General features: G+C 32.7%; 2 protein-coding genes across 6 annotated transcripts; both read left to right on the top strand.

Annotated features, from left to right (window-relative positions):
- The first annotated feature begins 192,401 nt into the window (after window positions 1–192,401).
- On the top strand, window positions 192,402–1,068,410 carry LOC142333582 (metabotropic glutamate receptor-like). Of its 5 annotated transcripts, XR_012758640.1 has the most exons (16): window positions 192,402–192,786; window positions 754,412–754,554; window positions 862,187–862,357; window positions 895,915–896,059; window positions 944,896–945,147; window positions 974,021–974,302; window positions 977,637–977,786; window positions 990,839–990,972; window positions 993,469–993,794; window positions 994,631–994,793; window positions 1,000,704–1,000,917; window positions 1,011,118–1,011,269; window positions 1,015,451–1,015,607; window positions 1,033,953–1,034,033; window positions 1,053,309–1,053,466; window positions 1,068,295–1,068,410. XR_012758640.1 is itself a non-coding variant. In XM_075380890.1 (15 exons), the coding sequence occupies exons 1-14, from the start codon at window positions 192,543–192,545 to the stop codon at window positions 1,034,000–1,034,002; spliced, it is 2,583 nt and encodes an 860-aa protein (XP_075237005.1). In that variant the 5' UTR covers window positions 192,402–192,542; the 3' UTR covers window positions 1,034,003–1,034,033; window positions 1,068,295–1,068,362. The 5 variants fall into 5 exon arrangements, 4 of the variants coding, with proteins under 4 accessions (XP_075237005.1, XP_075237004.1, XP_075237006.1 ...); XM_075380890.1 differs by lacking the exon at window positions 1,053,309–1,053,466 and having other exon boundaries at window positions 1,068,295–1,068,362; XM_075380889.1 differs by lacking the exons at window positions 1,053,309–1,053,466; window positions 1,068,295–1,068,410 and adding an exon at window positions 1,037,154–1,037,331.
- A 59,524-nt stretch (window positions 1,068,411–1,127,934) lies between these two features.
- LOC142333584 (leucine-rich repeat-containing protein 51-like) lies at window positions 1,127,935–1,152,642 on the top strand. Its single transcript, XM_075380893.1, has 5 exons — window positions 1,127,935–1,127,953; window positions 1,128,100–1,128,232; window positions 1,140,392–1,140,530; window positions 1,147,923–1,148,127; window positions 1,152,075–1,152,642. The coding sequence occupies exons 3-5, from the start codon at window positions 1,140,517–1,140,519 to the stop codon at window positions 1,152,477–1,152,479; spliced, it is 624 nt and encodes a 207-aa protein (XP_075237008.1). The 5' UTR covers window positions 1,127,935–1,127,953; window positions 1,128,100–1,128,232; window positions 1,140,392–1,140,516; the 3' UTR covers window positions 1,152,480–1,152,642.
- The last annotated feature ends 791 nt before the right edge of the window (window positions 1,152,643–1,153,433 follow it).

Below are 1,153,433 nucleotides of genomic sequence, written 5' to 3'. Positions count from 1 at the left end.
GGTGGAAATATAATAAAAAAAAAAAAAAAGGCATCGACATTAGAGAAAATGGCTGCCACAGGAAGCGAGAAGTCGTTTTATGTGTTAGAATTTCACTTGTCAAAGTCAGTAATTTCTGTGCAACGTGCGTTTCGGTTGAAATATCATAAGGAACTACCAAGTGACAATCCAATTCGTTGACGGTATAAACAATTCAGTGAAACCGGTTGCCTGTTCAAGCGAAAATCAACCCGTCGTCCATCAACCTCAATGTCGAACGTGTGCGTGCAAGTTTTATTCGCAGCCCGTCAAAATCGATTGCGGCTGCAAGCAGAGTATTAGGAATTCCGAAAACAACAGTGTGGTGAGTTCTCCGTAAACGTCTATTATGCAAACCGTACCGTCTTCAATTAATCCAGCGTCTTTCTGATGGAGATAAAACACGTAGGCTTAATTTTCGTTTACAGTTACAGGAAAAGATGTTGTTAGATGAAGGTTTTCTAAACATGATAATTTTCAGCGATGAAGCTACTTTCCATATTAGCGGCAAAGGAAACCGTCATAACGGGCGAGTTTGGGGAACTGAAAACCCACATGCTTATGTGGAACACATTCGGGATTCTTCGAAAGTAAACGTTTTTTGTGCGATCTCTCGTGAGGTTTTTTTTATTAATCACACAAATAAATTAATCAAAATATTGTTATATCAAAGTTGGCAATAATATTTTCGTCATTTTGTTGAAAATTAAATTTTCCAAAAATCATGTTTAAAGGTTTAATAGATTTATTACCAATTTAACAAAGTAATTTTATTTCAAACATAATAAAAGGGTATTTTTACCCCAATTTATTGGATATCCGACATGATATACTTGGATATGTTACAATTATGGCTTATGCCTCAGCTACTCAACGATTTCATTTTCCAGCAAGATGGTTGTCCTGCCCGTTTTCATAACGAGGTTCGACAGTACCTTATCATAACATTACCTCAGCGCTGGATAGGACGTGCGTCTGAAGAAGACCAACACATTATGCTGTGGCCACCAAGATCACCAGACCTTACACTATGTGATTTCTTTCTCTGGGGGTACGTGAAAGATAAGGTGTTTATCCCACCGATACCGCACCATATTGCTGAGCTAAAGGATCGCATAATCAATGCAATCAACTCTATCGAAAATGACATATTATAACGAGTTTGGCAAGAGCTAGACTTTCGTGTTGATGTGTGCCGTGTCACCAGAGGAGCACATATTGAACATTTATAGATTTTAACAAAAAATGTTTGAGTCCCTGCATCACGTCGTACAGCTTTCATTTAGGTAAGTGAAATACTTTTTTTGTACTGAATTTTTGTAACTCCTAAGAATATTATGAAACGCTCTGTATATTTCAAATTAATAAAAATTCAATATTAAATGATAATAGAAAACATGAATTTATAAGGTGAATTATTAATAATAAACAGTCCTTTTTTTTAAATTAAAATGAATATTAGATGAATAATGAATATGAAAATTAAATGAAATCAAAAGAAACAGTTTTCCAGTTGTATCACGGTTAATTTGAGTATATACTTTTTCGTTCTAATTCTTTATTTTATAAAGTAAAACAATTACACAAATAAAAAATATATTAATAATATATATATCACATATGTATGCGATATATCGATATATAATAATATAATAATAATAATAATAATACAAGTGACCACCACGAGACAAGTACTAACGATTCGGGTTTTTCCGCTAGTGATCGTTGCATTCCGGTGCTATGGGGGACGGACATAGACACAACCAGAGAGACATACATACAAATGCCCTTTAGTAGAATAGTATATGTTTGAAGTTGTATACTTTAGTATATATATGTATCAGTTTACAGAGTTTAACGATAGATTGCGTACTTGTATTAATTTCCTTAAATTCTCAATAAATCTCTTGAATAACACGGAATCGTATTTTATGCTACTACTGTCATCGCCTGTGCTTGTGGCTATACAATCGATAATCGCTGTCAAATTACTATGTCTTGGAAATAATGAATTATTTTCTATATTATTATCATAAATACCCTCCTATATAATTCTCTCTCTTTTTCCTACTCGGTTACGTAATACTGTTGTAATGGAAACTTTATGATTAGATATCTGAATACGTAAAATAAAAATAAGGAATTTACTTTTAAATTTTATTTTATTTATTTTTATTTATTCATTTATTTTTTTTTTTTGCATAATGAATTTATCCACCAAATAAATTCAGAGAAAAACTTGTATGGGGAAATCAAATTTTTTAGCATATTGAAAATACCATGCATAACCGGTATTCGAACTTTGGATTTTTTGATGAAAGACCAAAACTCTACCATCCAAATTCAAATTTATACCAATAATAATTTTACAAATAAATATACAAATATCCATTCTCTGGAATACCTAGAGCAACATTAAAGCTCCATTTCTAAAGGTAATAAATAATACAGAATTGAGGCTTAAAGTATTGTTTAATCTAAATACAATTAAACTTTGTCAAATCGCGTCTAATTTATATTAATTATCATTGTATATAAGACGGTATGTGGTTCGATTTATTGACAGTAGTACAAAACCTTTGATCATTTTGTAAATATTGAATATTATTTTAACACAATTTTATTCACTCTAATTTAGAAAATATAACACTAGTTTCCTGAATAGTAGCAACTCATTTCTTCATCTCTTTAATCAAGATATTTTTAACATTCTGGAGATAATAAATTTATTCTTATTACTAGTGAAATCTTTTCATTCTTAATATTAGTCAAAAACTATATATATATATTGTCGCCGAATAGCTTCGACGGTACGTGACACTTAAGATCATTAAGTGCCAATAGTAGACCCGAAAAGGGCTGTTATCGTCGATTGGCTTCGACGGCTAGTTGTAACGAATAATCTTGTGGTAGCTCTGAAAAGGGCCGTTTTTGTCGTCAATCGTCTCTGACGGTTCGTTGTAATTTATAATCTTGCGGTACCCGTAAAAAGGGCCGTTTTTTGCGTTCGGAGAAGAGCTGTAGGGTCCGGAAGTTGGTCTTCGGTGAAATCGGGGAGTTGCGGCTCGTCCATTGAAGTCAGACCGGGCTTCCCCTCAGCGGCTGTTGGGTCCCACTACAGTGTAGCAATGGTGGCCACCAGAGCCCCGCAGTGTCGGGTCGGCGTCTGTCATCCTTCCTCGGCGTGGCCGAAGCGGTTCACCTCGAGAGATCCCACGCTCGGTCGGCTCCTGTTGCTGAGTCCGCCGGCCAAGGGGATTGAACCCCGGGGAGCTGGAGTGAGAAGGTAGCGTACGCTTCCAGCAGCTCCCTCGGTGGAGAACCAGACGTGCTGATCCGGCGAGGATGTTGGCATCCGTCGAGAGGTCGCACTTTGAGGCAGCCAGGGAACTTCCATCTTCTTCTTGATTTTCTCCAAGTGGTAGTCGACGATGAATTAAGAATTTAATCTCGTGCACGCTCTTTTATTGGAGCCTGAAAAATGGTGAGGCCCCAGCGCCCCTATAGTTGGAGAACTGCGTGGTCACCTGCGCGACGGGAGTGACGCTTGTATCAGTATGTACGTCTTCTGTGCTCCAACTGACATCTGAGCTGCTACCGTTGTTGTCCGCCGATATTAAATTAGCATATATGTGGTAACAATATATAGTGTTCATTTCTTGTTATTTTTTTCTTACGGGATTACGGGCTCAACTACTATGGTAATTATCACAAATGGAAATTTTTATCACATGAAAAGTGCCTTGCCTAACCGGGATTCAAACCCGGGACTTCTTGATGAAAGGCTGAGTCGCTACCACTCCATCACGGAGATCGGAGTGTTTTCAAAAGAACTCGTCGGTTTCAAGTATTATTCAAACAGCATTCTATTTCAAATATTACTTACACGAGTATTTTCGGCAGTTATACACTTTATACTATTGTTATATATTTTAGGTCCTAAATAGTCCAATGATTTTTGAAACCTTTCTTTAAATTCAGCCGGGATTTGAGTATTTTCTTCATCAATACTTCTTTAATTGTCTTTATAACCTTCGAAGAATATTCTTAATACTTTGTATATGTACAGATTCTTTACGGGTAAAATATTTAGTTTTATAAAAACCTCAAGAGATGGCTTAAAACTGTATTTGAAATCCATAATTTTATTTATTCTTATTTGTGCTGTTTCCATACTTTTTAAGAATTATTTATATGTCCCTGCCATCCGATTCCAATTCTAGATTTAATAAGTGTTTTTTATATGCAAAACAACCATTTATTATTGCAATAATGTCGTAAATTGTAAAATGTATATGAGTATAACAATAATTCTTTTTTTAATTACTTTCTTGTACGAAGTAAGGGAAGTATTATGATTGTGATAAATTCCGGTTTTCAGATTTCAACGGAAATATCCATTTTCACAATCCCTGAACCCATTTTGACTAGTTTTGCCGTAACGTCTGTACGTACTTATGTACGAACCTCGCATAACTCAAAAATAATTAGCCGTAGGTTGTTGAAATTTTTTATTTAGGATTGTTGTAACATTTATTTGTGCACCTCCCTTTCTGATTGCAATCGACTGAACTAAAACTATCCAAAACAGCCGAAACTTCAAAGAAATTTCTATTTTGGATTTTTTCTTAACTGCAGTAATAAGCCATCATTGAGAGCTTTTCAACGATATATCATAAGTGGTACTTATTTTCATGGGTTCCAGTGTTATAGACAAATAATATTTTAATTAATGAAATATTTGGATCTTAGAAAAGGAAGACACATCGGTTCGAATCAGACTTCATCTCCCTTATTTTTTAATTTAAATATATTGATTTATCAACCTCTGATTGTAATAAAACGTTAACGATAAATAATAATTCAAAAATAAAAATTAAAAAAAAAAAAGATGAATTATCGGAAGTTATTAATGAAATAAAATTTTATATACTTTTCATTTTAAAAAGATATGTATATATATTTAATTTAATATGCGTACAAGAACATCATGTGGTGTCCACATCAGATTTTTATAATATGTGAAACTTCCAAGTTAATATAAAAGTTTAAGAAATTTCTGAACTTGACGTTTTGCCTGAGGGGAATCACGTCGGGAGGACAGGTTTCAAAAGCCTAGCTCCCCCGCGGTCGGACCATAAAATGGGTTCGAGAACGCTGGTAAAAACGGATTGGAATGCTATTAAATCCGTCCTTAAAATATAAAATAATACACAACTTAAAACTTAGACCCGTCATTAAAATATAAACCCTTAAACACGCCCTATTATAGAATCATTCAGCAGCAAGGGACACTGTCCAGGTTCTGCGATTTGTAGGGAGAATTTGTAAAACACCGCCAACTTTTCATTCCATTCCATTCCGTTTTGCCGATCACCATGAAGATTGGAAATTTAATTCAATTTATGTATTAAATGCCAATATTTTAATGATTATTATTATTCCTAACCTCCATAGCGGAATATTAATGTCACTGTATTTAATTTAAATAATTGTTATAATATATACATTTATAACCTTCTTCACTTGAATATATATATATATATATATATATATATATATATATATATATATATATATTCAGAATGGAGCAAGCTAAATACAAAATACAGTTGGAACGGGACGCAAGGATAGCGGGAGTTAATTATCTCTCTACTAATCGTAGAACCTGGACGAATGTTCCTTACTGCTATTTATCGGGAGGGTCATTTATTTAGTGGCGGTTATAGATTTTTGTGTTTTATTTATGAACGGGGTTGGTATATGCTCATACAGTTGGTCATGCGAAAAACATTGATTCTCTATGTAGAGTCCAACCACTTGAAGCGTCTGCCCTTGACATATTTATTGTCATTGAAAAAGCTACTTTAAGTGGAAAGTGAATGTGCTTAAATTTTAAGGAGAGGTTTAAAGTAACGTATTTAATAGCCAATAAAATTGTTTTATTATGTTTAGAATTGTTTTCTTTTAAATCTAATATAAAATTTCCTTTCTGTTTAGATATTTATTCAAGTATATGCCGAGATATTTTCATGTGATCAATTAAAGGGATTTATATACTGTTAAAATATACTACAAGATACAGAGTGATTCAAAGAAACGGGAAATTTAAAAAATTAAATAACGTTAATGAAAATTTTTTTTAGAAAATGAATTTATTTCATGTAATTGTACAAATGTTGCCATTTTTGGATACATACATTTTAGTTTATTTTTTAAAGATGACATCTTCCAGGTGACCTCCTCTTCTACGTAAACACTTACGAAGTCTCTTCGTTAAATTGTTCACGGTTTGACGTAACATCTCGATTGCAATTTCCGCAATTGTTTCTCGGATCTTTGCCTTCAGTTCTTCCGTTGTAGCAGGTCTACTGTGGAACGCTTTGCTTTTCAGGTGACCCCGCAAAAAGTAATCGCAAGCTGAGAGATCAGGCGATCTGGGCGGCCATCTAACGTCATCGTTTCGTGAAATGACACGTTGTCCAAACAATCGGCCTACAGCTGGCGTCGATATTCGTGCAGTACGTGACGTTTCTCCGTCTTTTTGATACCAGGCTGTGTTAAGAATCGGTGGAAATCTCTTTTGTTGTTCCACAATAAAGGTTTCAAGCACGGCTACGTAACGAGCCGACTTCACTGTAATCGCAAGACCGTTGTCATCCTCAAAAAAATAAGAGCCTATTACCGGCCTAAGAGCCGTGTGGTGTGCTATGTCATCTTACACCGTAAGATGACATAGCACACCACACGGTCGCTTTCTGGCTGTGCAACGGACGCTGGTGTAGCTGCGTATGATTTTCTTGTGTCCAGTATCTGAAATTTTGCTTGTTAACAAATCCGCTGAGGTGGAAATGCGCTTCGTCTGACATCCACAGTTCGTGAACAAACTCTTCGTTATCGTTTATCTTCTGAAGCATTACATTACAGAATTGTGCTCGCACAACTGCATTGTTCGGTTTCAGTTCGTGGACGATCTGCAACTTGTACGGATGGTATTGCAAGTCCTTCACTAACATTCTTCGAACGCTTGAACTATTAAATCGTAAAGATGCTGAGAGACGACGGATTGACCGATGTGGACTTCGTGTGACAGCATCTTGTAAAGCTTGAACATTCTGTGGTGTACGGACGGTTCGCTCACGCCTGGAGGTTTCTTTTTCATTGCCGAACCGGTTTCCTCAAAATTAGATATCCATATTTTAATTGCACGTGCTGATGGAACACGGTCGTGCCGTCCCGGATTAAAATTACGGCGAAATTCTCTACGCGCTCCCTCCACACTGTCATTGTTTTTGTAAAACGCTTTGATAGCAAATGCACGTTGCGCACCACTCCAAGGATCCATGACAACTAAATGGCAGGTTAGGTTAGAGAGGCTGGCGCCACTTATTAAGTGGTACCAATCGCCCACGGCTACCAACACAACTTTCAAAATTTCCCGTTTCTTTGAATCACTCTGTACATATGATTTGGTAAATAAAAATTATTTTTGTTTTTTTATACGTGAACCGTAAAAAAAAATTCTATAATAAATTTATTTAAAAATAAATTATAGATTTAACAAAATATTTTCCAAAAAAAACACTTCCAATAAGCAACCATACAAAATACAGAATGCTGCATGAAATCATACATCATTTGGTTTTATTAAAAATATTTATTTGAATTGCAATACAGAAAAGTAAAATAGAACGTTTTCACTATATACTTGAAAATTATGTTTTGCTTATCATATGTTCAATATGACCATCATCACGTCTAGCAACTTCTTCAACACGAATTCCTATGTTGTTAATAACACGACAACAAATATCTGAGGTTTTCTCGTTGAACACCTCAATAAACAGCTCTTGTAGTTCCATCCCTGTACGAGGATGTTTGCTTTACAAAATCTTTTTCTTTAGAAATCCCCAAAGGAAATAATCAGACGGATTCAAATCAGGACTGTTCGAAGGCCTGTTCTGTCTACGCGCAAAACGATTAGGAAATCGATTTGAAATGAGATTTGCGTTAAAGAGTTTTACGCAGAAAGTCTAAAACAACATTAGCTGTGTGCGGTCTGGCTCCATCCTGCATGAATCAATCTTTTTCTAATCAAAATGCTTTTCAAGAAGCTGAAGAAGAAAATTATTACGCAGCATGTTTATATAAAGTTCACTGTTTACTGTCTGTTCAAAAACGAATACCCCATGACTTGAAATAGACCCCATGACATGATCATCTAACTACCTTTACGTGTCTTCTAAATTAATCAAAAAAACATTTACTCATGCATGTTAAAAAGATGATCTACTGCCTTTCTATGCAATCTTCATTGAGAACATAATCTATCATGTACGAATGGGAATTTTTAAGATCAATTCTGTTTTTTTTTTTTTTTTTAACGACCATATAGGGGGTCCATTTATGACGACTAAGTAGTGGTCTTTTTCTTTATATGGATTTATATGACATAGGCTGTTCTTTTTATTTTTATTTTTTTTGTCTTCAGTCATTTGACTGGTTTGATGCAGCTCTCCAAGATTCCCTATCTAGTGCTAGTCGTTTCATTTCAGTATACCCTCTACATCCTACATCCCCAACAATTTGTTTTACATACTCAAAACGTGGCCTGCCTACATAATTTTTTTCCTTCTACCTGTCCTTCCAATATTAAAGCGACTATTCCAGGATGCCTTAGTATGTGGCCTATAAGTCTGTCTCTTCTTTTAACTATATTTTTCCAAATGCTTCTTTCTTCATCTATTTCCCGCAATACCTCTTCATTTGTCACTTTATCCACCCATCTGATTTTTAACATTCTCCTATAGCACCACATTTCAAAAGCTTCTAATCTTTTCTTCTCAGATACTCCGATCGTCCAAGTTTCACTTCCAATAAAGCGACACTCCAAACATACACTTTCAGAAATCTTTTCTTGACATTTAAATTAATTTTTGATGTAAACAAATTATATTTCTGACTGAAGGCTCGTTTAGCTTGTGCTATTTGGCATTTTATATCGCCCCTGCTTCGTCCATCTTTAGTAATTTTACTTCCCAAATAACAAAATTCTTCTACCTCCATAATCTTTTCTCCTCCATTTTCACATTCAGCGGTCCATCTTTGTTATTTCGACTACATTTCATTACTTTTGTTTTGTTCTTGTTTATTTTCATGCGATAGTTCTTGCGTAGGACTTCATCTATGCCGTTCATTGTTTCTTCTAAATCCTTTTTTACTCTCGGCTAGAATTACTATATCATCAGCAAACCGTAGCATCTTTATCTTTTCACCTTGTACTGTTACTCCGAATCTAAATTGTTCTTTTACATCATTAACTGCTAGTTCCATGTAAAGATTAAAAAGTAACGGAGATAGGGAACATCCTTGTCGGACTCCCTTTCTTATTAGGGCTTCTTTCTTATGTTCTTCAATTGTTACTGTTGCTGTTTGGTTCCTGTACATTGTTCTTCTATCTCTGTATTTGAACCCTAATTTTTTTAAAATGCTGAACATTTTATTCAAGTCTACGTTATCGAAAGCCTTTTTGTAGGTCTATAAACGCCAAGTATGTTGGTTTGTTTTTCTTTAATCTTCCTTCTACTATTAATCTGAGGCCTAAAATTGCTTCCCTTGTCCCTATACTTTTCCTGAAATCAAATTGGTCTTCTCCTAACACTTCTTCCACTCTCCTCTCAATTCTTCTGTATAAAATTCTAGTTAAGATTTTTGATGCATGACTAGTTAAACTAATTGTTCTGTATCCTTACATTTATCTGCCCCTGCTTTCTTTGGTATCATAACTATAACACTTTTTTTGAAGTCTGATGGAAATTCCCCATTTTCATAAATATTACACACCAGTTTGTATAATCTATCAATCGCTTCCTCACCTGCACTGCGCAGTAATTCTACAGGTATTCCATCTATTCTAGGAGCCTTTCTGCCATTTAACTTCTTTTTATCTCATTGTAAAACATTTATCTTTGGGATTCCACAAGCACTGTTAGAGACGGCCATACCATAATTTTTGGCGCATGATGCACCTTTTCATGAACCATGACTGGATTTTCTTAAAGCCCCAAAATGCACATTATGTTTATCAAAAACCTCGTCTAGGTGCCTCATCTGAAAACCAAACATTTTTCTACAATACGTCTTGGTACACAGACCATTCAGCAAATTCCATTCTTTGATGTTTTTTATCAACCGTTAATTTAGGTAAAATGTAATTTTTACGGATAAAACTGCAAATCAATTTTTTTTTTTAATTTGCTTCAAAGATATCCTACAGAGCCGAAATTGTGCTACTGCTTTACTTGTTGATTTTCCGGGGCTCCTCAGCAACGATGCTGTGACAGCTTCGACATTCTTTGGAGAACGAACATCGGCAGACCGTTCACGCTTACTCTCAAATACTGAACCATCACTGTAAAAAAATATTTGCAAAAAATAAAATTATTGCTGGGAATTTTATTCAAAATGTGAGTTTTCTTTAGATATGAATTGCGTGTGATGTTTAATTTTTATAAATTTTTGTAACATTTTTCTGTTAAATTTTCTTATAATTTTTTTTTTTTGATAAAAAATAATTTATTTTTCCTTGTTTTTCAGATACTTTATACATAAATTTTTTTAGAATTAAATTTTTTACAAGTTTGATAATAAAATTTACGCATTTATTAGTCATTTATCAAAGTTAATTGTATTTCAAATTTAAAAAACTTATTTTTCGTCACAAATTCTTTCTGTTTTACGTTGAATATCATGGAAATAACTGTATATAAATTTCTGATACCTATTTTGTTAGATTGTTTAGATCAAAAACTATAAGAAAGTATCAATTTTAACCCCTTATAAAATGAATTAAAAATATTAATATGACCTTTTTTCATCTGGGGAAATGAAATATAGGCGAAATTTTTTCTCTAGCAATAACTCGAAAACAAAGGATTATGCGGATATTTTTGTATTAATTTTTTCCTTTTTTTAAAGTCTAAAATCAGTTTGCAATTTATTTTTTTTCTCCCTGAATTTTTTAATATATTTAAATAATTTGTAAGACATTTTTATTCTAATTTTTGTGTGAAATATATCAAGGTTAGATGGTATTATAGTTAAATTTCTACAAAGAAGTTTATATTTTTTATATAGAAATGAGATAGAATAAGTAACTAAAGTAGCCGGCCTCCGTAGCGCGAGTGATTGCGTCTCGGCCTTTCATCTGGAGGTCCTGGGTTCGAATCGGTTAGGCATGGCATTTTCACACGCTAAAAAATCATTCATTTCATCCTGTGAAGCAATTTACTTAACGATAGTTCTGGAGGTTAAAAATAAAAAATTAAAAAAAAAACTAATGTAGTACAGAATATTAATAAATAAATTGAATATATATAAATCTTTCTTTTCACTTCTAAATCACTGAAGTAATACTGTAAAATACATCTCATTTGTTATGTAGAAACATATTTTTACAAAGAATAATGTTTTCTTTGTTCTTTATGTTATGAAAATAAATATATAACAAACAAAAGTAAAAAAATTCAAATATGTATTGTACAAATATATAAATCACTAGTAAGAATAATATAATACTGTCAAAAGATAAAATTTATTTTTCTGAATTCTGATTGGTTTGTTAAATTATATGGTAAACAATCGTTTTATGATAAATGGTTTCATTTATCAATAACAGTAAAATTGATTGTCAGTTTTTGTATTTGTGTTCAGTATGATGATATTTTGTACGTATACAAGTCGAGCGCTACATTAAGAATGTAAGAAACGTTCTACACATGTTCTGCAAGTCGAAATAAAAAAAATAATAAATTTCGTATAAACATAGGTGCGGAAATTCATCATTAGTGATAGTCAGCTCGTAAAAGATTTCAACAGATTTCTTTACTTTTGGTAAAATTAAATTAGACTGTAATTTTTAGGAGAGAAGATATAAATTCTATTTTTTTTTTTTTTTTTAATATAAAATCTGACCTGAAAAGGAAAAAATTAGGTCAACTGTATTTTTTAGAAGTTATCGACAAAATTTTGTGGTAAAACACGAAAGATTTGGTTGGAAACCACGCTATTATATGTTTCGCATAAAATATTATGTTTAACTACATCCCTCCCGAGGCTTTACCCGCGCTATATGGTTTCATATGATTAATTATGTTTCGACCAATAATTTGTCGTTTTGGACAAATATGAGCCAAATTATTCGAAGTATCTGGACCAAAGCGCTACCTAGTCGGTCCATTTTCTGCAAAAATAACTAATATATATTCTGAATATGAACCAAATCGGATAATAAAAACATTTTTTCGAAATATCTCGACCCCAGCGCTATCTAGCGGCTCCAAACTAAATCAGAAACTTTTGCACAACTCACCAGTTTCATCCAATTGGATGAATGGCATATGAACGCATATGAGACAAACTATATTCATTTTTATATATATACTAGCAGACCAGGCAATCCTTCGCTATTGCTATATATATATATATATATAGAGAGAGAGAGAGAGAGAGAGAGCGGGAGAGAGAGAGTTTAAATGAACACAATTGAAAATTTGATAAAAAAATTAAAAAACTGAACTTCACAAATTTTACCTTTCACATATTCTCCTTCCCCTTTTCTCTTTCCAACTTCTTCTCACTCTTCTCCCTCTTCCCTCTTCCAGTTTCCTTTTTACCCTTTCCCGCTGTCCCCTTTTTCTTTCCACCTTTTCCCCGTTTTCCATTTTCCCCTTTTTCCCGCACGTAAATCAGTCCATTAGTTGTTTGGTCTTTAGCGGACACACATACGAACGAACATGCCTTATATATATATATATATATATAAATGTCTATTTTTATATTTGTTTGTTTCGTAAATATCTCGACACCGGCCTGACCTAGCGGGTACGGTTTTTGCAAAAATATTTCTTTTCACGTAACTAATATTCATATTCTAAATATGAACCAATTCGATCCATAAATATAATTTTTCTAAATATCTCAACCCAGCACCATCTAGCGGGTTTATTTTTTGCAGAGATAAGTATTTCCATGTAAGTAATATATATTCTGAATATGAGGAAAATCGGAACAGAAATACAATTTTATGAAATATCTCGACACCAGCGCCACCTAGCGAGTCCAACTAATTCAGAAACCTTTCCTGGCATGCGTCCAACCATTCCCCAAAGTTTCATCGCTATCGGATGAACGGTTTAGGTAGGCATAAGAGACAGACAGACAGACAAACATTCATTTATATATATATATATATATATATATATATATATATATATATATAGATATATATATATATATACAGAATATTAGTAATTAACATATAAATATTTTAAACAAAATTTATAAAGAATTCGATTTATAATAAAATGGAATGAATTAAGTCCACAGAAACGGAATACAAACCAAAATACTTTTAAGTTTATTAAAAACAAAATATGGCACATTTTAACTTGATATTAAACAAAATAAAAATTCATTATTATAAATTATATTTATTATTTATATTTATTTAAAAGTCGTATAACTGTGGGGTTATTTTTAATATATGGTTTACACACACATTTTAGTTAGAAATATTTATCATTTTATTTAAATATAATATTTTTCATTTATTTAATTCAATGATTTTAACCAGAGCGCGATCGGATATCGTATTTAATTCGCGGGGTACTAGCGGTGAGGTTGGCACTAACTAATACAATTTCACAACTAATATAGAACAAATCTAACATACGTGCGACAATAAAGTAATGAGACTGATGTGAAAAAAAATGTTGCGTACCGTTTTAGTCATGTTTAGTGTTTACTTTGAAGGAGACATTTCCCTCTGATTGCACACACTTATTCCAGGGCTTCTGCCATTGATGGTATCGCTTCTGGAACTCATCTTCTGTAATATCCTCCAAGACCCTCGTCACAGCTTTTTGGACATCTTGTGTTGTTTGAAAATGGTGTCCCTTGACCGCCATTTTGACTCTTCAAAATAGAAAAAAGTCGCACGGAGCGATATCTGGTGAATAAGGTGGCTGTGGTAGTACTGAAATTTGTTTTGAGGTTAAAAATTGCTGTACTAACAGAGCAGTATGGGATGGCGCATTATCGTGATGCAGAATCCAATTATCAGCATTGTTGGCACGGACACGAAGAACTCGTTTATGAAGTCTTTCTAAAATTTCTTTGCAGAAATATCGGTTAACTGTTTCTCCAGGAGGCACCCACTCTTTATGAACAATTCCCTTGGAATCGAAGAAGCACACAAGCGTGCATTTCACTTTTGACTTTCACATGCGAGCTTTTTTTGGTCTGGGTGATTCCTTTGAGCACCGTTGCGAAATTTGGTGTTTTGTCTCTGGATCGTATTGAAAAAACCAACCTTCATCACCAGTGACAACACGGCTCAACAAATCTGGATTGATTTCCGTTTGCTCTAACAGATCGGTTGTCACATTTTTCCGTATTTCTCGCTGTTGTTGTGTGAGATTTTCGGGGACCATTTTTGCACAAATCTTTCTCGTACCAAGATCTTCAGTTAATATTAGACGAACCGTTTCTCGAACGATGTTGAGTTCTTCTGCAATCATTTTCACGGATAATCTTCGATCAGATCGTACGATTTCACGCACCCTGGTCAAGTTGACATCTGTCCGTGAGGTTGATGGTCGTCCACTGCGGTGTCCATCTTCAACATTCGTTCTGCCTTCACTAAAAATTTTATGCCACCGAAAAACTTGAGCTGTTGACATAACCTCCTCTCCGAAAGCCTTCTGTAGCTTACCGTAAGTTGTCTTACCCGATTTAACGCAAAAAGAAATGGCATACCGTTGCGCAACATTTTCCGGTTTCATTTCTGTGACGAGAGATACAAACACGTGTTCACTTATTACAGCACAACTCACGACTGAGCAGTTGCATCAATGTGCCGCTTGGACTAGAAGTAGTTTATAGACCAAGGTCAAAGATGGTGTGCCTACGCAAGCTGCAGGGTTTCCACATCTTGCAAAGAAAAATCAGTCTCATTACTTTATTGTCGCACCTCGTAGATCGTACACCGGTAGAGTGGTGTAGCCGCGAGCCTTAACGGACCAGGTACCGAGTCGACAGGGTGATCAAGTCTGAAACCTGGCCAGAGCGATTTACTTTTTTTTAAATTTAAATATTTTTCATTTATTTAATTCTATCGCTCACGTTCAACGTGACAACATATCAGATCATAACAACAGCGTTTTTTGGGATAGAGGTTTGTTAAAATATTTTTTGAAACTAATGTAATTTTTTTGTTGTTAACAAATGTGCTAAGAAAAATATGCTCTTAATTAGGTGAAATCTCGAGATACTAAGGGTGAACTTTCTCTACAACCTCACCCCCTTGACCTTTATTTTGAAAATTTAATGGCATCAATGACTTACGTATAGAAGTAACCTGACTAAGTTTAGTGAAAATTGGTCCAGTAGGTCTGGAGATATAAGGTGATTTAGAGGGCAACACCAAACACATACACTTACATTACGTACATTAATACCCGGGAAATTTCCATCCGGTTTTTTGGGTTCCTTAGGTGTAAAAACGTCAAGATCTGGTGAAAACCACAAATGCCCAAAATGAACCGATTACAATAGTTTCCCTTTTAGAGCTATACCTCTATAGCAGCGCTTTCTAGACGGGAGAGTAAAAAAGTATTATATGAGATCGATTTTTTATTGTAAAGAATTCCTTTATCTGTAAATCTGTTTCTATTTTTCTTTTTTTTTTTTGATACCGCCACAACCTTGAAAATTTATTACGGCACATTGAGGCGGAATTTTGTAGTGTATGAAAAATGGCATGTCTGACCAGGATTCGAACCAAGACATCTGGATAAAAGACAGAGACACTCCCGCACCGGAGATCGGCAATTCTATTTGTCTGATTTTCTATTCACTTTACGTGTAGTTTATTTTTCTGGATTACTGGCTAGATATTTATATTTTAACATGACGTTAATATTCCTTTATATTTATATTTCTCTTTGATGTTCTTTTAGTTTGTCATTATTTTCGTTTTTAGATAGATTTCATAAGGAACATATTGTAATGAGGACCATGATTCGACTTCCACAAAACCTTCGACATATCTCCGCATTTCACAACTCTAGACGCCAAAACCACCATCAGTTCAAAAGTTTTATGTACATTTATATATATGTATACATCGTGTGTATATATATGTTGTATCTTCTGGAAACGATAACTGCCGTAATTTTCCACCAATAACTTTCAAATTGATACATAAAATTTAACGACCCAAAATCTTGGTCGAGTTCATTAATGGGCAAAATCGGACCGTGGGGTTGAAAATGGGAGGTCCCGTTTGTCGAAAAAAAGATATCGTTATAACTTTCTTATTAAGTTAAATATCGAATTCGTTTAAAGTTCCTACTATTCTTTGGATAAGGGCCTAAAATTTATGTAAGTAAAGATTTTTGATATCACCAACCACTGCCCCAGGTGGAGGAAAAAATTGGGTTTCGAAGAAAAAAAAGTAAATCATATCTCCCTTAATAGGCACAGTATCGAATCGGTTTAAAGTGGTCAGTAGTCCTCTAAACCAGGGCTTCTTAAACTGTGGGTCGCGACCCCCAGGGGGGTCGCGAGACTACTGAAAGGGGGTCGCAAAGATCTGATACTTTTCAATCATTATAAATAAAATTTTAAAATTAGTATACACACTACGTACAAATATAAATACAAATAAAAATCATACAAAATACTACTGTAGTTTTATTATAACTATTTTTTGAAAAAAGTGGCAATGCCAAACTGTTATGTAGGGCCTATAAATGAAAATATGGAAGTAGCATTTAAAATAATAAATACAACGCGCTCCTCGATTTTCAACTGAACGTTCGACATTGATGTCTGGCCGCCGGCGTCAGTGTTTGCAAGATAACTTAGTGATTATAAGTACCCAGACGCCGCGTCGCCTTACAGCTTACACATACAATACGGAAGCATAATCAAGCTAGGCTAGGCGAATCGGCATATTATTTTTATAAAAGAATAATAAAAAAAATTAAATGAAAGCTTCTTTTTCGGCGTCTTTGTGATACGGTGCCTTTGTGCACTGCACACTTTGAACACGCCATGCGTCGGGGTTGATCTGATCGTAATTTGTTGTCATTGCACTGGTAAAGATTCGAGTGTAGTTATTTTTCTGTTTGTACTTCAGTTTGGACTCAGCTTTGTCTTCGTAGTGACATGTGTGTATTTACTGTGTAATTTTCAGTTGGTGTTTTTAATTATTACGTTAAAGTTCAACTACATTTTGTTTAATTATTTATTATTATTTAACCATCATGGATAAATGGCTAATTAAAATTCCAACTAATAAGTCTGCCACGCCGTCACAACCAAGTTGCAGTGCTTCAAATCCGACTTCTAGCAAAACAAAAAAAAGAAAATATGACGAATCATATTTGCAGTATGGCTTCACATGCTCTTCTCACAACAATGAAGAACAACCAGTGTGCTTAATTTGCAAAGAAGTTTTGGCTGCAGAAAGCATGAAACCGTCAAAACTGCAACGACATTTGAATACTAAACATGCAACGTTATCAAAAAAGCCAATAGAATATTTTGAGCGTCTTTTGCAAACATCAAATAAAGAAAAGAACACTTTGGAGAAGTATGTTACTTTGAATGATAAATATCTATTGGCATCGTATGAAGTTTCGTATTTGATAGCAAAAACGAAAAAGCCTTTTACTATTGGAGAGCAACTTTTACTACCTGCAGCTATAAGAATGTCTGAAATTGTTCATGGAAAACAGTATGCTGCTGAAATTAGTAAAATTCCATTATCAAATGACACTGTGTCCAAAAGAATTTCAGACATTAGCAATGATCAATTTCAACAGCTTCTTATGAGGCTTAAAGACAGCTCAAAGTTTGCAATACAACTGGACGAGTCGACAGACATTTCAAAAATGGCACAGTTGTTACTTTTTGTAAGATATATTTATGAGGGAAGCATTCATGAAGATATACTGTTTTGTCGTCCTCTGGAAGGTCATACTCGTGGAAAAGATATATATAAAAAAGTAAATGAGTTTTTTGAAAAAGAAGGATTAAATTGGAAAAATTGTGTTGGTGTGTGCACGGACGGTGCTGCAGCAATGACCGGACAAGATCTTGGTTTTACAGCATTTGTTAAAGCTGGAAATGATCATATTACATTTACACATTATATGATTCACCGACAGGCACTTGTTGTTAAAAAAATTGCACCAGAATTAAACACTGTGTTTTTTGATGCAGTCAAAATCATTAACTTTATTAAAAGTCGAGCACTTAATAGTCGATTGTTTAAAAATTTGTGCATTGATATGGATTCGGATTATACAAGTTTATTGTAACATGCTGAAGTTAGGTGGCTATCAAAAGGTCGAAGTTTGAAACGATTATTAACTTTAAAAGATGAAGTTCTTATATTTCTAACAGAGCAAAATTCTAATTTGGCCGATTATTTTCAAGATAATTTATGGCTTCTCAAGCTATGCTATTTGGCAGATATTTTTGATAAAATCAATGATATGAATTTATCAATGCAGGGAGTCTGCGTTAATATGTTTATGCTAAAAAATAAACTTGAGGCCTTTGTTAAAAAAATTCTTATATGGAAGAACAGAGTGGAAAGTGGATCGCTCGAAATGTTTCCATTTACTGACGAGTATATAATTAGTAACAATATTTCAAAAAAAGATACTCCTATAACAAAAATTATAGTTAATCATTTGAAGGATATGGAAGTTTACATGCATAGGTATTTTCCCAATGATATCGATACACAACAATGGATTTGCAATCCATTTTCAATTGAAATGGAAGAAATTAATTTTTTAAACTTAAAAGCACAAGAAGAATTTGCCGAATTAACAAGTGATACTACCTTGCGACTTAGATTTTCTCAAGTGCCTGTGCATGAATTTTGGATAGAAATCAAATCAGAATATCCCCTACTATCGGAAATGGCAACGAACAAATTACTGCCATTTTGTACAACATATTTATGTGAATCAGCCTTCTCCACATTAACTTACATAAAATCAAAATACCGTTCAACTTTAATAAACGTTGAAAATTTATTACGATCTGCACTAACTCAAATTGAGCCTAGATTTAATTATTTGTGTAAAAATAAACAATCACATCCGTCACATTAATATTGTTTGATGTTAATAATATGTTTTTATTAAAAAAATTGTTACAAAAGTTTATTTTTTCTATTGAATATATATATATATATATATATATATAGTTTTATGTCATTCTATTTATTGTGTTTTATTACGACCGATATCCCGTAACGTTTCCAATTATATATATGTGAAATGAATGGGTACGTATTCTTTAATCCTTATTTTATTTACATTGTAAAATAGTGCGATATTACATCTACATCTACGGTTAATATATATTTCATTATATGGAGGAGGGGGTCGTTTAAAATTTCCTAAGCTTGAAGGGGGTCGCTATATAAAAAAGTTTAAGAAGCCCTGCTCTAAACATTACCTAAAACTTTTGTCTATAACAATTTTTGATATGACCAACTCTTACGGCAAGGAATGAAAAAAATGTTGCTGGAATTGTAAAAAGATGGGGCTTGTCGTATGCTAAACATGTGAAACTTTTTTCATATGCAACCATTGGTGAATTGAGTAAATTTAAAATTGTTTTATTAATTTAAGGTAGAAATATTTTGTATCCCCCTACTTAGCATCAGTGAAATCTACTTCTGTCTTCCGGCGTGCCGAAACGGATTTTCTTTTTCTAACGAAATTTGCTGCCCATTTTTTTTGATGATTTCTTTTAAATTTTCGACTTGTTTATGAATTTGTTTAGGTCATCAACGAAGATCAATCTATCGATCTTCAAAACCATAAAAATTCGTTTATATTTCTTTGTTTGATTTTTGATTTCTATGATTAGAAATTAAATTTTTTTAATTTCTTTTCCTCATTAACATCTTTATTTAAAATACAGTTAATTGATTTTATTATTATTATTATTTAATATTATATGTGATATGCGTTTAATAATACCGTTTCTGCCTTTTATCCGAAGGTCCGGGGTTCGAATCCCGCTGCATTTAAAAAGTTTTCCTTTCATTTTTTTCTATTTTATGAAGATTTAATTTAAAACCAATTAATTTTAATCTTTTACATTTGTGATTTTCATTAAAAGCTTTTATTTTACTCGCTTTAGGAATAATCAAATTTTGCAACTGCTATATCTTTTGATCTATCGTATGAAAATCAATGAAATTTGGTACACGTATGTAACTTTGATGTGTAAAAATAAATAATTATATTTTTTTTTAGTCTTAAAAAAATACAAAAAAAATTACAAAAATATATTTGATTACATATAAAAAAATTATTTTTTAAAACAGCTTTTATTTAATTAATATTAACATTAATAAAAAAAAGGAAACAAATTAGAAAAACCCTCTATAAAGTAAAAAATAAGAATTAAGTCAAATTGAGAATTTAAAAAAAAAATATATTAACAAATATAAAAATGCACTGAAAAGTAAAAAATCAATTTAATAAATATCTAATAAATAACCAATAAATAAATGTAATAATTATTAAATTTAAAAATTAAAATTAATGAAAATATTTAGTTAAATTAAAGCGTGGCGCAATTTTTATAACAATCTTTTCGAATAAGTATTTATAGACATTTGCTGTATTTTAAAATATGTTTTTTGTTTAATGACGTTTAGTATATGTATATACTTTATACTTCTTTACTATTTACTATTTATACTTGTTTAAATCAAAAACTAATTTAAATGTCAGGAAAAGATTTTTGAAAATGTATGTTTGGAGTGTCGCTTTATATGGAAGTGAAACTTGGACGATCGGAGTATCTGAGAAGAAAAGATTAGAAGCTTTTGAAATGCGGTGCTATAGGAAAATGTTAAAAATCAGATGGGTGGATAAAGTGAGAAATGAAGAGGTATTGCGGCAAATAGATGAAGAAAGAAGCATTTGGAAAAATATAACTAAAAGAAGAGACAGACTTATAGGCCATATACTAAGGCATCCTGGAATAGTCGCTTTAATATTGGAAGGAAAGGTAGAAGGAAAAAATTGTGTAGGCACGCCACGTTTGGAATATGTAAAACAAATTGTTAGGGATGTAGGATGTAGGGGGTATACTGAAATGAAACGACTAGCACTAGATAGGGAATCTTGGAGAACTGCATCAAACCAGTCAAATGACTGAAGACAAAAAAAAAATATATACTTTATTTATCTGTAATGAAATAACTCAAGTTTTAATTCTTTGATGGTTCAAATTTGCACCGAGATAAGGGTTAATAAGAATAAAAATAAAAATTAAATTTAAAAATCTTGCAAAAAGTTATTACATTTTGACGGTAATCTGAAAAATTATGAATTATTATCATTATTATAACTGTAATCGTAATTATGAATTCCTTAAATAAAAATTCATAATTAATTAAAATGAAACTTTTAGCGGAAAGAGTACGTTCAATTTGGTTTAAATTACAAGCAGAATTCGAAGATGAACTTCAACTATGTGAGAACACGTACAAAGAAAGCGAGTGGGTGAATTTTCCCAGAATGTTACGTGTTACCGCCTCCTCTCGTCGTTATTGAAAATGAAAATGAAGATTAATTGTAAAAATAAATGTTGTGTTTTAAATAAATTATAAAAACTGCGCCACGCTTTTATTTAACTAAATATTTTCATACTTTTAATTTTAAAATTTAATAATTATTACTTTTTTTTATTTATTAGAGATATTTATGTAATTTATTTTTTACTTTTTAGAGGGTTTTTCTAATTTGTTTCCTTTTTTTTATTAATATTAGTTAAATAAAAGCTTTTTTAAAAAAATAATTTTTTATATATAATCAAATATATTTTTTTAATTTTCTTTTGTCTTTTTTTTTATTTTATTACAGTTTTAGAATTATGTAGTTACAATTTTTATGATAAATTCCCATGAGTTTTCTCGCGTAGGTAACATAAGAAATGTAAAGAGAGTTTTTATTTTGACGAATCGTTATTGTTCTGTGTTTTACTTTACTTTTTTATTTATTATTTTTTTTTTATGAGAAAGTTTGTTGCTATTAAGCTTTCAAAATTAACTTAAGTAATCAGATATAAAAGGATTTTTAATTTAGTTATAAATTTTATAAAGTTTTAAGTTAAAAGTCGTTAAGCAAAAGTGCTTTAACAGTACTTAAAGCTTTAAGTGAGTGTAATTATTTTTTTTTTTATTATATAAGATTTTTTAACTGTTAAATAACAATTATCTCTGTGAGTATTTTAATTTTTAAAAAAACCATTTAAATGCCCATATTCTAACATAATATTTTAGAGGATTTTATCATTATTATTATTAGTTTTAATCTATTTAAATAAATTGACGGTTATACTATATAAATATTATCATCCTATATAAAAGGATAACGTTTTTTTCCACAGTTCAAACGTAACCAATTTCACTACTTTATAAATCATACAAGAAAACCAGTATAAATAATTAAACCCAGAAATTCTTTTACTAAATCGAATGATGTTTTCTGAATCGATATGTTGTCTAAATCGATCGTTTTCTCTGTCAATATCGACTTCTTCAGACAGTTATAATATCATTGTCTATAAAATATCAATTTGTATTATTATCATAAACATACATTATAATAAATTAATTTATATATAAATAACGCATCTGATATTATCATTCATATAAATGATCTTTTGTTCGACAATTTAAAGGTATGAACAACAGATAGATGAAATGGGCAGATTATGACGTTATCTTTGAATAGTAGTAACATTGTTAGATATTAGTTCATGGTCATGGTATATATAATGAGCGAGAAATTGTGTGTGGGTGAAAGAGAGAGAGAGTTAGTGAGTGATTGGAAGAGAGGTATAACATAGAGTATAAACACTATTGTCATATTGTAATACTAATAGAGAAATTTGTATAAACCATAATTCATACGTTGCTTACATCACAGTATAACAAGAATTTATGACTTAACGGGAGTTTATTTAAAATTTCGTTTTATCATTTATCATATTCTAAGTTAATGTAATTTAGTGCGAAGAGTTACGCGAATATGATTCACCTGTAACATCCTTTCAAATATTTATACAAATATATGTTTATGTAATAACATCTCCGTAGCGGTTTCGCTCGCGCTGTATTATTACTTGTGTTTACTATTTCGGTCAATTTTCTTATTTTTTTTATTTTATGTTTTTTAGTCAAGTAACCGGAGGCAAGTGCAACCATTTGCCTCACACATACAGCAACAGTGGTTATGTTGGTTGAACCGCCGCGCCGTAAACTTCGTACCCTTTAAAAATGGAAACTCTAAAATAGCCTAAAATAGTTTTTGTATATTTATTTGAAGAGTATTTTTAAGCCAAAATTTAGTGAATAATACATTTAGTTTAGTCGAAAATGTGGAAAATTTGTAATAGTTTTTTTTTTTTTTTTTTAATTCAAGGTTGAAATTTAAAAAAATCTAAACAAAAAAAAATACTTGAAGATTATATACACAAAAAATAAGACTGATTTTTATTTTTTATTAATAAATTAAATAAAAAAAGTTTCGGATTGTTTTTTAAAAAAATAACCATCCATATTAAACTCGGAATTTCAAAAAAAATTTAGAAATTACTTTTTAAATATTTACATGAAGATTACGCACAAAAATTTTCTTTTGCACAATAACAATTATAATTACAATCGGCTCTCCTGTGGAACCACAAGTAAGTTTCCTGACATAATCACGTGATAAGGAGGTCCTTAAGGAACCCCCAAAATAACTAATACACAATAAGTAGTTGCAAGTAAACTTAAAGTCCAGTATGAAATTTCAAGCTCAGTCATAAATCACAAACCATTAATTTCAGCACCATATAGTCCACAAAACAAACAATAATAACAAATAAAAAAGAAAGAGAAGTAACAAGAAATTAGATACGACACCATTAAACTTGACGGTGTTAGATTCCAAACTGTTATGCAGACGCTAAGTCAAGTACATGGGCACGTCTTAACCGTCTGTTATCGAGTAGATTAATTGCAAAGTGCTTTACATGATTCTCAAGCCTTTACAGGTATTTCACATTGCGCTGTTGTGCAATTCCACGAACCGATGGGAGCTCCAGATAATCGTGAATCTCGTCATTCCACGTGAACCACGGCGCTTCGGCAATTACCCTCACTACTTTGTTCTGAAATCGTTGTATAATTTCCACATTACTAGTACTAGCCGTTCCCCATAATTCTACACCGTACTTCCAAATTGAGCGCAGGATAGCCTTATAAATTAAGATCTTGTTGGATAAAGTGAGGTCTGAGTTTTTCCGTAGCAACCAATTAAGTTCCCTGTACCATGCGTTCAACTGTTTCCTCTTCATCCTCGCTTGACATTTCCAGGTCAAACGCCGATCCAGGTGAAGTCTCAGATACTGCACACTCTCTTTTTGCTGGATCAAAACAGCATCGAATTACACAACGGCACAGTTACCCCTCCGCATGGCAAATGTGACGTACACAAAAAATGAAGTTGATATCTTCATTTCTTACCGCAAAAACGTAAAAAAGTGTAAATTTTAATTGTTTCGCTGTTTAACAAAAGATTTAAACGTTAATTTTTATGATTGATAAATCGCCCGTAAATAGCTCTCTCTCTCTCTCTCTCTCTTTCACTTTCTGTCTTTTCTCTCTCTCACTCACTCTCTCTCTCATCAAGAAAAATAGCCTTATTCTCCTTGACCATTTTATAACGGGTAGGTACCTTTATAAGCGAGTCAACTACGGGAGTATTCATTAGGTCAAAACTGTTAATGAGCCTCAAACGGATGGAAACCCGATTCCTTGGATTAAGAACCCGAAGCGATGCACTTGTACACAAAATACTTATGGCCGATCGTAAAAAAAATTATAAATTTAAAAAATCGCAAGAAAATACCTTTCATTCATTTACACGAAGTGAATTGACATATGCGAATTTCACTCGCGCTAGTATCTCAAGAACGGTTGGATCTAGACACATGAAACTACCGGTTATCGTTCCAGGAAGTTGGAAAGTACCCTTTCGAGTAAGCCTTTCAAAATCGCGTTACTAATAGTCTAGGACACACCATTTTTCAGATACTCCCTTTTTAAGAAATCACTATTTAATATAAGATATACCCGTTTCTTATGTATAATATATATATAAGGTAACGTCATTACCTAACTCAATAATAAAAAAAAAATAAACAATTTACAACCATTATCACATTTCATCCCGATTTCGCTGAAAGTAATGATGCCTGACTTTTTTCAAAACACGTTATAAATTTAAAAGTGATCGGAATTGTTAACTGAATGGTTAATAGATAATAAAAACATATTTTTATTTTATTTCATCGTCAAATACAAAAAATATTGTGAGAAAAGGGCGTATCTCGAGATACGGTTGGACCAAGACGCATGAAAATACCGGCTATCGTTCCAGAAAATCGGAAAGTTCCCTTTCGGTTAAGTCTTTCAAAATAGTAGGGATATCCCTACTACCCCATAGTAGGGTAGTTTTTCGTTTATCCCGATCAAAATACCCTCTTCCTCATTATATAATCTATATAAATAAAAATGTAAATGCTCGTTTGTTCAAAATCTTAAATCTCCGAAAGTTCTTCACCGATTGCTTTGAAATTTTGACACAATGTTGCATTCGAATACGCGCCTGTTTTTATATACTTAAGATGTCACACCTGTGACAGGTAAAAACGTGATTTTTTTAATAACTATCTGTTGGACGTAAAAGCAACACACGCTATACTAAATATTTTACGATTCCATTTCAATGTTTCCGATATGTGTGTCCGCTATAGACTAAAAAACTACTGGACCGATTTACGAGCGGAGAAAGTGCGAGTAAGGGATAAATCACAAAAGGGAAAAATCGAAAAAGGGAAAAGGGTAAAACGGGAAGAAGGGGAAAAAGAAATAAGGAGAAAACGGGAAAAGGAAATGGAAAGGAGAAAAAATAAAAGAGGAAAGAGGAAAAGAATATAAGAGAAATAGAATTGGGAGATGAAAGGGAAATTAGGGGAAAGGAGTATGGGGAAACAAGAAAGGCGGGAAATGGGATATGGTAAAAATGAAAACGGGAAAAAGGAAAAAAAAATACGGAATGAAAGAAAATAAAAAGGGGAAAAGGAAAGGTTGGAAGAAAGGGGGAAGGGAAAGGGGAAAAGGGGAAAAGGTAAAAGGTATCAAGAAATAAGGAACTGATGTCCAGATTCTGCAGTGAATAGAAAGATAAAATATTCTTCGATATCTTTGAATTTAATTCCTGAAATGTCGTAGTGAAACACTGCAGGATTCGATGCAAAATTTCAACAGGAATATCAGCAATTGTTTGGATCTTTGGTTTTTAGTTATTCTTCTATCGTAGTAGATCGACTGTTATAGACTTCACTTTGAAGGTGACTTCTTTTTTCTGTTTAGCTTCCAGAACCATCGTAAGGTATTACTTCAGTCGATGATATATATGAATGTAAATGAAATGCAGTCTTGTACAGTTTTAGGTCGACCATTCCTGAAATATGCGGTTAATTGAAACGCAACCAACAAAAAACACTGGTATCCACGATCTACTATTCAAATCCGTACAAAGTGCCTTTACTAGGATTTGAATTCTCGACTTCTAAATCAACTGATGACGAGTTCACCAAAACCCGATGGGTTTTGAAGGTGATCTCACAAGAAGATATTGCACACTGACAAATCAGGAGATATAGAAGCCCGTAGAATTTTTCTTGAAATTCATTGTCGCCAAAGAATTTTCGAACATTCGTGTCATAAGTGATTTTTGTAAATCTTATTGAAACCAAGAGTTTTCAGTAATTTGTAGAAATCTTTGTACTTTTTGTCGATAAAGTTTTTCTGTACAGGTTTTTTATCGATTTGATGTGACAACCAAAAATCATCCATAACTTTTTTAAAATGAAAATAACACTGTTGTAACTTAAAAAAAATTAACTTGGAACTTGATATATAATTGTAAATGCTGGGACAACATTTTTTAGTCATAAAAAGTATAACTTAAACAATTCTTTTCAAAAACTTACTCATTTAAAATAGTATAAATTATTCATTACGAGCAAACTAACTAACAAAAATTTACATGCAATATAAAGTCAAATTTAAAAAAAAAATTTTCTATAAACTCAACGATAAACCCCCAGAGAAAACAAAAAAAATTGGTATTATATATTTTTGATAGGTTTACTTTAAATGTTTTTAGTATTTTTTTTCTGGTTCTGCCAGAAACAGAGCCAGTTCTGCCTCGCCATTGCCATCAACCGTTTGATAAGGATGGTAGGCATCCTTGTCTTCAAAAAATAAGGCCGCCTATTCCGAGATGTGCAGTTAATTGAAATTCAACCACTAAAGAACACCGGTATTCACGATCTCCTATTCAAATCCATATAAAAGTAACTGACTAAACTAGGACTTGAACTCTCGACTTCAAAATCATCTGATTTGCGATGACGAGTTCACCAGTAGATGCGATAAAGAGTTCACCAAAACCCGATGGGTTTTGAAGGGATCTCACAAGAAGATATCGCACACTGACAAATCAGGAAATATAGAATCCTATAGAAGTTTTCTTGAAATTCATTATCGCCAAAGAATTTGCGCACATTCGTGTCATGAGCGATTTTGGTATATCTTGTTGAATATAAAGGTCGTATAACAGACGCTTTTTTGTACCAAAAAACAATAATTTTGTTTATTAAAAAATCTGTTAAGGTGTAAATAGGGATATAATTATTAAGGTATAATCGTTACGAGGTCACATAAATGTCATCATATTTTGTTTATTATTTTTTAGAAATCTATTAATCAAGGATTATAGGTTTTCACATTTTCCCTTTAAGTTTTCTTTTTACTTTCCCGTCAAGATAGCGCTTTTGCAAACTATACCTCTAGAAGGGAAAGTATTGTATTCGGTCCAATTTTGGCATATGCGGTTTTCACACCTAAGAAACCAAAAAAAACAAAAAATAAAATATAAAACGGATGGAAATTTTGCGGATATTAATGTTCGTATGCACGTGTGTGTGTTCGATGTTAGCTTTTAAATCACCTTACATATACAAAACCACTGGACCGATTGTGATCAATCTTGGTCAGATTACTTATGCATATGGGATATTCATGCCGTTAAATTTTGAACTTAAAATGTCAAGGGATGTGGTAGTAAAGGAAGATGAAATTTATTAGGCCTCATTAAGGTCATATTTTTCTTAGGCACATTTGTTAACAATTAAAAAATAACGATATTTGCAAAGAAAAGTTTTTGTAAAATCGCATCCCCACCCCAAACAAATATTTTAAACTACTGCTATGTTGTGACGTCACTGGTAAGCGGTAGAATTAAATAAATTAATAATATTTAAAGTGTAAAGAATTAACTCGGTCTGGCCGAGTCTCGAACACGATCGTCCATTTGACTCGGTAACTGGTGCGTTAAGCCTCGTGGCTACACCAGTCTGTCGATCGTACAAGCGAAATTTGTTTTATGTAAGTTGTAAAATTACATTATTTTTATTAGTGTTTAGTTAGAATAATTGAATTAAATAAACGAAAAATATTATATTTAAATAAAATGATATTTTTAATTAAGTTATGTGTGTATTTGTGTATGAGAAAGCCGTGAAGAACATTTGTGTATGAGAAAGCCGAGTGTAAGCCGTGTATGAGAAACAATCCATATCTGTTTTCAGCTTTTTTTTTTTTTTGCTCACCATTATAATTATTGTTTTAAATTTTAAGCTCTATAAAATATTACAAAATTTAAACATCAGAATTGCCATATTTTTTATTTTTTTAAAATATTTTTACTTTCTTGTACGAGTAAAGGAAGTATTGTGATCACAAACAATTTCGATTTTCAGATTTCAACAGAAATATCCGTTTTGACCATCCTTGAATTCATTTTGACTAGTTTTGGCGTGACATCTGTACGTACCTACGTATGTATGTACTTATGTACCACGCATAACTCAAAACCGATTAACTGTAGGATGTTGAAATTTTGAATTTAGGACTTTTGTAACATCTAGTTGTCCACCTCCCTTTTTGATTGCGATCAATTGAGCTAACGTGTTCAAAAAAGCCCAAAATCCAAAAAGAAATTTGATTTTTAACTTTTTCTTAACTGCAATAATAAGCTCTTATTCCGAGCTTTTCAACGATATATCATAAGAGGTACTTATTTTCATACGTTCCAGGGTTATAGCCAAATGAAATTTTAATTAATGAAATATTTGGATTTTATACAGGGAAGGCACGTAGGTTTGAATCAAATTTCATCTCCTTTTTTGGAACTTTTTTTTTAATTTTAATTTATTGATTTATTAATAATTATTAACCGCTGATTATAAAAAAAGTTTTACCATAAATAACAATTCGATAATAACAATAGAAATAAAAAATGAAAAATATCAGAAGTTATTAATGAAATAAAATTTTATGTATTTTTCATTTAAAAAAAAAAAAGTATATATGTAATTTAATAGGCGTACAAGGAAGTCATATGGTGCCCACATCAGATTTTATTTCTATATATATTTATAAACAGGGCACACCATGGGATACTTTAATAAAAAATTAAACATTACGTTTGGTAAATATAAGATCAGATGGCGTTGCGGATAAAATTACATAAAATGAATAAAAAAACAGGGAAAATAGTACAGTGATTCATTTTTATGGGTTATCTAATATCAGTAGTTGTGGATTTTATTGGTAGATTTATTTTTTCTCACTCACTCAAAATAAAGCATTACAAATTTCTGCAACCTCTGGGGACACACTCAGCTTAGTTGAGTATAAATACACGCAGTTTCTTCTCTTTTACTTCATACTTCTTTATTTTTTATTTTTTTTACTTGTTCATTTCATAATATTTATTTTATTTTTGGTTAAAAAAATAATTCTCAAAGTTTAAACAAACTTTTTTTTAGTGCAATTTAAAAAAAAAGTTTTATCCTATTGGAATATGTAAAACTGATATACATACGTAGAAGAACCAATCTCAAACTTTGCTATAAAAAAAAAATCATTATTCGATATTGTGGTACATATGCTCAGTATCTCATAAAAAATATAAAAATTTCATATGTACACCACATGACTTCCTAGTACGCCTATTAAATTGCATATATTTTTTATGTATACATTTTTTTTTTTGTTATTATTGAATTATTATTTATTTTAATTTTTTTTTTTACAATCAGAGGTTAATAAATTATTAATAAATCAATATATTTAAAAAAAATAAAAGTTAAAAAAAAAGAGATGAAGTCTGACTCGAACTGATATGCCTTCCCCTTATAAGATCAAAATATTTCATAAATTGAAATTTTATTTGGCTATTAACTCAGGAATCAATGAAAATAATTACCACTTATGATATATCATTGAAAAGTTCTAAATGATAACTTATTATTGCAGTTAAGAAAAAGTCAAAAATGCAATTTTTTTTTTGATTTTGGTTACTTTTGTGAACTTGGAGGTCCCGTGTTCGAATCCCGGTCAGGCATGGCATTTTCACACATGCTACAAATCGATCATCTTATCCTTTGAAGTAATATCTAACGGTGGTCCCGGAGGTTAAACAAAAAGAGGAAAAAATAAATAAAACAGTCATAAGTCCTAAATCCAAAATTGTAACATTCTACGGCTAATAGTTTTTGAGTTATACGAGATATATACGTACGTACAGAGTTCACGCCGAAACTAGTCAAAATGGATTCAGAGATGGTCAAATTGGATATTTCTGTTGAAATCCGAAAACCGAAATTTTTTGCGATGGCAATAGTTTCTTAAAATAAAATAAAAAGGATGGTACGTACTTTTATCGAATACTGATGGCTCTAATTATTTGTTTAAATACTACTTTATTTACTTACTTATTTTTAACAATATAGGAATGCTTTTTAAAAAAAAAATCTGGCAACACAGTTGTAGGGCTTTCCCGTAACTGTGAATTGTTTGTGATGCTGAAATCACGTATTTTAATTTAAACTATTTATAATTTTGTTTAAATATATTTCTTTTTAATTTATTTAATTCATATATTTAAATCCTCCTCTATGAATCATGAGACCTTGCCGTTGGTGAGGGGGCTTGAATGCTCAGGGATACAGAGTAGCTGGACCGAAGGTGCAACCATATCGGAGAGGTATCTGTTGAGAGCCAGACTAAGGAATGATTCCTTAAAGAGGGCAGCAGCTCTTTCAGTAGTTGTTAGGGGCGTGAGTAAGAATGACTTAAACGGTCATATGAACATCGCTCAGTCCTCTGAGTACTGCGCAGCTGAAAGCAATGGAAAACAACAGCTGCTTTTTTTCCAAGAAAATGTGGCTCTCTGCATTTTCATATAGCAATGATGGAGGCGCCTTCCTTGGTAAAATATTCCGGAGGTAAACTAGTCCCCCGTTCGGATCTGCGGGTGGGGACTACTAAGGAAGGGGTCACCAGAAAACTAAAAAATAACATTCTACGAGTCGGAGCGTGGAATGTTAGAAGCTTAAAAAAGGTTGGTAGGCTAGAAAATTTAAAAAGGGGAAAGGATAGGATCAATGTAGATATAGTAGGAATTAGTGAGGTTCGGTGAGAAGAGGAAGGCGACATTTGGTGATCAATCAGTTGATTTTAGAATAATTAACTCAGCTTCAAATAATGGGTAGACAGGAGTAGGTTTCATGATGAACAAGAAGATAGGGAGGAGAGTGGAGTATTTCAAGACGCATAGCAATAGAATCATTGTAATAAGGATAATATAGTTAAAAGAAGAGACAGACTTATAGGCCACATACTAAGGCATCCTGGAATAGTCGCTTTAATATTGGAAGGACAGGTAGAAGGGAAAAATTGTGTAGGCAGGCCACGTTTGGAATATGTAAAACAAATTGTTAGGGATGTAGGATGTAGAGGGTATACTGAAATTGAACGACTAGCACTAGATAGGTAATCTTGGAGAGCTGCATCAAACCAGTCAAATGACTGAAGACAAAAAAAAAAATATTTAAATAAACCGCGCGCACGTATTTAATTCGCGCGGGTGTGGTGGTACTAGCCACGATGGTTGACACTAACTAAACTAATGTAATTTCAAAACTTACATAGAACAAATTTCGCTTTTACGGTCGGAAGACTAGTATAACCGCAAGTTTTAACGAATCCGGTACCGGGTGATCAACTTCGAGACCCGGTAAGACCGAGTTACGTTTTTACAATTTAAATATTAGTAGTTTATTCAGGGAAAAGACACCAGCTAATTAAAGCTCCAAGCACTTTAATATGGTGGGTACGTACTTGCTGGCATTCAGCGACCTAGGCGTGGCAGGGAATTGGTCTTGACGAAGTAAATTTAATTTATTGAGTTCATATTTATTTTTATTAGTTTATGGGGTGCGCCTCCCCATTTTTAGTAATATACTACCAAAAGCCAGATATTTTTACATGGATTTGAATATTAGATCGTGATACCGGTGTTGTTTGGTGGTTGGGTTTCAATTAACCACACATCTCAGGAATTGTCGAACTGAGAATGTACAAGACTACACTTCATTTACTCTCATACATATCATCCTCATTCATCCTCTGAAGAATTATCTAAACGGTAGTTACCGGAGGCTAAACAGGAAAAAGAAAGAAAGTAATATACTAGCAGACCCGGCAATGCTTCGCTATTGCCGAAGAATGTGAGAGAGAGAGAGTATAAATGAAGACAATTTAAAATTTTATAAAAAAATAAAAAACTGAACCTCACAAATTTTACCTTTCACTTATTCTCCTTCCTCTTTTCCCTTTTCATCTTCTCTCTTTCCCCTTCTCAGACACCCCTGTCCCAGTTTCCTTTTTATCCTTTCCCATTTTCCCTTTTTCTCTTTCAATCTTTTCCCCTATTTCCCGCGCGTAAATCGGTCCATTAGTTTTTTAGTCTTTAGCGGACACACATACGACCGAACATGCCTTTTATATATATATATATATATATATATATATATATGTATATGTATATGTAAATAGAATAAAACTTCTGTTTGTATATTTGTTTGTTTGTTTCGTAAATATCTCGACACCGGTCCGACCTAGCGGGTACAGTTTTTGCAAAAATATGTCTTTTCACGTAACTAATATACATATTGTGAATATGAATCAAATCGGTCCATAAATATATTTTTTTCTAAATATCTCAACCCCAGCGCCATCTAGCGGGTTCATTTTTTTTCAGAGATAATTCTTTCCATGTAAGTAACATGTATTCTGAATATGAGTAAAATAGGACCATAAATACAATTTTTCGAAATATCTCGACGCCAGCGCCATCTAGCGGGTCCAAAAAAAACAGAAACCTTCCCTGACATGCGTCCAACCATTCCCCAAAGTTTCATCGCTATCGGATGAACGGTTTAGGAAGGCATAAGAGACATACATTCATTTTTATATATATAGGTGACACTTTAGCGGTGGAACACAAAGCAAGTGGTGTGTGGGACCACGCGTAGTTCGCTCACTTAATTAGGTTAGCTTAAGGAGCTAGTTAGGACTTTTGAGGCTCAGTAGCCGTTTGTGGCACAGACATTCAGTCTTATGCTTTAGGGCGACTGAATGTGATGGTGGCGAGAGAAATGCCTTGCAAACCAATAATTAATTATTCAGCAGGCTATCTTCTGTAGTTTGATAACAGTATTTTTGATTCAGCAATATAGATAAAAAGGAAATCACTTCATTTTTTAATTCTCTTAATCAGCTTGATATATATTATATTTGTTTTTTTATAAGAATAACTATTTTCTATTACAGAAATAGTCATTCTTATATTTCTTTTTAGGTTATAAAATTTCACATACAAGTGTGTGTGTGTGTGTGTGTGTGTGTGTGTGTGTGTGTGTGTTAGAGTGGTCCAAATAGGGCAAAATTTTTGTCCCATGAATATAAAATTTTTAAAATAAAATGAGAGTTGATTTTTTTGAATCTATCCTTCAGATTTTTTTTAATTGACAACGACTTCAACAGTTTTAATTTGTCAAAACAATTTTTTCACTTCAAATTCGTATTCTCCGACCACAAAAACCCTAATTAACGTTGTTTGTAATGTCTAACATTGATTTTTCTACATAAAAAAGCTAGTTGTCAATTAATTGGCAGCGATTTTGACAGTTACAACGTGCCATAATGAGTTTTTTTACTTCAAATTCGTGTTCTCCAACCCCAAAAACCCTAATTAACGTTGTTTGTAATGTCAAAAATTGATTTTCCTTCATAAGAACGCTAGTTGTCAATTGATTGACAGCGATTTTGACAGTTGTGATGTGTCAAAATAAGTTTCTGACTTCAAATTCGTGTTCTCCGACCCCAAAAACCCTTATATACGTTATTTTTTAAGTTTTGTGAAGAAACATGCAAGCGCTATATCGTAACGACTTGAAAATAACCTAAAACCCATGTTAAATCCCCTTTAAAATTCAAGTGGAGTGGGGGATGACTTTTTTCGAACGGAAAGGGTTCATCAACACGTCAAAAATTTTGTTTTTGAGAGTACTTTTAAATCAGGGGGTGCACGTTTTTCGACAAAACTTTTGCCCTATTTGGACCACTCTAGTGTGTGTGTGTGTGTGTGTGATATATATATATATATATATATGTGTGTGTATATTACATATACACAGATATATATATATATATATATATATATATATATATGTGTGTGTGTATATATTACATATACACAGATATATATATATATATATATTCTATAAGACCTTCAATTTTTTTAAATTAATATTTAATCATTTTTTTATGTAAAATTCATTGGAAGTAATGTATTACTGTAGGGAAATAAGTTTTCTTTCGATCATAATACATATTTAATGTTAATACAGGTTTTACAAAGCAATACTAGTCTATAATATAAAATTATTAAAATAGATGTATATTGACATTTAATTTAGAAATTAAAAATCTTTTTTTTTATTCTATCTGTGGAATAAAACATATGTTAAATTTATATAGTTGAATGCGTAAACGAAACGCGTTTTTTCGGTGAAATAGAAATATTTTATTTTCTTAAAAGACTAAGCTTCCACACACTCTCTCTCTCTTACTCTCTAGAGAGAACCAGAACCTTGGGAATATGTTCAACCTATTCTAACCCATTATGGCAACCCAAAAATACTATTTGAATATTTCACTTATGTTTATTCGTCCAATTTTTTCTCTTTTAGGATACAATTACGTTTCAGGTTTTATTATTTTAGATAACGTTTTGAATTATTTATTTAATTTATTTTTTTATTAAATAATTCCATATGTTATTTTTATATAAAAATTAAATTTATCAGTATTTTAGAAACCATTGGAAGCTATTGAAGAATTAAAATATTTCTGAACAAGTTTACTTATTTTTTTATTTATGTGACGTCTAAATATACATTAAATAGAAATTGCTTTATAAATCTTTTTGTTTAGTTATCTATATACATTTTTTCTTTTCTTTTTAACCTCCTGGTGCACTGTTAGGTATTGATTCAGAGGATTACATGAATTATTTGTAGCGTGTATGAAAATGCCATGCCTGACCTGGAATCGAACCCGGGACCTCCGGCTGAAAGGCCGAGACGCTTCCACTACACTCATAGTGATTCAAAATTACACGGCAATCTCATAGAAGATGATTCTATATCCAAAAATAAGAAAAATAGTTCATATAAACAAAGGTGAGAAAACGAACGGGTATCGGCTCTAGAAACATTCAACGCTACTTTCTCCTCCCTCGGTGAAATTAAACAGTGCTAAAGTCCTTAGGGTAGAAATTGAGGGGAAAGTTTGTGTTTATGAGTTTTAATCTAAGAAATTGAATAAAAGTAGTCTGAGAAATATTTTTTTTTTGTCTTCAGTCATTTGACTGGTTTGATGCAGCTCTCCAAGAGTTCCCTATCTAGTGCTAGTCGTTTCATTTCAGTATACCCTCTACATCCTACATCCCTAACAATTTGTTTTACATATTCCAAACGTGGCCTGCCTACACAATTTTTTCCTTCTACCTGTCCTTCCAATATTAAAGCGAAAATTCCAGGATATCTGATAGTCTGAGAGAGCACAATCCAATCATAACCGTTCACTTTGATTATTCGTACTTAATGATATTTATAATTATGTATAGTTTAAATAACATAAACCAGTTACATGACTGACAGAATAGATTATATACAAAAATTTATTTAAATTTTTTATTATTTATTTGTTAAATAAACATATTTTGAGATAAAAATTTTATTTATTTTAAATTTTACCACTTATTTTTTAATAATAAAAGATTTTAATTATAAAATACTAATATTATTTTATTTGTATGGAAATACTAATAAAGATGATAATATTTATTTAAAATAAACATATCGAATAATAGGAATTGAAAAAAAAAAATTATAGCGATCGAGAAATAAGTCACTAAATCGGCAATGTGACAAAACCATGAAAATAAAAAGCTTTAAATCAATTATTTGATACAGGTTATGATTCTTTGAGTGTAAATCTTATTTTTCTTTAACTGAAAATGATACTTACCGGTTTTCTGCCCGCCACGTATTTTTCTGTTCCATTGGGTGTAAACTAGAGTGGTCCAAATACAACTAGCGTTCTTATGAAGGAAAATCAATGTTTGACATTACAGACAACGTTAATAAGTGTTTTTGGTGTCGGAGAACACGAATTTGAAGTCAGAAACTTATTTTGACACATCACAACTGTCAAAATTGCTGTCAATCAATTGACAACTAGCGTTTTTATGAAAAAAAATCAATGCTCAACTTACAAAAATTGTCAATAAGGGTTTTTTGGGGTCGGAGAACACGAATTTGAAGTGAAAAAATTGTTTTGACACATTAAAACTGTTGAAGTCGTTGTCAATAAAAAAAATCTGAAGGATAGATTCAAAAAGATCAACTCTCATTTTATTTTAAAAATTTTATATTCATGTATATAATTATTCAAATAATGTTGTTAAAATTTTACGATTTCTGTTTCTATTATTATATTACATTACATATGTAATGTAATTATATACATTTGGATGTTTTTTGCGATGATCATTTACAATTTGTAGTATATAACCGCAGCCTCGTATCCAGCAATGCTGGAATATCCCGAGATCCACACCAGCGTGCATCGTTGCTCTTTCTTGCTTACTGCAAGTATCAGTAGCACCAAGGGGTCCATTGAATACGAAGTCCACTCATTGAGTCGCTGCAGATAAAAGAGGATGTTATACGATGCCAAATGGCATATGCCTACACAATGAAAGGTACTGGCAACCTCGTGCACTATACTGAAGAAATTGTTAAAAAAATGTATTATTTTAAGATTACAATATTTATAGATTATTATTTTTATTTTAAGTTACTGGTGGGTGGGGTTGTATTTCAGAATTTTTGTTTCAATTTATGGAACGATATTGTAATGGTAACTCTCGAAATGGGTTCATCTACAAAGAGTACTTAAATATTCATACAAGTTACACATTTTATGTTATAGCGAAGAAAATTTTTTGAATTTATTATTATTATTATTATTATTATTATTATTATTATTATTATTATTATTAAAATAAAAATATGTAATTATGAAAATAATCAGTGGCCGCTCGCGTGTAGGCATTGTAAAACTACAGCACTCATTATTTCAGCTCAATATTTTCGATAACATTTAATATAACGAGTCCTATTTCCTTTAATTCTTCCTTTATACTTGTACAATAAATAATCCTTAAGCTTAATGTCGGTAGCCGTCCCTCAATTTATGAAAAAGATACAAAAATCTTTGTATGGAACTGTGCGCTTCACAGTTCCAGTGGTGTGGTGTTTGACTGTGGTGCACATGCACACATAGGAAGCTCCACGCGAGACTGCGAGAGAACTGTCGCTCCCGCAGTGTTGATTCCTGGCGTGCTAGTGGAAGGTAGTTTTTTTTTACTTCGCGTGTGTATGGAACGTGCCTTTTCGTTCCCTTTTTCTAGTTTATTTGGTGGGAGTCCTTTTTTCTTTATAACTGAAAAATATACAATTCTTAACCTTAATGTCATTAGCCATCCCCATAAGTTTATAAAAAATATACAAAACATTTTGTATGGAACTGTGCGCTTCACAGTTCCAGAGGCGAAGTGTTTGGGTATTGTGCGCATGCACACATAGGTAGCTGCACGCGAGGCTGCGTGGGATAGAGAACTGTCGTTCCTGCAGTGCCGATCCTGGCGTTCTGGTGAAAGATAGTTTTTTTTGTTTTTTTTACTCTACGTGTAAATTGAATGTTCCTTGTTTATTTCCTTTTTTGGTTTATTCGGTGGAAGGAATATGAAAGTAGTTTAGTTGTTTTTTCAGTAGTGATCACAAATTACGGAAATCAAGGGCTCTTTGATTACCAAATGTGCCTAAAAACACGCTGGAAGGGCGAAAGAGAGTTTGTAAAAACTAATTATGTATTTGTTTCTGTGTACATAGAAATTTAGTTAAGTACCGTTGGTCTATAGTGTTTTTAAGCGAAAATTTTATTAACTTATTATCTAGTAATACTAAAAAATATTATCTGTATTGACTTTTTATTATTTATTTTATTAAATCGAGAACGGTTTTAATGGATAATGTAATTAAAAACCGTGTACTATTTTCTTGAATGTGATAAAGTGTTGAAATAGATTATTACGTCACTGAAAATAATAAACAAAATATGTTTTCAAGCTTTTCTACTCTTCATAGTCTATAAATTATTACTTCTACGTAACTTCATACATATTTATTAATTCGAACTTGAATAATTTCTTTGCTGACAAACTACGTATGTGTAAAGATTTAAATATTGTCTAGAAGTCTTTATGAAACGTTGCATCTTGATTAGCATTCTCTTCTGTATCTCAATGACTAAGTATATACATAAAATAACATCTTATTTTATCATAATACAATCACTGTATATTATTATTGTTGTTATTATTATTATGCAATTCCATTTTCATTCCAATATTCTATTCAATTTCATTTAATGTACAGTTTCTATCCTACAGTCACTGCTGCATTTCATTATTACATTACGATGTTATTGTTTTACTGTAATGTTTTATTACTATTTTATCCATTTTATTTATTGATAATTATGTCATTCCGTACAGCTTTTATTCTATTTACAATCATATACAAATGTATTAAAAAAATTTGGATGCATTTATGTACAAATTTCCAACTCTGTTTATTTTGTAATTTATTACGTTATTTCAATTTGTTTTTGTAGTTTAGGTTACACTAGGATCAACCCTCCGGGTTGGTCTAGTGGTGAACGCGTCTTCCCAAATCAGCTGATTTGGAAGTCGAGAGTTCCACCGTTCAAGTCCTAGTAAAGCCAGCTATTTTTACACCGACTTGAAAACTAGATCGTGGATACCGGTGTTCTTTGGTGGTTGGGTTTTTAATTAACCACACATCTCAGGTATGGTCGAACTGAGAATGTACAAGACTACACTTCATTCACACTCATACATATCATCCTCATTCATCCTCTGAAGTATTATCTAAACGGTATTTACCGGAGGCTAAACAGGAAAAAGAAAGAAAGGTTACAGTAGGATGACTTTAGTAAACTCCGGTTCGTCTTTTCCTTTTTATCTTTCATCTTGATTGCTTTCCAGTACTTCTTCATTAGGTCAGATCTTGTTTAATTGAGCTCTTCTGAACAAACACTCGTTATTGTTTTCTTTTTTTTAATCTTAAATCTGGAATTTACTTTTTTTAGTATTTTTATATTTTCAGTTTTGTTTCCTAAATCTTTTATTGTAATTTCTACTTCTTCATATCTTGTTTAATTTTGTTTATCCAGGTAAGTGTTTTGGAACCACTAGGTTGGTCTAGTGGTGAACGCGTCTTCCTAAATCAGCTGAATTGGAAGTCGAGAGTTCCAGCTTTCAAGTCCTAGTAAAGCCAATTATTTTTATACGGACTTGAATACTAGATCGTGGATACCGGTGTTCTTTGGTGTTTAAATTTCAATTAACCACACATTTCAGGAATGGTCGAACTGAGAATGTACAAGACTACACTTCATTTACACTCATACATATCATCCTTATTCATCCCTTGAAGAATTATCTAAACGGTAGTTACCGGAGGCTAAACAGGAAAAAAAATGGTAGGTGTATTGGACATTTTCCAGTATTTCTCGACCAGTTTCCTGACAGCCTGTTCTTATTATGTATCCAAAAAAGGACATTCTTATCTTTCTAAAGTAGACTAGAGCTGGTTCTACAACTTTATGTACCTCTTGGTTTGGTATGAGTCTCCATTCTCCCCCATCAATAAGTCGTCTTTATATATGCATATTCTTCTTTTAATTATTTGCATCTCTGCTGAGTAGGAAATATTGGATTTTAGTTTGAAAAGTGTGTCGCATCCATATGATATTATAGGTCTGATTACAATTTTGTAATGTCTGAGTTTGGTATTTATTGAGGTGCATCTTGTGTTATTATAGGGGTAATTGTGCATAACTGAGCTTTTATGTTCTTTCTTTCCAGTTTATTTTTTCTTTGAGGTTTTGCGTGATATTTTCTCCTAAATATTAAACCGGAATTTGTGTCCGTTTATGATTACGTGATTCAATACCGGGAGATTTATGTCCATTATTTTAATCTTTTCATATGATATTCTTAGGCCTATTTTTCCTGCTAGTTCTTTCAATGTAGTTACTTGAATTCTAGCTTCTACTATGTTATCGGCTAGAAACGCTAGGTCATCTGCAAATCCTAGACAGTTTACTTTGACATAATTTGCATGTTTCATTGCTTTAATTGTTACGTGTGGTGGGTCTCTTTTGTACCATTCTCTTATTACATATTTTAGGGCGCAGTTGAAGAGTAGTGGGGATAGTCCATCTCCTTATCTTATATCTGTTTTGTTTAGGAATGGTTCTGATATTTCTCCTCTGAATTTTATTTTGGAGTATGTGTCGGTTAACGTTAGTTCTATCATTTTTATTAGTTTCGGGTGTAATCCTAGGTTTCTTAGTATTTTCAGCTTTGATGGTCTATGAATACTGTCTTAAGCTTTTTGGAAATCTATGAATGATATTATTAGTTGTCTTCGATTCATTTTGTGTACATCCATTATTAATTTGAGAATGATTATTTGCTCAGGACAGCTTCTCCATGGTCTAAATCCCCTCTGATATTTTCCCAGTTCATTTTCGAGTTGATCTTTTGTTTTATTCAGTTTTATTCTTGAGAGTATTTTATATGCGCAATCTAATAGTGGAATTCCTCTGTAGTTTTTGGGGTTGATTTTGTCTTCTTTCTTGTGTAGTGGGTGTATGAGTGCAATAGTTCATTGTTTAGTAATTTTTCTTCTTTCAAGTTTTTTTATAGATTTCATAATTTTTATTATCTCTGATTTATTTTTAAATTGACTGTCTCTATTTATATAAGATTTTAAAGATCCATATCAGATTTTTACGTATTTGGTTTTAATAAACTGTCATACTCTGAATAGAAGTTAAAATTAACAAAAAAAAAAAAAAAAACATTTTTTTTTTTTTTTTTTTTTAACTGAATTTTTACGGGCATCGACTGCTAAGATCATCAGCCCTCGTCACATTCTTTAAAAGAAATTATTATCTCCATCAGGATCGTCATATGTAAGGGTGTAAAGGGCCCTTACATTTTATTTAAAAACACAACTTCACAATAAACATTAAACATAAAAGACAAGGACAATCACAAACACTTACGGGTTGTAAAGGGCCCCAATATTAAAATTTGAGATAGGTTCTCAAAAGACCATGAAATTAAAATTAAAATTAAACTTATCAATACCATATCTTTCTTTCTTTCTTCTACGAAGTCTCATTTATAGTTTGTTTAAGCACCCTCGGGGCGACCAGAACCGCCGTTGAGCAGTATATCAGTCGTGCCAGGGTGCCGTGGCAGTTGAATCCTTCTTATATCAGGCCATAGGCATGCACGGCGTACACCCATAGCCTCGCGCCCTCAATCCACCCTTGAGGGTCCCCCATGCCATCATCGGACACACCCCGACTCACTGCTCTTGAATGCCGGTGAGCCAAAATGGCCTAGGCAAGAGGGCTACCTCCCGTCACTATACGTGCCACGCTTCGAGACTTCCTTATATGTATATATAAAACTACCGCTTAGAGTATCTTTTACCACAGCTTTAAACTTTCATTTTATAGACTTTTAAGAAGTCCACTGGCGTGTAAAAATGCAACTATATTTTCTTCATTTCCATTATCCAGATCAGCACTAATATTATTTCTAAGACGGAACCTCTTTCTGAGGTCCTCATATATAGTACACTCTTCTATTAGACGCTTGATTGTCAGTGTTTTATTACAAACACCGCACATTGGTCTCACTTCGCCGGTTAACAAATATAAATTTGTTAATCGCGTGTGACCAATTCTAAGTCTGGTCACCGCTACTTGTTCACGGCGAGTCAACTTAAAGTCGCTTTTCCATTTGTAAGGAGAAGTTTTAATTGAGTTTAATTTTGTATTTAAACTCCTCCATTCAGCGTTCCACTTGTTTCTTACTATGTTTGTTAGACGGTTTTTAACATCTGCCACTCTTACAGGAAATGCATCCAAATCATCGCAGACTGTTGCCTTTCTGGCAGCTTCGTCTGCGATTTCATTATCTGTAATACCAGCATGCTCTGGAGTCCATACAAATACGCATCGCTGTCCTCGTTGTTTTAGTACGTATAAAATGGACAGGATAAAAAAACATTATTTTTTGTTATTAATGTTAATAGTAAAAGCTTTTTTCCTTAAAAAAAAAAAACTACTACTAATAATAAAAATAATAAAATAGACAAAAAATATAAGGTCTAATATGTTATTTATGAAAACATAATTTAATATAACGAAATCTACGGAGGTAATATTGATGAAAAAATTAAATGGCCGCCATTTTTTTGGAATTTTTAAATGTAAAATCTACAAACATTATTGTTTATTTTTAATTTCATACCCATGCAATACTAACAGCTGATTTCAACAATTACGTTTTTTAAATTGCATTTCAACAGTAATAATCTTTGTAATTTTGCAAAAAAATTATAAAAATGTGGTAATTAGAGGAAATCATGGTTTACATTATTATATACGTGTATTATGCATCAGACGTATTTGCATGCATCTGTATTTGGTTGTTAGTTGCACTCTCTACATTTATATTGAATGCATGTTCCATAATTGTTACGGTTAAAGGAACAATATGCATTTATAATTCAGGTTAGGAAATTGCAACAACTGAATCTCAGCTGTAATCCGTTTAAAGTGACCTACATTTTGATATATGTACAACGTAATGAGAAGTAATATTTGAAATGCATGTGCATAACATCGGTGAACAATTAATTTTGTTATATCTCTTTGACGTGAGATGAAATCTTGTACATTCTTGTCAAATAATAATAGGAAAATCTTATATATATATATATATATATATATGTAGTATTTATGTATGCTAATAAAACTATTGTCTTTTATGTCTAAATTGTTTTATAAAACGTTTTTCCTTCAATCAATTTTTTTTTTTTATAATTTAATTATTATTTTTTTATTTATCTGTGTAAACAGAATGATCCACGAAGAATATAAAATACGTCAATTTTTTCTCTTTTACCCAAACTTTATTAAAACATTCCTAAAAATATCCAGTTCTGGAACTATTCCTGTTTAGTCTCCGGGAATCACCATCAGATATTACTTCAGAGGATGAATGAGGATAATTTATATGTGTAAGTGAAGTGTAGTCTTGTACAGTCTCAGTTCAACTATTCCTGAGATGTGTGGTTAATTGAAACTCAACCACCAAAGAACACCGGTATCCACTATCTAGTATTCAAATCCGTATTAAAGTCTTTGCTTAACTAAAGTCTTTACTTAAATTAACTGTCTTTACTAGGATTTCAACGTTGGAACTCTCGACTTCGAATTCAGCTGATTTGCAAAGACGCGTTCACCACTAGGTCAACCCAGTGGTTACAGTTCTGGAACCTGAAATTTTTTTTAATTTTTCAGATCAGATTTCATATAAATTTACACATTAATTTGGTTTCCGTCACTCATAATCTTACCAAAGGCGCCAAATTCCGGGCGAAATATTTCGCCAGCCGACATTCACAAACAAAGCGTTTCCGAACATCTGTTTGTATGAACTTTCCTCTGTATTTTTACCAGTAGAAGATGTTCTGAAATTTTGTTTCATTCTTCGTTAATAATTTTTGATAGAATTATTAGGGTGTACATGCACTCTGTATGGAATACAGAGTGTATATAAAGTTTCTCCCATATTATTTTTCCCTGTAGATATATATTTCCCTGCTGAACTATAACTCTAGAAGGACAGTATTGTAATCGGTCCAATTTGGGCATACGTATGTTTTTTTCACGGGATCTTGATGTTTTGACACCTAAGGAACCCAAAAAACATGTTGGAAATTTTCCGGATGTTAATGTTCGTATGTATGTTCGTGTGTGTGTGTTCGGTGTTGACCTGTAAATCACATTTTATCTCCACAACTACTCGACCGATTTTATTCAGATTACTTCTATACGTGTGAACGCAGTGATGTCGTTAAATTTTCAACGTTAAAAGTCAAGGAGTGAAGTTGTAGAGGAAGATCAGTATCTCGAGATTTCGTTTTGTTATTAAGGTCGTATTTTCTTATGCACAGTTATTAACAATTAAAAAATTTAACAATATTTGAAAAAAAGTTTTGCAAAATCCCACACCTTTTTTTTTCCCCCCTACATCTCTGGGCCGGACATCCACTAAAGTATACGCGGCCCAGGGACGTGTCCTTGTGACTCTAAGAGGGCCTTCCCACCCACCGGAAGTACGTCCGGCACGGTAGGTCAGTCCCTCCGGGTTCCGGATCTTTTCATATTGCCTGCCTCTAATCCCCCGCGCGCAAGGAAGACCCAGCTATGCCGTCTCCCTCCCGCCTGCGGATGACCGGGTCTCGGTCTTTTCATGCCTGCCTCAAACCGATAGCACCGGCCCCAGCAAGCGCCGAAGCGCCCCCAGGAACCGACGCCACCGGCCGGGACTCGGTCTACCCCAAAAAATTCTGTTATAGTCGTATGCTTTGTTTTGACGTCACAGGCGAGCAGTAGAATTAAATAAATAAAAAATATTTAAAGTGTAAAAAAGTAACTCGGTCTGGCCGGGAATCCAGCTCGATCACCCGGTCAAATCAGTACCTAGTGCGTTAAGCCTTTCGGCTAAACCAATCTGCCGATCGTACAAACAACCAATATTTTCTGTCAGGCGTGCCAAAAGTTTCAATTTATTCTGATAAATAGTTTTTCTTCTGTTTCCGTTGTCTCTAATTATTAAACCACTCCTGTAGTACATATTATATTAATATTTTCCAACTATTTTTTTTAATTATGCAGATAGGCGGAATAATTATAAAAATAAAATTAAAATAAATTAGTACATATTTTTATTAATAAAAAATTCAATGTATTTTTTTTTTTATTTTATAAAAAATAAAATAAAGACAAAATGATAGATAATTTAATTTGCATAATTTATGCTATATATTGTTCAGATAAAAAATTCAATAAATCTGGAAAGAATTTCTAAATAGGTGAGTAAAGGTAATTAAGAAATAAAAGTATATATTTATCAAGAATAAACATAATGATGTAACCAGAAATGTTAAAAGAAAAAGAGAAACATAAACGAAAGGATAAAATGAACATATAAAAAGAATTTTGTTAGTATTATACGCGAATGTTAAACAAAAGTAAGGAATAAGCTCTAACACACAATGGTAAACGAGTTGTCTACATTACGTTAAATCTAATACACTAGTTTTGTAAAGTAAAATAAAGATACGAGGTACAAAATAAACATTTTTTGTACAAATAAAATCTAGATACAATATTTACCGTTATACCAGCTAGGTTAAATATTTGAAATAAAAGAAATAATAAAAACTTGTTTTATTTTTTTAAATTATAATTTTTCAGGAATAGAATTACACTGTAGTTTCTCTGGATATTTGATTTTTAACTATAAACAGTGATTTTAAATTATAAAAAAAAAATTTATTTTTTAATAAAAAAAGATAATAGGAAACAACTGTGCTTCGTACGATATCATAATTTACATTTCCTATTTAAAAAAAAAATGTAAGGAAATGTTTTACAAATAAAAATAAAGGTAAAAGTTAAATATAAATATTCAGGGTCATTCACGGGATCCGGATGTTTTTAAAATAATCATAAAAAATTTAATATTTACTTTAAAAAACTTTTATTGGTACTGAAACACTTGTTAAATCAAAGCATTTGTTACTTACTCGTGAACGAAAAATTATGTCCGGCAAGCGATGTCCATTTTGGGCAATACATTGTTGTAGCCTTTCACGGTAACTGGCCTCAATTCTTTGCAGCATGTCTACATCATTCTGGATGACACGATGACGAATTGCGATCTTTAGGTCCTCCAATGTACGCGGTTTATCGCCGTACACACGCGATTTCAGAAACCCCCGCAGAAAAAAAATCACAACTACTCAAGTCGGGGACCGAGGGGGCCAAGGAATGTCGCCCAATCTGGAAACGATCCGTCCCGGAAACAAGTTACGGAGAACAGCCATCGTTTCCCTCGCTGTGTGCGCTGTAGCTCCATCCTGCTGGAATAACACGTTTTGAAAATCGATTCCCCGGTTTCGTAACTCAGGGATGAAAAACGTATTCGACATTGCAATGTAACGATCAGCTGTTACAGTTACGGCAGCGTCATTTTCTTAAAAAAAATACGATCCAATAACACCGACCTTTCCTATTGCACACCAAATAATCACCTTTGGGCTACGAAGTGGTCTCTCGTAAAGCCGATGCGGGTTTCTTTCTGCGCGATACCGGCAATTCTGTTTGTTGACGAAGCCATTCAGATGAAAACGGGCTTCGTCACTCATTAACGATAACAAAATTTCATTTTCTTCAAAAACGGTAAGCGTTTGTCGACAAAATTGTAATCGCTGCGTGAAATCTTGCTCGTTTAACTGCTGCACGACGGCTATTTTGTAAGGATGGAAATGCAGGTCTCTATGCAGAATTCGTCTTACCGTACTTCTGCTCATTTGAAGCGCCGCTGATGCCTCTGAATAGAGCGGCGTGGGCTTCTGACAATGGCTTTCCTTACTCGTTCGATGTTCTCCGGAGTGCTAGCAGTTCGTCGGGGACCCGGTGGTTTTTTCTTCAATATTGAACCGCTTGTTCGAAGGTTGTTTACCCGTCGCAATATTGTGTTACGAGAAGGGACACTTGCATTACGATGGATATTAAACTCACGGCGGAAATCTCGCTGAACAGCAGTTACGGATTCGTCATTTCGCACAAAACTGTCATACGCGTACAGGCGTTGGTCTTGCGTCCACGGCTCCATCTCAACGACTAAAATGTAAATGCTATTAACAAAGGAAACGTCAGACACCAGCCACATGCCCCTCCCACCACGAATGCCCGAGTATAACCCACTTCAAAAACATCCGGTTCCCGTGAATGACCCTGTATATCTGGGAACGCTTCATTTTTTATTTTAATTTGCGAAATATTTCGTTCTAATTTTTTCCTCTATAAGTAGAATGAAACTTTGTAAATTAAATTATTTTGGTTAATTTTATAGTTTTGTGAACTGAAAATTAAAAAAAAAAAAACAGATCCTAAAACTGTTTTCTTATAATATTTTTGATAATGAAAATCACAAAAATTCTAATAAAGGTACTTTATTCGAATTTGAATACTAGATTGTGGATACCGGTGTTCTTTGGTGGTTGGGTTTCAATTAAACACACGTCCCAAGAGTAGTCGACTTGAGTTTGTTGAAAATTATAATTTTACCGGTACATTTCCTTACATTGATAAGACACTAATGACTTAAATTGTTGATGCGACTATAAATAAAAGTATTAAAAAAAAATACAAAAAGATTAACGTCGAAAAATATTTTATATGTTCAGTATTATGTATAATAACTTCGCTACATCCCGTAAGTGTCGTGTTTGTCTTTGTCATTTATGTCTTAATGTTTTGTGTAGTTTGTGATTTTAAATAAAATGTAAGGTCCCTTTACACCCTTACATATGACTATCCTGATGGTGATACTAATTTCTTTCTAAGAACGTGACGAGGGATAACGACCTTAGTAGTCGATGCCCGTAAAAATTCAAGAAAAAAAAAATAAATAACTTCGTTGAATATGTAGTAAAATAATTTTATTTTTCTAAATTAATATAGAATATTTTTCTGTCACGATTTGGTCTGGTTTGTTTTTAATAAAAGTAAAATGCTTATATAATTTTTTTTTTTAATTTATAATTTTTTATCAAATAGTAATATAAACGTCTGGATAATTGATTTTTAACTATACTATCAGGTCAGAGCTCACTTCGTTCACCGGAACGTCCAGCCAGGAGGCTCTACTCCTTGGACCCTCAACACGTTCGTATCCACATGTTTGTGAGAATATTAAGTATTTTACAGAAATATTTTTTTAAAAATAAATAGTAATGTGTAGAGAATTTTTTCTGAAAATTTTGGTGTTTTCATATTTAAAAAAGCCTTAAGAAGTTAGTAGATATAGAATTGGTAGTTTTTAATATAAGTTTAACGCAAGCAATACTAATAACAGGGAGTTGGTTTTGGGACGCCATCTTCGTGTAATCTTTTGTGTGTTCGTGTGAGGTATTAGTTGCCAGTCCAACTTCTGCTATAGGCGCAGAGCGGATCACGTGAAGCGCCGGCCGGATACGCGCTAAGTGCTCTCTCCCCCTATAAAAAGAATCTTTTTTACCGTTAAATATTAACTAAAAATCCAATTAAGTAGAATATAATGATAATTAAAGGTTATTTATGTACGCAACGGGCTGGTATAGTGGTGAACAAGTCCTTATAAATTAGCTGATTTCGAAGTCGAGAGTTCCAACGTTCTAATACTAGTTAAGGCAGGTACTTTAATACGGATTTGAATACTAGATCGTGTATACCGGTGTTCTTTAGTGGTTAAGTTTCAATTAATCACACATCTCAGGAATGGTCCAACTAAGACTGTTCAAGACTAAACTTCACTCATACATATCATCCTCTGAAGTAATAAATACCTGACGGTGATTCCCAGAGTTAAACAGGAAAAAAAGAAAAAAATTATCTATGAAGCCTACAGATTACGCATGATGTTCAATCAAAATCTTAAATTTTATTGTGTTAAAAAGTATTACAATGTCACTGAAAAATATAAGCTAAAATTCAGTTATTTAATTATTTCACCTTTTTTAAAGTTTTTATTCGTCGTGGGTTCTTTACATTTTATTTTTTTATTTATTACTTTCTAAAGATTAGTAGGCCTGTACACAACAGTGGAACATTTATAGATGATGTTGAAACTTTAGTATACTTAACCAACGAAAATTATTTAATAATTCACACATTAATGTAGCCTTGCTAAAGTTATAAAGACTTAGATTCAAAAGCCGTTTTGAAGCAACATATCTATTGCAGCGCCCCCAGGCGGCTTATAACCGTAAAACTAATCTAAGAACCTGCTCGAAGGTGATACTTATATAATGCAAAAAAACTTCATTAAAATCGGCTCAGCCATTTTAGAGAAACACATCTACTGCAGCACCCTCTGGTGGTCTATAACAGTAAAACTAATTTAAAAACCTCTTCTGCAGTGATACTTATATAATGCAAAAAATCCCATCGAAATCGGTAAAGTAGTTTTTGAGGAAAATGGTAACAAACACACACACATTCTCACAAAACCTCTTACCCCAGTCGCATATACGTTACTATTCCGTCTTAAAAGAAAAGTTATAGGGAAATAAATTATAGATTTCTAGAATCTAAAACCATTTCAATATTTTTATTAAACAATTCTTAAATATTTTAAATATGGTGGCTAATAATAATAATTTTTCATTATTATCGATAAATATAATATATTCTTTTCTAATTTAAAACGAAAAATTACATTTTTCTACCTGTTATGTATCAAAGGTAGTGTTGAATAATAACCTCATATCTCTACAATAGATCAATAGACCAGTATATATATTGATTTATGATGTACTATAAATTAAATACGATTATGTAAATGGCATGGTATAACTAAATACTATGAATTATTTTGACACAAAAGTACCTTGACGCATACAAATGAATTACCATAGGCAATTTGTAAATAGATGTTTTATTGGCTTTAAGGGATATATATATTTGATTCAGTTAATATAAATATCTATACATTATTATTATTTTTACTACAATTTGTTACATTTTAAAACAAGAATATATATTTTCAACAAAAAAAAGAAGGAATATTAGGTTTTTGAATGTAATAATTTTCCCTCAGAATCGTAACCATTTCATAAATTTACTGTAAAAATATTAAAAAAAAATTTTTTTTTTTATCTGTAAAAATAATTATTATGCTGAGTTGATGAATAGGTAGCGTCTTAGGATCTCGTGCGGAGATCCCGGGTTCGAATCCCGGTCTGGCTTTTCATAAACAATTTCTACCGGGCTAATGACCATAGCTATTGATGCTCGTTTTTACAAAACAAAAAAAAATATTAAGTTTTTCCCCGTTTAGCTTCCGGGAATCACCTTCATGTGTTACTTCAAAGGATGAATGAGGATGATATGTTATACTCATACATATTATATCGTTAAAAACGCTCTCAATGAGGGCTTATTACTACAGTTAAGAAAATTCCAAATTTTTTTTGGATTTTGGGCTTTTTTGGATGCTTTTGGTCCAACTGATTGCAAAAGAGAATGTGCACAACTAGATTTTAAATCCATAATTTCAACATCCTACGGCTAATCGTTTTTGAGTTATGCGAGATACATACATACGTCCCGCTGAAACTAGTCAAAATGGATATTTCCGTTGAAATTTGAAAACCGAAATTTTTCATGATAACAGTACTTTCTTTACGTTGTACAAATAAGTAAAAAATGAACATAAATATATATTTTTATAAAGATTGCCTCAAATTTTAATTTTCTTTATTTTTTGAGATCTAGAAAAACTTTTGTAAAATTCATCTATATAGCATAAAAAATTGCCCACACAGAATGGAGATGTGAGTTAACGTTTAAACTGTTTGTTAAAATTTTCCTGATGATGAAAGTACATTTAGAAAAGGAGAGAGATTCAATTATTTTTCCAGTTGGTTATCTCTGGACTGCGTGGAAGAAAACTTTATCTTTCCTTTGAGGACTTAAGTTTCTAATATCGATTAGTCATAATCTTTCTTAATCCGACTTTACGACTTTCTTGTTAAAATTTCCTCTTCCGTCTTGAACCACATTAAATCTTCTAACCTCATATACGTTTACATTCGCGTCTAAGTAGTGTTACAATAGAGCTATAGCTGTAGAAGGGAAAGAATTGTAATCGATCCAATTTGGGAATATGTAGATTTCAATGAATCTTGACACCTTTTTTTTTTGTCTTCAGTCATTTGACTGGTTTGCTGCAGCTCTCCAAGATTCCCTATCTAGTGCTAGTCGTTTCATTTCAGTATATACTCTACATCCTACATCCCTAACAATTTGTTTTACATATTCCAAACGTGGCCTGCCTACACAATTTTTCCCTTCTACCTGTCCTTCCAATAAAAAAAGCGACTATTCCAGGATGCCTTAGGATGTGGCCTATAAGTCTGTCTCTTCTTTTAACTATATTTTTCCAAATGCTTCTTTCTTCATCTATTTGCCGCAATACCTCTTCATTTGTCACTTTATCCACCCATCTGATTTTTAACATTCTACTATCGCACTGCATTTCAAAAGCTTCTAATCTTTTCTGATTTTAAGTATTAATTTCAATTATTAATTTTCAATTAAATATAATTTAATTTTCAATTGTTAATTTATATTTGTTTACTATATAAACATTTTGTCTGGGCAATGATGGCAATACTTCTTTGTGCACCCAAAAAAAGTGACGATTATATATTGAAATTACTCTCCATAATAAAGGATTGTTGCAAGGATTGATTTGTTTCTGACGTTTTTTTTTAGCTGTTACTAGCGCAGAGCGGACCAATAGTTGTGCGTCGGGCAGCTGCGCGCAGCCGTCCGGCGCACCACCGATTCATTCCCGCAGCGAACAAACGATTAATTCCTTCGAACGTTTTATATTTCTCGATACGAACTACTATCTAAAATTATATTTTTATTTTGGGGTTAAAAAGGAAAAGATCGGAGTTAGAGCTGTGTTAAAATATCACAACTCAAAAAAAATGTTAAAAATGATCAGGATTTTGAATTGTAAAACTTTCTTTTTTTTTTGTTAATACGCTTAATTCATAAACGTTATTTAGTTACAATTGGCAAAAACATTTAAAAAATTCATGTATAATGAAATATAAACTATGTAATATTTTCTCTGCAAGCCCGCCTTTTTCTAAGTTTTCTATAAATTTCGAAAACATTTTTATTATTTTCACAATAATAAAAATTTGGGCCTAATATTTTTCTTACAGTTTTTCTTTCCTTTTTCAAAATATTCATCCTTCATTATTTAATGTTAATATTTACGTCACGTAATGATTTTTCAGTTTTTGATTATTGTAATATTTGAATTTCGCTTTGTAAGATATCAATTGATTTTTACAAAGATTTTTGATTACTTGGAAAGCATTTTCTATTCTATTGGCTATTCTATTTTCTAAGCATATTTTGTCTAGTGAATTTTTTCGATTCAATTTCTTTATTTGTTAAAAAAAGTGTTAAGTCATGATACCAAAGAAAGCAGGGGCAGATAAATGTGAAGAATACAGACCAATTAGTTTAACTAGTCATGCATCAAAAATCTTAACTAGAATTCTATACAGAAGAATTGAGAGGAGAGTGGAGGAAGTGTTAGGAGAAGACCAATTTGGTTTCAGGAAAAGTATAGGGACAAGGGAAGCAATTTTAGGCCTCAGATTAATAGTAGAAGGAAGATTAAAGAAAAACAAACCGACATACTTGACGTTTATAGACCTAGAAAAGTTATTCGATAACGTAGACTGGAATAAAATGTTCAGCATTTTAAAAAAATTAGGGTTCAAATACAGAGATAGAAGAACAATTGCTAACATGTACAGGAACCAAACAGCAACAGTAACAATTGAAGAACATAAGAAAGAAGCCGTAATAAGAAAGGGAGTCCGACAAGGATGTTCCCTATCTCCGTTACTTTTTAATGTTTACATGGAACTAGCAGTTAATGATGTTAAGCAACAATTTAGATTCGGAGTAACAGTACAAGGTGAAAAAATAAAGATGCTACGATTTGCTGATGATATAGTAATTCTAGCCGAAAGTAAAAAGGATTTAGAAGAAACAATGAATGGCATAGATGAAGTCCTACGCAAGAACTATCGCATGAAGATAAACAAGAACAAAACAAAAGTAATGAAATTTACTAAAAAGAACAAAGATGGACCACCGAATGTGAAAATAGGAGGAGAAAAGATTACGGAGGTAGAAGAATTTTGTTATTTGGGAAGTAGAATTACTAAAGATGGACGAAGCAGGAGCGATATAAAATGCCGAATAGCACAAGCTAAAGGAGCCTTCAGTAAGAAATATAATTTGTTTACATCAAAAATTAATTTAAATGTCAGGAAATGATTTTTGAAAGTGTATGTTTGGAGCGTCGCTTTATATGGAAATGAAACTTGGACGATCGGAGTATCTGAGAAGAAAAGATTAGAAGCTTTTGAAATGCGGTGCTATAGGAGAATGTTAAAAATCAGATTGGTAGCTAAAGTGACAAATGAAGAGGTATTGCGGCGAATAGATGAAGAAAGAAGGATTTGGAAAAATATAGTTAAAAGAAGAGACAGACTTATAGGCCACATACTAAGACATCCTGGAATAGTCGCTTTAATATTGGAAGGACAGGTAGAAGGGAAAAATTGTGTAGGCAGGCCACGTTTGGAATATGTAAAACAAATTGTTAGGGATGTAGGATGTAGAGGGTATACTGAAATGAAACGACTAGCACTAGATAGGGAATCTTGGAGAGCTGCATCAAACCAGTCAAATGACTGAAGACAAAAAAAAAAAATTTTTTAAAACATATCTGGCGTTATTAAATAAGCCATTTTTAAAAAATATTTTTAAGAAAGAAGAAGTTTGATAAATATTTCAAAAAATTTACTATCATTTTACTCGGCTTCATAGTCTTATCTAGTTAAAATAAGTTAATTTTTACCCGTGGATTATTTATTTTCTTATATCATACCGTTATAGATCATTTTCTATAATGCTGACTTGTCATGTGATTTCCTGAGGATGTCCATTTATATACTTAATTCAGTGGTTTCCTTTTGCCTTCTGCATTATAATGTCGTGGATCAACCATATATCTTCTTCTGCTATTAACGGTAATTTCTCATAGTAAGAGTAGTAAATCTCCTTGACTGTTAGCCCGCAATCTACTTCAAACGAAGTCATCGTTACTTAGTTTATGATCACTTACGTTAGAACACCTTTTACCGGGAATTACTCGGTTAAAAATAAATTTTAAGATTGTAATAGAAAAAAATTTTAAGAAGTAGAAAATAAAAAATATGTAAAAAAAAATTTTTAAAACACCATTCTTAAATTAAAAGTAATAAAGGGTAAAAATAGAACAGTATCTCAGGATTTATTTGACAACAAGCTTCGATGGTGATGTAAGATTACATGCAAGTCTTAGCTTCAAGTTAAAAATTTCATGGTTTTGCCAATTTTTTTCATATACGTGATGCCTAAAGAGTCGAAAGCACCCCACTGTTTAATTATGGTGCTGATGGGTACCCATCTTAAATGGGGTGCCGAGATATTACGGTGGCACCTCATCGCACCTTCTTTCTTTCTTTCTTTTTCCTGTTTAGCCTCCGGTAACTACCGTTTAGATTATACTTCAGAGGATGAATGAGGATGATGTGTATGAGTGTAAATGAAGTGTTAGTCTTGTACATTCTCAGTTCGACCATTCCTGAGATGTGTGGTTAATTGAAACCCAACCACCAAAGAACACCGGTATCCACGATCTAGTATTCAAGTCCGTGTAAAAATAGTTGGCTTTACTAGTACTTGAACGCTGGAACTCTCGTCTTCCAAATCAGCTGATTTGGGAAGATGCGTTCACCACTAGACCAACCCGGTGAGTTTACCTCACACCTACTCCCCAAATTCCTAACGGCGCCCGGGGACACTTGAAAATATTTTCATTCGACGGGTATCACTGGGAGTGGTGGATTTATCATCCAGAAAGGTTGAAAAAATTTTTCAGAGCGCTAAATCCGACCGTTTTCGAGATATTTGCGTCTGAAAATTCGGATCCGGTTAAAAAATACTAAATTTTTCCAAAACTTCGGTCGCTGCTGTAAATAGTTTCTACTAGCAATTGTATATCCTATATATATCTCACTTAAAATTTCTTTCACTAAAAAATATTCATGTAAACGAGGTTGCTTAAGATCAAGGGACATTTTTTTAACTTAACAACTAAGGGGCATTTTAACGACTTGAAAATTTTATGAAATGTGTTGTCATCAGAAGAAAACCTGTATGCAAAATATTAGAGTACATGGATAAGTGGAAGTGCTTCAAAATTCGACTGAAAGGTTCCGTACCGGAAACTGAAAAGTTACGTATCACATACATAGTCTACGAACAAGTCAATATAAGAATGGTAATAAAGTAAAATTTATTTATTTTACACGAAGTTTAGTTTTATTATTTTTTTTCACTAATCATAAAAATTCAAGTCAAATCTCACCAAATAATAGTCGACTACATAAAATAAATATGATATGATAATTATGTATAAATATGACAATCGGTATAAAAATAACGATATTTGATGTGCACTGACTAAAACATTTTTGCATTAACCAGAATAAAACGTATTTATATACAAGGCGTTTCATAATGTTCTTAGGAATTACAAAAATTCAATACAAAAAATGTATTTCACTTACCTAAATGAATGTTGTACGAGGTGATGCAGGGATTCAAACAGTTTTTGTTAAAATCTATAAATGTTCAATATGTGCTCCTCTGGTTACACGGCACACATCAACACGAAAGTCTAGCTCTTGCCAAACTCGTTCTAACATGTCATTTTCGATAGAGTTTATCGCGTCGATTATGCGATTCTTTAGCTCAGCGATATCGTGCGGCATCGGCCGGAAAAACACCTTATCTTTTACTTATCCCCAGAGAAAGAAATCACATGGCGTGAGGTCTGGTGATCTTGGTGGCCACATCGTAATGTGTTGGTCTTCTTCAGACGCACGTCCTATCCAGCGTCGAAGTAATGTTGTATTAAGGTACTGTCGAATTCTTTATGAAAACGGGCAGGATAACCATCTTGCTGGAAAATGAAGTTGTTGAGAAGCTGAGGCATAAGCCATAATTTAACATATCCAGGTATATCGTGCCGGTTACTGTTGTTTCCATAATAATATGGAAAGTAGCTTCATCGCTGAAAATTATCTTGTTTAGAAAACCTTCATCTAACAATATCTTTTCCTGTAACGGTAAACAAAAATCGAGCCTACGTGTTTTATCTCCATCAGAAAGACGCCGGATTAATTGAAGATGTTACGGTTTGCATAATAAACGTTTACGGAGAACTCTCCACACTGTTGTTTTCGGAATTTTTAATTTTTTGCCTGCAGCCGCAGTCGATTTTGACGGGCTGCGAATGAAACTTGCACCTACACGTTCGACATTGACTTCTGAGGTTGATGGACAACCATTTGATTTTCGGTTCTACAAGCGACCGGTTTGACTGAATTGTTTATACCGTGCACGAATTGAATTGTTACTTGGTGGCTCCTTATGAAATTTCAACCGAAACGTACGTTGCACAGAAATTACTGACTGACAAGTGAAATTTCTAAACACAAAACGACTTCTCGCTTCCCGTGGCAGCCATTTTCTCTACTGTCGACGCCTAGCAAGCAAATGGTTTACTAACTGCCTAGTATATGGAGAAAAAAAACTATTTTAACTACTCTTTCGTACAGTACTTGTTTTATTCTTATGAGTGAAATAGTTTTTTGTTAATGAATTTTCAAAACTCCGAAGAACATTATGAAACGTAATGTATATACCGTACTTGCTGGACTTCCTTCAGTTCGTATAAGGAATTATTTTTTTTATTTATTGCATATTTTTTAAAGGAACGTTTTTTTTATCTCTTCTTATGCATTTTAGTAGTGGAAATGACCTTCCAGGAGCCTTTATGACATTTAAATCTTTTAATACTCTCTTAAATTCAGATCCCAGTATTGTTTCTCCCATTTCATCCTCTTCAATTTCCTCTTCTTCCTCTATAACACCATTTTCAAATTCATTTCCTCCGTATAACTCTTCAATATATTCCACCCATCTATCGACTTTACCTTTCGTATTATATATTGGTGTACCATCTTTGTTTAACACATTATTAGGTTTTAATTTAGGTACCCCAAAATTTTCCTTAACTTTCCTGTATGCTTCGTCTATTTTACCAATCTTAATTTCTCTACGTTTTACAGGCGCATTAACAATTATAGTCATTAGCGAATAAAGTAACACTATCGTGTAGTATTATATAAAACGATAAAAAAACAGGAACAATAAGGAATAAACATAGACAGGTAACAACAATAAATATAAAATAAATTACATAAAACACAAAACTCACTAAATCGTATTCTTCATTCCACTGTAGGAGAGGAAACGCAACAGACGTTTTCCCCTTCGTTCTGGTTTATTAGAAATTTCATTCTTAACCCGGGTCTAAGTTTTGTCGGATGGTTTCAAAGATTGGACAGTTAAAGAGCAGATGGTGCACAGCTGCAGCTGCTGCCCTGTTTGAGGAATCGTTCCTTAGTCTGGCTCTCAACCTTTCCGATATGGTTGCACCTTCGGTCCAGCTACTCTGTATCACTGAGCACTCAAGCTCCCTCACCGACGGCAAGGTCTCATTCATGATTCATAGAGGGATTATTACTATTAAAAATATTTTTAGCGTATTTTTTGAATTTATAGCCATTTTTATATTATATTTACTAAAGAATTGTTTAATCGGGTAAATTTCTTTCCCAGTAAATGTTAATTTACTCCATATAAAGGTTTCTTTATAGTTTGTAGTTTTAATTTCATTTATTTCTATTTTTACCGGTTATTTTCTGCGATATGAAAAATTTTGTGTAACATTTTTAATATGCTAATTTCTTTAATGGTAATTTATGTAGTGTACCTATCATGCATTTTTTTTTTTTTTTTTTTTTTTTATAGAGGTGGGGAACCCCATTTACGGGCGCCAAAGCAGTGTCGGGCTCGCTAACAGGTTCCGCAAGCTGTTACAGACTGTGCGTATGTATTCCTGCGCCCTACCGACTAAACCACCACCCCTCGCGACCGCACGGCCTCGGAAACCGATTATAAAAGCTGTCATCTATCCGAAAACCGTAATTTACGCTCCATTGGGGTCAGGTCAAATTTTCGGGTCACCGGTTTGACCTGACCCCGACCTGTGACCTGACCCTGACTTGTGATTTCACCCCTGATCTTTAAACCTAGCCGATTCTAATGAAAAAATGTCAGCGTTATAAATGCAATTATGTATATTATAACGAAGCATAAGAATATATAATCTGAATAGTCCATAGCAGAGAATTTCCTTGGCATTTGATAACGGCGATTCTTTTTGCCCTGTAAAAGAAACAGAATAACACGATTAAAAGTAAAATAATTTGCGTTTATCGATAAAAACTAGAATTATAACAAACTTAACGTACAAAAATTCACTTACAAATACTACCGCACGTTTTCCAAGTCCTCAAGCGCGTGTGCCAAGTTGGCTTAATGAACCCAAGGATAAAAAATTAAGTTAATCTTAAATAATGTTCATTATTATTAGTTTTCTCCGAAATTCATAAACCAAAGACAGGCTACTCAAAAATATTACGTTTTACTAATTAAACATTTAAACTTCTCGTTCTACTGCCACCTAATTTTAATGCAACCTGGACTAATTAACCCATTTATTCCAGTCCTCTCTGTTCAATATACAAATAATACTTTCTCTTTTAATTCATTCTGAGTCAGAAGAACCAGTATTTACCAACATGTACCTTGAACATTAGAAAGGAAGGATATATGTCAATCGACGTTCAAAAGACACAACTTGAATAGGGAGGTCGAAATTTGACCCCCCTATTTAACCTACTGTTTTAATAAAATTAATAAACAGGTCAGCGCTCAACATACTTTTATGCGCATTGGAGAGATGTATAAAATATTCTTGGGAAATTATCCAAAATTACACATTTACAGAAAGAAATAAAGTGGAAAACGAAAAATACAATGGATAAATATTAAATTAGTAGAATATTAATAAATTTCTTACCTTCTTATAAAATTTAGCGGGATCATGAATGTCGATGTAATGAGACGTGTCTTGTAGGTTTGGCTGTTGCGGTATGAAAATGGATGTAAAATCTGGATTCTTCTGCGGATGAATGTCTTCCTCTTCCGGGTCTATATTAATAATTTGAATAATAGGAGTGATAGGCGGAGAGAGAGGAGGAGCGGCTGGAGGAGAATATTGTGTATAGAGGTGGGTCGAGGGAGTTTGTGAGAGGGGTGGTGGTAGAGTCACAGGTATTGGTGAAGGGAGAAGATATTTAAAAGTTTTATTAAGAGCCAAGTTGGGCGGAAGAGGTCTACGTAAAATTCTATTTAGCATATCATTTATGCTATTGATGTAGGTAAAAGCATTCATGAAGGTATATTTGAAGTTGCTACAAAACGAATACGATTTATTAAACAAAAAATGGACAACGTTTTCTCTGCTCGGCCAAATGTTTAATAACATATATTTTGGACTATCAGATTTCAAATACATTTCTGCAACTTTTGTTTCGGTAATTTTGCAATTACCAATCGCGAAGCAATTTAATTTTAAGCCCTCCTCTTTGGGAATTGCAGCGAACATTTCTGTGGATGTAATACTTTTATGTTTATCGGTTAGGGAATTGATTTCAGCAAGTTTTAACTCTGCATTTTTAATCGCGAAGTAATTGTATTTTAAGCCCTCCTCTTTGGGAATTGCAGCGAACATTTTTGTGGATGTAATATTTTTTTGTTTATCGGTTTGAGAATTCATTTCGGCAAGTTTTTTCTCTGCATTTTTAATCGCAAAGTTATTAAATTTAATGCCGCCCTCCTCTTTGGGAATTGCAGCGAACATTTTTGTGGATGTAAAATTTTTTAGTGTATCGGTTTGGGAATTCATTTCTGATATCAAAACAAACTACAGCGTCTCCTGAAAAGGTAGCATCCATAAAAATCACATATTTATTCTAATTAATGTATATAATACTATAAGCTACTAAATTTATTCAATAGATAAATTCAAAATCGAAAAATTAAATTTTAAAAAAAAATCTTGATAAAAATACATAATTTAAGTTATAGGAATGTTTTTTTTTTCAAATAATTATTATTAAAAATTAAATAAAACCCTATTGTTAGATTTCAGGTGTTTAATTAGTTCGTAATTTTTACTACATCTTTTAAATTTGAAGCATTAAAAGGGGAATTTTTGTATATTAATCTAACATCCTTTTGCAGAGGACACCGACTTCTTAGCGACTGTCTCTCGATGATGGCTTATTAGCCCTTTGGATACCGATTGACGATATACCTCCGATTACAACACATGTGAAAAAAACTTTGACGACATACGATAAATAGTTTTTTTGTTTTTTTTGTTTTTGTCTTCAGTCATTTGACTGGTTTGATGCAGCTCTCCAAGATTCCCTATCTAGTGCTAGTCGTTTCATTTCAGTATACCCTCTACATCCTACATCCCTAACAATTTGTTTTACATATTCCAAACGTGGCCTGCCTACACAATTTTTCCCTTCTACCTGTCCTTCCAAAATTAAAGCGACTATTCCAGGATGCCTTAGTATGTGGCCTATAAGTCTGTCTCTTCTTTTAACTATATTTTTCCAAATGCTTCTTTCTTCATCTATTTGCCGCAATACCTCTTCATTTGTCACTTTATCCACCCATCTGATTTTTAACATTCTACTATAGCACTGCATTTCAAAAGCTTCTAATCTTTTCTGATTTTAAGTATTAATTTCAATTATTAATTTTCAATTAAATATAATTTAATTTTCAATTGTTAATTTATATTTGTTTACTATATAAACATTTTGTCTGGGCAATGATGGCAATACTTCTTTGTGCACCCAAAAAAAGTGACGATTATATATTGAAATTACTCTCCATAATAAAGGATTGTTGCAAGGATTGATTTGTTTCTGACGTTTTTTTTTAGCTGTTACTAGCGCAGAGCGGACCAATAGTTGTGCGTCGGGCAGCTGCGCGCAGCCGTCCGGCGCACCACCGATTCATTCCCGCAGCGAACAAACGATTAATTCCTTCGAACGTTTTATATTTCTCGATACGAACTACTATCTAAAATTATATTTTTATTTTGGGGTTAAAAAGGAAAAGATCGGAGTTAGAGCTGTGTTAAAATATCACAACTCAAAAAAAATGTTAAAAATGATCAGGATTTTGAATTGTAAAACTTTCTTTTTTTTTTGTTAATACGCTTAATTCATAAACGTTATTTAGTTACAATTGGCAAAAACATTTAAAAAATTCATGTATAATGAAATATAAACTATGTAATATTTTCTCTGCAAGCCCGCCTTTTTCTAAGTTTTCTATAAATTTCGAAAACATTTTTATTATTTTCACAATAATAAAAATTTGGGCCTAATATTTTTCTTACAGTTTTTCTTTCCTTTTTCAAAATATTCATCCTTCATTATTTAATGTTAATATTTACGTCACGTAATGATTTTTCAGTTTTTGATTATTGTAATATTTGAATTTCGCTTTGTAAGATATCAATTGATTTTTACAAAGATTTTTGATTACTTGGAAAGCATTTTCTATTCTATTGGCTATTCTATTTTCTAAGCATATTTTGTCTAGTGAATTTTTTCGATTCAATTTCTTTATTTGTTAAAAAAAGTGTTAAGTCATGATACCAAAGAAAGCAGGGGCAGATAAATGTGAAGAATACAGACCAATTAGTTTAACTAGTCATGCATCAAAAATCTTAACTAGAATTCTATACAGAAGAATTGAGAGGAGAGTGGAGGAAGTGTTAGGAGAAGACCAATTTGGTTTCAGGAAAAGTATAGGGACAAGGGAAGCAATTTTAGGCCTCAGATTAATAGTAGAAGGAAGATTAAAGAAAAACAAACCGACATACTTGACGTTTATAGACCTAGAAAAGTTATTCGATAACGTAGACTGGAATAAAATGTTCAGCATTTTAAAAAAATTAGGGTTCAAATACAGAGATAGAAGAACAATTGCTAACATGTACAGGAACCAAACAGCAACAGTAACAATTGAAGAACATAAGAAAGAAGCCGTAATAAGAAAGGGAGTCCGACAAGGATGTTCCCTATCTCCGTTACTTTTTAATGTTTACATGGAACTAGCAGTTAATGATGTTAAGCAACAATTTAGATTCGGAGTAACAGTACAAGGTGAAAAAATAAAGATGCTACGATTTGCTGATGATATAGTAATTCTAGCCGAAAGTAAAAAGGATTTAGAAGAAACAATGAATGGCATAGATGAAGTCCTACGCAAGAACTATCGCATGAAGATAAACAAGAACAAAACAAAAGTAATGAAATTTACTAAAAAGAACAAAGATGGACCACCGAATGTGAAAATAGGAGGAGAAAAGATTACGGAGGTAGAAGAATTTTGTTATTTGGGAAGTAGAATTACTAAAGATGGACGAAGCAGGAGCGATATAAAATGCCGAATAGCACAAGCTAAAGGAGCCTTCAGTAAGAAATATAATTTGTTTACATCAAAAATTAATTTAAATGTCAGGAAATGATTTTTGAAAGTGTATGTTTGGAGCGTCGCTTTATATGGAAATGAAACTTGGACGATCGGAGTATCTGAGAAGAAAAGATTAGAAGCTTTTGAAATGCGGTGCTATAGGAGAATGTTAAAAATCAGATTGGTAGCTAAAGTGACAAATGAAGAGGTATTGCGGCGAATAGATGAAGAAAGAAGGATTTGGAAAAATATAGTTAAAAGAAGAGACAGACTTATAGGCCACATACTAAGACATCCTGGAATAGTCGCTTTAATATTGGAAGGACAGGTAGAAGGGAAAAATTGTGTAGGCAGGCCACGTTTGGAATATGTAAAACAAATTGTTAGGGATGTAGGATGTAGAGGGTATACTGAAATGAAACGACTAGCACTAGATAGGGAATCTTGGAGAGCTGCATCAAACCAGTCAAATGACTGAAGACAAAAAAAAAAAATTTTTTAAAACATATCTGGCGTTATTAAATAAGCCATTTTTAAAAAATATTTTTAAGAAAGAAGAAGTTTGATAAATATTTCAAAAAATTTACTATCATTTTACTCGGCTTCATAGTCTTATCTAGTTAAAATAAGTTAATTTTTACCCGTGGATTATTTATTTTCTTATATCATACCGTTATAGATCATTTTCTATAATGCTGACTTGTCATGTGATTTCCTGAGGATGTCCATTTATATACTTAATTCAGTGGTTTCCTTTTGCCTTCTGCATTATAATGTCGTGGATCAACCATATATCTTCTTCTGCTATTAACGGTAATTTCTCATAGTAAGAGTAGTAAATCTCCTTGACTGTTAGCCCGCAATCTACTTCAAACGAAGTCATCGTTACTTAGTTTATGATCACTTACGTTAGAACACCTTTTACCGGGAATTACTCGGTTAAAAATAAATTTTAAGATTGTAATAGAAAAAAATTTTAAGAAGTAGAAAATAAAAAATATGTAAAAAAAAATTTTTAAAACACCATTCTTAAATTAAAAGTAATAAAGGGTAAAAATAGAACAGTATCTCAGGATTTATTTGACAACAAGCTTCGATGGTGATGTAAGATTACATGCAAGTCTTAGCTTCAAGTTAAAAATTTCATGGTTTTGCCAATTTTTTTCATATACGTGATGCCTAAAGAGTCGAAAGCACCCCACTGTTTAATTATGGTGCTGATGGGTACCCATCTTAAATGGGGTGCCGAGATATTACGGTGGCACCTCATCGCACCTTCTTTCTTTCTTTCTTTTTCCTGTTTAGCCTCCGGTAACTACCGTTTAGATTATACTTCAGAGGATGAATGAGGATGATGTGTATGAGTGTAAATGAAGTGTTAGTCTTGTACATTCTCAGTTCGACCATTCCTGAGATGTGTGGTTAATTGAAACCCAACCACCAAAGAACACCGGTATCCACGATCTAGTATTCAAGTCCGTGTAAAAATAGTTGGCTTTACTAGTACTTGAACGCTGGAACTCTCGTCTTCCAAATCAGCTGATTTGGGAAGATGCGTTCACCACTAGACCAACCCGGTGAGTTTACCTCACACCTACTCCCCAAATTCCTAACGGCGCCCGGGGACACTTGAAAATATTTTCATTCGACGGGTATCACTGGGAGTGGTGGATTTATCATCCAGAAAGGTTGAAAAAATTTTTCAGAGCGCTAAATCCGACCGTTTTCGAGATATTTGCGTCTGAAAATTCGGATCCGGTTAAAAAATACTAAATTTTTCCAAAACTTCGGTCGCTGCTGTAAATAGTTTCTACTAGCAATTGTATATCCTATATATATCTCACTTAAAATTTCTTTCACTAAAAAATATTCATGTAAACGAGGTTGCTTAAGATCAAGGGACATTTTTTTAACTTAACAACTAAGGGGCATTTTAACGACTTGAAAATTTTATGAAATGTGTTGTCATCAGAAGAAAACCTGTATGCAAAATATTAGAGTACATGGATAAGTGGAAGTGCTTCAAAATTCGACTGAAAGGTTCCGTACCGGAAACTGAAAAGTTACGTATCACATACATAGTCTACGAACAAGTCAATATAAGAATGGTAATAAAGTAAAATTTATTTATTTTACACGAAGTTTAGTTTTATTATTTTTTTTCACTAATCATAAAAATTCAAGTCAAATCTCACCAAATAATAGTCGACTACATAAAATAAATATGATATGATAATTATGTATAAATATGACAATCGGTATAAAAATAACGATATTTGATGTGCACTGACTAAAACATTTTTGCATTAACCAGAATAAAACGTATTTATATACAAGGCGTTTCATAATGTTCTTAGGAATTACAAAAATTCAATACAAAAAATGTATTTCACTTACCTAAATGAATGTTGTACGAGGTGATGCAGGGATTCAAACAGTTTTTGTTAAAATCTATAAATGTTCAATATGTGCTCCTCTGGTTACACGGCACACATCAACACGAAAGTCTAGCTCTTGCCAAACTCGTTCTAACATGTCATTTTCGATAGAGTTTATCGCGTCGATTATGCGATTCTTTAGCTCAGCGATATCGTGCGGCATCGGCCGGAAAAACACCTTATCTTTTACTTATCCCCAGAGAAAGAAATCACATGGCGTGAGGTCTGGTGATCTTGGTGGCCACATCGTAATGTGTTGGTCTTCTTCAGACGCACGTCCTATCCAGCGTCGAAGTAATGTTGTATTAAGGTACTGTCGAATTCTTTATGAAAACGGGCAGGATAACCATCTTGCTGGAAAATGAAGTTGTTGAGAAGCTGAGGCATAAGCCATAATTTAACATATCCAGGTATATCGTGCCGGTTACTGTTGTTTCCATAATAATATGGAAAGTAGCTTCATCGCTGAAAATTATCTTGTTTAGAAAACCTTCATCTAACAATATCTTTTCCTGTAACGGTAAACAAAAATCGAGCCTACGTGTTTTATCTCCATCAGAAAGACGCCGGATTAATTGAAGATGTTACGGTTTGCATAATAAACGTTTACGGAGAACTCTCCACACTGTTGTTTTCGGAATTTTTAATTTTTTGCCTGCAGCCGCAGTCGATTTTGACGGGCTGCGAATGAAACTTGCACCTACACGTTCGACATTGACTTCTGAGGTTGATGGACAACCATTTGATTTTCGGTTCTACAAGCGACCGGTTTGACTGAATTGTTTATACCGTGCACGAATTGAATTGTTACTTGGTGGCTCCTTATGAAATTTCAACCGAAACGTACGTTGCACAGAAATTACTGACTGACAAGTGAAATTTCTAAACACAAAACGACTTCTCGCTTCCCGTGGCAGCCATTTTCTCTACTGTCGACGCCTAGCAAGCAAATGGTTTACTAACTGCCTAGTATATGGAGAAAAAAAACTATTTTAACTACTCTTTCGTACAGTACTTGTTTTATTCTTATGAGTGAAATAGTTTTTTGTTAATGAATTTTCAAAACTCCGAAGAACATTATGAAACGTAATGTATATACCGTACTTGCTGGACTTCCTTCAGTTCGTATAAGGAATTATTTTTTTTATTTATTGCATATTTTTTAAAGGAACGTTTTTTTTATCTCTTCTTATGCATTTTAGTAGTGGAAATGACCTTCCAGGAGCCTTTATGACATTTAAATCTTTTAATACTCTCTTAAATTCAGATCCCAGTATTGTTTCTCCCATTTCATCCTCTTCAATTTCCTCTTCTTCCTCTATAACACCATTTTCAAATTCATTTCCTCCGTATAACTCTTCAATATATTCCACCCATCTATCGACTTTACCTTTCGTATTATATATTGGTGTACCATCTTTGTTTAACACATTATTAGGTTTTAATTTAGGTACCCCAAAATTTTCCTTAACTTTCCTGTATGCTTCGTCTATTTTACCAATCTTAATTTCTCTACGTTTTACAGGCGCATTAACAATTATAGTCATTAGCGAATAAAGTAACACTATCGTGTAGTATTATATAAAACGATAAAAAAACAGGAACAATAAGGAATAAACATAGACAGGTAACAACAATAAATATAAAATAAATTACATAAAACACAAAACTCACTAAATCGTATTCTTCATTCCACTGTAGGAGAGGAAACGCAACAGACGTTTTCCCCTTCGTTCTGGTTTATTAGAAATTTCATTCTTAACCCGGGTCTAAGTTTTGTCGGATGGTTTCAAAGATTGGACAGTTAAAGAGCAGATGGTGCACAGCTGCAGCTGCTGCCCTGTTTGAGGAATCGTTCCTTAGTCTGGCTCTCAACCTTTCCGATATGGTTGCACCTTCGGTCCAGCTACTCTGTATCACTGAGCACTCAAGCTCCCTCACCGACGGCAAGGTCTCATTCATGATTCATAGAGGGATTATTACTATTAAAAATATTTTTAGCGTATTTTTTGAATTTATAGCCATTTTTATATTATATTTACTAAAGAATTGTTTAATCGGGTAAATTTCTTTCCCAGTAAATGTTAATTTACTCCATATAAAGGTTTCTTTATAGTTTGTAGTTTTAATTTCATTTATTTCTATTTTTACCGGTTATTTTCTGCGATATGAAAAATTTTGTGTAACATTTTTAATATGCTAATTTCTTTAATGGTAATTTATGTAGTGTACCTATCATGCATTTTTTTTTTTTTTTTTTTTTTTTATAGAGGTGGGGAACCCCATTTACGGGCGCCAAAGCAGTGTCGGGCTCGCTAACAGGTTCCGCAAGCTGTTACAGACTGTGCGTATGTATTCCTGCGCCCTACCGACTAAACCACCACCCCTCGCGACCGCACGGCCTCGGAAACCGATTATAAAAGCTGTCATCTATCCGAAAACCGTAATTTACGCTCCATTGGGGTCAGGTCAAATTTTCGGGTCACCGGTTTGACCTGACCCCGACCTGTGACCTGACCCTGACTTGTGATTTCACCCCTGATCTTTAAACCTAGCCGATTCTAATGAAAAAATGTCAGCGTTATAAATGCAATTATGTATATTATAACGAAGCATAAGAATATATAATCTGAATAGTCCATAGCAGAGAATTTCCTTGGCATTTGATAACGGCGATTCTTTTTGCCCTGTAAAAGAAACAGAATAACACGATTAAAAGTAAAATAATTTGCGTTTATCGATAAAAACTAGAATTATAACAAACTTAACGTACAAAAATTCACTTACAAATACTACCGCACGTTTTCCAAGTCCTCAAGCGCGTGTGCCAAGTTGGCTTAATGAACCCAAGGATAAAAAATTAAGTTAATCTTAAATAATGTTCATTATTATTAGTTTTCTCCGAAATTCATAAACCAAAGACAGGCTACTCAAAAATATTACGTTTTACTAATTAAACATTTAAACTTCTCGTTCTACTGCCACCTAATTTTAATGCAACCTGGACTAATTAACCCATTTATTCCAGTCCTCTCTGTTCAATATACAAATAATACTTTCTCTTTTAATTCATTCTGAGTCAGAAGAACCAGTATTTACCAACATGTACCTTGAACATTAGAAAGGAAGGATATATGTCAATCGACGTTCAAAAGACACAACTTGAATAGGGAGGTCGAAATTTGACCCCCCTATTTAACCTACTGTTTTAATAAAATTAATAAACAGGTCAGCGCTCAACATACTTTTATGCGCATTGGAGAGATGTATAAAATATTCTTGGGAAATTATCCAAAATTACACATTTACAGAAAGAAATAAAGTGGAAAACGAAAAATACAATGGATAAATATTAAATTAGTAGAATATTAATAAATTTCTTACCTTCTTATAAAATTTAGCGGGATCATGAATGTCGATGTAATGAGACGTGTCTTGTAGGTTTGGCTGTTGCGGTATGAAAATGGATGTAAAATCTGGATTCTTCTGCGGATGAATGTCTTCCTCTTCCGGGTCTATATTAATAATTTGAATAATAGGAGTGATAGGCGGAGAGAGAGGAGGAGCGGCTGGAGGAGAATATTGTGTATAGAGGTGGGTCGAGGGAGTTTGTGAGAGGGGTGGTGGTAGAGTCACAGGTATTGGTGAAGGGAGAAGATATTTAAAAGTTTTATTAAGAGCCAAGTTGGGCGGAAGAGGTCTACGTAAAATTCTATTTAGCATATCATTTATGCTATTGATGTAGGTAAAAGCATTCATGAAGGTATATTTGAAGTTGCTACAAAACGAATACGATTTATTAAACAAAAAATGGACAACGTTTTCTCTGCTCGGCCAAATGTTTAATAACATATATTTTGGACTATCAGATTTCAAATACATTTCTGCAACTTTTGTTTCGGTAATTTTGCAATTACCAATCGCGAAGCAATTTAATTTTAAGCCCTCCTCTTTGGGAATTGCAGCGAACATTTCTGTGGATGTAATACTTTTATGTTTATCGGTTAGGGAATTGATTTCAGCAAGTTTTAACTCTGCATTTTTAATCGCGAAGTAATTGTATTTTAAGCCCTCCTCTTTGGGAATTGCAGCGAACATTTTTGTGGATGTAATATTTTTTTGTTTATCGGTTTGAGAATTCATTTCGGCAAGTTTTTTCTCTGCATTTTTAATCGCAAAGTTATTAAATTTAATGCCGCCCTCCTCTTTGGGAATTGCAGCGAACATTTTTGTGGATGTAAAATTTTTTAGTGTATCGGTTTGGGAATTCATTTCTGATATCAAAACAAACTACAGCGTCTCCTGAAAAGGTAGCATCCATAAAAATCACATATTTATTCTAATTAATGTATATAATACTATAAGCTACTAAATTTATTCAATAGATAAATTCAAAATCGAAAAATTAAATTTTAAAAAAAAATCTTGATAAAAATACATAATTTAAGTTATAGGAATGTTTTTTTTTTCAAATAATTATTATTAAAAATTAAATAAAACCCTATTGTTAGATTTCAGGTGTTTAATTAGTTCGTAATTTTTACTACATCTTTTAAATTTGAAGCATTAAAAGGGGAATTTTTGTATATTAATCTAACATCCTTTTGCAGAGGACACCGACTTCTTAGCGACTGTCTCTCGATGATGGCTTATTAGCCCTTTGGATACCGATTGACGATATACCTCCGATTACAACACATGTGAAAAAAACTTTGACGACATACGATAAATAGTTTTTTTGTTTTTTTTGTTTTTGTCTTCAGTCATTTGACTGGTTTGATGCAGCTCTCCAAGATTCCCTATCTAGTGCTAGTCGTTTCATTTCAGTATACCCTCTACATCCTACATCCCTAACAATTTGTTTTACATATTCCAAACGTGGCCTGCCTACACAATTTTTCCCTTCTACCTGTCCTTCCAAAATTAAAGCGACTATTCCAGGATGCCTTAGTATGTGGCCTATAAGTCTGTCTCTTCTTTTAACTATATTTTTCCAAATGCTTCTTTCTTCATCTATTTGCCGCAATACCTCTTCATTTGTCACTTTATCCACCCATCTGATTTTTAACATTCTACTATAGCACTGCATTTCAAAAGCTTCTAATCTTTTCTGATTTTAAGTATTAATTTCAATTATTAATTTTCAATTAAATATAATTTAATTTTCAATTGTTAATTTATATTTGTTTACTATATAAACATTTTGTCTGGGCAATGATGGCAATACTTCTTTGTGCACCCAAAAAAAGTGACGATTATATATTGAAATTACTCTCCATAATAAAGGATTGTTGCAAGGATTGATTTGTTTCTGACGTTTTTTTTTAGCTGTTACTAGCGCAGAGCGGACCAATAGTTGTGCGTCGGGCAGCTGCGCGCAGCCGTCCGGCGCACCACCGATTCATTCCCGCAGCGAACAAACGATTAATTCCTTCGAACGTTTTATATTTCTCGATACGAACTACTATCTAAAATTATATTTTTATTTTGGGGTTAAAAAGGAAAAGATCGGAGTTAGAGCTGTGTTAAAATATCACAACTCAAAAAAAATGTTAAAAATGATCAGGATTTTGAATTGTAAAACTTTCTTTTTTTTTTGTTAATACGCTTAATTCATAAACGTTATTTAGTTACAATTGGCAAAAACATTTAAAAAATTCATGTATAATGAAATATAAACTATGTAATATTTTCTCTGCAAGCCCGCCTTTTTCTAAGTTTTCTATAAATTTCGAAAACATTTTTATTATTTTCACAATAATAAAAATTTGGGCCTAATATTTTTCTTACAGTTTTTCTTTCCTTTTTCAAAATATTCATCCTTCATTATTTAATGTTAATATTTACGTCACGTAATGATTTTTCAGTTTTTGATTATTGTAATATTTGAATTTCGCTTTGTAAGATATCAATTGATTTTTACAAAGATTTTTGATTACTTGGAAAGCATTTTCTATTCTATTGGCTATTCTATTTTCTAAGCATATTTTGTCTAGTGAATTTTTTCGATTCAATTTCTTTATTTGTTAAAAAAAGTGTTAAGTCATGATACCAAAGAAAGCAGGGGCAGATAAATGTGAAGAATACAGACCAATTAGTTTAACTAGTCATGCATCAAAAATCTTAACTAGAATTCTATACAGAAGAATTGAGAGGAGAGTGGAGGAAGTGTTAGGAGAAGACCAATTTGGTTTCAGGAAAAGTATAGGGACAAGGGAAGCAATTTTAGGCCTCAGATTAATAGTAGAAGGAAGATTAAAGAAAAACAAACCGACATACTTGACGTTTATAGACCTAGAAAAGTTATTCGATAACGTAGACTGGAATAAAATGTTCAGCATTTTAAAAAAATTAGGGTTCAAATACAGAGATAGAAGAACAATTGCTAACATGTACAGGAACCAAACAGCAACAGTAACAATTGAAGAACATAAGAAAGAAGCCGTAATAAGAAAGGGAGTCCGACAAGGATGTTCCCTATCTCCGTTACTTTTTAATGTTTACATGGAACTAGCAGTTAATGATGTTAAGCAACAATTTAGATTCGGAGTAACAGTACAAGGTGAAAAAATAAAGATGCTACGATTTGCTGATGATATAGTAATTCTAGCCGAAAGTAAAAAGGATTTAGAAGAAACAATGAATGGCATAGATGAAGTCCTACGCAAGAACTATCGCATGAAGATAAACAAGAACAAAACAAAAGTAATGAAATTTACTAAAAAGAACAAAGATGGACCACCGAATGTGAAAATAGGAGGAGAAAAGATTACGGAGGTAGAAGAATTTTGTTATTTGGGAAGTAGAATTACTAAAGATGGACGAAGCAGGAGCGATATAAAATGCCGAATAGCACAAGCTAAAGGAGCCTTCAGTAAGAAATATAATTTGTTTACATCAAAAATTAATTTAAATGTCAGGAAATGATTTTTGAAAGTGTATGTTTGGAGCGTCGCTTTATATGGAAATGAAACTTGGACGATCGGAGTATCTGAGAAGAAAAGATTAGAAGCTTTTGAAATGCGGTGCTATAGGAGAATGTTAAAAATCAGATTGGTAGCTAAAGTGACAAATGAAGAGGTATTGCGGCGAATAGATGAAGAAAGAAGGATTTGGAAAAATATAGTTAAAAGAAGAGACAGACTTATAGGCCACATACTAAGACATCCTGGAATAGTCGCTTTAATATTGGAAGGACAGGTAGAAGGGAAAAATTGTGTAGGCAGGCCACGTTTGGAATATGTAAAACAAATTGTTAGGGATGTAGGATGTAGAGGGTATACTGAAATGAAACGACTAGCACTAGATAGGGAATCTTGGAGAGCTGCATCAAACCAGTCAAATGACTGAAGACAAAAAAAAAAAATTTTTTAAAACATATCTGGCGTTATTAAATAAGCCATTTTTAAAAAATATTTTTAAGAAAGAAGAAGTTTGATAAATATTTCAAAAAATTTACTATCATTTTACTCGGCTTCATAGTCTTATCTAGTTAAAATAAGTTAATTTTTACCCGTGGATTATTTATTTTCTTATATCATACCGTTATAGATCATTTTCTATAATGCTGACTTGTCATGTGATTTCCTGAGGATGTCCATTTATATACTTAATTCAGTGGTTTCCTTTTGCCTTCTGCATTATAATGTCGTGGATCAACCATATATCTTCTTCTGCTATTAACGGTAATTTCTCATAGTAAGAGTAGTAAATCTCCTTGACTGTTAGCCCGCAATCTACTTCAAACGAAGTCATCGTTACTTAGTTTATGATCACTTACGTTAGAACACCTTTTACCGGGAATTACTCGGTTAAAAATAAATTTTAAGATTGTAATAGAAAAAAATTTTAAGAAGTAGAAAATAAAAAATATGTAAAAAAAAATTTTTAAAACACCATTCTTAAATTAAAAGTAATAAAGGGTAAAAATAGAACAGTATCTCAGGATTTATTTGACAACAAGCTTCGATGGTGATGTAAGATTACATGCAAGTCTTAGCTTCAAGTTAAAAATTTCATGGTTTTGCCAATTTTTTTCATATACGTGATGCCTAAAGAGTCGAAAGCACCCCACTGTTTAATTATGGTGCTGATGGGTACCCATCTTAAATGGGGTGCCGAGATATTACGGTGGCACCTCATCGCACCTTCTTTCTTTCTTTCTTTTTCCTGTTTAGCCTCCGGTAACTACCGTTTAGATTATACTTCAGAGGATGAATGAGGATGATGTGTATGAGTGTAAATGAAGTGTTAGTCTTGTACATTCTCAGTTCGACCATTCCTGAGATGTGTGGTTAATTGAAACCCAACCACCAAAGAACACCGGTATCCACGATCTAGTATTCAAGTCCGTGTAAAAATAGTTGGCTTTACTAGTACTTGAACGCTGGAACTCTCGTCTTCCAAATCAGCTGATTTGGGAAGATGCGTTCACCACTAGACCAACCCGGTGAGTTTACCTCACACCTACTCCCCAAATTCCTAACGGCGCCCGGGGACACTTGAAAATATTTTCATTCGACGGGTATCACTGGGAGTGGTGGATTTATCATCCAGAAAGGTTGAAAAAATTTTTCAGAGCGCTAAATCCGACCGTTTTCGAGATATTTGCGTCTGAAAATTCGGATCCGGTTAAAAAATACTAAATTTTTCCAAAACTTCGGTCGCTGCTGTAAATAGTTTCTACTAGCAATTGTATATCCTATATATATCTCACTTAAAATTTCTTTCACTAAAAAATATTCATGTAAACGAGGTTGCTTAAGATCAAGGGACATTTTTTTAACTTAACAACTAAGGGGCATTTTAACGACTTGAAAATTTTATGAAATGTGTTGTCATCAGAAGAAAACCTGTATGCAAAATATTAGAGTACATGGATAAGTGGAAGTGCTTCAAAATTCGACTGAAAGGTTCCGTACCGGAAACTGAAAAGTTACGTATCACATACATAGTCTACGAACAAGTCAATATAAGAATGGTAATAAAGTAAAATTTATTTATTTTACACGAAGTTTAGTTTTATTATTTTTTTTCACTAATCATAAAAATTCAAGTCAAATCTCACCAAATAATAGTCGACTACATAAAATAAATATGATATGATAATTATGTATAAATATGACAATCGGTATAAAAATAACGATATTTGATGTGCACTGACTAAAACATTTTTGCATTAACCAGAATAAAACGTATTTATATACAAGGCGTTTCATAATGTTCTTAGGAATTACAAAAATTCAATACAAAAAATGTATTTCACTTACCTAAATGAATGTTGTACGAGGTGATGCAGGGATTCAAACAGTTTTTGTTAAAATCTATAAATGTTCAATATGTGCTCCTCTGGTTACACGGCACACATCAACACGAAAGTCTAGCTCTTGCCAAACTCGTTCTAACATGTCATTTTCGATAGAGTTTATCGCGTCGATTATGCGATTCTTTAGCTCAGCGATATCGTGCGGCATCGGCCGGAAAAACACCTTATCTTTTACTTATCCCCAGAGAAAGAAATCACATGGCGTGAGGTCTGGTGATCTTGGTGGCCACATCGTAATGTGTTGGTCTTCTTCAGACGCACGTCCTATCCAGCGTCGAAGTAATGTTGTATTAAGGTACTGTCGAATTCTTTATGAAAACGGGCAGGATAACCATCTTGCTGGAAAATGAAGTTGTTGAGAAGCTGAGGCATAAGCCATAATTTAACATATCCAGGTATATCGTGCCGGTTACTGTTGTTTCCATAATAATATGGAAAGTAGCTTCATCGCTGAAAATTATCTTGTTTAGAAAACCTTCATCTAACAATATCTTTTCCTGTAACGGTAAACAAAAATCGAGCCTACGTGTTTTATCTCCATCAGAAAGACGCCGGATTAATTGAAGATGTTACGGTTTGCATAATAAACGTTTACGGAGAACTCTCCACACTGTTGTTTTCGGAATTTTTAATTTTTTGCCTGCAGCCGCAGTCGATTTTGACGGGCTGCGAATGAAACTTGCACCTACACGTTCGACATTGACTTCTGAGGTTGATGGACAACCATTTGATTTTCGGTTCTACAAGCGACCGGTTTGACTGAATTGTTTATACCGTGCACGAATTGAATTGTTACTTGGTGGCTCCTTATGAAATTTCAACCGAAACGTACGTTGCACAGAAATTACTGACTGACAAGTGAAATTTCTAAACACAAAACGACTTCTCGCTTCCCGTGGCAGCCATTTTCTCTACTGTCGACGCCTAGCAAGCAAATGGTTTACTAACTGCCTAGTATATGGAGAAAAAAAACTATTTTAACTACTCTTTCGTACAGTACTTGTTTTATTCTTATGAGTGAAATAGTTTTTTGTTAATGAATTTTCAAAACTCCGAAGAACATTATGAAACGTAATGTATATACCGTACTTGCTGGACTTCCTTCAGTTCGTATAAGGAATTATTTTTTTTATTTATTGCATATTTTTTAAAGGAACGTTTTTTTTATCTCTTCTTATGCATTTTAGTAGTGGAAATGACCTTCCAGGAGCCTTTATGACATTTAAATCTTTTAATACTCTCTTAAATTCAGATCCCAGTATTGTTTCTCCCATTTCATCCTCTTCAATTTCCTCTTCTTCCTCTATAACACCATTTTCAAATTCATTTCCTCCGTATAACTCTTCAATATATTCCACCCATCTATCGACTTTACCTTTCGTATTATATATTGGTGTACCATCTTTGTTTAACACATTATTAGGTTTTAATTTAGGTACCCCAAAATTTTCCTTAACTTTCCTGTATGCTTCGTCTATTTTACCAATCTTAATTTCTCTACGTTTTACAGGCGCATTAACAATTATAGTCATTAGCGAATAAAGTAACACTATCGTGTAGTATTATATAAAACGATAAAAAAACAGGAACAATAAGGAATAAACATAGACAGGTAACAACAATAAATATAAAATAAATTACATAAAACACAAAACTCACTAAATCGTATTCTTCATTCCACTGTAGGAGAGGAAACGCAACAGACGTTTTCCCCTTCGTTCTGGTTTATTAGAAATTTCATTCTTAACCCGGGTCTAAGTTTTGTCGGATGGTTTCAAAGATTGGACAGTTAAAGAGCAGATGGTGCACAGCTGCAGCTGCTGCCCTGTTTGAGGAATCGTTCCTTAGTCTGGCTCTCAACCTTTCCGATATGGTTGCACCTTCGGTCCAGCTACTCTGTATCACTGAGCACTCAAGCTCCCTCACCGACGGCAAGGTCTCATTCATGATTCATAGAGGGATTATTACTATTAAAAATATTTTTAGCGTATTTTTTGAATTTATAGCCATTTTTATATTATATTTACTAAAGAATTGTTTAATCGGGTAAATTTCTTTCCCAGTAAATGTTAATTTACTCCATATAAAGGTTTCTTTATAGTTTGTAGTTTTAATTTCATTTATTTCTATTTTTACCGGTTATTTTCTGCGATATGAAAAATTTTGTGTAACATTTTTAATATGCTAATTTCTTTAATGGTAATTTATGTAGTGTACCTATCATGCATTTTTTTTTTTTTTTTTTTTTTTTTATAGAGGTGGGGAACCCCATTTACGGGCGCCAAAGCAGTGTCGGGCTCGCTAACAGGTTCCGCAAGCTGTTACAGACTGTGCGTATGTATTCCTGCGCCCTACCGACTAAACCACCACCCCTCGCGACCGCACGGCCTCGGAAACCGATTATAAAAGCTGTCATCTATCCGAAAACCGTAATTTACGCTCCATTGGGGTCAGGTCAAATTTTCGGGTCACCGGTTTGACCTGACCCCGACCTGTGACCTGACCCTGACTTGTGATTTCACCCCTGATCTTTAAACCTAGCCGATTCTAATGAAAAAATGTCAGCGTTATAAATGCAATTATGTATATTATAACGAAGCATAAGAATATATAATCTGAATAGTCCATAGCAGAGAATTTCCTTGGCATTTGATAACGGCGATTCTTTTTGCCCTGTAAAAGAAACAGAATAACACGATTAAAAGTAAAATAATTTGCGTTTATCGATAAAAACTAGAATTATAACAAACTTAACGTACAAAAATTCACTTACAAATACTACCGCACGTTTTCCAAGTCCTCAAGCGCGTGTGCCAAGTTGGCTTAATGAACCCAAGGATAAAAAATTAAGTTAATCTTAAATAATGTTCATTATTATTAGTTTTCTCCGAAATTCATAAACCAAAGACAGGCTACTCAAAAATATTACGTTTTACTAATTAAACATTTAAACTTCTCGTTCTACTGCCACCTAATTTTAATGCAACCTGGACTAATTAACCCATTTATTCCAGTCCTCTCTGTTCAATATACAAATAATACTTTCTCTTTTAATTCATTCTGAGTCAGAAGAACCAGTATTTACCAACATGTACCTTGAACATTAGAAAGGAAGGATATATGTCAATCGACGTTCAAAAGACACAACTTGAATAGGGAGGTCGAAATTTGACCCCCCTATTTAACCTACTGTTTTAATAAAATTAATAAACAGGTCAGCGCTCAACATACTTTTATGCGCATTGGAGAGATGTATAAAATATTCTTGGGAAATTATCCAAAATTACACATTTACAGAAAGAAATAAAGTGGAAAACGAAAAATACAATGGATAAATATTAAATTAGTAGAATATTAATAAATTTCTTACCTTCTTATAAAATTTAGCGGGATCATGAATGTCGATGTAATGAGACGTGTCTTGTAGGTTTGGCTGTTGCGGTATGAAAATGGATGTAAAATCTGGATTCTTCTGCGGATGAATGTCTTCCTCTTCCGGGTCTATATTAATAATTTGAATAATAGGAGTGATAGGCGGAGAGAGAGGAGGAGCGGCTGGAGGAGAATATTGTGTATAGAGGTGGGTCGAGGGAGTTTGTGAGAGGGGTGGTGGTAGAGTCACAGGTATTGGTGAAGGGAGAAGATATTTAAAAGTTTTATTAAGAGCCAAGTTGGGCGGAAGAGGTCTACGTAAAATTCTATTTAGCATATCATTTATGCTATTGATGTAGGTAAAAGCATTCATGAAGGTATATTTGAAGTTGCTACAAAACGAATACGATTTATTAAACAAAAAATGGACAACGTTTTCTCTGCTCGGCCAAATGTTTAATAACATATATTTTGGACTATCAGATTTCAAATACATTTCTGCAACTTTTGTTTCGGTAATTTTGCAATTACCAATCGCGAAGCAATTTAATTTTAAGCCCTCCTCTTTGGGAATTGCAGCGAACATTTCTGTGGATGTAATACTTTTATGTTTATCGGTTAGGGAATTGATTTCAGCAAGTTTTAACTCTGCATTTTTAATCGCGAAGTAATTGTATTTTAAGCCCTCCTCTTTGGGAATTGCAGCGAACATTTTTGTGGATGTAATATTTTTTTGTTTATCGGTTTGAGAATTCATTTCGGCAAGTTTTTTCTCTGCATTTTTAATCGCAAAGTTATTAAATTTAATGCCGCCCTCCTCTTTGGGAATTGCAGCGAACATTTTTGTGGATGTAAAATTTTTTAGTGTATCGGTTTGGGAATTCATTTCTGATATCAAAACAAACTACAGCGTCTCCTGAAAAGGTAGCATCCATAAAAATCACATATTTATTCTAATTAATGTATATAATACTATAAGCTACTAAATTTATTCAATAGATAAATTCAAAATCGAAAAATTAAATTTTAAAAAAAAATCTTGATAAAAATACATAATTTAAGTTATAGGAATGTTTTTTTTTTCAAATAATTATTATTAAAAATTAAATAAAACCCTATTGTTAGATTTCAGGTGTTTAATTAGTTCGTAATTTTTACTACATCTTTTAAATTTGAAGCATTAAAAGGGGAATTTTTGTATATTAATCTAACATCCTTTTGCAGAGGACACCGACTTCTTAGCGACTGTCTCTCGATGATGGCTTATTAGCCCTTTGGATACCGATTGACGATATACCTCCGATTACAACACATGTGAAAAAAACTTTGACGACATACGATAAATAGTTTTTTTGTTTTTTTTGTTTTTGTCTTCAGTCATTTGACTGGTTTGATGCAGCTCTCCAAGATTCCCTATCTAGTGCTAGTCGTTTCATTTCAGTATACCCTCTACATCCTACATCCCTAACAATTTGTTTTACATATTCCAAACGTGGCCTGCCTACACAATTTTTCCCTTCTACCTGTCCTTCCAAAATTAAAGCGACTATTCCAGGATGCCTTAGTATGTGGCCTATAAGTCTGTCTCTTCTTTTAAGTATATTTTTCCAAATGCTTCTTTCTTCATCTATTTGCCGCAATACCTCTTCATTTGTCACGTTATCCATCCATCTGATTTTTAACATTCGCCTATAGCACCAAATTTCAAAAGCTTCTAACCTTTTCTTCTCAGATACTCCGATCGTCCAAGTTTCACTTCCATATAAAGCGACACTCCAAACATACACTTTCAAAAATCTTTTCCTGACGATTAAATTAATTTTTGATCTAAACAAATTATATTTCTTACTGAAGGCTCGTTTAGCTTGTGCTATTCGGCATTTTATATCGCTCCTGCTTCGTCCATCTTTAGTAATTCTACTTCCCAAATAACAAAATTCTTCTACCTCCATAATCTTTTCTCCACCTATTTTCACATTCAGTGGTCCATCTTTGTTATTTCTACTATATTTCATTACTTTTGTTTTCTTCTTGTTTATTTTCATGCGATAGTTCTTGCGTAGGGCTTCATCTATGCCGTTCATTGTTTCTTCTAAATCCTTTTTATTCTCGGCTAGAATTACTATATCATCAGCAAATCGTAGCATCTTTATCTTTTCACCTTGTACTGTTACTCCGAATCTAAATTGTTCTTTAACTTCATTAACTGCTAGTTCCATGTAAAGATTAAAAAGTAACAGAGATAGGGAACATCCTTGTCGGACTTCCTTTCTTATTATGGCTTCTTTCTTATGTTCTTCAATTGCTACTGTTGCTGTTTGGTTCCTGTACATGTTAGCAATTGTTCTTCTATCTCTGTATTTGAACCCTAATTTTTTTAAAATGCTGAACATTTTATTCCAGTCTACGTTATCGAATGCCTTTTCTAGGTCTATAAACGCCAAGTATGTTGGTTTGTTTTTCTTTAATCTTCCTTCTACTATTAATCTGAGGCCTAAAATTGCTTCCCTTGTCCCTATACTTTTCCTGAAACCAAATTGGTCTTCTCCTAACACTTCCTCCACTCTCCTCTCAATTCTTCTGTATAGAATTCTAGTTAATATAAATAGTTAAAACATGCGAAAAAATCTGCCGGCGATGTGTCGTCTATCTTTTTGACCTCATTTTTTTCGGTAATAATCATTTGTTGTAATCAATGTTTTGTTTAGTTCTGATTTCCATTTGTATGAGGTGCATCCTTTTTTTTTTTTTTTTTTTTTTACCTTTCTATTCATTTCCGATCGGCTCTTATCAGGTTATATTCAAAATATTAATTTAAAATAAATTAATCCTAATGTTTTGTTTTTCACCTGCTGTTCTGTAAACAAAACAACTTGTATTGTTTTATTTGCCCATTAAAATCTGAATTAATTTGGAATATTTAGTGAAATTTTACAATTTTGAGTCGTTTTATTTACTCAAATATGAAAAAACGATTTAGTTGTTAAAAGAATATTAGCGAGTCGGACCGATTTTTCCCTGCAGGTCATATCAATATTTAGAAAATAATATTCATTAACATGAAAATCAAAACTTTGAAATAAAATTTACTATAAAAATATAAACTATTAAATAAAATAAGTAAAAACTTACAATAAGTAGACCTAATAGACCGTATATTTGAGCAACGTATTTAATCAAAAAAATATTTGACAAGAGATGGTAACTATAGAAAAGTAAAAAATTACTAATATGTATCTATGACAACGAAAAATATTCAATAAAAGAAATAATACAAGACCGAAATAATAAAAATTAAGTCTATTACGGGTGTAAAAATTCATCAATAGAAACTGAACAGTCAGAAGTCGCCCTCTGTGAGAAGCCACTGATTCAAATTACTCGACAGATATTCGCATCAGTAAATTCTGCCCTAATAAAGATTTGCCTTATAATAAGACAAGACATCTATCTCTACCACGTAACCCTTAAAAACCGCTAAAACTAACTGCTTACCCTCGGAAGATCAAAGTCCCCGCTTGCCTAACTCTATTACCGTTCTACCACCACCCAAAACCCTATGTACCTGTTTTACAATACGATTTGGTTTGAAAATTTCTATGCCACGACAGCATATGATAACAAATTTAATGATTGGGGTGCTCTTTCTTACTTAACATTATATAATACTTATTTTGTTCATTATGATTTATTACGTTATAAAAACAAACAATAAAGAATTGTATAGCCGAATATTAAAAAATAAAAAAATTAACATATCGTTGTTTATATAATTATGACGTACAGTCTTTGTCAAAAAATTAGAAACTCGGTGTTAAAAAAAAGAAAAAGATAATCTATTTCTACCAAATTAGATGAACAATTTTCACGTTACTAAAAATCCTGACAACAGTTGTTTCTGATGCACGGCTTACACACACAATTTAAAATATTTATAATTTTATTTAAATGAAATATATTTTCGCTTATTTAATTCAATGATACAAACTAAAACTTCTGTGTATACCGGATTTTATTCGTGAGGGCGGGCGGTACTAGCGGCGACGGTTGGCACTAATTAAACTATCGTAATTTCAAAATTTACATATAACAAATTTCGCTTGTACCGTAAGCAAGTTGGTGTAGCGGCGAGGTTTAACGTACCAAGTACCTAGTCGACCGTGCGATCGAAGTCAAGACCCAGTCAGACCGAGATATTTTTAACATTTTAAATATTATTCATTTATGTACTTTTACCGATAACCTGTGACGTCACAACATATAACGAATTCGATATTTTTCTTAAACAGAAAGTTATAGCGATATTAGCTTTTTTTTTGGATAAAGCCCTTCCATTTCCACTTCCATGGCCCGATTTTGTCCATTAACGAACATCACCGAGATTTTGGGTTATTATATTTTATGTATCACTTTGAAAGTGACTGGCGCAAAATTTCGGCAGTTATCGTGTCCACCAGAAAGTGTAATATATATATATATATATATATATATATATATATATATATATATATATATATATAGAGAGAGAGAGAGAGAGAGAGAGTGAGTCAGAAGGATAGGGCAATACTTTGAAAACTCATTCTAGAGGTTGTTTTCTATTGACATTATTTACTTTAATCTTTTTTTAATTAAATTCTCTACAATTTATATTTAAAAAATGTATGATTTATTGCCAATTTAACAACGTTATTGTACGTCAAACGTAAAAAAAATGTGTTTTTTGACCCTATTTTTGGCGTTTTACATGGGATATCGTAGAAACTAAGAGAGATACAGTTCTTGGACCTATTTTTTTCGATTTCCCAGCTCAAAAACCGTAAGAAACAATTAAATTTGCCCCTTAATTGATTTTCCCAGAATTTCAGAAAGCCTTAATTTACCCGGAGGAACTGAAATTAGGGCGAAATCTTTCAACCTGTATAACTCGCTAACGAAACTTTTTCGGATCTATGTTTATATGAACTTTTTTCTTATTTTTAGCCTGTAGAATGAGTTGTCAAACTGTTGCCCTATCCTCCTGAATCATTCTGTATATATAAATTTATGAACTGACGCCGGTTTTGGGGTCTGGGGATATGAAAAACGAAGATATGTCGAAATTTTTTGGAAGTCGAATCATTTTACCCATTACAATAGGTAGTTTTCTTATGAAATCTATCTAAATGTACACACTACGAATAATGAAATCTTTTTTCGTAGTGTACTAATTTTTATATCATCTAAGTAAATATCTTGAGAAAAAAATCTTTTTCATATTATAAAAACACATGTTCAAAAATCATTTGTGTTTTTCATATTAATCAAATAAGTAAATTTAAATTTATACTTTTTTTTCAAAATTAGTTCTTGACAAATTTCTTTATCAATGTTTAAAAATATTACTAATTTTTAAATGTTTATCGATTTAAAGAAAATTTGTCTCCTAAACATCAAAAGATGTATTATAATATTTTTTTTATTTGATTTTATACCTTTGTAATGTTAGTATAATACTCTGAAAAAAGGTTTTTAAGTTTTGATGTACCTTAATTTGCCGTTTGATCTTTTCTGCATTATACAGTAACATGTTTGGTATGTTATGACAAACTATATTAAAGGTGGGATTATCTATAAATTCAACGTCATTCGTCTATTTAATAGAGGTATTATGAATATTGAATAGATGGTTCCTTTATACATTCCAATTAATTGACAGATATATATCGGTTATGCCTTTTTATGATATTATATTTCTTTTTGACCAGTTCACAATACTCTTAATTTTATTATAATTAATTTAGTAATATTTAAATAATAATAAAATTAAATATTAAAAAACAATAAGATAATAGCAGATATCTCCGTGGCGGAGTGGTATTGTTCAGAACTTTCATCCGGGAGGTTCCTGGTTCGAATCGCGGTCATCATGGTATTTTTTATAGCCTAAAAAATGGTATTTCGATATTCCCAATCACACAATCTTCTCTATAAGCTTCTATGGTGCTTAATTCATCAAGAAAAAAAATCCATTTCGGCACGCCGGAAGGTGGAGCTAAGTATGGGATAAAAAAAAATTACAACTTAAACTTAAAAAAAATTACAAATTTACTCAATACGACAATGGTTGCATGTGAAAAACGTTTCACATGTTTAGTATACGACAAGCCCCATCTTCTTACAATTCTAACAATATTTTGTTCATTCCTCTCGTAAAGGTTGGTCATATCAAAAATTGTTTTAAACAAAAGTTTTAGGTAATGTTTAGAGGTTTTACGACCACTTTAAACCGATTTGATACTGTGCTTAATAAGGGAGATATGATTTCTTTTGTCTTCGAATTCCCATTTTTTCCATCCCCAATTTAAATCGACACGCGTCTGTTTCTAGTAGGAATACGATATTGTTGCGGTGAAGAATTTTAGGAACACATCGTCTGCTTTAAAAATTAAATCAACAGGACGAAACGGACTGTGAGAACGCCTGAAAACATTAATGCTGTAAGGTTAGCTGCTACGCGGTCTCCACGACGTTCAACAGCGAGATATATAGCTGCGCTAGCCGTTTCTGATCGAAGTGTACGACTAATTCTTCATACTGACCAGAAATTCCATCCGTACAAGATGATGTTACTGCAGCGACTTAATGCAAATGATTAGGCGTCTCGCAAAGCAGCTTGCGAGGTCATCCTCGAAAATGTCCACCAGGATGCCGTTATTCTTTTAATTGACAAGGCGCATTTCCATCCGTCAGGATTTGTGAATAAACAAAATTACCGTTATTGGGCTTCGCATAATCCAAGGCAAATTCTTAAAAAACCACTTCATAGTCAATATCTTACAGTGTGGTGTGCGGTTTCAAAGTTCGGCATAATCGGCCCGTATTTTTTTGAGGAGTTAAATCGCAGAGTAACAGTAACATTTCATCGATACGTAAACATGTCGAATGAATTTCTGTGACCGAAACCGAATGACTTTCAAGGACATGAAATTTGGTTTCAACAGGATGGTGCCATCGTCCGTACGGCGAGAATCGCAATGGATGTTCTGCGAGAAACCATTCCTGGACGTTTCATTTCCCGATTTGGCGACATTCCTCGGCCAGCGCGTTCATCTGATCTGGCTATTTCTGATTATTTTCTGCGGAGGTATCTCAAATATAAAGTCTTCAGTAGTCGACCACAGTCAATTGCAGAACTCAAGGAGGTCATTCAACGAGAAATTGAAGGGGTTCCACAATTGATGATTGAGCGAGCAATGTAAAATTTTAAAATGGAGTAATGGAAAATATTTAGACGACTCTTTTTTTTGTCTTCAGTCATTTGACTGGTTTGATGCAGCTCTCCAAGATTCCCTATCTAGTGCTAGTCGTTTCATTTTAATATACCCTCTACATCCTACATCCCTAACAATTTGTTTTACATATTCCAAACGTGGCCTGCCTACACAATTTTTCCCTTCTACCTGTCCTTCCAATATTAAAGCGACTATTCCAGGATGCCTTAGTATGTGGCCTATAAGTCTGTCTCTTCTTCTAACTATATTTTTCCAAATGCTTCTTTCTTCATCTATTTGCCGCAATACCTCTTCATTTGTCACTTTATCCATCCATCTGATTTTTAACATTCGCCTATAGCACCAAATTTCAAAAGCTTCTAACCTTTTCTTCTCAGATACTCCGATCGTCCAAGTTTCACTTCCATATAAAGCGACACTCCAAACATACACTTTCAAAAATCTTTTCCTGACATTTAAATTAATTTTTGATCTAAACAAATTATATTTCTTACTGAAGGCTCGTTTAGCTTGTGCTATTCGGCATTTTATATCGCTCCTGCTTCGTCCATCTTTAGTAATTCTACTTCCCAAATAACAAAATTCTTCTACCTCCGTAATCTTTTCTCCTCCTATTTTCACATTCAGCGGTTCATCTTTGTTATTTCTACTACATTTCATTATTTTTGTTTTCTTCTTGTTTATTTTCATGCGATAGTTCTTGCGTAGGGCTTCATCTATGCCGTTCATTGTTTCTTCTAAATCCTTTTTACTCTCGGCTAGAATTACTATATCATCAGCAAATCGTAGCATCTTTATCTTTTCACCTTGTACTGTTACTCCGAATCTAAATTGTTCTTTAACACCATTAACTGCTAGTTCCATGTAAAGATTAAAAAGTAACGGAGATAGGGAACATCCTTGTCGGACTCCCTTTCTTATTACGGCTTCTTTCTTATGTTCTTCAATTGTTACTGTTGCTGTTTGGTTCCTGTACATGTTAGCAATTGTTCTTCTATCTCTGTATTTGAACCCTAACTTTTTTAAAATGCTAAACATTATGTTCCAGTCTACGTTATCGAATGCCTTTTCTAGGTCTATAAACGCCAAGTATGTCGGTTTGTTTTTTTTAATCTTCCTTCTACTATTAATCTGAGGCCTGAAATTGCTTCCCTTGTCCCTATACTTTTCCTGAAACCAAATTGGTCTTCTCCTAACACTTCCTCCACTCTCCTCTCAATTCTTCTGTATAGAATTCTAGTTAAGATTTTTGATGCGTGACTAGTTAAACTAATTGTTCTGTATTCTTCACATTTATCTGCCCCTGCTTTCATTGGTATCATTACTATAACTCTTTTTTTGAAGTCTGACGGAAATTTCCCTTTTTCATAAATATTACACACCATTTTGTATAATCTATCAATCGCTTCCTCACCTCCACTGCGCAGTAATTCTACAGGTATTCCGTCTATTCCAGGACCCTTTCTGCCATTTAAATCTTTTAATGCTTTCTTAAATTCAGATCTCAGTATTGTTTCTCCCGTTTCATTTAGACGACATAATATTCAAATAATAAAAAAATCTATGTAATTAATTCACTATAAATTGCAAAAATTGATCTTTGATATATTAAATTTTTTAATAGTACGAAACACAGTTTAATTATTATCCTTCATAAATATTCAGGTTTATATGCCGGGCCCTGCATAATCAAATTTATTTTTAAATTTTATTTTTTCTATAGGTAAATTGAAATAATAAATTAATAGCAAGTATAATTTGGAATACGAGTACATAAAAAGTGTTTTTTTTTGTTTTTTTTTTTTTATTATGTTGTAGTAAAACTTATTTAAGAAAAATTTATTTTACAGTTTAAAATGAAAAAGATTAATGGATAAAACTAAATTATCATGAAAAATGTTATTTAAAAAAGAGAATATGGTTGAAAAAACCTAATAGGGTTAATATTTTTTTTAACTTGAACATGACCTATTAGATTATTATATTCATTCTTTTATCAGCTTATTCTCCTGTCAACAAAATAAAATAAAATAAAAAAAATAATTCATTTGATATTTTATAAATTAAAAAAAAAAAAGAAAAAAATGTATAATTTCATTTGGTAAAGATAATTTTATTTATATTTTTTAATGTATTGAAAAATCAGACATCCATGTTAATTATATATATATATATATATATATATATATATATATATATATATATATAAATAGTAATAATTTAATTAAAATACAAATTATCAGTATTTTTACCTTTTTTAGTCATCATTCATTTTAAATTGCTTCTTTCAACTCTATTCTTATCGTTTAACCTCAATTTTCTTTATGTTATATTTCTATTTATCTATTTCATTAATTAAAAACTTTGTGTATCTCTGTAGTTCGTTTTTATCTTTAGACTTTAATATTAAGTTAAATAAACCTTACAAATTTCATAATAAAACGAGCCCGTATATTAAAGATAAAAAATATCCCTTATTCAAAAGATATTTTCCCTTTTTTTTTTTTATTACTTTTAAGACCATAATGGATCACTTTAGTTCATTTTTTTTTTTTGCTGATTTGTTGTTTTTCAGCTATTCTTTTTTGCCAGTAATTTCTAAGGGTTTTAGATCTTCTTGCCCTTTCTTGTTCAGAGTACACCCGGCTTATTGTTTTCTTGGATTTTGATAGTAATCTATTTTTCTTTATTTTTTAATTTCTCATAGTTTCCGGTTTTCTTTTTTAGGTTTTCACGGGTTACGTCTAATTCCTCCATGTCTTTCTGTTCTTCGTATAACCGGTTTGGTCTGCTTTTCTTGTTCCAGAAAAGTTCGATTATCCCTCTGATAAGTCTGGTCTTTTCCGTTCTGAAAATATGTCCTAGAAAGGAAATTCTCTTCTTTCTAAATTTATTAGTTATCAGGATGATAGTTTTGTAAATCTATTCGTTTGGAATAATTCTCCAAATCCCGTCTTTTTTAATTTTTTCCCCGATGCATCGTCGTAGAATCTGTCTTTCAATCTTTTCCGGTTTGTCAGTAAATCTTGTCTGGTACGGTCCAAATATGCTTTCGCATCCGTAAAGTATTTCCGGTCGGATAACCGAGTTATAATGTCTTATTTTTGTGTTTATGGACATGCGTTTTTTGTTATAGATGTTTTGTGTTTTTATTGTGGCTTCAATGAGTTTATTTTTTCTTTCATTCCAGTTTTGATTTTCTTGGAGGTTGTGCGTGATGTTTTCCCCCAAATATTTAAAGTTTTCTACTAGTTCTATATCATTATTGTTTATTTTTACTTTGCTTATGCATAGCGGGTCTCTCAACATAATTTTGGTTTTTTCGTATGAAATTTTTAGACCGATTTTTCCTGCAATCTCTTCCAGTGTTGACAGTCGGTATCTGGCCTCTTCTATATTTTGGGATAGTAGGGCTAAATCGTCCGCAAAGCCTAGGCTATTTATTGAGATACCTTTTCCAATTTTAACGTTGTCTTTATTTATTTTTTTCCAATCCCGTATTATAAATTCAAGGGCACAGTTGAATAAAAGCGGTGACAGTCCATCTCCTTGTTTCAGTCCTGTTTTGATGTTGAATGGCTCAGATATTTCTCCCCTGAATTTAACCTTGGATTTGGTATCCGTTAGTGTTAGTCCGATGATTTTGACTAGTTTTGGGTGAAGCCGTAAATTTCTCAGGATTTTTAGTAGGGATTCTCGATGTATACAATCATATGCTTTCTTGAAATCAATAAAAGTCACTACCAGTTGTTTATTCCTTAGTTTATGATACCTTATAATTAATTTTAAATTTAGAAATTGTTCTGGGGCAGCCTCGCCAGATTTTTCCTTTATATATATCAGCCAAATATTTTTCCTCTTATATAATATACTCATATTGTATATTGTCAACCCTGAAGAATTTTATTATATTATTCTATATTATTAAATTTTAAACACATAAAATTTATTTTCCTTTTTGCTTTTCCTATAACTTATGTCAGCGTTTTTAAACTTGCGTATCGTGTTGATATGACGATCACAAAATTAGCCTGCAGGTTTACACGTAAACAATAACGAAATCGTTTTTTGAGGGAAAATAATCATTTATTATAAACATTTTACTTACATTTATAAATACACATATAAAGAAAATAAATTAGTGAGACGGTTGCGTTTGTTTTTCATTTAAAAGTTTCATCATTCGTGGATTTATGTTGGAAATGCACAAAAACAAATTCGATTCCTGTTTTTAGTTTTTAGCGCAATCATAAACGAAAATCATTTTTATACAGGTTGGACGTGGCGAAAGGGATTAATATTTTGAATGGATCTTCGACTAAATTTCCATATTCGCTTCGACGAACAAGTCAAAACGTATCTAAATCTTCAGATATGAATTATATCGTTTTATTGGCAGATATTTCGATGAGCTGGTCGTGAATATCAACGGGTAAATTAGCAACTGTAACAAAGTTTACATTAAACGAATTCATTACTCATCTCTTCGATAAATTAATTTTATCTTTGGGATATACTCGGCCGATTAAATTTTTAGCTCACACAAATTCAGCTTTATGCTATCCAAACTGTGGTAAATAATAGTACCTTTTTCATTCAAATTTTTCTCAATATAATCAGAAGTGGTGGAAAAAATATATATATATACTAACTCGCCACGCTTCGCTGTGGCACATTGTGGTTGCATGGATGAGAAATGAGAAACAAACAAAGCATACGTTTCATAGAAGTTTAATTTTGGAATACTTGTGGATATACAATATTTTTTGTTTTTCCACTGTCTGCGTAAATATAAAGGCTATCTGGTTTGCCGAGTCGAGAACACGCAACATACAGTTGCCCATGTGAGAAGCAATCCGCATCTAAATCTAAACCACACAATTCTAAAGATTGACCTTCAGCTTTATCGATTGTGATTGTAAATGCCAATCGAATTGGGAATTGCAATCTTTAAATTAAAATGGTGTATCGGTCGGGATTATGGGTATTCGAGGAATGAGGACATCTTCACCTTTGAAAGGCCCCGTTAAAATCGTTGCTTCCACTACGTTATTCATCAATTTCTTAACTGCAAGTCGCGTCCAGGGGATGGAAAAAATTGGGTTTTGAAGACAAAAAACATTACCTAAAAGTTTTGTGTAAATCAATTTCTGATTTACACAAAAGGACCAACCCTTACTGCTAGGTTTGATCAAAATATTGTTGGAAATGTAAGTAGGGGCTTGTCGTATGCTAAACATGTGAAACTTTTTTTCACATGCGGCCATTTTCTATAGTATAAATTTGAATTTTTTTCTAACTTTGAGGTGGAAATATTTTTTATCCTCTACTTCTTTCTTTTTTCCTGTTTAGTCTCGGGGAATTACCGCTCAGGTATTACTTCAGGGGATGGATGAAGATGATACAGTCTCAGTTTGACCATTCCTAATAAATAAATAAAAAAGATTCGGGGAGAACTGGTGAAAAAGATTCTGTTGCCAGGGGGTCGAATCGTGGACACGTGCAGGACCAGGGAGGCAACCTCTTTCCACACATCTCAAGTATGGTCGAACTGAGAATGTAAAAGACTACACTTCATTCACACTCATACATATCATCCTCATTCATCCTCTGAAGAATTATCTAAACTGTAGTCACCGGAGGCTAAACAGTAAAGAAAGAAGAAGCCTCTTTACTGAGGGCGTTCGGGTCCAGCAGATGGCTGGATCGGGACATTCTGATGACGCATTGAGGACCCTCGAGGTTTGTGAGGTGGGCGCGCGATTCATGGGAGATATGCGTGGGGTATCATAGGAAAGGGAAGGGTAGCCCTCTTAGGGAGAGGTACCATGGCAACCTGAAGGGATGTCCTGATGTCTTAATGATCCAAGAGCGACCCCGTCGGGAGATCAGCTTCAAGCTGCACTAAGGGGAGACTTTTTCTTCTAGGCTTAACGTCTTCTAGGTGGTTACCGGTTGCTCTTAATTGGTAAAAAAATATTGGTGAAATATGTGGTCAACTGGATCATATACGTGATGCCTAAAGAGTGGAAAGCACCCCACTGTTTAATTATGGTGCTGATGGGCACCCATCTTAAATGGGGTGCCGAGATATTACGGTGGCACCTCATCGCACCTTCTTTCTTTCTTTCTTTTTCCTGTTTAGCCTCTGGTAACTACTTTTAGATAATACTTCAGAGGATGAATGAGGATGATATGTAGGAGTGTAAATGAAGTGTAGTCTTGTACATTCTCAGTTCGACCATACCTGAGATGTGTGGTTAATTGAAACCCAACCACCAAAGAACACCGGTATCCACGATCTAGTATTCAAATCTGTATAAAAGTAACTGACTTTAGTAGGATTTGACCGCTGGAACTCTCGACTTCTAAATCAGCTGATTTGGGAAGATGCATTCATCGCTAGATCAACCCGGTGGGTTTTTATCTCCTACTTAGCACCGGTAAAAAAACCGGTAAAAGGTTTTTTTTTTATTTTTTTGTCTTTTTACCAATTGATTCTCTAGATGTAAATGACAATCTTTTTTTTTAAATTTATCCATTTTTCATAAAAATTTAATTGAAAAACAACAACCGTTTGACCGTACACTATTAAACCAAAACCTAAATTATTATTATTATTTTTAATGAATCTACGCTTTTATAAACTTAAGTAAATGCTTCGCATTCAAAACTAAATTGTCATTCTCCAATCCCTTATGCTTGTTTTACACTGCTGATAACAGGACTTGTTCAAACGTATCATATTCATGTTCTTATATGATGCTTTCATACCGAACATTATGTAAGCAGATAAAATTCAAAGGATCCCGTAAACAGAAAGTTGGAACTTTAATACTTATGTTGTTAATTTCACACATTCATGTTCATACATTTCGTTATCAACGTAGCTAACCAGTTTTAACTAAGTTTCATCTAGCTATAGTCGTGGGTGGGGGGCATGAAATATTCATTATATACTTTTCTTTTACTTTTGGACGGGTCATAGAGCTAAAAATGTTCAGAATCACTGATTTATTTTATCATAAAGAATTTCAGTTACATTTTTCCATCCTTTTACTACTCATCTTTCATTTCTATTTTACTTTATGTTACTTTAATTTACTTTCCTAACAAAGGCATTTTTTCTCTTTTCTAAATATTCTTCTTTAGATTTTAACATAACTTATTACTCATGTCATACTAATCCTATTTTACTTATTAATTTTTCTTTTTATGAATCATTTTTTGAAAATAATCCTTTCTCAATGTGTACTATTATTTTTTTAAATATTTTTCAAAAGATATCTTTCTTCTCCCATCATATTCTCTTTAGACCTCTTCTTTTATCTTTTATTTTTTAAATATTATGAGATTACTTTATATTAAAAATATTAAGATATTTTAAATACGATTATTATTTTTTTTTTTTTTTTTTTTAATTTAATTTTTATGGGCATCGACTGCTAAGCCCTCGTCACAATCTTTAAAAGAAACTACTATCACCATCTGGATCGTCGTATGTAAGGGTGTAAAGGGCCCTTACATTTTATTTAAAAGCACAAACTACACAAAACATTTAAGACATAAAGACAAGGACAATCACAAACACTTATGGGGTGTAAAGGGCCCCAATATTAAAATTTGAGATAGGTTCCCATAAGATTAAATTAAAATTAAATTAAAACTTATCCTACCATATCTTTCATTCTTTCTTCTACGAGTCTCATTTATAGTTTGTTTAAGCACCCTCGGGGCGACCAGAACCGCCGTTGAGCAGTATATCAGTCGCGCCAGGGTGCCGTGGCAGTTGAATCCTTCTTATAGACAGGCTATAGGCATGCACAGCGTACACCCACGGCCTCGCGCCCTCAATCAACCCTTGAGGGTCCCCCATGCCATCATCGGACACACCCCGACTCACTGCTCTTGAATGCAGGTGAGCCAAAATGACCTAGGCAAGAGGGCTACCTCCCGTCACTATACGTGCCACGTTTCAAGACTCCCTTATGTATATATGCATACGTTTAAAATTAAAATTAAACTTATCAATACCATTTTCTTTATATATATATAAACTACCGCTTAGAGTTTCTCACAGCTTAAACTTTCATTTTTATAGACTTTTAAGAAGTCCACTGGCGTGTAAAAATGCAACTATATTTTCTTCATTTCCATTATCCAGATCAGCAGTAATATTATTTCTAAAACGGAACCTCTTTCTGAGGTCCTCATATATGGTACACCCTTCTATAAGATGCTTGATTGTCAGTGTTTTATTACAAACACCGCATATTGGTCTCACTTCGCCGGTTAACAAATATAAATTTGTTAATCGCGTATGACCGATTCTAAGTCTGGTCACCGCTACTTGTTCACGGCGAGTCAACTTATAGTCGCTTTTCCATTTATAAGGAGAAGATTTTACTGTGTTTAATTTTGTATTTAATCTCCTCCATTCAGCATTCCACTTGTTTTTTACTATGTTTGTTAGACGGTTTTTAACATCTGCCACTCTTACAGGAAAGTTATACTCTTACAGCGTAGTTTTCATCGAGGAAATTATATAAATTGCTTAATGTTTTATGTGCATAAAATGTTTAATTATTCAAAGTAATTAAATGATGTCATATATAAAGTGATTCACGAAGAATGTAATAAACTTTTAGGAAATGTTTTCCTGATGAAAATAAAAGGTACTTACGTATTAACGCCACCGCAGTTACAGCTTTATTTAAAAACAAAGTAGTCAATTGGATTTCGGTAGAAAATGAACAGTCTTTTTATTAATTTTAATAAATGGTTGGTTATTTATATTTATTTATTTTATAAATATAATTTAACCAAACTTAACCTACGCTCGCTAACCTTGACTAATTAACACCGTAATTTTTTGAGTATTTATTTAATAATTCAGTAATTATTGTAATTATTTATTATTTAAATAATCAAAATACTCCTGTTAATTAGTCAAGGTTAGCGAGCGAAGCGAGCGTAGGGTAAGTTTGGTTAAATTATATTTATATTTATTTAATAAAATTAATAAAGAGACTGTTTTGAATCTATGTTAAACTCTATATCGGCCCATTTTCCACCAAAATCCGATTGACTACTTTTTAAATAAAGCTTTAGCTGCGGTGGCGTTAATACGTAAGTACTGAAACTTCATGTAAAAGTACTTAAGGAAACGCTGGGGGGAAAAATCTGGTAACGGCTGGGGAAAGATTTCGTTCTGATTTCAGCTCCTTCGGTAAAATTAAGTCTAATTTTTAATTCTTTAAAGAGAAATTAAGAAGTAAAGTTACTGGTTTTATATGAAATTTAACCTAAATGATATGAAAAAAATAAGACAATGAATTTTTATTTTCAGTCGTTTTTGAGAAATCATAGGTAAAAGACAACAGATTGTTAAACATATTGTTTTATGTTTGGAGTAAAATAACATTGTTAAATAGATAATACACATATACAACTTTAAAGTAAAACACGTAGAAAGTTTGATTCTGAGTAAAACGAAATGAATAAAGTACACTGGAACTAAATATAAATGTAAGAATTTTTATTTTTTTTTTGGTCTTCAGTTATTTGACTGGTTTGATGCAGCTCTTCAAGATTCCCTATGCAGTGCCAGTCGTTTCATTTTGTTATAATTTCTACATCCTATATCCCTAACAATTTATTTTACATATTCCAAACGTTGCCTGCCTGCCTGCCAGCATAATTTTTCCCATCTACCTGTCCCTCCAATATTAAAGCGACTATTCCAGGATGCCTTAATATGTAGCCTATAAGTCTGTTTCTACTTTGAATGTATTTTTCCAAACGTTTCTTTTTTCATCGATTTGTCACAACATCTTTTCATTTGTCACTTTATCCACCCGTCTGATTTTTAACATTCTCCTATAGCACCACATTTCAAATGCTTCTAATTTTTTCTTCTCAGATACTCCGATCGTCCAAGTTTCACTTCCATATAAAGCTACGCTCCAAAAATATACTTTCAAAAGTATATTCCTGATGTTTAAATTAATTTTTGATGTAAGAAAATTATCTTTCTAACTGAAAAGCTCGTTTTGTCTTTGCTACACGGCATTTTATATCGCTCCTGCTTTGTCAATCTTTAGTAATTTTACTTCCCAAATAATAAAATTCTTAACTTCCGTAATCTTTTCCTATCATTATATCTACTAATCATAACTTTCGTTTTGTTCTTTTTTATTTTCATGCGGTAGTTCTTGCGTAGGACTTCATCCAGGCCACTATTATCCCTTCTCTTTTTAAAAACAAATTCTAACAATAAATTCAGTATTTGTAAGTTGCTTTTACTGTCTGTTTGTTATTTACAATTTTTTTTTTTTTGTGTAATATGTAGAGTTTTGTTTCGTTTAATTCTTTTTAATAATTTTTCATTTGTTACACAGTGTTGCCATCTGATATTTATCATTCTGCGCCACACTCAGGTCTCAAAGACCTCAATTCGTTTTCTTTTGAACCTTTCTCATCATCGATGTTTCAATTCCATAGAGCATTAGATTCCAAATGAAACATTTCATTAATATCTTCCTTAACGATAAGTTTAACTTTTCACATATCAGTCTTCCTTTTTTACTAAATGCCTGCTTAATTCTTGATATTCTTGTTTTAATTTCTACTGTGCAAGTGATTTCATCACCCTAAAAGCCCTAAAATTTAATTTCGTATCTTAATCTGTTTTGAACCTAATTCCATACAATTTGTCTTCTTTTTGTTGTTATTCATAGTCTGACCTTCGCAACCTTCGTTTAAGTCATCAAGCATTTCATTTAGTTTACTTAATATTTTCGAAGACTTACAGTTAACATTGAATACAGTGTTGCCAATTTACTAACGTAAAATTTACCCGATCATTATATTATGAACTTTTAATTGTTATTGTTCGTATATACTATATATTTCGGTTTACCATTTGTATAAATATTTGAAATTCATTTTTTAAGCGTTTAATTTGATTGATTATGACTTTCTTTTTAATTAATATATAATATAATCCATCATTAAAAAAAAAATGTTTTTAATTGAGGTCGTTATATAAACCTTAATTAATACATACCCTTTTATACTATTGTATTTAAACTGAAATGGCTATTCTTAAATACAGTATTACAAAAAAAAGATCTTTCTAAGCAAACATATTTTTTTTATCGTTACGTAGACGGATTAAAAATAAACCCATAATCTGTCATTCTAAAAAAATATTACCAACGAATGGACTGTGCAATTATTTAATTTTAGTATTAATGTATCGTTTAAAATATTTAAAATAAATATTTATGTTACTCTTTTCAGATTAATTAATTCATATTTTAATTACATTTTTCTTTCTTTTTTTATAGATTTTCTATTTAAATATAGAAAATTTAAACCATTTTTCTCTATAAAAGGGATTAAATATTCTTTCGAAAATATTTTGAATTAGTTTATTAAATTTTTATTAAAAAGAAAAAAAACAAAAATATATACCTCGTAAAAAGCTTATATTAATTTTCTTGAAGTATTTAATCAATTAAATCCCTTTATCTTTTAATAAATATACATTAGTTTTATATAGGATCTATTTTACAATGTAGAATTCATTTTATTCTACAGATATAATTTACAAAGAATTATATTTTAGATGAAATTTTTTTTCACTAATTATAACACCACATAAGCTTGATACTTATGCATTGGATATGGAAATGGATTCTTGTAGCGTATGAAAAATGCCATGCCTGACCGGAATTCGAACCTGGGACATCCGGATAAAAGGCCGAGACGCTACCACTTCACTACGGAGATCGATTGTTAAAATTAAAATCAAATTTAAGATTTCCTTGTTGGGAATTGAATCAAACACCTTTCGTTGATGAGAAGCTGTTTGTTTTTTCTTTTTTTTATTATGAGTTATATACAGCTTCAGCGCTCAGTGTCTCACATTTCAGACGCCATCTCTCTTTGTCGTGCCATACATAACTTGCTATCCCCTTCCTCGCAAGTCTACCATGACGTCATCCATCCATTTTCAAAACGGACGTCCTCATCTTCTTCTTCTCTTTTCAGGTACACACCAAAACACCTTATTTGGTTTGTTTTCAAAGACTAATATTAAATTCATTTTGGTCAAACTGTTTGTCCATAGTAAAGTTGAATATCGGGAAGCAACATAATTTGGTTGTTACCGCAAGTCAATTAAACGGCCGTACTAATCGACAAGGCGAGGTGAAAATTCAGAGTTTACAAACTACTGCTATGTACAGTCACGTTCCATCGTTACTAGTAAAGTAATTGCGACTTCTGATGTGAGATTAGATTTCTGTTTTAAACGTATATCCTGATCGTGTTACATAACATTATATTATTTACTATAGGCTCTGCAATACTTCGCTATTGCTAGATTTGAATGTATATATATATATATATATATATATATATATAAATATATAGATTAAATAAACACAATTTAAAGTATGATAACACATTAAAAACTGAACATTACAGAACTTCGCAAAATTTACGTTACGTTTTATAAAAGTCAGAATGTAAATAAATCCAACTGTCAAAACAGCACTACCTGTCGGATTTAATTCAAACTATTTTATAAACGCAGTAGTCGGTGGAAATAACTTTTTAACGAAAAGAGATATGGCTGCAAAATCTTCACAATTAATACTGAAAATTAAGAAACTAGCAAAACATTACGGAACTTCGCAAAATTTACGTTACGTTTTATAAAAGTCAGAATGTAAATAAATCCAACTGTCAAAACAGCACTACCTGTCGGATTTAATTCAAACTATTTTATAAACGCAGTAGTCGGTTCAAAATACCCTTAAATTTCTTTCTACGATTCAGGTCGATGATTTCATTAGCTTTTAACCTTCTCCGGACAACGTGGACAATTTTTAATAAAACCCCGAGCGTAAATCGGTCCAGTAGTTTATTATTCTATAGCGAACACACATTGTGTTCTATATAAAGTTTGTTTGTATATTTGTTTGTTTCGTAAATATCTCGACACCGATGCGACCTAGCCGGTCCATTTTTTGCAAAAATATTTCTCAAATTAACCATGATGCAACTGGAAAACTGTTTCTTCTGATTTCATAATCATTATTCATCGAATATTCATTTTAATTTAAAAAATGAAACTAACACTTTTTTTATAATTAATAATTCACCTTATAAATTAATGTTTTCTATTTTTATTTAATATTGAATTTTTTTAATTTTAAATATATTTTTATAGTTCTATTTAGTGTCTATTACAGAGCACTCTTGACTGAATTAAGTGTAGTTTTTCTTTTTTCTTTTAAGGAAATTCTTACTCTGACATCGTTAAATATCAATTTTTGTTTAATAAATAATAGGTTTTTTTTTTTTTTTACTAAGAAATCAAAATTACTAATTATTATTATTTCCGAAATTAATCGGAATAAACAGTAGCTTGAAAAATGACAAATAACCGAAAATCGACGATTAGAAAAATCCAGACTGGGCAATAAAAACCAGTAAAGTGTATGTTAGTTTTGGGGTTGAAGAGGTATTCAATTTTGGACACCTAATAATCCCATTCGGAAAGCCGCCCGCCAGGAAAATCCGTCCAGAGGGTGTGCCTTAGGAATGCCTGGAGAAGCTAGTATTAAATATAAATTTACACTTAGTTTACTTGAAAATATATTTCTTTAAATTGTATTTTTTTCTACCTGTACAAGCTTATTTTGTTTATTAATTTATATGAAAAAAGCAGTAAATTAACACTTTTAGCTCTTATATTTATTTTACTTATACGGATAATAAACATTTTTTTTCTGTTATTTTTTATTGCATTTTATATTCTCTTTAAACTGATGCGAGAAAAGCGATGTATTACCTCTTTTATAAAATGAAAATCTCTCTCTTCCCCCTCACCATCTTTCTCTTCCTTAGTATATCCATCAACATAATACATTTAATATTTTATTTTCCTTTAATTAATTTACCCTATTATTTCTTTTTTTCTACATTTTTATTACTATTATTTTTAAAAACATTTTTTTTCATACTTCATTATTTTTTCAAAACATTACTTTATAAAATTCCTTTATTTTGTATATTTTTTTCTTTACCTGAATGAAAAAGGAAATTTTATAATCTTCTACACAGATAAAATTAATAAATGGATTACCTTATGTACTGTATGCAGAAACAAAAAAAAGAACAACAAAGGGTTCGTAATAAAAAACTCAAATAAAATACGGTTTATTTAAATGAATTATTTTTATATCGTGTTCTAAAATGCTAATTATGTTTAAAGATAATAGATACCGGATTATAAGTTAACAATGAGTAAAACATTAAATCACCAATCTTAAAAAGACATTATAGTATATTTATAATTAATTTATAAGCCCATATTAGGTATTATTTAATTCCTATTTCAAGTTTTAAATTTAAGTATTTTCCTGATACATATTAATCCATCACACAAAACGGATTTATATAGACCAGCGTTTCTTAACCTAGGAGTGATATTAAAGAGGAGTCGCAAAATTAGCCTACAATTCTACACGGAAACAATTACAAAACCAATTTTTTTTTTTTTTTGCCTTCAGTAATTTGACTAGTTTGATGCAGTTCTCCAAGATTCCCTATCTAGTGCTAGTCGTTTCATTTCGGTATACCCCCTACATCCTACATCATTAACAATTTGTTTTACATATTCCAAACGTGGCCTACCTACACAATTTTTTCCTTCTACCTGTCCCTCCAATATTAAAGCAACTATTCCAGGATGCATTAATATGTGGCGTATAAGTCTGTCTCTTCGTTTAGCTATATTTTTCCAAATGCTTCTTTCTTCATCTACTTGCCGCAACACCTCATCATTTGTCACTTTATCCACCCATCTGATTTTAACATTCTCCTATTGCTCCACATTTCAAAAGCTTCTAATCTTTTCTTCTCAGGTACTCCGATCGTCCAAGTTTCACTTCCATATAAAGCGATACTCCAAACATATACTTTCAAAAATCTTTTTTGACGTTTAAATTAATTTTTGATGTAAACAAATTATATTTCTGACTGAAGGCTCGTTTCGCCTGTGGTATTCGGCATTTTATATCGCTCCTGCTTCGTCCATCTTTAGTAATTCTACTTCCCAAATAACAAAATTATTCTATCTCCATAATCTTTTCTCCTCCTATTTTCACATTCAGTGGACCATCTTTGTTGTTTCTACTAGATTTCATTACTTTCGTTTTATTCTTGTTTATTTTCTTGCGTAGGACTTCATCCATGCCATTCATTGTTTCTTATAAATCCTGTTTACTCGGCTAGAATTACTATATAATCACCAAATCGTGGCATCTTAACTTTTCACCTTGTACTGTTACTCCGAATCTAAATTGTTCTTTAACATCATTAACTGTTAGTTCCATGTAAAGATTAAAAAGTAACGGAGATAGGGAATATCCTTGTCGGACTCCCTTTCTTATTACGGCTTCTTTCTTATGTTCTTCAATTATTACTGTTGCTGTTTGGTTTCTGTACATGTTAGCAATTGTTCTTCTATCTCTGTATTTGAACCCTAATTTTTTTAAAATGCTGAACATTTTATTCCATTCTACGTTATCGAATGCCTTTTCTAGGTCTATAAATGCCAAGTATTTTGGTTTGTTTTTCTTTAATCTTCCTTCTACTATTAATCTGAGGCCTAAAATTGCTTCCTTTGTCCCTATACTTTTCCTAAAACCAAACTGGTCTTCTCCTAACACTTCAATTTTATGTGAAAAGAAAATCATTTATTATATATATTTTACTTATATTTATAAGTACACACATTTAAAGAAAATACATTATTGAAATAATTTCATTTGGTTTTCATTTCAAAAGTTTCTCCATATATTAATCTATGTTAGAAAGATACACAAAACCAATATTTTTCCAATGATAAAATACAATTCCTATATTTATTTTTTAGCCCAAAAGATGAAAAACCCGTTTCACAGAAGAAAGACGTAGTAAAAGGGTCTAATATTTTCATTGCTTCTGTAAGTAAATTTCTTTATTCACTTCGGCGAACAAGCCAAAAACGTATCTAATTCTTCAGATGCGAATTTTAACGTTTTATTCGCAGACATTTTGATGATCTGGTCCTGTAATATCAACTTTAGCAGCTGCAACAAAATTTCATTAAAGGAATTCAGTACTCATTTTTTCGAGAAATAATTGTTATCTTTTAGGATATATTCAGTCAACTGAATTTTTACTTCATACAAATGAATCTTCATGTTATCAAAACTTTGACAAATAATAGAATCTTCTTCATCCAAATTCTTCTCAGTATAATACGAAGTAAGTGGAAACATCAATTTAATTTTCTATTAAAGGCGAAAAATTAGGTCTAAATTGCCGTAATCAATAATTTTTAATGGTTAAAATTTGCATTGATTTAGATTCTTTTTATAAAAGTTATAACAATTACAGTCATTTGTTTTTCTTATATTTCTTGATTTAACTGAAATATTTGAACTAGATGAAATATTTTAACTAGGCGCGAAGTTCGCGCTTCCACAGCTGGGTTAGCTAGTTATAAGGTCAACGATGTAGAACAGAAGAGAGAAGATTCCCATAAGAAGCCTGCATCCAAGGCAAAGACTGAGAAACAAATCACTGATGTAAATGTCTACCGAGGCTTTTACATCGGTAGCATCTCAACTGAGGCCTAGCTGATGACTATAACGTGTAATAAGAGAAGAGGTCAATAAGTCCATCATTGATTAAGCTCATCAGGGATAGGAAAGAAGGGGGTAGTGTGGTGACTGGAATAGTCACAAGGTGTGTGTCTTCTAAGCGGTGTGGAGTGTAATAGGATTCCTGACCGTACTAAACTGATGCAGTTCAAACTAAAGGATTAGAAATTATACTGGGAATCATCGGTATCATTTTCTTGGGTCATGGAGTGATTTATACTCAAACCATCTAAAACTTGTGGTTTGGTTTGCTTGGCATTTCTCCCGCTATCACTCCGTTTGGTCGACCTTCTTTTTCCTTTTTACACTCCGGTAACTACCGTTTAGATAATACTTCAGAGGATGAATGAGGATGATATGTATAAGTGTAAATCTAGTACAGTATGTCTAAGTGTAGTCTTGTACATTCTCAGTTCAACCGTACCTGAGATGTGTGGTTAATTGAAACCCAACCACCAAAGAAGGCGAAAGATTTATGCGTAATAAAAAGAGACCAGAGTATGCACAAGGCAAGCCAGAACAAGACGTCAGGGATGCCGTTTATAATATCTGGTAGGAAAGATGGTCGCAGGAAGCTGTGGGTCGATGGACGAGAACCCTCACCCCCAACATCAAGCCATGGTTGTCGAGAAGATTTGGTGAGGTTGATCATCACCTATCGCAGTTTTTTACAGGACATGGTTCCTTCAATAACTACCTGCACAAAATAGGCAAGAGAGAAGAGCCAATTTGCAACTACTGCAACGAGATAGATGATGTTGAGCACACCTTTTTTGAGTGCAATAGGTGGGACACACTTAGACATAGTAAGGCACTCACAGGTATAACTCCAGAGACAACAATAGACTACATGCTAAGAAGCGAGTCAAACTGGAATAATTTTGCTAGTTTTGTTAGACAAGTCGTTCTACAAAAATACTCCGATGAGAGAAGACAAGGTGTTGGCTAGAATAGGACTGGGCGGACAGCCTTGCTGGTGAGGTCCAGCATGCTGCGGTGTGTTGGCACTGATGAGCCACCAAGGACTCCACGGGTAACAGTCAGGCAACAGCACACTGAATACTAAAGGGACCCGGTACCGCGTCACGGCGAACTGGGTCTGGCGTGGTGTATTAGTATTGCCCTTTTGGGTCCCCAAGGGGGCAATATTGATAAAGAACTCTCAAAAAGAGCTAACCGGTAGGCCGACCTGCCTTGCCGGTATATAGCCGGTAGGTGGGGAGGCCTATTTGAGTTTAAAGACACTCCCCTGGGCGGCGTAATACCAACAAGTCGGTCCGGCTCAGGGGAGCTGAGAAAAAAAAAAACACCAAAGAACACCGGTATCCACGATCTAGTATTCAAATTCGTGTAAAAATAGCTGGCTTTACTAGGACTTGAATGCTGGAAATCTCGACTTCCAAATCAGCTGATTTGGGAAGACGCGTTCACCACTAGACCAACCCGGTGGGTTCCATTCGGTCGCTCTAAAGTAGTGTTTCTTAACCTTTTAAGTGAGTCGCACCCCTTTGAATCTGAAAAAAGATCACCGCACCCCCATTGCACAAATACCAAGAGTTGGCTGCAATTATCAACAACGGTTGACTCATCCAGTTATATGCTTACTTTTAGTGGACTGGCTTTTATGTCTTCTATTATTTGTAGTAAAATATCTTTACTGAGATCTTGAGTTCGCGATCGAATTATATCGTTCGATAACGGAATCTGCTGAATTTTTTTATGTGTTTCAGAATCCCATACAGTTTCAGCTATTATTAATGCTTGAATCACTGATCAATACGAATGTATTAAATAGGTAAGTAATGTAAATAATCGGATGTTTAAAGGCGTACACGTGTCCGTCTCAAGAGGTTTTTCAACAAACTGGCGATGACGCAGAAACAATAATAGACTCAGGTAGCGAGTAAGGGGGTGGGAGTAGACGCAGCCAAATCTACCAAACCGTTTTTAAACAAAAAAAATCGGTTGATGTCATCGAAAATTCAAATACATACTTTTTAAATATCGCAAAAATAATATATGTATATTGTTAGAGGCTTCTCCCGCACCCCAAAAAATACCTTCTCGCACCACCAGGGGTGCGGGCACCCCCGGTTAAGAATCACCGCCCTAAAGCATAAGACCGAATGTCTGTGCCACAAATGGCTACTGAGCCTGGAACAGTTTAGCGACCAGTATCCTAAATACAGCTCTTAGAGCTTACCTAAAAACATGAGCGGACTAAGCGCAGTACCATACACCACTGGCTTACGTGTCCCAACCGCTCACTTGTCATATATTTACTGAAATGGATAGGCGCACCCCGTCAACTACTAAAAATATATATGACATCCATAAATTAAAATTTACTTCATCCAGACAAGAATTCACTGCCACGTCTAGGTCCCTGAATGCCACAAAGTATCTGTCTATCATATTAAAGCGCTTAAAGCCTTAATTGGCTGATGGTCAGCCATATATATATATATCTAGGTTAGCTTCCAACCGCAGTGCGATAGAAGTCTTTTCCTTTAGGTAAACTACTTAACTCTTGTGGTGGTCACTGAAATTGTGGAATAAAAAGAACAGAGGAACAGCCAGGCAATATGTAAAATTTTAGTTCGCCTAATTCATCTGGCGTCGCATTTTAGGGAACGAGAACTTATTCCAGAAAATACTCCATGCAGTAAAGGGACTTCAGTCCATCAAAAGTTGCCATGCAGAAATCAGTAAGTAAATTTTCCGTAATTATTAAGTTGAAATAAAACAATTACTCGTAAATTAACAAATCATAGCAGCCGGTATTTGTTAAAAGTATGAACCTTTTATTATTAAGTTATCGAAATTGCTAAAAATATTTTCATATAAATTAATGCAGAATACTAAACTGATGTAAATTATTATTACGTTAATTGTGTTAAAGGATATAGATGAAGAAAAAACTAAACGTATGGATTGAGACTCAAACTGGGATATTTTATATCCCTTTTACTATACTTAGAGTCTGATTATATGATTAAAAAAACGTTATATTTTGGTTTTATGATCTATACTACCGTATAAAGCTAGACAGAATAGGTAGTTTTACAATTTAAATTAATTCGTGTAAATTTATTGTTGCTTAATTAGGGAAATTAATTTTAATAATTTTAAATTGGTAACAATGATATTAGTTTAAATGAATTATATACTCGTATTATAACTTTTATTACTATTATAATATCTGTTACTATTACAATTATTATTATTATTATTGTAGAAAATCGACTGAAGTTATATTAATATGAATATTATTAATTAATGGTTCAAAATTTAATAAAAGTTTCTCATCAAGTTTATAAATCTTGTTTTTTTGTAATAAAAAATTATTGTGCAATTTTGGTCGAGTATATATTAAAGGATGTTGACAAAAACTTAACTAAATATTAAACGTAATGTTGTGTAAAATGATGACACGTTTGTGTATTCCATTCGAATATTGGGCGATTCTTTACTGTCAGTTGCATATTAAAGTGTTAGCAGTTATTAAATTGGATATACGAAGGAAGATTTTTACATATAAATATTTTACAGAAATTTCCCATGAGCATCAATTCTCTTGAATTGTTTTAAACAATTTAATTTGAACTGACGCCAGATGAAATTTTAGAATTTTTTTTGAAAAATATAAACTATATGAAGTAGATAAGTAGGGTATATAATAATGTTGTGCGAGTGATAAATTACTCCTTGTGTTGGTGTTGCGTGAATAAGTGTTTGGATGTTTTAGTTGTGAATGCGGTGACCGATTGTGTGTGCGGGTATTTCCCCCCCTTTCTGAAGTAATGCTGCAAAGCGGTTCCCGAGAGGGGCGGAAACCCAGTGGTGGAGGTTTAGTCGGTAGTGCGAACTAAACGGCCGGTACTAGATAGGGAATCTTGGAGAGCTGCATCATCAAACCAGTCAAATTATTGAAGACAAAAAAAAATTCCAAACAAAAAAAAATGTGTTTTTCGACTCCAATCTTTTGTCTTTTAAATTCTTTAGACATCTCAAAAATTATTAATGATACATTTCTTAGACCTATTTTCTTGATTTTAAAGGTTATAAATATTTTTTTATGCTTGATAAAATCACCACATAGCTTTGGACACATAAAGTTTGTACTTGAGATATGGAAATGGAATTTTTTTAGTTAAATAATTCCATGCCTGACCGGGATTCGAACCCGGTACCTCCGGATTTAAAGTCGAGATGCTACCACTCCGCCACAGATATCATCAATTACTTATCTATATATATAAAAATCAATGTTTGTCTGTCTGTTCCAACTTAACTCGTGATCTATCGGACAGATTTGTATAAAATTTTGCACACCTACACTTTGAAGCCCTGCGGTGAATATAGGCTATTTTTTTTGAACCTCCGACATAACGAAATTTTGCAATGAAATTTAAAATACTTTATTTCTTCTTTAAAGCTTATTTAATTTTCAAAATGACTTTGATTTTAAAGAAAAATTTAATTTTTAGCAAATATTTTTTTTCAACATTGAATTGATTAATTTTGAAAAGGGCTGAGGGTTTAACGTACAGTTATTCCTATGTTTCAATTGATTTAGTGCACATGCATATGTAATTTTTACGATTCATTCATTTACAATTTTTTACAGCTGTTTAAAACCATAAATAAATAGCTCCTTTTGTTTATCATGTTTGTGTTACTAATTTAAAGTGTGTAAAGTATTTAACTGCAATCTTTTAAATTCTGTGATTTTTTTTTCAAAACATCATACCGTACCTAAAAGACATTCTTCAATCGGAAGAAATACAAAAAATGCACGTATGATGAAAACTGTTCGTGCGGCAGAGAAAATTTCGTAGGTTGAAAATTTATTACAAAGATTAGCTGAGTAAAAATGAACTCTAACTAAGAAAACTATTGTATTTATTTAAAAGTGATTCAAGCAAAAAAGTTGAAGTTATTTTTCCAGACTGTACGCAAACATTAGAAGGTTGGGGGTTTAGTGGGGGCAGGTTGAAGCGGGGTTTCCCCCCTCAGTTAAAAAAATATTAATAATCACGTTGTTTTTTCCAAATTATCCACCGAAAATATTTTACAGTTGTTATATTTTTTGAGGGGGGTTTGGGAGCGCAGCCCCCATGTCGGTAAATTAAAAAAAAAAAATAGTTTTTCTGTTATCAGATAACGTATCTAAATAGCATGAATTTTTTTCTAAATACATTAATCTGTTAACTTGGAGTAAAGTTGATAACGTCAAAAATTTTCCAGTTGAAAAAAGAACTTTGGAAACCTGGAAAATGAAAGCGCCGAGCGAAGCGAGGCCTAGCTTACAGGTACGGCGAAGCCGGGCCGAGCGGCTAGTTTTATATAAAATCAATATTTATCCCTTAATTTAGGTCCCAAGAATTACAGGCTAGCTGTTTTTTATTGAAGAAGGAGAAATCAATCGCTAACGAAGCGTTTCCTAACCTATGTTTGTACAAAGATTCTTCATTATTTACATCATTAGAACATAGCCTATAAGTTTATTGTATTCTTCAGTAATCATTCTATAACTATATATTTAAACAGATTCAAAAATTATATGAATAAAAGTTTAAAAAAAAAATTAAAAAAGTATTATTTATGGCACTTGGTTTTTTTTTTATTATAAAAAAAAAAAGAAAAACTTTCACTGTCGCAATAATAACTGGCAATTTTCCAATAGATACGGTAAATTAGTACGAGATCTTCCAACTCATTATCCACTCAAGTGGAATGTGCTGAAGTGGTTAAATAAATATACCTCAATTTTTAATGAATTTCATCACTCACATTTAATTAGTTGTTTGAATATTCTTACGAACTAAAACCACTGACTCAAAAGAGAAAAGAAATTTTTTTTATTACATTTATTAATAATTTAAAAATGATAAGAGGTTCTAAAAACGCTAAATTTTTTAATATGTATTTCTCATTTTAAAAAATTCTCAACCATGATGGATGAAAGATATTGTACATCCATTTTTTTTTAGTTAAGTTTGCTCTTTATTGTGCTGGTTGATTACATTTTTCTTCGTTAATAAAATAATTATTTATAAAGTTTATTTGAAAATATATATAATAATTAATTATATAAACATTGCATCACGTAGGACAGACATAATCCTGTAGTTCAGCAATTTAAAAACAAAAAAAAATACTTGATTAAATAAAAGGTTTAATTATTAATTTATCTATTGAATTAAATAATATAATTATTATTTTAAAAGTTTTCATTTGTGTGATAGTAATAGTAGATATAAAAATAAGATTAATTTAGCAATGAAAAACATAATAACATTATAATTAAAATAAGAGACGAATCTAACAAAATAACTTCTCAATCAAACTTTTATACAACGTTCCTGGAAGAAAATTCGATCCCGTGATTCAAAAAGGACTTCACAACTTTAAAATCATATAAAAATCTAATTATATAACTTATAAATTCGATTAAGATCTCATTTCATAGAAAAACACATCAAGTTTTGACTTACGTAGTTCATTAGTACCGGATTCAGCCACCAGTGTTGTTAAAAATTGATATATATACTGTTGCGGAACGTGCTCGGTATATGTTTTGTTTCCAGCATTTGCAATTATCAACTGTAATTAATTTTCGTAGAAAGTACGATAAGAAGCCTCGTAATAGACATAACATTTAAACCACAAGGTTGGTGTAATGGTGAACGCGTCTTCCCAAAATCAGCTGATTTGGAAGTCGAGAGTTCCAGCGTTCAAGTCCTAGTAAAATTAGTTATTTTTACACGGATTTGAATACTAGATCGTGGATACCGGTGTTGTTTGGTGGTTGGGTTTCAATTAATCACACATCTCAGGAATGGTCGAACGGAGATTGTACGATACTTTATTTATACTCATACATATCATCCTGAGAAGTATTATCTGAAAGGTAATTACCGGAGGCTAAATAGGAAAAAAAAAGAAAGGTATACAGTTTACCCGAGGCACTAAACCTTCGTTCAGATTGTTATGTTAAACATATAAGATCACCAGGAGCCTACGCGTACATGAAGCTATTTCGAACCACTCAGAAAAATCTTTGCACGTAATCTAAAGAAATCAAATCGATGTGCTTCACGTGCGGGTTGGCATTCCACAAAAGACTATTTCGTGCCTATTATTAGGAAAACGATTGCACTTGAAGCCGTAAAAATTGAATACGGTTCAATAGTTATTACAGGTGACGACAAAGTTGCTGGGCTGCAGTTTTCTGTGAAAATGATGGGATAGGATTTCAGATGATGATATATTTTTAGGCAATATAATTTTTATTGATGAGGCAACGTTTTAGTGAGACGATATTTTTTGTTTAGTTTTACAACCTGAATTTGAAAAAGTATAGTAGCCAGCCTATCATTTTAGAAACATTCATATATATGTAGAAAATTTAATATCGATTTGTTGGTAGAAATTGTGCTTTTTCGAGATGTCAGGTATATAAAAAAAGTCATTTAAAATATTTGTATATATTTATGAAACGAGCAGATTCCTGATCTAGTTATATATATATATATATATATATATATATATATATATATATATATATATAAAATATATATATATATAAAATATATATTATATATATATAAATGAACAAAATTGAAAGTTAAATAAAACATTAACAAAATGAACATTACGAAACTTCACAAAATTTAACTTTCCCTTTTTCCCTTTTCCTGTTTCATTTTTCGCCTTTTCCCATTTCCATTTTTCATTTTACCATATTCCCTTTTCCCTATTTTTCTTTAATTTTTCCATTTTCCGCTTTCTTCTCCCATTTCTCTTTCCTTTATGTCCCTTTCCCCTTTCTTTTCCCCCATCTTTTTTCTCCTTTCCTCTTTCGATTTTCTTTTCCATCTTTCTTTTTCCCATTTTTCCCTTCTTCCCTTTTACCTTTTTTTGATATTATCCCTTTTTCCCGCCCGTAAATCGGTCCAGTACTTTTTTAGTCTATAGTGGAAACCACATATCTGAATCGTTGAAAGGGAATCGTAAAATATTTAGTATAGCGTGTGTGACTTTTACGTCCAACAGATAAATATGTTTTTTTAAAAAAAACATGTTTTTACCTGTCAGTGGTGTAATATCTTAGGGTTATAAATAATAAATATATAATTAAATGCGCGGATTTGAATACAATGTTGTGTCAAATTTCCAAAGCATCGGTGAAGAACTTCCAGAGATTTAAGTTTTTTAACAAACGAACATTTACATTTTCTTTTTTATATAGATAGAAAATAAATTGTTTTTAATATTGTATTATATATATATATATATATATATATATATATATGCAATGAATTTATATATATAAATTCATATATCTTCGTCAAAGTCTTCTCCATCTTATAGACTGGTACATATATCATCGTCTTTTGGTTAACTCCCAAGGATATGTACTTGATATTTAGCCGTTAGCTGTACTTTGTAATGTTGACAAACTTCTAGATGGAAGTTTTAGACACTCCCTCTTGTAGGTAATGAAATGTATGCGGTTGACAGTTTTCTCTATTTCTGTAAGAGGATCGATATAACTTATTTCTAAACGGTTTTATGTAAAGTTGTGAGGATTTTTGGCGGAATATAATGAATTTTAAGTTTTAAGATGAAAGAAACTTCATGACAAGTGGTTTATTTAAAGTAATTTCCTTAAAGGAAATTAAGATGTAAAAATGAAAATAGAAAAAATGTAAATGTATGTAAAATTTCTGTATACATATCTTTTTTTTTTCATTTAGACAATAATGAGAAAATATTTTAAAACATAAATATTATTTTAAATAAAATTTAATTTAGATAAATATTTGTGTAAATAGAAAATTCTAATTTCCTGTTTATTTGTACGTATGCTTTTCATTAAAGGAGATAAATTTCAGCAAGATAATTATTTTTTAAATCTATCAATATTTAAAATAATTGACAAAAATCCTGATAGAGTCTCTCAGCCCCAACCGCTGTACGGATTTCGCCAATTTTTGTTTAAATGCAACCACATGACCCTTACTTAGTATATAATCAATGATTGCCTACCTCCCTGCATAACATTTATAAGAGGTATCGCAGAAACAGAACTTCGCTATACATTTCTTAGCTAAAAATCAATATAAAAAATTGAAAGAATCCTCCAGCCACTACTACTGGACCGATTTCTCAAAAGCTTATGCCCCATATATATGTCACTAATGGTGATTTATCCTCTCTTCTCCAAATATTTGAGAGATATCGAATTAACACATTTGATGTATTATTGTATCATTCTCAAAAACTGGCCGTATCAGGAATTAATTTCAATACTGAATTGAAATAAAATAAATAAAAAAATACAAAATTTAAAGAACGATGAAATTAAAAAATTAAGATTTAAATAAATAAAGAATGGATTATCTTCTTCAGCCCGTCAATACGACGAAAAATCTCGCGAAGCGAAATCTAGCGCTGGCGATGTTTAGCAGCGTGTAAAGCGTTAATTGAAATAAAAAAGTTTAACTAGTTTATTGTTACTTCCTTGTACGAAGTAAAGGAAGTATTGTGATCGCGAAAAATTTCGGTTTTCAGATTTCAACAAAAATATCCATTTTGACCTTTCCTGAATCCATTTTGACTAGTGATGTCTGTACTTACGTATGTATATATTTCGTATAACTCAAAAACGATTAACCGTAGGATGTTGAAATTTTGGATATAGAAATGTAACATCTAGTTGTGTATCTCCCCTTTTGATTCAAATCGACCGGACCAAAATTCTCAGAAAATGGTTAAAATCCAAAACATATTGATTTTGGACTTTTTCTTAGCTATACTAAAAAGCCCTTATTGAGAGCTTTTCAACGGTATATCATAAGTGCTACTGATATTCACTGGTTCCAGAGGTATAGCCAAATAAAATTTTAATTAATGAAATATTTGCATCTTACAAGGGGAAGACATGTGGTTTGAATCAGACGTCATCTCCTTTTTTACCTTTATTTTAATTTAAATATATAGATTTATTAATAATTATTAACCTGTGATTTTAAACAGGTTTTTACGATAAATAATAAATCAATAATAACAACAATTTTTATTTAATTAATTGTTAGGGATGTAGGATGTAGGGGATATACCGAAATGACACGATTAGCACTAGATAGGGAATCTTGGAGAGCTGCATCAAACCAGTCAAATGACTGAAGACAAAAAAAAAATTAAAAAAATAAAATAATATCAGAAGTTATTAATGAAATAAAATTTTATGTACTTTTCATTTTAAAAAGATATGTATATATAATTTAATAGCCGTAAAAAGAAGTCATGTGGTGTCCACATTACATTTTTTTAGAAATTGCCATTTGATGTCATTAATTTCACATAACAGTTTTTTGAAAAAAATTTAATATAACATTCAAATAATTTAATAAAAAAATATTTCATAAACATTTATTTCCTGTGTTTTTTTTTTTTGTAATTATTTATGATCTCTCCGTGGTAGAGTGGGAGCTTCTAAGCCTATCATCCGCACAACCTGGGGTTCTAATCTCGTGGTCAAGAATGGCTTTTATTTATACACCTTAAATAAATCCATTCTATAATTCTACCTAAGCATAATCTGTATGGCAAAACTGTTAGGAACTAATCTCATATCGAAAAATAAATCGCTATTTTGAGATAGCAGCATTGTTAAATTAAACTTAATTTTTTAATATTATTAAGCAATTATTTAATTTGTATTTTTATAGTATAAACACTGAATATATTTACTGCAGACCGCTTTAGAAACCCACCGGATTGGTCTAGTAGTGAACGCGTATTTGCAAATCAGATGATTTTGAAGTCGAGAATTCTAAGGTTCAAATCCTAGTAGTTTATACGGATTTGAATACTGGATCGTTGATACTGTTGTTCTTTGGTGGTTGGGTTTCAATAAACCACATATCTCAGGAACGGTTGGCCTGAGACTGTACAAGAGTACACTTCATTTACATTCATACATATCCTCTGAAGTAATCCTGACGGTGATTCTGTAGGCTAAACAGAAAAATAAAAATAAGACTACTTTTGAAAACCCACCGGGTTGGTCTAGTGGTGAACGCCTCTTCCCAAATCAGCTGATTTGGAAGTCGAAAGTTCCAGCGTTCAAGTCCTAGTAAAGCCAGCTAGTTTTACACGCACTTAAATACTAGATCGTGGATACCGGTGTTGTTTGGTGGTTGTGTTTCAATTAACCACACATCTCAGGTATGGTCGAACTGAGAATGTACAAGGCTACACTTCATTTACACTCATACATATTATCCTCTGAAGAATTATCTAAACGGTAGTTACCGGAGGCTAAACAGGAAAAAGAAAAGAAAAGTAAAAAATAAGACTACTTTAGAAATTAAAAAAATGGCCGCCGTTTTGTATACGGTTGTTGTAGAACAAAAATGTTTTTTTAAAGAAATTTTAACATATTTGCTGACATTTTAATATCCAATGTGTTTATTTTAAAACGCAACCCAAGTAAAATAATTTTTAGTAAAAGTAATACGATAATTTCCGATGAAGAGGTTGGTAGAAATATCTATTTTTGTTGTTTTATAATTTGTTGATATAATTTTCTATTACGTTATTTTGAACATTTGTTTATTTTTCTTCTTTTTTTTTAAGAAGAAATAGTTTTTAACACGAAAGAAAGAATTTCTATTATGGAAAATTATTTAACAGTTAAATCCATTATTTGTTACCAAGAAGAAGTTTTCCAATTGCAGTTCCCGGGTAAAAATGTAACAAATAAATCTTCAATTCATCGTTTAATAAAGAAATATAGAGGAACTAGTTCTTTTTGATAACAGAGACATAGGCAGAAACATTCAGTACTTAATGAAAAAAACATTAGAAGATATTAGGGGTAAGCTTTTTAAACTTACCTAACAAATCATTACGAAAACTTACGCAACAAAAAGGAATATTTCTGTATAGTGCCTTTAAAGCTACTCGACTACTTAACTTAAAGCCATACCAAATTCATATATCACAAGAATTACGCAGGGTTAATTACGCTGCTAGGCTTCAGTACTATCAATGGTTTAATCACTTAGATCGGGAAAGCATTAAATTATTGGATAATATTTTTACAGATGAGGCTTGGTTTCATTTGAGTGGTTACTTTAATCTTCGAAATGATCACTACTGAAGTTCCAGCAATCCTCAAATCATCCTTTCACGACCTCTATACCCACAAAAAATTGGTGTGTGTGTATATATATATATATATATATATATATATGTGTGTGTGTGTGTGTGTGTGTGTGTGTGTGTGTGTGTGTGTGTGTGTGTGTGTGTGTGTGTGTGTGTGTGTGTGTGTGTGTGTGTGTTATGAAATTTCCATGTGAAGAATAATTCAACTACAGAGTTGGTCTAGTGATTAAATACGTCATTGCAAATTAGCTGATTTCGAAGTTGAAAGTTCTAAGGTTCAAATCCTAGTAAAGGCAGTTACTTTTATTGGGATTTGAATACTAGATCGTGTATACCGGTGTTCTTTGATGGTTGGGTTTCAATTAACCACATATCTCAGAAATGGTCGACCTAAGACTGTAAAATATTACATTTAATTTACATTCACACATATCATCTTCTGAAATAATTCCTTACAGCGGTTCCGAAGGCTAAACAAAAAAAAGAGAGAGGTGAAGAATAATTGGCTCCATATTCTTTGAAAACATTCTTAATACAGATCTCTACCAAGAAATTGTAATATTAAAAATGTTAAATTAAATGGGAGAGATTCGTGGTTGTCAACAAGATTGGGCCTAATATTACAGCGCGACAGCGACAATGGACCTTTCGTGAAATTTCATTGGTGAATGAGTAATATCGATTGGCTTATGGCTAGGTAGGTCACGTGATCTTCTTACTATAGATTCTTTTTCTATAGCGATATCTAAAAGGTTGTGTATTCAAAAATATTCTATATACCTCTGAAGAAGTGAAAGCCAATATAATAATGAATTATCAGAAATCGGAAGAGGGAAACTTGGAAAGATTTCACAGAATTTGAAAAAGAGGGTAATTATATAAAAGAGGGTTATTATATAAAAAATTTGATCTCAATAAATTTTATTGCACAAATAATTGTAATATTTATAACAAATTATATTAAATATAGTACATTACTTTTCTTTAAATTGGGTTGCATGTAAAAAAAAAAAATATATATTAGTTAATATTGATTTACAGTAGTATATTCAAAATGAGTTCAAACCTATCTTTTTCTATTTATAATTTTAATTTTATCCACTCTAAGGGACTTGAAGAAGAGACCGTTTTGATTTAGTTACATTTGTTTAATTTCATATTTTTATACTTAACTATTGAAAAATTATTTAAGGCATTTTATTAGCATCTGCATATATATATATATATATATATATATATATATATATATATATATATATAAAAGGGATATCAGTAAAGTAAAGACCGATGGGAAATTACTTTCTTTAAGGTTCTCCAACCTGCGTCGTTCATGACCACGGTAGTAATGTACACACTCTATTGTTGTCTGAAAGTTATCTCGTTGTAGTATCTTTGATCTCAGGAATGGTCGAACTGAGAATGTACAAGACTACACTTCATTTACACTCTAACATTTCATCCTCTGAAGAATTATCTAAACGATAGTTACCGGAGGCTAAACAGGAAAAAGAAAGTATCTTTGATTTTGTGTGAGCTATTATGTTATAAAATGAATAGGAAAATCGGTGTTGCCGCCGACTGTGAAATACGTTGAGTCATATGTTTTTTTAAACTATCAAAACGTTAAGTCGGCTGAAATTCATGGGCAGTTGTTTTCTGTTTACGGTGATAATATAATGAATGAAAGAAACGTCCGAAAATGGTGCAAAAGATTTCAAAATAACAGAATTAATATGCATGATGAAGAGAAGTTCGAGTTAGACCCTCGATAATCGCCGAGGTCTTGTTGAAACGCATCAATTATGAAATCAGAAAACATCGTCGCTCAAGGATTACTGACCTTTCTTTTTCCTGTTTAGCCTCCGGTAACTACCGTTTAGATAATACTTCAGAGGATGATATGTATGAGTGTGAACGAAGTGTAGTCTTGTACATTCTCAGTTCGACCATACCTGAGATGTGTGGTTAATTGAAACCCAACCACCAAAGAACACCGGAATCCACGATCTAGTACTCAAGTTCGTGTAAAAATAGCTGGCTTTACTAGGACTTGAACGGTGGAACTCTCGACTTCCAAATCAGCTGATTTGGGAAGACGCGTTCACCACTAGACCAACCCGGTGGGTAAGGATTTCCGACCTGGCCTATCTTTTTCCTGATGTTTCAAGAGCTGTTATTGGTCGCATTTTTCATGACCATTTAGGCTTCAGAAAAGTTTGTGCACGTTGGGTGCCGCAAATCTTCATAGATCGTCACAAAACAAAATTCGAATGGGATCTGCTTTGGAATTTTTGATGTGCTACACAGAAAAACATGATGAGTTCCTTAATTCAACTGTTACCAGCGATGAAATATGCCAGAGAGATAATGACAGTCAAGTCAATATTTGTAGCGTGAGATAAGTGTCTTGCCTAACCGGGACTTAAACTAAAAACCTTCGGATAATAGATAGAAATGCTACAATTCTACCATGGAAATTGATCGATCTTTGAAAATAATTATATTTTTTATATTACTTAAGAAATTCAATTAGAAATATTAATTTATAAAAATTTTAAATGAATATGTAAAGGAAAAATTTTTTTTAAATATTTAAACTTCATAATCCATTTTGAAATAGTTTGTTTTTTTTTTTTTTTTTTAATTAAAATTAATTATTTTCTTACAAAAAAAAAAATAATACTAAAAAATAAGATTATTTATTTTATATTAAAAAAAAAAACAAAAACAATAAAATAAATAAATCCATTAAAACTATGTTGTAAAATAATCAAAACCCAAACTTTATACATAAAACAAGATCCAGTACAAAAATATTTTCAAGTTTTAGGACAAAATAATGGAAAAATTTAATTTCCGGTACGTAAGCCTACATAAAAGCTAATATAACCAGAAGCAGTGAATTCATTTAAAACAGAAACGGGTAAAGATTAAATACCTTTCCTTTTATTTAGAACATATTTTTCATACTGGAATTAAAAAAAAAAAAAAATTAATTAAAATTAGAAAACAAAACAAAGCAGAAAACCTATTACATATAAATGTAAATTTTTATGTAAATTGATACCAACACAAATTAAACTTGACATCATTTTTTATTTTTTTTTATTTTTTAATTAATTTCTTCTTTTCTTCAAATTTCTCTTATTTGTAGTCGTATGATTTAATCATTAATACAATAACCAAGATAAAAAATAACGTAATTTTTTTAATTTATTTTAGATTACATAAAAATGAAATATTAATCCATTTTTAATAAAAAATAAAAATAAGTAATAATTTTCCATCTGGTATAAAAATAGTTACTGAAATAACCAATAAAATTTATTTCACGAAATACGACAAAAAGTAAGTTACTAGTAATTCCAGAGAAATATAACAATACCTTAAAAATAAAATCTTAAACCTTAATCTAATAAAAGCTTAGCATTAAAAATAAATTTTAAAAATTGATTGAGAATTTTATAATACTGTTAATAACTTGATCAGAACACGTGCGGCTCCGAAAGTTTCTATGCCTAACGTTTAAAGACCCGTCAGTCTCCTCGTCAAAAACAATTTACCCATATTCTCCGGAACCTCCGATACAGTCTAGCCTGTGCGGCTCGGTCGTTTGGCGCGCGAGGCTGGATCTTTCTCAGAAAGATACGAACAAGTGACCAGTTCGCCGTTATCGGGCAGTGGGACGGTGTGGTTGGAAAACGGTAGAAGGAATACGGGTATATAAATCGGCTACATACCCGCCGTAGCCGGTATGAATTTTCCTGGACATAATTACATAGGCCCTGGAAACCCAGTTGATAACGGGACCCCGGTCGACATCGATGATCAGATCTCGCTTCAGCACGACCTCCGATACGAATCCGCCACAGAACATCATCATATACGTGCAACTGATAGACAAGCGATCAGCGATTTTGCTGGGGATTTCGTTAGGATTAGCAATTGGCAATTGGAGAAAAGATTATGGAGGTAGAAGAATTTTGTTATTTGGGAAGTAAAATTACTAAAGATGGACGAAGCAGGAGCGATATAAAATGCCGAATAGCACAAGCTAAACGAGCCTTCAGTAAGAAATATAATTTGTTTACATCAAAAATTAATTTAAATGTCAGGAAAAGATTTTTGAAAGTGTATGTTTGGAGTGTCGCTTTATATGGAAGTGAAACTTGGACAATCGGAGTATCTGAGAAGAAAAGATTAGAAGCTTTTGAAATGTGGTGCTATAGGAGAATGTTAAAAATCAGACGGGTGGATAAAGTGACAAATGAAAAGGTATTGCGGCAAATAGATGAAGAAAGAAGCATTTGGAAAAATATAGTTAAAAGAAGAGACAGACTTATAGGCCACATACTAAGGCATCCTGGAATAGTCGCTTTAATATTGGAAGGACAGGTAGAAGGGAAAAATTGTGTAGGCAGGCCACGTTTGGAGTATGTAAAACAAATTATTGGGGATGTAGGATGTAGAGGGTATACTGAAATGAAACGACTAGCACTAGATAGGGAATCTTGGAGAGCTGCATAAAACCAGTCAAATGACTGAAGACAAAAAAAAAAAAAAAAGCAATTGGCACAGGGCTGTCGATGCCGCGGGTCTTTCATCAAATACGGAGTGGAGTCTGTTACTGGAGTATTATATCTACAAATGTCAGGAAGCCGTACAGCGGAAGTGGAGATGGCTGATGGACCACCACCCACCAAGGTAGCTAAAAAGGAGGTACCGTCTTCAAGTAACGTAGGAGAGTCGGGAACCGACTTCGTTCATCGTCCCATATCTAATTTTAAAAAGGGAAAGTTAATATTCAACCATCATTGCTTTATATGGATCTGCGGTTACCAGTTTAAACATATTAACGGGAAAGCGCAGTGGATGTCTGCTGTACCGGCCTCAGAAAAAACTCCGGAGAAACCGGCCGAATATAAATCATTGGGATTCGTCAATACATACCGCTAGCCTACATTCCAGTAGACATCATCCCGTAGGACCTTTCCAGGGCGGAGTTTAAAAATCTACCCATAACTTCAGAAGTGAAACTAGTGAAGTGCAGGATATATTCTAGTGATGAAAATAAAGAAAACCGTCCTTATAAAACTAGGTTCGGGAACATTTCGTTTGCAAGTTTCAGCTGGCGAATGATTTTAGAGTATAATTCTTGGGACCCAAATTAAAAGATAAATTTAATAATTTTATATGAAATATAATATGAAAATTTGAAAAAATCAAAAAGTTCAAAAGCTGTTTTTTTAATAGTTTTTGAGAAATCATGGTTAAAGACAAATTATCGGTTGGAAAATATTCTATTTTATGTTTAGTATAAAATTAATTTGTTAAGTTGGTAATAAACATATAAAAAATTATATACAATTCATGTAGGGAATTTTATTCTGAATAAAATGGTATGAATAAAATTTACATAAACTTAATACAAACGTAAAAATTTTGGAATTAATTTTAAAAAAAACCTATTAAGATGTGGCAGATTTAAAATAGGTATTTTTATTTTTTTTGTTTTCATTCAGTTGACTGGTTTGATGCAGTTCTCCAAAATACCTTTTCTGATGCCAGTTGTTTCATTTTGGTGTACCCGCTTCATCCCTAACAATTTGTTTTACAAATTCCAAACGTTCCAGTTGCACAGTTTTCTCCATCTACATGTATATTAAAGCGAATATTCCAGTATGCCTTAATATGTAGCCTATAAGTCCGTCTCTTCTTTTAACTATATTTTTCGAAATGCTTTTTTTTTTATCGATTTGCCACAAAACCTCTTCGTTTGTCACTTTATCCACCCATCTGATTTTTAACATTCTCCTATAGCACCGCATTTCAAAAGCATCTAATCTTTTCTTCTCAGATACTCCGATCGTCCAAGTTTCACTTCCATATAAAGCGATACTCCAAACTAAACTTTCAAAACTCTTTTCCTGACATTTAAATTAATTTTTGATGTAAACAAATTATATTTCTTACTGAAGGCTCGTTTAGCTTGTGCTATTCGGCATTTTATATCGCTCCTGCTTCGTCCATCATTAGTAATTCTACTTTCCAAATAACAAAATTCTTCTACCTCCATAATCTTTTCTCCTCCTATTTTCACATTCAGTAGTACATCTTTGTTATTTCTACTAGATTTCATTACTTTCGTTTTTAATTGTTTATTTTCATGTTCATTTTTAACTGCTAGTTCTATGTAAAGATTAAAAATTAACGGTGATAGGGAACCTCCTTGTCGGACTCCCTTTCTTTTAACAGCTTCTTTCTTATGTTCTTCGATTATTACTGTGGTAGTTTGGTTCCTATAAATGTTAGCAATCTATATCTGTAAATCTTCTATTTCTTTATTTGAATCCTATTTCTGTTTAAATGCTGAACGCTCCTGCTACGTCCATCTTTAGTAATTCTATTTCCCAGATAACAAAATTCGTTCACCTCCATAGTCTTTTCTCGTCCTGTTTTTATATTCATTAATCCGTCTACTTTTCTACAACATTTCATTACTTTTGTTCTTCTTTATTTTCATGCGGTAGTTCTTGCGAACAACTTCACCCATGCCATTGATTGTTTCTTCTAAATTTCTTTTACACCCAGCTAGAATTAATATATCATCAGCAAATCGTAGTATCTTTACCTCTTCCCTTGAACTGTTAATCTGGATATAAATTGTTCTTTCACATCATTAACTGCTAGTTCCATGTAAAGATTAAAAAGCAACGGGGATAGAGAATATCCTTGTTGGACTCCCTTTTTTATTACTGCTTCTTTCTTATATTCTTCAATTATTATTGTTATTGTTTGGTTCCTGTAAATGTTAGCAATTGTTCTTCTATCTCTATACTTGAACTCTAATCTTTTTAAAATGCTAAACATTTTATTCCTGTCTACGTTATCGAATGCCTTTTTTAGGTCTATAAATACCAAGTATGTTGGTTTGTTTTTCTTTAATCTTCCTTCTACTATTAATCTGAGCCCTAAAATTTCTTCCCTTGTCCCTATACTTTTCCTGAAACCAAATTGGTCTTCTCCTAACACTTCCTCCACACTCCTCTCAATTCTTCTGTATAGAATTCTAGTTACGATTTTTGATGCATGACTAGTTAAGCTAATTGTTCTGTATTCTTCACATTTATCTGCCTCTGCTTTCTTTGGTATCACACTATTATTATTATTATATTATAATAATATATATATAGTGTTATTTGGTATAACACTATTTTTGAAGTCTGATGGAACTTCCCCTTTTTCGTAAATATTATACACCAGTTTGTATAATCTATCAATCTCTTCCTCACTTACACTACGCAGTAATTCTACAGGTATTCCGTTTATTCCAGTAGCCTTTCTGCCATTCAAATCTTTTCAGTGGTCTCTTAAAGGGTAATGTTGTCTCTGGTGTGAGATAATAACATAAATTTATTGACCAATGAAAATAAATGTGTGATTTTTAAAAGTTTATGAGTAAGAAAAATTAATTCAGAGCGAATTTTATTGTAGGTTATAATTTTTTTAAATTTACTGTTGGTTCAAATTTTGTTTTAAAGATATATAAAACAAAAATTATTGGATGAAATTGGTTATATAAAATTGCAATATTATTATTACGTGTTACAAGATATTACATATAGTGGTATACAGCGGTAGTTTACTTGTATTTTTTACGATATTTCGTATTGAAAAAAGGGAAATAATCATAAAAAAAATTTGCATCATCTGTCAACTATTTTTCCCTTTATATTTAAGTTTTTTCCCTTTTCATATAACTTTTCTTTTCTATGTATTATAAAATCTGAGGTTTTATATTTTACATAAACCTTCCAACACTTGTGTCGTATCTTATTGTATTTTATATATTGAAAATCGTTCGCCATTTTTTTCTTGACGTTAAAGAAGAAATGATGTCAAGAAAAATGTTCTTTATTACGTTTTACTTGTAATATAAAGTTCGTTACATTATTTTTCTTCAATTTACTTTATGTAGTGGAAAATATTAGTAAAAATGACGTAAATCGGTATATATTTTTTATTTAAACGAATTTTATGAAAGAAAGGGAGGTAAAAAGGTAAGAAATATATTTAAAGAGAATTTTAAACGGTACATTATACAGAGTGTTTCAGAATGTTCTTAGGAGTTATAAAAATTCAATACAAAAAAAAAGTATTTCACTTACCTAAATGAAAGTTGTACAAAATGATGCAGGGACTCAAACAGTTTTTGTTAAAATTTATAAATGTTCAATATGTGCTCTTCTGGTGACACGGCACACATCAACACGAAAGTCTGGCTCTTGCCAAACTCATTCTAACATGTCATTTTCGATAGAGTTCATTGCATTGATTATGCGATCCTTTAGCTCAGCGATATCTTGGTGGCCACAGCGTAATGTGTTGTTCTTCTTCAGACGCACATCCTATCCATCGTCGAAGTAATGTTAAGATAAGGTACTGTCGAACCTCGTTATGAAAACGGGCAGGACTACCATCTTGCTGGAAAATGAAGTCGTTGAGTAGCTGAGGCGTAAGCCATAATTGTAACATATCCAGGTATATCGTGCCGGTTACTGTCGTTTCCATAAAAAAAGAACGGCCCATACACTGCCTCACGAAAGATCGAACAAAAACGTTTACTTTCGGAGAATCTGGAATGCGTTCCACATAAGCGTGTGGGTTTTCAGTTCCCCAAACTCACACGTTATGACGGTTTACTTTGCCGCTAATATGGAAAGTAGGTTCATCGCTGAAAATTATCTTGTTTAGAAAACCTTCATCTAACAATATCTTTTCCTGTAACTGTTAACAAAAATCGAGTCTAGGTGTTTTATTTCCAGAAAGATGCTGGATTAATCGAAGACGGTACGGTTTGCATAATAAACGTTTACGGAGCACTCTCCACACTGTTGTTTTCGGAATTCCTAATTCTCTGCCTGCAGCCGCATCGATTTTGACGGGCTGCGAATGAAACTTGCACGCACACGTTCGACATTGAATTCTGAGGTTGATGGACGACCGGTTGATTTTCGCTTGCACAAGCGACCGGTTTCACTGAATTCTTTATACCGTGTACAAATTGAATTGTCGCTTGGTGGCTGCTTATGAAATTTCAAACGAAACGCACGTTGCACAGAAATTACTGTCTTTGACAAGTGAAATTGTAACATACAAAAGGACTTCTTGCTTTCCGTGGCAGCCATTTTCTCCATTGTCGACGCCTAGCGAGCAAATGGTTTACTAAATGCCTAGTATACGTGGAAAAAACTATTTGAAGTACTCTTTCGTACAGTACTTATTTTATTCTTATGAGGGAAATAGTTTTTTGTTAATGAATTTTCAAAACTCTGAAGAACATTATGAAACGCCCTGATTATAATAAACAATATTACTTTTCTCGGGTATAACGATATATGTTGTTGTCGCTATATGTTAAGTATACAAAGTGATCAACTCAATATAACCGCAATTTGGATTTTATAAACTATTATTTGTATGAGAAGAATTAAATGGAGAACCTCTGTTAGATTGTTCCCTACATTAAAAATACAATATTTTTACAACTTGACATTTTCGCCCTTTATCCCATATCGTGGGCCGGAGGACCAAAAATGTCGAATAATATGTCGCCTTGATTCATTACCTCGGTTAGGTTTAATTTTTCTAAATATTTTATTATTCGCCGGCTCAATCAAATAAATAAAAGTCTTTATTTCGTGTATAATATAAACTAGCGTACCCCTTCGTGACTTCGCCCGCAATATAGATGTAGCTTCACTCACAATGCTTTTTTAATAACAAACTTATTTTTTTATAAATAAAAAATATTTAATCAAAAAAATATATATATTTAGATTTTCATTAATTCCTGATAAAACGGTAAATAAAAATTTTAATGAAAAATACTAAAGGAATAAATGATAAACAATTGTTGCCCAAAACTTAAGTAAAGGAAGATAAGAAAATTGAACAATCTTTGTTAGACCAATCAATTTTATGAACGAATTAAAATAGTTCAATATAAAAGTCCAATAAAGATAAACGAAAAATTTATTCCAATCCCAAATCTAGCATCCCCATCCCGTCTTCACCCTTGCTCTATGGTTACTTGTACTTCCCGTCACGATCAGAGGGTCATGGTTCGCTTCTCTCTACTTTCCTGTTTTCTCTCGTTTCCCTTTCCTTCTCCCGTTTCTCTTTCTCTTACTTACCTTTTCTCTTCCTCTTCCCCCATTTTCATTTTTCCCTTCCTCTTTTCTCTTTTCTTAACATTTATTCTTTTTCCCGTTTTCCCCTTTTTTTCCATTTTTCCCTTCTTCCCTATTATCTTTATCGATTTTTCCGTTTCACCCTTCTTCCCCGGTTTTCGATTCCAGTTGGTTTTCGATGAATTTCGGTATATATTCATTTTGCCGCTAACCAGAAATCACGGTAAAATTCTTTGTTATTCCTAATCTAAAAGCAATGCCTTTTCCGGACGCATGTTTATTATGAACATATTTCATTATTTTAAACAGAGAAATACAGCTGTAAAATTTAAAGGCATTCTTCTGTTGTATTCACATACTCATTCTGTCGCTCTGCGCGCGCACATGATGTATTAATATTACTTATTTGACAGATGTAATGAATTACTTCATTTCAATGCTTTACCTACGCTTTTAATTTTAAACAATTTTTTTTCATCTGACATCTTCAATTATTTGCTTTACATATTTTAATTTTTTTATTAAATTATTTATCTATTATAAATTTAAATTAATATTATTTTATTTTATTTTAATTTTTAATCTTCCCCCATTTCCCTTTCCCCTTTCCCCCTTCCTCTTTTCTTTTCTCTCCTTTCCCTTTCTATTTCCTCTTCCCGTTTTTTTTATTTTTCCCAGTTTCCCCTTTTTCCCAAGCGTAAATCGGTTCGGTAGTTTTTTAATCTATAGCGGACACACATATTGGAAACATTGCAATTTTATCGTAAAATATTTAGTATAGCGTATTTTGCTTTTACGTCCAACAGATAGCGCTGGTAACACGAAATTTAGTTTTTTATCTATTTAAACCCCTTAAAATCAAAATTTCGTAAAATCCTTTCTTAGTGCACGCCTACTTAAAGATACCCTGAAAATTTCAAGTCTCTACCTATAATAGTTTTGGTTGTACGTTGATTATGAATTAGTGAATCAGTCAGGACATTCTCTCTTATATAAGAAATTATTTTTATTATACTTTATTATACAGAATGATTCAAAGAAACGGGAAATTTTAAAAATTAAATAACGTTAATGAAATATTTTTTTTAGAAAATGAATTTTATTTCATGTAATTGTACAAATGTTGGCATTTTAGGATACATACATTTTAGTTTATTTTTTAAAGATGACATCTTCCAGGTGACCTCCTCTTCTACGTAAACACTTACGAAGTCTCTTCGTTAAATTGTTCACGGTTTGATGTAACATCTCGACTGGAATTTCCGCAATTGCTTCTCGGATCTTTGCCTTCAGTTCTTAAGTTGTAGCAGGTCTACTGTGGAACGCTTTGCTTTTAAGGTGATCCCACAAAAAGTAATCGCAACCTGAGAGATCAGGCGATCTGGGAGGCCATCTACTCACCGTTTCGTGAAATGACACGTTGTCCAAACAATCGGCGTGCAGCTTCCGTCGATATTCGTGCAGTATGTGACGTTGCTCCGTCTTGTTGAAACCAGGCTGCGTTAAGAATCGGTGGAAATCTCTTTTGTTGTTCCACAACAAAGATTTCAAGCACGGCTACGTAACGAGCCGACGTCACTGTAATCGCAAGACCGTTGTCATCCTCAAAAAAATAAGGGCCTATAACACCGTAAGATGTCATAGCACACCACACGGTCACTTTCTGGCTGTGCAACGGACGCTGGTGTAGCTGCGTAGGATTTTCTTGTGCCCGGTATCTGAGATTTTGCTCGTTAACAATTCTACTGAGGTGGAAATGCGTTCGTCTGACATCCACAGTCCGTGAACAAACTCTTCGTTATCATTTATCTTCTGAAGCATTACATTACAGAATTGTGCTCGCACAATTGCATCGTTCGGTTTCAGTTCCTGGACGATCTGCAACTTCTACGGATGGAATTGCAAGTCCTTCGCTAACATTCTTCGAACGCTTGAACTATTCGATTATAAAGATGTTGAGAGACGACGGATTGACCGATGTGGACTTCGTGTGACAGCATCTTGTAAAGCTTGAACATTCTGTGGTGTACGAAAGGTTCGCTCACGGCCTGGAGGTTTCTTTTTCATTGCCGAATCGGTTTCCTCAAAATTAGATATCCGTGTTTTAATTGCACGTGCTGATGGAACACGGTCGTGCCGTTCTAGATTAAAATGACGGAGAAATTCTCTACGCGCTCTCTCCACACTGTCATTGTTTTTGTAAAACGCTTTGATAGCAAATGCACGTTGCGCACCACTCCAAGGATCCATGACAACTAAATGGCAGGTTAGGTTAGAGAGGCTGGTGCCACTTATCAAGAGGTATCAATCGCCCACGGCTACCAACACACCTTTCAAAATTTCCCGTTTCTTTGAATCACCTGTACTTGTAATTCATATATATATATATATATATATCATTACTGTATCCGTTACTTATATATTCGTAACAAGCACAAGTTCAGTCTTTGGCGAATGGAACATGACTGACTATTTATTAGCAGCCAGCGTAAACCTTTGCTTTTAGAGTGGAGGGAGCCGAATGCATCCGCCCGGAGCTGTTTGCAGACTTCCGAAGGACTTCTAAAATTTAAAAGTCCTTTTTTAAATAAAATTTAAAATTCCTTATTAATAATAAAATGTAAATAACATGAAATTAAACTTGAGTCTTAACATAAAAAACTTCTTTATTTAAAATAGGAACTTCGTGCTTTTATTAAATTTTATTCTTTGTAATCGAAACTGACCGAATAGTATTTAAATAAAATTATAAATATTTTAAATTAAATTGTATGTTTAAACCGTGCATCAGAAAAAACCCACAGTTGTATGATTTTTCCGGAATGTGGCTTTAGCCGCGTGACCTTAAGGTTTTACAAATGTGTTGTAAGATTTTTATAAATAATAATGTGAAAAAATTTTATACTTTGTTTTTTGTTTTTTTTTTTAATAAAAAAGTAATTTTATTATCATAAAGATACAAATAGAGATTAAAATGGAATTGAATTCATTTAAATCATTGAAAATGAATTTCATAACTTTACCATCATAGTGGGTATAATTATACAATTCGATGCCAGCTAACGTGTTTTAAAATTTGGATATACGTAAATTTGTATATTACCGTCTTATTTACCAATCAATTTAGTATATTCCTAAGGAATTTTTAGACATCGCTACTTCACCCGGTTACATTTTCTAATGCTGTATCGGTCGGAGGAGGGACAAATTTTACGTTTTCATGTCTCCTGAACACGATTCTCCTATGTTTATAAATATATTACTTTTTTTTTTTGAGAATTCCAAAAAAAAATTTTTTTTCTATTACTTAATTGAAGCATTTTCCGAGGTTTTTATTCACAGGATAATCACTTTGAAGGTCTATCGATGGTTGATGACATATTTGCGAGCCATTCGGAGAAGAAAAAAAAGAAAAATCAACCTGATTTATTCCACAGAACGTCTGGACGAAGTGAAAATAGGTTTTCAGCACAATTTTTTTAATATATAAGACAATATTACTATATAGTAATAACAGTACGGAACAACAAGGGGTAACTAGTTGATTTATTAAAACTAAAAATTTACATAATTTTATTTAAATTTACCTAAAGTTACATTAAAAAATAGATCAGTATAGTTTATTTTCCCTTTTTTTTACAATAGGTTAAAGGGACTAACGTTGTTTGAGGTTAGGGAAGTAGGCTGTATAAATCTACATGAGGTGACTCGTCTGTATTTTGTAGGTACAAAGGTTGTTGTTTTATATGTGACCACAAAGTGTTATAGTACAGACTGCCCAAATGTAACGAAAAATCAAATCTGTTTAAAAGGGGTGGCTGTTTAGACGTTTCTCCTTTCTTACATATATATATATATATATATAGGCTAAATATTTTAACGCATACATGGTATTAGGAAATAACTTTTTTTATTTTTTCGGTTGAGTAAAACTTTTTTAATGTAATATAATTAACACAGACACTATACAACATGTGTGAGTGTGTGTGTATGCGCGCACATACACACACACAAAGAGAGAGAGAGTGAGAGAGAATGACAGAGAGAGAGAGAGAGATGCACATATATATATATATTACCTAAAGTTACATTAAAAAATAGATCAGTATAGTTTATTTTCCCTTTTTTTTACAATAGGTTAAAGGGACTAACTTTGTTTGAGGTTAGGGAAGTAGGCTGTATAAATCTACATGAGGTGACTCGTCTGTATTTTGTAGGTACAAAGGTTGTTGTTTTATATGTGACCACAAAGTGTTATAGTACAGACTGCCCAAATGTAACGAAAAATCAAATCTGTTTAAAAGGGGTGGCTGTTTAGACGTTTCTCCTTTCTTACATATATATATATATATATATATATATATAGGCTAAATATTTTAACGCATACATGGTATTAGGAAATAACTTTTTTTATTTTTTCGGTTGAGTAAAACTTTTTTAATGTAATATAATTAACACAGACACTATACAACATGTGTGAGTGTGTGTGTATGCGCGCGCACACACACACACACACACACAAAGAGAGAGAGAGTGAGAGAGAATGACAGAGAGAGAGAGAGAGATGCACATATATATATATATATATATATATATATATATGTGCATCTCTTATTTATATAATATATAAATATTTATATATTATATATATATTTATATAAAAATGAATGTTTGTCTGTCTGTCTGTCTCTTATACCTTCCTAAACCGTTCATCCGGTAGCGATGAAACTTTGAGGAATGGTTGGACGCATGCCAGGGAAGGTTTATGAATTAATTTGGACCCGCTAGGTGGCGCTGGCATCGAGATATTTCGAAAAATTGTATTTATTGTCCGATTTGCCTCATACTCAGAATATATGTTACTTATATGGAAAGAATTATCTCGGAAAAAAATGAACCCGCTAGATGGCACTGGGGGTTGAGATATTTAGAAAAATTATATTTATGAACCGATTTGATTCGTATTCAGAATATGAATATTAGTTACGTGAAACGAAATATTTTTGCAAAAACTATACCCGTTAGGTGTCGCTAGGGCCGGTGTCGAGATATTTACGAAACAAACAAACAAATATACAAACAGACTTTTTTTATTCTGTGTATATATATATATATATATATATAAAAGGCATGTTCTATGTGTGTCCGCTAAAGACCAAAAAATTAATGGACCGATTTACGCGTGGTCAAAAGGGGAAAAGGGGAAAATGGAAAACGGGAAAGGGTAAAAAGGAAAGTGGGATAGGGGGAGGGAGAAGGGTGAAAGGGAGAAGTTGGAAAGGGAAAAGGGGAAGGAGAATAAGTGAAAGGTAAAATTTGTGAAGTTCAGGTTTTTAATGTTTTTATCAAATTTTCAATTGTGTTCATTTAAACCCTCTCTCTTCCACTCTCACTCACTCTCTCACTCTCTCTCTCTGTCTATATATATATATATATATATAGCAATAGCAAATCATTGCTGGGCCTGCTAGTATATATATATATATATATAGAGCAATAGCAAATAATTGCCGGGTAGTGTGTATATGTATATATATATATATATATATATATATATATATATAAAGTGTGCCAATTCTTAAATAATTTTTTAACTCTTACTAAACGTTAAATTTAGCAAATTTTCCTACTTTGAAACGATATATTTTTAAGTAGGAAATTATACCTCCACAAGTAGCACAGGAAGAAGGGTTACTCAAAAATTTTTAACGGATAGGATCAGGTACGGATACATTGTTTTAAAGGGCTTTGATAAAGAAAAATTTTTCATTAAAAGAGAAATTTTGGCGTATTACAACTTAACTAAAATAGCGGCCATTTAATACTTTTCACGACTTTTTTTAAAATAATTTAGTTTACCCTTTAAATAAATGTTTGATAATTGAATAAATAATCTTGTGACCATCGTAAATGGTATCCTTTATCTGGACATACTTAAATTTCTCATTTAGACCATGATAACCTAGTTAACGATACTGCTATTAGCAAGACACCACCTCATAGCGGGGGGGGGGGGGCACCACCTCACTACCTCCTAGAAATCCAAGATTTTCTTGATACTCGAATCCCAGGGGATTGGTCGTACTTTCTAGATACACGAACTATATTCATATAAAATTTCCACAATCTACGGCTAATCGTTTTTTTTTTTGTTTGGCGAGATACGTACGTACGTTTAGACGTCACTCCGAAACTAGTCAAAATGGATTCAGGGATGGTCAAAATGGATATTTCCGTTAAAATCAGAAAACCGGAATTTTTTGTGATCACAATACTTCCTTTATTTACTACAAGAACTAAAAATGCAGTTTATTATTCTCAGGGTACTCGTAGATGTAACGAAATACTCGCTTAAAAAATAATTGGTTATTTAAATATAGCTAAGAAGGTATTAAAGAATATAATGAAAAAAAAATAAGAAAGAAAAGTAATTAAAGTTAACTAATTATTGAAAATTCCTGTTATTTTAGATGTTACATATACTCCTTTCTTTTTATAACTAAAAAAGGCAACTTACATCAGACTATTTGTATTTTTACGTGTATTTTTAAATTTGTTTCAATTATTAAACAATAATGCCATTTATTTTCAATAATATATTATGTAATATTTACCTACATTTATGTAAATAAAAATGTAAAGTGTTCGTTTGTTAAAAATGTTAAATCTCTGAAAGTTCTTCACCGATAATTTTGAAACTTTGACAAAAATTGCATTCAAAAGCGCGCTATTTATATAACTAAGATCTCACACTTGTAACAGGTAAAAACATGTATTTTTTAAAAAAAGAGCATTATTTGTTGGACGTAAAAGCAACACACGCACGCTATACTAAATATTTTACGATTCCATTTCAATGTTTCCGATATGTGTGTTTGCTATAGACTAAAAGCTGCTGGAATTTTTTTCGGGCGGGTAAAAAGGGTAAAGGGAAAAATAGAAACGGGAAATTTCCCTTTTTCTCTTTTACAAAAGGTAAAAAAGGAAAACGGGAAAAGAAAATGGAAAGGGAAAAGGAGGAAAAAGAAAAGGGAAAAGAGGGAATTAAGCAGGATAAAAGGAAATAAGGGAAGGGAAATGGGGAAGGAATGGGAAAGCGGGATGAAATGGGGAGGGAAGGAGGAAATGGGAAATGCAAACGAGAAAAATAGGGGAAAGATAATATGGTAAAAATGAAAATGGGAAAAAGGAAAATAATGATAAGAGAGAAAGGGTAAAAGGGAGAAAGTGAAGTGTTAAATTTTGTGAAGTTCCGTAATGCTTAGTTTTTTAAAGTTTTATCAAACTTTCAATTGTGTTCATTTAATACATACATGTATAGGTGTATATATATATATATATATATATATATATATATATATACATACATAGCAGTAGCAAAGCATTACTGGGTCTGCTAGTTATAATTAAATTTTTTCAAACAAATCAAAATATAAAGTTTTATAGTATTTATTATACAATGTGTAGTGTTAATAATTTACGCAGCTATTTATTACAACGATTAAACATTCACTTTACTCTCTTTAACTGACAATAACAACACAAATTTTGAATTATCAATGTAACAAATTCTCTTTAAAATGTAAAATTTATGAATATTATAAAAAAAAGTCTTAATTAATTTTTTTTCTGTTTGCGCACATGCGTATGTACCTAAAAAGGTTGGCTGACTATACATCTTCGGATACTAAATGTGAAAATGAATAAAAATATTCCTTTCGGCACGCTGGAAGGTAGATTTCACCGGTTTAAAGTAGGGGTAGGCGAAGGCAGGTTGTTCGAGCTCGTGTCAAACATTACTTTCCATTTTTTATGGACATTACATTTTCTCATTAGATACAAGCTACTGCTAAATTTATCAAGACTTCCTTATGATTCTTGTGCCTAATAAGGGAGCTATGATTTTTTTTGTCCTTGAAACTCCATTTTTCCACCCCTTGGCCCTTATCCAAATAACGAATTCGATATTTTACTTAATAAGACAGTTATAGCAATATTTTTGTTTTTACTGTTTTTTTTTTCTTTCTTGGTTTTGGTCATCCCTTGGGGTAAGGGATGGTCATATCAAAAATTGTTTTAGATGATGTTTAATGGACTAACAACCACTTTAAACCTACTTGATACTGTGCCGATTACGGAAGTATGATTTTTTATATCTTCGAAACCCCATTTTTTTACAATGGTTGGTGATATCATCAAACATTACTTATAAAAGTGTTAGGTCCTTAAAAAATAATAGTAGGAACTTTAAACGAATTCGATGTTTTACTTAATAAGAAAGTTATAGTACTATTTTGTTTTTTCGAAAAATCTCCCCAATTTCCACTCCCATGGTCCGATTTTTCCCATTAACGAACTCGACCGAGATTTTGGATCGTTATATTTTATTTATCAATTTGAAAGTGATTGGCGTAAAATTATGACAGTTATTGTGTCCGCACGAAAGTATATAAACTTTTGAATTGACGGTGGTTTTGGGGTCTTGGGGATGTGAAACGCGATGAAAATATCGAAATTTTCCGAAGTCGAATCATGATACCCATTAAAATTGGTAGCTTTCTTATGAAGTCTACTTAATATGTAACGAAAAATTGTCCTGATGATTAAGAAATTCGTTCGAAAAAGCCACTGATATAAAAGGAACAATTTATTTTACAGATATTCTATTAATAATATATATATATTTTTTTTATCTAAGGAAAAAAATGCGGTATTACTTTCGGTCGTACGGTGGGATTGAGAAATGAAAATGTATTTTTTTTTTTACGTTATATGGTACGAGAAGTTCGAAAATTCCAATCATTTAAAATGTAATTTTTTATTTATATAGGACCAAGTTAAAATCTGTATAAAAAATTTCCAAAATAGATCAATTTTATTGAAATTTAGATATGCTCTATTGTATCAGAAGTTATGCATGTGAAAATTTGGTGAAATTCGTTTTTGCGTTACAATTAATCTAAGGTCGAATAAATTTGTGCGGGGCATGTTTAGAAGCTTGGTTTCTAATGATGCTGCAAGTTGGAACGTTGATGTTTCAATATTTTATGAAATATTAGTTGAATCGTTCCTGAGTTACGCTTAATTTTAAGGTCGTCAACACTCAAAATAACATCAATGTTAAAGTATTTTTTCGGTCACATTGTAGGATTAGGAGGTGAAAATGAATTTTCTTTACGTTTTGGAATATTAGAATTCCGAAATACTAGTCATTTATAAAATTTTGAGGCACAAAAATCATTAAAACTACTATATCAATTTGAGTAAAATTTATATACGTTGTAGTAGTATATATGAAGTTTTGCATGAAGATTGGTTGAGTGTTTTCTGAGTTAAACTTAATTGTTCCAAAAAATATGAAATTTTTTTTCTTGAAAATTTCCAAAATTACTAAATTATTTCATTTAGATATGTTATAATATCCCTGGTTGGTCTAGTGGTTAACTTATCACCAGCTGATTTCGAATTCGAGATTTCTAAGGTTCAAATCCTAGTAAACGCAATTAATTTTATACGGATTTGAATACTAGATTGTAGATACCGGTATTATTTGGTGGTTGGATTTCAATTATCCGCACATCTCAGGAATAATTGACCTTTTCATTGTCATTTTTAGCCTCCGGGAATTACCGTCAGGTATTACTTCAGAGGATGATATGTATGAGTGTAAATGAAGTGTAGTCAAGTACAATCTCAGTTCGAGCATTCCTGAGATGTGTGGTTAATTTAAATCCAACCACAAAAGAACATCGGTATCCACGATCTAGTATTCGAATCCGTATAAAAGTAACTGCCTTTACTAGGACTTGAACGTGGAGCTTCCAAATCAGCTTATTTGGGAAGACGCGTTCACTACTAGACCAATTCGGTGGGTTAAGAATTATTGACCTAAGACTGTACAAGACTATACTTCATTTACATTCATACATATCATTCTCTGAAGTAATACCTTACGGTGGTTCCAGAGGTTAAACAGAAAATAAATGCTATAATATTATATCTTAAGCTGTACATCTAAAAATTTGATTAAGATTGGTTTAGTCATTCTTTAGTTACCATCAATTTAAGGTCAACAACAGATAACCTAAATATGAGGTTAACTTACAATGAGGTTATGTTGACTATGTATTGATGTTTTTGTTTTTTTTATAAGCGTTTATCCAGTTAGTGAGTTAAAACTTGATGCTTGTATATAGGAATACCGGTTAATCGAACTTTTGTAGTGCGTTCTTCTCTAAACATCAGTGCGTTTCTGACTACCAAGTAGAGAGGGCGTCGGAAAATAAAGTCTTGCGCAGAACTGCTCGAGATAAAGTCAGTTATTTTTACATGGATTTGAATAGTTGATCGTGGATACCGGTGTTCTTTGGTGATTGGATTTGCTTGGGTAACCACACAACTCAGGAATGGTCGAACTGAGAACTGTTGTACAGACAAGAGTACACTTCATTTACACTCATACATATCATCCTCTGAAATATTATCTGAAACATAATTACCAGAGAATAAACGGGAAAAAGAAAGAAAGAACTGCGCGGGAGTTTTTTTTTTTCCATTTTAGAGCCGGTTAATTTTTTTTGTATCATGTATTTTTATGTTTAAGTTGATATTTTTTCTATTATATTAACAAAGTTAATTATTAAATGAAAAATTTAATAAACAATAAAATGAAAATTTATTAAATGCCTACTAGTTCATAAAACATTAATTGATTTGTGTGTGTTTTCGTTTGTTTTTTGTATTTGTGCATATCTGTATGTATTTGCACATGAATTTAATATGTAAAATTTAGTATTTCACTATAGTGAATAATTTCTATCAACATTTCATTTAAATTGCCTGTCAGAGGTATAAAGCTTGGTTTCATAGTGTAAATTAATTATTAAAGCAATGATATTCCGTATACATTAAGACATTTTGTAAGGACTTCGTGACTGTAATACAGTGTTTCTCTAGTTTACCCTTTCAATCTCAGTTACAACTCTCTTTCAGTGTTATAGATTTGTTCTTTCTCTCTCTCCCCTCTCCACACATACACACACACCTACATATATACACACACTCATTATTTTCTCTCTGTCATATACAGTCTTTAACTTTAGTCTGTTTAAATTGAAACAATTTAAAGAGAATTGTTTTAAGATGGTTAGTAAGGGTGGTAACTCCTTCCCTTTTCATACATTTAAAACGCAAATTAAACCTTCTGTAATTTAAAAGGGAGTTCTTTCTATTCTTAATTACAAAGTTCTGCCACTGTTAATTTAAAAGATTTTACATCTTTTGAAAAAAAACCGTTGACTTATATACTCAAAGACAGAATACTAAATGTCTAATTTAAAGGAATATTTTTTTATAATGTAATAACAGTAAAACTGTGGATGTAATATATTTTAATTAACAATCATACTAGTGATTACATTAACATATCTATATCCATATATTCTATATCCATATATATTTTATATATATATATATATATATATACATAAAAATGAATGTTTGTCCAGTATGCTTAATGTTCATTTTTTTAATGTTGTATCAACCTTTCAATTGTTTTCATTTAATCTATATATTCTCAAATCTAGCAATAGCAAAGCATTACTGGGTCTGCTAGTCTATATATATATAAAAATGAATGTTTGTCTGTCTGTCTGTCTCTTATGCCTTCCTAAACCGTTCATCCGATAGCGATGAAACTTTAGGGACTGGTTGGACGCATGCCAGGGAAGGATTCTGAATTAGTTTGGACCCGCTAGGTAGCGCTGGGCTCGATATATTTGGAAAAATTGTATTTATGGTTCGATTTGGCTCATATTCAGATTATATATAGTTAAGTGAAAAAAAATATATTTTTTGCAAAAACTGGACTCGATAGGTGGCGCAGGTGTCGATATATTTCGAAAAATGGTATATATTGACCGATTTGCCTCATATTCAGAATGTATATTAGTCACGTGAAAAGTAAATTTTTTGCAAAAACTATACCCGCTAGCTGGAGCCAATGTTGAGTTATTTAAGAAACAAACAAATAAATATACAAAGAGAATTTATTATTTTTTTATATATAGAAGATAGACAATTACCCGTGCGGACAAGATACATATTACAAAATTTTCTATTTTTTAAATTCATCCGGAAAATCTCACAAGCAAAAAGAAAAACTTGAAGATCTCGTATGAAAAAGTATCTAAGCTCTGACATGTTTTCTTAAGTGGTCAGAAAAAGGACTTTGCAAAAGCGCATTACTGAATAAAGTGGAAAAAATGTGTTTAAAAAACCTTGCATATTGTTCTTTTTTTTCTTCAGTCATTTGACTGGTTTGATGCAGCTCTCCAAGATTCCCTATCTAGTGCTTAGTCGTTTCATTTCAGTATACCCTCTACATCCTACATCAATAACAATTTGTTTTACATATTCCAAACGTGGCCTGCCTACACAATTTTTCCCTTCTACCTGTCCTTCCAATATTAAAGCGACTATTCCAGGATGCCTTAGTATGTGGCCTATAAATCTGTCTCTTCTTTTACCTCTTCATTTGTCACTTTATGCACCCAGATTTCTAACATTCTCCTATAGCACCGCATTTCAAAATCTTCTAATCTTTTCTTCTCAGATACTCCGATCGTCCAAGTTTCACTTCCATATAAAGCGACACTCCAAACATATACATTCAAAAATCTTTTCCTGACATTTAAATTAATTTTTGACGTAAACAAATTATATTTCTTACTGAAGGCTCGTTTCGCTTGTGCTTTTTATATTCGGCATTTTATATCGCTCCTGCTTCGTCCATCTTTAGTAATTCTACTTCCCAAATAACAAAATTCTTCTACCTCCATAATCTTTTCTCCTCCTATTTTCACATTCAGTGGTCCATTTTTGTTATTTCTACTACATTTCATTACTTTTGTTTTCTTCTTGTTTATTTTCATGCGATAGTTCTTGCGTAAGACTTCATCTATGCCGTTCATTGTTTCTTCTAAATCCTTTTTATTCTCGGCTAGAATTACTATATCATCAGCAAATCGTAGCATCTTTATCTTTTCACCTTGTACTGTTACTCCGAATCTAAATTGTTCTTTAACATCATTAACTGCTACATCCATGTAAAGATTAAAAAGTAACGGGGATAGGGAACATCCTTGTCGGACTCCTTTTCTTATTACGGCTTCTTTCTTATGTTCTTCAATTATTACTGTTGCTGTTTGGTTCCTGCACATGTTAGCAATTGTTCTTCTATCTCTGTATTTGAACCCTAATTTTTTTTTAAATGGTGAACATTTTATTCCAGTCTACGTTATCGAATCCCTTTTCTAGGTCTATAAATGCCAAGTATGTCGGTTTGTTTTTCTTTAATCGTCCTTCTACTATTAATCTGAGGCCTAAAATTGCTTCCCTTGTCTCTATACTTTTCCTGAAACCAAATTGGTCTTCTAATTCTTCTTCCACTCTCCTCTCAATTCTTCTGTATATTGTTCCATAAGAAGAAAATAAAATTTTATTAAAAGTTTGTGAGCTGTTGTGCGCTCGCCCGAGAAGGTTTCTGAATCAGTTGGATTCGCTAGGTGACGCTGGGGTTGAAATATTTCGAAAAATTGTATTGATGGACCGATTTGACTCGTATTTATCCAAAACGATGAAATACTGGATGATCACAATTAATTAATGTAACCATGTAACGCGGGCGAAGCCGTGATGGGGATACTAATATATTATATTAATTTTAATTTATACACCAGGAGCGTAATTCTATTTTTTTATTTTTTTTTTTGGGGGTTTGGACTTTTTTTTACTGGAGTAATAAGCCTTCATTGAGAGCTTTTCAACGATATATCATAAGTGATATTTTCATTGGTTCTAGAATTATAGTTAAACTAAATTTTAATTAATGAATTATTTGGATCTCACATCGGTTCGAATCTGATTTCGTATATATATCTTTTTTAACTTTTTTTTCTTTTTATTTTAATATATTTATTTTTCAATAATTTATTTATTTCTCATTGTAAAAAAAATTACTTGAATAATAATTTCACAGCATTAAAAAAAAAATTGAAAACATATCAGAAGTTTTTAATGAAATAAAATTTTATGTACTTTTCATTTTAAGAAAATGTGTAAATGTAATTTAATAGGTGTAAAAGGAAGTCATGTGTTGTCCAAATCAGGGTATTTTAATTCAATTGTCTGTTAATAATTCCAAAAAAATCTTTGTTAGATATAAAAATAAATTAAAAAACTTGTCATTCTGGTGGAAATTCTTTTTTATTTGTCAAATATTGTTTGGGTTTTTTATTTATTTATTTTTTCTATCAATAAAACGTAAAAGAAAGTTATTTTTCATTATTTTTTTCTTTATATAAAACAAAAAAGATTAAAAATAGTAAAATATTAAAATTTATTATTTTTTTTATTTTATGGTTTGAATAATAAAACGTGTCATGGAAATTTATTAAATGTCAAAAAAGAAATGTTTTGTTCAAAATAATGTTTATTGTATACGTATATTCTTGCATAGGCATATATAACGTAAATATTTTAAATTATCTACTCTAGCCCAGGAAAAATTAATGACCCTGAAAAAAATTGTTTAATGGTTGTTCTTTATTTAGTAAATTTAAAAATGCGTAGTTTGAATAACTAATAAATAAATACTTTTATAAATTTCTCTCTTTAATATATAACTTATCTCTACCTCTTTAAATAAATCTTCTTTGTTAAACAAACAAAGAAGATCTCCCTTTTCAAGCATTATATCACTTTTTTTTTATATATCCTCTTAAATCCAAAAACGAAAAAACTAATCGGTAAGGAGGTAAAAACATCCCTACGATATCGCTAATGTAATTTTTACATCGATTGACCTCATTTTTCCATAAAAGATCTCTTTTACTCTCCCGTCTAGGTAGCGCTATAGCTGTAGAAAGGAAAAAATCGTATTGAAATCGTTCCAGTTTGGACATATGCTGTTTTCACTGGAACTTGAAGTTTTGACACCTAAGGAAACAAAAAAACCAGGGTGGATATTTTCCTGTTGTTAATATTTGTATCTACGCGTCTTTACGGTGTTGGCCCATAAATAAACCTTTTATCTCTAGAAATACTGAACCGATTTTGACCAAACTTGGTCAGACTACTTGTATATATATATATATATATATATATATGAGGAATTTATACGATTAAATTTTTAAAAAGTTAAAAAAAAGTACATAAAATGTATTTTGCTACCCCCAATCAAAACCCAATGAAACCTAGTTAAAACTATTTATCTGCTTTGATAGCGACGGGTATGAACATGCATGTATCATGTGTACAAATGTAAGCAATTTACATTCGTAAATTAATGTATACGTACTTCTTGTTATTTGGCTTCCTTGCATAACATTCGCTATCAGATATATTAACCAAAGAAAGCAGGTGCAGATAAATGTGAAGAATACAAAACAATTAGTTTAACTAGTCATGCATCAAAAATCATAACTAGAATACTATACCGAAGAATTGAGAGGAGAGTAGAAGAAGTGTTAGGAGAAGACCGATTTGGTTTTAGGAAAAGTATAGGGACAAGGGAAGCAATAGGCCTCAGATTAATAGTAGAAGGAAGATTAAAGAAAAACAAATCGACATACTCGGCATTTATAGACCTAGAAAAGGCATTCGATAACGTAGAATGGAATAAAATCTTTAGCATTTAAAAAAAATTATGGTTCAAATACAGAGATAGAAGGACAATTCTTTATATTTAGAGGAACCAAACAGCAACAGTAATAATTGAAGAACATAAGAAAGAAACCGTAATAAGAAAAGGAGTCCGACAAGGATGTTCCCTATCCCCGTTACTTTTTAACCTTTACATAGAACTAGCAGTTAATGATGTTAAAGAACAATTTAGATTCGGAGTAACACTACAAGGTGAAAAGATAAAGCTGCTACGATTTGCCGATGATAAAGTAATTCTAGCCGACAGTAAAAAGGATTTAGAAGAAACAATGAACGGCATGGATGAAGACCTACGCAAGAACTACCGCATAAAAATGAACAAGAACAAAACGAAACTAATGAAATGTAGTATAAATAACAAAGATGGACCACTGAATGTGAAAATAGAAGATTATGGAGGTAGAAGAAATATTTGGGAAGTAGAATTACTAAAGATGGACGAAGCAGGAGCGATATAAAATGCCTTATAGCACAGTCGAAACAAGCGTTCAATCAGAAATATAATTTGTTTACTTCAAAAATTAATTTAAACGTCAGGAAACGATTTTTGAAACTATATGTTTGGAGTGTCGCTTTATATGGAAGTGAAACTTGGACGATCGGAGTACCTGAGAAGAAAAGATTAGAAGCTTTTGAAATGTGGTGCTATAGGAGAATGCTAAAAATTGGGTGGATAAAGTGATAAATGAAGTGGTATTGCGGCAAATAGATGAAGAAAGAAGCATTTGGAAAGATATAGCTAAAAGAAGAGACAGATTTATAGTCCACATATTAAGGCATCCTGGAATAGTCGCTTTAATATTGGATGGACAGGTAGAAGGACAAAATTGTGTAGGCAGGCCACGTTTGGAATATGTAGAACAGATTGTTAGGGATGTAGGATGTAGGAGGTATACCGAAATGAAACTACTAGTACTAGATAGGGAATTTTGGAGACCTGCATCAAACCAGTCAAATGACTAAAGACAAAAAAAAATCTTTACGTGTAAATTTGTAGGGTAATTTTATTATCCCCGGTCATATCACCGCGATTCCTGTTTGGATCATGACGCCTTGGTTGAGAGACTCTGTTCGAAGGGTTACTGCCAAGAAAATAATAAATTTTAATTCAGTATGGATTAAATAAGATGGCAGCAAAAATTTAGTGATAGGTTAATAAGAAATATATTTTTTGTCAAGAAATAAACATTTGTCAGTCAAGATTTCCTAAATTAACAATTGTAGAACAAGATGTATGAGGATTTTACTTTATATACACACTACGTATACAGGAAATGCTTTTTTAAGGTTTTATCCAGTCAATTACCGTGACATAGTTTTTAAACAATCTAAGAAGAAAGAAATAAAAAACTACCATTGCACGTTATTTATTACCAACTTCCATACGTGTTTTTCATTTTAAACCTTATTTTTAAAACACGTTATTTTATTTATTTATTTTTAACAAGTAAATTAAATTTTTTGTGATAAATAAAATTACTTTTGTAACATTTAAAAAAACACAAACAACACACAAATATTGACCTTCATTTTTCTTTTCTCGACATAAAATAAAATAAAACATTAATTTTTATATATAAATTTTAACTTTTACTGAATCTCTTTACATCGCTTTTTTATTATAATTTTTCTTTTTATATAATTACTAATGACTTTGACTAATGACTATGGTATGAAATAAATCCCAAAAATATAAAAATGGGTACTAAGAAAAACTCCATCACATTAAATTGCCTAGGATTTGCAGATGACCTCGCTCTTTTAGCAAATAATATTCAAGAAGCCAAAACACAAATCATGAGCCTTCAAAACCTAGCACAAAAGATAGGGCTTCATATCTCTTTCGAAAAAACTGAACTAATGGCCATAGATCCTCTGGTAATAGAGCACATTACGGTAAACAATCAGAAAATTAAAATAGTAAAACAATTTAAATATCTAGGGGAAATAATAACTTATAATTTAAATGAAAAAGTGACATGGCAAAACAGGACAAATAAAATGATTAAATCCCAAAAATTAACTTGGTCAACATATAACAAAAAATGCCTTTCTGCTAAAACAAAACTTAAACATTATAAAACTGTAGTACAGCCAGAAGTCACCTACGGAAGCGAGACCCTTTTCAAAATCACTCAGAAAAACCGAATTGAAAAAATTCTGAAAATAGAGAGGAGAATTGTCAGAACGTGTATCAATAAAAAACACCAAAAAGAAGGCCGATGGTGGATTGTGCCAAATGAGGTGGTGTATCGAGAAATAGAGCCTGTTACTGATACTATGCGGAAAAAAAGAATCTCTTTCTTCGGTCATCTCATAAGGACACCGCAAACAAGACTGTCAAGAAATATCATTGAAAAGCTGTGGTTCCAAAAGCTAGAAGTAGGATGGATCAAAGAAATTAGAGAAGATATGAAAGAATTGGGAATTTCCCTGACTGACCTGCAGAATAAAACTGGAAAAATTACAAAGCTAAAAGATAAAAGCATTTGATTTAAACAAAAGACAGACAAACGACAAAATACAACGAAGAGGGTGTTTACGGATGAAGAAAAGAAAGCAAGATCTGAACGGATGAAGAAATACTGGGCAGCTCGAAAGAGTAAAATAACACGCTTTTCTCAGAAAAGATCCAACTAAAATTGACTTAAGTGGTCCCATGTTGGCCGTAAAAGCATAATAATAATAATAATAATAATAATAATAATAATAATTACTAATAATTAACTAAAAATAACTAATTTTGTTTATTTTTATTTAATTGCCGATCTCAGTAACGAAATGGTAGTATCTTTCATCCGGAGGTCCCGGGTTCGAATCCCAGTGAAACATGACATTTTTCGTAACCTATAAAATTCCATTTATTCTAGATACAAACTTTAAAGCTTATGTTGTGATATCATCAAGTCAAAAAAAAAAACCTCTTTTAATATCTCATGATGATAAATAAGTAATCTTTATAAAGTAATAAAAAATACAGCGTGATTCATGAAGAATGCGATAAATTTTTAGAACATGTTCTACTGGTGAAAATAAAGAAGAAAATTTATATAAACATAGCTTCGGATACGGTTCGTAAGTGAATGTCGGCCGGTTAGATATTTCTGTACCTTCGTTAAAATTAAGTCAGATTAATTCGTGGGACCTAAATTTTAATGATTATTTATTAAATTAAATTTCCGTATAACAATTGAGACCTTCTTACTGACATGACGGATAACGTTTATATTATTTTACCTTTTACCGATCAATTGTTATATATATATATATATATATATATATATATATATATATATAGTTAGTAATTAATGATATGTGAAGTAAATAATTATAACACATCAGTGTTCCTGAGGATGGATTACTAACCCGAAAGCACTCGAACATACTATTAAAGATTGTTGGTAAGTGGAAACTATCATATAAATAAATTATATATCAATACGAACGGGCCATGATTAATAATATTAAATAGGTAATGACACAAAAATGTTTTTAACTTGTAGGAAATTCGATTCAGTGTAAAATTGTATGAATAAAGTCCATAAAAATTAAATATAAATGATTTCAAAGTTTACTAAAAACAAAACATATCAAACATTAGCAGATTTTAATTAGATATTAAATGAAATAAAATGATCAAAATTAAAACAAAAAATTAAATATTTTATAAATATAAACAATCAAAATTAAAAAAAACCCTTATAACATAGTTTTTTAATGCCAGAAATGCGGGACTTTCCCGCATTTTTGTATTTAAGCCGTAAACACGGCTTACACACACGCTCAACACTTAATTTAAAATACTTATCATTTTATTTAAATATAACAATTTTTCGTTTATTTAGTTAAATAAACGGATGATCGCATTGTCGCCACGTTCGCTGATGACACTGCTATCCTGGCCGTTAACGAAAACCCTGGCTTAACCTCGCAGACCCTACAAATGGCGCTGGATCGTGTGTGCGTGTGGCAGAAAAAGTGGTGGATTAAGGTTAATCAAGGTAAGTCGAGGCACGTCACATTTGCCATGTGAAGAGGTGACTGTCCCGGTGTGTACTTCGATGGTGTTTTTATACCGCAAACGGTGACTGTGCGGTATCTGGGACTTCACCTGGATCGGCGTTTGACCAGGAAGTGTAACGTGAAGATGAATAGCAAACAGCTAAACGCAAAGTACAGGGAACTTCATCAGCTGCTACGGAGGAACTCAGGCCTCACGTTATCCAACAAGATCTTAACTTATAAGGCTAACCTGCGCTCAATTTGGACGTACTGGTGTAGAATTGTGGGGAACGGCTAGTACTAGTAATGTGGAAATTATAATACGATTTCAGAACAAAGTGGCGAGGGTAATTGCCGAAGCGCCGTGGCTCACGCGGAATGATGAAATTCACGATTATCTGGAGCTCTTATCGGTTCGTAAGATTGCACAACAGCGCAATGTCAAACACTTGCAGAGGATTCTCAAGCCTATGCAGGTGTTTGACATGTAAACCACTTTGCAATTAATCTACTCGATAACAGCAAAGACGTCCGATGGTTGAAACTAGCCAATGTACTCCGCTTAGGATCTGCGTAACAGTTTAGTGGTGTCGTATCTAATTTCTTGGTACTTATATTTTTCTTTTTTATTAGTTATTAATGTTTTTGTGGATTATATGGTGCAGAAATTAATGGTTTGTGATTTATGACTGAGCTTGAAATTTCATATTTGACTTTAAGTTTGCTTGCAACTGTTTATTTTGTATTATTTATGTTGAGGGTTCCTTAAGGACCTTCTTGTCACGTACTTTTATCAGGAAACTTACTTATGGCTCCACAGGAGAGCCGATTCTAATTATAATTATTATTGAGCAAAGAAATGAGTAAAATTGATATTAAATAAAGCGCACGCGCCTGTCGTATTTAATCCGCCCGGTATGGCGTTACTACTGGTGACTGTCGGCATTAACAAATGTAATTTCATAATTTACATAGAATAAATTTTGCTTGAACGGTCATCAGACTTGTGTATTCGTGAGGCTCAATCACCAGGTACTTAGTCAACCGGGAGATCGATTTCACTACCCGCCATATCGAAGTTTTTTCTTCTTTGTCCTTACCATTTCGATTGTCTTAAGAAGAATGATTTTAATAAGCTTTAACGTACGTTGCTATGAGATTAAATTAACAATGATGTATATAATACATTGTTTAATTTTATAAATATTTTATTCAGTTATTAAACATTCCTTAGCGATTATAATGCGATTGAGCGTAGCACAGGTGTATAAAAAATATATCCATGAACAGTATTTTAATAATTTTTGAAAAGTCTGGGATAAAATAAAAAGTTTTTTTTGTCAAAAAACACATTTATTTTAATGTTTATCGTAAAATAACTTAAAGTATAATAAACAGAGTGAATCAAAAATATGGAAACCCATCTTTAAAATCGTTCCAGATAAAATTATGTAAATTTTGCGATAAGATATCGATCGGTCAACTACTTTAACAGTCAACGATACATCAAATTTCAACCCTTTCTTGGGGATGCCCCAGAACGATACCGTTGGCTGCGCGTTTATTGTTAATGGCCGAACCTATATGTTTGATCTACCTGATATTACGAGTGTCTACTTCTTTTTTTTCGTGTTTAGCCTCCGGTAACTACCGTTTAAATAATACTTCAGAGGATGAATGAGGATGATATGTATGAGTGTAAATGAAGTGTAGTCTTGTACATTCTCAGTTCGACCATTCCTGAGATGTGTGGTTAATTGAAACCCAACCACCAAAGAACACCGGTATCCACGATCTAGTATTCAAATCCGTGTAAAAATAACTGACTTTACTAGGACTTGAGCGCTGGAACTCTCGACTTCCAAATCAGCTGATTTGTGAAGATGCGTTCACCACTAGACCAACCCGGTGGGTTTACGAGTGTCTACTGCTAAACTGTACATAAAGTAGTACCTCGGATGTCTAAGGACAGCCTGGGTAGTTGATTGGCTGGAGGTAGGCGTATTGGCGTAGAGCCACATCTCGATTCCCAGAAGATCCCGCCTCGTAGCGTGTCCGGTCGCTACACCACCTCCTCCTAGCCAGTAGTGGCTTTAACGGAGGAAATCTTCTCGCCCTCAAACTGATCACACACCACAGCGTTCAGTTCAGGCCCTGCAGAAATGCCACCGATGCAGATGTCCCTCGGGGACATCTGCATCGGTAACTTTATCCCGAGATAGTTTTTGTGTTTATGCCTTCAGAAGAAGACAACGGACACCTGCAGCTTCTACCACACCTGCAGCTTCAGGAACTAAGCTAAAAGCCTAACCGCGGAATGAAGACCCCGCGCCTAGTTCTAACCATCTAATGAGCGAATTTCATTGAATATCTCAGAATCGAGGCGACCTAAACCGCTAGAACAACTTTCCCACTAAAAGTGTTAATCAGGAGTCGAGCCACAGTTAGATACAAATTATGTTGATTATTTGAATGTTAGCAATCGGCGGAAAGGCGACTGCACTCCCGAAGGAATGGGTTACCGTGCAGCCGTGAGGTGTAGCGCCGTTTTGACGAAGGCTGTTTGAATGAGCACGCGACACTGTCAGCGGAATGGCGGCTGCGCGGGATCCATGAAGTTAACCAATTTCACCTTCTCGTAAAATTTTAAGTTTTTTATATGGAACGATTTTAAAGTTTTTAAGGAGTTTTTACACATTTGACTCGCTATGTATAAATATACATTTCATGAAAAACCCTTTTTGAGGAAATTCTACGTTACATAGTCAATAAAACGTATTTATTAACAGTAGTAAATTTTTCAAATGTATCTTTATTTATTATTAAGCAGTTCATTCGAACTTAACCGGTAATAGTCCGCAGAACTGGACGGCACCGCGAAGTCAACGAATTATGTTTACAGTCCTAAACATCTCCTAACCTAAAATTGAAATGAAAATGGTGGAAAAAATTGAAAAATAAGCATGAAAACATTATATTTCAGTTCAATTAGATTTGTAATAAAAAATACTTTCAAAAAATACTTCGAATTTTGTTAGACAAGGTTTTTTTGTTCCATTTGATGACCCACGGGACTCGAGTATGTCACTTTTTCATCAAGAAGATGAATTTACGAATCGCGCTGCTAAGTAGTAGTACTTGATAATACTAGGTAGCGTACAAAAACTTGATAATGTACTTGAAATAATAAAATTTAAATGAAAATATACTACAGCATATTTTAATACTAAATGAAAGTACTGAAGATGAAACAATTTTCTTTTAATTCCCATCGCTTCATTAAAAAAAAAAAAAAATATCATTAGTTTACAAGAAATTACAGCTGCTAATAAAACACAAAAAAATACGAATAGTAGGAAAGTGTTGCAAATGTGGTAACATAGATTTGTTACATAAAACAGAAATAAATTTGATCAGTATTATTTTTATTTTACAATTAGAATTATTTGAACTAATTGACAAAGAAATTAAAAAAAAATTCATTTTATGATATTATAAAAAGTTTGTCTACGAATACGATAAAAATTGAAGTTTACACTTACAAAGAAATAGGTGCAATATTACATCACAAATCTTTGGTTAGTGAAGGTCATTATACGATTTTTATTAAAAAGGAAAATATATCGTATGACGTGAATGATATGATTATTAATAACAACAAAAATTAGCCGTAAAATTCAATTTGTTTGCTCTAGAAAGGCAATAAATTTTAATAATAAATCCATAACTGTAATTCATAAAAGAATAATCTAACAAAACGCAGTGATATCCAAAAATATTACAATGAAATTGTAAACCGTAGGGTTAGAATCTCGCAGATTTCATTTCTTCAAGAATGGCAGTTGGAATGGTCACGCTCAAAAGTCGGGGATTGTACTAGAAGACTAATCCCTGACATAGGTAGGTGGTATGGAAGTAGACGCGGAAACGTTGACTTCTATATGACACAGTTATTATCAGGGCATGGATCTTTCGGGCAGTACCTAGCCAGAATTGGAAAAAGGGGACACACCACAATGTGTTTATTGTGAGGAAACAGATAACGTGGAGCACACTATATTTGTATGTCCTAGATGGGCTGAAAACAGGAGGGTAATTATAACAAATCGATTAACACCGGATAATCTAATTAATTGGATGGTACAAAATCAAGAGAACTGGGACTGGTTCAGAAGGTTTGCTGGAGAGATCCTGAGAACAAAGGAAGAAGAGGGCGGTAGACTGTGATTAAGTTATGCCCTGGTATGCGGGTTCCTGCGAAGGGGGAGAACTCCAGGGGAGATGGGAATAAAAGAAAAGAACGAGTCCCGGCCGGCGGTGTGTCTCCCTGCGGGAGTCTAGGCGCTTTGTGGGGTGGGTACCGTCGGTTAGAGGCATAGGCGTAAAGACCGAGACCCGGATCCCTGCGGAGGGGCTGGGGGACGGCATCGCCGGACCTTGGCCCTAACGCGGGGAATTAGAGGCAGGCAAAAAATAAAACCAAAGATCCAAGACTGGGGGGGCCAACCTTCCGTGCCGGATGTAAAACCGGTGGGTGCGGGACGCCCCCTTTGAGTAGAAGGACACTCTCCCCGACTGAGTATACTTAAATGAATATCCGGTCAGGGAGAGTAAGGAAAAAAAAAAGATTTCATTTCTTCCGCTCAAAAAACAAAACTTTCCTTAATATAAATAAAACTTTTTTTATTTTACTTTTAAGACCATAATGGATCACTTTAGTTCATTTTTTTGGCAAGTTCTTACTTTTCTTGCTGATTTGTTGTTTTTCAGCTTTTCTTTTTTGCCAGTAATTTCTAAGGGGTTTCAGTTCTTCTTGTTCAGAGTACACCCGCCTTATTGTTTTCATGGGTTTTGATAGGAATTTTGTTTCTTTATTTTTTAATTTCTCATAGTTTCCGGTTTTCGTTTTTAGGTTTTCACGGGTTACGTCTAATTCCTCCACGTCTTTCTGTACTTCGTATAACCGGTTCGGTCTGCTTTTCTTGTTCCAGAAAAGTTCGATTATCCGTCTGATAAGTCTGGTCTCTTTCATTCTGAAAATATGTCCTAGAAAGGAAATTCTCTTCTTTCTAAATTTATTAGTTATCGGGATGATAGTTTTGTAAATCTCTTCGTTTGGAATAATTCTCCAAATCCCGTCTTTTTTAATGTTTTTCCCGTCGTAGAATTTTTCTTTCAATCTTTTCCAGTTTGTCGGTAAACCTTGTTTGGTACGGTCCAAATATGGTTTCGCATCCGTAAAGTATTTCCGGTCGGATAACTGAGTTATAATGTCTTATTTTTGTGTTTATGGACATGCATTTTTTGTTATAGATGTTTTGTGTTTTTATTGTGGCTTTGATGAGTTTATTTATTCTTTCATTCCAGTTTGGATTTTCTTGGAGGTTGTGCGTGTTGTTTTCCCTCAAATATTTAAAGTTTTCTACTAGTTCTACGTCATTATTGTTTATTTTTACTTTGCTTATGCATAGCGGGTCTCTCACCATAATTTTGTTTTTTTCGTATGAAATTTTTAGACCAATTTTTCCTGCAATCTCTTCCAGTGTTGACAGTTGGTATCTGGCCTCTTCTATATTCTGGGATATAACCAAGTTTTATTGTATTTAAATCTGTTTAAAAGCATCTAACCTTTACTAGGACATAAATTTCAGGATGGAAAATTAGATCAGCCGGTGGGCTTAGTTAAGTGTGTAGAATAAGTAAAATGCGTGATATTACAGTTTTTAAAAGCACTTAATAAAATTTTCTCTATACGGTAAGCCTGCTTTTGGATGACCTAATTACAAAATCTTACATAATTTTTTTGTATTTTTTTAATATTCTACTATTTATTGTTTCTACTATTAAGCCCAAAATATACTAGCCGACTAGCCTACTATTATATTTACTAGCCCAAAATATAGAAGAAGCCAGATACTTCTTCTATCGAGAACTTCCCAGTGAAAGACATTAAGCATTCATGATTCGTATTTCTTTCGCTTGGCATTCTTCTTTTCCCTCCAAAATTCTTTCATTCTTTCAGAAAAGGCCTTCTTCCGTTCTTCAGACCATTTCGGACGATCTTGTTTAGGCTTCGGCGTTTCTGGTTTAACTTGTCATCTATCTATTTTATTTCTGCATGTGTTTCTGTCTATGATCCCCTCCGGTGTGTGTGTAAATCTTTTCGTGTTTCTGCGAGCCAGGGGATTGCAACTTTTAATGATGTCAAGTACGGCGATTATTCTTTTGGTCTGTCGGTTTTCCGGCAGCCTGCAAAATTGTCCGAAGAATTTCATTCCTCTTTTCCTTATGTCAGTTTTAATATTTGAGTATGTTTCAACAATTTCGTTCGATTGTAATCTGTATCCTTCTTCAGTTTATCTAGTTCCCAATATTTTCCTTATAATCTTCCTTTCCAGTTTCTTTATTTCTTCTATTTCGGTTTTCCTATTTAAGTTCAATATTTCACCGGTATATATGTTGTAATGCCGGATTTTCGTTTGGCGCGAAATTGATTTCTTATTGTAGAGAATTTGCACTAAACCTAGAGCTTTCCTGACCTTCTGCAGTCGATCCAATTGACTTGGTTTCTCAAAGCTGTTCGGCGTAATAAATTTTCCAAGGTACTTAAAGCGAGGGACTTTGTTTATTACTCCATATTTTGGGTATAAATTGGGCATTTCTATTCTGGAGCAGATGAACTCTGTTTTTTCAAACGAAATATGTAGTCCCACTTTTTCTGCACATTCTTTCTTGTTTCTATTTGTTTTATCGCAGTCTGTTCGTCTTCCGGAAGGATTGCCAAATCGTCTGCAAATGCCAGGTAAGGGATACTTAAATTTAATTTCGTGAATCCCAATGAAATCGGTTTTCAGTATTTTTTTAATTTGAGTGTATCTTCCCACTCTTTCATCACTTTGTCCAATGATGTGTTAAATAGTAGGGGGGAGAGTCCATCCCTTTGTCTCACTCCCGTCTTAATTTCAAAGGGTTCTGAGATTTCGCCCATGAATTTTATTTTAGATTTAGTCCCAGTTAATGTTTGTTCTATTAAGCTTCCAGTTTTCTGATATAGTCCTCTCTCTTCTAGAATTTGGAAAAGAGATTGTCTGATAATATTATTATTATTATTATTATTATTATTAATTATTAGAAACTACCTCTTATTAACAAGACAAGATACATTTTACGTACAAAACATCCGAAATAGGTGTGTAAATTAATCTGAAGATGTGTGCAAAAAGTAATATAACTTCGTAAATTAAACTAATTAAGTAAGGCATTTTAGTGAAATTCTATCTCTTACCACTTTCTCTATCTATCTCTCGAAATATCTTTTTATGCTTCACTAAATATGTACGTAAATGTACGAGCAAAGTGTTGTACCTTCTCGTATTAATAAAGGTTAATTATGAACGTAGTAAGGCAATTTACCATAGTAGTTAAATTGCTGTTAGCAACATAAATCTACTATACCATTATATATACGATATATATATATATAAAGCATAACCAAAAATATACATTTATAAAACCATAAACATGATGTTCTTGCATACTTAAAATATCTAATTTATAAACATGAAATAGAAATTAAGAAATATATATATATATATATATATAGCTATATGTATTTTGATCATTTTTTTCCAGCGAATCCACCAAGTACAGAATTGAAGAAACATTCTTACCTTTTTGTTTTTTTTTTTTTTACTTTATTTCCTTTACATTAGAACGCTTTCGGGGGATAAGCCCATCCTAAGTAATATTTTCTGATTTATCTTCATTTACATTTATACATATAACAACAATTCAACACCTATACACTTTGGTTAAGTTTTATAACTCTGGTTACAGAATAAAATAAAAGAAATTTTAAACATTTACTTTTTTTTTTTCAGTCATTTGACTGGTTTGATGCAGCTCTCCAAGATTCCCTATCTAGTGCTAGTCGTTTCATTTCAGTATACCCTCTACATCCTACATCCCTAACAATTTGTTTTACATATTCCAAACGTGGCCTGCCTACACAATTTTTCCGTTCTACCTGTCCTTCCAAAATTAAAGCGACTATTCCAGGATGCCTTAGTATGTAGCCTATAAGTCCATCTCTTCTTTTAAGTATATTTTTCCAAATGCTTCTTTCTTCGTCTATTTGCCGCAATACCTCCTCATTTGTCACTTTATCCACCCATCTGATTTTCTCCTATAGCACCACATTTCAAAAGCTTCTAACCTTTTCTTCTCAGATACTCCGATTGTCCACTTGCATATAAAGCGACACTCCAAACATACACTTTCAAAAATCTTTTCCTGACATGTAAATTAATTTTTGATGTAAACAACTTATATTTCTTACTGAAGGCTCGTTTAGCTTGTGCTATTCGGCATTATATATCGCTCCTGCTTCGTCCATCTTTAGTAATTCTACTTCCCAAATAACAAAAGTCTTCTACCTCCATAATCTTTTCTCCTCCTATTTTCGCATTCAGTGGTCCATCTTTGTTATTTTTACTACATTTCATTACTTGTTTTGTTCTTGTTTATTTTCATGCGATAGTTCTTGCGTACGACTTCATCTATGCCGTTCATTGTTTCTTCTAAATCCTTTTTATTCTCGGCTAGAATTACTATATCATCAGCAAATCGTAGCATCTTTATCTTTTCACCTTGCACTGTTACTCCGAATCTAAATTGTTCTTTAACATCATTAACTGCTAGTTCCATGTAAAGATTAAAAAGTAACGGAGATAGGGAACATCCTTGTCGGACTCCCTTTCTTATTATGGCTTCTTTCTTATGTTCTTCAATTGCTACTGTTGCTGTTTGGTGCTGTACATGTTAGCAATTGTTCTTCTATCTCTGTATTTGAACCCTAATTGTTTTAAAATGCTTAACATTTTATTCCAGTCTACGTTATCGAATGCCTTTTCTAGGTCTATAAACGCCAAGTATGTTGGTTTGTTTTTCTTTAATCTTCCTTCTACTATTAATCTGAGGCCTAAAATTGCTTCCGTTGTCCCTATACTTTTCCTGAAACCAAATTGGTCTTCTCCTAACACTTCCTCCACTCTCCTCTCAATTCTTCTGTATAGAATTCTAGTTAAGATTTTTGATGCATGACTAGTTAAACTAATTGTTCTGTATTCTTCACATTTATCTGCCCCTGATTTCTTTGGTATCATTACTATAACACTTTTTTTGAAGTCTGAGGGAAATTCCCCTTTTTCATAAATATTACACACCAGTTTGTATAATCTATCAATCGCCTCCTCCCCTGCACTGCGCAGTAATTCTACAGGTATTCCGTCTATTCCAGGAGCCTTTCTGCCATTTAAATCTTTTAATGCTCTCTTAAATTCAGATCTCAGTATTGTTTCTCCCATTTCATCCTCCTCAACTTCCTCTTCTTCCTCTATAAAACCATTTTCTAATTCATTTCCTCCGTATAACTCTTCAATATATTCCACCCATCTATCGACTTTACCTTTCGTATTATATATAGGTGTACCATCTTTGTTTAACACATTATTAGATTTTAATTTATGTACCCCAAAATTTTCCTTAACTTTTCTGTATGCTCCGTCTATTTTACCAATGTTCATTTCTCTTTCCACTTCTGAACACTTTTCTTTAATCCACTCTTCTTTCGCCAGTTTGCACTTCCTGTTTATAGCATTTCTTAATTTCTGATAGTTCCTTTTACTTTCTTCATCACTAGCATTCTTATATTTTCTACGTTCATCCATCAGCTGCAATATATCGTCTGAAACCCAAGGTTTTCTACCGGTTCTCTTTATTCCGCCTAAGTTTGCTTCTGCTGATTTAAGAATTTCCTTTTTAACATTCTCCCATTCTTCTTCTAAACATTTACAGAACATACAATTGTTCAGTCAAAAATTTAAAAACATTACTAAAATTTAGTAAAAAATAAAATTACAATTTACCAAAAATTTATTTAAAATTTCTTTCAATATATTGTTTTATATAATTTTAAAATACAGTGATGTAAATAATTGTTTAATTTTATTTAAAATCTTATCAAACGTAAAACCAACTTAAATAATTTTTATAAGAATGTCTCCAACAAAATATACCTGAAAATTGATGAGGCTAAAATCACATTTTTACTTATATATATAAAATTTATAATTTTTTATTATGATTTTCGTGATCAATATATACTTTTTCAGTTATTTTTTTTTTCTTCTTTTCCTTAGGAGAAGATTTTATAATGACTGGTTTGGATGACATTTCTTCCACCACCACCTAATTAGGTCCACCTAATTAGGAGAGACCTAATTAGGTCTCTCTAAATCAAAACACCGAATGTCTGTCCCAGAAACGGCAACTGAGCCTCGAAACAGTTAAGCGACCAGTGTCCTAAATAGCTCCTAGAACTTACCTAACAGCGTGAGCGGACTAAGCGCGGTGTTATACACCACCGGCTTACGTATCCAAATCGCTCGCTTGTCATATATTTACTAAAATGGGTAGGCGCACCCCGTCAACTACAAAAATATTTATATTATTCATAAATTAAAATTTACTTTGTCTAGACAGTAATTCGCTGCCACGCCTAGGTTGCTGAATGCCAGCAAGTAGCTATCCACCATATTAAAGCGCTTGGAATCCTAATTGGCTGGTGGTCAGCCATATATCTCAAGGTTAGCTTCCCACAGCAATGCTTTAGAATTCTTTCCCTTAAGTAACCTGCTGATGTAGGTTGAACATAGCAACCGCATCAAGGAACTCCCACACGGTCCGACAATGCTCCTCTTGCCACATTGACTCGCCGATTGTGAGTGGCCAGTTTTCTCGTTGATCTCTAAGTTCCAAGGTGACCCGTTCTCTGGCTCCCCCAAAAGCAGCCCAGTCAAACATCAGGTGTTCATTTGACCTCCCCACAGACGCACAGCTCATGAGCTGCCAGCCGGAACCGAAACAGATATTGGTGCAAAAAATTATGGTTGAGGAGCACCTGGGCACCCGTTTCCCTTAAAATCGAACTCGAGGCATATCATCCCCCCCAGATCCCGTATAAACTTGTACATAGATCTTCCCTTAGTCGTGATGTCCCATTCCAGCTGCCATGCTTCCATCGCGAGGCTCTGCAGTTTCTTCCGCAAGCGGGAGATGGGCAACTGAACGAAATTTAGATCCGATGCGTTGTGATCACCGTATCGTTCCATTACTGGTTGTTAAGGGGAGTTTGGTTAACTGGCATTTCTCCCGCCACCACCCCATTCGATCGCCCTAAAGCATAGACAAATGTCCGTGCCAAGAAACGGCTACTGTACCTCTAAAACGGTTTTGCGACCTCGTTTCCTATAAGCTCCTAGTGAGCTACCTATCAGCGTGAGCGGATTAAGCATGGTGCTGTACACCACCCGCGTATGTGTCCCAACAGCTCACTTGTCAAAATTATAACTAAATCGGGGAGGCGCACCCCTTGTTACAATTAAAACTATCGAGTTAGTTAGATAAATAAAAGACAGCAATTTAAACTGCCACGCCTCGGTCGCTTCATGCCAGTTAGTACCTGTCCACCATTAATAGCGCTTGGAGCTTATCTGGTTGGTGGCCAGCCATTATCTCAAGAAAGGCTTCCCACAGCAGCTCTGTAAGAATCAGTATTACAATATTAATACAGTATTACACTTAAAACTACCGATGACGGTTGAACGTCGCAACCTCATCGATATTAAATTACATTTAAATTAAAGAATTAATTTATTTCTTCTTTATTTCCTTGTACTTCGTACAAGGAAGTTTTGTAATCGCGAAAAATTTCGGTTTTCAAATTTCAACGGAAATTTTGACCAATCCTGAATCCATTTTGACTAATTTCGGCGTGATGTTTTTTTATTTTTGCGTATGTATCTCGCGTAATTCATAAACGATTAGCAATAGAATGTTGAAATTTTGAATTTAGGAATGTTGTAACATCTAGTTGTGCACCTCGTCTTTTGATTGCAGTCGACTGAACCAAAAGTGTCCAAAAAATTTGAATTTTGGACTTTTTATTAAGTGCAATAATAAGTCCTCATTGAGTTCTTTTAAACGATATATCATAAGTGGTAATTATTTTCATTGGTTCCAGAGTTATAGTCCAATAGAATTTTAAATGAATTATTTGGATTTTACAAGGGGAAAGCACATCAGCGAAAATCCGACTTTTCCTTTTTTTAAATTAAATATATTGATTTATTAATAATTATTAAGTTGTGATTGTAAAAAAAAATACAATAAATAGTACAATAAAAAAAAAAATAATATTAATAATATATGTAATTTAATAGGCATACAAGCAATTATGTGGTATCCACAACAGATTTTTTTTTTAAGTATATAAAATACAGAAACAATAATATCTGTAAACGGGTTTCCTTTCTGCTGATATAATCCTCTTATATAAAAAATAAATATTTGATTTCAAAAGGATAAAACATAAGCAAAGTAAAATCACTTATAAATAATTCCAATTAAATAAATTAAAAATTAATTTTAGAAAAGCTTTTACGAATAAAAATATATATATATATATTATTTGTTTTTATAAGTAATAAATAAACTTTATTGTAATACTCTTTTGAAGAGAGAGAGAGAGAGAGTATACAGAAATAATCTATCTGTTGTCATTTTTTCTCTTTAATTATTAAATAATCTCGTAATAATAATAATAATAATTAAACATTTAAGAACTTGTAACTTTTAAAAAAGTTAAATAAAGTTTATTTGTTTTTACCGACTTTTCAAAGAAAATTACGGTATTATTATCGCATTGCAGAAAGGGGAGTATGGCTATAATGAATTTTAATTTTTGAGATACGACTACAAAAATACTACTCACTTAAATTGTGTTTTCTTTATATATATTAGATTACGAGCGGAACTGCTATAGTCATTAGACCAGATGAAAATTTGTAGTGTATGAAAAATGCCATGTCTAACCGTGATTCGAACCTGGGACCTCTGGATAAAAGTCCGAGATTCTACCATTCCCCCACGGAGACTGGCATTTATTTATTTAGAAGCCTATCTATAAAATATTGTGGCTGAAAAATCTTAAAAACTACTCTGAAATATAAATATGCTTTAGTAGTTTATATGAAGTTGTGTATGTAAAACCTTTATGAAGATCGGTTGAGTTGTTGTTCAGTTAGGCTCAATTTAATATAGAAAAAATCTGTACGGGACAAGTTAGAAGCGTGGTTCGTTATGATGCGGTAAGTTTAAACGTCGAACCTGCGGTGCTTATTTTTAGAAATATTAAAACAAATTAAAAAAGTATTAAAATGTTAAAACCAAATTAAATTAACGAAAGTTGGTTTTCTTGCGCAGAACTCCATAAAGTATTTTTTTTTTTTTTCTTCAGCTGCAATATTAAATAATGTGTGTTTTTAGTAGGTTAATTTAATTTTAAATTTAAACTGATTCTTTTTAATAACCACATTTCATTAAATATATAACACAGTCCAAAAATACTAAATTTTAAGTTGATGTTGCAGTTGAATCAAATTGTAAATTACTAAAGACTTATTATTATTATTATTAAAATTAGTGTGTATGGGTGCACACGCGCGTGTGTTTGAACTCGTATCTGTTCTCTAACATTGAAACTAATGAAAATTAATATATTTATATACGCGCGTTTTTATATATGTCACATATAATATGTCACATCTTGGCAGGTAAAAACATGCTTTTTATGAAAAACAACGCTATCTGTTGGACGTAAAGCAACACACGTTATAATAAATATTTTACGATTCCATTTCAATGTTTCTGATATGTGTGTATGCTATAGACTAAAAAAACTACTGGTCCGTTTTGCGCGCGGGGAAAAAGGGAGAAAGGGAAAAATCGGAAAAGGTAAAAGGGAAGAAGGGAAAAAGGGGGAAAAATGGAAAGGGAAAAGAGAAAAAAGAAAAGGTAGAAAGAAAAAAGGGGAAATGAAAATAAGTGAAAGAGAAATGGGGAAAGGAAAGGGAAATTTGAGGAAAATTTGGAAAGTGAAGGGGATAATGGGGAAAGGGAAAGTTGTAAAAATAAAATGGGGAAAAAAGAAAAGAGGACAATGAAAAGCGGGAAAGGAAAGGGAAAAGGGGAAATGGGAAATGGAAGTAGGGAAGGAGATAATGGAAAAATGGAATGGGAATGCTGTAAAATTAAAATGGGGAAAAGGAAAATGGGGGAAAAGAAAAGACAGGAGAAAGGGGAAAGGAAAAAGGGGAAAGGGAAATGGTGATAGGGAAGGGGTTAATGGGAAGTATGTGTGTATGCTATAGACTAAAAAACTACTAAGGTTTTATTGAATCATTATTTTCATAAGTAGACAAATGGAACATTTTTCTTCCCAAGCGATATATATATATATATATACTATGGATTCGCTTCGCTCGCCTCTTTTCATCTCGACTTCACTGTATTCATTATCCTTATACTTGTGAGAGTAATTTTATTAAATAACAATTAAAACCTGTTCAATTTATAGAAACTATCATTGTATTGTAATATCCTCAAAGCTGGTAATCGGTCATAAGTCATAAGTTATTCATGAGTGAGCCAAGTACGCCCTCTTCACAAGCGCCAATTTATAACCTCTTCTTGATGGTTATTCCTGCATAAGGAGCTCCAAGGTGATAAAATATTCTTTCAGGATGAAGTTTATTGATGATGGTAACATAGTATTATTTTTGCGTAGAACTGCGCAAAAATTTTTTTATACTTTCTACATATAATAAGATGACATTTGTACCAGCTGAAGAAAACGTCAAATTACAATTCACATATGGAAAATCATATGACTGCATATTAAAAAAAAAAAAAACGCCTTTTTACTGTTAATACCAATACACTTCCGTTGAGGAATGGTAGTGTCTCAACCTTTCATCCGGAGGTCCTGGGTTCGAATCCCGATCAGGCATGGAATTTTTCATACGTTAAAAATTTTCATTCTCATCGGGCAAAAAGACCAAAGCAGTAGTCAATACCATCACAAAAAAAAATATTAAACTTGAAGAAATTTGCTAAAACTTTAATAGAAATCGAACGGCGCATTTTCATCTTCCATAATGATAAAATTTTTTCAATATATACAAATTAATATGATGATATAGTAATTCTAGCCGAGAGTAAAAAGGATTTAGAAGAAACAATGAACGGCATAGATGAAGTCCTACGGAAGAACTATCGCATGAAAATAAACAAGAACAAAACAAAAGTAATGAAATGTAGTAGAAATAACTAAGATGGACCACTGAATGTGAAAATAGGAGGAGAAAAGATTACGGAGGTAGAAGAATTTTGTTATTTGGGAAGTAGAATTACGAAACATGGACGAAGCAGGAGCAATATAAAATGCCGAATAGCACAAGCGAAACGAGCCTTCAGTAAGAAATATAATTTGTTTACATCAAAAATTAATTTAAATGTCAGGAAAAGATTTTTGAAAGTATATGTTTGGAGTGTCGCTTTATATGGAAGTGAAACTTGGACGATCGGAGTATCTGAGAAGAAAATATTACAAGCTTTAGAAATGCGGTGCTATAGGAGAATGTTAAAAATCAGACGGGTGGATAAAGTGACAAATGAAGAGGTATTGCGGCAAATAGATGAAGAAAGAAGCATTTGGAAAAATATAGTTAAAAGAAGAGACAGACTTATAGGCCACATACTAAGGCATCCTGGAATAGTCGCTTTAATATTGGAAGGACAGGTAGAAGGAAAAAATTGTGTAGGCAGGCCACGTTTGGAATATGTACAACATATTTTTAGGGATGTAGGATGTAGGATGTAGGTGGTATACTGAAATGAAACGACTAGCACTAGATAGGGAATCTTGGAGAGCTGCATCAAACCAGCCAAATGACTGAAGACAAAAAAAAAAAAAACTTCTTCTCCGAATGGTATCTTTTACTTTTTCTGTATTTTTATAAATCACTGTCTCACTTTTTACATTATAAATTCCGTCTGTCCCGGTAATCGCGTCCATACACGTTTCTTTGAAATTTTTTTTCTATTTTAAAAAGGTCTTTATACAAAAAAAAATTTCAAACATTCAACGATTTTGGAAGAATAACTGTTTTGTAATGTCAGAGTTTAGGATCATGCGAAAGCGATATTTTTATTATATAAATTTCGTGTTAACCTGAACGCTAACACCATTTTCAGCGTTCGGTTCGACATTATTACTTCTCCGAGATATTTAAATTTTGTTTGTCTTTCTTGATTTTCAAAAATTCTTAGTGTTTATAATTTATCTTTTTTATGGTTGGAGAACCATTTTATTTTTTCGAAAGAAATTTGTAAGCCTATTTTATTAGCACTTTCACTTAAATTTTAAACTTTAATTCGTGTCTCGTCCATGTCGTTTTGAAAATATCACGATATCATCTGCGAGGGCTAATAAAGTTTTATTTTTTTATCTTTTTTTTTTACTTTTAAGACCATAATGGTCTAAAAACTTATAACTTTAGTTCCTTTTTTTGGCAAGTTCTTTATTTTCTTGCTGATTTGTTGATTTTCAGCTTTTCTTTTTTGCCAGTAATTTCTAAGGGGTTTCAGATCTTCTTGTTCAGAGTACACCCGCCTTATTGTTTTCTTGGGTTTTGATAGTAATCTTATTTCTTTATTTTTTAATTTCTCATAGTTTCCGGTTTTCGTTTTTAGGTTTTTACGGGTTACGTCTAATTCCTCCACGTCTTTCTGTACTTCGTATAACCGGTTCGGTCTGCTTTTCTTGTTCCAGAAAAGTTCGATTATCCGTCTGATAAGTCTGGTCTCTTTCATTCTGAAAATATGTCCTAGAAAGGAAATTCTCTTCTTTCTAAATTTATTATTTATCGGGATGATAGTTTTGTAAATCTCTTCGTTTGGAATAATTCTCCAAATCCCGTCTTTTTTAATGTTTTTCCCTATGAATCGTCGTAGAATCTGTCTTTCAATCTTTTCCGGTTTGTCGGTAAACCTTGTCTGGTACGGTCCAAATATGGTTTCGCATCCGTAAAGTATTTCTGGTTGGATAACTGAGTTATAATGTCTTATTTTTGTGTTTATGGACATTGTGTTTTATGGTGGCTTTGATGAGTTTATTTATTCTTTCATTCCAGTTTGGATTTATAAATTGATTTTTATATCCCACTTTAACTTATTTTGGTTTTATTTATTAATTTATTTTTTTACTTGATGCATTAATAAATTATGAATTCACAGTAGGAGATTTCAAGTTTTTTAATGGGAATATGGAAATTGAATTATGTATCGTATCATGAATGCCATGTCTGACCGGAATTCAAACCCAGGATCTCCGGATACAAGGGCGATACAACGCTACCACTCCACCACAGAGAATTTATTTTATATGTTGATATATTATTTTAAACAAATATTTACGTATAAAAAAGAGTAATTATCAAAAAAACAACAAAAAACCGTAAGGATATCAGTTACTTGAATTTCTCTGAGGAAACTTTTAAATAAAATATATGTCTTTTCTTTTTTTTCTTCTTGTTGAGTATATCATTCAATGTGTTTCATTCTTTTACTCCTCCTCCCTCTCTGGTTACATTTAGTAACACCCCTTACCAATGTTATTTTACTCCTTTCTTTTTTATTCTCTTTCTATATTCTTTTTTCTCCGTCGTTTTTCTCTACATCCAACTTACGTCATATCTTGTCATTTTAAAACGGCAACTTGACAATATTTGGTAATATATTATATGTTTCACCATTATGTCTACTGTGTTTTATTCTCACATCGTTTTACTTCGATTATTTAGATTTTTTCCATTTTTCATAACACTATGTCAAAAAAAGAAACATTTATGAAATATATCCTCTTATTTACATATATATATATGAAATTGTAATATTTTGTATTGTGATCATTAATCTGTCTGAAATTATTATATATATATATATATATATATATATATATATATATATATATATAGAGTGATTCAGGAGGATAGGGTAATACTTTGACTACTCATTCTAGAGGCTAAAAATAAGAAAAAAGTTCATATAAACATAGGTCCGAAAACGCTTCGTTAGCAAGTTAAACAGGGTGAAAGATTTCGCCCGAGTTTCAGTTCCTCCAGGTAAATTAAGGCTTTCTGAAATTCTGGGAAGGTCAATTAAGGGGTAAATTCAATTGTTTCTTATGGTTTTTGAGCTGGGAAAACTATATCTCTCTTAGTTTCTACGATATCCCACGTAAAACGCCAAAAATAGGGTCAAAAAACACATTTTTTTTACGTTTGACGTACAATAACGTTGTTAAATTGGCAATAAATCATACATTTTTTAAACATAAATTTTATAGAATTTAATTATACGAAAATTGATGTAACTAATGTCAACAGAAAACAAATTAAATTTTAATTACTTAGAAGAAATGTTACAAAAAAAGAAATTCGAAATGTGTAGGAGCTCCATCAAGTTGGTAATACATTTCAATTCGTTTTACTAAGGGGATATTTTCCAGCAATATAGTAAATTCATTACGTAAAAATTCCAGATAATTTCTCAACACGATGTTGTAGTATGAAAGGACCGATTAATTGGTCATCTGTGATACCGCACCAAACATTCACTGAAAATCGTTGCTGGAAAATTTTTCCACTGTAGCATGTGGGTTTTCTTCAGACCACCGATGCGCATTTTGTGTGTTGTTTATTCCGTTACGAGTGAAAGTAGCTTCATCCGAAAATAGTATAAATGGAATTAAGTGTCGATTCCTATTAACCCGTTGACAAAACTGCAGCCGGCTAGCGTAGTCACCAGGCTGAAGATGTTGCACTTTCTGAATATGAAAAGGATGTGATCCATTATTATTTAATGTCCTCCATACTCTACTTTGTGAAATATTGAGCCGTGTTGAAATTAATCGTGTGCTCGTTGCCGGACTACGTTGAACTATCTGCAGAATGAGCATTAAGACCGGAGTCCCGGTGAGATGACCTCTTTTGGGGATCCTCTCATTAGAGGTGTAGCATGTACTGCAAGACCGAGTCCCGGCTACCTGGGCGGGACCTTGTGTTCTGCCGTGGTAGTTTGAGACGAAGTCACCCCTCGGTACTGAGTTATGGTTATATGTTTTTCCCACTAGGTGGGGGGGGGGGGTGTAAATTACAGTGAAAAAAAAACATTGAAACAAAGCAAAGGACAAAAACATAATTTATAAAACAAAACATCAACAAATGACATACGTCATTTGTACTTTCTCTTCCGCATTAACGGCTCTGAGATATGCTAACTTTCTGCATATAATTGAAATACCTGAAAAATTCACTATACTTTTGACTCATCTGCAGTCTTTAGTGTGATATCAGTTCCATTTCTCTGGTACGCTTCGTCTCATCTCTGCTGCCATCTGTTCATCGTCTTATTACGTGACTTCCCAGCTATCATTGGCTCTGTTACCGCTCGGTGAAACATGGTAGATTTCCAACGTTCCCGAATTAGATGGTTGTTAAAGATCACCGTAGCTACCAACATACGGGCTCAGACAACTTCGTGGATGAATAGGCCATGAATATTAAATACTCATTACAGACATGAGAATTTACACTTGTACGAAACTTAAAAAACGTAATATTTTTTTACATCTTAAAATTTCGTGGTGGTATTCGGATTTATGAATGAAAAACATCCAAATTTGGGTGCCAAAAGAAAATTCAAAAAAGCTATTTATATCAGTAATGCTAACGGTGCGGTGTTTTGAGACTATAAAGACCTTATTTATTGTAACTATTTGTAATAAAAACTTGTGAATTATATTTTAAATATAAAGAGAAACTCACAAATAAGGAAATATTATAAATTATTTCTGTATGATAACGATCAACATTCTTTAACGTTCGAAAAACATGGAAAGTTATTTAAAATCAAGGTGATCCACTTTACAATCCCTATTTAAATATATAATTTTTTTATTTTTTGATCCATTCAAGGGGTTTTTATTTGTCACGTATGCGGCATAAGAATGACCTAGACATCAAGATGAACAATTCTTTATTATTGGAATGAAAAACTTCACAAAAATAAGGGATAAGTGCAAAAATATACTCCAGGTGAAAAGTAATAATAATTTCACTGTTTTTGAGTAAACGATATTTATTTTTCTTAGACTCATTTGTCTCTTTAATTATTAAATATCCCTCGTAATTTATAACATTAAGAGGCGTTTTAAATTATTTCTTCTTTGTTTACAATGTTAAAGAGCCGAAAATAAATTACTTTCATAAATATAAACAAAATAAATATTAGTTTTACGATAAAATAGGGAATATTTATCAAAAAGTAAACAGGAAGATATTTCGAATTTTCTAAAGATAAACTGTGAGTACACCTTCCTTCAATTCTGTTAACAGAATACCTGTAATTATATGTAAAATATAACATAAACGATATAATAAACAACCGCATTTAGTGAGTGAGTGAATGATAGTTTTACTTTGTATGAATAATTTATTATTCTCTCCTCCTCTGCTGCACCACTCGCTCTTTAATAAACCCTTACCACTTCCATTTTATAACCACAAAATCCGTTCATCTACCTAGTATAGATTTATAAAAGCATGTTTTTCATTATCTTTTTCGTGTAATAAATATTTCAAATTTAATCCACTGTAATATTGTTTAATAAATCCGAACATTTCCATTAAAATATTCATCATTTTCCTTTATTTCTTAAAGGATTTTCCTGATACAATAAAACTACGTCATAATTTATTTTAAATTACATTGTATCACGAAGTACTCCCGGAACATTCATAACCTATTCAATTCGTGAAAATAAAGAAAAAAATCATATAAACATATGTTCTAAAATGCTTCGTTTGCGAGTTATAGCTAGTGAAAAATTTCGCCCGGATTTCTGCTATCCCAATGAATGACGTCATACTAAAATTTTTAGGACGTTAAGTAAGGGAAGATTAATGATTTCGTATAATTTTTGACCTCAAAATCGAATAAAATAGGTCTCACACCGTATATCGGCAATAGTTTTTGGGAAATCTGGATTAGAAATTAATTAACTCGTGTAAAAAACATTGTTTTTTTTTATGTTTCTTCTTTCTTTTTCCTGTTTAGCCTCCGGTAATTACCGTTCAGATAATACTTCAGAGGATGATATGTATGAGTGTAAATGAAGTGTAGTCTTGTACATTCTGAGTTCGACCATTCCTGAGATGTGTGGTTAATTGAAACCCAACCACCAAAGAACACCGGTATCCAAGATCTCTTATTCAAATCCGTGTAAAAATAACTGGACGTTGTTTATGTTTGACAAACAATAACTTTGTTAAATGGTAAATAAATACATAAAATTTTTAAATTAAAGTTGTAGAGGATTTAAGCTATATTAGTTTTCTTGGCATTTCTCTCGCTACTACCCCATTCGGTCGCCCTGAAGCATAAGACCGAATATTTGTGCCACAAACGGCTACTCAGCCTCGAAACAGTTTTGCAACTAGTGTCCTTACCAGCTCCTGGAGCTAACCTAAATGCATGAGCAGAAAAAGCGTGGCACCATACATCACTCCATACAATGGCGTGGCACCATACAATGGTCACTCTCTTGCGTGACCACCGCCAACTTGTCATATATCACTAAAATGGGTAGGCGCACCCCGTCAACTACTAAAACATATACGTCTATCCATAATTAAATTTATTTCGTCAAATAAATCAATTCGCTGCCACGCCTAGGCCGCAGAATTCAAGTACCTGTTCACCATTAAAACGCTTGGAGCCTTAATCTGGCTGGTAGCCAACCATATCTCTCGGTTAGCTTCCTACAGCAGCGCGGTAGGAGTCCCTTATGTAAACTACTGATGTCGGTTGAACAAAGCAACCGCATCATGGAACTCCCACACGGTCCGACAATGCGGCTCTCGTCACATTGGCTCGCCGCTTGTGAGTGGCCAATTTTGTACTTGATCTTTAATTTCCAGGGTGGTCTGAATTCTGTCCTCCCCCCCCCCCACCCCCACGTACTGGACAGTCGAACATCATATATTCGTTCGACTGGACATCCCCACAGACGCACACCTCATCAGCTGCCAGGTGGAACCGAATCAAATATTGGTTTAATGATTGGAGAGCACTCGAGCTCCCGTTGCCCTTAAAAACTAAGGAGAAGCATACCATCCCACCAGATCCTGTATAAATCTATACAAGGACCTTCCCTTAGTCGTGGTGTGCCATTCTTGCTGCCATGCTTCCATCGAGAGGCTGTAAAGCTTCTAAAGCCTCCTCCATAGGCGGGAGATGGGCAACTCTTCAAAATTTAGAACCGGTGCATTGAGATCATCGTTCCGCTCCGGTACAGACCCGGCTACAAACCGCATCCCAATGGCCTCCTTGCCTCTTCGCAATTTTCACATGACCGCCCGAACTTTCACCACTAAATCGATTGGGAGAGCCAACTTGTGGAGAATACTGAAAAATACTTTATTTCATCACTGAAAAATTTAAGTACGACTTTATTTCATCAGGGGTAGGTGAAACCGATCGAACGAAATCTTTCATTAGCCGTAACTCGTAAATGAAGCATTTTAGGATATATGTTTATATGAAATTTTTCTATTATTTTCACGCTTAGAATAGGCTACCCTGGAGAACTTCGTGGTACTCTTTGTATAAAAGCTCTCTTTTTTTTCCTGTTTAGCCTCCGGTAACTACCGTTTAGATAATTCTGCAGAGGATGAATGAGGATGATATGTATGAGTGTAAATGAAGTGTAGTCTTGTACATTACAGTTCGACCATTCCTGAGATGTGTTTGTTTAATTGAAAAAGGAAAAATATGAAAAAATGAAATAAATAATATGACTATCAACTAATAAAATTGGCCGTGAAATTAAATTTGTTTGTTCTAAAGCAATAAATTCTAATAATAAATCCATAACGATCAATATTTCATAAAAAAATAAAAGAATAATCTAATAAAAAACGCAGTGATGTCAAAAAAAAAAGTACAATGAAATTGTACACCATACTATAAGAGTCTCGCGGATATCATCTCTTCCGCTCAAAAAACAAAATTTTCTGTAATACAAATAAAACTATTTTTGACAAAACCATACTGATATCAAAAAAGGTAACCCATTGCGCATTTCTATTATCAAAATATGTTATTAATTTAGAATTTTCTTTAAAAAAAATACATGTTAAATATATGTAATAAACAATAGATATACAATAATACATAATAAATAATGTTTAAGCGTTCCATATAATAGGAAAAAAAAAATTGTTACAAAATTCTTACCGGCCCGATTTCATTTATTAAATAACTAATAATCATAAGAATTGTATTATTTGTGTAAATGTGATATGTATTACGTATAAATGAAATCTGGTCAGTAAGAAATTTATAACAATTTTTTTTTTCTTATTATATGGAACGCTAAAGATTGTTTTTTAAATCTATTATTGTATATCTATTGTACCCCGGAGGCTACCGGGGTAATTCTGTTTAGCCTCCGGGAATTACCGTTCAGGTATTACTTCAGAGGATGATATGTATGAGTGTAAATGAAATGTAATCTTGTACAGTCTCGGTCCGAACATTCCTAAGATCTGTGGTTAATTGAAACCCAACCACTAAAGAACACTGGTATCAACGATCTAGAAATGATATCTTTTTTCCTATTTCCTGTTTAGCATCCGGTAACTACCTTTCAGATAATACTTAAGAGGATGAATGAGAATGATATATATATATATATATATATATATATATATATAAGTGTAAATGAAGTGTAGTCTTGTACAGTCTCAGTTCGACCATTCCTGAGATGTGTTTGTTTAATTGAAACCCAACCACCAAAGAACACCGATATCCATGATCTAGTATTCAAATCCGTGTAAAAATAACTGGCTTTATTAGGACTTGAACGCTGTAACTCTCGACTTTCCAAATCAGCTGATTTGGGAAGACGCGTTATTGTATAAAAGCTGGAAAAGTATTACATGATTTTCCTTGCTCATGTCATAATTACCTAAATAAATTTAAGCATCAAAATTAAAAAAAAAAAAAATGTTTTATTTTAGATGTTTCATTACATTGTGAGAAAATAAAAGAAATATTTATTAAAAAAAAAGTGATTCCTAACTAAAAAGTTACCGACTTATCAGTATAATGTATTGATAAACGCGTAGATTTGAACAAACTCAGGCAGACCATTCCTGAGACGTTTGGATAATTGAAACCCAATCAACAAAGAACACTGGAATCCGCAATCTAATATTCAAATATGAATAAAAGTAACTACTTCTATTAGGATTTGAACCTTAAAACTTCAACTTCGAAATCAGCTGATTTACAGTTTATGAGTCGATCAACCTGGTTTGTTACTAAAATTTTAATAAAATTTATGAAAAAATATTTTTTTTTAATATTAAACATTAAAATTGTGTCCTTGAGAAAATTATAAGAGAATGGGAGAAAGAACTTAACAAGTTAAATACACACGAAAATACAAAAATAGGCACTAAAGTTAAATTCATAAATACAAACATTTTGGTCTTCATAGATGATATTACAATTTTTGTAAGAAATAAAGACGAAGCTAAAATCAAAATTCAAAACATAAGCGAATCTGATTTTGGGCTTTTTTTGACACTTTTGGTCCAATCAAAAGAAGAGGTACATAACTACAGAGTGATTTTTTAGTCCTGTTACCCAAATTTAAATGTAATTTAAGAAAGGGAAATTTAGGTGGAATAAAAAATGTATTTGTTACTTACAAAAGAGATTTAATAAAAAGCTATTACTTACATAATTGTTAAAGAATATGCTCAAAATACCCACCCCTTGCGGTTATACACGCACGGACTCTTTTCAGCATATTAGCAGAAATCTTTTTAAGAGTTCCATTGGAAATATTCGTCTGTAATATTGACTTTAAGTTCATCAATAGTCTGAGGATTGTTTTTAAAGGCCTCGGACTTTAAAAACAAGCCCTACAAAAAGTAGTCAGGAGATGTGAGGTCTGGGGACCATGGAGGCCATAAGCCCTTGCTTATTATTGGATCATCGAAGAACTCTTGCAGAAAATCCACGATTTCACGAGACATGTGGCATGTAGCGCCGTCTTACTGAAACCGGCAATACCGTTCTTGATGTTCCAGGAGGGACAAAAATTGGCGCACAATATTCCTGTATACTTCACCATTTACTGTCTGTTCGAAGAAAACGGGTCCGACTATACGATGATGAGATATAGCACACCACACACCAATTTTTTCAGGATGTAAAGATTTGTCTTGTAAAGCGTTAGGATTTTCAACCACCTAAATTCGACAGTTTTGACTGTTCACATAACCATGGGGATGGATCCAAAGAAAACTGTGTTTAAAAATTCGATTCCGTTATCGTTTACGAGAGACCTAAACCGACGGCAATATTGCAATCGCTTGTTTAAATCTGGAGGTTGAAGCTCTTGAACTAATCGTACGCGATACGGATACAATTTCAATTTTTTGGCAGCTTTCTGAACACTCGAATATGACAAACGGACTTGCGTGGAAAGTTTTCGTAAACTTTTCAGTGGAGAATTGAGCATATTTGTTTTCACATTCTCTAAAATGTCATCTATCAAGCAAGTTGGTCGACCGCTACGTTATCTGTCGCAAACACTACCTGTGTCTCGAAATCGGTTTGCTAGCCTAGAAAATTACATTTTTTTCTGGCGGAGGAACACCAACAAATTTAATTTAAAATGATTTTTTTACAGTCGCGTACGATTTCGTAGCAAAATATTGTTCAAGAATGAAAACTCCGTTGTTCTATGGTAAAAGACATTGTATTCGTAACAAGACCGGAAACAGCACAAAATTTTACACAGCTCAAGGAGAATCAACTCACAATGCCGTATCTATACCGGTTCAGTAGCGCTACCAACTTCTTGTCACAAAACAAAATTTCCCTTTCTAAGAAAAAATTACCAGACATTACCAATCGGGTAACAGGACTAAAAAATTACTCTGTAGATGTTACAACAGTCCTAAATCCATAATTTCAACATTCTATGACTAATCGTTTTTTAATTATGTGACATACGTACGTGCAGATGTCACGCCGAAACTAGTCAAAATGGATAATTCCGTTGAAATCAAAAAACCGAAATTTTTCGCGATCACAATACATCCTTTTACTTCATACAAGGAAGTAAAAGTTAGTTATGAATATTGTGATTTTTTTTTGTTGAGATTACGAGCAAAACTGCTATGGCCGTTAACCCAAATGGAAATTTATAGCGTATGAAAAATCCCATGTCTAACCGTGGGATTCGAACCTCGGACTATGGATCTCCACCACGGAGATCGGAATAATTTTTTTTTTAATTTTGTGATTCTGCATTGATCAAGGTTTTAACATGGTTTCCTTTGATCCATCCATGCAGATTATGGAACAGTTTCATTTTCTCTTCGTGTAGTAGCATATCTATTCATTCCTGACGTGATTTATATAATTTTTAATATGCATTGATCACAGTGAAAGTAGCCTTATAATAATAATAAAAATATATTTTATACTGATTTGTACTGTGAAAAATAAAGAAGCTTTTACAAATAACAAATGCGAGAAGGGAGAAAGGGAGAGAAAAAGAGAATAAAGGATTAAAAAATGTAAAAAAAAAAGAAAAGTTAATATTAAATAACAATGAAAATAATTTTTAAAATCAAGAGAATTATTGAAAATAAATATATAGTTGGGGCACTGGAAGTGTCGTTTTAAAACCATTACGCTTGATTGAAGAATGAGATTGGAGATTGGTTGGCTACTGTTAGGTCAGGATAATCCTCTTCTCCTGGGAGTAAATATACTACCGAAAGAGATCGTGTATGTGGGCGCGCGCGCAATAACAGTTTGAGTGTACGATCGAAGAGTGCGTCAAAAATATATTCCGTCATGCAATAAAAGTGCGGCAGCGTTCTATTTTGTTGTTAAGTGCAAGATGCTGTTCGGTGAGTTAGTTATAAACACGGTACAAGATTATTATTCATTGTTAAAAGTGTAAGTTAGTTTGTCGTCGTCCGTTATTCCTCCCTTGTCTAAACTTTACCGCAGGATTTATATTACATTTATTGCTGCAAGTTTAAAAAACTGTATTAACGAAATTTATAACTCAAATTCAATTTCATTCCCGTATATTTTACCCTTTAACATAGTTCCCACAAAGAGATAATATAATTTATAATAATTATTACTAATTGGAATGCTTTGCTACCGCTAGATTTGAGTATATACATATATATAAATAAATTAAATGAACACAATTGAAAGTTTGAAAAACTGAACATTATGAAAATTCATAAAATTTAACTTTATACTTTATAAGTCACAATGTAAAATAAATCCAATTGGCAAAACAGCACTACCTATCGGAATTAATTCAAACCACTCTCTAAAAACAGTAGTCGGTTGAAAATACTCCTAATTTTATTTCTATTGGTTTATTTTTTTTTTGTCTTCAGTCATTTGACTGGTTTGCTGCAGCTCTCCAAGATTCCCTATCTAGTGCTAGTCGTTTCATTTCAGTATACCCTCTACATCGTACATCCCTAACAATTTGTTTTACATATTCCAAACGTGGCCTGCCTACACAATTTTTCCCTTCTCCTGTCCTTCCAATATTAAAGCGACTATTCCAGGATGCCTTAGTATGTGGCCCATAAGTCTGTCTCTTCTTTTAACTATATTTTTCCAAATGCTTCTTTCTTCATCTATTTGTCGCAATACGTCTTCATTTGTCACTTTATACACCCATCTGATTTTTAACATTCTCCTATAGCACCATATTTCTAAAGCTTCTAATCTTTTCTTCTCAGATACTCCGATTGTCCAAGTTTCACTTCCATATAAAGCGAAATCTTTAGTAATTCTACTTCCGAAAAGCGGACCGAACCGGTTATACGAAGTACAGAAAGACGTGGAGGAATTAGACGTAACCCGTGAATACCTAAAAACGAAAACCGGAAACTATGAGAAATTAAAAAAATAAAGAAACAAGATTCCTATCAAAACCCAAGAAAACAATAAGCCGGGTGTACTCTGAACAAAAAGATCTGAAACCCCTTAGAAATTACTGGCAAAAAAGAAAAGCTGAAAATCAACAAATCAGCAAGAAAATAAAGAACTTGCCAAAAAAAGGAACTAAAGTTATAAGTTTTTAGACCATTATGGTCTTAAAAGTAAAAAAAAAAAATAAAAAATAAAACTTTATTAGCCCTCGCAGATGATATCGTTATATTTTCAAAACGACATGGCCGAGACTCGAATTAAAGTTTAAAATTTAAGTGAAAGTGCTAATAAAATAGGCTTACAAATTTCTTTCGAAAATATAAAATGGTTCTCCAACGATAAAAAAAGATAAATTATAAACACTAAGAATTTTTGAAAATCAAGAAAGACAAACAAAATTTAAATATCTCGGAGAAGTAATAATGCCGAACCGAAAGCTGAAAATGGTGTTTGCGTTCAGCTTAACACGAAATTTATATAATAATAATATCGCTTTCGCATAATCATAAACTCTGACATTACAAAACAGTTATTCTTCCAAAGGCGTTGAATGTTTGAAAATTTTTTTTGGATAAAGACTTTTTCAAATAGAAAAAAAATTAAAGAAAGGTGTATGGACGCGATTACCAGGACAGACGGAATTTATAATGTAAAAAGTGAGACAGTGATTTATAAAAATACAGAAAAAGTAAAAGATACCATTCGGAGAAGAAGATATTTTTTTGTTTTTTTTTTTGTCTTCAGTCATTTGACTGGTTTAAAGCAGCTCTCCAAGATTCCCTATCTAGTGCTAGTCGTTTCATTTCAGTATACCCTCTACATCCTACATCCCCAACAATTTGTTTTACATACTCCAAACGTGGCCTGCCTACACAACTTTTTTCCTTCTACCTGTCCTTCCAATATTAAAGCGACTATTCCAGGATGCCTTAGTATGTGGCCTATAAGTCTGTCTCTTCTTTTAACTATATTTTTCCAAATGCTACTTTCTTCATTATTTGCCGCAATACCTCTTCATTTGTCACTTTATCCACCCATCTGATTTTTAACATTCTCCTATAGCACCACATTTCAAAAGCTTCTAATCTTTTCTTCTCAGATACTCCGATCGTCCAAGTTTCACTTCCATATAAAGCGACACTCCAAACATACACTTTCAAAAATCTTTTCCTGACATTTAAATTCATTTTTGATGTAAACAAATTATATTTCTTACTGAAGGCTCGTTTAGCTTGTGCTATTCGGCATTTTATATCGCTCCTGCTTCGTCCATCTTTAGTAATTTTACTTCCCAAATAACAAAATTCTTCTACCTTCATAATCTTTTCTCCTCCTATTTTCACATTCAGTGGTCCATCTTTGTTATTTCTACTACATTTCATTACTTTTGTTTTGTTCTTGTTTATTTTCATGCGATAGTTTTTGCGTAGGACTTCATCTATGCCGTTCATTGTTTCTTCTAAATCCTTTTTACTCTCGGCTAGAATTACTATATCATCAGCAAATCGTAGCATCTTTATCTTTTCACCTTGTACTTTTACTCCAAATCTAAATTGTTCTTTAACATCATTAACTGCTAGATCCATGTAAAGATTAAAAAGTAACGGAGATAGGGAACATCCTTGTCGGACTCCCTTTCTTATTACGGCTTCTTTCTTATGTTCTTCAATTGTTACTGTTTGGTTCCTATACATGTTAGCAATTGTTCTTCTATCTCTGTATTTGAACCCTAACTTTTTTAAAATGCTAAACATTTTATTCCAGTCTACGTTACCGAATGCCTTTTCTAGGTCTATAAACGCCAAGTATGTTGGTTTGTTTTTCTTTAATCTTCCTTCTACTATTAATCTGAGGCCTAAAATTGCTTCCCTTGTCCCTATACTTTTCCTGAAACCAAATTGGTTTTCTCCTAACACTTCTTCCACTCTCCTCTCAATTTTTCAGTATAGCATTCTAGTTAATATTTTTGATGCACGACTAGTTAAACTAATTGTTCTGTATTCTTCACATTTATCTGCCCCTGCTATCTTTGGTATCATGACTATAACACTTTTTTTGAAGTCTGACGGAAATTCCCCTTTTTCATAAATATTACACACCAGTTTGTATAATCTATCAATCGCTTCCTCACCTGCATTGCGCAGTAATTCTACAGGTATTCCGTCTATTCCAGGAGCCTTTCTGCCATTTAAATCTTTTAATGCTCTCTTAAATTCAGATCTCATCATTGTTTCTCCCATTTCATCCTCCTCAACTTCCCCTTCATCCTCTATAACACCATTTTCTAATTCATTTCTTCCGTATAACTCTTCAATATATTTTACCCATCTATCGACTTTACCTTTCGTATTATATATTGGTGTACCATCTTTGTTTAACACATTATTAGATCTATTGGTAGATCGAGGATTTTAATAGATTTAAAACTTCTTTGGACAACACCTATAATTTTGCAAAAACTCGCGCGTAAATCCACTAGTTTTTTAGTTTATAACGGACACATATACGAACACTGCTTTTTATACATATAGAAGAATAAAGTCTTTCGGTATATTTGTTTGTTTCGTAAATATCTCAACCCCAGCGCCATCTAGCGAGTTCATTTTGGCAGAGAAATTTCTTTCCATGTAACACATATTCTGAATATGAACCAAATCGGACCATAAATACAATTTATATATTTATTTTTTGTGGACACGATAACGCCGTAATTTTGCACCAATCACTTTCAAAATGAAAAATAAAATATAATGACCAAAAATCTCGGTCTAATTCGTTAATAGGCAAAATCAGACTATGGGGGTGGAAATTGGGAAGGCTTTTTCGAAAAAAAAAATATATAGCTATGATTTCCTTACTAAGTAAAATATCGAACTCGTTTAAGTTCCTATTCTTTCAAAATGGGGCTAAAACGTATCGAAGTAAAATCTTTTGATATCACAAATCATTGGCCCAGGGGGTGGAAAATGTGGGGTTTCGAAGACATTGAATCATATCTACCTTAATACGCACAGCATCAAATTGGTTTAAAGTGGTCGTTAATCCTCCAAAAATCACCTAAAACCTTTGTATGAAACAATTTTTGATATGACCAACCCTTACGGTAAAGGATGACCAAAACAAAAAAATAACCAGAAAAAATAAAATATTGCTATAACTTTCTTATTAAGTAACATATCGAATTCGTTTAAAGTTCTTACTATTCCTTGGATAAGGGCCTAAAACCTATCGAAGTAAAATTTTTTGATATCGCCAACCATTGGCCTAGGGGGTGGAAAAAATGGGGTTTCGAAAAAAATCATACCGCCCTTAGTAGGTACAGTATCGAATCGGTTTAAAGTGTTCGTTAGTCCTGTAAACATAACATAAAACTTTTGTCTGAAACAATTTTTGATATGACCAACCCTTAAGGCAAGGGATGAACAAAATGTTGCTGGAATTGTAAGAAGATTGAGGCTTGTCGTATGTTAAACATGTGAAACTTTATTCATATGCAACTATTGTCGTTTTGAGTAAATTTGAAGTTTTTCTTAACTTTAACGTGGAAATATTTAGTATCCCCTACTTAGCACCGGTAAAATCTACCTCCGCCTTCCAGCTTGCCAAAAGGGATTTCCTTTTTTTTTATTATAATAGATAATGACGGCGTAAAAATATACGGTTACGCGGTGGAAATCCTGAAGTACCGAATACTCGGCTTTACGAACATATTTGATGGCCCCTTGTTTTTTTTTTTTTACTTAACTTAACCAAGTTTTTTTTTTTTTTTTTTTTTTTTTTTACTTTTAAGACCATAATGGATCACTTTAGTTCCTTTTTTTGGCAAGTTCTTTATTTTCTTGCTGATTTGTTGTTTTTCAGCTTTTCTTTTTTGCCAATAATTTCTAAGGGTTTCAGATCTTCTTGTTCAGAGTACACCCGGCATATTGTTTTCATGGGTTTTGATAGGAATCTTGTTTCTTTATTTTATAATTTCTCATAGTTTCCGGTTTTCGTTTTTAGGTTTTCAAGGGTTATGTCTAATCCTCCATGTCTTTCTGTACTTCGTACAACCGGTTCGGTCTGTTTTTCTTGTTCCAGAAAAGTTCGATTATCCGTCCGATAAGTCTGGTCTCTTCCATTCTGAAAATATGTCCTAGAAAGGATGAATTCTTTCTAAAGGATGATCTCTTCTTTCTAAACTTATTAGTTATTGGGATGATCGTTTTGTAAATCTCTTAGTTTGGAATAATTCTCCAAATCCCGTCTTTTTTAATGTATTTCCCGATGAATTGTCGTAGAATCTGTCTTTTAATCTTTTCCGGTTTATCTGTAAACCTTGTCTGGTACGTTCCAAATACGGTTTCGCATAATATCGTAAAGTATTTCCGGTCGGATAACTGAGTTACAATGTCTTATTTTTGTGTTTATGGATATGCATTTTTTGTTATAGATGTTTTTATGATGGCTTTGACGAGTTTATTTATTCTTTCATTCCAGTTCGGATTTTCTCGGATGTTGTGTGTGATGTTTTCCCCCAAATATTTAAAGTTTTCTATTAGTTCTATGTCATTATTGTTTATTTTTACTTTGCTTATGCATAGCGGGTCTCTCTCCATAATTTTGTTTTTTTCGTATGAAATTTTTAGACCAATTTTTCCTGCAATCTTTTCCAGTGTTGACAGTTGGTATCTGGCCTCTTCTATATTTTGGGATATAACCAAGTTTTATTGTATTTAAATCTGCGTAAAAGCATATAACCTTTACTAGGATATAAATTTCAGGATGTAAAATTAGATCACCCGGTGGGCTTAAGTTAGGTAAGTGTGTAGAATAAGTAAAATGCGTGATATTACAGTTTTTAAAAGCACTTAATAAAATTTTCTCTATACGGTAAACCTGCTTTTGGATAACCTAATTACAAAATCTTTCATAATTTTTTGTATTTTTTTAATATTCTACTATTTATTGTTTCTACTATTAATTAAAGGTGATATTTGGTTATTTGCCGTAGCAGTAAAATTTCCTTTCGTAATATCTGCTCTCCTCTCCAGTAATATTTGTTATAAAACTGTTGTATAGTTCACTACAATATGAACTACAAGTTGCCCTTGTTTAAGTTAAACTCACAATATAACTTGTGTTTGCATAGCTGTAATTTCAAATTCAGAGAATATATTCGAATTGAAAAACGACGACATTTCATAAATAATGCATAAAAATTTATTGATGGGCGCATAACAAAAAAGACCAATTTTCTTTCCAGAAATCAAAAGGAACAAATAATTCAGTAAAAATTGATATTTCTAAAAAACTAATAAAAATTAATAAAATAAAATAAATATTATTAAAATAAGACAATTTTATATTAGCTAGTAGCCAATTATAAAAATCTGTAAAAAATATTTCTTATATCTACAAAAAGAAAATGTTTATTTGTACATAATACAAAATTAAAAATAAAACTGTACGCCTTATAATTTATTATAAAAACTAACGCTATGTATTGGGAAATAAATGAGTTTTTAACAGGGTTGACGGATGGTCCCATAGGACTTTTGAAACATTTATCTCCAAGCTGATAGATCACACCATGGGGGACAAATGGCTCGCTAATTATTAATTAAATTTATTTTTAAATGTTATATTAACTTTTTCTTTCTAATAATATTTAATAACTAATTAATTTTCATTTTTATTCTTTCATTTTATAACAATTTTAGGTTGTCATTGAAGAAAGATAAAATGATAATTTTTATTTTTATTTTTTTTTTTGTCTTCCGTCATTTGACTGGTTTGATGCAGCTCTCCAAGATTCCCTATCTAGTGATAGTCGTTTCATTTCAGTATATCCCCTATATCCTACATCCCTAACAATTTGTTTTACATATTTCAAACATTGTCTGTCAGCACAATTTTTCCCTTCTAACTGACCCTCCAATATTAAAGCGTCTATTCCAGGATGCCTTAGTATGCGGCCTATAAGTATGTCTCTTCTTTTAACTATATTTTTCCAAATGCTTCTTTCTTCATCTATTTGTCACAATACCTCTTCATTTGTCACTTTATCCACCGGTCTGTTTTTTAACATTCTCCTATAGCACCACATTTCAAAAGCTTCTAATCTTTTCTTCTCAGATACTCCGATTGTCCAAGTTTCACTTCTTTTTATTTATACTGATATAATGCATGGTAGCGATCTTGCTTTTCTTTTCTAAAGGTTCTAGATTTACATCCCGATCAGGCTTCCCGATCTTAAGTGATTTCAAATTGGGTGTAAAGTTAATTTGTGTTTATTAGTCAATAAATACATAAAAATTATTTATTAGTTAATTTATCTTTTCCTGGTTATACCTTCATTGCTCGTATACAAACGTAGATGTAAAGAGAAATCAATATGATCGATCAAAATTTACGGAATTAGGGGTTTTGATAATATCGACGTTTCAAGAACGTATTGGTATAAAAATTACAAGAAAAAAGGTTATAGAAATTTCCCAAAAAAATTTACGTAGATACTTTGGAAAATTTCTTAACTTATTGACAAAATTAAACAAGAAACAAATATTAAAAAATAAAAAATATGACTGCCAAAAAAAATTGCCCTTTAATATACGATAATTACAGAGCGTGTGGGTGACAATTTATTTTTTGTTTAATCCAGGACCACCGTTAGATATTGCTTCAGAGGATCAGATGAATCTTCGATAGCCTCAAAACTTATTTCAGTCAGACCGCTGTCAAAATCCACCGATGCGAATGCCACAAGTGACATTCACATCGGTGTACGTCATCTAACATGAACCACTAACCCTAAACTGATACCGGTTATCAGTCTCAAACGAGACCACACCGAATGAGCTGCACGACCTATCCGAGAGAAGAATGAGCTCAACGCATAACACCAACGAAAACTAGATACACATTAAACTACAATAATAAAACACAAATTAAAACAATAAAGTAATAAATCAATAGACATAAAACTTACAATTAGAAGACACTAAAGCGAAAAAAAGAAGAATCAAAGCATTCAAAGATAGCAATAACACAACTAAATACGAAATAATGAACAACAAAACTAACTAAACCGTACCAAGAAGATAAGTAGCCAAACAAAATGATTAAAACTACAACAAAACTAGAAAAGTATTCTAACAAGAGAACAACATCTATAAAAATACCAAAACCTAGGAAAATTCATTTATTTACATTCTTTTTTTTTTCCACTCTACTCCCTTGGGCCGGTCCGACTGGTTGGTATTGCGCCACCCAGAGGAGTGTCTGGTAAACTCTAACGACCCTCTTCGCCTATCGGCTGAACGTACGGCATAGCAGGTCGGCTCGCCGGTGTCAGCTCTTTTGAGTGATTTTCTGTTTGCCCATTTGGAAACCTCGAATAGCCGTAACGTGGCACCGGGTCTTTTCTTACTCTTCTTCTTCATCAGGACCTATCTAAACCCTTGGAGTCCTCAGTGGATCATTGAGAACGACACACCTCAGCGTGCCGTCTCTCACCACTGAGGCTGTCCACCGTACCCTATTCTACACTAGTAACCTAGTCGCCTTTCATCTATATCCTTCTCTGTTAATACTGCTACTATAAATTCCGTAACCTTCTTCCAGTTTATTTCACTCCTCAACATGTGCTCTACGACCTCTGCTGGGCTCATAGCTATTATGCCACAGTTCCTCCTTTTAATTGCCCACCTCTCGCAGCAGAAAAATGTGTGTTCTGCATTGTCAATTCTCTCACAGTACATACATTCTGGACCTGGCCTTCTTCCAACACGATGGAGGTAATCATTGAAATTTCCATGACCTGTAAAAAACTGCGTGATATGATAATTTAACTCACCATGCTCCCTGTCTAACCATAGTGCAAGATCTGGAATCAGCTCCTTCGTGCGTCTGGCTGGTCCATCCTCCTGCCGTCTATGTCTAAGTCTATCTTTTGCTTCATTTGCTTCGAGGCCTTGCGCCCTCTCGACTCTATTTAGGGCCATTAAGTCTATTGGTGGTACCCCAGACAACACGCACAACGCCTCATAGGAGACCGACCTGTAAGCTGAAACAACCCTCAGCAACAGCCTCCTATGAGTACTAACCAGTCTGTTCAAATTTCTTTTAACCCTGACTGAGTGCCACCACACTGGTACTGCATATAACATCATGGATGTCACTGTGGACGCTATCGCCCTTCGCTTAGAGGGTCTTGGAGCTCTCTGCGATGACATTATTAAATTCAAATTCTTAGTCATCTGTTCACCTCTGGAACATATGTCTATTATATGCTGGGTGAACCGGCAATTCCTCTCATAAGTCACACCCAGGTATTTAATCTTTTTGACCTCTGTTATTTGTTGGTTTCCAATTTGGATGGCCGGACGGTCTAAAATCCTCTTCCCTGTGAACATAATATATTTACATTTTTCTATTGCCAGCTGGAGTCCCCTCTCTTTCAATCAATTATCTATCGTCCGTAACGTGTTGTTAGCACTCTCTTGTACATCGACAGTTGTTTTACCCTTGATGAGTATCGCCAGGTCATCGGCATACGCAATATTGTACCCCATCCTGATAGTCTAGTCTTAATATTACATTCTTTCTTTCTTTCTTTTCCTGTTTAGCCTCCGGTAACTACCTTTCAGATAATACTTCAGAGGATGATATGTATGAGTGTAAATGAAGTGTAGTCTTGTACATTCTCAGTTCGACCATTTTATATATATATTTTTATATATATATATATATATATATATATATATATATTTTTTTTTTTTTTTTTGTTTATTCAAATCTAGCAATAACAATGTTTAGCCGGATCTGCTAGTGAAACATATTGATAAGAAGTAAATATCCATCAATAGTAAGAGAACAGAATAACAACCCATAGAAATGTATAAATACATACATATTCCCATTAAAATCAAATTAAATATATTTATTAATTAAAATATTTCCTTAATCTCCATTGAATACTTATAAAAAAAAATCAAAATTAATCGACAACTCTGATTAAATCTTCTTAATACATCTAATTCTTGATTAAATACACTTAAATAAAGGATTCAGTCTTATACGAGTATACCACTCAAACTAATTGTATCAGCTAGAGTAGACATACGTTGTACGAAAATCAATATTGTCCAATACTGTACCAGGAATGGGTAGGTAAACAGATCATCATATATAATAATAAGCCGTAATATAGTTCCTAGTATTTAGAAACGCAGTATGGTTCTGTCCCACCAATGCAGTTGTTAAAGGTAACAAATTACGTGCAAATAATATTGAATTATTAGCAAAACTTGGTAGGGTATGTTGTCACAATGAAACAACATTTAATAAAAGTATACTTCCATAGTAATTCCTAAAAATAATATTAATTTATTATACACTATTTAATGTCATAGGTTCCGTTAACTTATAGTAAAATGAATATTTATTTGTCTTGTAAAATAAGACGAAAGGGAAGATTGCCAATTATGTCTGTGCTTTCATCGAATAATTTCTTTGTGGGTAGTTTGATCCAGATTTTCCTCTCTGAGGACGGCACCCTGAATTTTCCTGAGAATTTTCCATTCTTCCTTCTCGATTTCATGAATTTTGGTCATTCCCCTGATTACTGTGGTTTCTTTTGAATACAAGGCTTCCGGCAAGACAACTTTGCTATAATGTCGTAGTTTCGCATTGCAAGACACTACCCTACTGTTATAATAATTCCATGTAAGCTTGCTTGTACGCCTTTTGCAGTTAGAGTATTCTTTCTGTGTTGGAAATTGTATTTAGTTGAATGGTTTCTCCCAAGTACTTAAATTGGGGGTATATATATATATATATATATATACCCCCAATTACTTAAATATACTTCAATTACTTATATATATATTGTCGCCGAAAGGCTTCGACGGCATGTAATTCATAACCATGTGATGGCTCTGGAAAGAGCCGTTTTTTGCGTTAGCTCTGAGAAGGGCTGTTGGGTTCGGAAGCTGGTCTCCGGCGATGTCGGGGAGTTGCGGATCCCCACCACAGCGTGGCAGTGGTGGCCCCCAGAGCCCCGTAGTATCGGGTCGCCATCGGTCGTACTTCGCCGGCGCGGCCGAGGCGGTTCTCTTTGAGCGATTCCACGCTGGACCGGCTCCTGCTGTTGAGTCCGCCGGCCAGGGCGATTGAAGCCCGGCGAACTGGAGCGGAAAGGTAGCATCCAAATCCAGCGGCTCCATCTGCCGGCCGGCCAAGCCTGCTGCTCCGGTGGGGATGTTGACACCCGCCAGGAGGTCCCACTTTGAGGCGCCCAGGGAACTTCTTCTGTCTTCTTCCATCTTCTTCTTGGTCTTCTCCAGGTGGTGGAGGACGATGAATTGAAAATACACTCTCGTGCGCGCTCTTTTATTGGAGCCTGAGAGTGGTGGAGACGCAGCGTCGCTATGGTGGGAGAACTGCGCGGTCATCTGCGAGGCGGTAGTGAAGCTTGTATCAGCGCGTCCGTATACTGTGCGCAACTCACATTGAGTTGCTACAGTGTTCGTCGTCCGCCGATATTAAATTAGGCATATATGTATATGTATATATATAAAAAATCATATACACCTTTTTCACTCTATAATGATGAATCAAAGTGATCCATGGATCTGCCAGAAGCATTTTTTTTTTGTTTTTATATTACAAGAATAACGATCTTACCAAAATAATAAACTCGAATTATATAAATATCTTAGATAGACAAGGTGTCTATAGTTTTAAAATGTGAAGACTGCCATTTAGAATATATTGATATGATCAAGCGCTCTTTTTCTAGTAAAACTAATGAATATATTAATAGTATTAAAAAGGACAATTTATATAAATTCAATTATCCTAAACACATTTACAAAATAAACATAATTACAACCATGATTATTTTACTAAAATATTTGATTTTCTAACGATTTCTATAAAATCTGCATTCTTGAAACGTTTCATATATAATGATAATAATAATTAATAATAATTAATAATAATTTTATTTATTTTTATTTTAAATTTTTTGTTTGTATTTTTTGTGCAATAGGACAGCTACCTATAGCCTTTGTATATTACACAATAGTACATAAATATATATATATATATATATATATATACATTAAATATAAATTAAAAATATAAAATTTAATCATTAGTTCATATAATTATTAGTTCACAAAAATAAGAGTAATACTGGTGTTATAATTATGTTACAGAATTATATTATTATATGTCTTTTCATAAATATAAGATAACAGATAAATATGTACACATAATTCAGGAAACAAATTTAAAAAATATAGTTTAATAACAATAAAAACATTAGTTATAAATTCAAAAATTTACAATTTATCTCCTTCATCCAGTTACATTTAATTCGAATTTCAGTTATTTATATAACACTGTCAATATATAATATATATATATATATATATATATATATATATATATATATGTGTGTGTGTGTGTGCAGAAAAAAAGTAGACACAAAAGAAATTAACATCATTGTCATACAATATTAATTGATTTTAATTATTAAAATATTTATTTATTTAATAATAGAAAATTGTTTTAATTTATATAACTTAAATATGGTCAAGCAAAAGAGGGTTAGTGAAGTTCTGTAGTTATCCAGTATTATGGTTTTATATGCTTTTAATATCTATATTATACCGGAGTAAAATCCACTCAGTTCAAAAAAAAAATTCTTCCTCGGTTGGAAAAAGTCTATTTTATCATATTTTTTTTACAGCAGTTGAAGCGCATCTCTCTGCGGGTGAGATAAGTTGTGTAGAGTATGCAAGAGGACAAAAGTTTATAATATTGCGCCCGGGTAATAATAATAATAGATTAAGCAACAAAAAAGTCAACTTTAAAAATTATATTCTATTTAAACAATTAATTAATGATCAAGTTGCTTTTTTTGATTGTCTCCCTCCCACTACTATTATTCATAACAACTGAGACACTCTTACTGAACTGAGGTAATTATTTTTATTTATATAATGACGACCATTTTGTATGCTTTTAATATTTTATAATATCTTTAATTTATATTTTAATTTATGAAAAAGGTTTCTCCTGAGGATAGTCGAATGACCGAAAGCGCTAGGCATATAATATAAATTGTTGGTAAGGTTGAATTTTATTTTTTATTTTTATTTTTTGTCTTCAGTCATTTGACTGGTTTGATGCAGCTCAGATGCAGAAGCGTAAGTGCACACGAAATGAACTAACTAGAAGTGCTCTCAAGTTATTTCACCCATCGTACCGTTTCCCTGTGTGATGGCGGCTCAGAGGTTTGTAAAACCTCTGAGCCGCAACATCGATTCGATGTTGCGTTTAAGGTTGCCAAGGGTAATTGTCGTGTCGTCGCTTATACTGACGACGTGCTGCTACTGATTGAAGGGGATTCGCGCAACGAGATAGATTTCCGAAATCTAAGAAAATCTAAGAAATTGTGAGACCACTCCGACTGGGCCACCACTGCCACACTGTAGTAGGGACCCAACTGCCGCTGAGGGAAAGCTCGGTATGACTTCAATGGACAAGCCGCAACTCCTCGACTTCGCCGGAGACCAACTTCCAAATCCAACAGCTCTTTTCAGAGCTAACTGAAAAAATAGCCCTTCTCAGGGCCACCATAACGTTATGAATTACGAGCCGTCGAAGCTATTCGGCGATAATATATATATATATATATATAAATACAAATTTATTAAATAATCTTAAATATTGAAATATTATATAAAGAACATACAAAATTAATATATAGTACAAACATATTTTATAATAAAAGGAAATACAGGATGTCCCATATAAAACGCAACCCATCAATCACTCATCCATGAAATTTCAAAAGTCAAGCATACTCCCCTACTCGTTACTGAAATGGACTCGTCCAGCATCTGAACATCGCGGCGACGCAGTAGAACACTACCGATAGTAACAACAATGCAATCATAACATTCAGTGTATTTCTAGAGACAAGATTGTGTTTTCGCTAGATGAACGTGTTTTCATTGTCGAGTCGTACTTCAGTACGAAATCAGCGGTTGCAGTGCAAGATTTGTTTTGCCATAAGTACCCAGCTCCTAAGAAAACATCAGTATTAAGGTCAGTCACAAAATTTAGAGAGATCGTTTCTGTTAATAACAAGGAACACAAAAGATCTGCGTCAGTGTTGAATACAGATATAGTCACTGAAATCAAAGACCTATTACTCGCCTCGCCAAATAAATCGAGAAGACGTTTATCTGCTGAAATTAATTTGTCTAAATCGACTGTTCATCGGGCGACCAACCGATTACAATTACGACCTTATCGCATTCAAACGGTTCATCGACTTCTTGAGCCCGACAAAGAAACACGGCTACAATATTGTCAACGGTTCCGTCGATTTCTGCGTGAAGGAATTAACGTTACGGATTCGTTATTTTTCACAGATGAAGCACGGTTTCATTCGGACGGCTACATAAACAGCCAAAACAGTAGAATTTGGAGCGCTGAAAATCTTCACGTTTATCACGAAAAACAATTACACCCGCAGAAGTCGGGCGTGTAGTGCGCGATATCGTGGAAGAAAATAATAGGTCCTATTTTTTTCGAGTACACCATTAATGCAGAACGATATCGGGATATTTTATTTCGGTTCATCGCACTCTTGGAAGAGGAAGACAGACACTGCCGGCTACAACATGACGGTGCGACATCGCACTACGCTGGTTCAACTTCTGATTTCGTCGAGGAATTCTTCGGTAATCGTGTTATTCTTCGGTCGAGGCTTGTGGCCAACTTCGGTAATCGTGTTATTCTTCGGTCGAGGCTTGTGGCCAACAAGAGCTCCAGATTAGACTGCGGCGGATTTTTTTCTACGAGGTTATCTCAAAGAAAAAGCCTACAGCGACAAACCACAAACACTTGAACGATTGGAAGTCAATATTGAACAAGCTGTATTAAATATCCAGCCAAACCTTTGAAAAAAGTTGCAAGAAACGGTGTAAAAAGAATTGAAGCTTGTATTCAAGAAGATGGCGGCCACTTCCAACAATTACTCTAAATGTAAGGTAATGGATGGTAATAATAAAAATTACATTTACATTTACACATGCCTTTTTATTACTTCAATACCTACCTATATAAGGTTGGGATTCGTTTTATTAGGGACATCCTGTATAACTATAAGGAAGTTCCCGTTAATAAATTATTTAAAACTTCTTTATCAAATATTTTATTTTTATCTATTTCTAAAATTTGTGAAGGAAATTTATTAAAAATGGTTGGAATTTGGATTTTTAAACTCATTTTATCGTATAGTTTAAAATAACTTGGTTCCATTATATTCTCTTATGTAGCTAATAACGGGATTCATTGCATTTTATTATGTATTTGTTATTTTGGAAAAATAATTTACAAAGGGAAAAATAACGGTAACGTAGAGGGGTAAAACGTATTTCAAAGCTTATAAAATTATAAAATTTGGATCGTTTATTGAAAAGGGCTTAATTGAACAGGGCCAATTTAAGCCCTGTTTTTTGAAATTTAGTTATCATTTTTAAATGCGAATAAATCGCTAAACCCCATACCTCTACACCAAATAATAATGGAATCTCTGAATATTCCATTAGGGTTTTTACATAAGTAATAGAGTTTTACATAAAAGACCGTTTTTAGGTAATAAAATATATTCAGACATGCGTTCTAACACAAGAGAGATTATTTAAATGACAATCCAGTTGGAATTTATTGTTGACTATCACACCCAGGTATTTAACCACAATAATAATAATAATAATAATAATAATAATAATAATAATAATAACACTGTAACCTGGGTATTATGTATGTTACCTCACCTCCACGACCACCAGAATGGAGAATGGCTCATAAAAAATTCAATTTATTAAATGTAATAATAATTCTTGTTTTTGATTTCTAAAAGTATCCTTTTAAACAATAATGACAAAATTAAAGATAAAAGGGCATAGTTCTGGAATATCCAGGTGGTGAGACAATACATAAGCCTTTTATATATATATATATATATATATATATATATTTTTTTTTTTTTTTGTTAAACCTGTGGTACCACCGTTAGGTATTACTACAGAGAATAAGATTAATGATATGTAGCGTGTGTGAAAATGCCCTGTCTGACCGGGATTCGAACCCGGGACCGCCGGATGAAAGGATACTTTTTCGGATTCTTACGAAGGAAAAATGACAATTTCTCCTTCGTACTCCCCCTGACCGCAATTTTGTTATTTTTATATGAATTTTATATCTCGGGTTTATATAAACAAATCACATTAATATTTGGTAAGCGGCTTGGTAATAAAATTTTAAAATTATCAAAATCAGGACTTAATTATCTTCGCAAATTACAAAATAGCGGCCATTTTTATTTTTCAATCCGTTATATCTCCATAAATATTATTTTTATCAAAATTTATGTTCTGCTAAAATATTAAGCCTTTTATTTTGAACAAAATGACATTTCATTTTTGACAATCGATTAACAAGTAGCCGAATTATGGCAGAAAATTGATGTTATAATTTTGTGTCTGTTTTCATGTCCTCCAATTTACGTTCAATTCGATTAAATATTATTTTTTTTTTTTTTTATATTCTAGTATTGTAAATTAATATCAAATTAAATAATAATTTACTCACAATAATAGACCTAATAATTATGACACAAAATACAACATCAATTTTCTCCTATAACTCGACTTTTAAGCGATTTAAAAAAATTAAACGACATTTTGTTCGGAATAAAAGGCTTAATATTTTATCAAATAAAACAATCTTTTATAAAATTAATATTTATCAAGATATAAAATTAAAAAAAAAAAAAAAAAAAACCAGAAAAATTGCCAATCTATCTCTATATGAACTTTCTTCTTTATTTTCACCAGCACAACATGTCCTGTTTCTTTTTGTATTTTATCCTCCAAAACCACCATAAGTTATTACATCAAAGGATGAATTAGTGTGATATATATGAATGTAGCCCACCGGGTCTAGTGGTTAACTCGTCATCGAAAATTTCGAAGTCAAAAGTTCTAAAGTTCAAATCCTAGTAAAGACAATTGCTTTTATACGGATTTTATTACTAGATCGTTGACACCGACCGGAGTTCTTTGATAGTTGGGTTTCAATTAACCACACTCCTCAGTCCCTTTGATGGTTGGGTTTTAATTAACGACACTCCTCAGGAATGGTCAATCTGAGACTGTACAAGACCGACCTCACTTCATTTACATTCTTACATATTATCCTCATTCATATTCTGAAGTAATACCTTACGGTGGTTCCGGAGGCTAAATAGAAAAAGGAGAAGAAGAAGAAAAAAGTATGAATGTAGTAAATGAAGTATAGTCTTATACAATCTCAGTTCAACCATTCTTGAGATGTTTGATTAATTGAAACCCAACCACCAAAAACACCGGTGTCCACGATTTAGTATTCAAATCCGTATAAAAGTAATTGCCTTTACTAGGATTTGAATCTTAGAACTTTCGACTATGGAATCAGCTGATTTATGATGACGAGTTAACCACTAGACCAATTCGGATGGGTTAGTAGAATATGTCCTGAAAATTTGTTACATTTTTCGTGAACCATTCAGTATAACTGTTATTCTTGATCCGGTGCACTCATTCGAAAACGAAATATTTCTCATCTTTAATTTATTGGGATATTACCTATTCATTAGTATGATAGCGTTTAAAATTAGGCGCCTATTAAATTACATATTCATATTTGTTTTTTACAATCAGAGGTTAATAATTATTAATAAATCAATACATTTAAATGAAAATAAAAAAGTTAAAAAAAAAGGAAGTGAAGTCAGATTTTATAAACCAATGTGCCTTTTTCATCTTGTACGATCCAAATATTTCTTTAATTAAAATTTTATTGGGATATAATTTTGGAACCAATGAAAATAAGTACCCCTTATGATTTAACCTTGAAAAACTCTCAATAAAGGGCTGATTACTGTATTTTAGAAAAAGTCCAAAATCTAAAAAAATTATTTTGGGATTGTTTACGCCATTGGCGTAAAGTCGTTTTATTCCAATGAATTCAAGGTTATGGTCGAGTCTTGTAGTTTACAGGCTTCGTAATTTATTTTGCTTTTTTGTAAGGCTTATCTACGTGTATTTTTAAATAGGTTATTTGGATTTATTTTCGATATCAATTTCTCTCAGGCTCCAGTTTGTCTGACAATTGCATCATCGTATTGGTGTTAGCTTATTTATATCACGCATTAGTTCATTGCTGTTTAGTCTTAATGTATATATTAGGCTTAGTGTTTTTTTATTCTCAACCAATTTCAATGTTGTCATAGTTCCTAGAAGTCTATTTCTCTTTGTCTGCCCTGATGTCATTTCTTCAACTTGCGTATTCAGAAATTATTTTTATCAGTCTTACGTAATTATTTAGTGGACTGCTCGCTTAAATTATTCTTGTTATGTCTTCGTTCTCGAATTCCACACCGTTTCTCTAATCGTTCTCATACTAACACTAAGACATTACTCTTGTTGTCAACACACACACACTCTTCTGTCCATTGCTTTGTTCGCTTCCCCAACTTCTCACCACGCCAGCTTTTATTCATTCTAGTTCGGACTTTCACGTTCTGCGGATCCTGGTCCTCTTGGAGGGCCAGGCTTCGATGTTTTCTTTCTTTCACTTAATGTTAATACTTTCGTCGTCTTCGCACTTATAAACGTTGCGGTATTTCTCTGTTAAAATATTTTCTAATTCTACTCGTCAGTTTTTCGTGATTTCACAGTTTTCTATGTTCGTCCAGCCTCGTTTCTTCGTTAAGTTATTCTTCAAATTCAACATTACTTCTCTGTGGAAAGTGCTTCAATTACTACAAGCTGTCAATTCTGTCGACGCCGAAATTTTCTCCAGCTTCTTATTACAATTTCAGCGAAGCAGAATTTCTTCAAATTCATTGCTACACATTTCAGACGCCCAGTCTTGCTCAACCTCAAAGTCACATTCTCACCACTGTATTCCTGATACACCACGGCGGATTACGCCCAGGAATTTACTGTATGTATTCGTTTTACCTTCATTCACGAGTTCGTCTCTTACTAATATTTGTGTGCTACAGGCAAGTTCACTTTTTCATTACTTATTACGTTAAACCGTTATGTTATCATTAAAATTTGTTGAACATTCAGTTCATCATACCTATGCCTTTCAAGTTTCAATTTCACTTAAGTACAGTCACGACAGGTTACCTACATAAGGTTGTCATTGTTCAGCTGCAACCTATTTCACGTGCTCAATTAATTTCAATGCGATTATATTGTAATTAACTATTTATTTTTATGTTTACTTATCACAATTTAATTATTGTTATTAACTCTTTTTGTACTAGAATATCATTGTGGCCTTTTTTCTACGCTAAACTAGAATTACATGTATTAATTATTTAACGCTAAGTTTCTTGATGTTCTTAATTCAGAAAAGGCCAGTGCCAATTAAGATTTATTGTAATTCATTTATCTAAGTTAATGACATCCATTCATTGCTATTTGTCACATTATAGTATATGTCAGTAGTACAACTGTTTGCCAGTTACATTTTTCTATTGATATTATGTTTTTTCTGAATTTACAATTAAAATTAAGGTGTTTCATGTTCTCTTGTTTTTCAGGCTTTGTCAAAAATGTATATTGTCAAAATCTGTATTGAAGTGTACATGAATATGTACACTTTTACAAAAAAATGTACAAAAAAATACATGAATATACACTTTTAAGTATATTCATGTATTTTTTTTTTTCATTTAACATCATTGTTCATATGCTGTTTTCAGTTGATATTCTCATGTACCATCAAATTATGTAATTTTCATAATTTCTTTTTAGTTTTTAAGGTTATGATTCAACAGAAATTCAGTTGTTTTCTTTCACAATTAAAGTCTAATTTCTTTTGGCAAATACGAGTTGTGTTTTTTTGTTAACTTTACCCAACAGGGATGTTTTGGGTACTTTTGGTTTATTCGATTCCAATCAAAAAGGGAGATGCACAACTATATGTTACAACAGTTCTAAATCCAAAATTTCAACAGTCTACGACTATTTTTTTTTTTAGTTATGAGAGTACAGACGTCACGCCGAAACTCGTCAAAATGGATATTTCCGGTGAAATCAGAAAACCGAATTTTTCGCGATCACAATACTTCGTACAAGGAAATAAAAATATCCAGTTTGTTGTAATTCTCGAAATCTGAAAATAAAACATACTAATTTACGGGAAATAGCGGGGAAGATCTAGATAATAAAAAAGTATTTTTGTCCTTTTTATGTATATTTTTATAAATTTATTTTATTATATTAATTTATTATTTTTTTTATTTGTTTCAGATTGTTTCGAATAAAGATTAAAAACAGAAGAAATATGTTGGACGAAATATTAAGATCAAAAAATAACTTATAACTATTTTTTTTTAAATTAAGAAAAATAATAAATAATGTTTTCTTATAAACTTATTTTAATCTATTTAAATTTAATATCAATAAATACAAGAGAATTAAATGATTATAAAAATAACATTATTACAAAAAAATATATAAATAATTCTTCTTTAACAGATTTAAAATTAATAGATCATTATGAAATTAAAAAAATAAGTAATAATTTTATAAAAAGTGATTTAAATATTAAAACAAAAGGAAATAATGATAAAAATATATTTAAAAACGACGATAATAGAATTATAAGCAGAGTAAAGAAAAAATATTTTAATAATACTGAGGAAAATAACAATTATACGATTAATTTCGATGATTATATCGATATAATTAATATAAGTAACACTTTTATCAATGATACATTTTATGATAGTCATTTTTATAAAAATCTAACATGGAATGAAGATCAAAAAATGATAACTAATAATAAAACCTTATATAACATACTAAACTCTACATTTTATAATAGATTTATCGATAACATAACAAAAAATCGATATATCGATAATTATATAAAACATCGATTAATCGATATTGATGCAAATATATCGATAATTAATAAAAAAACATTAAAAAATGATTCTAATGCGTTTGATAATATCATTTACGATGATTATGAAGTAATAAACAATACAGTTTCATTAGGGCAATCGTTAAAATCGTACAGTTTAACGTTATCAACGGATGAACAAGTACCGTGGCCGGTTAAAATGGCAGCCGAAATGTCGGGTGATTTAATAATTGGTGGTTTAATGATGGTTCATGAACGTGAAGAATCGATTACTTGTGGTCCGATTATGCCTCAAGGTGGTGTACAAGCATTAGAAGCAATGCTATATACTTTGGATGTACTTAATTCAATGTCAGATATAAAATTTAAACTTGGTGCTCATATATTGGACGATTGTGATAAAGATACATATGGATTAGAAATGGCTGTCGATTTTATCAAAGGTATGTATTTTATTATATATTAATTTAATTGTATTAATTATAATTTAAATTATTAATTTAATTGTTTACAGCTGAAATGATTTCTGGAAAAATATAAAGTTAACTCTGGGGTTCCTCAAAGTTCTAACCTTGGTCCTATGTTTTTTTAAGGTATTATTAGTACCCCAAAAGTCTTATTATTCTGCTGATGACCAAAAAATTACAAATATATTTCATAATGATTCTTCTGGCCTTCGTGATGCGAGTGGTAGCGTCATAGCCTTTCACCCAGAGGTCCTGGGTTTTAATCCCGGTCGGACATGACATTTTTCATAAGCTACAAATTTTCATTCAGGCTAAATGATCACAGCAGTCGATGCCCGCAAATCTTATTAAAAAAAAAAAAAACATTAGTAAGATATGTACATTTTCTGCGCAATTAGCCAAAAAATTAATACTTATACGCAGATACAGAACTCCCTTTTATTTTTATAAAATTAACCTTCCTAATTTAGATCTACCACTTAGTTTTCTGTTTTGTACTTATCCGACTATATAGTTATATTGTATAGCTAAAAAGTATACTACATAAAAAAATTCCCCGGATTTTTTGCCGGAATTTTCCGGATCTCAATATTTTATGATTCTCTAACCAAAAAAACCACGATTTTGGCAATGAAATTTCCGGATGAATGTGTATATAATGTTTTATTGTTTATTTCTTGATATCCCTAAACTTGATGGATCGATCCGGATGAATCTGGCATGATGATTTCTGTATATATTGAACTTTTGTTAAAATTCGTTCTGCTAGACTCCTTATCTTATACCGAAGTCTGGATTATATTTAACTGGACGACCTGGCACAAAGATTTAATCTGGCTTTCATTAATGCTGCTGAAAATTTAATTTCCCGTAGTTCGAGTCGAAAGAAAATTGCCCCTTACTGTACTACACAGTATTTTTTTTTTTTTAAACAGTACGTGAACCGTACAAGGAGAACTGCTCAGTGGGAGAGTGATCCTGAACGGCGAGCGGTTTTATTAGATGACTATCGAAGGAAGAAGTTTGAATACTTCCATTTGTCAGGACATCAAAAAGGAATACTTGGCGTTCTTTTGTAAGAAAAATATTCTTTTGTATGTTCTTTCTGAGGAAGAGGGGGTAAAGAAGATTTTTGAGGAGGACATCGCAAGAGGTCTGAGAAAAAAAGATAAGGTAGAAAATGTAGAAGAAGAATGGGAGAATGTTAAAAAGGAAATTCTTAAATCAGCAGAAGCAAACTTAGGCGGAATAAAGAGAACTGGTAGAAAACCTTGGGTTTCAGACGATATATTGCAGCTGATGGATGAACGTAGAAAATATAAGAATGCTAATGATGAAGAAAGTAAAAGGAACTATCGGCAATTAAGAAATGCTATAAATAGGAAGTGCAAACTGGCGAAAGAAAAGTGGATTAAAGAAAAGTGTTCAGAAGTGGAAAGAGAACTGAACATTGGTAAAATAGACGGAGCATACAGGAAAGTTAAGGAAAATTTTGGGGTACATAAATTAAAATTTAATAATGTGTTAAACAAAGATGGTACACCAATATATAATACGAAGGGTAAAGTCGATAGATGGGTGGAATATATTGAAGAGTTATACGGAGGAAATGAATTAGAAAATGGTGTTATAGAGGAAGAAGAGGAAGTTGAGGAGGATGAAATGGGAGAAACAATACTGAGATCTGAATTTAAGAGAGCATTAAAAGATTTAAATGCCAGAAAGGCTCCTGGAATAGACGGAATACCTGTAGAATTACTGCGCAGTGCAGGTGAGGAAGCGATTGATAGATTATACAAACTGGTGTGTAATATTTATGAAAAAGGGGAATTTCCATCAGACTTCAAAAAAAGTGTTATAGTTATGATACCAAAGAAAGCAGGGGCAGATAAATGTGAAGAATATAGAACAATTAGTTTAACTAGTTATGCATCAAAAATCTTAACTAGAATTTTATACAGAAGAATTGAGAGGAGAGTGGAAGAAGTGTTAGGAGAAGACCAATTTGGTTTCAGAAAAAGTATGGGGACAAGGGAAGCAATTTTAGGCCTCAGATTAATAGTAGAAGGAAGATTAAAGAAAAACAAACCAACATACTTGGCGTTTATAAACCTAGAAAAGGCTTTCGATAACGTAGATTGGAATATAGTGTTCAGCGTTTTTAAAAAATTAGGGTTCAAATACAGAGATAGAAGAACAATTGCTAACATGTACAGGAACCAAACAGCAACAATAACAATTGAAGAACATAAGAAAGAAGCCCTAATAAGAAAGGGAGTCCGACAAGGATGTTCCCTATCACCGTTACTTTTTAATCTTTACATGGAACTAGCAGTTAATGATGTGAAAGAACAATTTAGATTCGGAGTAACAGTACAAGGTGAAAAGATAAAGATGCTACGATTTGCTGATGATATAGTAATTCTAGCCGAGAGTAAAAAGGATTTAGAAGAAACAATGAACGGCATAGATGAAGTCCTACGCAAGAACTATCGCATGAAAATAAACAAGAACAAAACAAAAGTAATGAAATGTAGTAGAAATAACAAAGATGGACCGCTGAATGTGAAAATAGGAGGAGAAAAGATTATGGAGGTAGAAGAATTTTGTTATTTGGGAAGTAAAATTACTAAAGATGGACGAAGCAGGAGCGATATAAAATGCCGAATAGCACAAGCTAAACGAGCCTTCAGTAAGAAATATAATTTGTTTACATCAAAAATTAATTTAAATGTCAGGAAAAGATTTTTGAAAGTGTATGTTTGGAGTGTCGCTTTATATGGAAGTGAAACTTGGACAATCGCAATATCTGAGAAGAAAAGAATAGAAGCTTTTGAAATGCGGTGCTATAGGAGAATGTTATAAATCAGATGGGTGGATAAAGTGACAAATGAAGAGGTATTGCGGCAAATAGATGAAGAAAGAAGCATTTGGAAAAATATAGTTAAAAGAAGAGACAGACTTATAGGCCACATACTAAGGCATCCTGGAATAGTCGCTTTAATATTGGAAGGATAGGTAGAAGGGAAAAATTGTGTAGGCAGGCCACGTTTGGAGTATGTAAAACAAATTGTTGGGGATGTAGGATGTAGAGGGTATACAGAAATGAAACGACTAGCACTAGATAGGGAATCTTGGAGAGCTGCATCAAACAAGTCAAATGACTGAAGACAAAAAAAAAAAAAAGTTCTTTCGATCCAGCAGGGTTTTCTTTCAGCTAATAAAACTGAGATTTTAAGTTTTCAATTGATTGATTTAGTACCGGATGTGACAAATCATTTGCTAGTCCCAGAGGAAGTTGCTACTTTTCTCTGTGATATTTTATCTGTGGAAATTACAGAGGTAGAGATATTTCAGGTAATTTAAAGTTTTGGTAGGAATAAAACCGCTGGTTTCGATGGAATCACGGTGGAGCATCTTGTCCGCCGTTCTGTCAGAATGTTTGTTAGTACTTCGACTAGAATTTTTAATAGTATGCTTTTTGGTAGCTGTTTTCCTGCATACAGGGTAGAACAGATTTAATTGAAAACCAAAAGGGAATGGTACATAATTGCTGATTTCCGGAGATTCTTATCCCTGTGTAGGATGGCTGAGGGAATTTGATGCTGTTATGAATGTATAGATACAATAGGAACCCAGATGTTTAGGGGACCGCTTTGGTGTTTACATCACCAATGTAGGCGTTTTGGTTGGACATTCAAGATGTCGGTACGCGGGCCTACAGCGAAGGCAAAAGCTGAATTCAAAAATCACCGATGCAAATGTGTACCGAGGCATTTACATCGGTAGCATTTCAACAAGGCCTGGATTATTACTGTGAGATGTAAAAAGTAAGGGCGAAAGATGATTCCCGTTAAAGCCCATCATGGCTAGGAACGGGGAGGATTGGTGTGGCGACCGGAAGCGTCACAAGGCAGGTAGGTGTCTTTTCCTACGGTGTTGGGATGTAGGCGTTTTGGCATCGAGTACCGGTTAGGTGAGATATTCGCTGTGATGGAGCTGCGGTGTGGGCTGTTGCAGACGATCTCGTTTCCGAAGCAGACAAATGCAAAGGAGATATGGTATGTTTTCTTTAGAAGCTTATTAAATTTGTGAATTTTTTTCTTGATTTTTATCATAATTAAGAGGATTTTGAGTAAATTGAATTGTTCACAATTTAATTGCAGAAGTTAGGGCAAAATCTTTCACCAACCAACACTTTGTATTGAAGCTATCTTAACCAATGTTTATGAAAAATATCTTCATTATTTTCACCATTAGAACATGTCCTGAATATGTGTTACATTCTTCGGATTCATTTAGTATTTAACTAAATGTAAAATGATTTATTTTCATTGATAATTATAATATTCCAAATACGCTTAAAATGTGGAAAGAATATAGAATAGAACATTTGTAGCTTATGAAAAATGATATATTTGACCGGGATTTGAACCTGGGGCCTTTCGGATGAAAGACCGAGACGCTGTCTTTCTACTCTGGAGGTAAATAATTGATATCGAACTAATCTTTTAAAATTGAACATAGTTTTTTTTTTTTATTAATTTGCCGAAGAGAACCATTCTTACTTACGATGACCATGGTGGGTGTGAGAGATGAAAATTTATTTTTTTATTTTTTAAAGTATGAGGGTATGAAAATGCCATTTACCAAAATAATCACGTTTCCTTATATATATAATAATATATATATATATATATATATATATATATGCTTATGTATAAGATTTTGTGGCTCAAAAATTTCCAAAACTACTTGATCAATTTCATTGAAATTTAGATATGTTGAAGTAGTCAATCTAAAGTTGTGCATGTGGAAATTTGATGAAAAATAGTTGAATCGTTTTTGATTTACGCTCAATTTAAGTTCGATAAAATGTTGAAATTATGTTGACTATGTAGTGGTATATTTTTCATACGCGCCTATGTAATAAATAACAGTTATGACTGAGTTGAAACTTGTTTTATTTTTTTTTTTATTTATTTAAAAAGAAATTTTTCTTTGTAAATTTTTATATTAGAATGTTTTGATGCTTTTTGAAAAGGGAACAAAATAAAATAACGAAAAGGTATTGTTTTTGCGAAGAACTGCACGAGATTTTTTTTTTACGTAGTTTTTTAAAAATTAATGAAAGAGGACAAATTACATGAAGGAAAACAGGTATTTACTTAAACTGCTTCTTTCCGCACATAAAAAACAAACAGCAACTTGGAAAAATATTTAGGCTATTATTTCTTGGTTTTTTTTTGTTGCTTTTTTATCAGATCAATTCAATTAACAGAAGGTGTGGGTGGGAAGAAGATAAAGAGAGAGAAAGATAGAAAAAAAGAATAACGAAAAGATAGGAGGAATGTCATTTTTTTAAATTACATTTTAAGAAAATATAAATTATAATGAAAAATATTATATTCGTATTTTATTAGTGTAAATGGATTTTTTAATCTTATTCTGATAAGTATTGAAAAAGTTTAACATCCTTTAATTTGTATAAACTTGTTATTCTCCAGGTGTTATTCGAAATTAAGGAATAAACCTGAACATTGTATTTAGCAATAATTTTTTTTTATTTTTTGTCTTCAGTCATTTGACTGGTTTGAAGCAGCTCTACAAGATTCCCTATCTAGTGCTAGTCGTTTCATTTCAGTATACCCTCTACATCCTACATCCCTAACAATTTGTTTTACATATTCCAAACGTGGCCTGCCTACACAATTTTTTCCTTCTACCTGTCCTTCCAATATTAAAACGACTATTCCAGGATGCCTTAATATGTGGCCTATAAGTCTGTCTCTTCTTTTAACTATATTTTTCCAAATGCTTCTTTCTTCATTTATTTGCCGCAATACCTCTTCATTTGTCACTTTATCCACCCGTCTGATTTTTAACATTCTCCTATAGCACCGCATTTAGATAAAGAAATGAAACGACTAGCACTAGATAGGGAATCTTGGAGAGCTGCATCAAACCAGTCAAAAGACTGAAGACAAAAAAAAAGTGTAAAGGTAACTCTGGCAACCCTATGAAATTTCAATTTTGTCGGTCCAAAAGACGATGGAAAAGGGAATTTCCCACAAGGAAAAAAAGAAATTTTAAGATGGCTGACTGCAACATTAGCGCTGCTTGTGGTGATAGGGGGTACTATTGTCGCAATTTGCCAGTTACACATTAGTTTAGAGAATTTTTTGTGGGGTTGCGATTTTGGAAAAAACTTTCTTTTGCAAATATTGTTAACAAATATGCCTAAGAAAAATACGACCTTAATTATGCGAAATATCTAGATACTGAGGGTGACCTTGTTCTACAACCTCACCCCCTTGAAAGTTAAAAATTTAATGACATCAATGCCTTATATATATAGAAGTAATTTGACCAAGTTTGGTTAAAATAAGTTCAATAGTTCTGGAGATATAAGATAATTTAAAAGCTAACATCGAACACACACACACACACACATACATACATAAGAACATTAATATCCGGAAAATTTCCATCCGGTTTTTCTTGCTTCTTTAGGTGTCAAAACGTCAAGATCCGGTGAATACCGCATATGCCGAAATTGGACCGATTACAATACTTTCCCTTCTAGAGAGCTCTGTTATAACTCTAAACGGGAAAGTAATAAATAATTTTGAAAATTTTACCTTTTAAAAAATTCAAAATTGCGGCGAATTAAATATGTTATATTTTATTAGCTCAATAAATATTTTATTTTTATCGAATTAAGTTTAATTATATTAAAACTTAAACCTTTTTATTGTGAATAAAATGAGACCTCATTTATTAAAAACGGTTCATTGGCAGATGAGATATACTTGAAAATTGTTCACAAAGTCGATCGCAAAATTACGCATTCTTATAGATTTTTTGCCTGTTTTATTATAGTAATAAAAATTATTAATTAATTTTAATAAAATTTGTAAAAAAAGTGAAAAATTCTAAGTCTGAATAATTTTTAGAATTACTTTAATAATTTTGGCTATATCTCTAACTGTTTATGAAATTATTATTAATAAGATTATTCTAAAAACTAATAATCTATTTACGAAACTATAAATAGTTATAAAATTTAAATTGTCCCTATTTTGAATTTTTAAAATTATTTTATTGAAAATTTTTCGTACTTGTACACTAAATTACACTGAAATATCTTAATCCGTTTTTAAGATAAACATTTTTATGGAAAAAATATAAATGAATTGACAGAGAGAAAATAAAGCTAGATAAACCATTTATCCACATGAACGTATTTTTAATTTTGATTTCCTGAATCAGTCCATTAAATTTGACCAACACAATGTGGAACAATTTGTATATATAAAAAAAAAAAAAAAACAAATGAATTGGGCTGATTTAAAAAGGAGTTAATCATTTTTACAACCTATTTTATTTGACTTTATAATTTAAAATCCGGTTCATTTAAAACACAAATTTACATTTAATTTAATTTATTATGTACATAAATACATTTTTTTGTTCAGGTAAATAACATTACAATTTCTAAACTTTTTACAAAATAAGATTATTTTTATTGATTTTTTTTTTTTAGTGTTTATATTACATCATCATGTGAAAATGAACATAAAATTGTTGAATTACAAAAGCTTTATGAACCACTTAAATAATTTTAGTTATATATCCGTCATTTATTAATTGATTTTAACCAAATTACGTGTCATTTTGTTCACAATTAAACGTTTAACATTTTATTTGAAGCAAAAACAAACATAAATTGGTTAAAATTAATTAATATTTAAAATGATTAAAACATTTAAAAGGCCTTATTTTGAAATTTAAAGAAGACATTAATATACTATTCACCTGTTTCCTTAGTGCAATACGAGGTGCGACAATAAAGTAATGAGACTGATGTAGAAAAATGTTGCTTACCGTTTTATTCATCTTTAGTGTTGTCTGCTTCAAAGTAGTTCCCCACTGATTGCACACACTTATTCCAGCGCTTTTGCCATTGATGGTAACATTTCTGGAACTCATCTTCTATAATATCCTCCAAGACCCTCGTCACAGCTTTTTGGACATCTTGTGTTGTTTGAAAATGGTATCCCTTGACCGCCATTTTGACTGTTGGAAATACAAAAGAGTCGTACGGAGCGATATCTGGTGAATAAGGTGGCTGTGGTAGTACTGAAATTTGGTTTGAGGTTAAAAATTGCTTTACTGATAGAGCAGTATGGGATGGCGCATTATCGTGATGCAGAATCCAATTATCAGCAATGTTGGCACGGACACGAAGAACTCGTTAACGAAGTCTTTCTAAAATTTCTTTGTAGAAATATCGGTTAACTGTTTGTCCAGGAGGCATCCACTCTTTATGAACAATTCCCTTGGAATCGAAGAAGCACACAAGCGTGCATTTCACTTTTGACTTTGACATGCGAGCTTTTTTTGGTCTGGGTGATTCCTTTGAGCACCGTTGCGAACTTTGGCGTTTTGTTTCTGGATCGTATTGAAAAAATCAACCTTTACCACCAGTGATAACACGGCTCAACAAATCTGGATCGATTTCCGTTTGCTCTAACAGATCGGTTGCCATATTTTTCCGTGTTTCTCGCTGTTGTGTGAGATTTTTGGGGACCATTTTTGCACAAATCTTTCTCATACCAAGATCTTCAGTTAATATTAGACGATATATAACCGTTTCTCGATTGATGTTGAGTTTTTCTGCAATCATTTTCACAACATTCGTTCTGCCTTCACTAAAAATTTTACGCCATCGAAAAACTTGAGCTCTTGGCATAACCTCCTCTCCAAAAGCCTTCTGAAGCTTACCATAAGTTGTTGCGTTTTCACCCGATTTAACGCAAAAAGAAATGGCATACCGTCGCGCAATATTATGCGATTTCATTTCTGTGACGAGATACACAAACACGTGTTCACTTATTACAGCACAACTCACGACTGAGTAGTTGCATCAATGTGCCGCTTGGACTAAAAGTAGCTTATAAACCAAGGTCAAAGATGGTGTGCCTACGCAAGCTGCAGGGTTGCCACATCTTGCAAAAATAAAATCAGTCTCATTGCTTTATTGTCGCACCTCGTGTGTATATATATATATATATATATATACTATACACCTGTTTTCCTTAGTGTAATATGTCCTGTTTCGTTAATTTTAAAAATAATATCTAAAAAAAAAAATTTGTCCAGTTCTGCACAATAAAACCGAGTTTTTGTTATTTTATTTTGTTTCCTTTTGAAAAAGTATAAAATCATTCCAATCTATAATTTAAAAAGAAATAAGAAAAGATCTTTTTTACAATATTAAAATAAAGTTTGACTCTCTCTTTCTCTCTCACTCAAACACACACACACACCAAAACACATTAAAATATAATTATCAGTTCTTAAGCTATAAATTTTTAATATAAAAAAAAACAAAATGGTAGACAGAGAAAAAATTAAAAGAGATAGAACATTTCTCCTTATAAAATGTTTTGGTTTATTTTGATATCCTGAATCAATGCTTTAAGTTTGATCAAAACCGCCCAGTGGGAAAAGAAAAGTGTACTAATTTCAAAGTATTTTATGATATTACTAGCAGGTCGGGGCTCCACCCTCCAAATCCACGTGGTCCAGTCTACTCAGGCCATTCTTGGGGTCGAACCCAGAGCAATAGCCAGCGGAACTCGCTTCGCCGCCATTCCCGTCAAGCCAGAGATACCACTCTTGTGAACCCCTGCGTTGTTAGTTACTGTTAAGAATAATAATGATAAATAACTATTCAGGTATTCAGGCTTTATACAAACCTGAAACAAAGAACTTAATTACAAAAGACAGAACAGTAATAACTATAACTAAAGTACACAGACCCTTCACCAGGATATCTCTACAACTTATTTCAGTTGCCGTGGTGACAGAAGTATAATAATGAATTAAATTGATTTTTTACTTTCCCGTATAGATAGTGCTATTGCAGAGCTGTAGCTCTAGAAGGGAAAGCATTGTAATCGGTACAATTTGGGCATATGCGGTTTTCAACGATCTTGACGTTTTGACACCTAAAAGAACCCAAAATACTGAAAAACCGGATGGAAATTTTTCGGATGTACGTTTGTGTGTTCAGTGTTGGCCTCTAAATCACCTTATATCTCCAGAACTATTGGGCCGAGTTTTATCAAACTTGGTCAGATAATATGGGTCAATATCGTTTAATTTTCAACTTAAAAGATCAGCAAGGTAAGGCTGTAAAGCAAGGACACCCTCAGAATCTCGATATTTCGTCTAATTAAGGTCAGTCATATTTTTCTTAAACACATTTTTTAACAATTAAAGAATATTTTTTTTTTTAATTTTGCAAAATCACATCCTCAGCCCAAAAAAAATTTCACGTAGCGTTTGCTATATTTTGACATCATAGATGAGCGGTAGAATTAAATAAATAAATAATATTTAAAGTGTAAAGAAGTAACTCGCTCTGGTTGGTTCTCGTACTTAGTTCGTTAAGGCTCGCGGCTACACCAGTCCGCCGACTGTAGCCGCTAATACCGTCACACCCGCCCGAATTAAATACGGATTCGCGTGTTTTAGTTAGAATAAAAAGCTAAAAAATATTATATTTAAATGTAATGATAAATATTTTTAATTAAGTTGTGTGTATAAGTCGTGCATCAGAAATAACTCACAATTGTAGTTTTACAACTGTGTTTTCAGTTTTATTTTTCTTTAATGATTATTTTTATTCACTATTTCATCTCCAAGAAGACCGGAGCTTCCATGTAGAGCTTAAAACCTTTCCTGGAATAACATGATCGTATCCTGGAAATTAAAATGCGATGGGGTAATTGGTTCTGACGTAACGCGTGAACAAATAAATAAATAAATTTTTGGCTTTATTATTTTTGGCTATCTCTAATTTTTTGTATGCGTGAAAATGAAGAAAAATATTATGAAGAAAAAGGGAGGATTTTTTATCGTTTATACATAATATTCATCACGTTCTTTACGTGAAGCATTCATTGGGGATGAATAAATGTAGTGTAACGTTGAGAGATACTAAAAAAAACTTTAAATGCAATAATTCTCTATAAAGTTTTTCATCCATGTAAATAAAGTAGAAATATTTATTCTTCCAACTGTAAATGTCATATGATATATTTTAATTTATAAATTGAATAAGGAATAAGGAAAAGGAGATAGGACTTATGGTATTTAATAGGTTAATCAAATGTCATTGACTATTAGTTAGAGGTAATACTGCCTTGTCAATTGGTATGGAAACAGCAGTTACTGTGTTTCATTTCTGGAATATTGCCAAACTGATTAATAATTATAAGTAAACCGGAGAATATCTGAAGAAATAAACACATTCATTTTATACTCTAATTGTTAAATGTATTTATAAATTTACAAACGTAAGTAAATTATTTTTTTTTTATTTCACTAAATTTTATTTATAAAAATAAATATATATATATATATATATTTTAATAAAAGAAACACTGGGCAGCTCGGAAGAGTAAAATAACACGCTTTCCTCAGAAAATATCTAACTAAAATTGACTTAAGTGGTCCCATGTTGGCCGTAAAAGCATAATAATAATAATAATTATATATATATATATATATACCATATCGGAACGTAATGATATATTATATAAAATACATCTTAATAAAATAAAGAGGATTCAGGAATTCCCAAACAGATTCTTAAGTATGTTCCATTAGGAAGAAGGGAAACGGGTCGACCGAGGAAGCGATATAATGCAGGAACAGATCCATGATCTATAATTTTATGGAAATGATGTTCATGAGTGATATTTATTTGAATTCTACTGAATATTTCAGTCAATATATAAACAATTGAGAATGTTTGAAAAAAAACAATATATTATACAGAGTGATGTAGGAGGATAGGGCAATACTTTGACAACTCATTCTAGAGGATAAAAGTAAGAAAAAAGTTTATATAAACATAGGTCCGAAAACGCTTCGTTAGCGAGTAATACAGGGTGAAAGATTTCACCCGAGTTTCAGTTCCTCCGGGTAAATTAAAGCTTTCTGAAATTCTGGGAAGGTCAATTAAGGGGTAAATTAAATTTTTTCTTATGGTTTTTGAGCTGGGAAATCGAAAAAAATAGGTCCCAGAACTGTATCTCTCTTAGTTTCTAGAATATCCCATGTAAAACACCAAAAATAGGATCAAAAAACACATTTTTTACGTTTGACGTACAATAACGTTGTTAAATTGGCAATAAATCATACATTTTTTAAACATAAATTGTAGAGAATTTAATTATAAGAAGATTGATCTAAATAATGTCAACAAAAAAGAAGTAAAATTTTAAACATGTCGAATTTTATTAACAGCAAAACCGACGAAAACTTAGATGAAAATGTTACAAAAAAAGAAATGTAAAATGTGTAGGAGCTCCATCAAGTTAGTAATACATATCAATTCGTTTTGCTAAGGGGATATTTTCCAGCAATATAATAAATTCATTACGTAAAAATTCCAGATAATTTCTCCCTGTGACACGATGTTGTAGTATGAAAGAACCAATTAATTGGTCATCTATGATACCACACCAAACATTCACTGAAAATCGTTGCTGGAAATTTTTTTCCACTGTTGCATGTGGGTTTTCTTCAGACCACCGATTCGCATTCCGTGTGTTGTTTATTCCGTTACGAGTGAAAGTAGCTTCATCCGAAAATAGTATAAATGGATCGATTCCTATTAACCCGTTGACAAAACTGCAGCCGGCTAGCGTAGTCACCAGGCTGAAGATGTTGCATTTTCTGAATATGAAAAGGATGCAATCCATTATTATTTAATGTCCTCCATACTCTACTTTGTGAAATATTGAGCCGTTTTGTAATTAATCGTTTGCTCGTTGCCGGACTACGTTGAACCATCTGCAGAATGTTTTCACCTTCATCAGGACGATTTGCTTGTCGTTCAGATGAAATACGTACGCTGGGAAGTGTACCATTCTCACGAAGGTTATTAAAAATTCTAATAAATACTTTACGATTTGGTACAACACGACCGGGATACCTACGTCGATATTCTGTAACCGCTGCCGCAGCACTTCCATTGCAAAATCCATAGATGAAATTATGTCCGCATATTCGGCATTAGTAAAGATACGCGGCATTTTTCAAAACTAAACTAAACAGAATTTCACTCTTTTTAACAGACTTGATTTTTATGCACTGTAAAATGAATACGAAATTACACTTTTAACAGTTTTCTGAAATTTTTACGATAAGAATTCGACGTAATACTGTATTCACGACTGATCAGGGAAAGGTTATTTAACAAATTAACACAATTAACTGACAACAATGAGTAGTATTTAAACAAATTGTGATGAAAAAAGTCAGTGTTGCCAACGTGTTTTCCATAGGTCTAAAATTATTGTACCTACTAGACACATGTGTTTTCTTTTTTGTAACATTTTCTTCTAAGTTTTCGTCGGTTTTGTTGTTAATAAGAGTCGACAAGTTAAAAATTTTATTTGTTTTCTGTTGACATTATTTACATCAATCTTCTTATAATTAAATTCTCTACAATTTATGTGTAAAAAATGTATAATGTATGGCCAATTTAACAACGTTATTGTACGTCAAATGTAAAAAGAAATGTGTTTTTTGACCCTATTTTTGGCGTTTTACATGGAATATCTTAGAAACTAAGAGAGATACAGTTCTGGGACCTATTTCTTTCGATTTCCTAGCTCAAAACCCATAAGAAACAATTGAATTTGCCCCTTCCTTAATTGACCTTACCAGAATTTCAGGAAGCCATAATTTACACAGATGAACTGAAACTCAGGCGAAATCTTTCACTCTGTATAACTCGCTAACGAAGCGTTTTCGGACCTATGTTTATATGAACTTTTTTTTATTTTTAGCCTATAGAATGAGTTTTCAAAGTATTTCCTTATCCTCCTGAATCAGCCTGTATTTTTATATGTAAACAAAAACCTATTAATTAAAAAAAATTATACGTTTTTTTAGTGGTATAGGATAAGGAAAAATTTCGATTGTAAAAAGTGAGCAGGTCTTACTTTTAGCCCAATGTCCTTAGTAACTCTAAAATAAAACCTTAATTAATTATACTTCATTCTTATATCAGTGATTTTTCATTGATTACATGCATTCTTATATAATATAATTAAATGTCTCTATAAAACCTATTTAGCACTGAAAATATATATTTAATAAAAAAATATATAAAAGTGGTCTGTTCCTTTCTGATATTTAGTAGCAAATATTAAAAAAATAATAATTAATTCATTTATCTGTTCTCAGTGATATTAAATATTTATATTAAGCTTAGGTTGACAATTAACTGCAAATTAATTACAATTGCCATTAAAATGATTATTCATTGATATGATATGTATTTTTATAAATATAAGTAAAATTATATATTTGTCTGTATAAAGCTTTTTTTTTTAGTACTGAGGAAATATATTAAAATAAAATGTATAAAATATGTTGATCTATTCCTTTCACCTTTTCAAGCGTATATTATATAATAATAACAATTACTTTCTAGATTATTTTCATCCATTTATACATTCTAAGTGATTTTAAATACAAATATTTTTACTTATATAAAGTTTAAATTGTATTAGATAAATATTCCTGATCAGTTATCGAATATATAGTCAGTTTTTTACTTCCTTGTACGTAGTAAAGGAAGTATTGTATTTGCGAAATATTTCGATTTTCAGATTTCAACAGAAATATCCATTTTGATCATCCCTGAATCCATTTTGATTAGTTTTGGCGTGACGTTTGTACGTACGTACGTAACTCAACAACGATTAGTTGTAGGATGTTGAAATTTTGAATTTAGGACTGTGGTAAAATCCAAAAGGTGGGATTTTAGACTTTTTCTTAACAGCATTAATAAACACTCATTGAGAGGTTTTCAACGATATATCATAACTGGTACTTATTTTCGTTGGTTCCAGAGTTATAACCAAATAAAATTTTAATTTATGAAATATTTGGATCTTACATGGAAAGCCACATCGGTTCGAGTTAGACTTCATCTCATTTTTTTTTTTTAATGTAGCTTTATTGATTATTAATAATTATTAACCCGTGATTGCAAAAAAAAACCAATAAATAATTACTCAATAATAACAATAAAAAAAATTATAAAAAATCACAAGTTATTTTTTTTTTTGTCTTCAGTCATTTGACTGGTTTGATGCAGCTCTCCAAGATTCACTATCTAGTGCTAGTCGTTTCATTTCAGTATACCCTCTACATCCTACATCCCTAACAATTTGTTTTACATATTCCAAACGTGGCCTGTCTACATAATTTTTCCCTTCTACCTGTCCTTCCAATATCAAAGTGACTATTCCAGGATGCCTTAGTATGTGGCCTATAAGTCTGTCTCTTCTTTTAACTATATTTTTTCAAACGCTTCTTTCTTCATCTATTTGCCGCAATACCTCTTCATTTGTAACTTTATCCACCCATCTGATTTTTAACATTCTCCTATAGCACCGCATTTCAAAAGCTTCTAATCTTTTCTTCTCAGATACTCCGATCGTCCAAGTTTCACTTCCATGTAAAGCGACACTCCAAACATACACTTTCAAAAATCTTTTCCTGACATTTAAATTAATTTTTGATGTAAACAAATTATATTTCTTACTAAAGGCCCGTTTAGCTTGTGCTATTCGGCATTTTATATCGCTCCTGCTTCGTCCATCTTTAGTAATTCTACTTCCCCAATAACAAAATTCTTCTACCTCCATAATCTTTTCTCCTCCTATTTTCACATTCAGTGGTCCATCTTTGTTATTACTACTACATTTCATTACTTTTGTTTTGTTTTTTTTTATTTTCACGCGATAGTTCTTGCGTAGGACTTCATATATGCCGTTCATTGTTTCTTCTAAATCCTTTTTACTCTCGGCTAGAATTACTATATCATCAGCAAATCGTAGCATCTTTATCTTTTCACCTTGTACTCCGAATCTAAATTGTTCTTTAACATCATTAACTGCTAGTTCCATGTAAAGATTAAAAAGTAACGGAGACAGGGAATATCCTTGTCGGACTCCCTTTCTTATTACGGCTTCTTTCTTATGTTCTTCAATTGTTACTGTTGCTGTTTGGTTCCTGTACATGTTAGCAATTGTTCTTCTATCTCTGTATTTGATCCTAATTTTTTTAAAATGCTTATGTATATATATATATATATATATATATATATATATATATATACACACTTAATATTAGATCATTAAAGAAGAATTAAGAAATACTCAAATAAATAAATGTATAAACAGCTTTATTTTTTATATCTCTATTTTATTTTAAATTATATATATATATATATATATTATTTATTTTTTACCTGAAATAGACTATTTAGTTGAATCTATGATATTACCGTTATAATAGAGGGTATGGTACAATAAATAAAATATATACCCATGGGTATAATAATAAAGATTTATTGATAATAACTATCGAATAAGATCGATAGTGTTGTCTCCCTTACGGGTAAATGTTCCACTTTCGTTTTATACAGTACTATACATCTATAAATTTATGAAAATATAAAGTGCTATCAATTTTGATTTTTTTATTTTCAATTGATCATTATTTTAATTTGCTTTTATGATTGATATATATTCTCAAAGGAATACAATAAAATTTTAAAATATATAAAAAAATTATTGTAATTTTAATACATATTTTTACAATATACCCGTTCTAAATTAAGGTAATAACAATTACCCATTCTAATACTTCTATTACTTAAAAATCTAAAAATAAAAAAAAATGTTTATGTTAATAAATTACAGTAACTTTATTTTTTCACCTGTTTTAATCTTATATATAAAACATTATACAAATTCTGTCTGTAACCGTTTTTACGGCCGCATTACTAAAAATCCGTTAACCAAATTTTAAAGGCCCCATATCCACACATTTAGGATCGTTTTAAAACAAAAATTGAATAGTTACACCTATAAAAAGGTCAAAAAATGCCTTTTTACATCATTTGGCAACATCGATGTATATATATATTAAATTATCGCCTATTTGTTTATCATCGCCTACGGTCACGTTACTTAACAATTAATTCCAAATTTTAAACGAACAAAATTCATGTCTACCAGATGTATGTAAGTAGAAATAAATTTTAATTAATCTCATTCATGGCTAAAAAGTAAATGAAAATAATCATCGCTTAGAAATTAAAGTAAATAATCTATAAATTAACTGACAACGGACTGCTTCTACCGGGAACAGTGTGAAGCCGCCTGGCGCAACACAATTGATCATATAATATAATGAAACTATTTCCAGGATCGTCAAAGATTTTTTTTCTTTGGATACTGTAATAGAGCAGGATGAGTCAGTTCTGTATCCAACAGATTTTTTCAATTCCATCAACACCAACGGAATGCCGCAACGGAACATCACATGGAGTTAAAAATAGGAACTACTGTTATGCTTTTGAGGAATCTGAAACCACCAAAACTTTGCAGTGGTACTCGACTATATATCAAAACCTTTATTACTGGAAAACATTTATAATATAAGAAACATTTATTACTGGAAAAAATGTAAACTAAAATTTAAAAGCTATCGGGATATACAGGGTTATCATAAAAGAATGGTGCGGTTTCAGTAATTCATAGGAAGATTGTAGGGAAATTTCTAGATGTTATATTAGTATCCCTAAAAGCCTCCAACCCAAACGTTTGTTTATCAGTTGTAACCACAACGTCAGTTCTTGTATTGTGGTTGCGGTGAGTTTAGCGAGTTACTATGTTCTCGGATAAAGACAAAGCAAAGTGTGTTTTATTGATGGCCGAATTAAAATCCGTAATTTTAGTTCAACGTGCGTTTCGACGTGAATTCGGAAGAGATCCTCACAAAAATAACATAACACGTCGGTTCAAAAGATTCGAAGAAACCGGATCGGTTAAGAAACAGAAATCAACCGGCAGACCGAGTGTACCAGACGAAACGGTTGAACTAATTAGACGATCGGCAATTAGAAGTACTGGGAAGTCCATTCCCCGTCGAATCGTCGAATTAGGTATTCCAAAATCAACAGTTCACAAAATGAATTTTATGCAATTCCCTTTAAGAATATCATACGTAATGATCATTAACAAATCACAAAGATAATTCCTAAACCCTGCTGGATTACTGTTGGAAAAAGTTGTTTTGGTTACGGTCAATTATATGTGGCGTGTTCAAAAGTTGTTTCACCAAGAAATTTATTCATTCAAATTGAGAATCGCCAAACAAACATAGTTCACAAATTACCAAATTAACTACGTGGGATAATAATCTTTTTATTTTTTTTTTCTACTTTGATGTATTGTAATATGTTTTATTTGATTATACTATATTGTATTTTACTTTATATTGTTCGGCAACATTATCCAAGATCGACGTGGTGTTGCTGGTAATATGTATATAAGTCAAAATAGGTTTTAATTAATTTGTTTATATTAATAGGTAATGGATAGAATACCAATGAAAGAATCTAACAGAAATTGTGTTGTAAATTTTCCTTCAATATGTAAATCATTTACTCCACGAAGAGACTACTTCCAGGACGGCGAAACCGGCTCAGTCGACTTTAAAAATAAAAATATTTTCCCTTTTCCCTCCCAGAAGGGCTAGTTGCCGGGCCGGCAGAGACGATCCAGGCAGCTAGTATACCCACCGAGTTGGTCTATAGGTGAACGCGTCTTCCCAAATCAGCTGATTTGGAAGTAGAGAGTTCCAGCGTTCAAGTCCTAGTAAAGCCAGCTATTTTTACACGGACTTGAATATTAGATGGTGGATACCATCAATTATAAGACTATTATTATAAAAAAAAGCTAAAACAGTTGTAGGAATTTCCCGCTTGCGGCTTATTATTTTTAATGCATGGCTTACCCACACAATATAATATTTAAAGCATTTATCATTCTATTTAAATATAATATAATTGTGTATTTAATTTAATGATTCTAACTAAGACTAAATTATATATATAATCAACCAAATTTAACCTACTCTCGCTTCGCTCGCTAATCTAAACTAATTAACAATAATGTTTTGATAATTTAAATAAAAAATAATTTAAATAAAAAAACTGAATTTAATATTTAAATATACAAAACTTTACTGTTAATTAGTATGGTTAGCGAGTGAAGCGAACGTAGGTTAGCTTTGGTTAGATTATACATAAAGCCAGATATTTTTACATGGATTTGAATACTAGATCGTGGATACCGGTGTTCTTTGGTGGTTGGGTTTCAATTAACCACACATCTCAGGATTGGTCGAACTGAGAATGTACAAGACTACACTTCATTTACACTCATACATATCATCCTCTGAAGTATTATCTAAACGGTAGTTACCGGAGGCTAAACAGGAAAAAGAAAGGCGGCTAGTATAAAATATTTCAAAACTATTAATAAAAAAATTATTATCCTGAATTTTGTATTTTTGTAGATGCTTTGTATTCTTATAAAATAAAAATGCAATAATGCTGATTTACGCGGCCGAGTGGTAGTCTCTCGCTCTTTCATCCGAAGAGGACCCGTGTTCGATTCCCGGTTACGCATGGAATTTTTCATCCGCTACATAATTCTATTTCCATATCTCACGCATAAGCTTCTTGAAGGTTAAAAAAAAATTTTCTTAATTTTTTTTCTTGAAAGTGTTTTTTTTTTTTTTTTAATTTCCAATTAATATAATTAAATTTGATTAAAAAAATGAATGACATAATAAAAAAGATTTCCATTGAAATCTCTAAAAGAATCATATATGCATACATATCTTGTATACAATTCACGTAAATGTACAATGTGTCTCAAGGAAAAACAAAGAAAATGCAAAGACATTTTCTAATGAAAAAGGTTCATATAAACAGGTCTGGAACGCTTTTTTTTCGAGTTACGGTTAACGAAAGATTTCGCCATGATTTCAGCTCTACACTGTAATTTTTAAGACTCAAATTAAGCAATAAAGTGGGTGATTTCTTATGTAATTTGTGCTGAGAAATAGAATAAAACAGGTCCGAGAACTGTAACTCCAGTAGTTTTTAAAATACAGACGTAAAACATAAAATTCAGTGTCGAAAAACAAAGCTTTTTTATAAGTTTGCTAAAAGTATACCTTTGTTAAATGACTAATAAATGCGGAAGATTTAATAAAAAAACTTGTAGGAAATTTAATTCTGAGAAAATTAATGTAAATACAGCCAATAAAAAGTTTAAAAAGTGGTTTTTATTCAAGTAAAATAGACGAAATAAAAATAGTAAACTAAGAAGATAAATAAAATTGTAAAAATAGATAAATTTAGTTCTATTTACCGAGGAAGCCAGCATGGAAGGCGTAAGAAACCTGCCGCCAGGCAGAATATCAAATAATGTAATTACGTTCCCATCTAGCGCTATAGCTCTAGAAGGGAATGTATTGTAATCGGTCCAATTTGGGTATATGCGGTTTTCATCGGATCTTGACAATTTGACACCTAAGGAATCCAAAAAAACCGGATGAAATTTTTCCGGATTTTAATGTTCATTTGTACGTGAGTGTATTCAGTGTTGCATTCCTTAGATTTTCCAGAAATACTGGACTAATTTTATCAAACTTGTTCCGATTACTTCTATATATGTGGGTGGTGGCATTGATGCCATTAAATTTTCAACTTAAAAGATCAAGAGGTGAGCCTGCAGAACAAGGTCACCATTAGTATCTCAAAATTTAAGGTGTTATTTTTTTTCGCACATTTGTTAACAATTACAAAATAATATTTCGAAAAATTTTGTAAAATCGCACCCAAACCCAAAAAATTATTTAAAAAATCTAGCGGCTAAGTAGGTATACTGCCTCAATAGTACCCCTTCTCACCACAAGGATCGTTAGTGTAACATTGCCTACAGCTGTTGTAGCCGGCTGCTTTGTTGTAACCCTAACTGTAAATCCAAGCGGTCCTCAAAGTTGAAACTGAAAGTTTGAGATTAGAGGTTATACTCAGCTCCCAAACGGACAAACCTGAGGTCCTCTGGGACAATTATTTTCGCTGTTAGCACTCCAATCACTAATTTAATTATTATATGTTGTAGTAGCATGAACGTTTTACTGCAATCGTTAGTAAAATGGGTACATACAGTTTAGGTGGTGATAGAATTATAGAGTTATGCAAGGGGTCTTTGATCTTTCGAGGGTAGGCTATTAGTTTAAAAGTTCCTAAGGGCTACGTGGTAGAGTTAGGTGTCTGTTGTCTTCTTTGAAGGCAAACTTGACCAGAACGGAATTTACCGATGTGAATATCTCGAATCATCTGCGTCGGTGACATCTCACGAGACCGGACTGATGACTGTGGAATGTAATCAGTTTGAGGGCAAGATGACGTCCTCCGATTAAACCACTCACGGCTAGGAACGGAGAAGGTGGTGTGGGGTAATCACACATTCTACGAGGTGGGTGTTTTACTCACTCGGGGGGAAATTGAGATGCTATGTTTTAACGTCAAAGGTGAGCGATAGAATTAAATAAATGAATAATATTTAAAGTGGCCGCTAGTACTGCCACGATGAAATATGGTATGCACGCGTACTTTAGTTAGAATCATTGAATTAAATTAACAAAAAATATTATATTTAAACAAATATATAAATGAAATTTATTTTTGTTCGTGTATGAGTGTAATCGGTGCGTGAGAAAAAGTAGGACGGGAAAGTCCTATAAACCCACCGGGTTGGTCTAGTGGTGAACGCGTCTTCCCAAATCAGCTGATTTAGAAGTCGAGAGTTCCAGCGTTCAAGTCCTAGTAAACTCAATTATTTTTACATGGATTTGAATAGTAGATCGTAGATACCCGTGTTCTTTGGTGGTTGGGTTTCAATTAACCACACATCTCAGGAATGGTCGAACTGAGACTTACAAGAAAGACTACACTCATACATATCATCCTTTTTTTTTTCTTTTTTTTTTCTTTTCCCTACTCTCCCCGACCGGATATCCAATTAAGTATACTCAGTCGGGGAGAGTGCCCTGTTACTCTCAAAGGAGGCGTCCCCTACCCGCCGGCTATACGTCCGGCACGGCAGGTTGGCCTCCCCGGTCTCGGATCTTTTGTTTTACATTGCCTGCCTCTAATCCCCCGCTTTTGAGCCAAGGTCCGGCTATGCCGTCCCCCAGCGCCTCAGCAGGGAACCGGGACTCGGTCTTTACGCCTTTGGCCTCTAATCGACAGCGCCGACCCCACAAAGAGCCTAGGCTCCTGCAGGGACGACCCCGCCGACCGGGACTTGGTCTTTTATTTTAACCCAAACTCAAACTCCCCTGGAGTTCACCCCCTTCTCAGGTACCCGCACACCAAGGCGTACAGGCCCTCCATGGAGTGACTGTCCGCCCTACCCTACTGTTTATACTCCCATTCTTCTGTCTTCATCCTCTTTGGCCCGCAGGACCTCCCCGGCGAACCTGCGGAACCATTCCCAGTTCTCATTGTTGTACCCCAACCGGTTTATGAGATTTTCTGGTGTAAGACCATTAATTACTATTTGACCTCTGTTAACGGCCCATCTTGGACATATGAACAACGTATGTTCGGCATCGTCGTTCTCTGGACGATAGATGCACTGCGGGGTGGCTCTCTTCCTGATCCTATACAGATACTGACCGAAAGAGCCGTGCTCCGTCAGTAATTGTGTCATGTAAAAATTGACATCTCCGAGTCTATTGTTATTCCAGGTTTTAATATTAGGGATTAGGCTTCTGGTCCATTCTCCCACTCTGGACCCTGTCCACTCTTCTTGCCATTCTTGTTCTATAATCCCTTCGATCTCTTTTTTCGACATACCGCTGTGTCTGAGGGTTCTGGCTTTTATCTGAAGGTCTATGGGTAGGACCCCGGTCAGTACGCACAGCGCGTAATACGATACCGTACAGTAACTAGCAGCTACACGCAGCAATGCCAGTCTATGGACACTTCTCAACTTCTTTTTATTTCGCTGTATGTTCATTGCCGCCCCCTCATACATATCATCCTATGAAGTATTATCTGAACGGTAATTACCGGAGGCTTAACAGGAAAAGGGAAAGTTCTATAGCTGTGTTTCAGATTTTTCTTTTTACTGATGAATTTATTCACAGTTCAAACTTATAAAGAGCTTTTCGTAGGAATATGAAAACGGAAATCTATAACGTATGAAAAATACCATTCCTTATCGGGATTCGAACACGGGATCTTTAGATGAAAAGCCGAGTTATTATCACTCCGTCATAGAGACCCGTAATTTATTTATTTTACGTAATCCTTGTTTCTTTTTTTGTATAAGTAATAATAAATACGTCTTTTTTTTTTAATTAATGATTCTTTTTACGCAATACAATTTTTTAAATTCATAAAAACAAAAAAAAATTATAATGTATGAAAGTTACATAAAATTTGAAATATTACAATAAAAATAGCGAAATATTTTATTCTTCGAATAAACTTTATTTAAATGACAAATATAAGCGTTTTTTTTTAGCTTTCTAACTTTTTCTTTAAATTGCCTATATTCCTCATTATATCATTTTGAACAACTCAGCACATAACAAAAAAAAAAAATGAAACCCATCCGTAAACGTAATAATAATAATTGAGTTTTATGGTCTATAAAAAGGATTTAGGTTAAAATAAAACAATGTGAATTGCTCAAAAATGTAGCCTACGATATCAATTTTTATTACGTAAATGGACTAACAATTCTTGGACAAACTTTTTTATGATATAGAAAGAAATTACGTCCTATGTAATAAAATGTATATTAAAATAAAATTATTAAAATTTCTTTTAAAAATGTACTGTGTTTAGGTATTTAATTTTTAATTTTCCTTTTTTTACTTTATTTGTTCTCTCTTTTCCTCTTTTCCTTTCCCATTTCCCCCTCTTCCACCCTTTTCCATTCCTTCCCCACTTCTCTTTCCCATATAATCCTTTTCCCCTTTTCCTTTTTTCTCTTTTCCCCTTTCCATTACCATTTCCCCGTTTTCATTTTCCATTTTTCCCTTCTTCTTTTGACTTTTTTCGATTTTTCCCTATTTCCCCTTTTCTGATTTTTCCCTTTCTCCCTTTTTTCCCGCGCGTAAATCGGTCCAGTAGTTTTTTAGTCTATAGCGGACACACATATCGGAAACACTGAAATGGAATCGTAAAATATTTAGTACAGCGTGTGTTACTTTTCCGTCCAACAGATAGCGCTGTTTTTCAAAAAAAGCTTTTTTGAAAAACAGCGCTATCTGTTAAATGGAAAAGCAACACACGCTCTTTCATACCTGTTACAACAGCGATAAAACAGTATAAAAACAGCGCTATTTCATACCTGTCACAGGTATGAAATCTTTGATATATACATAGAAGTAATACAAAAAAAAACCGCATATTCGATTGTAACGTTGTGTCAAAATTTCAAATCAATCGGTTAAAATTTTAAACAAACAAAAATTTACCTTTTTATTTATATATATAGACTCTATTTCTCTGTTTAGCTTTGGAATCAGCGTAAGGTATTCTTTCAGAGGATAAATAAGATTATTATTTATGAATTTAAATGAACCGAATGAACTGACCTTAGACCGTACAACACTACATATTGTACAGTCTAAGATCGACCATTCCTGAGATATGTGGTTAATTGTAACCCAACCACCAAACAACAGCGGTAATCAAGATCTAGTATTCAGATCCGTATAAAATTAACTGCTTGTACTAGGATTTAAACCTTTGAATTCTCTCTCACTCACTCTCTCTCACTCTCTCACTCTCTCTCTCACTCTCTCTCTCTCTCTCTCTCTCTTTCTCCTTCCCTCTCTCACTCTCTTATCTATTTATACAATAATCTATATCATTCATACAATTGCGATTAAACTTTGGCAAGTTGTGCCACGCTCGCCAAAGTTTCTGAATTGGTCTGGACCCGCTAGGTGGTGCTGGGGTCGACGTATTTCGAAAAATTATATTTATGAGCTGATTTTTCAAATATTCAGTATATATAATAATTACTGGAAGAGAACATTTTTGTAAAAACTGTACCCGCTAGGTGGCGCCGGTGTCGAGATATTTATGAAACAAATATACAAATAGACTTTCTTTTATATATATATACAAAACAATGTTCGTATGCGTTTCCAGTATATACTAAAAAAACTACTCCCCGATTTACGTGCGGATGTTGGCGAAATGGCCCCGCATTGTCCTGAGAAAATTGAAAGCTACTGAAATCGGTAATATCTCGCGAGGGCGTTAAATAACTGTAATGTTTGACACCGAAGATGACAAGTCTTGTTAATTGGTCTAATTTTTATCGGCTTTCTATTCAGTTTATATTTAGTACAGGCAATTTGTCATCAAAATAGGCTGTATTTGAAAATCCTTACCTACCGATTGTTCTTTTTTCCATGCGTTAGGGGTGTTGAGGGAAGCTTAACTCCAGATTTTTAACATCCCCCTCCCTTAGAATTTTTAAAAACTCAAAAAGATTTTGAAATGTGTTTTTCTCTGTATCTATGCATTTTAGAGAAAAGTTTTGCAAACAAAAAATGTAGAGGACATTCTCCTCTACAGTTAATGTTTTGAAGTTATGTCGTATAATTTGAAATTGAAATACTAGGTGGCGCTGAAGTTGTAAAAAACGTGTTTATTCGGTATTTTTCACCGGAAAATATTGTTTTTCGTCTGTATTGCATTTGGAAAAGTTGTTAATCTCAAAAAAACAGACAACTTTTATTGAAACAATTTTCTTGTACGACTTAGCATTCCAGAGTTATAGCGGTACAATGGCAACGTAGCGGTCCTATTTTTACTGTAGCCGGGGAGATCGGCATTGTTCAGTGACTAGACCGGTTTCGAACACGTGCCCGATTCACAACTTGTTTACTCTTTCACAAGAAACAGCTCCAAAACGGTAAGTCGTACAAGAAAATTGTTTAAATAAAAGATGTATGTTTGTTTTTAGTTAACAACTTTTACGATTGCAGTACAGGCGAAAAACAATTTTTTTCCGGTGAAAAAACTGAAAAAACACGTTTTTTACAATTTCAGCGCCACCAAGTATTTCAATTTCAAATTATACGGCATAACTTAAAAGACATTAATTGTAAAGGAGAATGTCCTCTAAATTTTTTTTTTGAAAAACGTTTCTCTAAAATGCATAGATTCAGAGAAAAACGCATTTCAAAAACTTTTTGAGTTTTTCAGAAATCTATAGGAGGGGCATGTGTTACCTTAGTAACCGGCAAGGGCATAAAATCATACCTGTAATCTTTACCACAGAAGAGGACAAGTCTTGTTCATTGGTCTAATTTTTATCGGCTTTTCTATTCAGTTTATATTGTTACGAAATAGATATTTACGAAACAAATATACAAACAGACTTTCTTTTATATATATATAAAAGACAATGTTCGTATGCGTTTCCAGTATACACTAAAAAAACTACTGGACCGATTTATGGGCGGATGTTGGCGAAATGGCTCGCATTGTCCGGAAAAGGTTTAAAGCTACTGAAATCTTTGATCTGACCAGCTGAAAGATAGGGATATTTTGAACCGACTACTGTGTTTAGAGAGTAGTTTGAATTAAATCCGATAGGTAGAGCTGTTTTTTTTTCTCTCAGCTCTCATGGGCTGGATCGACTTGGTATTACGCCGCCCAGGGGAGTGTTCTTTTTGAGAGTTCTTTATTAATATTGCCCTTTTGGACACCACCCCCAGACCCAGTTCGGCGCCGGGTCCCTTCAGTATTCAGTGTGCTGTTACCTGACTGTTACCCGTGGAGTCCTTGGTGGCTCATCAGTGCCAACACACCGCAGCATGCTGGACCTCACCAGCAAGGCTGTCCGCCCAGTCCTATTCTACCCAACACCTTGTCTTCTCTCATCGGAGTATTTCTGTAGAACAACTTGTCTAACAAAACTAGCAAAATTATTCCAGTTTGTCTCGCTTCATAGCATGTAGTCTATTGTTGTCTCTGGAGTTATACCTGTGAGTGCCTTACTATGTCTAAGTGTGTCCCACCTATTGCACTCAAAAAAGGTGTGCTCAGCATCATCTATCTCGTTGCAGTAGTTGCAAATTGGCTCTTCTCTCTTGCCTATTTTGTGCAGGTAGTTATTGAAGGAACCATGTCCTGTAAAAAACTGCGATAGGTGATGATCAACCTCACCAAATCTTCTCTACAACCGTGGCTTGATGTTGGGGATGAGGGTTCTCGTCCATCGACCCACAGCTTCCTGCGACCATCTTTCCTGCCAGATATTATAAACAGCATCCGTGACCTCTTGTTCTGGCTTGCTTTGTGCCCTCTCCACCCTCTTTTTTGCGATTAGGTCAATAGGAGGTGTACCCGATAACACGCACAGGGCGGCATAGGATACTGTCCTGTATGCGGACGCAACACCTAGGAGCACACACCTATGCGTCCTCGCCAGTCTCTCTTTGTTGCGCCTGATGGCGATAGATCGCCACCAGGCCGGAACGGCATACATAAGCGAAGACACGACGGTGGTCGCCAGTAAACGGCGCTTTGAGGCCCGAGGGGCATTCTGCGATGACATAATGATGTTTAAACTTTTTATCATCCTTTCTGCCTTGTTGCATACATTGACTATGTGCTCGGTGTATGTACCGTTTTTCTGGAGGATAACTCCTAAGTACTTGATGTTCTTTCTTTCTTTTCTTTCTTTCTTTCTTTTTCCTGTTTAGCCTCCGGTAACTACCGTTTAGATAATTCTTCAGAGGATGAATGAGGATGATATGTATGAGTGTAAATGAAGTGTAGTCTTGTAATTCCGGACAATTTTCAGATTGATCGAGCCCGAATCTATACAAATAAGAACTGAATCTCCCATGACCCGCTAGGAATTGCGTTAACTTAAAACTCAGTGTACCAGGGGTCCTCCGACACCACGCCCTGATGTCTCCAATAAGGCGGTGTGGTCACTTACCCTTCGTGGCCCGTTCCCACCGCTCCTGCCATGTTTGTGCGAGCTCTTCTTCTAGTTCTTCAGCAGAACGGTTCCTTTCCTCTAACGGGAGTGTTCTCAGTTCCCTAGTTCTGCTACGCCGCACTATCATCAAGTCTACAGGCGGGAATCCAGCAATCACCTCAACCGCCCCAGTGGACACCGTCCTATAGGCGGCCATATTACACGCTCTATATTACTTTTCTTTCTTTTTCCTGTTTTATTTTTTTTTTTTTTATTTTTTTTTTTTTTTATATTTCCACCTACTCCTCTGGAACGGATCTACAATCAAGGGTTTGACTCGTGCCAGAGGAGTGTCCTTTACTCTAGCTCGTCCCCGCCCGCCGGCTGTATGGTCCGGCACGGCAGGTCAGTTCACCGGTTAGCTCTTTTATTTCGTAGGTGGAAATTCCACCTACGACAAGCCGTCATCAGCGAGCGGTTTCTTCTTGACGAGCTTCCTTATCTTTCTTCTTTATAACTGCGGTTATAAACGACGAGATCACATTAAAGTTATCCTCGTTAAGTAGCATTTTATCCACCACATTCTCCGTAGATAATGGCCCTATACGTCTTACACAGGATTGCCTGCTTTCAGTCCAACGGTTACATTCAAATACTACATGTTCAGGGGAATCATATGCCCCACAGTAAGGACAGTTGTTGTTATCTACCCTTAGTCTCGCACATAAATAGGACCTGAACGACCCATGCCCTGTAAAAAATTGTGTTATCCAGTAATTTATGTCCCCGAACTTCCTTTCTATCCACGGTCGGATCAAAGGTATCAAAGGATGTGTCCATCGTCCCGTGTTGGCTACATCCCAACGATGTTGCCAATTACGCAGCATCTCTTCATATGCTTCTTTAGAAGGTTGTCCACATGCTATACTCACTCGCATCTCCGCCAGTTGTTTAAGCGGAGGAACTCCTGCAATTACGAGTACTGCCTCGGTGGAGACTGAAGAATATGCGCATATCACTCTTAAGCCCATGCGCCGTTGAATTCCTTCAAGGGCTCTTCTGTTCTTGTCGGCACGCAGAGCTCTTTCCCAGACTTGTTTACCGTAAAGTAAGATGGAATTAACTACGTGAGCGTAAATCTTACGCTTCGCAGTTCTGGATCCTGTCATATTACCGAGTAATCTGCTAAGATTTTTGACCGTGCATTCAGCTCGTTTACGTATTTCATTCACGTGTGCCGTAAAACTCCTCCTCTTGTCAAGCCAAATCCCTAAATATTTGACTGAAGTCTGTTGCTGGACAAGATTACCCCCTACTCGAATTAGGATGTCAGATATTCTCCTACGACCTGTCATGACTACGTATTTTGTTTTACGATGCGAAAGTTTTAAGCCTTTAGTGGACATCCATCCTTTTTCCTGTTTAGCCACCGGTAACTATCGTATAGATAATTCTTCAGAGGATGAATGAGGATGATATGTATGAGTGTAAATGAAGTGCAGTCTTGTACATTCTCAGTTCGATCGTTCCTGTGATGTGTGGTTAATTGAAACTCAACCACCAAAGAACACCGGTATCCACGATCTATTATTCAAATCCGTGTAAAAATAACTGGCTTTACTAGGACTTGAACGCTGTAACTCTCTACTTCCAAATCAGCTGATTTGGGAAGACGCGTTAACCACTAGACCAACCCGGTGGGATACGCTCTATTACCTAGTGAAATTTTACAGAACGTTTAAAAACCTGAGGGTTACGGGTTTAAATCCTGATCATGTAATGAAGTAATGCATTTTTTATATTCTATAAAATTCAATTTCCATATTCCCAAGCACAAAATTCTTTATAGCTAATATGGTGAATTAATTAATAATTTCATCAAGCAAAACACATTTTTTTATTTAAATCATTTATCAGAATTATAATCTAGAATCATAAAATAAAATTTCAAAGGAGCCCAAGATGATGAATTTTTAATAATTTTAATTATCTCATGTTTCCACACATGATCTACGTCACGTATCAATTAAAAGAAAAGATTTTTTTATTTAATTGATAAATTTTTATTTATATATTGTAATTAAATTTATACTGCTTCGAAATATTTTTTTTTTTTTTTTTTTAATTTAAAATACAAGATTTTGAATTAAAGTTATTAAGATAAGTAACTGCCACACCCTTTTTATGTAAAATACGATTAAAATTATACTCAGCAAATGCATACACCATATTTATGTCAACATAAATTTAATTACAAATATACCAATGTTTGAATGGTAACTCCAACCGACTATTCATCAACCTAGATTTACGAGAAATACAAACTATCTCTGATTTAAATCTGAAATGATGTTAGAGTAAAGATATCATAAGGTATTTCTACGTTTATATATATATATATATTTATATATATACTTTACTTTTTATTAAAGTAATATCATTTTGAAAATGTTCTTTTAAAAACCTTCTTAAATTATATAAGATATTCACTTCATTTTTACATTTATCGTAATGACTAAAATTTAATACATATTTTAAAAAGCTATTAAAGTAAGTTATTACTTTCCCGGCTTACCATGGATAGAGTTTTATTCCAAATACGTATTAGGGTATTTAAATATTAAATATTTTATTACGTTGTAATCTATTCAATTTGTGTACAAAAAGCAAACTCCCCATTATCCAATATGATGAAGATGATATATATGTTATGTTATTAAGATGTAATTTTGTATAGACTCAGGCTGACTATTCTTGAGATGTATATTTAATTGAACTACTTCAATCAAAGTACACCGGTATCAACCCACTGTCTTTTATTGAAAACTAATATTATCATGATAAAATATTAATGACTTCATTAATTTTATTTTTTTTTGGTCTTCAGTCATTTGACTGGTTGGATGCAGCTCTCCAAGATTCCCTATCTAGTGCTAGTCGTTTCATTACGGTATACCCCCTACATCCTACATCTCCAAACAATTTGTTTTACATATTCCAAACGTTGCCTGCCTACACAATTTTTTCCTTCTACCTGTCCTTCCAATATTAAAGCGACTATTCCAGAATGCCTTAATATGTGTTTTATAACTCTGTCTTTTCTTTTAATTATATTTTTCGAAATGCTTCTTTCTTCATCGATTTGCCGCAACATCTCTTCATTTTTCACTTTATCCACCCATCTGATTTTTAACATTCTTCTATAGCATCGCATTTCAAAAGCTTCTAATCTTTTTTTCTTCTCAGATACTCCGATCGTCCAAGTTTCACTTCCATATAAAGCGACACTCCAATTATATACTTTCAAAAATCTTTTCGTGACGTTTAAATTAATTGTTTATATAAACAAACTAAATTTCTGACTTATGGTTCGTTTCGCCTGTACTATTCGGGATTTTTTATAGCTCTTGCTTCGTCCATCTTTAGTAATTCTACTTCCCAAATAACAAAATTCTTCTACCTCCAAAATCTTTTCACGTCCTATTTGTACATTCAGTGGTTCATCTTCATTATTTTTACTACATTTCATTGCATTCGTTTCGTTCTTGTTTATTTACATGCATAGTAGGATTTGCGTAGTTCTTGCGTAGGATTTCATTCATGCCGTTCATTGTTCCTTCTAAATCTTTTTACTCTAAGTTAGAATTAATATATCATCAACAAATCGTAGCATCTTTATCTTTTCACCTTGTACTGTTACTCCGGATCTAAATTGCTCTTTAACATCATTAACTGTTAGTTCTATGTAAAGATTAAAATGTAACGGGAATAGGGAATATCCTTATCGGACTCTCTTTTTTATTACGGCATCTTTATTATGTTCTTCAATTATTACGGTTGTTCTTTTTTTGTAATATTTTCTTCTACGTTTTCGTAGGTTTTGTTGTTAATAAAAGTCGACATGTTTAAAATTTATTTCTTTTTTGTTGATATTATTTACATCAATCTTCTTATAATTAAATTCTCTACAATTTATGTTTAAAAAATGTATGATTTATTGCCAATTTAACAACGTTATTGTACGTCAAACGTAAAACAAATGTGTTTCTTGACCCTATTTTTGGTGTTTTACATGAGATATCCTAGAAACTAAGAGAGATACAGTTCTTGGACCTATTTTTTTCGATTTCCCAGCTCAAAAACCATAAGAAACAATTGAATTTGCCCTTTAATTGACCTTACCAGAATTTCGGAAAGCCTTAATTTATCCGGCGAAACTGAAACTCGGACGAAATCTTTCACTCTGTATAACTCGCTAACGAAGCGTTTTCGGATCTATGTTTATATGAACTTTTTTCTTATTTTTAGCCTTTAGAATGAGTTGTCAAAGTATTGCCCTATCCTCTTGAATCACTCTGTATAGATTTGGTACTTTTTCTTTCTTATACGCGTAAATTTTTCAAATAAGTATCATAATATCTATGAATAAATTTATAAAATAACAAACTTTATACACAATTTATAACTCAATTTTTTTGACTTTTTTATGAATTTGTAACACCAAACTTCACTTTTTGTTAATAAATGATCATTAATCGGTATATGAAAATACATTCGATCGAGCGTAAGTAGATTTTCTTATGTTTGTGTTAGTGTGTGTGTGGGTGTGTGAACCCTCATAACATCGTTAAATTCTTCATTGTGGGTCTTCTGCTAACTTTGTCACGTGTTAGGCGGTTGTTAAGAACGATATTCGTTCCACCATTCCACACCAAGTTTTAGTCGGATATTCTTCTCATTCTTTTATAGTCTTTTACCATTCTGTTCCTATATTTTGTAGAAAAATTTTAATTTCGTTTTGATGTATATCTAATAAAATATATATGAAAAGGATTTTTTAATCCCTATATACTACAGTCAAAATTATTTTAATTCTATCAAGAGGAACAGATTTTTATTCTTTAGCGTGATTAAATATTTCATGAAGAAAAAACAAATTAATAAATATATGCATATGTGTTTGTGTTTATAAGTTAAGGCTGTAAAGAAACATGTAATACTTTTCTGGTATAGGATATTTATTATTATATAGTGGAAAATTAACAAAAAAAATTTCATGAAAATATTACCTTAAGTTTTTTTTGTTGAGATACCCCATCTCTACTACCCCAGTTTATGATAAAATTTTATTGTATAAATATCATTATTTGTTTTAATAAACCAAAAATGTTGATGTAGGCACCACATGACTACTTTGTTGTACACCTATTAAATTACAAAGTTACATTTTTTATGATATTTATTTAAAATTTTTTTTTTTTTTTTTTTTTTTGTCTTCAGTCATTTGACTGGTTTGATGCAGCTCTCCAAGATTCCCTATCTAGTGCTAGTCGTTTCATTTCAGTATACCCTCTACATCCTACATCCCTAACAATTTGTTTTACATATTCCAAACGTGGCCTGCCTACACAATTTTTCCCTTCTACCTGTCCTTCCAAAATTAAAGCGACTATTCCAGGATGCCTTAGTATGTGGCCTATAAGTCTGTCTCTTCTTTTAACTATATTTTTCCAAATGCTTCTTTCTTCATCTATTTGCCGCAATACCTCCTCATTTGTCACTTTATCCACCCATCTGATTTTTAACATTCTCCTATAGCACCACATTTCAAAAGCTTCTAACCTTTTCTTCTCAGATACTCCGATTGTCCAAGTTTCACTTCCATATAAAGCGACACTCCAAACATACACTTTCAAAAATCTTTTCCTGACATTTAAATTAATTTTTGATGTAAACAACTTATATTTCTTACTGAAGGCTCGTTTAGCTTGTGCTATTCGGCATTTTATATCGCTCCTGCTTCGTCCATCTTTAGTAATTCTACTTCCCAAATAACAAAATTCTTCTACCTCCATAATCTTTTCTCCTCCTATTTTCACATTCAGTGGTCCATCTTTGTTATTTCTACTACATTTCATTACTTTTGTTTTGTTCTTGTTTATTTTCATGCGATAGTTCTTGCGTAGGACTTCATCTATGCCGTTCATTGTTTCTTCTAAATCCTTTTTATTCTCGGCTAGAATTACTATATCATCAGCAAATCGTAGCATCTTTATCTTTTCACCTTGTACTGTTACTCCGAATCTAAATTGTTCTTTAACATCATTAACTGCTAGTTCCATGTAAAGATTAAAAAGTAACGGAGATAGAGAACATCCTTGTCGGACTCCCTTTCTTATTACAGCTTCTTTCTTATGTTCTTCAATTGCTACTGTTGCTGTTTGGTTCCTGTACATGTTAGCAATTGTTCTTCTATCTCTGTATTTGAACCCTAATTTTTTTAAAATGCTGAACATTTTATTCCAGTCTACGTTATCGAATGCCTTTTCTAGGTCTATAAACGCCAAGTATGTTGGTTTGTTTTTCTTTAATCTTCCTTCTACTATTAATCTGAGGCCTAAAATTGCTTCCCTTGTCCCTATACTTTTCCTGAAACCAAATTGGTCTTCTCCTAACACTTCCTCCACTCTCCTCTCAATTCTTCTGTATAGAATTCTAGTTAAGATTTTTGATGCATGACTAGTTAAACTAATTGTTCTGTATTCTTCACATTTATCTGCCCCTGATTTCTTTGGTATCATTACTATAACACTTTTTTTGAAATCTGACGGAAATTCCCCTTTTTCATAAATATTACACACCACCAGTTTGTATAATCTATCAATCGCCTCCTCCCCTGCACTGCGCAGTAATTCTACAGGTATTCCGTCTATTCCAGGAGCCTTTCTGCCGTTTAAATCTTTTAATGCTCTCTTAAATTCAGATCTCAGTATTGTTTCTCCCATTTCATCCTCCTCAACTTCCTCTTCTTCCTCTATAAAATCATTTTCTAATTCATTTCCTCCGTATAACTCTTCAATATATTCCACCCATCTATCGACTTTACCTTTCGTATTATATATAGGTGTACCATCTTTGTTTAACACATTATTAGATTTTAATTTATGTACCCCAAAATTTTGCTTAACTTTCCTGTATGCTCCGTCTATTTTACCAATGTTCATTTCTCTTTCCACTTCTGAACACTTTTCTTTAATCCACTCTTCTTTCGCCAGTTTGCACTTCCTGTTTATAGCATTTCTTAATTGCCGATAGTTCCTTTTACTTTCTTCATCACTAGCATTCTTATATTTTCTACGTTCATCCATCAGCTGCAATATATCGTCTGAAACCCAACTTTAAACTTATTTCAATTGAAAGTGTGTTACGATCCTTTAATTCTTTAATAAAGTTAAGAGTTACACAATTGCATTGTGGTGCACACCACATTGCATCACATTTTTTTTGTAATGTCCATATTAGCACTTTATATTAGTTTATATATTTTTTTTTCTCGTCGCTCAAATAGTTATGTGTTGTAAGTGAGAACGTGTCGAATGCGTAACTATGCACACATCGCATCTGTTCAAATATGACTTCATATATATATTTTTTTTGGGGCTTTTTTTTTAATTTAAATATATTTATGAATTAAAATGAAAAGTACATATAAGTTTATTTCCCTTATAACTTCTGATTTTATTTATTTTTTTTATTATTGAATTATTAATTATAGTTAAAACGTTTTTTACAATCACAGATTAATTATTAATAAATCAATATTTAAAATAAAAAAGTCGTTTTTTTACCTAAAGACGTACCTAAGTATGTACCTAAAGACGTCACGCCTAAACTAGTCAAAATGGATTTAAGGATATTCAAAATGGATATATCCGATGATATCTGAAAACCGTAATTTTACGCGATCACAATACTTCCTTTGCATCGTAGAAGGAAGTAAAAAGAAATTAAATATTTTTTTTGGGCTTTTTTTTAAATTTAAATATATTTATGAATTAAAATGAAAAGTACATATAAGTTTATTTCCCTTATAACTTCTGATTTTATTTATTTTTTTTATTATTGAATTATTAATTATAGTTAAAACGTTTTTTTACAATCACAGATTAATTATTAATAAATCAATATATTTAAAATAAAAAAGTCGTTTTTTTTACCTAAAGACGTACCTATGTACCTAAAGACGTCACGCCTAAACTAGTCATAATGGATTTTAAGGATATTCAAAATGGATATATCCGATGATATCTGAAAACCGTAATTTTACGCGATCACAATACTTTCTTTGCATCGTAGAAGGAATTAAAAAGAAATTAAATATTTTTTTTGGGCTTTTTTTTAAATTTAAATATATTTATGAATTAAAATGAAAAGTACATATAAGTTTATTTCCCTTATAACTTCTGATTTTATTTATTTTTTTTATTATTGAATTATTAATTATAGTTAAAACGTTTTTTACAATCACAGATTAATTATTAATAAATCAATATATTTAAAATAAAAAAGTCGTTTTTTTACCTAAAGACGTACCTAAGTATGTACCTAAAGACGTCACGCCTAAACTAGTCAAAATGGATTTAAGGATATTCAAAATGGATATATCCGATGATATCTGAAAACCGTAATTTTACGCGATCACAATACTTCCTTTGCATCGTAGAAGGAAGTAAAAAGAAATTAAATATTTTTTTTGGGCTTTTTTTTAAATTTAAATATATTTATGAATTAAAATGAAAAGTACATATAAGTTTATTTCCCTTATAACTTCTGATTTTATTTATTTTTTTTATTATTGAATTATTAATTATAGTTAAAACGTTTTTTACAATCACAGATTAATTATTAATAAATCAATATATTTAAAATAAAAAAGTCGTTTTTTTACCTAAAGACGTACCTAAGCATGTACCTAAAGACGTCACGCCTAAACTAGTCAAAATGGATTTTAAGGATATTCAAAATGGATATATCCGATGATATCTGAAAACCGTAATTTTACGCGATCACAATACTTTCTTTGCATCGTAGAAGGAAGTAAAAAGAAATTAAATTTTTTTAAAAATTGCATTTTTTTATTATTGACCCAAAAAAAATATCTACACTACTTCCTTCAGATATTTACCTTAAAGATTTATCAGAAAATTTACCCATACCTAGTTATCTATGTGATATATTTAATCAAAATCAGTACATCAAGTCAATAGTTAATAAATTTCAAACACACCAAAAAACGTACGATTATTACCCATACTGTTATTTTCTTTTTTTTTGGGTCCTTGGCTTGATCATGAAATTTTTCATAAAATGTAAAAAAAAACGTACCCCATTTTTTTACTGATAATCATATTTTTCTTCTTGTAGCAGAGCTATAGATTTTATCATACCAGGAAATAAAGAATATGTAACACAGGTCGTTTTTAACATCATATAACAAAAGAAAAAATTGTTATAAAATTAAATTAAACAAAAAATATATGTTGTAATATTATATTGGTTTTAAATTTTTTTCACGTTTTGTGTAACTTCTTTTGTCCTATTTAGCCTCCGGTAACTACCGTTTAGGTAATACTTCAGAGGATGACTGAGGATGATATGTATGAGTGTAAATGAAGTGTAGTCTTGTACATTCTCAGTTCGACCATACCTGAGATGTGTGGTTAATTGAAACCCAACCACCAAAGAACACCGGTATCCACGATCTAGTATTCAAGTCCGTGTAGAAATAGCTGGCTTTACTAGGACTTGAACGCTGGAACTCTCGACTTCCAAATCAGCTGATTTGGGAAGACGCGTTCACCACTAGACCAACCCGGTGGGTTCCGTTTTGTGTAACTAATAGCCATGTTTATTACTTTAAGTCCTTAAAATATCTCTCTTTCCTTTCCTGCCAATATCATTTAATTCTAAAATCACACCGTAGTATACGAGTAACAGAACAGCAATTTGTAGGATAACGAAAAGGTCTTTTTTTATTTTGGTTGGCATTCACCACCCCATTCGGTCGCCTAAAGAATAAGACCGAATCTGTGCCACAAACAGAAACTGAGCCTCGGTATAGTTTAGCAACCAGTGTCCTAATTAGCTCCGAAAACCTACCTAACAGCGTGAGCGGACTAATCGCGGTGCCATACACCACCGACTTACGTGTCCCAACCGCTCACTTGTCATATTACTTCAATGGGTAGGCGCACCCCGTCAACTATTAAAAATATATATGACTTCAATAAATAAATTTATATCGTCAGAACAGCAATTTGCTGCCACTCCTAGATCGCTGAATGCCAGAAAGTACCTGTCCATCATTTTATAGCGCTTGGAGCCATAATAATTGGTTGGTGGTCAGCCATACTCAGGCTTAGCTACCTACAGCAATGCGGTAAGAGTCTTTCCCTTAAGTAAACTACGGTCGAACAAAGCAACCACATCTAGGAACTCACACCGGCCCGACAATGCGGCTCTAACCACATTGACTCGCCGCTTGTGAGTGGCTAATTTTCTCCTTAAGCTCTAAGATCCAGTGTGGCCCGGGCACTTCCTCCCCCAAGACATCAGGTGTTCATTTGATAGGACCTCCCATAATACACACAGCTCATCAGCTGCTAGGCGGAACCGAAAAAGGTATTGGTTCAAGTTAGCGTGGTTGGTGAGCACCCGGGAACCCGTTGCCTTTAAAAACGAGCTCGAGGCATACCGTTCCCCCAAATTCCATATAAAATTATACAACGATCTTCCCTTAGTCGTGGTGTACCATTCCCGCTACCATGCTTCCATCGCGAGGCTCTGCAGCCTCATCCCCAGGCGGAAGATGGGTAACTGAACGAAATTTAGATCCGGTGCATTGTAATCACCGTTCCGCTCCGGTAATGGCCCGGCTCGAAACCGCATCCCACGGCCTCTCTGCCTCTTCACAATTTCCAAATTGCTACCCGAACTTTCACCACTAAATCGATTGGGAGAGCCTTTCCCAATACGGTGGTAGCCTCGTAGGAGGTTGTTTTAAAATCGCCAGAGCATACAATTAAGGCTCTGCGCTGGGCACTCCTAAACTTTTGATCAAGCGCTCTAACGAAAAGGTCTATACAGTCGTGCCTTAATAATTCCATAACTATTAATCTCATGCGGTGTCATTTTATAACTTACATGGTCAGCTCACCGATACGACTTTGAGTTTACGGCACTGGTGATCGGATTGGAGGGGAGGGTGCACAGCACAGTTTGGCCAAAACTTTTGGCAATCTCGCTCATTTCCATTCAGTGTAACTCAAGACTTTGACGTAATAGCGCAGTGATTCTTGTGTTTATGTTTAGAGTTTGTCGAGATAGATCGATTTAAATAATAATAAGTATATTTTTTACAATATATTTGTATAAAAAATTAAAATAAACGTGTTAAAAAACATAAGAATTCAATATGTCAGCCTCAGCCCGCACAAACGCCAGCCGGAAATATAAATTTCGCATATCGTAGGAAAGGGGAGGTTATGGGCTACACACAGATAACCCCGATGTTCAGTGCCGAGCAAGCGAGACTATTTCGGGAGCGTCGCAAAGCTGCTACGGCGCGGTCAGTGATCTACATCGACGGCGAGAGCAATTCTACCACTGCTTATTATGTCTTATATATCTTATTTCTCATACCACAGATTGATGTTGAACAAAACTGTCGTTGAATATTAGTCGAAATAAATATCATGTACCATTTAGTGTCTGTTTTATGTTAAAATTAAATTTAGTACGCAGTCAATGTCTCGTTTATATTTCTATCCGATACACTAAAAATCACTCACTGATGTATAGACCGCCCAATTTATCTGTAAAGTTGGCCAAATGAAGGAACTAGAATTTTCCATTGGTGACTTTCAGTTTCGTTCAAAAAAATACTTTGGTTGCTCTACCATTTAACTCTTGGTCGATCCGTAGCTCGGAGGAACTTCATCCAATTTCTGTTAAGTTTCACATTAAACCAACGGATTCAATCAGCAGATGCGACTCCCTTCGGAGAAGGGGGCGCATTGCTCCCTCCAAATGCTACAGGGGCTTGTTTTGGCGTATTCCTGCTAGCCCATAAGGTGCTAGTACCGAAAGGACTTCAGCGGACGGAAATCACGCCGGGAACACCATGCTCAAAAAACTTAATCTCCCACGGTCAGAACTAGTAATCAATTCAAAACGCTGGTCCATACGGATAGGAACCCAAATTACCAAATCCTAAAATTATCAGATCTTAAGATTTATAACTACCACTAAAAAACCCATGAAACCTATCCGAAAATAGAAAGATACAGCAGCAAGGAACATTGTCCTAATCAATTCAAAACGCTGGTCCATACGGATAGGAACGCAAATTACCAAATCCTAAAATTATCGGATCTTAAGATTTATAACTACCACTAAAAACCCATGAAACTTATCCGATAATAGAAAGATACAGCAGCAAGGAACATTGTCCAGGTTCTGCGATCTGTAGGGAGAAATAATGAAACTCCCGCCATTCTTGCGTTCCGTTTCGTAAACCAACGACCGTGCGCTCCGACATAGCCCCATTATTTTTAGTTTTTATTTTTGGCCCTTCTTTGTAAAAAACCATTCTACCCAATTTTTTTTGTTTATATAATGATTCAATAAAAATTAAATCATACATTACCCCCACCCAAAAAATAAATCTTAGGTAACTTTTTCACGTATCATTATTTTTTCACTACATAAGAATACAATCAGAAATATAACTTGTTTACAACAAAAATTAATTTAAATGCCAGGAAAAGATTTTTGAAAGTATATGTTTGGAGTGTCGCTTTATATGGAAGTAAAACTTGTACGATCGGAGTATCTGAGAAGAAAAGATTAGAAACTTTTAAAATGCGGTGCTATAGGAGAATGTTAAAAATCAGATGGGTGGATAAAGTGACAAATGAAGAGGTATTGCTACAAATAGATGAAGAAAGAAGCATTTGGAAAAATATACTTAAAAGAACAAACAGACTTATAGGCCACATATTAAGGTATCCTAGAATAGTCGCTTTAATATTGGAAGGACAGGTAGAAGGAAAAAAATTGTGTAGGCAGGCCACGTTTGGAATATGTAAAACAAATTGTTAGGGATGTAGGATGTAGGGAGTATACCGAAATGAAACGACTAGCACTAGATAGGGAATCTTGGAGAGCTGCATCAAACCAGTCAAATAACTGAAGGCAAAAAAAATATATATATAAGAATAAAAAAGGAATGCCAAGAAAGTATTATAACATTGTCCCTAGCTTTTTTTTTTATAACTTTCAGTTAATTTTGGGAATTTAATAAGTTAATTTCCTGTAGAACGAGAAAATAATAGTAATAAATAAGTGATAAGGGATGGTTGGTGGTTACTGGCAGACGCGAGGGAAGTTATATATATATATATAAATATATATAATATTGATATAAAATATTATATATTAATAAATATTTGTAATATATGTATATATAAATGAGTTTCAATAAATTGTATTGTTACCGATTATTTACGTAAATATACCATAGAATACATTAATCTATCTTCTTTAGAGGTGCAAAATTTACTACACCTCTACCTCATAAAATTAAACAAATTTGATCTGTGTTATATCTTATATATACATATGAATTTATGTAGCGTATGAGTATAAATTATTATTGTATTATATGAGATAAGAAAATTTTGTCATTTCTATTTTGCTTTATTTACTTCTATTTCCTTATGATATCGAAATATGAACCGGTTGAATATACGACAAAATTATAAATTTTCAATATTTTTAACGATCCGTCCTATATTATAAAATGATAAGAAAATATTGAAAACACGAAAATTGCAATAACTGTAGACTTTTTTTCTAGAAATTGCAACACTTAAAAGGTTTGTAGAATCAAATCATACCTGATCTAGCCCTCCCCAAAATTATTCCACTATTCTAAACAGAAATATAAGCGAAAATTGGTTCTCTCTGATATTACAACACAGTAACGAAAATATTGGAAATACAAAAATTGCAATAACTCAAGACTTCATCGATCTACTGGAACGACCAATGGCTTAAACCACTTGGAAAATCAGTTCATACCTAATGAGTCCTCACCCAAAATTTCTCCTCAACTCTGAGTCGAGATATAAGCGAATATTTGTTCTCTTTGTAAGTTGTTTTGCTCCACTGTAGCAGGGGTTATCCTAGAAACGGCCAATTAGATAATATATAGTTTAATATTATTTATCTAAATTATAATATTTGAAAAACTGGCAAAATATTTCATTATTTTACGAAGGTCCAAATTCCTGACCACCAACATCGACTGACCTTTAGAGTTTTGCGTCTGGGGATGGATAAAAAGTACTGTATAAAGACCAAAAATACATTCTGGTAAGGAATTAATTTCATTAATCGGCATTCTGGATGAGACTAATCAACTAAAAGATAGTCCTGGGTAACATAAAATGCAACAAAAGCAGCACAGAAGGCGGGCTCATTTTTGAACATTTGTTATAAAACTGGCTAATGAGCTGTGCGTCTACGGGGAGGTCCAGTCAAATGAACACCTGTTATTTGATTGCCGTGCTCTTGTTTGTAGTGGGGGGGATGGCAGAGACCGGACCACCCCGAAACTTAGAAGTCAAGAGGAAAATTACCCACTCACAAGCGACGAGTCAATTTGGCGAGAGCCGCATTGTCGGACCGTGTGGGAGTTCCTTGATGCGGTTGCTATATTCAACCGACATCAGTAATTTACTTAAAGGAAAAATTCCTAACATGCTGCTGTGGGAAGCTAACCTTGAGATATATGGCTGATTACCAGCCAATTAAGGCACCAAATGCTTTAATATGGTGGACAGGTACTTTCTGGCATTCAAAGACCTAGGCGTGTCAGCAGCGAATTGCTGTCTAGACGAAGTAAATTTTAATTTATGGATGTCATATATATTTTTAGTAGTTGACGGGGTGCGCCTATGAATTTTAGCAAATATATGACAAGTGAACGGTTGGGACACGTAAGCCGGTGGTTTTTGGTACCGCGCTTAGTCCGCTCACGTTGTTAGGTAAGCTCTAGGATATATTTAGGATACTGGTCGCTAAACTGTTTCAAGGCTCAGTATTCGTTTATGGCACAGACATTCAGTTTTATGTTTAAGGGCGACCGAATGGGGTGGTGGCGGGAGAAATTCCAAGGAAACCAATAAACTTGTACGTAATCTTTGATCTAGTGTATAGTTTCTAGATAAAATTCGAATTTTTCTTTACTTTATTCAACTTATCTTATACCATTTTGTTCTAAATTAAATTATCTACAAGTTTAAAGTTGTTTAAATGGTTTATGTGTTTATTACACATTAAACAAAGTTATTGTATGTCAAACGTAAAAAAGAGGGTTTTATAATCCAGTTTATTGGTTTTTACCCCAGATTTTTGAATAACTACCACCATACGGTTCTCGGATCTATTTTATCACTTTTTTTGACCAAAAACCATAAGAAATTATTAATTCTGCTCTTGCTCTAATTAACGTCCAAAAAATTCCAGTACGACCTTATTTCACCGAGGTAGAAATACGAGCGAAAATTTTCACAAGCCGTAACTCGCAAACGAAGCATTTTTAGACTTATGTTTTTATGAACTATTTCCATTATTTTCATGGGAACAATAGGGAAAGTCCCGGAAGAGCGTTGTGGTACACTCTGTACACACATATATATATATATATATATATATATATATATATATATATATCATTTATCATAAATGTGTTTTGTTATTTTAATTGATTTTTTCCACTTTCATGAGTTTAAAAAGAAAGCCTTACTTTTTGAAAAAGTATTTTCCACTAGGATGAATAACAAGAACAATGTATAACGGCGTAAACACGATGAATGTATTTATTTGCATACTTGATGTTATTTATTACTATTTCCGACAAGATTCAAGGTCCATGGACTATAAATCAAAAATTTATTTTACGTATAAATTAAATAAATTTTCATACACCTCTTCTTTTTTTTACTAAAAAAAAATTATATTTATAAATTGAATATTTTTTAATATTTATTTTCTTCTATAAAAACACGAAAATATCATTAGATTAGCGACGGAATAAATAAGGAGACGAATTAAAAAGTGCATCGTTGTTAATGAGGGAATATTCGAATATTTATTGTAAATTAATACAGTATAAACCTTAGTGAATATTTTATTTTTATTTTTTTTTAAAGTAAATTAGAAATATTTTAATTTTTAAATTTATTATACCAAAAAAAAACACGTTTTAATTTTTATAAATTAATGAAATGGGAGAGGAGGATGAAATTGGAGAAACAATACTGAGACCCGAATTTAAGAGAGCAATAAAAGATTTAAATGGCAGAAAGGCTCCTGGAATATAATACCTGTAGAGTTACTGCGCAATGCAGGTGAGGAAGCGATTGATAGATTGTACAAACTGGTGTGTAATATTTATGAAAAAAGGGAATTTCCGTCAGACTTCAAAAAAAGTGTTATAGTCATGATACCAAAGAAAGCAGGGGCAGATAAATGTGAGGAGTACAGAACAATTAGTTTAACTAATCATGCATTAAAAATGTTAACTAGAATTCTATACAGAAGAATTGAGAGGAGAGTGGAAAAATTGTTAGGAGCAGACCAATTTGGTTCCAGAAAACATATAGGGATAAGGGAAGCAATTTTAGGCCTCAGATTAATATTAGAAGGAAGATTAAAGAAAAACAAACCAACATACTTGTCATTTATAGACCTAGAAAAGGCATTCGATAACATAGACTGGCATAAATTGCTCAGCATTTTAAAAAGATTAGGGTTCAAATACAGAGATACAAGAACGATTGCTAACATTTACAGGAACCAACCAGAAATAGTAATAATTGAAGAACATAATAAAGAAGCCGTAATATCAAAGGGAGTCCGACAAGGATGTTCCCCATCCCCGTTACTTTTATTCTTTACATTGAACTAGCAGTTAATGATGTTGAAGAAAAATTTAGATTCGGAGTAACAGTTCAAGGTGAAAAGATAAAGATGCTATGATTTGCTGATGATATAGTAATTCTAGCTGAGAGTAAAAAGGATTTAGAAGAAACAATGAATGGCATGGATGAAGTCCTACGCAAGAAATACCGCATTAAAATAAAAAAGAACTAAACGGAAGTAATGAAATGTAGTAGAAATAATAAAGGTGGACCGCTGAATTTGAAAATAGGAAGAGAAAAGATTATAGAGGTAGAAGAAGTTTGTTATTTGGGAAGTAGAATTAATACTGTTGAACGAAGTATGAGTGATATAAAATGCCAAATAGCACAAACGAAACGAGCTTTCAGTCAGAAATATAATTTGTTTACATCAAAAATTAATTTGAACTTCAGGAAAAGATTTTTGAAAGTATATGTTTGGAGCGTCACTTTATATGGAAGTAAAACTTGTACGATCGGAGTATCTGAGAAGAAAAGATTAGAAACTTTTGAAATGCGGTGCTATAGGAGAATGTTAAAAATCAGATAGGTGGATAAAATGACAAATGAAGAGGTATTGCTACACATAGATGAAGAAAGAAGCATTTGGAAAAATATACTTAAAAGAACAAACAGACTTATAGGCCACATATTAAGGCATCCAGGAATAGTCGCTTTAATATTAGCGGGCAGGTAGAAGGAAAAAATTGTGTAGGCAGGCCACGTTTGGAATATGTAAAACAAATTGTTAGGGATGTAGGATGTAGAGGGTATACCGAAATAAAACGACTAGGACTAGATAGGGAATCTTGGAAAGCTGCATCAAACCAGTCACATGACTGAAGACAAAAAAAAAGGAAAAAACAAAAAACTGTAAAAAATAAAATCAAATAAGAAAATTTATGGTATTAATGTAGTAGGCGATCTACGGCTATAGGTAGTTTTTTAGTTCTTCTCACCGGGTTGGTCTAGTGGTGAACGCGTCTTCCCAAATCAGCTGATTTGGAAGTCGAGAGTTCCAGCCTTCAAGTCCTAGTAAAGTCAGTTATTTTTACACGTATTTGATTGCTAGATCGTGGATATTGGTGTTCTTTGGTGGTTGGGTTTTAATTAACTACACACCTCAGGAATGGTTGAACTGAGACTGTACAAGACTACACTTCATTTACACTCATTCTCATTCTCATTTATCATCCTCATTCATCCTCTGAAGAATTATCTAAACGGTAGTTACCTTTAAAATATTGTTTTTTTTTAATTTAATTCGACCAATCACCTGTGACGTTACAACACAACTGGTGCGGAAGACAAAACAGAAAAAGAAAGAAAGACGACTACAGCAGCTGTACGTCAGTGTTACAATAACGATCCTTGTGGTGAGAGGGGTTACTAATAACACACTGTAGCAATTTAGCCATCAGTTTATTTAGAGCATTTATATCGTTTTTTGGAACCCATCGGTTTGGTCTAGTGGTGTACACGTCTTCCCAAATGAGCTGATTTGGAAGTCGAGAATTCCAGCGTTCAAATCTTAGTAAAGGCTGTTACTTTTATACGGATTTGAATACTAAACCATTGATACCGGTGTTCTTTGGTGGTTGGGTTTCAATTAACCGCACGTCTCAGGAGTGGTCGAACTGAGACTGTACAAGACTACACTTCATTTACATTCAAACATATCATCCTCATCATCCTCTGAAGTATTACCTGAACGGTAATTCGGAGGCTAAACAGGAAGAAGAAAGAAGTTACCCGGTCTTATAATTTAGTTTCTTTTTCAGGTTTCTATAAATTCTAAATAATTTAATTGTTATTTATAAGTATTATTCTAAGAATCATAACGAATACTGCGGAAGATGACGGGGCAAAGCCTTCTGGCTAAACGTCAAAATCAACGCCTAGTAAAATTTACTGATTTGATGAAAATTTGTATACATGTTCTTCTTCTTTTTACGGTATAAGTGCACACTAAGAAAGGAATTTGTTTTTAAATTTTGAGTTTAAAGGGTTAAAATTGAATATCAATCAAATTTTATTATTATTTTTTTTTTTTGTATTTCTTAGTAACAAATGAAGATAACAACTTGATTTTTGAGTTTTTAATTATCATGTAAATATCAAAAATACTAATTATAACTATGTGAAATTAAATCTCCTACAAAAAAGCTCTTTGTCTTCTCCGTTATATTTTTTTGGTTATCGGAAAAAATAGCATTTAATTGTTGGATGGTGTACAGCACGACGAGTCAATCAACACGAGCCATTTCCACTCTTAGTGTGTGTGTGTGTGTGTGTGTGTGTGTGTGTGTGTGTGTGTGTGTGTGTGTGTGTGTGTGCGTGTGTGTGTGTGTGTGTGTGTATGTGTGTGCGCGTGGGGGTAATCAGGTATAGTTAATATTTTTAAGAGGGAAGCCAATTACTTTGAAACCCGCATATTTCACATCATTCAAAGTTATGAGTTCTGTATTCATTAAACTGTTGCTCTGAAGAAATTACAATAAACTTATAGTTTTTTTATATATGTAAATTGTGTATGTGGTGTATGTATACTCATATATATATATATATATATATATATAAAGCTCACACACACTCAAACAAACAATTTATATATGAAAAGAGGTGCGCGCGCGTGATGGTGATGTTCTTATGAAGTTTATTAATGATAAATGACGACAACTGTGAAAATGAATATTTATTTTTATCGTAATTAAAATCTATCATTTGAATAGATTGCCATTCATATAGTAAAATGTTGTTTTACGTTTATATAAAATATAATATATGTATTATAAAAGACAATCAAACCAACTAACAATTAATTATTAAGTTCAATCTCAGTCAATTAATTAGGATTTTAATTCAACATATGCTATGCTAAAATTTACTTTTTTTCTAACTTGTGAGCGTACATGTTATAATTATATGGTAATAAAAAATAAATATATATTTATATATATGCAAAATTCTAGAATTCTGTACAGAAGAATTGAGAGGAGTGAAAGAAGTGTTAGGAGAAGAGCAATTTGGTTTCAGAAAAAGTATAGGAACAAGAGAAACAGTTTTAGCGCTCAGATTAATAGTAGAAGGAAAATTAAAGAAAGACTAATAAAAGAAATAAAGAATAAGAAAAAATAAAATGTTCAGAATATTAAAAAATGTAAGGTTCAATAATAGAGATAGAAGAACAATTGCTAACATTTACAGGAACCAAACAGGAATGGTAATAATCGAAGAACATAAGAAAGAAGCCGTAATATGAAAGGGAGTCCGACAAGGATGTTCCCTATCCCCGTTACTTTTTAACCTTTACATAGAACTAGCAGTTAATGATGTTAAAAAAAATTTAGATTTGGAGTAACAGTACAAGGTGAAAAGATAAAGATGCTACGATTGGCTGATGATATAGTAATTCTTGCTGAGAGTAAAAAAGATGTAGAAGAAACAATGAACGGCATGGATGAAGTCCTACGCAAGAACTACCGCATGAAAATAAACAAGAATAAAACGAAAGTAATGAAATGTAGTAAAAATAATGTAGATGGACCACTGAATATAAAAATAGGAAGAGAAAATAATATGTAGGTAGAAGAATTTTGTTATTTGGGAAGTAGAATTACTAAAGATGGACGAAACAGGAAAGATATAAAATTCCGAATAGCACAGGCGAAACGAGCTTTCAGTCAGAAATATTATTTGCTTACATCAAAACTTAATTTAAAAGTCAGGAAAAGATTTTTGAAAGTATATGTTAGGAGCGTAGCTTTATATGGAAGTAAAAGTTGGATGATTAGAATACCTGAGAAGATTTTGAAATGCGGTGCTATAGGAGAATATTAAAAATCAGATGGGATTATGAAAAAAATTTTATATTAAGATTATGATTTTTATTTGCGTAGTAAATCTAAGTGTTTTATATTTTTCAAATACAATAAAATATAAATAACTGTTTCAATATAAAATTATTTTCATTATTATTATTTTATCATCATCAGCCCCCTTAGAGCCCCCCCGAAAAAAATCTTAGCTTGGGTCTCTATATATATATATATAATTTGAGGCTTCATAAATATATTATTAAAAAAATTCAGTGAAAAAAAAATTAGATTTTGTTAATTTTATTTAGTATCATACTATACGTATTATATAGCAAGCAATATAAAATATAATAATAAGACGTAATTTTGTTTGTTACAACTAGTGTTGTTTTTAATTGAACGCTGTTTGTTGTGCTACGCATGTTGTTTACGTCGAACAGTGGTGGCTTGTCAGTAGGTAAAAGATATGTAGTGGGGAAGACAATAGACTACAGCAGAGCTAGTATATATGTCTCTCGTTACCAGTTCAGTTCACTCTGTTAAATGCTTATACACTTTTTTTATTGTTAGTTTCTTTTTACTTTAATTAAAATGTAATATATTCTCGTGTCACAGTATAGTTATATGTTGTCGTAATTGTGTTTTTTTCTTTAATTTATTTAACTTATTAATATTTTGTGGTTATTTGAGTTAATTTAGATAAAAAGAAACGTTTTACTGAGAATAATGAAATACATCAGTGAATCAGTTAATATATTTAATGAGCATGTGTTTTATGACATCTTATTAAAGTACTCTTCTGTAATAACGAGGTAAAAAAGAAACAAAAAGATTATTACACAACTGCCCAAAAAGAAATGTATGTTCAACGGCTGAACCGATTTAGATGTATGACCCCGTGTTGGAATCGTTACGTTAACGGTAGTGACACGCTTTATAAATATATAAAACATATATATTGTGTTTAAATAAATTTAAAAAATTTGAAAAATATTCTTACTATTTACAAATACTATATAGGAAATTGTCACCCACAATTTCTTTAATTATTGTAAATTAAAGAAGTCTTTCTTTTTGGCAGACGTGTTTTTTAATTTTTAATATTTATCTCTTATCTAATATGATAATTTATATTTATTAAATATGATTATCAACAAATATAATATTAATATAAGTTTAGGTAGGTACTTGGGTAAATTTTTTTTTGTGTTGTGTGTATATGTGTTAGCGTGTGCGAATGTGTGTGTGCGCGCACGCATTAATTGCTGTTTTAAAATATTTACAAAGTATTAATGAAATATGTCAACTCTTAAAATAACTTCAATCCGTATAATTAAAAAAAAAATTATCATATATTCCTTACCTCGAAACAATATATATATATTTTTTATTTTCCTGGTGAATATATCTAGAATAGATATGTTAAAGGGTAATAAAGTATGGTAATCATGTCAAAAATTAGGTATCCACATTTTTGTAAATCGTTACGTTTTAGAATCCATTTAGACCAGTGGTCTCCAAAGTGGGGAACGCGTTTTTTTTTTTTGCGTAACCCAGGGGATACGCAAAAAATCCACCGGGTTGATTTAGTGGTAAACGCGTCTTCACAAATCAACTTATTTGGAAGTCGAGAGTTCCAACATTTAAATCGTAGTAAAGGCAGTTACTTTTAAACGGATTTTAATATTAGTTCATGGATACCGGTGTTAATTGCTAGTTGAGTTTCAATTAACCACACAAATCAGGAATGGTCGAACTAAGATTATACAAGACTACACTTCATTTACACTCATACATATTAACCTCATTTATCCTCTGAGGTATTACCTAACGGTGATTCCCGGAGGTTAAGCAAGCAAAAAAAAGGGTTACACAAAGTGAAACTTGGGGGAACGCCTGAGAAATAATATAAACAATAAATTATTTGATTTCTTTTTGGTACACGCGCCCGCGCGTGTGCTCACACAAACAAATGGATGTATTGTATTATTATATGGGGTTCAACTTTATAATTATTTTGGTCTTAGGGTACGCGATCAAAAAATTTGGAGGTTGCTGATCTAGATAAATATACATATTTATGTGTGTATATTACAGGATTGACCCAATACATTTTCTTAAAATTTTACTAAATATTTCTATATATGGAACATTTATTAGATTAATTTTTTTTTCAAAATTCGTTCAGTGGGTTCGGAATATCGTGAAAAAATTAATTTTGATTTTCTTTAGAGGCATTTCACAGAAAACTTTATAAAGAAAATTGTTAACCTATATAAACAGTTAAAAAAAAAAAAAATCAACTCCTATCTCTTAAAATAGAATAAATATTTGTTATTTTGCTCTATCTCCATGGAGGTAGAGCGAAAAGTTATATATATATATATATATATGTGTATGTTTAGTATTTTATAAATTATGTATAGGGCTATCAAAACCTTTCGAAAATTATTAACATTTTAACAAAAATAGAAATCAGATTATTCAGTCTTAACCAAAATGGCAGTAATTTAATGTTTTTACTGCTAATTTGAAAAGTTACCTACAGAATATCTTACTTAAATAGTTGTTTTATTGATTTGAATTTCAGGGAATTTGAGATGCAAGTTTTCATATATCTGTTACTTACAAACTGCATTTTTTTTTTTTACTTATTGAATTTCTGTTGCCCTGTACGAAGTAAAGGAAGTATTGTGATCGCGAAAAATTTGAATTTTCATATTTCAACAGAAATATCCATTTTGACCATTCCTGAATTCATTTTGACTAGTTTCGGCGTGACGTATGTGCGTATGTATCTCCTATAACTCAAAAACGATTCGCTGTAGGATGTTAAAATTTTGGATTTAGGAGTGTTGTAATATCTAGTTGTGTACCTCCCCTATGATTACAATCGACTGGACCAAAAGTGTCTAAAAAAGTCCGAAATCCAAAACATTTGGATTTTGTACTTTTTCTTAACTACAGTAATAAGCCCTCATTGTGAGCTCTTCGACAATATATCATAAGTGGTACTTATTTTCATTGGTTTCAGAGTAATAGCCAAATAAAACTTTTATTAATGAAATATTTAGATCTTACACGGAGAAGGCATATCGGTTCATATTCAACTTCGTCTCCTTTTTTTTTTTTTTAATTTAAATATATTGATTTATTAATAATTATTAACCTTTGATTGTAAAATTTTTTACAATAAATAATAATTTAATAATAACAATAAAAAAAATATATATATGAAAAATTATCAGAAGTTATGATTGAAATAAAATTTTATGTACTTTCATTTAAAAAAAAAAAAAAAAAAAAAAAAAAGTGTATATGTAATTTAATAGGCGTACAAGGAAGTCATGTAGTGTCCATTAATTATTTTTTTTTTAATAAAAATTATGAACGCACTAAAAATTGTGAAAATAATACTTTTCTCTCATGTTGTAAACTTGAAAACTTTTATGATAACGACTAATTAAATTTTAGTAATTGATATTTCACTTCAGAAATTCAAAATTTATAGAAAATGAAAAATTAAAATTTCTTAATTATTACTAATGTGGGTTTTTAAATAAATATTATGTATATTATATAAGTTTGACTACTTAATATCGTAAGGCGTTTTTATGCACACCTAAAATAACCAAAACAACTTGAAAAGTTCATATTAATTACTTTATAACTTTTTTTTCTCATTTTCCACGTTCATATTCTCTCTTTTTCTGTTTAGCCTCCGGAATCACCGTAAGCTATTACTTCAGAGGATGAATGAGAATGATATGTATGAATGTAAATGAAGTGTAGTCTTGTACAGTTTCCGTTCGACTATTTCTGATATTTGTAGTTAATTGTAATCCAACCACCAAAGAACACCGGTATCCACGATGCAATATTCAAATCCATATAAAAGAAAGTAATTGCCCCTACTAGGATTTGAACCTTAGAAATCTCGGCTTCGAAATCAGTTTTGCGATGACAAGTTCACCACTAGACCAACCCGGTTATGTACATATTCGGCGTTTTTCCACTAACGTGTTATTCAATTTTAAAGTAACAAATTATGTATTTATGAACAATTATATATTTTACAAAAATTACTCAAAAAAATCCCTCATGTTCTTTTTTTTTTAAAAACTGAACAAAAAAAATTAAAATAATATATTACAATTTCATAATGCAACATTTTGATAAAACAATTTTTTTTTTTTTTGTCTTCAGTCATTTGACTGGTTTGATGCAGCTCTTCAAGATTCCCTATCTAGTGCTATTCGTTTTATTTCAGTATACCCTCTACATCCTACATCCCCAACAATTTGTTTTACATATTCCAAACGTGGCCTGCCTACAAAATTTTTCCCTTCTACCTGTCCTTCCAAAATTAAAGCGACTATTCCAGGATGCCTTAGTATGTGGGCTATAAATCTGTCTCTTCTTTTACCTCTTCATTTGTCCCTTTATGCACCCAGATTTCTAACATTCTCCTATAGCACCGCATTTCAAAAGCTTGTAATCTTTTCTTCTCAGATACTCCGATCGTCCAAGTTTCACTTCCATATAAAGCGATAATCCAAAAATACACTTTCAAAAATCTTTTCCTGACATTTAAATTAATTTTTGATGTAAACAAATTATATTTCCTACTGAAGGCTCGTTTCGCTTGTGCTATTCGGCATTTTATATCGCTCCTGCTTCTTCCATCTTTAGTAATTCTACTTCCCAAATAACAAAATTCTTCTACCTCCATAATCTTTTCTCCTCCTATTTTCACATTCAGTGGTCCATCTTTGTTATTTCTACTACATTTTATTACTTTTGTTTTGTTCTTGTTTATTTTCGTGCGAATGTTCTTGTGTAAGACTTCATCTATGCCGTTCATTATTTCTTCAAATTCCTTTTTATTCTCGGTTAGAATTACTATATCATCAGCAAATCGTAGCCTCTTTATCTTTTCACCTTGTACTGTTACTCCGAATCTAAATAGTTCTTTAACATCATTAACTGATAGATCCATGTAAAGATTAAAAAGTAACGGAGATAGGAAATATCCTTGTCGGACTCCCTTTCTTATTACGGCTTTTTTCTTATGTTCTTCAATTATTACTGTTGCTGTTTGGTTTCTGTACATGTTAGCAATTGTTCTTCTATCTCTGTATTTGAACCCTAATTTTTTTTAAAATGCTGAACATTTTATTCCAGTCTACGTTATCGAATCCCTTTTCTAGGTCTATAAATGCCAAGTATGTCGGTTTGTTTTTCTTTAATCGTCCTAGTTAAAAAAAACTAGTAGTTTCATTTAAGTATGCCCTCTACATCCTACATCCCTAACAATTTGTTTTACATAAGCTTCTAATATTCCACGCTCCGACTCGTAGAATGTTATTTTTTAATTTTCTTGGTGACCCCTTCCTTAGTAGTCCCCATCCGGAGATCCGAACGGTGGACTAGTTTACCTCCGGAATATTTTACCAAGGAAGGCGCCTCCATCATTGTTATATGATAATGCAGAGAGCCACATTTTCTTTGAAAAAAGCAGCTGTAGTTTTCTATTGCTTTCAGCTGCGCAGTACTCAGAGGACTGAGTGATAAACATAATAAAAAACAAATATTTTTAACTCAGAGATAATGTAATTTCCTTCAAAAATTTATATAAATATACATTTTAAAAATAATAAAACCATCTTCAAAATATAATTAACTTAAACAGGAAAAAAAATTTTTTTAAGTAATTTTTGAATTTCCATTTTAATAAGTCGATGTGAAATTAAAATTAAATTTTTTGACGCTAACAATTTACTGTTCCTTAATTTGGTACTAGTCTTAAAAAAAAGAAAAAAATTGATGGATTGAAAAATTATTATTTTTCCTAATTTTTCGAAGAAAATTACGATATTACTTTCGGTCGCACTGTGGAAGTAAAAAGGGGGGTGATGAAAATTAATTTTCTTCACGTTCTGAGATATGAGGAGTAGGAAAATACCATTTAATTAAACTGTAGTTTCCTTTAGCCTATGTATAAAACTCAAAAATCTCCAAAACTACTATATAAATTTCATTAAAATTTAGATATACTGTAGTAGTATAACTGAAGTTGTGCATGTGAAAAGTTAATGAAGATTAGTTGGGTTGTTCTTGAGTTATGCTCAATTTAAGGTCGAATCAGTCAACATAACCTGAATTTGAGGTTTTACTTTCAGTCGTATGAAAAGATAGGGGTTGAAAATGGATATTCTTTACATTTTAAGATACGAGGAGTATAAAACTTTACAGCTTGTAAATCTCAAAATTACATTAATGTATAAAATTTTGTGGGTCGAAAATCTCCAAAACTACTACATCAATTTTATTGAAATTTAGATATGTTCTAAGAGTGTATCTGAAATTATGCATGGAAAAATTTTATGAAAATTAGTTCAGTCGTTCTTGATTTATGCTCAATTAAAATTTGACAACAAACAACATAATTACAATTTGAGGTGATGTTGATTTTGTATTCATGTATTTTTTATACGCGCCTCCACAGTGAGTCAAAATGGTGATTGAAACATGAAGCTTGTGTGTAGAGTCGACTCGTTAATCGAACATATATTCGATTAACTGTACTGTGAAAATCATCGTGTTTTTAGTGAAAAATAGTGAGAACGTCGGAAGTAAAGAGTCGGCCTTCCCGCGCAAGTTTCTTTTATATTTACAGCTGCTTTGTTTGAGGTTAGTTTTAATTACAAAAAAAAATATTCTATTTTACAAATCTTAGTTATGTTTATTTAAATTTTGGATATACTTATAAAAAAATTTTGCCCTTGTGAAAAAAGCCGCTTATAAACTAAACTAGCAGACCCGTTTTGGATTCACCCGTGGTATATGGTTACTTGTGTTTCCCTCGTCGTGGTCGGGGGATATTTTCCCGGTCAAGGTTCGGTCTCGCTCACCCTTCTCGTCTAACCAGGGGCTCAGCTCTTGGATCCCTCTGTGTTCATATAACTCATGCTTTTCAGAATAATAATGATAAGTAAAAATTAAAGTTTGTTCAGTTTATAAAATTATCATTGTATTGTAATTTCTTTAGCAACTGTTTGATCAGTATAGGCCTTAACTTTAAGTCATCTAAGAATGGGTATTTCAAAACAGTCGGCCCCCATTATAAAAATATTAGTTATAAGGGTTACAGGGTTAAGTGGTTCATAAGGGTAAAAATGTATTTTGTCTGGTTCTCAGCGTTACCCTACGAACACCACTTTGAAGTAACCGTACTTCATATCTCATTTTTTTTAAATTTTAATTACTTTTATGTTTTTTTTAGGGAAGTAACCGGTGGTAGGGGCAGCTACTTGCTTCACATATACAGTCACAATGGGGCACTGACTGTGTTGGTTAAGCCGTCGAACAGTACACTGTGGCACCTTTTTTAAAAATCGAAATTAAAAAAACCAAAAATAATTTTTTATACATTTATCTGAAGAGTATTTCGATAGACTTAATTTAGTGAATATCTCTTGTTTATAATCAGAAGTGGTGAATATTTCAATCATTGTTAAACATTATTTTACTTTTCTTCACACCATTCAAGGTTGAATTTCGAAAAATCTAGAAATTGTATTTTTAATATTTACAAGAAAATTAAATTCACCAAAAATCATTTTGATTTCTTCATATAATACCTTAAATTAAAAAAAAAAAATTCAAAATCCATTTTACCCTTTAAACTTGGAATTTCAAAAATCTAGAAACTAGTTTTTAAATATTCACATGAAGATTACACACACCAATAATCAAGTGTTATCTTCATTTGTTACTTAGAAATTAAAAGAGTAATATATTCCATTTTTACTCTTTTTTAACCCTTTAAACTCGAAATTACAAAAAAATCCTTTCTTATTTGGCACTTACAACGTAAGAAGGACGTGTATAAAAATTTTCATCAATTTATTATTTTCAGTAGTTTTTGCTGGGTGATTATGAATCACCCATGACATGTTATTTTATAGGCCTATGAGTGTGTGTATATATATATATATATATACATATATATATATATATATATATATATATATATATATATATATATATATATATATCATTCGTTCTCAAAGTTGGCGATAACGCCCCCTTGTGGGCGCTGAAGGCCTTCAGACGGGGCGGTAGAAGGCCCACACAAAATTGGGGATTTTCAGACGGTCTAGGAAGGAGATGATTGTTTAAAAAAAAAACAAAAAAGGCAAAAATGATCTTTTCCTGATATTTCAAACTAAAATTAAAATACCTACAACATTAGTACAAAAAAAAAAAAATTAAAGGGACACCTATATTTTATGATAAAAAATGATTGTATTGAAATTACTTTAACTTTGCAACCAAAAGGCTTAGAGAGACGAATAAAAAAGAAATTAAAGCCTGAATGCTATAATTTTTGACAGTATATAAATAAGATTTAAAAATCATCAAATTAAAAAAAAATCAGTGAGTATAAAAGTTTAAAACTATTTCTTCATGTTGATCGAGCGCATGGGGGAAAAATGAAATCTTTTTAGTAAACTGCATTAAAATGAATTAAAAGCTTAAGATATTAGGTTTAATTTATCCTTTTTTGTATGTCTACGATTTTTCTGAACCAAAAGATTACACTTTAAAGAGAAAAGGCCACTTATGTCTTTAACACTGCATCTCCTATTATAAGCAACGTACTGATATATATAAATATGGAAATTAAAGGATTTTGGGATCTTTTTTTGAAATTCTCCCACAAAAAACAACATTTACATTTTTTAACTAATCGACCAAAAATCGCTGTATTTTTAATATCCAATAAGAATTAGATTAAATATGCATGTTTCAAAATAACAAATCAAAATTCAACGCAAACAAAATATATTGAAAAAAAAATTTGTTTTAGGGGAAATAACCCAATAACCAGATATATTTATTTATTTTATGTATAATCTTTCTTTTTCCTGTTTAGCCTCCGGTAACTACCGTTTAGATAATTCTTCAGAGGATGATATGTATGAGTGTAAATGAAGTGTAGTCTTGTACATTCTCAGTTCGACCATTCCTGAGATGTGTGGTTAATTGAAACCCAACCACCAAAGAACACCGGTATCCACGAACTAGTATTCAAATCCATGTAAAAATATCTGGCTTTATGTATAATCTAACCAAAGCTAACCTACGTTCGCTTCACTCGCTAACCGTACTAATTAACACTAATGTTTTGTATATTTAAATATTAAATTCAGTTTTATTGAAATTTATTTTTTTATTTAAATTATCAAAACATTATTGTTAATAATTTAGATTAGCGACCGAAGCGAGAGTAGGTTAAATTTGGTTGATAATATATATAATTTAGTCTTAGAATCATCAAATTAAATACACAATTATATTATATTTAAATAGAATGATAAATGTTTTAAATATTATATTGTGTGGGTAAGCCATGCATTAAAAATAATAAGCCACAAGCGGGAAATTCCTACAACTGTTTTAGCTTTTTTTTTATAATAATAGTCTTATAATTTTAAATAATGAAAAGGTATTTTGGTAAAAATAATAATTACCGAGATATAAGAGATTAAAAATTTTATCCGTCCGAAATTTAAAAATTTGTGAATGTGATTTTATCGTAATTTTTTTTTATTATTAGATAATTTTGTGTGACCATATATAATTACGATTTTTTACTCGGTTCTTGATATATATATATATATATATAAAGAACCGAGTATATATATATATATATATATATATATATATATATGGTACGTAGAAAAAATCAAGGAAAATCATAATTTTTACATAGAACAACTGTTGATTTTGATTCACAGTATTATTAACCAGAATGACTTTTTTTGATTCGCTCTGTGTATAATAATAATATAAATAAGATAAAGTAATAATAACAGAGACACACACAAAAAGAGAAAGAGTGAGAGAGAGAGATAGTGAGAGAGTGAGAGACAAACATTTCTTGGGTATTAAAAATTACTTCAATATTCTTTATATTTTAGTACGATGAAAAAAATGTATCCTTTCATAACATGGCAGTAGTTAAAACAAAAGACAAACGAATTTACTAATACACGAGAGAGAGAGAGTGAGAGGGAGTGAGAGAGAAACATTTCTTGAGTATTAAAAATTACTTCAATATTCTTTATATTTTAAATACGATGAAAAAAAATGTGTCCTTTCATAACGGATGGCAGTAGTTAAAACAAAAGACAAACGCATTTACTAATACATATAATAATTTTTCAAGGACAAGCGACAGACGGATTGTTACTAACACCCTTGTACGTGACCAACGTTCATCTATGTATAGAAGGGAAGGGGGGAAGGGAAGGTAAAGAAACAGTTGTCCATCACTGTGTTTTTTTTTTTAACCAATAATGCTGTCTAAAATGTTTAACTATTCAGTTAGCACCAATATTTACCATCATTTATTTTTCTTTTTTTTTTTCTTTTTTTCATTTAGGAGTTTGTTAATATTTGAAATAATATTATATATCTAATTATTATTGAATTATAAAGTTTAAATAATGTAATTTTTTAAATGTGTTGATTATTTTATTTATGTCAGTGAAATTGTTTTATCGATATCATTATTATTATTATTATTATTATTATTATTATTATTATTATTATTGTTGTTGTTGTTGTTGTTGTTGTTGTTGTTGTTGTAGTATTATTATTATAATGCTTTTACGGCCAACATGGGACCACTTAAGTCAATTTTAGTTGGATCTTTTCTGAGAAAAGCGTGTTATTTTACTCTTCCAAGCTGCCCAGTATTTCTTCATCCGTTCAGATCTTGCTTTCTTTTCTTCATCCGTAAACACCCTCTTCATTGTATTTTGTCGTTTGTCTGTCTTTTGTTTAAATCTAATGCTTTTATCTTTTAGCTTTGTAATTTTTCCAGTTTTATTCTGTAGGTCAGTCAGGGAAATTCCCAATTCTTTCATATCTTCTCTAATTTCTTTGATCCATCTTACTTCTAGTTTTTGGAACCAGAGCTTTTCAACGATATTTCTTGACAGTCTTGTTTCCGGTGTCCTTATGAGATGACCAAAGAAAGAGATTCTTTTTTTTTCCGCATAGTATCAGTAACAGGCTCGATTTCTCGATACACCACCTCATTTGGCACAATCCACCATTGGCCTTCTTTTTGGTATTTTTTATCGATACACGTTCTGACACTTCTCCTCTCTATTTTCAGAATTTTATCGATTCGGTGCTTTATGAAAAGTGCTTTTGAAAAGGGTCTCGCTTCCGTAGGTTACTTCTGGCTGAACTACAGTTTTATAATGTTTAAGTTTTGTTTTAGTCGAAAGGCATTTTTTGTTATATGTTGACCAAGTTAATTTCTGGGATTTAATCATTTTATTTGTCCTGTTTTGCCATGTTACTTTTTCATTTAAATTATAAGTTATTATTTCCCCTACATAATTACATTGTTTTACTATTTTAATTTTCTGATTGTTTACCGTAATGTGCTCTATTACCAGAGGATCTATGGCCATCAGTTCAGTTTTTTCGAAAGAGATATAAAGCCCTATCTTTTGTGCTAGGTTTTGAAGGCTAATGATTTGTGTTTTGGCTTCTTGAATATTATTTGCTAAAAGAGCGAGGTCATCTGCAAATTCCAAGCGATTTAGTTTGATGGAGGAAAAACTCCATCAAACTAAATATATTTTTTTTAAATATTTTTGGGATTTATTTCATACCATTTTCTCGTGACAAATTTGAGGGCTCAGTTAAAAAGGAGTGGTGAGAGACAGTCTCCTTTGCCTCAATCCAGTTTTTATGGAGAAGGGTTGAGAGAGTTCACCTCTGAATTTCACTCTGGACTGGGTATTTGTTAATGTTAATTTTATCATGTTTACGAGTTTAGGGTGAAGGCCTAGGTTTCTCAGAATATTCAGCGATATTTTATCGATATATATATATATATATATATATATTTTTTTTTTTAGTGAAAAAGTTTGATGCGATTTATATGTCTATAAAAGATATTACTACCAAACGAATAAAGTGCAAATAAACTTTTAACAACACTTTTTTTTTGTCTTCAGTCATTTGACTGGTTTGATGCAGCTCTCCAAGATTCCCTATCTAGTGCTAGTCGTTTCATTTCAGTATACCCTCTACATCCTACATCCCTAACAATTTGTTTTACATATTTCAAACGTGGCCTGCCTACACAATTTTTCCCGTGACAATTTCCGATTGTGATTATGATAACGAACCTGCTCACACGAAACGCTACGAAACTAAAAATGTTAACGAATTGTTAAACAAAGAAATCGACTTTTTTGTCAACACGGAGTCCTTGAATTTTTTTAAACGATTCGAACTTGCGACTAGCTTTCTAGAAATTGATCCGTGTAAGTGGAGCGAAAACGAAGATTATTTGGCTGCTTTGAATCGTGTTAAAAACCTAAAGGTCGTCAATGACTGCTCAGAAAGAACGGTTAAGTTGGTGTAAGTATTTAGATGTAAATTCACTAGAGATGAAAGTCAATTGCAATATATACTACAAATTATAAATGATCATCGCAAAAAACATCCAAATGTATATAATTACATTACATATGTAATGTAATATAATAATAGAAATAGAAATCATAAAATTTTAACAACGTTATTTGAATAATTATATACATGAATATAAAATTTTTTAAATAAAATGAGAGTTGATCTTTTTGAATCTATCCTTCAGATTTTTTTTTAATCGACAACGACTTCAACAGTTTTGATGTGTCAAAACAATTTTTTCACTTCAAATTCGTGTTCTCCGACCCCCAAAATCCTAATTATCGTTGTTTGTAATGTCTAACACTGATTTTTCTACATAAAAAAGCTAGTTGTCAATTAATTGGCAGCGATTTTGACAGTTTTAACTTGTCAAAATAAGTTTTTAACTTAAAATTCGTGTTCTCCGACCTCGAAAACCCTTATTAACGTTATTTGTAATGTCTACCATTGATTTTTATACATAAAAACGCTAGTTGTCAATTGATTGACAGCGATTTTGACAGTTACAATGTGCCAAAATGAGTTTTTTACTTCAAATTCGTGTTCTCCGACCCCAAAAACCCTTATATACGTTATTTTTGAAGTTTTTTGATGAAACATGCAAACACTATATCGGTAACGACTTGAAAATAACCTTAAACCCATGTTAAATCCCCTTTAAAATTCAAGTGGAGTGGGGGATGACTTTTTTCGAACGGTTCATGAACCCGTCAAAAATTTTGTTTTTGAAAGTACTTTTAAATCAGGGGGTGCACGTTTTTCGACAAAAGTTTTTGGACCACTCCACTATTTGGACCACTCCAATATATATATATATATATATATATATATATATATATATATATATATACTAGCGTACCCCGTCGTGACTTCGCTCACAATATAGAAGTAGCTTCATTCACAATGCTTTTTTAATATAAAAATTACTTTTTAGTACAGCGTGTGTACAACGTATAAAAACGTACAGCAGATAGTGATGTTTTTTTAAAAAAACATGTTTTTACGAATCACAAGTGTGATATCTAAGATATATAAATAGTAGGTATATAAAAACAAGCGCGTATTCGAATGCAACGTTATGTGAAAATTTCAAAGTAATCTGTGTAGAACTTTCGGAGATTTAATATTTTGAACAAATTAACATTTACAATATATATATATATATATATATATATATATATATATATATATATATATATATATATATATATATATATATATATGTATATAATATACCAAATTTTTACCCATATTTCTTTGCACAACTGAGAGGTTTTTAGATATATTTAATCTCGAAGAACCAAGACATCGTTCCTTTCAATTTTGTTTTTTGTTTTGCAATTGTAAATTATAAACATTCATTAACGATAGATTCTGATGTGGACAAACGTCTACTAAATTACATTTTTTTTAATAATTAAAAAAAAAGAAGTTTTTTAATAAAATGTTAATTTTTTTATGAAATTTTTCTCTAATCGCTAATGATTTTTTTCATATTTGTTTTTTTTTATTGTTATTATTGAATTATTTATTTTAATTTTTTTTTACAATCAGATGTTAATAATTATTAATAAATCAATATATTTAAATTAAAAAAAAAAAAATTAAACAAATGAAATGAAGTCTGATTCGAACCGATGTAGTCTTCCCCTTGTAAGATCCAAATATTTCATTAGTTAAAATTCTATTTGGTTATAACTCTAGAATCGATGATAATAATTACCAAATTATTGATATGTCGTTGAAAAGTTCTCAAGAGGGCTTATTACTACAGTTCAGAAAAATTCCAAAATCCACATTTTTTTCGGATTTTCGGTTTTTTGGACATTTTTGGTTCAGTCGATTGCAATCAAAAGGAGAGGGGCACAAGTAGATGTTACAACAGTCCTAAATCAAACATTTCAACATCCTACGGCTAATCGTTTTTTTCAGTTTTGCTATTATATACATTCGTACGTACAGACGTCATACCGAAACTAGTCAAAATATATTCAGGGTTGGTCAAAATGAATATTTCTTCTGAATACAGTACAATGAAGTAAAAAAAGATTAATCCGTTTACTTCAATATTATATTTCTGCCTCCACGGCAATGAAACAAGTTATGAGTTTTTCCTCGTCAAAGGCGTGCGCATTTTTGTTAGCGAAACTACTGTTATTTTATATTTTGTATTTTAGTTTCTTTTTCAGGTTTCTATAAAGCCTGAATACTTTAATTGTTATTTATCAGTATTATTCTCACAATCATGAGGATAATGAATATTGCGGAGGTCCATGGGGGGGGGGGGGTTCCCTCTGGGTATACGGGAATGGCGAGCGAAGCGAGCTCTGCTGCATAGAGGAGCCCCAGAGTAGACTCCAGGGTTCGACTGGGTCCTGAGAGTAGACGGGCCGGCTAGTGTGAATATCCAAGTATATAATATAATTGATAAAAAATCAGATTCGTGAACTGTTATAAATATATTTTTATTTTTATTATTTTTTTTTTTTATTAAACTTTCAGATAGATTGTAAAAATGTAAATTTCAATTTAACCAGTTAACTTTTTAACTGGATTTACTATAAAAATTAGTTTGATGCTATGTTGTATTTTATAATGTCAGTTTTTTTACTTTAGTTATTATCTGTGTCGCTAGCTAAATCACGTTTTATAAAAAAATTAATTTTTACAAAACCAAATAAATTATATTTTGTAATAGAATAAATTTTCATTTTTCTCTAGCATTTATATAAACTGGGTTAACCATATTCTCTCTATTAGAGATTTAATAGAAAATTTATTAATTATTATTAAATATAAAAAAAAAGTTATAAAAAGTCATTCTTGTACAACCTAATATCCCGTTAATATCTGCCACGTTTATATATACATTTTTCGTTTTAAATGAACTTAATTTAAATAAATTTTTAACTATTAATTTCCGTAGATTATATTAATACAATTTTAAGTATAGTTAAATTCTCTATAAGTTCATTTTATAACTTGTGTCACTGATCTCTATATATACAGGTGATTTTTTAGTCCTGTTACCCAATTTTAAATGTAATTTAAGAAAAGGAAATTTAGGTGGTATAAAAAAATGTATTTGTTACTTAATAAAAAGCTATTACTTACATAATTGTTAGAGAATATGCTCAAAATGCCCACACTTTGTGGTTATACACTCACGTACTCTTTTAAGCATATTAGAAGAAACCTTTTTAAGAGTTGCATTGGAAATATTCGTGATTAAGTCTATGATATTGACTAAGTTAATCAATTAGTTTGAGGATTGTTTTTGAAGGCCTCGGACTTAATATAGCCCTTAATTTATTTTTTCCCCATTTTCATTTCACTGTTAGGTTAGATCAGGTTTAAAACTGTAAACGCAGTCATTGACTTCGTCGCCTCTTACCGATGAAGTTCTAACGAACTCTGTGATTTTACGCCATAATGATTATTTATTCAGTTATATCAGTGATTTATATTAATACTTGTTTGATATCACACTGCCACTTTGTTTTTATGTAACTTCTTTTAGATTTTATGAGAAAATTAATAACAACGTTTATTTAAGGTGGAAAAAGTAAATTTTTTTAATAAAAAAAAAAAAAAAAATATATATTTTAGATTATTGACTACGTTTACTAGTAAATCAATATAACTTAATGAAACATAATCTGCGCTTGATAACCTCGTATAATTATTGTAATTACAATATCCATATTTAACGATAATTAGACAAGATTAGCAAGCTTAGGTTACGTGTACCATTCGTAAATATACGGAGTCAACATAATCTAAACAAATAATCTACGCTCGCTTCTCTCGCTGCAACCTTTTTTATTTTTTTGTTTAATACATTTATTTTGACACAGTTTATCAATAAAAGTAAAAAAAAAAAAATGGTGCGATAACAAACAAGTACTCTTGTATGTGTTAATTAACTATTTAACAAAATTTATTTTTCGTTACATTTCTCAAATCTAGTAAAATACAATTCTGGGACATATTTTTATTTTTTTCTATTTTTCAGTTAAGATTTTATATAAAACCAGTATTCCTTCATATTCGGTCCTATGAATTACAAGGTGGATTAAATTTATCGAAAACACAAAAATCAGTGCGAAATATTTCGTCATCCGGCACTTGCTAGCGAAGCGTTTTCGTACGTGTGTTTATGTAAGGTTTTTTATTTAGTTTCATCAGTATAATATACTATATATATATAAAAATGATTGTTTGTTGTTTGTGTCGTATGCCTTCCTATACTACTCAGCTGATCGCAAAGAAACTTTGGTGAGTTGTTGCGCGCATGCCTCCGATAGTTTCCGAAATAGTATGGACCCGCTAGGTGGCGCTGGGAGTCGAGATATTTCGAAAAATTGCATTTATGGTCCGATTAGGTTCATATCCAAAATATGCGTTACATGAAAAGAAATATCTCTTCAAAATTGAACCTGCTAGTTGGCGTTGGGGTCGAGATATTTTGAAAAATTGCATTTATGGTCCGATTTGGCTCATATTAAGAATATATATTAGTTACGTGAAAACAGGCATTGTTGCAAAAAATGGACCCGCTAGGTGGCGCTGGAATATGAGCCAAATCGTCCGATTTGGCTCATATTCAAAATATATATTAGTTAAGTGAAAAGAAAACTCTTTGCAAAAATATACCCGTTAGGTGGCCTCGGTGTCAACCAAGATATTTACGGAATAAACAAACAAATATATAAAAAGACTTTTTTCTTCTATATATATAAAAAGCAATGTTCGTACGTGTGTCCGATATAGACTAAAAAAACTACTGAACCGATTTATGTGAGGATTTTGGAAAATGTTCCGCGTTGTCTGGAAAAGATTTAAAACTATTGAAATCCTCGATTTAACCAGTCGAAAGAAAGTTAGAAGTATTTTAAAACCACTATTGTTTTTAGAGATTAGTTTGAATTAAATCCGTTAGGTAGTGCTGTTTTACAATTGGATTTATTTACACTGTGACTTTTATAGACGGTGAAGGCAAAAGCTGAGTTTAAAATTCAACGATGTAAATGTTTACCGAGGCATTTACATCGGTGGCATCCCAACGAAGCCTGGCTTATTACTATGTGATGTAAAAAGTTAGACAGCGAAAGGCGACTTCCGTTAAAGCCCATCAGTGCTAGGAAAGGGGAGGGGAGTAATGTGGCGACCGGAAAAATCACTAAGAGGGTGTCTTCCCCTACGGGGTTGGGATGTAATTTTATAGAGTGAAAGATTAAATTTTCAAAAATTCCATAATGTTTTGTAAGTTTCTTAATGTTCACTATTAATTATGATAATTTTGCAGCCATATTTCTTTTCCTTAATAATTTTTTTTTTCACTGCCTACTGTGTTTACAGAGTGGTTTGAATTAATTACAATAGGTAGTGCTGTTGTTTTACCAATTGGATTTATTTACATTTTGACTTTTAAAAAAGAGAAAGATTAAATTTTTTGAAATTCCGTAATGTTTAGTTTTTTAATGTTTTATCAAACTTTCAATTGTGTTCACTTAATCTATATATGCACAAAAATCTAGTAATAGCGAAGCATTTCCGGTACTGCTAGTATGTTCTAAAACTTTTAAAAATCTTTGTCTGAAACAAATTTTAATATGACCAACCCTTACGGCAAGGGATGACCAAAGAAAAACCAAAAAAAAACATATTTCTATAAATTTATTTTTAAGTAGAATAACGAATTCGTTTAAAGTTACTACTATTCATTGAATAAGGGCCTAAAACTTATGAAAGTAAATTTTTTTTTGGTATCACCAACCATTGGCCTACGCGGTGGAAAAAAATGGGTTTTCGAACCCCAAAAATATCATACCTCCCTTAATAGGCACAGTATCTAATCGGTTTAAAGTGGTCGTTAGTCATCTAAACATTACCTAAAACCTTTTTTCTGTGTGTTTACTTGATAAGTAAAGAGAATACTGTATAAGTAAAAGCAAAATGGGAAAACTACTGGCAAATACTTGGACAACTACAAATGGTTAAATGTTTACTTATAAGTATTAGTAAAAGGTTATTCACTTAGTCTCAAGGGTTTACTTTACTTGACCAGTATTTACTTTAAAGTAAAAAGTATAGTTTATTCACTTCACTATGAAAATTCTTCTATGAAAATTTAAAGAATGTTTATTAATTAGACAAACCATTTGGCAAACATAATAAAAATGTTGTATTGGTATATCAATATATAAAATATATATTGATATATATATATTGATATATTGATATATTTTGTGAAGACAGGAAATCATTTCATTTCTTATTCTATATTTTCTAGTAAGGTTGAAAAATGTTTTTTTGTTATCGAGATTATTATTTTTTTGTTATATTTGTTCGTACAAGAATTATATATATATATATATATATATATATATATATATACATAAAAGAATTGACGAACAAATATAAAACTGTATAGTCTAAAACTCTTTTTATAACTACACCGCTACTTGTGTTAAAAAAAAAAAAAATTCTATTAAATCTGACAGTAGTAGAAACAAAAACAAATGCTATTACATGTAAAGTTTCAAGGACAAGTGATATTGTATAAAACAACTGTATAACAAAATGCCTTGTACGTGACCAATATTCAGTCGACGAGGGAGTGAGGGATGTAAAAAATTAGTCATCGTGTGTCTTCTTTATTTCATAAACGAATAATGCTCTCTAAAGAGTAAAATTAAAACTAGAATTAATTTAATATATAGTTGTTAACAGTCGTTAAAGATAAATCATTTATTTTAAAATTAATGAGTTTTGTTTTTCTTTGAAAAAATATTTAATTGATTAAATCAAAGTTTATTTATTTAAAATAAAGTAAGAAAAGAATTTGAATTACGTTGTTTTTAGTTTGTATAGTTTTCTTTAGTGTACTTCCATCATTAATGTGATACATTGCAGTGAAACAAATGTGAAGATGTTTTAATAAGTAACAACTAAAATTTTATGAATGGAAATCAGGCAAAATAAGACTTTAAAAATATAAGTAAGTACAATATACGAATATATTTTGATTTGATTTATTTAGAAAATATTTATTCCATAATTGTATATATTAATTTATTGATTCGTTCGTTTTCCTGGAAATGTTTGGTTGTTTATTATACTTCATTCGACCGCCATTATCAAGTGCGTCCCCTTATTTCATGTAGTTTGAATACTGGTAACTTATTATATAACAATAATATATTATAATTAAAACCCAAAACCGGAATATTGGTCTGGAGAATTTATACAGTAGCCATTAGTTTTAAAATATAATTTGGAAATGGCTAGATTTCGAAATATTAATATCCTACATCGGAAGGTTTATTATAATCATTTTGATACATAAATAAAATTTAATTTTCTTTATTAAATTTAATGAATATCGGTTTTAATTTTAATATAATCTATTTGTTTGTAGAATTGATTCAAATCGTTAAATTTATTTGATCCTTATTACATCAATTTATCGTTCGGATCGGCTGATATTAATAATAATTTGATTGCAATTTTATTCGATGTAACCCGGTAATCAGAATTAGCGATCCTTTGATAGAAAACAAGTGATCTACCAATTCTAGTATCCTAAATTTTACGAAAATAATAACTGGTTAAAACAAACAAATTTTCTTTGAGTAGGATTTTAATTTCTTTCCCCCTTCCATCCCTAATAATTTTAAAAAGTTTTCTCTTCCTAATTTTAAATACGAATTGTAATCGCTTTTAGTAGATTTATAAAAAATAAATGAAAAGTTTAAAGTAATACTGGTTAGAATCCAAGCAGTATTTGTAAAAAGTATTTTGGGAGTAAACGTTTAACTTAAGGAATGTGGTTTTATCAATTAATTTTTATATTGTGTAACGATTAACATTACAGATCTAATTATAAATATTTTGTTTTGCCTTTATTATCAAACAATCTTGCTATCAAGTAAAAAATTATTTTCCTTAGAGAATTTTTTTATTTCTATATATGTAAAAGTGATCTGAAAAGAAGTTATAAAGGTTCTATTTAATGATATATTCATAAATAAAACAGTTTAACATATGATTTATTTTGGTGAAATTACGGGCATCGACCTCTACCATCAATTAGCACTGATAGAAATTTTTAGCGTATGAAAAATACCATACCTGACCGGGATTTAAACCCGGGACCTTCTGAAGATTGCTCTGTTCCTTTTTTAAAATTAAAATCGGGTTTGAAATTAGGAAGATATTAAAAGTACGTATATATATTATATTTCTTTGTTTATCATAAGAAATACTATTGAAAAAATAATTAGGTTAATTCATTTTTTTAAAGTTTTCTTTAACTTACCTAACCTTAAATATTTTAATTCAATAAATTTTTGTAACTAAAGTTTTTGATTTATTGACTTTTAATATTTTTTCTATATGAATATTTATATGAACAGTAATAGATTTGTTGTTTAAATAATGAAATTAATGATATTATCAAAACTAAATTTTATAGAACCCTACATTACTGTTTGTTGATATAAAATGGAGTTCGTGTGAATTTTTTTGATATTTTTACCGATTTAAAAAATGTAAAACGTTATTTAATTATATAAATTTCTTTATAAAGGACAGGTAGAAGAAAAAAATTGTGTAGGCAGGCCACGTTTGGAATATGTAAAACAAATTGTTAGGGATGTAGGATGTAGAGGGTATACTGAAATGAAACGACTAGCACTAGATAGGGAATCTTGGAGAGCTGCATCAAACCAGTCAAATGACTGAAGACAAAAAAAATAATAAATTTCTCAATAGCTTTCTTTAATTAATAAAATAACTAAAGTTGTAAAAATAAAAATAACTTTCATCTTCCTTCATAATGAAAAGATTAAATGTTAACCTTATTATAAAAGTTATTTTATAATACTAAGGTACTCTAATCTTTTTTTTCTTTTAATTGCCTACAGAAATATTTTCAACATATACTGAAATAAAGATATTGTCTGTAATTATTTTTTGTATAGTTATTTGTTTCATATTAATCCAGTGTAAATAAAAACTAAACTGTAAGCTGTTTATTGGTTGCAACCATTAACCCGCCGGGTTAGTCTATTAGTTAAACTTGTCATTACAAATCAGGTTGATTTCAACCTGTTTAAACCTTAGAACAAGTAGAGTTATAAGGTTTAAATTCTAGTAAAGGCAGTTACTTTTATACGGATTTGTATATTAGATCGTGGTTACCGGTGTTTTTTGGTGGTTGAATTTCAATTAATTACACATCTCCAGAATGTTCGAACTGAGTCTGTACAAGAATACACTTCTTATTTACATTCATACATGTCATCCTCTGAAGTAATAACTTACTGTGGTTCCGGAGGCTAATTAAAAAAGAACTGCTTGCAAGCATTGAAAACCATTTCTTAATCCCCCATAATTAATATTTATGTTAATCTGCAATAACGGAATGATTATTGATTGTGATATGAAAAACTGGTTTGCACAGCAACCAATTTAAAAGCAATAACAAGCAATTTTTTAAATGTAGTATGATTTATATGATAAACATATCAATAACTATTGTAGGAGAAATCATTTTTATATATAAGCAACCTTTTTTTTATTAAGATATTTTTTTTTGTGTAAATAATATAAATGACAAAATAATGCCTTTTCAGCTGATCTGATCTATTACAGATTCTTTTTTTACAACAAAATTTATTTATTAAATTTTAATAAAATTTTCTCCGGAATAATAATGTTACACCCAACCGAAGTCGGTTATGTTAAATTTTAGGTATTTTTATAAATGTGTCATCCAGTTGTTAAACTCATCTCCAGGTGTAAATATTTTTTTCAGAAACTGTAATATTTCAAAATAAAAACTGCCAATTCGCCAGAAACTATAATTATGATAGCTACTTGATTTTAGGTAGATTTCATAAGAAAGCTATCTATTGTAATGGGTATCATGATTCGACTTCCGATAAATTTCGACATATCTTTACGTTTCATATACCTCAGATCCGAAAACTACCGTCAGTTCAAAAGTTTATATATACGTTTCACTTTCTTTTGGACACGATATCTGCCGTGATTTTGCGCCAATCACTTTCAAATTGATACATAAAATATAAAGACCCAAAATCTCAGTCGAGTTCGTTAATGGGCAAAATCAGACCATGGTGTTGGAAATGGGGGATTTTTGAAAACACAAAAATCGCTGTAACTTTCTTATTAAGTAAAATATCGTATTCGTTTAAAATGTTTTATATTCTGTGGATAAAGGCCTAAAACTTATCCAAGTAAAGTTTTTTTATATTACTAACCATTGGGTCACGGGGTGGAAAAAATGAGGTTTCGAAGACAATAAAAAAAATCATACTTCCTTTAATAGGCACAGTATCGAATCGGTTTAAAGTGGTCGTTAGTCCTCAAAATATTACCTAAAACATTTGTCTGAAACAATTTTAGATAAGACTAACCCTTACGGCAAAGGATGACCAACATTTTTCTGGAATTGTAAGAAGTTGGGGCTTGTCGTATGCTAAACATATGAAACTTTTTTCACATGCAACCACTGTCGTATTGAGTAAATTTGAAGTATTTTTTAACTTAAAGGTGGAAATATTTTTTTTTCCCTACTTAGCACCGGTGAAATCTACCTCACCCATCCGTCGTGCCGAAAGGGATTATTTTAAAATTAATTGACTTTTTTAAAAATTTTCATAGTATTATCTAAAAAAATTTTCATTAGGTAAATTTTAAGAAGTAAATTAACTTCCCTACATTATAAATTACCATTACTATGAAGCCGGTAGGCGGTTAGAAAATTTTACTACTAACAGAGTCACAAAACTGGGCGGTAGTTATAAAAAGGTTGACTATCACTCCTCTATGCAATAGTAATAATTCGTATGTACTTCTAACTAGTTTAAACCTGCACAAGAAAAATATACTGTGATTAACAATACAGATCAAAAATGCTTCTTGTGGTTTGTCTTAGCTTACCTATTCCATCATCTTGTTGGAAATCAATGTCTTAGTTGATAGAAAAATAAAAAATATTATTTAGAAATGTAATTGAATACCCGGTGAACGGGTATTCAAGCGACTGACGTTTCTAGTCGCTAGCAGAGGTTAGTCACCGCTAGTAGTCGAAATTCCCTGTTTTTTTATATGATCAAAAAACTGTATTAACACTGAAATCTCTTTTAAATGATATTTTTTTAAAAATATTTCTGATTATCCAATTAATTATTAAAACAAAAATTACGTCATTTTGTTGCTAGATTAAAATATTATTCGCTAATTGCTATAAGTCGCTATTCGCCGCTAGTAGTTTCTAGTCGCTGTTATTCACCAGTCGCTAGTAGTCGATAGTCGAATGTAGTCACTAGTCGGAAGACACCGCTAGGAGCATCTTTTGTAGTCCATACTATTAGTGACGCTAAACGCCAGTAGTAGGTTTTTCGCTTATAGATGCGTCGTTATTACTCACAAGTCGCTAGTAGTAGCAAGATGATTACCCCAATAAAGAATCAGTCGCGATTAATTGTTATCGACTTTTTTTTTTTGTCTTCAGTCATTTGACTGGTTTGATGCAGCTCTCCAAGATTCCCTATCTAGTGCTAGTCGTTTCATTTCGGTATAACCCCTACATCCTACATCCCTAACAATTTTTTTTACATATTCCAAACGTGGCCTGTCAACACAATTTTTTGCTTCTACCTGTCCTTCCAATATTAAAGCGACTATTCCAGGATGCCTTAATATGTGGCCTATAAGTCTGTCTCTTCTTTTAACTATATTTTTCCAAAAGCTTCTTTCTTCATCTATTTGCCGCAGTACCTCTTATTTGTCACTTTTCCACCCGTCTGATTTTTAACATTACCCTATAGCACCACATTTCAAAAGCTTCTAATCTTTTCTTCTCAGATACTCCGATCGTCCAAGTTTCACTTCCATATAAAGCGACACTCCAAACATATACTTTCAAAAATATTTTCCTGACATTTAAATTAATTTTTGATATAAACAAATTATATTTCTTACTGAAGGCTCGTTTCGCTTGTGCTATTCGGCATTTTATATCGCTCCTGCTTCGCCCATCTTTAGTAATTCTACTTCCCAAATAACAAAATTCTTCTACCTCCATAATTTTTTCTCCTCCTATTTTCACATTCAGTGGTCCTTCTTTGTTATTTCCACTACATTTCATTACTTTTGTTTTGTTCTTGTTTATTTTCACGCGATAGTTCTTGCGTAGGGCTTTATCTATGCCGTTCATTGTTTCTTGTAAATCCTTTTTACTCTCGGCTAGAATTATTATATCATCAGCAAATCGTAGCATCTTTATCTTTTCACCTTGTACTGTTACTCCGAATCTAAATTGTTCTTTAACATCATTAACTGCTAGTTCCATGTAAAGATTAAAAAGTAACGGAGACAGGGAACATCCTTGTCGGACTCCCTTTCTTATTACGGCTTCTTTCTTATGTTCTTCAATTGTTACTGTTGCTGTTTGATTCCTGTACATGTTAGCAATTGTTCTTCTATCTCTGTAATTGAACCCTAATTTTTTTAAAATGCTGAACATTTTATACCAGTCTACGTTATCGAATGCCTTTTCTAGGTCTATAAACGCCAAGTATGTTGGTTTGTTTTTCTTTAATCTTATCGACGTAGGACCTGCAAATCTCTAGTAATCGTTTTTCAGCAGTTCTTACTATTAGTCAATAGTTGAATGTAAAGTCGCTAGTAATCTAGTAATCGCTTATCGCCACTGATAATCAATAATCGCTAGTAGCTGTCGATCGAATATAGTATTCGTCTTTAGTTGTTGCTAGATGATATTAACCACGTACTCGTCGCTAGTATCCCTAATTGCCGCTAGTAGTCGCTGGTCGCAAATAGTCTGTATTTGACATCACTCGACGCTTCTAGTCGCTAGTTGTCGCTTGCTGGTATTCGCTACTAGTCACTAGAAATCGTAAGTAGTCCGTAGTCACAAGAAGTCGCCAGTAATCGCAAATGGTTGCTAGAAATAGCTATTCGCTGCTAGGGGTCAAGTAATAACTAATCGCGTATAATTACTATAGTTATCGCTAGTAGATCGCTAATAGTTACTAGTCCCTAGTTTTTCTATATAATAAAATTTTTTGTTCAACTCTGTAGTGGCTAGGAGTCAATTTTCGAAAGTATTCGCTTGCCGTTTGTTACTAATAATAATTTTTTAATCACTATTCGCTAGTAGTTAATAGTTCTGGGTAATGATCGCTAGACGCTAGTTTTAACTAGTAGTCTTAGCGTTCATGTAGTCGCTAGAAATCGGAAATATTCTCTAGTCGCCGATTACGATAATAGTCGCTAAACAACAACAGTTATCGCTGGTTGCAGCTAGCAGAAGCAAGTCGCTAGTAGACGCTATTAGTTCCTCGTAGTATTCAGTAGTTACTAAACATTATTAGACGCTAGTAGTTGTAAGTACACGCCAGTCGCCGTCACAGAAACTTGAGTTAAGAATAACCGGGGTTTTTGGTAAATTATAATTTTTTGCGTTCTACTGAGTGCAATTTTTAACAGATTTTGATGAAACTTGTTAGGATTATGCTAATAGAAATAGAATCAATTGATTTTCAAGCGGATCAATTTGCAGGGACCGGAGTTCGAATCCAAACACTAGGGTTTTTTTTTTGTTTTTTTTTGTCTTCAGTTATTTGACTGGTTTGATGCAGCTCTCCAAGATTCCCTATCTAGTGCTAGTCGTTTCATTTCAGTATACCCTCTACATCCTACATCCCCAACAATTTGTTTTACATACTCCAAACGTGGCCTGACAACACAATTTTTCCCTTCTACCTGTCCTTCCAATATTAAAGCGACTATTCCAGGATGCCTTAGTATGTGGCCTATAAGTCTGTTTCTTCTTTTAACTATATTTTTCCAAATGCTACTTTCTTCATCTATTTGCCGCAATACCTCTTCATTTGTCACTTTATCCACCCATCTGATTTTTAACATTCTCCTATAGCACCACATTTCAAAAGCTTCTAATCTTTTCTTCTCAGATACTCCGATTGTCCAAGTTTCACTTCCATATAAAGCGACACTCCAAACATACACTTTCAAAAATCTTTTCCTGACATTTAAATTCATTTTTGATGTAAACAAATTATATTTCTTACTGAAGGCTCGTTTAGCTTGTGCTATTCGGCACTTTATATCGCTCCTGCTTCGTTCATCTTTAGTAATTTTACTTCCCAAATAACAAAATTCTTCTACCTCCAAAATCTTTTCTCCTCCTATTTTCACATTCAGTGGTCCATCTTTGTTATTTCTACTACATTTCATTACTTTTGTTTTGTTCTTGTTTATTTTCATGCGATAGTTTTTGCGTAGGACTTCATCTATGCCGTTCATTGTTTCTTCTAAATCCTTTTTACTCTCGGCTAGAATTACTATATCATCAGCAAATCGTAGCATCTTTATCTTTTCACCTTGTACTGTTACTCCGAATCTAAATTGTTCTTTAACATCATTAACTGCTAGTTCCATGTAAAGATTAAAAAGTAACGGCGATAGGGAACATCCTTGTCGGACTCCCTTTCTTATTAGGGCTTCTTTCTTATGTTCTTTAATTGTTATTGTTGCTGTTTGGTTCCTGTACATGTTAGCAATTGTTCTTCTATCTCTGTATTTGAACCCTAATTTTTTTAAAATGCTGAACATTTTATTCCAGTCTACGTTATCGAAAGCCTTTTCTAGGTCTATAAACGCCAAGTATGTTGGTTTGTTTTTCTTTAATCTTCCTTCTACTATTAATCTGAGGCCTAAAATTGCTTCCCTTGTCCCTATACTTTTCCTGAAACCAAATTGGTTACACTAGGGTACGTTTTCAAATTTACGTAAAACCGGAAGGTTTTTTTATTTCTTATTAAAGTTAAACCCAGAACCTGAAAAAATGGAACTTTATATTAGGAAAGTATACCATTTTATAAGAAAGATAAAATTTAAATTTTGAAATTCGGTTTTCCCAGTTTTAGGACTTATAAACATTTTAAAATTAGTTAATAATAGCTAAGTATTATTTGACCTAATTTTATTAAAGAAAAATTGTTAAAAAAATAAGTATAAAATTATATAAATATTAAGAAAAAAATAATAAATAATGAAAATGAGATTTTAAAATTGTCTCTTTATATATTTATGTATTATACAAATAAACATTATGAAAGGTAAAATGATAAATGACAAATACAGAATAAAATAAATAACAGATAATAATATTAGGTTAATGAATGGCAGCTTTAAAAATAAAAGAAATATGTGTGTTTAAGACCGCACGGTCGAAGTGAAAATATTGGATCGCAAACGTTTCGAATTATTATATGTTACAAGTAGCATACAATGTTTACATTCAGCCACTTTAACCTTTGACCCCTAGAACCAATTTGTAATTAAATTTTCACGCCGAAAAAGTGGATTTACTGCAAAATACGTAGTAAAACACCGGTTTTTAGATGTTCCTAAAATTACAACAAAGAATTTGTTATTGAACCTCAACGTCTATTTTCACTGGTTTATTTGAATACATTAATGAACTTTCAATATTAAATGTGTGCTCACATGTTGAAACAGTTGATTTATTGAAAAATTCATAGTAAAACATGTTTTACCTACAAACAGCATGATTAATCTTAAATTTATGATTACGATCTAGGTCATCATTACTTTCAGCGATGTGTGTATATCATTGATCGTTATTTAATATATACAATCATCATTATTTACGATTCAAACTTCAAAATTATTGTCGGTTTTTATAATCTAACTGCTACTTTGTTACGCTGTAAATTTATAATGATGTTCTGCATCAATCGGTCATCATTACTTTCAGCGAAAGCGGGTGTTGTGGATTTTAAATATTTTTATAGTTTTGGTAGGTAATTATTGACAGCTGATGTTATTTTATTTATATTTTACATAAGAAGCGAGATTTTTCGGACATATCTTTGGTTAATTAAAAAAAAAGGCATATCTCAAAACGGTACGTCCTAGCTCATTTTTAACGCGATTTTGAAAGGCTTATTCCTAACCCTTTGCGATCTTTAAAGGACTTTTGATTTTTTTAAAGGGACATAGCGATCACCCGGAATGATAGGTCCTAGTCCCATGCGTCTAGCGGCCACCGTTCTCGAGATAATAGTGCGAGCGAAATTCGCCCCCACAGAATTGCAGGATCAGAATATTTCATATAAAGTAATTTTTTAACAATAAACAGCAATCTCTACCAACAATATTTTCAAAGATACTGATTTTTAAATGCATATAAATAAGGTGTTGAAAATCTTCATATATGTTATCCAAACACAATACAAAAATATTATGATATGTTACACTTACACTGAATTAAATTTTTTTTTTTTTTTATTATTATGAACGATAGAGCGGGAGAATTATTGTGAATCATCGGTAGTTTTTTCTCCCACCTCCCATCCACTGCTACTTCATATTATACTATACACTCATATATGCGTATATATATTCTCGCTGTATGCCATTTTCTCTTTCATATATATAGGGTATCCCATATAAAACGCAACCCATCAATCACACATCCATGAAATTTCAAAAGTCAAGCGTACTTCCCTACTCGTTACGGAAATGGATTCGTCCAACATCTGAACATCGCGGCGACGCAGTAGAACACTACCGATAGTAACAACAATGCAATCATAACGTTCAGTGTATTGCTAGTGACAAGATAGTGTTTTCGCTAGATGAACGTGTTTTCATTGTCGAGTCGTACTTAAATACGAAATCAGTGGTTGCAGTGCAAGATTTGTTTCGCCATAAGTACCCAGATAAACCGGCTCCTAAAAAAACATCAGTATTAAGGTTAGTCGCAAAATTTAGAGAGACCGGTTCTGTTAAGAACAAGGAACACAAAAGATCTGTGTCGGTGTTGAATACAGATACAGTCACCGAAATCAAAGACCGATTACTCGCCTCGCCAAATAAATCGATAAGACGTTTTTCTGATGAAATTAATTTGTCTGAATCAACCGTTCATCGGTCGACCAAACGATTACAATTACGACCTTATCGCATTCAAACGGTTCATCAACTTCATGAGCCCGACAAAGAAAAACGGCTACAATATTGTCAACGGTTCCATCGATTTCTGCGTAAGGGAATTAATGTTATGGATTCGTTATTTTTCACAGATGAAGCACGGTTTCATTCGGATGGCTACATAAACAGCCAAAACAGTAGATTTTGGAGCGCTGAAAATCCCCACGTTTATCACGAAAAACAATTACACCCGCAGAAGTCGGGCGTGTGGTGCGCGATATCGCGGAAGAAAATAATCGGTCCTATTTTTTTCGAGTACACCATTAATGCAGAACGATATCAGGATATTTTATTTCGGTTCATCGCACTCTGGGAAGGGTAAAACAGACACTGCCGGCAAAACATGACGGTGCAACATCGCACTACGCAGGTTCAACTTCTGATTTCGTCGAGGAATTCTTTGGTAATCGTGTTATCGGTCGAGGCTTTTGGCCGCCAAGATCTCCAGATTTGACTGCGGTGGATTTTTTTCTACGGGATTACCTTAAAGAAAAAGCCTACAGCAACAAACCACGAACACTTGAACGATTGAAGTCAATATTGAACATGCTGTGTTAAATATCCAGCCACAAACTTTGAAAAAAGTTGCAAGTAACTCTGTAAAAAGAATTGAAGCTTGTATTCAAGAAGATACCTGCCACTTCCAACATTTACTCTAAATGTAAGGTAATGGATGGTAATAATAAAAATTACATTTACATTTACACACGCCTTTTTATTATTTCTATACCTACCAATATAAGGTTGGGTTGCGTTTTATATGGGACAATTTTTTCCTTCTACCTGTCCTTCCAATATTAAAGCGACTATTCCAGGATACCTTAGTATGTGGCCCCTATAAGTCTGTCTCTTCTTTTAACTGTATTTTTCCAAATGCTTCTTTCTTCATCTATTTGCCGCAATACCTCTTCATTTGTCACTTTATCCACCCATCTGATAATAAATCAATATATTTAATATTAAAAAAATGTTAAAAAGAGGAGAGAAATAGGATTTGAACCGATGTGCCGTCCCCTTGTAAGATCCAAATATTTCATTAAATAAAATTTCATTTGATTATAACTCAATGAAAATAATTACCACTTGTGTTATATCGTTAAAAAGCTCTCAATGAAGGCTTATCATTGCAGTTAAAAAAACGTCCAAAATCCAATTGTTGTTTGGATTTTAAGCGTTTTTGGATACTTTTGGTTTAGTCGATTGCAATCAAAAACGGAAGTACACAACTAGATGTTATAACAATTTTAAATTCAAAATTTCAACATCCTACAGCTAATCGTTTTTCAGTTATGCAAGATACATACGTACGATTTCAGGCCGAAACTAATCAAAATTAATATTTTCGTTGAAATCTGAAAACCGAAATTTTCACGATTACAATACTTCCTTGTATAAAATACAAGAGACATGGCAGTTGATGATACCCATCATCTCAAAAAAAAAATTAAAGCGAAAATTTTTTTTTTAGTAATTAACTATTAAATACTAGTGATTAAATTAGTCATCGCAAAATCAGCTGACTTTTAAAATCGAGAGTTTAAAAGTTCGAGTTTTTGTAAAAGCAGTTAGTTGTATTTTTTATGTCAACCAACCGGCTCGGTCTAGTGGTGAACGCATCTTCCCAAATCAGCTGATTTGGAAGTCGAGAGTTCCAGCCTTCAAGTCCTAGTAAAGGCAGTTATTTTTACATGGATTTGAATACTAGATCATGGATACCGGTGTTCTTTGGTGGTTGGGTTTCAATTAACCACATATCTCAGGAATGGTCTAACTGAGAATGTACAAGACTACACTTCATTTACACTCATACATATCATCCTCTGAAGTATTATCTGAACGGTAATTACTGGAGGCTAAACAGGAAAAAGAAAGTTGTTTTTATATAGATTTGAATGATAGGTTGTGAATACCAGTGTTCTATCAGGAATGTTCGACCTGAGTTCTGAGAATGTATGTTTAGCAATACATTTAAACAGGGTGTCCCATATAAAACGCAACCCAACAATCACTCATCCGTGAAATTTCAAAAGTCAAGCTTACTCTCTTACTCGTTACTGAAATGGACTCGTCCAACATCTGAACATCGCGGCGACGCAGTAGAACACTACCGATAGTAACAACAATGCAATCATAACGTTCAGTGTATTGCCAGAGATAAGATGGTGTTTTCGCTAGACGAACGTGTTTTCATTGTCGAGTCGTACTTCAGTACGAAATCAGCGGTTGTAGTGCAAGATTTGTTTCGCCATAAGTACCCAGATAAACCGGCTCCTAACAAAACATCAGTATTAAGGTCAGTCGCAAAATTTAGAGAGACCGGTTCTGTTAATAACAAGGAACACAAAAGATCTGCGTCAGTGTTGAATACAGATACAGTCACTGAAATCAAAGACCGATTACTCGCTTCGGCAAATAAAACGATCAGACGTTTGTCTGCTGAAATTAATTTGTCTAAATCGACTGTTCATCGGGCGTCCATACGATTACAATTACGACCTTATCGCATTCAAATGGTTCATCGACTTCTTGAGCCCGACAAAGAAAAACGGCTACAATATTGTCAACGGTTCCGTCGATTTCTGCGCGGGGGAATTAACGTTATGGATTCGTAATTTTTCACAGATGAAGCACGGTTTCATTCGGATGGCTACGTAAACAGCCAAAACAGTAGAATTTGGAGCGCTGAAAATCCCCCGTTTATCACGAAATACAATTACACCCGCAGAATTCGGACGTGTAGTGCGCGATATCGCGGAAGAAAATAATCGGTCCTATTTTTTTCGAGTACACCATTAATGCAGAACGATATCAGGATATTTTATTTCAGTTAATCGCACTCTTGGAAGAGGAAAACAGACACTGCCGGCTACAACATGACGGTGCGACATCGCAATACGCAGGTTCAACTTTTGATTTCGTCGAGGAATTCTTCGGTAATCGTGTTATTGGTCGAGGCTTGTGGCCACCAAGATCTCCAGATTTGACTGCGGCGGATTTTTTTCTACGGGATTACCTGAAAAAAAAGCCAACACCAACAAACCATGAACACTTGAACGATTAAAAGTCAATATTGAACAAGCTGTGTTAAATATCCAGCCAAAAACTTTGAAAAAAGTTGTAAGAAACGGTGTAAAAAGAATTGAAGCTTGTATTCAAGAAGATGGCGGCCACTTTCAACATTTACTCTAAATGTAAGGTAATGGATGGTAATAATAAAAATTACATTTACATTTACACATGCCTTTTTATTATTTCAATACCTACCAATATAAGGTTGGGTTGCGTATTATATGGGACACTCTTTATTTCAGTTACGTCAACCCTGGCAATCCGGTAGCGCTAATTTCTTTTGCTATACACAGACACTCATTCCGGAGTACATAGAAAACTGGTTAAAGAAAACAAAAAATTATAATAAAATAATTATAATTTTTTTTTTTTTTTCAATTAAAATTCATAATTTAGTAAAATTTAATTATATATTTATAGTTTATTTATAAATGTAAAAATAGAAACATTAGGTACCGTAAAAAATAGAAACATATTTCAACAAAATTACAACATTCTACGGCTAATCGTTTTTGAGTAATGCGAGATACATACGTAAGTACAGACGTCACACAGAAACTAGTCAAAATGGATTCGGGGATGGTCAAATTAGATATTTCCATTGAAATTTAGTAACTAAAATTTTTCGCGATCACAATACTTCCTTTACTTCGTACAAGGAAGTAAAAATAATATATATACTCTTGTAAAAAAAAATGACCCGATAAAAAATTTATATTTCATAACAAAAATGTGTTAACAGTTATAAGAAAAATTCTTTTATAAAAAAAAAGCTGATAACATGCATTGTTTATTTATTTTTATATAATTAAAAAAAAATGATACATCAAAATGTATCAAAAAAAGGTATAAAGATTCCTATAATCAATATTTTTAAACATTAATTAAGGGGTTTCCCTTCAGAATATCACCTACCAAATTTTATTTGGGGGTTATATACCCTACTACTGTGATTAGGAAGATATTAAAAAAAATTCAATTGAAAAATTTGCAGTAAATAAAATGATAGCCTTTTTACTTCCTTGTACGAAGTAAAGGAAATATTGTGACGAATAAAATTTTCGGTCTCTAGATTTCCTTTCTTTTTCCTTTTTTTATTTTTTTTATTTGTTTCACTTCCTTAGACGAAATAAAGAAAGTATTACCATAGCAAAAAATTTAAATCTTCAGATTTCATCTCTTTTTCCTTTTTTTTTTAACTTTTTTTACTTCCTTGTACAATGTAAAGGAAGTATTTTGATCGTAAAACATTTCGGTTTTCATATTTCAACGTAAATATTCATTTTGACCATCCCTGAAAACATTTTAACTAGTTTTGTCGTGACGTCTGTACGTACGTACGTATGTATGTATCTCGCATAATTCAAAAACTATTAGCCGTAAGATGTTGAAATTTTTGATTTAGGACTGTTGTAATATCTAGTTGTGCACCTCCCCTTTCTCATTGCAATCGAAATTAAAAATAAAATTTAATTAATGAAACATTTGGATCTTTAAGGTAATGCACATTGGTTCAAATCTGACTTCATCTCCTTTTTGTTTTTTTGTTTTTTTTTTAAGCTTTTATTTAACTCGCTTTAGGAATAATCAAATCTTACAACTGCTATATCTTTTGATCTACCGTATGAAAATCATTGAAATTTGGTACACGTATGTAACTTCGATTACAACACAGCACTACGGTGTCGGAATTTGATATGACTCACCCCGACGCCCCCACGCACGACCCCTATGTTAAATTCATGCGTTTAGTTGATAATTTTCATTTCTCATGAACTATCGTATGAAAATAATTGAACTTTAGTACACATATGTAACTTCGATGTGTAAAAATAAATATTTTTACTTTTTTTTAGTCTTAAAAAAAATACAAAAAACAAAAATATATTTTATTACATTAAAAAACTAATTTTTTAAAAAAACTTTTATTTAACTAATATTAATATTAACACTAAAAAAAGGAAACAAATTAGAAAAACCCTCTAAAATGTAAAAAATAAGAATTAAATCAAATTGAGAATTTAAACAAAAAAATTAAATATATTAACAAATATAAAAATGCACTGAAAAGTAAAAGATAAATATCTAATAAATAAAAAATAAATTAATTAATAATTATTCAATTTTAAAATTAAAAGTAATGAAAATATTTAGTTAAATAAAAGCGTGGCGCAGTTTTTATAACAACAATGTTTTCGAATAAGTATTTATAGACATTTGCTGTATTTTAAAATATATTTTTGGTTTAATGAGGTTGTTTAGTATATGTATAAAAATAAAATTTAGATTATCGTCAAAATATAATAACTTTGTACAAGATTTCTAAATTTAATTTTTATTTTTAATTTTATTAATATAAACAGACTTATAGGCCTCATACTAAGGCATCCTGGAATAGTCGCTTTAATATTGGAAGGACAGGTAGAAGGGAAAAATTGTGTAGGCAGGCCACGTTTGGAGTATGTAAAACAAATTGTTGGGGATGTAGGATGTAGAGGGTATACTGAAATGAAACGACTAGCACTAGATAGGGAATCTTGGAGAGCTGCATCAAACCAGTCAAATGACTGAAGACAAAAAAAAAAAAAAAAATTTTATTAACCCTTAAAGGTCATTTCGGTCCAAATTTTAACCGTCAAATAATTAAAACTTGAGTTATTTTATTACAGATAAATAAAGTACGTATATACATATACTAAGCAATTTCATTAAACAAAAAATATATTTTAAAATACAGTAACTGTCTATAAATACTTATTCGAAAAGATTGTTATAAAAACTGCGCCACGCTTTTAACTAAATATTTTCATTGCTTTTAATTTTTTAATTTAATAATTATTATATTTATTTATTAGATATTTATATAATTTATTTTTTACCTTTCAGTGCATTTTTATTTTTTTGTCTTAAGTCATTTGACTGGTTTGGTGCAGCTCTCCAACATTCCCAATCTAGTGCTAGTCGTTTCATTTCAGTATACCCTCTACATCCTACATCCCTAACAATTTGTTTTACATATTCCAAACGTGGCCTGCCTACACATTTTTCCCTTCTACCTGTCCTTCCAATATTAAAGCGACTATTCCAGGATGCCTTAGTATGTTGCCTATAAGTCTGTCTCTTCTTTTAACTATATTTTTCCAAATGCTTCTTTCTTCATATATTTGCCGCAATACCTCTTCATTTATCACTTTATCCACCCATCTGATTTTTAACATTCTCCTATAGCACCACATTTCAAAAGCTTCTAATCTAGTGAACTATATACCGTTTACAAATATTAATTTCCACCATACGGTGTAGAATAATCGGATTTTATTAATGGATTAATTGGTAAACAATTTATTTAATGAGTAATAAAGGGACTTTTACTCTAACCTAATATTTCAGGTAAGAATGTTGAATTAATAATTGTATAAATATTTTATATTAAAAAAAAACTAATATTTTATAAAAGAATTGGAGAATCGAATCTCACTTTCAAATCAAATATATTTAAATGAAATACAGCAAAAAATGTGTATATGTGATATAATAGACGTACAAGAAAATTATGTCCACATCAGTTTTTTATTTTTAATTTGAGGAAGGAAGGAATTCTTTATATATATATATATATATATATATATATATATATATATATATATATATATATATAAACACGCACGCATGTACTGAGCTTAATAAAAATAGGGGTAATGTTTGAAAATTTTTGAAAAAAATTGACCCATCCCAAACTTTCTGAAAATGTTGACTAAAATTTTACAAATATGTTATCCCATATACAAGAGTCTCTATACGAAATTTCATCAAATTCGTTTTATCCAGTCATATACGCGTATATACGTAAAAATTAATCTCGTTTTTTATGGGTTCCTAAATCATTAAACGTCAAGAAATGAAAAAAAAAAAAACTATACCCCATTTTTTAGTAATAATTGTACTTTCTTTTTTGCAATGTAGATATATATTTCTCATTCCAGGACAGTAAAAATGTAATCGAAGTATTATTAAGTTTAACATTTTTATTGAAATAATAAAAAAATAAAATGGCGGAGAAATGGAAAATAAGAAGGACAGGGCAGATTTCCACATGAACTTATTTGTTTATTTTTAGGTCCCTTAAATTTGGTCAAAACTTCCGAGACACTGCATATTTATTGTGATTTATTTGAAATGAATAATTTTTTGTTGATGTTTTATGTATCTACCAGTAAATCGTATAAGTACAAATTTATTAATATATTAAAATTAAATTTTAAACATAAATTTTTGAATATAAATGATTTTAAACATTGTATTGATTTTATATATATATAAAAATAATAAATATATATATTTTTAATTATTTCATTAAATTAACGGTTATAATATTCTTATTTTGTTGTAAACAGAAAATATATGTTATATTAAAATCAAAAATGTTATACTTCTTTTAGTTGTTCACGTTTAAGTTATGCCTTGTATATTTCTCGTATGAGCGCGGGTGTACTTGGGAATGGTTTTAGATGATTCAAATGTAGACCACTAGATAGCAATACTAGTACTTCAACCAGATAGCATTGTATTTCAACAGAAGTATTGTGAATTTAAAATTGCAATTATTTTTACTTAGTACGTAAATTAATGTTTTATCGTTATTAGATTTTATATATGATATAAATAGATAAATACATATAAATATTAGATATTACCTAAGAGTAATAAAATTTATTTATTTAAAAAATATTTTTCTTTTTTTTTTTGACTTCAGTCATTTGAAGGGTTTGATGCAGCTCTCCAAGATTCCCTATCTAGTGCTAGTCATTTCATTTCAGTATACCCTCTACATCCTACATCCCTAACAATTTGTTTTACAAATTCCAAACGTGGCCTGCCTACACAATTTTTTCCTTCTACCTGTCCCTCCAATATTAAAGCGACTATTCCAGGATCCCTTAGTATGTGGCCTATATGTCTGTTTGATGTAAACAAATTATATTTCATCATTAACTGCTAGTTCCATGTAAAGATTAAAAAGTAAAGGAGATAGGGAACATCCTTGTCGGACTCCCTTTCTTATTACGGCTTCTTTCTTATGTTCTTCAATTATTACTGTTGCTGTTTGGTTCCTGTACATGTTAGCAATTGTTCTTCTATCTCTGTATTTGAACCCTAATTTTTTTAAAATGCTGAACATTTTATTCCAGTCTACGTTATCGAATGCCTTTTCTAGGTCTATAAACGCCAATTATGTTGGTTTGTTTTTCTTTAATCTTCCTTCTACTATTAATCCGAGGCCTAAAATTGTTTCCCTTGTCCCTATACTTTTCCTGAAACCAAATTGGTCTTCTCCTAACACTTCTTCCACTCTCCTCTCAATTCTTCTGTATAGAATTCTAGTTAAGATTTTTGATGCATGACAAGTTAAACTAATTGTTCTGTATTCTTCACATTTATCTGCCCCTGCTTTCTTTGGTATCATGACTATAACACTTTTTTTGAAGTCTGACGGAAATTCCCCTTTTCATAAATATTACACACCAGTTTGTATAATCTATCAATCGCTTCCTCACCTGCACTGCGCAGTAATTCCACAGGTATTCCGTCTATTCCAGGAGCCTTTCTGCCATTTAAATATTTTAATGCTCTCTTAATTTCAGATCTCAGTATTGTTTCTCCCATTTCATCCTCCTCAACTTCCTCTTCTTCCTTTATAACACCATTTTCTAATTCATTTCCTCCGTATAACTCTTCAATATATTCCACCCATCTATCGACTTTACCTTTCGTATTATATATTGGTGTACCATCTTTGTTTAACACATTATTAGATTTTAATTTACGTACCCCAAAATTTTCCTTAACTTTCCTGTATGCTCCGTCTACTTTACCAATGTTCATTTCTCTTTCCACTTCTAAACACTTTTCTTTAATCCACTCTTCTTTCGCCAGTTTGCACTTCCTGTTTATAGCATTTCTTAATTGCCGATAGTTCCTTTTACTTTCTTCATCACTAGCATTCTTATATTTTGTACGTTCATCCATCAGCTGCAATATATCGTCTGAAACCCAAGGTTTTCTACCAGTTCTCTTTATTCCGCCTAAGTTTGCTTCTGCTGATTTAAGAATTTCCTTTTTAACATTCTCCCATTCTTCTTCTACATTTTCTACCTTATCATTTTTACTCAGATCTCTTGCGATGTCCTCCTCAAAAATCTTCTTTACCTCCTCTTCCTCAAGCTTCACTAAATTCCACCGATTCATCTGACACCTTTTCTTCGGGTTTTTAAACCCCAATCTACATTTCATTATCACCAAATTATGGTCGCTATCAATGTCTGCTCCAGGGTAAGTTTTGCAGTCAATGAGTTGATTTCTAAATCTTTGCTTAACCATGATATAATCTATCTGATACCTTGCAGTATCGCCTGGCTTTTTCCAAGTGTATATTCTTCTATTATGAATTTTAAATCGGGTGTTGGCAATTACTAAATTAAACTTCGTGCAAAACTCTATAAGTCGGTCCCCTCTTTCATTTCTTTTGCCCAGCCCGTATTCACCCACTATATTTCCTTCCTTGCCTTTTCCAATGCTTGCATTCCAATCTCCAACTATTATTAAATTTTCATCTCCTTTTACGTGTTTAATTGCTTCATCAATCTCTTCGTATACACACTCTATCTCATCATCATCATGGGCGCTTGTAAGCATATAGACGTTAACAATCGTTGTCGGTTTAGGTTTTGATTTTATCCTTATCACAATGATTCTATCGCTATGCGTCTTGAAATACTCCACTCTCCTCCCTATCTTCTTGTTCATCACGAAACCTACTCCTGCCTGCCCATTATTTGACGCCGAAAGATATTAGATTATTAGAAAAGGAAGAAAATTTAGTAATCTTAATTTTTTCAAAAAAAATGCTTTATATATACAATTTTTTCAAAAATTGTAGGCTAGCTATACGTTTTATATTATATTTTCATTTATTTTTTTAAATCTGTTAACATATAGTTATGCAGAAACGTGATGTAATTATATGTCTATTTCCTCCACTTTCCGTTCAATTCTATGAAATAATAGTTTTTATTTATTTTTAATTCAAGTATTGTAAATTAGTACCAAATTAAGTAATAATTTTCTCTCAATAATAGACCGAATAATTATGATAGAAAATTACATCATCAATTTTCTGCTATAACACGACTACTTGTTAACCGATTTGAAAAAAAAATGTATGTCAGTTAGTTCAAAATAAAAGACTTAATATTTTAGCAAATAATATAAATTTTGAAAAAAACTAATATTTCTGGAGATATAACGGATTGAAAAATAAACATGGCCGCCATTTTGTAATTTGCGAAGGTATTTAAATCCTGATTTTTTGTAAATTTTAAAACTTTTTATTAGCAAGACAAATATTAATTTGATTCGTTTGAGATGTAAATTATTATATAAAATTAACAAAATGGTGGACAGGAGGAGAACGAAGGAGAAATCTCCATTTTACCTAAGGATTTTTTTCTTTAGTTTATAAATAGAATTCGAAAAGTATAGCCAGCCCACCATTTTAGAAACACTCTGTATATAGCTTTATCATCCATCCTTTTTACGTCCTTGTAAGAAGTAAAAGAAGCATTATGATCGCGAAAAATTTCGGTGTTCAGATTTCAACGGAAATATCCATTTTGACCATCCATGAATCAATTTTGACTAGTTTCGGCGTGACGTCTTTTCTTTCTTTTTTTTCTTTTTCCTGTTTAGCCTCCGGTAACTACCGTTTAGATAATTCTTCAGAGGATGAATGAGGATGATATGTATGAGTGTAAATGAAGTGTAGTCTTGTACATCCTCAGTTCGACCATTCCTGAGATGCGTGGTTAATTGAAACCCAACCACCAAAGAACACCGACCGGTATCCACGATCTAGTATTCAAATCCATGTAAAAATAACTGGTTTTATGAACGGTGTAACTCTCGACTTTCAAATCAGCTGATTTGGGAAGACGTGTTAACCACTACACCAATCCGGTGGGTTCGGCGTGACGTCGGTACGTATGTATCTCACATAACTAAAAAATGATTCCCGTAGGGTGTTGAAATTTTGGATTTAAGACTGTTGTAACATCTATTTGTATACCTTCCCTTTTGATTGGAATTGACTATATCAAAAAAGCTCTAAATCCAAAGATTTTGATTTTGGACGACCTTTACTTCACTTATTGAGAACTTTTCAACGATATATCATAAGTGGTACTTATTTTGTTTGGTTCCAGAGTTATATCCAAATTACATTTTAATTAATTAAATATTTGGATCTTACAAGGGGAAGGTACCTCGGTTCAATTCGACTTCACCTTTTTTTTTACGTTTTTTTTTTTTTTTAATTAAATATGTGGATATATTAATATTTATTAACCTCTAATTGCAAAAAAAAATTACAATAAATAATAATTCAATAACAATAAAAAAATATGATAAAATATCAGAGGTTATTAATGAAATAAAATTTTATGTGCTACTTATTTTAAAAAAAATATGTATGTATAATTTAATGGGCGTACAAAGAAGTCATGTGGTGTCCATATCAGATTTTTAAGAGTAGGGATATTTCATAACCATAGTTCCTTGCTTCTATATTCCATCAAACACCTCGTTCCCGGAAGGTAATATCCTAGAACTGTACTAGCATTCCCTAAAGGACAATAAACAGGAAATATTTGACAATGATAAAACGGATGGTACCCAACTTCCGTCTATAAAGTTTAACCTAATTACGTTACATTTGACGATATCTAACTCGATATAATGAACATTTAAATTACAAAATTAATATTTTTTTATTATTTCTTTACATAGAATTATTCCACCAAAAATGTATTAATTGAATTAAAGAAAAATATTTTTATTTATCACTTATTAAATAATTTATTTTTCTTTTGTAATAAAATATTACATTTCTCATTTACATAGTAACTACATTATAAATTAACCAGGAATGTTTTGTTCCCAAAGTACGAAAATATTGGAAGATATGAAACCACCTCAAATCCGACTTTGTTTTATTAACTGCCTGTATTGTTTTGTAAAAAATAATAATAATAATTAATACGCTCTGTAATTTATTATTTTAAACTATGAATTTAAGTATAAGATAATAATTTTAAATATAATTATTTTTATATAATCTGAACAAAAATAAAAAATGTTGCGTCTTTTCTGTTACTAGTCCCGCACTTTATTGCTTTCCCGTATAAATATCGCTATAGCTCTAGAAGGGAAAGTGTTGTAATCGAGCCAATTTGGATATATGCGGTTTTCACTTGATATTGACACTTTTTTTGGGGTGTCCCAAAAGGTAGGGAATTCCATTTACGGACGCCTAAGTAGTGTCGGGCTCGCTAATAGGTAGCGCAAGATGTTATTAACATGCGTATGTAAACCTGCGCACTACCGACTAAACCACCACCCCTGACTACCACCCTTCCTGGAACCGGTAGTGAAGCATTCCTTCTGGAAGAAGGGTTATACGCCCATTCACACACTCATACACGTCATACGTCACACTCACACGCATCATAGGAATATCAATAAAAACACATCAGTCACAGCAAACAAGATACATCAGCGTACATCAAGATATAGAAAAGAGATTATGAAACTACATACAAAGAAAAATGTCAAACAACATATACAAATACAAGAGAGGAAAACTCAAGAAAACAAATCTCACAATAATATAAACTAGATTAAAAAAACCCATCAAAACTAATACAGCAAGAACACAAAAAAAACCCACCCGAAATAAGACATTTATTAATATTACACGATATGCAAACATCGGGCAGCAGTAAAAATCTGCAAACAGCTAATCCTCACGGAATGCAGTAAATACAAAATACTACTACGTTTTGACACCTAAGGAACCCCAAAAAATAAAAAAAACCGGGTGGAAATTTTCCGGATATTAATGTTCGTGTTTACATGTATTCGTATTGGCCTTTAAATCACCTTATATCTCCAGAACTAATGGACCGATTTTGATCAAAGGTATTTAAATTACTTTTATATTTTTAAGTTAAAAAATTAAGGGGATGAGGCTATAGTGAATGTCACCCTCAATATCTCGAGATTTTGCCTAATTAAGGTCATATTTCTCTTAGGAATATTTTTTAACAATTAAAAAATAACAAAATCTGCAAAAAAAAATTGTTGTAAAATCACATCTCCACCTCAAAAAATGCTCTGAACTAGTGACTAACTTGGCATACTGTGTCAATAGTAATCCCTGTTACCATAAGGAAATTTGCCGTCCGCCATCTTGGAAATTCCCTTTTTCTCTACGGGAAATTCCCTTTTCTCTCGTTTTCTTGGACCGGGATAAAATTCCACAGGATTGCTAATTAAATTATATTTTACTCTAAATATTAATTATTTATTTAGTTAATATTTCAAAGGTTGGTAGCACTGAAATACAGCTATTGTAGTCGTTTTCTGTGTTGTGAGTCACAAGTGGGCGGTAGAATTAATAAATGAATAATATTTAAAGAGTAAAAACTTAACTCTGTCTAGGTGTTTCTCGAACTAGATCGCCCGGTTAACTCGGTACCAACCATGACGATAACGAAACGCGTCGAAGGGTCCAATGGATGTAGGGGGGGGGGGGAATCCCTAGCTAAACAGGCTACTAATTTTACGTGATATCGCGAAAAAAAAATCATAGTTCGGTGTGGTTAACAGAAAAGACCCAAAATTTTATTTTAATAACCACAAATATTTAAATTTGAGTAGTTTTAATTTTTATGTTTTCACTATTTAAAAAATATATTTTCGTGTGTAATAAATAAAATTTTTAAATGAAAATTCTTTTGAAAACTTACTTCAAAATATTTTAATATTACGACCACGTCTAGTTCGCTAACAGGTTCCGCCAGTTATAACCAAGGGCGAATGTATACCTACGCACTACTGACTAAACCTCCACCCCTGAACTAAACCTCCACTGCCTTCCTTTTTTTTTTCTCTCTACTCTCCCCGACCGCATATCAAATTAAGTATTCTCAGTCGGGGAGAGTGTCCTTTTACTCTCAAAGGAGGCGTCCCCCACCCGCCGGCTATACGTCCGGCACGGCAGGTTGGCCTCCCCGGTCTCGGATCTTTTGTTTTACATTGCCTGCCTCTAATTCCCCGCTTTAGAGCCAAGGTCCGGCTATGCCGTCCCACAGCGCCTCAGCAGGGAACCGGGACTCGGTCTTTACGCCTTTGGCCTCTAATCGACAGCGCCGACCCCACAAAGAGCCTAGGCTCCCGCAGCGACGACCCCGCCGACCGGGACTTGGTCTTTTATTTTAACCCAAACTCAAACTCCCCTGGAGTTCACCCCCTTCTCAGGTACCCGCACACCAAGACGTACAGGCTCTCCATGGAGTGACTGTCCGCCCTACCCTACTGTTTATACTCCCATTCTTCTGTCTTCATCCTCTTTGGCCCGCAGGACCTCCCCGGCGAACCTGCGGAACCATTCCCAGTTCTCATTGTTGTACCCCAACCGGTTTATGAGATTTTCTGGTGTAAGACCATTAATTACTATTTGACCTCTGTTAACGGCCCATCTTGGACATATGAACAACGTATGTTCGGCATCGTCGTTCTCTGGACAATAGATGCACTGCGGGGTGGCTTTCTTCCCGATCCTGTACAGATATTGACCGAAAGAGCCGTGCCCCGACAGTAATTGTGTCATGTAAAAATTGACATCTCCGAGTCTATTGTTATTCCAGGTTTTAATATTAGGGATTAGGCGTATGGTCCATTCTCCCACTCTGGACCCTGCCCACTCTTCTTGCCATTCTTGTTCTATAATCCCTTCCATCTCTTCTTTCGACATACCGCTGTGTCTGAGGGTTCTGGCTTTTATCTGAAGGTCTACGGGTAGGACCCCGGTCAGTACGCACGGCGCGTAATACGATACCGTACAGTAACTAGCAGCTACACGCAGCAAAGCCAGTCTATGGACACTTCTCAACTTCTTTTTATTTCGCTGTATGTTCATTGCCACCCCCTATATGGGAGCCGCATACAGTACCGCCGAAGTGATAGCCGCGGTTATCAATCTTCGAATAACCATTTTAGGTGTGCCGTGGTTTTGAAATAATCCTCTTAATCCCTTTACAGCAGGAGTAACTCTCCCACAAATCATATCAATATGCTTGCTGAACCTTAAACGTTTGTCCAGAAGTACCCCCAAGTATTTTGTTTCTTTTACTTCATCGATTCTTTGTCCTCTGATTTTTAGATTCACACTTCTTAATGGTCTTCTACCCGAGAGGACCAGGCAACAGGATTTATTAGGAGCTATTTCTAATTTGTTATCCTCCATCCATTCATCTATTGTTCTAAGCGCTTGGTTTGCCTTGTTCTCCAGTTCATTAATATCTCTGTCTTCTACTAATATTGCGATATCATCCGCGTATCCTACTATCGATACCCCTTCGGGGTTGTTCAGCCTGAAGATTTTATCATAGAAAAGATTCCATAAGGTTGGGCCAAGGACAGATCCCTGCGGCACCCCTCCGAATACCTGAAATATGGCTTTCCTTTCTAGGGTTTTGACCTCTATGAACCTATTTTGCAGATATGGCTTCCCCCTTCCTGGGACTACTTATAAAAACATTTCAGCCCCAAGAAGGGGGAACCGCCCACATATACAGTCATAAAAGTCCAACAATATCACACACCACACAAACAACACTATTGGAAGCAACACATACAATACGTCAAATACATATGCCAACAACAACACACAAGAACCTGCAGAAAACAGGATACACTACTAACATCCACAACACCCACGCGTTATATATCCACACAGCCGTCAAGACAGAAATTTTAAATAGTCACACCATTTACCAGTAGCCACCATCAGACGCAGGAGCAGAGTGTCTCCGGTCTCAACGCATCCAGGCAACCCCCACACGTACGGGGGCCCCTTAGACACTCAGCCGAGGACCTGTCTAACCACGCGCCTACCGGCGCCATTCTCCTCTGCGGAACTCCTCATATAACTGGAGCTTCCTCATGAATCTTTCCAGAGTCTTCCACTGTCCTCACCTTGTAATAGGACTCGTAGGGTATCTTCAGAGCGAAACATATGCTCACGTCTCAGGTTGCCAAGAATCTCTCTAAGTTCTATGGCGAATCGCGGGCACAAAAAAAAACACGTTGAGGAGTCTCTTCCACCTCGCACTCCGAACAATTTTCAGATTGATTGCCCGAATAAATATAAATCCCCCAATCCACCAGGAGTTGCGTTAACTCAAAACTAAGCGTGCTATGGGTCCTCCGGCACCACGTCTTGATGTCCCCAATAAGGCGGTGGGTCCACCTACCCTCCGTGGCCCGTTCCCACCGCTCCTGCCTTGTTCGTGCGATATCTTCTTCTAGTTGTTCTGCAGAAAGCTTCCTTTCCTCTAATGGGAGTGTTCTCAGTTCCCTAATTCTGTACAGGCGGGAATCCAGCAATCACCTCAACCGCCTCTCTGGACACCGTTCTATAGGCGGCCGCTACTCTGATGCAACACCTCCTACGGATGGATTCCAATTTACCTCTGTACTTGGCAAATCTAATAACGTCCTCCCACAACTCGGAGCCATATAGCAGGGCTGAATAGACCACACCAGTAAGCAATTACCTCCTATGTTGGGAGGGACCTCTTATATTCAGGAGTAGGATAGCCGTAAGCCTTCTTGTTTTGTCTAGTTAGCTGATTTGCTTTTATTACCTTGGTGTTAAGTGATATAAATTACTTTATTCTCCTTTTAATTACACAAAAATGTGTTAAAAATTTGGTTGAAAAGTGGTAGAAAATATTTTAATTGAGTCAATTGATCTAGGAAATCATTGTTATATGTAGTTTATATAATTTATTATTTAAAAGGTTATTTTTTATATTTTTCTTTTATGAATTAATTTGCCACATAAGTTCTCAGAATAACTTTTTTTACAACGAAACGGTCGTTACTTTAGAGAAAACTTCTCGTAATTTCTAGAAATTTTATTTATATAATTTTCTCAAAAACTACTAAAAATTACAGTTTTGGGATTTTTTTCAATTTTTCAAATTAGATTTCGTATAAAACGACTAAATTTCGGTCCTTAAAATTATAGTCTTAACTTAATTTTACTAAAGGCTTATAAATCAGGGTGAAATCTATCACCAGCCAACAATCACTAACGAAACGTTCGCGAACCTTCATTTTATATGAACTTTCTTCTTTATTTTCACAGTAGAATATATCGAGAAGTTTATTTTATTTATATATATATATATGAGTGTGTGTGTGTGTGTGTGTGTGTGTGTGTGTGTTTATCTCCGATTTCGTTCTGATTAAGTTTGATAAACAAAAGGAGAATTGTTTTTAATAAACTTTTGTTAGTAACTTTAATTTTTTTTTTTTTTCATTTTTTATTAAGTGTATTTAAACTTTTTTATCTGTAATAATATCAGCGAAAGTTTCTTATATGGTTAATTTAATTGAAAGTGTTTAATGGAGTGAAAATTTTCTTTCGACTCATACATATTATGAAAGTTTAAGTTTTTTATTCTATTATATATTGAAAAATAATTTTCCTAACCATTTCCCTAAAGGAAATTTTATTGATTGTTTTATAAATAAAGCGTAAAATGTGCAATCAAGTGTGTTCTTATGCTAATGCAATTGCTTCTTTATGTTGTAGATTTTATTTTTTTTAACAGTCAATAAAATTTAAAAACTCATAATTCTAAATCAGTTTTATGTTGTACGGTAATCTATTTCATAACATCGTGTATATATATATATATATATATATATATATATATATCAGAATAAATATATCTGGGAATCAGAGAGTACCTGCCAAGCTTAACTTGCTCTTTAGGATATTTATGCAAAAATTTCTTACGATAAATATGGTAAGAAAAGTTAAATTCCTTTATGTTTTTATTTTTGCTTGAAGTAATTTATTCGTTAAAAGACAATCCTGTATACCGTTTTATTTATATCTTACATCATTTATGTAACGCCAAGTATAAACCATCATACTTGGCGTTTATAGACCTAGAAAAGGCATTCGATAACGTAGACTGGAATAAAATATTCAACATTTTAAAAAAAATTAGGGTTCAAATACAGAGATAGAAGAACAATTGCTAACATGTACAGGAACCAAACAGCAACAGTAATAATTGAAGAACATAAGAAAGAAGCCGTAATAAGAAAGGGAGTCCGACAAGGATGTTCCCTATCTCCGTTACTTTTTAATCTTTCCATGGATCTAGCGGTTAATGATGTTAAAGAACAATTTAGATTCGGAGTAACAGTACAAGGTGAAAAGATAAAGATGCTACGATTTGCTGATGATACAGTAATTCTAGCCGAGAGTAAAAAGGATTTAGAAGAAACAATGAACGGCATAGATGAAGTCCTACGCAAGAACTATCGCATGAAAATAAACAAGAACAAAACAAAAGTAATGAAATGTAGTAGAAACAACAAAGATGGACCACTGAATGTGAAAATAGGAGAAACGATTATGGAGGTAGAAGAATTTTGTTATTTGGGAAGTAGAATTACTAAAGATGGACGAAGCAGGAGCGATATAAATCCCGAATAGCACAAGCGAAACGAGCCTTCAGTAAGAAATATAAATTCTTTACATCAAAAATTAATTTAAATGTCAGGAAAAGATTTTTGAAAGTATATGTTTGGGGTGTCGCTTTATATGGAAGTGAAACTTGGACGATCGGAGTATCTGAGAAGAAAAGAATACAAGCTTTTGAAATGCGGTGCTATAGGGTAATGTTAAAAATCAGACGGGTGGATAAAGTGACAAATGAAGAGGTATTGCGGCAAATAGATGAAGAAAGAAGCATTTGGAAAAATATAGTTGAAAGAAGAGACAGACTTATAGGCCACATACTAAGGCACCCTGGAATAGTCGCTTTAATATTGGAAGGACAAGTAGAAGGAAAAAATTGTGTAGGCAGGCCACGTTTGGAATATGTAAAACAAATTGTTGGGGATGTAGGATGTAGAGGGTATACTGAAATGAAACGACTAGCACTAGATTGGGAATCTTGGAGAGCTGCATCAAACCAGTCAAATGACTGAAGACAAAAAAAAAACATCGTTTAAATTTTTTCCAAATTTTAAAACCAAAATTGGTTACCAGTAAGAAATTATTTATTATTTGATTTATCTAGGAAAATGGTCATCAATATTTATGGAAAATTATGGTTTTTTTCGTGATCCATCATTAACATCAATCGGCTTCATCAATTTTCAATGGTATAAAGGTTAAAAATTGACCCTATCAGCAAGAAGTAGATAGTTCGAGTCCTCTTACATTTTAACATCGATCATCCAATTAATTTCTCTCTCCCAAAATATTTTTATTAATTTCAAATTATTGAAATAATGTTACTTAGAATCTAGAGGTATTACAATATTTTTTTTAAACAATTAAAAAATTGGAAATATATTCAATCACTTTCCCTGCTATTAATAATAAAAATTAAAAGAGTTTCATACAGAAATAAAAATGTACAGAAAGCATACAGACTCATATGGTAGCACTATATAACAAGCGAAGAAAATCGAGTTAAGTGAAAGTCGAACACTACAGGACAGTCGTGCTATGAATACTAGATCGTGGATACCGGTGTTCTTTGGTGGTTGGGTTTCAATTAACCACACATCTCACGAATGGTTGACCTGAGATTGTACAAGAGTACACTTCATTTACACTCATACATATCATTCTCTGAAGTATTATCTGAAGCCGGAGGCTAAACAGGAAAAAAGAAAGGATAGTCGTGCTACCAGAAGCACTGCATGCATCAGAAACTACCACAATTGAAGCATCCGGCACCACAGAAACAAAAATAAAAAAATAATAAATCGGAAAATACTAACAAACATTTTTGGAGCAGTACATATAGATGGAATATGGATGATGAAACCGACCGGGGAATAGTATGAACAAACGGAAACATTCACAGACGTGATCAGAAAAGGCAGAATTACATTTTATGGGCAAAAAGGAATGAACAACAATAGACTCGCGAAGAGGATCTGTGATGTATTGAACGGCTCAATCAGGAAAACCAGTTGGCATCACGAAATAGAAGAGAACCTAAAAAGACAAGCAGGGATCAACAAGGAAATAATGGGAGATAGAAGAAAAGTTAGTACCAGAATTACGAACATGAAATTTAAAATGAAAGAAAAAACAGGAGAAAAATGAAAAGAACAAATGAAACAGGTACACAGTCAAAGAATGAAGATATTTTTTGGAAGAGAAAAAGAAAGGAGAATATAACATACTATAGCATGAAACATTGAAGTTCCAAAGTTTTCCTGAAGAGCAAAAATTAATAATAATACACATCGTCGGACGGGAATAAATTTTAAGAAAGATTTCTGTAAAAATATTCATACAACAAATATTCTCTAACAAAATTTTCTAATTTTTTTCTAAATTTAATACCACATTCAATAGAAGCTGAAATAAGGAAACTAAAATTACAATTTTTGTGACGAAGTGGTAGCGTCTCGGTCTTTCATTTGGAGTTCCCGGGTTCGAATCCCGGTTAGGCATAGTATTTTTCAGACGCCACAAAAATTTATTCTCCTTAACCCACGCCCAAGCCTTCAAGCTTTTGTAGCAATATCAAGTAATAAAAAATAAGTTTTTCTGTATTTAAATTGTGGGGTCTATAATTAAAAAAAAAATTTGATGTGGATACCACATGACTTCCTTGTATGCCTGTTAAATTACATATACTAATTTTTAGAAATACATAAAATTTTATTTCATTAATAACTTCTGATATTTTTTCTTTTTTTTTTTTATTGTTATTATTGAATTATATTATTTATTGTAAAATATTTTTTTTTACAATCGGATGTTAATAATAATTAATAAATCAATATATTTAAAATAAAAAAAAGTTTAAAAAAATATATATATGTATATGATGTCGGATTCCCAACCGATGTGCCTACCCTTTGTAAGATCCAAATATTTTATCAATTAAACTTTATGTGGGTATAACTCTGGAACCTATGAAATAAGTACCACTTTTTATATACCGTTAAGAAGCTCTCAATGAGGGCTTATCGCTGGAGTTAAGAAAAAGTCCAAAATCCAGATTTTTTTGGATTTTGGGCTATTGTTCCAGTCGATTGCAGTCAAAAAGGAAAGTGTACAACTAGATGTTACAGCAGTCCTAAACCCAAAATTTCAACATTCTACGGCTAATCGTTTTTGTTATGTAGATACATACGTACATACATATATACAGACGTCACGCCGAAACTAGTGAAAATGGATTCAGGGATGGTCAAAATGGATATCTTCGTTGAAATCTGAAAACCGAAATTTTTCACGATCACAATACTTTACTTCATACAAGAAATTAAACATTTTAAACATTTCTTGATAGCTCTATAGTACATGAAATTTAAATTTAAAAAAAAATGGTTTGAAAAATATTTAAATCTAAGGGAAGTAGAGCAAAAGAATAAGAAACGTATATTTCTATTTTAAGAGGTGTAGAGGGTTGATTTATTGAACAAATTTGAACATTTTTTATTATTATTTAAAAATGCATTGTAGATAAACAATTTGGTTTAATAAAGTTTTCTCTGAAATGCCTCCTTGGAACAATTTTGTAACTAAATTTAAAAGACAACATCTATATTCAAAAATATCTTTATAAATTAAATATGAAACTTAAAATTGAAATAATATAAGTAATAAAAAATAATATCACTTTTGACTTTTTCTTTCATTTTCATGTTTAGCCTCCGGTAACTACCGTTTAGATAATTCTTCAGAGGATGATTGAGGATGATATGTATGAGTCCAAATGAAGTGTAGTCTTGTACATTCTCAGTTCGACCATACCTGAGATGCGTGGTTAATTGAAACCCAACCACTAAAGAACACCGGTATCCACGATCTAGTATTCAAATCCGTGTAAAAATATCTGGCTTTACTAGGACTTGAACGCTGGAACTCTCGACTTCCAAATCAGCTGATTTGGGAAGACGCGTTAACCACTAGACCAACCCGGTGGGTTTATCACTTTTGACCTAACCATTTAATTTGTAGTAACGTTGAAAATTACATTAGTTATTGTGCATTATTATTATTTTTATTATTATTAATATCAAGGGATATTTAGTCAGTAATTACTTGTTTTCCTCGCCCTTCCCGACTAGCCAGAGGGCTCTGCCCCTATTTGTTATACTCATGGTTGTGAGAATAATAATGATAAATAAAAATTAGTCTGTTCCATTTATAAAAACTAAAAGTTTACTGAAATTTCTTCAGAGCAACAGTTTGATCAGGGCAGGTTTCAGAGATCAACCTTTATTTTTTTTTATATAACGTTCAGAACCAGTATTAGGTATCGCTTCAGAGGATGAGATGAAATGACGCAATTTTGTAGTGTGAAAATGCCATACCTGACCGGGATTCGAACCCGGGACTTCCGGATGAAAGGCCGAGATGCTAAAGAAAAAGCCTACCGCAACAAACCCCGAACACTTGAACGATAGCAAATCAATATTGAACAAGCTGTATTAAATATTCGGTCACAAACTTTGAAAAAATTTGCAAGAAACGCAGTAAAAAGAATTGAAGCTTGTTACCTCAAAAAACCCTTGAGGGTTACCTCAAAAAAAACCAACACCAACAAACCACGAACACTTGAACGATTGAAAGTCAATATTGAACAAGCTGTATTAAATATCCAGCCACAAACAATTTTGAAAAAATTTGCAAGAAACGCAGTAAAAAGAATTGAAGCTTGTATTCAAGAAGATGGCGGCCACTTCCAACATTTACTCTAATGTAAGGTAATGGATGGTAATAATAAAAATTACATTTACATTTACACATGCCTTTTTATTATTTCAATACCTACCAATATAAGTTTGGGTTGCGTTTTATATGAGACACTCTGTATATATAAACCTTTGAGCTGACGGTAGTTTTGGGTTCTGGGAGATGTGAAACGCGAAGATATGTCGAAATTTTCCGGATGTAGAATCATGGTATCAATTGCAATAGGTAGCTTTCTTATGAAATCTATCTAATAGTCGGTTCAAAAAAAAATTTCAAAATACATTTTAATCGATTAAACTCGAAATTTTACATAGTGTGCACTGCAAGAACAGGTATAAAAATTTTCATCGGTTTAGTTCGGCATTTTTTCCTGAACATTGATGAATCAGTCAGGACAAGTTTCATTATTTGTTATCCATATTTCAAATTATTATTAAAGTTGTTTATTGAATAATTAAAATCTATTTAAATATATTTAACTCAATCAAGAGATTCTGCAACTTGACATAATATTTAAAATCACGAAATTTATTCAGGTTTACAAATTAAAATTTAATTGAAATATAAATTATTCAGGTGAATTAGGGAAATAAATTTTTTTTAATGAAAAAAAGAGAATTTTCACAACAAAATATTAAAAAAGAAAAAAAAATTCTCGTACGGTTTCAGAATTATAAACCAGCCCAACACTCATGTGGGTATTCCAAGATTTTATATACTTTTACGTTTTCCTCCTTTATGAAAATTCTTTTCCCTTCAATTTAAAAAAAAAAATTCCTTTCTACAATTCACATTTCTATTTAACATTTTTAAATTTATTGTCTATTTTCTAGTACGTTTATTTATTTTAGTAGCTTAATTTCGTTTTATTTTATTAAAAGAAAACAAAATTGTTGTCATCTTCCAGTACACGTTTTGATAATATTTTACATTCTTTTTCTGTTACGTGCTCATTATTAACTTTAATACATTATTAAATATACTAATATAAATTTCATTCCTTGTCTTTTGCTACTTTTTTTTTTAATTTTACACTTCAATCAACTCTAAAATGACAAAACTGGATGTTAATATATAACATAAAACATCAGTAAAATAAATGTATACATTTTTTAAATAATTTATTTTATACAGTGTCGGGCATATAAATCTGACGATTTTTTATGGATAATAATTAAACTGTATTTCGTACTATTACAAAATTTAATATATCAAATTAAAGATCAATTTCTGCAATTTATAGTGAATTACTTACATAGATTTTTTTTATTTGAATATGTTTTTTTGTCTTCAGTCATTTGACTGGTTTGATGCAGCTCTCCAAGATTCCCTATCTAGAGCTAATCGTTTCATTTCAGTATACCGTCTACATCCTACATCCCTAACAATTTGTTTTACATATTCCAAACGTTCCCTGTCTGTGCAATTTTTTCCTTCTACCTGTCCTTCCAATATTAAAGCGACTATTCCAGGATGCCTTAGTATGTGGCCTATAAGTCTGTATCTTCTTTTAACTATATTTTTCCAAATGCTTCTTTCTTCATCTATTTGCCGCAATACCTCTTCATTTGTCACTTTATCCACCCATCTGATTTTTAACATTCTCCTATAGCACCACATTTCAAAAGCTTCTAATCTAGTGAACTATATACCGTTTACAAATATTAATTTCCACCATACGGTGTAGAATAATCGGATTTTATTAATGGATTAATTGGTAAACAATTTATTTAATGAGTAATAAAGGGACTTTTACTCTAACCTAATATTTCAGGTAAGAATGTTGAATTAATAATTGTATAAATATTTTATATTAAAAAAAAAACTAATATTTTATTAAAGAATTGGAGAATCGAATCTCACTTTCAAATCAAATATATTTAAATGAAGTGCAGCAAAAAAATGTGTATATGTGATATAATAGACGTACAAGAAAATTATGTCCACATCAGTTTTTTTTTTTTATTTTGAGGAAGGAAGGAATTTTGTTATCTATATTTAAATATATATATATATATATATAAACACGCACGCATGTACTGAGCTTAATAAAAATAGGGGTAATGTTTGAAAATTTTTGAAAAAAATTGACCCATCCCAAACTTTCTGAAAATATTGACTAAAATTTTACAAATATGTTATCTCATATACAAGAGTCTCTATACGAAATTTCATCAAATTCGTTTTATCCAGTCATATACGCGTATATACGTAAAAATTAATCCCGTTTTTTATGGGTTTCTAAATCATTAAACGTCAAGAAATGAAAAAAAAAAAAAACTATACCCCATTTTTTAGTAATAATTGTACTTTCTTTTTTGCAATGTAGATATATATTTCTCATTCCCGGACAGTAAAAATGTAATAGAAGTATTATTAAGTTTAACATTTTTATTGAAATAATAAAAAAATAAAATGGCGGAGAAATGGAAAATAAGAAGGACAGGGCAGATTTCCACATGAACTTTTTTGTTTATTTTTATGTGCCTTAAATTTGGTCAAAACTTCCGAGACACTGCATATTTATTGTGATTTATTTGAAATGAATAATTTTTTGTTGATATTTTATGTATCTACCAGTAAATCGTATAAGTACAAATTCACGCATATCGGACAATCCATTTTTATTTTTATTTTTTTTTTGTCTTCAGTCATTTGACTGGTTTGATGCAGCTCTCCAAGATTCCCTATCTAGTGCTAGTAGTTTCATTTCAGTATACCCTCTACATCCTACATCCCCAACAATTTGTTTTACATACTCCAAACGTGGCCTGCCTACACAATTTTTCCCTTCTACCTGTCCTTCCAATATTAAAGCGACTATTCCAGGATGCCTTAGTATGTGGCCTATAAGTCTGTATCTTCTTTTAACTATATTTTTCCAAATGCTTCTTTCTTCATCTATTTGCCGCAATACCTCTTCATTTGTCACTTTGTCCACCCATCTGATTTTTAACATTCTCCTATAGCACCGCATTTCAAAAGCTTCTAATCTTTTCTTCTCAGATACTCCGATCGTCCAAGTTTCACTTCCATATAAAGCGACACTCCAAACATATATTTTTAAAAATCTTTTGCTGACATTTAAATTAATTTTTGATCTAAACAAATTATATTTCTTACTGAAGGCTCGTTTAGCTTGTGCTATTCGGCATTTTATATCGCTTCTGCTTCGTCCATCTTTAGTAATTCTACTTCCCAAATAACAAAATTCTTCTACCTCCATAATCTTTTCTCCTCCTACTTTCACATTCAGCGGTCCATCTTTGTTATTTCTACTACATTTCATTACTTTTGTTTTGTTATTGTTTATTTTCATGCGATAGTTCTTGCGTAGGACTTCATGTATGACGTTCATTGTTTCTTCTAAATCCTTTTTACTCTCGGCTAGAATTACTATATCATCAGAAAATCGTAGCATCTTTATCTTTTCACCTTGTACTGTTACTCCGAATCTAAATTGTTCTTTAACATCATTAACTGCAAGTTCCATGTAAAGATTAAAAAGTAGCGGTGATAGGGAACATCCTTATCGGACTCCCTTTCTTATTACGGCTTCTTTCTTATGTTCTTTAATTATTACTGTTGCTGTTTGGTTCCTGTATATGTTACCAATTGTTAATATATTTGAATATTATGTCGTCCAAATGTTTTCCATTACTCCTCACACACTCGCTTAACCTCATTCTAAAATTTGACATTGCTCGCTCAATCATCACTTGTGGAACCGCTTCAATTTCTCGTTGAATGGCCTCCTTGAGTTCTGCAATTGACTGTGGTTGCCTACTGAAAACTTTAGGTTTGAGATACCCCCGCAGAAAAACATCACAAACAGCCAGATCAGGTGAACGCGCTGGCCAAGGAATGTCGCCAAATCGGGAAATAAAACGTCCAGGAAAGTTTTCCATTGAAAAAAAAAATAATAATACGATCAGTAACCCATATATAGATATATCGAACTAAATTTGAATTTTCAACAAAATCGATTCGATCAAACTTGAGATGCAGAATAATCGTAAAGGAAAAACTTTACCAAATTTACTCAAATTTTTCCTTTGTAGGAATTACAGTTATATATGTAAAAATATTTTAATTAGGGTAATTTTTTTGTTTGACAGAATAGTGTATGGTAGCACTTCTAGATACGCTTCCGGGAAACAGTAGGCGTGGCACAAAGCAGTTTCTTTAGTCCAAGCAGCAATGATTTTTACGCAAAAACAACGCGTCTTTATTGTGAGTTTCTTGGAATCGAAATCGAACGCGAAATATAAAGATTTTTTAAATGGTTTTTACAGATGCTAATCCACTATATGTTGTTTATTTAATCGTTTTCGGAATACAGTTAGTGTGCATGTCCGTAAGCGTGTACCGGCGGTCCAAGTGTTTAAGTGAAGACAGTCTCTCTTTTACTGTTTATCCTCCGGAACCACTGTAATGTTTTACTTCAGTGGAAATGAATGTAAATGAAGTGTAGTCTTGTACAGTGTCAGGTCGACTTCGTTAGATGTATGGTTAATTGAAATCCAACCACTAAAGTAGACCGGTATCCACGATCTAGTATTCAAATCCGTATAAAAGGAACTGCCTTTACTAGGATTTGAACCTTAGAAATCTCGACTTCCAAATCAGCTGATTTACAACGATGAGTTCACCGCTAGACCAACTCGGAGACTTAGCAGCTTGTAACAGTTGAAATGTCCTTCTTATGAATTGGTGCAATACCAGGATAAATTCGTCTTTATTGTGTTAGAAATGCCTTTTTCCAATTCTATTTATTAAGTGTATTTGTTAAAAATAATTTCCTTACAATTGACGAATTGATAGCTAACAATGAAAGTGAGATTTAAAATATAACGAAAAGCGTCTGCAAATGTTATAAAACGTGTACGAATCTGCATCAGGATTACAGGAAATAATTTTGAACAACTGTTGTAAAGTAATTAAAGGTAATTTTAATACTTTTGTAAAAATATTTCATTTATATTAATATTTTTGTAATAAATTCATATCGTGAAACAATGGTTTTGTCCTTTTTGAAATAACTCGCTAAAAAAATTCAAAAACAAACATATTAATAAAAGGTAAATTTGAAATTTTGTGATAAATTTAGGTTAGACTAGCCGGTCTGGGTTCGCTTCACTCGTTCAACAGCCTAGCGAAGGAGCGGAGCCCCTGGACGCGTTCCTCATGTTTCTGAGAGTATTATATATATATATCGATATTCATTAAATAAAATGTTAGTGTTCAGATTTTTTTTATGAACATTTCTTTATTTTTATATTTAAAATACTCTTAAGGAGTTAGTAGATATAGAATTTAATAGGTTTTAATAGAAATATAATATTTAATGCTAGCCATATTGATAACAGGATATTGGCTTGCGGGACACGGTCTTCTTTGTTTAGTCTTGTGTGTGTTCGTGTGAAGTTGTGCTAGTTGCCAGGCCAGCTGCTGCTCCTTACTTTGCTGCTATTGGCGGAGAGTGGACCATGTGATGCGCCGGGTAGCTGCGCAACCGACTCTCTCCAGCTCTTGTGGTCTTTAGGTTTTTATTTTCCACAGTCCGTTGTAGCGTACTTTTAAATAATTCGTTAGATAAAGAATTCTTTTTTTACTCCTCTCCCGGGCAGGCCGGAACGGAGTCAGATAGAAACTCATTTTGAGTATTAAGCGGGGTTCTTAAGGGAACTGGGTCTAAATTTCGATGTATAAAACTTTAGTGGGAAAGTTTATTGTTGAAGTTATTAGTACGGATCTGAGACATTCAGAAAGTGGCTCTTTCATAGTTAGATCTAGGCGCGGGGTCTTCGTTCCGCGGTTAGGCTTCTAGCTTAGTTCCTGAGGGCGACGTGGTAGCTGCAGGTGTCCGTTGTCTTCATTCTGAAGGCATAAACACGTAAAACTATCTCGGGGGGAATTTTACCGATGCAGATGTCCCTCGGGGCATCTGCATCGGTGGCATCTCTGCGGGGCCTGGACTGAAAGCTGTGGTGCGCAATCAGTTTGAGGGCGAGAAGATTTCCTCCGTTAAAGCCACTACTGGCTAGGAACGGAGGGGGTGGTGTAGCGACCGGACACGCTACGAGGTGGGATCTTCTCCCCTCGGGGGGGGAATCGAGATGTTAAATATTAACTAATAATCTATTACTTCTATTAATACGTTTGAATAATAATTATATATGTAATTAATTTAAATAATAATAATAATCGTTATTCTGTGATTTAAATTTAATAATAAACTATAAATATTTACAAGTATCCACCCTGACCATCAGGAGACATGTGCTAACTAATCGGGATTTTCCGCTAGTGATCAGTACATTCCGGTTCTTGTTATCTGAGCACATTATTACTTATGTAGTTCGGAATGACATCACTCCGACTGCTTGTGTTTTATTTGCTAAACAAAGGGGTACGGACTCGCACACAGATAGACAGACACACACATACAAATGCTCTTTAGTAGTGCAGGATTTGTACCTCGTAATTTTCTAAGTAACATGCTTCATGTTTTATTAATATTAATATGTCATATGCATTTGAGGAATATATCTCAAAATTGAAATACTATAGCTTAATTATTACGTTGATTATTTATTAGTATTAGAAATAAATCAGAATTTATAGAAGACATAAATTATTAAGCAGTTATGAATGTACTATTAATTAATATTTACTATCAATAATATTGTCGTTATGAATAATCATTTGACAATTTTAGTACACACACACACACACACACACACACACACACACACACACACACACACACACACACACACACACACACACACACACACACACACACACACACACACACACACACACACACACACACACACACACACACACACACACACACACACACACACACACACACACACACACGTAGTATAAACAGAATTATAAATGTGACTACGTACGAATAATGTTTAATAATTATTTCGAATAATATGAGAAATTTACATATAAGTAAATGATAATTACTTAACTAACATTGCACTTAACAGTTTACAGTAAAGGAATACAAACAACTGTTTAATGAGCAGGAGGTGACGTATTCACTCTACATGTACCACTTACACATAATAAACATTATAATGTTTATTCTATCATACAGATAATTAATAACAATTATACAAATAGGTCAGTGCACAATGCATTGATTTCAAATCGACTGTTAATAAATTAAAAATCTAGCGTTTGCACATTTCCTGATAATTTATTATACACATACATAAATAAAAAGGAAGCGTTTCCGGTCCCATGCTTATACAAATTTGTTTATTTTTCACTTTTACAACTTATGATAGTCACCGCCAAGTAACGGCGAGCGTGGAGTGCCGACAAATTACTACACAACATAAAAACATCTTCCTTGCTCTTACTTTTTTGATTTTTTTTACCTCCGGGACCACCGATAGGGATATTGCTTCAGAGGATGAATGACAATAGTACAGGCAATTTGTCATCAAAATAGGCTGTATTTGAAAATCCTTACCTACCGATTGATCTTTTGTCCATTCGTTAGGGGTGAAGGAGGAAGCTTCACTCCAGATTTTTATCATCCCCTCCCATAGATTTTTGAAAAACTCAAAAAGTTTTTGAAATGCGTTTTTCTCTGAATCTATGCATTTTTGAGAAAAGTTTTACAAACAAAAAATGTAGAGGACATTCTCCTCTACAATTAATATATTTGAAGTTATACCGTATAATTTAAAATTGAAATACTAGGTGGCGCTGAAGTTGTAAAAAACGTTGTAAACGACTAGACCGGTTTCGAACACGTGCCCGATTCACAACATTTTCACACTTTCACAAGCTACAGCTCCAAAACGGTAAGTCGTACAAGAAAATTGTTTAAATAAAAGTTGTCTGTTTTTTTGAGATTAACAACTTTTCCAAATGCAATACACAAGAAAAACAATTTTTCCGGTGAAAAAACCGAAAAAACACATTTTTTACCGGATAAGGTAAAAAACCTTATCCGGTACCTAGTTCACGATCAGCATCGAGTCGTTATGATTTAAAGCATACCTGTTTGACGAATTCGCCTCTCTAAAGCCTTAAATACTTCACAGTCCGGTACTGTACAATCTGGATAATTTTCCCGGTATTCACGCATATCGGACAATCCATTTTTATTTTTTTTTTTTTGTCCTCAGTCATTTGACTGGTTTGATGCAGCTCTCCAAGATTCCCTATCTAGTGCTAGTAGTTTCATTTCAGTATACCCTCTACATCCTACATCCCCAACAATTTGTTTTACATATTCCAAACGTGGCCTGCCTACACAATTTTTCCCTTCTACCTGTCCTTCCAATATTAAAGCGACTATTCCAGGATGCCTTAGTATGTGGCCTATAAGTCTGTCTCTTCTTTTAACTATATTTTTCCAAATGCTTCTTTCTTCATCTATTTGCCGCAATACCTTTTCATTTGTCACTTTATCCACCCATCTGATTTTTAACATTCTCCTATAGCACCACATTTCAAAAGCTTCTATTCTTTTCTTCTCAGATATTCCGATTGTCCAAGTTTCACTTCCATATAAAGCGACACTCCAAACATACACTTTCAAAAATCTTTTCCTGACATTTAAATTAATTTTTGATGTAAACAAATTATATTTCTTACTGAAGGCTAGTTTAGCTTGTGCTATTCGGCATTTTATATCGCTCCTGCTTCGTCCATCTTTAGTAATTTTACTTACCAAATAACAAAATTCTTCTACCTCCATAATCTTTTCTCCTCCTATTTTCACATTTAGTGGTCCATCTTTGTTATTTCTACTACATTTCATTACTTTTGTTATGTTCTTGTTTATTTTCATGCGATAGTTCTTGCGTAGGACTTCATCTATGCCGTTCATTGTTTCTTCTAAATCCTTTTTACTCTCGGCTAGAATTACTATATCATCAGCAAATCGTAGCATCTTTATCTTTTCACCTTGTACTGTTACTCCGAATCTAAATTGTTCTTTCACATCATTAACTGCTAGTTCCATGTAAACATTAAAAAGTAACGGAGATAGGGAACATCCTTGTCGGACTCCCTTTCTTATTAGGGCTTCTTTCTTATGTTCTTCAATTGTTATTGTTGCTGTTTGGTTCCTGTACATGTTAGCAATTGTTCTTCTATCTCTGTATTTGAACCCTAATTTTTTTAAAACGCTGAACATTATATTCCAAACTACGTTATCGAAAGCCTTTTCTAGGTCTATAAACGCCAAGTATGTTGGTTTGTTTTTCTTTAATCTTCCTTCTACTATTAATCTGAGGCCTAAAATTGCTTCCCTTGTCCCTATACTTTTTCTGAAACCAAATTGGTCTTCTCCTAACACTTCTTCCACTCTCCTCTCAATTCTTCTGTATAAAATTCTAGTTAAGATTTTTGATGCATGACTAGTTAAACTAATTGTTCTATATTCTTCACATTTATCTGCCCCTGCTTTCTTTGGTATCATAACTATAACACTTTTTTTGAAGTCTGACGGAAATTCCCCTTTTTCATAAATATTACACACCAGTTTGTATAATCTATCAATCGCTTCCTCACCTGCACTGCGCAGTAATTCTACAGGTATTCCGTCTATTCCAGGAGCCTTTCTGCCATTTTTATTTAAGTTACCGTAAAATAATAAGATGTCCGTTAACTATCCAAATTAAAACAAATTTGTGGTATCACCCATTATGAATGACTGGCCGAATAATTACAGCACAAACACCGCTTAAACAATATTCAAATGCTAGATACTAAACTTAATTTTTGTTCAGCTGTTCTTGCCAACCTATTAGAAACATATTTGTAACATGTTTTAAAAGGATGACTTTGTAATTTTTAGCATTTGTGTGTAAACTGTTTCGTTTAAAATCGCATCACTTTTTTCATCAAGTTTCTTTGTTTTGTTTCTAATTAAAGTTGAATTTTTCAGATTTGTATTCAATTTTAATAGATGTTATATACCTAAGTTTTCCCAAAATTAAATTTTCCACAAATTTAACTAGAAATTTTTTATTTCTTTATTGGAAAATTAACAAAGTTATTTCAATCCAAATCTAAAAAAAGTATATTTTCCGAAAAAAAAAATTTTTTTTCGTGTTTAACCCCGTTTTTCTTAAAATCTAAGTGAGATAAAAGTCTGTGACCACTTTTATTCAATTTCTTAGATAAAGAACCATAATTTACGCCTCGATTTTATACCCCTAGTACGGCTTAATTTCACAGAGGGAGCAGAAAGCATAACTAAATGTTTCGTAAACCCACCGGGTTAGTCTAACGTTGAACTCTTCAACGCAAATCAGCTGTATTCAGAGTCGAGAGTTCTAAGGTTCAAATCCTAGTAAAGGCAGTTATTGTTATACGGATTTGAATAATAGATCATGGATACCGATGTTTTTTGGTGGTTAAGGTTCAATTAACCACACATATCTCAGGAATGGTCGATCTTTTCTTTCTTTTTCCTGTTTAGCCTCCGGTAATTACCGTTCAGATAATACTTCAGATGAAAAATAAAGATGATATGTATGAGTGTAAATGAAATGTAGTCTTGTACAGTCTCAATTCGACCATTCCTGAGATGTGTGATTAATTGAAACCCGGTATCCCACGATCTAGTATTCAAATCCGTGTAAAAATAACTGACTTTACTAGGACTTAAACACTGGAATTCCCGACTTTCAAATCAGCTGAATTGGGAAGACGTGTTCAACCATTAGACAAACCCGGTGGATAAGAATGGTCGACCGGAGACTGAACAAGACTACACTTCATTTACATTCATACATATCTTCCTCTGAAGTAATTAATACCTTACGGTGGTTCCAAAGGCTAAACAGAAAAATAAGAGTAGTTAAAATGTTTCGTGAGCCGTAACTTGCTAACGAACTGTTTTCTGACCAATGATTATATTTTTTTTTTTCTTATTTTTGGCTATAGAATCATCTCACAAGAAGATTTTTGTGTGCTATTTGGATTCACTCTGCACACACACATATATATATACTACTATTACAAATTCTAAATTTAATTTAAATAAGCCCGATATTCACTCAACATCATCACAACTACCTCTTTTCACTAACACAGCTTTATTCACCTACACAGCTAAAAAGCTGTGTTAAAATGACTAATTCAATAAAATAAATTAATAAATTTTCAAATCAAAAATACTTATGAAAATATAATTCAAAGCAATTCATATAATTTTGCATATGGTACAGTAATGGAAAGTCGACGTTTAAATTGATTTATTAGTATAGAGTATGAAAATGTAATAGCAATTATAAATGAATTTTTGAAAAAAAGAAACGTAAGAAAGGGAGAAATTAATAAATAAATTCAAAATTGATAAGTACATCTAAAGAAGAAATTAAAGTAATTTATTAAAAAAAAAGATATATAAATAAAAAATTGAATATATATATATAAAACTTAAGTTATGTAACATTCTATTACTTTGAAATAGAAAACATAAATAACATTTCTAATATCCGATCAAATATGTACAGTCAAGTTTGAAAATAATATCCCGGAAATAGTCTGTCAGATTTTATTAAAATGTTCATAAAGGTTTTTAACTTTACCATACATATATAATATAATATTGTTTTATACATATATATATATATATATAAAAGATGAACACAAAATATTCAGATCCAAATAAGTCAATATGCAAGTAATAGAAATAAATATGGATATAAAGTATTCAGATTACAAATATTCCATTACATTGTTCAGGTTAAAACAACCATTTTACAATATTATATTATTATTTAAAATAAAATAAAATTCTTTGTGTTTTGTATTTTGTATTTGAATTTTGTGTTCTGTATTATGTATTTTGTGTTTGATGTACTCAATTTTATTTAGGTCAAAATTCGCGATGTTGCGAAAAACGCGTTTTGTATGGTGTATTAGTGTGTTTCACTATATATATACAAGGTGTGTAAGAAAAGTAATGAGATTGGTAACACTGCGAGCGATCTGGCAACGCTGTGTTTAACCAGTCTGTGCTACACCGGTTTGTTCATCCCTTCCACATGCTAAGTACGAGTTTCAACTCCGTTCAGCAAACACATTATTTTTGACAGCGCCATCAATGAAGTTGTGTCTTTGTTGTGCTTTACGAAAATGTAAGATCGGAATTTAGAGCGACGTTGTGCGATCAAAGTTTGTGTTAAACTCGGGGAATCCGAGTTAAAGGACATTCCTCTGTGCTGAGAAATACTCCACTTAGGTGTCGGAGGAGTACTTAGGTACTCCGTTGGTGAAATGAAGAGGGCAACAAAAAAAAAAATCACTTGTATGTAGTAATTTAAGAGAGAACAAAGTTTAAAGGAAATTTTAAAGGTTTTTAAGAGATAAAGAAAAAAAATAGAAGGTACAAACAAAGCGAAAAAATGTAGAACTATTCGAAGACCAGGAAATATAAAGTGAAATGAATATAAAAATTTGTTTTACGTGGGCTTTGTCGGCCAAATTTGAAGCAAAATAAAAATATTCATAAATTGTATTAAAAATTCTGTTTTTATTTTTGAATTATTTCTTTTTCGATATTAATAAATACATTTCTTATGCAACAAAATAGAAACACTTACTAGAAATCAAACCTAGAATTTTTAGATTAATATTACCTAGATAATTTTTTTAGACTGAATCATTCAGACTCTTGATAATTCTTTTTGGTTTAATACTTTTGTACCTTCTTACAAAAAAAAAATTAAATGTTTCTTTTTAATTTCTTTGTTTCAGGTACGGTTATATTGCACATTATTTCTGTAAAGTTATAATAGCTGAGATAAAAACTTTTATTATTTAAAAAATGTATATAAATAGACCCGGATGATTCAAAATGGATTTCACAACTTTAAAAGCATACAAAACTTTATTTAGATAACATACAGGTTCGGTTGAAGTCTCATTTCATCAACATAAACTTTAGTTCGATATGGATTCAATTTGTAATGCGACATACATCCCACCTGAAATAAATTACATTCCAGACTGCAGCCAGCAAGTGGGGCGTTACCTCTGGAGTGGAGCCGTTAATTCGAAGTCTTAGCTCGGACTTTACATAAATCCGATCTTTAATGAATCCCCAGAGAAAAAAATCTGGCGAGATCAAATCTGGGGAGTGAAGTGGCTATACAATTGGACCTTCTCATCTTGAAGATGGACTTGATCCATCAACCTGTGAATCAAGTATAAAGAAAATCTCAGACTTCTAGTCGGTAGTGAGGTGGTGCCCCATCTTTGCCAATGGCCATACCACGTTGAATACACCGGTTCTTGTCTGATCTTTGAAGTTAAGTAACGTTGGGGTGCGGTTAGTACTTGGATGGGTGCCCCATCTTGCCGATAGTAAAATGGCCAACATCTTGGTCATCATCGTCTGTCTGAAGAATCAGAAAATCCTGAAACATGTCTAAATAAATGGTTGCCTTCTGGAAGAAGAATGGGCCGTACAATTTTTGTTTGGTAAGGAACTAAAAAAATTGACCTTAGGGCTATCAAAAAAGCTACTGCAAAGTTTCATGAGGGTTTTCCTTACCTCATATTCAGCAGTTATGGGGGTTCACCTTGCCATTAGTACGAAGCGTTAACCCATCGGGTTGGTTCAGTGGTGAACTGATCAACGCAAACCAGCTGATTTCAAAATCGAGAGTTATAAATAATCAAATCCAAGTAAAGGCAATTACTTTTATTCGAATTTGATTACTAGATCATGGATACCGGTGTTCTTTGGCAGTTTTTTCTTTCTTTTTCCTGTTAAGCCTCCGGGAATTACCGTTCAGGTATTACTTCAAAGAATGAATGAAGATTATATGTATGAGTATAAATGAAGTGTAGTCTTGTACAGTCTCAGTTCGACCGTTCCTGAGATGTGTGGTTAATTGAAACCCAACCAACAAAGAACACCGGTAACCACGATCTAGTATTCAAATTCGTATAAAAGTAACTGCCTTTTAGGACTTGAACGCTGGAAATCTCGACTTCAAATCAGCTGATTTTGGAAGACGCGTTCACCACTAGACCAACCCGGTGGGTTTATTGTTCATTATCTGCTTACAAAATATATATCTAATACAAAATATCATCATCGAACTTAACTTGTTCATTTATTAATTTATTATTATTATACACAAGGAATTTTTCCAATTAGTAGTGTTATAATAATTATTAGAATAGTCCAATACTTTCATACATATATTTGGATCATAATTATGCTTATTTTTCAATATATGTTTAGCGAAATATGAACGGTCTTTATATTCCTTTGTTATACAGTTAATGTGTTCCTTACCAAAAAAATTAAAAATGATCGATTAAAAATGATCGATTAGTCATACCAATTTATCGTAATTACAATCTTAACATTTCAGGTTATATATCTCCTGTCCATTCAAATATATTTGAGTTTTAATTAGATATTATTAATGTAATTTATGATTTTATTACTAGTTGTATATACTCTTTTTATATGAAATTATTTATACATTTTATTAAATTTTGTATAATTTAAATTATATTCTATTTTTACATAATCATTTCCCGAGTTATTACGTTTTAGTTTTATTTTTTATTTTACTTAAGGTTGCAAAGGCCCACTTTAGTCAGAATAATGCCGATTTTTTGGCCTTTAAGTTCTTAGCTTATACTTCCTCCCAATATTTAGTCATTCTTAATGATCTTGCTTTACTATCCTCTTCTGAATAAACCCTTTTTGTATAATTAAAAGTTATTATTTTAAAGTCGGTATTCGGATCTTTAATAACAAATTTTAATTTTTCGGATTTATTAAGTAAATCGTAAATCAAATTTAATTCTTGCACGTCTTCTTTAATTTCTTTGATCTATAATGGCGGATTTTTTAAAGACCAAAATGGATCGATAATTCTCTTAGTAATCCTATCTTTAACAAGTGTGCGCGTGAAAGAAATTCGCTTCTTTTTCATAGTATCGATTAAGGGATTCCAAGTTTTCGTACAAAAATTTATTTGGCAATAATCTGTACTGATTTTCGTGTTTATATTTTTTGTTTATGCAGGTTCTAAGAATCCTGCTTTCAACTTTAAGCAAAGGTTCAGTCCTATTTTAATGATTTAATCTAAATAAAGTCTCCCTCGCGTAAGTAATTACCGGTTTAACCACAGTTTTGTAAAGTCTAATTTTAGTGTTAATCGAGAGCGATTTTTTGTTGTAAGTAATTTGGTTACTTGTAGCACTTTAAATAATTTATTAAGTCTTTCGGTCCAATTTTGTTTTTCGTTCCAATTACAAGTAATGATCTCTCCAAGATATTTAAATTTTTCTACAAGTTCTACTTTGTTTCCGTTAATATTCACAGAATTAATAACTGAAGGATCTATAGCCATCATTTTAGTATTTTCGTAAGAAATTTTAAGTCCAATTTTATTCGCAAGTTCTTCTATACTTGTTATTTGTGTGTGTATATATATATATATAGTTATTTTTTCTTTTATATATAATTTCTTTTTTTTATTTTAAGTACAATTTACCTATTAAATTATTATTATATACATTCGAAGTAGCAATGTATTTAATATTATTTAATTCGTTACTTAATTTTATTGTTTTGTGCTTAAGATATTTAACTGGTCTGTAAATTAATGAATTGAATGTGGCTATTTTATGGTTCCATGGATGAAAAGAATTACAATGTAATATGGTATCTTGTTGGGTTGACTTCCTATTTATATTTATGTCCAATTAATTATTATTATTGAAATTTTTATTAATTATTGTATCTAAAAAATCGATGTTACTGTTAATTTCTTGATTCATAGTGAATTTACAGAGCTTATAACAATTGAGAAACTATTGCAATACGGACGTATTTCATTTAGACTTTAACTTTTGACGAATAATAAAATGACGAATAATTGTTATATATATATATACTAGCGGACCCGACAGACGTTGACCTGACGCGGCATTATTCTGTAATAAATGCACAACACATAAATATAAGTAAATTAATTAAGTTAAAATTAGCAGGAATATGTTCTAAATTTCATTAAAATGACTATTAGTATGATATTACCAGTTTGTGATTGTTGTATTATTGTAATGGATTTATTGATTAATTAATATTTATTTTCACTAAATATTGAGATGTCCGATGAAAATTGAATTAAATTATCGAACGTCGTAAAATTAATAATTAGTGTAATTAATAAATTTTCATCCACATTACTACTAATTTTCACTTAACATCATTCTAAAAAAGTACCTCCTACATATTTTTTTTTTTTTATTTAATAATTTTGATGTTTCATAACCATGTAACAGCTTAAATAATCAATCAATTAATAAAACAATTAAAGCACTGTAAAAAAGCAAAATAGTTAAAATTTTTTAGCAACGTAGAAATTTTTATAATTTTTCTCATTCTTTATTTTACCAAATTTTAGATAATTGTAAATTAAAAATAATTTTAGAAAACTTTTTATAAAATTAATCGGCTAAAACATTATAAATTCAATTTTTTAAATATACTTTAAACTATAATTATTATACGTTACTTATATTTTTATTTTATAAATTTTATAATTTATTTTACAAACTTAAATTTTTATTTTCAAAGAGTCGTTCAATACTTCATAAGTTGCATAGAATCAAATGAGAACTGACAATTTAAATTTGTAGGTTAAGTTGATTGTTATTGAATGCACGTGTATACATGAAAAATCATGTAAAATACTCACTTCAATACTGCACCTTACAAATTTGCGCGATGTACATTTTTTAATTAAACTTTAAAAGGTTATTTCAATAAATAATAATATAATATAATATTCTCAATAAGCGCACAATTCTAGCAGACTCGGCAATGCTTCGCTATTGCTAGATCTGAGTATACATACAGATTAAATGACAACAATTGAAAGTTTCATAAAACCTTAAAAAACTGAACATTAGCAATTTAACAAAATTTAACCTTTAACTTTATAAAATTCAGAATGTAAATAAATCCAATTGTCAGAACAGCTCTACCTATCGGATTTGATTCAAACTATTCTCTAAATACGAATTTTAATGTAAGAACAACACTAAGCTACGACGCAAGTAACTGATATGCGAAAAAGCAACAAAATAAAAAAAATTCCTAGAATCCGATCGCAGCACCAACTACCGGGTTTGACTGATAAACCAAAAATTAAAAAAAAAACTTCTAAAACGCGATCGCAGCTCTGCCTACCGGACCCAATTGTGAACCTTAACCATCCTAAGATCAACAACACATAAATAAATTAAAAAAACATTTTCACTTCAATACTGTACCTTACAAATTTGCACAATGTATATTTTTTAATTACACTTTAAAACGTTATTTCAATAAATAATATTATATATAATATTTCTCAATACGCACACAATTCTAAACGCGATCGCAGTGCTGCCTACTTGTTATTTAATCAGTTGTGATTTTGTTTACATTGGCAACGGCCGTACGGGCTCTTTGTGATTGGTCGTTGTGTTTGACAGCGGCCATCTTGCATTGATCTGATTTGTTTTCCTTTGTTTACATTTCCATCTGATTTATTAGCAGCCTCTTATTTATTAATAAACTGTTTTCTCGCAATTTTTTGTTAACACAAAATTACGAAATATTTTTCTCAATTTGATCGCAGCACCAACTGTTGGGACAAGCTAAAATTAAAATAGAATATTATTGAATATTCGATACTGCGATGGTAGCGCAGTCTACCGGATCCAATGTAAAACATTCCAAAATCAACAACTGCTTATAAATAAAAAATTATTTAAAAAAACATTTTCCAGTGACCAAATTGTGAATCTAAATCATTTTCGAATCCCTTTGAACACGCACAAAAAATTTCATCAATATCGGTCCAGCCGTTTAGGAGTTCACTTTCATACACACGCACACAAGAAATATATATATAAAGATTATGGTAGTTTTATAAATATATTCCTCTTGAAGATGGCAAATTAGCCGAAAGCGCTCGATGAAATTAAACTGGAATTTAATAAACTGTTTTTTTTTTTTAATTATATAAGAAGTCTTTATATATTATTTTAATATAATTATTAATTTAACTATTTTTTAATCGACACGTCTTTGTATTAACATAATTTATAGTTTTCACTTATTGACATCTCTTTTATTTTGCACGAGTGTTCTTTTCTCCTTTGATTTTTTTTAAATTTTATTTTGTAATCCTTTTTACATTTTTAGTTTTTCTACGTACGTTTCTCAGTGTGTGATTTCGTTTGTAAGTATCTTTTCTTTATTTAGATCTTTGTTGACCTGTTTGAACAATTTTATAGTTCTCTTTTTGTTATTTCTTCGGTCAACGATTACTTTATTTAATCTGTTTTTCTTCCATTCACATCAAGTATTCTTTCCTAATCACTTTTAATAGATTACAGACTTTCTACTAAAGTTTCTACCTTTTTTGTAGTTTCCAAATATCTTTTATTTTTCTAGTATTTTCTTTTTATCTTTTATAATTTCTTTATTCGGTTGTTCATTCGGCTACGTATAATATCTCGGGTCTTATTTAGTAATGCCTTAGTTAACCTATCCTTCAGATTCACTTCTTGTAAAATATATAATTGGTCATTCCATAATCCTTTGTAAGTTTCATGAACGTAGTTTTATTATCTTATTTATCCAGCTCACTGTAATACACGGATTATTCCAAAAGAATGAACAAATTTCATAACTTAATATTTTATTAAGGAAAAGTAATACAAAATTCTTACGAGATCACATGTATTCTACTAATAATTAAGTTAATTTCCTATCTTACAAGTATTCAATGTGATCACGAGAAGCACAGATATCAACTCGATAAGAGATTTCCTTCCAGACGCGTAACAACATGTCACGATTCATTGAGTTGACTGCAGTTGGTATTCGTTGTTTAAGGCGTAGATGGTTTTGGGTAGCGGTGGAAAAAAAACTTTTTAAAATATCCTCACAAGAAAAAAATCACGTACACTTAAATCTGGAGATCTCGTAGGCCAATCACAAAGATCTTTAGTACAGTTTCGATTAGTTCATCGTTAGGGCACTTTATTATTCAAAAAAGCTGTTACCATTAGGTGCCAATGAGGGGTGCTCCATTTAGTTTAAAAAGAAGTCATCTTCTACTCTTACTGCTTACACTAAGAGGAAGAGCTAATTTGGAACATATCGAGAAAGGTTTGTCCTTGTACGGTTTTTCCTTATACACTGCACAGAACACTGTCACCTTAGGAAAATCTTTATCATGCTCAACTGTTACATGTGGGGGTTCTAATCAACAAATGCAAAAATTATGACTATTGATCGTGCCATTTAAGTGAAAGGTCACTTCATCACTGAAAATTAAACTTGAAATTAAGATTTTGTCTTGCCATTTTTTTTTCAGCAACGATTCCCAAATTTCCAATCGTTTCATTTTGTCGTTATACGAAAGCGCTTGAACGAGCTGCCGTATGTATGGTTTCTATGTCTTCTTAGCACACGCCACATAGTTGGCTGAGAAATTGAAAAGCTCGATTTGTGAACTTATGTGGGCTACGCTGAAACGCATCACGAATTCTCTTCACTTGTTTCTCCTCCGTAGACTTTTACCTTTATAGAGACATCCAGTCTTCTGAATCTCTTGAAATCACCGTCGAATGTTCTTTAGAAAGGATGGATTAATGTCAAATTTATTTTCGCGAACTCGAGAACACAGAACGCCTTTTTTTTTTGTTGATTCACCATTTTGGAGCTACTGTAACTAATGCTCTCATGCGGTAGTTATTCAAAACTTAGAAACCTACTCTTTCAAATGATCTTTGACTGATTCTATAACTATTCTATTGAAATGAAAAATGTCGTCTAGAAATCGGTTTTTGAATAACTCGTTAGTTCTTCAACATACTTGAAGCTCAAACCTCTCTCTTGATTTTACCGTACCTGGTAGTAATATGTTTTGTTGATTTTTTTTATTTTATGAGTTCTCTTTTCTTCAAACGATATTCGTAGGCCTGTTTCATTCGATGTGTTTTGATATATTTTTCGTTTGTTTTTAAATCTTCTACCAGGAATGGTCTACAAATGGTAAACAATTTATCGATATACTCTTTCTTTTGGGTCCTTATTTTTTTTCAATTTTATTTTTTCGCAGTGTTTTTGCCAATTCTTAATTATCTTTTTCTAGTACTGCAGTAATTTTCTTCATTTTTTTATTAAAATAATATGTATGTATATATATGTATATATGTTTAATGATATTTCAAACAAATATTCAGATGTGTAATTTTAGGTCTGTATCAGTAAACTACGCCTACCATATATGTCTCTATATTATCTTTAACGTGTTGTCGTAAATTACACAATTTATTCATGAAACCCTAAACTGAATGATATATTATAGTAGAAACAACTACTAAATTTATTTATTATAAACAAACCACGCCTACGAGGTATTATAAGTTAACTTAAACGTCATGTATTTAATCGTTAATTTTCTTTTAATTTAAACTAGATATATTTTTTTATTTATTTTCATACAGATTATATAAAATTTAAGTAAACATAATGGATTTTCTTTTTAAATTTCGTATAATATTTATAACAAATGCTGTAAATCAGTTATCTACCAGTTCTAGTTACTAGACTTCACACACATTTTTATACATTTATTAACAAATATTTATTTATCAAAATCAACCCGTATAATATACACAGAATATCTCACAAAAAAAAATATTTTTTTATTTTTTTAAATATAATTTTTAAAAATAAAAAATTTCATTTAAACATGGGACCAGAAACGCTTCGTTTTAGTCATGTATTGCGAAATATTTCATGTTGATATGTAGTTCATTATTAAAATAATGCCATACAGAAATTCATGAAACGTAAAGTAATATATTTGATGGTTCATATGGTTATTGACGGGAAAGTTTGAATAAAAATATCCAACTATATTTCTTTTGTAGCATTTGAAAAAAATTATAATAAAACATTAAAAATTGATGTCGTAAAACACATTTTTTTAATTTCGATTTATAACAACTCCTTAAATCGTCAGTAAACAAAGTTTTACATAAAAATTTATGAAAAAATAATTATTAGAAAATCTATTCAATTAACTTTGACTAAAAACATAAATTTTTTTTTGTCTTCAGTCATTTGACTGGTTTGATGCAGCTCTACAAGATTCCCTATCTAGTGCTAGTCGTTTCATTTCAGTATACCCTCTACATCCTACATCCCTAACAATTTGTTTTACATATTCCAAACGTGGCCTGCCTACACAATTTTTCCCTTCTACCTGTCCTTCCAATATTAAAGCGACTATTCCAGGATGCCTTAGTATGTGGCCTATAAGTCTGTCTCTTCTTTTAACTATATTTTTCCAAATGCTTCTTTCTTCTTCTATTTGCCGCAATACCTCTTCATTTGTCACTTTATCCACCCGTCTGATTTTTAACATTCTCCTATAGCACCACATTTCAAAAGCTTCTAATCTTTTTTTTATTATATTAGTCAATTTATAATTTATTTTTATTTTTGCGGTTAAACCAATTGATCACGCCAATATTATTTCTTTTGGTTTATTTCAAAATTATTTTCATTCTTTCCGCGTGTTTGGGCTTTCTCTCTTTCAACCATTTAACTTTAATGTGATTCTTTTCCTTTTTCACTGTTTCAAACTCCTGAAATGTTTGTCAGAATAGCTTTCTATCCTTCATTTCCTGTTCTTGGATCCCTAGGTTCTGTAATTCTTTTCCATTTATTATAAATGTCCATGGTCGCTTTTCGACTAGAGTTAAATAAATGTTTGTTTATTTAGTCTCTGTTCGTCTATTGTCCAGGAATCTCAGTTTCCGTTTTCATCGCTTTGTCGATATTCTCTATTTCTTCATATAATTGTTGGTTGAATTTCTGTCTGTATCCTTCTGTTATTTTTTTTTTTGGGGGGGGGGGGCGCCTAGGATTGGGCCCAGTAAATAGAACAAGTACGTTTTTATTTTATTTACCTCATGAATTGTGAAATCTCGAAGCTTGTGCGTGGGAATATGAAAGTAGAAAGTTTTCGTTGCGTATGAAAAATACCATACTTGATCGGGATTCGAATCCGAGACTTTCGGATGAAAGGCCTAGTCACTACCACCACTCAATTAAGTGGTAAAAATATATTAATTATGTCCTATTAATAATTCTTTTTTGATCTTTTTCGGAATTTCCCCACAAATAAAAACAACTTTTTAACCAATGGTCTAAAACTCAATGTATTTTTAATATCCAGTAATTAGGTGGGAATATGCGTGTTTCAAATAGCAAGAAATATTGATATTAACAATAACCAGGTTTAAGAAATAACCCAATAACATACTAACATGCTCTTTTATACCAGTCATTTTAAATATTCTCCAGATAAACATATTAAAAATATAAGCATTATTGCTTATAATTATAGATATAAATTATAAATATAATCAACCAAACTTAACATACGCTCGTTTCAAGCGCTAACCTCGACTAACTAACAGTATTATTTTGATTATTTAAATAAAAATAATTACGCGACGGAACACGTGGTATTCCAGTGCCTGCGGTGGGACGAGGAACGCCGCGACTGCTGCCGTAACTGGGCATCTCTAGGTGTGAGCCATCGTTGTAACGATGTTACGCAGTTCGGCGGAGTTTGAAACGGTGACGGATTTGGTGTCGGGAATACTGCAAATGAAATATCAGGGGGTAAGGAACAGCTTCATACAGAGCTGCCGTTCGTGCTTGCACGGGTAGGCGGTGATGTTGAAGTGCGAGAACTCTCGAGCCCCTGAGCTAAAAGACTGAGCCCTGGCGGTGCCCGTCCATTTGGGGGTGTCCCCGTTAGAAGCGAAGCATAAAAGATCGAGTCCCGGTTGCTGGATGATGGTGGCCAGGAACGGCATAACCGGGCCTGGTTTTCCCTCATCTGGCGACTAGAGGCAAAGGCACTTCCCGGTACCGTGTTTATGCTTAAATGGGGGTACCGGAGGAAGGATTAAAAAAAATAAATAAAAAATAATTGCAATAATTACTGATTTTTTTTAATCTAACCAAACTTAACCACGCTTCGCTCGCAAACCTCGAATAATTAACAGTAATGTTTTGATTATCTAAATCATAAATAATTACTGAATTTATTACTTAAATATTCAAAAAAAATACTGGTAATTAGTAAGATTAGCGAGTGAAGGGAACATAGATTAAGTTTGGTTAGATTATATTTATACACCTACCGGGTTGGTCTAGTGGTGAACGCGTCTTCCCAAATCAGCTGATATGGAAGTCGAGAGTTCTAGCGTAAGTCCTAGTAGAGTCAGTTATTTTTACACGGATACTATGAATTATCCGTTTAATTCTTCAACTAGAATGCTCTCCTCGCTGGTGTTACTATTTTCAGCGTAATTGTAACTCTTATCACTTCTTTCTTTTTCCTGTTTAGCCTCCGGTAATTACCTTTCATACAATACTTCAAATAATGATATGTATGAGTGTAGTCTTGTACAGTCTCAGTTCGACCATTCCTGAGATGTGTAGTTAATTGAAACCCAACCACCAAAGAACACCGGTATCCACGATCTAGTATTCAAATCCGTGTAAAAATAACTGACTTTACTAGGACTTGAACGCTGGAACTCTCGACTTCCAAATCAGCAGATTTAGGAAGTCGGGTTCAACACTAGACCAACCCGGTGGGTATTATCATTTCTTCTGTCAGAGAATCTATTAACGATTCTTGGCTAGAATGTTCACGTACGATTTTTTTAACCTTTTCATAGTAAACTTTCCAGTATTTGTCTTTCATCGAATTCATTTTATCATCACATGGTTTCTCCATTTCTAACATCTTAAAGTTGTGTTGTGGCTTGTAACATGTCGTTTTACTTTGATCATTTCATGAAGATTAAATTTAAATCAGGTGGAAGCTGCAGATTTTGTTACCCATTTCTTTCTAACGATTTGTCAAATTTGTATTGGTTTCTGTTACTTTTTTTTAACTTAGTTCATACAATTATAACCCATATGATTGTTTTAGCGGTGAACGCGTCTTCCCAAATCAGCTGATTTGGAAGTCGAGAGTTCCAGCGTTCAAGTCCAAGTAAAGCTAGTTATTTTTACACGGATTTCAATACTAGATCGTGGATACCGGTGTTCTTTGGTGTTTGGGTTTCAATTAACGGCACATCTCAGAAATGGTCGAACTGAGACTGTACAAGACTACACTTCATTTACACTCATATATATCATCCTCTGAACGGTAATTACCGGAGGATAAACAGGAAAAAGAAAGAAAGAAGGGGAAAACGAAGGAGAAATTGCCATTTTTTTCTAAGGATATTTTTTTGTTTAGTTTTACAAGTAGAATTCAAAAAAGTATACCCAGCTCATCATTTTAGAAACGCTGTATATATACTCGTATTTCTCTGATTTTCCTGGAAAATGTGATGTACTTAATAGTTATCCAAATTTTTGTTTTAATTAATTTTATATTTCCATTATATTTTATAATCAATCAATTCTTATATGAATAGTTTTGGTTATTGGTAGAGAAATTAAAATTTTTATATTGAAATAGCAGTAAAAAAAAAAATTAAAAATTTCCAATATCAATTCAAAAATATACCCGTTTTTGTAAAGGTAATTTTAATTTATAATTTTTTTTTTTTTTGCAAATCATTTAAAACTTATTTATTAAACAACCAATCAGCTTCGACTTATAAAATGACTATTTAAGAAATTAATATTCTTTAATTAATTTCATTACTTTGTTGTAATGTGCTCATATTCTTTTCTATTTCCAATAAAATTTTGAGTTCTTGTTAGCTAAGATTTCCTTTTATATCTTCTTTGATTCTTCAAGTAATGTTTTAATCAATCGCTCTTTTCTCATAATATGTTTATTAGACAGATTTTCTGTTCTAAATTGTACTGATTTAATTTCGAATTTCATTTAATCTCCTACGCTTTTCACTGTGTCTGTACACTTAATTTTCCTCGATTTCCTTCTTGTTTATCATTTATAAAATACCCATTCTTTTACCTATTCTTTTGATCTTCATTTTATTATTTTTTTCTTTTTTTACATCTCTAAAGAATGTAATATTTGAATGGATTTCAAATTTTCATTACATCATATTGTAAAAAAAAACTTTTTAGTTAAATGATTCTATAAAATGTTTCTTTCTTTCCATTTTTATTAAAATATTCATTATCCCTAACATTTTTTTTTTGCTTGAAATTCAGTATCATACCGAATATACAGAGTGTTTCTAAAATGTTTGGCTAGCAATACTTTTTCGGGTTCTACTTGTACAAATTAAACAACTTCGCCCAGGGAATAATGGTGATTTCTCCTTCGTTCTCCCTCTGTCCGCCATTTTGTTATTTTTATATAAAAATTTATATCTCAAGTTCAGATAGACGAATCGTTTTAATATTTTGTAAGCATCTTTGGTAATAAATTTTTAATATTAGCAAAAATTCAGGAATTAAATACCTCCATAAATTACAAAATAGCAGCTATGTTTGTTTTTCAATCCGTTATATCTCCGTAAGTATTAGTATTATCAAAATTTATATTTTATAAATTAAGTTTCCACTTACCAAATATTTAAAATGCGTAAATCTTAGTACTTTCGGAGCTGTTAATTCATCTTCAGGAATGTTTATATATATTCAAGTCAATAATCGTATTTAAATTAAACTGTTATATTCATAATAGTCGATCGTCAAGAATAAAATTAATTCGTACGTCAATAAGACAGTAACGTCATGTTTGTAAGATATTTGCGACTATTATAACATAAATTAAAATTTTGTGTTATTTGCTAAAATATTAATCCTTTTATTTTGAAAAAAAATGATTACTTTTTAAAATCGGTTAACAAATAGCCGAGTTATGGCAGAAAATTGATGTTGTAATTATGTGTCTGTTTTCATGTCCTCCACTTTACGTTCAGTTCGATGAAATATTAATTGTTTTTATTTATTGTTAATTGTAGTATTATAAATTAGTATCAAATTAAGTAATAATTTTATCACAATAATAGAGCTAATAATTTAAAAAAAAATAAAACTATCTGTGATAATTTTAGTTAGTTATTGTAGGATGTTAGGTGTAATTAAACAGTTAACAATCGTTAGAGATATTCAAAGTGTCCACCATTAGAAATTACACAATCTCCAGTCTTTTTCTGAGAGATTATCTTAACCGTTCAAAAATTCAGGGAGTATTCCTAATTTCTTCAATTTCATTTTGGATCCTTTGTTGAATATCCTCAATGTTGAGTTGAATAAACAATAATTTGTTTCAATTGACCCAACAGATATAAGTCAAGAGGGTTTAAGTCAGATGATCGGATAGGCCAGGGCACTGGCCCACCGCGGCCATCCATTTCTCATGGAAAGTTTCATGCTTGAAATCTGATACCAACTGACTAAAATATGCTGGAAACTCCATCGTGGTCCTGTTTAGCCTCCGGCAACTACTGTTTTAGATAATACTTCAGAGGATGAATGAGGATGATATGTATGAGTGTGAATGAAATGTAGTCTTGTACATTCTCAGTTCGACCGTTCCTGAGATGTGTGGTTAATTGAAACCCAACCACCAAAGAACACCGGTATTCACGATCCACGATAGTATTCAAGTCCGTGTAAATATAGCTGGCTTTACTAGGACTTGAACTCTGGAACTCTTGACTTCCAAATCAGCTGATTTGGGAAGACGCGTTCACTACTAGACCAACCCGGTGGATCTCTTTAAATATATTGATTTAATATTAATTAACCTCTGTTTGCACCAAATATCTTACGGTAAATAATAATTCAGAAATAAAAAAAAAAATCAGAAGTTATTAATGAAATAAGATTTTATGTACTTATATTCTAAAAAAAAATTTTATTTGTAATTTAATAGTTATACAAGGAAGTCATATGGTGCTCAGATCAGACTTTTTATTAACGACAGTAATATAAAAAATTATTATTTCATAGTTGACATTAAAATAACAACTGCAGAACCGAATTTCTTTTTATTTCATTTTATTATTTGAATTTTAGTATTTTCTCGTAATTTTTGAAAATTTATAATTTATCCCGCCGTTATATTGGGTATAGAAATCGTAACAGCTTTTTATTTATACCATTTTTCTAGTCTTAAAGACATGTAAAATCACACAAAAGGTGTTTACCATTTAAAATATTTGAGTTACAAAACCCTAGGCCATCCCCCTAGAAGGGGTTGAAATTATATTTCTCGTCAAAAGGCAAAGTAGTCGACCGATACCTTATCCTAAAAGTTACTGCAGTGGTTCCCAAACTTTACCGAATCGCGGCGCCCTTAATCAATTAAATTTTTTCCATGGCGTCCTAACCTAAGTACATGTATGACTACCCGTAAGTAAGAGATAAAAATTAATAAAACTCGTGTATCTTTATTATTTTTTTACTTTATTAACATTAAATAAGTAATTATAAATGTCTTGATCCAATTAATTATGTAGATTTTGTATATTTTACGGCGCTCCTGTGGAGATCCCGCAGCTCGCACAGTTTTGGAATCACTAAGTTACAGTATCCTATCTGGAATGGTTTTAACATTGTTGAGAGGTAATTTTTACTCACTCTGTATATAAATCCAGTAGTGTCTGAGAGCCTATTACTTTTCCATCTAATTCGTTTTTTCCTTCTATTAGTAAAAAAAATACTCAAACAAATACTCAAATTTTGTATAAACATAGGATTTAACCAATCATAAGGTGAGAGTAATTCTTATCATTATCAGGCATGAAATTCCAACCAATCAAATTCTTTGTTTTTTAACCAATCATAAGGTGAGAGTAATTCTTATCATTATCAGGCATGAAATTCCAACCAATCAAATTCTTTGTTTTTTAACCAATCATAAGGTGAGAGTAATTCTTATCATTATCAGGCATGAAATTCCAACCAATCAAATTCTTTGTTTTTTAACCAATCATAAGGTGAGAGTAATTCTTATCATTATCAGACATGAAATTCCAACCAATCGAATTCTTTGTTTTTTAACCTATCATAAGGTGAGAGTAATTCTTATCATTATCAGACATAATATTACAACCAATCGTATTCTTAGTTTTTAACCAATCATAAGCTGAGAGTAATTCTTTTCATTATCAGGCAAAAAATTCCAACCAATCGTATTCTTTGGTTTTTAAAGATGATGTAAGCAAAGGACTATTACAGTTACGAAATATTTCACCGTTTCAACATGGTGGCCTTTTAATTAATGGCTTACGGAATCAACGAAAATACGTTCCTTACCAATACTTAACCTTACTATCGCCAAATCGAATTCACAAACCATTTGTATAATTGAAAATTAAATTTTCTACAAAAAAGCTTTGATTTTTTTTTTCAATATCTTGTTTTGTTATCGAGAAAAGTACCTTTTAATGGTACAATGGCTCATAGAAAATAGCCATTTCCACTGTTACGTGAGTATGAATCGACTGGTTGCACTAAGTAAAAAAAAAAACATAAGTTAAAAAAATAAATAAGAAACGAATATGATCATTCTTCGCGTTTATTTGTCGGATAAATTTAAGAACGTAACAGTTTTATCCTTAAGTATAATTGATAGCTAGCTATAAATATCATAGTTAACATGTGAACCGTCAATTCTGAAACCAACATACTTCAGATCTTTCAAATTTTTGTTGAAAAAATTGTTGATCTGAAGAAATTATAATAAACTTGACAGATTTAATAAACACAACAAACTTTAATTCATTGGCGGCTCGCGTATAGGCATTGTGGAACTGCAACACCCCCCATTTCTTTCCACTTGATATTATCGATAAAATTTAATATAAGGAATCCTTTATTCTTTATTTCTTTCTTTGTATTTGTACAATATATAATCCTTCAGCTTAATGTCAGTAGCCATCCCCCAGTTTACGAAAAACATACAAAATCTACATATGGAACTGTGCGCTTCACAGTTCCAGCGGCGTGGTGTTTGGCTGTTGTCCCCATGCACAAAAGAAGCTACACGCGTGGCAGTGGAGGGAGATATAGCACTGTTGCTTCCGCAGTGCCACCCTTGGCGAGCTGGTGGAAGGTTTTTTCTACTCCGTCTATTCCTTGTTCGTTCCCTTTTCTAGTTTAATCGGTGGAAGGAATATTTAATTGGTTTAGCAGTTTTTCTGTAATGGTCAGCAGATGGCGGAATGGAAAGGTTCTTTGATCGTCAAATATGTCCACAAACACGCTGGTAGGGCGAAAGAGAAGGTAATTTGTAAAAAGAAATTACGTATTTGTTTTTGTGTACATAGAAATTTAAATTAACACCGTTGGACTATAGTGTTTCTAAGCGATTAAGTTATTATCTAATAATACTAAAAAAATATTATCTTTATTGACATTTTATTATTTATTCGGTTAAACCGAATACGGATTTTAAGAATAATGTGCTTTAAAATCATATATCATATTCTTGAATGTGATAATATGTTCAATTAAATTATTATCCTGCTTCCAGTTATTCTATTTGATTCATTTTTTAGGTTCTTATATTTTACAGAAAACTTTAAACCACGGGCTTGAAAAGGCCCAGGAAAAGATTTTTTGGAGCACCCCACCACTAATTTTAGATACGAGCTCACACTGCTTTAATTATTATTTATAAGTATTATTCTCACAATTATGAAGGTAATAAATACAGTAGGGTACTTAGCTAGACGGGAAGGCGAGAAAAGCGAGCCGTGACCGGATAGTTATATATAATTTATCACTAAGTTGTACTTCAAACAAATTTTTTCTTTTTTTTTTTTTAATTAAGCGTACATAAATACAAGCAGGATCTGTTTAAATGTAATTTTCTGATTAATGAAAATGTTTTCTGTACTTCCATTTTTATTATTTTTTAAATATTAAAAAACACGCAATGTTGTAGTTAATAGGAGAAATGCACGTAACACTACACTATTGTTAACTAAATGATGATAATTTTCTTTTTTTTCTTTTTAATTAATTTTAGGTCAACATTCACATATACATTTACATGTATAGGCGCGCGTGTGTGTGTGCATGTATATATATATATGACCACACATAGTAGAGTTCCCGTCGTGACTTCGTCTATGTTGTATGATTACATGGCTTTTCCGTCACGGTCAGGAAATGTTTACCCGGTCAAGGATCGCTTACTCGCGCTTCCCGACTAGATAGCGGGCTCTGCCCCCTGATTCCATATGTGTTAGTTATTCATCCTCGTGAATATAATAAAATTAAAGCCTGTTTAATTTTTAAAAAAAGGTATCAGTGTATTATAATTTCATTACAGCTTGATCAGTACAGGACCCATTTCGGTTTTTTTAAATTTCCCGTCTCGGCTTTGCTTGGAAAATACGTAAGCAGAATTATAAACATAAATTATCATCACAGCGTTCCCAAATCATAATGATCAATTAAATATCGGTAGCATAAAATGGTAAAAATGTAAAAAAAAATATGTTTTACCCCTTAAAATGTTAAAATCCCAAAAAGTCCGAAAATGTTTTTAGATATATTTAACTGAAAAGTATTTGCGAGCGAAATCGTGTATCTTGTTATTTATTGTCGGAGGTACGGAAAATATTTTATTATTTTTATAGTTTCTTACTTTCCCGTCTATATAGCAGCTGTAGCTATATAGAAGGGAAAGTATGGTGATCGGTGAATATTGGGCATATCCGTTTTTCACCGATTCTTGATGAACTAATCCCTTAAGAACCCCAGAAAATCAAAAATGACATCGGGATATCCGCACCAAAATGTGTGTACATATTTACGTATCTATGTTGGCGTGTATATATATATATATATACATATATATATAGGATTATCATAAAAGAATGGTGCGGTTTTGAATATGGTTCAAATTAAAACAGAATTACTTAAAGTTTAAGTTTTTTATTTTTCAAATTTGTCGTCTCAAACATTTTTTTTACATAATTAATAAATTTCAATATGTCCGCCCTTAGTCGCTCGACAAATGTCCAAACGATACTAAACTTCTCTCCAAACATTATTTAACATTTCTTCGTTAATGATTGTCATTAATCCTGTTTTTTAAGCGGTTTAGGTCACGAATTTTTTGTGTATAAATAACGCTTTTGATGTGCCCCCACAAGAAAAAATCGCAAGGTGTCAGGTATGGACTCCTTGGAGGCCAAAGTATGAGGCCTATCCATCGATCTCCAAATTTTTCGTTCAAAGCGTCCATGACCGATACACTGAAGTGCGGGGAAGCACCATCTCGTTGGAAATGAAGTCGATGAATGTTTTCGAGTTCATCCGGCTGAGGAAAGCAATAATCGGTTAACATGTCGAGATACGCGACTCCATTAATTGTTTTTTCAGCAATGAAGAAAGACCCTATTACACGATTTTTCATCGCACCACACCAAACATTAACTTTAGGCGAATCGCGTTGTTTCTCAATAATTGCGTGTGGGTTTTCATAGCCCCATATTCGTGAATTTTGTCTGTTAACGCATCCATTCACACGGAATGTAGATTCGTCTGTAAAAATTATATCGTCTAAAAACGATTCGTTTTCACTTATTCTGTCCGACATTTCAACAGCGAAATTGTAACGTTTTATACCATCATCGGCTTTCAATTCCTGTAGTATCTGGATTTTATAAGCGTGTAATTTCAGTTTTTTATGTAAAACTTTGTGAACTGTTGATTTTGGAATACCTAATTCGACGCTTCGACGGGGGATGGACTTCCCAGGACTTCTAATTGCCGATCGTCTAATTAGTTCAACCGTTTCGTCCGGTACACTTGGTCTGCCGGTTGATTTCTGTTTCTTAACCGATCCAGTTTCTTCGAATTGTCTGAACCAACGTATGTTATTTCTGTGTGGTGGATCTCTTCCGAATTCACGTCGAAACGCACGGGTTTTTAATAATCGAAATTTCGGATTTTAATTCAGGTATCAATAAAACACCCCTTGCTTTGTGTTTATCCGAGAACATAGTAACTCACTAAACTCACCGCAACAACAATATAAGAACTCGACTTACAAATCAGCTGATTTGTGAAGACGCGTTCACCACTAGACCAACCCGGTGAATTACAGTACCGGCTACCTGGAGGAACAATGATTCTCGATGAGGTAGCTTGAATCGATGGCACCCTCTGGAGCTGTGTTTATGCTTAGTTGCATGTCCACATCTAGTGGGAGGATAAAAAAGGACACTCAAAAAAAGAAAATATCAAAAAGAAGGAACATGCTTACATGACTGGCCGTCAAAAAATCATAAGATTTAAAAAAAAAATATTTATAAAGAATAAATAACAATAATAATAATATTTATAAAATACATTAATAAATTTTACTACCGTAATTCATTCATTTAATATCCTCGATATCTTAAAACACAATTATCTTCGATAAAAATAAATCGATACTGAAATTACTATCGATTATCCATTTACTATCGTATAAATTATTTTTTTTGGTCTTGTAGTTGCAATTAAACATTCATATAGGCAAAACACGTGGGTTAAATCAAATGGTAAACCATAAAGGTCAAAATTAGAAGAATTTTGAATTCTATACATTCTTTTTAGCGATTTATTGATTTTGAAGCCAACTTCTATTTTCAAGGAAGGTTAGTTTCGTATTACGATAATTTGTGTCGTAATGTGAATATAATGTATAAATAATGAATAAATAAATTTAATTTATATTTAAATTTCCAGCTCTCGTATCGAGTGAATTTTCATATAGGTATTATCGATCTTGATGAAAATGTATAATTTTTAAAAGATGCCTAAACCGATCTAAACCAAATTTAATTGGGAAGATTTGCTGATATTTATTCGCTTTTTCTTGATCAATTTTCATCATTCAAAAAAAAATTTAAATAAGAGGTAATAAATTTTGGACACGTAATAATCCTATACCGAGACGCCGCCTGTTTGGAGGATCTAACTGCGGGGGCGTGTCATAGGCATACCCTTTAACTAGTATAGAGATAAAAGATTATCTGCAAAAAAAATCCGCAGAATAGAAGTTCTTTTCTATTCAAACAAGAAAAGAAAACCCTAGTAATGGACAGAAGAACGAGAAACGCAGCATAGTGAAAGAATGAATGAATTCTGGAGGAGAATGAGGGGTAAATCAGAACAGAATGAACTTAAATGATAATTGCGTGGTCCTTTGCCGGCCTCTCTGGGAAAAAAAAAGTAATTTAAATGGTATAATGTTTATCCTGTATAAAAATTCTAAGCTCTTATTTTAATTGTAACAATTTATTTATTTATTTTGAGGGGTGGTTAACTTACCTTAAGAGTTTTAGTACTAATAGAAGGGTTGTTAGAATTACGTTTGATAAAATCAGACATGCGCATTTCGGGTTAGAGTTTAAGCGCAAGTTATACGAAATACGTACACTAAAGCTTAAAGGACGTAGTTTGCGTTGTTCAGTCTCCGTCGACGGTATGCTGCGTGATAACGTGTTATATATAATACGAGAATAAGTTTTGCGTGTATACGTATCTTTATTTTTGTTCTTAATGGTGTAAAATATTACATGTAACGTATATCGAAATTATATTTTTTTATGATTTTTAAGATAATTTGTCGTACTTTATTATAAATTAAAAAAAAAATAATAATAATAAAAAATAGTAATGATAATAATTTTTTTAACTATCAAGGATAATAAAAGTTTTATTAAAAAATACAAAATTATAATAAAATTATTTCTAACGTCAATTATAAAAAGAAGTATAATAATTTATAATTGTAGCGTATATCTATGTAAACGTAAGTTATTTAACATATTCAGCTGCCAAAAATTGATATATATTTATCAAAGATAAAAGCAAAAAATTGCTAATACGTTATTTTTAAATTAATGAAATTAAAAAAAAATTCATCAATTAACTTTTTGTTTGCCCATCGTGCTGAACTAGTAGTTAACTTTACGTCGAAAATCAACTATTTAACAGCTGATTTTTGAAGTCAAAAATTCTGATGTTCAAATCCTAGTAAAATTTACTTGTTTTATACGGATTTGAATATTAGACAATGGATACCTACCGGTGTACTTCTCAGGAATGGTCGGCCTGAATCTGAACAAGATTTTATTTCATTTACATGTTATATATATATATATATATATATATATCCAAAGATTGAGAAAGTTATGCTTCTTGTTATAAATAATAATTTACTTGTTTTTTTGGTATATACATATAATTTTTATTTTCTTATAGAAACATTTTAAAACGACCTATCACACAACAGGTGTTACCGTTTGAAATTTTGAGTTGCAGCTCCTGGGGGTTCTTTTCTTCCCTCAAGAAGAGGATGGAATTCTATTTCTGTGTGGTTTTATATATATGTATATTTAGTGATTTTGCGAGTTTCAATGATTTCAAGATTATCTTTAAATAAATATAGAAATTTATATAAGATGTTTGTACATATATATTAGTAATTTTATTTAAAAAAATAATAATAATTACAGTAAAATTACTTTTAATCTCAATTGTTAATTAGTGAAACAGATAAAAATTAAAAAACATAATTGCTAAACAAAATAATTGTTCTTTAATTATTCTGCATTAGTAATGCAGAATAATTAAAGAACGTATGGGTAAAAATCGGTTCAGCCGTTGAACTGCTACGGTGGAAGAAAAATGCACTCCTTTTTGGGCAGTCATCTAAAAATAGTAGTAACACAACAACTTCACACTTATAAGATTTAAGAATCATTCAAAATTAAGCGTTCAGATGCATTTAATTAAAAAACGACAGATTCATTCATCTGATAAATCTTAAATAAAATTTATTGAATTTATATATATATATATATATATATAGAGAGAGAGAGAGAGAGAGAGAGAGAAAGCGCTAATGACACTCCCAGTAATGTAAGGATTTCAACGCGGGTCATACGACTAAATCGGTTCAGTCGTTATGCTAACTGGTGGAACATACATATACCCTAAATACATTACACTCTTTTTTGGGCAGTCGTGTAATAAAATTAACACAGGCCTAATTTTTTTATTCAACATTTTATAAATAAAATATATATTTTTATAAATTAAATTTCCACTTACCAACAATTGAAAAAGTGTAAATCCTAGTACTTTCGTAGCTGTTACTCCATCTTCAGGGATTTTCTAAAAGATATTAATTTAAATTCTAATCAATAATCGTTTTTATTTTAAACTGTTATATTTATTATGTTTGGTCGTCAAAAATAAAATTAATTATTACGTCAATAAGACGTATGTCATGTTTGTAAGATGTTTGCGACTATTACTTGTACGAAAATGGCTGAAGATGGAGTAACAGCTCCGAAAGTACTAGGATTTACACTTTTTAAATTGTTGGTAAGTGGAAATTTAATTTATATAATTGTATTAATACCAAAATAGATGAAGAAAGAAGCATTTGGAAAAATATAGTTAAAAGAAGAGACAGACTTATAGGCCACATACTAAGGCATCCTGGAATAGTCGCTTTAATATTGGAAGGACAGGTACAAGGGAAAAATTGTGTAGGCAGGCCACGTTTGGAATATGTAAAAACAAATTGTTAGGGATGTAGGATTTATTAGGGGGTATACTGAAATGAAACGACTAGCACTAGATAGGGAATCTTGGAGAGCTGCATCAAACCAGTCAAATGACTGAAGACAAAAAAAAATAAAAATAATACAAACAGTGCCAAATGCTTAGTAAATTAAATTTAAAAAATATATATTATCAATTTTGAGAATATTAAAAAAATTATTTAGGGAAAAATTTAGGGTACGTGATGAAATTTTTTGATTATTTTTCCTAAAACCAGTTCAAAAATCTGTAAGAATCAAATATTAGTTTACAAACAATTTTTCCATTGTTGACTTGTATTATTCGTGATGAACATGGCATTGGATGTTTATTATTCTTGATTTTCTTTTTCTTTCGAATGACTTTTGTTAAGCCGCCTAAAATGATATTAAATGTACCTAAGATGTTTTTTAATCCAATTAATTATCTGAAAATTAAATACGTACGAATGAAATTCAATATATATAAATATAGCATGTAATTTAATTATTTTAATCATAAAAAGTAATTAAAAAAAATTATTTTCAGTTAGATCCTTGTGTGTGAGTCTCTCTCTCTCTCTCTCTCTCTCACTCTCTCTCACTCACTCACTTGCGCTCTCTCTCTGTGTATGTATGTGTGTGTGTGTGTGTGTGTGTGTGTGTGTGTGTGTGTGTGTGTGTGTGTGTGTGTGTGTGTGTGTGTGTGTGTGTGTGTGTGTGTGTGTGTGTGTGTGTGTGTGTGTGTGTGTGTGTGTGTGTGTGTGTGTGTGTGTGTGTGTGTTCACAAGAGAGGGTTGAGGGAGGCAGTGTGAATGAAAGGTGGTGAGAGATCGACAGAGGAGAGATAATTATTATTTTTATATACATTCTAGCCTTACTCTTTAATAAATAGACTGATAGAAATAATGTTACATTTTTAATTTGTTTTCTCTAGGATATTCTTTTTATAATCGTTTTATTATTTATGTATAAAATTTAAGATATTTTTTTTTTTTATTTCTGTTATCTTTCAAGATTGGTAAGCTTATTTAATTTTTATAAAGTTGCTCTATTAACCTTCATGACTGATCATGACTGGTTGATTTGTTATAATTTAATGATAGATATATAAATACACTGTTATCTCACCACATTGACATTTAAATGTAATCTCACAAAAAATCAAGAAAATTAATTAGGATAAATTTTAAATTAAAAATTAATCAATATATTTAAATCACATTCCAGAGTATCTTATCTCATCCTTTGAAATATATCTTTACATCAATCTTTGTATTTTATAAGAAAAAATTTTAAATAATTATAATAAAAGTAAATGATTTTAAAAATATTAAAAAGAAAAGGAATTTTAAAATTTAAAAGTAATTTTATTAAATTTTTAAAGGATTCTTTTTAAAAATTAAAAGCAAAAGGCAAATGCTGTTTAAATAATTTTTAATTTGTACTAGCAGACCCGGGGCAATGCTTCGCTATTGCTAAATTTGAGTATATATATATATATAAGAAGAGACAGACTTATAGGCCACATACTAAGGCATCCTGGAATAGTCGCTTTAATATTGGAAGGACAGGTAGAGGGGAAAAATTGTGTAGGCAGGCCACGTTTGGAGTATGTAAAACAAATTGTTGGGGATGTAGGATGTAGAGGGTATACTGAAATGAAACGACTAGCACTAGATAGGGAATCTTGGAGAGCTGCATCAAACCAGTCAAATGACTGAAGACAAAAAAAAAAAAAAGATTGAATGTAGGGAAAAAACTCGTGGATATTATATGAGAAGTTGTTTATTAGTGGATGCGATAAAAGGATTGGTGAATTGAAGGAAAGGAAAAGATTTCAAATGATGTAACGGATTATGGAATAGGGAAAATATGCGGAAACAAAGAGGTTAACAAAGGACAGAAAAATGTTGAAAGTAGCAGCCGTGGTAGGACCTTCGTTTCATTTCAGAAACGACTGGCACTAGATAGGGAATCTTGGAGAGCTGCATCAAACCAGTCAAAAGACTGAAGACAAAAAAAATATATATATAGAGAGAGAGAGATAGAGCGATAGAGTAAATGAACACAATTGAAAGTTTGATAAAAAATTAACAAAATGAACATTATGGAACTTCACAAAATTTTACATCTCCCATTTAACCTTTCATCCACTCACCCGTTTCCCTTTCAATTTTTAGCTTTCCCCCATTCCCTTCCCTCCTCACGTTTTTTTGCCTTATTTCTTTTTCTCCTTTCTCTTTCCCCATTTCGCTTTTGTTTTTTCCTTTACCCTTTCCATTTCCTTTTCCCCGTTATCCCCTTATTTCTTTTATCGACTTTTCCCTTTTCCGATTTTTCACTTTCTTCCTTTTTCCCCGCGCGTAAATCGGTTCAGTAGTTTTTTAGTCTATAGCAGGCACACATATCCGAAATATTGAAATTAAATCGTAATATGTTGCTTTTACGTCCAACAGATAGTGATGTTTTTCAAAAAAAAAGCATGTTTTTACTTGTCACAGGTGTGACATCTTAGGTATATAAAAACAGTTGTATCAGATACAATGTTGAGTCAAAATTTCAAAGCAATCTGTGAAGAACTTTCGGAGATTTAAGATTTTAAACAAACGAACATTTACATTTTTATTTATATAGATTTTTAAAATTGCTGACAAATTATGGGTTATTATGTTACTAATAGTGAAATCTCGTGTCGTTGAGTATTAAAGAATTAAACTTAAAAAATTGAAATAGGTTTTAAAATTAATTTGTGTTTTTTTGTTTTTAGAGAAGTTATTTTTTTTATATCGTTATCATTTATTTAAGTACTTGGATGGGTTTTTTCTCCATTTTTGTTCTTTTTACTTTCTTCCTTTTTCTGTCATCTTAAATTTTTTGTATCGTATGTTTTAATAGACGTCTTCTTTTACTGTTTTTTCCCCTTTTTTTTACCCTGTACAATATTTTCTCTAATAAAATTCACTCATCACACACATGTGGTAATATAAACATGGAATCTATATTATTATCCTTTAACATGAAACTCTGGAGAACAAATAATATATATATATATATATATATATATATATATATATATATATACTACCCAAAAATATTGTGAGTAATTATTGTTTAAACCATCCATCCATCTCAGAGGATATATATATATATATTTTTTTTAATATATATTTTTAAATTATAATAATATTTTTAAATTTATTGAATAAAGTAATTTATGAAAAATATTTAAAAAATTCCGGATATATGCTACTGGTGAATACAAAGAAAACACTTCGTTTTAGAGTGTCGGCTGGCATAAGATTTCATCCTAATTTCTGTGCCATCGGTAAAATTAAGCAAGATTGTAATTCTTAGGATCCAGAAAGGGATAAATTTAGTGGTTTTATATGAAATCTAACTTTAAAAAGTGATGAAAAATCTGATAAGGACATTATTACATGACTTCTTTGTAGCTTCTTTGTAGTATTAAATTACATAACATTTTTTTTTTTTTAATTAAAAGTACATAAAATTTTATTTCATTAATAATTACTAAAATGTTAACATATTTTTATTTTTTTTTTATTGTTATTGAATTGAATGTAAACAAATTATATTTCTTACTGAAGGCTCGTTTAGCTTGTCCTATTCGGCATTTTATATCGCTCCTGCTTCGTCCATCTTTAGGAATTATACTTCCCAAATAACAGAATTCTTCTACCTCCATAATCTTTTCTCCTCCTATTTTCACATTCAGTGGTCCATCTTTGTTATTTCTACTACATTTCATTACTTTTGTTTTTTGTTCTTGTTTATTTTCATGAGATAGTTCTTCCGTAGGACTTCATCTATGCCGTTCATTGTTTCTTCTAAATTCTTTTTACTCTCGGCTAATAATTATTAATAAATCAATATATTTAAATTAAAAAAAAAGTTAAAAAAAAAGAAAGGAGATTCGAACCGATGTGCCTTCCTCTTGTAAGATCCAAATACTTTATTAATTAAAATTTTATCTGCTCATAACTCTGGAATCAATGAAAATAAGTACCACTTATGATAAAATATTTGAAAAGCCCTCAATCAGGGTTTATTACTGCAGTTAACAAAAAGTCCAAAAGCCAATTTTTTTTTAATTTTGGTTATTTTTGGGACATTTTTGGCCAAGTTGACTGCAATCACAAGCGAAACGAGCCCTCAGTCAGAAATATAATTTGGTTACATCAAAAATTAATTTAAAGTTCAGGAAAAGATTTTTGAAAGTATACGTTTGGAGTGTCGCTTTATATGGAAGTGAAACTTGAACAAGAGGAGTATCTGAAAAGAAAAGATTAGAAGCTTTTGAAATGTGGTGCTACAGGAGAATGTAAAAAATCAGATGGGTGGATAAATTGAAAAATGAAGAGGTGTTACAGCAAATAGATGAAGAAAGGGAGCATTTGGAAAAATATAGCTAAACGAAGGGACAGACTTATAGGCCACATATTAAGGCATCCTGGAATAGTCGCTTTAATATTGGAAGGACAGGTAGAAGGAAAAAATTGTGTAGGCAGGCCACGTTTGGAATATGTAAAACAAATTGTTAGGGATGTAGGATGTAGAGGGTATACTGAAATAAAACGACTAGCACTAGATAGGGAATCTTGGAGAGCTGCATCAAACCAGTCAAATGACTGAAGACAAAAAAAAAAGACTGCATTCAATAGAGGAGGTGCACAACTAGATGTTACAACAGTCCTTAACACAAAATTTCAACATTCTACCACTAACACGTACATACGTACGTACAGACGGCGTGCCGAAACTAATCAAAATGGATATTTCAGTTGAAATCTGAAAACCTAAATTTTTCACTATTTCAATACTTCCTTTACTTCGTAAAAGGAAATAAAAATTAGATATTTTGGAAAAATAATTAATCAAAATTTATTTTTATTTTTAAAATCTTGTCATTAATTTTTGATGGAGATGTTTTATCGCGTTTTTCCCGTTATTTTTTTTTTTTGAAACGATTTACATAAATTTATGCGTATTAAATTTTTTTGATTATTTATTACCACTATTATTATATATTTTATAATTAACTTCTTCAGAAAAAAAATTTAAACCATTTTTAATTAATTTTACTTTAAAAAAACTAACAACGAAACTGTAGGACTTTCCTGGTACGGAATTGTTTCTGATGCATAACTTACACATACATAAAAAACTTAATTAAAAATATTTATCATTTTATTTAAATTAATTTTTTTTGTGTATTTAATTCAATACTTCTTACTATCCAGAACGTATTTAATTCGCGCGTATTTAGCCGGCGATGGTCGGCACTCAATAAACTAATGTAATTTCACAACACACATAGAACAAATTTCGGTTATACGGTCAGTAGACCGGTGTAGCCGCGAGACTTAACCCACCAGATACCGATTCAACCGGGCGATCGAGTTCAAGACCCAGTCAGTCCTAGTTATTTTTTACAATTTAAATATTATTATTCATTTATTTAATTATACCACCCAACGGTGACGTCACAACTTATTAGTGGATTACAACAGCATTTTTTGATGGGGGTGAGTGCGATTTTGAAAAAAAAAATTTGTCAATAAATATTATTAATTTTTAATTTTTTACTAATGTACCTAAGAAAAATATGACCTTAATTAGACGAAATATCTAGATTCTAGATGAGGACATTGCTCTACAGCTTCATTACGGTGACCTTTTAAGTTGAAAATTTAATAGCATAAAGGACTCTTATGCAGAAGTAATATAAACGAGTTTGGTAAAAATCTGTCCAGTAGTTATGGAGATAAAAGGTGATTTAGAAGGCAACACCGAACACGCGTACATACGAGTAAAAAGCTTTCTCTCTCCAAAAGCCTTCTGAAGCTTACCTCACGGACATCTGTCCGTGAGGTTGATGGTCGTCCATTGCGGTCTTCATCTTCAACATTCGTTCTGCCTTCGCTAAAAATTTTATGCCACTGAAAAACTTGAGCTCTTGACATAACCTCCTCTCCAAAAGCCTTCTGAAGCTTACCGTAAGTTGTCGTCGCGTTTTCAACCGATTTAACGCAAAAAGAAATGATATACTGTTGCGCAATATTTTGCGGTTTCATTTCTGTAACGACAGACACAAACACGTGTTCACTTATTACAGCACAACTCACGATTGAGGAGTTGCATCAATGTGCCGCTTGGACTAGAAGTAACTTATAGACCAAGGTCAAAGATGGTCTGCCTAAGCAAGCTGCAGGGTTGCCACATCTTGCAAATAAAAATCAGTCTCATTACTTGTATTATCGCATCTCGTATGAACATACATCCGGAAAATTTCCAACCGGTTGTTATTTTTGGGTTCCTTTTGTGTTAAAACATCAAGATCCGGTGAAAACCCAATTTGCCCGGATTGGATCGATTAGAATGCTTTCACTTCTAGAGTTATAACTCTGGTGTAGCGCTATCAAGACCGAAAAGAAAAAACTGTGATTTTTATTAAATTTTTAATTTAAGTGTTTTGGGTTATTTTTTCTTTTGACTGTACATTGAATTTAATAATTTGATTTTCAGTAGTATTGATATTAGTACAGTTGTTTTGTAAAAAAAAAAATTAAAAACAAAAACAAAAAAAAGATTTTATTTATAATAGAGTTACAGTAATGAACGATTTATATTCAATGTGCTGTAATATAAAAGTTCAACTTCTACTGCTGAAAGCGTATTGCTTTATTTTCAATTTTAATTTTACGTTTCAAATATACGCTATGATATATTGGATTTTTCATACAGGTAATAATAACTGCTCAATTATTCTTTTTATTTTTCCTCTCTAAAACTATAATATATAGATTAATTTAATGATTAAATTAATTAATTAATATCCAGGATAAATTCAAATTTAATGGACTATTTTATACTTATCAAAAAGTTACGTTTAATAAAATTTAGTTCTTGGCACCCATACTGTTGAAGGGAAAGGGTTTTACTGGATAGACCCGCAAAGGAGAGTCCCACACTACTACGGGGTATAAGACCCATGTGGTCTTATGACAAATCTTATGTGGTCAATGACAAAAAAAATTATTATAAAAGTAAACATTTTCAAATAATAAATTTCTGTTTTAAATTTAAATATTGAAAAAAAAAATGGTTCTACAGTTTATAATTTTTACCTAAGAATATTATACACTAATTAATATTATTTAGTTTTTAAATATGTACATATGTGGTATCCCGTGTGGGGGTCATTAGATCCTTCAACACGTGCCTCCCTAGGTGATCTATAGGGGAAAGTCCCCCAATATGGTGGTAATGAGGAAATGAAATAACAGGATGAATTAAATACTAACTAAATCAACCAGGGTCTGTTTTAGTATCCAGCAGTAGTTGGTCAATGTCTGTTCTCCTGTAGATGGCATATTAGTGCGGCTGTTAGAAATACGTTCTGATCTCGTTAAGCCACGTGATTTCCACCAAAATGGAAGAAAAGAAAAGAGAAGAAGGAATTAAAGCCATGATTAGGTCAAGTTAACGCTCCCTTCTGATAGGGAATAATCGGAAATAATAATAATAATATGTGTGGTATATATATATATATATATATATATATATATATATATATACAGAATGATTCAGGAGGATAGAGCAATACTTTGACAACTCATTCTAGAGGCTAAAAATAAGAAAAAAGTTCATATAAACATAAATCCGAAAACGCTTCGTTAGCGAGTTATACAGGTTGAAAGATTTCGCCCGAGTTTCAGTTCCTCCGGGTAAATTAAGGCTTTTTGAAATTCTGGGAAAGTCAATTAAGGGTCAAATTCAATTGTTTCTGCTGGGAAATCGAAAAAAAATAGGTTCCAGAACTGTATATCTCTTAGTTTCTAAGATATCCCATGTAAAACGTCAAAAATAGGGTCAAAAAACACATTTTTTTAAGTTTGTCATCAATAACGTTGTTAAATTGGCAATAAATCATACATTTTTTAAACATTACGTGTAGAGAATTTAATTACAAGAAGATTGATGTAGTATGGTCTTCAACCACGTCACGTCACTTCGTTTAGTTCTGAACACGCAGCTAGCACGTAAACATGTCTATAACAATAGCATCTCCGGCCAAGTGTAAAATGCTTGCGGTAATTCGATTTCTTCAGACTGAGGGGTGTAATGCAGCTGAAATTCATCGACGAATAAGTAATGTGTACGGTGAAACTTCAATGAGTGACAGCGAAATGCGACAAAGGTGCAGGAACTTTAAAGCAGGACGTGCAGATGTTCACGATCCAGGCGGTCAGGGAAGGAAGCGAGTGTCAACCGATGATCTCGTTGAGCGAGTGGATGAAGCGATTTGAGAAAATCATCGGTTCACAATTTCTGTATCGAGTGATTCTTATTCTGATATTTCAAGGTCAGCTCCTCTCTACACCATTGTAAGTGAGAGACTTCAGTACCGCAAATTGTGTGCGACATGGGTTCCCAAGATGCTGTCCGACCATCACAAAACAATGAGAATGGACCCCTCCTAAACGTTTGTCCAGCGCTACCACAATGAAGGAGAAGATTTTTTGAACAAAATTGTCACAGGGGACCAGACATGGGTCCATTTCGAAACTGAAAAAACAAAAGAATAATCCAAACAGTGGATACATTCTCATTCTCCCAGTAAACCAAAGAAGTTCAAGCGAACCTTCTCCAACAGAAAGTGTATGGCTATTGTGTTCTGGGACCGGAATGGAGTTCTCTTGGTGGAATTCATGGAACGTGGCTCGACCATCACTGCAGCCTCATACTGCGTGACTCTTCAATATCTACGAAGAGCGATTCAAAAAAACCGGAGAGGAATGCTGTCATCAGACACTGTCTTTCTCCATGACAATGCTCGGCCGCACACTGCAACTGTAACAAAGAAACTCCTGCAGCGTTTTCGTTGGGAAGTGTTTGATCACCCACCATACAGCCCGGACTTGGCTCCATCCGATTTTCACCTCTTTGCTCACATGAAACGCCGGCTAGGAGGACAATATTTTGGTACAGACATCGAGATGCAGACCAGCATAGAAACATGACTGAAAACACAGGCGGCTCCGTTCTATGACGAGGGTATTGGAAAGTTGGTAGCACGCTACCACAAATTTCTAAATCGGAGTGGCGACTATGTAGAGAAATAGCGTAACTATTTAAGTACTTGTTACAAATAATTTTTTTTAAATTTTCACTGTGGTTTTAATTTTGTGACCTATCGGACCTTGAAAAAAAAATAACCCTCGTGTAATCTGATCGTTTGTAATATTACTATCGTACTTTATTAAAATGTTTTATTGTATTCCAGTCTAATAAACAGTTAACCTAGTTGTGGAATGTATATAATATCTATTGAGATAAAAATATTGAATACTTAAGCACAATGGACGCTTAGTGATATGAGGACAGTATGATACTAAAAGATATTTTGTTTACTTGCCATTACGAACATGTCAGTTATTTCAAAACGTTTTGTATAATATTTAGTCATCTTTTACAATTTAATATATAAGTTTTTTTTTTAATCTATAAACCAAGCCTAGATAAAATATAAATATTTTATATATTTCAGGTAATATTTATTTTATAGAATTAACTTTAAAGATGTCTAATAAATTGTTTTATTGATTTTTTGTGTGTTTACTTTAAGTTTGATTTTTCTAACATATTAAATTCTTTTGATTTTTAATTTGATTGAATTTGTTTTTTTAATTTCCCACATAGATAGCGCTATAACTAAAATTCTAGATAGGAGAGTATTGTCATCGATCCAATTTGGGCATATTAGGTTTTCACCGAATTTTAACGTTTTGACACCTAAGAAACCCAAAAAACCGGATGTAATTTTCCAGATGTTAATCGTATGGACGCGTGTGTGTTCGGTGTCGCATCTTAAATTAACTTATCTCAAGAACTACTGGACCTATTTTGACCAAACTTGGTCAGATTACTTATATATATTATCTACATATTGATGCAATTAAATTTTCAACTTAAAGGGTCAAGGGGGTAAGACTTTAGAGTAAGATCACCATCAGTATTTCAAGATTTCGCCTAATTAGATATTATTTTTCTTGGAACAATTAAAAAATAACAGTATTAACAAAAAAATATATTTTTTTTGCAAAACGCACCCCCATCCCAAAAATTCCTCTAAAATACTGTTGTGTTGTGTCGTCATAGGTGAGCGGTAGAATTAAATAAATGAATAATATTTAAAGTGTAAAAAGTTAACACGGTCTGGCTGGATCTCGATCGTCCGTTTGATTTTGTACCTTGTGCGATACGCCACGCGGCTACACCAGTTTGCCGATCGTAAAAGCGAAATTTGTTCTACGTAATTTGTGAAATTATATTTTTTTAGTTAGTACTGAAGATCGCCGCTAGTACCGCAACACCCGCGCGAATTAAATACGGTGTACGCACGCGGGATTTTTTTAGAATCATTGAATTAATTTAACGAAAAACATATTATATTTAAATAAAATGATAAATATTTTAAGTTAAGTTATGTGTTTTTTTTTTTTGTCTTCCGTCATTTTACTGGTTTGATGCAGCTCTCCAAGATTCCCTATCTAGTGCTAGTCGTTTCATTTCAGTATACCCTCTACATCCTACATCCCTAAAAATTTGTTTTACATATTCCAAACGTGGCCTGCCTACACAATTTTTTCCTTCTACCTGTCCTTCCAATATTAAAGCGACTATTCCAGGATGCCTTAGTATGTGGCCTATAAGTCTGTCTCTTCTTATAACTACATTTTTCCAAATGATTCTTTCTTCATCTATTTGTCGCAATACCTCTTCATTTGTCACTTTATCCACCCATCTGATTTTTAACATTCTCCTATAGCACCGCATTTCAAAAGCTTCTAATCTTTTCTTCTCAGATACTCAGATCGTCCAAGTTTCACTTCCATATAAAGCGACACTCCAAACATATACTTTCAAAAAACTTTTCCTGACATTTAAATTAATTTTTGATGTAAACAAATTATATTTCTGACTGAAGGCTCGTTTCGCCTGTGCTATTAGGCATTTTATATCGCTCCTGCTTCGTCCATCTTTAGGAATTATACTTCCCAAATAACAAAATTCTTCTACCTCCACTTAATCTTTTCTCCTCCTATTTTCACATTCAGTGGTCCATCTTTGTTATTTCTACTACATTTCATTACTTTTATTTTGTTTTTGTTTATTTTCATGCGATAGTTCTTGCGTAGGACTTCATCTATGCCATTCATTGTTTCTTCTAAATCCTTTTTACTCTCGGCTAGAATTACTATATCATCAACAAATTCATGTATTAGATACAACCCACAGTTTTAGGACTTTCCCAGTACGCGGCTTTTAATCGCGTGATGGGAGAGTTCTACTGCTGTGTTGTTCGCTTTTTTTTATTTGATTTCTTTAAAATCTATTTGTCACTATTTACTGTTTTGTTTTTAATGAATTTCGAATGTCTTAGCTTCGTATTTAGTTTTCATAGGCATTATTCATCCTATTTTACTAGCAATTAAATGTTATACAATTTTTAGGTTTAGAACCGATCCAACAAAGTTCTTTTACTCCAAACATAAAATATTATGTTTTCGTTCCCAATTTTTGTTTTTTGATTTTTCAGGTCCCTGCATACATATGTCCAAAAGCACTAGATTTATAGAAGTACCTCATATCACTTGAGTAATTGAACGTATACTATGTTTATAGCGGGTTGTATATACTTATTTAAATAATGAATTATTAAAAGGATGTGGTTATTTAACATATATTTTTTAATGCTTATCGGATAAAATAATTTTAAGAAAATTTTTTCTTTTGTTTATTCAAAAAAAATTGGTTATTGGTTGTCACTATTTCAAAGTCTTTGTGTCCGATGTAAACGTAAAATGTCTTTTGTGATCGTATATTTTTTTTTTACTTTTAACACCATAATGGATCAGTTTTTTTTTGGGAAGTTCTTTCTTTTCTTGTTGATTTGTTGTTTTTCAGCATTTCTTTTTTGATATGACAAACCCTTACTGTAAGGGATGACCAAAACCAAAAAAAAACCCAGAAAAAATAAAATCGCTATAACTTACTTATTATGTAACATATCGAATTCGTTTAAAGTTCTTACTATTCCTTGGATAAGGGCCTAAAACCTATCAAAGTAAAATTTTTTGATATCACCAACCATTGGCCTAGGGGGTTCAAAAAAATGGGGTTTCGAAAAAAATCATACCGCCCTTACTAGGTACAGTATCGAATCGGTTTAAAGTGTTTGTTAGTCCTCCAAAAATTACCTAACATTTTTATCTCAAACAATTTTTGATATGACCAACCCTTACGGCAAGAGATGAACAAAATGTTGCTGGAATTGTAAGAAGATTGGGGCTTGTCGTATGTTAAACATGTGAAACTTTATTCACATGCAACTATTTTCGTTTTGAGTAAATTTTAAGTTTTCTTAACTTTAACGTGGAAATATTTAGTATCCCCTACTTAGCACCGGTGAAATCTACCTCCGCCCTCCAGCTTGCCGAAAGGGATTTCTTTTTTTTGTATTATAATAGATAATGACGGCGTAAAAATATATGGTTACGAGGTGGGTGGAAACTGTGAAGTACCGAATACTCGGCTTTACGAACATATTTGATGGCCCCTTGAATCTCGTTACTCGTTATAACCAATTTTTTTTTTTTTTTTTTTTTTTTTTTTTTTTTTTTTTTTTTTTACTTTTAAGACCATAATGGATCACTTTAGTTCCTTTTTTTTTTGGCAAGTTCTTTATTTTCTTGCTGATTTGTTGTTTTAGGCTTTTCTTTTTTGCCGGTAATTTCTAAGGGTTTCAGATCTTGTTGCCCTTTCTTGTTCAGAGTACACCCGGCTTATTGTTTTCTTGTGTTTTGATAGGAATCTTGTTTCTTTATTTTTTAATTTCTCATAGTTTCCGGTTTTCGTTTTTAAGTTTTCACGGGTTACGTCTAATTCCTCCACGTCTTTCTGTACTTCGTATAACCAGTTCGGTCTGCTTTTCTCGTTCCAGAAAAGTTCGATTATCCGTCTGATAAGTCTGGTCTCTTCCGTTCTGAAAATATTTCCCAGAAAGGATATTCTCTTCTTTCTAAATTTATTAGTTATCGGGATGATCGTTTTGTAAATCTCTTCGTTTGGAATAATTCTCCAAATCCCGTCTTTTATAATGTTTTTCCCGATGCATCGTCGTAGAATCTGTCTTTCAATCTTTTCCGGTTTGTCGGTAAACCTTGTCTGGTACTGTCCAAATACGGTTTCGCATCGGTAAAGTATTTCCGGTCGGATAACCGAGTTATAATGTCTTATTTTTGTGTTTATGGACATGTATTTTTTGTTATAGATGTTTTGTGTTTTTATTGTGGCTTTGATGAGTTTATTTATTCTTTCATTCCAGTTTGGATTTTCTTGGAGGTTGTGTGTGATGTTTTCCCCCAAATGTTTAAAGTTTTCTACTAGTTCTATGTCATTATTATTTATTTTTACTTTGCTTATGTATAGCGGATCTCTCACCATAATTTTGGTTTTTTCGTATGAAATTTTTAGACCAATTTTTCCTGCAATCTCTTCCGGTGTTGACAGTTGGTATCTGGCCTCTTCTATATTTTGGGCTAGTAGGGCTAAATCGTCCTCAAAGCCTAGGCAATTTACTGAGATATTTTTCCTATTTTAACGTTATCTTTATTTAATTTTTTCCAATCCCGTAATATAAATTCAAGGGCACAGTTGAATAAAAGCGGTGACAGTCCATCTCCTTGTCTCAGTCCTGTTTTGATGTCGAATGGCTCAGATATTTCTCCCCTGAATTTAACCTTGGATTTGGTATCCGTTAGTGTTAGTCCGATGATTTTTACTAGTTTTGGGTGAAGCCCTAAATTTCATAGGATTTTTAGCAGGGATTCTCGATGTACACAAACATATGCTTTCTTGAAATCAATAAAAGTCACTACCAGTTGTTTATTCCTAAGTTTATGATATCCTATAATTATTTTTAAATTTAGAATTTGTTCTGGGCAGCCTCGCCACGGTCTAAATCTCTCTTGGTATTCCCCTAGTTCATATTCCAGTTGGTCTTTGATTCTGTTTTAAATTATCTGATCGTATATATATATCACTTTCTTGTGGACACGATAATTTTGCGCCAATCATTTTCAAATCGTTCCTTAAAAATAAATCGTCCCAAAATCTCAGTCGACTTTGTTAACGGCCAAGATCGGACCATGGGGGTAGAAAAGGAGGGCATTTAAAAAAAAAAACAAAAAAAAAACATAAACTCTCTATATACTATAACTTTCTTAAGTAAAATATCGATTCCTTTAAAGTTCGTACTATTCTTTGGATAAGGGCCTAAAACTTATAACGAAAGTCTTTTGATATCACCAACCACTACCCCAGGGGGTGGAAAAAATGGAGTTTCGAAGACAAAAAATCATACCTCCCTTAATAGGCACAGTATCGAATCGGTTTAAAGTAGTCGTTAGTACTCTAAAAATTGTCTGAAACAATTTTTGATATGACCAACCCTTATGGCAAGGAATCACCAAAGTATTGCAGAAATTGTAAGAAGATAGATCTTGTCGTATGATAAATATGTGAAACTTTTTTCACGTGCAACCATTGTCGTATTCAGTAAATTTAAAGTTTCTCTTAACTGTAAGGTGGAAATCTTTTTTATTATCAATTTACCAATGGTGAAATCTACCTTTGTCTTCCGGCGTACATAAAAGGAATTTTTTTTACATGCTTTAGAGTTATAGGAAATTCTAGGATAGATATTGTATTTAATCAATTAATTTACTTTTTTATTGAATAATAAAAATATTATTTTTATAAATATTTTTTATTGTAAATGAATAAAAATAAATATTTTATAAGAATAGGAATTGAAATTAAATAAATTAAAATTCTTTTAGGAAAAATATCTAAAAAGTTTTATATTAGAAACAGATCCTGAGTTATGAATTATTATGATTTGAATCGATTACCATTTATACGAAAACGTATAAAAATTCTAGGTTTATACAGCATCATAGTAAATTCTTATGGTTATCTTTTATAATAATAATTTGGTAGAAGTCCTGACGTAATGTAATAAACTTTTATTACAGTGTGAGGAGGTTTTATTGCTGTCGGTTATCGCTAACATACGATGAATTAGGAATGAAAACAAGTAGATGCAATACCCTACACCTACATTTGCTCTTTACAAATTTCTTTCAAACATTTATTTCGTACTCATGTTGTATGTTTTTTTTTTCTTTTTTATAAATTCTTCAATAAAACTACATACAAATAGCTTCTTTTTATTGCTTTTCAGTGTTTCCTTGTTATTAATCTTGAGAGTCAATATAATCCAAACATATATATATATATATATATATATAAAAGAAGAACGTTTTTCTATTTTATAATTTTTTTTATGATACAATTCGTTTTCTTTTTGTTTTATTGGTACGACTGCTTTTGATTTTTTTCTTATGCATTCGTCTTCCATAATTTTAATCCTATTTATTAATTCATTCAGAGTTCTGATTTTAGGGCAGCTCCTATCACGGCAGCTACTTTCAACATTTTTCTGTCCTTTGTTAACCTCTTTGTTTCCACATATTTTCCCTATTCCATAATCCGTTACATCATTTGAAATCTTTTCCTTTCCTTCAATTCACCAATCCTTTTATCGCATCCACTAATAAACAACTTCTCATATAATATCCTAGCCAGTTTTTTCCCTACATTCAATCTTTTTTTTTTTGTCTTCAGTCATTTGACTGGTTTGATGCAGCTCTCCAAGATTCCCTATCTAGTGCTAGTCGTTTCATTTCAGTATACCCTATACATCCTACATCCCTAACAATATTTTTTTACATATTCCAAACGTAGAACCATATTTTCTTAGAAAAAAAGCAGCTGTAGTTTTCCATTGCTTTCAGCTGTGCAGTACTCAGAGGACTGAATGATGTTGATATGGCCGTTTAAGTCATTGTGACTCACGCCCCTAACAACTACTGAAAGAGCTGCTGCCCTCTTTCAGGATCATTCCTTAGTCTGGCTCTCAACAGATACCTCTCCGATATGGTTGCACTTTCGGTCCAGCTACTCTGTTTCCCTGAGCACTCAAGCCCCCTCACCAACGGCAAGGTCTCATGATTCATAGACGAGGACATTCAATCAGATTCAGTATTTTCCTGTTCTGTCCGATTCTGCGCCACACAGATTCTCAAATCCTCAATTAATTTTCTGTTTGCCTTTCTCATCCTCCAGCTCATTTTATGCGGATTTGAATACTAGAACGTGGATACTGGTTGGTGTTCTTTGGTGTTTGGGTTTCAATTAACCACACATTTCAGAAATTGTCTACATGAGACTGAATAAGATGAGACTTAAGATGATACATGAGACTTCACTTACACTCATACATATCATCCTCATTCATCCTCTGAAGCAATACCTGACGGTGATTCCCGGAAGCTAAACAGGAAAAAGGAAATAAAAGCTCCATAGAGCATCAAACTCCAAATAAAACATTTAACATTTAAGTTTAACTTTCTGTACAGCAGTCTTCCCTTCTTATTAAATGCCTACTTACTTCTTGACGTACTTGATTATAAAGCTCCCCAAGTAGTGAAATTTCTTTCCCTGCTCTAAAACTTAATTTCCTATCTTTACCTCATTCGTCTCCTCTTTTGCAACTAATACTAGACATTTTGTCTTCTTTTTGTGGATCCTCATACCCTGAATTTTGAAAAATATATTTAACTATAGTGATGTTATCAGCAAAACTTATTATACATTCTATGTTTCTTCCCTCCCGATCTTTATTCCTATTTTACCATTCAGATGGAATTTAATTATTTCTTCCAGATATATACTAAACAGCATTGGTGAAATGCAGCATCCCTGCGTCACTCCTTTCGATCCCTATTCTTCCTGTCATTTCGTCTCCTACCCGCACTTTTATTCTCTGGTTATAATACAGTTTTTTTATTAGGCGCCTCTATTTTTATTCAACTGCCTTCTTTTCCAAAATTAGCAGTAATTTATCCCTTCTAACGCTGTCAAACGCCCTTTCTAAGTCGACAAATACAACATACACTCTCCTTTCTTGTATCTCTCACCTATTACTCTTAGCAGTCTTATAATATCCTTTGTTCCAACACCTCCCAAATCCATACTATTATTTCTCAATACTGCTATCCAATTTATCGTATTATTTAGAACCCTTAATATCAGGATTGGCTGATAAATTTTGCACAAATATGCATAGAACGGGAATGAAATAAAAATGAATAAAAGTGTATACCTTAGCTACAAAATGCAGTATTTATTTTTCAATTAATCCCTGTTTACACTGATACATTTTTCCCAACGAGTGACAAGTTTTTTTCATTCCGTCATTAAAATATTCTGGCGGTCTTCCTTGGAACCAAGTGGGCCACAGTTTCCTTCACCTCATCGTCGGTGGTATAATGATTACCGTTCAGATCCCTATTGCGATGAGGGAAGAAGTGGTCGTTCCACGGAGCTAAATTCGGCGAATACGGAATAGGCTCAAACTTCAACTTGCGGGGGAGCTATCAGAGAGTTTGTGCGGTACTGGTCGTACAGATTTTACGGTAACCCAATTTCTAGATAATATGGCCTACTCTTTCTTTATATATGCCTGATTGAATAGCGATGCGTTCCTGGGTGATTCGCCGGTCTCTTCGAAACAAATCGTCCACTTCCTTTCGGTGTTTCTCGTCAGTCACAAAAACTGGTCGTCCGGTGCGAGGTACGCCCTCAATTGTCGCTTTACCAGCTTCACATTCTGCAAAATTTCAACGCCCACATATTCACGGTACTCCTGGAAACAGTTTCACTACTGTAAACCGCTTTAAAACGATGAAAAATATTCGTAAGATTCACATTTTCCGGTGTTCAAACTTTGATCACTGCGCGCTGTTTTAACCGTGTTAACATATTGGCCGTACTCGACTCTGTTTTAACTGCTACTGAAAACAAAACGGTGAACGGATTTCAACGCATTATCACCGGTTTTTAGAGGGAGATTTTAGCTATCATGTGCTGCCACGCCCAACTAGATAGTACCTTTTATGTCCGTGTAGCACGCTATTGTGCAAAATTTATCAGCCGAGACTCGTAGTAACTTAGTTATATGCGATATTCGGTTAATCGTTTTATGTTCCTCACACTTCTTTGTACTGGTATTTCTTTTATATTGGTACCGTTAATGTATTCCGGAATTCATCCGGCCACTTTCTTGTTCAAGTATTCCATTGCATCAATCTAGTAATAATATTTCGGTCTCTCCTGGTATTTTGAACAGTTCAATTTGTATTTTATCGGCTTATCTTTTTTTATCCTTTTAATTGCCTTATTGATTTCCTATTTTTATATCTTAATTCGAAAATTAAAGAATGAAGGATTAAAGAAAAGTGTTCAGAAGTGGAAAGAGAAATGAACATTGGTAAAATAGACGGAGCATACAGGAAAGTTAAGGAAAATTTTGGGGTACATAAATTAAAATCTAATAATGTGTTAAACAAAGATGGTACACCAATATATAATACGAAAGGTAAAGTCGATAGATGGGTGGAATATATTGAAGAGTTATACGGAGGAAATGAATTAGAAAATGGTGTTATAGAGGAAGAAGAGGAAGTTGAGGAGGATGAAATGGGAGAAACAATACTGAGATCTGAATTTAAGAGAGCATTAAAAGATTTAAATGGCAGAAAGGCTCCTGGAATAGATGGAATACCTGTAGAATTACTGCGCAGTGCAGGTGAGGAAGCGATTGATAGATTATACAAACTGGTGTGTAATATTTATGAAAAAGGGGAATTTCCGTCAGACTTCAAAAAAAGTGTTATAGTTATGATACCAAAGAAAGCAGGGGCAGATAAATGTGAAGAATATAGAACAATTAGTTTAACTAGTCATGCATCAAAAATCTTAACTAGAATTTTATACAGAAGAATTGAGAGGAGAGTGGAAGAAGTGTTAGGAGAAGACCAATTTGGTTTCAGGAAAAGTATAGGGACAAGGGAAGCAATTTTAGGCCTCAGATTAATAGTAGAAGAAAGATTAAAGAAAAACAAACCAACATACTTGGCGTTTATAGACCTAGAAAAGGCTTTCGATAACGTAGATTGGAATAAAATGTTCAGCATTTTAAAAAAAGTAGGATTCAAATACAGAGATAGAAGAACAATTGCTAACATGTACAGGAACCAAACAGCAACAATAACAATTGAAGAACATAAGAAAGAAGCCCTAATAAGAAAGGGAGTCCGACAAGGATGTTCCCTATCTCCGTTACTTTTTAATCTTTACATGGAACTAGCAGTTAATGATGTTAAAGAACAATTTAGATTCGCAGTAACAGTACAAGGTGAAAAGATAAAGATGCTACGATTTGCTGATGATATAGTTATTCTAGCCGAGAGTAAAAAGGAATTAGAAGAAACAATGAACGGCATAGATGAAGTCCTACGCAAGAACTATCGCATGAAAATAAACAAGAACAAAACAAAAGTAATGAAATGTAGTAGAAATAACAAAGATGGACCATTGAATGTGAAAATAGGAGGAGAAAAGATTATGGAGGTAGAAGAATTTTGTTATTTGGGAAGTAAAATTACTAAAGATGGACAAAGCAGGAGCGATATAAAATGCCGAATAGCACAAGCTAAACGAGCCTTCAGTAAGAAATATAATTTGTTTACATCAAAAATTAATTTAAATGTCAGGAAAAGATTTTTGAAAGTGTATGTTTGGAGTGTCGCTTTATATGGAAGTGAAACTTGGACGATCGGAGTATCTGAGAAGAAAAGATTAGAAGCTTTTGAAATGTGGTGCTATAGGAGAATGTTAAAAATCAGATGGGTGGATAAAGTGACAAATGAAGAGGTATTGCGGCAAATAGATGAAGAAAGAAGCATTTGGAAAAATATAGTTAAAAGAAGAGACAGACTTATAGGCCACATACTAAGGCATCCTGGAATAGTCGCTTTAATATTGGAAGGACAGGTAGAAGGGAAAAATTGTGTAGGCAGGCCACGTTTGGAGTATGTAAAACAAATTGTTAGGGATGTAGGATGTAGAGGGTATACTGAAATGAAACGACTAGCACTAGATAGGGAATCTTGGAGAGCGTGCATCAAACCAGTCAAATGACTGAAGACAAAAAAAAAAAAAAAAGATTCGAAAATAATACAAATTTTATGAATTAAAATAAAAATCGTGAAATAAATAAATTTAATTTTAAACAATAATTCTTGTTTTAATTATTTTTAACTTGCCAGTCCGTGTCGCTTCATTTATCGTTCCCGTCTAGTCAGTCTTTTACTCAGAAGGTTCAGGGTCTTTCCAGTACATTAAAAAATGTATTTCTTAAAAGATAAATCAATTTAGAAGATATTTTTATTGGATGAACGCTTATTATTTTAGAAGAAATTTTTTTTAGGATTCTTTTCAACAAAAATCCCATGCCTTCGAAACCGGGACACCCGAATGAAAGGAAAAAAAATACCAAGACTAATTTGAAAAACAAATGTAGCAACCTCATATGAACAATCAATTAGTATATGCAACATTAAAAAAAAATTTATTTTTACAGTTAACATTTTTTAAACTTTTATTTAAATTAATATTATTATTATTTATAAAATAATTAAGGAAATTTAATTAAAATCAAATAAGTATATATTTATATAATACTCCGCTGAGTGGTCGCGTCTTTGTCTTTCATCTGGAAATATATGGATTCGTATCCCAGTCAGGTTTGGTATTTTTTTATACGCAACATAATTCATCTAATTTATTCTCTAAATAAATTATTTGTTATTTGGTCAGACTCACTTCCCGTCTAGCATGGGGCTCCGCCCCCTGACCACCACTGTGTTGATTATCCTTGTACTTGTGAGAATAATACTGATAAATAACAGTTAAAGCCTGTTTAATTTATTAAAATTATTAGTGTACAGTAATTTCTTCGAAGCAATAATTTAATCTTAAAACTTTGAGTGATCTGACGTATGCAGGTGTTAGAATAGTCGGCCCCCAACTTTAAAATAGAAGTTATAGCCGGTTGCCCGTCCTTTGTAAGGGGAAAATATTTTGCACGGTTCTTATCGTTATCTCGAGGAGATTACCGTACTTATCTCATTTTATGCATATATATATATATATATATGTTATATATACATACTATATATATATATATATATATATGTTATATATACATACTATATATTATATATATATATATATATATATGTATGCTAGCTCTACCCGCCACGCACATTGCACATCGCCCGCTGTAGCACATTGTGGTTGCATGGATGAGAAATGAGAAACAAAACAAAGCATACGTTTCATAGAAGTTTAATTTTGCAATACTTGTGGATATACAATATTTTTTGTTTTTACACTGTTCTGGGTAAATACAAAGGCTATCTGGTTTGCCGACTCGGGAACACGCAACATACAGTTGTCCATGTGAGAAGCAATCCGGATCTAAATCTAAACCACACAATTCTAAAGATTGACCTTGAGCTTTATCGATTGGGATTGCAGATGCCAATCGAATTGGGAATTGCAATCTTTTAAATTAAAATTGTGTATCGGTCGGGATTATGGGTATTCGAGGAATGACAACATCTTCACCTTTGAAAAGCCCCGTTAAAATCGTTGCTTCCACTACGTTATTCATCAATTTCTTAACTGCAAGTCGCGTGCCGTTGTGGAGTTTTGGCCGATTAATATTCCGTAACAGGATAATTGTCATTTTTTGATCGAACCGTTGCTAGAATCAATCTAATGAGGAATGTTTCGCCAGTTCCTCCTGGCGTCATTTATCATTTGCATTATGCGATCGTAAATGCCTTTCTGTTCACGCGTTAATTTGGGAATGTTTGATCGGACATATGACTGAAGATCACCGATGTAAATCCACATCAAATGAAGCAATCGCAGCTCGGGTGGGTGCTGGCATTCCCAATCGACTAAGAACTCTATTTGCAATAGCTAAGCACTTTTCTTCAATATTTATCAATGCTTCGTTGTAAATACCTTCTGTAAATTCCACGGTCATATTGGTATTTTCTAGGCGTACTCTATGCAAAATATCCTTAGCCATATGCGATCGATATCTTTCCCATAACTCTATGGGAGATGAAAGGAAGCAAGCGGTCAATATAATTGCGAATAATGCGCGAATTTGGTTTGGATGTGCAGTGTTGCACGCGTCATTAATACATATATCCCACTGTTGGTCGTTTTCTAATAAATTCAGAGCTTGGTGAAAGGCGCAGCTCAATCACGACACGATCACACAAAAGTATCTCGATTAAAGAGAATATTTAATTCAGGTTGTATATTAATCTGAATCAGATGCAAGTGGATACGTTTTTTTGTTGTTAATAAACAATGTAATTGGGAACAGGTATTGTTTCACATGTGACTGCGGTTGTCGTTAGCTAGTACGGCGAGTGTTCCCCTCGCTTACGGCAGATGGCGCGGTCACTGGTACACACAGCTGACAGTTAAAAAAACTGTTTTCTCGCGGTCGCGGGTATGTGACTGATGCGAAAAATAGATAAAACCAATCTTTGATGCGGGTTATATATCGTGCTAAAATTTGAGCTCAATCGGTGCAGAACATTTTGAGTTTTTGAAGCCGTACACAAACGATACATTTACATTTTTATATATATAGATATATATAAGATGATTCAAAATTATACGAAAATGTGTCGGGGGCTGATTCTTTTTTTTTGTTTAACCTCCGGGACCACTGTTAGGTATTGCTTCAGAGGATTAGATGAACGATTTGTAGCGTATGTGAAAATGCCATGCCTTACCGGGATTCAAACCCGGGACCTCCGGATTAAACGCCGAAACATTACCACTCGCGCCACGGAGACCGGCAATCTCGTGATCTTGGGGAGATTTTTTTTGTTGTAAATATCTTTGGTGATAAATACAAGCTTTTCCAATTTTAATATTCTATTTTCAAGTGACGATTATGTTTTCCTGTCCTGATTGTAATTTGTCATAGATCCTTAAAACAGTCGATTATATTTATCATTCGTTATTTAATCATTACTTTCTTTTTTTGAATGATTTAACTCATAACTTTTTTCTTGATAATATTTGTAAGTCTCTATAATGGTTTTCCTTTTTTAACTATTCTATCACACTGTTAATAACTTTGATTCAACTAAAAGAGCCAGGTTGTCATAATAAAAATAATTGTAATTAAAATCTTTTATTCATCCGGGAAGTTATTGGTTCAAATCCTGGTTATGTTTGATTTTTTTGATACGATTTAAATTTAATTAAAAGAAAAAAATGAATAACGGAAATTTTAGTTAGGTATCACCCTGTAATTGAGAGATTTATCGATTCATTTTATTTACATATCGAATTTTATTAAGTATGTAATAATAAAAAAAATATAAAAAAAATTTTACGATGGTGTAATCTTTAACTTAAGTTTCTTACTGTACTTTGGTTTCGTCTTATCCTGTCTTATAAACCATAAAATCTTGAAAATTCTTTTAAAAAAAAGGACTTCTTATTATAGGATGTGAAGAAAAGAGACAGAGATTTCTTTCTTCTTTTTTTTTTTATCTAAAATCTTATAACAGAGAGTTAGCAATGAAACTTTATATCCCAGGATTTGGAAGTAGACAGTATTATAAATATAATGTGTGGTCTTACGTTATCCGTGAGGGTCCTTTATAATTCTTTTTTTAACTAATACAACATCTTTTAGCAACTTTTTTTTTATAGGACTTCTTTAATAATTTATCAATTTTTACTATTATGTTTTGTATTATTTTATAAATCTTTTCTTTATACTCTTCTTCTATTTTTTTTATTTATTATTAGGGAAACATTTTTTAAGGTTTCATTAGTATAGATGTATAAAATATGTACGTTATTAGTATATTTTCTGGTTCCTGTTACGCTAAATTATAATACAGAGTGTCCTATATAAAACGCAACCCAACCTTATATTAGTAGGTATTGAAATAATAAATAGGCATGTGTAAATGTAAATGTAATTTTTATTATTACCATCCATTACCTTACATTTAGAGTAAATGTTGGAAGTGGCCGCCATCTTCTTGAATACAAGCTTCAATTCTTTTTACTGCGTTTCTTGCAAATTTTTTCAAAGTTTGTGGCTGGATATTTAATACAGCTTGTTCAATATTGACTTTCAATCGTTCAAGTGTTCGTGGTTTGTTGGTGTTGGTTTTTTTTGAGGTAACCCCGTAGGAAAAAATCCGCCGCAGTCAAATCTGGAGATCTTGTTGGCCACAAGCCTCGACCGATAACACGATTACCGAAGAATTCCTCGACGAAATCAGAAGTTGAACCTGCGTAGTGCTATGTCATACCGTCATGTTGTAGCCGGCAGTGTCTGTCTTCCTCTTCCAAGAGTGCGATGAACCGAAATAAAATATCCTGATATCGTTCTACATTAATGGTGTACTCGAGAAAAATAGGACCGATTATTTCCTTCCGCGATATCGCGCACCACACGCCCGCCTTCTGCGGGTGTAATTGTTTTTCGTGATAAACGTGGGAATTTTCAGCGCTCCAAATTCTACTGTTTTGGCTGTTTACGTAGCCGTCCCAATGAAACAGTGTTTCATCTGTGAAAAATAACGAATACATAACGTTAATTCCCTCACGCAGAAATCGACGGAACCGTTGACAATATTGTAGCCGTTTTTCTTTGTCGGGCTCAAGAAGTCGATGAATCGTTTGAATGCGATAAGGTCGTAATTGTAATCGTTTGGTCGCCCGATGAACAGTCGATTAAGACAAATTAATTTCACCAGACAAACGTCTGATAGATTTATTTGGCGAGGCGAGTAATCGGTCTTTGATTTCAGTGACTGTATCTGTATTCGACACTGAGGCAGATCTTTTGTGTTCCTTGTTATTAATAGAACCGGTCCCTCTAAATTTTGCGACTGACCTTAATACTGATGTTTTGTTAGGAGCCGGTTTATCTGGGTACTTATGGCGAAACAAATCTTGCACTGCAACCGCTGATTTCGTACTGAAGTACGACTCGACAATGAAAACACGTTCATCTAGCGAAAACACCATCTTGTCTCTAGCAATACACTTAACGTTATGATTGCATTGTTGTTACTATCGGTAGTGTTCTACTGCGTCGCCGCGATGTTCAGATGTTGGACGAGTCCATTTCATTAACGAGTAAGGGAGTAAGCTTGACTTTTGAAATTTCATGGATGAGTGATTGATGGGTTACGTTTTATATGGGACACCCTGTATATTAGATATCTAATGAAGATTAAAAGGATTTCAAGATGTATTTGACAAAGGAAAATAAAGAATAAAAAATTATATAAAATTTAATCTAGAAACGCGTGATTTATTTTTAAATTTTACAATTGTAAGGGTAAATAAAGTCCTACTAAAATTTTTGAAAATTAAAGAGGTAACTTTGATAGTTTCATGTGGTTCTTTACTCTCAAAACTTCTGCTTTTTTATAAAGTAGAACTTTGAAAGGTCAAGTCAAAATTAGGACTACTCCGTCACCCGACATTTTTCTGATACACGGTTTACACACACAACTTAATTAAAAATATTTTTATAATTTTATTTAAATATAATTTTTTGTTTATTTAATTGAATGATTCTAACTAAAGCGCACGCGCATACTGTATTTCATTCGCGCGAGTGTGGCGGTACTAGTGGTCACTTTAAATACTTTTTTACAATTTAAATATTCATTTATTTAATTCTACCGCTCATCTATGACGTCACAATACAGTAACTGTAAATCATTGCTTCACTAGCGCTTCATGTGGTGAGAGAAGGTACTAATGACGGACTATACCCACTTAGGCACTAGTTTATGCGAAATCTCGAGAGATAATGAGGGTGACTTTACAGCCTAACTCCTGTGATCATTTAAGTTGAAAATTTAATGACACCATTGTCAATTAAATAGAACTATTCTGACCAAGGTTGATCAAAATCGGTCCAGTAGTTCTGGAGATATAAGGTGGTTTAGAGGGTGACACCGAATACACAAACCCAGGAACATATGAATATCCGGAAAATTTTCATCCGGTTTTTTGGTTATTTTGGGTTCTTTAGGTGTCAAAACGTAAGAATCTGGTGAAAACTACTTGTTTCCAAATTGGACCGGTTACAATATTTACCCTTCTAGAATTTAAATCTGCTGTAGCGCTACACGGGAAAGTAAAAAAACGCGATAAAAAGTAAAAGAAAAATAAAAGTAACGGGTGAAATTCGTTTCCTCCTCACTTTCCCTGAAATATTACTAAAGTTTCGATTTCTTTTTTATTTTGGTTTTTTGTTTACCCTTCGCCTTGACCTTTGGGTTCAAAGTACAACATTGTCATAGAAGAGGAATTTCTAATACTATAAAAAGGTCTCACAAATGTGTCTAATATTTTTGAGAAAATTATTTTTTTTGTCTTCAGTCATTTGACTGGTTTGATGCAGCTCTCCATGATTCCCTATATAGTGTTAATCGGTATACTCCCTACATCCTACATCCCTAAATATTTGTTTTAAATATTCGAAATGTGGCTTGCTTACACAATTTTTTCCTTCTACCTGTCCCTCCAATATTAAAGCGACTATTCCAGGATGCCTTGATATGTGGCCTATAGGTCTGTCTCTTCTTTTAACTTTCTCTTTAGGGAATTACCGTTCAGGTATTACGTCAGAGGATGATATGTATGAGTGTAAATGAAATTTAGTCTTGTACAGTCTCAGTTCGTACATTCCTAAAATGTGTGGTTAATTGAAACCCAATCACCAAAAGTACACCGGTATCCACGATCTAGTATTCAAATCCGTATAAAAGTAATTGCCTTTACTAGGACTTGAACGCTGGAATTCCAGTAAAAAAAAAAATTTTTTTTAGAAATAACAAAAATGGACCACTGAATGTGAAAATAGGAGGAGAAAAGATTATGGAGGTAGAAGAATTTTCTTATTTGGGAAGTAGAATTACTAAAGATGGACGAAGCAGGAGCGATATAAAATGCCGAATAGCTCAAGCTAAACAAGCCTTCAGTAACAAATATAATTTGTTTACATCAAAAATTTATTTAAATGTCAGGAAAAGATTTTTGAAAGTGTATGTTTGGAGTGTCGCTTTATATGGAAGTGAAACTTGGACGATCGGAGTATCTGAGAAGAAAAGATTAGAAGCTTTTGAAATGCGGTGCTATAGGAGAATGTTAAAAATCAGACGGATGGATAAAGTGACAAATGAAGAGGTATTGCGGCAAATAGATGAAGAAAGAAGCGTTTGGAAAAATATAGTTAAAAGAAGAGACAGACTTATAGGCCACATACTAAGGCATCCTGGAATAGTCGCTTTAATATTGGAAGGACAAGTAGAAGGGAAAAATTGTGTAGGCAGGCCACGTTTGGAATATGTAAAACAAATTGTTAGGGATGTAGGATGTAGAGGGTATACTGAAATGAAACGACTAAGCACTAGATAGGGAATCTTGGAGAGCTGCATCAAACCAGTCAAATGACTGAAGACAAAAAAGAAAAGAAAATAAATTTTGAAATTAGATTGCGGAAACTATGAACTCTTTTCTCCCTAATAAATAAATAAAATAAAAATAAAAATCTTTCAAAGAAACTTGTATAAAGCTACATTATAATTTTTCAATTTAAAATTCCATGTTGTTCCCGCATAATTACAAAAAAAATCAATCATTTTTTAGTCACGAGCAGTTTTGAATATTATATTTCTTTACATTCTTTAGAATAAAACTTCTCTCCTACCCATTACATTCTTATAGAATGACGCATACTATATTATTTATAAAAAAAGACGTCTACAGAAAGTCTGTTACTGCTTAACACGATTTCTTTCATTAGAGATGCAGTAGAGATTTCATTTAAAGTAGAATAATGAATTACTAGTTGGGAGTAATAACAGCGTTTTTACTTATTCATTCAAGAAAAGAAAAAAACTTCAATTTGAAACACTTTTTTTGACTTTAAATCATAAATATATAGAGGTAAATAAATTATAATTTAAAAAATATTTTTTTTAAGAATTAATATTGCAACAGGATTAAATATGTTATTTTGATCAAAGAGTACTGGGTTCGAATTTTGAATTTTATAAATAACGTTTTTGTAATTTTTTTTTATAAAGGAATTTATACAATCAAAAATTTCATTTAAAATTTAATTTTTAATTTCTAGAAGCTATCAAAAATATTATTTTCTTAAATATTAATCAAAATTACGACCTAGCAGTAGAATATAATAATTACACGACTGTCTAAAAAGTTGTGTAATGTATTTAGGGTGTAGTATACCCGTATGTTTGTTTCACGATAGCAGATGAACGGCTGAACCGATTTAGATGTATGACCCAGCGTAGGAAACCTTACATTACCGGGAGTGTCACAGGCTATATAAATACAGGATTATCATAAAAGAATGGTGCGGTTTCAGTAATTCATAGGAAGATTGTAGGGAAATTTCTAGATGTTATATTGTATCCCTGAAAGCCCCCAACCCAAAAGTTTGTTTATCAGCAGTTGTAACCACAACGTCAGTTCTTGTATTGTTGTTGCGGTGAGTTTAGCGAGTTAATATGTTCTCGGATAAAGACAAAGGAAAGTGTGTTATATTGATGGCCGAATTAAAATCCGTAATTTCAGTTCAACGTGCGTTTTGACGTGAATTCGGAAGAGATACGCCGCACAAAAATAACATAACACGTTGGTTCAAACGATTCGAAGAAACCGGATCGGTTAAGAAACAGAAATCAACCGGCTGACCAAGTGTACCGGACGAAACGGTTGAACTAATTAGACGAACGGCAATTAGAAGTCCTGGGAAGTCCATTCCCCGTCGAAGCGTCGAATTAGGTATCCCAAAATCAACAGATCACTAAGTTTTACATAAAAAACTGAAATTGCACGCTTATAAAATCCAGATACTACAGGAATTTAAACCCGATGATGGTATAAAACGTTATAATTTCGCTGTTGAAATGTCGGACAGAATAAGTGAAAGCGAATCATTTTTACATGATATAATTTTTACAGACGAAGCTACATTCCATGCGAATAGATGTGTTAACAGACACGATTCACGAATATGGGGCTCTGAAAACCCACACGCAATTATTGAGAAACAACGCGATTCGCCTAAAGTTAATGTTCGGTGTGGTGCGATGAAAAATCGTGTAATAGGGCCTTTCTTCTTTGCTGAAAAAACAATTAATGGAGTCGTGTATCTTGACGTGTTAACACAAGTGTGTGTGTGTGTGTATATATATATTATATTTTAAATTAACACAATTGAAAGTTCGTAAAATATTAACAAAATGAACATTACGTAATTTCACAAAATTTAACCGTTTTCTTTTTCACTTTCCCTTTTAATTTTCTCCTTTTTTCCTTTTTCCCTGATTAATTTTTACACATTCCCTTTACATTTCCCCCGTATTTCCCTTTTCCTCTCCACTACCCTTCCCTTGCCTCCATTCCATACCTCTTTCACCCTTTCTTTTGCCCCATCCACTTTTCTTTCCCCCAATTCCCGCTTTATTTTTCCTCCTTTCCGCTTTCCATTTCCTTATCCCCGTTTTCCGTTCTTTCCTTTTTACCCTTTCCGATATCTTCCTTTTTTATCGCGCGTAAATCGGTCCAGTAGTTTTTTAGTCTATAGGGGACATACATATCGGAAATATTGAAATGGAATCGTAAAATATTTAGTATAGCGTGTGTTGCTTTTACGTCCAACAGATAGCGCTGTTTTTTAAAAAAATGATGTTTTTACCTGTCACAAGTTTGACGTCTTAGGTATATAAATAGTAGGTATATAAAAAACATGCACGTATTCGAATGCAACGTTGTTTCAAAATTTTAAAGCAATCTGTGAAGAACTTTCGGAGATTTAAGATTTTGAACAAACAAGCATTTACATTTTTATTTTTGTAGATAGATATACACAGAGTTATCATAAAAGAATGGTGCGGTTTTGAACATGGTTAAAATTAAAACTGAATTACTTACAGTTTATGTTTTTTATTTTTCAAATTTGTCGTCTCAAATATTTTTTTACATAATTAATAAATTTCAATATGTGCGCCCTTAGTCACTCGACAAATGCCCAAACGATACTCAACTTCTCTCCAAACATTAGTTAACATTTCTTCGTTAATGGTTGTCATTGCTTCATTAATCCTGTTTTTTAATTGGTTTAGTTCGCGAATTTTTTGTTTATAAACTACGCTTTTGATGTACCCCCATAAGAAAAATCGCAAGGTGTCAGGTCTGGAATCCTTGGAGGCCAAAGTATGGGTCGGGTCCTTGCCGGCCTATCCATCATTCTCCAAATTTTTCGTTCAAAGCGTCCGTGAGCGACGCATTGAAGTACGGGGGAGCACCATCTTGTTGGAAATAAAGTCGATGAATGTTTTCGAGTTCATCCGGCTGAGAAAAGCGATAATCGGTTAACATGTCAAGATACGCAACTCCATTAATTGTTTTTTCAGCGAAGAAGAAAGGTCCTATTCCACGATTTTTCATCACACCACACCAAATATTAACTTTAGGCGAACCGCGTTGTTTCTCGATAATTGCGTGTAGGTTTTCAGAGCCCCGTATTCGTGAATTGTGTCTGTTAACACATCCATTCACGTGGAATGTAGCTTCGTCTGTAAAAATTATATCGTCTAAAAAATCGTAACGTATTCGTAATCGAATTCGTCTAGAAATCGTAACGTTCTTCCAATTGTTTGAACCAACGTGTTATGTTATTTTTGCGTGGTGGATCTCTTCCGAATTCACGTCGAAACGCACGTTGAACAAAAATTGCGGATTTTAATTCGGCCATCAATAAAACCCACTTTGCTTTGTCTTTATCCGTGAACATAGTAACTCGCTAAACTCACAGCAACAGCAATACAAAAACAGACGTTGTGGTTACAACTGCTGATAAACAAACTTTTGGGTTGGAGATACCAATATAACATCTAGAAATTTCCCTACAATCTTCCTATGAATTACTGAAACCGCACCATTCTTTTCTGATAACCCTATATATATTAAGGTGATTTTTAAGGAAAGCTAAAATAAATTGTAAACTTATTCTAGAGCTTAAAATAAGGACAAAAATTTATACAAACAAATATCCGAAAACGTTTTGTTGTCGACTTACGACTAGCGAAAAATATCGCGCAGATTTTAGTTTCTCCGGTGAAATTTCAGTTTAATTAATTTTGTAAACTTGATGGTTTCTTACGTTCTTTGACATAAAACGTTGACTGAAATTGGTCTCGCAACTCTATTACTCGTAGTTTTTATGATACGCAACATAAAACAGAAAAATTGGGTGACAAAACATTTTTTTTTTTTAGGTTTGAGTACAATAACTTTCTTAAATGATTAATAAATAAGTAAATTTAATTATAAAAACCTGTAGAAGATTTTATTGTGAGAAAATTGTAATAATAAAGTGAATCAAATGTATAACAGTAAAAAGAAAGTTATAATTTTATGGCCACTTGTACAGAATGGATTCACAAAGACAAACAAAGCAAAACTTTGATAGATTTAATCCGGTAAAAAGTAAACTCATATGGCTCTCGGAAGTTGATAAAGACATTAAAAATTAAACATAAACGAAAAAACAGTACAAGACTGATATCAATTTAGAAAACTTATAAAAATCGCAGGAGTGTTAGTATGTATGTCTTAAAAACTTTACAGGAAAAATCATTTTCTACTAAACAGTTGAAAAGCCTGTTAAGGAAAATCCGATAATATGTTATTGATTTTTATACATATATATATATATATATATATATATATATATATATATATACTCAAATAATACGTGGTCTGTGTGTGTGTGTGTGTGTGAGAACATCCACGTACGTGTATTTTTTACTGATAAAAATGAAGACCTGAAAAGGTATTCTATAACGGGTAAAGGGTTCTTATGTGAGTTTAGTCTATATTAAAAATAAACTTTTTCTCTCCTTCCTGATAAAGTTTAGTAGAAAAGCAATTTTCATGATTTATATTGATAAAAATGTATGAATATATATTATAATAGACGCCTGACTGAATTGAATCGCGTGTATTTTGAAGTCTGTAATTTTCTACTACCACAACTAATTTGAGAAAAAATAAATAATTTCTATTTAATATCCTACCTTACTAAAGGGCATTTGTATGTGTGTTCACCGTGTATATTTCTTGTGTACATGTCTTTCAGTACATGTCTCGTGGTTGCCAGGTGTGTACTTGTTATATATTTATATATCGATATATCACGCATTTATATATATAAATGTTAATGTTCATTTGATCAAAATCTTAAATATCCGAAAGTTCTTTACCGATTGCTTTGAAATTTTGACACAACGTTGGATTTGAATACGCGCGTGTCTTTATGTACCTATTATTTATATACCTAAGTTGTCAAACCTGTGACAGGTAAAAACATGTTTTTTTATTTTATTTAAAAAAACAGCGCTGTCTGTTGGACGTAAAAGCAAATAAATATTTTACGATTTCATCTCAGTGTTTCCGATGTGTGTGTCTACTATAGACTAAAAAAACTACTGGACCGATTGGCGCGTGGTGAATAAGGAAACAGGGAAACATCGAATAAGGGAAGAAGGGGAAAATGGAAAAAAGGAAAACTGGAAGAGGAAATGGAAAGGGAAAAGGAGAAAAATAAAATGGAAAGGGGGAAAGGCAAATAAGGGAAAGAGAAATTATGGAAGGAATGGGGAAGGATAAGGTGGTAATGGGGGAACGAAAATACGGTAAATGTGAAGACGGGAAAATAAAAAATGTGAAATGGAACATGGGGAAAAGAGGGAAAATGAAAGGCTAAATTTTGTGAAGTTCCGTAATGTTTATTTTGTTAATGTTTTATCAAACTTTCAATTGTGTTCATTTAATCTGTATATATAATCAAATCTTTTCTTTTTTTTGTTATAGATGGGTTTGAGAAATGCCATTTACGTACCCCTTATAAATGGAGGAGTGTCGGGCTCGCACGGGTTCAGCTAGATGTTATTAAAAGACTGTGTGTACCCGCACCCTACCAACTAAAACTCCTATCTCACCGTTTCTGCTCCTCCGGGGTAGGTCCTGCAGTTTTAGCATTGCCTGGACCCAGGAGATGCCTTTAGGGTCCAGGGGTCTAGAGTCCCCGTGCTTCATCATAGTCGCCCCTCCGCATAATTGCAGACGCACGACAGCTCCACAGGGAGCTTCCCTTTTAACTGTTTACCCTCCGGCAATTACCGTTCAGATATTACTTCAGAGGATGAGTGTAAATGACGTTTGTCTTGTACAGTCTCAGTTCTACCATTCCTGAAATGTGTAATTAATTGAAACCCAACCACCAAAGAACACCGGTATCCACGATGTAGTATTCAAACCCGTATAAAAATAACACTTTACTAAGACTTGAACGCTGGACCTATGGACTTCCATATCAACTGATTTGGGAAGACGCGTTCACCACTAAACCAAGCTAGTGGGTTTCCACAGGGAGCTGTTCTTTGCCCCTTCACCTTCAAGTCACTTTCTTCGCCTGAGTCTTAGGTCTTTTGTATGGAACTCTGATTTCTTGCTTGATGATCTTCAGTCCTCTTACTGATTTGGATCCTAAATCAGGCTCTCTCCCATTCTCTAGCTTCTCTCGCTTTAGTTATATATAATCAAATCTAGTAATAGCGAAGCATTGCCGGGTCTGCTAGCATATTAATAATATATTTTTTATTACGTGATTATTTATCGTAAAATTAATTATTTATGTCAAGACTCAGGTTTCGTTTCCTGCTTTTTTATTTGTAAAAATAAACATTTTTACCATTTTTCTTGCTCTTTATAGATTTTCACCCTTCCTCCGTCATAAAAAATTCTTTTATTGATAAGAAATTTTTTCTAAACCATTTTTTTGTCTTCAGTCATTTGACTGGTTTGATGCAGCTCTCCAAGATTCCCTATCTAGTGCTAATCGTTTCATTTCGGTATACCCCCTACATCCTACATCCCTAACAATTTGTTTTACATATTCCAAACGTGGGCTGCCTACACAATTTTTTCCTTCTACCTGTCCTTCCAATATTAAAGCGACTATTCCAGGATGACTTAGTATGTGGCCTATAAGTCTGTCTCTTCTTTTAACTATATTTTTCCAAATGCTTCTTTCTTCATCTATTTGCCGCAATACCTCTTCATTTGTCACTTTATCCACCCGTCTGATTTTTAACGATCTCCTATAGTACCGCATTTCAAAAGCTTCTAATCTTTTCTTCTCAGATACTCTGATCGTAAAAGTTTTACTTCCATATAAAGCGACGCTCCAAACATATACTTTCAAAAATCTTTTCCTGACGTTAAAATTAATTTTTGATGTAAACAAATTATATTTCTGAGTGAAGGCTCGTTTCGCCTGTGCTAATCGGTATTTTATATCGCTCCTGCTTCGTCCATCTTTAGTAATTCTACTTCCCAAATAAGAAAATTGTTCTACCTCCATAATCTTTTTTCCTCCTATTTTCACAGTCAGTCGTTCATCGTTGTTATTTCTACTACATTTCATTTTTTTAACAATTTCCATTTCTATTTTTTTTTTTAACAATTTCTATTAAATATTTATATCTTTCGAATCCTTGGATTTTTCAAAAGTTTTATTTTAAGCAATTTGGTGCACTTTTTATTAATTGTGAATATAGCTTTTTATATGAAGATTTTTGTGCCAGTTTTTTCATTATATTTTTGAAAATATTAAGTTGAATTTCTCACGATTTGGTGTTTTAGATTAGAATCCAATATCTCTTGGTATACATATCAAGAGATATTGGTGCATAGTTAATTTTTTTTTCGTTATTAATTTTTGTAATGCAGGTTTTTAAAACAAAATTATTTTTTTAAAAAAATAGCATATTATTACATTATTTACAACAATTAATACAAAAATCTAGATGAAGTGTATAATATTTCGTGTTAAAAACTTTTCTATGTATATTTCTTTCGTGAGATCTACTTCTCTCTTTCTCTCTCTCTCTCGCTCTATATATATATATATATATCTTGGTAGTCCATTTTGTTTTTTTTTAAATTCAAAGACGATTACTTCTTTATTTTGCCTTTTAATTTTATACTGATTCTTCATTTTTTTTTCTTCATGATATCACCGCACTAAGCTTGAAGCTTGCGCGTGGAATATGGAAATGTAGCGCATGAAAAAAATGCCGTACCTGACCGGGATTCGAACCCAGGACCATGGATGAAAGACCGAGACGCTATTACTCGCGCTGCCAATTTTATTTATTTCCACCACCCTAAAAAAGGGGTGCAAAGTTAATTTTTTGTGTTTATTGATTTTTTAATGTAGGTCTTTAAAATAAATTTGCATCAATTAATACAAAAATCTAGATGAAGTGTATAATATTTTGTGTTAAAAACTTTTCTACGTATATTTATTTCGTGCTTCCAACTTCTCTCTCACTCTCTCTCTCTCTCTCTATATATATATATATATATTAGTTAAAGCATTTAAATTACTTGTGAAAAGAAAGAAAATTATTAAAAAATAGAACGATATTTTTCTCCAAAAATTGACGTTACTTTTTCATTATAAAAAATACTGATATTTTCATTAACTTGTATAAAAAACAATTTATTTCTTATACTATTATCTAAACGAGGCAATCTTCATTAACAAGCATTATTGTTATACAATTTACCACTTGACGTTTTTTTTTTCACACGGAGCACTTGTTGAGTTTAAATAATGTTTCTTAATTTTTTTTCTTTATCATAAGAAAAATAATTTGTTATTATGAAATGCGAACACTATATTAAATTTTTTTTTTTTTTAATTATTATTTTTTTCTTAAGTCATTTAACTGGTTTGATAGAAAATGTATCTTCAACATCCTTAATTATCCTTTGTTATATATTGTAATCTTTGTCATAGTTTAATTTTTTACTTTTTTCCTTCAATTTATTTTAAAACCACTTCATTTTTTGTTCATCATTATCAAGCCATTTTCCGCTATTTTTCTTTCACAACATGTTATCAAACTCTTTTCTTTTAGCTTCTTTGTAATATTATTTTCTTTATCGCAGTAAACTCTACCGTGTATATATATATATATATTGTTCTTTTTAATATTTTTTTTTATTATAAAATACAAACACTTTCCACCACACAAACATACAGATTTGAAATCGCTGTGCCTTAAAATTAGATATTTACAAAACAAATATACAGACTTTTTTATTCTATATATATATATATATATATATATATATAAAGGCATGTTCGTATGTGTCCTCTAAAGACCAAAAAACTAATGGACCGATTTACGCGTGGGCAAAAGGGAAAAATGGTAAACGGGGAAATGGTGGAAAGAGATAGGGGAAAACGGGAAAGGGTAAAAAGGAAACTAGGAGAGGGGCGAGGGAGAAGGGTGAAAGAGAGAAGTTGAAAAGGGAAAAAGGGAAGGAAAATAAGTGAAAGGTAAAATTTGTGAAATTCAGTTTTTTAATTTTTTTATCAAATTTTCAATTGCGTTCATTTAAACTCTCTCTCTCTCTCTCTCTCTCTCTCTCTCTCTCTCTCTCTCTCTCTCTCTCTCTCTCACTCTCTCTCTCTCTATCTCTCTCTCTCTCTTACTCACTCTCTCTCTCTCTCTCTCTCTCTCTCTCTCTCTCTCTCTCTCTCTATATATATATATATATATATATATATATATATATATATATATCAATAGCTAAGCATTTCCGGGTCTGCTAGTCTACGTATATAAAAATGAATGTTTCTCTGGCTGTATGTCTCTTATGCCTTCCTAAACCGTTCATCCGATAGCGATGAAACTTTGGTGAGTTGTTGTGCGCACGCCCGCGAAAGTTACTGAATTATTTTGGACCCGCTAGGTGGCGCTGGGATCGATATATTTCGAAAAATTGTATTTATGGTCCGATTTGGCTCATATTTAGATTATGCATTAGTTACGTGAAAAGAAATATTTTTTCAAGAAATTGATCCGTCAGGTGGCGCTGGTGTCGAAATACCGCTAGGTGACGCCGGTTTCGAGATATTTAAGAAACAAACAAATATACAAACAGAGTTTCTTCTTCTACATATATAAAAGGTAATGTTCATATGTATGTTCACTATAAAGAATAAACTGCTGGACCGTTTTACATGCCGCAAATAAGGAAAAATCAGAAAAGGGAAATTGGGAAAAAGGTAAATAGGGGAAAAGTGAAGAAGGGAAAAAGGGAAATAGGTAAAAGGGAAATTGGGACAAAGGGGAAAAAGAGATAAAGTGAAAGGTTAAATTTTGTTAAGTTCCGTAATGTTCATTTTGTTATGTTTTATCAAACTTTCAATTGTGTTCATATATATATATATATAGTCAAATCTAGCAATAGCGAAGCATTACTGGGTCTACTAGTAGTTTATAAAAGTTACTGAGAATCAGCTCTCAAACATCAATACACCACTGCACACGTTAAAATTTGTTTCAAACACTTTAACAAGTTAATGTACTGGAATACCTGGTACGTATGCCGTTAATGCAGTTTTAAATCCGTCAGTCGTACGATATCGTGAATCGAACGATACATTGCGACATTCTCATCGGTGTACTTCTAACAAAGGTAGAAACGTAGGAACAAAACGCATCCAAGTTATTCTTAAAGAAGACTGAATAGCCAATCACTGAGTGAAGAGATAAAAGTGAATCCGATACACGAACAGAAACATACAAAACATAAAAACGTATTATAATCAGTATTAGAATTAACAAAAAAAAAAAAAGAAAAAATAATAATAAAAACCACAGAAAAAGGAAACAAAGGAAGCCCAACCGGGACTAAACCTTGTCCGCTATCGTTTCTTTTGCTAGGTAAACCGTGAATTCCTCGACTATAGAACATTCGGCCGAGTTACCCTAATTCTTATGCAAAATCGATTTTACTTTTCACCGATTTTCTCGTAATTAAATTCTGTATAAATCTTGGTACAAAATTTTATTACTTCCTTGTACAAAGTAAAGGAAGTATAGTGATCACGAAAAATTTCGGTTTTCGTATTTCAACGGAAATATCCATTTTGACTAGTTCCTAGTGACGTCTATACGCACAAATGTATCTCGTATAACTCAAAAACGATTAGCCGTAGGATGTTGAAATTTTGGATTTAGGACTGTTGTAAAATCTAGTTGTGTACCTCTCCTTCTGATTGCAATCGACTGAGAAAAAAGTGTCCAAAAAAGCCTTAAATTAAAGAAGCCAAAATCCAATTTTTGGCTTCTTCTTAACTGTATAATAAGCCCTCATTGAAAGTTATTCAACTATATATCATAAGTGGTACTTATATTCATTGGTTCCAGAGCTATATCCAAATAAAATTTTAATTAATGAAATATTTGGATCTTAGGGAAAGGCGCGTCGGTTCAAATCAACTCATCTCCTTTTTTTGTTATCTTTTTTTTTCTAATGTGAATAAATTGATTTATTAATTAACCTTTCATTGTAAATAAAGTTTTACGATGAATAATAATTTAATAATTACAAAAAAAATGTATGAAAAAATATCCTTAGTTTTGAATGAAATCGATGCTTATGTACTTCTCATTTTAAAAATTGTGTAAATGTAATTTAATAAGAGTCTGATGTCCACATCAGATTTGTTTTTATTTAATTATTCTGGAATTTCTGTTTCATCATTTTTTTTTTTTCATTTTCTGGTTTAGCCTCCGGAAATTACCGTTCAGTTATTACTACAGAGGATGAATTAGAGTGATATGTCTGAGTGTAAATGAAGTGTAATCCTATGTAGTCTCAGGTTGACCGTTCCTTATCGGGTACACCTCCTATTGACCTAATCGCAAAAAAGAGTGTGGAGAGGGCACAAGGCAAGCCAGAACAAGAGGTCATGGCTGCTATTTATAATATCTGGCAGGAAAGATGGTCGCAGAAAGCTGTGGGTCGATGGACGAGAACCCTCATCACCAACATCAAGCCATGGTTGTTGAGAAGATTTGGTGAGGTTGATCATCACCTATCGGAGTTTTTTACAGGACATAGTTCCTTCAATAACTACCTGCACAAAATAGGCAAGAGAGAATAGCCAATTTGCAACTACTGCAACGAGATAGATGATGCTGAGCACACCTTTTTTGAGTAAAATACGTGGGACACACTTAGACATATTAAGGCACTCACAGGTATAACTCCAGAGACAACAATAGAATACATGCTAAGAAGCGAGTCAAACTGGAATAATTTTGCTAGTTTTGTTAGACAAGTCGTTCTACAGAAATACTCCGATGAGAGAAGACAAGATGTTAGCTAGAATAGGACTGGGTGGACAGCCTTGCTGGTGAGGTCCAGCATGCTGCGGTGTGTTGGCACTGATGAGCCACCAAGGACTCCACGGGTAACAGTCAGGTAACAGCACACTGAATACTGAAGGGACCCGGTGCCAAACTGGGTCTGGCGTGGTATCCAAAAGGGCAATGTTAATAAAGAACTCTCAAAAAGAGCTAACCGGTAGGCCGACCTGCCATGCCGGTAGGTGGGGAGGCCTATTTGAGTTTAAAGACACTCCCCTGGGCGGCGTAATACCAACAAGTCATGTTATGAGCTAAGAAAAAGAAAAAAAAAAAGTAGATCGTTTCTGGGAAGTGTGGTGAATTGAAACCCAACCACCAAAGAACACTGGTATCCACGATCTAATATTAAAATCCTTATAAAAATAACTGACTTTACTAGGATTTGAACACTGGAACCCTCAACTTCTAAAACAGTAGATTTGAGAAGACTTGTTCACCACTGGACCAACCCCGTTTGGTTTCTGTTTTATTTTATCTACATTAAAGTTAAATACAGAGTGACTGAAAAATAGACCCTCATAAGAACGACATACATGCTCTTACTTTAATAAATTTCAAAAAATTCTTATCTTTTAGTTTATTACACCTCTGATGTCGGACAATATCCTCCCTAAGTCGGAGGATTTCTCTTATGAAATCTACCTAAAAGTTATCTAGATAACATACAGATTTGGTTGAGTCACATTTCATACCAAAACACATGAAGTTTTAACTCAGGCTGTTCATTAGTATGGAATTTAACCGCCACCTCTGTCAACAGTGTTTTAAATGGATATTACAGTAACTGGAATCTATTTATATATATTTAAAGTCAGGAAAAGATTTTTGTATGCGTATGTTTGGAGGGTCGCTTTATATGGAAGTGAAACTTGGACGATCGGAGTATCTGAGAAGAAAAGATTAGAAGCTTTTAAAATGCGGTGCTATAGGAGAATGTTAAAAATCAGATGGGTGGATAAAGTGACAAATGAAGAGGTATTGCGGCAAATAGATGAAGAAAGAAGCATTTGGAAAAATGTAGTTAAAAGAAGACACAGACTTATAGGCCACATACTAAGGCATCCTGGAATAGTCGCTTTAATATTGGAAGGACAGGTAGAAGGAAAAAATTGTGTAGGCAGGCCACGTTTGGAATATGTAAAACAAATTGTTAGGGATGTAAGATGTAGAGGGTATACTGAAATGAAACGACTAGCACTAGATAGGGGAATCTTGGAGAGCTGCATCAAACCACTCAAATGACTGAAGACAAAAAAAAAACTGTGTACAGAATTATTACTGATAAATTATATTTATACGTATTTTGTGACTAAAAAAGAAAGGAAATGTTGTAATGTCATAATAAAAGAATTGAATAAATTGCGAGAAATTTGTGCCATAAATGATGTATTTGTTACAAATATTTTACTATAATTTCGTTCTTTTTTTGTTGTTTCTAAATTAATTGATAAATTTAAACAAAAATACTTGATCATTATTACTCTTTTTTTTCTTAGTTTATTTGATAAAAAAAGAATCTGAGAAGAAAAGAGGATAAAACAAAAGAGATTTTAAAAAAAGAATGAAATGTTGAAATCAACAGTAATGCGTATAATTTCTTTGTTCTACTCTGTTCTATATTATTTTATCCATTGTCTACAAAGAAATCAAACAGTAAAATGTATTCATTTCCTTTCTTATTATCTCTTAAAATAATGTTTTAAATAAAGAAAAAAAGTGAAGCCTGTAATTAAATTTCAATTACATAAAAAAAGGTGTTTTTTTTTTTTGCACTACGAAATAGCTTGTTTAATAAATGATAATATTAGGTCTATTTTTAATGTTATTATTGTTATATCCTAGGTTAATTATATGTTAATGCAACTCACGCGAGTTTTAATTATTTATAGTGAAAAATACAATTGCATGCTGTTAATAGAATTGAAATATATTATACTAATTTTCCCTGTTAGTTTTTTTTATTTATTTGTTTTTTATTAGGATTGGTTTACATATATATTTTTTTTAAATTAAAAACTAAAATTAATTATACCAAAATGATAATAAATCATTCCAATTTTAAAATACGAAAACTTTCATAATGGATTCAGTTGAAGGGGTAGAGTATGTAATTAGCAGTACATAACTGATATTGTACATTTAAAAAACAAACTGTATTGTATTATATAGTATAATACAATGTAGTCTTGTATACAACGTATTACTGTACGATTACAGAACGTATTATAAAATTAAACTTTAGTTCAATGAAAGTATTAAATTTTTTAAAGTTCTGTGGTTTTATGTAGATAGGTTTAATAGAAGGAGAATATCCAATATTGTTTTTAAAATGTTTTTAATTCATACCTCAAAAACCTGTTGAAAAACTTAGAAAAATTTAGCTACTAGTGTACCCTCCAATGCTTCGTTATTGCCAGAATTTTTACCGCAGTTCAACCCTCACCATTCTCACAACTGTATAAATTATAAAAAAACTATAAATAAATAGCATAAGATATCTTATACTAAATTTAATGTCGTTGTATTATATCGAGAGATATCATCTATATCGATTGTTTTTTTGTGTCAATATCGACTTTCTCAGACAGTAATAATATTTAAAATTCTCGGGATAAATAATAAATTATAATATTTTTAAGTTTTCAGCAGAATCGATTTAATATTTTTTGAGTTATTAGTACACACAAAACGAATATTGTGTTTTATTTATATAGATATACAGAATAATAGAGAATTTCACGAAGAATGAAACAAACTTTCAGGATATGTTCTTTTGTAAAAATAAAAAATCTGATGTGGACATCACATAACTTAGTTTTACACCTTTTAAATTACATTCTCAAACTTTTTGCAGTACTTCATTTAAACTTATTTCATTTGAAAGCGAAATACGATCCTCCAATTCATTAATAAAGTGGACAGTTACACAATTGCTGAAATATTAGGATAGAGTAAAAGTCCCTTTATTATTCGTATTATTCGTGAGTTGCTGATTTAAAAATAGTTTCAAATTTCTGGTGCGTCGTGTAAATAAAAGTTAATAATAATTAAAACATTCCGTTTAGTGAACTCCTGTGTATACTGGTTAAAAAATATTAATTTCGACCTTACGGTTAAAATATTCAGTTTCTATTATTTGATTATTTGGTGAATAATCGACAATGAAAAAGAAACAATCATACAGGAAATAAGAAAGATAACATGAAGAAATATATCTTTAAAAATCGATAAGAAGATGAATATGAAAGGAAGAAAATGTTAAGAATAAGGGAAGAATAAAAAAATTAAGAGAAGATGATATATATAAAGAGGAAGAAAATATTAAAACGAAAGAAACAATAAAAAGATTAAGAGAAGTTGATAAATATAAAGAGGGAGAAAACGTTAAGATCAAGGAAAGAATAAAAAGAATAAGAGAGGATAATGAATATAAAGAGAGAGAAAAATACACAAATTAAGATCAGAAGAATTATATTAAACCTAAGAGCGATTAAATGATTGACAACAAAATACAATAAACGAAATGATGATCAACTCCGACTTAAGGAGAATATGGTCCGACAAAATCAGAGGAGTAATGAACTAAAAGATAAGAATTTTTTGCAATTTATTAAAGATCGGGCATGAATGTCTCAGTGTATATGTTGTTCTTGGAGGGTCGATTTATCAGTAACTCTGTAGTTGACTTTAATTTTGATAAAATTAAACAAAAATTCCAGAATAATTAAATACAATTAAACAGAAATTAAACCAAAAATAATACGATTCTGAATTATAATTTTCAATTAATATTATTTAATAATCAGATGTTTCACCAAATCTATTACATATACACATATAAAATAATGCCTATTAAATTACATATACACATTTTTAAAAAGATAAAAAAAATTATTTCACTACTAACTTTTGATTTTTTTCATATTTTTTTTATTGTTATTATCGAATAATTATTTATTGTAAAGTTTTTTTATAATCACGGGTTTATAGATATAAATCAATATATTTAAGTTAGAAAAAAAAGTTAAAAAAAAGGAGATGAAGTTTGATTCGAATCGATGTATCTTCCCTTGTAAGATCCAAATATTTCATTAATTAAAATTTTATTTAGCTAAACTCTGGAACCAATGAAAATAAGTACCACTTATGATATATCGTTGAAAAGTCTCAATGAGAACTTATTACTGCAGTTGTAAGTCCAAAATCCAATTTTTTTGTATTTTGCGCTTTTTAGAACACTTTTGGTATAGTAGGTTTGAATTAAAATTGGAGGTGCACAACTAGATGCTAAAACAGTCGTAAATCCAAAATTTCAATATTTTAAGGCTAATTGTTTCTGATTTTTGCGAGATATATAAGTCACACAGAGACTAGTCAAAATGGATTCAGGGTTGGTCAAAATGGATATTTCCGTTGAAATCTGAAAACAGTAATTTTTTGCGATCACAATAATTCCTTTACTTCGTACAAGGAAGTAAAAAACGTGGGAGGTCATAATCGTACGCACGTATGTGTGTTACCGTGTTTGAAACTTAATAATTTTGACTCTGTAAAACTGATTTTAATGAAATTTTGTACAAAGATTTGTGTATGTGAGATAATTTATTGATAATGTGTTTGTCAATATTTCCAGGGGATGTGGTTAATTATTTTTTTAGGAGCAATTTTCTCAAAATTTAGCAAATATAACTTCACTTTAAACAGGGTGTCCATTTAAAACGCAACCCAACCTTATATTGGTAGGTATTGAAATAATAAAAAGGCATGTGTAAATGTAAATGCAATTTTTATTATTACCATCCATTACCTTACATTTAGAGTAAATTTTGGAAGTGGCCGCCATCTTCTTGAATACAAGCTTCAATTCTTTTTACTGCGTTTCTTGCAACTTTTTCCAAAGTTTATGGCCGGATATTTAATACAGCTTGTTTAATATTGACTTTCAATCGTTCAAGTATTCGTGGTTTGTTGCCGTAGGCTTTTTATTTGAGGTAACCCCGTAGAAAAAACTCCGCCGCAGTCAAATCTGGAGATCTCGGTGGCCACAATCCTCGACCGATTACACGATTACCGAAGAATCCCTCGATGAAATCAGAAGTTGAACCTGCGTAGTGCGATGTCGCACCGTCCTGTTGTAGCCGGCAGTGTATGTCTTCCGCTTCCAAGAGTGCGATGAACTGAAATAAAATATCCTGATATCGTTCTGCATTAATGGTGTACTCGAAAAAAATAGGACCGATTATTTTCTTCCGCGATATCGCGCACCACACGCACGATTTCTGCGGGTGTAATTGTTTTTCGTGATAAACGTGAGGATTTTCAGCGCTCCAAATTCGACTGTTTTGGCTGTTTACGTAGCCATCCGAATGAAACCGTGCTTCATTTGTGAAAATAACGAATCCATAACGTTAATTCCCTCCCGCAGAAATCGACGGAACCGTTGACAATATTGTAGCCGATTTTCTTTGTCGGACTCAAGAAGTCGATGAACCGTTTGAATGCGATAAGGTCGTAATTGTAATTGTTCGTCGGTCGCCCGATGAGCTGTTGATTTAGACAAATTAATTTCAGCAGACAAACGTCTGATCGATTTATTTAGCGAGGCGAGTAATCGGTCTTTGATTTCAGTGACCGTATCTGTATTCAACACTGACGCAGATCTTTTGTGTTCCTTGTTATTATCAGAACCGGTCTCTCTAAATTTTGCGACTGACCTTAATACTGATGTTTTGTTAGGAGCTGGTTTATCCGGGTACATATGGCGAAACAAATCTTGCACTGCGACAGCTGATTTCGTACTGAAGTTCGATTCGACAATGAAAACACGTTCATTAACGAAAACACCATCTTGTCTCTAGCGATACACTGAACGTTATGATTGCATTGTTGTTACTATCGGTAGTGTTCTACTGCGTCGCCGCGATGTTCAGATGTTGGACGAGTCCATTTCAGTCACTAATAAGGGAGTAAGCCTGACTTTTAAAATTTAATGGATGAGTGATTGATGGGTTGGGTTTTATATGGGACATCCTGTATTAAGCTGAGTATATGTGTATGTGTTTATCTTACTTTTTAAAAAAGAGTTTCCCTTTAATTCTTCCCCTTTCCCAAGAAATTGAAAAAACATTTTCTTTTACTTTATTGAATATCTTTTACGACAATTTTTTTTTCGTAGGCATAATAGTAAAGCAAATGATAAAAAAATAGAACTTTGTGGGTTGTTGGGGTGGGAGAGCCGATAAACCATTTAAAATATAAATTTTTCAAATTATGATTTGGGTTTATTTCCATGTATCATTATTTTCCCATTATGTAAGAATAAAATGATCGATACCAGGAAATTATTACAATTTTTTTCTCTTTTAACTTAAATATGGTGAATTTATTATGGAAATGACTCCAGGAAAATAATTTTTTCGAAAATTTCTGATATTTAACAGTACATTTCATATTTTCAGACTTATATAATGTTTAAAAGCTTTTACAAAATTCTATTTAAATTAGTCGTATACGGTTAAGGTAATGATACAGTTCGCTGTATTGTGTTATCGGTAATTATTATTGATGCGAGTAGGTATTTCGATTCCTTCCTCTTCGGTTAATTAACACAAACCAACCGCACACTAACCTTAATAAACTAGAGATCTAATTAATCAAAGGAATAACGTTATCGAAGTCAAAGTTATGTATTAATAATAAAACGAAGTTACTGCACACTAACCATATATAATATTCCATTATTATATTATAGTGTTTTTTCTTTTAGAAATTAACGAAATTTTCGAAAGACATATCCTACCGTACTAAAGGGTATTTGTATGTGTGTCCATCCCCCTTAGCTGAGAACATACTTACATGACCGAAAAAACTGCCCGTCAAAAAATTATGATTTTTGTTTTTTTCTTCAAAGTTTATAAACAATAAATAAGAAGAAGCAACACCAACAAATAAGAGCAAAAAGAAAAAAAAACGAGCTTATTTGATTGAACATTCTGCCCGTAAAAAAAATCATAAGATTTTTTTCTAAAATGTTTATAAACAACTTAAAAATTTACAATGAAATTGTAAACCGTACGGAAAGAATCACGCAGTTATCATTTCTTCCGCTTAAAAAACAAAAATTACAGTAATTTTTTTTTTGTCTTCGGTCATTTGACTGGTTTGATGCAGCTCTCCAAGATTCCCTATCTAGTGCTAGTCGTTTCATTTCAGTATACCCTCTACATCCTACATCCCTAACAATTTGTTTTACATATTCCAAACGTGGCCCGCCTACACAATTTTTTCCTTCTACCTGTCCTTCGAATATTAAAGCGACTATTCCAGTATGCCTTAGTATGTGGCCTATAAGTGTCTCTTCTTTTAACTATATTTATCCAAATGCTTCTTTCTTCATCTATTTGCCGCAATACCTCTTCATTTGTCACTTTATCCACCCTTCTGATTTTTTTAACATTCTCCTATAGCACCGCATTTCAAAAGCTTCTAATCTTTTCTTCTCAGATACTCCGATCGTCCAAGTTTCACTTCCATATAAAGCGACACTCCAAACATACACTTTCAAAAATCTTTTCCTGATATTTAAATTAATTTTTGATATAAACAAATTATATTTCTTACTGAAGGCTCGTTTCGCTTGTGCTATTCGGCATTTTATATCGCTCCTGCTTCGTCCATCTTTAGTAATTCTACTTCCCAAATAACAAAATTCTTCTACCTCCATAATCTTTTCTCCTCCTATTTTCACATTCAGTAATCCATCTTTGTTATTTCTACTACATTTCATTACTTTTGTTTTGTTCTTGTTTATTTTCACGCGATAGTTCTTGCGTAGGACTTCATCTATGCCGTTCATTGTTTCTTCTAAATCCTTTTTACTCTCGGCTAGAATTACTATATCATCAGCAAATCGTAGCATCTTTATCTTTTCACCTTGTACTGTTACTCCGAATCTAAATTGTCCTTTTTAACATCATTAACTGCTAGTTCTGTAATATAAATAAAATTGTTTTTCACAAAACTATATTGATATCAGAAAAGGTAAGACATTTCTATTATCAAAATTTGTTTTTAATTTACAATTTTCTTTAAAAAAAATAATACATGTTAAATATATGTAATAGAAAATAGATAATAAACAATGTTTAAGCGTTCATTATAATAAGCAAAAAATAGAAAAATTTGTTAGAAATCTCGTATCGGCCCGATTTCATTTATTAAACTACGAATAATCGTAAGAATTGTATTATTTCTGTAAATGTATAAATGAAATCGGACCGGTAAGAGTTTTGTAATAAGTTTTTTTTTAGTTTTATTTTTTTGCTTATTATATGGAACGCTTTTTTTTTTTGTCTTCTGTCATTTCACTGGTTTGATGCAAATCTCCAAGATTCCCTATCTAGTGCTAGTCGTTTCATTTCAGTATACCCTCTACATCCTACATCCCTAACAATTTGTTTTACATATTCCAAACGTGGCCTGCCTACACAACTTTTTCCTTCTACCTGTCCTTCCAATATTAAAGCGACTAATTCAGTATCCCTTAGTATGTGACCTATAATTCTGTCTTTTCTTTTAACTATATTTTTCCAAATGCTTCTGATTTTTTTAAATTCTCCTATAGCACCGCATTTCAAAAGCTTCTAATCTTTTCTTCTCAGATACTCCGATCGTCCAAGTTTCACTTCCATATAAAGCGACACTCCAAACATACACTTTCAAAAATCTTTTCCTGACATTTGATTAATGTTTGATGTAAACAAATTATATTTCTTACTGAAGGCTCGTTTCGCTTATGCTATTCGGCATTTTGGAAACGCTTAAACATTTTTTATTATTTATTATTTTATATATATATATATATCTATTGTCTATTACATATATTTAAATTGTATTTTGTTTTAAAATAAATTTTAGTGGAGGGGGGAATGGAGATGTCTCTTTCATAAACCCACCGGGTTGGTCTAGTAGTGACTGCGTCTTCCCAAATCAGCTGATTTAGAAGTTGGAGTTCCAGTGTTCATGTCCTAGTAAAGTCAGTTATTTTAATATGAATTTGAATACTAGATCGTGGATACCGGTGGTTTGGTTCGTGGATTCTGTGATGGTTGGGTTACAATTAACCACATATCTCAGGAATGGTCAAACAATGAGACTGTACAAGACTCATACATATCATCCTCATTTCTCTAAAGTAATATCTGACGGTTATTCCCGCTTACAGGGAAAAAATACGTAAATAAATTTAATTCAATTTAATTTTATTTTATTACTATCTGTAGAGGCAGTAGTCACTCCGTCCAATACTAGGCCCTCCGAGCAAGTGCCCTGGCTGGCGGCATCTCGAAAGGGGATTATTAGGTGTCCAAAATCGATTATCTCTCGGGAAGAAAAAATGTTTGATTGATGAAAATTGATATAACGAAAGTTTACTTGGAAATTTAACTGTAGAAATTGATACTAACGAATCGTGATTTTCCGCTAGTGATCGGTACATTCCGGTGTCTTACTTTTTCCTTATTTAACCTGCGGTCTATCATTAGGTATTGCTTCAGAGGATGAGATGAATGAACATTTTTGTAGAGTATGAATTTACCATGCCTGACCGGGATTCGAACCCGGTACCTCTGGATGAAAGTCCAAGACGCTACCACTCGCGCTACGGAAACCAGTCACATTCCAGTGCCTACGTTTTGGTTATTATTCATTATTTTACGAAGTAAAACAATCACATAAGTTAAAAAAAATCTAATGTGGGCGCCATATGACTTCCTTGTACGCCTATTAAATTACTTATTCACATTTTTTTAAAATGAAAAGTACATTAAAATTTTGTTTCATTAATTTTTTTCATGTTTTTTTATGTTTTTTTGAATTATTATTTCTTGTATTTTTTTACAATCTGAGGTTAATAATTGTTAATAAATTATTTATTCACATCAAAAAAAAAGAAGGAAATGAAGTCTGATTCGAACTGATGTGCCTTCCCTTTGTAAGATCCAAATAGTTCAGTTAAGTCAAATATATTATTTATGAATATTTATTTAAATATTTTTAACAGTTTTTTAATTATTAAAACGATACAATTTTTTGATTTATACGAGGTAGAAAAAAGAGATTCGGTTCATTACTGTTATTTTAAATTGTTAAATATGATATTTAATAATCAGCATTGCTGAATATACTTTTTTTAATTATTATTTTATCTTACAATAATTCTTCAGACAACCGTATACAGCACCATACGCGACTACTTCTGAAAAAGGAGTGCGTTATTTATCTCCTACATACTAAGTCATATCAGGCACATTCCTCTTTGACCATAAGACTTTCAGAAGACGAACTGAAGAGAAGTAAGTCCCTTAGGAAAGGAAGCAAATATTTCGTTAATTTTTTTTTTAGGAATAACCAGAGGAAAATCATTTTCATAGACTCGATCTACGAAAGAAAGGGGGAAAAGTTTGACTTTCTATAGAAAAGAATAAGTTGATTAAGTTTTAGATAATATTTATTTTCTCCATAAAAAACAATTCTCGGAAATTTTATTATTATTATTACTGAAAAATAATTTTTTCTTTCTTTTTTTGTTGTAATCTGATAACGTCTATTTAAAAAAAGTTCATAACTTTTATTAATTAAACAACTTTTTTTTCTTTTATTATAAAATGCTGTAATTAGATTTGAATAATAACATAGTCAATCTGTATTGCCAACTTAAGAAAATTAAATAACCTAATAAACGAAAAAAAAAATTCTTTTTTTGTTGTATATTTTATAACATTTTTAAAATTACTTTTTTTATTGTAAATTTTTATTTGTTAATATTATCAACTGTCGTAATAAATAATGTCCACTTTTCTAATAAAAAATTATTTCTTCTTTTATATCACACGTACTTTTATGGGTAATACCTTCCATTTTTTTATTATTTTATTTATAATAAAAATAAAATAATAAAGTGAAGAGTAGTTAAAACAAATAAATATATATATATTAAATATTTTTATCGTAATGAAATCTTGAAATAAGTCAAATATTTTATAGTTAGATTATCAATGAATTTACGTGACGTTATTAACTCTGAGTCGTAAAAAAAGCCATTAACAGCACATTTCTAAAATTATGCGTTTAACTAAAAAAGATACGTGAGTAGGGGGTATAATATTTCATGGATGCCACTATTAGTGATATGTATGCATACACACGCACGCGTACGCACGCTTGAGCAAACGATCAAACAATAGTAATGATAGAGATAATACAATGAGTTAAGTTGATAAGAATGGGATGATTCCTATGTAAGGAGTAAAATGATGAGGAAGATTTTCTACTATTATTTTTCAGATTTGTTTTATAAAACGTTTCTCTTTCTTTCTCTAAATTCCAATTTAGTTTGTATTCGGAAATGATATTTTAAAATAAATTTAAAATTAAATTTTCATTATCTTCCAAAATACAATAAAGAAAATATTCTCCTCTCCACCTCCTGCGTTGACTTCACGGATTAAAATAATACTGCCTGTATCATCTATCCTTTGTCCTTCCAATATTTCTCTTTCCCGGTGGATTTTCTGGGCAAACGTTCTTCTGCAATCCTATTAAGTTATTCATTCCATTATTATACTCCGTAATTCATTCATTGAAAGGAAATAATTGAATTCTTCCCGTTTCGAGTCAATAAATGAAATCTAGTATACCCGTTTACGAATACGAGAAATTCCACTTCAATTGTCTGTATAGCTGGTTCATTTTTTTACTTTCCCATCTAGATAGCATCTATATAATCCAATTGGGCATATGCAGTTTAACCGGATCTTGACGTTTTGACACCTAAGGAACTATAAAAGCCGGATGGAAATTTTCGTGTAAATACACATGTACTTACTGGTGTATATTTAATACACCAGTATGTATATACATTCGTGTATATACGTGTGTGTGTGTTCCATGTTGCCCTGTAAATTATCTTATATCTCCAGAACTACTGGACCGATTTTGACCAAAATTTATCGGATTATTTCTATATTTGATGCCATTAAATTTTCAACTTAAAAGTCAAGTGGGTGAGGCAAGTACAGCAAGGTTACTCTCAGTACCCCGATTTTTTGCCTAATTAAAGTCATATTTTTCTTAAATACATATGGTAACAATTAAAAAATAACAATATTTGCAAAAAAAGTTTTCAAAATCGTACCATCACCCCCAATAAATGTTTTTATAGTCGTCTGTTATGTTGTGACGTCACAGGTGAGCGGTAGACGCGTTGTGTATACTAACGAAGGTTCTACCCATTGATTTACAAATTAAACAAAGAACATTTAGATATAGGGGTATGTCCAAAGATGAGATTGAACGGCTAATTGATCAAGAGTGGCAGGATACATGGACACACTCTAGAGTTGGGGATTGGACCAGGCGACTAATCCCCAACATAAATACGTGGACTAATAATAGACTAGGTAATGTAGATTTTTATACCACACAACTGTTGACGGGGCATGGCTCGTTCGGCCATTACTTGCTTAGAATTGGAAAAAGACCTACCCCACAATGTGTGTACTGCCCAGAGACTGATGATGCGGAACTCATTGTGTTTGTATGCCCAAGATGGGCTCCAAATAGAAGAGAAATTTCGGACAACAGACTTACACCTGGAAACCTCTTAAATTGGATGGTCTATAGTGACGATAACTGGGATTGGTTCCGTAGGTTTGCCGGGGAAATCTTACGCACCAAGGAAGAAGAGGATAAGACATAAATAGAAAGACATAATGACCGAGACCCGGTTCCCTGCTGAGGGGATGGGAGGTGGCGTCGCCATACCCCGTCTCTGAGGCGGGGGATTAGAGGCAGGCGAATAAAATAAAATTAAAGATCCGAGACCGGGGGAGCTAACCTGCCATGCCGGGTGTACAACCGGTGGGCGGGGGACACTCCCTTAGAGTAAAAGGACACTCTCCCCGACTGAGCATACTTAAATGGATATCCGGTCGGGGTGAGTAGGGGAAGAAAAAAAAAATGGTGTGCGGTAGAATAAAATAAATGAATAAAATTTAAAGGAAAAAGGTAACTCGATCTGGTTGGTTCTCGAACTTTATCGCCCGGTCGACTTGTTACCTGGTGCGTTAATTATCGCGGCTACACCAGTTTGCCGAGCTTACAAACAAAATTTGTTCTATGTAAGTAGTGAAATTATATTAGTTTAGTTAGTGTCGACCGCGCGCGTGTTTTAATAACAATTATTTAATTAAATAAAAGAAAAATTTTATATTTAAAAAAATAAATAAATAAATTAAGTTGTATGTGTAAGCTGTGCATCAGAAATATTCCACAGTTGTAGGATAAATGTTATCAGCTCTTTTTCTATTCACTTAAACCACGCGATCTTATATAAAATTAGGAATACACACTGTTTTATAAAACTTCAGTTTGTTGCCTTGTCGGGTCTTGTTTTGTAATAAAGTATATTTAATCGTTACAGAAATTAATTTTTTTTTGTCTTCAGTTATTTGACTGGTTGATGCAACTCTACAAGATTCCCTATCTAGTACCAACCGTTTCATTTCGGTATACCCTCTACATAATACATCCCTAACAATTTTTTATATATATTCCAAACGTTGCCTGCCTGCACAATATTTCCCATCTACCTGTCCCTCCAATATCAAAGCGACTATTCCAGGATGCCTTAAAATACGTGGCCTATAAGTCTATCTTCTTTTAACTATATTTTTCCAAATGCTTCTTTCTTCTTCAATTTGTCGTAATACATCTTCACTTGTCACTTTATCCACCCATCTGATTTTTAACTTTCTCCTACAGTTCTGCATTTCAAAAGCTTCTATTCTTTTCTTCTCTGGTATTCCGATCGTCAAGATTTCATTTCCAAGCATATACTTTCAAAAATGTTTTCCTGACGTTTAAATTAATTATTGATTTAAGTAAATTACTTAGTTCGTCAGAAACGTCACTCTTCGCTACGATGCGGGAGTACACACCGTATCTGAGGTGGGAGTGACGCAGGCACGCAGACTGTTCGGGAGAGCTGCCGTGTCCGAACACGGCCATCTCCGGGACATCTGCCGAGAGGACCGTACTCCACGGAGTGTAAGAAAACGGCCTCATGCCGTAATAAATTAACTACCGTGAAGAGGCGGTACGAGAGTCAAAAAATGACAAACCAGACTTAGGAGCCTCTATATTGCGTAACCTATAAATGGAAACCACACAAAAATTCCGGCCTCGAAAGTGACCGTTTTCGCAATTAAATTTTTTTAAAACTATAAAAAACTAGACAACACTCCACACCGTCCCACGAAGAGACCACAATTTCATTTAGTCAGCATATGCGACTCTCGCCGAAGAACGGGGAGCATTTCTCCCTTCAAATAACTAGAGCTCCGGTAGGCGCACTCCTGCTAGCCTATAAGTGTAATAATAAGCTAGCCAATACCGAGAGTACTTCAGCGGATGGACTGAAGGGAATCACGCCGGGATTATTAGGCTCAAAAGCTTAGTCTATCACGGTCAGAACCAGTAAATAAATTACACAATGGTCCATACGGATAGGAATGCAAATTACCAAATCCGTCCATAAATAAAAGTTAAAATTTATAACCGCCACTAAATAACCGATGAAATCCAACCTAGAATAGAAAGATACAGCAGCAAGGGACATTGTCCAGGCTCTGCGTTCTGTAGGGAGAAATATTGAAATTCCCGCCATTCTTATGTTCAGTTCCGTTCCCGAGGATAATAACACTTTCGACTGAAAGCTTGTTTTGCCTGTGCTATTCGGAATTTTATATCGCTCCTGTTTCGTCCATCTTTAATTCTACTTCCGAAATAACAAAATTCTTCTACCTCCATAGTTTTTTCTCGTCCTACTTTTATATTCAGTGGTCCATCTACATTATTTCTACTACATTTCATTATTTTTGTTTTGTTCTTGTTTATTTTCATGCGGTAGTTCTTGTGTAGGACTTTATCCATGCCATTCATTTTTTAAATTTTTTTATAGTAATTTCAATCGAAATTACTACGTATCTAAATTGTTCTTTAGTTATCATTTAATGTTAGTTCCATGCAAATATTAAAAGGTAAGGGGAATGGGGAATATCCTTGTTGGACTCCTTTTTAAAGGGAGATTAAATTAAAGCGAAAGCGAAATTAAAAAAAAATTTCGTAAATTTATTTTTAAATCCAGATCATTTTAACAGGAATTAATTTTAATTTTTCAAAGAATTTATTATTTAGAATAATTTTGGTTCTTAGTGCATTTCCCTTTTTAAAAACTTGGTTTTAATTTTGTTAGTAAATATTGTGAAATTATATTAACTCATCTTCGTTTACAAGTGTAAATATTGTTCTTCTCTTTATTTATCGGTTGGGTGCAGGAAAATTCATTCTGGCGTGATACAGCTTTCGCGCCATTTATGTGTGTGTGTATATATACTATAGAGTGGTCCAAATAGGGCAAAATGTTTGTCGAAAAACGTGCACCCCCTGATTTAAAAGTACTGTCAAAAACAAAATTTTTGACGCGTTGATGAACCCTTTCCGTTCGAAAAAAGTCATCCCCCACTCCACTTTAATTTTAAAGGGGATTTAACATGGATTTTAGGTTATTTTCAAGTCGTTACGATATAGCGCTTGCATGTTTCATCACAAAACTTCAAAAATAACGTATATAAGGGTTTTTGGGGTCGGAGAACACGAATTTGAAGTCAAAATGTATTATAAAGTATAATACTTATTATGTTACCTATCTTTACTTCGGTTTTTTAAATTATTATTATATATATGTACATATATAACTTTGAGAAGATAATTCGCTTCTAACTCTTTTACTTGAAACAACAAACTATACGTCACAGCCAAAGCACTGGTGAAGATGCCAAATTGTCTTGCGTCGAAAGCGAATTAAAACCTACATAGAAACATCCGACGACGGTGTCATTCGAGAGCTTCTGACGGACTGACGACCGTGACGACGCGTGTCACGGGGGAGGGGTGCGGTGAAAAGCGAGTACAAGTGGCAAAGAGATAGATTCGGTGCCTAATCGTCGTTAATCGATTCAGAAAGATTTAAAAATTTTTTTTTTTGATAAAAAAAATAAATAATATTTGCGTATGGAACTAAAGAGCCGCAGGTTCACATCCAAAGAGCCGCATGTGGTTCGCGTGCCGCAGGTTGCCGACCCCGGGTATAGGGGCTTGAAATAAACGTAAAAAAATAAATGCGTGAGCGGGGGTGGTGGAAGGGTTGATGCGGGAGGTTGAGTGGTTGAAAAAAAAATGTTCCAATACAAAAGATTTAGATCATGCAAAAATCTACAACTTTTGTAGAGGTCATTTTTTAACATAACCCCAAAATTTCCGAGAAAAATGCGAAATTTTTTTTTTTCATTTCCGCGAAAATAATTTAATTTTGATGAAACTTTGTGAAAGTTTATATCTTTCTGTGTCTTAATTAACCACAAATTTTTTTGAGGTCATCTTTCAAAGGTAATTGCAATAATAACATTTTCCACCCCTTTTTAACCCCTAAACCTACCCTCCACCTCCACTGCTTACGCATTTATTTTTTTTTACGTTTATCATAACCCCCTTTACCATTTCCATTTATAAAAGTCTAGGTAACAATTTTTTTCCTGTAAATGTGTTATTTCTATCTGTCTAATAGCATTAATTTTGAACGTTTCTTGGGCTAGAGGTAAGATTTTGCATAAAAAATCTGTTTTGCAAATATTGTTATTTTTTAATCGTTAATAAATGTGCGTAAGAAAAATATGACAATTAGGCGAAATTTCAAGATACTTAGGGTGATCTTACTCTGCAGTCTCACCCTGAAGACCTTTTACGCATGTTGAAAATTTAATATTATTAATGCCTCGTATATGGCAGCATTTCCTTCCTTGTGTTGGAGTTCTGCCCTCTATGCTTTGGAACGCCGCGATGTTCCCGAAGCCATACAGGCCGTGGTACGAGACTATTTGTCTAACCGTACGGCTCTGTTTAAGGATGCGCACCTAGTTGTGGAAAAATCCGTCACCAGGGGAAGCCCGCAGGGTTCCGTTCTCGGTCCCCTGCTGTGGAACCTGGTGTTCGACGGGTTTCTGGAGTTGACATTCCCAGAAGGAGTCACGGCCCAAGCTTTCGCCGATGACTGTCTCCTTTTATTTCGTGGAAATTCACGACCACTGCTAGAAAGCAGAGCGCAGGCGGCTTTGTCAACCGCCGAAGGCTGGATGAACATACAAAATTGAAAGGTTTCTGTGCCCAAGACAAAGTTTATGCTTCTGAAGGGCGCAGACAAATTATCATGCATTCGAAACCCCCACATTAAGTATAAAGGCTGTGTAATCAGCCGAGTAAGGGTTCATAAGTACCTAGGTGTTTTGTTTGATGACAAATTGCTTTTTAGCAACCACATTAAACAAGTTGCGGCGGACGCTGTCTCTGTGATGCACAAACTTAGAAGGATTGCTCGGAAAGACTACGGGCTGTCTGGTCGCCAAATGTACTTGGTGTACCGAGGTGTCTTTGAGAGTATGATCGCATACGCGGCGCCAGTTTGGGCGCACAGGTTGGATAGAAATAGAGCACTGCTTCTAAATTTAAGGAGTGCCCAGCGCAGAGCCTTAATTGTATGCACTGGTGTTTTTAAATCAACCTCATACGAGGCTACTACCGTATTGGGAAAGGCTCTCCCAATCGATTTAGTGGTGAAAGTTCGAGCAGCCAAGAGGCTTTGGAGCCTCGCGATGGAGGCATGGCAGCATGAATGGCACACCAGGACTAAGGGAAGATCCCTGTATAGATTTATACAGGATCTGGGGGGATGGTATGCCTCGAGTTCATTTTTAAGGGCGGCGGGTGCCCAAGTGCTCACCAACCATGTGAATTTGATGCAATATCTGTTTAGGTTTCGCCTAGCGGCTTATGAGTTGTGTGTCTGCGGGGAGGTCCAGTCGAACGAACATCTAATGTTCGACTGCCTTGCTCTTGGGGGGGACCAGAGACCGGGCTACCCTGGAACTTAGAGGTCACGGGGAAAACTGGCCACTCATAAACGGCGAGTCAATGTCGCGTGAACCGCATTCTTGGACCGTGTGGGAGTTCCTCGATGAGGTTGCGATGTTCAACAGTCATCGTTAGATTGTTTAATTTAAATGGGATTTATTGATTCCTGTAGCGTGTCTGTGGGAAGTCTTCTTTGAAATAATGGCTGCCATCAGCCAGTAATAAGCTTCAAGCGCTTTAAATGGTGGACAGGCACTAGCTGGCAAACAGCGACCGAGGCGTGACAGCCTAAATTGCCGTCTTTTTAGCTTAAAACTTTTTTAGTTTTAAATTGTAACAAGGGGTGCGCCTCCCCGATCTAGTTTTAATGTGACAAGTGAGCGGTTGGGACACATAAAGTGGGTGCTTTACGGCACCCAGCTTAACCGCTCACGCAAGATAGGAGCTCACTAGGAGCATTAGGAATAACGAGGTCGCAAATCTGTTTTTGAGGCACAGTAGCCGTTATTTGGCACGGAACATTTGGTCTATGCTCTAGGGCGACCGAATGGGGTGGTGGCGGGAGAGATGCCAGCTAACCAATGCCTCATATATAATTTTTAATAGTTGACGAGGTGCGTCTACCCATTTTAGTAAATATATGACAAATGAGCGGTTGGGACACGTAATGCGGTGGTTTAAGGCACCACGCTTAGTCCGCTCATGCTGTTAGGTAAGGAGCTATTTAGGATACTGGTCACTGAACCGGTTTGAGAAAATACATGTTTGTGGCACAGACATTTGGTCGTATGCTTTAGGGCGACCGAATGGGGTGGCGGCGGAAGAAATGCCAAGCAAACCAAAAAATAAATGCCCCATATATAAAAGTAATTTGACCAAGTTTGGTCAAAATCGGTTCAGTCGTTCTGGAGATAACATGATTTAGACGGCAACACCGAACAATATTTACATATATAAAAACATCAACACCCGGAAAATTTCCAGTTTTGTTTTTTGGGTTTCTTTGGTGTCAAAACGTCAATATCCGGTGGAAACCGCAACTAATAATTATATTGGACCGATTACAATACTATCTTTCTAGAGGCAAAGCTCTGCTATTGCACTATGTAGTCGGGAAAGTAAAATCCTAAATTTATTTTTTCATGCACTCCGTTAAAGGATACATCGTGTTTGTTTTTTGAAAGATTTTCTTATGAAAAAACTAAAATTACGACGCATTTAGGATAATATTGAAATTTAATACGTAGTTTTACATAATTATATAATTCATTATTTATTAATAATACGTCTGCTTGATTGTTAAGTTTTGATTATATTTGAAAATGTAGACCTAAAAAAAGATTTTATTTTTCGATTCTGTTTATAAAATGGGAATCGTGATATAGAGATAGAGAGATTACAGTGAAATAACAATAAATTTAAATAAAAATGAAAAATGAAATGGGTTAAGATATAAATAAAATCAAAAGGTAAGATAAAACTGTACAATACGTTGGATATCATGATAATAAAATTCTACCAATTGTAAGACGGTATATAAAACGTATTGATAAGAACATATCTGTTTTCTGGATAAGATATTTGGCTATTGCTTAGGAACATAAATATAAAGAAAAAAAATAATAACCTTGTACTAAATTTTAAACGATTTTGTAAACATTTTCTCTTTACTTCCTTTCAGCGTCATGTCAGATTTATCAACAATAAAAAACCTCTTACATTTCATGTTTAGTTTATATTTTTCTTTCATTTTTTGTTTATTTTACTTTTATAAATAATATTTTTAAATATTTTTTTATAAAAATAATGAAATAATGGTTTGAAATTTTTGTGTTCATATTTAATAGAATTATTTAAGCTATTAAAACATTATCAGGATAGTGATTCATGAAATATGTTATAAACTATCAAGAGATATTCTATTGATAAAAATAAAGAAGACGGTTTCTATAAAATTATGTTTGTTAGCCAAAACCCACTGGGTTGGTTTAGTGATGAACGCGTCTTCCCAAATCAGCTGATTTAGAAAAAGAGTTCAAGTCCTAGTAAAGTCAGTTATTTTTACACGGATTTGAATACAAGATCGTGGATACCGGTGTTCTTTGTTGGTTGGGTTTCAATTAATCACTCATCTCAGGAATGGTCGAACTGAAACTGTACAAGACTACACTTTATTTACACTCATACATATCATCCTCTGAAGTATTATCTGAACGGTAATTACCGGAGGCTAAACAGGAAAAAGAAAGAAAGGTTTGTTAGCAAATGTCTGCTGGGGAAAGATTTCGTCATGACTTTTTCCGAACAGTAAACCTTATAATCAAAATTAAGGGTTAGATATTATACTAAATGTGACCTGAAACATTTTTTAAACATATAATGTGAACACCACAAGACTTCTTTGCAGGCCAATTAAATTACATATACACATTACTTTTTTTCCGATCAGAGGTTAATAATTATTAATAAATCAATATATTAATGATGGCTATAGATCCTTTAGTTATTAATTCTGTGAATATTAATGGAAATAAAGTAGAACTTGTAAAAAAATTTAAATATCTTGGAGAGATCATTACTTGTAATTGTAACGTAAACAAAATTGGACTGAAAGACTTAATAAATTATTTAAAGTGCTACAAGTAACAAAAAATACTTATAACAAAAAATCGCTCTCGATTAACACTAAAATTAGACATTACAAAACTGTGGTTAAACCAGTAATTACTTACGCGAGCGAGGCTTTATTTAGATTAAATCAGAAAAATAGGATTGAACCATTGCTTAAAGTTGAACGCAGGATTCTTAGAACCTGCATAAACAAAAAATATAAACACAAGTACAGATTATCGCCTAATAAATTTCTGTACGAAAACTTCGAATCCTTAATCGATACTATGAAAAAGAAGCGAATTTCTTTCTGTGCACACTTGTTAAGATTACCGCAGGACAGGATTACTAAGAGAAACCCACCGGGTTGGTTTAGTGGTGAACGCGTCTTCCCAAATCAGCTGATTTGGAAAAACGGTAGTTACCGGAGGCTAAACACGAAAAAGAAAAACATCTGCCAGTATACCAAGTGGATCACGAAGTTCTCCCTGGACATTGATACCATATTCTACTTGTGAAAATAATGTATAAAGTTCATAAAATCATACGTCCTAAAATTCTTCGTTTGCAAATTACGTCTAGTGAAAGATTTCAATCGGATTTTAGCTATTCCGATGAAATGAGATCGTAGAAAACTTTTTGGACGTCAATTAAGGGGCAAAATTAGTGATCTATTATGGTTTTTTACCTGAAAAATTGCATAAAATAGGTACCAGAATCGTATCTACAGTATTTTATAAGAAATCTAGGGTGAAAACCAATAAGGTTGGGTAAAAAACCCTTTAACCCATCGAGTTGGTCTAGTGGTTAACGCGTTTTTCCAAATCAGCTGATCTGGAAGTCAAGAGTTCCAGCGTTCAAGTCCTAGTAAAGCCAGCTATTTTTACACCGACTTGAATACGAGATCGTGAATACCGGTGTTCTTTGGTGGTTGAGTTTCAATTAACCATACATCTCAGGTATGATCGAACTGATAATGTACAAGACTACACTTCATTTACACTCATACATATCATCTTCATTCATCCTCTGAAGAATTATCTAAACGGTAGTTACCGGAGGCTAAAGAGGAAAAAGAAAAACAAGAAAGAAGGATTACTAAGAGAATTATCGATCGATTTCGGTCTTTAAAAAATCCGCCATTATGGATCAAAGAAATTAAAGAAGACGTTCAAGAATTAAATTTGGTTTACGAAGATTTACTTAATAAATCCGAAAAATTAAAATTTGTTATTAAAGATTGGAATACCAACTTTTAATTATACAAAAAGGGTTTATTCAGAAGAGGATCGTAAAGCAAGATTATTAAGAATGACTAAATATTGGGATAAAGTAAAAGCTAAGAACTTAAAGGACAAAAAATCGGCAAAAAAGAATTGAATTATTCTGGCGAAAGTTTTCCTTTGAGGCCTTAAAAGTAAAAAAAAAATAAAAGATAAAACTAATACATAATAACTCGGAAAAAAATGTGTAAAAATAGAATATAATTTAAATTATAGAAAATTTACTAAAATATAGAAATAATTTAAGACATCATTTACAACTAATAATAAAATCCTTTTGTTTTAAAACCCCGGTGACGAATTTGGATACAGCTGAAAATTTATACTCATCAATTAACATTATCCTGACCAGATTGGATAAATCGGACGTGTCACCGCAGTACAACTGTATTCTCTCATTCTCCCATTTGTAACATTCGAAGAAAATATGTTTGCTGTTTCCCGTCGGATGCAATATAGACAAATTTATCTATCCATCCTATTCCTTCTAAACAAATATGCTCGGAATGAACCGTAGCCATTCAGGAACTGAGTGAGCCACAAACTGAGCTCACTAAATCCCCTCCCAAGCCACGGTGTGATCTCAACTATTACATAGGGGAGTCCACCCCCCTTTCATGGATGTCCTCTACCTGTTTTGCCATTCTTCTATAAGCTATAGATTAGCGTTTTCTCTACTCAACCGCTCGGAAACTTATATTCTTGCTCTCGCCATCTGGGGAGACCACGGAAACTCTAAAAATAAAATTAACTGTACTAATATTAACGGGAGTTAAAGTAAGATAACTATAAGGAAAAACGTTTTACAATGAAGTCTTTATTTTTTCGAACATTGAATCGTTTGGAATAGTAACTACTACATATAATTTTATAACAGGTTTCCAAATTTCAGTTTCATTTCGTTGAGCGCTTTCGGCTATTCTGTCATCTTCAGGAGGAGTATAATTATGATTTATACATTTTAAATTATTATCTTACATATTTAAATTATATATATAACAATTGGTCATCATTTTGTTAAAATTCGTCAAAAGTTATAGTTTAAGTCTAAGTGATTCCCGTCCGTATTGTAATAGTTTCTCAATTTTTATGACCTCTGTAAATTGTTCAATCATTTTAGCCAGCTTAATTATTATTGTTCATTATCTTCTTTTTTTTCTTTTTCCTGTTTCCTGTTCCGGTAATTACCGTTAAGATATTACTTCAAAGTATGAATGAGGATGATATGTATGAGTGTAAATGAAGTGTAGTCTTATACAGTCTCAGTTCGAACATTCCTGAGATGTGTGGTTAATTGAAACCCAACCACCAAAGAACACCGTTATCCATGATCTAGTATTCAAATCCGTGTAAAAGTAACTGACTTTACTAGGACTTGAACGCTGGAACTCTTGACATCCAAATCAGATGAATTGGGAAGACGCGTTCACCACTAGACCAACCCGATGGGTTTATTTTTCATTATCTGCTTATACAAAATATCTTCATCGAATTTATTTAATTTTTTATTATTGTTATTGTATATAAAGAATTTTTCGAGATTAAAAGTGTTATATTTCTTTTTTATACAGTTAACGTGAGCCTTAGTTCTAATTGAAAATGATCGATTGTTCATATCAATATATCGACAAACGCAATTTTAGGCTGTATACTTCCCTGTCCGTTCAAATTATATTTTTTACCATTTATTTAAGCCGTAATACGAAATTGAGTCCGACAAGGATATCTCCTATCCCCGTTACTTTTTAATCTTTACATAGAACTAGCAGTTAATGATGTTAAAGAACAATTTAGATTCGGAGTAATAGTACAAGGTGAAAAGATAAGGATGCTACGATTTGCTGATGATATAGTAATTCTAGCTGAGAGTAAAAAGGATTTAGAAGAAACAATGAACGGCATCGATGAAGTCCTAAATAAGAACTACCGCATGAAAATAAACAAGAATAAAACGAAAGTAATGAAATGTAGTAGAAATAATAAAGATGGATCACTGAATGTGAAAATAGGAGGAGATAAGCTTATGGAGATAGAAGAATTTTGTTATTTGTGAAGTAGAATTACTAAATATGGACGAAGCAGGAGCGATATAAAATGCCGAATAGCACAGGCGAAACGAGCCTTCAGTCAGATATATAATTTGTTTACATCAAAAATTAATTTAAGCGCAGGAAAAGATTTTTGAAAGTATATGTTTGTAGCGTCGCTTTATATAGAAGTGAAACTTGGACGATCGGAGTATCTGAGAAGAAAATATTAGAAGCTTTTAAAATGCGGTGCTACAGGAGAATTTAAAAAATCAGATAGGTGGATAAAGTGACAAATGAAGAGGTGTTGCGGCAAATAGATGAAGAAAGAAGCATTTGGAAAAAATATAGTTAAAAGATTAGACAGACTTACAGGCCACATATTAAGGCATCCTGGAATAATTGTTTTAATATTGGAGGGACAGGTAGAAGGAAAAAAGGCAGGCAACGTTTTTTAATATGTAAAACAAATTGTTAGGGATGTATGATGTACAGGATATACCGAAATGAAACGACTAGCACTAGATAGGGAAACTTGGAGAGCTGCATCAAACCAGTGAAATGACTGAAGACAAAAAAAAACATTTATTTGAGTTTTAGTTAGATCTCTATTATTAAAGTAATTTATAATTAGTTGTATATGCAATTTTTAGTTTAAATAATTAATATATTTTGTTAAATTTTCTATAATTTACTCGGGAAATGATTATGTATAAATAGAATATAAATTAAATTATAGATTTCCTTCATGCTTTCTCAGCGAAACATACAGTCTGTAACATAGTTATATATGTTTTCCTGTCATCTTCAATACATGCTATAATTTTACAAACAACTTCTTTTCTGTAGAGAGTTTTAAATTTATTTATAGTTCCTTGATACAGTCCTTAAAATTTTTGAATAAAGGAGCTGATTTAATTCGATTTAAATAGATTTTTTCAAGAGGACAAAATAAATATTCGATTTAAGGATATTTTCAAATTAAGGAGGTTCGATTTATGGAAGTTTGATTGTATATACAAATTGTCACCGACACGCGGTTTAATTATTCTACATTAGTAATTATCCTTTATTAAAGAACAATTTATTTTTTGGCAGTCATGATTTTTAATTTTTTATCTCTTGCTTTATTTTTAATTTCTATTACAGATGATAACATATTATTTTCATTAATTCAAATTTTTCTTTTATAATAAATAAAACTCTTCATATCTATTCATATTCAACACAAAGTAAAGAGATTTTAAATGAAAAATAATAATAATAAAAAAGGGAGTTCATAAATAATAGAATCTAAGCATATCGGGATGCAGTAGAAGACATACAAAAGGACTTCCAACGTTAAATACTGTACAGATTAGTAAACAGAATTTCCTTTCCTATTGTTAAACATAATTGACCAAACAATGCATGTCATTTACAGGATTTTAGCACACTTTTCTGGATTAAACGTTAACTAAATCATTTTAACTTATACAAATAATTTTGTTTGTTTATAATCTGTGTTGCTAACTTACCTATGATTTTAAGCTAACATGAATGCGTTAATATAATAATGTATAAATTTCCTGTTTTTAGAATACGTCATGTCGATTTAACGTTAAAATTTTCCATTTTTCTAATTCTTTTACATAAATCGTCTAAAGGATGTTTTTTTATAAAGGGTGTTTATAAAAGTCGTTTCAAGAGTTCAGTGATGGACCCTCACATTGAAATAAAGAAAAAATCTTATATCAACATACGAAAACTGTAAATAAAATAATGTGAAACTGGTTCAGAATATCGTTTCATTTTCAATCCAGTTATACATGGACCTTCGAAGTAGTTCCCTTGGGAAGCCATGGACGCTTGAAATGGTTTTCCCAGTTTTTTTAGCGGTGTGGAACTCAGAAACCGGAATATCCTTCAGCTAGTTGGTTATATTTTTTTTTTGTTTTTATTATTCCAAAATGGTGTCCTTTGAGGTGTTTTTTTTAAAGTCCGGGAGAGGAAAAAGTCACAGGGACTAAAGTCAGGTGAATAAGATGATTGAGGAACTACAGGAATATTTTTCTTTGCCAAAACCTCATTAATTAAGCATACATTGTGACAAGGTGCATTGTCATGATGCAACATCCATTTGTCTTTGATGGGTGGTCTCATACGGGCAATATTTTTCCGCAATCTTACAAGATGTTCTCGTAAACATATTGATTTAAAGTCTGTCCTGAAGGCAAAAGCACTTTATGCACAATGGCATTACTATCCAAGAAACAAATTACCATGGTTTTGATTTTTGATAGGCTCATTTTTGCTTTTTTGAACGTAGTAAGTTTGAAGTGTGTCCCTCCTTGCTCTGGCGTTTTGTTTCTGGGTCGTACTCAAATATCCAAGATTCATGACAAGTAATAACATTTTGTAGAAAATCTAGATCAGTTTCAATTCGTCCTAGAAAATCTCGGCATACTTCCGCCTAGTTGTTTTTCTGTTCAACAGTGAGGTTTTTTGGGAGAAATTCTGCTCAAACTTTTTTCATGTCCAATTCGTTCAAAATTTGGTAGATTATGGTATGGTTCAAATTCGATTGTTCTGCAATCGTTCTGACAGTTTATCGCTGGTCGTACCGCATCAAGTCTCTCATCACATTGTCAATTTCTCATCACAATTTCTCATCAATTTCATTCTCATCATATTGTCAAGTCTCTCATCAACATTGTCGTCAATTTTTTATGTTAACGGTCTTCCAGAATGTGGATCGTCCGTAACTGATTCCCGACCATCTGAAAATGCTTTAAAACACCTAAAAACCTCGGTTCGTAACAGAGCGTAATCTCCATATGCCCTTTTCAATTTTAAAAAAGTAGCATTCTCACGAAGTTTAACACAAAACGTGATTACACATCGTTTCTCATAATTAGTATCACTCATTTTTGTAACGCACAATAAAAACTCGTTTCACGAATTTCGTTTACGTCTCATGTGGCAATAATAGACTAAAAAATATTAGTACATGATATAAATCAGTTGTTCATATAACCATATGTTTACTAGTAAATTTACAGTGTTGCCACTTCGGCTGCCAAAAAAAAAAACTATTCTAATTACTTTATTTAGAGACGTCGTATGTTCGGAAACATTTAATTTACCGTCTCTCGGTCATTCTGTATTTTTAAAATAATTTTTTTTCAGAAAAATTGTTTCTGAAACTGAAATTTCGTATACCTCTAAGGTACCAAGAGATATACTTACATAAAAATAATGCCTTAGATGGGTGGTTAATTGATACCCAACCACCAAAGAACACCGGTATCCACGATCTAGTATTCAAATCCGTGTGAAAATAATTGACTTTACTAGAACTTGAACGCTGGAACTCTTGACTTCCAGATCAGCTGATTTGGAAAAACGCGTTAACCACTAGACCAACTCGATGGGTTAAAGGGTTTTTTACCCAACCTTATTGGTTTTCACCCTAGATTTCTTATAAAATACTGTAGATACGATTCTGGGACCTATTTTATGCAATTTTTCAGGTAAAAAACCATAATAGATCACTAATTTTGCCCCTTAATTGACGTCCAAAAAGTTTTCTACGATCTCATTTCATCGGAATAGCTAAAATCCGATTGAAATCTTTCACTAGACGTAATTTGCAAACGAAGAATTTTAGGACGTATGATTTTATGAACTTTATACATTATTTTCACGAGTAGAATATGGTATCAATGTCCAGGAACTTCGTGATCCACTTTGTATACTGGCAGATGTTTTTCTTTTTCGTGTTTAGCCTCCAGTAACTACCGTTTTTAGATAATACTTCAAAGGATGAATGAGGATGATATGTATGAGTGTAAATGAAGTGTAGTCTTGTACATTCTCAGTTCGATCATTCCTGAGATGTGTGGTTAATTGAAACCCAACCACCAAAGAACACCGGTATCCACGATCTAGCATTCAAATCCGTGTAAAAATAACTGGCTTTACTAGGATTTGAACGCTTGAACTCTCGGCTTCCAAATCAGCTGATTTGGGAAGATGCGTTCACCACTAGACCAACCCGGTGGGTTATACTGGCAGATCTGATAAGCTATTACCTCACAGAGGAAAGATGGTAGGTATTCCTGTTGATTCACACCAACAGGAGAACCTATCACATTTCAAAGATGTTTATATTTATCAACTTTTTTCATTTTCCCATATTTTCTGGTGTTGTTAAAACTTTTTTTAATTTTTATTTTTTGCCAGCTCATTTTTTATTTAATTTCATCGTAACTGTTTGGGTCTTTTCGAATTCTATATATTTCCATATTATTATTATTGTTATTGTTACTACTTCTACTACTACTATTATTATTATTATTATTATTTATTCTATTATCCGCAGTTTATGTAGAACCTACATAAGTTGTTTTCACTTATATAACTCTGCAAAATATTAAAAAAAAAAAAAAAAAAAAAAAACAATTTACATTTCGTAAAAATGAAAATTATAAAGTGATATTTAAAAACTGCGTGTCCAGTATAAGTGTGTTTGTGATAAGTGACTATAAATAAAATAGACATAAACTGGATAAAAAAAAATTCTGCTCTTGTATGTATATCGATAATAAATATATCGAAAAACATAAATATTTATATCGATATATTGTAATTAGTTTAAAAATAATTTGAGGAAATATTATATTAATTTTTAACGTATAATTTTATACTAAAGAAAAACTTTAATAATTATTTTTATTAAAATGAAATAATAAATTATATCATTTTATGAATTAATAAAAAAAAAATAAATGTAACGTAATGAATGGAATTCAATATATATTAATATTATTTTTTATATTATATAAAAATTCAAAAGAAAGTGAATTACTTTATAAAATAATCGATAATAATAATTATAATATATTAAACAATACTAACAAACAAGACAATGCAATTAAAGTAAAACTTAATAAAAATCTTAATAACTATTATGAGGGTGCTAATGAAATTAAGTTACGACATAATAAGAAAAGACAAAAAGTTGAAAAGTTTGATAATCCATTTGATAAAAGCGATAAAATTTTATATAAAACAAAGGATTATAATTTAAATATTAATGAACATAGGCACTTATATAAAAATTTTGATGATTTATTAAACGAAAAAAACAATAAAGGTTTAGAATTTTATGATTGGTTAATCGATAAAGATTATTATAAAGATGGACGAATAGCATTTGTAGAAGATGCTAATAAATATGGCGGATTTAGTAATAAAAAACTTTCATTGGTTGAAGATCATAATACAAAATTTAATGGTGATAATAGTGGGGGTACTAATTGGCCAATCAAAAAAGAAGCTACGTTAGAAGGTGATTTAATACTTGGTGGTTTAATGATGGTTCATGAACGTGAAGAATCGATTACTTGTGGTCCAATTATGCCTCAAGGTGGTGTGCAAGCATTAGAAGCAATGTTATATACTTTGGATGTCATCAACAGAAGATCGAATTCTAATTTTAAACTTGGTGCTCATATCTTGGATGATTGTGATAAAGATACATATGGATTAGAGATGGCTGTTGATTTTATAAAAGGTAAGTAGTTTTTTTAATTTTCTAATTGTTTTTTTAATGTTTTTGTTGTAATTCTGTTTTCAAATATAGCGAAAAATAAATATATTACTTTTTACTCATTAAATTAATAATCTACGATATAAAAACAAAATAGATACGTAAAACAAAAAAAATGAAGGAATCCGGTCAGGCATGGAATTTTTCATAGAGTAGAAAACTTCCATTTCATATTCCAACTTACAATCTTCTAGGTTTTATAGTAAGTCATCAAAATACAGGGTCATTCACGGGAACCGGATGTTATTTAAGTAGGTTGTACTCAGGCGTTCGGGGTGGGAGGGGCACGTGGCTGGTGTCTGACGTTTCTTTGTTCATAGCATTTTCATTTTAGTCATTGAGATGGAGCTGTGGATGCTATACCATCGCCTGTACGCGTATGACAGTTTTGTGCGAAATGACGAATCCGTAACTGCTGTTCAGCGAGATTTCCGCCGTCAGTTTAATATCCATCGTAATGCAAGCGTCCCTTCTCGTAACACAATATTGCTACTGGTAAACAACCTTCGAATAAGCGGTTCAATATTGAAGAAAAAACCACCGGGTTCCCGACGAACTGCTAGCACTCCGGAGAACATCGAACGAGTAAGGAAAGCCATTGTCAAAAGCCCACGCCGCTTTATTCAGAGGCATTCAGCAGCGCTTCAAATGAGCACAAGTACAATAAGACGAATTCTGCATACAGACCTGCATTTCCATCCTTACAAGATAGCCGTCGTGCAGCAGTTAAACGAGCAAGATTTCACGCAGCGATTACAATTTTGTCGACAAATGCTTACCGTTTTTGAAGAAAATGAAAATTTGTTATCGTTAATGAGTGACGAAGCCCATTTTCATCTAAATGGCTTCGTCAACAAACAGAATTGCCGGTATCGGGCAGAAAGAAACCCGCATCAGCTTCACGAGAGACCCCTTCATAGCCCAAAGGTGACTGTCTGGTGTGCAGTAGGAAAGGTTGGGGTTATTGGACCGTATTTTTTTGAAGAAAATGACGCTGCCGTAACTGTAACAGCTGATCGTTACATTGCGATGTTGAATACGTTTTTCATCCCTGAGTTCCGAAACCGGGGAATCGATTTTCAAAATGTGTTATTCCAGCAGGATGGAGCTACAGCGCACACATCGAGAGCAACGATGGCTGTTCTCCGTAACTTGTTTCCGGGACGGATCGTTTCCAGATTCGGCGACATTCCTTGGCCCCCTCGGTCCCCCGACTTAAGTAGTTGTGAGTTTTTTCCGTGAGGGTTTCTGAAATCGCGCGTGTACGGCGATAAACCGCGTACATTGGAGGACCTAAAGATCGCAATTCGTCATCACGTCACGCAGATTGATGTAGACATGCTGCAAAGAATTGAGGCCAGTCACCGTGAAAGGCTACAATAATGTATTGCCCAAAATGGACATCACTTGCTGGACATAATTTTTCGTTCATGAGTAAGTAACAAATGCTTTAATTTAATGAGTGTTTCAGTACCAATAAAACTTTTTTAAAGTAAATATTCAATTTTTTATGATTATTTTAAATACATCCGGTTCCCGTGAATGACCATGTATCATCGGTTAAAAAATAAAACTAAATAAAAAATGAAAGTTGTAGAAAGAAAAGTAAAAAAAATGATGATATTGTAGCAAGATGATTTGATAATTTCATAAATCAATGAATTATTGGTAAATTATATGTAATTATATTCATATTGTATTATTCTTTAGTACAACTAAAAGTATAAAATGACTGCAAAATTGTAAATTCGCAGTTGTAGGACTTTCACGGTTAAAAAGTATACAACAGTTTTAGCTTATTTTTTTACAATTTAAATTAGACTTAATGTTTTTTTTTTTATTTTGTCTTCAGTGATTTGACTGGTTTGATGCAGCTCTCCAAGATTCCCTATCTAGTGCTAGTCGTTTCATTTCAGTATACACTCTACATCCTACAACCCTAACAATTTGTTTTACATATTCCAAACGTGGCCTGCCTACACAATTTTTCCCTTCTACTTGTCCTTCCAATATTAAAGCGACTATTCCAGGATGCCGTAGTATGTGGCTTAAAAGTCTGTCTCTTCTTTTAATTATATTTTTCCAAATGCTTCTTTCTTCATCTATTTCCCGCAATACCTCTTCATTTGTCACTTTATCCACCCATCTGATTTTTAACATTCTCCTATAGCACCGCATTTCAAAAGCTTCTAATCTTTTCTTCTCAGATACTCCGATCGTCCAAGTTTCACTTCCATATAAAGCGACACTCCAAACATACACTTTCAAAAATCATTTCCTGACATTTAAATTAATTTTTGATGTAAACAAATTATATTTCTTACTGAAGGCTCGTTTAGCTTGTGCTATTCGGCATTTTATATCGCTCCTGCTTCATCCATTTTTAGTAATTCTACTTCCCAAATAACAAAATTCTTCTACCTCCATAATCTTTTCTCCTCCTATTTTCACATTCGGTGGTCCATCTTTGTTATTTCTACTAAATTTCATTACTTTTGTTTTGTTCTTGTTTATTTTCATGCGATAGTTCTTGCGTAGGACTATATTAAATTAAAATATATTTTAATTTAATCAAAATAATTCGTTTTAGTAAATTTATTAGAAAAATCTAACTTTTCATGGGTTTTATATTTTATATTGTTTGAAATAATAATTTAAAAGAAGATCAATTGAATTTCTTACTTTTATCTTCAGTTATTTTAGTAGCTTTTTTCATTACTCATTTTGACCTACATCTTAATTAAATCTTTAATTACTTTCTTTACATATTCTAATCTTTATCTTCCTATTATTTTCTACTTTCTACACATCCTTTTTTATAAAATTTATTAACTTTGGAAGTTTTTATTATATAACTTATCAACGTAGTTCTATTCTCTGTAAGAATATACAATAACTATATAAATATACAGGTTTATTTTATACTTCGAATTGTTTAAAAGTTAAATCGTTTCAAACTTTATCAAATCTACTAAATTTTCAGCTTTTCTTCTATAATAGAACTTTCAAAAGCCTTAATTCTTTACCTTTGTAGTTTTTCTTACTTTACTTTTTCACTGTCATTCATTCTACAAAATTTCTGTATGTAGATTTTTCACTGCCTATATAAACATTTTACAAAACTTCTTTTAACTCAAGAGATTTATATTGTATACTGATAAATTATTTTTTTTATATAAAGACTTTTCTATCTGGTGATGAAGTGCGTTTAATTTTTTATTTTATTTTATTTCGCTCCTACTTTTTTTTCTCTATTATACTGAATAAATAATAAATATGTTTATCTTCTGATTTATAATATTTCTTACTTTTAGAGCTAATATTAAATTCTTTTTTAACAGACTTCAAAAAAAGGAGGTTATGTATTCAACTCTTATACGTATATTTTTTTGTTTATTCGAGTACAACTTTTTTTCTATTAATCCCATTGAAATAAATTTTGTTGCAATCTGACACAGCTTCTTTTCGCAGAGGTACCATGTTAAAAAACGCTTTTACATACAAATAAAAGGTCTAAAAATTGACAAAAACAATTTTTTTTTCGTCTAGCGGATTGGTAGAGTCACTGTAAATCCTCTCACTGTTTTTCTTTTTAGCCTTTTATATGAATATAAATGAACTATATTCTTGTACAGTCTCAACTGTATTCTTGTTAGGTCAACCATTCCTGAGATGTGCGGTTAATTGAAACCCAACCACCAAAAAACACCGGTATCCACAATTTAGTATTCAAATCCGTATAAAAGTAACTTCCTTTACTTATATATTTAACGTTAATTAGGCAAGATTAGCAAAGGTTATAAAAATTATATGTACGAGTTCTGTTCGGAATAAACCGAACGTTTTTAATTATGCGCCAACGGAGATATTGAGTGACGTGCGGTTGGCAACATTGTGTTCCGTATAACATTCTCTATAACCACATGTTCTTGGATTGTTGATATCTCGTTTAGTTTTCGTATGACTTGACCGGCATAGTTAAAAAAATAAATTATTTAGCTACTAAATCATGATCTAAGAAATTTTATTTACCGTTATTTAAATTAAAAAATACCTTTCATAAAATTTGTTAATATTATTCATATTTTCCAAGGTATTATTAAAAAAAAAAAAATGTATGGTAGCGTCTCAGCCTTTCATTCAAATGTCCTAGGTTCGAATCCCGGTTGGACAGACTGGAATTCGTGTTTTTTTCTCTAAATAAACTAGTTTGATCCTTAAATGTAAAAATTTACCCCATTTTTGACACATTGTATATATTTTCACCTTTAATATAGTTATATTTGCCGGGAAAGTAAAATATTAAACATTTCCTGCACTACATTTTTAATTGTAGTATAGGTAAATGGAATTTCGTAGTAGATGATTTGCCAGCTTTGAAGCTCTGCCAGCCGCCGTCAGGCCCGTACTGACGGCAGTGCGGGGCTCTCACCTGCTAAAAAACCTCCCCTTCTACCATGCAGGGGCCGGATCTAAGCCATATGGTATGTACAGCCCCTGCATGATCACCCAGGCACTCCACTATCCAAATCCGTGTGACCGAAAGTCGTCCCCAGGGGGCGATCGACGAGCGACGACTCCGAGGAGCCCCCGCCGCCCACCCCCAGAAGCTTGATCACCCATCACCGAACTCCAAGCCTCCATAAATTCGCATCAACTCATCCTGCCGTCGCCTCTCTTAATTGGCCTTCTCTCGTATCATTGATGCGATCGTAGTCGAGACACACTCCCACTTGTTGCCATTGCTGAGCATTACCTCGATTATATTGTTGGCCCCCTTCACACCCTGACCCTCGAGCACTGCGCGGAAATTGCGCCATCTAGGGCAAAAAAATACTACATGCTCTGCTGTATCCAGTCCGCCGCAATCGTGACAGCGAATTGTATGGCATCTGCCCATCCTGTACAGATAATCTCGAAAACATCCATGTCCAGACAGGAACTGGGTGAATTCGTAGCTTGTATTACCATGCTTTCGCTCCACCCAGTTCCTGACGTCTCGTATGAGCCCGTAGGTCCACCTTCCTTTGTCTGAATCTCGCCATCTCTCATACCAAGCCATGTAGAGACCGTCAATTGCCTCCTTTCTGTCCCCTCCATTCACTATTGCAGCTCTCATTTGCGCTTGTAAGTCTATGGGCGGCTCCAGCTATAACCGAAGCCGCCTCGGCGCTGATCGTTCGATACCCTACGATGACACATATGTTCAGCCTACGTTGTTGCATAACCAAACGCATTTATTATTATTATTACTATGTTTTTACGGCCAACATGAGACCACTTAAGTCAAGTGTAGTTGGATCTTTTCTGAGAAAAGCGTTCTCTTCTGTTTATCGTGAACGTTTGTTCGGTCATTTTTAAACTGAATGCACCACTTCCTGATAGAACTTTCACTCATTACGTTGTTACCGTACACTTCACACAGTTCCCGATAAATTTCTATTTGTTTTAAGTTTTTTGCTAACAAAAAACGAATCGCAGACCGCACCTCACGACTGGCGGGATTTTCGATTACTGCACACATGTCAAATTTGTATACAAAAAAAACGGGCAGTGCGGAGATGTTCCCGTTGTCACGCCTGGACGCTGACTGAGGTGCCGGAATGGAATGGAATGCAAAGTTGGCAGGAGTCTATTACTCCCTACTTTATCGCAGAACCTGGACAGAGTCCCTTGCTGCTGGATCATTCTAATCGGGCTTGTTTTTAAAAGGGTTATTTTTTAATCTCGGATCTAATTTTTCAAGTTTTGTCTATTATTATTTTAGTGAATTTAAGACGGATTTAATTGCATTCCAATCCGTTGTTAAACCAGCGTTATCGAACCCATTTCATGGGCCGACCGCGGAAGGCTAGGCTTATAAAGCCTGTCCTCCCGACGTAATTCCCCTTCAGACCGTCCACTGAAGTCCTTTCGGTGCTAACTCTTTAATAGGCTAGCAGGAATACGCCACAACGGGGCACTAGCTATAAGGAGGGAGCAATGCGTCCCCTTTTCCGGAGGAGTCGCAATTGCTGGGATAATTTGTCTTACTGTAAGTTTTTTTTTTAAATTTAGACCGCGTTTTTGTTTTATGCGCGACTTACCGTGTTTGACGTCTTCAAACTATATAACTCGCGAAAACTTTTCACTCGCGACCCCGGAAACGCGTCTGACGCACTATTCCGTTTATGGCTCATGCGATATGGAGGCCCCTAAGCCTGGTTTGTCGATTTTCGGCTACCGCACCGCACCATCACGGTGGTTCGTCCAGTACGGCGTGAGGCCGCTTCCTTACAACTGTCGGAGTTGGGTCCTCTCGGCAGATGTCCCGAAGATGACTGTGTTCGGACACAGCCGCTCTCCCGAACAGTCTGCGCGCCTGCGCCACCCCCACCTCGGATACGGATTGAAATCTCGCATCAGATCGGAGAGTGGCGTTCCTGACGAACCACGGAGCTCCAAAGATCGTCCGCAACGCGATGTTTTGGACGGCCTCGATCTTCTTTTGAAGCGAGGAGCTCAACACTGCCCCCCATGCCGGGTAAGCATATGTTAGAATCGGCAGTACGTATAGCCGAAAAATGAGGAGCTTAGTTGCCAGTGGGTACGGGCTGGCACTGTTCAGCACTGGGTATAGCGAGGCTCTGGCGGCCTTAGCCCTCCGGGTCGCATAATTTACATGTTCGCCGAAGGTAAGCCGCCTGTCCAACACCACCCCCAGGTACTTAACTGTTTTCTCAAAAGGGATTTTCTCCCCTGAGATTTCCAGCTCTCTGGTCGGTTTTCGTGTCTTGCATGTGAACATCACGGCCACCGATTTTTCACCGTTGACCCTGATTCTCCACATGTCGAGCCACGGTTCCACTAAGTCCAGCTGCCTTTGGAGCCTCCGGACCGCGTAATCCACATTTGCGGATTCGTAGAAATATGCCGTGTCGTCTGCGTAAAGGGCCGTTTTGACCCCTTCCGACAGCGGCATATCGTTCACGTACAAGGTGTACAAGAACGGGGAAAGTACTGCTCCTTGGGGAACCCCAGCGGCTATTTCTCTGGTAGAGGAAATCGTTTCCCCTACGCGCACGACAAAATGTCGGTCTAGCAGATATGACCGCATCAGTCTGACATAGCGGTACGGGATCGCCGATCGCGCTAGCTTATAAAGCAGCCCGCTATGCCAAACTTTGTCAAAGGCCTTGGCCACATCCAGAAAAACGGCTGCAGTCACCCGTTTCCTGTTCAGGCCTCCGACAAGGTCGTCTATTATTTTTACCAGTTGGAGGGTGGTTGAGTGACCCTCCCTGAACCCAAATTGCTCGGGCCGCACTTCTCCCTCCATGTATCGCCTCAGTTTTTCGAGAAAAATCCTCTCGAACAACTTAGACAATACCGGTAACAGGGAGATTGGCCTATAATTCCGTGGGAAAAGTAAACTTTTCCCCGGTTTGGGTAAACATACGACTTTGGCCGTTTTCCAACAATTCGGGAAATATCCAACGTACAAAATGGACGTGAATATCACCGAAATTGCTGTAATCACGGAGGCCGGTATGTTCCGGAATGCACGGGCGCTGATCCCGTCGACACCCGGGGCCTTGTCGGGGCTTGTGGCCTTAATGGCTGCGGAAACTTCCGCTTCAGTGACTTGGTCAATCTCTAGAGGGGCGTCCTCCACCTGTGAGAAATAATCTACAAGAAAGGATTCCACCTCGGTTGTGTGCTCGTCGTTCGGGGAGGGAGGGGGGTTTGGAGTGAACTGCTCCTCCAAGGTATCGGCGAATACCTCGGCCCTCTCCGCCTCCGAGTATGCAAGAAAACCTCGCTGCCCCACAACCGGATGGCGAGGCTTCTTCCCTTCTCGCAGTCTCCTGTTCAACCTGAACACCGAGGAGATGTCGTCAGAGACCGAGGCGAGGTATTCGTTCCACGAATCCTCTCGATGGCTTGTCAGCAGTTGTTTTACCCTGTCCGTTTGATTATAAAAGGCCCGCTTATCAGCGGGGGACAGGGTGATTCGATATCTCCTCCTCAGTCGTCGTTTCTCCGTTATGGCTTCGGAGATATGAGGAGGGAGGTCGTTTCGAACAACTGCTCGAGTTTTGGCCGATGAGCTGCCTGCCAGGGCCTCGGTCATTGACGACGTGACGCGCCCGACAGTGTCGTCGATTTCCTCCGGGGTGTTCAGGAGCTCAGGATTTACCGGCCTGTACTCCCGCTGGAGGGTCTCGTAGAACCTTTTCCAGTTGACTGACCTTCGGGGTATAGGCGGGGGATCTCGGCCACCCCCTGCCTGACCTAGTTCCAACAGGACAGGGGAATGGTCCGAGCTGAGGTCTTCTATCGTTTCAATCATGAATGGGAGGGTACCCCCCTTCATGACTGCGATATCCAGCACGTCAGGCCTAGATCTGCCTGAGCGATGCACGAACGTGGGCACCTCAGGGCCTACGACGACCAAGCGGCGGGCTCTCGCCCTTTCGTACAGCAATCTGCCATTCGGATTTGTCAGAATGCTGTTCCATGACACGTGTTTGGCATTGAGGTCGCCCATGAGTATCACGGGCCCATCCCAATTTTCCAGCACGGCATCCAGATCTGCGCCGGTTACCGCGTCGTTCGGCTTGCTATAAGCCGAAACCAGCCGATACACCGTGCCCAGATGCTCCACATGCACACACGTTTGCTCCATCACGTTTGTATGAAGAACAACGCGCGTATGCATGTGGCGTCTGTGGACTAAAACCGCAGTTCCACCAGAGGTGCGAGATCCGGGTCGAACTGGCCTATCCGTCCTATATGTAAAATAGTTCCGAAGGGTCAGTTGCTTGTTTGGGTTCAAGCACGTCTCAGACAACAGTATCACGTCTATCAGTAGATCCTCGGCCAGACGGCATAGTCCTCCGTCCGGCCTACTACTGAGTTGGCGTTCCACTGCAAGAGTCTGAGGGTGGGCCTAACCATACCTGGACAGTACAGCCATGAGGCACTCTATTAAGGACTGAATACAATCCTTGAGAGATTTTGCCTGGAGCAGGCGTGGCAAAACCATCATGATATCTGGCAGGATATCCTTCACTGTCATCTGCGACAGGAAGTCCATGCCAGTGGTCTCCAACGGGGTAGCCGGTTTCGGATTGCCGCTGGGGGTGCCTTTTGGCGCGGCCGCCCTTTTGGTGGGGCGCGGGGCCACAGTGTTTTTAACAGCCTGCTTGGCCTTCCCAGCCGGAGCAGGCTTTGGCTTTCCCGTCGAGGAAGGCTTGGCCTTCTTCGCCGGGGCCGGCTTTGCCTTTCCCGTCGAGGAAGGCTTGACCTTCTTCGCCGGGGCCGGCTTTGTCACCGCCTTTTGTTTCACCACCTTCTTGGTGGTTGCCGCCGGTTTTGGCTTGGCGGGTGTTGGGGAGGGTACCTCCCCTTTTTTCACGACCGCTTTGGCCACAGGTGCCGGCACCTCCGGTTTGGGGACTGTTTTTCCCCCACCGGCAACACGGGCCCAGCTGCGGCCGTCCAAAGTCGCGGGCTTTTTAAGTCCCTTGACTTTGTTTGTCTGCTCCTTATAATAGGGGCAGCCCCTGTAATTGGCCGGATCTGAGGTGCCGAGTACGGCACACCAATATATACGCGATTGGCGTGCGCCTGGCGGCGTCAGGTGGAAACGTTCCTTACTTTCTAAATAGCCCTCGTGTAATTTTAGTTGGATATTTTCTGAGAAAAGCGTGTTATTTTACTCTTCCGATCTGCCCAGTATTTCTTCATCCGTTCAGATCTTACTTACTTTTCTTCATCTTTAAACACCCTCTTCGTTCTATTTTGTTTAAAGCTCATGTTTTTGTCTTTTAGCTTTGTAATTTTTCCAGTTTTATTCTGTAGGTCGGTCAGGGAAATTCCCAATTCTTTCATATCTTCTCTAATTTTTTTGATCCATCCTACTTCTAGTTTTTGGAACCAGAGCTTTTCAACGATATTTCTTGACAGTTTTGTTCCCGGTGTCCTTATGAGATGACCAAAGAAAGAGATTCTTTTTTTCCGCATAGTATCAGTAACAGGCTCTATTTCTCGATACACCATATCGATAAATATATATATAAATCAATGTTTGTTTGTCTGTCTGTTCCAACTTAACTCGAGATCTACCGGACAGATTTGTCTAAAATTTTGTACACCTACCCTTTGAAGCCCTGCGGTGAACATAGGCTACTTTTTTTTTGGACCTCCGACATAACGCAATTTAAAACACTTTATTTATTCCTTAAAGATTATTTAATTTATAAAATGACTTTGATTTTCAAGAAAAATTTAATTTTTAGCTTACAGTTTTTTGAATCGATTAATTTTTAAAAGGGCTGAGGTTTTAACGTACAGTTATTCCTAAGTTTCAATCGATTTAGCGCACATGCATATGTAATTTTTACGATTCATTCATTTACAATTTTTTACAGCCGTTTAAAAACATAAATTAGTAGCTGTTTTTTTTATCATGTGTGTGTTACTAATTTAAAGTAAGTAAAGTATTTAGTTGCAATCTTTTAAATTCTGTGATCTTTTTTCAAAACATCATACCATGCTTAAAAGACATTTTTCAATCGGGAGAAATAAAAAAAAAGCAAGTACGATGAAAACTGTTCGTGCGGCAGAGCCTGAAGACGAAAGACAGTCAAGATTGGAAAGCGACCAAATACACACAGCCCGATCCCGTTCGACTGAAACAACTGAGAAACGGGAAATGCGATATGCCATCGTTACTGTATGTATGACTGACTGCACCAGCCCCCGTTTAATTGACTAATAAATACAAAATGAAAAGATTGACCACCACGGGAAACGTAAGCAGCCATATAGCGCGAGCGAACCTGCGCCTGGGAGCTAGTAATACAATAAAGAGCTACTTTAGCAGTTTTATATTTATATATTAATCACATTTTATATATTATAATTATTAGTTTTAGTATAACGCTTCCTATTTTGTTGTTTTATTTTATTATTATTATTTTAATATACAGTAAAACTTGGCTATAACAAGATTCAAGGGACCGATCAAAATTTACAACCGAGTGCTCGTTACGTCCAAATTACCACCTCGTAACCATAAATTATTACGTCATCATTATCTACTATAATACAAAAAAATATGCTGTACACGTAGGAAAAAGCTGTTTTAAAATAAAATATTGACGGGTTTTGTATTATCGACTTACAAATATAATTTAAGATTTAATCAAATTTTTAGAGGCTAAGTTTTACTTTTATGAAAAAGGGGAATTTCCGTCAGACTTAAAAAAAAAGTGTTATAGTTATGATACCAAAGAAAGCAGGGGCAGATAAATGTGAAGAATACAGAACAATTAGTTTAACTAGTCACGTATCAAAAATCTTAACTAGAATTCTATACAGAAGAATTGAGAGGAGAGTGAAATAAGTGTTAGGAGAAGACCAATTTGCTTTCAGGAGAAGTATAGGGACAAGGGAACCAATTTTAGGCCTCAGATTAATAGTAGAAGGAAGATTAAAGAAAAACAAACCAACATACTTGGCGTTTATAGACCTATGTCAGGAAAAGATTTTTGAAAGTATATGTTTGGAGCGTCGCTTTATATAGAAGTGAAACTTGGACGATCGGAGTATCTGAGAAGAAAAGATTAGAAGCTTTTGAAATGCGGTGCTATAGGAGAATGTTAAAAATCAGATGGGTGGATAAAGTGACAAATGAAGAGGTATTGCGGCAAATAGATGAAGAAAGAAGGATTTGGAAAAATATAGTTAAAAGAAGAGACAGACTTATAGGCCACATACTAAGGCATCCTGGAATAGTCGCTTTAATATTGGAAGGACAGGTAGAAGGAAAAACGTGGCAGGCCACGTTTGGAATATGTAAAACAAATTGTTAGGGATGTAGGATGTAGAGGGTATACTGAAATGAAACGACTAGCACTAGATAGGGAATCGTGGAGAGCTGCATCAAACCAGTCAAATGACTGAAGACAAAAAAAAATTTATATAATTTATTTTTTACTTTTCAGTGCATTTTTATTAAATAGATGGCGCTGATGTGCGACCGGGTACTTTAAAATAATTTATATACGATTTTTTTTAAATTGTTGGTTTTAGCTAATTTAAGTTAGTAATTTAAGTTAGTTTTACCTAAGAGTTAGCAGAAATTTGGTTTCAGGAAAAGTATAGGGACAAGGGAACCAGTTTGAGGCCTCAGATTAATAGTAGATTAAAGAAAAACAAACCGACATACTTGGCGTTTATAGACCTAGAAAAGGCATTCGATAACGTAGACTGGAATAAAATGTTCAGCATTTTAAAAAAATTAGGGTTCAAATACAGAGATAGAAGAGCAATTCCTAACATGTACAGGAACCAAACAGTAACAATTGAAGACCATAAGAAAGAAGCCGTAATAAGAAATCCATGTTTCACTTTCTTATAAGCGACACTCCAAACATATACTTTCAAAAATTTTTTCCTGACATTTAAATTAATTATACCCTCTACATCCTACATCCCTAACAATTTGTTTTACATATTCCAAACGTGGCCTGCCTACAAAATTTTTTCCTTCTACCTGTCCTTCCAGTATTAAAGCGACTATTCCAGGATGCCTTAGTATGTGGCCTATAAGTCTGTCTCTTCTTTTAACTATATTTTTCCAAATGCTTCTTTCTTCATCTATTTCCCGCAATACCTCTTCATTTGTCAATTTATCCACCCATCTGATTTTTAACATTCTCACGTAGCACCGCATTTCAAAAGCTTCTAATCTTTTCTTCTCAGAAACTCCGATCGTCCAAGTTTCACTTCTATATAAAGCGACGCTCCAAACATATACTTTCAAAAATCTTTTCCTGACATTTAAATTAATTTTTAATGTAAACAAATTATATTTCTGACTGAAGGCTCGTTTCGCCTGTGCTATTTGGCATTTTATATCGCTCCTACAGTATTTAAAAAAATGAAAATTCTCCCCAATAATCAAGTCTATAATGCACCGTTACCTTGCTAAAGGCAAGTTAATTTATCATTAATGAGATATAATATCAAAAATATCCCAGAATTATGCTTCTTCTGACAAAGTTTTCGTTACAAGGGAGAACGTTATTCACCGCTTCCTCTGTATATTATAATTACCAGTTTTAGTATAATATCTTCGTTTTTTTATTTTTATTATGTTTCTTAAAATATATTATAATGAAAGATTTATTACAGGAATCTTTGAATTTCCTTGTATTCAAATTGTAAAGAAATTAACGGTTGATAAATTTCAAAATATTTCTTAATTGCCTAAAATTAATCTTCTTATCGTTAAGCTTTTCATTTTCCATTTTCATTTATCTTAATATTTAATACACCATTTTCTTCTTTTATTTTATATTTTATTACTTTTGTTTTACTCTTTTTTTTCTTTGAAATGAATATTTACTTCCTGTAAATGAATCTATACAATTCTGTCTTTCATTTAAATAATATTCAACTTCAGTTACACGAGAATTATACAAATAATTTTTTTTTGTAAAGTTTTTTCCCCCAGATTCTTACTTCATTTTTAATTTATATACCGGTTGATTCAAAAAGGACTTCACAAATTTAAAAGTATATCAAAATTTATTAAGATAACTTTACAAATTCGTTTGGAGTCTTATTTCATTTTTCAAACACAACAAAATCCTATTTCCAATTACATTCACAAGCTTCAAACTTACTTAAAGAAATCATCAAGAAAAAAAAGCAAAAAAATCGTATTTATGAGTTTATTTCTTAAGTATCGAGCCCTGTACTAACCAAACTGTTGCTCTGAATAAATTATAATACAATGATATCTTTATAAACTGAACATTTAAATATTTTTATTTATCATTATTATTATTACAAGCTTTATTTTAATGAACACAGGGGTTCCCAAGGGAAGAGCTCTGGCCGGGTAAACATCTCCTGACCATGACGGGAAACGCAAGTAACCATATAGCCCGGGCGAAGCCGCGATGGAGATCCTAGTGTGTGTGTATATATATATATATTTATATATATATTCTAGGATGTAGTGTATATATACAGGCTGATTCAGGAGGATAGGGAAATATTTAGACAACTCATTCTAGAAGCTAAAAATAAGAAAAACGTTCATATAAACATAGGTCCGAAAACGCTTCGTAGGCGAGTTATACAGGATGAAAGATTTCGCCCGAGTTTCAGTTCCTCCGGGTAAATTAAGGCTTTCTGAAATTCTGGGAAGGTCAATTAAGGGGCAAATTCAATTGTTTCCTATGGTTTTTGAGCTCCTACACATTTCACATTTCTTTTTTTGTAACATTTTCTTCTAAGTTTTCGTTGATTTTGTTAATAAAAGTCGACATGTTTAAAATTTTATTTCTTTTTTGTTGATGTTATTTACATCAATCTTCTTAAAAATTAAATTCTCTACAATTTATGTTTAAAAAATGTATGATTTATTACCAATTAACAACGTTATTGTACGTCAAACGTAAAAAAATGTCTTTTTTGACCATATTTTTGGCATTTTACATGGGATATCTTAGAAACTAACAGAAATACAGTTCTGGGATCTATTTTTGCCATTTCCTAGCTCTAAAACCATAAGAAACAATTGAATTTACTCCTTATTTGACCTTTCCAGAATTTCAGAAAGCCTTAATTTACCAGGAGGTACTGAAACTCGGGCGAAATCTTTCACCCTGTGTAATTCGCTAATAAAGCGTTTTCGGAGCTATGTTTATATGAACTTTTTTCTTATTTTTAGCCTCTAGAATGCAAAGTATTGCAAAGTAATGCAAAGTATTGTATGTCAAAGTATTGCTCTATCCTCTTGAATCACTCTGTATATATATATATATATATATATATATACAGAGTGATTATATATATATATATATATATATATATATATTATTTTACTAAATAAAAAAATGAATATTCAATTAAAAAATTATGAAATTTCAAAATATTATTTAAAGAAAAGGAATGTGTTATAGAAAATTTGATGGAACAGAACAGATTTAAATTGTAACAATTAAATAATTAATTATCATTTAATACGTGGCATTTAGTAACAAATCTGCTGGTAGCTATCTATGATAGCTATAAAGCTATAGAAGCTGAATTGTCCGGACCTAATTAATAACCCTCATCTGAAGACAAAAAGATATTCTACTGCAATAGATAACGAAGCCATGCCCTTACATTTACCAAAGACTATTTATTATAGTGAAAATGAAAAATCTTTGAATTATTATGGATATAAATTATATTAAATAATGTTGCATTATTATATGAAGAGTACAGATTTTATTATTATTTAATATTTTTGCTTTTGTTAAATGTTTTTAACCGAATATCATTTAGAGAATATATTATAATTTATGTTCATATAATATATATTCTAATATATTATTCTATAAAATAATCTATATAAATAAAAATATAAATGTTCATTTGTTCAAAATCTTAAATCTTCGAAAGTTCTTCACCGATTGCTTTGAAATTTTGACACAACGTTTCCTTCGAATACGCGCGTGTTTTTATATACCTAAGATGTCACATCTGTGACAGGTAAAACCTGAGTTTTTTAAAAACACCGCTATCTGTTGGAGGTTAAAGCAACACACGGTATACTAAATATTTTATGATTCCATTTCAATATTTCCGATATGTGTGTCCGCTATAAACGAAAAAAACTACTGGACCGATTTACGCGCGGGGAAAAAGGGATAAAGGGAAAAATCGGAAAACGGAAAGAGTGTAAGAAGGGGAAAATGGAAAAGTATAAAAGCGGAAAACGGAGGAAATGGAAAGGGGAAAGGGAAATAATGGGGAAAAAAATTATGGTAGGAAAGGAAAAGGGGATTAAAAGGGAAAATCTGGGCCAGGGAAGAGAGGAAATAGGGGATGGAAAAGAAAGTGGTGGTGAGAAAGGGAATGGGGAATGGAAACAGAAGAGAGAAATGGGGAGTAAAAGGAAAGAGGGAAAGTGGCGAAAGGAAAGGCGAATATGGTAAAAATGAAAATGGGAAAAAGGAAAGGGGGAAAGAGAAAATTAAAAAAGGGAAAGGGTAAATTTTGTGAAGTTCCGTAATGTTCATTTTTTTAATGTTTTATCAAACTTTCAGTTGTGTTCATTTAATATATATATATATACGAGAGCTATTCAGAAAGTAATGAACGTTTTGGAATTTTAATAAACAAAGTACAAGAAAAACTTTTTATTATATACATGTGAAAGAGGGACTAAAATACTACTTTTCAACATAATCACCGTACAAATTCAGGCACTTATCATAGCGGTGGACAAGCTTTGAAATTTCTGTGTCATAGAATTCTGCCGCCTGTGATCTCAACCACTCAGTGACGCACCCATCTTGCACAAAATTTGTGGTAGCCTACCTTCTGTGAAACAATTTCAAACAATAAAGTCCGTGAAACTTGTTGGAAACAAATAGAAAGCTTAGTTATTGTGAAACGGCGGTTTTCACGAATCTTTTCGTCAACTTTGGAGAGCAGATCTTCAGTCATAATGCTCGGACGTCCACTCTTCTGTTTATCGTGAACGTTTGTTCGGTCATTTTTAAACTGAATGCACCACTTCCTGATGAACACTAAATCTAATGTTTTTGTCTTTTAGCTTTGTAATTTTTCCAGTTATATGCTGTAGGTCGGTCAGGGAAATTCCCAATTCTTTCATATCTTCTCTAATTTCTTTGATCCATCCTACTACTCTAGTTTTTGGAACCAGAGCTTTTCAACGATATTGACAGTCTTGTTTCCGGTTTCCTTATGAGATGAACAAAGAAAGAGATTCGTTTTTTCCGCATAGTATCAGTAACAGGCTCTATTTCTCGATACACCACCTCGTTTGGCACAATCCACCATCGGCCTTCTTTTTGGTGTTTTTTATCGATACGTTCTGACAATTCTCCTCTCTATTTTCAGAATATTATCGATTCGGTTTTTCTGAGTGATTTTGAAAAGGATCTCGCTTCCGTAGGTGACTTCTGGCTGAACTACAATTTTATAATGTTTTAAGTTTTGTTTTAGTAGAAAGGCATTTTTTGTTATATGTTGACCGAGTTAATTTTTGGGATTTAATCATTTTATTTGTCCTGTTTTGCCTTGTCGCTTTTTCATTTAAATTATAAGTTATTATTTCCCTAGATATTTAAATTGTTTTACTTTTTTAATTTTCTGATTTTTTACCGTAATGCGTTCTATTACCAGAGGATCTATGGCCATCAGTTCAGTTTTTTTGGAAGAGATATGAAGCCCTATCTTTTCTGCTAGGTTTTGAAGGCTCATGATTTGTGTTTTGGCTTCTTGAATATTATTTGGTAAAAGAGCGAGGTCATCTGCAAATCCCAGGCAATTTAGTGTGATGGAGTTTTTCTTAGTACCCATTTTTATATTTTTGGGATTTATTTCATACCATTTTCTCATCACAAATTCGAGGGCGCAGTTAAAAAGGAGTAATGAGAGGCCGTCTCACCACTATATATATATATATAGATTAAGTAGTATTAGCATATATATATATATAAACTAAATATAGCAATAACGAAGCATTGCCGGATCTGCTAATTGTACATGAAATATTAACAAAAAAAAAAAATCAAAATTAATTGTTTGTGTTTAAATAAATTGATGTTTTTGAAGAAACTTAAACTAAATAAAATAATTAAAGTTATTAAAAATGTTTATAATAAAAAATTAGAGATCAATTATAAATATAAAATAAAAATCAGTAAGCTTTGATTCATAAAATAATGTAATATGACACCATTTCTCATTTTTACCTTATATATATAAAGAAATAGAAAAATAGAAGAAAAAAATTGAGGGTGGATTATCGTAACGACCTGAGAAAAAAGTTAATGATAATAAGATTCGTTTGTAACGTCGATCTCTTGGTGGAAATATAAATAAAAATGTATGAAAAGAATTTTTTTTAATGATACCAATTTAAAACGAGAAGAGAAATTCAGTTTAAAAATAAAATAAGATGGTATGATGAAATGTAACAGGGAAATAATAGTGTTAGATGACCATTATTATAGAAGTATAACAAAATAGAATTTTGTTGTTTAAAATTATAAAGAATGGACGTAATAATACGTCATCCAAAACATATTGCAGTACGTTTTTATTTTGTTTTAAAATAGTATTTAAACTTTTTCTCATTTGCACATTCTTTTAGTAATATAATACCTAACTATATATACTTCTTCGGTTCTTCCTATATTTGTAAAAAGATTTTTTAAATAATGAAATATATATATATATATATATATATATATATATATATAAAAAGGTTCAAATATACAGATAAACATTTTAGTTGCAATCCAATTATAAATGGACTGTATCACTTTCGAAATAGTTCCCTTGGGAAGCCACGCAAAGCTTCAAACGGATTTTCCAGTTTTCATAGCAGTTTTGGAACCAAGAAATCGGAATATCATTCATATAGGTCGATTACATTTTTTCTTTAGTATTTTCGACTGTTCTAAAACGGTATCCTTTGAAGTGTTTTTTAACGTCCGGGACAGGAAAAAGTCGCAGGAACTCAAGTCAGGTGAATAAGGTGGTTCAGGAACTACAGGAATGTATTTTTTTGTCAAAACCTCATTAATTGAGCATGCAGTGTGACAAGGTGCATTATCATGATGCAGCAGTTGTCTTTGATGGCTGGTCTCAGGTATTTCAAGAATTTCTCGGTAAATATATTGATTTCTTGTTTGTCCTGTAGACAAAAACTTCTTATGACAATGTAATTGCAATCGAAGAAACAAATTAATGTGATTTTGATTTGCTCTTTTGCTTTTTTGGGACCTGGTGAGTTTGTAGTCCACTCCTTGCTCTGAATTCACCGGGTTGGTAAAGTGGTGAACGCGTCTTCCCAAATCAACTGATTTGGAAGTCAAGAGTTCCAGCGTTCAAGTACTAATAAATCCAGCTATTTTTACACGGATTTGAATACTAGATCGTGGATACCGGTGTTCTTTGGTGGTTGGGTTTCAATTAACCACATATCTCAGGAATGATCGAACTGAGAATGTACAAGACTATACTTCCTTTACACTCATTCATATCATCCTCATTCAAGAATTATCTAAACGGTAGTTACCGAAGGCTAAACAGGAAAAAGAGAGAAGAAAAATCCTTCCTCTGGCGTTTCGTTTCTGGATCGTACTCAAATATCCAAGATTAATCACCAGTAATAAATTTTTTTATAAAATCAGTAGCACTTTCAATTCACCCTAGAAGATCACGGCACATCCATGCTATTATTTTTTGGGACCAATTTTTCACAAACTTTTTTCATGCCAATTCTTTTTTTAAAATTCGATGTACTGCAGTACGGTACAAATTCAATTTTTCTGCAATAATTCTGACAGTTAATCGCGGGTCGTACCGTAACAAGTCTCTGATTCGTTCAACATTGATGTCACTTTTTGACGTTAACGGTCTTCCAGAGTGTGGAATGTCCCCAACTGATTCCCGACCATCTGAAAATATTTTAAACCAACTAAAAACCTGGGTTCGTGACAGACCGTAATCTCCATACGCCCTTTTCAGTTTTAAAAAAAGGTTTTACTAGCATTCTCAGCTACTTCAACATAAAACTTGATTGCACAACTTTTCTCATAATTAGTATCACTTATTTTTGTAACGGGAAGCAATTTTAGGCCTCAGATTAATAGTAGAAAGAAGATTAAAGAAAAACAAACCAACATACTTGGCGTTTATAGACCTAGAAAAGGCTTTCGATAACGTAGACTGGAATAAAATGTTCAGCATTTTAAAAAAATTAGGGTTCAAATACAGAGATAGAAGAACAATTGCTAACATGTACAGGAACCAAACAGCAACAATAACAATTGAAGAACATAAGAAAGAAGCCCTAATAAGAAAGGGAGTCCGACAAGGATGTTCCCTATCTCCGTTACTTTTTAATCTTTACATGGAACTAGCAGTTAATGATGTTAAAGAACAATTTAGATTCGGAGTAACAGTACAAGGTGAAAAGATAAAGATGCTACGATTTGCTGATGATATAGTAATTCTAGCCGAGAGTAAAAAGGATTTAGAAGAAACAATGAACGGCATAGATGAAGTCCTACGCAAGAACTATCTCATGAAAATAAACAAGAAGAAAACAAAAGTAATGAAATGTAGTAGAAATAACAAAGATGGACCGCTGAATGTGAAAATAGGAGGAGAAAAGATTATGGAGGTAGAAGAATTTTGTTATTTGGGAAGTAAAATTACTAAAGATGGACGAAGCAGGAGCGATATAAAATGCCGAATAGCACAAGCTAAACTAGCCTTCAGTAAGAAATATAATTTGTTTACATCAAAAATTAATTTAAATGTCAGGAAAAGATTTTTGAAAGTGTATGTTTGGAGTGTCGCTTTATATGGAAGTGAAACTTGGACAATCGGAGTATCTGAGAAGAAAAGATTAGAAGTTTTTGAAATGTGGTGCTATAGGAGAATGTTAAAAATCAGATGGGTGGATAAAGTGACAAATGAAGAGGTATTGCGGCAAATAGATGAAGAAAGAAGCATTTGGAAAAATATAGTTAAAAGAAGAGACAGACTTATAGGCCACATACTAAGGCATCCTGGAATAGTCGCTTTAATATTAGAAGGACAGGTAGAAGGAAAAAAATGTGTAGGCAGGCCACGTTTGGAGTATGTAAAACAAATTGTTGGGGATGTAGGATGTAGAGGGTATACTGAAATGAAACGACTAGCACTAGATAGGGAATCTTGGAGAGCTGCATCAAACCAGTCAAATGACTGAAGACAAAAAAAAAAAAAAAAATTTTTGTAACGCACAACAAAAAATCGTTTCACGAAAAGTTGGTTTACGTCTCACGTGGGAACAGTAAACTAAAAATATTAATAACTTATATAAATCAGCTGTTCATGTAACTAAATATTTACTAGTAAATTTACAGTGTTGCCACTTTGGCTGCCAAAAAAAAAAGTTTCATTACTTTACTTGCAGACTTCGTTTAAATAAAAATGTTAACTTTCGTCATCTACATTTAAAATTCATAAAAATTCAAAGATCATTCATTAATTAACTGTGAAGACAAAACAACTGGTAAAATGGTTATAATATTTTATACTTTCAAAACAATATGTTGGTAAGCCTGTGATGATTTTTCATCAGCTGTTTGAATAAAAGTTTTTTTTTTTTTTTTTTAACATTAAAAACTTATTTTACGATGTCGAGCGAATCGCTTTACAAAGAGTTAATTTTTCGGGAGCTGAAACTCGCTAACGAATTGTTTTCTAACTTATGTTTATATGCATTTTTTTCTTATTATAAATTTTTTTTTTTATTTTTATGTTATTATTATCTTTTATTATTTTTCTTTTTTCTTTTTTTTCTTTTAATTATAGAATCATCTCCTGAGAGATTTTCGTGCAATTTTGAAATATATATATATATATATATATATATATATATATATATATATATAAATATTAACTTAAATGTAATTTATTTAAGTTTATTTTACTCTTGATTGGATAGAATTAAATATAATAAATAGACAAATTTAACTTAAAAATAATACTTTTATTAATTTCTTGGGTTAGCCAATCAACTGTACAAACTTATAAATATTTTTTTTTTTTTGTCTTCAATCATTTGACTGGTTTGATGCAGCTCTCCAAGATTCCTTATCTAGTGCTAGTAGTTTCATTTCAGTGTACCCTCTACATTCTACATCCCTAACAATTTGTTTTACACATTCCAAACGTGGCCTGCCTACACAATTTTTTCCTTCTACCTGTCCTTCCAATATTAAAGCGACTATTCCAGGATGCCTTAATATGTGGCCTATAAGTCTGTCTCTTCTTTTAACTATATTTTTCCAAACGCTTCTTTCTTCATCTATTTGCCGCAATACCTCTTCATTTGTCACTTTATCCATCCGTCTGATTTTTAACATTCTCCTATAGCACCACATTTCAAAAGCTTCTAATCTTTTCTTCTCGGATACTCCGATCGTCCAAGTTTCACTTCCATATAAAGCGACACTCCAAACATACACTTTCAAAAATCTTTTCCTGACATTTAAATTAATTTTTGATGTAAACAAATTATATTTCTGACTGAAGGCTCGTTTAGCTTGTGCTATTCGGCATTTTATATCGCTCCTGATTCGTCCATCTTTAGTAATTCTACTTCCCAAATAACAAAATTCTTCTAACTCCGTAATATTTTCTTCTCCTATTTTCACATTCAGTGGTCCATCTTTGTTATTTCTACTACATTTCATTACATTTGTTTTGTTCTTGTTTATTTTCACGCTATAGTTCTTGCGTAGGACTTCATCTATGCCGTTCATTGTTTCTTCTAAATCCTTTTTACTCTCGGCTAGAATTACTATATCATCAGCAAATCGTAGCATCTTTATCTTTTCACCTTTTACTGTTACTCCGAATCTAAATTGTTCTTTAACATTATTAACTGCTAGTTCCATGTAAAGATTAAAAATTAACGGAGATAGGGAACATCCTTGTCGGACTCCCTTTCTTATTACGGCTTCTTTCTTATGTTCTTCAATTGTTATTGTTGCTGTTTGGTTCCTGTACATGTTAGCAATTGTTCTTCTATCTCTGTATTTGAACCCTATTCTTTTTAAAATGCTGAACATTTTATTCCAGTCTACGTTATCGAATGCCTTTTCTAGGTCTACAAACGCGTTTATAGATTTTTATGACATGTGCATGAATGTGTAATGTCACCTGAAGAAGCTTAGAGAATTCTAAGTGAAACGTTGTGTATTTAATTTACGAGTTTGTACAGTTGATTTGTTAACCTAAGAAATTAATAAAGGTATTATTTTTAAGCAAAATATGCCATTATGTACATATATATATATATAATATATATATATATATATATATATATATATATATATATATATATATATATATATATATATATATATTTTATTCCATTTTTATTTAAAAGCTACCTTGATAAAACTTTGTAAGAAATTTTTTTTCTATTTAACGTCTAACTCCAAGAAGAAAAATTTGAAAAGAAATTTATAAAAAGTATTTTCCTGCTATAATGTATGCATATATATATATATATATATATATATATATAAGGTGAAATACACACATACAGACACAAAGATATTAACACGTAATAATTGATAATTTTTAAACATTAAACATAATTCAGTCTTAATATAGAATTTAATTTGTTACATCAATAAAAAAATTATTCTCCTTTAATAAATATTTTTATTACTATTTATTAGTCTAAGAGTGATTGAGAAAAAATTCTAAGAAAAACAATTCTAGGAATATTTACTAAACTTTTCAATCATAATTAAAAGTACATCAAACACCGTATATTGTTTAAAAAATAAAAATAAAAATAAAATCGGATTCTAGCAGATGTGCCATCCCCTTGTAAGATCCAAATATTTCATTAATTAAATTTTTATTTGGCTGTAACCCTGGAACCAATGAAAATAATTACCATTTATGATATATCGTTGAAAAGCTCTCAATGACAGCTTAAGACTGCAGTTAAGAAATACTCCAAAAATTGGATTTTGGGATTTTTTGGACACTTTTGATTCGATTGCAATCAAAATGGGAGGTGCATAACTAGATGTTACAACAGTCTTACATCCTACGGCTAATCGTTTTTGAGTTATGAAAAATACTTACGTACGTACAGATGTCACGCGAAAACTAGTTAAAATGGATTCAGGGAAAATCAAAATGGATATTTCCGTTGAATTCTGACATTTTTCGCGATCACAGTACTTCCTTTACGTCGTACAAGAAAGGAATAATAAAATTTACAAAATATGAAAAATCGCATTACTACCCCAAAAAATGCTTTAAATAAATTAGTAGCTAAGTTGGTATACTGTGTAATTAGTACCCTTTCTCAACACAAGGAGCGTAAGTATAGCACTGACGAAAATTTGCTGTAGTCGACTACTTTTCTTTTTCTATTTAGCCTCGGGAACTACCGTAAGATATTAATGATATTAATGAGGATGATATATATAAATATAAATGAAGTGTCTTGTTCAGTCTCAGATCGACCGGTAGTCGACTGCTATGTTATAACGTCACAGGTGAGCGGAAGAATTAAATAAATTAATATTTAAAGTATAAAATGTATTTAAAGTGACTGATAGTAGCACCATACCAGCGCAAATGAAATACGGTATGTGCGCGCGCGCTCGAGCTCTAGTTAGAATCATTGAATTAAATAAACAAAAAATATTATATTTAATTAAAATAAGTTGTGCGTGCGCGCGTGTGTATAAACTATGCATTAGAAAATATCTAATTAGCCACGCCGGAAGGCGGAGATAGATTTCACCGGTGCTAAGTAGGAGATAAAAAAGATTTCCACTTTAAAGTTAAGAAAAACTTCAAATTTACTCAATACGACAATGTTGCATGTGAAAAAAAGTTTTCCATGTTTAGCATACGACAAACCCCATCATCTTGTACTTTCATCAACACTTTGGTCATCCCTTGCCGTAAGGGTTGGTCATATCAAAAATTGTTTCAGGTAATATTGTTTTAGGTAATATTTAGAGCAGAGGTTCCCAAACTTATTTTTCTCATAGACCACTTTCAAATTTTTGCTGGTTCCGGTGGACCCCCTGCAGCTATATTTCTACCATATTTCCAGTCGACGGAAAATGTGAAGGTTAGATTTAACTATGAAAATTTGCGTTACGGCTGAGTTCCACAAACTAACAGCTTCCGAAAAAAAAGTGAGAATTGATCGGTTAATTTTTGGTCGACTGTGCTGTGAGTGGATGTCAAAAAAGTAAAGTTAGCCGATCAAAAAAAATGCTTCCATCCAACTTTACATTTTTGATATCTACTCACAGCGCAAGAAAGCAATCGATTCTCACTTATTTTATTTTAGAAAACTTCCCATTCAGAGTGGTAAAAAGCAAAAGAAAAATAGTATATTTTTTTCTGTTGCATTTATTAAAATATGTAATCATTACACTATTAATTATTATTGTTATCATATTGCGATGTAATATAATAAAATTGTCGTAATATAATTAAAATTAAACATTAATAACGTAATGTAACTTCTACAATGACAATCACAAAATAGTTACAATTTTAATGGGAGGGATGTATTTGATGGATTGTCAGCAAATTATCAATATTTGGCTTCAGTTTTGTTAGGAATAAGCGCAAATCTCCCCGTTCTGTGATATTGAATCTGCTCCTTTTTTTTGATGAAAGGTTTGTAACGACACTAAAACTTTTTTCGACAAGATATGACGAGGGAAACGCTATCAAAAGCTTTCTCGCAATTCCCCACAGTCCAGGATATTTTTCTGGTATTTCTGCCTGCAGCCAAAATGTTAAATACCCTCTTTTAAATTTCACCTTCAGCTCCTCATTAGTGCTAAGCTCTAGTAGCCACTTCCGTTTCATCAAATGGATTTATGATCCGTGGTGGTATTTCCATCGTCAGAATACCTTCAAATCTGATTTTGAAGTCATCATGCAGGGCAATTAAATGTTGAATGTATGTCTGAATATCCTCATCAAGGTATTCTACCTGTGACAAGTTTGAAAACTGGGAAAATACGCGCCGACTAATATTTTGCTTCATAAATTTCAATTTTCAAAGAAAATTTTCGTGGACCCCCGCTTACGAATTGTGAACCCCCATTTTTTTTGTCACGCCAACGTAGACCCCCGTCAAGTCTCCCGTGGACCTCTGGGGGTCTACTTGGACCACTTTGGGAATCAATGGTTTACAGGATTAACGATAATTTTAAAGCGATTCGATACTGTGCCTATTAAGGGAGCTGTGATTCTTTTTGGTCTTCGAAACTCCATTTTTGTTCAACCCCGTGAGCCAATGGTTGGTGATATAAAAAAAAATTTGCTTAGATAGGTTTTAGGCTCTTATCTATAGAATAGTAAGAACTTTAAACGATTTCGATGTATTACTTTATAAGAAATTTATAGCGATATTTTTGTTTTTGTTTTTGGTCATCCCTTACCGTAAGGGTTGATCATATCAAAAATTGTTACAGACAAAAGTTTTAGGTAATGTTTAGAGGAATAACGACCACTTTAAACCGATTAGATGTGCCTATTAAGAGAGGTACGATTTCTTTTGTCTTACAAACCCCATTTATTCCATCCCTGGCCAATGGTTAGTGATATTAAATAATTTTACTTAAATAAGTTTTAGGCTCTTATCCAGAAAATAGTAGAAACTTTAAACGAATTCTATATTTTACTTATTTAAGAAAGTTATAGCGATATTTTGATTTTTCGACAAAGCCCCCCACCATTTCTACCACCATGGTCCGATTTTGGCCGTTAACGAACTTAACCGAGATTTTGGTACGAGTTATTTTTAAGGAACAATTTGAAAGTGATTGGTGAAAAATTACGGAAGTTATCGTGTCCACAAGAAAGTGAAATATATATATAAACTTTTTAACTAACGGTGGTTTTGGGGTCTGGGAGATGTAAAACGAAATATGTCGAAATTTTCTAGAAGTTGAGTCATAGTACCCATTACAACAGGTAGCTTTCTTATCCAATCTACTTAAAAGACGTGGCGGGAATGTCGTACAACTGTGACGTAATTTTTTTAAGTATGAGACCATAATTAGTGAAGGACTGTAACTCATTTTTGAAACTAGCTGTTATAAATTTTTAATTTTCGTTATTTTGGTTAATTTTTTATTAGCTCTAAGCCTCTTATGTTAAAATATTTATTTTTTACATCCTTTAACATGTTTATATTGTTTTAAATAAATGTAAATACCACTCCGTCAATATCCTTGGTGTTGTATTAACGTTTTAATAAATGGTAAAATAAATAATTTTTCTTGTCTTATAGAAATTTTTAAAATGGTTTATCACACAAAGGGTATTAAAATTAAAAATTTTTTTTGTTTTTTTTTTTTTGTCTTCAGTCATTTGACTGGTTTGATGCAGCTCTCCAAGATTCCCTATCTAGTGCTAGTCGTTTCATTTCAGTATACCCTCTACATCCTACATCCCCAACAATTTGTTTTATATACTCCAAACGTGGCCTGCCTACACAATTTTTCCCTTCTACCTGTCCTTCCAATATTAAAGCGACTATTCCAGGATGCCTTAGTATGTGGCCTATAAGTCTGTCTCTTCTTTTAACTATATTTTTCCAAATGCTTCTTTCTTCATCTATTTGCCGCAATACCTCTTCATTTGTCACTTTATCCACCCATCTGATTTTTAACATTCTCCTATAGCACCACATTTCAAAAGCTTCTAATCTTTTCTTCTCAGATACTCCGATTGTCCAAGTTTCACTTCCATATAAAGCGACACTCCAAACATACACTTTCAAAAATCTTTTCCTGACATTTAAATTAATTTTTGATGTAAACAAATTATATTTCTTACTGAAGGCTCGTTTAGCTTGTGCTATTCGGCATTTTATATCGCTCCTGCTTCGTCCATCTTTAGTAATTTTACTTCCCAAATAACAAAATTCTTCTACCTCCATAATCTTTTCTCCTCCTATTTTCACATTCAGCGGTCCATCTTTGTTATTTCTACTACATTTCATTACTTTTGTTTTGTTCTTGTTTATTTTCATGCGATAGTTCTTGCGTAGGACTTCATCTATGCCGTTCATTGTTTCTTCTAAATCCTTTTTACTCTCGGCTAGAATTACTATATCATCAGCAAATCGTAGCATCTTTATCTTTTCACCTTGTACTGTTACTCCGAATCGAAATTGTTCTTTAACATCATTAACTGCTAGTTCCATGTAAAGATTAAAAAGTAACGGAGATAGGGAACATCCTTGTCGGACTCCCTTTCTTATTAGGGCTTCTTTTTTATGTTCTTCAATTGTTATTGTTGCTGTTTGGTTCCTGTACATGTTAGCAATTGTTCTTCTATCTCTGTATTTGAACCCTAATTTTTTTAAAATGCTGAACATTATATTCCAATCTGCGTTATCGAAAGCCTTTTCTAGGTCTATAAACGCCAAGTATGTTGGTTTGTTTTTCTTTAATCTTCCTTCTACTACTAATCTGAAAAAATTTAAAATATCTGTTTTATAACCCTTTGGATACCCCCAAGAAGGGGTTAAAATTCTATTTTTCGTCAAAAATTAAAGTAGTTGACAGATACCTTATTCTGAATGTTAAAGTATTCTATCTGGAACGGTTTTAAAATTGTTCAGGTATTTTTAATTCATTCTGTTTGTTTATTTTACTTTTAACAAAAATATTTTTCGGAAAACTTAAAAAAAATTTGCGTTTTGCCACCAAAATCTTTTAATTCTATCCCAGATTTCCCAAATACTATAAAAATACATTTTATGGACTTATTTTTTTGTTCGCGCGCGCACGCTCGCTCGCATTATAATTACTAAGGTGTTTGTAAAATTAATGTATTACATATATCATTGTTAATTTAATCTCATAGCAACGTACGTTAAAGCTTATTAAAAATCATTCTTTTTAAGACAACCGTAAGAGAAAGGAGAAAGAAAAAAGGTGATATTAGAAAAATATAGAAGACGATAAGATATTAAATATGGTGATCTCTCTACATTATTTCATTTTTTTACTTATTATCAATTTATTCTCTTTCTTAATCTCTACAGTATTTTACCTCGTTTTGGATGCGGTAATCAAATATCTGTTAACTGTATACGCATTAAAAGTTTTGTTAATAATAGCGGAAAAAATAATTACTTAAAATAATTTTAAATCTTATCTAAATTTATGGTTTTCAAAATTACAAAATTTAAAGTAAATATGTACAAGAAGTAACACAAGAATTCTACATGTAAATTACAAAATTTTAAATTTAAATCTACAAGAAGCAACATAAAAATTTTTACGTAATATATATACATTAATAAACGATTAAATTTTTGTATTTAAATAAGAATGTCAAAATTTACAAAATATAATTGTATTTTTTTTTTTTATTAATAAAATTTTTGTAAAAAAAATTTGTTATGAATTTTTATTATAAAAAAGATTAATATTATTTGTGTGTGTGTGTGTGTGTGTGCGCACGCGCGCGTATGTTTATATATATATATATATATATATGTATATATCTTTATTTTCAGATTAAGGGATAATATTTTATTGTACACATTTTAAAAGAATAATTAAAATCATTTACAATATTTGTTAATTCAATTCTTGGTAAAAAAATTGGGTAAGTAGAGATGAAAATCTTTTCATACATTTGATAAAATATTTTCTTGACGTGAAGCAGATAAAATTGTTATTTCTGTAACAATTGCTAAGACATAAAAAACACAACAAAAAAAATCACTGTTAATTACTAGCAGTTAAAGCAAATATTGACTTTTTTAAATTTTGATTGTTTATTTTTATGAAATATTAATTTTTTGTTTCATTTAATATCCAGTTAATCTTCTACGTTTTTACATATTTTTCTTTCTTTATATACTTTGAAATCCTTAGATTTGTTGTTAATTTCTGTAGAATTTATTCATACAATTTTATTCAGAATCAAATTCCGTACAAGTTTTGTTTATAAGTTTTATTAATTTTATTATTAATAAATTAATTTTATTATTAATTTTAGGTATTAATTTTATTATTAATACCCGTTGGTATTTATATAAATTAATTATATAATTTTCACTTACCAACTATTTTTATTATTATGTTTGAGCGCTTTCGTATATTCTGAGATCTGAATTTAAGAAAACATTAAAAGATTTAAATGGCAGAAAGGCTCCTGGAATAGACGGAATACCTGTAGAATTACTGCGCAGTGCAGGTGAGGAAGAGAACAAACTGGTGTGTAATATTTATGAAAAAAAGGAATTTCCGTCAGACTACAAAAAAAGTGTTATAGTAATGATACCAAAGAAAGCAGGGGCAGATAAATGTGAAGAACACAGAACAATTAGTTTAACTAGTCATGCATCAAAAATCTTAACTAGAATTCTATACAGAAGAATTGAAAGGAGAGTGGAAGAAGTGGTAAGAGAAGACCAATTTGGTTTCAGGAAAAGTATAAGGAAGCAATTTTAGGCCTCAGATTAATAGTAGGAAGAAGATTAAGGAAAAACAAACCGACACACGTTTATAGACGTAGAAAAGGCATTCGATAACGTAGACTGGAATAAAATGTTCAGCATTTTAAAAAAATTAGGGTTCAAATACAGAGATAGAAGAACAATTGCTAACATGTACAGGAACCAAACAGCAACAGTAACAATTGAAGAACATAAGAAAGAAGCCGTAATAAGAAACAGAATCCGACAAGGATGTTCCCTATCCCCGTTACTTTTTAATCTTTACATGGAACTAACAGTTAATGATGTTAATGAACAATTTAGATTCGGAGTAACAGTTCAAGGTGAAAAGATAAAGATGCTACGATTTGCTGATGATATAGTAATTCTAGCCGAGAGTAAAAAGGATTTAGAAGAAACAATGAACGGCATAGATGAAGTCCTACGCAAGAACTATCGCATGAAAATAAACAAGAACAAAACAAAAGTAATGAAATGTAGTAGAAATAACAAAGATGGACCACTGAATGTGAAAATAGGAGAAGAAAAGATTATGTGGAGGTAGAAGAATTTTGTTATTTGGGAAGTAGAATTCCTAAAGATGGACGAAGCAGGAGGGATATAAAATGCCGAATAGCACAAGCTAAACGAGCCTTCAGTAAGAAATATAATTTGATTACATCAAAAATTAATTTAAATGTCAAGAAAATATTTTTGAAAGTGTATGTTTGGAGTGTCGCTTTATATGGAAGTGAAACTTGGACGATCGGAGTATCTAAAAAGAAAAAATTAGAAGCTTTTGAAATGCGGTGCTGTAGGAGAATGTTAAAAATCAGATGGGTGGATAAAGTGACAAATGAAGAGGTATTGCGGCAAATAGATGAAGAAAGAAGCATTTGGAAAAATATAGTTAAAAGAAGAGACAGACTTATAGGCCACATACTAAGGTATCCTGGAATAGTCGCTTTAATATTGGAAGGACAGGTAGAAGGAAAAAAATTGTGTAGGCAGGCCAGGTTTGGAATATTTAAAACAAATTGTTAGGGATGTAGGATGTAGAGGGTATACTGAAATGAAACGACTAGCACTAGATACGGAATCTTGGAGAGCTGCATCAGACCAGTCAAATGACTGAAGACAAAAAAAAAAAAAAATCTTATATTAATCCATATTCAGGAACATTTATATGTTATGCATTATAATTATTTCTTTCACGAATTAAGATATTAAATGAATTTTGAATTTTAAACAGAAAAATTATAAATACAATAATTGATTGTCAAAAGGTAAAAGTAACGTCGATGTTGTACGTCATGTCAGTATGAAGAAGCAATTGAGAATAACTGAGCAATTGATAGCAATAATAAAATGTTGGTATGTGGAATATATATTATATAATTAATTTATAAGTTTTATGTTTTTATTTAACAGTTTTTACGACAAACATACGAGTAGTCATAATTTTACTTAGGGTAAGGCGCCGTAGAAAGATTTTAATTGAAAAAGGGAGCCGCGACTCGGGAAAGTTTGAAAACCACTGGTTTAGTATCACTTGGCAGTGAACCGGTGGTTCCCTATCAAGATATGTATGATAGTTAAGCCGAAGTTCGTATTTTAAACTGAAATATTGTATTTCCTCCCGCACGGATCGTAATCCATCTCATCGTTCTTTGTAAACCAAGGTGCCTCAATAATACGCTTCTCTAGCTTATATTTTCTTTCTTTCTTTTTCCTGTTTAGCCTCCGGTAACTACCGTTTAGATAATACTTCAGAGGATCAATGACGATGATATATATGAGTGTGAATGAAGTGTAGTCTTGTACATTCTCAGTTCGACCATACCTGAGATGTGTAGTTAATTGAAACCCAACCACCAAAGAACACCGGTATCCACGATCTAGTATACAAGTCCGTGTAAAAATAGCTGGCTTTACTAGGATTTGAACGCTGGAACTCTCGACTTCCAAATCAGCTGATTTGGGAAGACGAGTTCACCACTAGACCAACCCGGTGGGTTCTCTAGCTTATACTGAAACTGCTGTAAGATGTCGCTATTTCTAATTCTCTCAGTGCCCCGGTTTCACAAATTTCGTGTATACCAGCAGCTAATTAGACAAGGACAAACGAGAACGTCTACCCAATAACCAGAATATTTCCTTAAATTTTATCCCAAGTTACGGTCTCTCGTCTTATGAACTTTCCAAATTAATCGAAGATCGAGGTGTAGACACCTTAGATAGTATGGACTACGTACTGAGGTACGTAGTAATTGAAAAGCATGAGCGCTTTTCAATTTGCGTTATTATATAACGGCATCAATCAAGGTGGATCCGTGGGAAATCACCTTTTCTCATAATGAATGTTACGTGGTTCGATTTGACTTTTTTATTCTCCATAAATTCAAGCAATCCAACTCAAGATTGCTTCACCTGCTTCAACAACGAAAACTTCCTTGTCACCCGTAAAGGAAGCTACAGTAACCTCGTCTGTAGTCGGAAGGAACTAAAGATGTAGTAAAACACGGATCCTAAGACAGAGCCCTGAGGAACTCCTGTTTTAAATTTGAAGAACCTGGACATATCCTGGTTATATTCTATCTGAGAGAGACGTCTTTCTAGGTAACCGCGTAGAAGGAATTATGATTGATGAAGGCTCACCTTTTATTTATACAATAGGCCAGGGTGCCTGACCTTGGATGTCTCAGAAGAAGGTTACAGAACACTAATACCTTTTCTCTTTAAGAATTTTGCTGATTACATTGGCAAGCCTGTGTTTTTGTTCGATAGTAGAATGCTAAGAAGGGAAACCGAATTGATAGTATTCAATTCAACGGCAACTTTCCAAAAAAAAAAATTAAAATTAATCCCTTTTTTGCCAACCCCATGTTTTTTTTTTGTTTTTTTTTTTTTTTTACTTCTTTGTACAAAGTAAAGGAAGTATTGGAATCACGACAAATTTCGGTTTTTTAGACTTCAAAGGAAATATCTATTTTGACCATTCCTGAATCCATTTTGACTAGTTAACAATTAGCCGTAGAATATTGAATTTTGGATTTAGGACTGTTGTAACATCTAGTTATCCACCTCCCCTTTCTGATTGAAATCGACTGGACTAAAAGTATCCAAAAAAGTCCTAAATCCAAAACAATTTGGATTTTGCTTTTTCTTAACTGCAGTAATAAGCCCACATTGAGAAATTTTCAACAATAAGTGGTAGTTATTTTCATTGGTTCCAGAGTAATAGCCAAATAAAATTTTAATTTATGAAATATTTGGATCTTACAAGGAGAAGGCACGGTTTGAATCAGACTTCATCTCCTTTTTTTTTTTATCTAAATATACTGATTTATTAATAATTATTAACCTCTGATTGAAAAAATAAATATGTGTATGTAATTTAATATGCGTACAAGGAAGTCATTGTTGTTCACATCAGATATTTGGTTATATTTAAGCTAATGATATATAGCTAATACTAATTTAAAAATAAGACATCTTAATTATTCTTTTCATTATAATAATAATAATAATAAATTTTTCGAGGTAATTAATTATTAATATGTAATTTTGTCACTCTTTAACGTTCTTTTTGAATCTTTAACAATAATATAAAGAGGCTTGCACTCTATGCAAATCAACTAACCGTCTTTCTTTAACCTACCCTTTTGAAACGCTATTCCTGTTATATAGCACTGCATCTGCATTGTTACCTCAAGGGTATATTTTATACATAAAATATAAGAAGAAACCATGTAATATACAACATTAGATGTGAAAAGTGACAAAAGGCTACCATTTTCAATTGCCCTACTTACTCTGAACATAACTAATCATAATTTTTAATACTGTCATAATTCTCTTCATGTTTTCAGTTTTTCTTATATCATTTTTCATCTCACGAATCTACGTCAACACATCTTAATCTGGGTGATATATAATATTTATAAATTTATTTATGGCTTTACATTAATATAGCTTGTAAAAGCCGTAAGAAAATTTATATTTTATTATTTATAAAATAATGAAACTTATGCTAAACTATTTTTTTCATCAGTATTTTTCAAAACTTTTATTAAAAAAAAACAACCACAAAAAATTATTTATTTATTAATCAAAATTAGCCAATAATTTACTTTCCTGGTGAATATGTAAATACAGGGTTATGATAAAAGAAAGGTGCGGTTTTGAACATGGTTCAAATTAAAACAGAATTACTTACAGTTAATGTTTTTTATTTTTCAAATTTGTCGTCTCAAACATTTTTTTTACATAATTAATAAATTTCAATGTGCGCCCTTAGTCGCTCGACAAATGTCCAAACGATACTCAACTTCTCTCCAAACATTAGTAAACATTTCTTCGTTAACGGTTGTCATTGCTTCATTAATCCTGTTTTTTAAGCGGTTTAGGTCGCGAATTTTTTATGTATAAACAACGCTTTTGATGTACCCCCGCAAGAAAAAATCGCAAGGTGTCAGGTCTGGACTCCTTGGATGCCAAAGTACGGATCCTTGCCGGCCTATCAATCGATCTCCAAATTTTTCGTTCAAATCGTCCGTGACCGATGCATTGAAGTGCGGGCGAGTTGGAAATGAAGTCGATGAATGTTTTCGTGTTCATCCGGTTGAGGAAAGCGATAATCGGTTAGGTTAACATGTCAAGATACACAACTCCATTAATTGTTTTTTCGGCAAAGAAGAAAGGCCCTATTACACGATTTTTCATCACACCACACCAAATATTAACTTTAGGCGAACCGCGTTGTTTCTCAATAATTGCGTGTAGGTTTTCAGAGCCCCATATTGCTGAATTATGTCTGTTAACGCATCCATTCGCGTGGAATGTAGCTTCGTCTGTAAAAATTATATCGTCTAAAAATGATTCGTTTTCACTTATTCTGTTCGATATTTCAACAGCGAAATTGTAACGTTTTACACCATCATCGGGTTTCAATTCCTGCAGTATCTGGATTTTATAAGCTTGTAATTTCAGTTTTTACGTAAAACTTTGTGAAGTGTTGATTTTGGAATACCTAATTCGATGCTTCAACGGGGGATGGACTTCCCAGGACTTCTAATTGCCGATCGTCTAATTAGTTCAAACGTTTCGTCCGGTACACTTGGTCTGCCGGTCGATTACTGTTTTTTAACCGATCCGGTTTCTTTGAATCGTTTGAACCGACTTGTTATGTTATTTTTGTGCGGCGGATCTCTTCCGAATTCACGTCGAAACGCACGTTCAACTAAAATTACGGATTTACATTCGGTCATCGATAAAACACACTTTGCTTTGTCTTTATCCGAGAACATAGTTACTCGCTAAACTCACAGCAACAACAGTACAAAAACAGACGTTGTGGTTACAACTGCTGATAAACAAACTTTTGGGTTGGAGGCTTTCAGGGATACCAATACAACATCTAGAAATTTCCCTACAATCTTCCTATGAATTACTGAAACCGCACCATTCTTTTATGATAACCCTGTATATTAAACAGCTCATGTCAAAAATAGGATATCGGTTTTTTTTACAAATATTTACTTTTTAGGGTCCTCCTAGGGCATTTAGACAAAGAAACGCGCGCGCGAGCGCGTGTGTGTGTCACGAAATTTTCCGGAAACTTCCATACCCTGTTCTACTCGTAAAAATAATGAAAAAAGTTCATATAAATATATATCCTAAAATGTTTCCTTTGCAAGTTATAACTAGTGAAATATTTCGCTCGGATTTCAGCTACCCCGGTGAAATGAGGTCGTACTGAAATTTTTATAAAGTTAATTAAGAGATAGATTTTTATCTGAAAAATCGAAAAAATAGTTTTCAGAATCATATATACTGTAGTTCATGTGAAATCTGGGGGGGGGGAAACCAATTAATTGAAGTAAAACAGCCTGTTTATTTGTGCTTGAGGTACAATAACCTTTTACATCACCGTCTAGCGCGATAGCAGAGCTATAGATTTAGAAGGGAAACTACAATAATCGATCCAATTTGGTTTTCATCCTTGACGTTTTGACAGCTTTTGAACCCAAAAAACCTATGGGAAGTTTTCTTGAAAAGTATAATGTATCCAAAACTCGTGTAGTAAATATTGATGAACTTAAGGAGCACGATTCTTGACGCATTTGAACTCATAAATGTGGATCGTTACAACAAACGTGGCATGAAATTGATTTTTTTTTTTTTTTTGTCTTCAGTCATTTGACTGCTTTGATGCAGCTCTCCAAGATTCCCTATCTAGTGCTAGTCGTTTCATTTCAGTATACCCTCTACATCCTACATCCCTAACAATTTGTTTTACATATTCCAAACGTGGCCTGCCTACACAATTTTTCCCTTCTACCTGTCCATCCACTATTAAAGCGACTATTCTAGGATGCCTTAGTATGTGGCCTATAAGTCTGTCTCTTCTTTTAGCTATGTTTTTCCAAATGCTTCTTTCTTCATTTATTTGCCGCAATACCTCTTCATCCATCCACCTGATTCACTTTATCCTCCCATCTGATTTTTAACATTCTCCTATAGCACCACATTTCAAAAGCTTCTAATCTTTTCTTCTCCGATCGTCCAAGTTTCACTTCCATATAAAGCGACACTCCAAAAATACACTTTCAAAAATCTTTTCCTGACATTTAAATTAATTTTTGATGTAAACAAATATTTCTTACTGAAGGCTCGTTTAGCTTGTGCACACCTTGTACTGTTACTCCGAATCTAAATTGTTCTTTAACATCATTAACTGCTAGATCCATGTAAAGATTAAAAAGTAACGGAGATAGGGAACATCCTTGTCGGACTCCCTTTCTTATTACGTCTTCTTTCTTATGTTCTTCAATTGTTACTGTTGCTGTTTGGTTACTGTACATGTTAGCAATTGTTCTTCTATCTCTGTATTTGAACCCTAATTTTTTTAAAATGCTGAACATTTTATTCCAGTCTACGTTATCGAATGCCTTTTCTAGGTCTATAAACGCCAAGTATGTTGGTTTGTTTTTCTTTAATCTTCCTTCTACTATTAATCTGAGGCCTAAAATTGCTTCCCTTGTCCCTATATTTTTCCTGAAACCAAATTGTTCTTCCCCTAACACTTCCTGCACTATCCTCTCAATTCTTCTGTATAGAAATTCCGAAATTGATTATCGGTTGGATATTTTACGAATTACTAATGGTGCCCTGAATCTCTTTGATTACAGAAAAAAAAAATGTATAGGTATTAATGTTTGTAAATCCATACAGTCCATTTCTGTACATTAATAAATAAACTTTTTACTTAAATCAAAGTTGTTCAGATCTGATATTACCACCCGTTTAATATTTTCCTGAAACATCCTGCAACTGAAAGGTAGGAGGGAAAAGTAATTTATTTTTATTTAAGTATTAATCAGTGGCCGCTCGTAGCTAAAATTAGTGTGAGATGCTCTGCTCCAGAAGATATTTTCTGGGCCTTTTCAAGGCCATGGTTAAAGTGTTCTGTAAAATAAAAGAACCGAAAAAAATTAATTAAATAGAATAGCTGGAAGCAAGATAATATTCTAATTCTACTCCTTATCACCTAATAAAATGTCAATACAGATAATATGTTTTGGTATTATTACATAATAACTTATTAAAATAACCGCTTTAAAACACTATAATTCAACGGTGCTTAATTTAAATCTGTATGCACACAGAAACAAATACATAATTAGTTTTTACTAATTACCTTCTCTTTTGCCCTTCCAGCGTGTTTTTGGACAGATTTGGCAGTCAAAGAGCCCTTTCTTTCTTCCATCTTGTGATCACTATTGTAAAACCAACTAAATTTCTTTCATATTCCTTCCACCGACTAAACTAGATTAGGGATCGAACGAGAAACGTTCCATATACACCGGGAATTAAAAAAAAAACTACCTTCCTACAGCACGCACAATTTTGGTACTGCGAAAGTGACAATGCTTTCCCTCGCAGCCTCACGTGCAGCTTTCTATGTGCGCATGCGCATTACAACCAAATACCATGCCGCTGGAACTGTGAATCGCATAGTTCCATACAAAAATTTTTGTGTCTTTTTTATAAAATGGGGGATGACTACTGATATTAAGCTTAACGATTATATATTTTACAAATATATAGAACGAATTAAAGAAAAAATGACTCATTATATTAAATTTAATCGATAATATCAAGTGGAAATAGAGGGTGCTGCAGTTCCACAGTGCCTATACGCGAGCCTCCACTGGTATTGATATAATTATTTAAGCGTTGTCTTAGTTTGTTAAAAGTTTTTACATACAGAAAAAAATGCATGTACAATAGAGTGGTCCAAATAGGGCAAAATGTTTGTCGAAAAACGTGCACCCCCTGATTTAAAAGTACTCTCAAAAACAAAATTTTTGACGCGTTCATGAACCCTTTCCGTTCGAAAAAAGTCATCCCCCACTCCACTTGAATTTTAAAGGGGTTTTAACATGGATTTTAGGTTATTTTCAAGTCGTTACGATATAGCGCTTGCATGTTTCATCACAAAACTTCAAAAATAACGTATATACGGGTTTTTGGGGTCGGAGAACACGAATTTGAAGTCAAAAACTTATTTTGACACATTGTAACTGTCAAAATCGCTGTCAATCAATTGACAACTAGCGTTCTTATGAAGGAAAATCAATGTTAGACATTACAAACAACGTTAATTAGGGTTTTTGGGGTCGGAAAACTATGGTTGAAAAACTAGCAATTTCGGGTGAAACTTACGAAAATTTATTATCTGCGACAGATGATGATTGTGATTATGATAACGAATCTGCTCACACGAAACGCTACGAAACTAAAAACGTTAACGAATTGTTAAACAAAGAAATCGACTTTTTTGTCAACACGGAGTCCTTGAATTTTTTTAAACGATTCGAACTTGCGACTAGCTTTCTAGAAATTGATCCGTGTAAGTGGAGCGAAAACGAAGATTATTTGGCTGCTATGAATTATGTTAAAAATCTAAAGGTCGTCAATGACTGCTCAGAAAGAACGGTTAAGTTGGTGAAAGAATTTAGATGTAAATTCACTAGAGATGAAAGTCAATTGCAATATATACTACAAATTGTAAATGATCATCGCAAAAAACATCCAAATGTATATAATTACATTATATATGTAATGTAATATAATAATAGAAATAGAAATCATAAAATTTTAACAACATTATTTGAATAATTATATACGTGAATATAAAATTTTTAAAATAAAATGAGAGTTGATCTTTTTGAATCTATCCTTCAGATTTTTTTTAATTGACAACGACTTCAACAGTTTTAATGTGTCAAAACTATTTTTTCACTTCAAATTCGTGTTCTCCGACCCCAAAAACCCTAATTAACGTTGTAATGTCTAACATTGATTTTTCTACCTAAAAAAGCTAGTTGTCAATTAATTGGCAGCGATTATGACATTTTTAACTTGTCAAAATAAGTTTTTAACTTCAAATTCGTGTTCTCTGACCTTGAAAACCCTTATTAACGTTATTTGTAATGTCTACCATTGATTTTTATACATAAAAACGCTAGTTGTCAATTGATTGACAACGATTTTGACAGTTACAATGTGCCAAAATGAGTTTTTTTACTTCAAATTCGTGTTCTCCGACCCCAAAAACCTTTATATACGTTATTTTTGAAGTTTTGTGATGAAACATGCAAACGCTATATCGTAACGACTTGAAAATAACCTAAAATCCATGTTAAATCCCCTTTAAAATTAAAGTGGAGTGGGGAATGACTTTTTTCGAACGGAAAGGGTTCATGAACGCGTCAAAAATTTTGTTTTTGAGAGTACTTTTAAATCAGGGGGTGCACGTTTTTCGACAAACATTTTGCCCTATTTGGACCACTATAATGTATAAAACATTTTCTTGAATTCTGAATAGAAAATCAGGTGTACAATACAAACTTTAGTTAATATTAAATTTTAATAAATAAATTTTAATTATTTTTTCATTACTTTTTAAAACTTATTTGAACAATATAATTTTAAATATTTATTTCTAACCTCAATTAAAACTGAATTCATATACAACATGAATTCTTTTTAAACAACCACGTTGAAGAGAAAACAAATATTAAATAATTTTAAATATCTAGTTACATGGATGGATGTGAAACAAAGCATATATTTCCTCTACACTTTTCTCTCATTTATTCCTCCATACTCATCTCGTTTTTTTTCTTTTTATAATTTTTATATAACTAACTTATCCTCTTCTTGTTTCTATATTCTCTTTTGTCTGTTATTTCTATATTTTCTGCTTCTTCATATATTTCCATGCCAATATTTTAGTTATTTTTTTTATCAAGAAATTTTTTCTTTTTAATTTTCATTTTTTATCTCCTTTTAATGAATTAAATTTTATTTCGTTATTTTATTAATGATTAAAAAAAATATATTAAAAGTAAAACCACAAATAAAATGTATTTTTTAGATCGTCGTATTATATATAATAACGTTATATTTTAAACGTACAACAGTTCTAGTTTTTTTTTTTTTGTGTTGATTAATTTACCTACCACATACGGTTACAGCTTATGTACGGAAATATATTCATGCAATGAAAACTTTCTAGCGTATAAAAAATGTTAGGATTTACCAAATTTATACTACTATATAATATTCTGACAAGAAATAAATTCAAATTTTTAGGAAAAAATATTTTTCTAATTATATATAAATTTATTTTTATTTTAAAATTTTCCTTATGTAAACGTTGCAATCTGTTCAACTAAAGAACGATAAGGATCCTTAATTAGATGAGGATGATATGTGTGGTATGTAAATGAGGTAGGTTGACTATTCTTGAGACGTGTCGTTAATTGAACACCAACCACCCGCTGTCTTGTATTCAAATCTGTATAAAAACAACTAACGTTTACTATGAGGTACGATCAGAATGTAAGTTACACCCCCTCTATGAAACAAACATATATTTATAATACAATTTTTTTTTATTGAACAAAAAACTATATAGTTTTATCTATTTTTCGACATAATCACCAAGTTTTTATAAACACATTTCATACCTTGTGACAAGTTTTTCAATTCCACTTTTACAAAAATTTCGTCCAATTTCCTTCAAACATTTAAGGACCGCTTCTTTAAGTTCATCATCATTAGCGAAACGCTCCCTTCTCAGGTCTCACTTGTGAGAACCAAACAAGTGGTAGTCGCAGGGTACTATGACAAGGGGTGTAAAGCGGATGAGACCACATTTCTCACTTGAATTTTTGCAGTAACTCCTTTGGTTACATGAGGCTGAATGAGTAGTAGCGTTCTCATGAAGAAAAACGATCCCGTCGTTCAATCTTCCGGGACTTCGATCTTTATTGGCATTACGCAATTTTTTTAAAGTCTCATAGTAAGATTCGGCATTGATTATTGCTTCTCGGGGCATAAATTCACTGTATACAACTCCTTCATATTCGAAAAAGATTGTCAGAATAACCTTTCGAACATGACGGGATGTTTTCACTTTTTTTTTGGCTGCCGCGAATTTTTATATCTCCATTCATGTGATGCTCGTTTAATCTTAATAGTGTAATGAAGCATCCAGGTCTCATTCCATGCCATAATTTGTTCAAAAACTGTCCTGGAATAACGTTGAAGAAAAGGAAGAGAAGACGTAAAACGTACCTTAACCCACCGGGTTGGTCTAGTAGTTAATTCGTTATCGCAAATCAGCTGATTTCCAAGGCGAGAGTTCATTGGTCCAAATCCTACTAAAGGCAGTTGATTTTATACGGATTTGAATACTAGATCGTGGATACCGGTGTTCTTTGGTGGTTCGGTTTCAATTAACCATACATTATAGGAATGGTCGACCTGATACTGTACAACCCTTCATTATCCATATTCATCGTCTGAAGTAATACCTTACAGTGGTTCGGGAGGCTAAACAGAAAAAGAAAGGTATTGAACCTATGACTTCGAAAACGTTCTGTTAAACAAGAGTTTATTTAAAATGAAACTTAAAAAATGTTAAACATTTTTTCTGTTTGTTTTATTTTTATGAGTGTTTCATGAAGAATTTAATAAACTTAATGTTCTACTCTTAAAATTAAAGAAAAGAGCTCCAATCAAGATAAATTAGGTTACAACTTTATTAACGAGATTCTGCTAGTGAAAGATTACAAAATAAAACGGCTATAGAAAGGGAGGTATATTAATCAGTAAGAAATTCAGTAATTTCCCCATAAATTTAAATAAAAAGAAAAAAATTTTCTAATAAAATGGTTTTTAATTTCTTCGATAATCTTAAAAGTATAAATAATTGGTTTTAAGAAATAGGATAAGATCTCCAAAATGTTGGATAAATGAAAAATAAATTTTAGTCAGGGAAATTTTCAAGAAAAAAATATACCTGAGATTAAAAGTTTTAATGTGGTTCAAGACGGAAGAGAAAAACAACAGGATAGTCAAAATTAGGCCACACGATAATTTCTTGGATCCAAATTAAGAAATAAATTCAGTAGTTTTATTTGAAATAAAATTTAATTAAATTTTTATTAAAAAAAATAATAAGCCCCAAAAAGTACTTTTAGTACTCCATGTAGAGATTGTCCAGATCTATGTAAAGATTAAAAAGTAATGGCGATAGGGAATACCTTGACGGACTCCCTTTCTTATTACGGCTTCTTTCTTATGTTCTTCAATTGTTACTGTTGCTGTTTGGTTCCTGTGCATGTTAGCAATTGTTCTTCTATCTCTGTATTTGAACCCTAATTTTTTTTAAATGCTGAACATTTTATTCCAGTCTACGTTATCGAATGCCTTTTTTTGGTCTATAAACGCCAAGTATGTTGGTTTGTTTTTCTTTACTATTCCTTCTACTATTAATCTGAAGCCTAAAATTGCTTCCCTTGTCCCTATACTTTTCCTGAAACCAAATTTCTACTAACTCTTAGGTAAAACTAACTTAAATTACTAACTTAAATTAGCTAAAACCAACAATTTAAAAAAAATCGTATATAAATTATTTTAAAGTACCCGGTCGCACATCAGCGCCATCTATTTAATAAAAATGCACTGAAAAGTAAAAAATAAATTATATAAATTTTTTTTTGTCTTCAGTCATTTGACTGGTTTGATGCAACTCTCCAAGATTCCCTATCTAGTGCTAGTCGTTTCATTTCAGTATACCCTCTACATCCTACATCCCTAACAATTTGTTTTACATATTCCAAACGTGGCCTGCCTACAAAATTTTTTCCTTCTACCTGTCCTTCCAATATTAAAGCGACTATTCCAGGATGCCTTAGTATGTGGCCTATAAGTCTGTCTCTTCTTTTAACTATATTTTTCCAAATGCTTCTTTCTTCATCTATTTGCCGCAATACCTCTTCATTTGTCACTTTATCCATCCATCTGATTTTTAACATTCTCATGTAGCACCGCATTTCAAAAGCTTCTAAGCTTTTCTTCTCAGAAACTCCGATCGTCCAAGTTTCACTTCTATATAAAGCGACGCTCCAAACATATACTTTCAAAAATCTTTTCCTGACATTTAAATTAATTTTTAATGTAAACAAATTATATTTCTGACTGAAGGCTCGTTTCGCCTGTGCTATTTGGCATTTTATATCGATCCTACAGTATTTAAAAAAATGAAAATTCTCTAAATAATCTAGTCTGTAATGCGCCGTTACTTTTCTAAAAGCAAGTTAATTTATTATTAATGAGATATAATACCAAAAATATCCCAGAATTTTGCTTGTTCTGACAAAGTTTTCGTTTAAAGGGAGAACGTTATTCACGGGTTCCTCTGTATATTATAATTACCAGTTTTAGTATAATATCTTCTTTTTTTCTTTTTTTTTATTATTTTCTTATAATATATATTAATGAAAGATTTATTACAGGAATCTTTGAATTTCGTTGTATTCAAATTGTAAAGAAATAAACGGTTGATAAATTTTCAAATTTAATAATTTGAAAATTTGAATTTGGAGTCATATCCAGATTCTATCACCGTAGTATTGTATTGTCATCGAAGTTACATACCTGTACCAAATTTCATTGATTTTCATACGATAGATCAAAAGATATAGCAGTTGCAAGATTTGATTATTCCTAAAGCGAGTTAAATAAAAGCTTATAAAAATAAAGTAAAATAATTTTTAACATATTTTATTTTATTTTACTATAATTTTCGTTATAGAATTTATTATAGATACAATTGTAAGCTTTTTAGGTAAAAATCTATATGAAACCATAAAAATTTAAATCCGAAGAATTTTAGTGTAGATTTATTATATCCTCAGAGAATAAATTAAAGCAATATTTTTCTTAACCTTTAACTCAAAAAGAAACGTTTTGAAATTCTTTTTTCTAATTGGGTCATCTTTGGATCGCTTGAATAAACTTTTTTTTTTCAGGTTTCAATCTTCTACAATCTTTGACATCATTTTTTTTAATCTTTATATTCTTCTGTTATTATCCTGTTGTTTTTTCTGCTGTCTTTAGGGCTACATTAAACTTTTAATCTCCGGTACATTTTTTTCTTGTAGATTTCCCTGCCTAAAATTTATTTTTCATTTATTTAAACAGTTTGGATATCGTATCATATTTCTTAGAAATCAATTATTTATACTTTTGAGATTATCGAAGAAATTAAATACAATTATATTATAATTTTTTTTTTAATTTTTATTTTAAATTTATGGAGAAATTGCTGAATTTCTTATAGAGTACCTGCTACTCTATAATCTTTTATATTACTCATAAAGGGTGTTTCTAAAATGGTGGGCTGTCTATACATTTTTGGAATCTACTTGTAAAAATAAACGAAAAGTATCCTTAGGAAAAATGGCAGTTTTTCCTTCGTTTTCCCCCTGTCCACCATTGTTTTATTTTTATTTATTATTTTTTTTTTTACGCAAAGGACAACTTTAGTCAGAATAATTCAAGTCTTTTTTGCCGATCTTTTGGCCTTTAAGTTCTTAGCTTTTACTTTTTCGCAATATTTAGTCATTCTTAATGATCTTGCTTTACGATCCTCTTCTGAATAAACCCTTTTTGTATAATTAAAAGTTGGTATTCCGATCTTTAATAACAAATTTTAATTTTTTGGATTTATTAAGTATATCTTCGTAAGTCAAATTTAATTCTTGCATGTTTTCTTTAATTTCTTTAATCCATAATGGCGGATTTTTTAAAGATCAAAATCAATGGATAATTGTCCTAGAAATCCTATCCTGCGGTAATCTTAACAAGTGTCCACTAAAAGAAATTCGATTCTTTTTCATAGTATCGATTAAGGATTCCAAGTTTTCGTACAGAAATTTGTTAGGCAATAATCTGTACTGATTTTCGTGTTTATATTTTATGTTTATGCAGGTTCTAAGAATCCTGCGTTCAACTTTAAGCAAAGGTTCAGTCCTATTTTTCTGATTTAATCTAAATAAAGTAATTACCGGTTTAACCGCAGTTTTGTAATGTCTAATTTTTGTGTTAATCGAGAGCGATTTTTTGTTGTAAATATTTTTGGTTACTTGTAGCGCTTTAAATAATTTATTAAGTCTTTCGGTCCGATTTTGTTTTTCGTTACGATTACAAGTAATGATCTCTCCAAGATATTTAAATTTTTCTACAAGTTCTACTTTGTTTCCATTAATATTCACAGAATTAATAACTAAAGGATTTATAGCCACCATTTTAGTCTTTTCGTAAGAAGTTTTAACTCCAATTTTATTCGCAAGTTCTTCTATACTTGTTATTTGTATTCTGGCTTCTGCGATACTATTAGATAATAAAGATAAGTCGTCGGCAAATCCTAGGCGATTTAAATTTAAATTATATCTTTTGTATCATATGTGAATATTTTTTGGATTAATTTTAAACCATTCATCAGAAATTCTAGTGCACAATTAAATAATAAATGCGAAAGTCCGTCGCTTTGTCTCAGTCCGGATTTTATGTAAAAAGGATCGGAAAAAGGATCGCTACGAAACTTCATTTTAGATTTTGTATTTGTCAATGTTAAACCGATCATATTTACCAATTCAGGATCCAATCCGAGATTTCTCAGAATTTTTAACATGGAAGACCTAAGTATCCAATCGTACGCTTTTTTGAAATCAATATTGCAAGATAAGGAAATTGGTGATGCAGAGGATAAAGCAAATCGCTCCCTCCAACTCATAAACAACTGGCTAATAAATAACAACAAGGTTCGGAGAATTCGCCACGAAACTATATAAAAATTTACATCTCAAGTTCGGATACACGAATCACATTAATATTTGGTAAGCGACTTGGTAATAAAGTTTTAAAATTAGCAAAAAATCAGGACTTAAATACTTTCTCAAATTACAAAATGGCGGCCATGTTTATTTTTCAATCGGTTATATCTCCATAAATGTTTATGGAGATATAACTTTTATCAAAATTTATGAATTTTGTAAAATAATAAGACTTTTATTTTGAACAAAACGACATCTTATTTTTTTAAAAATAGGTTAACAAATAGTTGAGTTATGGGAGAAAATTTATGTTGTAATTTTGTCATAATATTACTAGGTCTATTATTGTGAGAAAATTATTAATTAATTTGATACTAATTTACAATACTAAAATTAACAATAAATAAAAACACTTAATATTTCATTGAAATTGAACGTAAAGTTGAGGAGATGAAAACAGACACATAATTACAACATCAATTTTCTGCCATAAATCGAATATTTTTTAACCGATTTTAAAAAATAAAATATAATTTTGTTCAAAATAAATGGCTAAATATTTTAGTAAAAACATTAATTTTGATAAAATTAATTTTTACACAGATATAACGGATTGAAAAATAAATATGGTCCTTACTTTGTAATTTGTGAAGTTATTTAATTCCTGATTTTTTGGTAATTTTAACATTTTATTAGCAAGACGCTTACCAAATATTAATCTGATTCGTTTAACCGAACTTGAGATGTAAATTTTTATATAAAAATAATAAAATGATTGACAGGGGGAGAACGAAGGAGAAATTCCCATTTTTCCTAAGGATATTTCTTGTTTAATTTTACGAGTAGAATCTGAAAAATTGCAGCCAGCCCAACATTTTTGAAACACTCTGTATAAATAATAAAATTGTGTGATTAAATATGCCAAAATAAGCAGCATTTTGGGTCAGTAATCCGGCGTAATTTTATATGAATTATTCAAGCATGTTTCTTTTTTTACATAACTCCCTCAATTAAACGGTTACTTCGAATAACCGGTAATCCTATTAACCGGAATTCATTACATTGATTTTAGTATTATATATTTTAAAAGGTTTTCTTATTAGTGTTCGGGCCCTTTAATTCCAACATTAACTGTTCAAAGTTTGTTATTGGATGTAATTCGAAAGGTAATACAAAGGTAGTTATCTAAAGTTATATAAAGGTAATATCTATAGGTTGTTGTTACTAACTGACGTTTTACCTCTTTTGATTAAACCGCAATGTATTTAGTTTATACAACTTTGATTCCTTATAATTAAAAATCTGATGTGGACACCACATGACTTCCTTGTACGCCTATTAAATTATATATTCATTTTTTTTTCTGCATTTCATGTAAACTTATTTCATTTGAAAGTGAGATATGATCCTCCAATTCTTTAGTTAAGTAGACAGTTATACAATTGCATTGTTCTGGACACTATATTGCATCACGTTTTTTTTTTTTGATATCTATATCAGAATTTTATATTAGTTTATATATTTTGTTTCATACCGCTCAATTAATTATGTGGTGTAAGTGAGAACGTGTCAGATCTGTAACCGTGGAACCATCGGTTCGAATCCGATTTCATATACATATATTTTGTTAACCTTTTTTTTTTAATTTAAATATATTGATTTATTAATAATTATTAACCTCTGTAAAAATGTTTGAATGAAAGTAAAAGTATATAAAATGTTATTTCACTAATAACTAATAATTTTTTTTTCATATATATATATATATATATATATTTTTAATTTACCGAATACACGCGACCGAATACACACGGCCCGATCCCGTTCGACTGAAACAACTGAGCAACGGGAAATGCGATATGCCAACGTTACTGTATGTATGATTGACTGCACCTGCCTCCGGTTACTTGAATATTAAATATAAAATAAAAAGATTGACCACCATGGGAAACGCAAGTAACCATATAGCGCGAGCGAAGCTGCGACTGGGAGCTAGTAATTATTAATAGATCAATATATTTAAATTTAAAAAAAAGTTAGAAAAAAATATATGTATACGAAGTTAGATTCGAACTGATGTGCCTTCCCCTTGTAAGATCCAAATATTTTACTTATTAAAATTTTATTTTGTTGTAACTCTGGAACCAATGAAAATAATACCACTTATGATATTTTGTTGAAAAGCTCTCAATGAGTTTTTATTACTGCAGTTAGGAAAACTTGTGCTTTTTTGAGCACTTTTGATCCAGTCGTTTGCAATCAAAAAGGGAGGTGCACAACTAGATATTACAACAGTCCTAAATCCAAAATTTCAACATCCGACAGCTAATCGTTTTTGAGTTATGCAAGATACATACATACGTATGTACAGGCGCAACGCCGAAACTAGTCAAAATTGATTCAAGGATGGTTAAAATGGATATTTCCGTTGAAATAAAAAAAAACTGAAATTCTTTTGTGTTCACAATACTTCCTTTACTTCGTACAAGGAAGTTAAAAATTAAAATATTTATCGAGAAACGTTATTCACCATCATTATTCTTGAAAAATGATACGTTAAATTCATCTATGATAGGTCCTATACAAAAACCCACCGGGTTGGTCTAATGGTTAACGCGTCTTCCCAAATCAGCTGATTTGGAAGTCGAGAGTTACAGCGTTCAAGTCCTAGTAAAGGTAGTTTACTTTTACACGGATTTGAATACAAGATCGTGGATACCGGTGTTCTTTGGTGGTTGGGTTTCAATTAACCACACATCTCAGGAACGGACGAACTGAGAATGTACAAGACTACACTTCATTTACACTCATACATATCATCCTCATTCATTCTCTGAAGAATTATCTAAACGGTAGTTACCGGAGGCTAAACATGAAAAACAAAGAAGAAGGTGCTATACAAACAAAATTTCATTCAATATGGCAAATCCAAGATGGTGGTAAAAAATTTCAAATATATCAGGAAGTAATAATTTCTTTATTAGTCGATCCACAATGGTTTCTACCTCTTATTATACCTCAGTTTTGAAACATAAAGCGGTTTCCATACTTTCATACCATTAATTGATTTAAGATAAAGAAGAAAGATTATAGATGGGAATATCTGTGGAGTGTGACCAAACTCCACAGATGAGCTGAATAGATCCACTGAACTACTGTGGAGTGTGACTGAAGTAGGGAATAGTCAGTTATATAATTAAATATTTGAAAAGGACTCACGTCTTTAGAGTACAAGTAACTGGGTGAGATGGGTGGGTGTAATCGAATAAATGATTGTGTGTCATCTGTCTATATATATATATATATATATATATATTTGCATATGTATAAGTTAATATAAGCTTATCCTTTGCATATGGCAGGTCAAGCGAGGTGTATTCCCAAACACGTCGCTTCTATATTAAATTTAATTAGCTTTACACAACAATTCATTTCTCTTACTTTATTTTATACGATCGTGACTTAGCAAAGTAGTTTTGAAAATATTACCTTATATTTTGAATTTATGTCATAATTTTATATAATTTGAAAAAAAAAATTCTGAAAATAGTGAATGTCTAAAAAAAAGAAATATAATTTTTTTTCTTATTGTTCCGTAGTTTTTATACATTATTACATAAATTTTATATTGTTAAATAAAAGTATTTTTCGGGTTTGAATTTCAAGATCAATTATATTAAATTTAATTTCTGTATTTAACGGACAAGGAAAAAATCTGACAAACGGTTTTTTTTTAATTTCTCAAATAATGGTACCTCTGATATGTTAAATGAATAAATTACCAGTTTATAACATCCACCTTACCAGCACGTTGATAAGTACGCTAGATCTTTCGGCTTACATGGTACCGTCAATTTGTATTTTTATTTGAAAATCCTTACCTACCGATTGATGTTTTTTCCATATGTTAAGAGTGATGAGGGAAGCTTAACTCCAGATTTTTAACATCCCCCTCCAATAGATTTTTGAAAAACTCAAAAAGTTCTTGAAATGCGTTTTTCTCTGAATCTATACATTTAGAGAAAAGTTTTTCAAACAAAAAATGTAGAGGAAATTCTCCTCTACAATTAATGATTTTGAAGTTATGCCGTATAATTTGAAATTGAAATACTAGGTGGCGCTGAAGTTGTAAAAACGGGGTTTTCACCGAAAAAAATTGTTTTTCGTTTGTATTGCATTTTAAAAAGTTGTTAATCTCAAAAAAGACAACTTTTATTTACACAATTTTCTTGTACGACTTACTGTTTTGGAGCTGTAGCTTGTGAAATTGTGAAAATGCTGTGAATCGGGCACGTATTCGAAACCGGTCTAGTCGTTTACGCCTTCATTTACAACTTATTTTGAATTTTGAGCTTGAGATGTAAATTTTTATATAAAAATAACAAAATGTCGGACAGTGCGAGAACGAAGTAAAAATTGCCATTTTTCCTAAGGATATTTTTTGTCCAGTTTTACAAATAGAATCCGAAAAAGTACAGCCAGCCCACCATTTTTGAAACACTCTGTGTGTTTATAAAATATCTAACAAATTTTCAATCAAACATTTACTATACAAAATATCGAAATAGTGAAGTTTTTGTATAGTGAAGTTTTATAGTTAACTTAATTAAATTAGTAATTAAGGAGCTTTGTCTCAACATACTGCTCGCCAAAATTATTTGTGTATATATACGAGGTGCGACAATAAAGTAATAAGACTGAAGTGAAAAAAAATGTTGCTTACCGTTTTAGTCATGTTTAGTGTTGTCTCCTTCAAAGTAGGTTCCCTTCTGATTGCACACACTTATTCCAGCGCTTCTGCCATTGACGGTAACATATCTGGAATTAATCTTCTATAATATCCTCCAAGACCCTCGTCACAGCTTTTTGGACATCTCGTGTTGTTTGAAAATGGTGTCCCTTGACCGCCATTTTGACTCTTGGAAATAGAAAAAAGTCGCACAGACCGATATCTCGTGAATAAGGTGGCTGTGGTAGTACTGAAATATGTTTTGAGATTAAAAATTGCCGTACTGACAGAGCAGTATGGGATGGCGCATTATCGTGATGCAGAATCCAATTATCAGCAATGTTGGCACGGACACGAAGAACTCGTTTATGAAGTCTTTCTAAAATTTCTTTGTAGAAATATTGGTTAACTGTTTGTCCAGGAGGCACCCGCTCTTTGCGATTAATTCCCTTTTTTTTATACATATTTTCCCACCTACTCCTCTGGAACGGATCTACAATCAAGTTTGACTCGAACCAGAGGAGTGTCCTTTACTCTAGCTCGCCTCCCCACCCACCGGCTGTATGTCCGGCACGGCAGGTCAGCTCACCGGTTAGCTCTTTTCATCATACACTGATTACTGAGAGTCCACCACCCTTGTTCTCTCAGCAACAGATCAATTCCCTTGGAATCGAAGAAGCACACAAGCATGCCTTTTACTTTTGACTTTGACATGCGAGCTTTTTTTGGTCTGGGTGATCCCTTTGAGCACCGTTGCGAACTTTGGCGTTTTGTCTCTGGATCGTATTGAGAAAACTAACTTTCATCACCAGTGATAACACGGCTCAACAAATCTGGATTGATTTCCGTTTGCTCTAACAGATTGGCTGCCACATTTTTCCGTGTTTCTCGTTGTTGTTGTGTGAGATTTTTGGAGACCATTTTTGCACAAATCTTTCTCATACCAAGATCTTCCGTTAATATTAGACGAACCGTTTCTCGATTGATGTTGAGTCTTCTGCAATCATTTTCACGGATAATCTTCGATCAGATCGTACGATTTCACGCACCCTGGTCAAGTTGACATCTGTCCGTGAGGTTGTCCACTGAGGTCTTCATCTTCAATATTCCTTCTGCTTTCACTAAAAATTTTATGCCACCGAAAAACTTGAGCTCTTGACATAATCTCTTCTCCAAAAGCCTTCTGAAGCTTACCGTAAGTTGTCGCATTTTCACTCGATTTAACGCAAAATGAAATGGCATACAGTTGCGCAACATTTTGCGGTTTCATTTCTGTGACGAGAGACACAATCACGTGTTCACTTATTACCGCACAACTCACGACTTAGCAGTTGTATCAGTGTGCCGCTTGGACTAGAAGTAGCTTATAGACCAAGGTCAAAGATAGTGTGCCTACGCAAGCTGCAGGGTTGCCACATCTAGCATAGAAAAATCAGTTTCATTACTTTATTATCGCATTTCGTATATATATATATATATATATATATGACGAAATATTCCTAAATTGGAAACCACAAAAACTCCCGTACCAAGTTTTTGACAATTTTTAATGTCAAACATCTATTGGATATGTCATCTGCGATTCCAAAAGAAACCCGGCTTCCCGTTTGGTTTTGCAATTTTTTACACCAGCACCTTTATTTTCACTCTTAATTTACTCCCGTTCCGTGGTATAACTGTAAAAGTAATGGTGCAATATTATATTGCCAACCGACCTTAGTAACTGTGCAAAGTTTTATCAGTAGGCAATGTCAGGAAGTATGTTAAATTAAGGATGCAAGATTTGAAGACAAACATGAAAAAACACATTGCCAGTTAAAACAAGTAAAAATACATTTTTAAAAATGATATGATAATGAATACATTTAAATTTTAAAGAGAGTACAGAAATAATAATAATAATAATAATAATAATAATAATAGAAATTCTTATTGAACTGCTTATATTTTTTGTCAGGGATGCCATTTTGAACATCAGAAAATTTCTATTCATTACATTTAAAAAGTGGCTTGTTGCTATTTATCTCTTTAATTATTAAAGCACCTTCCTATTATTATTTTTTTTTTTTTTAGGTTACTTTATGCATTATCTAATTTAAAAACATTGTGCAGTACTTAAAAAATTAAAAACATTACTTTTCCTAGTACCACTAAAAATTTCTGTTTGTTATAATTTTCTGTGTGTCCCCTTTGCCAAGTTAATGTAATTACACTGTCTTTTCTAAAGTAAATTCCTGTCTTTTATCTTGTCACTTAATTCTTAGTCCTTTACTTTCCTTTCAAGTTATATATTTATATGCGTTCATGTGTGTGTGTGTGTGTCTGCCCGCGCGTCCGTATAATTTTATTAACTAATGACTTATTTTATCTGTTTATTATTTATGTTAAATAAACAATCAAATTCAAGTTATAATTCTTATGATTTTTCTTTTTAAATCAGATAAAAATGATAATTTTTCTTATATATAACCGCGAAGTTATGTCTGTTTGATTGTTTGCAAATACATCACGCGAGAACGAACAGAATGATTGCTTTCAAATTTTCAGGATACATCTGTGTTACACAGGGAAGGTTTTTAAGCCATATATTGGATGCCCTAGCTATTATCAGGAGTTAAGATATTAAGTTATACTTAAAGAAACAAGAATCCTTTTATGTGTTATATTTTTGTTACCATGGCAACAGAAATATATTTAAATTATATGACTAATACGTATACATCGAACCGATGTGTTTTGTAAGATCGATATATTTCATTAATTAAAAGTTTATTTGGTATAATTCTGGAACCAATGAAAATAAGTACAACTTATGATATATCATTTAAAACCTTTCAATAAGGGCTTATTACTGCTGTTAAGAAAAAGTTCAAAATCCAATTTTGTTTTTTATTTTGGGCTGTTTTGGTCACTCTTGTTCCAGTCGATTGCAATCAAAAGGGGATTGCATAACTAAATATTACAACAGTTCTAAGTCAAAATTTTCAACATCCAACGTATAATAATAATAGTTTTTAAGTTATACGAGATATATACGTACGTACAGACGTCACGCCGAAACTAGTTAAAATGGAAATTTCCGTTGAAATCTAAAAAACCGAAATTTTTCGCGATCACAACACTTCCTTTACTTCGTAAAAGAAGTAAAAAGTAAGGGAAAAACGTTCTTTTACTTTTACTTTCCTGGCTTTCCCAGATTTATGCTGCTGCAGCTATAATGGCAAAATATATATATCAGTAAAAAAAAAAAAAAAACTTTTTTTGGGGGTTTTTTAAGAAGTTATTTTAAAAAAATTAACAAAAGAATAAATTGCAAATAATCTAAGAAAAAAATATTTTATACCAATTCTCCCAATTTAATTTATCTTTTTTTTTGTCTGACGGACATTTGTGCGAATGTATGCACGTATTTATATTGCCGTGTATTTGGTTTTATAATCCTGGACTCCATTGACAAATTTTTTTTAATTCTTTTGATGATACTATCTTCGAGGAAGGGGACTTAATTAATATTTTGCAAAAAATTGAACTTACTTTATACTTTTTCGTGTCGGAGTGATGAGACATTAAAACCTTTTCGACCAGTATTGTGCCATCGAAACACCAGAAGCATTTCCTTGCCAAAGATCTTCTAGTCTGCATTTGGTTGGGCAGAGGGTGTACTTTAGGAGATGTTCAGAGTCCTGAATCTCACCGCACTCGGTTTTCAGGTCGTTAGGCTCTATTTGACGCCATCTAGCGTATGAAAATTTTTATTTCAAATTTTTTTGAAAAAAAAAAAATTTGAAATAAAAATTTGAAAAAAAGGATAGGGGTAGTTTTGACCGAAATAAAATGTAAATGTTTATTGCGGTGGTATAGTAAAAATGTTTCTTAGAAATTTGAGTTTTTTTTTCAACAAGATCTCAAATTACCAGAAATTTTTATTTCATCCAATCCCCAAAAAAATTACTTGATATATATTTTTCTTTTTTTAACGTGACAACGTCTTATAAATCGATGAACGCCGGCAGCAAGCACGAAAAATTGTCCCGTTCCGCCTGAGCCGAGCCGAACCGTCGTGCAATGGAATATACTATCATGTCAAGCAGGTTTTAGCGGGCTTTTCAAAAACAGCAATTTCATGAATTTGATTTCAATTTCATCGTTTTAAATTGATACTTTATCAACATCGATTTGATTAAAGTTTATTTCTATAACAAATTGTTCATAATTATTTTTGAACAAATCATTCGATTTAAACTTGCAAAAATTATTAATACAGGATGTCCCATAAAAAACGCAACCCATCAATCACTCAACCATGAAATTTCAAAAGTCAAGCTTACTCCCCTACTCGTTAGTGAAATGGACTCGTCCAACATCTGAACATCGCGGCGACGCAGTAGAACACTACCCATAGTAACAACAATGCAATCATAACGTTCAGTGTATTGCTAGAGACAAGATGGTGTTTTCGCTAGATGAACGTGTTTTCATTGTCGAGTCGTACTTCAGTACGAAATCAGCGGTCGCAGTGCAAGATTTGTTTCGCCATAAGTACCCAGATAAACCGGCTCCTAACAAAACATCAGTATTAAGGTTAGTCGCAAAATTTAGAGAGACCGGTTCTGTTAATAACAAGGAACACAAAAGATCTGCGTCAGTGTTGAATACAGATACAGTCGCTGAAATCAAAGACCGATTACTCGCCTCGCCAAATAAATCGATCAGACGTTTGACTGCTGAAATTAATTTGTCTAAATTAACTGTTCATCGGGCGACCAAATAATTACAATTAAATCGCATTCAAACGGTTCATCAACTTCTTGAGCCCGACTAAGAAAAACGGTTACAATATTGTCAATGGTTCCGTCGATTTCTGCGTGAGGGAATTAACGTTACGGATTCGTTATTTTTCACATGTAAAGCACGGTTTCATTTGGATGGCTACGTAAACAGCCAAAACAGTAGAATTTGGAGCGCTGAAATTCCTCACGTTTATCACGAAAAACAATTACATCCGTAGAAGTCGGGCGTGTGTGGTGCGCGATATCGCGGAATAAAATAATAGCTCCTATTTTTTTGAGAACACCATTTATGCAGAACGATATCAGGATATTTTATTTCAGTTCATCGCACTCTTGGAAGAAGAAGACAGACACTGCTGGCTACAACATGACGGTGCGACATCGCACTACGCAGGTTCAACTTCTGATTTCGTCGAGGAATTCTTCGGTAATCGTGTTATCGGTCGAGGCTTGTGGCCACCAAGATCTCCAGATTTGACTGCGGCGGATTTTTTTCTACGGGATTACCTCAAAGAAAAAAGCCTACAGCAACAAACCACCAACACTTGAACGATTAAAAGTCAATATTGAACAAGCTGTATTAAATATCCAGCCACAAACTTTGAAAAAAGTTGCAAGAAACGCTGTAAAAAGAATTGAAGCTTGTATTCAAGAAGATGGCGGCCACTTCCAACATTTACTCTAAATGTAAGGTAATGGATGGTAATAATAAAAATTACATTTACATTTACACATGCCTGTTTATTATCTCAATACCTACCAATATAAGGTTGGATTGCATTTTATATGAGACACCATATGTATTAATTATTATTATTATTATTATTAAATGAAATGAAAAATGGAATATTAACATGTTTTATTAGCTAATTAAACAATCACTTCGATTCAATTTGTTTGTTTAAAAAAGTCATTTTTTAAAACATTTAAATTATGGATGAATTTAATTAATTGGTATTTTCATTTAGCCCAACGCCACTTTCTCAAAAAACATGTGTTTACTTCATCAGGATAACAAGTTTTTTTTTGCGACATTACAATCAAAGGTCGACGAATATGTCGCGAGCTGTTTGCCCGCGTCATTGTCGCTCTTAGCAAGACGTTGTCACGCTCAAATCTTGTATGAAAGACAAATTTTTTTAGTTACATCTTATTTCTTTTTCTTTTTCCGGCGCGCAAAACGAAGTATCGTTATTGTCATCCGGACACGATATTTATACAGTACGTAAATAAATTAAAAATTAAATCTAAAACTAAAAAATCAAAAAACTTGATAAATCCACAATTAAGTATTACATTAATAAAGAAAATTAAAACAATAAAATTACAATCTACCATACACCAAATGGTATAAATAGCTGAAACATTCTGTAGTAAAAGCCAAATATTTGAATATAAATGGACGGTCCTGAGCAATTGTACAAAATTAGATAACATTGTTTGCCAACATAATTCGCATTTCAGATCCTAATTTAAATTTACGACGCAATGCCGCGCAACATGTACAATCCACAAGGATATGGTGCGCTTTAGTTGGAAGTCGTAGCGAGCACAAACGTGTGCATCTGTTTGAGGGGATCAGATATTCATGAGTGAGTCTGTGTGCCCTATTTGCAAACGGCATATAACCTCCTCTCGACGGTTATTTCTGCATGAGGTGCTTCAAGGTGACGCAGTGTTTTTAACTGGATGATTTTGATTGTCGATGGTAGCATTCTATTCACTTTACCGTTCATCGTGAACAACCCACTTTAAAAAACGGAGAAGATCGTTTGTAAAAAAACGCGATTGAAGCTGCAGGAAATAAGCTATATATATTATTCCTTGGGTGTTTTTTATATTTATATTTTCTATATCGATATGTTTTTAAACCACTATAGAAAATTTAACACGTCCCATTCCATTTGTATGTGGAAACAAAAAAAAAGGTTTTTTAATTTTTAAAAATATGTTTTAAATCTAAATCTATCTTACAAGTTACTCATTGCATTTAAAATTTAAATATCCTAGTTTTTTTGTTAGCCTTTACTGTTTAGTTTTACTTGAAAATAAAAAAAATAACCAAAAATGTAAAATGTACGTTGTAAAAAATTATAATTTTGTTTATTTAAAATTACTGTTGTATCTTTTTATTTTTTAAATAATTTAAAAAAATTATTATTTTTATTAAATTTATTATTCCTTCTTGTGGATGATTTTCTGAAAAAATTATTTGAATGCTTCTCATTGCATATGTAAACCCACAAAATAAATTTTTTTTTTTCGTAATTTAAAATTTGTTAATAAAAATTACTAATATAATTTAACATTCCCCCTTTTAAATAAATCTAATACAAATGAAAGAGTAATATATGAAAGCATATATTTAATTGAGAAAATAAATTTTATAACTTGATTAACTTAGCAGATAAAGTTATATCTGGAAAAGTATAGGGACAAGGGAAGCAATTTTAGGCCTCAGATTAATAATAGAAGGAAGATTAAAGAAAAACAAACGAACTTACTTGGCGTTTATAGACCTAGAAAAGGCATTCGATAACGTAGACTGGAATAAAATGTTCAGCATTTAAAAAAAATTAGGGTTCAAATACAGAAATAGAAGAACAATTGCTAACATGTACAGGAACCAAACAGCAACAGTAATAATTGAAGAACATAAGAAACAAGCCGTAATAAAAAAGGGTGTCCGACAAGGATGTTCCCTATCTCCGTTACTTTTTAATCTTTACATGGAACTAGCAGCTAATGATGTTAAAGAACAATTTAGATTCGGAGTAACAGTACAAGGTGAAAAGATAAAGATGCTACGATTTGCTGATGATATAGTAATTCTAGACGAGAGTAAAAAGGATTTAGAAGAAACAATGAACGGCATAGATGAAGTCATACGCAAGAACTATCGCGTGAAAATAAACAAGAACAAAACAAAAGTAATGAAATGTAGTAGAAGTAACAAAGATGGACCACTGAATGTGAAAATAGGAGGAGAAAAGATTATGGAGGTAGAAGAATTTGGTTATTTGGGAAGTAGAATTACTAAAGATGGACGAAGCAGGAACGATATAAAATGCCTAATAGCACAGTCGAAACAAGTGTTCAATCAGAAATATAATTTGTTTACATCAAAAATTAATTTAAATGTCAGGAAAAGATTTTTGAAAGTGTATGTTTGGAGTGTCGCTTTATATGGAAGTGAAACTTGGACGATTGGAGTATCTGAGAAGAAAAGATTAGAAGATTTTGAAATGCGGTGCTATAGGAGAACGTTAAAAATCAGACGGGTGGATAAAGTGACAAATGAAGAGGTATTGCAGCAAATAGAAGAAGAAAGAAGCATTTGGAAAAATATAGTTAAAAAAAGAGACAGACTTATAGGCCACATACTAAGGCATCCTGGAATAGTCGCTTTAATATTGGAAGGACAGGTAGAAGGGAAAAAGTTGTGTAGGCAGGCCACGTTTGGAATATTTCAAACAAATTGTTAGGGATGTAGGATGTAGAGGGTATACTATACTGAAATGAAACGACTAGCACTAGATAGGGAATCTTGGAGAGCTGCATCACACCAGTCAAATGACTGAAGTCAAGAAAAAAAAAAAGTTATATAATTCATTGACCCTTCTTTTTTAATGTACAGTACAAATCCTATTATTAACTAAAATAGGTGACATCAGGTTTTTTTTTAAATATTCGTAATTTTATTTTGTAATAATTCCGTTAAAATTGGAAGACTATATATAATTAGTTATAAGTAACTAATTTAAATCCCTTAAACAAGAGTTTTTCAAATAATTTTGGAATTTCATTTAGTAAATTGGTATAAAAAATATAAGTGTTAAAAGCTCTTAAGTTACTAAAACAAACAAAATAGATGTGGTAATTTATATACGTGAGTAATTTACATGTTTTTCAATAACGATTCTTCTCGTACAAACGTTTTATCTTCTTTTCCTTATCTTCTACTTCTTACTCTGTTTTTTTTTCTTTTTGTTCTTTTTCCTCTTCATTCCATTCGATTTATCTTTCTCCTGCTTCTTTTTCATGTTTTTTTCATTTCCTCTTTTACCTACACCTTTTTTTTTGTAATTTCAATTAACCCTCTGTTTTTTCATACAGAAGAATTGAGATGAGAGTGGAAGAAGTGATAAGAGAAGATCAATTTGGTTTCAGAAAAAGTATAGGGACAAGGGAAGCAATTTTAGGTTTCAGATTTACCGTAAATTTATAGTTAATGAACCTATATTTATTATTATTATTTTTTTTTTTCATTATTATTCTTCTATAATCTTCTCGATTTTTTTTTTTAATTTTTTGTTTGTAATTTTTTTTTTTTTTTTGCTGATATCGCCACATAAGTTTAAAGCTTGTGCGTGGGATATGGAATTTTAACGTGTAAAAATGCCATACCTGACCAGGATTCAAACCCAGGACTTCCAGATGAAAAGCCGAGACACTAAACTCTTGCTACAAAGTCGCCGGATACATTTAGCCAATTATTTCATCTTTTTATGAGTTTTCTTATTCCAGTCGTTAAGAATATTTAATCTCGAACGTTTCATCTATTCTTGAATGGCATTCTTCACCTACTAAATTCAATTCTACTAAATTCACGTAAAAATACTTTGACAGGTTTAAACAAAATAAAAATATGATAATCCGAGATCGGACTGTACGTCTTACTGTAAAGGAAAATCTGAAATGAAGCGAAGAAATAATGAAAAAGCTGACAATAAAGTGTAGTAATACTTTCCTGGCATTAGTTACTTATTTTTTTATAGTGGAAAAATAATGATACTTAAATATAAAAGTTAAAAAATTCAAAAAATTAATATTTTAAAAATCTAATCGGCTCTCCCACCACCAATATTGCCCCAATAAATTTTAGGTAGATTTCATAAGTAAGCTACCTATTTTGTAATGAGTACCATGATTCGATTTCCGGAAAATTTCGACATATCTTCGCGTTTCACATCCCTCAGACCCCAAAACCACAGTTTAAAAGTTTATAAAACTTTCAAATTGTTACATAAAATATAATGACCCAAAATTTCGGACGAGTTCGTTAGTAGGCAAAATCGGATCATATGGGTGGAAATGAGGGAGTTTTTTGAATAAATAGAATATCACTATTACTTTCTTATTAAGTAAAATATCGAATTTGTTTAAAGTTCCTACTTTTCGTTACATAAGTGTTCAGTTTTTGGTCAAGATTGCAGACACAACGTTAGAAACCATAGTTTTGCCGATTTCGCATTAAACGGACTAGGGTTTGTTAACAAATCAGTGAATGGTGTTATAAACAACATAACCCAAGGTTGTTTATTATTACAATTCTGACTTGTGTGCACGAATGACGATACCAGCTGTTTTTTCGGTCTGTTCTCTTCGTGTCTTGGGTGTGTTAGATTCGGTGCTGCGTACATTGTTTTTTTTTGTTATCAATAAGTCGTCGGATCAAGCTCTTTACAAGATTTAAGTTATCTTAATACTTTATTTAATTTTTACTTACTGCTCGCGGCTGTTTCTGCTTTGTCGGATAAAATAAATTTTTTTTTTTTTTTTTTGTCTTCAGTCATTTGACTGGTTTGATGCAGCTCTCCAAGATTCCCTATCTAGTGCTAGTCGTTTCATTTCAGTATACCCTCTACATCCTACATCCCCAACAATTTGTTTTACATACTCCAAACGTGGCCTGCCTACACAATGTTTCCCTTCTACTTGTCCTTCCAATATTAAAGCGACTATTCCAGGATGCCTTAGTATGTGGCCTATAAGTCTGTCTCTTCTTTTAACTATATTTTTCCAAATGCTTCTTTCTTCATCTATTTGCCGCAATACCTCTTCATTTGTCACTTTATCCACCCATCTGATTTTTAACATTCTCCTATAGCACCACATTTCAAAAGCTTCTAATCTTTTCTTCTCAGATACTCCGATTGTCCAAGTTTCACTTCCATATAAAGCGACACTCCAAACATACACTTTCAAAAATCTTTTCCTGACATTTAAATTAATTTTTGATGTAAACAAATTATATTTCTTACTGAAGGCTCGTTTAGCTTGTGCTATTCGGCATTTTATATCGCTCCTGCTTCGTCCATCTTTAGTAATTTTACTTCTCAAATAACAAAATTCTTATACCTCTATAATCTTTTCTTTTCCTATTTTCACATTCAGGGGTCCATCTTTGTTATTTCTACTACATTTCATTACTTTTGTTTTGTTCTTGTTTATTTTCATGCGATAGTTCTTGCGTAGGACTTCATCTATGCCGTTCATTGTTTCTTCTAAATCCTTTTTACTCTCGGCTAGAATTACTATATCATCAGCAAATCGTAGCGTCTTTATCTTTTCACCTTGTACTGTTACTCGGAATCTAAATTGTTCTTTAACATCATTAACTGCTAGTTCCATGTAAAGATTAAAAAGTAACGGAGATAGGGAACATCATTGTCGGACTCCCTTTCTTATTAGGGCTTCTTTCTTATGTTCTTCAATTGTTACTGTTGCTGTTGGGTTCCTGTACATGTTAGCAATTGTTCTTCTATCTCTGTATTTGAACCCTAATTGTTTTTAAATGCTGAACATTTTATTCCAGTCTACGTTATCGAATGCTTTTTCTAGGTCTATAAACGCCAAGTATGTTGGTTTGTTTTTCTTTAATCTTCCTTCTACTATTAATCTGAGGCCTAAAATTGCTTCCCTTGTCCCTATACTTTTCCTGAAACCAAATTGGTCTTCTCCTAACACTTCTTCCACTCTCCTCTCAATTCTTCTGTATAAAATTCTAGTTAAGATTTTTGATGCATGACTAGTTAAACTAATTGTTCTGTATTCTTCACATTTATCTGCCCCTGCTTTCTTTGGTATCATAACTATAACACTTTTTTTGAAGTCTGATGGAAATTCCCCATTTTCATAAATATTACACACCAGTTTGTATAATCTATCAATCGCTTCCTCACCTGCACTGCGCAGTAATTCTACAGGTATTCCGTCTATCCCAGGAGCCTTTCTGCCATTTAAATCTTTTAATGCTCTCTTAAATTCAGATCTCAATATTGTTTCTCCCATTTCATCCTCCTCAACTTCCTCTTCTTCCTCTATAACACTATTTTCTAATTCAATTTTATACGTAAGGGAATAATATTATATTGGCAAGTTATGAAGCTAGTATTTTTATATTTAATGAATGAATAAGAAATTTTAACGCGCGAACTCTATTATTTATTATCTTGAAAATTAGGCTTCTTTAGTTATTTGAATGTATATATACAGGTTGTCTCGGAAAAGAAACGTAAAGAATTATATGTGATATTTTATAAATGAAAATGTTCATATAAAGATGGCTATAAATGCTTAGATTTTGTATAGGATAACTTGCGAAATATTTCAGTCTGATTCTGTTCTAACGGTTAATCTGTTTTGAAATTCTTCGAACTTAAAAAAAACTAATAAATTTTATAGATTTTTATTGTTTACGACCTAAACAATTAAATAAAAGAAGGTCCCAAGAAATAAATAACTTATTTCTAATCATTTCTGAAAATAAAATTGAATAAGTTGATTATTAAAGAAGTTAATAACTATTGAACATATTTGATAATAGAATTTTCAATAAATTGTGAATAAACAAAAAACAGTTTTACAAAATTTGTAGTAAATTTAATTCTGAGAGAATCTGTGTTAAGTATTGTCTACTGAACATTTTTTTTTTCTGTCTCAGTTCCCCTGGGCCGGACCGACTTGGTATTACGCCGCCCAGGGGAGTGTCTTTAAACTCAAATAGGCCTCCCCACCTACCGGCTATATACCGGCATGGCAGGTCGGCCTACCGGTTAGCTCTTTATTAATATTGCCCTTTTGGACACCACGCCAGATCCAATTCGCCGCGACGCGGCGTCGGGTCCCTTCAGTATTCAGTGTGCTGTTACCTGACTGTTACCCATGGAGTCCTTGGTGGCTCATCAGTGCCAACACACCGCAGCATGCTGGACCTCACCAGCAAGGCTGTCCACCCAGTCCTATTCTAGCCAACACCTTGTCTTCTCTCATCGGAGTATTTCTGTAGAACGACTTGTCTAACAAAACTAGCAAAATTATTCCAGTTTGACTCGCTTCTTAGCATTTATTCTATTGTTTTCTCTGGAGTTATACCTGTGAGTGCCTTACTATGTCTAAGTGTGTCCCACCTATTGCACTCAAAAAAGGTGTGCTCAGCATCATCTATCTCGTTGCAGTAGTTGCAAATTGGCTCTTCTCTCTTGCCTATTTTGTGCAGGTAGTTATTGAAGGAACCATGTCCTGTAAAAAACTGCGATAGGTGATGATCAACCTCACCAAATCTTCTCGACAACCACGGCTTGATGTTGGTGATGAGGGTTCTCGTCCATCGACCCACAGCTTCCTGCGATCATCTTTCCTGCCAGATATTATAAACAGCATCCTTGACCTCTTGTTCTAAGTTGCTTTGTGCCCTCTCCACCCTGTTTTTGCGGTTAGGTCAATAGGAGGTGTACCCGATAACACGCACAGGGCAGCATAGGACACTGTCCTGTATGCGGACACAACACCTAGGAGCACACACCTGTGCGTCTTCGCCAGTCTCTCCTTGTTGCGCCTGATGGCGATAGAGCGCCACCAGGCCGGAACGGCATACATAAGCGAAGACACGACGGTGGTCGCCAGTAAACGGCTCTTTGAGGCCCGAGGGGCATTCTGCGATGACATAATGATGTTTAGACTTTTTATCATCCTTTCTGCCTTGTTGCATACATTGACTATGTGCTCGGTGTATCTACCGTTTTTCTGGAGGATAACTCCTAAGTACTTAATGTTATTCGCTTCTTCTATAGCTTGACCGTTGATGGAAATATTTGAAATAGTTGTCTACTAGAACTAGAACTCTTGTCTACTGAACATATAGAACTTCTACGGAACGGAACGCGAAAGTGGCGGTAGTTTCATCCTTCGAATCGCAGAGCCTGAACAATGTCCCTTGCTGCTGTATGATTCTGTTAATCAGGTGTGTTTCAAAGGTTTATTTTAATTTCGGGTCTAAGTTTCAAGTTTTTTTTATATTTTATGGACGGATTTGTGAAATAGCGTTCCATGTCCGATTGGACCAGCGTTCTGAAACCCATTTCTGGGTCCGACCGCGGGAGATTAGGCTTTTAAAACCTGTGCTCCAGAAACGTAATTCCCCTTCAGACTGTCCACTGAAGTCCTTTCGGTGTTAACGCTTCATAGGCTAGCAGGAATACGCCACAACGGGGTCCTAATTGTTTGGAGGGAGAAATGCGCCCCCTTCTCCGGAGGGAGTCGCAATTGCTGATTTAATTTAATTAATTGTAAGTATTGAAATTTTTTTAAGGTATGGATAAAGGAGAAGATCTTCATCTACTTCTTCGGTGTTACCCTTCACGTTGATTCTCTGCTGGGCTCTTTTTCCGGACTCCAATCCGTGATGCGCGTAGTGGGTATTCTTTCTTCTTTTTCAGATGACCTCTTTATTCTTCTTTGGCCTGCACTTTCCGTGACTCGGCAGTAATCGAAATTACATGCCATTAACCTTGATGTTCCTGTGGCTCTGAAGGGCTGAACGGCGGAAAGTGCAGGTTTTTTCTTTCTTCGTTCTTCTATTCTGTTGGTGGCTGCTGGGCTGGTGACTGCTGGAATCGTTCCCTCTTCTTCGTTCTTCAAAGGAAAGGAAAAAGGGGACTAACAATTTGGGTAAATTATGATTCGCGATCGCGGTTTCGGAGCGGCGATCGCCTTTTGTCGAACAAGTAAGAGCGGATTACTAAAACACATTAAATAATTAATCTTCCAGACACACGTGTGTCCGGGAAAGTTTTGGGGGACCGCGTGGCCGCAGTGAAGAAACCAGTGTTGTGTTGGCTGTCATGAGTGTGATATCTGAAACATAGAAACAGAACACACACACACACACACACACACGCACAGAAAAAAGGAAAGTTTTTATATTTGTATTTGAACTTCTAAGAAAAATCATTTTTACTGACTTTTTGAAGTATTACTTTCAGTCACATGGTAAGTTTAGGAGATTTCTTTACTTTTGAAATATGAGAAGTACAAAAATACCATTTAAATAAAATGTTACTTTTGTTTAGGTCTATGTATAAACTTTGTGGTTCAAACATCTCCAAAACTATTAAACCAATTTCATTGAAATTTAGATATGCTGTAGTAATATATATGAAGTTGTCCATATGAAAATTTTATAAAGATTGGTCGATTCGTTCTTGAGTTATGCTCAATTTAAGATCGATAACAGGCAACATAATCTCAATTTGAGGTTATGTTGACTATGTAGTAGTGTATTTTTCATATGCGTTCATCCAGTGAGTCATAGTAGCGAGTGAGTTTAAAGTTGATGCTTGTGTGTACGATCTACTCGTTAATCCAATGTATGTAGTATATTATACTCTGAAAATCAGTACGTTTCTGATTGCGAAATAGTGAGGACATTGAAAACGAAACCGGTCTTTTTGCGCAAGATGTTTTTTTTTTAATTTTCTTTAATTTTAGCTGAGTTTTTAACTATTGTCCAATGATATCTTAGCCAATTTAGCTGAAATTTTAACTTTAGCTTTTACTACTCATAGCACTATTAAATAGCTTTAGTCTGAAATCAGTGTTCAGGTTTAGGTTTTAAGTTGTGATATTTTATTAACAATTTTTTTTTTTTCATATGGAGGGAAATTCTAAGAGTATCTTTTACTACCTTTATTTTATTAAAAATATTAATAAAATTTGAATGAACATATTTTTTTGAGAATTTATTCTTTGTAAAGTATTCAACAGTTTATTTTGTATGGACGGGAATGATATTATATTGGCAAATTATGAAGCTAGATCAATTGATTATAGGAAATTAACACCTTTTTTTTTAATACCATCTTTAAACATACAAGGAGCGACCGGTATTCTCCTAATATTCGTTACTTGAGCCGTGGCAGCGAATAAACTCACCCTAGCTTAACTTACTGGTTCCCTTGTCGGGTTCTCTCCTGGCTCATCAGAACTCCCTGACCTTCCAGAAGTGGAAGGTCAGGGTACCTCTCCTCAAGAGAACTGCCCTTCCCGTGCCTATAACTACTCAGGGTTCAGGTATGCTCCCCACGTATACCCCTTCGTCCAGCACGCCCGCCCCGCATACCTTGGGTTCCTCATTTCGTCATCAGTACGCCCCGACAAAGAAATTAACACCTGGTTGAGTATAAACAAACTTTTCCGCTACCATCCCAAATATTAAGAAACAAGTTCGAGCCTTCAACAATTTTGTTTTGGCGGGTGCACCCTTCAACCGATTTTTTTGGTATTTTTTTTTCTTTTTTTCAATTAAATATCCAAAAATTTTCTTCCAAACAACGTATAAATATATTCAATTTCTATATTTGACTTTAAGAAAAGAAAACCCAATAGAAATTAAATACTCTGTATTTTCTTTTATTCAGGCTAACATCTTGTCGATTGCTAGCAATACCTGTCTTTTTCTGTTTAGCCTCCAGTAACTACCGTTTAGATAATTCTTCAAAGGATGATATGTATGAGTGTAAATGAAGTGTAGTCTTGTACATTCTCAGTTCGACCATTCCTGAGATGTGTTTTTTTTTTTTTATATTCCCACCTACTCCTCTGGAACGGATCTACAATCAAGTTTGACTCGCGCCAGAGGAGTGTCCTTTACTCTAGCTCGCCTCCCCGCCCGCCGGCTGTATGTCCGGCACGGCAGGTCAGTTCACCGGTTAGCTCTTTTATTTCGTAGGTGGAAATTCCACCTACGACAAGCCGTCATCAGCGAGCGGTTTCTTCTTGACGAGCTTCCTCATCTTTCTTCTTTATAACTGCGGTTATAAACGACGAGATCACATTAAAGTTATCCTCGTTAAGTAGCATTTTATCCACCACATTCTCCGTAGATAATGGCCCTATACGTCTTACACAGGATAGCCTGCTTTTAGTCCAACGGTTACATTCAAATATTACATGTTCAGGGGAATCATAAGCCCCACAGTAAGGACAGTTGTTGTTATCTACCCTTAGTCTCGCACATAAATAGGACCTGAACGACCCATGCCCTGTAAAAAATTGCGTTATCCAGTAATTTATGTCCCCGAACTTCCTTTCTATCCATGGTCGGATCAAAGGTATCAAACGATGTGTCCATCGTCCCGTGTTGGCTACATCCCAACGATGTTGCCAATTACGCAGCATCTCTTCATATGCTTCTTTAGAAGGTTGTCCACATGCTATACTCACTCGCATCTCCGCCAGTTGTTTAAGCGGAGGAACTCCTGCAATTACGAGTACTGCCTCGGTGGAGACTGAAGAATATGCGCATATCACTCTTAAGCCCATGCGCCGTTGAATTCCTTCAAGGGCTCTTCTGTTCTTGTCGGCACGCAGAGCTCTTTCCCAGACTTGTATACCGTAAAGTAAGATTCCTGAGATGTGTGGTTAATTGAAACCCAACCACCAAAGAACACCGGTATCCAGCTAGCAATACCTGTCGATATAGTATAATAAAATAATATTTTGCTGTTATATTTGATCAGGATTCGAACCCATAATCTTCGCATAAAAGATAAGGACCCTACGACTCCACCACAGAAATCGATTTTTCATGTTTAATATAATAAAACTTTGTGAAATATAAATGAAAGAAGATTATATGAAATTTTTAAACATTTAATTGAAATTACGAAGTTTTAAGACTTCTATTTTTACAAGTTTTAATTAGTAACAGACTGTACAATGTTAAAAAGGATTTCTATTATATTAGCACATAGTAATCACTATTACTAGAGAGTAGATTTATAAATGGAGGGAGCATATGGCGGTCATTCCAATTAACCGCATTGCATTTAAACTGCCTTGCAGCAACAGAATTTGGGTTTGTATCACAGAAAGAAGAGTTAATGTTTTTAATCTATTTTAGTTGAGAAGATAAACGTTAATAGAATTAGAGAATGAAATCTGTTTGGAAAAAAAAAAGAGAATAAATTTTATTGGTGTCTGTAGGGTTATATATTGATTAATAAATTTAATAAATTGCTTACAAGCTTGCCCTTGCCGTTTAAGAAAAAAATATTATTTGTGTGTGCACGAGCGCGCGCGCAACACACACAGAGAGAGGGAGAGAGAAAGTGAGAAAGAGAGAGAGATTTCGTATTGCATAAGTTGTAAACATCCGAGAGATATGTAAGAATTAATTACAATTATTCAAATATTAATTTCTGACATTAAAATAACCTATTAATCTTCTTTTTTTTTTAATTTCCTTATTGCAATTTTTTTTTTCCCTACATCCCTGGGCCGGACATCCAATTAAGTATACTCGGCCCAGAGACGTGTCTTTTGATTCTAAGGCGGTCTTCCCGCCCACCGGTTTTACACCCGGCACGGCAGGTCAACCGCCCCGGTACTAGATCTTTTCTTGCCTGCCTCTAATTCCCGCCGACGAGGGCAAAGCCCGGCTATGCCGTTCCCCACCCCCGCCGACAGAAACCGGGTCTCGGTCTTTATGCCATTTGCCTCAAACCGGCGCGACCAGCACAAGGAGCGCGCGCACCCCCAAAACCAGCCACGCCGGCCGGGTCTAGGTCTTTTAATTTAATCCTCGCGAAATCTCCACGGAGTCCCCGTCCCCTCACCGAAACTTGCACGCCAGGGCATACAGGCTCTCAGAGACGGGGCTGTCCACCTATCCCTATTTACGATTGAACCTAACGATTCCTTCGTCGCGCCTCCTCTTCCTTAGTGCGAAGAAATTTACAAGTGTAAAAGGAAGTCATGTGGTGTCCATATTAGATTTTATTCTAGTTTTTCTAATAGATCTTTGTTCCACAGTCATACTAGGTTTTCTGCCGCATCCGGCTTTATCTCACGTCAATTATATACCTTTTCAAGTTATCAGTGTTTACAAGTTTTGATTTGTGTATATATAGATTATGTTTTAAGTAAACCTATAAAACAGTCTAGAGATGGCAGATCTGAAGACCTGACACGCTACTCTATTGGTTTCTCTACGACAGAAACAATAATCTAAAATTTTGTCACACCAGAAGATAATCATGAGGTTGTGCCCTAATTTGATGAAACAGTAAGTTATTTATTTAGCAAAATTTTTCCTGGATTCATGGATCCAAGATGGCAATAAAACATTTTCAATAAACAAATTAGTATTTTTTTCGATCCTAATTGTTCCTACCTCCTAGTATCCCTTAGTTTTGATATATACGAAAACATTTCCATAGTGTAATGTCATCTTAGACAATGTACAGAATAACTGTATGGTGGGAAATGTAAAAATTAACTAAGACGTTTTTTTTTTAATTTTGAAAAATATTTTACAATTACTTAAATTTTGATTATTTTATCTAAAAACTTAATACCGTAAAGATTATTTAATTATTTTCCAAAATTAAATTTACTTTTGAATAATAATAATTTATTACTTAATTTATCTTTTTTGTCTTTCCTTCTTCTTCTTCGTAAGCTAATAAGCTAATGAATATTCTCTACTACTTGTGTAGTTCCCTAGGGAAATAATAGAAATGGTTTATTCCCTTACCTTTCTCCATCTTAAATCCTGCGTACTACAATTGCCTTGACTAGTCTTCTTCCAATGCACATGAGAAATCTGCTTAGTTTCTTTATTGGTGAATGACACTCACCGTTTCTTTTTCAATTCGTAGCGTTTTATATTTATACTAGCACACACTCGGTAATGCTTCGCTATTGCTAGAAATTTTGGATGTTGAAATTTTGGATTTAGGTCTGTTGTAATTTCTAGTTGTGCACCTCACCTTTTCATTGCAATCAGCTGAACCAAAAGTGTCCAAAAAAGCCCATAATTAAAAAAAAAAAATTTTTGGACTTTTCCTTAATTGCAATAATAAGCCCACATTGTAAGCTTTTCAACGATATATCATAAGTGGTACTTATTTTCATTAGTTCCAGAGTTATAGCTTAATAAAATTTTAATTAATGAAATATTTGGATCTTACAAGGGGAAGGCACATCAGTTCGAATCAGACTTCATCTCCTTTTTTTAACATCCTTTTTTTAATATAAATATATTGATTCATTAATAATTATTAACCTGTAATTGTATAAATGTTTTACGATAAATAATAATTCAATAAAACAAATAAAAAAAATGTGAAAAAATATCATAAGTTATTAATGATACAAAATTTAAAAAGAATGTGTATATGTAATTTAATACGCGTACAAGGAAGTCATTTAGCTCACATCAGATTTTTATCTACTTTCTTCTTTGTTTTTTTTTTGTTTAACCTCCGGGACCACCCTTATGTATTTCTTTAGAGGATGAGATTAATGATTTTGTAGTGTGTGTGAGAATGCCATGCCTGACCTGGATTCGAACCTGGGACCTCCGGATGAAAGGCCGGAGGTTTTTAGTAAATAACCTAAAATTTCTTTTATTGCATTTATCGTCATTATATATATATATATATATATATATATATATATATATATATATATATATAGATTTTCCTTGTCTGTATCGATCGGTGTCTATGTCAATATCGACTTCCTCAAACAGTTATTATGTGAGAACGATATTTTCTCGTTTTGTATACATTGTTATTTAAATACGTAAACCCTCCTGAGACAAATAACAATAAATTGTGAAATTTTCAGAGAAAGCGGTTAAATAGTGTTTGAGTTACTAAGGCACACACAATCCGTAAATTCTCATTTATTTATAAATTTTTACGGTGAAAGAAATGGTTGAAAGTCGGTTGCAATTTCTTTAAATCCAATGTATATTAATTCTCTTTTATTTATTACTAATATAAATCACAGGCTTTTTTTTTAGTTTTTATATCATTCATTATTCTTCTTTATTGTAATTATTACGTTTTCTTTTCATTTAAATTTTAAATTCACATTTAAATTGAAATTGTATTTAAATTTTATTAATAAGTTCATATATATTTTGTTATCATTATTTTATGTAAATTTATGACGGAAAATTAAAATCCAAAAATTATTTTTTCAGGCTTTATTTTAATTTCTATAGTTATGATAAATCTTTGTAGGCAGATTTATACAAGTACGATTTATAGTAAGTTAAAATATTAAATTTTTTTTTAGAATTTCTAAATTTTTATACATTTTACTTTATAAGTTTTTTTTTTATATTTTATAAATTATTCATTATTTTACCATCCTTAGAATAATTTATACAAAAAACTTTACTTAATTTTGATTGGATGAGGCTAAAATGAAATAAATTATATTGGTTATATTCTAAGACGTATAATAATTGTAAAGTTGAATAGTTGTTTTATAGAACCCACCGGGTTGGTCTAGTGGTGAACGCGTCTTCCCAAATCAGCTGATTTGGAAGTCGAGAGTTCCAGCGTTCAAGTCCTAGTAAAGCCAGCTATTTTTACACGGATTTGAATACTAGATCGTGGTTACCGGTGTTCTTTGGTGATTGGGTTTCAATTAACCACACATCTCATGTATGGTCGAACTGAGAATGTACAAGACTACACTTCATTTACACTCATACACATCATCCTCATTCATCCTCTGAAGTATTATCTAAACGGTAGTTACCGGAGGCTAAACAGGAAAAAGAAAGAAAAGTTGTTTTATAAGTAAAAACCAAATTGGTTTTTTATTAAAATTAATATCTCTAATTAGAATATATTTGTTACCATGCAAATTTTTTCTTTTAGAAATTTTTCATGTATTCCTAGATATTTTAATGGCATTTGTTTTAGTTAGATTTCATAAGAAAGCTACCTATTGCAGTGGGTACCACATTTCGACTTCCGGAAAATTACGATATCAGCTCAAAATTTATACATTTACGTATATATTTCACTTTCTTATGGACACGATAACTGCCGTAATTGTGTGCCAAACACTTTCAAATTGTTCCTTTAAAATAACTCGTCTCAAAATCTCGATCGAGTTCGTTAACGGCTAAAATTGGACCATTGGGGTGGAAATAGGGGAGGTTTTTTCGAAAAAACAAAATATCGTTATAACTTTCACGTTAAGTAAAATATCGAGTTCGATATTTAGTTCCCTATTAGTTATAGTTCTATAAATTATTATTTCCTATTATTCTTATTATTCTTTGTAAAGAATAAAGAATAAAGTTCCTATTATTCTTTGGATAAGGGCCTAAAACGTATCAAGGTATAGATTTTTGATATCACCAACCTAGAAGGTGAAAAAAATGGGGTTTTAAAGACAAATAAAAATCACACCACCCATTATCGTATCGGTTTAAAGTGGTCGTTAGTCCTGTAAACATTACCTAAACATTTTGCCTGAAACATTTTTATATGATCAACTCTTACGGCAAGGGATGACCAAAATGTTGCTGGAATTGTAAGATGGGATTTATATGCTAAATATGAGAAATTATTTTCACATGCAACCATTGTCGTCTTGAGAAAATTTAAAGTTTTCCTTTACTTAATATTTGATATCTTATTTATCCCCTATTTAGCACCGGTGAATTCTACCTCCGCCTTCCTGCGTGTTGAAAGGGATTTTTTTTAATTACAAGGACGATGAAAGTAACAGTAACCTGTTTAAAAGAGGTTTTGAAACAAGGGACGCTGCAGGGCTGGTAAGAGTAATAAGTGAGAAATAGATGGAAAGGAGGTGGAGAGTGTATATCGCATTTTTCGGACTAGAAACAGTGTTTGAAAGAGTAAAATAGGATAAATTACTGGTAATTTTGGAAAAGAAGGGTGTTGACTGGAAAGAGAGCCGCCTAATTAAAAGCTGTAGTTTAATAAGAGAATAAATGTAAGGGTAGGAGACGGAATGACAGGAAGAATAGGGATTGGAAGGGGAATGACGCAGGATGCTACATGTCACCAACACTGTTTAATATATATTTTTTTTTTTTTTGTCTTCAATCATTTGACTGGTTTGATGCAGCTCTCCAAGATTCCCTATCTAGTGCTAGTCGTTTCATTTCAGTATACCCTCTACATCCTACATCCCTAACAATTTGTTTTACATACTGCAAACGTGGTCTGCCTACACAATTTTTTCCTTCTACCTGTCCTTCCAATATTAAAGCGACAATTCCAGGATTCTTTAATATGTGGCCTATAAGTCTGTCTCTTCTTTTAACTGTATTTTTCCAAATGCTTCTTTCTTCATCTATTTGCCGCAATACCTCTTCATTTATCACTTTATCCACCTATCTGATTTTTAACATACTCCTATAGCACCGCATTTCAAAAGCTTCAAATCTTTTCTTCTCAGATACTCCGATCGTCCAAGTTTCACTTCCATATAAAGCGATACACACTTTCAAAAATATTTTCCTGACATTTAAATTAATTTTTGATGTAAACAAATTATATTGCTTACTGAAGGCTCGTTTAGCTTGTGCTATTCGGCATTTTATATCGCTCCTGCTTCGTCCATCTTTAGTAATTCTACTTCCCAAATAACAAAATTCTTCTACCTCCGTAATCTTTTCTCCTCCTATTTTCACATTCAGTGGTCCATCTTTGTTATTTCTACTACATTTCATTACTTTTGTTTTGTTCTTGTTTATTTTCATGCGATAGTTCTTGCGTAGGACTTCATCTATGCCATTCATTGTTTCCTCTAAATCCTTTTTACTCTTATCTTTTCACCTTGTACTGTTACTCCGAATCTAAATTGTTCTTTAACATCATTAACTGCTATTTCCATGTAAAGATTAAAAAGTAACGGAGATAGGGAACATCCTTGTCGGACTCCCTTTCTTATTACGGCTTCTTTCTTATGTTCTTAAATTGTTACTGTTGCTGTTTGGTTCCTGTATATGTTAGCAATTGTTCTTCTATCTCTGTATTTGAACCCTAATTTTTTTAAATACTGAACATTTTATTCCACTCTACGATATCGAATGCCTTTTCTAGGTCTATAAACGCCAAATATGTTGGTTTGTTTTTCTTTAATCTTCCTTCTACTATTAATCTGAGGCCTAAAATTGCTTCCCTGTCCGTATACTTTTCCTGAAACCGAATTGGTCTTCTCCTAACACTTCCTCCGCTCTCCTCTCAATTCTTCTGTATAGAATTCTAGTTAAGATTTTTGATGCATGACTTGTTAAACTAATTGTTCTTTGCGGTATAAATATTTTTCAAAAATTTTTTGAAAGTTTATATTTCATATTTAATACTATTAAGAAATTTCTGCAATTTTTTTAGATTATAGATCCCAATCTAAAATCAAGAAAAATTTCTTTTCATAATTTTCGCTTCTTATTTTAGCCTTTATTGAAGTGGATGTTAAATTAAGAGAAAAATTTATTTAAGAAAATCTCTTAATTTTAATCTATACAGAGTGATTCAGGAGGATAGGAAAAAACTTTGACAACTGATTTTAGAGGCTAAAAATAAGAAAAAAGTTCATATAAACACAGGTCCGAAAACGTTTCATTAGCGAGTTATACAGGATAAAAATTTCACCCGAGTTTCACTTCCTCCGGGTAAATTAAGGCTTTCTGAAATTCTGGGAATGTCAATTAAGGGATAAATACAATTGTTTCTTATGATTTTTGAGCTGGGAAGTCGAAAAAAATTGGTCCCAGAATTTTATCTCTCTTAGTTTCTATGATATCCCATGTAAAACGCCAAAAATAGGGTCAAAAAACACATTTTTTTCGTTTTACGTACAATAACGTTGATAAATTGGCAATAAATCATACGTTTTTTAAATATAAATTGTAGAGAATTTAATTATAAGAAGATTGATGTAAATAATGTCAACAGAAAACAAATAACAGCCTTTTATCCAGTGTAACTTCGGTTACTACCAATTCTCGGAAAGTGTAGGCCAAAGAAGAATGAAGAGGTCTTCGGAAGAAGAAGTTGAAGAAGAAGGAAGACCCTCTACTCGTCCCAACATCACGGACTGGAGTCCGGAACAGAGCCCAGCAGAGATGCGTCCTGAAAGGCAGCCATAACAGAAGTGGTTGTAGAACTTCTACACAACTTCTCCTTTAACACTTACATGTAAATTAAATTAAACCAGCAATTGCGACTCCTCCGGAGAAGGGGTCGCATTGCTCCCTCCATATAGTTAGTGCCCCGTTATGGCGTATCCCTGCTAGCCTATGAAGCGTTAGCACCGAAAGGACTTCAGTGGACGGTCTGAAGGGGAATTACGTCGGGAGGACAGGTTTCATAAGCCTAGCCTTCCGCGGTCGGCCCATAAAATGGGTTCGATAACGCTGGTTTAACAACGGATTGGAATGCATCCGTCCTTAAAATAGTAAATAATAAACAAAACTTGAAAAATTAGACCCGCCATTTAAAATAAACCTTTTAAAAAAACACGTCCGATTAGAATCATCCAGCAGCAAGGGACTCTGTCCAGGTTCTGCGATTTGTAGGGAGAAATAAACTCCCGCCAACTTTGTATTCCATTCCATTTTATCCAGAGGTCTCGAATTGGAGTCTTGGTTATTCATTATATTTTTCATACGTTAAAAATTTTAATTTCCATATTTCCTTTTAGAAGCTTCTTTGTAGGTTTTGTATGGTAAATCAATTTAAATTTTAAAGAAAAATTAAATAAATAAAAAATAAAAAATCGATACTAGTCGCCGTTTTAGTTTTGTTTAAAATAATAATAGATGTACATCAAAGAAATAAAAAAAATAAAAATAATTTATTTATATATATATATATATATATATATATATATATATATATATAATTTAATTCTTTAAATAGTTTATGAGAAACAGGTGTAACCTAATTTTTTAACCAGAATGTTAGTGGTTTATTTTTCGATATTTTGTTGGTTTTAATTGTTTAATATTGCTAGACCATACGTAGAAGAAATTTATGAACATAAATATAATCTTATTTTACCATTAAAATTATAAAAAGTATTTATAAAAAACATATAAAATATATGAAGTTATAAATAAATAAATAAATAAATGTATACAAATTATCTTATATATATATATATATATATATATATATATATATATATATATATATATATATATAATTTATTTTCCATTATAACAAAAAATAAAAAATAAAATTCTATTTATGCGCCCTTTAATAAGAAATAAAAATTTATGTACCATAGATAAAAATTTAAATATACAATATATATATATAAACACACACACAGGCAAGACTATTTTAAATAGATAAATTATTGCGTCACTAACTGTATTATTGCTAATGCTACCCACTCGTGCAGTTAAGGGTTAGATATTTAACAATCCAAATCTATATTTACAGCTTAAACCACGTTTTTTTTAAACTGATATTCACTAAATTTCGCACACATTTTTTTAACATAAAAAATCTGACCTGGACGCACAAGACTTCTTTATTCGACTATTAAATTACATATACACATTTTTTTAAATGAAAAGTACATAAAATTTTATTTCATTTATAACTTATTGAATTGTAATTTTATCGTATTATTTTATTCTTTTTTTTACAATCAGAGGTTAATATTTATTAGTAAATCGATATATTTAATTTTAAAAAAGAGTTAAAAAAATAAAAAAGCAGATGAAGTCCAATGTGCCTCCCCTTATAGATCCAAATATTTCATTAATTAAAATTTCATTTGGCTATAACTCTGAAACCAATGAAAATAAGTACCACTTATGATATATCGTTGAAAAGCTCTCAATGAGGGCTTATTACTGCATTTAAGAAAAAGTCTTAAATCCAGATTGTCTGGATTTTGGCTTTTTTGGACACTTTTGGTTCAGCAGGTTGCAATCTAAAAACCCACCAGGTTGGTCTTGTGGTTAACGCGTCTTCCCAAATCAGCTGATTTGGAAGTCGACAGTTCCAGCGTTCAAGTCTTAGAAAAAACCAGTTATTTTTACACGGATTTGAATACTAGATCGTGGATACCGGTGTTCTTTGGTGGTTGGGTTTCAATTAACCACACATCTCAGAAATGGTACAAGAACTGAGAATGTACAAGACTACACTTCATTTACACTCATACATATCATCCTCTTAAGAATTATCTAAACGGTAGTTACCGGAGGCTAAACAGGAAAAAGAAAGAAAGAAGGTTGCAATCTAAAAGGAAGATGCACAACTAGATGTTAGAACTATCTTAAATCCAAACTTTCAACATCCTACGGCTAATCGTTTTTGAGTTATACGAGATACATACGTATAGACATCACACCGAAACTATTTTAAATGGATTCAGGGATGGTCAAATGGATATTTCCGTTGAAATCTCAAAACCGTAATTTTTCGCTACTTCATTTATTTCGTACAAAGAAGTAAAAACAATTACTGTAGTTAATATATATTTAATATACTATATACTATTATTTAGTAGAATATTGATCTTTAGCACATGTCGTTTGTTTTAACAATGAGCTTGATTTATTTTTTACTGTATCGTCAGGTCAAATTATAATAAATATACAATAATTTATTTTGTTTTATTTAAAATTTGAATTCTTATTGTGTTAATACGAGTATATAATAAAGATATTAAAATTATTTTATTATTTATATTGCATTATAATTACTATTCTTACCGGGAATGGAACCAAAAACCTTTAAATTTTTTTAGGCAGTGATCCTGTTGTTAAAATAATCACTGTGGTCAGTGATTATTCTATGGATTATAGTACACTCATACAACTGTATTAAAAAAATAAATATATACCTGAATAGGTAAATTAAGATACAAATTATATATATATAAAAATTATTCTGTTGATTTTCATGTAAAAATAATAAATTTAATAATTTTTTTTTCTTTTAATTATTTATTTTTAATTTGTTTTTTCTAAAATGATAAACACCTTTTAAACGTTTTGGTTAAATTTATTTTATTAAAAAGAAATCTAACTACTTTTACAGGTAGTAATCCAGAGGATAATTAACAAAGCTGTTTTACGACAAAAATAAAATAGTGTGTTTTGCGACCCTAATCTTTCGGTGTTTACCCTATATTTCTGAAAACTACCAAAAATACAATTCTGGGACCTTTAAATACAAATTTTACACCTCAAATTACATATAAAACCCAATAAATTTATTCCTCAGTTTTGGTCTGAAGATTTACAGTTGACTTAAATTTTACCGATGGTGCAGAATTCAGCGGGATATCTTTCACCATTTTGAGAAAGCGGTTCCGAACCTATGATTTATGAATGAAATTTCTTCTTTATTTTCACCAGAAGAACCAGTTCTAAAGGTTTTTTACATTCTTTATGAATCACTTTGTATATTTTCGTTTCAGCCTAATATGGATAACATTAAACACTTTTCGTTGAATCCCTCTCATTTCTTTTCTTACCAGTTCTTTTTAAGTCTCTGCTTGTGCTTGCTTGCGTTTGCTTGCCTTCTAACTGAACTCTTTCATTACTTTTTTTTTCGAAACTCACAGTAAAAACCCCTCTTTCTAGTTTCCTTTGTACGTCCAGAATTTTTACTTTTGCTGTCTTTAAGTCTTTCTTAGCTTTATCACAATATATATTTTTAGTTTTTGTTTCTATTTAAAGTAAGGAAGTTTTGGTAGGAAATTCTATTATCACTCATCTTCAAAATTTGGGCTATGAAAGTTAATCATCTCTCATGAATTATGTGTTTAAATTTTTGATTTAGCAGCTTTGAATTTGTAGAGGTGTATATATATATATATATATATATATATATATATATATATAAATAGAGAGGGAGAGAGAGAGAGAGAGTGAGAGAGTTTAAATAAACACAATTGAAAGTTTGATAAAACATCAACAAAATGAGCATTACGGAACTTCACAAAATTGACACTTTCCCTTTTCCTCCTTTTCCTTTCCTCCCTTTCTTTTTCCCATTCCTTCTCCCCCCTTTCCATTCCTCGTTTTCTTTTTCAGTCTTCCTTTTTCCCATTTTCATTTTTACCAATTCCCTTTTCCTATCACTATTTTTTCCCTTTCTTCTCCCCCATACTTCTTTTCCCTTTCCTTCCCCAATTTTTATTTCCATTATTTATTCTTCCCTTTACATCTTTCCACCTTTCCCCTTTTATTTTTTCTATTTTCCATTTTCGTTTCAGTTTTCCCCCGTTTTCCTCTTTTTCTTTTTTCCATTTCCCCTTCTTCCCTCTTATCTTTTCTGGTTTTTTCATTTCTCCCTTTTTTCCTGAACGAAAATCGGTCCAATTTTTTTTTTTTAGTCTATAGCGGACACACATATCGGAAACAATGAAATAGAATCACAAAATATTTAGTATAGCGTGTAGTGCTTTTACCTCAAACAGATAGTGCTGTTTTTTTTGTTTTTTGTAAATCTTGTTTTATTATAAGATGTTTATTATAAATCATATATTTACTAAGATGTCACAGGTGTGACATCTTAGTCGCACATATTCGAATGCAACGTTGTGTCAAAATTTCAAAGCAATCGGTGAAGAACTTTAGGAGATTTAAGATTTTTAACAAAGGAACATTTATTTGTATAGATATAATTCTCTGTTGATCAATTTACATCTGCGTTTATTAATATAGATAAAATAATTCACATATTAATTTTTCAAAAGATTTGCTAAATTTAAACTAAATTTTATTAAAAAAAATATTCAACACATAGAAGTAAAAAAAAGAAGATAATTCCACTAAATCAATTATCATAATAAACGAGTTAAAGATTTTACAATTATAATTATCGAGCTGTTAAGTACAATACATTACATTCACGTATAAATTGTTTAATATATTTCAAGTGGTAATCGTAAAGTCTTTCATTTAAGATAATAAGATTGTACTGAGATCAATAATTTCCTGACTAATAACAAACTACCGACTGTTCTTTATGGGGGAGTGATAATATCTCAGCCTATCATCAGGATTTTTTGAGCCTTGGTCAGTCAAGTTATTTTCATACTTAGAAAAATTTCCATTACATATTCTTAGATTCGAACTTTAATAATGAATAAATAGTGGGGGGAGCGAAAAATTACAGTTTTATGAATAGCTTTTATTGTGATTGGGTGATTATATATTTGGAGTAGGGGTAATGGTGATTTGTTACTATGACTACGGCCAATCCCGTTGTAATAACTAATGCAGGTTACAAATTATATTCTAATTAATTTTGAGTAATGTAGGGTTAATTTTTTTTAATAAAAATTAAACTAAAAAAGTTTTTTTATTATTATTATTATAAGACATTGTTTTTAATTAATTTATTACTTGTTAGTAAAAGAATAAATTATCAACTGACGAAAAATATAAGCCCTAGTTTTCAAGAATACTTAAAATTAGATTATAAATTTTTAAACTTTTCATAATATAAATTATTAGAGTGTATTTATCTAAGAATTTTATCTAGTAAGCTACTTTAATTCCTGTAGAATACAAAATTGGAATAATTGAATTAATTTAACATAATGTAAACCCGTCTTACTCTCTCTCTTAAGAAGGAAAAAGTAAGAGCAAAAGTGAATTAAATAGAATCTTGTACAATTTTTATTGTAAGAGATGAATACCAAAAGTATTTCTCTTTAATTACTAACACTGTGTAAGAATATCTATAAGTGTGTACTAGAATGTTGATTCCATTGAAACAGTCTTACCAACCGTTGAATTGGCATAATATAATTTATTTTAAAGGAATAATTCATGAGAGGTCATTAGAATTTTATCTCTTAAAGAATTTCTCTCTGAATCCCTTTTTCTTAGCTTTTTTTTGTCGTTCGTCGTTTGACTTTTGCATTTTTTCCCTCTTCTCTTTTATAATATTCATTTTTCTCTTCTTTTTACACTATTTTATCTATCAATCATACTTTTAATTCTTTTCTCCTTTTCCGCTATATTTTTTAACATTTTTTTTTTGTCTTCAGTCGTTTGACTGGTTTGATGCAGCTCTCCAAGATTCCCTATCTAGTGCTAGTCGTTTCATTTCAATTTACCCTCTACATCCTACATCCCTAACAATTTATTTTACATATTCCAAACGTGGCCTGCCTACACAATTTTTCCCTTCTACCTGTCCTTCCAATATTAAACCGACTATTCCAGGATGCCTTAGTATGTCGCCCATAAGTCTGTCTCTTCTTTTAACTATATTTTTCCAAATGCTTCTTTCTTCATCTATTTGCCGCAATACCTCTTTATTTGTCACTTTATCCACTTATCTGATTTTTAACATTCTGTTGTAGCACCGCATTTCAAAAGCTTCAAATCTTTTCTTCTCAGATACTCCGATCGTCCAAGTTTCACTTCCATATAAAGCGACACTCCAAACATACACTCTCAAAATTTTTTTCCTGACATTTAAAATTAATTTTTGATGTAAACAAATTATATTTCTTACTGAAGGCTCGTTTAGCTTGTGCTATTCAGCATTTTATATCGCTCCTGCTTCGTCCATCTTTAGTAATTCTACTTCCCAAATAACAAAATTCTTCTACCTCCATAATCTTTTCTCCTCCTATTTTCACATTCAGCGGTCCATCTTTGTTATTTCTACTACATTTCATTACTTTTGTTTTGTTCTTGTTTATTTTCATGCGATAGTTCTTCCGTAGGACTTCATCTATGCCGTTCATTGTTTCTTCTAAATCCTATTTACTCTCGGCTAGAATTACTATATCATCAGCAAATCGTAGCATCTTTATCTTTTCACCTTGTACTGTTACTCCGAATCTAAATTGTTCCTTAACATCATCAACCGCCAGTTCCATGTAAAGATTAAAAAGTAACGGAGATAGAGAACATCCTTGTCGGACTCCCTTTCTAATTACGGCTTCTTTCTTATGTTCTTCAATTGTTACTTGAACATGTTAGCAATTGTTCTTCTAACTCTGTATTTGAACCCTAATTTTTTTAAAATGCTGAACATTTTATTCCAGTCTACGTTATCGAATGCCTTTTATAGGTCTATAAACGCCAAGTATGTTGGTTTGTTTTTCTTTAATCTTCCTTCTGCTATTAACCTGAGGCCTAAAATTGCTTCCCTTGTCCCTATACTTTTCCTGAAACCAAATTGGTCTTCTCCTAACACTTTTTCCTCTCAATTCTTCTGTATAGAATTCTAGTAAAGATTTTTTAACATATAAAATGAAATAAATAAAAGCTATTTTTTTGGAATTCTTTTAATTATTTTTTTCATAATAATTATAAGATTTCTAGAAGTCAATTTCTTTTTGTCTCAAAATAAAATTTACATTTAGTTACACTATTACAGTAACCATAAGTAAATATGATCATATACAATCTCATGTAGAGCTTCTATAAAAGCTGTTCAAAACCACGTACTATTTTTCATATAAAAAAACATTTAATGTAAGTACAGACATAAAATTAAGTCAGAGAATCGTAGAATTTGCAGTTCAACCTAAAGCAAAAACAGTTATTAGAATTTATATGTTTATTATTATTTTTATGTTACATAAAATGCAGAAATATCATAAATGAAAATGTATTTTGTACGACGAAAGAAATCGTTCAGTTACATTTTTAAGTAGTATATTCAGTATTGTAATAATTTATTTCAGTAAGATAATGCATTATATGAATTCAGAATCAGATAGATTCATGTATAACTTAATATATAAAGTTTTATTACAACGTAACGATGTAATATGTTCGGTAAATAGCGAGCGCACTCTTGAGAGACAGAGTTAAAGTGATTCGTGATTTAAGTGATAAAAAGATGGAATTAGAAAATATTAACAGTAACATTAAATGAAATAGAAAAATGGATCTATTAAACGAATAGGGATACATACACACACGAGCGCTCGTGCGCGAAATCTTTTTATTATGTTTTTTTCTATTACGATCACCAGAAGATTCTTGTACCTAGAAATCTATATACTGTTTTTATAGTCAATTTAATTAAAAATTGAATCCATGACCAATATTTTTAAATGTATTTTAAACTGTTTAGCAATTCCATAAGATTTTATTTTTACGGTTCTTTTACATTTTCAGATTATATATATATATTTCCCGTTCAGTGTGAATAAAATATTTCGCTTTATAATACCGAGACATCTAAATTGCGAATTAGTTTTAATTATATCTAATTCAGTTAGCTTATTGAGTTCAAGTAAACAGATTCCCGACCTCCGTGGCGCGAGTGGTAACGTCTCGGCCTTTCATCCGGAGGTCCCGGGTTCGAATCTGGGTCAGGTATGGCATTTCCACATACGCTACAAATGATTCATTTCATCCTCTGAAGCAATATCTAACAATATCCCCGGGGTAAATAAAAAAAAAAAATTCGCATAGTGTGTTCAGGCGGCCGATTCACAAGCATCTCCTGTAATCTATCTCATCGATTCACAAGCATCTCCTGTAAATCTATATAAAAGAAACTACGTGACGTCAATAATCAGTAATCGCATGCTATTATACCAGTGTTCAAAAAGTGACATAACCTTATGGAAGAATGTTTTCTTCTTTTGTTGCATGTTTAATTGAAAAAAATTGAAGAAAAATGGGTTACACAATACAGCAGAAAATATTCATTGTCGCCCAATACATTAGACTCGATTGTCTTCACAGAAGAGTATGGTGCGTATGCACCATTCTTAACCTCCAGTAAGCGGCTGCACGACAAGTTTCAAGAAAAGGAGAATGTGGCAGATGTTGCCAAAAGTGGTCGATCGAAAGTTTTAACACCAGAAATGTTGATCGGGGATGCGAGCTGAATATTCTGTTACTTCTCAAAACGTTTGTGTGACGCCTATCTAGCCAGTCTGGTCTCTTCGTTGGTAATCTCAACACGGCATAGCGTAAATTTTTAAAGATTCATCCGATTTCATGAGTTGTTACTTGTCAGACACTGGAAAATGTGTAGTTTTTTTGTTAGAGGTCATGTCATCTGTAACGCCAAATTGGGAAGAACTCGATAACTGGTTTTGATCTGATAAGGCACGTTCAACCTTGATAGATACGTGAATGTACAAAATTCACGCATTTGATGTACGGAAAATTCACATCAGCTGAACGGACAAAAGGTAGGTATATTTGGTGTGCAATGTCACGTAGGCGAATCTTCATGACATTCTTTCATGGTACAGTGAACAGTGAACGCTACATAAAGATGTTGCAAGAATCTGTAAACACTATATCTACAGACCGGCTAGAGTAGATTTTATGGCTCATACAGCCAACAACAATATGGTATTTCTGGGATCAGTCTTTTCATGGACAGGTAATTTTGAAAGAGTTGTGGCCTTCTCCGTCTCCTGATTTATCCCTTCCTGATTTTTTTTTCTGGGATTACCTTGAGAGGATGCTGCGTATAAAACTCATCCCCATACCATTTCTGAATTGCAAAGCGAAATTGAACGATGTGTCGCTGTAATTCCACAAAAAACGTTACAAAATGTGTTTAAGTTGATGTAACGTCTCATTTAATTTATGTTAATTACATAATTCATTTTTCCATAAGGTTCATCACCTTTTGAACACTCTGTATTTAACAAAATATTAATTTTAAATTTAATTAAATTCATGTTAAACGATCAATAAATATTTCATTCCTTGTTCGGCACATTTGATAACCAATATGTATTATATTAATAAAATTGTTTATTTTTACGTAGTTTAAGAGTTATGAAATTGTCAATTGTCCACATAAAATAAAAGTTCATTGATATTTTAGATTAAATCTCTATAATAATAAACGAATAATACATTCAATTCAATTTTTGTCATCTGATTGCGAGAAATTCGTAGCGTTGTCAGTATTAAGAGATACAATAAAAGGCTCAATTTTATTTTTTATTATATTATCCAATTCCCAGTTATTTGGTACAACAGTACAGTAACGTACAGCAGTATCCTTTACATGTTTTGTACAGTTTAATCATTCCTGCTGCCCATTTTATCGATGGCTTTTAAGTATATATTTTTAAACTCAGATATATTTTAAAAGCAGAAATTTCTGTCTCTACGTTCCGTTTGATTTGTCCCAGAATTAACTCAATCGGGTTTAGTATACAATAATAGGGAACAAATCTATACACGGTATCATCCTTGAATCTTGCTGAACTCATCAATTTTATACACGTTAAAATGACTTTTAATACTGAAAATCCTTTGCAATAATTGCAACTTAAGTTCATCCTGTTCTAAAATCACTCCTTATGAACTGAACTACATTTTGTTATACTTTTTCCAAGATATGACTTTTTGTTTTTATAATGGTGTACAAACTGAGAGTGTGGTTAATTCAAACCCAGCCATCAAAAGAATAACGGTTTCTACGATCTAGTATTCAAATCTGTATAAAAGTAACTGCCTTTACTAGGATTTAAACCATAGAACTCTACACTTCGAAATCAGCTTATTTGTAATTACGAGTTTACCACTAGACCGTCATAGAAAACTAGAATCAATTTAAATAAATATAGTAAAATTAAAAATAAAAATATAAAGTTTAAATTAAATTCAAATTAATTTAAATATCAGGAAAAGATTTTTGAAAGTGTATGTTTGGAGTGTCGCTTTATATGGAAGTGAAACTTGGACGATCGGAGTATCTGAGAAGAAAAGATTAGAAGCTTTTGAAATGCGGTGCTATAGGAGAATGTTAAAAATCAGTTTGGTGGGTAAAGTGACAAATGAAGAGGTATTGCGGCAAATAGATGAAGAAAGAAGCATTTGGAAAAATATAGTTAAAAGAAGAGACAGACTTATAGGCCGCATATTAAGGCATCCTTGAATGGTCGCTTTAATATTGGAGGGACAGGTAGAAGGAAAAAATTGTGTAGGGAGGCCACGTTTGGAATATGTAAAAAAAATTGTTAGGGATGTAGGATGTAGGGGGTATACCGAAATGAAACGTTTAGCACTAGATAGGGAATCTTGGAGAGCTGCATCAAACCAGTCAAATGACTGAAGACAAAAAAAAAACATAGTAAAATAAATTTAAATAAATTGTTATGCACCTTGTCAGTTATAAAATCATAAATTTGAATCAGCACCCAAATTTCAATAAAAAAAAAAATCTGGTGGGACTGTGACGGGGCGCGCTGCCATTGGTTTAACGTGAAAGTTACAGACTTTGGATGAATTTCCTCCAAGCTATAGTCCGACCAACTTATCTGTACAGTTAAATGGGACAGACACAGTCGTATTTTTTTGAACAAAACTTAAAATCTCCAATGGAAAATTTTAGTTCCTTCATTTGGCCAACTCAATTGGTCGGTCTGTATGTCAGCGAGTCACTTTTAGGGTGTCGGATTGAAATAAATACGAGACATTGACTGCGTACTAAATTTAATTTTAACTTAAAACAGACACCAAATGGTATATGATATTTATTTCGACTAATATTCTACGATAATTTTGTTCAACATCTCTTTATGATATGAGAAGTAAGAGACAAAAGGCATAGAGGTGCTCGCGTCATCGGCGTCCTTCACTGAGCGCACCGTGTCAGATTTGCAGCGGTCCCGAAATATCTCGTTCGCTCGGCACCGGAGATTGGGGTACCTGTGCGTGGCCCATAACCTCCCCTTTCTAACGATATGCGTAATTTATATTTCCGGCTGGCTTTTGCGCGGGCTTAGACTGACATATTGAATTTTAATACTTTGTTACATGTTTACTTTAAATTTTTACACATAAATATTATCCGAAATGCACTTATTTCTTAAATCGATTTATCTCCATAAATTCTAATCACGTCTAAATGGTTTTCAATCATATGTTTTACTATGCATTTTTCAGTAAATCAACTGTTTTAACATGTAAGTTTAACGTGAACACAAATTCATCATTGAAATTCTTTAATGTATTCGAATAAACCCGTGAAAAGAGACGTAACCGATTTCTTTTTTGATTCTATGTTGCAATTTTGGTGGCATCTTAAACCCGTGTTTCACTACGTATTTTGAAGTAAATCCACTCTTTCAGGGTGAAAATGTAACTTCAAACAGGGGATAATCGTGGAAAACGCACGTTCAAATTGTGCATCGAATTGGTTCTAGAGGTGAAAGGTTAAAGTGGCTGTTGAATGTAAACATTATATGCTACTTGTAATATATATTAATTCGAAACGATTACGATCCCATACAAGTTTTCATTTCGGCCGTGCGGTTTTAAGTACACATTTATTTTTTTTTTTATTTGATACCACTTTTGAAGCCAAAATTATAGTGAAATTTATCATTTAATATTAATATATTTATAAAATAAATAACTATTTTAAAATTTGCCATAATTAAAAGTTATTGAGCATATTTTTTCTGATTTTACTAATATCACACAATCAGTTATAGAAATATTTAATAGCTATTTTTCTATTATTTTTTTAAAACTACGAAATTTACGATAATTTAATAAAAATACATTATTTTTAACATACATGAATAATTTTAATGTCATTTATATTCAACAGGATTTTTTCTTAATATAACACACTTCTAAACAGAATTTATTTTATAAATATTTATGTAAAAAAAAAAAAAAATTGATAGTCCAACATTATTTTCTTCGTAACATAAAACATTTAATTTAACGCATTTCGTCCCAGTCTAGTAAGTAGTAGGTTGCATGCATACACTTTTATATCGTATTGATAATTTGTAAAAACGAGATGACTTAATTTTTTTCCAATATAGATTCGTCTTGTCTTTTTACTCCTTATAATATGTATTATTTATTTCAATATGCAGTATATAAATATGTCATCCATAATCATTAACTCATTATTATCAATTAATAATTAAATTTTTTATAGCCGAAGAAATTCAATTTTATTTAACTTAATTTATTCATAATTATTACAATAAGTTATAAAAAAACTTTTTTTTTTGTCTTCAGTCATTGACTGGTTTGATGCAGCTCTCCAATATTCCCTATCTAGTGCTAGTCGTTTCATTTCAGTATACCCTCTACATCCTACATCCCTAACAATTTGTTTTACATATTCCAAACGTGGCCTGCCTACACAATTTTTTCCTTCTACCTGTCCTTCCAATATTAAAGCGACTATTCCAGGATGCCTTAGCATGTGGCCTATAAGTCTGTCTCTTCTTTTAACTATATTTTTCCAAATGCTTCTTTCTTCATCTATTTGCCGCAATTTGTCACTTTATCCACCCGTCTGATTTTTAACATTCTCCTATAGCACCGCATTTCAAAACTTCTAATCTTTTCTTCTCAGATACTCCGATCGTCCAAGTTTCACTTCCATATAAAGCGACGCTTCAAACGTATACTTTCAAAAATCTTTTCCTGACATTTAAATTAATTTTTGATGTAAACAAATTATATTTCTTACTGAAGGCTCGTTTCGCTTGTGCTATTCGGCATTTTATATCGCTCCTGCTTCGTTCATCTTTAGTAATTCTACTTTCCAAATAACAAAATTCTTCTACCTCCATAATCTTTTCTCCTCCTATTTTCACATTCAGTGGTCCATCTTTGTTATTTCTACTACATTTCATTACTTTTATTTTCTTCTGTTATTACTTTTATAAAGTTATCTACCTTTTTTATGAATACCTATTACTATTATTATTCGTTACTCTATTTCTTTGTTAGTTATCTTTAACAATTCCTGTTTTTCTTGAGTTTATTTAATTTCTATTAAGATTTTTTTCCTGATTGTATTCTTCCTCTTTCCTTCAAAATTTTTTTTTTGGTTTTTGTTGTTTTTCTAATCCTCTCTTTATGTTTTGTTTTTTTCTTTTAAAATTCTCCTTTTATATATATATATATATATATATATATATATATATATATATTCCTTTTGATGTAGTTATTAAATGATCTCAGTCAAGTAACAAAAGTGTAATTCTATCAGTAACTCTAATAGAACTGAAATAAAAATTAAATAACAGTTCCTTAGAAACTGATTAAACCATTGCTAAATATAAATTAATTATTAATAATATAATAGAAAGGGTGGTATAGCGTGCGGCGTATAGCTGTGCATATTGCGTGCGAGAGATTGAACTAGGACGGGTGGAACAATTAGATAGTCATTCCTTTAGGAAAACATCTCGTATAGCTCTGTATACTTATATAGTATGCAATACATTGTCAGAGTTGTTCAGGATATTTAATAACGTGGTAAGCCAACCGTCAGCCTATGTACACAGCAATACTTCGCCCGTTATAAAGTACTTTGTGTTTCTTCTGCTTGACTGAAAGGAGAGAAGCAGAAACTTAAAGATGTTTTATATATATTTATACGTTTCTCTATTCAGATGCGTAGATAATGGTTTGATAATTAGTGCTGTATAGTCATTTTTGGGTTTTTTGACCACGTAAATGGGTTAGTTTTATCAGAATCAACATGGCAAATGACTGTAGTATCCGATGCAATTCAAAAAATTATCTTCTAAAATCGTTTATACATTTTTTTTTTTTTTTTGTCTTCAGTCATTTGACTGGTTTGATGCAGCTCTCCAAGATTCCCTATCTAGTGCTAGTCGTTTCATTTCAGTATACCCTCTACATCCTACATCCCTAACAATTTGTTTTACATATTCCAAACGTGGCCTGCCTACACAATTTTTCCCTTCTACCTGTCCTTCCAAAATTAAAGCGACTATTCCAGGATGCCTTAGTATGTGGCCTATAAGTCTGTCTCTTCTTTTAACTATATTTTTCCAAATGCTTCTTTCTTCATCTATTTGCCGCAATACCTCCTCATTTGTCACTTTATCCACCCATCTGATTTTTAACATTCTCCTATAGCACCAAATTTCAAAAGCTTCTAACCTTTTCTTCTCAGATACTCCGATCGTCCAAGTATCACTTCCATATAAAGCGACACTCCAAACATACACTTTCAAAAATCTTTTCCTGACATTTAAATTAATTTTTGATGTAAACAACTTATATTTCTTACTGAAGGCTCGTTTAGCTTGTGCTATTCGGCATTTTATATCGCTCCTGCTTCGTCCATCTTTAGTAATTCTACTTCCCAAATAACAAAATTCTTCTACCTCCATAACCTTTTCTCCTCCTATTTTCACATTCAGTGGTCCATCTTTGTTATTTCTACTACATTTCATTACTTTTGTTTTGTTCTTGTTTATTTTCATGCGATAGTTCTTGCGTAGGACTTCATCTATGCCGTTCATTGTTTCTTCTAAATCCTTTTTACTCTCGGCTAGAATTACTATATCATCAGCAAATCGTAGCATCTTTATCTTTTCCCCTTGTACTGTTACTCCGAATCTAAATTGTTCTTTAACATCATTAACTGCTAGTTCCATGTAAAGATTAAAAAGTAACGGAGATAGAGAACATTCTTGTCGGACTCCCTTTCTTATTATGGCTTCTTTCTTATGTTCTTCAATTGCTACTGTTGCTGTTTGGTTCCTGAACATGTTAGCAATTGTTCTTCTATCTCTGTATTTGAACCCTAATTTTTTTAAAATGCTGAACATTTTATTCCAGTCTACGTTATCGAATGCCTTTTCTAGGTCTATAAACGCCAAGTATGTTGGCTTGTTTTTCTTTAATCTTCCTTCTACTATTAATCTGAGGCCTAAAATTGCTTCCCTTGTCCCTATACTTTTCCTGAAACCAAATTGGTCTTCTCCTAACACTTCCTCCACTCTCGTTTATAAATATTTTATTTAAATTCTAAAACTAAATTCCCATTTTGATTGTTTTCACTGGAATTTGTTCAAGTTAAAACAAAATGTGTTCACTGTGTTTCACGAATTTTCAATTGGCAACTGCAGTTCCATTGTGATATTTGTAAAGAGTAAGGCAGGAGCAATCTAATACGAGTACAATTTACTCTTGTCATTAAACCTTCGTTGAGGCAGATTGTGCTGTGTTAAACATTCAAAATCATCAGGACGCCCACGCGTCCCTGAAGTGCTGTGGAACAACTCAGTAAACTCTTTGCATGTAGTCCAAAGAAATCAACGTGCGTCACGTGAGACTAACATAACACAAACGATTATTTGGCGGGTATTACCTAAAGAACTGTGCTTGAATCTATACAAACTAACCGTGATTTAACTTGTAGATGATGGCAGAGTTGCTGGGTTGCAGTTTTGTGTGTGGAAATGATGGATTGAATTACAGGTAACGAAATAATTTTAGTGATTAGTCGACGATTCACATTAATAGCTAGGAAAACACCCTTAACTGCCCAATATGGGGTAGCAAAATCCTCATGAAACTTTTCAGCACATTTTTGATATCCCTAAAGTTAATATTTTATTGTGCCCTAAATAAACGAAGACCGTATGATCTGTTCTTCTTCCAGGAGGCAATCGTAGATCGTTTTGTTTTCTGGACATGCTCCTAGAAATCCGAGATTTTTTTTATAGTCGGTTCTCAGGTCGCTGGATCGGTTGTGAAGTTCCAATTGTATGACTTCTTTGATCTCCAGATGATATGATCCTGCTAGATTTTTTCGAGAGGGGTTTTATTAAAGATTGGGTTTATGTGTACCACCTTTTCCTGCTGATCTTGTTGATCAGCAACTTATGAATTCGAATTACCGCCGTTGATGCAGATATAATGCCTGACTTGCTGGCTACAGTCTGGAATGAAATCTATTTCAGATGGGATGTACGAGGTGCGAATAAAGTAATGAGACTGATTTTTCTTTGCAAGATGTGGCAATCCTGCAGCTTGCGTAGGCACACCATCTTTGACCTTAGTCTATAAGCTACTTCTAGTCCAAGCGGCAGATTGATAAAACTGCTCAGTCGTGAGTTATGCTGTAATAAGTGAACACGTGTTTGTGTCTTTCGTCACAGAATGAAACCGCAAAATATTGCGCAACGGTATGCCATTCCTTTTTGCGTTAAACCGGGTGAAAACGCGACGACAACTTACGGTAAGCTTCAGAAGGCTTTTGGAGAGGAGGGTATGTCAAGAGCTCAAGTTTTTTTTGGCATAAAATTTTTAGTGAAAGCAGAACGAATGTTGAAGATGAAGACCGCAGTGGACGACCATCGACCTCACGGACAGATGTCAACTTGACCAGGGTGCTTGAAATCGTACGATCTGATCGAAGATTAACCGTGAAAATGATCGCAGAAGAACTCAACATCGATCGAGAAACGGTTCGTCCAATATTAACTGAAGATCTTGATACGAGAAAGATTTGTGTAAAAATGGCCCCCAAAAATCTCACACAACAGCGACAAACACGGAAAACTGTGGCAGTCGATCTGTTAGAGCAAACGGAAATCAATCCAGATTTGTTGAACCGTATTATCACTGGTGATGAAGGTTGGTTTTTTCAATACAATCCAGAGACAAAACGCCAAAGTTCGCAACGGTGCTCAAAGGGACCACCCAGACCAAAAAAAGCTCGCATGTCAAAGTCAATAGTGAAATGCACGCTTGTGTGCTTCTTCGATTCCAAGGGAATTGTTCATAAAGAGTGGGTGCCTCCTGGACAAACAGTTAACCGATATTTCTACAAAGAAATTTTAGAAAGACTTCGTAAACGAGTTCTTCGTGTCCGTGCCAACATTGCTGATAATTGGATTCTGCATCACGATAATGCGCCATCCCATACTGCTCTGTCAGTACGGCAATTTTTAACCTCAAAACAAATTTCAGTACTACCACAGCCACGTTATTCACCAGATATCGCTGCGTGCGACTTTTTTCTATTTCCAAGAGTCAAAATGGCGGTAAAGAGAAACCATTTTCAAACAACACAAGATATCAAAAAAGCTTTGACGAGGGTCTTGGAGGATATTATAGAAGATGAGTTCCAGAAATGTTACCATCAACGCAGAAGCGCTGGAATAAGTGTGTGCAATCAGAGGGAAACTACGTTGAAGGAGACAATACTAAACGACTAAAACGGTAAGCAACATTTTTTTTCACATCAGTCTCATTACTTTATTGTCGTACCTCGTATGTCGCATTACAAATTAAAGCCATATCGAACCTGTATGAATGTTGGTGATATAATTGCTATGTTTTTCTATGAAATGAGATCTCAAACGAATTTGTAAATTATTTAAATCGATTTTTATGTGCTTTTTAAGTTTTTAAGTCCTTTTTTGAATCACTCTATATAAAAATAGAAAGAAAAAGTGTGGAAAAGAAAAAACGGGTGAGTGACAGTGAGTGAGGGAGAAGTGTATGCTCGCGCCCGCGGGGGAAAACTTTGCGCGGGCTCCCACCCCTCAATCCCACCGCACGCATACACATACACACATAAAATTTTACTTTCTCGGCACAATTTTTCATTTACTTTTTATTTCATTTTTTACGAATTGTTAATCAAAATATTTTTTTCTAAAACGTACTTTGTTCAATAATAAATAATCTAAATTTTATTTTATTAATAATTCAGGTTATGATAGAATTATTATTAGTCTTTTTTTTTTACTTTAATTAATTAAAAACAAAAATAATAATAAAATAAATTATCTGCATTTAATTTTTGTCTTTCATTTCGTATCATTTTTACTGATTGCCTTATTTTTTCTTTTTCAAGCGGTAAGTATATTTTGTATAGTGTAATAAATTTATGTAGGATGAAATATGTATAAAGAGAAAAAAATATATATGTTTTTTTTTGCATGTAATAGTAATGGATTTAGAAATAGTAAGCGCATTCTACGGAGGAAAAGTAAAAGTTATAGGGTAATGCATATTAAAAATCGAATAAAGAGGGAATTTTAATCGTAAACTTAAATGATGTTAAACGATCTAAACATAAAGGGAAAAAGTGTGCGTGTGAGGAAGAGTTTGAGCCGTATGGAATGAGAGAGCTATATACATACGCGCGCGTGCTTGCACGCATGTCATAAAATTTAATATATCTTCTTTTTTTAAACCAATTCATGTTAATATTTTTTTCCCAGTTCCAACGTCATTACTATTACTCGTAGGTTCAAGTAAAATATTTTCTAATGTAATAACACTTTATTAGTATTAATGGTAAGCATAACTCTGGTAATTTTAGAAATGATTTATTTTTTTCTCATTTTTTATTGTACTATTCATAAATTATTCGTTCCTTTTAAAACACCGCTAACCGAAATATTAAAATATTTACATTCGTTTCTTTTTACAATCCTTTTCTAATAATTTAAAATTTAATTAAGATTTATTTTAATTTGTTATAAATTTTCAATTCTTTATTGGTATGATAATAATTATCCTTGTATACAAAATATCGAAAAAAATTGTTATTCAGTGACATGAACTTTTTTGTTTAGCAAAACTATTTAAATCTATTCCCATAAGTATTTTTAGAACAAAATAAAACTTTTAAATCGGATTGTTTTAATATTTAAATGACCGAGTAGAGATACATTTAAACATTAAATTACTTGTATTTTAATTTTTAAATGATCAAATAATAGTGTCATTTAAAAAGTACAGATTGATTTTTTAGTCCAGTTACCCAATTGTTAATGTGTGGTAATTTTTTTTTAAGAAAGGGAAATTTTGTTTTGTAACACGAAGTCGGTAGCGTTACTCAACCGGTATAGATACGGCAGTGTGAGTTGATTCTCCTTGAGCTGTGTAAACTTTTGTGCCGTTTCCGGTCGTGTTACGAACAGAATGTCTTTTACCATAGAACAACGAGTTTTCATTCTTGAACAATATTTTGCTACGAAATCGTACGCGAGTGTAAAAGAATCATTTCAAATTAATTTTGTTGGTTTTCCTTCTCCAGAAAAAATGTCAATTTCTAGGCTAGCAAACCGATTTCGAGAGACAGGTAGTGGTTGTGACAGAAAACGTAATGGTCGACCGACTCGCTTGATAGATGACGTTTTAGAGAATGTGCCCAGACCTCACATCTCCTGACTATATTTTGTGGGACTATATTAAGTCCGAGGCCTTCAAAAACAATCCTCACACTTTAGATGAACTTAAAGTTACAGACTTAATCACGAATATTTCCAATGCAACTCTTAAAAATGTTTCGGCTAATATGCTGAAATGAGTCCGTGCGTGTATAACCGCAAGGGGTGGGCATTTTGAGCATATTCTTTAACAATTATGCAAGTAATAGCTTTTTATTAAATCTCTTTTGTAATTAACAAATACATTTTTTTATTTCACCTAAATTTCCCTTTCTTAAATTACATTTAAAATTGGGTAACAGGACTGAAAAATTACTCTAGATTTTTTTTTTGTCTTCAGTCATTTGACTGGTTTGATGCAGCTCTCGAAGATTCCCTATCTAGTGCTAGTCGTTTCATTTCAGTATACCCTATACATCCTACATCCCTAACAATTTGTTTTACATATTCCAAACGTGACCTGCCTACGCAATTTTTTCCTTCTACCTGTCCTTCCAATACTAAAGCGACTATTCCAGTATGCCTTAGTATGTGGCCTATAAGTCTGTCTCTTCTTTTAACTATATTTTTCCAAATGCTTCTTTCTTCATCTCTTTGCCGCAATACCTCTTCATTTGTCACTTTATCCACCCATCAGATTTTTAACATTCTCCTATAACACCGCATTTCAAAAGCTTCTAATCTTTTCTTCTCAGATACTCCGATCGTCCAAGTTTCACTTCCATATAAAGCGACACTCAAAACATACACTTTCAAAAATCTTTTCCTGACATTTAAATTAATTTTTGATGTAAACAAATTATATTTCTTACTGAAGGCTCGTTTCGCTTGTGCTATTCGGCATTTTATATCGCTCCTGCTTCGTCCATCTTTAGTAATTCTACTTCCCAAATAACAAAATTCTTCTACCTCCATAATCTTTTCTCCTCCTATTTTCACATTCAGTGGTCCATCTTTGTTATTTCTATTACATTTCATTACTTTTGTTTTGTTCTTGTTTATTTTAATGCGATAGTTCTTGCGTAGGGCTTCATATATGCCGTTCATTGTTTCTTTTAAATCCTTTTTACTCTCGGCTAGAATTACTATATCATCAGCAAATCGTAGCATCTTTATCTTTTCACCTTGTACTGTTACTTCGAATCTAAATTGTTCTTTAACATCATTAACATGTAAAGATTAAAAAGTAACGGAGATAGGGAACATCCTTGTCGGACTCCCTTTCTTATTACGGCTTCTTTCTTATGTTCTTCAATTATTACTGTTGCTGTTTGGTTCCTGTACATGTTAGCAATTGTTCTTCTATCTCTGTATTTGAACCCTAATTTTTTTTTAAATGATGAACATTTTATTCCAGTCTACGTTATCGAATGCCTTTCTAGGTCTATAAACGCCAAGTATGTTGGTTTGTTTTTCTTTAATCTTCCTTCTACTATTTAATCTGAGGCCTAAAATTGCTTCCCTTGTCCCTATACTTTTCCTGAAACCAAATTGGTCTTCTCCTAACACTTCTGTAGATTATTATTCCTATTTTAATTATTTAACCTTCGAAATGTTTTTTAAATATTAAAAAATATACACTACATTCAAAATAATGCATTAAAAGCATTTTCTTTTCATTTCGCACAATTATGGATCTCGTTTAACACTTTTCTTAGCTTTCTTATATTTATTTTTCTTCCAGTACTTTTTAAATCTTGTAGTACCCTTTTTTTTTAATTCTATTACTTTTTTTTATATATATATTTTGAAGTTTATTTGTTAAAAATCCTCTTTTCCAAAATTTTTTAAAACTTTTTTTGATTACCTCTTGATTTTGCAAGTCCAAAATTTCTATTTTTGAATTTTTTGGTTTTTTTTTTTAAATTCTTTCTTTACTTTACTACAAGATAACACGTTCACTATATATATATATATATATATATATCTTCTATATAAATAAAAATGTAAATGTTCGTTTGTTCAAAATCTTAAATCTCCTAAAGTTCTTCACCGATTGCTTTGACATTTTTACACAACGTTGCATTCGAATATGCGCGTGTTTTTATATGCCTACTATTTATATACCTAAGATGTCACACCTGTGACAGGTAAAAATATGCTTTTTTTGAAAAACAACGCTATTTGTTGGACGTAAAAGCAACATACACTATACTAAATATTTTACGATTCCATTTCAATGTTTCCGATATGTGTGTCCACTATAAACTAAAAAACTACTGGACCGATTTAGGCGCGGGGAAAAAGGAAGAAATGGAAAAATCGGAAAAGTTAAAAAGGGAAGAACGGGAAAATGGAAAAACTGGGAAAAGGAAATGAAAAGGAAAAAGGAGGAATAAATGAAAAGCGGAAAGAGGAAAGAGAAAAAGGAAACATGTGAAAGAGAAATGGGGGAAGGAAAGGGAACATTAGGAAATGGGGAAAAGGGAATTTGATAAAAAGGAAAATGGGAAAGACTTCTTTTCCCCATTTTCCATTGATTTTATAATGATTGTATGATTAATGCTATTATGTGTCTGTTTTCATGTCCTCCACTTTACGTTCAATTCTATGAAATATTAATTTTTTTTACTTATTGTTAATTATAGTATTGTAAATTAGTATCAAATTAAGTAATAATTTTCTCACAATAATACACCTAATAATTATGACACAAAATTACAACATAAATTTTCACCCGTAACTCGACTATTTGTAAACCGATTTAAAAAAATAAAATGTCATTTTGTTCAAAATAAAAGGCTTAATATTTTACCAAATATTATAAATTTTGATAAAATTTATATTTCTGAAGATATAACGGATTGAATAATAAATATGGCTGCCATTTTGTAATTTGTGAAGGTATTTATTTTCAAGACGTTTTCCAAATAATTACTTGATTCGTCTATCCGAACTTGAGGTATAAATTTTTATATAAAAATAACAAAATGGCGGACATTGGGAGAACGAAGGTGAAATTTACATTTTTCCTAAGGATTTTTTTCTTCGCTCACCAGTTTAGAAACACTTTGTATATATTGTAAAATTATTGCTTTCGGGTGTTAATAACGAATCCTCCTTGTGCGCCAAATAAATTAATAATTGTGCAAATAAAAGTAAAAAAAATACAAAAAAAAATTACAAAAATATATTTGATTACATATTAAAAATTTATTTTTAAAAAAACTTTTATTTAACTAATATTAATATTAAATGTTAATAAAAAATAAAAAATAAATTAGAAAAACCCTCTAAAAAGTAAAAAATAATAATTAAATCAAATTGAGAATTTTAAACAAAAAAATGTAATATATTAACAAATATAAAAATGCACTGAAAAAAAATAATAAATTATATAAATATCTAATAAATAACCAATAAATAAATGTAATAATTTATTAAATTTAAATAAATTGTAATAAATTAAATAAATGAGGTGGTAACCTTTCACCCGGAGGTCGTGGGTTCGAATCCCGGAGAGGCATGGCATTTTTTCATACGCTACATTTTTCATATCCCACGCACAGGCTTCAAGGTTATTGTTTGTGGTGATGTCATCAAAAACAAAAAAATAAAAGTAATGAAAATATTTAGTTAAATAGAAGTGTGGCACAGTTTTTATAACAATGTTTTCTAATAAGTATTTATAGACATTTGATATATTTAAAAATATATTTTTTATTTAATGAGGTTGTTATATATGTATATATAAATATTTATTATTTATTATAAAAACTGCGCTACATTTGTATTTAACTAAATATTTTCATTACTTTTATTTTATTTTTATTTTTTTTTTATGACATCAAAAAACAATAAGCTTTAAGCCTGTGCGTGGGATATGAAAAATGTAGCGTATGAAGAAATAACCCACCGGGTTGGTCTAGTGGTTAACGCGTCTTCCCAAATCAGCTGATTTGGAAGTCGAGAGTTCCAGCGTTCAAGTCTTAGTAAAGCCAGCTATTTTTACACGGATTTGAATACTAGATCGTGGATACTGGTGTTCTTTGGTGGTTGGGTTTCAATTAACCACACTCTCAGGAATGGTCGAACTGAGAATTTATAAGACTTACACTTCATTTACACTCATACATATATCATCCCCATTCATCCTCTGAAGTATTATCTAAACGGTAGTTACCGGAGGCTAAACAGGAAAAAGAAAGAAAAGTTGTTTTATAAGTAAAAACCAAATTGGTTTTTATTAAAATTATATATCTCTAATTGGAATATATTTGTTACCATGCAAACATTTTCTTTTATAAATTTTTCATGTATTCCTAGATATTTTAATGTTATTTGTTTTAGGTAGATTTCATAAGAAAGCTATCTATTGTAGTGGGTACCACATTTCGACTTCCGGAAAATTACGATATATCTTCGCGTTTCACAACCCCCACACCCCAAAAACACCGTCACCTCAAAATTTATAAATTTACGTATATATTTCACTTTCTTATGGACACGATAACTGCCGTAATTGTGAGCCAAACACTTTCAAATTGTTCCTTTAAAATAACTCGTCTCAATTAACCACACATCTTAGGAATGGTCGAACTGAGACTGTATAAGTCTACACTTCATTTACACTCATACATATCATCCTCTTTCATCCTCTGAAGTATTATCTAAACGGTAGTTACCGGAGGCTAAACAGGAAAAGAGAGAAAGAGCATATGAAAAAATGCCATGCCTGACCGGGATTCGAACCCACGACCTCCGGGCGAAAGGCCGAGACGCTATCACGGAGGCGTACCTCCGTGGCGCCTCATTTATTTAATTTATTACAATTTATTTAAATGTAATAAATTATCACATTTATTTATTGGTTATTTATTAGATATTTATATTTATTTTTTAGTGCATTTTTATATTTGTAAATATATTATATATATTTTTTTTTTAATTCTCAATTTGATTTAATTCTTATTTTTTTACTTTTTAGAGATTTTTTCTAATCTGTTTCTTTTTTTATTAATGTTAATATTAATATTAGTTAAATAAAAGCTTTTTTAAATAATAATTTTTTATATATAATCAATTATATTTTTGTAATTTTTTTTGAAGACTAAAAAAAAGTAATAATAATATTTATTTTTACACATCGAAGTTACATACTTGTACCAAATTTCAATCATTTTCATACGATAGTTCATGAGAAATGAAAATTTTCAACTAAATGCATGAATTTAGCGTAGTGGTAGCGCGTGGTGGCGTAGGGGTGGGTCATATCAAATTCCGACACCGTAGAGCTGTATTGTCATCAAAGCTACACAAGTGTACAAAATGTCATTGATTTTCATATGATAGATCAAAAGATATAGCAGTTGCAAGATTTCATTATTCCTAAAGCGAATTAAATAAGAGCTTTTAAAAAATAGCGGACAGGGAGAAAACGAAGAAAAAATTTCCCTTTTTCCTAAACATATTTTTTGTTAAGTTTTTACAAGTAGAATCTGAAAAAGGATAGCCAATTCACCCACCATTTTAGAAACACCCTGTATATATTGTAAAATTATTGCTTTCGGGCGGTAATAACGAACCTTCCTTGTGCGCCAAAATAGAAGTAAAAAAAATACTTAAAATTTGTACAATATATATTAATACAATCTATCACTGCAATGACGTCTCAAATACAGAAAACAGTAATTCCATCAATCAGATTAACACAGGTGTATTTGATATTGAACCAGTGAATTAGTAAAATAATTCTGAAATTTATACATGAAAGAAACTTCCATCGCATTTTTCTAACAAATTTAATAAATAAAACTGTATAAAATAAGAATAATATTCTTGAATAATTTTTATTTAAAATAAATAAAAATGGTAAAATGAAGTATATATTTATGTAATAAGTAGACTAATCAGGTTGTATTATTAACTGAAATGACAGTGGTACTCTAAGTCGTAGCACATTAATTACGTACATACTATCTACCACAGTTTTACGTTGTAAAAATAAAAGTTATTAAACTTTTCGTATAAAATCAGAAAAGTTTAAACAAGACTTTTTTATCTTCTACTTTTTAATATGTTCTTTATCTTTCTTTTTAAACACTCACGTCTATGAATTTTCTCTTTTAATCTCTGTTTTTAAAAACACAAAGACCAGCAGAATTTAAAAAAAAAAATTGTTATGAAAGAATGCTTGGTATATAAATTAGTACTGACGTCATTCACTAGAAAAAATAAATTAATTAATCTATAAAAGAATTTTAATAATTGAAAGGAATTTCTAATATTTAATGTTATTATTAAATGCATTGCCAATCTAAAAAATAAATTTTCTTAAGGGTGTGTTACATCACTTTTAACTTTAAAGTTTCTGTTTAAATCCTGTTTCATTCTGTAATTAAATTTTTAATATAAAATAATTAATAAATAACAGATGATGAAGTATTCCATAACTATACCGGCGTATTATCAAAATAAGGTTTAAGACACAAAATTCGCAAATTTTTTTAATAATTTATTTCTATTTTAGGGACTTCTTTTCACTGTAGGGAAAATTTAGAAAACTTTTATTTTTTAAACAAACCAACATACTTGGCGTTTATAGACCTAGAAAAGGCATTCGATAACGTAGACTGGAATAAAATGTTCAGCATTTAAAAAAAATTAGGGTTCAAATACAGATATGGAAGAACAATTGCTAACATGTACAGGAACCAAACACCAACAGTAACAATTGAAGAACATAAGAAAGAAGCCGTAATAAGAAAGGGAGTCCGACAAGGTTGTTCCCTATCTCCGTTACTTTTTAATCTTTACATGGAACTAGCAGTTATGATGTTAAGATTTTTGAAACTGTATGTTTGGAGTGTCGCTTTATATGGAAGTGAAACTTGGACGATCGGAGTATCTGAGAAGAAAAGATTAGAAGCTTTTGAAATGCGGTGCTATAGGAGAATGTTAAAAATCAGACGGGTGGATAAAATTATAAATGAAGAGGTATTGCGGCAAATAGATGAAGAAAGAAGCATTTGGAAAAATATAGTTAAAAGAAGAGACAGACTTATAGGCCACATACTAAGGCATCCTATAATAGTCGCTTTAATATTGGAAGGACAGGTAGAAGGAAAAAATTGTGAAGGCAGGCCACGTTTGGAATATGTAAAACAAATTGTTAGGGATGTAGGATGTAGAGGGTATACTGAAATGAAACGACTAGCACTAGATAGGGAATTTTGGAGAGCTGCATCAAACCAGTGGTCTCCCGTGGACCCCCAGGGGTCCACGGGAGTCTCGACGGGGGTTTACGTTGGCGAAACAAAAAAAATGTGGGTCACAATTCGTAAGCTGGGGTCCACGAAAATTCATCTGGTTTCGATTGTTAAGAATTAAAATGTTTGCTTGACTTTGCGTATCAATCTTATTCCTAACAAAACTGAAGCCAAATATTGATAATTTGCTGTCAATACATCAAGTACATCCTTCCCATTAAAATTGTAACTATTTTGTGATTCTCATTGTAGAAGTTCATTACGTTATTAATGTTTAATTTTAATTATATTACGACAATTTTATTATATTACATTGCAATATGATAACAATAATAATTAATAGTGTAATGATTACATATTTGAATAAATGCAGCACAAAAAATATACTATCTTTCTTTTGCTTTTATAAATTTTATAAATAAAATAAGTGAGAATTGATTTCTTTCTTGTTCTGTGAGTAGATATCAAAAATGTAATGTTGGATGGAAGCATTTTTTTTGATCGGCCAACTTTAATTTTTTGACATCCACTCACAGCACAGTCGATCAAATATTTACCGATCAATTCTCACTTTTTTCGGAAGCTGTTAGTTCGTGGAACTCAGCCTTAACACAAATTTTCATAGTTAGATCTAATCTTCACATTTTCCGTCGACTGGAAATATGATAGAAATGTAGCTGCAGGGGGTCCACCGGAACCAGCAAAATTTTGAAAGTGGTCTATGAGAAAAATAAGTTTTGGAACCTCTGTATTAGACGAACCGTTTCTCGATCGATGTTGAGTTCTTCTGCGATCATTTTCACGGTTAATCTTCGATCAGATCATACGATTTCACGCACTGATGGTCAAAGTTGACATCTGTCCGTGAAGTTGATGGTCGTCCACTGCGGTCTTCATCTTCACATTCGTTCTGCCTTCAGTAATTTTACGCCGCCGAAAAACTTGAACTCTTGACATAACCTCCTCTCCAAAAGCCTTCTGAAGTTTACCATAAGTTGTCGTCGCGGTATCAACCGATTTAACGCAAAACGAAATGGCATACTGTTGCGCAATATTTTGCGGTTTCATTTCTGTAACGAGAGACACAAACACGTGTTCACTTATTACAGCACAACTCACGACTTAGCAGTTGCATCAATGTGCCGCGTGGACTAGAAGTAGCTTATAGACCAAGGTCAATGATGGTTTGCCTGCGCAAGTTGCAGGATTGCCACATCTTGCAAAGAAAAATCAGTCTCATTACTTTATTGTCGCACCTCGTATATACCCACATTAATACATATATATATATTTTTTTTTTCTAAAACTAGTTGAACCCTAAAATTTAAATATTTGCATAAAAACTGGATACGCCATTTTTGATATTATCGCCATTTTTTCCTCTAATTATTATTATTTTTTTTTTTGCTTGATGATATCATCATGAATGAATGATATTCAAAAAGAATCTTGAAGCTTGGGCTTGGAAATTTGAATTTTGTAACGTAAGAAATATTCCAAGCCTGACCGGGATTCAAACCCGGTACCTCTGGATGAAAGGCCGATACGCTACCACTTTTCCGGGAAAGTAAAAATATACGATTTTAATTGAAATTTATGGGTAAGATAATAGATAATAGATAATTTTCTAAAACTAGTTGAACCCTAAAATTTAAATATTTGCATAAAAACTGGATACGCCATTTTTGATATTATCACCATTTTTTCCTCTAATTATTATTTTTTTTTTTTTTTTGCTTGATGATATCATCATGAATGAATAATATTCAAAAAGAATCTTGAAGCTTGGGCTTGGAAATTTGAATTTTGTAACGTAAGAAATATTCCAAGCCTGACCGGGATTCAAACCCGGTACCTCTGGATGAAAGGCCGATACGCTACCACTTTTCCGGGAAAGTAAAAATATACGATTTTAATTGAAATTTATGGGTAAGATAATAGATAATAGATAATTTTCTAAAACTAGTTGAACCCTAAAATTTAAATATTTGCATAAAAACTGGATACGCCATTTTTGATATTATCGCCATTTTTTCCTCTAATTATTATTTTTTTTTTTTTTGCTTGATGATATCATCATGAATGAATAATATTCAAAAAGAATCTTGAAGCTTGGGCTTGGAAATTTGAATTTTGTAACGTAAGAAATATTCCAAGCCTGACCGGGATTCAAACCCGGTACCTCTGGATGAAAGGCCGATACGCTACCACTTTTCCGGGAAAGTAAAAATATACGATTTTAATTGAAATTTATGGGTAAGATAATAGATAATAGATAATTTTCTAAAACTAGTTGAACCCTAAAATTTAAATATTTGCATAAAAACTGGATACGCCATTTTTGATATTATCACCATTTTTTCCTCTAATTATTATTATTTTTTTTTTTTGCTTGTTGATATCATCATGAATGAATGATATTCAAAAAGAATCTTGAAGCTTGGGCTTGGAAATTTGAATTTTGTAACGTAAGAAATATTCCAAGCCTGACCGGGATTCAAACCCGGTACCTCTGGATGAAAGGCCGATACGCTACCACTTTTCCGGGAAAGTAAAAATATACGATTTTAATTGAAATTTATGGGTAAGATAATAGATAATAGATAATTTTCTAAAACTAGTTGAACCCTAAAATTTAAATATTTGCATAAAAACTGGATACGCCATTTTTGATATTATCACCATTTTTTCCTCTAATTATTATTATTTTTTTTTTTTTTTGCTTGTTGATATCATCATGAATGAATAATATTCAAAAAGAATCTTGAAGCTTGGGCTTGGAAATTTGAATTTTGTAACGTAAGAAATATTCCAAGCCTGACCGGGATTCAAACCCGGTACCTCTGGATGAAAGGCCGATACGCTACCACTTTTCCGGGAAAGTAAAAATATACGATTTTAATTGAAATTTATGGGTAAGATAATATAATTATATATATATATATTTTTTTGTTTTAAATTACGAAAATAAATATACTGTAACTACTATCCATAAATATGTACTTTTAAAAGGAGTATTACTTATTTCTATGAACTATACTTAACAATGTATAATAGATTACAATTTAAATTGAATTGCAAAGTAGAAGAAGGTTGAAAACAAATTGAAGATTTATTCAGAAATAATGATGAAAAGGTTTCAGAAATAGTAAAGGAAATTAAATGCTTCCATTTTAATAATTAAATAGTATCGTGTAAAGACAGGATATATATGAGTTAAAGTTAAGCTGTCTGGCTTCTCCCTTTCTAAGAAAATTGTAACATCACAATAAAACAAAACACCGCTTTTCTTTAACTTCAAACGTCATTATCGTACATTCAACATGAAATTGGTTTATGAATATATATATATATATATATATATATATATATATATATATATGCAATGTATATAATAATAATTCAATCTAAACTGAGACAAATCCCTGTAATTAAATTATGCTTACATTGTTGGCCTAAATGAAATGTTACTTTAAAAATTACTCTTTACTCAAAATTCTCTCTTCTAATATCGTAATACTTACTTAAATTATAAATATTATTTTAGGAGATTTCTTAATAAGCTTAATATAGACTAACTGTCTTAATTTGTTTTATTTTGAATTTGTAAAAGCTGTTTTCTTTCCATTAAATTAATTATTTTTTTTATAGACATCCTAAAAATAAATACAATACAACTCGAAATGAGTGCTCGCGTATAGGTACTGTGTAACTGTAGCACCCCCTATTTCCACTTGATATTATCGATAACATTTAATATAATATCTTTATAGTTTAGGGATGTAGGATGTAGAGGGTATACTGAAATGAAACGACTAGCACTAGATAGGGAATCTTGGAGAGCTGCATCATACCAGTCAAATGACTGAAGACAAAAAAAAAAATCTTTATAGTTGTACAGTATATAATTCTTAAGCTTAATATCAGTAGCCATCCACCATTTTATGAAAAAGCTGAAAATTTTTTTGTATGGATGGAACTGTGAACCACACAGTTCCAGCGGCATGGTGTTTGGCTGTTGCGCACATAGGAAGCTGTACGCGAGGCTACAAGGGAGAGAAAACACTGTCGCTCCCGCAGTGCTGACCCTGGCGTACTAGTGGAAGGATGTTATTTTTCTACTTCATCTGTGTACGGAACATTCTTTGTTTGTTCACTTTTCTAGTTTAGTCGGTGGAAGGAATATAAAAGCGATTTAGATGTTTTTTGGGTAGTGATCAGAAGATGGTGGAAAGCAAGGACTATTTGTTCGCAAAATTTGTCCAAAAACACGCTGGAAGGGTAAAAGAGAAGGTATTTAGTAAAAACTAATTATGTATTTGTTTCTGTGTACATAGAAATTTAAATTAAGCACCGTTGAACTATAGGGTTTTTAAGGGAAGATTTTGTTAAGTTATTATGTAATAATACTAAAAAAATATTATCTATATTGACATTTTATTATTTATTCGGTTAACTGGAATACGGTTTTAAGCACGTTGTGCTTAAAAACCGTTTACAAAATTCTTCAATGTGATAAAGTGTAGAATTAGATTATTATCCTGTTTCCAGCTATTCTATTTGATTCATTTTTTCGTTTCTTTTATTTTAAAAGTAAAAAAAAATGAACCATGGTCTTGAAAAGGCCCAGAAATATTTTTCTGGATCAGCAGCCCCACTAATTTTAGCTATCAGCCGCCACTGCTCAAAATTAACACGTGCGTGTGTGTGCGCGCGCGCGCACACACACTTAGGGTCAACAGCTTCAATTTTCTTGAAGAATGGAATCAATCAAACAAACTGGATAAAACAGCAATACAAACAGGGATTAAACTAGAAAAAGCCTACGGAAGAACGAGAAAAACCAATACATACAAGCGAATATGAGACATTACAACTCTGTCATTAAACTAGAAGGATTATACGCCGTAGAATATTTATCCATGAACAGAAAAATGGGATATCAAGTAAATGGAAAAGCGGGAACGAAGAATACTAGAGAAAATTTTTTTAACCACGAAAACACGAAGAAAGAGAGTAGCGAATACGGAGCAAGAAATAACTTTACAAGAAAACAGGAAACTTTCACAACGACGGCAAAAAAAAAACAAAGAACTAAATTTGATGGACACCTAAAAAAGGATGTACACAAACAGGGTGACGAAATTGATTTTTGATCATTTTATGAAACAAATTGGGTTAAGGAAATCAGAAATGATCTGGTGAAAATGGGTATCCTGGAAGAAGAGATAGCCGATCGAGATATTTTCAGAAAAAAGATAGAGAATTGGAATCAATTTAAAGAACAAAAACAGGTGCGCGGGACATATTTAAAGTGGATTAACGAATAGAAGGCTAGTTAAGCTGGATTTACACATGTAGTACTGTGCGCAAACTGTACCGCTATCATATAATGACTGTTTCAAATGAAAAATGGTCTACACCCGGGGTCGGCAACTTGCGGCTCGCGAGCCACATGCGGCTCTTTGGATGTGAAGCTACGGCTCTTTAGTTCCATACGCAAATATTATTTTATTTTTTTTATCAAAAAAAAAACATTTAAAAATCTTTCTGAATCGATTAACGAGGATTAGACACCGATTCTATCTCTTTGCCACTTGTACTCGCTTTTTACCGCACCCCTCCCCCGTGACACGCGTCGTCACTGTCGTCAGTCCGTCGGAAACTCTTGAATGACGCCGTCGTCGGATGTTTCTATGTAGGTTTTAATTCGCTTTCAACGCAAGACAATTTGGCGTCTTCACCATTGTTTTGGCTGTGACGTATAGTTTGTTGTTTCAAGTAAAAGAGTTAGAAGCAAATTATCTTCTCAAAGTTATATATGTACATATATATAATAATAAAAAAACCGAAGTAAAGATAGATAACATAATAAGTATTATATTTTTAAAATACATATTATACATATTTTTTCCAAATAAGATACCTAACTACTTTTTTGAGGTCGATAAGAATTGTCAAAAAAGAAACAAAGTACTACTGTTGGATATTACCGCGAAAGTGTTTTTATTAAAATATATATTTAATAAATTACCTATTTTATTATTTAACTGTTTTATAGCTTTTATTATTTAAAAATTAGCGTTAAAATAATAATTATAAGTGTTAAGTACCTATAAATTGTTTTTTAATAAACCTATTTTCGATAAAATTTTGTGGCTCTTTAAAAACGTTTAAATTTTGTAAATGGTAATTTTTGACTCTTCCGACTACAAAGGTTGCCGACCCCTGGTCTAAACCATTTGAAATCGTTAGATAGGTTGTTTTCAATTTATACATGTACAAAGTACACTGTTATCCACTGTCGAGTATTAAAATCCGTATAAAAGTAACTAAATTTTACTAGGATTTGAACCTCGAAAATCTTCAATTTCAAAAATCAAGGTTAAGCAAGTGATTTTTGACTACAGCAGAAAAGTATAATTACGGAATAACAAACCAAAATTCTTAGTAAAAAATGTTGGATCACAATCAAAACCTCTTGAACGTTTTTATCGTCAAAATTATAATGTATAAAAATGAACATTTTTGTAAAAAAATTTCAGTCACTTTAGAATCTTTTGTTTGATAATTATCTCGTATAAGATATTTAATGGAATGGAATGGAATGCAAAGTTGGCAGGAGTCTATTACTCCCTACTTTATCGCAGAACCTGGACAGAGTCCCTTGCTGCTGGATCATTCTAATCGGGCTTGTTTTTTTTAAAAGGTTATTTTTTTAATCTCGGATCTAATTTTTCAATTTTTGTATATTATTATTTTAGTGAATTTAAGACGGATTTAATTGCATTCCAATCCGTTGTTAAACCAGCGTTATCGAACCCATTTCATGGGCCGACCGCCGAAGGCTAGGCTTATAAAGCCTAGCTTGTCCTCCCGACGTAATTTCCCTTCAGACCGTCCACTGAAGTCCTTTCGGTGCTAACTCTTTAATAGGCTAGCAGGAATACGCCACAACGGGGCACTACCTGTAAGGAGGGAGCAATGCGTCCCCTTTTCTGGAGGAGTTGCAATTGCTGGGTTATTTTATCTTATTGTAAGTTTTGAAAAGGAGAGGATGTTTAGAAGCTCTTCATCCGCTTCTGGTATGGCTGCCCTTCAGGACGCATCTCTGCTGGGCTCTGTTCCGGACTCCAGTCCGTGATGTTGAGACGAGTGGCTGGTCTTCCTTCTTCTTCATCTTCATCTTCTCCCTCTTCTTCTCCCGAAGACCTCTTCGTTCTTCTTTGGCCCGCACTTTCCAAGAATTGGTAGTAACCGAAGTTACATACCATTAACCTTGTAATTCCCGAAGCCCCGAAGGGCTGAACGGGGGAAAGTGCAGGTTTCTTCGCTCCTCCGCGCTGTCAGTGGCTGCTGGGCAGGTGGCTGCTGGGCTTGCGACTGCTGGGCTGATGGCTGCTGGGCTCGTTCCCTCTTTCTTCTTTCTTGAAAGGAAAGGAAGGTAATAGGGAACTTACAAATGGTGATACCTATTCGCGATCGCGGTTTTGGGGCGGCGATTTTTGTGGAAGAAGTAAACAGTAATTATTCACTCCACGTAATTATTAACCTTCAGACACACGTGTGTCTGAGTAGGGGTTGGGGGGACCGCGTGGCCGCAGTGAAGAAATCATTTGTTTTTTGTGGTGGCTGTTGTATCTGCAACAAAAGAAGCAGAACACACACACGAAAAAAAAAAAAAATTTTTAATTATTACTTTTCTTTCGGCTGGCAGGATGAGACGGCACGTCGAGTCGTTCCACATCCACGTTTCTCCCGTTTCTGAAACAAGAGAAACAGAACAAAACACACGCGAAAAAAAAAAAAAAAAAAATTTAAATTTAGACCGCGTTTTTGTTGTATGCGCGACTTACCGTATTTGAAGTCTTCAAACTATATAACTCGCGAAAAACTATTCACTCGCGACCCCGGAAACGCGTCTGACGCACTATTCCGTTTATGGCTCATGCGATATAGAGGCCCCTAAGCCTGGTTTGTCGATTTTCGGCTACCGCACCGCACCATCACGGTGGTTCGTCCAGTACGGCGTGAGGCCGCTTCCTTACAACTGCCGGAGTTGGGTCCTCTAAGATATTTAATAAAAGCCCTACATGAAAAACAAAAATAACGGGTGAAGCTGTATCGGGGCGCACGGCCGCTGGTTTAACATGAAACGTTACAGATCTTTGATGGAGTTCTTCTAAGCTACAGACTGACCAACTTATATGGGAGAGCGACCATCGTATTTTTTTTTTGAACAAAATGAAAATCTCCAATCGAAAATTTTACTTCCTTTATTTGGCCATCTCTACAGATAAATTTGTCTGTATGTCGGCGAGTCACTTTTAAAATATGGGATTGAAATAAACACGAGACATTGACGCGTACTAAATTTAATTTAAACATGAAAAAGATACTAAATGGTACATGATATTTATTTTGACTAATAATCGACGACATTTTTTTTCTAAATTGGTTTGTGATATGAGAAGTAAGAGACATAAAGCATAATAAGCAGCGGTAGAGATGCTCGCGCCGTCGGCGTAGTTCACTGAGCGTGCCGTGCCAGCTTTGCGACGCTGCCAAACAGTCTAGCTCGCTGGGTATCGGACTTTGGGGTACCGGTGCATGCCCATAGCCTCCCATTTCTAACGATATGCGTAATCTATATTTTCGGCTGGTTTTATCTTCGGCTGAGGCTTACATATTGAATTTTTATACTTTTTTACACGTTTACTTTAATTTTTTACACATAAATATAGTCAAATATACACTTATTATTACTTAAATCTATCAATTTCGACAAATTCTAAACATACACACACGAATCACCCCGCTAGGACTCACCGTTTTCGAGATACGCCCTTTAAGATATGTCTGAGAAATCCCGTTTCTTATGTAAAATATAAATAAAATAACATCAACCGTCAATAATTAGCTATCAAAACTATAAAAAAATTTTTTTAAATCCACAACATCTGCTTTCGCTGGAAGTAATGATGATTGATTGATGCAGAACATCATTATAAATTTACAGCGTTAACTGAGTAGATGTTAGATTATAAAAACCGACAATTATTTTGAAGCGTGAATCGTAAATAATGATTATTGCATATATTAAATAACGATAAATGATATACACATATCGCTGAAAGTAATGATGACCTACATCATCATCGTCATTATAAATTTAAGATTAATCATGCTGTTTGAAGTTAAAACATATGTTTACTATGAATTTTTCAGTAAATCAACTGTTTCAACAAATGAACACACATTCTTCATTGAAAGTAGCCGTTATTTAATGTATTCGAATAAACCCCATGAAAATAGACGTGGAGGTTCAATAGCCACTTTTTTTCTTGTAATTTTGGGGGTATCTCAAACCCGTGTTTTACTATGTATTTTGCTGTAATCCATTCTTTCAGCGTGAAAATTTGACTACAAACAAGGGATAAACGTGGAAATATACGTTTAAATTGTGCGTCAAATTGGTTTTAGGGGACAAAAGTTAAAGTGGCTATTGAATATAAGCATTATATGCTATTGTAATATATATTAATTCAAAACGATTGCGATCCCATACAAGTTTTCATTTCGGCCGTGCGGTTTTAAGCACACGTAATTTTTTTTAATATTTTGTTTTTTTATCCATAAAAAACAAATTTCCTGTAAATCGCTAAAAAAATCTCAGCAGATTTAATTATTAAAATTAAAAATTAAAAATGTCCCGCATTTCCTGCATCATAATCCAATCTTAAAATAAAAATAAAATTACTTAAAATTATCACTTGTTAAAAAAATGTATTACAATTTTTATTTGTTATTTTGTTTAATGTTTTTTAATAATTAAAAAGAAATGTTTTATTAACAGTTTCCTTTTAAATTTTAAAAAGCTATTAAAAATATTTAAAATAACTTTAATTAAATATTGGATATAAAATCAAGTCATGAATTTTATTTTCTGTTAATTTCTTATGTTATTTTTCTTTTTAAGTTTATTTTATTATTTTTTTATTTTAAATTGGAACATAAATTTATTAATTTGGTTATTTTATATAAGTCGTTACTTTATATATTCCATAAAAATTATTTTCAATCTGTATATTTCTTTTTAACATCATTTTACCATTTTTAATTAATTTTTTGTTATGAAAATAAAATTCTATTTTATATATCTATTAATACATTATTCTAAAAAAATTTATTACTTTTTCTATTAATAAAATTGAAAATTACTTTTCATCCGGGTTTAAAATATTCTTTTATAGCTTTTTATAATTAGTAAGGAAAATATTTTTATTTTTATTTTCTAGCCGAAGTTAGGTAGAATAGTTATATCAATGTGGAAAGTATGATAATCATGCCAAAAATATGGTGTTGGGTTTATTGTACATTTTTAAATTTAATTTTTTTTGTCTTCAGTCATGTGACGGTTTGATGCAGCTCTCCAAGATTCCCTATCTAGTGCTGGTCGTTTCATTTCAGTATACCCTCTACATCGTACATCCCTAGCAATTTGTTATGCATATTCCAAACGTGGCTTGTGTACACAGTTTTTTCCTTCTACCTGTTCTTCCAATATTAAAGTGACTATTCCAGGATGCCTTAGTATGTGGCCTATAAGTCTGTCTCTTCTTTTAACTATATTTTTCCAAATGCTTTTTTCTTCAACTATTTGCGGCAACACCTTTTCATTTGTCACTTTATCCACCCGTCTAATTTTTAACATTCTACTATAGCACCGCATTATAAAAGCTTCTAATCTTTTCTTCTCAGATACTCCGATTGTCGAAGTTTCACTTCCATATAAAGCGACACTCCAAACATATACTTTCAAAAATATTTTCCTCACATTTAATTTTTTATGTAAACACATTATATTTCTGACCGAAAGCTCGTTTCGTCTATGCTACTCGGCATTTTATATCGCTCCTGTGTCGTCCATCTTTAGTAATTCTACTTCCAAACAACAAAATTCTTCTACCTCCATAATCTTTTCTCCTCCTATTTTCACATTCAGTGGTCCATCTTTGTTATTTCTACTACATTTCATTACTTTCGTTTTGTTCTTGTTTATTTTCTTGCGTAGGATTTCATCCATTCCGTTCATTGTTTCTTCTAAATCCTTTTTACTCTCAGCTAGAATTTCTATATAATCAGCAAATCGTAGCATCTTATCTTTTCACCTTGTACTGTTACTCCGAATCTGAAATATTCTTTAACATCATTAACTGCTAGTTCCATGTAAAGATTAAAAAGCAACGGGGATAGGGAACATCCTTGTCGGACTCCCTTTCTTATTACGGCTTCTTTCTTATGTTCTTTATTGTTACTGTTGGTGTTTGGTTCCTGTACATGTTAGCAATCGTTCTTCTATCTCTGTATTTATACCCTAATTTTTTTTAAATTCTGAACATTTTATTCCAGTCTACGTTATCGAATGCCTTTTCTAGGTCTATAAATGCCAGGTCTCTTGGTTTGTTTTTCTTAATCTTTTTTCTACTATTAATCTGTGGCCTAAAATTGGTTTCCTTGTCCCTATACTTTTCCTGAAATCAAATTGGTCTTCTCCTAACACTTCTTTCATTCTCCTCTTAAATCTTCTGTATAGAATTGTAGTTAAAATTTTTGATGCATGACTAGTTAAACTAATTGTTCTGTATTTTTCAAATTTATCTGCCCCGGCTTTCTTTGGTATTATGACTAAAACACTTTTTTTGAAGTCTGACGGAAATTCCCCTTTTTCATAAATATTACACACCAGTTTGTTAATCTATCAATCGCTTCCTCACCGGCACTTCGCAGTAATTCTACAGGTATTCCGTCTATTCCAGGAGCCTTTCTGCCATTTAAATCTTTTAATGTTCTCTTAAATTCAGATCTCATTATTGTTTCTCCCATTTCATCCTCTTCAACTTCCTCTACGGAGCATCGATCTACGGATATGCTCTATGGAGCATATACGGAGCATCGATCGTATTCTTTTTTTTCAAAATTCGTTAAGAGGGTAGGACGATATCGTGTAAAAACCAATTTTGATTTCTTTCATAGTGATTTTAGAGAATACATTATTAAAGTAAAATTTGTTACTTACAATGAGTACATACGATTGAAAATTGAATAACAAATATCCGAGTTATCGCAGAAACTTGATGTAATTATGTGTCTATTTTCCTCCACTTTAGGTTTAATTCGATGAAATATTAATTAAATTTATTTATTGTTAATTCTAATATTGTAAATTAGTATCAAATTAAGTAATAATTTTCTCACAATAATAGACCTAATAATTATGACACAAAATTCCAACATCAATTTTCTCCCATAACTCGACCATTTGTTAAACGATTTAAAAAATACAATGTCATTGTATTTTGTAAGTTGGTAAGTAAGTTGGGGGTCCCGAAATATCGACCCCGAATTCGTTAATTTCTAAATAAAACGTCCCCTCGATGCTGGATAGGACATACGGAAGTCCAAGACTGGGCACAATATTTTTAACCCCCGAAAATCCGCAAATACAGAGTGTCCCATATAAAACGCAACATAACCTTATATTGGTAGGTATTGAAATAATAAAAAGGCATGTGTAAATGTAAATGTAATTTTTATTATTACCACCCATTACCTTACATTTAGAGTAAATGTTGGAAGTGACCGCCATCTTCTTGAATACAAGCTTCAATTCTTTTTACAGCGTTTCTTGCAACTTTTTTTAAAGTTTGTGGCTGGATATTTAATACAGCTTGTTCAATATTGACTTTCAATCGTTCAAGTGTTCGTGGTTTGTTGCTGTAGGCTTTTTCTTTGAGGTAACCCCGTAGAAAAAAATCCGCCGCAGTAAAATCTGGAGATCTTGGTAGCCACAAGCTTCGACTGATAACACGATTACCAAAGAATACCTCGACGAAATCAGAAGTTGAACCTGCGTAGTGCGATGTTACACTGTCATGTTGTAGCCAGCAGCGTCTGTCTTCCTCTTCCAAGAGTGCGATGAACCGAAATAAAATATCCTGATATCGTTCTTCATTAATGGTGTACTCGAAAAAAATAGGACCGATTATTTTCTTCCGCGATATCGCCCACCACTCGCCCAAATTCTGTGGGTGTAATTGTTTTTCGTGATAAACGCGGGGATTTTCAGCGCCCCAAATTCTACTGTTTTGGCTGTTTACGTAGCCATCCGAATGAAACCGTGCTTCATCTGTGAAAAAGAACGAATCCATAACATTAATTCCCTCGCACAGAAATCGACGGAACCGTTGACAATATTGTAGCCGTTTTTCTTTTTCGATGAACCGTTTGAATGCAATAAGGTCGTAATTGTAATCGTTTTGTCGCCCGATGAACAGTCGATTTAGACAAATTAATTTCAGCAGATAAACGTCTGATCGATTTATTTGCCGAGGCGAGTAATCGGTGTTTGATTTCAGCGACTGTATCGGTATTCAACACTGACGCAGATCTTTTGTGTTGACGCAGATCTCTAAATTTTGCGACTAACCTTAATACTGAAGTTTTGTTAGGAGCCGGTTTATCTGGGTACTTATGGCGAAACAAATCTTACACTGCAACGGCTGATTTCGTACTGAAGTACGACTCGACAATGAAAACACGTTCAATGACAATGAAAACACCATCTTGTCACTAGCAATACACTGAACGTTATGATTGCATTGTTGTTACTATCGGTAGTGTTCTACTGCGTCGCCGCGATGTTCAGATGTTGGACGAGTCCATTTCAGTAACGAGTAAGGGAGTAAGCTTGACTTTTGAAATTTTGTGGATGAGTGATTGATGGGTTGCGTTTTATATGGGACACTCTGTATTATACCTTATGACTTTTTCTCATGGGAAGTTCCATCTGCTGATTTGGATGAGCTGAAAATCTCTTTTGCTTAAATACTTTTAATAACAAACGACTTTCTCAAACGCGTTCCAGAATTCATCTATTGTCATGATGTTATCAGTATAGCAAGCGGATGGCATGTAGAATATTTATAACTTGCTAAATGAAATTTTAAATATTTTTAAATGATATGAAATTTTACTTGTATTTATAAAACATTTTAACTATGAAATATATTTGTTTGAAGTCGGGCCATTCTTTTTGTCACATGCTGTATATTATTGTAAAACAAATGATATTTTAGATTATACATATATATATATTAAATAATTTCAAATCTTTCCTTTTTTGTATAGATTTTTAAAATCCTTCTTGGTAGCAATCGTTTTATACGTTCATTTATATATTGTCATAAAGTTGTTGTGACGTAATGTTACGTTATTTAGTTTTAACTTTGATTTATTTTATATACTGTTGAAATATTACAAGGATTTTGCTTGTATCGTATCTTTATTAGTTTTTGTATTTGTGAAGAAATATATTGGTTTTACTTTCGATAGAATCGATGATAAAATAAATACTGTTATTGCTCTACTTGTTATTGTCATATTAAATGTTTACGTAACTCATATGACATGTATTTATATTAGTTTTCATTATTACGTATCAAGTTTTTAATTATTATATTTGACTGTAAGTTGGTATTTTTTAGATTTTTCAATATTACTTTAGTACAATTTTAGTTTTAGAATATTTATTTGTAATGGTTAAATCGTAATGTAAATTGTAAAATTGTTGATTGTACTTATTTAAATTACATTATAACTACACAATTAATTGAATAGAATAAATAAATAAGAGTTATGTAAATAGAAAATTTTTCGTAATGGAAAATATGTCCAAAAGAGTTAAAGGTAAAAAAAAAAACCTTTTCTATGGCATGAATGAACTGAAATACAAAATTACACTTCATATAAAAAGTAATCAAAAGTTCTGTTTATTAATAAATCTAAATCTATATGAACACTTTAATTACTAACAAACAATTGTCAGAAGTTATTGTGGATAAATATATATGAATAAATTATAAAACAGAAGTAATAGAATAAATATATATTAATCGACGACAACAGTACTTTTTACTTTTTTTGTTCACTAACTCCACCACCTTGGGCCGTACCTGTTTTAATATTAACTATCACCAAGGCAGATTGAAGGGGATTTATCCACTTTTTTGTTCCCACTTTTTCCGCGGATATCAGGATAAACTTGACCAATTTCTTTTTCAACACTATTATTCGGTCTTTAACATAACCCCATGATGTTATGTTGGGAAATCAAGCCGAATTTTCTCCAGCATGCTTCACTATGCTGTTCTAAATTACCGCTTATGATTATCTTATTTTCTACAGTGCCCTCGGCTCCGGAAAGGGACTCAAGTCCGCGAACCCAGGTATGCTTTGAAATACCCAAAACCGGTAAGAGTCTAGGTCAACTCGTATCCCCGTGGTTGCCGATCCGGTAGTAGAGATGTCCAGGATCAGGTGCGTCCGTCTGTACTTGATCGACTGATCCCATAGGCAAACAGTGCTAACGAAACATTGTAAAACAAAACCGTTTTCTTTTCAAGAAATTATAATAAAACCTATAATTTTAGAGTCCAGCGAATTGCCATAAATGCAACAGTCTACGCACAAGTCGACCCGAAACAAAGGATTTCCAATTTTTTCACGAATTAAGAAAGTTATTTTTCTACGGATTTGAATACTAAATCGTGTATACCGATGTTCTTTGGTGTTTGGGTTTCAATTAACAACACATTTCAGGAATGGTCGAACTAAGACTGTACAAGACTACACTTCACTTACACTCATACATATCATCCTCTAAAGTAATACCTGAACGGTAATTCCCGTAGGTTAAACAGGAAAAAGAAAAGGGTTTCTTAATATTAGAAGAACTAAAATTCGGGCAAAATCTTTTACAAGCTGTATCTCCAAAACAAAGCGTTTCCAGACTATGTTTATATGTACTTTTTTCATTATACTTACCAGTAGAACATTTCCAACTAGATCGTGGATAAAAGTGTTCTTTGGTGGTTGGGTTTCAATTAACCACACATCTCAGGAGTGGTCGTCCTGAGACTGTACAAGACTACACTGCATTCACATTCATACATATCATCCTCTGAAGTAATACTTTACGGTGGTTTCGGAGGCTAAACAGAAAACAAGAAGAGAATATGTCCAGAAAGTTTCTTCGTGGGACACTCTGTATAAAGGAGGCTGACGCTAAATTATGGTGGGCAATCTGGATTCAAGGCTTGAATCTTATTTCGAAAGCCGACACATTCCTTAATACCCATTTTTTTTTAAATTAATAATATCGTTACGTAGATTATTTATGGATTAAGTAATAATAAACAATATTTTACAGCTAATATTTCTCTCGTTGTTGTAATTATATTTCAATCTGTCTTATCTTATCATAGTTATTTCGTTGGTTGTGTACTAGTAGGGTGCAATCAATTATTTCAAATTGAACAAATTTGCGTGTGTCTTTAATGCTTGTAACTTATTAGTTATTTTCGTGTGAGATACATTTGATTAATTTAATCCGTGAGGTGCCATATAAACAAGCTGTTGTTTTAACGTACACGAACCCTTAACAGATTTTACGTAATCCTAGGATTTGCATGCAGTGTCATGAAATTTCTCTTTCGTTAAACGACGCGGAAGGTAAATGCTGTTACGCAAAGGCAAGTTGTCACAATTCTGCATCGGCTATTCCTTGTAAACGAGCCATTAATAAATTACTAGGATAACGGACCATTTTTAAATTCTTGGAACGAATAATGACTTTTTACACCAGTTTTACTTCAAATATTTCTTATGTCTCGTCTATTTCCTAAATTGTATCGCTATAGATTAGATTCTTTAATTAATTTTAAATAATAAGTCCGCAGCCCTCATTGAAACGAATGGTAGCGTCTCAATCTTTCATCCAGAGATCCCGGGTTCGAATCCTGGTCAGTCATGGCATTTTCACCCACGCTATAAATTGTTCATCTCATCTTCTGAAGCAATACCTAACGGTGGTCCCGGAGGGTATATTCGAATACTCTATCATAGGGATTTTCCAAAGGTATTAATTAAAATTCAAATGTTTGTTTATCCCGTTTGTGTTCCTATACCATTTATTCGATTGCGATGAAACTTTGGTGAGTGGTGCGCACGCCCGCGAAGGTTTCTGTTTTACTTTGGACCCGCTAGGTGGCCTTAGGGTCAAGATATTTTGAAAAATTGTATTTATGGTCTGATTTGGTTCATATTAAGAATATGTTTTACGTTGGTGGAAAGAAATAACTGCAGAAATTGGACCCAATAGATAGCGCTGGGGTTGAGATATTTGGAAAATTTGAATTTATGGTCTGATTTAGCACACATTCTGAATATATATATTTTTTTTTTTTGCCTTCAGTCATTTGACTGGTTTGATGCAGCTCTCAAAGATTCCCTATTTAGTGTTAGTCGTTTCATTTCGGTATACCTCCCACATCCTACATCCCTAACAATTTGTTTTACATACTCCAAACGTGGCCTGGCTACACAATTTTTTCCTTCTACCTGTCCTTCCAATATTAAAGCGACTATTCCAGGATGACTTAGTATGTGGCCTATAAGTCTGTCTCTTCGTTTAACTATATTTTTCCAAATGCTTCTTTCTTCATCTATTTGCCACAACACATCTTCATTTGTCGCTTTATCCACCCGTCTGATTTTTAACATTCTCCTATAGCACCGCATTTCAAAAGCTTCTAATCTTTTCTTCTCAGATACTCCGATCGTCCAAGTTTCACTTCCATATAAAGCGACACTCCAAACATACACTTTCAAAAATCTTTTCCTGACATTTAAATTAATTTTTTATGTAAACAAATTATATTTCTGACTGAAGGCTCGTTTCGCTTGTGCTATTCGGCATTTTATATCGCTCCTGCTTCGTCCATCATTAGTAATTCTACTTCCCAAATAAAAAAACTCTTCTACCTCCATAATCTTTTCTCCTCCTATTTTCACATTCAGTGGTCCATCTTTGTTATTTCTACTACATTTTATTAGTTTTGTTTGTTCTTGTTTATTTTCATGCGGTAGTTCTTGCGTAGGACTTCATCTATGCCGTTCATTGTTTCTTCTAAATCCTTTTTACTCTCGGCTAGAATTACTATATCATCAGCAAATCGTAGCATCTTTATCTTTTCACCTTGTACTGTTACTCCGAATCTAAATTGTTCTTTATCATCATTAACTGCTAGTTCCATGTAAAGATTAAAAAGCAACGACGATAGGGAACATCCTTGTCGGACTCCCTTTCTTATTACGGCTTCTTTCTTATGTTTTTCAATTGTTACTGTTGCTGTTTGGTTCCTGTAAATGTTAGCAGTTGTTCTTCTATCTCTATACTTGAACTCTAATCTTTTTAAAGTGCTAAACATTTTATTCCAGTCTACGTTATCGAATGCCTTTTCTAGGTCTATAAATGCCAAGAATGTTCGTTTGTTTTTCTTTATTCTTCCTTCTACTATTAATCTGAGGCCTAAAATTGCTTCCCTTGTCCCTATACGTTTCCTGAAACCAAATTGTGTCTTCTCCTAACACTTCTTCCACTCTCCTCTCAATTCTAAAAATATATAATATATTAGGTACGTATATATTATATATTATATTATATAATATATATTATATATTATATATAATATATTAGGTACGTGAAAAGAAATATTTTTGCGAAATATTGATCCGCTAGGTGGCGCTGGGGTTGATATATTTATGAAACAAATAAGTCTATGTACATACTTTTTTCTTCTATATATGTAAAAGGCAATATTTGTATGTGTGTCCGCTACAGTCCAAAAAACTACTGGATCGAATTACGCGCGGGATTATGGAGAAAATGGAAAACCTGAAAAAGGGAAAAATGGAAAACGGGAAATCGGTAAAAGTGTAAAAGGGGAAAGCGAGAAAGCAAAAAGGAAAAGGTAGAAAAGGAATAGTGAAAAAGGGAAATAGGGTAAAAGGGAAAAAGTTAAAGATTACATTTTGTGAAGTTCCGTAATGTTTAGTTTTTTAATGTTTTATAATACTTTCAATTGCGCTCATTTAATCTATATTTATACTAAACTCTAGCAAAAACGAAGAATCTCTGGGTCTACTAGTTTACTACAATAATAGATAAGCGTTTTTATTTACTGGTAAATTAAGAATTATAAAACTTAATTCAATTGTTTTATTTATAAAAAAAAATTGTTATATTCCAGGTAATAATTTTGATTGTAGTTTTTAAAATTATTTATATTTTGTATATTTATTTATTTTATTATGAGATTTATGGGCATCGACTCCTTTGATCATTTAACTCATATGGAAATCTTAGCGTATGAAAAATACCACGCCTGACCGGGACTCGAACCCAGGATCTTAGGGTGAAATATATTTATTAAAACATTTCTAGGTTACAATTAATACTTTTTGGCAAACACCGTTACAGTATTATATCATCATTATCATTCACCATAGGCAACGCCTTGTCGATTTAGCCATATCAATCTTATCTCCGCTTCTCTCTTCCAGTCATTATATGAACCAAGGCCCATCTCTTCTTTAACATTATTGATGATGGTTGCTCTCAGCCTACCTGTAGGTTTTTTTACCTAAAACCTTGCCTCAAATATTTTCGTCAAGAATTGGTCATGTATTACATGTCCAATCGATTTCGCTCTTCTTCGTATAACATTTAGCAAGAACCTCCTCTCACTCACTTCTGCTAACACTTGAATCCACCCAGCTTGTTCTTGTTATTCTCCTCTAAATCCACATTTCCATTACTTTCAGTCTTTTTCTTTCTGCTTACCCAAGCGTCAATGTTTCACATCCATAAGTTAGAACACTCCAGACGTAAGTTTTAACGAACTATTTCCGTATTTGTGTACTCATGATTATCAGTTAGTATATTTTTTTTATCCTGGAAAGATCGTTTTGCCAGCGCTATCCTTCTTGTTACTTCTGTGGTACATTTTTTATCGCTAGTTACGGTGCTTTCCAAATAACAAAAACTGTCGACCTTCTCTACAACAGTACCGTCAAATTTAATATCAACCTTTATTTTTTCTAGTCATAATCTTTGTCTTCTTATTAATTTTTAGTTTAAGTTTTTTTTTTGTTGTATTTTAGATAGTGTTTCTAACATAATTTCCATTCCTGTTGCTGATTCCGGAATATTATAATCTAGATAAATCAATTCCATCTCGGCCTTTCATCCGGAGGTTCCGGAGGAATCTCGATCAGGCATGGCATTTTCATACACGCTACAAATCATTCATCTCATCCTCTGAAACAATATCTAACGATGCACCCGGAGGTTAAAAACATTAAAAAAAAAAAAGAAGATAAATCAATTCCATATTTATAAACAATAATTTATAATTAACAAAGGATTGCTTTGAAATGTGTTTTTAAAATAATATATTATTTACATATGAAAAGAAGTTAGATATGCATATATATATTTCTTAAAATAAATTACGACTGAAATAAAGATATATCATACTACACATATATGTATATATATATATATATATATATATATATATATATATATATATATATATATATATATTTATTCGTTGGCTATTCAGCATAGAACGTACATCAAAGTGTACTTTACGATGTATCTCACACGCTGATCTCATATTTTCTATCTACCTTCCCAGCTATAACATATATATCATAGAAGTATGACAGTCCCGTGTCATGAAGATGAAATTTATTTTACATATTTTTTTCTTCTCTTTTCGACATGCGTAAAGGATCTAATATTTCGTTATAACTTTACATATGTGTATATATATATATATATATATATATATATATATATACACACACACAAACACATAAAACAAACATAATAATAATAGAAATAATAATAGAGAAAAAACAAACGGAAATGAATGATTTGGTTATTCTTTTAAATGAAAATTGAGCGTAGCCGTAAAATATAAAATCAATATTTCAATTATTTATTACAAGTAATAAATATTGCAATTTAGTATACGTATTATTTTTTTAAATATATCTTGTAATAAATTCATGAAAACAACGTTATTTTTTTAAATAAAATATCGTGCTTTTTTCCCTCCGAATATTTCACCTAAGAACACGTTAGTTCATTTATAGATTTACGGTTGTTTCTTTTTACTGCCTTGTACAAAGTAAAGGAAGTATTGTGATCGCGAAAAATTTCGGTTTTCAGATTTCAACGGAAATATCTATCTATCTTGACCATTCCTGAATCTATTTTGAATAGTTTTCGGTGTGACGTCTGTACGTATATATCTTGTATAACTCAAAAACGATTAGCTGTAGGATGTTGAAATTTTGGATTTCTGGCTGTTGTAACATCTAGTTGTGCTTAGGTTGGTAATACTTTTTTTTTTCTCTCAGCTCCCCTGGGCCGGACCGACTTGTTGGTATTACGCCACCCAGGGGAGTGTCTTTAAACTCAAATAGGCCTCCCCACCTACCGGCTATATACCGGCATGGCAGGTCGGCCTACCGGTTAGCTCTTTTTGAGAGTTTTTTATTAATATTGCCCTTCTGGACACCACGCCAGACCCAGTTCGGCGCCGGGTCCCTTCAGTATTCAGTGTGCTGTTACCTGACTGTTACCCGTGGAGTCCTTGGTGGCTCATCAGTGCCAACACACTGCAGCATGCTGGACCTCACCACCAAGGCTGTCCACCCAGTCCTATTCTAGCCAACACCTTGTCTTCTCTCATCAGAGTATTTCTGTAGAACAACTTGTCTAACAAAACTAGCAAAATTATTCCAGTTCGGCTCGCTTCTAAGCATGTAGTCTATTGTTGTCTCTGGAGTTATACCTGTGAGTGCCTTACTATGTCTAAGTGTGTCCCACCTATTGCACTCAAAAAAGGTGTGCTCAGCATCATCTATCTCGTTGCAGTAGTTGCAAATTGGCTCTTCTCTCTTGCCTATTTTGTGCAGGTAGTTATTGAAGGAACCATGTCTTGTAAAAAACTGCGATAGGTGATGATCAACCTCACCAAATCTTCTCGACAACCGTGGCTTGATGTTGGGGATGAGGGTTCTCGTCCATCGACCCACAGCTTCCTGCGAACATCTTTCCTGCCAGATATTATAAACGGCATCCGTGACCTCTTGTTCTGGCTTGCCTTGTGCCCTCTCCACCCTCTTTTTTGCGATTAGGTTAATAGGAGGTGTACCCGATAACACGCACAGGGCGGCATAGGACACTGTCCTGTATGCGGACACAACACCTAGGAGCACACACCTGTGCGTCCTCGCCAGTCTCTCTTTGTTGCGCCTGATGGCGATAGAGCGCCACCAGGCCGGAACGGCATACATAAGCGAAGACACGACGGTGGTCGCCAGTAAACGGCGCTTTGAGGCCCGAGGGGCATTCTGCGATGACATGATGTTGGTAATACTGCTTCATACTAATACCACGATAATTTTAATTAACTTTATTTTACTTTTTGAACATCAATTTTTACATTTATATTTTTATAAAATTCAATTTAGTATAATTAATGATATGTGAGGTAAATAATTATAATGTATAACACATAATTGTTCCTGAGGATGGATTAATAATCCGAAAGCCCTCGAAAATTATTATTAAAGATTGTTGGTAAGTAGAAACTATTATACAAATAACTTATATACCAACGGGCCTGCATAAAAAAAATTTTCTGTTTGAAATTCTTCATGTTCTTTTTCTAACTTTCCTAGTAACATTTTTTTTGGTATAAATAAAAATTGTACCAACTTTTTCCTTAAAATTAAAATAAAAAATGTGGGGGGTCGACATATATTTTAGAAAATATGAAAATATTTATAACAAATCAATTTACTGATAAAAATAGTTAAGAAATGTTCGACAATATTACGTTGTATTAAGAATAACGTAATTGAATCCGCGCGCGCGCGTGTGTATAAATGGGTGTTTTGGTTGGTTGTGTTTTTGATAGAGGTGAGTGAGGTAGAGAAAAAGTGAGTGATAGAGAGAGAAGGAATTTGTTCATTTTTCCAATTCGGTTCTGAATGACTGTCTTCTAATATCTTTATTAAAATGCTATGAAGGAGGTTGTGATTGATTGCAGTATTTCCAATTTACACAAAACTAATCTCTTTTTTTATTTTTTCTCTCTCTTTTATATTTGAATCATGTGGAAAGAATAGGTCTATTAAATAAGTATGATTATATTTTTTGCCGATCAGAATAATATCTGTAATTTACTACTAATTATTATATTGAATTTAAAAAAAATATTTGACACATATTTATAGGGGTGATTTAATAATTAAAGAGACAACAAATACGTATAATGGAAACACTATTTAATAGAATTTACTGAAATTGTCTGATATTCATGTTTACGCCCATGACATAAAAAATATCAAATTTTTATCATTATAACAACTTATTTTATTTTTTATTTTTTCAAAATTTTGGAACCGTTTGAAATTAACTCGTACATGTTAAAACAGTACAAAACGAAGTGTATATTAACCGTGAAAATTTTTATAAAAGAATTGAACAGTTTTAAATCGAGTACGAATGTTATCGATTGTCATCGGTAGAATTTTCAACGATTTGAAAACCCTAATTAATGATTTTATTTCTAAGGACAGATGAATAAAATTTTTGGAAATATTTACATGTTTTGTATGAGTTTCCGTATAATCCATTTCATCAGCTAAATTACAATAATGATGTACTGGAGATGTGGGGTTTTAAGATGGTTCTCTTTTTTCCTGTTTAGCCTCCGGTAACTACCGTTTAGATAATACTTCAGAGGATGATATGTATGTTGTGTCCGCATACAGGACAGTGTCCTATGCCGCCCTGTGCGTGTTATCGGGTACACCTCCTATTGACCTAATCGCAAAAAAGAGGGTGGAGAGGGCACAAGGCAAGCCAGAACAAGAGGTCAGGGATGCCATTTATAATATCTGGCAGGAAAGATGGTCGCAGGAAGCTGTGGGTCGATGGACGAGAACCCTCATCCCCAACAACAAGCCATGGTTGTCGATAAGATTTGGTGAGGTTGATCATCACCTATCGCAGTTTTTTACAGGACATGGTTCCTTCAATAACTACCTGCACAAAATAGGCAAGAGAGAAGTGCCAATTTGCAACTACTGCAACGAGATAGATGATGCTGAGCACACCTTTTTTGAGTGCAATAGGTGGGACACACTTAGACATAGTAAGGCACTCACAGGTATAACTCCAGAGACAACAATAGACTACATTCTAAGAAGCGAGTCAAACTGGAATAATTTTGCTAGTTTTGTTAGACAAGTTGTTCTACAGAAATACTCCGATGAGAGAAGACAAGGTGTTGGCTAGAATAGGACTGGGTGGACAGCCTTGCTGGTGAGGTCCAGCATGCTGCGGTGTGTTGGCACTGATGAGCCACCAAGGACTCCACGGGTAACAGTCAGGCAACAGCACACTGAATACTGAAGGGACCCGGTACCGCGTCGCGGCGAACTGGGTCTGGCGTGGTGTATTAGTATTGCCCTTTTGGGTCCCCAAGGGGGCAATATTGATAAAGAACTCTCAAAAAGAGCTAACCGGTAGGTCGACCTGCCATGCCGATTGAGAATAAAAAATTTCCTAGCATCCCCAACATTCTTAAACTTGCGATCTGTTTAATTTTTAACATAATAACTACAATTTCTGTTTTTTTTTTGTTTTTTTTTTAGGTAGATTTCATCAGAAAGCTACCTATTGTAATGAGTACTATGATTCTACTTCCGTAAAATTTCGACATATCTTCGCGAAGCTACCACTATATTGGGAAAGGGCTCTCCCAATCGATGAAAGTGATGAAAGTTTGGGCGGCCATGTGGAAATTGCGAAGAGGCAGAAAGGCCGAGGAATTTGGGATGCGGTTTCGAGCCGGGACTGTACCGGAGCGGAACGATGATCTAAATACACCGGTTCTAAATTTCGAACAGTCGCCCATCTCCCGCCTGCGAAGGAGGATTTACAGCCTCGCGATGGAATCATGGCAGCAAGAATGGCATGCCACGACTAAGGGAAGGTTCTTGTATAGATTTATACAGGATCTAGGGGGATTGTGTGCCTCTCCTTCGTTTTAAAGGTCAACGAGAGCCCGAATGCTCTCCAATCATATAAATTTAAACCAATATTTGTTTCGGTTCAGCCTGGCAGCTGATGAGCTGTGGATCTGCGGAGAGGTCCAGTCGAACAAACATATCACGTTTGACCAGCTATTGGTCAAGCTATTGTAGGTGGGGGGTGGTGGGGGGGAGCAGAATTTGCGACCCTGGAACGTAGAGGTCAAGGGTAAAATTGGGCACTCACAAGCGGCGGGTCAACGTGGCGAGAGCCCCATTGTCGGACCGTGTGACAGTTCCTTGATGCGGGGTTGCTTTGTTCAACCGACATCATAGTTTAACTAAGGGAAAAGACTCCTACCGCTCTGCTGTAGGAAGCTAACTGAAAGATATGGCTGGATACCCCCCCAGAATAAGTCTCCCAAGCGCTTTAATGGGGACAGGTGCTGGCATTCAAGGGTATAGACGCGGCAGCGAATTGCTCTCTTTGACGAGATAAATTTAATTATTGATAGTCATATATGTTTTAGTAATTGACGGAGTGCGCCTACCCATTTTAGTGATATATGAGAAGTGGGCGGTGGGACACGCAAGCGAGTGGTGTATGATACCACGTTTATTCCGCTCATGCTTTTAGGTTAGGACTTTAGTTAGGACTGGTCGCTAAACTGTTTCGAGCCTCAGTAGCCGTTTGTGGCACAGACTTATGCTTTAGTGCGACTGAATGGGTTGGTGGTGGGAGAAATTCCAAGCAAACCAAACTAAACCATATCTTCGCGTTTCACATTCTCCAGACCCCAAAATCACTGTGAGTTTAAAAGTTTTATATATATATATTTCATTTATTTTGTGGACACGATAACTGATGTAATTTTGCGTTAATCCTCTAAATATTACCTAAGGTTTTGGGGTCTCCAGACCCCAAAATCACTGTGAGTTTAAAAGTTTTATATATATATATATATATATATATATATATATATATATATATTTCATTTATTTTGTGGACACGATAACTGATGTAATTTTGCGTTAATCCTCTAAATATTACCTAAGGTTTTGGGGTCTCCAGACCCCAAAATCACTGTGAGTTTAAAAGATGGAAACTTTATGATGGAAACCTTTTTTATCCCTTACTTAGCACCGGTGAAAGTTACCTCCACCTTCCAGCGTGTCGAAAGGGATTTTGTTTAACGTTAAACATTCGTTTCACATTAAACTTGTTTCACATTCTCCAGACCCCAAAACCACTGTGAGTTTAAAAGTTTTATATATATATATATATATATATATATATTTCATTTATTTTGTGGACACGACAACTGCTGTAATTTTGCGTTAATCCTCTAAACGTTACCTAAAACGTTTGTCTGAAACAATTTTTGATACGACCAACGCTTACGGCAAGGGATGACCCCAAAATGTTGCTGGAATTATAATAAGATGGGGCTTGTCGTATGTTAAACATGTGAAACTTTTTTCACATGCAACTATTGTCGTATTGAGTAAAGTTGATGTTTTTCTTAACTTTATGATGGAAATCTTTTTTATCCCTTACTTAGCACCGGTGAAAGTTACCTCCACTTTCCAGCGTGTCGAAAGGGATTTTGTTTAACGTTAAAATTTTATTTTATGAGAAAATTTTAAAATAGTAAACTTTATTTCATAAGTTGGCTATGTTAACAGTTGATCATCAATTAAACAAAGATAAGTTATATCTTTCAAAATTTATATTCATTATAAGTTTTATGATAAGCAACTAATAGATGTTGAAGTGTAATTACTGCATTACTGTTATTCTTGAATGAAGTTTTATTTTGTTTTTTTTTTTATTATTAAGGTTAAAAAATAACAAAGTAAATAAAATTAAAGAAATCAAACTTGTTTAATTTCAGCTAAAATATGAAACGAGAAATAAACGTTCATTGAATTAGCCTCTCGATACTGAGAAGAATACCGCAAACCCCATCCAGTTATCTCAATTATAAAAAGTGTTAGAGTAATTTGTTTTCCAGCCACCCGGTATAAATATCATATTTAGAGTTTAATTAATGAAAAAAGGAATCCAATTTTTTAATAAAAGATTATGTTTCCCATTTGACCCCTTCCTTAACAGCTACCTAACGTAACAATTTTAATACCAAAAGTATCTTGAACAGTTGCATAACTTTCCCGCACGCGGCGTTTTTCTGATGGACGGCTTACACAGACATACACAAACAACTTAATTAAAAATATTTATCATTTTATTTAAATATAATATTTTTTGTTTATTTAATTCAATGATTCTAACTAAAGCGAGCGTGCATAATGTACTTCATTCGTGCAGGTGTGGCAGTACTAGCGGCCATTTTAAATATATATATGTTTTTTTAACCTCCGGGACCACCAATAGCTATTGCATCAGAGGATGAGATGAATGACAAATATAGCGTGTGAAAATGCCATGCCCTACCGGGATTCGTACCCGGGACCTCCGAATGAAAGACCCAGATGCTACCAATCTCGTCACAACTTTAAATATTCTTAATTTATTTAATTCTACCTCTCACCTGTGACGTTACCTAACACCTGGTGCCGGAGTAAAACACATTTCTCAAAAACTGCTACGGATGCGATTCTGGATCCTATTTAATTCCATTTTTTAGTTAATAGACAATAAAAACATGTCATTCTGACCAATAATTAATATCCTAAAATTTTTAGGACGACCTCATTTCGCCGATGTTCCTGTGATATCCGAGAGAAATGTTTTACTTACCGTAACCAGAAAACAAAGCATTTTAGGACATACGTTTTTATAAACTTTTTCCATTATATTCACGAGTAGAATAGTATGAAAGTTCTCATAAAACTTTCTTATATACGCAATTTTATATATATATTACTATTATTTTCCTATTACACTTTAGAAGAGTACGTGAACTTGAGTCAATCATGGCTTTAATTCCTTCTTCTTTCTTCATAGCTTTCTTTCCGTTTTTCCCAAAACTTCTTCATCCGTTCGCTATGTTTCTTTTTCCTTTCCTTTGTACATTTTCTCGCTATCGTTTCTCTTTTCTGCTTTTGTTAAATTTTCTTATTTCTAATTTCAATCCTAAATTTCCTTCCGGGTTGGTCTAGTGGAGAACGCATCTTCCCAAATCAGCTGATTTGGAAGTCGAGAGTTCTAGCGTTCAAGTTCTAGTAAAACCAGTTATTTTTACACGGATTTGAATACTAGATCGTCGATACCGGTGTTCATTGGTGGTTGGATTTCAATTAACCACACATCTCAGGAATGGTCGAACTGAGAATATACAGAACTACACTCCAACATATCATATTCTTAGCTAATACCTGAACGGTAATTCCCGGAGGCTCAACAAAAAAAAAGAAAAAAAAAGTCTATTAGTTTCATGATCGGCCTCCGTGGCGCAAGTGGTAGGTAGCGTCTCGGCCTGAATTGTGGATACCGGTGTTCTTTGGTGATTGGGTTTCAATTAACCATACATCTCAGGAATGGAGGAACTGTGACTCATACATAGTACATCTATACTCTATACTCATACATATCATCCTTATTAAGTATTATGTGAAAGGTAATTACCGGAGGGTAAACAGGAAAATGAAAGGTCTTCTGGCGTTTCTCTCATCCAAATGGATTTGAATTTATTCGCCTTCACGATTTTAAAAATTTTCTTAGTGAGTCATTCTTCACCCATCCTGCATAAGTGTCCTTAGAATTGTAGACGTCTTTTCCTATACTTGTCTGTGATGGAGTCTGTTTTCATATAATTCCTTGGTGGGTCGTTTGATCCAGGTTTCATCTCTAAGGACTGCACCGTGGATTTTCCTGAGGAAAATATATATTAATTTATACATATATATACATATATATATATATATATATATATATATATATATAAGATATATATATATATCTTATTATTTGAATAATAATTATCTATTTGAACAATCTGATTCAATTTGCATTACCTTGCAATAATAATAGTAATAATAATAATAACAGAAATACTCACCGTTGCAAAATGCGAATGTTGAACTAGCGACTTTACAATATGACCTTCTTATGATTAATATCAATTGATTTTCTGAGAAGCGGAGAGGTAGAGAAAGATTTATTGAGAGAGAGAAGGAGAGAGAAAATTGGATTGAAAATCTTATGGTATGGTAGGAAAATTAGTTCTGGTTCGGTATGCATAGTTGCTCGGCGTAATTGAATGAATGGTAAATGCTATTTCAGTTTATTGTAACTATAAGATGTTATTGTGCCTATGTGTGTGCGTGCGTGTGGTGTGTGACAGAAAGAGAAAGCGCTCGTGCGTATTAATGTATTTTTTTAATATAAAGCTAAGTTTTTATATTCACTTTAATTATTATTGTATTTCTATGAAAATGAATAAAAAATATTGTATTGTTTTATTAAAAATATTCTTTATTGATGGGAGTATAAATTAATTTTATAATTGAAGTAGTGAAGTAGTAGTAGTAATAGTGGGTGAATACGGGCTGGGCAAAAGGAATGAAAGAGGGGACCGACTTATAGAGTTTTGCACGAAGTATAATTTAGTAATTGCCAACACCCAATTTAAAAATCATAATAGAAGAATATACACTTGGAAAAAGCCAGGCGATACTGGAAGGTATCAGATAGATTATATCATGGTTAAGCAAAGATTTAGAAATCAACTCGTTGACTGCAAAACTTACCCTGGAGCAGACATTGATAGCGACCATAATTTGGTGATAATGAAATGTAGATTGGGGTTTAAAAACCTGAAGAAAAGTTGTCAGATGAATCGGTGGAATTTAGAGAAGCTTGAGGAAGAGGAGGTAAAGAAGATTTTTGAGGAGGACATCGCAAGAGGTCTGAGTAAAAAAGATATGGTAGAAAATGTAGAAGAAGAATGGGAGAATGTTAAAAAGGAAATTCTTAAATCAGCTGAAGCAAACTTAGGCGGAATAAAGAGAACTGGTAGAAAACCTTGGGTTTCAGACGATATATTGCAGCTGATGGATGAACGTAGAAAATATAAGAATGCTAATGATGAAGAAAGTAAAAGGAACTATCGGCAATTAAGAAATGCTATAAATAGGAAATGCAAACTGGCGAAAGAAGAGTGGATTAAAGAAAAGTGTTCAGAAGTGGAAAGAGAAATGAACATTGGTAAAATTGACGGAGCATACAGGAAAGTTAAGGAAAATTTTGGGGTACATAAATTAAAATCTAATAATGTGTTAAACAAAGATGGTACACCAATATATAATACGAAAGGTAAAGTCGATAGATGGGTGGAATATATTGAAGAGTTATACGGAGGAAATGAATTAGAAAATGGTGTTATAGAGGAAGAAGAGGAAGTTGAGGAGGATGAAATGGGAGAAACAATACTGAGATCTGAATTTAAGAGAGCATTAAACGATTTAAATGGCAGAAAGGCTCCTGGAATAGACGGAATACCTGTAGAATTACTGCACAGTGCAGGTGAGGAAGCGATTGATAGATTATACAAACTGGTGTGTAATATTTATGAAAAAGGGGAATTTCCGTCAGACTTCAAAAAAAGTGTTATAGTTATGATACCAAAGAAAGCAGGGGCAGATAAATGTGAAGAATACAGAACAATTAGTTTAACTAGTCATGCATCAAAAATCTTAACTAGAATTTTATACAGAAGAATTGAGAGGAGAGTGGAAGAAGTGTTAGGAGAAGACCAATTTGGTTTCAGGAAAAGTATAGGGACAAGGGAAGCAATTTTAGGCCTCAGATTAATAGTAGAAGGAAGATTAAAGAAAAACAAACCAACATACTTGGCGTTTATAGACCTAGAAAAGGCTTTCGATAACGTAGATTGGAATAAAATGTTCAGCATTTTAAAAAAATTAGGGTTCAAATACAGAGATAGAAGAACAATTGCTAACATGTACAGGAACCAAACAGCAACAATAACAATTGAAGAACATAAGAAAGAAGCCCTAATAAGAAAGGGAGTCCGACAAGGATGTTCCCTATCTCCGTTACTTTTTAATCTTTACATGGAACTAGCAGTTAATGATGTTAAAGAACAATTTAGATTCGGAGTAACAGTACAAGGTGAAAAGATAAAGATGCTACGATTTGCTGATGATATAGTAATTCTAGCCGAGAGTAAAAAGGATTTAGAAGAAACAATGAACGGCATAGATGAAGTCCTACGCAAGAACTATCGCATGAAAATAAACAAGAACAAAACAAAAGTAATGAAATGTAGTAGAAATAACAAAGATGGACCACTGAATGTGAAAATAGGAGGAGAAAAGATTATGGAGGTAGAAGAATTTTGTTATTTGGGAAGTAAAATTACTAAAGATGGACGAAGCAGGAGCGATATAAAATGCCGAATAGCACAAGCTAAACGAGCCTTCAGTAAGAAATATAATTTGTTTACATCAAAAATTAATTTAAATGTCAGGAAAAGATTTTTGAAAGTGTATGTTTGGAGTGTCGCTTTATATGGAAGTGAAACTTGGACAATCGGAGTATCTGAGAAGAAAAGATTAGAAGCTTTTGAAATGTGGTGCTATAGGAGAATGTTAAAAATCAGATGGGTGGATAAAGTGACAAATGAAGAGGTATTGCGGCAAATAGATGAAGAAAGAAGCATTTGGAAGAATATAGTTAAAAGAAGAGACAGACTTATAGGCCACATACTAAGGCATCCTGGAATAGTCGCTTTAATATTGGAAGGACAGGTAGAAGGGAAAAATTGTGTAGGCAGGCCACGTTTGGAGTATGTAAAACAAATTGTTGGGGATGTAGGATGTAGAGGGTATACTGAAATGAAACGACTAGCACTAGATAGGGAATCTTGGAGAGCTGCATCAAACCAGTCAAATGACTGAAGACAAAAAAAAAAAAAAAAAAAAAAAAAAAAAATTGAAGTAGAAAACATATTAATTCTACATGCTCATAAAGCTATCTTAATGACAGTTATAATATAATTGTTATTAGTACAGTCAATTTGTATTTTTATTTCATGTTTTTTCCATATGTTAGGGGTGATGAGGGAAGCTTAACTCCAGATTTTTAACAACCCTCTCCCATAGATTTTTGAAAAACTCAAAAAGATTTTGAAATGCATTTTCCTCTGAATTTATGCATTTAGAGAAAGGTTTTTCAAACAAAAAATGTAGAGGACATTCTCCTCTACAATTAATATCTGTGAAGTTATGCTGTATAATTTGAAATTGAAATACTAGGTGGCGCTGAAGTTGTAAAAAACGTGTTTTTTCACCGGAAAATTTTTTTATCGTCTATTTGGAAAAGTTGTTAATCTCAAAAAAACAGACAACTTTTATTTATACAATTTTCTTGTACGACTTACCGTTTTGAAGCTGTAGCTTGTGAAATTGTGAAAATGTTGTGAATCGGGCACGTGTTCGAAACCGGTCTAGTCGCTGAACAATGCCGATCTCCCCGGCTACAGTAACAATAGGAGCGCTGCATTGCCATTGTACCGCTATAACTCTGGAATGCTAAGTCGTACAAGAAAATTGTTTTAATAAAAGTTGTCTGTTTTTTTTTTTGTTGAGATTAGCAACTTTTCCAAATGCAATTCAGACGAAAAACAATTTTTTCCGGTGAAAAAACCGAAAAAACACGTTTTTTACAGCTTCAGCGCCACCTAGTATTTCAATTTCAAATTATACGGCATAACTTTAAAAACATTAATTGTAGAGGAGAATATCCTGTACATTTTTTGTTTGAAAAACTTTTCTCTAAAGTGCATAGATTCAGAGAAAAACGCATTTCAAAAACTTTTTTGATTTTTTCAAAAATTTATGGGAGGGGGATGTTAAAAATCTGGAGTTAAGCTTCCCTCATCACCCCTAACATATGGACAAAAGATCAATCGGTAGGTAAGGATTTTCAAATACAGCCAAAATACAAATACAAAATACAAATTGCCTGTATTCAAATTTACTTACGGTTTTGTTAGCATGGTTGTTGAATTTGTAACTAAAATAAATTTACGAAGAAAAAAATTTTTTTTAAATTCCATTGCATAATTTTTTGTATTAATTTCCTAATGTGTTCTTTGTAACTTGTTCAACTAATAATTGAATATGTAACCCCCTTTAGCCCAATGAGATGAGGATGATATGTACAACGTGTAAATGGAATGTAGTCTTGTACAGTTTCACGTCAATCATTCCTGAGACATGTGGTTAATTAAACATCAATCACCAAAGTACGCTGGTTATCCATTATTAGTATTGATCCGTATAAAAGTAACTAACTTTTACTAAGATTTGAACTACACAACCTTCGATTTTGAAAATCTGTTAAACAACTGATTTTCTATTTTTAGCAAATTGATTTAACAAAGTATATGAAAAACAAAAATAAAATGCAACTTTTATTAATAACCAAAAAATTTTTATGAATTTGTAAAATTGAAAAAAACCTGTTTTTTTAATACAATAAATTTAGACTTTTGAATAAATTAAAATATAAATTTATTTACTTTCAAAAAATACTCACTATAGTTTAATAAAATATTAATATAGTATTAATTAATAAATATATAAATATAAGTTAATATAGTAATAACTGATTACAGGACTTCACAAAAATTACTGTAATGTACATAGGGTCAATGTACGAGTATATATGTGTATCTACGATTATTCCAAGATAGTAGCTCAACTGCCGATAAAATTTAAACCAATGGAACACAAATTCTTCATTCAATATAGATGATAAGACTTAATCTGCACCGGCCTCCTAGATTACTTCAATAACTATCCAATAAAAAAACGAAAGCTGATAAAATTTAAACCAATCGAAACACATTTTTCATTCAATACAGATGATCAGACTTAATCTTCGCTTCTTTCCTGTATTACCTCAATAACAAAACGAAAGCCGATAAAATTTATACATTCTTTATTCAATATACGATATACGAGGTGCGACAATAAAGTAATGAGACTGATGTGAAAAAAAATATTGCTTACTGTTTTAATCATGTTTAGTGTTGTCTCCTTCAAAGTAGTTCCCCTCTGATTGCACACACTTATTCCAACGCTTCTACCATTGATGGTAACATTTCTGGAACTCATCTTCTGTAATATCCTCCAAGACCCTCGTCACAGCTTTTTGAACATCTTGTGTTTTTTCAAAATGGTGTCCCTTGACCTCCATTTTGACTCTTGGAAATAGGGAAAAGTCGCAAGGAGCGATATCTGGTGAATAATCTGGCTGTGGTAGTACTGAAATTTGTTTTGAGGTTAAAAATAGCAAAAAGAGCAGTATGGGATGGCGCATTATCGTGATGCAGAATCCAATTATCAGCAATGTTGGCGAGGACACGAAGAACTCGTTTACGAAGTCTTTCTAAAATTTCTTTGTAGAAATATCGGTTAACTGTTTGTTCGGGAGGCACCCACGCTTTATGAACAATTCCCTTGGAATCGAAGAAGCACGCAAGCATATATATATGCGTATCTCTACGATTATTCCAAGGTAGTAGCTCAACTGCCGATAAAATTTAAACCAATGAAACACACATTCTTCATTCAATATAGATGATAAGACTTAATCTCCACCGCCCTCCTAGATTACTTCAATAACTATCCAATAAAAAAACCAAACCTGATAAAATTTAAACCAATCGAAACACATTTTTGATTCAATAGAGATGATAAGACTTAATCTGCGCTTCTTTCCTGTATTACCTTAATAACAAAACGAAAGCCGATAAACTTTATACATTCTTTATTCAATATACGATATATCTTCAAAAAGTCCGAGAATTTTAGTTTTTTAGAAAGAATTTTATTTATTCGTCTACACCAATGGTATCCCGTTCAAAATATTCCCCGTTAGATATACACTTCTGCCGGCGCTTTTTGCAAATCCCGAAACATATCTGGAACTCGAGCTTTGGAATAGTGTTTAGCCTGTTCAGCTATTCGCTTTTAATCTCATCTATGCTTGTAAAGCGATGGCTATTTAAGGTTCTCTTTATTTTTGGGAATAGATAAAAGTCACACAGGGCCACGTCTGGCAAATATGGCGGCTGGGATATCATTATATTGTTGTTTTTGTCTAAAAATTGACGAACAGGCAATGAAGTGTGAGCAGGCGCATTATCGTGGTGCTAAATCCATGAATTGTTTTGTATCGAATCCGGGTTTTTTCATCGGTATGCTTCACGCAAACTGCGTTGAACTTTAGGTAATACTCCTTATTGATAGTTTGACCTTATAGCAAGAACTCCTGATGCACTTAACCGTTAAAATCGAACACGGTGAGCATTAGCTTCATATTCGACCGTAGTTGTCGAGTTTTTTTCGGTCTTGGTAAACCAGAATGTCTCCACTGGGAATATTGACTCTTAGTATCGATATCATGTCCGTAAACACGTGTTTCATCACCTGTTATAAAACGTTTCAGTGGTTCTGCTTCATTGTTGACTTCATCTAGAGACGACTCTGAGTAATTTCCCATCACCGCTGTTTTTCTTCGAAATTCAACAATTTAGAAACAAATTTTGCTGTCACACGTCTCATACTAAAAAATTCCGAAAAAACTTCATGGCATGAGCCATTTGATATCCCAACATCATCAGCGACTTTTCTAATTGTGATTCGGTGATAATTCATAATCATTTCTTTCAATTTTTCCACGTTTTCATCGGTTGTTGATATACTAGGGCGTCCGGGGCGTTCATCATCTTCAACGTCTTCACAATTTTCTTGGAAACACTTATACCACTCGTAAACCCTTGCTTTGTTCATAGCAGACTCACCAGAAGCAATATTTAACATTTTTAAATCATTGCTACACTTTTTTCCATTCTTAGAACAAAATTTAATACAAATTCTCTGATCCATTATTTATACAAATAAAATATCGCCAATCGTACCGAAACGCGTGTTATCCTTTTGACAGCTGACAACGAACTAAGTATCCAATATGGATAAAATGTACATGTAACTTTCAGACATGTTTACCATTACAACAGCGAAGAAATTCCGAGAATCAGACTAATACAACCCGCGAAATTTCGTTACTTTGTGAACATTCTTCGTAGATGGTTAGTTATAATCTGCAACGCCCTCCTAGATGACTTCAGTAACTATCCAATAACAAAAGGAAAGCTGATAAAATTTAAACCAATGGAAACACAAATTCTTCATTCAATATAGATGGTTACACTTAATATGCACCACCCTAACTGATTGCTTCATAAACTATTCAATAACAATAGCAAAACCAATAAAAATTACAGATCAATGTTTTTTTTCTCAGTTTTTTTTTAGTATTTATTTCTTGTCAGCTAATCACCTATAATACTGAAGATAAATGATGTATTAGTTATATTTATTAATAATAATAATTTTCATATTAGACATAGAAATTAATTTTTTTTTATTTATTTATTCACGAATGTAATTGTACATTGTTTAAACTAAATCAAAAATATTTTAAACATATATACAAAATCAATTTTTAAAATTATGATTTATCTTATTTATATACAGGGTTATCATAAAAGAACGGTGCGGTTTGGAACGTGGTTTAAATTAAAACAGAATTACAGTTTATGTTTTTAATTTTTCAAATTTGTCGTCTCAAACATTTTTTTACATAATTAATAAATTTCAATATGTGCGCCCTTAGTCGCTCGACAAATGTCCAAACGATACTCAACTTCTCTCCAAACATTAGTTAACATTTCTTCGTTATGATTGTCATTAAACCTGTTTTTTAAGCGGTTTAGGTCGCGAATTTTTTGTGTATAAACAACGCTTTTGATGTACCCCCACAATAAAACGTCGCAAGGTGTCAGGTCTGGACTCCTTGGAGGCCAAAGTATGGGTCCTTGCCGGCCTATCCATCGATCTCCAAATTTTTCGTTCAAAGAGTCCGTGACTAACGCGTTGAAGTGCGGGGGAGCACCACCTTCTTGGAAATGAAGTCGATGAATGTTTTCGAGTTCATCCGTCTGAGGAAAGCGATAATCGGTTAACATGTCAAGATACGCAACTCCATTGATTGTTTTTTCAGCGAAGAAGAAAGGCCCTATTACACGATTTTTCATCGCACCACACCAAACATTAACTTTAGGCGAATCGCGTTGTTTCTCAATAATTGCGTGTGGGTTTTCAGAGCCCCGTATGCGTGAATCGTGTCTGTTAACGCATCCATTCACATGGAATGTAGCTTCGTCTGTAAAAATTATATCGTCTAAAAATTATTCGTTTTCACTTATTCTGTCCGACATTTCAACAGCGAAATTGTAACGTTTTACACCATCATCGGGTTTCAATTCCTGCAGTATCTGGATTTTATAAGCGTGTAATTTCAGTTTTTTACGTAAAACTTTGTGAACTGTTGATTTTGGAATACCTAATTCGACGCTTCGACGGGGGATGGACTTCCCAGTACTTCTAATTGCCGACTGTCTAATCAGTTCAACCGTTTCGTCTGGTACACTTGGTCTGCCGGTTGATTTCTGTTTCTTAACCGATCCAGTTTCTTCGAATTGAACTAAAATTACGGATGTTAATTCAGCCATCAATAAAACACACTTTGCTTTGTCTTTATCAGAGAACATAGTAACTCACTAAACTCACCGCAACAAGAATACAAGAATTGACATTTTGGTTACAACTACTGATAAACAAACTTTTGAGTTGGAGGCTTTCAGGGATACCAATAGAACACCTAGAAATTTCCCTACAATCTTCCTATGAATTACTGAAACCGCACCATTCTTTTATGATAACCTTGTATAGTTATTGAATTCGTCAATAAATGACGTAGCATGTAACTATCGAATGTAATTTATTTTCGTTCGCGTGTATAAATATTTACGACTTTGTATCGCACCTTGAAATCATAAAGACATGAAAATAATATCATACAAAATCGCGTGCATACATAAATACGTTAAGAAATAAAGTAATATTATTTATAATAAAATTTTAACTATAAAATTATGGGGAACCTGCACCAATAACATCTAGAAAATATTCATTAATAGTATTGTTGAAATCTTGTTTTTATTTTTTTTTAATTTTTGGTTCATCCTTCCCACATAATTGATTTTGAAAAATGGCGAAATACGTATAATTTTATTTTTAAAAGTGTTGAAATAATAATTTTCATAACTTCGGTCGGGAGGTTTTATAATTTTTATTAAAAAATTGGTCCCCGTTTGGCAACTTTGAAATTTAATTTTTGAGAAATGATGAAAATCAAAGTTTTTTTTTTAGAAAAAGGAGTTTAAACAAACATTTTTACGAGTGCAACATATATGATTCCTAAATTATACATATTTTTATCAAAATATTTGCCCTTTTTTGTCATCCCCTTATAAACGGAGTTTTTCAGGAGCTTTCCTTAGTGGATGAATACGCTATAAAAATAATGTACACTCCAAAATTAATTTATCTAGGTTTAACAGTTTGAGCAACGCATTGATAAATCGGTCACTCAATCGATCAGGATATTTTGCTTTATAAATAGAAGGATGATATTATAGTATGAAAATATTTTAATATTTATTGAACTGAGGAATTCTTGAAGGAAAAAACAAGTATGGATTTACGTAGTTACAAAATTACTTGTTTGAAATTTTTCTCCGTCATCATGGATTCTCATAATTGAATCATGTATTTTTCTTTAAATAGGAAGGTGAATATATAATTTTAATGTAAAATTTTATGAAAAAAACAATGACGTAAATTATTTTTCAATAATTACATTCTTTAATGAGTAATAATATAACGAGATAACACACCGGTTTGGTCTAGCAGTGAACGCCCCTTCGCAAATCAGCTGATTTGGAAGTTGAGAGTTCCAGCGTTCAAGTCCTAGGAAAGGCAGTTATTTTTAAACGGATTTGAATACTAGATCGTGGATACCGGTGTTCTTTGGTGGTTGGGTTTCAATTAACCACACATCTCAGAAACGGTCGAACTGAGAATGTACAAGACTACATACTTCATTTACAATCATACATATCATCCTCTGAAGTAATACCTGACGGTAATTCCCCGAGGCTAAACATGAAAAAAAGGGAGGAATAAAACGAGATAAAACATCCTATAGTAATTTTTTTTATTTCTTTTTCCCTTCAGAAGTACATTCCATAACAAATTTTAAATAGAGATGGAACTAATGATGCAAACAGTAAAAATAACTGCCTTCACAATAATAAATAAGATTAATAATTTGCAACTCTACTAATAATTATTAATTGGCTAGGTTAACTGATATTATTTACTTTAATTAATACACTGTTTCATTTTAAAATTTAGTTAAAAATTTACGAATTTAAATTACTTAACTTCTAAAGTTCAAAAACTGTATTACAAATTTAGAGTAGGAAATCAACTGTTACAAAAATGGAAGTTATTAACTTCTCATTTACGTTTCTTACCTCAATGTAGGTGTATAATATTTGGTTATCTCTAAATTAGTTATGTACTACAGCAGCAGGGCGTGCCTATGGCACGCTAGGCCCTCCGGACGGGTTGCCCTGGCGGACAGCTTCTCGGAATGCTATTATTACGTGTCCAAAATTGATTATTGTTTGTGTAATTTTTTTTTTTTTGTCTTCAGTCATATGACTGGTTTGATGCAGCTCTCCAAGATTCCCTACCTAGTGCTAGTCGTTTCATTTCTTTATACCCCCAACATCCTACATCCCTAATAATTTGTTTTACATATACCAAACCTGGCCGGCCTACACAATTTTTTCCTTCTACCTGTCCTTCCAATACTAAAGCGACTATTCCAGGATGCCTTAGTATTTGGCCTATAAGTCTGTCTCTTCTTTTAACTTTTTTTTTTTTTTTGTCTTCAGTCATTTGACTGGTTTGATGCAGCTCTCCAAGATTCCCTATCTAGTGCTAGTCGTTTCATTTCAGTATACCCTCTACATCCTACATCCCCAACAATTAATTACATACTCCAAACGTGGCCTGCCTACACAATTTTTCCCTTCTACCTGTCCTTCCAATATTAAAGCGACTATTCCAGGATGCCTTAGTATGTGGCCTATAAGTCTGTTTCTTCTTTTAACTATATTTTTCCAAATGCTACTTTCTTCATCTATTTGCCGCAATACCTCTTCATTTGTCACTTTATCCACCCATCTGATTTTTAACATTCTCCTATAGCACCACATTTCAAAAGCTTCTAATCTTTTCTTCTCAGATACTCCGATTGTCCAAGTTTCACTTCCATATAAAGCGACACTCCAAACATACACTTACAAAAATCTTTTCATGACATTTAAATTCATTTTTGATGTAAACAAATTATATTTCTTACTGAAGGCTCGTTTAGCTTATGCTAATCGGCATTTTATATCGCTCCTGCTTCGTCCATCTTTAGTAATTTTACTTCCCAAATAACAAAATTCTTCTACCTCCATAATCTTTTCTCCTCCTATTTTCACATTCAGTGGTCCATCTTTGTTATTTCTACTACATTTCATTACTTTTGTTTTGTTCTTGTTTATTTTCATGCTATAGTTTTTGCGTAGGACTTCATCTATGCCGTTCATTGTTTCTTCTAAATCCTTTTTACTCTCGGCTAGAATTACTATATCATCAGCAAATCGTAGCATCTTTATCTTTTCACCTTGTACTGTTACTCCGAATCTAAATTGTTCTTTAACATCATTAACTGCTAGTTCCATGTAAAGATTAAAAAGTAACGGCGATAGGGAACATCCTTGTCGGACTCCCTTTCTTATTAGGGCTTCTTTCTATATTTTCTTTCTTTTAACTATATTTTTCCAAATGCTTCTTTCTTCATCTATTTGCCGCAACACCTCTTCATTTGTCACTTTATCCACTCATCTGATTTTGTGTAAAAATTTTATTTTTTTAATGATAAACTTTGATATAACGAAAGTAGATCAGAAATTTAACTCTAGAAATTGATACTAAGAATCGGAATTTTCCGCTAGTGATCGGTACATTCCGGTGTCTAATTTTTGGTTATAGTTCATTATTTTATGAAGAAAAACAATCGCATAAATAAATAAAAAATATTTAATAGAATTTTTAAAACATCACTCTTAAATTAAACCCACTAAACCGTAAAAAATAATTTTAAAACAGTATCTCAGAATGGAATTTACAATAATCTTTCATAGTGATTTGTAAGATTATGTGAAAGTCATCGCTTCAAATTAATTATTTGATGTTTTTAAACCCACACTTTAGGTCATTCCATCACGCATATGAAAAAATTGGCAAAAACATCAAGCATTTAATTTGAAGGTATAACTTTCACATAATCACAGTCAAAGTTTGTTGTCAAATCCATTCTGAGATACAGTCCTAAAAGTATGTTTTATATTTTAGTGCGTTTATTTTAAAAGTATTTTTTACATATTTTGTATTTTCTACTTGTTAATGCATTTAATATAAGTGATTTTTAAAAAGTTTTTATTTTATATATATCTTTTATTTTCTACTTTTTAGTCTTTATAAGTTTATACTTTACAGCTGCGCTACCGTACAGGTTTAAGCGTCTAAAGCGAAAGACCAAATCGCTACGTTTTGTAGTGAGTGAAAGGAATCAAAACATAGGGCTTAACAATTTAATTTCCGTATAACTAAGATCCGGTCGATCAAGAGTGTACCTGATAAATTAAATAGTTAGCGCTCGACCTGCTGATACATACGCCGTTTGAATTATGAAAATCGGGACGAGCGGTTGCCGAGATATTACGATGGCACCCCATCACATCCCTTCACAATTTCCGAAGGACGACCCAGGGGCACTTGAAAATATTATCATGAAACGGGTACCACAGAAGCGGGTGAGGTATTGTAGATGGGAGGGTCGAAAAAATCTTTAGAGCGTTAGGACTGACCGTTTTTGAGATATTTGCGATTTTTAACTGGATCCAAAAATTCTGATCCAATTAAAAAGTGCTAAATTTTCCCAAAACTGGTATGTATATATGTGTGTGTGATGTGTATATATATATATAGATAGGTAGGTATATAATAATATATATAAAAAATTAGGGTATATATAAAAAATATATAATATATTATATTTATATAATATATATAAAAAATTATATAATGTATATAAAAAATTAGGGTTCAAATACAGAGATAGAAGAACAATTGCTAACATGTACAGGAACCAAACAGCAACAATAACGATTGAAGAACATAAGAAAGAAGCCCTAATAAGAAAGGGAGTCCGACAAGGATGTTCCCTATCTCCGTTACTTTTTAATCTTTACATGGAACTAGCAGTTAATGATGTTAAAGAACAATTTAGATTCGGAGTAACAGTACAAGGTGAAAAGATAAAGATGCTACGATTTGCTGATGATATAGTAATTTTAGCCGAGAGTAAAAAGGATTTAGAAGAAACAATGAACGGCATAGATGAAGTCATACGCAAGAACTATCGCATGAAAATAAACAAGAGCAAAACAAAAGTAATGAAATGTAGTAGAAATAACAAAGATGGACCGCTGAATGTGAAAATAGGAGGAGAAAAGATTATGGAGGTAGATGAATTTTGTTATTTGGGAAGTAGAATTACTAAAGATGGACGAAGCAGGAGCGATATAAAATGCCGAATAGCACAAGCTAAACGAGCCTTCAGTAAGAAATATAATTTGTTTACATCAAAAATTAATTTAAATGTCAGGAATAGATTTTTGAAAGTGTATGTTTGGAGTGTCGCTTTATATGGAAGTGAAACTTGGACGATCGGAGTATCTGAGAAGAAAAGATTAGAAGCTTTTGAAATGCGGTGCTATAGGAGAATGTTAAAAATCAGACGGGTGGATAAAGTGACAAATGAAGAGGCATTGCTGCAAATAGATGAAGAAAGAAGCATTTGGAAAAATATAGTTAAAAGAAGAGACAGACTTATAGGCCACATAATAAGGCATCCTGGAATAGTCGCTTTAATATTGGAAGGACAGGTAGAAGGAAAAAATTGTGTAGGCAGGCCACGTTTGGAGTATGTAAAACAAATTGTTGGGGATGTAGGATGTAGAGGGTATACTGAAATGAAACGACTAGCACTAGATAGGGAATCTTGGAGAGCTGCATCAAACCAGTCAAATGACTGAAGACAAAAAAAAAAAAAAAAAATATAATAATATAAAAAGTGTATACCTTCGTTTTCCTGTTTAGCCTCCGGGAATCACCGTCGGGTATCACTTCAGAGGATGATATGTATGAGTGTATGTGAAGTGTAGTCTTGTACAATCTCAACAAGTGTACTCTTGACCACCTCGAGACATGTACAAACAAATCGGGATTTTCCGTTATTGATCGGTACATTCCGGTGCTAAGTTAAGGGGGACGTACACATAGCCAGACACACATACAATTGCCGTTTAGTAGGATAGGGCTGTTATATTAAGTTGAAGTGGTTCAAATCTTTGTTTTCTAGTGCTATTTTATTATTATTTTTATTATTATTACTACTACTATTATTATTATTACTATTACTATTACTACTGCTGCTGCTATCTTGGTTTATTCATTTAGTTTTATCAAATTGTAATGTGAGCTTTAAATAAAATTGAATGAATAACTCTACAAATTAGGGTTCTGAAAGTACTACGAAATAAAAACGTTACTATGAGGTGTTTTATTATAAACACGATTGCGTTTTTGCAAACTTCATTGTGTATACGGGGCACGTAACTAAAAAAACGTAGGCATTTATCAAGAACCAATTTTCAAATTAAAAAAAAAATATATATTTTTTTTAATTTTCCAAAAATTAAATTTAAAAATCAATTTTAAATAAATTAGATTATATTTTAATTTAATTCAGTTTAATTTCTTTTTCTTTATTCTTATTATTTGAACTTACTTAATTTTATAATTAAAACAACAGACTGACTAGGGACAGTTTTAATTTTATTAATAAAAAAACAATTTTGTAAAATTAAGATCGAAAATGATTTCGAGGAAAAATTTTATTCTAGTCACCATAAGCTTGATGCTTATGCGTGGGAGATGGAAATTAAATTTTTTTAGAGCATGAAAAATATCATAACTCACCAGGATTCGAACCCGGGACTTCTGAATGAAATCCCGAATAGCTACCACTCCGATCGGTGGATCAAAAGATTTACGAAATTGTTTTAAGAATCTAAATTAAAAAAAAATAATAAAGGTGAAAGAAATCTTAAGAGGAATGAAGAAAGAAATGAAAATATTTAAAGATAATGAGTAAGAAATTTTGGGAAAAGCGAAAAATAAATCCATGTAAATTTGGCCAATGACGGGCTGAAAGAAAAAATAGCATCTTCCTCTTTGTAAAATAAATATCTGACAAGCAAATTTTATCCAACATATAAGCTGTTAATGTTAATACAAAATGTTACATCGAAAGTAACACGGTTATAAAACAAACAAACAAAAAAAATAATAATAATTTAAGTTTGTTTCAAATAAAATTAATTTTGTTATCCTCTAACAAATTTTCATCCAAGATGATGTCTAAAACTTTTAACACACAAAATAATATTAATGAAAAGTTTAATATAAAATGTTGGCAACATATGCTGACGTGCTTAACATAAACTACTTTCTCTACAACGGGTTGTTCAATTTCATTTTATTTTGTGTATTTTTTTATTTTTCATATAATTTATGAATCAAATTTGTTCACTTACAACAATTTTGGTGTAATAACATACAATTTGTTCCTATACTCATTTTACTGTAAAGAAAGTTTAGATTTAATTTCAAAACTATCAGCAGAATTTTAAGAAATTGTTTTTGTTGCTTTTTTGAAATTTATTAAAAGGTTTTCCTAAAAGAATTATATTAACCACTTAAATATTTAAAAAAAATGATAACGCATATAAATATATTATATTTTATTTTTTAACTATTAAAAAACAAGTATGTAAAAAAATCAAACTAAAAATATATGGGATAACTTTAATTTTATTTTTTTAATGTAAAACAAAATTTAAAAATTAAAGAACATGTCTGCCAAAAAAAAAATTACCCTTTAGTTATCTATATATAAAAATGAATGTCCCGTATACGTTACCATAATTCATCCAATTGGGATGAAACTTTAGCGAGTTGTGCGCACGCCCGTAAAGGTTTTTGAATTAATTTCTATACCGTAATTTGAATGATTGGACTTGCTGTTCCAGTCAATTTCAATCAAAAGGGAAGGTGTACAACTAGATGTTACAACAGTCCTAAATCCAAAATTTCAACCTCCTTCAGCTAATAGTTTTTGAGTTATGCGAAATACATACGTACAGACGTCACGCCGAAACTATTCAAATTAGATTCAGGGATGATCAAAATGGATATTTCTGTTAAAATCTGATAACTGAAATTTGTCGCGATCACTTCCTTTACGTAGTAAAGGAAGTAAAAATGAAGGTTTGTTTTTTAGTCCGGTATGCGTTCCATTAATCCGATTGCGGTGAAACTTTGATGAGTTGTAGTGCGCACGGACGTGAAGATTTGTGAGTTAATTTAGACACGCTGGGTGGCGCTGGGGTCGAGATATTTCGAAAAATGTGTATTTATGGTCCGATTTGACTTATATTCAGAATATATATTAGCTACGTAAAAAGAAAAATTTTTGCAAGACTATACCCGCCAGGTAGCGCCAGTGTCGAGATATTTACGATGCAAACAAATATGCATACAGACTTTCTTCTCCAATATTTAATATATATGTATATATATATATACATATATACACTATATATGTATAGTATATAATAGTATGTAATAGTATACCGGATGTTTTTAAAATAATCATAAAATATTGAATATTTACTTTAAAAAAGATTTATTGGTAGTGAAACACTTGTTAAATCAAAGCATTTGTTACTTACTCATGAACGAAAAATTATGTCCGGCAAGTGATGTCCATTTTGGGCAATACATTGTTGTAGCCTTTCACGGTAACCGGCCTCAATTCTTTGCAGCATGTCTACATCAATCTGGGTGACGTGATGACGAATTGCGATCTTTAGGTCCTCCAATGTACGCGGTTTATCGCCGTACACATGCGATTTCAGAAACCCCCACAGAAAAAAGTCACAACTACTCAAGTCGGGGGACCGAGGGGGCCAAGGAATGACGCCGAATCTGGAAACGATCCGTCCCGGAAACAAGTTACGGAGAACAGCCATCGTTGCCCTCGCTGTGTGCGCTGTAGCTCCATCCTGCTGGAATAACGCATTTTGAAAATCGATTCCCCGGTTTCGTAACTGAGGGATGAAAAACGTATTCAACATCGCAATGTAACGATCAGCTGTTACAGTTACGGCAGCGTCATTTTCTTCAAAAAAATACGGTCCAATAATACCGACCATTCCTATTGCACACCAGACAGTCACCTTTGGGCTATGAAGTGGTCTCTCGTGAAGCCGATGCGGGTTTCTTTCTGCCCGATACCGGCAATTCTGTTTGTTGACGAAGCCATTCAGATGAAAACGGGCTTCGTCACTCATTAACGATAACAAATTTTCATTTTCTTCAAAAACGGTAAGCATTTGTCGACAAAATTGTAATCGCTGCGTGAAATCTTGCTCGTTTAACTGCTGCACGACGGCTGTCTTGTAAGGATGGAAATGCAGGTCTGTATGCAGAATTCGTCTTACCGTACTTGTGCTCATTTGAAGCGCTGCTGAATGCCTCCGAATAGAGCGGCGTGGGCTTCTGACAACGGCTTCCCTTACTCGTTCGATGTTCCCGGAGTGCTAGCAGTTCGTTGGGGACCCGGTGGTTTTTTCTTATTAAACAACTTGTTCGAAGGTTGTTTACCCGTCGAAATATTGTGTTACGAGAAGGGACACTTGCATTACGATGGATATTAAACTGTCGGCGGAAATCTCGCTGAACAGCAGTTACGGATTCGTCATTTCGCAGAAAACTGTCATACGCGTACAGACGTTGGTATAGCGTCCACGGCTCCTTCTCAACGACTAAAATGTAAATGCTATAAGCAAAGGAAACGTCAGACACCAGCCACGTGCCCCTCCCACCACGAACGCCCGAGTACAACCCACTTCAAAAACAACCGGTTCCCGTGAATGACCTTGTATTACAGTCTATGACAGTGATTCCCAAAGTGTGCCCGCGTCGCCCCGGGGAGCCGCGGCCTCTTCACAGGGGCGCTGCGAAAAAAAGTTTAATTGAAAAAAGGCGCCGCGACTCGGAAAAGGTTTGGAACCACTGGTCTATGACACTCCGGGTAACGTAACGATTACAACGCGGGGTCATACATTTAAATCGGTTCAGTCATTGAGTTGTCGGTGGAACATACATACATACATACAACTAAATAAATTACACTCCTTCTTGGGTAGTCGTGTAATAAATTATTAGAGTATAAACCACAGTGAGTATTTTTGAAAAGTAAATTTAAAATATTTTAATTTTTGAACGTTCGAAACTTATCGTACTAAAATCAGCTGTTTTTAATTTTTATAAATTCATAAGATTTTTTTGTTAAATTTGTTATTAATTAATTTTTTTTATAGATTATTAAATCAACTTTCTCTGATTAAACTTTTCTACACTTTTTATAATAAAATTTACGCATTTATTAGTCATTTATAAGCAGAATAGACTAACGACTTCATCCAAATCTAAAGGAAAAAGTCCGCTGTCGTTAGATCGGAAGATTAAAACGGCTTGTTTACTAGTCCCTTTCGACCAATCTCTTGCTTACTAAATGTATTATTATTTTAATAATTCATAATATATAACAGCTCTGAGTAGATGTGCCATCATTGAAAAACCACATCTGCACTCTTCTGCAAATTGAATAACTTCCAAGACTTTCATCAGATTGCAGAAAGCGCTATTACCGCTCTCTATTGAGCCTTAGAGATAAGAATTTCTTTTGTGGTAAGAAATGACTGTTTTCTTTTCGGGGTTTGATGAAGTTGTTAGCATATCCCGTTAGTATTGGTACAGAAGAAGTATTGAAACATCGTATAATAGATGCTTATCACTACTATTTGGAATAACAGAAATGTTATTAGACGTACCCGGCTAGCATAAATTTGCCAAGCTGAATTATTCATTAAACAGAATGGCCGCCATATTCAGCAACTGCTTTGAAGAAATTTTTGCAGCTTTAACAATATTGATATTTAATAAAATTTATAAAGAACAAAAAAACAAAAAGTATGTGTTTTTAATTTTTTTTTTTAAATATTTTTTATTGGTTTTTTTGTTTTTGCAGATATGCGTTTGTATTTGCTTTCATTTACATTATGTTGTTCAAATATTAATTAGAATTTTTCTGTTTAGTCGTATTACTATTCCAATTCAGTTTCTGTATTTTGTTTTTTATTAAAATTGATTTTCATATTTGTGTATACTTGTAATAACGTTATTTACATCAATTTTCTCAAAATTAAATCCTCTACAAATTTAACTTAAATTTTTTATTTTTTTATTGGTAAATCAAGTAACGTAGACTGGAATAACATTTTCAGCATTATAAAAATATTAGGGTTCAAATATAGAGATAGAAGAACGATAATAACTGATGACGATAATAATTGATGAACATAAGAAAAAAGCCGTAATAAGAAAGGGAGTCCGACAAGGATGTTCCCTGCCTACGAATTTCAGCCGACTTAATGTTTTGATGGTTTAAAAAAAAGTATGACTCCACGTATTTCACAGTCGGCGGCAAAATTGAATTTTCCTATTCATTTTATAACGTAATAATTCACACGTAATCAAATATACTTTTCTTTCTTTCTTTAACCTATTTAGCCTCCGGTAACTACCGTTTAGATAATTCTTCAGAGGATGAATGAGGATGATATGTATAAGTGTAAATCAAGTGTAGTCTTGTAAATTCTCAGTTCGACCATTCCTGAGATGTGTGGTTAATTGAAACCCAACCACCACCAAAGAACACCGGTATCCACGATCTAGTATTCAAATCCATGTAAAAATAACTGGCTTTACTGGGATTTAAACGCTGTAACTCTCAACTTCCAAATCAGCTGATTTGGGAAGACGCATTAACCACTAGACTATAACGTAATAATTCACACGTAATCAAAGATACTACAACGCGAAAATTTACAGACAACATTGAAATGTGTTACATTACTAGTGTGGCCATGAACGACACAGGTTTGCCAACCTTAAGGAGAGAAATTTCCCAGCGGTATTTTCTTTAGAGATATCCCTCGTATATAGAGAAGTAGTGTATGGTATGTAGTTTAAGAGAAATAAAAAATATTTATAAAGTTTTCAGAATAGATTTTTTACAATGAAACGTAATACTGCGATGACGTAATTAGTGATATACCATTCGTATATCACTTGAGCCGGTGAAATAATAAATTGCAAGGACAACAATTTGAAAAAAAGTAGTTTTTAAATAAGATTTACAGGAAATATTATAAATGCATAACCGAAATATTTATTTATAGATAATAACTTAAGTAGTTATTACAAAAATACCAAATAATTGCATTTATATTATTTAAAATTAACAAAATATTATACTGTCAAACTTCAAACGTCAAACTGTCAAACGTCAGAGCTGAAGCTTATTTCACGACATTTTGCAACCAATAGTGTATTGGTTGGTAATGAAAAGTGTTTTCATTACGTCATGACTTTGCAAGTAATTTATCCGCTAACAAAACTGAAACAGAAATTCGTAATTTATATCACGTAATCAATGAACGGTAGTTCTCATATGATAACATTTAGTCTACATCAGCCTATATACAAATCGACGTATGTCAGTGTAACACCTAACGGATTTACCCGATGTCAAACAGCCACAATTTTAGTCACGTATAATAGTAACACATATGTCTAGAAAATAATACCTCTATGCAAAATCCAAATGATATCTATATATAAATCATATTATATTTTTTTTAATCAATTTGATATTATATGATTATCATCATAATATTGCTAAAATCCCTTACCTTTTTTTTTTAAATTAATTTACAATTTTTTTTTTTAATGCTTTTATTTACAGTCGCATCAACAATTACAGTCTTTTTTTTTTTTTTTTTTTTTTTTGTCTTCAGTCATTTGACTGGTTTGATGCAGCTCTCCAAGATTCCCTATCTAGTGCTAGTCGTTTCATTTCAGTATACCCTCTACATCCTACATCCCCAACAATTTGTTTTACATACTCCAAACGTGGCCTGCCTACACAATTTTTCCCTTCTACCTGTCCTTCCAATACTAAAGCGACTATTCCAGGATGCCTTAGTATTTGGCCTATAAGTCTGTCTCTTCTTTTAACTATATTTTTCCAAATGCTTCTTTCTTCATCTATTTGCCGCAATACCTCTTCATTTGTCACTTTATCCACCCATCTGATTTTTAACATTCTCCTATAGCACCACATTTCAAAAGCTTCTATTCTTTTCTTCTCAGATATTCCGATCGTCCAAGTTTCACTTCCATATAAAGCGACACTCCAAACATACACTTTCAAAAATCTTTTCCTGACATTTAAATTAATTTTTGATGTAAACAAATTATATTTCTTACTGAAGGCTCGTTTAGCTTGTGCTATTCGGCATTTTATATCGCTCCTGCTTCGTCCATCTTTAGTAATTTTACTTCCCAAATAACAAAATTCTTCTACCTCCATAATCTTTTCTCCTCCTATTTTCACATTCAGCGGTCCATCTTTGTTGTTTCTACTACATTTCATTACTTTTGTTTTGTTCTTGTTTATTTTCATGCGATAGTTCTTGCGATTACAGTCATTAGTACTAAAGTAACACTATGTAGTATTATATGAAACAACAAAAATCATAAACAACAATAAAAAAACAGGAATAAACATAGACAAGTAACAACAATAATACAAAATAAAATACATAAATCAGACAAAAATCTCTACACCATATTCTTCACTCCACTGTAGAAGAGGAACAGCAACAGAAATTTTACACCTTCGTTCTAGTTTATTAGAAATTTCATATCCGAACCCACGTCTATATTTGTCGGATGGTTCCAAAGAGCAGATGGTGCACGGACCACTTGACCTTGTAAGCCTCACAAATCTTCTAAGGAGAGCCAAATAGAAGAGCGTGGGTAAGCCTGGTGTGTCCAGTCCTTAGCTGAGTTAAGATGACTTGGTCTATTCTATTTCTCGGGAAAGAAGTTTCTCGAGCACGTTCTCGCGGGTCTGTCCATAGCTGTTTCAGCGCCTACCTGAATAGAATTGGTAAGAAGGAGTCGCCTATTTCTGAATATTGTGAGGGCGTAGATGACGCCGAACATACGCTGTTCGAGTGCCATAGATGGGCGCAACACCGCCAACGATTAGTATATGAACGCATTGTGACTGGAAATCTTGTGGAGTGGATGTTGGCCTCTGAAAATAACTGGAAATGGTTCGTAAACTTTTGCGAGAACAGTTCTCCGTACGAAGGTGGAGGAATATCGATGCCGGGGTTACTAGAGTGCTAAGTGTAGGGAAGGATGGTCAGTCCCGGAAGACCCGTATGCTTAGGTGTACGGGTTCCTGTGAGGGGACGGGGATTCCATGGGAAAGCCTTCGCGAGGGGTTAAGTTAAGACCGAGACCCGGCCGAGGATGTTGGTTTTCTGGGGTGCTTGCGCCCTTGGTGCTGGCACCTTTGGTTTGAGGCAAGGCATAATGACCGAGACCCGGTTCCTGGTGGGAGGGCGGGGAACGGCATAGCCGGGCCCTGTTTCCCCCGCCGGGGATTAGAGGCAGGCACAAAAGATCCAGAACCGGGGGGGTTGACCTGTGGTGCCGGATGTTAAGCCGGTGGATGGGGAGACCTCCTTATAGTCGGAAGGACACTTCCCTGGGCCGAGTATACTTAATTGGCCCAGGAATGTGTAGGGATTAAAAAAAAAAACGTTCTCCCGGGTGTTATGTAATGCCGTGGAAGGACTCAGCAGCCAGAATATTCCACTGAGCCCGCAATTTTACACGGACTGATCTCATAAAGTCTCTCTCACATGTCGATTGTACTTGGATGCCATTTATTATAGCTTTCTTCACAGCCTCATCGGCCCGTTCGTTCACGAGAATGCCGCAATGGCCAGGGACCCATACCAGTACCACAGTCTTATTTATCCTTGAAAGGATATCATGAATAATCTGGACAATGAATTTAGGACGTTTACAATTCAAGCTCTCAAGTACACTCCTAGAGTCTGTAATTACTAGGAAGCTGTTATCGCTACGGGTTTCGATAACTTTCAAGACGGAGTAAATTGCAAAGGCCGCGCAAAAGAACAGGCATTAAGTTTATATAATATCTCTGTGTCAGGAAGTACAATAGAACAGCCACATCCGTCGGTCAAGACAGACTCGTTTGTGTAGATGAGAGTGAACTCATTGTACTTTTTGCCATGTTCTTAAATTGGTCTCTAGTAGACTGGAAACCTATGTTCCGTTTACGACTTGTAAGTATACGATCTCTGGAGACGCGTGTAACCAAGGGACGCTGAATCTATTCCCTTTAATTAATTTACAAAATTTTATTTCGTTACTGAAGTTTTAATTTAAAAAAGGAAAAATTTTTACAATCAAGTAAATCATTTACTTGAGTAAATCAAGTAATTTTTATTTAAAAAATATTTCTTATACAGAGTGATCATAAATTCGCGCAACCCAAATTTTTCAGCTTTGTAAGAATGACAGTTAAATTTGTAAAACATATTTTAATTATGGTAATTTTTTGTGTGATAAAGTAGTGTATGGTAGCGCTACTAGATCACGCCTCCGGGCAACAATGGACGTGACACCAATCAGTTTGTTAGTCCGAGCAGCAATGTCTTTTACGCAAGAACAATTCGTCTTTATAATTAATTATAATCTTTTTAATTAAATTTTTAATTCTAAAATTCAGATGAATCTAAAAGTACAATTTATTAGATTAATTAAATAAACAAACGCTAACCCAATTTTTTTAGGTAGATTTCATGAGAAATGGGTAAAAAAAAGATTTTTTTAAAAGAAATATATATATATATATATATATACAGGGTTCCAATATAAAACGCAACCCAACCTTATATTGGTAGGTATTGAAACAATAAAAAGGCATGCGTAAATGTAAATGTAATTTTTATTATTACCATCCATTACCTTACATTTAGAGCAAATGTTGGAAGTGGCCGCCATCTTCTTGAATACAAGCTTCAATTCTTTTTACAGTGTTTCTTGCAACTTTTTTCAAAGTTTGTGGTGCATATTTCATACAGCTTGTTCAATATTGACTTTCAATCGTTCAAGTGTTCGTGGTTTGTTGCCGTAGGCTTTTTCTTTGAGGTAACCCCGTAGAAAAAAATCCGCCGCAGTAAAATCTGGAGATTTTGGTGGCCCCAAGCCTCGACCGATAACACGATTACCGAAGAATTCCTCGACGAAATCAGAAGTTGAACCTGCGTAGTGCGATGTCGCACCGGTATATTGTAGCCGGCAGTGTCTGTCGTAAAATCTGGAGATTTTGGTGGCCCCAAGCCTCGACCGATAACACGATTACCGAAGAATTCCTCGACGAAATCAGAAGTTGAACCTGCGTAGTGCGATGTCGCACCGGTATATTGTAGCCGGCAGTGTCTGTCTTCCTCTTCCAAGAGTGCGATGAACCGAAATAAAATATCCTGGTATCGTTCTGCATTAATGGTGTACTCGAAAAAAAAATAGGACCGATTATTTTCTTCCGCGATATCGCCCACCACTCGCCCAAATTCTGTGGGTGTAATTATTTTTCGTGATAAACGTGGGGATTTTCAGCGCTCCAAATTCTACTGTTTACGTAGCCATCCAAATGAAACCGTGCTTCAACTGAGAAAAATAACGAATCCATAACATTAATTCCCTCGCGCTGAAATCGACGGAACCGTTGACAATATTGTAGCCGTTTTTTCTTTGCCGGGCTCAAGAAGTCGATGAACCGTTTGAATGCGATAAGGTTGTAATTGTAATCGTTTGGTTGGCCGATGAACAGTCGATTTAGACAAATTAATTTCAGCAGACAAACGTCTGATTGATTTATTTGGCGAGGCGAGTAATCGGGCTTTGATTTCAGCGACTGTATCTGTATTCAACACTGACGCAGATCTTTTGTGTTGACGCAGATCTCTAAATTTTGCAACTAACCTTAATACTGATGTTTTGTTAGGAGCTGGTTTATCTGGGTACTTATGGCGAAACAAATCTTGCACTGCAACCACTGATTTTGTACTAAGTACGACTCAACAATGAAAACACATCATCTAGCGAAAACACCATCTTTTCTCTAGCGATACAGTGAACGTTATGATTGCATTGTTGCTACCGGTAGTGTTCTACTGCGTCGCCGCATGTTGGACGCGATGTTCAGATGTTGGACGAGTCCATTTCAGTAAAGAGTAGGGGAGTAAGCTTGACTTTTGAAATTTCATGGATGAGTGATTGATGGGTTGCGTTTTATATGGGACATCCCGTATATTTACAAGCGAGTCATAGCTCGCTTTGCTAGCCATTTCCACTCTATTATTATATGAAGATTAAAATAAACATATAAATGTTGATGTGAAAAACTATACAATCAAACGCTTTATTTTTCCTTTGTCCACAAATTTATGAATTTTAATAAATTTGTGTATCTTAATAACGAATTGATATATTTTAATAAACTTTTTTGAAAAATAATTATAATAAATTCTATTCATAAATACATACATACATAAAAGTACTTAAACCAAACTAATTTTAAGTTTTAAACTTGGCTTTATATTTTCTTTAAAGTATTTCATCTTTTCATCAGAGATGGGTCCTCGTTACTACACAAACACACACACGAAATAATAATTTAATTTTGTCTAAAGCTCACTTCATCAGATTGCATTACAAATTTAAATTGAATGGTTTCCAACTAGTTAAAAACTTGAAATAATCTTCAGAAATCCTCGTTACCGTTTAGAGAGAAAAAGTTTCTGTTTTATTTTAAGTACACCGATGAAATTAACTTTGAGTGCAAAAAGAAAATAAAAATTTATTGAAGTTTCTTTCGTATGTTTTTTTAATTTTCTTTTTCTTTTATTTCAAATAAAAGGGGATTCAATTTAACTTGTTTTTTCTTTCATATATTTAGGCAGAATTCATCTGAAACAGATGATTGGATTTCGATTTAATTTTTTGTTGTTTTTTTTTTTTTGTTTTAGGTAGATAATCTGAAGATATTATTTTCTTTTTCTTTAAAAAAAAAATCTGATGTGGATCTACATGACTTCCTTCTACGCCTATTAAATTACATACAAACATTTTTTTTTTTTAAAGTACGTAAAATTTTATTTTATTAGTAACTTCTGGTATTGTTTCATATTCTTATTTTTATAGTTATTACTGAATTATTTTTTATCGTATTTTTTACAATCAGAGGTTAATAATCTATATATATATATAAATGTTAAGTTCGTTTGTGTACGCTTCAAAAACTCAAAATGTTCTGCACCGATTGAGCTCAAATTTTAGCACGATGTATAACCCGCATCAAAGATTGTTTTCATTTATTTTTAATAAATCTATCTATCTATTTTTAATTTGTACAGTTTTTTTATGGAACTAGCAGTTAATGATGTTAAAGAACAATTTAGATTCGAAGTAACAGTACAAGGTGAAAAGATAAAGATGATACGATTTGCTGATGATATAGTAATTTTAGCCGAGAATAAAAAGGATTTAGAAGAAACAATGAACGGCATAGATGAAGAACTATCGCATGAAAATAAACAAGAACAAAACAAAAGTAATGAAATGTAGTAGAAATAACAAAGATGGACCACTGAATGTGAAAATAGGAGGAGAAAAGATTATGGAGATAGAAGAATTTTGTTATTTGGGAAGTAGAATTACTAAAGATGGACGAAGCAAGAGCGATATAAAATGCCCAATAGCACAAGCTAAACAAGAGACAGACTTATAGGCCACATACTATGGCATCCTGGAATAGTCGCTTTAATATTGGAAGGACAGGTAGAAGGAAAAAATTGTGTAGGCAGGCCACGTTTGGAATATGTGAAACAAATTGTTAGGGTTGTAGGATGTAGAGGGTATACTGAAATGAAACGACTAGCACTAGATAGGGAATCTTGGAGAGCTGCATCAAACCAGTCAAATTACTGAAGACAAAAAAAAACAGTTTTTTTAATAAATAAGAGGCTAATAAATCTGATGGAAATGTAAACAAAGTAAAACCATTCAGATCAATGCAAGATGGCCGCTGTCAAACACAACGACCAATCAGAAAGAGCCCGTATGGCCGTTGCCAATGTAAACAAAATCGCAACTGATTAAGTAACAAATTTCTTTGAATTATATTTAACAGCTAAAACATCTGTATTTTATTTAAAAAAAATAACAAAAAACAAAAAAACACCAAAACAAAAAGAAAGGCCACCAAGAAGGATGACTTACAGTAAATAAATTAAAACACCCAACTTTCTTATAGCCCAGATAGACTTAAGACTATGCAGACAAAAAAAGTCGAAATAACCAAACACACAGAAAATAATATCCCTACATAATAACCAAAAAATCCTTTGTTAGGTTAAATATTCACTTTTGTCTGAATTTACAAAAGACATTTACAACGAAGCATTGATAAATGTTGAAGACAAGTGCTTAGCTAATGCAAATAAATTTCTTAGTCGATTGGGAATGCCAGCACCCACCCGAGCTGCGATTGCTTCATTTGAAGTGAATTTACGCCGTGAAGAGAGTTACAACATTGGCGACCTTGATTCATATGTCCGATCAAACATTCCCAAATTAACGCGTGAACAAAAAGGCATTTACGATCGCATAATGCAAATGATAAATGTTGGCGGGACCTTCTTCTTGGATGCGCCAGGAGGAACTGGGAAAACATTCCTCATTAGATTGATTCTAGCAACGTTTCGATCAAAAAATGACATGACAAGCCGATAGACACCGTTGTGGAAGCAGATGAAGTAGTTAATTATCCAACGGAATTTTTAAACTCACTTGATTTGCCAGGGATGCCACCACACATATTAAAATTGAAAATAGGTGTGCCGATTATCCTGTTGCGGAATATTAATCGGCCAAAACTCTGCAACGGCACGTGACTTGCAGTTAAGAAATTTATGAATAACGTAGTGGAAGCGACGATTTTAACGGGGCCTTTCAAAGGTGAAGATGTCCTCATTCCTCGGATACCCATGATCCCGACCGATACACCATTTCAATTTAAAAGATTGCAATTCCCAATTCGATTGGCATTTGCAATCACATTCGATAAAGCTCAACGTCAATCTTTAGAATTGTGTGGTTTAGATTTAGATCCGGATTGCTTCTCACATGGACAACTGTATGTTGCGTGTTCCCGAGTCGGCAAACCAGATAGCCTTTGTATCTACCCAGACAGTGTAAAAACAAAAAAATATTGTATATCCACAAGTATTGCAAAATTAAACTTCTATGAAACGTATGCTTTGTTTTGTTTCTCATTTCTCATTCATGCAACCACAATGTGCCACAGCGAAGCGTGGCGGGTAGAGCTAGTTATTAATAAATCAATATATTTAAATTACAAATAAAGTTAAAAAAAAGGAAATGAAGTCTGATTCGAACCTATGTGTCTTCCCCTTGTAAGATCCAAATATTTTATTAATTATAATTTAATTTGTCTATAACTCTGCAACAAAGAAGAGTTTAAAAAAGTTCAACATTATCGTAAAAGATTGTCTAGGTCGAAAAAAAATAGAAAGAAAGTTTTTTAATTAAAGTTTCCTGTCTGTGAAAAGAAAAAAAAACAATCAAAGAGAATTGACTGATAAAAGAATATGTAAACAGTCCGAAAGACTGAAGAACTTGTAGAAGAAAAAAGAAACTATATGAAATGATATTTGTGTGGTTCTTGAAGGCTTATTCGCGGAAAAAAAATTATAATGTATTATTAAGAACCTTAAAAAAATTGGTTACCAAAAACGTTTTCTAATCGTTTTAGGACTTTCTTATTATTTTTTAATAAAAACTCTCCGATATGGACACCACATGACTTCCTTGTACGCCTATTAAATAACATATATCCATTTTTACTGCACTTTATTTAAACATATTTCATTTCAAAGTATAATACGATTCTCCAATTCTTTAATAAAGTAGATAATTACACAATTGCATTGTTGTGAACATTGCATTGTTGTGAAATGCATCACATTTTTTTGTGGTGCCCTTATCAGCATTTTATATAGTAATTTTGTTTTACGTCGCTCGAGTAGTTAAGTGGTGTAACTGAGAACGTGTCGGATCCGTAACCGAACACACATCGGTTCGAATCCGATTTCATAAACATATTTTTTTTTAAACTTTTTTTAATTTAATTTATATATTGGCTGTGTGAAATCTGGCAAAGCAGGACCGAGCAGCTCGATGAAGCGATAAATGCGTAGCGTAAGTTAGGATCGATAAATGGAGTTATAACTAAAAAATCAGTACAACAAATACATCGTGACGAAATGCTAATATTTATTTTCTTAAAATATTTCACTAAATACTTAACATTCTCATATAGATGAGAATACGAACGTTTAGAGGGTCCAGGAAGCAGAACCCCTGGCAGGGTAGTTATTTATAACAATCAGAATCAGAGGGTAGAATTGCCAACATATTAAATAAATTATGTCAAACAAATAGAATTAATTTTTAATTAGTTTTAAAAATATTTGATGAATTAATTAACTAGTAAATTAACAGATTATTGTTTTTCTTTTAATTAAGGTAAACAGAAATAAGCTAGTTCAACAAAGAAGGAAAGAAATTGAAAATATTCAATTTTCCAAAACCAAAATTCAAAACAAAATTTTCGGAAAAAGGATATAAATAAATCCCTGACTATGCAGAAAACCAAAAAAAAGAAACAAAATCATAAATGGAAAGATGAGATGAAAAGAAATAAAAAAGAATGAAAATTTATGATAAAAAAAAAATAAGTTTGAGCTGTGGATCGAAAGAGAATGTCCTGACTGATTCACTGACTCATAATCAACGTACAACCAAAACTATTATAGGGAGAGACTTGAAATTTTCAGGGTACCTTCGTATCTTTAAATAGGCGTGCACTAAGAAAGGCTTTTTCGAAATTTTGATTTTAAGGGGTTCACATCGATAAAAAATTAAATTTCGTGTTAACAGCGCTATCTGTTGGACGTAAAAGCACCATACGCTATACTAAATATTTTACAATTCCATTGCAAAGTTTCCGATGTGTGTGTCCTCCATAGACTAAAAAACTACTGGTCCGATTTACGCGCGGGGAAGAATGGAGAAAGGAAAAAATCGGAAAAGGGAAATAGGGAAAAATCGAAAAAAGTAAAAAGGGAAGAAGAGAAAATGGAAAAAAATAAATGGGGGAAAACAAGGGAAAGGGAATAGAGAAAAGGAAAAGTGGAAAGGAAAGTAAGGGAAAGAGGAACGGGAGAAGGAAAGGGAAACAGGAGAAAACGGGAAGGGAGAGCGAAGCAAGTCATGACCCTCTGATTGTGACGGGAAGCGCAAGTAACCATAGAGCACGGGTGAAGCCGCGATAGGGATGCTAGATTTGGGATTGGAATAAATTTTTTGTTTATCTTTATTGGACTTTTATATTGAACTATTTTAATTCATTCATAAAATGGATCGGTCTAACAAATATTGTTCAATTTTCTTATCTACCTTTATTTAAGTTTTGGGCAACAATTCATTCTTTATCGTATATTGCTTCAGTATTTTTCATAAAAATTTTTATTTACCGTTTTATCAGGATTTGATGAAAATCTATATATAATATTGTTGATTAAATATTATTTATTTATAAAAAAATTAAGTTTGCTATTAAAAAAGCATTGCCAGTGAAGCTACATCTATAGTGTGGGCGAAGTCGTGACGGGGTGCGCTAGTCACTTTATAACAGATAACAGGAGTACAAGAAAAATAATAACATATAAAATCGTATATACAAAAAATCTATACCTTTTTCATTTTTACATTAATTTTTTTTTTTAATTTCAAATTAAACATCTTTATTTTACACAATTAAATATTTACAATTTATTCCCTCGAAACAATAAATCGAATATCTATAATTAACTGGAAAAAGAGAAAGCCAACATCAATTAACTCCTCTACATTGCATAGCGTTTTATTTTGATTACCACATTATAACAGGCTGCCTATCTATGATAATGATAAATTAGTTTATATTTGTAACGTGTGACAAAATTTCTAACTGGGATTCGAACCCGAAACTTCGGGATAAATGACAGAGATGCTACCTATCACTCCGCTACGGAGATCGGCAGCTTAACACTTAGCTAGGTTTTTGTAACCTAATTATTTTTAATTTTGCTATGGAATAGTTATAATTTAAAATGATAACAGAGAAATTGGTACTTTTTTATAATTTTACTGCAAAAAAAATAAATAAATATAATTTGTATATATAAGGTTAATTATAAAAGGTTAACTAGCGAAGCGAGTGTATTTTATATTGGGTTAGTTTATATCAGTCAGTGTACGGAATCCTAAACGAATCGTATATATATATATATATCAAATTAACCAAACCAAACATAACATACGTTCGCTTCGCTCGTTAACCTCATATAATTAACGTTAAATATACTAATTATACATAACCAAATAATATGTAAAAATTTCTGGATGATTCAAAAAGGACTTCATAAATTATGAAATAACTTTAGGACTTAACAAAATAAAAGAATGTAAACAATTATTTAGATAATTTACAGATTCGATTGAGGTCTCATTTCATAGCAAAACACATCAACTTTTTCATCCAACTTTCACTTTGGTTCGATATTACATCCACTTTTAATGAGACGTAAATCCCAACTAAAGTCAATTTCATTCCAGGCTGTAGCCAGTAAGTCTGGCGTTACATCTGCAGCTGTGGAAATAATTCGATGTCTTAGCTCAACAAGATCAGCAGGTAAAACCGGTACATAGACTCGATATTTAATGAAACCACACAAAAAAAACTCTAGCAGGGTGAAACCTGGGGAGCGAGGTGGCCATCCAATTAGACCTTCACGACCAATTCACCGACATGGGAATCGAGTATCAAGAAAATCTCGGACTTCTAGGCGGTAATGAGGGGTTTCTCGACTTGCTGATAGTAATGGAGTTCATCTTTGTCATTTGTTCATCTTTGTCGTAATCATCACCTAATTGAGGAGTTAGAAAATTTTGAAGTGTGTTCAGATAAACGATGCCATTTACGGTTTCCTCCTAGAAAGAGAACGGATCGTAAAGTCTTTGTTTTGTTAGGGAACAAAGAATATTAATCTTAGGGTTATCACGAATGTGCTACAAAGTTTCATGAAGTTTTTTGTTGCCCCTTGATTGGCAGTTATGGTTGTTCACCTTCTCACTGGTATGAATGAATCATTGTCTAAAAATATATCGTTGTCAGCAACTCTATCTATGATTTTCATAGAAAACTGTAGTCGAGCAGTTTTGTAATTATCTGTAATATGTTGAACCACGAATAGATTGTATGTCTTCAATTCCATTCGTTTACGTATTTTTTTTTTTTTTTTTTTGTTTCAGTCAGTTGACTGGTTTGATGCAACACTCCAAGATTACCTATCTACACTAGTCGTTTCATTTTGGTATACTCTTTGCATCGTACATCCCTAACAATTTGTTTTACATATTACAAACGTTGTGTGCCTGCACAATTTTTCCATCAACCTGTCCTAATATCAACGCGAATATTCCAGGATGCCTTAATATGTGGCATATAAGTCTGTCTCTTCTTTTAACTATACTTTTCCAAATACTTTTTTCTTCATAAATTTGCCGCAACACCTCTTCATTTGTCACTTTATTCACCCATCTGATTTTTAATATTTTCCAATGGCACCACATTTCAAAATGTTCTAATCTTTTCTTCTCAGTTACTCCGATCGTCCAAGTTTCACTAAGTGAAATTATGCTGGATAGCTTTATGCTGGGTGGCTTTCTAGAGGGTTCCAAATATATACTTTCAAAAATATTTTCCTGACGTTTACGTTTCATTTTTGATGTAAACAAATATATTCCTGACTAAAAACTCGTTTTGCTTGTGTTATCGGCATTTTACATTGCTCCTGCTTCATCCATCTTTAGTAATTCTACTTCCCAAATAACAGAATTCTTCCAAAATTTTCTAACCTACCATCTTTTTTTTTTTTTTTATTTAACCTCCGGATTCACCGTTACGCATTCTTCAGAGTATGAAAATGAATGATTTGTATCGTGTGTGAAAATTCCATGCCTGACCGGGATTCGAACCCGGGACCTCCGGATGAGAGGCCAAGATGCTACCACTCACGCCACGGAGACCGGCTTCCATCCTTTCTTAGACTTCTAATTTTCACGCACCGACTCGTAGAATGTTATTTTTTTAATTTTCTGGTGACACACTTCCTTAATAATTCGCACCCGGAGATCCAAACGGGGGATTAGTTTTCCAACCGGAATATTTTACCAAGGAAGGTGCCTCCATCTTTGTTACATGAAAATACAGGGAGCTACATTTTCATGGGAAAAAAAGCAGTTGTAGTTTTCCATTACTTTCAGCTGCGTTGTACTCAGAAGATAGAGTGATGATATGTCGTATAAATTCTCCTGACACACCCCGTTAACTACTGAAAAAGCAACTGCCCTTTTGCAGAAATCATTCCTTAGTTTCGCTCTCAACTGATACTTCTCCCATATGGTTACGCCTTCGGTCCAGCTAATCCAAGTAATCATTCGTTTACGTAATACACTCCAAATAGTCGCTTGTGAAATGTCAATATCACGTGACGTACGTCTAGTTGATTTCCACAGCAGCTTTAGGGACGAATGAGCCATGGTGATTTTGTATGTTTAACAGAACAATCTGATTCGGCGAAGGTTTGGTGCCAAAAGTAAATTCTTTATCTACTCAGAGGTTTCCTACACACTGTCTACAAAAATTTGAACTGCACTTGCTGATTGCAAATCATGAAACCAAAATAAACAGCGAACACGTTCCGCACCAGTATATGTATTAATTTTTAACAACAACGTTGGTTGCCAAATTTGGTACTAATGAATTAGTGAGTCAAAAATTTATGTTTTATTTATGTTAAAAATCAGATGGGTGGATAAAGTGACAAATGAAGAGGTATTGCGGCAAATAGATGAAGAAAGAAGCATTTGGAAAAATATAGTTAAAAGAAGAGACAGACTTATAGGCCACATACTAAGGCATCCTGGAATATTCGCTTTAAGATTGGAAGGACAGGTAGAAGGAAAAAATTGTGTAGGCAGGCCACGTTTGGAATATGTAAAACAAATTGTTAGGGATGTTGGATGTAGAGGGTATACTGAAATGAAACGACTAGCACTAGATAGGGAATCTTGGAGAGCTGCATCAAATCAGTCAAATGACTGAAGACAAAAAAAAAAAAAAATGAAATGAGATCTCCACCAAATCTGTAAGTTATCTAAATAAATTTTTATATCCTTTGAAGGTTAAGAAATTTGTTTTAAATCAACCAATATTCGTAAAAAAAAAAGTGTGAAAAAATTTTGAATGTAAAATTCCAATAATTGACAAACAATTTTGTTTTTAGTTCAGAATTTTATAAAATGAAAGCTTTTTTCTTATAGTACCACAATATAAATTTGTTGATATTAATGGTACTAATTATCATTAATATTAATGATAATTTGTTGATAATCATTACACTACTCTATATATGATATATAAATTTCAAATAAGATTATTGTATACAATATGGATATTGCAGTACAATTTCCAATCACTGCGGTGACCAGAAGGCGGCGAAAGTATCCTTAATTATCTATTGCAGCGTGGCGACATTCTGGTTGTGCCTCGACCACATAAATATGAGTACATTAACGTGTGTGGTTTGTTCCACACTCACATCTATTTTGTAATATAACGAAAGCCCACAGAGTCTCTACACTTCGTAAACTCACGTTACTGGTTCAGTGAAATTAAGCGTAATGATTGACTATGTAATGGTAAAACCACAGTATAAGTTAGGAATGTTACAATTACGTTCTACACAGATACAAAACACCATTACACCAACCGGTTGAAAAGGATATTGTATTAATATAGTAACGTAATAAAAGTGAAATCATTTGTTTCATTATTCCGTTCTTAGAACATGGAAATTAATGTAATAATTTATATTAATTATCTATAATATTATAAAAGAGGAAGAGGGATATTTTTTTGTTTCGGATAAACAAAAAAATACTCAAAAAACCGCAACCAAATTTTTACACGTTTCTTGGCATAACTGAGAAGGTTTTTAGATTTATTTCATCTCGAAAAATCTTGAAAAAAAAATATATGTAGTAGTAGAAATTTTCCGATTGAAGTTCAGACTTTTATGAATTGAATTAATGAACTGTGAACTGGGTGTGAACTGTGAACTAAATGATTCGAATCAATCGAATTAATAATATTACAAATATAAAAGGATTAAATATACGTTAAATAAAATAATATTAAATAAATTTTTAAAAAAATCTGTTTAAAAATAATGGGCTTCCCGTAGGAAACTGCGTGTGAGGTTAGAGTGGTGAGGTATGCGAGCATATGGTGAGAGGTTAGACCAATCATCACCATTAACTGGTAACAATCGAGGTACTCCTGGGGCGCTGTTTTGGGAGGTGCAATAGGGTGCTCTTATATATTTGCAAACAATCGTCCTATTTTCAAAATTCAAATACAGTATTTATTAGTAGGTTGATGGCTAACCTTTTCACGTATCCGGTATACTCTATATCTAACATATCATGGTTATTCGGAAATATATATATATATATATATATATAAAGTTTGTTTGTTTGTTATCGCATGTGTATCGGATTGAAATAAAAATTAGGAATTAAATTTAATTTAAATATAAAACAGACACTAAATGGTACATGATATTTAGAATAATATTCAACAAAAATTTTGTTCAACATAGGTCTGTGATATGAAAAGTAAGAAATATAAGGTATAATAAGCGGTAGAGGTGCTCGCACCGTCGGAATCGTTCACTGAACGCGTCGTGCGAGCTTTGGGACGCTCCCGAAACAATCTCGCTTGCTCGGCACCAGAAATTAGGATATCTATTCTCGGCCCATTACTTCCCCTTTCCAACGATATGCTGAAATTATATTTCCGTCTGGCTTTTGCGTGGGCCTAGGCTGATATATTAAATTTTTATACTTTTTACACGTTTACTTTAATTTTTTATACAAAAATATTGTCGAAAATATACTTATTATTTCTTATGTCGATCTAACTCGACAAACTCAAAACACAAACACATGAATCAACGGGTTATCACGTTTAAGTCGTGAGCTACACTGAATGGAAATGTGCGAGAGCGTCAGTTAATTTTTATCAGTTAATTATTAATTGGTAAATTAATTATTATCATGAAGTGAAGAAGTTTACTCGAATGGTTTAGAAAAGCAAGGTGAAGAGCATATATATATATATTTTATGCTCTAATTTATTGTTTTATTCGTGTGACACTGGATATAGAATTCCAATGGATATAGAATTTGAAAACCAGCTTATTTCTTTAAAACAAGAAAAGAAGGCAATAATGTAATAAAATGTCCTGCAATAAATTGTCTTTCACTACAATAGAAATTATTGAAGAGAAAGATAATTTATTACAGGGACATAATTCTTAATTTGAATTACTAAAAAAAATAAATTGTAATAAATAATTTTGGTCCTGTGGGCCCAAAATAAGGCGTAATTTTTTCATCATTACAATCAGAAAATTTATACTCTACTTGATTTTGGAACAATTACTTTTTTAAATTTATTTATTTTTTGTTAAGATTTCTTAAAATTACTCTATGGAAACAATTTACAATTTTTTTTTACTAAATCGTCTCCATAGAAGGGAGCCAGAAAAAAAAATAATTAGAAATTTGATAATTTAAATGCTTTTAAATAGGTTTTTTAGTTATCGTGGTGGAGTTGTACCATGTCAACTGGAGGTCCCGGGTTCGAATCCCGATCAGACATGACATTTTTATACGCTAAAAAATTCCTCTATTATATAGTAACTGTAATTGGACTTAAGCTTGCTGTTGCTTAGAATTAAATAAATTATTTATACATATTATAAAATTATAACTAGGGTCATCCATGTGGGCACATCACGCAAAAACTGCTGAACAGATTTTAATAAAACTTTCCAGTTTTATACCTTAGAGGAATTTTTGTTATCTCCAATTATAATTATAAGGATATAATTATAATTGATGGATATAACCCTAATAAGGGTTCAGATATTAAAGATATCCATTAAAGAAAAAATAAAAAATTAAACCTTTTAATTCATTATATTTCTGTTACTATGGTAAAAGAGAAAAATTTCTAGTTCAGTTTTATTTACTTTTTTTGTATTTTATTATGTATTGTTATATGCTGATCTCCGTGGTGGTAGGTCTTGGCCGTTCATTTGGAGGTCCTGGGTTCAAAACTTGATTTAAAATATTTATCATTTTATTTGAATATATTTTGTTTATTTAATTCAATGATTTTAACTAAAGTGCGCGCGTGTATCGTACTTTATTCTCGCAGGTACGGCGGTACTATCGGCCACGTTAATTACTTTTTTAAACTTAAAATATTATTTATTTAATTCTACCGCTCAACATAGCAGACGACTACACCAGCTGTACGTCAGTGCTACACTAGCGCTCCTTGTGGAGAGTACTATTGACGCAGTATACCCACTTTTAGCTGCTAGTTTATTTAGATCGTGTAACATTTTCGTGCCTGTTTTCTATGTTTAATAATTTTTATTAGAATTAAATAAATATTATTTAACAATTTAATTATTCACAATTAAAAATTGTATTTAACATTAGTTTAATGTATGGCAACGCCATACGTGGCGTTGCTCGGAATTATAATTTCATCTTAGCCGACCCATTACTTTTTTCTATTTTTACAAAAATTGACATTTATCTTTCCACAACATAAATCTCCTTTCTTATAGGCCACATATTAAGGCATCCTGGAATAGTCGAAGTAGAAGGAAAAAATTGTGTAGGCAGGCAACGTTTGGAATATATAAAACGAATTGTTAGGGATGTAGGATGTAGGGGTATACCGAAATGAAACGAGTAACACTAGATAGGGAATCTTGAAGAGCTGCATCAAACCAGTCAAATGACTGAAGACCAAAAAAAAAATCTCCTTTGCATTTCTTTTTGTTGAATTTAACTTTTCAAATTTGGAGTGTTTATTACCCCGATAATAGTATGGTTTTAATGAAAACACAAAGAGTTTGAAGAAACAACACGTATTATAAATTATACAGTACATCCTGACTCTTGTAGGAAGAGACACCCGCCAGAGAGTAGTGTGGTTGGCGCACCACCCTCTCCATTTATAATCCTAATGGGCTAACAGTAGGAAGTCTTTTAGACTCTTTAAAATTGATAACAGAACACAGTTATCAGTTTGACCTCTATTACGTTATCACCAATGCAATTGCGTCGGAAGTCGTTTCCATCAGAGTATTTTCACAACAACCTATTCTTCCAACCACGATCACTTAGCATAACATCAAATAACCCTCAAGTATCAAACTAATTGATTAGCGGAAGCGAGAGCCCTTCCTCTAACTTCGAATTTATTTATTTCTATATAAAACAAAAATATACTTAATAATTCAAAGGTAAAAATTAAATTTATCACAATTTTTTTTTAATTTTCAAAATAAATCAGAGTTTATAATATTAATTAATACAAAAAAATTGACGAACACTGTTGTTCCATTAGCCGCATTCCTGGATGGTCCGACAATTATGGGTTTCTGATGTACGACTTAAACACACAACGTAATTTAAAAATATTTATTTTATTTAAAATCTATTTTTTCGTTCATTTAATTCAATGATTCTAACTAAACCGTATTTAATTCTTACGATTTTGATAGTACTACTAACGACTATCGGTACTAACTAAACTAATGTGATTTCACAACTTATGTAAAACAAATTTCGTTAGTACGATCGGTAGACTGGTGTAGCCAAGAGGCTTATCGTATGTGATACCAACCCGACTGGACAATCGACTTCGAAACTCGGCCAGACCGAAGTACTTTTTTACACTTTAAATATTATTCATTTTTTTAATTTTACCGCTCAATTGTGACGTCACAACATAACACTTGTTTAAAGAATTTTTTTTTTTTGGTAGAGATGCGATTTTGTAAAAGTTATTTTTTGCACATGTTATTTTTTAATCGTTTAAAACTGTACCTAAGAAAATTTTGATATTAATTTGGAAAAGTCTTGAAAAGGTCTTTGTTCTACAGCTTTATTTCTTAAACTTTTTTTTCAAAATCAGCCTTGATTTCTTAAGTTAAAAATGTAATATCATCAATTCCCCACATATGCAGAGCAGTAATCTAATCGAGTTTGGTCAAAATCAATTCACTAGTTTTGGTAACATAAGGTGATTTCAATACCGAACACACACATACGTACGAATACATCTGGAAAATTTCCATTCGATTTTTTGGGATTCACAAGTGTAAAATCATCATGATCAGGTATAAACCGTATATTCGCTGAACCGATTACAATAATTTCCCTTTCTATCTAAACGGGAAAGTAATAAAAATAGTGGTGAAGCTCCGAGCAAATGAAAATCTTGAACGCTGGCTGTGAGTAAGTCACAAATTTTTTTATAAATCGAAATAATCAAGTTTCACTGTTATCTCAATAAAAAATAGTATATATATATATATATATATATACAGCCAGAAGTCACCTACGGAAGCGAGACCCTTTTCAAAATCACTCATAAAAACTCATTTGATAAAATTCTGAAAATAGAGAGGAGAATTATTGTCAGAACGTGTATCAATAAAAAACACCAAAAAGAAGGCCAATGGTGGATTGTGCCAAATGAGGTGGTGTATCGAGAAATAGAGCCTGTTACTGATACTATGCGGAAAAAAAGAATCTCTTTCTTCGGTCATCTCATAAGGACACCGCAAACAAGACTGTCAAGAAATATCATTGAAAAGCTCTGGTTCCAAAAGCTAGAAGTAGGATGGATCAAAGAAATTAGAGAAGATATGAAAGAATTGGGAATTTCCCTGACTGACCTACAGAATAAAACTGGAAAAATTACAAAGCTAAAAGATAAAAGCATTAGATTTAAACAAAAGACAGACAAACGACAAAATACAACGAAGAGGGTGTTTACGGATGAAGAAAAGAAAACAAGATCTGAACGGATGAAGAAATACTGGGCAGCTCGAAAGAGTAAAATAACACGCTTTTCTCAGAAAAGATCCAACTAAAATTGACTTAAGTGGTCCCATGTTGGCCGTAAAAGCATAATAATAATAATAATATATATATATTATCTAAACAATTAATTTAGAGATTAAAATTAATATTAATATATTAAATGTATTTAACACTTAAATTAGGTTAAAAGTGTTGACCCAATTTAACCTTAAAAAAAATTGAAAATTTTATCTAATGCCCGAGCCACTACTTGTTCCCTTCAAATCCATGGTTTTTTTTTTCAAATTTCTATGTTAAATTTACGGGCTACAGCATTAAATCAACTAAAAAATCACATAAAAATTTACTTACACGACGTTTTCCAAAAAGGAGCCAGATGTCCTTTATTGCATCAAGTATTTTCTGAAACAGGCTGCCTTATCAAGCCACACAACATGGATTCTATATGATATTTAGTAGTTACCCTATACTTCTTATTCCACCACTTTTAAAACGTTTCCTCCGCAACCTTTCAGTGGTTAGAGCATTCGTTCTCAAAATGGGCGATAACGCCCCCTTGTGGCTGCTGGAGGCGTTCAGGGGATCGGTAGAAGGCCAACTGAAAATTGGTGGAGGCGTTCAGGCTGTCTAGGAATACGATGGCTGATTAAAAAATAGACAAAAATTATGTTTTTCTGCTATTTCGAAATAAAATTAAATACCTGTTACACTAGTACAAAAAAAAATAAAGAACACCTATATTTTATGATACAAAAATGATTGTATTAACCACTTAAACTTTGCAACTAAGAGACATAGAGAGGTGAATAAAATAATTAAACCTTGAATACCTTTTGACATTATACTTCAGATTTAAAAAATTAACAAATTTAAAAAAAAATCGGTGAGAAGGAAAGTTATAAAATTTGAAAGATTTTCTTTGTATTTGATCAAGCGCATGAGGGAAACGAATTTTTTTCAGTAAACTTCATTTTAATAGTTTAAAAGCTTATGATTTTAGCTATATTTTTCTTTTTTTTGTAAATCTCTACAATTTTTCTGAACCGAACTATTTCATTTTAAATATAATAGGCCACTTTTGTTTTTTAATTCTGCATATCTTCCGATCTAATCAACGTATTGATACAAATAAATATGGAAATTAAAGGAATTTTGTCTAGTTTTAATAACAAATTTTAAAGGTTTTTAATGTAGGGTTCCAGTTTTTAGCTTTTGTTCATTTTGTGCCGAGGCATTGAAATATTTAAAAATTGAGACTGCAACATGTATAACCAGCTTTCACCTTAACCCAAGATCATGTTATAGTCTCAATTTTGGAGAGCTCTTGATAATTTTTGATTGTCAATGTAGGCAGTTGGTGAAAAAGTTTGAGAACCTTTTTTTTTTTTTTTTTTTTTGTCTTCAGTCATTTGACTGGTTTGATGCAGCTCTTCAAGATTCCCTATCTAGTGCTAGTCGTTTCATTTCAGTATACCCTCTACATCCTACATCCCCAACAATTTGTTTTACATACTCCAAACGTGGCCTGCCTACACAATTTTTCCCTTCTACCTGTCCTTCCAATATTAAAGCGACTATTCCAGGATGCCTTAGTATGTGGCCTATAAGTCTATCTCTTCTTTTAACTATATTTTTCCAAATGCTTCTTTCTTCATCTATTTGCCGCAATACCTCTTCATTTGTCACTTTATCCACCCATCTGATTTTTAACATTCTTCTATAGCACCGCATTTCAAAAGCTTCTAATCTTTTCTTCTCAGATACTCCGATTGTCCAAGTTTCACTTCCATATAAAGCGACACTCCAAACATACACTTTCAAAAATCTTTTCCTGACATTTAAATTAATTTTTGATGTAAACAAAATATATTTCTTACTGAAGGCTCGTTTAGCTTGTGCTATTCGGCATTTTATATCGCTCCTGCTTCGTCCATCTTTAGTAATTTTACTTCCCAAATAACAAAATTCTTCTACCTCCATAATCTTTTCTCCTCCTATTTTCACATTCAGCGGTCCATCTTTGTTATTTCTATTACATTTCATTACTTTTGTTTTGTTCTTGTTTATGTTCTTGCGTAGGACTTCATCTATGCCGTTCATTGTTTGTTCTAAATCCTTTTTACTCTCGGCTAGAATTACTATATCATCAGCAAATCGTAGCATCTTTATCTTTTCACCTTGTACTGTTAGTCCGAATCTAAATTGTTCTTTAACATCATTAACTGCTAGTTCCATGTAAAGATTAAAAAGTAACGGAGATAGAGAACATCCTTGTCGGACTCCCTTTCTTATTAGGGCTTCTTTCTTATGTTCTTCAATTGTTATTGTTGCTGTTTGGTTCCTGTACATGTTAGCAATTGTTCTTCTATCTCTGTATTTGAACCCTAATTTTTTTAAAATGCTGAACATTTTATTCCAGTCTACGTTATCGAAAGCCTTTTCTAGGTCTATAAACGCCAAGTTTGAGAATCAATGAGTTAAATTATGAGTACCGCTGTTAGGATGATCATAATTTTACCGATGATTCGTTGTAATATGCTCCTCTCATTAACGTTGTCTTCGATAGCATTCTATCAGGATTTTTCACAACAAATCCTTGCAGTTTTGATAAAAAATATCACAGAAAACCTGTTGTTCTGGGTACACGCTACCAGCATGGTTTTTGCGCCTCCAAAATATCATCTATTTCGTTGACCATACCATTTTCGCTAATTTTGCCTTGCCTTTTCTTTATTTTTCCTGTTTAGACTCCGGTAACTACCTTTTAGATAATTCTTCAGAAGATGAATATGTATGAGTGTAAATGAAGTGTGTAGTCTTGTACATTCTCAGTTCGACCATACCTGAGATGTGTGGTTAATTGAAACCAAACCACCAAAGAACACCGGTACCCACGATCTAATATTCAAATCCATGTAAAAATAACTGGCTTGAACGCTGTAACTCTCGACTTCCAAATCAGCTGATTTGGGAAGACGCGTTAACCACTAGACCAACTCGGTGGGTAATTTTGCCTTGCCTGTCCTGTTAAATACGTACGTAACATTTTTATCGATAACTGTTATTTTGTGATGTACTGTTCAAGATTTTTCTATGGTTTCTCTTGAATTATCCAGGTAAATACTAGAGTATTTAATTTATTTATCCATAAAGTAGCATATCTGTAACATGTATGAAGAATATATCTTCGTTCTAATAAACAGATATTTGGAAGAGACCGGATTATATGCATTTAATATTTGCATATTAAGCCCATTCTCACCGGTTATTGCATATTTTCCTTAAAATCTAGTGATGATGCATATTTTCGCTATATTTACAATATTTTTCAGTAGGGTACCTAGTTGACCCATCGGGTTGGTCTAGTGGTTACGCGTCTTCCCAAATCAGCTGATTTGGAAGTCGAGAGTTACAGTGTTCGAGTCCTAGTAAAGCCAGTTATTTTTACACGGATTTGAATACTAGATCGTGGATACCGGTGTTCTTTGGTGGTTGGGTTTCAATTAACCACGCATCTCAGGTATGGTCGAACTGAGAATGTACAAGAAGACTACACTTCATTTGCACTCATACATATCATCCTCATTCATCCTCTGAAGAATTATCTAAACGGTAGTTACCGGAGGCTAAACAGGAAAAAAGAGAGGGTACCTAGTTAATAAATGAAATGTTACGTTGTAGTCGGCCAAATCTATTAGCTACACAGACACACTTAACATGGAACAGTACCTCTTATTGTATATGTTTACAAAAGTAACAAAATGCTAAATAATTGTTAATTATCGAATTTATCGGTGTGTTATTCAACTACTTACTAATTGTATGTTGAATTTGAAGTAATAAAAAACTAAATATTACTATTTTTTTCTTATTTAAAGTTGCATATTTTGACACTTTTCATTCATATTTCAATCTTTTTATGTTGCATATAATCTGGTCTCTAATAATTAGTTATTTCAGGTTAAATTATCTTTTAATGTTCTTTTCTTTTCTTTTTTTTTCCTGTTTAACCTCCAGTAATTACCTTTCAGATAATACTTCAGAGGATGATATGTATGAGTGTAAATGAAGTGTAGTCTTGTACAGTCTCAGTTCGACCATTCCTGAAATGTTTGGTTAATTGAAATCCAACCACTAAAGTAGACCGGTGTCCACGATCTAGTATTCAAATCCGCATAAAAGTAACTTCCTTTACTAGGACTTGAACGCTGGAACTCTCGACTTCCAAATAAGTTGATTTGAAGTTTTAACGTACATAAATTAATTAATTATAATACCACTGAAGGATAATATTCTGTTCAAAAACGTTCAAAGCCATATTTAATTCATGTTATATCAAGTTTATTTATTCTGTTTTTTTCATTTACAATCTTTAAATGAAAGCCAATAAAAGTAAATTAAACAATAAACTGACAATTATTATTTTCATTTTATTTATTTTTTACTTTAAATAAGTATAGATAAATAATAAAAAAAAGACAAGGTGTTTTCTTTTTATAGATCTACCAACTGTTGTTCTTTATAACATGAATGACAAGAAAATCGCTTTTAGATTGATTTATATTGTGGCTGCAAAAAAAAAACGTAAGAAATCACTCTTCTGTAAAGATAGAACTATTGTACTACATTACATATACCTACACCTTCAACCATCAATCTTAAAGAAAGTTTTTGTCGTTAAACATGTATATATATATATATATATATATAAAATGGTGGACTTTTTCAGATTCTACTTGTAAAATTGAACAAAAAATTTCTTTAAGTAAAATGGCAAATTCTCCTTCGTTCTCTCCCCTGTATACAATTTTTTTATTTTTATATAAAAATTTATAATTCGGGTTTGGGTAGACGAATCACATTAATATTTTGTAAGCGTCTTAGTAATAAAATTTTAAAATTAGAAAAAAAACAGGACTTAAATACCTTTGAAAATTACAAAATGAGGCATGTTTATTTTTCAATCCGTTATATCTCCATAAATATTCATTTTATCAAAATTTATGTTATTTGCTAAAATATTAAGCCTTTTATTTGGAACAAAGTGATATTTTACTTTTTTAAATCTGTTAACAAATAGTTACGTTACGGGAGAAAATTTATGTATTACTTTTGGATCATAATTATTGTTAAAAAATTACTTAAATTAATACTAATTTGGAATGGAAGAATTAACAATAAATAAAAATTTAATCAAATTGATGATAAAATGGAGGACATGAAAAGAGGCAAAAAATTACATCAATTTTCTACCATAACTCGGCTATTTGAACGTCGCAAAGCTGGCACGGCGTGCTCAGTGAACGGAGCCGACAGCGGGAACACCTCTACCACTGCTTTATGCCTTATACGAGGTGTGTTAGAAAAGCAATGAGACTGACTTTTTACTTTCCAAAGTTTTCATTTTTTTCAAACAACAATATTATCCCCTTCAAACTAGTTCCCTTGGGCAGCTATACACCGGTGGAGTCGTTCCCACTCCTGATAGCAACGCTGGAAGGCTTCAACTGGTAAGGAATTTAACAGGTCGGTCACAGTCTTTTGAATGTTCTCCAGAGTTCCAAAATGACGTCCTTTTAAGACACTTTTCAATTTCGGGAAAAGGAATGAGTCACAAGGACTCAAATCAGGTGAATAGGGGGGTTGAGGAACCGTAGAAATGCGTTTTGAGGTTAAACATTACCTGATGGAAATGGCCGTATGACACGGGATACTGTCACGATAACGCATCCACTTGTCTTCAATGTCTGGTTTCACGCGAATCACTATTTTTCTGAGGCTTTTAAGGACAACTTTGTAAAAACACTTGATTGACAGTTTGTCCTGCAGGAATAAATTCTTTACGCACGATAACCCCTACAGTCAGAAATGCCGATCGGCACCGGTTTTGATCTTTGATTTGCTCATTCGACTTTTTTTCGGTCGAGGAGATGACGGAGTGTACCACTCTTCGCTTTGCCGCTTTGTTTCAGGATCGTACTCAAATATCCAGGATTCATCAACTGTGATCACACGATTGAAGAATTCTTGGTTATTGTCAATCCTCTCAAGAAGATCAACGCACACGTTTCTTCGATTGTCCTTCTGTTCCGTTGTGAGGTTTTTCGGCAACAATTTTGCACAAACCTTTCGCATGTCCAAATCGTCTGTCAAAATTTGATGTACGGTTAAAGTGTTTAAATTTAACTGTTCATTCGTCATCCTTATTGTTAAACGACGGTCTGATTTCACAAGAACCTTTACACGCTCAACGTTTTCGTCTGATTTTGAAGTTAAAGGTCTCCCTGAGCGAGGTTCATCTTCAACGTGTTCTTGGTCATCCAAAAATGATTTGTGCCAGCAGAAAACTTGTGCTCTTGATAAGCGATGTTTTTAAGTTGGTGTAAAATTAATTTGTAAAGATGGGTAAAAAACACCTTCTTTTTTCCTGTTTAGCCTCCGGGAATTATCGTATTAGTTCAGAGGATGATATGTATGAGTGTAAATGAAGTGTAGTCTTGTACAGTTTCAGTTATACTGTTCCTGAGATGTGTGGTTAATTGAAACCCAGCTATCAAAGAATACCGGTATCCACGAACTAATATTCAAATCCGTGTAAAAGTAACTGAGTTTACAAGGACTTGAACGCTGGAACTCTCGACTTCCAAATCAGCTGATTTGGGAAGACGCGGTCACCACAAGACCAACCCGGTGGGTTTTTTATCTCGTACTTTTATGGTACTAGCACTGGTAAGGAAGCATGTAGTCAATCTTTTTTCACCACTCGTGTTATTACATGTGATTTTAGCAATTATGTAAAACTCACACTTCGAACATAATGACAAGGTGATTGGACTGCCACAGTGGATAATAAACTTTGATATATTAAAAACACTGTGTTGCCGTGTCATACATTATAGAAATTATAGATACATTAGAAAACTGTGTCGAGAGGAAGTCATCCTTTGTCGATTGCGGTTAGGCCATACTATAGTCACACACGGATGTGTAATGTGAAAAGTAAATGGACCAACTTGTGTATGATACAACTGCCGTTTGACTGCGCGCCCCATCCTTGTGGATTGCAAAACAGCGACCGAGGCGTGGCGGCTTAAATTGCCATCTTTTTAATGTATAACTCTATAGTTTTTAATTTGTAACAAGGGGTGCGCCTCCCCGATCTAGTTTTAATGTGACAAGTGAGCGGAAGGGACAAATAAAGCGGGTGCTGTACGGCACCCAGCTTAACCGCTCACGCAAGTTAGGAGCTCACTAGGAGCATTAGGACAACGAAGTCGCAAATCTGTTTAAGAGGCACAGTAGCCGTTTTTTGGCACGGAACATTTGGTCTATGCTCTAGGGCAACCGAATGGGTTGGTGGCGGGAGAAATGCCAGCTACCCAATGTGCGCCCCATCTTTGTGGATTGGATTTTTTATGCAGCATCAAAAATTGCATCGTAAATTTAAATTTCCCTGGAATACTTGTCAAATTCTGGGCAATGATATAGAAGTTTTGGACCGAGTATTTTTATATCTTAGAAATATTAATATTTTACATACCTTTTAATGGAGGTATGTGGGTTTTTTTTGTACTGTTATACAAGCAGACCAAATTACAAGGAACACATACACATCAAGTTAGAACCTATAAATTGCCCATGTTTGTACACTTCACACATGCATGTTCATATCTGTTCCTATCTTCGCAGCTAAATAGTTTTAACTTTTGATTTTATTGGGTTGTGGTTGGTAGGTCGCGAAATATTCATTATATATTTTTTTTTTTACTTTATGGTGGTCGTGGTGTTAAAAAGGTTGAGAATCATTGTTCTGTAGAATTTATTTCTGAGTAAAATAGTATAAATAAAGTTCATAAAAACTAAATAAATTTTAAGAATAATAAAAACCAAATATATTTTTAGATATATATCATTCATGTTATTTAGTTTATGATGTTTTTTTGTCATAAACGTAATATGACTAAGTCAATCATTTTTTTTGTCTTCGGTCATTTGACTGGTTTGATGCAGATCTCCAAGATTCCCTATCTAGTGCTAGTCGTTTCATTTCAGTATACCCTCTACATCCTACATCCCTAACAATTTGTTTTACATATTCCAAACGTGGCCTGCATACACAATTTTTTTCTTCTACCTGTCCTTCCAATAATAAAGCGACTATTCCAGGATGCCTTAGTATGTGGCCTATAAGACTGTCTCTTCTTTTATCTATATTTTTCCAAATGGTTCTTTCTTCATCTCTTTGCCGCAATACATTCTCCTATAGCACCAAACATACACTCTCAAAAATCTTTTCCTGACATTTAAATTAATTTTTGATGTAAACGAATTATATTTCTTACTGAAGGCTCGTTTCGCTTGTGCTATTCGGCATTTTATATCGCTCTTGCTTCGTCCATCTTTAGTAATTCTACTTCCCAAATAACAAAATTCTTCTACCTCCATAATCTTTTCTCCTCCTATTTTCACATTCAGTGGTCCATCTTTGTTATTTCTACTACATTTCATTACTTTTGTTTTGTTCTTGTTTATTTTCATGCGATAGTTCTTGCGTAGGACTTCATCTATGCCGTTCATTGTTTCTTCTACATCCTTTTTACTCTCGACTAGAATTACTATATCATCAGCAAATCGTAGCATCTTTATCTTTTCACCTTGTACTGTTACTCCGAATCTAAATTGTTCCTTAATATCATCAACCGCCAGTTCCATGTAAAGATTAAAAAGTAACGGAGATTTGCCGTTACGGCAATTATTAAGTCAATCATAATAAGATATAATTTTATAGATTTAAAAGAATATCAAAAAGATAGATTTTCTATAAAAAAAACCTCTAGAACAAAAAAAAAGTAATAATAAATACTCCGCCAATCTCCGTAGCGGAGTGGTAGAGTCTCAGCCTTTCTTCCGGAGGTCCCGGGTTCGAATCTCAGTCTAGCATGACATTTAACATACGCTACAAAGAAACTTTCATTTCATATTCTCTTGTACAAACTTATATGAGGAATTAATCAAAAATAAAACGAAGAAATTAAGTTAAATGTTAAAAAGAGACTTGAAGGAAAGTACGAAAAAAAAATGAAGAAAAGGGACGCTAAGAAAAGTGTGAAACGAAATAATATTTATGCTTCTTTTGTTTTAGCCAACTATGCTTAAGACAAATATACAGCAATATTACGATCTCCAAGGATGTGAGTAATTAAGTTTTCAAATGAAAAGTTTCTTTAAAGTTAGCGTTAAATATTGTTATTTAATTTAAATAAAAAATACTAAAATTGAGAAATATTGATAATTTATGTGATAACTACATTAAAATTCGGTATATTATAAGTTAAAACTATAAAAAAATAATTAAATCCCTCTGGTGCTGTGAAGAGATATATTTCCTCGCGTTGAAAGGTTAGATTAAATTATGTAGTTTCTACAATAAGAATAATAATATATAAACTATAGTTTACGTTCTTATAGCTATAACCCAAACTAATTCTCACTCTTTCTTTTTATCCCAACGCTTTCTTATATATTACTAGCAGACTCGGCAATGCTTCGCTATTGCTAGATTTGAGTATATATATATTTAGATTAAATGAAAACAATTGAAAGTTAGATAAATCATTAACAAAATGAACAATACGCAACTTCACGAAATTTAACTTTTCCCTTTTCCATTTCCTTCTTTCCCTTTCTCCCATTTCCCTTTCTCTTATTTCCCTTTCCCCCTTTCTCATTTTTTTTCTCCTTTTCCCTTTCCACTTCTTTTTCCCGTTTTTCTTTTTCACATTTTTTTATTTTTTCAATATTCCCCTTCTTCTCTTTTTACCTTCTTCCCTTTTTCCCCGCGCTTAAATCGGTCCAGTAGTTTTTCAATCTGTAGCGGAAACACATATAATAAACATTGAAATGGAATCGTAAAATATTTAATTTAGCGTGTGTTGTTCATACCTCGAACAGGTAGCGCTGTTTTTTAAAAAAAAACATGTTTTTACCTGTGATAGGACTGACATCTTAGGTATATAAATAGTTGGTATATAAACGTACGCGAGTATTCTAATGCAATATTGTGTCAAAATTTCAAAGCAATCGGTGAAGAACTTTCGGAGATTTAAGATTTTGAACAAACGAACATTCATTTTTTATTTATATAGATTATAATTCAACTAACCCACCGGGTTGGTCTAGTGGTGAACGTTGGTCTAGTTGGTAGGCTCCCAAATCAGCTGATTTGGAAGCCGAGAGTTCCAGCGTTCAAGTCCTAGTAAAGCCAGTTATTTTTACATGGATTTGAATGCGAGGTCGTGGATACCGGTGTTCTTTGGTGTTTGGGTTTCAATTAACCACACATCTTAGGAATAGTCGAACTGAGAATGTACAAGACTACACTTCATTTACAGTAATACATATCATCCTCATTCATCCTCTGAAGTATTATCTAAACGGTAGTTACCGGAGGCTAAATAGGAAAAGAGACAAACTCAACCATCTTAAACCCCCCCCCCCCTTCACAAAGTACAAAATATTTGTAATTTAGGTGAGGAAATGGATATTACCGAAACTCATACTCATACATATCATCCTCTGAAGTATTATCTGAACTGTAATTACCGGAGGCTAAACAGGAAAGAAAGAAAGACTATACTCAACTACTACTCCTGTCTTAAAAGATTGTCTACAGAATGTATCGGGTTTCGTGTTAATGTATAAAAGACGAATGGCAGCGTTGTTTTTTGTAGACAACTAATAATTTTCTCTACAACTGTGAAGTCTGTAGGTATACAGGTTTAATTTGGTAATTTATTTTTAATTTTTAAAGATATTAATAAGAAAAATATTACTATGTACAGAATAAATTATAAATTAAATTACTAATAAATTATTTCTTATTTATTAAACGAATTTCTTATAATTAAGTTTATTAAATTTCTAAAATTTTAAAATAAGAAATTTGGAATCAAATTCTCTTTAAAAAAAATTTATACGTTAAATATCGTTTACAGGGTGTCCCATATAAAACCGCGACCCAACCTTATATTGGTAGGTATTGAAATAATAAAAAGGCATGTGTAAATGTAAATGTAATTATTATTATTACCATCCATTACCTTACATTTAGAGTAAATGTTGGAAGTGGCCGCCATCTTCTTGAATACAAGCTTCAATTCTTTTTACAGCGTTTCTTGCAACTTTTTTCAAAGTTTGTGGCTGGATATTTAATACAGCTTGTTCAATATTGACTTTCAATCGTTCAAGTGTTCGTGGTTTGTCGTTGTAGGCTTTTTCTTTGAGATAACCCCGTAGAAAAATATCCGCCGCAGTCAAATCTGGAGATCTTGGCGGCCAAAAGCCTTGACCGATAACACGATTACCAAAAAAATTCCTCGACGAAATCAGAAGTTGAACCTGCGTAGTGCGATGTCGCACCGTCATGTTGTAGCCGGCAGTATCTGTCTTCCTCTTCCAAGAGTGCGATGAACTGAAATAAAATATCCCGATATCGTTCTGCATTAATGGTGTACTCGAAAAAAATAGGACCGATTATTTACTTCCGCGATATCGCGCACCACACGCCCGAATTCTGCGGGTGTAATTGTTTTTCGTGATAAACGTGGGGATTTTCAGCGCTCCAAATTCTACTGTTTTAGCTGTTTACGTAGCCGTCCAAATGAAACCGTGCTTCGTCTGTGAAAAATAACGAATCCATAACGTTAATTCCCTCACGCAGAAATCGACGGAACCGTTCACAATATTGTAGCCGTTTTTCTTTGTCGGGCTCAAGAAGTCGATGAACCGTTTGAATGCAATAAGGTCATTGTAATCGTTTGGTCGCCCGATGAACGGTTGATTTAGACAAATTAATTTCAGCAAACAAACGTCTGATCGATTTATTTGGCGAGGCGAGTAATCGGTCTTTGATTTCAGTGGCTGTATCTGTATTCAACACTGACGCAGATCTTTTGCGTTCCTTGTTATTAACAGAACCGGTGTCTCTAAATTTTGCGACTAACCTTAATACTGATGTTTTGTTAGGAGCCGGTTTATCCGGGTACTTATGGCGAAACAAATCTTGCACTGCTACTGCTGATTTCGTACTGAAGTACTACTCGACAATGAAAACACGTTCATCTAGCGAAAACACCATCTTGTCTCTAGCAATACACTGAACGTTATGATCGCACTGTTGTTACTATCGCTAGTGTTCTACTGCGTCGCCGCGATCTTCAGATGTAGGACGAGTCCATTACAGTAACGAGTAGGGGAGTAAGCTTGACTTATGAAATTTCATGGATGAGTGATTGATGGGTTGCGTTTTATATGGGACACTCTGTATTTATGACGTAAAATTTCTTACAAATTGATTATTATAGATTAAATTAATATTTGAATAATATTATGTAAACAGCCATAAAGAAAAAAACTTTTTTAAAATGAAATTTTATTCATTTATTTGATGGCAGAATAGTTATATATACAGAGTGTTTCTAAAATGGTGGGCTGGCTATACTTTTTTCGATTCTACTTGTACAAATAACCAAAAAATATCCTTAGGAAAAATAGCAATTTCTCCTTCGTTCTTCCACTGTCCGCCATTTTGTTAATTTCATATAAAAATTTATATCACAAGTTCGGATAGAGAAATCACATTAATATTTGTTAAGCGTCTTGGTAATAAAGTTTTAAAATAAGGACCTAAATACCTTCGTAAATTACAAAATGGTGGACATGTTTATTTTTCAATCCGTTACATCTCCATAAATATTAATTTATTCTGTTTTTGTTCAAGGTCGCAGACACAATGTTGTTTGAGAAACCACAGTTTTGCCGATTTCGCATTAACGGACTAGGGTTTGTCAACAAATCGGTGAATGGTGTTATAAACAATATAACTCAAAGTTACTTATTATTACAATTCTGACCTGTGTGCGAATGACGATGTCAGCTGTAGTCAATCTAAACCACCGGATTGGTCTAGTGGTGAACGCGTCTTCCCAAATCAGCTAATTGGAAGTCGAGAGTTACAGCGTTCAAGTCCTAGTAAAGCCAGTTATTTTTACACGGATTTGAATACTAGATCGTGGATACAGGTGTTCTTTGGTGGTTGGGTTTCAATTAACTACACATCTCAGGAATGGTCGAACTGAGACTGTACAAGACTACACTTCATTCACACTCATACATATCATCCTCTGAAGTATTATCTAAACGGTAGTTACCGGAGGCTATACAGGAAAAAGAAAGCTGTAGTCAGTCTATTCTCTTCCTGTCTTGGGTGTGTTAGCTTCGGTGCTGTATACATTGTGTTTTTTGTTATTTAATCGTCGGGTCAAGCTCTTTACAAAATTTAAGTTTTCTAAATACTTTATTTAATTTTTACTTACTGCTCGCGGCTGTTTCTGTATTGTCGGATATAATATAAAATACAAAAATTAGATTATTTTTTAAGTAAAATGTTGTGCTCGGTAAAACTGGTCGTGCTATGTTTTTTCGTGCTGTAAGTTAATTATGTGTTTGAATTCCTGTTCTTTTTTTTATTTTGTGAATGTAATGTTTATTCAGTTATTCTCAGTTAAGTCCTCTGTTCTTGTAGCGTAAATGTTATTTACAGTATTGTTTTCCTTAATATAGTTGATGCATAAACTCTTCTTGCGTTTCTGGTATAATTAAAAATTTAACGAATGTTGATGTGCTGTTTTATTTTTTTTTCTCTTCCGTAATCACTACCCAATCCAGACCATCAGATCCACTCATAATTTTATCAAAATTTATTTTATTTGCTTATTCCCATTTATTTTTAACAAAATAACGTTTTATTTTTGAAAATCGGTTTAGAAATAGTCCTGTTAATGGGCGAAAATTTATGTTGTAATATTGTATCATAATTATTAGGTCTATTATTGTGAGAAAACTATTCCTTAACTTGATACTAATTTGCAATACTAGAATTAACAATAAATAAAAACAATTAATATTTCATCGAATTGAACGTAAAGTGGAGGACATGAAAACAGACACAAAATACATTAATTTTCGGACATGACTCGGCTATTTTTTAACTGATTTTAAACAAAATAAATTTATTTTGTTTAAATGAAAGGTTTATTAATTTAGAAAATAATATAAATTTTGATAAAAATAATATTTGTGCAGATATATCGTATTAAAAAATAAACATGGCCGCCATTTTGTAATTTGCGAAGTTCTAATTTTAAAATTTTATTACCAAGATGTTTACCAAATATTAATGGTTGGTCATAATGCAGCCTATAATAGATTATGAAACTATCAGTACCGCTATTAGCTCTACGAATTCCAGCAATTTCTCACACCTTTACAAGATAAATAAAATCTTTAATGCGATTTTACAAAGCGTCAATTAAAATTTCCATCGGTTTTCCGTTATGATGAAAATCGTTGTCATTTGTTGTATCCCCGATTTATAACGTTAGATTCATCTACAAAAAAAAAAAGCTAGCTGGAAGGCGTGTCTACGGCACCCTTCCGCAGGTAGGCCGTACGGGCGGTTTGGCCCGGCGAGTGGCATCTCGGAATGGGATTATTAGGTGTCCATAATTGACTACTTCTTGTGTAAAACCCTTTTTTTTTGAGTGATGAAAATTGATCAAACAAAGCGAAAAAATATCAAAAAATCTTTTCAATTAAAGTTTGTTTAGATCGGTTTAGACATTTTTAAAGATTGCACACTCTCAACATTTTCATCAAGAACCATATGTAAATTCAGTCAATACGAGAAGCTTAAATTTAAATTAATTAATTTATTATTTATATATTATATTCAATTTACTAAACAAATTATTGTAATATAAAACTAACCTTCCTTGACAAAATAGAAAAAGAGAAGTTGGCTTCGGAATCAATAAATTGCTAAGGAGAAGGATTCAAAATTCTTCTTTGACCGTTTATATTTCTTCTAATTTTAACCTTTACTGTTTGTCATTTGATTTGACCTGCATAGTTTTTTTTTTTTTTTGTTTCCGATTAGTCTGAGGAACCCCATTTACGGACTGTCGGATTCGCTAACACGTTCCGCTAGATGTTATTAAGAGATCGTATATGTGCCTGCGCCCTACCGACCAACCCTCATATCTTATCAGCTCTCCCCTTCCGGGGTCGGGATCACAATTAAACATTGCACGTCCCCGGGAGGTGTCTTTGGACCAGAGGAATCCAGAATCTACCTACTTCATCACCGTCGCCCATCCACGCAAGCGCGTACGAACGACGGCTCCACACAGAGTTGTCTTTCACCCTCCAACCCTCCGGTCATGTTCGCCTCAGTTTGAAGACTTTGTGTTGTGTTATTCTCTAGAAGATCCACCTGGAAGCATCCATCAATTTTTTTCTTTCCGGGCTTTGCTTTGCAGGACCCCTGCTACGAATCCTGCAACTATTTCAATGTGGGACTGTCTTTTCAACATGGTGTATATTATGTCATTTACCCACGACCCGCGTGTTTTGCTTATATGTATGTTTAACTGCAACTACAAGGCCAAAAAATTATATATTTGATTATAAAGAAATAATCGATAGTATTTTCGGTATCGATTTATTTATATCGTAAATAGTTTTGTTTAAGATCTGCTACGATATTGAACGAATGAATTACGGTAGTAAAATTAATTTATTTATTTTATAATTATCACGTTTTTTTTATTGTTAACATTTATGAAAAAACTTCTTTTTTTTGAACTCATCATTTTTTATCCCCCCCCCTCCACGAACCAGATCCACAACTAAGCATAAACACAGCTCCAGGAGGCTGTGTTTATTTTTCATAAGAAGAGTCTTATGATTTTTTTGACGGGCAGTATGTTCAATCATGTAAGCATGTTCTTTCTCTTTGCTCTTATTTGTTGGTGTTGCTTTTTCTTACTTATTTTTTATAAACATTTAAGAAAAAAATAATCTTATGATATTTGTCGGGCGGTATGATCATGTAAGCATGTTCTCAGCTAAGGGGGACCCACAAACATACAAATGCCCTTTAGTAGGGTAGGATACGCATAATTAATACACTTTTTACCAGACTACTTTCACATCCTCGTTTGGATTTCTGCTGGTTTTACATTTTTTAGGAATAAGAAAAAATCTTACCGCAGCACGCTGTTGTTCCGCGGTACTGGTTTCAGACGGAGCTAATATTTTAAAATAAACAAATAATGAAGATTCTTTTTCAATAGCTTATATTTTCTATGTCAGGGGTGCCAACGTGACCAAAATATTATTAACAAAATTATTCAATGTGAAAATAGGAGGAGGAGGTAGAAGAATTTTGTTATTTGGGAAGTAGAATTACTAAAGATGGACGAAGCAGGAGCGATATAAAATACCGAATAGCACAAGCTAAACGAGCCTTCATTAAGAAATATAATTTGTTTACATCAAAAATTAATTTAAATGTCAGGAAAAGATTTTTGAAAGTATATGTTTGGAGTGTCGCTTTATATGGAAGTGAAACTTGGACGATCGGAGTATCTTAGACGAAAAGATTAGAAGCTTTTGAAATGCGGTGCTACAGGAGAATGTTAAAAATCAGATGGGTGGATAAAGTGACAATTGAAGAGGTATTGCGGCAAATAGATGAAGAAAGAAGCATTTGGAAAAATATAGTTAAAAGAAGAGACAGATTTATAGGCCACATACTAGGGCATCCTGGAATAGTCGCTTTAATATTGCAAGGACAGGTAGAAGGGAAAAATTGTGTAGGCAGGCCACGTTTGGAATATGTAAAACAAATTGTTCGGGATGTAGGATGTAGAGGGTATACTGAAATGAAACGACTAGCACTAGATAGGGAATCTTGGAGAGCTGCATCAAACCAGTCAAATGACTGAAGACAAAAAAAAAAATCAATAGAATAAACTGAAACTAGTTTATTTTATTGAATAATTTTTCCGCTGTTGCCATTTGTCTTTACTATCGGAGCTTTAAGAAAACAAAACTTATTTCTTATTACAAAATTTAATTTAATTTTATATTAATTTAGAAGCTATTTAATCCTAATTAAATTAAATCATCGATAATGACAATTAATTTGCTTATATATTCAATATTGTTAATTAATTTGCGTTATATAGTCTAATCTGGATTATCATGTATTAGATTAATATACATCAAATTCCAATTATCTTTGTAATAATTAGTTATAAATTTCGACATAGAAGAAAAATTAATTAAAAAGAAAAAATCTAATGTGAACACCACATGACGACTTCCTTGTACGTCTATTAAGTTACATATACACATTTTTTGTTGCTCTATTTAAACTTATTTCATTTAAAAGTGAGATACGATCCTCCAATTCTTTAATAAAAGTTGCTAGATAAACAATTACATTGTGGTGAACACCACAACATTATTTTGTGGTGTCTGTATCAGCATTTTATATATTAATTTTGTTTCAGGTCGTTCAAGTAATTATCTGGTATAAGTGAGATCGGGCTGGAACCGTAACCATTCACACAGCGATTCGAATACGATTTTTGTATACATATAAATTATTTAACTTTTTTTTAAATTTATATATATTGATTGATTTATTAATAATTATTAACGTTTTTAAAAATTTTAGAATTAAAATTAAAATTATATAAAATTTATTTCACTAATAATTTATGATTTTTTCATAATTTTTTTCTAACAGAGGTTAATAATTCAATACATTTAAGTTAAAAAAAGAAAACTGGAAATGAAGTCGGATTCGAACCGATGTGCGTTCCCCTTGTAAGATCCTAATATTTCATTAATTAAAATTTTATTTGGCTATAACTCTGGAACCAATGAAAATAAATACCATTTATTAAATATCATTGAAAAGCTCTAAATGAGGACTTATTATTGCAGTTAAGAAAAAGTCCGAAATCCAAATTTTTTGGAATTTTGGCATTTTTGGACACTTTTGGTTCAGTCGATTGCAATCAAAAGGGGAGGTACACAACTAGATGTTACAACACTCCTAAATCTAAAATTACAACATTCTACGGCTAATCGATTTTGAGTTATGCGAAATATATACGACGGTAAACAATTATTACCCGCAATGTAATTATAAATTTTATTGCAATACAAATAGGAAACTTACATGTACATCAATTTTCAACATAGCCCCCTTGAATTTCAATGCACTTGGTCTATCGTTGCACAAGCTTCCTGATGCCCTCATAAAAGAAGGTTTTCGGTTGAGCTGCGAGCCGGGAATGCACCTTTTCTTTCACTGTTTCTTCCGAGGTAAATCGAACCTTAGTGCCTCTTTGAGTGGACCAAACAAGTGGTAGTCAAAAGGGGCAAGACCAAGACGGAGGATGAGCGAGTACTTCAAACTTTAGTTTCTGGAGCGTTTCAGCAGTGTGGGCAGTAGTATGTGGACGGGCATTATCGTGCAACAACATCTTTCGACAGCAGTCCTCGGTGTTTGCTTCAATTTGCAGGCTTCAGCTTGGCAGTAATCATCTCATTCTAACCCGCACTGTTTATTGTCGTGCCCCTTTCCTCATAATGTTCCAGTACTGGGCCTTGTGAGTCCCAAAAAACCGTAAGCATCAGTTTTCCTGCGGACGGTTGGGTCTTGAACTTTTTTTGCGGGACGAATTTGGATGTTTCCATTCCATACTCTGCCGTTTACTCTCCGGCTCGTAATGATAGATCCATGTTTCGTCACCAGTGAATATTCCGTCTAAGAAGATGTCCCGTTCGTTACCATAGCGATTTAAATGTTTTTGGCAAATATCCAAGCGCGTTTGTTTATGCAAATGTGTGAGTTGTTTTGGGACCCGTCTTGCACAGACTTTATGAAATCCAAGTCTGTTGTGGATGATTTCGTAGGCAGAACCGTGACTAATTTACAGATGATGTGCCACTTCATCGATAGTTACTCGTCTGTCTAAGAAAACCATGTCACGTCCACGCTCAATGTTTTCCTCATTTTTAGCGGTAAACGGTCATTCGGCTCCTTCATTGTGCGTAACACTTGTGCGACCATTTTTGAATTTCTCAATCCATCCATCGTTGTGGAACAGTATGTTGCCGCAACATACTGTTCCCGTACTGTACCGAAAGTCATCTATGAATTTCGGCCCTGATACACCTTTCGACCACAAAAAACGGATCACTGAACTTGCTCTTCTTTGATGCAAACAGAAAGCGGAGCAGCCATTGTTAACGGTAAGGCAGCAATAATGGAACTAACCTAGCAGAATCAATCCTGCACAGACATAACAACAATTAAACGACGCATGCGTCATCTACCGAACACGACAATACTACCAAAAAAAAAATATATATATATAACTAAACTGCGGATAATAATTGAATTACCCTTACACGTGCGTACGTACAGACATCAAGCCGAAATTAGTCAAAATGGATTCAGGGATGTTCAAAATGGTTATTTCTGATGAAACCTGAAAACCGGAATTTTTGGCCATTAAAATATTTCATTTATTTCACACAAGGAAGTAAAAATAATAAAATAATTGTTTTACATAATAGTTTTCCCAAAAATAAATAAATAATTTTTTTTTAAATATTAATATTAATGATGCTGACCACTTTGGATATTTATATACACTTGAATTTGGGTTGGCAAAAAAATAATTTCGGTTTTGAAATGTGAAATAAAACTCAATTTTTTTATACAAAGAATGAACTTTTAATCAGTTATATATTTTCCATTTTGTAATGTATCCTTTTGCCATCCTTCTGGTAAACTTCATTATTCCACATTCATAGAACTTCGTTATCAGTAAAAAACTGAAAAAAATTGCAATTTCAAGTCGTCATAATTAGTACACGTTTCACAGGATACTTTTACATACTTCAAAATAATTAGTAATCTGATGGTGCAAGATCACAGCTGTATGGGGGATGAGAAAACAACTCCCAGTCAAGCTCCAATTATTTTATAAAAAATTACCAAAGATGTGTGAGCCCTTCTAATTCTTTTGATGCAAAAAGATTCCTTTGCGATTTGCCAATTCTGATCATTTTTCTTTAATTGGTTCTTCACTTTCATTAGGTTTCGACAGTAAATTTCAGAATTGTTTGGTTTATTAGAAATAGCTTAAAATTCACAGAAACGCCTTTGTATTCACACCAAATTGACAGCATGATTTTTTTTTATGCGATGTGGTTTGTTCGAGTTCATCTATGATCTATTCCGATTGATATTATTGCAGATGATCTATTTTTGATTACCAGTTATGATTTATTTCATAAATGTGTCGAATTTGTTGCGTTTGAAATTCATATTCCAAATATTGATTCGTTGGGTTAAGGGAATATCTTTCAATTCATGCGAAACTAAAATATGAGCTTCTTAATGAGTTCAAAACATTTGATTTAATATTCAATTGTCTTGTGTGTTACTACATTTTTAATTTCTACCACAGTTATGTTAAGATTCCATACAATTCTAGCTTTGATTTTTTCTTCATCGACTTCAATAGATCGACCAAAATGTTGTTCATGTTTGAGTGAAAAATCTGTAGAATGGAATTTTTTTTTGTCTTCAATCATTTGACTGGTTTGCTGGAGCTCTCTGAAGATTCCCTATCTAGTGCCAGTCGTTTCATTTGGGTATATCTCCTACATCCTACATTCCTAACAATTTGTTTTACATATTCCAAACGTTGCCTGCCTGCAAAATGTTTCCCATCCATCTGACCTTCCAATATTAAAGCGACTATTCCATGATGCCTTAATATGTGGCTTATAAGTCTGTCTCTTCTTTTAGCTATATTTTTCCAAATGCTTCCTTTTCATCAATTTGCCGCAACACCTCGTTATTTGTCACTTTATCCACCCATCTGATTTTTAACATTCTTCTATAGCACTGCATTTCAAAAGCTTCTAATCTATTCTTCTCAGATTCTCGGACCGTCAAATTTCATTTCCATATAAAGCTACACTCCAAACGTATAATTTCAAAAATCTTTTGTTAGCATTTAAATTAACTTTTGATGTAAGCAAATTGTTGTATTTTTGATTGAAAGCTCGTTTCTCCTCTGGACTTCACGCATGACTTTCATTGTTTCTTCTAAATCGTTTTTACTATCGGCGAGAATTACTATATCGTCAGTAAATGCATAGCATCTTTATCTTTTCACCTTTACTGTTAATCCGGAAAGAATGGAATTTTATTTTTTTTTTTAAATTGATTTTGACATGAGCATTCTGTTAGGGAATCAACACCATAAATTTAACATATTTTTTTTGTAAATCTCAGCAACTTTCTTGCCGTTATGAAAATAAAAAATCGGGCAACAAAGTTGTAATACTTTCTTTGCGTTTTTTATTTATTATTACTCATATATTTGAAAAAAAAATTATAATGAAAAAATTACCTAAGATTTTATTTTTTTGGGTTGGAGGTAATTTATGATGTGTTATAAAATTATAATTATTATTTTTTTTTTTTTTTGTTTTTAGTGGGCGAAAAACGCCTAGACGTTATCATCGCCCGGAAAATTATAATTATATGTTTAAATAAACCCCAGAAAGGTTTTTTATATTCAAAAGATTGCTATTTTTAATTTTTTCTGCTTCCTACCTCTAAAATCTCTTTTCGAGTAATTTGTTTGATTTTTCTATGTTTACTATGTTAAATGGAAAAAAAAAATTAAAATCCCACTAAAAAATTACTTTCAAAATTATATTTAAAATATAACAACCCAAAATCTCGGTAGATTTCGTTAATGGGAAAAATTGGACCATGGGGGTGGAAATGGGGCGAAAAAAAAATATCGCTATAACTTCCTTATTAAGTATAATATCGAATTCGTTAAAAGTTATTATTCTTTGGATAAGGATTTAAAACTTACCTAAGTAAAGTCTTTTCATATCACCAACCATTGGCCTAGGGGGTGAAAAATTGGGGTTTTGTATACAAAAAAGTCATACCTTCCTTAATAGGCACAGTATCGAATGTGTTTAAAGTGGTCGTTAGTCCTCTAAACATTATCTCAAATTTTTCTGAAACAATTTTTGTTATTACCAACCCTTACAGCAAGGGATTACCTAAGTGTTACTGGAATAATAAGAAGGGGAAGCTTGTCGTATGCTAATCATGTGAAACTTTTTTTCACATGCAACCGTTGTCGTATTGAGTAAATTGGAAATCTTTATTATCCCCTACTTAGCACCGATGAAATCTATCTCCACCTTCCGGGGTGCAGAAAGGGATTTTTTTTATTGTCAATTGAAGGTTTATCCTTGACACAGGTAGCAAAAGAAACCTTGATTGCTAGCCAAGAATTAATATTATTATAACAGGATGAACAATAGAAGAACTATTTAAAAATACAATATTTAACTATATAAAAATACATGATTTTTGTACAAAAAGTTTTAAAATAAAAAATACCTAGAATCAGAATGTAAAACTATTTAAAGTTACATTGAAATAAAATAAAATACAATAAATTCATAATCTAAAAAATGAGAAAAAAATTATTTCATAACGGAGAAATAAAAAAAATACATTTTAAGATAACGTATGATAAAAAAAAGAAATATTCATAACATAAGATAACGGATGAATACTATTATGAATTTATACTGCCTTACCATTCATTTAAACATTCATGGTTTTATATATGTAGATTTTCTGTTAAGTATTATATTAATTTATTTTATTGTTTATTTTCTTATATTTTTTTTATCTGGAATTTAGCCCTCGCCACAATCTTTAAAAGAAATTACTATCACCATCTGGATCGTCATATGTAAGGGTGTAAAGGGCCCTTACGTTTTATTTAAAAGCACAAACTACACAAAACAAGACATAAAAGACAAGGACAATCACAAACACTTACGGGGTGTAAAGGGCCCCGATATTAAAATTTGAGATAAGGTTCTCAAAAGACCATGAAATTAAAATTAAAATTAAACTTATCAATACCATTTCTTTCTTTATATATATATATATATATATATATATATATATATATATATATATATATATATATATATATATATATATAAAGAAATATATATATAAATATATAAAATAAACTAGCTCTTAGAGTATCTTTTATCACAGCTTTAAACTTTCATTTTATAGACTTTTAAGAAGTCCACTGGCGTGTACAAATGAACTATATTTTCTTCATTTCCATTATCCAGATCAGCACTAATATTATTTGTAAGACGGAACCTCTTTCTCAGGTCCTCATATATGGTACACTCTTCTATTAGATGCTTGATTGTCAGTGTTTTATTACAAACACCGCACATTGGTCTCACTTCGCACGTTAACAAATATAAATTTGTTAATCGCGTGCGACCGATTCTAAGTCTGGTCACCGCTACTTGTTCACGGCGAGTCAACTTAAAGTCGCTTTTCCATTTATAAGGAGAAGTTTTTACCGAGTTTAATTTTGTATTTAAACTCCTCCATTCAGCGTTCCACTTGTTTCTTACTATGTTTGTTAGACGGTTTTTAACATCTGCCACTCTTACAGGAAATGCATCCAAATCATCGCAGACTGTTGCCTTTCTGGCAGCTTCGTCTGCGATTTCATTACCTGTAATATCAGCATGCCCCGGAGTCCATACAAATACGCATCGCTGTCCTCGTTGTTTTAGAACGTATAAAATGGACAGGATGTTTGCAATTAGGACATCCTTAATGTTCTTGTTCCGAATTGCGACGAGTGCAGTTAATGAATCGGAACATATTAGCACTCTCTCTTCGCAATAGTGTTCAGTGTAGCGAAGAGCTTGCTGAATTGCAGTGAGTTCTGCCGTGTAGACACTGGCCACAACTGGCAGTTTCCAAAAGTGGGCTTCTTCATTTACATATATTGAGCATCTAACACCATGTTCGGTTTTAGAACCATCAGTATAAATTCTAATATGTTCTTCGTAGCTACTGACGGTTGCCAAAAATTCCTGCTGGATGATCACTGCTGGTTTCTTTTTTATTTCTCCCTGAGAGAGATAACTTGTATTTACCGCTGGCAAGAGCCATGGCGGTATTTCTCTAGTAGAAATTGCCAATGTATCTGGAATGGGAATTTCATATTTATTTCTTAATACGTGGTACCTAATTCCGGCTGGTCTGGAATAGGTAGCACGACGTTCGTATAATGCAGCCATAGGATGGTTATTGAAAAGTTTATTATTTATATGGGCAGGATAAGCTTATATATTTGCTGCGTATCTTAGTAAAAGGATCTCTCTTCTATAATGTAGTGGCATTATTCCGGCTTCAGACGTCAGACTAACTAAATTTAAAATCATTTATTTATTTGTTTATGTGTAGTATTACTTTCTTGATATATATTTGTATCAAAGTAGGTACTTTATATTCTTCAAATAAGCGTATACCGAGGTATAAACTTTGTCTACCAAGAGCTGCTCAAATTAAATATTTCTGGAGCATAAATATTTTATTAAAATGGGCATCATATGTACTCGTTTTTTTAAAACCTTATTTTTCTTAATATTAATTTTTTTAATAATCTAATTACGTCTTGATTAGAATACACTTTTTAAGTGAGTTATTTAAAAACAATAAAGTTTTAAAAAATGAAAGTATTTTAGATATTTGTGATTATTATTGAAGAAAAAAATCAATAATTTATATTACAACAATAAAAAGTTAATAAAAGTTTTTAATGCTTTTTTAATCAACGGTTTTTTTTAAATTCGTTTCAGTGCTAGAAAATCCTATTACACAATTAAGTTATAATAAAAAAATACATATTTTTTTACAAAAAGTTTTTACAAAAAATTTGTTATTAAATCGGTATCATTTAATTAATATAGTAGTATATAAAAAAAGGTTTTTTTTCTTCTAATACCGCTTTCATGTTTGTTTTAAACTTTGTTTTAAAGAAAGTATTGTTTTATAATATATAAATTGGAATGTAATGTTATATATTTTAGTGAAAAGGAAAGTAATGGAAAGTTTCCATAGCTTTTGTATATAGATGGATGAATAAAAAAGTTTAACTTGATATAAAAAGTTTTGTTTTGTTTTTAATAAATATTTTCTTTAAAAATAATACTAATAATAAATTTAACTTTTAAAAAGAATGTTTTTTTTTTTTCAAAAGAATGTCTAAACTTTTATTTATAAAAGTTTTAATAATAATAAAATTATTGAATTTTATTTTTTAACGATTATAAAGAAATATAAAAAAAAAAAAATATAACCAACTTATAAATAATTAAAATAAAACGACATTTAACATCTCAACTCTGTAGGGGGAAGACCCTTTTGACGTTACCGGTCGCCACACCTTCCCCACCGTTCACAGTTCTGAAGGGTTTTACTGGTGGTTGTCTTTAGACCCTCTAATTGATTACATCTCACAGTCATCAGCCAGGCCTAGGTAGGGATGCCACCGATCTAAATGCATCGGCAGACATTTGTATCAGTAAATTATACAGGGTTGCATGTAGGGTAAATTATACAGTAAAATAATGATGCGGTTCTGAACATGGTTTAAATTAAAACAGAATTACTTACAGTTTGTTTTTTTATTTTTCAAATTTGTCGTCTCAAATATTTTTTTACATAATTAATAAATTTCAATATGTGCGCCCTTAGTCGCTCGACAAATGACCAAACGATACTAAACTTCTCTCAAACATTAGTTAACATTTCTTCGTTAACGGTTGTCATCGCTTCATTAATCCTGTTTTTTAAGCGGTTTAGGTCGCGAATTTTTTGTGTATAAACAACGCATTTGATGCACTCCCGCAAGAAAAAATCGCAAGATGTCAGGTCTGGACTCCTTGGAGGCCAAAGTACAGGTCCTTGCCGGCCTAACCATCGATCTCCAAATTTTTCGTTCAAAGCGTCCGTGACCGACGAATTGAAGTACGGGGGAGCACCATCTTGTTGGAAATCAAGTCGATGAATGTTTTCGAGTTCATCCGGCTGAGGAAAGCAATAATCGGTTAACATGTCAAGATACAAAACACCATTAATTGTTTTTTCAGCAAAGAAGAAAGGCCCTATTACACGATATTTCATCGCACCGCACCAAACATTAACTTTAGTCGAATCGCGTTGTTTCTCGATAATTGCCTGTGGGTTTTCAGAGCCCCATATTCGTGAATTGTGTCTGTTAACGCATCCATTCACGTGGAATGTAGCTTGGTCTGTAAAAATTATATCGTCTAAAAATGATTCGTTTTCACTTATTCTGTCCGACATTTCAACAGCGAAATTGTAACGTTTTACACCACCATCGGGTTTCAATTTCTGCAGTATCTGGATTTTATAAGCGTGAAATTTCAGTTTTTTACGTAAAACTTTGTGAACTGTTGATTTTGGAATACCTAATTCGACGCTTCGACTGGGGATGGACTTCCCAGGACTTCTAATTGCCGATCGTCTAATTAGTTCAACCGTTTCGTCCGGTACACTTGGTCTGCCGGTCGATTTCTGTTTCTTAATCGATCCGGTTTCTTCGAATCGTTTGAACCGACGTGTTATGTTATTTTTGTGCGGTGGATCTCTTCCGAATTCACATCGAAACGAACGTTAACTAAAATTACGGATTTTAATTCAGCCATCAATAAAACACACTTTGCTTTGTCTTTATCCGAGAACATAGTAACTCGCTAAATTCACCGCAAAAACAATACAAGAACTGACGGTGTGGTTACAACTGTTGATAAACAATCTTTTGGGTTGGAGGCTTTCAGGGATACCAATATAACATTTAGAAATTTCCATACAATCTTCCTATGAAATACTGAAACCGCACCATTCTTTTATGATAACTCTGTATATCAAATTTCGCTTTCACGTAGGCTTCAAACGGATATCTTCACGTCTAACCTAACATGATTCCCACAAACTGACTGAAAACGCGGAAGCGCGAACCCCGCGCCTCGTCCAATTTTGACAACACCGTTCTTGACTATATCTAAGAAAACGAACGAGTTTAAAGTTAAATCAGTGCTACACTCATACCAATCAAAATTATGTTTTACGCAGCATAGAAATTCAGACCTGCACCCAAATAAGTCGACCAATCTAGGTCCCTAACAAGAGGAACGTAACCTCATTCCGGTCCGCGCAGGAGCTGGAGGACAAATCCCGCATTCCCACCCGGTCTCATCGTGAAGTCTCGCGCGGCATTCGCAACTCACAACCAGGATCGCTACTGGCGGAACGAAGCCATTCCTCCGGTCATACGGGCTACTATACCCCGGCAGTGCGGCCGCCTCCACCAGCGGGAGCCCCAAATCGAAAACATCACCAATATAACCATGGCACGATGCCAATGCGTCTACCTCAAGTGCTTAGGCTGGAACCGTAGCCATCCGGGATCCTACCATGATTAAATACCTCGATTAAACTCCCTCTGCAGACCTATACACCGCAAGGGCGCGAACAGTTTCACTATAGACCACTCCTCGCGCATCATCCAGTTAATATGGAGATCCAGAAAGGAATGAATTCTCTCGTTCCCTAACAGCTCATGAACGTTCAACCTGGTATCGGGATAGAGGAACAGGACGTGATCCACTATATCATCAGTCCCACAATTCGGGCTCTTTTTGCAATTATAACAATTTATATCGCATATTATATTATATTATATTAGGAAGCGATTGATAGATTATACAAACTGGTGTGTAATATTTATGAAAAAGGGGAATTTCCGTCAGACTTCAAAAAAAGTGTTATAGTTATGATACCAAAGAAAGCAGGGGCAGATAAATGTGAAGAATATAGAACAATCTGTTTAACTAGTCATGCATCAAAAATCTTAACTAGAATTTTATACAGAAGAATTGAGAGGAGAGTGGAAGAAGTGTTAGGAGAAGACCAATTTGGTTTCAGGAAAAGTATAGGGACAAGGGAAGCAATTTTAGGCCTCAGATTAATAGTAGAAGGAAGATTAAAGAAAAACAAACCAACATACTTGGCGTTTATAGACCTAGAAAAGGCTTTCGATAACGTAGATTGGAATAAAATGTTCAGCATTTTAAAAAAATTAGGGTTCAAATACAGAGATAGAAGAACAATTGCTAACATGTACAGGAACCAAACAGCAACAATAACAATTGAAGAACATAAGAAAGAAGCCCTAATAAGAAAGGGAGTCCGACAAGGATGTTCCCTATCTCCGTTACTTTTTAATCTTTACATGGAACTAGCAGTTAATGATGTTAAAGAACAATTTAGATTCGGAGTAAAAGTACAAGGTGAAAAGATAAAGATGCTACGATTTGCTGATGATATAGTAATTCTAGCCGAGAGTAAAAAGGATTTAGAAGAAACAATGAACGGCATAGATGAAGTCCTACGCAAGAACTATCGCATGAAAATAAACAAGAACAAAACAAAAGTAATGAAATGTAGTAGAAATAACAAAGATGGACCACTGAATGTGAAAATAGGAGGAGAAAAGATTATGGAGGTAGAAGAATTTTGTTATTTGGGAAGTAAAATTACTAAAGATGGACGAAGCAGGAGCGATATAAAATGCCGAATAGCATAAGCTAAACGAGCCTTCAGTAAGAAATATAATTTGTTTACATCAAAAATTAATTTAAATGTCAGGAAAAGATTTTTGAAAGTGTATGTTTGGAGTGTCGCTTTATATGGAAGTGAAACTTGGACGATCGGAGTATCTGAGAAGAAAAGATTAGAAGCTTTTGAAATGTGGTGCTATAGGAGAATGTTAAAAATCAGATGGGTGGATAAAGTGACAAATGAAGAGGTATTGCGGCAAATAGATGAAGAAAGAAGCATTTGGAAAAATATAGTTAAAAGAAGAGACAGACTTATATGCCACATACTAAGGCATCCTGGAATAGTCGCTTTAATATTGGAAGGACAGGTAGAAGGGAAAAATTGTGTAGGCAGGCCACGTTTGGAGTATGTAAAACAAATTTTTGGGGATGTAGGATGTAGAGGGTATACTGAAATGAAACGACTAGCACTAGATAGGGAATCTTGGAGAACTGAAAAAAAAAAAAAAATTATATTAAATTTTTATCGTACATCGATGAAAGATCGAAATATTTGCTTATTCGGACTTTCGCCGGTATATGTCGATAAACACAGTTAACCTCAGGTGAGAATCAAAACTATAATAGAAATTAAAACAAAAAAATCATGGAATACCTATCTGTAAAGAAAATAGATTACAAGACACCCTTGCAAAAAAAAAAGAAAGTTTAAAATTAAGCCAAATATAAGCTACACTCCTTAATGTCATACGTTAAATATACAAATTATATATATGTTATTCACCAACATTGTAAGCAGTTAATCAAATTCACCGCATTCAGTATACACTGATATTGAAAGTTAGGTAAAAATAGTTTTATTTACTTGTAAAACCACTTATTTGTATCGTTATCGTTCATACATGTAGTTAAAATATTCTGTAAATCATGATTGGTTCTTTCAATTAATAAAATGCTGAAAATTTGAGTAATTATTTTTGACGTGATCCCACCGAAACATACGGGTATCAGAACAGAAATTTTTTGCGTAACAAAAAGGTCTATATCGTACTGCCTTAATAACTACTTAACTATTACTTTCAGAGACGTAAATGCGGTGAAATTTTATAATTTATATGGTCAGCTCGCCGATACTACTTTGAGTTTGCGTTACTGCTGAATTGGTTAGCGAGGAGGGGGCACAGCGCAGATCGACCATAACGTGGCGTTCTCGCTCATTTCCATTCAATGTAGCTCACGAATTAGATGTGATAGCGCGGTGATTTGTGTGTTTCTGTTTAGAGTTTTTCATCGATTTAAGTAATAATAAGTATATTTTTGACAATATTAATATGTAAAAAATTAATGCAAACGTGTAAAAAAGTATAAAAATTCAATATATTAGCCTCAGCCCGCGCAAAAGCCAGCCGGAAATATAAATTACGTATATCGTTAGAGAGTGGAGGTTATGGGCCACGCACAGGTACCCCGATGTTCGGTGCCGAGCGAGCGAGACTGTCTCGGAAGCGTCGCAAAGCTGGCACGATGCGCTCAGTGAACGACGCGACGCCGACGGCGCGAGTACCTCTACCGCTGCTTATTATGCCTTATGTCTCGTCTCATATCACAGACCGATGTTGTACAAAACTGTCGTCGAATATTAGTCGAAATAAATATCATGTACAATTTAGTGTCCGTTTTATGTTAAGATTAAATTTAGTACGCAACTTTACGTTTTTATTTCAACGATACCTTAAATGTGACTTGCTGATATACAGACAAATTTAGCTGTAGAGATGGCCAAAAGAAGGAACTAAAATTTTCCATCGGAGAATTTTAGTTTTGTTCAAAAAAAATATGATGGTGGCTCTCCTATTTAAATCTACAGATCAGTTGGTCGATCTCTAGCTCGGAGGATCTCAGTGTTCTATAACGTTTCACGTTAAACCAACGGCCGTGAGCCCCGATACATTGCGCCCCACCTTATTTTATTTTTATAATGCCGTGAATTTGATTAATCGTCCAGTGTTGCAAAATAACATATATAATTTGGGTATCTAAAGTTAATTAGATGAGGGAAGGTTATGTTTGGCTTTAAACTTCCTTTTCTTACAAATTGGTATTTTGTGATTTTTTTAAATCTATAGTTATCGTAAAAAGATTATCTGTGTTTGTCGACATATACCAGTGAAGATCCTAATTAGCGAATATTTCGGTCTTTACCTACGTATTTTTATGTATCGACATTCACCGGAGAATATCGAAATTTGTCAGATATCGATCTTTCACGGTAACATATATATATATAGTGTCAAGATACCACATGTGTACGCGCGAATACCGTATTTAATTCGCGCAGGTGTGGCGGAATTATCGGTGACGGTCGGCACTATAATAAGCTAATGTAATTTTACGACATATAGAAAAGATTTCGCTTATACTTCGACTGAAGGACTGGTGTAGTCGCGGGACTTAACGTACCAGATACCGAGTCAACCGGGCGATCGAGTTCGATACCCAGACAGACACATATCAGCAGTTTTAGAGCATTTTTTTGTGGTAAGTGTGCGACTTTGCAAAAAAAAAAATATTACCTTTATTAGGCAAAATCTTGAGATACTGAGGGTGACCTTACTCTACAGTCTCACCCCCTTGTTGACATTTTTAATAGCAATTAATGACTTATATACAGAAATAATCTGACAAAGTTTGCTAAAAATCGGTCCAGTAATTTTAGAGATTAAAGGCGATTTAGAGGCCAACCCCAAACTAACACGCGCGCGTAATACGAACCTTAACATCCGATAAATCTCCATCCAGTTTTATTTTTTTATTTTTTTTGGGTTCCTTACTTATCAAAACGTCAAAATCCAGTGAAAACAGCATATGCCCAAATTGGACCGATTACAATACATTCCCTTCTAGAGCTATAGCGCTATCTAGACGGGAATGTAAAAGAATTCATAAATTTGGTTATTGTTTTTCAATAAAAAGGAATTATTTTGTCATAATGAAACAAATAGAACTTGAAATTATTGAATTGATACACCTTTCTGTCGTACCCAGAATATATTTTTCAATTTTACTTTTTTTAAAAATGATTTATCGCCTTTTTATTGGTAGTAAATTAGATGATCTTGATATGAATTAGATATATCTTTTTGTTTTATCCTATTTCTTCCTATTTTTATATGTTTATTTTATTCCTATTTATTGTAGAAGGAAGATTAAAGAAAAACAAACCAACATACTTGGCGTTTGTAGACCTAGAAAAGGCTTTCGATAACGTAGACTGGAATAAAATGTTCAGCATTTTAAAAAAATTAGGGTTCAAATACAGAGATAGAAGAACAATTGCTAACATGTACAGGAACCAAACAGCAACAGTAACAATTGAAGAACATAAGAAAGAAGCCCTAATAAGAAAGGGAGTCCGACAAGGATGTTCCCTATCTCCGTTACTTTTTAATCTTTACATGGAACTAGCAGTTAATGATGTTAAAGAACAATTTAGATTCGGAGTAACAGTACAAGGTGAAAAGATAAAGATGCTACGATTTGCTGATGATATAGTAATTCTAGCCGAGAGTAAAAAGGATTTAGAAGAAACAATGAACGGCATAGATGAAGTCCTACGCAAGAACTATCGCATGAAAATAAACAAGAACAAAACAAAAGTAATGAAATGTAGTAGAAATAACAAAGATGGACCGCTGAATGTGAAAATAGGAGGAGAAAAGATTATGGAGGTAGAAGAATTTTGTTATTTGGGAAGTAAAATTACTAAAGATGGACGAAGCAGGAGCGATATAAAATGCCGAATAGCACAAGCTAAACGAGCCTTCAGTAAGAAATATAATTTGTTTACATCAAAAATTAATTTAAATGTCAGGAAAAGATTTTTGAAAGTGTATGTTTGGAGTGTCGCTTTATATGGAAGTGAAACTTGGACGATCGGAGTATCTGAGAAGAAAAGATTAGAAGCTTTTGAAATGTGGTGCTATAGGAGAATGTTAAAAATCAGACGGGTGGATAAAGTGACAAATGAAGAGGTATTGCGGCAAATAGATGAAGAAAGAAGCATTTGGAAAAATATAGTTAAAAGAAGAGACAGACTTATAGGCCACATACTAAGGCATCCTGGAATAGTCACTTTAATATTGGAAGGACAGGTAGAAGGGAAAAATTGTGTAGGCAGGCCACGTTTGGAGTATGTAAAACAAATTGTTGGGGATGTAGGATGTAGAGGGTATACTGAAATGAAACGACTAGCACTAGATAGGGAATCTTGGAGAGCTGCATCAAACCAGTCAAATGACTGAAGACAAAAAAAAAATATCCTATTTCATTCAGGGATAGGGGATATTTTTTCTTTATTTTTATTTTTCTTCCCTTATTGTTTTACCTGTTATCTTAAGTATTTTTATGAAATATTTTTTGATGATTTTTAAATACGGTTAAATTGATATGCCATTTAATTTTGGATTACAATTATACCAGTAAATACTTACTACCTGCCATTAGCTCCTATATTTTAAAATTATAACTGAAGTAGAATAAATACTTTGCTTCTGTACTTGAATGTACTTATAAATACTACAGTGTCCTACTTTATTTCCCTTTTTGAAGAATTAGTCTATTGAGGTTGAAGTCGTTGTTAGAGGATGCGATATTTCCTGATTAATCCTCGAATTCGGATCAATTAATTAAAATTTTTTTCATGAAATTATATTTTTTTCTTTTTATTTAAAGAAAAATCCTTTCCGCCACGCCGGAAGATAGAGGTAGATTTCACCGGTGCTAAGTAAGGGATAATCGCGCGGGCTTCCGTGGCGTGATAGCGTCTCGGCCTTTCATCCGGAGGTCCCGGGTTAGAATCCCAGTCACGCATGGCATTTTCACACACGCTATACAAATCATTCATCTCATCCTCTGAAGCAATGCCTAACGGAGGACCTGGAGGCTAAACAAAAAAGCAATAAAAAAGATTTCTTCCTTAAAATTAAGAAAAACTTCAAATTTACTCAATTCGACAATTGTTGCATGTGTAAAACAGTTTCACATGTTTAGCATACAACAAGCTCCATCTTCTTATAATTCCAGAAAAATTTTGTTAAATTGTCTAAAACAATTTTTGGTATGATTTAGACAACTTTTGATTCGTTAGTGGACTAACGACCACTTTAAAGCGATTCGATACTGTACCTATTAAGGAAAGTATGATTTTTTTGTTTTGAAAAACCTCATTTTTTCCAACCACTGGGTCAGTGATTAGTGATATAAAAAAAAACATTATTTACATAAGTTTTAGGCCCTTATCCAAATAATGAGAAGAACTTTAAACGATTCGATATTTTACTTAAGAAAGTTATAGCGATATTTTGTTTTTTCGAAAAATCCCTCCCATTTCCACCCTCTTGATCCGATTTTAGCCGTTAACGAACTCGACCGAGATTTTGGGACGATTTATGTTTAACGAACAATTTGGAAGTGTTTGGCGCAAAATTATCGCAGTTATCGTGTCCACAAGAAAATTTGTATATATATATAAACTTTGGATCTGACGGTGGTTTTGAGGTCTGGGGGATGTGAATCGTGAAGATATATCGAAATTTTCCGGATGTCCAATTATGGTACTCATTATAATTAGGTAGCTTTCTTATGAAATCTACCTAAAAAATATAAAAGTGATTTTAAAATCACTTTTTTCTTTAAAATTCTTGGTAGAAATTTTTTTTTAATTAGAATTTAAAAAATAAAAATAAAATAAATAATACAATAAAAATGATAACAAAAGAAAATAACGAAAGAGATTTTTTTAATGAAAAAATGGTGAAAGTAAAATAAAATGGAAAAGAAAAAGAAACAATTTTTTTTTTGTTGTGAGTAGGCTTTATTACAATTCTTTCTTACTAGAGTGAAACCATGAGGAAAAGTAAATGAAAAAAAAAGATGATACAAGGTCATAGCAGAGCTTGTTTCAAATACTCCAGTAACTATGAGTTGTTTCGTACAAAGAGTATAAAAAAATATATGTTTAACAGAAAGAGGTTATATAGTAGTATTCTTTTTAAAAGTAAGCTAAAAATTTTTAATTAAGAAAGTATTTAATAGTCAAAGATTTCCCGGATTTTCTCTTCAATTTATTTTTTGTGTAAGATACGTAGAACAAAATAATTATATTTTGTATTCCTTCTTTTTTTACTTGTTTAACATCAATAGATTTCACTTTTTTTTAAGGGAATTAATGAAAACTAAAAATACTCTTCCTCCCCCTTCAATCGCTCTCCTTCGATATACAGGGTGTCCATAAAATATTACTAAATGGTTATAGCTTAGGAACAAACTATTATAGATGAAATAAACGTTAAATGAAAGAGTTATACTCCAAGTTTCTTATTTGTTCAATAGATTTCGATGTATACTGCCTTAATTTTCTGCAGACATCAACAGGATATTCATACATGGCCCAGGATGGGGTGATTCAGAGAAACGGGAAATTTAAAAAATTAAATAACGTTAATGAAAATTTTTTTTTAGAAAATGAACTTTATTTCATGTAATTGTACAAATGTTGCCATTTTAGGATACATACATTTTAGTTATTTTTTAAAGATGACATCTTCCAGGTGACCTCCTCTTCTACGTAAACACTCACGAAGTCTCTTCGTTAAATTGTTCGTGGTTTGACGTAACATCTCGACTGGAATTTCCGCAATTGCTTCTCGGATCATTGCCTTCAGTTCTTCCGTTGTAGCAGGTCTACTGTGGAACGCTTTGCTTTTCAGGTGACCCCGCAAAAAGTAATCGCAAGCTGAAAGATCAGGCGATCTGGGAGGCCATCTAATGTCACCGTTTCGTGAAGTGACACGTTGTCCAAACAATCGGCGTACAGCTGCCGTCGATATTCGTGCAGTATGTGACGTTGCTCCGACTTGTTGAAACCAGGCTGTGTTAAGAATCGGTGGAAATCTCTTTTGTTATTCCACAACAAAGGTTTCAAGCACGGCTACGTAACGAGCCGACGTCACTGTAATCGCAAGACCGTTGTCATCCTCAAAAAATTAAGGGCCTATAACACCGTAAGATGACATAGCACACCACACGGTCACTTTCTGGCTGTGCAACGGACGCTGGTGTAGCTGCGTAGGATTTTCTTGTGCCCGGTATCTTAGATTTTGCTCGTTAACAATTCTACTGAGGTGGAAATGCGTTCGTCTGACATCCACAGTCCGTGAACAAACTCTTCGTTATCATTTATCTTCTGAAGCGTTACATTACAGAATTGCGCTCGCACAACCGCATCGTTCGGTTTCAGTTCCTGGACGATCTGCAACTTGTACGGATGGTATTGCTAGTCCTTCACTAACATTCTTCGAATGCTTGAGCTATCCGATTGTAAAGATGCTGAGAGACGACGGATTGACCGATGTGGACTTTGTGTGTCAGGATCTTGTAAAGCTTGAACATTCTGTTGTGTTCGGACGGTTCGCTCACGGCCTGGAGGTTTCTTTTTCATTGCCGAACCAGTTTCCTCAAAATTAGATATCCATGTTTTAACTGCACGTGCTGATGGAACACGGTCGTGCCGTCCCAGATTAAAATGACGGCGAAATTCTCTATGCGCTCCCTCCACACCGTCATTGTTTTTGTAAAACTCTTTGATAGCACGTTGCGCACCACTCCAAGGATCCATGACAACTAAATGTCAGGTTAGGTTAGAGAGGCTGGCGCCACTTATCAAGTGGTACCAATCGCCCACGGCTACCAACACAACTTTCAAAATGTCCCGTTTCTTTGAATCGCCCTTAGAACTTGAACGGTCCAGATTTCGAACTTGAACGGAACACATTTGTGTTTTTACATAATCCCAAGTTTAAAAGTCCTTGGGGATAAAGTTTGGATACCGTGGAGGTCAGACAATCCACTCTTCTCATCGCTGAGGAAATATTTCATTAAGAAAATCCTGCACGATTGCGGTAAATGTGGTGGAGATCCGTTTTGTTACTGGAAAATAGAATTCTCTAGTATTTGGAGACTGTATATTCTTTTGTTATATCCAGGAAGATTTTCCTAATTTTTATCACTAGAAGGAGCCAATTATTGTCTCGTCCAATTGAGCAAAGCACGCATTCACGTTTTACTTCTTGTACGAAATAAAGGAAGTATTATGAGCGCGAAAAATTACTTTTTTAGATTTTAACGGAAATATCCATTTTGATTATCCCGGAATCCATTTTGATTATTTTCGGCGTACGCCTGTAATCGGAAAACTCATAAACGATTAGCCATAGCATGTTTAAATTTTGGATTTAGGACTGTTTTAACATCTAGTTTATCACCTCCCCTTCTGATTGCAATCGACTAGACCAAAAGCGTCCAAAAAAGTCCAAAATCCAAACAAATTTGAATTTTAGACTTTTTTCTTAACTGCTGTAATAAGCTTTCATTGAGAGTTTTTCAACAATATATCATAAGTGGTACTTATTTTTGATACTTTGGTACTTATTTTGGTACTTTTTTTAAATTTTTTTTACCAAGTAAAATTTTAATTAATGTAATACTTAGTTCTTACAAGGGGAAGGCACATCGTTTCGAATCCGACTTCATACATATATTTTTTTTTAACTTTTTTTTCCTTTTAATGTATTGATTTATAAATAACTATCATACTCCGATTGTAAAAACAATTTACAATAAATAATAATCCCATTATAACAAGAAAATAAAAAAAAAATTTGAAAAAATCTGTTTTTGTGAAATAAAATTTTATTTACTTTTAAACATGTGTATATGTAATTGAATATGCGTACAAGGAAGTCATGTGATGTCCAAATCGTATTTTTTACCGATGTTCTATAACAACATATGGAGGTTCACCACCCCATATACGAATATTATGCGGTGTACGTCCAGAGATATGAAACATTGTTGCATCATTGAAAATTAACTTTTAAAAAAAAATTCATTCCTGCTCTGTACTACCCAAATTGTCTACAGCAAAATCAAATCGTTTCAATTTGTCCTGTAGATAAAGTTGCTACAACTCCTGAATTTTATACGCAGTGAAACATAACCGCCTTTTTAACACATCATGAACAATTGTTTTAGGAATGTCCAACTGTCTAGAACACTTCCACACGGATTTCTTCGGGTTACGAAAGAAACATGTCCGCATTGTTTGAATAATTTCATCAGACACTGATAGGCATCCTGAATGTATTTCCTTCTGTAGTTTCCCTATTTCTTTTCGTTGTTTGCCCCATCGCCAAATAATATTTTCTTGCGGGGATGTTCATTTTACACACGACGGTATTCACGCCTAACACGTGAAACTGATTCAAACATAACAACCCACTACACACAATGAAAATTCCTCTGCATCGTAATCATAATGATTAACGCGCACGTGCTGCTTACGTGTACTGCAAACACAACGCGCATGCGCTAGCTTTCGCATCCGTAAATTTGAGTGTTTCTCTTTTATAATTTAATGTATATTTTATAGCTCTACAATGCTTTTTTTCAAAGCTATAACCATTCAAAACCCCTCTATTAATTACGGACACACGTGTATATATATATAAAAGTAATATATACACATGTTGTACGCGTAGGGGGAACAATCTCCTCCAACAGAGACAGGCAGCAGTCCTTTCGCCGTTCGTATACACGGCCAACGTCAACGATATGCCGCTGTCGAAAGGAGTCAAAACAGCTCTATACGCAGACACGGCATATTATTATGAATCCAAGAATGTAGATTACGCGATCGAGAGACTTCAAAGGCAATTGGATCTATTAGAGTCGTGGCTCGATATGTGGAGAATCAAGGTCAACGGTGAAAAATCGGTGGCAGTGATGTTCACATACAAGACACGTGCTCAAGCCAGGCAGCTGGAAATCTCAGGAAAGAAAATGCCCTTTGGGAAAACAGTTAAGTACCTGGGAGTTGTCCTGGATAAACGGCTTACCTTAGGAGAACATGTTAAATATCTGACCCAAACACAAAGGCCGTCAGGACCCCAGTACTGAAAAGTGCCAGCTCATATCCACTGGTGACAAAATTGCTCATTTTTCGGCTATACGTCCTGCCGATTCTAACATATGCTTACCCGGCATGGAGAGCTTTGTTGAACTCCACGCTTCAAAAGAAATTAGAAGCCGTCCAAAACAAAGCGTTGTGGACGATATTTGGAGCACTGTGGTTAGTCAGAAACGTCACTCTTCGCTACGATGCGGTACTACACATCGTATTCGAAGTGGGGGTGGCGCAGGCTGTTCGGGAGAGCGGCCGTGTCCGAACACGGTCATCTCCGGGACATCTGCTAAGAGGACCGTACTCCACAGGGTATAAGAAAACGGCCTCATGCCGTATTAAACGAACCACCATGAAGAGGCGGTACGAGAGTCAAAAAATGACAAACCAGGCTTAGGAGCCTCTATATCGAGTAACCTATAAATGGAAACCGCGCGAAAATTCCGGCAGCGAAAGTGACCGTTTTCGCGATTAAATTTTGTCAGCATCCGGAGAACGGGGCGCATTTCTCCCTCCAAATAACTAGGGCTCCCGTAGGCGAACTCCTGCTAGCCCATTGGTGCTGGTACTGAAAGGACTTCAGCGGATGGACTGAAGAGGAATCAAGCCGGGATTACTAGGCTCAAAAGCTTAGTCTCTCACGGTCAGAACCAGTAAATAAATTACACCATGATCCATACGGATAAGAACGCAAATTACCAAATCCTTCCATAAATAAAACTTAAAATTTATAACCGCCACTAAATAACCGATGAAATCCGCCCGATAATAGAAAGATACAGCAGCAAGGGACATTATCCAGGCTCTGCGATCTGTAGGGAGAAATATTGAAACTCCCGCCATTCTTGGGTTCCGTTCCGTTCCCTATATATATACACGTGGATATAAATGTAAAATAACATTTCATGTACTTTTAAAAATGTATATATGTAATTTAATAGGCGTACAAAGAAGTGATGTGGTGTCCACATCAGATTTTTTCTGAATTGAAGAGAAGTGGGGAAAGTCCGTCCCCCTATTGTAGCCTGTTTTTATCTTGAACGATTTCAAAACCACTTCTCTAAATTTTATTTTATATTTTATAGTTTATATTTTTAAGGGTTGTTTTAATCAGATTTATTAATTTTGTGTGAATTTCAAATTTTTAAAGGGTCTTTAGCAAGATTCTCTATGGATTACCTTTTTTTTTTTAAATCTATAAATGATATTTTTAAATGTTTAGTCCTTTTATTTTGGCGGTAAATTATCCCTTTTAAATTTATAGTTTGTTCTGGACAGCTTCTTCCCGGTCTGAAACCCCCCTTGATATTCTCCCTATTCTTTGTCTAGTTTGCCTTGGATTCTCTACAAAAGAATTTTAGAAAATATTTTTCAGGTTACATGATGAAGGGAGATTCTTCTGAAATTGTTGGGATGTCTTTTTTCCCTTCTTGTGTAGAGGATGGATTAAGGCTGTGTTTCAATTGCCGGGCAGTTCCCCTGTGTTCCAAATTTCTAATAAATGTTTTTGGACATTTTCGATTGTTTGATCATTAGCATTTTTCCACAGTTCCGCTCTGTTAATTGATTTTCTGGTGCAGCTTCGTAATTTTTAAGGGAATTTATCGCTGATCGTATTTTTTCATTTTTTTTTTTTGTCTTCAGTCATTTGACTGGTTTGATGCAGATCTCCAAGATTCCCTATCTAGTGCTAGTCGTTTCTTTTCAGTATACCCCCTACATCCTACATCCCTAACAATTTGTTTTACATATTCCAAACGTGGCCTGCCTACACAATTTTTCCCTTCTACCTGTCCTTCCAATATTAAAACGACTATTCCAGGATGCCTTAGTATGTGGCCTATAAGTCTGTCTCTTCTTTTAACTATATCCATATAAAGCGACACTCCAAACCTACACTTTCAAAAATCTTTTCCTGACATTTAAATTAATTTTTGATGTAAATAAATTATATTTCTTACTGAAGGCTCGTTTAGCTTGTGCTATTCGGCATTTTATATCGCTCCTGCTTCGTCCATCTTTAGTAATTCTACTTCCAACAACAAACTACTTCCAACAAAATTCGTGTACCTCCGTAATCTTTTCTCCTCCTATTTTCACATTCAGTGGTCCATCTTTGTTATTTCTACTACATTTCATTACTTTTGTTTTGTTCTTGTTTATTTTCATGCGATAGTTCTTGCGAACAACTTCACCCATGCCATTGATTGTTTCTTCTAAATCCTTTTTACTCTCGGCTAGAATTACTATATCATCAGCAAATCGTAGCATCTTTATCTTTTCACCTTGAACTGTTACTCCGAATATAAATTGTTCTTTAACATCATTAACTGCTAGTTCCATGTAAAGATTAAAAAGTAACGGAGATAGGAAACATCCTTGTCGGACTCCCTTTGTTATTACGGCTTCTTTCTTATGTTCTTCAATTATTATTGTTGCTGTTTGGTTCCTGTAAATGTTAGCAATTGTTCTTCTATCTCTGTATTTTAACCCTATTTTTGTTAAAATGCTTAACATTTTATTCCAGTCTACGTTATCGAATGCCTTTTCTAGGACTATAAACGCCAAGCATGTTGGTTTGTTTTTCTTTAATCTTCCTTCTACTATTAATCTGAGGCCTAAAATTGCTTCCCTATACTTTTCCTGAAATCAAATTGGTCTTCTCCTAACACTTCCTCCACTCTCCTCTCAATTCTTCTGTATAGAATTTTTATGTATTTTATTTTTTTGGTTGAAGGTCGAAATTTAAACGGTTTTTTAGTATGGAAAAAAAACAAGGCTAACTTTTTTCCTAATAATGAACCTTTCTTTTATATATACTATTAAATTAAAAATAAATAAAAATTACATTTTTTTTTTTTTCAGTTTTATTACTATTTCATAAATTAATTTTTTATAAATTTATTAAATAATTATAACCTCAAAATAATATTTAAGTTATGATAATCTGTTAAAGATTGTAAAATATTTTTAAAAAAGACAATTTTTTTTACTGTTAGTTTTATTTATTAACAAAAAATTGCGGAAAAGGAGTGTCCTAAATTTTGATAGATTACCTAAATTGTTTTTAAAACCATAATTTTATGCTTAGATATATATATATATATATATATATCACGTATAATTTATGGATAGTCCCTACTCTTTATTCAAGCGACAGTTCCGGCTCTCTAAAGGGAGAGCAGTAAGAAGTGTCATTTACTTAAACTAACAACAAATATGACGAATCATTTATACCACGCCCCTGTGGGCGTGTATAAATGATTTATACGTTTCGTAAACAGTCCTTACATAACCTGTTCTATTAATTCAGTTATTCTACCTGATTTGAAATTTAGGTCACATTATAATTCAAAGTGGTGTGAGATTATAAAATTAATAAAGGGAAGGAGAGAAATTTTTGGCAGAATATTTAAAAAAAAAAAAAAAAATTGGTTAACTGCATATACAGGTTTACTTAATTTGGTAGAGAGGAATATGTAGAAAGTAAAAAAAATCTAGATAAAATTTAAAATATAATTAAGAGAATTTATGGTCATTTACAGTCATCGGCGCACCAAGCCTACTGAAAAGTAGGACATGCACACCTTTATAAATTACATCTTTAACCATTTTACTGCGGGAACTGATTTTACAGTGAACATCATTACTCTCAGAGAAAGAAATCAACTAGTTTTTCGTGTATTTCACATGTGCATTACCGGACCTGAATAAGAACTTATAAAAAAGCGTAAGGGCGCGGAAAATGAAAATTATTACACTTCAGCAATTAAAGGGAAAATTCGGGTACTAGTTCTGCAGGGCAAAGGTTAAATATACAGTCAGGAATTAGCGGACAGCCCTCCGGGTTAATATAGTGGTGAATGCGTCTTGCCAAATCAGCTGATTTGGAAGTCGAGAGTTCCAGCGTTCGAGTCCTAGTAAAGTCAATTATTTTTATACGGTTTTGAATACTAGATCGTGGATACCGTTATTCTTTGGTGGTTCTTTCTTTCATTTTCCTGTTTAGCCTCCGGGAATTACCTTTCAGATAATACTTAAGAGGATGAATGAGAATGATATGTATGAGTGTAAATGAAGTGTAGTCTTGTGTGGTTAATTGAAATCCAACCACCAAAGAACACCGGTATTCATTATCTAGTTTTCAAATCCATGTAAAAATAACTGACTTTACGAGGACTTGAACGCTGGAACTCTCGTCTTCCAAATCAGCTGATTTGGGAAGACGCGTTCACCACTAGACCAAACCGGTGGGTGTTCTTTGGTGGTTGGGTTTCAATTAACCACACATCTCAGGAATGATCGAACTGAGACTGTACGTGACTACACTTCATTTATACTCATACATATCATCTTCTGAAATATCTGAACGGTAATTACTGAAGGCTAAACATGAAAAAGAAGAAAGGGATTAGCGGCAGAGTAGTTCGGTTAGGCCGTGTTCGGCGCAATCGTGATAACAAGCGATAACAGTCAGTAGTTTTGCGAGGCCGTGTTCAGCGCATTCATGATAACAGCAATATCAGTAAGCATGTTGTAATTACGAATGAATAGTACGTCACGAGTATACCAGTGTGGACAGTGAGTGAACACAAGAAGTTGTTCGATGAGTTATTGGTGAACTGTAATGAAAGTGACAGTATTATATTCATTCATAAAGTGTGGGGTAGTTTTTTTAATAAAGAATAAAAATAATAATACTTACAAAAATTGAATTGTTTCAACATTAGACCTATCTAGTGTTATTTCGTTTTCGTTCATAATGTTCTGAAAGTGGGATAGTTCCTGTCACACCTGATGCTCTCCACCTTATTCCATCCTTTCATAAAATCTTTGTTTACGCATATTTTCCATAATACCATCTATTATTTGAAATCCTTTCCTTCTAATCACTTATCCATCTCTCACTTACACCACTAATAAACACCTTCTTCTCGCACAATGTTATAGCCAGTTCCTTTTCCTATATTCAATCATATTTAACATGTTCTTGTTCTATTCAATTCTCGTTAATACTTCTCCGTTTGTTGCGTGGTCTTTCCATCCGACATTTATCATTCTTTGGCACACGCACATCTCAAAAGCTTGAATTCGTTTCCCGTCTGCCTTTCTCATCGTCCACGGTTCAGCTCCGTAAGGCATCACACTCTAAAAAAAAAAAAAATTTCATTAATCTCTTCCTTAACGCTAAGTTTAACTTTCCACATAGCAGTCTTTCCTTCTTATTAAATGCCTGCTTACTTCTTGATGTTCTTGTTTTAATCTCTAGTGTTTTGTTATTGTTTATGAAATATTAGTTTCTAGCGATCGTTATAACTTTTTTAGTAAATTGGATTGTATTTTGGGTCTATTAATTTAACTGTCATTTAATAAATCTTGTCTTTTTAGTTGACCTCTGAATATAACATATTCTATATGTTATATCAATTTATTTCCATTATTACCCCCCTCAAACCGAATAGTTCACTTTGGAACATGTTAGATCATTTATTTACTATATTTATTCGTTTCTTCTTTTTTCTGTTTCTTCTATCTGACCACTACCTCTTCATTCTTTCTGATATCTCTTTCCTTCGTTCTTCAAAATATTCAGCTCTGTTGTTCGTGCGTTATGGCGATTCTTAGAACCTTTTATATTCATCTTTTAATATATTCTTTTTAATATTTTTCTTTCTCTTATAATTTCTTCAGTTATCTTCAGTTCTTTTAGCTCTTCTTGGACTATCGGCTTCCGTAGCGCGAGTGGTAGCGTTTTGGGTTTTCATCCGGAGGTCCCGGGTTTGAATCCCGATCAGCCATAGCATTTTGACACACGCTACAAATCATTCACCTCATCCTCTGGAGCAATATTTGTCCCGGAGGTTAAACAAAAAAAAAGAAAGAAAATTACCTTCTTAGACTTGTGTGAACCAGTTCTTTCATTTTTCTTTGGAAGAAATAAAAAATTTTATTTGTCAATCTACTGTTATTCATTCTAAATAAACGAGAGTAAAATAAAATTCGTCTTTTCCTTACCGTGTTTGACAGTTTTTCAATTTTACTTTAAAATTTGTTATTTGGAATTAATTTTAGTTGATTATTTTGAAATATAGGATCTAAAATGTTTCTTATAATTTTTATTTTTATGTCTAGATTTGTAGTAGACCTTTGTTGCACAGTCTTAGGGTTTCTGGCGCATAAAATGCTTCCGCCACTATCATAGTTTTATAGTGTCAAAAATTGTAGTTCTACGATAAAGACTGTTTTATGAGATTTTCGTTATTTGGAAAAATAATTCGATTTTATTACCTCTAACTAACTGTTAACGCTTTTTTATCTAAATAATTCCAACTGATCCATTTTTCGAGATATTTGAAATTATCCACTTTTCTATTTTTTTTTTTCATACTAATGAAATTCGGGCAGTTTTTATAATTAATCAAAATTTTCGTTTTCTCAAACGTAATTTTTAATCCCAATTTAATTTTTAATTACTGATTTTTCTAATCGTTTAATGTATTGTTCCACTTCTTTTCAGATTTTTTTCTAATAATGTCATATCAGCGAAAGTTAAGCAGTTACTTTTAAGTCCTTTAGTTCCCAAACCCACCGGATTGGTGTAATGGTGAACGCGTCTTCCCAAATCAGCTGATTTGGAAGTCGAGAGTTCCATGGTTCAAGTCCTAGTAAAGCCAGCTATTTTTACACGGACTTGAATACTAGATCGTGGATACTGGTATTCTTTCGTGGTTGGGTTTCAATTAACCACACATCTCAGAGGAGAGAAGACTACACTTCATTTATAAATTATACATATCATCCTCTGAAATAATACCTTAACAGTAATTCCCGGAGGCTAAACAGAAAAAGAAAGGAACAAGTCCTTTAGTCCCTAGCCTTATTCCATTCTATTTGTCTAAATTTTTGTTAAATCATCTTGTATTACGTCTTTTCAAAGGGAAAAGGATCAGATAATTCTCCCAAAGGATATTATTTTTTTTTTATATGTCTTTGGAGTAATAAATTTTATTTGTAAAAAATATTTAGTTTGTACTTTCTCAATAACATGGATGAACCGCGAAAAAGCGACAATACATTTCCTGAATTCCCTGAGTAAATAAAATCAATTAATTCATTTAAAATCATTCAAGATTAAAAATCTGTAATATTTGTAATATACGAACGTCGTTTAATAATTAAAGTGTATTTATTTATTTGTTAAAGAGTATTTATTTCAAGACAATGAAACTATTACTTTTAACACAATCCACTGCTACATTTAACCACTTGTCTCATCTTTCTGTAAGCTTTCTTATTGAAGAAATAAAAAAATTGTTTACCTCAGTGTTTCAGCTATTCTTGAACCACTTAGTGCTGCCGAACTTGATGTTAAGTAAAAACTACTTGAAAGGATCAAACAAATAAAAATTTAATGGTACCAAATCGGTAATGTAAGGTATTGGATTTACTTACATTTTTCCCTGCACCACCCCATTCGGTCGCACTACAGCGTAAGACCGAATCTCTGTGCCACGAAAGGCTACTGTCCCTCAAACAGTTTATGCGACCACTCTCCTAACTAGCTTCTGGAGCTAACCTAATTGCGTTAATAGTATAAACATGGTTTATTACAACAGTTGCTTGTGTCCAGCCGTTAGCATGACACATATTTTCTAAACGGGTAGGCGCCGTCCACCCGTTAAGCCGGGTAATAAGCCGGGTACCCCGTCTTATTAGGTATTGCATCAGAGAATAATATTAGTATTTTTATTGCGTGTGAAAACGTCCTGCCTGACCGGGATTCGAACCCGGGACCTCCGGATGAAAGGCCGAGACGCTACAACTCGCGTCAATTTAATTAGATAAGGACAGCAATTCGTTGCCACGCCTTGGTCGCTGTATGCCTCCTTTACATACTTCATAGCTGCTTGCAGCTATAGATCAATGGTCGGTCATTACTGAAAGGTTGCTTCTCCCAGCAACGTGATTTGAGTCCTCTCTTAAACAAAATATTGATGCCGGTTGAACAATGCAACTGCATCAAGGAACTCCCACACAGTTCGACAGTGCAGCTCAGCCGATACCGAATCGCCGTTTATGATTGGCCAATTTTTCCCCTTGGCCTCAAAGTTCCAGGGTGACCCGAGCTCTCTCACCCCACCCCCTCCCAAAGAGGAGGGCAGTCGTACATCATATGTACATTCCATTGGACCTCACCGCAGGCACACACTTCATCAGTTGCCAGGCGGAACCTCAACAGATATTGTTTCAAATTTACATGGTTAGTGGGCCCCTGTTGCCCTTAAAAATGTAAAGGTTTATGTGGTAACACTTCCCGATACGAGTTTTTAATAGTATTTTAGAGAGGTATGAGAACGGGAGTTATCATATAAAATAATTGCGCGTTCCTCTCTAGAACCAGACCGTTGGTAAGTGAAAACTTTTAATACATATAAAATCGTTCAAGATGGAAAATCCTTTAACACTTGTAAAATACGAAGGTCATTTAATAATTAAAGAGACAAACGGCTGCGGATAAACTGTTAGAGCCAGAGAGTTTCCTCTTTAATACGGATTTCACATTTTTTCTTTTTTTTACTCTCAGGGACCACACCGTTAAGTATTGCTTCAGAGGGTGAGATGAATGACAATTTTTGTAGCGTGTGAAAAAGCAATCCCCGACCGAGATTCGAACCAGAGATCTCCGAATGAAAGGCCGAGACGCTCCTCTCGCGCTACGGAGATCGGTTTACTTTATTTTCTGGCCTATCACAATAGTTCTCAATATTAATTGTACGTTTTTCCTAAATATAATCAAAAGAAATTGGTCATTTATTGTCTGAAAATACCGTTATAATAACTTTACCGACTAATTCATAAATTTATAATTTTTTTCTAGCCTTTGAACTTGGGATTTTTCAATTCTGTATTCTGACTTCCAAATTCCGGCTGAAAATGATGAAATCAATTTTAGTAATGATGAGTAATAATGCGATCTAAAAAAAAAAGAAAAAAAAGCAATTTAAGCTCTTAATAAATCTGAATTCAGATATCTTTACAGTTTTTTTAATCGACTGTTTCGGAACTTACTTTGTCATAAAATTATAATCCCACCCAAAAAAAATCCTCTAAACTACTACTATGTTGTGACGTCACAGGTGAGCGGTAGAATTATATTAATGAATAATATTTTAACTGTATACAAGTAACTATGTTCCCTATGTCCGTTACTTTTTAATCTTTACATGGAACTAGCAGTTAATGATGTTAAGAACAATTTAGATTCGGAGTAACAGTACAAGGTGAAAAGATAAAGATGCTACGATTTGCTGATGATATAGTAATTCTAGCCGAGAGTATAAAGGATTTAGAAGAATCAATGAACGGCATAGATGAAGTCCTACGCAAGAACTATCGCGTGAAAATAAACAAGAACAAAACAAAAGTAATGAATTGTAGTAGAAATAACAAAGATGGAACACTGAATGTGAAAATAGGAGGAGAAAAGATTATGGAGGTAGAAGAATTTTGTTATTTGGGAAGTAGAATTACTAAAGATGTTCGAGGAAGGAGCGATATAAAATGCCGAATAGCACAGGCGAAACGAGCCTTCAGTCAAAAATATAATTTGTTTACATCAAAAATTAATTTAAATGTCAGGAAAAGATTATTGAAAGTATATGTTTGGAATGTCGCTTTATATGGAAGTGAAACTGGGACGATCGGAGTATCCGAGAAGAAAATATTAGAAGCTTTTGAAATGCGGTGCTATAGGAGAATGTTAAAAATCAGACGGGTGGATAAAGTGACAAATGAAGAGGTATTGCGACAAATAGATGAAGAAAGAAGTATTTGGAAAAATATAGTTAAAAGAAGAGACAGACTTATAGGTCACATACTAAGGCATCCTGGAATAGTCGCTTTAATATTGGAAGGACAGGTAGAAGGAAAAAATTGTGTAGGCAGGCCACGTTTGGAATATGTAAAACAAATTGTTAGGGATGTAGAATGTAGAGGGTATACTGAAATGAAACGACTAGCACTGGATAGGGAATCTTGGAGAGCTGCATCAAACCAGGCAAATGACTGAGACAAACCAGACAGACAAACCAGACAAAAATAAATAAGTAACTAGTTCTGTATGGGTATCGAATTTGATATCCCGGTTGACTCGGTAGCTGGTGCGTTAAGCCTTGCGGCTGCACCACTCTGCCGAATGTACAAACGAAATTTTTTCTATGTAAGTTGTGAAACTATATTAATTTTGTTGGTGTTGAATGTCACCGCTATTACCACCACACCAGCGTAAATTAAATACGATATACAGCGTGCTTTAATTAGAAAATTTAATTAAATAAACGAAAAAAATATTATATGTTAATAAAATGATAAATATTTTTTTAAATTAAGTTGTGTGTTTAACCAGTGTATCAGAAATAATGTAGGACATTCGTTACGAAAGTCCTGTCAGCTGTACTGTACTGTCAGCTTTTTTTCAGAATTTTACGTTCTTAGAATGAATAAAATAGAAATTGAACACTTTGATATAAATTTTTAAATATAAATTGAATAAAAAGTAAAAATTTGAATAAATTTGTTTGTAGATTTTCACATAGATTTTTCACATAAATTTTCCCTTGTAATTTAAAATTTTAAGTCTTTATATCAAATTGATTTGATCGATTTTTACTTAAAAAAGGTTTAAATTATTTACAAATTTGTGTTAGATCTTATGGTAGAACAGTTTGTGTTCATTTTCCTATTTAAGATCATGTAAGAGTTTTGTTAAATTCATTTATTGTGTGCTTACGTAATTACGTGGCATCCCAGGAGGTAACATTATCTAGGCTAATTGTTTAATAACATGAAATAATTTTCATTATTTTATGTTTTTTTTTTTTTTTTAGAAAATTATTTTTCCTTTGAGCCTGCAAAAGCATATACATATATTTTTTCTTAAACTTATCTTATTTCAAAACTCAAATTACTTTTTTACTAAAAAAATTATGTATTTTTTCTGTTAATTATTTTAAATACGGTCAGCAAGCTCTTCGCTACACAGAACATTATTGCGAAGAGAGAGTGCTAATATGTTCCGATTCTCTAAGTGCACTTGTTGCAATTCGGAACAAAAACATTAAGGATGTCCTAATTTCAAACGTCCTGTCCATTTTGTATGTTCTAAACCAACGAGGACAGCGATATATATTTGTATGGACGCCAGGGCATGCTGGTATTACAGGTAATGAAAGCGAAGACAAAGCTGCCAGAAAGGCAACAGTCTGCGATGATTTGGATGCATTTCCTGTAAGAGTGGTAGATGTTAAAAACTGTCTAACTAACACAGTAAGAAACAAATGGAGTACTGATTGGAGGAGTTTAAAAGCAAAATTAAACTCTGTAAAAACTTCTCAATATAAATAGAAAAGCGACGTGAAGTTGACTCGCCGTGAACAAGTAGCTGTGACCAGACTTAGAATCGGTCACACGCGATTGACAAATTCATATTTGTTAACCGGCGAAGAGAGACCAATGTGCGGTGTTTCCAACAAAACACTTACAATTAAGCATCTAATAGAAGAGTGTACAATATATGTGGACCTCAGAAAGAGGTTCCGTCTAAGAAGTAACATTACTGCTGATCTGGATAATGGAAATGAAGAAAAGATAGTTGCATTTTTACACACCAGTAGACTTCTGTAAAAGTTGAAAAATTTTTAAAGCTGTGTTAAAGAATCTCTAAGTGGAATTCTTTATGTATATAGGAGTCTCGAAGCGTGGCACGTGTAGTGACGGGAGTTAGCCCTCTTGCCTAGGCCATCCTGGCTCGTCTGTATTCAAGAGCGGTGAGTCGGGGTGTGTCCAATGATGGCATGGGGGACCCTAAATGGTAAACTGAGGGCGCGAGGCTATGGGTAAGCGCAATGGATGCTTTTTTATTTCTCCCATACATCCCTGGGCCGGACATCCACTAAAGTATACGTGGACCAGGGACGTGTCCTTGTGACACGTCCTTCCCACCCACCGCCGGTACGTCCGGCACGGCAGGTCAGCCCCCCCGGTTCCGGATCTTTTCATATTGCCTGCCTCTAATCCTCCGCGCCCAAGGAAGACCCGGCTATGCCGTCTCCCCCCCGCCCTCGAAGGACCGGGTCTCGGTCTTTTCATGCCTGCCTCAAACCGATAGCACCAGCCCCAGCAAGCGTCGAAGCGCTCCCAGGAACTGGCGCCACCGGCCGGGACTCGGTCTTTACTTGACCCCTGTTAGACTCCCCAGGAGTTTCCACCACTTCTCTGGTACCAACATACCTGAGCATGCCGGCCCTCCAGGATGGGACTGTCCTATCGTCACGCCTGTCCCCCACGATGCCTCTCTTCTTCCTCCTTGATTCTGAGGATCGAGCTCGCGAAATTAGAGAACAAGTCTCAGTTCCTGCTACCTTTTGACTAGGTTATCCGGTGTGAGATTATTACTCCTGATTTCATATCTGAAACCCTTCCATTTTCGACAGTTGAAAATAGTGTGTTCCGCGTCGTCCTCCTCGTGGGAATCTGAACATTGTGATGTCTGCCTTTTCCCTATTCAAAAGAGATACTTGCCAAACGACCCGTGTCCTGTTAAGAGTTGGGTCGTATGGAAATTTAATCCACCTTTTACTTTGTTTGTCCACTCCTTCAGATCAGGGATTAGCCTTCGTGTCCACTGTCCCGCTTGAGAAGCGAACCAAACGGTTTGCCAACTGTTAATAATCATGTTTTCCACCTCAGATTTATTCATGCCTTCCGCCCTCATTCTTCTGCCTTTTATTTGAAGCTCTATAGGAGGAATCTCAGCTAGTACACATAATGCGTCGTAAGATATAGTTCTGTAGCCTAGAACTACTCGGATTAAGTCCACTCTGTGTACGCTTCTCATTTTGCTTTTGTTACGTTTTACGTTCATACCACTTTTCCAGACTGGGGTTGCGTCTAGTATAGTTGACATCAGTGCTGATGTAATGAGCCGCCTAACTGCCAATTTTGGTGGACCGCCATTATTAAATAATGCTCTTAGGGCTTTGGTTGTTGAGGCAACTTTTTGACAGACCATGTTTATATGTTGGCCGAATTTTAGGCTTCTGTCTAAGTACACTCCTAGGTATTTTGCGTTGTTGACTTCTCGTATGTTTTCACCTCTTATCTCAATATTTATGCTTCTGACTCTTCTCTTGCCCCTAAAGTAGGATGCATTTGGACTTGGTTGGAGACATTTGCAATTGGTTGAAAAGAATACAATGCTGTATTATTTATATGGTTACTAGAAATCGATGAAATTGAAAAGTTATTATTCTAATATAATTACTGAAAAAATTGTTAAAAGAAATTATTATTTTAGGATTAAGAATTTATAAATTATTTCTATTTTAAGTTTCTGAGCTTTATCTCGGATATACTGTTTCACTTTATGGAATATTATTTTAATGATAACCCTCAACACCGATTTATCTAAAACGGGTACCTAAAGTTTCATACAAGTTACACATTTTATGTTATATTGCAGATATTGTTTTATTGAATTCTATTATTATTATTATTATTACATTAAAATAAAATATGTAATTGTATGTGAAAATACATAAATAAATAAACTAACGAACTCAGCTGTGTCGATATGGCGTGACCCCATCTCGCTAAAAAAGTGAATGTTTTTGATTAATCATTTATTTGTTGAAATATCCAGTCCTGCTGAATCTCAAGATAAGAATTCTTAATTACTGTGTTTCCTTTAAAAAAGAAAGGGTCATATACGTTTTTTAAATTCTTTGTTATTCACTCTTCTTATATTTAAAGGAAAAATTTTTTTTTGTCTTCAGTCATTTGACTGGTTTGATGCAGCTCTCCAAGATTCCCCATCTAGTGCTAGTCGTTTCATATCAGTATACAATCTACATCCTACATCCCTAACAATTTGTTTTACATATTCCAAACGCGGCCTGCCTTCAACTATTTTTCCCTTCTACCCGTCCTTCCAATATTAAAGCGACTATTCCAGGATGCCTTAGTATGTGGCCTATAAGTCTGTCTCTTCTTTTAACTATATTTTTCCAAATGCTTCTATCTACATCTATTTGCCGCAATACCTCTTCATTTGTCACTTTATCCACCCATCTGATTTTTAGCATTCTCCTATAGCACCGAATTTCAAAAGCTTCTAATCTTTTCTTCTCAGATACTCCGATCGTCCAAGTTTCACTTCCACATAAAGCGACACTCCAAACATATACTTTCAAAAATCTTTTCCTGACATTTAAATTAATTTTTTGTGTAAACAAATTATATTACTTACTGAAGGCTCTTTTAGCTTGTGCTATTCGGCATTTTATATCGCTCCTGCTTCGTCCATCTTTAGTAATTCTACTTCTCAAATAACAAAATTCTTCTACCTCCATATAATCTTTTCTCCTCCTATTTTCACATTCAGTGGTCCATCTTTGTTATTTCTACTACATTTCATTACTTTTGTTTTGTTCTTGTTTATTTTCATGCGATAGTTCTTGCGTAGGACTTCACCTATGCCGTTCATTGTTTCTTCTAAATCCTTTCTACTCTCGGCTAGAATTACTATATCATCAGCAAATCATAGCATCTTTATCTTTTCACCTTGTACTGTTACTCCGAATCTAAATTGTTCTTTAACATCATTAACTGCTAGTTCCATGTAAAGATTAAAAAGTAACGGAGATAGGGATCATCCTTGTCGGACTCCCTTTCTTATTACGGCTTCTTTCTTATGTTCTTCAATTATTACTGTTGCTGTTTGGTTTCGGTACATGTTAGCAATTGTTCTTCTATCTTTGTATTTGAACCCTAATATTTTTTAAATGCTGAACATTTTATTCCAGTCACGTTATCCTAGACTGGAATAAAAAATAATATATTATTATATTAGGTAAAAATAATATATTTAAATTTATTAAACGAATGAGAGAATTAAATTTTAAAATATTTTTTTAACATAGCTGAAATATTTGACAATATCATTTTCATGATAAAGCCATTATTATTTTTTTAAATAAAACTGTACAAAAAAATTAATTTTTCCTTAATCTCTTGTATAATTTTGTGTGTATTCGCAAGTCCCCATTTACGAAAATCGTGTCGGGAAATTTTTACCGTTTAAATGAAATGTTTTTTTTTTTACTAAAGATTAACCGCGATAAAAAAAAATCACCTTTTATACTGTCCAAGAGCATATCAAAAATAGCATTCTGTTTTCTTTTATCATTTAAACGAAGAGCTGTTGTAAGCGGTATCATCTCAACACAGATCAAACTATCATGTTAGGAATCCTAAGTTCTTGCTTAGCATAATGAATGGACTTTTTGAGCTTCAATTGAAAATCCTCTTGATTTCATTATATATTTTCCTCTGAAATGCGTGATTACCCTTTTAAGAATCCGTTATTACTAACTGTTGCTTAATCGTGAAACATTAAAAGTCTCCAGCTGTATAAACGCAATGTTGTTTTCTATTAAGATTACCGTACTTTTGTAGATTAGTATATTGTAATCTGGTGGCAGTTTTATAAAATTTTAGACCGGTCACAAATGGTTAGACAAGGTTTGCAATATTACAAAATAAAAGAATTAAACATTTTAGAAAAATAATAAAGACAAATAATAAATTTAAATAGTTAAATAAACTGCCAAAATAGATAAAACACTCTGCCAGATTTAAATTTTTTCCATGGCTATAATGGGTCATTTTTCAATATTAAAAATTTTTTTTTGTTCAACAATTAATGAAAATTTTTTTTTTGTTTTTTTAATAAAATCTGAAATTTTTACGTACATGTTTAGTTTCAGTAGACTCTTAGCTTCATAACTCACCGGGTCTTCGCAAATCAGCTGATTTCGAAGTCGAGAGTTCCAGCGTTCCAAGTCCTAGTAAAGGCTTATACAGATTTGAATACTAGATTGTGGATACCGGTGTTCTTTGATGGTTGAGTTTCAATTAACCACATATCTCAGAAATGGTCGAACTGAGAATATACAAGACTACACTTCATTCACACTCATACATATCATCCTCATTCATCCTTTGAAGAATTATCTAAAAGGTAGTTACCGGAGGCTAAACAGGAAAAAGAAAGAAAGAAAAGGTTACATGATGAAGGGTGATTCTTCTGAAATTGTTGGGATCTGTCTTTTTTCCCTTCTTGTGTAGAGGATGGATTAAGGCTGTGTTTCAATTGCCGGGCAGTTACTTTTATACAGATTTGAATACAAGATCATGGATACCGGTGTTCTTTGATGGTTGAGTTTCAATTAACCACACATCTTAGGAGTGATCGAACTGAGACTGTACAGGACTTTTCTTTCTTTTTTCTGTTTAGCCTCCGGTAACTACCGTTTAGATAATACTTCAGAGGATGAATGAGGATGATATGTGTGAGTGTAAATGAAATGTAGTCTTGTACATTCTCAGTTCGACCATTCCTGAGATGTGTGGTTAATTGAGACTGTACAGGAGTACACTCATACGGAGATAATATTTGCTAATTCCCGGAAGGTAAACTGGAAAAGGAAAAAACAGACAAAGACTATTAGTTTCATGATCGGCTTCCGTGCCGCGAGTGTTAGCATCTCGGCCTTTCATCCGGCTGGAAGTCCCGGGTTCGAATCCCGGTCAGGCAAAGCATTTTCACACGCTATAAAAATTGCCATTCATCTCATCTTCTGAAGCAATACCGAATAGTGGTCCCGGAGGTTAAAAAAGAAAGAAAAGAAGACTTTATTCATACCACCCACCCCAGGTTGGTCTAGTGGTGAACGCGTCTTCGCAAATTAGCTGATTTTGAAGTCGATTGTCTGAGGTTCAAATCCTAGTAGAGACAGTTATTTTTATACGGATACGGATTTGAATACTAGATCGTGGATACCGGTATTCTTTGGTGATTGGGTTTTAATTAAACACACACCTCAGGAATGGTTGAACTGAGACTGTACAAGACTACACTTCATTTACACTCATACATATTATCCTCATTCATCTTCTGAAGTAATTTTGAAGGTGGTTCCGAAGGCTGAACAGAAAAAGCAGAAAAAGAATAGACTTATTTATTCCAATTTTTTTTTTCAGAGTTAAATTTTCTATAAATCTTCTTTAAAACTTTAATGCCTTTATTACCAATTTAACAAAACTTTAATGTGTTTATTACAAATTTAACAATATTATTTTATGCCACACATAAAATAATCTCGTTTTTACCTTAATCATTTTCTTTCACACAAAATTTCTCGAAAACTATTAAAAAATTCAGATCTGGGATTTTATTTCTCCCAAATTTTCAGGTTAAATTTCATATAAAGCCATTAATTAAATATATCCTTAAATTTTTTTCCAAAGAATAACAGTCTGACTTAATTTTACCAAAGGCACTGATATCAGGGTGAAATCTAGGGTGAAGTAGTCGATACTCGTAACGAAGCATTTTTGAACTTACATTTTTGATAAATATTCTTTTTTTATTTTCATCAGTAGAATATACCCAAAAAGGTTTCTAAATTTTTTAAGATTCACTCTGCTTATATTTAAAGGTAAAATAATTATTTAAATTTATTAAATGGGTAAGAGATTGATATTGTAAAATATTTTTAGATTAAATGGTTGAAATGTTTGACAATATAATTGAACAGATAAATTTTATTATATTGTGTAATAATTCCATTGAAGTCCTTTATCGATCATTTACATTTATATATATATATATATATATATATATATATATATATATATATATATATATATATATATATATATATGTGTGTGTGTGTGTGTGTGTTACAGACATATTTCGTATACGTATAAGTTATTCGTTCGTAGATATCATAAGGAGAAAATCAATAAAATTTCAATTTACTTCAATAAATCATGTCACTTACATATTGGTGTAAGATAAATGTGTCGGACTTGTATGAACTAAATTCCCTTGAAACATTTTAACTAAACCTGGTACATCATCTTTACAAATATCTTACAACAGTCATAGATTAATAAGTATATTTAATAATAAAAAAAATTTTAAGCTGTTCTCTACCTGATGTTGATTAATTACGCTCTAGAAAAATTAATTATACAATAGAAAACATGAATCAAAATACTTAAGGTTAAATATTCTTAGTATGGCACTATGATAGATAGTAGTAATATGGCACCGAATATAACAGTTGAAAGTCTCTTACGGGCAAGACGTCTTTTTATATTAATACTTAACAATCAATTGATATGAATATACATACAAATTTCAATCATTTATTTTATATCATTTTAATTTCTATTCTACTATTTAAATGTAAAACTGTAAATTTTATAATTAATCGATTATTCCTGATGATGGACGAATAAAATTCGAAAGCGCTACAATAATTTAACATTCACTATTTTGTTAAGTTGAACCTTTATTATTTATATAAAATACATAAGATAAATAAACATATAAATCTTTAATTGTAAATATCTTAGTATTTGCATACAATTAGAGTTTTAGCCAAATGAATTAGATTAACGAAAATTAGAATTAAGGAATTAAAAAATTTTTTTTTTTTAATTTTTCTAAAAATGTCATAAAATGAATAAATAAATTGTTTCATTTTCAGTTCTTAATTTAAATAAGAGCATTTACATTAAAACAAGCTTTAGTATATTTTCTTTTAAATTTTATTATTTCAAGTACATTATCAAGTTTTTGTACGCTAACTATTATTATCAAGTAGTGCTATCTAGTGGCGCGATTCTAAAATCACGTTTAAAAAAAGAAAAAAAAAGACATATTCCAGTCCCGCGGTTCATCAAATGCAAAAACACGTTATCTAACAAAATTCGAGGTATTTTTTGAAAGTATTATTATCTAATTAAACTGAAATATAATGTTTTCACTCTTTTTTCCCCCATTTTCATTTCATTGTTAGGTTAGGTCATGTTTAGAACTGTAAACGCAGTTCGTTAACTTCGTCGCTTCTTACCGACGAAGTTCTAACGAAGTCCTTGATTAGTTAATATTTAAAAATAAAAAACATGCTTACATGATCGAACAAACAGCCCGTCAAAAATTCGTACAATTTTTTAAAATGTTTATAAACAATAAGTTTTAGTTTGTCATTTTTATTCCTACCTCTGGATCCAGACACGCAACTAAACACAGCTCCAGGGGGTACTATCGCCTCAATCTACCTCGTCGAGAACCTTATTTCCCCCCCCCCCCCCAGGTAGCCGGGTCTCGGTCTTTTAAGTTCTGCGCCGTGCCTCTAATGAGGGGAACTCAAAGGAATACCCCCTCACCGGGACTCTGTCTTTACCCCACGTCTCAAGTGAGAAACCCCCCAAAGGCATCCCCACAAAGACTGCGGTCTTAATTTACCCCCAATACGAAGTTCCAAGAAAATCCCAGGGGAGTCCCCGCCTAATCCCATCCCTCCTGGATGAGGCTGTCCCAACACAGGTCTTCTCCAAGGCACAGGCGACGCGTCTGATAAACAATAAGTAAGGAGAAGCAACACCAACAAGTAAAAGCAAGAAGAAAGGACATGCTTACATGATCGAAAATACTGCTCGTCAAAAATTCATAAGATTTTTTTTTTCTTAAATCTTTATAAACAATAAATCACAACAGTAAAAATAATTATAAAATAAATTAATAAATTTTACTGCCGTAATTCATTCATTCAATATAGTAGCAGATCATTAAACAATTATTTTCGATAAAAATAAATCGATACTGTAATCGATTATGCACTTAGAATCGTATATATGATTTTTATTGGCCTAGTAATTTCAATTAAACATACATATATACATAAATATATATCCTGTGACACCTCCGTAACGTAAGGATTCCAACGCGGGGTCATGTATCTAAATCGGTTCAGCTGTTGAGCTACTACGGTGGTACAAACGTACATACATATATACATCACATTACACTCCTTTTTGGGCAGTCATGTAAAAACTAAATTAAACAAAATTTAATTTAATAATTAATTAGAGAAAATGAATCTGAAATATTGTTTTATACAAAACAGCCTAAAGTTGTGAATTGTATGAAAAGGATTCATTTTAAAGATCATTAAATATCTCGTAGTAAAATACTTTTATATATATATATATATTAGAATAGATGGGAAGATCATTTCACTGATATAGAGGTTTTAACAAAAACCACAATCATACAGAATCATACAAACCTTTTACACTAGTATTACTATTAGTACTCCTTCGGGACGTATGTATATATATATATATATATATATATATTTACTAAAGTTAACCATTCACTCCCTAACTTCCCCTTCTACATCGAACATATATACACATATATCTATATATATATACTATAATACTTCTCTCTTTATACCTTACTATTTTAGTTAGAAAAGCACTTTCACATATAAAGATTCGTTCTGTTACCACAAAATAAGAATTTATAAAACAAATCTTCCATTGAAGATTTATTTGTAACAACATATATGCTTTCTTGTTTAATATACTGTAAAATCTACTTTACTTGATAACACGTTGATGTTTTGCATTACCGTATATCCTTTCTAGTAAAGGTATGATGAACTGTTAAACCGTGTTTTCAAACTATATTTATGATTTTCTTGTATGTTTCAATAGCTTTAAAAATTATTCTTTCCTTCTTACCAGTAAAATGTTGTAATCCTCCTTACATACGACCGTTTCTAACTCGTCCAACCTTAGCATATAATTTATCCCGTAAAGTACAGTAGGTGGGGGCTTAACGGGTTCTGTTGGTTCGTAATATTCATATCCTCTAATGGAAGACCACTTAAGCTATTTGATGTGGATAATCCATCATTGCTAGGATTATGGATTGCATTTTTTTTTTTTCGGCATAGTCCTTCACTAATTAGAAGTAGGTTGGGAATCCATAATTACATTGTCGTTATCGCTTGAATTTCCCGAAAGATTGTTTGATATCTCATCTCTAATTACACTAGTCAACATGATTTTTGTCTCACGAGTACCAATTGGTGTGTACTTAATGCAATTTTTTATAGTTTTTTTCAAATATATATTCGGAATTTCTCCATCCCCACACTTTTTTGTTCATTTAAATTTTTTTAAATATTTTAAAACGTTTTTTGTCCATTGTCAAGTAAAAGCTCCTAGAGGATTGTAAATATGATGGAATTAGATGAGCTAACTCACAGGATAGCGTTGTTATTATTGTGTAAGTTCAGACATTTATAGACAAGTAGAAACGTGATCTAGTGTAGCACACGTTCATTAGAAAGATGTCAGTTATGAGGTAGTAGTGAACCAGTAAACACGTCATTGTGAGTGCTTGTGTGTTTAAATTATTTGTGTTATTACATATCTACAATTTTATTTTTTTTTTTAATTAGTCATTAGTAAAAAAGATGCCTAGAGTTTGTTTAAATCATCCTAACAATTTTTTTTATGGATGTGGTGAAGTGACAAGGCGAAAGGCGAAAGTCTTTGGGACTTAATCGTCAATCCATTAATAAAAATGTCTTATGTACTTTATTTTGGGTGTAAAATCGTGGATAAAACAACGAACTGGGCCCGAAATATCTGTTGTTTATCCTGTTGTAAGCTTCTTACTGCATGGAAAAATGGCACAAGCCAAATTCCATTTGCTATCCCTATAATTTGGAGGGAACCCAAAGATCACTGAATGTTATTTCTGCTTAAAAACATTAAAGGTATTATGTCAGAATCAAAAAAAATATAGTGGTTTACCCTAATTTGCAAACTGCAATGAGATGGGTTCCACACTCCGAAGGATTTTTCATACCAAAGTCTTCAGAACATGTGACATTAGATGAAGAGAACTGATGGAAATAAGGGAGAAAAAGAAACAGTTTCTGGTGATGCAACTTTTGACCAATGCAATCCATCTTACCTCATTTACTGACTCAAGAAAATCTTAAAGATCTCATATGAGACTTTAAGTTATCTAAAGGTAATCTGAAATACTTGCTTCCCGGCTAAAATTTCTTAACAAACTCTTGGTAAAGGTCTGAATAATGATTGTTTTCAAAGAATATGGGGTCAATTACTCTTCACCAGAAAATTGCATACACATACCATTCATCTGTTTTTTTTTTGTCTTCAGTCATTTGACTGGTTTGATGCAGCTCTCCAAGATTCCCTATCTAGTGCTAGTCGTTTCATTTCAGTATACCCTCTACATCCTACATCCCTAACAATTTGTTTTACATATTCCAAACGTGGCCTGCCAACACAATTTTTCCCTTCTACCTGTCCTTCCAATATTAAAGCGACTATTCCAGGATGCCTTAGTATGTGGCCTATAAGTCTGTCTCTTCTTTTAACTATATTTTTCCAAAGGCTTCTTTCTTCATCTATTTGCCGCAATACCTCTTCATTTGTCACTTTATCCACCCATCTGATTTTTAACATTCTCCTATAGCACCGCATTTCAAAAGCTTCTAATCTTTTCTTCTCAGATACTCCGATCGTCCAAGTTTCACTTCCATATAAAGCGACACTCCAAACATACACTTTCAAAACTCTTTTCCTGACGTTTAAATTAATTTTTGATGTAAACAAATTATATTTCTTACTGAAGGCTCGTTTAGCTTGTGCTATTCGGCATTTTATATCGCTCCTGCTTCGTCCATCTTTAGTAATTCTACTTCCCAAATAACAAAATTCTTCTACCTCCATAATCTTTTCTCCTCCTATTTTCACATTCAGTGGTCCATCTTTGTTATTTCTACTACATTTCATTACCTTTGTTTTGTTCTTGTTTATTTTCATGCGATAGTTCTTGCGTAGGACTTCATCTATGCCGTTCATTGTTTCTTCTACATCCTTTTTACTCTCGGCTAGAATTACTATATCATCAGCAAATCGTAGCATCTTTATCTTTTCACCTTGTACTGTTACTCCGAATCTAAATTGTTCTTTAACATCATTAACTGCTAGTTCCATGTAAAGATTAACAAGTAACGGAGATAAGGAACATCCTTGTCACTCCCTTTTTTATTACGGCTTCTTTCTTATTTTTTTTTCAATTATTACTGTTGCTGTTTGGTTCCTGTAAATTATTAGAAAATGATATTAGGTGATTATAAAACAACAAAAATAGGTAGTGATACCAACCTCTTCAACCAAAATTATTTTAGTAACTTTTCTAAAAAGTATTTTGCTTGTGTTGCCTTTTAAAACACATACCCACTGTATTAAAATGTCAACAGATGTGTTAAAATGCCGACCTCCGAGTGGTAGCTCTCAGATATTCATGCGGAAGTCCCGGGTTCGAATCCCGGTCAGGCATGGCATTTTCACACAAGCTATTAATCATTCTTCTCATCCTCTTCAGCAGTATATAACGGTGGACTCGGGCATTAAAATGTTAAAATGATCTTAAAAACATTTTAACATACCTCAGTGTCAGGTGAAAAAGTTTGTGAAAAATTTCAAAAGCAGACGTATTTGTAACTAAACGTTATTGTAAAGCTTTACTTTTTTTATTTTTACTTGAAGTATGAAATGAAATAAATACAAATAAAAATAAAATAATAAAACAATAAAAATAATACAGTAAATAAATAAGTAAGTAAATGAAATAAATACAGAGAAAATATTTAAAATTATGTCATACGTTCTGTTTTTAATTAAAAAATAAATATCTATAAATGAATTTTTATAAATAATTAATAATTGAACGATGTATATTCTAATTTCTAGTAGAAAAATATCATTAAAAATAAATTAATATAAAATAAAAGTAATATTACATAAAACAGAATAAATTTTAATTGTAAGATGGAAAAGTTTAATTATTTATCAGACGACATAAAATTTTCTCGTATAAACAAAAAATTAAAAAAAGCAAGGATGAAGTTAAAATTAATATTTTTCAAAGTTTATAATAATATGGAAAGTTTTATTTTATATTTATTTTTTATTTTTAATACGCTTTTATTACAAAATAATTTTTGTAATAAAATAAATTTTATTTATTAAGAAAATTTATAAGCAAATTTATTTTTGTAATAAATTTGTTTTTTTCCGACCTCTGTGGCGGAGTAGTACCATCTCAGCCTTTCATGCGGAGGTCTTGATTTCGAATCCCGGTCAGGCATGGTATCTTTTCATACACTATCAATCACCACCATCATATCTGTTGATGCCCAGTTTCCAACCGAGGTCTGGCTTATAACTGTGATGTGTAATCAGTTGATGGTCTATAAAAAGACTCCCGTTAAAGGCCATCATGGCAATTCGGCTGCGGGAGGTGGTGGGGGGATCGAAACAAGGTGGGTGTCTTCCTCAAGGGTTGGAATGTTGATTCTTCGCCTTTCACTAAAAAAAAAATTATTACAGCAAGTTGTATTAGTTTTAAATATATAATCGATTTAATCTATATATATATATATATATATATAAAAATCAATGTTTGTTTGTCTGTCTGTTCCAACTTAACTCGAGATCTACCGGACAGATTTGTCTAAAGTTTTGCACGTCTACACTTTGAAGCCCTGCGGTGAACATAGGCTAATTTTTTTGGACCTCCGACATAACGAAATTTAAAACAATTTATTTCTTCCTTAAAGCTTATTTAATTTTCAAAATGACTTTGATTTTCAAGAAAAATTTAATTTTTAGCTAACATTTTTTTGAATCGATTAATTTTGAAAAGGGCTGAGGTTTCAACGTACAGTTATTCCTAAGTTTCAATTGATTAACGCACATGCATATGTAATTTTTACGATTCATTCATTTACGTTTTTTTACAGCTGTTTAACAACATAAATAAATAGCCGCTTTTGTTTATCATGTGTGTCTTACTAATGTAAGTGTGTAAAGTATTTAACTGTAATCTTTTAAATTCTGTGATCTTTTTTTCAAAACATCATACCGTTCCTGAAAGACATTCTTCAATTGGGAGAAATACAAAAAAAGCGCGTATGATGAAAACTGTTCGTGCGGCAGATACTGAAGACGAAAGACAGTCAAGATTGGAAAGCGACCGAAGACACACAGCCCGATCCCGTTCGACTGAAACAACTGAGCGACGGGAAATACATTTAGAAAGCGATCGAATACGCACAGATCAATCCCGCTCGACTGAAACAACTGAGCAACGGGAAATGAGATATGCCACCGTTACTGTATGTGTGACTGACTGCACCTGCCTGCGGTTACTAATAAATATAAAATAAAACTATTGACCATCACGGGAAACGCAAGTAACCATATAGCGCGAGCGAAGTTGCGACTGGGAGCTAGTTTGTTATAAAATTTTAAAACAAAGGATTATAATTAAATTTAATTGATTGATAATTCAAAAATATTTACCTCGACCCATTGTAATATAATCAGATATTTTCTTAAGTAATTTTACTTTCTTGGCATTATAGTTCAGCAAGGACTATGCTGCAAGAAAGAAAATATAGTAATCAGTTAAAAAGTGTGATATGGAATTTTTTTGGGCATAACTTTCATGATCCAGGAACACCAAAAATAAATAAAAAAAGTCGTATGTATGTACAGATGTTGCCGTGTTTAATTCTTTATAACGTTCGATTGGATAAACCGATTTTGATTAAATTTACAAAGAAAAGATGGGGAAATTTGTTGTTAAAATTTTTAGATCATATTCAAAGAATAGGGTAGAAAGTTTTTTTGGGATTAATTTTCTTAAAGGGTTGATAGCTTTTTGAGATCAATTTTCTCAAAGAGTAGGTAGTTATTTTAGGTTCAAATTTCTCAAAATTTTGCAAAATAACCTTATTTTATATTAAACTCGATACATGGATGTAACTTATTTTCCCACTTTAAAAAAAGATTATCCCTTCTCTAAAAATAAAATAAAAAATAAAAAACATAAAAGGCATGCTCATCCGGCAATAAAAATAAACACCAAACCTAGAACAACACAAAAAGAAATATAAATATTTCCAACAAAGTTAAAACAAAGAGGAAATAACTAAAAAACTTTTTTATTCTAATTTATTCTAAGTGGTATATGTATGGGCTTATTTGAACTTTTTCTATATGATCACTAATTTTAATTTTAATGCTTTCGAATATCAGTAGAAATTATTTCTGATTATTTATAGGCTATAATTTTACTTATTATTTATCAGTATCGTTCTCACAATAATGAGGATAACGAAAAAGTGTAAGGGGGTCCTACCTAGATAGATGAGAAAGTTTCGCTAGCGAAGCGAACCTAATAAGTGCCACGTACCGTCATTTACATATATATATGTAAATGATTTATAAAGGATTTCAATGGAATTATTATACAATATAATAAAATGTAATAAAATTTAAACTGTTCAATTATAATTATTGTCAAATATAGTGAGAGAGAGCGAGTGAGTGTGCGCGTGTGTGAAACGGGGTGATAGAGACAGTTGACCACTTACGTCGGTACGGAGGATACACGGTAAATAAACATGAACAAAACAAAAGTAATGAAATGTAGTAGAAATAACAAAGATGGACTACTGAATGTGAAAATAGGAGGAGAAATGATTATGGAGGTAGAAGAATTTTGTTATTTGGGAAGTAGAATTACTAAAGATGGACGAAGCAGGAGCTATATAAAATGCCGAATAGCACAAACTAAACGAGCTTTATATGGAAGTGAAACTTGGACGATCGGAGTACGTGAGAAGAAAAGGTTAGTAGATTTTAAAATGTGGTGATATAGGAGAATGTTAAAAATCAGATGGGTGGATAAAGTGACAAATGAAGAGGTATGCGGCAAATAGATCAAGAATGAAGCATTTGGAAAAATATAGTTAAAAGAAGAGACAGACTTATAGGCCACATACTAAGCCATCCTGGAATAGTCGCTTTAATATTGGAAGGACAGGTAGAAGGAAAAAATTGTGTAGGCAAGCCACGTTTGGAATATTTAAAACAAATTGTTATGGATGTAGGATGTAGAGGGTATACTGAAATGAAACGACTAGCACTAGATAGGGAATCTTGGAAAGCTGCATCAAACCAGTCAAATGACTGAAGACAAAAAAAAGGAGGATACACACATACAGACATAAAATTAAACAAAATTCAGTAATATTTGAAGTTAATAATATCAGTTGACCTAGCCATTTAATTTGTAGTAATGTTGCAAATTATTAATTATTGTGTATTATTATTATTATTGTTTTTATAATAATAATAATAGTAATTTCTTTTTAAGTAAAAGAAATAAAAATATATTCTCATGAAAACGAATTAAAATTAAACGTATTATGGGGATAAATGATGATAAAGGGTTTTAAACTTTCCTATAAGTTTTATTTTAACTTGACATGGTCATAAATTTAACTTTATATTGTAACAAGAAAGAGAAGTTTTAATATTTAAACTAAATTACTTTAGATTACATTTTTTTTAATTATTAAAAATTTTTATGGTTTCTAATAGTTTTACTATTATTAATTATGTAAATGTGTTAAATTGCCGCTCTCTTTGACGCAAATGGTAGGGTCTCGGCTTTTCATCAGGAGGTCCCGTGTTCGAATCCAGGTCAGGCGTGGCAATACCTTTTTTTTACACACAAAAAAAAAAGTGTTAAATTCAATTTCAAATATTATCTGTATTATTTATGTAATAAAACTGAACCGCCCGATAATATTTTTGTAACATATTTAAATGTTATTTAGGTTCGGAAATTAAATCTCGGAACAAAATTTTATAAGAAATTGTTTCAAATTATATTTGATTCTATTCTTATCATCTTGATTTTTTTTTGGGAGGGAGGGTATAATTTTAGTTTTCTTTACGTTTTAAGGTATGAAGAGTACGGAAATACCATTCATAGAAAGTAATTAGTGTCTTGAAGATATCAAAAACTATGAAATTAAATTTATTTATTTTTACTACCTTCCTTTATTCATGTTTAGCCTCCGGTAACAAAATTCTTTAGAGGATGAATGAGGATGATATGTATGAGTGTAAATGAAGTGTAGTCTTGTACATTCTTAGCTCGACCAGTCCTGAGATGTGTAGTTAATTGAAACCTAACCACCAAAGAACACCGATATCCACGATCTAGTATTCAAATTTGTGTAATAATAGCTGGCTTTAATAGGACTTGAACGCTGTAACTCTCGACTTTCAAATCAGCTGATTTGGGAAGACGCGTTCTCCACTAGACCAACCCGGTGGTTTATTTAAATACGCTGTAGTAGTACCGGGTGTTCAAGAATAATCTGAACATTTGTGATATTAAATAAATTTATATAAAGATACCAAAACGAGTTGTACGAATTTAGATATATCTATTTTTCACATATGTATCTCGCGTAACTCAAAATGTTTTTTATTTTTTTAAATCTACAATTCCTGAACAAGATTTGAACCAAAAACCTTTCGGATATGGGTTACAATTAACCTATCATATTGGTAAGCTTCATTAATTATTATAATAATTGAAAATTTATATTTAAATCACTATTTTTATAGACTTTTCATAGAAAAGTAAGGTATTATTTTCGGTCACATATTTTGAGTGGAGATGAAAATTAATTTTCTTTTTAAAATGAGTACGAAAATACATTCACTTAAATTGGAATATACTTGTATATTTATGTACATATATATTCATATTGTTACCACATATATGCCTAATTTAGTATCAGTGGACGTAAACGGTAGCAGCTCAGATGTCAGAGTAAGTAGCATCATTATGTCATCGCAGAATGCCCCTCGGGCCTCAAAGCGCCGTTTACTGGCGACCACCGTCGTGTCTTCGCTTATGTATGCCGTTCCGGCCTGGTGCCGCTCTATCGCCATCAGGCGCAACAAAGAGAGACTGGCGAGGACGCACAGGTGTGTGCTCCTAGGTGTTGTGTCCGCATACAGGACAGTGTCCTATGCCGCCCTGTGCGTGTTATCGGGTACAGCTCCTATTGACCTAATCGCAAAAAAGAGGGTGGAGAGGGAACAAGGCAAGCCAGAACAAGAGGTCAGGGATAACGTTTATAATATCTGGCAGGAAAGATGGTCGCAGGAAGCTGTGGGTCGATGGACGAGAACCCTCATCCCCAACATCAAGCCGTGGTTGTCGAGAAGATTTGGTGAGGTTGATCATCACCTATCGCAGTTTTTTACAGGACATGGTTCCTTCAATAACTACCTGCACAAAATAGGCAAGAGAGAAGAGCCAATTTGCAACTACTGCAACGAGATAGATGATGCTGAGCACACCTTTTTTGGGTGCAATAGGTGGGACACACTTAGACATAGTAAGGCACTCACAGGTATAACTCCAGAGAAAACAATAGACTACATGCTAAGAAGCGAGTCAAACTGGAATAATTTTGCTAGTTTTGTTAGACAAGTCAGGCAACAGCACACTGAATACTGAAGGGACCCGGTACCGCGTCGCGGCGAACTGGGTCTGGCGTGGTGTATTAGTATTGCCCTTTTGGGTCCCCAAGGGGCCAATATTGATAAAGAACTCTCAAAAAGAGCTAACCGGTAGGCCGACCTGCCTTGCTGGTATATAGCCGGTAGGTGGGGAGGCCTATTTGAGTTTAAAGACACTCCCCTGGGCGGCGTAATACCAACAAGTCGGTCCGGCCCAGGGGAGCTGAGAGAAAAAAAAAAAAAAAAAAAAGCTCAGATGTCAGATGGAGGACATCATACGTACGCGCTGATGCAAGCTCACTCCCGCCGCGCAGTTCTCCCACCATAGGGGTACTGTGGCCCCACCACTCTCAAGATCCAATAAAAGAGCGTGCGCGAGTGTGAATTTTTAATTCATCGTCGACAACCACCTGGAGAAAACCAAGAAGAAAAAGAGATGGAAAAAGACAGAATAAGTCTTATGGCCGCCTCTACGTGAGACCTACCGGCGGATGCCAGCATTCCTACTGGAGCAGCAGACCTGGCCGGCCCGCCGAGGGAGCCGATGAACCCGGACGCTACATTCGATATTAATAACCTAGTAGAAGCCCTGAGAATGGCTGTTAAGTGCCACGTACCGTCGAATCCATTCGGCAACAATATATATAGACCTATGTGTAAAATTTTATGACTCAAAAGTCTCCTAAACGACTGTATTTATTTAATTAAAATTTAAATGTGCTGAAGTGGTGTATTTGAAGTTTTGCATGGAAAAAGTTTATGAAGGCTGGTTGAGTCGTTCTTTAATTACGCTCTATTTTATATTGAAAAAATTTTACCAAGGCAAGTTCGAAGCGTGATTCTTTATGAAGTAGCAAGCTGAACCGTGGAAACGAAATAAAATAACGAAAAGTCAGACTTCCTGCCCAGAACTACGTCAGATTTTTTTTTTTTATTTGCCTTTTAAATTTTTGAATTCTTTGTTAAATAAACCATATTTTTTTAATTAAATTTTTAATTCTAAAATTCAGATGAATCTAAAAGTACAATTTATTAGATTAATTAAATAAACAAACGCTGACCCAATTTTTTTAGGTAGATTTCATGAGAAATGGGTAAAAAAAGATTTTTTTAAAAGAAATATATATATATATATATATATATATACAGGGTGTCCAATATAAAACGCAACCCAACCTTATATTGGTAGGTATTGAAACAATAAAAAGGCATGTTTAAATGTAAATGTAATTTTTATTATTACCATCCATTACCTTACATTTAGAGTAAATGTTGGAAGTGGTCGCCATCTTCTTGATTAAAAGCTTCAATTCTTTTTACGTTTCTTGCAACTTTTTTCAAAGTTTGTGGCCGGATATTTAATACAGCTTTTTCAATATTGACTTTCAATCGTTCAAGTGTTCGTGGTTTGTTGCTGTAGGCTTTTACTTTGAGGTAACCCCATAGAAAAAAATCCGCCGCAGTCGGACTGACAAAGTACTTTTACTATTTGAGTAGTTTTGAGAAGTGGGTATAAGATCTTGTTTTCTAAAATATGGAATAAAATCAAAAATATATCCATTACTGCAATCAGATAAAACAAAAATTTTCATCTCAAATTTACTTGGCTTCTGAGGGTTGTAAACTTTAAAGCTGACTGTCCCCTTGAAAGAAACAGTACTTTCATCTACAGCAACTTTATTACCGGGATTATAAAATAATTTAGTTATTTTTTTAACATGTTCAATAATAGATTTTATAAGAAAATCTTTCCCCCTTACATCTCCTTGTCCGTGTTCACTGTTGAAATGTAAATTCCAAAAAAATATTCAAGAATTCAGCCTTTGAAAAAACTATAAAATGGGTTTTTATAGAGAGGGTTTTTATCCTCCCATTTTCCCGAATTATATGACTCGATTTTGGGCAATGGTATTGTACCCATGTATGGATACAGTGTGCCTATAAAAGCTTTTATGTCAGTAACAGACACATCATTCCACTTATTTAGTCTTGAATTAGGAGAAAACCTTTGTGCTTTTCTCTTGTTTGCAAAAATATTGGTTTCAGTACAAATTAGATTTAACAGATCGATGTTAAAAAATAATTCAAAATAATCAATTGGTAATGATTCTGTATCAAAACTTGATTGCAAATTGAGCCCATCATTTATGTTACGAACCGGTATGTTTATTGACGGTCCAGGATCTTTATTTGAACCATTATTCCATTCGCTAATATTAGACCTACCTTTACTATTTGGAAATATTCCTACACTATTATCATTATCACTACTGTCTTCGTCACTGTAATTATGTAAAATATTGTCTTCAAAATAAATAGACATATCATCGTCCGCGATTGCACTTGAAAATGTAGCATCCATCGCACCAATAACAAAATCATCAAAGTGTGAATCGTCAGGATTCGTCACAGAAAAAAATCAGAAACTAAAAACGAATATTCTACATAACACACAATTTATTACGTTATTAATCAGAAAAAAATAACAAATAATAAAGAACATAACATCTAAAAACAGTCAAACATGTATGTATCAGCGGTAGAAGTAGAATCACATTTCTAAAGATTACCGCGAATATTTCTGCCTCAGAACTATCAGATGCGCGCGCAGCAAAATAAAAGAGAAAAAAATACCTAAGTATGCGACTCATTTATGGCTTTGACGCATTGAAAGAAGTTAGCACGGCAACAAAACTTTAAAATAACATTTAACTCAGCCCTAAAAGTTATTTTACAATCTAAAACTACTTTATTATGTAGCTAAAATGAGCCAAGCGATATATTTCGCTTAGAACGTTTTGAGGTTTATTTATTTAGCGAAATATTCCGCTTAAAGCGTACGAAGGTCTTTTTTTATATTAATAATATTAATAATAATAATAATAACCTTAAAATTATTTTCTGAAAAGATAATTAAGATAATAATAGTACCTTAAAGTAAGTTTGTTATATAATTTAATTTTAATAGCACATGAGAGTAATTACGTACACTTGCGCGACCTCTGGATAACAATTCATGCATATTAACTATGGCTGAAATTTATATACCTGTGCATTATTGAAAATGTAATAATTTTACTTAAAATGTTAATTAATTGGTATGCAAAGTGAACTGTTTTATTTCATGCGCGTCTTAACCGTGTAAAAATGTTTATTTAATAACGAATATTAAAAAAGAAATGTGTTTCAAATATTATTTTTGTTTTATACCTTATTTTTATTATTATTTTACGAAATTTCATTTAAGCCGGGTAAATTGCAAAAATAATATTCTCCAAAAAAAGAAATAATGATAAAAAAAATAGGTATACTTATAAGAAAATTATAAAACGTTTTATAGAAATTCAACCCGTTGGATTTTAATTTATATATAGAAAAATTCATAGAAAAATTTTATGAATAAAAATTTTAAAAGAAAATTATTTGAAGAAGTTAACGTCTCAGGGAGTTTTTCAAGGGTAAATCTAAAATAAGGGTGTCCCACGAAGAAACGGATTTCAGGACATTCTACTGGGGAAAATAATGAAAAAAAATTCACATAAATATAGGTCTGAAAACGGTTGGTTTTCTAGTTATGGTTTGCTAAATATTTCAACCGAATTTAAAATCTTCTAATAAAAATAAACAATATTATAATTTTTTAAACCAAATTTAAATAAATAAAAATGTAAATGTTTGTTAAAAATCTTAAATCTCCGAAAGTTATTCACAGATTGCTTTGAAATTTTGACACTATATTGCATATGAATACGCGCGTGTTTTTATATTCCTAAGATGTCACACCTGTGACAGATAAAAACAGGTTTTTTTTTAAAACAGCGCAATCTGTTGGACGTAAAAGCAACACACGCTATACTAAATATTTAACGTTTCCATGTTTCAATGTATCCGATATGTGTGTGTGCTATAAACTAAAAAACTGCTGGACCGATTTACGCGCGGTGAAAAAGGGAGAAAGAGAAAGAAGCAAAATCAGAAAAAGGAAAAGTCGAAAAAGGGATGAAGGTAAAAAGGAAAAAGGGGAAAATGGAAAAAGAAAAAAAGGAAAACGAGGAAAAAACGGGAAAAGAAAAGGGAAAAGTGAAAGGAGAAAAAGAAAATCGGAAAGGGGGAGGGGATGGTAAATGAGAAGACAAGAGTACAATGGGGAAACGATAAGGGGAAAATTAGGAAAGTTAAAGGGAAAATATTAAAAATTAAATGGGATAAGGAAAACGAGAAAATGGGATTAGCAAAAGGGATGGGCAAGCGGGAAAAGGTAGATGTGTTAAAGGGAAAGTTTACATATTTTGAAGTTCCGTAATGTTCATTTTTTAAGTTTTATCAAACTTTCAATTGTGTTCATTTAATCTATATATATATATATATCCAGGGTCATTCACGGGAACCGGATGTTTTTGAAGTGGGTTGTACTCGAGCGTTTGTGGTGGGAGGGGCACGTGGCGGTGTCTAACGTTTACTTTGTTCATAGCATTTACATTTTAGTCGTTGAGATGGATCCGTGGACGCTAGACCACCGCCTGTACGCGTATGACAGTTTTCTGCGAAATGACGAATCCGTAACTGCTGTTCAGCGAGATTTCCGCCGACAGTTTAATATCCATCGTAATGCAAGTGTCCCTTCTCGTAACACAATATTGCGACGGGTAAACAACCTTCGAACAAGCGATTCAATATTGAAGAAAAATCCACCGGGTCCCCGACGAACTGCTAACACTCCGGAGAACGTCGAACGAGTAAGGGAAGCCGTTGTCAGAAGCCCACGCCGCTCTATTCAGAGGCATTCAGCAGCGCTTCAAACGAGCACAAGTACGGTAAGACGAATTCTGCATACAGACCTGCATTTCCATCCATACAAGATAGCCGTCGTGCAGCAGTTAAACGAGCAAGATTTCACGCAGCGATTACAATTTTGTCGACAAACGCTTACCTTTTTTGAAGAAAATGAAAATTTTTTATCGTTAATGAGTGACGAAGCCCGTTTTCATCTGAACGGCTTCGTCAACAAACAGAATTGCCGGTATCAGGCAGAAAGAAACCCGCATCAGCTTCACGATGTGCAATAGGAAAGGTCGGTGTTATTGGACCGTATTTTTTTTTTAAGAAAATGACGCTGCCGTAACTGCAACAGCTGATCGTTACATTGCGATGTCGAATTCGTTTTTCATCCCTGAGTTACGAAACCGGGGAATCGATTTTCAAAATGAGTTATTCCAGCAGGATGGAGCTACAGCGCACACAGCGAGGGCAACGATGGCTGTTCTCCGTAACTTGTTTCCCGGACGGATCGTTTCCAATTCGGCGACATTCCTTGGCCCCCTCGGTCCCCCCGACTTGAGTAGTTGTGATTATTTTCTGTAGGGGTTTCTGAAATCGCGTGTGTACGGCAATAAACCGCGTACATTGGAGGACCTAAAGATCGCAATTCGTCATCGTGTCACCCAGATTGATGTATACATGCTGCAAAGAATTGAGGCCAGTTTCCGTGAAAGGCTACAACAATGTATTGCGCAAAATGGAAATCACTTGCCGGACATAATTTTTCGTTCATGAGTAAGTAACAAATGCTTTGGTTTAACAAGTGTTTCAGTACCAATAAAACTTTTTTAAAGTAAATATTCAATTTTTTATTATTATTTTATAAACATCCGGTTCCCGTGAATGACTCTGTATAATCAAATTTAGTAATAGCATTGCCGGATCTGCTAGTAATTTATAAAAAACAACAACGTAAGTCGCTTTAAATAAAATCTGACGACATAATTTGTTTCTCTTAACTTTAATGGTGGAAAACCTTTTTATCTTAAACGTAGCACCGGTGAAATCTACCTCCCCCATCAGGCGTACCGAAAGGGATTTTTTTTTAACTATGGATATCCCATATTCTTACTGCTTTTAAATAATTCTCACATATGCAGTATAAAGCTGTTTTTGTACTTAATATCATTTGGTTATTTTTTTCTTTTGTCTAGAATCTAGATGATTTAAATGAGCCCAATAATTTCCTAACATTGGTTATTTATTCTTATACGGACCATATTCGCCGAATATTCTTATTGGCCATATTCGCCGAACTTCAGGTTCCGACACCAAATAAGCAAAAAAAAAAACACATCGACATAAGTCCTATTTTGCTTTGCTTTCCTTCTTGATGCCATTTTCTGATTTTCAACAAACAAAAAATATTTCTCAGGAACGGGTAAACCTGGTTTAATTAAATTTGGCAGATCTAAGACTAATTTCTATTCTAAAAAAAAAAAAAAATTTGTAATCGTTGCCTTCAAAAATTTCAAAATGGCAGCCATATTACATTTTTAATGTTCAATGCCTTTTTAATTTCATCAAATTTTTATTTATTAGAAAATTTATTAAGCATTTTATTTTGAACAACAAGTGTAAATTAAGCTTACTGTATTACGGCCGGTAATTACATACCGTAATGCAAGGTGATAATTTTTATTATTATTGTTTATTATTAATAATTTTTATTACATTTAGTGGAGGAAATAAAAACAGGCAATATTTTATTTTACTTTACAAATAAGGTGTAATTTTTTACAAAATAAAATTCCTAATAAATTTTTTAATAAGTAAAAATTTAATCAAAGGAACTGAATATAAAAAATTAAAATTGCCGCCATATTGAAATTTTTGAAAATGTTATTTTGTTTTCTTAGATTTGCCAAATTTAATTTTATGTAGGTTTACCCGTTCCTAAGAAATAACTTTTTCTATTAAAAATCACAAAATGGCATCCAGAAGAAAAATGCTATTTCCCTCGCAGCTTCCTATGTGCACACGCGCACAACAGAAAAAAACAGTACTCTGCTGGAACTGTGAAGCGCACAGTTCCATACAAAGATTTTTCTATCTTTTTCATAACATAAACTGGGAGATGGCTACTGACATTAAGCTTAAGGATTATATATTGTACAAGTATAAAGAAAAAAGGACTCATTATATTAAATTTTATCGAGAATATCGAGTGGGTGCTGCGATTTCACAGTGCCTATACGCGAGCCGCCACTGATCAAACACACTTCTCTTCTTTTTCCTCCGGTAACTACAGTTTAGATAATTCTTCAGAGGATGATATGTATGAGTGTAAATCCAGGTTGCGCACAACAGAAAAAACAGTACTCTGCTGGAACTGTGAAGCGCACAGTTCCATACAAAGATTTTTCTATCTTTTTCATAACAAAAAACTGGGAGATGGCTACTGACATTAAGCTTAAGGATTATATATTGTACAAGTATAAAGAAAAAAGGACTCATTATATTAAATTTTATTGAGAATATCGAGTGGGTGCTGCGATTTCACAGTGCCTATACGCGAGCCGCCACTGATCAAACACACTTCTCTTCTTTTTCCTCCGGTAACTACAGTTTAGATAATTCTTGAATGATGATGATATGTATGAGTGTAAATCCAGGTTGCGCACAACAGAAAAAACAGTACTCTGCTGGAACTGTGAAGCGCACAGTTCCATACAACGATTTTTCTATCTTTTTCATAACAAAAAACTGGGAGATGGCTACTGACATTAAGCTTAAGGATTATATATTGTACAAGTATAAAGAAAAAAGGACTCGTTATATTAAATTTTATCGATAATATCGAGTGGGTGCTGCGATTTCACAGTGCCTATACGCGAGCCGCCACTGATCAAACACACTTCTCTTCTTTTTCCTCCGGTAACTACAGTTTAGATAATTCTTCAGAGGATGATATGTATGAGTGTAAATCCAGGTTGCGCACAACAGAAAAAACAGTACTCTGCTGGAACTGTGAAGCGCACAGTTCCATACAAAGATTTTTCTATCTTTTTCATAACAAAAAACTGGGAGATGGCTACTGACATTAAGCTTAAGGATTATATATTGTACAAGTATAAAGAAAAAAGGACTCATTATATTAAATTTTATTGAGAATATCGAGTGGGTGCTGCGATTTCACAGTGCCTATACGCGAGCCGCCACTGATCAAACACACTTCTCTTCTTTTTCCTCCGGTAACTACAGTTTAGATAATTCTTCAGAGGATGATATGTATGAGTGTAAATCCAGGTTGCGCACAACAGAAAAAACAGTACTCTGCTGGAACTGTGAAGCGCACAGTTCCATACAAAGATTTTTCTATCTTTTTCATAACAAAAAACTGGGAGATGGCTACTGACATTAAGCTTAAGGATTATATATTGTACAAGTATAAAGAAAAAAGGACTCATTATATTAAATTTTATTGAGAATATCAAGTGGGTGCTGCGATTTCACAGTGCCTATACGCGAGCCGCCACTGATCAAACACACTTCTCTTCTTTTTCCTCCGGTAACTACAGTTTAGATAATTCTTCAGAGGATGATATGTATGAGTGTAAATCCAGGTTGCGCACAACAGAAAAAACAGTACTCTGCTGGAACTGTGAAGCGCACAGTTCCATACAAAGATTTTTCTATCTTTTTCATAACAAAAAACTGGGAGATGGCTACTGACATTAAGCTTAAGGATTATATATTGTACAAGTATAAAGAAAAAAGGACTCATTATATTAAATTTTATTGAGAATATCAAGTGGGTGCTGCGATTTCACAGTGCCTATACGCGAGCCGCCACTGATCAAACACACTTCTCTTCTTTTTCCTCCGGTAACTACAGTTTAGATAATTCTTCAGAGGATGATATGTATGAGTGTAAATCCAGGTTGCGCACAACAGAAAAAACAGTACTCTGCTGGAACTGTGAAGCGCACAGTTCCATACAAAGATTTTTCTATCTTTTTCATAACAAAAAACTGGGAGATGGCTACTGACATTAAGCTTAAGGATTATATATTGTACAAGTATAAAGAAAAAAGGACTCATTATATTAAATTTTATCGATAATATCGAGTGGGTGCTGCGATTTCACAGTGCCTATACGCGAGCCGCCACTGATCAAACACACTTCTCTTCTTTTTCCTCCGGTAACTACAGTTTAGATAATTCTTCAGAGGATGATATGTATGAGTGTAAATCCAGGTTGCGCACAACAGAAAAAACAGTACTCTGCTGGAACTGTGAAGCGCACAGTTCCATACAAAGATTTTTCTATCTTTTTCATAACAAAAAACTGGGAGATGGCTACTGACATTAAGCTTAAGGATTATATATTGTACAAGTATAAAGAAAAAAGGACTCATTATATTAAATTTTATCGAGAATATCGAGTGGGTGCTGCGATTTCACAGTGCCTATACGCGAGCCGCCACTGATCAAACACACTTCTCTTCTTTTTCCTCCGGTAACTACAGTTTAGATAATTCTTGAATGATGATGATATGTATGAGTGTAAATCCAGGTTGCGCACAACAGAAAAAACAGTACTCTGCTGGAACTGTGAAGCGCACAGTTCCATACAACGATTTTTCTATCTTTTTCATAAGAAAAAACTGGGAGATGGCTACTGACATTAAGCTTAAGGATTATATATTGTACAAGTATAAAGAAAAAAGGACTCATTATATTAAATTTTATCGAGAATATCGAGTGGGTGCTGCGATTTCACAGTGCCTATACGCGAGTCGCCACTGATCAAACACACTTCTCTTCTTTTTCCTCCGGTAACTACAGTTTAGATAATTCTTTAATGATGATGATATGTATGAGTGTAAATGAAGTGTAGTCTTGTACATTCTCAGTTCAACCATATCTGAGATGTGTGGTTAATTGAAACCCAACCACCAAAGAACACCGGTATCCACGATACACTTGGTTCCCCAAAAAAGAACGACCCGTTAACTCTTAGTCGGGATACGGCACAAAAAATGTTAAGTTTAAGGGAGTTTCATTTACACTGCAATATTTCGTGAGGATTTTCTAATCCCCGATACGCACGTAATGAATGTTTACTTTTCCATTAACATGAAATGTTGATTCATCATTAAATGCGACAATATAAAAACGTCATTATCGTCATGGTGAATGATTTCATTTACGAATCTAGCACGCAAACCTTAATCTTTAGGTTTTTGAGCTTACAAAAATTGCAAGCAACATGACCACTGTTATACACACTGGTAAAAAAATGTATGAGTTTTTCTTTCATTTCATTTATAATTAATTATGGTACGTAAAACTTGAGAAATATTACATAGCTTTAAAACCTCAATATTCATTTTGAAACATTTGGGGTATATATATATATATATATATATATATATATATATATATATATCACTAAGTTTTTTATGACCTATATTTTACGAATTAATTTATATTAATGTAAAATTACAGTTTAGTCAATATTCGTACACAACCACCATCATCATTGTATCAATGTATAAAACAAATATTTTATAAACGAAGCTCGATTCGTTATCAAAAGTTGTCAGTTAGTAAGATTAATGTCCCTACTAGATGACAGATTGATTTCGTTGAATTTATTGATAAATAGTTGATTTTAATAACTTTACTCTTCACTACACCTCGCTTCTCTCTCACTCTCTCACTCAATCTCTCTCTCTCTCTAATCACTCTCTCCTCTTATTAGAACGCTCTTATCATACATCTCTCTCTTATACGCAAATATAATTGATGTTTTGTAAATTTTATTTTTAGAATTATTTATTATTAGCTACAACGTGAAAGTATATAGATCGGCCAAAAAAAAGTTAAACTAGTTTTTTTTTTTTAACTAAAAAAAAAATAAATAAATTTTTAATTATCTGCGTAACGTTTTGTTTTATAACCATGATCTCAAATGAAAGACATCAATTTTTGTCAGACGAGCTTTTTTGTACGTATATAAGAATGTATGTTGACCTGTATTTAGTCTTACAACTCTGTACCGCTTTGACCGATTTTATTTAAACTTTGTAGATAGGTACTACCTTTGGACGGAGAGGATAGAATGTATTAAAACTTTGAAAAACTTAAAAAAAGGGGTGATAGTGTTTATAGCGAAATACGAGATCTGTAAATAAAGTAATGAGACAATGTTTTTTTTTTTTGTAACATTACAGTGCCAACACTGTAAAGTTACTAGTAAACATAATGTTATACAGAGTCAATCACGGGAACCGGATGTTTTAAAAATAATCATAAAAAATTGAATATTTCCTTTAAAAAAGTTTTATTGGTACTGAAACACGTGTTAAATCCAAGCATTTGTCACTTACTCATGAACGAAAAATTATGTCCGGCAAGCGATGTCCATTTTGGGCAATACATTGTTGTAGCCTTTCACGGTAACCGGCCTCAATTCTTTGCAGCATGTTTACATCAATCTGGGTGACGTGATGACGAATTGCGATCTTTAGGTCCTCAAATGTACGCGGTTTATCGCCGTACACACGCGATTTCAGAAACCCCTACAGAAAATAATCACAACTACTCAAGTCGGGGGCCAAGGAATGTCTCCGAATCTGGAAACGATCCGTCCCGGAAACAAGTTACGGGGAACAGCCATCGTTACTCTCGCTGTGTGCGCTGTAGCTCCTGCTGGAATAACACATTTTTGAAAATTGATTCTCCGGTTTCGTAACTCGGGGATGAAAAACGTATTCAACATCGCAATGTAATTATCAGCTGTTACAGTTCCGGCAGCGTCATTTTCTTCAAAAAAAATACGGTCCAATACCTTTCCTATTGGACACCAGACAGTCACCTATGGGCTATGAAGTGGTCTCTCGTGAAGCTGATGAGGGTTTCTTTCTGCCCAATACCGGCAATTCTGTTTGTTGATGAAGCCGTTCAGATGAAAATGGGCTTCGTCCCTCATTAATGATAACTAATTTTCATTTTCTTCAAAAACGGTAAGCATTTGTCGACAAAATTGTAATCGCTGCGTGAAATCTTGCTCGTTTAACTGCTGCACGACAGCTATCTTGTAAGGATGGAAATGCAGGTATGTATGCAGAATTTGTCTTACCGTACTTGTGCTCGTTTGAAGCGCTGCTGAATGCCTCTAAATAGAGCGGCGTGGGCTTCTGACAATGGCTTCCCTTATTCGTTCGACGTTCTCCGGAGTGTTAGCAGTTCGTCGGGGACCCGGTGGATTTTTCTTCAATATTGAATCGCTTGTTCGAAGGTTGTTTACCCGTCGCAATATTGTGTTACGAGAAGAAACGCTTGCATTACGATGAATATTAAACTGACGGCGGAAATCTCGCTGAACAGCAGTTACGGATTTCTCATTCGCACAAAACTGTCATACGCGTACAGGCGTTGGTCTAGCGTCCACGGCTCCATCTCAACGACTAAAATGTAAATGCTATGAACAAAGGAAACGTCAGACACCAGCTACGTACCCCTCCCACCACAAACGCCCGAGTACAACCCACTTCAAAGACATCCGGTTCCCGTGAATGACCCTGTATGAATTGCTGATTTATATTAGATATTAATATTTTTAGTCTATTGTTGGCACGAGAGACGTAAACTAAGTTTTCGTGAAACTAGTTTTTGTTATCGTTACAAAAATGAGTGATACTAATTATGAGCAATCAAGTTTTGTGTTAAACTCTGTGAGAATGCTACTGCAACTTTATGAAAATTGAAAATTGTATGTAGATGACGGTCTGTCATGAACACAAGTTTTAAGGTGGTTTAAAACATTTTCAGATGGTCGGGAATCAGTTGCAGGCGATCCACGGTCTGGAAGACCGTTAACATCAAAAAGTGACGACAATGTTGAACGAATCAGAGACTTGATAAGGTACGATCGGCGATTAACTGACGGAATGATTGCAGAACAATTGAATTTGAACCGTACTAAAATTCCTCAAATTTTGACAAACGAATTAGATATGAAAAAATTTGTGTAAAATTGGTCCAAAAATTTTCACTGTATAACAGAAAAACAGCAGAGTGGAAGTGTTCCGCGATCTTCTAGGTCGAATTGAAACTGATCCTGATTTTCTAAAAATGTTATTACTGGTGATGAATCTTGGATATTTCAGTACGACCCAGAAACAAAACGCCAGAGTAAGGAGTAGCACACCTCAAACTCATCACATCCCAAAAAAACAAAAATGAGCATATCAAAAATCAAATCCATGCTAATATGTTTCTTCGATAGTAATGACATTGTCCATAGCGAGTTTTTGCCTTCAAGAGAGTCTGTAGATCAATATATTTCCCGAGAAACTCTTGAAAGCCATCAAAAACAACTTGGATGCTGCATCATGACAATGCACTTTGTTTCACTATTGTCTCAATTACTGAGGTTTTGTCAAAGAAAAATATTCCTGTAGTTTCTCAACGGCCTTATTCACCTGACTTTGAGTCCCTGCGATGTTTTCCTGTTCCCGGCTTTAAAAAAAACCTCAAAGGACACCATTTTGGAACAGTGGAAAACATTAAAAAAATAATTTAAACAACCATGTGAAGGTTATTCCTGGTTTCTGAGTTCGATTACTGCTATAAAGAGTGGGAAAACCGCTTGAAGTGTCGCGTGGCTTCCCGAGGGATCTATTTTGAAAGTGATAGAGTCCATTTATAATTTGGATTGTAACCAAAAAGTTTTTCTGAACCAGTCTTATTACTTTATTTACAGATCTCGTAAAATGTCAATTCTTTATTGGTGAACTTTTAGCAAAATATTTTCCTCACCAAAGTTGAATTTTTTTTTATGAATATTAAAAACTACCTACAAATTTTTATTTAATACTCACCCTCTTCCATCAAGAATTTCTTTATATATTTTTGTTTTATTAGTTGTATCTTGCTTCAAAGAAAGGATTTTTTTTATTTGGAAAAGCAAAAAACGCTTTTGCGTTATCATCGCTTGGAACATACATAATATAATTTTACAAAAAAAAACAATTTAAATAATTATTAAACAGTCAAATAAAGATGAACGATCTTAAGAAATAACAAGATATTCGACAGCATTATTGCATTATTTCCTAGAATATCTCGGATGTTAGCTCAGAATTTAAAATTTACGATGAAATGCCACAAAACACACATAGTCTACAAGTATCTGATGTTTTTGTTTTTTTAAATCAGCAGTTGCATCAAACACAAACGAGTAGATCGACACGACTCATTACGTGTCAATGTGCAAGATAAGTATATCCTACTCGTAAATGGAATAAAAACAAAAATTTCTTAAATATTAATAAAATTGTTTTCACAAAATGATACTGGTATCAAAAAATTTGATGTGGAGTTCCTTGTACGCCTATTAAATTACATATACACATTTTTGCTGCACTTCATTTAAATTTATTTCATTTGAAAACGAAATACGATCCTCCAATTCTTTAATAAACTGGATTGTTACACAATTGCTAAAATATAAGTTAATATAAAATATTTATACAATAATAAATTCAACAATCTTACTGAGAAATATATTTTTTTTATTGTTTTTAATTTTTTTTTAACCTCCGGGAACACCTTTAGGTATTGCTTTAGTGGATGAGATGAATAATTTGTAGCGTGTGTGAAAATTCCGTGCCTGACCAGGATTCAAACCCGGGACCTCCGAATGAAAAGCCGAGACGCTACCACTCGCGCCAGGGAAGCAGGCATACTACCTGAAATATTAGGATAGTGTAAAAGTCCTTTTATTACTCTTTAAATAAGTGTAAGTCTTATATCTATCTAATACTAAGTTTTTTTTTAAAATTATTATGAACTAACCATCAACAAAATAAAAACAAAAACGAATGATTAGATATTTCACTAAATCTGATGTGGACACCACATGAATTACTTTTACGCTTATTAAATTACATATAGAGATTTTTTTTTTTTAAGTGCATAAAATTTTTATTCGTTAATAACTTCTGATATTTTTTTATTATTTTTATTATGAATTGTAATTTATTATACAGAGTGTCGCATATAAAACCCTACCCAACCTTATATTGGTAGGTATTGAAATAATAAAAAGGCATGTGTAAATATAAATGTAATTTTTACTATTACCATCCATTACCATACATTTAGAGTAGATGTTGGAAGTGACATCCATCTTCTTGAATACAAGCTTCAATTCTTTTTACAGCGTTTTTTGCAACTTTTTTCAAAGTTTGTAGCTGGATATTTAATACAGTTTGTTCAATATTGACTTTTAATCGTTCAAGTGTTGGTGGTTTGTCGCTGTAGGCTTTTTCATTGAGGTAACCCCGTAAAAAAACCCGCCGCAGTCAAATCTGGAGATCTTGGTGGCCACAAGCCTCGACCGATAACACGATTACCGAAGAATTTGTCGACGAAATCAGAAGTTAAACCTGCGTAGTGCGATGTCGCACCGTCATATTGTAGCCGGCAGTGTCTTTCTCTTCCAAGAGTGCGATGAACCGAAATAAAATATCCTGATATCGTTCTGCATTAATGGTGTACTCGAAAAAAATAGGACCGATTATTTTCTTCCGCGATATCGCGCACCACACGCCCAAATTCTGCGGGTGTAATTGTTTTTTGTGATAAACGTGGGGATTTTCAGCGCTCTAAATTCTACTGTTTTGGCTGTTTACGTAGCCGTCCAAGTGAAACCGTGCTTCGTCTGTGAAAAATAACGAATCCATAACGTTAATTCCCTCATGCAGAAATCGACGGAACCGTTGACAATATTGTAGCCGTTTTTCTTTGTCGGGCTCAAGAAGTCGATGAACCGTTTGAATGCGATAAGGTCGTAATTGTAATCGTTTGGTCACCCTTTGAACAGTCGATTTAGACAAATTAATTTCAGCAGACAAACGTCTGATCGATTTATTTGGCGAGGCGAGTAATCGGTCTTTGATTTCAGTGACTGTATCTGTATTCAACTGAGGCAGATCTTTTGTGTTCCTTGTTATTAACAGAACCGGTCTCTCTAAATTTTGCGACTAACCTTAATACTGATGTTTTGTTAGGAGCTGGTTTACCCGGGTACTAATGGCGAAACAAATCTTGCACTGAAACTACTGATTTCGTACTGAAGTACGATTCAACAATGAAAACACGTTCATCTAGCGTATATATCATCTTGTCTCTAGGAATACACTGAACGTTATGATTGCATTGTTGTTACTATCGGTAGGGTTCTACTGCGTCACCGCGATGTTCATATGTTGGACGAGTCCATTTCAGTAACGAGTAGGGGAGTAAGCTTGACTTTTGAAATTTCATGGATGGGTGATTGATGGGGTGCGTTTTATATGGGACACTCTGTATATATATATATATATATATATATTTTTTTTTACATTTAAATTAAAAAAAAGTGATGATGTCTGATTCAAATCGATGTGCCTTCACCTTGTAAGATCCAAATATTTCATAAATTAAAATTTTATTTGGCGATAACTCTAGAACCAATGAAAATAAGTACAACTTATCGTTGAAAAGCTCTTAATAAGAATTTATTACTTATTATTTTAAGAAAAATACCAAAATCTAGATTTTTTGCATTTTCGTTTTTTTTGGACACTTTGGGTATAATCAATTGCAATCAAAATTGAAGGTGCACAATTAGATGTTACAACAGTCCTAAATCCAAAATCTAAACAGCCTATAGAAAATCCTTTTTTTGAGTTATGCGAGATGCATAAGTACATATATACGCACATATGTACGTGATTACGTACGGACAGACGTCACTCTGAAATTAGTCAAAATGAATATTTCTGTTGAAATCCAATAACCGAAATTATTCACGATCACAATACTTTCTTTATATCTTACAAGGCAGTAAAAATAAAGTTATGTAAGATTACAATTAGCTGGCCTTAATGGCGCGTGTGGTAGCGTCTCAGCCTTTCATCCCGAGGTCCCGGGTTCGAATCCCGGTCAGGCATGGGCATTTTTACACATGATACAAATCATTCATCTCATCCTCTGAAGCAATGCCTAACGGTGGTCCCGAAGGTTAAACAAAAAATATATTAGAATTAATCGATTGTACTTTAATAGATTAATACTGATTAATTGTAATGTAAAAACAATTTTTTTTTGCTTACTTAAAAATAGCTTAAAATAGTTAAACGAATAATGAATTGTCTTTAAAAGAATGTATCGATTGCTTTCTATTACCTGTACTGAATTTACGATAAGATTTTAAGACAATTTTGTTAAATTTGAGGGTTTTAGTAGCTTAAAGGTTCTAAAGAATACAGATAAAGACCTTTAATCGTACTATTAAAAGTTACTCGTCACTTTAACTTAATCTCTCCACTTCACCGTTTTTTTACCTTCTCACTTTTTCTTTTTCTTGTGCCCTCCCCTTTAACACTAATTATAGATCCTTTTTTCTCTTTGTACAGTAATTACTTTTACATTTATCAACCTTCTTTTTTTTCTTAAATATCAAAGTTAATTCTTTTCTTGATTATTTCTGCTAATAAAGGTGTAAAATAAAATATTAGATTTAAAAATTAAATCAACATAAAACTACGTTTTAAGTAAATTCTGTTTTTAAATAAAAACAAAACTCCTTTTTTTCCTGTTTAGCCTCCGGTAACTACCGTTTAGATAATTCTTCAGAGGATGAATGAGGATGATATGTATGAGTGTAAATGAAGTGTAGTCTTGTACATTCTCAGTTTGACCACTCCTGAGATGTGTGGTTAATTGAAACCCAACCACCAAAGAACACCGGTATCCACGATCTAGTATTCAAATCTGTATAAAAGTAACTAGGACTTGAACGCTGGAACTCTCGACTTCCAAATCAGCTGATTTGGGAAAACACGTTCACCACTAGACCAACCCAGTGGATTAAAAAATATGTACAGTATTGGAAAAATTTCTTTTATTTTTTGCGCAAGAACTTCCACATGAAAATAAGAACGAAACGAAAGTAATAAAATGTAGTAAAAATAAAGTAAATGGACCACTGAATATAAAAATAGGACGAGGAAAGACTATGAAGGTGCAAGAATTTTGTTATTTTATTATTTAGGAAGTAGAATTACTAAAGATGAACAAAACAGGAGCGATATTAAATGCCGAATAGCACAGGCGAAACGAACTTTCAGTCAGAAATATAATATGCTTACATCAAAAATTAATTAAAACCACAGGAAAGCACTTCTGAAAGCAAATGTTTGGAATGTAGTTTTATTTGGAAGTGAAACTAGGACGATCGGAGAATATGAGAAGAAAAGATTAGAAGCTTTTGAAATGCGGTACTATAGGAGAATGTTAAAAATTAGGTGGGTGGACAAAGTGACAAATGAAGAGGTGTTGCGGCAAATCGATAAATAAGAAGCATTCGGAAAAACATAGCAAAAAAGAAGAGACAAATTTATAGGCCACAAAATAAGGCATCCTGGAATAGTCGTTTTGGATCCACCGGGTTGGTCTAGTGGTGAACGCGTCTTCCCAAATCAGCTGATCAGGAAGTCAAGAGTATCAGCGTTCAAGTCCTAGTAAAGCCAGTTATTTTTACACGGATTTGAATACTAGATCATGGATACCGGTGTTCTTTGGTGGTTGGGTTTTTCAATTAACCACACATCTCAGGAACGGTCGAACTGAGAATGTACAAGACTACATTTCATTTACACTCATACATATCATCCTCATTCATCCTCTGAAGAATTATCTAAACGGTAGTTACCGGAGGCTAAACAGGAAAAAGAAAGGGATAGTCGCTTTGATATTGGTGGGACAGGTAGATGGAAAACATTGTGCAGGCAGGAAACGTTTGGAATATGTAAAACAAATTGTTAGCGATGTAGGATGTAGTGGGGTATACCGAAATTAAACGACTACCAGTAGATAGGTCCTTGGAGAGCTGCATCAAACCAGTCAGATGACTGAAGACGAAAAAAAGATTCTACAAGTAATACAACCTATTTTTCTCAAAATATAGTAGTCCTAAGTTTCTATACAGGTAAGCACTGGTGCCGAAACGCCGTTCGGGTACTACATTTTGGGAAAAACAAAAAATTATTTTTTTTCATAAAATTTGATTTAAGTAAAATTCTTGCCTAGATTTTATTTTTACAGTAAGTATTTATTTAAAGTAAATTTAAATTTATTATTTTTGTAATCTTATTCATTCTATGATTTGAATCATTCAGTTAAAAAGTCAGCTTACTCAATGATAGAGACTCACTCAATTCATCAATTCAATTCTTTAAAATTTATTCTTCAACCGGCAAATCTCCACACACACGCGCGCGCACCCGCACGCACCCACACCCATCCACACCTACACGCGCGCACACACACACACACACATATACACGCGCGCGATCGCACACACACTATATATATATACACACGCACACACACACACACACACAATGATATTTCCGGTAACGTAAGAATTCCAACGCAGGGTAATACGTCTAAATCGGTTCAGCTGTTGAGCTGCTACAGTGAAAAAACATACATACCCCCTACACGCTAAATAAATTACACTCCTTTTTGGGCAGTTGAGTAAAATCTCGGAAAAAAGCAATATTTATATATATATATATATATATATATATATATATATATATATATATATATATATATAGGAAAGGTTATCTCTAAGTAAAGACAGTTTCATTGTAAAAAAAATTATAAAATTTTTTTTTTTTTTTTGTCTTCAGTCATTTGACTGGTTTGATGCAGCTCTCCAAGATTCCCTATCTAGTGCTAGTCGTTTCATTTCAGTATACCCTCTACATCCTACATCCCTAACAATTTGTTTTACATATTCCAAACGTGGCCTGCCTACACAATTTTTCCCTTCTACCTGTCCTTCCAAAATTAAAGCGACTATTCCAGGATGCCTTAGTATGTGGCCTACAAGTCTGTCTCTTCTTTTAACTATATTTTTCCAAATGCTTCTTTCTTCATCTATTTGCCGCAATACCTCCACATTTGTCACTTTATCCACCCATCTGATTTTTAACATTCTCCTATAGCACCACATTTCAAAAGCTTCTAACCTTTTCTTCTCAGATACTCCGATTGTCCAAGTTTCACTTCCATATAAAGCGACACTCCAAACATACACTTTCAAAAATCTTTTCCTGACATTTAAATTAATTTTTGATGTAAACAACTTATATTTCTTACTGAAGGCTCGTTTAGCTTGTGCTATTCGGCATTTTATATCGCTCCTGCTTCGTCCATCTTTAGTAATTCTACTTCCCAAATAACAAAATTCTTCTACCTCCATAATCTTTTCTCCTCCTATTTTCACATTCAGTGGTCCATCTTTGTTATTTCTACTACATTTCATTACTTTTGTTTTGTTCTTGTTTATTTTCATGCGATAGTTCTTGCGTAGGACTTCATCTATGCCGTTCATTGTTTCTTCTAAATCCTTTTTATTCTCGGCTAGAATTACTATATCATCAGCAAATCGTAGCATCTTTATCTTTTCACCTTGTACTGTTACTCCGAATCTAAATTGTTCTTTAACATCATTAACTGCTAGTTCCATGTAAAGATTAAAAAGTAACGGAGATAGAGAACATCCTTGTCGGACTCCCTTTCTTATTATGGCTTCTTTCTTATGTTCTTCAATTGCTACTGTTGCTGTTTGGTTCCTGTACATGTTAGCAATTGTTCTTCTATCTCTGTATTTGAACCCTAATTTTTTTTAAATGCTGAACATCTTATTCCAGTCTACGTTATCGAATGCCTTTTCTAGGTCTATAAACGCCAAGTATGTTGGTTTGTTTTTCTTTAATCTTCCTTCTACTATTAATCTGAGGCCTAAAATTGCTTCCCTTGTCCCTATACTTTTCCTGAAACCAAATTGGTCTTCTCCTAACACTTCCTCCACTCTCCTCTCAATTCTTCTGTATAGAATTCTAGTTAAGATTTTTGATGCATGACTAGTTAAACTAATTGTTCTGTATTCTTCACATTTATCTGCCCCTGATTTCTTTGGTATCATTACTATAACACTTTTTTTGAAGTCTGACGGAAATTCCCCTTTTTCATAAATATTACACACCAGTTTGTATAATCTATCAATCGCCTCCTCCCCTGCACTGCGCAGTAATTCTACAGGTATTCCGTCTATTCCAGGAGCCTTTCTGCCATTTAAATCTTTTAATGCTCTCTTAAATTCAGATCTCAGTATTGTTTCTCCCATTTCATTCTCCTCAACTTCCTCTTCTTCCTCTATAAAACCATTTTCTAATTCATTTCCTCCGTATAACTCTTCAATATATTCCACCCATCTATCGACTTTACCTTTCGTATTATATATAGGTGTACCATCTATAAAATGTACCAATTATAAAATAAGAAAAAAAAAAATTTTATTTATTTCTTTTAAACTACATACCTTTTACTACTTTATATAATCGCCACATGAATTAAGAAATATATCGTAGCGATACACCAGCTTCAATATACCCTTGTCGTATTCTTCTGCCGCCAGTCCATTTAGCCACTGATTAACAGCATTTTAAGTTCATCGTCACCCGCGAATCGCTTACCACTCAAAAATTCTTTCGATTTCCCAAACAAATGGTAATCAGAAGTTAAGTCCGGACTATATGGTTGGAGATCGTAAATTTTCCATTCAAATGTTCTCAGAAATCACGTGTCGGACCCGCAGCATGTGGACGTGCATTATCATGCAGCAGGACGACGCCATCGGTCAGCCGCCCAACTCGCAGACTTTAAATGACGCTTCGTAAATTACGCAGAGTTTCGCATTAGACTTCTTCATTTATAGCCGTTTCACGTGAATGAAATCAATCAGTAGTATGCTAAACCGATACCAAAAGACTGTGGCTATCACTTTGCGTCCAAATGACTGTGGCTTGATCTGGTTGGTAATTGAGGAAGACGACATTCACTTGACTGCCTTTTTCTTTGGCGTACAATACGAAATCCACGTTTCATTGCCGGTAAATATTGAATTTTGAAACTTATCCCTTTTTTCAGTGTAGCGCATCAGAAATTCCAAAGCAGATCCCATTCGGATTTTTTTTTAACGGAACGTTAAGACGTGCGGCACCCGACGTGCACTAACCTTTAAAGCCTTACAATGAAAAGATCATCCTTACTTTTGGTTAGTTTTATATGTAAGTTACAAACATGATTTTTAGAGTTTCGTTTTCCTGTTTTAAAATTATATTACTTTTTTCTAATTCTTTTTATTGATTTTTCATTTCATCACAATTTTGATGGGCATTTAAAAATTCAAAATTTTTTCTTCGTTCAGCTTAATAATCTTTTAATGTTATAAAATTCTTGCGTTTAAATCAGGCGTAACAGTTCTATTTATTGATACTTGCTGTTATCAACCGACCTTTTATTGCTGGTAATCGGAAGTTAAGTTTTCTACTTTTTCTGTTAATTGCGAATTAATTTTTTTAACTTCGACACGTGTTTTTACGTTTCCTGAAGTTTTCTTTAGTTTTTCATTTTAATTCTTGAGGTTGGATACATTACGACCCTAATGCCTTAACAGTCTCTTGATAGAGACCGTTGTTTGAAGTAAGATTCAAAATAATACATTTCTTTGACTCGTTGTCCGTTTTAGTTTATTTATTTCCTTTTCTTCATGGTATTTATTGTTAATACAAGACAGTAGTTGATCGTTTAGTTCTTCGAAGGTTTTATTCGTTTTTAATTGATCTTTTGAATTATTATTATGTATATTTATATTTATTTCTACAGTGTCGCTAGCTGTCTTAAAACCGGATGTTGATTTTATACTGAACATATCTATTTTTGTCTCGCCTATTTGTTTATCATCGTCGTTACTTAAATACCCGATAGATTCGTTTGACATACCCACCGGGTTGGTCTAGTGGTGAATACGTCTTCCCAAATCAACTGATCAGGAAGTCAAGAGTTCCAGCGTTCAAGTCCTAGTAAAGCCAGTTATTTTTACACGGATTTGAATACTAGATCGTGGATACCGTTGTTCTTTGGTGGTTGGGTTTTTCAATTAACCACACATCTCAGAAATGGTCAAACTGAGAATGTACAAGACTACACTTCATTTACATTCATACATATCATCCTCATTCATCCTCTGAAGAATTATCTAAACGGTAGTTACCGATGGCTAAACAGGAAAAAGAAGAAGATCCGTTTGACATGTTTGATATTCTTAGTGGTCAAATTCCTAGCAATAAAAAATGATAAAAATATTATTTAAACAATTTATTTTTACTGTAGAATAATTTTTAATCTTTGTATATTACTCACATGTATTTACCACAAACAAAACTCTTAATAATATGAATTCAATATAATTTTTATTTATAATATTTGCGTTGCAACATTAATAAAAACAGTAACTAAAGCAATTTTTTTTTTTGCTTTTTGTCTTCAGTCATTTGACCGGTTTGATGCAGCTCTCCATGATTCCCTATCTAGTGCTAGTCGTTTCATTTCGGTATACGTCCTACGTCCTACATCCCTAACAATTTGTTTTACATATTCCAAAGTTATCTGCCTGCACAATTTTTTCCTTCTACCTGGCCGTCAAATATTAAAGCGACTATCCCAGGATGCCTTAATATGTGGCCTATAAGTGTGTCTGTTGGTTTAAGTATTTTTCCAAATGCTTCTTTCTTCATCGATTGCGGCACCTCTTCATTTCTCAGTTTATCCTTCCCACCGAACCTCGCAAATTCCTACTACATCTATATTTATCCTATCCATTTATCTGTTTGAATTTTCTAACCTACCAACTGTTTTTAGACTTCTAACATTCCACGCTCCGACTCGTAGAATGTTATTTTTTAATTTTCTGGCGACCCCTTCCTTAGTAGTACCCACCCAAAGATCCGAACGAGGGACTAGTTTACCTCCGGAATATTTCACCAAGGAAGGCGTCTCCATCATTGCTATATGAAAATGCAGAGAACTACATTTTCTTAGAAAAAAAAGCAGCTGTAGTTTTCCATTGCTTTCGGCTGCGCAGTACTAAGAGGTCTGAGTGATGTTGATATGGCCGTTTAAGTCGTCCGACCTACGCCCTTAATAACTACTGAAAGAGCTGCTCCTCTCTTTCAGGAATCATTCCTTAGTCTGGCTCTCAACAGATACCTCTCCGATATGGTTGCACCTTCGGTCCAGCTACTCTGTATCACTGAGAACTCAAGCTCCATCACCAACGGCAAGGTCTTTTGATTCATAGAGGGAGATAAAAGAAATAAAATTAAAAAATTACAATTCATTGTTAAATGAAATATAATATGCATGTACCCAACAACTATCTATAAAATAAATAAGCTTGACAATATCATAATGAACATATGTTCTTTTGCCTGTTGGCAGGTCCCTGGCAGTATCGTTGTTTGCATCTATTTCTGTCCCGTGCTTTTCTTTTCGACTCATCATAACCTTTACTACCATTTCTTCCTTTTTCACCTTCAACGGAGCCTTAAGAACTGCATTTGTAATAATAAATGCATAAGAATGCTTATGCATATTAATAATGCAAATGACATTTTGGCGTCAATATTCAGGACGGGGGAACCGATGAAGATGACAAAATATTGTTTTTTTTTAATTAAGATTTTTAAAAATAATTATTTTTTCATTTTAATTATCATTTCCAGGAAAGTATAACAACTTTATTATACGAAAAAGACTTTTATTTTCTGTTCATTTCCAGTTACAATTTTATAAATACATCTTACAAGATTGTGTTGATCAAAGCCGGCGATAAAGAATCTTCCTTGTTCTTCTCCTTTTTCTATTTTAAAATATGAACAAACTTGATCCATCACTATTCTGGTCTTACTAGATGAACGTATCTTATTTTAGTTAAATTAGGTATTTAGAAGGCATATGAAACATGTAATCTGACAACTATTTTTGTTCTTTACTGTAATTCTTTATAGGAAACCTCTTTTTTTGCAAAAATAAATTGTACACGTTACTACATACTTAAAGCATATTAAGATAATGTTAACTTTTAATACGTTTTCTACTTTATGTGAATAGCAACACGAGGGAGTAGCAAACATTTCTTTACTGATTCAGTAATACTAACCCAACCCTAACACTGTTTACAGTAACCATATCTACAATTCTTATCTTATTGTTGAAACATGTTGTTTACAGGGACAGATATAATCAACAATGCCTTCTTCACTTTACCATCAACTATTTGTGCTAAGATTACATATATATATATATTCTTTTTCCTTTTTTGTAGTTTTACACAATTTTTTTTTTTTTTTTAAGATAAATATCTTAATATGAACAACATTTCTTTAATAAAAATAAACTGTAATCATTATTTGTTTTTGTAAAAGTGTGATTTATATTTTGTTAAATAATACAAAAAGGCTCTCATATACACACGCGCGCCCGCCCACACACACACACACACACACACACACACACACACAAACACACGCGCACTCACTTTCACAAACACAAACACACACACACACAATTTCCACGCAAACTCATCAATTATCTCTCTCTCTCCTCTCACTCACCTCTTTTTTTTTTTTAATATCTGTAATTATTCTCATAAATTTAATTATAAATAGCAGTCATTAGTTTATATTAATAGATACTATTATTTAAAAGCTATTAATTTTTTTATAAATATGATGCACACGTGAAAAATATGTTTGACGGTTGTAAAAATAATGTAATATCTCTTTTACTTGTGTAGTACAAGTAAATGTGTGTGTGTGTGTGTGTGTGTGTGTGTGTGTGTGTGTGTGTGTGTGTGTGTGCGTGTGCGTGTGTGTTCGTGTGTGTGTGTGCGCGCGCGCGCGCGCGTAATAATATATATATACACATATATATACAGAGCGTTTCATAATGTTCTTAGGAGTTACAAAAATTCACTACAAAAGAAGTATTTCACTTACCTAAATGAAAGTTGTACGAGGTGATGCAGGGACTCGTTTGTTAAAATCTATAAATGTTCAATATGTGCTCCTCTGGTGACACGGCATACATCAACATGAAAGCCTAGCTCTTGCCAAACTTGTTCAAACATGTCAGTTTCGATAGAGTTGATTGCATTGATTTTGCGAGCCTTTAGCTCAACGATATCGTGCGGCATCGGTGGGATAAACACCTTATCTTTCACGTAACCCCAGAGAAAGAAATCACATGCCGTGAGATCTGGTGATCTTGGTGGCCACAGCAAGATCACGTCCTATCCAGCGCCGAAGTAATGTTGTATTAAAGTACTGTCGAACCCCGTTATGAAAATGGGCAGGACAACCATCTTGCTGAAAAATGAAGTCGTTTAGTAGACGCGGCATAAGCCATAATTGTAACATATCAAGGTATATCGTGCCGGTTACTGTCGTTTCCATAAAAAAGAACGGCCCATACACTGCCTCACGAAAGACCGCACTTTCACGAAAAACGTTTACTTTCAGAGAATCCCGAATGGTTCCACATAAGCGTGTGGGTTTTCAGTTCCCCAAACTCGCACGTTATGACGGTTTACTTTGCCGCTAATATGGAAAGTAGCTTCATCGCTGAAAATTATCTTGCTTACAAAACCTGCATCGAGTCTACGAACGTACGAGCTGGATAAATTGAATACGATACGATTTGCATAATAAACTTTACGGAGGAACTCTCCACATTGTTGTTTTCGAAATTCCTAATTCTCTCCCTGCAGCCGCAATCGATTTTAACGGGCTGCGAATGAAACTTGCACGCACACGTTCGACATTGACTTCTGAGGTTGATGGACGACCAGTTCATTTTCGCTTGCACAAGCGACCGGTTTCACTGAATTGTTTATTCCGTGCCCGAATTGAATTGTCACTTGGTGGCTCCTTATGAAATTTCAACCGAAACGTACGTTGCACAGAAATTACTGACTTTGACATGTGAAATTCTAACACACAAAACGACTTCTCGTTTCCCGTGGCAGTCATTTTCTCTATTGTCGACGCCTAGGGAGCAAATAGTTTACTAACTGCCTAGTATATGTGGAAAAAAAACTATTACAAGTACTCTTTCGTACAGTACTTGTTTTATTCTTATGAGTGAAACAGTTTTTTGTTAATGAATTTTCGAAACTCCGAAGAACATTATGAAACGCCCTTATATCTTTAGACTTTTTTATATTTATATTTGAGAACGTGATATTTTTCTTTACAGTAAATTGTACTATAAGAAAAACAAAGTTATTTCTTTGTTTTCTTAAGGTTCTTTTTAAAATTAACAAAAAAAAGCTGACAACTGTAGGTTGTTTCTGATGCACACACAACTTAATTCAAAATTTTATCATTTTATTTAATATAATATTTTTTCGCTTATTTAATTCAATGATTCTAACTAAAGCGCGCGCGGATATCGTATTCAGTTCGCGCATATGTAGCGGTACTAGCTGCGACGGTTAGCAAATTGTTGCTTGCCATTTCTCCCGCCACCACCCTAAAGCATAAAACCGAATGTCTGTGCCATAAACGGCTACTGAGTCTCGAAACAGTTTTAGCAACCAGTGTCATACATAGCTTCTATAGCTTACCTAACAGCGTAAGTGGACTAAGCGTGGGTGCCATACACCATCGCCTTACGTGTCCCAACCACTCACTTGTTATATGTATGCTAAAATGGGTAGGCGTATCCCGTCAACTACTAAAAATATTTTTAGTATATAATATGACATCCATAAATTAAACTTTATTTCTTCTCTACAGTAATTCGCTGCCACGCCAAGGTAGCTAAATGCCAGCAAGTACCTGTCCACCATTTTATAGCGCTTGAAGCCATAACAATTAGCTGGTGATCAGCCATCCTCAGGATTAGCTTCCCACGGTAATTCGGTAAGAGTCTTTCCCTTAAGCAAAGTACGGATGCCGGTTAAACAAACCAACCGCATCAAGGAACTCCCAAACTGTCCGACAATACTGCTCTCGCCACATTGACTCGCCGCTTGTGAGTGGCCAATTTTCCTCTTAATCTCCGAGTTCCAGGGTGGCCTGAGTTCTGGAAAAAGAGCAGGGCAATCAAATATCAGGTGTTCATTTGACTGGACCTCCCCGTGTACGCACAGCTCATCAGCCAGGTGGAACCGAAACAGATATTGGTTCAAATTAACATGGTTGGTGAGCACCAGGGCTACCGTTGCCCTTAAAAACGAACTCGAGACATACCATCTCCTCAATCCCGTATAAACTTGTACAGCGATCTTCCCTTAGTTGTGGTGACCCTTTCCAGCTGCCATACTTCTAACGGAAGACTTTGCAGCCTCTTCTGCAGGTGGGAGATGGGCAACTGTATGTGTTCAATTAGTAGATTAATTTGGTTTTCAAAAGATAACATCATATATTAAAATCCCCCATAGCCGTTTTGCAGATTTTGCCACTTTTTTTAATACCTACACCCTTAATTTACTCCCTTATGGAGGGATTTTTCCAAAAGTAACGGTTGCATATTGTATTTTCACCCGATCTTAGTAACTTTGCAAAATTTCATCAATAGCCAATGTTAGGAAATATGTTAAATTATTATACTCGAACCCTTAATCTCTACCCTTAATTTACCTCCGTATAGGGGAATTTTTTCAAAAGCCCAAATGTTGGAATATTGTATTGTCACCCGACCATAGTAAATGTGTAAAATTTCATCAATCGCCAATGTCAGGAAGTATATTAAATTAAAGATGCAAGATTTGAGGACATGAAAAAAAACATTTTATGTTTAAAAAAAGAAGCAAAACAATTGATTCCACAAATCCTTTTAATAGTTTTTGAAAAAAATCTTAGTAAAAGTCAAAAGAATTGGGTCGAAAACACCCGAATTTTTGGGTTATTTTCTAAAATAATTCATTCGTTTTGTAATTTTTTTTTCTTCGTTTAATACCTTTTTTCCTGTTTAGCCTTCGGAACCACCGTAAGGTATTGCTTCAGAAGATGATACGTATGAATGTAAATATGAAGTGTAGTCTTGAACAATCTCAGGTCGACCATTCCGAAGTTATGTTATTTTTACATTAAAAATTAGTTTAAATGTCAGGCAAAGATTTTTGAAAGTATATGTTTGGAGTGTCACTTTATACGGAAGTGAAACTTGGACAATCGGAGTATCTGAGAAGAAAAGATTAGAAGCTTTTGAAATGTGGTGCTATAGGTGAATGTTAAAAATCAGTTGGGTGGATAAAGTGACAAATGAAGAGGTATTGCGGCAAATAGATGAAGAAAGAAGCATTTGGAAAAATATAGTTTAAAGAAGAGACTGACTTATAGGCCACATACTAAGGCATACTGGAATAGTCGGTTTAATATTGGAAGGACAGGTAGAAGGAAAAAATTGTGTAGGCAAGCCACTTTTGGAATATGTAAAACAAATTGTTAGGGATGTAGGATGTAGAGGGTATACTGAAATGAAACGACTAGCACTAGATAGGGAATCTTGGAGAGCTGCATCAAACCAGTCAAATGACTGAAGACAAAAAAAAAATTGAAATCCTTATAAAAGTAACTGCCTTTACTAGGATTTCAACCTTAATACTCTCGACTTCGAAATTAGTTGTTTTGCGATGACGAATTCATCACTAGATCAACCCGACGGATTTGCGTTTAATAGCTTGTAAAATCTACCACATTTGTGGTTTCGTTTTTAGAGGTTCAAAACTTTGACATTGTATTTAGTTTCTGTAGAATTCTTTTACAGTAGTATACTTAAAATCAAATTTTTACAAGTTTTGTTTTAAATCTCTATGTGTTTACAACATTTAACAAAGATATTTTATGGCAAACATAAAATAGTGTGCTTTTTAAACTCTATCTTTTGCCTTTTCCCCTAGATTTTCTCAAACAGTACTAAAAATACAGTTCTAGAATCTATCTTTTTAATTTTTAAGTCCAAGTTTCATATAAAACCAATAAACTTATGTTTTAATTTGGGTCCTGAGAGTACAATTTAGCTTAATTTTTCTGAAGCCGCTGAATCTGGGCGAAATTTTTCGTTGCCAATAATCGCTAACAAAGCATTTTCGAACATATGTTTATATGAACTTTCTTGTTTATTTTCATCAATAGAACATGTCCTGAAAATTTTTATACATTTTCGAAATTTCTCAGCCAAAGATTTATAGACAACTTATTGTATAGAATTTTTATTTTTAATCTTAAGTGAATGTGGTTAGCAAGCGAAGCGAGGGTAGATTTAGATTATGTTGATTCCGTACTGGCGAATCGTACATAGATAAACATAACCTTACCAAGTATAACCTACGTCCGCTAATTAATATTCATTCATTAATAGTATTCTGCCGTCAGGGAAGGTCCTGTCACGACTGTTACTCCACCTTGTTCTGTTCTTTGGTAATTTCTTTGTTTCACCATATTATCCCGTTTTCATTATTCCATCTATCATTGAATTCTCTTCCTTCCTCTTCTTTTCCTTCATTCACCAAGCCTTCTATCGCATCTCATACAATTTTCTTGCCGGTTTCTTTACCTATACTCAATCACGTTTAGAATTTTCCTTTTCTCTTCGATTGCCTTTAATCGTTCATCATTTGTTAAATTATCTTGCCACTGATATTTATCATTCTGCGCCACACCCGTATCTGAAATGCCTCAATTCGTTGCGTTTTCCACATTTCAGCTCCATAAGAAATCACACTTCTGATAAAACATTTCATTAATCTCTCTCTGTAACGCTAATTTTAACTTTCCACTCAGTAGTCTCTTCTTATTAAATGCCTGTTTATTTCTCGATATTTTTGTTTTAATTTCTATTATGCAAGTCAGGTTGTAGTTGTAAAGAGTTGTAAAGCTCCCAAGTACTGAAATTTCTTCACCTACTCTAAAACTTCCTTTCCTACTTTAATTTCAATTCCTCCCTCTTTTCCACCTAATACCATACATTTTGTCTTCTTTTTGTTGAACCTCACACTCTGACTTCTGCAAACTTAATTTAAGTCGCCAAACATTTCATTTAGTTTACTTGGCTCTTCGCCAGTACCGGTACGTTTTCAACAAAACGTATACATTCTATTCTTCCCCCGATCTTTATTTCTCTTTACCCATTCAAGTAGCGTTTAATTACTTCTTCCAGATACGAGTGTATACTAAACAGTCTCGGTGACATCTAGCATTCCTTCCAATCTCAATTCTTTCTGTTATTTCTTTAATTAGACTTCCTTCTTTTCAGTCAAATCCCATATTTTTCAAAATTAAAAGTAATTTATCCCATCTAACATTGTTAAACACCTTTTCTAAGTCGAAAAATGCAACATGCATTCTCCGTCTCCTTTCCACAAATCTCTCAATTGTTACTCGTAGCAGCCCTGTAGTGTATAATGGATTTAGAAGAGGTGTTGAAACAATACCTCTTCTAAATCCATATTATTCTTTCTCACTAATGTCATCCAATTTATTATTATATATCCTTTTCATTTACAAGTCTTAGCCGCATTAGGCTGATCGTTCTATGTTCTTCACAATTCCTTGTATTTCTTTTCTTTTCTATTTGTAACATTATTGTATCCCAGAAGTCCTACTTCTTCACTTTCAATCTTCAAAGTTTTAATTTTTAGAAGTTAAGTAAAGTAAAAAACCTCCGGGACCACCATTAGCAATTCCTTCAGAGGATGACATGAATGACATGTCATTTTTACACACACTGTAAATAATTATAGTGTGTGTAAAAATGACATGCCTAACCGGGATTCGAACCTGGAACCTCCGAATGACAGGCGGAAACGCTACCACTCACGCCACGGTTGACGGAATTTTTTTTTCCTCCTGTTTAGCCTACGGGAATTACCGTTCCGATATTACTTCAGAGGATGATATGTATGAGTGTAAATGAAGTGTAGTCTTCTCCTCTGAGATGTGTGGTTAATTGAAACCCAACCACCAAAGAACATCCACGATCTAGTATTCAAATCCATCTAAAAATAACTGACTTTACTTGGACTTGAACGCTCGAATTCTGGACTTCCAAATTAGCTGATTTGGGAAGACGCGTTCACCACTAGACTAACTCGGTGGGTAATTTGAATATTTAATTAGTATTAAATACACAAATAATTTTTAAAAAAATTGATATTTATTCTAAATACAGTAGTTTAGTTATTATATTAGATTGATTAAAAACAATTTTTTTTCATTTTTTGACTGTAAATTTCCGTAAAAATATCAAAGTTTGTTTTATTCTTTATGAATCACCTGTATATATATATATATATATACATTTTTTTCCGAGAATGACCGACTAAGGACCAATATTTCGCATTCATTTCTCTTTCTTTTGGGCGTTTGCTTTCCTGAAATCCTTCTAATGATTCATTATCCTTTCTCTTATTTTTTTCCTCTCTCCTGATCCGATTTTATTTGTTTAATTTTTCTCATTTTCTTGAAAATGAGAAAAATGAAATCTTGTACTTTTTTCTGAACATTTTTTCTATTATCAGATAGTTTTACATATTTCTAAACCACTGAGGTCCATTAATTACTGTTCTTTTTTTGTAAATATGATTGTAGATTTGTTTTTTCAACCTGTCATCATTCATTCTCATAAGGTGGACGATGGATTTTATTATATTTTTTTGATGAAATTTTTTTTCTAAAATATCTGTAAACATCTTCATTATTTCTGAAATTCATTTTTGTATTTTTTTTCTTTATTTTTGATTTTTTTTTGTTTTTTATTCGTTTTCATCCATTTTTATTGACCCTGGAATTTTTCTCAAGATTTTCATTTTTTTCTATGACATTTATTTCATCTAAACTATAGGGTGTCCCATATAAAACGCAATCCATCAATCACTCATCCATGAAATTTCAAAAGTCAAGCTTACTCCCCTACTCATTACTGAAATGGACTCGTCCAACATCTGAACAAGTAGAACACTACCGATAGTAACAAAAATGGAATCATAACGTTCAATGTATTGCTAGAGACAAGATGGTGTTTTCGCTAGATGAACGTGTTTTCATTGTCGAGTAGTACTTCAGTACGAAATCAGCGGTCGCAGTGCAAGATTTGTTTCGCCAAAAGTACCCAGATAAACCGGCTCCTAACAAAACATCAGTATTAAGGTTAGTCGCAAAATTTAGAGAGACCGGTTCTGTTAATAACAAGGAACACAAAAGATCTGCCTCAGTGTTGAATACAGATACAGTCACTGAAATCAAAGACCGATTACTCGCCTCGCCAAATAAATCGATCAGACGTTTGTCTGCTGAAATTAATTTGTCTAAATCGACTGTTGAAAGGGTGACCAAACGATTACAATTACGACCTTATCGCATTCAAACGGTTCATCGACTTCTTGAGCCCGACAAAGAAAAACGGCTACAATATTGTCAATAGTTCCGTCGATTTCTGCGGGAATTAATGTTATGGATTCGTTATTTTTCACAGATGAAGCACGGTTTCATTTGGATGGCTACGTAAACAGCCAAAACAATAGAATTTGGAGCGCTGAAAATCCCCACATTTATCACGAAAAACAATTACACCCGCAGAAGTCGGGCGTGTGGTGCGCGATATCGCGGATGAAAATAATCGGTGCTATTTTTTTCGAGTACACCATTAATGCAGAACGATATCGGGATATTTTATTTCGGTTCATCGCACTCTTGGAAGAGGAAGACAGACACTGCCAGCTACAACATGACGGTGCGACATCACATTACGCAGGTTCAACTTCTGATTTCGTCGAGGAATTCTTCGGTAATCGTGTTATCGGTCGAGGTTTGTGGCCACCAAGATCTCCAGATTTGACTGCGGCGGATTTTTTTCTACGGGGTTACCTCAAAGAAAAAGCTTACAGCACCAAACCACGAACACTTGAACGATTGAAAACCAATTTTGAACAAGCTGTATTAAATATCCAGCCACAAACTTTGAAAAAAGTTGCAAGAAACGCTGTAAAAAGAATTGAGATGGCGGCCACTTCCAACATTTACTCTAAATGAAAGGTAATGGATGGTAATAATAAAAATTACATTTACATTTACACATGCCTTTTTATTATTTCAATACCTACCAATATAAGGTTGGGTTGCGTTTTATATGGGACACTCTGTATTTTTGGCGATTTAAAATTTAAATCTACTAATCTAGGAGATTAAAATTTGAAAACCAATGAGATTTAAAAATAAGTTGGAATTTTGTTGTGCCCAGGTCTTTTGATTTAAATGACTATTTTAAATGTAGGTTTGGACTTCTATTGAAAATTTTGTTTTTGTTGTAAACATCTATTGTTAGTTGGTATGCAAATTCCAATTTTCTAGTTCTGCTTTGATAGACTTCTTACCTAATCCAGTAAATTAGTTTATTGTTTTACAAATTATATTATAATTTATTGACTTGGTTGATTTTTCCTCCTATTTTTATTTATTGTTTAAGAGAAATCTTTGATTTTGTTCATGAATTCAGTTTTTTTTAAATGAAATTTTAAGCTTTATTTTCTGTAACAGCTTTTTTTAGATATTTTACTTGTTCTGCTTTGAGATTTTTCGAGAAAATTTCATTACCGTCGGCTTAGACTAGTCAGTTAATTCCTTTTAGTTTTTGGATCCAATATTATTTGATGGTTAGTTCCAATTTCTTATCCATCTTATTTATCCATTCTCTTACTTTTTCTAGGGCACAGTTAAAAAGAGTTAGTAATGGAGCAGCTCCATTTATTATTCATACTTTAATTTCAAATTCTGCTGACATTTCTTCCATGAATTTTACTTTGGATCTTGTGTTTCTAAGCATATCTTTGGGTATGATAACTGAATACATTTTTTTGGAATTTCACTGGCAAATTTTTCATTTTTAAAAAAAAAATACATTAGCATATTATTCGGTTGTATATAATTTGTATATTTAACATCAGCTAGACAAGGTTTAGTGAGTACAGCTTATGTTTACGTAGATTATATTAATTCTGTGTACTGACAAATCGTACATACATCAACATTTCTCTTTTCTATTTAGCCTCCGGAACCGCCATAAGGTATTACAATATTAGGTATATCAACATAATCTAACCAAACATAACCTATGCACGTTACAGTCTCATTTCGACCATTCCTGTGATGTGTGGTTAACTAAATCCCTACTACCAAAGAACATAGGTTATCCATGAACTAGTATTCATATCCATATAAAAGTAACTGTCTTTACTAGGAATTGAACGCTGGAACTCTCGACTTCCAAATCAGTTGATTTGGGAAGACGCAAGTTAATCTAACCTAACCTGCAAAAATCTTAACAGCTTCCTCTTCATAATGTGAGAGATTCCAAATTTTAAGTGTACGTATTTTACTTATACGTTCACCGTTAACTTTAAATTTTTTTAATTTTATTGTGTTGCTGATAAGAAGTAAAACGTAGTTATTTAAATTGCCGCCACTCACGCTAGTTATAACCTTCCAACATTAGTGGCGTCTTTAAGATGCACTTAATACCTAAATTTGTTTTATATTTTTCTTATTTTGATACAACAATTTCCTTCTTAATTTTTTCATCTATTTCCATATAAAAAAAATGTAATTTGTTTCTTTTTATGACTGTTTGTAATTTACTTTCTTATTTACAATTAACGAAAACATAAAAAAAAAAAAAAATTAGGTAATAAAGTAAAATTAAAATATCGTTGGATTTCGAAAAGTAAATAGGGTTGAGTTTTCGGTGAAGTGATGTAATAAAAATAACATGTTGTAATGCAATATTGTAGACATGTAAAGAGATAACAATAGATTTCTTCTCTTTTTTTTTCTTTTTTTATCAACAACCCATTTTACTTTTATTTAGTAATTCAAGGAGGAGGGCCCTTTTATATAGTTGATCCATTTTACCCAGTGATCATAAATCAAGAGATCTCTTATCCTATGAATTATTATTATTAACAGGATAAAAGAGTTATTCAAAAGAGAAAAAAAAACCTTAATTTATGAGTTAAAATGACAGCTTATTCAGTTTTGAAATATTGTTTCTGTATGAAATATCAAAACGTAAAAATATACTTGGTATTAAAATCTTCAAAAAAATTTATTTCTACAAAACAAATGTCTTAAATTATAGATTAATTACGTAAAAATAAAAATTCTGATGTTGACACCATATGACTTCCTTGTACACCTATTAAATTACATATACACATTTTTTTTTAAATGAAAAATACATAAAATTTTATTTCATTAATAACATCTGATATTTTTCCATATTTTTTTTTTTATTATTATTAAGTTATTATTTTTTTTTTTTTTTTCTACAATCAATGGTTAATAATTATTAATTTTTTTTTTGTCTTTGTAAAGTTCCATGTAAAGATTAAAAAGTAACGGAGATAGGGAACATCGTTGTCGGACTCCCTTTCTTATTATGTCTTCTTTCTTATGTTCTTCAATTGTTCCTGTTGCTGTTTGGTTCCTGTACATGTTAGCAATCGTTCTTCTATCTCTGTATTTGAACCCTAATTTTTTTAAAATGCTGAACATTTTATTCCAGTCTGCGTTATAGAATGCCTTTTCTATGTCTATAAACGCCAACTATGTTGGTTTGTTTTTCTTTATTCTTCCTTCTACTATTAATCTGAGGCCTAAAATTGCTTCCCTTGCCCTATACTTTTCCTGAAACAAAATTGGTTTTCTCCTAACACTTCTTCCACTCTCCTCTCAATTCTTCTGTATAAAATTCTAGTTAAGATTTTTGATGCATGACTAGTTAAACTATTTGTTCAGTATTCTTCACATTTATCTGCCTCTGCTTTCTTTGGTATCATGATTATAACACTTTTTTTGAAGTCTGACGGAAATTCCCCCTTTTTCATAAATATTACACACCAGTTTGTATAATACGATTATATTACTTAATTAAAGAATCACTTAATTAAAGAATTTAAGGATCGTATCTCACTTTCAAATAAAATTTAGTGCAGCAAAAAATGTGTATATGTAATTCAGTAGGTATACAAAAAAGTCATATCGCACAGTTTTTTTTGTTTTTTTTTTTAAATAGAAAAGTGGACATGTGATAACATGATTTTAATGTAAAATTTTAGGAGGAAAACGATGGCGGAGAGCGTTTCTCGATAAATTGAGATAAATTATTTCTCGATAAGTTATACGCAACCAAATATGGAAAAAAAACTTTATTGTGTAAAATTAGGTAAAGCACCAATCAAGATGATTATTAATTTTTTTTTTTTTTTTTTTGTCTTCAGTCATTTGACTGGTTTGATGCAGCTCTCCAAGATTCCCTATCTAGTGCTAGTCGTTTCATTTCAGTATACCCTCTACATCCTACATCCCCAACAATTTGTTTTACATACTCCAAACGTGGCCTGCCTACACAATTTTTTCCTTCTACCTGTCCTTCCAATATTAAAGCGACTATTCCAGGATGCCTTAGTATGTGGCCTATAAGTCTGTCTCTTCTTTTAACTATATTTTTCCAAATGCTTCTTTCTTCATCTATTTGCCGCAATACCTCTTCATTTGTCACTTTATCCACCCATCTGATTTTTAACATTCTCCTATAGCACCGCATTTCAAAAGCTTCTAATCTTTTCTTCTCAGATACTCCGATTGTCCAAGTTTCACTTCCATATAAAGCGACACTCCAAACATACACTTTCAAAAATCTTTTCCTGACATTTAAATTAATTTTTGATGTAAACAAATTATATTTCTTACTGAAGGCTCGTTTAGCTTGTGCTATTCGGCATTTTATATCGCTCCTGCTTCGTCCATCTTTAGTAATTTTACTTCCCAAATAACAAAATTCTTCTACCTCCATAATCTTTTCTCCTCCTATTTTCACATTCAGCGGTCCATCTTTGTTATTTCTATTACATTTCATTACTTTTGTTTTGTTTTGTTTATTTTCATGCGATAGTTCTTGCGTAGGACTTCATCTATGCCGTTCATTGTTTCTTCTAAATCCTTTTTACTCTCGGCTAGAATTACTATATCATCAGCAAATCGTAGCATCTTTATCTTTTCACCTTGTACTGTTACTCCGAATCTAAATTGTTCTTTAACATCATTAACTGCTAGTTCCATGTAAAGATTAAAAAGTAACGGAGATAGGGAACATCCTTGTCGGACTCCCTTTCTTATTAGGGCTTCTTTCTTATGTTCTTCAATTGTTACTGTTGCTCTTTGGTTCCTGTACATGTTAGCAATTGTTCTTCTATCTCTGTATTTGAACCCTAATTTTTTTAAAATGCTGAACATTTTATTCCAATCTACGTTATCGAAAGCCTTTTCTAGGTCTATAAACGCCAAGTATGTTGGTTTGTTTTTCTTTAATCTTCTTTCTACTATTAATCTGAGGCCTAAAATTGCTTCCCTTGTCCCTATACTTTTGCTGAAACCAAATTGGTCTTCTCCTAACACTCCTTCCACTCTCCTCTCAATTCTTCTGTATAAAATTCTAGTTAAGATTTTTGATGCATGACTAGTTAAACTAATTGTTCTATATTCTTCACATTTATCTGCCCCTGCTTTCTTTGGTATCATAACTATAACACTTTTTTTGAAGTCTGACGGAAATTCCCCTTTTTCATAAATATTACACACCATATTATTAATATAAGATTTAAACATCAAAATTTCTAATAAAATTTTATTTTAATTTTAATTTGTTTTTACTTTGTATATTACATTGTATTTTAATAAATATAAAATAATGGTATATTTTTTCTTTTAATAATTTTTTAAATAAAGTAACGCCAGTATTACAAAGAATTCAATAAATTTTAGTACACAAAAGGGATGGATTAATAACTGGTAAACTCATTTTGTTATTGTGGATATATATACGGGTGTGCGCGAGTGCGTGCATATATGTGTATTTTAATTCATTCCTTTTTCATTTTTTTTTTTTTAATCCAAGATAATCCATCATAATCCATTATTTTAATTATTATTTTACATCATCAAATTGAATAATTGACCTTTTTCTAAAGTGAGGAAAAAATATATATATATATATATTTACATATGAAAGTTGTTCAATGATTAAAAAAGATAAATGACTGTCGAAAAATTATTTATTTAATAAAAATTGAATATATAAAGTTGCTTTACTCCAGGCTAACTTTAAGCATTTGCCGTATTATTATAGAAGCTTTATTATTCAATTAGTAAAAAATTGTCTACCTTAGTATCTGAGCAGTTCTTATATATCGCATTCTTCACTCACTCATCAATGCTGTAATTTTTGTTTTCCTAATATCTTCAACTCTTTTCTGTTTCCGGAGTCTCAGTTCGATCATTCCTGAGATGTGTGGTTAATTGAAACCCAACCACCAAAGAACACCGGAATATACGATCTAGTATTCAAATCTGTGTAAAAATAACTGACTTTACTGTCTTAGTATTATTGAAATCGAATGAATGATATGGGAACGCCTACGGGACAAAAAAAAAACATTCATTTTTACTACGTTGTACGAAATAAAGGAAGTATTGCGATCGGGAAAAATTTCGATTTTCATATTTCAACGGGAATATCCATTTTGACCATCTCTGAACCCATTTTGACTAGTTTCGGTGTGACGTCTGTACGTACGTATGTATCTTACATAACTCAAAAAACGATTAGCTGTAGGATGTTGAAATTTTGGATTTAGGACTGTTGTAATATCTAATTGTGCACCTTCCTTTTTGGTTGCAATCGACTGGATCAAAAGGGTATAATAAAGCAGAAAGTCCAAAAAGTTTGGGTTTTAGACTTTATTTATTTAATTATTATTTAATAAAAATTGAATATATAAAGTTCCTTTACTAGAGGCTAACTTTAAGCATTTGCCGTATTATTATGGAAGCTTTATAATTCAATTAGTAAAAAATTGTCTACCTTAGTATCTGAGCAGTTCTTATATATCGCATTCTTCACCCACTCATCAATGCTGTAATTTTTGTTTTCCTAATATCTTCAACTCTATTCTATTTCCGGAGTCTCAGTTTGGCTGTTCCTGAGATGTGTGGTTAATTGAAACCCAACCACCAAAGAACACCGGTATATACGATCTAGTATTCAAATCTGTGTAAAAATAACTTGACTTTACTAGGATTATTTCTTATAAACCAGTTGATCTTTGTGGCTGTTTATGTAGAAATTAAATATTTGGTTTTTCATTCTGCATAAATATTTATAAAATTGTCATCTTGTTTTCCGGTTTACTGTTTTTATGAAATTTTTTTTCACTTTACAATTTTTAAATTCCATCTCAAAATGTGGTCCATAATTTTTTTTTTTAAATTCTTTTTTTCTAATTTTCCTTTTTGTTGTTCTGAAGAAACTGCCCCATACAGTGCTTCTAGGAGAATTACAGTTTTATAGGTCTCAATTTGGAGTTTTATGACGGATTTTCTTGTTATAGTAAATTTTCTTCGTGAGAAGATAAGCAAATGCCATTTTTCGTACTTTATTCTTACCATATTTTTTTTTTTTGTATTTGCTGTTACAATTACTCCCAAATATTAAAATTTTCTTCTTTGTTGTCCGAAATTTTAAGAGTTCAAATTCTGTTCTTTTTTTTTCCATTGAAAAACTATTTAGATTTTACATCCTTGTACAAAGAAGTATTGTAATCGCGAAAAATTTCGTTTTTCATATTTCAACGGAAATATCCATTTTTGACTAGTTTTCGCGTGACGTCTATACGCAAGTACTTAACGTATGTATCTCGCATAACTCAAAAACGATTAACCGTAGAAAGATGAAATTTTAGTTTTAGGACTGTTGTAATATCTAGTTGTACACCTCCCTTTTTGATTTCAATCGACTGGACCAAAATTGTCCAAAAAAAAAAAGGCCAAAATCCGAAACTTCCTATTATGGACTTTCTTAACTGCAGTAATAAGCCCTCATTGAGACCTTTTCAATGATATCTCATAAGTGATACTAACTTTCATTGCTTCCAGAATTATAGCCAAATAAAATTTATATTAATGAAATATTTGAATCTTACAAGAGAAAAGTACATCGGTTCGAATCAGACTTCATTTCATTTTTTTCATAGTTTTTTTTTATTTAAATAAAAAAAATGTGATTTTTTATTTTTATTTTTATTTTTTTTTTAAATGTGTTTTTTTTATATCAATAAAAAAATGTGATTTCAAAAAAATTACAATAAATAATAATTAAATAATAACAAATATAAGTGTACAAATCAGATTTTTTTATAAGAAACTAGCAGACCAGGCAATGCTTCGCTATTGCTATATATATATATATATATAGAGAGAGAGAGAGAGAGAGAGAGAGTACAATTGAACACAATTTAAAATTTGATAAAAAATTAAAATACTGAACTTCACAAATTTTACCTTTCACATATTCTTCATCCCCTTCTCCAGTTTCCTTTTTACCCTTTCCCGTTTTCTCCTTTCCTCTTTCCACCTTTTCCCCTTTTTCCCGCGCGTAAATCGGTCCATTAGTTTTTTGGTCTTTAGCGGACACACATACGAACATGCCTTTTATATAAATATATATATATATAGAATAAGAAATCTGTTTGTATATTTGTTTGTTACGTAAATATCTCGACACCAGCCCCACCTATTGGGTATAACTTTTGCAAAAATATTTCTTTTCACGTAACTAATATTCATATTCTGAATACGAACCAAATCGGTCCATAAATATATTTTTTCTAAATATCTTAACCCCACCGGTATCTAGCGGGTTCATTTTTTTTGCTTAGATAATTCTTTCCATGTAAGTAACATATATTCTGAATATGAGGCAAATCGGACTATAAATACAATTTTTCGAAATATCTCGACGCCAGCGCCACCTAGCGGGTCCAAACTAATTCAGAAACATTCCCTGGCATGCGTCCAACCATTCCCCAAAGTTTCATCGCTATCGGATGAACGGTTTAGGAAGGGATAAGAGACATACAGACAGACAAACATTCGTTTTTATATATATATATATATATATATATATAGATTTGAGTCAACCCCCGTGGAGCGAATGGTAGCGTCTCGGCCTTTAATCCGCAGGTCCCGGGTTCGAATCCTGGTCATTTTCACACCCTGAAAATATTGTCATTCATCTATCATCCTCTGAAGCAATACCTAACAGTGGTACCGGGGATTTTTTTTTAAAGAAATTTAAAGATCAATTTTGTTTGCACATTCGCTTAGTTTTTTTAATTTTTATTTAATCTTCTGTAAAGGGCCAGAATTTTTGTATTTATGAATTTAGTTTTAGTACCCATTTTTTTGTTTTTTTGTTTTTGTGTATGTTTTATTCTCATTCTCTTATAACTTTTTCACGGGCACAATTAAAAAGAATTGGAGAAAGTCCATCTACTTTTCTTACATCAGTTTTAACTTCTATGCCTTAAACATTTCCGCTTTTTATTTTTTGCTTGTTAGTCTTTTTTGTATTCTGTTTTATTTTAAATTCTTCAAGGTTTTTAAGTAGAGATTCCCTGTGGGTAGAATGTTTGAAGAAATTAATTTTTTACCAATTTTTTTGTGATTAATTCGGGTTACCCCATCGCCCAAAAAAAAAGAAATGTGGCGAAGTAATGAAAACAAAGAATAGTTAAATAGAATTTACTTTTACGTTGAATAGATTATGGTAAAAAATGATTTCTTTAAATTTCTTCTTTTTTTTATCTTTAAACTGAGTTGGCAACACATTAGTAACATTTCCATATTTCTTTATCCCGTGCATTTATTGCGTAAGGCGTAGTGCTCGTAAATCATCTCTAACCTTACTACATTTTTTGTCTTCTCCTTTTTCTCATGTTTTTTTAGAATCGGTTTCCTCCCTAATCTTTATTCTTTTTATCATATGGTTTATTTCTATCTTATCTACATATGATCCTATCATTATAAACATTTTTCTTTCGTCTTATCCACTGCTTTTTTTATTTCTGTCCATGTATCAACATATTTTATTTCCAACCACGTAAAGTATATATTCCAAAGAAAATCTTAGATAAGCATTTCCACTGCAGTATTTACAATATTTTACCCCTTTCATCTAAATTCCCAACAACCAGACTGATATAAAACCAACCACATTTATTTTCGGTTTATTAATATAAATTTTCTTATGATCTTCAAAATTCTAGTAATTATTTTCCTATTTTTCTACGTTTCTACTTTCTACATACATCATATTTATACAGTACCATACCACATATGTTCATGTTCATGTTCATGTTCACCAAGACGAAAATTTTTAAAAAGAAATTCTTGTGACATAAAATCAATTAAGAGGTCATTGACCTGATCCAATAATAACTAATAAAAGGAAATATAAAAATAAAAAAGATTTGGTTTTATTGGCTAGACACCAATTAAATTTATTATACATATACAGAGTTATCATAAAAGAATGGTGCGGTTTTGAACATGGTTTAAATTAAAACAGAATTACTTACAGTTTATGTTTTTTATTTTTCAAATTTGTCGTCTCAAACATTTTTTTACATAATTAATAAATTTCAATATGTCCGCCCTTAGTTTCTACTTTCCCAAATAACAATATATATATATATATATATATGTTTTTTTTATTATGTTTTTTGTTATTTGGGAAGTAGAATTACTAAAGATGGACGAAGCACGAGCGATATAAAATGCCGAATAGCACAAGCGAAACGAGCCTTCAGTAAGATATATAATTTGTTTAAATCAAAAATTAATTTAAATGTCAGGAAAAGATTTTTGAAAGTTTATGTTTGGAGTGTCGCTTTATATGGAAGTGAAACTTGGACGATCGGAGTATCTGAGAAGAAAAGATTAGAAGCTTTTGAAATGCGGTGCTATAGGAGAATGTTAAAAATCAGATGGGTGGATAAAGTGACAAATGAAGAGGTATTGCGGCAAATAGATGAAGAAAGAAGCATTTGGAAAAATATAGTTTAAAGAAGAGACAGACTTATAGGCCACATACTAAGGCGTCCTGGAATAGTCGCTTTAATATTGGAAGGACAGGTACAAGGGAAAAATTGTGTAGGCAGGCCACGTTTGGAATATGTAAAACAAATTGTTAGGGATGTAGTATGTAGAGGGTATACTGAAATGAAACGACTAGTACTAGATAGGGAATCTTGGAGAGCTGCATCAAACCAGTCAAATTTCTGAAGGCAAAAAAAAAATGATTATGAGTCAATGAATCAGTTAGGACATTCTCTTTTATATAAGAGATACAATAACTATAAAAAGACAATACTTACATGTAGTTTTTCTTTTTTAAAGACAATTCTCTGTAGTAAATTAAGATTACGTAAAATAAGAAAGGAATTTCTAAAGATTTTCATTGTTAAAAATTTTCTTTTTCGTCTTTATAATTAAGATAGCAATTAAAACGCTTTAAACTAATCTGTTAAAAATACAAACGAAAATAAAATAATTTATATGCGTTAATATTAATTCTTGTTATTAAGATTTAACTAAGCAGTTCCTATGTTTTTTGCTAAGTGATAAATGCGTCTTGTTTCTTACTTAACAAAAAGTAATTAATTTTAGTTGTACTTGGAAATATCAGCGTAGATAAGCTAAAGGTACATTCTCATAAAAACAGTACATAACTTTGTTCTTATCCATTAATAGAAATATGATTTGTTCTAAAGATAAATCTTCTTACAAGACTTAATAGTACTTGAAAAAACACAAAAACATTATTGAAATATCAACGTAAAAAAAAAATGTAAATATTCGTTTGTTCAAAATCTTAAATCTCCGAATGTTCTTTACGGATTGCTTTAAAATTTTCAAACGACGTTGCATGCGAATACGCGCGTGTTTTTGTATAACTACTATTTACGTACCTAAGATGTCACACCTGTGGACGTAAAAACAACACACGCTATATTAAATATTTTACGATTCCATTTCAATGTTTCCGATATGTGTATCCGCTATAAACAAAAAAACTACTGCACTGATTTACGCGCGGGGAAAAATGGAGGAAGGGAAAAATCGGAAAAGGAAAATAGGGAAAAATCTGAAAAGAAAAAAGGAATAAGGGGTAAAGAGAAATAAGGGAAGAAGAAATGGGGTAAGTAAAGGAAGAGGAAACGGGGAAAATGGTGAAAGGGAATATTGTAAAAATGAAATTGGGAAAGTAAAATGGGGGAAACATGGAAGGGAAAGCGGGAAAATGAAGAAATGGTAAAAGGGAAAGGTTAAATTTAGTAGGAAACGGGGAAAATGGTGAAAGGGAATATTGTAAAAATGACATTGGGAAAGTAAAATGGGGGAAATATGGAAGGGAAAGGGGGAAAATGAAGATAGGGTAAAAGGGAAAGGTTAAATTTTGTGAAGTTCCGTAATGTTCATTTTGTTAATGTTTTATCAAACTTTGCTAGTTTAATATAAAATATTTAATTTCTTTGTTCTGTAATAATAAAAATTTTGTATCGTTTAATTTCTATTTAAAATCTGAGTGGTACTGACCGCAGTTAGTTTAGAATTACAAGTAACTGAATTTCTTAAAAATGTATCATTAAAAAGTGTGGTATACAGCATTGGAATGGCGGGGAGTAACGTAAATTCTATTACAACTAAAAAGTCTTTGTCGATATTGTCACAGAGTAATACAGAAGACATTGAAACACTGATATGTTTATATTTTTACTGACGAACCCGTACTGGAATTGTGAAATTCAACCAGGCAAGTATTGTATGTAAGTGATATCAATGAGTGGGTTCACGAAGACAATGAAACAACCTTTGTTGATTGCATGATCGACGAAGAAATTGTAAACTCCGTTCTACAACCTAACGATAATTTCTCGGAAAAATAAGGGGAAGGAATTTCAGAGGTCCGCTGTTACGGAGAGGTCTACACCCTCAGTAAAAGACGTTCTGGAAACTATAAATAGTATAATAACATCAATAGAACAAAAGTGATGGTGATGACTGTCATTTATTGCATTTACAAAGTGTAAAAATATTATAAAAAAAATAAAATTAATAAATAACTTATATTAAAAAATAATTTACATTCATTCAAAGAAAAAAATATCGTATCTTCCGCACTTTTTTTTAACCTCATGGTCTACCGTTAATTATTGCTTCAGAGGATGAAATGAATGATTTGTAGCGTGTGTGAAAATGGCATGCCTGACCGGGATTCGAACCCGGGTCCTCCAGATGAAAGACCGAGACGCTATACCACTCGCGCTACGGAGGCCGGCTTTCCGCACTTAACTTTTTTCTATGTAAGTACGCATTATTATGTATATCACATAGATTCTATCCAAGCATGGTGCCTTTCGGACGAGTTTGGCAAGGTTTCATTTGGTGGATTAAAGTCAATTCCCGGATTGTGGGACTGATGATACAGTAGACCACGTCCTCTATGTTTTTTCCCGATATGAAATCGAACTTTCACGATCTGTTAGGGAACTTGAAAAAATACATTCTTTTCTGGATCTCCGTATTAACAGGGTTGATCAGCGACGAGTGGTCTATAATGGCTGGTTTCTTCTTGAGGTGTCTAGTCTGCAGAGGAAGTTTAATCGAGGTATTTGATCGTGGTAGAATCCCGGGTGGCTAGGGTTCCGGCCAAGGCATTGGATTGGTTGGAGGTAGGCGCATTTGCATCGTTCCACGGTTATATTGGTATTGTTTGAGATTCGATTTGGAGCTCCTGTTGGCGGGGGTATAGCCGCGCTGCCGGGGTATGGTAGCCCGCACGACCGGTAGCGTGGCTTCGTTCCGCCAGTGGCGGTCCCTGATTGTGACTTGGTAATTCCGCGCGAGACTCCGTGATGGAATTGGATGGGAGTGCGGGGTTTGTCCCCGACTTCTCCGCGGATCGGAATGCGGTTACGTTCTTCTTGTTAGGTCACCTAATTTGGGTTTAGGTCTGAATTTCTATGTTGCGAAAAACATAATATTGATTTGTTATGAGTGTAGCACTGATTTAACTTACAATTCGTTTGTTTTCTTCATAATCACGAACGGTGTCGTCAAATTTAGACTCGGCGCGGGGTCCGCACTTACGCGGTTTTGGTTAGTTTTAGAGAATCATGTTAGGTTGGATGTCAAGATGCCCGTTTGAGGCCTATGTGAAGGTAAAATTTTATTTGCATTTTACCGACGAATATTTCTGCCGAGGAATTTACATCAGTGGTATCCCGACCGAAGCCTGGCTGATGACTGTGAGATGTAATCAATTAAAGAGTCTAAAGATGACCACCGATAAGGCCCCTCAGGGTTTGGATCGGAGGAGGTGGTGTGGCGACCGGTAACGTCACAATGTGGGTGTATTCCCCCTACGTGGTTGGGACGTATGTTTTTATGTAATGGCTTTTTCTATTAAATCGTTATTACTTGTTTTTTCCTATTTTTTTATCCTGTTTATGATTTAAAATTTACATCTCGAAATAACGCGGGTGTCACGTAAGTCCCCCGAAAACCACGTTATATAGAGGGGTTACTCTGTATATACTCAAATCTAGAAATAGTGACGCATTGCCGGGATTCATAGTTATACATGAAAAAATTTACCTAAGATTTCATTTTTGAGCTGGCGGGCAATTTATGATGAAATTTTTTTCTAAATTTATAATTAATATAATAAAAAATAAAAAAATTCAATAATAACGATAAAAGAATGAAAAAAATATCAGAAGTTATTAATGAAATTAATTTTTATATACTTTTCATTAAAAAGAAAATGTGTGTATGTAATTTAGTAGACGCACGATGAAGTCATGATTCGTCAACATCAGAATTTTTCGAATTGTAATATTTATCACTAATTAAAACGAGTCCTATTAAAAAAAAAAAAATTATTTATATAATTTTTCACAGAACTACAGGCTAACGGTGTGGTTATAATCGCTGATATATGAGTTGGTATGAGGTAAGAAAGATGTAAAGCCTAATTGGGATTTAAATCTAAATGCTACCGGATGAAAGGCAGATAAAAAAATACCACTCCACTACAATATGAATTATTCATTAATTATACATAATAATTCATTTAAATTTGGTTTTATTATTCTCGAAATAATATTAAATTAATACAAACGTTTTTTGTAGTTTTTCTTTGTAAGACGAGTTCCGTAGTTTTTCTACGTAAGCGCTATCTGATTTCAGTATATAGAACTAAAACGTGTTTTGTCTTCATGTTTTCTTTGGGTTAGGTACGAAACAAAAGCAAAAGTGTTTTGTTTCGTTGGTTTTATTTTTTTGTAATGTATGCCTATTATTTTGATTTGTCCGCTGTACTGTTTGTATAGTATTTCACAAATGAACAATGTTTAACGAAACCTGATGAACTCGCTCCCCCCACCTGAATTTTAACCATGCGAAGCAATTTACCCAATTAAATTTTTATCAGAGGATAGTTGAATATTATTTTTCTTATTCATTTAATATTTTCAAATATTCTTTTGAATAAGTAATATAACTTTAAACCACTCTTAATTTTAATTTCTAAAAATTTACTTATATTGATTAGCTGCTAGATAAGCTGTGCATATATTTTTTTGTCTTCAGTCATTTGACTAGTTTGATGCAGCTCTCCAATGTTTCTAGTGTAGTCTAGTCTGTATCTAGTGCTAGTCGTTTCATTTCAGTATACCCTCTACATCCTACATCCCTAACAATTTGTTTTACATATTCGAAACGTTACCTGCCTTCACAATTTTTTCCTTCTCCTGTCCTTCCAATATCAAAGCTCAAAGATGCCTTAATATGTGACCTATAAGTCTGTCTCTTCTTTTAACTATATTTTTCCAAATGCTTCTTTCTCATCAATTTGCCTAAACACATCTTCATTTGTCACTTTATCGAACCGTCTTGTTTTTTTTTTTACCATTCTGAATATACACAGTGTTTCTTCAATTGTAAACTGTCTATACTTTATCTATTTTTAAAACTAAAAAACTAAGGAAAAATTGCAATTTCTCCTTCGTTCTACCACTGTCCGCCATTTTGTTATTTTTATATAATAATTTATATCTAAAGTTCGGATAAACGAATCTCATTAATACTTTGTAAACCTCATGGTAATAAAATTTTGAAATTAGCAAAAAAGCAGAATACTTTCGCAAATTACAAAATGGTGGCCATGTTTATTTTTCAATCCGTTATATCTCCATAAATATTAGTTTTATCAAAATTTATGTTATTTACTAAAATATTAAGCCTTTTATTTGAAGAAAATGACATTTTTTTTTTTTTTTTTAAATTAGTTAAATAGTTTAGTTATGGAAAAAAATTTATGTAATTTTTTTTTTTGAGGGAAAAAACTTACATGTTATCATCGCCAGAATAAATTGTAAAAACAAAATATAAAATCTAATAGAAACAAAATTAATAAAAAAAAAAACAAGCTAGAAATTTAAAAACAAAATTAAAACTTCGAACTAAAATACAAAGACAAAATAAAAATTTTTTAAAATAAAATATTAATAGTACTTTTGTGTCATATTTATTAGTAATTATAAAAAAATTACTAATTTACAATACTAGAATTAACAATAAATAAACAATTAATATTGAGAGTGGAAGAAGTGTTACGAGAAGACCAATTTGGTTTCAGGAAAAGTATAAGAACAAGGGAAGCAATTTTAGGCCTCAGATTAATAGTAGAAGGGAGATTAAAGAAAAACAAACCGACATACTTGGCGTTTATAGACCTAGAAAAGGCATTCGATAACGTAGACTGGAATAAAATGTTCAGCATTTTAAAAAAATTAGGGTTCAAATACAGAGATAGAAGAACAATTACTAACATGTACAGGAACCAAACAGCAACAGTAACAATTGAAGAACATAAGAAAGAAACCGTAATAAGAAAGGGAGTCCGACAAGGATGTTACCTATCCCCGTTACTTGTTAATCTTTAAATAGAACTTGCAGTTAATGATGTTAAAGAACAATTTAGATTCGGAGTAAAAGTACAAGATGAAAAGATAAAGATTCTATCAGCCTCATTACTTTATTGTCTCATCTCGTATATATATATATATATATAGTGTGTGTGTGTGTGTGTGTGTGTGTGTGTGTGTGTGTGTGTGTGTGTGTGTGTGTGTGTGTGTGTGTGTGTGTGTGTGTGTGTGTGTGTGTGTGTGTATGTATGTGTGTAAATTTTTATATAAACTTTTTGAAATGACAGTGGTTTTGGGTCTGGGGGATGTAAAACGCGAAGATCTATTGAAATTTTCTGGAAGTCGAATCATGTACCCCCATTATAATAGGTAACTTTCTTAAGAAATCTACGTAATTACACACACTAAAAATCAAGTTGCTATCTTAATTTATCATCGAGAAATTCAAAAAGTAGTAATATTTTATATTACCTTATTTTAATCCTTTAAATTTGAAATTTCAAAATACCATTTCTTAGTGAGCATTTACACCATAAGAAAAATGGGTATAGAGATTTTAATCAATTTGTCTTCAGTAGTTTTTGCTGGGCGTTGATCATGAATCATTCATGACATGTTTAATAGGTACAAATGAAGTGTCGAACTTTATAGTATGATTTTACTTCAACAGAAATATATTTTGATTTGTTAACTTATAATAATAGATGTTTTATTATTATTAAATTAAATAAATGCAAATCTATTATTAAAAAAAAAAATAGAATAAAATAATATACGAGAAACGGAAAATCGATTTATTATTTATGAACTACAAATGAAAAAGATATTTAATAGGGATGATTAATGTTATTCTCACTTCCGGTTTTGTAGAGTTTTCGGTATGAAATACGAACTAAATTTTCACTAAATAGAATTAAATATATATATATAATTTCAACTTCATTTAATATGTAAGAGTTTATTTAAATTGAATTTAAATATGAAAAGGATACTTTGAATCAATCATTAAGTAAAACAATGTATTATTATATGGAATTGTATAAAACAAAATAAATGCGATAAAAGGAAATTAATCTTTATATATATATATATATATATATATATTTCATTTCATTAATTCGTTTTAATACCTGTATTTAATTTCCTGAAATATTATTTTAAAATTATTCTTATTGAGAAAATTGTGTAAAATATAGTTTAAAGAATTAAGAAATCGCTACGGTGATCGGTCATGTTTATATACAGAGTGTTTAAGAAAAAGAGTCCCCATCACTTAATACTTATACAAAATGCATATACAGAGTGTTCCATATAAAACGCAACCCATCAATCACACATCCATGAAATTTCAAAAATCAAACATACTCTCCTACTCGTTACTGAAATGGACTCGTCCAACATCTGAACATCGCGGCGACGCAGTAGAACACTACCGATAGTAACAACAATGCATGCATAACGTTCAGTGTATTGCTAGAGACAAAATGGTGTTTTCACTAGATGAACGTGTTTTCATTGTCGAGTCGTACTTCAGTACGAAATCAGCGGTTGCAGTGCAAGATTTGTTTCGCCATAAGTACCCAGATAAACCAGCTCCTAACAAAGCATTAGTATTAAGGTTAGTCGCAAAATTTAGAGAGACCGGTTCTGTTAATAACAAGGAACACGAAAGATCTGCGTCAGTGTTGAATACAGATACAGTCACTGAAATCAAAGACCGATTACTCGCCTCGCCAAATAAATCGATCAGACGTTTGTCTGCTGAAATTAATGTGTCTAAATCAACCGTACGTCGGGTGACCAAACTATTACAATTACGACCTTATCGCATTCAAACGGTTCATCGACTTCTTGATCCCGACAAGAAAAACGGCTACAATATTGTCAACGGTTCCGTCGATTTCTGCGTGAGGGAATTAACGTTATAGATCCGTTATTTTTCACAGATGAAGCACGGTTTCATTCGGATGGCTACGTAAACAGTAGAATTTGGAGCGCTAAAAATTCCCACGTTTATCACGAAAAACAATTACACCCGCAGAAATCTGGCGTGTGGTGCGCGATTTCGCGGAAGAAAATAATCAGTCCTATTTTTTACGAGTACACCATTAATGCAGAAAGATATCAAGATATTTTATTTCAGTTCATCGCACTATTGGAAGAGGAAGACAGATACTGCTGACTACAACATGACGGTGCGACAACGCACTACGCAGGTTCAACTTCTGATTTCGTCGAGGAATTCTTTTTGTAATTGTGTTATCGGTCGAGGCTTGTGGCCACCAAGATCTCCAGATTTGATTCCGGCGGATTTTTTTCTACGGGGTTACCTCAAAGAAAAAGCCTACAGCGACAAACGACGAACACTTGAACGATTGAAAGTCAATATTGAACAAGCTGTATTAAATATCCAACCACAAATTTTGAAAAAAGTTGCAAGAAACGCTGTAAAAAGAATTGAAGCTTGTATTCAAGAAGATGGCGGCCACTTCTAACATTTACTCTAAATGTAAGGTAATGGATAGTAATAATAAAAATTACATTTACATTTACACATGCCTTTTTATTATTTCAATAGCTACCAATATAAGTTTGGGTTGCGTTTATATGGGATACTCTGTATTAGTGTGTGATGGATAAAATAATATGGAAGATGTTGGTACGACTTGAGCTAGAGTGAGGAGAATTGTATATTGCCTGCACATTTGAGTATTGCTAGTTTATATCGAGCATTGGCTTTTGAACAAGTTTGCGTAATCGTTTGTTGCTTTTTAAAGTTCGTTTAACTTTTGAATAACTTGTATTCGTGACATAAACATATTTAATTCGAAATCTCATGATGTGTTTCGGCAAAATGAAGTAAAAATTATAAGTGCATGGAAGAAGAAAAATAAGCTAGGGTGAGTGATATTTTCGTGGTCCTAAGTTGGGTTTTTCACTTAAAAAATAACAAAAAAGTGACTGTAAATTTGTTAATTTAAGATTGTCATTGAGGGAAATATTACATTTTACGCTGTATATATACTTACGATGGTAATTTTAGCCAATATTTATGCTACCTTTTGAAGTTTATTATTATTTTTTTTTTTAATTTTTAATTATTAACTGTTTTTATGTTTTTTTTTTAATTTTAACATGTAAATTTAATTAAGTAAAGCCATCCAAAAAAAAGCCTAATAGTATTACCTTCGTGTGTCATACAGCATTAAAATCATCTATTCTCTTTACCAGTTTGTATTTGAAACGTGATACATTCAATCAGCGTACGTGCGCGCGAACTCACACAAAGAGAGAGAGAGAGAGCGAGGAGCGAGAGAGACAGAAACTCACTTTGTCAAAAGTCATTGAAGTAGTCTAATAATGCGCTTTCTATTTTTGAGACATTATTTTATGATATAATAGCATTCCCCGTCCCGGATTTGCCCGCATTCGTTATATTAATGAAAAAAAGATTTTTAGTAATTACGTGCTAGCTGTTTCATTCAGAATTATTGTTATTCACAATTTATCGGAGATAATAGATTAATTTGATTGAATAATAATTTTTCAGTAATTTTTTTTTAAACATGATAAAATAACGGAATTATAAAATTTTTGGGTAAATAATAATTCTTGGGTATTGTACCGTAATAGAGAAATATAGAGGGTATAGAGGAAGAAGAGGAAGTTGAGGAGGATGAAATGGGAGAAACAATACTGAGATCTGAATTTAAGAGAGCATTAAAAGATTTAAATGGCAGAAAGGCTTCTGGAATAGACCGAATACCTATAGAATTACTGCGCAGTGCAGGTGAGGAAGCGATTGATAGATTATACAAACTGGTGTGTAATATTTATGAAAAAGGGGAAGTTCCGTCAGACTTCAAAAAAAGTGTTATAGTAATGATACCAAAGAAAGCAGGGGCAGATTAATGTGAAGAATACAGAACAATTAGTTTAACTGGTCATGCATCAAAAATCTTAACTAGAATTCTATGCAGAAGAATTGAGAGGAGAGTGGAGGAAGTGTTAGGAGAAGACCAATTTGGTTTCAGGAAAAGTATAGGGAGAAGGGAAGCAATTTTAGGCCTCAGATTAATAGTAGAAGGGAGATTAAAGAAAAACAAACCGACATACTTGGCGTTTATAGACCTAGAAAAGGCATTCGATAACGTAGACAGGAATAAAAAATTCAGCATTTTAAAAAAATTAGGGTTCAAATACAGAGATAGAAGAACAATTGCTAACATGTACAGGAACCAAAGAGCAACAGTAACAATTGAAGAACATAAGAAAGAGAGTCCGACAAGGATGTTCCCTATCTCCGTTACTTTTTAATCTTTACATGGAACTAGCAGTTAATGATGTTAAAGAACAATTTAGATTCGGAGTAACAGTACAAGCTGAAAAGATAAAGATGCTACGATTGATATAGTAGATATCAGCTACGATGCTGATGATATAGTAATTCTAGCCGAGAGTAAAAAGGATTTAGAAGAAACAATGAACGGCATAGATGAAGTCCTACGCAAGAACTATCGCGTGAAAATAAACAAGAACAAAACAAAAGTAATGAAATGTAGTAGAAATAACAAAGGTGGACCACTGAATGTGAAAATAGGAGGAGAAAAGATTGTGGAGGTAGAAGTATTTTGTTATTTGGGAAGTAGAATTACTAAAGATGGACGAAGAAGGAGCGATATAAAATGCCGAATAGCACAAGCTAAACGAGCCTTCAGTAAGAAATAAAATTGTTTACATCAAAAATTAATTTAAATGTCAGGAAAAGATTTTTGAAAGTGTACGTTTGGAGTGTCGCTTTATATGGAAGTGAAACTTGGACGATCGGAGTATCTAAGAAGAAAAGATTAGAAGCTTTTGAAATGCGGTGCTATAGGAAAATGTTAAAAATCAGATGGGTGGATAAAGTGACAAATGAAGAGGTATTGCGGCAAATAGATGAGGAAAGAAGCATTTGGAAAAATATAGTTAAAAGAAGAGACAGACTTATAAGCCACATACTAAGGCATCCTGGAATAGTCGCTTTAATAATGGAAGGACAGGTAGAAGGAAAAAATTGTGTAGGCCGGCCACGTTTGGAATATGTAAAACAAATTGTTAGGGATGTAGGATGTAGATTGTATACTGAAATGAAACGACTAGCACTAGATAGGGAATCTTGGAGAGCTGCATCAAACCAGTCAAATGACTGAAGACAAAAAAAAAAGTACTGTAATAATACAGAGTAACCAACATACAACCGAACCCAGAATGTAACCGCTCCAGAATTGGTAGGTTATGTTAGAATGAAATTTAATGATAAGAAAAACGTAATATAATATTGCATTTTTTTACCTTATTGTTACAAAAGATGTTCAAAATGACCACCCTGGTCATCGATGCACTTTTGTACTCGACTTATCATATTGGGAGTAGTCTTGACACAAAACTTTGTTGTCAATTTCGTTGATTTCTCGTTGAACCTTCAGTTCATCTACATTTTGAGAATTACATCTATAAATTCTTGCCTTTAAGTAGCCCCAAAGAAAAAAATTGCAAGGTAGACAACTCTGGGAACGTGGAGGTACATCGTCCTATGTTGAAAACCCGTTCATTTGTGAAAGCTTCACGAACGCTATTCATTGAAACATTTGATGTGTGACACGTGAACCGTCTTGTTGGAAGAAACTATTATTTTTCATTATCAGTTAATTGTGCATACAATTCTTCGAAAATGGTATCTTCTGGAGTGGTAGGTCCTTTCAGTATCGGAAATGGTCTGTGGAGTCCTAACGGAAGGTTGCCTATTTCGTTTTTCATTTGAAACCGAACCTGTTGTATGCCACTTTTTAATTAAATCATGTATGCTACTCCTCGCTGTGATACATTCGGAAATTTTCCTACAATTACTTGAAGTGATTCTTCAAACTATCCATAACGAATATAGACCACGACTATTGCTGTCCTCTCCTGGACTGAATAAGGCATTTTACACCGACACATGTGCATTCATAAGTCTAAATTGCAACAAAATGTATACTGCATTGGTACTTAACCACCTGACAAACGGTAGTAACAATCAATAGTAATAAATACATCCACCAGTCACACTAGTTTTGTAAGAGTCTTTCATAAATAGTGTTTAGCGGTTTCATTACGGGTTTGGTATTATCTTGCTCACTCTGTATATAGGGTATGGTACTATGTAGAATTTTCTAAGTAATACTTAAATAAAGAATTTGTTCGGAAAATTGTCCCCACAACGTGTTTTCGATGATACTATGTGATCTCTGAATAGTTGGGAGAGCGTGGCCCGATTCGTTGTGGGTATTCCTAGGGCCAAGAAGGGAGACCTGTACAATCCATGGCCAGGTGAAAGCTAGGTAGCCGCCTTTTCAGGCAAGGATCGGATGACTCTACCTTCTTTCTTTTTCCTGTTTAGCCTCCAGTAACTACCGTTTAGATAATACTTCAGAAGATGAATTAGGATGATATGTATGAGTGTAAATGAAGTGTATTCTAATACATTCTCAGTTCGACCATACCTGAGATGTGTGGTTAATTGAAAACCCAACCACCAAAGAACACCGGTATCCACGATCTAGTACTCAAATCCGTGTAAAAATAGCTGGCTTTACTAGGACTTGAACGTTGGAACTCTCGACTTCCAAATCAGCTGATTTGGGAAGACGTGTTCAACACTAGACCAAACTGGTGGCTTTGGATGACTCGACCTAAGTAATGTGTAAGATAGTTCCGAGACGAGTCCTGGTAAAAAAGAGGGTGGTTTTAGCCGGTAGTCTACTGATGGCGGTCTAATGAGATACCAGTCGGAGCCCGGTATTCCGTGCATAAATGCATTTCCACCAAATCAACCAAAAAAAAAATTATGCCAATTATTCAGTTTCAAATTTAAATCAAAATTATTTCTAGTTTTTAAACTTCCTTCTAAAACTAGTAACAACTTTAAATTACAATACTGTTATCTATAATATTCAAATACTAGTGGATGTATCCTTGATTTATGTTGTCTGTTGCATTTTAATTTAATTTATACTTGAATAAATACATATCTGATAACCTGTATATTACACATTAAATTGTCAAATTGAATACTATTAAATAAATTTAGTCGCATATCAGCATAAATCCTGACATATATTTCAACCTATTTTACCAGTAATGAATCATATTATTAACTGTTATTTATTGTAAAATTATGCATTTTAATATGAAATGATTGTTCTTTTAATTTTAATGTATGGGCGGGCGCACGTGTTATAATAATGTTATTTCATTAATTTCTGAGATTCTCTCCGTTTCACTATTCTTATGCTCTACATATTTCTAACCTTTTCCTTTGCAAAATCCCATCATTCTTCATCCCTCTCTCCTCTTCTCTCACTCTCTCTCTCTCTTTCTCTCTTACTATCTTTGGAATTTTATTACACAAAAAGCATCATTTTAGAATGCATAAAATTATTGTAATATATGTAATTAAATGATGCTACATAAAAATTTCTGTATTTTTTTTCTTCTTTTTTCTGTTTTAAATAGTATTTTTCTGAATTATAGTTATTATTTGGTTGTATAATGTGTAATATGATTTATATATAGGGTTGTATGTAAGTTTTTATTAATATTTAGTGCTTATAAAAACTGATAAAAAACATATTTTTATACTATAAAACTACGTACACTGTTACAAACAGAAAATGTGAATTATAATCGTTTCATGAGTTGAAAATATAAATTTCTGAGATAATTTAATTTGGTTTGGAATTTATTATTTTTACTTATTATTTATTTTAGCATTAAAAAGAAGATTTTTTTTAAATTTATAACTTCAACAGATTATTTTGCTGTTATTATTATTAAAATTTGAATTTAAAAAATGTATTTGTTTCCGGTAGTATTTCATTTCCGATATTATAATCGGTCCAATTTTGGCATATAAGTTTTTTACCGGAACTTGACGTTTTGACACCTAAGGAATCCAAAAAACCGGATAGAAATTTTCTTGATCTTCGTATGGATGTGTTTGTGTTCGGAGAGTAGACCTCTAAATCACCTTCTATCTCCAGAATTACTGGACCGATTTTGATTAAACTTGTTCAGATTACTTCTATATATGAGACATGATGACATTAAATCTTCAAAGTTAAAAGCTCAAGAAAGTAAAGCCTAATTAAGTCATTTTTATAAAAATCTTTAACAAATATGACAAGTGAACGGTTGAGATACGTTAAGCCGATGGTGTATGGCATCACGCTTAGTCCGCTCACGCTGTTAGGTAAGTTCTTGGAGCTATGTTAGGTTACTGGTCGCTAAACTAGGCTCAGTTTACTTGGGGGTACTTCTGGACAAAAGTTTAAGGTTCAGCAAGCATATTGATATGATTTGTGGGAGAGTTACTACTGCTGTAAAGGGATTAAGAGGATTATTTCAAAACCACGGCACACCTAAAATGGTTATTCGAAGATTGATAACCGCGGCTATCACTTCGGCGGTACTGTATGCGGCTCCCATATGGGGGGCGGCAATGAACATACAGCGAAATAAAAAGAAGTTGAGAAGTGTCCATAGACTGGCATTGCTGCGTGTAGCTGCTAGTTACTGTACGGTATCGTATTACGCGCTGTGCGTACTGACCGGGGTCGTACCCATAGACCTTCGGATAAAAGCCAGAACCCTCAGACACAGCGGTATATCGAAAGAAGAGATGGAAGGGATTATAGAACAAGAATGGCAAGAAGAGTGGGCAGGGTCCAGAGTGGGAGAATGGACCAGACGCCTAATCCCTAATATTAAAACCTGGAATAACAATAGACTCGGAGATGTCAATTTTTACATGACACAATTACTGATGGGGCACGGCTCTTTCGGTCAATATCTGTATATTGATCGGGAAGAGAGCCACCCCGCAGTGCATCTATTGTCCAGAGAACGACGATGCCGAACATACATTGTTCATATGTCCAAGATGGGCCGTTAACAGAGGTCAAATAGTAATTAATGGTCTTACACCAGAAAATCTCATAAACCGGTTGGGGTACAACAATGAGAACTGGGAATGGTTCCGCAGGTTCGCCGGGGAGGTTCTGCGGGCCAAAGAGGATGAAGACAGAAGAATGGGAGTATAAACAGTAGGGTAGGGCGGACAGTCATTCCATGGAGGGCCTGTACGCCTTGGTGTGCGGGTACCTGAGAAGGGGGTGAACTCCAGGGGAGTTTGAGTTTGGGTTACAATAAAAGACCAAGTCCCGGTCGGCGGGGTCGTCCCTGCGGGAGCCTAGGCTCTTTGTGGGGTCGGTGCTGTCGATTAGAGGCCAAAGGCGTAAAGACCGAGTCCCGGTTCCCTGCTGGCGCTGGGGGACGGCATAGCCGGACCTTGGCTCTAAAGCGGGGGATTAGAGGCAGGCAATGTAAAACAAAAGATCCGAGACCGGGGAGGCCAACCTGCCGTGCCGGACGTATAGCCGGCGGGTGGGGGACGCCTCCTTTGAGAGTAAAAGGACACTCTCCCCGACTGAATATACTTAATTGGATATCCGGTCGGGGAGAGTAGGGAAAAAAAAACTAGGCTCAGTTAACCCATCGGGTTGGTCTAGTGGTTAACGCGTCTTCCCAAATCAGCTGATTTGGAAGTCGAGAGTTCCAGCGTTCAAGTCCTAGTAAAGTCAGCTATTTTTACACGGACTTGAATACTAGATCGTGGATGCCGGTGTTCTTTGGTGGTTGGGTTTCAATTAACCACACATCTCAGGAATGGTCGAACTGAGAATGTACAAGACTACACTTCATTCACACTCATACATATCATCCTCATTCATCCTCTGAAAAATTATCTAAACGGTAGTTACCGGAGGCTAAACAGGAAAAAGAAAAAGAAAACTAGGCTCAGTTGCCCTTTGTAGCACAGAAATTCTGTCTTATGCTTTACGGTGACCAAATGGGGTGGTGATGGGATAAATCCCAAGCAAACCAATGCGAAATATCTTAGAGAATGATGTTATTGCAAATTTTTTTTTTTTCAAAATCGCATACCTATCACAAAAAAGCTCTAACTACTGGCTTAGTTATACTGTGTCAATATTATTCCTTGTAACCGCAATTATGTACAGCTGCACACTTTATTTTAAATTGTATGGAAACCATGCATCAGAAAAATGCCGCGTGACGAGTAATTCTTACTGTATTGTCAGCTTTTTTTCATATATTATTATATTTCCACTGTATAAGAATAAGTAAACAATGTCAGGAAAGAAAACTTGGTTAGCTTTTTTTATTTTTTTAATATTTTCTTTATAAAAAGTTTTAAAATGTAGGCTGCTTTAAAACATTCTTATATAAATGGATTAAAATTCTCTCTTTAGTATCATTTTACAAAGAGGATCAAGGAAATTTTCAAGATATAACGTTTACAACATAAGTTCTGAGTGAAAATGGTTTAAGTAATAATAATAATAATAATAATAAGCGTAAGCTGTGAACTGCAAAATGGTGGAACAGAATTTTAATACCTTCTTTCCTTAATGATATACCAAGAATATTTTCCTTAATATTTAAATATTAATATTTAAATTTTTAAGATTTTTAACAATAAAAGAAATTAATAATTTATTTTTATAGTAATTATTGTACATTTCATTTGCTTAAGGATTTAAAAAGTCATTAAAATAGCCTGGCATCATTTCCTCTATTTTATCTATTACTATAACCGACGTTCAAATAGATTTAAATATACACATATACTTTGCTTTATTTATTACGGACTTAATGTTAAAATCCAATTAACAGCACTGTTTATAACTGATTAAATTAAGATTTGATAGAATTAAATGATAGACTGAATGGAATTCAGTTTTAAAAAATACTTCATTTAAACTAACTCAGTCCGTGAATTTTTTTTTATACCAGTTTATAAATTCTTAGTTTAGACTTGGTTGGCTGAATTTTAAGTCATTTTTAAGCATTCAAGTCACGCTTCGTAATAGCTTTATCAACCCTTTTATGTATTGTGTTAGCTTTAAATAAGCTTGGAAAAATAAAATAAGTTAAAATTTGTCTCTTTTACATGAGGTTGGAATTTTATTTTAAGATATTACTATTATTATTTTAATAAAAATAATTTTTTTATCAAAACTACTTTTAGTAAATATCCAGTAATTTACATTAATAATTCATGTAGGACTAACAAGAAAAATCATTACATTTTTTTTTAATGTTAAAAAAACATTTGCATAATTTTTTATTTATTACAAAATATAAGTACAAATTAAGTCGAAAAAAATAGGACCGATTATTTTCTTCCGCAATATCACGCACTACACGCCCGACTTCTGCGGGTGTAATTGTTTTTCGTGATAAACGTGGGGATTTTCAGCGCTCCAAATTCTACTGTTTTAGCTGTTTACGTTGCCATCCGAATAGAACCGCGCTTCATCTGTGAAAAATAACGAATCCGTAACGTTAATTCCCTCGCGCAGAAATCGACGGAACCGTTGACAATATTGAATAGCCGTTTTCCTTTGTCGGGCTCAAGAAGTCGATGAACCGTTTGAATGCGATAAGGTCGTAATTGTAATCGTTTGGTCGCCCGATGAACAGTTGATTTAGACAAATTAATTTCAGGAGATAAACGTCTCTGATCGATTTATTTGGCGAGGCGAGTAATCGGTCTTTGATTTCAGCGACTGTATCTGTATTCAACACCGACGCAGATCTTTTGTGTTCCTTGTTATTAACAGAACCGGTCTCTCTAAATTTTGCAACTAATCCTAATACTGATGTTTTGTAAGGAGCTGGTTTATCTGGATACTTACGGCGAATCAAATCTTGTACTGCAACCGTTGATTTCGTACTGAAGTACGACTCAACAATGCAAACACGTTTATCTAGCGAAAACACCATCTTGTCTCTAGCGATACACTGATCTTTATGATTGCATTGTTGTTACTATCGGTAGTCTTCTACTGCGTCGCCGCGATGTTCAGATGTTGGACGAGTCCATTTCAGTAACGAGTAGGGGAGTAAGCTTGACTTTTGAAATTTCGTGGATGAGTGATTGATGAGTTGCGTTTTATATGGGACACCCTGTACACTGTAATAGAAGAAATATAAATTAATCTCATGTATATACTATATGACTTCCTTGTACGACTTAGGAAGAATATTGCCAGAGAGGAGTAATGAACTGAAAGATAAGAAATTTTTCAATTTATTAAAGATCGGGCATGTATGCCTCAGTGTATATGTTGTTCTTGTGAGGGTCTATTTTTCAGTCACAGTGTAATTAACTTTAATAGATTAAATTAAACAGAAATTAACTAGAAAATCCAAAAAATAATACGATTTTAAATTATAATTTTCAATTAATAATTTATTGTTATTATTGAATAATTATTTATTGTAAACATATTTTTATAATAACGGGTTAATAATTAGTAATAAATCAATATATTTAATTTTAGAAAAAATTGTTGAAAAAATAAACAGGACATGTTCCTTCCCCTTATAAATCCAATTATTTTATTAATTAATAAATACACGATGACGAATTGCGATCTTTAGGTCCTCCAATATACGCGGTTTATTGCCGTACACACGCGATTTCAGAAACCCCTACAGAAAATAATCACAGCTACTCAAGTCGGGGGACCAAGGGGGCCAAGGAATGTCGCCGAATCTGGAAACGATCCGTCCCGGAAACAAGTTACGGAGAACAGCCATCGTTGCCCTCGCTGTGTGCGCTGTAGCTCCATCCTGCTGGAATAACACATTTTGAAAATCGATTCCCCGGTTTCGTATCTCAGGGATGAAAAACATATTCAACATCGCAATGTAACGATCAACTGTTACAGTTAAGGCAGCGTCATTTTTTTCAAAAAAATACGGTTCAATAACACCGACCTTTCCTATTGCACACCGGACAGTCACCTTTGGGCTATGAAGTGGTCTCTCGTGAAGCCGATGCGGGTTTCTTTCTGCCCGATACCGGCAATTCTGTTTGTTGACGAAGCCATTCGGATGATAATGGGCTTCGCCACTCATTAACATTAACAAATTTTTATTTTCTTCGAAAACGGTAAGCATTTGTCGACAAAATTGTAATCGCCGCGTGAAATCTTGCTCGTTTAACTGCTGCACGACGGCTATCTTGTAAGGATAGAAATGCAGGTCTATATGCAGAATTCGTCTTACCGTACTTGTGCTCATTTGAAGCGCTGCTGAATGCCTCTGAATAGAGCGGCGTGGGCTTCTGACGATGGCTTCCCTTACTCGTTCGATGTTCTCCGGAGTGCTAGCGGTTCGTCGGGGACCCGGTGGTTTTTTCTTCAATATTGAACCGCATGTTCGAAGGTTATTTACCCATCGAAATATTGTGTTACGAGAAGGGACGCTTGCATTACGATGGATATTAAACTGTCGGCGGAAATCTCGCTGAACAGCAGTTACGGATTCGTCATTTCGCACAAAACTGTCATACGTGTACAGGCGTTGGTCTAGCGTCCACGGCTCCATCTCAACGACTTAAATGTAAATGCTATAAACAAAGGAAACGTCAGCCACCAGCCACGTGCCCCTCCCACCACGAACGCCCGAGTACAACCCACTTCAAAAACATCCGGTTCCTGGGAATGACCCTGTACTTCTATACATTAATTTAATTAAAAAATCGTTAATAAAAATGTATAATATAGCAAAGTTTAAAAATTAATAATATTGATTTCAAGAAAAATAATACTTCTTTCCAAAAGTAAAAATAAAAATTTTTTAATTTGATTTTAAAATACAGAGTTGGTTGTTTCGTCTTTAAATGTGCATTGTGCCGTAGTGTATAGCTTTATAAACTGCTCTTGATAAATTGAATGGTTGTATAGTTTAATTTCATAAATATCACTTCCTTTCCAGTATTTATACAGTACAGCTATAATACTGTAACTTTCAGAATTAAATCAAACCACGTAATTTTAAATCTAAAATTTCTGTTCTAGTTTATTAAATTAATTAAAATTTTATTAAGAAATAATATATTTTAATGCTTAAATATTTTATTACCTATATACACATATTGCAATACTTGTTTTCTTAGTAATTATTTCATAATTTTAAACTTTCGTCCATGTTTTCATATGTAGAAGTGTAGAAAGGTTTGTAGGATAAGAGAAATATTTCTCAAGTTTTGTATTTTACACACAAAAACTGTTGATTATATTTTAATATGTTTTATTTAATTTGGTACTATCTTCTAAAAATCTAACACCGAAAGAAATTTGTAGAAATACACACACACACACACACACACACATTTACATCATATTCACAACACACATTCTTGCTGTTTTAATCTAATGAAGAGTTGATTAAACTTTCCGCTATAATTCTATTTTAATTATAAAGTTACTAATTGGTTATTTAAACTTTAAATTGGGTTGATAGAAGTATTAAAGTATAGTCATTTAATATAATACTAGTGTTTGTTAATATAAAGCAAATAATATTATTATTAGATTTTAACTATGATGAACGGGGTAGACAGAAGCAACTTATATAATATTAAACGTTCATAGCCGTTTATAGACTAAAATCAAAATTTGTTTTATGATATTATTCGTAAGTTATGGTTATTTTGGAATAATGAATTACCCCTCTACTGTGATAATAATAATAAAATAAAATCGCGAGTAGAATATTAAATACTGGTACACCTATTCTACATGGACGATTTAAAGAGAAGGGACAGAACATCAGCTGCAGTAACTGTTCAAACTTGTCGAAATATTCAGCGAAAAGATTAAAATGGAGCTAGGAATAAGTAAATGCAAGATAAACGCCGAAGGAAAAGTTCCACCAGGCGCAGAATTACGACCTTCAGGCCCAGGGTAGCGTAGAAGCAATGAAAGACGAGGACATGTACAAGTGCCTAGAATGCAATCAAACGATAAAATTGAATTACAAAGCCATTAAGGAAAAACTTAAGAAAACGTATGAAAAGAGATTAAAATTAATTTTAAAATCGGAACTTAATGGAGGAAATAAATTGAAGGCAGTGAACACATATGCAGTACTAGTACTCACGTATGCGTTAGGTATAATAAAATTCAGTGAAGCAGAGTTACACGAGTTGAACAGATTCCCACCACATCCATTCTTCAAAAGAAAGATTCACGACCCCGAGAAAGGAAGGTGGAAAAGGAGTACTCGATATTAAAAATCTATGCTACGGCCAGAACGAAAACTTAAGGGATTACTTCCATAACAGGCCATTCTATCATGCTATCGTAAACTATACGCCATTAAACATAGCTAACTGGACTAACAACACAAGAAAGAGAGCAATGCAAATAAAATTCTAGATTGAGGAAGAAAAGAACTGTATGGGAGATATAGTCACCGTCTAAACCAGGTAAGAGTCGACAAAGCAGCTTCAAATAATTGGCTTGTGCAAGGAAAGTTACATTCCGAGAAGTAGTAGCAACAACAAATTTTAAGGGATTTATTCTTAAGGAAATTATCAACAACAAATGTAGGCTATGTATGCAATTCAATGAAACAATAGACCATATAATCACTGGCTGTTCGATTCTAGCTCCAACGGAGTACACCAGCAGGCAGAACAACGTGATAAAAATTGTACACATAGAACTCTGCAATAGATACAAGTTAGAGTTTCAAAAAGGGCCCTACTATACTTATGAGGCAGCCTCCTTTTGAGAGAACAGCAACGCAAAAATTTTCTGGAACCAGGGAATTGTAACAGCAAAACCCATCGACTGTAATAAGCCAGATATAGTAATAGTTGATAAAATGGAAAAAGTAACTTACCTAAGAGACGTAACCATTCCATCAAGTAACAACATCAACACTAAACGCAATGAGAACCTGCAGAAATATACAGATCTTGTTTTTGAAAATAAAGAAATGTGGAATCAAAAGGACGTTTATATAATCCCAGAATTATATCTGCGGAGGGAATAATATCATCTACTTTGCACAATAGTCTTGAAAAACTGAAGATCCAGTGGAAGTCCCACGCGCTAATCCAAAGGACCGTGATAAATGACACCTGCCATGTTGCACCGAAGGCAGTTAGTCAAAAATAGCAAGCCTAATCTCGTTGGTGTAAATTATTCCGAGTTTAAGGAACGTCACCGGCAAAAGTAAAAGCTGTGACAGTGTAAGATAATAATAAAATATGAAATTAAACAACAAGTTTTATTATTATATTTAATATACACATTATATTATATACTTTTTTTGTCTTCAGTCATTTGACTGGTTTGATGCAGCTCTCCAAGATTCCCTATCTAGTGCTAGTCGTTTCATTTCAGTATACCCTCTACATCCTACATCCCTAACAATTTGTTTTACATATTCCAAACGTGGTCTGCCTACACAATTTTTCCCTTCTACCTGTCCTTCCAAAATTAAAGCGACTATTCCAGGATGCCTTAGTATGTGGCCTATAAGTCTGTCTCTTCTTTTAACTATATTTTTCCAAATGCTTCTTTCTTCATCTATTTGCCGCAATACCTCCTCATTTGTCACTTTATCCACCCATCTGATTTTTAACATTCTCCTATAGCACCACATTTCAAAAGCTTCTAACCTTTTCTTCTCAGATACTCCGATTGTCCAAGTTTCACTTCCATATAAAGCGACACTCCAAACATACACTTTCAAAAATCTTTTCCTGACGTTTAAATTAATTTTTGATGTAAACAACTTATATTTCTTACTGAAGGCTCGTTTAGCTTGTGCTATTCGGCATTTTATATCGCTCCTGCTTCGTCCATCTTTAGTAATTCTACTTCCCAAATAACAAAATTCTTCTACCTCCATAATCTTTTCTCCTCCTATTTTCACATTCAGTGGTCCATCTTTGTTATTTCTACTACATTTCATTACTTTTGTTTTGTTCTTGTTTATTATCATGCGATAGTTCTTGCGTAGGACTTCATCTATGCCGTTCATTGTTTCTTCTAAATCCTTTTTATTCTCGGCTAGAATTACTATATCATCAGCAAATCGTAGCATCTTTATCTTTTCACCTTGTACTGTTACTCCGAATCTAAATTGTTCTTTAACATCATTAACTGCTAGTTCCATGTAAAGATTAAAAAGTAACGGAGATAGAGAACATCCTTGTCGGACTCCCTTTCTTATTATGGCTTCTTTCTTATGTTCTTCAATTGTTACTGCTGCTGTTTGGTTCCTGTACATGTTAGTAATTGTTCTTCTATCTCTGTATTTGAACCCTAATTTTTTTAAAATGCTGAACATTTTATTCCAGTCTACGTTATCGAATGCCTTTTCTAGGTCTATAAACGCCAAGTATGTTGGTTTGTTTTTCTTTAATCTTCCTTCTACTATTAATCTGAGGCCTAAAATTGCTTCCCTTGTCCCTATACTTTTCCTGAAACCAAATTGGTCTTCTCCTAACACTTCCTCCACTCTCCTCTCAATTCTTCTGTATATTATATTATATACACAATTATCAAATTAATAATACATCAAATAAAAAATAAAAATTTGTTTCAAACTATTACCGGCCCGATATAATTTATTAAACAGCTAATAATCATAAGAATTGTATTAATTGTGTAAATTTATTACATGCAAATGAAATCGGGGCGGTAATAGCTTTGTAACAGATTTTTATTATTATATGAAACGCTTAAACATTGTTTATTATCTGTTATTGTATATCTATTGTCTATTACATAATTTTTTTTTAAATAAAATTCTAAATTAATTACAGATTTTGATAATAGAAATATACAGAGTGATTTTTTAGTCCTATTACCCAATTTTTAATGTCTGGTAATTTTTTTCTAAGAAAGGGAAATTTTGTTTTGTAAGAAGAAGTTGGTAGCGCTACTCAACCGGTATAGATACGGCAGTGAGAGTTGGTTCTCCCCTTGAGCTGTGTAAACTATTGTTCCCGTTTCCAGTCGTGTTACGAACAGAATGTCTTTTACCATAGAACAACGAGTTTTCATATATTTTGTTACGAAATCGTACGCGAGTGTAAAAGAATCATTTCAAATTAAATTTGTTGGTGTTCCAACAAATTTTCATCGTGTAACAACACCATGAAACTTTGCGCAAGCCCAAGTGGATCAGTTTGCACGCACATGCATGTAGTATCTAATTCAGTCAGTCGTTAAGTGCAATTAAGTGATTAACATGTGTTGTAAACATAAAAGATATTTTGTCGTAAAAAATATATATTTAATAGAAATATATTCGATGAATTTTGTTTTATATGAGAACGAATACTTCAATACTTTTTCAACTGTATAAAATAAATATTATTTAATTTGTTATTTATTCAAACTTTTATTCATAGTAAATATTGTCTATCGATCGTTTGACTCAGTTAAAATGTTTTTGAATGCGTAAAAAAATTATATTTTTATTCATGCCAAAGGAGTATAACTTCTTACCTGTGTACATAAGTACACACGATTTTTTTTTTAATACGTGGCTCATTGTTTATCTTTGCGATTATTCATTGAGTAATAAAGTAGATTATAATAATTTATTATACCCTTGTGTACCGTTGAATTTGATATGAAATACCTCTTCCATTTATCCCTATGTATTACCGTAATATAAATTTTCTGGTTTACAGGAAAATGTTATCTATTTATTTTTAATTATTTAATAATTAACAGTAATATTACACCCAAATGAAATATCCTTATAATGATTAATTTTACCTTTTTGCTGTATTTTTAAATTTAATTCTATCTATGGTAAAAAAACAAAATGAATCTACTAACAGTTGGAATATTCTGTATCAAATTCCACGTAGAGTTCAGCAGATTTGTTTATATAATTAAATGAACATGAAATACGTTGTTAGGGTTTTTTTCTTTTTTAATCACTGCGATGTAGCTTTTTTTCTAGATTTGCTTTTATTTTGAGGATCTGTAAGTAAATTAGTAGAGAAAAAAATAAAATTCAAAATCTTTTTTTCTTTTTTTTTAATTTCAATATTAAATAATTAACTTCATCAAGAAAATATTGTTTATAAATTTTGCCATATTGTTCTGTATTATGTGTTATAATATTATTGTATATCTATTGTCTATTTTATATATTTAACACTTATTTTTTTTTTTTTTTTTTTTTTAAACTGAATTTTTACGGGCATCGTCTGCTAAGGTCATTAGCCCTCGTCAAATTCTTTAAAAGAAATTATTATCTCCATCAGGATCGTCATATGTAAGGGTGTAAAGGGCCCTTACATTTTATTTAAAAACACAAACTTCACAATAAACATTAAGACATAAAAAACAAGGACAATCACAAACACTTACGGGGTGTAAAGGGCCCCAATATTAAAATTTGAGATAAGGTTCTCAAAAGACCATGAAATTAAAATTTCAACTTATCAATACCATTTCTTTCTTTATATATATATAAAACTACCGCTTAGAGATTCTTTTATCACAGCTTTAAACTTTCATTTTATAGACTTTTAAGAAGTCCACTGGCGTGTAAAAATGCAACTATATTTTCTTCATTTCCATTATCCAGATCAGCACTAATATTATTTCTAAGACGGAACCTCTTTCTGAGGTCCTCATATATGGTACAATCTTCTATCAGATGCTTGATTGTCAGTGTTTTATTACAAACACCGCACATTGGTCTCACTTCGCCGGTTAACAAATATAAATTTTTTAATCGCGTGTGACCGATTCTAAGTCTGGTCACCGCTACTTGTTCACGGCGAGTCAACCTAAAGTCGTTTTTACATTTATAAGGAGAAGATTTTACCGAGTTTAATTTTGTATTTAAACTCCTCCATTCAGCGTTCCACTTGTTTTTTACTATGTTTGTTAGACGGTTTTAACATCTGCCACTCTTACAGGAAATGCATCCAAATCATCGCAGACTGTTGCCTTTCTGGCAGCTTCGTCTGCGATTTCATTACCTGTAATACCAGCATGCCCCGGAGTCCATACAAATACGCATCGCTGTCCTCGTTGTTTTAGAACGTATAAAATGGACAGGATGTTTGCAATTAGGATATCCTTATTGTTCTTGTTCCGAATTGCGACAAGTGCACTTAAAGAATCGGAACATATTAACACTCTCTCTTCGCAATAGTATTCCGTGTAGCGAAGAGCATGCTGAATTGCAGTGAGTTCTGCCGTGTAGACACTGGCCACATCTGGCAGTCTCCAAAAGTGGGCTTCTTCATTTACATATATCGAGCATCCAACACCATGTTCGGTTTTAGAACCGTCAGTAGAAATTCTAATATGTTCTTCGTAACTACTGACGGTAGTAAGTATTGTTAACACGTACTGTTTTTAAAGAAAGTTCTACATTAATAACAGATTTTGATAATAAAAATATAGTGTCTTACATTTGTTGATATCAATATCGTTTTGTTTAAAACAGTTTTATATATATTACAAAAATTATTGTTTTTTGAACGCAAAAAATAAATCTGCGTGGCTCTTACCGTATGGTGTACAATTTCGTTGGAGATCAATGCGTTTTGTTGAATTATTCTTTTTTTTATGAATCACTGATTGTTATCTTATGGATTTATTATTTAAATTTATTGCCTTTTTAGAACAAACAAATTGAATTTCACAACCAATTGTTTTGTTGATAGTCATATCATTCAGTTCATACCATATTTTTCCTTTTTTAATAAAACTAGTATTGTAAAGTATATTCTATACAGAAGAATTGAGAGGAGAGTGGAAGAAGTGTTAGGAGAAGACCAATTTGGTTTCAGGAAAAGTATAGGGACAAGGGAAGCAATTTTAGGCCTCAGATTAATAGTAGAAGGAAGATTAAAGAAAAACAAACCGACATACTTGGCGTTTATAGACAAAGGCATTTAATAACGTAGACTGGAATAAAATGTTCAGCATTTTAAAAAAATTAGGGTTCAAATACAGAGATAGAAGAACAATTGCTAACATGTACAGGAACCAAACAGCAACAGTAACAATTGAAGAACATAAGAAAGAAGCCGTAATAAGAAAGGGAGTCCGACAAGGATGTTCCCTATCACCGTTACTTTTTAATCTTTACATGGAACTAGCAGTTAATGATGTTAAAGAACAATTTAGATTCGGAGTAACAGTACAAGGTGAAAAGATAAAGATGCTACGATTTGCTGATGATATAGTAATTCTAGCCGAGAGTAAAAAAGATTTAGAAGAAACAATGAACGGCATAGATGAAGTCCTACGCAAGAACCATCCCATGAAAATAAACAAGAACAAAACAAAAGTAATGAAATGTAGTAGAAATAACAAAGATGGACCGCTGAATGTAAAAATAGGAGGAGAAAAAGATTATGGAGATAGAAGAATTTTGTTATTTGGGAAGTAGAATTACTAAAGATGGACGAAGCAGGAGCGATATAAAATGCCGAATAGCACAAGCTAACCGAGCCTTCAGTAAAAAAATATAATTTGTTTACATCAAAAATTAATTTAAATGTCAAGAAAAGATTTTTGAAAGTATATGTTTTGAGTGTCGCTTTATATGGAAGTGAAACTTGGACGATCGCAGTATCTGAGAAGAAAAGATTAGAAGCTTTTGAAATGCGGTGCTATAGGAGAATGTTAAAAATCAGACTGGTGGATAAAGTGACAAATGAAGAGGTATTGCGGCAAATAGATGAAGAAAGAAGCATTTGGAAAAATATAGTTAAAAGAAGAGACAGACTTATAGGCCACATACTAAGGCATCCTGGAATAGTCGCTTTGATATTGGAAGGACAGGTAGAAGGGAAAAATTGTGTAGGCAGGCCACGTTTGGAATATGTAAAACAAATTGTTAGGGATGTGGGATGTGGAGGGTATGCTGAAATGAAACGACTGGCCCTAGATAAGGAATCTTGGAGAGCTGCATAAAACCAGTCAAATGACTTTAGACAAAAAAAAAAGGATTGTAAACTAATACTTTTTTCTTAATGAAGTGAAGGGAATTAAAAAAATTGTTTCATCTTCAGTACTTTCATTTATATAACATATTTTACTATTAAAACAAACTGTAGTATATTTTCTATTAAATTTTATTATTTCAAGTACATCATCATGTTTTTGTATGCTACCTAGTGTTATCAAGTACTGCTATCTAGCGGCGCGATTCGTAAAGCTACTTTAAAAAATGAATAAAAGTCATATTCGAGTCCCGCGGTTCATCAAATGGAAAAAAAACGTTGTATAACAAAATTCGAGATATTTTTTGAAAGTATTCTTTATTACTAAACTAGTTAAACTGAAATAAAATGTTTTCACGTTAATTTTTCCCCTCATTTTCATTTCACTGTTACGTTAGGTCATGTTTAGAACTGTAAACGTAATTCCTTGACTTCATCGCCTATTACCGACGAAGTTCTAACAAACTCTAATAATCTGAATTAATCAGCGTTTCTTTGGTTTCAAAATCCTTTATTTACGAGGATTATTTTTTCAAGGTCCGATCGGTCGCTAAATAAAAACCCGCGAAAAAATTGGATGAACCTTTGCGCATATGTGTTGCGCAGAGTCTCTAGTATGCCTAGAGAGCATTGTCTAGTAAACATTGAATGTTACTATAAATGGAGAATATGGAATTACTGTATGATAGAGGAAAGGAACAGGAAACAATTCAGGAAGTAAAAAATATTGTTGTTGGGAAAAGTGAACTTCTCAGAATCATACTAATCTCTTCTCCTGCCACTCCCAATTTTCTTGAGCCTGTGTTCACTTCTGCCACTGAATTAATATCTGCACCTTATTCCTTAAACAGTTTCTAAATCTTTATTATATCATAATATAATCAATTTGATACAAGGGTTATTTTTTTTTCAAGGTCCAATCGGTCGCGAAATAAAAACCCGCGCAAAAATCGGATGAACCTTTGCACATATGTGTTGTGCAGCGTCTCTAGTATGCCCTTCAATAAAGCCGCGTCACTTTGTTTAGTTCTGAACACGCAGATAGCACGTAAACATGTCTACAACAATAGCATCTCCCGCCAAGTGTGAAGTGCGCGCGGTAATTCGATTTCTTAAGGTTGAGAGGTGTAATTCGGCTGAAATTCATCAACGAATAAGTAATATGTACGGTGATTATAACTTCAATTAGCGACAGCAGAGTGCAACAATGGTAAAGGAACTTTAAAGCAGGATGTACAGATGTTCATGATGCAGGCGGTCAGGGTTCACAATTTTTGTATTGAGGGATTCGTTTCCTGAAATTTCAAGGTCAGCTCTCTACACCATTGTGAGTGAGAGATTTCAGTACCGCAAACTGTGTGCGAGATGGGTTCCCAAGGTACTGTCCGACCATCACAAAACAATGAGAATGGACGCCTCCCTAACGTTTCTCCAGCGCTACCACAATGAAGGAGAAGATTTTTTGAACAAAATTGTCACAGGTCCATTTCGAAACTGAAGTAACAAAAGAACAATCCAAACAGCGTTTGCATTCTCATTCTCCCAGTAAAGTGAAGAAGTTCAAGAGAACCTTTACCAACAGAAAGTGTATGGCTACTGTGTCCTGGGACCGGAATGGAATTCTCTTGGTGGAATTTATGGAACGTGGTACTTCAATCACTGCATCATCATACTGTGTGACGTTTCAACGTCTACGAAGGGCAATTCAGAATAACCGGAGAAGAATGTTGTCATCAGTCATTGTCTTTCTCCATGACAGTGCCCGGCCGCACACTGCAGCTGTAACAAAGAAGCTCCTGCAGCGTTTTTGTTGGGAAGTGTTTGATCACCCACCATACAGCCCGGACTTGGCTCCATACGATTTTCACCTCTTTGCTCACATAAAACGCTGGCTAGGAGGACAACATTTTGGCACAGACATAGAGCTGCAGACCAGCGTAGAAACATGGCTGAAAACACAGGCGGCTCCGTTCTATGACGAGAGTATTGGAAAGTTGGTACCATGCTATGAAAAAAGTCTAAATCGGAGTAGCGACTGTGTAGAGAAATAGCATAACTATGTCAGTACTTGTTACAAATAAATTTTTTATGTATTTTCACTGCTGTTTTAATTTCGTAATCGATCGGGCCTTGAAAAAAAAAATAACCCTCGTATTTTTCGATACGATCCAGTTTAGATAATAGTATCAAAACGATGTTTCAATAGTAAGTAAAAATTTCAAAAAATGATTTTCTTTTTGTTCGATCAAGCTGCCATCGTTGTACAACATTCACATAATTTCATTTTTTATTTTCCCAAAATTTCCTCATTAACCGTCCTCCGTGACGTGTATAGTAGCGTCTTGGCCTTTCATCCAGCGGTTCCAGGTTTGAGTCCCTGTCAAGCATGAAATTTTCACACGCTAAAAAAATTTCCATTTCACCTCATCCTCTCAAGCAATACCTAAACCGGTGGCTAAAAACTTTCTCTTTACTTCTGCTTTTTTTTCTTTTTTCTTGAGACCATATTTAAATTTTTCTACCTGCTTGTAAAAATACCTGCGGTTCGTAAAGACATATATTATTAATATATATTCGCATATATATCGATATATATGCGATATATCGATACGTAACAAGTATACACCTGACTATCATGAGACACGTACTAAGCGAATCGGAATTTTCCGCTAGTGATCGGTACATTCCGGTGATAAGCTAACAGGGACGTATACGCGCGCACACACACACACACATACAAATGGTCTATTAGTAGGATAGGAAATATATTGAAAAATGAATATGCATATATGTAACTGCAGATAATAAAAAAAGTAATTCATATTTTTATTGATGAGGTTGGCAATCCTGATCCAATTGTTTCATAGTATATAACTTTTTTTTTTTTTTTTGCTTTATGACAATAATGATTCTAAAATAACTTCTCATTTACGAATAGTAGGTTTTGTTCTGTAAATATGAAGACTTATTGTTCATTATTAGGTACTTTTTTTAGCATATTGTATTGTAGCGTAACCAAAAGTGCTATTTTTAATTTGTACTTTTGCAATGTTTGTTAAACAAAGAACTTTTAAGTTATATTTTCATATATGTGATGAATTACAAACAGCAATATCTCGTGTAATTATTTTCTTTTCCCCTCTCACGCGTCACCCCTGTACCACCACTTTCACCGTATGTCATCCCTCTCACTCATCACCCTCTCTTACTTCCTCTCCTATACCCTCACACAATCTCTCCTTGTTTAGTTTTCTGAAGTTATTCCAATTGTTATACATACTTAATTATCGATGATTTTTCAATCTGAATAACTCACAGGAGTTTTGTTATATATCCTGCAGTCACTTTTCTGTTCCTTTATGATATTACATTACAAAGATTTTTTAGCAATAAAAATTACATAAATTATCGTTTGTTTAATATATTTAAAATCAAAGTTGTGTTATACCCTTGAGAAATGAATTTAAAGTAAAAAAATCTAAAATACCGAGTGATTCACCCAGAACAGAACTTTACAAATTTAAAAGCATATAAAAATATGTTTAAATAACATAAAGATTCGGTTGAGGTGTCGTTTCATAAAAAAAAAACAAAAAAAACATAATATTTGTCACCCAATATCCACTGATTTGATATTACTTCAATTTGTAATGCGACATACATCCCACCTAAAGTCGATTTCATTAAAGACTGTAACCAACATGTCAGGCGTTACATATGCAACTACTGTAAAAACCAAGCCAAATGGTCAATTTTGGAGAAATTCATGAAATATTTGATTCTTCAGCGAGTTTCGGAGGGCGTGTAGGATGGGGAGTTTGAGTTACCCAGGCGGGTAGGGACCAAACCCACCGGATTGGTGTAGTGGTGAACGCGTCTTCCCAAATCATCTGTTTTGGAAGTCTAGAGTTCCAGCGTTCAAGACCTAGTAAAGGCAGTTACTTTTATACAGATTTGAATACTAGATCGTGGATACCAGTGTTCTTTGGTGGTTGGGTTTCAATTAACTACACATCTCAAGAATGGTCGACTTGAGACTGTGTATAAGACTACACTTCATTTACACTCATACATATCATTCTCATCCATCCTCTGAAGTATTATCTAAACGGTAGTTACCAGAGGTTAAACCGGAGGAAAAAAGTGGGTAGGGTACATGGGCGTTCTCTTGTGTCAAGGTTAGGCACTTCGTAGTTTTATTTTTGTTCTGTTATTTCGGATGTTGTTCTTCTTATTTTATTGGTAAGGCTGTATTTCAAAATTTAAATATTTTATTTCTACTTAGATCTGTTCATTTGAGTATTTTGTTCTTGATTTGGTTTTGTGTTTATTGATAATACGTTCTTATACCGATGGAGATGTCATTCGTTGAATTTACATCGGTGGCATTTTGACGGAGGCCAAGATGTTAACTGAAAAATGGTATTCATTCTGTGGATTCAGAAGATAACGTCCAGTAAAGCCCATCAGGTCTAAGAAGAAGGGGGTAACGTGATAACCAGAATCGTCACTGACGGGCTTCCCTTTCGGGGTCAGGATGCGCCGTTACTTCGAAGTCTTAGCTCATTGTTTCAGTAGGAAAAAGCGATACATCAACCCGATCTTTAATGAAACCTTACAAGAAAAAATCTAGCGGAATCAAGTCCTGAAAGCGAGGTATCCGTGCAATTGGACCTACACGACCAATCTACCGACCTGCGAATCAAGTAACAAGAAAATCTCGGACTTCTAGGCGGTAGTGAGGTGGTGCTCCGTCCTGCTGTCTTGATCATCATTGTCCAACTGAGGAATTAGAAAAATTTTTAATCATATCTCGATAAATTCCAGGTTGCCTCCTGGAAGAAGAACGGGCCGTACAATCTTTGTCTGCTTAGGGAACAAAAAACAATCCACAGGGTTGCTCTATTGGTGAACTCGTCACCGTAAATCAACTGATTTCAAAGTTGAGAGTTCCAGCGTTCAAGTCCTAGTAAAGTTAGTTACTTTTATACGGATTTGAACTCTAGATCCTGGATACCGGTGTTCTATGGTGGTTGGGTTTCAATTAACTACACATCTCAGGAATGGTCTACCTGAGACTGTACAAGGCTATACTTCATTTACATTCACACATATCATCCTCTGAAATAATACCTTACGGTGGTTCTGGAGGCTAAACAGAAAAAGAAAACGTTGACCGTAGAGCTACCACGAATATGCTGTAAATTTTCATGAGGGTTGTTACTACCCCATATTCGGCAGTTATGGGTGTTCACTTGCCTTGTTGAACTGCAGTTGATGATTTCAAATCGTGAAACCAAAACACATACCGAGCACGTTGAGTAACAGTAAATGTATCTTTTTTTAACAACACTGGTGGCGGCTGAATTCAATACTAATGAACGTGAGGCAAAACTTGATATGTTTTCCTATGAAATTAGATCTCAACCCAATTTTTAAGTTACCTTAATATATTTTTATATGCTTTTAAAATTTTCAGTCACTCTCTGTGTATCGTATCAACTGATATACATTTTTCCATATTGTTTTTTTTTAATCAATCGATTTCTATTTATATACCATTTTCTGTTTTAGTACAATATAATTCTTGAGACTCAAGTTAAGGGGATAAATTTAGCGGTTTTATATGAAATCTGATCTAAAATATTGGAAAAAAGTCCCAAAATTTTATTTTCTGTAGTTTTTTTTTTTTTAATGTGGGGAAAAGACACAAATAAAAAAACACAATATAGCAAGGTGAATGCATTTGCTGGAGTGAATAATAAACTTCGACCACATCAAGAATACTGTGCTTTTATGAAGTTCTTCATGCAGGAATAACCGTCGAGAGAAAGTTATTATTTGCTGTTTGCGAATAGGGTATACTAAAGTTACTCATTTGTTTGTATTCAATACACCATACTCTTGTGGACTGTGTGTATTATATGGCATTGCGTCGTAAATTTAAATTAGAAGCTAACATCTGAGATATTTTAGGACACTATACAATGCTACTATCGAATATCTTGTTGTTTCTTAAGGGCGTTTATCTATATTCGACTATGTAATGTAACATTTATTCTATCATTTTATTATTCATTTATTATTTTATTATGTTTCAGGTGATAATAACACGAACGGGGGTTTTTCGCCACCCCCCCCCCCTCATAACCAAGGTTAAGACCCCATTAAAGTGATATGGAACAAATTTGTTGATACAACGAGATGCTAATAGAAAAAAATTCAATGAAGAAAAAACTTACCTTCTATAACGTTTCAAAATTATTAAATTATTATTATTTTTTGGGTGGAAGTGCAAATTTATCAAAAACATTTTTAGTTTTTTTAATTATTTTTCACAAAAATGTTTTTATAGAAATGCAACAAAAATCATTCCTTGTACTTACTTCTATAATTCTTCAAAATTAAAACGATTTTTTAGGTGGGGCTGAAATTTAGCAAATATATTTTTTTACAAACGTTTCCTTTTTTAACATTCACAAAATTATCAATAAAAAACTGCAACGAAAATCACCCCCCCCCTTATATTGCTTTTTATAACTCTTCAAAATTAAAACCATTTTTACGGGTGGGGTGAAATTTAGCAAAAGATTTTTTTTTTACAAAATTTGTTTATCAATATTCACAAAATTATCAAAAATATATATAATCTTAATTATGCAGAACCTGGAGACGATTTCGTTTCCCCCCATGTATCCCCCAACCATTTGTCATTTGAATTGAAAAGTTAATAGCATTAATGTCCCTTTACAGAAGCAATCTGACTAAATTTGGTCAAAATCGGTCGAGTAGTTTTGGAGATATAAGGTGATAGTCCAACAATAAGATATAAGATATAAGGTATAGTCCAACACCGAAAACCATTTTTAGGGGCTGGGGTGATATTTAGCAAAAAATATTTTTTTTACAGCATTTTTTTTACTTTAATTCCCAAAATTATAAAAAAGTATATATACAGAATGTCCCATATAAAACGCAACCCAACCTTATTATTGGTAGGTATTGAAATAATAAAAAGGCATGTGTAAATGTACATGTAATTTTTATTATTACCACCCATTACCTTACATTTAGAGTAAATGTTGGAAGTAGCCGCCATCTTCTTATGAATACAAGCTTCAATTCTTTTTTAAGCGTTTCTTGCTACTTTTTTCAAAGTTTGTGGCTGGATATTTAATACAGCTTGTTCAATATTGACTTTCAATCGTTCAAGTGTTCGCGGTTTGTTGCTGTAGGCTTTTTCTTTGAGGTACCCCGTAGAAAAAAATCCGCCGTCAAATTTGGAGTTCTTGGTGGCCACAAGCCTCGACCGATAACACGATTACCGAAGAATTCCTCGACGAAATCAGAAGTTGAACCTGCGTAGTGCGATGTCGCACCGTCATGTTGTAGCCGGCAGTGTCTGTCTTCCTGTTCAACAGTGCGATGAACTGAAATAAAATATCTTAATATCGTTCTGCATTAATGGTGTACTCGAAAAAAATAGGACCGATTATTTTCTTCCGCGATGTCGCGCACCACACGCCCGACTTCTGCGGGTATAATTGCTTTTCGTGATAAACGTGGGGATTTTCAGCGCTCCAAATTCTACTGTTTTGGCTGTTTACGTAACCATACAAATGAAACCGTGCTTCATCTGTGAAAAATAACGAATCCATAACGTTAATTCCCTCACGCAGAAATCAACGGAACTGTTGACAATATTGTAGCCGTTTTTCTTTGTCGGGCTCAAGAAGTCGATGAACCGTTTGAATGCGATAAGGTCGTAATTGTAATTGTTTGGTCGCCCGATGAACAGTTGATTTAGACACATTAATTTCAGCAGACAAACGTGTGATCGATTTATTTGGCGAGGCGAGTAATCGGTCTTTGATTTCAGTGACTGTATCTGTATTCAACACTGACGCAGATCTTTTGTGTTCCTTGTTATTAACAGAACCGGTCTCTCTAAATTTTACGACTAACCTTAATACTGATGTTTTGTTAGGAGCCGGTTTATCTGGGTACTTATGGCGAAACAAATCTTGCACTGCGACCGCTGATTTCGTACTGAAGTACGACTCGACGATGAAAACACGTTCATCTAGCGAAAACACCATCTTGTCTCTAGCAATACACTGAACGTTATGATTGCATTGTTCTTACTATCGGTAGTGTTCTACTGGGTCGCAGCGATGTTCAGATGTTGGACGAGTCCATTTCAGTAACGAGTAGTGGAGTAAGCTTGACTTTTGAAATTTCATTGAGTGATTGGTGGGTTTCGTTTTATATGGGACACCCTTATAACCTTAATTATGAAAAATCTGAAGACGACTTCGTTTCCCCCCACCAGTATCCTCTCTTCATGATGTTTAAAATTGAAAATTTAATAGCATCAATGCCCCCCTACTATAGAAATATTATGACGATATTTGGTTAAAATCGGTCAAATAGTTCTGGAGATATAAGCCGGAAATACTGTGATCGCAAAAATTTCGGTTTTCAGATTTCAATATCCATTTTTACAATCTCTGAATCCATTTTGACTAGTTTCGGCGTGACGTTTGTACGTACGTATATATCTCACATAATCCAAAAATGATTAGCTGTAGGTTGTTGAAATTTTTGATTTAGCAATGTTATTCATCTCCCCTTTTCATTGAAATTAATTGAACCAAAAGTGTCCAAAAATTTAAAAAAATTGGATTTTTTCTTAATTGTAGTAATAAGTCCTCATTTAGAGCTTTTCAACGATATATCGTAAGTATTATTATTTTCATTGGTTCCAGAGTTATAGCCAAATAACATTTTAATGAAATATTTGATCTTACAAGGGGATGGCATATCGGTTCGAATCAGACTTCATTTTTTTTTTTTTATTTAAACATATTGATATTTTAATAATTATTAACCTGTAATTGTAAAAAAATTTACGATAAATAATAATTCAATAATAAAAATAAGAAAAAAAATGAAAAATTACCGGAAGTTATTAGTGAAATAACAATTAATGTTCTTTTAAAATTGTGTATATGTAATTTTATAGGCGTACAAGGAAGCCATGTGGTATGCATCAGATTTTTTATATTATATACCTATTAATGATTCTCTTTAATAATAGTTGGAGATTGGAATGCAAGCATTGGAGAAGGCAAGGAAGGAAATATAGTGGGTGAATACGGGCTGGGGAAAAGGAATGAAAGAGGGGACCGACTTATAGAGTTTTGCACGAAGTATAATTTAGTAATTGCCAACACCCAATTTAAAAATCATAATAGAAGAATATACACTTGGAAAAAGCCAGGCGATACTGCAAGGTATCAGATAGATTATATCATGGTTAAGCAAAGATTTAGAAATCAACTCGTTGACTGCAAAACTTACCCTGGAGCAGACATTGATAGCGACCATAATTTGGTGATAATGAAATGTAGATTGGGGTTTAAAAACCTGAAGAAAAGATGTCAGATGAATCGGTGGAATTTAGAGAAGCTTGAGGAAGAGGAGGTAAAGAAGATTTTTGAGGAGGACATCGCAAGAGGTCTGAGTAAAAAAGATAAGGTAGAAAATGTAGAAGAAGAATGGGAGAATGTTAAAAAGGAAATTCTTAAATCAGCAGAAGCAAACTTAGGCAGAATAAAGAGAACTGGTAGAAAACCTTGGGTTTCAGACGATATATTGCAGCTGATGGATGAACGTAGAAAATATAAGAATGCTAGTGATGAAGAAAGTAAAAGGAACTATCGGCAATTAAGAAATGCTATAAACAGGAAGTGCAAACTGGCGAAAGAAGAGTGGATTAAAGAAAAGTGTTCAGAAGTGGAAAGAGAAATGAACATTGGTAAAATAGACGGAGCATACAGGAAAGTTAAGGAAAATTTTGGGGTACATAAATTAAAATCTAATAATGTGTTAAACAAAGATGGTACACCAATATATAATACGAAAGGTAAAGTCGATAGATGGGTGGAATATATTGAAGAGTTATACGGAGGAAATGAATTAGAAAATGGTGTTATAGAGGAAGAAGAGGAAGTTGAGGAGGATGAAATGGGAGAAACAATACTGAGATCTGAATTTAAGAGAGCATTAAAAGATTTAAATGGCAGAAAAGCTCCTGGAATAGACGGAATACCTGTAGAATTACTGCGCAGTGCAGGTGAGGAAGCGATTGATAGATTATACAAACTGGTGTGTAATATTTATGAAAATGGGGAATTTCCATCAGACTTCAAAAAAAGTGTTATAGTTATGATACCAAAGAAAGCAGGGGCAGATAAATGTGAAGAATACAGAACAATTAGTTTAACTAGTCATGCATCAAAAATCTTAACTAGAATTTTATACAGAAGAATTGAGAGGAGAGTGGAAGAAGTATTAGGAGAAGACCAATTTGGTTTCAGGAAAAGTATAGGGACAAGGGAAGCAATTTTAGGCCTCAGATTAATAGTAGAAGGAAGATTAAAGAAAAACAAACCAACATACTTGGCGTTTATAGACCTAGAAAAGGCTTTCGATAACGTAGACTGGAATAAAATGTTCAGCATTTTAAAAAAATTAGGGTTCAAATACAGAGATAGAAGAACAATTGCTAACATGTACAGGAACCAAACAGCAACAATAACAATTGAAGAACATAAGAAAGAAGCCCTAATAAGAAAGGGAGTCCGACAAGGATGTTCCCTATCGCCGTTACTTTTTAATCTTTACATGGAACTAGCAGTTAATGATGTTAAAGAACAATTTAGATTCGGAGTAACAGTACAAGGTGAAAAGATAAAGATGCTACGATTTGCTGATGATATAGTAATTCTAGCCGAGAGTAAAAAGGATTTAGAAGAAACAATGAACGGTATAGATGAAGTCCTACGCAAAAACTATCGCATGAAAATAAACAAGAACAAAACAAAAGTAATGAAATGTAGTAGAAATAACAAAGATGGACCACTGAATGTGAAAATAGGAGGAGAAAAGATTATGGAGGTAGAAGAATTTTGTTATTTGGGAAGTAAAATTACTAAAGATGGACGAAGCAGGAGCGATATAAAATGCCGAATAGCACAAGCTAAACGAGCCTTCAGTAAGAAATATAATTTGTTTACATCAAAAATGAATTTAAATGTCAGGAAAAGATTTTTGAAAGTGTATGTTTGGAGTGTCGCTTTATATGGAAGTGAAACTTGGACAATCGGAGTATCTGAGAAAAAAAGATTAGAAGCTTTTGAAATGTGGTGCTATAGGAGAATGTTAAAAATCAGATGGGTGGATAAAGTGACAAATGAAGAGGTATTGCGGCAAATAGGTGAAGAAAGTAGCATTTGGAAAAATATAGCTAAAAGAAGAGACAGACTTATAGGCCACATACTAAGGCATCCTGGAATAGTCGCTTTAATATTGGAAGGACAGGTAGAAGGGAAAAATTGTGTAGGCAGGCCACGTTTGGAGTATGTAAAACAAATTGTTGGGGATGTAGGATGTAGAGGGTATACTGAAATGAAACGACTAGCACTAGATAGGGAATCTTGGAGAGCTGCATCAAACCAGTCAAATGACTGAAGACAAAAAAAAAAAAAAAAAAAAAAAAAAATGATTCTCTCTCCACTCTCTCTCAATCTCTCTCTCTCTAAATCTCTCTCCCTCTATCTTTCAATCATTCTCTCTCACTCTTACTTTGAAAATTAATAAGAAAAGTGAAGGTGCATATACTCGTATTATGTTGAATTATTAACTAATTAGACGGTGTTATAAATCAATCTGTCATTATATTACATATAATATATTCTACTACACATTAGACGTAGAAAGGCTATACGATATATCCATTAGTGATATGTATATCTAAGCTATTTAATATATACATATAAAGTCATAATGAATTATATTTTAAATAAATGAAGCGAGCCGTTTTTACTTAACAAAAACACGCATATATTCATAGAAAGTTAATTAACTGTTAATTAATTATTATAAAACATGATATAGTTTTGTTTTTATTAAAATAAAAATTAAAAAAAAAAAGTAGGGAAATTATTTTTAAAGTATGGTAAAGAAGAAAAATACATAAAAGAGTTCTTTCAGGCTATCATGAAGGCTATCAAAACTGATCATGCCTTCCTAATATTGTAATAAACTTAGATAAGTCACAGTTTATTTTATTAGTACCCTCATCGCGGCTTAACTTGCGATGAATGTGTATAAATCTAAAAAAATTGGAAATAGTTTTATGCGTGCTATAATTATGTGCGTGCTTTTCTCTCAGAGTTGTCGCTATTAACAACTTATATTTCTCAAAGGTTGAAATGGACTCTGAGCCTAGAGTATAAATTCATGTTCTGTAACCCTTTGATCACGATCTGGCGTAGAGTCACGTTGCCTATGATCATAAATTTTAGTAACCGTACAAGTTCTTCTTTCTATTTGTGACGTTGCCGACCTAAACGTTATGCAAAAAATTAATACCGAATTGAAAGTCGAATCCATTGAATGTCGATTGTGTTTACTGCTTACCCTGATCGAACTTCTTAGAGGAGGATATAAAACTTAGCAGAATGCTACATTAGTCGCGTCAGGATAAGTTCTCGCAGCGTATTGCCAGATGATAAATTTGGTAAAACATATATTAACTACTTGAAAAAGTCGATATTGACAAATGGAATGGAATGCAAAGTTGGCAGGAGTCTATTACTCCCTACTTTATCGCAGAACCTGGACAGAGTCCCTTGCTGCTGGATCATTCTAATCGGGCTTGTTTTTAAAAGGGTTATTTTTTTAATCTCGGATCTAATTTTTCAAGTTTTGTCTATTATTATTTTAGTGAATTTAAGACGGATTTAATTGCATTCCAATCCGTTGTTAAACCAGCGTTATCGAACCCATTTCATGGGCCGACCGCGGAAGGCTAGGCTTATAAAGCCTGTCCTCCCGACGTAATTCCCCTTCAGACCGTCCACTGAAGTCCTTTCGGTGCTAACTCTTTAATAGGCTAGCAGGAATACGCCACAACGGGGCACTAGCGATAAGGAGGGAGCAATGCGTCCCCTTTTCCGGAGGAGTCGCAATTGCTGGGATATTTTGTCTTACTGTAAGTTTTTTTTTTTAAATTTAGACCGCGTTTTTGTTTTATGCGCGACTTACCGTGTTTGACGTCTTCAAACTATATAACTCGCGAAAACTTTTCACTCGCGACCCCGGAAACGCGTCTGACGCACTATTCCGTTTATGGCTCATGCGATATGGAGGCCCCTAAGCCTGGTTTGTCGATTTTCGGCTACCGCACCGCACCATCACGGTGGTTCGTCCAGTACGGCGTGAGGCCGCTTCCTTACAACTGTCGGAGTTGGGTCCTCTCGGCAGATGTCCCGAAGATGACTGTGTTCGGACACAGCCGCTCTCCCGAACAGTCTGCGCGCCTGCGCCACCCCCACCTCGGACACGGATTGAAATCTCGCATCAGATCGGAGAGTGGCGTTCCTGACGAACCACGGAGCTCCAAAGATCGTCCGCAACGCGATGTTTTGGACGACCTCGATCTTCTTTTGAAGCGAGGAGCTCAACACTGCCCCCCATGCCGGGTAAGCATATGTTAGAATCGGCAGTACGTATAGCCGAAAAATGAGGAGCTTAGTTGCCAGTGGGTACGGGCTGGCACTGTTCAGCACTGGGTATAGCGAGGCTCTGGCGGCCTTAGCCCTCCGGGTCGCATAATTTACATGTTCGCCGAAGGTAAGCCGCCTGTCCAACACCACCCCCAGGTACTTAACTGTTTTCTCAAAAGGGATTTTCTCCCCTGAGATTTCCAGCTCTCTGGTCGGTTTTCGTGTCTTGCATGTGAACATCACGGCCACCGATTTTTCACCGTTGACCCTGATTCTCCACATGTCGAGCCACGGTTCCACTAAGTCCAGCTGCCTTTGGAGCCTCCGGACCGCGTAATCCACATTTGCGGATTCGTAGAAATATGCCGTGTCGTCTGCGTAAAGGGCCGTTTTGACCCCTTCCGACAGCGGCATATCGTTCACGTACAAGGTGTACAAGAACGGGGAAAGTACTGCTCCTTGGGGAACCCCAGCGGCTATTTCTCTGGTAGAGGAAATCGTTTCCCCTACGCGCACGACAAAATGTCGGTCTAGCAGATATGACCGCATCAGTCTGACATAGCGGTACGGGATCGCCGATCGCGCTAGCTTATAAAGCAGCCCGCTATGCCAAACTTTGTCAAAGGCATATTGACAAATATAATATACATTAAATTTAATAAAAGAAGTTGCAGATTCTTTATACAGAGTGTTTCTAAAATGGTAAGCTGGCTGTATTTTTTTTTCGGATTCTACTTGTAAATCAAAATAAAAAATATCCTTAGGAAAACTGGCAATTTCTCCTTCGTTCTCCTACTGTCCGCCATTTTGTTATTTTTATAAAAACTTATTTCTCAAGTTCGGATAGAGGAGTCACATTAATATTTTGTAAACCTCTTTGTAAATATTGTTCATACCTTAGTAACTCGAGATTTCACCAAAAGGTCTTGTTTATCTTACGAATATTTGTTTTTTTTTCTGTCTTCAGTCATTTGACTGGTTTGATGCAGCTCTCCAAGATTCCCTATCTAGTGCTAGCCGTTACATTTCGGTATACCCCCTAAATTTTACATCCCTAACAATTTGTTTTACATATTCCAAACGTGGCCTGTCTACACAATTTTTTCCTTCTACCTGTCCTTTCAATATTAAAGCGACTATTCCAGGATGCCTTAATATATGGCCTATAAGTCTGTCTCTTCTTTTAACTATATTTTTCCAAATGCTTCTTTCTTCATCTGTTTGCCACAATACCTCTTCATTTGTCACTTTATCCACCCGTCTGATTTTTAACATTCTCCTATAGCACCGCATTTCAAAAGCTTCTAATCTTTTCTTCTCAGATACTCCGATTGTCCAAGTTTCACTTCCATATAAAGCGACACTCCTAACGTATACTTTCAAAAATCTTTTCCAGACATTTAAATTAATTTTTGATGTAAGCAAATTATATTTCTGACTGAAGGCTCGTTTCGCTTGTGCTATTCAGCATTTTATATCGCTCCTGCTTCGTCCATCTTTAGCAATTCTACTTCCCAGATAACAAAATTCTTCTACCTCCATAAACTTTTCTCCTCCTATTTTTACATTCAGTCGTCCATCTTTGTTATTTCTACTACATTTCATTACTTTCGTTTTGTTTTTGTTTATTTTCATGCGATAGTGCTTGCGTAGGACTTCATCTATGCCGTTCATTGTTTCTTCTAAATCCTTTTTACTCTCGGCTAGAATTACTATATCATCAGCAAATCGTAGCATCTTTATCTTTTCACCTTGTACTATTACTCCGAATCTAAATTGTTCATTAACATCATTAACTGCTAGTTCCATGTAAATATTAAAAAGTAACGGTGATAGGAAGATCCTTGTATATTTGTTAACAATTAAAAAATAATTCTTCCAAAAAAGATTTTTGTAAAATCGCACCCCCATCCAAAAATGCTCTAAATAAACTAATGGCTAAGTGGGTATACTGCGTCGTAAGTTCTTCCCTCTCACCACAAGAAGCGCTATTGTAGCACGGACGTATAGATGTTATAGTCTTCTCTCTTTATCTATCTGATTAGCCTCCGAAACCACCGTGAACTATTACATTACAGGATGAGTGAGGAAGATATGTATGAAGTGTAGTCTTGTACAAACTCAGGTCAAAACTCATAATCGCAAATCAGCAGATTTCTAAGTCGTAAATTCTACGGTTCAAATCCTAGTAAAGGCATTTACTTTTATACAGATTTGAATACTAGATTGTGTATACCGGTGTTCTTTGATAGTTGGGTTTCAATTAACCATACATCACAGGAATGGTCGACTTGAAATTGTACTAAACTACATTTCATTTACATTCAAATACAGGTTGATTCATAGAAACGGGAAATTTTGAAACTTGTGTTGGTAGCCGTGGGCGATTGGTACCACTTGATAAGTGGTGCCAGCCTCTCTAACCTAACCTGCCATTTAGTTGTCATGGATCCTTGGAGTGATGCGCAACGTGCATTTGCTATCAAAGCGTTTTACAAAAACAATGACAGTGTGGAGGGAGCGCGTAGAGAATTTCGCCGTCATTTTAATCCGGGACGGCACGACCGTGTTCCATCAGCACATGCAATTAAAACACGGATATCTAATTTTGAGGAAACCGGTTCGGCAATGAAAAAGAAACCTCCAGGCCGTGAGCGAACCGTCCGTACACCACAGAATGTTCAAGCTTTACAAGATGCTGTCACACGAAGTCCACATCGGTCAATCCATCGTCTCTCAGCATCTTTACAATCGCGTAGTTCAAGTGTTCGAAGAATGTTAGTGAAGGACTTGCAATACCATCCGTACAAGTTGCAGATCATGCAGGAACTGAAACCGAACGATACAGTTATGCGAGCACAATTCTGTAAGGTAATGCTTCAGAAGGTAAATGCAACGAAGAGTTTGTTCACGAACCGTGGATGTCAGACGAAGCGCATTTCTACCTCAGTGGATTTGTTAACAAGCAAAATTTCAGATACCGGACACAATAAAATCCTACGCAGCTACACCAGCGTCCGTTGCACAGTCAGAAAGCGACCGTGTGGTGTGCTATGTCATCTTACGGTGTTATAGGCCCTTATTTTTTTGAGGATGACAACGGTCTTGCGATTACAGTGACGTCGGCTCGTTACGTAGCCGTGCTTGAAACCTTTGTTGTGGAACAACAAAAGAGATTTCCACCGATTCTTAACACAGCCTGCTTTCAACAAGACGGAGAACGTCACATACTGCATGAATATAGATGGCAGCTGTACGCCGATTGTTTGGAAAACGTGTCATTTCACGAAACGGTGACATTAGATGGCCTTCCAGATCGCCTGATCTCTCAGCTTGCGATTACTTTTTGCGGGATCACCTTAAAAGCAAAGCGTTCCACAGTAGACCTGCTACAACGGAAGAACTGAAGGCAAAGATCCGAGAAGCAATTGCGGAAATTCCAGTCGAGATGTTACGTCAATCCGTGAACAATTTAACGAAGAGACTTCGTGAGTGTTTACGTAGAAGAGGAGGTCACCTGGAAGATGTCATCTTTACAACATAAACTAAAATGTATGTATCCTAAAATGGCAACATTTGTACAATTACATGAAATAAAATTCATTTTCTAAAACAAAATTTTTCATTAACGTTATTTAATTTTTAAAATTTCCCGTTTCTTTGAATCACTCTGTATAATTTTACCGCTCACCTGTGACGTCACAACACAGCAGACAACTATTGTAGTTGTACGTCAGTGTTACACTTGAGCTCCTAGTGGCGAAAGGGGGTAATATTGACACAGTATTCCCACTTAGTCACTAGTTCAAAGCATTTTTTGAGGTGAGTATGCGATTTTGAAAAATTTTCTTTTGCACATATTACTTGAACAAAGTAAAGGAAATATTGTAATCGCAAATAATTGCGCTTACCAAATTTCAACGGAAATATCCATTCGGACCATCCATGAATCAATTTTCAGTAGTTTCGGCGTGATATTTGTACGTAGTACTTATCTCGCATAACTAAAAAATGGTTAGTCGTAGGGTGTTAAAATTTTGGATTTAGGAACGTTGTAACATGCAATTGTGTACCTCCTCTTTTGATTGCAATCGACTGAATCAAAATTGTCTAAAAAACGTCCAAATTTTAGATTTTGGACTTTTTAACTGCAGTAATAAGCTGTAATTGAGAGCTTTTCAACGGTATATCATAAGCGGTATTATTTTCATTGGTTCCAGAGTTATAGCCAAATAAAATTTTAATTAATGAAATTATTTGGATCTTAGGGGTCATCGGTTCAAATCAGATTTCATCTCCTTTTTTTTTTAACTTTTTTTTTAAATTTAAATATACTGTTTTATTAATAAAATTATTAACCTCTCATGGATGGTACGATGAGAAATAGTTCAATAATAAAAAAAAATATATATATATGAAAATTATATAAATTTTTAATGAAATAAAATTTTATCTACTTCTCATTTTAAAAAAAAATGTATAAATGTAATTTATAAGGCGTATAAGGGAATCATATGTTGTCCACATTAGATTGTTTAAATTTTGAAACATTGTTTATTTTGCTTTTTTTCTTTGAAGATTTACAATTTTATAAATTTATTTTTCATTTTTTTCGAGAAATATTAAAAAACATCATTTTTGTTTTGAGAAACATAAGGGAATGTACTTTTTTACTAGTTCCTCTGTGGGAAGATTCTCTTATCAATAGTTTAAAGGAATTTATTTTATTATTCAGTTGTCTTTGTTATATTATAAATAAAAACTCACTCTATTTTTTTAATCCATTATTTAATTCCAAAAAATATTTCTTTTTTTCTTAAAACAATTAACAAATCATATCAAAAACATTGAAAAAACAAATAAAAAATGGAACATAAAAATGAAAATGAAATTAAAATAATAAAAAAAATTAAATTATTTGCAAAACAATAATAGTATTCACATGAAGAATTAGGTATCTTGATTAGAGTTGTTCGAACTTTGGTGTACTAGCACCAAAATTAACGTCATCAAAACTGAATGAACATGTACTGGATGAATCATCCGGTTCATGCTCATTAAAGTTAAATATATCTCGATCTGTATTTAAGTCAGGCGTTGATTAAAAGACTTTGATTACTTAAGTTCTATGTGCAGTTGTAAATCTCCTTCTATTTCTCTGAATCTATTTTTTAATTCGTATCCGTTAAAACTTAAATTTTTTAGACTGATTAAAAATTCTTGAAATGAAAAATTATCTTTACATAACTCATCATTATAGTTGTTTAGAGATAAATTTTCTGTCAATAAATGTGCTATATCTTTTTTTTAATTTTATCACAATTTTTGTGCAAATTGGTAAATTCTATGTATTTTAGTCACAAGCCCTAAGGAAATTGTGACATGAAAATCAGTGTCTACCGAAATGGAGGTGCAAGTCATTATTGAAAAAGCACCAGACACAGACGATGTACAAATTACAACAATGGGGGCCTCCAAAAGCTCAAAGAACAGCTTCAGCGAGAGCATCTACTTCAGCTGGACCCAGCACTGCATTAGAGATTAAATCCAGGTAATCAGCCGCCGAAAGTGCATCACTTGATAGTTTAGATTCGATAGCAATGATGCTAAACAGCACCAGTAAAGCTTTCATCACCTGATGTAAGCCGACGAACGTCATTGGCATCAGAAAGAGAAGCAGATGCCATGTCCGAGGCCTCAGAAACACTGTCTTCGGAAGTTGAGGACGTTTACAGAATGGAAAAACGGTGTAAGAAAGGAAAGCCTAGGCGGTAAACGTTTTTGGATTCGAAAGTTATCAAATGTGAAATTAAGAACCTTTCTTTTTTTTTAATTTTTTTTTGAAGTGGGACGGGGCTAATGACCAAAGTAGTCGATGCCCCTAAAAACCTCAAAAAAAAAAATTCTATCTATTTTTTGTTCGGTTTCCTTCAATTGCTCTATTAGGGTATCATCTGATACAATTTTCGATTATAACTTGGTGTTGCACTTTTAAATAATAACTGTTGTTTTAAATCTGCTGATGTCTTTTTAGCATTTATTAAATTTGATTTTAACTTTTCAATTTTTTATTTTTGCTTAGAATTAGCGTGAACTAATTTCTTTATGCTGCCGGACTATTTTTGAGATTCTCAACCCGAGTGCTCTGACAGTTTCTTTATAGAGATTGCTTTTCGCACGTAGGCTTGAAATAAGACTTTTGTTTGGAAGCGATTATTTCTTATAGTTGTGTAATTTCTTCGTTTGAAGACTTTTCCAGGTAATACTTGTACCACCTGTACTTGGTACCTCAAAGAAAAAGCCTACAGCAACAAACCACGAACACTTAAACAATTGAAAGTCAATATTGAACAAGCTGTATCAAATATCCAGCCACAAACTTTGAAAGTTGCAAGAAACGCTGTAAAATGAATTGAAGCTTGTATTCAAGAAGATGGCGGCCACTTCCAACATTTACTCTAAATGTAAGGTAATGGATGGTAATAATAAAAATTACATTTACATTTACACATGACTTTTTATTATTTCAATACCTACCAAAAGGTAGGTATTGAAATAAAGTTTGGTTGGGTTTTATATGGGACACTCTGTATATATATATATATATATATATAAACTTAAGTATGCAAAACATTGAGATGATTTTGTATTTCCTCTGTATCCCCCAACCACTGATCTTTAGAATTGAAAATGTAATAGCATCAGTGCCCCTCCTACTCTATAGAAATATTATTTGGTTTTTCTGGGATTTCTCTCACCACTACCCCAATCGGTCACCCTAAAGCATAAGACCGAATATCACAAACGGTCATAATCACAAACGGCTACTGTTTCTCAAAATGGTTTAGCGACGAATATCCTAATTAGCTCCTAGAACTTACGTAACTGCGTGAGCGGAATAAGCATGGTGCCCTACACCACTCGCTTGTCATATATTACTAAAACGGGTAGGCGCATCCCGTCTACATACTAAAATATATGACTTGTCAATAAATTAAAATTTATTCCGTCAGGGATAGCAATTTGCTGTCACGCCTAGGTCGCTGAATGTCAGCAAGTACCATACTATAGAGCTTGGAGCTATATTTAATCGATGGTCCGCTATTTATCGAGGGTAGCTTCCTACTGCTAGTGGAAGGAGTCTTATATCCCTTAAATTAGAAATATTATAAATTATAGAAATATTATAGCCAAGTTTGGTGAAAATCGGTCAAGTAGTTCGGGAGATATAAGGCGATTTATACCCCTACATACATGTACGTACATTTTTTCGCAGAAATTTCGATTTCATTTTTCGGTTTTCTGGGGGTAATGATTCAATGAAAACCGGATATACCCAATTTTTGACCGATCACCGTACTTTTCCCTTTTATAGACGGAGAAATAAAAAAAATAAAAATCCAATAAATAGCCTTTTTTATAAAATCAATTTATTTAAAAGTATAAAAAATAATAAAACAATTTATTTTATATAAATTATAAAAAAAACCTTTATTTCATTTTGTATTCATAACAGCACATAACCAAGAAATCGGAAGAGAAGTTGATAAAAATTCAGAAAGCGTGATATAGTGCTTCTTTTATATATAAGATAGTCTTTCTGATCGTATATGAAGAAATGGTTGATTGCACCGCTTGTATTGGAAAGAGATGAAGATTTTTTTTTTTCTTTTTTATACATAAGGTAGAATTGAGTGGTTTAAAAAGCAAATGGGTGGATAAATGTGAAAGACAAACGTTTTTAAAGATGATAAAAATAAATAACGACGCAAATCGGTTGAATGAATTTTGTAACATAAAGAAAAAAAAACACTAACTGTTTTAACTAAAACTATGAAATGTTTAGTATAAGATGTATTCGATTCTTTATGTATGTGATGTAACGGGGGGAATATATATATATATGTATACAATTTATCTTTGTATTTTCGTTTATATTACCATGAAGTGTTTCGGGATGTATGGAAATATATTTTAAGAAATACATAAAAAAAAGGAACTTCTACAAATAAATTATATTTATCAAAAGAAGAAATAAAGGAATGAAAGAAAATAGAAAATGTATATAAAGGAAAAAGAACAAGGCAGAGGAAAAAAAATTGAATTCAGTTGGTGTATAAGGTTACTCTCAAATAATAGTAAATGTAAGAAACTTCAAAGAATGAACCATTGTAAAAATAACAAAAAAAAAAACAGACAACGCAGTTGTAGAACTTTTCTGTTACACGGCTTTTTTTTCTGATGCACAGATTATACAACCACGCGCGTGGTTGTATTTTAAACTTAATTTAAAATATTTAAAATTTTATTTAAATAAAATATTTTTGGTTTATTTAATTCAACGGTTCAAACTAAAACGCATGCGCATACCGTATTTTATTCGCACGGGTGTGGAGGTACTTTTTCATTTAAACATCTAAGGTATGATTTCAGAGGATGAATGAGAATGCTATACAGAGTGATTCAAAGAAACGGGAAATTAAGAAAATTAAATAACGTTAATGAAAAACTTTTTTAGAAAATTAATTTTATTTCATGTAATTGTACAAATGTTGCCATTTTAGGATACATACATTTTAGTTTATTTTTTAAAGATGACATCTCGCAGTTGACCTCCTCTTCTACGTAAACACTCACGAAGTCTCTTCGTTAAATTGTTCACGGTTTGACGTAACATCTCGACTGGAATTTCCGCAATTGCTTCTCGGATCTTTGCCTTCAATTCTTCCGTTGTAGCAGGTCTACTGTGGAACGCTTTGCTTTTAAGGTGACCCCGCAAAAAGTAATCGCAAGCTGAGAGATCAGGCGATCTGGGAGGCCATCTAATGTCACCGTTTCGTGAAATGACACGTTTTCCAAACAATCGGCGTACAGCTACCATCTATATTCATACAGAATGTGACGTTCTCCGTCTTGTTGAAACCAGGCTGTGTTAAGAATCGGTGGAAATCTCTTTTGTTGTTCCACAACAAAAGGTTTCAAGCACGGCTACGTAACGAGTCCACGTCACTGTAATCGCAAGACCGTTGTCATCCGCAAAAAAATAAGGGCCTATAACACCGTAAGATGACATAGCACACCACACGGTCGCTTTCTGCCTGTGCAACGGACGCAGGTGTAGCTGCGTAGGATTTTCTTGTGTCCGGTATCTGAAATTTTGCTTGTTAACAAATCCACTGAGGTAGAAATGCGCTTCGTCTGACATCCACGGTTCGTGAACAAACTCTTCGTTATCATTTACCTTCTGAAGCATTACCTTACAGAATTGTGCTCGCATAACTGTATCGTTCGGTTTCAGTTCCTGCATGATCTGCAACTTGCACGGATGTATTGCAAGTCCTTCACTAACATTCTTCGAACACTTGAAGTAAGCGATTGTAAAGATGCTGAGAGATGATGGATTGACCGATGTGGACTTCGTGTGACAGCATCTTGTAAAGCTTGAAAATTCTATGGTGTACGGACGGTTCGCTCACGGCCTGGACGTTTCTTTTTCATTGCCGAACCGGTTTCCTCAAAATTAGATATCCGTGTTTTAATTGCACGTACTGATGTAACACGGTCAGCCGTCTCAGATTAAAATGACGGCGAAATTCTGTACGCGTTCCCTCCACACTGTCATTGATATTGTAAAACACTTTGATAGGAAATGCACGTTGCACACCACTCCAAGGATCCATGACAACTAAATGGCAGGTTAGGTTAGAGAGGCTGGCACCACTTATCAAGTGGTACCAATCGCCCACGGCTACCAACACAACTTTCAAAATTTCCCGTTTCTTTGAATCAACCTGTATAAACGAACAATATTTAAAGTTAAAAGAAAGTAACTCGGTCTGGCTGGGTCTCAAACTCGATCGGCCGGTTGACTTGGTACCCAGTGCGTTAAGCCTCGTGGCTACACCACTCTAACGTATAAGCGAAAGTTGTTCTACGTATGTTTTGAAATTACATTAGTTTAGTTAGTACCGACCGTCTCCGCTAGTACAGCCATACCGGTGCGAATGAAATACAGTATGCACGCGTGCTTTAGTTACACTGAATTAAATAAACAAAAAATATTATATTTAAATAACATGATAAATATTTTTAATTAAGTTGTGTGTATAATGTATCTGTAAGCCATGCATCAGAATAAAACCGCGTCACGAGAATGTCCTTCACAGATGTAGGATTACATTGTGTTGTCACCATATTTTTTATATAGTTTATATATTCTTACATTTGTATTTACTTTTTAGAAACTTTATTTTTACTATTTTACTCAAAATAAAATTCTCTACAAGTTTTGTTTGAAACTTTTTTATGTTTATTGCCTATTTAAGTAAGATATTTTAAGCCAAAATAGAGTTCGACCGCAATAATTTTTGATCTTTTTTTTTACCCCAAATTTCTCAAAAAAAGAAAATACTATTAATAATGTAGTAATTTTTATTTTATTTTTTATATCAGATTTCATATAAAACCTCTAATTTACCCTTTAATTTGGATCTCAAAAATTACATACAATCTTGCTTAATTTTACCGATGGAACAGAAATCAGAGCGAAATCTTTCGCCAGACAATACAAGTTAACAGCGTTTCCGAGCCAATGTTTATTTGACTTTCACTTATAAAACTTGTTTGATAATTTGTTAAATCCTTCGTGAATCATTCTGTATATTTTTATCTGTTAAATTATCAGATGTATGTATAAGGGGTTTTTTTTAAGGAACTAAATTTGAAGACCGGTTTTAAGCAGGTTGATATTAACCATATTTAATGGATAACAATCATACTGGTTTTCATCTGAAATTATTTTTCTAAATTCTAAGTATGAAGAAGTAGCTTTGTAATAAATGTTTACAATAGTTTGGTTTTGTTATGTTACTGGATAATAACCATAAAAGGTACACAGATTAATACAATTCTACTTGTTTTTAATGAGTATGTGTGTACAGTAACTCATTTTAAATTTTAAGTACAAATTTAATAAAAATTTAATACATCATATTTGATAATTTTACGGTAAATATAATTTACTTAAATGAAACGAAAGCTTTGAAGCGTAACAAATTAAATAGTGATATTAAAAGAGATTACTTTTAATTTAATTTGAAGAATTCTCAACTTTTATTCCAGGACAAATTATAATTAATAACTCTTTTTATAAAACTTTAATTTCATACAGAAAATTTTAATTAATTAAACTATCCTTACGTAACAAAAAAACAATATGAATCTAAACTGTCCCAATTTATTTTAATTAAAAAAAAACAAAAAACAACACTGCAACTTATAGTTTATCGTTTTCTACGTTATTAGTTTCTCGGAAATAAATTTATTACTGCTATTGTAGCATAGCAATAAAAAAAAGTACAGAAAAACTTTGAGTACAAGATCCACTTAGTTAAAAAAAAAAATCTTATCTGGACACCACATGACTTCCTTGAACGCTTATTAAATTACATATAAAAATTTTTTACTGCACTTTATTTAAACTTATATCATTTGAAAGTGAAATACGATCCTCCAATTCTTTAATAAAGTGGACAGTTATACAGAGTGTCCCATACAAAACGCAACCCATCAATCACTCATCCATGAAATTTCAAAAATCAAGCTTACACCCCTACTCGTTACTGAAATGGACTCGTCCAACATCAGAACATCGCGGCGACGCAGTAGAACACTACCATACTAACAACAATGCCATCATAACGTTCAGCGTATCGCTAGAAACAAGATCGTGTTTTCGCTAGATGAACGTGTTTTCATTGTCGAGTCGTTCTTCAGTACGAAATCAGAGGTTGCAGTACAAGATTTGTTTCGCCATAAGTACCCAGATAAACCGGCTTCTAACAAAACATCAGTATTAAGGTCAGTCGCAAAATTTAGAGAGACCGGTTCTGTTAATAACAAGGAACAAAAAAGATCTGCGTCGGTGTTGAATACAGATACAGTCGCTGAAATCAAAGACCGATTACTCGCCTCGCCAAATAAATCGATCAGACATTTGTCTGCTGACGAATTAATTCGTCAAAATCGACTGTTCATCGGGCGACCAAACGATTACAATTACGACCTTATCGCATTCAAACGGTTCATCGACTTCTTGAGCCAGACAAAGAAAAAACGGCTACAATATTGTCAACGGTTCCGTCGATTTCTGCGCGAGGGAATTAATGTTATGAATTTGTTATTTTTCACAGATGAAGCACGGTTTCATTTGGATGGCTACGTAAACAGCCAAAACAGTAGAATTTGGAGCGCTGAAAATCCCCACGTCTATCACGAAAAACAATTACACCCGCAGAAGTCGGGCGTGTGGTGCGCGATATCGCGGAAGAAAATAATCGGTCCTATTTTTTTCGAGTACACCATTAATGCAGAACGATATCAGGATATTTTATTTGAGTTCATCGCACTCTTGGAAGAGGAAGACAGACACTGCTGGGTACAAAATGACGGTGCCATATCGTACTACGCAGGTTCAACTTCTGATATCGTCGAGGAATTCTTTGGTAATCGTGTTATCGGTCGAGGCTTGTGGCCACCAAAATCTTCAGATTTGACTGCGGCGGATTTTTTTCTACGGGGTTACCTCAAAGAAAAAGTCTACAGCAACAATCCACGAACACTTGAACGATTGAAAGTCAATATTGAACAAGCTGTATTAAATATCCAGCCACAAACTTTGAAAAAAGTTGCAAGAAACGCTGTAAAAAGAATTGAAGTTTGTATTCAAGAAGATGGCGGCCACTTCCAACATTTACTTTAAATGTAAGGTAATGGATGGTAATAATAAAAATTACATTTACATTTACACATGCCTTTTTATTATTTCAATACCTACCAATATAAGGTTGTGTTGCGTTTTATATGGGACATTCTCTACAATTGCATTATGGAGGATACCACGTTGCGTCATATTTTTTTTGGTGTCCGTATGAGCATTTTAATTAATTTATATTTCAATTTTGTTTCATGTCGCTCAAGTAATTTTATGGTGTAACTTAGAAAGTATCGGATACGTACGTAACCATGCATACATCGGTTCGAATCCGACTTCATATATTTTTTTTTACTTTTTTTTGTTTAATATAAGTATATTGATTTATTAATAGTTATTAACACCTGTAAAAATATTTGAATTAAAATTTAATGTACATAAAAATTTATTTCCCTAATAACTACTGATTTTTTTTCATATTTGTTTTTTTTTTTTTTGTTTTTTGTTATTGTTGAACTATTATATATTGTAATTTTTTTTTACAATCAGAAGTTAATAATTATTAATAAATCAATATATTTAAATTAAAAAAAGTTTTAAAAAAATGAACTCTTGATTTGAACCGATGTGCCTTCTCTTCTAAGATCCAATTATTTCATTAACTAAAATTTTATTTGGCTATAACTCTGGAGCAAATGAGAATAAGTACTACACTTATGGTATATCGTTGAAAAGGTCTCAATGAGAGCTTATTACTGCAGTTAAAAATAGTTAAAAATAAAAATTATTTTTGATTTTCGACTTTTTGGACACGTTTGGTTCTGTCGATTGCAATCATAAGGGGAGGTGCAGTACTAAATGTTACAACAGTCCTAAACCCAATTAATTGGATTAATTTTTTCCTTTAATGAATATCTTTAATATGTTAATCCGTATTAGGAATATTGTGATAGTTGTAATTGGGGATAATGATCAAACCTCTAATGTATAAATCTGCGAAGTACATGTTATTGAAAAAGGTGCCACTTTTGAAAAAAAAAGTATCTTAGAAACTACTAGAGATAATCAAACGAGTATTTTTTTTTAATTCACCAGATTTATTAATTACTCCGTCTATGAGTCATGAGACCTTGCCGTTGGTGAGGGGGCTTGATTGCTCAGTGATACAGAGTAGCTGGACCGAAGGTGCATCCATATCGGAGAGGTATCTGTTGAGAGCCAGACTAAGGAATGATTCCTGAAAGAGGGCAGCATCTCTTTCAATAGTTGTTAAGGGCGTAGGTCAGGACGACTTAAACGGACATATCAACATCACTCAGTCCTCTAAGAACTGCCCAGCTGAAAGCAATGGAAAACTATAGCTGCTTTTTTTTCCCAAGAAAATGTGGCACTCTGCATTTACATATAGCAATGATGGAGACGCCTTCATTGGTAAAATATTCCGGAGGTAAACTAGTCCCTCGTTCGGATCTCCGGGTGGGGACTACTAAGGAAGGTGTTATCAGAAAATTAAAAAATTACATTTTACGAGTCGGAGTGTGGAATGTTAGAAGTTTAAAAATCAGACGGGTGGATAAAGTGACAAATGAAGAGGCATTGCGGCAAATAGATGAAGAAAGAAGCATTTGGAAAAATATAGTTAAAAGAAGAGACAGACTTATAGGCCACATATTAAGGCATCCTGGAATAGTCGCTTTAATATTGGAGGGACAGGTAGAAGAAAAACATTGTGTAGGCAGGCAACGTTTGGAATATGTAATACAAATTGGTAGAGATGTAGGATGTAGGGGGTACACCGAAATGAAACGACTAGCACTAGTTAGGAAATCTTGTAGAGCTGCATCAAACCAGTGAAATAACTGAAGACAAAAAAAAAATCACCAACTCAAAAAGTTTTTTTTTACATTCTTTAGAATGTTTCAATGTGAGCTCCGTTTGTCGATTTGCAAACATTCACCGGATAATCGACCACTGCTCTGGTCTGTTTAATCATCGCAGGCATAACTGTGGCAATAACAGAGGTGATCCATTGTCTAAAATGTTGTAAATCCCTGATTTTTTCACTGTATATAATGTTTTTATCGTATCCCCATAAAGAAAGTTTAAGTTCGTCAAATCTGCGCTTCACGGAGACCAAAGCACAGGATTGGCCCCAATCAATCCAACGATTAGAGGGAATCTTTCATTGATAGCGCATGGAACAATTAGGTTTAAGTGTAGGGACGCACCATCTTGTTTAAATATTACAGCAACATTACTGTCTTGTTCAATTTAATCAAATTGCGGGAAAAGTATAGTTTTAGTATTGGTTTGCTTGGCATTTCGCCCACCACCGCCTCATTCGTTCGCCCTAAAGCATAAAACCGAATGTCTGTGCCACAAACGGCAACTGAACCTCGAAACAGTTTAGCGACCAGTGTCCTAAATAGCTCCTTAAGCAAACCTAAAAACGTGAGCTGAAAAAGCGTGGTACCATACACCACTAGCTTACGTATCCCACCGCCCACTTGTCATATATCACTAAAATGGGTAGGCGCACCCCGTCGACTTCTAAAACATATATGACAATCAATAAATTAAAATTTATTTCGTCTAGACAGAAATTCCCTGCCACGCCTAAGTATCTGAATGCCAGAAAGTACCTGTCTATTATGTTAAAGCGCTTGGAGCCGTAATTGGTAGGTGGTCAGCAATATATATCTCTACGTTAGCTTCAAATAGCAGTGCGGTAGGAGTCTTTTAAGTAAACTACTGATGTCGGTTGAACAAAGCAACCGCATCAAGGAACTCCCACATATTCCAACAATGTGGCTCGCCACGTTGACTCGCCTCTTATGAGTGGCCAATTTTCCCATTGACTAAGTTCCAAGGTGTCCCCCTAAGAGCAGGGGAGTCAAATATGAGGTGTTCATTTGACTGGACCTCCCCGCAGATGCACATCTTATAAGCTGCCAGGCGGAACCGAAACTGTTTAAATTGACATTGTTGGTGAGAATTCGAGCATCTGTTGCCCTGAAAAACGAGCTCGAGGCATACCATCCCCCCTCCAGATCTTGTGTAAACTTATGCAAGGATTTTCCCTAAGTCGTGGTGTCCCATTCCAGCTGCCATGCTTCCATCGCAAGGCTGTGCAGCCTCTTCAGCAGGCGGAAGATGGGCAACTGAACGAAATTTAAATCGGTTGCATTGTGTTCAACGTTCCGCTCCGGTACTGGCACGGTTCGAAACCGCATCCCAAATGCCTCGGCTAATAGTTGTAGTATGTCTAAATTGATAGTAGGCTCATGAAAAAGAATGGGTCAATCACAGGCGTTGTGCCGTTGTGCGCATCGGCACAAGGTCCATGGCCGGTCACGTCTAAAACAATTTGCTATTTAGATTATTTTGCAATCCTAATTATGACTTCATCTCAATTATATAGAAACATATGATTTTTTTTATTACTGCAATAATTTCATTATTAAAATCTGTCCAGTAGTTTTGCGACATCCGTGCACTGGGACGACTCTAGTTATCATTTTCTGGTGTATATATATATATATATATATATATATATATTTATTTTTTTATTTTTTTTGGTGTTTTGCAGGGTGAAAAACGTTTCGGCGTTATCATCAACCAAACACGATGCATATGTTTTAAGAAACTAAATTTTAAAAATTCAAAATTAAAAATTGTATAAAAACGACCGGAAAACAAAAATGGAACATAAATTCAAAACGTAGTAGAATAAAAGAACTAAAACAAAATATAAATAAAAAAACAAGATTAAAATTCAAACTAAAATACTGAAAACAAGAAAAAAAATAAAAAACTTAAACTAAAATGTTAAACACAAAAATATACAACCGTACAAAAAAATGTTACACTATTAAATATTTGTAAAATACTAATAGCTCGAAAAAATAAGAATACCTGGTCCAAAAAGTCTTCATTATTGCCCAGGGTTTATTAAAAATTCATGAGCAATTTAAATTTACGATGCAAGTTCGGATAACGTATGCAATTCACGTTTGGAATATGTAAAACAAATTGTTAGGGATGTAGGATGTAGAGGGTATACTGAAATGAAACGACTAGCACTAGATAGGGAATCTTGGAGAGCTGCATCAAACCAGTCAAATGACTGAAGACAAAAAAGAAATGCAATTCACAAGGAAGTGGCGCACAGTAAAATTCGAATAATTTCTTAGCTTTTGTTTTGTTTTTACTTCCTTGTACGAAGTAAAAGAAATACGTCGCGAAAAGTTTAAGTTTTCAGAATTCAACGAAAATATCCATTTAGACAATCCCTTAATCCATTTTGACTAGTTTCGGGGTGACGTGTGTACGTACGTATGCGCGTATAACTCAAAACTGATTAGCCGTAGTATGTTGAAATTTTGGATTTAGGACTGTTGTAACATGTAGTTTTGCATGTACCTTTTTTGATATCAATCAACTTGAATAAAAGTACCCAAAAAAGCCCAAAATCCATAATTATTTTGATTTTGGAATTTTTCTTAACTGCAGTAATAAGCACTCATTGGGAGCTTTTCAACAATATATCATAACTGGTAATTATTTTCATTGGTTCCAGAGTTATAGCGAAATAAAATTTTAATTAATGAAATATTTTGGTTTTACAAGTAGAAGGCATATCGAATTCTTCTAATTGGAATTCTTCTCCTTTTTTTCTTATTTAAATATATTGATTTTTTTAATAATTATTAACCTCTAATTGTAAAAAAAGTTTTACGATAAATTATAAGTCAATAATAATAATAAAAAAAAGAAATGAAAATATATCAGTAGTAATTAATGAAATAAAATTTTATGTACTTTTCATTTTAAAAAAAAAGGTGTATATGTAAATTTAATAGGCATACAAGGAAGTCATGTAGTGTTCACATCAGATTTTTTATTAAAATAATTGTAAAATTTAGATTGATTTTTGTTTATCTTTTGTCGTAAAAAGTTCATATTCGGTTAAGTTTATTTTTAATATATATATATATATATATATATATATATATATGTATATATATATATATATATATATATAAACTATACATCCTTCTTATCTGTGCGCTAGGCTGTAATGATATTGTATCCCCTCAATGTGGCCATATCCTATGGACTAATACAGTTCTCCTAACGTAATCTATATACCTTCTTTTTCTTTTCAATCTTTACTTTCTCACTTCTTCACATCATTTCCAATATTGCATAAACTTTATAAACACAGATAAACACATTTTCAAATACTTGAACACACTAGAGTATATATACAATATACATGCAATCTCACGCGTTTTTCTCTCTTAAATAATAAATAATATTTATTAATTTTTTTCGTAAAATAGCATACACATATATCAAATACCTGTAGAATTACTGCGCAGTGCAGGTGAGGAAGCGATTGATAGATTATAAAAACTGGCGTGTAATATGTATGAAAAAGGGGAAGTTCCGTCAGCTTTCAAAAAAGTGTTATAGTCATGATACCAAAGAAAGCAGGGGCAGATAAATGTGAAGAATACAGAACAATTAGTTTAACTAGTCGTGCATGAAAAATCTTTACTAGAATTCTATACAGAAGAATTGAGAGGAGAGTGGAAGAAGTGTTACGAGAAGAACAATTTGGTTTCAGGAAAAGTATAGGGACAAGGGAAGCAATTTTAGGCCTCAGATTAATAGTGAAAGGAAGATTAAAGAAAAACAAACCAACATACTTGGCATTTATACATCTAGAAAAGGCATTCCATAACGTAGACTGGAATAAAATGTTCAACATTTAAAAAAAATTAGGGCTCAAAATTAGAGATAGAAGAACAATTGCTAACTTTTACAGGAATCAAACAGCAACAGTAAAAATTGAAGAACATAAGAAAGAAGCCGTAATAAGAAAGGGAGTCCGACAAGGATGTTCCCTATCTCCGTTACTTTTTAATCTTTACATGGAACTAGCAGTTAATGATGTTAAAGAACAATTTAGATTCGGAGTAACAGTAGAAGGTGAAAAGATAAAGATGCTACGATTTGCTGATAGAGTAATTCTAGCAGAGAATAAAAAATATTTGGAAGAAACAATGAACGGCATAGATGAAGTCCTACGCAAGAACTATCGCATGAAAATAAACAAGAACAAAACAAAAGTAATGAAATGTAGTACAAATAATAAAGATGGACCACTGAATGTGAAAATAGGAAGAGAAAAGATTATCGAGGTAGAAGAATTTTGTTATTTAGGAAGTAGAATTACTAAAGATGGACGAAGCAGGAGCGATATAAAATGCCGACTAGCAAAGGCGCAACGAGCTTTAAGTCAGAAATGTAATTTGTTTACATCAAAAATTAATTTAAATGTCAGGAAAAGATTTTTGAAAGTGTATTTTTGGAGTGTCGCTTTATATGGAAGTGAAACTTGGACGATCGGTGTACCTGAGAAGAAAAGATTAGAAGCTTTTTAAATGCGGTGCTAATGGAGAATATTAAAAATCAAATGGGTGGATAAAATGATAAATGAAGAGGTATTGCGACAAATAGATGAAGAAAGAAGGATTTGGAAAAATATAGCTAAAAGAATAGACAGACTTATAGGCCACTTATTAAGGCATCTTGGAATAGTCGCTTTAATATTGGAGGGACAGGTAGAAGGGAAAAATTGTGAAGGCAGGCAACGTTTGGAATATTTAAAACAAATTGTTAGGGATGTAGGAGGTAGGGGTTATACCAAATTTAAACGACTAGCACTAGATAAGGAATCTTGGAAAGCTGCATCAAACCGGTCAAATGACTGAAGACAAAAAAATATATATATATATATAATTTTTGTAAAGTATAGTAGCGCTTGGTTAATGAAGACTAATGTTGCGTAGTTTCTTTTCTATGCATTAGCATTTACAGGAGATGGTTGAGAATCGGCCACCTGAACACTCATATGTATAGTTTGTTTATCCGAATTCTAATCTAACTGAATAGGATATATACATGCGTCGGACCGATGTACCTGTTTATGTTCGCAGCAACTACTATCTGATGGTACATCATAAACTTGTAGATTGTATGTGTTATGCGGTATTGCGTCGGAAATTTAAACTAACTTTCGAAATACATTATGGAACAAGACGGCGTTATTATCCAATATCTTGTTGTTTCTTCAGGGCGTGTTTCTATAATAACATATTTGATATTCGTATATGTTACGCTGATTTATGCTCGTTTTAATATTGCTAATATTGTCTTTAGTTTGCATTCAGCTTACCTCTTAGACGTATTAGATCTGTTTATGTTTTAAGTTATGTTTTAATTGCTAATTATTTACTACTAGTACACTCGGCAATGCTTCGCTATTGCTAGATTTGAGTATATATGTAGATTAAATGAACACAATTGAAAGTTTGAAAAAACAATAACAAAATGAACATTACGGAACTTCACAAAATTTAACCTTTCCCTTTTAACCTTTCATCTAAACCCATTCCCTTTTTCGTTACCCCTTCCTTTTTTCTCTTATTATTTTCCCATTTTCCTTTACTCTTTTATTTTTCCCATTTTATTTTATCATGTTCTCATTCCTTTTCCCCATTTCTCCCTTTTTCCATCTACTTTTCCTTTCGTTCCCCCATTTCTCATTCCCTTATTTTCCTTTTCACTTCATCTTTTCCCCGGTTTTTTGTTGTTTTTTCTCATTTCCTCGTTTCCGTTTCCTTTTTCCCTTCTTCCCGTTTTACCATTTTCGATTTATCCCTTTCTCCCTTTTCCCCACGCGTCAATCGGTCCAGTAGTTTTTAAGTCTACAGCGGACATATATATCGGAAAAATTGAAATGGAATCGTAAAATATATAATATAGCGTGTGTTGTTTTTACGGCCAATACATAGGCCTGTTTCTTTTTAAAGAAAACAAAAACATGTTTTTACTTGTCACAGGTATGACATCTTAGGTATATAAATAGTAGATATATAAAAAGCACGCGCGTATACGAATGTAACGTTGTGTCAAATATTCAAAGCAATCGGTGATGAATTTTCGGAGATTTAAGAATTTGAAAAAACGTATATTTACATTTTTATTTATATAGATTGTAATTTTGTATCCGACCGATAATAACGATACCTCGTTATGCACTCAGAAAAAAATTTTTTTTTTTTTTTAATTTCTATTTTCCCATCTAGATAGCACTATAGCAGAAGTATAACTCTAGTATTATACAGTGTCCCATATAAAACGCAACCCAACCTTATATTGGTAGGTATTGAAATAATAAAAAGGCATATGTACATGTAGGCATACCTTACATGTAGAGTAAATGTTGGAAGTGGCCGCCATCTCCTTGAATACAAGCTTCAATTCTTTTTACAGCGTTTCTTCCAACTGTTTTCATAGTTTGTGGCTGGATATTTAATACAGCTTGTTTAGTATTGACTTTCAATCGTTCAAGTGTTCGTGGTTTGTTGCTGTAGGCTTTTTCTTTTGAGGTAACCCCGTAGAAAAAAATCCGCCGCAGTCAAATCTGGAGATCTTGGTGGCCACAAGCCTCGACCGATAACACGATTACCGAAGAATTCCTCGACGAAATCGGAAGTTAAACCTGCGTAGTGCGATGCCGCACCGTCATGTTGTAGCCGGCAGCATCTGTCTTCCTCTTCCAAGAGTGCGATGGACCGAAATAAAATATCCTGATATCGTTCTGCATTAATGGTGTACTCGAAAAAAATGGGACCGATTATTTTCTTCCGCGTTATCGCGCACCACACGCCCGACTTCTGCGGATGTAATTGTTTTTCGTGATAAGCGTGGGGATTTTCAGCGCTCCAAATTCTACTGTTTTGGCTGTTTACGTAGCCATCCAAATGAAACCGTGCTTCATCTGTGAAAAATAACGAATCCGTAACGTTAATTCCCTCACGCAAAAATCGACGGAACTGTTGACAATATTGTAACCGTTTTTCTTTGTCGGGCTCAAGATGTCGATGAACGGTTTGAATGCGATAAGGTCGTAATTGTAATCGTTTGGTCGCCCGATGAACAGTCGATTTAGACAAATTAATTTCAGCAGACAAACGTCTGATCGATTTATTTGGCAAGGCTTGTAATCGGTCTTTGATTTCAGCGACTGTATCTGTATTCAACACCGACGCAGATCTTTTGTGTTCCTTGTTATTAACAGAACCGGTCTCTAAATTTTGCGACTAATAATACTGATGTTTTGTTAGGAGCTGGTTTATCTGGGTACTTACGGCGAAACAAATTTTGCACTGAAACCACTGATTTCGTACTGAAGTACGACTGGACAATGAATAGACTTTCTACTAGCGAAAACACCATCTTGTCTCTAGCGATACACTGAACGTTATGATTGCATTGTTGTTACTATCGGTAATGTTCTACTGCGTCGCCGCGATGTTCAGATGTTGGATGAGTCCATTTCAGTAACGAGTAGGGGAGTAAGCTTGACTTTTGAAATTTCATGGATGAGTGATTGATGTGTTGCGTTTTATATGGGACACTCTGTATTACTTCAGAGGATGAATGAGGATGATATGTATGAGTGTAAATGAAGTGTAGTCTTGTAGTCTTAGTTCGACCATTCTTGTGATGTGTGGCTAATTGAAATCCAACCACCAAAGAACATCGGTATCCACAATTTTAAAATCCGTATAAAAAAATTGGTTTTGTTATGACTTGAACGCTGTAATTCCGACTTCGAAATCAGCTGATTTGAGAAGACGAGTTCACTACTAGACCAACTCGGTGGGTTTCTTTTATTGTATCTGTGTAATGTTGTTCTTACGTTCTTATCAAATAAAGAATAATTATTTTATAAAATTACAAAAAAAATTAACATTATTAATTTATATAATTACGGTACAGTAAAGGAGTAATCTGTAAAATGTATATTATTTAATAAAATGATAAATTTTAATCCAAGTTAAAAAGGAATTTAGATAAAAATGTTGTAAAAGAATTAAAGGATTTAACGTGGTGTAAAAGTCGAGAAAAACGTATTTTAGAAAAGCCCCTTTAAAGGTAACTTTCATCCATGTTAAAGTATCACATATTATACGTTATCTGTCTCACCTCTTTTTTCTCTCTGTTTTTAATGGAAATGATACCTATTTTGTCTAAAATATTTACTACATATAACAGTTAAATTTTTTTAAATTCTAAATACTGATCCAGCTTTATTCTAATGTGTTTTTATTTTTTTATTCGTTTTACAAAGATTTTTTTTATTTTTTCTTTATATTAGTATTAAAAACACGAAAATTTTTTTTTACTTTTAAAAAAGAGCAAAACTGGTCTCCAACGCACTCCTGTATTATTTCGTCTTCTTTTGATTTTTGTCTTCAGTCATTTGACTGGTTTGATGCAGCTCTCCAAGATTCCCTATCTAGTGCTAGTCGTTTCATTTCAGTATACCCTCTACATCCTACATCCCTAACAATTTGTTTTACATATTCCAAACGTGGCCTGCCTACACAATTTTTTCCTTCTACCTATCCTTCCAATATTAAAGCGACTATTCCAGGATGCCTTAGTATGTGGCCTATAAGTCTGTCTCTTCTTTTAACTATATTTTTCCAAATGCTTCTTTCTTCATGTATTTGTCGCAATACCTCTTCATTTGTCACTTTATCCACCCATCTGATTTTTAACATTCTCCTATAGTACCGCATTTCAAAAGCTTCTAATCTTTTCTTCTCAGATACTCCGATCGTCCAAGTTTCACTTCCATATAAAGCGACGCTCCAAACATACACTTTCAATAATCTTTTCCTGACATTTAAATTAATTTTTGATGTAAACAAATTATATTTCTTACTGAAGGCTCGTTTAGCTTGTGGTATTCGGCATTTTATATCGCTCCTGCTTCGTCCATCTTTAGTAATTCTATTTCCCAAACAACAAAATTCTTCTACCTCCATAATCATTTCTCCTCCTATTTTCACATTCAGTGGTCCATCTTTGTTATTTCTACTACATTTCATTACTTTTGTTTTGCTCTTGTTTATTTTCACGCGATAGCTCTTGCGTAGGACTTCATCTATGCCGTTCATTGTTTCGTCTAAATCCTTTTTACTCTCGGCTAGAATTACTATATCATCAGCAAATCGTAGCATCTTTATCTTTTCACTATGTACTGTTACTTCGAATCTAAATTGTAAACATCATTAACTGCTAGTTCCATGTAAAGATTAAAAAGTAACGGGGATAGGGATCATCCTTGTCGGACTCCCTTTCTTATTACGGCTTCTTTCTTATGTTCTTCAATTGTTACTGTTGTGTTTGGTTCCTGTACCTGTTAGCAATTCTTCTTTTACCTCTGTATTTGAACCCTATTTTTTTTAAAATGCTTAACATTTTATTCCTGTCTACGTTATGGAATGCCTTTTCTATGTCTATAAATGCCAAGTATGTCGGTTTGTTTTTCTTTAATTTTCCTTCTACTATTAATCTGAGGCCTAAAATTGCTTCCCTTGTCCCTATACTTTTCCTGAAACCAAATTTGTCTTCTCCTAACACTTCCTCCACTCTCCTCTCAATTCTTCTGTATAGAATTCTAGTTAAGATTTTTGATGCATGACCAGTTAAACTAATTGTTCTGTATTCTTCACATTAATCTGCCCCTGCTTTCTTTGGTATCATTACTATAACACTTTTTTTGAAGTCTGACGGAAATTCCCCTTTTTCATAAATATTACACACCAGTTTTTATAATCTATCAATCGCTTCCTCACCTGCACTGCGCAGTAATTCTACAGGTATTCCGTCTATTAGGAGCCTTTCTGCCATTTAAATCTTTTAAAGCTCTCTTAAATTCATATCTCAGTATTGTTTTGTCTTCTAGGTAGATTTAATAACAAAGCTACCTATTGCAATGAGTACCATGATTCGAATTCCGGAAAATTTCGACATATCTTCCCGTTTCACATCACCAGACCCCAAAACCACCGTCAGTTGAAAAGTATCTACTATATATATTTCTTGTGGACACGATAACTGCTGTAATTATGCGTCGATTATATTCAAATTGATACATAAAAATAACTCGTTCCAAAATTTCGGTCGAGTTCGTTAACGGCTAATATGGGATCATGGGGGTGGAAATGAAGGGACTTTTTCGATAAAAAAATAATATGCTATAACTTTCTTATAGCACATTTTGACCGTTCGATAAGTAAAATATCGAATTTATTTAAAGTTCCTACTATTTTTTTGGATAAGAGCCTAAAATGTAAATAAGTAAATTTTTTTGATATCACCAACCATTGGTTTAAGGCATTGATTCCCAAAGTGGTCCAGGTGGACCCTCAGGGGTCCACGGGAGACTCGACGGGGATCTACGTTGGCGTGACAAAAAAATGGGGGTTCACAATTCGTAAACGAAATTGGAGGAAATATGGTAGAAATGTAGCTGCAGGGGGTCTACCGGAACCAGCAACATTTTGAAAGTGGTCTATGAGAAAAATAAGTTTGGGAACCTCTGGTTAGGGGGTTGAATAAATGAGGTTTCGGAAACAAAAAAATCATACCTCCCTTAATAGGCACAGTATCGAATCGGTTTAAAGTGGGCTTTAGTCCTCTAAACATTACCTAAAACTTTTGTCTGAAACAATTTTTAATATGACCAACCTTACGGCAACGGATGACCTAAATGTTGCTGGAATTGTAAAAAGATGTAGCTTGTCGTATGCTAAACATGTGAATCTTTTTTTCACGAGCAACCATTGTAATATTGAGTAAATTTGAAGATTTTCATAACTTTAAGGTGAAAATCTTTTTTATCTCCTATTTTTTTCTTTTTTCCTGTTTAGCCTCCGGCAACTACCATTCTGATAATACTTCAGAGTATGAATAAGGATGATATGTATGAGTGTAAATCAAGTGTAGTCTTGTACATTCTTAGTTCGACCATTCCTGAGATGTGTGGTTAATTGAAACCCAACCACCAAAGAACACCGGTATCCACGATCTAGTATTCAAATCCGTGTAAAAATAACTGGCTTTACTTGGACTTGAACGCCAGAACTTTCGACTTCCAAATCAGCTGATTTGGGAAGACGCGTTCACCACTAGACCAACCCTCGTACTTAGCACTGGTAAATTCTACCTCTACCTTCCGTCATGCTGAAAGGGATTTTTTATTTTCCTTCTGTACAAGTCTAAATCGATACCAAAATAATCGATTATGATTTATACATTAATATACATAAAATGTATACATGAATTATGTATTTGACCGTATAAAGCAACTTGTCCTGACTGACTGATTCATCAACGCCCTGAAAAAATCGGATTGGGGCTGTGTGGGGGCGCACGGCCGTTGGTTTAATGTGAAAGGTTACAGACCTTGGAAGAAGTTCCTCTGAGCTACATACCGATCAAGAGTTAAATAGAAGAGCCACTATCGTAGTTTTTGAACTAAACTGAAAGTCTACAATGGAAAATTTTAGTTCCTTCATTTGACCAACTCTACAGATGAATTGTTCGGTCTATATGTCACCGAGTAACTTTTAGTGTATCGGATTGAAATAAAAAAACGAGTCATCGACTGCATACTAAATTTAAGTTTAACATAAAACAGATAATAAATGGTACGTGATATTTATTCCGACTAATATTCGATGACAGTTTTGTTCTACATTGGTCTGTGAATAAGTAAGAGACATAATGCATAAAGGTGCTCGCGCCGTCGGCGTCGATCACTGAGCGCGCCGTGCGAGCTTCACGACGCTCCCGAAACGGTCTCGCTCGCTCGGCATCGGACATTGGGGTACCTGTGTGTGGCCCATAACCTCCCCTTTCCAACGATATGGGTAATTTATATTTCCGGTTGGCTTTTGAATTTCCGGGCTGAGGCTGACATATTGAATTTTTATACATTTTTACAAGTTTTAATTTAATTTTACTTTAATTTTTTTAATTTAATTTTTTACACTTAAATATTGTCCAAAATACACTTATTATTACTTAAATCGATTTATCTTGACAAACTGTAAACATAAACACACGAATCATCGCGATATCACGTCTAAGTCATGAGCTACACTGAATGGAAATGAGCGAGAGCGCCAGTTTTGGCCGATCTGCGTTGTGCCCTCTCCCCGCCAACCAGCTCGCCAGTGACGCATGCTCAATGTTGTATGAGCGAGCTGGGCATGTAAGTTATTAAATGACACCGCATTTACATCTCTAAGAGTAATAGTTAGGGAGTTATTAAGGCAGGACGATATAGACCTTTTTATTACGCTACAAATTTCTGTTCTGGTATCCGTATGTTTCGATGTGATATTAAAGACGTTTCATGTCAAAATATTTGCTACAAATAATTATATGAATTTTAATCTATTAAAAGAAATTAATAATAAACGTTTTTATGCATTCAAAATAATAATATGTGTTTATTGATTTTTTAATAATTTTCTTTTGAATAAAAAAGCAATAATTTAGTGTTAAAGTTGATTGGTTGTCTTTTTACTATAATCAAATTTAAATTAAAAAATTTAAATCTATTCATGTCATTTGGTCTTAATTTAGAATTATTTTTTATTAACTATTCCAAAATTAATTTTATACTTATATATATATATATACTAGCAGACTCGGCAATGCTCCGTTACTGCTAGATTTGAGTATATATATATATATATACATTTTGAATAAACGAACATTTAAAATTTTATTTATATAGTTAAAATAATTGCATAGAGATAGAATATTATTTTCGTTTAGAACTAATAGAATGATAAATTTTTAATTTATTAGTAATTTTTATTTTTTTAATATAAATAGACGGTAGGTATAAATATAAAAAAATATAGTAACAAAACAAGTTACGTAAGACACAGTCAGTGTATAAATAACATTTAAGGAAGTTGTTTTGTTATGATGATTAAACAAAATACGGCCAGATGTCGCTTCCTACTAACTCTTGCAGTGGATGAGTCATCATAACCGTTGGTTGATTGACAGGAATAAACAAGCAGTCTCTAGTTTAACACAAAACAAACATGTGCGTGCGTCCACTTTCATCTATTTATAAGTTGATTTTTATTACTATATTTATATCTAATTGTGATGTAATTTTTAATTATTTCTTTAATTTTGATGATTATTTTATTAAATAACTACACATAATTTTATTGGTAAGATATGAACTATTATTATTTTGTTTTTAACGTTTTTTCTACCATAAAATTTATTGTAAATTTGTGTTACAAAGAAATACGTTTTATTGATCTCTATTTTTTATTAATTATACGTAGTTTTTCGGAGGATGAGTTGAAATGACAATTTTTTAGGGTGTGTAAATACCGTGCCTGACCGGGTTTCGAATACGGGACCTTCGGATAAAGGCCGAGACACTACCACTCGCGCCACAATAAGCGGTAATAAAATTTAAAAACTGTTATTATGTAAAAACATTAGGCCTAATTTATAAGATCCGTATAAATTTGCTTAAAAAAGTTTTAAATCTGTTAAGAATTAATAAAATACAACTGCTAAAAGAAAAAATAGGATGTCTTCTGGGCACGATTTATGAAATTCACATTTGATTTTCGAATGAGCATGATAGGCGACAAACATTACTGTTTAATTAGTCGGTCACGATACAGCTTCGTGTCCTGTACCCCCGACACGTTCGTATCCCGATGTTTGTTAGAATGTTAAATTATTTTACTGTTATTCATTAAAGAAAAATATATTATTGTGTAGAGAATATTTTTCTGAACATTTTGGTGTTTTTATATTTAAAATAGGCTTAAGGAGTGAGTAGATATAGAATTTAATTGTTTTAATAAAAATATAATATTTAACGCTAGCCATATTGTTAACGGAAAGTTGGCTTATGAGACGCCGTCTTCTTCGTTTAGTCACGTGTGTGTTCGTGTGAGGTTGGGTTAGTTGCCTGGCCAGCTGCTGCTCTTACTCTGTTGCTATTGGCGCAGAGCTGACCACGTGGTGCGCCGTCACTCCCGCTCGTTGCGCTCTCACAGTCTAGCTTTCCCACAATCCGTTGTAACGTGCATTTAAATTCGTTACGATTTACTGTTAAATAGTAACTAATAATCACTTCCTTTTATTAATAGGTTTGAATAATAATTATATAAATAATTAATTTAAATATTAATAAGAATTGTTAATCTTTGATTTAAATGTATTAATCATTAATCTTATATATATATATATATATATATATACATATACCTACATATATATATATATATATATATATATATATATATATATATATATATATACGTAGATTAAATGAACATAATTGAAAGTTTCATAAAATCCATTAAAAAACTGAACATACGGAACTTCACGGAATTTAACCTTTTACTTTTTCCATATTCCCCCTTTTCCGTATTAGCTTATTTCTCTGTTTACCTATTTCATTGTTTTCCCTTTTCACCTTTACCTTTCCCATTTTCTCTTTTCTCACTTTTCGCTTTTCCCGCATTTTCCAATATCCCTCAACCATTTTTCACTTTTTTCTTTTTTCCCTTTATCACCTTTTCCCCTTTTCCCACGCGTAAATCTGTTTCGTATTTTTTAGTCTATAGAGGGCACACATAGAACATTGCCTTTTGTATATATAAAAGAAAAAATTCTGTTTATATATTTTTTTTTTGTTTTGTAAATATCTCGACACTGGCGACACCTAGCGGGTATAATTTTTGCAAAAATTCTCTTTTCACGTACCTTTTCTTTCTTTTTCCTGTTTAGCCTCCGGTAACTACCGTTTAGATAATTCTTCAGAGGATGCATGAGGATGCTATGTATGAGTGTAAATGAAGTGTAGTTTTGTACATTCTCAGTTCGACCAGTCCTGAGATGTGTGGTTAATTGAAACCCAACCACCAAAGAACACCGGTATCCACGATCCTTTTCACGTACCTAATATATTTTTTGAATATGATTCAAATCAGATAATAAATACGATTTTTCCAAATATGTCAACCTCAGCGCCATTTACCGGGTCCATTTTCTCAAAAGTAATTCTTTTTGCATAATATATATATTCTGAATATGTGCCAAGGACCATAAATAAAGTTTTTCGAAATATCTAGACCCTAACGCCGCCTAGCGGGTCCAAACTAATTGGGCGTGCGCACAACAATTCACCAAATTTTCATCGCGATCGAATGTATGGTACAGAAACGCCTAACGGGGAAACAAACAAACATTCGTTTTTGTGTGTGTGTGTGTATATATATATATATATATATATATATATATATATATATATATATATATATATATATATATACACGAGTTTATACAGAGTGTTTCAAAAATTGTGAGCTGGGTATACGTTTTCGGATTCTACTTTTAAAAACTAAACAAAAATCAGCCTTACGAAAACCGGCAATTTCTCCTTCGTTTTTCCCCCTGACCACTAATTTTTTATTTATTTTTATATAAAAATTTATATCTCAAGTTCGGATAGACGAATAACATTAATATTTGGTAAGCATCTTTGTAATAAACTTTTAAAATTAGAAAAAAAACAGGACATAAATACCTTCGAAAATTACAAAATGGCAGTCACCATTATACGAAATGAATAACCAAGTTTTTCCCGCTTTACTGACATACCCTTTATTATAATTTCTCGGAGCACTAAACCCCAATAAACGTGGTTGCAATAATGATGTCTGATGTAAGCAGGTGAGACAGTGTCGCTGGATTAGTAGGGGCCATTCTACGGCTAAGAAGGGTAATGTGGATAGTTCTGGGCCAGGTGCAAACTTGTTAGCGGCCTTCTCAGGCTAGGATAGGAGGACTCGGCCTGAAGTAACGTGTAAAACCTTTCCCGGTTGAGTCCTAGTTCCCGATAGAAAGGAAGCTGGATTTAGCCGGTACTCTGTGGATGGCGGTTTGATAAGACCACCAATGCGAGCTTGAAACTCCGTGCGTAAATGCATTTGCAACTCCTTCCCCAAAAAAAATTATATTTTAGTTTTAAAATTATTTTATTTTCAAAATAAATCTCTTATTTTTTCAGTAATATTATAATATAATATTTATTAATTTATTTAACTGTTTTTTTCTTTTTTTTTGTTATAGGTTCCATAAGCAATATTGATGATTCAGAATCGCATTGTAACAAGACTCAAGTAAGAAAAATTATATCTGGTGTAGTTGGTGCCGCATCTAGTGTAACTTCTATACAGGTGGCAAACCTGTTAAGATTATTTAAAATACCTCAAGTAAGTAGAAATATTATTTAATATATATGTATATTTTAATTTTATTTTATAATTTGTAAGTTCATTTTTTTTTAAATTTTTAATTGAAAATTTTTCAGGTATGCAAAGCTGAAAGAAAATTCCGCGTTTTATTTCATAAAAATTATATATATATATATATATATATATATATATATATATATGTGAGTGTGTATATATGTAATTACGATATTACATGAGCGATCAGTTTGTAATAACATGGAAAAGGGTTATCCTGACAAAATGAACACAAAGTAAAACTGATTATTTTGGTCAACATCCTGTTTCTACCTTTTCCCTCAAACACTCTCTCACTCTCTTTCAATTTTTCTCTCTCTCATTCTCTCTTTATTAAAATATTTCGCTTTACTATTTCCATTACAATACCCGTAAAATAGATACTGAAAATACCCTTTAAATCGTGTATTTCAACCCTTTAACCGATAACCAGCCCGGTGAAATATTTTAATTATAAAGTAACAAATGATAATACCTCTCTAGTTGAGTACAGAGTGTTCCGGGAGAACACTCAGATAATGATTCAGGTCAAAAATATGAGAAAAAATTTTAATTAAATTTGGTAGATCCAAGACTAGTATCTTATTTTAGAAAAATATAAAATTTTGATACGTCACCTTCAAAAATTTCAAAATGGCGGCCATATTGATTTTTAATCTTCAATATCTTTATAATTATTTTTTTGATAAAATTTTTACGAATACAAAATTTATTAAGCAATTTATTTTGAACAATATGACTTCTCATTTGTTAAAATCCGTAGAGAAACAATCGAGATATTGTAGATAATTAACCCGGCAGTAACTCTTGCGCTTAATAATCCAAGATGATAATTTTTATTAATTATTAATAATAATTTTTTATTACATTTATTGGAGAAAATAAAAACAGGCAAGCAATTATCAATTGGTTTTTTTTTTGTCTTCAGTCATTTGACTGGTTTGATGCAGCTCTCCAAGATTCCCTTTCTAGTCGTTTCATTTCAGTATACCCTCTACATCCTACATCCCTAACAATTTGTTTTACATATTCTAAACGTGGCCTCCCTAAACAATTTTTCCGTTAAAATTCGAAAACCGAAATTTTTCGCGATCAAATACTTCCTTACGTATCTTGCCTAGTTCTCCTCAAGAAGACCAAATTTTTCGTTAATTTAATTTGGTTTAATATATATATATTTTTTCTTTTAATATTTCTAAGAATGGACACCGTATATAAAACCTTAACGTTCCAACTTGCCGCATTATGACGATTGACGCTTCTAACACTTGCCTCTCTCAAATATCTTCTCCTTAAATTGAGCGTAACGCAAGAACGACTCTACCATTCTTCCTGATAAAGTAGGGGAGGTTTAGCGGGTGAGAGCCCCGCACTTCCTCAAAGTGTGAGCCTGACAGCGGCTGGCAGACCTTTTTCTTCACGCCACGGGAAACAAACAAAAAAGAAACCACTCGTCAATTTTCCTACATATACCAGGTTGTCGCATATAAAACACAACCCAATCTTATATTGGTCGGTATTGAAGTAATAAAAAGGCATGTGTAAATATAAATGTAATTTTTATTATTACCATCCATTACCTTACATTTAGAGTAAATGTTGGAAGTGGCCGCCATCTTCTTGAATACACTTCTTCGATTCATTTTACAGCGTTTCTTGCAACTTTTTTCAGTTTGTGGCTGGATATTTAATACAGCTTGTTCAATATTGACTTTCAATCGTTCAAGTGTTCGTGGTTTGTTGCAATAGGCTTTTTCTTTGTGGTAACCCCGTAGAAAAAATCCGCCGCAGTCAAATCTGGAGTTCTTGGTGGCCACAAGCCTCGACCGATAACACGATTACCGAAGAATTCCTCGACGAAATCGGAAGTTGAACCTGCGTAGTGCGATGTCGCACCGTCATGTTGTAGCCAACAGTGTCTGTCTTTCTCTTCCAAGTGTGCGATGAACTGAAATAAAATATCCTGATATCGTTCTGCATTAATGGTGTACTCGAAAAAAATAGGACCGATTATTTTCTTCCGCGATATCGGGTACCACACGCCCGACGTCTGCGGGTGTAATTGTTTTTCGTGAAAAAAGTGGGGATTTTCAGCGCTCCAAATTCTACTCTATTGGCTGTTTACGTATCCATCCGAATGAAACCGCGCTTCATCTGTGAAAAACAACGAATCCATGACATTAATTCCCTTGCGCAGAAATCGACGGAACCGTTTACAATATTGTAGCCGTGTTTCTTTGTCGGGCTCAAGATGTCGATGAACCGTTTCAATGCGATAAGGTCGTAATTGTAATCGTTTGGTCGCCCGATGAACGGTTGATTTAGACAAATTAATTTCCGCAGTCAAACGTCTGATCGATTTATTTGGCTAGGCGAGTAATCGGTCTTTGATTTCAGCGAGTGTATCTGTATTCAACACCGACGCAAATCATCTGTGTTCCTTGTTATTAACAGAACCGGTCTCTCTAAATTTTGCGACTGACCTTAATACCGATGTTTTGTTAGGAGCCGGTTTATCTGGGTACTTATAGCGAAACAAATCTTGCACTGCAACCGCTGATTTCGTACTGAAGTACGACTCGACAATGAAAGCACGTTCATCTAGCGAAAACACCATCTTGTCTCTAGCAATACACTGAACGTTATGATTGCGTTGTTGTTACTATCGGTAGTGTTCTACTGCGTTGCCGCGATGTTCTGATGTTGGACGAGTCCATTTCAGTATCGAGTAAGGGAGTAAGCCTGATTTTTGAAATTTCATGGATGAGTGATTGATGTGTTGCGTTTTATATGGGACACCTTGTACTTCAGAATACTACAGAAACTTCAGAAATACTACTATAGCTTATCTAAATTTGAATGAAATTTATACTTCTTTATATCAAACTCAGTACATGCGTGCATGCTTTTCTTACCATTTATTTTTTTAATTTTTCCAACCCCCTCCAAAAAACGAAAAAAGTTAAATTTTGATTTATAGCATATTTTTAACTTAATTCTTTTTTTTATGTCTTCGTAGGCAAATTATTTATTACAGGTGACCCATCCAAGTATTTTTGGGCAATATTAGGGGTAAGATACCCAATTAAAAATTAAAAATATTAAATTTTTTAATACTTTTTTTAAATTTATTTTCATATATATTTTATTTTCCAAGTGATTAAAAAATAACTATAAAAGCACATAAAAAATGTATTTAAATATCTTACAGATTCGGTTGACGCCTCATTTCACAGAAAAACAAATCCAATCAAATTTGTCACCTTACATCCACTTTGTTTCGATATGGCTTCCATTTTTAATACAACATAGTCCCACCTCAAGTTGATTTCATTACAGACTTGAGCCAGTAAGTTTGGCGTTTCATTTCATAGCAAAACACATCAAGTTTGGACTCGCTTAGTTCATTAGTACCGAATTCGATCACCAGTGTTTTTATAAAAAATGGGTATATTTACTGGTACGGAACCGGTTCGTTGTGTGTTTTGTTTTAAAATTTGCAATCAGTATCTGCAGTTCTACGTAATTACCTATTGATTTTCAAACTTTTCCCTCCACAGTCCACATTGAGAATCAAAAAATTTCTAGCGCCCCAAAAATTTTTAATTTACCGTCTATTAAAAATTATAATAGCAATTTAAGATATGTGCTCTTAAAAACAGGAATTGCAATTATTGTTTTTAAACATGGCATATCTTGGTGTTAAGCTGAGAGCGGGTAATAGATGTTGCGGTCTCGGGCTTTAAAGATTTCAATACCTCGGCACAAAATGAAGAAAAACCAAAAACTGCAACGCTATATTAAATATCTCACAATTTGTCATTAAAGCTAGATAAAAACCCATTAATTTCCATATTTATTTATATCATTACGTTGCTTAGATCGGGAGATATGCAGCATTAAAAACAAAAGTGGCCTTCTCTCTTTAAAGTCTAATATTTCATTTCAGAAAAACCGTAGAGAGACAAATAATATAAGAAATTAAAACTAAAATCTTAAGATTATAAAACATTTAAATCCAATTTACAGAAAAACTTTCGTTTCCCCCATGCGCTTGATATAACACGAAGAAAAACGTTCAAATTTTTAAAACTTTTCTCCTTACTGATTATTTTTTTTTTTTAATTTTATGATTTTTGAAATCTGAAGTATACTGTCAAAAAGTAAAGTATTAAAGTTTTAATTTCTTTTTTATTCCTATCTCTAAGCCTCTTGGTTGCAAAGTTAAAGTAATTTGAATACAATCATTATTTTAACATAAAATATTGGTGTCTCTTTAATTTTTTATACTAATGTAGTATGTATTTAATTTTAGTTTGAAATATCAGGAAAACATAATTTTTTTTTTTAATCTGCCATCATCTTACATCGCCTGAACGCCGCTAATTTTCTGTGGGCCTTTTACCGCCGCCACAGAAAGCTTCCACCGCTCACAAGGGGGCGTTATTGCCCAGTTTGAGAACGAATGTCATAAAGAGTACGGTAGGGAATTTCCTGGTAGGCATACAAAACCCACCGGGTTGGTCTAGCGGTGAACGCGTCTTCCTAAATCAGCTGATTTGGAAGTCGAGAGTTCCATCGTTCAAGTCCTAGTAAAGACAGTTATTTTTACACGGATTTGAATACTAGATCGTGGATACCGGTTTTCTTTGGTGGTTGGGTTTAAATTAACCACACATCTCAGGAATTGTCAAACAGAGACTCTACAAGACTACAATTCATTTACACTCACACATATCATCCTCTGAAGTATTATCTGAAAGATAATTCCCGGAGGCTAAAAGTAGTCGTACAAATACCTCTTGTCAACAAATCTTCGTTTAGATACGTTGTTCTGTTAGACATACAAAATCTCAAAGACGCCCATGCGTCTCTGAAACTGCTGTGGAACAGCTCTAAGAAAGCTTTGTATTTAGTTCGAAGAAATCAATTCGATGTGTGTCACGTAAGACTGGCATTCCTCAAACGTTTATTTGACGGATATTACGCAAACGATTGCAATTGAAGCCGTACAAATCAACCGTGTTTCAACCCATTACAGATAACAACAAAGTTGCTTAGTTGTAGTTTTGCGAAAGTAATCAATAGAATTGCAGACAACGATACATTTTTAGACTATGTTATTTTTAGTGATAAGTCAACGTTTCACATCAGTAGCAAAGGGAACATTCATAACTGGCAAATATGATGTAGCATAAACCCTCATGAAACTTTCCAGGATATTCATGATAGTCCTAACATCAGTGGTTTTGTACTCTTAGCAAAAAAATATGTACGACCCGTTCTTCTTACAAGAGGTAACCGGAAATTGTATCGTCTATCTGGACATACTTCAAAATCTAATATTACCTCGGTTGGACGATAATGATCAAGATTGATGCCATTATTATCATCAAGACTAGACACCACCTTACTACCTCCTAGAAGTCCAAGATTTTCTTGATCCTCGATTCCCAGATTGATGGATCGGTCGTGAAGGTCCAATCGTATGGCCACCTTGCTTTCCAGATTTGATCCCACTAAATTTTTCTTGTGGGTTTTTATTAAGGATTTTTTCCTGTTGATCTTGTTGAGCTAAGAATTCGAATAAACGGTGCAGCTGCAAAGGTAACGCCCGATTTGTTGGCTACAGTCTGGAATGAAATATATTTCAGGTGGTATTATGTCAAATTAAAAATGAAATCCATGTCGAACCAAAGTGAATGTTGGGTGACAAATTTGTGTATTTTTCTATGAATTGAAACCTCAATAGAATCTATAAATTATCGTAATTTTTTAATTCATTTTAACAAATATCCTTTTTTAATAAATAACCATTGCCTAACAACTTTGTTGCCTGCTTTTATTAATTTTTTTTTTATGTAGAATTCTGTTCTACATAATTTATTACGTCTTTATTATTTATTAATACGATTTTGTTTTATATATATGTATAAAATATTAGTATTACATATAATTCATATAATATTTCACGGTTTTAACAAACATGCTTTTAAGTCATGTATAATAAACTTTATCCATTGTTCTGTATTAACAATGAGATTTTAATAATTCATGTGTGGTTTAGTTAAATTGCTTCGTGGTTAGTGCAAATTGAACATAATATTAAATAATAATAATTGTGTTTAATGTTTATTATTTTAATTATTAATAACTACATAAACTATTCTTGTATAATCAATTACCTTCCGATACAAATTTTATAAAAATTAATATTTATTAAAATAATTTAAATTTTTCTAACAGTAATTGCAAAAGTTTGTTTGAATCAGAGTTAAAATTTCCATATCGATGTTTCTGCAGTACTTGATGTTTTATGACTTCTCATCTCTAACAAAAAAAAAAATTACGAAAAGATGTACGTATGTATATTGATAGTTTTGCTTGATATCTTCTAGACTAGATAAACCTTGGAACGATATCAGGGGAGTCTGCGGGAGTCCTGGTAGGTATCCCGTCAGTTCGATTGAGGGCTGTATAGTTGAAGTGAGTCTATGGGGGAAAGCCGCTGCCTGATTTTCTGCGGTCCTCCTACTTCAGGAGTGGCAGGGGAGAGGTGGGATACCGCGAATTTGGGAACTTGGACGCGTTGGATGGAAGCATGAGGACGTTTATTACTAAATCTGCCAGTTCCTCTCTGGTCACGGAGGATTCGTACCTCTACAGGTTTCGGAAAAGGGAATTCCCTAATTGTATTTATTTTGAACTAGGATACCATGGAGGACACATATTATGAGTGCCCCAAATGGGAAGATCAAGGCACGAGCGGACCTCGGACGGATCACGTCGGAGAACACAGTAGCCTATATGCTACAAGTTAGTGGAAGACGGTTGCGGAAATGGTTTCTGTGGTCTGCGGATGAAGGAGTCAGAGTATAGAGGGTGGGGTTAAGGTTGACTGCTGTGTAATCTTGTAGCTTCAACTAAAATAATGAAGCCTGAGACGAAGCGTGGCGTGTAGGAAGGTAGCTCCCATGCCTAGGGTGTTCTAGTCCACCCACATAGAAGAGTGGGGGGGGGGGGTTGAAGCTACCCGATGATGGTATGGGGACCCTCAAAGTGTAAGAGGACGGGTCGCGTGAGGTAAACACTAGATGTGTGAAACGCACATCTGGTGCTTTGTAGGTTAGGAACGGGAAGGGCAGCTTTCCTGCTGAGGATTTGGCTAGCTATCCAGAAGAGGAAGTCAGCGTGTCCTGATCACGCTAGGGAGACCCCGGTGGACTACCTCTACAGGGGGCTAGACAGGAAAAGCAGGCTGCTGCTACGACGCTCTTAGGTGATCGAGTGATGCTTAATTGCAGAACTGGTTACGTTAGGTGTGTTTAAATCAGAAATAAATTATAAAAAGATTAGATAAACCGATTTTGATGAAATTCGGTAGGATGATTTTCGAGGTATGCAATGTATAAATCCCATTTAATTTTTAAGTCATTTGGGTAGAAAAATATTGTCTTTATGGGTGGATTTGGCGGCCTTCTCTTGTTAATTACTGCTTTATTCTTTGTCGGTATCATAATAAGAAAACAAATCCGGTTATATTGCGAGAAAAGTTTTATAATCCTTAAAAGTTAAAATCCTAAAGTTTTATGTGAATCCTGATGCTGTAGTTTATATGAACGGCTAAAACCATTAATTATTTCGGTTGTGCTTTTGTAGTTGATAAAAGAACATACATGTTTGGCCTTCCCAGCATCGTCAGTATTTTCGTTGTAGAGATTTATATTATCAATAAAGCCTTAAATATAATTAGCTCAACATTTCTACAGGTACTTGTCTAATCAGATTCCTTGAGTGGTTTACAGGCGATTAGTGATATGTGCTACAGACACCCTGTTGTCTACGAGATTCAGCGTGTTATTTCTCAAACGACTCAACGTAATACAACTGTGAGCTTCTGCTGGATCCCCAGCCGTATTAAAATTTCAGGCAATGAGCGTGTTGGCAGTGCAGCAAAAGAGGCTTTTTTCCTCCATCTTCCTTTCTCTAATCGTGTTTTTTTCTGATTTCTGAATTCTTGTCAGTTTTCTGAGAAGAGTGGTCCGTGATGGTGACAAAATGAATGTAATAATACTATCAACAAATAAACTTCGTTTTATTAACAACATTGTATCATCGTGGATCTCCACATACAGGAATAACCGATGAGGTTATTATTTGCCGTATGCAAATATTCTTAATTAATTAAATATTTCTTTTTTATTTTGAGGTGGAGGAACCACATTTATGGACGCCTAGGCAGTGTCGGACTCGCTAACAGGATCCGCAAGATGGTATTAAGTGCGTATGTGTGCCTGCGCACTACCGACTAAAGTTCCACCCCTGTCTAATCACTCTCCTGGAAACCGCTGGTGTGGCATTACTTCACTCACGTAATCGGACACCATTAACACACGTGAAAACCCATACAATCAACAACACACTTTAGGAAACAAGCAACAATTTAAAACATTACACACACACACCTCTATCATAAAAGAAAAACATAATATAAAAGGAAAGGGAACATCCACAGCAATCACAAACAAAAATAAATTGTGTGAGGAGTGTGGGTCACACAAACTCACATTCAGCAAAACATAACACTTACCATTTACAGCCAATATTGTTGCTCCGAAGACGCAGCGAGCATACTATCGGGCTTCAGGGTAGTGCCCGTGGCTTCATCGCACCAAGGCAACCTCCAGAAGCTTAGGAGACCCCTAAGCGCTCAGCCGCGAGCCTAACCTCCCGGCACACTCCGACCCCTTCTTCACAGTTGGAACTCCTCCCATGTATGTAACTTCTCGTTTACCTTCTTTACATACAACTCTACTGCATTCCATTCATCGGATCCACTCTTCAATACACTCTGTGTTTCTTCTGGCCGAAACATGACCTCGACAACAATGGCGGCCAGTATTTATTTACGTTCTCTCCCAAAGCGTGGGTAGTAAAGGTACACATTAGAGGGGGTTTCCTCCTCTGCGCATTCTGGACATAGATCCGAAAAATCTCGACAGAATCTGAACAAATACGATCTGTAGCCTCCAGTAAGATACTCTAGACTCACTCATAGATGACTCAGACCGATACACAGTTTTGTGTTCGCTGCGACTCCAAGTAACTGTACACCATATCCCTAAGGATAGTGTCTGTTGTGCGACATTACATCGGAAGTTTAAACTAAACCTCCGAAATATGTTAGGAAATAATGAGACGATATTTTCGAATGTTTTACGATTTCTTGGGGCTGGCCCTTTATATTCAAATATTTGATTTTTACTATAGTATTTTTCAGCTCTTTATACTATTTATTTTGCTTTCAGAATACGTAGTGAACATTTTACATCAGTCTAAGTTATAAGTTAATTTCTAATTGCTTACGATAGTAATATTGTGTCCGGGCTCTGATAACGACACTTCGTTATGCGCCCAGGAAATCAAAATTCAAAAGGGACACATTTCCTAAATTGTCATTATAACAATAAAAAATAGGTTTTATTCACTTTACTGGATGCTAAAACAAGGCGATATTCTGGAAAATTTGATCTGAATGTTTCTATTGTTGTTAACGTTGGCGCCACATGAATTCGTTTAAACAGGAATCTAGCGTAGATGTACCAGATTCCTTTTGATTCCATCTTTTTCGCTTCGGCTCATAAATTGTATACGTTCCAGTGATTGAATCTCAAAAGTTAGCCTAATGTTTAACAGTTTGATGTGTAAAATTGTAAAATTTTAGATTAGGTATATCATTTTAACTACGCCAACAATCAGAATTTATGTTCATCCCAGTTTTAATACATTTCTTTATAACACTTTACCGTTCGGTGGGGGACCACATATATTAAACATTCTTTTATTTCTCTGAAACTTCCGGCAAGCAATCCATTACTGAGGGTAAGCCGTCCCCAAATTGTATTTTAACCTTGAAATAAAAGAGATTCATCTATTTGCAGGTTAAGATTATTCCTACCTATTTTTACTGGGTTATGGAATTAACATATCCGCACTAATTTTCCTTATAAAATTTTTCCAATCATTTTTTTGTCCCGTAGCCAAACTTTCGTTATTAAATGTTTAATTTCCTTTGCCATAGTACAGGAAATACTCGCAGAAGTCGGGCGTGTGGTGCGTGATATCGCGGAAGAAAATAATCTGTCCCATTTTTTTCGAGTACACTATTAATGCAGAACGATATCAGGATATTTTATTTCGGTTCATCGTACTCTTGGAAGAGGAAGACAGACACTGATGGCTAAAATATGACGGTGCTACATCGCACTACGCAGGTTCAACTTCTGATTTCGTCGAGGAATTCTTCGGTAATCGTGTTATCGGTCGAGGCTTGTGGCCACCAAGATCTCCAGATTTGACTGCGGCGGATTTTTTTCTACGGGGTTACCTCAAAAGAAAAAGCCTACAGCAACAAACCACGAACACTTGAACGATTGAAAGTCAATACTGAAGAAGCTGTATTAAATATCCAGCCACAAACTTTGAAAAAAGTTGCATGAAACGCTGTAAAAAGAATTGAAGCTTGTATTCAAGAAGATGGCCGCCACTTCCAACATTTAGTCTAAATGTAAGGTAATGGATGGTAATAATAAAAATTACATTTACATTTACACATGCCTTTTTATTATTTCAATACCTACCAGTATAAGGTTGGATTGCGTTTTATATGGGACAGCCTGTATATTTCACTTTCTTCTGGACACGAAAATAACTGCCGTAATTTTGCGCCAATCACTTTCAAATTGTTCCTTAAAAATAACTCATCCCAAAATGGTGATCGTTAAGGGCCAAAATTGGTTCATGAGGATGGAAATGGGGCACTTTTTCGAAAAAACAAAATATCCCTATTAACTAAAATATCGAATTCCTTTAAAGTTCTTACTATTTTTTGGATAAGAACCTAAAACGTATCTAAGTAAATTTTTTTATATCACCTACTATTGGCTCAGGGGGTAGAAAAAATTGGGTTCTAAAGACAAAATAATCGTACCTCCCTTAATAGGCACAGTATCGAATCAGTTTAAAGTGGTCGTTAGTTCTCTAAACATTATCTAAAACCCTTACGGTAAGGCATGACCAAACTTTTGCTGGAATTGTAAGAAGATGGGACTTGTCGTATGCTAAATATTTGAAACTTTTTTCACATGCAACCATTGTCGTATTGAGTAAATTTGAAGTTTTTCTTAATTTTAAGGTGGAAATCTTTTTTATTCCCTTATTAGCACCGGTGAAATCTACCTCCGCCTTTCGGCGTTTGGAAAGGGATTTTTTTGTTGTCTCTTAATTTTTATTAATAGCTTGAAAAATCATACAATATCTTTCCAGTTTTTTTTCCAGTATTTTATTTCCAACCGTGAAAAGTGTATTTTTAATATTTTTCATCAATTAGGTTTTTTTTTTCATAGAATATGTTTAAAACCTGTTTTTCCGGATTGCATTTGGGTTTTATTAGAAGCGTTATAACAATAAGAGTCTCTAATTTTGACTTTATCAACCGAAATCTGAGTATTCTAAAAACTAAATTGTAATATTTCGTTGCTTATTTATTTTTTGTTTCTCACGCGATGCATGGTTAGATATGTTTTTTTACAAAAAAAAATAACACTAGAAATTACAGCGTAAATAACAACTCAATTGAACTCCCAGCAAATAGAGTCTAATCTTTATTAAAATATTATAATTTTATGTAAAAAAAATTTACCAACTTTGTAAAACTTTTAAAGCATAGTTATAATAACTCATATTTTCGTTAACAAAGCTACAATGATGATACATTTTTCTACTGTATTTTAAATTAGGTGGTGGTAACTTTATATATATATATATATATATATACTCGTATTTTTTATTTTTTTTTTTGTCAGCCGCAGAGTGACTGAAATATTATACTCGCTATTTGTGCTCCATTAAATAAGCTGCAATACGAGTAACGTGTACAGTCTTGTATATATATAAAAGTCCATCATTACCAGCCGTTCAAAGACTAAACTTTAAAATACATTACATATATATTTTTTTATATTCTTGTATTATAAATTAAATCAGTTGTTTTTTTTTTGTTTTTTTATTTATTAAAATAATAAATGTTCACTTTAATATATATATATATTAACTTAAATGTAATTTATTTTCCTCTTGGTTAGATAGAATTAAATATAATAAAAACGCATATTTTACTTAAAAAATATTACTTTTATTAATTTCTTAGGTTAATCAATCAACTATACAAAATTATAAATTTATTAGTAAAATTTACTTTATATTGTTTCTTTTGTCTTCAGTCATTTGACTGGTTTGATGCAGCTCTCCAAGATTCTCTATCTAGTATTACTCGTTTCATTTTGGTATACTCCCTACATCCTACATCCCTAACAATTTGTTTTACAAATTCCAAACGTTGCATGTCTCCACAATTTTTTTCCTTCTACCTGTCCCTCCAAAATTAAAGCGACTATTCCAGGATGCCTTAATATGTGGCCAATAGTTACTTTTATTCGGATTTGAATACTAGATCGTGGATACCGACCCGCCGGGTTGGTCTAGTGGTTAACGCGTCTTCTCAAATCAGCTGATTCGGAAGTCGAGAGTTCCAGCGTTCAAGTCCTAGTAAAGCCAGTTATTTTTACACGGATTTGAGTACTAGATCGTGGATACCGGTGTTCTTTGGTGGTTGGGTTTCAATTATCTATGCGTACTAGGAACGGTCGATCTGAGACTACACTTAATTTACATTCATATATATCATCCTCTGAATTAATATCTTACAGTGATTTCGGAGGCTAAACAGAAAGAGAAAGAAAGATAACAAACTCCGATGCGTCAAGGATACTGTGCTTCCATTGAGCTGTTCAATCTGGAAAAACCGTCGAGAGGAAGTTATTATTTGCTGTTTGCGAATAGGGCATACTGATATCAACATTGACACCTAATGAATCAGGCCGACGAACCCGTTTGTGTTCGCTGTAACTGTGAAATAACGATACACCACATTCTTGTGGATAGCGTGTGTAATGCGGGCATTGCTTTGGAAATTTAAATTAAGAGCTACTGTCCGAGATATTCTAAGAAACAATTTGAGAATCTAATCGAATGTCTTGTTCTTTCTTAAAGCCGGACATCTATATTTGTTCACCTAATATTTATTATAATATATTTTCTTAGTATTTCACATTGTGATTTAAATTTTCCTGTTTTTATTGTGTTATTGTGTAATTTTTTCTGTTACTAGTTTATATAATATAATATAATATATATAATATAATAATAATATATATATATATTAGAATAATGCTTTCGGGCGCTAATAACGAATCTTCGTTGTACGCCCAAAAGAAAAAAGAAAAAAAATTCAATATAAAGTGAACATATCTCAAATTGAGGTTATATTTACAGACAACTTAACCTCAATTTAAGGTTATTAACCTTAAATTAAGCGTAAATTAAGAACGACTCAACTAATCTTCATAAAACTTTTACGTGCATAACTTTAGATAAAATACTACAACATATCTATATATAATTTTAATGAAATTGATCGAGTAGTTTTGGAAATTTTTGAGCCACAAAACTTTATACATAGGTCTATAAATATATAAGAAACTCCCAATTGTGGTGAATGATATTTTCGTACTTCTTATACATCAAAATATAAAGAAAATTCATTTTCAACATCCACATTCCCACCATGCGACCGAACGTTTCTTCGACATCAGTAAAAAAAAAAATCACTGGGATCAGTATATTTGTTTTCAAAAATTAGCTCATACTGAAATAGACAATAACAAAACGTACGGTACGAACTGAGGTATATTGATTAATCATAAAATTTTGTTACATGTAATATATACTAACAAGTTTTGAGAGACATATTGTTACCTTTTTTTTTTTTTTTTTTTTTTTTGTCTTCAGTCATTTGACTGGTTTGATGCAGCCCTCCAAGATTCCCTATCTAGTGCTAGTCGTTTCATTTCAGTATACCCTCTACATCCTACATCCCCAACAATTTGTTTTACATACTCCAAACGTGGCCTGCCTACACAGTTTTTCCCTTCTACCTGTCCTTCCAATATTAAAGCGACTATTCCAGGATGCCTTAGTATGTGGCCTATAAGTCTGTCTCTTCTTTTAACTATATTTTTCCAAATGCTTCTTTCTTCATCTATTTGCCGCAATACCTCTTCATTTGTCACTTTATCCACCCATCTGATTTTTAACATTCTCCTATAGCACCACATTTCAAAAGCTTCTAATATTTTCTTCTCAGATACTCCGATCGTCCAAGTTTCACTTCCATATAAAGCGACACTCCAAACATACACTTTCAAAATCTTTTCCTGACATTTAAATTAATTTTTGATGTAAACAAATTATATTTCTTACTGAAGGCTCGTTTAGCTTGTGCTATTCGGCATTTTATATCGCTCCTGCTTCGTCCATCTTTAGTAATTTTACTTCCCAAATAACAAAATTTTTCTACCTCCATAATCTTTTCTCCTCCTATTTTCACATTCAGCGGTCCATCTTTATTATTTCTACTACATTCCATTACTTTTGTTTTGTTCTTGTTTATTTTCATGCGATAGTTCTTGCGTAGGACTTCATCTATGCCGTTCATTGTTTCTTCTAAATCCTTTTTACTCTCGGCTAGAATTACTATATCATCAGCAAATCGTAGCATCTTTATCTTTTCACCTTGTACTGTTACTCCGAATCTAAATTGTTCCTTAACATCATTAACTGCTAGTTCCATGTAAAGATTAAAAAGTAACGGAGATAGGGAACATCCTTGTCGGACTCCCTTTCTTATTAGGGCTTCTTTTTTATGTTCTTCAATTGTTATTGTTGCTGTTTGGTTCCTGTACATGTTAGCAATTGTTCTTCTATCTCTGTATTTGAACCCTAATTTTTTTAAAATGCTGAACATTTTATTCCAGTCTACGTTATCGAAAGCCTTTTCTAGGTCTATAAACGCCAAGTATGTTGGTTTGTTTTTCTTTAATCTTCCTTCTACTATTAATCTGAGGCCTAAAATTGCTTCCCTTGTCCCTATACTTTTCCTGAAACCAAATTGGTGTTCTCCTAACACTTCTTCCACTCTCCTCTCAATTCTTCTGTATAAAATTCTAGTTAAGATTTTTGATGCATGACTAGTTAAACTAATTGTTCTGTATTCTTCACATTTATCTGCCCCTGCTTTCTTTGGTATCATAACTATAACACTTTTTTTTGAAGTCTGATGGAAATTCCCCATTTTCATAAATATTACCCACCAGTTTGTATAATCTATCAATCGCTTCCTCACCTGCACTGCGCAGTAATTCTACAGGTATTCCGTCTATTCCAGGAGCCTTTCTGCCATTTAAATCTTTTAATGCTCTCTTAAATTCAGATCTCAGTATTGTTTCTCCCATTTCATCCTCCTCAACTTCCTAGGTCACGTAAATAAAATTTTTATACTGTTAACAAAATCGAATTAACAAAAAACAAAAAGTAAACTTCAACCTTGTGTATTCATTAATAATACGACAAAAATTAATCAGTGGACCTAAAATAATAACGCATTATAAAATTAAAAATTAAAACAGAATTATTTTACATAACTTCATTCAAAACAAGCTGACAAAACAGTTGTAGGTCTTCCTTTCACGCAGCTAAAGCCGTTTTCCGGGGGAGTCATGCAACTGTACATACAACTTAATTTAAAATATTTATAATTTTATATGAACATAATGTTTTTAGTTTAATAATTTTAACTAAAGCGCGCGCCATACCGTATTTAATTCGTGCGGGTGTAACGTATCGCGCGGATGTAACGGTAGTAGCATATCGCAACCCGGTAGGAAAAGACACCCTTCTTGTGAGGCTTCCGGTCACAAGACCGTTTAGAGCTGTTGCGCTGTCTAAACGGGAAAGTAAAAGTTGGATTAAATGTGTTAATAAAAAGCACCTTGAATGTATATACTTTTTTGAATACCTATATTTTGTTTAAAAGTAATTGATAGTTAAATTAACGGCAGTAGTAAATAAAAGCCATTATTAATTAATATACAGGGTTATCAAAAAAGAATGGTGCGGTTCAGTAATTCATAGGAAAATTATAGGGAAATTTATAGATGTAATATTGGTATCCCTGAAAGCCTCCAACCCAAAAGTTTGTTTATCAGCAGTTGTAATCACAACGACAGTTCTTGTATTGCTGCGGTGATTTTAGTGAGTTACTATGTTCTCGGATAAAGACAAAGCAAAGTGTGTTTTATTGATGGCCGAATTAAAATCCGTAATTTTAGTTCAACGTGCGTTTTGTCGTGAATTCGGAAGAGATCCACCACACAAAAATAACATAACCCGTCGGTTCAAACGATTCGAAGAAACCGGATCGGTTAAGAAACAGAAATCGATCGGCAGACCAATTGTTCCGGACGAAACGGTTGAACTAATTAGAGGATCGGCGATTAGAAGTCCTGGGAAGTCCATCCCCCGTCGAAGCGTCGAATTAAATATTCCAAAATCAACGGTTCACAATGTTTTACGTAAAAAATTGAAATTACACACTTATAAAATCCAGATACTGCAGGAATTGAAACCCGATGATGGTATAAAACATTACAATTTCGCTGTTGAAATGTCGGACAGAATAAGTGAAAACGAATCATTTTTAGACGATATAATTTTTACAGACGAATCTACATTCCATGCGAATAGATGTGTTAACAGACACAATTCACGAATATGGGACTCTGAAAACCCACACGCAATTATTGAGAAACAACGCTATTCGCCTAAAGTTAATGTTTATTGTGGTGTGATGAAAAATCGTGTAATAGGGCCTTTCTTCTTTGCTGAAAAAACAATTAATGGAGTTGCGTATCTTGACATGTTAACCGATTATCGCTTTCCTCAGCCGGATGTACTCGAAAACATTCATCGACTTCATTTTCAACAAGATGGTGCTCCCCGCACTTCAATGCGTCGGTCACGGACGCTAAGAACGAAAAATTTGGAGATCGATGGATAGGCCGGCAAGGACCCGTACTTTGGCCTCCAAGGAGTCCAGACCTGACACCTTGCGATTTTTTCTTGTGGGGGCAGATCAAAAGCGTTGTTTATACACAAAATATTCGCTACCTAACCACTTAAAAAACAGGATTAATGAAGCGATGACACCCGTTAACGAAGAAATGTTAATTAATGTTTGGACAGAAGTTGAGTATCGTTTGGACATTTGTCGAACGACTTAATATTGAAATTTATTAATTATGTAAAAAAATGTTTGAGACGACAAATTTAAAAAACAAAAAAAAAATTAAACTGTAAGTAATTCTGTTTTAATTTAAACCATGTTCTAAACCGACCAATTCTTTTATGATAACCCTTTACTATAAATTATAGAGAGGTATTTATAGATCATAACTATGACATAAAGTTAAATATTTAGCAAATAGTTTTAAGAATCCGTTTTCTCATAAAAAAATAACTTCTCTCATATGTAATTTTGTCTCTACTACGGTAAAATATCTACTTTTATATATTTTTTTTTTTTTCATAAACGAGTTATTTTAAGAAGTTACTTTCAAATAGATATAAATTCAAGTTAAGTAATGTTACGCCCCGTATTAGCTACAACGGCTGACAACACCAGTTACGTTACGAGTATATAGAGCCAACTCTTGATATACATCTTGACGGCCTCTGTGGCGCGAGTGGTAACGTTTTTGCTTTTCATCCGGAGGTCCCGGGTTCGAATCACGGTCAGAAATGGCATTTTCACACGCTACAGATAATTCGTATCTCGTCCTCTGAAGCAATACCTAACGGTGGACCCGGAAGAGTCAACTCTGACGTCAGAGATTGAGGGTTTTTTGGATATACATCGTCTCTTATCATGAAATTATCTATTTTATCTATATATATATATATATATATATATATATATATATATATATATATATATATATATATATATATATATATGACTTTTTTTTTGTCTTCAGTCATTTGATTGGTTTGATGCAGCTCTCCAAGATTCCCTATCTAGTGCTAGTCGTTTCATTTCAGTATACCCTCTACATCCTACATCCCTAACAATTTGTTTTAAATATTCCAAACGTGGCCTGCCTACACAATTTTTTCCTTCTACCTGTCCTTCCAATATTAAAGCGACTATTCCAGGATGCCTTGGTATGTGGCCTATTAGTCTGTCTCATCTTTTAACTATGTTTTTCCAAATGCTTCTTTCTTCATCTATTTGCCGCAACACCTCTTCATTTGTCGCTTTATTCACCCATCTGATTTTTAACATTCTCCTATAACAGCATCGCATTTCAAAATCTTCTAATCTTTTCTTCTCAGATACTCCGATCGTCCAAGTTTCACTTCCATATAAAGCGACACTCCAAACATACACTTTCAAAAATCTTTTCCTGACATTTAAATTAATTTTTGATGTAAACAAATTATATTTCTTACTGAAGGCTCGTTTCGCTTGTGCTATTCAGCATTTTATATCGCTCCTGCTTCGTCCATCTTTAGTAATTCTACTTCCCAAATAACAAAATTCTTCTACTTCCATAATCTTTTCTCCTCCTATTTTCACATTCCATCTTTGTTATTTCTTCTACATTTCATTACTTTTGTTTTGTTCTTGTTTATTTTCATGCGATAGTTCTTACGTAGGACTTCATCTATGCCGTTCATTGTTTCTTCTAAATCCTTTTTACTCTCGGCTAGAATTGTTCTGTATTCTTCACATTTATCTGCCCCTGCTTTCTTTGGTATCATTACTATAACACTTTTTTTGAAGTCTGACGGAAATTCCCCTTTTTCATAAATATTACACACCAGTTTGTATAATCTATCAATCGCTTCCTCATATATATTACTTATTTTTGTAAAAAGATTAATGATTTTTTTTTTTATTTGTTGGAAATTTTTTTTCTCGAAAAATCATGAAGAAATATTATGAAGCGTATGAATTAAAGGTTGACATCAAATTGTAATAGAACTTTTGATCTATTCTTACATAAAATAACCTATTGAGGTATATTATTTTTTTCTAATTTGTTTTTTTTTTTTTTTAGTAGATTATTACTGAATATTAATATAAATTTCTCTCCTCCACTCAAATAAAAACAATAGAAATATTATTTTTCCTTTTTTACTCGTAACACCACGACCTTCTCCTCTTGGATTAATGATCTACGGTAAACGTGTCGTTCATTCATGAGTTAAGTATTACTTTTTAAAACAGAATACTTATCCATTTCAACAAGATTCCACTCTGACAGTCATTATCCTAACCTAACCTAGTTTTTAACAATTATTCATATAACTGCAGTGCGCTTAGTCAGCAAGTTTTTTTGTTTTTTAACATGCATGTACGGTTTGTTCCATTTTTTGTCTTTTTTTGTTAGTTGAGTGGTGTTTTTTCGCTTTGTTTTTGTACACTTAAGCTTATATATTAGTTTCTGTATTGTTAAAAGAGAATGGAAAGTTAGATTATTTTGGAAAAAATTACTAATACACTTGAAAATAAAACAAAGCAAAGTTATTCTTACAGATGTTTTTGTGTTTTTTTTTTCTTTTATTTATTACGTCTTCTTTTATTTATTTACGTTTCTTTAAATTATTTATTACGTCAGATCTTTATTTTTCACGCCCCCCGAAGCCGGACACGCAATCAAATATGAACTCAGCTTCAAGGAGTGCCATTGCCTCAAATTACCTTGGCGGGAATAAAGTCCTTGCCAGGCAGCCGGGACTTGGTCGTTTATTATCATTCATGAGGGCCCCCAGAGGGTTCCCCCAACAGGACTACGGTCTTACCTTTCCCCCAAAAGTTGCTGCCAGTCCCCGCCCGAACATCGATGATGGGTCAACGGAGCCTCCCACACCTCCCGGACGAAGCTTCTTTCTTTCTTTTAGCCTCCTTTTCTCCATTTAGCCTCCGGTAACTACCGTTTAGATAATTTTTCGGAGGATGAATGAGGATTATATGTATGAGTGTAAATGAAGTGTAGTCTTGTACATTCTCAGTTCGACCGTTCCTGAGATGTGTGGTTAATTGAAACCCAACCACCAAAGAACAGCGGTATCCACGATCTGGTATTCAAATCCGTGTAAAAATAACTGGCTTTACTAGGACTTGAACGCTGGAACACTTGACTTCCAAATCAGCTGATTTTGGGAAGACGCGTTCACCACTAGACCAACCCGGTGGGATTCCCGGACGAGGCTGTCCCTCGTAAACACCACGCCAGGACAAGCATCGCCACCTCATGTCACGGGTGAAACTTAATAACCTCGATCCCTGGGTGCATGCCCGTGCAACTTGCAAGAAGGATAACGAGCTTTCCCTCCCGCTTACAGTCCTTTCCGCAAGCGGCCGTCCACAGATAAAGCAGTGGTCACTCCTGTCTGGGCTGCAACAAGATTGAGCCCTACGGCCTGGACTCCAGTACTGGTAACATAGGTCATCGAAGATGCACTATGTGACTTTACAGGCCATCTACCCAATACGGATTCGCCCATCTGGCAACAATTTTTCCGCAAAGATGGGCTGCATCGCTACCGTGACAACCTGGGTTACCCCATAAGTTAGCTACATGGACATGATATCTACCATAACCGACTCCACCGTCACCTTGCGAAATTCTGCAATGAATTCTTTTTTTGTCATAGGCACGTCCACATCCTTAACTGGGATATAGACCCTCCGATCACCCCTCTACGCCGACACTGAGGTGGCGCTTTCCACCTTTGTAGAGATCTCCTGAAGCAGTTGCCCTGCGGTGCCACCAGCAGCTTGCACCTGAAAATATAGATCCTTTCCGGAACGGAGAGGATCCCGGTTCTATCCGTTGACACGGCTCCTTTGACGGAGCGGAGGAGATCAGTATAGGTTCCCTCCTACGCGTTAACCACCACTGTAGTCGTCGGCAGACCACTGGCCGCTTCTTTTCAGAGCCTTCCCCTGCGCACTGACGATGAACGCAGAAAATACACACAATACCTTCTCCCAACTCGACGGCTGGTATATTCCACTGTATATCGTAAAATGTGGCCAACTTTCCCAGTTGGAAAACTCTCCCTTTCTATTGTTTACAATTATCCATTTTAATATCTTATATCTGATACTTTTACTATCCTAAATCTGAAATAAATAATTTTTACGGATTGATGTAAAATTAAGTAATACGTATTATTTTGTCGCCGAATGGCTTTGACGGCACGTGATATCTTAGAAATTTATGGTAGCCCTAATTTATGGTAACCAAACCTGTTTGAGGTTTGTGGAGTGATGGATCTGAAAAGAGTCGTTTGTGAGTATTGAGAGGTAGCCCTAAGAAGGGCTGTTGGGTCTGGAAGCTGGTCTCCGGTGATGTCGGCTCGGCTGTAGTTGGAGAATTGCGGCTGTCCATTACAATCGGACCGATCTTGCCTTCAGTGACAGTTGGGTCTCCAGTGCAACATGGCAGTGGTAGCCCTCAGAAACCGGAAGTGTTGGATCGGCGTCGGTCATCATCTGCGCGGTCGGAAAAGTCTGTATTTCTAGACCTCCTGGCGTTCGCGAACTTAGTGTCGGAACGGGGCGTTGAAGCTCAACAATCTGAGTCGGGAAGGTAGCGTCCGCCCCCTACGGTTCCTCGGCTGGTCGGCCGGACCTGCTGCTCCGGTGGGGAAGTTGGTATCCGTCGGGAGGTCGCACGTTGGATCGGCCAGGGAACTTCTTTTTTCTCCTGGTTGAGGTCGTCGACGGAATACTTTCGTTGTGCCAGCATCGGTCTTTCATAGGCGCCTGCGAGTGGTAGGAGAAGTTAGCGGTCAGCTGTCTTTACGGGGAGGGGAGAACGTGTTTGCAGGCTCGTAGGTGGACTACAAGTCCACCTAGAAAAAGAAAAATTTAGTCCACAGGAAAAAGAAAGATTTAGGATGAAAGGGGTACGATTTTGTAACTGATTCTAGAAGTTGAAATCAGAAAAGAGCTCATAAAAAAATAGTCCCAAAACACTTTGTTATCGAGTTACGGCTAGCGAAAAATTTCACCCGGATTTCAGTTTCCCCAATGAAATGAGGTCATAATGAAATTTATAAGGCGTTATACATATTAGGTTAGGTTTTAACTCTAGGTAACATTCCGAGTGTTATATTAAAGCTAAAATTACAATTTCTTAATGAATACTTCAGTAGTTTTCTTGTTTATCAGGAAAAAACTAAAAAGATGTTTTCTCTTTATTTAATAACAGGATTAAATTTTTCAGAAATAATTTTTAGTAAAAAAAATGAATTTTAAACTACTTTTTATTTTTCCTATGTTATTATTATTATAAAAATATTCTGAACTAGACAAATATTGTTTTTTAAATTTGTAGTTGAATAAAATGTTTTTGACATATAAATGATAAAATTTGTAAATATAGATAGCGTTTCAAATATTATGATGCGATTGTCAATTGGCGATATCTCGAATGTCTTTACAAATATCGATAAAAGCTATTTTAAAAATAAATGACAACGTATGATATAGACGAAACAAAACAGTTATTGCGTGACTAAATGTAATTGTTTATATATTTACCGCATATCTGGAAATTCTCATTTTTGAAAAAATATTTTTTTTCTTATTCTCCCAGCTGTATAGTTATACTGCTGATCTCCGTGGTGAAATGGAAATGTCTCACCTTTCATCCAGAGGTGCCGCGTTCGAATCCCGGTCAGGTATTTTTCATACGCTACAAATTTCCATACTCCCCGGCCACCGTGGCGCAAGTGGTAGGCGTCTCGACCTTTATTCCGGACGTCCCGGGTTCGAACCAGGTCAGGCATGGCATTTTTCACACGCAACAAAATTATCATTTCACCTCATTCTCTAAAGCAATACCTACCGGTGGTCCGGCGTCTAAAGAAAATAAAAAAAAAAAATCTATATTCATAGGGTTAATTGATCAAAGTAGTCAAAGCCCGTAATCTTAAGTGAACCATTTATATGAGTTTTATAAAAGATGTTCTATTATATTCATAATCAACGCCCTGCAAAAGCTACTGAAGATAAACTTATGAAAATTTATCTACACGTTCTTTTTACGATTTAAATGTTTTTAAGAAAGGATTTTTTTGGAAATTCCAAGTTTAAAGGGTTAAAATGGAGTAAAAATGAAATTATATTGCTTTTTTAATTTCCCGATAAAAAATCAAGTTCATGAAAATGAACTACATGTGTGCAATCTTCATGAGTATTTAAAAAAAAAAAAAAATTTCCTATTTTTCGAAATTCGATCTTGAAAGGGAGGAAGAAATGTAAAAAATGTTGAATAATGATTGTAAATTTTCCCCATTTCCGAATAAACTAAACGAAATATTTACTCGATTTGGGCTTGCAAATACTCTTCAGATAAATATCTAAAAACCATTTTTGATTTATTTTTAAATTTCAAATTTTTAAGGAATGCGATGGTTCAACCAACACAGCCACTGCCACTGTTACTTTATATACGATGCCAGTAGCTGCACCTTCCTCCGGTTACTTGACTAAAAAAACGTAACATAAAAAGAAATCTGATTTGGACACCACACGATTTCCTTGTACGCCTATTAAATTAGTTAACACATTTTATTTTTAAATGAAAATTACATTAAGATTTTATTTTATTAATAACTTTTGATATTTTTTCATAATTTTTATACTTTATTGAATTACTTTTTGTTGTAAAACTTTTGTTTAACGATCAGAGGTTAAGAAGTATTAATAAACCAATAAATAAATTTAAATTAAAAAAAAGAGATGAAGTTTGATTCGAACCGATGTACCTTCCCCTTGTAGAATCCAAATATTTCATTAACTAAAATTTTATTTTGTTATAACACTGGAACCAGTGAAAATAAGTACCACTTATGATATATCGTTGAAAATGTATCAATGAGGACTTATTACTGCAGTTAAGTAAAAAAGTCTAAAACCCAAACTTTTTGGACTTTGTGGTTTATTATACCCTTTTGATCCAGTCGATTGCAACCAAAAATGAAGGTGCACAATTAGATGTTACTATTTTTTTTGTCTTCAGTCATTTGACTGGTTTGATGCAGCTCTCCAAGATTCCCTATCTAGTGCTAGTCGTTTCATTTCAGTATACCCTCTACATCCTACATCCCTAACAATTTGTTTTACATATTCCAAACGTGGCCTGCCTACACAATTTTTTCCTTCTACCTGTCTTTCCAATATTAAAGGCTTCCATTCCAGGATGCCTTAGTATGTGGCCTATAAGTCTGTCTCTTCCTTTAACTATATCTTTCCAAAAGCTTCTTTCTTCATCTATTTGTCGCAATACCTCTTCATTTGTCACTTTATCTACCCATCTGATTTTTAACATTCTCCTATAGCACCGCCTTTCAAAAGCTTCTAATCTTTTCTTCTCAGATACTCCGATCGTCCAAGTTTCACTTCCATATAAAGCGACGCTCCAAACATACACTTTCAAAAATCTTTTCCTGACATTTAAATTAATTTTTGATGTAAACAAATTATATTTCTTACTGAAGGCTCGTTTAGCTTGTGGTATTCGGCATTTTATATCGCTCCTGCTTCGTCCATCTTTAGTAATTCTACTTCCCAAATAACAAAATTCTTGTACCTCCATAATCTTTTCTCCTCCTATTTTCACATTCCATCATTGTTATATCTACTACATTTCATTACTTTTGTTTTGTTCTTGTTTATTTTCACGCGATAGTTCTTGCGTAGGACTTCATCTATGCCGTTCATTGTTTCTTCTAAATCCTTTTTACTCTCGGCTAGAATTACTATATCATCAGCAAATCGTAGCATCTATATATTTTTTCACCTTGTACTGTTACTCCCAATCTAAATTGTTCTTTAACATCATTAACTACTAGTTCCATCTAAAGATTAAAAAGTAACGGAGATAGAGAACATCCTAGTCGGACTCCCTTTCTTATTACGGCTTCTTTCTTATGTTCTTCAATTGTTACTGTTGCTGTTGGGTTCCTGTACATGTTAGCAATTGTTCTTCTATCTCTGTATTTGAACCCTAATTTTTTTTAAATGCTGAACATTTTATTCCAGTCTACGTTGTCGAATGCCTTTTCTAGGTCTATAAACTAGACCTCCTAAAGAAGTCCTCCTACTAGACACTCCTAAAGTGTGTCTACTATAGACTAAAATACTACTGGACCGATTTACGCGTGGTTTTTTACAAAATGGTCCGCATCGTCCAGAGATGATTTAAAGCAATTGAAATCGTCGGTCTGACAAGTAGGGATATTTTAAACCGCTTACTGTTTTTAGTGAATAGTTTGAATTAAATCCGGTAGTTTTTCTGTTTTTCCAATTAGATTTATTTAAACTCTGACTTTTATAAAGTGAAAGATTATATTTTGTGAAGTTCGAATTGTTTTGTAAGTTTCTTAATGTTCAGTATTACTTGTGGTGATTTTGCAGCCATAGCTTTTTACGTTAAAAAATTATTTTCCACCGACTACTGTGTTTTAGAGAGTAGTTTGAATTAAATCCGATAGATAGTGCTGTTTTGACAGTTGTATTTATTTACATTCTGACTTTTATATAAAGTGAAAGGTTTTTTATAATGTTTTTCAAACTTTCAGTTGTGTTCATTTAATCTATCTATCTATCTATATATATATATATATATATATATATATTCTACTCTAGCAAGAGCAAAGCGTTAACATGTAAAAGAAATAAAATGAGATGGTTCCGTTTGTTTTTCATTTAAAAGTTTCACCATAGGTGAATCTTATGTCAGTAACTCACAAAAGTAAATTGTTTTCGAATGTTAAAAAACGATTCCTATATCTAGATTTTAACGCTACCATAAAGGAAAATCCCTTTTCACAGAGATAAGAGGTGGTGTAAGGAATTAATATTTTCAATGCTTCTATGATTAAATTTCCATATTCACTTCAACGAGCAAGCCAAAATATATATAAATTTTAAAATGTGAATTGTATATTTGTCACGTTTTATCGGCAGACATTTCTATGAGCTGGTCGTGAATATCAACCGGTAACTTAACGCTTTCACTAAATGGATTCAGTAGCCATCTCTTGGAACAATTTTTTTTATCTTCCAGGAAATATACCGCCAACTGAATTTTTAGCTCGCGCAAATGCATCTTCAATCTATTCAAACGGTGGTGAAAAATAGTGTATTCTTCATCTAAATTTTTCTCAATATATTCGGAAGTGAGTAGAAACATAAAAATTTTTGATTTGATGGTGATTAATCTTGATATGAAAATAATTAATGAAAGCATGATGTTTGCCTGTCGTTAATAAATTGTTTATATCACGTTCTTGCAAGTTCACATTTAAATCGTTTAAATGGGAAAATACATCAGCTAATTAAATCAGCAGCAATATATATTTGATTATTCTGTAAAAGCATTGAGAGTGGCGTTTTATTTATCCTGGAGAAATATTATTAATTCAACTCTTCAATACCAATAACCGGATTAACTATTTCCCTCGCGATAACCATCTGACTCCTGTATGGATAAAAGGAGATTTTTTCTCCCATTTCATTTCATAGTTTAGCGGAACGGAAAGGAACGCAAGAATGGCGGGAATTTCAATATTTCTCCCTACATATCGCAGAGCCTGGACTATGTCCCTTACTGCTGTATCTTTCTATTATCGGGCGGATTTCATCGGTTATTTAGTGGCGGTTATAAATTTTAAGTTTTATTTATGGACGGATTTGGTAATTTGCGTTCCTATCCGTATGGACCACGGTGTAATTTAATTACTGGTTCTGACCGTGATAGACTAAGCTTTTCAGCTTAGTAATCCCGGCGTGATTCCCCTTCAGTCCATCCGGTGAAGTACCCTCTATACCAGCACCTATGGGCTAGCAAGAGTGCGCCTACCGGAGCTCTACCGTTTTCGATATACTTGCGATTTTCGTCCGAAAATTCCTGCCATTTAAAAAGTACTAAATTATCCCAAAACTTCGCTCGGTACTGTACAGAATTTCTAGTAGCAACTATATAAGGGGTGTCCCATATAAAACGCAACCCATCAATTACTCATCCATGAAATTTCAAAAGTCAAGCTTACTCCCCTACTCGTTACTGAAATGGACTCGTCCAACATCTGAACATCGCGGCGACCCAGTAGAACACTACCGATAGTAACAACAATGCAATCATAACGTTCAGTGTATTGCTAGAGACAAGATGGTGTTTCGCTAGATAAACGTGATTTCATTGTTGAGTCGTACTTCAGTACGAAATCAGCGGTTGCAGTGCAAGATTTGTTTCGTCATAAGTACCCAGATAAACCAGCTCCTAAAAAACATCAGTATTAAGGTCAGTTGCAAAATTTAGAGAGACCGGTTCTGTTAATAACAAGGAACACAAAAGATCTGCGTCAGTGTTGATTACAGATACAGTCGCTGAAATCAAAGACCGATTACTCGCCTCGCCAAATAAATCGATCAGACGTTTGTCTGCTGAAATTAATTTGTCTAAATCAACTGTTCATCGGGCGACCAAGCGATTACAATTACGACCTTATCGCATTCAAACGGTTCATCGATTTCTTGAGCCCGACAAAGAAAAACGGCTACAATATTGTCAACGGTTCCGTCGATTTCTGCGCGAGGGAATTAACGTTATGGATTCGTTATTTTTCACAGATGAAGCACAGTTTCATTTGGATGGCTACGTAAACAACCAAAACAGTAGAATTTAGAGCGCTGAAAATCGCCACGTTTATCACGAAAGGCAATTAAACCCGCAGAAGTCGGGCGTGTGCTGCGCGATATCGCGGAAGAAAATAATCGGTCCTATTTTTTTCGAGTACACCATTAATGCAGAACGATATCAGGATATTTTATTTCGGTTCATCGCACACTTGGAAGAGGAAGACAGACACTGCCGGCTACAACATGACGGTGCGACATCGCAATACGCAGTTTCAACTTCTGATTTCGTCGAGGAATTCTTCGGTAATCGTGTTATCGGTCGAGGCTTGTGGCCACCAAGATCTTCAGATTTGACTGCGGCGGATTTTTTTCTACGGGGTTACCTCAAAGAAAAAGCCTACAGCAACAAACCACGAACACTTGAACGATTGAAAGTCAATATTGAACAAGTTGTATATCCAGCCACAAACTTTGAAAAAAGTTGCAAGAAACCCTGTAAAAAAAATTGAAGCTTGTATTCAAGAAGATGGCGGCCACTTTCAACGTTTACTCTAAATGTAAGGTAATGGATGGTAATAATAAAAATTACATTTACATTTAAACATTCCTTTTTATTATTTCAATACCTACCAATATAAGGTTGGGTTGCGTTTTATATGGGACACCCTACTAATATATATCTCACTTGTTTATAAAACTAATCGCGTGTTATCCATTTAGCTCCAGTAGGTTGTTATAGTAGAGTTATACTAGTTATAACATGTTATCTTTCACTAAGAAAATATGCTTCTTAACGAGGTTGCATAAGTTCAGGGGAAATTTTTTTTTCACTTAGCAACTGAGGGGCATCGTGGCGTTTTGAAAATGTTGCTAAAATGTGTTGTCATCAGGAGCCAATCTGTATGTAAAATTTCAGAGCAAATGGATAAGTGAAACTGCTTCAAAATTCTACTGAAAGGTTCATTACAATGAATCTCACATACATAGTCCAAGTGAGTGTTAATATAAGAGTGATAAAAATAAAAATATAAAATAATTGCTGAAAATTTATTTATACCAAATTTTATTTTATTTTTTAAAGTTAAAAGAAAAACTATTTTTGTTTTAAAGTAGAAAAAGCATTTGTTTAATTAGTTATTTTTCTTTTTTGTATGAGTCTACATTTTTCTTATTGGTATCTGAGTTGTTATATAAAATAAAAGTAATTTAACATTCGTGAATTGAAAAGCTTTCAGTCTCTAAAAATAGAACTGGAAAAAGAAATCGTCATTTACAAAAAAAATAGAACGTTTAAAAATATAAAATATAAAACAACATAAATGTATAAAAAATATAGCGGTGTTTTATGTAGTACACTTCAACAAAGAAAATTATTTTTTTCTACCGGTTGTTTTAATTAAAAGTTGATAATTTAAACTCTTAATTAATACACCCGGTTCGTAAAAATTCCTACGCGATAACCATCTAACCTCTGTGTATAAAACAAGAAATTTTTCTTATCTCCCCTTTCATCGTATATTTTAGCAAAGAGCCTATTCTGTTTTTGTCGACTTTTAAAAAGTTTGACACCTTTACAATGGATTTATTTGAGATTTTCCGGGATATCTTTTGTGGCAAGAGCATGTCTGTGAAGGAAACAGTGCATCCATTCCGCCCTTAGTATAAGACGATTTTTTAATTTTTTTCAGAAATCCACTGTTCATTTCTATCGTCGGCTTTGCCCCATCACTTCATACTGCAATACATTTTTATATATTGCTTCAGAGGATGAGATAAATGATTTTTAGCGTGTGTGAAAATACCATGCCTGACCCGAAATCGAACCCGGTACTTCCGAATGAAAGGCCGAGATGCTACCACTCGCGCCAAGGAGTCTGGCAGGTATTGATTTGCACAACAACATATTTACTTTGATAGATCTGCCCCCTTTTTTCTTTCATTTTCCTGTTTAGCCTCCGGGAATTACCGTTCAGGTATTACTTTAGAGGATGATATGTATGAGTTTAAGTGAAGTGTAGTCTTCGACAGTCTCAGTTCCACCATTCCTGAAATGTGTGGTTAATTGAAATCCAATCACCAAAGAACACCGGTGTCCACGATCTAGTATTCAAATCCGTATAAAAGTAACTGTCTTTACTAGGACGTGAACGCTGGAACTCTCGACCTCCTAATCAGCTGATTTGGGAAGACGTGTTCACCACTAGACCAACCTGGAGGGTTGATTGATCTGCCCCTATCGCATTTATATCTCACAAAACATAAAAACTGAGAAATCTATTGAAGGCATCTATGACTTCGATTCTCCTTGATACTGAATCTTTAGAAAAAGGAATTTTTTTGCTTCTTCCACGCCTATTAAAACACTGACCATATCAATTTCAGCAGATAATATGAGGTTTTATGTGAATGTATGGGATTTGGACATCTTTATGTCTTAAAGCCACTACATAATAAGTTCAAGTGTATTTTTATGAGTATGGCTTGATTTCCAAATAGCTTGTCAATTTATCAAAGGATGTATGTAATTTTCTTTCATAAAATTCCAAGAGTGTGCTTTTATGAGACGAATGTTTAGTTTCCAAGTGTAGAATTAATTTTGATGGCTTCATGCTTTCATCGGAAAGGACTTGAAAGCAAACACCGAACTGTGGCTTTCCTTTTTTTTTTTTTATTTAACCTCCGGGACTACCGTTAGGTATTGCTTCAGAGGATGATGTAAATGATTTGTAGCGTGTGAAAATGCCATACGTGGCCGGGATTCGAACCCGAGACCACCGGATGAAAGGTGAGACGCTACCAATCGCGCCACGGAGGCCAGCATCCATTGAAGCAAAACCATAATTTAAATAATAATTATCATATTCTTGTCATTTACCAATCGATTCACTTGATGTAGATGGCTCACTTCATTTTTTCATAAATTTATCCATATTGTATAAGAATCTAATTGAAGAAAAAACAGTTACATCGTTTCACTGCATACTAAAAAAAGGTGACACATAGTTGTAGGACTTTCCCATCACGCGGCTAAAGTAGCGTTCTGGGAAAATCCTATATCTGTGGATTATTTCTGATGCACGCTTACACACACAATTCAATTGAAAATATTTATGATTTTATTTAAATACTAGCTGCAGAGACGTACCTTAGGTATGCTGCAGAGGTACCTTAGGCGCGTAGCCCGGATGGCAAAACTGAACATTACGGAACATCACAAAATTTAATTTAACCTTTTCCCCATTTCCCATTCCTTTATCCCATTTCCCCCATCTCCTTTCCCTCTTTCCCATATTTCCCTTTTCTCATTTTAATTTTTACCATACTACTTTTCTCCGTTTATCTCTTTCCTTCCCCCATTTCTCTTTTAATTATTTCCCATTCCTCCTTCCTCTTTTTCCTTTTATTTTTTCTCTATCCCATTTCCATTTCGCATTTTTCCTTTTCCCCGTTTTTTTATCCCACTTTCCCCTTGTTCTATTTTACGTTTTTTTTCTATTTATCCTTTTCCGATTTTTTCATTTCTCCCTTTTTCCCCGCGCGTAAATCGGTCCAGTAGTTTTTTAGTTTATATCGGAAACATTGAAATGGGATCGTGAAATATTTAGTATAGCGGGTGTTACTTTTACCTCTAACAGATATCGCTGTTTATTTTTTAAACATATTTTTACTTGTCACAGGTGTGACATCTTAGGTATATAAATAGTAGGTATATAAAAACAAGCCCGTATCCGAATGCAACGTTGTGTAAAAATTTCAAAGCAATCTTTGAAGAACACTTTGAGATTTAAGAATTGAACAAACGAACATTTACATTTTTGTTTATATAGATATAAGATTGATTTATTGGTTTTCGAGATTTTCTATACAAAATTTTCTTGTATCGAGGTTATACTTCCTGATATTTATTTTTATATCTGCTTGTAATTAACTTACATAAATGTTTTTCAAAACGTAATTTTTTGCAATAATAGACTGCAAATAAATTGTTATTAGTTATTCACGATAAATTTGAATTTATCATTATGATTGACCGTTTACTCTCTCTCTCTCTCTCTCTCTCTCTCTCTCTCTCTCTCTCTCTCTCTCTCTCTCTCTCTCTCTCATATATATATATATATATATATATATATATGTATATATATGAGAATATGAGAGAGATATATAAATTATAAGAAATTATTTTGAACAGGATGAAGACGTCTGATAATATATTTTCTATAAAGTATTTCCTCATTTCCTTTGACACTGAAATAAATTCTTACTTATAGGATATTCCTGTTTTTATATCTCTTGTTATTATTTTTAAAGGATAATTCTTTCATTTTCAAACTTCTTCTTTTTCAGTTCTCATAAAATTAATTATGTTACAGAAACCTAGTATTAATATCGATAAAAGTAAAATAAAATAAAAATAATTCGTAATGTTGTAAAATTTAAGTTTTATTTACCAACAATTTTAAAATATATTTTCAAGTACTTTCAGAGTTGTTACTCCATCATCAGGGATTTCTTGTTAGATTTAATTCAAAATTCATATGTCATATGTATAATTCATATTTAAATTAAAATTATTACGTTCCTAATAGTCGGTCGTCAAGAAAAAAAAAATTAAATTATACGTCAATAAGTGTGTAACGTCATGTCCCTATAATTTTTACAAATATAAACTGATAATAATTAATCATAATTATCTATATTATCTATTATTATAGCAGTCGTAAACATCTTACGGACATGACGTTACAATCTTATTGACGTATAAATTCCTTTTTACTTCTCGGCGACCGACTATAATAAACGTAACAATTTTAATTTAAATATATTATACATATCACATATGATTTTTGAATTAATATCTTATAAGGAATCCCTGATGATGGAGTAGCAGCTCTGAAAGTGCTTGGAAATATATTTGAAAATTCTTGGTAAGTGGAACTTTAATTATACGACTGTAGTAATTCCAACGGAGCCAATGCGTAGAAAATTATATTCGTAATGTATTTTGAAATATTTTGATATTTTTTTACGGATGTATTATTCAAAAAATATATATATCGAATTTTAGATGATTTTTTTACCTTCCCGTCTAGCGCTATAGTAGAGCTATAGTTTTAGAAAAGAAAGTATTGTAATCGGTCCAATTTGGGCACATACGTTTATCACCGGTCTTAACGTTTTAAAACTTAAGAAACCCCCCCAAAAATATCTTGGATTCCTTACAAGATATTAATTCAAAATTCATATGGAAAGTTTCAGATTATTTCTATATATGGGGCATTGATGACATTAAATTTTCAAATTAAAAGTTCAAGGGGGTGACGCTATATAACAAGGTCACTTGTATAGCAAGATCACCCTTAGTATCTCGAGATTTTGCTTAATTAAGGCCCTTTTTGGCACATTTGTTAATAATTAAAAAATAATTTAAAAAATAAACAATTTTGTAAAATCGAACCCCATCACAACAAAATATTCTAATAAACTACTGTCTATGTGGGTATATTGCGTCAATAGTACCCCGTTTCACCACAAGGAGCGCTAGTGTAGCCATGATGTACAACTCTGGTGTAGTCGGCCGCTATGTTGTGACGTCACAGGTGAGCGGTTGAATTAAATAAATGAATATAATTTAAAGTGTAAAAAATTTATTTAAAGTGGTCGCTAGTATCTCCACACCCGCGAGAATTAAATGCGATATACGCACGCACTTTAGTTAGAATGGTGGAATTAAATTATGAAAAAAAAACATTTTATTTAATTTTTATTTATTTAAATAGAATTATAAATATTTTAACGATTCGTGTGTATGTCTGTAAGCCGTGCATCAGAAAAAAGCCGCGAGACGAGAAAGTCCTACAACTGTGTTGTCAGCTTTTTTTATAAATAGACAGAATATTCTGTAACTGATAACGTAAGAGGGGTCTTTGACTACATTGTTGTTCGGTTTTGTTTTTATTGTATGTGATAAGGGCATCGATTGTTTTGATTATTTAGCTCTGTGGAATTTTGTCGCGTATGAGAAATTCCATGCCTGATCAAAATTCGATCTCTGGACCTCCAGATAAAAGGTCAAAACGCTATCACTACACCATGGAAAACGACTTAGATTATTTTTACTTCCTTGTATTTTAGTAAAGAAAATATTGTGATCGCGAAAAATTTCGGTTTTTAGATTTCAACAGAAATATCCATTTTCACCATCCCTGAATCCATTTTGACTAGTTTCGGCGTGAGGTCTGTATATTTCTCATAACTCAAAAACTATTAGGATGTTGAAATTTTGGTTTAGTACTGTTGTAACATCTAGTTATGTATCTTTTGATAGCAATCGACTGAACAAAAAGTGTCCAAAAAAGCCCAAAATAAAAAAAAAAATTGAATGTTGAACTCTTTCTTAACTGCAGTAATAAGCCCTCAATGAAATTTTTTCAACGAGATATCATAAGCGATACTTATTTTCATTGGTTCCAGAGTTATAGCCAAATAAAATTTTAATTAATAAAATATTTGGATGTTACAAGGGGAAGGCATATCGATTCAAATATCTTTTTTTTAACCGTTTTTTTTAATTTAAATATATTGATTTATTAATAATTATTAAGCTCTGATTATAAAATAAATTACTATTAATAATAATTCAATATAAGAAAAAAAATATGAAGAAATATCAAAAATTATTAGTGAAATAAAATTTTATGTACATTTCATTTTAAAAGAATATGTATATGTAATTTAATAGGCGTACAAGGAAGTCATGGTGTGACCACATCAGATTTTTAAATAAATTTTTCCTTCCGTCTCTTAATTTTTACCTCTAATTCTTCATTTTCGTTATTAATAGCCTCGAAAATCATTGAATACTTTGTCAGCTCTTTTCAATTCATGAAATGGGGATGAAAAAAAATTTGTTTTTCTTTAATTAATTTATTTTTTAAATAAAAAAGTTATATTTATTTCGTTTATAATTTGTAGACTAATGTTTATTAAAATATTTCACTGTTTTGATTCTTTTAATACTAACATAATAAAAATAGTGTAAGGGTTTGAGGTTTTAATCGTAACATGAGTGTAATAAAAAGTAGTAGATTCCTACTACGTACGAAGTAAATGTTTTTGATTTCAATAGTAGCACTCCTATTCGTCCTTATAAATTGAGTTTTGTATATATATGTTACTAGTAACTAAGATAAGACATTCTTAATCTATATTTTAAATTTTAGATAGGTTATATCATAAAAAAATTTGAAAATTTCAATTTTATTTTTTATATTTTCATAATATAACTAAATTTTATTCGGACTTAAAGTCAGCCATTAATCTTATTCAACATATCATTAGCTGAATCAGATATTAATCTAAATTTAAAGTGATATTTTTTTTTTTTTTAAGTTGGCTTCTAACATAAATTATTCTTTATCATTACCAAATACTTAACACGCAAACTTTGGATTAGAATTAAATATATCTCAGATATATAAAATAAAATTCAAGTAATTAATCTTCTTATAAAAGAAATAAAACTACTATCGAATTTAAAAATTAAATCCCTCACAGAAATTATTTTAATTTTTTGTTGTGATTCCTTAAAAAATTAAATATTGTGCGTTTAAAAATCTTATATACCAGTCTTGCACTATTGCCGGCCCCCGTGGCCCGAGTAGTAAAGTCTCGGCCTTTCATCCGGAGATCCCAGGTTCGAATCCCGGTATAAAAAAAATCTTGCACTATTATATTAATACGTAATACCGAATTACAGTAATTATATGTCCCCGGTGAACATCTAAACATATCTTCACGCATACAGTTCTTGTTCTTGATAACTCTCACATACTCTTCACGTGGAATGTTCTTTTGGTGAAATCATGAGTAACAGTTTGAAGTTCCTGGAAACGTAGGAATCTCCTCGATAAATATTACTTTTACTTTCTTGGTATTATTGTTGTAGAAATCTAGATGTATGGTTCAAGTAGAAAAATATGGTAATCGGTCAAAAAATGGGCTTTGGGATTTTTATAATTTCTCGACGTTTCATAACCCAGGAAAAAAAAGTCGATGGTTATGTTTATAGGTATGTGTGTAAGTATATTGGCGTGTTTGAAGCTTGATAATAATTCACTAGATAAACCAATTTTCATGTTACTTTTATACGGATTTGAATACTAGATCGTGGGTACTGATGTTCTTTGGTGGTTGGGTTTCAATTAACCATACAGCACAGGAATGGTCGAACTGAGAATGTACAATACTACACTTCATTCACATTCAAACATATCATCCTTTGAAGTAATAACTTACGGTGGTTTCGGAGGCTAAACAGAAAAAAAAATAGAAACAAATTTTGTGAAAGCTTCTGTATATGGGGAAATTTATGGGTAAAATTTTGGAGTCAATATTTCCAGTGGTGAGAGTGGAGATCTTTTCGCAATATATTTTCCCTAATGTTGTTGATTTGCGGGACGCCTCTTGAGTACACCCCAACAAATATGTGATGAAATTTCTTTCAGGGCATGGCGCTTTTCGGGACAGACTACAGAAATTCGGCCCGGCGGACTCTGGTATGTGTCCGCAATGCGGATTACTGGGCGATGCTTATCATGTGATATATTAATGTGTTAGTTGTTACTTAATACACCCCACCGGGTTGGTTTAATGGTGAACGCGTATTCCCAAATCAGCTGATTTGGAAGTCGAGAGTTCCAGCGTTCAAGTCCTAGTAAAGCCAGCTATTTTTACACGGATTTGAATACTAGATCGTGGATACCGGCGTTCATTAGTTGTTGGGTTTCAATTAACCACACATCTCAGAAATGGTCGAGCTGAGAATGTACAAGACTACACTTCATTTACACTCATACATATCATCCTCATTCATCCTCTGAAGTATTATCTAAACGGTAGTTACCGGAGACTAAACAGGAAAAAAAGAGGTGTTACTTAATGCAACCCACCGTGTTGGTCTAGTGGTGAACGCGTCTTCCCAAATCAGCTGATTTGGTAGTCGAGATTTCCAGCGTTCAAGTTCTAGTAAAAGCAGTTATTTTTATACGGATTTGAATACTAGATCGTGGATACCGGTGTTCTTTGGTGGTTGGGTTTCAATTAACCACACATCTCAGGAATACTCGAACTGAGACTTTACAAGACTACACACCATTACATATCATCCTTGTTCAGCCTTTGAAATAATACCTGAACGGTAATTCCTGGAGGCTAAACAGGAAAAATAAAAGGAAAAAGGTATTATTTAATGAAAATTTGTCAGCTTGATATTATCGGATCACCGTGTTAATTGGAAAAGCTGGGCCGAATGGGTGATCGTAGAAAGTTTTATTGCATATTTGGCGATAGAAAGGTTCGGTAAAGGGGTGTATTATTCTGCTTGGACTTTCCTGCTTTGTGTTTATGTTTGGTTTTATTGTTATTTTGTTGCTGTTTGATTATACTTTTTTTTTTCGTGGTTTATGTTTTGTTGTGTTATGAACAAAGATGGACCACTGAATGGAAAATAGGAGGAGAAAAGATTATGGAGGTAGAAGAACTTTGTTATTTGGGAAGTAGAATTACTAAAGATGGACGAAGCAGGAGCGATATAAAATGCTGAATAGCACAAGCGAAACGAGCCTTCAGTAAGAAATATAATTTGTTTACATCAAAACTTAATTTAAATATCAGGAAAAGATTTTTGAAAGTGTATGTTTGGAGTGTCGCTTTAAATGGAAGTAAAACTTCAACGATCGGAGTATCTGAGAAGAAAAGATTAGAACCTTTTGAAATGTGGTGCTACAGGAGAATGTTAAAAATCAAATCGGTGGATAAAGTGACAAATGAAGAGGTATTGCGGCAAATAGATGAAGAAAGAAGCATTTGGAAAAATATAGTTAAAAGAAGAGACAGACTTATAGGCCACATACTAAGGCATCCTGGAATAGTCGCTTTAGTATTGGAAGGACAGGTAGTAGAAAAAAATTTTATAGGCAGGCCACGTTTGGAATATGTAAAACAAATTGTTAGGGATGTAGAATGTAGGGGGTATACTGAAATGAAACGACTAGCACTAGATAGGGAATCTTGGAGAGCTGCATCAAACCAGTCAAATGACTGAAGACAAAAAAAAAATGTTATGTTATACTATTTATTGTTATGTTTTGTTACTGTTGTTATGTTGCGTTTTATGATTAGTTGTGTGTCGAACTCATTTTTATCTTTCGGGTAGGTAGTGTTCAGTTCGCCCCTGGATGCCTTGCTTGACCGGAATTCGAATCGGAACCCCCCACCACCCATCGCACAGATGTAAGACCAAGAAGCTATCACTCCACCATGGAAATTAGTGGATTATTTATTCTCTAACAAGTATTTATATGTAAGGAGAAGATGTAAATTGTTCCATTTCTTTTCATTATTTTATTTTTATGAAAAAAACAAAATGGTATAAATATTAGTGACCCACATTCTAGTGTATTTTTAAGGAAAATGAAACGATTTGTTTGAAAAATGTAAAACAAACAGTTTTGAATGAATCCCATTTATATTATAAATGAGCTAAAACAGAAACATACAGCTGAGTTATTTGTTTACGGTAGCTTATTTTTTAAATATTTTATTGAAAAATGTTATATATAAATTTTTTCAACAGGAAAAAATAAAATAAAATTTTCTAAATTATCTGCTTCTTTTTTCTCTGTTAAACAGTGGAATGGTTTTTAAAGAAATAAATTTATTTTAATATTTTATAATATTATTAAAAAAATTAATTTTTTTTATTCAAAATAAAGTCACGCAACCCAGTTACATAATCAACTGTTTTTATTCCAGTAATAAAAAAGAAGATAACAAAAATCTAATTTGGACAATACATTTACTCTATTAAATTACATATACACGTTTTTTTTTGTTTTTTTTTAATGAAAGTACTTTTATTTGTCTTCAGTCATTTGACTGGTTTGATGCAACTCTCCAAGATTCCCTATCTAGTACTAATCGTTTCGTTTCGGTATACCCCCTATATCCTACATCCCTAACAATTTGTTTTACATATTCCAAACGTGGCCTGCATACACAATTTTTTCCTTCTACCTGTCCTTCCAATATTAAAGCGACTATTCCAGGATGACTTAGTATGTGGCCTATAAGTTTGTCTTTTCTTTTAGCTATATTTTTCCAAATGCTTCTTTTTTCATCTATTTTCCGCAATACCTCTTCATTTATCACGTTATCCACCGATTTGATTTTTAACATTCTCCTGTAGCACCACATTTCGAAAGCTTCTAATCTTTTTTTCTTACATACTCCGATCGTCCAAGTTTCACTTCTATATAAAGCGACGCTCCAAACATATACTTTCAAAAATCTTTTACTGATATTTATATTATTTTTTGATGTAAACAAATTATATTTATGACCGAAAGCTCTTTTCTCTTGTGCTATTCGGCATTTTATATCGCTCCTGCTTCGTCCATCTTTAGTAATTCTACTTCCCAAATAAAAAAATTCTTCTACCTCTATAATCTTTTCTCCTCCTATTTTCACATTCAGTAGTCCATCTTTGTTATTTCTACTACATTTCATTACTTTTGTTTTCTTCTTGTTTATTTTCATGCGATAGTTCTTGCGTAGGACTTCATCTATGCCGTTCATTGGTTCTTCTAAATCCTTTTTACTCTCGGCTAGAATTACTGTATCATCAGCAAAACGTAGCATCTTTAACTTTTCACCTTGTACTGTTACTCCGAATCTAAATTGTTCTTTATCATCATTAACTGCTAGTTCCATGTAAAGATTAAAATGTAACGGGGATAGGGAACATCCTTGTCGGACTCCCTTTCTTATTACGGCTTCTTTCTTATGTTCTTCAATTATTACTGCTGCTGTTTGGTTCCTGTAAATGTTAGCAATTGTTCTTCTATCTCTGTATTTGAGCCCTAATGTTTTTAAAATGCTGAAAATTTTATTCCAGTCTACGTTATCGAATGCCTTTTCTAGGTTTATAAACGCCAAGTATGTTGGTTTGTTTTTCTTTAATCTTCCTTCCACTATTAATCTGAGGCCTAAAATTGCTTCCCTTGTTCCTATACTTTTCCTGGAAGCAAATTGGTCTTCTCCTAACACTTCTTCCACTCTCCTCTCAATTCTTCTGTATAGAATTCTAGTTAAGATTTTTGATGCATGAATGAAAACTACATAAAATTTTATTTCATTAATAACTTCTGGTATTTTTTCAAACTTTTTTTTATTGTTATTATTGAATTATTTTTTGTCGGGAACCTTTTTTTAACAATCAGAAGTTAAGAATTATTAATAAATCAATATATTTAAATTAAAAAAAAAAAGTAGAAAAAATGAAGATGAAGTCGGATTTTAACCGATGTACCTTCCCCTTGTAAGATCCAAATACTGATTAATTAAAATTTTATTCGTTATAACTCTGTAACCGATGAAAATAAGTACCACTTATGATATACCATTGAAAAGCTCACAATCAGAGCTTATTCCTGCAGTTAAGGAAAAATCAAAAATCCAGATTTGTCATATTAAAAATGGAAGCCATATCGAATCAAAGTGGATATTGGGTGTCAAATTTGATTTGTTTTTCTAGGAAATAATATCTCAATCGAATCTGTAACTTATCTACATATATTTTTATACGTTTTTAAAGTTGTAAAGTCCTTTTTTAATCATTTATTAAATACTCGTATGTAATGTAATAAAAAAGAATGTATATATATATAATACGGTTTAGTATGTACTCTAACGTATAATGTTAAGGCATGTACTTAAATGTGATAGTTGCGTGTTGACGCAGAATACAGAAAAAAGGTTTCGTAGGTTTCAACGTAGATATTAAAATTTTATTTTACGGTTATGGCTGCAGAAATATGGTAATACGTTTGACCATCTTTTGTGTGTATATATATATATATATAAATATATATATATATATATAAATATATATATATATATATATACGTATATATTTGTAGCAATAAAATACCAGAACAGACGCAACGGCTTTTCATGAATAACGTATTATTCCATTTTTTACAATCGTGTAATAACATTGGATCACCCCAAATTGAAAAATATTTGTATAAATATAAAAAAAATTATCATTTTTAAAGTCTCTCACTTTTTTATTTTAACTCTTTCGTAATAAAATATTATTTTTATCATAATTGAATGATTTTTTTTTTTTAATAAATTTCATTTAAGAGATCTTTAATTTTTAAATAAAGGTTAAATAATTGAGTTTTTTTAAAAATTAAAGGTCTTTAAAATCTGATTTATATTTCATATTATAGATAAATTATTAAAATAACAGAATTTAATAAAGTAAAATACTAATAAACTTATTTTTTGTATAAATATTTTAAAAAAATATTATTTTTAAAATCTCACAAACTGTTTTATTTTAATTCTTTTGTAATAAACATAATTGAATAATTATTATTTTTTTTAATTAATTTCATTCGCTAATAAGAGATCTTTAATTTTTAAATAGTGATTAAATAATTGAGTTTTTTTTAAATTAAAGGTCTTTAAAATCTGATGTATCTTTTATAAAAGAGAATATCCTGGCTGATTCACTGACTCATAATCAACGTACAACCAAAACTATTATAGGTAGAGATTTGAAATTTTCAGGGTACCTTCGTATCTTTAAGTAGACGTGCACTAAGAAAGGATTTTGTGAAATTTTGATTTTAAGGGGTTCAAATCGATAAAAAACTAAATTTCGTGTTAACAGCGATATCTATTGGACGTAAATGCAACATACGCTATAGTAAATATTTTACGATTCCATTGCAATGTTTCCTATGTAAGTCCGCTATAGACTAACTGCTGGACGGATTTACGCGGGGGAAAGAAGGAGAAAAGGGAGAAATCTGGAAATGGAAAAATCGAAAAAGGTAAAAGGGGACAATGGATAAAAGAAAAAAGGGAAAAACGGGAAAAAGGAAATGGAAAGGGAAAAAAGATAAGAGGAAAGAGGAACGGGAGAACGAAAGGAAAACGGGAAAAAATGGGAAGGGAGAACGAAGCAAGCCATGACCCTCTGATCGTGACGGGAAGCGCAAGTAACCATAGAGCATGGGCAAAGCCGCGATTGGGATGCTAGATTTGGTTTAGTTGGTGCTAAACGAGTTGGTCTAGTGGTAAACGCGTCTTCCCAGTCGAGAATTCAAGCGTTCAAGTCCTAGTAAAGGCACCTTTACACGGATTTGAATACTAGATCGTGGATAACAGTGTGGTTGGGTTTTAATTAACTACACATCTCAGGAATGATCGAACTGAGACTGTATAAGACTGCACTTCATTTACATTCATACATATCATGTTCATTCATTCTCTGAAGTAATACGTTAACGGTAATTTCCGGAGGCTAAACAGGAAAAAGAAAAAAGAAGTCCCCCCAAACCCTTCCCTGACACACGTGTGTCTGGAGATTAATATTATGTTGCGTAAGAAATATGTTTTTTACTTCTTCGACAAAAAGGCGATCGCCGCTCTCCCAAATCGCGATCGCGAATAGGTTACACCAAAAAATTGTAAGATCCCTATTTCCTTTCCCTTCAAGAAAGAAGTAGAGGGAACAAGCCCAGCAGCCATCAGCTCAGCAGTCACCTGCCCAGCAGCCACCGACAGTAGAAGAACGAAGAAAGAAGAAGCCTGCATTTTCCCCCGTTCAGCCCTTCGGGACCACGGGAATATCAAGGTTAATGGTATGTAATTTCGATTACTGCCAAGTCTCGGAAAGTGCAGGCCAAAGAAGAACGAAGAGGTCATCTGTTAGAAGAAGAAGAAGAAAGAAGACCCTCTGCGCGACCCGACGTTACGTACAGGAGTCCGGAAGAGAGCCCAGCGGAGATGCACCGTGAAGAGCAGCCATCAAAGAAGTGGATGAAGAGCTTCTCCTTAACCATTCCTAAAATACTTACAATTAAATAAATTAAATTAAATCAGCAATTGCTACTTCCTCCAGAGAAGGGGACGCATTGCTCCCTCCAAACAGTTAGTGCCCCGTTGTGGCGTATTCCTGCTAGGCTATGAAGCGTTAGCACCGAATGGACTTCAGTGGACGGTCTTAAGGGGAATTACGTCGGGAGGACAGGTTTTAAAAGCCTAGCCTCCCGAGGTCGGACCCTAAAATGGATTCGAGAACGCTGGTACAAACGGATTGGAATGCTAATAAATCCGTCTTTAAAATATAAAATAATATTAAAAAAAAACTTAAAATTTACACCCGTCATTAAAAATAAACCCTTAAACACGCCCGATTCTAGAATCACAGCAACAAAGGACACTGTGCAGGTTCGATTCGTAGTGAGAAAATTTGGAAACTCCCCCCCCCCCCTTTGCATTCCATTTCAAATAAAAAAGCACGTATATCAATAATTAAAGAAATTCGATTAAAAAATCCATCGATTTTAAGAGAAAATATAGGGGCACCGGTATTCGATAAAAGTACTCTTAGATGTTTCGCCCATGCCAATTTTTTCCCCATGCCACTTGAGATTGATTCAGAAAAACGTTTTATTTATAATCCAATTATAAATGGAATCTTATCACCTTCGAAATAGTTCCCTTGGGAAGCCATGCAACTATTAAAGCGGGTTTCCCACTCTTCATAGCAGTGTTGGAACAGGAAAACTTTGCAGGGACTCGAAGTTAGGTTAATAAGGTGCTTGAGGAACTACAGCAATATTTTTCTTTGCCAAAAACTCATTAATTGAGTGTGCACTGTGACAAAGTGCATTGTCATGATGCAACATCCAGTTATATTTGATGACTGGTCTCACCGGGTAACTCTTTGCCACAATCTTTCAAGAATTTCTCGGTAAACATATTGATTTACAGTCTGTTTTGTTGGCAAAAACTCTTTATGGACAATGCCATTACTATCAATGAAAGAAATTAGCACGGTTTTGATTTTTGATTTCCTCATTTTTTGCTTTTTTGGACGTGGTGAATTTGAAGTGTGCAACTCCTTTCCCTGGCGTTTTGTTTTGTGTGTCGTACTGAAATATCCAAGATTCATCACCAGTAATAACATTTTTTTAGATAATCAGAATCAGTTTCAATTCGTTCTAGAAGATCGCGGTACACTTCCACCCTGTTGTTTTTCTGCTCAACAGTGGTTTTTTGGGACCAATTTTGCAAAAGCCTTTTTCATGTCCAATTTGTTTTACAAAATCTGGTGGATTTTTGTACGGTTGAAATTCAATTGTTTTGCAATCATTCTGACAGTTAATCGCCGTTATTACAGTATCAAGTCTGTGATTCGCTCGATATTGTCGCCACATTTTGACGTTTACGGTTTTCCAGAGCGTGGATCATCTGCAACTGATTCCCGGTCATCTGAAAATTCTTTAAACCACCTAAATACTTAGGATCGTGATAGAGCAGAGGTTTCCAAAGTTATTTTTCTCATAGACCACTTTCAAAATTTTGCTGGTTCCGGTGGACCCCCTGCAGCTAGTGTACTAGCTCCGGTGGACCCCCTGCAGGTAAGTACTTACTACTTTTTCCGAAACTGGCAAACGCTAACATCTATTCACTTTACTTTTTTTTTCGAAATTCCGGAAACAAATGAGTAACGTTTATTCTTGGCAATCGTATTTATATTAGTGATGAATCAAACAAGTTCATGCAAGATTGCTAGCACACACACCACAAGTCGTATTTCGTCCCTTTGCACGTCTGAACAAGCGTTGCGGACGGCGGCCGCGGCAGCGGCGGCGCTTTGCAAGTCTCGACACGTTCGTTGTACTGAATATGGAATATGTAAGTTTTTACAAGTAACAGTCGCTGAGCTTCTCAAAACATTATCTGCCTAGATCGATACGCAAAGTCAAGCCAACATTTTAGTTCTTCACTATCGAAACCAGATGAATTTTCGTGGACCCCCGCTTACGAATTGTGAACCCCCATTTTTTTGTCACGCCAACGTAGACCCCCGTTGAGTCTCCCGTGGACCCCTGGGGGTCCACCTGGACCACTTTGGGAATCAATGTGATAGAGGGTCATTTCCATTCGCCCTTTTCAATTTTGATAAAGTTTTAGTAGCATTTTTACCGAGTTTAACACAAAACTTGATTGCTCGTAATTAGTATCACTTATTTTTGTAACGCAAAACAAAAATTCGTTTCACGAATATTGTCCTTACGTCCCCCGTGGTAACAATAGAATAAAAATATTAATACCTATTATAAATCAGATGTTCATACAACTATATGTTTACTAGTAATTTTACAGTGTTGCCACTTTGGCTGCTAAAAAGAAAAAGGAAAAAAAATAGTCTCATTACTTTATAAACAGACCTCGTATTCTCCGGATTAATAGAAATCCAGTTAAAAGGGATTCGGAGGAAAGAGATTTTATACGAATATTATTTTATCTATTTTACCTTCCTATAATACACTGTTATATATATATATATATTTATTTATATACTGATTTTTCAAACTGCTAAAAGGTTGTGAAGTACAATTTATACTCATTTAGGAATAGGTACGGCTGGCGAAAGGTACTTTCGATCTATCGTGCGTGCGCGCATAGAAGAAAAAACACACAGACACACATTTAGTTTCACGTATCTGTAAATAAATAAGACGTTACTTTTAAAACGATAAAAAAAAGACAGTTGGCTTTTCTTAAGAATAAGATAAAAGGGTACTGTTTTGTCCTTTGCCTCTTTAAAGGATAAATGATATATCTTATCTTTAACATATAGTATTAAATTTCTTTTCCTTTTTACGTTAATTCAAAAGCTGAACTATGATAGTATATATCTTAATAAAAAATTAAGGTATTTTTAAAATAATGTTTATTAGGTACTTTTAAAAGAGAAATTTTTTATTATAATGTTGGCTGATTCATACATATTTTTAAAAAATATACATTTTATGTTTATAGTACACTTATTACCTGATTTAAACTGTTTTTCATGAAGAGTATTGTCAAATTCTTAACAAATGAATTTTTTATCACAATTTAAGTAAAATTTAAAATACTATTTTAGTCATGTACAGAATATATCAGGAAGTTTTCCCCGGAGAGTCGTAACCTATTCTACTCATGAAAATAACGGAAATGTTCATATAAATATATATCCTAAAATTCTTTGTTTGCGAGTTCGAATAGTTAAAGATTTCTCTCGGATTTCAATTACTCCGATAAAATACTGAAATTTTTAGAAGGGTAAAATTAATGATTTCTTATGGGTTTTGACCTGAAAAATCAAGAAAAATAGATCCTAGAACTGTATCTGTTGTAGTTTTTTTAGAAATCTGGAGAAATTTCCCACTTTTCCTCTGCCGATTTCATTTTCTTTAATAATTTCCCTGAGAAATGGATCGATCGTTGATTTCCACATTTCTGGTCACCAAGATGACCTATTCTAATTAATATTAGATTTTTGCGTCTGGAAATGGATGAAAATTATTGTATACAAAACAAAAATCTGATGTGGATACCACATGACTTCCTTGTACCCTTATTAATTAGATATATTTTTTATTACATTTTTTTTTATTTTTTATTACTGAATTACTACTTATTGTAAATTGTGTTTTTTTTTTTTAATCGGTCGTTAATAATTTGTTAGTATTAATAATAATGTTAGTATTAAAAGAATCAAAACAGTGAAATATTTTAATAAACATTAGTCTACAAATTATAAACGAAATAAATATAACTTTATTATTTAAAAAATAAATAAATTAAAGAAAAAAAGTTTTTTTTATTCCCATTTCATGGATTGAAAAGAGCTGACAAAGTATTGCATGATTTTCGAGGCTATTAATAACGAAAATGAAGAATTAGAGGAAAAAAAATGATGAGGCGGAAGGAAAAATTTATTTAAAAATCTGATGTGGTCACACCATGACTTCCTTGTACGCCTATTTAATTACATATACATATTCTTTTAAAATGAAATGTACATAAAATTTTATTTCACTAATAACTTCTGATATTTCTTCATATTTTTTTTTCTTATATTGAATTATTCTTAATCGTAATTTATTTTACAAACAGAGGTTAATAATTATTAATAAATCGATACATTTAAATTATAAAAAAAAAAGTTAAAAAAAAGAAATGAAGTCGGATTCGAACCGATGTGCCTTCCCCTTGTAAAATCCAAATATTTTATTAATTAAAATTTTATTGGGCTATAACTATGGAACCAATGAATTGAATACCACTTATGATATTTCGTTGAAAAGCTCTTAATGACGGCTTATTACTGCAGTTAAGATAAACTCCAAAATCCAATTTCTTTTTTGATTTTAGGCTTTTTTGGACACTTTTGATTCAGTCGATTGCAATCAAAAGGTACATAACTAGATGTTACAACAGTATTAAACCAAAATTTCAACATTCTACGACTAATCTTTTTTGAGTTATACGAGATACATACGTACGTGCAGACGTCACGCCGAAACTAGTCAAAATGGATTCAGGGTGGTCAAAATCCGTTGAAATCTGAAAACCGAAATTTTTCGGGATTACACTATTTTATGTTTGGAATAAAATAAGTTTGCCGGAGGCTAAACAGGAAAAAAGTAATGCATTATATATATATATATGTGTGTGTGTGTGTGTGTGTGTGTGTGCGGGTGTGTGTGTGTGTATAACGTTTAACTTCTGACATATTCATAAAATATTTTCCTATAGACTCTAGAAAATCATTACGTAAAAATTATGATGAAGCCAAGAATTTGGACCAGAATAATAAGAGATGAAAACAGGTTATAATATAATTAAAATTATTGATAACAAAGTAGACAAAAGAAGAACGCAGCTGATAAAATAAATTATATATAATATAATATGAAATATATAATACGTACGGTGTATGGTGAATACCATAATTAAAGAAGTTTTTTACAAATAAAAACTGATAACTAAGAGTCAGACCACCAGGTAGATTATCTATAATAATAAATTACAATAATTAAATAGTAGTACAATCTTAAAATAGTAAGATTTATAAAATGAATAAATTATTTTTATAAATTATTATCTCGTTTTAAAGTTTGTATAAGATTATTTTAGACAGGTAGAAAATTATAATTATTGTTGTAAAACATGACGTTTAAAGAGAGACAGAAGGGATTCTTTGTTACAACTTTGCGAATTATCTTTATAAATTATTATAATTTATAATATTATATTTTATTAAGGTGTATATATATTTTATATATCACAATAAGAAAGGTTGAATTAGTGACCTAAATAAAATTAATTAGCTCATTTATTTTAACGAACAATAATTTAAATAAAATAATATTAAAAATTATTTTTTTTAAATAAACAGAATAACGTCACATTTTCCCTTGGTTCAATTCTTTTTTATCGTCTAGAAGAGAATAATACAAAAAATATTTTTTATGTATTTCAGTTTTGTCTTTATTTAATAGGGGCCTTAACCGTTAGGCTTATTATTTAGCTACCTGATAAAAAAAAGTAGTCGGCTGGAAGGTTCCGCCTTATAAGATAATATCAATAATGTGATTCTATTGGCTCTGGCATTCTCAAACTCTAGATTTTAGTGGGAGAGAACCTAGATATCTTATAAGTATTAAGTATACCGATAGTAACCAAATCGTTTCTCTTTCGCATTTACTATTTTACCATAGTATCGATATTGTATATTATGCTTTCTTTGTAAATGAGGTTGGTAGAGTTTTATATATATATATATATATATATATAAATATATATAAATATAAGTATATATATATATATATATATAAACTCTACCAACCTCTCCAAAGTACGTATATATATCCAAAGTACGTATATATATATCCAAAGTACGTATATATATATATATATATATACTAACATACCTAGGTACTAAAAAAGTCCTACAATTTGGGATTGTTTCAAACGCACGGTTTATATAAACAACTTAATTTAAATATAATTATTTTTCGTTTAATTTAATTCAGTGATTCAAACCGAAGCGCGCGCGCATACCGTATTTTATTCGCGCAGGTGAGGCGGTACTGGCTTCCGTGGAGCTAGCGGTAGCGTCTCGGCCGAAGGTCACGGGTTCGAACCCCGGTCAGGCATAGCATTTTCAGACATGATACAAATCATTCATCTCATACTTTCAAGCAATACCTAACGGTGGTCTCGGAAATAATATATAGGAATAAAATATCTAATATTTATGAATATTTAATATTCAATATATAGGAAGAAAATATTTAATGGTGTATATCTTTGTGTTTGAGAAAATGAACATTTTAATAATGTTATTAAGTATTAACATCAAATACTTATACAATTATTATTTTTTTTTTTGTCTTCAGTCATTTGACTGGTTTGATGCAGCTCTCCAAGATTCCCTATCTAGTGCTAGTCGTTTCATTTCAGTATACCCTCTACATCCTACATCCCCAACAATTTGTTTTACATACTCCAAACGTGGCCTGCCTACACAATTTTTCCCTTCTACCTGTCCATCCAATATTAAAGCGACTATTCCAGGATGCCTTAGTATGTGGCCTACAAGTCTGTCTCTTCTTTTAACTATATTTTTCCAAATGCTTCTTTCTTCATCTATTTGCCGCAATACCTCTTCATTTGTCACTTTATCCACCCATCTGATTTTTAACATTCTCCTATAGCACCACATTTCAAAAGCTTACAATTATTAATTAATTAATTAATTTCAAAAGCATACAATTATTAATTCAACAATTTTACATGAAGTATTAGGATAGAGTAAAAGTTCCTTGATCGTAGATCGGTATTATTCGTATCTTCATGAGTTGCTGATTAACAAAGCTTTCAGATATCTGGTGTGTCGTATAAATAAAAGTCAATAATAATTAAAGTTTTGCGATTCGTGAACTCCTGCATACCAGTTACAAATGTTAATTTGACCTTACGGTATAAAATATTCAGTTTTTATTATTGGATTATTTGGTGAATAATCAAAAATGAAAAGAAACAATAATACAGGAAAAAGAAAGATAACATGAAGAAATATATTTAAAAAAAAAAAAACGACAAGAAGATGAATATGAACGGGAATAAAATGCTAAAAAAAAGGGAAGAATAAAAAAATTAATAGTAAATGATAAATATAAAGAGGAAGAAAATATTAAAACCAAAGAAAGAATATAAATATTAAAAGAGGATGATGAATATAATGAGATAGAAAATCGGAAAACTAGAGAACGTGTACACAAATTAAGATCAGGAGAATTAGATTAAACCAAAGAACGATTAAATGATCGGCAACATAAAACAAATAAACGAAATGATGATCAACAAAATCGGAGAAGTAATAAACTAAAAGATAAGAATTTTTTGCAATTATTAAAGATTGGACATATATGTCTCAGTGTATATGTTGTTCTTGTAAGGGTCTGTTTTTCAGTCACTCCGTAGTTAACTTTAATGTACTTGTAAATTAAACAGAAATTAAACTAGAAAATCCAAAAATACGATTTCGATATAATTATTATTATTATAATTTTCGAATATTAAATAATCAGGTGTTTTACCAAATCTATTACATACAAACATACGTAATAATTACATACACACATTTTGAAAAGTACATAAAATTTTATTTCACTAATAACTTGTGATTTGTTTTTCATATTTTTTTTTTTTTTATTATTGAATAATTATTTATTGTAAATTGTTGTTTACGATCACGGGTAAACAATTATTAAATAAATTAATTTTAATTAAAAAAAAAATAAAAATTTATAAATTAAAAAAAAGAAATGACCCGATGTGCCTTCCCTTGTAAGATCCAAATATTTCATTAATTAAAATTTTATTTGACTATAACTCTGGAACCAATGAAAACAAGTAACACTTATAACATATCGTTGAAAAACTCTCAGTGAGGGCTTATTACTGCCGTTAAGAAAAACTCAAAATCCAATTTTTTGGGATATAAATATTAACTTTAGGCGAATCGCGTTGTTTCTCAATAATTGCGTGTGGGTTTTCAGAGCCCCATTTTCGTGAATTGTGTCTGTTAACGCATCCATTCACGTGGAATGTAGCTTCGACTGTAAAAATTATATCGTCTAAAAATGATTCGTTTTCACTTATTCTGTCCGACATTTCAACAGCGAAATTGTAACGTTTTACACCTGCAGTATCTGGATTTTATAAGCGTGAAATTTCAGTTTTTTACGTAAAACTTTGTGAACTGTTGATTTTGGAATACCTAATTCGACGCTACGACGGGTGATGGACTTCCCAGGACTTCTAATCGCCGATCGTCTAATTAGTTCAACCGTTTTGTCCGGTACATTTGGTCTGCCGGTCGATTTCTGTTTCTTAACCGATTCGGTTTCTTCGAATCGTTTGAACCGACGGGTTATGTTATTTTTGTGTGGTGGATCTCTTCCGAATTCACGACAAAACGCACGTTGAACTAAAATTACGGATTTTAATTCGGCCATCAATAAAACACACTTTGCTTTGTCTTTATCCGAGAACATAGTAACTCGCTAAACTCACCGCAACAACAATACAACAACTGACGTGGTTATAACTGCTGATAAACAAACTTTTGGGTTGGAGGCTTTCAGGGATACCAATATAACATCTATAAATTTCCCTACAATTTTCCTATGAATCACTGAACCGCACCATTCTTTTATGATAACCCTGTATTTAAAGTGTAAAAAAAAGTAACTCGGTCGGCTTGCTCTCAGACTCGATCACCCGGTTGACTCGGTACCTGGTACGTTAAACCTCAGGGCTACACCGGTTGCCGACCGTAGAAGCGAAATTTTTTCAATGTAAATTATGAAATTACATTAGTTTAAGAGAGCATTAAACGATTTAAATGGCAGAAAGGCTCCTGGAATAGACGGAATACCTGTAGAATTACTGCGCAGTGCAGGTGAGGAAGCGATTAATAGATTATACAAACTGGTGTGTAATATTTATGAAAATGGGGAATTTCCATCAGACTTCAAAAAAAGTGTTATAGTTATGATACCAAAGAAAGCAGGGGCAGATAAATGTGAAGAATACAGAACAATTAGTTTAACTAGTCATGCATCAAAAATCTTAACTAGAATTTTATACAGAAGAATTGAGAGGACAGTGGAAGAAGTGACAGTGGAGAAGACCAATTTGGTTTCAGGAAAAGTATAGGGACAAGGGAAGCAATTTTAGGCCTCAGATTAATAGTAGAAGGAAGATTAAAGAAAAACAAACCAACATACTTGGCGTTTATAGACCTAGAAAAGGCTTTCGATAACGTAGACTGGAATAAAATGTTCAGCATTTTAAAAAAATTAGGGTTCAAATACAGAGATAGAAGAACAATTGCTAACATGTACAGGAACCAAACAGCAACAATAACAATTGAAGAACATAAGAAAGAAGCCCTAATAAGAAAGGGAGTCCGACAAGGAAGTTCCCTATCGCCGTTACTTTTTAATCTTTACATGGAACTAGCAGTTAATGATGTTAAAGAACAATTTAGATTCGGAGTAACAGTACAAGGTGAAAAGATAAAGATGCTACGATTTGCTGATGATATAGTAATTCTAGCCGAGAGTAAAAAGGATTTAGAAGAAACAATGAACGGCATAGATGAAGTCCTACGCAAGAACTATCTCGTGAAAATAAACAAGAACAAAACAAACGTAATGAAATGTAGTAGAAATAACAAAGATGGACCACTGAATGTGAAAATAGGAGGAGAAAAGATTATGGAGGTAGAAGAATTTTGTTATTTGGGAAGTAGAATTACTAAAGATGGACGAAGCAGGAGCTATATAAAATGCCGAATAGCACGAGCGAAACGAGCCTTCAGTCAGAAATATAATTTGTTTACATCAAAAATTAATTTAAACGTGAGAAAAAGATTTTTGAAAGTATATGTTTGGAGTGTCGCTTTATATGGAAGTGAAACTTGGACGATCGGAGTACCTGAGAAGAAAAGATTAGCAGCTTTTGAAATGCGGTGCTGTAGGAGAATGTTAAAAATCAGATGGGTGGATAAAGTGACAAATGAAGAAGTATTTCGACAAATAGATGAAGAAAGAAGCATTTGGAAAAATATAGTTAAAAGAAGAGACAGACTTATAGGCCACATACTAAGGCATCCTGGAATAGTCGCTTTAATATTGGAAGGACAGGTAGAAGGGAAAAATTGTGTAGGCAGGCCACGTTTGGAGTATGTAAAACAAATTGTTGGGGATGTAGGATGTACTGAAATGAAAATGGGGAAAATGGGGATACTGAAATGAAACGACTAGCACTAGATAGGGAATCTTGGAGAGCTGCATCAAACCAGTCAAATGACTGAAGACAAAAAAAAAAAAAACATTAGTTTAAGTTAGTGTCGACCGTCGGCCAGATCTTCGAGAATTATATACGTTATGCGTCCGCACTTAGAATCATTAAATTAAATAAGCGGAAAAAAGATTATGTTTAAACAGAATGATAAATATTTTAAATTAAGTTTTATGTTTATGTGTATTTTAGTAGTGCATCAGAAACAACCCATAGTTGTAGGACTTTCCCGTGTTATCAGCTTATATTGTAGTGAAAGAGAAAAATTCTAACGCAAACGATATTCAACGGACCAGAAAAATAATTGTGGTACAGGAATTTCTATTTATAATGAAATTTTATTATATTTAAAATATTACATGATATTCTGTATTGTTTTTTTTTTTTTTTATAACACTATTATAAAACTGAAAAAAAATTCAAATTTAATTTTCATGAAAAACACTTTGTTATTTGAAAATTAAATCTCTAAGATAACTTTACCGTACTCAAATTACCCAGCAGCTATAGTTCCTATATAATTGGAGATGAGTTTCAAACGTAATAAATGTTTTGTTTTTTAGTGAATCTCTAAAAGACTACAATTTTTTTTTTTTTTTTAAATTATATTTTAATACAAAAGTTAGAGAGAATTGAAAGAGATCTCATTTTAATCTTCCATACATTGATTTCATTTCCCTTTACTTACTTCTATTTTTATTAAAATCTTTTATTTTATACAACTGATTAGTATCAAATAAAAATAGCACCAAAAATATTTCTTTTAACGGTTATTGTATTAGTGTTGGAAAAGTATAAAATATACAAATATAATTATTTGTATAATATATACAATATTTGTACAATATACATATTTGTATAATATATACAAATATGCAATACCGAACTGTTGAAATAAAAAAAGAAAGTTCAGTTTTATAATTTATTCTCCAATATAATGAAAGACAATAAATCTTTATATATATATATATATATTTCTTGTGTGCGTATGTATGTCACTGAATTCCTCCTAAACGGCTGGACCGATTTTGATGAAATTTTTTGTGTGTGTTCAAGGGGATTCGAGAATGGTTTACATTCACAATTTGGTCCACTGGAAAATGTTTTATTTATTTATTTAATTTATTATTTATTTATTTATTTAATTAATTAATTTATTTATATAAATAAATACGGTAGTTATTGTATCCACAAGAAAGTGAAATATATATATATAAACTTTTAAACTGACGATTAGTGTCCTAGAACATTCTGTTTAAGTTTGGACAAATAGAAAATACAAGATCGCCCGAACTTTATCAGTAAGCGGCTTACTAATAACTTACGTAAAAGTTTTACAAAGTTATTTATCTACATCATCTAAAATTATGATTAAAATATTACATCGTAATTTTTTATAAATCCATGGAAAAAATCTGGTCTGGACACCAGATGACTTCTTTTTACGCCTATTAAATTACATATACACATTTGTTTTTTTAAATGAAAAGTACATAATATTTTATTTCATTAATAACTTTTAATATATTTTTATTTTTTTTTATTATTATTTTTTTTTTATTGATATTATTGAATTATGTATCGTAATTTTATTTTACAATCAGAGGTTAATAATTATTAATAAATCAATATATTGTAATTTTTTTTTTTTTTGTCTTTAGTCATTTGACTGGTTTGATGCAGCTCTCCAAGATTCCCTATCTAGTGCTAGTCGTTTCATTTCAGTATACCCCCTACATCCTACATCCCTAACAATTTTTTTTTACATATTCCAAACGTTACCTGGCTGCACAATATTTTCCTTCTACCTGTCCCTCCAATATTAAAGCGACTATTCCAGGATGCCTTAATATGTGGCCTATAAGTCTTCTTTTAACTATTGATTATGGATTATTATTGCAGTTAAGAAAAAGTCCAAAATCCAATTTTTTTTTGATTTTGGTCTTTTTTGGACTTTTTTGGTCCAGTAGATTTTAATTAAAAGGAGAGATGTACAACTAGATTGGTTTGCTTGGCATTTCCTCCGCCACCACCCCATTCGGTCGCCCTAAACATAAGACCGAATGTCTGTGCCACAAACGGCTACTGATCCTAGTAAAATATACCAAAAAAGAGTGCTTGAAAAGAATAAAATACTATAAAAAAAACTAAAAAGTAAATTGTAATCATCAGATTCTTAAAAAGTTTTACTGGAAATAAAGGAGAATAGAAAAGGGTATGGTAAAAAAGACTTGCCTAAGGGCAGATAAAAATATGATGATTTTTTTTTTTGTCTTTAGTCATTTGACTGGTTTGATGCAGCTCTCCAAGATTCCCTATCTAGTGCTATTCGTTTCATTTCAGTATACCCTCTACATCCTACATCCCTAACAATTTGTTTTACATATTCCAAACGTGGCCTGCCTACACAATTTTTCCCTTCTACCTGTCCTTCCAATATTAAAGCGACTATTCCAGGATGCCTTAGTATGTGACCTATAAGTCTGTCTCTTCTTTTAATTATATTTTTCCAAATGCTTCTTTCTTCATCTATTTGCCGCAATACCTCTTCATTTGTCACTTTATCCACCTATCTGATTTTTAACATTCTCCTATAGCACCGCATTTCAAAAGCTTCTAATCTTTTCTTCTCAGATACTCCGATCGTCCAAGTTTCACTTTCATATAAAGCGACACTTCAAACATACACTTTCAAAAATCTTTTCTTGACATTTAAATTAATTTTTGATGTAAACAAATTATATTTCTTACTGAAGGCTCGTTTATCTTGTGCTATTCGGCATTTTATATCCATCCTGCTTCGTCCATCTTTAGTAATTCTACTTCCCAAATAACAAAATTCTTCTACCTCTTCTACATTTAATTTAAATTTAAAAAAAAAAAAAGGAGATGAAGAAGTCTGATTTGAACTGGTATACCTTCCCCTTGTAACATCCAGATATTTGATGAACATTTTATTTGGCTATAACTCTGGAACCAATGAAAATAAATAACATTTATCGTTGAAAATCTCTTAATGAGGGCTTATTATTGCAGTTAAGAAAATGTCCAAAATCTAAATGTTTTTGATTTTGAACTTTTCGAACAATTTTGGTTCTGCCGATTGCAATCAAAAGGGAAAGTACACAAATAGATGTTACAACAGTCCTAAATCCAAAATTTCAACATTCTACGGCTAATAATTTTTGAGTTATGCAAGATTCGTACATATATACGTACAGACGTCTCTCCGAAACTAGTCAAAATAGATTCAGGGTTGATCAAAATGGATATTTCCGTTGAAGTCTGAAAACCGCAAATTTTCGCGATCACAATATTTCCTTTATTTCGTACAAGGAAGTAAAAGCAGATTTTTAAATATCTTTATTGCCTATTTACATTAATTTTCTCAGTATTAAATTCTCTACAATTTTTTTTACTAAATCTTTCCCATTTATTAGTCGTTTAATAAAACTATTTTACTACAAATCTAAAAAAAAATTGTTTTGCGACACCGAATTTTATGTTTTATATTGGATACCCTAAAAACTACTGGAGTTACAGTTCTGGGACCTGTTTTATCCTAATTTACAGCTCAAATTACGTAAGAAACCACCAACATTACTCCTTAATATGAGTCCCTATATAAAAATTATAGTTCGGTGTCTTTTAGGTATATGTCATAAGAAAGCTACATATTGTAACTGGTACCATGATTCGACTTCTGGAAAATTTCACAATATCTCCGCATTTTACATTTTCCAAACTCCAAAACCACCGTCAGTTCAAAGGTTTATATATATATATATATATTTCACTTTCTTAAGGTCACAATAACTACCGTAATTTTGTACCAATCATTTACAAATTGTTTGTTAAAAATAACTCGTCCCAAAATCTCGGTCGAGTTTGTTAACGGCCAAAATCGGACAGTGGGGATGGAAATGTCGGTTTCATTGTCAGCTTTTTTGAAAAACAAAATATTACTATAACTTTCTTATTAAGTAAAATATGTCCTTTCTAGGACATATATTTTCAGAATGGAAGAGACCAGACTTATCAGACGGATAATCGAACTTTCCTGGAACAAAAAAAAGCAGACCGAACCGATTATACGAAGTACAAAAAGTCATGGAGGAATTAGATATAACCCCTCAAAAGCTAAAAACGAAAACCGGAAACTATGAGAAATAAAAACTCTAAATTTATAAAAGTAAAGAAACAAGATTCCTATCAAAACCCAAGAAAACAATATGCCGGGTGTACTCTGAACAAGAAGATCTGAAACCCTTAGAAATTACTGGCAAAAAAGAAAAACTGAAAAACAACAAATCAGCAAGAAAAGAAAGAACTTGCCAAAAAAAAAAAAAATTAACTAAAGTGATCCTTTATGGTCTTAAAAAACAAAAAATAAAAACTCTAAGTCGGTTAAAATTCCTACTATTTTTTTTTTGGATAAGGGTCTAAAACTTATATAAGAAAAGTTTTTTTGATATCACCAACCATTGGCCCAAGAAGTGGAAAAATGGGGTATCGAAGACAAAACAAAATCATACCTCCCTTAATTGGCACAGTCTGGATTCGCTTTAAAGTGGTCGTTAGTCCTCTAAACATTACCTAAAAATTTTGACTAACAATTTTTGATATGACCAACCCTTACGACAAGGGATGACCAAAATGTTGCTGAAATTGTAAGAAGACGGGGCTTGTCGTGTGCTATACATGAAAAATATTTTTTCACATGTGACCATTGTTCCAAACTTCAAATTTTGAGTAAATTTGAAGTTTTTCTTAATTTTTGGGGGAATTTTTTTTATCCTCTTTTTAAGTACCTAGGGTTCATAAGTACCTAGGTGTTTTGTTTGACGACAAGTTGCTTTTTAGTAACCACATTAAGCAAGTTGCAGCGGACGCCGTCTCTGTGATGCACAAACTTAGAAGGATTGCTCGGAAGGATTACGGGCTGTCGGGCCGTCAAATGTACTTGATTTTAAGACATTAAAGGTACACCAAGTGTACCTTTAATGTCTTCGAGAGCATGATCGCATACGCGGCGCCAATTTGGGCGTAGCGGTTGGATAGAAAGAGCACTGTGCTCTGCGTGTGCTGAGTGCCCAGCGCAGAGCCTTGATAGTATGAACTGGTGTTTTTAAAACAACCTCCTACGAGGCTACCACCGTATTGGGAAAGGCTCTCCCAATCGATTTAGTGGTGAAAATTTGGGCAGCCATGTGGAAGTTGTGAAGAGGTCGGGCAAGCCGAGGCATTTGGGATGCGGTTTCGAGCCGGGCTAGAACCGGAGCGGAATGGCGATCACAATGCACCGGATCTAAATTTCGTTCAGTTGCCCATTTCCCGCCTGCGGAAGAGGCTATGGAAGCATGGCAGCTTGAATGGCACATCATGACTATACAGGTTTATACAGGATTTGGGGGGATGGTATGCCTCGATTTCGTTCGTAAGGGTGGTGGGAACCCAGGTGCTCACCAACCATGTGGATTTGAAGCAATATCTGTTTCGGTTTCGTCTAGCAACTGATGATTGTGTGTCTGCGGGGAGGTCCAGTCGAACGAGCATATGATGTTCGACTGCCCTGCTCGGGGGGGGGGGGGGGCAGAGACCGAGCCACCCTGGAACTTAAAGGTCAGGGGAAAACCTGACCTAGGTGAGAGCCAAATGCGGCTCTCGCCGCATGCGGTCCGACAATGCGTCGGACCGTGTGGGAGTTCCTCTATGAGGTTGCGAAGTTCAACTGTCATCGCTAGAGTTTTTTAATTAATCTGGGTTATACTGATTCCTATAGCGCCGCTGTGGGAAGTTTTTCCTGAGATAATGGCTGGCCACCAGCCAGATACAAGCTCCAAGCGCTTTAAATGGTGGCGCCTCGGTCGCTGGTATCAGCGACCGAGGCGTGACAGGAAATTGCTGTCTTTTATTTTATTAACTTTAATAACTTTTAGTAATTTGTAACAAGGGGTGCGCCTCTCCGATCTAGATTTAGTTTGACAAATGAGCGGTTGGGATATATAAGCGGGTGGTGAATAGCACCCTGTTTAATCCGCTCGCTCTGATAGGTAGTTCACTAGGAGCTTTTAAGTAACGAGGTAACGAGCTAAACTGTATTAGAGGCACAGTAGCCGTATCTTGGCACTGACATTTGGTCTATGCTCTAGGGCGACCGAATGGGGTGGTGGCGGGAGAGATGCCAGCTAACGTACAATTATCCCCTAAAAATAGGAGGTTAAATCTACCTCCTCCTTCCGGCGTGTCGATAGGGATTTTTTATTAGAAGAACTGAAATTCGGGCGAAATATTTCGTTAGACGTTACTCGAAAACAAAGCTTTCCAGACCAATTGTTATATAAATATTTTTCATTGTATTTATTAGTAAAACATGTTCTGAAAGTATTTTTGTTTCTTTGTGGAAAAATTTCAGTATGATCTCATTTCCACCAAGGGAACTCAATACCGAGCAAAATATTTCAGTAGCCGTAGCTCGATAATAAAACCTTTTCTGATATATTTTTATATGAACTTTTTTCCTTATTTCAAACTCTGGAATGAAGTCCCAAATTATTCTCCTTTCCTATTGAATCACTCTGTTTAATAATCGAAATTATCTGTTGTATTACTTGTATTGATATATTCTAAGTGTTTTCTCTTTGTTGATATTTTTATAGAACATATAATTTAAAAATTTTGATTATATAAATTTACAAGATATATTGTTACGTTTTATTTTTAATTAATTATGCAAAGTAAATTATTTGAAGCTTTACGTTTCCATTATTTGTATTACAATACAACTATTTTGTAATAATAAAATTAAATTGTAAACTTTTGTATATATAATATACGTGACAATTAAAAAGTTTTATGTGTGTATGAGTATACAGAAGTACACACTTGTTTTCTAGTTCTTTCTCTCTTCTTATATATATATCGCTCGAACGGGCGTGCGCGACACACACACACACAAAGTGAACAAAGTAAAAGTAAGTTTGTAAGTTACTTTTCCATTGTAGTAGACATTTTACATTTGCGGTTTTAAAGTTGCTAAGTGTACTTGCGAATGTTCTCGCTATAATTACATGTAATACATAACACACTCGTAAACATACAAATTAAGAAACTTTAATAAGATTACATATTTAATACATTTATATCAAATAAATTATAATTATAAAATATATAAATAATAATTAAATAAAATGAAATGAATTATGTAATTAAATTGTTCGAGACGATAAAAGAATATTATAGTAAATTTAAAGAAAATAATAATTTATTAAGGAATTATTAGATTATTTAGTTTTATTTTAAAAAAACACACACACACGCACACATCCACACATATATTTATATACAGAGTGTTTCTAAAATTGTGGGTTGGGTATACTTTCCGGATTCTACTTTTAAAACTAAATCAAAAGTATGCTTAAGAAAAATAGCGATTTCTTCTTCGTTCTTCCCCTGTCTGCCATTTTGTTATTTTTATAAAAAAATTTATATCTCAAGTTCCAATAGACCAATCACATTAATAAATGGTAAGAGTTTTGCTAATAAAGTTTTAAAATTAGCAAAAAATTCAGGACTTAAATAACTTTAAAAATAACAAAATGACGGCCACATTAATTTTTTGTTATATCTTTATAAATAACAGTTCAACATACATTTTGATAAAATATTAAGTCTTTATTTTAAACAAACTGACATTTTTTTTTTTTTTAAATCGGTTAACTAATTGTCGAGTTATGGCAGAAAATTGATGTAATTTTGTGTTTGTTTTCATGTCCACCACTTTACGTTCAATTTGATGAAATATTAATTGTTTTTATATCAAATCAAAATCAGCGTAGATGAAGTCCAACTGGACATGCAGCAGCCCCCCATGTAAAGTATCTTGGCGTTTTTTTTTTTGTTTTTTTTGTCTTCAGTCATTTGACTGGTTTGATGCAGCTCTCCAAGATTCCCTATCTAGTGCTAGTCGTTTCATTTCAGTATACCCTCTACATCCTACATCCCCAACAATTTGTTTTACATACTCCAAACGTGGCCTGCCTACACAATTTTTCCCTTCTACCTGCCCTTCCAATATTAAAGCGACTATTCCAGGATGCCTTAATATGTGGCCTATAAGTCTGTCTCTTCTTTTAACTATATTTTTCCAAATGCTTCTTTCTTCATCTATTTGCCGCAATACCTCTTCATTTGTCACTTTATACTCTAAAATCACCTGACCAAAAGTCGCCTTCCTCTTCCCACCGAACCTCACTAATTCCTACTATATCCACATTTGTCCTACCCATTTCCCTTTTTAAATTTTCTAGCCTACCAACCTTTTTCAAGCTTCTAACATTCCACGCTCCGACTCGTAGAATGTTATTTTTTAATTTTCTGGTGACCCCTTCCTTAGTAGTCCCCACCCGGAGATCCGAACGGGGGACTATTTTACCTCCGGAATATTTTACCAAGGAAGGCGCCTCCATTATTGCTATGTGAAAATGCAGAGCCACATTTTCTTGGAAAAAAAGCAGCTGTAGTTTTCCATTGCTTTCAGCTGCGCAGTACTCATAGGACTGAGTGATGTTGATACGGCCGTTTAAGTCGTCCTGACTCACGCCCCTAACAACTACTGAAAGAGCTGCTGCCCTCTTTCAGGAATCATTCCTTAGTCTGGCTCTCAACAGATACCTCTCCGATATGGTTGCACCTTCGGTCCAGCTACTCTGTATCCCTGAGCACTCAAGCCCCCTCACCAACGGCAAGGTCTCATGATTCATTGAGGAGGTATCTTGGCGTAGGTTTGAATAAGTAAGGCTGTTCAATAAACCATATTAAAGAAGTTTCGGGCAAAGCGAAGCGTGTGGTTGGAATCTTGAGCCGATTAATGGGAACCAGATGGGGCCCCTCATGCAGCAAAAAGAAGACTGCTCGTCTGTTTTTATATGCGATACCGGCGTGGTTTGTTGTCTTGTACAGAAAGAATCACATCAGATGTCTGATATCAATAAAACGAAGAGCGGCGCTAAAAATAACATGTGCGTCCAAATCGGTAACTGCAGAAGCGGTGTGGGTTCTCGCTGGGATCCCCCCGATTCGTCTCAGAGCTTTACAGAGAAAAAGGAAAAATATGAGGGAATGAATAAAAAGATGCGAAGGCATTATTTTCTCAAAAACGGTAGGAGGCATGAGACACGATTAGGATTGGCACCTTTCTTTTTCCTGTTTAGCCTCCGGTAACTACCGTTTACATAATACTTCAGAGGATGATATGTATGAGTGTAAATGAAGTGTAGTCTTGTACATTCTCAGTTTGACCGTTCCTGAGATGTGTGGTTAATTGAAACCCAACCACCAAAGAACACCGGTATCCACGATCTAGTATTCAAATCCGTGTAAAAATAACTGGTTTTACTATGACTTGAACGCTGGAACTCTCGACTTCCAAATCAGCTGATTTGGGAAGACGCGTTCACCACTAGACCAACCCGTTGGGTTAAAGAATGGCACCTGGACGCGCAGACTCATACCCAGGTTGGAGCCGTGGCTAATGAGGGGACATGGTGAGGTTGAATATCATGTCACACAATTCCTCTCCGGTCACGGTAAATTAGGGGAATATCTCTACCGATTTGATAGAAGGATATTCCAGAATTGCATATATTACGGGCTGCAGAACACCCGCTACCATATTTTCTTTGAGTGTCCTCGTTGGGATGGAGGTCAAGTTACATTGTAATCTCGAATGGGTGACACCTGAAACCGCTGTCCTGTAAGTGTTGAAGGGTTTAAGGGAATGGCTACACATGGAAAAGCTGATTCCAGACATCCTAAAGAGAAAAGAGACATGGGAGACATGGGATTACAGAGAATGGGAGGTAGATTGAAGCCCGGGTGGAACAGACGGGAGAGAAGGACAGCCCCCTGCTGATCTGACGTTTGTTCGTGCTTGCACGGGTGGGTGGCAGTGAGAAGACACGGGAACTCCTAACCTTCCGGGTCAGAAAAAAAAATTGAGAAAACACCGAAACCGGCGGATGCGGCGGGTCCCGGGAAAGGCTTAGCCGGGCCCGGTTACCCCCGCCTCTCACGTTAGAAGCAGGCAAATTAAAATAAAAAGATCCAGAACAAGCTGGTCGACCTTCCATACCGGACCTTCTATAGGCAGGCGGGGAGACCCGTTAGAATCTCAAGTACACGTCCCTGGAATGAATCCTGCTTGACTGCAGATCCGGTCCAGGGATGTAGGATAAAAAAGATCTAAGTCTTATAATACAAAGAGGACATGAAATTATCAATTTAAAAAAAAGTGGACTTAGAAAAAGGATAGCAGAAATATTTGTTTTTCATGTTTTTTTTTTTTTTTAATTTTTTCTTTATAATTGGTTTATGTCTTGTTTTAATTAATGTAAGTTGTTTAAATAATTTTTATTCCTCTGAATATAATAAATACCTTAAACTAAACGTGTAAAATTTTACATTTTTATTTGCTATTAAAATTATTCCAGTTGTGTGCACATATCGTTCATTTATTTTTTATTTCTAAAACGTACCAAAGTTAAATTACTTATTATTTATTTATATATACGTTTTGTACCGTCTGTATTATACTTTGTTTTTTTATTTCTTTATAACTGCAGAGTTTAATATAGAGAAAAAAACCCGTCTTTATTTTGCATGTTTAATTAAGATTATTTTATCGTTCGCGGTGAAATTTTATAAAAATTATTTACCTCACTCGGTATTATTAATTAAATATTGATGTGTGTATAATAAATATTAAACATGTGGTAGTATTTTTTTTATATATATATATTTTTTAAGTGTACTTTTAAATAGTTTTAAATTGACGTGTTAATATTAGATTTGTTTTTAAATGTCCCTTTGTGTTTTAGTTGAAGTTTAAAATTTAAATAGACTCTTTAAAAAATTATACTCTCTGTGTTACATTTAAACTTTTAACATTTAAATGGACCTTGTTAAAAATATTTATAGTGACACTTTTTACTAATATAATAATTAAGATTTATTAAATCAAACGTTCATTTTTTTTTATTTTATCGATACGTATTTGATATTTGTATATATCGATATTAATTAAAATTTATATACAGAATGTTTCTAAAATGATGTACATTTTCGATTCTATTTGTAAAACTAAACAAAAAATATCCTTAGGAAAAATGGCAATTTTTCTTTTGTTCTCTCACTGTCCGCCATTTTACTGATTTTATATAATAATTTATATCTCAAGTTCGGATAGACGAATCACATTAATATTATTTGGTAAGCGTCTTTGTAATAAAATTTTTAAATTAGCAAAATATCAGGAATTAAATGCCAAATTACAAAATGGCGGTCATGTTTATTTTTTTCAATCCGTTATATTTCGTTAAATATTAATTTTATCAAAATTTACGTTATTTACTAAAATATTACGTCTTTTCTTTTGAACAAAATTACATTTTATTTTTTAAAACCGGTTCATAAATTGCTGAGTTATGGGTGAAACTTTATGTTATAATTTTGTGTCTGTTTTCATCTTCTCTACGTTACGTTCAATTCGATGAAATATTAATTGTTAATTCTATTATTGTAAATTAGAATCAAATTAAGTAATAATTTTCTCACAATAAGGTTTAATATTAAATAATAAAAAAACTACTCATATTAATTTTTCACTTTTGAAGAATTTTACACAGCGACTATTACTGTTGATTACGTTAACAATGTAAAAATTAAGCTTCTTTCAACAGGAATGGTGTTCAAAAGTATCACAACCAGCGTATCTGGAGCAACAAGAATCCTTATAGTACCTTCCGAAGTAGCCATCAACAAAGAGTTTCCCTTAATACAGAGTGATTCAAAGAAACGGGAAATTTTAAAAATTAAATAACAATGAAAATTTTTTTTTAGAAAATGAATTTTATTTCATGTAATTGTACAAATGTTGTCATTTTAGGATACATACATTTTAGTTTATTTTTAAAAAAAAAAAAAACGAAGTCTCTTCGTTAAATTGTTCATGGTTTGACGTAACATCTCGACTGGAATTTCCGCAAATGCTTCTCGGATCTTTGCCTTCAGTTCTTCCGTTGTAGCAGGTCTACTGTGGAAAACTTTACTTTTAAGGCGACCCTACAAAAAGTAATCGCAAGCTGAGAGATCAGGCGATCTGGGAGGCCATCTAATGTCACCGTTTCGTGAAATGACACGTTTTCCAAACAATCGGCGTACAGCTGCCATCTATATTCGTGCAGTATGTGACGTTGCTCCGTCTTGTTGAAACCAGGCTGTGTTAAGAATCGGTGGAAATCTCTTTTGTTGTTCCACAACAAAGGTTTCAAGCACGGCTACGTAACGAGCCGACGTCACTGTAATCGCAAGACCGTTGTCATCCTCAAAAAAATAAGGGCCTATAACACCGTAAGATGACATAGCACACCACACGGTCGCTTTCTGGCTGTGCAACGGACGCTGGTGTAGCTGCGTAGGATTTTCTTGTGCCCGGTATCTGAAATTTTGCTCGTTAACAAATCCACCGAGGTGGAAATGCGCTTCGTCTGACATCCACAGTTCGTGAACAAACTCTTCGTTATCGTGTATCTTCTGAAGCATTACGTTACAGAATTTTGCTCGCACAATTGCATCGTTCGGTTGCAGTTCCTGGACGATCTGAAACTTCTACGGATGGTATTGCAAGGCCTTCACTGGGCGTCGGTGATGAAGCACGGGGACTCTAGAATCCTGGACCGTAAAGGCACCTCCGAGGGCCGCGCAATGCTTAACTGCAGGACCGCCCCGGAGGGGGAGAAACGGTGTGGTCCTGTGGAGGAACGGAGTTTTAGTCGGTAGAGTGCGGGTACACGTTGGCCATTGATCCCCAAAGTGGTCCAGGTGGACCCTCAGGGGTCCACGCGAGACTCGACGGGGGTCTACGTTGGCGTGACAAAAAAATGGGGGTTCACAATTCGTAAGCGGGTGTCCACTAAAATTCATCTGGTTTCGATAGTGAAGAACTAAAATGTTGGCTTGACTTTGCGTATCAATCTTATTCCTAACAAAACTGAAGCCAAATATTGATAATTTGCTGTCAATCCATCAAGTACATCCCTCCCATTAAAATTGTAACTATTTTGTGATTGCCATTGTAGAAGTTACATTACGTTATTAATGTTTAACTTTAATTATATACGACAATTTTATTATATTACATTGTAATATAATAACAATAATATAATTAATAGTGTAATGATTACATTTTTTAATAAATGCAACACAAAAATATAGTATTTTTCTTTTGCTTTTTACCACTCTGAATTGGAAGTTTTCTAAATAAAATAAGTGAGAATCGATTGTTTTTTTCTGCTGTGAGTAGATGTCAAAAATGTAAAGTTGGATGGAAGCATTTTTTTTGATCGGCCAACTTTACTTTTTTGACACCCACTCACAGCACATGCGATCAAAAATCAACCGATCAATTCTCAATTTTTTTTTCGGAAGCTGTTAGTTCGTGGAACTCAGCCTTAACACAAATTTTCATAGTTAGATCTAATCTTCACATTTTCCGTCGACTGGAAATATGATAGAAATGTAGCTGCAGGAGGTCCACCGGAACCAGCAAAATTTTGAAAGTGGTCTATGAGAAAGATAAGTTTGGGAACCTCTGATAGGCTCTTAATAACATCTTACCGAACTCGTGCGAGTTCGACACTCCCACAGTTATGGGTGATGCATAAATAGCACTTCCCCGACTCATCAATAACAAAAAAAAAAAAAAATCCTGATTGCAAAATTATTGTGCAAATCTCTCAAACCGATTTTTTAGAAATTTTGCTTGTTGCTTTATCATACCAAAACGTTGATGCAAAATATGAAGGTTCTATGTATAAGTACGCTTTAATATTGGAAGGACAGGTAGAAGGGAAAAATTGTGTAGGCAGGCTACGTTTGGAATATGTAAAACAAATTGTTAGGGATGTAGGATGTAGAGGGTATACTGAAATGGAAACGACTAGCACTAGATAGGGAATCTTGGAGAGCTGCATCAAACCAGTCAAATGACTGAAGACAAAAAAAAAGTATAAGTACTCAAAAAATCATGTTTTTCATTTGTTTTGACAGTTATTGCTAGCTTTGCATCAATATTAACGTATTTTTCGATTTGCACCTGACGATATTGTGTGTAAAATTTAATAACAAATCTCTTTTCTTTCTCGATTTTTTTTTCTAAAATGAACAGTTTCGAGTTTTCCAGGTAAAGATGAGAAAAAAATGGATTTTTTTACATTTTGTTTAATAGAAATTTAGGTACATATTTTTCAACTGGCGCATAACGAAATAATCATTTCTGATGATATTCCGGAGGCATTTAAGCAAAAATTTAGCGATCATAGAGAAAAAGTCTAACCCAAAAAAATTGATACCGTCCGTACTATACGCAGCCAAGGAAGAAAATGGAAAATTTGAAAATGTAAAAAAAAAAAAAATTGTTATTTTTTTCCCATAGAAGATTATACGTATAATAATAGTATTTATTATGTGCATAATATCAATAAATCATTCTATACTGTAATTATTTAATCGATAAAATTTCGAAAGTCATTGGTATTCTCAATTTGATCTACGGAAAAATTGTCCCATTTCGTAAATTTATAATATATCTTTTACAAATTTGTCAGCCGCCATGCTATGGGCCTTCTTCGAATAGAAAAACTATATCGGTAGATAAATCGCCGTACCAGTTAAGATTAGCTTTTAATTCATCCCTACCGATATTTAATTCATTGACAATTTACAGGGCTTTCAACCGACACATTCCTGTTAATATGGTATATATTCGCAATAAATTGTTGTTCTATATCCAGATATTTCGCATTTTTCCTCCGAAATTATCTCTTATTTTTATCGGCTACGAGAGATTTTTTTTTTTTTTTTATTTCGCCACTCTTGATTGCATGACTCTTGTATCAAATGTTTTGACTACATCACCATTCTTTTTTGCGTAATAAATAACACGCTACTATTCGTGCAATAACGTCGACTTTGTTCTTCAGTCCTGTGATTCTACTATATATGAAATTTTTACGTACTGAACGGTAGTTGTCACAATTAAAACTAGACATAAAATGATTTATGTCATACATCAACAATGATGTATGCCGTGCCGGCATGGAGTTGTGCTCTCACTATTAGCAGAAATAGAGACAGGTTGAAGAGAGTACACAGGGGGATACTACTGGCAGTAGTATCTGCCTATAGAACTGTTTCTTACGAGGCCCTCTGTGTGCTTTCGGGAATGTTACCGATTGACCTTATCGCCAGATATAGAACCGACAGATTTTTAGGGAGAGCTGAAAATGAAGTCAGGGAAAACATCCATAGAATCTGGCAGGAGAGATGGGCGGAGGCTGGAGTGGCTGGATGGACAAGAACCTTAATTCCAGAATTAACAGGATGGATAAACAGGCGGCATGGAGAAACTGACTATTGGATCACCCAGTTCTTGACGGGACATGGGTGTTTCAATGGTTATCTCCATAAGGTGGAAAGAAGGAATGAACCCGCGTGCATGTACTGCGAACAGGACGATGATTCTGAGCATACGTTTTTAGTATGTAATAAATGGATAAGACTAAGACACGACGCGGGTATTCATGGAAAAACGCCGAAACCATGGAAACCATGGATTTCATGCTCAGCAGTAAGGAGAACTGGAGGAAGGTCGCTGATTATATAAAGACAGTACTAAAACAGAAGAATGAAGATGAAAGAAGTACGGGTTTCTAGTATGTTAGGTTGGGTGGACAGCGTCAGCGGTGAGAGCCAGCATGCTTAGGTGTGCTGGTTTCAATGATCCGCTGAGGACTCCTTGGGGTGTGCTGTAGGGACAAGAGAGTATTATGATCCGGGGGTCACATCACGACTTGTAGGTATGATGTGGTTCCATAGAGGACATAATAGAGAATAAAAAATCTCAAAAGAGCCACCGGTAGGCCTGACCTGCCATGCCAGTATTTAGCCGGTAGGCGGGGAGGGCCTATTAGAGTAACGGACACTCCCCTGGGTGGCGTAATACCATCAAGTCTGTCCGGCCCAGGGGATTAGAGAAAAAAAAAAAGACATAAAATGATTGAACCCACCGGGTTGGTCTAGTGGTTAACGCGTCTTCCCAAATCAACTGATTTGGAAGTCGAGAGTTACAGCGTTCAAGTCCTAGTAAAGCCAGTTGTTTTTACATGGATTTGTTTACGTGGATGCGGTGGTCTTTGGTGGTTGGGTTTCAATTAATCACACATCTTAGGATTGGTCGACCTGTTACTGTACATGACTACACTTCATTTACACTCATACATATCATCCTCATTCATCCTCTGAAGTATTATCTAAACGGTAGTTACCGGAGGCTAAACAGGAAAAAATAAAAAAAGAAAGACATAAAGTGATTAGGAAATGTTCGATGAAAATTTTTTCGTATAAATAAGAATGTGTATGAAAAATATAAGGACGGCTACCGATAAGTCTGACGCAATGTCGATGATAAGAGTTTAATTTTGTAAAACGGGTAATTACGCCGGACTTCGTGGTGAGAGTGGTAGCGTCGCTGGATTTCAACTTGTGGTCCCGGGTTTGAATCCCGGTCAGGCATGGCATTTTGACACACTACAAAATTATCATTTCATTTCATCCTCTGAAAAAAATATCTAACGGTGAGCCTAAAAAAACTCCGGTAATTATTCATAATCAAGATTTTTGTTTTATATAAATAATTTTTTTCCCTAGATGTATTAGGGTCGTAATCAAACCAAAGCAGTTTGTATTACAATTCTGTATGAATTGAATCATCCTCAATATGAAACCTTAAAATCCATTGTACAATGCCTGATTAACGCTATTGTTGCAACCGTCATTCCGGACGTAATAGTGCGCTTAGATATATTGATGTAGGGTTTATTGCGAACCACAATAAGTTGAAGGGGAAGTGATTGAGTAGGAGAAGGAGATAGAACAAAGAAGGGGGCGTGACGTGGGAAGTACTATAATACGTATAAACATTGATCTGAACAAGCTGCTTATCAAACCAAATCATTATGTTTCAATTCCTGTTATCTCATCATCGCTTATATTTTCACCATTTAAATCACTATCATCGCAATTTAGGTTAATAACTACATTTTTAATATTTATATATATATTTCTTGTGTGCGTGTGTATGAACATTAAGGAGAGAAATTTCCCAGCTGCCTTTACTTTAGAGATATCTCTCGCTTATACAGCCGATAAAAAGTAAATAAAAACTTTTAATAATTAGTTTTGTATTGCAGTAAAACAGACGAAAAATAGATCGTTTACTCGAAAACAAAGGTTTTCCAGAGACCTATGTTTATTTTTTTCATTTACTTTCCAGTAAAACATGTCCTGAAAATTTTTCTCTTCCTTTGTAGAAAACTCTGTATAAAAGCTTTGAATAACTGTCAGTATATCTTTATTTATGTATATATATATATATGTTTAGGCTAGTTCGCGCCAAGTGACAATGACCCGAACTAGTTTATAAAGGACCAGCCCATTGGGCTGATCTAGAGGCTAACTCGTCATAGCAAATCAGCTGATAAAGTCAATATTTCTAAAGTTCAAATCCTAATAAAGGAAGTTACTTTTATACGGATTTAAATACTAGATCGTGGATACCGGTGTTCTTTGGTGGTTTGTTTTCAATTAATCACACATCTCAGGAACGGCTGACCTCAGACTGTACAAGACTACACTTTATTTATATTCATATATATCATCTTCATTCATCCTCTGAAGTAATACCTTACGGTGTTTCCGGAGTCTAAACAAAAAAGTCTAAACATGGAACTAGCAGTTAATGATGTGAAAGAACAATTTAGATTCGGAGTAACAGTACAAGGTGAAAAGATAAAGATGCTACGATTTGCTGATGATATAGTAATTCTAGCCGAGAGTAAAAAGGATTTAGAAGAAACAATGAACGGCATAGATGAAGTCCTACGCAAGAACTATCGCATGAAAATAAACAAGAACAAAACAAAAGTAATGAAATGTGGTAGAAATAACAAAGATGGACCACTGAATGTGAAAATAGGAGGAGAAAAGATTATGGAGGTAGAAGAATTTTGTTATTTGGGAAGTAAAATTACTAAAGATGGACGAAGCAGGAGCGATATAAAATGCCGAATAGCACAAGCTAAACGAGCCTTCAGTAAGAAATATAATTTGTTTACATCAAAAATTAATTTAAATGTCAGGAAAAGATTTTTGAAAGTGTATGTTTGGAGTGTCGCTTTATATGGAAGTGAAACTTGGACGATCGGAATATCTGAGAAGAAAAGAATAGAAGCTTTTGAAATGCGGTGCTATAGGAGAATGTTAAAAATCAGATGGGTGGATAAAGTGACAAATGAAGAGGTATTGCGGCAAATAGATGAAGAAAGAAGCATTTGGAAAAATATAGTTAAAAGAAGAGACAGACTTATAGGCCACATACTAAGGCATCCTGGAATAGTCGCTTTAATATTGGAAGGACAGGTAGAAGGGAAAAATTGTGTAGGCAGGCCACGTTTGGAGTATGTAAAACAAATTGTTGGGGATGTAGGATGTAGAGGGTATACTGAAATGAAACGACTAGCACTAGATAGGGAATCTTGGAGAGCTGCATCAAACCAGTCAAATGACTGAAGACAAAAAAAAAAAAAAAAAAAAAAAAAAAAAAAAAAAAAAAAAGAGAGTCTGTAAAGGACAAACCCAGTCTTTCACAGGCGGTACACATCAAAGTCGGTTGTAGTTAACGTGACCTTGTAGTTGCTGGTAGTCTCTTCTAGTGCACGTGTGCACATGCTGCCTTATTCTTTTTGATGTAATATTAGTTTAACTGTACTTGTTAAATTACTGTAGATTTCCAATTAACTGAGTTCTTTTTTAAACTCTGTTAATTTTCTAGAAATTCTATTTTTCTGCTCTATTTTTCTTTCTTTTTAATCATTCTTTTTTTACCATTTTATCTTTTGTATTCTTTTATAATACTTCAAAGGATTAAATCTTATTTTTCCGATGTTTCGCGTTCTTATATAAATTTATAAAATCTCTTCCAATTTTACTGGAGAATGTGTTAATTTTTTTTCTTTATATTTTGTGAGCAGAATTTTTATTTTGTGGGATATACTCGTATTTTTAAATAAATATAAATTATTTATTTTATTCTTTCTTCATTATCATAAATATGTTTTTATTCGATATTTTTTTCTCTTTAATAAAATATTTTGAGTTTCAATTACTCTGCTACAAATAATGATTTTAATTTTCCTATAAATTATATAATCCTTTGCCATAACTTCCTCTATTATAAGGATCCTGTCCCCTGTTTCTTTACTACATATTATTATCAATAAAGCCTAAAATCCCTTGTACGATTAGCAGACTGGTGTAGCTGGGAAGCTTTACGCACCAGATACCGAGTCAACCGGGCGATCGAGTTTTATCCCAACTCCGTAGGTGAAGACACCCGCCTAGTGAATTTCCGGTTGTTACACCCCCCCCCCCCCGTTCCAGCCCTGTTGGGCTTTAACGGGAGCAATCGATCGATCGAATTACAGTCCCAGCCAAACCGAGCTACTTTTTTTCACTTTAAATATTATTCATTATTTAATTTTACTGCTTACATGTGACGTCATAACATAGCAGATGACTACTACTGCATTTTTTTTAGGCAGGTGTGCGATTTTGATAAACAATTTTTTTGCAAATATTGTTATTTTTTTAATCGTTACAAATATGCGTAAGAAAAATATGATCTTAATTAGGTGAAATTTTAAGATACTGAGGGTGACCTTGCTGTGGAGCCTAATCACGTTGACCTTTTAAATTGAAAATTAAATTGATGTAAGTACTTTGACCAAACCCACCGAGTTGGTCTAGTGGTTAACGCGTCTTCCCAAATCAGCTGATTTGGAAGTCAAAAGTTACAGCGTTCAAGTCCTAGTAAAGCCAGATATTTTTACATGAATTTGAATACTAGATCGTGGATACCGGTGTTCTTTGGTGGTTGGGTTTCAATTAACCACACATCTCAGGAATGGTCGAACTGAGAATGTACAAGACTAACACTTCATTTACACTCATACATATCATCCTCATTCATCCTCTCAAGAATTATCTAAACGGTAGTTACCGGAGGCTAAACAGGAAAAAAAGAAGAAGAAGTACTTTGACAAAGTTTGGTCGAAATCGGTCCAGTAGTTCTAGAGGGATAAGATGATTTACACACACGCGTACGTACGAATTTTAACATCCGGAAAATTTCCATCCGTTTTTTTTTTTTTGTTTTCTCGGTTTCTTGGGTGTGAAAATGTCAAGATCCGGTTAAAACCGCTTATGCCCAAATTGAGCCGATTACAATACTTTCCCTTCTGTAGCTATAGCGCTATCTAGATGAGAAAGTAAAAATATATTGAAAATTATATATATCAGTTCAATAACTCTAACTGAAGTTGCATTAAACATGAAGAGATGATTTGATGCCTTCATCAACGCTCAAAGTAGATATTTTTAAGATTTATTATGACATGCAAGAGGAAAAACATGTTAAAAAATACAGTCTGTTTAGTTATTGCATCGTATAATTTAATTATCCTTGTCATGAAATAAATATAGATTGTTTTACACGTAGATTGCGTGTGACTTTATCAACTGTTTGTATTTTAAATTATGTACAAAAGTTCTTCTCCAGTTGTTTTTAGAAACAATTTGAAACACGCACACGTGCGCGCACGCATACACGCACACAAACACACACACACACACACAAGAGAGATGGAAAGAGAGAAAGAATAAAAAGAAAGTGAATGATTCAGAGAGACAGAAAATGAGAGAGAGAGAGAGTGAGAGAGGATTGGAACACGTAAATTTTTATTTTTTGTAAAAAAAAAAGTATTAATGTTATTTTAACTTTATAAGATTATATATATACATTGCACTTTTAAGATAAAAGAAATGGAGTATAGGACACAAAAGAATTTCTGCCTTCGAGGCAGAAATATAATTTTTTTTTCTTTCATTTCCTGAATCTTGTATAGATTTGATTTTCGTATTATAGATTAAAAACATGCATGGCATATCTAAAAAGGAAAAAATAAAGGAAAATCACATTTTGAAAAGAATTTCCGTTTTGTATATATATACAAAACCAACACAATACCTATTAAAGTGCGAAATTTGATACATCATAAATAATAATTGAATTCCTTTGTGTGTACATATTTTTTTATATATACAGAGTGATTCATGAAGAATGTAACAAATTTTCAGGATACCTTTTATTAATAAAAAAGAAAAAAGTTTATATAAACAATAAGTTCGAAAATGCTTCGCTAGCGAGGGTCGGCTGGATAAATAATTCGTCAACATTTTTTAGCCTTCGTCAAAATTAAGCGAAATAAAAATTCTTGGGACCCAATTTAAGTGGTTTTATATGAAATCCGTAACCGTGTTGGAATCCCGGATAATGAACATTTGGATTCTGCTGCTAAGACATTGGTTAGCTGGCATCTCTCCCGCCACCATTCGGCGGGAGAGCCCATTTCCATTCGGTCGCCCTAGAGCATGGACCAAATGTTCCGTGCCAAATAACGGCTACTGTGCCTCAAAAACAGATTTGCGACCTCGTTATTCCTAATGCTCCTAGTGAGCTCCTAACTTGCGTGAGCGGTTACGCTGGGTGCCGTACAGCATCCACTTTATGTGTCCCTTCCGCTCACTTGTCACATTAAAACTAGATCGGGGAGGCGCACCCCTTGTTACAATTTAAAACTAAAAAAGTTATAAGTTAAAAAGACGGCAATTTAAGCCGCCACGCCTCGGTCGCTGTTTGCAAGCTAGTGCCTGTCCACCATTTAAAGCGCTTGGAGCTTATTACTGCCTGATGGCAGCCATTATTTCAAGGAAGACTTCCCACAGACACGCTACAGGAATCAATAAATCCCATTTAAATTAAACAATCTAACGATGACGGTTGAACATCGCAACCTCATCGAGGAACTCCCACACGGTCCGACAATGCGGCTCATGCCACATCGACTTGCCGTTTATGAGCGGCCAGTTTTCCCCCTGACCTCTAAGTTCCAGGGTGGCCCGGTCTCTGGCCCCTCCAGCAGGGCAGTCGAACATTAGGTGTTCGTTCGACTGGACCTCCCCGCAGACACACAACTCATCAGCCGCTAGGCGAAACCTGAACAGATATTGCATCAAATTCACATGGTTGGTGAGCACTTGGGCACCCGACGCCCTTAAAAATGAACTTGAGGCATACCATCCCCCCAGATCCTGTATAAATCTATACAGAGATCTTCCCTTAATCGTGGTGTGCCATTCATGCTGCCATGCATCCATCGTGAGGCTCCAAAGCCTCTTCCGCAGGCGGGAAATGGGCAACTGTTCGAAATTTAGACCCGGTGCATCGTGATAGCCGTTCCGTTTCGGTTCTAGCCCGGCCCGAAACCACATCCCAAATACCTCGGTTTCCCGACCTCTTCGCAACTTCCACATGGCTGCTCGAACTTTCACCACTAAATCGATTGGGAGAGCCTTTCCCAATACGGTAGTAGCCTCGTAGGAGGTTGTTTTAAAAACACCAGTGCATACAATTAAGGCTCTGCGCTGGGCACTCCTTAAATTTAGAAGCAGTGCTCTATTTCTATCCTATGCGCCCAAACTGGCGCCGCGTATGCGATCATACTCTCGAAGACACCTCGGTACACCAAGTACATTTGGCAACCAGACAGCCCGTAGTCTTTCCGAGCACTGCTAAAGACATTGGTTATTGGTTAGCTGGCATCTCTCCTGCCACCACCTGATTCGGTCGCCCTAGAGCATAGACCAAATGTTCCGTGCCAAAAAACGGCTACTGTGCCTGAAACAGATTTGCGACCTCGTTATTCCTAATGCTCCTAGTGAGCTCCTATCTTGCGTGAGCGGTTAAGCTGGGTTCTGTATAGCACCCGCTTATGTGTCCCTACCGCTCACTTGTCAAATTAAAACTAGATCGGGGAGGCGCACCCCTTGTTACAAATTAAAACTAAAAAAGTTACAAGTTAAAAAGACGGCAATTTAAGCCGCCACGCCTCGGTCGCTGTCAGCCAGGTAGTGCCTGTCCACCATTTAAATCGCTTGGAGCTTTTACTGGCTGGTGGCCAGCCATTATTTCGGATAAGGACTTCCCACAGCTCCGCTAAAGGAATCAATAAATCCCATTTCAATTTAAAATCTAACGATGACGGTTGAACATCGCAACCTCATCGAGGAACCCCCACACGGTCCGACAATGCGGCATACAAATATGCTAAAGACTTGTATGTAGCCTTTAAATCAAGCCCTGTTGTAATCATACTTGTTGATTACGATGAGCCGGTATGGGATAGACGGGATCGGGTGCTAGCATCTTACTCTACAACCAAATCACCCGGTTTTTAAAGCAGTCCTTGCAAACCCTCATTTACAACGCTAAGTAAACCATCCACGTTATTATACTTCATCCATGAGTGTTTTTACAAGGGATTTACTGTACCTTTTAAATTTTGACGCACCATCTATTTTCCCAACCTATCCCTTTCATATCCTTCGTGGAACCTTGATCCTATAGATTTTAATTATGACGTCACCATACATGATAAAAAATCAGCAACTCTACTGTCTTTCAGCAAATGTTTTACCAATTTCTATCTAAGACAATCACAGACGCAGTAGTATACATAGATTGGTCGAAACAGACTGATGCCTGATCCCAAAGGGATAGACCCATGTGAGGGTTTTGGTCGCTACGCCACCCCATCCGTACCTAGCCCTTACGGGCTCTACCGAAGGTTATCTTCAGATAAGACTAAATCAAGAAGTTTAGATTCAATCTCAAACAAGACTGAATGACTTTCTAAGAACGAAGGAACTGAACTCGTATCTACCCGAAAGGTAAAAATTAGTTCGACAATCATCGAATCATAAAAGGCAAACAGAAAAACACCAAAATAAAATAACATAACAATAAATAATGTAGCATAACAAACAAAATCAAAAAATCTTTAACCAAACAGAAAAAAATCGGTAACAAAATAACAATAAAACCAAACGTAAATACAAAGCACCCCTTCAGCGATCCTTTCTTTCGTCAAATATACAATAAAACTTTCTACGATCACCCATTCAGCCCGGCTTTTCCAATTAACACGGAGATCCGATAATATCATACCGACACATTCACATATCACATGATAAGTACTGTCCAACAATCCATATTGCGGACACATACCAGAGTCCACTACGCCGAATTTCTGTAGTCTGTTCTGAAAAACGCCATGGCCCTTAAAAGAAATTATGTCACATATTTGTTTGGATGTACCCAAGAGGCTTCCTGCAAATCAAAAAAATTAGGGAAAAGATCATGCGTATAACGCCCACACTCTGTCGGAAAAAAAAACAATTTTTATCCGTCAACTGTTCTCAGCTCATCCCAGTGATGCCAACTTAAAGTCATGAAAGTACAATACTCCTCCTACGAACTGTTTCACTTCTACATCAATTTGGCTCAATAATTATTGAATTATAATAATTAGTAGAAGAATTTTGTTATTTGGGAAGTAGAATTACTAAAGATAGACGAAGCAGGAGTGATATAAAATGCCGAATACTACAGGCGAAACGAGCTTTCAGTCAGAAATATAATTTGTTTTCATCAAAAATTAATTTAAACGTCAGAAAAAGATTTTTGAAAGTATATGTTTGGAGTGTCGCTTTATATGGAAGTGAAACTTGGACGATCGGAGTATCTGAGAAAAAAAAAGATTAGAAGCTTTTGAAATGCGGTGCTATAGGAGAATGTTAAAAATCAGATGGGTGGATAAAGTGACAAATGAAGAGGTGTTGCGGCAAATAGATGAAGAAAGAAGCATTTGGAAAAATATAGCTAAAAGAAGAGACAGACTTATAGGCCACATACTAAGGCATCCTGGAATAGTCGCTTTAATATTGGAGGGACAGGTAGAAGGGAAAAATTGTGTAGGCAGGCAACGTTTGGAATATGTAAAACAAATTGGTAGAGATGTAGGATGTAGGGGGTATACCGAAATGAAACGACTAGCACTAGATAGATAATCTTAGAGAGCTGCATCAAACCAGTCAAATGACTGAAGACTAAAAAAAAAAAAAAATTATTGAATGTCCTCCGTATGTTTGGTAACAATAAATCTACCTTATAGATATAAATTATTGTTATATCATATTTTTGTTTGTCGTATTTTCTTCTTATGTTATGTTTTTTGTAGATTTCATTTTATTTGTAGTAAAACTTCTACTAGGAATTTTTCATTGTTTGAAACAGGATTTGTATCATATAGATCATAGGTTGTTTTTTTTTTGTTTAATTTGTGATTGGCTGACACCGACTTCAAAAATAGTTATTTGTTGTAAATACTTAATAAATAAAAATATATTAATTTTTAACATTTTAGTATTATTATTGTTTGAAGTCAGCTTTTATTTTTTATTTTTTTTAATTGCCCCCTAAGTAATAAAAGTTGAATTTACTCCGTATATCTTGTTATATATATATATATATATATATATATATATATATATTATGTATATGTATATTATTATTATTATGCGTTTACGGCCAACATGGAACCACTTAAGTCAATTTTAGTTAGATCTTTTCTGAGAAAAGCGTGTTATTTTACTCTTCCGAGCTGCCCAGTATTTCTTCATCCGTTCGGATCTTGCTTTTGTTTTCTTCATCCGTAAACACCCTCTTCGTTGTATTTTGTCTTTTGTTTAAATCGTATGTTTTTGTCTTTTAGCTTTGTAATTTATCCAGTTTTATTCTGTAGGTCGGTCAGGGAAATTCCCAGTTCTTTCATATCTTCTCTAATTTCTTTTATCCATCCTACTTCTAGCTTTTGGAACCAGAGATTTTCAACGATATTTTTTGACAGTCTTGTTTCCGGTGTCCTTATGAGATTACCAAAGAAAGAGATTCTTTTTTTCCGCATAGTATCAGTAACAGGCTCTATTTCTCGATACATCACCTCGTTTAGCACAATCCACCATCGGCCTTCTTTTTGGTGTTCTGACAATTCTCCTCTTTATTTTCAGAATTTTATCGATTCGGTTTTTCTGAGTGATTTTGAAAAGGGTCTCGCTTCCTTAGGTGACTTCTGGCTATACTACAGTTTTATAATGTTTAAGTTTTGTTTTAGTCGAAAAGCATTTTTTGTTATATGTTGACCGAGTTAATTTTTGGGATTTAATCATTTTATTTGTCCTGTTTTGCCATGTCAATTTTTCATTTAAATTATAAGTTATTATTACCCTAGATATTTAAATTGTTTTACTATTTTAATTTTCTGATTTTTTACCGTAATGCGTTCTATTACCAGCGGATCTATGGCCATCAGTTCAGTTTTTTTCGAAAGAGATATGAAGCCATATCTTCTGTGCTAGGTTTTGAAGGCTCATGATTTGTGTTTTGGCTTCTTGAATATTATTTGCTAAAAGAGCGAGGTCATCTGCAAATCCCAGGCGATTTAGTGTGATGGAGTTTTTCTTAGTACTCATTTTTATATTTTTGAGATTTATTTCATACCATTTTCTCATGACAAATTCGAGGGCGCAGTTAAAAAGGAGTGGTGAATTGCCATCTCCTTGCCTCAATCCAGTTTTTATGGAGAAGGGTCAAGAGAGTTCATCTCTGAATTTCACTCTAGACTGGGTATTGGTTAATTTTATCATGTTTACGAGTTTAGGGTGAAGGCCCAGGTTTCTCAGAATATTCAGCGATATTTTATCGATATATATATTAGTGAAGTTGTATATATATAAAAATAAAAATGTTGTAATATGTATTCGGTTTATAATATTTCGGTTACCCTTTTATAAATAAATTATAGATACCCAAATTGAAATAATTTTTTTTTAATTTAGATTTACTTTCAAAATGTAAGATATTAATAATTACTATTGAAGATTTAATTTGTATTATTTCCAAGCGAGTATTGCTTAGCTTTACTCCGTTTCCTTTTCCTTTATAGAATACCATCAGCATCTAATTATTAAATGCCTTATACAGATTATTAGATCCTAGAAATGCGTAACCTGATAACACCTCATTTAATTAAATACTCTTGAAACTTAACATGTAAACTAATATTAAAAGCTTATATATATATATATATATAATTGCAAAACTTTTGTTAATTAATGTAATCTTGAAATTTAATCTTCCAAACTTTTATTAGCCCGGCTCTAACGATATATGCTGTATAGTAATTATAACGGTAAAGTATATATGTTAATGGAACATTTTATTAATCCATTGATTATGCGTAATTACCGGTGAAATTGAGTAATCGCCTCTACTGTTGCAGAATAACATATATAATTTGTATATTTAACGTTAATTAAACGAGGTTAGCAAGCGAAAGGAGCGCAGGTTTTTTTTTTTTTTGGTTAGGTTATGATAATTTCTCTTTCTTTTTCCGTTTACCTTCCGGAGCCGCTGTCTTCAGAGGATGTTGTGAATGTAAATGAAGTGTAGTCTTGTACAGTCTCAGGTTGATCATTTCTGAGATGAGTTTTTTTTTTTTTTTTTTTTTTTGTCTTCAGTCATTTGACTGGTTTGATGCAGCTCTCCAAGATTCCCTATCTAGTGCTAGTCGTTTCATTTCAGTATACCCTCTACATCCTACATCCCCAACAATTTGTTTTACATACTCCAAACGTGGCCTGCCTACACAATTTTTCCCTTCTACCTGTCCTTCCAATATTAAAGCGACTATTCCAGGATGTGGCCTATAAGTCTGTCTCTTCTTTTAACTATATTTTTCCAAATGCTTCTTTCTTCATCTATTTGCCGCAATACCTCTTCATTTGTCACTTTATCCACCCATCTGATTTTTAACATTCTCCTATAGCACCGCATTTCAAAAGCTTCTAATCTTTTCTTCTCAGATACTCCGATTGTCCAAGTTTCACTTCCATATAAAGCGACACTCCAAACATACACTTTCAAAAATCTTTTCCTGACATTTAAATTAATTTTTGATGTAAACAAATTATATTTCTTACTGAAGGCTCGTTTAGCTTGTGCTATTCGGCATTTTATATCGCTCCTGCTTCGTCCATCTTTAGTAATTTTACTTCCCAATTAACAAAATTCTTCTACCTCCATAATCTTTTCTCCTCCTATTTTCACATTCAGCGGTCCATCTTTGTTATTTCTACTACATTTCATTACTTTTGTTTTGTTCTTGTTTATTTTCATGCGATAGTTCTTGCGTAGGACTTCATCTATGCCGTTCATTGTTTCTTCTAAATCCTTTTTACTCTCGGCTAGAATTACTATATCATCAGCAAATCGTAGCATCTTTATCTTTTCACCTTGTACTGTTACTCCGAATCTAAATTGTTCTTTAACATCATTAACTGCTAGTTCCATGTAAAGATTAAAAAGTAACGGAGATAGGGAACATCCTTGTCGGACTCCCTTTCTTATTAGGGCTTCTTTCTTATGTTCTTCAATTTTTATTGTTGCTGTTTGGTTCCTGTACATGTTAGCAATTGTTCTTCTATCTCTGTATTTGAACCCTAATTTTTTTTAAATGCTGAACATTTTATTCCAGTCTACGTTATCGAAAGCCTTTTCTAGGTCTATAAACGCCAAGTATGTTGGTTTGTTTTTTCTTTAATCTTCCTTCTACTATTAATCTGAGGCCTAAAATTGCTTCCCTTGTCCCTATACTTTTCCTGAAACCAAATTGGTCTTCTCCTAACACTTCTTCCACTCTCCTCTCAATTCTTATGTATAAAATTCTAGTTAAGATTTTTGATGCATGACTAGTTAAACTAATTGTTCTGTATTCTTCACATTTATCTGCCCCTGCTTTCTTTGGTATCATAACTATAACACTTAGGTAACTATAACTATAACACTGAGATGTGTGGTTAATTGAAACCCAACCTCCAAAGAACAGCGGTATTCACGATCTAATATACAAATCCGTATAAAAATAACTGCCTTTACTAGGATTTGAACGTTGGAACTCTCGTTTTCCAAATCAGTTGATTTGCGAAAATGCGTTCACCATTAGGCCAATATCCGGTGGATTAGAGTTCAGGCGGTTATATTAACACTTCCATTTGCGCCCAGGTAAAAAAAGCTGACAATATAGTTGTAGGGCTTTCCTGTCACGCGGCTTTTTTTCTGATGTATTGCTAACACACACAGTTTAGTTTAAAATATTTATTACTTTATTTAAATAAAACATTTTTTGTTTATTTAATTTAGTTGATTCTAGCTAAAGCGCGCGCACGCATACCGTATTTCATTCGCGCGGATGTAGCGCTACTAGCGGCCACTTTAAATATTATTAATTTATTTAATTCTAATGCACACCTGTGACTTCATAACATAGCACATGACTACAGGAATAGTCCGGGCGGTATGTGGAATGTTGGATGTGTAAGGGAGTCTGGGTTAAGATCCCGCTTTGATTGGGAGCAAATTTGTGGATCCAAAAGTGATGCTAATAGAAAAAACTGCCACGAAAAAGACCTACCGTACTGTCTTCTGTATTGTGGGTTCGTGCTTCCGCGAACTTGGTTAGCTAGTTCAAAGGGCAACGATGTAGGATATTCAAGCCGAGTTTAAAAAAATACCTCGGTAGACATTTACATCGGTGACATCTCAACGAGGCCAGGCTTATTACTATGAAATGTAAAATGTTAGAGGGCGAAAGATGACTCCCGTTAACGTCGGTGTGCGGGGGGGGGGTGGTGACCGGAAGCCTCAAAGTTCCCCTACGGGATTGGGATGTACTGCCTTCTACAACGTTTCAAAATTATTACTATTTTTTATAGTGGGGGTGCAATTTAGCTAATACATTTTTATACAAATGATTTTTTTTTATAATTGTTCACAAAATTACGAAGAAAAAAGATAACCTTAATTATACAAAATGTGGAGATGATTTCGTTTTCCCCCTATAACCCCCCCCCCCATCATCCACTGACATTTAAATTGTAAATTCAATAGCATCAATACCCCTACTATAAAAATATTATAGTCAAATTTGGTAAAAATCGGCAAAGAGGTTCTGGAGAAATAAGGCGATTTACACGCCAACGTACATACATACGTATGCACATTTTGTTCCCGAAATTTCGTTGACATTTTTCGGTTTTCTGGGGTTCTTAGGGGTAAACTCGTCAAGATAAACCGTATATGCCCAATTTTGATTGATCACCATACTTCCGTTCTATGTAACTACAACTGCTATGTAGACGCGAAAGTAAAAGTATTTTTATCAATAAAAATGTTTTTATTTTTTTTTGTCTTCAGTCATTTGACTGGTTTGATGCAGCTCTCCAAGATTCCCTATCTAGTGCTAGTCGTTTCATTTAAGTATACCCTCTACATCCTACATCCCTAACAATTTGTTTTACATATTCCAAACGTGGCCTGCCTACACAATTTTTTCCTTCTACCTGTCCTTCCAATATTAAAGCGACTATTCCAGGATGCCTTAGTATGTGGCCTATAAGTCTGTCTCTTCTTTTAACTATATTTTTCCAAATGCTTCTTTCTTCATCTATTTGCCGCAATACCTCTTCATTTGTCATTTTATCCACCCATCTGATTTTTAACATTCTCCTATAGCACCGCATTTCAAAAGCTTCTAATCTTTTCTTCTCAGATACTCCGATCGTCCAAGTTTCACTTCCATATAAAGCGACGCTCCAAAGATGTACTTTTAAAAATCTTTTCCTGACATTTAAATTAATTTTTGAAGTAAACAAATTTTAGTTCTTACTGAAGGCTCGTTTAGCTTGTGCTATTCGGCATTTTATATCGCCCCTGCTTCGTCCATCTTTAGTAATTCTACTTCCCAAATAACAAAATTCTTCTACCTCCATAATCTTTTCTCCTCCTATTTTCACATTCAGCGGTCCATCTTTGTTATTTCTACTACATTTCATTACTTTTGTTTTGTTATTGTTTATTTTCATGCGATAGTTTTTGCGTAGGACTTCATCTATGCCGTTCATTGTGTCTTCTAAATCCTTTTTACTCTCGGCTAGAATTACTATATCATCAGCAAATCGTAGCATCTTTATCTTTTCACCTTGTACTGTTACTCCGAATCTAAATTGTTCTTTAACATCATTAACTGCTAGTTCCATGTAAAGATTAAAAAGTAACGGAGATAGGGAACATCCTTGTCGGACTCCCTTTCTTATTAGGGCTTCTTTCTTATGTTCTTCAATTTTTATTGTTGCTGTTTGGTTCCTGTACATGTTAGCAATTGTTCTTCTATCTCTGTATTTGAACCCTAATTTTTTTAAAATGCTGAACATTTTATTCCAGTCTACGTTATCGAAAGCCTTTTCTAGGTCTATAAACGCCAAGTATGTTGGTTTGTTTTTCTTTAATCTTCCTTCTACTATTAATCTGAGGCCTAAAATTGCTTCCCTTGTCCCTATACTTTTCCTGAAACCAAATTGGTCTTCTCCTAACACTTCTTCCACTCTCCTCTCAATTCTTCTGTATAAAATTCTAGTTAAGATTTTTGATGCATGACTAGTTAAACTAATTGTTCTGTATTCTTCACATTTATCTGCCCCTGCTTTCTTTGGTATCATAACTATAACACTTAGGTAACTATAACTATAACACTGAGATGTGTGGTTAATGATAATAATAATCTTTTCTCCTCCTATTTTCACATTCAGTCGTCCATCTTAATACAAATGTGAATTTAGTTAATTTTTTCGCCAATTAAAATTATGATATATTTCATTTATTGGATTAAAAATTGAATAATATTTTATGGCAGTAAACAATATTAAATTTTTGGGATGGTCAGATTTTTAATTTTTTTTTAAATTGCAGAGAATTATTAAACGTAGTACATAATATTGAGCTATTTAAAATTTCGTTTAGCTCTTAAATTTGATTTATTTACTGTTTTAATTTGTTGACTTTGCATATATAATAATAATAATAATTGATTGAAGACAGATTCATTTAAATAAATATTTGATAAATCATTTTGAAATCCTGTAAATCTATATTTCATTAAATTAACTATTTAATGAGTTTTGTCAGGATACAATTTATGAGTAGTATAATCATTTTACCAAGTAAATTACTTACAAAACAATATTATGACAGGCTGTATTTAGTATTCCCATAAACCAAATATTATTTTTTCATTAAAGCGATAATCAATCACTTTTTCTTTCTATATAAAATTTCCTTTCCGTTTTCCCTTCAATGTGAATAAATAAATATTTATTTTAATTTAATCATTACATAATAATAAATTAAATAAATTACACCAAGAATATACAACCGTGTTATTTAACTGATAAAAAAATCTAATGTGGACGCCACATGATTTCCTTTTACACCTATTAAATTACATATATATATTTTTAAAAGTACATAAAATTTTATTTCAGTAATCTGATTTTTTTTTCATATCATTTTTTGATTGTTATTATTGAATTATTATTTATTGTAATTTTTTTTTTTATAATCGCAGGTTAATAATTTTATTAATCAATCAATATAATTAAATTAAAAAAAAAAAAAAAAAAATAGCTAAAAAAAAAGAGTGATTAAAGTCGAATTCGAACCGATATGCCTTCCCATTGTAAAATCAAAAAACCCCGCTATAACGCGGTTATCGGGAGACTTATGTGACATCCGTTACAGGCCAACCGCGTTATTTCGAGAAGTAAATTTTAAATTACATAGGGATCAATTAAAAAATAGGAAAAAATCAAGCAGTAAAAAATCAAGCACTCTAGATCTAGGGGATTGGACCAGGCGACTAATCCCCAACATAAATACGTGGACTAATAATAGACTAGGTAATGTAGATTTTTATACCACACAACTGTTGACTTGGCATGGCTCGTTCGGTCATTACTTGTTTAGAATTGGAAAAAGACCTACCCCACAATGTGGGTACTGCCCAGAGACTGATGATGCGGAACACACTGTGTTTGTAAGCCCAAGATGGGCTCCAAATAGAAGAGAAATTTCGGACAACGGACTTACACCTGAAAACCTCTTAAATTGGATGGTCTATAGTGACGATAACTGGGATTGGTTCCGTAGGTTTGCCGGGGAAATCTTACGCACCAAGGAAGAAGAGGACAGAAGAAGGGGTTTGTGAAATTAGGGTAGGGAGGACAGTCCCTCCGTGGAGGGCCCGTACGCCGTGGTGTGCGGGTTCCTGAGAAGGGGAGGAACTCCTGGAGAGTGTGGGACAAATAAAATACCGAGTCCCGGTTGGCGGTGCCGCTCCTGCGGGTGCCTCGGCGCTTAGTGGGGTCGGTGCCGTTGATTAGAGGCAAAGGCATAATGACCGAGACCCGGTTCCCTGCTGAGGAGATGGGGGTTGGCGTAGCCATACCCCGTCTCCGAGGCAGGGGATTGGAGGCAGGCGAATAAAATAAAATTAAAGATCCGAGACCGGGGGAGCTAACCTGCCGTGCCGGGTGTACAACCGGAGGGCGGGGGACGCTCCCTTAGAGTAAAAGGAGACTCTCCCCGACTGAGTATACTTAAATGGATATCCGGTCGGGGAGAGTAGGGAAAAAAATATATATATATAATGTGTTCTTATATAGAAACAAGTAAAGTGCTGAAGATACGATATTTTTGGGGGGACAGGTTATAATCCGCGTTATATACGCAGTATATCGACCCGCGTTATAGCGGGGCTGTACGATATTTCATTAATTAAAATTTTATTTGGCTATAACTCTGGAACTAATGAAAATAAGTACCACTTATGATATATCGTTGAAAAGCTCTCAATGGGAGCTTACTATTACTGGAGTTAATTAAAGTCCAAAATCCAATTTTTTGGATTTTGGACTTTTTTGGACATTTTTGGTCAAGTCGATTGCAATGAAAAGGGGAGATGCTGAACTAGATGTTACAACAGTCCTAAATACAAAGTTTCAACGTCCTACGGCTAATAGTTTTTAGGTTATGCGAGAAACATATGTACATCCGTAAAGACGTCACGCCAAAACTAGTGAAAATGGATTCAGGGATGGTCAAAATAGATATCTTCGTTGAAATCTGAAAACCGAATTATTTCGAGATCACAATACTTCCTTTATTTCGTACAAGGAAGTAAAAAGAATATTATAAGAATTTTTGTGTGGATGAATTAAGGGAAATTGTGTTAAAACCTTCATAAGATAAATGTAATAAAATATACTGATTATAAAATTAAAAAAAATCCCTTTCGGTACGCCGGAAGGCGGAGGTAAATTTCAGCAGTGCTAAGTAGGGGATAAAAAATATTTCAATTTTATAAAGTTAAAAAAAACTTCAAATTTACTCAATACGACAATGGTTGTATGTGAATATATGTTTCACATGTTTAGCATACGACAAACCCCATCTTCTTACAATTATAAAAACATTTTGGTCATCCCTTGCCGTAAGGGTTGATCAACTCAAAAAGTCTTTGAGGGAAAGGTTTTAGATAATATTTAGAGGACTAACGACCACTTTAAACCGGTTCGATACTGTGCCTATTAAGGGAGTTATGATTTATTTTTTGTTTATTGAAACTCCATTTTTTTCACCCTTTTGGCCAACTGTTGGTGATATCAAAAAACTTTATTTTAATAAATTTTAGGCCCTTATCCAAAGAATAGTAGGACCATAAAACGAATTCGATATTTTACTTAATAGGAAAGTTATAGCGATATTTTGTTTTTCCGAAGAAGCCCTCCCATTTCCATTCCCATGGTCCAATTTTGCCCATTAACGAATTCAACCGAGATTTTTGGGTCGTTATATTTTATGTATCAATATAAAAGTGATTGGCACAAAATCACTTTCACACACCATTAGAAAATGGTGTTATAGAGGAAGAAGAGGAAGTTGAGGAGGATGAAATGGGAGAAACAATATTATGATCTGAATTTAATAGAGCATTAAAAGATTTAAATGGCAGAAAGGCTCCTGGAATAGACGGAATACCTGTAGAATTACTGCGTAGTGCAGGTAAGGAAGCGATTGATAGATTATACAAACTGGTGTGTAATATTTATGAAAAAGGGGAATTTCTGTCAGACTTCAAAAAAATTGTTATAGTAATGATACCAAAGAAAGCAGGGGCAGATAAATATGAAGAATACAGAACAATTAGTTTAACTAGTCATGCATCAAAAATCTTAACTAGAATCTATACAGAAGAATTGAGAGGAGAGTGGAAGAAGTGTTAGGAGAAGACCAATTTGGTTTCAGGAAAACTATAGGGACAAGGGAAGCAATTTTAGGCCTCAGATTAATAGTAAAAGAAAGATTAAAGAAAAACAAAAACCAATATACTTGGCGTTTATAGACCTAGAAAAGGCATTCGATAACGTAGACTGAAATAAAATGTTCAGCATTTTAAAAAGGTTAGGGTTCAAATACAGAGATAGAAGAACAATTGCTAACATGTACAGGAACCACACAAGAGTAATAATTGAAGAACATAAGAAAGAAGCCATAATAAGAAAGGGAGTCCGACAAGGATGTTCCCTATCTCCGTTACTTTTTAATCTTTACATGGAACTAGCAGTTAATGATGTTAACGAACAATTTAGATTCGGAGTAACAGTACAAGGTGAAAAGATAAAAATGCTACGATTTGCTGATGATATAGTAATTCTAGCCGAGAGTAAAAAGGATTTAGAAGAAACAATGAACGGCATAGATGAAGTCCTACGCAAGAACTATCTCATGAAAATAAACAAGAACAAAACAAAAGTAATGAAATGTAGTAGAAATAACAAAGATGGACCACTGAATGTGAAAATAGGAGGAGAAAAGATTATGGAAGTAGAAGAATTGTGTTATTTGGGAAGTAGAATTACTAAAGATGGACGAAGCAGGAGCGATATAAAATGCCGAATAGCACGAGCGAAACGAGCCTTCAGTCAGAAATATAATTTGTTTACATCAAAAATTAATTTAAACGTCAGAAAAAGATTTTTGAAAGTATATGTTTGGAGTGTCGCTTTACATGGAAGTGAAACTTGGACGATCGGAGTACCTGAGAAGAAAAGATTAGCAGCTTTTGAAATGCGGTGCTATAGGAGAATGTTAAAAATCAGACTGGTGGATAAAGTGACAAATGAAGAAGTATTGCGACAAATAGATGAAGAAAGAAGCATTTGTAAAAATATAGTTAAAAGAAGAGACAGACTTATAGGCCACATACTAAGGCATCCTGGAATAGTCGCTTTAATAATATTGGAAGGACAGGTAGAAGGAAAAAATTGTGTAGGCAGGCCACGTTTGGAATATATAGAACAAATTGTTAGGGATGTAGGATGTAGAGGGTATACTTAAATGAAACGACTAGCACTAGATAGGAAATCTTGGAGAGCTGCATCAAACCAGTCAAATGACTGAAGACAAAAAAAAAATGGCATAATATTACGGGAGGAATCGTGTTCTTAAGAAAGTGAACAAAATATATACTATTTATAAATTTTGAGTTTTTATTTGCGTATAAAATGAAGCCGCGATGGGGGATTCCAGTGTTTTAAATATTATTCAAAAGATTAACAAGGACATAAAATAAACAAGGGAATGATTATAAAAGAGTAATAAAGTAATGGTTATTTTTTTCACAATTATAAAAATGTAGGGGAAGATTCTCTCCCACTATTTGGATTCACCTTTTCCACAGGTATAAAAGAGCAGTGGAAAATCCTCTCCTAGTATTTGGATTTTATTGTATTAATCTTCAAATATCAATTTATATTTAATAACCAATTTCTAATAAATTTTCTTTAACATTAAACAGAGAAAATATAATATATCGTATAGAAACACATTAAAAATAATCTTTTACGTACTATATGTTTAGATGTATCCTTTTTATTTAATATTTCAATAATAAATGAAGTCAAACATTTCTTGTTGCTTTAAACCATATTCTATCCTCTTAAGGTATTAAATATGTGTTGTATAATCCTTGTTTCACATAAGCCTGTATCCTGTATCCTGGCTATTCTCTTATAATACTTTACTGGAAATTATTGAATGAGTATTCTCTACTAATGATATTAAATGATCTTTCAGACATTAACTTAAAAGTATACGTCCAGAGGTTTTGAGTTTGATTTGTATTTAATATCTATTTTTGAATTTTTAGCTTGACTTCATTAATGAAGTCAATGCTCAACCCATACTGTTTTTGTGTTCAAAATCTGTATTCCTTTGCCCCCCTTTTTTGTTATTTAGAAATATCCTATTGTTAAATTTTTGTATATTTTTTCCTACATGATTTAAATATAAAATATTATTTAAAAAATCTGCTGTGGATATCACATGACTTCCGATTCAATTACTTATACATATTTATTGTTGCACTTCATTTAAACTTATTTCATTTGAAAGTGAGATACGATGCTACATTTCTTTACATCACAATTTTTTTGTGGTGCCCGTATCAGCATTTTATATTAGTTTATATATATATTAATTTTGTTTCACGGCTCTCAAGAAGTTATGTGGTAATGTGTCGGATCCTTAACCATTGACACGTCGGTTCGAATCCGACGTCATATGCGTATATTTTTTTTAAACTTTTTTTTAAATTAAATATATTGATTTATTAACAATTATTAACCTGGGTAATATATTTCTGAATTAAAATGAAAAGTATATTAATTTTATTTCATTAATAACTTCTGACCTTTTTTTATATTTTTATTTTATGTATTGTGATTTTTTATAGAATTATTATTTTGTGGTAAAACCTATTTTTACAACCAGAGGTTAATAATTATTAATAAATCAATATAATAAAATTAAAAAAAAAAGTTAAAAAAAAGAAAATGAACTCTTCCACTTGTAATATTTCATTAATTACAATTTTATTTGGCTGTAACTCTGAAACCAGTGCAAATAAATCCACTTATGATATATCGTTGAAAAGCTCTCAATGAGGGCTTATATTTTATCGATTTTAGTCCAGTCGATTGAAATAAAAAGCTGAGGTGCACAGTTAGATGTTACAACAGTCCTAAATCCAAAATTTCAACATCCTCCGGCTAATCGTTTTTGTGTTATACGAGATACATATGTACATACGTACGTACGTATAGACGTCACACCGAAACTAGTCAAAATAGATTCAGGGATGTTCAAAATGGATATTTCCATTTAACTCTGAATACCGAAATTTCTTGCGATCACAATACTACCTTTATTTTTGACAAGGAAGTAAATATACATCTTCAATTCCGGTTAATCCAGGTTTTCTTTGTTTGGTAATTCTATCAAATGTCTCCACCTTTATTCATGGGCTACCTCTCTCCGTTACTTTCATCATATCCTCTCCTTCACCGTATTTATCCATTTCATTCTCGGTCTACCTCTTGGTCTTCTACCTGTATCCTCCCCATGCAGCATCCTGTTTGTAATTTTTCCTCATACATTCCTTTAATATGCCCATTCTCACCCGAGCTTTGATCTTTCAATCGGTTCGACAAGGCTTCCCAATTTTATTTCCTCTCTAATCATATTGCTCCTTACCTATACCTTCTTATTTTCCCTGGAATGCTTCTTTTTAATTTTATTTCTGCTCCCTGTACTCGACTCTCCATTTCTCTGCCACCTGTCCAGGTTTCTGCCGTGTATGTAAGAAGTGGTACAAAGTATGCTTTTAGACATAACTTTCTTACATTGCGAAGGTATCTCCTTGTTCCAGACCAGAATTCTTACACTCTGATAAAATCCATTTGTCATTTTTCTTTTTACTCTCGTACTTATTTCTGTAACCATTCTCCCGTCCTCAGAAAAAATTTTCCTAGATAAGTAAGCTAATTACCTTATCATTTTTCTATTATTCATTCATAATTATGTTCATTAAATTTTCCTTTTTTCCTGTCTTCTCAACACTAAGTGCATTCCACATTTCTGGATTTCTTTGTTTCACTCTACATCCCTTTCAGACTCCCTTCATAAAACCAAGTCGTCTAAAAATAACAATCTACGTTCATTCTGCTATTTCCTTTTTAACTTTCTTGTAGATTCCATCCGTACTGTAAACAAAAGAGGTATCATACTTCCTTGTCTCAATCTATTCTCTATCACTAACCAATCTGACCTCTCCAGCTCGGCCTCTTTTTACGTAGAAGGAGGAAAAAGCTCTGCTAGCCGCCGCCAGGCCCGCTCTGACGGGAAGTCCGGGGTTAACACCAGCTGCAAAACCTCCCCCACCTAGTCAGTCACGCAGGGGACATACCTAATCCATATGGTATGTTCACAGCCCTTTGCGCAACCATACGGGCGCTCTTGTCACCGAATTAGAATAGCCAGAACGACGTCTCCAGGGGATCATCGGCGAACAATGACTCCGATGAGGCCCCGGCCGCCCATCCCCGTAAGGCTAGCCGCTCATAGCCGTCCGGCATCGGTCTCTCCGCCTAAGGTCAATAGCAGTCTTCCAGTCTGCCTGTCCCTCTCCTCCGTTGCTAATTACGGCTGACACCACAATCATCACTCTCGTCCAAGCATCTCTGTCACCATTACACTTATTACATTATCCAAGTTTACTGCCACAACTCTTGCTCACCTGACAAATAACTTTAACAATCTTGATGTCCGCTTTATCCACATTTCATTCTTATAGCATTTGCCACACAAGTTCTCTATCCACGCTGCCATATGTCTTTACTACGAACAGAATCGCCATTACTAACATCTTATTATAAACGCACTTCTTCTGTATCGTGTCTCTGAGAAAATATTGAATCAGTAATGGATCTACCATATCTGAATCCCATCTCTCTCTCTTTTCCTGTTTAACCTCCGGTAACTACCGTTTAGATAATACTTCAGAGGATGAATGATGATGATATGTATGAGTGTGAATGAAGTGTAGTCTTGTACATTCTCAGTTCTATCATTCCTGAGATGTGTGCTTAATTGAAACCCAACCACCAAAGAACACCGGTATCCACGATCTAGTATTCAAATCCGTGTAAAAATATCTGGCTTTACTAGGACTTGAACGCTGGAACTCTCGACTTCCAAATCAGCCGATTTGGGAAGAAGCGTTAACCACTAGACCAACCCGGGGTGGGTAGAAATCTGAATCCCATCTGCTACTCTTCCAACTCTCCCACACTTCTATTTTCCTTCTGATACGACTTTCCAATACTCTTTCAAGCAGCTTTGCCATGTGTAGAAGTAATCTAATACCTATGTTATTATAACATCTCTTTTTAAATATGTGGATTATTATTTCTTTTCCCAGTCCTATGGAGTCACTTTCATTTGCAAAATACTTTCTTATACGAAAAAAAGCTTTTTTTGATTTTAGGTGAAGGGGGACAATTTTGGGGCGAGTTTTTTTTTTAAATAAGATAGACATGGACGCATGTACTAATTAAGTCTAATATAAAGTTGGGTTTTTTTTTGTCTATTTTTGTCATTGTTTCTTCTAAATCCTTTTTACTCTCGGCTAGAATTTCTATATCATCAGCAAATCGTAGCATCTTTATCTTTTCACCTTGTACTGTTACTCCGAATCTAAATTGTTCGTTAACATCATTATCTGCTAGTTCCATGTAAAGATTAAAAAGTAACGGAGATAGGGAACATCCTTGTCGGACTCCCTTTCTTATTACGGTTGGTTCCTGTACATGTTAGCAATTCTTCTATCTCTGTATTTGAACCCTAATTTTTTTTAAATGCTGAACATTTTATTTCAGTCTACGTTATCGAATGCCTTTTCTTCTAGGCCTATAAACGCCAAGTATGTCGGTTTGTTTTTCTTTAATCTTCCTTCTACTATTAAAATCTGGGGCCTAAAATTGCTTCCTTTGTCCCTATACTTTTCCTGAAACCAAATTGGTCTTCTCCTAACACTTCTTCCACTCTCCACTCAATTCTTCTATATAGAATTCTAGTTAAGATTTTTGATGCGTGACTAGTTAAACTAATTGTTCTGTATTCTTCACATTTATCTGCCCCTGCTTTCTTTGGTATCATGACTATAACACTTTTTTTGAAGTCTGATGGAAATTCCCCTTTTTCATAAATATTACACACTAATTTGGTGTGTAAAGTTGGGTTATGTTTGTAAAAGTTTGAAAAAATTTATCCTAGAATGCTATCTATCCTACTCCTTAGGGATATTGACCCAAAAGGTTTACTAACAAATTTCCCAGTATACATGAGTCTCTGTACAAAATTTCATCAAAATCGCTTTATCCAGTCAAAAGTTATTATCCTTCAAAAACGCCAATATACGTTCCTACGTACGAAAATTACTACTTCTAATTTTTTTTTTTTTTTTTTTTTTTTTTTTTTTTTTTTTTTTTTTTTTTTTAGGGTTATCCGAGTTATGAAACTTCAAGGAATGAAAAAAACCCATACTCCATTTTCTGACTGATTTTCTTACTTTTCTTCTTACAACATCATAGCTCAAGAAAATAAAAACTTATAAACGAGTAGATACATAAATTTACATTTAGATTACATGTTTAATAATGAAAAAAAAAAATTTCCAACATACATTTTAAGAGAAGTTGAATACAACTTTTAGAACAAATAGTAAAACTAACATGTACTGAAAATCCTAAACTAAATTAACACAATACCCTCAGGATATTATAAACTAACTCTTCAGACCTAACTTTGGAATTGTTAAATAGTACGTACTTAGTTTTGTCCAAAGTTACAATGGACAAAGTATAATAGAGACAACAATAACATTAAATTGACATTGTCAACCCGCATAAAGAAATAGTTTATAAATTGTGTAACAATTCTGTACAGCTTAGTTATATTATGCTTCTTTATGCGTATAATTTATGCATGAAATAATAATGATCTTGTCGCGTGTTCGCGGCTCGATCAGGATAATGACAAATTGACAATTAAACATGTTTATATAATTACAATTTATTAGTCTAGGAACATAAAAATAAGACAGATCAATAATAATAATAATGAGAACAGTAATAATAATAATAAACGGCAATAATAAACAAATAATAATAATAATAGTAATCACAGTCATAACAATATTATTATTAATAATAGTAATAAATGTCAATAACAATAATAATAAACAGTGATTACATACAAAACAGAATTTAAAATAATCGTCAGAATTTATTTACAGATAATTAAACACTAGATTCGGAGTAACAGTACAAGGTGAAAAGATAAAGATGCTACGATTTGCTGATGATATAGTAATTCTAGCTGAGAGTAAAAAGGATTTAGAAGAAACAATGAACGGAATAGATGAAGTCCTACGCAAGAACTATCGCATGAAAATAAACAAGAACAAAACGAAAGTAATGAAATGTAGTAGAAATAACAAAGATGGACCAGTGAATGTAAAAATAGGAAGAGAAAAGATTATAGAGTAGAAGAGTATTAGAGGAGTAGAAGAATTTTATTATATGGGAAGTAGAATTAACAAAGATGGACGAAGCAGGAGCGATATAAAATGCCGAATAGCACAAGCTAAACGAGTCTTCAGTAAGAAATATAATTTGTTACATCAAAAATTAATTTAAATGTCAGGAAAAGATTTTTGAAAGTATATGTTTGGAGTGTCGCTTTATATGGAAGTGAAACTTGGACAATCGGAGTATCTGAGAAGAAAAGATTAGAAGCGTTTCAAGAAGATTAGAAGATTAGAATGTGGTGCTATAGGAGAATGTTAAAAATTAGATGGGTGGATAAAGTGACAAATGAAGAGGTATTGCGGCAAATAGATGAAGAAAGAAGCATTTCGAAAAATATAGTTAAAATAAGAGACAGACTTATAGGCCACATACTAAGGCATCCTGGAATAGTAGCTTTAATATTGGAAGGACAGGTAGAAGGGAAAAATTGTGTAGGCAGGCCACGTTTGGAATATGTAAAACAAATTGTTAGGGATGTAGGATGTAGAGGGTATACTGAAATGAAACGACTAGGACTAGATAGGGAATCTTGGAGAGCTGCATCAAACCAGTCAAATGACTGAAGACAAAAAAAAAAGTATAAATTATAGAGTATAAAGGGTTAAAATGGATTTTGAATATTTTTTGAAACCGTGCTATTTTTTTTTTTCGGTAACATATGAAGATATCTTTTTGATTTTTGGTGGTATAATTTTCATGTAAATATTACAAAACTAAATACTAGATTTTTCAAAATACGACCTTTAAAGGGGAAGAAGAAAGATAAAATAGAATTTCTATAATGATGAACATTTTATAATGATTGAAAATTTTGTAATATTAGTTTATGATTTTACTAATATTTTCTTGATTTGGGCTTTCAAATACCCTTCAGATAAATATCTAAAAATCATTTTCAGATTATTTTGAATTTTTTTGAGGAGAATAATGATGTACGACAAGGTGGCTGAACCTAAACAGCGACTGTTATTGTATACGCGACGTGACTGGTTACACCTGCCTCAAGTTACTTGACTAAAAAACATAAGATACAAGTAATTAATTTTGTTTTGTAAATGGGACATTATGTTTGGTCACCACCTAGTGTTGTTTGTCGTTTAACGCTAAGAACCAGGCAAAATATTTTTTTACCCGCACGAAGAACGGGTCACTAGTTATAACTACTACTTACAAGATGGAGGGAAACTATTTTGAAACTTGAATTTTACAAATCACTCAAATTTTCGGGTTCTGTTTCTTACCAAAACGTTGTTCTGAAGAAATTACAATACAATGATATATTTCATATATTGAAAAGGCTTTAATTATTATTTATCACTAACAGACAATGCTTTGCTTTTCCTAAGTTTGAGTATATATATATATATATATATATATAGATTAAATGAACACAAAAACAAATTGTTAGGGATGTAGGATGTAGAGGGTATACTGAAATGAAACGACTAGCACTAGATAGGGAATCTTGGAGAGCTGCATCAAACCAGTCAAATGACTGAACAAAAAAAAAAAAAATGAACACAATTGAAAATTTGATACAACATTAACAAAATGAACATTACGAAACTTCACAAAATTTAGCCTTTCCTTTTTTCTGTTTTACGCTTTCTCAGTTTTCCTTTTCCCCGTTTTAATTTTTACTATTTTCCTTTCTCCTTTCTCCCATTTTCACCTTCCCCTTTCCATTTTCCAATTTACCCCTTTTCCCTTTTCTTCCACTATTTCTCTTTCTGTATTTCCCGTTCCATTTTTCCTTTTCCCCCTTCCTCTTACTTCCTTTATTTTTTTTTTTTTCTCCTTACCCCTTTCCATTTCCTTTTCCCGTTTTTCTTTTTCCCATTTTCCTTTCCCTCCTTTTTACCTTCTTCCCTTTTATCTCTTTCTATTTTTCCCTTTTCGATTTTTCCCTTTCTCCCCTTTTTCCCACGCGTAAATCGGTCCAGTAACTTTTTAGTCTATAGCGGACACACATATCGCAAACACTGAAATGGAATCGTAAAATATTTATTATAATGTGTATTACTTTTACGTTCAACAGATAGCGCTGTTTTTAAAAAATAAAAACATTTTTTTCCTTTATTTATTTTTTCCTGTTTAGCCTGCGGTAATTACCTTTCAGGTATTATTACTTCAGAGAATGAAATGTATGAGTGTAAATGTAGTGTAGTTTTGTTCAGTCTCAGGTCGACCGTTCCTGAGATGTGTGGTTAATTGAAACCCAACCACCATAGAACATCGATATCCACGATATATTATTCAATTCCGTATAAAAATAACTGAGTTTACTAGGTCTTGAACGTTGGAACTCTCGACTTCCAAATCAACTGATTTGGGAAGACGCGTTCACTACTAGACCAACTTGGTTGGTTAATTTTTTTATCTGTCACAGGTGTGCCATCTTAGGTATATAAATAGCAGATATATAAAAACACTCATGTATTCGAATGCAACGTTGTGTCAAAATTACAAAGCAATCGGTGAAGAACTTTCGGAGTTTTAAAATGTTGAACAAATGAACATTTACACTTTTATTTATATAGATTATTATTCTCACAAGCTTGAGTTTAATGAACCCAAGGGTGACCAAGGGGCAGAACCTTCTTACTAGACGGGAAGAGCGAGCGAAGCTACTTCTGACCGGCTGTATATATTTTTTTTTTTTCAACTGCTCAAAATTTGTGTTATTTGTGTAAATTTCTTTTAAAGTTTTGAATAATTACTTAATTTTGTAATTCAAAAATAAAATTAGTTTTTCTTTAAGGAATTTATTTTTGTATTCGTGTTCAAATTTTGATTTTGTAATTCACGAGCGAAGCTACGACGTGTAATGCTTGAATATATATATATATATATATTTATTTCTTTACAAGGACACGGTAACCATTTATAAATTTTACGATAGTACGTATGACGTTTGACAATGAAACTCATGTGGTGGAAAATTGGTTTTTCCACTAACAACCACCATATGGCAGATTTATCTATCACTTCCATACAACTTTGGTTCCAAGGTCGAGAAGGAAATTTCATCTAGTTGTCTTCTTTTAATCTTCTTCTTATTTCTTTTCTTACATTCCGCAAAACGTTTTTTGCTGTTCTTTTAACAGTAAACTAAGATTTTTTTTTTTTTCACGAATAGATACGCTCGCACACATTCTCACGTTATTCTCTAGTACATGGTTATATTTCGTTCTTCTGTCAGGTTATTTATTTTGATATGATAGCTAACATGCGTTAATAATTTGTTTATAAGTATTATAAACTTTCTATCCTTTCAAAATAAATTTATTGAAGTAAATAATATTTGGTTCGCATCGTACGGAAGTTTAAAAGTTTCTGACATCAATAAATGTTCATATTCTAAAAATCTTCCCCGTGAAAATAAAAGAGGATATACGTCTAAAGATTTCTTCTTTTATTTTAATTATAAATGTTTTTAATTACGAATAAATATGATCTTTTATGAATATATATATATATATATATATATATATATATATATAGAGAGAGAGAGAGAGAGAGAGAGTGACTGGATTATATGCATTTGCATATTAAGCTCATTCTCACCTGTTACTGCATATTTTATAGCAATATTTTGGATCACTCTTGCCGTAAGGGTTGGTCATATCAAAAATTATTTCAGACAAATGTTTTAGGTAATGTTTAGCGAACTAACGACAACTTTAAACCGATTGGATACTGTGCCTATTAAGGAAGGTATGAATTTTGTCTTTGAAACCCCATTTTATCCACCCTGGGTCCAATGGTTGTGTTGACATCAAAAAACTTTACTTTTTTTTTCTTTTTTTTATGAACTCCCCCAAGGCGACCAGCCCACGCTAAAAAGCTTAACACAGTCGCCTCAGGGTGTCATGGCAGCGCAGGCGCAGTCTGACCCTCCCGAGCTCGTCCGAACTTGGACATCCCATCGGGGTCTCCCGTGCCTCTTCAAAAACATACTAACCACCTCTTCCGGTGATCAGAATGTTTCTCCGCAGGAGAGCTACCCTTCCCGTTCCTATTATACCTGATCCAGAAACGCATTTCTCTTACCCTTTACAGTTATGCGTCCCCCCATGCACACCTTGGGGTCCCTCATGTCATCATCGGGGAACTCCGACCCACCCACTGTTGCGCGTGAGTAGGCCCGAACACCCTAGTCATAGAGGCTGCCTCCCTGGCCCCTATACGCATCACGAGGTAATTGTACCTGTCCTCGATCCCCTACGCATTCCCACGACCCCCTCATTACTTATTGCGTCAAATCATCCTCCGCGTCAGCGGTAGAGCACTGCACAGAATATCCCCCCACTCCATGTCCATCGGTATATCCGGCATAGCATATTCCAACAATAACATGAGCAAAGACACATAATACAATCATAAATTCCTAACCTAACAAAGTACATTAAAAACTACAAAAATAAAACACATTTCAACGCCTCTGATGAGACATCGAGGGCCGTGTGCTCATCAAGGGAGTTCCTCATCCCTCTTCGCTGTTAGTACGAGACGAGCCACTCTGTCTACCTCTCTCCATCCATTCTCACTCTAGAGAATGTGTCTGACAACGTTATTTGGTGTTGCGGCCACCGGAACCTGATAACTCTCGTTCTCCCACCTGACAGTCAAACCATGTGTGTTTGGTTGTGTCAGCTGTCGCACAGTACCTGCAACCCGCCGTTATCCTCCTCTTGAAGCGATGCAAATAGCTATCAAAGTTCCTATGGTCCGAAAGTAGTTGAGTGAGGCAGTATCCAACTTCACCATGCTTACGCCCCCCCCCCCCCACCGAGCACTCACGTCCGGAATCAGACTCATAGTCCACCGTCTCCCACCGTTGCTGCCAGATGGCCAATATCTGCGTTTTTGTAATCTCTTTCCTTACACCTTCAAACCGCAAGCATTGTTCCTCCAACAATAGGTCTATTGGCGACGTTCCCGCAATGACGCAGATCGCGTCGTAGGAGATCGTCCTGAAGGCACATGTCACCCGCAGAAGCAGCCTCCTATGAGTGGCCTCCAGCTTCCTCCTGTACTTCTGAACCGCCACTGCTTTTTTCCATGAAGGGGCCGCATACGGTTGCAGCTATGACTCGTCGACGTTTCTCTCGTGGCCCTACTGTGTTCGCCATCAGGATTGAGATAGAGTTGTTGTTCTGCCTTCTTTATTGCTTCCTCTACATGAGGTACGAATGAACGGTGCTTGTCCATCCAGACCCCGAGGTATTTGGCCCTCGAGACTTGGCTTATCTCTGCGCCGTCGATGGTGAAGCGCATCTCCCTTAGCTGGCGTCGACCTGCAAACACCAGCGCCTCCGACTTTTTCGGTGCTATTTGCAGACCGTGAGTAACCATTCTTTGGTGCATCATTGTCAAGGGAATGATTCCCTTGGCCTTCACCTGCCTCTCATCCCTTCTTTTAATCAGAAGGGCCAGGTCGTCAGCGAATCCGTAGACTTCAACCCTCTCCGGATAAGCCTGGCAAAGAACTCCCATCATATGTGATGTTCCACAAGACAAGGCCTAGTGGAGAGCCTTGCGGGACTCCTGCTCGCATCTCAAATACCCGTTCGCCAGTATGCGTGAACAAAAAAAAAACTTTACTTAGATAGGTTTTACGCCCTTATCCAAAGAATAGTAGGAACTTTAAACGGATTCGATAATTTACTTAAGAAAATTATAGTGTTTTTTTTTTTTTTTGTAAAAGCCCACCAATTTCACCCCCATGGTCCGATTTTTTCCATGAACGAACTCAACCGAGATTTTGGGTCATTATATTTTATGTATCAATTTGAAAGTGATTGACCCAAAATTACGGCAGTTATTGTGTCCACATGAAAGTGAAATATATATATATATATATAAATGTACATATAAACTTTTTAACTGACGGTGGTTTTGGGGTCTGGGGGATGTGATACGCGAAGATATGTCAAACTTTTCCGGAAGTCGAATCATAGTACCCATTACAATAGGTAGCTTTCTTATGAAATCTATCTAATAGTCAGTTAAAAAAGTCAGTAAAAACAGATCGATAAGATTATAATTTTTGCTGAAACAATTTAAACAGTATTTTAGAATTTTTTTTTAATATCTTATTACCGATGTAAGCATTCTGGATTGTGCACATAATTTTAACTAAAGAAGCCATTTAATTTCCGGTGGCAGAATAATAACGTCCCGTTCTTTTATACAAAATGTTTTGGGTTCAAATACCAGCTCAGGTTTTTTATATTTTTCATATATTGGTATTCAATTTTATTTTTAAAAAAGTTAAAAATTATATCTGAATATTGTACTTATTTCGTTTATTTTATTAAAAAATCATTTAATTTTTTATTATAAACGGTATAAAAAATCTATATTTTTTTACTTAATTTTTTTTTTTTTAATTTCTGTAGATTTAATATTTGTCATCAGCTAATAGTTATAATGAAATTTAAATTAGAAAATTCGGTTATAACTTGGATATTAGGATAATCGACGTCCCGTTATAACCGATAAAGTAAAAATTAAACGATTTTTAAATTTTAAATCTTTTTTGCTTGTAAATTTTAAATAGATGTATTATTTAATAAATAATTGTCAAAAAAAAATTATAATTCTTTTAAAATTAAAATAGTATTTCTACTATACAGTTGACTACAACTTAATGATATTCAGTTTAAGCGCTGTAAATCTATTTATAGATACATACAATATTAAATCATTATTAACTAATTTACCTAATTCTGTAAATTAATTTAACAAAGTTTCAATTAAACAAGTTAAATAGTTTTAACAGTTAACACTTTACGTGATAGTTAGCTGTCTCAGTTGGTACATTCACCTCAATCTGTATGCAAAACGTATATATATATCAACTTGCTAGCTGCTAAATGTAACTTAATTCCGTTTCAACAGTTTACTTCCTGAGAGTTTATATTCGTATTATATATGAATGTGTGTGTGCGCGCGCGTTAATTTCATTAAGGTGAAAATACAGTTTCTTAGGTAGACAGTTGTGATATTGGCAGTTACTGTGCGTTGTAAAAATATAAAATATAAATATACTATTGTTATATACTTATAGACTATAAAATACTTGCAGAGTGTAAATATTAAGAGTCCAGTCAATCTGTTCACTGGACTCTTGACGAATCTGCTGTAAAAATTTAAGTACGCATTTTATTTTATTTTATTTTTATACATGACTGCTCAGAAAAGAGAGTATGTATTTAGGACGTATGTATGTTTGTTTGTTCTACCGTAGCAACTCAACGGCTGAACCGACTTAGATGTAGACCCCGCGTTCTAATCGTTACGTTACCGGGAGTATCATAGAATGTATATATATATATAAATACATTTAAATAAATTATACTATGTACAAAATTGTCACCTGCGCGTTCTTCAATTATCCTATATTATAGAGGATTTTTTTTTTTGGCAAACTTTTTTTTTAATTTTTAATATTTATTTCAATTCTGCTAATGTTTTTGCAAAAGAATGTTTGTAGTGTTTTTCGAACCATTGACGATTTTATATTGTTTTAATTTGGCTTTTCTGAACATGGGTTTTTTTATTGTACATGTTTCCATTTAAATGATACACTATTTCCATTTTCAGTAGTCAAATTTACATTTATTTTTTTCTACTCCCTTAGGATTATTACTTATAATTATTTGATTTATTTACCCTTTTTTGCTTCGTTTATTTTCTGATACTTTTTTTTTGTTTTTAAAGTGTCGTACAGCTATTTTTTTTTTAAATATGATTACGAGGTGTGTGAGAAATGTAATGAGATTGGTAACACAGCGAGAGATCTGGCAACGCTGTGTCTACCAGTCTGTGCTCGGCCGGTTATATTCATCCCTTCCACATGCACAATATGAGTTTCAACTCCGTTCAGCCAACACATTATTTTTGACAGCGCCATCAGTGAAGTTGTGTTTTTGTTGTCTGTTACGAAAATGGAGCATCGGAATTTAGAACGACGTTGTGCAATCAAGTTTTGTGTTAAACTTGGGGAATCCGCGAGTGTGACCTTTGAAAAGTTGACATAGGTCTATGAGAACATTGCTTATCAAGAGCACAAGTTTTCTGCCGGCACAAATCATTTTTGGAAGATGAGAACACGTTGAAGATCAACCCCGCTCAGAGAGACCTTCAACTTTAAAATCTGACGAAAACGTTGAGCGTGTGAAGGTTCTTATGAGATCAGACCGTCGTTTAACAGTAAGGATGATGAGTGAACATTTAAATTTAAACGCTTTCATCGTGCATCAAATTTTGACAGACGATTTGGACATGCGAATGGTTTGTGCAAAATCGGTGCCGAAAAACCTCACAACGGAACAGAAGGGAAACGTGTGCGTTGATCTTCTTGAGAGGATTGACAATAACCAAGAATTCTTCAATCGTGTGATCACAGGTGATGAATCCTGGATATTTGAGTACGATCCTGAAACAAAGCGGCAAAGCGAAGAGTGGCATACTCCGTCATCTCCTCGGCCGAAAAAATGTCGAATGAGCAAATCAAAGATCAAAACCATGCTGATTTGCTTTTTTGACAGTAGTGGTATCGTGCATAAAGAATTTGTTCCTCCAGGACAAACTGTCAACCAAGTGTTTTACAAAGGTGTTCTTAAAAGGCTCAGGAAAAGAATGATTCGCGTGAGACCAGACATTGCAGACAAGTGGATGCTTCATCATGACAATGCCCCGTGCCACACGGATATTTTCATCAGGGAATTTTTGACCTCAAAACGCATTCCTACAGTTCCTCAACCCCCCCCCCCCCCTCCCTATTCATCTGATTTGAGTCCTTGTGACTTTTTCCTTTTCCCGAAATTGAAACGTGTCTTAAAAGGACGTCGTTTTGGAACTCTGGAGAACATTCAAAAGACTGTGACCGACCAGTTAAAAGCCCTACCTGCTGAAGCCTTCCAGCGCTGCTACCAGGAGTGGGAACAACGACCCCGCCGGTGTATAGCTGCCCAAGGGAACTACTTTGAAAGGGATAATATTGTTTTTTTGAAAAAAATAAAAACTTTGGTAAGTATAAAGTCAGTCTCATTACTTTTCCCACACATCTCGTATACCTATTTTATTTGCATATTTTTCATATATTTGGAGTTTTTGTTTAGTTTCTTCTTCTTCTCCACTGTTTTTACTTGCTAAAAGTAATAAATCATCTGCTATATTTAAAACATCAATTCAATATTCTTTACATTTTCATTAGTTTTACTGTTTTTGAAATGTTTAAGTTTTTCTTTTTTTTTTTTTTTCATTCTCTTATAGATTGCAGTTGAATAATATCGGGAAAAGTCCACTGCTTTGTCTTATATTGGTTTTTGTTTCAAATGATCTGAAACTTAGCATTGAAATTTGACTTTTAAAAATGTTTGTCAATTTTTTTTTTTAATTATAATTGTTTTATTGTCGACTTTAAATTCTTCAAGGATTTTATCGGCGATTTTTCTTCATTAAAAAAAAAATAATAAACATAAATTATCCTCTGTCCTTTTAATCCTATATATTCTCTCTTTTTTTTTTTCTTTTCATGTTAATTATTTATAATTTTTTAAATATTTTCAGTTTTATTCAGAAGTATACTACTGTATAATTATTTATTAATAGATCGTAAATAACTTTAGGGTGCGAAATATATATATATATATATATTTGATAAACAGTTTTTTATTCTTCGTGTTACTAAAATTATATATTTATATTAAAAAAAAAATTATTAAGATTTTAATCAATGAATATATAAAAAAAACCCGTTAATAAAATATATAATTTCAAAATAATTTGTTTTATACATTTTTTTATAAAAGAAAAAGATTTAAATTAATTAAAATTGTATGAAGTTTACAAAGTAAAATATGTAAAACCTATAGTTAATATAAATTATATTATTAAACGGTGTTTATTTTTGGGGTATTTATAATTTAAAGAAAAGAAAAATACATACTGTTGGTCGTCGAGTGGTTTATTATAATTAAAAGGAAAAAAAAATACAGCAACGTAAAATAAACAAAACGTTTTTTTTATCAACACGGTATATCTCTGTATAATTCGTTACGAATTTATTTTATAATGAAAATACATTAAAATTATTTATATATTTATTTTTTTATTGTTTTGTATTCAGTCATTTGACTGGTTTGATGCAGCTCTCCAAGATTCCCTATCTAGTGCTAGTCGTTTCATTTCAGTATACCCTCTACATCCTACATCCCTAACAATTTGTTTTACATATTCCAAACGTTGCCTGCCTACACAATTTTTTCTCTTCTACCTGTCCTTCCAATATTAAAGCGACTATTCCAGGATGCCTTAGTATGTGGGCTATAAGTCTGTCTCTTCTTTTAACTATATTTTTCCAAATGCTTCTTTCTTCATCTATTTGCCGCAATACCTCTTCATTTGTCACATTATCCACCCATCTGATTTTTAACATTCTCCTATAGCACCGCATTTCAAAAGCTTCTAATCTTTTCTTCTCAGATACTCCGATTGTCCAAGTTTCACTTCCATATAAAGCGACACTCCAAACATACACTTTCAAAAATCTTTTCCTGACATTTAAATTAATTTTTGATGTAAACAAATTATATTTCTTACTGAAGGCTCGTTTAGCTTGTGCTATTCGGCATTTTATATCGCTCCTGCTTCGTCCATCTTTAGTAATTTTACTTCCCAAATAACAAAATTCTTCTACCTCCATAATCTTTTCTCCTCCTATTTTCACATTCAGCGGTCCATCTTTGTTATTTCTACTACATTTCATTACTTTTGTTTTGTTCTTGTTTATTTTCATGCGATAGTTCTTGCGTAGGACTTCATCTATGCCGTTCATTGCTTCTTCTAAATCCTTTTTACTCTCGGCTAGAATTACTATATCATCAGCAAATCGTAGCATCTTTATCTTTTCACCTTGTACTGTTACTCCGAATCTAAATTGTTCTTTAACATCATTAACTGCTATTTCCATGTAAAGATTAAAAAGTAACGGAGATAGGGAACATCTTTGTCAGACTCCCTTTCTTATTACGGTTTCTTTCTTATGTTCTTCAATTATTACTGTTGCTGTTTGGTTCCTGTACATGTTAGCAATTGTTCTTCTATATCTGTATTTGAACCCTAATTTTTTTAAAATGCTGAACATTTTATTCCAGTCTACGTTATCGAATGCCTTTTCTAGGTCTATAAACGTCAAGTATGTCGGTTTGTTTTTCTTTAATCTTCCTTCTATTATTAATCTGAGGCCTAAAATTGCTTCCCTTGTCACTATACTTTTCCTGAAACAAATTGGTCTTCTCCTAACACTTCCTCCACTCTCCTCTCAATTCTTCTGTATAGAATTCTAGTTAAGATTTTTGATGCATGACTAGTTAAACTAATTGTTCTGTATTCTTTACATTTATCTGCCCCTGCTTTCTTTGGTATAATCATATATTTATATATAATAGAAAAACCCCGATATTTTGGTACACATAGGTTATTATATATTTTTTTAATAAAAGAATCTAAAAAAAAAAATCAATTTTATTATAAAAAATAATAAAGATATGTGAAAATAAGTAGCAACCTTGTTCTTTCAGAATATATTGAGTTTTTTTGTAATATCTTTTTTATTTATATTTTAAATCGTGTAGCTATTTCTGCCGGTTTCTGTATTAGAGTCACGTAATACATAGGATGTTAATAAACTGAACATTTTCACAATATTTTATATTTCGGGTATGATTGTCATAATCGATTTGAGTGTTATTTTACACCATTCTTAACATCGTAGTTGATGCGTTTAGGAGTACCTCCATTCTCAAAATTACTTTTAGCATTGAGTCTTACTGAGTTGGGATCGTCGAATATATAACGATGTTTTAAGCTCCTCCCACTGTCATGGCCTCTTCTACTTTTTCCTTCCCACTCTAACGGTTCTAATAATGTAATTACAGATTTTAATTAAAAAAAAAAAAAAAATTGTAAAAATTTTTCTGATTATTATAAAATCGTAATTTTTAAAATTTAAACGGTTTAGTGGGATATTATATTATGCTTACAAACTTGAATGTTTAAAATTAATTATGAATTAATTTTCTCGTTTTCTTTTAATAGGTCTCATTCATGTCTACAAGTCCTGAACTGAGTAATAAGCAACGTTTTGAATATTTTACAAGAACTATACCTTCTGATCATCATCAGGTTCAAGCAATGGTCGAAATTGTTCGTCGATTAAGATGGAGTTACGTATCGATTGTTTACGAAGAATCAAATTACGGAATTAAGGTAATTATAATTATATATAAAAAAAAATTACAATTAAATTGTAAACCGTACGGTAAGAGTCTTATAGATATCATTTCTTTACCCACCGGGTTGGTCTAGTGGTGAACGCGTCTTCCAAAATCAGTTGTTTTGGAAGCCGAGAGTTCCAGCGTTCAAGTCCTAGTAAAGCCAGTTATTTTTATATGGATTTGAATGCTAGATCGTGGATACCGGTGTTCTTTGGTGGTTGGGTTTCAATTAACCACACATCTCAGGATTGGTCGAACTGAGAATGTACAAGACTACACTTCATTTACACTCATACATATCATCCTCTGAAGAATTATCTAAACGGTAGTTACCGGAGGCTAAACAGGAAAAAGAAAGATAAGGTCAAAAGTGATATTATTTTTTATTACTTATATTATTTCAATTTTAAGTTTCATATTTAATTTATATTAAGATATTTTTGAATATAGATGATGTCTTTTAAATTTAGTTACAAAATTGTTCAAAGGAGGCATTTCAGAGAAATCTTTATTAAATCAAATTGTTTATCTACAATGCATTTTTAAATAATAATAAAAAATGTTCAAATTTTTTCAACAAATCAACCCTCTACACGTCTTAAAATAGAAATATATGTTTCTTATTCTTTTGCTCTACCTCCCTTAGGTTTAAATATTTTTCAAACAGGTTTTTTTTTGAAAATTTATATTTCATATACTATAGAGCTATCAAGAAATGTTTAAAATGTTTAATTCCTTGTACGAAGTAAAGTATTGTGATCGTGAAAAATTTCGGTTTTCAAATTTCAACGAAAATATCCATTTTGACCATCCCTGAATCCAATTTGACTAGATTCGGCGTGACGTCTGTACGTATGTATCTCGCATAACTCAAAAACGATTAGCCGTAGAATGTTGAAATTTTGGATATATGACTGCTGTAACATCTAGTTGTGCATCTAACTTTTTGATTGCAATCGACTGGATCAAAAGTGTCCAAAAAATCTTGGGTTTCAATTAACCACACATTTCAGGATTGGTAGAACTGAGAATGTACAAGACTACACATCATTTACACTCATACATATCATCCTCATTTATCCTCTGAAGTATTATCTAAACGGTAGTTACCGGAGGCTAAACAGGAAAAAGAAAGAAGATATCATATCTTTCTCTTAAAAAAACAACAATTTTTGTAATATGAATAACATTGTTTTTATAAAAAAGTTTTGAAAGGTTTTGATATTAATAAAAGTAAAACACTACATTTGTATTATTATCAAAATTTATTATTAATTTAGAATTTTCTTTAAAAAAAAAAATACATGTTAAATATATGTAATAGACAATAGATATAAAATAATAGATAATAAACAATGTTTAAGCGTTCAATATAAAAAAAAAATAAAAAATGTTAGAAAATTCTTACCGGCCCGATTTCATTTATTAAATAACTAATAATCATAAGAATTGTATTATTTATGTAAATGTAATATGTTACATGTAAATGAAATTTACATGTAAGGGCCGGTATTTTCTAAGAGTTTTTTATTTTTTTTTATTATTATATGGAACGCTTAAACAATGTTTATTATCTATTATTTTGTATCTTTTGTCTATTACATATATTTAACATGTATTTTTTTTAAAAACATATTTAATTTATAACATATTTTGTAAAAAAGAAATGTAGTCTTACCTTTTTGATATCATTATCGTTTTGTTAGATTATTCTTTTAATTTTTTTATGAATTTCTGATCGTTATTTTATGGATTTATTAATAAAATTTATTGCCTTAGAACAAATTGAATTTCACGACCAATTTTTTTTTTTGTTGATACTTCATACCATATTTTTCCTTTTTTAATAAAATTATTTTTTTTTTTATAACTTTGATATATATATACGGCATATCGATATACAGGATTATCATAAAAGAATCGTGCTATTTTGAACATGGTTTAAATTAAAACAGAATTACTTACAGTTTATGTTTTTTATTTTTCAAACTTGTCGTCTCAAACATTTTTTTACATAATTAATAAATTTCAATATGTGCGCCCTTAGTCGCTCGACAAATGTCCAAACGATACTCAACTTCTCTCCAAACATTAGTTAACATTTCTTCGTTAATGGTTGTCATTGCTTCATTAATCCTGTTTAAGCGGTTTAGGTCGCGAATTGTTTTGTGTATAAACAACGCTTTTGATGTACCCCCACAAGAAAAAATCGCAAGGTGTCACGTCTGGACTCCTTGGAGGCCAAAGTACGGATCCTTGCCGGCCTATCAATCGATCTCCAAATTTTTCGTTCAAAGCGTCCGTGAGCGATGCATTGAATTGCGGGGGAGCACCATCTTGTTGGAAACGAAGTCGATGAATGTTTTCGAGTTCATCCGGCTGAGGAAAGCGATAATCGGTTAACACGTCAAGATACGCAACTCCATTAATTGTTTTTTCAGCAAAGAAGAAAGGCCCTATTACACGATTTTTCATCGCGCCACACCAAACAATAACTTTAGGCGAATCGTGTTGTTTCTCAATAATTGCGTGTGGGTTTTCAGAGCCCCATATTCGTGAATTTTGTCAGTTAACGCATCCATTCACGTGGAATGTAGCTTCGTCTGTAAAAATTATATCGTCTAAAAATGATTCGTTTTCACTTTCTGTCCAACATTTTAACAGTGAAATTTTAACGTTTTACACCAACATCGGGTTTCAATTCCAGCAGTATCTGGATTTTATAAGCGTGTAATTTCAGTTTTTTATGTAAAACTTTGTGAACCGTTGATTTTGGAATACCTAATTCGACGCTTCGACGGGGGATGTACTTCCCAGGACTTCTAATCGCCGATCGTCTAATTAGTTCAACCGTTTCGTTCGGTACACTTGGTCTGCCGGTTGATTTCTGTTTTTTAACCGATCCGGTTTCTTCCAATTGTTTGAACCAACGTGTTATGTTATTATTGTGTGGCGGATCTCTTCCGAATTCACGTCGAAACGCACGTTGAACTAAAATTACGGATTTTAATTCGGCCATCAATAAAACACACTTTGCTTTGTCTTTATCCGAGAACATAGTAACTCGCTAAACTTACCGCAATAACAATACAAGAACTGACGTTGCGGTTACAACAGCTGATAAACAAACTTTTGGGTTGGAGGCTTTCAGGTATACCAATATAACATCTAGAAATTTCCCTACAATCTTCCTATGAATTACTGAAACCGCACCATTCTTTTATGATAATCCTGTATAATAATATAACAACTATACACCTGTCCACCACGAAACATGTACTAACGAATCGGGATTTTCCGCTAGTGATCGGTACATTTCGGTGCTAAGCTAAGAGAGACGCATATATACATACACACATACAAATGCCGTTTAGTCGAGTAAAATTACAATAAAATTTCATAATATTTCACCCCCACCCCAAATAAAATAAATCCTAGGTAATTTTTTATTGGTTGCACATTTTTCAATGGAATTTATTTTTAGTTTATCCTTTTAACTTAGTAAACGTAGACAAATTAAAGGATTTTCACTCGGGTGGGAACGTAGAAAAAAGTAAAAAAAATATATCGCTTTTCGTAATTTTATTATCATTTTTCGTGTGTCATTATTAGCTCGCATATCAAAGTCAAAAGTGAAATGCATCTTGTGTGCTTCTTCGATTCCAAGGGAATTGCTCATAAAGAGTGGGTACTTGCTGGACAAACAGTTAACCGATATTTCTACGAAGAAATTTTAGAAAGACTTCGTAAACGAGTTCGTGTCCGTGCCAACATTGCTGATAATTGGATTCTGCATCACGATAATGCGCCATCCCATACTGCTCTGTCAGTACAGCAATTTTTAACCTCAAAACAAATTTCGGTACTACCACAGCCACCTTATTCACCAGATATCGCTCCGTGCGACTTTTTTCTATTTCCAAGAGTCAAAATGGCGGTTAAGAAACACCATTTTCAAACAACACAAGATGTCCAAAAAGCTGTGACGAGGGTGTTGGAGGATATTACATAAGATGAGTTCCAGAAATTTTACCGTCAATGGCAGAAGCGCTGGAATAAGTGTGTGCAATCAGAGGGGAACTACTTTGAAGGAGACAACACTAAACATGACTAAAACGGTAAGCAACATTTTTTTCACATAACTCTCATTACGTTATTGTCGCACCTCGTACATTCACTGTTCAATACCGACAATTACTATTAAAATTGTCCGCCAGTACAGATTACTTCCGTAACTTTCTAATCAGAATAGGAAAGCTGTTAAAAACAAAACCAAAGACAGAACACATTCACTCCTCGATTCAGCAGATTATGTTATCATTTACCGCTTTCACATGTACTTCCGCAACTTTCTAATTAAAATAAGAAAGCTGATAACTACAAAACCAGTGACAACACACACTCACTCGTCAGTATTTCAGACTACCCTTGACTTTAACAGCTCTCAGAGATTACGTTCATAACTATCTAATCAGTATAAAAAAATAAACCAGTGGCAACACATATTCACTCTTCACTACCGCAGGTTACTCTTACTTAACATTCACACCCCTCACACAGATTACTTCGGTAACTATTTAATCAGAATAGGAAAATAAACCAATAACAAAACACATTTACTCTTCAATACCTCAGATTACTTTTGAAATTCACTACGCTCAAAGATTAATTCACTACGCTCAATCTGAATAGGAAAGCCGATAATATAAAACCAATGACGGCAGACACTCACTTTTCAGTACTGCAGATTTTTTTTTTTTTTTGGTTAACTGGCATTTCTCCCACCACCATTCGGTCGCCCTAGAGCATAGACCAAATCAGTGCCAAGATACGGCTACTGTGCCTCTAAAACAGTTTAGCGACCTCGTTACCTAAAAGCTCCTAGTGAACTACCTATCAGAGTGAGCTGATTAAACAGGGTGCTATTCACCACCCGCTTATGTATCCCAACCGCTCACTTGTCAGACTAATATAAATCGGGGAGGCGCACCCCTTGTTACTAATTACTAAAAGTCAAATAACCTAAATAAAAATTAATAAATAAAAGACAACAATTTAGGCTCTCACACCTTGGTCGCTGTATGCCAGCTAGTGCCTGACCACCATTTAAAGCGCTTGGAGCTTGTATCTGGCTGGTGGCCAGCCATTATCTCAGAAAAAACTTCCCGCAGCGGCGCTGTAAGTATCAGTAATAACCCAGATTAATTTTTAAAAAAACTCTAGCGATGACGGTTGAACTTTGCAAACTCATCGAGTACTGCAGATTACTCATTCACCGCTCTCAAAGATTACTTCCGTAATTATCTAATCAGAATAGGAAAATAAACTAATGACTATACAGATTCATATTTTGATTTCGCGGATTATTTTTATCATTCATTGCCCTCGTAGTTTATTTCCGTAAATATCTAATTTGAATATGAAAACTGATAAAAACAAAAGCAATGATAACACATATTCACAGATCAATACCACATATTACTCTTAACATTTGTCCTTTTTAGAGATTAATTCCTTAAATATCTACGATGAATGGGAATTATAAACCAATGATAACAGTCATTCAGTCTACACTTCGTACGTACTGTACTCATTTTTTCTTCATTTTTCATTTTGTCTCTTTATTTAATACTCTTCTCCATATCCTCATTTCTGAAACCTTTAATTTTTACTTTTCCACTTTGTGTTATGTTATAACTCGGTTTAGATGTGACACGTCTAACCGGACATTTCATGATATACTTCAAGCCTTTAATTCCACCTTTCTTCTATTAATAAATCGCTTCTTTGATTAAATGTTTCCTAAGAAGTGTTTTTATTTTGTTTTAATTTTTATACTTTTTAGTTAATAAAAGTTGACAAGAAAGTTATAATATTTTTCTGGAGTTAATTATTTGTTCTTCTTTAATGAAAAAATATTTATACTTGAAAAAAAGTTATCTACGATTAATTTTTTGAAATTGGAGGAGTAATTTATGATGATGTTTTATTAATAAATTATCATTATATGTTGAAATAAACCAAAAAAGTTAAAAAAAATTCAAAAGATCATTATTTAATTAAATCTTTTTCTGTTCCTCAACCACTAAAATCACCTTCAATTCTCTTTTTTCTGCGTCTTCTATGTTAAAAGAAAGAAACTAAAAAAAAATCCACTGAAAAAAGTACAAGCAAAAAAATTCACCAAAGATCATTTTTTTGTGGAGGGAGAGGTTGAGTTATGATAAAATTCTGTTATACAACTAAAAATAAATTATTTAAAATATTAATAGAATAAAAAATTTAATCCAGCATCAATATTATACCTAACATATTTTTATTTATTTTTTTTTTTTGTGGGGGGAGTCATTAGCACTAATACTGTGCCTTCCCCCCCCCCCTGTTTAGCCTCCAGAAGCATTACTTCACAATATGAATGAGGATGATATGTATGAATGTAAATAAAATGTAATCTTGTACAGTCTCAGGTCGACCATTCCTGAGATGTCTGGTTGATTGAAACCCAACCACCAAAGAACACCGGTATCCACGATCTAGTATTCAGATACGTATAAAAGTAACTGCCTTAACTAGGAATTGAATGTTGGAACTCTCGACTTCCAAATCAGCTGATTTGCAAAGACGCGTTCACCAGTAGACCAACCCGGTTTGTATTAATACTGTGCCTAAGAGGACAAAAAATTCTGTTAAAAGATATCCAATAAATAAATAAAATGGCTTTTTCAATTTTTGAGGAACAGTAGGAATTTTGGGGTAAAATTTTTAAAAATCTTAAGATAACCATTTACGCATGAGCTTAATATAAGTGGAGTTATGTTTGAAAATTTTTGAGAAAATTGAACCCAATAAACTATCTACCTGGAGATATTGATCCAAATATTTTACCAACGAATTATCCCATATATATGAGTCTTTACAAAATTTCAACAAAATTGGTTTACCCAGATAAAAGTTATTAAGCTTAAAACAATCCAACACATGTGCATATGTAAAGACGCGTTCACCAGTAGACCAACCCGGTTTGTATTAATACTGTGCCTAAGAGGACAAAAAATTCTGTTAAAAGATATCCAATAAATAAATAAAATGGCTTTTTCAATTTTTGAGGAACAGTAGGAATTTTGGGGTAAAATTTTTAAAAATCTTAAGATAACCATTTACGCATGAGCTTAATATAAGTGGAGTTATGTTTGAAAATTTTTGAGAAAATTGAACCCAATAAACTATCTACCTGGAGATATTGATCCAAATATTTTACCAACGAATTATCCCATATATATGAGTCTTTACAAAATTTCAACAAAATTGGTTTACCCAGATAAAAGTTATTAAGCTTAAAACAATCCAACACATGTGCATATGTACCTACGAACCCCCGTCACACTTTTTTTACTTCCTTGTACGACGTCAAGAAAGTACTGTAATCGCGAAAAATGTCGGTTATTCAGATTTCAACGAAAATATTCATTTTGACCACCCCTGAATCCATTTTTTCTAGTTCGGCGTAACATCTGGACGTATTTATCTCGCATAACTCAAAAAAGATTATCTGTAGAATGTTGAAATTTTGGATTTAGGACAATTGTAACATCTAATTGTGCACTGTCATGCCCGTCATTTAAGTACACTGTCATAGTACACTGGGCAGGCATGAGGAGATTTCGGAGAGGCTGGGAGGCCGAGGTATTTGGGATGCGATTTCGAGCCGGGCCAGTACCGTAACGGAACGGTAATCACAATGCACCGGATTTTAATTTCGTTGAGTTTCCCATCTCCCGCCTGCGGAAGAGGCTGCAGAGCCTCTTCTGCAGCTGGAATGGGACACCACGACTAAAGGAAGATCCCTGTACAAGTTTATAGGGGATCTGGGGGATGGTATGCCTCGAGTTCGTTTTTAAGGACAACGGGTGTCCAGGTGCTCACCAACCATGGTAATTTGAACCAATATCTGTTTCGGTTCTGCCTGGCCGTCGATGAGTTGTTCGTCTACGGGGAGGTCCATTCAAATGAACACCTGATGTTTGACTGCCCTGCTCTTAGGGGGGGCCAGAAACCGGGCCACGCTGGAAGGATAAAACTAGCCACTCACAAGCGGCGAGTCAATGTGGGGAGAGTCGCATTGTCGGATCGTGCAGGAGTTTCTTGATCAACCGACATCAGTAGTTTACTTAAGGGAAAGGCTTCTAACGCACTGCTCTAGCAAGCTAACGTTGAGATATATGGCTGACCACCAGCTAATTAGGACCCCAAGCGCTTTAATATGGTGGATAGCTACTTGCTAGTATTCAGCGACCTAGGCGTGGCAGCGAATTGCTGCCTTGACAAAGTAAATTTTAATTTATGGATGTCATATATATTTTTAGTAGGGTGCGCCTACCCATTTTAGTAAATGACAAGTGAACGGTTGGGACACATAAGCTGGTAGTGTATGGCACCTTGCTTAGTCCGCTCACGTTGTTAGGTAAGCTCTAGGAGCTATTTAGGACACTGATCGCTATTCTGTTTTGAGGCTCAGTAACCGTTTGTGGCACAGACATTCTTATGCTTTAGGGCGACCGAATGGGGTGGTGGCGGGAGAAATCCAAGCAAACCAATCTAGTTGTGCATCTCTCCTTTTAGTTACAATCGACTAGACCAAAAGTGTCCAAAAATAAAAAGAATTGGATTTTTGGTTTTTTCCTTAAATTGCAATAATAATCCCTAATTGAGAGCTTTTCATGGATATAACATGTGATATTTATTTTCACTGACTAGTTTTGGCGTGACGTATGTGTGTATGTAGCATAACTTAAAAACGATTATCTGTAGAATGTTGAAATTTTGGATTAAGGACTGTTGTAACATCTAGTTTTGCACCTTTCCTTTTGATTGCAATCGACTGGTCCAAAAAAGCCAAAAATTGGATTTTATAGTTTTTCTTAACTGCAGTAATAAGCCGTTATTCAAAGCTTTTCAACGATACATCATGAGTATACTTATTTTTATTGGTTCTAGAGTTATAACGAAATAAAAGTTTAATTATTAAAATATTTGAATTTTACAAGGGAAAGGCTTCCCTTTTTTGGGTTTTGGTTTGAATTCGACTTCATTTCCTTTTTTTTTAATTTTTTTTTCTTTTTTTAATTTAAATATATAAATTCTTTAATAATAATTAACCTGTGATTGTAAATAAATTTTTACAACAAATAATTGTTCAATAATAACAATAAAAAATCAAAAAATATGAAAAAAATCAGATATTATTAGTAAATAAAATTTTATGTTCTTTTAAAAATGTGTATATTAGTTTAATAGGCGTACGAGAAGTCATGTGGTGTCCACATCACATTTTTTGTTGTAAATTTCAACGTTTCGTCGTCCTTAGATTTTAAAAATACAAAATTTTGTCGGATAAGGGAATTTGGTAAATTTTTTACGATAATTTCCCTTCTCCGATTAAATATTACAATTTAATAATTTTTTTTTTTTGTCTTCAGTCATTTGACTGGTTTGATGCAGCTCTCCAAGATTGCCTATCTAGTGCTAGTCGTTTCATTTCAGTATACCCTCTACATCCTACATCCCCAACAATTTGTTTTACATACTCCAAACGTGGCCTGCCTACACAATTTTTCCCTTCTGCCTGTCCTTCCAATATTAAAGCGACTATTCCAGGATGCCTTAGTATGTGGCCTATAAGTCTGTCTCTTCTTTTAACTATATTTTTCCAAATGCTTCTTTCTTCATCTATTTGCCGCAATACCTCTTCATTTGTCACTTTATCCACCCATCCTATTTTTAACATTTTCCTATAGCACCACATTTCAAAAGCTTCTAATCTTTTCTTCTCAGATACTCCGATCGTCCAAGTTTCACTTCCATATAAAGCGACACTCCAAACATACACTTTCAAAAATCTTTTCCTGACATTTAAATTCATTTTTGATGTAAACAAATTATATTTCTTACTGAAGGCTCGTTTAGCTTGTGCTATTCGGCATTTTATATCGCTCCTGCTTCGTCCATCTTTAGTAATTTTACTTCCCAAATAACAAAATTCTTCTACCTCCATAATCTTTTCTCCTCCTATTTTCACATTCAGTGGTCCATCTTTGTTATTTCTACTACATTTCATTACTTTTGTTTTGTTCTTGTTTATTTTCATGCGATAGTTTTTGCGTAGGACTTCATCTATGCCGTTCATTGTTTCTTCTAAATCCTTTTTACTCTCGGCTAGAATCACTATATCATCAGCAAATCGTAGCATCTTTATCTTTTCACCTTGTACTGTTACTCCGAATCTAAATTGTTCTTTAACATCATTAACTGCTAGTTCCATGTAAAGATTAAAAAGTAACGGCGATAGGGAACATCCTTGTCGGACTCCCTTTCTTATTAGGGCTTTTTTCTTATGTTCTTCAATTGTTATTGTTGCTGTTTGGTTCCTGTACATGTTAGCAATTGTTCTTCTATCTCTGTATTTGAACCCTAATTTTTTTAAAATGCTGAACATTTTATTCCACTCTACGTTATCGAAAGCCTTTTCTAGGTCTATAAACGCCAAGTATGTTGGTTTGTTTTTCTTTAATCTTCCTTCTACTATTAATCTGAGGCCTAAAATTGCTTCCCTTGTCCCTATACTTTTCCTGAAACCAAATTGGTCTTCTCCTAACACTTCTTCCACTCTCCTCTCAATTCTTCAATAATTTAATAATAAAATTAAAATAATTTAATAATTTACTAATTTAATAATTAAAAATTAAAAATTATAAAATAAATTTTTATATTTGCTTTTAACCAGAAAATCTTTTAAAATTTATCAAAAAATCAATAAACCATATATCATTTAATAGCAAATTATTTCGTTTAATTTTAACTCATCTTAATTAGTATTGTTATGTATAACGTAAACAAGTTTAGAGGTTGCATTAATTAATTACATCGATAAATACTGTCTGTTTGTATTTAAATTTCATTAAAATTTGTTATTAAAATCTTTGTTACATCCATTAACTCTAAATAGACAGTCGGAGGAAAATGTGAAAATGTAAATTATTTAGTGGGGTGCTAACAACAGTTGCTATGGAAACGTATACAAATATCTTATCTTGTTGCCTTTTGTATGATTAAAAATATACCAGGAAAATTGATTAATACCAATAGTACATTAAAATTCTGCTTAGTTTTGATCTCAAATATAATGTGTCATTATTATAATTATAATGAATATTTATTTATTATTTATCGTTGTGGTAGCGTGTTTGACTTTAATTTGAAGGTTTTCGTTCGAGTCCCGGTCCGGTAAAGCTATTTCCCTCTTATATTAACTAGCTCTTGGACTACCTATGTGAGATTCATGGTACGTAACATTTCAGTCGAATTTTTAAGCACTTCCTCTTATCCATTCGCTCTGAAATTTTGCGTACAGGTTTGCTCCTAAAGACAACACTTTTTGTCAATATTTTCAATTCGCTAAGATGCTCCTAAGTTGCTAAGTGAACCCACCGGTTTGGTCTAGTGGTTAACTCGTCATCATAAATCATCTGATTCGAAAGTTCCAACGTTCAAATCCTAGTAAAGGCAGTTACTTTTATACGTATTTGAATACTAGATCATGGATACCGTGTTTTTTTGGTGGTTAGGTTTCAATTAACTACATTTCTCAGGAATGGTCGACCTGAGACTGTACAATTATACACTTCACTTACACTCATCCTCTGGAGTAATACCTGAACGGTTAATCCAGGAGGCTAAAACAAGAAAAAAAAGTTGTTAAGTGAAAAAAATGCCCCTTGAACTTGTGCAACCTCTTTTACATGCAAATTTTCGTAGTGAAAGAAAACCTAGCCTGTTTCATTATGTTTGAATCTAAAATTCGCACACGTTTGAAATAAATAATTCTACCTAAACGTTGGGCATTACCTCTACTGTAACAACCGACTGGAACGAAATGATAACACGCGATTAGTGTTACAAACAAGTGAGATATATATTAGGGTATACAGTTGCTACTAGAAATTCTGTCAGTAGCGACAGAATTTTTGGGAAAATTTAGTAATTGTTTACCGGATCCAAATTTTCCAAATTTTTTTTTCCAAATTTTCTCGAATACGTCGGTCCTAAAGCCCTGAAAAATTTTTTCGACCCCACTAGAAGATATCTCATCCGCTCCCAATGGTACCCATCGGATGGTAATATTTTCAATTCTCTAAGATGCTCCTAAGTTGCTAAGTGAACCCACCGGTTTGGTCTAGTGGTTAACTCGTCATCATAAATCAGCTGATTCGAAAGTTCCAACGTTCAAATCCTAGTAAAGGCAGTTACTTTTATACGTATTTGAATACTAGATCGTGGATACCGTGTTTTTTTGGTGGTTAGGTTTCAATTAACTACATTTCTCAGGAATGGTCGACCTGAGACTGTACAATTATACACTTCACTTACACTCATCCTCTGAAGTAATACCTGAACGGTTAATCCAGGAGGCTAAAACAAGAAAAAAAAAGTTGTTAAGTGAAAAAAATGCCCCTTGAACTTGTGCAACCTCTTTTACATGCAAATTTTCGTAGTGAAAGAAAACCTAGCCTGTTTCATTATGTTTGAATCTAAAATTCGCACACGTTTGAAATACATAATTCTACCTAAACGTTGGGCATTACCCCTACTGTAACAACCGACTGGAACGAAATGATAACAAGCGATTAGTGTTACAAACAAGTGAGATATATATTAGGGTATACAGTTGCTACTAGAAATTCTGTCAGTAGCGACAGAATTTTTGGGAAAATTTAGTAATTGTTTACCGGATCCAAATTTTCCAATGAAAATCGCAAATATCTCGAATACGTCGGTCCTAAAGCCCTGAAAAATTTTTTCGACCCCACTAGAAGATATCTCATCCGCTCTCAATGGTACCCATCAGATAATAATATTTTCAAGTGTCCCCAAGGCGCCGTTCGGAAATTGTGAAGAGGTTGCGATGTAGTGCCATCCTAATATCTCGGCAACCGCTTGTTAGATTTTCAAACGGTTTACGTATCATCAGGTCGAGAGCTAACTTTTTAACGCATGGGATACATTCTTGATCAACCGGATCTTGGTTATCCAGAAATTAAATCGTTTAGCCATATGTTTTAATTGCACTCACCCACCGTAAAACGTACCGATCCGATATTTCGCTAAATATACTTAAACCTGTGAGCTAGGGCAGCTGTAAAGTATAAACTTACATCGAAATTAGCTGATTTGCAAAGACGCGTTCACCACTAGATCAACCCGGTTGGTCAGGAATGGTTCACCTGAGATTCTACAGGGTGTCCCATATAAAACGCAACCCATCAATCACTCATCCATGAAATTTCAAAGTCAAGCTTACTCCCCTACTCGTTACTGAAATGGACTCGTCCAACATCTGAACATCGCGGCGACGCAGTAGAACACTACCGATAGTAACAAAAATGCAATCATAACGTTCAGTTTATCGCTAGAGACAAGATGGTGTTTTCGCTAGATGAACGTGTTTTCATTGTCGAGTCGTATTTCAGTACGAAATCAGCGGTTGCAGTGCAAGATTTGTTTCGCCATAAGTACCCAGATAAACCGGCTCCTAACAAAATATCAGTATTAAGGTTAGTCGCAAAATTTAGAGAGACCGGTTCTGTTAATAACAAGGAACACAAAAGATCTGCGTCAGTGTTGAATACATATAGTCACTGAAATCAAAGACCGATTACTCGCCTCGCCAAATAAATCGATCAGACGTTTGTCTGCTGAAATTAATTTGTCTAAATCGATTGTTCATCGGGCGACCAAACGATTACAATTACGACCTTATCGCATTCAAACGGTTCATTGATTTCTTCAGCCCGACAAAGAAAAACGGCTACAATATTGTCAACGGTCCCGTCGATTTCTGCACGAGGGAATTAACGTGGATTAGTGTATGGATTAGTTATTTTTTACAGATGAAGCACGGTTTCATTCGGATGGCTACGTAAACAGCCAAAACGGTAGAATTTGGGTGCTGAAAATCCCCACGTTTATCACAAAAAACAATTACACCCGCAGAAGTCGGGCGTGTGGTGCGCGATATAGCGGAAGAAAATAATCGTTCCTATTTTTTTCGAGTACACCATTAATTCAGAAGGATATCAGGACATTTTATTTCGGTTCATCGCACTCTTGGAAGAGGAAGACAGACACTGTTGGCTACAACATGACAGTGCGACATCGCACTACGCAGGTTCAACTTCTGATTTCGTCGAGGAATTCTTCGGTAATCGTGTCATCGGTCGAGGCTTGTGGCCACCAAGATCTCCAGATTTAACTGCGGCGGATTTTTTTCTACGGGGTTACCTCAAAGAAAAAGACTACAGCAACAAACCACGAACACTTGAACGATTGAAAGTCAATATTGAACATATTAAATATCCAGCCACAAAGTTTGAAAAATGTTGCAAGAAAAGCTGTAAAAAGAATTGAAGCTTGTATTCAAGAAGATGGCGGCCACTTCCAACATTTACTCTAAATGTAAGGTAATGGATGGTAATAATAAAAATTACATTTACATTTACACATGCCTTTTTATTATTTCAATACCTACCAATATAAGGTTGGGTTGCGATTTATATGGGACACTCTGTATAAGACTATACTTCATTTACATTTATACATATCACTCTCATTCATCCTTTGAATTATTACTCTACGGTGGTTCCGGAGGCTAAATAGAAAAAAATAGAGATACGATTAAACATTTATATTCCCTCTGTCCGTATCATCAATCGTCATTGTTCAAGAATTAGTACGAATATAGTTAATTATAATTTTTTTTTTTCCAATGTAAAGTTAAATTTTTGTTGTATTTAAACGAATTGTTTTAAAAAATGGAAATTATTTACGTATAAATTCGTTGTATGGAATAAATAAAAACACTTTTTTTAATACAGCATAAGCAAATTAGTCACGTTATTTTAAACTAATTCAATAAAATTTTGTTCTCACATAAAACAAAAATGGGATATAAAAGGCAATAAATTATGAATGAATTAACTGCAAAAAGAAATTTTCTTGTAGTTTTAACAAAAGCGAGAAAAAAAACAGAATAAAAGTTTAGACATTTCTTTAAAGTTTTAGAATGAACTCTATCAAAAAAAAAAGAAAAAAAAACGTTGTATTCTAAAAAGATTTTTTAACTATCGTACTTATATGCGTTCATACTTTTTATTCCTTAATCCAAGATTAAACTGGTTTTATTTTTAATAAACAAGAAAATATGAACAGAGTTGATGACTGGCTGCGTTTTGTGTTTCATGCTTATATATATATATATATGTTACTTAACATGGCATAGCAGCAATTTGTTACGCTTATTACTTTACATAAATAAATATATATATCATCCTTAAAAATGCTTTAAAAAAACCTCTCTTATATAGCGTCGTATATTAGAAATGATTACCTTCCTGTTTCCTGCAGTCTTGTAGAACTGAATAACTTTCTTGTGTTCTCTTTTTTATGACAACTATTATTTTCCCAGCTTATATAGCTAGAATAGTATATTAAAGGGAAAAATGGGTGTCGGGTTTTTTTTTTGTAAATTTGTACTTTTAAGTGTTCAAGTAGATCATCTAAAAAAAAATAAGATCTATATATGTGTATGTGCGTACGTGTCCCACTGATTTTGGCCTTACGTGTATTTAAAAAGGGAAGAAAACCTATTTTATTTCTACCTACATATCAGTTGGCAAAACTGTACTAATGGTTAGCACGTAACAGTTGAAATCTTCTTTATAAGTACTAGTGACATATCGGTATAAGCTTGTTTCCATTGTGTTAACTATATCATTACCTTACGTTTAGAGTAAATGTTGGAAGTGGCCGCCATCTTCTTAAAAACAAGCTTCAATTCTTTTTACAGCGTTTCTTGCAACTTTTTTCAAAGTTTGTGCCTGGATATTTGATACAGCTTGTTCAATATTGACATTCAATCGTTCAAGTGTTCGTGGTTTGTTGCTGTAGGCTTTTTCTTTGAGGTAACCCCGTAGAAAAAAATCCGCCGCAGTCAGATCTGGACATCTTGGTAGCCACAAGCCTCGACCGATAAAACGATTACCGAAGAATTCCTCGACGAAATCAGAAGTTGAACCTGCGTAGTGCGATGTCGCACCGTCATATTGTAGCCAGCAGCGTCTGTCTTCCTCTTCCAAGAGTGCAATGAACCGAAATAAAATATCTTGATATCGTTCTGCATTAATGGTGTACTCGAAAAAATAGGACCGATTATTTTCTTCCGCGATATCGCGCACCATACGCCCGACTTCTGCGGGTGTAATTTTTTTCGTGATAAACGTGGGAATTTTCAGCGCTCCAAATTCTACTGTTTTGGCTGTTTACGTAGCCATCCAAATGAAACCGTGCTTCATCTGTGTAAAAATAACGAATCCATAACGTTAATTCCCTCGCGCAGAAATCGACGGAACCGTTGACAATATTGTAGCCGTTTTTCTTTGTCGGGTTCAAGAAGTCGATGAACTGTTTGAATGCGATAAGGTCGTAATTGTAATCGTTTGGTCGCCCGACGAACAGTCGATTTAGACAAATTAATTTCAGCAAACAAACGTCTGATCCATTTATTTGGCGAGGCGAGTAATCGGTCTTTGATTTCAGCGACTGCATCTGTATTCAACACTGACGCAGATCTTTTGTGTTCCTTGTTATTAACAGAACCGGTCTCTCTAAATTTTGCGACTAACCTTAATACTGATATTTTGTTAGGAGCCGGTTAATCTGGGTACTTATGGCAAAATAAATCTTGCACTGCAACCACTGATTTCGTACTGAAGTACGACTCGACAATGAAAACACGTTCATCTAGCGAAAACACCATCTTGTCTCTAGCGTTACAGTGAACGTTATGATTGCATTGTTGTTACTATCGGTAGTGTTCTACTGCGTCGCCGCGATGTTCAGATGTTGGACGAGTCCATTTCAGTAACGAGTAGGTAAGTTTTGTAATTTCATGGATTAGTGATTCATGGGTTGCGTTTTATATGGGACATCCTGTATATATATATATATGTATTATAAATTATACATGTTGATTGTACAATATTGATTTTTTCAACAAACAATACGTTTTTGAATGTATGTAAATGCGCAAAAAAAACGTCAGTATATGACAATATATATATATATATATGGCACACAGAAATCAAGTGTTATGGCAGTGTAATTGTGGTACCCTATTGGCAGAGTCAAGATTCTATATTATAACAATTATATAATAAGTGTGTGTGTGTTTCATATATATATAAAACGACACAGAACAATGTTTATTGGATTAGGTTAAAGAAGTTAGATACGCGCACGTGCAATCACGCTCTGAAACAGACACACACATACGCATACTAATTTGATTTGCATTTATCACCATATAATTATACGCTTTCTAAAGATGAATTGAAAATATCTGTCGTACATCTTGTGGAAGTGGGATATTTGATATGAAAATATTGGTATAAGTAATCGATTTAATACTCCCTATCATCGGGTTTTGCATTCTTATTCGATAAGCAATATTGTACGTGGGTATGGAATTATCAATTTTCGATTACTGAACTTTTGTGTGTGTGTGCGCGCGTCTCTCTCTCGCTCTCTCGCTCTATCGGTCTCTCTCTCTCACTCTCTCTCTTTCTCTCTCTCTCACTCTCTCTCTCTCTCTCTCTCTCTCTCTCTCTCTCTCTCTCTCTCTCTCCTTCAATCTCTCTCTCTCTCTCTCTCTCTCTCTCTCTCTCTCTCTCTCTCTCTCTCTCTCTCTCTCTCTCTCTCTCTCTCTCTCTCTCTCTCTGTGTGTGTGTGTGTGTGTGCGCGCGCGCGTCTCTCTCTCTCTCTCCCCCTCTCTCTCTCTCTCTCTCTCGCTCTATCGCTCTCTCTCTCTCTCTCTCTCTCTCTCTCTCTCTCTCTGTGCGTGTGTGTGTGTGTGTGTGTGTGTGTGTGTGTGTGTGTGTGTTTGTGTGTGTACGAGTTTTTTTAAGAAAAAATTCCATATCAAGGATTTTTACCGGATATTAAATTAGGAATATAAATAAATTAAGGATATTACAATTTTGTTTTTTATTTTTATTATTTAAAACAAAAATAGATTTAATAAAAATTAGATTTAATTAATTTTATTAGTATTGGATTACTAATAAAAAAAATTGCAGGAAAATTATTACATGATTTTTTTCCCAGCTATTATTTATAAAAATTAAAAGAGTTAGAGCCAAAAAAAAGTAGAATATATATTTTATAAGAGGCGGTGAATAAATTTAAGAAAATTTTTTCTAAAAGTATTTATATGCAGGTAAGCCCACCGGGGTAGCCTAGTGGTTGTCACAAATCAGCTGTTTAACAGCTGATTTTTGAAGTGGAAGATTCTGAGGTTCAAATCCAAATAAAAGTTAGTTGCTTTCGTAAGAATTTGAATACTAGACAATGGATACCGGTGTAATTTCGTGGGCACGTCTGCAGGAATGATGAGAAAGGAATGGTTGACCTGGAGTCTGTACAAGACTGTACCTCACTTATACGTCATACATATCATCCCATTTCATTGGATGATCGGTGGAGGGGGGGTTACGTATTGTTTACTAGATTAATATAGATTGCAACCTACCGGGTTGGTCTAGTGGTGAACGCGTATTCACCAATCAGCTGATTTGGAAGTTGACAGATCCAGCGTTCAAGTCCTAGTAAAGGCAGTTATTTTTATACGGATTTGAATACTAGACTCATGGATACCGACGTTCTTTGATAGTTGGGATTCAATTAATCACACATCTCAGAAATGCTCGACCTGAGTCTGTACAAGATTACACTTCACTTACACTCATACATATCATCCTCTGAAGTAATACCTGACGGTAATTCCTGGAGGCTAAATAGGAAAAAAAGAATTTTAACAGATGGCAACGTATACATTAGGAAAAAAACATATAGTTAAACTTAACAAATTTTTTTAGGAATTTTTTTTTAGGAATCTAATATCCCAACAACAGAAACTGAAATTAGAAAAATAATATTTTGAAAAAACGTTTTTTCATTTTAAATCTGGGATTTATAATTTTTTTTTAAATATGATTGTTTCTTGATAGTTGTCTATATAACGTAAATTTCAAAAAAAATGTAAAAATATTTAAACTGAAGGAAGATAGAACAAAAGAATAACAGAATAAAAACTCTGATGTGTACACCACATGACTTCCTTGTACGCCTATTAAATTACATATACACATTTTTTGCTGCACTTCATTTAAACTTATTTCATCTAAAAGTGAGATACGATCCTCAAATTCTTTAATAAAGAATTGTTGTTTTTTAATATTTTTTTTAATATTTCAGGCCAAAAACCATAAGAAACCACCAAATTTGCTCCTTAATTTTCTTTCCCAAAATTTTAGTAGAGCTTTATTTCAGGGGGGAAGCAGAAATCGATGAAAAATATTTCACTACCCGTAACTCGCTAACGAAGTGTTTTCGGACCCGTATCTAAATGAACTTTTTTTCATTACTTTAATGAGAAAAATACGTCTATGAAGTTTAGCAGAATTCTCCCGGGACACTTTAATCCTTTATATCAAGTTAACTTGTAACTGAAACTCAATATAATGGCAAGTACTCTTGAAGACAAAGCGAATGTTGGATAATTGGGGATGAGGTAAAATTCTTCCACCTATGTAAATGTATTAACGCCCCGCTGATTTAATTCTGTTTAAACTAGTTAAACTCGTGTTAAGAGCCTATATATACAAACAAAAGTAAGATGAGATAACTTCTTGTCCTATTGAAACATTTTCGCACACACACACACACACACACACAAAGAGAGAGAAAGAGAGAGAGGATATATATTATTAGTCTAAGTGACTAAGCGAAACTTGCTCTTACGGAATAAATCTTTTAATAACATAAGGAGGTGTTTGTATTCCTTGTATATCTAAGCTAGACATAATACATTTACCTGTAATTATATCTGATACTATTTTTAAAAGAAAGACAGTTTTGGTTGAACAAGACGATAATTAATTTTCTTTTTATTGTAATTTATAAGCCTAACTAAATTTATTAATATGTCCCTACATTTTTTTTTTACATTCCTGATAATAGTTATGTATCTACTTTGCCCCCCTCTCTAAAGAAAAACATTATAAAATTCGTGAAAAATTCCTTAAGATGTACGTACCAGATCTGTTCAGAAAATAACTGAACTTAATTTTTTTTGTAATCTTTATTATTAACTTGAATATTCTTGCTCCTTGTCTCCTCCCCTATTTACCCACTTTTCTTAGCGGTGTTTTCACTTCGCAAAGCAATCCTAGATAGCTTCATTTAAAATAGCACTTAAGGTCCGTGACGAATTTGCTTTAATGTCATCAATAGACTCAAAACGGCGTCCTTTCATCACTGAATTTAATTTCGGAAATAAGAAAAAAATTGCAAGGAGCCAGGTCTGGCGAATAGGAAGACTGAGAGAGGAAAATCATCTGACTTTTGGTACAAAACTGAAGAATTGACAAAGCTGATTGTGCAGGTGCAGTTTTATGGAAAAGAAACCATGAATTGTCTGGCCACAACTCTGGTCTCTTTTTGCGAATTTTTTCACGTAACCGTTGTAAAATTCCTTCATAGTACGCATGATTCACTGTGTAATCTAGAGGTTAGAATTCAAAATGCACGATTTCATTATAATCGAAAAAACAGTTTCACTTTGACACTGGATCGAGATTGATGTGGTATAGCCCCCTCAGGGCTTGGAACGGAAGGGGTAGTGTGGCAACCGGTAATGTTACAAGATGGGTGTCTTCCCCCTACGGATTGGGGCGTGGAGATCTATTACCAATCCATTGTGATGACTGAACTTTCGTCTCAATATCGTAACCGTAAATCCAGCTTTCTTCTCCCGTAATGATCCTTAGCATGAATATTCCATCGTCAATAGCTTGTTCAAAAAATTGCCGACAAAAGTCCATTCGATGTTCTTTCTGCTGTTCGGTCATCAAATCTGGAACAAAATTTTCTGCAATACGATAAAAGTTCAATTTTTCAATTAAAATGTCATGGTATGATCCAGTTGAGATGATAACCTCTTCTGCAACTTCGCTAATAGTCAATCTGCGATTTGCACGAACCAGATCGTTGATTTTCTGAACGCAGGGGTCATCAGTTGAAGTCGAAGGCCTTTCTCGTCGAGGATCATATTTAAAGAGGACTTTTAAATCGTGAAAACCATTCGTAACATTGCGTAAGACACAGAGCGTCATTACAGTAAGATTTTTTCAAAGGTTGAAACGTATCTCTGAAAGTTTTCCTCTAGTTTCACCCAAAACTTTACGTTGTAATAACACTTCAACACGTTGCATTCAAATAACAGTAACACGAAAAGTAAATGAGACATTAAACATCCATGTGCATGCGGTTACAGAAGAATTTATAGGGAACACAATGCTGCCAACCGCACGTCACTAAATATCTCCATTGTCGCGTAATTAAAAATGTTCGGTTATTTTCTGAACAGACCTCGTACAGGTAAAGTATAGGTACAGCTTCATGTTTGAAAACTGAGGGTTACTACGTGGTAAACGCAACAAATTCAGATCCAATCCGTCATGGAAATCGGCAGTAATAATAATTAAAACAAATTAAGCAATTTAATTTTAAGTATTAATAATAATAATAATAATAATAATAATAATAATAAAAAATCACGAATATTTAAAACTTCTATTAAGTCGGGAAAGTTAAAAGATATAAATTAATACATTAATAATAAAGATATTCTAATTTAAGTTTTAAAAAGTTCTAGGTCTATTTATTTTTAATTATGTATGTTTCTTTTTTATTTAATTTTTTTCGTAACTTTGAATTGTGTTCTTTGGTGTGTGGATACAAACAAAAACTTAGATTGCCTATACTCTATACTCTATTGTTGTTGTTTATTTATTTTTTTTTTAAAGTTGTCTTGCCAAGCTTATTTACTTTAAAGTTTTGTTTTTCTTTGTACAATAGCAATTGTAGTAAAAGTTGTAATAAAGTTTAAGCTGATGCTCTTTAGAAAGTTACATAGACCGTTAGTAAGTGGTTTACTATCTAACTAACGTTAGGGAATTTAGTTATTTGTTCATTCATCGTTTGTAACAATGTCTCATACATATATATATATATATATATATATATATATATATATATATATATATGTGTGTGTGTATAAAACTTGTTTTCTACTTTCACTTTTTTATAATAAGAATAATGCTGCAAAAAATAAAATATTAAAGCGCGATTAACTATACTAAAAGTAAAGACATCTTATAAATAATGTAAAACAACTAACTTTTAACCAGTTAAAATATTAATTTTATCTTATCTAATCGAAATATAAAATTCTTTCACCAATCAGATTAATAATGTGTTCTAACCAATAAAAATTCACGAAATTTTAATTATACTAATGGCAGAAAAAGCGAGCTTATACATTATAAAGTTGTTACATCACCTCCACCCGTCCAACAAAATTGTCAGATCAGTTTAACCAATAAGAATATTGGTATTATTCTGTCCAATCGCAATGTAAAATTCTATCAACCAATCAAATAAATAATTTATTCTAACCAATCAAAATTTAATAAATTTTAGTAATACTAAATTACAGGAAAAGGCAAGCTTCTATAGTTTGGGACATTACATTACTTCACTCGTCCGACCATGCAAAATTATCAGATCATTTGATAATTTTAACCAATCAAAATATTTTCCCTTCTTTGGTAAAACTCAATATCGCTCGTATATATGTGCATACGTACGTATACGTGTGTGTACGCTGACATAAAAAATTATTAAAAAAAACATTTGTCGACTCAAATAATGTAAATGTAATTTGACAAATCTGTTTCTACAATTGAAAGAATTTTAAGCAAAAAGAAAAATAATAAGTTCCCAGGAAATGATTTTGCAAACTTTCTGCCGATTTTTTGTTTATGCAAGTTATTCACCAATTAACCAATTATTTTATGAAATAGAAATTTAGTAGCTGTACGATAAAAAATCTGATCTTGATACGAACCTGGGAATTTATATAAATGAATGATAGAGATGCTAGCAAACTTAGGCGGAATAAAGAGAACTGGTAGAAAACCTTGGGTTTCAGACGATATATTGCAGCTGATGGATGAACGTAGAAAATATAAGAATCCTAGTGATGAAGAAAGTAAAAGGAACTATCGGCAATTAAGAAATGCTATAAACAGGAAGTGCAAACTGGCGAAAGAAGAGTGGATTAAAGAAAAGTGTTCAGAAGTGGAAAGAGAAATGAACATTGGTAAAATAGACGGAGCATACAGGAAAGTTAAGGAAAATTTTGGGGAACATAAATTAAAATCTAATAATGTGTTAAACAAAGATGGTACACCTATATATAATACGAAAGGTAAAGTCGATAGATGGGTGGAATATATTGAAGAGTTATACGGAGGAAATGAATTAGAAAATGGTGTTATAGAGGAAGTTGAGGAGGATGAAATGGGAGAAACAATACTGAGATCTGAATTTAAGAGAGCATTAAAAGATTTAAATGGCAGAAAGGCTCCTGGAATAGACGGAATACCTGTAGAATTACTGCGCAGTGCAGGGGAGGAGGCGATTGATAGATTATACAAACTGGTGTGTAATATTTATGAAAAAGGGGAATTTCCGTCAGACTTCAAAAAAAGTGTTATAGTAATGATACCAAAGAAATCAGGGGCAGATAAATGTGAAGAATACAGAACAATTAGTTTAACTAGTCATGCAGCAAAAATCTTAACTAGAATTCTATACAGAAGAATTGAGAGGAGAGTGGAGGAAGTGTTAGGAATTTGGTTTCAGGAAAAGTATAGGGACAAGGGAAGCAATTTCAAAAGTATAAAGACAAGCAAAGAAAAACAAACCAACATACGTGGCGTTTATAGACGTAGAAAAGGCATTCGATAACGTAGACTGGAATAAAATGTTCAGCATTTTAAAAAAATTAGGGTTCAAATACAGAGATAGAAGAACAATTGCTAACATGTACAGGAACCAAACAGCAACAGTAGCAATTGAAGAACATAAGAAAGAAGCCATAATAAGAAAGGGAGTCCGACAAGGATGTTCTCTATCTCCGTTACTTTTTAATCTTTACATGGAACTAACAGTTAATGATGTTAAAGAACAATTTAGATTCGGAGTAACAGTACAAGGTGAAAAGATAAAGATGCTACGATTTGCTGATGATATAGTAATTCTAGCCGAGAATAAAAAGGATTTAGAAGAAACAATGAACGGCATAGATGAAGTCCTACGCAAAAACTATCGCATGAAAATAAACAAGAACAAAACAAAAGTAATGAAATGTAGTAGAAATAACAAAGATGGACCGCTGAATGTGAAAATAGGAGGAGAAAAGATTATGGAGGTAGAAGAATTTTGTTATTTGGGAAGTAGAATTACTAAAGATGGACGAAGCAGGAGCGATATAAAATGCCGAATAGCACAAGCTAAACGAGCCTTCAGTAAGAAATATAAGTTGTTTACATCAAAAATTAATTTAAATTTCAGGAAAAGATTTTTGAAAGTGTATGTTTGGAGTGTCGCTTTATATGGAAGTGAAACTTGGACAATCGGAGTATCTGAGAAGAAAAGGTTAGAAGCTTTTGAAATGTGGTGCTATAGGAGAATGTTAAAAATCAGATGGGTGGATAAAGTGACAAATGAGGAGGTATTGCGGCAAATAGATGAAGAAAGAAGCATTTGGAAAAATATAGTTAAAAGAAGAGACAGACTTATAGGCCACATACTAAGGCATCCTGGAATAGTCGCTTTAATTTTGGAAGGACAGGTAGAAGGGAAAAATTGTGTAGGCAGGCCACGTTTGGAATATGTAAAACAAATTGTTAGGGATGTAGGATGTAGAGGGTATACTGAAATGAAACGACTAGCACTAGATAGGGAATCTTGGAGAGCTGCATCAAACCAGTCAAATGACTGAAGACAAAAAAAAAAGAGATGCTATCTCTCTCTATTATAGAGATTGTCGATTAATAGAAGATTATTCCAATTTCTTTTTGTTGATATCCTTACCAATTAATTGAAATGAAATACTTTGTAGGTGTTTTTTTTCCAAACAGTCCGTATTCTTTTCACTTTTATGATATACATGAAAAATTATATTCTACTTTTTCGACAGTTTTTATGCTTGATCACTACAGAAGCTTTTACGTGGTGGGAACATGGAAATGGAACTTTGTAACGTATTGGTTTGGTTGGCATTTCTCCCGCCACCACGCTATAAGGTCGCCCTAAAGCATAAGACCTAATGTCTGTGCCACCAACGGCTAATGAGCCTCGAAACAGTTTAGCGACCAGTGTCCTAAATAGCAGTTAGAGCTTACCTAACAGTAAACGCGTTGCCATATACCACCGACTTACGTGTCCCAACCACTCACTTATCATATATTTCCTAAAATGGTAGACACACCCCGTCAACTACTAAAAATATATATGACATCCGTAAATTAAAATTTACTCCTCTAGACAGCAATTCGCTGCCACGCTTAAGCGCTGAATGCCAACAAGTACCTGTCCACCATATTAAAGAGCTTGAAAGCCTTAATTGGCTGGTAGTCAGCAGCCATACGTATTTGTAGCTTATAAAAAAATGCCATGTGTGACTGGGATTCGAACCTGGGACCCATGTATGAAAATCCGAGACGTTACTACTCTGCCACGGAGATAGGCAAATTATTTAGAAATAGTTTTTCTTTAAATATCTATAATATAATATTATTTTCATGTAATTATTAGATTAAATTATAAATTTTTATTAAAAATTATAATTTTAATTGGAAACGTTTTCATATTTGGTTTGAAATTATTATTGAATAATAAGACAGACAGTTTTATGTATCTGTTTCTCATTTTTCATTCTTCCTTTTACGAAACGTCAATTTTTATGATAAGAAATCGACATATCGTTGTTATATACGTCAAAATGTCAGAAAATGAATTTTCTTGTTATATTTCTGAAATCTAATTGGATCCAAAGATATTTTGTTTTCATTAAAAATCTGTTTACGGATAACTACACAAGTTGTAATTTTTAATATTTTGTTTTAAAGTGCGTAATAATTATTATTTCTACGTAAATAATCAACAGTCTTATCATTATTTATTAATAACTTGCTTCAAAAAACAATCATTCTATGTGGGATAATGAAATGAGAAATCTGGGGTTTCACCTTAGATTTATCAAAAAAGCTGATTTGGAAGTCGAGAGTTCTAGCGTTCAGGTCCTATTAAAGTCAGTTGTTATTTTTACACGGATATTAATACTAGATCGTGGATACCGGTGTTCTTTGGTGGTTGGGTTTCAATTAACCACACATCTCAGGAATGGTCCAACTGAGACTGTACAAGACTACACTTCATTTACACTCATACATATCATCCTCTGAAGTATTATCTAAACGGTAGTTACCGGAGGCTAAACAGGAAAAAGAAACAATTTGCGCGTACGCAGTAAGTTACAGTGGTGAGCGAGTTGAAACTTGATGCTTGTGTGTGGTACTGGTTAATCGAATATACGAGATCTGTTCAGAAAATTAATCGAACATTTTTCATTAATCAATATTTATTTATTTAATGAAACGACTAGCACTAGATAGGGATCTTGGAGAGCTGCAGCAAACCAGTCAAATGACTGAAGACAAAAAGAAAGAAAAAATAAATTTAATTATATTTAATATTATATTATAATGTTTAATAATTGTTTAACTATCTTTCATTAATATACGACTTTCGAGAGCAACGATACAACGTAAAATTTTGCGTAAGACTGGAGAAAATTCACAGAAACGTTTAATCTTTTTAAACAAACTTACGGAGATGATGATCTCTAAGGTGTACGAAATTTTAAGAATAATTTTCATGATTTAAAAGTGGTCGTCAGTCCCACTATGAAAATGACCCACGATCAGGATGGTCTTCAACTTCAACTGATGACATCCGCGTTAAAAAAATCAACGATCTGATGCGTGCAAATCGCCGATTTACAGTCAGAGAACTTGTGGAAAAGGTTACCAACTCAAACGAATCATGCCATAACATGTTCACTAAAATTTGAACATGCATCGAGTAGCAGCATAGTTTGTTCCTCTTTTGATGACCGAACAGCAGAAAGAATATCCAGTTGGAAACTTCTTGGACAAGCCGATGACGATGAAACATCCATGCATAGGGTCGTAACGGAAGACGAAAACTGGGTTTATGGCTACGACATCGTAACAATAGTTCAGTCACAAAAATTCGAACTTTTAAACAAGTTATATTAAAATAACACGGAAACTACAGCGTCCCATATAAAACGCAACCCATTAATCACTCATCCATCAAATTTCAAAAGTCAAGTTTACTCCCCTACTCGTTACTGAAATGAACTCGTCCAACATCTTAACATCGCGGCGACGCAGTAGAACACTACCGATATTAACAACAATGCAATCATAACGTTCAGTGTATTGCTACAGACAAGATGGTGTTTTCGCTAGATGAACGTGTTTTCATTGTCGAGTCGTACTTCAGTACGAAATCAGCGGTTGCAGTGCAAGATTTGTTTCGCCATAAGTACCCAGATAAACCGGCTCCTAACAAAATATCAGTATTAAGGTTAGTCGCAAAATTTAGAGAGACCGGTTCTGTTAATAACAAGGAACACAAAAGATCTGCGTCAGTGTTGAATACATATAGTCACTGAAATCAAAGTCCGATTACTCGCCTCGCCAAATAAATCGATCAGACGTTTGTCTGCTGAAATTAATTTGTCTAAATCGATTGTTCATCGGGCGACCAAACGATTATAATTACGACCTTATCGCATTCAAACGGTTCATCGACTTCTTGAGCCCGACAAAGAAAAACGTCTACAATATTGTCAACGGTTCCGTCGATTTCTGCGCGAGGGAATTAACGTTATGGATTCGTTATTTCTCACAGATGAAGCACGGTTTCATTTGGATGGCTACGTAAGCAGCCAAAACAGTAGAATTTGGAGTGCTGAAAATTCTCACGTTTATCACGAAAAACAATTACACCCGCAGAAGTCGGGTGTATGGTGCGCGATATAGCGGAAGAAAATAATCGGTCCTATTTTTTTCGAGTACACCATTAATGCAGAACGATATCAGGATATTTTATTTTATTTCATCGCACTCTTGGAAGAGGAAGACAGACACTCCCGTCTACAACATGACGGTGCGACATCGCACTAGGCAGGTTCAACTTCTGAGTTCGTCGAGGAATTCTTCGGTAATCGTGTTATCGGTCGAGGCTTGTGGCTACCAAGATCTCCAGATCTGACTTCGGCGGATTTTTTTCTACGGGGTTACCTCAAAGAAAAAGACTACAGCAACAAACCACGAACACTTGAACGATTGAATGTCAATATTGAACAAGCTGTATCAAATATCCAGGCACAAACTTTGAAAAAAGGTTGCAAGAAACGCTGTAAAAAGAATTGAAGCTTGTATTCAAGAAGATGGCGGCCACTTCCAACATTTACTCTAAATGTAAGGTAATGGATGGTAATAATAAAAATTACATTTACATTTACACATGCCTTTTTATTATTTCAATACCTACCAATATATGGTTGGGTTGCGTTTTATATGGGACATCCTGTATAAGAGATATTAAAAATCCACGAACATGAAGTCACAGAGGACGTTACGCCGAACACATTACTGCCTACCGAACGTCATTAAATATCTCCTTTAAAGGGTAATTAAAAATTCTCGTTATTTTCTGAACAGATGTAGGGCGTTGTACTCTGCAAATTATTGTTTTACCAACTGCGAAATAATGAGGACTTTGGAAATGAAAAGTCGATATTCTTGAGAAGAACTGCGCAACGTTTTTAAAATTTATTTAATAATCGGTGTTCTTAATAAATTAAATTTTAATTACCTAATGGAATTTTATTGCAGCTGTTTTTATTTTAATATTTTAAATTATAAATTAATCATTTTTTTTATTTTAATTTTGGGGATTATTTGTTTAGCATACTAATAGTATTATACTAGATAATATGGTAATAAATTAGAATTTCAATTAAATTTTTTAAATGACGTTATATTTTATGTTAAAGCAGATTTATTAATCGTAAATAAAAAGGTTTTAAGATCTTTACAATAGATTTTGTACAATATATATTACAGCTTTGTTTCATCACCCTTTCTATCTACAAAAACCATTAACTTCATAAAGTGGTTTTGTTCATTAACTGTACTACAGAGAAATAAAAAAACCACTACTCTCTGCACGTTACAATTTAATTGCGTAGTAAGTAAAGGGTTTTTGATAACTTAGCTTCTTCAGCATGAATTGAGTGTCATTATTACTTACCCTTCAGTTAACAAGTTTAAAATGTATTACTATGTTTTTCATTATTCTATTGTGAAAATTGTTTTTTTTTTTAATCCTTCATTTTTGTGTTAAAATATAATTCTTAATGTAGAATTACGTCACATTTTAGAGATTTTTTTTTGCTCCGATAGAGAGCAATACAATTTTTTTTTTTTATCTTGTTTTGTCCTTTTTCCAATATTTCTTTCATTACACTATAAAATTTTTCTTTGTTCCAACAAACGGGTATTTAATTTATAATTTTATTTTGGCTGATAAAGAAAAAAATTAAGCTGAAAGAAAATAAAGAAGAACAGTCATATAATAAAAACACGTGAACTTGTTATCGCAAATCAGTTGATTTCGAAGTCGAGATTTCTAAGGTTCAAATCTTAGTAAAGGCAGTTATTTAAACTTTTGAAAACTACATTTTTTGGCTAACAAATTAATCTGAATACAGTTTTTTTAACAAAAAATTTTATTTTTAAAAGAAAAAACTATTTAATAGTCACACTTACTCAAATTTAATAGTTTTATCTTCCGTTGTTTTTGATTATCTCATTAATTCTTTGGCATTGATTCCACTTCTTCATCTCGAACCATACCTGTATCACTAAACTAGTAGTTCAGCTTTACTGCTACAATTCATTTTCCCAACTCTTCTTTCAGGTAGATTTCAAAACTATCTATTGCAATGGGTACCATTACTCGGATTCCGGAAAATGTCTACATAACTTCGCATTTCACATCCCCCAGATCCCAAAACCACCGTCAGTTCAAAATTACACACACACACACACATATATATACAGGATGTCCCATATAAAACGAAATCCAACCTTATATTGGTAGGTATTGAAATAATAAAAAGGCATGTGTAAATGTAAATGTAATTTTTATTATTACCATCCATTACCTTACATTTAGAGTAAATGTTGGAAGTGGACGACATCTTCTTGAATACAAGCTTCAATTCGTTTTACAGCGTTTCTTGCAACTTTTTTCAAAGTTTGTGGTTGGATACTTAATATAGCTTGTTCAATTTTTCGTGGTTCGTTGCTGTAGGCTTTTTCTTTGAGGTAACCCTTTAGAAAAAAATCCGCCGCAGTCAAAAATCTGGATATCTTGGTGGCCACAAGCCTCGACCGATAACACGATTACCGAAAAATTCCTCGACGAAATCAGAAGTTGAACCTGCCTAGTGCGATGTCGCACCGTCATGTTGTAGCCGGCAGTGTTTGTCTTCCTCTTCCAAGAGTGCGATGAACTGAAATAAAATATCCTGATATCGTTCTGCATTAATAGTGTACTCGAAAAAAAATAGGACCGATTATTTTCTTCCGCTATATCGCGCACCACACGCCCAACTTCTGCGGGTGTAATTGTTTTTCGTGATAAACGTGGGAATTTTCAGCGCTCCAAATTCTACTGTTTTGGCTGTTTACGTAGCCGTCCAAATGAAACCGTGCTTCATCTGTGAAAAATAACGAATCCATAACGTTAATTCCCTCGCGCAGAAATCGACGGAACCGTTGACAATATTGTAGCCGTTTTTCTTTGTCGGGCTCAAGAAGTCGATGAACCGTTTGAATGCGATAAGGTCGTAATTGTAATCGTTTGGTCGCCTGATAAATAGTTGATTTAGACAAATTAATTTCATCAGACAAACGTCTGATCGATTTATTTGGGAGGCGAGTAATCGGTCTTTGATTTAAGCGACTGTATCTGTATTCAACACCGACGCAGATCTTTTGTGTTCCTTGTTATTATCAGAACCGGTCTCTCAAAATTTTGCAACTAACCTTAATACTGTTTTGTTAGGAGCCGGTTTATCTGGGTACTTATGGCGAAACAAATCTTGCACTGCAACCGCTGATTTCGTACTGAAGTACGACTCGACAATGAAAACACGTTCGTCTAGCGAAAACACCATCTTGTCTCTAGCAATACACTGAACGTTATGATTGCATTGTTGTTACTATCGGTAGTGTTCTACTGCGTCGCCGCGATGTTCGGATGTTGGATGAGTTCAATTCAGTAACGAGTAGGGGAGTAAGCTTGACTTTTGAAATTTCATGGATGAGTGATTGATGGGTTGCGTTTATAGGTGTCCCATAGGACACCTATATATACAGTTGTTTCTAAAATGGTGGGCTGGCTGTGTTTTTAAGATATTTCTAAAACTAAATAAAAAATCCTTAGGAAAAATGTCGATTTCTCCTTCGTTCTCCTACTGTCCGCCAATTTGTTATTTTTATATAAAAATTTATAGGTTAGGTATTACTTCAGAAGATAAGATGAATGAAAATTTTTTTAGCGTGTGAAAAAATTCCATGCTTGACCGTTGACCGGGATTCGAACCCAGGGCCTCCGGAGGGAAGGCCGAGACGCTGCCACTCGTGCTGGCAACTGAAATCAATCTAATCAATCTCTCTCTCTCTTTTCCCGTTTAGCCTACGGTAACTACCGTTAAGATAATTCTTCAGAGGATGAATGATGATGATTATGTAATGAGTGTAAATGAAGTGTAGTCTTGTACATTCTCAGTTCGACCATTCCTGAGATGTGTGGTTAATTGAAACCCAACCACCAAAGAACACCGGTATCCACCAATCTAATCAATCTAATCTAATCAAACTTAACGTACACTCGCTACTCGGTTAGCGGGCGTAAATCTAATTGTCAAAGCTGCTGCTGCTACTACTGCTGCTCACTCTCTCTCTCTCTCTCTCTCTCTCTCTCTCTCTCTCTCTCTCTCTCTGTCTATCTCTCTCTCTCTCTCTTTTACTCTCTCTCTCTCTCTCTCTCTCTCTCTCTCTCTCTCTCTCTCTCTCTCTCTCTCTCTCTCTCTCTCTCTCTCTCTCTCTCTCTCTCTCTCTCTCTCTCTCTCTCTCTCTCTCTCTCTCTCTCTCTGTGTGTGTGTGTGTGTGTGTGTGTGTGTGTGTGTGTGTGTGTGTGTGTGTGTGTGTGTGTGAAAATGCGCGTATTTATTATTATTTTTTTGAGAAAAAAGTGATACCCGCTTATCGAAAAAATTACCACATTACTTTTTGTTTGGCGTAAATTAGTCCTCTGTTAAATGATTAAAAATAAAGTATAAATCTTTTATTTTTAATTGTCGACCCAAAAATTTGTTTGAAAACTCTTACCGGCCCGATTTCATTAACTAAACAAGGAATCAATCAAACAATTCTTATTAAATCATAAGAATTGTATTATTTCTGTAAATGTGATATGTGATATGTATTATATATAAATGAAATCGGCCTGGTAAGAGTTTTGTAAAACAATTTTTTTTTTTTTTTATTATTACATGCAACGCTTAAACATTGTTTATTGTTTATTATGTATTATGGTATATCTATTGTCAGTTACATATATTTAACATGTATTTTTTTTTTAAAGAAAATTCTAAATTTATAACAGATTTGGATAATGGAAATGTAGTGTCTTACCTTTTTTTGATAGCAGTATCGTTTTGTTATAATTTATATCACAGAAATTTTTGTTTTTTGAGCGGAAGAAATTATACCTAAGACTTTTTCCGCACAGTTTACAATTTCATTATTTTTTTGCTTTTGAACTTACTAAAGTTAGTAATTTTCAAAATCCATATTTTATCTTGCCGCTATTTTGGGTACATACATCATACAACTTTATTTATATATATATATTTTTTTTTTTCATTTATATTCATTATTAATGATTTTTATATTATTAATAAGCCTCATTAAAGTTAATAAAAAAATTAAAGTTAAAGATCTAATGTTAAAGATACCTTTAAAATGATGTACGACACAAAGGGTCCTACTTAAAATACTTGATTTACAACCTCTGGGCCACCCTCCTAGAAGGGGTTGAAATTTTATTTCTCGTCAAAAAGTATAGTAGTTGACCGATACCTTATCCTGAAAGTTACAGTATTCTATTTGGAACGGTTTTAAAGTCGTTGAGGGGTTTCCATACTTTTCACTCACACTCTCTCTCTCTTTCTCTCTCACTCTCTCTCTCTCTCTCTCTCTGTGTGCGCGCGCGCGTGTATAAAATTAAACATTTTTTTATAATAAAAATAATAATTATTATTAATTACTGAATTTATCTTTATTTTGTTTTTTTTTTCAGGCATTTGAAGAGTTGGAAGTACTGTTAAGTAAATATAATATCTGCATTGCAGTTAAAGAAAAGCTTGTCAAAGATTCCGGTGTTGCTGAAGAAACAGTTTATGATAATATCGTGCTGAAATTACAAACTAAACCTCGAGCCAGAGGTAAAATATATATATATATTTTTTTTATTTATATTAATTTTTAGAAGTGATATTATTATTTTTAAGTTTTATTTTTAGTGTTTATTATAAAAATAATCAGTTAAAGACAAAGGGGTTGTTTACTAAAAAAAATCAAATTGAAATCATTCAAAAAGATTGGGGTTAAGTAACTGATTACGTCATTGGTTCCCAGTCTTTTTTTATCGATGAAACACTTCATTGACAGCCCACGATATCGCGACACACATATTTTGTTTATTAATAATTATTATAATAGTATGTAGTATGCAATTCTACGTATAAGATATCCAGTCTACATAGTCCAATGTTAAAGCGCAAGGGGTGCATTCTCCTACTAGGTGTGTACATATGAACCCACCGGGTTGGTCTATTGATTAGCGCGTCTTCCCAAATCAGCTGATTTGGAAGTCGAGAGTTACAGCGTTCAAGTCCTAGTAAAGCCAGTTATTTTTACACGGATTTGAATACTAGATACCGGTGTTCTTTGGTGGTTGGGTTTCAATTAACCACACATCTCAGGAATGGTAGAACTAAGACTGTACAAGAATACACTTCATTTACACTCATACATATCATCCTCATTCATCCTCTGAAGAATTATCTAAACGGTAGTTACCGGAGGCTGAACATGAAAAAGAAAGAAAGAAAGGTGTGTACATATGAAACCGGAATTTTTATATAGAAAATTCACGTTTTTTGTATGAAAATGATAAAAAATATTTTATTCGAAATACTGTCCATCGCTAGCTATACATTTTTCCAATCTCTCTCACAATTTATTAATGCCATGCCAAAAAACTGTCGCTCTTTGAGAGGCAAACCAGTCATCGAGCCATATTCGTACATTTTCATAAGAAGTGAAGCACTGTTCAGCAAGTGCGTGTCCCATCGTAGCAAATAAATAGTAGTCGGACGGAGCCAAGTCTGGTGAGTTAGCCGCATGCAAAAGTATTTCCCAACTGAATGTCTCAATTATTCCCTTGACTGGTTTTGCTATGTGTGATGGTGCATTATCATGAAGCAAAATCACTTTGTGTTGCCTTTTTTTATATTCTGGTCATTTTTCACGCAGTGCTTGATTCAAATCGATCATGTGTTTCGCTAGCGAACAGTATTAACGATTTCGCTATGTTACCAGCTCATAATAGATCGCACCCTTTTGATCCAACCAAACACAGAGCATTATCTTTTTTCCATAGCGATTTTGCCTTGAAATCGATATCAATGTTTCGCCTGGAGATATCCATAATCTTTTACGCTTAGAATTCTCCAAATATATTAACTTTTCATCACCTGTCACAATTCGATGGAGAAATCACTTTCTTTTGTAACTGGCGAGCAGAATTTTGCAAGTGGTTTTTGGGTTTTCTTGCCGTCTTTCATTCAGTTCATGTGGTACCCATTTTTCCATCTTCTGGATTTTTCCATGGCTTTCAAACGTATGGAATCGGGTTCTCGAATTAAATTTAATTGATTCGCGAGTTGTTGTTGCGTTTGAGTGTCATCCTCATCCAACAATGCTTGCAATTCGCTGTCTTCAAACTTCCACGTTCTTCGTTTCTCACGTCATAATCCGCAATTTTTAATTTTTTTTTAAACCACTCAAAGCACATTGATTTACCAAGAGCATGCTCACCGTAAGATTCGACAAACATTCGATGCGATTCTGCAGCAGTTTTCTTTAAATGGTAATAGAAAATCAATGCTGTCCACAAATCGTAGTTGGTAGGTATAAAACTCGACATGTTCAACGCTAATTAAAACTTTGCTGTTGTATTAAAGTTGTGTTGTGTTGATTTGAAAATCTTTGTCAGCTGTCAAAAAAAGAAAATGGCGCCAAACATGCGGTTTGACGGTAACTACATTGCTAGCGCTATCTATCAGCTAATTTCGGTTTCTTATCTACACATCTGGTGTATACTAATACCACGTAGCGGTGTCAGAGAAAGACAAAGATAACTGCTTGGAATACCGACCTATCTCGACGGTCCGATTAAAAAAATATATATATTACAATTCCTTTTTTTATAAACTCACCACTAAAATTAATGTGAAGTCTGCGCTGCGGTATGTTCCACTAAGTTTATCAACAAGAGAATTTATGGTTGACAGGCCAACACGCAAATAATTTGTACGATGTTCCAGTCTATTCCTCTATTTAGATATCTTCATTTTCATTGTAGAAAACGTTGATTTGCACAGATTTTTTTTTTTGTCTTCAGTCATTTGACTGGTTTGATGCAGCTCTCCAAGATTCCCTATCTAGTTCTAGTGGTTTCATTTCAGTATACCCTCTACATCCTACATTCCTAACAATTTTTTTTTACATATTCCAAACGTTACCTGGCTACAAATTTTTTTCTTTCTACCTGTCCCTCCAATATTAAAGCGACTATTCCGAGATGCCTTAATATGTGGCCTATAAGTCTTCTTTTAACTATATTTTTCCAAATGCTTCTTTCTTCATCGATTTGCTGCAACACCTCTTCGTTTGTCACTTTACCCACCCACCTAATTTTTAACATTCTCCTATAGAACCGCATTTCAAAAGCTTCTAATCTTTTCTTCTCAGATAATCCGATCGTCCAAGTTTCACTTCCATATAAAGCGACGCTAAAATATATACTTTCAAAAATCTTTTCCTGACGTTTAAATTAATTTTTGATGTAAACAAATTATATTTCTGACTGAATGCTCGTTTCGCCTGTGCTATTCAGCATTTTATATCTCTCCTGCTTCGTCTCTCTTTAGTAATTCTACTTCCCAAGTAACAAAATTCCTCCACCTCCATAATCTTTTCTCTTCCTACTTTCACATTCAGTGGTCATCTTCGTTATTTCTACAACATTTCATTACTTTCGTTTTGTTCTTGTTTATTTTCATGCGATATTTCTTGCGTAGGACTTCATCTATGCCGTTCATTGTTTCTTCTAAATCTTTTTTACTCTCGGCTAGAATTACTATATCATCAGCAAATCGTAGCATCTTTATCTTTTCACCTTGTACTGTTACTCCGGATCTAAATTGTTCTTTAACATCATTAACTGCTAGTTCTATGTAAAGATTAAAAAGTAACGGAGACAGGGAACATCCTTGTCGGACTCCCTTTCTTATTATGCTTCTTTCTTATGTTCTTCAATTATTACTGTTGCTGTTTGGTTCCTGTACATGTTAGCAATTGTCGTTCTATCTCTGTATTTGAACCCTAATTTTTTTTAAATGCTGAACATTTTATTCCAGTCTACGTTATCGAATGCCTTTTTTAGTTCTATAAATATCAAGTATGTTGGTTTGTTTTTCATTAATCTTCCTTCTACTATTAATCTGAGGCCTAAAATTGCTTCTCTTGTCCCTATACTTTTTCTGAAACCAAGTTGGTCTTCTCCTGGTAAGAGAGATACAGTTCTGGAACCTATTTTTTCGATTTCCCAGCTCAAAAACCTTAAGAATCAATTGAATTGACCTTCCCAAAATTTCAGAAATCCTTAATTTACTCGGAGGAACTGAAACTCGGGCGAAATCTTTCATCCTGTATAACTCGCTAACGAAGCGTTTTCGGACCTATGTTTATATGTACTTTTTTCTTATTTTTAGCCTTTAGAATGAGTTGTCAAAGTATTGCTCTACCCTCCTGAATCACCATGTATATATATTTCACTTTCTTGTGGACACGATAACTGCCTTAATTTTACGCCAATCACTTTCAAATTGATACATAAAATATAACTACCCAAAATTTTGGTCGAGTTCGTTAACGGGTACAATCGGACCATTTCGAAAAAACAAAATATCAGTATAAATGTTTTGTCAAGTAAAATATCGAATTCTTTTAAAATTCCTACTATTCTTTCGATAAGGGCCTAATACTTATCTAAGTAAAGGTTTTTGATATCACCAACCAATGGCCCAGGCCATTGAAAAAAATTGGGTTTCGAATACAAAATAAAATTATACTTCCTTTAATAGGCACAGTATCGAATCGGTTTAAAGTGATCGTTAGTCCTCTAAACATTAACTAAAACTTTTGTCTAAAACAATTTTGGATACGACCAATCCTTATGACAAGGGATGACCAAAATAATTGCTGGAATTGTAAGAAGATGGGGCTTGTCGTATGCTAAACACATGAAACTTTTTTCACATGCAACCATTGTCTTATTGAATAAATATGAAGTTTTTCTTGAGTTTAAGGTGGAAATCTTTTTTATCCCCACTTAGCACCGGTGAAATCTACCTCCGCCTTCCGGGCTGCCGAAAGGGATTTTTTTGTAAATGTAATTAAAAAATAATCTAATAACTTTGGTTTATATCTGCTGCACTGCTTAAACCCCAGAACTTAATCTAAAAATCATTTTATTTAAATATAATACTTTTTTCGTTTAATTTATTCAATAATTCTAAATAAAGTTTGCGCGCATACAGTATATAATTCCCATGGATGTGGCGATACTAGCGGCGACGGTCGACACTAACTAAACTAATGTAATTTCACAACTTACATAGAACAAATTTCGTTTATACGTTCGGCAGACTGGTGTTGTCGTGAGGCTTAACGCACCGGGTACCAAGTCAACCGGACGATCGTGTTCGAAAACCCAGCCAGACCGAGTTATTTTTTTACACTTTAAATATTATTCGTTCATATAATTCTACTGCTCACGTGTGACGTCACTACAACATAGCAATAGTTTAAAGCATTTTTTTGGGGTGGGGGTATTTTGTAAAATTTTTTTGGTACTTACGTATTAATGCCACCGCAGCTATATCTTTATTTAAAAACAAAGTAGTCAATCGGAGTGTTAATTAACAGGAGTGTTTTGATTATTTAAATAATAAATAATTGCAATAATTACTGAATTTATTAAATAAATACTCAAAAGATTACGGTGTTAATTAGTCAAGGTTTGCGAGCGAAGCGAGAGTAGGTTTAGTTTGGTTAAATTATATTTATAAAATAAATAAATATAAATAACCATTTATTAATTTTAATAAAGAGACTGTTTTGAATCTATGTTAAACTCTATATCGGCCCATTTTCCACTGAAATCCGATTGACTACTTTGTTTTTAAATAAAGCTGTAGCTGCGATGGCGTTAATACGTAAGTACCGTTGTTTTTTTTTGCAAATATTGTTATTTTTTGCTCGTTAACAAATGTATGTAAGAAAAATGTGACCTTAATTAAGGCGAAATCTTTAGATACTGAGGGTGATCTTGATCTACAGTCTCATACCCTTGATCTTTTAAGTTGAACATTTAATAGAATTAATGCCCCATATATAGAATTAATCTGACCAAGTTTGGTCAAAATCGGTTCAGTTGTTCTCAAAAATATAAGGTGATTTAGAGGTCAACAACTAATATGTACACGTATATACGAACATCCGGAATAATTCCATTGGTTTTTTGGGGTTTCATAGGTGTCAAAACGTCAAGATCCGGTGTAAACCGTATATGCCCGAATTTGACCGATTACAATACTTTCTTTCTTTCAGAAAAAAACAATATATATAAATATTATTATATATAAGTCTATATATATATATATAATCGAATGAATTTATAAAGATCGCAGTTTTTAAAATAATTTAACAATATTATGTCCATTGCACCTTCTTATCACAAACACAGGTCACAGTGGGTTAGCCATTCCAATACTTAAGAGAGAAAGTTCATGGGTGTCTTGATAGCAGTAACGAGACGGGAAAGTAAAATTAAAACTTAAATTAAATTTTGTATTTATCCGTTAAAATTTATTAAATTTATTTTATTAAGTTATTAAATTTTGTATTTCTAGTTTTTATTAGTAAATTTTTACATATTTACCATATTTTTACAACAAATTTAATTTCTTTAAAGAATTATTTTCTTATTCATTTTTTTTCAAAAGGGGAAAACCAGATGGGTCATTACCACACGAAAGTCACAAATAACTAAATTCCGTGTTACCAATTTACTAAACTGCAGTAAAACGTAAATTTTTAACAAAGAATAACGGGATAAATGTAATTAAAAAGATAAATCTATTTTGTTTTTTTTTAAAGTACGACATATGACACATAAAAACCAGAAACATAATATAGAGTTGTACAAAAGACCATTATCCCCACTAACAAATATAATTATACCGAGAAGGATACATTAATCTTACAAAAATTAAAAAAAAAAAAAAAAAAAAAATACAGAGAACAAATGTACATTTTTAAAAATTAGTAAAAAAAAGTAAAAGTCGGTTAACAGGCATATACGTACTCATACATAATTATATAAACAATTTCTTTTTTTTTTCTTTTAGCCAAGACTATCGTAAGATACTGCTTCAGTGGATGAGATGAAACTTTGTAACGAGTGAAAATGCCACGCCTAACCGGGTTCGAACCCGGGACCTCCGGAAAAAAATACGAGACGCTAACATTCGTGCCACGGAGGCCGGCTATATATAGAGGCTTATTTTCTATTTTTTTACGTGGGGGACCACCGTTAGGTATTGCTTCAGAGGATGAGATGTATGAGTGTAGTCTTGAACAGTTTCAGGTCCACCATTTCTGAGATGTATGGTTAATTGAAACCCAACCACCAAAGAAGGAAGGAGGCAAAAGTTGTGTTTTTGTCTAAAGGCACAAATGATACAGGACAATTGACATATAGACCGTTGAGCCTCCTCAACGCGATGGGAAAAGTGGTTGAAAAAATGTTGGCTGGCCGCATAGTGCAGCAGGTGGAAGATGGTGCGAAAATAAGTGCTAATCAGTTTAGTTTTAGGAAAGGCAGATCAACAGTTCAGGCAATTAGTAAGGTGATTAGTTGGGCTAACGAAACTAGAAGAGGTACTTGGCGGACAAGAAACATTCCTTTGCTTGTCTCTTTAGACGTGAAGAAAGCTTTCGGGTCGATTCCATGGAAACATATTAATGCGGCCATGGTTGAAAAGGGAATTAGCCCGTACTTGAGAAGGCAAGTAGAGGAATACCTCAAAAGTCGCAGCTGTAAAGTCAAGGTGCAAGAGCAAGAGATATCTTTTAGTATGAGCGCCGGAGTACCGCAGGGCTCAGTCCTTGGACCACTTTTATGGGTCATTGCCTTTGATGGTGTGCTTCGGCTAAAATTTCTTGAGGGTGTACAAATTATAGCATACGCAGATGATCTGGCAATCCTTGTGCAGGCCAGAACGATCGATGAAATTAAAAACAAGGCAAACGCTGCATTAGAGACAGTCGGCAGATGGCTCATTGATAGGGGATTGCAGCTTTCGATTGAAAAATGTAAATACATTAAATTCACTGAAAAACGTGTATTGCAGCCAGTAGATATACGAATTGGAGACTATAATATTGAGGAAGTAACAGTATTAAAATATCTTGGAATCATCTTACAGAAAAACTGCAGATTTACTGAGCAGATACTAAGTGTCTGTCAGAGTGCGGAGAAACTGACTAAATACCTAAATATAATTTTGTCAAAGCAGAGCGTTCCTCGGGCATCAAAAAGAAGAGTTTTAGCGACAACCGTAGTGTCAACAATGATGTATGCAGTACCGGCATGGAGTTGTGCTCTCACTATTAGCAGAAATAGAGATAGGTTGAAGAGAGCACACAGGGGGATACTACTGGGAGTAGTATCTGCCTATAGAACTGTTTCTTACGAGGCCCTCTGTGTGCTCTCGGGAATGTTACCGATTGACCTTATCGCCAGATATAGAACTGACAGGTTCTTAGGGAGAGCAGAAAATGAAGTCAGGGAAAACATACATAGAATCTGGCAGGAGAGATGGGCGGAGGCTGGAGTGGCTGCATAGACAAGAACCTTAATTCCAGAATTAACAGGATGGATAAACAGGCGGCATGGAGAAACTGACTATTGGATCACCCAGTTCCTGACGGGACATGGGTGTTTCAATGGTTATCTCCATAAGGTGGGAAGAAGGAACGAACCCACGTGCATGTACTGCGAACAGGACCATGATTCTGAGCATACGTTTTTAGTATGTAATAAATGGATAAGACTAAGACACGACGCGAGTATTCATGGAAAAACGCCGAAGGAAACCATGGATTTCATGCTCAGCAGTAAGGAGAACTGGAGGAAGGTCGCTGATTATGTAAAGACAGTACTAAAACAGAAGAATGAAGATGAAAGAAGTACGGGTTTCTAGTATGTTAGGTTGGGTGGACAGCCTCAGCGGTGAGAGCCAGCATGCTTAGGTGTGCTGGTTTCAATTATCCGCTGAGGACTTCTTGGGGTGTGCTGTAGGGACAAGAGAGTATTATGAAAGATCCGGGGGTCACATCACGACTTGTAGGTATGATGTGGTTCCATAGAGGACATAATAGAGAATAAAAAATTCCAAAAGAGCCACCGGTAGGCCTGATCTGCCATGCCGGTATATAGCCGGTAGGCGGGGAGGGCCTATTAGAGTTACGGACACTCCCCTGGGTGGCGTAATACCATCAAGTCGGTCCGGCCCAGGGGAGTAGAGGAAAAAAAACCAAAGAACGCTGGAATCAACGAATCTAGTATTCAAATCCGTATAAAAATAACTGCCTTTAGTAGGACTTGAACGCTGGAACTCTCAACTTCCAAATCAGCTGATTTGCAAAGACGCGTTCACTACTAGACTAACCCGGTGGGTTGCAATCTATTAAACTAGTAAACAATAAGCAACCCCCCCCCCCCCAACCCAAACCAATCATCCAATAAGATGGGATGATATGTATGACTTATAAGTGAGGTACAGTCTTGTACAGACAACAGACCAACCATTCGAATGATTTGTAGCATGTGTGAAAATGCCATGCCTGACCGGGATTCGAACGCGTGACCTCTGGATGAAAGAATACAATCTGAGCAATAGAAATCTAAAGATTTATAAATATAAACAAATTCTTTTTAAATAATTTACTTATTTATTTTTTGTTATAATTACAATAAATATGATAACATTCTTCGGCATACCTTCATTTTTAATTTCCCGGAAAAATTATACTAAATGATTTACTAAATGTTACCGTCGCTTTTCGAGGTCATTCTACTAGAAAAAAATCATTTTTTTAAAAATTCATATAAACATGAGTCCGGAAACGTTTCGTTACCAAGTTACGGTTAGCGAAAGGTTTCGCCTTGATTTCTTGGCAAAGAGTAAAATAAAACCATAATGAAATTCTACAAAACTAAGTTAGTAGCAGTTTTTGACCTCTCTCTTTTTTCTGTTTAGCCTCCGGTAACTACTGTTTAGATAATACTTCAGAGGATGAATGAGGATGATATGTATGAGTGTAAATGAAGTGTAGTCATGTACATTCTCAGTTCGACTATAACTGAGATGTGTGGTTAATTGAAACCCAACCACCAAAGAACACCGGTATCCACGATCTAGTATTCAAATCCGTGTAAAAATAACTGACTTTACTAGTACTTGAACGCTGGAACTCTCGGCTTCCAAATCAGCTGATTTGGGAAAATGCGTTCACCACTAGACCAATCCGTTGGGTTAAAGCAGTTTTTGACCTGCTAAACTGAAGTTCCAGTATCTTCAGTAGTTTTTATAATATCCGAAGTAAAACAGAAGCATTTGTTGTTTAAAATGACTTTATTTTTATATTTGTAATATAAAAACTTTGTTAAAAGACTAATAATGGCGTAAATGTTTTTATTTAATCTTATAGAGAATTTAATTCTAAGAAAATTGACGTAATATAACCCATTGAATGACATGGATAAAGTCCTACGCAAAAACTACCGTATGAAAACAAACAAGAACAAAACTAAAGTCATAAAATGTAGTAGAAATATCAAAGATGGACCACTGAATGTAATAAAGTAGGAAGATACAAGATTATGGAGGTAGAAGAATTTTGTTACTTGGGAAGTAGAATTACTAAAGATGGACGAAGCGGGAGCGACATAAAATGCGGAATAGTACAGGCGAAACGAGCCTTCAGTCAGAAATATAATTTGTTTACATCAAAAATTAATTTAAACGTGAGGAAAAGATTTTTGAAAGTATATGTTTGGAGCGTAGCTTTATATGGAAGTCAAACTTGGACGATCGGAGTACCTGAGAAGAAAAGATTAGAAGCTTTTGAAATGCGGTGCTATAGAAGAATGTTAAAAATCAGATGTGTGGATAAAGTGACAAACGAAGAGGTGTTGCGGCAAATAGATGAAGGAAGAAGCATTTGGAAAAATGTAGTTAAAAGAAGAGACAGACTTATTATAGGCCACATATTAAGGTATCCTGGAATAGTCGCTTTTATATTAGAAGGTCAGGTAGAAGGAAAAAATTGTATAGGCAGGGAACGTTTGGAAGACGTAAAACAAATTATTAGGGATGTAGGATGTAGGGAGTTACGGAAATGAAATGAGTGGCACTAGATAGGAAATCGTGGAAAGCTGTATCAAACCAGTCAAATGACTGAAGAAGAAAAAACAAATATAAGTTTAAGAAATTTGATTTTATTACCAAAACTTACCGTGTGAAAACGAAGCGATTACACGTACGAGCATGTTTGCTTCGTACGTGCAAGTGCAATGATACAAAAAATAGTGTTGTTTTAAAAAACCAGTAATGTTTTTTCAGACAATAAAGTTTATATATCTTTCTTGATTCACTGTTAAATTAAAAATTTGAGAAATTATGATTTTGTAAGTTGGTAACACAGAATTCAGTTGCACAACAATGCATTTTAACTCGTGTCATCAATGCATTGCATGTTCTACATTACTGTTATGAATTGTTGCCAGTACAGTGTAATTTAATTAAGTGTGTATGTGTTTATTTTAATTGTATCATACTGCAGCAATACCTTTGTTATTTATGATCAAGGAATCTGATGACAGTATTTATTTATCTTCGGGGTGTGTAATGGAAATTCAACTGCTGCTGCAGAATATCAAAGATATTTTCCTAACCGCACAGTTCCGAATCCTAAAATTATTAATTGAACATTCCACACGCTACGAGAAACGGGTACATTTCCCAGCATTAGTAATCACTATGACCATTCTACTAATCTTGATGCCGATATTCATGAAACAATTATGAAGACTATTCAACGAAGTATTAGTACACGACACCTTGCCCAGTAATTCGAAGTTTCATGGTCTATGGTCTGGAGGATATTTCATAACAATAAGCTGTAACTTTACCATTATCAACGAGTTATTCCTCCTCTTCCTTCACCATATTTCAACTTTCTTTCTTTTTCTGTTTAACCTCCGAAACCACCGTAAGGTATTATTTCAGAGGATAATATGTATGAATGTAAATGAAGTGTAATCTTGTACAGTTTTAGTTCGACCATTCCTGAGATGTGTGGTTAATTGAAACGCAACCACCAAAGAATACCGGTATCCACGATCTAGTATTCAAATCGGTATAAAAGTAACTGCCTTTACTAGGATTTGAACATTAGAACTCTCGACTTTGAGATCAGCTGATTCTGATGGATTCCTAGTCTTTCTGGAATTTCAGACAATGAGCGCGCTGATTGCAAAAGAGGTTTGTTCGCAACCTCCCTTCACTAATCGCGTTGTATCAAACGATCTTGTATGTTTCTGAACAGTATGGTTCGAGTGGCAGAGTGAATGGAATGCTGCCATCAACAATAAACATTGTCCAGTTAAGAACACTTCATCACCGTAGAGCTCGTTATGCCGGAATAACCGTCAAGAGGAGGTTGTTATTTGACAATTGCGAATAAGGGACACTAGGCTCATTCATGGATATCTCATATTTCAGACCAATGCACGCACCCGTTTGTATTCGCTACCACTGTCAATGAACTATACATCACATCCTTTTGAATTGTCTGTTATACGGCATTGCGTCGTAAGTTTATACTACAGGATAACTTTCGAAAAATTTTTTTTGTCTTCATTCATTTGACTGGTTTGATGCAGCCCTCCAAGATTCCCTATCTAGTGCTAGTCGTTTCATTTCGGTATACCCTTTACATCCCACATCCCTAACAATTTGTTTTACATATTCCAAACGTTGCCTGCCTACACAATTTTTTCCTTCTACGTGACCTGCTAATATAAAAGCGACTATTCCAGGATACTTTAATATGTGGCCTATAAGTCTGTCTCTTCTTTTAACTATATTTTTCCAAAATGCTTCTTTCTTCATCGATTTGCTGCAACACCTCTTCATTTGTCATTTTATCCACCCATCTGCTTTTTAACATTCTCCTATATCACCACATTTTAAAATCTACTAACCTTTTCTTCTCACGTACTCCGATCGTCCAAGTTTCACTTCCATATAAAGCGACTTTCCAAACATATACTTTCATAAATCTTTTCCTGACATTTAAATTAATTTTTGATGTAAACAAATTATATTTCTGACTGAAAGCTCGTTTCGCCTGTGCTATTCGGCATTTTATATCGCTCCTGCTTCGTCCATCTTTAATAATTCTTCTTCCCAAATAACAAAATTCTTCTACCTCCATAATACTTTCCTATCCTATTTTCACATTCAGTGGTTCATCTTCATTATTTATACTAAATTTTTTTACTTTGGTTTTCTTCTTGTTTATTTTCATGTTCCGAAATATCTTAGAAAAAATTAGTCGATTTTATCGAATGTTTTACGTTTTCTTAGGACCGTTTGTTTATATTCAAATATTTAATTTTTACTCAACAATATTTCAATTATTCAGGCCATTTGTCGTGTTTCAGATGGTAATTTTATATTTTTAATTAAAATTATTAATGTAATATTTCATCCTGGTTTTATTTTCGTTTTTAGCTAACGTCTTATGTGTTTTCCATTTATGCAAAATTCTGATATTACTAGGTTTTTGTTTTTAATTGTTAATTATAATTCTTATTTATTTACAATATAAACATCTTGTTCGAGCGCTGATGACATTACTTTGTTGTGCGGCCAAAAAAAAAAATTAAAATAAAAATAAAAAACATACTTAAGGAATTGTTCATTTTTACTTCCTTGTACGAAGTAAAGGAAGTATTGTGATCGCGAAACATTTCGGTTTTCATATTTCAATGGAAATATCCATTTTGACCATCCCATTTTGATTAGTTTCGGCGTGATGTCTGTAACTACGTATCTCACATAACTGAAAAACAATTAGCCGTAGGATGTTCAAATTTTGAATTTAGCAGTATTGTAATATCTAGTTGTGAACCTTCCCTTAGGATTGTAATTGAAATTAAAATTAAAATTTTAATTAATGAAATATTTGGATCTTAAAGGGAAGGCACATCGGTTTAAATTTGAAGACTTCATCTCCTCTTGTTTTTTATTTATTTTTTTTAACTTTTATATTTTTTTAAGTATATTGATTTAATAATTATTAACCCGTGATTATAAAAAATATTTTACGATAAATAATTCAATGATTAAAAAAATGAAAAAACAATCATTAGTGAAATAAAATTTTATGTACTTTTAAAAATGTGTAATGATATTTAACAAGCATTACATATGTGCCGGCATCCGTGCTGTGAGTGGTAAAGTCTCGGCTTTACATCCGGAGGTCCCGGGTTGGAATACCGGTTAGGCATGGCATTTTCACACATGCTACAAATCATTCATCTCATTCTCTGAAGCAATATCTAATGTTGGTCATGGAAGTTAAACAAAAAACAAAAAAGCACTACATATGTGTATATGTAATAGATTTGGTGAAACATCTGATTATTTAATATTAACTGAAAATTATAATTTAGAATCGTATTATTTTTTAATTTTCTTGTTATAATTCTGTTTAATTTTATTTAATTATTCTACGGAACGGAACGGAACGCAAAAGTGGCGGGAGTTTCACAAATTCTCCCTTCGAATCGCAGAGCCTGGACAGAGTCCCTTTCTGCTGTATGATTCTGTTAATCGGGCGTGTTTCAAGGGTTTATTTTAATGTCGAGTCTAAGTTTCAAGTTTTGTTATATTTTATGGACGGATTTGTGAATAGCGTTCCATATCCGTTTGGACCAGCGTTCTCAAACCCATTTCTGGCTCCGACCGCGGGAGTCTTAGTCATTTTAAACCTGTGCTCCCAACGTAATTCCCTTTCAGAGCGTCCACTGAAGTCCTTTAGGTGTTAAAGCTTCATAGGCTAGCAAGAATACGCCACAACGGGGCTCTAATTGTTGGTGGGAGTAATGCGCCCCCTTCTTCGGAGGGAGTCGCAATTGTTGATTTAATTTAATTAATTGTATGTATTGAAATTAATTATTTTAGAATTTCCGTTTAATTCTATCTACGTTAAAGTTAACTGCAGACTGACTGAAAAATAGACACCTCACAAGATCAACATATATACTGAGACATTCATGTCCGATCTTTAATAAATTGCAAAAAAATCTTATCTTTTAGTCGATTACTCCTCTGATATTGTCTGACAATATCCCTAAGTCGGAGTTGATCATTATTTCGTTTATTTGTTTTTTGTTGCCAATCATTTAATCGCTCTTTGGTTTGAAATAATTCTTTTGATCTTAATTTGCGTACTCGTTCTCTAGTTTTCAAATTTTCTCCCACTTTATACAGGGTGTCCCATATAAAACGCAGCCCATCAATCACTCATCCACGAAATTCCAAAAGACAAGCTTACTCCCCTACTCGTTACTGAAATGGACACGTCCAACATCTGAACATTGCGGCGACGCAGTAGAACACTACCGATAGTAACAACAATGCGATCATAACGTTGAGTGTATTGCTAGAGACAAGATGGTGTTTTCGCTAGATGAACGTGTTTTCATTGTCGAGTCGTACTTCAGTACGAAATCAGGAGTCGCAGTGCAAGATTTTTTCGCCATAAGTACCTAAATAACCGGCTCCTAACAAAACATCAGTATTAAGGTCAGTCGCAAAATTTAGAGAGACTGGTTCTGTTAACAACAAGAAACACAAAAGATCTGCGTCAGTGTTGAATAAAGATACAGTCGCTGAAATCAAACACCGATTACTCGCCTAGCCAAATAAACCGATCAGACGTTTGTCTGCTGAAACTAATTTGTCTAAATCGACTGTTCATCGGGCGACCAAACGATTACAATTACGACCTTATCGCATTCAAACGGTTCATCGACTTCTCGAGCCCGACAAAGAAAAACGGCTACAATATTGTCAACGGTTCCGTCGATTTCTGCGCGAGGGAATTAACGTTATGGATTCGTTATTTTTCACAGATGAAGCACGGTTTCATTTGAACGGCTACGTAAACAGGCAAAACAGTAGAATTTGGAACGCTGAAAATCCCCACGTTTATCACGAAAAACAATTACACCCACAAAAGTCGGCGTATGGTGCGCGATATCGCGGAAGAAAATAATCGGTCCTATTTTTTTCGAGTACACCATTAACGCAAAACGATATCGGGATATTTTATTTTTCGGTTCATCGCACTCTTGGAAGAGGAAGACAGACAATGCCGGCTACAACATGACGGTGCGACATCGCACTAGGCAGGTTCAACTTCTGATTTCGTCGAGGAATTCTTCGGTAATCGTGTTATCGGTCGAGGCTTGTGGCCACCAAGATCTCCAGATTTGACTGTGGGGGATTTTTTCTACGGGGTTACCTCAAAGAAAAAGCCTACAGCAACAAACCACGAACACTTTAACGATTGAAAGTCAATATTGAACAAGCTGTATTAAATATCCGGCCACATACTTTGAAAAATGTTGCAAGAAACGCTGTAAAAAAAGATGGCGGCCACTTCCAACATTTACTCTAAACGTAAGGTAATGGATGGTAATAATAAAAATTACATTTACACATGCGTTTTTATTATTTCAATACCAACCAATATAAGGTTGGGTTGCGTTTTATGTGGGACACCCTGTATTTATCATCTTCTCTTAATCTTGTTATTGTTTATTTGGTTTTAACGTTTTCTTCCTCTTTTGTATTTATCATCGTCACTTAATTTTTTTATTCTTCCCTTGTTCTTTTCCTTCGTCTTCATATTCATCTTCGTGTCGTTTTTTAAGATATATTTCTTTATTTTATGTTTCATTTTTCCTGTATGATTGTTTTTTTTTCATTTTTGATTATTCACCAAATAATCCAATAATAAAAACTGAATATTTTACACCATTAGGTCAAAATTAATATTTTTAACTAGTATACAGGAGTTCACTAAACGGAATAGTTTAATTATTATTAACTTGTATTTACACAACACAGCAGAAATCTAAAACTTTTGTTAATCATCAACTCACGTAGATATGAATAATACTGATCTAGTAATACGGGTAATAAAGGGACTTTTACTCTATCCTAATATTTCATGTAAGATTGTTGAATTAATAAGTAAGTATATAAATATTTGATGTTAATAAAAACTAATATTTCATCAATTGTTTAACTGTCCACTTTATTAAAGAATTGGAGGATCATATCTCACTTTGAAATGAAATAAGTTTAAATGAAGTGCTGAAAAAATGTGTTTATGTAATTTAATAGGCGTACAAAAATGTCATATAGTGTCCATATAAGATTTTTATTAGTGCTTTAATAAAGGTTTACATGTACGAATATCGATATAGAAACCCGTAAGAAAATATGAATATAAAATCGATATAGGCTATATCGTAACATGTAAATTTAAAAACCAAATAGTACGGATGTTATATGTAAAGTTATTTAAATATACTATTTTTTCTTCTCTTTTTTTTTTATTGATATGTTGAAAAAAGTAACTTCGTAATAAGAACACGCTCATATAAAAATCAAAATGAATATGAATAACAAAGAGGTAGAAGAACTATTAAGGCGTAAAAAGGGAACGAAGAGAAAATAAGGAAATAGGAAGATTTTTATATCGAAGTCTTTTGTGCAGAAGAGTAAAAATAAAGAAAATGTAGAAAGTTTACTTTTATAGATATACGATGTATGAAAATATACATATCTGTCGATAAAAGTTGGTTATATATTCATAAAAACCCCGCTATAAAATTTCCAGTTAAATTTGATGATTTCATAACCACATCCCTTAAAAAAAGAACATACTCTACATATATATATATATATATATATATATGCGCATCAATATTAGCTGAGATACTTTGTACAATCAAACATAAAATTTTAAAGTTATTTCTTTTGGATATTCTTATCATTTATGCTTACAAAAAAAATGTACATCTATTCAAAAATATACAAACGTTAACAATCAAATAAATGTGAAATTTAAGTTATTTACGGACTGCCATAAAAGATTTTAATATACAAACGTTGTTTTTAACATGATACTTCTACATTTATTAAATGTTTTTAATTACTTTTTTAGGAAATTACTTTTAAAATAAAATCTGATGTGAACACAACTTGACTTCCTCGTACGCCTGTTAAATTATATATATATATATATATATATATATATATATATATACAGAATCATTCACGGGAACCGGATGTTTTTAAAATAATCATAAAAAATTGAATATGTATTTTTAAAAATTTTTATTGGTACTGAAACACTTGTTAAATCAAAGCATTTGTTACTTACTCGTGAACGAAAAATTATATCCGGCAAGCGATGTCCATTTTGGGCAATACATTGTTGTAGCCTTTCACGGTAACCGGCCTCAATTCTTTGCAGCATGTCTACATCAATCTGGGTGACGTGATGACGAATTGCGATCTTTAGGTCCTCCATTGTACGCGGTTTATCGCCGTACACACGCGATTTCAGAAACCTCCACGGAAAAAAATCACAACTACTCAAGTCGGGGGACCGAGGGGGCCAAGGAATGTCGCCGAATCTGGAAACGATCCGTCCCGGAAACAAGTTACGGAGAACAGCCATCGTTTCCCTCGCTGTGTGTGCTGTAGCTCCATCCTGCTGGAATAACACATTTTGAAAATCGATTCCCCGGTTTCGTAACTCGGGGATGAAAAACGTATTCGACATCGCAATGTAACGATCAGCTATTACAGTTACGGCAGCGTCATTTTCTTCAAAAAAATACGGTCCAATAACACCGATCTTTCCTATTGCACACCAGACAGTCACCTTTGGGCTATGAAGTGGTCTCTTGTGAAGCCGATGTGGGTTTCTTTCTGCCCGATACCGGCAATTCTGTTTGTTGACGAAGCCATTCAGATGAAAACGGGCTTCGTCACTCATTAACGATAACAAATTTTCATTTTCTTCAAAAACGGTAAGCATTTGTCGACAAAATTGTAATCGCTGCGTGAAATCTTGCTCGTTTAACTGCTGCACGACGGCTATCTTGTAAGGATAGAAATGCAGGTCTGTATGCAGAGTTCGTCTTACCGTTACTTGTGCTAATTTGAAGCGCTGTTGAATGCCTCTGAATAGAGCGGCGTGGGCTTCTGACAATGGCTTCCCTTACTCGTTCGATGTTCTCCGGAGTGCTAGCAGTTCGTCGGGGACCCGGTGGTTTTTTCTTCAATATTGAACCGCTTGTTCGAAGGTTGTTTACACGTCGCAATATTGTGTTACGAGAAGGGACGCTTGCATTACGATGGATATTAAACTGACGGCGGAAATCTCGCTGAACAGCAGTTACGGATTCGTCATTTCGCAGAAAACTGTCATACGCGTACAGGCGTTGATCTAGCGTCCACGGCTCCATCTCAACGACTAAAATGTAAATTCTATGAACAAAGGAAACGTCAGACACCAGCCATGTGCCCCTCCCACCACGAACGCCCGAGTACAACCCACTTCAAAAACATCCGGTTCCCGTGAATACTCTGTATATTTTTTAAAATAAAAAGTACGTAAAAATTTTATTTTTTTAATAACTTCTGATATTTTTATGTATATATTTTTTTTATTGTGATTATTGAATTATTATTTATCGTAATTGTTTGTTTTTTTTTACAGTCAGAGGTTAATAATTATTAATAAATCAATATATTTAAATTAAAAAAAAGTTGAAAAAAAAGGAAATTTAGTCTGATTCCAACTCATGTGCCTTCCCCTTGTAAGATCTAACTATTTAATTAATTAAAATTTTATTTGGCTATAACTCTGAAACAAATGAAAATAAGTACCACTTATGATATATAGTTAAAAAGCTCTCAGTAACTCTTTATTACTGCAGTTATGAAAATTTCCAAAATTCAAATTTATTTGGAATTTGGGCTTTTTTGGATACTTTTGATTCAGTCGTTTGCAATCAAAAGGGGGTTACACAAATAAATGTTACAACAGTCCTAAATCCAAAATTTCAACATCCCAGTTCACAGGTAATCGTTTTGAGTTATGCGAGATATATACGTACATACATACGTCACACCGAAACTAGTTAAAATGGATTCAGGGATGGTCAAAATTAACTCACCGAGAAGGTCTAGTGGTGAATACGTCTTCCTAAATCATCTGATTTGGAAGTCGAGAGTTCCAGCGTTCAAGTCCTAGTAAAGCTAGTTATTTTTACACGGATTTGAATACTAGATCGTGGATACTGGTGTTCTTTGGTGGTTGGGCTTCAATTAACCACACATCTCAGGATTGGTCGAACTGAGAATGTACAAGACTACACTTCATTTACACTCATTTATATCATCCTCTTAAGTAAATACCTGTATGGTAATTCCCGGAGGCTAAACAGGAAAACGAAAGAAAGTTATCATTACTTAATGGCATTTTTTATTTATTTTATTTCCAAAGTAAAAAGTAACAACAGAAAAATGATACAATATTAAAAATTTGAATATTATTATGTAAAACTAAGAAAATCGAAAGATGAATACATTAAATATTGAAAATATGTTTTTTTATATAAGCTACTGCTTACAATATTGTAATTAAAGCATATAAAAAAAGCTGATATGATAATTTTTTTTTTTTCATTTACTTCTCATCTTTTTAATATTTTTTTTTTCAGTGTATGTCAGTATTTTACATTATATTATTTATTACATTTATATGTAATATTATAATATTTCATTTATATGTATTACATATCACATTTACAGAAATAATACAATTATTATGATCATTCGTTGTTTAATAAATGAAATCTAGCCAGTAAGGGGTTTGTAATAATTTTCTCTAGTATTTGCTTGTTATTTTTTGCTAGAAACGATTAAACATTGTTTATTACCGATTATTGTATATCTCTATTGTCTATACGACAATAGTTATGTAATATCTATTCTATATATATATATATATATATATATATATTCTATCTAGATACCTATCTGTATGTCTATTGTCTCTATTCTATTGTCTATTATATATATTTTAAATTAATAACAGTTTTTTTTAGTATAAATGGCTATTCTATCCTACTTTTTTTACATCGGTATCATTTTAATAAAAAGAGTTTTATTTACATATAAAAAACAATTGAAAATTGTTTTTTTTTTTTTTTTTTGTTTAAGCGAAAGAAATTATTATTATTTTTTTTGTTTAGCCTCCGGAACCACCGTCAGGATTACTTCAAAGAATGATATGGAATGGAATGCAAAGTTGGCGGGAGTTTATTTCTCCCTACTTATCGCAGAACCTGGACAGAGTCCATTGCTGCTGGATGATTCTAATCGGGCTTGTTTTATAAAAAGGGTTATTTTAAATGGCGGGTCTAATATTTCAAGTTTTGTTTATTATTTAGTGATTTTAAGACGGATTTAGTTGTATTCCAATCCGTTGTTGAACCAGCGTTATCGTACCCATTTTATGGGCCGACCGCGGAAGGCTAGGCTTATGAAACCTGTCCTCCCGACGTAATTCCCCTTCAGACCGTCTAGTGAAGTCCTTTCGGTGCTAACGCTTCATAGGCTAGCAGGAATACGCCACAACGGGGCACTAACTATAAGGAGGGAGCAATGCGACCCCTACTCCGGAGGAGTCGCAATTGCTGGTTTATTTTACTTAACTTGTAAGTTTTAAAAGGAGAGGTTGTGTAGAAGTTCTTCATCCATTTCTGCTATGGCTGCCTTCCAGGACGCATCTCTGCTGGGCTCTGTTCCGGACTCCAGTCCGTGATGTTGGGGCGAGTAGAGGGTCTTCCTTCTTTTTCATCTTCTTCTTCTCCCTCTTTTTCTTCCGATGACCTCTTCATTCTTCTTTGGCCTGCACTTTCCGAGAATTGGTAGTAACCGAAGCTACATACCGTTAACCTTAAAGTTCCCGAGGCCCCGAACGGCTGAACGGGGGAAAGTGCAGGTTTCTTCGTTCTTCCGTGCTGTCAGTGGCTGCTGGGCAGGTGACTGCTGGGCTCGTTTCCTCTTTCTTCTTTCTTGAAAGGAGAGGTAATAGGGAACTTACAAGATGGTGATACCTATTCGCGATCGCGGTTTTAGGGCGGCGATTTTTCTTATAAGAAGTAAACAGAAATTATTCACTGCACATAATTATTAATCTCCAGACACACGTGTGTCCGGGAAGGGGTTGGGGGACCGCGTGGCCGCAGTGAAGAAACCATTTGTTTACTGTGGTGGCTGTTGGTATCTGCAACAAAAGAAACAGAACACACACACACACACACACAAGAAAAAAAACAAAAAAAAAAAGGTGAGGACCGCGTTTTTGTTTTAACCACGACTTACCGTATTTGATGTCTTGAGACTGTATAACTCGCGAAAATTAGACACTCGCGACCCCGGAAACGACTCTGACGCGCTATTCCGTTTATAGCTCATGCGATATGGAGGCCCCTAAGCCTGTCGATTCTCGGCTCCCGCACCGCACCATCACAGTGGTTCGTCCAGTACGGCGTGAGGCCACATGAATGATATGTATGAGGGTAAATGAAGTGTAGCCTTCTACAGTCTCAGTTCGACCACTTCTCAGATGTGTAGTTAATTGAAATCCAACCACCAAAGAACATCGGTATCCACGATCAAGTATTCAAATCGTACAAAAGTAATTGTCTTTACTAGGATTTGAACTTTAGAACTCTCGACTTCGAAATCAGCCGATTTGCGAAGACGCGTTTACCATTAGTCCAACCTGGTGGGTTAAGTAATGATATCTTCTTTTTTTTTAACCTCCGAAACCACCGTTAGGTATTGCTTCAGAGGATGAGATGAATGTTTTGTACCATGTGAAAAATGCCATGCCTGACCGGGATTCGAACCCGGGATCATCAGATGAAAGGCCGAGACGCTACCACGCATACTACGGAGACCGAAAAGAAATATCTTCCTTCTTTTCCTATTTAGCTTCCGGGAATTACCGTACAGGTATTACTTCAGAGGATGATAGTGAAGAGTAGTCTTGTACAGTCTCAGATCGACCATTTCTGATATGTGTGGTTAATTGAAACGCAACCACCAAAGAACACCGGTATCCACAATGTAGTATTCAAATCCGTATAAAAGTAATTACCTTTACTAGGATTTTAACTTTAGAACTCTCGACTTCGAAATCAGCTGATTTGCGAAGATGCATTCACCATTAGATCAACCCGGTGGATTAAGAAATGATATTCGCGAGACTGATACCGTACGTACGGTTTGCAATTTTATTTTAACTTTTTTTTTTAAAAAGAAAAGATTACAATTTAAAATAACTCTCTCAAAAATATATAGCTCGTTCAGAATGTGTAAAATAAATAATCGTCTTTGTAATGCACAGCTATTTCAGTCTGTTAAAATAGAAAAGATTACTTAATTGTAACGTATACGTTATTGCTACAAGGTCAAGTGTTATTACCAACTCATCCATTAGTGCCAACATAAAAAGTAAATTTCCCACTTCGGTTGATTAATGAATTAAGTGTTCCGTAACTTTTTTCTCACTAATTTAATTGCAAGACGAACGCACTACAGTTAAGTAGACAAATCTAATTTATTACGGTCGTTTATTTTTTTTACAAAGAGATATTTATTGTCGAAAGTGGTGTATAATTTAATTATATTAGATTATTTTCAATTAATTCTAAGAGGAATTTTACTTTAATTTAATTAACTACATTAAAGGTATTTTTTTTTTTCTTTGGTGTTAACAAACCATGAAGATTTTATGGGCAGAGAGAAGTTAGATTTAAAGAAATAGAAATGAAAGAAAGTGGTTTGAGAATTGAGTAGTTGGGGTGTTTTAAAAGATGGATGTTGTGTAGTGAGAAATGTGGTTAGAAAGGAATGAGTGTAGGTGTGTTTAAGAAAGAAAGAGTGAGTGAGAGAGAGGGTGAGAGAGTATAAATTGTAGGAAGACGAAAGAAAATTAGAGTTATTTAGTAACATTTCTGCTTGCCTTATGTTCTTTGTTTCCACTTTCTTTAGTTTTCCCCACATTTCTATACTATTTTCTTGACAAAATATACAACAGTTCTCTCACACACTTCTCTCTCTCTCTCTCTCTCTCTCTCTATATATATATATATATATATATATATATATACATACAATGTAGTACGTCCAACCAGTGTTATATATTGTAAAATCTCTTTGTTACTTCCTCTATGTACGCATGTCGTGCCTTGTTCTAGTAATCGAGAGAATTTCTACCCTGTCGCTAATACAACTACACACGGTGTCAACTACACCGCTTTCTCCATATATATATATATATATATATATATATATGTTCTAGGTTACTCCCTACACATTTCCACCACACAATCGAAAAGTAGTACATATAGACACGCACGCACCCATATACACAAACGCCTAACTCAATTCTATACAATACAAAACCATCAACAAAACTGGCTGGCTATACACTGACTTACCCCATTCTTAATAAAGTACTGTAACCGAAGCAGATGGGATGTCCGCTTGTTGTAACCTACATCCATTCGAAATAAAATCCAATTTCATTCCTTCCTATTATCTCCTAAAAACCAGAATCCTATTCACACCTCTATAAACTAATTTATTCTCCCTGTTTCTTTCTTCTTCTTCTTCTTCTTATTGTAGTCGATTTCCATTTTGTAACTTAATCTCAAACTTGTTTATTTAGTTACTAAATACTAGTTTATCTCGTATTTCTTCCATTTTTCCCATTGCTGTTCGTATTTACACCAGTTTAAGTAACAATTAAATATAACTAATAATTTTTTTTAATCATAAATCTTATGTCAAAGATGGATACCCACACATATAAGCCACTTTTAAATAGATTTACCCCACTCTAACACATATTTTTTTCTCTCTATGTGTGTATGTCTCTTTTAGGTTATCCTTCTAAAAAGATTTAGAAATTATTTTTAAAAAATACACGTTACAAATTTGTATTATAAATACTCGTACATTTTATTTTGTAATTTGTTCAATCTTTATTATTATCATTAAATTTTTAGTTGTAATTGTTTTTTTTTTCTCTCTTGACTTCAATCATTTGACTGATTTAATGCAGCTCTCCAATATTCCCTATCTAGTGCCAGTCATTTCATTTCGTTATCCTACATCCTACATCCCTAAAAATTTGTTTTACATATTCCAAACGTTGCCTGCCTGCACAATTTTTCCCATCTACCTGTCCCTTCAATATAACAGCGAATATTTCAGGATTTCTTAATATGTGGCCTATAAGTCTGTCTCTTCTTTTAACTATATTTTTCCAAATGCTAGATGCCGTTTCTTGTAATAATACCAGAGAACGTGTACTTTTTCGAGTGGATTCTTCCACACGATTTTGAACACTTTCTTCTAATTCAATAGTCCTAGTATTCCTTGGTCTACCGCGGTTATGATTCCCTAGTATAAATAAGCCTGTTTCCCTAAGCCGTATGTGAAGTCTTTCAAAAGTTTTTTTTCATTTGGCACACGTCTACTAGGAAACATATTTTCATACAGTCTTTTTACTTCTGCCCTGTTTTAGTTTGTTAAACCATACATTAAATGTATGTCACACATTTCCGCAAAAGAATATTCAAACATCATGATAATAAAACAACGAAATTTAAAAAATAAACCAATGACACTGAATGTTCAACACTCACAAGTAAAAAATTAGTTTAAATAACTTTAAAATCGTACGGTTTTATTTTTAAATAATATACAATATATTTTTACATTGTTAACACGATCAGCAGTAATAGTCGCCGTGTAAAATTATACAAAAGTGAAAAATTAATATCAATTATTTTATTATTATTATTTAATATAAAATTTATTGTGGGAAAATTATTACTTAATTTAATACACATTTACAATATAAGAATTAACAATAAATAAAAACAATTAATATTTAATCGAAATGAACGTAGAGTGGAGAACACAAAATTACAACATCAATTTTCTGCCATAACTCGACTATTTCTTAACCGATCTTAAAAACGAAATAATCATTTTGTTCAAAATAAACGGCTTAATATTTTATCAAAAGATATAAATTTTGATAAAACTAATATTTACGGAGATATAATGGATTTAAATATAAACATGGCCGCCATTTTGTAATTTGCGAAGACATTTAAGTCCTGATGTTTTGCTAATTTTAAAACTGTATTACCAAAACTCTTATCAAATATTAATGTGATTCCTCTATCACATCTATTTCGAACTACAGATATAAATTTTTATACAAAAATATGTCGATAAATGGGTGGAATATATTGAAGAGTTATACGGAGGAAATGAATTAGAAAATGGTGTTATAGAGGAAGAAGAGGAAGTCGAGGAGGATGAAATGGAGAAACAATACTGAGATCTGAATTTAAGAGAGCATTAAAAGATTTAAATGGCAGAAAGGCTCCTGGAATAGAAGGAATACCGGTAGAATTACTGCGCAGTGCAGGTGAGGAAGCGATTGATAGATTATACAAACTGGTGTGTAATATTTATGAAAAAGGGGAATTTCCGTCAGACTTCAAAAAAAGTGTTATAGTAGATACCAAAGAAAGCAGGGGCAGATAAATGTGAAGAATACAGAACAATTAGTTTAACTAGTCGTGCATCAAAAATCTTAATTAGAATTCTATACAGAAGAATTGAGAGGAGAATGGAAGAAGTGTTAGGAGAAGACCAATTTGGTTTCAGGAAAAGTATAGGGAAAAGGGAAGCAATTTTAGGCCTCAGATTAATAGTGGAAGGAAGATGAAAGAAAAACAAACCAATTTACTTGGCGTTTATAGACCTAGAAAAGGCATTCGATAACGTAGACTGGAATAAAATGTTCAGCATTTCAATAAAATTAGGGTTCAAATACAGAGATAGAAGAACAATTGCTAACATGTACAGGAACCAAACAGCAACAGTAATAATTGAAGAACATAAGAAAGAAGCCGTAATAAGAAAGGAAGTCCGACAAGGATGTTCCCTATCTCCGTTACTTTTTAATCTTTACATGGAACTAGCAGTTAATGATGTTAAAGAACAATTTAGATTCGGAGTAACAGTACAAGGTGAAAAGATAAAGATGCTACGATTTGCTGATGATATAGTAATTCTAGCCGAGAGTAAAATGGATTTAGAAGAAACAATGAACGGCATAGATGAAGTCCTACGCAAGAAAATAAACAAGAACAAAACAAAAGTAATGAAATGTAGTAGAAATAACAAAGATAGACCACTGAATGTGAAAATAGCAGGAGAAGAGATGATTATGGAGGTAGAAGAATTTTGTTATTTGGGAAGTAGAATTACTAAAGATGGACGAAGCAGGAGCAATATAAAATGCCGAATAGCACAAGCGAAACAAACCTTCAGTAAGAAATATAATTTGTTTACATCAAAAATTAATTTAAATATCAGGAAAAGATTTTTGAAAGTATATGTTTGGAGCGTCGCTTTATATGGAAGTGAAACTTGGACAATCGGAGTATCTGAGAAGAAATGATTAGAAGCTTTTGAAATGCGGAGCTATAGGAGAATGTTAAAAATCAGATGGGTGGATAAAGTGACAAATGAAGAGGTATTGCGGGAAATAGATGAAGGAAGAAGCATTTGGAAAAATATAGTTAAAAGAAGAGACAGGCTTATAGGCCACATACTAACGCATCCTGGAATAGTCGCTTTAATATTGGAAGGACAGGTAGAAGGAAAAAATTATGTAGGCAGGCCACGTTTGGAATATGTAAAACAATTGTTAGTGATGTAGGATGTAGAAGGTATACTGAAATGAAACGACTAGCACTAGATAGGGAATCTTGGAGAGCTGCATCAAACCAGTCTGAAGACAAAAAAAATACAAAAATAACAAAATGATGCACAGGGGAAGCACGATTAACCCACCGGGTTGGTCTTCTAGTGGTGAAAGCGTCTTTCCAAATCAGCTGATTTGGAAATCGAGAGTTCCGACGTTCAAGTCCTAGTAAAGTCAATTATTTTTATACGGATTTGAATACTAGATACGTGGATACCGGTGTTCTTTGGTGGTTGGGTTTCAATTAACCATACATCTCAGGAATGGTCGACCAGAGACTGTACAAGACATCACTTCATTTATACTCATACATATCATCCCCTGAAGTATTATCTGAACGGTAATTCCCGGAGGCTAAACAGGAAAAAGAAAGGGAAAGCACGATGGAGAAATTACCATTTTTCCTAAGGATATTTTTCGTTTAATTTTACAAGTAGAATTCAAAATATTATAGCCAGCTTACCATTTTAGTAACACTTTGTATATACAGAGTGAATCATTAAGTTCTCCTGGGACTTTCATAACCCATTTTATTCGTGAAAATAATGGAAAAAGTTCGTATATGCATGTATATTAAAGTGCTTCGTTGCGAGTTACGGTTAATGAAATATTTCGTATTATTAGTACTAAGTAATATAAAGTAATATGAATTTCAACAAAAGAATTTGTTTTGGTTTTACTTATGATTTTTAATAAAGGCAGAGAATAAATACAATAGAAATTGTGGGAAAGAGAAAGGGGGTAAGGGAAAGAGAGAGAAAATGTATTATTTATTATTCTATTACAATAGAATTAATTTAAAATATATTTATTTATTTCTATTTAACTAATACTATTTATATAACTAATACTAGTTATAAGAAACCATAGTCCAATTTAATAATAGGTTTAAATGAAATTACCTTGGATTTAACATTATTAAATTAATTTACTTTTCATATAAGAAGAATTAATTACACCGACTAAATAAAAAGTATAAATTCATCTATTACAGATAACAAGATTTATTTAAACTACACCATTTTACTATACAGATTGATTCAGGAGGACAGGGCAATACTTTGACAACTCATTCTAGAGGCTAAAAATAAGAAAAAAGTTCATATAAACATAGGTCCGAAAACGCTTCGTTAGCGAGTTATACAGAGTGAAAGATTTCGCCCGAGTTTCAGTTCCTCCGGGTAAATTAAGGCTTTCTGAAATTCTGGGAAGGTCAATTAAGGAACAAATTCAATTGTTTCTTATGATTTTTGAGCTGGGAAATCGAAAAAATAGGTCCCAGAACTGTAACTCTCTTAGTTTCTAAGATCCCAAGTAAAATGCCAAAAATAGGGTCAAAAAACACTTTTTTTTACGTTTGACGTACAATAACGTTGTTAAATTAGCAATAAATCATATATTTTTTAAACGTAAATTGTAGAGAATTTAATTATAAGAAGATTGATGTAAATAATTTCAACAGAAAACAAATAAAATTTTTAACATTTCGACTCTTATTAACAATAAAACCGACGAAAACTTAGAAGAAAATGTTACAAAAAAAGAATACAGATGTGTCTAGTAGGTACAATAATTTTAGACCTACGGAAAACAAGTTGGCAACACTGATTTTTTTCATCACAATTTGTTTAAATACTATTCATTGTTGTCAGTTAATTGTGGTAATGTGTTAAATAACATTTCGCTGATCAATCGTGTTTGCAGTATTACGTCGAATTCTTATCGTAAAAATTTCAGAAAACTGTTAAGAAGTTTAATTTTGTATTCATTTTACAGTTCATAAAAATCAAGTCTGTTAAAAAAAGTGTAATTCTGTTTAGTTTTGTTTTGAAAAATGCCGCGTATCTTCACTAATGCCTAATATACCGACGTGATTTTCATCTATGGATTTTGCAATGGGAGTGCTGCGGCAGCGATTACGGAATATCGACATAGGTATCCTGGTCGTGTTGTACCAAATTGTAAAGTATTTATTAGAAATTTTAATAATCTTCTTGAGAATGGTACACTTCCCAGCGCTCATATTTCATCTGAACGACAAGCAAATCACGCTGATGAAGATGAAAACATTCTGCAGATGGTTCAACGTAGTCCGGCAACGAACACACGATTAATTACAACACGGCTCAATATTTCACAAAGTAGAGTTCGGAGGACATTAAATAATAATAGATTGCATCCTTTTCATATTCAGAAAGGGCAACATCTCCAGCCTGGTGACTACGTCAGCCGGCTGCGGTTTTGTCAACGGGTTAATAGGAATCAACATTTAATCTCATTTATACTATTTTCGGATAAAGATACTTTCACTCGTAAGGGAATAAACAACACACGGAATGCGCATAGGTGGTCTGAAGAAAACCCACATGCTACAGTGGAAAAAAATTTCCAGCAACGATTTTCAGTGAATATTTGGTGCGGTATTATAGATGACCAATTAATCGGTCTTTTCATACTACAACATCGTGTCACAGGGAGAAATTATCTGGAATTTTTACGTAATGAATTTATTATATTGCTGGAAAATATCCCCTTAGCAAAACGAATTGAAATGTATTACCAACTTGATGGAGCTCCTACATATTTCACTAATGAAGTAAGGCAACGTCTTGATGAAAAGTTTGCTGGTAAATGGATAGGACGTGGAGGGCCGGTTAATCGGCCATCGAGATCCCCAGACCTCACTCCGTTGGATTATTGTTTGTGGGGATGGTTGAAAAATGAGGTTTACAAGCAAAAAGTAGACACACGCGATGAACCGATTGTTCGCATTCTCAACGCTGCAGCTGTAATCAAGGAAAACGCAAAGATACCGTTAGAATGGCAACACAAAATCTAGTACAACGCGTTGAAAAGTGCATTGAACACAACGGTGGCATTTTTTAAAGTTATTAAACCATATGAAATACTACTTGTAAGCAGCATTTTATCATTATCATAAAAAAAACAATAAGTATTCTTTCTTCCTCCAGTTATTTTCTACTGTACATAACGATAAAGTTTTTTTCAATCTGTTACAAATTAATCTGTTTTGTTGTTAATAAAAGTAGACATGTTTAAAATGTTATTTGTTTTCTGTTGACATTATTTACATCAATCTTCTTATAATTAAATTCTCTACAATTTATGTTAAAAATATATGATTTATTGCCAATTTAACAACGTTATTGTACGTCAAACGTAAAAAAAAGTGTTTTTTGACCCTATTTTTGGCGTTTTACATGGGATATCTTAGAAACTAAGAGAGATGCAGTTCTGGGAGCTATTTTTTTTCGATTTCCCAGCTCAAAAATCATAAAAAATACAGAATTTGTCCCTTAATTGACCTTCCCAGAATTTCAGAAAGCCTTAATTTACCCGTTTACCCGGAGGAACTGAAACTCGGGCGAAATCTTTCACTCTGTATAACTCGCTAACGAAGCGTTTTCGGAACTATGTTTATATAAACGTTTTTCTTATTTTTAGCCTCTAGAATGAGTTGTCAAAGTATTGCTCTATCCTTCTGAATCAACCTGTATTCATTAATGTTTTTGTTTTACAACTTCTTACCATTTCATAACACCTTAAGTTTTTCCTTTCATAAATTGTTTGAAGTATTTTTCCTTCTTTATCCTGTTCATAAGTGAATCATTCATTTACATTCATTTTACGTCCGAAATCTTTATTTATTTACGTTATACAAAAATTGATATTAAAGTATGGAAACGGCTTCATATTTCAAAATGAAGAGATAAAATGGACAAAACAAGTGAGAATTATACAGAGTATTTCTAAAATGGTGGGCTGACTATATTTTTTGGATTCTAGTTGTAAATCTAAACGAAAAATATCCTTAGGAATAATGGCATCTCCTTCGTTCTCCCACTGCCCGCCATTTTGTTATTTTTGTATAAAAAATTATATCTCAAGTTCGGATAGAAGAATCATAATAATATTTGGTAAGCGATTTGGTAAGAAAGTTTTAAAATTTGGAAAAAATCAGGAATTAAATACCTTCTCAAATTACAAAATGGCGGCCATGTTTATTTTTCAGTCCGTTAAAGCTCCGTAAATATTGTTATTTTATAAAATACTAGCAGACCCGGAAATGCTTCGCTATTGCTATATATATATATATAGAGAGAGAGAGAGAGAGAGAGAGAGAGAGTGAGTTTAAATGAACACAATTGAAAATTTGATAAAAAATTAAAAAACTGAACTTCAGAAATTTTACCTTTCACTTTTTCTCCTTCAACTTTTCCCTTTCCAACTTCTCCATTTCACCCTTCTCCCTCACCCACTCCCAGTTTCTTTTTACCCTTTCCCGTTTTCCCCTTTTCTCTTTCCATCTTTTTCCCTTTTCCCCGGTTTTCCATTTTCCCCTTTTTCCCTTTTGCCCGCGCTTAAATCAGTCCATTAGTTTTTTGGTCTTTATCGGACACACATACGAACATGCCTTTTATATATATAAAAAAGTCTGTTTGTGTATTTGTTTCGTAAATATCTCAACACCGGCCCCATATAGCGGGTATAGATTTTTCAAAAATATTACTTTTCACGTAACTAATATTCATATTCTGAATACGAACCAAATCAGTCCATAAATATAATTTTTCTAAATATCTCAACCCCAGCGCCATCTAGCGGGTTTATTTTTTGTAGAGATAATTCTTTCCATGTAAGTAACATGTATTCTGAATATGAGGCAAATCGGACCATAAATACAATTTTTCGAAATATCTCGACGCCAGCGCCAATTTATGAGTTAATTTTTAATTGCTTACAGTAGTAACATTATGTCCTGGCGCTGATAATAACAATTCGTTGTACGCCCAAGAAAAAAAATCTTTCTACTTTTGTTCCTTTATTTTCCTTTTCTTCTACTATTTTCTTTTTCAATTTTCTTTCATTTTTACTCTCATCATCAACAACTTGTGTTTTGCCTTTTGGCAGGTCCCCTTATTTAATGAGCATTCTCTTTCGCTTCTTATTAGTTTCCAATTTTCACCTTATCTATTAACTTCATTTTTCTTTTTTATCGCTTCCTTTCTTCTTCTATTTCTCCTTCCAATGTAGTTATCAAAATTCTACTTCCTCATACCCCATGTCTTTACCATTTTCCTTTTCTTTCGTGTACTTTCCGCATGTTTCTTCTTGAATCCTGTTCATTATTTACTCATTCCTTATTTTATCTGTCCACCTTACTTTTTCTATCCATATCTATTTGTATTAATTACATTATTTTATTTTATTAGTAAATCACTTTGGTTATATTCTAGAGCAATTCAACTGAGGAATGGGAAATAATAAGTTGTTTTTTTTTTGGAATCGATTTTTTTTCTTTTTTTTTGGTTCGACTGGTTGAACCGTTTATTTTTATGGATTTATGTACGATTATTTCAGAATCTTAGTAATTAATGTTGTTTAATTTTGGTTATAATTGGTCAATGGTAATGAGAAGTACAGTCATCATCGTTAACAAAAAAAAACTTTTTTATTGATTTCATAATTCTTTATATATTTTAATATTCCGCTTAATTTTCTTTATAATTAATACTCTGTAAAGGTCAATGCCCTCGATAGAACTGTATAACGAAATCATCTTTTCTTTTTGTTTTAATTGTTCAATAATGATCATGTGTTGAAACCATCAAACAAATATTTTATAATATAATTAAAATACAATTTATAATATGTGTATGTGTGTATTTTTTTTTTTTTTAATTATTCAAATATTAAATATACGGGGATATGATTTCAATTTATTTCATTGAATATTTATTTTAAACAATTAGAAATGTTATAATGAAGATGTATAATTGATTTCAGAGATATAATATACATCCCGCTCTCATATACATTCACACTTACACATTTACACTCTCTAATTTTCTTCCCCCCCTCTCACTCTCTCTTTATCACTGATTCTATCTCTTATATTTTAAAATCAAAATAAATATTTATTTAATCGAGTTTACTGAATCGAATTTATTGAATACATATTTAATTTACCCGTATGTGAAAGGAGTTAGAAATTAATTTCATTTTGATAAATAAAACATGAACACTGTTTGTTTAACAAATATAACTTATAATATCAATATTAAAAAATGTTATTATCGTGTTTCAATTAATTATGATAATGTAATTAATATTATATAATCTTAGATATTAATTAGTAATTTTTAACGTTCTTATAATTTAAGAAATTTATTTTTTTTCCTTCCCGGCGAATTTACATAGAATAATTATATTAAAGCGGAAAATATGGTGATTATATAAAGTAAAGGGGTATTGGATTTTTCTTTTGCAAATAATTACGTTTTAGAGTCCAACTAGTTCTTTTAGACCAAAAAACATATAAATATATGTATATATATATATATACTTTTGTACATACGTATATATGTATTTTGTACTGATGAAATTTATATATACTCAAATCTACCAATAGCGAAGCATTACCGGGTCTATTGGTAGATTTGAGTATGTATATATATATATATATATATATATATATTGTCGCCGAATGGCTTCGAGGGCACGTAATTCATAACCTTGCGGTAGCCCTGAAAAGCGCCGTTTTTTAACGTTAGCTCTGAGAAGAGCTGTTGGGTCCGGAACTGGTCTCCAAAGAAGTCGGGGAGTTGCGGCTCGGCCATTGAAGTCCAACCGGGCTTTCCCTCAACGGCAGTTGGGTCCCCACTACAGCGTGGCAGAAATGGCCCCCAGAGCCCAGCAGTGTCGAGTCGGCGTCGGTCGGCCTTCGCTGTTGCAGTCGAAACGATTCTCCTCGAGCGATTCCACGCTGGGACGGCTCCTGCTACTGAGTCCGACACGGCCAGGGCGGTTGAAGGCCGGCGAGCTGGAGCGGGAAGGTAGCGGCCGCGTTTAGCGACTCCCTCGGCGGGCCGGCTAGGCCTGCTGCTCCGGCGGGGATGTTGGCATCCGCTGGGAGGTCCCACGTTGAGCCGACTAGGGACCTTCTTCTGTCTTCACCAGGTGGTGGTCGACGTTGAATTGCCTTCGCTCTCGTGGTGCATGCTTTTTTATTGGTGCCTGAGAGTTATAGGGCTGCAGCGCCGCTATGGTGGGAGAACTGCCCGGCGGTAGTGATGCTTGTACCAACGCATCCGTATACTGTGCACTAGCTCGCATCTGAGTTGACATTATTTTCGCCCGCTGATATTAAATTAGGCATATATGTGGTAACAATATATATAGATTAAATGAACACTATTGAAAGTTTGATAAACATTAACAAAATGAACATTACGGATCTTCACAAAATTTAACTTTCTCTTTTTCCCTTTGTTCCCTTTCCTTTTCCCCTTTCCCGTTTTCTCTTTTTCCTCATTTTCCTTTTCCAATGTTTCTCCTTTCCCCATTTTCCCTTTCCATCCTCCATTTCTGTTTCCCTTATTTCCCTTTCATGCTCGCTCTTTCCCTCTTTCTTTTTTCTCCTTTCCAATTTCTATTTCCTTTACCCCGTTTACCTTTTTTTTCAGTTTTCCCTTTTACCTTTTCCCGTTTTCACCTTCTTCCCTTTTCCGATTTTTCCCTTTTCCCCGCGCGTAAATCGGTCTAGTAGTTGTTTAGTCTACATCGGAAACATTGAAATCGAATGGTAAAATATTTGGTATAGCGTCTGTTGTTTTTACGGCCAACAGATAGCGCTGTTTTTTTTTTTTAAAAAAAAGCATATTTTTACCTGTCACATGTTGAAATAGTAGATATATGAAAATAAGCGCGTATTCGAATGCAACGTTATGAAAAAATTTCAAAGCAATCGGTGAAGAACTTTGGAGATTTAAAATTTTGAACAAATGAACATTTATATTTTTATTTATATAGATAAACAGTAAATATTGTTTATAGTAACGTCCAAGGGATCGACGATTTTAGGTCATTATAACCGATGTTTAGGTAGCATAGTGGTACGACTTTAATTTGCCATCTACACGGCGTATTTTAATACAGTAATACTAATCACTTATTTTCGCAATAAATGATATAAAAAGTAATAATATGCAATAATAAATATAAGGACGCTAGAGTAAAAAAAAGATAGAGGAAAAGTATAAAAATTATTTTTTCTGCAAAAAGATGGTTATTTTGATTTTTTCGAGCATTTCGTCCTGTATACAGTTTTTGAAGGTCCTTTCTAAATCAAAACTAACATTCTTTCTTTCTTCATTAGCAAGTTCTGTAAAATTTCTTTTTTTTTTTTTGTTTGTGGGCAAAAAACGCTTGAACGTTATCATCGCCCGGAATTTTTATTAATAAAAGGGTAAAGTAACTCCAAAATAATAAAACTTATATGGTGTAAAATAAATATAAATCATATTATAAAAGTTTATTAAAACAAAAGTCAAATATTGAAATAAAATTCAAAACTAATATCGCAGACGGAGTCTTTAAAATATAAAAGTTAAAATAATAGAAAAAAGAAACTACATAAAACTTACCTAATTCCGATAGGTTGTGTAAAAGGCTCCCTTCTTGGATAATAAAATTAAAATATAATAATATAAAATCAAAATAATGATAAAAAATCAAAATTGAAAGTAAAGGTTAAAAATTATTAAAAACCCCTTCTAGCATAAAATATATATGAAAATATTAAATTTTTTGCAGTAACCTGGTACTGTGAAAAAACAGAAACATCCGGTTCAAAATTTCGTTATTATTGTACAAGATATCACAGATGTTTCTGGATAGATGAAATTTACGACGCAACGCCGCATAACATATGCAATCCACGAGAATGTGGTGCACAGTCGTGCGGCGACAATGAAGGGCATAGATGAAGTCCTACGCAAGAACTATCGCGTGAAAATAAACAAGAACAAATGGAAGTAATGAAATGTAGTAGAAATAACAAAGATGGACCACTGAATTTGAAAATAGGACGAGAAAAGATTATGGAGGTAGAAGAATTTTGTTATTTGGGAAGTAGAATTACTAAAGATGGACGAAGCAGGAGCGATATAAAATGCCGAATAGTACAAGCTAAACGAGCCTTCAGTAAGAAATATAATTTGTTTACATCAAAAATTAATTTAAATGTCAGGAAAAGATTTTTGAAAGTGTATGTTTGGAGTGTCGCTTTATATGGAATTGAAACTTGGACGATCGGAGTATCTGAGAAGAAAAGATTAGAAGCTTTTGAAATGCGGTGCTATAGGAGAATGTTAAAAATCAGACGGGTGGATAAAGTGACAAATGAAGAGGTATTGCGGCAAATAGATGAAGAAAGAAGCATTTGGAAAAATATAGTTAAAAGAAAAGACAGACTTATAGGCCACATACTAAGGCATCCTGGAATAGTCGCTTTAATATTGGAAGGACAGGTAGAAGGGAAAAATTGTGTAGGCAGGCCACGTTTGGAATATGTAAAACAAATTGTTAGGGATGTAGGATGTAGAGGGTATATTGAAATGAAACGACTAGCACTAGATAGGGAATCTTGGAGAGCTGCATCAAACCAGTCAAATGACTGAAGACAAAAAAATAATAATAGATAATTTTTTATCATAGACATAAATATGGTTATGATAAAAAAAAATCAATAAATGTAAATTATTTTTGATGTCTTTAATTTTAATTTTAAAAAAGGGAATTTCCCCCACCAAAAATATAATTGAAGAAGAAAATGGTTCGTTTCAAATTCTTAATATATAAAAAAAGATGGAATGAGAAAGAGAGAGCGCGTGGGAGTGAGGAAAGAGAAAAAAAGGAAACGTACGAAGTATAAGAATGTATGAAGAAAAAGAAAGGACTTCATGGAAAATTCGAATTGAATTTTTCTTTTCTTCTTTTCATTTCTCTTTGTATTCTTATTTTTTACTTTTTCAGAACAGATAAAATTCTTATATGCTGTATTAGATAAAAAGACCAAAAATACCAAGATCCATTCTCTTTATAATAACATCTGTTTAAAAATTGCCATTTATTTTTTTTACATTTATTTAATAAATGTAATTTTATTCTTCATATACATAGAGAAAGAAAATAGATGAGATTATTAGCTTTTATAAGTTGGTAATACTGCTTAGTTTAGTTTAGTTTTGTAAGTTCAGTTTAATATGATTGCATTCTTGAAATACTTATTTTACAAAAATGTCTTTTAATATAAGATGAAGCTTAGTCAGGGTATGTAACTTCTTAATCTATCAAATAAAAAAAAAAAATTACAGATAATATTTCGATAAAAATGAAAAGCTGGCAATAATGTTGAAATTTTTTTATTATTTTTATAAAGTTTAAAATTTAATTTTTTCAATCGTTTGATATTAAAACTAGCTTGTTTTTGTAATATACAAAGTGATTCACGAAAAATGATACAACAATTTCAGTTTACGTTCTATTGTTGAAAATAAATATTCATAAAATTGACTCATCAGAATAACTCATTTAGAGAGAAAAAAATTGTTACCTGGACTTTTATAAGTGAAAATGATAAAGGAGCTTATAATAAACATAAAAAAAATAAATGTGTGAACGTGGTGGTGGAGGGATGATTTGGGGAGGGGTTGATAAGGGGTGAAAAATTATATTAATACGATTTGCGGCGAAAGTTGACATTAAAAAAAATTTGTGATTATTTAAGACACAGAAAGGTATAATTTCATCAAGTTTCATCAAAATTAAATTATTCTTGCGGAAATTAAAAATAAAAAACCAATAAAAAGATTTTCCGCATTTTTCTCGGAAATTTTGAAGTTATGTTAAAAAATTACCTCTACAAAAGTTGTAGATTTTTGCATGATCTACAAATTTTGTATTAGAAAATTTTTTTTTCAGTGTTGTTACAAACCTTTTATAACAAAAAAGGAGCAGATTCAATATCACAGAACGGGGAGATTTGCGCTTATTCCTAACAAACTGAAGTCAAATATTGATAATTTGCTGTCAATCCATCAAGTACATCCCTCCCATTAAAATTGTAACTATTTTGTGATTGTCATTGTAGAAGTTACAATACGTTATTAATGTTTAATTTTAATTATATTACGATAATTTTATTATATTAATAATTGTAATATGATAACAATAATAATTCATAGCGTAATGATTACATATTTGAATAAATGCAACACAAAAAAATACTATTTTTCTTTTGCTTTTTACCACTCTGAATGGGAAGTTTTCTAAATAAAATAAGTGAGAATCGATAGATTTCTTGTGCTGTGAGATGTCAAAAATGTAAAGTTGGATGGAAGCATTTTTTTTGATCGGCCAACTTTACTTTTTTGACATCCACTCACAGCACAGTCGATCAAAAATTAACCGATCAATTCTCACTTTTTTTTCGGAAGCTGTTAGTTTGTGGAACTCAGCCGTAACGTAAATTTTCATAGTTAGATCTAATCTTCACATTTTCCGTCGACTGGAAATACGGTAGAAATGTAGCAGCAGGGGGTCCACCGGAACCAGCAAAATTTTGAAAGTGGTCTATTAGAAAAATAAGTTTGGGAACCTCTGATATAGATGTAGGAATGCTTCACCCGCAATCCCTTTTTTAATAGCAAACTTATTTTTTTATAAATAAAAAATATTTAATCAATAATATTATATTTAGATTTTCATCAAATCCTGATAAAACGACAAATAAAAATTTTTATGAAAAATACTGAAGGAATAAACGATAAACAATGAATTGTTGCCCAAAACTTAAATAAAAGAAGATAAGAAAATAGAACAATATTTGTTAGACCAATACATTTTATGAATGAATTAAAATAGTTCAAAATAAAAGTCCAATAAAGGTAAACAAAAAATGTATTACAATCCCAAATCTAGCATCCCCATCTCGGCTTCGCTCGTGCTCTGTGGATACTTGCGCTTCCCGTCACGATCAGATGGTCATGGCTCGCTTCGCACTCCCTTCCATTTTCTCCCGTTTCCCTTTTCTTCTCCCGTTCCTCTTTCCGTTAGTTCCCTTTCCCCTTCTTCTTCACCCCTTTCCCTTTCCTCCTTTCTTCCTTTCTTTCGTCCTTTCTTTTTTCTCTTTTCCCTTTCCTTTTCCGGGTTTTCCTTTTCCCCGTTTCCCCCTTTTTTCATTTTCCCCTCTTCCCTTTTACCTTTTTCTTTTTTTCCATTTCTCTCTTCTTCCCCGGTTTTCGATTCGAGTTGGTTTTCAATGAATTTCGACACAGGTTCATTTTGACGCTAAGCAGAAATCTTGGTAAAGTTCTTTGTTATTCCTAATTTAAAAACAAAGCCTTTTCCGGACACATATTTATTATGAACTTTTTACATTATTTTAAACAGAGAAATACAGTTGTAAAATTTAATGGCATTCTTCTGGAGCACTCACACACTCATTCTGTCGCTCTGTGCACGCACACGTTGTATTAATATTACTTATTTGACAGATGTAATGAATTACTACATTTCCATGCCTTACCTACGCTTTTAATTATAAACAATTTTTTTTGTATCTGACATATTCAATTATTTGCTTTACATATTCTAATTTTTTAATTCCATTTTAATTTAATTATTTATTTATTTTAAATTTAATTTAATATTATTTTATTTAATTTTTATTTTTATTAAATTCCCTTCCTCTTCTGTCGTTTTCCTTTCCCCCTTCCTCTTTCCTCTTTTCTTTTTTCTCTTTTCCCTTTCCATTTCCTTTTCCCGTTTTCCCATTTGTTCTTTTTTACATTTTTACCTTTTCCGATTTTTCCCTTTCTCCCTTTTTCCCCCACGCGTAAATCGGTCCAGTAGTTTTTTAGTCTATAGCGGACACATATCGGAAACATTGCAATGGAATCGTAAAATATTTAGTATAGCCTAAGTTGCTTTTACGTCCAACAGGTAGCGCTGTTAACAGGAAATTTAGTTTTTTATCGATAAAAAATCAAAATTTCGTAAAATCCTTTCTTAGCGCACGCACGCCTACTTAAAGATACGAAGGTTCTCAAAAAATTTCAAGTCTACTTATAATAGTTTTGGTTGTACATTGATATGAGTCAGTGAATCAGTCAGGCCATTCACTTTTATATTTTTTTTTTTTTTTTTTTTTTTGTCTTCAGTCATTTGACTGGTTTGATGCAGCTCTCCAAGATTCCCTATCTAGTGCTAGTCGTTTCATTTCAGTATACCCTCTACATCCTACATCCCCAACAATTTGTTTTACATATTCCAAACGTGGCCTGCCTACACAATGTTTCCCTTCTACCTGTCCTTCCAATATTAAAGCGACTATTCCAGGATGCCTTAATATGTGACCTATAAGTCTTCTTTTAATTATATTTTTCCAAATGCGTCTTTTTTCATAGATTTGCTGCAACACCTCTTCGTCTGTCACTTTATCCACCCATCTAATTTTTAACATACTCCTATAGCACCGCATTTCAAAAGCTTCTAATCTTTTCTTCTCAGATACTCCGATCGTCCAAGTTTCACTTCTATATAAAGCGACACTCCAAACATACACTTTCAAAAATCTTTTCCTGACATTTAAATTAATTTTTGATGTAAACAAATTATATTTCTTACTGAAGGCTCGTTTAGCTTGTGCTATTCGGCATTTTATATCGCTCCTGCTTCGTCCATCTTTAGTAATTCTACTTCCTAAATAACAAAATTCTTCTACCTCCATAATCTTTTCTCCTCCTATTTTCACATTCAGTGGTCCATCTTTGTTATTTCTACTACATTTCATTACTTTTGTTTTGTTCTTGTTTATAAAGGTTTTGTTCTTTTTTTCTCTTTTATATAAGGCATTATTAACCACGCATTGTCAAAAAAATTTTATGATGAATAATAATTCAAAAATAAACAAAAAAATGAAAAAATATCAGAAGTTATTACTGAAATAAAATTTTATGTACTTTTTATTTTTTAAAAATGTGTATTTATAATTTAATAGGCGTACAATTTAATTTGCCGGCCTCCGTGGCCCGAGTGGTAGTGTCTCGGCCTTTCATCCGGAGGTTTGAATCCTGGTCAGGCAGGCATTTTCACACTCGCTACAAGTCATTCATCTCATCCTCTGAAGCAATACCTAACAGTGGACCCGGAGGTTAAAATAAAATTTTATATGCATTTACACCATAAGAACATGCATACAAATTTTCATCAATCCAATTTCAGCAGTTTTTGCTGTACGTTATTATGAATCACTCACGACATGTTATTTTATATATATATACGAGAAGTTATCTCTAAAATAAAGATCGTTTCATTGTAAAAAATTTACTCTGAAAACTTTATAAATATTTTTTAATTCTCTTAAACTACATACCTTATACTACTTCTCTATATAATCGCCACATGAATTAAGATATTTATCGTAGCGATACACCAGCTTCAATATACCCTCGTCGTATTCTTCTGCCGCCAGTCCATTTAGCCACTGATTAACAGCATTTTAAAGTTCAATCGTCACCCACGAATTACATACCACTCAAAAATTCTTTCGATTTCCCAAACAAATGGTAATCAGAAGGAGCTAAGCCCGGACTATATGGTAGGTGATCGTAAATTTCCCATCCAAATGTTCTCGGTAAATCACGTGTCGGGCCCGCAATATGCGGACGAGCATTATCGTGAAGCAGGACGACGCCGTCGGTCAGCCGCCCACGTAGCCGATTTTGAATGACGCGCCGTAAGTTACATAGAATTTCTCAGTAGGCTTCTGTATTTATAGTCGTTCCACGTGGCATGAAATCTATGAACAATACGCCAAATGACTGTGGCTTCACCTTTGACAATCTGGTTGGTGATTGAGGATGATAATTTTCGGACGTTTCTTTCATTTTTTACATTATCACCGTACACAGCAACCGAACTGCCTATGAATTTCAGTCGGATTAACGTTTTAATGGTTAAAAATACATATGCTTTCATGTATTTCACGGTCGGTGGCAGCATCGATTTTCCTATTCATTTTATAACGTAATAACTCACACGAAATCAAAGATAATACAACACGACAAGTTACAAACAGCAATGCAGTGTGTACATTACTAACGAGGCCATGAATGATACAGATTTGCCAACCTTAAGGAGAGAAATTTCCCAGCGGTCTTTACTTTAGAGATATTCCTTGTGTATATATATATATATATATATATATATATATATATATATATATATAAAACTGTATTTTATGATGAAAAAAAAGAAGTTTATTGTCATTTATACAAGTAAAGGTTCGTGACTTACTTGAAAGTCGGTCGGCGGAAGTAATTATGAACAATTACTCCCTTAGGATGTTGGGGAACTCTTGGTCGATAAACACGTGATAACAGCGATTTATTTTATTTTATTACTTTACTTACGTGTGAACAAAACGACAATTTCAAAGTTAAAACATTATAATTTTTGAATAATACATTATTTTCACGTGTACGAAAATTGGATATCGTCCAATAAAACTGTATAATAACGTAATAAATCTAAATATATTATGATTATGATAAATTTATCAAAAGATAAACACCATTTATATATTTTTATTTTATTCATAAAAATATATCAAGAATTTCCGCCTATCTTTGTAGCACAGTGGTAGTGGCTCTTCCTTTCATACAGAGATCCCGAATTCGTATCCAGGACAAGTATGACATTTTTTAAACGCTACAACATTCAAGAAAGATTATACTGTTATCTCGTCTCATCATCTCTAATCCCATCTTATTATTATACAAAAAAAAATTACAATGAAATTGTAAACCGTACGGTAAGAGTCTCGTTGATATCATTTCTTCCACTAAAAAAACAAAAATTTCTGTAATATAAAGATATTTTTAACAAAATGGTACTGAAATCAAAAAAGGTAAGACACTATATTTCTATTATCAAAATCCGTTATTTAATTAGAGAATTTTCTTTAAAAAAAAAAATACATGTTAAATATATGTAATAGAAAACAGATAATAAACAATGTTTAAGCGTTCCTTATAATAAACAAAAAAAAAAAAAAAATTGTTACAAAACTATTACCGGCCCGATTTCATTTCTTAAAAACGAATAATCATAAGAATTGTATTTAAATGTGATATGTATTACACATTAGAGTGGTCCAAATAGGGCAAAATATTTGTCGAAAAACGTGCATCCCCTGATTTAAAAGTACTCTCAAAAACAAAATTTTTGACGCGTTAATGAACCCTTTCCGTTCGAAAAAAGTCATCCCCCACTCCACTTTAATTTTAAAGGGGATTTAACATGGGTTTTAGGTTATTTTCAAGTCGTTACGATATAGCGCTTGCATGTTTCATCACAAAACTTCAAAAATAACGTATATAAGGGTTTTTGGGGTCGGAGAACACGAATTTGAAGTCAAAAACTTATTTTGACACATTGTAACTGTCAAAATCGCTGTCAATCAATTGACAACTAGCGTTCTTATGAAGTAAAATCAATGTTAGACATTACAAACAACGTTAATTACGGTTTTTGGGGTCGGAGAACACGAATTTGAAGTAAAAAAACTCATTTTGGCTAGGTACGCTAGCTCTTTTTTATGAAGACATCTCAACCGAATTAAAACTGAAAATGGTTGAAAAACTAGCAATTTCGGGTGAAACTTACGAAAATTTATTATCTGCGACAGATGATGATTGTGATTATGATAAAGAACCTGCTCACACGAAACGCTACGAAACTAAAAACGTTAACGAATTCTTAAACAAAGAAATCGACTTTTTTGTCAACACGGAGTCCTTGAATTTTTTTAAACGATTCGAATTTGCGACTAGCTTTCTAGAAATTGATCCATGTAAGTGGAGCGAAAACTAAGATTATTTGGCTGCTTTGAATCATGTTAAAAATCTAAAGGTCGTCAACGACTGCTCAGAAAGAACGGTTAAGAACGGTTGGTGAAAGAATTTAGATGTAAATTCACTAGAGATGAAAGTCAATTGCAATATATACTACAAATTGTAAATGATCATCGCAAAAAACATCCAAATGTATATAATTACATTACATATGTAATGTAATATAATAATAGAAATAGAAATCATAAAATTTTAACAACATTATTTGAATAATTATATACATGAATATAAAATTTTTAAAATAAAATGAGAGTTGATCTTTTTGAATCTATCCTTCAGATTTTTTTTAATTGACAACGACTTCAACAGTTTTAATGTGTCAAAACAATTTTTTCACTTCAAATTCGTGTTCTCCGACCCCCAAAACCCTAATTAACGTTGTTTTGTAATGTCTGACATTGATTTTTCTACATAAAAAAGCTAGTTGACAATTAATTGGCAGCGATTTTGACAGTTTTAACTTGTCAAAATAAGTTTTTAACTAAAAATTCGTGTTCTCCGACCCCAAAAACCCTTATATACGTTATTTTTGAAGTTTTCTGATGAAACATACAAGCGCTATATCGTAACGACTTGAAAATAACCTAAAACCCATGTTAAATCCCCTTTAAAATTCAAGTGGAGTGGGGGATGACTTTTTTCGAACGGAAAGGGTTCATCAACGCGTCAAAAATTTTGTTTTTGAGAGTACTTTTAAATCAGGGGGTGCACGTTTTTCGACAAAAATTTTGCCCTATTTGGACCACTCTGTTACACATAAATGAAATTGGCCCGGTAAGAATTTTGTAACAAATTTTTTTTTTTTATTGTTTATTATATGGAACGCTTAAACATTGTTTATTATCTATTGTCTATTACATATATTTAATTCTAAATTAATAACAGATTTTGATAATAGAAATGTAGTGTCTTACCTTGTTTTGATTATCGTTTTGTTAAAAATAGTGATCGAGTCTATCTAAATGGAAAAGAAAAATCGATTAATTAAAAAAAATATCGATTGTACGAAAAGTTAATATAACTCTAGAACCAATATACTTAGAAATACAAGAATTTAATTGTGTGTCTTCTGAATAGAATAGAAGATGCATATAGATTTTCGAAACATTTGATTAAATAGTTTCTGGGAAATTTGGGAACAAAGTTTTGCACAAAGTTACTTCAAAAAGATTAAGCTTGTTTATATCGCCGCTCAATCCAATCATATTATATCGGGATGAACTTAATATTAATCATTTATTATCTAATAAATTGATCATTTATAAGTTTGGAATAGCAATTGAAAAAAAGAGAAATTATTAATGAAAAAAAAGGGAAATTATTAATAAGAGAAATTATTAATGAATTAAAAATACCACTGATAGACAAAAAACTTTTTTTAATGTTTCTCTAAGTGCGATGCCATTTCTTGAATTGCTTTTTTGCGTCCCATTACAGATCTGTAAATACAATTTTTCTATTACCCTAAATTTTAAATAAATTACTCTTGCCTGGGTTTACTCGGTACCTAGTACGTTAAGCCTGACGGTTAAACCAGTCTGCCGATCGTACTAACGAAATTTGTTAGTGCTGACCGTCACCGTTAGAACCGCCACACCCACAGGAATTAAATGCAGTATGCACGTGCACTTTAGATAGAATCATTGAATTAAATAAAGGAAAAAATATTATATTTAAATAAAACGATAAATATTTTTAATTAATTTGTATGTGTAAGCCGTTTGTCAGAAATAATCCACAGCTGTAGGAGTTTCCCAGAATGCGGCTTTAAATGTGTGACGGGAAAGTCCTAGAAATGTGTTGTCGACTTTTTTAAAAGAGAACAGTTGATTACTCTTAATATGCATAAAGGAGATCTAACAAATTTTTAATTTATATTTTCCATTTTCTTAACCTAAATTATTTTGATTTTACGAATGATTTATTTTGATAGCATATGATAAAACTTTCTATTAGCAATAAAAAATAATATCGAATCCTTAATTTACTTACGATCGCCTCTAATAATATACAATTTTTTTTTTGTCTTCAGTCATTTGACTGGTTTGATGCAGCTCTCCAAGATTCCCTATCTAGTGCTAGTCGTTTCATTTCAGTATACCCTTTAAATCCTACATCCCTAACAATTTGTTTTACATATTCCAAACGTGGCCTGCCTACACAATTTTTCCCTTCTACCTGTCCTTCCAATATTAAAGCGACTACTCCAGGATGCCTTAGTATGTGGCCTATAAGTCTGTCTCTTCTTTTAACTATATTTTTCCAAATGCTTCTTTCTTCATCTATTTTCCGCAATACCTCTTCATTTGTCACTTAATCCACCCATCTGATTTTTAACATTCTCCTATAGCACCACATTTCAAAAGCTTCTACCTCCATAATCTTTTCTCCTCCTATTTTCACATTTAGTGGTCCATCTTTGTTATTTCTACTACATTTCATTACTTTTGTTTTGTTCTTGTTTATTTTCATGCGATAGTTCTTGCGTAGGACTTCATCTATGCCATTCATTGTTTCTTCTAAATCCTTTTTACTCTCGACTAGAATTACTATATCATCAGCAAATCGTAGCATCTTTATCTTTTCACCTTGTACTGTTACTCCGAATCTAAATTGTTCTTTAACATCATTAACTGCTAGTTCCATGTAAAGATTAAAAAGTAACGGAGATAGGGAACATCCTTGTCGGACTCCCTTTCTTATTACGGCTTCTTTCTTATGTTCTTCAATTGTTACTGTTGCTGTTTGGTTCCTGTACATGTTAGCAATTCTTCTTCTATCTCTGTATTTGAACCCTAATTTTATTGAAATGCTGAACATTTTATTCCAGTCTACGTTATCGAATGCCTTTTCTAGGTCTATAAACGCCAAGTAAATTGGTTTGTTTTTCTTTAATCTTCCTTCCACTATTAATCTGAGGCATAAAATTGCTTCCCTTGTCCCTATACTTTTCCTGAAACCAAATTGGTCTTCTCCTAACACTTCTTCCACTCTCCTCTCAATTCTTCTGTATAGAATTGTAGTTAAGATTTTTGATGCATGATTAGTTAAACTAATTATTCTGTATTCTTCACATTTATCTGCCCCTGCTTTCTTTGGTATCATGACTATAACACTTTTTTTGAAGTCTGACGGAAGTTCCTCTTTTTCATAAATATTACACACCAGTTTGTATAATCTATGAATCGCTTCCTCACCTGCACTGTGTAGTAATTCTACAGGTATTCCGTCTATTCCAGGAGCCTTTCTGCCATTTAAATCTTTTAATGCTCTCTTAAATTCAGATCTCAGTATTGTTTCTCCCATTTCATCCTCCTCAACTTCCTCTTCTTCCTCTATAACACCATTTTCTAATTCATTTATAATGTACATGTTTCTAATATACAAAATGCCATATAAAATATGATGACTATCAGCATAAAATATAACATTTTAATATATTTACACTATATACGGTGGTTTTTATAATTTTATTACGAATTGGAAATACCTTAATAAAATCTCTAAAATATCCTATTTTCGAGAAATATGTTCACTACTTAATATTCTTACCAGCTACGAACAGATCGTTCGTTGTTTGCGACCAGATCGGTCGCAACAACGACGCTGCTGTTGATGAAATTATTATCGATGCAATTCAGCGCAGTCCATACGTCAGTACATGACGTCTTCTTTCTAAGCGGATCTGAGTATTAAATTTAATGGTTTGGAGGATACTTACACAAAACAAGTTTTATCTTTATCGTTAACGGTCATTTCAACATTATCACCCAGGAGACGCTCCGCTTCGCTTGGAATTCTGAAACTGGTGGAATACAAATTGACAACTTCAGAAGTAAGATTTTGTCTGCCGACGAAGCTCAGTCGTGATGTGGGTCAACAACTTTCGCAATAAGCATATATGAGGGGAAGTAAATCCACATGAAACGGTGGAAGACAATTTTCAACACCGATTTAGCATTAATTTATGATCCGGACTTCTTCACAGTCTCCTGTTTAGACCATTCATGTCACCTGCTCGGTTAAATGCTGAGATCTTCTAGATTTTTCTTCAAGAAGAATTGCTACTTTCTTGAAGATGTTGCACTAGCGGTGAGACGTAAAGTATATTCGTTCATCCAGTGGCGTGTGACTCCTCACTTATCTAGTACCGTTTTCCCACACTCTTAAATGATAATTTCCCTTAGAAATGGATCGGTCGTAGAGCTCCATATTCCTGGCCACCAAGATCGTTTGATCTATTTTAACTTAAAAGGTCAAGGGGAAGAGACTGTTTGAGCAAGTTTACCCTAAGTATCTTGAAATTTCGATTAATTAAGATCATATTTTTCTTAGACACGTTTTTTAACAATTAAAAAATAGTAATTTTACCAAAAAAAATTTTCAAAATCGAACCCCCACCCCACAAACACGCTGTTATAGTGGTCTGCTATGTTTTTACGTCAAAGCTGAGCGGTAGAATTAAATAAATGAGTAATATTTAAAATGTAAAAAAAAAGTAATTGCCTCGGTAACTAAGGCTTTTTCGAAAACACAAAATATCGCTATAACTTTCTTGTTAAGTAAAATATCGAATTCGTTTAAAGTCCCTACTATTCTTTGGATAAGAGCCTAAAACTTATCTCAATAAAGTTTTTTGATATCACCAACTGTTGGCCCAAGGGTGGAAAAAATGGGGTTTTGAAGACAAAAAAACATAAATAACTCCCTTAATAGGCACAGTATCGAATCGGTTCAAAGTGATCGTTAATCCTCTGAAAATTACTTAAAACTTTTGTTTTAACCAATTTTTTATTTGACCAACTCTTACGACAAGGGATGATCAAAATGTTACTGGAATTGTAAGAAGATGGGGCTTGTTTTTATGCTAAACATGAGAAATTTTTTTCACATGCAACCATTGTCGTATTGAGTAAATTTGAAGTTATTCTTAACTTTAAGGTGGACATTTTTTTTATCCCCTACTTAGCACCGGTGAAATCTACTTCCGCCTTTCCGAAAGGAATTTTTTAAATTATAATAATGATTTGTTTTTTTATTGGTTTCAGGTGCGATTATTTACGGATCTGATCAAGAAGTAGCTGGTTTTATGCGTGCTGTTAGACGTTGCAATGCTACTGGTAGTTTTTCTTGGATCGGTTCAGATGGATGGTCAGCCAGATCTTTAGTATTTCAAGGAAGTGAATTAGAAGTTGAAGGTACATTATCGGTTCAACCACAAGCAAATCCTGTACAAGGATTTGATGATTATTTTCTTAATTTAACTGTTGAAAATAATAAACGAAATCCTTGGTTTGTTGGTAAGTATTGTTTTTATTTTGTAAAATTTCTTTCTTTTTTTTTTTTTTTTTTTTTTTTTTTTTGTCTTCAGTCATTTGACTGGTTTGATGCAGCTCTCCAAGATTCCCTATCTAGTGCTAGTCGTTTCATTTCAGTATACCCTCTACATCCTACATTCCCAACAATTTGTTTTACATATTCCAAACGTGGCCTGCCTACACAATTTTTCCCTTCTACCTGTCCTTCCAATATTAAAGCGACTATTCCAGGATGCCTTAGTATGTGGCCTATAAGTCTGTCTCTTCTTTTAACTATATTTTTCCAAATGCTACTTTCTTCATCTATTTGCCGCAATACCTCCTCATTTGTCACTTTATCCACCCATCTGATTTTTAACATTCCCCTATAGCACCACATTTCAAAAGCTTCTAATCTTTTCTTCTCAGATACTCCGATCGTCCAAGTTTCACTTCCATATAAAGCGAAACTCCAAACATACACTTTCAAAAATCTTTTCCTGACATTTAAATTCATTTTTGATGTAAACAAATTATATTTCTTACTGAAGGCTCGTTTAGCTAGTGCTATTCGGCATTTTATATCGCTCCTGCTTCGTCCATCTTTAGTAATTTTACTTCCCAAATAACAAAATTCTTCTACCTCCATAATCTTTTCTCCTCCTATTTTCACATTCAGTGGTCCATCTTTGTTATTTCTACTACATTTCATTACTTTTGTTTTGTTCTTGTTTATTTTCATGCGATAGTTTTTGCGTAGGACTTCATCTATGCCGTTCATTGTTTCTTCTAAATCCTTTTTACTCTCGGCTAGAATTACTATATCATCAGCAAATCGTAGCATCTTTATCTTTTCACCTTGTACTGTTACTCCGAATCTAAATTGTTCTTTAACATCATTAACTGCTAGTTCCATGTAAAGATTAAAAAGTAACGGCGATAGGGAACATCCTTGTCGGACTCCCTTTCTTATTAGGGCTTCTTTCTTATGTTCTTCAATTGTTATTGTGCTGTTTGGTTCCTGTACATGTTAGCAATTGTTCTTCTATCTCTGTATTTGAACCCTAATTTTTTTGAAATTAAACATTTTATTCCAGTCTACGTTATCGAAAGCCTTTTCTAGGTCTATAAACGCCAAGTATGTTGGTTTGTTTTTCTTTAATCTTCCTTCTACTATTAATCTGAGGCCTAAAATTGCTTCCCTTTTATTTCTTTAAGAAAATAAATTTTATAATATTTCATTTTATTCTTGTATTAAGTATTGCATTATTATACTTTCCTTGTCGTCATAGTTCTACAGATATGCTGGAAGAAGGAAAAAATTGTGATGAGTTAAAAAATGGAGTACGAGTTTCTTTTTGTATTTTTTGATGTTTCATAATCTAGGGACCTCAAAAAACAAGAAAAATTGGGAGGTAATATTCGTACGTATGTATATGTGTTGGCGTGTTTGAAACTTAATAACGTTTGATAGGATTATTCTCTTTTGATGAAATTTAGTACAGAGATTCATGTATACGGGGAAATTTTTTGGTAAAATTTTGGTGTTCCTTAGATTCTTGTCCTGCGGAGTATGGCTGAGGTGGTATGATGCTGTTATAGATGTACAAGTGGATGATTACATCGCCAAGGTAGTCATTTTGGCATCGAGCTCTGGTTACTGAGAATGAATGTGTCAAGAACTCTGTGATGGAGCGGCGGTATTTCTTACTGGCATTAAATAATGTGAAAAAATTTATTTAAAATATGGAAACCATGAAGATCTGCTCCCTTTACCAGTTATTATCAGAATAAATTCAATCAACCTCCCCCCTCCCACCACAATATATAAATTTTATCATCCAAATTTCCGCAGATTGGTCTGCTATTAATAAAGCCTTAAATATAATTACCTTATCATTTCGACTCGTACTTTTCTGTTCAGATCCCATGAGTGCTTTAAAGGAGATTAGTAACATGTACTCGAACCCACCGGGTAGGTCTAGTGGTTAACACGTCTTTCCAAATCAGCTGATTTGGAAAGTCAAGAGTTCCAGCGTTCAAGTCCTAGTAAAGCCAGTTAATTTTACACGGATTTGAATACTAGATCGTGGATACCGATGTTCTTTGGTGGTTGGGTTTCAATTAACCACACATCTCAGGAATGGTCGAACTGAGAATGTACAAGACTACACTTCATTTACACTCATACATATCATCCTCTGAAGTATTATCTAAACGGTAGTTACCGGAGGCTAAACAGGAAAAAGAAAAGTAACATGTACTCGAGACATTCTATATCTGTAAGATTCAATGTGTTAATTCGGAAATAACTCAAGGTAATACAGCTGTGACCTTCTGCTAGATCCCCAGCCATATTGGAATTTCAGGCAATAAGCGCGCTGGTAATGCAGCTAAAGAGGCTTGTTTCCAGCCTTCTTTCACTAATCGTGTTGTTTCTAATGATTTTGTCTGTTTTCTGAACAGAATGATCCGTGATGACTGTCAAAGGGAATGGAATGCTACAATCAACAATCAGCTTCATTCAGTTATGAACACCGTATCACCTTTCAGCCCTTCGTGCAGTAAAAACCGTCGAGAGGAGGTTATTATTTGCCGTTTACTAATAGGGCACATTAAACTCACTCACGGATATCATATGACTCTGACCAACCGATGCACCCGTTTATGTTTCCTATGACCGTCAACTAATTGTACACCACCCATTTTACTACGTTTTACTGTGTTTACATTTTACACCCATTTTACCTATTTTAGTAAATGTATGACAAGTGAACGGTTGGGACACGTAAGCCAGTGGGATATGGCACCGTGGTTAGTCTGCTCACGCTGTTAGGTAAGCTCTAGGAGCTATTTAGGGTACTAGTCGCTAAACTGTTTCTTGGCTCATTTGCCGTTTGTGGCACAGACATTCGGTCTTATGCTTTAAGGTGACTGAATGTTTGGGGTGGTAGTAGGAAAAATGCCAAGCAAACCAACTCCTAATTGTACACCACATCCTTCTGGATTGGGTTCTTATGCGACATAGTGTAGGAAGTTTCAACTAGGGGCTAACTTCCGAAATATTTTAGGAATCAATGGGACAATGTTACCGAATGTTTTACTATTTCTTAGGGACGTTCGTTTATATTCAAATATTTGAGTGTTCTGTACTAATTTTACAGCTATTTATGCTATTTGGCATATGACAGAAGGGTATTTTAATTTAGATCGTCAGTGTAATATTCCATTGCGGTTTTATTTCGCTTTTAGCATACGTCGTAGGCGTTTCCATTAATTCATTGTTTTTACGTTACTGGATTGTAGGTTTTTAATTTAATTTTTGATTGTTAATTTGTAATATTTATTTATTTACTATATAAATATTGTGTTCAGGCGCTGATGACGATACTGCACCCACAAAAAGTAAAATTACATATCAAGCAGGCCAAATTATATATATTGTACTTATATATATATATATATATGTCCGTAATTTTTCAATACTTTTTTTTTTTTTTGTCTTCAGTCATTTGACTGGTTTGATGCAGCTCTCCAAGATTCCCTATCTAGTGCTAGTCGTTTCATTTCAGTATACCCTCTACATCCTACATCCCTAACAATTTGTTTTACATATTCCAAACGTGGCCTGCCTACACAATTTTTCCCTTCTACCTGTCCTTCCAAAATTAAAGCGACTATTCCAGGATGCCTTAGTATGTGGCCTATAAGTCTGTCTCTTCTTTTAACTATATTTTTCCAAATGCTTCTTTCTTCATCTATTTGCCGCAATACCTCCTCATTTGTCACTTTATCCACCCATCTGATTTTTAACATTCTCCTATAGCACCACATTTCAAAAGCTTCTAACCTTTTCTTCTCAGATACTCCGATCGTCCAAGTTTCACTTCCATATAAAGCGACACTCCAAACATACACTTTCAAAAATCTTTTCCTGACATTTAAATTAATTTTTGATGTAAACAATTTATATTTCTTACTGAAGGCTCGTTTAGCTTGTGCTATTCGGCATTTTATATCGCTCCTGCTTCGTCCATCTTTAGTAATTCTACTTCCCAAATAACAAAATTCTTCTACCTCCATAATCTTTTCTCCTCCTATTTTCACATTCAGTGGTCCATCTTTGTTATTTCTACTACATTTCATTACTTTTGTTTTCAATACTAACATTGTATTTTTTTGGTTAAAGAGGGCTCGTGAAACTTTAGATCTACAAAAATAACGATATAAAAATTTTATCCGATTAGCATACTTTCCCTTATATAATATATATTAGTATTATTATAAATCCCCTTATATAATTAGTTGCGCATTTCGATTACTAAGTAGTTATCATCAGTATACATTGATGAATACATAAAATTTAAGTATTAATACACAACTAATGGATAAACGGTTTTTCGAATAAATTGAAGTAAGATTATAATCCAAAAACCATTTATATAAAGTTTATTTAAAATCCAAATTTCGGTTATCGTTTCGATTATAACCAATCATTATCAGGAAACACTTTTGAAAATTGTAGAGTATTAATAAAGTATGGGAATCCTTATTATGAAACTCATCAGCAGCTAAACAGAGCCAACTGATATTTAGCAATTACTCCTACTGTTTTGGAGGTAGTAACTTCCACAACAGTTCTTCTTAAACTTTGTAAGGAATATATGACGTCATAAATTTCATACTACTGGAGATCTAAACATAAGAATTAATAATGTACTATTCATTTTAAAAAAAATTAAACTACTATGACATATTATTTCTTACTAGATATAATTGTTTCTTTTTTTTACGTATTTAATAATCCTATCGTACTAAAGGGTATTTGTATGTGGGTCTTTATGTGTGTTCGTACCCCTTAGCTTATCACCAGAATATACCGATCACAAGCGGAAAATCCCGATTCGTTGTACATGTCTCGTGGTGGTCAGGTATATACTTGTTATATTATAATATATCGATATATCGCATATATATAAATATATATGCGAAATTTAGGTGTCCCATATAAAACGCAACCCATCAATCACTCATCCATGAAATTTCAAAAGTCAAGCTTACTCCCCTACTCGTTACTGAAATGGACTCGTCCAACATCTGAACATCGCGGCGACGCAGTAGAACACTACCGATAGTAACAACAATGCAATCATAACGTTCAGTTTATTGCTAGAGACAAGATGGTGTTTTCGCTAGATGAACGTGTTTTCATTGTCGAGTCGTACTTCAGTACAAAATCAGCGGTCGCAGTGCAAGATTTGTTTCCCCATAAGTACCCAGATAAACCAGCTCCTAACAAAACATCAGTATTAAGGTTAGTCGCAAAATTTAGAGAGACCGGTTCTGTTAATAATAAGGAACACAAAAGATCTGCGTCAGTGTTGAATACAGACACAGTCGCTGAAATCAAAGACCGATTACTCGCCTCGCCAAATAAATCGATAAGACGTTTGTCTGCTGAAACTAATTTGTCTAAATCAACCGTTCATCGGGCGACCAAACGATTACAATTTCGTCCTTATCGCATTCAAACGGTTCATCGACTTCTTGAGGCAAAACAAAGAAAAACGGCTACAATATTGTCAACGGTTCCGTCGATTTCTGCACGAGGGAATTAACGTTATGGATTCGTTATTTTTCACACATGAAGCACGGTTTCATTTGGATGGCTACGTAAACAGCCAAAACAGTAGAATTTGGACCGCTGAAAATCCCCGCGTTTATCACGAAAAACAATTACATTCGCAGAAGTTGGGCGTGTGGTGCACGATATCACGGAAGAAAATAATCGGTCCTATTTTTTTCGAGTACACCATTAACGCAGAACGATATCGGGATATTTTATTTCGGTTCATCGCACTCTTGGAAGAGGAAGACAGACAGTTGCCGGCTACAACATGACGGTGCGACATCGCACTACGCAGGTTCAACTTCTGATTTCGTCGAGAAATTCTTCGGTAATCGTGTTATCGGTCGAGGCTTGTGGCCACCAAGATCTCCAGATTTGACTGCGGCGGATTTTTTTCTACGGAGTTACCTCAAAGAAAAAGCAGCCTACAGCAATAAACCACGAACACTTGAACGATTGAAAGTCAATATTGAACAAGCTGTATTAGATATCCAGCCACAAACTTTGAAAAAAGTTGCAAGAAACGCTGTAAAAAGAATTGAAGCTTGTATTCAAGAAGATGGCGGCCACTTCCAACATTTACTCTAAATGTAAGGTAATGGATGGTAATAATAAAAATTACATTTACATTTACACATGACTTTTTATTAGTTCAATACTACCAATGTAAGGTTGGGTTGCGTTTTATATGGGACACTCTGTATTATAATATATCGATATATTGCATATATATAGATATATATGCGAAATATATTACTATATAAATAAAAGTATAAAAATAAAATGTATATAAATAAAAATGTTCGTTTGTTCAGAATGTTAAATCTCCGAAAGTTCTTCACCGATTGCTTTGAAATTTTGACATAACGTTGCATTCGAATACGCGCACGTTTTTATACATCTACTATTTATATAACTAAGATGTCACATCTCTGACAGGTAAAAAGCGTGATTTTTTTAAAAACAACGCTGTCTGTTGGACGTAAAAGGAACACACGCTATACTAAATATTTTACGATTCTATTTCAGTGTTTCCGATAAATGAGTCCGCTATAGACTAAAAACTACTGGACCGATTTCCGCCTGGGGGAAAAGGGAAAAATCGAAAACTGTGAAAGGAAAGAAGGTAAAAAGGGAAAAGGGGAAAAATGGAAACTATAAGAAAAGGGAAAACGGGGGAAAAGGAAATGGAAGGGCGAAAGAAGAAAAAATAAAAGGGATGAACGGGAAGAGGAAGGGATAAAAAGGAATGGGGAAGGGAAATAAGGGATAGATAATTAGGGGAGGAACGGGAAAGCGGGTAAATGAGTGAACGGTAATATGGTAAAAATTTAAATGTGGAAAAGTGGGAAAGGGAAAAAGAGAGAATGTATAAAAGGGAAAAAGGGAAAGGTTAAATTTTGTTAATTCCGTAATGTTCATTTTGTTAATGTTTTATCAAACTTTCAATTGTGTTCATTTAATCTATATATATACTGAAATCTAACAATAGCGAAGCACTTCTGGATCTGCTAGTTAGTAATATAGTTTTTTATTTATGTGATTGTTTTTCTTCATAAAATAATGAACTATAATCAAAAAGTAGGCACCGGAATGTACCGATCACTAACGGAAAAACCCGATTCGTTAGTAACAATTTCTATAGTTAAATTTGTAATTTAACATTCGTTATATCAACTTTATCATTCGAAAAAATATATATTTTTACGTAAGAGATAATTTTGAACACCTAATAATTCCATTCCGAGACGCCGGGACACCCAATCCGGAGACCCTAACTGTGAAGGGCGTGTCTACGATATGCATCTCCAACTAGTTAAGAAATAAAACGGAAAACATTTAAAAATTTAGATACTTTACATTTGTAAACTATTTATTTCCCAAATGAAAAATATAAATGTAATTATCTTTCCCTGGAGTATTTAAATGTTGGTCGAGATAAATCTTCAATGTTTTTTTATTTTTTTATTTTCTCTATGGATCAGCTTAACTGTAGCCGGAATAATTTACGACGTTTTCTGGTGCTTTATTTCTTTTAACGGAATATTTACGGGTCCTTTATATGATTCTTTTTCACACTTTTTTAATAATTGATGATAATTTCCGTAGTTTTGAATAAATTACTTTGTTTTTTTTTTTCAGGAAATATGTTTAATTAAAATCTGGATTAGAAATAATTAAAGTTAAAATAATATTCATAATAACAATAATAATAGTAATAATAATAAATTTTTCTACGGAAAATTCACAAATTAATTTAGTAACATATATTTTAAATAAAAAGAAAAGTTGAAAAAAATTTGTTATACTTTCCTAATATCGCTTATTTATTCTTTTATAGTGGACAAATTTTACAAGAAAATAAACCAAAAAAAAATATTTTAAAAACTTCAAAAAATCAATATTTTAAAATTTTAATTAACTTCATCCCCAATGTTGCCCCAAAATATATTTTTTTTTTTAATTCACTTGCACTGCTGTTATGCCTAGAAAGACATTTAAAAAAAAAATCAGTTAAAAATATAAATAAATAAAACGGTAGTTTTTTCAATTTTTGGGGGGAAGAGGGAATTTTGAAAAAAATTTAGAAAAAAAATAGCTAAAGTTAGTGATTTCTTAAGTAATTTGAGCTGCAAAATATAATAAAAACAGGTCGCAGAACTATAACTCCTGCAATTATTAAAATATCCGACGTAAAACACAAAATTCGATGTCGACTAAGAATTTTTTTTTTTTAGGTTTGTAGTATAATACCTTTGTTAAATGACTAACAAATGGGGAAGATTTAGTAACAAAACTTGTAAAGAATTTAATTCTGTTAAAAATAATATAAATAAAAAGTCATTCCTATCCTACTAAACGACATTTGTATGTATGTCTTTGTGTTTGTGTGCCCCTTTGCTTAGCACCGGAATGTACCGATCACTAGCAGAAAATCCCGATTCGTTAGTATCAATTTCTAGAGTTAAATTTCTAATTTAACTTTCGTTACATCAATTTTCATTATTCAAAAAAAAATATTTTTACATAAGAGGTAATCAGTTCTGGACACCTAATAATCCCATTCCGAGACGCCGCCCGCCAGTGCTACCCGCCCGGAAGGCCTGCAGGCACGCCTCAACAACTATTTTTTTTATAAATTGAATAGGCTTTAATTTTTATTTATCACTAGCAGACCTGACAATGCTTCGCTATTGCTAAATTTGAGTGTACAGAGTGATTCAAAGAAACGGGAAATTAAAAAAATTAAATAACAATGAAAATTTTTTTAATTAAAAATGAATTTTATTTCATGTAATTCTACAAATGTTGCCATTTTAAGATACATACATTTTAGTTTATTTTTTAAAGATGACATCTTGCAGGTGACCTCCTCTTCTACGTAAACACTCACGAAGTCTCTTCGTTAAATTGTTCATGGTTTGACGTAACATCTTAACTAGAATTTTCGCGATTGCTTCTCGGACCTTTGCCTTCGGTTCTTCCATTGTAGCAGGTCCACTGTGGAACGCTTTGCTTTTAAGGTGACCCCGCAAAAAGTAATCGCAAGCTGAGAGATCAGGCGATCTGGGAGGCCATCTAATGTCACCGTTTCGTGAAATGACACGTTGTCCGAACAATCGGCGTACAGCTGCCGTCGATATTCGTGCAGTATGTCACGTTGCTCCATCTTGTTGAAACCAGGCTGTGTTAAGAATAGGTGGAAATCTCTTTTGTTGTTCCCCACAACAAAGGTTTCAAGCACGGCTACGTAACGAGCCGACGTCACTGTAATCGCAGGACCGTTGTCATCCTCAAAAAAATAAGGGCCTATAACACCGTAAGATGACATAGCACACCACACGGTCGCTTTCTGGCTGTGCAACGGACGCTGGTGTAGCTGTGTAGGATTTTCTTGTGCCCGGTATCTGAAATTTTGCTTTTTAACAAATCCACCGAGGTGGGAATGCGCTTCTTCTGACATCCACAGTTCGTGAACAAACTCTTCGTTATCGTTTATCTTCTGAAGCATTACATTACAGAATTGCGCTCGCACAACTGCATCGTTCGGTTTCAGTTCCTGGACGATCTGCAAGTTGTACGGATGGAATTGCAAGTCCTTCGCTAACATTCTTCGAACACTTAAACTATGCGATTGTAAAGATGCTGAGAGACGACGGATTGACCGATGTGGACTTCGTGCGATAGCATCTTGTAAAGCTTGAACATTCTGTGGTGTACGGACGGTTCGCTCACGGCCTGAAGGTTTCTTTTTCATTGCCGAACCGGTTTACTCAAAATTAGATATCCGTGTTTTAACTGCACGTGCTGATGGAACACGGTCGTGCCGTCCCAGATTAAAATGACGGCGAAATTCTCTACCCGCTCCCTCTACACTGTCATTGTTTTTGTAAAACGTTTTGATAGCAAATGCACGTTGCGCACCACTCAGGGAACCATGACAACTAAATGGCAGGTTAGATTAGAGAGGCTGAAGCCACTTATCAAGTGGTACCTATCACCCACGGCTACCAACACAACTTTCAAAATTTCCCGTTTCTTTGAATCACCCTTATATTAAATTAACACAATTGAAAGTTTGATAAAGCATTAAAAAAGTGAACTTTACGGAACATCACAAAATTTAACTTTTCATGTTATCCCGTTTTTCCATCTTTCCCTTTTTCAATTTTTCCCTTTCTTCCTTTTCCTCCTTTTCCCTTTTTCACTATTCTCATTTTTCCTTCTTCCCTTTTCTTTATTTACCTTTTTCTATTTTCCCCTTTCTTCCCATTTGTCTAGATCTCTTTCCCCTTTTCCTTATTCCCATTTCCCCTTTTTCTCTTTTCCGTTTTTCCCTTTCTCCCTAATTCCCTGCTCTTTTTTCCTATTTTATTTTCTTTTTTACTTTTCTCCCTTTTCACTTTTATCGTTTTTCCCGCGCGTAAATCGGTCCAGTGGGTTTTTTAGTGTATAGCGAATACACATACGAACATTGCCTTTTATACTCGTATTTATTGAAGAAGAAAGTTTGATATGAGCCAAATCAAACCATAAATACAATTTTTCGAAATATCTCGATCCCAGCGTCACCTAGCGGGTCTAAACTATTTCAGAAACCTTCGCGGGCGTGCGCACAACAACTCAAAGTTTCATCAGAATTGGATAAATGGTATCGGAACACATACGGGACAAACAAGCATTAATTTTTATATATATATAGATATATGTTCTCACCAGCATGACTTTAATGAACGGGAGGGTTTAGAGGGCAGAACCTCCTGCCGACGACGGGGGTTGCTAGTATTCATATGTGAAATAAATAAGTTTGCTATTAAAAAAATAATGCGGTTGAAGCCGCGGTAGGATAACTCTTTTATATAAAAAATTTTTTTTTTCTACGATTACAGTTTTAATTAACGGTTCGTCATATTTACATCTTCCTTTAAAAATATAAAAATAAATTTACTGAGAGAGAATACATTTCTATCTAAATAAACATTGCAAATTTTATTGTTTATACATCTATTTAAATACCAGACTAGAAAAAAAAGGTTTTTTTTCTAGTAAATGTAAATTAATATTTATAACAATTTGTTAGAAAGAGTATCATTCCTCCCCTTCTCTCTCTCACACTCTCACTCTCTCTCTCTCTCTCTCTCTCTCTCTCTCTCTCTCTCTCTCTCTCTCTCTCTCTCTCTCACTCTCTCTCTTTTTCCTTTCCTATTTTATATAAAAATATAATAAAAGCCCTTTATAGAAATAAATTCAATAGAAACTTTGTTTGGATTAAAATATAACTGAAAATAAATACGAATATATGAACAAAAAATACAGAGGTGAACATGAAACTATAAAAATTATATAAAGTCAGCTTGAACGGATTTATACAAGTAAATCTATGATGAAATCTATGAAAAACAAAAAAATAAAATTAGAGATAACATAAGAATAAAATAAAAAGTTTTACACGGATCAAATATCAACGTATCTAAAAATAAAAAAAATAATTGATTGAATTTCAAGTTATGCAAGTTGTCATTGTTTTTTGTTTAAATTAAAAAAAAAAAAAAAATGAAGAAGATGAATTTAATTTAAAAGAACTGTTTTTTTACTTTTTTAATATTTTAATAGCGTATATTTTCAAAATAGATTTTCAGGAGGAAAAATAGCTTTTTCGTTTTTTTTAAATTCATCATAAAGCCCGTTATCAGAAATATTATAAATTAATCTGGATAATATTTTTTTGTCATCAGTCAGTTGACTAATTCCTTTCCTATTGTTTTTCTTTCTTTATCTTTTACAGGGTCATTCACGGGAACCGGATGTTTTAAAAATAATCATAAAAAATTGAATATTTACTTTAAAAAAGTTTTATTGGTACTGAAACACTTATTAAATCAAAGCATTTGTTACTTACTCATGAACGAAAAATTATGTCCGACAAGTGATATCCATTTTGGGCAATACATTGTTGTAGCCTTTCACGGTAACTGGCCTAAATTCTTTGCAGCATGTCTACATCAATCTGGGTGACGCGATGCCGAATTGCGATCTTAGCTCCTCCGATGTACGCGGTTTATCGCCGTACACACGCGATTTCAGAAACCCCCGCAGAAAAAAATCACAAATACTCAAGTCGGGGGACCGAGGGGTCCAAGGAATGTCGCCGAATCTAGAAACGATCCGTCCCGGGAACAAGTTATGGAGAACAGTCATCGTTGCCCTCGCTGTGTGTGCTGTAGCTCCATCCTGCTGGAATAACACATTTTGAAAATCGATTCCCCGGTTACGTAACTCAGGGATGAAAAACGTATTCAACATCGCAATGTAACGATCAGCTGTTACAGTTACGGCAGCGTCCATTTTCTTCCAAAAAATAAGGTCCAATAACACCGACCGTATTGCACACCAGACAGTCACCTTTGGGCTATGAAGTGGTCTCTCGTGAAGCCGATGCGGGTTTCTTTCTGCCCGATACCGACAATTCTGTTTGTTGACGAAGCCATTCCGATGAAAACGGGCTTCGTCACACATTAACGATAACAAATTTTCATTTTCTTCAAAAATGGTAAGCATTTGTCGACAAAATTGTAATCGCTGCGTGAAATCTTGCTCGTTTAACTGCTGCACGACGGCTATCTTGTAAGGATGGAAATGCAGGTCTGTATGCAGAATTCGTCTTACCGTACTTGTGCTCGTTTGAAGCGCTGCTGAATGCCTCTGAATAGAGCGGCGTGGGCTTCTGACAACGGCTTCCCTTACTCGTTGGATGTTCTCCGGAGTGCTAGCAGTTCGTCGGGGACCCGGTGGTTTTTTCTTCAATATTGAACCGCTTGTTCGAAGGTTGTTTACCCGTCGCAATATTGTGTTACGAGAAGGGACGCTTGCGTTACGATGGATATTAAACTGACGGCGGAAATCTCGCTGAACAGCAGTTACGGATTCGTCATTTCGCACAAAACTGTCATACGCGTACAGGCGTTGGTCTAGCGTCCACGGCTCCATCTCAACGACTAAAATGTAAATGCTATGAATAAAGAAAACGTCAGACACCAGCCACGTGCCCCTCCCACCACGAGTACAACCCACTTCAAAAACATCCGGTTCCCGTGAATGATCCTATTAATTTTTATAACTTCAACATATTTATTTTACATTCTATATTCTCAACCGTTTATTTTAGGCTACGTATTTTGCCTTTCTCAACATTTTTTTCTACACGTCCCTTGATCACGAAATTAATAAAAAGTTGATCTGTTAATAAACAGTCCACCAATTTATTTCGATTCTTTACAAGATTATGTCTTAATTGTATATTTTTTCTTATTAATCATAAGACCTGATATTTTCAATTTTATCGATCTCTATTAAAGAAAAGTTTTTTTTGCTATTCTTTTATTGTATTTAATTACCGGGTGTTTAAAAGGACTTTAAACATTCAGTTTTCTCAGAATTAAATTTTCGACAAAGTTTAATAGAAATTTTTATTTATTTATTGGTAAATTAACAAAGTTATTTTATTCCAAACCTAAATAGTTTATTGTGGACACCAATGACTTCATTGAACGGCTATTAAATCACTTTTTTTTGTCTTCAGTCATTTGACTGGTTTGATGCAGCTCTCCAAGATTCCCTATCTAGTGCTAGTCGTTTCATTTCGGTATACCCCCTACATCCTACATCCCTAACAATTTGTTTTACATATTCCAAACGTGGCCTGCCTACACAATTTTTTCCTTCTACCTATCCTTCCAATATCAAATCGACTATTCCAGGATGCCTTAGTATGTGGCCCATAAGTCTGTCTCTCCTTTTAGCTATATTTTTCCAAATGCTTCTTTCTTCATCTATTTTCCGCAACACCTCTTCATTTGTCACTTTATCCACCCATCTGATTTTTAACATTCTCCTGTAGCACCACATTTCAAAAGCTTCTACTCTTTTCTTCTCAGATACTCAGATTGTCCAAGTTTCACTTCCATATAAAGCGACGCTCCAAACATATACTTTCAAAAATCTTTTCCTGATATTTAAATTAATTTTTGATGTAAACAAATTATATTTCTGACTGAAGGCTCGTTTCGCTTGTGCTATTCGGCATTTTATATCGCTCCTGCTTCGTCCATCTTTATTAATTCTACTTCCCAAATAACAAAATTCTTCTACCTCCATAATCTTCTCTTCTCCTATTTTCACATTCAGTGATCCATTTTTGTTATTTCTACTACATTTCATTATTTTCGTTTTGTTCTTGTTTATTTTCATGCGATAGTTCTTGCGTAGGACTTCATCTATGCCATTCATTGTTTCTTCTAAATCCTTTTTACTCTCGGCTAGAATTACTATATCATCAGCAAATCGTAGCATCTTTATCTTTTCACCTTGTACTGTTACTCCGAATCTAAATTATTCTTTAACATCATTAACTGCTAGTTCCATGTAAAGATTAAAAAGCAACGGGGATAGGAAACATCCTTGTCGGACTCCCTTTCTTATTACGGCTTCTTTCGTATGTTCTTCAATTATTACTGTTGCTGTTTGGTTCCGGTACAAGTTAGCAATTGTTCTTCTATCTCTGTATTTGAACCCTAATTTTTTTTAAAATGCTGAACATTTTATTTCAGTCTACGGTATTGATTGCCTTTTCTGGATCTATAAATGCCAAGTATGTTGGTTTGTTTTTTTTAATCTTCCTTCTACTATTAATCTGAGGCCTAAAATTGCTTCCCCTGTCCCTATACTTTTCCTGAAACCAAATTGGTCTTCTCCTAACACTTCTTCCACTCTCCTCTCAATTTTTCTGTATAGAATTCTAGTTAAGATTTTTGATGCATGACTAGTTAAACTAATTGTTCTGTATTCTTCACATTTATCTACCCCTGATTTCTTTGGTATCATGACTATAACACTTTTTTTGAAGTCTGACGGAACTTCCCCTTTTTCATAAATATTACACACCGGTTTCTATAATCTATCAATCGCTTCCTCACCTGCACTGCGCAGTAATTCTACAGGTATTCCGTCTATTCCAGGAGCCTTTCTGCCATTCAAATCTTTTAATGCTCTCTTAAATTCATATCTCAGTATTGTTTCTCCCATTTCATCCTCTTCAACTTTCTCTTCTTCCTCTATAACACCATTTTCTAATTCATTTCCTCCGTATAACTCTTCAATATATTCCACCCACCTATCGACTTTACCTTTCGTATTATAAATCGGTGTACCATCTTTGTTTAACACATTATTAGATTTTAATTTATGTATCCCAAAATTTCCCTTAACTTTCCTGTATGCTCCGTCTATTTTACCAATGTTCATTTCTCTTTCCATTTCTGAACACATTTTTTTTTTTAAATGAAAAGTACATAAAATTTATTTCATTAATACCTTCTGATATTTTTGTCATTTTTTTTATTATTATTTATTGTATTTTTTATTGTTAATTTTTGTTATTAATAAATCAATATATTTAAATAAATAAAAAAGTTTAAAAAAAAGAAACGAAATCGGATTCGAACCGTATCCTCTCAAGTTTGATTGAGATTTCCTGGACATGGCAGCAGCAGTGACGACCCCCAGAGGCCTTCGACTGCCTTCTTACCTAGGCTGTCCCCTCACCATTCGCAATGCTGACGATTATCCTTACTGATGTTCTTCGCCCAACTTTACCCTCAGGATCCTTTCTGCTGAGGTGGCGACCGCCCCACCAAGAAGTTTCGTTGGCCAGAATAAACTCTAGTAGATTGCCTACAACCAGCTGACCGCAAGTTCCGCACAGCATCGGGCGTTCTCGTCCGCTCACCTTCCACACTCGAAGGTGTGTCCTACTGTATCCTCACACTCACAGTAGGAACACGTCAGTGCGTTTCTCTTCCGGTGAAACAGATAACTGTTGAACGCACCGTGGCTCGTCAGGAGTTGGGTAAACCTAAAATTAGTTTCTCCATGCTTTCAGCTACCTTCTTATGAGTGGGAGAATGCGAAAACTCCATCTTCTCACTGTTGACGTTTCTCACATCTCCTGCCAACTTACTTGACCAACGATTTGGATATAGTAAAGTTCTGTATGGGCAAGAAACATAATCCGTTTATTATCGAAAGCCACCATTTTGAAACGATGAAAAATTTCGTAACGGCAGTCCTATGTTCTTTCCAGATATAAAAACAAAATTTCAGTTCAATGGATTGAACCGTTTTTGCGTGAAAGAGTAACAAACTCACGTAAACCACTAGATTTTTATAAATATAACAGATATAAATAAATTTCCGTTGGATTAGTTTTGCATTTATTAATTTCGTATATTGTCGTAAGTAAAAACAGGTACGAGGGTTGCCGGCCTCCGTGGCGCGAGTGGTAGCCTCTCGGCCTTTCATACGGAGGTCCCGAGTTCGAATCCCGGTCAGGCATGGCATTTTCACACACGCTGCAAGTCCATTTATCTCATCCCCTGAAGCAATAACTAATAGTGGTCCCATAGGTTAAACAAAAAAAAAAACACAAAAAAAGGTTCTAGGGTTGGAAATGTGATAATAGTATAAACAATAAGAGATTATATATATATATATATATATATATATATATATGTTAATGCAGAATTTTCTGTTGTTTACAGTTATATAAATATATCTTGATAATACTTTTTGATGTGTTAAAATTCATTTCATACGTAACTCCGTTGATGATAAATATGATTAAGCCGTTAGATAACTTGCATCCAAATGTTTTACCGCTGTAACTGTAGATGGCAGCATCAACTTTACAACTTTTGACAGCAATCAGTTATATATATAGAGTGTGAGAGGGCGGGAGGGAGGTAGAGAGAGAGAGAGAGAGAGAGAGAGAGTGCGAGAGAGAGTATTGAAATAGACTTTAAATAAATATAAATATTCTTTTCAATTTAATAATAATACTGTTATTATTATTATTATTATTAAATCGTAAATTGTTATCTTAACTGACATTTTGACATCTTTAGTTAGTATATAAACACACACTACTGAATGTTGTTTAATACATTCATTTAAACTTTAAATATCAGTCAGATACATATAACCAATTTTCTAAGCGAATAATCATCAAATTACTTACTTATTGTTTTGTCAGCATTTTATGAAAGTTTATATGGAAAATTTATCTACTCTGTCAAAAAATATTTGAATTTATATATTATAGTATTATATATATATATTATATATATATATTATATATATATATATATATTCCATTAGTAGTAACAGACCTGTCAGATCGAAGTTGTATCTGACACGTATGACAGTTTATTTCAGATTATACCAAATTGTGTGGTTTTATATATATATATATATATATATATATATATATATATATATATATGTCTCATTTTATATTCTTAACAGACAATCGATAGATATAATAATATCTCCTTGGTGGAGTGATAGCATCTCGGCCTTTTATCCGAAGGTCCCGAGTTCAAATCCCGGTTATTCATACGCTAAAAAAATTCCATGTTCATAATACAAGCTTCAAGGTTACGCGACGAAATCATCAAAAGAAAGAATTTGAAAAACAAAATTCTTTAAAAATGAAAGATAAATTTTTTTTTCGAAAAAAAAATACTACGTTAAAAATTATTCGAATTGTTATTAAATAAAGCGAAAGGATATATTATAGAAGTAACAAAGATTAAAAATACAGTAGGACCCCGCTATAACGCGGGCATCCGGTGATAACTGTTACTCTCGTGTTATTCCTAACCCCGTTATTTCGAAGATAACATGAGAAACAAAAAAACCATAATGTCAATTGAGTTAATATTGTAACAATTAAAATACGAGGGCTATTCAAAAAGTAAGGAACGTTTTGGAATTTTAAAAAACCAAGTACAAGAAAAAATTTTTATTATTTACATGTGAAAGAGGGCCTAAAATACTACAATTCAACATGATCACCATACAAATTCAGGCACTTATCATAGCGGTGGACAAGCTTTGAAATTCCTGTGTCATAGAATTCTACCGCCTGTGATCTCAACCACTCAGTGACGCACCCATCTTGCACAAAATTTGTGGTAGTCTAGCTTCTGTGAAACAATTTCAAACAATAAAGTCCGTGAAACTTGTGGGAAACATATAGAAAGCTCAGTTATTGTGAAACGGCGGTTTTCACGAATCTTTTCGTCAACTTTGGAGACCAGATCGTCAGTCACAATGCTCAGACGTCCACTCTTCTCTTTATCGTGAAAGTTTGTTCGGACATTTTTAAAATGAATGCACCACTTCCTGACAGAACTTTCACTCATTACGTTGTTCCTGTACACTTCACACAGTTCCCGATGAATTTCTATTAGTTTTAAGTTTTTTCCCAACAAAAAACGAATCGCAGACCGCACCTTACAACTGGTGGGATTTTCGATTGCAGCACACGTTTCAAATTTGTATATAAAAAAAAAAACGGACAGTGCGGAGATGTTCCCGTTGTCACGGCTGGACGCTGACTGAGGTGCCGAACACGAGCACACCAATATATACGCGATTAGTGTGCGCCTGGCGGCGTCAGGTGGAAACGTTCCTTACTTTCTGAATAGCCCTCGTATTACCGCATGCTACAATTAACAATGAGAATTTTATGGGATAATATAAAATTTGAAGAAATAAAAATAAGGTGCTCGGTATGTATAATACAGAATGTTAGGAAAGTTGCGGTGCACTGGAATTATGAAAGTTTAATGACAAAACTTTCTTTATTATTATTTTGTATTTTTATTAGAATATTTTATTGAAACGGATATTACAATAATTGAAATAATTTATAAAAGGTGTCGAAAATGACCTTTTCCAACATCAATAAAACACTGCACACGTAACAGTTTGTTTTTTAACACTTTAACAAGTTGATGTACTGGAATATTTTGTTCGTATATCTTTATTGTGGTTTTTAGTTCGTCAATCGTGCGTGGTCAAATAGGACACACTATTTGTTTCTCTCACTCCCATAAAAAGATCTGTGGGAGTCAAATCGGGTGAAATACAGGCCACAAAACGTTTGAAATGATTCGTTCATCTAAGACATTTGGTAAAAAGATCATTGACCTATTAGTTGTGTGCATTATGGCGCCATATTTTTCGAATCAACCATGAAAGATATCTACTTCTGTTAACTGAGTAATTAAGTTTATTAAAACAACGCAATAACGATCATTATTAACGGGATTTTCAAAAAAGGTTGGACCCACAATGCACGTTGTACTCACACCGACTCAAGACTCCAATTTTTCCTTTTTGTAAATATTGTTCGTAATATAAATATTGTTCGTAAAGCATACGGGTTAGTTTTCTACAACAGTCGTGTATTTTGTGAATTAACTTACCCTCCCAGATGAAACCACACTTCATTTGTAAATAACGTAATTTCGAGCAGTGGGGGTTCTGCTCCATAAAATTTTTCTCTGGGTCTTTTCAAAGCCGTGGTTAAAGTTTTCTGTAAAATAAAAGAACCGAATAAAAAAAAAAACCTAAAATAGAATATCTTAAAGCAGGATAATAATCTAATTCTACACTTTATCACATTCAAGAATGCGGTACGTGGTTTTTAAGTGCTTAAAAACCTTTACCTTTAGACCTAAAATACCGTTAGGAAATTTTGAGTCGAGAGTTTCAATTCTCAAATCCTAGTAAAGGCAATTACTTTTATACGGATTTGATAATAAGATCGTGGATAACGGTATTCTTTGGTGGTTGGATTTCAATAAACCATACATCTCAGAAATGGTCGACGTGAGACTGTACAAGACTACACTTCACTTACACACATACATATCATCCTCATTCATCCTCTGAAGTAAAAAAAAAGTAAGTGAGAAGAAAAATTTTTTAATTTGAAAGTGCTTCTTTGTGTTTGATCGAGCGCATGGGGGAAACAAAATATTTTCAGTAAATTTCATTAAAATCGTTTAAAAACAAAGACTTTAGCTTTAATTTCTTTTTTTTATGTATTTCTACGATTTTTCTGAACCAGAATATTCCACTTTAAACCGAAAATGCTACTTATGTGTTTATTGCTGCATATCTCCCTATCTAATCAACCTATTGGTACAAATAAATATACAAATTAAAGGGTTTTTATTTAGCTTTAATAACAAATTTTAAGGGCTTTAATGTATCGTTGCAGTTTTTGGCTTTTGTTCATTTTGTGCAGAGGTATTGAAATCTTTAAAGATTGAGACTGCAACATATATTACCCGTTCTCAGCTTAACTCAAAATCATGTTACAGTCTCAGTTTTGTGGGGGGCGATAGAAAATTCCTGATTCTCAATGTTGTAGAAAAAACTTGAGAATTAATGTTCTACATCCTCACCCCCTTGACCTATTAAGTTGAAAATTTAATAGCATCATTGCCCCCATATATAGAAGAACTAATATAACCAAATCTGATCAAAATCAGCCCAGTAGTTCTGGAGATATATGATGATTTAAAGGCCAATATCCGGATAATTTTCATATACGGATTTTTGGGTTTATTAGGTGTTAAACCGTCAAGATCCTTTGAAAACCGCATATGCCTAAATTTGATCTATTACAATACTTTCCCTTTTACAGCTATAACTCTGTTAAAGCGCTATCTAGATGTGAAAGTAAAATTTTGGGGGAATTCCGTATTATAACAAATTAAAACCTTGTTATTATTTTTTGTACACGCAGTAGTATAAAAAATCGAAATAATAGAAGTAAGATGATGGAAGAAAAAATCAAAAAAATATATAAGAAAAAAACAGAAAGAATTAAAAAATAACGATAGTATAGTTTGTAAAATAAAAAAAAGATAATTGAATTAATATATAGACAAATGATAATAAAGTTTTATAGAAATTTAGAAAATAAGTAATTAGTAAAATGAAAATAAAAAGTTTTTTTAACTTAATTTAAACTTGGGTTAATGTGAAATCTAAGAGATGTTTAGAAAACTTATCTTAATTAAAATTCAGTAAAGGTATTTTATAAATACGAGTACATACGTTAGTTGAAAAGTATTCCCCCGGAATATTCTAATTAAATACTATTGAACCGTAATTAATTGATTCAGTAAATTAGAAACACGGTATTAAATTAATTAGTAGGTTTTAATTACTTTTTATTTATTTCATTTTCATGATTTATCGTTGTAATTGTATTTTACCAAATTTTACAAGTATACACATTTTTATCTTCGTTTAACGTTTTAATTTATACGAAATAACAAATAAAGAATCATTATTTTCGACAAAAAAATTAATTTAAAAAAATATATATATGTATGTATAGCATTAGGTTTTCTCAATATTAAGGTAGATTAAAAATTTATAATAACAGTATATAACAATAATAAATGATGAAAGGTTTTTCGATGGAGCACATAAACAAGTTTGCACATAATTTTAAATCTTTTTACTTCAATAATTTTTACCGACTTTACAAAGAAAATTACGATATTACTTTCGGTTGCGTGGTAAGAGTTGGGGGTGAAAATGAATTTTCTTTATGTTTTGTGGTCTGAGAAGTACGAAAATACCATTTACTTAAAATTTAGTTTCTTTATATATATATATATATATATATATATATATACGAGGTGCGACAATAAAGTAATGAGAATGATTTTTCTTTGCAAGATGTGGCAACCCTGCAGTTTGCTAAGGCACACCATCTTTGACCTTGGTCTATAAGCTACTTCTAGTCCAAGCGGCACATTGATGCAACTGCTCAGTCGTGAGTTGTGCTGTAATAAGTGAAAACGTGTTTGTGTCTCTCGTCACAGAAATGAAACCGCAAAACATTGCGCAACGATATTCCATTTCTTTTTGCGTTAAATCGGGTGAAAACGCGATGACAACTTACGGTAAGCTTCAGAAGGCTTTTGGAGAGGAGGTTATGTAAAAGAGTTCAAATTTTTCGGTGGCATAAAATTTTTAGTGAAGGCAGAACGAATGTTGAAGACGAAGACCGCAGTGGATGACCATAAACCTCACGGACAGATATCAACTTGACCAGGGTGCGTGAAATCGTACGATCTGATCGAAGATTATCCGTGAATATGATCATAGAAGAACTCAACATCGATCGAGAAACAGTTCGTCTAATATTAACTGAAGATCTTGGTACGAAAAAGATTTGTGCAATAATGGTCCCCGAAAATCTCACACAACAACAGCGAGAAACACGGAAAAATGTGGCAGCCGATCTGTTAGACCAAACGGAAATCAATCCAGATTTGTTGAGCCGTGTTATCGCTGGTGATGAAGGTTGTTTTTTTCAATACGATCCAGAGACAAAACACCAATGTTCGCGATGGTGCCTAAAGGGATCACCCAGACCAAAAAAAGCGTGTCAAAAGTGAAATGCATGCTTGTGTGCTTCTTCGATTCCAAGGGAATTGTTCATAAAGAGTTGGTGCCTCCTGGACAAACAGTTAACCGATATTTCTACGAAGAAATATTAGAAAGACTTCGTAAACGAGTTCTTCGTGTCCGTGCCAACATTGCTGTAATTGGATTCTGCATCACGATAATGCGACATCCCATACTGCTCTGTCAGTACAGCAATTTTTAACCTCAAAACAAATTTCAGTACTACCACAGCCACTTTATACACCAGATATCGCTCCGTGTGACTTTTTTCTATTTCCAAGAGTCAAAATGGCGGTCAAGGGACACCATTTTCAAACAACACAAGATGTCCAAAAAGCTGTGACGAGGGTCTTGGAGGATATTATAGAAGATGAGTTCCAGAAATGTTACCATCAATTGCAGAAGCGCTGGAATAAGTGAGTGCAATCAGAGGGGAACTACTTTGAAGGAGACAACACTAAACATGACTAAAACGGTAAGCAACATTTTTTCACATCAGTCTCATTACTTCATTGTCGCACCTCGTATGTGTAGAGAGAGACATTCTTTTTGAACGAATGACCCCCCTACTCGTCAAAATTCATTACGTCCGTTTGAGGGTTCAAATATAAAAGGTCTTGAAGTCTACTTTCGAAATGACTGGCAAAAATAATTTTGCTACACGGCGTATACAATACTGCGGCCGAAACCACGTGACTTTGATTTTTTTCAAAAATATGACTATAAAATCACTTGAATAGGTCCGATTAAGGTCTATGAAGGCTTTCTAAGGTTTAAATCCTAATAAAGGCAGGTTTCTTTTATACGGATTTGAATATTAAATCGTGGATACCGGTGTTCTTTGATGGTTGGGTTTCAATTAACCACACATCTCCGGAATGGTTGACCTGAGATTGTACAAGACTATACTTCATTTACATTCATATAGATCATCGACATTCATCCTCTGAAGTAATACCTTACGATGGTTTCGAAGGCTAAACAGAAAAAGAAAGGTCGATAAGAGTCCAATTGAAAGGTCTTGAACTCTATTTTTGAAAGCTGTATGGCAAAATTGATTTTACGCTACGGCAGATTCAATTTTTGGCCGAAACCATATTGAGCAGGTGTATTGTCTGCCATATTGTGAAATCAATCGGACCTCCTAGTTTTCAAAAGAAGCTTTTAAATTCTTCCACTAAAGTCCTTATAATCTTCAATTAAATATAATCAATTTATTTATGATGGAATGATATTTACAAAATACGAACACAGCTGGTTATGGCCGCCGTATTGGATATTACATACTTTGAAATCAATTGGGCTATTAAGATTATGAATGTAGAGTTCAAGACCTTTTATTTGAGCCTTTATAGATCTCAATCGGTCCTATTCAAGTGGTTTTATTATTATATTTTCGAGAAAAAACCAAAGTCACCAGGTGGTCGGCCGCCACATTGCAGAATTATTTTTGCCAATCATTTCGAAAGTAGATTTAAGACTTTTCATATTTGTGCCCTCAAACTGACTTAACGAATTTTGGCGAATAAGGGGTCATTCGTTCAGAAAGAATGCATTATATATATATATATATATATATAAATATATCTTTGAATCACTCTGTGTATATATATACAGAGTGATTCAAAGAAACGGGAAATTTTGAAAGTTGTGTTGGTAGCCGTAGGCGATTGGTACCACTTGATAAGTGGCGTCAGCCTCTCTAACCTAACCTGCCATTTAGTTGTCATGGATCCTTAGAGTGGTGCGCAACGTGCATTTGCTATCAAAGCGTTTTACAAAAACAATGACAGTGTAGAGGGAGCGGGTAGAGAATTTCGCCGTCATTTTAATCTGGGACGGCACGACCGTGTTCCATCAGCACGTGCAATTAAAACGTGGATATCTAATTTTGAGGAAACCGGTTCGGCAATGAAAAAGAAACCTCCAGGCCGTGAGCGAACCGTCCGTACACCACAGAATGTTCAAGCTTTACAAGATGCTGTCACACGAAGTCCACATCGGTCAATCCGTCGTCTCTCAGCATCTTTACAATCGCATAGTTTAAGTGTTCGAAGAATGTTAGCGAAGGACTTGCAATTCCATCCGTACAAGTTGCAGATCGTCCAGGAACTGAAACCGAACGATGCGGTTGTGCGAGCACAATACTGTAATGTAACGCTTCAGAAGATAAACGATAACGAAGAGTTTGTTCACGAACTGTGGATGTCAGACGAAGCGCATTTCCACCTCAGTGGATTTGTTAACGAGCAAAATTTCAGATACCGGGCACAAGAAAATCCTACGCAGCTACACCAGCGTCCGTTGCACAGCCAGAAAGCGACCGTGTGGTGTGCTATGTCATCATACGGTGTTATAGGCCCTTATTTTTTTGAGGATGACAACGGTCTTGCGATTACAGTGACGTCGGCTCGTTACGTAGCCGTGCTTGAAACCTTTATTGTGGAATTACAAAAGAGATTTCCACCGATTCTTAACACAGCCTGGTTTCAACAAGACGGAGCAACGTCACATACTGCACGAATATGAATCGGCATACAGCTGCCGTGCAGCTGTACGCCGATTGTTTGGACAACGTGTCATTTCACGAAATGGTGACATTAAGATGGCCTCCCAGATCGCCTAATCTCCGTACGATGTTGAAAATTTGGAATTAGGACTGTTTTAACATCTAATTGTGCACCTCTCCCTTTTCCTTGCAATCGACTGAACCAAAAGTATCCAAAAACATTTGGATTTTGGACTTTTTCTTAACTGCAGTAATTAGGCCTCATTGAGAGCTTTTCAACGATGTATCATAAGTTGAATTTATTTTCATTGGTTCCAGAGTTATAGCCAAATAAAAGTTTAATTAATGAAATATTTCGTTCTTACAAGGGGAAGGCACATCGATTCAAATCAGAGATCTTATTTCCTTCTATTTTTAACTTCTTTTTTTTTGTTAATTTAAATATAATTATTTATTAATTATTAACCTCTGATTGTAAAAAAAAGTACGGTAAATAATAATTCAATTACAACAATAAAAAATGAAAAAATATCGGAAGTTATTAATGAAATAAAATTCTATGTAATTTTCATGTAAAAAAAAAATATATGTATACGTAATGTAATACGCGTACAAGGAAGTCATGTGGTGTCCACATAAGTTTAATCTCTTTAATGAATATTTTTAATTCACCCCCAAGGGTAACGGGCCTTTGGGTCTATGGCTTAAAACCTTTTATATCCTGCAAATTTGAAAGCATTCGGTCCGTTGGTTTTGCGTGTTGCAATAAGAAGCAAACAAACTTCTTCATAAAAGGATATGACGGCCTTCTGATGAGCGGAAATAATCTTTTAGATAGATAACTTATGTTTGATTCAATATGTTACTTTAGCGTAATATTTTTAAAACTTTTATAGATATTAGATAAGAAATAAGTCCTGTTCTTTAATTACCAAGTTTACAAAACTTTTTCTATTTTTATTTCTGAAAACTTCCGAGTTCATTTATCTTATTTTAAATAAATTAGGTTTATAAAAACTAATTTTATCGTTATTCTGTATCATTTATCATTTTAAAATATTATTTCCAATTTGAAATTATTAAGGTAAAATTACTAAATTATACTTCAAAAAATTTAAACTACACATTTTATCATAGATATTACTAGAATTTTAAGGATAAACTAAATACCAATTATAATCAGTATTTAATTAAGTACATCAATGAAAATTCGTTATACGAACTGACAAGTTTTGTAGGAATATTTTATTAATAATCTTGTAGAAATTTTTTAATCTAGAGTAATAGCTATTTCTTGAAAAAAAAATCTGATGTGGACACCACATGACATCCTTCTACGCGTATAAATTACATATACACATTTTTTTTAAATGAAAAGTACATAAAATTTTATTTTATTAATAACTTCTGATATTTTTTTATCGTTATTATTGATCGTGAATTTGTTTTTACAATTCGAGGTTAATTAATCAATATATTTAAATTTAAAAAAAAGAAGTCTGATTCGAACCGATGTGCCTTCTCCTTGTAAGATCCAAATATTTCATCAATTAAACTTTTATTTGGCTATAACTCTGGAACCAATGAAAATAAATTCAACTTATGATACATCGTTGAAAAGCTCTCAATGAGGCCTTATTACTGCAGTTAAGAAAAAGTCCAAAATCCAAATGTTTTTGGATTTTTTTTGGATACTTTTGGTTCAGTCGATTGCAACGAAAAAGGGGAGGTGCTTAATTAGATGTTAAAACAGTCCTAAATCCAAACTTTCAACATCGTACGGCTAATCGTTTTTGAATTATGGGAGATACATACATACATATGTACGTACAGACATTACGCCGAAACTAGTAAAAATGGATTCAACGTTGGTTAAAATGGATATTTCTATTGAAATCTGAAAACCGAAATTATTCGCCATCACAATATTTCCTTTACTTTGTACAAGGAAGTAAAAAAATCGAACAAAGAAGTCGTTATACTTTCAGGGCATTGGGTATTTATTCTTATATAATGGGAGAAAATTATACATGAAAAAAGTTTACAGAATTAAAAAATTTTATGTTTTTTTTCTACACTTCCACCGTTAAAATCATCTCCCAAGAATTTTTTTCACCAAACTTTATTAGTTTGGCTGAAATATGTGAAGAAACAGATGCCATTTATGTTAGGTACAAAAATTACTTCTGGAATGTGATGATCATCTTCTCTGATACATATTTCAAGTCGAGAATCGAAGCTGATTCCCACCCGTTCCATTGTTTTCTGCTTGATTCCCTATGAATACCTGTCTTCAGTTGCTGTAATGTACGGGTTTCTGGATTTACACCTGCTTCTTTAAGTATGCCTACAGGAAGAAGTCGTAAATACTATGATCGGGAGGTCAAGGTGGCCAAGTAATATCTCCGAACCTTTTCTTTCTTTTTCCTGTTTATCCTCCGGTAACTACCGTTTAAATAATACTTCAGAGGATGATATGTATGAGTGTGAATGAAGAGTAGTCTTGTACATTCTCAGTTCGACCATTCCTGAGATGTGTGGTTAATTGAAACCCAACCACCAAAGAACACCGGTATCCACAATCTAGTATTCAAGTCCGTGTAAAAATAGCTGGCTTTACTAGGACTTGAACGCTGGTACTCTCGACTTCCAAATCAGGTGATTTGGGAAGACGCGTTCACCACTAGACCAACCCGGTGGGTAATATCTCCGAACCTGGAAATGAGCTGCCGCAACCGAATCGCCGCCTCTCACATACGCGTCGTATGTGAACACTCGATGTTCGACTGACCACTTGGGCATGATACTAAAATAAATGGCATACTTCACACACATGTTACGACAAATAAATTGCACATTGGAGTAATTATAACAGTATTTGGTTCATTCCAAAATGGGTATATATATATCTATGTGTCACTCTTTATATTCCAAATTTCATTATAATCATTGGTGAGTTCATAATTGTATATAACTACCATTCCTTCTTCCTTTGGCATTATTCATGGTATAAAACTGTTAAATTCTTATCTATAAACGTACCTTAGTCTATTCAAAATAAATAATGTTTTTCCATAATTATTGTCAATTTTTTTCTATGACCTTTGAAATTAATTTCACAACCTTATCCGTTCCATTTAAAATTTTCGAGTTGTTAGTCCCATGGAGTAACAACTCCCAAAGGATATGGTGATCGTATATCGAAAACCAGTACGTTTAGAGGTTAGAGCATTTCTTAATTTCGTTTTCTTCTTTTTTCACTGCTAGGCAGTAGTTTAAAAGCTTCTGTAGACCGCTTATGAAACTAGCTATGAAAAATAATGTTACCTCCATTTTGGTTAGGGTTGTTGTCCAAGAATTTTTACATCAAAATTTTTATTATTTAATACTTCCCTTTAAAGTTATATTACATAACCTTACCACATTTTAATTATTCTTTGGGTGCTTGGGATATGATGATTCGTACCAAACAATAAATGATTTTGAAGTAGGAACATTTGTTAAATTGTTGAAAAGTTGTTTATCGGCTGCCATACTTTCTTAACCCCCCTCTCACTCCCTCTTTCCCACTCTCTCACTCCCTCTCTCTCACTCACTCGCTCTCTCTCTCTCTCTCTCTGTGTGTGTGTGTGTGTGTTCGCGCGCGCACGCATGTGAGTATGGACACATTAATTTATAAAAACAACAAAAAGATCATTTTAAAAGAAGGTATTACAAAATGTTCAAATTATCAGAATTTATTTAATGGAGAGGGCTTGGAGATAAACAAATAGTGGAAAAAAATATACGAATAGAATTAATCCGTAACAAAAACAAAAGATAAATTTAGTTTAACTTCTCACCAAATTACTGATAAAATCTTAATATTTATATGTTTTTTTTTGTTTTTTTTTCAGAATTCTGGGAAGATCATTTTCAATGTCGTTATCCCAACAGTTCAAGAACTCCATACAATACAAAATATACTAATATTTGTACAACAAAAGAACGTTTGACTAGAGAAAATACAGCTTTTGAAAATCAACTACAATTTGTTAGTGATGCAGTTATGGCGTTAGCTATTGCTTTAAATGATATGCATAGAGATTTATGTGATGGTAAACCTGGATTATGTGATAAAATGAAACCGACACAAGGTCCTGATTTATTAAAATATCTTCGTAAAGTTACATTTACAGGTGATGTATTTATCTATTTAATTTTAGTCATATTTCAGGTTAGGTTACAGAGCACAACCTTAGTAATTGTACGCAAACTAGACTTAGAAAATTTAGTACAGTCATTTCCAAGATTAACAGATTTTGTACTTATGTACTTATTTATTTAATTTTAATATTACTTTAGGTTAGGTTACGAAAGGTTATTTTAGTAAATGTAGGCGAACTAACAAGAGATTTCATGAGGTTTCAAGAGAGTTCAAGAGGTTTTAACATTACCCTTCTAACATCTTAACCTTGAGAGACCGATACAATTTTGGTTAAGTTGAAACTTGTTATCTCTGATACCCACAATTGCCTTATTTAGAATTATCCCTTGAGATCTATGAGTACAAACTACATATGTCAGTATAAATGAGAATTGTTTTCAAAACTCGTTTATGCACTACATTAAATAATTGTTCTTAAGAAAAATATCAAAACAAATTTTAAATGTACGATCTTATTACAATTAAAATTTTAAAAAAATATCTTAATTTAAAATAAAATAAAAAAACAGTCGTTTGCATCATTTTTTAATGTCAATGATGACAATAAGAAGGAAGGAAGGTGATCTTGTCAAAAATGGGTTATTTGGTTTTTTGCAAAGCTTTATGAGTTCAACTAGTTCATCTAGACCAAACAAAAAACAAACATACACAATATGTATGTATTATATGTGTCCCATTACTTTTATCTCAGGGACTGACTGAACCAATTTTCTTCAAATTTGGCTCAAATATTTTTATTAATGGGGCATTGATAGTATTCATTTTTTCTCCAAAATTTTTTAAAGGGATGGGGAGATATCACAAGAAAAAACCAGTTTCAATTTTCTTCAGAGGCACGTTAGAGACATTTTTATTAAAACAAATTGGTTACTTACAATACATATATAAATAAACCAAAAAACTTTCATTCAAAAAATCAATCTATTATACAGATATGTTTTTTGTTCTTTTTTTCTGTCTCCCTTTAGTTTAAATATTTTTCAAAATTTTTTACTTCATATATAGAAATATGATAGAAAGTCTACTTTTTTTAACCTAAAATGCAGAGTTTTTTGAAAATTTTATTTTTTTTATTTTAGTGTTTACTGATGCAGTTGATAGATTTAGAAGAAATTTTACTTAAGAAATTTTGTTATGCTTAACATATATATATATATATATATATATATATATATATATAAATATTTTTAGAAAAAATTTTTCTTAAAATTAAGTTAATTCCACAACTCTTAAAAATATAAATTCTGTTTTTTGGCTTAAACCTTTTTAATTTTTATTATTAATAGCTGGGAAAATCATAGAATACTGTACCAGTTTTTTTAATAATCTTTTTAAAGCTTGGAAAGGAGATAATACAATCATAATATATTCTATTCACATAGTTTTAGTAAACCACTTTATTATTCCAGTTAAATTAGTATCTAAATCTGTTAATTCAGTGTAATTAAATTTATTAATTATTAATAACTAACTATATGAATTACATTAATTATACGTCAGTATTTACTTATTGCCAGAAGGCAAACAAACCTTGGGTCAAAAATTTTCAAAAAAAACTTTGCTTTTTGATTTTATCGTTTAAAAATATTTTTCAATCGTTTTTCTTTAAGCAAAAATAAGTTCCAATGAAATATCAATATATTTTCTTCTTCAAAAGTTACCGTTTTTACCCATTTAATCTTCTAATTTAAAAATCTTTTTTTAAATCTCAGGAAAATAAATCTTATAACATTATATTACTAAAAATTAAGATGTTTGATGCAAACTACAAAAGATATGTTGTCTAAAGATCAAATTAGATTTAATAAGAGAAATTTTAATACTTCAGTTTTCACTGAAAGATTCAAAACAACTAAAAACATGATATTATATATATGGGTATGTGTGTGTGTCATATCATATATATATAGAAGGAATATATATGTAGAAGGAAGATTAAAGAAAAACAAATCAACATACTTGGCATTTATAGACCTAGAAAAGGCATTCGATAACGTAGACTGGAATAAAATGTTCAGCATTTTAAAAAAATTAGGGTTCAAATACAGAGATAGAAGAACAATTGCTAACATGTACAGAAACCAAACAGCAACAGTAACAATTGTAGAACATAAGAATGAAGCCGTAATAAGAAAGGGAGTCCGACAAGGATGTTCCCTATCTCCGTTACTTTTTAATCTTTACATGGAACTAGCAGTTAATGATGTTAAAGAACAATTTAGATTCGGAGTAACAGTACAAGGTGAAAAGATAATGATGCTACGATTTGCTGATGATATAGTAATTCTACCCGAGAGTAAAAAGGATTTAGAATAAACAATGAACGGCATAGATGAAGTCCTACGCAAGAACTATCGCATGAAAATAAACAAGAACAAAACAAAAGTAATGAAATTAGTAGAAATAACAAAGATGGACCACTGAATGTGAAAATAAGAGGAGAAAAGATTATGGAGGTAGAAGAATTTTGTTATTTGGGAAGTAGAATTACTAAAGATGGACGAAGCAGGAGCGATATAAAATGCCGAATAGCACAAGCTAAACGAGCCTTCAGTAAGAAATATAATTTGTTTACATCAAAAATTAATTTAAATGTAAGGAAAAGATTTTTGAAAGTATATGTTTAGAGTGTCGCTTTATATGGAAGTGAAACTTGGACAATCGGAGTATCTGAGAAGAAAAGATTAGAAGCTTTTGAAATGTTGTGTTATAGGAGAATGTTAAAAATCAGATGGGTGGATAAAGTGACAAATGAAGAGGTAATGCGGCAAATAGATGAAGAAAGAAGCGTTTGAAAAAATATAGTTAAAAGAAGAGACAGACTTATAGGCCACATACTAAGGCATCTTGGAATAGTCGCTTTAATATTGGAAGGACAGGTAGAAGGGAAAAATTGTGTAGGCAGGCCACGTTTGGAATATGTAAAACAAATTGTTAGGGATGTAGGATGTAGAGGGTATACTGAAATGAAACGACTAGCACTAGATAGGGAATCTTGGAGAGCTGCATCAAACCAGTCAAATGACTGAAGACAAAAAAAACATATATATACATATATATATGATACTAATACATGATATTTTATAAAATTATGATACTTTCAAAAAAATTATAATTTTGATTGCTTTACCATTCTGATAACTCTACTGCTATGCTAAAAAATATATTATATATTTAATAATTCATTGGTACACTATTGATCTATAATTCATATGAGTGGTACTTAAAAGAAGTTTGTGTATCACTGCTTGAGTACATAAATGTTTATTTTTTTTTATTTTTAACATACTTCATTTTTATTTAAGGTCTGTCCGGTGATAAATTTAAATTTGATCAAAATGGTGATGGACCTGCAAGATATAATATAATACATTTTAAACAAATAACACCAGGTAATTTCCAATGGATTAATGTCGGAGAATATATAGATGGAGAATTACGTTTAGATATACCAGGTGAGATATATATTTTATTTTTAATCTTTTATTTATTCAGTAGTGGAAATTCTATATAATGAGATACAGGAAACAGTTATCCATAATTCTTACAAATTATATTAGTTCCTATATTGTACAACCACAATTTACAGCTGGTGGAATTTTAAATAAAGAAATAAATATTTTATTTAAATAATTTTATATTATATAGATCAATAAGAATGGTATTTGTTTCTATTTCATGGGTAAGAAAACGAGCATCATTAATCTGGAAAGTTCAAAGGAAACTTTTTTGATAAATTGTTGTAGAGAATTGTATTATAATATATAAATTTATAAATAAAACAAAGAAATGATAAAGGATTTTGTTTTGGTAAAGTATACCTGTGAAGATACCTGCTTATGATTTACTTGCTAAAGGAACTTAATAATATCAAAAATCAAATCATTTACACAAAAGACAATAGGTACTAAATATGGAAAGATAAACATTACCAATCCCTTTACGTACTAGGGGATATTAAAAGCAGAACAGGAATAGAATAAAGCAACAATTGAAAATAGAATATTCTCTTTTTTTCTGTTTAGCCTCTGGAACCACCGTAAGTTATTACTTCAGAGGATGATATGTATGAATGTAAATGAAGTGTAGTCTTGTACAGTCTCAGGTCGACCATTCCTGAGATGTGTGGTTATTTTGAAACCCAACCACCAAAGAACACCGGTATATACGATCTGGTATCCAAATCCATATAAAAGTACATGCCTTTACTAGGATTTGAACCTTACAACTCTTGATTTTGTAAACAGCTGATTTGTATTAACCACTAGACCAGCTCGATGGGCTGAAAATAGAATATTAAAACTGGAATAGCTTGCACGTATCATCAAAGACATCTACAATAAAAAAAAAAATCTCTCCAAGATTGAAAAATTAAGACATTATACAACTGTAGTAAGATCTTATATGCTAGTGAAACATTACATCTAACCAACCTTACAAAATTTCTCATAATCGAAAGAAGCTTGCTAAAGTTAATACATGGTCCAAACGTTACAGAAGAAAGAAATGCTGAAATCTAGCAAGGAAATTTACCAAAATCAAGAATATCTAGAAACAATGATAAGGAAAAGAAGATAAAATTTGTTTGGGATGGACCTGAACAGATTAAATAAACAAATCTTTTATGAGCTGTGGACATGAAAAACAAATTGAATTACCTGTAATAGATAAAAAAGGACTTCCAAAGGATAGGCTTGAAAGAAGAGAACTATTGCAATAGAGATAACTTCCAAAGAATAATTTACAACATAAAAGTTCTTATGGGAGAAAAAAGGACAGGAATAAAATGGACAACATTAATATCCTGACCCCCAGTAGCGAAAGACACCCCCTTTGTGATGATCCTGGTTGCCACGCCACACTACCCCCTCCATTCCTAGCCCAGATGGGTTTTACTGAAGGTCATCTTTTAGACCATCTATACTTGATTACAGTCATCAATTTGGCCTCTGTCAGGATTCCACCAATGCAAATGCATAGCAGATATTTCTGTCAGATGAATCCTTCTCCTAACAATTTTGTCAGTATCTAAGTTAAATAATATAGGAGAAACACTGCAGTCCTGACGCAAACCCTGATTTATTTCTACATCCTGACTCCCATAGGAGAAGACAACCACCTTGTATGACAATCATAACACCACTCCCTTCGTTCCTAGACCTGATGAACTTTACCGGAATTCGTCTTTTAGACCCTCTAAATTTGATAACAACGCAGTCACTTGTTTGGCCTCTTGTCAGGATGTCATCAGTGCAAATACCTCGACAGACATTTCCATCAGTGTATTTACACAACCTACTATCTGCCTTCGTATGGCTTCTTCCAACCATAACTTACAATCCTTAACTATGAAATTAACCAGTTTGCGAAATTGCAATCCCCACATCTTTCTCTAATACCAAACATATCACATAAAAACTTTTCCTATATCTTACTTTAATTAACTATTTACTCAGATCAGTACTTGATTGAGTCTTTAAACACCAAAAACAAGTGTTGTTAAACACCAAAACAAGTGTTGATTGCAACAATAATTTAATCCTATAATTAAAATGGCAGTGAGTAAAAGTAAAGCCATGCAGAAAAAATACGAAATGCTTGGAAGAAGAGAAAAGAAACTAGAAACAAGTTATATTTGCATGGTTTTTTAAGTTGGCATTTTTACATTGAAAAAGAAAAAGAAAAAAGGGAAGTAAATATAGTTTAAATTAATTCATAACATAATATACAAAGATTGTGTGTACTAGTATCTTCTCCAAATTCCTTATTATATCATATACTTTCATTACTTTTTTTTTTTTTAGTTATCTTGTATCACATTAATAAAGAAGTACTCTTCAAATGAAACACTTGACAAAATTCTTTTTCTGAAGTCTAATTCCATCTTATTACATAATAATTGTTTTATTCTGTTACAAACATCCATTGTTATTTTTATTTTTATTTCATTCTCATTTTTGCAGTCTGTTAGCCGAATTGTTTGTACTGTTTAACTTATTCAGTTCGGGTTTCTTTTGTGTAAATATTTATTCTTTTATCCACATTACTTTTGTTTTCTTAATATCCATTTTTATTATTTATTCCATCATAATGTCTACTGATTTTGAAATCAACTGTTGAATATTCATATTTCATCTCCAAGTCATCTGCAAACATTATATAATTTTTTTTTTCGTAACAAATCAAATTAACATTATAAAAATACATTTTTAATATTTTATTAAAATATAAAAATGAAGCTATTAAAGAAATTTAAAAAAATAATATTTGTTAAATATATAATATAACTAGTTCGGCCATTAAATGATTCAATATAATTTTTTACAAAAGGAATACTGTTCTCAGTTAGTAAATGTGGCTTATATTTGTGTTTACCTTGTTGGTATTTAGGAATACATAGATATATTAACCAATTTTTGCAAGATATTCAATTTTATTTGAAGTCTATTCCATGAATAGAAATAAACAGTTTTTTTTGTAAATTTTGCTCTGTTTAACTATTTGATCAATGTTAAATCTTAGATTATAACAACCACCACGATGCAACTGCTGCATGATTGTGCACCACATTCTCGTGGACTGCATATGTTATGTGGCGTTGCATCGTCAGTTTAATATACCCAGAAACATCCGAGATATCTTGTGCAATAATAACGGGATTTTGGACCGGATATTTCTCTTTTTGCATAGTACCAGGTTACTGCAAAGAATTTAATATTATCATATATGTTTTTTTAAAGAAGAGTTTTTTTAATAATTTTAACCTTTATTTTCAATTTTGATTTTTTTGGTTCTATGTATTTAATTTTACTATCCGGGGAGGGGATTTTTGCACAACCCATCGGAATTAGATAAGTTTTATATAGTTTCTTTATTCTATTATTTATCTTTTATATTTTATCAACTTCATCTGTGGTATTAGTTTCGAATTTTATTTTGCCTTCTTGGCTTGTTTTAATAAATTTTTATTGTATGATTAATATTACGTTTATTATTTTGGAGTTATTTTACCCTTTTATTAATAAAATTCCGGGCGATGATAACGCCCAGGCGTTTTTCGCCCACAAACAACAAAAAAAAAAATTATAACAAAACTTTTACAAAAGAGTTGTAAATCTTTAGAATTTGCATCAATTTTCTCATTGCTAATTATATCTTCACCAGGCAACAACATTTATTAAACTACACAAATAAGAAATCTGCTCATCGTTAGTATTCATCTCATTAAAATGTTGTTTTCTGGAACCACCTTCAACTGGAACAGTCTTGAAACATTTCATTACATCAACATCATTACTGAACTCGTATTTGAGCATTAATAAAAGAAGAGTAGATTATATACTCTTCTTTTATTAATGCCAGTTAATCTGACATAGCTCAACGTTTCTAAGAGGATTTTTACAGTTTCCTTTACTCTCACCACTTCTCATACTACTAATAATAAGAAATAAAAATTATTTACTCAAAATGACGTAAAAAACGAAACTGAATAACTGCAAAAATAGTACGTATTCACATATAAGAACATCGATAGACAAAAAAAATTTTTAATTATTCTCTAAGTGTGACACCATTTCTTGAATTGCTTTTTTGTATATATTACAGATCTGAAAATACAATTTTTTTATCACCCTTAGTTTGAAATAAATTTCGCTTCAAAAAAATTAAGGGAAAATACAGTTAAAATCGGTAAAATTTATAATTTTTTATGGCCACACCTGTGTTAGATGAGTTTGCTGATGCTATTCTTTTATAAATAGTCTCAGGCACATCCTGAATTAATGTCCAACAGTAATCAAGGTTGTCCAAGAAAAAACCAGATGTGAATTGAGGAAATGTATTTTCAAAGACATATTACATCCCATAGTTCTGTATGAATTAAGAGAAATTGATTAACAATATTGTGGTAAAATTAGACTACTAATGAACTAGGATGTTGTACAAGACTGAGATTGTAGACTAAACTGTACTATGAGTAAAGATGACCTTCTTGGGTGAAATGGTAGAATTTTGGTCTTTCAAACGGGTTTCCCAAATTTGAATCGTGGCCAGACATGGCATTTTTCATATGCTACAAAATTCCTTTCTGTATTCCAATTCACAAGCTTCAAATCTTCTGTGATGAATTAATTTATCTTGAAAGTAGGATGAATATTCAGTGTATAGAGAATGGCATGTGAATTTAGCTTCTTCTTTGCAAGCTCAGTGGTCTAATCTCTTTCTTTACCTGTACAAGATTTTACAATACATATATTTATTTACAATTGAGCTAATTTTTGCTGTAAATGGACAGGATGATGCTGAATCATCTTTAAGATTCTCATGATCCACTAAAAAAAATTATAAAAAATGGACTAAACCTCTTTTTCCCTTCATAACGAAAAAAAAAAAAAACATTTTGGGAATATTAAAAACCTGGGAAATTTTTTTGAAACTGTAAAATATTTACTGTATACCATTTTGAGTGTAAGAACCATACGCTATTTTATGATTGGTTAAATTGTTTTAAATTAAGGAATAATCTGAAATAATGAAAACTCTTAACAATCAGTATGTCAACTAATTGATGATGATCAATTTGAAAATTTGCACGATATAATTAGGAAAATTCATTGGTGTGTCAAATTACAGTTTTTTGTACGGTAAAACTGTAATTTATACAGTTTTTATCATATGATTTTGAATAAAAGCTTTAAGATGCTTCACATATTGTTTTGTAATAAAATTTATTGAGCAATTGCCAACCAAAAAACAAAAATATATTATTGTCTAGGGTTCTGAGGATATAAATTATAAAACTCTGAAATAATAAATAATTGATATTTTATTCTAATCATATTCGTTGACCTTCTTAATTAATTTGTAATTTATAACGGGTTAGCCAACGCTTATTCTCTTCATCATGGTCTATATTGTATAGTACACCCATTTTTAAACATAACACTTGTTCCATTTTATTCTCTCTTCATAAACTTAATAAAGTTAATTATAGATTTTAATTGCTCTACAGTTATTTTTTTTATTTCTGAATGAATTTCACTGTTGATGCATTTTCAAATTCAGGTCACATTTTAAATTATTAGGTAAGTAACACAGACCACTTTATACTACTGCTAGATGCATACCAATTGTGCTACATTATTACATTAAAGTTGCATTTCCCCTCTGTTCCTCATACATTTAAAATAAAAGTTACTTTCCAGATAGCAATCATATATTATTGAACTACCATTCTTATCGATGGAAAAGAATATAAAATAGGTTCTTTTTGATGAGATTTAATCAATATTTAATGATTTTACATTCATATACTGTATGTACTGCATGTTCGCAGATTTAAATATTAAATAGAAAGAAAAAAATTGTTAAACATTTTCTGCTGATCTCTATAACAGAGTTTTAACATCTCTAACTTCCATCTGGTGGTTCTAGCTTTGAATCCCAATCAGGCATTTTTTCTTATGCTACAAAAAATTAATTTCATTATCATTTATCGACAGCTGTGTTACATAATGCCAGCCAGAATAAAATGGAATGTTCGTGGTGTTTTATTTTTTTATTTTCTATTCCTAATGTGTGCATTACAATTTGTTCAACTTGTGAACAATTAGTAACATCTTGGCCCAGTGAGATGAAGATATATATGTATGACATGTAAATTAGGTGTAGTTTTGTAAAAAAACTCATACCGACCATTCTTGTGATGTATTGTTAATTGAATCTGAACTACCAGAGTACACTGTTAGTATTTAAATCTGTATAAATGCAACTAATTTGTACTAAGATTTGAACCTCAGAACCTTCAACTTTAAAAATCAGCTTGCTTCGACAAGTTTTCCGCTAGCCAGGTAGGCTAGATTAAACAATATTATTAAATTTATAGAGGAAGAAGAGGAAGTCAAAGAGGATTAAAGGAGAGAAACAATACTGAGATTTGAATTTAAGAGAGCATTAAAAGATTTGAATGGCTGAAAGGCTCCTGGAATAGACGGAAGAATTACTGCGCAGTGCAGGTTACGAAGCGATTGATAGATTATACAAACTGATGTGTAATATTTATGAAAAAGGGGAAGTTCCGTCAGACTTCAAAAAGAGTATTACAGTCATAATACCAAAGAAAGCAGGAGCAGATAAATGTGAAGAATACAGAACAATTAGTTTAAATACTCATGCATCAAAGATATTAACTAGAATTTTGTAAAGAAGAATTGAGAGGAGAAAGGAAAAAGTGTTAGGAGAAGACCAAATTGGTTTCAGAAAAAGTATAGGGACAAGGGAAGCAATTTTAGCGTTCAGATTAATAGTAGAAGGAAGATTAAAGAAAGACAATCCAACATACTTGACATTTATAGACTTAGAAAAGGCATTCGATAACTTAGACTGGAATAAAATGTTAAGCATTTTTAAAAAATTAGGGGTCAAATACAGAGATAAAAGAACGATTGCTAACATTTACAAGAACCAAACAGCAACAGTAATAATTGAAGAACATAAGAAAGAATCCGTAATAAAAAAGGGAGTCCTACAAGGATGTTCCGTATCCCCATTACTTTTTAATCTTTACATAGAACTAGCAGTTCTATGATGTTAAAGAACAATTTAGATCCGGAGTAACATTACAAGGTGAAAAGATAAAGATGCTACGATTTGCTGATTATATAGTAATTCTAGCTGAGAGCAAAAAAGATTTAAAAGAAAAAACGAAAGTAATGAAAGATAGTAGAAATAATGTAGATGAACCACTGAATACAAAAATAGAAAGAGAAAAGATTACGGAGGTAGAAGAATTTTGTTATTTGGGAAGTAAAATTACTAAAGATGGACAAAGCAGGAGCAATATAAAATGCCGAATAGCACAGGCAAAACAAGCCTTCATTCAGAAATATAATTTGTTTACATCAAAAATTAATTTAAATGTCAGGAAAATATTTTTGAAAGTATATGTTTGGAGTGTCACTTTATATGGAAGTGAAACTTGGACGATCGAAGTACCTGAGAAGAAAAGATTAGAAGCTTTTGAATTGTGGTGCTGCACAAGAATGTTAAAAATCAGACGGGAGGGTAAAGTGACAAATGAAGAGGTGTTCGGACAAATTGATGAAGAAAGAAGCATTTGGAAAAATATAGTTAAAAGAAGAGACAGACTTATTGGCTACATATTAAGGTATCTGGAAATAGTTGCTTTAATATTGGAAGGACAGGTAGAAGGAAAAAGTTTTGCAGGCAGGCAATGTTTGGGATATGTAAAATAAATTGTTAGGGTGTAGGATGTAGGGGGTATACCAAAATGAAATGACTGGCACTAAATAGGGAATCTTGGAGAGCTGCATGAAACCAGTTAAATGACTGAAGACAAAAAAACTTGAAGACTTTCTGAAGAAGTCGATGTTGATATAGAAATTCAATATTTTTCAAACCAAAAAAACCGTGTTAAATATGTAAATAGTTATTATTTCCTTTAATTCCACTGTTTAATAATTAAATCCATATAAGAGTAATTTAACTTTACTAGGATTTGTACCTCAGAACCTACAGGTTTAAAAAACAACTATTAAAACCGAATTTTTAACGTCGATTTTACCAATAGACCAGTCCAGTGAGTTGTAGATATTTAATTTAAAAAAAAATTTCTTTATCAGTTTTTTATCAGTAACTTAACAGGATCAGAATCATAATTTTATTTGAATCTCCTAGAGAAATACATCTGTTTAATTGTGCTGCTCTACACAAATTAAGAAGTTATATTTAACAAGCTTTTTAAAGTTCTGATGATTGATAAGTATAATAATATATATTGTTTTAGAAACAACAAGTAATTCACCTAATCAGAGATTATTAAAAAGAATAAAGAGTTTATTCATAAACTAAATATCTTTGTATTAAATAATTTAAAGTTGAAAAAATCAGAAGAAAATGTTTTTCAAATACTCTAATAAAGAAAAACCGTTTTCAAGTTTTAAGTACATTATTACAATAAAAGGAGACAAATTAAAAAAAAAATGTTTAATACGTATAAGAGTTATCTTCTATAAATTAACACAAAACTACACTAATTTAAGTAAAAAATAAAATATTCAGATCATAACGATAGTGTTGGGGCAGGATGGTGAGTTCTCATCCAGGTAGTTTTTCTTGTTTTTATGTTCAAAAATATTTAACTGCAGAATCAAACACTATCATACTTATGGAATTTATTTTCTTGTATCCAGCTTCAAATTAATTATAATACTTTTGCTCCAATTCTCAAAGAATTTGATCACCTCTTCACCTACAGTACTAATGAAATAAATTCATAATACATTCTGTTCATATGACTGTCATCACAATCATACACATTATGGCGCTAAGAACAGTTAAAGGATGCATTGCTTCACTATGTATCTCAGTATCTTGACATTTGTTCTTTGCTGCTGGATGATTCTTATTTCTTGGTGATCAAATTGATATTATTTTGGGTACTTATAAAGTTTGGTTGGATGGATGGTAAATTTTCATTGTGATCCTTATTTTAAAATCATAAATCTGAAAAAATTTTAGATTTAGTCCTTAGGAAAATTGTAAAAGTTGTCTCATTCTTCCGATAAAATTCCCTTTTAGTCCGTTCTCTGAAAGTATTTTTGATGCTTGAACCTTGGTGGACTACCAGGAATGCGCCTGGTACAAACTCCTAGGTTTGTGGAGGTGATTATACAAACTCTTCATGGAAAGAGGGCGGCTGGAGGCATAATGAGCCTCTCGAAGTTAGTTGGGGATGATTAGGAAGGAAGAACCTGAACCACCAGGTTGGTCTAGTGGTGAACGTGTCTTCCCAAATCAGCTGATTTGGAAGTTGCAGCATTCAAATCCTAGTAAAGTCAGTTATTTTTACACGATTTGAATACTAGATTCTGGATACCGGTGTTCATTGGTGGTTGAATTTCAATTAACCATACATCTCAGGAATGATCGAACTGAGACTGTACAAGACTACACTTCATTTACACTTATTCTTATTCATCCTCTGAAGTATTATCTGAAAGGTAATTACCAGAGACTAAACAGGAAACTGAAAGGAAGGAAGAAAGAACCTTGTGTATGAAATTTTTGTCTGCCTTTAACTGGCCTTGACAATATTTATGCACCTATTTGTAGGATTATTAGTAAACCAATCCATCCTCTTTTCATTCAAGAATAATGGTTTCAGAATTGCTCAGCACATCATGGGAACTTTTTAAAAAAAGAGACTCCTAAAGGACACTACTTAAGAAGTTTATATAATTTTTATAATTACCGACACCGTATCTGGTTTTCAAGCTATAGATGTTAATACTAGATCCTGGATACTGGTGTTCTTCGATGATTCGGTTTCAATTTACCACTCATCTCAGGAATTATTGACCTGAGACTGTATAAGACTACACTCCATTTACATTGATACTTATCCTCTTCATTCATCGTCTGATGAAATACTTTATGATAGTGCCAGAGGCTAAACAGAAAAAGAGAGAGCTGTCTAGAAAGATGGTCAAATAAATATCTATTCTTTTTTTTTTACTTTTTGCTGAAAATTTGTATTTTTTAGTAGTGCAGGATACAGTAATTTTAATGATAAAATTTAATTTTGATTTCCGTGTTGGAGTGGTAGTACCTTGGACTTCATCTGGAGGATCCAGGTTCGAATGCCAATCAAGCATGGCAATTTTTATACATTTTCATACACTCCAAAATTTTTATTTCATATTCCCACGACACAAACTTCAAGCTTATTTGGTGAATTAATAACCCCCTCCAAAATCATCATATACTCAAGGGGATTATCTGGGACCGAAAATATTTTATAAGAGTTTTTTTTTTCTCAATTATAGTTATATACCGTGTAATTTTTAAGGTAAATTTGTTATTTAATCAAGAGCAGTCAAATCAAATCCAATTTCTTTGAATAAATATTTTGATCTCTTTCAAAATTGCGGCTCAAATCTGTTTCTTACTATCCATTCAATCATACCAATAAAAACACTATTTTCAGTATTGTAGATAATAATATTTACAATCTTTATTTACATTTATTTTACTTTATTTCATAAAATTATTAATTTAATTGTATTAAATTATTGTTTGATTTTTGCATTCGCAAAAGCTGTATAATAATAGATATTCTAAAAGTATTGAGCCTTTTGCACACGAGATAGCGTTAGTGTATTCTTGGAAAAAATCGTGGAAGGCAGGCATGTAAGGACTCATAACATCGCCATTACCCTAAACATCCATCACCAAACAGCGTTAAACCGTTTAGAGAAATGTTAATACGACCGTCACCGAGGAGTTAGACGACTCGGACAGAGTGGTAAGGCTGGCTCTTAGAAAGGTTTTTTTTTGGATACAAAAAGAAGCTTTACGTTTGGGTGCCACATGATGTGACTGAAAAATTTACTCAATCGAATTTCTGTTTTCAAATCTCTACCGAATCGTAATGAAATCGAGCCGTTTCTAAAGATCGTGGTTGAAGCGAGGAGAAGCTCCATGATTTGTGGTAAAGCCCACACGACGCCCAGGATGCTAGTATGCTATGTGTTTGGTGGGATTGGAAGGGCACCGTGCATCATAAGCTGCTACCGCCAGGCAAAACTATAAATTCAGAAGAAACAGCCTGAACTGGTCAACAGAAAGGTTGTTGTATATCGCACTTTAACACATCCCAACCCCGTAGGGGGAAAACACCCACCTTGTGACATTACCGCTCGCCACACCACCCCCTCCGTTTCGAGTTCTGAGGGGCTTTACCGGAGGTCGTCTTTAGACCCTCTAACCGATTACATCTCACAGACATCAGCCAGGCCACGGTCGGGATGCCACCGATGTAAATGCCTCAGCAAACATTTGCATCAGTAAAATACAAATCAAATTTTGCCTTCACGTAGACCTCAAACGGACATCTTCACATCCAACCTAGCATAATTCCCTCAAACTAACGAACCGAGACCGCGGAAGCGCGGATCTCGCGCCTAGTTCAAATTTGAAAACATCGTGACTCGGAATGCGTTAGAAAGAGAACGAGTTGTAAGTTAAATCAGTGCTACACTCATACCAATCAAAATTATGTTTTACGCAACATAGAAATTCAGACCTACACACAAATAATTCAACCAAATTAGGTCACCTAACAAAGGGAACGTAACCTCATTCCGGTCCGGTAGGAGCCGGGGACAAACCCCGCACTCCCACCCGGTCCCATCATGGAGTCTCGCACGGCATTACCAAGTCACAATCAGGGACCGCCACCGACGGAACGAAGTCACGCCCCTGGGCGCATGGTAGGCCATGGGACCGGAAGCGCGGCCAGCCCCGCCAGCGGGAGCCCCAAATCGAATCACAAACAATACCAATATAACCGTGGTATGATACCAATGCGCCTACCTCCAACCAATCCAATGCCTGGGCCGGAATCCTAGCCACCCGGGAATACTACCACGATCAAATACCTCGATTAAATTCCCTTTCCAGACTTACACACCGCAAGGGCGCGAAAAAAACCAGCCACTATAGACCACTCCTTGCGGATCATCCAGTTAATATGGAGATCCAGAAAGGAATGTATTCTCTCAAGTTTCCTAACAACTCGTGAACGTTCGACCTCATATCGAGGACAGACATAGAGGACGTGGTCCACTGTATCATCAGTTCCACAATCCAGGCAATGACTCGAATCCACCAAACGAAACCTAGCCAAATTCGCCCAAAAGGCACCATACCCGGAGAAAAACTATGTGATATACCGATTGGAGGAAACCCATCTACAACCCATCTACTCGCACCTAAATCAGACACTATAGGAAATGCGTGTAGCGACCTGTGGGAGATTTGTACCACCTGACCTGCCAGGACGCAAGGCCCCGGTCTTCAATCACCTGCTTTCGTTCTGACGTCAACAGATTGTTTACCTTGGAAATGTAGCGTTCCTTATGGAATAGAAATCTATTGGTTTGACTCCGGCTATAACACAAAGTGACTTCCACGAAACTGTTCTATAACCGCCTACAACGGCCAGCAAGAGGAGTCGCTGGGCTCGCAGTAAAATGTCCGCGTAACACCTAAAAGCCAACACTTGAATATCGAACTGCAAACACCAGTCCGAATACATCTTCAACGAAACGTCAGAGATTGAGAGAACTTGAATGGGAAGTTTTAATGAATAAGTCGTCTATCCTAGATCGGGCACCGTCAGACTATCATTTGTTTCGGTCTCTGCAGAACTCCCAGAATGGTTTTAAGTTGGTTTCAAAAGAGGCCTGTGAAAACCACTTGTTACAAGTTTTTGACCGCAACCACCGAAGTTCTATAGCGACGAGATTATGATTTTACTGGAAAAATGTCAGAAAAACAGTTTTTTAATTTTTACTTAATTATTTAATTTTATGTATTAGTTTCCATTTTAAAATTCTGTTGAACACAAAGAATAGCGATGGAGATTTTTTACCTGTTTTTTATTTTTTTTATTTTTTTATTAATGAAATGTTAATTTCTTTTTCAGCAATTCAGTTTAAATTAGGACAGACTGCTCCACCAGATTCAGTTTGTAGCTTACCATGTGAAGTAGGACAAGCAAAAACTTACGTTGAAGGAGAAAGTTGTTGTTGGCATTGTTTTAACTGCTCCCAATACCAGGTGACAAGTTAAATTATTTAATTTTTTATCATATGAGTTTAATATTTTTATTTTTAGAAAAATAAATTTGCTAAGTAATGTAGAAGGCTGTGAAAAGTAATTTGAATTAAAAAACAAGATGTAGTACGGAAAATTCACCAAAATTGTAGAATGGCTAAAGAAAATTTGTTTTTTATTCCAAACCTAAAAAAGTGTATTTTCCGACAAAACGTTTTTAAGCTTTTAATTAATATAATGTTCTGGTACCACTTTTATTCAATTTCTTAAATTAAACATTATAAGGAAGCACCAAATTTACCCCTCGATTTATACCCCAAGAATTTTAGAACTGTTTAATTCCGTTGAGGGAGCAGAAAAAGGGCTAAATATTTTTCGAGCCGAAACTCGCTAATTATTTTATGACTTATGTTTTATATGAACTTTTTTTCTTATTTTTGGCTATAGAATCATCTCCGGAGAGATTTACGTGCAATTTGTTATTATTATAAACATGTAAATTAGTACATCGATAAAATTGATGCAGTTAGTTCATGCCTAGGACTAAAAATGATACTTTTATTCGCTACAGGTATTAATTGTTAAACTGACATCATAAATTTCAGAGAAAGTATCTTTAAATGATACCATTTTTTCTTTCTTTTTCCTATTTAGCCTCCGGTAACTACCGTTTAGATAATTCTTCAGAGGATGAATGAGGATGATATGTATGAGTGTAAATGAAGTGTAGCCTTGTACATTCTCAGTTCGACCGTTCCCGAGATGTGTGGTTAATTGAAACCCAACCACCAAAGAACACCGGTATCCACGATCTAGTATTCAAATCCGTGTAAAAATAACTGGCTTTACTAGGACTTGAACGCTGGAACACTTGACTTTCCAAATCAGCTGATTTGGGAAGACGCGTTAATCACTAGACCAACCCGGTGGGTTCTAAATGATATTTGTTGCCCTCAACTGCTTTATATTTCTCACTTTTATCATCCTGACCCTGATGGGAAGACACCCTCCATGGCGGTTATGGTTGCCACTCCGTCCCCTCCGTACCTACACTTCACTTAAAATGAACTGTATTCACTTAAGCGAATACACTTCACTCATACATATCATTCTCATTCATCCTCTGAAGTTAATACTTAACAGTGATTCCTGGAGGCAAAACAGGAAAAAAAAGGTTTTCCTTGGTGGTTGGGATTCAATTAATCATACATCTTAGGAATGGTTGACCTGAGATTAAACAAGACTACACTTCATTTACATTCATACATATCGTCTAAAGTACCTTACGGTGGTTCCGGAGGCTAAACAGAAAAAGACAGGTGAAAATTGGCAGTCTCAGTTAATCTGTCTAAAACAGATGCTAGAGAAATTTATTTTTTCAACGGAATAGTATGTCTACTCATTCCGGACGTGATTTTTGTTTGGGTTTATTTTTTTATTAGTATTATTTAAAATCTGTGTGACAAAATAATATTGTTATTGTAAAAGAAAACCTTTTAATTGTATTTTAAATAAATTTATGGGAAGATTTCTAAATGGTTTTGCAATTTATTAAAAAGCTGCCTACACAGTTGTTCCTGAAACACGGCTTATACACACAACTTAATTTAAAATATTTATCATTTAATTCAATGATTCTAACTAAAGCGCGCGCGCACACTATTTAATTCACGCAGGTGTGGCAGTATTAGCGATGATTGTCCGCACTAACTAAACTAATGTACTTTCACAACTTACGTAGAACAAATTTTGTTTGTACGATCGGCAGATTGGTGTAGCCGCGAGGCTTAACGCACCAAGTTCCAAGTTGACCGGGCGATCGAGTTCGACACCCAGCCAAACCGAGTTTTTTTTTACACTTTAAATATTATTAATTTATTTAATTTTACCGCTTACCTCTGACGTCACAATGTAACAATAGTTTAGAACGTTTTTTTTTTTTACGGCTGGAGTTCGATTAATTGTTAACAAATATACTTAAGAAAAATATGATTTTAATTATGTGAAATCTTGAGATACTGAGGATGATATTGCTCTACAGTCTGGCCACCTTGTCATTTAAGTTGAAATTTTAACGGTATTAATGTCCCACATATACAAGTAATCTGACCAAGTTTGGTCAAAATCGGTTCAGTAGTTCTGGAGATATAAGGTGATTTTGAGGCCAATAACAAACACACATTTACATACGAACATTAACATTCGGGTAATTTCTATCCGGTTATTTTGGGTTCCTTAGATGTAAAAATGTCGAAATCCAGAGAAAACCGCATATTCCCAAAATTGGACCGATTACAATACTTTCTCTTCTAGAGCTATAGCTCTGCTATAGTGCCATCTGAACGGGGAAGTAAAAATGGTAACGGAAGGATAAAAAAGTTATTTTTCTTATTGTCTGAAATACTATGTTACTGAGTTACAACGAACCAAATTCTTGATGTTATTGATTTTTAAGTTAATAATTTCTTTATTGAATAAAAAATGTCTTTTCTTTTACAGATAAGACATCCAAATGATGAAACGATGTGTATAATGTGTCCAGAAGGCAAAATACCTGATGCAACGAAACAAGAATGTCTTAATTTACCAGAAAATTATTTACGTGCTGAAAGTGGTTGGGCTATTGGTGCTATGTCATTATCTGCTACCGGTATACTTGTAACAATGTTTGTTGTCTGTGTGTTTATACGACATAATGAAACGCCAGTCGTTAAAGCATCTGGTCGTGAATTAAGTTATGTACTTTTAACAGGATTATTGTTATGTTATTTAGTAACATTCGTTTTTGTTTTACGACCGACTGATGTTGTTTGTGGTATACAGAGGTATGTATGTATTCCTTTATTTATTATTATAATAATGCATATATATATATATAAATGTATGTACAAAAGAGAAACTTTCAGGATAGGATATTTTGTACTGGTCAAAATAATTAAAAAAGTTCATATAAACATAGGAACTCTTTGTTTTCGAATTATGTCTAGCAAAAGATTTCACCCGGATTTCCTCTCTTGTAATAAAAAGAAATTCTACTGTAACTTTTGGGACCCAAATTAAGGAGGTGATTTCTTATGTAATTTAAGCTGGAAAATAGGATAAAACAGATCCACCGGGTTTGTCTAGTGCTGAACACGTCTTCTCAAATCAGCTGATTTAAAAGTTTAGAGTTCTGGCGTTCAAGTCCTAGTAAAGGTAAAAGATTACTTTTATATGGATTTGAATACTAGATCGTGGATATCGGTGCTCTTTGGTGGTTGTTTTTCAAATAACCACACATTCAGAAATGGTTGAACTAAGACATACAATACTTCACTTCATTTACATTCATACATACCATCATCCTCTGAAGTAATACCTTACAGTGGTTCTGGAGAATAAACAGAAAAAAAATGATCTAAAATGCGAGGAAAGTTTCTTGAAATGTTTTTTCTTATTTTATCTTTATTGAAGATTTTAGAGAAAATTTTATTTAAGCAAATTTATTAAGCTTAACCTGTACTTGAATATTTTTAAAAAACTTTTGCTTAAATTTATTCCCCATCTATAAAAATTTTTTTGCTCTAACTCTTTTAATTTTTATTATTAATAGCTAGAACAGTTAGTTATTTAATTGTATATAAACACTTTTTTTTTTTATTGATTATTATTTTTTTTACAGGTTTGGTGCAGGATTTTGTTTCACAGTTGTTTATGCAGCACTTCTAACGAAAACAAATCGTATATCAAGAATTTTTAATGCTAGTAAACGTACAGCTAAACGCCCAAGTTTTATTACACCAAAATCACAATTAATTATATGTTCGGGACTTGTTTCGGTTCAGGTTAGTTTTTATTAAAATTTTATTTCATCTTTTGTAAATTTAAATAAGATATTTTTATTTAGTTTATTTTAAAAGTTATTCGTTTTACAGTAATTCATTATTAAATCACAATACTTTCTTTTCTTTTTCTGTTTAGCCTCCACCATAAGATATTACTTCAAAGGATGATATGTATGAACGTAAGTGTAATGTAGTCTTGCACAGTCTCATGTCGACTGTTCCTGAGACATTACTTACATATCATCCTCATTCATCCAGTGAAGTAATACCTTATAGTGGTTTCGGAGGCTAAATAGAAAAGAAAGAAATCACTATGCTTATGTTTCAAAAACTTAATGTTTCCTTAATAATTATAATTGAATTTTTAATTAAAAATATAAAAGAAAAATTAAAAATTAGAAGAAAATATTAAAAATTTTAACAAAATTATTAATGTTATCAGTGTCATGAACTCCAGTTTAAACAAGAGATAAATATTAGAAATTAAAAATCATAGCTGCCAAAAAAAAATTCTGATAAACATTATTCTTTAATATAGGATAATTACTAATATAGGATAATTAAAGAGCATGCTAGAATTCTATACAGAAGAATTGAGAGGAGAGTGGAGGAAGTGTTAGGAGAAGACCAATTTGGTTTCAGGAAAAGTATAGGGACAAGGGAAGCAATTTTAGGCCTCAGATTAATAGTAGAAGGAAGATTAAAGAAAGACAAACCAACATACTTGGCGTTTATAGACCTAGAAAAGGCATTCAATAACGTAGACTGGAATAAAATGTTCAGCATTTTAAAAAAAGTAGGATTCAAATACAGAGATAGAAGAACAATTGCTAACATGTACAGGAACCAAACAGCAACAGTAACAATTGAAGAACATAAGAAAGAAGCCGTAATAAGAAAGGGAGTCCGACAAGGATGTTTCCTATCTCCGTTACTTTTTAATCTTTACATGGAACTGGCAGTTAATGATGTTAAAGAACAATTTAGATTCGGAGTAACAGTACAAGGTGAAAAGATAAAGATGCTACGATTTTCTGATGATATGGTAATTCTAGCCGAGAGTAAAAAGGATTTAGAAGAGACAATGAACGGCATAGACGAAGTCCTATGCAAGAACTATCGTATGAAAATAAACAAGAACAAAACAAAAGTAATGAAATGTAGTAGAAATAACAAAGATGGACCACTGAATGTGAAAATAGGAGGAGAAAAGATTATGGAGGTAGAAGAATTTTGTTATTTGGGAAGTACAATTACTAATGATGGACGAAGCAGGAGCGATATAAAATGCCGAATAGCACAAGTGAAATGAGCCTTCAGTAAGAAATATTATTTGTTTACATCAAAAATTAATTTAAATGTCAGGAAAAGATTTTTGAAAGTATATGTTTGGAGTGTCGCTTTATATGGAAGTGAAACTTGGACGATCGGAGTATCTGAGATGAAAAGATTAGAAGCTTTTGAAATGTGGTGCTATAGGAAAATGTTAAAAATAGGATGGGTGGATAAAGTGACAAATGAAGAGGTATTGCGGCAAATAGATGAAGAAAGAAGCATTTGGAAAAATATAGCTGAACGAAGAGACAGACTTATAGGCCACATACTAAGATATCCTGGAATAGTCGCTTTAATATTGGAAGGACAGGTAGAAGGGAAAAATTGTGTAAGCAGGCCACGTTTGGAATATGTAAAACAAATTATTAGGGATGTAGGATTTAAAGGGTATACTGAAATGAAACGACTAGCACTAGATAGGGAATCTTGGAGAGCTGCATCAAACCAGTCAAATGACTGAAGACAAAAAAAAAAAATAGAGCATGCTGGTGAGAGTTTTGTTGTATATATTATAATCTTTTTATCTAATTTATTTAAACATGTATACATATGTACACATTTATATAAGCTACATTCCCAGTAATGTAAGGATTTCAATACAGAGTCATACATCTGAACTGGTTCAATTGTTGAGCTTCTATGGCAAAACATACATGCATACATCCTAAATACATTACACTCCTTTTTTGGGCATTCATATAATAATAAGAGATCCATTTCTAAGTATATCAATAAATTTTTGTTCTGGTTTGATTCCATCATGATTTTGTATTATACTAGCAAATACTCCATTTGAATTTTGAAAATTAAAAGATTGGTTGTTAAGATATAACAACATTTCTGAAAAAGCTGTTAGATCGAGAGTGTACCTGATGTATGTAAAAGTTAACCTTCAATCAAATAAAAATACCCCATATGAATTTTGAAAATTGAACGATTTTTTACAGAGATATTATAAGCGCACCCCATTTTACTTTCCAAAACATCATCCCAGGAGTACCCCATTTGTTACCAGTTGATGGTGATGATTGGTCTAGCTTTGCATGAAGTGTTTTCATCACCTTACCATTGTAGCCTAACCCATAGTCCCCATGGGAAGCCCATTATTATTTAACAGAATTTTTTTAAAATTTATTTAACATTATTTTATTATTTAATGTAAATTTAATTTGATCATTTTTGTAATATTTTTCATTCGATTGACTCAAATCATTCATTTCAAATCCAGCTATCGCAGTGATATAGGTTCGCATTTAATTATTTCAATTCATTAACGTTTGTGCTTCAACTGACAAATCTCTACAACTACATACCAGGTGTGTTAATATGAAACTGAAATTTGCCTGTAGATGGCCCTAGCTGTCAATGTAGTTACTGTCAAACTGCATCATTGCCATTTTCTTTCTTTGACAGCTGACAAAAATTTTCAACTCACAAGTTCCATATAACACCATAGTTTTAATTATTGTTGAACATGTTGAGCATTTTTTTTCTGTTACCATTTAAAGAAAACTGCTGTAAAATTGCATCGAATGCTTGTCAAAGCTTACGGTGAGCATACTCTTGGTAAATACAGTGCGATTGGTTTAAAAAATTCAAAAGTGGCGATTTTGATGTGAGAAACATGGAAGACCACCGAAAAAGTTTGAAGACAGTGAATTGTAAGCATTATTGCATGAGGATGATGCTCAAACACAACAACAACTCGCGGATCAATTAAATGTAACACGAGAAGCTGCCTTCATATGTTTGAAAGCCATAGGAAATATCCAGAAGATCAGAAAATGGGTTCCACATGGCTCGACAGGTACAAAAGAAAGTTATTTCCTCATCGAATTGTGATAGGTGATGAAAAGTGAATGTATTTTGAGAATCCTAAGCGTAAAAGATCATGGGTAACTCCAGGCAAACCATGGACATTGATTTCAAGGGCAAATCGCTATGGAAAGAAGACAATACTCTGTTTATGGGATCAGAAAGATATGACCAATTATGAGCTGCTAAACCTGGCAAAACTGTTAATACTGAACACTACTGACAACAAATGATTGATTTGAATCAAATATTGCATTAAAATCGACCAGAATATCCAAAAAAGGCAACACAAAGTGATTCATGATAATGCACCATCACACACAGCAAAACAGGTCAAGGAAACGATTGAGGCATTCAGTTGAGAAATACTTTTGCATGCGGCTTACTCGCTAGACTTGACTTCATCTGACTACTATTTATTTGCATTGATGGGACACGCACTTGCTGAGCAGCACTTCACTCCTTATGAAAATGTACGAAAATGTCTCGATGAATGGTTTGTCTCAAAAAGCAACAGTTTTTTGGCATACCATTCATAAATTATCAGAGATGGGAAAAATGTATAGCTAGCAATAGACAATACTTAGAATAAAATATTATTTATCATTTTCATACAGTAAACATGTATTTTCTATACAAAAATTACAGTTTCATATTTACACACCTCATATTTATATATATATATATATATATATAACCTATGATACCTCCCCGATAACATAAGGATTCCAATGCAGGGTCATACACATTGAAATTGATTCAGCCGTTGAGTTACTATTATGGAACAAACATACATACACTCTAAATACATTACATTCCTTTTTGGGTTCGTGTAAATAACTGTAGTGCGGTGGGAAGGAGTATAATATAATAAACATGGTCTACAGTTGAAGGAGGAAGGAAATTTTTTTAATTATGATTTTTTTTTATGACTACAAACAGGGTTATATTATTTGAATTCTATTAAATTTTATATAATTTGAAGATTATTTAAAACATATATAATATTCTTAAAAACCATTTGTCAGTAAAAATTAGTATATGAGTGTGTGATGTAGTTTAGTTCTTATGCATATTAATTAATATGGAAGAGTATAATATACTGAGAATAATGTATTAGAGAAATTTAAATTGATGTAATGATTCCTGTGGATATATAGAGTGAAATTGTAATTGTATAATGAGGAACAAGGAAGTGTTGATTGTGTGGTACAAACCAAAACAAACTTGTTTGTTTTACATCAACGTTTAGCATACAAAGGTGTCACTTTGATCAGTGCTAATCTGAATAAAACGGTGTTACAGCAATTAAGCTATTAATTAATATAAATAATATAAAAGGCAATTTATTTAGTAAAAAATTTAATTATTCATTGTAAATTTATCTAAAAAAATATTTTAAATAATGGTGTCTCATTAAAATTAATTCACAAAGTGTTAATCTTCTAGTCTTTCATGTTACAGTTAAGCTTATTATCGCATTTACTGCGCTTTTTACATTAATACATTACGTACAGATTACTCCACAAAATGTTGGTCAATGTGTGAATATACTCACATTATATATTGGACAGAAGAGTTATCCTTCATTAGCCTCCCTCCTCCCATTTTTTTTGTGCACATTTCTTATCGAAAATTGTACTAGCATTTTAGAAAAAAATATTTTTAAAATTCTTAGATTGTTACTTTATTTTCTAATCAATGAATAAAAAATGTGTACATAAATCAATATCAAAATCTTTTTTTAAATATTAAAAAAAATCAATGATTAAATGTTATTTAATGGATGCTGAAACTGGGATAATATTTGAAACACTAAATTCTTACAGATAAACACAAACATTTATTTCATAGGCAAAAAAGCGACAATGTCTTCCAGAATTGCTTAAAACATATCACTTCTGAAATTTTGAACATATCACTTCCATCACTTAAATGGAATGATCATCCATTTTCATTTTATCTCTTGATAAAACAAACAATTGTTTTGTTCAGATTAAAATTTTGAAGTTTAAATACCAAAATTTTTTTTGTAATAAAAATGTAAAGTTAAGGAAAATAATATGATTTTATAATCTTTTTATCTTTACATAGGAAGTACAGTACTTTGATGTTTGTGATGGTGTTTGCGGGCTTTGTTAATTCCAAGAGTTGTGTCAGTAAGTAGCTTAGCTAAGGTATGGCCTACCAAGCCTGATAGTTTGAAAGTTAGGAATCAGACTAAGAAATATTTCAAAAATTTTTTCTTCCCCATGTTAGTGACAGTTTTAGAAAGCATTTATTTTCTATATTAAAGAGTGGCTCCCTCGATATCTATTCTACATATTACAGGCAGCCAATCTATAAACAGAATGTAATGAAATATCATTGCCTAATGATTCTACAAGAATTAAAATCATGGCTGAGTCTTCTTCTGTTAAATTTTGTAGATTTAAAATTGCTTACCATTCAGATCTTCAGGGAAAGATTATCAAGGAAAAGTGAGTAGTTCACAAATCGATTGCGAGAAAGGAAAATAAAAAAAAAGGTCAGGTAAATTAAAGAACAAACAAAAAGGTTTAATTTTTTATTTTTGTGAGCAAAAAAAGGAAGCTGATATCAAAATTTTAAGAGTATCTGGGAATATAGGAGAACGAAGATGGATTTAGTGCGAAGGACCTGTCTTAGGACAGATGATCATATGATAATATTGATGATAAGTTACAATAATTGATAATATTTGTATTTTTCTATCTATTTATTTATTTTTTATTGTTTCAGTTACTGATAAATGCAGTATGGATGATTGTATCTCCGCCACGTGCAATACATCATTATCCAACGCGTGATGATAATATGTTAATATGTTCATCATACGTTGATGCATCATATATGATTGCATTCGGTTACCCGATAATTCTTATTATTATATGTACAGTTTATGCTGTGTTAACCAGAAATATACCAGAAGCTTTTAACGAATCAAAACATATTGGTCAGTAATTTTATTTTTATTTTTTTCCATTCTTACATTTATTATCTTCTTTTTTCTTTCCACTTAATTGTTTTTTTATAAATTTAATTAATTACAGACTCTTGCTTCCTTTTTTCTTTTTCTATTTAAACTCCTACTCTGTATCTTTCTTTCTTTATTTACTATTACACCTTTTCTCTTTACTTTTTTTTCATGGTTCCTCTTTTTAATTCCAACATAGATTTTGTTATTTTTATTCTATATTTTTATAAAATTACAAAAGCTATTCCAAAATTGACTTCTGATTGATTGTTAATAAAAAAAACAAAACTGGAAAGAAGATTTTATTGTATACTCGTATTTGAATAAATTACTCATGTATCTGTTTGAGATTAACATCTCAATATTGTTAATCTACAGTGACCTTTCTCAAGTAGTAATAATAATTCCAATGTACCCCCATACAACCAATAAGTTCCTTATTGGTTTCAAATCATTAGGTAGGCTTCTTCATCTTAGTAATTTAATATAGTATCCTGGTATGAAACTGGGAATGTATGGGGTAAGTAAAAAATCTCCGATTTTAATTGCTGAAGTAAAGCTTCTGTGTAACTTGGAGAATTGGTTACACAGAACTGCAAAATTTTTATAACCATATAACACTGTTTATTTATATAGATCTTCAAACTTTTTCAGCATTTAATAATAAACTTTTGATTTTACTGTGATTCCAGTTTCCATAAATTCTGTCAGTAAAATTTGGTTGCAGATCCAAAACGGTTTTTCTGTCTGTTTTGGTTTAGTAGCACCTTGAATTATTTTTATGTATAGTAATTAGGTTTATTGTATAAAATCAAATTTAAATAAGTATCAAAATTCCTAAATTGAAAATGTTATTGTTTGTTATTTTTCTTCTTCTTCTACTGATACTACCAATTTTGATTACCATTGGATCTGTTTAAGAAGCGTTGCAATTCCTTCTTCTCTTCTTTTCTCTTCCTTCAGTATTCTTTCACTAAATTATTGGCAGTCGATGATAACGGGAAAACATTTTTCCCCCCTCCTCCAAAGAAAAAACTAAATTATTGATTTCTTTCTTCTGAACAAGTGTTGTTGATCATTTTTAACTTTTTTTACCCCCTTTTTTTTGTCTTCAGTCATTTGACTGGTTTGATGCAGCTCTCCAAGATTCCCTATCTAGTGCTAGTCGTTTCATTTCAGTATACCCTCTACATCCTACATCAATAACAATTTGTTTTACATATTCCAAACGTGGCCTGCCTACACAATTTTTTCCTTCTACCTGTCTTTCCAATATTAAAGCTTCCATTCCAGGATGCCTTAGTATGTGGCCTATAAGTCTGTCTCTTCTTTTAACTATATTTTTCCAAATGCTTCTTTCTTCATCTATTTGCTGCAATACCTCTTCATTTGTCACTTTATCCACCCATCCTATTTTTAACATTTTCCTATAGCACCACATTTCAAAAGCTTCTACTCTTTTCATCTCAGATACTCCGATCGTCCAAGTTTCACTTCCATATAAAGCGACACTCCAAACATATACTTTCAAAAATCTTTTCCTGACATTTAAATTAATTTTTGATGTAAACAAATAATATTTCTTACTGAAGGCTCATTTCACTTGTGCTATTCGGCATTTTATATCGCTCCTGCTTCGTCCATCATTAGTAATTCTACTTCCCAAATAACAAAATTCTTCTACCTCCATAATCTTTTCTCCTCCTATTTTCACATTCAGTGGTCCATCTTTGTTATTTCTACTACATTTCATTACTTTTGTTTTGTTCTTGTTTATTTTCATATGATAGTTCTTGCATAGGACTTCGTCTATGCCGTTCATTGTTTCTTCTAAATCCTTTTTACTCTCGACTAGAATTACTATATCATCAGCAAATCGTAGCATCTTTATCTTTTCACCTTGTACTGTTACTCCGAATCTAAATTGTTCTTTAACATCATTAACTGCTAGTTCCATGTAAAGATTAAAAAGTAACGGAGATAGGAAACATCCTTGTCGGACTCCCTTTCTTATTACGGCTTCTTTCTTATGTTCTTCAATTGTTACTGTTGCTGTTTGGTTCCTGTACATGTTAGCAATTGTTCTTCTATCTCTGTATTTGAATCCTACTTTTTTTAAAATGCTGAACATTTTATTCCAGTCTACGTTATTGAATGCCTTTTCTAGGTCTATAAACGCCAAGTATGTTGGTTTGTCTTTCTTTAATCTTCCTTCTACTATTAATCTGAGGCCTAAAATTGCTTCCCTTGTCCCTATACTTTTCCTGAAGCCAAATTGGTCTTCTCCTAACACTTCCTCCACTCTCCTCTCAATTTTTCCGTATAGAATTCTAGTTAAGATTTTTGATGCATGACTAGTTAAACTAATTGTTCTGTATTCTTCACATTTATCTGCCCCTTCTTTCTTTGGTATCATTACTATAACACTTTTTTTGAAATCTGACAGAAATTCCCCTTTTTCATAAATATTACACACCAGTTTGTATAATCTATCAATCGCTTCCTCACCTGCACTGCGCAGTAATCCTACAGGTATTCCGTCTATTCAAGGAGCCTTTCTGCCATTTAAATCTTTTAATGCTCTCTTAAATTCAGATCGCAGTATTGTTTCTCCCATTTCATCCTTCTCTTCTTCCTCTATAACACCATTTTCTAATTCATTTCCTCCGTATAACTCTTCAATATATTCCACCCATCTATCGACTTTACCTTTCGTATTATATATTGGTGTACCATCTTTGTTTAACACATTATTAGATTTTAATTTGTGTACCCCAAAATCTTCCTTAACTTTCCTGAAACCCTAATTTTACCCCCTAGAAACCCTTAAATTTCTTAACCTCTCTTTAAAAGTTTTCCTTTCTTATGTCATCTTTTTTAATGTCCATTTTTTCTACACCATTTTTAACTCCTTTTATCTATTTGTTGACTGTTTTCAGATTTGAGCTGAAATGTTCAAATTTTTTTTAATTAATCTGTTCTCATGCATCCAGATTAAATGACTATAAAATGTTATTCTTCTTTTTTATGTTTCTGATAGTTTTTCATTTTCCAAGTAATTTTTTTTCTGTATCCCTCTTTATCTTTTTTAGGTCCCAAAATCTTTCTAAGAATTTTCCTTTCTTTCTTTTCCAATTACATTATTTCTCCTTTCTGCATTAAGGATAATGATTCCAATACATAAGCCTTCCAGTTTAATAACTGTGTTGTAATGTCTAATTTTTGCTTAACATTGTATTTTTTATCATATACATATATTTGTAGTTCATCAATTGAAATGCTGGTTCCATTTTTTTTCTCTGGTATTATTAGCCTCTTTGTCGAATTAAACTTTTCTGGATTATTTTCTGTAGACATTTAAATTTTTCTACTGATTTATGTTCCTATATTTTTTGTATTTAAAAGTTTTTTCAATTTTTTATGTTCATAATAATTTTGGTTTTCTCAAAGTATATTTGCAAGTTGGAGTTTTCTGTTAATTTTTTTAGTAAGTTTTTATTGCTGCTTCTATATTTTTTGAAACAATTAATTTCTAGATTTTTTTTCTGTTACCTTCCTTTTTTCTTCTAATCTCTTCTCCCATTTTCTAATCACTTTTTCTAATTCACAATTAAACAGGACTGGTAAATTTCCTTGCCTGACACATGTTTTAATGATATTTCAAATTTCACACATCAATTTAATTTTAGATTTTCTATTCTTTAAAGTTTGTTTAATTATTGTAAAGTCATTGCATGACTTTACAATAAAGTTTAAAGTTTGTTCTGCACATGAGCTGACCTATTTTCCCTAAAGCCTCCTTGATATTCTCCCAGTTCATTATCCATTGTTTTTTGATGAGTGACATGTATAAAGAAAGAGTTTGTCTTGGAAACAATGAAATATTAAAACACCCGATTAACATATAAAAAACAAGATTCAAGGGATTACACATGTTGCTTACACAGAGTTAATTTTAAGTAAAGTGATGCTGACATAATATGGATTTCTTGCATACATTGTATTAATATCAAAAATTTTTAAATATATTCTATTAAGATGTAAAAAAGAGTTTATCTTGATCAGCATTTTAAACAATATAATCTGTTTGTTTTTTTTTAATTTCAATTATTTTTACAGTATTTAAAATTAATAATTTATTTAATTGCTAAAATTTAATAAATTTATTACTTGTATGTTTACCAAAAATTTATAATTACTGTTATTATTTCACCCTGCATACAATTTAAGATGGCCACTTGGCAAAATGGTATCATTTCAACCTTTCATCCATAAGGTCCTATGTTCAAATCTTGATCAGACTGAGCATTTATTATATGCTACTAAATTTCTATGTCATTTTCATACACATAAGTTTCAAGCTTATGTGGTAAACTGAAGGTTCTAAGTTCAAATTTTGTTCAGTTACAGAATTTTTCATGTCACCAAAATTTTCATCCACATTACCATATGTAAGCATAATGTTTATTTTGATCTATTAAACAAAAAATAATAATTCAGAAAAATAAAAAAAACAGCAAACTGCTTGTTAGGTTCAAAGTGTAATACAAATTTTGATCAATAACAAAAAAATATTATAAAATAATAGAATAAAAAATGTAAAATTAATTATAAATCATAATTGTATATACGTGAAAAAAGAAATAAAGTAGGAAAATTATTTTTAAATATATTTGATTACCCAGTTATAAAAAAATCGTAACATTAACAAATTTCCTTACTGACAAAGTTAAGAGATTTTACTGCTGTGTCCCTTAACTAGGATTTATAATATACAACACTGAACCTTGATTAAATTTTACCATAAATCTTTACTTAATTTTTTTTTTTTGTATTCCATGGAAAATTTTTCATAAATTATTTTTTTATATTAATTATAATTTAATTACTCTTGAGGATAGTATAGTGGTAAAATCATTGTCAGAAGCATTGTTTAACTGTTGATTTTCCAAATCAAAGATTCTGAGGTTCAATTCTAAGTAAAGGTAAGTCACATTTATACAGATTTGAAAACTAGACAGCAAATACTTTGATGGGTTTTTTTATCTCTGGGACTACCATTAGAATTGCTTCAGAGGGTGACATTTTTGTAGCTTGTGAAAATGCCATGCCTGACCGGGATTCAAACCCAAGACCTCCGAATGAAAAGCCGAGATGCAACCACTCGTGCCACAGAGGCTGGCAGATATACTTTGATGGTTAGGGTTCAATTAACCACACATCTCAAGAATGATAGTTCTGGGTTTGTAAAAGATTTACATGTCATACCCACCATGTTAAGAACAACTGCCTTAGGAAAAGGTAAGGTATTACTCATTTTAAATATTTCAGTCTATGTGAAAGTATTAGGTTATACAATGAAACACCAATTAGTTTGCATTATAAATATATTAACGTATTGAGGATACATTTATTTTGCATTTGTACAGTAATTTAAAATAGTCAGTTCAATTGAAAGTAATATTTACAATTTTTCTTGATCTTTCAAACATAAAGACTATTTTATATTTATTTGGATACAGCCCTCTCTTTCTTTTTTCTTTTTTCTTTTTTTTTTCCTGTTTAGCCTTCGGTAACTACCGGTTAGATAATTCTTCAGAGGATGAATGAGGATGATATGTATGAGTGTAAATGAAGTGTAGTCTTGTACATTCTCAGTTCGACCATTCCTGAGATGTGTGGTTAATTGAAACCCAATCACCAAAGAACACCGGTATCCACGATCTAGTATTCAAATCCGTGTAAAAATAACTGGCTTTACTAGGACTTGAACACTGTAGCTCTCAACTTTCCAAATCAGCTGATTTGGGAAGACGCGTTAACCACTAGACCAACCCGATGGGTATTTGGATACAGCCCATAGTAACTTATTTTTATACTCAGAATAAGATGTTCTAACTTTTCCTTTATTCCAAATCTACTTGGAATCCAAATGCACTGATTTTCTGGGCTGTTCACTGTAGGGGCCCAGTCCCGAATTAATTCTGGAGCAAGTCAGGAACATGAGAAAGTACAGCATCATGAATCATTGATGTTAGGTTAACTTTTAATTTCAAACAATTTTTGCAAAAATTATTGATATTATTCATATAATCTGACCTTAAAACAGTGGAAAAACAGGAATCTACAACTTTTCAGAAATCCGCAAAACAATTAACAAATGGCAGACATTCTGCTCTGGCTTGCAATTAACTCGCAACAAATCAACTTTGATTAACAAAGTTTTACACATGTTCCCATCTCATTCAGCAAAAGATGGTTCTTCTCAGTTGGTTTGCTGCTGCTGCTGAACATTGCATGCGTTTGCCTGATTCAAACTTACCTCCTCGAATTTCAGAAGCATATGATTAAAACAAGTGTTTAAAAACATCAAATGCAGTTCTGGGGATAGGATGATATTGATTATTTCTATATTCTCATTTCGAGCAAGAATTGGCTGGTGAATGCAATTTTCATATAATTTCACGTTTTTTTTTTTTTACTCCCGACAACTTTCCATGTCTCTTATTGTTTCAAACAGCTTGAAAGCATCCATAGCAGAGCAACATCATTCAATTCGTTCTTATGTACATTGCACCATGTACAAGGAAAACAGCTTGGATGAGACATAAACCCTTATAACATATTACCTAATTTCATGTCTGTGGTGACTGTGAATCTTGGCAATATGTTAGCCTTCGATAACAAATACAGCTTAGATGTGTCCGGACAAGTTCTCATGATTTTCTTGTATCCCTTCTGTCAAATCGATGATAAGTAGCTTTTTAACTCCTAAATACTTAAATTTATTCACAATAGTGGCATCTACGTATCTTTTTTGCAGTTTCTGTTTTAGTGCATACTCATCTGTACTCTTCGCTTGCGCTATTACCTCTTCCGCTTCACTTTACAAACATACACATATCTTCAAAAATCCTCCATTGCCATCTACACTTATTTTTACATGACCAAGCACGTCATTACACATCCTTTGTACTTCGCCAAAAAATGTTCATAAAATTTTCAACAGGCAATTTTATTTGTGGAACAATAAACGTCAATAATTGAACTCTATTATGTTTTAAACAATTAGTATTTGTATTAATTGTATTGAAAAATTAATGTATTTTCAAGTAATTAACAGGTTTACATAGTAAACTCATTAAAATAGTATAACAGCTTATATTGTACGGTATAATTGAAATGAAAAATAATATGTGCATAATTCATGCTAAAAAACTTTAAAATGTTTTTTTTTTTAATTATCAAGAGACAATTTTAATTTTTTTTTTTTTTGAAATTACTTTAAAAGGGTTAAACTATCATATCCAGCAAAAAAATCAGGTTCTTATGCCGTCAAATTAAAAAGTGTTTCAAGCCCACTGTGTATCATCCTCATCTCATTGGGTCATGGTGGAGTTACTGATTGTTCCAAAGCTGAACAGATTAGAACATGCACATTAAGAACAGAAAAAATGTATAAACAAAAAACATTTAATTTAATATTGTTTTCCTAAGTATTAGTCCAGTGTTATTTGAACAAGATTGTTTTAAAGCAGTCAAAAGGAAAATTTTCTACTGGTTAATCTCACCGAATTATTGTTTTATTTTCTCTTAAATTCTATTAAAAATGTACTTAAAATGTTCAATTGTTTAGTAAAGTAATGCATTATGAATTTTTTTTTAATTTTTCTGCTGACAGTGGCATTTCCTTTTTCTTCATTGTTTTTTTAAATTATTCTGACTTTCTTCATTTAAAACTTCAGAAATAATGTTTTAATCAGTTTCAAATTAAATAATCTCTGGCTTCGAAGTGCCTTAATAAAAATCTGAACTTATTATTAATATTAAACATTTATAATATTTACATACAATCCTACCTGAAGTATAACATCACCTCAAAAGTAAGAATGTGTTCTCATTTAGGTGTAAAGATGGGCTGTCAAATCATTATCTGGTGTCCATAAGTATGAATCATGTAAATCAAATGGAGTGATAGCATCTTGGTTTTCATCCGGAGGTCCCAGTTTCAATTCCCGGACAGGCATGGTATTTTTCATACACTACAAAATTTCATTTCCATATTCCATGTACAAGCTTCAAAGCCTCTGCGTGCAATTTCTTCAACCAAAAAATAAATAAATATTTAGAAAATTAAAGATTTTAATTTCTTTGTGTTTAAATATTTATTAAGTGCAATTTTGACTAAAAAATAATTACTTATTAAAAAAAAATATATAAAAATAATTATTTACCCTTATCAAATTAGATAAACTGTTTTTGTAAAGCAAAACAATACTTCTTTGGCTTACAAGAAAACGTTTTACAACATTTCCTTTTTATTACTTTTTTTATTAAATTACAAAACCATTTAAAAACTTTTCCCACCAAATTATTTTTTAAAAAATTAAATTATTTTCTTTTATAGAAACAATATTACTTTGTCAATGAATTTTTTTAAATAATACTACTAAAAAAACGGAATTTTCTGCATTTGATTCAATGTAGACATAAATTTGAACTCAAATAATTTTCATTAACACTTTATGAATTGTGGATTATTTTTTATATTTATATCTCCATGTATTTTTTACCTTAATATTATTTCATGTTTATATTTTAAATAATTAATATTAATTTTAATCACACCTATTTTTATTTTATAACTCACCAGTCGGGGCTCACTTTGCTCACCCAACTGTTTAGCCTGATCTGGGGTCTGAGGATTCAGACGGCAAAGCCCCCTGGATCCCTAGACCCCAGGTCGGCCCAGGTGAACCTTGGAGCCAACCCACAGGCTCCCCAGAGCCTACCACAGCGCCACTTCACTCACCATTCCTGTCTATCGAGGGATTAGTTTTAGTCCCTGGACTGCTGAAGAGCTCACTTCACTTCCCATTACCGTCTTGCCAGGGGACTTCACTCGCCATTCTCATCTAGCCAGAGGGCTCTGCTCCCTGCACTCTCACTATGTTCATTACCCTCATGGTTATGAGAATAATACTGATGTAATTAGGCTTTATAGAAACCTGAAAAAGAAACTTAATTACAACAGACAGAAGTGTAGTAACTAAAGGTAATTAAAATACACACACCTTTGACAACAATAAATTCATAACTTATTTCTGTTGCCTTTATGACAGAAATATAATAATGAAGTAAAAGGATTAATCTTTTTTTTCTTTAATTTACAACTTTACCCCATCCCTCATCCCACCAGGAAACTAGAGCCTTAGTCTATATCTTAAAACCTTCCCTGGACAAATAATAATATTTTGTGAAATTTTCATCGAAATCGATTAAGAAGTTTTTCAATTATTAGGGCGCACACAAAACTAATATCATCTTTTATTTATATAGATTAATTGTGTGTTTCATGATGTTGCAAAGATCTAAGTTCTATAGTAGTTTCCCTTGATTCATCCAGGCAAATGCAAGAGCATTTCCTTTTTTTATTCATGGAGTAGCACCTTTACTCATTAATGATGTGATCTGTACAATATATTATTATGTAACTATTAGAATGAAAGATTTATTTAGTTTGCAGATAAGCTTCAATCATTTCATTATCTCAAATTTACAAAATTTCATTTTTCTGAACATCCTGCATTTCTGTTGTATTTTTTTAAAATAATATTAGTAATAGATGCTTATCATTTTATTCCAGGATTGTTTTTATGAACATAATGCATGAAGAATACTTTTTTTATTTACTACATCATTTGCCAGTTTTTCTTCATTTTCTCATTTATTACTTGATTATTATAATTCTTATTTCCTTTCTATATTATTCTATTTTGATTATGCACTAATTTTCTAAAATATATTTCATTATTGCAGCAGATGTATTTTTCTTAAATTAATCAATACACCCAAGTAGATACTTTATCAAATTTTCAGTTTTTTGTATTTTTATAGAAAAATATGATTATAGTTACATTTATAGCAGACTTTCTTATGTAATATTGTATAAAAATTGTTCAAATGGTATTTTCCATCTTGATTTTATTAAGGAACTGATTTAATTATCTAGTAATTCAAATAAATGAAATTAATTATATTTAATAATAATAAATATTTTATAAAATATAATTTATTATATTACACTACATTTAATTAAACCAAAGTATAAAACAAAATAAGTTTCAGTGATTGATGTAATAGTTTAAATTGGAAAATAAGATATTTATACTTTTACAGGTTTTACAATGTATACAACATGTGTAATTTGGCTTGCTTTTGTACCTCTTTACTTTGGTACTGGAAGTCATATGCCTCTTCGTATAACAAGTATGGCTGTTACAATAAGCCTTTCTGCAAGCGTTACAGTTGCATGTCTTTTTTCACCAAAGGTAAGTTCATCATTTCATTTAAACTTAAAATGCTAATGTCTTAAAAACAACCTATGTTGTTGACCGAACAGGAAACATTTGACAAATCTGTCTAAGTCAAAAAATGGCATTTATAGCAAATTGCTGAGATCACTCTTTGTTTCCTGCATCTCCACTAGAAGTATACACAAACTTTCAGTCAGATAAATTCATAATTTTGTTGTCGGCAGTCAGTTGAGTCATCATTTATTGTGATTTAGTGAAAAATGAATGAAAGAGAACTTTATGAGATTAAAAAAAAAACAACCCAGGGGTAATGTGGTTAAATATTATGGTGTGTCAGCTCCATGAATTAGAAAAGTTTACATACATTTTTGTTATTTTCGGCAACCATAAATGGTATCATTTATGTGGAAATGCTTCAAAATATTTTAATTCTTCAGTTAGATGATGATAACCAAGATGGACACCATTACCATCAGCAGACTGTGGCACCATCTCACTACCACCTAGAAGTCCAAGATTTCCTTGATATTCAATTCCCAGGTCGGTGGATTGAGCGTGAAGGTCCAATCGCACAGCCACCTTGCTCCCCATATTTGACCAAGCTAGATTTTTTCTTGTAGGGTTTCATTAGAAATCAGTTTATGTATCATCTTTGCCCACTGATCTTGTTGAGCTAGCACTTAAAATTAACACTGAAGCTGCAGAGGTAATGCCCAACTTACTGGCTACAGTCTGGAAAGTAATTGATTTCAGTAGTTATGTATACAATACAAATGGAAGCCATATCGAACCAAAGTAAATGTTGGGTGACAAACTTGTTGTGTTTTTCAGTGAAATGAGACCTCAACCAAATCTGTAAGTTACTTCAGTACAGTTCTGTATGTTTTAAAATTGTGAAGTTTTTTTTGAATTGCCCGGTATTATGAAGACTTGAATAAACCATAGAAAAAGGATGAGATAAAAAATCTGAGCATTGTTGAACTTAGTATATAGACTTAAAAAATCTGTGAATATTTTTCCTGTGACATTTTTGTACTAGTAGACTATGAATATAGTCATCTTTTTATAACATATAACTAACTATATTTTCTATAAATTCTGATTCACATTGTATAAATAAAATTGTGTTTTTTTTCTTTCACCAGTACAGTTATTGTTGATAGGCTTTGTGCAGTAAAAACTTAATCTTTTAGTGTACCCGATTATCATCAATAATTAGTTCATCATAAGTGTTTTTTGCTTCTTGAGGTGCAGTAGTTCAATATTTGAAATAAAAAAGATTAAAAAAATAAATGCTTATTTCATTTTTTATCATTTAATCTAGCATATTTTGTTATGAGTATTTACATGAGACGATTATTTAGCAGTAAGGTAACTGATATACTTATTCTGTGATAAATAATTGTTCATAATCCTCAAAAATCTGTAGGTAATATTTTTATTTAACTGTTTACAAGTTGATTTGTACCCTTAATTTGCATTTTATAATAACTTTTCTAAGAAAAGATCAGTATTACTTTTGGTTACATAGTAGAGGGGGTGAAAATGAATTTTCTTTTTTTTGAGGTATGAGGATCCAAAAATACCATTCATTTAAATTGGAGTTATTAACTCTATTCTTTGGTTAGTCAAATATAAAAAAACTAAATAAGTTAGAAAATTATCCAAATTAATAGAAAATTTTCCAATGCAGTTGATTAGGTCAATAACCAAACAAACAATTACATTGGAAAATTTTCTATTAATTTGAATAATTTTCTAACTTATTTAGTTTTATATATATATATATATATATATATATGCTGCAGGTTAGAACATTGATATTTATGTGCGGTGTCTATTGTTAACAATATTAAACCAAATTAAAAAATAATAAAACCAGATTAAACTGGTACAAGATTTTTTTTTTTATTAAATTTATTCTGAAATACAGTAAAATATATTTGTCCAGCTATTACTTTAATATTCATGGACTGAGTGTTAACTTTTATTTTAAGATATGTCTGATGTAATATGGATGTACAACAACTTTACAGCACCATTTGATATCAAAATCTGATTTGCATAACTTTTCATGTTATTGATTTATATATATATATATAAATCCCCAATTTTTTATGGGTGTCATGGTTTTCATGGTCATAAATTCATATAAAGAATGTTGTTTTTTTTTTTTGAGTGATAGAACTTTTGATAGAGGTAGCTGCCATTTGTTTTGTTTTGTCATTTAAGATCAGTGAGCATTGGCAAAATGATCATGGAAAAACTTACATCGCAACAACGTTTACAAATTTTAGAAATATATTTCTAAAATCAATGTTCTGTTCACCAGACATATAGAGCACTTCATAATTTTTATGGTCCAAATAATCATCCAACAGAGTAACTTATTCATCGAACTATTGATAAATTTCAAAAAAACATTTACTCTCTATGGAAAACCAACAAGACAAAGATCTGTATGTACAGATGAAAATGTCGGTGCTGTCAGTGATAGTGTTGAAGAAGATCAAATGTGTCTATCCATCGCCGTTCTCAACAACTTGGATTTTGTCCATCCACTACATGAAAATCTATACATAAAGATGTTGGTCTACATCCATACAAGACGCAAATGGTGCAAGAAGTGAAGCTGCAAGACCATAATAAGCATAATTTGTTTTGTGAATGGTGCCTAAATCAAATGGAAACTGATCCACTTTTTTATCAAAAAATCTTGTTTAGTGACAAAGCTCATTTCTGGTTAAATGGTTATGTCAGCAAGCACAATTACCATATATTGAGTAAGATCAATCCTCAGAAAATTTATGAGTTTCCATTGCATCCTGAAAAATGCACTGTATGATGTGGGTTACATGCTGGAGGCATCGTCGGTCCTTATTTCTTTAAAAATGAGGCCAGAGCACATGTTACTGTCAATGGTGATTATTACAGATCAATGATGATTATTTGTTTCCAAATTTGCATGACATCGACCTGCAATAGTTTTGGTTTCAACAGGATAGTGCCACACCTCATATTACTGCCAAAACAATTGATTTATTGAGACAACAATTTAGCGACAAAATTATTTCACGAAATGGTCCAGTAAATTGGCCTCCAAGATCATGTGACCTAATGCCAGTGGATTTGGGGATATCTGAAATCTCTGGTTTATGCTGATAAACCAGCAACAATTGATGCTTTGGAAACAAACATAACTCATGTTATTAATGAAGTACATTCCCAATTACTTAAAAAGTGGTTTAAAAATTGGACTGAGTTCATCAAAGTTAGTAGTGGTGAACATATGCTGAAAATTATTTTCAAAAATTAAATGTCAAAAAATTGTCTTTCATATAAAAACAAAATTGGCTTCAAACTTACCTTTTTAAGTGTTTTATTTCAATTCAAATTTCTATCACTCTAAAAACAATACATATTGTACATACATATTACAATAGAGCATTGTAATATGCTCTATTGCAATATGCAATATATGCACACATATTGCATAGAGCATTGTGGGACAATTAAATAAGCCTTCTGGCACTGTTCGTTAGGAACAGTGGTATCCTAAGGAACAGTGTACTAACTTCCTTAGGAACACTAGGATGTGGGAGAATGTTTTATCCCCCTGTTCATTATAGAGCATGGACATCAGTCCCTTGCTTCTGGGTCTCTCTATTTATCTGTCAGGTATTTAATTTTTATGGCAGTTATTTATTCATTTTTAATTCAAGATAGACAAAATTTGGGATTGCATTCCAATTTTTTGTTACGTAGTGTTTGTGAAGTAATTTACTTGGGTTATTCCTCAGAAGATTAACAAGATATTTGTGTCCTCTTGACATGATCTCCTTCAGTGTATTCCCTGAAGGCCTTTCAGTCTAGCAGGGATCCACCTGATTGGACCTAGTTTATGGAGGGTCCAATGTGATACCTTTATGGAGAGAGTTGTGTGTGGTGTTGATAGGCAGTTGCTTGATTAGTAATTGTCAGATTAAGGAAGAATAGGAAATCTAGTACTCCTTAATGACAAATTAACCTATTTCTCAAGGTCATTGAATTTATATGCTAAAAGGATTAACTTTTAAATAACAGTTTTTTTACCATTGACTAAGAGAAATGAAACTGTTCTTTTTCGTTTTAATTATATCACTACTTTAGTAGATGTAAATCTTTGTTAAAATATAATATATATATTTTTTTTTCAGCTTTACATTATTTTAATCCGACCAGAAAGAAATATTAGACAAAGTATGATGCCAAACTCTAGACATGGTGGGGGTACAATGAAAACAACCACAGCTGCTAGTGTAATGGTTGGTGCAGTACCACTAACTGGTAGAGCACAAAGTTTTACTAATAAAGGTAATTTTATTATACATTTACATTTGTTTTTAATTTATGATTTTTTTTCCATATTAGTATAAAAATTGTATAACAAATAAATGAAGACAATATAATTAACATTCCATAATGATTTAGAAATAAATTTAAAAAAATTTTAATTAGCATAAATATAAAAATATACGTAACCATTAGGTATCATTAAATTTAGTTTAAAACACCACAAAATTTTAATTATTACCATAAAAAATTTTTAATTAATTTCAGTATTTAGTATTCATCTATTTCCTCAGTGATAAAAGCTGAAAACTATTTCCACCCTAACAAAGATTCCTTTAGGAACAGATAAGTTTTAAGTAGGTAGGTTAAAATTCCCCTACATTCTACATCCTTAACAATTTGTTTTACATATTCCAAACGTGGCCTGCTTACACAATTTTTTCCTACTAGCTGTCCTTCCAATATTAAAGCAACTATTCCAGGATGCCTTAGTATGCGGCCTATAAGTCTGTCTCTTCTTTTAACTATATTTTTCCAAATGCTTCTTTCTTCATCTAGTTGCCGCAATACCTCTTCATTTGTCACTTTATCCACCCATCTGATTTTTAACATTCTCCTATAGCACCATATTTCAAAAGCTTCTAATCTTTTCTTCTCCGATACTTCGATCGTCCAAGTTTCACTTCCATATAAAGCGACACTCCAAACATATACTTTCAAAAATCTTTTCCTGACATTTAAATTAATTTTTTATGTAAACAAATTATATTTCTGACTGAAGGCTCGTTTCGCTTGTGCTATTCGGCATTTTATATCGCTCCTGCTTTGTCCATCTTTAGTAATTCTTTACTAGTACAGTGCCACTCAAATTAATTGGAATACTCAATGAAAAGCAGCAAATTCCTCTTAATACACAATTTGTTGACAATAAACAGTACAGATTTATTTAATAGTTGACATATGTTCTCCTTTTTTCTTTATTACCTTATGATAACATTTAGACATCAGTTTAACTAGTTTTCCACATCTTTTTTTGTCATTTAATCATCATGATTATTGATTATTAAAGAAATCACAGAAGTTTTTATTTCAGAACCAATATTCTTAAACAACTTTTAATTTTATTTACTCTGGCCAACATTCAGTAAACATCCTCTACGACATGTTTGTATGTTGAAATAAAGTAATAATTCTGTTATGTTTTCAAGATGTGTAAATCTTCTTCAGTAAATGAAAAACTTAAAAAATCATTGCGTTAAAATATGGTATGTTTGACAAAACATAGCAAACAGTATAAGAAACATTAAAATTATATGTGCTCTGGCTGTCAGAGGTTATATGCGTAACAAAAACATCTGATAAAAACAGTTAAAGTGTTGTCAACTACCTGTTACAAAAATATAGAAAAACTTTGAAGTGTTAGAATTAATTTGAGCTGTATTGTAGCTTAATGTATGTAGTTTAGAGTTTTTTGTTCCTTGATTAAAAACTAATAATCTATTAAAACTACTATCTATTAAATAGAATGCTGATATTGTTTAGTTCATTGTCAGATCAAGTAGATCTATTATACCTTGCAACAAAAGTTTTTAAGTTGTACCCACATCTGGTATAAATTGATTGTGTGTCGATTTACATAGATCGTGTTTGCTTCTTGTTATACAATTACTATTTGTGTCTAGTCGTATGTGTATGTTACATACATTGAAATTTATATAAGTGTTACTTTTATCTTTACTTTTTGATAAATTATTTATTTGTCTTTATTATCATACATATATAATATTATATGAAATATAAACAACCAAAACTCAGTAATTAGATAAGTTAAACTTACCATATTCATTTCAAATAACCAGTATTCACAGTATCCTGCATTTTCAGTCGATATTAAATTGTAAATTCTATAACTATTACATTAAAACATATTCTTTTAATAATTTTTCATTTTATTTGAAATTTTTAATAATACTATGATTCCAGCATTGATACCAAGTCAATTATACCAGGTCTGGTGGTTAATTTATCATCACAAATCTGATTTCAAAGTTGAGAGTTCTAAGGTTCAAATCCTAGTAAAGGCAGTTTACTTTTATATGAATTTGAATACTAGATCGTGGATACCGTTGTTCTTTAGTGGTTGGGTCTCAATTAACTACACAACTCAGGAATGGTTGACCTGAGACTGTACAAGACTATACTTCATTTACATTCATCCTCCGAAGTAATACCTTAAAATGGTTCCGGAGGCTAAACAGAAAAAGTGAGAACGTAATAGATATAAAATTTATACCCGCTGAAGATGTGGGATCCCATGAAAACCAGTTACTGGAAATTAATAATTTATCTAAAATTTGGGTGGTTTATATTTCATATAATATTAAATTTTATTAACACAGTTGTCAATATGTTAATTAATTATTTTAATATTCAGAAATAAGTTTTCTTGTAGCCTGAATCTTTTAACAAAGAATGTTTGTTTTTCAATGTATTATAATGTGCTACTACTATAACCTTTCCATTTAAAATGTTTGAGTTATTCTCTATGAGTTGCTCAGAGATTTGGTGGTTTCATACCAGTAAATAAATTGTTTCAAGGTATGAGAATTTTGCTAAATTTAATTTTTCTGAATTTAACTGTTGAATAGTTATTTAAAGGTTCTAATTCTGTATTATATATATATATATATATATATATATATATATATACACACACACACACACACACACACACACACACACACACACACACACACATACGCAACTATGCTAATGTGAAATTTATGAAAATATATATATATATTTTTTTTTCATAATTAACCTAGCCTAATTCCTGAGTTACTGCTGATTACATGTTTAAGAATTAGAAAGGTTGTCTGCTTTTAAAGTTTCATAAATTTTTTATAAACTCTTTTTTTAGAATATTCTAGTTATTAATTAATTAGGAATTTAAAATTACTATACAAAGAAAAATTGAATTTTGTGTAATGTTTTATATAAAATTATAATGGTTTAGTATCTTATATTAACATATTTTTTTTTTTGGGACACTGAAACAAGATAAGTCTAAATACCCATAAGGTTGTTAAGCTAAAAATCTTAGGCATATTTTGGAAAAACTTGAATGAATGAGATTCCTACTTAAGATAATACAACAAATTTTAATAATTATAATCAAATTTTCTTATCCGATTAGAAAATTTCTTAAAAATACATCTAAAAACATCTGCTTAAATTGTTTTTTGAGTTAATTTATTTTTTTCATAGGTCACATCTTTTGCTTTTTATGATCTTTATTAATATTTTTTTATTATATTTTGTTTTACAATAACTTGTGTTTTTTTTCTACTGGACCATGAAGCATGTCATTTTTATTTTGTGTTTGCTGATTGAAATATTTTGTTATAAAACATCTGAAAAATCTGCCAACATTATTTTACAGGTATGTTTAATGTTTGTATTTTTTTTTTTTGTTTAATTATGTTTTAAAATTTATTATTTTTAGATCTTTTTTATTGTTTTAATCATTTTTTTTTTTTTTTTTTTTTTTAATAATTTAGTTTCTCATTAATTTTTACCACAATATCAGTCATGTATAATCAGCATTAATGGTTTTTGTCAACTTCTCAGATGTTGTGAATATAACATTTTGAAGTATTAAACAGTTTTTTTTTGCGTAGTGAAAAAAATACTTTTAAGAAAGAAACAATTAAAGAATTCTAAATGAAATATAATTAACTTTTAAAAAGTAATATTAAAATTTTATGTACAAAATAATTACCTACAATTTGACTATATCTTTAACTTGAACCATTAAAAGTCAAAATTTTTAAAATAATGTAAGATTAATTTTTTTTACTATATTGCAGTCTTTAGGTTTTTTTTATTTATTTAAAATTTACTATTTTCATTTAAAATGTGATTACATTCTATAAAAAAATAAATAAAAAACTTCATGTTGATTTAAATAAGAGAAACGGTGTAAAAAAATGACATACTAGGTACATTCGGTAAGTTCTCAGCGTTGCACATAGATTGCGGTAGTGTAACCAAATGACTATGATATTTTTCTAGCATTATCCTACAGGTGGCGTGCTATGAAATTTCAGATCCGTGTAGTTGCTTGTTTGTGATCGAGTAAAATAACTTATGAAAATTTCCCAAAAAGAATAAAACTGAAGTTATAGGCTGTTTTAAATTACCTTGTTTTAAAAGGTTTAACCTCGACGGACATACAAATTAGATTACACTTTAAAGGATCCCTTTCTTTTAAACGGTAAAAAAATGAATTAATGATTTTAAATGTAGTCGTACATCCATTCAAAATGATGAATGCTTGGGACGCCGCAAAAACTACAACGAAATCATAACAAAACATCATGATGCCGAATTTAATCGCCGACTGAAGGTACGCGAGCTTATTGACAATGCAAACCTCTTGATAGACCTTGTCTACTATATTTTACACGATGTTTTGGTATGAAAACTTTTCCGCCCGATAGGTGCTGCCGCATTTGTTATCAGTCAACAAAATCGCATTACATTGGAACACTTATTGAGTATGTTTAGGCATATTTAAACGCGATTCCTCATAGTTTCTATTTTTAATGCCATTTCATAGATTGAGTTTAATTTCAATTATCATAAAACAGACCTACATTTCTAGAATAAAAAAATTGTTGATCCTCTCACTTATATCAAGGCTGCTCCTATTCATTTTTTTAATGTTTTCTTCTGCCACAAATTAAGGAATCCATTTTAATGAATTGTTTTAAATTCATGATTCAGTGTTTATTTTTATACAGGAGAGACTTTAAAATGTTAAGGTTTGAGAAATCCATCAGTTACTGAATATTCTATCATTACAAATTTCATAGTAAATGATGAATTTTGTTCTCATTCATGAGAAAGAATCGAAAAAATCTTTAATCTGTGTTTATAATACACTTCTTGCATTTTCTCTCAATAACTCATAAACTAATCTCATTTAGTTATAGATTTCTACAAAACAAATACTTCTTACGTTTAAAAAACTGGGTCACATTTTTAATTTCACAGATTATGTTGATTTTTCTATTTTATTAAACATTTAAAACTCCCAGGAAAATAATTCCAGTATAGTAATGAAATTTGATTCAGCCTGAAGAAAAACAACAAAGTACTAACTGAATTTTCATCAATGGTTGGAGATGATTTGCATAAGTGTGACATCAACTATTCTTTGACTTTTAAAAATTATATGCAAATAATTTAAGGATCCTGGCCTAGACAAAAGTGAATATAACAAGTTGATTTATCCATCTAATGATAAGATATAAGTACTATTTTTTAAATATTACTCGTAGTTCTATATGTATAATGAATTCAATATTGAAAAAGATGTTTTATCAACCAATAAAGGTTTTAATGTGATTATTTTTTACAATATATGTATAATTATAGTCTTGCACAAATTAATGTGAACAAGAGGTAATTTTGAGTCAGTTATGTTGTATCACTGATTCCAGATGTAATAGAGCTGTTTCTCTCCACTTCAAGTATTGCCTAAAAATATATTTTTTGTTTTGCTTACCTACGTTATTTTGGTTTCTTCAAGTGTAAGTGATTGTCTTGTGATTTTGGTAATAAATTTAGAAAAGTTGCTTTATAGATTTAACTCTTAAGAAAAGAAACAAGATAATAATACTCAATGAATATACTTGTATGACTCAAAGACAGATAGCAGCAGAGTGTAAGGTTAGTCTAGGTGTAGTTAATAAGATAATTAAACAAAATATTAAGTAATACAATTTCACCCCAAGAAAAGATTGCTGTGGAAGAAAACATAAGACCACCTTTAAAGGTGATTCTATTTTACGTAGAATAAGCAAAATTAACCCTCAGAAAAAAGTTTTGGGTACAAAAATTCTTTAAATCAGTTGATGTGAAAATTTACAATTTTACTGTACACAGAGGACTTCTGGAAAGTAGTCGCAAGGGATGAAGACCTATAAGAAAACAACTTCTTATGGACTCCATGAAGAATAAAAGGCTTCTTTGGGCTAAAAAATACAAAAACTAGACTACTGAGACTTGGAGAAAAGTCCTTTTGTCTGATGAAAGTCATTTTCTAGTTCATTAACACATGTGCGAAGAAGCAATGATAAGTGGGCTTCTCCAAAACACATTAAACAAGTTGTAAAGCATCTTTTAAAGAAGATGTTTTGGAGATGCTTCAGCTAGTTTGTATCTAAAACTTTAGTACCCATCTCTGGGATGATGAACAGTGGAAAGTACATCTCGTTATTGAAAAATAGAGCTCTACCAGAACTTTAAAAACTTGTAGATTTACTTGGAATCAATCAAAAATGTTTTTTTTTTCAATAAGATTTTGTCTCCTGAACCATCAAAGAAAGTTAAGCTTTTCATGTCTTAAAAAGGAATTCAATGTTTGGTCTGGCCTGGAAATTCACCAGACCTGAACCCAATTGGAAATCTTTGGAAATTCTGAAGAGAAGACTGCACTACTAAAGAGAAGATGATCTGTGTTGTAATAAGGGTATGTTTTCTCGATCAAGATATTAAAGAAATATATTAAAAAACTCATAGAGTCAATGTCTAAGAGAATTGAAATGGTTATGATTGATGAGGACGTACTAAATACTAAAACATACTGTAATAAACACTGTACATTCTTTATATGTAATAAATTTGACTATTTTTGAAAATATACTCTTGTTAACATTAATTTGCACATGACTGTAGTTTAGAAAATAAATAAAAAGCCCTGAATTCTAGATTAAAATTGTCTGGTAGTTGTTAGAATATTTACTAAACTAGTTTTTAAAGCATTTTTTTAGTGTTACAGTGAATTTTAACATGAAACAAAATTATGTTGCTCAGAAATAAGTTTGTTTTGTACTTCACACTAATAAATTGTTTCAAGTTGCTAAATTTTTTTCTCCTTCTCCAACCATATTATAAATTTTAATAACTTTTAAAATAACTTAAAAATTAATATTCTTTTTCATTTGAACACTTATATCTGTATTATTATTTTATTTATAAAAATAATAATCAATAATGACTTTTATTTTCAGAATCAAGCCAAGATAAAATAGAAATAAAAGATAATCGAGAAATAAATAAAGAAAAATTGCTCATTAATCGTTCTACACAAACCTTACCTAATTTATATGAAAAAGAAGGAGAAATAAAAATGGATTCGAAAAATGTGAATTTAATTGAAGAAAATGAAAAAGAAAAATTAGAAGAAACACAACCACAAATTAAATGCTCAACAAAAATAAATAATAGTATAAAAAATAATAATTCACTCCAAGCGACATCAGAAAATGAAAATACGATTAAAAATATACCTGTTACTACAGTTATTTCTACAGTGAGTACTACAATGATTTCAAATAATATTATGACGACAACAACACCATCTTCGCTACCGACAAGTGTAACAACACGTCAGAATTCAATAAAAAGTACAAAAAAGAATCAAAGTAGTGATAAAATAACAGGATGTAGTACCACAAATTCAACGCAGTCATTGACAGTAGTCGTTGGTAATGGTCCAGCTATTGCCAGTAGTGGTAAATCTGATTCTGTATAGCAGGACGGTTCCGCTTCTGGTTCAAAATCAAGCGGAAGAAAAAAACGTTTTGTTCCTTGTAGTAAAAGGAAACCAGTTCTTGTGTAAAATTATATTTAAATATATTAATAATTATTTTTTATGATTGTAAAATGAAAGACATCAGTTATTTCATATCAATATATGTTGTGTCACTAAAGAGGATTATATCTTTAAATTACTGAAATAATTTTTATTTACTGATTGAAATTTTACATGGATATACACATGTGTATTGTTTTGTGTTAATTAATTAAACAAAAAAATTAAAAAAATATTATTATTATTATTATCTTTTTTGACTGCATAGGATCACTTTAATCAGTCCATTATGCAGGTCTCTTCGATGGGACTGCCTTGTACCTTGCAGCCCTCCCAGTACCTTTTCATATGTTCCAATCTTTATGTCCTTTCTATCATTGAAAATGTTCGTGTTGTAAGTTTTTTTCTTGTGAGCATGAAGCAAGTGTTTTTGTTCTTGATTCTCTTGTTTAATTTTAATTTATTTGTGGAATAAGGCTTCCTTCAGATCCTTTCTTATTTCTCTGATTCATCTGCATCCTGTCTTGGTGTTTTTCAGTTCGAGATTGTACTGTACTAGCTGTTTCAGAAATCTTGAATCTTGCACCCTCATGATATATCCAAAGAATTCTAGTCTTGTCTTACGCATTGTATCCATGAACAGTCCTAACTCTTTGTGCTCGACTTTGGTGGGCACAATCCACCACAGCCCGTCATCTTACTGACACCTTTTATTAATGTAGGTTCTTGCGATTTTCTGGAGTTTGTCTGTCTTTGTTCACTCAGGTGGAAGAGTGTTTCTGCTGCATAGGTGGCTTCTGGTTTTATAACTGTGTTTTAGTGTCTTATTTTTGCTTTTATTGATAGGCATTTTTATTGTTAAGTTACCAGATTAATTTTTGAGCTTTAGCTAGTTTGTTTCTTTTTATTTGGATGAGGTTTTTTCGTTTAGGTTGTTTGTTAATATTTCTCGAAGGTAGTTAATTGGATTACTATTTTGATTTTATTACCATTTATATTTACTTCTTTTAATCATGTTGGTTTTTGAGGCATAATTTCTGTCTTTTCAAATGATATTTTGAGGTCAATTCTATCTCCAATGTTTTGAAGTTCTAATATGTGTGATTTAGCTTGATTGATGTTGTTTGCTAGCAATGCCAAATCACTGACAAAACCAAGACAATTTGTTTTGATTTTTTTCCTATTTTTACTTTTTGGAGCATTTTTTGAGCCATTTCTTCATTACCATTTGTAGATTACAATTGAATAATGGTGGTGAGAGCCCATCGCCTTGCCGCAGTCATGTTTTGATCTCAAATGGTTCCAAGAGCTCGCCTCTGAATTTTACGTTCGACTTAGTATTTTTGATGATTAGTTTTATCATTTTCATTAATTTGGTATGTAGTCTGAGGTGTCTTAGAATTTTTGGTAGAAATTCTCTGTGGATACAGTCATAAGCTTTCTTGAGATCTACAGATGTTATCACCATGTTTCTGTTTCTCTTCCTGCTGTAATCCATTATTAGCTAGAGACTCATGACCTGGTCTGGACAGCTCCTCCAGGGCCTGAAACTTCGCTGGTTTTTTCCTAGTTCTTTCTCGAGTTGTGGATTGATCCTGTTGAAGATGATAAAATATATTACAGAATATCAATCTATTTTGTTGGAAATAGATTAATTTAAGTTATGAATATAGTCGATATAATGCATTATTTCCCAAAGAAAATTAATATTAATTTGTTACTTTCTCTGAGCTAATGTTTTTTACTATTGTAACACATGTAAAGTATCTGAAATAGAAATGGCATTAGAATTGCTTACTCTAGATGTAATGCCACTTCTACTCTACTTTCTTCACCTTTACCATGGGAGTTACTTATAAAGTAACTCCTTTTGGTGAATAGAGAAAAAGAGTTCAATAATTGGTCTGAATATTAATTACATTAGAGTTTATTTATACTGTTATATAACAGTACTTGTCCATCAGTAAAGAAAATAATGGGAAACTACTTTATTCCTAATTTTACCAAGTAATAGAATTGGATGCTTGTTATGCTCTTGTTAATGATTATAACATTTTCATGATTAACTTGTCTCTCATATTAGGACATGTATACAATTTCATAATAGCAATCAGTACATATACATAAACAAAATCATAATTTTTAAAATAAAACTATTTTTTAGCATTTTTTATTACCAAGGGTCATCTATCTTTAGTCTGATGATATTACTTATTCAGATTATAACTTCCATTGTATTGTTGAAACAGTCATTGCATATTTATAAAAGAAATGAGTTTAACTCTTAAGAAATAAGCTTAACTGTTTCCTATTCCCAAATTACTGCAAACTGGTATTAAACCCTTTAAACATCATCATTTTGTTTATAAAGAACTCTTATTTTGATATCCATGTAAAATTTTAGCTAAACTGGTTAGTAAATAAATTAAAAACATAATCCTCTTCACTGAACACCGTTAAATATTTATAATAATTTTATGTCTGTAAATAAATGTATAAAAATATATGTAAAAGTATACATTTTTATGTTGTCAGATATATTAAAACATAGAATAAGTAATGTAGTCAAAGTTCAATGTGTAATATTAATTCATAAACTGAATATACAAATTTTAATCCTATTATATAATAATATTTTTAACTAAATATTAAAGGTGCTGTAATTTAAGCATATTTATATACGTAATTATTAATGAATATATAATATTGAATAATGATCAACCCTTAGGTAAGTACTTTGCATCAGTATTATCTTCAATTTTTTATTTGTTTTTGCCTTATTATTTTTATTTACAAAAAGATATAATAAAGAAAAATTTCATATTGCATTTATAAAAAAATATTTCTAGACTTCCATTAAGCTCAATGTTTTGGAAAAGAAGTTCATACTTATTAAAAAAATTAAAAGGTTTTTTAAAAAGTTAGAATGTGGATTGTTTTTTACACACAATGTGTGACTTTTAAAACATTGGGTTAATTTTATATTATTTTATCCTAATTATAGATTAGAAAAGAATAAAGACAATAAATTAAGTAAGAACCACTAAGATTTTAAAAGCAGGGGTGCACTGATACCAGAACGCCATTCTAGTGCTACTTTTAGAGTGAAATAAAAAATTATCCTTTCATGTATGCCAGTAGTAAGCCTGGCCCAAGTTTTATTTTAAAATTAAATAACTTGCAGTTCAGCCGATTGTGAATGAGGATTTAATTTAATAAATCTCATTATTACACTCACCAATGCAAGATTAACCCACCGGGTTGATGTAACGGTGAACTCATCATCACAAATCATCTGATTTCAAAGTTCAGTAGTTCTAAGGTTCAAATCCTAATAAAATCAGTTACTTTTACATGGATTTGAATATTAGATCATGAATACCGGTGTTCTTTGGTGGCTGGGTTTCAATTAACCACACATCTCAGTAATGGTCGATCTGAGACTGTAGAAGACTACATTCATTTATATTCATACAGATCATCCTGTGAAATAATACCTTACAATGATCCAGAGGCTAAACAGAATAAAAACTGTACCCGTACAAGACTGAGAGTGCCATATATCTCAAGATTGATGCAGTCTCTCAAGTTTGGAAATGTACTTTAACAGAGACTGCGACCCAGAGCAATATATAAAAACATGGCTTTAGAAACAGCAGTTTGCAGATTATACCCGAATGAGACATGCAAAACTAACCACTTTGGAGAATACCAATCAAGTTTTGTAAATCTATGGACATGTGGGTTTATTAAAATTGGATTATTTTAATGAATATAACATTTTATACTCTGATGTTTCAACTACTAAATGTTAACTTGTTCAAATGTTCATGTATTAAATATTATTGTGGATATTAAAATTGTTTGGTTCGATTCCTAATGTTCACTTCATTTTTACTTTTACTGATATGTTATTAATAAATTAAGGGTCAAAAATAATATAACCAAAATTTAAAAATCAGACCACGTGAAAATGCTTTTGGATATCCATAGGCAAATAGCCACAAAATAAGTCACTAAAAATGTAATTCATGAAAAAAAAAGTTTACATGAAAACATTTTTTCTTATCACCGTTAACATCAAAATGAATGTGCATTTTTCATAACATTGTGATGTAACCAGCTGCTTGAAGCTGTAGCCCATACACTTGCAGTCTGCTATAATAAAAATCAAACATTCCAATACTCCTGCCCCTGAAGAGAAAGATTTCACCATGTGACAATTCCGGTCACCATGCCATCCCCTCTGTACCTAGTCCTGTTACCTAAAGCTAAAGATTATCTCATGCACCTCCGTCTCAGTAACTTCTGAAGACAAAACATCCAGGAGATGAGAAGCAACATCATTTCGAAACACATCATGATAAGCAGTTTCTACAACTAAATCATTGTCCTGCAAACTCTCATTTAATGAAGTACATAGGATCTCAGTTTTATCCGAGATCACTACTTGCCTGGTCAAGAGAGCGGACAGAGAAATATCCCTCTTTTGTTTATGTCCTACTCAGTAAACAACAACCCACGGATCTTTGTTACTGTGCTCCTGAACAAAGGAATGCCAAGAATCATGTTTGACCTGGCTTACTTTGTGATAATAATATCTGAGCTTCCTTTACCTCAAAGCTAAATCTGTAACTTCTCGGGGTGTCACTCTCAGTTTGAGAGGACCTCCATAAATGGAGAACAAATGACTTCAGCTCAGTAAGTTCCCGCATCCAGCAAGAGGCCACCCTCTCCTGACCTGAACTGTGGGGAATGGAACGCTCAGTGGCATTGATAAAAGCTGCTCATAACCAACCTACCAGGTCCTCAAGATCAAGACCATCCACACCCCTGTCCAAGACACGTAGCCTGGCCGAAAGAATTGTGGCAACCTCCACCAATTGGCTTTCCTGCACATTAAACATCCTTGCTGAATTGGGAAATTATACCTATAACCACCACTCAGGCTACCAGTGATCTCGAAGACAATAAGTCAGATGCTGCTAGAGCAATCATCAACAACCTTCCAACCACAGACACAAGCGGAAATGTATCTTCTAACCGTGACATCAATATTGGTGCCGGCAAATCGCCTCTTTCCGTCCACCATACCAGTGTATGTTGGCAGCTCACCAGAAACATTAAAAACCTCTGAGTCATGTTAGACGACAAAGCCATCAACTGCTTTTCCACTCTCATCGGTATAATCACTATGCCACATTAAGAGATTTAGCATTAACATTAACACCAATAACAAAGAACTATGCTCCGAAAACTGAAGAATTTTCTTTCAAACCTCAAGATGACGCTCAGCAGGGTCCCAATACTGGAAATAAGAACTTACAACATATAGATGTAAGTTCAGAATATCAACCCTAACAACAGCATGATGATTGTTAGTGACCTGCCGGAAGAAGACGCAACTTATTTCTGTTCCGTACAAAATAGCGGACATACTATCAGAATCACAATAAAATCATTGATTTCTCAAACATTGACTTTGTTTTTGGGCTATCTTGATCAGCTGCTGTACAAGTTGCCTGAATCTCATTTAATTAGGCTTATTTTTTTCTTTTCTAATTTTTTTCTGAGATTAGCCAGCTGAGGCACACATGAAGCAACATTTTTCATTCATTTCACTTTATTTTGAGCATTTTCTTTCTTGTTCTTCCAATCCAGTTAGAACATTCTGAGGGAGTTGTACCAATGATACCTGAGGATGTCTGTAAAATTAGTCTATCCTTTATGTAATCTGATAGAGGAATTTGCCTATAGAGACTGACCAAGAGTATTTATAAAGTATTATAAGCCTAATGATTTAAATATATATTAAAGTTAACCCAGGTTTCCTAGTTACTTTTAAAATACAATTAAAAATAAACACCTGATATAAATAATACAAAAATCAAACTGAAAAAAATTAATTAGTCACCATGAAGAAGGATTGATAATTAGTTCCTCAAAAGGTCTTTAGATGAAAATGTTTCATTAATTTGAAACGAAATTGTCAAATAATTTTTGAGTTTTTTCAATTTTCTTTTTCTTTTGAGTTTTTTGCACTACCATTGTAGTAGCTTTTTTTCTTATATTTTATTATTTATACTTAACCCAATGTAAATTTAAATGGTTGAAAAAATCTTTTAAATAATTGATGTGTAATAAGAATGAAAGAAAGTTAATTGAGTTTTATTTTGTAATTTTTCATATAATAGTTGATTTCTTTTAAGATCTAATTTACTTATTATTCAGGTCACGATAATACAACAGTTACAAACATCTGTTCTTTCATGACACAACTGGTATAATTAATCTTGTTCAACAAAGCTCATAATGAATTTATATCATGTAAATTAATTGCACATTGAAAATTAAGATCTTGTATATATAATTTTTTTACAATTTTTTTTATGACAAAAATTATTTTATCAAGTCCAGTAATTTATAATTAGAAAAAAGTAGACCGTACAACACTCATGACTGGAATAAAAACTAGATATTTAGGATCATGTTAATAAAAATTTGTTCCTCAAAATATTTAGTATAAATTATAAAAATCTTGAATAACTTTCGTAATCTTCATAACTAAGCTTGTGTTGAAATATTATGGTTGTGTAATATTCCCAAATAATAAATTTGATTTTTCAGAAAACAAAAGTGAGCTATGACATCGCTATTTGACATTCATAGATATTTTTCATGTAGACTAACATTCTGTCAATTATCAGTTACGTTTTACGTTCTTTTATTTATATATTATTAAATAAGTCATTTATATATAATAAATAAAAACATAAATTATTTAAGTTTATAAATGAGCAGCCTAATAAATGCAAGAAAAATAATCATTTATTCCTTGAAATAAATATATTTCTCTCTATGAATAAGATAATAGAACTACTTGAATTTATTTCCAATAAATTCACGTATTTGATTGTACAAAATTAACATTACTTTAATGTTGAATTTTTGCTTTCTCAACTATATCATTACATCGTACAGCTATACAGTACGCTACATTAAGGAAAGTTTGCTAATCAAGTCAGTTATTTCATGACAAAGTTTTTTTTTACAGATCTAGACAATTTATGTGTCACCTAACCAAAAAACACAATTTTAGTTGTAAAATTTTGAAGTATATATGTTGGCCTATATTTTGCTTGATATCACCAAGCAAGAGACTGTTTTGGATGAAATTTAGCATGACAATTTCTGTATACAGGGCATTGATTTCATTAAAATTTGATCACAACTAGTCAAGGTGCCTGGAGGAAATAGACATAATAAGTCCCACGATAAAGGTTAGGTCATTTTTTTTACATACTTTAATGTCTCTTAGGTGGCTAAGATGGTTTCCGATGTTCTTCAGTTTTATTCAAACACTCATAAATGTACAGAAGCCAGAATTCCTTTCTTTTTTTTTGTAATTTCTGGATCAAAGTCACATTCTTGTGAATTCATTCATTCATAGTGTTTTATCATTAGGACAGATCCTACCACTTCTGCTGCTCTCCAGCTTGTTCTATCCTTTACTAATGTCTTTGTTTATGCATATTTTCCCTTTTCCATAATTCCATCCATCATTTGAAATCTCTTCCTTTCCTTCCATTCACTGAGCCTTTTATCGCATCCACTAATTCCTTCTTTTCACACAATGTCCTAGCCAGTTCCTTTTCCTATATTCAGACACGTTTAGCATTTTCCTGTTCTTTCTGATTCTTCTTAATACTTATTCATTTGTTACATGGTCTAATATTATAAGTGCATTTACTGCTGAACTGTACGCTATCAATAAGGCTTTGAATATCGTTAATCCACAATATTGCCATATCCTTATTTGCAGAAACTTGTGCAGTGCTCTCCAAGCTTTAGAAGATTTATATTCTAAACATCCTCTCGTTACTGAGATCTGTAATACAATCGCTGAGTTGGACCATTGTAACACCCAAGTGACTTTCTGCTGGATACGTAGCCACTTGGGAATTCCGGGTAATGAATGTACAGATTCTGTTGCTAAAGATACATGTAGTTAACTATCCTCCATTGCTCATATTATTAATTCTGACTTTATTAATTGTGTAAAACATACTATTCATATAAAGCGGCAAGGTGACTGGACTGCTGCAATTGATAACAAACTTTGATTTATCAAAGATTATCATGGAACTCCTCATGCAGAAAAGTTTGCCAAGAGGAAGTGGTCCTCTTGTATGAAGTGGTGCTGATTGTGGTTGAAACATATGAGAGTTACTGACGAGTTTTTGGTGTCAAGAGAAAACACTCTTAGGCATAACGATGCCTATGATACGACAGCCGCTTGACTATGTGCCCATCCTTGTGGATTGCATAAGTTATGTGGCCTCGCATCTTAATTATAAATTGCCCAGAAACATTCGATGAATTCTGGGAATCCTGGGAACGATAAGAAAATTTTAGACCAGCTGTTGTTATTTTTAAGACCATCTGTTTATACTTGGATATTTAATTTACTGAAGAGTGTATCAGTTCTTTATTCTAGTTGCCTTGTAACAGTTGCAAGTTTATTATTTTAATTAAGACATAAAATGCAATATCTTTTGTTTTATTGCAACAAATATGTCATGTCAGGGCGATGATAATGTCGAAGTGTTTTTCACCCAAAAAAAAAACAAAAACACGGTCTTGCCATCATACATTTATCATTCTGTGCCACAACCGTATCTCAAAAGTCTCAGTTCATTTTCTGTCTCCCTTTCTCATCATCCATGTTTCAGCGCCATAGAGCATCACACACCAAATAAAACATTTCATTAATCTCTTCCTTAACAGTAAGTTTAAAGTTAAAGCAGTCTTCCCTTCTTATTAAATGCCTGCTTACTTTTTGATATTTTTGTTTTAATTTCTACTGTGCAATATCATTAGTTAACTAAATTTTAGCTAAAACTAAACTAAATTTTAATAAGCTACTGTTACTAAATTTTAGAAAGCTAAATTTTAGTTTCCTAAGTACTGAAATTTCTTCACCTGCTCTAAAACTTTATTTCTTAATTGCAATCCAAGAATGGAAAATATTCTCTTTTCCACCTGATATCATACATTTCATCTTCTTTTTATTTATCCTTATACCCTGTCTTTCACAAGCTTCATTTAAATTACCAGACATTTCATTTAGTTTATTTGGACTATCCTCCAACACCACCACATCATCAGCAATGTTTTTTTTTTTATGATAGTTGACAAAGCATATGAGAAATTTACTCTTGATTTTTTTTTCACGTTTTGCCTGAAAGAATCTTTACTAAGTTGATATTATGTATAAATATTTTCATATATATATATATATATATATATATATATATATATATATATATATATGTATATACATGAAGCAATGTTTAATAACCTTGAGTTATGATACAAAGCACTGTTTCTTCTTAATAATTAAACATACATGTATGATTAACATCAAATAGTAATATGGTAAACCAGCAGTACAAACAATACTGCAAATTCACATTAGTTTAACATACACTTGTTTATTGTCTTATAATGAATATTCAAAGTAAATTACAAAGCTATTATATTAATTCTATAAGCTTTTAATTAAAATATATATAATGTTTTACAAAATTAAATGTAATTTTTGTTTAATAGATCAATATATGGTTTTCTTGTTTATATGTATTTTTTTCATTTTTTAAATTCAATGATTATACTTTGATTAAATAATTTAAATTTGTATAAAGACAAATGAAATGAAATTTATAATTTAAATCTTTTTAAAAAAAAACTTACAACCATCATCAGTGATTGGTATAACTTCACCTCCTGTTATCAGTTGATATCATTGCTGGTAATTTTTTTTTAATTAAAGAAACATGTATGAAGAGAAACATACATGTATTCATTCATGTATGAAGAGAAACCTGTATGTATGGTTAAATATATGAAATTATGTATGTTAAATAAATGAATCTTTTATTTTGATTCATTCAAAGTAATAAATTACATTAGATATGAATTAATAGGTGTTAATATATGGATAAAAAGGAAATTTTCCCACCATTTGCTGTATGAACGAAGGGTAAAAGAATGAACCTTTATCAGAACATAAAAAAAAAATTGTAAAATATTTAAAAATAGATGTGTTTAAACCCAATATTATTATTTATTAAAATATAAACATAATATAATATTAAGAAAAATATATGAAGATATTAAATATAAAAATAACTATTACGTAATTCATAATTCAGAAGACATTAATAAGAATTATTTATGTATATATATATATATATATATATATATATATGTTGAACATGAAACAAAAATTCAGTGCATTTTAATTTTTTAATTAGTTATTTAAAAATGAATCTGCGATTAATATTATTTCTATAAAAGAAAATCATTTAATTGTATTTTAATAAAATTGATTGAAGGATTTTTTTGATTTAATAATTTATTAAAATGGCAGTGGAAGCAAAATAAGATCTTTTCTTATAAACCAAAATATTTTGTTGAATTATATGAAAATATTTTTTGTTATCGGTTTGATAATTATATTTGACAATTCTTTTTAGCAATGATTGCACTCTCATAAATATAAGGAAGGATGATTTAACATTTTTAATTTTCTAAATATTTTACACAGTTCATACTTACAAGCACCAAGTTGATTCAGAATATCTGTTATGAGAGCTCTCTATTGTTATTAAGATATGCTGTTTTTTTGTTTGTATTTTTAGAACATCAAGATTGTAATCAGTGTTGTTGGTTTTATTATCTGTCTGTATGAGGTCGTTAGGAAATGCTGACTTTATGTTAATGTAAGTATTTTTTAATTGTTAATTGTTTTTTTTTTCTTTTAAACTGTGTCACATTTGATCAAGGTAGAACATTTTGTAATCAGAACAGATTATTTGATATATTTCTAGATAGTTGTTTTCTGTCTATGTTGATTTATTTCGTTGTATCAATTTTTTTTTTTAATTTATGAACTAATTTCTTTGAATGCACCTCACAGATTGGGAATGGGGAATAATTTTTTTCATATTCTCCCAGTATATGGCTTTAGCATATAATTCTAATAATATTAATCAAATTTGGCAAAACTTCGACAAATTGTGTTTTTGAAAGGTGGCATACCACTTAAGTATATTTAGAAATATTATGATTATATTAGTTTATTTATTTAAAAAGTTTTTTTTAAATTTTGAAAATGAGTGAAAATAAAGAAGAAATTTGAAATATTTTGAAATTCTATTACAAAAAAAGGGAAGAATACAATTCAGGCTACCAAAAAAAAATTTGTGACGTATATGTACATATAGTGCGTGTGACGCAAAGTTATTTCAAGAGTTTTCAGTCTGGGAATTTTTATATCAATGATGTACCTTTCGCTGATCGGCTAATAACTGAAAACATTGATGTAATGATAAAAAAAATTGAACAACAGTGACATATTAGCAATCGTGATAGCAATAATAAACAGAAACCATAAAACAATTTTAAATCATTATGAATATAAAAAGAATTGATTTTTGAGTGCCGTGTGATATTTAAAAATGAAAAATTTAGTGGATTAAATTTCCATCAGTGAATTGTTGCTAAAAGGGAACAATCTATAAAATGGCTCATTACTGGTGATTAAAAATAGATCATGAACAAAATAATGAATAGAAAATATTGTTGAAGCAATGTGAAATTCTGCAGTTGTAAAGACAGTTGTAAAGACAGTTGTAGACAGTTGTAAAGCCGCTGAAAGGTAATAAAACATAGCTGCTGGCTTCCTGAGATTCTTAGCCCTGCAGAGATTGGCTGAAGGATCTGATGGTGTTATGGATAGAATAGCAACCCGGGTAGCCAGGGGTCCGTCTGAGTGTTTATTTTTCCATCAAGCCCCCAGTTAGCTGAGATATTTGCTGTTAGGATGAGAATGATGTTGAGAACTATGTGATGGAGGTGTGGTGTGGAAGAGTATGGGCGGGCATTGATCTCACTCCTGAAAGCAAACCACAAGCAGAGAGAGGTAGGCTTTGAAATTAGAAGCTTATTAACAATTTTTGAATCTGTTTCTTAATTTTTGAGTAAATCAAAAGGAAATTGAATAAATTGAATTGTATAACAAAATTGTCATTCTTGCAATCAACATTAGTTTTATAGATATGAGAATAGTATTTTCGGTGTTTAAAGGCTCAATCAAGTAATAATCTGAGTGTATAGTCTAAGTGAAGTTAGATGTAGGAAGACCCACCGGGTTGGTCTAGTGGTGAACGCGTCTTCCCAAATCAGCTGATTTGGAAGTCGAAGGTTCCAGCGTTCAAGTCCTAGTAAAGTCACTAATTTTTACACGGATTTAAATACTAGATCGTGGATACTGGTGTTCTTTGGTGGTTGGGTTTTCAATTAATCACACATCTCAGGAATGGTCGAACTGAGACTGTACAAGACTTACACTTCATTTACACTCATATATATCAACCTCATTCATCCTCTGAAGTATTATCTGAAAGGTGATTACTGGAGGCTAAACAGGAAAAAGAAAAGAAAGATGTAGGAAGAGTTTTTGTCTGAAACCTTCGGTATTAGAGGAAGGCATGGGGATTACATTTCCATGAATCAGTTAATTTGATAGTTGAAGATTGTAGGTTATGGTATGTGGTTATAGTTTGAAGAAGCTATATAAAGTTTATAAGTTGTATAAATACACTGATGGAAATGTCTTCCAAGAAATTGGCTTTGGTAGCATTCTAACAGAAGTCAAACTGATGACTGTAATTGTAATCAGGTTTAGAGGATCTAAAAGATGACCTCTTTTAACCCCATCAAGGTTAGAAACAGAGGGGTTGATTTGGAGGCCAAGATTACCATAAGGCAGGTGTCTTCCCCTACAGGGGTTCAGGTTGTAAAGTCAGGATTGATGCCAAGAAAGATATGTTTTATGGTGGGATTGAAAAGTAATTGTTCGCTATGTCTTGTTGCTGTCTAGTCAAACAATTCATTCTAACCTCTACTGTCAACAACTGGAAAGATTACACCAAGCAATTGAGATAAACAACTAGAATTGATCGATAAGAAAGGTGTGGTTTTCCAAACATCTTTGTTGACTGGTTGAAAATTGAGAGAGCATGTAAGTTTTGATGGATCCACTATGTAGTCCTGATTTTGCACTGTCAAACTATGATTTGTTTTAGTCTCTAAAGTACTCTTTTAACGGGATAAAGTTCGCTTCAAAAGAGACAATTGAAAATCACTTATCACAGTTTTTTGTTCAGAAAACATATAAGCTCTACTACAATAATAGGTTTATATTTTATCTTAAAAATTTGTAAAAGATGGTCAATCAAAATATCATATTTGGTTTAATAAATGTCATTTGAAATATAAAAAGAAAACCTTGTTTTACTTTTGTTTAAAATACGAAGAAACATTTTCCCCAATCTTATATTTATGAATGTTAACATGAAGTATTTTATGTTTTGTTTATTTTTATTTTGTAAAGAATTGTGTCATAAAGTGTTCTGTTATATCCATTTGTAAATGCTTGGTATGTTATTATATGTTTAGTTTGTCTATGTCATCTTCAGGTGATATTTTTCAGAGTAGTAAAATATATTACTCAAATTTGAAGTAATAATTTAACATTTATAATTTCCACTAAAGACAGGATTTATGCCAAGAAAGATGTGTTTTATGGTGGGATTGAAAAGTAATTGTTCGCTATGTCTTTTTGCTGTCCAATCAAGCAATTCATTCTAACCTCTACTGTCAAGTAATGTTATCCAACATTACTATCATAGTGTTAACATAACATTACTATCCAAGTAATGTTATTAAAAAAAATTACCTTCAAACAGAGTAGTGTGCTTATAGCACTTGCTTACAACTTATTTTACTCTATTTATGTTGTGTATTTATACAGTTTAATAAAAATTTATACTTTTCAGCCACTTTAAATACACAGCCATGAAAGGTCATTCGTACAACTATTAATGATTTATGTTTAAAATTCAGTAATAATTTAAATAGTAATGATAATGATCTTTAAATACTTCTAAGATGATATTAATAAAAAGATAATTGTTTGTCAACTATGTCAATCTGTATTCTTTTATCCCTTTTTGAATGTACTTCACGAAAAAAAATGGTATATCTGATTTTTATGTAACTTTCTCTTAAAGGTTCATTAAAATTGTAATTTTTTTAAAAGTTTTATTGAAACAAATAAGTCTAATAGTTTAAATTTTATTTTGTAGACTGAAAGACTTTTAAGGACTTAAGAAAGGTTTACATATAATAGTATTAGAAGTAAGAATTGAATTATTTTCTTGGTTCAGTTTTATATTTTTGCAGTTTTTTTATTAACATATAATACATTTTTCACATATCTAGGATAAAATTATTAATATTTACCTGATTATTATTAATTTAGAATATTTTTCTTTGTTCTATTTAAAGAAATTTATTTAAAACAAAATAATATTAACTTTTGCTGTAATAAAATTGTAATGTTTTTTTTCAAATGAACTACTATAAAATAAAATATATTTCTTTATATTAATTATAAATTTTATAAAATAAAATTGTTTTTTTTGGTCTGTTGATATGTTTACATTTTTATTAATTTTTTTTTTTTTTTTTTTTTTTTTAATTAATTCATTATAAATAATAGTATTATAATATTAAAATTAGTAAAAACAATTAATTAATTCAATGAAATAATATACAACATTTTAAATTTTTGAATGTATTCTACAATGTTAGATCTTTGATAAATAATCTAACCTAACCGTAATATATTCTAATCCTATCTTACCTCCAGAATTGTAAATATTTATATGTTTAATAATAATTTTTCAAAAAATTCAATTTTTAATTTAAAATAATACATTTATTTGATTTTAATAATAAATTATTGATTTACTTTTAAATATATATGCAGAAAATGTTTAAAATATCATTCAATAAATTGTTATGGTAATATAAACTGCTATGGTCGTAAGCTTATTGGCAACATGTAATGATTAAAAACTTAATGTGTGACTTTGTTTATCTATATGAACTGGTTTATAAAAGAACTTATTTTTGACCATTATTATTTATCTTATTTCACATAGTTCAATTTTTATGTTTATTCATCAAAATGTCAGAGTATTGCAGAATTATAAGATTGTAAGGGAATGCTGTTTACCCAGATTATCTTACCAAAACAAATGAATTATTGTATTTTATATTAAATTATACAATCTATAGCAAATATAGTCTATTAATTCAATAACAGTATGTTTTATTTTTTAATTTAAAAATAATTTAAAAAAAATATATATAATGTGACAGCCTAGGAAATGTATATTCTCAAAATTTATTGATTCAAAAAGGTTTATACCAACTCTCATGATTTTTTTTTACACTACCTTGTGTAAATATTATAAAAATGATTTGTTTTTAATAAAATTAATATAACAGAGAGAGAGAAACTAGTAAAGTGTAGAACTGACTTAGCTGTTTTGCATGTTAAAGAAAGATTCATGAAAGAGGCTGGAATATATTTATGAAATAGATAAATTTTATTTGTATGAATATGAAAAAGAGGAAAGATAATGAGAATTGCATTACTCTTCTTCTTTTTCTTCAGCTCTACAGTCTCTGGGGGGGGGGGAGGAGCTTTGACCTCTGTTACAATGGGTGGTGCACCCATTCTGGCACAGGTGCTGTCCCAGAACATCATTCCGGCACTACTTTTAGAAAGAAATAAAAAAAGTTGTCCTTTCTCATAAAATTTGTTTATCTTAAATTCTGGCTTACATTTTATTTTAATATAAAAAATATAACCAAAATTATAAAAATTAGATCATGCGAAAATGGTTCTTGCTTTTGAATATCTATAGGAATTGAAATTTAACCTGCCAGGTTGGTCTAGTAATTAAACTCATCATTGCAAATCAGCTGTTTTCAAAGTTGAGAGTTCTAATCCTATTAAGGTTCAAATCCTAGTAAAGGAAGTTACTTTTATATGGATTTGAATACTAGATCATGGATACCGGTGTTCTTTGGTGGTTGGTTTCAATTAACCATACATCTCAGGAATGATCGATCTGAGAGCTGTACAAGACTGCACTTTAGTTACAATCATACATATCATCCTTATTTATCTTCTGAAGTAATATCTTATGGTGGTTCCAGAAGCTAAACAGAAAAAAAAGGAAATGAAGTTGAGATTTCTAAGGTTCAAATCGAGGTTAAAATCAGTTACTTTTATACAGATTTGAATAGTAGATTGTGGATAACCTGTTTTTTGGTGGTTGAGTTCTAATTAAGCACACATCTCAGGAAAGGTCGATCTGAGACTGTACAAGACTACACTTCATTTACATTCATACATATCAATCTAATTCATTCTCTGAATTAATACATTACAGTGGTTCCAGAGACTAAACAAAGAAAGAAAGTCATACGATGACAAAATATGTTGCTAAAAATCTAATTCATAAAATAAAGTTATACATTTGACATGATAAAGGCAAGCCCTGCTTTTTCTCAATGTAAACATCCAAATAAAGTGCATTTTTCATAACATTGACACTTAGCTAGCTACCTGTGTCTGTGGACCATGGTCTTGCAGTATATTATAAAACAAAATCAAACATTCTGATACTGGAAAATTTACGAGAGAAATCCTGGTTACAGGTCTTCTCTAATTCATCCTGTTATCAACATCCTTTCCAGCCTCTGTCACCAAATCTCCTGTCAATTAATCCAGTCATCTCAGTCTAAGTCTTCCCTTCTTTCTTCTGTCTGTTATGCAGTTTTTCTTCAGTATTTTCTTTCATATTCTCATTTCATTCAATCTTTCCAACTTGTTCTTTAGGGTTTAATAAATTTAAGAATATTTTCTCCAGCTACAAGAATTTCAATTCAACATTTTTTCTAATACTCCAATGATCTCTTGAATGGAACTATAAATTCTATGAATTATCTTTCTTCCAAAAATTTTGCTTTGATCTATTGTTGATTTTTCTTGTTTCACAACCATTCATGGCAATAGGAATACTAGGTATATTTTGAAAATATATAAAAATTTGCAGTCAGTAATGATTATATTACTTCACGGCTAATTTATTTTTTTAGATTGGATTAGTGAATTAAGATTATAAAAAGTTATTGAAAAAAAAATTTTATGTGTGTGTGTGTGTGTGTGTGTGTATATACACATTTTTATGAACATAATAAACTATTAAAATCTGTAATGTATTTAAAAGTAAATCAATCATGTTTATTGAATGTATACAGTAGTCATAATTAGCTTCCAATAATAATTAAAATTAATTAATGATATTGTAAATAACATAAATGAATCGGTGTTATTATATGTGAATATGATATGTGTAAGTGTACAGAGAACTAAAAAATATAAATTAATGATGTATTTATATTATTTAGGTTATATAAAATAAACTTTCCATTGTATAGATAAAAAGTATATAAACTGTAATCATGAGGTAAATTTTGAGTAAATCAATAACTCTCTTCTTCCAACAATTTTTGTTTATAAATAATGAGTATATATATATATATATATATCAAGATTTACTGAGCCCTGATCTTGATAACATCAGGGGTGCACTGGAGTTGGAAAACCATTCCTGAACTACTTTTTGAGAGAAATAAAAAAATTGTCCTTTCACATAAAATTTGTTTAACTTATAGTCTGGTGTACTCTTTATTTTAACATTAAATATTCATTTTTATAACATTTTTTAATGTAAGTTATTATCATTTCCTTCAGTGGTAAGTGATCAAGGAAACTGTTGTGAATTATAGAAATCAGACCAAATGAAAATGGTCCTTGCTTGTGAATATCCGTAAATTTCTAAAAAACTAATCACAAAAAAAATTAAACATTTGACATGAAAAAGAAAGATTTTACTTCTTATCTATGTAAACATAGAAATGAATATTCATTTTTCATAACATATTCATGTAACTAATTGCCTGCAGCTGTGAACTATATTCTTGCAGTCTGAACAAATTCAAACGGAAAATATGGAAATATACAGTAGCAGAAAATTTACAAGTGCACCCCTGATAGTCTCATATATATAAATGTGTGTATGTATTACCTGCTATGTACTTCTATTTTGTGGATTATCAGTTCCAATTTATATTAACTAATCATTAAATAAAATAACTAAACAGAACTCATCAGTTGAAAAATATTATTTAATTTTTAAATAAATATTATTGTTTTAGTAAAATATACATCAGTCTGCGCAAAAAATTCTGTAGTCGTTGAATAATTGGGTCGTGTAATCAACATTCATATTTTGTTAATATAACTATTCACACATTTTGATTGATCAACTTCACTTTTCCTTGTGTGTGTGTGTGTGTGTGTGTGTGTGTGTGTGTGTGTGTATATATATATATATATATATATATATATATATATATTTTAATACTAAAGCGTTTTCATATTATAATTATTATTATTTGGACATATTACAATTTTACAGTGAAAAAAATAATCTTTTGATAACTATAATAATTGGTATAATTTCTAATTAAAATGGTTTACTTATAATTAAATAAATTAAAACTTTATTTCATTTCTTTAATAATTTTCACTTGTATTTATATTTTTCTAATAAATTTTCTAATTTTTTTCATTTTTAAAAATACAATACCAATTTTTATATTTGGCAGCTTCAATAAGTGAAAATTTAAGTCATAATCATATTTAAGTGGTGGTCATATAACAAATAAGACCAAAATAATTTTTAAATCAATGAAGGATTTAAATATTATAAATGTTTAACTTAAATCTTACTTATGATGTGTAGGGTTAATCCAACCATCTCCTTTAATAAAATGCTCCAGTGGGGCAATTCAAAAATGTTAAATGCAGTATCTCCAAGAAATATATATAATTTTAAAGATCTTATTTAATGAAGGAAAACTTGGGTTGCCCTCCATTATTCTCTCGCAATATATTTTGTGTGTATTTCTGATAAAAAATTGCATTAGCATTAAGGCAAAATTCTTTTTAAAATTCGTGAGTGTTACATTAAACAAAAATTAGTGAACAATGTGCAAAAAAAATTGCAAAATTGAAATTATTACAAATTAATGAAAGCTGAAACTGGGACAATATTTGAAACAATAGGTAAATTAACAATTAATGTAATCCACCTTACCAGCACATTGATATGTACTCTAGAACTTTCGACCTACTCGAAAGCCATCATCAGGAGTTAAGATTAATAATTTAGAGTCAAATGTTTAAAAAAATCATACTTAAAAATTTTAAAAACTGTCATGACTGTCTGAGTCCTACTAGTATACTAAGAAATTAATATTTGAAACATTGAATACCTACATATGAACATAAAAATTTATTGCATAGGCCAAAAAGTGGCAATATCTTCCAGAAATGCTTGAAACACATCACTATCTTAATGCTATTTTAAACTTTTCCACAGGAATGAACATGAATTTGAGTTATAAATTTTGTTAATACGTCCAGCAATAAATATATTATAAATCATGGAGTAATGACATTTGAAAGACAGGAACATAACAGAGGTGACTAAAAACTGCAAAAAGTAGTTGCTGTTTTCTTCCTGTTTTACAATGTGATGATCAAATAATTCTAAAAATCCAGTATAATTTTTATTACATAACTGCCCAAAAAGGAGTGTAATGTATTTAGGGTGTATGTTTGCATGTATGTATATTTGTTCTACTCTAGCAGCTCAATGGCTGAAGCAATTTAGATGTATTGCTTTGTATTAGAATCCTTACATTACCAAGAGTGTCATAGTCTATATAAATATGTATATATATATATATATATATATATATATAAAAATATATTTGTAGTTGTGGAGATTTGCTGGTTAAAGCACAAATTTTAATGAATTGATGAACTGTAAACTGTGAGTCTTTATTACTGTGTGATTTGAATTTGAACTGACTGATTTAAATCAGTTGAATGAATAATATTGCAAAAATAATAGAATTAAATTTAAATTAAATTAAATTAAATAATTTTAAAAAATTTGTGTTTAATAATAATGGGTTTCCTGTTTGGGACTGGATGTGAGGCTAGAGTGGTGAGGTGACACGAGCACCTAGTGCAAGGTTAGACCAATCATCACCATCAACTGATAACAAATATGTTGCCCCTGGGGCGCTGTTTTGGGAGATTTTGTTACAATATTTCTGCAAACTATTGTCCAATTCCCAAAATTCAAACAGGGTATTTGTTTGTAGGTTAAAGGACCTTTTGCATGCACCAGGTACATGCTCGATTAATTAGATTATGGTTATTCAGAAATTTGCTAGTATAATACAAAATCATGAACAAAAAGAGTAATGTTTGTCAGCAATTTTTTTTTGGCAGTCGTGTTTTTTAATTTTTATATTTATTTATCTCCTGTTTCAGGTAGGGCTATTTTCTTCTCTAAGTTATCAATACAGCTTCTTTTTCTTAAAGTAAAAAATTTCTTTGGCTATTATCACCTGAAAAACATAGGTAAAATAATGCTGCTCTATAGAAAAAATAGTACTTTTAAAAAAAAAAAATTTTTTTTAAAATTGTTATATGTTTGGCATACATAAACAAGAAAAAATACTGATGGACTATAAAGAGATCCCATAAGTAAATAGAAGATAGAACTAAGTAAAGATAGATATAAACATCCATTGTTTAGAAATATAAAATAAATGAAAAAATAGTGAAGCTTATAATATAAAGATAGAAATTAAAAAAGAATGTTAATAAGATTTAAATAGCTAAAAGAATAGATTTTCAAATATCCTCTGGAAAAAACTGAATGCTTGTTCAATATACAACATCAGCCCAGGAAATTAGAAAACAAGTTACGGTAAAATTAAAGTAGTTAAAAGATTTAAATACCAAGGAGAAATATTACAAAACAATGATGTGGAAAAACTAGAGTTACAAAACAAATAAACTGGAATTGGCATGTTGATAGACAAAAAACATCATCATCTGCCGCCAAGGACTAGCTTCTAGAACTGTACCACCCATCGTTATCTTGGTCTTCCAACCTTTCGCCTTCCTCTTAGAATGTAGTCTAGTGTATGTTTAGATAACCTAATATCTTTCATTCTCTGGACTTCAACCAGCCAGTTATCTCTGTGCCATTTAATTGTTTCATTGACAGCTATCACCTGGAGTTCATTCCTAATTCTGTCATTCCTGTATCTTTTCAACTTAGTCATTTGCTTTGCTGTCCTTAAAAATCTCATTTCAGCTGTCTGATATTGTTTTTTTTTTTTTTTTTTTTGACGTCATCCAGGTTTCACTCCCATAAGGAAAAGTAGATAATGCTAATGTTTTATAAAACTTCTTATTTTTATCAATGTGAGCTTTAGTTTTAAATCTCTTACAACTGTCACACAAGCTTGTTGAAATCTACATTTCTTGTTACCTATATCATTCATTACTTTTTAAATAAGAAATGTCACATCCTAAGAAAGTAAAAGTGTCACTTGTTCCAAAATCTTAAGTTTTTGATTATTTTAGATTGAACAGGTTCATTGCCAAAAAAAAGCCATGACTTTGGTTTTTGTGATGAAAACTTTACATTTTGGTTTTCATTATCATAGTAAATTTGTAGACAAGCAACTGGAGTTCATCTTCTGATTCACCTGAGAATTCACAAAAGAGAATTTAAGAAACAAAGAATAAACCTAATCAGTTTAAATAATGTAGTAATAGACACAGTTTAAATAATAGAACTAGACATAAAGGAACAGGCAATGTGTGACAGAGAAGATTTAAAAATAAAGTAATAGATTTCAAAATGAAATAGCTGATCATGGCAGAGTTATAGCATCTTGGCCTTTCATACACAGGTCCCAAGTTTGAATCCCGGTCATGCACAGTACTTTTCATATGCTAAAAATTTTTATTTTCATATTCCCATGAACAGACTTTTTTGTAAGCTTCTGTGGTGAATTAATTCATAATTTTAAAAAAAATTTATGAAATTTCCAGGAAAAAAGAAACAAAAAGAAGAGAACTTAAAACATAAGAATAAAACAGAAATTTCAACTAATGATTAAAATATTGGCAAAATATCAAAGGTTAAAAATTAAAATTTAGTGAGTTTTTTTTTTAATATGCTTTGTAGAAGATTAAATAAATTAGGTATAAATGATTTGCATTAGGAAAGAAACTGATAAATACATAACAAATTCAAATAAAAATTTTAATTGCTAGTATCATGACACCTTTTTATTTACTGTTTATATTTGTTGATCAGCAGTTTTTATTAATACAGGTGCTATTAGTTAATTTTAAATATAAATTTTCTCCCAAATTTTGGCATTTTCATTAGAACATTATAGAAATCCAATTTTTCACACATTTGCATGGGTGAACACTTAATTGGAAAAAGTTGATAAGTGAGAAATTTTGTATTCATAATTACAATAATTTTTTACTAAATTCCTAGATTTCTGTGTTAACAAATATTTTCGTATTATTTGTTAAATATTTTGATTTTACTCCCAACAGTAAACCAAAATATTAAAATTTCTTTAAGCATTGTCTCAAATAGTAAATGAAGCAAAGACGGAAGAAAGAAACACTAATAGAAAAAATTTGAAGAATGCTGTGTTACAATTTCAGATGTTTCACTAACCACCTTTTTGTAAAGATCTCTGATAACAATCTCTATTTTTTTTGCAAATTTTCCTTCATAAAAGAAAACCTTTTATAATTACTTAATACTTTATAGGGGATGGGGATTTACCATTAAAACTATCTCCCGAAAAAATATTTAGGGGTATATATGACAAAATATTGTTTCTCTTTTTTTACGTCAGTAGTTTTCCAGTTTTAAATCTAATAAGGTTGCCATTTTTCATATATTATAAATTAGATACCACATTTCCTGTAATATGTTGACATCAGAAAGGGCATTATTTATTTTTTTTTGTGGTTACTCCACCTTGGGGCTGGACTTGTAGCCTATGTACACAGCCTCAAAAAAGATTCAGGAAGAATTACTCATTCCTACACTTTTTCCACCATATTTGTATGGATAATTTTAACCACCATTGTGAATACCACATGACATGATCATTCGGTCTGCAGCATAGTCCCAACGATGTTCTCTGGAATAAGCACATCGAATTCTGTCAAGCATGCTTCCCTACCCTTTAGGAATCAATCGCACATGAACACTGTATATTCTGCCATATCCTTCTTCCCACAATAATCGAACTCCATGGTGGATCTCAGCGTCTGCAGGCACTGTTATACCTTAGAAACATCTAAGACCAATAAGGAACTGGGTCAGCTTGTACCCCACTCCCCATGTTTATGTCTCGGCCATTTCTGGAGGTTCGGGATCAGTCTGTGGATCCATATGCTCTTTATTGACTGATTCCATTTCTACTACCACCTGTGGACAAACAAAGACTCTGTATTCTGCCTTACCCATACCTCTGTTCATCTCCTTCTTTTGAACGAGTAGATTCAGGGATGCAAGACTGGCTACTACACCAGTGGCATCATCCTGGTTGGTCCTGTACCCTTGCATAGGAAGAACATCTGGCGATAAAAATCCTATCCAGGTAATTACAGAAGAAGAAGAAGAAAAGAAAATGAAGGCTAAAGTTATGAAAAAAAGTTTCAATTCTCCATATTTCGACAGTTTAAACATTATTTAACTGTAAGGATTTTCAGACACATATATTACTAATGCAGTAGTAATGATTTTTGTATAAAAATAATTTACATCTGATATCTTCTGTGTCAATTAATGGACTGAAAATGTAAAATGACTGTAAACCAGATAAGTTTGAATTTTATTTAAATTATGTAATATAAATAAAATGTTTTGTTAGCTACATTATTCATTAAAAATTTTGGTTTTACATTCATGATTAAAAACAGAGTCGATGAAATTCACTTACTGTTACTTATGCAGTTAGTATTATTGATAAATAATAATATATGAAAATTGCATAATTAAAAATTAGACTGAAGATAATTTAAAGATTAAAAGATATATCCCTCGCTATGTAAATTCTGTTGTATTTGGTCTTTCATTTATGTAAAATATTTGTAGTTTTACTTATTACTTTAAAGAGCATTTCATGTAGATTATTTTTAAAAAAATGATAATAATTAGTAAAAGGTCAGTTAAGACCTGTTGAAACTATATAATATTTTCATAGTTGAAACATATAGCAGCCAAGCTCAAAAAAATTATTTTTCACCGCATTGTAAATTATATATTGTTCATCTAAGACGTATATACAGACAGCATATACGGCTTTATTTAATTAACAATTTAATATACAATTTTATTTAACCACCAAATCATGATTAAATAAAATTGTAAAAAAAAATGTAATAATAGTTTTCAAAATTTCTAAAAAATACGCTCGTATGTACTGCTTGTTGAACAAATTATCATAGCGATGTTAAAATATGTTTTTAACATATTGGCTGTTGATTTATTGACAAATAAATATGGGTTCTTCAAATTGAAATTGTAAAAAATCAAGAATTCATTTCTAGAAAATGTCTATTGCTGAAGTTCAACAGACATCGATAGATGTCATTGAGTACTGTTTGTTATATTTTGTCTCTATCGAACACACTGTTATCGATATATTGTAATTGTACGATTGCAAATTTTGAACGTGTTTACTGTAACGGCTTTATTGATAGTGTAAACTAACCTCTCTTTCGTGTTCAGTATTATTTTGTATTTATATCATATTAACTTGTTTTTGTCCCAAAAAATATACCATTAATCTTAAAAAGAATATGTGTAATATTCAACTGATATAATATGGATTTTGTGAAAGTTGTAACTGAAATTTTTCGGACGCTGACAAAAAAAGAGGAGATTACGAATTTGATACAAGTTGTGATGGTATTTCGGATTATTTAATAGAAAACAGTAAAATTGTATTATATGCTGTAAAAACTTTGACTTGAAATAGGGTAGTCCATCTGATAATTGTAATAAACGTAGATTTTAGTGGAAGAGTTTTAATATCAAACATTTTCTTCTGTAACGTAATTCATTTTACTATTCAAATGTTTGAAATTTTAGGTTAGTACCATTATAACATACTTTATAAAATGTATTTTTTGTGTTAACTTAGTTATAATTAATTAATTTCAATCTAATAAATTTTTGTTTCCCATATTTTTATCTTTTATTGGTTCTAACAAGCTTGGAATTAAATTTACATAGTTATTATTAAATAATGATTAAATAAATTACCTTTAAAATGATACGGTATGATTTTATATACTCAAAAATAAATCAAAAGCTAGTTAAAAGTAAAGCACTCCCAAATTTAATGAACAGTCCTGTAAATTTATGATTTTGCTTCTACCACCAACATTGTTAACAAGTTAGTTAACTGTGTACTATAACTCACGTTTCATTCAAAAAATAAAAGTTAAGTTCTTGAACATATTCTATGCCTAATTTGGCTAACTGCACAACATCTGCCTAGATATGAAGGGTAATGAAGGATAACTTACCTTGAAAGTAAATATTTAATAGTTGACTGAAAAATACAGTTGAAATATTGTGTATTATGTATGTTATTATTTACTAGATAATGTTATTATATATGTTATAGTTAAGTTAATAATTAAAAACATTCATTTTGTATTATTATTTTATGTAAACATGTTTATAATACATACATATCTACATATTATCTTTATTAAAAAATATCTTTTTGTTATGTATTGTTATATTTTAAATAAATAAGTTATATTTTATAAATATTTAAGCATTAAATTACTAGTAATCCTCATGCATAATTTTTTACCATTTAGCTGCCAAAAATTTTAGAAAACAGTGTTTTTAGAATTTTAGTAAAAAAAGAGGAAAGTTTTATTATTTTATAGAGAATCTACAATAATCTCAATCTATATATTACTTAATAGTTTTTTATTTTGAAAACCGAAATATCTTAGCTAGAAAACGCATTTCCTTTGAAATTATATACACAATTTTTTTTTGTAGTGGGCAATAATCACATCGTAGACTTCATCTGTGATGGAAACACTGTTGTTGATGTACAACATGTAGTTCTGGTTAAAACACCTGTTGGTAGTACTTTTTTTGACATAAATACATTAATAAAAAATGAATTGTGTATGTTTATTTAGTTTGCTAATATTATCTGTTTGTTTCATTACATTTAAATTTGTTATCTAGATTATTGTATTTTTTTAAAATTTTTTCTGATAATTATATAAAATTTCAGACTCGCCTCTTTTTTTGATGAAATTTGAAATATATCTTATTTAGGACCGAAGTTATTTATTACAATTGAAATTATTTATCAGAACCCTTCACTAGAGTTATCTACAAGTGTAAATATGTTATTTTTGGATTAAATAATGTGCTTTCAGTGAAATTAAGAATGATATAAGACTAAATTAAGTTAGATTAATCTTAAGGTGTGGATTTTTATAAATATACGATATACATTATTTATGGAGTAAATAACTTGATTTAATTTAATTGTGTAAAGTAAGATTTAAGTCAAGTAAAAGTTTAGGACGGTTTATATGTAATTTATAAACTTGACAAACACTGTCATATATGTGATGAAGTCACAATTCAAGACTTCGGCCCAACTTAACCTTAAGCAAATCTAACCATATTCTTAACTAAATTTAACTGAAAAAAAATATTTAGTTATCAATTAATGTATATTACACATATTTAGTGCAAAATAACAAAATTTTGGGTGAAGGTACTGCATAACTCACAAGGACATAACTTGGGTGAAAGGCGTTTCTGACTGATAATTTCAATTGTAATGAATAAGTTAGGTCTTAAAGAAGTTGTATTACAAATTTCATCACAAATAATAGGTGTAATTGCATATTATTTTCCATAAGGGGTTAGTAAAAACTAAATTTTAATTACTGTCAAGTTTGTAGTTATTATGTTGAGTTTGTATCTTTGATGAATATTGAATTTGTACATTTAGAGAAGTTTAATAACACATGAGGAACAAGTTTTTGATGAATACCATGATGATTTTTTTTTGTTTTGTTTGTTATTCTGAACGTTCTATCCTGTTAAACTTACAGCACTTAGAAGCATGATTCATAGATCATTCCACACACTTTTATTTACTTATTTAATGATTCTAAACTGTAAATTTGTTGTATATTTTACTGTAATTGTTTATTATAGTATTTTGAATAATTGACATAATAAAAATACAATAATTGTAGATAATATTTTATATAAGGAACTGAAAATTCAATCTATTGATAATAATAAAAGAGGTGTTTGATAATCCCATGCAAAAATAAAGAACATAAAAGTTTTTTGGAAACATAATAATAAGGTTTTTATTTTTCAACATAATCTTTTAATTATGTACACTTAATCCATGCTCAAGTTTTTCGTTCATACTCTTATAGTATGATTTATCTACATTTTAAAAATAGGCAGGTTACCTCCAAACAACTGCTAACAACAAAATATGAATGTATCTGAATGAAATTTGTTGCATTTTCCTAGCAGAGCTACAGAAAACTAAAAATGACTTGAACAGTGTACCAATCTCATGCACCAATGACCACAAGCACCATCTCATTGCTTTTCATAGACTCTTTAACTCCCCCAGCACATGATCTCTTTGAAAAAGATTTTAAAAAGAAAGACACTTTAAATTATTGGTTTGTGCCAAAATCATCACAGCCTATATGATATATCAGAAGAAAATATATCTGTGTTAGGTAACATAAGAAAACAAAACATTTGAGAATATGTAGCACAGAGGAATGATGTAATAACATAGTCATTGAGTTACTCATGGTGTTGGGGGTTACTTCTGACTGGTACGGAGGTTAGTATTTATTTTGAGAGGGTGGTTATTATTTAAATTAGTGTGGGGAAAACAGTTTTCCTACCAGATCAGTTATATTTTAACACTAACTGCCCCTTCATTACTTTTCTTTTTCTGTTTACCCTCTGGAACCATCCTAAGGTATTACTTTAGAGGGTGAATGAAATATCCTATGTATGAATGTAAATGTAGTCTTGTACAGTCACAGGTCAACCATTCCTGAGGTATGATTAATTGAAACCCAACCACTAAAGAACACCGGTATTCAAATCCATATAAAACTACCTTTACTATGATTTGAACCTTGATTACTTTCTCCCAGCCACTATTCTGTTGTTTGATTGTAATTAATGACATATCTTATTCTTGCAATCCAGAAATGTAACAAGCTACATGCACACTAAATGATCAAGGGATGCAGCTGTCTACAGGCTCCAAATCAATTAAACTGCTAGATATTTACTTCCAGAATAGACACTCCTATACAACTGAAAATAAATATGGATAAAAACAAAAATAACCAAATAAATAAAAAACTATTTTGAAACAAAGACTCAGAAATAATTAGCTTACATAAAGTAAAATTTTTAGGACTAAGAACAAAACAAATGTTCAGATACACAGAATTGTTCATGCTACAGACAAAAATACCAACATTTTGTAAACAAAATTAGTGTAAATATATAAAGTTCAACATTGGACAAACAGAATATGACATGAAACAATCACTCAGTTAATTTACTGCAAAAGAATACAATTATTTAATAGAGAATTTTCCTTGTTTACAAATACATAAATACAAAAAGAAAATCAAATAATTAAATTTGGTTTTAAGAACCATTTCTATTTTAAAATTTATTCTAACTTAAATCTAAAATTGCTACAATATTTTTTTTTTTTTTTTATCAAAATGAATTAGTTTGTATGAATTTTATTATATACAATAATAGAATCTTTTCTGTTTAGTCTTGTGCACCCTTTTTTCTCTAATTTTAAGATTATTCACATTTGTTAGCTTGACATTAATATTAAATCATATTATTTTAATAAATTATAAATTACATTAATTATGTTAGGCCTCTTATTATTTAGTAAATGCAGGGATGTAAAGAAAACAATTAGTGTGTCGTTTATTGTTATGTGATGTTCCTAATTTTGTTTTTATCTGTACTCATTCGTTTTGATACTATTTTTTTTTCAGATTGATTAATTTACAGATACTTGTATTGTGTAGTGTTATGTTAATTCTAGAATTAGCTTATATGTTGTAAAAATTCTCACTTTGTACTGTCAGTCGTATTCAAATGATAAAGTGTTGATTTTATGTGCAGATAGGTAGGTTTGAAAATGGAGGATTTTTAAGAAAACTAAAAGTAATTATGAAATTAAAAAAAATACTGTAGCAGGTGTTTAACAGAAAAGACTCTATATTGTCTTGTAACTGGTAACGATACCAGTTACATTTCATATGTATATTTCTAAAGATTTATCTTTTCTATATTTTGACAGAGTTCTCTGAATAATCAGTTTATATCAGTAATACATAACGGTTGAATTTATTATTAATCTATATTATTTTCCTTTACCTTATCTTATCATTTCTTGTTTGTATCTTCCTTCTTGAAATCTTCCATTTTGTGAAATTTAGCAAACTTAATGACTCGAGCCGAACGAACAAGCTTTATTTAAATATTTAATTTTATGTTTGTCCGAAAAGCTCAAGGGATAAAGTTAGCTTTCGTAATCTTCATTCTTGTCTTAAATATACATTTCTATTCTATTTTATTATGTTTAATACTTTAAAATATACCTTTTAATTAATAGTTTTATGCCTTTTTTTAGGGAAAATTAATTTAAGTAATTAAAAATATTTTTTTTAGTAATTTATAACTGTAGTTTTTGTATTTCTAAATGTATGTCAGTCAATTACAGAAAAAAATGATTGACTGAAATTTATAAATGTTTATAGAACATATTTTAAAACAAGTTTCCCATCTTGGAATAATTAATCCTGTGGAATACATATCAAGAAATTTAAAGTATTAAAAAAAAATTAAACAATATAAAAAATACATGCTGTTAGAATTACTGGTGTAATTTTGTTATCTAATTTAATAAAACAAAATGTTCCAAAAGTCACTTTACCAAGCCGAATAAAGTTATTAATATTATTTCAACCTAATCAACATATACACAATATCTTTTGTTTTCAGGATTTGTTGAAGCTACTCTTTTAGTTATTTGCTGAATTTTATGAGTAGTAAACATGAATCATAAATTGAAAATAGATAGTATACATTTATCTGACAGTTTTTATGAGAAACAAAAGTGATGAAGAAACATATAATTCTATCTACAACTTAAATATGAGGTTAGTAGAAGAAACATTAATGATTTATCAAGTGTTGAGTGATCACAAACAGATTTAACTGATGAAAATATTAAAAAATTCTAATTAATAATTAAAAAACCCACTTACCAACAATTCTTTTATATATGCATTCAAACGCCTTCGGAATAAAATTCCATTATCAGGAACTAAACATTTTTTTATGTTATAGTCTTTAAAAATAAAATTTCTTTGTCATGTAAATTTGTTTATGTAACGTAATATAATATAACAGTGCTCATCATACTAATAGGTCATCTTAACACCCGTCCTGTTGTGAATGTCTTCACCATTAAGTCAACGTAATTTTAAACTATGATTACCACTGTTATATTATATTACATTACATAAACAAATTTACATGACAAAGAAGTTTCAGTTTAATAATATTATAACAAAAATTTTTTTAGTTCCTGACGATGGAATTTTATTTTGAAAGCATGTGAACACATATATAAAAGAATTGTTGGTAAATGAGTTTTTTAATTATTAATTAGATAATTATACCAACAAACCATGTTTCATAAAATTATTATAAAATTCTGTTTAATCTTTTGTTCAAAATCTATTTGAAAGTCATTTATGATTTTGAGATTTCATACAACAGTAAGGTAAGGTACATATTTTTAAGTTAAAAAGTTATCACCTTTATTTTCTACTGTGCATTATGAAAGATTTGTTTTGAATTTTTATGATGAAATGATTTGTAGTCTAGTATGACATACAGCCCAGTTTTCAAAGTATAAAGTTTCCCAAAAATTCTTCAGTGATTTTAAAAATTAATAAGATGTTTCAATGTAAAAAAGCCTTACTTCCATCCGAATGGATTCGTAAATAACAGAATTGTAGGTTTTGGGAAACAGAAAATCCAAGTCGTACATGAAAGACAACTTCATTCCACAAAATATACAGTTTAGTGTGGAATCACTGCCCAAGGTCATATTTTTTCAAAGATGAAGATGGAAATCCTGTAATTGTTACTGGTGAACGGTATTGAGCTGTGCTCTGAAATTTTCTACAACCTGTATTACAAAATATGACATCTAGTTACAGCAGGATGGGAGCCACATCTCACATAGCCAGGCCAACAGTGGAGTTCTTAACAGAGATATTTGGTGAATGAATCATTTTGAAAGGTTCAGAAATTTCATATCCACCATAGTCGGCTGATGTGATAGCCACCCAACTTTTTTGTGTGGAATTACCTCAAGGGGAGTACTAATATCAATAAACCCTGAATCCGTAAAGAGCTAAAAGAGAACATTTGAGCTGAAATAAGGCTTTTTAATGAAGATCTTAAATGGAGAACACGTGCAAGAATGTGTGAGGCTGAAAATGGCAAGTATTTATGGAATTAATTTTAAAAACAGCATAAATTATACTAATGAATGGCATTTGTAATCCACTTTTGTAAATTAAAATTTGTAAAAAGGTTATTAGCTATTGAAATCCCCTAGGAACTTTTGGGATACCCAGTATATATCTATTCAGATTAGGTTAATTTCAAAATGAAAATTATTGTATTTAATAATCATAACTCTAACTATAGTAGGATATTAAAAGTATCTAGCTTTCATCTACAAAGTTCTAGGGTTGAATCTCACTCATACTTTGTATTTTTCATATATTACAAAATTCACTTACTATCATAGTTAACTATAATTGAGTTAAAGTTCTCACAGTAGCCTTAACGAATAAATAAATAAACAGTTTTTACTGAAGTGACTCGAATTTAAATGAGATTGCACAAAATGAGTTAAATATTCTTTGTTTAAATTTATAGACAGGTATTTGGAGCAGTGGCATTATGAATCTATACTTTTTCCCATGGTACTGAATTGGAGAACCATGTCTCAAATTGTTACAAGAAGAAATAATTTGTACGTTTTACTAAATAGCCCTTGAGGTTACTGATCTAGTTTAAAAACAAGATACTGTTTCTCTGCAACAAAATTTAGTGGCAAAAGAGTTTATACAAATTTTTAAAAATGTGTCAGATGACTGAATAAATGAATCCTTAATGGGCATATGTAGTTTTACAATGTGATTAGTTTTTTCATTGTAAAAAATCATGAAAAAAAGTTTTTGTTCATCTAGCATTTAGGATTTGGAATATTTAAAAACATTATTGTAGTAAAATTTGAAATAAATGCTAAAAAATAACAAAGAACTCTATGAACAGTGCAGTTCTACAAAAAAATGGTATTCCTTAATTTTCAACATTTTAATATAAAAATTAAATTTTACAAATGCATCTACCTTGAAACAATTTACCATTTTTCAATATGAATTACCACATTCTGGAGGGGTGGAAACTCAGTAATTTTAAATGCAAAAGTAGGATTATAACATATAATTTTAAAGGAAATAAAAAGAAAATTTGATATATTTTTAATCATTACTTATAATAAAACAGAATAATCTCTGAATATGGTGGGATAGGGACACAATAAAAATCCCTTTGCTTTGGATTCAAACTAACTTAAGGATGAGTCTGATGAAAATTTAGTGTAGAAGATAACAGCTCTTTTTTATTTAAATTAAAAATTGATTGATTAACTTTACTATTAAATTTAAATAATACAAGAAAAACAGGAATATTGATAAAAAATAAAACTATGCGTGAGAGAGGGTTAGATTTCCTTTATTCCTTTCTATTAGATTATTTGTAGAAAATCACTTGGAAGTTTTTTTATTTAAAAACAATAGAAAAGTTTTGCCATAAAATTATACATTATTAAAAAAACATTTAAATGTTCTTATTATTTTAAACTATTTCTGATTAATATACAAGGAGCTAATAAAGCATGGGATCACATAAATAACTTTTCAACAGTTAACGTAGAAAAATAAAATTTAGTATATGTTTCTACTTTAAAAATAATCTGTTTTACTGATATAAGAAATATATAGATTTGAAAACATAAAAATAAATGGTTCTTTTTAAGTTTGTACTTGAAAAAGACATTTTAAAAATTGATATAAATAAATTGTAAATAATCTGCAAAAAAGTTTTTTTATTCCAATCCTCCCAAGTCCAAAAAATCTATTTCTGTCAGACAGATGTTTAAATCTATATATGTTGGGCTGTATTTGGTTGTATAATTCTGGAACCTGTTGTCTGATTTTCTTCAACCTTGTTAGAGGACAAGTACTACCTTTAGGGTAAAAGAATGTATTAAACTTTTGAAAAAATTGGAAAAAGGGGTACGAGGTGTTTTTGCCAAAATATAATTTCAAATTATTATTATTAGAGCACTTAAAAGATTTGTTACAAAAGTTAAAGTTTTTGTTTTTATCAAGATCACAAATTACCAAAAATCTTTATTTAATATTCACTCCCCCAAAAAACGACGATACGTATATATTTTTTTCTTGCTTCAGAAAAAGAGTATTTTACATCTACATACTCTACTTCGATAAGCCTTCAGATAGCCCGTACCCTTTAGTATTTCTTGGGGAAAAAAAATTAGACAATTTCACCACTTTGTAGAAAATTTACAACTTTATTTATTTAGAATTATGACTGTATTTTTTAAAAGATTTTAAAAAGTTCGTTTTTTAAATTTATTATCACCATCTAAGGATTTTTTCTTGAAAATTAATTTTACCCAAATGCTTCTCTTTGAGTATGAGTACCCCCAAAATGAGAAAAGCGTTTTCAAAATTTCAAAATTTTAATGTTCCAAACATATTTTGTTAAACTATAGTCATTAAAATAATTTAATACCATTAATACACCCCTCTCCTACTGGGAAAGCTCCCACATAAAAAAAATCTTTTTTTTTTTAAATTTGATATTTTAATTTATTTAAAATGAAAGAATTGAAATTTTAAAAATTTTATTGAACTAATTTCTGGCTATGGTTGAAAGTTTTCAAAATTAAAAGCAAAAACAAAACAAAAAATGAATTGCATAACTTGACCGGCGTAGCCAGGAAACAATTAAAAAATGTTAAATGGAAAGGATTGTGTCACATCGTTTTAAAAAGGCAATGAAAAAAAAAATGTTAACATTAAAAACTTCTGGCTACATCAACTTTATCCATTTAATGTTTTTTTCGCAGATAGTTTCAAAAGTGGTTTAATATTTTGTTCAAAAGTATAATGATAAATGAGATAAAATTTAACAAATGCTCTTACCTCAAAAATGATTTATTTTCTTGGCATGAGACTACTACTTGAGAGTATTGTAGGCCACTTTTGAAATTAGCTGTGAAAATATTAAATAGCTGCAATTTTGGTTAGGATTTATCATAGTCCAAATTTTTTGTTTTTTAATGCACTTTAAAATATATTATAATACCTCCCTTTCCATTTAAAATTTTCTCTCATGGGTAGCTTAAGGATGAGGTGACCTCATAAATTGTTTTAAGGTAGGAGAATCTGTTAAATTTCATTTTTCTATATTTAACTGTTGAAAAGTTGTTTTAAGGGGTCTTTTACTTTTTTAATATCATATGTATTTATTTGAATAATAATATAATGGTATAAGGAACTAAAAATGTTTCAAGAATTTACAATTTTTTATACAAATATTATTTGCTAGGTAACGTTTATAGAAGCAGTAAGACAAGTGTTGATTAATATTATGTTACAAATTATACAATACGAAATGCAGGAGCACTTATACATCAATATTCATAGTCACACATGATCTACTTGTTATGATTCGTTAAGTTAAATCAAAGATCACCAGTTTTTTTTTTTTTTTTTACCAGTCGAGGCTGTATATATAATGCATGATTTCATGACAAAAATGGTAGATTAATTTGTTTCTTTATGCTACTTATCACAGTTTTCCTTATGGTTGTTTTGTAATTTATATTACTTGAAATCCAAAAATTAGTATCACATAAGCTTTCTCAATGCTAATATTACGTTAGTCCCTAATGTAAATGGCATAAAGATGTCATGTATATGCTTAAATGTTGACTAGTAGGCTAATTGTGGTGTTGTCATTGAGAAACCTTTCTTGACTTATCAATTTTCCTAGTATGCCTGGCATAAAACGTTTATTTTTCTTGAGAATAGCTATGCAATTTTTTACAGTGACTTGTTTTTCATCTCAGGACCCTAACATTTTTTATATATATTTTTTTTTTCAGGTTAATTTTTCATATTAATAGAACAAAAGATTTAAATTACTAATTCTAATACCAATAATTATGTAAAATTATACTCAAATTACAATTAAGTAATAATCATTTATTGGAAAATTTTTTTATGCACTTGACCAACAGAGTCAAGTGGTCATTTGATATTAAAACATCAAATGACCAATAGATGTTTTAATAATAGAGATGGACCAAAATGAATAAATAAAATAAATTTGTTTCATTCTTTGACCACATTATAAATTTTTTTGTGTGCGATACGAAAAAAAACTACTAGAATTTAATTGAAGATGGAGTAAGAACATGAAAATAGCAGTACCAGTTGCTGAAAATAATTATAGAGACAATGGAAAATGATATTTAATGTAATTCAAATTGTTTAAAATAATTTTCATTGTAGACAATCATGGATAAAATCATAGCAGATTTTATTTAACTAATTATTTTATTTATGATTAAAATGGATAGATTTTCCAACGTATTGTGAGGCTCATTTTTATTTACTTAAAAAAAATTATTCATTCACTGGAACTGTTAAATATTTTAATCAGTTAATCTTTTTCTTTATTATTTCTATAAAAAAAAAAACAAATTTAAAAAATTATTTTTCAACAAAAATACATTGATATACAAGGTGTATATCCTATGAGAATGGAAATTTGTAGCATATGAAAAATTCCATGCCTGACCAGGATTCAAACCCTTGATCTTCATATGAAAGACTAAGATGACCTTGGCCCATAAAATTGAAAATACTTAAACTATTTAGTTCAATTACTTATCCCCTTCTGATGCAACACACTTTTCTTAGTGATGTTTCCATTGTTGGAAGCAAAAATGTTATTTTTAGGAAAAAAGGAAAAACATTATTGTTAATAAACACTTTCTTTTTCTGTTTAGCCTCCAGAATTACCGTAAGGTATTACTTCAGAGGATGTATGAGAATGTTATGTATGAATGTAAATGAAGTGTAGTCTTGTACAGTCTCAGGTCGACCATTCCTGAGATGTGTGGTTAATTGAAACCCAACCTCCAAAGAACACGATTGAGTGTTCAAATCCATATAAAAGTGCCTTGCTGATCTCCGTGGCAAAGTGGTAGCATCTCATCTGGGGATCTTGGGTTCTAATCCTGGTCATGCATGACATTTTTCATATGCTACAAATTTCCCTTCTCATAGGGGAAAATTACCAAAGAAGTCTATGTCTGTTATCTCATAATATTTTTTGCTGATCTTCATGGGGGAGTGGTAGCATCTTGGCCTTTCATCCAGAGATCCCGGTTAGGCATGGGAGTTTTCATACGCTACAAATTTCCATTTGGGCTAATAATCATAGCAGTTGAACTATTAACTCATAAAAAAAAGACAACAAACTGCCTTTACCAAGATTTGAACCATAGAATACTCTTGGCTTCGAAATCAGCTGATTTGCAATGATGAGTTTACTACTAGACCAACCCAATGGGTTTTTAGTGAACACTATAAGTTTTAAGTTTTCTTATCAAATTTCTTTTGATTTCTTCTGTATCTTTAAATTTCTTTCCTTTAAGCAGAATTTTAAGTTTAGGAAAGAACGAGAAACAGCAGAGAGTTGTTATCTAGTAAGTAAGGAGCCGGTTGAAATTGTTCAGTCCTGTTTTTAGGCAAGAATCTTTGGATAAGTTGTGGTGCAGAGCTAAAATTAGATCATTGTCATTATGAATTTTCACAACAGCATGAAAATCATCCTGTCAGTCTTTTTTGATTATTAAGGCATGGTTCATTACGAGTATGCTCCTCAAGGACAAACTATCAGTAAAGATTACTATATAACTTTTCTTTTGATAAGAGATTCTATTCAGTGAAAGAGAACATAGCTTTAGGAAAATGGGGATTGGAAAATTCATCATGACAAAGCTTCAGCTCATTTATGACAACTTATCTAAAGATTTAAAGATTCTTGGCAAAACATGAATTGAACAAAGTTCAGCAGGTTTCTTACTCACCAGACATTGCTCTCTGCAATTTTTGGCTCTTTCATAAGCTTAAAATTCCACTTAAAGAAAGAGATTGAAAGACTGAGAAGAAATAAAAAATGCTTCTAACAATGGAAACATCGTTTCAGTGTGTTAAATCAGACGGGTCAAGTCATTGAACTTAAATAGGTTAAACATTTTTGTTTTTATGAGACAAAGTCAGGTACTTTTTGATCACCCCTCCTATGCTTCCAGAAGATTTTTTTTTAAATCTGTTCCGTCAGCAGTATTATAACACTTAACACCTAAATACCATGAATAACTAATAAATATGATTCTATTATTGAAGGAGCCATGCAGTAGCTCTGTAAAGATCTAGAAATAAATTTCCGTATAATTAGAATTTTTTTTAATAAACTGGAACTAATCAACAAATTTTAGAGTTCCATTTTAAAGTAATCTTTTTGAAAGAATTTCACTTGAAAGTTGCATCCATTAGACAGAAAACAAAACTGTTGAATTGGTCAAAATGCAGTCCTCCCAATAGATGACACCAAAAGTTACTTTTGTTTTAATTTTTACATGTACTAATGTTCTCAGTATTGGCATATTAGGACCAGACCTTTCCACAAAGAGAACAAAAAAATAGGAAAACGGTAACAAGATTATGAAAAAGGAATGAGTTGTGAGAATGAATAATATAACTCCAATGGAATTCCATTATGAAGCAATTAATTGTCCCAGAAGGATGATGGATGTAATTCTTGGATAAAGCTGGAAACTTTAAAAGCCTAAAATTAAAAAGCCAATTGAAAACAACTAAAATATCTCTAAATGTGGAACTATCCCACTGAACTTTAAATTGGTTAGTTAGACTCAGAATAATACATTAACTAAGTTAAAAATAGGTCACAGCTCAAAGTGAAAGACATTTATTTATTATTTGTTAACTATTTTAATTAAATTATTTACTACGTTTTTGTTCATGATAGTCTGTGAAGAAAATTACTTTAAACTGAATCAAATTTATGAAATGTAAAGGTTTCAAAATTCATGAGATTCGTTTTTTTTTTTTTTTTTTACTGTATTCAGTCATTAATGGGATCTTCTCAACAGCAGCTGGTGTTATTTGTTGGTTGTTTTTTTTTTTTTTTTTAATTAAGCAAGACACATGTTTAGAACATAAAAGTATCTTTGATTTTAATTGTATTTTTGTAGTTAGTGTAATTTTTCTTTATTACTTCATAGATATTATGTGTATTCAGGTGTAGTCCTATTTTGTTTACATGTAAAATATCATCATGATTTTTAGTAGATAATCTGATTTGAAAATTGAGTTGCATATTTTATATGTAATGCTTTGTTTTCTTTTGTTGTTCTGAAGTTTACAATGCATTGAGAGTTTTTTTTTAATGTTCGAGATATTTTACTTTCCCGCCTAGCACTATAGCTTTAGAAGGGAAAATATTGTAAATGGTCCAATTTGGGCAAATGCACTTTTAACTGAATCTTTACATATTGACATCTAAGGAACCCAAAAATCACAAAAATTGGATGGAAATGTTTGCATGTACATATGTGTGTGTTCAGTGTTTCATACCTTATATCACCAGAACTAGTCAACCGATTTTGACCAAACTTGATCAGATTATTTCTATATATGGGGCATTGATGCCATTAAATTCTGAACTTAAAAGGTCAAAGGGATGAAGCTGTAGAGCAAGGTCATCCTTACTATCTCAAGATTTCACCTAATTAAGGTCTTATGTTTCTTAGGCACATTTGTTAACAATTAAAAAATAATATTTTCATAAAAGAATTTTTTCAAAATTACACTCCTACCCCAAAAAATGCTCTAAAATAAATTAGTGGCTAAATCAATGTAGTGCATCATTAGTACCCGCTTTCACCACAAAGGAGCACTAGTGTAGAACTGACATGCAGCTGCTGTAGTTGTCTGCTATGTTAAAATGTCACAGGTGAGCTGTAGTATTAAATAAATTAAAAAGTGTAAAAGTATTTAAAAGTGTAAAAAAGTATTTTATTTTCTAGCTGAGAGTAAAAAAGGATTTAGAAGAAACAATGAACGGCATGGATGAAGTCCTATGCAAGAAATACTAAAACAAGAACAAAATGAAAGTAATGAAATATAGTAGAAATAACGAAGATGGACCACTGAATGTGAAAATAGGAAGGGAAAAGATTATGGAGGTAGAAGAATTTTGTTATTTGGGAAGTAGAATTACTAAAGATGGATGAAGCACGAGCGATATAAAATCCTGAATAGCACAGGCAAAACAAGCTTTCGTTCAGAAATATAATTTGTTTACATCAAAAATTAATTTAAATGTCAGGAAAAGATTTTTGAAAGTATATGTTTGGAGCATCGCTTTATATGGATCAGAGTACCTGAGAAGAAAAGATTAGAAGCTTTTGAAATGTGGTTCTATAGGAGAATGTTAAAAATCTGGTGGGTGGATAAAGTGACAAATGAAGAGGTATTGCGGCAAACCGATGAAGAAAGAAGCATTTGGAAAAATATAGTTAAAAGAAGAGACAGACTTATAGGCCACATATTAAGGCATCCTGGAATAGTCGCTTTAATATTAGAGGCTCAGATAGAAGGAAAAAATTGTGCAGGCAGGCAATGTTTGGAATATGTAAAACATATTGTTAGGGAGTAGGATGTAGAGGGTATAGCGAAATGAAATGACTAGCACTAGATAGGGAATCTTGGAGAGCTGCAGAAACCAGTCAAATGACTGAAGACAAAAAAAAATTTTCATGCAAATACTCCAGCGTGAATGAAATACGGTATCCATGCGCGCTTTAGTTAGAATCATTGAATTAAATAAACAAAAAATGTTATATATTTGAATAAAATTATAAATATTTTTAATTTAGTTGTATGTGTATGCTGGTGCATCAAAAAAAGCCGCATATGGGAAAGTCCTACAACTGTGTTGTCAGCTTTTTTCCTAAGTGTGTGTTTAAATTTTGTATTCAAGCGTGTCATTGTAACTGCGCTAGGTATTTTGTAATGTTGAATTTCTTTTATACAGTCTTCAGATGATATGAATGTGTTAAGTATTCTGTAGATCTTGTTTCTAAGAGCTAAAACCAGATAATTTTTATAATAGCGGATGATTGGAGATATTTAAATTAAAGTGTTTGCCATTGTTAGTTTTCTGTATATTTAAAAAATATGTTTCTGTTATTTACTTTTTATGATATTGAGCTAAAGAAAATTTATTAGTGTATTTTATTATTGTTCAGCTGTAAAGTTTATTGTGCTGTGTGTTTTATTTATATTTGTTAATTATTATTTGCATTGTCTTGTGTTGCCTTTTTATATGATAAGATATACAAATTTACAACAGTGATATATTAAATGAATGAATTCAACAACGATTATGACCTTATTTTTTTTAATACATATCTGCATAACTCAAAAAAACAAACCAGTAATAACATCAGCTGATTATAGTTCGATCCACCAATTTTTAATGAAGACTGCAGCAGCAAAGTGTTTTGTCATGAGTATTAAAGAAAATACTACATTTAATAAATTTTCTTGGTTTATTGTTTAAAAACCTGATTATTTTCATTTTTACCTGGGGGGGGGGAAGAGATACACACACACACACATATATATATTTTAGTAATATGTATTTCTTTTACTATAAATTATTAATTTTATTGTGGGGGGTTCTTATTTTGAAAGTGAACACAAATCCTTAATTACTGTTATAATAATAAAAAATAAGTTTTACTTATTTTCACTGTTGTGGAGGCCAAAATAAGGAAATATCCTGTAAAATTTGATCGAATAGGTCCTTGTCGAGTCTAACATATATTTTGATGTATTATACTCCTTGCAACTCTATCTTTTTGCTGCTGCCCATAAACACTCCATTGTGTTTGTATATGCCCTGGTAATTGGATCTTGAAAGTTAACTAACTGATAAACAGTGTGATGTGTAAAATTGTAACCTTCTAGATTAGCTATAATATTTAAACTCCAGTAACAATCAGGAATTATGTTTGTCCCAGGTCTAATACACCTCTATAAGAAGCAACTTGTCTTTCATTCGATCAGAGACTGCATATATGAAACAATCCTTTGTTTCTCTGCAAAATTGGATATTTATGGGTTTTTTGGGTGTTTGTGCAAATTCCCATGATCACCCATTGCTGAGGGTAAACTGCCCCAACACTGTAATGTTGCCTTGAAAAAAGAGATTCATCTATTTTCATGTTCAGTCCATTACCACTTTTATTACTGGGTGATGGAATAACATATCCGTCCATACATTCCTTACAAAATTTTTCCAGTTGGTTACAGCAGCACTATTCATATCAAATTCTTAAATGTAAAAATTAAAACTAGTATATTCTCTGCTGCAAGTTACAGGAAATAAACTACTTCCAATTTCAGTTTGCTGAATTGCAGTCGCATATTGCTCCTTCATTGCTGAGATTAAGAAGAATCTCACAAGGAATTATAATTGTAAATTAAGTAGAATATTATGTAAACAAGGACATTTTCAAAAATTATTGTTAAGTAAGTTATAATATATCTTTTTGTAATAATTAATTTTTTTTCATGAATTAATTCATCGAAGAAGCTTGTACATGGAAATATGGAAATGGAATTTTGTAGTATATGAAAAATGCCAACCTGGCTTTAATCCAGTGATCCCAAGTTTAAAGACCCCTTCGAATTAAAAGCCGAGATTTTGCCACAGAGATCAGCTAATTTTGGTTCTAAATATTTTTCTACATTGATATGTTTCAGTTTAAAATTATAATACACTATTTTTTGTCATGTTTCAATATGTTTTTTTTTTTTTAGTCAAATTTATTAAACTCTTATCATATTCAGTACCTATGTGCCTTACTTAGATTTTTTCAGAATTAATTTTTTTTATTAATTTCTCTTTGTTTATGGGAAATTTAACTAAAACAAATTGTGTTTTGCAACATCAATTTTTGTCTTGCAGTAGTTTTCTCAAAAATTACCGGAGATACAGTTTTGAGACCTGTTTTATTCAATTTTTCAGGTCAAAAACCATAAAATATTAGGGTCATATGAAGTTGTTAATATACAAACAAAAGATAACTAGAAAAGAAGAATTAAAAAGAATTTTGTATGCAGTTGAAATTATTCAGAATACTCCTGATACTTTAAAAGGAGCCATTTTTGGAATTTTAAATTGAAAGGAATATTTTGGTAATAACAGTAGACGAGGACATTTTTCATAATTACTGTAATACAGTGTGTTCAAAAAGTGGCCTCCGTTATATGATTCATATAATTGAATACAAGATTTCATGCTCTTAAACACATGTAACATTAGTTGAGGAATTGCAGTGGCACATCATTCAATTTCGCTCTGCAATTCAGCAACGGTGTGAGGATGAGTTTTGAAAGAAGCCTCCTACTAGTAAAAGTCAGGAGGAGATAAATCAGGTGATCGAGGGGACCTCAACCCCTTCAAAATCACTTGTCCATGAAAGCACTGATCCAAGAAAGTAATAGTGTTGTTGGCAGTATAAACCATGGCATTGTTCTGCTGAAACCACATATACTCTAGCCAATCTGAAGGCACAGTGACTACAAATTGGTGCACTTACTGTTACATGAAAAAATGTTGTGAAGATTCACTAAGTGACATTGCAAACCAAATACCTACTTTTTGTCTATGGAGAGAAGATTTGTGCATCAAATGAGAAATTAATGCATCAAATGCATTAATTCTGTACATTCACATATTCATCAAAGTGAAACCATGCCTCATCAGACCAAAACCACTTATCGAGTTTTTCTCCATCAGATGACATAAACCACTGACAGAAATCTACACATTTTCCAGTGTCTGCAGGTGAACAACTGAAATTTTGTACAGATGCATCTTTAAACACTTGCACAATGCCGTGTGCACGCTACCAATGGAGAGACCAGACTGACTAGATAGATGTTGCAGAGTTCTTGGGACTAACAGAATATGCAGCATGCACATTGATCAACTTTTCTAGTTTTATCACATTCAGTCGACCACTTTTCGTTGCATCTGCACAATTCCTGTCTCTTGGAACTTGTTGTACAGCCGTTTGATGGAGTACTTGTTTGGCTCATCTACACTGTACTTTTCTGTGAAGGCATTCTGGGTCTGGACATAATTGGCACATTTAATGTATTGGGATACAATAAATATTCTCTGTTGTTTTGTGTAACCCATTTTTCCTCAATTAAACTTGCAACAAAAGAAAGAAACATTCTTCCATAAGGTTGCATCACTTTTTGAACTGAACACGTAGTAAGTTTGTAATACATTTTTATTTATTTTTTAATAATTGACCTTATTTCTTCAATATTTAACTGTGAAAATTTTTCTTACTGGTTTCATCTACTTTGTTTTTAATAAAAGTCAAATTTCTTTTAAAACTTCATCATGTTACAATACATGTTTTTTAATCTCTTCATCATGTTACATACATAGATTTTCTCAAAAGTAATTTTTTTAAAAATTCTGTTGAAATATTATTTATTTATACTCATAGAAATTTAATGAATGGATCTTAAAAAATTCATTTTGTGATGCCATTTTTTTTTTATTGTATTTCATGGTAGTTTTCTCAAAATTTGCCTGAGAGACAGTTCTGAAACCTGTTTTTTAGTCAAATATTCAGATCAAAACCCATCAAATTTACCCCTTAATATAAATTTCAGTACGGCTTCATTTTACTGTTGGAGCTGAAATTTTTAACAAGATTTTTACAAGTTACAACTTGAAAACTGTTTCTTTACCTATTTTATATGAAAGTTTTTCTTTATTTTCACTTGTCTTATAGGTCTTGAAATTCTTTACATATCTTATGGAGTCACCTGTGTATACAGTACAGATGTATGATGTGTAATTTACCCAAATAAATTATCCATTTGCATAACACATGTTAAGTAGCTAAATAATATAAATTATAATTAAAAAAATAGTGTTAAAAAGTCACATTTAATTAATTTTTTTTAATTTTTAAAATTTGAAGAAAATGTCTTTAAATTTTTTAAAATATTTTTCAAATGTATCTTTAAATTAAAAAAAAAAAATCATTTTCTATTCCTAAAGTTTTGTTCTTTCTTGATATATATCTTCCATTTCGTTGAAATTTAGCAAACTTAATGACTCGAGCCGAACGAACAATCTTTTTAGATATTTAATTTTATGTTTGTCCGAAAAGCTCAAGAGATAAAGTTAGCTTTATTATTCTTCATGTTTCTTTCTTCTAATTTTACTTATAAATTTTATTTATACAATACATTATTTGAATTATAATAAGTTTAACAATTAAAAGTATGAAATAAATTTTTTTTCTCTTTAATAAGAAAAATCTTTATATTATAAAACTTTTCATCAGTATATTGATTTAATTTATACATTTTTTTTTTAGTTTAACTGAATCTATTTCAACATTTTTATTAAAAAAGAAAATTTTGTGATAATGACAAATAATTGTTAGGAAAGCCAGTAAGAGATGAAGTATTGATATATAGAATTCCCAAAAGTTGATTATGTTAGTACTTTTAATCGATTGTTTTATCCTAGACTGAAGAAAAGCAGGTTATTATTAACCAATTACAAAAAAAAAATTAGTTATTGATTATTATAAAATTTAGTCTATTAATTCTGTTGTTGTTGTTTTATCATCTACCTCATCCATTTAATATTTATTTTACAGTGGTTTATGTTGAAAAACAAGGACAAGTCTTCAAATATATGAAAATCATTTATGCATGGGGTAGGTAAAAATATTATTTTATTAAATATTGTTGTTAATGTCTTTGTATATACGTGTGCAAACGTGCTAGTATTTAATAAAATTAATGCAGACTAATTTGTATATTTCTGGCCTGCTGTATTTGGTATATTTTTCGTTTCTATTCTATATTTCTATTGTGTATTTTGTTTGTTGTTTCAAAAATTGTAATTTTTTTCTGTCTCTAAGTATGTTTGTGATTTTTTCGATATATTTTATGTTGCATATTACCTATAAATATTAATGATTGTATTGATAGATACTGACTCACATTTATAGACAACATGATATAAAAAATAAAAAACAAAATAAAGTACCTACTGATGAAAATATGTTATACTCTCTTCTCTCTTTCGTTTCCTGTTTAGCCTCCGGTAACTACCGTTCAGATAATACTGCAGAGGATGAATGAGGATGATATGTATGAATGTAAATGAAGTGTAGTCTTGTACAGTCTCGGTTCGACCATTCCTGAGATATGTGGTTAATTGAAATCCAACCGCCAAAGAACATCGGTATCCACGATCTAGTATTCAAATCCGAGTAAAAATAACTGTTAGTACAATATGTTATACTAACATTTAACAACCTATATTTATACAATATTTCTGACAGTTTATGAAAAGTTTATTATCTTGTTGCTTTCAATATAACAAACAGAATTATAAGGTAAATTATCAAATCATAGATAAATACAACTCATGAATATTTGAATTAAATTGAAATAATTACACTACTATATTGGATAGATGGACGAACGTTTTTACCTCTCTCTCTCTCTCTCTCTCTATATATATATATATATTACTTTCCCATCTAGGTAGTGCTATAGCTCTAGAAGGGAAAGGAGAAGGTATTATAATCAGTCCAATTTGGGCATATGCAATTTTCACCAGATCTTGTTGTTTGGACACCTAAGGAACCCAAAAAAACCGGATGGAAATTTTCTTGTTCATATGTACGTATGTTCAGTGTTGCCTTCGAAATCATCTTATATTTCCAGAACTACCAGACCAATTTTGGTCAGATTATTTCTATATATGGGAGACACTGATGCCATTAAATTTTCAACTTAAATGGTCAAGGGGTGACGCTGTAGAGCAAGTAAATTCTCAGTAAATCCAGATTTCGCCTAAAGTTATATTTTTCGTAGGTACATTTGTTAACGATTAAAAAATAATAATATTTGCAAAAAAAAATGTTTGCAGAATTGCACCTCCATCCCAAAAAATCCTGTTGTTGTTGTCTGCTATGTTGTGACATCACAGGTGAGTGGTAGAATTAAATAAATGAATAATATTCAAAGAGTTAAAATGTAACTCGGTCTGGCCAGGTCTCAATCTCTTTTGCCTGGTTGACTCGGTACCGGGTAGCCTCGCGGCCATACTAGTCTGTCAACTGTATAAGCTAAATTTTTTCTATGTAAGTTGTGAATTACATTAGTTTAGTTAATGTTAACCATCACCGCTAGTACTGTTACACCTGCACGAATTAAATAAGGTATGTGCACGTGTTTTAGTTAGAATCACTGAATTAAATAAACTAAAAAATATTATATTTAAGCAAAATGATAAGTATTTTAAATTAAGTTCTGTGTGTAAGTCATGCATCAGAAACAACCCATAGTTATAGGACTTTCCTGGAACATGGCTTAGCCATATGACAGGAAAGTCCTACAATTATGTTGTTGTGTGTACAATTATATACACACAAAAAACACATAGAATTACTACATACAATAATAACAAATCAAATTTTCTAAATCTCTGTCCACATTAAGCCGCAACATGCAGATTCAAATATATCATATAGAAATCAAGATCTTAATACACTATAAGGAAATTTACAAACACAATAAATTTGATATAAGTGTACATTAAATGAATAAAAATAATTTTGTCATCATCAAATGGCATGTGCTCCTGGTGTAGCATGGTGTGTTTCCATCCATTTCTGTTTCAAGCCTTCTCTTTAGTCCCCTTGTAATTTACAGTCTTCACTTTCTCTTTCTTCACTGCATACTGCATTTGGCTAACTTATTCCGTAACTCTAAATCCAGATTTTACTATAATTTCCTCTACTTACAGAAGGCTTCCTTTTCCTTTGCTCCTGGTGTAGCATGGTGTGTTTCCATCCATTTCTGTTTCAAGCCTTCTCTTTAGTCCCCTTGTAATTTACAGTCTTCACTTTCTCTTTCTTCACTGCATACTGCATTTGGCTAACTTATTCCGTAACTCTAAATCCAGATTTTACTATAATTTCCTCTACTTACAGAAGGCTTCCTTTTCCTTTACCATCACTTTCCTTCTTTTTATTTTCAATGCATCATTCAACCAGGATTCTAATAGAAATAATTCATATCTAAAACGAATTAAATTGTTTTTACTTTACTGACTGTTTTACATATATATATATATATATATATATATTAAGAAAGTATAGGAATGCATACTTCAGGTTATCATAAAAATAATTGAGAAAGTCATATAAATATCATAATCATTTACTGTTCCTTGCAGCAGGTCCCTTACACTTACTCGGTCATCCATTTCTGTACAAAGGCTGCTCCTTTATCCAATCTTCACCTCATATGTTACCTTTTTAGTTCTTCTTCCTTCCTTCTTTTCTCCATCCACTAATCCTGTCAATGCAATTTTCAAGATTTCACTTTCTCGAATCATGAACACATTTCCTTCTCTTTTATTCTTCCTGCATAAGTGTTCTTTCTTTCTTACTTGTTTCTGATCATTATTTTCTCATTTCTCACATTATCTATCTGTCTAATCTTCTCATTACCGACATCTCAAAAGCCTGAATTTAGATTCGTTCCTTCTTTGTCATTGTTCGTGCTTCACTTTCGTATAATCATTATAGGTAGGTAGACTGTATTATTTAAATATGTATTTAAGGCTTTAATTATGATAAATTTAATTTTAATTATGCATTATATTATAACTTTAATTACGTATTAAGGCTTTAATTATGTAGTTCTAATATTTTTTAAAACAAAATATTAACAACAGTTCCTATTAGAACCTTAACTAAGGACAGTGTTTATAATTAGCTTTGAAAGTTCTTTTAAAGTTCAGAGTTTTCCATTAATTTGAATTTGTTTCATTATGTAGTTAAAAAAAATAATAATTTTCAACCTATTTTGCTAGGAAATTAGATTGAATTATTTAAATGGTACAGAAATTTTAGGAATTTCAGCAACTTGGTTAATTAAAAAAAATATATGACATATTTGTTAACAGAGAATATTATTTATAGTAGAAACTAGCATTGTGTAAATAACTGTTAGTTTTGTTACAGATTATACAGAAATTGTAAATTGATTATGTAAATTAATATTCATAGACACGTACAGTACAGTTGTTCTAACTAAAGATTTTTATTTCGTACATTAAATAAAATAAAATATTAAAACAACTATTAATGTGTAAGATTTGAAAGACGTTTAAAAGAAATTATTACTTTTATTTTTATTTCATGTTTATTAATGGTTAGCTGTTGCCTTGTTGGCTGTTAGCTTTAGCTGTTACCTTGATGGTGGGCTTTGCTCGCATAGATTTGTATCTAGTATAAATTTTCAAAAGAAACATTAAGTTTTTGTTAAAATTATATAGTAATTTAATGGTTGTTGCTTTTTTAGTAGACAAATTGGTCAATTTACTTTGGCAAGGATTTTTGTCTCGTCAAATTGTTCCTAATGATTGGATCTGTCCTTTTAATGTTCATGATTTTACAAGTGATGTTAGCAATTGTTGATGATGTGTTCTTTTAGGCGAGAAAAAACTACCAAAATTTATTTGAGCATTTTTTTTGTAAATTACATTTAATGCTTTTTCCTTTTAAGAGCAAGAAGAATGGTCACACAAACATTTTAATCATATATATATATATATATATATATATATATATATATATATGCAAAATTAGATTTACTATAAATTATTTTTTATCATACGATTTTATAGTTTTTTAATTTATCATTAGATAGCACCACATGTAAATATAAAAAAATTATTATTTTTGTACTCCTGTGTAAACATTTATGACTTTAGATCACACCATGGAATTAAACAGAAATAGAAAATATTATCAAACAGAAAAACACTGAGCAAGTAGTAAACTAAACTCTCATATATGAGAGATAAATTAACTGACAAAGTAACAATATTTTGTATCAAATTTGAATGCTAAAATGATAGAGAAAATTGATTGGAGTTGTCTCCTCATTTAATACAGTAATTATTCATTACAAATTGTTGCGATTTAGAATTTTAATACAAAATTTTTGTCTACCCCCTTCTTATCCAAATTAATTTCTTTTTAAATTGTAAAACATGTTTTTTTGGTTTTCAAAAAAACATTCTAGTATCAGTGTTTACGACTGTAACATCTTCGGTTTTACAGAAATAGATTTTTCGTAAAGAAATTTCACCGTTTTCGTCTTCTTATAGATGGTTTTTCGAAGATTTTTGAAAATTTTTTTATAGTGGGTAAAACTACACAGAAAACAATGTACCCTCCATAAGTTACATACTTAGATTAAACGGTTTAAACAAAGCATGAATCGTTTAGTCAAGACATTTTATTTTTAAAAGATCTTAATTTCTTTTTTCTTGATTTCAGCCATCTTTCTTTTTTTCCTGTTTAGCCTTCGGTAACTACCGTTTAAATAATTCTTCAGAGGATGATATATATGAGTGTAAATTAATAAGTCTTGTACATTCTCAGTTCGACCATTCCTGTGATGTGTGGTTAATTGAAACCCAACCACCAAAGAACACCGGTATCCACGATCTAGTATTCAAGTCCGTGTAAAAATAACTGGTTTTACTAGGACTTGAACGCTGTAACTCTTGACTTTCCAAATCAGCTAATTTGGGAAGACGTGTTCACCACTAGACCAACCCGATGGGTTTGATTTTGGCCATATATGGGGCGTGTAAATAACTTAACATATGGTTTTTAATTTTTTCACTCTAGTAATTTTTTATTTTTTTGGGAATGAGTTGTTTTCTGTACTCATGTCCACACTAAGTTATTGACTTGTTTTTCTATAATTTCCCAAAAAGGAGTGTAATGTATTTAGGTGTAAGTATGTTTTCCACTGTAGCAGCTCAATGGCAAACTTTTTAATCATATAATCATATATATATGATTAAAATGTTGTGCAATTCTTGTTGCTCTTGAAAGGAAAAGCATGTATATTTTATTTTTTTATAAAAAATAAATCAATAAATAAATTATATATATATGTAGAGTAGTGATTTGCCAGTTGAAGCACAAACTTTAATGAATTGAATTGATAAACTGTGAGCCGCTATCACTGTGTTAGCTGGGTTTGAACTGAATGATTCAAATCAGTCGAATGAATAATATTACAAAAATAATGGAATTTAATATATGTTAAATAAAATAATATTAAACAAATTTAAAAAATTCTATTTAATAAATAGAGGCTTCTCTCTGTAACTGCGTGTGAGGCTAGAGTAGTGAGGTGATGTGAGCACCTTGTGCGAGGCTAAACCAATCATCACTATCAACTGGTAACAAACAAGATGTCCATGGTGGCGCTGTTCTGGGAGATGCAATGGGGTGTTCTTATAACATCTCTGCAAATAATCGTCCGATTTTCAAAATTCAAATGGGGTATTTGTTAGTAGGTTGAAGGATAAATTTTGCATGCATCAGGTATACTCTTGATCTAACAGATTACAATTATTCGAAAATATCATTATATTTACGAAACCAATTATCTGATTTTCAAGGTTTAAATAGAATATTTGCTAGTATAATACAAAATCATAATGGAATCAGCCCAGAACAAAAATTAACTGATATACTCAGAAATGGATCTTATTTTAAATGACTGTCCAAAAAAGGAGTGTTATGTATTTAGAGTGTATGTATGTTCCACCATAGCAGCTCAACGGTGTAATTGATTTTCTTTAAATTTGGCTCAAATATTTCTAGGTATGGGGCATTGATCATATTACCTTTTTTTTTAAGATTTGTTAAAGAGGTGGGGAGTATCATGAAAAACAGATTTTGATTTTCCTCAGAGGCATTTTGAAGAAAACTTTATTAAAGCAAATTTACCGTACTATGCATAAGTAATAAAAAAAAAAGATTTTTTTCAAAATCACCTTTTAAAATTAAAATATATGTTTTTTGTTCTATCTCCCTTCGGTTTATTTTTCAAAAAGTTTTAAAGTGTACTTCATATAGAGCTATCAAGAAATGTCTATATATATATTTTTTTTTAATTTTAAACCCTGGACCAAAAAAGCAAAAGTCTTTTCAAAATTCTCGTTTTCTTTTTTTAGCTGTTACTGAAGTGGGTGTTGAATTTAGAGAAAACTTTACTTAAGCAAATTTATTAAGCTAAACCAACGGTGTTTTGTAGCCAAAATTAGTGGGGGTGCTGCTACAGGAATTTTTCTGGGCATTTTCAAGGTCATGGTTAAAATTTTCCTGTAACTTCTTTATAAATAAATTTTCTTTACAGACTAAGGAAATCCGTAAAATCAAAAATCTTTTTATTCCAAATTTTTCAAATACGTTGTATATATATATATCCAAATCATGAATATTTGTTTGTTTGTCCCGTATGTGTTCGTATGCTAAACATCCGATTGCGATTAAACTTTGGTGAGTCATTGTGCGCACGCCCGCGAAGGTTTCTGAATCAGTTTATACCCACTAGATTGCGCTGGGGTCGAGATATTTCGAAAAATTGTATTTATTATCCGATTTGGCTTATATTCAAAATAAATATTAGTTAAGTAAAAATAGATATTTTTTTATGTAACTAAGTAAAATTTTAAGTAAAAATTTTATTTATGATCCGATTTGGCTCATATTCAGAATATGTGTTACTTACATGAAAAGAAATACCAATGAAAAAAATGGACCCGCTAGATGGCGCTAGGGTTGTAATATTTACCCACCGGGTTGGTCTAGTGGTTAACGCGTCTTCCCAAATCAGCTGATTTGGAAGCCGAGAGTTCCAGCGTTCAAATCCTAGTTAAGCCAGCTATTTTTACACGGAGTTGAATACTAGATCGTGGATACCGGTGTTCTTTGGTGGTTGGGTTTCAATTAACCACACATCTCAGGAATAGTCGAACTGAGAATGTACAAGACTACACTTCATTTACACTCTTACATATCATCCTCTGAAGTATTATCTAAACGGTAGTTACCGGAGGCTAAACAGGAAAAGAGAGAGAGAGGGTTGAGATATTTGGAACAATTGTATTTATGGTCCGATTTAGCTCGTATTCAAAATCAATATTAGTTAACATGAAAAGAAATATTTTTGCCCAAAAAGGGAAAGTTTAAATTTGTTGAAGTTCCGTAATGTTCATTTTGTTAATGTTTAATCAAACTTTCAATTGTGTTCATTTAATCTGTATATTTACTCAAATCTATATCTATCTCAATGGCAAAGCATTGCTGGGTCAGCTAGTTTTAAATAAATCTTAAACAATTTTTTTTTAAATGTCAATACTATGTGAAGGGTTGATAAATTATTTGTAAGTGTTAGTTTTTATTAATCTGGGTACTGAATTTTTCATAAATTCAAATTTAAAAAAATTTCTCGTTTGATTTTTTTTTAATATTGTTAAAAAAAACAATTTTTTTCTTATTACATAATTAGTACAAAATACACAGCTTATTTATATATTAAAAAAAAATGAAACAGTGCCTGAATTTTAGCCCCTAACTCTCATTGGAAATGAAAACAGCCATCAGAGAAGGGAACGGACTTTCTCCAATTCTCTTTAACTGCACTCTAGAAAAAGTAATTAGAGAATGGAAGAAAAAACTCGAAAATTAAATACATCCCCTCTATAACGTGGTTATCGGGGGACTTACGTGACACCTGCGTTATTTCGAAAAGTAAATTTTAAATCACAAAGGGGATCAATTAAAAAAAAATAGGCAAAAAAGCCAATACAGTATAATGTATTATTACGTAGAAACGAGTAAAGTGCAAAAATATCGTGAAGCGAGGGGGTGAGGGACATCTACGTACGGAGCTGTCTTTCGTGAGTGCTTGCACGGGTTGATAATAGTGATGAAGTGCGGGGACTCTAGAGCCCCTAAGCTAAAAGACTGAGTTCCTCCGGGGGTGTCCTCATTAGAGACAAAGCACAAAAAACCGAGTCCCGGTTGCTGGGTGATAGAGATCGGGAACAGCAGAGCTGGGCCTGGCATTTCCCTCGTCTGGCGACTAGAGGCAAAGGCACCTCTCGGTGTTCATGCTTAATTGGGGATCTGGTTCTGGATGGCAGGAGAAAAAAAAAAGTGAAGTGCAGAAGATAGGATATTTTGGCGCCGCGTTATAGCGAGACTGTACTGTATTTGAAAAAATTTTAAAATGGAATGTAAAAACAAATTTATAAAAAAAAAACTGTATTAGCCTTCGCAGATATCATGATGTTTGGAAAAGACTTTAGCTTTTAAGTTGATGAAAATCAACTAAAAAGCTAATAATTTAAAGCATCAAAATCAGAAAATAAGGCTACCCCTAACCTCAATCCAATTTAAATACAAAAAAAAAACAAAGGGTTCAAAATAGATGAAAATCAACTTAAAAGCCTCGAATTAAAGTCCAGAAATTAAGCGAATATACTAATAAAATAGGCTTACAAATTTATTTCGAAAAATCAAAATGATTCTTCAACGTTACAAAAATTGCAAACACTAAAAATTTTTGAAAATTAGGAAATTATAAAAAGTATAAAAATTTAAATATCTCTGAGATATAATAACGCGAAACCCTGTAAAAAAAAAGTTTGCGTTAAAAGAGCGATCGTAGAAAATTGCGTTAGCGTTCAACTTAACACGAAATTTATATAATAAAAAATCGCTTTCGTATAACGCTAAACTCCGATATTATAAAACAGTTATTCTTCCGGAAGTGTTGAGCGGTTGCAAAATTTTTCGCATAATTTTTTTTTTTTTAAATAGAAAAAAGAATTTTGAAAACATATATGGATTCGAGTACCAAAACGGAATTTATAAACTAAAAAGTGAAGAAAAAAAATTATAAAAAAACACCATCCGTAGAAAAAGATTACAGTTTTATTTGACATTTATACAGAATGAGCGAAAATAGTTTTAGGAAACGAATATTTAACTTTTATAACAGTAGAATTATTAAAATTAGCTGGTTTAAAAAAGTTAAAAACGATCTTAAAAAATTAAAAAAAAAAACCTTTGTTTAAATAAGGAACAGTTAAGAAAATTAATCAAAGTATCTAAATTTCCAGAGAAGAAAGATAAGAGGTGTATAGGAAGAAAATAGACCGAGGAAGAAAAACAACAGAATGAAAAAATGAAAGAAATATTGGGAAAACAAAAACAAAATTCTAAATTATTATTTTATTATATTATTATTTTAGTTTAACTAGTCATGCATCAAAAATCTTAACTAGAATTCTATACAGAAGAATTGAGAGGAGAGTGGAGGAAGTGTTAGGAGAAGACCAATTTGGTTTCAGGAAAAGTATAGGGATAAGGGAAGCAATTTTAGGCCTCAGATTAATAGTAGAAGGAAGATTAAAGAAAAACAAACCAACATACTTGGCGTTTATAGACCTAGAAAAGGCATTCGATAACGTAGACTGGAATAAAATGTTCAGCATTTTAAAAAAATTAGGGTTCAAATACAGAGATAGAAGAACAATTGCTAACATGTACAGGAACCAAACAGCAACAGTAGCAATTGAAGAACATAAGAAAGAAGCCATAATAAGAAAGGGAGTCCGACAAGGATGTTCCCTATCTCCGTTACTTTTTAATCTTTACATGGAACTAGCAGTTAATGATGTTAAAGAACAATTTAGATTCGGAGTAACAGTACAAGGTGAAAAGATAAAGATGCTACGATTTGCTGATGATATAGTAATTCTAGCCGAGAATAAAAAGGATTTAGAAGAAACAATGAACGGCATAGATGAAGTCCTACGCAAAAACTATCGCATGAAAATAAACAAGAACAAAACAAAAGTAATGAAATGTAGTAGAAATAACAAAGATGGACCACTGAATGTGAAAATAGGAGGAGAAAAGATTATGGAGGTAGAAGAATTTTGTTATTTGGGAAGTAGAATTACTAAAGATGGACGAAGCAGGAGCGATATAAAATGCCGAATAGCACAAGCTAAACGAGCCTTCAGTAAGAAATATAAGTTGTTTACATCAAAAATTAATTTAAATGTCAGGAAAAGATTTTTGAAAGTGTATGTTTGGAGTGTCGCTTTATATGGAAGTGAAACTTGGACAATCGGAGTATCTGAGAAGAAAAGGTTAGAAGCTTTTGAAATGTGGTGCTATAGGAGAATGTTAAAAATCAGATGGGTGGATAAAGTGACAAATGAGGAGGTATTGCGGCAAATAGATGAAGAAAGAAGCATTTGGAAAAATATACTTAAAAGAAGAGACAGACTTATAGGCCACATACTAAGGCATCCTGGAATAGTCGCTTTAATTTTGGAAGGACAGGTAGAAGGGAAAAATTGTGTAGGCAGGCCACGTTTGGAATATGTAAAACAAATTGTTAGGGATGTAGGATGTAGAGGGTATACTGAAATGAAACGACTAGCACTAGATAGGGAATCTTGGAGAGCTGCATCAAACCAGTCAAATGACTGAAGACAAAAAAAAAAATTATTATGCAAACGTGATCCTTTAGTGGTCGGAACGAATAAAAAAAAAATAACGCGAAATAAACATCTTATTTAAAAAAAATTAAACAATGCCTGAATTTATCCCCAACAATAAAATAAAATTTTATGTAGACACTACATGAATTCCTTGTACGCTTATTAAATTACATATACACATTTTTTGCTGCACTTCATTTAAATTAATTTAATTTGAAAGTGAGATACGATCCTCCAGTTCTTTAATAAAGTGGACAGTTAAAGAATTGCATTGTGGTGGACATCACATTTTTTTGTGGTGATCGAATCAGCATTTTATATCAGTTTATATATTAATTTTGGTTCATGTCGCTCAAGAGGTGTAAGTGTGAACGTGTTGGATCTGTAACCATGCACACATCAGTTCAAATCCGACTTCATATATATATATATATATATATATATATATAAAATATAAACACGAAAATCAGTACAGGTTTATTGCCTAATAAATTTCTGTACGAAAACTTGGAATCCTTAATCGATACTATGAAAAAGAATCGAATTTCTTTCTATGCACACTTGTTAAGATTACCGCAGGATAGGATTACTAAGAGAATTATCGATGGATTTTGGTCTTTAAAAAATCCGCCATTATGGATCAAAGAAATTAAAGAAGACGTGCGCAAGAATTAAATTTGACTTACGAAGATTTACTTAATAAATCCGAAAAGTTATTGATATTTTTTTGTTTTCAGTCTTTTAACTGGTTTGATGCAGCTCTCCAAGATTCCCTATCTAGTGCTAGTCGTTTCATTTCAGTATACCCTCTACATCCTACATCCCCAACAATTTGTTTTACATACTCCAAACGTGGCCTGCCTACACAATTTTTTCCTTCTACCTGTCCTTCCAATATTAAAGCGACTATTCCAGGATGCCTTAGTATGTGGCCTATAAGTCTGTCTCTTCTTTTAACTATATTTTTCCAAATGCTTCTTTCTTCATATATTTGCCGCAATACCTCTTCATTTGTCACTTTATCCACCCGTCTGATTTTTAACATTCTCCTATAGCACCGCATTTCAAAAGCTTTTAATCTTTTCTTCTCAGATACTCCGATCGTCCAAGTTTCACTTCCATATAAAGCGACACTCCAAACATATACTTTCAAAAATCTTTTCCTGACATTTAAATTAATTTTTGATGTAAACAAATCATATTTCTTAATTTGTTATTACAGATCCGAATACCGACTTTAAAGTAAGAACTTTTAATTATACAAAAAAGGGTTTATTCAGAAGAGGTTCGATCGTAAAGCAAAATGATTAAGAATGACTAAATATTGGGAGAAAGTAAAAGAACTTAAAGGCCAAATGATCGGCAAAAAAGACGAATTATTCTTACTAAAGTGGTCCTTTGCGGCCTTAAAAGTAAATAAATAAATGAATATATATATATATTTTTTTTTAAATTAAATATATTGGTTTATTAATAATTATTAATTATTATTAGAGAGTAAAAAGGATTTAGAAGAAACAATGAACGGCATAGATGAAGTCCTACGCAAGAACTATCGCGTGAAAATAAACAAGAACAAAACAAAAGTAATGAAATGTAGTAGAAATAATAAAGATGGACCACTGAATGTGAAAATGTCTGAAGAGACAGACTTATAGGCCACATACTAAGGCATCCTGGAATAGTCGCTTTAATATTGGAAGGACAGGTAGAAGGAAAAAATTGTGTAGGCAGGCCACGTTTGGAATATGTAAAACAAATTGTTAGGGATGTAGGATGTAGAGGGTATACTGAAATGAAACGACTAGCACTAGATAGGAAATCTTGAAGAGCTGCATTAAACCAGTCAAATGACTGAAGACAAAAAAAAAAGAATTATTAACCTCAGTAAAAATTTTTGAATTAAAATGAAAAGTACATAAAATTTTATTTTGCTAATAATTTCTCATTTTTTCATTTATTTTTTTATTATTGAATTATTACTTATCGTAAACGTTTTGGCAATTAGCAGTTAATAATTATTAATAAATCAATATATTTAAATTAAAAAAAAGGAGATGAATTCGTATTTGAACCGGTATGCCTTCCCCTTGTAAGATCCAAATATTTCATTAATTAAAATTTCATTTGGATATAACTCTGGAACCAATTAAAATAAGTACCACAAATGATATATCGTTGAAAATCTCTCAATAAGGGCTTTTTACTGCACTTAAGAAAAAGGTCAAAACTCAAATGTTTTGGAGTTTGGCCTTTTTTGGACGCTTTTAGTTCAGTCGATTCCAATGAAAATTGTAGGTGCATTACAATTGTTCTAAATCCAAAATTTCAACAACCTACAGCTAATCGTTTTTGAGTTACGCGAGATTCGTACGTACAGACATCGCGCCGAAACTAGTCAAAATGATATTCAGGGTTAGTCAAAATGGACATTTCCGTTGAAATCTGAAAACCAAAATTTTTCGCGATCACAATACTTAATTTATTTCGTATAAGGAAGTAAAAAATTTGTTTTACAATGGTTTTTTTGTGATTTTCTATTCACTAAAAAAAAAAAATTTGAAAAATATTAATTAATTATTGTTCCCTATATATAGAAAAACTTGAAGAAAATCAGGTAGGTCAATTCTGTGAAGGCCAAAAGTAGTTCGACACGTATATAATTTTTTTTTTGTCTAGATGAATTGGTTCGTAAAACGTGAAATTTGTTAAATAAAATTTCATTTTTGACTTTAAAGGTCGGAAAACCGTTAAAAATATTGTTTAGAAAATTAACAAAAAAAATGGTAGATTATTAATAACCGGAAGTCTAGTTGGCCTAAACGGGATGAAAAGAAATTTATATTTATTTATATTTGTAAATATAAAAAAGTATTTTTTTTTTTTAATTATCTGTAATATTATCCTTTAAAAGAAAAAAAATTATTAAATGATAAATTTTTTTCTAACTTGTATAATGTGACGTGTTTATTATAATATTAAATTAATAATATTTAATAAATAAACATTTTTATGTTACATATATATATTTTATTAAGAATCTTTAAAAAAAGGTTTTCTATTACTATAAATTAATTAATTATAAACTTATTAATTATCTAAAATAAATAATATTTTTATTAAAGCATATTGCGTGATTTTACGCAACACTTTACGTATTTAAAGCTTTTATAGACGGCTCATGATTTTAGTTTTCTTTTTTTTATTGTTATATTATCGTAATAATTATTATTATTTATTTATTTAAAATAGTGCAAGTAAAGCGAATCCATATAAAAAATTTTGTTTAAATAATTAATTTATAAGAAATTTTATATTTTTTTAAATAAATTAATTATAAATATATTAAAAAAATTAAATTTAATTACGTAAAATAATATTACCTTGAACAGTAAAATTTGGTACGTTAATATAATGCATCGACTAAGTAGTATTTCACCAAATGAAATAAACGAAAACTAAAGTACTGTGTAAGATGTTAATGTACGGTATAATATTTGTTCTTAACTTTTAGTTTAGTTAATTCATTGGTTGACGTACTTTCATAGATGGCGTTCAGATCAATTTGTTCTAGTTTGTTAACTTCTACACGTAACTGTTGAAAAATGATATAACGTTGGTTGGTGACTTAAAAAATACTTAACATGTATATTACGTTTGTGTGTGTTTAATGCTACGTATAAAGGAAACGTGGCTTATGTTAATACGTCTATAGGTATTAGCGCGATCTAACCAAATATTTATCACCTATTATATATATATGAAACTATATATATATTTTTTTTTATCTAACGGAACTGTTTCATGAAAAATGAAATAACTGTATTTATTTAAAATATTTAAACAAATCTGACTACAAAATTGTATTATTTTCTCGGCATTGATTATTTATTTTTATATAGTGGAAAGATACATGAAAAAAAGTTTAAATAATTTTAAAAAATCTGATGTGGACACCACATGACTTCCTTGTACGTCTATTAAATTACATATACATATTTTTAGGTAGATTTCATAAGAAAGCTACCTATTGTTATGGGTATCCGGAAAATTTCGACATATCTTCGTGTTTCACATCCCCCAGACTCCAAAACCCGTCATTTCAAAAGTTTATATATATTTCACTTTCTTGTGGACAAGATAACTGCCGTAATTTTGCGTCAATCACTTTCAAATTGATACATAAAATATAACGACCCAAAATCTCGGTCGAGTTCGTTAACAGCCAAAATCGAACCATGGGAGTAAAAATGGGGGGGCTTTTTTGAAAAAACAAAATATCGCTATAAATTTCGTATTAAGTAAAATATCGAATTCGTTTAAAGATCTTACTATTCCTTTGGGTAAAGGCCTAAAACTTACTTAAGTAATGTTTCATATCACCAACAATTAGCCCATGGGATGGAAAAAAAGAGGTTTTGAAGACAAAAAAATTTATTCTTCCCTTAATAGATACAGTATCGAATCTGTTTAAATGTTCGTTAGTCCTCTAAACATTACATGAAACTTTTGTGTGAAACAATTTTTGATATGACTAACCATTACGGTTAGAGATGATTAAAATGTTGCTGGAATTATAAGATGATGGGGCTTGTCGTATGGTAAACATGTGAAACTTTTTTCACATGTAACCATTGTCCTATTGAGTAAATTTGAAGATATTCTTAACTTTAAGTTAGAAATCTTTTTTATCCTTTACTTAGCACCGGTGAAATCTATCTCCGCCTTCCGGCGTGCCGAAAGGAATTTTTTTTAAATGAAAAGTACATAAAGTTCATTAATAAAGTACAAAGTACATTAATAACTTCTGATATATTTTTTTTTTTTTTTTTTTTTAATTGTAATTATTGAATTATTATTTAACGTGAATTTTTTTACAATCAGAGGTTAATTATTAATAAATCAATATATATAAATTTAAAAAAAGAAAGTTAAAAAAAGGAAATGAAGTCTCATTCGAACCGATGTGCCTTCTCTCCTTGTGAGATCCAAATATTTCATTAATTAAATTTTTATTAGACTATAATTCTGGAACCATTGAATATAAGTACCGCTTATTTTTATATTGAAAATCCTAATAAGCCATTTTATTACTGCATTTAAGAAAAAGCCCAAAATTCAATTTTTGGGGGGATTTTGGGCTTATTTGGACACTTTTGGTTTAGTAGATTGCAATAAAAAGGGGAAGTGAACAACTAGATGTTACAATAGTCCTAAATCAAAAATTTCAACATTCGACGGGTAATCTTTTTTGAGTTATGCGAGATACATACGTCACGCCGAACTAGTCAAAATGGACTCAGGAATGATCAAAATGGATATTTCCGTTGAAATCTGAAAACCGGAATGTTTTGCGATCACAATACTTCCTTTACTTCGTACAAACAAGTAAAAATCGATATTTTTAAACTTTTATCGGTTCCCTTCTCCCCAATATTGCCCCAAAAGTATTTTTGTTTTGGGCCATTTTTACTATTACTACCATCCATAGGAATACGTAAAAAAAATCGGTTAAAAAATATGAAAAAAATAAAATTTTTTCGATTTTTGGGGAAGGGGCAGAATTTTTTTTTAATGGTAAAATAGAAAGTGGTTATGTTTGCAAAAGTTTGAGAAAATTGACCCTAAAGAAAGTATATTTCCCATATCCTGGAGATATTATGATCCCTAAACATTTACCAAATAATTGCCCTATATAAATGACTCTCTGTAAAAAATTATATCAAAATCGGTTTATCCAATCAAAAATTATTACGCTTTAAACTCACCAATATATGTACATACACCCCATTTGTTTGTTTTTTGGGCTCCCTGGGTCATGAAACGTCGAGGAATAAAAAAAAACCACACCTTATTTTTTGACTGATACATTCCTTCTTACAGCTATGATACCTGAAAATAATTGCATATTAGAATTATTATCGACGGGGAAAGGTTTGATAATAAACGTTCATTACCAGATCATCGGCAAAAATATAGAAATAAACTATTTTCCTGTTAATTTAATAGTAAATAGTAGAATATATATATTTTTTCTAAATATAACAAATTCACGTAAAAATAATTGTTTTTTTACCTCCTTGTACGAAGTAAAGGAAGTATTGTGAACGCGAAATATTTTGGTTTTCATATTTCAACGGAAATATCCATTTTCACCATCCCTGAATCCATTTTGACTAGTTTGGGTGTAACATCTGTACGTAGGTATGTATCTCTCATAACTCAAAAACTATTAGTCGTAGGATGTAGAAATTTTAGATTTAGGACTGTTGTAAACATCTAGTTGTGCACATCCCGTTTTTATTGCAGTCGACTGTACCAAAAGCAGACTGTACCATAAGAAAGAAGCCGTAATAAGAAAGGGAGTCCGACAAGGATATTCCCTATCTCCGTTACTTTTTAATCTTTACATGGAACTAGCAGTTAATGGTGTTAAAGAACAATTTAGATTCGGAGTAACAGTACAAGGTGAAAAGATAAAGATGCTACGATTTGCTGATGATATAGTAATTCTAGCCGAGAGTAAAAAGGATTTAGAAGAAACAATGAACGGCATAGATGAAGTCCTACGCAAGAACTATCGCCTGAAAATAAACAAGAACAAAACAAAAGTAATGAAATGTAGTAGAAAAAACAAAGATGGACCGCTGAATGTGAAAATAGGAGGAGAAAAGATTAAGGAGGTAGAAGAATTTTGTTATTTGTGAGGTAGAATTACTAAAGATGGACGAAGCAGGAGCGATATAAAATGCCGAATAGCACAAGCTAAACGAGCCATCAGTAAGAAATATAATTTGTTTACATCAAAAATTAATTTAAATGTCAGGAAAAGATTTTTTAAAGTGTATGTTTGGAGTGTCGCTTTATATGGAAGTGAAACTTGGACGATCGGAGTACCTGAGAAAAAAAGATTAGAAGCTTTTGAAATGCGGTGCTATAGGAGAATGTTAAAAATCAGACGGGTGGATAAAGTGACAAATGAAGAGGTATTGCGGCAAATAGATGAAGAAAGAAGCATTTAGAAAAATATAGTTAAAAGAAGAGACAGACTTATAGGCCACATACTAAGGCATCCTGGAATAGTCGCTTTAATATTGGAAGGACAGGTAGAAGGAAAAAATTGTGTAGGCACCACGTTTGGAATATGTAAAACAAATTGTTAGTGATGTAGGATGTAGAGGGTATACTGAAATGAAACGACTAGCACTAGATAGGGAATCTTGGAGAGCTGCATCAAACCAGTCAAATTCCTGAAGACAAAAAAAAACAAAAAGTACCAAAATGTACAAAAAAGTCCAAAATTAAAAAAAATTGGATTTTGGACTTTTTCTTAACTGCAGTAATAAGCCTTTATTGAGAGCTTTTGAAGGATATATCCGTATGGTACTTATTTTGATTGGTTCCAGAGTTATAGGCAAATGAAATTTTAATTAATGAAATATTTGGATCTTACAAGGGGAAGGCAGATCGGCCCGAATCCGACTTCATCTCCTTTTTTTTTACATTTTTTTAAAATTTAAATATAATGATTTATTAATTATTATAAACCTCCGATTTAAAAAAAAAGTATAATAAATAATAATTCAATAATAACAATAAAAAAAGTATGAAAAAATACCAAAATTATTAATGAAATAAAATTTTATGTACTTTTCATTTTAAAAAAATGTATAATATAATTTAATAGGCGTACAAGGAAATCATGTGGTCTCCACATCAGATTTTTTTTAATTTTTGGAAATTATAGGGCCCTTTACACCCCGAAAATGCTATACGTACGTGTGTGTTTTACCCTAGAAACCGATGCCACGCAAAAAAAATCTGTCAACACATTTGTATGACATTCCCGTCACGCGGGTTTAGCCACGTTCCAGGAAAGTCCTACAACTGTGGGTTGTCACTGATGCACGGATTACACATACAACTTAATTAAAAATATTTATCACTTTATATACATATAATATTTTTTCTTTTAATTAATTCAGTGATTCTTACTAAAGCATGCGCACATATCGTATTTAATTTGCGCAGGTGTGGCAGTACTAGCGGCGATTGTCGGCACTAATTAAAGTAATGTAATTTCACAACTTGCATAGAACAAATTTCGCTCGTACAGTCGGCAGACTGGTGTAGCCGCGAGGCTTAACGCACCAGCTACCGAATCAACCGGGCGATCGAGTTCAACACCTAGCCACACCGAGTTACTTTTTTATACTTTAAATATTAATCATTTATTTAATTCTACCGCTCACCTGTGACGTCACAATATAGTAGACTACTGCAACACAATTTTTTGGAGTGTGGTGATGCGATTTTGCAAAAAAAAATATTTTGCAAATATTGTTTTTTTTAATCGTTAACAAATGTACCTAAAAAAAAAGGATGACCTTAATTAAGCGAAATCTCAAGATACTGAGGGTGACCTTGCTCTACAGTCTCACCCCGTTGATCTTTCAAATTGAAAATTTAATGGCATCTATGCCCCATGTATATAGAAGTAATCTGACCAAGTTTTGTCAAAATCGGTACAGTAGTTTTGGAGATATAAAGTGATTTATAGTGGTACATCGAACACATACGAATATCTAGAAAATCTCCATCCGGTTTTCTGGTTTCCTTAGGTATCAAAACGTTAAGAACCGGTGAAACCCCCCATATTTCCAAATTGGACCGATTACAAAACTTTCCCTTCTAGAGCTAAAACTCTACTATACCCCTGTCTAAACGGGAAAATAAAAATTTAGTTATATGTTTTCGGCCCTAAATTATTTTATATATTTCTAAATTTTGAACATCCGTGTAAAATGATGTGCTTTCAAAATTGATTGTATTATAAATTCACGAACAAAAATTAATATTTTACATAGATTTATTTAAAGAGTTGAATATCTTTTTTTAAATTCACACCCCGATTTATACAGGAATATATTCTTTGATGTTTGATTTTAAAAATTTGGTCAAGATATTTTTAAACGATTTAATTAGAGGAACAGGGCTATCTGATTTAAAAGTTTTTTTTAACATTTTAATCAATAATTTGTAACAAAATTAGGTTAAAAATATTAGGGTTGTTACCATTTATCCTTTTGGAAAAGGGTTGAAAAATATTTCTATCCAAATAAAATTTCATTTAAAGAAACATTATAATAATAGAAATCCATAAAAACTTACATAAATTTCCCGGCGTTTATTGATAATATAAAGGTACGATATTCGGGTCAACTTTTAGATGCCGGAGTTTTTTTTTTACATTTCTTGACATTTCACTACATCCTCTAATCTAAAAAACACAACTTTAGTGTTAAAATATGCTGGAATATATTTAATTGACCTGTTTTTTTTTTTTCTTTTTTTTAAATTTCTTAAAGGGCTATTAAAATTAAGGTAGCTTTGGCATGATTATACTAGCTGGCAGAACCGGGACCCTTGGGGCTCAGGTCAGCCCAGGCGAATACCGGAGCCAACTCAGGGGTTTTTTGGGCTCTCCCGGGGCCAAGGGGGCCTATCCCATGACCGCAGAGCTCACCACATTCTTGTAGTTCGGCTTAAATACAAGAATTTCCCAATTTTGCTAAGGGGACAGGCGCCCCGGACACCCGCAAAGCCTGTTTCGGTCGCCATTCTCATTTACCCGGAGGATCCATCCTCCTGGACCCCTCCAATTTACGGTACCGTTCAAGCACTGTACCGGTGTTGAGTTCAACATCCAATCATACCGAGTTAGTTCTTTACACTTCAAATATTATTCAATTATTTAATTATGCCGCTCACCTGTGTCGTCACAATATATCAAACTACTATTTATTGATAATATGTAAGGAAAGATATGCTATTCGGGTCAACTTTTGGATTCCAGGAGAATTTTTTACATTTCACGACATCCTCTTTTAATCTAAAATACACAATTAGTATTAAAATATTCTGCAATATATTATTTATATTACCCAGTTTTTTTTTGTTTTTAAATTAAAGTAGCTTTGGCATTTACATTATACTAACGAATCCCGGAACCAGCTCAGGGGCTTTTTTGGGCTTCTCGGAGCCAAGGATCCTACCCCATGGCCGCACAGCTCGCTTAGCCCGTCATTCCCAATTTGCCAAGAAACCGGCGCCCTGGACATCCGCAATCGCCATTCCCATTTACCAGGAGGACTTCATCCCCTGGATCCCCGTACTGTACGTTACCCGCATAGTTGTGAGAATAATTCTGATAAATAATAATTATAGTATTCAGGATTTATAGAAACCTAAAAAAAAAAACTAAATTACAAAAGACAGAATAAGAGTAACTTTTTTCTTCTTTTTTCCTGTTTAGCCTCCGGTCACTTCAGAGGATGATATGTATGAGTGTAAATGAAGTGTAGTCTTGTACATTCTCAGTTCGACCAATACTGAGATGTGTGGTTAATTGAAACCCAACCACCAAAGAATACCGGTATCCACGATCTAGCATTCAAATCCATGTAAAAATAACTGGCTTTACTAGGACTTGAACGCTGGAACTCTCGGCTTCAAAATCAGCTGATTTGGGAAGACGCGTTTACCACTAGACCAACCCGCTGGGTTCAGAATAAGAGTAACTATGGTAACTAAAGTACACACCACCTTCGACGAGGGAAAATTCATATTACTTTGCTATTGTGGCAGAAATATAAAAAAAAGTAAAAGGATTAATCTATTTTTTCCTTAACTAATACATTTTAATTCACAACTACACCCTCCTTGGCGGCGAAAAATTAATAAATATTTTTTTTAACACCTTAACCTTTAAGAGAGTTATGGTCTCGGTTGATGGCTTAAAAAACGTTCCCAAGGATAACATGAATGTATCCTGCAAATTTAGAATTAACGGTCGGTCGATTCTCGCATGATGCGATAACAGACAAAGACAAACTTTGTATATATACATTTCCGAATAACCGCGATCTGTTACATCGAGAATGATACGTGCAAAAGTTAGCCTTTAACCAATTAACAAATACACAATTTGAATTTTGAAAATCGGACGATCGTTTGCAAAGATATTTTAAGAGCACCCCATTGCACCTTCCAAAACAGCACCTCAGGTTCAACACGTTTGTTACCAGTTGATGGTGATGATCGATCTATACTTCTAAGAGGTATTCGCATACCTCACTAATCTATTCTCACATGCAGTCCTGACGGGAAGCCCATTATTGTTAAACAGAATTTTTTTAAATTTATTTAATGTTATTTTATTTTATTTAACGTAAATTTAATTCTATAATTTTTTAATATTATTCATCGATTGATTCGAATCATTCAGTTAAATTCCAACTCACACAATGATTGAGACTCATAGTTCACAGTTCATTAATTCAATTCATTAAAATTTGTGCTTCAACCGCCAAATCTCCAAATATATTTTTTTCCGAGATGAAATATATATAAAACCTTTCAGTTACGCTGAGAAATATTTAATTGCGATCGATCGAGTAGTTTTTTTGTTTATTCCGAACCAAGAAAAAGTCTCTTCCTCTTTATAATAATAGTATAGATATCAGACCCAAAATAAAAAGCAATTTTTTTTTCTTTTACTTTCATAAAAAGTTGTACTTTATTTTATCAATATTTTTTAAACACTTCTCTTTTAATTTTTTTTTTTTTTTTTTTTTTTTTTTTTTTTTTTTTTTTTTTTTTATGAAAGAGCGGCCACTAACAGCTATGGTCATTAGCCCCCAGTATGGAAATTGGTAGCGTATGAAAAGAGATGCCATGCTTAGCCAGAATATATATATATATATATATATATATATATAACAGGTTATAACAGCGTTTGAAAAACAGCATTAATGATATTCATAACTTCATAAGATCATGCTTTGAATAAATTTAACAGTTCTACAATCGTCTGTATGTATTTATTTGCTTTTAATATTCATAAACCGAACGGTTGGCGGTAGTATGAAAAAAAAATGTATACTCCAGTGAATCTAATAAAACAAGTAAATCAGTTAGAATGAGATAAATATATAAATAGAGAAAGAAGGAGTAATGAAAAAAAAAAATTAATTCGTTTTAACCCTTTGTTTTGTTTGATGTGTCGTACATTTTTAACAATTCATTTAGTCTTTTTATTTTTTTCCATAAACTAAATATAGTTTCATACTAATTTAGTTGTAATTTTTCCGGTTTAAATATATTTTTTAATTACTATTATTAAATTTTATTGTAGTACATAAAATTTTAAAAATGATACGAAATTTAAATGTCGTGTGCTTCAACAACCCTAGAATCTATTTTATGATACTATAGAATATATTCACTAATTTTAAGAAATTTTTTTTTTTTAGTTAGCCCATTTTTAGGATTACGTAGCACGTATAATTTATTTATACGCGCCCGGATACGTAATTATTTTAGGTATCCGTTAATATTATTGGTTAAAATAAAGAAAATTCTTTGGGAGGGTTGGACCAGCGGCTATCCAATCGCAATACACTACCCATCCCCTCCACCGTATTATTAGCAGTGTCAGCACTCTTTCAGATAACTCTCTAATACAACTATTACGTATCTATCATGGAATTCGTTAGAATTTTATCGGTAAGAGGCGACGAAGTCAACGAACTACGTTTACTATTCTATACATGACCAAAGCTAACAGTGAAATGAAAATTAGGGGAAAAAGCGTGAAAACAATATATTTCTGTTCAATTAGATTAGTAATAAAGAATATTTACAAAAAATATCTCGAATTTTGTTAGAAAAAGTTTTCTTTCCATTTCATGAACTGCGGGACTCGAATATGTCATTTTATTCATTTTTTTAATGTACCTTTATGAATCGCGCCGCTAGATAGCAGTATTTGATAGTGTTAGGTAGCGTACAAAAACTTGATAATGTACTTGAAATAATAAAATTTTAAAGAAAATATACTACAACTTGTTTTAATAGTAAATGAAAGTACTGAGGATAAAACAATTTTTTTAATTCCTAACAGTTCTTTAAAAAAAAAAATAAAATAAAAATATTAGTTTACAAGAGATTATACTGGTTTTAATAAAAAAGGAATAAATAAAACAGTAGTAAATTTGATTGGTAAAATTTTTATTCTACAACTAGCTCTACCCGCCACGCTTCGCTGTGGCACATTGTAGTTGCATGGATGAGAAATTAGAAACAAAACAAAGCATACGTTTCATAGAAGTTTAATTTTGCAATACTTGTGGATATACAATATTTTTTTTGTTTTCCCACTGTCTGCGTAGATATAAAGGCTATCTGGTTTGCCGACTCGGGAACACGCAACATACAGTTGCCCATGCGAGAAGCAATCCGCATCTAAATCTAAACCACACAATTCTAAAGATTGACCTTGAGTTTTATTGATTGCGATTGCAAATGCCAATCGAATTGGGAATTGCAATCTTTTAAATTAAAATGGTGTATCGGTCGGGATTATGGGTATTCGAGGAATGAGGACATCTTCACCTTTGAAAGGCCCCGTTAAAATCGTTGCTTCCACTACGTTATTCATCAATTTCTTAACTGCAAGTCGCGTGCCGTTTGCAGTGTTTTGGCCAATTAATATTCCGCAACAGGATAATTGTCATTTTTTTATCGAACCGTTGCTAGAATCAATCTAATGAGGAATGTTTTCTCAATCACGACACGATCACAAAAAGTACCTCGATTAAAGTGAATAATTCATATTGTATAATAATCTGAATCAGATGCAAGTGGATACGTTTATTTTTTTTGTTAATAAACAATGTAATTGGGAACAGGTATTGTTTCACATGTGACTGCGGTTGTTGTTAGCTAGTATGGCGAGTGTTCCCCTCGCTTCCGGCAGATGGCGCGGTCACTGGTACACAGCTGACCGTTAAAAAAACTGTTTTCTCGCGGTCGCGGGTATGTGACTGATGCGAAAAATAGATAAAAACAATCTTTTATGCGGGTTATATATGGTGCTAAAATTTGAGCTCAATCGGTGCAGAACATTTTGAGTTTTTGAAGCCGTACACAAACGAACTTAACATTTTTATATATAAAGATTTATGGGCTGCGAAAAAAAGCACTTAAGTCGTGCGAAAAAACACATCATTTTAAATGCTTACAAAAGCAGAGTAATGCTTACAAATTACAGAATAATCAAACGGCGTTGATTTCAGATGTTAATAAACTGCTAACGTAAGTAGAAGTTGTGCTGCTTCAGTGTACAACGTGATTCTCGAATATGAATCTACTAATGAATTACGGTCTTCAAAGAAAACAAAACCCCTCAGGTCAATTGAGAAAATGGTGAGATTTTGATAAAAACGCGATTCGTAAAACAATTACACGAATTTGAATTATTTAGAAATAGTTTAGCGGTGTATTACGTCCTTTGGAAGAGAATTCGGTTATTGTCCTTCGCTTCTTATCATTAAACGAAAAGAATAACAGCCGTGTTATAGAAAAACAATGATATCAAAATACGGCGTAGTTCGAAAGGAATAATTTTTGAAGAGGTTTAATTTAATGTTCAATCGTTGCAAAGGGTTTTGCCTATTAAAAATAATTATAGTCCGTATAAAATCGGTTTGACACACAACGCCATATTGGTAAGTCGTGTTTTTATTCGGCTACTAACAAATATGTTTGCCGGCCTCAGTGGCGCGAGTGGTAACGTCACGGACTTTAATCCGGTGGTTCCGAGTTGGAATCCCGGTCAGGCATAGCATTTTCATACGCTATAAATCATTCATATCATCATCTGAAGCAATGCATAACGGTGGTTTCGGAGGTTAGAAAAAACACCAAAAACGAATACTTAGTTGTGCGGTTTCAGTGTTACTATTTGTAAATTTTGTTCTTTGCTTTTACATAGCAAAGAACGCTAAATGACCAAAAAACGATTGTTTGGTCATATATATGTAAAAAAATAAACTAACAAAGAATTTTTTGGTCATTATGTAGGGATATTATTTTCTGTGTAGTTGGTTATTTCGACTTTTTTTGTTTTCTGTTTTTAAGTCTATCTGGGCTATAAGAAAGTCGGGTGTTTTAATTTATTTACTGTAAGTCATCCTTCTTGGTGGCTTTTCTTTTTGTTTTGGTGTTTTATTTTTTAAAAATAAAATACAGATGTTTTAGCTGTTAAATATAATTCAAAGAAATTTGTTACTTAAATCAGTTGTGATTTTGTTTACATTCGCAACGGTCATACGGACTCTTTGTGATTGGTCGTTGTGTTTGACAGCGGCCATCTTGCATTTATCTGATTGGTTTTCCTTTGTTTACATTTCCAAATTAAAAATGTAAAAATTAAAAATAGATAGATAGATTTATTAAAAATAGATGAAAGCAATTGATGCGGGTTATATATCGTGCTAAAATTTGAGCTCAATCGGTGCAGAACATTTTGAGTTTTTGAAGCCGTACACAAACGAACTTAACATTTTTATATATATAGATTAGAACTATTTGAATTAATTGATGGAGTAATAAAAATGAATTCATTTAATAATAATGTAAAAAGTGTGTCCAAGAATACGATAACAACTGAGGGTTACACTTACAAAGTAATAACTGTAATATTACATCACGGATTTTCGATTCGTAAAGGTCATTATAATAGTTTTATTAAAAAAGTAACTATTGCGTATCTATTATGTTTATCTTTCTAAATTTTTGGCCAATGGTAGTAATTGATTGTTAATATTCAAAGCATTTAACGATGATTTACTTAATGTAGCAAACTGTTATTAAGTAGGCATTGAATCCTTTGAGTTAAACACTAAAATTCTATGATTTACATCAATTTGGTAATTCATTGATACATTAATCTATGATAGAAGTATTACAGTTCAAATGAAACAATGAACTATATATTACAAAAGCTAACAAAAAAATGTAATGTAGACTCCATGTGACTTCCTTGTACGCCTATTTAATTACGTATATTCACTTTTTTAAAATGAAAAGTAGATAACATTTTATTTCATTAAATAACTTCCGATATTTTTCTTTTTTTTGTTATTGAATTATCATTTATTGTAATTTTTTTTAAAAAAGTAAAAAACAGAGATGAAGTCTGATTCGAGCCGATCTGCCTTCCCCTTGTAAGACCCAAATATTTAATTAATTAAAATTTCATTTGGCTATAACTCTCGAACCTAACATCTTTTTAACTAATTCTACACTTTATCACATTCAAGAGTATGGTACACGATTTTTAAGCGCGTACGCTTAAAAATCGTATTCGGTGTAACCAAATAAGTAATAAAACATCATTACACATACTTAGATAAGTATACTTACGTATTATTAGATAATAACTTAAAAACACTGTAGTCTAACAGTGCTTAATTTAAATTTCTATGTACACAGAAACAAATACATAATTAGTTTTTACCAATTACCTTTTCTTTCGCTCTTCCAGTGTATTTTTGGACAGATTTGGTGGTCAAAAAGCCATTGCTTTCCGCCATCTTCTGATCGCTACTCAAAAAACACTAAAACGCTTTCATATTCCTTCCATCGAATAAACTAGAAAAGGGTTAGAACAAAGTACGTTCCGTAGACACGCGGAGTAAAAAAAAACTACCTTCCACCAGCACGCCAAGGTCGGCACTGCGGGAACAACAGTGGTCTCTCCCTCGCGTGCAGCTTTCTATGTGCGGATACGCACAACAGCCAAACACCACGCCGTTGGAACTGTGAAGCCCTAGTTCCGTACAAAAGTTTTGTATCTTCTTTTTAAACTGGGGGATGGATACTGATATATTAAGCTTAAGGATTATATATTGTAGAAGTATAAAGAAAGAATTAAAGAAAAAATGACTCGTTATGTTAAATGTTATCGATGACATGAAATGGAAAAAGGGGTACTGCATTTCCACAGTGCCTATATGCGAGCCGCCACTCTCTTTCTCTTTTAATCTCTTCTCCTTTTTTCTAACCATCTTTTGCAGAATAGAATTAAAAAATACAATGAATATCTATCTCTTTATCTAAGTCCTACTCTTTCTTTTCCTGTTTAGCCTCCGGTAACTACCGTTTAGATAATTCTTCAGAGGATGAATGAGGATGACATGTATGAGTGTAAATGAAGTGTAGTCTTGTACATTCTCAGTTCGACCAATACTGAGATGTGTGGTTAATTGAAACCCAACCACCAAAGAACACCGGTATCCACGATCTAGCATTCAAATCCATGTAAAAATAACTGGCTTTACTAGGACTTGAACGCTGGAACTCTCGGCTTCCAAATCAGCTGATTTGGAAAGACGCGTTAACCACTAGACCAACCAGGTGGGTTTATCTAAGTCCTACTGTTTTAATCTTACCTGCTGAGTTAGTTTAGTGGTTAAACTCAGCTGATTTTCGAGGTCGAGAGTTCTAAGGTTCGACTCAGTTAAAAAAGGCAGTTGTTTTTGCATGAATAATAGACTGTGGATACCGGTGTTCTTTGGTGGTTGGGGTTCAATTAACAACGCATCTCAGGAGTGGTGGTCCTGAGTTTGTTCAAGACTGCAGATTTACTGGTACATTTACACTTACATGCCAGACTGCGAACAGATGCCTTGACATCTCTGTTGAGTACTGTTGATATCATGTTACTGCGTTATTTCTATGTAACTTTGTATTACATAAAGGTTTCTGAAATTTCGCAGTGATTTAATTTTACATATATGTATATATATATATATATATATACACGAGGTGCGACAATAAAGTAATGAGACTGATTTTTCTTTGCAAGATATGGCAACCCTGCAGCTTGCGTAGGCACACCATCTTTGACCTTGGTCTATAAGCTACTACTAGTCCAAGCGGCACATTGATGCAACTGCTCCGTCGTGAGTTGTGCTGTAATAAGTGAACACGTGTTTGTGTCTCTCGTCACAGAAATGAAACCGCAAAATATTGCGCAACGGTATGCCATTTCTTTTTTGCGTTAAATCAGGTAAAAACGCGATGACAACTTACGGTAAGCTTCAGAAGGCTTTTGGAGAGGAGGTTATGTCAAGTTTTTCGTTGGCATAAACTTTTTAGCGAAGGCAAAACGAATGTTGAAGATGAAGACCGCAGTGGACGACCATCAACCTCACGGACAGATGTCAACTTGACCAGGGTGCGTGAAATCGTACGATCTGATCGAAGATTATCCGTGAAAATGACCGCAGAAGAACTCAACATCGATCGAGAAACGGATCTTCTAATATTAACTGAAGATCTTGGTATGAAAAAGATTTGTGCAAAAAATGGTCCCCAAAAATCTCACACAACAGCGAGAAACACAGAAAAATGTGGCAGCCGATCTGTTAGAGCAAACGGAAATCAATCCAGATTTGTTGAGCCGTGTTATCGCTGGTGATGAAGGTTGGTTTTTTCAATACGATCCAGAGACAAAACACCAAAGTTCGCAACGGTGCTCAAAGGGATCACCCAGACCAAAAAAAGCTCGCATGTCAATGTCAAAAGTGTGCTTCTTCGATTCCAAAGAGTGGGTGCCTCCTGGACAAACAGTTCACCAATATTTCTACAAAGAAATTTTAGAAAGACTTCGTAAACGAGTTCTTCGTGTCCGTGCCGACATTGATGATAATTGGATTCTGCATCACAATAATCCATCCCATACTGCTCTGTCAGTACAGCGATTTTTAACATCAAAACAAATTTCAGTACTACCGCAGCCATCTTATTCACCAGATATCGCTCCGTGTAACTTTTTTCTATTTCTAAGAGTCAAAATGGCGGTCAAGGGACACCATTTTCAAACAACACGAGATGTCCAAAAAGCTGTGGCGAGAGTCTTGGAGGATATTACAGAAGATGAGTTCCAGAAATGTTACCGTCAATGGTAGAAGCGCATTAAGTGTGTGCAATCAGAGGGGAACTACTTTGAAGGAGACAACACTAAACATGACTAAAACGGTAAGCAACATTTTTTTTCATATCAGTCTCATTACTTTATTGTCGCACCTCGTATATATATATATATATATATATATATATATATATATATAATTTTTTTTTTAAGTTTGTTTAATTATGGTAATGTTTTATAATCTACCTAAATTCTTCCAAAATAAAAATCATATAATTATTTTCTGTTGATAGAATCATAAAATTTACAAAAACAAATACGTTTTTATTTTCGTTTATTCTATCAGAAATAAAAATAATTCTTTTTTATATTGTATTATATTTACAAAAGTTATATTGTTATTTTTAAAACAATACAAATAAAATTTATAAAGAATAATTGAGGAAAAGAAGACTAAATATGATAAATGGGGAATAAATAAATATGAAAACAACATCATTCAGAGCTTATTTCAAATTATAATAATATTTCTGATAGAATGTCTGACTAATGTTATTTGATATATGCACGCTATATTAGAGAAACAATAATTCTTGGAAATCATGAAATTTAATTATATATATATATATATATACACGCTCGATCATGCAGACAAACATAAAATGTTCATAAGGCATGGGAACCTTTAAATTACTATGCAACAGTTAAAAATAGAGAAATGAAACTTAACAAATGTTATTGCCTCGAAATGATTTGTGTGAGACTATACCCTTAATCCTGTACATTGGAGTAAAGGAAAGGGTTGGATTATAACTCATTGCAATTTTATTGTAAATAAATTGGTGGAAGGGAGAAAATATTTTAACTTGGATTATTAATACGATAATCATGTCAAAAATGGGGTATCGGGTTGTTTTTTTGCAAATTTTTACGTTTTAGGATCCAACTGCATCATCTGGACAAAAAAAATACCATATTATGTCGCACTGATTTTGGTCTTATATTTAAAGATTGACCGAAACGATTTTCCTCAAATTTGGCTCAAATATTTTTATATATGGGGGCATTAATGAAATTAATTTTTACTTTCCCTACCAAATAGAGCTATAGCTTTAGGAGAGGAAGTATTATAATCTATCCAATTTGGGCATATAAGGTTTTCACCGGATCTCGACTTTTTGACACCTAAGGAACCCAAAAAACCGGGTAGAAATCTTCCAAAAGTTAATGTTCGTATATACGCGCGTGTGTGTGTGTGTGTGTGTGTGTGTGTGTGTGTTCGTTGTTGGCCTCTAAATCACCTTATATCTCCAGAACTACTGGACCGCGATTTTGACCAAACTTGATTACTTTTATATATGGGGCATTCATGCCATTCAGTTTTCAACTTGAAAGGTCAAGGGGGTGAAGCTATAGAACAAGGTCACCCTCAGTATATCGAGATTTCGCCTAATTAAGATCATATTTTTCTTAGCCACATTTGTTAACGATTACAAAAATAACAATATTTGCAAAATCGCATCACCCCACCACAAACAATTTTGTTGTAGTAGTAGTTTGCTATGTTGAGGCCCCAAAAAACCCCTGAGTTGGCTCCGGCATTCGCCTGGGCTGACCTGAGCCCCAAGGGTCCCGGTTCTGCCAGCTAGTATCATCATGCCAAAGCTACCTTAATTTTAATAGCCCTTTAAGAAATTAAAAAAACTAAAAAAAAAAAAAATGGCCAATATAAATATATTCCAGCATATTTTAACACTAAAGTTGTGTTTTTTAGATTAGAGGATGTAGTGAAATGTCAAGAAATGTAAAAAAAAAACTCCGGCATCTAAAGGTTGACCCGAATAGCGTACCTTTATATTATCAATAAACGCCAGGAAATTTATGTAAGTTTTTATGGATTTCTATTATTATAATGTTTCTTTAAATGAAATTTTATTTGGATAGAAATATTTTTCAACCCTTTTCCAAAAGGATAAATTGTAACAACCCTAATATTTTTAACCTAATTTTGTTACAAATTATTGATTTAAATGTTAAAAAACTTTTAAATCAGATAGCCTTAAAAATATCTTGACCAAATTTTTAAAATCAAACATCAAAGAATATATATTTCTGTATAAATCGGTGTGAATTTAAAAAAATATTTTCTACTCTTAAAACAGATCTATGAAAAATATTAATTTATGTTTATGATACACTAATTTAGGGCCGAAAATATTTAACTAAATTTTTATTTTCCCGTCTAGACAGAGGTATAGCAGAGTTGTAGCTCTAGAAGGGAAAGTTTTGAAATCGGTCCAATTTGGACGTATACTGTTTTTACCGGATCTTGACCGTTTTGACCTCTAAACAACCCAAAAAAACCGGATGGAAATTTTCCGGATGTTAATGTATGTATTTCGTGTTAGATGTCTCACCTCACCCTAAATCACCTTATATCTCCAGAAGTACTGGACCGATTTTGATCAAATTTGGGGTCAGATTACACACATATATATATATTTTTTTTTTTGTCTTTAGTCATTTGACTGGTTTGATGCAGCTCTCCAAGATTCCCTATCTAGTGCTAGTCGTTTCATTTCAGTATACCCTCTACATCCTACATCACTAACAATTTGTTTTACATATTCCAAACGTGGCCTGCCTACACAATTTTTCCCTTCTACCTGTCCTTCCAATATTAAAGCGACTATTCCAGGATGCCTTAGTATGTGGCCTATAAGTCTGTCTCTTTTTTTAACTATATTTTTCCAAATGCTTCTTTCTTCATATATTTCCCGCAATACCTCTTCATTTGTCACTTTATCCACCCATCTGATTTTTAACATTCTCCTATAGCACCACATTTCAAAAGCTTCTAATTTTTTCATCTCAGATACTCCGATTGTCCAAGTTTCACTTGAATAAAAGCGACACTCCAAACATACACTTTCAAAAATCTTTCCCTGACATTTAAATTAATTTTTGATGTAAACAAATTATATTTCTTACTGAAGGCTCGTTTAGCTTGTGCTATTCGGCATTTTATCTCGCTCCTGCTTCGTCCATCTTTAGTAATTCTACTTCCCAAATAACAAAATTCGTCTACCTCCATAATCTTTTCTCCTCCTATTTTCACATTCAGTGGTCCATCTTTGTTATTTCTACTACATTTCATTACTTTTTTTTTGTTCTTGTTTATTTTCATGCGATAGTTCTTGCGTAGGACTTCATCCATGCCGTTCATTGTTTCTTCTAAATCCTTTTTACTCTCGGCTAGAATTACTATATCATCAGCAAATCGTAGCATCTTTATCTTTTCACCTTGTACTGTTACTCCGAATCTAAATTGTTCTTTATCTTTTCACCTTGTACTGTTACTCCGAATCTAAATTGTTCTTTAACATCATTAATTGCTAGTTCCATGTAAAGATTAAAAAGTAACGGAGATAGGCAACATCCTTGTCGGACTCCCTTTCTTATTACGGCTTCTTTCTTATGTTCTTCAATTATTACTGTTGATGTTTGGTTCCGGTACATGTTAGCATGTTAGCAATTGTTCTTCTATCTCCGTATTTGAACCCTAATTTTTTTAAAATGTTGAACATTTTATGCCAGTCTACGTTATCAAATGCCTTTTCTAAGTCTATAAACGCCAAGTATGTCGGTTTGTTTTTCTTTAATCTTCCTCCTACTATTAATCTGAGGCCTAAAATTTCTTCCCTTGCCCCTATACTTTTCCTGAAACCAAATTGGTCTTCTCCTAACACTTCTTGCACTCTCCTCTCAATTCTTCTGTATAGAATTCTAGTTAAGATTTTTGATGCATGACTAGTTAAACTAATTGTTCTGTATTCTTCACATTTATCTGCCCCTGCTTTCTTTGGTATCATTACTATAACACTTTTTTTGAAGTCTGACGGAAATTCCCCTTTTTCATAAACATTACACACCAGTTTGTATAATCTATCAATCGCTTCCTCACCTGCACTGCGCAGTAATTCTACAGGTATTCCGTCTATTCCAGGAGCCTTTCTGCCATTTATATATATATATATATATATGGGCATAGATGCAATTAGATTTTCAACTTAAAAGGTCAAAGGGGTGAGGCTTTACAGCAAGGTCATCATCTTGAGATTTCGGAACAGTTTCGGCATATGCGGTTTTCAAAGGATCTTTACGTTTTGACACAAGAGACCCAAAAAACCGTATGGAAATTTTTCGGATGTTCGTATTTACGAATGTACGTTTCGTATTTCCCGGACCGATTTTGATCAAAGTTGGTCAGATTACTTATATATATGGGGGATTTGATGCCATTAAATTTTTAACTTAAAAGGTCAAGGGGTGAAGCTGTAGAATAAGGTCACCCTCAGTCTCTTGAGATTTCATCTAATTGTGGTCATATTTTTCTTTGACATATTTTTTAACAATTAAAAAAAACAATATTTACAAAAAGTTTTTTGCAAAATCATATCATCTCACCCCCAAAAAATGCTCTAAACTTTGAAACTTTGTTGTTTGTGATCGCTATGATGGTTGTTTTTCATTGTGGTTTTTTCTATTGTCATCTAATTACTCATGTAAATTAATCTTTACTAAATTGGAAGCCCAAACCCCCCCCCCCCACCGAGGGACCAGACCCGACTAAAAGTTATCCATTTTTCAACGCTTTTCTTCCTTCCCTGTTTTATTGCAATCAAGACTACTTTAAAGAAAGCTTTTTTATAATATTGATCTTTGACTCTCACTTTGGGGTTCACGCAAAATGTAATAAACGTGTGAAATATCATTTTATACATTTTAAAGGGCGCTGAAAACTATTTTAATATTTAAAGTTAAGCTTTAAAGTAAGCTATTTAAAGTAGAAGATTTTATTTTAGTAACAACAGATTTGAAATTTTCAGTTTTAACTTCAAGCCAATATATCTTGTAATTATAACCTGGGATTTTTTCAATATGTCATTAATATATATTAATTATATTTTATTTATAAATAATCAAGTGACTGGAAACTCCTACAACTGTTTTATCAGCTACATTCTCTTTTAGAATGTAGTTGAATAATTTGGAAATATCCATCACCATGATTTAAATGTTTTTTTTATTTCAGATTTGATAATTCCCTTTGATTTCTTTTTTTATGATTATTTCACCATATTGGAATCTTATGTATGGGAATATGAAATGGGAATTTTGTAGCAGGGAAAAATGCCATGTCTAACCGGGATTTGAAACCAGGACCTCCGAGTGAAAGGCTGAGTGGTACCACTATACCACGATGATCGGCAGGGAGAGTACTTTATTAATTTATTAAATATCAAACAGTGACTTTACAGTATTTTTTTTTTGTATTTTGAAAAAAATAAATTTTAAAGGAGCCCAAAGATCAATTTATTTGTTTTTCCCAGAAGATAGTACGTATCGATTTTATAATCTTTCAAAATTAAAAGTTAACTAATATAAATATACATTTTTTTTTAATGTGATAAGGTTATACGTAATAATATAACATTAATTCCATGTAGTTCATTTATTTAACACCTGCATTTACATCTTCTGTTTCATTTCATTACAGTTCAGTAATTGTCACCATTTGGATAAATAATAAGATGCCATATTGTGTTGTAATTGTGTTGTGATAGCATGCAGTATTTGAAAAATCAACAAAAACGTATTAAAACACTTGTGTTAACAAATATATTCTGTTTTTGTTTTTTTGTTTTTTTTTTTTCGCTCAGTTATTGCATATTACATACACATAAACAGTTGATATATATATATATAAAATAAAGAAATTTATCTTGTATCTTTTTACATTATTTCAAAAATAGTTATTGAAACTTTATTTATGTAATTCCCTAATAGGTTAAAATATAAGGAATAATTATTCACATTAAATCTTTTATTTTTCAGATTTTTGACATCCTATCAAAGAAAAACATTTTTAAATGTCTTTATCATTTATAAATATTTTGTGTTTTAAAAGATTTCAGAATGCTCGAGTTTATTTTGAAAACTTATTATTAACTTGTCTGGAATTAGAGTTATGGAAGAGGTTAGTCAGTGCTATGAATGTAATGTCTTATTGTATAGAATGAAGTATTGATGATGAGGAACAGGGAGATGAGGAACTAGATTATGGTTTTTGAGATTTGGATAAGAAGAAAGTAAGATGGAAGGATAAAATGATGAATTAGGAAGTTACGAACAGGATTAAAGAAAAGGATATGTAGTTATAGGAAGTGAGTAGTCTTGAAAAGTACATTGGAAGGGTCGGTAAAAGAAGAAGGATAATAATTGGAAAGTGCAAGAGAATGAGAAAGAAGCCTTCAATCACTAGTGGAAACAGCAATAGTGTAAAGGATTTACTATCAGAAAAAGTGCTTGATGATGATTGTGAAATCATCGAACGGAGAACTAATCCTTGAGTTGGTGATCTAAATATTACTCCTCCTGAAAAGGTAACATCAAAAATGCTTTGGCTTTTCAAATCCTCCTCAGTATGAATCTCACATGTTCAGACCTAATCCTGCGGAAAATAAAGGAGGATGGAATTAAAAATTAAAAAATAAGGGGAATAGTTGATGAGAAAGGATGGTATTCTCCTAAGTAATTGTAGTATGTGGTGTAACATCCCTATTTAATGATAAGTTGAAGATTACGTCCAAGTAAAGATGCCATGATCCTGCAGGAATTCATATTTCTTGAAGGTTGAACTCGATTTTGATAAATCTTCGAGAATACTCTGGTGTAGATTCACGTTGTCTGCGATCATAAATTTTAGTAACCCTAGAAATTCTTCTATCTCATCGGTCTAGGTGTTATGGAAATATATTTGCCAAAATATATATATGACAATCATATTTATTGCTTAACCGTGATGGAACTTTTTAATTCAGGATATAAAAATCTACCGAACGTACTTTACTCGCATATGCATGAGTGCTTGCAGGTCACACTACCAGATTAGGTAATGACATTAAATTTAGTACAACACATAATAATTGTCTGAAGAAATCAATAGTGACATAGGCGATGACAATCGATATAAACAACGATATTAAATTTAGTAAAAGAAGTTGTAAGTTGTTTATTTATATGTTTTTATATATTTATGATTTATATTCTAGTGAGGTTTGAAGTATGATGAACATTCTGGGAATCGTAGAAAAGTTACAGTTTAAATTTTGTAATGATTAGTTAAGTAGTTTTTGCAGTTATGAAGAACGAATGAAAAAGATTTCTATATAGAAATGAGAATTTCTATATAGAAATGAAATTTATATGTGTATACATATATATATATATTGTAAAATTAAATATCTACAGTCTATTACCTCAAAATGATGAATATATGTTTTGAATGGCTTTAATTGACTTGAAGGAGAAAAAGCCTAATAATAATTTACTCATCTACAAGTATATTCCAGTTTATTCTACCTGTTACTCTTTAACTTACAAAACTAATAAAAATTATTTGTAACCAAGACTTGATTTAACATCTGATAGCTATCGGATATAATGTCTTGGTAGATGAAAGGTTTAGAAATGCTATTAACAAAGCCAGTGGATTAATGGATGCAGATATCAGTAATGGTCATATATAACATATTAGAAATGACTATAGCTTTAAAGAAGGTAGAAAAAGCAGAAGTAATTAAGAAATGGAATTATAAAAGTTGAATGAGGAAACTGGTAGAAAAACTAGGTAAATCAATTAAAGTAAACAAAAAGGGAAATGAAAATAGTGAGGAGACTTGAATGAGAATAATAAATATTATTAAGAATGCAGAGGAAGAAGTAAGCTATTATGTGGGGAATAGATACCCAAGAAACCAAGGATAACAATATAAATGCTAAAGAAATTAAAAGAAAGAAGATAATATAAGAATAAGACAGAAGAAAAGAGTGATGCCTTGCAAACTAGACAATAAGTTAAGAATGAAACGCATAAAGGAAGGGAAAGGTGATTGAAGACTAAATGTATTAAGATTGATGATCTAGAAAATAAAGAGTAGTTCAGTATAATGTATAGAAAGTTGAAGAGCATGGAATAAATAGTAAAGAAATGGTAAAATAAAAGAAATTGAAGATAAGAATAATAAAATGCCAAATGAGAAGAAAGAAATAAGAGGAAGATGAAACAAATGAGTGGAGGACCTGTTTATGAGAAAAGAGAAATTTGAGGAACTAAACATAGAAAAGGAATGGGTGATAAAGAAGATAAAGGACTATTGATATCAAAAAGAAATGAATATTAAAAAATCAACTTTTAATAAATAATAAATAAATTAACTTATTATTTATTAAACAATTTAATACACATTTAAAATAATTATGTTGCGATATGATTTTAAATTGATAAAGCACATTTTTTTGGAATGTATTTTGATCATTTAACATCCAGTATTTATGATGTAGGTTTGAAAAATGTTTATACAAAAGGTTGTTTGGAAATTTCTGAAATATCTATCACATATTCATTTTTTATAATTTCCTAAAAGTTGTTTTTATCTGTTGTAAGTTTGTTAGTAAATACGTTTAGGTTATAACAGGTATTCGATTTAAAAGACGGGCCATCACCGAGTGATTTATAAAAATGCATGTATGGTGAGGGATGGATAAAATAATGTGGAATATGTTGGTATGACTGGAAAAAAAGAAGAAAGGACTTTTTATTGCCTACACATTTGAGTATGGCCAGTCTGTGCTGAGCATTAGCTTTTGCAGAAGATTGCATAATTGTGTGTTATTTGTAAAAGTACGGTTAACTATTGAAGAATGTATATTTATGATGGAAAATAATTTATAGAGGAAGTCTCTTGTAGTAGTGTGTTGGCAAAAGTTCAAGGAGAAATTTGAAAGCTCCAGTGAAAAGTGTTATAAAGAAGTTAGTTAAAAAATTCCATGAAATAGTTTCAGTGCTAGACCAGAAATGTGCCCGACATAGGTCAGTTTTAATGATGCAGGTTGTACAGAACATTAAAGCAGCAGTTAAAAGATCTCTTCATAAATCTTTGTGGAGACTAAGCTGAGAAAAGAAGATCTCATTACGTTCAACCTTCACTGGAATGCGTAGAATACTGAAATGTTATCTGTATCGAATGTGGTTTTCCATGAATTAACTAATGCTGATTATGCTGAAAGGGTTCACTATTCTCAACGGTTCAAGAACTTTATTAGAGGCAGATCAAGTGTTGTTCACAGATGAGGTGTAGTTTCACCTTGGTGGATATGTTAATAATCAGAACTATTGAACTTTGAGTACTGAAAACCCGTGCATTTTCTTTGACTCTTCCCTACATCCACTAAAATAGGGGATTTCAAATAAAGTGGTGTTTCAAGGTGACTAATAATAAGACCCTTGTTTTTTGAAAATACTATCTACCAAGAAATTATTCAACCATTCATAATTTTACTCGAAGAGAATGAATGTGGTTTGGTTGTAACTGGACAGTGGCGCTTAAAAATATTTCTTTTTAATTTGTATCCACTTTTTTACAAGAACTAGGACACCATCAATCAAACTATGGATGACATTTTTTAATGCCACAATAATGGCTTGTTAACAGAAAGTGCAATTGTCTAAGCTGTCATGATATTGAATAACTGATCATAACAATTGTCATCAGTAATTGTCTAAGCTACAAGGTAATCCTAAAGGTTTTATTACTACATACAATTCATTTAAAAAATAATTTCAGATTAATTTAAATTATATTTTAATCAATTTCAAATAAAGGACATTCTCAATTTATTTTTTTATTTGTTTAATGTTGTCATTACTATTTATTGAATAACTGTTTTTGATAAATCATTTTTATAATATGTAAAGAAAATTCCTCTGGTAGCCCTGTTTTCTAATTTTTAGGTAAGTTGATCTCTGTAGCAGAGTGAAACCTTATTCACAAAATTTTCAGGATCGTTTGAAATATGAAACCAACCAATAAACTGAGAACTATAATATCATTCAACGAAACTTATAATAAAAATAATTCTTACTTAAAATTAGTTAAATTGATTACTTTATCAGCTGTTATATTATGCATAGTACTTCAAGTAGAAAACTGATATATTTCATAAGAATGCATCTTACATGCCATCAACAAAACAGTTGAAAAAATCTCATACAAACTATCATCATCCGTTGTTCTGTTTGACAGCAGGTCTATGATGTACAGCTATCTCTATTCTTTCTCTTTGAAACCTTCTCCTTTGTCCCCTTGTAGTTTCCAGTCTTCACCTCATCCATTAACTTCATCCTCTTCCTTCTTTTTCACTTCATTTCTCCTTCTACTGACCTTTCTGATGCAGTTATCAAGATTTCACTACCTCTAACCAATTTCTTTTCCTTTTGTGTACTTCTTGCATTAGTGCTCTTTCTTCTTTAATTTTTGTCCAATCTTCCTCAATCCTCAGTTTATCTATACATTTTTACTTCCTTCATCCTTCTCCATATCTACATCCAGTCTCTTTCTCTTTCTCCAGTTGTTAATCCAGTCTCTCTTTCTCATCATTTATACTTCATTTCCTTACAAAAAGACAATCCATACATAGCATTCAGCTAATTTCTTACTTAATTCTACAGACTTTACTACACAATAACTCACTCTTCTTATTGAGAACTTCCTTTGTCATTGATATCCTTCCTTTTATTTCCACAGTTTTTTGTCACCATAGTCCATAAGTATCTAGATTTTTTTTATTCTTCCTTCACTTGTCCTTACCACTAAATCCTCTTTGTTGTTTTCTTTCATTACTTTTCTAAATTTATTTTCATTCTGTACTCTCATAATTATTCCTTCAGGACTGTTAATCTTTGAAGCACGCATGTGTCATCAACTGGAATTACTAAATCATCTGCAAACCTTATGCAACTTGATTTTTCTTCTTCCTGTACCTGCTCCTTCTTTTCTTTCTTGTAGTAATCTCCTTATCATATCTTAATGTATCTGTTGAACAATGTTTGTGTTAGGCAATATTTTTGCCTAACACCACAGCCTAGACCCATCAAATCAGTCATAGTCATATTTATTTTCATTGTGGAGATTACCTCTTAAGTTTTTACAAACAACCACCAGATGGTGCTATTTAGTTGTTACATTAATATTGTTGTAAGATTGGATGTTTTTTATTGTTACAACTGTGACAGCTCAGAAATCGGCAGGGTAGTTTGTTTACAATGAGCATTTAAAAAAACAGTTCTGTCGAAAAATTGAAATTTAACATAAAGGTTTTCATTGAATGATTTTTTTACGATTTTAGTAGGAGTCTAACTCAACAAAAATTCCTATAAACAATTCGTTCAACTTTTGGTAATGAATAACAATCAGAAAAGACTATCCAGTGTTGGTTTGAAGAATTTCGTCATTGAAGTGCTTCTGTCAGCGATGAATTTCGTGATTGTCGACTAAAATTGTTATTGTTCCAAAAAAACATCGATTCTGTTCTGTCAGCGATGAATTTTGTGATTGTCGACTAAAATTGTTATTGTTCCAAAAAAAACATCGATTCTGTTCTGTCAGTGATGAATTTCGTGATTGTCGACTAAAATTGTTATTGTTCCAAAAAAACATCGATTCTGTTCTGTCAGCGATGAATTTCGTGATTGTCGACTAAAATTGTTGTTGTACCAAAAAAACATCGATACTGTGCTCAACATGATTGAAGAGGTTCAACATGTGACTCTCCATGAGATAAGGCATCCATAGGCATATCAAAAACCACAGTAAATTCGATTTTGCATGAAAATTTAAGTATGAAAAAGGTCTGTTCCCGATGAATTCCGCATAATTTGACCGAAGCTCAAAAAAGAGGTCGTGTCAATTGGTGTAAGGAAATGCTTAAAAAAATTCGACTGAGGAAATGCAAAATCGGTATGCAATATCGTAACAGGAGAAGAAACTTGGATTTATTGGTACGAGACGGAACCTAAGCAACAATCAATTTTTTGGACATTCCAAAATAAAACAAATCAAGCAAAAGAGGTTCATTCCCGAAGCACTTTCAAAAAAGTTATACCTTGTTTCTTCGGTTAAATTGGACGTGTAGCAACCATTGCTTTAGAGGATCGAACAAAGAAGTCATCAATAAAATCTGGAGAAACAACCAAAAACGTCGCGTCATTCTTCAACATGATAATGATTCCATAATGCTGAGTGCATTTTAAGATGAGATTCTATAAAAAGAGATTCCTTAGATACTTTATCCAAATTTATTAATGAAATTTCCTCAAATGTAAATTCGCTTGAAGCAATGCAACTTCTTGTAAATACGTATGAATTTATTGTCGTCCATTTTCTAACATCAAAATTGGATTACAATATTTCAAGATTGTGGAAGGAAAAGTTGAAAGATTTCCACCTTCAAAAGATTTTATCGAATTTCTTAATTAAGGAAGACAACTTCTCGGAAAATATTAATCCGTTCACTTCAAACAAACAAGTGAAAACAGATAACGAATCTAAACGACAGCGTTATAATAATTCAAATCTTAACTAAACTATTTACTTTAAAACCTGATAAGCAATATAAAGGAAATAAATGTCAGTCTACTATCAGCCATCAGACTAAAAATCTATTTAACAGTCGTGTATAATTAATTTATAACAACGTTACATATATGAAGCATAAGTTCAGCATAAGGATGAATCATGGTGACGTTCAGGATCAGGGAGGTATCCCCCATGACTACACTTTAAATATTATTCATTTATTTAATTTTACCGCTTACCTGTGACATCACAACGTAGCAGATGAATAAAACAACATTTTTGAGGTGAAGGTTTTTTTGTGCAAATATTGTTATTTTTTTTAATCGTTAACAAATGTGCGTATGAAAAAATATGACCGTATTTAGTCGATATCGCGTTACTGAGGGTGACCTTGCACTATAGCCTTAACCCACTTGACATTTTAGGTTGAAAGTTTAATGGCAACAATGGTCCCTTATATAGAAGTAATCTGATAAAGTTTGGTCAAAATCGGTCCAGTAGTTTTGGAGATATAAACTGATCCAGAATGCGACACCGAACACACATACATGTAGACACGAACATCCGGAAATTTTCCATCCAGTTTTTGGATTCCTTACGTACAGGACCATTCACGGGAACCGGATGTTTTTGAAGTGGGTTGTACTTGGGCGTTTGTGGTGGGAGGGGCATGTGGCTGATGTCTGACGTTTCCTTTGTTCATAGCATTTATATTTTAGTCGTTGATATGGAGCCGTGGACGCTAAACAAACGCCTGTGCGAATCCGTAACTGCTGTTCAGCGAAATTTCCGCCGTCAGTTTAATATCCATCGTAATGCAAGTGTCCCTTCTCGTAACGCAATATTGCGACGGGTAAACAACCTTCGAACAAGCGGTTCAATATTGAAGAAAAACCACCGGGTCCCCGACGAACTGCTAGCACTCCGGAGAACATCGAACGAGTAAGGGAAGCCATTGTCAGAAGACCACGCCGCTCTATTCAGAGGCATTCAGCAGCGCTTCAAACGAGCACAAGTACGGTAAGACGAATTCTGCATACAGACCTGCATTTCCATCCTTACAAGATAGCCGTCGTACAGCAGTTAAATTAGCAAGATTTCACGTACCGATTACAATTTTGTCGACAAATGCTTACCGTTTTTGAAGAAAATAAAAATTTGTTATCGTTAATGAGTGACGAAGCCCGTTTTCATCTGAACGGCTTCGTCAACAAACAGAATTGCCGGTGTCGAGCAGAAAGAAACCCGCATCGGCTTCACGAGAGACCACTTCATAGCCCAAAGGTGACTGTCTGGTATGCAATAGGAAAGGTCAGTGTTATTGGACCGTATTTTTTTTTAAGAAAATGACGCTGCCGTAACTGTAACAGCTGATCGTTAAATTGCGATGTCGAATACGTTTTTCATCCCCGAGTTACGAAACCGGGGAATCGATTTTCAAAATTGTTATTCCAGCAGGATGGAACTACAGCGCACACAGCGAGGGCAACGATGGCTGTTCTCCGTAACTTGTTTCCCGGACGGATCGTTTCCAGATTCGGCGACATTCCTTGGCCCCCTCGGTCCCCCCGACTTGAGTAGTTGTGATTTTTTTCTGTGGGGGTTTCTGAAATCGCGTATGTACGGCGATAAACCGCGTACATCGGAGGAGCTAAGATCGCAATTCGTCATCACGTCACCCAGATTGATGTAGACATGCTGCAAAGAATTGAGGCCGGTTACCGTGAAAGGCTACAACAATGTATTGCCCAAAATGGACATCACTTGCCGGACATAATTTTTCGTTCACGAGTAAGTAAAAAATGCTTTGATTTAACAAGTGTTTCAGTACCAATAAAACTTTTTTAAAGTAAATATTCAATTTTTTATGATTATTTTAAAAACATCCGGTTCCCACGAATGACTCTGTATATGTCAAGATCCGGTGAAAACCGCGTATGCCTAAATCGGACCGGTTACCATACTTTTCCTTCTAGAGCTATAGCGCTGTCTAGATGAGAAAGTAATAGCCGGGAAATTCAAACCGGAGTTTTTTCATTTATCTTTTAAATAGTTTTGAAATTGATGAGTGTTGCACTGTGGTAAACATTACTGTAAGAAAGTTACAGTTAAAATTTCGTAATTATTGGTTCACTAGTTTACGCGGTTATCGGGGGAAAATGAGAAAGACATTGTCTCTTTATTTAATAGTGTGACGTATATACAAAAATTAAATATCAGTTTTCATTTTTCTTAAAAAAAAAGTATAAATTATTTTGTTTACGGAAAAAACTGAAATTAGGTTATTTGGTTAATAAAATGCATCCTTCAATATATATATATATATATATTTTTTTATATATATAACAATGCACATCATTTTGAAGGTTAATTGTAATAAAAATATATAAATCAATAAATCTTTCATTAAATTTACTTATTTATAAAATATTATGTCACATTTATAAAGAGATTTGATTGAATATAATCCTCTCTGTTGTTATAAACGCTTTGAAGCGTTGAAACAGCAATAAATCCTTCTTTACTCCGTTTATGACGTAGACCATTTGCAAAGAGATTGTTATTTATAGTACATAGTAGTTTGTTACAAACAGAAATCAATTTCATCATTAATTAATAGATGATTTATTATCCCTTTGTATAGTACTTTTCTGTGGATTGAGTATGAAGTACATAAGGACTCTATTGATATATTTTATACACGCGCACGCACACACACACAGAATGATGCAGTAAGAATTTCAGGATATATTCTACCGATTTGAAAATAAAGAAGAAAGTTATTATAAACATAGGTTAAGAGACATATCTTTTTTTTTTCGGGACCAGAGGTCCCGGGTTCGAATCCCGGTCAGGCATGGCATTTTCACACACGCTACAAATCATTAATCTCATCCTCTGAAGTAATGCTTCACTGTGGACTCGGAGGTTAAAAAAAAAAAAAATTTCTTTAACGAATCTAGGCTGGCGAAAGTTGTCTATGCCTTCGGTAAAATTAAAGCGAGAATGTAATTCTTCGGACCCAGATTTAAGATACAAATTTAGCGGTTTATTTGAAATATGAGATAAAAATTTGAACTTTGGGTCGTTATACTTTAATTACACATATTTTTTCCCCGTAATTGTATTTTTAGTAGTTTTCGAAAAATCTGGGGCGAAAAACGTAAAATTTTATGTTTTTCATAAAATAGGTAATAAACACATAATAGTATATAACAAAAACGTGCAGAAAATTTTATTTATAGTAACTAGCTGGTCATGGCTCGCTTCGCTAGCCTGACTCTAGTTAGGGGTCTCCCCCATCGGGGGAACCTTGATGTCTTCGTATCCTCATGTTTTTGAGAATATTAAATATTTTACAGATATTCATTAAAGAAAATAAATATTAGTCTGTAGACAATATTTTTCTGATTTTTTTAGTATTTTTATATTTAAAATAGGCTTAATGAGTGAGTAGATAAAGAATTTAATAATTTTTAATAGAACTATAAAGTTTAACGCCAGCCATATTGATAACAGGGAATTGGCTTGGAGACGCCGTCTTCTTCGTTCAGTCTCGTGTGTGTTTGTTAGTTTTATGTTAGGTTGTTATTTGCCACCCGGCTTCCGTGGCCCGAGTGATAGCGTCTCGGCCTTTCATACGGAGGTCCCGGGTTCGAATCCCGGCCACGCATGGCATTTTCACACACGCTTAAAATCATTCATCTCATCTTCTGAAGCAATACTTATCGGTGGTACTGTAAGGTTTTTAGTTGCCGGGCCAGCTGCTGAGGTTGTTAGTTGCCAACCCACCTGGTTGGTCTAGTGATGAACGCGTCTTCGCAAATCAGCTGATTTGGAAGTCAAGAGTTCCAGCGTTCAAACAATTCAAAGTTACTTTTATACGGACTTGAATACTAGATCGTGGATACCGTTATTCTTTGGTAGTTGGGTTTCAATTAACCACACATCTAACACGCAAACGCACATATACAGAGTATCCCATATAAAACGCAACCCAACCTTGTTGGTAGGTATTGAAATAATAAAAAGGCACGTATAATGTAAATGTAATTTTTATTATTACCATCCATTACATTACATTTAGAGTAAATCTTGGAAGTGGCCGCCATCTTCTTGAATACAAGCTTCAATTCTTTTAACAGCGTTTCTTGCAACATTTTTCAAAGTTTGTGGCTGGATATTTAATACAGCTTGTTCAATATTGACTTTCAATCGTTCAAGTGTTCGTGGTTTGTTGCTGTAGGCTTTTTCTTTGAGGTAACCCCGTAGAAAAAGATCTGCCGCAGTCAAATCTGGAGATCTTGGTGGCCACAAGCCTCGACCGATAACACGATTACCGAAGAATTCCTCGACGAAATCAGAAGTTGAACCTGCGTAGTGCGATGTCGCACCGTCATGTTGTAGCCAGCAGTGTCTGTCTTCCTCTTCCAAGAGTGCAGTGAACCGAAATTAAATATCTTGATATCGTTCTGCATTAATGGTGTACTCGAAAAAAATAGGACCGATTATTTTCTTCCGCGATATCGTGCACCACACGCCCAACTTCTGCGGATGTAATTGTTTTTCGTGATAAACGTGGGGATTTTCAGCGCTCCAAATTCTACTGTTTTAGTTGTTTACGTAGCCATCCGAATGAAACCGTGCTACATCTGTGAAAAATAACGAATCCATAACGTTAATTCTCTCGCGCAGAAATCGACGGAATCGTTGACAATATTGTAGCCGTTTTTCTTTGTCGGGCTCAAGAAGTTGATGAACCGTTTGAATGCGATAAGGTCGTAATTGTAATCGTTTGGTCGCCCGATGAACGGTCGATTTAGACAAATTAATTTCAGCAGACAAAAGTCTGATCGATTTATTTGGCTAGGCGAGTAATCGGTCTTTGATTTCAGCGACTGTATCTGTATTCAACACCGACGCAGATCTTTTGTGTTCCTTTTATTAACAGAACCGGTCTCTCGAAATTTTGCGACTGACCTTAATACTGATGTTTTGTTAGGAGCTGGTTTATCTGGGTACTTACGGCGAAACAAATCTTGCACTGCAACCGCTGATTTCGTACGACTCAACAATGAAAACACGTTCATCTAGCAATACACTGAACGTTATGATTGCATTGTTGTTACTATCGGTAGTGTTCTATTGCGTCGCCGCGATGTTCAGATGTTGGACGATTCCATTTCAGTAAGGAGTAGGGGAGTAAGCTTGAGTTTTCAAATTTCATGGATGGGTGATTGATGGGTTGCGTTTTATATGGGACACTCTGTATTACGAACATTATCCCCCCCACTTTTTTTTTCGAGATTCTGGCTCATGAAACATCGAAAAATGCAAAAAAAACCATACCCCAATTTTTATTGATTACCATAGTGTTTTACTTCTTATAGCACAGCTTTAGAGTCGCTAGGAAAGTAAAAAAAAAAAAAATTTAACGTTTCCGAAACGGGTAAATTTTCTTTTTAAAATTTATAAAAATGATAATTAGGTATTATACTGTATTAATTACCAGTTTATTAAATGCTTATTAAAAAAATTCCTTTTGGCGCGCCGGAAGGAGAGTTTCATATGTTAAGCATACGACAATTCCAGCAAAATTTTTGTCATCCCTTGCCATAAGGGTTGATCATATCAAAAATTGTTTCAGACAAATGTTTTAGGTAATATTTAGAGGACTAACGACCACTTTAAACCGATTCGATAGTTTTCCTATTAAAGGAAGTATGATTTTTTTTGTCTTCAAAACCCCATTTTTTTTCACACGTTGGGCCAATGGTTTGTGATATCAAAAAACTTTTCGGTACTTAAGTATTAACTCCACCGCAGATACAGCTTTATTTAAAAACAAAGTAGTCAATCGGATTTCGGTGGAAAATGGGCCGATATAGAGTTTAACATAGATTCAAAACAGTCTCTTTATTAAAATTAATAAATGGTTATTTATATTTATTTATTTTATAAATATAATTTAACCAAACTTAACCTACGCTGGCTTCGCTCGCTAACCTTGACTAATTAATACCGTAATTTTTTGAGTATTTATTTAATAAATTCAGTAATTATTGCAATTATTTATTATTTAAATAATCAAAACACTCCTGTTAATTAGTCAAGGTTAAGTTTCGTTAAATTATATTTATAAAATAAATAAATATAAATTTAAATAAAATTAAATAATATAATATAAATTATTTACATAAATATTAAAATTAATAAAGAGACTGTTCATCTTCCACCGAAATCCGATTGACTACTTCATTTTTAAATAAAGCTGTAGCTGCGGTGGCGTTAATACGTTAGTACCAACTTTTCTTACATAAGTTTTAGGCCCTTATCCAAAAAAAACAGTAGGAACTTTAAACGAATTCGATATTTTACTTAATAAGAACGTTATAGCGATATTTTATTTTTTCGAAAAAGCCTCCCCCCCCCCCCCCATTTCCCATTTCCACCGATTAACGATTTTGGTCGTTAACGAACGCGACCAAGATTTTGGAACGAGTTATTTTTAAGAAACAATTTGAAAAATAATTGGCGTGAAATTTCGGTAGTTATCGTGTCCACTAAAAAGAGAAATATTTATATTTGAACTGACGGTGGTTTTGAGGTCTGGAGGATGTGAAACGCGAAAATATATCAAAATTTTCCGGAAGTCGAATCATGGTACTCATTACAATAGGTAGCTTTCTTGTGAAAATACTAAATGGTATTAGTGTGTAAAAACATTTTTTTAAATTTATTTTGACGTTCTGAATTATTTTTGTATATACGAGTGTGTGTGTGTATATATATATATACAAATACCAGGTGCGACAATAAAGTAATGAGACTGATTTTTCTTTGCAAGATGTGGCTACCCTGCAGCTTGCGTAGGCACACCATCTTTGACCTTGATCTATAAGCTTCTTCTAGTCCAAGCGGCACATTGATGCAACTGCTCAGTCGTAAGTTGTGCTGTAATAAGTGAACACGTATTTGTGTCTCTCGTCACAGAAATGAAACCGCAAAACATTGCGCAACGGTATTCCATTTCTTTTTGCGTTAAATCGGGTGAAAACGCGACGACAACTTACGGTAAGCTTCAGAAGGCTTTTGGAGAGGAGGTTATGTCAAGAGCTCAAGTTTTTCGGCTGCATAAAAGTTTTAGTGAAGGTAGAACGAATGTTGAAGATGAAGACCGCAGTGGACGACCATAAATCTCACGGACAGATATCAACTTGATCAGGGTGCGTGAAATCGTACGATCTGATCGAAGATTATCCGTGAATATGATCGCAGAAGAACTCAACATCGATCGAGAAACGGTTCGTCTAATATTAACTGAAGATCTTGGTACGAGAAAGATTTGTGCAAAAATGGTCCCCGAAAATCTCACACAACAACAGCGAGAAACACGGAAAAATGTGGCAGCTGGTCTGTTAGAGCAAACGGAAATCAATCCGGATTTGTTGAGCCGTGTTATCACGGGTGATGAAGGTTGGTTTTTCAATACGATCCAGAGACAAAACCCCAAAGTTCGCAATGGTGCTCAAAGGGATCACCCAGACCAAAAAAAAGCTCGCATGTCAAAGTCAAAAGTGAAACACATGCTTGTGTGCTTCTTCGATTCCAAGTGAATTGTTCCTAAAGATCGGGTGCCTCCTGTACAAACAGTTAACCGATATTTCTACAAAGAAATTTTAGAAAGACTTCGTAAACGAGTTCTTCGTGTCCGTGCCGACATTGCTGATAATTTGATTCTGCATCACTATAATGCGCCATCCCATACTGCTCTGTCAGTACGGCAATTTTTAACCTCAAAACAAATTTCATTACTACCACAGCCACCTTATTCACCAGATATCGCTCCGTGCGACTTTTTTCTATTTCCAAGAGTCAAAATGGCGGTCAAGGGACACCATTTTCAAACAACACAAGATGTCCAAAAAGCTGTGGCGAGAGTCTTGGAGGATATTACAGAAGATGAGTTCCAGAAATGTTACCATCAATGGCAGAAGCGCTGGAATAAGTGTGTGCAATCAGAGGGAAACTACTTTGAAGGAGACAACCCTAAATATGACTAAAACGGTAAGCAACATTTTTTTTCCCATCAGTCTCATTACTTTATTGTCGCACCTCGTATATATATATATATATATTTGAACTGACGGTGGTTTTGAGGTCTGTAGGATGTGAAACGCGAAAATATATCAAAATTTTCCGGAAGTCGAATCATGGTACTCATTACAATAGGTAGCTTTCTTGTGAAAATACAAAATGGTATTAGTGTGTAAAAACATTTTTTTAAATTTATTTTGACGTCCTTAATTATTTTTGTATATACGATAGAATGTGTGCGTGTGCGTGCGTGCGCGCGCGCGCGCGCGTGTGTGTGTGTGTGTGTGTGTGTGTGTGTGTTGTGTGTTGTGTGTGTGTGTGTGTGTAATGTATTAATTAATTACTTGATCAACAAGCTAACATCTAAATAAATAAATATTTGGTAGATGGTAATGAATTCTGTACATGTCGTAAATACCATATCAGAGTGGAACTCGAACTTGGAACCTTCGGATTAAGTACAGAGACGGTACCACTCCACTAAAGAGATTATAAAATAAATTCAACATTAAATACTGAATAAATTATTCAGTATCTAATCTTGAATTTATAAAACAGTTTCGTTCGTATTTATTTTTTAAATTCGTAATGAAACATATGTAATGAAACACTCATATGAAACATATCGGGTATTTGTGAGGTAGCCGAGCGAAGCCGGTTATCTATATATATATATGCTTATAGTATATATAATCATACATAGAATTAAAAGCGTACCTTTGAGTAAGGTACGATGTGTCACCGTTACCATAGCGACCAGTATCGATTTAATTTTTTCTTAATAAAAACTTTACTAGTCTACAAAACCGATCTGTTTATTGTTATTACGTTTAACGTGTGTATGTATGTATGTGTGGTTGCGTTTGTCAGCTGACCTCAGCGGAAGTTTTTATTTTGTCTCCCCTCCTCCTATCTATTGTATTATCTAAAGTTTTTCTTTCCTGTATTCTCTTTGGTATATATATACATATATATTTTTTTTGCTATTGTTATTGAAAAACGTGGTTTGGTGAATTACTTTACCACTAAAAATTTTAACTGAAACAAATCAAAGTTTAACTTAACCACTGACTAGATGGCTACAAATGATATACTACATTCGATATTACAAAAATATTTAAAAGAAGAAATTGCTATTGAATCGAAATTACATGCCATGTAAGTACAAAATATATTTTATTTTATTATTTATATTTTTTATATCTTTAATTGTTTTTACTGTGTAGATATATTTTTTGTCCTAAGTTAGTCAAAACAAAATTATACAAAAATAAATAAACTTTTTTTTTCTCAGCCGTAAAGGTTGAATTTCATGCGCACTGCGTATATATAATAATAAATAATGGTGAGTTTAAAAATTAAAAGGATAAAAAGTATTTAAAAATTAAAGAGATAAAGTTTTTTAAAAGTAAAATGTTTCATCAAAATTTAATTTTTCCTTTTAACAGATCTTCTAAATTAAATTAAATGAATAACAGTTTTCTTTTGTTAAAATCTCAACATATAATGGTCGATTGAAACCATCTACCACCAAATTCGTGAAGAGAATAAAATACAGTTTTTTTTAATTATCCTTCCCTTTCGTTGCATATTTCTGGTAGAAAATTGCGCTAGCTTTCGGGAAAAATATATTTTAAAAATGTCTTAGTTTATTACTGTAAGTTTATTTAATTAATAAATAAATGTGCACGAAATCTCCAATTTTTTTTTTTTTTTGTTAAAAAGTTAAAAATATTTTAAATATTGAATCCTACTTATGTAAACACAAATTTTTATTGCGTAGGCAAAAAAAAAGTGGCATTATCTTCAAAACATTACTATTTTAAACTTTACTTAAACATAACTTAGTTTTAAACAGATGGAATGAATATTAGTTATAAATTTTTTCTTTTATTCGTGCAACGTAGTGGTAACGGAGGACGACCTAACATGGTTATCCTGAACCATTAAAACATAAATACTAATAAAACGTTTAATGCTGAGGTCTTTAGTCTGTATTTTAGAAAAAAAAAACTTGTTTTTTAATGATAAGTATTATACTTGTCCGTAAATGTTCAACACGCATAATTCAACAAAAGAAAGCATCCAATATAAAATATTTTTTTCGGCCAATTATCGACCACTTTTTTACTTTAATTAGCATCACTCTCTTTTTTTTCCTATCAACAAATACTGCTTAAGTTTTTCATCGGTCTTTTACCTGATTATTTATGTCGCTAGTTTTTATTTTATTTCTGACGTGCGTTTTCTTCATAGAAGACCCTCCTTTCTGAGATTTTTTAAATAACTCGTGATTTTATTAGTCTTTTTCTTTTTCCTGTTTAGCCTCCGGTAACTATTGTTTAGATAATTCTTCAGAGGATGAATGAGATGATATGTATGAGTGTTGTCTTGTACATTCTCAGTTCGACCATTCTTGAGATGTATGGTTAATTGAAACCCAACCACCAAAGAACACTGGTATCCACGATCTAGTATTTAATTCCGTGTAAAAATAACTGGCTTTACTAGGACTTGAACGCTGGAACTCTCGACTTTCCAAATCAGCTAATTTTATTAGTCTGGAGTTTTTATTCCAGCTTTACGTTTTTCTTAATATTATCATAATATACTTTTTTAATTTTCCTTTCTAGATTTAAGAGGTAGATTTTTCTTGGAAATTCTATTATCACTTCTTTTTAAAATTTGATCTACGAAGGGTTATCTCTAAAGTAAAGACTGCTTCATTGTAAAAAAAAATTATTCTGTAAATTTTATAAATACTTTTTATTTCTTTTAAACTACGTAGTTTATATTATTTCTATATACGAGGTGTGATAAAAAAATACGGTGAATAATTTTTTATTAAAAAAAGTAATAACGTTACATAGAATTCGATTTAATCTCCTTCAAAGTACTGTCCTTGGCTAGCAATGCACTTATCCCAACGTTGACTCCATGACTGGAGGCATTTCTGGAAGGCGTCTTTCGGAAGGGCTTTCAGCTGCTCGGTTGTGGCCCTCTCAGTGTCAGCAACGGTGTCAAGTAACGGTGTCTTTCCTTTAAGCACAGTTTTAATTTTTGGGAAGAGCCAAAAGTCGCATGGTTCTAAATCCGGTGAGTATGGCGGATGTGTACAGACAGGAACATTTTTTTCGGCTAAAAACTCGCGAATGAGAAGCTAGGTGTGACACGGCGCGTTGTCGTGGTGAAGAAGGAAGCCATCGGTCCATTTTTCTGGTCGCTTTCTTCGTACGTCGTTTCGCAAACGTTGCAGTACACCCTTATAAAATTCAGAGTTTACAGTTGTTCCCCTTGGAACGAACTCTGATCGCACTATGCCCTTGCTATCGAAAAAAAACAACGAGCATGACCTTGATGTTGGATTTTGACTGGCGTGCCTTTTTAGGGCTAGAAGATGAAGAATGGTTTTCCATTAGGAACTCTGAATTTTGGTCTCAGGGTCATAGCCATAGATTCAACTTTCATCTCCAGTTACAATTTTGGCCATGAAGTCCGGATCTGCATGAAGACGACCCTTCAACAACGTGCAAATTGACACACGATTTTCCTTCTGTTCATCACTCAAAAGTCTGGGAACAAATTTTGCACTCGCTCGTTTCATTTGCAATTCATTAGTCGTAAAATGCTTTGAACGGATCCGTACGAGATGTTAAGGTCTTCCGATAGCTCTCGAATAGTAATTCGCCTGTTTGAACGAACCATTGTTTCCACTTCTTGCACATTTTCAACTGTTTTTGAGGTTACTGGACGTCCCGCACGCTGCTCGTCTTTAACAGACTCATTTCCGTTTTTAAATCGTTCGTACCACTTGTACACAGTTTTCAAAGTTACCGCATTATCGCCGTACACAGATTCTAACATTTCGTGAGCTTCTTTGGCAACTTAAAACAAAACTTAATGTTAATGCATTGTTCAAAATCCATGTTGCGCGAGAGACACGATAAACACAACCTCACTCTAGCGGATCTGGCAGCTGACTGGCAAGCTCGAACGTGTTACAACTTGTTCCTGCCTGTCTCAGTTGATCACGCTATTGGACAAATTATAGCATATGGATGTAACACACCTCGTATAATCGGTACATGAATTAAGATATTTATCGTAGCGATACACCAGCTTCAATATACCCTCGTCGTATTCTTCTGCCGCCAGTCCATTTAGTCACTGATTAACAGCATTTTAAAGTTCAATCGTCACCCACGAATTACTTACCACTCAAAAATTCTTTCAATTTCCCAAAAAAAAATGGTTCGGACTATATGATGGGTGATCGTAAATTTCCCATCCAAATTTTCTCAATATATCACGTGTCGGACCCGCAACATGTAAACGTCCATTACCATGCAGCAGGACGACGCCGTCGGTCAGCCACCCACATCGTCGATTTTGAATAGCGTACCGTAACTTAGGTAAAGTTTTGCATTTATAGTCGTTTAACGTAGCATTAAATCGATCAGCATTAAAACTAAGGCCATCAGTTTGCGTTCAAATGGCTGTGGCTTGACCTTTGTTGGTCTGGTTGATGACTGAGGATGACTTCCATTCACTTGACTCCCGTTTTCTTCCTGGCGTATAATACAAAATCAATGTTTCATCGCCGGTAACAATTGAATGAAGAAACTCATCATCACCTTTTTCTGTGTTATCAAAAATTCTAAACCGGAATTCGGATTTTTTTGTGACATTCCGTTAATAGTGCGGCATAGTTGAACGGTGGAGATATTCATATGACAGGACATTAAGTCGACGCAATTTTACACACAAGACGATCATCTTTATGTATTTTTACATACTTTATATAACAATTCTACTCATGACGACATTAGTTAATTAAAAAAAAAATTTAAGTTCCTGAAGATGTAATTCGTTTCCGAAAGCGCTAGGACCCATTAATAGATTGCGTTATATTTTAATTATTTATTGAACTTAAAGATATTGAAGAAAAATTTACCCTATGTTTTATACGTACGTATATAATGAAATCTCATATTATTATTATTTTTCGAATTCTCCCGCTAAATGGAAGACGTTAAGCAAATAACTCAACTTTCCTTTCGGTTCTTCTTGTCGCTCCAATAAGTTTTCATTCTTTCCGAGAAAGCTTGTTTACGTTTTTCTGACCACTTTGGTCTATACTGTTTTTGTTATGGTTGCTCTTATGTAACTTCCCATTTGTTTACTTTGTATCTGAAGGTGTCTCTTTCTAAAATGTCTATTGGCGTTTTTTAGATCCTTTTGAAGTTTGTCCGTCCAAGGTGTTGAGTTCTTGAGCGAGGTTACATATTCTATTACCCTTTTTGTCGATCGATTTTATGGTAGTCTATTGAGACGACCAAAGAATTTCATTCGTCTTTTCTTAATGTCAATTTCGATGTTTGAATACTTTTCTGTTGTTTTGACCGATTGTAATCTGCAACCATTTTGGATATATTTTGCTCCTAGGTTTTTCCGAATGATCTTCCTTTCTACTTTTTTAATTTATTCAAGTTCATGTTTTCTGTTAACTGTCAAAGTTTCACCGGCGTAAAGGACTGCTGGTTTTATAACTGTGTTGTAATGACGGAGTTTAGTCTGTCTTGACATAAGTTTTTTTGTTGTAGATGTTGTGAACTAACCTTTGTCTTTTTGGAGACGATTTTGTTGTGAGATTTTTTCAAGGTCTGTTTGTTCGATGAATTCCCCGAGATTTAAAGTATGAGACCCTATCGATTTTTACCGTATTTTGTTTTCAGACTTATCTGTTTTTGTACATAAGAATTTAGTTTTTCTCGAACGAGATCTGCAGTCCCACTTTTTCTGCATTTTCTTTAAGTATCTCAAACTGTTTGACTAATATTATTATTTTAATTTTTTTTGTATACATTAGAGTAATAATGTTAAAATATTTTTCTAACAAGTATTAATGTTTGTTTTCTGTAAAAAAATAAGGTTTTCTTTTCTGTATTACTTTTAGTCACAATAATCAATTTAGTTTTCCTTTAAGTTTGATAATAGATATATTTTTTATTAAATTGAAATCTGTATTTCTTAACATTTTTATGCGTAAAACCAGTTGTTAAATATGTTTTATAAGTTGCAAAATAATGTAGGCTAGTTTTTGTGAAAAAGTATTAACAAATCTTACGTGCGAGCCAGTTATTATTAAAAACTGATTTAGTTAGTTTTCATTTCTTATTTGTGTTGTTTTTTAGTTTCTATGATGTTCATTTTTAAACAAGAATCTTATTAAATACAGGGTGTCCAATATAAAACGCAACCCAACCTTATATTGGTAGGTATTAAAATAATAAAAAGGCATGTGTAAATGTAAATGTAATTTTTATTATTACCATCCATTACCTTACATTTAGAATAAATGTTGGAAGTGGCCGCCATCTTCTTGAATACAAGCTTCAATTCTTTTTACAGCGTTACTTGCAACTTTTTTCAAAGTTTGCGGCTGGATATTTAATACAGCTTGTTCAATATCGACTTTCAATCGTTTAAATGTTCGTGGTTTGTTGCTGTAGGCTTTTTCTTTGAGGTAACCCCGTAGAAAAAATCCGCCGCAGTCAAATCTGGAGATCTTGGTGGCCACAAGCCTCGACCGATAACACGATTACCGAAGAATTCCTCGACGAAATCAGAAGTTGAACCTGCGTAGTGCGATGTCGAACCGTCATGTTGTAGCCGGCAGTGTCTGTCTTCCTCTTCCAACAGTGCGATGAACCGAAATAAAATATCCTGATATCGTTCTGCATTAATGGTGTACTCGAAAAAAATAGGACCGATTATTTTCTTCCGCGATATCGTGCACCACACGCCCGACTTCTGCGGACGTAATTGTTTTTCGTGATAAACGTGGGGATTTTCAGCGCTCCAAATTCTACTGTTTTGGCTGTTTACGTAGCCATCCAAATGAAACCGTGCTTCATCTGTGAAAAATAACGAATCCATAACGTTAATTCCCTCGCGCAGAAATCGACGGAACCGTTGACAATATTGTAGCCGTTTTTCTTTGTCGGGCTCAAGAAGTCGATGAACCGTTTGAATGCGATAAGGTCGTAATTGTAATCGTTTGGTCGCCCGATGAACAGTCAATTTAGACAAATTAATTTCAGCAGACAAACTTCTGATCAATTTATTTGGCTAGGCGAGTAATCGGTCTTTGATTTCAGTGACTGTATCTGTATTCAACACCGACGCAGATCGTTTGTGTTCCTTGTTATTAACAGAACCGGTCTCTAAATGTTGCAGCTAACCTTAATACTGATGTTTCGTTAGGAGCTGGTTTATCTGGGTACTTATGGTGAAACAAATCTTGCACTGCAACCGCTGATTTCGTACTGAAGTACGACTCGACAATGAAAACACGTTCATCTAGCGAAAACACCATCTTGTGTCTAGCCATGCACTGAACGTTATGATTGCATTGTTGTTACTATCGGTAGTGTTCTACTGCGTCGCCGCGATGTTCAGATGTTGGACGAGGCCATTTCAGTAACGAGTAGAGGAGTAAGCTTGATTTTTGAAATTTCATGGATGAGTGATTGATGGGTTGCGTTTTATATGGGACACTGTATTATTGTTGTTTTTTTTTACTTTGCAGTGTAGTTTACTGAAACAATCACAAAAAATACCCTAATTTTAAATGTATATTGTAAATAAATAATTAAAAAATAAACTTTAAAAATTAATAATAAATAATAAAACAAGGAATAAATACTAAAAATAAAAAACACGACTGCCGAAAAAAAATCGCTCTTTTGTTCTGTTTGGTTCCATCGTGATTTTGTTTTAACTAACAAATACCCCGTTTGAATTTTGAAAATCAGATGATTACAGAAATATTATAAGAATACCCTATTGGACCTCCCAAAACAGCGTCCTAGGGGCTTTGTTACCAGTTGATTGTGATGATTGGTCTAGCCTCGCACGAGGTGTTCGTATCACCACTATAGCCTCATACTCAGTCCCCACGAGTAGCCCATTATTATTAAGAATTAGTGGAGGGTGCTGTTCCAGAAAGGTTTTTTTCTGGGCCTTTACAAGACTACGGTTAAAATTTTCTATAAAATAAAAGAACCGACAAAAAATTAATCAAATAAAATAGCTAGAAGCAGGATAATAATCTAATTCTACATTTTATCACATTCAGGAATTCGGTACATGGAAACAACCAACCGAATAAATAATAAAATGTCAATACAGATAATATTTTTTAGTATTATTAGATAATAACTTAATTAAATGTCCGCTTAAAAACATTATAGTCAAACGGTGCTTAATTTAAATGTCTATGTACACAGAAACAAATACATAATTATTTTTTGCTAATTTACCTTCTCTTTCGCCCTTCCAGTGTGTTTTTTGGACAGATTTGCCAATCAAAGAGCGCTTGCTTTCCGCCATCTTCTGATCACTACTGAAAAAAAACAATTAAACCGCTTTCATATTTCTTCCACCGATTAATTCAGAAAAGGTAACGAATAAGAAACGTATCGTACACACGCAAACTCAAAAAAAAAGCTACCTTAAACTATCACGGTCAGGGTCGGCACTGCGGGGGCGACAGTGCTCTCTCTCCCTTGCAGCCTTGCGTGCGGCAAGGATATCGATATATCACGTATAATTCTATTTATTGAACGTGTATGTGTACTTAGAGAGCAGATTTCCAAATGAACTAAAAGATTGGCAAACGTTTGATAATGAAATTATTATTATTATAAATTCATAATGGTGGGGAAATTAAATTTCAGTCATTGAAATTTTATTGTAATATTAGTTTAAATAAATTTTTATATTTTGATCGCCTCTCCCACCATTAATATTACTCCGATAGTATTTTTTTTTCCTTCCACTACTACTTTGCTTAGGAAGACATAAAAAAGAATTCAATTAAAAAATGTTCAGTAAATAAAAAGATAGCTTTCTTCGATTTTTGGGGAAGAGAACTTGGGGCAATTTTTTTTTAATAGTAAGATAGGCATCTACTCGTAAAATCAGCTTAATACACAGCAGAGTTATATTTGCAAAGTTTTGAGAAAAATTGACCGGAAAGAAATTATCTACCCTACTACCCCTCCCTTTAATATTGACTAAAACGTTTACCAACAAATTGCCCCTTATGATACTAGTCTTTTAACACCAGCCTCTGTGCCAAATTTTAATCAAAATCGGTCTATCTACTCAAAACTTAATAAGCTTCAAACATGTCTTTGGTGAGGGGGGGACGATTGGGTAGTGAAATGTCGACAAGTGTATAAAAAACATACTTCATTTTTTGATTGATTACCTAACTTGCTTCTTGCACCATAGCTCTAGAGCCATGATGCCAGGAAATTGGATCAAATTAAACTGAAGGATTCAGAATATTAATACATGAAAAATGAAATTTTAAATATTGCAGGATTTCTATTTCTTATCTTCTTTATTTTTTTATTTTATGAAAGAGTTATCTGGATAAATTACTCCTAAAGACATCTTTGAAGTTCAAAATAGTTCGTTCCTAAAAGAATCATCAATCAACTGTGCTTGAATATTAAGCGAACATCAATGTATATAGATACAAATATAAATACATTAATTATGATTTATAGGTTAAGATAACATTATATAGATGCCTACATAAAAGCAACTTCATAATGAAATTTAAGATTTTATTTTTATTATTTTTTTATTTATTTTTTATTTTCTGTTTCAGAAGAGGTACGAGTTCACAGAGTAATAAATCCAATGAACTAAATACTACTACTACTACAGCAGACGATTCTGAAAATAATTCCGTTGAGAAAAAATTCGCCAGTGCCAAAAAAAGAAATAAAAAATTTATAAAAGTTTGTATATAACTTTTCTTTTGTTAATTAAATATAGTTTGGTTTTTTTTGTAATTTATGCGACTCAAGAATAACTAACCTTTTTTTTGGATTCGTTTTGGAGAATTTTTTTATATCAAAATTAAACAAAGAAATTACAGGATTCTAGAATTTAAAAAAAAATTTCAATAAACTCAGTAAAAGAGAAAAAATAGCTCAATTTAGAATATACATTTTGTAATAAGAGTATTTCTGTTTTTTTGTGGTTTTTATATGTAACAGTTCATCAAAATTATTAACCTACTTTAGATTTGGTTGTGTTGATATCTAGAGGTTTACAGTAAAGAGGAAAATCAGAATACAATGTACTAATGTAGACATGTAAATTAAGAATGTAAGGTTTTAAATTCCTTCAGTTTACAACTTTAAATATTTTTTTTTCCTGTTTAGCCTCCGGTAATTACTTTTCAAATAATACTTCAGATTATATGTATGAGTGTAAATGAAGTGTAGTCTTGTACAGTCTCAATTCGACCATTCCTGAGATGTGTGGTTAATTGAAACCCAGCCACCAAAGAACACCATTATCCGTGATCTAGTACTCAAATCTGTGTAAAAATAACTGACCTTTCTAGGACTTGAATGCTGGAACACTCGACTTCCAAATCAGCTGATTTGGGAAGATGCGTTCACCACTAGACCAAACTGATGGGTTTAAAGCTTTAAATCTCTCTCTCTCTTTTCCTGTTTAGCCTCCGGTAACTACCATTAAGATAATTCTTCAGAGGATGAATGAGGATGATATGTAATGAGTGTAAATGAAGTGTAGTCTTGTACATTCTCAGTTCGACCATTCCTGAGATGTGTGGTTAATTGAAACCCAACCACCAAAGAACACCGGTATTCACGATCTAGTATTCAAATCCATGTAAAAATATCTGGCTTTACTAGGACTTGAACGCTGGAACTCTTGACTTCCAAATCAGCTGATTTGGGAGTTCACCACTAGACCAACCCGGTGGGTTACAGCTTTAAATCTAACCTACCCATACTTTACCTCTTTGTAACAAAATAATGTATATATCTCCCTACGTAACAAATCTATTTCCCTAGGATAATTTTGATAATGAAACTTCTATTGATCTAACACAAAAAAATTGTAGACAAATAATACGGCAAACTAACATATCTGCTTACATCACCTATTTTACTTTTATCTCTAAATCAGTTACTGAAGTTTTATATTAATTATACTCAATAGAACAAAGAAACAACATTATTCATATTGGTCAAAAAATGATCCCTGCTTCATATTTTTGTAGTTTTTTACATGTTTGGTTATTTTTATGAAATAAAAAATTTTGTATGGTAATTACCATTCAGATAATACTTCAGAGAATGATATGTATGAGTGTAGATGAAGTGTTGTCTTGTACAGTCTTAGTTCGACCATATCTGAGATGTGTGGTAAATTGAAACCCAACCACCAAAAGAACACCATCATCTACGATCTAGTATTCAAATCCGTGTAAAAATAACTGACTTTACTAGGCCTTGAACGCTGGAACTCTCAATTTCCAAATCAGCTGATTTGAGAAGACGCTTTCACCACTAGACCAACACGGTGGGTTAATAGCATGCAAACTAATGTGAATACAGAGAATTTTTTGTTTGCTTCTATGTTGTGGCTACACTATCTGACCACTTCCATTCTTGAAGTTGTCTTTGTAATGTGAGCTTATAATTGGTTTAAACAAAAAACTTATATTTCAATTTTAAGAGGTTCCGGTTTATTTTTTGAAAATAAAATTTTTTGATTATTTATATATGTATTGTAGGTAATAAATTTGTTTTAATAAATTTTTCTCTATAATGCCTCTGAAGAAAGTCAAAATTGTTTTTTTTCACATTGTACTCACACTGCCAAAACGAATTTTGAAAAAAATTAATGATTAATATATCCTAGATATAAAAATATTTGAGTCGAATTTGAAGAAAATCAGTTTTGACAATCCTCAGCTAGAAGGCCAAAAACAGTGTACAAACACACACACATACTATATATATATATATATATATATATATATATATATATATGTGTACACACACACACACACACACACACATATCTTTTTGGTTTACATACACTAGTTGGACCCTAGAACGTAAAGATTTGTAAAAACCCTGATACCCCATTTTTGACATAATCATCACACTTTCCTCTTTAATATAGCTATTCTAGCTATATTTGCCAGGAAAGTAAAAAAAAATTATTTTTATTAACTTAAAATATAAGACTAGATGTCATTTTGATTGTTGAACATTTATCGTTTATATATACTGAAGAAATATTGTGTAAAAAAAAGAAGATAATGGAAAAAATTGGTAACAAAGAAATTATAAAAATTATTAATTAAATAAATCTGTTAATTACAAAATTTTGACAGTCTGGAATTACATAATCTGGAATCAAAAGTTCAAAGTTAGGATATAAATAATCTAACCCACAATTCAGATTGCCCACTGTGATCTGGGGTAAATTTTTATTACTTTTTTTTTTGTCTTCAGTCATTTGACTGGTTTGATGCAGCTCTCCAAGATTCCCTATCTAGTGCTAGTCATTTCATTTCAGTATACCCTCTACATCCTACATCCCTAACAATTTGTTTTACATATTCCAAACGTGGCCTGCCTACACAAATTTTTCCTTCTACCTGTCCTTCCAATATTAAAGCGACTATTCCAGGATGCCTTACTATGTGGCCTATAAGTCTGTCTCTTCTTTTAACTATATTTTTCCAAATGCTTCTTTCTTCATCTATTTGCTGCAATACCTCTTCATTTGTCACTTTATCCACCCATCCGATTTTTAACATTCTCCTATAGCACCACATTTCAAAAGCTTCTAATCTTTTCTTCTCAGATACTCCGATCGTCCAAGTTTCACTTCCATATAAAGCGACACTCCAAACATACACTTTCAAAAATCTTTTCCTGACATTTAAATTAATTTTTGATGTAAACAAATTATATTTCTTACTGAAGGCTCATTTCGCTTGTGCTATTCGGCATTTTATATCGCTCCTGCTTCGTCCATCTTTAGTAATTCTATTTAATTATAAAAAATACCATGATTCTTAAACCAAACTGATATCCTTTCCTTTGAGAAAAATTTAAGGGAGAGAACTGGTTAATGCTCTAATAATAGAAAACTTTTAATATATTTATATTCTGAATATTAATTAGATATTAATCCACACAGTAGTCTAGTCTAATGGTAAACTTGTCACAAATAAGCACTTTAACAAATAATTTTCTATGTTGAAGTTAATTTTCAAATTCTAGAAAATATAATTTACTATTTTACAGATTTGAATACTAGGCAGTGGATACCACTTTTATTTGGTGGTTGGGGTTCAGTTAAAAACACATTCAGGAGTGGTTGGTCTGCATCTGTACAAGACTATACTTCATTTACTTGTCTTATATATATATCATCCTTACCTCATTGGGCTGTGGGGGCTCCATATTGTTTACAAGTTGATAAAATTGCTATGTACCCTTTTAGGAATAAAAAATAAAACATAAATATTGGTCCTTTACGTTCATAGTAATGAACTTTTTGGACCTGTATTGATAAAGTAAAATTACCAATTATGTAATTCCTGTTTGTTATGGACTTATTATAAAATATGTTGTAGTAAACAAACATTATGACCAGTTGTCGATCGATTTGTCTGGTTTTCTATATATTTATAATTTTATTATTATCCTATTACTTTTGTAGAATAGTAGCATCTCTGTTTTTCATCTGGAAGGTTCTGGGTTCAAATCCCAGTTAGGTGTGGCATTTTTTCACAAAATACAAAACTTATTTTTTCATCATAAAAATAATAAGAGATTAAGTTAGCTATATTTTTGTGAGTAGACCTTTTAGTTGCTAAAAAAAAGAAATAAATAAATGATTATTCCCTCAGTATTTACTGGTGATGATTGTTTAACAATCGAAATGACCAGATAGTTTTAGATTTTAAATCAATTTTTTAATGTTTTTTTTATGAAGTTAATTGATTTATGAAAAAAAATTGATGGTATGATAATAATTGAGTTACAGGTTTTTGGATTCAAGTTTTTAAATTCTTTATTTTTAAAACCAACAAATATTGATATTAAATTAGCCTATTTAATGGTATTAAAATTCATCTAATATGATATTAATTTACATTTATAATACAAATTTAAGTAAAAATCCTTCAGCAGCTGTAACTGGAAAACAATACGTTTTCAATCTTTTGTTTATATGAAATTTTTATATTACCTGGACAATGCAATCCTGAATTATATTTACTTAATCATGGGGCTCACTGTATAGTACATATTACACATATGTGTTCAATAATTTTCAATAGCAAATTCATCCATCTGAATTGTGAATTACTTTTTTATTATACTTTGTGTTTAATATACATTTTAATATTATTTCTCATGCTTGTATTTAAATAATTAATATGTGCTTTATCACAAATATTTTGTTTTTATATGTATAACTAGAGGGCTGGGCCCGTGGTTGCTTAGCAACCAGCATTTCAGCATCTTTCTTACCATGTTGTAGTACAGGAAGAACTAGTATTCACTCATATTTTGAATCAGATTTGTCAGAGAATGTTGGATGAGGCCTCATTAGGTGCGACTTGATCTTCACATGTTTTACGCCATTGCAATAGGGAGATTTTATAATTTAGGGATTTTATAAAGTCTTGATATGTATTATTATGTACCAGTCAGAATAAAAAAGTTAGTTTTAGTTTTTATTCTGAGTTTTTTTTTACTTATTCTAATTTTTTTATTCTAAACAACTGGTTATATGTACATTTTTCATTGCAGATGAATATTTCTTTTGGATTTTTTTTGCGGTTAGGCCAACTATGGACCACTCAAATATTATTTCTTCTGATTTCTTTTTCTTTTCTCCCACTTTCATTCTGTGTGTTTGGTCTTTCTCTCTTCCGATCATTTCATTTTGGTGTGATTCTTTTCCTTCCTCATTGTTTCAAACTCAGCTTCGTGTATTTTTTGTCTGAATAGTTTTCTACCTTTCATTTCCTGCTCTTGGAAATGAAGGTTCTGTAGTTCTTTCTTCATTCGTTGTAATATGCCTACTCATGGTTTGTTTATTTTGTTTCTGTTTGTTCATTGTGCACACATGGCCCAGGAATATATCTGCTTTCGATTGCTTTTTTATATTCTCTGTTAATTCATATATTTCTTGGTTGGATTTCATCTATATACTTTTCTTGAGACTTAAGATTACTTTTCTCTCTATTTTCTTTAACAGTTCCATGTGCAGAAGTATAACATTTCACTTCCATATAGTACCACTGTGGCTTAATGCTTGAGTTTGGCCGTTTTTGAGAGGTTCTTTTTATTGGAGATATTTTTAGTCAGGAAACATAATTTGTCCAATTTGTTTCTTCTCTCTTCTATTGTCATTCTATCTAAAATTTTGTATTTTTATTATTTCCCCTAGATATTTGAAATTAGATATCACTTTAAGATTTTATATTCTGTTCTAATTTTCTTTTTGGGGTAGTTTTTGATGCTGAGCATTATTTTTGATTTTTCAAAGGATATCTATAGGCCTACTCTGTTAGCTGCCTGTTTTAGATCTTCCATATGTTGAATCAGTTCTTCCTTTTTTTTTGATAGCAAAGCTGCAGAATTTATTTTGTTTTTTTTACAATTAATATTCTACAGGCACCACGATTGACCTGTAGTACATAGACATTGTAATATAATTATTACTAGTTAAACCTTTCCATGATAATTTAGTATGTTTTGTGTAAGATTTGTATTAAAATTATAATTTAATAATCCATTATTTAGGCTATGTTTGTAAAACGATATTAAGTAAATTTTAACTAATTACGTTAAAGGTTAAAAAGCTTTTTTCCTTTTTTTATTTTTTAGACATTTAAGTGTAGGTAACAGTTTGATAATAGAAGTGCATGTTTGATAATATCATAATTTACATATTACACAAATATAATGTAACATAGAAAAGAGTAGATTTGTAAAAAAAAATATGTTCTCATGCAAATTAAGCATAAATTATTTACATTCAACACTTATTATTCTGTACCAATTATTTTTAAAGATAACATTTTTTTCATGTAAAATATATCTCATTTTTCTTTGCATGTATTAAAGCATTTAAATTCGTGATAAACGATAAAGAACAAATTTTTTAAATGCTTCACTTTCTTTTATGAATTTTTACGTTTATTTTTAATGTGTGCCAAACAGTGGTGTTATAAACAGTTCTGTGAGTAAAATTTTTTCCTTTTTTTCATTTATTTTTATTATACGCCTTTTTAATAAGCTTTATTGTAATATATTGAATAAAGTCACCTGCTAAGTTAGTCTGATGGTTAAAATTGTTATCACAAAATCAGCTGCTTTTTGAAGTCAAGAGGTCTAAGGTTCTTTGAAATGTGTGTTAGTTTTAGACTTTTAAAGGAACTTTAGTATATTTACATGTGTACCTCAAATCTCAAATAGTTTTGTGTATATGTATATATATATATATATATACTATTATATAAAAACAGAGAGGGATTTTGTTTGTTCAGGATAAACTAAAAAACTACATGATCAATTGTAACCAAATTTTTACCTATATTTCTTGGCTAAACTGAGAAGGTTTTTAGATATATTTCATTTTAAAGAACCAACCATCGATTGCTTTCAAATTATCAGGATACATTTGTATTATACCATGGAAGGTTTTAAGCCAAGACCGAGGCCCTAGCTCCCTTGAAGGTTCCATATCTAGTGCTAGTCATTTCAGTATACCCTCTACATCCTACATCCCTAACAATTTGTTTTACATATTCAAAAACGTGGCCTGCCTACACAATTTTTCCCTTCTACCTGTCCTTCCAATATTAAAGCGACCATTCCAGGATGCCTTAGTATGTGGCCTATAAGTCTGTCCCTTCTTTTAACTATATTTTTCCAAATGCTTCTTTCTTCATCTATTTGCCGCAATACCTCTTCATTTGTCACTTTATCCACCCATCTGATTTTTAACATTCTCCTCTAGCACCACATTTCAAAAGCTTCTAATCTTTTCTTCTCAGATACTCCGATTGTCCAAGTTTCACTTCCATATAAAGCGACACTCCAAACATATACTTTCAAAAATCTTTTCCTGACATTTAAATTAATTTTTGATGTAAACAAATTATATTTCTTACTGAAGGCTCGTTTCGCTTATGCTATTCGGAATTTTATATCGCTCCTGCTTCGTCCATCTTTAGTAATTCTACTTCCCAAATAACAAAATTCGTCTACCTCCATAATCTTTTCTCCTCCTATTTTCACATTCAGTGGTCCATCTTTGTTATTTCTACTAAATTTCTTACTTTTGTTTTGTTCTTGTTTATTTTAATGCGATAGTTCTTGCATAGGACTTCATCTATGCCGTTCATTGTTTCTTCTAAATCCTTTTTACTCTCGGCTAGAATTACTATATCATCAGCAAATCGTAGCATCTTTATCTTTTCACCTTGTACTGTTACTCCGAATCTAAATTGTTCTTTAACATCATTAACTGCTAGTTCCATGTAAAGATTAAAAAGTAACAGAGATAGGGAACATCCTTGTCGGACTCCCTTTCTTATTACGGCTTCTTTCTTATGTTCTTCAATTATTACTGTTGCTGTTTGGTTCCAGTACATGTTAGGATGTTAGCAATTGTTCTTCTATCTCTGTATTTGAACCCTAATTTTTTTAAAATGCTGAACATTTTATTCCAATCTACGTTATCGAATGCCTTTTCTAGATCTATAAACGCCAAGTATGTTGGTTTGTTTTTCTTTAATCTTCCTTCTACTACTAATCTGAGGCCTAACATTGCTTCCCTTGTCCCTATACTTTTCCTGAAACCAAATTGGTCTTCTCCTAACACTTCTTCCACTCTCCTCCCAATTATTCTGTATAGAATTCTAGTTAAGATTTTTGATGCATGACTAGTTAAACTAATTGTTCTATATTCTTCACATTTATCTGTCCCTGCTTTCTTTGGTATCATTACTATAACACTTTTTTTGAGGTCTGACGGAAATTCCCCTTTTTCATAAATATTACACACCGGTTTCTATAATCTATCAATCGCTTCCTCACCTGCACTGCGCAGTAATTCTACAGGTATTCCTTCTATTCCAGGAGCCTTTCTGCCACTTTAATCTTTTAATGCTCTCTTAAATTCAGATCTCAGTATTGTTTCTCCCATTTCATCCTCCTCAACTTCCTCTTCTTCCTCTATAACACCATTTTCTAATTCATTTCCTCCATATAACTCTTCAATATATTCCACCCATCTATCGACTTTACCTTTCGTATTATATATTGGTGTACCATCTTTGTTTAACACATTATTAGATTTTAATTTATGTACCCCAAAATTTTCCTTAACTTTCCTGTATGCTCCATCTATTTTACCAATGTTCATTTCTATTTCCACTTCTGAACACTTTTCTTTAATCCGCTCTTCTTTTGCCAGTTTGTACTTCCTGTTTATAGCATTTCTTAATTGCCGATAGTTCCTTTTACTTTCTTCATCACTAGCATTCTTATATTTTCTACGTTCATCCATCAGCTGCAATATATCGTCTAAAACCCAAGGTTTTCTACCAGTTCTCTTTATTCCGCCTAAGTTTGCTTCTGCTGATTTAAGAATTTCCTTTTTAACATTCTCCCATTCTCCTTCTACATTTTCTACCTTATCTTTTTTACTCAGACCTCTTGCGATGTCCTCCTCAAAAATCTTCTTTACCTCCTCTTCCTCAAGCTTCTCTAAATTCCACCGATTCATCTGACACCTTTTCTTCAGGTTTTTAAACCCCAATCTACATTTCATTGTCACCAAATTATGGTCGCTATCAATGTCTGCTCCAGGGTAAGTTTTGCAGTCAACGAGTTGATTTCTAAATCTTTGCTTAACCATGATATAATCTATCTGATACCTTGCAGTATCTCCTGGATTTTTCCAAGTGTATATTCTTCTATTATGATTTTTAAATTGGTTGTTGGCATTTACTAAATTATACTTCGTGCAAAACTCTATAAGTCGGTCCACTCTTTCATTCCTTTTGCCCAGCCCGTATTCACCCACTATATTTCCTTCCTTGCCTTTTCCAATGCTTGCATTCCAATCTCCAACTATTATTAAATTTTCATCTCCTTTTACGTGTTTAGTTGCTTCATCAATCTCTTCGTATACACACTCTACCTCATCATCATCATGGGCACTTGTAGGCATATAGACGTTAACAATCGTTGTCGGTTTAGGTTTTGATTTTATCCTTATTACAATGATTCTATCACTATGCGTTTTGAAATACTCTACTCTCTTCCCTATCTTCTTGTTCATTATGAAACCTACTCCTGCCTGCCCATTATTTGAATCTGAGTTAATTATTCTAAAATCACCTGACCAAAAGTCGCCTTCCTCTTCCCACCGAACCTCACTAATTCCTACTACATCCACATTTATCCTATCCATTTCCCTTTTTAAATTTTCTAGCCTACCAACTTTTTTTAAACTTCTAACATTTCACGCTCCGACTCGTAGAATGTTATTTTTTAATTTTCTGGTGACCCCTTCCTTAGTAGTCCCCACCGGAGATCCAAACTAGTCCCCTAGTTTACCTCCGGAATATTTTACCAAGGAAGGCGCCTCCATCATTGCTATATGAAAATGCAGAGAGCCACATTTTCTTGGAAAAAAAGCAGCTGTAGTTTTCCATTGCTTTCAGCTGCGCAGTACTCAGAGGACTGAGTGATGTTGAGATGGCCGTTTAAGTCATTCTGACTCATGCCCCTAACAACTACTGAAAGAGCTGCTGCCCTCTTTCAGGAATCATTCCTTAGTCTGGCTCTCAACAGATACCTCTCCGATATGGTTGTACCTTCGGTCCAGCTACTCTGTATCCCTGAGCACTCAAGCCCCCTCACCAACAGCAAGGTCTCATGATTCATAGAGGAGGCCTTGAAGGTTAAAATATTAATTATTTTATCACCTCCAGGTAGGGTGAAGTTATAAATTAAAGAGGTGTTCATTAAGGAAAAATGGATTTATCCTTTTATTTCATTATTATATTTTGTTCCTCCATGGCAGAGAAATAAGTTATGAATTTTTCGTTGTCAAAGGTGTGTGATAGTTACCATACCTACTATTATTCTGTCATTTGTAATTTTGTTTCTTTTTCAGGTTTCTATAAAGCCTGAATACTTTAATATTGTTATTTATCAGTATTATTCTCACAATCATGCGGATATAACTGTGGGATCCATGGGTCTGGGCCTGAGGATCTAGGTTCTGGCTAGACAGGCTGTCCAGTGTATATACGAGGTCTTAAATAAAGTAATGAGACTGGTTCAGAAAAACTTTTTATTTACAATCCACTTATACATGGACTCTTATCACCTTCAAAATAGTTTCCTTGGGAATCCACGCAATGCTTCAAATGATTTACCCATTCTTCATAGCAGTATTGGAACTCAGAAGCCAGAATATCCTTCAGAGGGATGGTTACATTTTTTTTCATATTTTCTACTGTTCCAAAATGGTGTTCTTTGAGGTAATTTTTTAAAGTCAGGAACAGGAAAACGTTGCAGCGACTCAATTCAGGTGAATAGAAGGTGGTTGAGGAACTACAGGAATGTTTTCTGTGCCAAAAACTCATTAATTGAGGGTGCAGTGTGACAAGGTGCAATGTCATGATGCAGCATCATGAATCAAATTAAAACCATGCTAATTTGTTTTTTCGATAGTAACGGCATTGTAGTAACGGCATTTGCAGCCATCAAAGACAACTGGATGCTGCATCATGACAATGCACCTTGTCACACGGTACTATATGCACTATATAGTTTGAAATTAATCTTTTTAAAACAAGTTACATACTGAAAAAAACATTAATAATAATTCTGAATCCAAAAATAAGACGAAAACTTTTTGCATATATGAACATATAGAATTCCTTGCTAAATTTTAACTCCATTTTTCTTAAATGTATAATTACATAACACCTAAAATTCATCTCATGAAAGTGAAGGATTAAATTAAGAATAAATATATCAAACATTATTGCTTTATTCTGATTGGTCAGTTCTTATGTATCATTGAATTTAAGCACGATATTCAGCATAGTTTCCATTTATGTACAGAATATATACTATATGTACTTTGCCATCGACTGTTGACTAATGATTTAAGTTGATGGTGCATTTTCATATGTGTAATAAAAAAAATATATTTTTTTTATCAAAAACACATACATACACACAGAGAGAGAGAGAGAGTAACAAACTCTCAGGTCATGTTCTACTGGTGAAAATAAAGAAAAAAGTTCATATCAACAAAAATTTGAAAATGCTTCATTGGTGAATATTGGCTGACAAAAAATATTTCACCCTGATTTCTGCATCTCGATAAAATTAAGCTAGCCTGCAATTCTTGGGACCCAATTTAAGGGGTAAATTTGGTGGTTTTACATAAAATCTGAAATTAAAAATTAAAAAAGAAATAGGTCCCAGAACTGTATTTTTAATATTTTATTGTTTGTGTTTCTATTAGTTATGTTTCTAAATTATTTATTTTTTTTGTTTTTTACGAGTAATATTGAAAAATCTGTTTAATTTAATACGTAGTTAAAATCTGCCACATTTTGTTATGTTTCATTTTTAATAAATGTTGAAATTCTTACATTTGTATTTAGGTTCTATGGGTTTTATACATAACATTTTACACCATAATCAAATTTTTTTCTAAATTTTTGTGTTTATTATGTATTTACCTAAGTTATTTTATCTCAGTCATAAAATAGTATGTTTTTTATCACAATCTTTTGTCTTTTACCCTAAATATTTTGAAAACTACTAAAAATACAGTAGTGGGATATATTTTTTTTTAATTTTTCAGGTCAGATTTTATATAAAACCACTGAATTTACCCTTGAAGTACAGTTTAGCTTAATTTTACCTCGCAAGCCGAAATTCTCTAACAAAGCGTTTCTGAACCTCTTTATATGAGTGTCTTTATTTTCACCAGTAGTCCTGAAAGTCTGACCACCCTGCGTATGTAATATATATACATAATTTATTTTTAAATTTCAGGATCTTGAGTTATCAACAGCAAGATTACGTACAAGAGCCTCATATACACCTGCTGATAATCTTTTAGAAAGAGCTAAACTAAAGTATATTAAAAATTTAAATAATATACGTACAATGGAAAAACAATGAGCACTTCTAAGTATGTATTTCGTATCAGTTTTACAAAATGTTATATTTAAAAACTCATTTATATAAATTATTTTTAATGAATCATCTACGATGACTCAATTCTTAATGAATCATGTGTTCTTGAAATTGGTTTAAAAAAGAATAGTGAAAATTAAATAAGTTGGTAGTAGAATTAATTGCAGAAGAGAAAAGTTTTAGTAAAATCTAGTAAAATGTAATATCAGTTTGGTTGATAATCTATTACAGCAATCATGATATGTGAATTTGTTGTAGAAAGAAATGTAAAGAATAAAAATTAAAATATTTATTAATTTCATTTGTAATTATATTTACAAAATATACATATAAATTTAAAAAAAAAATACTACCAACAAAATATCTTATTTTTACAAGACTGCCCAAAAAGGAGTGTAATATATTTAGGATATATGTTTGTTTGTTCCACTGTAGCAGTTCAACGGCTGAACTGATTTAAATGTAGACCCTGCGTTGGAATCCTTGCATTACTGGGTGTCATAGGCTGTATACTCACACATTATATATATATATATATATATATATATATATATACATATATATATATATATATACACACACACAGTGAAATCTCCATATTGGCAATTTTGTTATTCGCTGTGCAATATTTTGCAGTCTTTTCTATATTTGCGGCTAGCATTTTCCGTATTCGCGTACATTACATTATGTATTGACATTAACAAATAAAAGATTTATGGCGCAGGTAGAATATGAATGAGAAGAAGTAGAAGATACGATCCCTGGAATACAGTTAAATGTCAAAACGCTTACCGAAGGCATTAAATCATTCCATTTACTTTATGCTGATCCATCTTTGAATAGAGGGTTAATCTTTAAGAGCTAAATTCAAGATGTCATGCAAGAATACACAGAATTAAAACACAAAAAAAAACAAAAGCGAGACAAGGAAAAATTACAAATTTTTGTAAATGCAATCCAAAATACTGTAGGTTAATTTTGTAAATTTCCTTACTGTAATTTTGGTTTTAGTGTATGTAGTACTGTTTGTATGGCTTTTTAAGGCGATTACCAAGTACTATTTGAACATGTAATACCGTTTTCTAATACAGTACATACTGTACGTACTGTAGTGAGTTTTTAAATCAAACAGCTCTGTAAGTTCTTACGAGTAAATTAGGAAATAATTAATGTTGCCGTCTGTATTTCATTAATAACATCGCCCTAAATAAGTACGCATGATTTTTTTTTTCATTTTACATAGAACCTAACCTTTCTTCCTTAAATGAGTATTTGTTCCCTTAGGTATTCGCGGAATTTTTACGGTCTCTAATCCCCACGAATAAGTAGATTTTGCTGTGTGTATATATATATATATAGTAGTGGAGATTTGCCGGTTAAGAACAAACTTTAATGAAATGATTAGTGAACTATGAACTGTGAGTCCCTACCACTGTGTCATCTGGGTTTGAATTGAATGAATAATATTACAAAAATAATAGAATTAAAGTTACTTTAAATAAAATGAAATAATATTAAATAAATTTAAAAAATTTCTGTTTAATAGTTATGGTGTTTCCATGGGGGACTGTATGTGAGGCTAGTGATGAGGTGATGAGCACCTCATGCGGGGCTAGACTAATCATCACCATCAACTAACTGATAACAAAGGGTGCTCCTGAGGTGCTATTTTGGGAGGTGCTTTTATAATATCTTTGCAAACAATCTTCCAATTTTCAAAATTCAAACAGGGTATTTGCTACTATTATAAAAAATCATGATGTAACCAAACCAGAACAAAAAAAAACAATTTTTTTTCAGCAGTTGTGTTTTTTAATATTTATCACTTGTTGTATTAACAATTAGGAATTCAAATAACAAACTGGTTGTGATTTGTGGATTAATGTTATATCCAATCCTTTACTCTTTAAAAAAAAAATTGTACTTAATTTTTAAATAATACAATTAAACTATTTTTAAGTCCCTGAATCTTATGCAACCCGTTCAACAATACATAAATATATGATAAAATAATTTTTAATTACGTGAATCGTGAATTATTAGTATCTTGGAAGTTATTAAATGCTGTTTATGTATAGGGCACACTCATGGATATCTGATGACACAAACAGATGCAACTTCCTTTGTGTTCACTGCAACTTCCAACTAACAGTGCACCAGTCCTTGTGGATTGTATCTGTTATGAGGCATTGCATTGCAAGTTTCATCTAGGTGCAACATGCAGATTATTTTAGGGGATAATGAAATGTTGCTATCTTATGTTTTATGATTTCTTATTGCCATCCATTTATATTCATGTTTAGTTCATTTAAATTTGCAGTGTGTTTTAGCTATTCAAGCCATTTGCCGTAAACCAGATAGTAATTTAGTATTTTAACTTAGATATAAGTGATATATATTTTTTTATTACAACAAATATATCATGTTCGGGCCATGATAATGCAAAAGCATGTTTTGCCCAGAAAAGAAAATTCATGTATTTACCTAAACATTATGTCATGTTTTTGTGTTTTAAATAATTAATATAGACATTAATCACAATAATTTTTTATTTTATAATTAATTGTGTATTTTACAATGCTGCTCTGATCAAGATCTTTTTATGGTTTCCCTTGGTCCTTTGATCAACAGTATAGATAAACATTGTTACAGTATTTTTTTTTATATTGATGGAGTAACAAATCAATTCATTCTTTCCATAATTTATTATTTTGAATATTCAAATTATTCATTAACTTATTGACCACTGTATTAACAAAATTTAATATTCTATGAAATATATACCACCAAAACACAATAATTATGGTTAAACTTACCATATTAATTTCCAGAAATCAGTTTTCACAGTATCCCACATCTTCAATTTGTATTAAATTCTATATATATTACATTAAAACATTGTCATTTTTATTCAAAATTATAATAAAAAATCCAAAACGCCTATCTTTCAGCAAATGTTTTACCGATTTTTATCCAGTACAAACCCAGACACAGTAGATGGGACTTGAATTTGATGCACTTTTGTTGTAAATGACAGAACCTATGTGTTCTAGCTGATATTACAAGTGTTTACAATGCTGAACTGTACGCTATCAATAAGGCTTTGAATACCATTAACCCAAAATACTGTCATATCTTCATTTGTAATGATTCATATAGTGCAGTCCAAGCTTTAGAAGTTTGTATTCTAAACATCCTATCACCAGAATATATAATGTAATTGCCGAGTTGAACCATCGCAAGACACAAGTAAGTTTCTGCTGGATCCCTAGCCATGTGGGAAACCCAGGTAATGAACATGCGGATTTTTCTGTTAAAGATATATGTAGCCAATCATCTGATACCACTTGTGTTTACTACTGATTTTAGGTAGATTTTAATGGGTACCATGATTCAACTTCTGGAAAATTTTGACATATCTTTACGTTTCACATCCCTAAACCGCAAAACCACCATCAGTTTAAAAGTTTATACATACATTTATATACATATATATTTCACTTTCTTGTAAACACTATAACTGCCGTAATTTTGTGCCAATCACTTTCAAATTGATAAGTAAAATATAATGACCCAAAATCTCAGTCAAGTTCATTAATGGCCAAAATTGGACCATGGGAATGGAAAGGGGGAGGGGATTTACAAAAAAATATATATATATCGCTATAACTTTCTTATTAAGTAAAATATTGAATTTGTTTAAAGTTCCTACTATTTTTTGGATAAGAACCTAAAACTATCTGTTAAATTTTTTGATATTGCCAACCATTGGCCCAAGGGGTGGAAAAAATGAGGTTTTGAAGACAAGAAAAATCATACCTCCCTTAATAGATACAGTATCAAATCAGTTAAAAGTGGTTATTAGTCTTCTAAACATTACCTAAAACGTTTGTCTGAAATAATTTTTGACCAACCCTTACAGCAAGGGATGATCAAAATGTTGCTGGAATTATAAGAAGACGGGGCTTGTCATATGCTAAAATGTGAAACTACTTTCACATTCAACCATTTTTGTATTGAGTAAATTTGAAGTTTTTCTTAACTTTAAGGTGAAAATCTTTTTTTATCCCCTTCTTAGCACTGGTGAAATCTACCTCTACCTTCTGACGTACCAAAAGGGATTTTTATTAGTTCTATTAAATGCACTCCCGAGGAAGGTGGTAAGATGACTAGACTACTGCAGTAGATAATACAGTCTTCAATACCAATAATCGTAGAGAGGAGGTTATTATTTACCGTTTTTGAATAGGGCAACAAATTTTACACATGGACACCTAATGAATCAGACTGATGACCTGCTTGTGTTTGCTGTGACTGCCAACTTATGATACACCACATCCTTGTGGATGTGTGTGTTATGCAGCATTGTATAATAAATTAAAAATAGGAACTAACATCCAAGATATTCTGGGAAATATACGATGATGCTATTGAATATCTTTTTGTTTCTTAAGGCTGTGCATCTGTATTCGACTATTTAATAATTACTGAAATATCTTTTGTTTCGAAATATTGTATAATGTTTGTTCCAGGCAATGATAATGTAAAAATGTTTTTCACGCTACCAAAAAAAAAAAAATTTGTTTTATATTTTGGAATTTTTAATAATATTATGATTCCAGTACTGGATGCTAAAATTTACACATACACTCGTAATATTATTCAAAATTTCAAAATATAAAACATAATTTTAAAAAATATGTTTTTATGTAATAGATATATAATTAATACCAACTGACGATGTGAGATACCACGAAAACTGGTTATTGGAAATTAATATGGTTATTATTATTACTGTACTTTGGTGGTTTATATTTCATATAATATTAAATTTATTATTTATATGCTGATAAGAATAAAAGATTTATTTATGCTAATAATTATCATTTTATCTTATTCAATTGTCCTCAATAAGATATATTGATGAAAATGTACTGGTATATAATATATATATATATATATATATATATATATATATATATATATACCATGTTGATTTTTGGTTTGTGGATATGTGATATTTACACTGTGGGTTACAGAAATACTTTGGCTAGGATACTGTAAATAGGGGAAGCCAAAGAAAGGCCATCAGGGTTTTATGTAATATTTGTTTTTGATTATAAACTAAAAGTAATTTCGTTTTGTAATAAAATAAAAACTAAAAAAAATTATTAATTAATCCAATAAACTTGGTGGTATCCAGTTTAGAACTAAGATAAGTGAAATATAATCATTTGTTTTGTTAACATTCTGTCTGTTGATTTATGATACAGATGTAAATGTATTTTTAGACCAAAGCACAGAATAGAAGGGAATGGAAAAGTACATAGAACCAGTCAAATGATTGTCATCAAAAATGAAAATTGTGTTTGTGCTTAGAAAATTGGTTTTTCTCATTGATGTGTTTTTTGTTTTTTTTTCATTATTTCACTGTTGATTGTCTTTGATGTTATTAATTTTTTTAATAACAATTTTATTAGTTATATAACAATCAATTGTATCCATTTTATTATTACACAACTTTATTATTTAGATGTCAAATTTTGTAAAAACTATTAATCGTTTAGTCAATTTAGTGAATAATAATGATTTTTTTTTAACAAAACCGTGGTGAGAGAGAGAGAGAATTGTTTATAGATTTTTTCGTTCATTATAACTGACCTACAGCAAAAACGAATGATAAATTATTATACTATTCATTTTGATAAATTATATCAAAGAAAGTATATTTTTGAATAGATGATCAGTATGCATGATCTTTATGCATTCAGTGTAGATACTATGATCACTAGAGCATGAATGTTTATTTTTATTAATAATAATAATAGTTAATATTTTTTTCTCTTTTTTATTTTTTATCTTTTGTGTTTATTCGTTTGATAAAGTTAATGATTAATAGTAAAAGTTGCTTTTTTATAGTAAAAAAATTTTTAATATTATTTTATATGTTCATAAGATATGATTCCATCACATGCTCGAAGGTGGTAAAATATGTTGTGTTGCAATATAGTTATATAAAAATAAGAAACATTGGTGTTTATTTCTATTTTACTTTACTTTGCTATTTCATTTAAGCTATGTACTATGAACATTTATACTGTAGCTCATTATATTCAGTTTATATTATTCTAATTATTATAATACTTTTTATTTATATATTTATTTTATTTATTTATTTTTTTATTAAATAATGGAGCCTTGGGCGTTAGTAAAATTTATATATTTATTTTTTATACTATGATGATATATTTTTATATCTAATTGCTTTTTACAACAAACTTTGTTGTTAGATTCTATATAATTGCGTTTTTATGTATTTATTATAACAATATTAAAAGGTACATCCTGTTTGTCCTTTGTAGAACTATTTTAACACCCTAAGAGCACTGTGTTTTAATAGTTTGTGATTTTTTTTTTTTTTGAAACTGCCTAATTGGTAGTTTAACTGCCAATATCATTTTTTACATCTTTTCTCTTTTTCATATTTCTTTCTTTTTTTTTGTAGCGCACCCATTTTTTCTTCTGTTCGTTTTCTTTTGGCACTCTTTATTCCTGTAAATTACAAACTATTCCTCTAAAATTTGATCTACCCGAACATTAATTTCCTTTTATATATAGATTTTGAAATTGTTTCATATGCTTTATGTATCCTGTTTAGCCCTTTAGTTTTCAAATTTTTACAAAAAAAAATTGTTAATTTAGTCTTTTTAGATTCATTCAGATCATGTGTTCAAGGAAATTTAATCGTTTTTTTTTTTTTTTTTTTTTTAAGAGCAGTTTCCGAATGTTCTTGTTTTTATAAATTATCCTTGTTTGATTTTGGTCTGCACCCTGGTTTTTCTGGGACTATAGATTCTTCTTAGGATTTTCCTTTTGATATTGAAGAAATTTTTTAGGCCAGTCAGATTTCCTATTTTAATAATTCCGTAGGTCTGAATACAGATTTGTAATGTGTTAATCTTATGTTTATAAAAAGATTCTTTTTATAGTAAATTTCTACAGTTAGGAAACTTAATATTTGTAATTTTGATATCTGGATTTCCAGAGCTGTGTTTTTTCTGTTCCATTTTTACTGATATGTTCTGTTAATGCCTTAATTATGTGTTTTTTTTTTTTTTTTCAGTAAACTATTTTAGTAAAAATGTTTACTTTCCTTAAAAATTGGTTGGAGAGAATGGTTGTTTGCTTCCTTTCAAAAAATAAATCCACATATGTAGAAATAAGTAAAAAAGTACAATTAATATTTTCATTGAGTTTATGTTAGAGTTTAAACTGGTTGAATTATATTTAAAAATGTAATTTACTTTTAAAAGTATTATTTTTGTTATGTTTTTCTTTTTAATAACAAAGAAGATATTTTTAATTTTATTATACTTATTATTTTCAGATTTATTAATTCAGGTGACACTGGACCTCCTCTTGATTATTCATTTAAAGGGCTAACTTCAATAGAAGATTTAAGGTTACAAAGACCAAGAAGAGGTGTTAAAAAATATCGTAAAGCTTCAACCGGACGTTATAATTGTACTGCATTACGATTAAACAATAATCAATTAGTTACAGTGCATGGAATACATGCTGTTGCATATCAGGTTAGTCAAATACATATACTTAGCAAATTAATCTGATATTCCTTCATTTGTTATTCATCCACTCTTGAGGAAGAGGAGAAATTAGGAGACATGGTTTTACCTAATAGCCATTAGGCTTATTCCATAGCCAACAGATATTAATTTCTAAGTTGGTTCACTAGTAGCTTCCCTCAGCATGACTCTTCAGATACAAGAATCCAAAAAAAACCTGTAATAAAAATTTCAAAAATTGTTTTAATAAAAAAACTCTGTTTATGAATCATGAGACATTGCTGATGGTTAGAGGGTTTGAGTGCTCAGTGATACAGAGTAGATGGACCGAAGGTGCAACCATATTGGAGAGGTATCTGTTGAAAACCAGACTAAGGAATGATTCTGAAAGAGGGCAGCAGCTTTTCCAATAGTTGTTAAGGACATAGGTCAGGAGGACTTAAACGGCCATATGAAAACTCCCAAACTTCTAAGTACTGTGCAGCTGAAAGCAATGGAAAACTACAGCTGTTTTTTCCCCAAGAAAATGTAGCTCTCTGCATTTTCATGTAACAAAGATGGAGCCGCCTTCCTTGGTAAAATATTCCATAGGTAAACTAGTCGCTGTTAAGATCTCCGGGTGGGGACTGCTAAGGAATGGGGGTCATCAGAAAATTAAAAAATAACATTCTACAAGTCGGAGTGTGGAATGTAAGAAGTCTGAAAAAGGTTGGTTGGTTAGAAAATTTAAAGAGGGAAGTGGATAGGTTAAATGTAGATGAAGTAGGAATTAGTGAGGTTTGGTGAGAAGAGGAAAATGACTTTTGGTCAGGTGATTTTAGAATTATTAATTCAGCTTCAAATAGAGGGCAGGCAGGAGTAGGTTTTGTAATGAATAACAAGATAGGGAGGAGAGTAGAGTATTTCAAAATGCATAACGATAGAATCATTGTATTAAGGATAAAATAAAAACCTAAGCTGACAACGATTGTAGGCATATAGACGTTAACACGTCTATATGCCCACAAGAACCCATGATGATGATGATGATGAAGTAGAATGTGTATACAAAATAATTGACTAAGCAATTAAACACATAAAAGGGAATGAAAATTTAATGACAGTTGGAGATTGGAATGCAAGCGTCAGCAAAGGCAAGGAAGCAAATATTGTGAGTGAATACAGGCTGGGCAAAAGGAATGAAAGAGATCAACTTATTGAGTTTTGCATGAAGTATAATTTAATAATTGCCACCACCCAGTTTAAAAATCATAACAGAAAAATATACACATGCTAAAAGCCAGGTGACACTGCAAGGAATCAGATAGATTATATCTTGGTTAAACAAAGATGTAGAAATCAACTCGTCGACTGCAAAGCTTATCCTGGAGCAGACATTGATAGCAACCATAATTTAGTAATAATGAAATGTTGATTGGGGTTTAAAAACCTGAAGTAAAGGTGTCAGATGAATCTGTGGAATTTACAGAAGCTTCAGGAAGAGAAGATAAGAAGATTTTTGAGGAGGACATCGCAAAAGGTCTGAGTAAAAAAGATAAGGTAGAAAATATAGAAGAAGAATGGGAGAATGTTAAAAAGGAGATTCTTAAATCAGTAGAAGCAAACTTAGGTGGATCAAAGAGAACTGGTAGAAAACCTGGGATATCAAAGGATATATTGCAGCTGATGGATGAATGTAGAAAGTGTAAGAATGCAAGTGATGTAGAAGGTAAAAAGAACTATCGACAATTAAGAAATACTATAGACAGGTAGTGCAAATTAGTAAAAGAGCAGTGGATTAAAGAAAAGTGTTCAGAAGTGAAATGAGAAATGATCATTGGTAAAATAGATGGAGCATATAGAAAAGTTAAGGAGAATTTTGTGGTACGTATTAAAATCTGATAATGTGCTTATAATAGTTTATCTTTCATTTGACCCCTGAAATTTTTTTACCATCTTTTAACAAAACATTCTTCACATCTTGGCAGAGTTTTCACAATTATGAGCCCATCCACTTTTGAATATGATCAAAATTTCAACTACCCTAAATAAATATGAAATCTCTTTTTCATAAGTGCTAACAAAAAGCAAATAATGTTTAGAAAAAACTTTTACCTTCAGATTTTTTGGTGAGTAGTGCTTAACAAAAAATCAATTTTGCTACTAAAAATATTATTTTTGCTTATTTTATTGTTTTATATGTATAAAATAACATTAGAAATAAGCAAAAATGCAAAAAAAATGAATTAAAAAAACAGGATACCAGGTGCCCTTAAATATTTTTAATTAATATTATTTAAAAGTTTAATCAACAGAATAATATTGTTTTTATAAACAAAATTCTTTTAATTGTATTTTAAATAGATTGGTGGGAAGATTTTTCAAATGGTTTGGTAAGTATTTTTTCAAAAATGAATATGTAAGCATAAGGCCTTGCCTCATACACTGAAACGACGTCTGCTTTGATAAAGAGAATTTGCACAACTATAAATACAAATAAAAGGATAAGTTAACATTTTTAATTTTCTAAACATCATTCTACATGATTCTTATTTACGAGGGTTGTACAATGATCTGAGCCCATTATTGTACTTTGAAAACTAATTCTTTAACTTTGAAGGGAGTCTTAAAGAGATTATATTATACTTCAGATGGGAATTTATGAATGACATAGATAAACATTCACGCATAGAGAATGCTATAACACAGAATCAAGTTTTGAAAATTATTTCACAGAGCCATGTATAGGACAAAGACATTAAAACAAAATGAAAATTTTTAGACATGTAAAAATCAAGATTTCAATAAACTTGTACAATTGGAAATTTATAAATATAATATAATTTGATAAAAATAAAATTCTGAACATACAAACTCAACAAAAATAAATATATTATTCAATTACATAATTAATTAATATGGTTTTCTAATTAAGATGAGTGTCTAAGCGACAGCACTACTGGTAATACTAATAAAGGTAACCTGATAGAGCTTTTATAAGAAAAATCCCATTATTATTATTATAATAATGAATTTAAAAAATTTTTAATTTAAAAGTTTTATCATGTTTTGTCATAATTTTTAAAGATAAACCTAAAGGGTTTATTGATGGATCACCAAAAATGTTTGAGGATCAGGTGTTGCTGTGTTGGAAGGTGTTTCCTTTTGATCAATTCTGGTTACTTTACCTCGGAACACTTGATGTAGTCTATCCAGTTGTTGACAGTAATGGTTAGAATCAATTATTTGATTCCACGATAGCAGCTTGTAGTGAACAATTCCTTTCTGAACTCACCATACATACAGCATCACTTTATTGATATCAATCCTGGCTTTTTCACTGTTTTTGGAGTTTAACTTGCTTGAACAGCGATATTTTCCATAAATTATTATCGTATGTGATCCATATTTCATCGACTCTTATGAGACATTTTAAAAAATAACTTGATTTATTTAATTTTAACAACAATTTACTGTTGGAAATTCAATCAGTTAAATATTCATTGTTAAATCATGTGACATCCAAACATAAGTTTGTTATTGATATCATGTCTGCTAATGTGCCAGTCATGATTAATCTTTTCCATGATTTCATTGACTTTTTCACTCATTGACCAACTATCAAGTGCATCATTTACATCAAAATTTCCAAACTGAAATCATTTGAACCAACTTTGTTCATGACATGGTACAGATACTACCATATCATGTCTACAAATATCAACAATATTTTTTTGTTCTCGTGTGCATTCTTTCCTTTTTTATAATTAAATTTCAAAAGTTATTGTATTTCTTCTTTATTTTCATTCAATTTTAATAGCTTTTCTAAAAAAGACTCAGTGGATATGTCACCTTTCAAAAGCACACAGATTTAAATAATATTACCAGAGTTATTGCGATCCTGCAGCCATCTACCAGAAAGAATACATAAAAACTTTTTTCCCTACCCATTATTTATCTTTTTTTTTTGTTTACAGTTGTTGGAACATCCCGAATTACTAACATGGTTGGATCTTTCATTTAATCGAATAACTACTGTCCCACCAGAAATAACATCATTTAGTGCACTTAAAATACTTTACCTTCACGGTAATCAGTTATCAGATCTCGCTTCTACATTACGACCACTCAAATGTTTAGATGTATTATATAGTCTAACGCTTCATGGTAATCCATTAGAAGAAAGAAGAGGTTATAGAACAAAGGTTCTAGTTAATTTACCACAATTAAAATCATTAGATTTTAATAATGTTACATCAGCTGATAGAAAACGTGCACTTACGCGTCGTGAAGCATCTACTAGATCTTCCACCCGATCATCTAGCAGGTCTTGTACTCGAAGAAGTGCAATGCCGACTACAACTGTCCATTCTATGTTGTAAAGGATTCTCCATGTAATTCAACAGATCTTTGTACTTTAACTGTGATAGCATCTTTAACCACTCACTTAAATTTCTTTATAAATAAAATTTGTTTATACTTTTGTTCATAAATACTTGTAATAAGCACAATAAAACATATTTGTTTCAGAACACAATTTTGAACATAATATTTTTTAAATAAAATATGTATTTATTATTGTATCTGAAATGTGATGTATATATAGTATAAATTATATAAAATTTAATTAAATATTTTGTTTATAATTATTATAATGGAATGAATAAAACTTGAAGAATTATAATATCATATTCCGACAAGATTTGAACCATGCTTTCTAGTTCATCTATATGTTTTTTGAAAAACAATAATCCAATAATCTACAAAGCACAAAGACATTCTCAAAGTAGTTAGTACATATCTTGTCAGAATAATGTATTATAACGAGGATTGCTCCCTGACAAGTAAATGATTCTATGATGTTAAACAGATAGAAAACATGGGTCTTTGTATATGTGATATACTTACAGAATACTTATTCATCATACTTTATGTCATTATGTATTTGACAATTTTTATTTCCTATGATTTCATCTGGACTTTAATTGGGTAATATGCCTTCAGGCTTTTTCTTTTTTATTCTTCACAGAATATTCATGGGAAATGATTGGTACTATTATATGTAACCAGCCGATCAGCCGCTGGGCTCCACTCTGGACTCCCACTGTGTTGATTACCCTCATGCTTATGAGAATAATACTGAAAGATGACAATTAAAGCCTGTTCAGTTTAATTTAAAATTATTTAAAATTTTGAGTGAGGTATATGGGTTTCAGAATAGTTGGCCCCCATTTTAAAAATAATAGTTAATGTGGGTACCCATCTTTCATGTAGGGAAAGAAGTATTTTGCACAGTTCTTAGTGTTACCTGACAACACCAAAAGAAGGTGACAAAC

This window comes from Lycorma delicatula, chromosome 13 (genome assembly GCF_047948215.1).
Source record: "Lycorma delicatula isolate Av1 chromosome 13, ASM4794821v1, whole genome shotgun sequence".
Classification (NCBI taxonomy): domain Eukaryota; kingdom Metazoa; phylum Arthropoda; class Insecta; order Hemiptera; family Fulgoridae; genus Lycorma; species Lycorma delicatula.
The sequence above is the reverse complement of the archived record's forward strand: the minus strand, read 5'-3'. Positions and strand labels throughout refer to the sequence as shown.

Excerpts from the sequence above, each read along its gene's own strand:
- LOC142333584 (XM_075380893.1), top strand. Across the intron at positions 1,148,128-1,152,074 it reads TACATGCTGTTGCATATCAG|TTGTTGGAACATCCCGAATT; the intron begins GTTAGTCAAATA and ends TTTTGTTTACAG.
- LOC142333582 (XM_075380890.1), top strand. The coding sequence starts at position 192,543 with ATGGCAGCCGAAATGTCGGGTGATTTAATAATTGGTGGTTTAATGATG. Across the intron at positions 974,303-977,636 it reads TCGTAAAGTTACATTTACAG|GTCTGTCCGGTGATAAATTT; the intron begins GTGATGTATTTA and ends TTTTTATTTAAG. Across the intron at positions 977,787-990,838 it reads ATTACGTTTAGATATACCAG|CAATTCAGTTTAAATTAGGA; the intron begins GTGAGATATATA and ends TTTCTTTTTCAG.